The sequence below is a fragment of the Zootermopsis nevadensis genome, unplaced genomic scaffold (genome assembly GCF_977971745.1).
Source record: "Zootermopsis nevadensis isolate Lab colony 2312 unplaced genomic scaffold, Znev_1.0 Znev_ptg000015l, whole genome shotgun sequence".
Lineage (NCBI taxonomy): Eukaryota > Metazoa > Arthropoda > Insecta > Blattodea > Termopsidae > Zootermopsis > Zootermopsis nevadensis.
Genome location: NW_028259147.1, coordinates 3198188 through 4144463, shown reverse-complemented (window position 1 = coordinate 4144463; position 946276 = coordinate 3198188). Strand labels below are relative to the sequence as shown.

General features: G+C 39.8%; 14 protein-coding genes, 2 long non-coding RNA genes and 1 other non-coding gene across 51 annotated transcripts; 11 read left to right on the top strand and 6 right to left on the bottom strand.

Moving 5' to 3' along the window:
- Positions 1–19637: 19637 nt before the first annotated feature.
- Positions 19638–194561, top strand: LOC110840296 (putative G protein-coupled receptor Mth-like 1). Its single transcript, XM_087348929.1, has 9 exons — positions 19638–19707; positions 20705–20744; positions 65028–65072; positions 179003–179229; positions 184798–184983; positions 188106–188184; positions 191512–191762; positions 192376–192511; positions 193319–194561. Exons 1-9 carry the CDS (start codon positions 19638–19640, stop codon positions 193593–193595), a joined length of 1311 nt encoding a protein of 436 aa, XP_087205055.1. The 3' UTR covers positions 193596–194561.
- TRNAY-GUA (transfer RNA tyrosine (anticodon GUA)) lies at positions 47236–47328 on the top strand. The gene is made up of 2 exons: positions 47236–47272; positions 47293–47328. It is a non-coding gene; the product is annotated as a tRNA-Tyr (tRNA).
- A 148-nt stretch (positions 194562–194709) lies between the features above and the next one.
- LOC110840295 (phosphatidylinositol 4,5-bisphosphate 5-phosphatase A) lies at positions 194710–209674 on the top strand. 5 transcript variants are annotated; one of them, XM_022085219.2, is made up of 10 exons: positions 194710–195189; positions 196279–196354; positions 196878–197003; positions 197265–197342; positions 197739–197886; positions 199673–199848; positions 200567–200791; positions 201126–201279; positions 201510–201647; positions 202738–209674. In XM_022085219.2, the coding sequence occupies exons 2-10, from the start codon at positions 196344–196346 to the stop codon at positions 202984–202986; spliced, it is 1305 nt and encodes a 434-aa protein (XP_021940911.2). In that variant the 5' UTR covers positions 194710–195189; positions 196279–196343; the 3' UTR covers positions 202987–209674. The 5 variants fall into 5 exon arrangements, with proteins under 5 accessions (XP_021940911.2, XP_021940910.2, XP_021940909.2 ...); XM_022085218.2 differs by having other exon boundaries at positions 196223–196354; XM_087349080.1 differs by lacking the exon at positions 194710–195189 and adding an exon at positions 195256–195273.
- A 658-nt stretch (positions 209675–210332) lies between these two features.
- On the top strand, positions 210333–556924 carry LOC110840298 (uncharacterized). The gene is made up of 8 exons (XR_015535196.1): positions 210333–210730; positions 251719–251744; positions 320074–320125; positions 354798–354878; positions 400803–400866; positions 414024–414073; positions 481466–481508; positions 556781–556924. It is a non-coding gene; the product is annotated as an uncharacterized LOC110840298 (long non-coding RNA).
- LOC110840297 (uncharacterized) lies at positions 424531–429701 on the bottom strand. Of its 4 annotated transcripts, none has more exons than XM_022085224.2 (4): positions 429251–429701; positions 427359–427569; positions 426638–426839; positions 424531–425951 (listed from the first exon to the last, which is right to left on the bottom strand). In XM_022085224.2, the coding sequence occupies exons 1-4, from the start codon at positions 429647–429649 to the stop codon at positions 425825–425827; spliced, it is 939 nt and encodes a 312-aa protein (XP_021940916.1). In that variant the 5' UTR covers positions 429650–429701; the 3' UTR covers positions 424531–425824. The 4 variants fall into 4 exon arrangements, with proteins under 4 accessions (XP_021940916.1, XP_021940917.1, XP_021940919.1 ...); XM_022085225.2 differs by having other exon boundaries at positions 426638–426836; XM_022085227.2 differs by having other exon boundaries at positions 426638–426836; positions 427365–427569.
- Positions 556925–593783: 36859 nt separating the features above from the next.
- Positions 593784–730669, top strand: LOC110828029 (glutamate [NMDA] receptor subunit 1). Of its 4 annotated transcripts, XM_087349069.1 has the most exons (12): positions 593784–594177; positions 635028–635067; positions 676066–676151; positions 716024–716251; positions 718035–718238; positions 718887–719024; positions 722979–723302; positions 723883–724153; positions 725212–725598; positions 725816–726096; positions 726796–727023; positions 727909–730669. In XM_087349069.1, exons 7-12 carry the CDS (start codon positions 723063–723065, stop codon positions 728215–728217), a joined length of 1716 nt encoding a protein of 571 aa, XP_087205195.1. In that variant the 5' UTR covers positions 593784–594177; positions 635028–635067; positions 676066–676151; positions 716024–716251; positions 718035–718238; positions 718887–719024; positions 722979–723062; the 3' UTR covers positions 728218–730669. The 4 variants fall into 4 exon arrangements, with proteins under 4 accessions (XP_087205195.1, XP_087205197.1, XP_021915986.2 ...); XM_087349071.1 differs by lacking the exons at positions 593784–594177; positions 635028–635067; positions 676066–676151; positions 716024–716251 and adding an exon at positions 716302–717516; XM_022060294.2 differs by lacking the exons at positions 593784–594177; positions 635028–635067; positions 676066–676151; positions 716024–716251 and having other exon boundaries at positions 717896–718238.
- On the bottom strand, positions 729149–749361 carry LOC110828030 (rhomboid-related protein 1-like). Of its 8 annotated transcripts, none has more exons than XM_022060298.2 (5): positions 749228–749361; positions 738718–739252; positions 734991–735213; positions 734473–734573; positions 729149–731747 (listed from the first exon to the last, which is right to left on the bottom strand). In XM_022060298.2, the coding sequence occupies exons 2-5, from the start codon at positions 738919–738921 to the stop codon at positions 731400–731402; spliced, it is 876 nt and encodes a 291-aa protein (XP_021915990.2). In that variant the 5' UTR covers positions 738922–739252; positions 749228–749361; the 3' UTR covers positions 729149–731399. The 8 variants fall into 8 exon arrangements, with proteins under 8 accessions (XP_021915990.2, XP_021915994.2, XP_021915989.2 ...); XM_022060302.2 differs by having other exon boundaries at positions 738718–739144; positions 749228–749347; XM_022060297.2 differs by lacking the exon at positions 749228–749361 and adding an exon at positions 743413–743573.
- Positions 749362–753877: 4516 nt separating this feature from the next.
- mthl1 (adhesion G-protein coupled receptor methuselah-like 1) lies at positions 753878–773884 on the top strand. Its single transcript, XM_022060291.2, has 5 exons — positions 753878–755027; positions 767551–767629; positions 770466–770650; positions 771426–771564; positions 772019–773884. The coding sequence occupies exons 1-5, from the start codon at positions 753971–753973 to the stop codon at positions 772353–772355; spliced, it is 1797 nt and encodes a 598-aa protein (XP_021915983.1). The 5' UTR covers positions 753878–753970; the 3' UTR covers positions 772356–773884.
- A 1616-nt stretch (positions 773885–775500) lies between these two features.
- Positions 775501–782514, bottom strand: LOC110828045 (5-taurinomethyluridine-[tRNA] synthase subunit MTO1, mitochondrial). The gene is made up of 12 exons (XM_022060338.2): positions 782055–782514; positions 781101–781219; positions 780480–780687; positions 779832–780008; positions 779130–779242; positions 778382–778527; positions 777939–778260; positions 777550–777721; positions 777110–777272; positions 776351–776572; positions 776199–776259; positions 775501–775722 (listed from the first exon to the last, which is right to left on the bottom strand). Exons 1-12 carry the CDS (start codon positions 782260–782262, stop codon positions 775624–775626), a joined length of 2010 nt encoding a protein of 669 aa, XP_021916030.1. The 5' UTR covers positions 782263–782514; the 3' UTR covers positions 775501–775623.
- Positions 782515–782815: 301 nt separating this feature from the next.
- LOC110828048 (protein-tyrosine sulfotransferase) lies at positions 782816–845451 on the top strand. Of its 5 annotated transcripts, none has more exons than XM_022060346.2 (9): positions 782816–782983; positions 812131–812193; positions 829540–829612; positions 838797–838954; positions 839906–840036; positions 840395–840503; positions 840844–841038; positions 841271–841524; positions 841891–845451. In XM_022060346.2, the coding sequence occupies exons 4-9, from the start codon at positions 838826–838828 to the stop codon at positions 842213–842215; spliced, it is 1143 nt and encodes a 380-aa protein (XP_021916038.1). In that variant the 5' UTR covers positions 782816–782983; positions 812131–812193; positions 829540–829612; positions 838797–838825; the 3' UTR covers positions 842216–845451. The 5 variants fall into 5 exon arrangements, with proteins under 5 accessions (XP_021916038.1, XP_021916037.1, XP_021916036.1 ...); XM_022060345.2 differs by having other exon boundaries at positions 829540–829616; XM_022060344.2 differs by lacking the exon at positions 812131–812193.
- Positions 845452–845881: 430 nt separating this feature from the next.
- Positions 845882–867232, top strand: Ttd14 (TRPL translocation defect 14). 3 transcript variants are annotated; one of them, XM_022060340.2, is made up of 11 exons: positions 845882–846206; positions 846312–846379; positions 846948–846985; positions 847079–847116; positions 857613–857741; positions 857988–858124; positions 858900–859040; positions 860235–860430; positions 860720–860927; positions 861489–861670; positions 862355–867232. In XM_022060340.2, the coding sequence occupies exons 1-11, from the start codon at positions 846161–846163 to the stop codon at positions 862426–862428; spliced, it is 1257 nt and encodes a 418-aa protein (XP_021916032.2). In that variant the 5' UTR covers positions 845882–846160; the 3' UTR covers positions 862429–867232. The 3 variants fall into 3 exon arrangements, with proteins under 3 accessions (XP_021916032.2, XP_021916033.1, XP_021916034.2); XM_022060341.2 differs by lacking the exon at positions 862355–867232 and having other exon boundaries at positions 845883–846206; positions 861478–861651; XM_022060342.2 differs by lacking the exons at positions 845882–846206; positions 846312–846379; positions 846948–846985; positions 847079–847116 and adding an exon at positions 856881–856999.
- Positions 866256–870424, bottom strand: LOC110828054 (uncharacterized). The gene is made up of 2 exons (XM_022060361.2): positions 870331–870424; positions 866256–867788 (listed from the first exon to the last, which is right to left on the bottom strand). The coding sequence occupies exons 1-2, from the start codon at positions 870405–870407 to the stop codon at positions 867272–867274; spliced, it is 594 nt and encodes a 197-aa protein (XP_021916053.1). The 5' UTR covers positions 870408–870424; the 3' UTR covers positions 866256–867271.
- Positions 870425–870486: 62 nt separating this feature from the next.
- On the top strand, positions 870487–871882 carry LOC110828057 (uncharacterized). Of its 2 annotated transcripts, none has more exons than XR_002542553.2 (3): positions 870487–870782; positions 871055–871136; positions 871767–871882. It is a non-coding gene; the product is annotated as an uncharacterized LOC110828057 (long non-coding RNA). The 2 variants fall into 2 exon arrangements; XR_002542552.2 differs by having other exon boundaries at positions 871607–871882.
- Rad51D (Rad51 recombinase D) lies at positions 871667–875465 on the bottom strand. Of its 4 annotated transcripts, none has more exons than XM_022060351.2 (5): positions 875048–875465; positions 873941–874059; positions 873612–873822; positions 872830–873019; positions 871667–872736 (listed from the first exon to the last, which is right to left on the bottom strand). In XM_022060351.2, the coding sequence occupies exons 1-5, from the start codon at positions 875189–875191 to the stop codon at positions 872381–872383; spliced, it is 1020 nt and encodes a 339-aa protein (XP_021916043.1). In that variant the 5' UTR covers positions 875192–875465; the 3' UTR covers positions 871667–872380. The 4 variants fall into 4 exon arrangements, with proteins under 4 accessions (XP_021916043.1, XP_021916044.1, XP_021916040.1 ...); XM_022060352.2 differs by having other exon boundaries at positions 872830–872935; XM_022060348.2 differs by having other exon boundaries at positions 871667–873019.
- A 104-nt stretch (positions 875466–875569) lies between these two features.
- dom (domino helicase) lies at positions 875570–931840 on the top strand. 8 transcript variants are annotated; one of them, XM_087349052.1, is made up of 45 exons: positions 875570–875748; positions 876106–876275; positions 878720–879569; positions 880799–880915; positions 882925–883178; positions 884176–884361; positions 884821–884961; positions 885471–885684; positions 887094–887443; positions 888140–888254; positions 889184–889314; positions 889889–889984; positions 891445–891622; positions 892423–892560; positions 893443–893617; positions 898314–898500; positions 899771–899907; positions 901579–901765; positions 902585–902891; positions 905336–905416; positions 907219–907428; positions 907831–908270; positions 908667–908971; positions 909519–909721; positions 910984–911153; positions 911372–911568; positions 911965–912079; positions 912672–912791; positions 913178–913411; positions 913971–914192; positions 916753–916788; positions 919901–920072; positions 920743–920981; positions 921119–921255; positions 921734–922130; positions 923363–923575; positions 924199–924364; positions 924914–925170; positions 925406–925609; positions 926689–926934; positions 927518–927643; positions 927767–927925; positions 928486–928665; positions 929641–929883; positions 930436–931840. In XM_087349052.1, exons 2-45 carry the CDS (start codon positions 876117–876119, stop codon positions 930442–930444), a joined length of 9003 nt encoding a protein of 3000 aa, XP_087205178.1. In that variant the 5' UTR covers positions 875570–875748; positions 876106–876116; the 3' UTR covers positions 930445–931840. The 8 variants fall into 8 exon arrangements, with proteins under 8 accessions (XP_087205178.1, XP_087205176.1, XP_087205174.1 ...); XM_087349050.1 differs by having other exon boundaries at positions 923261–923575; positions 928498–928665; XM_087349048.1 differs by having other exon boundaries at positions 923261–923575.
- Positions 931841–932622: 782 nt separating this feature from the next.
- On the bottom strand, positions 932623–935413 carry slim (scruin like at the midline). Its single transcript, XM_022060339.2, has 2 exons — positions 933976–935413; positions 932623–933606 (listed from the first exon to the last, which is right to left on the bottom strand). The coding sequence occupies exons 1-2, from the start codon at positions 934690–934692 to the stop codon at positions 933109–933111; spliced, it is 1215 nt and encodes a 404-aa protein (XP_021916031.1). The 5' UTR covers positions 934693–935413; the 3' UTR covers positions 932623–933108.
- An 843-nt stretch (positions 935414–936256) lies between these two features.
- Positions 936257–945956, top strand: Rab19 (RAS oncogene family member Rab19). Its single transcript, XM_022060360.2, has 6 exons — positions 936257–936980; positions 937563–937647; positions 938410–938508; positions 939476–939633; positions 940555–940695; positions 941115–945956. Exons 1-5 carry the CDS (start codon positions 936771–936773, stop codon positions 940663–940665), a joined length of 663 nt encoding a protein of 220 aa, XP_021916052.1. The 5' UTR covers positions 936257–936770; the 3' UTR covers positions 940666–940695; positions 941115–945956.
- Positions 945957–946276: the final 320 nt, after the last annotated feature.

Below are 946276 nucleotides of genomic sequence, written 5' to 3'. Positions count from 1 at the left end.
TCAGTCAGCTAGACACAGATTCCCAATCTGTCTCCCGTGTCACAGTTCGATAATCCGTACATCGGGAACACTAAACCAGGAACATCAAAGCAATGTCGGACCCAGTACCGCCGCTATGATATTAATGACGCAGGTTGTCTCCCCAACATGCTGTTTTCATTAAGCGTTGTTTGGTTGTGTTTGGTTATTAAAAGTTGTACCCTACGGCTGAGGGGAGTGCATGTATGAGCCCCCACCACACGATGCGTGTGGTTATCACGTTCCTAAATAAGATTGAAGGGATGTCGGGACACGTCGAGTACTTGTCAGGTGTTCCGGTATCTTTTGAGCTCATATGTGACTGGTTGCTACTTCAGAACAGAATTGTACAGAATGTACCATTTCAAATTCAACTCGACAAGTACGTACTACGGAACAAAAATGAAATGAGAAGCAGATACTCTCCAGTGTGATGGACTCTCACAACCTAGGCCGCTGCTCACTGCATTTGCGCAGAAGTTGTGCAGGTGCGAACACGAGCAGAACGTGTGTTCGTTGTCGAACAAGGAATTGCAGAATAATACAATACACCGTCTAGTGACAAAATGTCTTGTGTGTCTTCGAGAGAGTGCTGGAAGTATGCTGTCAAGCTATTTTGAAATTTCTTCGTAACAAAATCAAAAATGAAACTACATTTGTTATATTGTCACTGAGGCTTGCAAATAAGCTGTCGTAGATAGGGACGAGTTTTAAGTGGAACATTTTATGTTTTGGTGTTAGTTTCAAGGGCTATACATCAACCATTGGACTTCCTGAGCAGGAAATTCCGTTCATAATCCGACAACCTGTTTTCTGTTTGTGAAGGCCATCCTAGCTTTATACTTTAGGTAACATTTCCGCGTTCACTTTATAAAAAAATGACACTGTTTTAGTAGGCCTCCGTCACTTATACTGAACATAATTAATGTAAATTATTGAATAGATTGTAATTACCAAACGATTCAGACCCATATTTATTAGTTGTTATTTTGTCTTGCTTGTCACATTTCGTTCCTTGTCTTGGACAATACTGATACAGTGAGCAGTACAGGGCTCCAAGGGAAAAGAACTGAGTCAGTTACGTTTTCTTTTAAACAGGTGTTCTCCGTAGGTAATTAATTATTTACACCTACGTAAATTAATTGCCTATTTGCATACACAATTAACTACGTAGCTGTCTTTTGTGTGGGACCAAAATATACGTTACCATTCTCACAAAATCTCTTATAATCTTGGTACTAGAGAGTATAATCGTCTACTCCTTATTTATTTATTTATTCATTCATTCTGTCATTTATAGAAGCCCACAACTAGACCAAATCCTAAGCCAGTTACATCATCATAACTTTTTATCTCTAACAAATATTTTAATATTATCTTTATTTATTTCATGTAATGTGAGAGAGGCAGCAAAGTTAGACGAGAGTCAGAGGAAAGATCAAAGCGTTGTGTTGCTTCTCCTTTTGCAAGGAGTTTAGAGAGTTAGGGCCTTTGAGGGATGAAGAAAGATGTAAGCTTAGGGTAGTGCAACTCTGCATTAAACCTTGTCGACAGCTGACACACGGGAGAGCCCATAATATGGATGCAGTGATTTAGAGACCCCCCAGGGATTCTCGTAGCAGTTTCAGTTCCACCGAAATTAAGGTGTTCCAAAGCGTGGAAAGTAAGAATTTTTAATTATTTGAGGTTATAATGATCAGAAAAACCTTGAACTTCAGAAAATGGTTTCGTTTGCTCTATTTTTTTTAGATCGGCTTTCTGAATGTTGTTATTACGTCATTCGTGCGCTCACTTAAATTTGTAGCAGACACGTGGAGCGGTCATACAGTAATCTAAATGATATTTGAGACGGATTTATTGTGTATTAAATGGCTAATTCAATCGATTGTAGTAACTTCGGAAGCAAATTGACTCCAGTAACCCAAGTACCAGTTTCTTGTACTGTGATCCATTCCATCTGCAAGCGAGATTTTAGGTTTTGTCGGCAGACTGCATGAAGATGGCTATCTTCTGGCATGTTGCGCCGTGTTCTCCTGTAGAAATTGACCGACATTTCATGGCGACTATGGAGGCGGCAAGCACCTCTGAAACGTCGGCGCAGCAACCCTGAAGACAGCAATCTTGAAAACTCAGTAGAGAGCTTTCCTTGACTGCCTTATGCTCTTAACTTACGTACGCTCTCTCTGTAGTTTACAGCGTTTTTTAACAACCAGCGAGTGACATTCGTATCGTTTGTCGAGGGTTTTCGAGTCAGATAAGAACGGGGTGGGTGCTGGGGTGGAAGTACCGTATCGCGGGGGATGGCTGGACAGGGGGTAACATAACAAGTGGGACTGCTTGCCAGAATAATGTATGAGCGCGTGAGGAGGGTTGTTTGGCGAAGGGAGGGGGTGCAAAGTGCGGATAGAGATATCGAAGGGAGGTACAGCACAGCGCAATCCGATCCACTTAGCGCCAAGTACCGCGTAATTCTGCGCCCTTCACATTCCCGCGATGCACATGAACTTACAATTAGCGACAGACTGGCCGACTGTCCTGTAAACTGACGGATTTCGTCTACTGATAACACGAAAACTACAGAGTGACATTCGATTAAAGAACTGGCTAACTAACCAACTAACTGACTGGTTAAACTGATTTGATGTATAACGTTTAACTAACTGGCTGACCAATTAACTGATTTGTTAAAGTAATTTATTGAATAGTAGATTCCTGGATAACTGACCGAATGATTAATTGACGTGTTTGCCTGATTGATTCAGTGGCTAATTGTTTAAACTAATCGACGGATTATTTTAACCTCTAAAGCCAGAAGCTCGCTTACACAACTTTTCGTGTGGAATTGAAATTGTGTGTTTGTATGCTTGTTAATTTATAGCTCGAGAACGGATAAACCGATTTGCACCAAACTTTGCAAGCCTCTTTCTCTGTCCCAGTCATATAAAGGTCAAATGTCTGGAAAATATCCTCAGTTAGATTCCCGTAGCTCGGAAACTGAGCACGATAGAAGAATTTAGACTGGACCATTGCAGAAAGCGTCTCTGCAAATTCGGCCATCGTCTACGAGACATTACACCAGAAAACAGTAATCTTCATACCGTTGAAATATCGCAAAGTGAAATGTGAAATTTATTTCGAGATTACGTTGTGATATTTATGTATATATGCACCATCGTGTTATGTTGGCTTCTAGTGTGTACGTGTTAGAAATGTGTGGAAGAAACACACAGGTTCGCCCTAGTAATCTGCAGCCTGCAGTACACTTGAGTTGTGGAGACGTGACGTAATCTGTACCCATCAGCCAACCATTAGGCAAGTCTAGCCATTAGCAGCCACCCTTTCCATAGTCCTTTAGGGTTCGGCCACAGGCAGCTACAGTGGAACATATTCCATCGGCTATTCGGTACAATATAAAATAAACACATTTGAATGTTAAGTTAAAAGTTATCTTTTCCTGTTATTTTGTCTTGACGCTTTAGGTCTGGTGCCAGCCAACTGGTTTTCAAGGTACAGATTGCTACAAAAAGAAAATACTAGGGATGCATAAAATGTCATCGGTGGGCCGCGAATTGAGAAGTAATATATATATATATATATGTATAAATAAACTAAGTACATGTTAGTATCTCGTCATCAGAAGACAGGCGGGCAAAATTATCTTAGGGTGGCTAATAAATCCTTTGAAAGGGTTACAAAGTTCAAATATTTGGGAACAACAATAACAAATCAAAATGATACTTGTGAGGAAGTTAGGAGGAGACTAAATTCCGGAAATGCTTGCTACTTCTCAGTCCAAAATATTTTGTCTTCCCGTCTGATTTCTAAGAACTTAAAAATTAAAGTATACAAAACAATATACTTGCCTGTTGTTTTGTATGGGTGCGAAACATGGTCTCTCACTCAGAGGGAGGAACACAGATTGCAGGTGTTTGAGAATCGGGTGTTGAGGAGGATATTTGGGCCTAAGAGGGAAGACGATGGGGCGTGGAGAAAACTGCACAATGACGAGCTTAAAAATCTGTACTGCTCCCCCAGTATTGTGAGGGTGATTAAGTCGAGAAGAGTGAGATGGGCGGGACATGTAGCGCGCATGGATGGGACAAGAGGTGTGCACCGGGTACTGGTTGGGAAACCTGAAGGGAAGAGATTGCCAGGGAGACCTAGACGTAGATGGGAGGATAATGTCAGGCGGGATCTATGGGAGATAGGAGTTGAAGGAAACTGGATTTTGTTGGCCCAGGACAGGGTCCGGTGGAGGGCTTTGTTTAATTCGGTGATGAACGTTCAGGTTCGGTAAGCCATCTAGTTAGTTAGTTAGTAATGTATATATTAATTCTATCTTCATGTATTCCTGCTTCGTATTCTGCAGTTACCAAATTCATATATATGTCTGTAGACAGGCTGTCCTGACTGAGGACTTTCGTGGTTTTCCTCAGTGCCTCCAGGCAAGTTCCGCGACTGTGCCTCAAATTCTGCCACCATCGATTTATTCCATATCCTTTCCCATTCATTATTCATTAATCGTTATATCATCCGACCACAAGTGAACAGATCAATAAGTGAATTCACTGTATTTTGCGTCTAACTCTGTAAATAACTAATAGCGATATTTTACTGTAAAAAGGAAACATCTGATTAGGGATCTGAGAACAGATGCGTAACACGAATGTTACTGCACTGTGAGCTACATTTATTTTACGGGCTATCTCTTTTGATCGCCAAGCGTAAAAATTTGCTGACGCAGTGAAAATGTTCGCTGAAATTCGTTGTTGCTTTATACACCGTGGCTTGTTGAAGTAAGGACGCGGTACTAACCGATCTGAAAACGTCGTGCTTGTTCTAACTTGATGTAAACTTTACTTATAATACTTCTTACACTGGAAGTTACAAAATAGTGGGTAATGAAAGAATAATACAACATCGATACAAAAAAAACAGAGGAGCAGCGGAAAGGAACAAAGACGTTTTGAGAAATGTCTTGATACTAAAGACCACTCAGGAATAGGGGATTACGCATGCGCACATCACATGTCCGCCAGGCCGCCTACGTCATAAGTATTTACTTAACTCTCGCGTACAGTATTTGTATGTGTGTATGTTTTTGGTTTTTCTGTTATGTTTCCTTTACGTTCTTCCGTCTGTGGCTTCTCTCTACAGCGACACCCACTATCTGACAGCCACCGTTCGTTCTGTTTCCGAGTTGAAATGACACCAAATTAGCAACGAATCTCCGGTTTTTGTAGTGTGAACAAACATTGGCATTAATTATTGTCATTGATACGTCACTGTTCCTCTGGTCCAGCTGAGCCAAATAAATAATGCGAGAAAAAAGGAACAGGCGAATAGCAGTTGGCGATACATGGGGATAATAACAGATCGAAAGTAATCTGTCTTCATTCGTTAATATCACGTTATGTTGAGAGGATGTTGCATTTTGACTGGTCCTATTATTCTTGTTTTCGTAAGTCTTTGGGGCATGTGGACCATATTTAAAGCATCAGTTCGTACCTCAAAGAAAACACAACGCGCCTGCTTTATAAAGATTAATCTTTATTCAGAGCCCATATGTATAAAATGTGGAGAAAAATACAGAGTTATTGAATGCTAAATCAGGTGATACATGTAATTAACATTGTGTTTCGAAGTGTTAATAATCTCAGGCGGAATCTATGGGAGATAGGAGTCGAAGGAAACTGGATTTTGTTGGCCCAGGACAGGGTTCGGTGGAGGGCTTTGGTTAATTCGGTGATGAACCTTCGGGTTCGGTAAGCCATCTAGTTAGTTACTTAGTGTTAAATCATATTAACTGGGGGGTTTACCAAGTTGTTATTGTTCTAACTGTAATTGGAATCCATAAGAACCTGTCGCCTGACAAAACTTCAGGACTCCACAGTAAGGACGCCTGTATCACTGCAGGTAGGAACGTGGGTTCATATCCAGTGGCATGATGTTTATACCTGTAAGATTTGAGGTTTTCACAGCGGTGAGTATGAAGATTTCTGTCTTCTGGGTTGTTGCGCTGTGTAGTCTGGTCGATGTTAACCAACGTTTCAGAGGTCATACTGCCTCCGTCATCAGAGTATGAAGATTTCTGTCTTCTGGGTTGTTGCGCTTTGTAGACTGGTCGATGTTAACCAACGTTTCAGAGGTCATACTGCCTCCATCATCAGAGTATGAAGATTTCTGTCTTCTGGGTTGTTGCGCTGTGTAGTCTGGTCGATGTTAACCAACGTTTCAGAGGTCATACTGCCTCCGTCATCAGAGTATGAAGATTTCTGTCTTCTGGGTTGTTGCGCTGTGTAGTCTGGTCGATGTTAACCAACGTTTCGGAGATCATACTGCCTCCGTCATCAGGGCGATGAATGAATGACCTCTGAAACGTTGGTTAACATCGACCAGACTACACAGCGCAACAACCCAGAAGACAGAAATCTTCATGTTTATACCTACTTGGCGGCAATACTACAGTGGCTCTGATATGGGTGTCTGTATTTTAACAGGAGCACAAGATTCCGAAGGACGTGGTGTGAGTAGCGAACAGGCCTGTCGGTGTATCGATTGCAGGGGTTTCTTTACAGTCCAGCCCGTATATATAATTTATATCGTAAAGGCAATGAAATAACCGCGACTCTTCTTAACACGCCATAGTTACTCTGGATTGACGTCACATGTCTCAATGCCACTACAAATAGCTTATGCTCCTCGCATGCGCATCAGAATGTATTTCAAGCTTTTCATGTTGTGTCTGTTCATGCACTAAATAATATAACTCCATAGAGCAGAATCCTTCCTAAGAAGCTGACGGTAATTCAAGTACAAACAAATGTCCCGCCCTAATATGCCCCACAAGTGCATTCCTGCTTTCCTTGGAGTCCCCTATCCTGAGCCAGATGAGTCCAATCGACAAGCCCTATAATATTTTTTTTCGCATTGGCCTGCTAGGTTTAAAATAATCTGCCTTTACAGGTATTTGCACTTCCCATTCGCGAGCTTCCAGTCAGTTACTCTTTGTGCCACATAATTTAACACTCAGTAACCTTGCAGTTTACCCACAAAGTGCATTTGTGTGTTTCGAATGAATCTCTGAATAAACAGCGATCAATTCCCTAAATAACTTTAACCAATTGATTGCAATAGGGACGCGCTGTTTTATCTTTGAAGTAGGAACTGAATTTTTAGATGTCAGATGAGAGCCGTGCTTCAAAGGGTTAAGCGATATTTTTATCTGTGGCACTGAGGCAGGAGAAACGACCTACATCTGATACTTTGATATTTTGATTCGCAGCTTCATTGATGGAAGAAATATTGGTTTCAGACAGTACGACAGGGAAAATTTCATGATGTAACTTGTTATAAAATCAATTCTAAATGCGGAAGGTCCACCATACTTTAATATTATGAATTATCTACCTGGACGTTGTGTAACGATATCCTGTAGCTTTGGGGAGGTCCGTTCAATTCTATTTCGATGCGAGGGCTGCTTTTCTTGCATAAGCAAGAGTGTCACAGGACAAAGCATCGCGGGGTGTATACTTGACAGCACATTTATTTTAGGCACCTTTAGCATAAGCGAATAACGTCTTGTGGGCATGTCGCATTTTTCATCCGATAAGATAGTGCTGCCATCTATGATCTGCCATACGAACTGTTCGTTCTGCCATCTATCAGTGGCCAGACGATGTGTTATTGTTACAAGATCGAAAGGTACTATCAAATTGATCTGTGTAATGGTTGTGTTGATTATAATGATTATTATGATTGCAGTAAAATATCGCCTTCACTTTCCGACCGTTTTTACCCGCAGAGTGCCTTATAGATCTTCAGTAATCTAAATAGTTTCTTGTGAGATTTAAAATCGTGAGAATAATATTGTTAATTCTGGATTTTTGCGACGCGTAAAATTGTTGATGAACGCCAACATTTCGGAGAAAAATGCTGGCTTCATTTGAGGGCTTGGTGAGATTAAATATCTATTTCCAGGAATCGAATCCCTGTCCTTGTTGACTGACCTCGCACTTGCCTTAAATAAACATTTTAAAGTAGGAAATTCCGTAAAACAACAAGTCTGGCTGTCTCTGGCTTATCACAGCCCGTGATAGCAACGGGGACGCACCTGGGCTATAGCCTCTACGAGGGTGGCATGAGAAATGAACCGCAGTTGTGTGGGCCACGTACAGTAATCAACATTCCTACCGGAGATCCACACGTGACACGCGACTGATACTGAATTAAAGAGGGAAATCCTTTGTAGTTGCGTTTCTCGAAAAGAGGCCCGAGGTTCTACAAAGAGATGACCTGTTAGCATGTTCTTAGTTCCTTCCAAACTCTAGGACAGACTGTTCCGATGACGCTAGGCTGTAGTATGGATACTGCACGGTAGGTTTATCATCAACCTGATGATGGAGGCAGCAAACATCCCTGAAAGGCAGATAAATTTCTACCGAGCTAGTCATCTTCGTATTCGTCTCTGCGAGAACCTGAAATCTCACCTCGTGGTTGTTCATTTATATTTTTATCTTTTTAAGTATCCCGCATTTAATTACAAAGAAAGAATTCACGGGGACCGGCAGATTATATGGTTAAAGAAAGTACAATGTCTGCATAGTACAGGCTAACATAGGAATATACAATTACGCAACAAAGGCATTATACGAGGAAAAAGTAAGGATGTTGGGGGGGTCCGGTTGTTAGTTTTACTTGGTGTGTGTGATAACACAGCAGGGCTTCAAACCACGCTCATGAACTCTTCTTTGTCTTTTAAAGAACAAGGGGCAAGGGTGTCTGTCAGGGCCGAGGGGCGTCTGGCGATAATCCTATTGTAATTTCAGTTCTTGATAACCATTAACACTGTTAGAATTACTGCATTTCATGAACAACTAACCACATGGTACAGTCTTTAATTATAAATTCTTTTTTTTACGGATTTCGAATGTTATGCAGTTACATTCCAATACTAGCAAGTTGGGCTTGGAGATGAAGAAGAAACTAGTGAAGTGTTACGTATGGAGCAGAGACTTGGACACTCAGGAAGAAGGAACAGAAATACCTGGAGAGTTTTGAAATGTGGTGTTGGAGAAGAATAGAGAAGATCAGGTGGACGGATCGAGTGACCAACGAAGAAGTATTGAGGAGAGTCAACGAGCAAAGAAGCATTCTGCAGGCGATTACACGAAGGAAAGCTAACTGGCTGGGACATATTATGAGAAGGAATGGATTATTGAGTGATATCACCGAAGGCCAGGTTGAAGGAAAGAGAGGACTAGGAAGAAGATTGATACAGCTAACCGACGACCTTAAACAAGGAAAGAAGATGACGTTCCAGGAATTAAAGCGAGAAGCCGAGAATAGGGACAACTGGAGAGCTCTTTTTGGGCAGAGCAATGGACCTGTCGTAAGACAGAACACTTAATAATAAATAATAATAATACCCCAAGGCTTACAGCTCATAGACATGTCTTAGCCGAATGTTTTTGGCGATGGTATTACATTACCATTTTCGTTATTTTGGAGTTCGTTCATCATCTCTCGAAGGTCTTTTTTAAAAAGTCTTAAAAATTACATTTCGAAAGATGGATCTTCTTTCGTCTTTAGTTTAGAAAGGAAACTCCTATTCTCTTGGATCTGACAGACCGAGCCATTTCTGATATGTGGTCCACAGTTTGCTGAATCAAGTTATGGAGCTTTGTGTGTCTGTCCATCTGTCTGTAGTCCAAATGAAACAATAATTTATCGACATTTTACAGTCGGTATGATGGATGTCATACGAGTTGAATTTTTCAATCCTGTCAGTACCAACATGGCGAAATTTAATTTAATTTAAGTTAACAAATTTGTGTATCATCGAAACGTAATTTTACGTAACATTGAAGAGGAAAATAGCATGTCGACTGTTAGAAACAATTCAGTCTGTTGACGATAACTGATTAAAATTTATGTGAAACACAGGCTTAACTAACACTGCCCGCACTTTGACGAAGTGAATGCTTTATACCAGTGTAAGTAGAAGTTCTGATCACAGTAATAAATTATTCAAAAAACAGTTCTTTTGGCCCCTGAAAAATTAATAATTCGTGGCTTATGTTATTTTTGGAATAATCGATCCAGTTGTTACATGACATTCGCATGGCGGCGTAGACCAGTGGTATTCAACCTTTTTTGTTCGCGTACCCCCAGATATAATTTCTCTTCAACTTTGTACCCCCAAAGTTGTTGGTGTATAATTCAAGTTATACATAGTATATAATCTACATCTAAAATAAATTAAATAAATTACATTACTGATTATTCAGTGTTTATCATAAAATAATATATATTTTTTTAAATTTCGCGTACTCCCTAAGATGTCTTCGCGTACCCCCGGGGGTATGCGTACCCCAGGTTGAAAACCACTGGTCTAGAACAGTGGTATTCAACCTTTTTTGTTCGCGTACCCCCAGATATAATTTCTCTTCAACTTTGTACCCCCAAAGTTGATGGTGTATAATTCAAGTTATACGTAGTATATAATCTACATCTAAAATAAATTAAATTAATTACATTACTGATTAATCAGTGTTTATCATAGAACTTTTTTTTTAAATTTCACGTACCCTCTAAGATGTCTTCGCGTACCCGCGGGGGTACGCATACTCCAGGTTGCTAACCACTAGTATAGACTGTTACAAACACGTTACAATTAAGTTACTAAGTGATACTGGTATCCTTTAGACTTCTATGGAGTTCTACTCCGACTTTGTGCTGGTTTGTGAGATCTAGTGGTTACGATGTGATGTGAAAGAATCTATGAGTTTGGATACAAAAATATATAATTTATGATGGGGCCTGTTGGGAGACAAGAGGAGAATACCAAGGTTGAAAAGGAGATCTTGTGAAGATGGGAGTTTAATACTACTGGCTCAGGATTGTACCAGATGACAGATTTAGTATTGATTTTGTTGAGTTTCATTAGCTGGATTCATTTGCTGATTTTTCATTAACTCAGATAATATATGATAACCGGATAAAATATTGGGATCTGTTTTTAAAACTCTTTAGATTGCTGGTCTCGGAGACAGTATTTGGCTTGGAAAAAATGTCGTTTAATTAACACCTCCTTTGACACGTTATAAAAAGTGTGAGGGTGCGAGAACAATTTCTTTATGTCTCGTTAATGGCACATCAGAGAAAAACACGGAAGTGTCGGTCGAAGTGGGACGCGGAAGACTTTTTGTATCTGTGCAAATCGATTGTCGTGCTTCTGCATTTCGACTGTGTGCAGTGAGCTGTAGGAACGGGGCTAATCTCTTTAGCAGAACCGGGGCACACACCGAGCCCTGGGGTCAATGACCCGGTGAGTGAGCGAGATAGAGTGAGTGTTGGGAGGGGCGAAACCTGCGGACCCACGGTTGGTTTCCGCAAAGAGGTCAACCACTCACAGCTCTGGCATGTCTTGGAAGCCACCACTCAAGTCTCGCCACTGGAACGCAGCCAGCCAATCGCAACAGGCCAACGCTCAAGCTTTTTTTATATTATAGAAAAGGGAAGAATAAAAATACAAAATTTAAACAAGCAACATTATCTGGAATCATGTACAGCACCCGAAAGTTGGTAACACTGAATGGGTTTTCTTCTGTTCTCGATGTGTCCCTTTCTCCTGTCATTGTTAGGCATTGTTATTACTAGTTTAATGGGATTTATACTTTATCTTATTGTCTGTTTTTTATTGTTGACTTTTGAAGCAAAGCTCATGTAGCCCTTTAGGGAAATAATAGCTGTTTGCTCTGTGAATGACATAAAATCCATACATATACTCTGGGCAAACTGCAGAATTATTGAATGGTACGTGTGATAATCAGTGGGCTTTAAAGGATTAATCATCTGTTCAAGAATTACAGTGCCCAGATATTCGCTAGTTCCTATAAGTTACGTTCATAAACAAAATTTTAATGTCCTTAAAGTAGCCTGTTCTGTAATCATTACTAAATTGTGTAAATTGCCGAATTCTATGTATTTTTCTCCATTCCGTCTCTCGTAACTGCATTTATTCTCTTGTAAAAGGATGTCATATCTTTTAAGCTTTTCTTTTGACGTAAATACGTCTATATATTTTAGGGTCAGTGTCATTCGGCAAGAATGTGTTACGAAGAAGTGTAACTTCATTGTTATGTTACCTTGGAAACGTCATGTTTCCTAGGTAACATAACAATGAAGTTACACTTTTTCGTAAGACTATTTCCTTACATTTTTGCCGAATGACACTGACTCATCTTTTATTTTTATTTGTAGTGTTCTGTCTGACGACAGGTCCATATGAACAGGATCCTTCCATCCTTTTCTCGGACTGGGACCTGTTCATATACGTTCTTGGCAGATGATCCAGAAGTGGTTTGCCATTGCCTTCTTCTGTGTGTGAATGGAGTAATTGTTGGGATGCCACGGAGGAAAACTCCGTGTTGCCTAGACCACGGCCTTGCCCAACACAAGTTATAAATTCGAACCCGAGACCCCAGGATTACAAAGCCAGCGTTCAAACCGCTAGACCACCTCATCTTAATATTATTTAGTGTTCTGTCTGACGACAGGTCCATATGAACAGGATCCTTCTATCCTTTTCTCGGACTGGGACCTGTTCATATACGTTCTTGGCAGATGATCCAGAAGTGGTTTGCCATTGCCTTCTTCTGTGTGTGAATGCCACGGAGAAACCGGGGAAGCCCCCGGAGGAAAACTCCGTGTTGCCTAGACCACGGCCTTGCCCCACCGTTGCGTAACTAATTCAAGTTAAATAAGCAATGTCTTAATCAAACTTTACTCAATTGTAAAGCAGGTATGACGTATTTACGTCAAATTATCCGGAACCATGGTTCCACTGACAGCTTTTTAATGTAGCGATCTCTCTGTAGCTACTGTTGTGCCAACACCGGATTTTAAATATCGGAGTTTTCCGTTCGTATTCAGTTCTGCCAACCACGTTATTTAGAACTTAAATGAATTTAACTGTGTGTTATAAATCAATTTTGGTACGATGAGACGTTTCTGAAAAATAAGCCCAAGTGGACCCTAGTTACAATAGATCATCATGTAGGTTTGAGTATCGGCCCTGTACGAAATTTAATGCAAACCCGTTGATCAGTTTCGGATGCAAAACATTAGAAGCGGACCTGCAGAGCCAACCGACTACAACGGTTAAAAATTGAAGTACGAAGTGTCTTACTTGCGTATATTAATGACATTTCAGTCACGTGCTTTTCCACACAGGTTCATCGTGATAGGGTTATGAAGGTCACGGCCAATCGTCTTGTATAATTGAAGTTCTACACAGCCAATGGTGGACAAGTGAGCATTATTCTTCTGTTTCCTAGAGCCCTACCATTCTCTGACCCTTGATTTCCATAAAGTTGCGAACGATCTCTGTGTCAGGGGACTAACTCGACTGAAATGCTCGACGATCCACTTACTTAGTCACTGAACGTAATATTAAGCAGTGTCTTCAAACTTACGGTGACGTGTTTGGTTCTGTGTTATTTCGATGAAGTTACAGAATTGAAACGAACGATCCATCAGACACTTTAGATACTGCAGTGATTTTCTGCGTTCTTAATCGGAGATCTTATCCGGATGTACACCGACGTTTCGGATACTACCACCATCTTAAAAGTTATAACTTCTGAGCCAGAAGATTACACGACGCAACAGCCGAAAAACTACCATCTAAATTCACATGGTCCTGAAAACCGGAAGTTTCCGTTTTATTTCCATTTCAGGGATGTATTTTTTTTAGGAAATCTACTTGCTGATTTGCAAAGTAGTGATGAAAAATTGTTCAGACTAATTTGTTCGCTGTTATGTGTTGTGCAGTGTCCTACGATGTCACAAAAAGGCTACAAATATTTTTCTTGCATTTGTTGCTTCATATTTATTGCAAAGCTATTATGAAGATTCTGGCAGAATGCTGTTATGCACTATTTGTTGAATAGGAGGTGTATTTTTCAACATTTCCATTACCCTGAACGTATTTATGCCATTTTACGAAAGTAAAGAACGATGCAGTAGTTATAATAAAGTAATGTAACCAAAGAAAACTTCAGATTATTTCCATTCTCTTTCGGTCTTACGTTTCCAAATTTGAACTTCATTTGATAATATTGCCCTCAGTTGAACGGTAAAATGAAGTTTTATGGTAGTACAAATTTATAAAAAATAAACTTTTTTCCCACGAGAATGTTGTGTGTAGTCGGGTAGACAGACAAATTGAATCTTCGAAAACATCTAGACACCATTTAGCGATATTTGTAATCCCTGTTTACACCGTAAATTTGTAGAAAGACACACATTTTCCAGGTTCATTATTCTCTATTTTTAGGGTCGGAGACAGAATGTTCCCCCGAAACATGGGTAACTCTCGAAAATCCACACGGCCAAGGTCTTTTTTGTAACCGTTGTATTAGGCAGTCTAGGAGAACAACAACAGGCACGGGGAAAAGCGAACTATGTCTCGGAACCTAACCGTTTAATTATTTCTATGTAGACGTTTGTTAGTGTATAAAATCATGTTCGTTTAATCCAGTTAACGAATCCAATACCATTTCCTTTAGTACTGTTTGTTGCTAACTTGGGGGATATAAAAAATGAGTACAAAATTTTGCTTGGGAAGCCTGAATGCATTATATCAGTCAGAGGACCTAGACACAGGAAGAACAAAATTTAGAAATATGTCTTGAGAAATTAGGGTGGGAGAGTGTGCAATGAACTTGTCACGCTGAAGTAGTGACCGTTGGCTGTCTGAATTTGTATCTTCTGGTTTCATACGAGGCCGGAAGTTTCATGACTAGCTGAGCGACTGTCAGCTTTGAAGGACAAACATTCGTTAAAATGAACGAAGCGCTCTGTGTACCTCGGAAACTTCAATTTCCAGCCTCGTAAACAGTGGACTAATAACAAACCGAGCCTTAGTTAGTACAGTCAGTGCCAGCGACTTGCACTTCCTCGTCTGAAATGTAGGTCGACCAGCCATTGCGTTTTATCAGTTAAGTTGAACACAATCTCCAAATTTAAAATTCGAATCCGTTGTACGTAGTTTATGATTTTAATACCCATGAGAAGGAGATCAATTTATATTATTTTAGAAACAAAAACCTCAAGCTTCGAAACGAACGCTGTGGCTCGATTACTTGAACCTCAAAACTACTGATACAGCAGAAATTGTTATTTTTTTCCCCACGTGACTAAAAGCTGTCTCAGAAATAAAATTCCTGTTCCTCGTCGCAGTTTTTAAATTTCACCGAGCGTTCCACTTCTCCCCACGTGCGGGTCACGTTTTCCCGCGGGAAATCGAGTCCTGGTTTCTCTTTGATGTTATTTGCTGGTTTCATGTGTTGAGGCAAGGGCCGACGAATACAGTCGCCCTTTGTACGATAATTTGCACATGAAGTTATCCATGCTGGTTAATTGGGGTAAATTTTAAGAGAAGTTTAGCGACCTCCGTAAATAAACTATAAATAAATAGCCTGCATGAATAAATGGATGTATTAATATTCATTCCGCTGAGGCTAACATTTAAGTCATTGATTTATTTTTAATGACAGCAACTTTTCTTGTTATATCCACTTTGTATGCAGATAGGGTGACGATTAATTTTCATATATCCATATTCCGATTGGTTCTCCCGATTGGGCCCGGCCTCCTCCTACCTCCCACTCCCCAAATATTGGTTGAGTTCAGGTTAGGTTACGTTAGATTAAGTTAGGTTAGGTTACAAATATAAGATTAGGTAGATTAGTCTGAGTTACGTTATAAAGATCAGATTAGATAAGTTACTTTGGGTTAGGTTAGGTTAGGTTACAAATATAAGATTAGGTAGATTAGTCTGAGTTACGTTATAAAGATCAGATTAGATAAGTTACTTTGGGTTAGGTTAGGTTAGGTTACAAATATAAGATTAGGTAGATTAGTCTGAGTTACGTTATAAAGATCAGATTAGATAAGTTACTTTGGGTTAGGTTAGGTTAGGTTACAAATATAAGATTAGGTAGATTAGTCTGGGTTACGTTATAAAGATCAGATTAGATAAGTTACTTTGGGTTAGGTTAGGTTAGGTTACAAATATAAGATTAGGTAGATTAGTCTGGGTTACGTTATAAAGATCAGATTAGATAAGTTATTTTGGGTTAGGTTAGGCGGACAACAGAGGAGAACTGATGTTTGTGTGCCATGCCTTTTTTCATCTGAAAATCTGATATTAGTATCTCATTACCTCTTTCCAATAATTTCCTCAGTGAACCTAAACGAAGCACAGCTTCTAAGTAACTTGAGTCAGTATCCTCCAAAACACTCTCTTCTGGGACACGAAGGTCATTGAAAAGAGTCGTAAATTGTTGGGTTGGATTCAACTGGCTCAGTCCAGAGCTCATTGTACAGTGTACAATCTATTGGACTTTGGCTTCTCAAGAAGAACTTAGCTTCGTCGAGTTCTTTTTTTGACTAAAGATGTGGGCAGTGGGCGAGAGCTCTTTCCTGGAATCAATAAGCTACAAAGTGGTTTTAAGTAAACCAAGTGTCTCTTCCCTTCTACGTCTTCAACCCTTGGTTCGTTGTGTCATTTCCACAGGGCGATTCTCAAAGAGGATTCGTTGAGAAACTGGGTCACTTTGCTGTGAAGTGTCTTATGACGACACGGTTTTCAGACAGACAGTCAGCTGTTCTGACCTAATTTTACTAATGCACGAAGGGAAATTCTGAAATGTGAACAAAACACAGGAAACTATTATTTGTACATCTCGTGTTCGGTGTTATGAAATCGTTTCAAAATACGCTTTCTTTACACGTACTGAGTAGAGAGAACGCATTACGGTCTGCTCATGTCTTAGTCGATTCAGCTCGAGAACCACTGGACGGATTTCGATTAAATTTTGTATGGATGTTGTTCTGTTCTGCATGACCTCAGAGTCGTAATTTTGAATGTCCTATGAGAGGTGATGGGAAAATAACGGACGAGGTAAATCGTGAGGTAGATCTGATGATCAAAGTGAGAAATATCGAACAAGCTACAAATCACATATCGAACAAAGCCGATATAATAACCATGAATGCACATTGCAAAGAACACGTGAGGATATTATGTGTGTTCCGGGAACGGAATACACTTTCCGAGCTTGTTTAATAGATAACTATCGCCAATAAGACACCGGGCACAAAAGCTTTCTTCGACTTTTTGTGTACATCATTGACTCTGATGTTCGTTTATTGTAGATAAAATATTACATCACAAAGTCCACAACACAGGAATATATACTAAATCATTACCCATGTCTTTAGCAAATATTCGCCACATGGAAACGTTTTTAAGACGAAAGTTATAGGCTTTAATGACATTTTTTCTCACTCTCAGGTTTTATGTGATGAGTAATTTTTTGATATAAATGATTGATGATCGATTTCAGCTTTGTGTAGGTTTACAGATTCATTTTAATATTATCCATTTATCTACGTCTGCTTTACTTTAAAGCTTCCCGACCAAAATTGTGTGTGCGTTTCTCATTTGTGCCTTGAAGTTTTTAAAGTGAACGTGTAAAGTGGATCTGTATTGTGTTACACAGGAAAAGAGTTTAATGTGCAAAGTCTTGTAATGTTATGTGGCCACTTAATTTGTTAGGTGGAAGGCCTGCTCATTTGGATTCGGTTGGCAGAGCGTGAAGACTGACAAGGAGAATCTTTAGTAACTCTTGTACCTACATCTCTTGGAATAAATATTGAAATTTTTTTGTCGTATTGTGTGACAATGCACTGAGTTATGTGGCTTAACTGTCATTTAAGCTCAAGGATACAAATAAAGACTACTCGTACTCCTTTATTTTTCAGCCTTTCTGTTTTTATATTTCCAAAACACGCGCTATTTTGATATTTATCAATGACTATAATTATCACGACGTTAGGCTTGAAGAAACATATGTAGAAATTCCGTCGACTAATTTTTCCGTTTAACAGCCTTCGCCGTTTGTTTGCACCATCACCGTGATAATTGTTCACAAGAAGCAATGTTAGATCGTAAAAAACATCAAGGATCACATTTAATAGTTACCATTTAACAAATATACTCTTATGTGTTTTGTAACAGTAGGCCAAATACATTAAACACGAAAGAAAGTATTAAAAACTTACAATGGTTTTTTCTTTACTAGTGAATGCTAGTAATAAGTGTGCTATAAATTACTATCCCTACTTCCAATACTTCGTCAGTTAACGATATGAAGTCAGGAAGCTACTGAATTGATTTTGCGTGGCAGCCATATTACTGTTTCACAGTACACACAAAAATAAAAATTCCCTCTTTAAAAGTTGCATTTTCCTTGAATAATCATCACACAACATTATGAGTTGTGCATTAGATGGTTTTATATTTGCGTACAAATTTTCATATAACACGTCATTAACTTCAGGAGTTTATTATACGGGGACAGATTATTTTTTATTCTTATGACATGAAGCAACATAGCCCGTTCGGCTGACATCATGAAATATTTTCGAACGGCTGAAATATTCCGATATTCGGTTTGAAGGTAGTCTTGTTAGTATCTTTTTTGTAGATATGTGTGATTAGGCAGGAGAGGCTGACTCCGTGGCTACGTAGTAACAAAACGAGACGGAGGGAGGAAGTGAGAGAGAGAGCTCTCCCCTCTTCGCTCAGCAACACGCTTTGACCTTCATATAACATTGAGCTGTCAGTGCACCCACACTCTTCTCTCTTATTTAACTACGATCATATATCTTCGCTCTTGGTCTGTGCTTCGATCCCAGCTAGACCTCATGACTAGTTCTTGACAGTGTTCACAAACTCCTAGCAGAAGTTAAGACGATGGTGAGCTTCATAATTGGTACCCTTAGGTTATTAGCATTACTACATAAAGAAAGCTGTGAGCCGGGATAGCTCAGTCAGTATAGTGACTAGCAACGGGCTGGACGACCGGGGTTCGATCCCCGACGGGGGCAGAGGATTTTTCCTCTAGCCTCTGCGTCCAGACCGGCTCTGGGGCCCACCCAGCCTCCTCTACAATGGGTCCTTTCGCGGGGGTAAAGCCGGCCGGGGCGTGATGCTGACCACTCACCCCCATCTAGTGCCGAGGTCAAGGAAGAGAGGAGCTATACCTCCACTCCCCCCAAACGCCTACATGGCGTATAGTGGGACAAACTTTACTTTTTTACATAAAGAAAGATGAGATATGATCACGCCTGGGCGAGATGAGAAGATCACTTGGGTGGTTCCGGAAGGTCAAGTCTATTCTTTCGATTACAACTGCCATGTGAACAATTAGTGCTTCATACCAAAATTAAGACAATTAGCACAAAGTGCTAAAAAAAGGAGATTGTTTCTCTGCACGTCGGCATGATTCATCTTCGAAAGCGCTGTAAGAACTGTTTTGAGATGAGACGAATTTTGGTTGATATCCGTTTCACTTATCGTACAGAACGTTGTAGGTATCGTTTTGTTAGCGTTATTGACGTCTTCCAATTCCTAATCACCTCTCTTTTCACAGCTGCGATTATGATGATAACGGCCATCCGGGATGTTGCACGTTGTAGTCTCACAAAAGTTGACCGACGTTTCCTAGGCGTTTACTGCCTCCATCAATAGGGTTTCTCTAACGATGGAAGCAGCGAGCGTCTCTAAAAAGTCTGTCAACTTCTACCTGACTACAAGACTCAATATTCCAGAAGGCAATTATCACTGTTCCTCCTTATCTATCCCCTGATCATCCATTATTTTCGCTGATCTTGCATCCTGGATTCGATTCATTCAAATAATTCTCGGTTTCCGCCTTCCTGTTGGCATCCAGAAATTCCAGTTGTAGGCCTATGTCAAAATATGTGCCTCATTAAAATGTACAACCTTTATAAAACATCTTTGGGTGTGGTGTTTAATTAAATACAAATAAAATTAATTTATGATTATGCATTGTATCTGTGGCTCGTTTAGCTCTGGAACAATGAATTTATATCGACAATAAATGGAACCTGAAGGAAAATTATATAAGCGAATAACACATTTTAAATATCATGTCGCACCTTTCAGTTCTTTTTTTGAATCCGTCCAGGCGATGTAGGATGACTTTCGAACTGCAGACAAGATTCCTCTCGCCTCTGCCTTTCCAACTGATTTACTTTTATATTATCGTCAAATAAACAATAATAACATTTTTGTTCTCGGTACAAGCACGAGTTTCCATGACCTGTTTGCCTTTTGACGTGTTTTTCATCAATTTGGTAGCATTTGTTCTCATAACGTACAGCCGTGCTTACTGAACACACCCGCAGTGTCTCGTTTCATCTGTTTTCTAAGCTAGTCTTTGTGGGAAAAAGAAGAAAAGAAATATGGCGTGATGCGTGATGATTGATGTTCGGTACATGTGAGTAGTGAATTTGGTGGTCATCCGAACGATTGTGCAGTGCATTTGCAGGTAAAGTAAGCGCATTTGACCGGAGTTTTATTATTTAGTACAGTTGCAAATTCGTTTATTATGTATCATGATATTTTAAATGTAAAACTGTGTTGTCGTGTTACCATGTGGAAGTTTCAAGTGCAGAAAGGCGTTGTCTGTTTGTGTGCTTTAAGCTGCTGGTTTTAACATAATGAAATCATACGATACAGTGTCTTTGTTGCTTCGCATGCACATATCGTGTATACAGAATCCACTTTATTTCGTGTGATATTTAGAGACGTGTCTGAAAGCTCCTGATGGACTGTGGGAACATCGGTGAGTACAGTAGTTATGTCTCTTATTTTTCTCTACTTTTTATTCCGTTAAATTGTAGTGAGGCCGTGTCGCTTGGAAGGACAAGGACAAGGACAGTCTGTCACAGAAATGACTCACATAACCCGAATTTGAACTGATCTTTCCAGAATATATACATAATTCTTTATGGATCCATGAGTTAGTCAGATGGAGGAATGTGTAATTAAGAATATGTTTAATGCTACTTTAATCATACTTTTTATTTAGAAGACTTATGAGACATGATGGCAAACTGTTGAAAATTTTGATAAGTTCGTAATATGCACTCTTCTGAACACATGAGAAGTTGGCAACTGGTCTTATCCCTCGTGTTGAAAAAGTTCTTGGTTATTCACAATGAAGATGCCAAGATTCCTTTATCTCTTGAATAGACTTCTAGATGAATTTCTAGGTTTGACACCAGCCATTGATATTTCAGTGGATATCTTTTTTTGCTGTTGGATGAAATTTCCCCCCCCCCCCCTTTTGGAATCATTTGGTCAGTGTGATTTTTACCAGTTTTTTTGTGGCTATCAATTTGCAAAACAACGAATTTTTGTATTTAGTGACTCTTGTATATACTTACCGTTATAACCAATACTTAATGCATATTGTGGTGAGTTATTTTTATATAAATTTTGTTATATTTGAATTATGAAGATTTAGGGCCAGCTTGTTAGCAGTAGAAATTTATGGATGTGAGAGAGAACTGTGTTTTATGTTGCACAGAAATCATCAAAAGAATTTTGATTGAGATTGTGATACTTGTGTCATAAGCAAATGTTATGGGTTGTTATTTAATGTTGGAGGAAGGTCATTTACGTACGTTATGAAAAGAAATTGACCCTTGGGGAAGTCTGTGATTTATTGTTTTCAAATTTGAGTAAAAGTTCTGATTGTTTTTAGGTGATTTTACTTTTATCTTTTGTTTCTGTTTGTTGAATAGGATGTGAACCATTTTGTAGATATTCCTTGAATGCCATAAAAATGTAATTTAGTTCAAAAATTTCATGATTAGTGTAGACAAAAGCAAAATTCCTCCAACATTCATCTTTTGGTTAATGGAATTTAGCAAGTTGTCTCTTAGTTTGAAGGTGTAACTTTCCTGAAGGCAAATTTTTCGGGACCAGTATGTTGTTAGTATGCATCTGATGACTAAACCTAACCTAACCATCTCAAGTAGTTTAGAAAAAGTAGTTAATTGTGAAATTTGCAAGTAGTTTGTTGTATCAGTTTTTGTCATCTTTTTGGTACAGTGGTCTCACTACTGACATTTTAAAAGTGAAAAATCTTTCAGAATTTTATTAATTATTTCGTCATATTGTGATGAAAGTTTTTTATTTGAGTGAACATACTGAGTTACATGCTCATGGTCTGATATGCCATTTATTATGGAGAAGTAGAAGATGAGCAAAGTCTTATATGATCTAAAGAAATAATATCGATTGCTGTACCAAAATCATTTTTAATTCTTCTTCAAAAATTTACAGTATGTGTCAAGTTATATGTTGTTAGCAATGTGTTAATTCATTTTTATCGACTGTTTTAATTGAGATGACTATATTTATGTCACCACAGATCAAGAATTCCGTGTTTTAGATCCCCTTATAAATTGGTGAAAATTACGTGATGTAACTCTGAACAAGATGAATATAATGAAGTTAGATGTTTTTGTTTCTGGTTGAATTGCACAGATTTCCAAATCCTCTTCTCTACAATGGTGCGAAATATCAGTTTTGTTGGAGCACTGACCATTCTCAATAAAAATACACACACTTCTTCTCCTCAGTAGGTTTCATCTGCGGAATCTCGAGCCTCGTAAGTAACCATCTAATGTGAGGTTAGCAGATGCTGTTGTATGCCTAATAATACAAACGTAGTCGCTTCCTATTCTGACCTTACTTGGTTTAATACAGTTTTAAGTGTGATTAGGCAGTTTGTGTGGTCGCAAGACAGGATGCCGATGTCTCTCAACTCGCTTCATTGTAGCCACAGGATGTCCTATTTCGGCCGAGAAGCGAGGGTTGAATATCCGTTTCTGGCATTACTCCCTGTGGCTGGTTCCACGCTAGCCGCACCAAAACAGTTACATATCACGAGAACACATTTAGAGAAAAATTAACATTTCTCTGAGCATGCACGTAACGACCAAGAACCACGAAAAGTCTCAGTCAAGATTGTCTGTCCACTGTTTAAAATGAGCGTTGTATTAAAATGTAAATTACTTTAGAGATATTTAAATCTGAAGAGGTTTATCAGCCAGCAACACAGATATTATTCAGATCGTGTAAAATTTCACACATTTTATTCAACCTTGGAACGACCAATCGCGGGAGAGAGAGACTTCATATTCTACAAAAATCTTGTAATTGTCAGTAGGTCTGTTAAGGTTTGGGAGTACGTGTCAGACGATAGAGCTTCGCGGACAGTGTTCTTGTATTATTCCCAGGGTAGAAACCTCCCGGAGGGTGGAAGGGCTCAGAATGCTGGCCCAGAGGAACTTCCCAACACGATTTCAACCCCGGCCAATCACTTTACCGACCGAGGCATCACCGGACACCTTCAGGCTGGGATTTTTCTTTGGAGGCTGTCTAATCAATTCTCTCTTTTGTTTTCGTACTCGACACAGAGGCCCCATCTCTCTTCGCAGCGTGCCACCCAGGAAGTGTAAGGTGATAGGCACAATTAACCTTAGGGTTCTTAAACAAACAGGCACGGGTGTAATTAAGTTCATTTGTGATTAATACTTAGAGCCAGTTAATTACGTGATGTGGTGCATTATTCACCTGTTCTTTAACGTACCGACGTGTGAGATGAGGTAGCCTCGGTGGCTAGTAGGTTGGTTCGTAATCGGTGTTCCGTGACCTAGTCCGGCCCAAAAGTCGTGTCCTCATCGCAGTCTTTCGCCTTGGGATTCAGAAGGAAATCCGTTTCTTAAAAAATCGATAAGAATGGGTGGATGTGGCCCCATGTATGAAAGAGGTTGAGATGCCATGCTTCAGCTGTTATTATTTGTTTAGAAAATAATTACGACTACTTCTGCAATAATCGTGCTCCGGACAACATCATTATTAGGGTACCTCCTCCTCTGTGTGTTTCTACAGTCCTTGAAGGACCTTGGCCTCCTCACACATTGTAGGTTTCTTAATCTATTTAGACATTTGGTAGGATTCCTTGGACAAGTGATCAGCCCGTCGCTTTATTAGGGTACTAGGTATACATTTATTATCACACTCATCAGACGTGTCGTAGAAACTTACGAAGAACTTCTCAGATCTCCATATCGGCCCGTCGTTAATACACTACCCATGTTCACGATTTCTAATCCAGCTCGTGAAAATAGTGTTTGTCAGTGTTTGGCAACGAAAATTTGAGCCTAATACACCATGTTTGTGAGCACGTAAGAGTTTGAGTACCGCTGGATGGATTTTCATTATATTTGATATTTGGGAGCTGCACTCAAATTTGTCGACACATTCCAATTTTTGTTTAGATCGGACAATAACTGACACTTTACACTTGTTTCTACTTATATTTCGACTCATAGCGTAGCTCACCAAATATTTTTATAGCGAAAAATAAGTTGTAGGTTTCTGACATAATTAAACATGAGGGGTGTTTGCACTGTTTCATCTCAGCGATTTGAGGACCGCTGGACTGGTTTGATCAGGTGTTATACTGGAGTTCTTGCCCGTCCGTCCCACTTGTTTTACGAATTCACGAATAGAAAATCTGCTGGCAGACGCTGAGCGAACGCGTCAGAATTGTTACGCCGGGCGAATATTTAGTCTCGTGTTCTGAACAAGGATTTGAAATCTCCTGAAATCAAAGAGGGGAAGAACGAATCGAGCTGTTCTTCCAGGAAGAAGGAGAAGAATATGCTCCGAAAAATTACGGTATTTGAAACTTTCGTTGGTGTGGACGCTTGAAACTGTTCTGCACGACCAAGGCAGATATACGATACATTGGGAAGAGTCTTTAGTGTTTCCATTCCCAAGGTACGTTTGCTGACTGTACACTCTCGGATGTGAGATGTGATTTGTCAGTTTCCACGACCCGCTTACCATGCCCTCATATGTAACTGCGCGTATCGCCTGTCACACACTGTTCTATTGACCCATTCTTTGGGGAGATTGACACTCTTTTAATGTGTAAGTCTGTAGGCATCTGTAGATCTGCATCAAGGGTGCACAAACCGAAGGACACACGCAACAACCGAACGTTGTGGTTGAGCGGTTAGTATTCCTGCTTCCTATTCGGGAGGTCCCAGGTTCAAGTCTCGGCCCGGAGACCGGCTATCCTGACAGGGGTTTTGCGTGGTATCCCTCAGTCCTTCCAGACAAATGTTGGGATATTACCTTAAATTAGGCCACGAAGCCATGTATTTTAATTGTTTTTATTTAGCGTATGAATCTTTCACCAGCTACAAAGTAACACTGGCAATGAACAAATCATCTTAGAAGTTGTATGAATATGGAGGGGCCCCGATTCCACAAAGCTGAGGTTGGTAGTCATGCTTGTGGCATGTTACAGAGAAATTTGCCGTCCTGTCAGAACACGTGCCAACTTGTGGAATTCTTGTTGAATTCCTAATCGAGGAGGACGAAGGTGCTTGTGTCTTATGTCCCAGAACCTGTAACTGAGAATCTCGCTTGCGTTGAAGCTTATAGAAATTGTGTGATAAGCCGGGAGTAGTTGCCTTCACAACAAACGAGATCGGAAAGGTGAAATCCTTCCAGGAGCACACAGACCTTCTTCGTGTTCCTTACACCTTGGCATTCTGAATGCGCTCACCGGTGTCTGTGTGTGTGTGTGTGTGTGTGTGTGAGAGAGAGAGAGAGAGAGAGAAGGTGTGTCTAGATAGAGCTCGGATTAAGTCAGGTGACAAGTTGGTGTCGCAATGATATTGCTCTGATACTGACCTTAAATAAACAGTTAATAACTGTGTTCAAGGTGAGACATGATAGCGAAAGATCTATTTCTGTGAGATTACTGGCCAAAATTAAAATGGATTTTACAGAAATTGTTTGCGAGTTAGACTGGATGTGATCCATTTACAAGGCACCGTCTTGTATTAACAGTTCGAATTTCGTTGCCAGAGGGAATTAGTCTGTACTGGATATCGTATGTTAAACCAGCTTCACTTGTGTACCATCAGCTAGAATTCAGCAGGATTTACGAAGAGCAAATGAATACGCTGGTGGATGGCTCCAGCAGGAAGTGAGTTGTCATGTACAGAACGCTTCTGTGTAAATGACGACTTAACTCGTTTCAGTCTGGTGCCACAAACGGAATGTGCTGACTTATTTAAACGTTGTGCAGATCTACGCGGGTTGATTCTGCAAATAACATCGTATTTAAAATCGTATCTGCAGTGACGTATCACAAGTACAGAACAGGCGAGTGTCCTCTGAGAAAGTGGGTGGAAGTGGAAACGGGGCTCATGCAGTCCTCGGTATTTTATCCGCGTTGGGGCTCTTCCCTCGTAGATTAAACGGCCGAAGACTGAAATGTTTCAGCGAGTATGAAGATGACTATGTACTTGGTTGGTACGCCGTGTGTTCTGGCAGAAGTTTGACGAAATTTCAGAGGTACGGGCTGCTTCCATTGTCAGGGCCTTTATAACCACCTTCCTGAAGATGGAGGCAGTAAGCACCATTGAAACGTTGGTCATCTTCTACCAGAATACGAGGCGCGACATCCCAAAAGATAACCTTCTTCAAAACGGATGTCTAACACAACATTCAGTGGTCGCTGTGGTTTGATTTCCGTCGTGTGCTGATAGGCGTCAATAATAATTGCTGTTTGGCTTGAAATCGTTCATCATCAGCGACTGGACTTATTTGTACCACCAGGTGTGTGTATTCTCATAGGAAGCGACTGATCTGTACAGACTCTGTTCCATTTTGTCGCATTTGTAACCCGGTGGACTGTAGGAGTTGTGCTTTGAATGAGATACACACTGTTCATAGAATGATTTATCTTTTGCTCAGAGACCCAGTTCGCTCCATTGTATAAGCAGCTTACGAGGGCACGCCCTCCAGGGCGCAGATAAAAGTCGGTTGGTGACCAAGTGGGTTTCTGTTACAGACACTAGGTAAATTATAAGCCATTCAGGCTTATCAACGTAGCAGGATTGCCACTTTTGAACTAGTCTTACTCCGCCACTGGTTGACTCCATTCATCAGAGATACAAAACATGCGGACGGACGGGGACTTCACTTCAGCGAATGCATAACATTGTGGGTGTTGCATCTGAAGCCTTCTTCAGTTGGCCAAACCCACGTACACAAAAATCCACACGTCTCCCAGATCTGCTTTCCTTTTTCCGGATATGTACCGAGCGTAAACAAAACCCAAGGAATTTTAAATCTGATGTTGCTTTGACGTCATGTGGAATATAAATACCAGCAGAATGATTTGCACCATCACGAATATCGGTTTGTTGACACTGTCTAAGAAAATAATCTGTGTTTATAGTGAGAATCATACGAAGCATAAAAAGTGCAGACTTTCAGATTGATAAGCAGGCGAGACAGGTCGTATTACTAGGGTTTAAAGGATTAATAATATGTAAGACTTCAGTCCGAACCGCGAAGTAACCACCACGTTTTACCATTAAAAGATCAAGGTTATACTGCCTCTGTCATCAGGGCGATTGACGGAGGCAGTATGACCTCTGTAACGTTGGTTAACATCGACCAGACTACACAGCGCAACAACCCAGAAGACGGAAATCGTCATACTCTGATGACGGAGGCAGTATGGCCTCTGAAACGTTGGTAAACATCGACCAGACTACACAGCGCAACAACCCAGAAGACGGAAATCGTCATACTCATCGCCCTGATGATGGAGGCAGTATGACCTCCGAAACGTTGGTAAATATCTACCAGACTACACAGCGCAAAAACCCAGAAGACAGAAATCTTCGTACTCTGATGATGGAGGCAGTATGACCTCAGAAACGTTGGTTAACATCTACCAGACTACACAGCGCAACAACCCAGAAGACAGAAATCTTCATACTCTGATGACGGAGGCAGTATGACCTCCGAAACGTTGGTTAACATCTACCAGACTACACAGCGCAACAACCCAGAAGACAGAAATCCTCATACTCTGATGACGGAGGCAGTATGACCTCTGAAACGTTGGTAAACATCGACCAGACTACACAGCGCAACAACCCAGAAGACAGAAATCTTCATACTCTGATGACGGAGGCAGTACGACCTCTGAAACGTTGGTAAACATCGACCAGACTACACAGCGCAATAACCCAGAAGACAAAAATCTTCATACTCTGATGACGGAGGCAGTATGACCTCCGAAACGTTGGTTAACATCTACCAGACTACACAGCGCAACAACCCAGAAGACAGAAATCTTCTCGTAGGCTTGATAACCTATTTTTTTTAATCCATGTCTACATACAAGGAAAAATGTCTTCGAGTTCCAGAAACTGAGAGAATTTTAAACCTGCTTTGTCTTTAAGAATGTCTGATATTAGAATCGTTCATGTAACCGCATTACTTTCCGAGGTGTAACGAACGTGCTTAAAAACGAATAGGTACTCATACATTAAATCCTTATTAATTCATACCCAGCGTTGTGCGGTTCAGGGCTGTTGAACTGCGGCGCGGATGCTGGTTGAAGTAATCTTTATCAACGCAATTAATTTTACACTTCTTAATATGATAATAGCTTATATTCGGCGTACATATTTTCCAAAAAAATATTTTCGGACTTAATAATGAGGCTCGTGGGCATAGAATTTAATGACCAAATGACCCACTTGCGAAAACTTTCGAGACCCCTGGTGCAGATAAGACGGACAGAGGCTGGTTGACGAGCAGATGAAGCAAAACATTATAAAAATAGATGTCTGTAGTGCCGTTAGATTCTAATCTTAATTTGAGATTTCTATAATGTTAGCAACACGCAGAAGCATTTTACGTTATGCATTATCCTTCATACAAGTTAACAGTAGTAAAAAAGAAAAAGGGATGATCTACACTTTCAGTTGTTTGTAATTAAAGCTGCAATTATTTAGTTTCTTGAAGTTGTTACACGGCGATCCGGGCGGGGGGAATTCTTTCCGAGGCAACAGTCTGCCTGATGACATTAACAGGCCAACATAATTGCTTTACGCAATGCATGGTACTCTCTCTGCACGACTCTATTAGACAGCAGAAATTTTTTCCAGGCTTTTGAAGCAGTTGTCCCTAGCACTTCAACTGGGGATCGAATAGACGTGCACCCATTTCGGTGTGAATGTCTTTTATCTTGACTTCCGAATGCAATGTTCGTCACTCTAGAGCAACTTTCTACCCGCGACACATCCTGATTTCTCAAAGACACATGAAGGCACACCACAGAATTTCGCCGCACGAAAAGGAGTTACGAAACTGTACATGACCATAAATATGTATCTTCATGTAAATATTTGCCTTGTAAGAATGCAGGCATATAGAAACAAAACATCACGCACGCTGGATAAAACTCGACGATGAAGGATACGAATTGACATTTTAGAACTGTAACGTGAGAATATGCGATTTCTTATAAAAAAATTCGCGGCACACCTGAAATCCTGTTGCGGCACACCACTGCTTTAACCGACCGACAAAGCTGCGGAAAGACCATAGATTGCTTGTTGATTACTCTGGTTTAGTGTACCATAACTCTGTATCTCTTGGCGTCTTCAGTTTACATTAAGCTACCGTTATCTAAGGGACCTCAGAACCGATTTGTAATAAACATGCTCTTATTTTAAGATTAAACAAAACATCATAAAGATGATTGGTTGGAACTGGAAGGAAATGCTACGACGGATTGGGATGAACAGCTTACGATGTACAATTTAGCTTAAATTAATCCAATTGTAATTAATTCTAGATTAAACTCTATTGTATGTCTGCTCGGAATCAATACAAGACGGAATTTTTAAGTCAGTTTTGGTGTCTTCTGGTTTCTCTCTGTGTTGAAACGTGCTGATATATCGGAGATACATAAATTTCAAGTCATATTTGACAAGTTTTAGCTGTGGAGCATCTGTATTAGCACATTTTGAAATTTCGAACACTGATTTGATCATCGTGGCCGGACTGCCCGTAACACCGGATTCTCGGGTTCCTTTCCCCGCGCTTATGGGATTTGAGGTTCTTACGGTACCAAAGAAGTCGATGTTGTTCTTGGTTTCAACGTCACGAGGATTTCGAGGCAGTGCATGCTGCCTCCATCTTCGAGCTCGAGGTTTGTTCGCGGCATTGTGTTGTCCGGTGGTGATAACTGATCTGATCACACAGCTGTCTTCAGGATTGTTTACATGGTTTGTGCAAAAAAGAAAGAAAGCCGGACTCAGCCAATCGTGCCCAGAATAAAAATGTGTGCATCGTTTCGAAAATTAATCACAGTTTCTAGATTTTTATGTAGGGATGTTTTGACTCTGGAGTGTCAGTGGTGCACAACGTAATTCAGAGGGACTGATTTGGCACATCGAGCGATGTAGGTCTGACGTGTTCGATCGAACTATGGATGTAGGCGGGCACAGCTCTGTAGCTGAAAGGCCGGCGTGGGTGCAGTGAGATAAAGATTACATGGCGATGTGTTTGTAATTATGCGGGTGGGAGTTTGTAGGGCTGTCGGCGCGTGGCGGTTCTCGGATCCTCTGCACTGAGTGGGATGAGCTTTCGTGGGTAAAATGCTGTCACAATCCGACTTTTTAGTCGTGACTACCGAGTTGCGCATAGGGATAGCAATGATGGAGCCTGCTTTGGATCTGAAGTGTAAACTGATGAGGTGAAAGGGGACATGCCCGTTCAGTCATACCGTCTCTTAAGTAGTAGAGTTTATCCGTAAAGAATTTTAATCAAATCTACTCAATAGTAATTTGTTTTGTCGTTTTAATGTTTTTTTTTGTAATTTTTTGATGAACGTTGCAGCAGAATGGTTATCGTTCCTGCTTCTTCGGGAAGTCACGGGTTAAACTCTCGGCTGTCCCGAGTTTATTTGGTTTTACTCGGCCCTCCAAGCAAATCCCGAGGTTTTTACCTCAAATTAGACCACCACCGCTTTGTTCCATAACACGCACATACACGTGGAGAAGGATACTGCTTATGATGGTGTGTTTTTTGCAAGACTGGCCCAGTGCGGAGGGCGAAATCTTTATTTAGCAAGTGCTAAATAAAGATTTGAATTTAAACCGGAATTTCACACTACTTTTAATTTACGCTGTATCTCTGACTTGTATTTGGTCACATGACTTGCACACTAGTGCCACGCAATATCACACATGCTGTGCGGCAGTTTTCTTTGAAGTAACTTAACCCACACCCTGCTACAAGACTTATCACTTATTGGAAGTTTATGGGCTCATTAATTTATAAACATTAGCTGAATTTGAATATACAATAAAAACAGTAGTCGACATGGTTCTTTCTAAGTGAGACAAGCAGTGTGAAAAAGTTTATGCGTCTGGAAGTAAATCGTATAGGATAAGGGTCATTGCTATATGAGGTTTAATTTATGTCGCTGTGATTCGCACGCAGCCTCCAAGTGTTCATCAGTGAGATGCGTCCTAGTTCTTTATTTTACTGCTGAGTTGCCCACAGTAACGGGCACTACCAAATACTGACGACATTATCAAAACGTCTTTTTTGTTTTTTTTGAAATCGAGGAAATATTTTATGTCATACAGGTTGGCAAAACTGGCATATTATACGAATGACGAAGGCCACGTTAAATACATCGCAGGGCCCGCGGGCTGAGAATCCCCTGCTTTAAAATTTAAAGAGTCGCTGATGCCAGTAACACAGCAGCTGCAGCCAGTAGTTTATACCGGGTGTTTCATAAGTTCGAGGCCATAGGCAAAACACAGGAAAACTTAAAGAGGAAAAAATAGTTGAAAATGTTGTGTTCCCGGTCTTAGGTGATGAAATTATTTTCCCCCAGGAAAGCGCTACACGCTTTACGTTATGAACAGCAAAAGTTAAGGTGATTTTGCCACGTTGACATGACAGCGAAAAAGGGGTGTTATTTTCACAGTAAGGGGAAGATTTCACTGTCTTGGATACAACATTAGTTCAAGAACGATCTAGGTCATTGTTGGAAAATATTGTTGCGCAACATTGACCTTGGAACACATTCATTCAACAACTCCTTCCCAGTCTTGTCTTTTGAGAGAAATCTTTGTATCTCATAAAAATGGACTGTGTTGGATAGTTCGCCTACGGGTTGTAACGCCATGTGGACAAGTAGGTACGTACTTATGTTTCGGAGGAATATACAGCCGCCATCTTCAGGATGATACTAAAGCAAGTCACAGGTGTTTAGAATCTTAGTTATTATGCCTCTGTTTTGAATTTAATGTTTTTTTTAATAAATCTGAAGATATATTTAAATTATTGAAGCTGAACTGAACAGGCAGAGGTCATCTGGATTTGCAGCTGTCGGATGTAAATCCACAGAGCCCTTTGTGGCGGGTGCGTGACGGGAAACCAGGGTTCGGAAGCTGAAGGCAGAAGCAGAAGCGATGTGAGAGCTACTGAAGTTCCGAGCCGGGGAGGTTTGAGGTGCTTTGAAATTAAAATACGTAGGAGAAGGAAGCACAGAAATAAAAGTCATTGAAACAGGGTGTTTCACAATTTGCTGACATTACTGACAACGCGCATGAGCCGGGATAGCTCAGTCAGTATAGTGACTAGCTACGGGCTGGACGGCCGGGGTTCGATCCCCGACGGGGGCAGAGGATTTTTCCTCTAGCCTCTGCGTCCAGACCGGCTCTGGGGCCCACCCAGCCTCCTCTACAATGCGTACCGGGGTCCTTTCCCGGGGGTAAAGCCGGTCGGGGCGTGATGCTGACCACTCACCCCCCATCTAGTGCCGAGGTCAAGGAAGGGAGGAGCTATACCTCCTCTCACCCCAAACGCCTACATGGCGTATAGTGGGACAAACTTTACTTTTTACTTTACTGACAACGCGCATACAGGCCTCTACTGTGACTCTTTCGAAAATAGAATAGCTGTAAATCTACCCAAGAAACGACGGAAAAATCAGCGTGAAAGGGGACCTGAAGAACAATAATGTAATTAGAAAATGGACGACAACAAATTATCATTTTGATGTCGTGACTCTAACTTACTGGTACAAGGTTAATTGTGCTGTTGGTAGTTGTTTTGGAGATGCAAAAATTTGTCTCTCTTTGTTACAACCAAGTGGTTGATATATGCATCAAATCACTCGTTTGTCCCTATCTTGAGCCAGGTCAATTCATTACATGCAGTTTTCTCCCCCTCCCCCCCCCCCTAATCTGCCTGATTATTGACCCAAAATGACATTGCCTATTAATGAGACTGAAATGTATCTGGATATTACATTAATCGCGTGGCAAGATCTCCCTTCGTGTTGTCTTCTGTGACCTTGTTACAGTATTTGCAAGCGTCAGCTGTTTTATCTCTGAAACGGCAGCATCTATTGAGCGCGTTTTCGTTACGTTCTTGGGTGTTTGTGGCCTCAACAACATGCCGTGCTGGGGTTGTGGCCCCGGAGTGTTAACCTCATTTCGCATGGAAGACCATGTGTGACCTTTCGCGAGGTCAACACTCGCTTCTGCTGCTCTTACACGTGCTGAAGTGGTCCAGTGGCGGATCTCTGTTTTCCGAGATGGAAACATAATAATTAATTATTATTATGGGGCTTTGCTTTACCTTACTGAAAGGAGGAAGAGGTTTTGGTGGGCGTGACTTGTAAGACGAATTTCGAGAAGAAGAGATTTGTAAGAAAATAAATCCAATACTAAAATATTGTACCGCCTTCTTTCACAAACGCTATACACAATAATTTTGCTAATTGTTTTGTATGGTTGTGAAACGTGGTCTCTTGCGTCGACAGTCGAATACAAATTGCATGTCTTCGAAGACACCGCACTCAAAGAAATGTCTGGACCAAACGGAGTTGGAAAAGTATGTATGTAAAGGCAAATATTTGTTTATGATTATTTCCTAAAATTACTATTTTCAGTTGTTATAACCTGGACCTAAGATCATATTTGAGATTACACAACATTACATTGTATTACATTCTTTAATTAAGCAAAGATGAAGGAAAATTTTAATTTTGTTGTTCAACGTTACTTACTTTTAATTTCTGTGTGTTTCTTCGTGGGAACACCATGTTGAAACAAAATGCTGTTCATTCATTCATGGCCTGCTATGTTACGACGCAGCAAAACAGTTGTTTATGCCGGAAATATCGTAATTTTACAGCTTTCATAAATCTGATCACAAAACATTTATGAAGATTAATTATTGTGTTATGAATTCAATAAAATTCCCCTTGAACATGGAATCAGCGTGATAACTCGAAACATTGGTACCTGCCCAAAAGTCCTCACGGCGACACAACCCAGAAGACAACAATCAACAATAAGACAAGGTGTTGAGAAGTACATTTTGGGCCTGTGTAAGAACCTGTTTTCCAGATCCATTGCGACAAGAAGAATGAGAACGGTGCACCACCAAACTGTCTCTGGCAGTAGTAAAGTCATTCAGCGCTAGTAATTTAAATTCAGTCAGTGGCCAGACACAACATGTGGAGACTGTTGAGGTTCGAAGCTGACAGATTTGTTATCGGAAATATAAACTTTGGTGAGGATATACGGAGAAGGATCAATACCTCCCACGGCTGTAAGCCTCTTAGCAAGTGGAGTGACCTCACAAAGGCAAAGCGCTCATCGGCACTCGTTGGGGGTGAGTGGTCAGCATCACGCCTCGGCCGCACTTTACCCCCCGGGAAAGGACCCCGGTACCCATTGGATAGGAGGCTGGGTGGGCCCCAGAGCTGGTCTGGACGCATAGGCCAGAGGAAAAATCCTCTGCCCCGTCGGGGAGTTATGTCATGGCAGTGTATTTTTATTTAATGATGAGTAAAGAAGACATTAATTTGTCCCATGTGCTTAAGTATCGCATTCTTAATCTCGGCACTACATGGAAGTTAGTAGTTTGCTTCAGTATCGGCTGCTTTAACCTCCGAGGAAAGAATGGTACCCTTTGGGTTGGAGGCTGTGAGGGTCCCAGAGCAGGTCTCGGCGTCGTGGAAAAAAGACAAATCCTACCGTGCCCGGAGTCAAATCCCGGACGTCCAGCTCGTAGCATAGTTACAAAATTGACTGTGTGTTAAATGGAAAATTTTTTGAAACGGAAACGTTGTCAGGTCCCTTGGGATTCCACAATAAACATGTTCTACTGTGAAGAGGTCAGTGCGTGCGTGTGTGGACAGGCGCCCTTGATTGCACTAAGGTTGATATTAGTACAGGCCTACGGAGCACAAAATGAATTCGTCCTATGTGAGGCCACTGAACTGCGGGGAATAACGAACTTGTAATGTTATTCCCGCGTCGCTACTTGGGAACAAGAGAACAATCTGTAGGTTTCGTTTTGTGGAAATTATCATTGTGGGTCCATTTCCGGTCGTTTTCCCATTGTATGAACCTTCAAGCGATCGACCGTGAAGGACATGCACGGTTTCTGAGGACACAATAGCCATTAGGCCTCAGATGGAAAACGCCCAGAATCTCCTTATCACATTGCGTTTTCTTGAAATGTTCTTATCTACTCATGGCACAACCGATAGTTACTCAAGTGTTCAAGTACGAGGCTCGTCCACAAAGTAAGTTTCCCTGGGGCCGTTTACAGAAACAAAACACAATTTCATGGAAATATTTATTGCAACAGATACAGCAAGTGTCCAGCTATTTTTCAACATATTCGCCACCGGAATTGAGACATTTGTCATACCGTGGGACCAACTTTTGAATACCTGTGTCGTAGAAGTCTGCCGCCTGGGATTGGAACCACTGTGTGATAACCATCTCCGCCTCTCTGTCATTCTCAAAACGCTGACGCTGACCGGACAGGAATTTCTTGAGGTGTAGGAAAAGATGGAAATCACTGGGAGCGAGGTCCGGGCTGTAGGGTGAATGATTAAACACCTCCCAGCTGAACTCCTGCAGGAGACTTGCTGTCCGTCGAGCCGTGTGCGGCCTAGCGTTATCACTGACCGCACTTCACAGTCGGCGGGAGCTGGAATAAGAACCTCCATCTTCAACAGCTGCAACGATGCTACTGTGAGAACGCGCGAAGTGCCGTTAGTGCATGCGCCATGCTACGTCATTGCTCTATCACGTACGCACAGTCGCTTCGCTCAATATAAGGTTTGCTAGCTGTGGGACGAGTGGGAAACTTACTTTTGGGACGCGCCTCGTATTTCTTGGTTAGTACCTTCACTACAAAACTTCCACCATCACGGTAGAGTGGTTAGCACTCCCTCGTATTTTTGACGTCCCGGGTTCAAACCTAGACCGACTATGCTGACTGATTTTTTCATTAACATCCAGGCAGATACCGAAAAAGCACTTGACATCAGACCACGTTTCCTTCCTTGTACATCCATTCCAGTTCATTCTTCACTGATCATAATTGGACGATGAGCATAAAAGCTTTCCAGTTAAAAGTTGTAATGAGACCCTGGGCAGTATTTTATGTTTGGCCTACATTTTTTCCAGCAGCGTTAGAAACCTTGCGAAGCGACTAATAAAATTGCTTCGTTAGTCTGTCCGTCCTACCATAAACATGAAACAACTTTAGAAGGAAGAAACTGATTTTGATTACTCTTGTATCGGAGAATTTTACGAAAGTCGTCGAATTATTTCAATGTTTATTTACATAAGATACTTTTAACGACTGTAATTAAAATAAAAAAGATAAAAATTAACAGCCTTCACTGAATTTAGACTGTGTTAAAATCAGCTTTGATTTATTCTGTTAATTTAGGATTCTGTTACATTACGACATTGAAGCATATATTAAACAAGCTGTATATATATATATATTTAATTTATCCTAATTTCCGTAGTCCCAATGAACAGTGAAGTTGTAGTCTTGTAGTCTTGATTATTTATTCATTCATTCAGTATATAGTTTTGACTCTTCGCCAGTTTGAATGCGATAAACGTAACGGTGAATAGTTGCATGTAAATTTAAAGTTTGTTTATTAAACGCAAAGAGTTCATTATAGTCATTATATGGATCATCTCAAAGTCAACAACTTTTATATCACCTTGGTTTTGTTTATACATGTCTTTTATAATTTCTTCTGCTGAACTCGCCTGTTAAGTGTAACTTACACTGTATATTTTTACAATCTTGTTTTTAGAAAGAGTCGAGAAGTTTGTTCTGTGGTGGATGTATATAGTGAACCGTTACGGAACACAGCGAACGAAATTCGCCTCACAACTCAGAGTGTAGAATCGACATTTATCGAAGTCGATTGAGAGCCTCAGTGACGCAGTTTGCGAATACGCGGACAGACAATACATTACCATTATTCATAAATATTATGTACTTCGCGGAAATGACTCTTCAGAAGGGAGAAAGTACAAAATACGAGGAAACATTCTCTGTTTTGAATTATTCCAATGAAAGGTCACTTGGTGTATAAGGAGTTTTCACTTTCATTCTCGAACTTCAATTTTTATTTCTTTGAAGCAAACGGCTTTAATGCATTTGATTGCGTCGCTGTCCAATATCTGTGTCGCAGTAAACACTTTGATCCTGTAGTTACGGGGTAATCACACTTTTTGTCTACTTGTCAGTCGGGGTCCATTTCCGAGCGGAAATGTTATCTCGATGTGACAGGAAATCCATAAAGCACAATATGAATGCCTGTGTTGGGAACATTTCAAAGTTAGCCATTTGAAATTTAATCTTCAACAAATACAGAGTGTTCCACAAAATGAAGACACAATCCTTTTGTGTGCTTGAAATATTCACCGCTGGATGCTTGGGTTCTCTCTCTCTCTGGCAATGAGATTGAAATACCGTCTCCCGTAAACACGTTATCGGCAAACCGGTGAGGATTCTGATGGTTCCAAACTTCTACCAGACTGCACGGCACTGCAACGCAGAACACAGCCATCATCATGTAACATATTAATTTATTCATATTTAAATGTTAGTAGAATCATTTGGCTTGTGATCCAGACAGCGTGTTGTGCCACTTATTCTTGCATTGTCTTCCCAATATGGTGACTTCATTAAGTAGGTCAGAATACGTTGTAAAGATGGTTATCTTCTAGGTTGTTGCACCGTGTCATCTGGTAGAAGTTTACTTATGTTTCAGGGGTGCTTGTTGCCTCCATCATCAGGGCGATGTTTCTATCTCTTAAATTCCTCTTTACAGGCGAAGGAACTAAACTGGCTTTAGGTAATTATTATTATTATTATTATTATTATTTATTATTGACTGCAAATGGGTTTATACCCGGTGGCAGTGTCCTACAATAACATACAAAACAATGAGACAGAACAGAACAATGAGATACATCAACACAATGAGACAGAACAAAACAATAAAAAAAGGACACAACAAAAACAATAAGACACAATAAACAATGAGATACATCAACACAGAGACAGAACAAAACAATAAAAAAAGGACACAACAAAAACAATAAGACACAATAAACAATGAGATACATCAACACAGAGACAGAACAAAACAATAAACAAAAGGACACAACAAAAACAATAAGACACAATAAACAATGAGATACATCAACACAGAGACAGAACAAAACAATAAAAAAAGGACACAACAAAAACAATGTGACACACAACCAATGAGATACATCATTAGACCCTGATATAGAAACATTTCGACTTTTATCCATTTGTTATGGAAATCAACAGTTTATTTAGCCTTTCCAGGTAGGCCAATGTATGAACACAATATATGAACACAGTCTCAGGTCGATAATCTATCACTTCGGATAGATTATCGACCTGAGACTGTGTTCATATAGCCGAATGTACAGGTCTGTTACTTGTACCAACGTTCTCGGAGGTCAAGGCTAGTTTATCGTGATCCCGCGAGAAACCGTAGCTGAAGGCATCGGGACGGATTTTCCATGTGGCCTAGGCTTCTGCTTGCGACGATGTGGCAGGCCGCCAGGGCGCGCTGTGTTTGTGTTCTGTGTGCAAGGATCGTTGACGTTTTTATGTAACACGCTGTGAATTACTCGAGTCCTTGAGGTCACAAAACTCGGCACTGCACACGATTCTAAACCAAGTCCACACGCCTACCGTCTCATAACCTATTTCCGGAATATAAATGTTAATTTTAAACCTTTAATTGCATTCTTGATCTTCCAGTTTATCTCTTTACAAAGCAATTCTATATGACCTTGTCTCCGCCACCCGGTCTGTGTGTCCAGCTTATCGTAGAACTCTTACTTCCACTACGCGAAGAGTACCTGATGACCTGTAACTCTTACGAATCACCGAGTTCCTGGTAAAATTTAAGGTACGCCGTTCAGTCTGGTAGAATTTTACCGACGTTTCAGAGGTACTGGCTGCTTATATCATCGGGACTACGAATAAGCTCCATCGCCCTGATGATGTACGCACCAAGTACCTGTGAAACATCGGAAATTTCTACCAAACTGCACTACGCAACATCCCAAAAGACAGTCATTCTTACCAGTTTTATTTCTTATAAATGTCCTCGATTTTCCATTTATGTTAGAATATTTTTGTGAGGATGTTCACGTTTTATAATCGCGCGAAGTGACTGGCAAACAGGCTTATACGTATGATTGTTTAGTTTTCAGAACGCCCTCAGGATGACGCAGTTCCTTGTTACAAGTTCGTGTATCAACATCAATCCTGATGTTGAAGGCGTTTTATTTCTTTACTATTTGTATAAAACTCGAACAAGAGAATATAGATTGAAGAACACAGATACTTTTTTTTTTTTTTATAAATATTGTATGTTTCTGAAGGTTTGAGATTATATCCAAAAATAAAGATCCACGTAAACCTACTTTGAGTTTCTAGGATTGCAGCATTTCCATTTGCTTTTCTCTTCTTGTGTGTAACTTTTCCTGTGTGCACCTCTGAAGGTTTTCAATTTTCTGAAGGCGAGGGTTGGGATAAAGAGATTTCCCGAAGCCTGATTGATGTCTAAAGACTGTAGCTAGCGGAAACAAATTGAATCGGTCACAGTGGCTGCATTACAGGGTAGCGACGTTTCCACGGCCCCTTGCTATATGCAGGACGAGCGCCTTGCAGTACGGCAAGCGTTAAACAGGATCCTCGCTGGCATTGGAACACTTGAAACGTATTTACTCCTAAATGCAGATCTGTCGTTAAGTAGAAAGTTACTCAGCTGGTGTAGAAAACAGGGCTGTAGTTGAGTCGGAGTCGGTAAAAATGTACCGACTCCGACCTCGATATAAAATCTTAAGAACAATTTCACGCTTAGAGAGATTCAACGACGCGTTTAGCCACATGGTGTCGGAATAATGCTTTGTAACTTTGGCTCCGGTGCCTTATGAGTACAAACTGTCTAAAAATCAACCGATTTCTGCAATAACCATTGGACGTATATTTAAACATAGGTTATAAGTCCTAAAAGTAGGCTGATGATTCACGTGGTAGTAATGAAATCTTCTATGGTGCCATTTACCATTTTAGTAGGTTTACCCTTATTAACACATATTGAGCTTTTATGAAGGAGTCGGAGTCGGAGATTTTAGCACCGACTTTACAGCCCTGCTAGAAATTCTCTTCTTCTAGTGTTTACGTTTTAGCGTAAGCTAAAAACACCTTATGGGCTTGTCCATGTCTGTCTGTTTCTCAGATTTCGTCCTCCCCTGGGAACTAGGCAACCCTCCAGATTTTCTCCAAGGAGCGAAACGAATCCACGAGGATGCAAATCGAAGATATTTCCCCCCCTACGGCTTGCCACACTTTTTGGGGTGTGTCCACAAGGCATGCTTTGCTTCTCCTGGGTTTGCATTCGCTTGCTTGGAAACCCCTGGGCATCTGCCATCTCTGGTTATGTCGCCCACACCTTGACAACACAGGGACTGTCATCGAGGGGCTTGGTCACTTCTGCGGACGCCGCTCCCCAGGTAAAAGCCCTCCGGAACTTCTGGAGCTTTAACACCCAGGCCTTTCCGCAGCACGATCGCTTCCTGGGGCCTAGTCCCCTGCTTTTCCTTCGGGGCGTCCTGTGCCTAGTCACACGGGCTTTCGAAATGTTTTGCTTTGGCTTCGCAGGGTTTAGACACTCATGGGCTTGCGCCATGACGCTTTGTACCACCATCATTCCGTGACAGCCCACCAAGGCCACTGTAAAATAGTGTTTGCACTTACCAGGTTATGGCTTTCCACCACAGAACTTTGCCTGTGGATGGGATCTGGCCCCAGCCGACTTTTAGCTCATGAAGTTGTTGAACGACGCACAGCTGGACTTACCAAGAGTGAACAAGTTGCACTAACGGTAGTGTTACTGGTTCAATTCCCGTTCGCTGTGGCGGTTCTATAACCACGTACCGGAATCTCGTCTTGTCTGCTGCCACTGTTATGTGACAGCCTGTTTGTCGCGGGAATTGTAAGGAAATATCCGTTTCTCATTCAGGTGACTTAAAATTATTAAAGAAGGCTGTTATAGAAATAGATGAAGAATCAAAATGTCGGTCCAACCTGATTTCCAGTGTTACAGGTGTTGCTTTATAGAAGCGTGAAATGTGGTTTGATGAGCACAGACAATACGTAACATAAACATTTATATCTGTTAAACGTACAGTAAGTTTTGATAAGATTTATTGTCAATAAATTACCTCCAAACCTTTAAGTGTGGTCACAAACGACATGTATTTACAAATTTTACAGTGGGAAATGAAGGATATTATATAATTTGGAACTCCATGATTTATAATGAACGTATATTATAGCATATTTCCCAGGCCTGAAGTCCCTTAACATTACCGTGGCAACAGTTATAACACCATTCATATGAATATTATCCCTTAAGGTCTGAAACCCTTTAACAGCAAGTGATCACCAACTAACATTGCTTATTGCTGTTGGAGTAGTGAAACTTGAGGTTACGATGGGCTGGGCATGTAGCTGTGATTGAGGAGACGATGAATGCATACAACATTTTGGCTGAGAAATCCTGGAAAACAGGAGCAGATCATTATGTTGGCTCTTAGATGGTTCTTGGCTTTGGTTACTGAACAATGTTGAACGCTCAGGGTCTGGTACTGGGAAGTTACAAACAAATCTGCTGGTGCTAAGTTTCTTTATTTCTCTGACAGACGTAACAAGGTAAGTTTATCGTTTTTTTGTCATACAAGACAGAGGTTTTAAATTTGCCTATCAGATTGATTCGTGCGTTGCGAAGTTTTTACTGTCGTAATGTGTGCTACGCCTCTCACTTCCAATTGGACACGCCTTTCCCATTTAATACGCAGTTTTGATATGTTACTTAACGCTGATGCTTTAGCTTCGGTTCTCGTTGGGGCTGCGGTAGATGATATGGTTGTTATGAAGTGCCGGTGATGTGGAAGACAGTTTGCACCTGTTCGTTTCGCAGAACCCAGACCAGATCTCTTACTTTCGCGGCGAGTACAATCCGAGGATCCAGTCACATCAGAATCCTGAAGATGGGGTCAGAGTTTGTTCCCGAAACGTCGGTTTACTACGGCAACCAGCTAACGCGGCTGATTGCCCGAGAAGATTTTATTGAGAACGTATTTATTTCTCGTGACGGAAACATTGGGTTTACCCCTTGGATTTCGAAGCTCGTATACATAACAATTCAGCCCGTACCGCAAAGAAAATACAACTCTTTACCAGTACAGAGATCAACTGGTTAATGCTGTTTAGGGAAGTAATCGTTGTTTACTGCGAGAATCATACGAAATCTATGGGGGGGGTTTAAAAAATGAAAGAATGATTGATTTTTGAAGCAGGTTGGGCGTGTAGTTACTAGTGTAGGGCTTTAAAGGGGTGGCATCTGCTGGATAGTGCCCGAGAACTGTAGAGCCACGAGAAAGAAGAAAGAATCGTGAAATTGCCGGCATCTCATGTCGATATAGATCTCATATGTTACGTAAGTGTGGCACGTTCGTTATGTCGTGGCTACCGGTCCGAACATCGGATGACCCGCGGCGGTCTGTAATACTCTGTCTGTTGATGCGTTTAGTAATTATCTGCACGATCCACAGTGATCGAATTAATGGGAACTAAAGTCATGACGACAGGATGTCATTGATTCGTAGCCTGTGGTATTTGAATCGAGGCGACTAGAGGAGGGGGTGAGCAGACTTCCTCCGTTTAAGCAGTTTGTTTCTTATCAAGGAACTGAAACTAGACATGACCCACGCGACTAATCGATGAAGCTGTTACTGATCTTTTTCAAACGAGTTTTGGAAGAGAAGGGCCTTTCTTGTTTGGAAGCCCTCAGGAGCTGCTCGGAACATGGCGGTTCTTTCTCCTTGGACTGACATTACTTTCAGAATTAGTCTACTTATCTCGACGAAGCTGAGTTTTTCTTTAGAAATTGGTAGTGAATTATTCGTTTAATTCGTATTTGGGGCTAGAGTTTTTGTGGCAATGCAGTTAATAAAAAGCTCGTCTAAATACTACTACTACTACTAATAATGAATAATTTAGTCCGAACCGCAAAGAAAACACGTCACTTCACCATTATATTGATCAAGTTGTTAATGATGTATAATATAATAATCGCTGTTTGCAGTGAGAATTATACGAAACCTACAAATACAAAATTTAGTGCTTTAAAGCATTGACGTAATTGTGTTTTCCCGTTGTATGCGCTGTGTAACAAAAAGAAGAATTACAGCGATCGATGCTACAGGAATTTTTATCCGCTGGCCGTGCGGTGCAGATGGGACAATTCTGTGTTTGTTCCATCTGCTTTTGTTTAATGTTTCGTGCTCTTCTTACGCAATGTCTGGTTTGGCTGGAGGCATTTCTTATGCGATGATATGAACTGTCTTCACGAAGACGTACATAGAATTGGAGGCAATGAGCCATGCGTTCTAAAACCCGGAGTTGCACAGATGAATGGGTCGCAAGGGTTGTCTGCGTTACGATGGTGTGTAATTGTTATCAGCAGCTCCAGGACGTCTTCTGACGTTGGATTGACCCTTTGAAACCCTCTGGAGTCGAAGAGAAAGATAGGAAGGATAGCAAGAGAATACAACAAAGGAAAAATTGGTGAGGAGACATAATTTCTGTAGGAGAAAAAGCATCTTGAAATTAGAAGGTTCCCGGGCAATACCTGCTCGTCCTTTTGGTAAGGATTAAGTAAGAGTGAAGACGTTAGGGTGATAATTAGTGACAGCTTGATAAAATACAGCTGTAGTTTGATTTGCTTTTTGGTGAATGTTGAGGCTTTAATTTGGAAAATTAAGTCAGTGAATTTAAATTGGGAGGGCTGCATGAGAAGCATGCAGTGGCAGCTTCGAACTTGGGAACCATCTCAGCATTTGTCTAGAGACAGAGGAAAACCAAGAAAATCTGTGTCGAGGTGGTCTTGAAGTCGAAGAATCCAGCCCGCACCTCAAAGAAAACATCACTTCACCGTTACAAAGATAATGTTGTTAATGGTGTTTCAGATAATAATTGCTGTTTGCACAGAAAATCATACGAACCCCATAAATACATTTTTTTTTATTGTTAAAGCAGGTGGTTCATATAGTTACCACTGGGATTTCAGGGTTTGAGTAACAGTACGTTTGCTTTGCAATATTTTGCTCGAAATGAGAATCATATCCTTAAGTGAGAAATAATGTTTTCTCACAAGACATGTAATAGCAGCATCCTGTAAGGAGCCTCCTTCAGACGAAAGAACTTCTTCCACTGTGCTTGGTGAAATCGGCTAATTAATCTCATTGCTTCGTGGGCTGTGAACGAGGCGGATCTAGAGGTCATTACTCCCGCCAGATTTCCGGGTTCGAACTCTGCAAGAGACATCGCTCTTTCACGTTCTGCTAGTTCTCATAAGAATCCCTACTAGACACACACACATTTACCGCAGTGTATACGAGTCCTTAGCAGCTGTGATGTATGAGCCATTAACAAAGCTACAGTGGTGTCTTAATCGCATTAAAGTGACTTAACAAAGTAGGAGCTGAAAGTTGTGGATTTCCTGTTAAGTGCTGCTTTTTTTTTTTTTTTAGTAATTTTCGACTCTTCTTAAACGCCAGAGGTTATATACAGTTATTTTTTATATTATATAAATATATTTTCCCGAAAACATGCAAATGTAAGAAATAATATGTAAAGTTTGTCCCACTATACGCCATGTAGGCGTTTGGGGTGAGAGGAGGTATAGCTCCTCTCTTCCTTGACCTCGGCACTAGATGGGGGTGAGTGGTCAGCATCACGCCCCGGCCGGCTTTAGCCACGGGAAAGGACCCCGGTACCCACTGGATAGGAGGCTGGGTGGGCCCCAGAGCCGGTCTCGACGCAGAGGCTAGAGGAAAAGATATTCACTGCTTAAATTGTTAACGATATTCTAATAACAAGAAGGCTGTTTTATAAAATGCAATACTGTATACACCAACTGTTTTTCACAAAAGTATTCCAGCGGATGGTAATAACGTTCTGTTGTCGTAAATTTCCGGTTTTAGCGACAATTTATTCAGGTTAGTTCGTTGGATAATATGTCATTGTCGTATTTAAAAGTTCTAACTTTCGCAAATTCATGTTTAAGCCAAATTGACCCCCGTTAATCCGCCCCGGCATAATCGAGGGTTGATTGTGGTACGAATTAGTGCGATAGTGAAGCTGGATCTCGTTTCGAATACGTTCAGATTCCGCAAGAATTGAAGCACAGCTGATTAACGCGATGTTTGTTCTGTATTGTCGGGTTGCGACACCCCTGAGAAGTTCAGAGCTCAATTCCACGTCGGAATTAGTTAAACGCTGTTTGTCTCTGCCGGGTTGTTCAGTGGCTTCTTACTGACCACACCACATTAATGGTTCACCGACAAATTTATGAAGGAGAGAAACTAACCCAACGGCCTCCGTGTGTTGGAGTTCGACGCGTCAACTTTATAAACGGGATGGCAAACGCGTTTGGGTTCGAACAACCGGAATAATGGCTTCTGAGTTTCTGATGTGTTTTGATGTGTTCAAGCGAGAAACGGATTATTTAGGTACACAGATGTTTGTATCAGTGGAATTAGCAATCTGGTCCTCTTTAGAGTTACTAAAACTAGTCCTTCCCCCCCTTTCCAGCGGACAACAGTATCAGCTGTCCCTCGATATAAGATCTTCCGATTTAAGAATTTTCGCTTCAGCGATTCACGTACATTTGTACCTTTTTTTTTTTCAATTTACGAACATTATTTTCGCTGAAAGGAAGATCCAATTAATTTACAATCATTTGTTTTGTTATTCATGATTATTTATGAGACTCTATAATTTGTTTACGGACGTTCTAAAGTTTATACTGTAAAATACTTTCCAGCGACAGAAACTTATTATTTATTTATATTATTTATTTAGTGTTCTGTCTGACGACAGGTCCATATGAACAGGATCCTTCCATCCTTTTCTCGGACTGGGACCTGTTCATATACGTTCTTGGCAGATGATCCAGAAGTGGTTTGCCATTGCCTTCTTCTGTGTGTGAATGGATGCCACGGAGAAACCGGGGAAGCCCCCGGAGGAAAACTCCGTGTTGCCTAGACCACGGCCTTGCCCAACACAAGTTATAAATTCGGGCACCGCCGGGAATCGAACCCGAGATCCCAGGATTACAAGGCCAGCGTTCTAACCGTGGCGGCCAGAAACGTATTAAGCGCGTTCTAAAGATTTGGGTCTCGCGTTTGGAGTTTTTGCCTTTGTGTATGACTACATCTGTTGTGTGCTTGCGAGTAGAAGTTGCAATATAGCGCTTATTAGCTTTTTCATGACTGAAAATCCGCGTGTAACAATTCGAGAACAACTAAATGCACCGTCATCAAACTTCATATTACGAAGTTTTACTGAAATTTGTCGGGTAACAATAACCGACACCATCTTGAGCGTAACTCGCTAAATATTCGTCCGAGCGAAAAATGTCCTGAACAAAAGCTGTAGAGAAAAATGAAACACACATTTCATGTGCAATGACCTTTTTACGCTAGTCTTACGGTTTTCGAGAAAATTGAAGGAAATCGATTTTTATGCTCTCACCAATTTTGATCAAATGCATCTGGAGCTCCTGGCTCGTCCATCCAACCTGTTCCACTCTATTTTAAGAGATTACCTGGACATCGCAATTCATAAACTAAAATCTAACGACAATAACAGATTATACACGCTAGATTGTATACTATGCATACATTTCCTCACTTGTTCTTATTATGCTCGTGTTTTTCCCTCTCCTTTTATCCTTCCTTTTTTATTCTACTTTTCCCCTATTTCTTATCTTCCTCCTTCAGTGGCCATTGTCGTGTTAAAAATTTCTCAGTCTTGAGCAATTTATGTCTCCAGTAACAAATAATTATAGTAACATAGAAATAATGATAATTATAATCATAATAATGCATTTAAAAATTGTTAAGTTACTTACCTTTCATTTGGCTTGCAGTATGCTATAAGATCCTCTGGTAGCTCAGTTGGTAGAGCGGTGGACTGTAGTTGGTTTCAAATTTGTGGTTATCCATAGGTCGCTGGTTCAAATCCGGCCCGGAGGAAATTTTTTTTTATTTGTTTTATTTTATGTACCATTGCCATATGTATGGAATTTGAGACTTTTTTTTACATTTTCACAAAGAATAGTTGAAATAATACACTCATTACCTTCGTCTTGTCTATCTGTTCACTCGCAATACTCGGGACCCCCTAGGCATATGCGTTTTCATGGAAATCTGGTACTGGTGTCGGAGCCTTTCCCTACAGTTTGCCGACGCATTCCAATTTTGGAAAAATGGGGCAACAACATCAACGGATACTTTTACTCGCTGAATATTTATTGGAGTGAAAGATATCTCGAACAGATATTGTAGACAAAGATAAAACTGCCCCAATACACTCTGCAACTCTAATAGGTTTTTGAGATAATTAATCAAAGTCGATTTTCAAGCTGTTATTTCAGTTCCAGAAAGATTGGACTGATTCCGAGCAAATTTACATTACGCTATTATAAATAGGAGAGGCTGGAAATTACCCATTCACGAAGTGAGAAACTGTTGGTAATAAGAGGGAACGCTCCAGAATTGTTCCGCTCTGCGCCCAGATCCTAATTTGTTTAAGTTAATTTATTTCAGAAGTTGTTGGCACCCTTCCTCATATTATGTTATTTGGCGACTTGTCTTGTTTCTATGACATATTGGCTGTCTGTTTATGGGAGCAAATGTAGCATAAAAACCTGTAAGAGACATTTTATAACGTATTCACTAGGCTTACACGCGACGGGATACAGAATCGACAAGCCACAAAATACTTGCATCTGTCGCTTTTCCAACGCAATCAAAACCAAGGTGGATGCAGTTGTTCCATTGGTGAGACAACGATCAATCATTGCACAGCCTTCATGATAGTATCTTAACATTCGAACTGGCGTCTGCGAAGGAGCTCCTTCACCGATATGAACAAAAAGTAATCATGTGGGAAGGATGTGCCAGCATCAGGCCTGATAACGTTGTGCTGCAAAGTCCTTGTAGAAAAATTGTACAACGTTCCAGCAGAAACTGTGGTTGTTTCTGAAGTACCAGGACGGGCAGATCATGGTAAGGCCTGAAACGTGCGTCACTTTCGGAGCGCAGTGGCAACTTTGCGAAATGTTAGTCTGTGACAGTCGCTGATACCTTGCCGCGCAATTTCCGGGTCAAAAGAGCGGACCCACGACTAGGATCGTATCTAGATTGGTGAAGGAATACGTGCCACTCTCTGCCTTTGTTTAATGTTTAATACTGAAAACAAATATCGCATGGCCCCCTAATCTTAGTTCAGCATTTGAGGAATCATCTTTGTCAGATCTTCCCATTTTCAAGGTGTTCGGACAAGATGCGAAACGCGCTTTGGTGAGAGACACAAAAATTCCCGAAGACCAATTCCGATCTCAGAATATTTTGCACTGTTGATCTGCCATAAAACATTTGAGAACCTCCGGGCTGTTGTTTAACTCTGTATTGAATCTGGGTCGATTTAGATTGAAACTCACATAGGTATTGAAATTTTGTTTCCCTAAGCCTTTTATGAAAGATGTTTTATAGCGGCTGGACTATGGCGCTAAGCATTCATTTCCAGCTAGTTCTTGTTTAAGAAATGTGTGAATTATGTACCTCATTGTCCCACATACGGGTGACTAGCGTGGTATTCAGGCAAAGTTATAGTTTAATGTAGGAATATTGTAGAAAGCTACAATTTTGTCATATTAAGCCTTCTACATGAATTACAGCTTCCCAATTGTTTCTAGATTATAGATGAATTTCTAAACAAACTCAGTCGTAACAGCACCCGAAATTAAACGTAGCTAATATATATTCTTTTTGTAATCGGCTTACATACTTTGTCGTGAAGTACGCCTATTGTAATTCGTGGAGGACTTCGACGTGAAAAATGTTGAGAAACGGACTGACTGTGGTACAGCGTTCAGTGGTCGAAGCGTTTTAAATAACCACCTGAACGAGCTGGCTTGTATCTTGTAGTTCATCTGCCCTGCGTATTGTACTAATTTTGCACCGGTAAATCACCTTTTATTACGTAAATACCCGTCAGTCTATCGACCCGTCTCGAGTTTGTTACGCGTTTTTCCATTGTATTTGAACACGAGCCTCGCCATTCACTAACAATACAACACAAACTAGATTTATAACTGCCTAATCAAATTGTTCCCATTAAAATGAAATTTTCATTTGCAAACGACGTTACAACGGTTTGTGTGAGCTCCAGAATCGCGGAAGTTTCGATCGTTGGTCTTCCTTGCTTACATACATGCGCACGCACGCACGCACGAAAGTTCCCCCCCCCCACACACACACACCTCAAAACTTTCTTGGCATTATCTGGATTGAGAACTTAACATTACATATTCCGATATTTTACGACTCTGTAGCAACTGCTTCTATTAGGCTACGTATTGTTGATTGATAATTTATTTAATGATGCTTTATCAGCTTAATGTTTACTAATGAAAAAATGGTATTACGAATGATGAAATGGAAGGACTTTAAAGGAAACAAGTCCTGAAGATGTCGAGTGGGCTGACGAAATTAACCTTCGGGTTCCACAAAAGACGTGTAATTTCTAGAATAGCTGAAAGACTGTCAGTTTCTCAATAGAACTGTCACAAAAATCCATTAATATCATAAACGTTTAAGTACCGGTATGTTTAATATTGCTGGCTGAGACCATTAATTGTTTTCTCAAAACATAAAAAAAATCCGTAGCATATTCTCTTGTCTGCGGAGTCAATCAGTTGTTAAAAAAAATTCGATATGCTTATTTTACCAATCCTCACTCACACAAACTATTTAAGTACAGTCATGACGAGGAATTGATATGTCTATTACTTAACCGACGCTTGTATCTGTTCGTCGATACGTCAATAGATCCTTACCACTTGAGATCGGTGCATCCAGGCCCAGGCCTAGCTCTTGGAACGGATTAGGCCGAGGCCCCATGTAAACCTCAGAGAGCGCGTTGTATCTCCAGCCTCACATTTTAACATAATGACTTGACTCCATTGATTTCTCATACTTTATAAACTAGTGAAGTGTTACGTATGGAGTGTCGCGCTGTATGGAGCAGAGACTTGGACACTCAGGAAGAAGGAACAGAAATACCTGGAGAGTTTCGAAATGTGGTGTTGGAGAAGAATAGAGAAGATCAGGTGGACGGATCGAGTGACCAACGAAGAAGTATTGAGGAGAGTCAACGAGCAAAGAAGCATTCTGCAGGCGATTACACGAAGGAAAGCTAACTGGCTGGGACATATTATGAGAAGGAATGGATTAATGAGTGATATCACCGAAGGCCAGGTTGAAGGAAAGAGAGGACTAGGAAGAAGATTGACACAGCTAACCGACGACCTTAAACAAGGAAAGAAGATGACGTTCCAGGAATTAAAGCGAGAAGCCGAGAATAGGGACAACTGGAGAGCTCTTTTTGGGCAGAGCAATGGACCTGTCGTAAGACAGAACACTTAATAATAATAATAATATAATATTCTCTTTCGAATCACGTGTGATGCTAAATGCTGCTGTCATGTTACTCCGTTCTGCGATTAGGCAGTTTAGACAGTTCTTAGTAAACTCAATCTCCTGTTGTGTATTGGCACAACTTCTTCACCTATTGTCACCTGAATTTGTTCTCTATTCAAGTGTGTTTCCTCTTGTTATATGGAGGCCCTCTTTATTTCTTCCCTTGCCTTTTTCTTTCTGGAATTGGATTTCCCTGCAGCGTCGTCATCGTAGTCGCTGTGATCATACACACATTTTTCCTGACTTTTTATTGTCTCTTTGGGCTCCAGTGCTTATCTGAGCGCTAGGCAACGGAGATCAGACGCTTTCCGGCTTCCGGATACAATGGAATCTTCTCTGGCGATTAACCGTGAAAATATGAAATTAGTTTCTAATTTTTTCGAAGACTACCAATGCCTCCATCAACAGGAAGAGGACGGAGCGTGAAGCCAACCACTCACCTTCATGTAGTGCCTGAGTTAGAAACGCGTGTCCTCAGGACATGGCGCTTAAGGACAAGACCAATTTAAAATGGCCTACGCGTGTAAGCACGTAAGTCGAATGAAGAAAGTGTCAATCGTTAAGTAAGCCTGATTTTAAGTGAACTCACATGAGGGAACATATTTCTACGTCTCAGTAACTGCAGAGTTTATATAGTGTGTGATGTTCACAAATAACGAATTAAGGACTTTAAAAAGAAATTCCTGTTTTAAGGTTGCCATGTGCTTGATTTTCTGGAAGTATTGAGGGATATTACGAAGAGTCTTATAAAAGATATCGGATTGCCTGGTCGAGATTCGAACTGTGAACATTCCCCAAAAAAACCCTGAATGCTGAAATCGACACCAGATGTTCGACGTATGTGACTCTGAAACAAAGCATATGTTGCTGTCGGTTGGCTTACCTTCTGCCACTGCTAGAGGCTTCTTATTATAATTTTGATCCACAAAAAGCCTTGACCCTCGGGCGGACACGGTGGACGGATCGACCAAAATGGAGCCGGTGCCTTTACACTGTGACAGCCTTTTTTTTTTTTTTGTACAATCTTACGTTTGCAACGTAAAGTTTAAAGGAACGGTCCTGTCAGCTTCGTCATGTCTGTCTATCCGTCTGCCCGCTGCAGCAACTCGAGAACCGTTTTCATGAATCAGCCTAGAACTTAAAACTGTCGACACATCCCAAGAGCTAACAACAATCACGGGCGCTTTACACGAGGGTCTACATGCGAGGGGGCAATTCAGTGTGAGGAATCCCCAGCCAGCTGCTCAAAAACGTGGGGGAATCCGCTGTGATGATGGATTAGGCATTCCAAAGGTCACAGGCGAAGTTCTGTTACTCTTCTGTAAAATTTTCTGTTACTTTCTTGTTTCCCCTGTCGTGTCTCCATCTTATCTTTCTTGTTTCGTTCTTCGTTCTCCCCGTATACGTAATTTTTTAGTCTGCTCCTTTTCCTAGTACTTTCTTCTCCTTCTATTTGTCACTTTTCTTCGTTCGCTTCGATTTCTTTCATATTAATCGTTTATCTTTTTTTCTGCTGTGCAGTCTCATTCGAACCCACCGTCCCCAAAGCCCGTCATCAGTTGCAGCGCGCAAGAACGCCAGCCGTTGGTTTTTTATTACTCATTTCTCCACTTGAAGAAGGCAACTTCATCGATCCATCGTTACTGTCTCCCCCTCCCTACCCCAACCCATCATCTCTTTTTATTAAATAGTCCTACTAAGGAACGTCACTAAGTTCTGACGTAATCTGCGATCTTATTAAAAAAGAAAAAAGCTGATACGTGGCTCATTATCTAGATCCTAATGGGAACCTACTGTCCTGATATCACAAGGCAGCGCGCGACTGTGAACTGACAGTTAGGAATAAAACATGCTAGAATAAATTTGGGAGCTTATTATGTTGTATTTCTAGGTTATATAATTGCTTTACTCCCATATATCTGCGCCGTCTTTTGTCAAGCAGCCATGCCGGTTGAAGTCGTCCGGTTAGGATTAACCGAGGATCTTCTCACAGTGTGGCAGGTATCAGTGATCATAGATCTCTGGATCAATGGTAACATTATAAATTACAAGCGCTTTCATTTGTTCTTCTGCTTAAGTGTCTGCTTACAGAACCAGTTGTTGTGATGGTTGGTTTGATCTGTACAGACTTCAGTCTCCACAGCTGCTTTAATTACTCTTCAAGATGCGAACTTGTTTGTATCTTTGGGCGTATCGTGACATGAGACTGTTGTTTCGTGAAACACGTATCGTCATTTTTATTATGTTTCACTACGAAGCTGTTATCTTGTCTTCTGCTTTTAAATTCAGTTACAATTCTTAATATATGAAAAGATCGGTAAATTACCTGTCAAGAATGAATGGAAAATCTAAGCAGTACTGCAAATTGAAATAAATACTGATATTTACTTAATTAATTAATATAATACGGCTTAATGTGCTGAAAACAGATTTTAAAAATTATCACCAACCAACCAATCAACCAACACTTTCTATTGTCCTCACTGGCATGCAATTAATCACCTGTAGGAAAGATCTGGAATATTCTAGACGCTTTTCATGATCTTTTGGCCGTAATTCTTGCAGCAGCTGAATCTTGTACGGGAAAAGGACGCAAGTCCTTCGTCAAGATTCCCTGAAGCCGTTCGGGTGTTAACATTCCTGCGAAATTCTCTTTGAGTCAAAGAAATTTAGAAATTGCTGCACGCTACTGGGCTGTATAGCGGTTTATAATAATTTCTCAAACCTCTACTTTATTTTTGAATAATAAATAATATAAAAAATTAATAAATAAAATACAGTTATTTTAAATATGTTAATTATGCGCCATTCTGTATATGTAGTAGCTGTATCTTCGGTGTGGCCTGTGAAACATGATCTGAAGGAAAAACACGTATCAATTGCAAGTGAAGTTTCTGTGGCTTTATGTATGTTGAGATTTTTGTGATAAAACTGGTAGAGTTTCGGTTTCGTCTAAACAGCTGATACAATTAACCAATGCAGGTCAAAATATAGAATGTCGCAAAAACATGTACATACAGCAACGACTTTTGTGGTCACTTGTCAATCGGCTACTCACCGCTGTCATCGAGCCACGAAGCTAACGGTGGTCATTTTAAACACCTGCGCTAGAATAGCTAGTTCTCTAAGTGCCAATGCAGACGTGTGTAATGGTTTAGCTTATTAAAATGTCTTAATTTCATTAATTTAATATGTGTATACGTCTTTTGGGACACCCGTATATTTCTCAAACGACTTTCAGTAGGCATATAGGCCCTAATGCTAAATGTGAGTGAAATCGAGTAAATATGCGGACGGACAGATGCCATATTAGCATTCAAAGACAGGCATGACAGTTCTAAATTGAATTCAACAATTCCTTGAAAATGAAGCAGATCCATCTTGTTTCTTTATCACGGAAGAGTACTCACACGTAAGAACTACCAAATTCACTTTGTATGAGTATGGTGTTTGGCATTCACACAGCCTCCAATCCAGCGTTCATCTTTTCGTAACTTTCGGATGGGAATGGAGGCAGCTAAGGATAAAATGATCCCGCGTGCTTACCGGAAGGCAACAGTGATTAGTCTACATTTTGTTCTGAAAGGAGATACGGTTCTGTGGAATATCCTCGCCCGTGCATATGAGGCCTTTGTGCGCTCTCTCCATCCCCCAAAATTTCCAACCTTTAAAATTAGGCAGACGCGTGATGTTCGGTGTAGTTGGATTTTAACCCCGTTGTACAAAGCATTGTGTGTACATCGTTTTTTCTCCCATTTCCTGTTCTTAATGATGTGATTCACTGAATTGCTAACAAGAGGATAACTGTACAGGACAACGCAACACACAATTACTCAGAAAGACGATTGCCTCGAGCGGGATTCGAATCCGTGACCCCAGTGCATCAGCGGTCCCAGATCGTAAGCAGCCTGAACATAACTTGCACATTTTCCTGGAATCTTTTCTTCTCCTCAGAAATCTTGCAGCCACTACGCCATTAAAGCTGTGGGAAATGGAGGCGTTAAAGCAGAACTCCGCTTTGATGTACAATCGACTACAGCTATAGAAAGCAGATGTCAGGTTGCCTCAGAGTTGGTACAACTTGCTTCAATCTCTGCCCATGACCACTGTCCCGGCTGACGTGTTTTTGGTTTTACACAGGCACTCGAGGCAAATGTAGGTCCTTGTCTCCCTTTTACATTCATCGCTATTCACCATCTCATCCGACGATGCTTTTTAAACATTTTCACCAGCATTCTGGATGCATTTCTTGTTTCCGTTGTCCTAGCTACCTACGAACATTCCAGAACAAGATCTCAGAAACTTTCCCTGAGGGAATGACCTATATTTATCATCAGAATTTGAGGGCGGGCGAAGGATCAATGCAATATCTTACGTTGGGACGTGCGTCACTGGTTAGCACACAATGGGCCGCGAACTGTTAGACACTGGCTGCCGGGTAGCTACAGAGAAATTTTATCCCACTGTAAATAACTCACCGACTGACAGTCTAACTTGATTGACCCCAAGAAATCTGTGTTACGTCACAGATGTCGACTACTGTTTCTCAACTGGGGGTCCCGCGAGTTGAGTAGATTCTACTTACTAATTTTTATGTAGTATTGCTGTCAGTTTTAACTTTATTATAACCTTTTTACTCCGACGCTGTAGTAAGAAACATGACAAATATCTATACCTTTCATGTACATGTTACTGTAGACTCTGTTTAATGAAAATGAGATAATTTTGGGGAAGGGGTCCGTGGTATGAGAAAAGTTGAGAATCACTGCATTAGACCACATTCACCAAAGCTGCGACAGTATGTTTTTCCAGCCTTTTTAATGCAGCCCGCACCAAACACACTCTGGTCTGCTCACTTCTGTTTTAATGTTATTCTCCCATTTGCACAAGGACCTCCCAAGTTGAGACTTATTTTTAGCTTATCCGTCTACAATTTTGTATGCATTTTTCCTTTGTAATTAAGAGAATTAAACTGAAGTCTGTATACGTGATACGGACGACGAAAGGCTTTGAAATTAAATGAAAAACAACTAATAATTAATAATCTCTGTGTTGTGATACGTATAACATACTTTGCAAAATATTAAAATTGTGATGAAATGTGGTTCTTTCAAATGAAATCAACCATATTTAATCGAAATCGCTCACTGTTTTGAGAATGAACACGCTGGCAGTAGGACGAAGATAACTTGTCGATGTTACATATGCTAAGAATCCGGAATTTTGTTGGTCCCGGAGTGAAGGTAGTGTGTAGTCCGACTGCAGTCTGTGATTAGCAAGTTCAGCGTAGAAATTGCTACTTGCACTAAAAATAACATCTTTAATGACGGTGAACGTTCAGAGAACCATTCATACAAACTGATGTCACAGAAGCAGTTTACGCAGCGGCCGTGTTAGGGGTGTCGAACCCCCAGTTTATATTACCAGCGAATTCATTAAGTATTTAGCTGCTTGCTTTCATTTCCTTCCGGCTTTGTGTATTTAATAATGAAGTAAGTTATATGACTTGCTGTGATATCTTGTCCTTGCGTATGCGAGCCCTAACGACATAATCAAACTTCTTGAAAGGAAAGAAGTTCCACTCGTGACTGTCCATTATCAATTATGTACAATCGAGGATGACCATGTGAACTTTTGAGGTGGGGACTACACAATGCGGAATTTTGTGTGAGGATAGTTCTTCAAATTTACGTAATTTTTTATTTGTGTGGAATATTAAGTAATTAAATGTTTGGCCACTGAATTCTGTATTCTTTTTCATGGTTACATTATTGGAAATTATAAATTTAATTTGAAGTTTTGTGTGCGCATTAAAATTGCGTGCATTGCAATGCAGCGAATAAATCGGGTAATTTGTGACAACTTTGAGGCGATGGAACACTCTAGTAATGGCTACTAGGCACCCCACGTAGAGACAAGATAGTTTATTCATTTGTGCTTCCTGCCTTCTGCGTACAGATGAAGGCATTTAACTGAAACCAGACGTCGTTAGTTCATCTCAGAACTTCTTGTTAATCGGAACCAGACAAACAAACATACATACACCTTCGCGTCTGTGCGTCAGCACTTGGCTTCGTAGGTTTAAACCCTCTACGCTTCAGTGCATTTCTCTTCTGCTTTGAATTGTAAATTAGACGAGCTACAGCAATCAAACACGACTGATTACTGCTTAATGGAGTAATAAAAGTGAACTGTCGGGCGCAGGCGAGAGGATGTGTATGAACTGCACAACATCATATGGCGAGGTGGGTGAGTTGGTTACGCGATCTGAGCGTAGGGGGCGAAGTTTTGGTTTAGTCACCGCGTCCAGAACTGCACTGAGGGCCACTCAGCTTCCTATCAAGTGGGTACCTGATATTATTTTCCAAGGGACGAAGCAGTCGGAGCTTGAAGTTGATTACTCACTTGCATTTATATGCGAAATCTTGATCGGCCTGACAGGAAAAGATTGTAAACACATCGAAACTTCGAACAGACTTGTGGCATGTTGAAGATTGCTATCTTCTGGGTAGTTTCGCCGTGTAGTCTGGTAGAAACTGACACGTTTTAGAGGTGCTTAACTTTTTGGCCTGATGGAGGCAGTTAACATCTCTGTCAGGATCTAACAAACTACACAATGAAACATCCCAGAAGATAGCCATCTTCGTACTTGTCTTCAAGAGACACTTAAATCTTCATTTCTGAAATTTTGACTAGCGGCGTTGTTCCGGATGTCAGTACTTGAAGAAAGTTGGCGTCAGGTGTTATTGATCAGAGACGAATGACATTTTGTTTTCCCTGAACAAGTGCTGAGGAGTATATTTGGATCAAAGAGAAATGAACTAACAGGTGATTGGGGACAATTACGTAACAGAGTGTTCGGGAGATGTTAAGTGGGAGGGCGAGGAATGTTGCACGCTCTGGGAAAAACAAATAAGTAAAAAGTCATTTGGAAAATGTGTGGTTAGACGGGGAAATCGTATTAAAAGTAGTAAATTACTTCTCAAGAATGACGGAAAAATTTATCGCAGTAAATAGTCGTAAATATTACACAGTAAAACCAAAAATCTTAACAGCGTTAGTATGGCAACGATTAAAACACCTATAGTGCAAGTAGTGATATTAAACAATGATTACAAAAAATACTTGTCATGTTGGAGAAACAGTGTATTAATGTGGAATCATTGAATCTCCTCAAGATGCGATTTAATGTTGACATTCTTTGATGACGGTGATTCATCTTTGGGTTCTGCAACAAGGAGTCTGAAGATGACTGTCTTTTGGGATGTTGCGCCGTGTAGTCTGGTAGAAGTTTATCGACGTTTCAGTGGTCCAGGCTACACGGCGCAAGAACCCAGAAGACAACCATATTCAGACTTACCGACGTGAAAATCTCAAATCCTACAACAAGGGGTTTGTTCAACAATTTTTATATTGATTGTTTTTGTTGTTGCATTATTGACAATGAAGTTAACAAACCTTCTGGTAGTTCATTTGCACACTGTTGTATCAGATGGTTTATTAACTTCATTGTGTCTGTTCAACAGCTGAATCGGTATCAGCTGCAGGAAGGAGACTCAGTCAGAGCACAAACAATTGCTAGTGTAACAGTTCTTCCTCTAGGAGTGGAGTTCGGAAGGTCATCTATCTTGAGATCCCAGGAACACAGACAGTCTCTGCTGCTACCAGGAGATCGATACTGGAGCCTACTGCTCGCAACGTCACTCTGACGTCACATAGGCGACCCTAGGGACATGTGGCGACAGGATAAAGTTTATAATGTGGGGTAATCAATTCAAAACAATTTCATCGCGAAGCATGGATGGGTCTTGTGGTTGTGAAGAAGTTTGACAATTAAAGGGCACCTTTTACGTTTACTGTTCTCGTTGTGAGTTGGAGGTGGACGGAACTGACTCAGTATCATGAACAATGGCGAGTTTCGACGTCAGAGGTGTTCAATCTCCAGGTCTCCTGCCAGAGAGTTAGTTGCAATACGATATGAAGTCGTGGGATGAGAAATGACTCGATGAATCGTCATTATGGCAAGTGTTGTCAGTGTTTTGAGTTATTCGTTTGTAATCTGCCGAGAAGAACGGTGTAAACCTCATTGTTATATTAGGACAGCATTTGTAATGGCCGAAAGTGGTACCTAGGTTTCGGGGAATCAGGAGTGCTAACCTCGAAACCGCTGAATCTGTGAGGAACACACACAGATGATGCGGGGGTCTTCGTGTTAGCAACTACGTGTAATGTGCACACGCTGTGTGGTCCGCCTCGAGTCACACGTGCCCCCTTAATTACAGTAGGAATTAGAATTTGGGAATTGCAGCCGAGCTGATGGAGTTGTAATGATAAATTACACGTAGAAAGAATGACAGAGGAAGCCGTGGACTTCTGCTTTGTCACAAAAGCCACGTCGGAGTAAAACAAGGAAGTCTTGAGAATCAGATATCTGATGGACAAAGTGACACTGGGGCAGATTTTTCTCTGCTAATCATCATTCTAACATTGCCCTATACTCATCTATCACCAGACCACGTGGGATGAGATAACCCTGACCAAGTAACACATGTTAAACTCTGGGTCCTGAGTTAGGGGCTTCATCTGTGACTCTCGGAGTAAAGATAGTTTCTTTACACTTTGAATTAGTCAAAAGTTTGATATATTTCGCTACTGTTAGCGTAGAATCGAATTTAACTTTTGGAAACGGAGTGCTGTGTCTGGTCCGCGGTCCATGGTCTTTTTTTTACTCGTAGTAACAAGGCTTGCTCGAATATTAGACGCCAAGATCTTTCTGCTGACGTAAAGTCGCGTTCCAATTTTAGACGCGGGGGCGCTGCTTAGGGTGTAACCACTTGGTTGACGTTACGTAGGTGGTAATTCCTGCATAAATGTACGAGTTGGTGGAACGCCGCTCTGATTTTCAACATTGCTTCAGAGTCTGTCTCTCAGATCTGCATTTCGAAGGCTTTGAAAGATTTTATTGTTTAAATAAGGTGAAAGCCCGTTGAAATTAAACGAGTGATGATTTATTTCTTACTTCAATCCCTTAACCGTTTTTAATTCTTTATACTTTTCGAGCCTTTCTCTTCTCTCCTGTATTCTCCAGAATTTCTTTCTCCCGTTCCACATTTAAGTATTTTAGGCTCTTCTCAAACTTCCTTGTTACCACATCCCTTCTTTTAGTTCACACATCACATCACATCACATCACATTGTCGAAAACCAATTATCTAAATTACATTTCTTTCTTAAGTAACTTCTGAAAGTCTCGTTAAACAGGATTGAATCCGCACTTCGTGGTGGATGACCTTACCAATAATGCACAGCGAAAGGGCAGGTCCTCCTTGTTACAAGGCTGGAGCCCCTGCCCCGATCTGGGCCACGAGGTTGCTTCCATTCGCCTTGTAACCAATTAGTTAGAAAGGCGGCCTGTGAAGGACGTGACAAGTTCATCTGTGTGTCGATATTGATTACGTGGGCAACGAAACTGAACCGAGCTTTGTCTGCGTATTTTAAACTGTTCGATTTCTCGATAATGCAACCAAATACGGCAGAGACGTGGCCCTAATGGTACATGTATCGAACAGAAATCTCTGACTTAGCTATTTCTTTCGTTCTTTTGTCAGCGACAATTCTTTATGGCTTGAATAAGCGTGAAGGTGAAGAAAGATGTCTTTTCAGATGCTGTGCCATGTCCGTCTGTCCGTACATATGAAACAAATCCATTTCGGCTGAACGGATTCTCATGAAATCCGATACTGGGAGGTTTAACTAAGATTTTTCGGCAGTTTAAAATTTTGGTTCAGATCGGACAATTCGTTTTTGTATGTGAGAGTGGTCGGGTGAGGAATCTCCAAGTTACTTACTTGGTTACCCAGGTTAAAGTTCAAAGGTTAAATTCTGGTGAATCCACCAGGAGTGTTATTACGTTGCTCGTACATCTCGAAACTTCTTCAGCAAGACACGGATGGTGAGTAATGTCCGAGGAAACTCCAAGAATTCAAATCTTGTAACGAATTCGTATAAATGGACTTCCTATTGTCTCCTCTTTCCTCCGGTAATGCAGGGGCACTGCCGGCTCTTTTTTTTTAGTTTGTTTATTCTTTTGTTTTGTTCTGTGGTAAAAACGATCAAGGGTTGTGGGGCAGGGGGGGATGTAACCCGATTACGTTCCATGTACTACCCATCTCGAAAACGTACTTTATATAAAATTTATCCGAAACGCTGGCATCGTCCTGCGAGTACACACATCGCCAAACCCCAGAAGATCATCATCATTGTTACTGCCGTGGAAACCTCAAATCACATAGGTGTCATCACATTTGTATGAAAAAATACTCTTAGCACGCAAAACTGTAACATGACAAAATACAGATCCCATTAAGGTACATGCGTTTCACATGAAACTTTGTTTCGATATTGTGTACATGGGAACGAAACACAAGGGGGACATTATTTATGACTCTGTCAAGTGTGGTTTCTGTACCGTGGTTCTGCAATAATTAGCGTGAAGGATATGGAGAGCCATCCTATGTAACGTCGGCATCAAAGCGAGTGTTTTCTCTGTCTATAGTAATTGGGCGGGCAGCTACAACAGATAGTCTATTCTTGTCAGGAGCTCTGCCCCTTACTTGTTGTCATGCAGCAGACAGATGATTGTGCAGGCAGAATATACAAACGGATGGTCGGATAGGTAGACGGACGGACGGACACTTCCATCACTTCTAATCTCCTCCATGGAACACAGTCCTTGAGAAATTAATAGTACGTTCAGTTAATTATGGTATTCCTTGCCTTCCATGGAAACGATAAGTTCATCACCATGTTAACAACAGCCTGTCAGCGGTCACTAACATAAGCCATGTGGTTTCCTACTCAAATTTTATACGCATTTCTAACGTCACCAGGCGCGCTACATGCTTCCACCATCAGACACTTCCCATAGACTCAACGAGACTGTGAGAATTGGCATAATTTGGGCATTTAGATGCGACCAATAAGAATTATGGTTCACTTAAAGGATTCAGTCCGTGTCCGGATCTGTCCTATTCGGGAAGCGTTTAAATTCTGAGATGTTACCGTAAAACAAGCTACAACCGCTTCTTTCCATATCCATGCAGATTTAACATTTACTTATCATCTCACGTATGTTACTTGATGCTACCTAACCTCGAAAGTTGACATGGAGTCGTAAAATAAGCACCCAGCCGCATTACAATTCCTTCACTTTTGTATGCCACCCGATGCAAGCTTCTGGTTTTTCATCAACTGCGCTCACTACCAACTGGAGAACACTGCGTTCGGAGTGGCTTGTCGGTATTGATGTTTTACGAAACTGTCTCGTGTCCGAATGTGGTCTCCAGTCTGTGGGTACAGGCGATTATTTGGCAGGAACATGAAGCCGATCACTCAGCTTAGTCATGAGGTCTAGCAAGGTTAACCACCGAGTGTCGCGTACCTTCATGGCACGCCAGACTTCACGATGTTGCGTTTGTCAACATTTTCCTCTTTTCTGAGCGTTAGCCCGTCAATTCAGTCGCCCGAAACTGATCATTATTATCATTTCTGAGCAAAGGAAGGTGATACGAGGTGAGAGGTTACACATCAAGGGATTTCGTACTTACAGGACTCTGACGATGGTCAAAGTCTGAAATCTGAGGGATTTCATAATTTATTTGACTTTGAGGTAATTAGAATAGATAAAAACTGTGATGGGCTGGACATATTAGTTTGAATGCACAGAATAGTATTTCTCAACTAGAGCGTACACTTTTCGCAAGATATCTCCGAGTTTCGTTGACCGTGACGTATCTCAGGCTCGAAGATATTTTGCTTCCAATATAAACGAACTCATACAAGCAGATACAGACGGTAAAGCGAAAGGCAAAGTTTTCAGTCTGCAGTCTAGAGATATTCATCTCTCGAAGTGATTTCCTGTTGTAACTTAATACGAAGGTTTTATCACCGACGTCAGAAGAACCCACTACTTGACACTACTCTGGTCCAGCGAACATCCTCACATCGTTTTCAGTTTCTTGTTCCCATGCCATATCATGCAAATAGGCGCAACTGGATATGCTGTATTTAATTACCAATGGAAAGATCCCGTTCAAATTGAAGGCGGGATAATTTATTTCGTATCTTTCTCCTTTATTCCTTTCCTTGATCTTTCGTTCCTTTATCGCCTTCCATTCTTATTTATTACTCTCCAACGCTTTTCAACAAATATGCTAATGTGAAGCGTTAAAATGGGTTGTTGTTGTTGTTGTTGTGAGAAGTCGATCCTACAGCTCAGAACAGGATTATTTTATGTTGGCGGTGATGAACCTTGAATTTGTTCATCAGTTGAGGAACTGTCATTTGCTGAATAAAATGGCACTTTGTGCTCTGTGGACAGCCCTGTCTTTGTGTCACGCCCGGCCGAGTGAAACGCCAACTGTGAAAATGTAAAAAAAACCTTGCCGCAAGGGTGGAGTGTTGACTGAGGGGTGAAGCAGCCGTGTGGGATGTTTTGAATAGCTGCAGTCTTGTCAGGCGATCTGCAATATCACGAAATATTTACGAACCCGTTCGTCTCCGTTCTGCAGATCTTTTTCTGCTACGCCACCTCCTGGTGTTATTTCTTTCTTTCTTTCTTTCTTTTTAAATTTATTTGACATCGAATTACGTCAGCGACTTGGGTTAGTTCTGTACCTGTGATATAATCCACGAAATTGGGAAATAGCGCCATAGATGAAAAAACATGTACAACGAATGTCACCATGCCGTATGCCCAGAGCACTTATATAGAATGCGTACCTCGTTGACGAAGGGGCCAGGGAAGACCTGGGAAGAGATGGTAAGCTCAGTTGTTTCTTGACTCAGAACAATGAATAAAATACCCGCACCGTGAAATTAAGAGAAAAAAATTCCTCTTCTGCCCCCGTCCTCTCCTTTATTATCTTCAACTCGCTCTTTTTCTAGTTTCAAATTCTGTTTTTCATAATATTCTCATGCCCCTTTATCACGTTGGTCTTCTGGGTTGTGACGCCGGTTTACATTTCTAAGCATCACGCTCCTCTCACACCAACACGACCTGTGGACAGTGACGTGTGTCATGTTGACTTTCTTTGGTGTCGATAACTGATGGCTCATTAAGACAGGCACATGAAATTTGCTGGTATATTAGAAGGTTATAAACATATCTTATAAATGAAGTTCTTGGCGTAATAGACCCATCAGGTAACCATGGTTTCATCACTACATCGCATTCAGATTAAGATACGTCTCAGTCTTATCGTGGCCGATCAGTTAATCATCAGTCAGCTAGGTTATGCCAACTGCACATCTCGGTTAAATAAAAAATCTTTGACGTCAAGGTATACCAACCGACGTGTTAATAATAGTATAAATGGAAGAGAAACATTGTCAGCACACGTAATGGGCTTAACAGAGCCAGCATTTAAGCCCGCCCAAAGCCCATTGGGCTACACGTTGCCCCAAGTGCCCAGTTCTCAGAAAATTCCGAATCAGATTATTTGCACATCAGTTATCTCGTCTTTGAAATTTACGTAGTTTTTCGTCGTGTAATATTCTCAGTTCTCTCGATACATCTCCCATGGGTTCATATATTTTTTCGTTTACGTTCTCATATGAATACATTTCATTTCATTATAACGCGAACAACATGTGTTGTGCGAGCCTTTGAGTCTAAAAATGCAAAGGTAAAATTTTACCTGGGGCATGAATAAGTACCGCGCCATGCAAGGTTCCTTTCCGCAAGACTGAGTCTCCGTTCCAAAGGAACTGGAATGTGTTTCTGGGTATAATTATTTTTATATCCGGGGTGACGTCAAATGGCTCTCTGGTGTGCGATTTGTGTCTCTCTTGGGGCAAGAAGAAAGTAATAACGAAGTGACAGTTAATCCTAAGTCGTTTTACGCCCTAATTTTGTGGCAAAAACTTCCCTCTTGAAGCATGTTGTGGTGTGTGCTGGACAGCGGGCTTTTCTACTGATTATCAATGTAACAGGCAACAAGGTCGTATTGTACTTCCATGTCAGTAGTTTCTGATTCAGATCATGGGTTTAATTAATTTTCAATTTCGGGAATTTATATAGAGTGCTGTAATCAAACCTCACACCTTTTGGGTGGTATATTATGAGCGAGTCCACGAAAAATTTCCTTGCCTTATTTCTCAGTTGTTACGTATAATTATTTTTTGTTCCAGGTTGCCGACTGACGCCGTGACCTGGAGACCTGTCTACGGATTATGGTGAGTGTTGACAGCATTTTGTTGTAATTCTTCATATAATGTTTGCGGATTTATCTATTACTTGTATTCTCACCCTTTTCAGGATCAGTTTCTGCCATGAAAATTTTCCGTTCATTGTGCTTATTACTTTTGCTAAATGTATGAATCATCAGAATATCTACCGTTAATTGTTCTTCATTCTTTAGAGTTCTGACAAACTGTTATGGTTTTAAGATTTGAAGTTCCCACGTCGGTGACGATATCGATTTTAATCGCATGGGCTGTAACGCCGTGTAGACTTCTAGGCAGATATAAACTTTCCAGGAACTATTACATCCCGGAAACCATCAGAGGTTATAGACGCTCTGAAGCTTGGCAAATTATGATCATTGACATAATTCGACCTATTGTGTTCGATCTACATACAAACAGTTGTGTCCAATCATTTGCATCTATTCGCAACAAAAAAGGCTCCTTAAAGTTTCTGTAGAAAGTAGAAGATTAAATTTATATCATAATAAAATCGACAAATATAATCTTCCTTCCTGTTAGTCTACCGCTTGCCCAACTTAGCACATACTTTTAAGAAACGTTCGTATTTTATTAATGCTTACGTTGCCAAAAGTTTGATTGTTTATAAACTACAACCTGACCCAGGTTTGAGACCGGCTCAAACAGGAGGCCCGGCAGATTACGACAACTTCCGAATCATTGTGGTTTGAAACACCTAGACTTTGAATGAAGCAAGAGAGAAAATAATTTACGATAGGAAATTACAGTTCACGCACCTGTGACTTACTGTCCTCAAGGTATACTATTATTTACAGTAATCTGGAGGGTCTGATTGTATGAAAGCCTACTTACAAGTTAGGACAGAAGTTTTAGTTGAGCGAGTGTGTACATTAACACACGTGAGACCACACATTTTAATATAAAGTGAAAAGCAGCACAAAGGGTATCTTTATCCCCGTCATAGGAATCCCAACATTTGTCTCCATCTGGAGGGCATATATATAGGGGTGAGAGTAAAGTAGTTTCATTCTCACCCCTTACTATTACTGTAGTGCAGGCATCCTGCAGCTAGGGGTGAAATCACCCTTCCCCGCGATGCGCAGTGGCACGGCGCACGTTAAAGCCCTTGCCTTTCGTGTATCGATCTGGCCCGGGAATGCAAGGCGGATGGCCTGCAAGTAGGGGGTGAACACGAATTTCATTCGAATTTTTCTCGTGATAACTTAAAAATTATTGTTCCTTGGAGCTGCATTTAAAAACGGACTGATTGAAATCCCATATTAACACTGAACATTCAGTTTTTACCGGATATTTTGCTGCGAAAGTTTATGTGCGTTTCATGGAAGGTGCCAGAATGAAACTGACTTGCTTTTGAGAGGAAGAATTTCTGACAGTTTTGGAGTCGGCTGAGAGATAGTTGAATCGTTAGAGGGATTATGTCCAACTTAAACCCCAATGTCCACAGAATCTCTGTGGTTTCTGCGTTTCGGAAAATACATTCTTACTGTCCACACAAAATTCAGCTCCCAACTGAAAAGATAACTAAAGAAATGCGTTTATTTCACCGCCCGCAACTAGAATATACAGTTGAGGTCGTTTTACCGCTGCGGCAGAATTGTATTCGGCCTCAGTTTCTGATCCGATTCTGGTCGGGACTGTCGCAAAAGCCTCACAAAACCGGACAAGCCGTGATGTCTCTTCAAGCTTAATAATTTGAATGCCGAGGTAGCTTTCACGACTACGTCCTTTATGGCTCTAATATCGTACACACTGGGTAAAGTGGGCGGAGCGTGAAACTCGCCTTTCGCCACCGTCTAGCACCTCCACGCCCTTTATCGCTTCCATCTCCACCTTTCACGCGTTCGAGTTTTCCTTCAGGCCACAACTTTCTGTTGTATCAGGGCGTCAGAAGGAATCACTGCCCATCAAGATCAGCTTTTCGCCCGTACGCTCTCGTCTGCTCCAGAAAGATACCACAAGACTTTACCATCGTTTCAGAGGTCCTTGCTGCCTCCATCTTCAGGGCCGTCGACCTGAAATTCGGTCAGGTTGTGTGAAACTACACGGCTCAACATTCATACTCACCGCCATGAGAACCTTAAATGTCACGTTTTTCTAGGTGTTTGTATTTTCTTATTGCCTTCTCAGGATGGCGTAGCAGCGTCACCTGACTGTTGACTCGTGTGAGAGTCTATTTGATTAGCCACGAAGATTCTGCAGTGCGGGATTCGACCTGGTTTACAGAAAGAATGTCCCGAATTCAAGGCTCTAATTATAACTGTGAGCAATGTGGGTGTCGCGAGACCTTTTGCAAGTCATAAATTCCCTGCAGGCTGTAATTAGCATAAGATATATGAATACGTTCGCCCTCAGGCTATGAGGTAACCGTGAGAGAGAAGTTTTGCAAGAGAAAGTTTGATATTTGCTCTTTAGCCCTAATTCTAATAATTTTATCACGTTTTTTATTCCAACGCTGCTCCAGTGTAGGCGAAGAAAATAGCTAGAAAATTTAGCACACGTTATTACGACGCAAAATTTACTCACACTAAGGATTATTTAAATGAAAAATGGAGATTGTTTATTGCTTTAAATGCATTAGGTACTAACGCAGAATGAAGTATTGTATTAAAAGACTGGAAATGTAGGTATAGGACCTGGAATAAGAATAACAGCGCGTTCGCTGTGTTATTTCCTCGAATTCTTAGACAGACCGCCTCCAACCTTTTGCTTTGTGGTTCAGACAACTTTCATTTATGTTATCCTGTGAGGATGAGACTAAATTTCACACCCACACGAAACAGGCAAAAATAATGAAGAATAAATAATCTGAACAACGCGGTATGAAGTATTTATTTCTTGTAAATGTTCCTGAATGTAATGTTTTTATGTTTTTACCAAGTTTAAAAGTGTAGCGAATTTTCTAAGGGCTCATTTAATGTTTCATATTGTGCTTTTCGTGCAAAAAGCTATCAACTCATAGGGCAATGTACTTGATTTTCTGTGCGTTTGCCTCTAAAGCACTCGCCCTACTGATATCTAAAACTGTCCGTGTTATTATTAGTATTATATTGGAACCTGGATATAACGCGGGTTTCGGGGGACAGCTTCAGTACCCGCGTTATATTTGAAATATGTAAAACGTGTGTAGTCGTGATCACAGTCGCGGGATATCGAGGTTCCACTGTATTTATGATTGAATCAAAATAAATAAGTTAGTAACTGACAAATGCCACGTCATGTTCGTCTTTTTACAAGTGGGTCAGTGTGTGTTGGTTATAACGGCAGACCACGAAAACAGAAGATCGTAAGAAAATGACAGTGTTCCATAAAATAATTCTTTTACTCTTATGGGATTGCTGTGTAATTTACGTTATATCAGTTTCAAAATTACTGGGGTCCCGGGTTCGATTCCCTTCGGTGCTTAGATTTACAACTTGTGTTGGGCAAGGCCGTCGTCTAGGCATCACGGAGTTTTCCTCCGGGGTTTCCCCGGTTTCTCCGTGGCTTCCCAACAATTTCTCCACTCTCATCATTTTGCAAAATGGGGGTCACGGCAGGAGCGTTAAATGTCGCGGTTCCGGTCGAACCCATGTACTGATGGATCGTGAATTCTGCTAACCACCAATGCACACCATGCTGAATGGTGCGTACTGGACATGAAAAAGAGTTTCAAAATACAAGAGTAATGGCTTGCTGTTGACAGTGTAAGTGACCTCCGTCTTCTTCGTTCGGATATCTCGTTCTAAAAGGGGGAAATCAATAACTGGAATAGCCCGTTTATTACAGTTCGAAAGCTTGTTGCACCGACTGCCTCAGAAGTTGGTATCGGAGGCATTTTTCTTGATTCAGCGTGTCCAGAATAACCCTAAGAGTATGCAGTGGTATTGTCTGGAGCTAATGCAAGTGACTGCTTTTAAATGGCTCCATCTGTGTGAAGGAACATACCAATCACTCTCATTTAAAACCGTGATACGTGTACGCCAAATGAGTCTTGGCGGTGACCGATTTTATTACATATTTTTTCTGCATATAAAATTGTATTTGGCACAGAATGTGTAGCCAAGTTTTCAGCGTTAATGGCGTCTGATCAAAATGCATCTAGTTTTCACCGAGCGAAGGATGTACATTAATTAAGAACCGTAGAAAGTGGGGCTAGTTTTATGGTACTAAATATATTTGTGTTTTATTAAAATCGCATATTGACTCGCCACACTGTAAATTACTTAATTTGAAAGAAAAAAACGACGTCATAATCTTGTATGGGGAAGAAATATTTATATTTGCAGTAATTGTTGTGATGCTGAGAATCATGTGTCCATACTGTCTAGATGGGGATTCTCGAGGTTACACAAAGGATTTATGACAGTGTAGTGTTATACCCTGAAGGAGTAGGCGAAATGTTCCTTGTTAACAATATGCACGACTACATGGGTCATAGCCCAGTAGACGTAGAAACGGTATCATTGACACACTACCTCAGAGAGGCTGTGACAAGCGCTGGTCCTCGCGCGCCCCTGGGAATTACGAGCGAAAAATAAAGCCTTCCTTTGCTTAAGACTGTTCGTGCGTGATGATGATCTTAGAAAACATGACGTGTATAGATGAAAAGAATCGAGTCTAGATGCTGTATGGTGGTGCGAGATAAACCCTTAAATTGCCGAAACTCAAAAACCCCCGTTTCAAATAGCTTTGTTGAACTGACAGGACAGTGAGATATTGGAGTGAGTTTTACTGCCAACAATAGCTGTATTTAAATGGATGTTAGGGAAATATGTTTGGAAGGTGTGGATTGGTTTCATCTGGCTCAGATTAGGGACCTGTGGCGGGCTCTTGTGAACACGGTAATGAACCTTCTGGTTCCATAAAGGGCGTACTATTAGTTTATTAGCTACTGTTAGCCGCTTCTCTGCTCCATGGAGTTAGTGGGGAAGTAAATTGGCTATTAAAATGGACTAGTCCGAAGTGAACTTCAGTAGCCTCGAGACAATTTTTTCGATAATTGGATGTGACAAGTATATATCGTTCCATCTCTTTCGCGAAAGTTTCGACCTCTGATCTTACATTCCTGGAATCATGCTTCCACTTTAAGCAATCGATACATTTTAATTCAATATTCTCGTTTCGAAATTCTTTTTTCTGTCTCGCATTCGTGTCGAATCTTCGTCGCTGGCGTTAGGAAGGCTGTCACGTGGTCTGACAGGAGCAAACACGACGCCTCGACCCTTAGCCACTGCAATGAAGGGGTTCGAAGGAGCATCTGGAAATGTCATTGGTTGTCAAAAATTGACATTTCTTTAGAAAGAATGCCAAACACAGGTATTTTACTTTTTGATTACCCGTTATTTGAGAGTATTGGATAGCGCTGCAGTCGGCGCGACAGAAGATGCCACTGCGGGTTAAGTTGGTACTTGTTTTCCTCAAAAACGTGATTTCGTTTCAAGTAAGATAACTATTTTTAACAATTCATGAGATGATAATGTTGCGTCATTATTGTGTTGAATATATACTTGCTCAATTTTATCAGTCAAATCACAATAAAATATTATTATTAAATGTTAAAATATTAAAATATTATTACAATTAACATTTAAATATTTAAAATATTGTATTGGATCATACACCTGAAGATGGTTCATTTAGAACTGAAACATGTAGTGTAAAAGATGATGCTCTAATGTAAATCGAACATTTCGATAGAGAGCATCATTTTAATATAATTTAAATATTTAAATGTTAATTGTAATAATATTTTAATATTTTAACATTTAATAATAATATTTTATTGTGATTTGACTGATAAAATTGAGCAAGTATATTTTTAACAAATAAAATTAATAACACTTTTGTGTAATACATCAAATGAATGTAATAATTTCTTTTGTAGCATGCCTGGGTTTAAACTTGCGTGATTTTAGCTAAAATCCGTTCAAAAGTTCATCTTTATAATTTGTTTTCAGTGTTATATTTTAGGTCACTCGGAAAATGAGTTGGTTGGCCAGGGTTCGATTCCCGATCAGGACGGCGCTGCATCCTACCCAACGTCCAATGTACTAAGTAACATAACAGGATCTTCTTTCCTATGCTTTCCAAGGTGTAAATTGTCCGGATGATTTAAAATGAATAGAATATTACCTCCACGTCACTATTCTCCTTCATGGCTTACTATACCATCCAGCTCCCATCGAATGAAATTAATTCTGAGATGTTTTAACGGGAAAGTTTGCATCTTATACGAAGCCAGTTAACATCCTTATAATCTATTTCGTTAGAATACATTTAATATTATTCTCACATCTATACCTTTTTCTTCCAAGCTATGTTTTCCTCTCATATTTTCCAGTCTAAATTTTGTACATGTCGCAGCCACCCGCTAAATGCCTCGCCCATCATATCATTCTTGATTTATCCAATCTAACAATATCAGGAGAAGAGGACAGATTATGGACCCCTTCATTATTGAATTTTCTTCGCCCCTAGATGATATATTTCAAGGCTGTCCCGTCTTAACAACTTTTTCTCGAGCTCTCTCAGTGTGTGAATTCCCTCGGAGAGAGAGAGAGAGTTCAACATCGAAGGAAAAACAAGTAAAACTGTAATCTTCAGGCTTTAGACATGACATAAGAATGTAAATATGCAAAACCGAATGTTCACTCGCATGAGCAGAGCATGACCTGATCTTAATTTCATCATAATTTTAACTTATTTCGACTTACCTACCGCTCTTACCCAAATACTTGCCATATTTTCAAAAGGACGGGTTAACTATTGTTTATTATTATGATTTTGTATTGTTTTAGGTGACGAGACTTGAACACGTGGCTGTTCTTTTATTTGTAAAGAAATCTGGAAGATTACAGATGCAGATCTCTGGCGTTACATCTGAGAACTTATTCCTTTTGCTATAGTCTGTTTGTATTGTCTTAACCGTTCGAAGCAAGTAGATTTCCATTAATTATTCTCTTAATTTCTTGTTCAGTTTACGTTTAATTTAAGTAGGGCCTAATGTGTTGACAGTCGCGAATATCCGGAATAGTAAAACCCGATTGCTCCAGAGTTCTTCGGCACTGAACAAAGTCACGATGATGTCACGGAACATTTCTTTGTCCCAATTAAACCTATCATTATTGAAATTATTAGTTCGACTCATATTATCCGCCAGCAGTGTACATTTTTGTGTTCATTTATTTATATTTTATTTAACGACGGATTTTTAGGGTCGAATGAAAGGATGATGGTGAATAATGAATCGGAAAAGATGTAAAAGGAACTGTTTTTGACACATTTTTGCATGCGGTATCACAACACATTAATGTGAGCATCCAAATACTGAGGTTTAAGTGGACTTTTTTCACTAATTGCTTGTCAAACTCTGGGCTTCTGCTGATAATATCCAAATCAATACCAGCAGAAGTTCAATTATTGCTGTGGATGAGAATGAACCAGTGACCAGAGCAGCGCGCGTCTGTAGTAGCGTGTAGAAACCCGTCTGAAATGAGATCCTCTGTAGCGCGGAGGATAATATTAAAATACGTACCTCGAAGAAACATGCTCTGTGAGAATGTGTCCTGGTTTCTAAGATAAGGTCCAGCGGTGGGCTTTTGTAATGACGGTGACGAACTTTGAGACTGATAAAAGAATTTCTAGTAGGAGCCTGATGGAAATTGTACACAGAAATAAGTGACCATTGTGTGGTCCTATTAAAAATTAAACTGCGAAGTATCGGATCATAAGACAAAGGGTATGATGTCTGTCAGAAATCCCACATGGACTATTCTTAGAACGAATCTGTGCCTTCTCGTGATAAGTCGTCTTCAGATCGCACGGGCTGTACGCGAATCATATAGACACGACATAGACTAGAAGGAAGTTGTATTGAATGGGTACTGACGGTATTTTCAAAAAAAGCGATGCTGTCTGTGTCTCCCATACCAGCTTCTCAGCTGAGTGCCCAGTTATTAAATTCAGTGACGTGCACTGATTTTAAACTTTATATGTATTTTCAGTAATTCCCAGAACTGCCAACTTTTACATATTGAATACACTGTTATTCACTGTGTAATCCTACAATCTGTGTGACAAATATGATAATGTATGCTTTAAAAAAATTACAGATTTTGTATTTTCACTTATGCTTTCAACTAATAGGACAAGTGAACTCAACATGTGTATTTATCTTAGGGATTTATGATGACAACCGAGAACACGGTGTTGGCAGGCATGCGAGGTTGTGTTTGCAAAAAAATCGAACTCTCATCTTTACGTTTCTGAGATTGTTAGGATTACTCGATATGTCGCCTCGATTAATCGATAATTCTTCAATGATGTGTTGCTTTTTACGCGTTTAAAGAGTTTAATAATGATTACTCGCCCGTGTCCTCTCTGTGATCGTCACTTGTTGCCACAGGAGTCCACTTGGCGGAGAAAGGGCCGCTGTAGGATGTTACGTCAGGTACTGGGGACAGATGTTCAGATGTTCAGCTAAGCATGATTATGGCACGACGGCAGCTGTTTGTTGTCAGGGCAGGCCACAGAATCGATGAAACATCTTTGTCAGCAGATTATCCTGCTCCAGGGAGCACAAACAAGGCTTACAAGTCTCCGACACTTTGCGAATATTCTAGTCTACGTTTGAGTGGTCAGCATTTTTGCATCTTAGTATCGGCCCAGGGACTCGCTAATCCTGCTGAATTTTTTAGTGGTTCTTTCTCTAACAAGAAATGCTGTCACACTAAGCCTGTCTTAAATGGGCCTCTGCCTTTCCTTCACGGTTCAGTATTTATATTAACATTTCCTTTCGACGCTAATAGTAGGGAATTGAGGAAATTTGAAGAAGACTGTCTTATGGGAAGTTTCGTCGTGTAGTCAGGATAGAAGTGTACCGACTTTTGAGAACTGTTGTCTTCATAATCGTAGCCGTGAGAACGTGAGAGGTCACCTCGAGAAAGTTCATTCAATTAAGCCACACCACCCGAGGCCTTTAACAACATATAATAGAGAAAAATACAATGGCATGAGTATAAATGTGGTGAATAATATTTGTGGAACAACGCAAAACTCGTATACAGTTTCGTGAAAGAAGGAAAGGCTTGGAATATTTTCTGTGTTCATGAGAACCAGCTGGTCGATATTCATAGAATTTTGTACGAACGTCGTGCCACTGGAGGGCAATGTTATGTAAATCATTCCTTCGTTGATTCTCATAGGTGCGCCTGAAAATTGTAGACTGTAAAAGAAGCCTTCAGAACGTGCTAATATTGCAGATAATTCTCACAGAATGTGTTATGTGCCGATGGTGTCAAATACATCTTACAAAGACGATAACAAGTTTATATTCGTTAATAGTTAATAATTGTTAAATATATTCGATTCCTACAACCCGTGTGGGGGGGAAGGCACTTTGCCAAAGGTAAATCGTGTGGAGCGTGAAGTTGATTAGTAGCCTCTAGCTCATCCCCTAAACGTCTTCATGACTTTGATCTACTATACAACGCGATAATTCTTTTACCAGAACCGCGTATTCCCCACGAGTCATCCACTTAAATTAAGATATTTGTTTCGTGATGTGGAATCTTCAGTCGAGGTTTCACGATAGATCGCTTATGTGCTAATAGTGTTCGCAGGAACCTCGGGGCTACATAGCCGCCTCGTCCTTCACACTTCTGTGTTTCGACCTTCCTCTTCTCCTCCCTCTCTTTGAAGTCTATAACTTTAATATAACCTAATTGAACTCCTGCATTCAAATCATCGCTCCCCTCTTATTCTTTCCACACGACTAAACCCTGTTTTAATACTTTCCAACCTTTCGCTTGCAACTTAAAGTGTGTAGTTCGAATCCTAGATGGCTGTCTTCTGGGTCATAGCGCCGTGCAGTCTGGTAAGCGTTTACCAGCGTTTCAGAGGTCCTTGCTGCCTCCACCATCAGGTATGATGATGGAACGTTGGTAAACTTCTAGCAGACTACACGTCGCTACAACCCAGAAGGCAATCATCTTCAACACAATCTAACCTAATCTAACATAACCTAAGTTAACGTGACCTTAACTGAACAAAATCAGACTAAACGGAACTACAATGAACTAATGCGAACTGTCGGAACTGTACGTACCTAAACAGAACTAAGCAAGACGTAAGCGGATCTAACCGACCTAAGCCAAACGGAACTAAATTGAATGAACTGGACATGTAGCTCGGGTGCGGGATGGAAGAAATGCATGCATAATTTTAGTGAGTAACATTATTTAAAAGAGGCGACTTGGATGACTGACAAGAAGTTGTGAGGATGACATTCCGACAAATAGGTCCTTATATCCTTGAGTTCACGAGTGAGCGGTTTGTGCGATGCGGAAAGAATTGAAATTAAGTTTTACGGGGGTTACTCAGATTGCAAGAAATGAAAATTTGGCTTTGGTGACGCCTAAGGTGGGGTCTGACGTTTTGCCTGGAATCAGGCGATCAGTTCTGTATTGGTGCGTTTGGCAGGAATGTGGCTTCAGTAGCCGTGAAGGTGTTTTCAAATTTAATTTGCCACAATAAATATAAAGTTTCCCCTCCATTTTCCACAAATTTTACAAATACCGGAATTTAAATGGGATTTTCAATTAAAATGCTGCAATAAATTGTGCTGCTGTTAGCAAAGTTTATTCTCGCCAATTTTTACGCTAGTGTTGGTCAAATACTTAGCGATGACTGAACTGCTTCAGGATCGTGTCCAGTGTCGTTCTTTGGTAACAGCGGTGTTGAACCGTCAAGGTTTTCCACTCACTGCGATGAGACAGACGGTTTTATATGAAATGAAGTCTTGTGAGAGATTACACACAGATGTGCGGCTTGCGGCTTCAGAAGGATTAAGGCCATACCTCCAGGGACCATGGAAAGAGAAGATCCCTCCAACGCAGGGGTGGGAAAAGTACGGCCCGCGGGGCGTCCGGTCCTCGACGATTTTTTAAAGATATTATTAATAACAAGGCTTGCCTTCTGATTTTCAAAATTAATCGAGGTGGTTACTGAGATGTGGGTTTTTAAATCATTATATGACACTGTAATTTACTATATTTGCAACTGATTACGAGGACGTCGAGCGTCGAAAATAGCCATAATTAGAGCACCAATCGGTGTTCAGGATATGACGTCCGTATTAATTATTAATAATGCGATTTTTATGTATAGTTTGTTACTCTGTAAAGTATGATCATTCAGCACAAATAACTATTAAGTTCTTTAAGTACTGAATTCTTTCCGCTATGCCAGCCGGCCCGCGGTATCTTAAAAATATCCTGATTCGGCCCCCGAATAAAAATAATACCGCCCACCCCTGTTCTAAACCAAGGTTTCCAAACCTCTCGGACGTCGGACCATTTGTGGCCATCAATTATTCTTACTGAATACACAAATTTAAGTTACATTACCTCAACCATCAAACAGACCTCATAATTTATCAAAACAATACAGATCACGCCGTTAAAACGCAACCCAACAATATTCAAAGATAAAGCAAGTATGTGAAGAATGGAGTAAATTTCGTAACAAGGATAATCAAATGAAGATGGAATGGGTGGGATGCATATGGTAGATGGGAGAGATGAGAAATACACACTAAATTTTAGTCGAGAAAAAAAAAACTTGGTAGATATAAGCTTAGGAAGAAAAGTTAAAGTCCCTGGTGCTTAATTGAGACGAATGGGGGAAGTGGAGGTAGATCTCCACATATTCATAATCTCGACACTAGATGGAGGTGAATCATTAGCTTCACGCTTTTGCCAATTTACGCCAAAGAATTAATCCCGGTGTCTGTTGGATGTGGGGCTACAGAGCCTGATGTATGACGAAGAGAAAAATTCTGTCCTCCCGGGAATCCGACCCTGGTCGTCCAACCCGTAGCCTATTTACTATACCAACTGAGTGCGCTGTCGCTGCTGCATACCTAAGCGCACATGGGAGGATAATATTGAACTGGTATTAAATAAATATGGCGTGGCGTTGGCAGGATTAATCTGGCTTAGGATAGTGTCCAGTGGTGGGCTCTTGTGGAGACCACAACAAACAATGTCTCTCCATAAAAGGCGAGGAGTTTCCTGTCTATCTCACCGACGACCAACAGCGTCTCAAGAAGGATTTGCTCTGTGTCAATAGTTTGTCATCTTCAGTGACTGAAATTAGGCTACGTCCGTTTTCTTCCATATCCTTTCTAATTCATTCTGTTCATGAGCCTTTCGGAGCGGGGGGCTACAACAGCGTCTTTAAACAAGATACAAGACGTAATCTCTGAGACGGAAGTGAGTCCCGCTCCCTGTCCGAGAACCATAAAACTGAATTTCCTGTGCATTGCAACGAACGTGACGTCCTCCTCCAACTTTCGTTCTCTGTTCGCAAGATGGCAGCAGTGATCACCAGTCCACTGTAGCAAAAAAATACGAGTCTCTACAACGAGCAGGAAATGATAAACTACGATGAACACATTTTGACATGGAATTCTGGGATACTTTGTACTTGCATGTTACAGATAACAAACAGAGCTGCTGTTTGTTTGCAGTGACAGGTGTTGTTCAGCTGTGAGATTAAGTCGGTATATTTACTCTGGACTCTCTGGTATAATACGTAATTAAACATTCATTTAGAACGAAAGAAAGGGTCCATTATTTACTTGCGATCTTCATTTATTAAATTGTACTGACGTAGTAAAAATTGTAAGCCACGGTGGTCTAGCGGTTAGAACGCTGGCCTTGTAATCCTGGGGTCTCGGGTTCGATTCCCGGCGGTGCCCGAATTTATAACTTGTGTTGGGCAAGGCCGTGGTCTAGGCAACACGGAGTTTTCCTCCGGGGGCTTCCCCGGTTTCTCCGTGGCATCCCATTCACACACAGAAGAAGGCAATGGCAAACCACTTCTGGATCATCTGCCAAGAACGTATATGAACAGGCCCCAGTCCGAGAAAAGGATGGAAGGATCCTGTTCATATGGACCTGTCGTCAGACAGAACACTAAATAATAAAAAGATGAGGTGGTCTAGCGGTTAGAACGCTGGCCTTGTAATCCTGGGGTCTCGGGTTCGATTCGGTGCCCGATTTTATAACTTGTGTTGGGCAAGGCCGTGGTCTAGGCAACACGGAGTTTTCCTCCGTGGCATCCCAACAATTACTCCATCCACACACAGAAGAAGGCAATGGCAAACCACTTCTGGATCATCTGCCAAGAACGTATATGAACAGGTCCCAGTCCGAGAAAAGGATGGAAGGATCCTGTTCATATGGACCTGTCGTCAGACAACACTAAATAATAATAAATAACACTCTTATGAATGTGTTCTTACATTGGATTTGACCGACAAAAGAATTAATTCTCTGTTAACAGGCTTCAAAACACTCCATTGTTGTAACCAAATAAGCAGTCACGTGATACTATAACACCTCATTATCGACGTAGTGCACTGCATGAGACATTGAAGTGGTCTTGTTCATGATCGGTTCGTGTTTTTTAAAACAAAAGGATGTAGCTCAAATCTAAAAGTTTGTGACGACGTTTCGGAGATGAGACTCTATTTCCGTCTTCAGGTATACCTACTCTGTTGGGCCCAATCGATAGAGCTAATCCCTATCTCCGGAACTGAGTCTGGATTGCGTTTGCATAAACACGCGTCATCGGTTTTTTGTCCGAGAGTGGTTCCAGGTTTCCAAATCCCAGTTGCATTCAGCGCCTGTGTGTCAACTGGAAGAAGCTTAATGGAGTTACAGTCTAGCCAACACATGACGTGGGAATCTGTTACCAGAGTTGTGTGAGCATCATAATGAGACTAGTACTTGACACCCGACTGTTGAAATAATCTTGCTGCGTCCTGTACACTGTGCCAGGTACAACAAAGATGGATGTCAGCAGAGCGACAGACAGGCTAGCAGGTCGGGAGAAATTAATTTACATGATCCTCATTCAATGGAAATGAGTTTGGATGTTGGCTGGGTGAGACTTTAATACATGTACTGCTCCGTCATCCTCAACTGCCTAATCATACAATTACATTGTTTCATCAACTGTCGTTTATTTTGCACTTTGCATGTCGAGTCTACATCAACATATTCATTACCCATGGGTTCTGTTATGAGATTCGTGTACACCAGTAAGGAATGGGACGACGGATGTGTGAGTAATAGGGTTTCATGGTGAAATTTGAATTTTGTACGGATGTTTGGTAATACCAGTAGCGAATAAAAAATGAATTCGCGATTACATCAAAATTATATTTATTCCCGATATGCGTCTTGTTATTCGTTTTAAAATCTGCAAGTATGATCGCCTCCACAACATGCAACACTTAATAAGCTTATTATACAAAATATATAAGCTTGTATGTCCTTTGTTTTGTAAGGTTGCGAAACTCTGTCTTGTATTATAATAGACCCTTTAGGTGAAGTGCAGTTATTTTGAAACGACCTGACAAGGAAAACGTACCGGACTGAGAGAGATGATGCACGAATGACAAGTTTCTAGTCATAGGAACAGTGTTTGTGTAACTGTCTAGCGCCGTTAGAGATACGTCAGGCTGTGGTCCGCTATACCACGGTGTTAGACGGGCAGTCTTCTGTAGAGAGAATTCAACTCAGTAAATAAATGAATAAAAAAAATTAATGAATTACTCTTGAAAGTAGGTTTCGGTGAATCCTTGCATGCCCCCATCTGTCTTTTATAGCTGTCAGGACAACTCTGTTCCGCGTTACAAGTCGCCAAGTATTGGTGTGGTGTTATCTACTGAAGGGTTTTTAGCAGTCATATTGACGATTGAATCTTGTGGTAATTTATTTCGGAAAAAGGGCTTTTCTGTTACAGTATTGTATTTCAAACTGCCTATGCGTTTGCTTCGCTCATACATCCCTCGATTCAGGTCTGGGATGGACATGTAGAACGCCAGGTCAATCTGTTCCTCTGATGTCGAAACCACATCAAACTGTGCCACAGAGAAAGCAGTTGTAAATGGAATTGAAATGCGGTCTAATTACGACTTCAATCCTCAGCTTCTGTAACAACAGAGAACATTTCTGTAGGCTTAAGTGTGATTGTGTACCAATGAACAGCTGTCAGGATAATGTGTCGTAAAAGAAGTAGCAGCGTTGATCAACCCTGACACAGCTGAGCTCGTTGTGAAACACTGGAGTGACGTAAGAATATCCCACCCACGCTGCCGGTGTGACACCACGTCACCCTATTTGATGTGCAACTACTAGCAAAATTGTGAGATTTTAGGTTCCCACGGCTGTCTTCTGGATTGTTGCGCCGTGTAGTCTAGTTTCAGGGGTGCGTGCTGCCTCCATCATCACGGTGATATAGCTAGGTTATGTCTGGTTGTAATCCTCCAGTCTGTTGATTTGTTTACGGCCCGCGTACGTTTATGTTTTTTTGTAATGTTGCTTCACTCTGTGTGATGAACAAATATTGACCACGTAGATTAAGTATTTGACTGTAAGTAAATAGTACTAATAACAAATAAAAACTTGTTATAAGAACAATTTTGAGTCATTTGTGAAAATGAGTATTATTGTAAGTTACTTACACATTTAACAGAAGGTCACGACGTTTCAGTGAATTGACCTCATTTGTACCTTGGCTGCCAGCAAATCGGGTTCTAAAAGATTTAGACACCCCTGCTTACCTCGTATCAGCGTAGGTTTAATGTGAACAGCGACTTGGTTGTTATAAAGGTGAAGTTTGGTCATCCCTTAAGAAGTGCACTGTCAGTCATGGCGAAAGTGTTTTGTTCTAACCTACCGACAGACGTGACGTGGATTTGAAAGCTTAACAGTTCTTCTTGTCTTCTAATTTTGTAGTCATTTGTCTGTTTCTGCTTCACCACAATCGTGCGTCTCCTTCACAATTTGCCGGAGAGCGCCAGGGCCAAGTGACACGTATCTTGTATTAGCGTATCCGGCGAATTTTAAATGATGAATTACAAATAATCCTGACAAAGCAGACATGCCACTAGGTACGTACACCGATGAAAGCATCTCAGAGTTCTTCACGTTATGGTACTGTGAATTCTTGCCACTAAGTAAGATTTGAGGCTCTGACGGGCGAGCGTGAAGATGACTCATCTCATCTGGGATGTTACGCCGTGAAGTTTCATAGAAAGTCAAACATTCTTCCTTTCAGATCCTTAATTGTTAACCATTGTCTTCGTCCCTGTTCGTTTGATAATAGGCGTATGTGATAGTTTTCGTCGTTACCGGCCCCTTAACCTAAGAATCAATCGTCATGAAGTACGGACAAACATAAAGACTTAATACTCGCGAAAATCTGTTTCGCTCTGTATTATGAAAGAACCGGATTAAATTCTGTGGTCCAGACCAGTTTATTTCGATTACGAGTTCTGTCTTGTTTTCCCCAGTCACTTCACATACACGATGGGATAATTCATTAAAAATAGACAACTACCGTTTCCTTCCTGTTCTTCCCAGTTCATCATTCAGAATTGTCTTTCCATTTGACAAAGCGTCGTTAGATAAAGAATACGAAATCTAAATACTGTGATGCTTCACCATCGAGAGATAAAAACTATGCCGACCGGCTATCCTCGGCATTTGGTATGATGGTATATAATAAACACGTATAGAAAGTTTTTGTTGAACAGCTCAAACATGGCAGCGGCGCGAACCTTCATGTTACGTATGCATTTGTATTTGCATTTTTAAGTTTGGTTGTCCTCATTATTAAAGGTGAACAGTGACCAATAGACTTCGCGCAGAAGATTGCAACACCGGCTTAAGTCAGGCCAAGTTTCAACAGCTTTTAAATCAAAGCGATAACATTCATTACTCGATACTTTGGTCGAATGTACTGTGAAACGTAAGACTATCACTAGGGGTCGACATGTTTGTGCAAGATTCAATCCATCGACTGATTTTAATTAAACTTGCAAGGTCATTAGAAGCATATAGATTCGTTTAAAAGGCGCAGTTGATGAATATATTTAGGGGTTATTTTCATTTTGATAGAGTGTTATTAATGAAATTATTATACGTTTACATAGCAGATTATTATGTATCTAAAATTACTATCTTCACAGACGAGTCGCTTTACAATACGTGATGTCTGGTCAAGTTAATTGATTAAGAAAGAAAGGAAGAAAGGAGGAAAACTAATGTGGAGAAGGAATAGTATACCCAAGAGTTCAAAACATAAATTTTAGCGAGAAGAAGACAGACGAATGAGATGTAAAGATGTGTAAAGTGAATTTCACTTTTTTATATACGAATCATTGTCTGTGTTTAAATTTGACTGTCTGGGAGTGACCGACTAGAGCAAATGTTCAGAATCCTTTCACACGAATTAAGAAGAGAAGGAGGGGGGGGTATAATTAATAAGTGACCTTTAAAAGTATGTGGTAAGAGCCCTTCTCTTGCAAAAACCACTTTCTCTTGCATGCGAGTTTATTCCGGGATTTGAAAGGAAGCGTTCTGCATGTCACATGGGATTCGTAAATTCCACGACAATTCTGTTGAAAAGCTAGCAGTTCCGCGTTCTCGCATTTCTCGAAGAGAGTTGATTATTCCAGTTTCAGCCCCACAAATCCAGGCCACGGCTGTCTCCGGAAGAAGTTCTGGACAGACGTTGCCATCCATAAGCCATAGAAGGAACTGCAAATTAATAATTGTAGTGTCTGTGGTTTTGCGTAAAACGTTAAACAAGGACAGGAGAACTGAGGAATTTATATGGAGCCGTGGCAGTTCAGTGCTGAAGTATGGTAGTGAAGGTGAAGACATTACAAGGATGACGTCTTCACGGTCGGTGAAGGGACATGCAATAGGGCATAATACATAAGATGAGTAATAAAGTGTTGAGAAAGGAATAAGAGATATTTTCAATACAAGAGATATGAAAGATTACAAAATCTCATGGCTACAAGATCTTCAAAGAATGAGTCCTAGAAGAATACCAAAGAAATCGTATTTCCTATTTGTAGACCAAAAGGAAGAAGATGTTAGGGTCCACCACGTAAGCGATTGTTCAGGAAGTACTTCCAGTCCTTGAAATGATGATGCACATTAAGAGTTTATTTCTATACCACATTTTATATTTCTAACCACCAAGGATTTGTGGTTCTCACGGGGGTTGTCCGGATATGGCTGTCTTCTCGGTTGTAGCGCCGTGTAGGACGATCGCCCTGATGATGGAGGCAGCAGACACCACAGAAACGCTAAACTTTTACCAGACTACACGGCGTTACAACCCGGAAGACAGATATCTCTGAACAAAATATTTGTTCGTTTTATGTTATGTTATAAAAAAGTGTTAATGATGATCCGTATGTACGAGATCCTTTACTACCTACGAGTTTATAAAATTTCATTAAATGACTATCGTCAATGCCACGGCTATGTTGTGGTGTCATTCTTTCTAGGGAATAAAAAGTCCCTTGCCTCCAATAACGTGACGTTCATATGCACCAAGTTTCATGAAAATTCTTCAGTTGTTCCTTAGTTAAATTCCAACTGTGTGTTCAGGCGCTAATTTAAATCTGTTCTATCAAACATGATCTTGTTAGGAAAAGAAAGTGAACGATTGGAATGTGTTCACCTCGCGATCCCACTCGGATAATCCGCGAGTCGGTTTGGTTGTATTTTTGGTTAACTCTTTAAAGCCAGTGGAGTGTCCCAGCTGCTCTAGAAATCAATACGTCTGCATATTTTGTTTCGTATGATTCTCGGTGTAAACAGGGGTTATTTCCTTAAAACGCGTTAATAAATTGATCTTTGTGAGTAATGGTGAAGTAATGTGTTTTCTTTGCGGTACGGACTGAATTTTTAAATATTATTTAGGCGAGACTCGGCTTTAAAGGGGCTGGTTTGAGCTTCCATTGTAAACTACGTTGTGTAAGGCTTGTGTCGAACTAAACAAAAATTATTTGATGATTACAAATGTTGATTTTAGAAGAATGTGCGAAAAATTGGTCGTGTTTTATTTTTAGGCTCATTCGCAATTGAGAATTGCAAGAAATCACCTGATAGCTTCACCCGTCCTGGCTATACCTATTTCTTTCCATCTGTCCGCTTGGGACAACTTGACAACGGCTGAACGGATTTTCATTAAATTTGATACTGGCGAGTTTCTGAACTTTTCATCACATTCCAGTTTTGATTAAAATCAGACAACAATGGCGGGTACTTCGCACGAAGGCCTACATGCGTTTCTGTCAGCGCGAAGTGACTGGATGGGGAATCCTCGAGTGAGGAATCCCCTGTCAGACACGCAGTCAATCGCCATTGATTGAAAAGTTGACAGACTGTAGTGTTGACTTGCAAAATTTTGAATAATGTAGCTTTCTTTGATATAATGTATACAAAACATTTAATTTACGTGTTCTGTCAGTGTTAATATTGTTTTGAGGGAGGGTACAAGCCCCTATTTGGTCTTATAGATCATATATACCATGAGGTTGGTGTTTTTAATAATTTAGAAGGAAATTTCGAAAGCTTTTTTCGGTTTTATCGTGAAATATAAAATTCCTTTAAGCTTAAGCTGTCCAAATGGTATTCAGTCATCTGATCCTCGAACCCGAGAAGGCTGAACGAGGTCAGCTTTGAAACGAATGAATAAAATATGAAAGCTACAGCACACGTGACTGAAACAACGAAATGTTTTATGAAGTGAAAGCTTAATTAAGCTTTAAGTGCGGTGTCCGTGTTATCACCACCAGTTTGTCCTGACATGAGTATTTGGCAGTGCTGCAGGCGATGGCAGAGACAGCACAATGAAATCGGCCACCACATAAATTTATCTCATTACAGCAAATTATCAACTTCAGTGTTTAACGGGACGGTACGGCCAGGAATTTCGTCTTTGAATAATGTACCTACCCGGTTGTCTCTGTTATTTTAAATGTATCATTCGCTCAAGTGAATGATATTTAAGAATTCAGTCCGTAACGCAAAGAAAACACAGCACATATACAATTACAAAAATCAATTGCTGAATGCTGTTCAGGGAAATACTCGCTATTTACACCGAGAATCATACTAAACCCATAAGTACAAAATAAAGAGTCGCTGAATGTGTAAGCAGGCGGGACGTATCAACTTAGTTTTAAGGGGTTGATCTTTGACGAATATCCGTGTTACGGGCTGTTGTGTGTATTGAGGGTAACCCATGTCCAGGTACTTGCTGAAGGAATCTCATGTCTGCCGTCTATTCCTTATATGGCTCTTGGCAGTGCCATTGCATCACTCAGCTTCACGTGTGACCGATCTTGATTTTCCTTGTAGGGCATGCCTAATTGTTCTACACATGCAATTGAGTAGTGGAGTTTTCCAATCTGTTGACATTATACGATATAACCTCTACAGCTGATACAGCGTCGTTGTCCTAAAAGAATAGGCATTTTTAGGCAATCTGTGCACTGTGATTGGATAGAGGACTGTCCTGTCACTTACGCTAGGTCTGTTACTCGTTAAGACAAGTGAAGTTAAAATATCGAACATAAGAATTTATATCGTATGTTGGTCGGCTAGTTTGACGCTAGTCGTGTTTGCGATGAACTGAGGGCTCTTTCAGTCAGTCAAACACTGGCTCTAAACGCTGGTGCAGTAGAATTTATTAGTGATATTCGAGGTTCTCACGGCAGTCTTGTGGGTTTTTGAGCCGTACAATCTGGTAGAAACTTACCGTCGCTTTAGAGGTGCTAGTTGATGATGGAGACAGCAAGCATCTCTGAAACGTCGCTAAATTTGTACCAGACTACACGGCGCAACAGCTCTGAAGACAGCCGCATTGTAAGTATTAATAGTATTCGTTATAATCGACTGGTTTTGAACTGTAAAAGCAGAGTCCAGAAACCAAATTTTAGTTCGGAAATTTAAAAAAAAACTGTTTTTACATAAATGGAAAAGTTTTATTTAATCTTCTGATGCACCGAGTTCTGCTGTTCTTCTGAGAATCATATTAGACTCATATATACGTAACAAAGATCTAATGATTGTTATACCAGGTGGTGTTTGTGTGTATAATGAATAAGCAGGTGGTATTTATAAAGTTCCACTGTGCTTTAAGACGTTTCGCAAAAATACTTATGACTGAGCTCACAATTTTTTATATCCTGAGCCAAAATGTGACCGATATGTTTTCTTTCCAGAACCAATTCTACGAACCTATTTCAGCAATTTCTTGATGTATTTATTGTTCGATGCCTTTCATGCTAGAACTACGCTAGCGTAATTTCTTTTTAGCTACACTGTAGATTAAACCACTGGATAAGTCTATGAATGAGTGTGAGTAATAATGCTGAAAGACACAGCCGAGCGTTAGCGTTCGAAAGGTCTCGGGTTCAAACCTGGTACGGTAAGTTAATTTAGGCCACTGCCGATTGCCTCCACATACTTTTCCTCATTTCGTTATTCACAGTCGTCCTGTCGTTCGACACCATTTGATCAGAGATGTTGACATCGTCGTTAAATAAATATAATACGCTTTATGGGAGCGACGCCATTACCGAGAAACGGTTCCAAGAATTGTCATGAAGCGTTGCAACTCATAGGCCTAGTATGGAAGGTTATGTGACTAGGTTGGTAAAGTTAAATCATGGTGATGATTTATCCCTCCTGAAACTATCAGTCGTTTGCTGCTTGTAATATTTTCCCATATACATTTTAACTGTACGTTTGTTCCACGTTCACTTTCAGCGACCGTTTTTATGTGGGCGCTACAAAATACGAATAAAGAGCTTAAATTTTAATTTGAAGAGTGTTTTTTTTTTCCTGAAATACGAAGACTTGAACGTACAAAGACAAAAGAAACTTTGTAGAAGTTAAATCTGTAATGTCTGACTTTTCTTTGTATTGTTTCTAAAATGATAAAGACTTCCCCTGCGTTAAACCTGCCCACGCGCCGTGAAAGTGGAACAGAAGCCGACTCCGGCAGCGAGAGGTTAATAAGGTCAGGCAAATCCGCGTCTAGCTGAGTATAAAGAATGTCTTCCTAAGTTCTCGGGTGCTTGATGGAACACGCACAGCAAAACCATGCCATTCTTTCCGCATGCATTTGAAACCTCGATCATGCGTTCTTTACACCAGGTCAAAGAACGAGGTCGTGTCCCTCTGTCCGTCCCCATGTTTTGTCTCGTAAACAACTCGACGGATTTCGATTAAATTTATATTTAAGGGTCTACGTTAAAACTATAGCCATGGCCAAGGCAGCTTTCGTCAAGAAGAGGATACTTCTCACTAGCAAGTTGGGCTTGGAGATGAAGAAGAAACTAGTGAAGTGTTACGTATGGAGTGTCGCGCTGTATGGAGCAGAGACTTGGACACTCAGGAAGAAGGAACAGAAATACCTGGAGAGTTTTGAAATGTGGTGTTGGAGAAGAATAGAGAAGATCAGGTGGACGGATCGAGTGACCAACGAAGAAGTATTGAGGAGAGTCAACGAGCAAAGAAGCATTCTGCAGGCGATTACACGAAGGAAAGCTAACTGGCTGAGACATATTATGAGAAGGAATGGGTTACTGAGTGATATCATCGAAGGCCAGGTTGAAGGAAAGAGAGGACTAGGAAGAAGATTGATACAGCTAGCCGACGATCTTAAACAAGGAAAGAAGATGACGTTCCAGGAATTAAAACGAGAAGCCGAGAATAGGGACAACTGGAGAGCTCTTTTTGGGCAGAGCAATGGACCTGTCTTAAGACAGAACACTGAATAATAATAATAATAAGTGTCACTTCTGTCTCGTACCTTCGGACGGTTGCCATGTTCGTGTTATCGAATGCAGTAAATTGAAAATTAGGATCGGTCGATGATTTCCAGAGGAGTGTTGTTCGTAACAAGGCTAATTAAAATTCGTACTTTGGTTGGAAATTTATAACGAGGGACATGACAACACACTTTCTAAGCAGACAGATAATTTGCCGGTCTGAAGTATGATGCGCTATTGGGCATGCTAGTGACTGTGATGCTGACAAGCATTGCGAATGATGGTCCATACAGATGTGTAACGACTTTGCATCACTTGCAGCTGTAGCAATTACAGAACCAGATCTTAATCTATTAAATTAGCCCTGGGATAAAGTAAACACGGCAAGAGATGTTGAAGCATAAACAATATTATTAAAACTTGAAGCAGAAAGCCGGCAGGCCACACCCGATCAGCGAAATTAGACAGGAATAATGGAGGTACGATTTCTGCAACTGTAAATGTTTGGTGTTTCACTGCTAAGAAATGACTCTTAAGATAAGCACAACCCAATGACTGCTGTGCATTGTAGCTTTGTTCGCATAGGTTTCATAAACAACCGCTTATACTAAAGGATATATCTAAAACATGAAACTGAAGTGGACATTTTATCGACGTTGGCCTTCTGGGTTGTAACGCCGTGTGAAGTGTCAGCGGTTATTTCAAAGTTTCGGAGGAACATACTTCCTCTATCGTCAGGGCTGAAACTTGAAATTTCAACATTATACGATTATCAAAAGAAAAGAACCATTTTAGCAGAAGTATTGCATACGCAACACAATAATCTCTTTAGAGGACGGTTTTAAAGATATAAGTTAAGTTACTGTCTAAACTAACTCCACGGAGCAGAGTCCTTCTTGAGAAGCCAATAATCGTTCGGCTGGTCAACAGATTCACTGCCGCTTATGGAACCGGAAGATTCATTGCCGTGTTCACAAGAGCCCGCCACCGTGAACTGCTTCTGTGTATTTTTCTCAGACTCCCATCAATTCATCCGTCAGTGCTGTTTTCTCTTGCTTTGCTCAGACAGCAAAGTCAAATAACGCGCTTAATAGAATGCGAAAAGGCATTTCTTTTCTTTTAAGTGATTTGTGCCGTCACCACGAAATGTTTGTTTGCCGAGTAAATACTCTCTAGTCATGAAAATCATTTTATATCATTCCAGAAATTGAAATTGGGGAATGTTTGTGGCTGTCGCTTCAAGGCATGAAAGTCGGCGTTCTTTGCACAAGAAGATGCTGTTCCCGATCAGACTGGTCTGTGAAGATGACTTGTCTTCTGGGTTGTTGCGCCATGTAGTCCGACAGAAGGGCGATGATGGAGGCAGCAAGCACCTCTGAAACGTCGGTAATCTTCTACCAGACTACACGGCGCAACTACCCAAAAACACAACCGTCTTCATAGACGCCGCCTTGGGAATCTGAAATGTCCATTCTCGTGGTTAGACACGGCAGTGACCCACATTTATTTTAGACAGGAGCTCTCATTGGTTTAAATTTCCATTTGATTCGTACAGCATTCGACCCGTAAACCCCAAACTGTGAGGACTGTCCTGAGTGTGTATCTGCGGTTACACAGTTGCTAGTGCCTTAGGTCTCTCAGTTCCGAGACTGGCTGCGTAATGAAGGGTAGGTTAATCATCACACATCCGCTGCTACTTCTGTCAGTCTGTAATTACATGTTTTATGCAGCAACTTAGCTAATTAGCAAAGAGAGAGTGAATACGGTGTCCCTATTGATTATGACAAGCAGCTCACACCTGAATAGTTCGTCAGTTGTTTTGAAACTGTAGTTTCCGAGTCCCAGGCAGTTTTGAGAAGTTTCCCTCGAAATGGCAAGTAAGCTTTCGTAGATAGTTCTGTCAAGCAAAAGGGGCCTAAGTCTCTTTCTAATGAGTACAGGTGGCTTACACATTTTTGTGTGCTTGTGCATTCCCGCGTCTATTAAAATCACTTCCGCCTTCTGTTTCTTTGTCCGTCTGTCCGTACGCAAGAAACAAGTCAAGAATGACGGTTAAATTCGAGATTGGTTAGCTACAGGTCAAAGGTCACAATCAGGCGTACGCGAGCTGCCACATGTCATCGTGCATGTGATTTTAGAATCACACGACAGATGTTTATCGAAGCTTTGATAGATGTCGTGGCTGTAGCTAACTACTACTCCTTTTCTACGCAAAATTCCCTGCAACCAACAGCGATATGGAGGCCGTGTGAACTTAAGACGTATGAAGGAAACCAGTTACTTTTTATGCATTAGCTGATTTAAAAAAATACTTTTATTGCAGTAACAGTCAGATAAGGTAGCTGTCTGCTGAATTAATGACGATTACTGATTAATGATTGCTATTTGGCACGGTGAAGTGTCACAAACACACCCAGTTTTAGTACCAGCAGCATTAAAAACTATAAAGCTTAATGATTTGAAACGTCGGTTCGAATCCCGACTGTATTGACTCAGGGATTTTGTTCCAATCTTCTTCAGATACGCATCGGGGCATTGACTTAAGATAAGCTACGACCACTTCCTCTCATCCGTTCCGATTCGTCAGTCAGGGCTGAAGATGTAGGCAGTGTGCCCTTACGAAGCATTGGTGCCCACCTACAATTCAATACGGCGTCGCAACCCGCGAAATTAACATTGGGATGTGTTACTTACTGAGACATACTCAGCGCATTGTGAAAAGCATACATTTTATATGCAAAAAGAAAACTGTGTGTAAGTGAATCGAACCGATTCTTGAAAGAGGATTATTTTACAATGCATCTTCTGAAGACGTTCATCCTAAGGACCTGTATCGTGATTTAAGGCTTCTACAGCCCTAAATAGCCGAATAACCTACAGAACCCTAAACTGTACCACGCCAGCCTTGATTGTTTTTCATCCTTGTACCAACTCGTGTTCCAAGCGTTGGCCGTATAACATTCTCTGTAATATAACGACCGCCTTCGAAACTTGCTTGCAATTCAAAACTTTACTAGGTCATCACAACACCAAATACTGGATCATTCGATAGTTAAGTTGCAATACAAATTACCTTTTCCACTTCTACCTCGTTCGTGCGACCTCCATTCTAAAGGAATGCGAATGTGTTTAATTATTCCACATTGAAACTGCTTCTATCCGCGTCACATTCGGGGGGGGGGGGACGCATTTTAAAGGTCGAGGTTCACCGCGAAACTAGGATTGAAAGTTCAAGTGCCCGTTTATTGAACGACCTCCAGAAGAGAGGAAAATAATCCAAGCAAAACAAGGGTCTGGCACAGTAGAGCTTTTTTGAAAAGAGACCGAGTAGAGAACTCGGTGCTTGCTGTTAGAGAAAGACAAAGCAACAGGATAATTGAAAAGAAGAACGCGTAGTTGTTTCTTTCTTACATGCAACGTCAAATTGGAGAATTGATAAAGAAAAGGCACTGTGAGAATCATAAATTAATACACATTTCTGTTACAAAATGTCATTATTAAACACGACTTTGCATGTATTTCTTATCGATTGCGAGAATAACTAAGTAAGCTTGCTGTCATGAGTGTTTCCTTTGGGCATTGGTCACTGTCTGGTAGATAAAAGCTTTATCTAATTGACCTTACAGAAAACTGTGTCCGTTCACCCAAAGGCGCAGACAGAGCCAGTCTGCAAACGTCCCATACTTCAAGAATTGCACACAGCAAAATTTCATTACACCGAAGACAGTGATGTCTTTCAGTATTTCATTTGGATCGTCGTTTAGGGAAAACCTTAGATCGCATTCTTCTCTCCTGCCCCTGCAGTGTTTTATCTGCTTAGAATTCTAATGAAGCTGAATCTCCCCTAAATAATATTTAAGAATGTCAGCTCGTACTGCAAAGAAGACGATAAATATATGTTGTAATAATGTATACAGGTTTAAGATTTAGTGTTCAAGAAATTCGCTGTAGCTAACTAAATGCAAGGATTCATTACCGTCATCAAAAACTCTCGTCATTCATAATTAGGCTTATTTACTCTGTATCGTTAACATCTGTTTGAGTAGTTTAGTATGACTCGTCAAAGTTTACGGGACTTTTTTTTGCTCTCAACAGTGTTATAGTTTAGAAATAGCACTGAAAGTACAAAATTAAAATAAAATTGTCTTTATAAAGTAAGGTAAACGCGAAAACATTTTCACGGCAACTGAGATGAGATTCCTGCGAAACGTACCACCAGAAACCGACCGACTCCCGACTCCCATCAAATGCATACTCCACCACACCCCACCATAAACACCAACATAGCTTCATATGCATTTCTTACTTCCAGAGTCGCCACCGTCAGAACTTAATTTCAGTTTTTTTCCGCGTTGTACGATCGGTCTAATCGTTCAGTCAATTCTGACTGACATTGTCTGTTTTATTAGGGATAGATCCCCGTCTTAATCTCTCAAGCAATCTTTTCGCTTAAGGCTTTATATCGCTCAATGACGCACAATCGTCCTGTCAACACTGCCATAAGCCTAATAGCTAAATGATAAACGCTGTATTAAGCTTATTTCTACTTGTCACAGATATAATTATGTATAAATATTATCTGTACTTACAAGTAGCTCTCTTTTTGGTCCGGTCATACTTAAAATGTGGTAAATTATAATTTCAATTGTGCCACATGGATGTTTATTAAGATACAGAAATGCAGTTCACTCTGCCATGCGTCTGTCTGTCTAAAAGTCCAAATACCGTTCTTCTGTGACAATCCTGTGGGTTTAAAACATGCAGGAAAGTCAGCCTCCAGCAGTATCCCGTATAATCCTCTACGGGTTAAGGGAATGGGCAGGAGAGACGAGATTTGTATATGCCATGCAATTACATTCATTACGTGTGCGCACGAGCACAAGATTTCACATTTGTGTCGTATTTGTGTCACGTTCCACCCATTACAATGTGAGTTGATCGACCTCGATTTGGGTCACGCGCTCCACGCGTTGCTGTGAAACATTACGACGCTCTTGCACTCTACTGTATAGTATACACTGACGATAATAGATTACAGTTTATGATGAAGTTTTCTGGTGTCTTGCCCTGGTCATACGTACAGCCACCTCGAATTCAGACATTCTGACACAAACGCACGTTTATGTGTATATCTAAATAAGCGAATGTGTGTGTGTAAATATAAATATTGCGTGTATGCATGTGTATATATATAATTTATAACGAAAGTTTCCGATATTAAGATATGACAAATATCGAAGTTCATCCACAAAATGTGTCGCTGCCAATGTGTCAGGAATTAAAGAAAATGTAGGATTTAAAATTAAAATATAACATACGTTTTTCTAGCTTTAATTAATCCTTTGTAGGTGAGATTTCAGGTTTTCGTAGCAGCGAATATAAAACTGAATGTCTGCCTTCTGGGATACTGCACCGTATAGTCTGATATAAGTTTACCGACGTTTCAGAGGTGCTTGCTACCTTCGTCGTTGCCCTGATGGAGGCAGGAAGCACCTCTGAAACGTCTGTAAATTTCTTAGATTACAAGGTTCAGCATCCCAGAAGACTTATCGTCATGATTCTCTTTTCAGCTGCTTTACGATGGACTGTTGGAATGAGATTTGATCAGCAGACGAGAACTGCAGACGTAAATTTTCTATTGAATTTTTGCTAGCGTTGAGATAATATATTTAGAAGTTAATTAGGCAAATCGAGAGAGGAACAGAATGAGGCCACAGCTTCCGCGGGACGTTGACCCGACCTCATATCGAGTAAAGTACAACTTGTTTACCGAATACCGCCCTCATTGTCTCGCTATTTGCGTCCGATCGTATTGAGGTTAGTGTCGCTCATTGCCGTATTAACGATCACCACGTCGCAGAGGGGGTAGGTCTGTGGATGCAGCCCCGCGAGGTTCATCGCTTTTTCCGATTGTCCAAAAATGCAACAAAAGTCGAAAACTGTTTTTCTTACGTCGACAGGAGAGTAATCAAAATTGTACCATCCACGTGTCACTGTGGATGTCACTTAACTGTCGAATTATATGAAAGGGTTAATACGTAAGTGTGGAATACTCCGCCGTGGCCTATTTAAAGGCAGCATTTTCATATTTCCCTGGGTTAAATTAAACAAATACGTTTGAATAACCTTCCAGGATACTTCGTTTTCGTGTATTGTAACGTGGTTATGAAATGTATTTGCTTTCTTTACGTACTCAGCACTGTCAACGCTGATTTACGTGTCATTAATGATTGTCAGTATTAAAGTCATTGGACATTACGAAAATTGTGCATTAAATTTCAAGAAGATTGGGCTACAGGCTTTAAATAAGGATCTGATACGGATCGGCATAAAGTAGCCTATCAGAGAAAGCACAATTGAAATACTGTCTGATTACGTAGTACTGAGTTGCGCATGGAAGTTTGTCAGGTGTTGTGAAAGCGATGTTAAAGCCCAATGGTAACTATATATACCACTTGCTTTAATAGTCAGTAATTCCGCATTGTATATTTATAGGTTTTGTATCAGTCTTAGTGTAGACAGTTGATACTTGTAATGTTGAAATGTGTTTTCTTTGCGGTACGGACTGAATTATTATATAATCTAATTATTTAGACGAGCTTCGGCTTCAGGGTGCTACGAAGAACAGTAACGTGCTGTAACTAAAGAATATAAGTAGCCCACAGTTGCAGCTTGGCCTAAGTACATGCTCCATAGATTCTGACGTTCTCTGTTATCGGGTTCGACCACATCCACTCAACATTCAGTTGAATTCAGCATCGGCCAAGAAGCAGAGAAATATATGCAATTTATTATTCGTCTTTATTTATTTCTTCTGGAATAGTTAGTAATAATTTTACTAAGTCGCGAGCTTTAACGTTCACAGCGCTGTTGTTTTAATCACTTTTTCGCACCAGTTCGCGTTTCGCTGGAATTCCCAACATCTGGAGGGAGCTTCTGACTTTCTGGCTCCCGTTCAGACCGCCTGGGGGTACAGTCGTATCCCCGTCGAGGTATTTTTATGTTTTTTCTCGATGCCTCCAAAATAAATGTGTCGACTCTGTCATCGAATTCTATTGAACAGAGTCTTTGAGAAGTTTGATGTCTTTAAGTTAGTCAAGTAATCGAAGTTTCACTAGAGTCCGCTACTTGTCGTGACGGGAGACAAAATATTTTTGAACTGAATCTAATCCACTCTTTATTGCTTAGTGAATTTACTTTGGTTTGTTACTAGAGTACTGTAGTGTATGTCACCAGTTTTATAATTGAAATTTGATCATACATAAGCTGCTAGTTGATGTTCCACTGATCAGCGTAAACAGGTGTGAAGCTTCAATAATCAGTAGTACAGTGAAGCTGGACAAACATGAAAGGGACAGACGTGTGAAAACTGTTAAAACGGATTCCAAGAAAATATGTTGAGAAACTACAAATTGGATGATGGTTGTCTTCTGGGTTGTAGCGCCGTGTTGTCTGGTAGATTTTTACCTTCTCAGAGGTCCCTGCTGCATCATCTCGAAGATGGAGGCAGAAAGGACCTCTGAAACGTCGGTAACCTACCAGACTACACGGCGCAACAACCCAGAAGACAGAAATCTTCATACTCACCGCTGTGAAAACCTCAAATTCTACTAATTATAAATTGGATTGAAGCTGCTTTTGTGTTGACTGTGATGAAGTTTCTTCTACTGTGGCTAATATCTCGTGATGTGTCGTGAATATCTTTGAAACTGTAGTGTAATCCAAAGGGAAAACCTTTCCAATCTTATCTTAGCTTAGGCAGATTTGCTAGTTTGCGCGTTAATCAGTTAATATTTCAAGTTCCCACAGAGGCGAGTACGAAGATGACTGTCTTCTGTTTCTACGACCATACACGGCGAAACACCCCAGAAGACAGTCATCATCAGTAGATTGAGTTATTTCGTGGGCTGGTGATTTATTCAGTGAGAGGATGGGTTTGTCAGCGTATTAACCGTTCAGTTACTGCGTTCGTGTGCTAATGAATTATGAAGTTAAACATCACTTCGTATTCTCTTTATGCAGTGCAAGACATACTCACGCTGAGAAGGGGCTATTTTTCTTATTGTTACAACTGTATCAGCGGTATTGTTCCGTGACTGAAAGAAAAGATCGAACCAGGCGTCTGATTTTGCAACGCCCGTAGAAACTGCGGACACATTTTCGTATGTACATACGAAACGTATTAAAAATTATTCGGCTGAGAAGTGGAACAGAGAACAGGTACAAACCGCTCCCTTGCTAAGCAAAGCAATTAATCCAGGTCTGTGGCTTTCTTTTTGCGAGGTGTAACTACATTTCATTCATTATTCAGCACATAACAGCAGTTTCGTTCTGCACGTGCGGTGACACAGAAATATTTTCCCCAGTCCGTTTCTTACAAGTCGATACAAAAATAAATACACTGGTGTGCTGTAAGAAATTCTAAAGGATTATTATCATCATTATCAAATGAGCACATCTTAAAATTTGTTTTAAGAGACTAATTAGCCGTATAAGTAGCTAACTAAATAACTTTATGGAACGTTTTTCCTTGCACTCAGCAGATCTAGAAATTACTTAATTGTAAAGAACCTGAATGTTCATTATCGTATTTACAAAAAGCTGCCATTGATACTACCCTGAGCCGGTTAAATTCAGTCCACAGCTTCACGCTGTGTTCCTCAAGACTTTTGTCCCCCCCCCCCCCCCCCACACACACACACACACTTAAGTTTACGTCTTCGCCGTAGTGTTTTATCTGGATATTTTTGTTCCAACATTTTTTATAAATTTCTCATTCCCCTTTATATACCACCAACTTCATTATCCTAGATTTAATTATCCTAATAACGTCAGATTATACAGTTTTTAATTATATAAATGACTTTGTCCTTCTCTTAGGTCTGTATATTTTTCTGAACACGTCGTTGCCGGACACCTTCAGTAAGGTTTTTGTTTGCCTTTCTTATCTTCAGAGTCGGATCACGCAATGGTTGTAAATGTAGACTTGATAAAGAGCGGGATGAATTTGGTAGTGGCTTGGATTTGAGGTTTTCACGGCGTTGAATCCGAAGATGACTGTATTTTGGGTTGTAGCGCCGTGTAGTGTGGCAAACGTTTACCAACGTTAGCCCTGATGATGGAGGCAGCAAGGACCTCCGAAGCGTTGGTAAACTTCTACCAGACTACACGACGCTACAGTCCAGAAGACAACCATATTTGGTAGTGGCTTATTTTAACTTGCAGTATCTGCATGTTGGTGAATGCATTCGGCAATACAACGAAAACTTTAGTCTAGCCAATCAGCGGACCCAGACTCAAAAACCACAAGTCGTAGTCAGTACGTCATGAAGTTAGTTCTTTAAAATAATAACAACGGTTCCAGCAATAACAAACGGTAAACATTGTGTTAACTCAAGAATTCTAATTGTATCTGAACTTGAAACTGCAATCCTGGCTTTGAGACCCTATATTCAGACTGACATTTCACTTTGGCTGTTCTTTGTATGTCCAGATGAATGCCAGTATAACAACACCTTGAAAGGTGCCATCGCAACTTTGCGGTCCGTTCCAGTTCACCTTACACAATCATTTTGAATTTAGTTCGAGCACAAATAACTTACTGAAATCTGAGGATCTAATGACGGTAAAACCACCCACAAGGCGCATAGTCACAATCTAGAACAGAGGTTCGCACACTGTGGTCAACGAACCAACTGGGATTGCACAAAAAACGAAACAAAATTAATAGAAGCGTATAAAGCAGGAGAACAGAAATGCCCAAAAAGACTTTTAATAAAAGAAGCTGTAGATGCGAGGAGTCCGACGTAGCTCGTGGTGTTTGAATGTGTTCTTTGATCACTTTACATAAATGCGAAATTTGGGGCCATGTTTATACCTCCCCCTTCCTTATTGAATGGCATGTTTCTCATAACAGTGCCTGAGCGATCCTAAACATACATTTCGCGCTGTCGCCATATTGTTATTTTCAATTGCATCGTCAAAATTAGTAAATTTCTGTTGTTTTATAGAACATGTCGCTGTAGATTTTAGGATCACGAATTCTGCTAGAAGGGCTTACGTCTCGTCATGTTGGTTCTGTTAAAACATAGAACTTGAGAAATCTCTTCGGGATAATTTCCAAAAGGCATAGAACATACACCAGTTTTGATTACAAATTCGAGCGTGAAATATGTGCACAGATAGACAACGGGCATCGTCGTTTTAGAGAAATTTGGAATGTAAGTTGTCGAACAGCGATGAATTGTTACTAATGCGTGTGGGAAATACTTCTCTGTATCTGTTCGTTTGTTAGAGAGAGCTTCTACAGAGGTCTGTTACCCGTATCCGCTATCATTGTGACGCTGTTACCACGATGACTGTCAGACATCAAACTACCGCGTGTGACTAGTACATACGCCTAATCGTCACATGTAAATTATATAGATAGCCCGCTTTATGCTTTGCTCTAAAATGCATAGGGGCCTGTGGTTATTCATAGCCGGCACGAGATATAGTCATACGATTGTCGTGTTGTCAGAATCCACATTGTGTGCCTCTTTCAAGATTATAACGAACGTTTGGCTTTCTGGTTAGAGGTAGGCTACGAAATGTTGGAAGTACAATCTTTCTTCATGTCCACGTGTTGGAATCCCATATTCGTGTATCATTTCGAACATAGAATAAAATAACCACTCCCCGTGTTATTATTTGTACGTCGAAAAGGACATATTGTATGGTCGAACCCATGCGCCTATAGCAAATGGGATAATGACACCACTTTGCGCAAATGGAGTTCGTAACCACGTGTCTGCCATGTCTCCATTCGTAATACTTCACTAAAACAATTTCATGATCCACTCGCCTTGTTTTACCTGAGAACTAGGAGCGTGGGGTGATGACTTAAGGGACATGACACAGATGCGTTCCTAGAGTTTTTACGAAGAGAGCTGGTCGCTGCATAGTCTGTTGTTGACCCAGCTTATCAGCGTTACGACATGCACTGTAAAGTCTCTCTCTTCCTCGTGTTTCTTTTTCCCTTTGGACCCGAAGCTCGTGCAAACAGTATTTAACAATTGAGTCCGAACCGCAAAGTAAACACAACACTTCACCATTACAAAGATCAACTCGTTAATGCTGTTTAAGGAATTGCTGCTTTCAGTGAGAATCATACGAAATACGTAAAGACAAAATGAAGAGTTAATGTTTGTTAAAGATAAAATTATAGTTACCGTTGGACTTTTAGAAGGTGAAAGGTTAATGATAATTTATACTAATATGTTGGGTATTGTTCATTGTGTGAGATTTGATTATACGTTTGACAGTCATTACCCAGGAAATTTGGATCGCATGTCGAAGGAATGTGGATACAAGTAAATCAAGATAATGAAAAATATAAAGAAATCATCATCTACGATATTAAGAAAATACCTGCATTTAGAAAGAAGCGCTGTAGCAAGAAATGTGATACTAAAAACCGAATAAAAGCCAGCAGATAGAATTGATAATGTGAGTAGACAGGTACACTGGTAATGGAACTAATTCCTTAGCTTTTTAAACTCTTTGACTTTCTCCTACGTGATAGAAATGAGTAACATACTTTTTCCTCGAAACTTTTTCTCCATTTCCTGTCTCCAGTTGGTTCTATACAAGAGGTTAGCTGCATTACCACCTGAACCATAATCTTTATGCTGATTTTAGGGCGCAGTAATTGAATTATCTGGGCGAAGTGTGATTTCGTGTTTTCTGTCTTCTGGGTCGTTGCGCCGTGTAGTCTGGTAGACGTTTACTTCCATTATCAGGACGATGGCGGTTATGATGAAGTGTAAAAGTAGCACGTGGGGAGACAAGAAATGCAAAGTGAATTTTGGTGGGGAAACCTTGAGGAAAGCGGTCACTTGGATAACTGAGAAGGTGAAGGAAATATAATATTAAAAGAGGGGTTTTATGGAAATAGGTAGTGTGGATTGCATTTGAATGGAGTGGAATTGGCTCAGACTTGCATTATGTGTGTTTCCTAGCAAGTTTTGCTATGAGAGAGCGTGCAGAAACTTGCGTGGAGCTCGTTTCTATTTGCTCTGTGCCCTTTACCAGAAACAGAACGGACATAATAAATGTTCAGTCAGATGTGATAAATTATGCCATTATGACGTAATCAGTCTCTGACTTGCATCGTATTCAGAGCGTCTCGCATTTCTGAAAGGTTCACCCTACATGGCAACAGCGGGATGAGCACATCTGTGCCACAAACTCTTGCCCACAGCCTGGGAAAGATTCGGTTTGGTAAGACCAACGACGTTTTAAAAATCATGTCAGTTCTCTGTTGAGTCTAATGAGTAATTGTAAAACCATTGATCAAGTTTGAACGACTTTTGAGCCATTCGACATGGTTTAAGATGGCTGTCTTCTGGGATGTTGCAATCTGTGTCTCGTAGAAATTTACCTCGTACATTTCAGAGGGAACTGATGGTGGAGGCAGTAAGCAGCTTTGAAACGTCGGAAAAATTCTACCAGACTACACAATGCTACACAAGACATTCAGCATCATACTCGCTGCCGAGAAAACCTGAAGACTTACCTGAATTTTGAATGCATAAATTATATCTCTCATATTTATCTGATAACATCTCTTTCTTCTTGGTTTGGTCACCGTAACAAAGTTTGATAGAAATTATAAATTATGACGCTATATATTCAGGCCTTTAGGGCCACAGACGTATGTAATATGGTTGGGGTTTGATGGAAATAACTCAAGATTGTGTGTTGAATATTTGGGTTGTACAATTGGCCCACCATCAATTATTGCCTTGCTACTGAAATGTTCTTTGACTTATAGCGGCACTTTTAACTCAGAAAACCGAGTTCAGGTGATTATAGCCGGAGTCTATTTTTTTTCCTTTTTTTGGGGGGGGGGGGGGTCTGTAGTGAAAGAGGGGCATTGGGGCATGTTTTTATCGCAGTACTTTGGATTTTTCCTTATGCCTACAGGTCTGCACGGCCTCCATGCTTTGTATTATAGATGAGTTAAGTAACAATATAGGTTAGCCTGCAATGGTGGCCGAGCATACCTTAGTGTGATAATTCAACCAGCTGTGAATTATTTCGAAACAAATTGCGATTTTGACGGTATTTGAATGTGGCAAACGTGTTCGCCTCACAGAGGTTGGTCTGCTATAAAGATAATTTATGTATAAATGAACGAAAACTTTGTCATAAACGTTTAATGTGATTGTACTGCGGTAAGGGAGAAATGAAATAAGAAAACTTGCTTTGGTGACTACGTTACAATGAAACGACTGTGCCGGGTCGGTTTAACCTCGCCGTTACTTTTGCTGGGAAACATGACACGCGTTCCTAGTTACCTGGTTTTTCAATTCTTTGATTTACGCAATAAATTAGTTAATTAATTACTTGATGTATGTACGTTCCTTAAGCTGCACCGAAAATTAATCAAACATGGAAGCGTCTTGATTTTTCAGTCAAAATTAATCGTAAACAGCCTTTCCTTTCTTTACAGTGTGGCCAACTGTCGCCACATTTACAGGTGGAGTGAAAACTGTCAAACACTGCTCTGTGATCCTCGGTTCCTCTCCCATCGCGTGCTGTGAGTCTCGCTAGCTTTCTTCATAGGCCAATGTTTGCCATAGTACCTGCACGCTGTCCACGGTCTATAGGCTTGGTGTTAGCACGCCAACGTAAGTGCAGCCTGCCTTTAAAAATATTTCTTACATTAAATTAGATTAAGAATACAATCATGCGACTTTAATTTCTGGAAGAGAGACTTCTTTGAGTAATTGAGGATTACCGTCACAGAAGTCCTCCCTTTGACTCCATCTTGAGGCAGGTCAGTTTACTTTATTTCTTGAAAACTGGTGTAAAACCAGGGGTCTCCAAACTGATATCTCAACACTTGGATTTGAAGCCCAACTTTTAAGTGTTTTTCACTCCCCAGCGTGAGTGGAGAATATGTTATGGGCCCTTCCGTGTTTGAATTCTGTGTAAGAAATGTTTATGTCTTCGATATTCTGGATTTGACAGAGTTACAGTTATTGTATTTCTCTTAGTTAACTACGGTTTTATCAATAATCGGTATGTAGTTCAGGCTATAAACTATCAAATGGAAAGACTGTTATAAACTATGTATTGTAAACGATGTGGTACAAGCCGGTAGTGATCTGTTTCGGGTCAGTATTGCACCATTCGCCTGGTGCAGGAATAGTAGGCCTATTTTCCAAATTCTTTCGGATTAGGCTCTTCGATAGTAAATAGGCTAACTTCTGCAGTGCTGTTAACGAATTCAAGAGGGTTCAAAGAGAGATCAGTTCCTCTGGCACCGTGAAGTCGTGTCTCTAAATGAATCTAGGGCAGAGAGAGAGAGAGAGAGAGAGAGAGAGAGAGAGAGAGTGGTCACCCGATTGGGGGCATAAATAATGCAATTAGCTGTGACCTGGAAAACGAACACTTATGGTCGCATTAATCTAGTTTATCAAGATTAACGAAGCTGTATGTAAACCTATCGTTTCATTTGCCAAGTCAGCCAACGTCCATGTTATTCTTTGACAGATCCGGCAAACATCACGCTGCACAATTGTGCACAAACTCGCATGAAACTACGATATGAATTTCTACAAATGACCTAACCTAACCTACATTACTTTTCTTGGATTCGTACGAACGTCATGACCTTTTGTTCCCAATTTGCGCAATTCGTACTGATGGTTAATGAATGCGAACTGTCTTAAGCATGGAAGTGCATCTTGTGATGCCATCCCTGACGAGTGATGGGGCGGTAGTCGCCCACTTACATTAACAGTTGGCTTCACATTCAGTGCCATGAGGATAATGAGGTAGGCGGAACATGTAGCAAGTGTGGGTAGACGAGGAACACATAAGCAATTTTTTAGTGCTAAAAGCTAAAGGCCTGAAAACCCGTTAAGACGACGCCAGAATCTCAGTGTACGGCTTGTATTATGCTTTCCATCCAGACCGAAACCGATCTCTCAATCACTAAAATAAAAAATGCAAGGAGTATATTATGTGTGTTGCATCACTTAATAAAATGCCAATTGTCGCGTCCTGCAAACACTTTAAAAGATGGAACAGTTCTTAAATTACTGAAGTCCTGTTAACAAATCTGAAATCGGAATGTGTCAGAGTTAGTAAGGAAACAAATATGAATGAAAGAAAGAGAAAGGGAGGTAACAGATAATAGGAGAAAACAGGTTGAATGAATCTGAGATTAGGGAAAGATATATGAAGAGACGGGATGAGGAGAGGAAATGAGATGAGAGCAGAAGAGAGTAGAGAAGAAAAGCAGAGAGGAGATGTTATTAAGGTTAAGATTGGATTGGGTTACGTTAGGTTAGGTTAGGTTACTTTGGGTTACACTGGGTTGAGTTGTGTTACGTTGGGTCGGGTTAGGTAAGGTTGGGTTAGGTTCGATTTCAGATTCTGCGTCTCTTCGTAAGTCTTGGCAACTCGGCGTCATATTTATGACGTCTGTGAGCTGGCTTCCTTACGCTGACTTGGGCTATGTATGGCGTCCATTGTTTTCACGAATGAGGACGTCGATACCATCGGCGTAGATTTTCCGGTGGCATGCCCGATGCCATTACCAATATCGTTTGCTTCAAATATGGCGTCTCATCGGATATAGAATGAATGCGACGCTCAGCGTCGGTTTTGCCACGTGTTCGAAACCATGCTTCGTGACGTATTAATAGCATACCGACGTAGTTTTAGAATGCGTCCGTAGCAAACCTACATTAATTATGGCGTCTCTTGGGCGCGTCGAATAGACAGTCGTCGCGACGCTCGGCGTCGGTTTTAAAATTTATTCTCGATTGATATTTGGATGATCTCTAACACCAAATATGGCGTTTTTGATGTCCCGACGACATGCGTCGCGACGCCAGGCGTCGGTTTTCTAAAGTATTTTAGAATCGCATCCTATGGTTGCCCTTATAGTATATATGGCGTCCTATCACCGTGTGATGATCATTGGCGTCGCGACGCTCGGCGTCGGTTTTGGAATTTCTTCTCGATGTACATTTAGATGATCTCTAATACGAGATATGGTGTCTTCTCGACGATTGTCTAATATTATTTCGAACGTCATATCATAGTTATATGCCTCTTCTGGCGTCTTTAGATGGCGTCATAGGCCCGCGAAGCTCAGCGTCGGTTTTGTATTTGAGTATTCAATGTCATCTAGGAACTTCTGTGCTGTAAATTTTCAGTTATTTTCAATCGTCGCGAGGATAGGCGTCGCGACGCCGGGCGTCGGTATTCTGACATGTCTCCAAATTCATCTGGAGTCTTTCCCGCGGTACATTTGGCGTCTCTTGAGGGCATCGTGATGTTCGGCGTCGCGACTCTTCGCCAAGAGAGGAAAGGAGAGTATAGAGAAAGAAAGTGAAGGAGGGATGTCATTGATGCAGGTTAGGTTAGGTTAGGTTACGTTACGTTAGGTTAGGTTATGTTGGGTTGGGTTAGGTTAAGTTAGGTTAACTTAGGTTAGGTTGAGTTAGGTTAGGTTGGTTTAGGTTATGTAACGTTAGGTTGGGTTGGGGCGCCGTCTTTAATAAAATTTCGTCCTACCTTTGGCGTCGATTGTCTAGTATTATTTCGAACGTCATATCATAGTTATAAGCCTCTTCTGGCGTCATAGGCGAGCGACGCTCGGCGTCGGTTTTCTACTTGAGTATTCAATATTATCTAGGAACTTCTGTGCTGTCAATTTTCAGTTATTTGTAGGCGTCGCGAGGATATGCGTCACGGCGCCGGGCGTTGGTTTTCTGAAGTCGGCCCGAATGGTATTATAAGTGTCTGAGAACCTTTCCTGCGATCTTGCGGTGGCGTCGAACTTCCGTTTTAGGTCATGTAGGATGTTACCATACATGATATGGTCACATGTGACGTCGCCAGGACGAATGGCGTTGAATCGCCAGGCGTCGGATTTCCAGCGTCGTCTCAAATGTCTCAAAGCTCACGTTTGTTAATGTGGCGTCTCTTGGCCGAACTCAGTTATTGGCGATGCGACGCTGACCGTCAGTATTTCCACTTGTTGAAATGTAGCCTGTCACGAAGTCGTCTTGATGAATGAAGTGTCGCTCGGCGTCGACTGTCATTTGTCACTTGGAATGGCATAATTTACGTTGTGTTGGGTTAATTTAGGTGTGATATGATTAGGTATGTTAGGTTAACTTGTGGTAGGTTGTGATAGATTATTAAGAGGGGTCATGCCGATTGATTAGAGGACAGAAGAGAAGGGCAGAAGATTATAAATTAGTAGAAAGGAGTTTAGAAGATCAGGTCAAGTTAGATGAACGGAGTAGAGATGAGAAGTAAACAGGAGTGAGAAGGGAACAGAAGAGTTCACTGTTGAATGGAATAGAAGGTAACTTCTGAGATAAATTAGATGATTATGGTGGAGAGGTCACGGGAGGTTATGAACATAATATTGCCCATACTTTCTGTGTATTCACACAGATGGAATGTGTAACATTTTTACCAATTAGTTTTAAACAAATTACTGTAAATAATACTATAAAGAGAAATGGAGACTATGTTCCGCTATGATACTGAAGAATAGACCTACATATCAGACAATCAGGATTATGATAAGATTCCGGACATAACAAATTACTGCGGAAATTATAATGTGTCCATCATTAGTGTATGTGCACGATCTTTGTAATGGTGATGTAAGATTCCTTTGGGGTACGGAGTGAATTCTTAATTATTATTTAGAATAGATTCTAGTTCAAAGGATTAATTAAACTGTGAAACAATTGTCATGTTCCCATCTGATAATGCAAAATAAATACCCTATCAATTGAAGCAGCGTCGTTACATAGCGTAAATATTAATCAAGGAGACGATGACTGTCTTCTGGATTGTAGCGCCGTGTAGTCTGTTGAAGTTTACCGACGTTTCAGAGGTCCTGGCGAGCGTCGGTAAACTTCTGCCGGATTACACGGCGCTACAACCCAGAGGATAGCCCCCTTCGTACTCACCGCCACGAGAACCTCAGATCAAGGTAATCACATCATTGAGCTTGAACGCAGGCGGGAACCGTGTGTGTAAAATATACTAATTAAGACTTGCAAGATGAGAGAAGAGATAATGTCGTTAAGTCAGTTAGGAAATTGACTGACGCAGTCTGTTTAAGTCTTAAATACCACGACATTAAGCCATTTTTGCGCTAGCAAATCCCTAGAACATGAATCCGCTACGTCGTGACTTTCTTCTGTGTTCTCTTTACTTGCCATACTTTCATTCGACAAGATATGTCTGTCTGTCTGTCTGTCTCTCCCCCCCTCCCTTCCCCCGCTGCAACATCAGAAGCCGCGGCTGGGGCTCGTTTGAGGTGGCTTAAATATGCCAAGAGATTTCCTGGCCGAAACATTACTGGGGTGCATTGTAATTTCCCGGAAAACTCGTGAATTAGATCGTAGTTAACCGGACCATATCTTCCCATACACGCCATCGCCATCCTCGAAGTTCAGTCTTGTTAGACTGTTCCGGCTACAAGGTTCGACTCATCCAGTCCCACTTTCTGCCTGCATTCTTTCCAAGTAATAAAACCAATTCGTTTGTAGATGACTGTCTTCTGGGATATTGCGCTGTCAAGTCTTGCAGAATTTTACCGACGTTTCAGAGGTACTTGCTGCCTCCATCATCAGAATTGTTTCAATTCGAGTTTCTTGTCGCTTAGTTAGGTTCCAGTACTATGTTTCATACTGCCATTACTTTATAACATTTTAAGTAAATCTATGGTTTTCATTTAAGTGGATTGTTCATCTAAGCGTTTTGTTAAGAATAGGTAACGCCTTGGAATGTCAAAACCTTTATCTTTGTATTTGTTACTTTAGTATATTCTCATGGGATCTTGGGCGATTAATATATGCCTTTTTTTTAAGATATCCGAACTTTCCGTGGACGTAGTATTACTTATTAATTTCTGGATACTTTTAAGTGCATACAAAATTTTGAAGAGTGGATCTACTTTGCCGCCATTTTAGAGTAGCAATAGTATACCACAAGTCTTGACGGAAACGTGACGTGATATGGCAACGCGTGCTGGTTTCTTCGGCTCAGTTCGGTAGTTTCCGGCAGCATCCATAATGACAGAACGTGCGTCGTAAAAATCTAGTCAAAATCGGTAAATTGGTACTACTGTATACATGTCGCTAAAGTTGACGACGTAAACCGGGCCGTCATAAACTGCGCATCGCCTTTGTCCTAATGATCTGACTCTCAGTAAATTCCTTCTTGAAAAGGTAAATTCGCTCGATTGGTCCAGAAATTTCCCGACTTTCATTGAAACCGAAGCTTTCGTTACGATGTTCACAAGAGCCCGCCACAGGTCAGATGAATCCAATCCACACTCTTCTACCCTATTTTTATAACTTGCATTTTAATAGTATATTTTATAGCCTCGCTCATCGCATTCTCCAGAACTGTATCAACCTGGAGGTTACGAACTCTGAAGCTCGCCATTGTGTGTTCTTTTCCAGCGTCCTGTTGTATCCTCCCTCGTAGGTCCAAATAATCTCCTCATCATCATGTTGACTTATCTTATGTATCAAATTTAATCTTCCTGACAGCCTGTGTCTTAACGGGCTCCCAGTCACAGGATTGATGTCAAAGACGACAGCCTTCTGGGATATTACTCCGTAATGACAGACAATGAGTGGTAAAAAGGTAAGAGACAGTTGATACAAAGTACACGCATTTATGGAACATTAATTTCTACGATGGCCTAAGATTGTGGCAATTTTGAAGACAAGCCGGCAACTTCTGTTCTAACTACACGCGACCCGGAAACCTAACAGACCATGGAAACATAATCGACCTAATTTTGTCCTTAATATGGCTATTATACGCGAAATAGTCTGACGACGGGCGCTGTAAGATTAAGAGAAATTAATCGTTTACTCAGTAACGGTGGTAGAAGTCCACAGCTCGATTTGGGTTTTAGAAACAATTTTACATAGCCAGGGGCAGAGCGTTATGCCAACCTGTTAGCCCGACTAACACGTTGTAAAATGCATAATTAACTGACAGCAGCCCACCAAGACGAGATTGGCGGGGAGTGTAGCACAAAAAATTGGATGCCTCAAGACGCAGGAGGCGTTTGTACGTGTTCTTCTATTTCAGGAGCTGAAAATGTGATAGTGAAATGATGTAATCTTTCTAGAAAGTACACGGCTATTTTACGAGATTTATATCGATACCTGATGTGGTGTCGTAACTTCTCGAAGCGCGTGAGACATTAATTTAAATGCATGCAAGCAGCTGCAGTCTGTCGGTCTCTGGTTCAAAACAAATTTCTGCTCTTTCATTCGAGCGAGTACGAGAAATGCCCGGAACATCTTTCCTTGAAACACTTTTGTCAGTTGGGGGACACGTGTAACTTAATCTTTTAAAATCTATTGCCCATAGTGTATTTAGGCCTGTTGGCTTTGTAGGATTCTTAGAATAAACAGCGATTATTTCCTTAAACAGCATAAAACCAATTCATCTTTGTAATGGTAAAGTGCGTTGTTTTCTTTGAGGTAGGAACTCGGTTGAAAACGTGATTAAAAACACGTTAGTTTTACGTTACCGACATGTTTATTAGTATTAACGCGGTAAAGTGTCCCTTACGGGACATAGTGATTGATTTTGTTGGTTATTTAATGACACTTTCTCCGCTGCTTTTGATAACTGTAGCGTCGAATTATACGGGAGATTATAATGGTTAGGATGTCGCGGCTTTGTCAAGATGCTACATAAACGTCTGTTACAAAGTTGTTTGGTCCTTTTACAATCTGCCGTCATGCGTTCCTAACTTCGTCAGTCAATAATTGCGTATTTCACTGATAATTACTGGTAACACCAGTTTTCTGGTAGTTGTTGTGGAATAATTACGTCATTCGAATGAAACTACTTAGCGATACAAAGCAGGAAGTCCTGTCAATGAAATCAGCAACTTTAAGATGAAAATTACGTCACCTGCAGGGCGATTAAAAGTCTTCGTGCATCCGGAAGAATAACACACATGTACCCTAGGTGGCACACGTGACTACGATTTTGACAAACACTTATATATAACTTGTCACCGTATGTTTGCCACGAGAAATGCGTTTGAGATAACAGCACAGATCACTCTGTTGCAGATTTGCGTGTCTGTGAGTTTTAGTGTTCACCCATTAGGTGCAGATTTGCTAGACATGGCCACTGTATCATTTTTGGTTTACCTTACTGCATTTCCTTATCAGTAATAGCCCTGCAGAATGTCGCTGTCATATATTTAGTTGCTTTCAGAAATGAATGCTTCGCGACCACCTTGTTGATAGTTAAAAGTAATGACATACAGTAGCATGATATTCATATCACGTTTCATAATTAATACCGAAAATAAATATGATACTTAACGAATAATGTATTCAGGTGTCAGAAGTACAACAGGTTACGTCTGCGATTGGTTACAGAAACCACGTATAGTAGGAGCACACATAAACATCTCATGTGATTGCAACATTACATTACACATCGCGGTTTTAATAAACGTAGCTGTTTCCTCAAGAGCCGACCCCCTTAAACTATTAGACTGAGGTGGGGGCTTGCGTCAGAATAAGGTTTCAGACCACCTGGAAAAAAGTTCTGCACAGCAATTTCTATATTACACTCGTGTGTGACAGCTCCGAGTCCAGGCATCTTACTGTGAAAAACCCTGACATATTCTGACGTCTAGATTATGCTTATGGAACCTTAACAGATTTCTAAAATGGCGCCATAATCTCACTATTTCAACCCAATGGTTTCTAAACTTTGACTGTCCAGTAATTTAAATAATTATAAGCAATCATTGGACGAAATCCTTCATTGTCTGCGTCACTCACGTCATTTCCTGTCATATAATTACAACTACAAATTTAGCGCGCCCACTGACGTAATAAGAATTTTACGTCACTTTTCTCGCTATGAAAATCAATAATTCTGATTTGAGTATTAAGCTTGAAATATTGTGACTTAAATATGGCGGAAGGAGAGCCAATAACACCCCCCCCCCCCACACACACACACACACTGCATGTAATTAGAAACACGCGAACCACAAATCAGCTGAACTCCTCGGTTCTTCTTATGTCATTATTTGTGTAAATCATCTATCAAAATCTAGTTTACTTCCTCCTACTTTAATAGAAGCATTCTCATTGTCAAAGACTGAAATATTGCAGCATTTTGAATACTGTTAAATGTAAAAGAAAGTTAAATGCAGAAAAGGTCCTTTTAATAAGCCTATCAGGCAGTAGGAGTGTTTTAAATGGTAATGGCTTGTCTAAGTCGTAATGTTAACATTTATATAAGATGTTTATGGACTTTATTATATTTTATTTTCGTAAATGACCAACCGTGTACATGAGGCAGTTCGTGATTCATTCACAGCATCCAATAGGATTTCTACCTCTGTTAATTAACACATGCAGAAATGTTCCGTGTAAATCTCTTGAAAAGCGACTGCTTGCCGGACCAAAAAGAAGATGGAAGGATAAAATTAAGCGTGATCTTAGATAACTAACGTGTTATTCCGTCATTTGCCTGACAGTTGTTATGAAAACACGAAATATTGTGAGCGTATTTGGTTTCACGGTTAAGATTCGCCCCGCAGAACTCATGGCTGCTTGCATCATGTGGTCTGGTCGATATTGACCGACGTTTCAGAGGGCCACCCTGATGATGGCGGCAGTAAGCTCTGGAACGTCGTTCAATGTCGACCAGCCTGCACGGCGCAGCACCCCAGAAGAGAATCAACTCACCATAAAGCACTGTACGCCTCAGTTCGTTTGAGGGGCTTAGTCCCGACTGGTAAGACGACGGGTCGCGGTCGAGTGGTTACCAACCTGCTACATAATTAGAAGGTCTCGGGTTCTGGCTGATGTCCCAGAAGTAGCTTACTCAGCCCCCATGTCAACACCAACATTTCACCAAATTCCGTCTTCCCAAGGTTAATTTAAAAAATTCATAACAACGGTCAAATGCAGCGAGACTTTCCTCATCTTCTCTCCTTGATCAAATTCTCATCTCTCTGCGTTCATTTCCTAAAATGTCATCTTCTCTTCGACCTGTCTTTGTTAGATAGACGACCGGGCACTGCCTGGGAATCTTCATAGCAGAAAATATTCCCCCCACGTTAAACGTAGCGTCTCTTTCCACTGCTCTACATACTTTTTTCCAACGAAGGAAATCAGCCACGATTGCAGATCCAATGGTGAGGGTTCTACCATCGAAGAAGGGACACGAGTAGTGAGTCCATTCTATTTTTTACAGATGGCGAGATGTCACAATTCTGCTGATGAATAAAATTAACGCTCAGCCAGAACTCAGCAATAAGCCCGACCCTTTTTCTTCGTTTATGTTATATGTTCGTGTCCATATTTTCATATTCACTACAAATTCCAAACTAGGCGGCCAATTTCATGACGCAGTGAGCGACTATCAGCTTTTCAAAAAGGACGCGTTTGTTCTTACCAGTGTGAAACTTGGATATTTAACATCGCCTATCACACCGAAGTGTGTACCTAGTTAACAAATTCCTGATCAGTTATCGAATCGAAAGTAGTAAGAAGCTTTCAGGCGGTCGCCATGTTGTTTCTTAAATTTTGTTGAAAACCGACGCGGATATCGAAAATTTCACACACACACAATCGAATGTTTGTTCATCCAAATCAAAAACTATGCACGAAGGCGATGCGTAAATATTGACGGTGGGATATGAAAAAAATTGAAGCCTTGAAGTGACCGCTAATCACACGACTTTTCAAATTTTTCGCACAATGTCTGAGACTTTCATGTCATTAAGAGTTTTAGCACGGGCCTACCGAAGAGGCGATGAAACTGACATCTGTGGAGAAGGAAGTCAACAACTCGGTTGCAGGTTTTTGCGTCGTATTTGTTTGTCTCGTCTTACATCACGCTGAGATGCTTTCCCGTATCTGGACAAGTCTGTTGCATCAGTTTGTATTTAAATAAGCTCTCGCGTCAAATATGAATTTGTGACTGCATTAACCGCAGTGAGACCACGACATTTAGACGAACTTTCCACACGTCGCCGATGCATATGCTATTTGCAGTACGGTGATGGCTATCAAGAACATAAGAATCACAGGCGAATCGAAATACTTTCTAAAGAGAAAGTGAAGGCAATTCAATTCCGTGTTCACATTCCGTACAAAATGTTAGACTGTTTTGTTGTTAGGGAGTAACTAACTACATACCCGGCAAACAGTAGTTATTCATTTGATCAGTAAATTCATAGTTCGCATCTACGAAACGTCGGACAACTTCTAAAAGACTAGACGACGTAACATCCCAGAAGACAGTCATCTTCATACTCGCCGCCGTGAAAAACCTCGAATCTCAGCTAAGGGCCATAGTTATACGAATAACTTGGATCATTTACGAGAACACTCTTGGCATAGTGGAATTTTTGGAAATCCTGGAAACGGGGTATTTTACTGGTTATGCTTAGCCCGTTTTTCTCGAAGTGTGGAGGGACTCGTTCGAACGCCTTTTGGTAATTGCCGATCTTGTGATTGTCGTGATTTCCTCCAGGCCCTACAGCCCATTATCGCTTTATACCGACATACGAGGCGCGTCCACAAAGTACGTTTCCCACTCGTCCCACAGCTAGCAAACCTTATATTGCGCTAAGCGACTGTGCGTACGTGATAGAGCAATGACGTAGCATGGCGCATGCACTAACGGAACTTCCCGCGTTCTCACAGTAGCATCGTTGCAGCTGTTGAAGATGGAGGTTCTTATTCCAGCTCCCGCCGACTGTGAAGTGCGGTCAGTGATAACGCTAGGCCGCACACGGCTCGACGGACAGCAAGTCTCCTGCAGGAGTTCAGCTGGGAGGTGTTTAATCATTCACCCTACAGCCCGGACCTCGCTCCCAGTGATTTCCATCTTTTCCTACACCTCAAGAAATTCCTGTCCGGTCAGCGTCAGCGTTTTGAGAATGACAGAGAGGCGGAGATGGTTGTCACACAGTGGTTCCAATCCCAGGCGGCAGACTTCTACGACACAGGTATTCAAAAGTTGGTCCCACGGTATGACAAATGTCTCAATTCCGGTGGCGAATATGTTGAAAAATAGCTGGACACTTGCTGTATCTGTTGCAATAAATATTTCCATGAAATTGTGTTTTGTTTCTGTAAACGGCCCCAGGGAAACTTACTTTGTGGACGAGCCTCGTAGTTCACTGTTCTTACAACCACAGAATGTCGTGGTGGACATTTTGCTTCCATTTTTAATGATTATAAATAAATTAAATCAAGTAAGCACTTTGGAGAGCTGTCGAAGTTGCACTTAACTACTGAATGGCGTTACGAGTTAGCGGGAAACATCACACGCATGCTTTATTTTTGTGTTGTGTTGTGTTTGTTTGATTTAATTAACGACGCCCAGACAGTAGCTTCGAATGACACTTTGATAATTAAGTTATGAATTGGAAATATATGGAAACAAGCGGTTGTGGCCTAGTTTAAGAATTTATCTGGACGGACTGAATACAAGCACGGAAAGTTTCAGTTTGGCCGATATCGGGGCCGAGGTACAAACCCGGAAGCTACCAGATATGAAGCAAGAGTTTTTGCCATTCGTTCTATATTTGGTTGCTTGGGATATTAGGCTGTCGTATTCTTATTGTCGTTTAGTGATAACTTGCTGTTAGGGGATTTTGGGTCTTATGGGATATTTTCTGCTTCAGATTTTTTGCGTGATTCTTGATGGGAAATTTACTAGACCATAATATTTATTGAATCTGTAATTTCTTTAACGAAGTGCCATTACAACGTCTGTAGCTGGCTGTAGAACACTCAGATAGATGCTGCAGTATAATGGAGCGCGTCAGATTTTGGCATTCATTCAGTAACCACCAAGTTGACTGGGGGGCCCTGGGGCAGAACTTCATTCGTGTAATGTTGCATCTTTTCGGTTGTCCAGTACAGTGGGTTATGGAGCATGGAACAGAGGGGGAAAAGGAACGGTTGTAGTAGTGGGTTCACTTCCCAGTTTGTTGAAAGGATTGACGCGCAAGAAGGGCATAAATCCACTCCTCTACCGAGCTGGGTTCAACCCCAAGTGGAACAAAATAGCATGAGGGACGGTTCTCTCAGGATACTTAACCTTTATCAACATGGAGAAGCACGCTACCTCGATATTCAGGTTAGAGACCACGTACACGACCCTGCCCGGTATCATAAATCAGAAGATATTAAACAGAATTTCGGTAAACTGCTACCAGATTACACGGCGCAACAACCCTTAAGACATTCGTCTTCATTCCAGAAATCAGTCTCTGTTCGAATTATCACGCGTCACTCCTTAGCTGGCATCTTCCTGGCAGATCAAGCTCCATTGTCTTCAATCAGGCGTGCGTGACCATTTTTCATCTGCGTGGAGCGACGGTGTCTCCCTAGACACTTTGTCTGAACCTCATGACAGCAGGGACAATGGTTCGCCATTTTATTTCCGACAACAAATCAGAGAACTTAGTATCAAAGGAGCATTGAGTCATCAGTCTTATTGTAAGATAACAAGCTCTCTGGTTCTTAGTTTAACATCACTGCACCAAAAGCTGATATAATTTGGCATCGACTGAGATGAGATGATGGTTATGAAATATGATCGAAAAAAACAGTTGACTGCCTATGGCGGTTTGAAGAGGGTGGAAAGATGATCATGGTAGTTTGCGCTTCGAATTGGGTATATAAACCGCCGAATCAGTCTGATTCTCGCAGGATGTCAGCCGTTCCTGAAGACGTTACTTCGGTTTATGTCAAGGAGAAGAAGAATAAGATCTTTGTTGTGTTATTTGTTGTGCTGGTCACCTTGATTTGACTGGCTTTGGCAAGAGCGTCGCAGTGTGTTCCATATTAACCGGAAGTGAATTTGAAAATGTTCAGGAAGTTGTTTGCAGTTTTAAAACGGCGTCATACCGTACGCCTGTGACTCATTTCATAGCTGTCTCAGCAGTTACAGACTGTCATATGTCAGCAACACACAGCGTGCCGGAAATTGCGCAAATTTTAACTTATCTGCGATAACGTGAGTGTGTTTATAATTTTGCTGTATAGCTTAAAAGGACCTTGCAGCGAAGATAGTGAACAGGTGGTTAGTCACAACTTCTGGAAGTCTCCGGTTCGGATTAAACACTAGTTACTGGTTTTCCTTATATCCTCCTGCGATAATGCGCATCTTAGTCTCGTAGACGTTGAACGTCGTTTCGGAAATACCTCCATCACCAGAGCGATACGTCAAGGCGCAACATCCCGGAAGGTTGTCGTAAACACACTCGTGAGAACCTTAAATATCACGTCGGGTATTGAATATTGAAATAGGTCACGACCACGTCTTCAGATTGTTATTTCACAATAATTCCACCCACCATGTAGCTCGAAACCAAACTTCAGCAGCTGATGAACAATTTCTAAATAGCCGTATAATCACATCATGTTAGGGACAAAGTTCACACAAACTGTCCTGTCGATTCCGAGGGCGACTACTTCATAGGAGGGCGTCAGGAATTTCCGACGTGTCTAGTCATGGCCTTGGAACCTTTAACTTAACCTATTCTTTTACTTCTGATAATGAATTTGTTGACTTGCAAAAATTCCTTTTTCGAATGTCATCAGATCATATCCATGTGACAGTCCGCCGCTGCATCGTCGTTTGTGTATGAATCAGGCTTGAACCTTTTTGAGAATGAACCGAGAATCCCCTTATAGCTCCAATGAATGCAACGTGAAACGAAATGTGTTTAAGCTGTGTATTACCCCCGCATAAAATATTTGTACACAAATTGTATAAAATATGAATATCCTTATATTTTTAGTTTCCTGAGATTGTTTTGAAATTGCCGCAGAATGAATCAGTTTCATATTTTATTCGCCGTTCGAAACGTGGTTGTAACTATATGTACCACCCGCCTTAACAGGTAACAATTTTACGTTTTGTCCACAAAGTTAATTAATCGGTTTCATATAATTATCAGAATAAAGATTGATTGTTTCCCTGAACAGCGTTAACCAGTTGATCTGTGTTTTAGTTATGGGCAACGTATTTTGAGGGACACCCCTTTGAAATCGAAGTTCGCCTTCATAATATTTAAACATTCAGTCCTTACCGCATAGAAAACAAGTCACAAACATTACAAAGATCAGTCAGTTAACGCTGTTTAGGAAAATAATAGCTGTTTACTCTGAGAATCGTAAAGCAACAGATACGCTCTGCGGACAAAAAAAGCGTAATCCTTAATTGTTTAAAGCATGTGTTACATATATTTCCCACTATGCACGAAACATGAAAACGGGATTCGGCTTCAAAGGATTATAACGTTATGTTACTCAATATCGGCAATTTTCTTATCCATGGTAACTCGACGTGGGGGTCACTCTTGTAATGGTTCATTGTGTTGTAACAACTCGGGCTGTGACGTAGACAGCTCGCGTTCTCTTGTTTACTTCCGTTCCACAAGGTCACCTTCATTAGCGATAATGTCTCTCAGAATATCAGAGGGCGGGTCTTGTGTTCCGATATTGACGGTGATTGGGCCAGACAGTGGTGTCCAACCCGCTGTTCCTTTGAGGTAAAGAAATACCCTGCTCATTGCTTGAAATTAAATAATCCCGAGTCTTGGAACGCTGAAATCGCTTTCGTAATTATCAATTTCTTCTCGGATTAGAGCAAAGTTATTTTTCACAAAATAAAGCTATCCCTATGGCCGCATTCTCGAATCCTGGTGAGGACGAGTGTTCACCTGCGACTTTTCAGTGTTGTTATTATAATAATTAGTGGGATATCTATGATAGTGCGCTGAACGTAATTGGCGTTACATAAGTAATTTCGATACATTTATTTATCCGGCCTATTAATCGATCAGTGAAGGTACAGCTTGTTACGCAAACTAGTAAAATCATATTGTATTAGGAGAATATTTATTTTTAATTTGAAATGTGAATCTATAAGTCCAAAAACCCACCACGCCACACAGCACAGAGTTGGACGCTGATTCCTCTTGTATTTAATTAAGAATTCACTGCCTATGAAAACTTGGTGAGAAGAGACAACTTTTTTTTTACATTTGTTTCTGTCTTTAATCCTTAATCACAACTTATATTTCTTCAATAAACGAACAAAAGGCCATTCAAATCACTATTAATGCAGCTGGAAAATGTGTATTACTCCACTAATGAATGAAATCCTGTCAATCCCTTCGTATCAAACTTGGTCTGCAACAAATGGGTGACTTGTCCCAGTTGTTTCGAATCTTATCTGGTGTCTAAGCACCGAATGATGGACTCTACCAGAACAGAACGAAAACCACACCCTTTGAAATGTTGAAGCAGCTTCTACCAGGGGATGATGTTACATCTATTTAATTAAGGGGTGAGAGAAGACATCGTCTCTGTCATAGGAGTAGATTATAAAAGAAAACTATTTTAAAATCGCTTTAGCGTTGAACGCTGTGTACGATATGCGAAGACATGCAAAGTGCCGGTTAGAATGGAGAAATTCCATACAAGGAGTGTCGTTCTTTGTATTCTTTACGTAAAAGCGATACTGCGATTAAGTCAAAGGCGGAGAAATGACCTGGACATGTAACATATGCAAACGAGAAGAAAATTTGGAAATGTTTTAGTTGAGAAATAAGCGGTTGTTGAGATCCGACGGAATATGTGTATGACTAAGTTTTTAAATCTGGATTTAACTGGTTCGAGGCTGTACAAATTAATGTGATGATTTTTTTTCGGTTCGGAATAACATATTATTCATTGAAATCTGAAAAAGGCAGGCCTCACAATTCGCGTAGACTTGTCAGTTCTAGGTCACTACAGCGGGATACACGGGGGACATAGTAATGCCCCGTTGTTTATGAATCCATCTGTTCACGAACTGGAGACCATACGATCTGCGGAGCTCTCCGTCCGTCTGTTACATTATTGCGTCTGTTGAAACTGAATTTCGATTCAACTTCACGCTTCGGCCGATTTTACCCTCCCTCGTGTATCAACCCCACCCGTTTCTGCATATTATTAACAGTTTCAATGCCATTTCCTCTTGTATTTGTGCCCTCCAAGTGCCCAATTCCGTCAAGTTCTGGACGACTGCATTAAAGTGGCCCCCACTGTCTCCTGACTTCTGCACGACCCTAGTGACGCAACAGAGGACCCTCTTTCACCTTCATCAAGCGAACACCCCCCCCCCCCCCAACATCAGCACAACTAATGATGTTGCCTGGTTTCCGTCCAACTTCCTGTCGCGAGGGCTCTTTGAAGTGAGGGTGGGTGCGCTGTTGTCGATAAGGGGATTGCCCCCCCCCCCCCCAATTCCAGAACTGCCAACTCGACAATATGCAGATAAGTTCGCAAGCCACGTTTCTTCACTAGGAATTCCTAGCATTGCGTTATGTATAACTTGCACCACGTTATCGGAATTGCATATGCATGTAAGCCTAGATACAGTGTAATGTCGACAGTGTTAAGTGTTGTTGTATGCTTGCTTTATTGTAGTATCGTTTAACTCTTTGAAGCACGTATCGCCTGCATATTTCCTACAGTGTATTTATGGGTTTCGTATATTCTCAGAATAAGCAACCATAATGCCCCTAAATATCATTAACCTATTTATGTCTGTAATTAAAACAATTTGTTTCCTTCGAGTTAAGAACTTCATTTTTTAATCTCACTCACGACGCGACGTAAAAAATGACAAATACAAAACATATTCCGCTTGGAAGTGTCCAAGTACTTGTACAACGGCGCATTGTAGAAAAATTGTACGCACAAGGAAAAAAGTTCCCTTGGCAGACAATTCCGGAAAAAAGTATGCATTCTTTTGTTTCGAAAGTTGGGCACGGGTGTCCAAAGGCACACGTATCAGAAATGACGCTACATAAGGAAAAAAGGTAGCTCTACACACAAAAGACGCTTCTCTCGAAGAGACAACTCCTAGAAAATTATCGACTATAGTATTTTTATTTCTGTAATTAGGCACTTTGAGAAACAAGAGATACGCTCCCAAATTTTGGTTGGAAATCTTTACTGCAAGTTCTTGTTATATACCAACTCGTACATTGAATAATTTCAACTCCGTGAGTAATCACATGTAATTGTACTAAGTAAATTACGTATTTCCTTAAACGTTTAGTGTGTGAAACAGAGGAGAGGAGAGGAGAGGAGAGGAGCGAATGGCCTTGAGAAGGATTAGGAGTCGAGATACGTATTTGCGAAGAGTTATGATTTGTCTCCATAGCTACCGCATTTCACGAGCATAGGTGCGGCAGGCAATAAGTTTTCACGACAAGTGGAAAGGCAAATGTAGATTCAGCGCAGTTACCGCGATGTTGCTATGTTACGGTACAAACTCGAGGCACTTTTGAAGGACATTGTATACCTAATTATTTGTTATTTTTGTAGAATATTATTATGATGATCAAGTCAAGAAGGATGAGATTGGGCATGTAGCATGCCTGAAAGCAACGGACCGCTCGGAAAATCTAGGGACAGATGGGAAGACAATATTAAAATGGATTTTAAGGAAGAAGAGCGTGGACTGTATTCATATAGAATTGATAATGAGCCTTCGGGTTTCAAACTAGACGGGAAAATTCTCGACTAGCTTAATTATTGTCACATTCTGTGAATGACTGTGTTCAATGAAGTGAGTTAGTTAATTACAGAACTAATTAGTAGCGAACCGAGACAGACTTCATAGATGAATTTGTAGCTCGTTATTTTGTTAGTGAATTGTTTATTTAATGGCTTGTATAGTATCTCAGACTAATAGTGTCGACATAACACATTACCATACCAATTTCCCGTGACTAATTATATTTATTATTAGTTTTTTTATCCTTTATATCACAAACCTTCTGGTCTGCCACCATTTTTTTTACATTTCCGAAATATTACACAATTCGAATTCTAGGCCTATTTATCAGTGATTTATCACGATATAAAACTTCAGGGCCTGAACTGAATAGAGTTTCACTAAAATTGGTCCTTCCAACACAGAAAGAAACAATATAGCGCAACAAACGTGAAAGAGAGAAGTAGGCAAAGTTAAACAATTCAGAAATTTTCAAACAAATAAATGTGAGATTTAAGTTTCTCGTGGGGTGTAGTCTGGTAGGAGTTTCTCATCGCCTTGATGATGGAGGCAACAGGGGTCTCTGAAACGTCGGTAAACTTCTACCAGGCTATACAGCGCTAAAACCCAGAAGACAGCCTCTCCAAACAAGTGAACTTCACATTGCATGTCATCTCGTCACCAGATCCAGCCACTGCGTCTAGCCGTCATAATTGCAACTAATGGCAAAATCTTTAAATGTTATCTGCAGTTGGCCCCGCACATAAAAATACTTGTTCGAGCTCAGCAGGACAGCACGGTGCTTGGAATGGATTCAAGTGTTCTTTTTATATGTTGGTGTAGCCATTCATGGTGCCAGCCTCGAACCGAGTGCAGAAACTGTGTCACAGGCAAGGTCGTCGGCTTCGACTCGTAAACTAAGGACAATACTGTGACAAACGAAGATATCAACTTACGTTTCTATAGAAACCTGCAGTTTGAATCAAGTACACGGCTAACATCTAGGCCGATTACAGTCGATACAGATGATAAATTAAGAAAACAAAAAATTAGGAACCAAAATTGTTCAACGCCGAAATAAGTATGTAACATCCTGACATAGCGATGTAAGTACGCGGATAGAGATTTATCCAGACAATCTTGGGAAGACAATACCCAGATCACACTGAACGTATCAAGAGTTGGGTGGAAAACGATCCGTGAAAGTTAATATGAAAACGTTTCTATTTGACCGCTGTGTTACCCAACATGCAGCTGAAGGAGTAATACTTCGGAATGTCTGAGATGAGATAACTGTCATTCGAAAAATAAAAGCTCTTGGATTTTCTGCGTGCGAACTCTTCACCCCGTTATTTTATGGATTTCTTCCAAGTTTCTGTTCGGCGGTCGTTTGCCGTGTTAGCTCCAAACAACGCGAAAGTAATGTGGAAAATTCCTGTTAGTTCGTAGACTTGAGAAACCTAGGACATCAATGATTCATAAACGTGAGAAATTCGATCACAGTAAAGGAACATCTCTGGTCAGGACACGGGGGTATCTCAGTCTGTGAAGGCTGTTAGATACCAGTAGCCCTGGATGTGCTCAGAACGAGGAATTCATTAGTCGCAATTAGTTTCTCGTGAATGTTGAAGACATTAAAATACAACAAGACGTTCTGGAAAGAACGTGTGATGCCAAGTTTTCTTTAAAATTATTCGAAGAACACGACGAGGCTAGCTGGAGCTGACAATTAATAATTATGCGATTAAACGATCCCTACATTAAGTGAGTCGTACCTCAGAAGATGATCTTAAAACAAATGAAGAATACAATATACATGTACTTTAACAGAAACACAGACACATACATCATTTTCCATCTCAAGCGTCATTAATTGCATTCATTGAGTCGAAAATATTTTATGCAGTCGCCATTTTAGGAGGGCTGATAATTTTAAGCCATCCATTTACCTAGTGTGTGTACAATGAAGTACTGATCCATCACATAAATTGTACCCTACAAAGAGTCGCTGGTCCGACTCAAATCGACTTTCCCGACATCGATACTCGAACTGCCCCCCTGGGACAGAAAGTGGGCGTGTCATTTCAAGCTGATGATTTTGGCACAATGCAATTCTCACTTTCATATCTAAGAGGCCAAGGATGTCGGTGCATTGCATTTGAAAGTATTGAGATCAAGGTGATAATTACTGAGTCTTAGGTTACTATTGTTTTTAGTAGTAAAACGAAAATGTTATTTTCTTAATCATTCACTTTCATAAATTCCAGACATCTCAAATGCGCGTGTCCTTTTCCTTCCACACCCTGTTTACATCTCTGTAGACACAAGAACGAACTTAGCGCATGAGTAGAGCAATTTCTGGGTACACGTGGATACTATTAAGATGGATCTTAAATTGAGAGATTATGAAGGTATCGTAAACTAGCTCAGGTTTGGGTACAAGAGCTTTTGTGATTGCATAAATGATCTTTCGGAGTTTATTAAGGTCCGGAGTTCAAATGTCGGTCCGGATACCGGTTACTCTAATTGAATTTATTCGTGGTTTAGCTCAGACTCTGTAGGCAAATGGTGGGATAGTGCCATAAATTATACCACAAACACTTCGGTTTATTATTCATTAATCATTCGATTAAATAGTCTGAATTACTGATAACGTTGTTAAAATAAACCATAAATAAATGTAAAATGAACTGCTCAAAGGAAGGTCTTCTATCTTAGGGTTAGTTCTCGACATTTGTATATTCAGGCCAAGGTTCTACAGTTAGTTTATCATATTTAACCTACATTCAACTCACGAGATGATTTGAACATGCATGTCATGTTTCATAAATAACAATAACAATTTACATGAGGACAATGGCATAGATTAGTCACTCAGAAAGTGTAACACTAATTTATTCGGTTATGGGAAAAAAAACTATAAAATTCAATAAATGTTCGCTCACGTCCGTGCACCCGCGGCGTTGAATAAACAGTAAAATTACGGGGCGTCATTTAGCCCTTCTGAAGCCGAAGATCGTCTAAATACTACTTAAGAATTCAGTCCGTACCTCAAAGAAAACACAATACTTGACCATTACAAAGATAAAACGGTTTGACCTGTTGAAGGAAATTATCGCTGTTTACAGTGAAAATCACATAAGCCGATATATTAAAGCTCTGGGCAAAACGCAGAATTATTAAATCTGATGGTACATAGACTTTGAAGGGTTTATATAAAATGCGATTGTGGGTTCGTGATTATTTTAGTGCATTTGTTATACAGATGGCATAAAGTGAGTGGATATTTGGTGTCCGTTTCTCGTCTCCGACAAATAGTCTGCTCCAGATTGTAGATGACGTTGATTTGACATTGTGGGGGAAAGTTTCTCATACATTTGTCGGGCGAATTTAATTTTGGTTCGTAGGTTACATTACTATATTTGTCTGTCCTGCTTGGTTTATCACGGCTAAAGTAAGTAGATGTCACATGTTTCTCCCAATGCCTGTCTTCCTCTCACTGTCTGTGTGCGTGTACGGAAATTTTCTAAATGCAGTTTCTCAGTCGGGAATCTAATTTTGAAACAGCCTGTCTAATGCCAGATTACGTTGCTATTCTGCAACTGTACAGCCTAATGGTGGCCCCGGGACCTTGGCACAAGCTGACTGCAGTCTCGCCCGTTTAAACCATGCTACTATTGCCTGTGGGGCATTCCATCAAGTTAAAGACAACTGATTCAACGCCGACCAACAAGATCAATCTAGATCCCAGGTAGTGTGCCTTGCATTAATGCTAAAATTACAAGTGCATAAGTAATTCATGATCGAATTAGTTTCAGAGAAGTCAACCTGTATGTAATTTCAAGTAATTATTCTTAATACTTTCGCTTGTTTTTCTTTTTGCGTTCTGGCATTAGGCACTCAGCTTCCTGTGCCTACCTCAAAGTCGTGTTTCCAGCGTCTCCTTGATCTTAAAAGTTGTTCTCCTTGTACGTTCATAATTCCTCTGATCTTCATTTCTTGCTGCAAGCTTTTAATTTAATACGAAGTGTGCAGCTTAAAAACTGTTATATTTTAGCGGAAGTTAATTTTGAGTTTATTGTGAGGGGAAATTGGTGATTACTAAACGATTTTGGTGATATGTGCCTCTAGTATGAGACATGAGGGTACGAGGAACTGGAGACACTTAGCAACAAGAAGCTTCCTGATTATTCTTAATCTTTTATACCTTATGTCATGAGCATCTTTTATCCACATTGTGAATATTCCATCTTTCATGCGGTCTTCCACACCGTCTTCTTCCTTTAGCGAAATCGTTTCTTGCTGATGAAGATTGCTGTCTTCTGGGATGTTGGGCCGTGTAGTCTGGTAGAAGTTTTCCGACGTTTCAGACGTGCTTGCTGCTTCCACCTTGATTATGGAGACATGTAAAATGTGATGCTGGAGATTACAAACACTTATATAATCTGTCTCTTGCACATGCTTGACGTAATAAGGTGTATTGGTCGATATATCGATATGAATATTTACGTTTCCTGCAGCGTTCGTCCGAGTTGAGAGGCTTGTCCTGAGAACAAGGGGAGCCTTGCTGTCATGTTGTCTAAATGACACACGATTCTGAGGTTGCTATAAAAAGTTGACATGGCGGTGTCCCAAAATTATTTGTGCAAAATCTGCTATGCCCTGATAATGGAGGCAGCAAGGACCTGTGATACGTCGTTAAACTTCTGCCAGACTACACGGCGTAACATCCCAGAAGACTGCCTCTTCGTTATCGTCGTTATGAGAACATCAAATTTTTCCGAGATCACGTTTTTAAATAGAACAGAAACCAGATTTTCTGGGCTTTGTTTCCGAGTCTCTGCATGGCCCATCCCTTTCGATTTACATTGTCGCTAATCTGTTATATCAACGTGACGATGTTAGAACAACTGGGACTGCGTATAAGGACATGAGATAATTTCTGCAGTCTTCCTTGTCTTATTTTTGTCGCATAATTGATAAGACCTGCGTTTGGCGACAGACAATATCACGAGAGTAACACAGTAGAGACAGAATAGCGAAATAAAATGTCATAACGTAATAGTAATCGAATAGCTGTCCATTCGTAATAAAGTAGAGACAAAACTTGAGGTTGGCGTCCTTTCTACGAGTAGCAACGCATTCGGAACTGTGCCCATTTCAAACAGAAGACTAGTAGTTTATTTCAATGCCCTGATGCTGATCTTAAATAAGTCTTAATCTTACTGATGTTAAAACGGTTTACGTAACCTTAAAGCGACTTAGTGGTTCACTGGATAAATCTTCATAACAGAAGACGAGGTTTCATTATATCTATCAGATTGTTAATAACTTTGTATTAAATCCACAATCTCAGTCTGCCCCAGGTAGAACGCCGTCAGTGGACAACATAAATGTTCATAGTAGGATTTGAGTTTCTCACGGCGGTAAGTCTGAAGATAGCTGTCTTCTGGATTACAGCGCCGTTTAGTTTGGTACAACATACCGGATGTTTCAGGGGCCCTTGCTGCTTCCATCACCAAAGCGATGTTCGTCTTTATCTCAGCACAAAGAACGGGATTTTTTTAAAATATGACTAGCTCCGTCAGGCATTGAAGGCTGTCTTTCAAAGGCCGTTAGTCAGCCTGCGTGGAAATGACATGTATTTTGAAAATAACACATGGCAAATGCCTGATAAAATTACAACGCTAACAAACAGCTCTCTTAATTACACACAAGGCCGGCAGCTTCCGCCTCCACTTGACGTAACGTTGCCAAAAATGCAAGGCCGAATTGTTTCTGAATTACTATCATCATCATTATCATCATCATCATCATCATCATCATCAGTAGAAGGAGAAGAAGAAAGAAAGCGCAGAAGAACTATCGTGTCCCCTGTGTAGTCGATCATGTAACAACTATCTATTTTGATCGATCAATTGAATCGATTCTGTAAGCGTCTCCAGAGAAATAATAACACAATTCTAAGAACTTAATGAACTTTGTCGAAATTTGTCGAGGGGCTTTTACCCCTGGGGTGAAGAAACCAAAGGACTAAGCCACCTACTCACTTGTGTATAGTCTCGAGATCTAGAATGCCTGGAGATTTACTTCCATGTCGTCTATAGACTTTTACGAGGTGCGATCGGAAAGTTTCAAGACTGTGTCAATAGAGGGCGAACCGGATGTAGTACGAGCTTCTGCCGCTAGGGGGTGCGGCCTACATTCATAGTGAATCAGTGTGCCAGCAGGCATCATCGAATTAGCATTTGTTTCTTAGTTACGGGCGTTTTGGTAGTGCATTACACCGACCCTCCTGCGATTTCGGAATGGCGTGTGCATCAAATTTTGCCAAAGACTCGCCAAAACGGCTACGGAAACCTATGAAATGCTAAAGCAAGCATTTGGGGAGTCCGCAATGGGTCGTGCACAAACTTTTGTGTGGCATTCACGTTTTAAAAATGGCCGAACCTCTGTCGATGATGACGAGCGTTCTGGACGACCATCTTCGAGCACAACGCCCGAAAATGTTACGAAGATTCGGCAGGCCATTCACGAAGATCGACGTCGTACCATCAACGACTTGTGCGACATTGTTGGGATAGGCTATGGGACCTGTCAGCTGATTCTAAAGGAAGAACTCCACATGCGACGCATCCTGTCTGAGGACCAGAAGCAGAATCGACTTCTCGTTTGTCAGGAGCTCAAAGATCTTGCAAGAACCGACCCCAACTTCCTTTCTAAGCTCCGTGTGACTTCTTCCTCTTCCCAAAGATGAAAATTCAGCTAAAGGGAAGGAGATTTGAGACGATAGAAGAGATTCAGGCAGAATCGCAGATGGTGCTTGACAGGCTGACAAAGAAATATTTCCAGGGATGCTTCCAGGCTTGGCAGCGGCGCTGGGATCGTTGTGTTCACTCCCAGGGGAACTACTTCGAGGGTGATGGATGAATTTAATACCTGAGATAAGTGTACGGGTTTTTATAGGCGCAGTCTAGAAACTTTCCGATCGCACCTCGTATGATATCGTGCTGTCTTAGTCTGCCGTGGGGTTTTCTGTCCGCATGTAACGGGAATCCATAGCCTTAAAAGTTGTTTCCTGTTCAGTCGACTCTTAACTGATTCAATGTCACAGCGAAAATGGACGCTTCCTTTGTCCTCCGCACACAATGTATATTTCAGGAGGAATGTCTCCATTTGTCGAAGGTCGAAGCGTTTTCTAACTTATAGATGAGTTGCCTGTCTGCTTCATGTGTAGAAGCAGTCATTGCATTAGTTATTTAACGACGTTTAAAAGGCCTAGGTAGTTTCACGGTCTTGAAAATTAATAGTTTCTCTGCATTTATTATTGAAGTGAGGTGTTTCCGTCGACATTTTGTATCAGAGTATGCACATGTTACTTTCGGTCTTGGGACCCTGTTAGGTTAATTGCATCCGACATCGGCGCAACCTAAAGTTGTCATTTGTTGCTTTGTATCTAGATAAGTGTCACAGGGTGTCAAGTGTTATGTGTGTCACCGGGTGGACCTTGCCTTCTTGTGAGACAATTTATTTTGCGTAGGGCTTACAAGTTTGTTTTAATATGTTGCATGAAACATACTGCGAAACGTCGGATTTTATTTTGAAGATAGCATACGTACATTTATGGAGCCATAAGACTTATAATTTACTTCGATTTCAGACGCATGCACTTAGTGTTAAAATTCACGCCATTGCCTCGGGGTATGAAAAATCAGAATGAAAATAGCGTCACGTGATTACAGTGCATTTCCTTGACTGATGCATCGCGTGATATTACTCCTGAAATCAAAACGAAACTCTGACGTCGCCTCGGGAAATGTTAGCAAGATTATACTTCAGCGTGGGAAGACAAAAGATTTCCATCTTAGTTTATCGTCTGCTTGATTCAGCTAACACTGGACCAAAGGTGTGCTGAAATTCGCATTCCAATCCCCTGTTTTCGTGTTTTGCTAGAACGAGGTGAAATCAGCAAAAATACTCCACCATGTCAAATTTTCACCGCCTCAACCAAGTAATTAATTAACTGGCAACATGAAGGTTTTATACCACCATTACGAGAAGCTGAGTGAATAAATATCTGGCAATGGGAACACTTGAAATACAGGAGATATGAGATAACATTAATAAGCATCTTCCGGAACATGTGAGGATCAGTTGCTGATAAAGCTATCTTAGAATTGTGCTCAGTGGCGTGTTTTGGAGTTAACAAGGATATGAAGTATCAACCCTTTAAAGCCGAACTCGTCTAAATAATATATAATAATTCTGTCCGTACCGCAAAGAAAACACAACATCACATCATTAGAAATATCAACTGGCTAATGCTGTTTAAGGAAGTAATCGTTGTTTACAGTGAGAACAAAACGAAACCCATGAATACAAAATGCAGGGTTATTGATCAGAAACTTAGGTGGCACATTTACTTACCACTGGGCTTTAAAGGATTTAGTGGTAGTAATCCTAACATCCGCGTTTTGCAGTCGCAGGAAAGAAAATTTCGTTCCGTACTCTATGTCCCTCCAGTCGACGTATTTGCTTTAAAGGAATGTCTTTAGTGAGTTCAGAGTTCTAATTCCACAGAGATAATGAAGCAGTTTCGAAACGGATTCGAAAACATTTGGTTTATAGCAAACGCAGTTTGAAACCACAAGGGAATTTTCAGAGAATTTGTATTATTTCAGTGGAAACGTTCGATATGATGTTCCGTGCGTGTTATTGGAAACGTTACAACGGATGTAGCTAAGAGCGAAGTTTATTTTATCTTTTATCTCTGTTTTTTGCCTCCAATTCAGTTCAACGCAGTTAAAATATCAAACGCGCAATTTTTCCCCCGTGCCAGTGAAATGCCTACTTTACTCTTCATATCAAATTGTGTCAAGAAATTCCGAGAATGTGACGCGGCGTCTTATTATGAGTCTTACGAAATACACAGTCACTAGGGGGTGCCTTCTTTGGAAACTATTACAGACGTGCGTGTGTCCCTGATTCAACCACAAACGTCACTAGGCCTTTTATAGACACTAATAGGCTGATTCTCGTGCAAGCTTGTATAGCATATTATTGGAGAAAAAGCCCTATGAATTTCGAAATATTTTGGTTCCTTGATGATGACCTCAGAAATTTACATGGTGACATATGTAAAAATGCGGAATTGAATCCCGCAAGGTCTAAATTCCGTTACCTATAAAAGTACCACGCAAACGACGAGTTTATTTAATTGGAGCAAATTTGTCTTCAAACAAGCACGTATTTTAATTGAAACAGTTACAGCATAAAGCAGGGGTTCTCAAATTCCGGCCCGCCGGTGCGCTTTGGTCTTACTGATGATAACTTGAATGGAAACATGCGAATTGTAACAACAGAATTTATGATACCGACTATCAGTTTTCTCACTTATGGTGAAAAATTCTTCCATTTTGAGTCTTTATTTGCGCAAATAGTTGGGAGCTAGATGTCAAAAACAAAATGGCATTCTTTATGTGAAAATTTGTATAGGCTTAATTTGAACATTTTTTATTTGAAATAAAAAAAATCTTAAACGCCTGTAGTGATGGTGGTACGACTTCGTTTAAATAATCATGTTCGTTCCTGTATCTCGATTACTTATTTTGCATAACATTGGATAAAATAATGACTGTTTGGTAGATTGGGAAGGATGCTGAAAGAAGCGGCTGTGGCTTGTCTCTAAGTTCGATCTCATAATGTGACAGAGGAAAGCCACGGATAATGTAACGCGGTCTCCGGATAATGATTCGAAAACTAGACCTTCCGAACACGAAATAAAAAAAGTTAACCTTTTGCGATTTTGAATACGAAGGAATATGAAGAAGTGCGTAGAATACATTTTTGCAGGTGTGCCAAATCTTGTTTGCTAAAGTGTAAATGATAAGAAAACATAACGGCTAGACAGCAGTTCGCGTAATTCCAACGTACACAACTCAAGTGATAGTCTACAGGATCTGAAAATTCTTAACCTTGTTTGTTTCTCGGCTTATTTAAGTTTGTTTATCATTCGTATTAAACTAAAACATCCCAAAGTAATGCTGGAGTGGAAGGAGGTCTAGAGGAAAACCGAGACTAGGACAGAAATGATCCTGAGTGCACTGGCAGTGAGAGGACCGAAAGAATTATCTGTGGACTGAGAGGAACAGAGATTGAAGACGGTTATCGTCGGTAGACTTCTGCCAGACTACACCATGGAACAACCCAGAAGACAGTCATCTTCAGAATTAAATCTCGCCGAAATAACTAACTTCATGGTGCCTAGTCGTTTTTGAGAAGCTAATAATTGCTCAGATAGTCAAGAAATTCCTGACCGCGCTCACAAGAGATTCACTGCAGTTTCCAAGATACACTTTAATATTTTCCTTCCATCTATGCCCAGGTCTTCTGACTTGTCTCCTTCTTTCAGGCTTTCCAACCTTCATTTGACGACAGATGGGGCGAAAGCATGGTCTTATCCCCGCGCAAGGGGGACACACGTCCCGGTACAGTATTATACCAGAATCAAGCCACGCCTTCCTCACAGATAAACAGACAGAGCAACTTTCTATGCAGTCCGTCGAGGTTTATTATCATGAAACAAAGTGAAGCAAATATATTACTCTTTCTGGTATAACTGTCTGGTCTGACATGGGCGTTGTTGGCTTACAACTTGAAAGAAATCGACCTCTTGTGGGATTGGAAAGCAAGAACTTTCTTCATACAGCAAGCTGTTTGTAATTTGTGCACGTCTCACACTTTTTAAACAAGTAAAGTTATTTTTTATCATTTTCTTTAGGACCATCGAGGCGAAGTTCCATTGGCTTCAAGGCGAAATACATGAAATAAGTTAAAACTCTCTCTGGTTGGAAGGTCACCTGAACTCACTCTGAATACTGAAATCAACTTTCATGTTGTTGAATGAAGGAATGTTTAAACTACTCAGTTACACTTCAGGCATGGGGCTTAGAAAATTGGACAGTGCTTGCTGATGCTGCCAGATAGCAAGATAGACTTTAAGCGGTTTGTCGCAAAAAGGGAGTATGTCCAAAACGAGGGAGACGTTTCTTACCATTGTATACTTAACCACCAACAAGTTCTGGGAACTATGGCGTCTAGTTTTCTTTAAATTATTCAGTTCTTTACAGCAAGATGAGCATAAGGAGTTAATTAACAGTTATACAACTGAGCTACCCGTTTCTGAGAATGATTTCCGACTACTAAATTGATAAAATACGGAGTGGCCATGAACATCCGACAGTTGGCTCGAAACAGATAAGCGAGACAGACGGACAGACCGACATAATGCCATAAACATGTTTCCTTGTGTGGTAACTTGTCGTGTGTAACTGGTACCTAGTGACACGAGATAAATATCTTATCTACAAACATTTGTGGCCCTTTTCTTTAGTCTTGGTCTAAACCTATATTGTAGGCTTTAATCCTTCGGAACCACAAAGTTTAGAGCGCCAGCGACAAGTTATTTTAATGCGGAAGTAAGGATTCTGTCACGAGTTAAGATTGAGTGCAGGATTTTATTTATAATCGTAACTGTCCACAGAAGTTTAGACGTTTTTATGATTTCTTTTTCATGTTATGAAACGTTCTTACTGATCTGATAAATTTATTTGAGCATAAAGGACGCCTATGCGTAATGCAATGTATCTTGCTTCTTGTATGAGTGAGAATTTTTAAATTGTCTGCAACAGACGAAGGAAGGGTTCCAAGAAGAAGAGAAGACGAGGAAGGCGAATAAGAAGAGTATGGCGATAAATTTATGATAGTAAAAATTATAAAGCAGTTGATGATGATGAAAAGTATGAGGATGTAAAGGGAATATGAAAATGATGAAGAATATTTTAAAAACGATTATGACGACGATACGTAATTAAGAAACGGTGATGATAAATAAGAAAATTACGAAAGCAGAGAAGTATATCGTGAAGGTTATAATGACGATAATTATGTTGATGTCTGTGGTGAAATAAAAACGAAATAAAAATGAAGAAAAGATGATAAAAAGTATGAGGAATGGACGCTGAAAGCGTTTTAAGTGTAAAAGGTTTAAGAGAAAAATGATAACTGTTTACCACGTGCTGTAACAGTCAGTAACTCTGCACGTTGCCTGCAGATTATATTTTGAATTTCGTATAAATTTCCCTAAACAGCACAAACCAACTGAGCTTTCTAACGGAGATGTGGTTGTGTTTTCCTTCGGAAGGAACAGAATTTTTAAATATTATTGAATTAAACTCTGTGCATCAGAAGTTTAAAGAATGAGAACGAGGTAATGTTATGTGGGACTAAGGCTCAACATGGTGACGTTCAAGCATTGCCCGTGAAATGGTGTCTCTTCTCGTAAGACCCAGTTGCCAAGGGACACGCACGGCTGCAGTTTGCGTGCGCTCTCTGTAACAACATCCCTCGTAACCCGAAAGCTTGGCACGGTTCTGCCTGAAAAATGATTTATCACTTGTCCCAGCTCCATGCGACAACCAGGTCGCGCAACGAAGTAGGTCGAAAGGCCAGACCTGGCGCATCACTTAACGTACTCGAAACGTCGTCGTTAAGTGGGGATACTTATCCCGTGGATCTTTGAAGTCTGAGTCGCGTATTCCCTCCATCGTGCCCATGTGTGGTCCTGAAACATTTCGTATCTGAGTGGAAGGATGTCAGCACGCCTTTTGAGGTCATGAATCACGAATCGTATTCGATTGGTCGGTAGCCTATAGTTAAATGAGCACTGTAAGTTGTTAAAGATGTTTTCATCCTCTGTAAAATATTCTGTCTAAATGATAACAATTACTGAAATCACGAAATAAGATTGTTGTCTCATGTACGATTCTGAACTATGAATTAGGAAATTTGCCGTAAAAAGGCTGTCGTGGCTTACTTTAAAATTCTAGAAGCAGATTAGCCGATCTCGCAGCTAGGCTCAGAATGGACAGCCCTGTTACAGATATCAGTTGTGTGGGACATGCGCCTATTAAGCTTGCTTGAGGTCATGTCAGACACGCTGGAGAGCGAGAGAGAGAGAGAGAGAGCGAGAGAGAGCGCAGGGATAAATGAAGATAAACGACAAGTGGCCCCGGATCTGGCCACTTAAATTGGCCACAACCGAAGGTGCCTGGAAGTTCTGGAAATATAAGCATTTCTATGTTTATGTCAGCTTCTTCAGGAATATATTATATAACGCAATGATTCACTATTCAATTCTAGTTAGAACGGTCTTTTAGAATTTATTCAAGAAAGGTAGAGATGGATTTTTATCGTGTTTCGTTAAATATCCACAAATACTTTAAAACTTTCACATAACTTAACAGGTTGTAAAATTTACTTGTCCGTATGATGAACATTTATTTTTAATTGGAGGGAATGGAAAAGATCTGTTTCGTCTTGAAGAATATGTCGTATAAAATCCAAAGAATGGGGAGGGTGGTCCTCAAATCCACAGTGGAAAGCGAAAAACTGCACAGTGGATTAAGTTTACGTACATGTACACTCTGTACAACAAAAATCAATTGCTTTAAACTGTCGAAGTCTCAGCCCGGAAGTGATGTAATCGTACGGGTGACGTAATGATTCCAATGATTCTTAGTCTCCTTGTGTCTGTTCGTATGTGGTTTCTCTGTGCAATCCATAAAAAACAATGATTTGTGCCAGACGTCTGTAAAAGAAAGGCACCAATGTGTGTCTAATTTGAAGCAAAATATGAATTGGTGGAAAATGAATTTTTATCGTCCTCCGGAAGAAAAATAGAGGTGAAAACTACATACTTCTATTGAATGCCTGCGTTACCTCGTAGACCAGTCGCGAAGATCACGTTTACAAGTTCGATTCCCGATTATTTAACTGCGTATGCTTCAAAGCTTCCGTGTGCAACTCATGCCAAGAGCGACTGGAAGCTGATACCGAAATATGCAAATTTTTGATGTTCGATAAACAAAGTCTAATTGTTGTTCGCCTGTAAAGCAAGAATTTTTTTCCCCGAGACATGTTGCTCGTCGTCATTCTGATTTAAAGGTTCTGTGTTCGAATCTGACCGTGGAGAAATGATTTTATTTGCAGAAACACTTACTTTAGAATTTTTTTTTCGAAAATTATACTACTGACATAAATATATGAATTACTGCGTTAGCCTTTAATTGCTAATTTCTTTAATAAGAGGCCCAGAATCCTTGAGCTTCAAGCATAAATCTCCTCCGTCTCGGCATGTGTTCAGAATTACATGTCAGTTCCATACACGCCTCGACAAGCTAATTGAACAGAAATTGTTGTTATTATTTTCCAGAGGCAGTACTTTGTAACTTGCTGTCTCAGGTAATGTTTTTGGTTCATGTATTTCCTTCTACCCGCAAGCTAGTGATGTAGGTGAAACACTGTACTCGGAAGTCATGATGGGCAAAGCATATGGCAGTGGTATTCAACCATTTTTTGTTCGCGTACCCCCAGATATAATACCCCCAAAGTTGTTGGTGTATAACTCAAGTTATACATAGTATATAATCTACATTTAAAATAAATTAAATAAATTACATTACTGATTATTCAGTGTTTATCATAAAATAATATTTTTTTTAATTTCACGTACCCCCTAAGATGTCTTCGCGTACCCCCGGGGATACGCTTACCCCAGGTTGAATACCACTGGCATCTGGCATGGCCTAAGGAAGCAGGAAGTGCATAAGATTTGGACTGGACTTTTGATTAGTTAAATATCCACGAGAAACGGTTACTTGAAAGGTCTAAGCCTCACGCAAGTCGATTTTCGGGCGTACGTTCGAACTTCAAAGCCCCAAAATACGATTCCTGCAGAAGGATATTGAATCACTCTTCGAGAAGCAGTCTGCGTGATTAAAACTCCGTTGTTAATGACGGGCTTTAGTGTTTTTGGCGCTGAGTCTTTGTATTCATTTACTTGAGAATTGGTTCAGTTGGATAACTAATTAGGTTGTGTGTGTGTGTGGCCTTGGGGGTTGGCTATACTGACGTATATTAGGGATATTTGCTTATAGGAGAAATGTAGTCGTCCGTGAGCGGCGAATAATATGGCACATCGGGGCCAACAGCGCGTTATTTAAGAAGGGAACCGGTTGAAGCCCGCCTGCCATTATGAATCAATTATGCACTGACCACATCGTGTAACACGTCATGCGTTAGGCCAAAACCGCTCCACGTGGAAAGGAGTTGCTGTAGTGAGCACATCTAAGCAAAGACAGGATTATAAAAGCAAACAGTGAGGATGACGAAAGTGGGCTGTCATCTGGGATGCTTCGCCTTGTAGTCTGCTAGACACTGACCATGCGCGACGTACTCATTGTCTTCTTGATGGAGGCAGTAAGCAACTTTCAGACGTCGGTAAACTTCTAACAGACTGCACGGCGTAGCATTCCTCAAGACAGACATCTTCATTCTCGCCGCCGTGAGAACCTCAAATCTCAACAAGTTGTCTGAAAATCTGATTGGCCATGTGGTTGAGCTAGTTTCAAACCTTAATGACGGAAATATAATAAAAACTTTATAACCATCTTAAATTTTATAATATTCAGACGACAAAAGTCCGAAAGCATGTTTTAAAACAATGTAATCGGAGACGGTTTGTTTCCATTTCCATTTTAATGGCCAGATTCTTTAAATACGAGATCTGAACTTGAATAGCAGACTCTGCTCTGCAGTGAAATTTTCCATTTGGTCTCTTCCCATATTTTCTTGCCTTGCATTTCAATCTCAACAGAATCTCTTTTTTAATAATACTGAATGAAGGACACAAATTGCAAAGCTAGTCGTCATATACTTTTATTCTTTTGTTTCACTTTTTCCGTCAACGCGTCGAATTTCGTGCCATTATAAAACAAGTGGTGTTCTTTCCACTCTTGTCTACTTGCTGTGGACATAAGTTGTTTCCTGCCTGGATTGTAAACAAATATCTTATTTTCGCCTTGTTGAGAAGTCTCCTACCACAAGGACATTATTCCGGTTCTGTCACTAAATTTATTGCGAGAGGCTTGTTATGGACTGTCCTTCAGAACCCTGTGCCGAGTTTCTCGTGCAGTCTACATAAATCACATGTTTTGCTGAAACTTCACGGTAGGGGGGGCTTGTGGGCCCCAGTACTTATTATTTCTTGGCTATAGCTAATGCATGCGAAATTTTGCAAGGCGACACATCATCAGCATGCCTACGAAGTCTGTATAAAATGTTATTCGTATGTTAGTTACAAACGCAATAAGTCACTAAATCGCGTTCGGTTCCCGCCGATTACCAAGGTTCCTGTTAGCCGAGTAATACAGACTGAAGAATTTGAAGGACCGACATCTTTATTTCTTCCCAGAACTTATTGTTCTGTGTGACTGTAATGTGTGTTCCTCTCTTCAGAATTTACCCAGATAAGCCGAGGCTGTCCTACAAACACTGCAACACGGTTTCCATCGCTGTGCGTGTCTTTTGGACACGTGATAAAATGCAAGACATTTCAACAGCACTCGGGAGTCCGGTTTTCGGGTGACATGTAATGTTTGCAGCAGAGAGAGTTCTCGCATCCTGTCTGTGAGAACTGTGTGTTTCAGAATCTGAACGCAAGAACAATAAGTTTATCCATTACCAGAGTCTTCGCTTATGCACTGAAAGCATCTAATACAAACTCATGCTAAAAATCGACAGTTCTCGCGAGGGGTTTCTGTAGTTTTCACAGTTTTTAAAGGCTGCTGCTTAAAAAAAGAAACCACGGCTTTCATCAATCTTAAAATAAATTTAAACTAATTTCATGGAGTAGAGTCGTTCTTGAGAATCTCATAGCACCCTCGGCTAATGAATAAATTCTCTGTCTCTCGAGCTTATCCCAGAGATTCATTACCGTGTTCACAAGATCCCACCACTGGTCCATATGAATCCAGTCCCCACCTTCCAAGCATGTTATGTAAGGTCCGTTTTAATATTATCCTCCATCCTCGATCTTCTGGATGATCGCTTACCTTCAGGCTTGCCAATAAAAATTTTGTACGCATTTATCATCTACACCAATGCCCCGCCCAACTTATCCTCTTTGATATTAAATCTAAAACACACGAAAAACTTTTCAAACAGCCAGGCGTGAACCAAAAGGAGGGGGGACGAAGGGTTCAGTAGAGACCATCTCCATTGTCCCATTTAAGATAGTCTTATGAGACATAAGCACGTATGTCATTGGGGCATCGGAGGGGATTAAGGTAGGTGTAGCAGTTTGTGGGCAAGAAATGAATTCTCAGAAAGAGTCATAACAGAGTTGTGTGGTTATTATCATGTAATTCCAGCTGCATCCAGAAGTGGCTTTTCCTTGTAACGAATTTTAACATACTGTTTTCCTCACAAATAATGTCTAACAGGAGCCAGTGTTACTGTCTGTAGAGTGATTACAGAGACAAAAGGTTTTTCGTTTATCCTATCGGCTCTGGGGCCCAGCTGTGGAAAAGGTACGGGGCGGAGGGCTTTGTACGAAGGTTACACATTTATATTATTTCTTTCCTGGGAAATGTTGTTCCACCACTGACACACGCAACCGGAAACGAATATTTTCGTATCGTTATAAGACTTAGTATTTAGAAGGTCTGAGTTAGTTATTTTTGTTAAGTATCATGAAGCATGCAGTCCTAAAGCTCTGGTCCTACACTGCAAGGACCTGATCACGCTACTTGCTTCATAACTTCGTGTGTGACTACGACCTTTCTACGCGATTACTGTATTGCGTTATGCCATTCACCGTTAAGTGCTGTTTCTTTATAAATGTCATACGAATGCTACCTGAACGCCACCCTGACCTCTTGAACTCAGTTTTTATGATTCGAACGAAGGAAAGAGAACACGCATTTCAAATTTTGTAAAGTTTTTTTTCAGTTCCAACACACATATGAAACTAAGTGTTGAAAGGCATCGTTCAGTTTGGAGTGTAGATGTGATGTTTTCCGAATACATCGTCTCAGCTAACCTTCATCTGCATTTATTGCAGGTGGAAATGTCTTGTTCCAAGAATTATCACACTTCAGGTATCGTCGCCGTAAATTATTTTTCAGTGTATTTAATCAAAACTGCGTTTTAAACGAATCTCACACATAGACCTTTTTTTGAGAACTTATTTTATGGAAGGAACAACTTTTTTTTTTGTACGATGAGCCGATTTTTTTTAAAAAAAAAAGAAAATATACAATTAGATTTTTGTTTTATATAATGCAGTGGATCTGTCAGACCGATACGGAGTAACAGCTTGCAGTGCATACTTCTTTATTATCGAAGTTTATTGCCTTTTTTAGTAGCTGAAACACGCTAAAGGAATGACAAATGAAGGAGACAACCTTCTACTAATGTATTTATTTTATGGACGTTGTAAAAAAGAACGCATGAAGGTCAGAGATAGAATAATCAGTAATGCAGCTGAAATATGTTTTTAAACTAACGTTAACATTTCTGCAAGGTAATACAATATTAAGGTAGAACAAATGACTAAATTATAAGGATTACTTGGTGTCTCTCGCTAAATTGGTCCTTTTATCGGATGTAATAACTAAATATCACGAATGCTTGTTTTTCAGACAGCCTTTAGTTAATCAATTAGCGAGATGCTTATCACTCTGTAGCAGCCAGCGAACTCACCTGGCCTCAAGGCACGCTGGAATAAGAAAGGCACCAAGAGATTGTACTTCGGGACAGTGCTTAATTTTTCTTAGCCCTGTGATGACTGTGTCGGTCTACCGCCTGATGTAACGTCCAGCAACCAGAACCTTCCTCCATACTGTGTTTGTGTGATTCGTTCTTTGTCTATAGATTGGTATTTGGAAAGGAGATGCGTTGTCTTTCCCTGGATGTGAAAACTGACGTTTTAAATATTTTTCAAATGAGCCACGCGCTTCGAAGGGCGAATAGGATAATCGAGTGTTCCAGATCCAATCCCGATAAAAAGTACATAAAGTTTAAATTCGGAGAAAGAAACGCAAATTGTCAGAAGCAAAGAACATCAGTTGGTTCATAAGTTGTTAGGGAGGACAGACATGTTGACGTGACTCCTTTTGACGAGGAAAGTAGGCTAAACATTTCTATGAAAAACAATCTCAACTGTGCCGTACTGCAAGTGAACACCCTGTCGGTTTGTTGTGTCTCGTTCATCACCATCCTTCTTGTATTCTGTCTCTTCCTAGGATGTGACCTCACAGCATCTCTCTCTGTCTCTTTCTCTCATCTCGCTTCTAATTTAGGTCGAGGTCTGTGTCCAGCCCATCCCATATAGCACAGCACTGAAATATACGTGGCTTTTTTCCTATCTGTCAAAATCATTGCATAACTTTCATCTACGATCTGAAAGTTGTAAATCATAAAGAACGATAAACAACTGCCACGGCGCCGGATATACAGCCTGCCTCAAAAATATGTACACACATACACACACCCAATGAATGCAATACATTACATTTTAATAAAGTAGACCATCGCTTACGTCAGCATTGGCACTTAGTCAAATGCAAAGAAGGCCTACATCAACAGTAACTTAATAAATGCACTGCTGATGTTTGCATCAGGTTTCATTAAAGTTGTGTGTTGGTGGGGAAAGAGAATATCCCTGAGGAGAAGAGACTATTTGAGAGACCTAGGCGTAGATGGAAGGACAATGTAAAGCGTCTCTTAAAGACGTTCGGCGTGAAGGCTTGGAGTGTTCAGGCTGAGGACAGCGTCCCGTGGCCGGCTCTTATGAATGCGGAAAAAAATTTGGGCTCCAAAAAGGGTGGGAAATTTCTTGAGTGTTAGCTTCTGAAGAAGGCCGCTGGCTGATTCGTAGAGTTTCTTAATGAAGATCGACTAATGTCTGTAATTAAAACTCGACGGCTCAAGGCAGCTGGACACAAGCTCGCCATTGGATGATAATCAGATCATACTTCACTGCAGACGTGTTTTGGATAACCCCCGCTTGCCTCACGATGTCCGTGCTCCCCTGGTTGCCAAGCCCACTGAACGACCACCCAGGATGTCATTGAATATTTATTCCCTTAAGGGTCTGAGGGGCACGCCCTTCCCTCCCAGAGCCGGGAAGTGATTCCCAAATTGCTGAGCCGGCGAGCAGGGCGTCAACCCACCGCGACTCCACGTACTTCCTTCAGTGCAGTCAAAATGAAACGAACAATGGATACTTCAAGAAATTCTTCAGATTTAAATAGTCAAAAGCTCCATTTCATGATACTGTCAGCTTTTGTAAGTAATAAGTTACAGTTTTATTGCACGAGACATACGAGGTGCGATCGGAAAGTTTCAAGACTGTGTCAATAGAGGGCGAACCGGATGTAGTACGAGCTTCTGCCGCTAGGGGGTGCGGCCTACATTCATAGTGAATCAGTGTGCCAGCCGGCATCATCGAATTGGCATTTGTTTCTTAGTTACGGGCGTTTTGGTAGTGCATTACACCGACCCTCCTGCGATTTCGGAATGGCGTGTGCATCAAATTTTGCCAAAGACTCGCCAAAACGGCTACGGAAACCTATGAAATGCTAAAGCAAGCATTTGGGGAGTCCGCAGTGGGTCGTTCACAAACTTTCCGAATTTCATCTGCTTTTGTGTCTTCTGGCACAAAGGGGGAACGGACATTTGTGTCCACTTTGTTAACTTTACACTTTCTTGTTGTTTTAATCGAATTCAGAATGTTTCTGTTTGGTTACTAGGTGACCATATGTCATGTATGTTTGGTAGTCAACAGCTTTTATTACAGACTTCGACACACTTTCAGTTCAACATTGGGTCTTCTAACGTAGAAAATAGACGATGAAATCCAGTTATAAGTGTAGTCGATGAGGATAGCTGTTATTGGTATTGTTTGTTTTACCATAAGCTTATTATTAAACCTGTTTAAGGATTTCTGACATCTTGAGGGCAAAGTCTTATGAATGGATTTAAATATTTACTTTGTAAAGTTATGGTTCGTCTCAGACTACCTGTCCATCTGTCTGTAGGTGGAATCAGGGTACAATCAGGGGTAGGGAAAAAAGCCTTCCGGATACCAATTAGATCCAAACTAGGCTCTGTCATGTGACCTCCAGGACCCCACACCAAAAAAAGTCCTGTACAATTTTGAACAGGTATACAAGAATTATAGAAATTCACGTTAACAGTCAGAGGTAGTTGGCGAAACTTGAAGCCGGAAACATTCGAGTATGAAGCAGAATGCTAAACCTGGTTAAATTTGGTGATAAAGGTATCAGTGTTTGTTTGTTTGTTTGCGATTCCATGCACTGAAAGGAGGTTTTGTACATTCACTTCCGAAAACAAATTAAACTTCGTACATAGGCAACTGGAGACCTTCGACCACCTCCATTTATCCTTCATCTTCATAACAGATTAACTTAGTGTGCTTGTGTAGTCATTGAATCTCCACAGCTTCAGACAACTTCGTTTTCAAACACCAAGTGTGACTAATCGTCAGAGCCGCCTCCTTACAGTTAGACAGCTGTGTGAGACATGTTACCTCGTTTTTTCCATAACGTATAAATAATTCAGTCACTGAATTCCATTCATCTTATCTTCCCAGGATCTTTGCTTTCGTATTTAGTTTTTCGTCGTTGTAAAACGTTTTGTGTCGGAAAAATGAAGTTTTCGGTATACATAAGAAGGATTTTAAGACGATTAAATATCCGACACAATAAGTCGGGGAGAGTTTGTGTTTATGAAGAGTCGATTAGTTCGGCCTGTTAAACCACGATGTTTCAAACACCTCATTTATTCTACAACAGGGCCCTTTGCAAGCGACAGTTATTGTAGGGTTCGGATGTTGATGACCTAAAAGACCGAGAAATATGAATGCAAATATGCCCAAAAAGTAGCGAAATATGACTCAAAAAAGGCAAAATATGACCTAAATCGTCATGAAAAAATATTAGCTAAAATTTAAAAAAATCGTTTTCTATTTCAATCGTGTTATTTATTTACATATGCATGTACAACTATTACATTACTTGATTTCCTAGCAATTTTAATCAAAAACCTCAGTCGCTTTAAGTTGTAAATGCCTCGTTTTGGATCAGCATCATATATTGAGAATACGTGCTCCTATAAAAATAAGATAAATTTTAAGAAAGTGCCTTTCATGCATTTAAAATTCATTAATTGAAAATAAATAAATAAACAAAATTCAAAATATTAAACACCTTTTTTCATTCTCCTTTCTTGGCAGCATTTCAATATATAACGATGTGCATTTTCAAGGTCTCAAATGAAAATCTTCTAAGAGTTTATGTATTTATCTGTTTAATTAATCAATTAATTACCGTTAATTTATTTATGGTTTATTTAAAAATGCCGTCACAGCTGAGGTTGATAATACCACCACCACCAATACTACCAACAGTGCAGACAAAACAGGTCTACTATTAAGTATGATTTGAGATTCTCACGGCGATGAGGACGGAGATGGCTGTCTTCTGGGTTGTAACGCCGTGTGGTGTGTTAGAAGTTTGCCAGCATGTAAGATGTCCGTGCTGCCTCCGTCATCAAGTCGATGTTGGAGGCCCTGATAATGGAGGCAGAGATCTTTGAAACGTTGGTAAACTTCTGCCAGACTACATGGCGTTACAACCCAGTAGACAGACATCAAAATACCAGTAGTAACATCCAACATCCAACTCTGTTTCTGACAAATTCGGACGCGTTCATATCTGCAGATGCTCCAATCAACATGGGCGAGGCTATCACGAAAATTGTTAATTATAGAAATCTTGTCCGTCTGTCTAGCCGCCCGAAGGTCGGAACTCACGGATCGTTTAGTCCGGACCGATTTTCTTATTTTACAACGCAGTTCAGATTTATGATTATATCGGCGAGGCATGCACCACGTGTAGGGAGATGAGATATTCGTACAAAATGTTAGTTGGAGATCCTGAAAGGAAGAGATCACTCGGAAGACCTGGGCGTAGATGGGGGGATAATATGGAGATGGGTCGGAAGGAAAATGGAGGGTATGCATTGGATTCGTCTGGCTGAAGTTAAGGGCTGGTGGCGGATTCTTGTGGCCACGGTAATGATCCTTCGGGTCCTATCAGAGACCTGGTATTAATCTTGATCTTCTCTTCACATGTTTGTTTTACTGATCTCTCAAAAAGCAAATAGGCCTAAATCCAGACAATAAAGACCAATGCTTTAGTCAGATACGTCGTGCGTAATATAGAAAGAGGCACGCATTAAACGAGGTCAAATTTGTCGTCTGTTCCGAAGTGGTTCTCTTTTACGTCAGCATAAAACAGGACCTCGTAAAGCTCTCTTGTGTTCAGAATTTTTGGTAACGCGGAACACAGTTCAGTCTCCACAGTCCCCGTCTCGTATTTTTCTATCTATGCTTCGCGATGTAAAAAAATTGAGTGCTGTGTTTGGTAACTGTTTTCCCGAGTAGATAACGCCATTGTATGCAAAATATTTCGACCTTCCAGTATTTGCGTCAACACAGAAAGGACCTTGCATCAACAAGGTCACACGCTAACACTGGCTTTCCTGAACAACACGTAAAACAGCTTTGGTACCCCGGATATAACTTAAGGTTGGACACTGCCAGTACTGGCAGCCTATCTTTCGTCGCCATATTGCACTAATTTCACTCAGCTCCTGTCCTGATAAACTGATTTCTTAAGATCATTCAGTCTTATCTTCATGAAACTTGTCTTCAGAATGGTTACTTCAGTAAACATTCTTTCACCATAATTCTGCCAGGATCCCCCGTGCAAGCTACATGTCAAGCCCATCGTAATTTTCATGTTCGATCTGTAAACTACACAACAACTTGGCACGTGATATTCTCCATTCCCAACTTCGTATCTATTACGTAAAAATAAAGCGCGTACACTGATAAAGTTGAACGCAACTGTCAAGTTCCGGCTCCCGGCAGGAATTTCAAAAAAAAAGAAGCTTGGATTTACTGCTTTATGGAGTGATACTTGAATCGGAGAAACCTTGGAGACCTTGGCGGTGAGTCATGCAGTTCCAGACTGGAGCCAGGATGTGATAGTTACGTTCAACTTTATCAGTGAACACACTGTACTTTTAAATAGTCGTAATTTATATTCTTCCCTCAGATTAAAAAAAACCTTGTTTAAAACCAGCGTTTCCAGGCTTCTGACTTTTTAAATTATCCGCTGTTGTTTTTGTTCTTGTACAAGGGCACTTTATGCTGATAAATTATTATCATTATGTTACATGTTATGTGTGATTGTGGACCCTCGTTCTGTCCTTGAAATTTATTTTGTGCGATTAGAAATATTTTTAGCAATGCAACTCGTTTAACTACGTTTATTGAAACCCGGTGTATATTGCTAGCTGGCTGTCTTTTCCAGTGCAGATTGAAATAAATTTCTCTGGAGCTAGTAATTTACACAAATAGAGTTCAATAGATTGAAGTGTATTCGGGTTACATAAAACTGAACAAGAATTATCAGCTGGTGAATGAAGATTGTGAACCATGAAGTTGATAATACACCGTAAAAATGATTCCCATTTCTTTTGAGGGACCAAAGACAAGCGATAATATTGCAGAGGAAACTGAATTTCGGTTCAGTGAGAATCGAAGGAGTGCGTTGGAGGACGAATGGCATGGCTTTAGACGAGACCGGTTAAGTTTTAATGTAATTTTCGCCTCGATTATATTTCGCTTTTGGGATCTTAGGTTCTTACGGCTGTCAGTGGTCTTCTGGGCTCTAACGCAGTGCGAAATTGTAGGAACTGTAGGTACCTACTTGTAAGTCAACATAGCATTACAGCCCAGAAGACTAACTTTCGCATATTTTTGTACTACATGAATATCCATTATGACAGGCGTCTGAATCTTGTAATAAATGTGACTAACAGTGCCACTTTGTCATTTATAATCATGAAAATTTAGATGACTACACATATGGACCACTTTACAACAAACTCTGTTAATGTCGAGAAATAGTGTACCGATAGTTTCCTCTACGTTCATGCCAAATTTGGCTATAATCGGTCAGTTGCTTCAAAGGTTTAAAGGTGAGGTGTCTAGTAATTTCATAACCCAGCTGAGCTTCACGTGTAGCGAGTGGGACCGTTAAAAAATTATTACACAATTTTAATCGGCGAAACTTGAGCTTACATGGGAGGAAGTTGAAATGAATTTCGGAAATCAAAGACGTGGAATGAATTTTTCTGGCTAGTGATGGAGTCTAGTAGCAGCGGTCTTTATAGTACGACAACGTGTAACTTCGGATTAAACAAAACCAGAATATCTACCGAATCAGTTTAATGATTGTAAAGTTTTCAAGAAAAATGTTACATAATCAAGGATAACATTAGAATGGATCTTAAAGAAGTAGGGTGTGAAGATTTTTGAAATACCCTGCACCATACAATGCCACAGTAGTTAGAAGCATTTTCATCGGATATTTCGAAACAAGATGGCGTTCTTGGGCTAAAAAATGTGTAGTTGTACATGCCATGTGAATCATAATACTGAAGTCGGGCTCACGTAGTGCATACATAAATTTTGTACGAGTGGAGTTGAGTGCGCAAGACATTCGAACGCAGCCGCCGTCACGTGATAGCGGCACGCATGGTCCCGAAATTCTTCCTTTTTCCATCTTGTACTTCACGAGTTGTCCAATCTCAGATTACTGAAGAAAGATGGATGTCGTTTGGGTTGTGGCGCCATGTCGTCTGCCGACGTTTCGGAGGTCATCAGCACGACGCAACAACCCCTAAATCCTGTACAGAGTGGGTAAAGAATCCGGTGTTTTTTAACTTTTTAGTTACCGAAAACAAAACACAGTTCTTGAAGCTGTTTGGGTTACGATGAAACAAGCAATTTTTATTGAATATGAAAGGTTAAAAAACTACATAATGGAAAACTTAACAATGTCTTCTCTTCACTTAGTGTTGCTAAGGTGATCAAATGACGATGAAGTGGGCGGGGCATGTATCGTGCATGCGGAAATTGATAAATGATTAGAAATTTTAGTCGGAAAATCTCGTGGGAACTGACAAAGTTGGGGCCTTGACGTAAATGAGAGGATAAAGTGGAATGATTCTGTTTGAACTGGATAGAAACCGCTCAGGATAGGGTCCAATAACGATTTCTCAAACACGGTAATGAACCTTGAGGTTTCATAAAATAAACGTCTATAATTAAAGTTTATCTCTTATTGAACAGGAAGGTAATTCTGATAAATTTTGTATGTTGTAAAATGAGAGTTTTGATTGCTTTCCCGTACGAATTAATTTCCATCACATCTTAAATTAGAACGAGCTGTAAGTGCAGCTTTGTAGTAATTTGGTTCTATATTGAAGCAAGGTTGCACAGTTTCGTCCAAGTGTACTGACAATTGAACTGATTAGTGCGTACCCTACAACAGACTGAACTGTCACAAAAACAGGATGCCAGAATATTGGCTTCACGTGATAACACGTCTATCTAGCAATATTTTAACTATGCCAAGAATTTGTGTTAAGAAAAGAGGATAAGCCCAAATTCATCCGGATTTTCTATTCAGTTTACGTTGTCCTCCTTTTCGTAAGTAGCTAACCGGTTAGTTCCATGACATAAAATCTGCCTTGAGCCAATTTTCTTTACCTGAACAAGATTTTCCCTGTTACTGTGTAAACTACCGACATAAAGAAAGCCCATATTCAAAATCCATTTTTTAAAATTAATTTTAATATTATCCTCCCTTTTTTCTTTGGGTTCTTAGTTTCGATTTTGGAGTCTGTATTTTTTCTCGCCTAAAGAGCTGTTCTGTCGTCAGAGTCTGGTTCAGAGATCGAAGACTGTCGCTCCAGGCCTTGCAGCTGGGCCAAGTGAAATTGAGATTAGGCAGTCAACGTAATCCGTCCCGACTGCCGAACGCTATTGATCTGTAGCAGCAACGTCTTACACAGGCGAGCTGACGGTGCTCTGTCTTGTTTCCCCTCGTGGCCCCAGGGCCGGTGTACTCGTAATTACTACAGTCACCCGCTCTCCCATTTGTGTTGTCTGGGCAGAGATGCATTCCGAATGGATGTTCGACGAAATGGAAAGAACGCCTTGTTGGCACACGATGCGTGAACAGTTCTGTCGAATTTCGATTAAGTTTTGTGCGTGCGGGAAGGCCCAACTGAAACTTCGCGATAAAATATGAAATTTTGGGCGTTGCGGGCCATTTGAACTTCAACCTGCACATTTATATCTTGAAATAGACACGAATTCTGTGTGTTTTTATACATCGCAGACATGCGGTAGCGATATTTTAACCCGTGATTATATCTATGGAACGGTAAGTAATTTTTTTTTTAAATTCAATGTTAGCTACACACATCGCAAGATGACAGCAAACTTCCTGCTTTCAAAACAAACCTGAATGTTCTAGTAACAGTTCCCGAACATGCTAAAATTCTTTTATCGGAAGTTTGGATATGAAGCAATACAAATTTTGATCAAACCCCAAAAGAGATATCGGCAGTTGAATTCCATTGTGTCTGAGAATCATTCTCCTTTCTTGGGTGCGCTCGCAAACCCTGTGGAGCGCCTATTAAAATACCCACGTTCGCCTGTTGGTACGCACGCAAGTAGCGGATTTTTCACATAATTTGATATTGGTGAGTTTTGCCAAAATTTGTCGACGGATTCCGATTTTTATTGAAATCCGTCAAAGATAACCTTCACTTTACACTAAGACTTCCACGATTTTCGGCTCGCTGAAGTTTATTTTCACTGACACTGGTAAATAATAGGTGCACTGAGATCTGGATGTCAAGCCAACAGTGTCTCTAAATGAGACATTTAATTTATAAAAGTGGCGACAAAGCGAAACTTTGAGATTGCGTCTGAAATGTTCAGGCGTCGCAAATACACGTATCTGCTAGCAGGATTTTTCATAATGACGGAGTAATTGGTATTGTAATTATTAATTTTGAGTTTCGGTAAGCTGGAGCATTTAAAGGAAAATTGTGTGTTCTTGCGTGTGGGGAAAGAATGCTCAGAGCACAGTTTCAAACTTCTGCGCATTTATAACGCATCGTCTGTGGTATGTAAATCCAGTGGTGCACTTTTATTTATATTATTTAGTGTTCTGTCTGACGACAGGTCCATATGAACAGGATCCTGCCATCCTTTTCTCGGACTGGGACCTGTTCATATACGTTCTTGGCAGATGATCCAGAAGTGCTTTGCCATTGCCTTCTTCTGTGTGTGAATGGAGTAATTGTTGGGATGCCACGGAGAAACCGGGGAAGCCCCCGGAGGAAAACTCCGTGTTGCCTAGACCAAGGCCTTGCCCAACACAAGTTATAAATTCGGGCACCGCCGGGAATCGGACCCGAGACCCCAGGATTACAAGGCCAGCATTCTAACCACTAGACCACCGTGGCGGTCGTGGTGCACTATCTATCCTTTAAAATTGTGGGGGGGATAGCATCACTCTTGAGTGTGAATTAAAAGATTATACAGTCGAACGCAGAAGCTACCACCGATTAATCTAGTCAAAAAATAAATATACAAAACTTGATTGTTAAAAACAGATATGTCTTTGTACCAATTATAGATTTATCTCAAATAGATAATTGTAAAACACGTTCTTGTATTAAAAGTTGTAATATCTGTTGTTGCAGGTTTCATCACAGATATGAAACAAAAGGTAACTTTTTTGACGTCATAAGTTGTGTAAGAATCGTTTAAATATGCAGTGATCAGTGATACGGCCTTGTGCCTGACACAAAAGGCGATAAGAATGGAAATAACATATTTCACTGCCTTACCGTTGTACGTACAAGACGGGCTTAACTGCGGAAAAGTCACTTCTCCGTTGACGTGGAACGTTTAAGGGTTTCGAAGTGTTGTTTCTTCCGGGTTAAATGAAAAGAACGTCAAGGCGGCCGGAGCATGTAGCTGACCACTCACATCTAACTCCGAGATCACACACTCACGCAAGGACACTATACTCAAAAACCTTTCTTTTTGACAGAATTGATGGGCCATCCAGTGAAGAAACAGACACGTTCTGTCTGTTGCTTATTATTATTATATTTATTCATCATTTTACAGGGTGTTTACTTCTATGTACCTGAGACAAATGTTGCCCCTGAGATAGATAGCGCAGTAGCTATTTCTGAAATACATTTTGTTTTTTTTAATATATTATTGTTATTATTTGGATTTGAATCATCAAGGATAACTTGTGCGTTCGATTGTATATTCTTTTGATTAATTCCCATTTAAAAGTGATGCCCAAAATCACTGTTTATTGTCTCTTTGCATTTTGTTGAATATACACACTATCAAACCACGTTTTCAACATGTAGATCGCAGTGAGATGTTTTGTTGTGTGCATTTGCTTCGTAGGATAATTCGATTCATGAAATTTTACGAACTTTTATTCCAGTTTAATGCAGTCCTGAAGTAGGCTTTGAACCCACGAGAATTGAAACATTTTAAAGTTCTCCTCCACGGCACATCACTTGGGTCAACGTTGCATTAATGTGACCCGAAGCCAGAGATTTGTCCCTTAGGCCCTTCTTACACAAACGATTCCAGGCGTATGGGTCCTTGTTGCACTCATATGATCCCAGACCAGTGTTGATCAACTGGATCGGCCAACGATAATTTAGGATCATTCTTACATAAACGTGACCCGAGGTTACAACAAAGACATATCCATTGGTGCTAAAATTCGACAGACGGGTCCTTTGCACTAACAGCGTGAAGAAAACCAGTGACGTTTAGGGTAAACTCCGGCGGCAAATTTAAGAGAAATCCGGTGGTAAAACGTGCTTTCGTAAGTTAGGACTTAATTTTGTTCACTTCGTGGACAATATTAGGTTAATTGGCAAAGCTGAAGTTGTGGACTAAACGTGGGGTAGATTTTAGCGTAATTTATCAACTGCGATGTTTGTTTAGCGTGGAATTAGGTAAGAGAATGATTATGTAGGCCTAAGCTATAATTAAAATGTTGTAGAAAGGGCGGCCTTGGCCTGTTTGAGGTAACTGCAGTTAAAGGCGTCTTTTTTATACACACAGAGTTGTATACAAATAAATATGCCCAGCACAGCCTATTTTAATTGGAAAATCTCGATGATGAGACAACCTGGAAGACTTGGGTGTAAAAGAGAAGATAATATCAGGTGGATCTAACAGAAAGATGATGTGGATTGGATTGAAGTAGTTTAACGTGTCCAGTGGCAGACATTTATTAGCACGGTAACAGATATTTTGCTTCCATAAAAGCTTTGATTTACTTCCTGTAACATTCCCACATTTCTTATGTTTGTAACATTAACATATAAACGACAAGGTCATAATTTCCATTTAGCTGTGCATAAATTATGCTTGGCGCCATGATATTTTAAGCTCTAAATGCGGTGAGTGTGAAACTGTGCACTGTTTCCGTTCTTCCATCTTCGGTCTGATCCAATCACAATCAGAGGGAGCAGTGCCAGTTTAGTGAGAGACTCAGTCGACAAATTACTCGAGCGACCGAACGACCTTACTGTAATACATGCAGGCTGCAGGACGTACAACTCGTAACTCGAACGTTATCAGGAATGGGAATAATTCCCAATTGATATCCCTATCGTGGTTTTGCAAGTGTAAAAAGGTGAAGAGTTGTACGCGTATTTTCCCAACGAACTGGTAGCTGACATTTGCTTAAGCAGGAAAGAAATCTTTTGCTCCAGTCCCAGAAAGTTAAAGAATTTATGTAATACGCAAGTGTTGGTTAGTTGGTGACCATTTTGAGCTTATGGGAAAAAATTTATGCGTGTTGTTATAACCGTTGCCATGGTAATGTTGAGGAATTTTGGGCGATTTACAAGTGACGAAATTCTAAGGTAATGGAAGACAGTACAAATGACCTAAGCGTGTAACTAACGAATGCCATGGTATTGTTTCCGATTAAAAACTAAATATCATTCTATAGAAACGGTTGACTCAGCGGTAATACATGTTTCCTGAACGTTAGATACCCGGTTCGGATATCATCAACACTATTATTTCAAATCTAAAACTTCTTGACGATGGTGAAGAGTCAATTGAATAAAAATTTTCTTGGATATTATCCATCGTCTAGTAAATATAAAACGTAAAACGACGTTTCGGAGATGGGACCCGGAGATAGGGATTAGCTCTATCTAGTGGGCCCAACTGTGTAGGAACCTGAAGACGGAGATAGAGTCCCATCTCCGAAACGTCGTTTTACGTTTTATATTTACTAGACGATGGATAATATCCAAGAAAATTTTTATTCAATTAACACTAATATTCTTATCCCGTTCGGTTCTTTGGTGAAGCACATTTAGTTTTTCAACCGTGTGTGTACGTTATTAGCCGCCCTGTCACCAATTTTACGTCGGCGGTAAAGCGAAAGTTACCCTTCGCCCACCCTAAACGTATTTTGTTAAGGGAACCCTATTCAAAAAAAATCTGCCACGAAAGTTTTCTTACATATTTATTTCGATTCAGAGTTCATAATTAGTCCTTTCTCACGCAAACGAAGCTGTAGAGCTGAAACAGTTTTGCAACACCTGCAATGAGAAACAAGAAACAGCTCGAGATATATAACCGCTTTACGTTGAGACAGCAAGGCGTGTAAAGGGGTAATGAGAACAGATGTACAGCAGTCACCACCCAAACCGGAATCTTAGTAATTACGTCATTACACAGAGGACCAAACCACGACAGGCAGACGGCAGTGGCATGTCGGGACCGCTACATTCCGCGCATCGCGAGTCATTTGTTAGGTCGTTCAAGTATGAATACATAATACTTGTCTTTAGAGTACACACCGCGTAATGCTTGAATACTAAGGCAGTGTGTCCCAAGACATTCTCAGAAATGAGGATAATAATAACATGGGCTTCTTAGGACCTACCTTACGGTAGTTTCCGTAAGTAGTCAGTTCAAGTAGTCGAGAGGTTGTTAGTCAGTTGTACGCCAATAATCTCACATACACACATGCATCAATTCCTGTAATGCGGTCCACAGTTTGATGCTACATAATTTAAATACGATACGAAATGTAGCTTACTGCATTTCTGTTCAAGTCGAAAAGTTTCAGGACGGTTCCACAAGGCTCCACCGTTTCCCCTCCATTACACATAATTGGCTAAGATCCGCAGGTGTCTCAGTAAACAGGCTTTTTGTCCTGTTTTCAGTGGTTTTCCCCCCAGTTAATCCAGGAACGTTTGAAATAATAGCTTTAAATAGATCACGGTTGCTTTAATTCGTGTCTCAACCAGATTATCATTTGGACGTCTTTGTCCAATGTAGCATTGCTGTGTGACGTCTATAAACAGCATGGGGCTAGTAATCAGTCTGTATTCTTGCAGCATTGCATGAAAATGTAATTAAATGCCAAACAAACAAAATAAGTCCAACATCGGCAGTCATTATTATGCCAGGATTGAAATTCGCAAAACAGATTTTCCGCCGTTTTAAGTTATATTTTTTAAAAGGAATTAAATAATCTGGCTGTTAGTAAGCCTGCAGACCACAACAATTTCCCCGTGACGTACAGACTGAGCTCACCCCTCCATGCAGAAATCGAAAAAAAAAGTGAACTGAAATCAGTTTCTTTAACAGCAGAAATGCGTTCACTACAACCCAAAAGAATAAAGATAATGAATGCACTGCGATATATCGATATTTACTAGTCGACTACAAGGTATGGTATTTTAATTATAATGTAGTTTTCTAAATTATCAATTAATAAAAATAATTGTATATATTCAGTAATTATTTTGACTTACTGAACCAGTTAGAAAACTGAACAATATTTGTTACATACACTTAATAATGCACTTGTAAATCTTTTGTTGAAGAAAGATTTTTTTTGTTGTGTTGCGTATGCAAATTAATATAAACGTCTGTCAGTACATCGCCCATAAGAACACTTTGCATCACTAGGTACAAACTGGAGAGATGATAACTGCATAACTCAAAAACTATTGAAATAATTTCGATATTACCTTAAATTAGGTCACACGTTATTCACTGAAACCCCATCTTTGGACGCAGTATAATCTAAGCTACATGTGCTTCGTTAAATAAATAATAATAATAAGACTAATGAGGAATGCAAAGAAGCAATGAGTGAATTTTAGTAACATAAGTAATATTTTCTACTCCTTTTATGACAGACCTAGTTAGCAAGTGTAAGTTGTTACAATCATCACGTGAGCTGTCATTATATTTTACTATATTGGCATTACTTGCAAAATCATAAACTCTTAACAATAAATATATTTATTTTGTACAGTCTATACACAAACGTTTGAAGTTTATTGGTGTTGTAAAAATTATATAATATTAAAACATTTTATTGTGTAAAATATTATATTAGCGCTCTTAATCGTAAATACGATTTTACATTATATTTTTAGCGCTTTTATTAAAACGACATGTTTCGACGGGTAATACCGTCGTCTTCAGGTTTTTATCAATTTAAAATATTTTAAAAACTATTAGATATTAACAATAAGTTATCTAGACGTGTTATCTACACATCGCTTGGACAAAACGATAGTCCTGCCACAGTGAGGTGTTTAAGGCTACCAATTTATTTTTTTTCTCCAGAGCATCGTCGCATTTGATCGTCAGAGCCGCCAGGAAGTAATTTCGTTCTTAGTCCTCGGTTTTTATTTCACTTAATGGACTAAGTGATTTCGATACTGGACACCCCTGATCACACATTCCACTGCACGCCACTTGAGTAATCAAACGCTTTTAAAGCCCGCCCGGTCACGCTCGGCATTATTAACGTTCCTTTCGGTTTGGTAGTTGATAAGACGTGCACTAATTCAGTCCACACTTCGGTAGCTGTGAAGTGCTACAGACTGGAAGTTAAACAGGTAAAGGCCTGAATCCTAAGGTGAGAGATGGAGACCTGATATTCAGTCCTTCGATGACACCTTTCCATTGCCCTCAACTTCTGCCAATTACAACTAAATTTGCAGAAGGAAAAACACTCTGCCGAAATAACTTGTTCTTTCGGATGCTGTCTCAGAGAAAGATAATTTGTTACTCATCAGTGAGGACTGTCGCCCTAACGCCCACACAAGTGGCAATATGGCGAAGACGAGCCCTGGGACGCTGAGACAAGACGCCTGTCGCCCAGACGCTTAAATAAGATTCTGATTAGAGCGAAGACAGGATACGCTGGAGACCCGACGCTTATCGTCTGGACGCCTACACAAGTTAAAACGAAATCGAGACTCGGAATGTCATTCGATACGCTATTAGCAAATTGACGCCGAGCGTAGGTTCTTATGTATACTCGCCTTTTTCATACTAATTAATTGGATGTACGAAATCTGTTGGTGGTCCTTGGTGGCTGGCGAAAAAAAAATTGCAAAGAGTAACAATAGGCCCTGATAGGTTTAAGCATTCCAAGTCCCCAAAAGAAAGTTTGTGATGCTTAATCGGGAGAATAAATAGCAAACACGATGTACACGCACATAAAAACCATAAATAAAAATATCTCAAATGAATTACGTTCATATCCTGGTGTATGTTAAAGGCGTTCATTTCATTGGAGACAATTCTGGTGAATAAGACAATATTCCTCTTTTCTTTCAAACTTCCAGTCGTAATTTGTACTGAATTATATATGTCCCTATGATACTTATTAGGTAAATGTAGAGAGGACCACGCACGGACGCGCTCTCTGTACGTCAGCTCTAGTTGGGGGGTGGGTGACCAACTCGGCTGAGCTCAGAGCTGATTTTGATATTAGCAGCGAATAGCGGTTAGAACGCTGGTCTTGTAATCCTGGGGTCTCCGGTTCGATTCTCGGCGGTGCCCGAATTTATAACTTGTGTTGGGCAAGGCCGTGGTCTAGGCAACACGGAGTTTTCCTCCGTGGCATCCCAACAATTACTCCATTCACACACAGAAGAAGGCAATGGCAAACCACTTCTGGATCATCTGCCAAGAACGTATATGAACAGGTCCCAGTCCGAGAAAAGGATGGAAGGATCCTGTTCATATGGACCTATCGTCAGACAGAACACTAAATAATAAATAATAACCGATTACAGTACGCCGGACGTCGAGCCCATGTTTGGTCACTCCACTGGCTAAGCTGGGCCAGTCTGTATTTCTTTTATAATCAGAATTTTAAATATATATATTTTTGGTCAATATCATTTTGAAGAATGCCTTTAAAAAATTCATAAGTCTGACATGAACGTGGAGACAGATAAACTATTACTATGAAGCACTAGCTGTTCACCTGTTGATCTCTTATACAGATACACTATTAATAGTTTGGTCTATTCTCCGCTTCGGTTCTGAGCTCACTTTATTTTTACCTGGCAGAGACAACAACTCTTCTCAGGTCGCTCACAGTTCGCGATGCGCGTATTAGAATCTGCTTTGAGCACGGGAATTTTCCGCGAATTTCTATATTGCCCTGTGCTGATAGGGGTTCCTTGATGCAAAAGGTCGTATCGCGTGCTCGATAAAATATTTTAAAGCCCGTAACTTCTTATACTATCTTGTCTCGCAATAAGTAATTAACTGAGTTATCGTGAAACTGTCTGCTTGCGTTTTAAACTCAAGCCAGTGTTTGAGAGCAGAGTACTGATGAGAATTTAAATTTAATATTAATCAATTCAAAAAAGTAATAAAATGTATGTTAAGGAAGTTCATAATTCATATATGTTCTGTCATTGCTAGGTTGATTGAATTGAAAAGGGCGACATTATTTTGACATTTAAGTGAGAATGCATGACAGAAGAAAAGAAAGTCCTTGATTCCACTTTCCTGATACCAGGTGGGCTGTATACAATCCGTCTGACCAGAGAATCGACTCCATCTTCAAACACAAGTACCCATCAGCACAGGTGTACAGCTGCTCTAATACGCGGTGTAGAAACGTCAGCTGACTCTCGGTTCTCCATTTGTTTTCTCGCTTTCAAGTGTTTCGCCACATTCTTGAACTTTTAGTATTTCTTGTTTTATAAAAAGATCATTATATTAATCAGGTCGCTGGTAACACGCGCGTGATATAAAATATACCGATTTTTCCAACAGTGGAAACGTTTTTAGAAGGAGGCAATGTTTTTATGACAGCATTCAGCATGACGTCACGGCCTCAAGGTCAAATGAATTCTCCGCTCAGACAGACAGTAGCTGCAATTTACGAAGTTTCTGGTACATAATAGGCCATTATTCATTCCTCGCTTATTTTTCTGAGCAACTGTTCTCGTATAACTTGCTTTTTATGACATCAAGGATGTATTCATTTCGTTTTCTACTTAACTGTATAATTGAAGGTGTGGTTTATTTCAATTATTTTTGTAAGGAACTGGTGTAGGATGTCAGATGAAGTAATTTAACAATGCTAACGGTCCTTGCGTCTACCGGTTAGAATATTTTAGACATAATATCTCTCTCTCTCTCTCTCTGCACACTGTCCATTGGGTGTTATGCTGACTGGTCAGGCAGAAATGTTTTTTTTCTCGGTGTTTAAAGATCATTATCTTGTAAACAACTCGTCATGCCACTAAAATACACAACATAAATATGTATCCTTTTAGTGGCTACAGATGTGCATAATGTCGAGTCGTTTGTCCGTAAACCTGGTGCTTAATGAAGTTGAAATTGATATACCGAACATCGCTGTCAAACTGTTAACACTCTTGCTTCGAATCCCGAAGTTCCCGGGCTCTACGTCGTTTCATATAATTTCGAATTCATTATCTACTGGCGGCGTCGTAAATTGAGTACGTGCAGATAAAATTAGGAGACTTTTCAGACACAGCATCACTTTTATGTTTTCATTTCAAGCATTCTGTTGAATGAGCGCTTATAAAAGTGCTTTAAAATGACACGATAAATCTGTTGTAACATGACACGGGCTGGTCGCGTCTCTTAGGACGTTGTAGCCCATATTTTTTGTTCTAACACACTTCATTAGTCCCTGGCTTGTGTGACGTCATGCTCATGCATGCATTAAAAGCGACACGGACATCAGTTTTAATTAGGGGCGTCTCATTACTTGGTTCTGAAACAAGTTTATCAGGCAGCCAAATGATCATAGAGCTGTTAACACCAGATGAGACGGCTGAAGACAGCTTGAAGCCCTACAACCGCATTCTTAAGGACTGTTTACAAACCACCGCTATTACGATGCGAACACAACAGTGTTAATACGGAAGAAGGAACAATGAAACGGGTGTTTTACCTGTCGAAACAGAACGCCGACTAAATAAACTTACATTTCAGTTTTGATAACGTAGTAGCAACAGCGTTTGAGCTGAACACTATAATTAATTAATTAATTAGCTTACTAACCAGGCGATTTATTTATTTATTTTTATATATTTATTTAAAGACACTTTTGCAGTAACTCAGACGATATATCGTCGAATGACAGGTTCGAAAGGATGTTGAAGGAAGCGGTCGTGGCCCCATTTAAGGAACCATCCCGAAATTTTCCTGGAGGGACTGAAGTAAACCACGAAAACATCAGTCAGTATAGATGGTCTCCCGGCCGAGATTCGAACTCGAGACCTCCCGATTACGATGCAGGAGTGCTAACCATATATTGAACTCAATTAAACATTCACCCGATATCACTCACTACATTTGGTTCAAGGTAATTTATCTTAAAGACAGCTGTCTTCTGGGCCTCACTTAACATTATCGTCGCCATCATAGCAGTCAAAGTGTCGCGTCCCTGTTAATCCTTTCCAGCCTCAGTCTGTTTAAAGGTCGTCCTAGGTTTCGCAATCCATGTGGTTTGTAATAGTCTGAGACGTCTCTCTACATTCAGCCAATACGTTTAAATAAATTGTTTTTAGATATTTTAATGTTATTTACTTTCTTTCATAGTTCAACCAAGCAGGTTTTATTTCGCTGTTGTCAGGAATATAGTTTTAACTGTCGTATTTCTGGTTTTGTAAAATAATCTTATCAAACGTTTTACTGCGTACATACGAAACCCACACCTCCCCCGGGTTATTTAGCATAAAGTTGCAATAATTCCGATATGTATGCTTTTGTCCAGGTACATAGACACATACTTGCAGTGCATTTGACCTCGTTACACCTGTTCTATGAAAGGATATAGAAAATATGTGTAATTTTGTCAATAAAATGACACGTTTGTAGGACACAGTTCACGTGGAAGATGAAACATCGCCATGATATTATTTTGATAAACAGCAAATAGAATGTTTGCCGACTGTTTTCGAGTTCTCGTGGGTAACTTTCTGTCGGTAGGTGATTATGATTCGTGGGCACCCAGCTTCAAGGCCCGCCTTTGTAACCTGTCGTACACGTCGCAGAGCGATTACCAATCTCCAAGGGCAGTGTGTCTTTATTTTAATTGCATTATATTAACCATCTGAACCCGGAGCTCGTCTGAATAACAGTCAAGAATTCAGTTCGTACCGCAAAGAGAACACGACACTTCACCATTAACAAAGATCATTTGATTAATGCTGTTTAAGAAATTGATCGCTGTTTACACTGAGAATCATACGGAAATTTCGCCATTAGGCTTTCGTTTTGTGCAAGAGGGGAATAAACCAAATTAGCGTCCTGTGTAGATTAGCAGAAATGAAATAGAAGACGAAAATGAAATCAGATTGCTCGAGGAACATCTTCGTATCTTTCATCACCTTGTATTTTGTGTCTTAAAGAAGCGGATATCCAATCTGTTGCAATAATTCCAACACGGAAGCAATTCAAGTCGCTCCAGCATTCCACCCTAGTACGGCCTTTTTCAAGGACGGCGTATGTTTATCCAGCCTGCCTAATCTCATCCCAATCGAATATGCGAACGTCTTTCCTCCTTCCTGGTACACCAATATTTAAATGAGCGATGCTGTCAGCGGAGCAGACTAGCAGAAGCAGCGATATCAGCAAAAATAATGAGCAATCCTAACTGGAATTAGCCATGATTTTCCTCAGTCTCCCACACGAAACCAGATACAGTACTTTTAAATAGATCACTACAGTTTTCCGTTTACAAATTTATCGAATGTAATGATCCACTCACATCATTGGACGCTAAATAACTTCTGAAGTTGATACAAGGTCGTTAAATAACTTAAGATTCATCAATCCAATAATCAACTATAGCAAACGACATAATGTGGACTACTTATCGACCTGATGATGGAGGCAGTAAGTAGCTCTGAAACATCCATTAAATTCTACTGGACTACACGTGGCCACGTACCAGAACATAGCAATTTTCAAAAACGATATTTCTAATAACAGATGTCGCAGTGTACTTATTCTTAAGTAGTAATGTTAAAAACCTACGCGGGGGAACATTAATAAATGTAAGAACTTGGATAACTGAATTAAAGAGATACGTGTAGGTAAACCCTTTAAAGCTAACAACCTTACGTACAGATTTGAAACTGATGAAACAATTCGCACCAAACTTGGCTTGCTTATTTATTGGGACCGGGAAGAGATCATATGAGGTCAAAACTCCGGGAAAGTGACCCTGGTTCTATTCCAGCTGAACGCCGAATGACAGAAGTAGGGTAATTTTAAAATAGCTCTTGGGGAATTACTCTTTTGGCTGCAAGGACGTGTTAATAGTGAGCTTTGAGTCTTCCTTAAATGAAGTCAGATTGCTAATACGAACGGCCACGTACGTATTTTTGACCGTCTATTTTATAAACTTCGTGTAAAGACCGCTTAATAAATATACCTAATCTTTTAGATAAATAAGCCTGTTCAGAATAACGGGGGTTAGCGATAGGATTTGGTTTTGTTTGTACTGTACCAGCAGTAGGCCAGTCCCATAAACGTACGATATTGTGTTTTGAGCTGCGGGTATTTGCAGGGATGTTAGTGGCATCTAACTTAAATACAGCCAAAGATCCCGTTTACCACTGATAAAGGTTTTAAACAGATTTTAGTTATAATGTGAAACAAGTTTTCCCAGGCTCTGTGTTACAGCAACATCGCTAATTCTCAATGGCTAGAGAGCTCGTGATTTTAATGGGGGTTTTTCCTCCTGCCTTACATTGCTTGATTCTGTCATTACTGTTTAATGGTTGAATTTAATAAAACACCGTGACTTGAGGGTTGTTTTAGGGCTTTCTTCGATAGGTGTAGAGTTATCGAACAACTTGTTCATGAATTTACGCTTTAAAGCAGAAGGGTAACTATATGTACCAGCTCCTTTAAATATCAGTAGTCGGGGCGAATCTGTGTGTTCGACGTCCGTTAGAAGTGTATATTGTCCGTTCTGCAAACATTATTTCGCAGTGGCAGTAATTTGTAGCCCGCTGGTCAGTTCGTATGTCGGTGATGTGTTTGGTTTATAGTATATGCGTTTGTTTACCTTCTACTTTCAAGCTAGTAACGTAGGGGAAACGCACAGTTTTGTCCCGGGTATTGTATCGATGTAACGAATCACTAGCGCCCTCAAGGGAAAATACACTCCCTGCTCAGACAAGTTATATGCTACTGTGGAGTCATCTGTTGGCACGCGGCATGAACCTGGCGTTTTAACAAGATCGTTCATGCTTGACCACAAATACCGCCTCTGTTCCTTTGATGTAACATAAATAAATGACGGAAGATTTACCACGTCGCTCCCTGTGATGGCGCGTTGTAAAAGGTTTAAGAGTAAACAGAAAGTCCATTTGCACTAAGATATGTTAAGTTTGGTACGTGGGTAGGTACCACAGAAGTTCCAAAACGTTCTCTCTTGAGTTATTTAACGACGTCATTTCTCGAGTTATGGCTTTGGAGTGAAGCTAACAACCACTCTTTCCAATTAAAAACAAGTTGGTGGGCCACGTAATGAACTACAGAACTTACCACAGTGTCTGGGCTGGAAATCCGGAAAGGAAGAGACCATTTCTGCTACCACAGCGTTATTTCTCGTCAAAATCCATCATATTAAAAAACATTTAAAACAGAAATTGTAGGCCCTGATCTGTATTTTATATAATATGACTTAATTTACACACTATAAGCTATACTTTATAAGTTCCACAGAGTTAACATTTGGGATGTAGAGTTATAGCTGGCCAGTACGTATTGAAATTAAATTAACCAAATAACTTTCAGTATCGGCCGTCTACATAAAATTTCGTTAAAATTAATCCAGTTTCTGTGTCAGACAAATACGAAATTTCTGTATGAGTTAATTTATGCACCATATAAAATAACTAAAAAAATCGATTATATTAGGAAAAATAGCAGAGAAATCTACCACAGAAATGGTCATGGCGCAAAGAATGGAAGTCAGAAGAATTACCAAAGATTTAGGAACAATAAACCAATTAGTGACAGCAGACATCCAATCAAAGACCAGCTGTATAAACTGTAGACTAAAAACGCATTAGTGCCTGATTGCATTGAAGAAGACGACTTCTAATTGCTTGTTTGATGTAAATAATCATTAAGTTATAGTGATGTATTTTCACGCTGTCTGATCTGGGCGCTGTTTCTCAATGCCGACATTATGACTACAACACGACCTTTAAACAAAAGCTGACATTCATACACAGCAGAAAACATGATTTTATCACACTGGTTCCAACACTCCATACATGGCCCCCTGTGAGGCCACCGTTCTCAAATGTGAAAACAGAAACCAGTTCCAAGAAACGAAGACGTCACAAGCCACTTACTCGGCGGTCCCAGATATTATGGAGTATACTAGAAGGATTTTCGAGATGATCATTTGTCGTGCCGTAAGAATACATTAGATTTCTCGCTTTTCTGTCCTGTAGTCTTATGAATCACCACTGTGAACAACTTCATGTCTACATGAATTTATTCACCAGTTACGAAGTTGCTGAAGAGATTTTGAATTTTTTTCTCTTCTGTTATGTCGTTTTACCTCCTGTACAAAGGGAGAGAAGAACTAAAAGGAAATTGTATATTTATTTTAAATATCTGTTGAAAGGTAGATGCCTTCCACGGAAAGAATCTGGTATCGAGTTTCGTGCCCGAATTTATAACTTGTGTTGGGCAAGGCCGTGGTCTAGGCAACACGGAGTTTTCCTCCGGGGGCTTCCCTGGTTTCTCCGTGGCATCCCAACAATTACTCCATTCACACACAGAAGAAGGCAATGGCAAACCACTTCTGGATCAGCTGCCAAGAACGTATATGAACAGGTCCCAGTCCGAGAAAAGGATGGAAGGATCCTGTTCATATGGACCTGTCGTCAGACAGAGGTAAAGTTTGTCCCACTATACGCCATGTAGGTGTTTGGGGTGATTGGAGGTATAGCTCCTCTCTTCCTTGACCTCGGCACTAGATAGGGGTGAGTGGTCAGCATCATGCCCCGGCCGGCTTTACCCCCGGGAAAGGACCCCGGTACCCATTGTAGAGGAGGCTAGGTGGGCCCCAGAGCCGGTCTGGACGCAGAGGCTAGAGGAAAAATCCTCCGCCCCGTCGGGGATCGAACCCCGGTCGTCCAGCCCGTAGCTAGCCACTATACTGACTGAGCTATCCCGGCTCATGTCGTCAGACAGAACACTAAATAAGAATAATAATAATACGTACTCTGTCTACCAATTGCGCAAAAAATTAGTTCAACAAAACCCTGAATTTTTAGCGTATATTCCGAATGTTTTCGGAAATATAGCCCTATAATGGTACATTTTCATATATCTGTATGTCTGCTCCCCTCTAATAAATTCTGACCCAATTGACAGACTTTTATGAGATTTGTACGAACATTATGTTACTAATTTTCTCAGATGTTTGCTAATTTCCGAGGATGTAGAGACACTGACACCAATTGCTGTGGGATCAAGAAACGTTGTTGTGGTGTTAAATTTTCAAAAAAAAAAAAAAAATTAAACTTTCGTTCATGTAATTTTTGCAGATTATAAATAAATATGGAGATCACGAGAAATCTAAAAAAAATAACTACGAATCATATGAGGTTACACGTATGCCTGAAAATTTTAACATTGTCTGGTAATATAGGTAAGTGATGAGTTGTTCCCAAAATATCTTGTTAAAGTTTAGAACATTAATCAGTGTTCTGCAGCTTCAAACACGTTACCGCCACTGACAAGAAAACTAACGCCACTGCAACTCGTACCCCACTACATGCAGGCCTGCTGCCGCAATATGTCCCCAGCGCCCCACCATCGCATTCCCCACCCCAGCATTCACGTGATTGGTCGATTGACATGACATCAGAATTATAATAAAGTGATTGCTTTGCTAGAAACTGACATTTTAAATTAAAAAGTGGACAGGTACCAATTCTAGCTCGTCTCCCCTCTTGAAATTCTTCTGTCTCCATATAAAGTTACCTCAAATTTGAGCTTGGCTGCCCCTGGTATGCTGACTGATGTAGTTGCTCATCTGTTTAAAATATTTCCGATTGGTACTGAATTATAATTATTTACACAAGAGAATAAAGAGGTATTCTTGTTTGGCCGATATGGTTCGACAGATTCATTTTAAGTTTGTATTTTACGAAGATCCTTCCAAGTAACACCGTTCTTCCTGGACAGTAGGGTGAATCATAAAAACACGAACTGTCGCCAGAATTTTTCCCGACAGTGCTTCACACTTGCTTTTCTGCATAAAGCAAGCTTAACAAATACTGAAAGCCCTGAAGATGGATGGAAACAGAATTTTACTCAAAAACGTTGATCTCTTCCTACAAGTCCTAAAGGGGTTGCAACCCCGAAGATCAATATCGACATCTTCACGACTCTGAGAACCTCAAATTTTGTGTACGATTCAGTCACAGTGGTGAGTGTCGGATGAGGCTTCAGCTGGACAACCCTGACGTCAGATTAACACTGAGGGCCCACACCCTCGTCAAGACGTACGACTTGTATCTAGACTACTCGGTGGTTTTCCATTTCCAGAGCCACTCGTGAGAGCAGTCATCCCAGCTTCTTAAAGTTGGGGGATGGGGGACTACAGTCTGTTCATCAAGTTACGATAGAATGTACGGGATTCGATTCCCTTTTGTAACAGACTTCTTTTCGGTGTGTTCGCAGCTAAAAGTCGCAAAAGAAATATGCCTGTTAGTTTAGCCATGTCTGTCTGCCCATCCGCGTGTTACAACCGGAGAAGCGTTTATGAAATTTTATATTAGAGATTTTCCGTAAAATTTGCTGACATATTTTAATTGTAGTTAAAAATATGGCATGAAGTGGCAGAACATTTTGATTTGAACCCCTGACCTGTATTTATAAGGTTCGTGCTTCTTAACTCTGAAAATGATTTTGCCAGTGAATTTGTTTCAGTGACTTTAACGCCTCTGATTGAGGGGTTTGGGTGTTGATACGGTTAATAATTTTGTTACAGACACTAAATTTACTTAAAACAGATAGTTGTCTTCTGGGTTGTAGCAACGTTTCGGAGGTCCTTGTGCTATCTCCGTCATCAGAACGATCGTCCTAATGATGGAGGCAGTAAGGACCTCTGAAACGTCGGTAAACTTCACCACCGTGAGAATCTCAGATCTTTTTCTGCCGATTGTCCTGACTTTTAATAACTTGGACTTCATGCTCATGACAGATGAGTCAACCAATGGGCACTGTAAATATTGGAAAAAAAAAAAAAACAGGGAACAAAATTAACATAGGAAAGAAGTCCATTTTGACGCCTAGTCCAGGGTACACTGTACACCCCTTCGCCGCTTATTTCCTAGTCCCGATCTAATTACTTTGACATGCTGATAGTTTCTTGATTTCTAAGAACCTGAAAATTAAAGTATACAAAACAATAATCTTGCCTGTTGTTTTGTATGGGTGAGAAACATGGTCTCTCACTCAGAGGGAGGAACACAGATTGCAGATCTTTGAGAACAGGGTGTTGAGGAGGATATTTGGGCCTAGGAGAGAAGGCGATGAGGCGTGGAGAAAACTGCATAATGATGAGCTTAAAAATCTGTACTCCTCCCCCAGTATTGTCAGGGTGATTAAGTTGAGAAGAATGAGATTGGCTGGGCATGTAGCGCGCATGGTTGGGACAAGAGGTGTGCACCGGGTATTGGTCGGGAAGCCTGAGGGGAAGAGACCTCTGGGGAGACCTAGACGTAGATGGGAGGATAATGTTAGGCGGGATCTATGGGAGATAGAAGTTGAAGGAAACTGGATTTTGTTGGCCCAGGACAGGGTCCGGTGGAGGGCTTTGGTTAATTCGGTGATGAACCTTCGGGTTCGGTAAGCCATCTAGTTAGTTAGTTACTGATAGTTTCTCAGGCGCTCAGTAATTCACAGCTCATTGACAGTTATTTTAGCGGACAACTCTTTTCCATTAATTATTGGCGTTTGGTTTTTTTTTGTGACCATGAAATTTAATCAGATAGTTAAATCTTTGTGCCACGATTTTTGCAGATAAATTTTCGTCAAGGTTATTATCAATGTCATTCAGCAAAGGCGTACGTAAGGAAATGCACGTTTGTGGCATCTAGCGGCCTTCTTGGGTACCAGTAGCACAGGCTTGTTGTCTATTATATCATAAACGTTCTGTTTTGTTCGCAACCACGTAACCTTATCAAAGACTGCATAAATTATTACAATTTTTGTTGTATAAAAAAGAAATTAAGTAAAAAAGAAAAGCTACCGAATGTCTATGCACCGGGCTGTGATGTTTTTCAACATGTTTGAAGGTAAAACTCCGTGCGTTCTTAAACCAGACGGAAGCCAGTGGTTAGGTTTTAGAAATAACAGGTCAACTGTTTTCCGGACTTAAGCGCCGTGCAGTCTGGGTCTCAGAGTTCGTCTGCCATTTGTTTGTCGCCGTGGGATCCTCAAATCTCACACCAGATCAGCGGTTGATGTAGTGTCCACAGTGAGATCGATGTTCGAGACGATTTTGGAATTTAGCATCGACAAGACATGAGCAAACAGAAACAGACAGGGAATTTTGAAGGCGTTACACAGGGAAAATGTATGCAACGGGCAAACTTTCTTTAAAAATTTCCATCCTTACGTGTAAAACGTGGTAATTTATGAAAATGCCCGATTAAACGTTACTACTCGGCCGTATTAACGCCAGGAATTTTGACATGGAACAAGACAGAAATTAATTAATCTCCATTCATTTTACACTTTTCAGCTAACTGAGATTCCGGGTTCTCACGGCGACGAGTATGAAGATGGCTGTCTTCTGGGATGGTGATACTGGGATGCTGTTTGAAGAGGTCAGCGTCCCAAAAGTCAGCCATCTAGCATACTAATTGCTTATAAACGTCATATTATTCAAATATATTAAGCAGCACAGTTAACGCGTCTCTAAATGTGTTAACCTCTTCAACGTAGCAGAACACTAGAATATATTAATATCTCATATCAGATCTAAACTATGTTAATACATTCTACATATTTCGTTGGTTTTACTTATATAATTTTTTATAATATTACGTATTTTAGTTAATTGAAGAAATCTTTTTATTTACGAGAGTGTAAAGCGTGGTAACACTGGCAGACAAAAATTAAATACAGCCTGATTGTTTCGAGAAATCTGTTTCGTGTAACATAGCACAAAAGACGCACATCAAAACTAATTATTATTCATTAGTGTTTCTTTGAATCATTTGCTTTGCAGGCCGATGTAGAACATCAAAAGCATTTCACTTCAAAACAATACATTCGCTCCAGTATATGAAAATAATCTGGATATGGACATCACCAGAAAACATCACCAAAAAGCTACACAACAGAAATTGTAATCGAGTTTTAAGTTTGTTGATATAATTTTACACCTGAAGATGGTTCGATGAAACCGAAACATGTTGTAAAAATGTTCCAAATGTAAATCGATTATTCGATGTGGAACATAAAATGATATTTTAATTATCTTATTTGTAAATTTTAAATACAATTGTGATTAGACGGACAAAAACCGAATAATTAATTTAAAACTAATGGAAGGAAAAAAAATCACGGGGCGAATATAATAAGAAAACAGGAGTGAACAAGATCTTACTGCACTTCTGGAAGAATTTTTAAAAATTTGGAAACTCGCAGCAAAATTTTGACGTGGGAGAGACATTCTATATTAAAACCACGGGAAACGACCTCGTGCCATATCTGGCACCTGTAGTTTGGTAGCCCCTGCATAAAAACACGTTCACATGTTGAGTCCTACTGTCGCTTGTTTGTGAAACATGCTGTCTTACTAACAGATAAGTAATCTATAAAATTATACAGTCACTACAAGAAGGTACATCGCAAAACACTTGTACGTATGCATCGAAGAATAATGGTACAGAAAGGACGTTTAATAGACCAATATTTTACTTTGAACGTGATTTGTAGTTTAGAAACTGTGCGATAGATGTCGATTTGTGGTTGATTAACTTTGTCAGGTTAACTGGTTTGGAGTGGTAGTGCATGTAGTTCTGGATGTGTTTGTACAACGACATTAGATCACCTCCTGAGATTATATGGGACTATTCGAACTATAGGTCAATCGCTGTAAGTTTTGATATGTTCCCGAAATCTGAGCTCAGGGCCTTTAAACTTATCTGCACCCAAGATATGTTTTCTTATAGCAGGCAAAAGATAACTAATGCCGATACATCTGGGTATCTCATTTGGAAACATAACTGTTTTCGTCTTTGAAGACGTTGTTTAACAGCTGTTATAAAAATAATTTTCACATTGAATATTTTTTAACTTTCAGCAATGAGAAACGCTGACATTAACCATTTAACTTTACGAGATCTGCGGGTTTTAATTCGATGAAGATGTCGTTATTGGTAACACCGCGTCGAAGGCTTCATGGCCCTTAAGACCAACTCGATATTTACTTTATCTCGAAAACCTCTTTGAAATTCGATATTATTTGTAGTTTTAGAGCAATTTAAATCACAAAAATATTAAAAGATACGGAACCATTCTCTTGTGTCTTGAAAACTTCAGTATTCAAAGGTCAAAGATTGCATGAAAATGAAGCAGTGAGTATTGAATGTTTAAACGGATATGCAAATCAGTCGATGTTTGTTCTGTGTAATGGTTCTTCGAGTGTGTTTAAGCAGAGCACGTCGTTATTAAATAAAAAAAAACCCTGTGTGATAATAACGTAATGATCATAAACATATTGTCTTGTAGAACAGCATCAGCACGTAACATTTCGTCGGCAGCTTTTAACTTTCCTTCTTACCACTCTTTTCTGGTCGGGAACTTCCGAAGTCCTCACAACCAGCAACTTCGCATTTCCAAAGTGGATTGCTCCTTTCATGTAGATGCTTTACATCTTTAGGCCTACTCATGGGTTAACAAAACTTATAAATAACTATGCAGCTGTCTATACGTAACATTTAAACTAGTGTAGAGTTACAGTATCGAAGTTTCCAGATAGGCTATGATCGTAAAGCTTAGCACAAAACTACTGCAAGATGTTTAGACATCTTTGTGATAAACCTTTACATACAGATAAAGTGGTTCGATTGAAATATCACCAGATTCCCTATTCTCTGTATTTGAAGAAAATGAGATCGTAGGTGTGTCTTTTTACACACTCAGTTTGTTTCAAAAACAGGGTTGAAGAGTTCGTGTTAGCCGTGTTGGCCCGGTCAACACTTTGAAAATAAAAACTAAAATGTCTTGCTTTCGTGGTTCAGTCGTAGGTACTCCACACACACCGGAACACAAAACAGATAAGATATAATGAATCTTTAGCAGCTCTACCCAGCAACTCGCTGTTACCAACCTAACCTAACCTAACCTAACCCAACCTAACCTAACCTAACCTAACCCAACCCAACCTAACCTAACCCAACCTAACCTAACCTAACCTAACCGAACTTAACCTAACCTAACCCAACCTAACCTAACCGAACTTAACCTAACCTAACCCAACCCAACCTAACCTAACCTAACCTAACCTAATCTGACCTAGACGTGACCCTGTTGTTCGCGCAGGCGCATTTAAGAGAGACGTGATACAGTGTAGAGTAGTGGAGCGAAGGGGCTACATGACCTTCGAAGCTAAGGTGTTAGCCAAACCTTGATTGCTGACATGTTAACGTAGTTGTTGCTTGCGGACTGTCTTTTGAAGGAATTGCGTGACCTTAGTTTTCCGCGTGTGTCGTGTTGTCATGTGTGACTGCATCGTGGAAGATGGAGTTTATGACTCGTAGCGGACTCAGACTCATTTGAAGACTGTACTTCCTACTTCTGAAAAAATATCATTGTAATATGCAAACTAGCCCCCTTTTCTCACAAAAATTAGAGAAAAAATTAAATAATATGTCATTCCATTTTTCTGATTCTTGATACAAAACTGAATTTCAAGACTTTGGAAACAGTCTGAGATAGATGTTTTTGTTTAAAAATACCGACTCCCCCCGGGGATTTGGTTAATACTTTCGAAAACGTCGCCCTTCGCCACTGGTTTCAAGCAGTGATCATCACGTTGCACGTCAGTATTGACTGCTGAGTCCAGTAAACACGACTGTACCCCAGGTTTTTATCGCACAGAGAGAATGTAATCTGTATTTATTCCATTGCCAGGGATCTGCCTCTCTTCCAATTGGCTGAGCGAATGGGGAGAGATGTTCTTCCGTGGGTATAGTGCCACCCCAAGTTTCACCGCCTGCGTGGCTTGTGCGAAAGCTAAGGGGTGAGAAGTGGGATGATGGAATAGTACAACTAGAGGGAGACGACAATATGGCGACGCCGGTGTGTTCATCGGCTACATCGATCGGCTCCCTTTTCAAAATGGCGTCCATACAATTAGTAGCAGCATTAATCGGTCTATCGGCAGGGTAGCACAACTGTACGAATCTCTCAGGCCGCCACTAACGAAACGGGCATACATAAATCCTGAAATTTGATGAGCCCTTTCTGAGAGCTTTGCCACTGCGTGTGGAGTCCGTCCTAGTTTAGTTTGTAGGCAAACACTGATGCGTCAGTAATGGCATTTTGATCAAATATGTCCCATCACATGGGAAGTACAGGTGTCCCACTTAACGTGGAACCCGCCGGGACAACATGCCCGCAGCAGCAGTGAGCGAACTATCGTGAAATGAGTTTGTCTCAACGCAGAACATTGTCGTCGGATGCTAGTTGGTGGGTTGCGAGTTGCGTTGAGACTCTCTGTCGCAATGAATTGAAAAAAAAAGTGACCATCCTGTTCAGAATACTTTCTGTCTCCCGCGTTTGATCTAAAATCCATCTGTTGTTTTTATGGGTTCGAAACTTAGTGTCCGATTTTGAGGGGTAAACAGATTTGAGAGTCTTTAAGAAGAAAGTGTTGAAGCAAACACTTAGACTTAGAAAATAGAAACAAAGCCTTGCGACCAACCCCCAACCTAGAGGACCAGGTTCCCTGTCTTAGTCTGACCTCTCCCCCTCGACGAATCTAGCTAGGGAGGCCCTACCAGTAGCTCTTGGGTTCACTGACGTACTCAAGCCCCACCACCACGACAAGGTGCAGGTACCATTAGGTGGGGAGTTGAATCACTTCCGAGACGTAAATTATTTTGACGTAAGAGATGTTTTATACGACCGCCCTGATGACGGAGGCAGTATGACCTCTGAAACGTTGGTAAACATCGACCAGACTACACAGCAACAACCCAGAAGACAGAAATCTTCATACTCATCGCCCTGATGACGGAGGCAGTATGACCTCTGAAACGTTGGTTAACATCGACCAGACTACACATCGCAACAACCCAGAAGACAGAAATCTTCATCGACCTGATGATGGAGGCAGTATGACCTCTGAAACGTTGGTAAACATCTACCAGACTACACAGCGCAACAACCCAGAAGACAGAAATCTTCATCGCCCTGATGACGGAGGCAGTATGACCTCTGAAACGTTGGTAAACATCTACCAGACTACACAGCGCAACAACCCAGAAGACAGAAATCTTCATCGCCCTGATGACGGAGGCAGTATGACCTCTGAAACGTTGGTTAACATCTACCAGACTACACAGAGCAAAAACCCAGAAGACAGAAATCTTCATACTCACCGCTGAGAAAACCTCAAATCTTACAATGTAAATTTTATTTGCATTTTCAAACAAGTTTATATAGTTGTCTAGTACTACCAGAAATAATTTTTTAACATTGTTTTACTAACAATCTCTGAGAAAATGTTTCGTCATCAGTGTCTGAAAAATGATTAGAGAGTTGGAAATATGTCAGCCGCACAGAGTCCGTATGTTCTTATTTTAATCTTCTGCAAACCAAAAAAAGATATTTTGAAAACAAGGAGTTTATGACTGGCTGGACTTGTTGGATGGATAGGGGAAGCAAGAAATGCATACTTGTATTTTTATGAGGAAATCAATAAGAAGACTGAAGAAATCCGGATGATGATATTTAAAATGTATCTTAAAAATGTGTAATGAAGTAAACTTAATGGGACTATCACGTAGGATCTGAATTCAGATATGTTGAATTTTCAGGTTCTTTTAATTACTTTGTTTAGCGGTTTCATCTGTGTCGTGCACGTCACTGAACCTCATGGGGTCGCTTTGTCTTGATGTTACGCAGGACCCATTCATCTTGGTCCTGAAACTAGTCATCCCAGTGAACAGTGGTTGGTGCTAATTACTCAACTTAATCCACTCTTTCACCACGATGATCGTCCACTCAACTCTGCTGTTGACACAAGAAGTACCATAAGAATGTCCGTAGTTCTCAAAGGTTGGTCCATGTTGTAAGCCCTCTAGAAATTTTTTTTATAACTGCCCCTCACTTTTGGCACGTCCCATCTGCCTATCTTACCACAATTGTAAGTGTCTTAAGCTATGGGACCAATTTTAATTAAATTTGTTACGACACCTTCCGGCATGTATGATAAATTTTATTCATATTTTTTGTGGGTTATGTAATGATGCCATCGGTAGCTCAGATTATAATGTATTGAATGATAAATGAATAATTAATTGGAACGGATGTGGAAGGAAGCTGTCACAGCACTTGTCTGGAGGAACTGAAGAACACCAGAAGAAATTTCAGTCAGAATAGTGAAGACATACCAAATAGGAAGCAGGACCACCAACCACATTGTTATTTTATTCTTAATCCTTTCAGTTTTAGTTTAGTTTGATAAATTTTAAAGGGCATAATGAATTTCAATGTCTCAGGAGACCTTCGACAGATTTTGATGAAAATTGATGAACAGGAGTTTTATTGAGAATGTTCTTGATCGTGGCTCTGTGAAGATATATAGAAACTTTGGTATTTAACTCCCATTGTATAAATGTTATTATGTGTAATGTTTATTCACATTAATGCATTTAAGGCACACGTTACTTGAGAAACCAAATTATATTACATATATTTTGATTCCATAGACAGATTTTGATGAAAATTCATACATTTAATTTATATATGTGTATGTATATGTAACGTTGATCGACCTTGACACATTTTAATAATTGAGCATATTATTCTCACATGTAAGAATTATTTATACAAAACAGTAACCCCTGCCTGTGATGGTCTTTCTAAGTTAATCAGTATGTGAGAAAGATTGATATTGCACTTCCGGAACTGTTTCATTGATAACACACTGTAAACTCTTCCATCCATAATGGCGAAATGGTGAAGTCAAATTAACTTCAGTTCATAAATGACTGTGCATGTATATTTTTTGAGTCCTTCGAAACATTCTGATGAAAATTATGTAGAGCATTTGCATTATGTACAGTCTGTGCAACAAAAATCTAGTGCTGAAAATTTTCGAAGTGTCAAACTGGAAGTGATGTAAGCAGCGCCCCCTATAATTTTTTCAAAAATTGAAAAAAAAAAATTTTGTTTATATAATTTGTAACACTTTATTTCCTCTATATCATTATTTTAATTTGCTCCTTACGTTGTAATTATACAGGGCTAGTCTAAATGGTGTTCCCATTTGAAACAAATGTCACTCATGTTTAATGAAATTCAGATGCACAAAATTGTTACCGATGGAAAGAGAAACTCTCCAAGTTTATGTTGGTATACTTCGCGGCCGAGTAGTAACACTGTTCGCCGCCTGGGGCGATATGAGAGAAAATGGCTGCCATCGAAGACAGGGGAGCCTTTTGTGTCCTGGATTTCCACGTTCACCGGTCTGCATTTCCGAACCAAATTTGCTGCAGATCCACCCAGTGGGCATACAATTCGTAAGTGGTATTCCGAATTTAAGAAAAGGGGCTTCATCTGTAAGATAAAGTCAACCGCCCGCCCGTCAGTGAGGAAACAGTGCTGGGAGGAACTCGACTACAGGCTGGATATGTGCCGAATTACCAAGGGGGCTCACATTGAACACCTGTGATGTACTGAAACAAAACTTGGAGAGTTTATCTTTCCATCGGTACCAATTTTGTGCATCTGAATTTCATTAAAAGTGAGTAACATATCTTTGAAATCGGGAACATTATTTAGACTAACCCTGTACTCTAATCGGCTGAACTGATAGTAAGTCAACGAGCGAGTAATGCGAAGCAGAACTGAGGATATCATCCGGCTGTAAGGATTTCAGCGCGGCGGGCAGTGGTGTGAGGGGCAGTTCAATTTTAAGTTTCAAAGCTTTCATGTCTCATACCAACTGTATATAGATACCAATTTACAGACTGTGATATCTGAAAAAGAATGTGGAATTGTTATTTGTAAGAAACGTGCAGCCCAACAACATTATCCAGGGGTTTGTAGCGAACTGATACACAAGTAATAAAACTTCAATTTCAGAATGGTAATTTGTACTGTCATGTCAGCATAACAGCTTATACGTAAAGAATGTTCCTGAGAATGGTGGAATTTTGCTCAAACTTGTCAGGCGTTTTCCAACATCAAATTATACAGTTTTAAATTTAATAAATTGTGGCGCGAGCTCTACTTCAGTACACAGTGACCTTCCCCAAATAATTAACCTTATAACACCTAAGTGTCCTTGTAGTGGTTTTCACTCTCACTTGTATTAGGTGAGCCAGATGCAAATTTTTGGACTAGTCTTGCTTTCATCATTGGAGTTACTGCAATATCTTTAGTGACTACTAAATAAACGCCTTGATTTTACAGTCCAGTTTCTTCGTGGTAAAGACGCTGTTTGATGCTAACGTATGCAGCAGGTGAAGCTGTTAAACTGAGAAACATTGTACTGTTATGTAAGACTTGAGGTTCTCACAGCGGTGAGTATGAAGATATTCGTCTTCTGGGTTGTTGCGCTGTGTAGTCTGGTCGATGTTTACCAACGTTTCAGAGGTCATACAGCCTCCGTCATCAGGACGATGAGTATGAAGATTTCTGTCTTCTGGGTTGTTGCGCTGTGTAGTCTGGTCGATGTTTACCAACGTTTCAGAGGTCATACTGCCTCCGTCATCAGAGTATGAAGATTTCTGTCTTCTGGGTTGTTGTGCTGTGTAGTCTGGTCGATGTTAACCAACGTTTCAGAGGTCATACTGCCTCCGTCATCAGAGTGATGAAGATTTCTGTCTTCTGGGTTGTTGCGCTGTGTAGTCTGGTCGATGTTAACCAACGTTCCAGAGGTCATACTGCCTCCGTCATCAGAGTATGAAGATTTCTGTCTTCTGGGTTGTTGTGCTGTGTAGTCTGGTCGATGTTAACCAACGTTTCAGAGGTCATACTGCCTCCGTCATCAGAGTATGAAGATTTCTGTCTTCTGGGTTGTTGTGCTTTGTAGTCTGGTCGATGTTAACCAACGTTTCAGAGGTCATACAGCCTCCGTCATCAGGACGATGAGTATGAAGATTTCTGTCTTCTGGGTTGTTGCGCTGTGTAGTCTGGTCGATGTTAACCAACGTTTCAGAGGTCATACTGCCTCCGTCATCAGAGTATGAAGATTTCTGTCTTCTGGGTTGTTGTGCTGTGTAGTCTGGTCGATGTTAACCAACGTTTCAGAGGTCATACTGCCTCCGTCATCAGAGTGATGAAGATTTCTGTCTTCTGGGTTGTTGCGCTGTGTAGTCTGGTCGATGTTAACCAACGTTCCAGAGGTCATACTGCCTCCGTCATCAGAGTATGAAGATTTCTGTCTTCTGGGTTGTTGTGCTGTGTAGTCTGGTCGATGTTAACCAACGTTTCAGAGGTCATACTGCCTCCGTCATCAGAGTATGAAGATTTCTGTCTTCTGGGTTGTTGTGCTTTGTAGTCTGGTCGATGTTAACCAACGTTTCAGAGGTCATACTGCCTCCGTCATCAGAGTGATGAAGATCTCTGTCTTCTGGGTTGTTGCGCTGTGTAGTCTGGTCGATGTTAACCAACGTTTCAGAGGTCATACTGCCTCCGTCATCATGGCGATGAAGATTTCTGTCTTCTGGGTTGTTGCGCTGTGTAGTCTGGTAGATGTTAACCAACGTTTCAGAGGTCATACTGCCTCCGTCATCAGGGCGATGAATATCTTCATTGTACTGTTAATCAAGGAAAATTCTGAGATACCACATCCACCCCATCCATTTCATAAGTTGCAACAGTTTTAAGAGACATCATTTGATCCTACATAACCTGAGCAAGTTCTAAAAATCAATAGAATTTGACATGAAACATGTTTTAAAAAATGACAGAAAAGTACGTAACGATCAGTTTCAAAACGTGTAGACTCTATTAAATGATAGGGAAATGCTGTGTGGGTGGTGGAAACGTGCATAGAGAACTTTTGGTTCGAAAATCCCATTTCAAGAAGAAACGTTTGGAGGCCAAGGTACTTTTAAAATTTCAGAGCAGCTACCCCTGGAAAATATTACGAGGGCCTGCTTGACGAGCTGACATTGAGGTACCAAACCATCATCGATTTGGCTAATTATTTTGCTTACTATTCTGGCATTTTAATTAGTGAAATATGTGAAGATATTAACTGAATTTAACTCATGAGATGGTAAAGTTGCGTCATGTTGTGATATAATAAATATATATTAAATCTTGTCCGTCTAATCACAATAAATTCTTATTAAATATTAAAATATAAATATTATATAAATATTATATATTATATTATATATTATTTTTAAAAATATACGCTAAAATAATATATAGAAAATGTATCTAAGTTATTAATGATTTGAATCTTTATATATACACCTGAAGATAGTTCTTTTAGGAACTGAAACATGTCGTGAACATGAAAAATGATGGTCTAATGTAAATCAAGTATTTCGATAAAGAACATCATTTGATATTTTAAATGTTAATTATTGTAATATTTTAATATTTAATAAGAATTTATTGTGATTAGACGGGCAAGATTTAATATATATGAATTTAACTCGCTCAGTGTAGGTTGCAATGCCATGGTTTCTTTGTTCCAAAACGGGGAATTCATCGTGAACGCCTGATCATATATTTTTTCAAGGTGAGACGTGATTCAATAAACCTCGAAATCTTTGCAGAGGCGTATGTTTGCTTTCAGTCGATTATCTCCATTATCTTAATGCTTCCTGACCGCCACCTAGAGGGAACCTCTGTTCTCGCTGACAATTGCGTGTTGTGACCGCGAGCAGTTAGTAGCTCGTTGTTGACGTAGGATACAGACGCAGGAGAGATGTTTAGCCTCTTGTTGCTGTGTTGCATCGTTGGGTTCGTTCATGGACAAACGTGGCCGAACTCAACAGCCAGTGATGTCGAAATTAAGGGAAGTATTGTTGCTGTCAGTGAAGTGGTATCGAACTCGCATGCTGCTGTTGGTGAGGTCGAGTTGACCACAAATTCTACATATAGTTCTTCGATGTTGGGGTTGATGACCCCTACTTCAAATTACACGCTTTTTCCCAATGGTAGTTTAAAGCCTTGCGTGGTAAAATGTTGCCCTTTAGGGGAGAGTATGGGGTCCAACAAGCGTTGCCAACGGAGTGACTTGAAGTTTCACGTTCTCTTCTCCGGTCAACCCCAGACCTCTAACTGTACCGATGACGAGGAGGAATGTAATTACATCATCGGGGATCCGTGTCCCTACGGCAAGTAAGTAAAATCATGACATAACCTCAAAACTAGATTTACTTAATTTAGATTTTCAACGTTTCAGCGACATGTGTGCAAAGGTAAGGTTAGAATTGTGTATTTTATGGCTTAACATTACTGTAGCCGTACCAGTTATCTGTTGGGCCTCAACCGTAGAAAGCGAATTTAATTCACACATGGGGGAATTATTTTTATCGAATCTCCGGCGAAATTCCTGTTGGTAAGTGGTCACAAATGCTGTGTGATGGGACTCCGGTAAAGTTAAATTGCAATTTTTCTGTCAGGTCAACAGCTGCACTCCTAGTGGCCATCATTGGAGTTAACGTCACTTCTTCGGCAACTGGTGAATATAATATGGTATCATTGCTTGATACATTGAAAATGCAGGCCCGAAGTAGGCCAGAAATGCCTTTGGACTGACTAGCCTTTGTCTGTTGTATGGGATTGCCTGCCTGGGGTTCCCAGTAACATATACTTCGTATCGTAGCACTTCCTTGTCGGAAATACCAGGGAAATTAAACAGTCTCTTCACAGAGATTATAAAAGAAACCGATAAAGAATATTTTAACGTACTTCTGCATTGTTTATATCTGAATGTTACCAAGCCCTCCCATCCATCCATTCATTAATGTTTCTGTGTCTCGGCCGTCTTGGTAATCCGGAAACCAGGACTCTGATGACGTCAGAGGCGTTCAAGGGGACGATGTTCTTCGAATATCTGATACCCCATTTAGAATAAACCTCCAGAATAAATTAAACTTTCAGAAGTGCGTGGGTAAAGATGTGTTTGTGGTCTGTGACGCCACGTGGACTCGTAGGTAGATTCAAAAGTTTCGGAGAAACGTGATCTTTCCATTTTGAGGGCTTTATCCATGCAACCCAGAAGAATGTCGTCGACATCTTCACCAGTGTGACGTGTCTCATTCTTCCATGAACTGCAGAGACCAATGAACAGGGCAGCCATTTGTTTCCCTGGTGAAATATGAAATGTCGACGGTTGCCAGCTGATTAAGTAACCAAGACAACTAACTCTCTTTCGTTAGTGTCATGTCACTTGCGTAATTGATTATTCCACTACAGAATGCCAGACACGACCCTCCAGGAAATATTTTCATTCTCGAGTACGGGGAATAACACCGAAACTGAGAACAAGAAATTTAAAATCGCGTGGCCTTCGTTACAAGGCCGTGCTCAGCCGAGTGTAGACAAGCTACTTTAAAAAACTGACCTAGAAGAGAGGCTGCTGGTTGGGATGAATCCGATTCCTATGGAACTTGAATTCAAATCACCCTCATCACAAACGCCGCCATTATAGACCTACCCTATTCTGAAGTAGTTAATTCCAGTTTTATCTAGAACTCATTTTAATATTATCACCCCACCGATTTCTCGATCCCTCAAGTTGTATTTTTCTGCTATTTTCTTCCTCCAAACTGTTGTGTGGTATCTTCTTCTTGTTGTTGTTAATCCCTTGCTTCTCCCACATCTTCCTTGATACAAGAAATCTCCCTTCGTGTGATTTTCTGAACATCTCTCGCAGATCAAAATATCTTCTCAGAATTTTGTTTTGAAGAAACCCTTACTTCTTGTTCTCCCGTTTATAATTGTGGTTTCTGCCGCATTATTGGATTGAACACAACTGGACTTTCGTATCTCAGACAACCTTCTGGACACTTACGTCTTTTAACTATCGGTCCTGCATAGTGCAGAGGATTGTCTTGAAAAGTTTGTCATTACTCGTCTGTTGAAGAAATCCCTTGTTTGTTTGTTTTCGGAGCCCGACGTGTACGAGGTGCGATCGGAAAGTTTCAAGACTGTGTCAATAGAGGGCGAACCGGATATAGTACGAACTTCTGCCGCTAGGGGGTGCGGCCTACATTCATAGTGAATCAGTGTGCCAGCCGACATCATCGAATTAGCATTTGTTTCTTAGTTACGGGCGTTTTGGTAGTGCATTACACCGACCCTCCTGCGATTTCGGAATGGCGTGTGCATCAAATTTTGCCAAAGACTCGCCAAAACGGCTACGGAAACCTATGAAATGCTAAAGCAAGCATTTGGGGAGTCCGCAATGGGTCGTGCACAAACTTTTGTGTGGCATTCACGTTTTAAAAATGGCCGAACCTCTGTCGATGATGACGAGCGTTCTGGACGACCATATTCGAGCACAACGCCCGAAAATGTTACGAAGATTCGACAGGCCATTCACGAAGATCGACGTCGTACCATCAACGAAATGTGCGACATTGTTGGGATAGGCTATGGGACCTGTCAGCTGATTCTAAAGGAAGAACTCCACATGCGACGCATCATGACAACGCGCCAACGCACACCGCCCTCAAAGTTCGGCAGTTTTTGGCCTCAAACACCATGGCCGTCATCCCGCACCCTCCTTATTCGCCGTGTGACTTCTTCCTCTTCCCAAAGTTGAAAATTCAGCTAAAGGGAAGGAGATTTGAGACGATAGAAGAGATTCAGGCAGAATCGCAGATGGTGCTTGTCAGGCTGACAAAGAAAGATTTCCAGGGATGCTTCCAGGCTTGGCAGCGGCGCTGGGATCGTTGTGTTCACTCCCAGGGGAACTACTTCGAGGGTGATGGATGAATTTAATACCTGAGATAAGTGTACGGGTTTTTATAGGCGCAGTCTTGAAACCTTTCGATCGCACCTCGTATGCTGTTTGGAGTACACTAAAATTTCAAAGCTTAAATCACAATTGTAACGATCGTATCCAAAGTTATTGTTGCAACAATGACAAAAGACGCGATAAGCAGACGGGGAGGCGTGAGATGTTTTCACTTACGCTGAAGCGTGAATGTTCTCGTGTCGTCTGATAGACCCTGAAGACATGATTTCACGCTTTGTTGTTTGCAGGTATCGGTTGGAACCACGCGTTGAAAGCAATGACGAGTTTACTGTGCTACCCAACGGATCGCTCTTTGTGCCATTCATATTCATGTACCCGCTGCAGCCTCACGAGTATTGCCTGGATGTGTTCCGCTATCACGACACGAAGGAGGAAGTAGTGTTGCCCCTCGTCTGCTTCACAGAGCCCTTACAACAAGCTCACTTATACTTGCACTACATTTTATACCCCCTCGGTAAGTAGCCACATCGCGGGCAAGCGCTCCGGTCTCATGTACTAGTGTCCTGGGCTTTAAGCAAGATTCACAGTCCTGATGTTAATGCGCGGAGTATCTCTCCTGACATGTTCCTGTTCTGGAATTTATTATTTGATAAAATGAATTAAAGAAACGTATGCTGCCATTTGTGAACAGTGTAAGCACAACATTTGAGGCTTTCCAACAATCGAATTACATATCGATGTTGTTCTTTAACGCCGTATGGACTCTAACCTACCAACATTGGGAAAGTTTGAAAGTTTCTTTGAATAAGAAAGAGTATTGGAAATATTGAAATGGGCTTCTGCCGCTAACCTGTACATAATTTTTATTGATAAGTTACACATTATTCCACCCCCCCTCCCTTTCTGTAGAACCTGATTTTTAAGAGAGTTAAATCAATAAAATCCAATTAGTGAAGTATTAAGTTTTACGAATTCATTATGAAGGATTACTTGTATTTGTTCTTCGTCTAAAGATGAGATAATTTATCTAACACGGATATCAGTGTTTTCATAAGTGAGGTAAGCTTGTCTAAACATCATTTCTGCGCTGTGTTAATACGTCTTCAGAAAATGAAGGACAGGATGTACTGAAATATATATCTCCTTTTTTAGCTGAAACTTTTCCGTACGTATCTTAAGTTTAAGGGACTGCAAAATAAACCCCATTTCGTTGTATTTCTTGCCTTAACTATCTTAAGTCAGGTACAAGCAACTGGTGTCCCCCGTCCTCCAAACTTTGTCACAGTTACCAGTAACGACTTTTAATTTTTTTGAGGTTAAGGGAGTCATTTAATTATTTCTTGTGATGAAATGACAAGAAAGCAAAAACTTGTCTTGCTATCTGCTTCTCCGTAGTTGACACATTTATTACGTTCGGCAAAGGAAATTAGTCACTTCAGTGCCCTAGATTTAAGGCATACTCGGAATGGGCGAGTCCATAAATTCGGAGAAAGAATTCTGCTTTTGAAATTGTAATTGCGTGGGGATAAAGAAACTTTCTTTGAGCGATACAGTGAGCCATCTGCCTTGTGAAAGATGTTGTCACTTGGTGACGTAACAACGCGTGCCCTTATCTCGTTACCTAGCAATCCATCGCTGTAACGAAATTCCATACTTGGGCATAACTTCTGAAAGATTACACTGAAAAGAAAAATGTTTGCATCTCGTGCAAATTCTAATGACCGGTGTTCAGATCAGGCTGTTATGAACACGGTAATGAACTTTTGATTCCATGAAGGTCGGCGAGTTGACGCGTGCTGTTTGCTCTGACCATCTCATCGCCCTTGATTTTATCTTTCTGATAATATTTGGTGAAAATGCATATTATTCATCGCCCCTGATGCGTAATGTAGCCAGTCTTTTGTTACTTAATTTCTGCTAGAATCACTCATACGTTGTGCTAGGTTTACGTGAGATCGCGTTGTGTCTGGGGTCTATTCGTATTTCTGTCAGCTTAATTCTTTGTCTTTGGTCAAACGTCTTCAGTTCTCCATTTTTAGTGGGGTCCTCGGACCCCTTTTGTCTACATGACCTCTTTTCATTCAGGTGTCTAAATGTAAATTATACTTGAATTTTTTTTTAAGATGATATAGTTGCGTCATATTGTGAAACTAATATTTATTCGATTTTTGTCCGTCTAATCACAATTCATGTATAAAATTTACAATTAAGATAATTAAAGTATCATTTGATGTTCCTCATCGAACAATCGATTTACATTTGGAACATCTTTTTACAACATGTTTCGGTTCCTATACGAACCATCTTCAGGTGTAAAAGTTAAAATTATAAACTTAAAAACTAATTACAATTTCTGATATGCAACTTTTTACACATTTCTTACCGAATGCGCTTTCGTTATGTGTTCTATATCTCATCGGTCATGTTAATTTATTGCATATACAAATCCTGTGTTGGAAAACTAAAAAAAAAAGTATGTGATCATGTCATGGCATCAGAATTCAGGACAGAACCGGAATATAATGATAGCTAATGAATCATTCGAAAATGTGACAAAATTCAAGAACTTGGGGACGGCACTAACAAGTCAAAATGACATTCGTGGCGAAATCAAGAGCAGATTAAATACAAGGGATGCTTGCTATCATTCAGTTCAAAATATTTTCCCCTCCCGTCGCATATAGAAAATTCTAAACATTGAAATATACAAAAGTGTGATTTTGCCACTTGTGCTGTATGGGTGCGAAACTTGGTCTCTCACTTCGAGGGAGGAACGTGTATTGAGGGTGTTTGAGAACTGAGTGTTGAGGAAGATATTTGAGGGAGACGGATCGTGGATAAAATTGCATAATGATGAGCCTCACGACCTGTACTCCTCACCTGATATTGTTAGGGTGATTAAATCGAGGAGGATGAGGTGGGCACGCATGTGGGAGAGGAGAGATGTTTACAAGATATTGGTTGGGAGGTCAGAAGGGAGGAGACCGCTGGGAAGACCTAGGAATAGGTGGGAAGATAACGTTAAGATGGACCTTAGGGAGACAGGAATCGATGGTGCGAACTGGATGCAGCTAGCTCAGGGTAGAGTCCGGTGGTGGGCTTTTTTGAATATGGTGATGAACCTTCGGGTTCCATAAAGAAAGTGGGCTAATTTTTTACAAGCCGAGTATACAGACGACTTTTTAAAGAATTTTGCCATTGAATGAGTGGGTGTGTTGAAAAAGTAAACATATCACAGATACCACATTGCACAGTAGAATATATATTTACTTTTTTCCGTCGAATGTCGATATGATACCGCAAAATGTTTCAAGTAAAGTTTGTAGACGTTCATGGCTTCCGTGCTTTGTGTCACATAGGCATCCTGTCACTTGCGTCTCTGAATGACGGAGATTGTGGTTTATAAAAGCTTGACGCGTCTGAGTAGAAGCTAGTTATCAGTGTAGCCGGAATGACCTCGAATCTGAGCTTCTGAACACGTTAATGCAGCGTGTCTTACGTGTAAGAACGTAGCGAGTTTACAACCTGTTCTGTGCCTTGGAACCATCCTGAACTAGTCCAATCTGGATTCCACCTTGTCTATCTTAGATAAGGCGTATTTCCCTCGTTCCTTTTTTTACCTGTTGTGGTCGTTAATGAATAATTAACAGCGAAAAATAACTTGTAATAAGACTCCAGTGTCACATTGTTTATCATTAATCCCACATTGATATATCAAGGCGACGATACTCTGCTCATTATATCGGTGTCAGTACGTCTCCATAATCTTATCTTGATTGATTAATTTTATTATTTTTCAGTTGCATTGGTAAGCCTACAACGTCTAATGGTATTAGTAGCATGATTTTAAATTATGAGTTGAAAGAAAACGTGGTAGTATTCGTAGCCAGTGTTAAGGAACTGGATTAATCACGAAAATAGTCAGCCAGGATAGCCGATTTCTGGGCCAAGAATTGGTGATTACGAAACAGCGTCTTTCGGTGTCAATGTAATTCGATGCTGTACAAACTAAACAGTTGATACAACTCTGTTAAATGAACTAATAAAACATTCGCCTAAAATTATGGCGTGTTGCTTAATAAGTACCGGGATAAACTTTGACTTTTCCTTACCCCTCACGCAACTTTGTTCTACTCTCATTGTACACATTGAAGCTTATATTTAAAAATCTAGTCCGAACCGCAAAGTAAACACAACGCGTCTCCATTACAAATGTTGGTTAGGGAAATTCTGTGCGCGCAGTGCAGAGTTACTGTGTGTTACAGTGGATGGTACATGTAAGTTAGCACTTGGTTCCAAAAAGTTTTAAAAGTCTTGCTACGAGATCTGAAAATTTATTGAAAACACTGACTTGCACGATAAATGGAAGGCAAAGTCAAGGTGTCAATAAATCAACTTGAGTTGCGCCATCGCCGTTGTCACGCAGATAAAGAAGCAATCTGTCATAATTAGGAGGCCATGATCTCGCCGTCTTTGCAAGTGAATCTGGTCTGCTCTTCGTCGTTTCAGACTTTACAAAAAAAAAAAAAAAAATTCTTACCAATTCCATCCACCCAGTCCTTGGTTCTGTTAAGAAAACGTGACGAAATGCATTTTGAAACTACTGCCTACAAGTTTTAGTTTTCCACAATCTCCCATCCCGTTATAACCGACTCATCTGCGGACTTCGACTCATTTTAACCTCGTCATAAGATACAAGTGAGCTTCACGCTTCGACTGCTTTAACCCTTTGGATGGATTTTCATTAAATGTGAAGCGTCTTTGAGGTCACTTTTTGTGTGCATTCGTTTTTGGTTGTTAAACGATTTTGATTTCAACTGTTCTCATGTTAAATCAACTTGCACCTGGAGAGCCAATACGAACATTGTCACACCCTGACATCACGTAAAAATACCTTTAAAATGACAACTGTAATGTTTGCCGAAACTTTGGTCAACAAGGGGGCAACCGGCTCTGTTCCGACCCGAAAACTGAAATTGTACGTTGGATGATGACAAAAAGGAATTGATGACGAGAAGACGACGAAACAAGTTAAGAAATGTACGCATAGCGTAACAGTTTGTCAGAATTTCACCTTTAGTAGTTGTAAATTGTGATTTCACAGTCATCTTGAGTCAATAACCTTCGCCAAGGCGGTTTGTCAGGAGACTGTCTGGCTGGGTGATGACGTCATGATGGAGAATGCCTCCAGTCAGTTCGGACCGCGGAATCGCATGTGAAGTGTCTGTTATTTTCGTCCAGTTTAAACCAGGTTTGAAATGTGTCGGCAGCCTTTAGCAAAACTCTCAGCTTTAAGGTAGAATATTCTGAAACATCTCTGCAGTGGGGAAAATGTAAAAATTTGTCGAAAGTAAGACGTGGGAAATCTTCACTGACATAAGCGTCCATGTTTGTATGTGTCTGGAGAATAACCGGATACCTCGGATCACATTAATGCGACAACGACGTACACGATGTGGCATTGTATTTTGATAGCGATGGATGTGGCAGTAAAGAATTCAACCGGCCTGAATAAAACCCTAATAAATACCTGGGCAGCATTGTGTACGCAGACGATGTTAGTGGTAGTTTCTCACCGGGAGTAGGCCAGCCCATTATCACATCCCGATAAAGTAGTCAAATATTTGTGAAGTAAATTGCGGTTCCGAGATATTTAGGGCGAGATACTGAAATGTGGAAGACAAGAGATTCTCGGAACTTGTGGTTATAAAATGTATCAAAATGCAAATATTGGCCGACCGAACATCATAATTGAGTGGTTAGTTTTCCTGCTTTTGTACTCGGGAGGTATCGGCTATCCTGAAAGAAGCTTTTTCCTCAGTCCCTCCAGGAATATGTCCGGATAATACTTCAAACTAGGCTAGTTTAATCCTAGTTCATTAATCATTATTGTCCTCTCATCCGATGCCAATGTCAGCGAGATTGTAGACGAATTAAAGCAAGGGTCCTGTGGTGACATTTTGTGGACAAGGTGATGAACGCTCATGTTTCATGAGAGATTGATTGCTCAACGAGTCTATGTGAAATAATAGAAGCACGTGGCCCCAGGGACAGTCATGTCTACGTTGGATGTTTGTTTCAGGGCTGCTGATCTCGGTACCGTTTTTGATCGTCACTATGTTGGTCTACTGCCGGATCCCTGAATTAAGGGATCTGCACGGCAAGTCCCTGACATGCCACGTGATGTGTCTTACTATTGCCTACATTTTTCTGGCGGCAGTTCAGCTTGGCGGAGAAACCTTCCATCAGAAGATTTGTGTCGTTATTGGTAAGTACTGATTGATCAGTTCTTTCGTGGACATATTGGCATGATCGCGGCCTGAGAATGGAAAATTATCCGGAAATTCTATTTATTAAAGTTTTTCATATTTTGGACAAAAAAAAACACACAACAAAAACAAGGAAATCGTGAGTGGCAGTCGGGTGTTTTGCAACATGAAAAAGTGGAAAGCCCCATCCATCCGTCCATTCCCAAATATTAATGTAAGATTTTGATTAAATATAATGAAAACAGTGTTAGAATTATATATTTGGTCTATTCGATCGATTTGAGATGTTACAAGCGGAAATATGCTCTGTTTATCTCGCCAAATACGAGGCTCGTCCACAAAGTAAGTTTCCCTGGGGCCGTTTACAGAAACAAAACACAATTTCATGGAAATATTTATTGCAACAGATACAGCAAGTGTCCAGCTATTTTTCAACATATTCGCCACCGGAATTGAGACATTGGTCATACCGTGGGACCAACTTTTGAATACCTGTGTCGTAGAAGTCTGCCGCCTGGGATTGGAACCACTGTGTGACAACCATCTCCGCCTCTCTGTCATTCTCAAAACGCTGACGCTGACCGGACAGGAATTTCTTGAGGTGTAGGAAAAGATGGAAATCACTGGGAGTGAGGTCCGGGCTGTAGGGTGAATGATTAAACACCTCCCAGCTGAACTCCTGCAGGAGACTTGCTGTCCGTCGAACCGTGTGCGGCCTACCGTTATCACTGACCGCACTTCACAGTCGGCGGGAGCTGGAATAAGAACCTCCATCTTCAACAGCTGCAACGATGCTACTGTGAGAACGCGGGAAGTGCCGTTAGTGCATGCGCCATGCTACGTCATTGCTCTATCACGTACGCACAGTCGCTTCGCGCAATATAAGGTTTGCTAGCTGTGGGACGAGTGGGAAACTTACTTTGTGGACGCGCCTCGTACTAGACGAAACCAAAGTAATTTGAGATAGAAATAAAGCAGATAAATATTTTATGCGTATGAGACACTAGAAGGCAACATTTAGCTGTCATTTATAAAGACAACAGAACATAAAAAATCAGACATTTAAGTTTCTAGTTGTTGTATTGACAGAGCTGGTTCGTAATCGTCTCCTGTAAGAAAACAATTCGGTTGAGACGCGAATAAACTGTAATCTGTTTTTCCAGTCATCTTGTCATTTGTCAAACACAAACACAAGTTTAATTTAATAGCAAAGGTTGCGAATTATCTATAAGATTGTGGTACAACTGGCGCCCCGCGGACCACATCCGGCCCGAGACTACTTTTAACTAGGCCCGCGAAATTACTTATCTGTTTGTTACTAGAGCTCATTTATTTTCTTTACGTAGAAGTGCCACTCGCTATTGACTGTAAAAGCCTGTCGTAAAATGTAAGTTTTCCGGGTTAAATACCCCCATAGGGCATAAGCACCAGGCAGGCTTGGACGGGCCCATAACGCGTTTTTCGCTCACGCTAGAGCGTAACGCGAACCTAAAGGAAGTCTCGGGTTTGGTCACTATCATCGGCATTAATATTAAGTTAAAAAATTAGTAACATATCTGTCCGTATGTTGACAACCCATGAACATGAGAGTGAAATTTCTGCTTTAATAAATACAACGAACATTTTGATAATCTGAATAATTATGACGTGCTCAAGAAAGACCTTGTGTCAGGGAGTTATCGAGTATTGAAAGCGAGGGTTTAAAACGATAGTGCCGAGTTCAACTCTCTCTTTGCTAGTAAATTCTCTCATTTGACTGACATCACTTCTAATTTACTGGTAGGCCTACTTATTATCTGCAGAGAATTCTTCAGTCTCTTTTCTCGGAAATTCCATTATAATGTTTTTACAATTTCTAAGTAGTGTCCTCTTACAGCTGACATGGACATAACCTCAATTACGTTAGCAGCATTCGGAATAATTCCATATAAATGACAACTGCTGTATTGGACCTACAGCTGCGTTCTAACGATCAGTAACCCACTATTTTGACACTAGAATGCATTTATAGTTTGCTTTCAAGACCCAGAATAAACCGATATTATATTTAAATTAAAATATATAATATAATTCAGGTCTATACACAAACTTTATTTACAGATGTTAAAATTTAAAATTTGCGCTATTCATCGTTACAACGATGTTACAATACTGCGCCTTCATTTACTACATGTTTCGATGCGAAGCATCATCTTCAGGTTTTCCCTTTAAAACTACTTTATATTACAATGCAAGTTTTTTCAATTTATTCATCTGTTTTGTACATTATTATAGTATGTGTTCTGTTGATCTTCTTATTTTATGTATCTTATGTTTGTTTTTCATTATTCTGTGAATAAAATTAATAAACATATGAGTTATTTATTTATATGTAAATAAGTTTGGAATATTGTTCTATACGTACCGTACATCACGATTCATGGTATGTTATTGTGTTCTTACTTTTACAAATATAGAACAATATTCCAAACTTATTTACATATAAATAAATAACTCATATGTTTATTAATTTTATTCACAGAATAATGAAAAACAAACATAAGATACATAAAATAAGAAGATCAACAGAACACATACTATAATAATGTACAAAACAGATGAATAAATTGAAAAAACTTGCATTGTAATATAAAGTAGTTTTAAAGGAAAAACCTGAAGATGATGCTTCGCATCGAAACATGTAGTAAATGAAGGCGCAGTATTGTAACATCGTTGTAACGATGAATAGCGCAAATTTTAAATTTTAACATCTGTAAATAAAGTTTGTGTATAGACCTGAATTATATTATATATTTTAATTATAAAACACAAACATGCCGCATTTAAACCTTAAACGATATTATATTCTTAACAATCCGTCCATATATTTATGCGTTTATTTGTAAATCTCTTGATAGATATTTTTATTTAGAAAATCAACGTATCAACTCCAGCTTCACGGTTTAAGGTTGATATCAACCCTGAAAGTGGAGGCGATATATATTTTGAAATGTTACTAACCCACAATACGAAATGGCATCAGAACCCAAAAGATCGCCATCTTTACTGCTGTGACACTATCAGATCTCAGATGGATGCTGATTGTTTTGTGGAACTAATTAACGATGTTATGTTATTGCAGCCTTTGTGATCCAGTTTTCGTTCGTGGCCTGCTTTTTTTGGCTGAACGTCCTCTGTTTCGACACTACGTGGAATGTGCTGTAAGTATTTAATTCCTAAAGCGCGAGATCTTGTTTAGAAACACTATTACCTTCTGCCTGGTTTATATTTGTGTTTTAGCAGTGTTAAGGGGAACCTCGATGAACGTCTTTAAAAATAATAAATCAACATATTTAATACCACTACAGTTATTCTGCTGCATCGGTGGTCTAGCGGTTAGAACGCTGGCCTTGTAATCCTGGGGTCTTGGGTTCGATTCCCGATGGTGCTCAGATTTATAACTTGTGTTGGGCAAGGCCGTGATCTAGGTATCACGGAGTTTTCCTCCGGGGGCTTCCCCGGTTTCTCCGTGGCATCCCAACAATTACTCCATTCACACACAGAAGAAGGCAATGGCAAACCACTTCTGGATCATCTGCCAAGAACGTATATGAACAGGTCCCAGTCCGAGAAAAGGATGGAAGGATCCTGTTCATATGGACCTGTCGTCAGACAGAACACTAAATAATAATAAGATGAGGTGGTCTAGCGGTTAGAACGCTGGCCTTGTAATCCTGGGGTCCCGGGTTCAATTCCCGATGGTGCTCAGATTTATAACTTGTGTTGGGCAAGGCCGTGATCTAGGTATCACGGAGTTTTCCTCCGGGGGCTTCCCCGGTTTCTCCGTGGCATCCCAACAATTACTCCATTCACACACAGAAGAAGGCAATGGCAAACCACTTCTGGATCATCTGCCAAGAACGTATATGAACAGGTCCCAGTCCGAGAAAAGGATGGAAGGATCCTGTTCATATGGACCTGTCGTCAGACAGAACACTAAATAATAATAAGATGAGGTGGTCTAGCGGTTAGAACGCTGGCCTTGTAATCCTGGGGTCCCGGGTTCAATTCCCGATGGTGCTCAGATTTATAACTTGTGTTGGGCAAGGCCGTGATCTAGGTATCACGGAGTTTTCCTCCGGGGGCTTCCCCGGTTTCTCCGTGGCATCCCAACAATTACTCCACTCACACACACAGAAGAAGGCAATGGCAAACCACTTCTGGATCATCTGCCAAGAATGTATATGTGTATGAACGGGTCCCTGACAACCTGAAGAGGATGGAAGGACCCTGTTCATAGTATATGGACCTGTTGTCAGACAGAACACTAATAATAATAATAAAAAAAATAATAGAAATATATACCGTTTGTTATGGTATTGTATAAAATATTAGTAATAATGCCTGGGCTATTCCCATTGGCAAAAAAGAAAAAGGTGCCGATTGTGGAATAATACGTCGTATATCTTTTATTTTGTGTGATGATTTATTGACGAGATGTTAAGATTAATTTGATTTTTATATTTGATACAAGTTGTTATGGACCAATGCAGATCAAAATGAAACTCATTCAGTAACTTTTATTATAAGCCTCCAGTACGAAATTTCATCAAAATCTGTTCATTAGTTTCAGAGCTCTAGATGGATGTGTATGTAGTGTAGCAAAAATGTTTAAATTCTTCAGTGAAAGAATATTTATACGTTGGTGATCTGTTGGCACCAAGTCCGTCATTAAACTTTCTGGACAGTCTGGTGTTGAACCGGTTTAATTGCACTCTAGAAAAGAAATAAACACAACATAAACTTTTGTCCGGTGAAATAATTTTGCATTTCGCACTGATGAAATAATGATGTAGTAATCTTATCTAAGACAGCAGAATGTATGTTGATGAAGTAATTGATATTTAGAATACATCACGAAGAAATGATAATACATTGACACTATACTTCATCTGATTACTCATACATAATTGTGAAAGTCTGATTCCTTTAGTCAGTGGTATTCAACCTTTCTTGTTCGCGTACCCCCAGATATAATTTCTCTTCAACTTTGTACCCCAAAAGTTGTTGGTGTATAATTCAAATTATACATATTATATAATCTACATCTAAAATAAATTAAATAAATTACATTACTGATTATTCAGTGTTTATCATAAAATAATATATATATATATTTTTTTAAAATTTCACGTACCCCCTAAGATGTCTTCGTGTGCCCTCGGGGGTACGCGTACGCCAGGTTGAATACCACTGCTTTAGAGGACAAGTACTGCACAAAATTTTAATTAATTTGGACACCTGGAAATTATTTTATGTAAGTTATCAAATACATTTATTGTATTTTTGTTTCACGGTTGTCTTATGTTCCCTCCTCACAGACGTCATCTGTTACGTCTGTTATGTATTTGTGGGAACTAGCAAGAAACAGTATCGTAAAAAAATGCTGATTTGAGGCACAGTAAAATGCAGACATACAAGAGCGTAAATTTTGTAAATATTTGAATTATCGTTCAGGATAGTATTTTAAAATTCTGTGCTTGTAGCCAAGTACAGTTTTAAATTCCCAGCACTTTATTATAGCGAGCAGTGTGCCGAAGTACGAACTAAGGAGGACCAAATGTCTGCCGTCTTGTTTATTCAAAGATTAATGCATGATTATTCAATTATCTGTGATATCACGACTGGGTTCTTAAAATATAACTGACTCACCGACGACGTTATGGATGCTGTGCTTATCAGATGTTTATGACTGCTGCCAGAAGTCTAACCTAGCAATTGTTACTTATATCTGTTTTCTTAAGTTCCATTTTAATAGCATTATCATATCTATATCGTGGTTTCGCAAGTAGGTGCTTTTCAAAACTCTTCCTTATTGAAATTCCGTGTTGTTTCTTCATCCAAGTCACACGTCCATCGAATTGTAACGTCTTTCATTTGATTACGAAGTTGATTATAATGTGATTTCCATCATTAATTATCTTTGTTCCCAAGAACTTGCAACACGGCATTAAGCGTCCATATAATCCTGGGGGTCCCGGGTTCGATTCCCGGCGGTGCCCGAATTTATAACTTGTGTTGGGCAAGGCCGTGGTCTAGGCAACACGGAGTTTTCCTCCGTGGCATCCCAACAATTACTCCATTCACACACAGAAGAAGGCAATGGCAAACCACTTCTGGATCATCTGCCAAGAACGTATATGAACAGGTCCCAGTCCGAGAAAAGGATGGAAGGATCCTGTTCATATGGACCTGTCGTCAGAAGAAACAACTTTATGGCCCACGTTTCTCTGGAGTACGATAACGTTCGTCCTGGAAGAGTTTTTAAATTTAGATTTTTATTACGCCTTGAAATTAATGCTGCATACTGAATTAGTTTTATGACATAGACTTTGATGGATTAATTGCTTTTATAATCTGGTAATTTTCTCCTTCATTAGACATATTTCATGCTTGATATATTTACAAATTGTTTGAAGCCTTCATGTACGGCCAACTCCGTTGAAGGATATTAATTTTATGCGTTGTTTCTGCGTGTTTGTTTACAGCGCCAATGTCAGATTGCAGAAATGTTCCAATGATTCATCTGAAAATGACTACATCTGCTACAAGCGACTCAAGGACGGCAGAGTGAACATGCCCAAAGCAACCGAGCGTAGCGTTTTCATTTTTTACTCTCTGTACGCTTGGTTCGTCCCATTACTGTTTATGGTTTTTTCAGTGTCTATGGATTTGATGCCTACGATCCCATCATCGTACCTCAAGCCGAACTTTGGCGAGAAGAAATGCTGGTTTAGCAGTAAGTATTTACCTTGACTTCATTTCACTTATCAAAACTCGTAAACTACAAAACTATTTTTTTAAAGGAAATATATGCACTTGTATAAATTATTCTTCGATTCAGTTACTGTGATGTATTTCTAGGACATCGTACTGCTGATTTTTATTGAAAGAATCTTATTCTGTTATGTTATTAACATGGAGAACCTCGAATCTCATGTAATTTCTTTCGTAAAAGTATTACCAAAATGATAAGATACACTAGCTGTCGGTGCTTTTAAGTGGGATGTTGTGTTCACCGTGGAAAATGTTAAAATATTTGCAAATGACAACAGCAATTACTAGTCGAGCCTGCAGCGTGGATCATGACTCGTGATTGCTGCAAAAATCTTGACACATCATAAAGAAAATTTTGAGGAAATGAAACTAGTGTTTATAGAACAGATCATAGTGATTCTAAATTTCTTTACAGGTTAATAAATAAAAATATTAGAAAAAATGTGGCTTATGTAGAGTGTTGGAATTCTGGGTATGGTCGGAATGAAATTTTGAAAACTTCTAGTGTTAAAAGACTGAACAGAGGAAATTCTTGTCACGAAGCTGTGAAAGCGCATGTTTGAATGCATTTTCAGGTGAGGATGCAGAACTGCATTATTTCTACGGTCCTGTGGCGTTACTCATCTGCGTCAATATCTTACTGTTCATCCTTACAGCCTATAAGGTTTTCAGCTTTGAATGGAAGGCGCCCAAGCACAGGCCACGTCAATTGTGAGTTTTGCACAGAAACAATCTTTAACTAAGGAATATTATTTTAACACGCCTTTAGAGACTGTGTTTGAGTTATTCCATATGCAATGCATAAAATTAAGAATACTTTTTTATCAAATGCTTATATGCATGTAAGTGGCCAGCAGAAAGGTTTTATTTATATTATTTTGTGATTTATAACTAACTCCATGGACTAGAATCCTTCTTGAAAAGCTAATAGTCATGTAGCTAGTCAATAAATAACTTATGGATCATTGCTGTATCCCTAACATCTGTAGATATGTCAGCAAATATGAAGATGGCTAAGATGGTCGTACACTGGGTTGTAGCGCTGTGTTAGTTAGTTAGTTAATTCATTTTATTCCTCTTGGGATCATAGGGCTGATATAAAGCTCCTCCACCTCACTCGAGTGCCTTTATTTCCTACCAACTCCTCGCTTCCTTTTCAGTAGATCTCCGCCACGTGATCCTCGGTCTTCCTCTTTTCCATGCGCCTTGGGGGTTCCAGTCCAACACTTGCTTCGAAATGCCCTCGTCCTCTTCCATTCCTTTCCTTGATCTGTTGTTGTATTTTCGTTTGATTGGAAATTCTCCACAATTTTTGATTTGAAATATTTTCAGACCATCTAATTTTTTTAGAAGAAACCTTAGACATCTGTTGATATAACTTTGTAATTTTTGCATTAGTTCTTCCAGGTCTCACTGTAGCGCTGTGAGGTCCAGTAAAAGTTTACCAATGTCTCAGAGGTACTTTGGTAAACTTCTGCTAGACTACACCAAAGTTAGCCCGTTCGATATGTTCCTCAGGTTTCGCATGTGCTTGTCCCTGTTTGGCGTGATGGGCATAAACTGGGTGATGGAGATTGTGTCGTGGTCTGTAGGAGGGCCTGATTACATCTGGTACATTACTGATGTTATCAACACATTTCAAGGAGTCATCATATTCTGTATCTTCGTTCTGGAGCCCAGAGTAAGGGAATATGTCTGGAAAAAATGGGGACGACAACTTTCAAACATTATGTGCTTCAAAGATAATATGTCCTATAGCACCCCTGAGAATGCTATTAAGCAAAATAACGCGTAGTTCTGTCTGTTAGAAAATGTGCTGATTGGCTGTGTAAAAGATTTTTATATGTTTCTGAATCATATGAGACATCACCGCTACTGAATCTTCGTAATCATGATTTAGAAGTTTTTCATACAGGTGAATTTATATATAATATTTAGTATTTAATGTTCTGTTCTTATTTATTTTCATACTATAAGAAATATTTGAATCATTATATTTATTTCTGTTTATGCAACCTTCATGATTTGGGCTGCTATAATAACACAAAGACTTAATGAGTAATAAAATGGATTAAATCAATGTTAATTACTGATATATGGAAGAAATGTACTTTAAACATTACTACTTCTCAAGATTTGAAGCTTTCAGCATGAAATTGTGCCAGTTATCATATTAATTTTGGTGAAGGAAACAGGAACAGTTTACAAAATTTTGCATTGTAACTTCATAGTTACACGTTTGATTGCTGAAGGACTTCGTTGTGTTACTGCCTCTATTGCATTTATGAGAAAAAGTGTTTCATTCGTCTGTATCCGATGTGTACGAACCCTACAAATTCCTTCTGCTTTGGAATTATTTGCGACAGCTCTTTGAGTAACGTGCTTCCATTTTTATGACATCTGAGAACCACCAATTTAATTATGCGCTGTATTTACAAGAATCAGTTTGAAGACCAAGAAGGAAATGCTTAAGACTTTATGTATGACAACATAAATAATTATTCTTGTAAGAATGTAATTATAATTTAAATTATACCAGATTGTCATATGATTTTTATGATTTAATATTGTGTACTATATGTGGCTGCTAAAGAATACAAGAATCAAATGTCAACAGCCATTTTTATTATATTAATATATACGTATTTAATATATTGTTCACACAGCAGTATCTTTTACTATGCAACTTATTTCCTTTTTTATGTATGTATTGTATGTTTCTTATTGTAAAATCTCATAAATATAATTTGTATGATCAGTATTTTTCTGGATGTAACCTCATGTACTGTAACACTGTGACATCTGCATTTAAGAAATATCAGAGGAAAAATGTATTTGAAAATTTAATGATGAAAGGATTGTTTGAAAATTAAGCAATTCTGTGATGCAGGGATATTTTGAAAAATATATATTTTTTAAGGCGGTGAAAAAATTCTGTGATTTTATGGTTAATGAAGATTCGTCATTTATGAAAAGCCACCGCTGGTCTATATTCCACTGACAAGACCTTGATTGCCATCATGTATCATACTCTTTACCCTTATCTTTAGCATTGCGCGGGTGCTGTCTGTAGATGGCAACATCAGCCTGTTCCTGGTTATTGCATCTATGTAAAGATGGCAGTTGTAGTCAAGAATCGATGATAGTGCGTACTTGTGACATTGCAATATCGATAATGAGAACGTTGGTTGTGAAATGAGGTTCAAGTCAGTATTTTCTAGATCAGATGACTTGTTTAAAGCAAAGATACGAATTCATTTGCAACATAAAACAAATTATCTGTGTATGTGGCGTATATGGCAGTGATGAAGTTGAGATAAAAAATGTCTATAGGCTTGTTACCATGCACTCTGCTTGAAATTAGAAGGAAAAGAAATGGATAATTTAAGGTACTGTAATACTTTTAGTTTCTAATAAATTGTTTGCCTCATGTAACATTGGAAAATCGTAAATATCATCTGGAAAACATGAAGGTGAGGAGATTCATGACGTGTCAGTTTTTTCTTAGTTTGGTTAAGATATGTTTTTGGCGTACGCTGCCATGTAAAGAATTGATTGCATCATTTGCTTATTTTCCTTGAAGGATTTAGCGCAATAGTATTACCTGTTGCGAAGTAGTTTTGAGTTTCATGTTATGAAAGTGTGTTACATTTGCGCTAGTGACAATCAGTTATAATCATGGTCTTAAAAGGAAGGGACTTTGGAAACAATCTACAGGAGTTTTGCTGACTTAGAAAGTGTTTTTATCGCATATCTATGGTAAAAGTATAAACTGGAGTTTGAATTGACTTAACCAAGCCTTATCTTATAAAAATTCCATAGGTCAAATCAAACGTACCTAAACCATGTAACCTCTACAGGATCCAAACTACCATGGACCCATAATCATATTTGCATATTAACCCATTATGTTCCCAAACTGTCCATGGAAGTAAATAGTAAGTATTTATGTTTATTTTAGTGGCATGATTAACTTAATGTGCATATGTTTAAGATATCATTCTGTCAGTGGGGTTTTGATGTCTGTAAGGAACTTAATCTCTTCAAGTAAAGAATGATTTAATATTGTCATTACTTGTAGAAATGGCTGAATTTGAGAGTTATATTTTGTACATCTTCAGCTTCTGTTAATCAGGTTTGTCTTAGATTATTTCCTTTGGTGGACATGATGAATTTATACCTGAAATGATAATTGAAATGCAGATTGCAGTATGAGTCCCACATCTTTGTATGTTGCAAGCAGGCATTTTATCACATTCATTTGCTTACATGATTATATTTGGTTTGGTTATGTTGGTTGGCTTAGAGCGCCTTTCATTGCAGTCTGTACTGGTACTAAAATGTTTTACATGGAAGAGGCAGATTTCAGTTTATAATTATTGAATGTCAATTTCTTATTTAAGCAGAGTTATTCTTTGACAGTTCCAATGTTATCAGTGGTCTGTCAAAAAAATTACAAGACTTGACATTTTTCCCAGGATGGGCCTCCATCCCTACAATTGACTAGCCTGCTGGATGAGTTGCCATTTTTGTCCAAATCAACATGGATGTTTGGTATGTAGCAGATTTTCTTCTAACATTTCCCTTGTCATATGGTAACTTTTAATAATAAAACTGTAGCCAGTGTCTTCCATGTGTACCACAAAACATTCCTTATTTCTTTGTTGTGCCATGGAACCTGTCGTATCAAATAAATCACAAGAAGAAAGGATTGCATTTGGAATGTTTCTGTTATTTTTGATAAAGGAAGCATGCATTAGTTTTGTCAGTTTTAACTGTTTTCCAATCTGTCAGACCACATGTAATAGCTCCAGAATTTCATATTTAAAAGTTGTATTGTAACTTAGGCAGCCTTTAACTTAATTTTGTCCAGTCATTTTGATTTTGGCTTATTGTAGGGATTAAGTTACTTAAATAGCATAAATTAATTTTCAGGTATATATTTTGAGTCATTTGACGGCTTTTGATGGGACACTTGATGTATTTTATTTATTTATTTATTTATGGTTTATTTAATGATCCTGTCAGTAGCTCAGATTATATAGAATAGAATTCAGGTTGTTTCTTTCTTCTTAAGGCTCTATATGGTCACATGGAATGTGGCCACTCGTCATCCTGAAGAAGATCTTGCAGAGATGCTTGGTTTTGGGACTTCGGTAAAACAAAGGACCCAAGAAAGACTTCCTGATTTTTATGCCATAGGGTAAGATGTGGTGTCAACCCTTTCATGGTTATGATGTAGATAAGTAGTTTAACCACGTGGCAGTATTGTGTGGGAGAACTTTATTACATCAGGCATCATAAATAAGATTTCCAGGCTCTCATGTTACAGGAGGAATGAGTGATAAACTCATTGTGTATGCTGTTAACAAAAAGTAGAAATATTTCATGTAAATTTTTGTAGTAATAAAGATGTATTGAAGTGTTTCTTTCTTAAGTGAGAGCTGATAAATTTTTTTTTTAGCCTACAAGAAGTGAAGTCCCAACCCCAGAATATTTTGATGGACGCAATATTTGATGATCCGTGGACCAATGCTTACAGGTTAGAATTGATTTTTCGTCATCCTTATAATATTTTACTATCCTCTTGTATTTGTGACGGAACCATTCACTGTTGTAGTTCATCACATTTGATGAGAGTGAACTGGAAAAAAATAAGCAGATTAAATATCAGTGTTTTGTTGAATACTTTCTGAATTTTCCTGTTTAGAATTTAGTGCAAATATAGAGCATTGTAACTACAAAGTTTGTATTTGTTTGTGCATCTGAAGTTGTAATTATAGAACCTGTATAAAAGTTTGAGGTTATGTCAGGTAACCTTCTGGTAGTGAAAATCTGTGATGGCAGAAATGTTTTGCAGAGGTAGGTTACAAACTTATATTATTATTAATATCCTCCCTCTTCAGAGATTTAAGCATTTAAGGTGTTTCTTCCACAGGGATGTTCTGGCAAAATGGGATTATGTGAAGGTGAAGACCATTCGATTACAAGGCTTGTTGCTGAGTTTATTTTGTTTGAGGAAACATTTACTCCATCTGCGTGATATAGAAACTCAGTACACAAGAACAGGGCTGGGTGGCATGTGGGTATGTACATATAAAGACTTCATTCTCCTAGGTAATGACATTTTATCACAGTTTTTTTTAGTACATCTGTAATTCCTTGAAAATATCGAGACCGCAGACCGCTTAGCTTCGCCTTGTCAGTTTAATGAAAATAAGTAAGTTATTTGTACATGATCTTTCTTTTAAAGTAAAAGGTTACTCAGCTGGTTAAGAATTCCCTATTTTTACTCAGTTTAAATGATTATTACCATGTTCACAAAGTTTCTTTCAAAAGGGGAGAAAAAAACATAATGCAATGAATGTATTAGTAAATTGAAAGAAACAGGCTAATTTTCAGTGGTTGCAGTTTCCAAATGGAGATAGATAATCAAAATAGTATAAGGTGTGTCATATACTATCACTGACAATGATCAAACTACAGTCATTCAGAAAAAAAGCGTGTGACGGATGAAACGTGTCAATACGTACATAATACTTCTTTGTCGTATGTCTTACCTCCTGAATTCTTTTTATGCATTTTGACAATTTCTTATAGGAGGAATTTCCTAAAGTTAGTGACAAAGTATGAACGTTTGGAATAGTACCTCGATTGAAGACAAAAATTAACTTTTATGTCTTATTAAATGGAAAAGACCAGAATTACAGATGTGATGGTGTGTATGTGTGTGTATTTTTTAAAAAAATATATAAAGAGCAAGCCTCTCTTTTTTATTTTAATTTGCTACTGGTTGCATGAAGCTGCCTGTCCTTGTTTACGTCATTCTACAGCAGACGTACGTACAGGGTGAGTCAGTTATGTGTTTTGGTTCCTGTTGCAAATAACATATGGTAATTTGTTCATTTATATATGTGTATGGTGCTGTGTTATTTTGAAATCAGTAAAACTGATCATCTAAAATTTTTGTTTCATTCTGTTCATGTTTGTAACAACGTAGAAGTGATGCGAAGGATTGTCCAATTTTTGTGTTTTTGGCCTGGAGTCTGGATCTTTCCACCTTGCCCTAATTGGTATTTTCCCAGATTTGTCTATGTGTTCTTCTGCATTATATTTAATTTTACTTTCTATTCTTTTTCTGCTTGTTATGTTCTAAATATCCTCTTTAATATAGTACATATTTGAGAATCTTACAGTGGTGAGTACGAAGATGGCTGCCTCATGGTTTGTAGTGTCATATTGTCTGGTCGAAGTTTACCAATGTTTCAGAGTTCCTTGCTGTCTCCATCATCAGGGTGACGAGGGCCTTTGAAACATCAAGTAAACGTCTATTACACTACTTGTTGCTACATCTCAGAAGACAGCCATCTTCACTGTCTTGAGATTTTTCAGAGTTTCTCTCTAGGTCTTCTTCCTTCTCTTGGTTGACATTTTCTTGCAGTATCTTTAATCTTCATTCCTCTTTCACTTTTCCTCTTAATTTGTCCTGAATGATATGTTCCCAAATTTGAGTCTCTCTCTTCCTTGTAACTTTTTCTTTACTTTTGAATATGCTTGGTGTACCGTCCTCCTAGGTCAGCATTCCTAGTATAAAAACCCACCATTGGGCACATTTCTTGGCAAGTTTTTAGTCTGGTTAACATATTCAACCTAATTCTTTATGATTTGATTTAATATTATCTTTTCATCACTTTCAGTTTTTGTAAGTGACTGCTTTCAAATAGTTTTCATGGCCAGAATTATGTTTGTATTGTCTTCCCTTTCCAGGTACATTGATTACTGTGCTGATATATGAATTATGCAAAGTTTCTTGGTAAATCATATATTCTGTTGATGTAAAGAAATTATTATATGCACTGTTTCTGTACACAGGGAAACAAGGGAGCAGTTACCATTCGAATGAGTATATATGGCTGCTCCGTATGCTTCGTGAACTGCCACCTCACCCCGCACGATCACCTGCTGCAGGAACGTGTCACAGACTATAACAACATCATTAGGAGCCAGCTGTTTCGTGCCAGGGAAACCAGCAACATCTTTTTCCATGAGTTAGTTAATCTGCTTACCGGGATGACTCGTAGAATTAATTGAGACAAAATGCCAGGTTCTTCTGTTGTCTCTTTCTTTGTGTTTTATTAGGTTGGTTTTTAGGTTGTTAATGATGCTGTATCAACTGCACGTCTTGTGTAGCATTCAATGAAGCGTAAAAAAACCGTAACTTGCAAATTTGCCAAGTTGTGGACTGGTGAAACAGCAAAGGATTTTCCCAATAGCTGTTACTCCGTCTCATATTTTACGGTACAGATGGTAGTCTGCACAAAGATCTGAAGTTATCATGGCAGTGAAGATGTCAGTGTTGATCTTCTGGGTTGTACTTGTTGGTAGATTAACATAACTGTTTCCATGTTCAAGACTGAAGTGGTCTTAGAATTTGAAGACATTTGTTTCTGGTTTTTATGAGCAAAGTGATGCTTAGTTCTTGGATTATTTAACAAAGTTGTGTCACTACTTAACATATTTAGCATTGAATAGCTGAGAGGTTGATAATATATGAGGGGTCGGAGAGGACTGGGCAGGAAACAGTCATATTCTTTTCAAGGTGTATTGTCATAGCATTTGACTGATGAGAATGAAGAAAACTTACTAAAGCCTCAGTCTACATATCTGATTTTATGGTCAAGATCTGAAGTCCAGATCTGCTGAATATGAAACGGAATCACTACAGCACACCATAAATAAATTCAAAGTGAAATGTATTTGTTTCAGCTATGTGTTCTGGATCGGTGACATGAACTTTCGACTTGTAGACGGTTATCGTGCTGAAGAAATAGACTGCCTTATTAAGAAGGGAGAGCTGACAACGCTACTGGATAAAGATCAGCTTCGACAAGTGATGTCAAATGGCGAAGCCTTCAGTGAACTGTCAGAGCACATGCCTCCTTTCCCTCCCACATACAAGTTTGAATTCCATTCATCAAAATATGATCTCAAGTAAGTCGCTCGGTAACACCGCATTTCTTCCGTTGTTCATGAAATTCCCTGTTGTAATAGAACCTGAAGATTCGTGTTAAGTAACACTTTATTGAAAAATGTCTTCACTGACTTTAATCCAGTTAACATAGTCACCAGACACATTCATTTTAATATTGGTCTTGTCTGTGCCCAGATTTCCCAGAATGTTTCTTCCTTCGAAGGTTGTATTGGAACCGTTAACTGTGTGCCATCTTCCATGGATTCTTCAATTTTGTAATAATCACATCATTCTGTCTTCGCTTAAAATTTCTTCCCTCTATTTATGAAGCTCAGCGTTAACTGCTTGTTGCAGACGCCGTCCCTCTTGGACAGATCGAATTCTGTACAGAGTGAATGCTAATGTGTATGAGAACTTAACGCTACAAGCAGAACAAATCTCGTACAGAAGCGTGGAGGAATATGTTCAGAGCGACCACAAACCGGTTGCTGGGGAATTTATAATCAAGGTAACGTTTCAGGTTTTTACAGCGGAAAATGTGAAGATGGCTGTCTTCTTGGTTGTTGTGTCATGTAGACAATCATAACCCTGTTGATGGAAGCAGTAAACATCTCTGATAGATCAGTAAACTAATAGCACTACGCTGCGCAACAACCTAGAAGACAGCCGTCTTCAGAACTGTATTTGTCCATCACATTCCTGAGTTGCTTGTGAATTACTAAGATTGTGCTGTCGCAGGTTTTCAGCGATTACTACGAGCGTGTTGTCGAGTTCTTGCCCGTTGACCTGTGGTACGTAGATGAAGAGAATTCGGCCTCATACGCTCTTTCTGGAGATGTACAGCCGACCGTATGGGACTGGATTGGAGTTTTCAGGGTACTGGACTATTCTGTTTGTTCATGAAACTGAAACTGGGGGTATTCATTTTTAAAATTTTATTTTGGAGGAACTTTTACCTCCTCCTTTAGGGTCAAAATGATGTGAAGGAATTGTTGGAAGGTTTGTAGACTCATGAAACAATTACAGAAAGGATGAAGGAGTCTAATTAGTAACATCATTGGTTTTGATCTCTGCTTGAATGGATGATTTGTTACTTGAGAACACCGTATGCCGTTGGAAGCGACATTAGTTATGGTGTAAGTTGTGTATGCGATCATTGGATGTTACGATATACCACATTTATGTTTACACAGTTCTAACTAATTGCAGTTTGTAATTGGGATTTGAGGTTTTCACGGTAGAAGTTTACCTGGTGCCTCTTTTATCAGTGCAGTGGTACCTCTGAAATATTGGTAACTTTCTACCAGACTACATGATACTCCAAACCAGAAGACAGCCGTCTTCACTGTTAGTAAATATTTGCTACGTTCTGGACCGATTAAAAAATGTTTATGGTCTCTTATATTCTTGTGTAACCCCTCTGATGTAACATTTTTCTCATATTTACCCTGAAGAAGGAGGTAGTAAGTGTTTGAAAGTGTTTGAAAGTCGGTCAGTATGGTGCATTGCTCTGAAGACTATACTAAAGCGATGAGATTGCCAACTTTGTCTTACCACACGTTTTACAATGCTGCCAACCACTTCTTGAATTCTAATTTTCTCTGGAACGAAGAAGATAAGGTTAAAATAGATTCATTAGTTACCTGTTAATTGAAGTTGGTTTAAACATTGATATTTAATGCAGTATTTGTGTGGGATTGGTGCGTAATAGGTAGGGTCTAATGTCTACACATTTCACCTCCAAAACTTCTCAGTGGATTTCAGTTACTTCATTGTCTGAACCAAATGGTTATCATCCCACAAACTGACCATCTTAGCTGAGGGTTTTTGTGGTGTTCCTCAGTCCCTCTAGGCATGCCATTATGCCACAAGATGTACTTCTGTAGTCCGGCCGTCATTTAGAAAGCTGGGTAATAATTGTAAAATACTGAAGATAATTGTTTTAAAATTATGACTATGTTTGTAGGATGGGTTTACAAGTCTGGACGACTACCTGTGCTATGTGTATGCTGCTAGGGGGAGTGTCAGTGGAAACAGAAACTCCATAGTGAAGAAGGTGGTATTCCCAGATACGGCTGTTCGGGTGACTGGACCTTATCGCCTCCTGTATTTTAGCCACAATTCAGGGTGTGTGTTGGGTATGAGCGAAGCTTTTGAAGTGGGCTGTCGTGACAATGGCCAAGTAACACAGTTTGTATGCCGCGACAGCTATTGAGGACCACACAGTCAGCAGCGTAGTAAGTCATATTTGGAAATATGATTGCGTTAAATTGGTGCTGAATTATTACATATTTTGCTAAAAATGGGTTGGTTGCTGATCTCATATAAATTGTTTAGTTCTACGTCTCACATTAGAATCATGTGTTGCACATTTGATGGAGATCAAATTTTCCATGCCGTTAATTCTGTTATATCGTTTGTGTATTTTTCCTTCTTGGGGTTTTTCTATCTCAATTTTGAGTTGCCTGTTTCTTGTGCCTATTATTTTCTGTCCCTCTTCCTTTCCTACGTCGTCATGTTCATTGAACGAGTCGTTTTGGCAGCTTGTCTCCTCCCTCTCATGCCACTGCAGCTTTCTATTTTCTGTCCTATTCTATTACTTTCACCGACTTGTAATTTTTCACACTAATTGCAATTTCTCTTTTTTAAACATGTGAGAAGTTAATTTTCACTTTCGAGTTATGTTTTCTCTTCTGCGTTTTATGCGGTATTTCACCCCCAAAATTAATGTGCTTAAGATATTAAACATTATATAAATAATTTTGTTTCTTTTATATTCAAAATTGAAAAGTCCTCTGGCTGTACATTGTCGAGAATATCACATTGGAGCCCTTCTCCGCCCGTTCGTGACAAATGTGCAGCGACTTTAACGTAAATAGAGGAAATGTAACTTTTGAACGAATCATTAAATTTCTGGCTAATTTTAATAAATCCAATATGATAGCACGTGGTCCTAGAATAAAATTTCTGTGCACGTAGTACGCTGATTTTTATCCATCCTTTAAGTTAATGTGTCATATGAGCGTCGACAGTTATACTAGAATAATTAATTTGTGATATGTGTTAATTTGGCACCAAAATTTGATTAAAAATACAGAAGTGATTTACTGTATAAAATGAGACGTGGCATCTCAGTTTCATGTATTAAGTTGTTTTAATCTGTTATATATCCACTCAGGGCTTTTGTTTATGGAAATATTCACTTATTCTCGATAGACTTCGGTCTCCTGGAGAGACAGGTCGGGTTTTGGGGGCGTGCAGTAACCTTAGCAATATTAGAGAAACTGCATATGTGGCGCTTTTAGTTGTCCAGAATGCAGCGCAAGACCTGTACAAATTTTCTTGTATGCTGCATTATGTTGTACTTCATAACAAGTTGATCATGTCTTGTAGCGTTATAACCCTATGTGTGTCTTGGCTTGTTCGACGAGTTTTTTCCATTCTGCCCTATCATTCTCAATTCTTTTCCATCCCCTCACTCCCATTGTCCTCACATCCTCCTCCACGTCATCTATCCGTCTTTTCCGTGGTCTCCCTCTCATGTGATCATGTCACGCACCGTTTTATAGAGGGGTACGTCAGCACGCGCCAAATGGTCACGTCGACATGTACTATTTTCTAAAGTGTTAACGTTGGCACATTTAGGTACAGTGTTCGGTCTTGCGAGTATAAAGGCCTCGGAATTTTGATGTTTGTCTTCGGGTGACGTGTTCATTTAATTTTAGCAACAGCAATATTTGTGTGGTGTACGAAGTGTCCGCAGTAGGTCACGGTTCCTGATAAAATGATCAGGTAAAATATGAACCAGTTAGAGTACCTGAAGATAATGTGTCCACGCAGTTTGTAAAGTTTATTGTATTAACTCTTACCACACACTTTTTATTTACTCTGCAAAAATATCGTTAAATAATTCAGCGTATGGGAGAGAAAACTTTGCGTACTTTCCCTATGACTCCTTACATTTTTACAAGGGAGAGATTTCAAATATCACTGTTGTTAGATCGCTGACAAATGATCTAGATTAGATATTAATGTTGGCACCTCTGTATGTGGTGTCTTACAAAGAAACCTTTTTTTTTTGCCCTCCAACTCTTTAGATTAATCGGCCATTATGCGATTTGTTTGAAGATTTAATGAGAACTTATTAACTCCGATTTTATTCCGTCAAAGAACAGGTTTTGCGAAATAGCAGTCTCTTAACAAATATTTTAGTTATGTGCCATGGAGTTTTTCCATCTTATACATTCCTATTCATTTATTCTATAACTGCTGAAAGCAAGGTGTCTCATATTAGTGTCTTGGTTATTAACAATTATTTGGTAAAAAGAAATTTCTCATTTTTTATGTCTGCTCGAACTTGGGCAATTCTTGACCTTGTTGGACCTTGTCCGTCGTCTGAGACTTACTTGGTATGCAAGACACTTCAGGAGTTAACTCTGCTTATGTCTTTGGGTGATTGGTTATGATCTAGTGGTTAGTGTAGTAGCCTAATTTTCAAAAGGTACTGGGTTCGATCCCAGCCGCTGTCACTAAGAATAATTAAAATGGGGGCAGGTGATAGGAAATGTATAATTATAATGGCAGCTAGCCGCTATGCTGGCGGTAGCGTAGCTACTGGTAGGGCCTCCCTCGGGGGAGAGGTCAGACTAAGACAGGTACCCTGGTCCTCCAGGTTGGGGGTTGGTCGCAAGGCTAACAACCTTGCACCGTAAAAAGGAAGATGTTTCGAAGCCTCGATCAAAGCCTCGGACAGACGGACCTAACAGAGGACTGAATTTAAGAGGAGAATTGAGGAGGCCATGGACTGAATATGGACCGGAGAGCCATAGAAGAAGAATGGCAGCCAGCCACTTGAAGATGTGAGTACTGCCAACTCTTGAAATGCCATGTATATGAAGTACACCTCAGACAGTGAACATTGTCTAACGTAGTATTCTTATAATGAATCAATTACTGAGTAGTTCTTTTGTGGACATTTTGTTACAGGATGAACATCTATTATTGTTTTTGTAACGAGTGCAATACATTTCTTCCCTGCTTCAAACAGGGTGTACCCATGTGACAGGTTTGATTCCGTGAGTCAGAATGTTCTGCGACGCTTTTAATTTTAACACTTGTATGTAATGAATTGCATCGTGGGGCAGGAAATTGCTGTTTTATGTTTAGAACAGATGTATATTAGAATGTCACAGGGCCAACATAACTTGTCGCATTCCGTATAGCAGCTTCAAGTGTCTCCTGGTGGTTTACTAAGGTACTTAAGTCATGTGTTGATATTTGTTTTATGTTCTGTTTTCAGTTTTGAACATTTGTGTTCTGTTAGATAACCTTACAGAAATGTAGGCAAAATGAAGTTTATGCTATAAACTTCGTAGTCAAGGGATATATATATATATATATTTTTGTGAAATAATGCAGGAAAGTCCCCAAGTTATGAATGAGTTGCATTTCAGAAGTTTATTTGAAGTTTTGACTCGATAGATACTATGCTGTATTTGTGGGTAGTTTCCCAAGCCAGCCTACAGTTGCCCGTTTAACCCGTAATTAATTTTGAATAAATAATTTTAGAAAGAAAGCCGTAATACTGATGATGAAACTATGAAACTTAAAAGCAGATATTTATTATTGCTATTTACTTGAATACTAGCGTATTTACTGGAAGTGATTTTTCTTCTTGGGAAGCAGATTTAATTTTTCAGAGGATGAAATGGTAGAAGTTGCTTTTTCTCAAGATTTTGAATGGGGCTTGTGGGTACTTTTGAGGGTAAAGAGGTTGATGGTAAATAGTTCCTTAAAGTATTGACTGGTACATACCTATGAATTATTTATATGACAATATTATTGAAGTATTACGGTAAGATAATGATGTTCATATGTACGTATGTTTGTTTTTAAGTTTAATATTCATAACTTTGGGGACTTTCATTGACCATTCTCCTGTCTGGCCCTGCTCAACATGTTATTACTAAGATGGCCTCTTCTGTTATGTGTGACTGTAGAGATGCTGTAGTTTTTCTGAATTTATAAGCCTGTGAATGGTGCCTTCTCTAGATACTAGTTAGTAAAGTATTCTTGCCCACTTGTCAACAGACTCCAGGCATTCTTCTTTCTTCTTCTACCGTTTCTTGACCGTTACTTCGGTCTTCCGGTGCCTAATATTTTCTTCCATTCTTCTCTATTTTCCCATTCTTCCTGAGGTAGTTTCCGCTGTATCATGATTCTTGTAATTTCGTCATTCCATCCTGGTCTCGGTCTTCCTCTCTTCCTTCTCTCTTTAGATTGTCATTTCATAGTCATTTTGGTAACCTTTCCTCCTCCATCCTTAGCACGTGTCCATACCAAATCAGTTGTCTTCTCTCTATCTCTATTATATCTCGATCCACCCTCATGATTTCTCTAATCCCTTCGTTCCTCGCTCTCTCTCTCCTGGATATTCCAGACTGCAGGTATTTACACTAAATACTGCGTATGAACTACTTGACGGTAGCTGTTACATTCCAACTTGTAGTCCACAGACGGTAGTTTCTACCGGCCCAGTAAATGAGTTGAAGGAGACAATGGATTTATTCATTGGTGTGCTGCAGAGATTGCAGATCTGTCTGTACAGTTTTGTTCGTACATGTTACATGCCCGTAAAAGGTGTGTCATAATTGCGAATGTCGTCTGCGAAATTCTGTAGTATCAGATTTGCATTTATGGATGTTCACTGTCCATATGAACTCAGACATACAAGCAATCACATTTTGTTGAATCTCTGACTCTTGAACTGGGATTCTTTGACGACACGTTCTTCAAGTGCCTGAGCACTGCGGGTCCCAACTTTTCGTTGGCTTGATCTATAGACATTCGGTAGGACTCCTTGGACGAGGGATCGGCCCGTCGCAAGGCCTCTACCTGTACACAGGACAGCACAAAACAGAAAAACGCGGACAAACATCAATGGCTTGAGTGGGATTCGAACCTACGGTCCCAGTGACCAAGCAGCACAAGGCCCACGCCTCAGACTGTTGAACTTGAGCATAAAATGAAATAATGAGGTAAAGTAAAGCTGTCTTATTACATTCCACAGATGTGCATGGGGAGAGGAGGTATTGCTCCTACTTGTTTTTGACTCGGCACTAGATGGGGGGTGAGTAGTCAACATAATGCCCTGGCTCCACTTTACCCCTGGAGAGAGGACTCTAGGTACCCATTAGATAGACTGGGTGGGCCCCAGAGCCGGTCTGGATTCAGAGGTTAGAAAAAATATGCTTTGCCCCTGTTGGGGACTGGGCCTCAGTTGTCCAGTCTGTAGTCAGACACTGTATGGTCTGAGCTACTCCAGCTCGAAATATAGAGGTAGCTTCTGCTAAATTTTACTTTAAATGAAAAATGTGTATGTTACTTTTTGAAGTAAGATTTGAGGTTTTCACAGCGGTGAGTAAGAAGATTTCTGTCTTCTGGGTTTTTGCGCTGTGTAGTCTGGTCAGTGTCAACCAACGCTTCAGAGGTCATATGAATATTCATCAACCTGATGACGGAGGCAGCATGACCTCTGAAATGTTGGTAAACATCGACCAGACTACACAGCGCAACAACCCAGAAGACAGAAATCTTCTTACTTTTTGATCTTTTCATGCACAGTTTTAATTCACTATGCCTCTATGAGTGTGTGAGAAAGCTTTCTGGTGTTGCTGTCCGGTTTGGAAGGGTTTTTGAATTATATGGATGTGATAAAGGGATGTTCCCGTTTTAATTGGCTAAATCCATTGTCTCTGGGTTATATCTTATAGCTACAGTGACCTAATGATGTGGCAGCTCTGAAGTTTAAATGTAAAATATAGTAGTAGCTCATGAGTACAGGAAATACAGAAAATTGCCATGTCAGCTGGTTGCTGCGGTATCAGGTGTGTGCGTACTTCATCTCTTTTAATGTTTCTGGTAATTTAAATTAATCATTCTGAAGTGTCATATATTGTAAAATTGTATAATTTCTTTTTGCGTCTTGTGAACTGTTGTGACTGATTCATGGCAATTATGGTGAGTTATAGAGAAATTGTTGCATTGTGGCAGATAGGTAGTAGCATTTTATACAGTTTGCAAAAAATTAGTGATTGTTATTGTGGTAGTTTTTGAGTCTATAGTTGAGAGTAACTGTGAACCCAGATGCCAGAAGTCTCCTTATTGCATGAGGAGGAACTGTGATAGCTCACTTAAGCGGCCCATCCACGTACGAGTCTGGCTCGGCGAGCTTGACTCTGTCTCAGAATCTATTTTCCTACACAGTCCTTTGTCCACAGTAATCTGATATGTTTACAGCCGTCGTTTCACTACTACATCCAAATTGCTGTCAGTTTGAAATCTTACTGTTGCTTCAGTATTAGATATGGGTGTAAGAACAGTTGGGACGCCAAAACTGATAACTTGAGAAAGAGTTGGGCGCAGTAGAAAAGCATTCGGACTTCTAAGGTAAGTGGTAAGAGAAACTCATTCACAAGTGTTCTGATGTTGGTATGAGCTACCCTACAGGGTTACTAAATGGACTTCAGCTTCAGGGGTTACAGTTGAGTTGTGTGCTGCTGCAAATCATGGCCAGCTGTACTGCGCATATGTTGTGATGCATGGCACATAAAGGTTCAGAATGTGGTCGATTGATCGTTATCTGGCTCAATTCACAAGACGTAAATTGCAGATTTCAGTTCACAAAATTTTATGATGTTCAGTATACTTATGTGGAGTTAAAACACTGAAAGGACTGCGTATCAAAGGCTTATGCGCAGTTCTTTGAAATGCAACATCACCATTTTTGTTTATGAAACAGCACCACATCACCAGTACGTATTTATACATTTTTGTGAAGTTTATATGGCAATAATGATACTGTAAAAGTGGATTGAAGTTGTATTAAAAGGATATAAAATTTCTTTGTAAGTGTGCCATTTATGAACCTAATCAAATACAGCTAGGAAGTGTCACCTTATACATAAAATCAATGTCTTTTTGTACATTTTTCATGTTCTTCCATTTCATGCATTTAGAGTTTCAAAACCAAGACTTCCAGGATTGGGTTTAATGTGATATTATATCCAGCCTTTTGTAAAATAAGCACAAAATCATGCAAACTAAGTATTTTGTATGGTTTTATCCATCAACTTCAGTGGACTGTGTAATAAGCATTTGTAGAGGCCCTAACCTAACTATTCTAGTGGACAGGTACAGAGGCCCATATATATATATCTTTTGTAGTTTGCATGTGTGGAAGCATGTAAGTCTGTCCCTGCCATTTACACTGAGTAATGAATAGAACAATTTATTTACATTCCATAGATCTGTTAACGAGGATATCACTGAAACTGCTTTTTTATATTAGTTATTACAACAGGAAAGTGGGAGGGAGAAAGACTGGTGATCTTCCTGTTATTAAGAACAGTTGGCAAGAGTTTAAAAATTGGTATTATGGACGTTATACGCGTCGTCGACCGTTCTGCCGAAAAAGAAGTTGGAGTGTTATATCGACCTCAACTCCGAAGACAAACTCATTCGGAAAACAAAGTCGCCAATGTTCTGAAATTATTTTACCGATGGGCAACTGCAATAGGTGTAGGAAAGCAAATTGAACAACGGTGGCAACACTACCGGAAGATTCAGTAGCAATTTCAGAACGTGGTGCAGAAAATTAAACTATTTTTACAAATGTACTTGTGTTACAAGCTGGTGGAACGTATTTTTCTTCTCGTTTTACAATAACTTTTCTTTCTCAAATGACCGATTAGTTTGTTTTAGGATTTCTTTATTTAGTATTATCTTTTCGACTTATCGATCTGACGGAAGGAAGTTAGTATGAAAGTTAGAACCGTGATGGCGTGTTTGCTCTAGTGTGACAGATAATTCGTGTGATATTTTAAACTGTGATTTGTGTTGGCGTTTCCAATTTTGGTGATGGGCTGTAATTTCTTGTTACTTACATTAAGCAGTACATGGTAAGTGATGCATTTTTTATTTATGAATGTGACATGGAGAACAATTGTGGCTGTGAAAGGCAAACTATATTCGTACGCGCACGTGACTTTGCATTGTAAGTGGTCTTCAAGTTGAAGTCGGCAAGAAAAGTAATTTCGGTTGACTACAATTATATTACTGAGTAGCTATGTTAATGTACACAGAGCTGGTTTATAACAGCCAAACACGAACACAAGCATTCTCTGATAAATGAGGAACGACGCAAAATACAACATGAACGTACGTCGTAGACTGCGAAGCGACACGAGCACATGCTTACATGGAATACGTTTCTTTGTCCTTGTTTGCCCTTCGCTTGCATGTCTGCTTAACCAGCGTGGTTAGGTATAGCATTGATGCGTCCCGTTGTGTCAGTAGTGTGGAACAAGCACAGCGTTTTCGTTGTATCTGCATGGCTTCGTTCGTAATTTTCTGACTTCACGATGAACTGTTTACATACGTGGAAGTTTCTGCTTCAAAGAGCTGCTTTATTGTGAGAAATATGAGTGGTGAGAGTTAATGTTGTATACCCAGTTATTGGACATTGCAAACTGTTAAACACGCATGCCACGAATTACTATATAAATTGTATCAGGCTTTCGTTCTCCAGTTTTGTAATCGTTTGCACCGTGAAACAGCACTGGAAATACAGTAAATAATTGCAGACTATTAATGCTAAGTGTATCTTGTATTGTACATAGTTTCTAGTGTTTTAGTTAATAATGTAGAGTCTAGTATCATGTTTCTTTCAGCTATTTGTTTCTCCTTTTGTCTCACTTTCTTTATTTGCTAATGGAGAGCCAAGGCATGAGAGGTTTTTTTTTTAAACTGTCCAGATCTGTATGAAGTATTGGGTTGTATTCCCAGGTCCCGAAAAGAAACCTAGAGAAATCTGGGAGTGTGACTAGATTTATGTGGGACCCCTCCCTAGAACGTGGTAGCATCCCATGACTGTCAAAAGTTCGGGAAATATGTTACTCACCGCGTAGTTCGAGGGTGTTTGGGGTGTGTTTTTCTTCTTCTAAACTTAAATGCAGTAAAATCAACGTCAAATGAAGTGAATTTGATCACATCTGAGGTTCATTCCTCATGTTCGTATTCATTCATACTCCGATCCCAGTTGCCACTCGGTGAACTGTCTTTGGACCATTCGAGAATTGGGATTTTGGGTTTGAATCCCGTCCGCGAGACGTGTTTTCCGCCGTTTACGTGTTATGCTGTCTTCTGTAGGTAGAGGCTTTGGGGATGGCTGATCCCCAGTCTAAAGAGGATGAGTAGTTTTAGAAGTTTGATTGAATACGCTGTACATTTTAGACAAGTTATGCGAACAGTCATAAAATATCATTATTATGTGTTCCTCATGCTCGGAGTGTAAGCGATGGACAACTTTGGGGCCTCTGTGTCTGCCGCGATATCCTAAGTTCTGGAAGTGACGGCCACGCGTTATGCCAAATCTGGAGTGGTCCAATTTGACTTCCTTATGGAGTTGTAGGCATGGTAAATTAAGACGGCAAATACAAGAGTAAAATAAAAGTAATGCTGTCTCACTGTACGCCATGTGGGCGTGTGTGTGTGGGGGAGGTAGTATAGTTCCTGCTCACTCATAACCTCGACAATAGAATACAAGAAAAGGGACACCGAAAGCCCATCGTTGTTGAAGAAATTATTTTATCTATTTGGTTAATTATTTGTTTTTGAGATTTCAGTTATTTATACTGTGTACCAGAAATTATAATTGATAAAGGCTTGTATCATTACGTAATAACAGCTGAACATGCTGCTTTTTGAATTGCAGTATTTTTAGGGCTGTGTTTTGAACATCCTGCTTTTTGAATTGCAGTATTTTTAGGGCTGTGTTTTGAACATCCTGCTTTAGAACGGAACCCCCCCCCCCCCCCAATCCACTGACTTACGAAGAATTCATATCCCGAGTAAATTAATCCAGCTAATGTTCTACATCTTATTTGTTGGTAGTTATATTCAAGAATAAAAAATGGAAGAAAGATGGGGTTGGATTGAGAAGGGGTTTGAACCAAAACGGGAATAATTAAGGGGTGGGGGGGATAAAGTAGTCGGGACAAAGGCGACATCTGGATGTTTATAGAAAAAACCATTCCATTAGCAGAAGTCTTGCGACAATGATAAAAGACGACCCTAACAGAGGAAGTCTGTATGTAAATGAAATTTCGAGAATGAAACACAACAATATCGCAACTAAGAAGGGAAATGAGAAAGCAGACATTCAAAAGTTTGTGTTCAGTCCCGTCCTTATTGGATGAAACAATTTATATGATTTTTTTTAACCATTTCTATTTCAAAATCGATCCGACTGCACTGGTTATATTATGATATGCCTTAGTGTCTAACAGTAGAGCTACAGGATGTCCCAAAAATTATTATTTCGTGTTGTGTTTTCGTATTTTGAGACATCTTTTATGATTATGAAATAGATGAGGTAATACGCATAAAGTGACAATGTTAAGTGTTAATGATCGATGTTCACAATTTCGTATACTTTCTGCTACAACCGTCGGATCATTGTGAACCAGGTTTCCCAGCTTTTTGGACCGGCTGCCTTGCACGTGTTTATATTAACTCCACAGAAGTATAATAGCAAAGCGCATGAATGGTCTTCCCGATTTCTAGCTGTGAGTTTTGTATATTCAGAGATTTTTCTGTCGCATTCAGGCGCCTCATTAAGTAACTACTTCACGGACGAATGCCACTGGGATTTAATTTCAATGAAACATTCGTTTGAAAACATTTTAAATTCAGCTGTACCACCGACAATCTGCTACACAATTCCCAGACATCTCATTAAGCGAAATCGTTATGACTGCCAAACTTTTCATATATTTTTTTTTCTCTAAAGCGGCATTACTACACTTTTGCATCAGCTGGATTCAATTCTGTGACGACACATTGCTAATTGACGAAATTACTCACCATCTGACTTACTAACAAAGTAACCGATTGATCAGTAGACTAAATGACTTGTCGAGAAGCTGCCTGACAACCTGACGAATTGAATTATTAATTTAATAATTGTCTGTCGTACTGAGTAGCTAATAGTTGTCTCGTTTATTGACTTACTGCATAGTTCAGATTTATGTATAAGAAGCGGCCTTAATCAGAAACCACCATAGTTATCCGCTACGTAGTTAATTGTGCGCGTCGTTAATGTTAAAAAATCGTGCACATTAAAGTATAAAATTAAAAAAAAGAAAAATAATTTGTAATTTAAGATTAATATCATTCCAGTAACCATGTCTTATAATATTACCAATTTTAAGCATGCTACGAGGTGCGACCGGAAAGTTTCAAGACTGTGTCAATAGAGGGCGAACCGGATGTAGTACGAGCTTCTGCCGCTAGGGGATGCGGCCTACATTCATAGTGAATCAGTGTGCCAGCCGGCATCATCGAATTAGCATTTGTTTCTTAGTTACGGGCGTTTTGGTAGTGCATTACACCGACCCTCCTGCGATTTCGGAATGGCGTGTGCATCAAATTTTGCCAAAGACTCGCCAAAACGGCTACGGAAACCTATGAAATGCTAAAGCAAGCATTTGGGGAGTCCGCAATGGGTCGTGCACAAACTTTTGTGTGGCATTCACGTTTTAAAAATGGCCGAACCTCTGTCGATGATGACGAGCGTTCTGGACGACCATCTTCGAGCACAACGCCCGAAAATGTTACGAAGATTCGGCAGGCCATTCACGAAGATCGACGTCGTACCATCAACGACTTGTGCGACATTGTTGGGATAGGCTATGGGACCTGTCAGCTGATTCTAAACGAAGAACTCCACATGAGTCGCATCCTGTCTGAGGACCAGAAGCAGAATCGACTTCTCGTTTGTCAGGAGCTCAAAGATCTTGCAAGAACCGACCCCAACTTCCTTTCTAAGCTCCGTGTGACTTCTTCCTCTTCCCAAAGATGAAAATTCAGCTAAAGGGAAGGATATTTGAGACGATAGAAGAGATTCAGGCAGAATCGCAGATGGTGCTTGACAGGCTGACAAAGAAAGATTTCCAGGGATGCTTCCAGGCTTGGCAGCGGCGCTGGGATCGTTGTGTTCACTCCCAGGGGAACTACTTCGAGGGTGATGGATGAATTTAATACCTGAGATAAGTGTACGGGTTTTTATAGGCGCAGTCTAGAAACTTTCCGATCGCACCTCGTATATTTGTGTAATCGTTATGTATGCAGCAATAATGATTTCGCGGAGACGTAAGTCGGCAGATAACCCGAGAAAATTGTATTGAATGCTTGGAAGTTTTATATTGCTTCGTAAAGAGTGCTTCTGAATGGCTGCTGTCTACATGAGAGAAGTTGAAAGATTTTCGTGCTGAATATGAGCATAATGTTTTAAGTTATCATCTTGATCTATTTTTGCGTACATATACAGAACCTTACACTTCCCTGGGTTTACGTTGTAAGCTGTGAACATGATCATAAATGTAATTAGAATCGTATATAAGTAATAAGAATGTTGTTTGGTTTATGGGTGTCAATTTAAATGGAACTAACAAAAAATAGATTACATATGACAATTAATTTTTTAACGACACCTTCACGTAGATCGGTGGAAGGGCAAATGGAAAGTTAACATTATGGAGTTTACTTATAGATTTATTATTTATTTAGTGTTGTGTCTGACGACAGGTCCATATGAACAGGATCCTTCCATCCTTTTCTCGGACTGGGACCTGTTCATATACGTTCTTGGCAGATGATCCAGAAGTGGTTTGCCATTGCCTTCTTCTGTGTGTGAATGGGATGCCACGGAGAAACCGGGGAAGCCCCCGGAGGAAAACTTCGTGATGCCTAGACCACGGCCTTGCCCAACACAAGTTATAAATTCGGGCACCGCCGGCAATCGAACCCGAGACCCCGGGATTACAAGGCCAGCGTTAGATAGGGTTATATTTTTATGTTTAAATTTTACTTTACGAGAGATTTTGACGAAGGGCTGGTAGAAGGGAATTGAGATTAATCACCGTAGTTATTACTGACATCTAGTCTAACTGATCATATAGTATCAGGCCGTAGTTTGTTTGCGCTCGTGATAAATTAATATAGATCAGTGTGCTGTAATGACATGCAGCCCGAAGTGGCCCCATTCGTCTTCGCTGATGCAACAGGTTTTTGTCTTGTTAATTCTGGTGAGTTCCTCCTCCCTCCTCCTCCATAGATGCTCCAAACGATTCATTCTATGTCTGGAATTATCGAGAGTGTTCAGTGGCGGATTTATATACGGTCTTTGCATGAAATGTACGGGACATGATTTTTTCCTTCCTTAATCTGCTCGCGTGTTTAATTTCATGAAATATTCAGGATGTATTGATAAAATTCGACGCTGTGGTTTATACCCTGAAAGTTGTTGGGCGAGTTTTATTTTTATCCGTAGATATCGGTGCGATATGACGTCTAGGAGTACTTTATGTAAAGATGAAATCGAGTTTCATGCATTTCATAAAAGTGATTCGAAGTAAACAATTGATACGCAATATAAACTAGACAGATTATTAACATTTACTTTGGCTGTTACTCCGATATGATGTAAGAAAGTACAGGGGAGAATTTAACGACGCTGTCCGCGTCTGAGGTTTGACGGCTTGTCTCCTGTCCCGTACTCACGTCGAATGCTAACTACGGCCCACAGTTTGAGAACCCTCGTGAGTGCATTGTTGCGTTCAGACCGGGTCTGCTGACAGAGTATCTTAATGGGAATTCTCGGCATGATACTGTAGTTGTGAGAGGTTTCCGCGGCACGGCGCTGATGGCGTATCGTCAAGGGGGTCGCACTTAATGTTCGTAGACTGGGTCGCCAGTCCCTCTTCCTGGCGAACTGTATTGTCAGTACCTGGTGTCCCGACGGGACGCGAGCGTCTAGCGTCATTTCTCGGAGGGAGTGGAGGGGTATACTAACGTTTTTATACGTTTTTTTTACGAAGTGTATAAAATGAACACTTAGTTGGGAGCTGATATCTGAAAGGCTGTCGGTAATCTTATGTTTCATCTCGGAAACTGCTGGCCGGATTTTTGTGAAAGTTGATATTTGGGTGTGTGCGCTAAAAGCTGCCAAGCGAATTTAATTTTGGCTCGTGCTAGTCAAATATAAACCCTACATTACACGGGTCTCAAAAAGGAACTGGTAATTTTCTCTGAAACGGCCTATTGTGAAAACACTTACAAAAAAACAACAATTTTCATTTAAACCTTTTTCAACTTGAAAAACAGGTCTGTTTAACGAAATCAAGGTAAATTGTTTTTAAATGTTGGCAGTTTCTGTATCGCAACAAAGGTGAACGTTGGCGATCTTTTGTTTTCATTTGTTATTCATCCAAGTATATAGACGCTTTAAAAACGTAAGAATGAAAATTAATACCCTTCATTGTACATACAGTATTTATAGAACGTTTAATCTCTTAAGGCCAAAGTTAGTATAAATAATGTTAACAAATTCAGTCCCTGCCTCAGATAAAATACGATGTTTGTATCAGTAAGGTTACATATTAATTACACGAATAGGAAATTAATTTTTCTTGTCTCATTACACGATTTGTATTAGCAATATTTATGAGGTATATAAAGTTTGCAAATAATGAGCTTATAAAGCATTTACACTCTCTTTTTGAGTAGGCTATAGGCTCACAAGCGTTTTACAAGTGCATCATTTGAAATACTACATCCGTTATTGGTCTAGATCAGTGGTATTCAACCTGGGGTACGCATACCCCCGGGGGTACACGAAGACATCTTAGGGGGTACGTGAAATTTAAAAAATATATATATTATTTCATGATAAACACTGAATAATCAGTTATGTAATTTATTTAATTTATTTTAGATGTAGATTATATACTATGTATAACTTGAATTATACACCAACAACTTTGGGGGTACAAAGTTGAAGAGAAATTACATCTGGGGGTACGCGAACAAAAAAGGTTGAATACCACTGGTCTAGATGTTCTTTTATTGCGGACAAAATGTCTGTTTGCGATAGCTGAAGCTAATAGTGGAGACATCCACACAGCGTTGAGGTATCAGCTATATGTTTATCAGGCTGTTAAACAACACACGCACACACAATGTGAGATTTGAGGTTCTCACGGCTGTGAAGATGACGGTGTTGATTTACTGCGTTGTGAAGTTTTGTGGCCTTTTTAGGTAGATATCGACGTTTTGGACGAACATACTGTCTCCACCATTTAAACACTGAAGATAGAAACAAAATTTTTCTCCGAAACGTTAGTATTAACCTACGAGTTCATCATGGTTTTACAACCTAAGAGACTAACATCAACATCACAAACAAAATTGAAAATATAATTTTCCTTGTGTTTATTTGAATATTGCGCCGAATAGTCTGGTAGAATTGACCAGCGTTTCAGAGGTATTATCTGCTTCTATGTAATGTTATGTAATACGTTTCGTTTAAATGCATTTCAATTTTAATTAAACTTTTATTCCGAATTCTTGTGGGATGTTTTACAGTTATTGTGTTCTGAGTTTTAGACTTCTTTTAAAAAATAATCTGTGAACATCTGACGTACTGTTCGATTTTACGTTTCCTTTTACACATTATTTCACCAAAGCAGAAGACCTGGTTTGTTTCTTGATTGATTGGCTCGAAATCCATACTGATTTCGTTAAAATATGTTCTGCATCTTATTTCTAAAGACCTCCAGTATCTATTGTTACCTCATATGCAAAATCGAAATTACGCGTACAGTCAAAAGACTAATAAATACAAATATTTATCTGATTCTTTTTTAAATCGGTTACTGGAAATTTGAACTGTCGCAGATTTTCATTTTGCTGATGTTCGTCCTGTCCCCCGTTTCTTATACAACATGTAGCACAGACGTGTCGGAGAAGTTGCCACCCAGGCAAGGTGACTCTGTTGTTGGAGGTGGCTTATACTAAGTTACGTATCAGTGTTCAGCAGCCAACGTAAAACTATTTTTATCCTCGAAACCAGCCAAGTGATGGGTCAGAGATGAAACTTCTGGCTTAGGACCGAGGGCTGAATGATGTGTTATGGTCGTTGCATATGTCATGGGACTGAGGTAGATGAATGAGTATGGAAAAACGATGTCATGATAATGTGTAGGAGAAATACGAAGAATTCGTCGAAGTACCTGCTCCAGTGCCACTTCCGTCTGCCATGAATCTCGGTTGAAGTCACCCGAAATTTAACCCCGGGTTTCCATGGCGAGAAGCCAGTGTCTAGCCGTCACAACTATGGCATTATGTTATCTCTATTAAACCACTAACCTCTGTAGACTAAAGTGTTAAATTATTAATTTATAGTTTTTGCCAGATTTTATGTACAGTTTGAAGCTTTTGATGGAAGTGGTCGTCGTGAGTTCTTCCCAGAACTTATCATTAGATTTCACTAATTTTGCTTTAAATCCTTATCGCTCTGTTCATTCAATGTGAGATCTTATCGAAAGACAAAGAGAATTTTAAATTATCTAAAACAACAGGCTGAATTATAGTTTTGCATATTGTATTTTAAATTTAATTTTTTTTTCTCTCTTTTCGAAGAAGACGAGAGGGTAAGAATAAAGACAGTGATGCGTAATTATGGAAGTGCTGTGTCGTCAGAACATTGTACGCAGAACAGCAGTTGCGTTCCTTTGGGCCCACATCATGCTTCTTTCTACGAGGACCTCAACTGAAGGATTCTGCTTTACTGCGGATTTTGTGGAGGGTCTAATCGAGTGTGACAAGTGCTGCCATCTGCAAGACGAGCTGAGGAAACCCAGAGGTCATTAGTGGAGGTCAAAACGGAAACATGAGAGGAAGGGCATGGCCCAAAAGGAGATGGAGGATGAAAAGAGACGATCAGCCATCTGAATAGATGTGGCGAAAAAGAAGACGGATGGGACAAAAATAGCGCTCACATGAGCTGCAGCGTCGCTTGCTTCAAGGGATGGAATTAATGAACTGCAGTCTCATACTGGCAAGAATTCGCTGTGACGTGTCAGTCCATCCGCATGTGTGCACAGCTCTGGATTAATAGATTCTAACTAAATTTGGCAGAGAAACTGAGTGTATGTTAATATCTGATCATCATTATGGGCCTGCAGAACCCTTTTTGTGTTGTAACAAATCAAATTTACGCACTTTGGATTTTTTTTCTTCTGTAACTTAGATGACCTAAATTGAAGCAGGGAACAGCCAGGATACAGAAGAATTCCGCCTCTTCCGAAATCTGAAAATGACGTCTCGAAGAAAGGAGAGCTGGCGGAGTGAGACTCTCTGAACAAACCCCAGTTTACCAAACCTGTCAGCTGGGACGTGAAATTTAGTTTATTTGTGTGATCGTGTTTTGTATTTGTCTGTGTCAGTGAGGAAATGACGGGGCAGTGATGGCGATAATTAGCGTGAAAGGGGGTAACACACAACACTGCGCGCTCTTCACACTTCACACTTCACCATGAGGTCACGTACATTGGTCGAACTGACACTCAATGCATAGAATTGACGCTTAACGAAGTCAAAATCAGTCTGATTCGAGCAACATTTATTGAGTCTAGACTAAATTTTCCGAGAGAATTTTATCTTGGTCCACGTCTGTTTAACACATTGTTCTCCAAGAAATTGTCACTGATTTTGTGAAAATATTATATATTTATTAATAAATTTTGAAGATATTAATAAAAACGTGTGTGCATCATGCTATTTACCCTACCACATCTGGGTACTTCTTCATATAGTCACCTCAATTATTATTATTATTATTTACTGTTCTGTCTGACGACAGGTCCATATGAACAGGATCCTTCCATCCTTTTCTCGGACTGGGACCTGTTCATATACGTTCTTGGCAGATGATCCAGAAGTGGTTTGCCATTGCCTTCTTCTGTGTGTTAATGGGATGCCACGGAGAAACCGGGGAAGCCCCCGGAGGAAAACTGCGTGTTGCCTAGACCACGGTCTTGCCCAACACAAGTTATAAATTCGGGCACCCAAATTTCTTTCTTGTGTAGTCAGTAGGGCATCGTTAAGCAGCCACCTGCCATAATTCAACTCTGACACGTAGAAACGTCAGTGAAATGAACGCTGAATCGAATGCTGTCTCCTTAAAGCACAGTACCACATCACCTCTCTCAGCAATACGAGACATTGCTTGCCTGTTAATGCTTGTAACGTAGATGCGGAAGTTTTCTTGGAGGTAGGGACCGAATATTGTAATACAGTATAGTCGAATTAGTCGTTAGAATTCTGGCTGGATATAGAGCGCTGAAGTTACGTGTTTTGTCTTGTCGTGACCTGTACGCATTACAAACAACCATAAAGCTGAGTGCGTATTGCTCCCATGCGGAGCTGGATGCATGGAGCAGTATTACAGACCCCGTTTTTAATCTATTTTTTATCAACTGTAGACGGCTACAACGCGATGTTTACAAAGAAACTAACTTGGAAGGAAACGGCTTGAAACGATCATAATCATGACGTAGGCAGAAAATGCAACGAATTTCACGTGAGTATTCGAAATTAATTTTATGGGTTTAGTTAAGAGTCTACAAAATAATTTTATTTTATAAATCAGATACAGTTTGGCACAACAGACAAATATTTTTGATTTGACACTTCCATTCGAGAGACGAAGAACACGCTGCTCACACGGACTCGAACGCACGCAAAATCTACAAGTTTTTTTTTCTCATCTTGTCTCTTGTATCCACCGAATGTCTCCACACCGACTCCACAGCAAAGTGTCTCTCATTATTGTCCTTTAGTCCACTTTTAACGCGAAGGCTGTGAGTTTTATGACTCTCCATATATGATATCTGGAAAGATAAGTAAAGAGCAATTTTATATTGGGAAGCTACGATAGGGTTGAGTGAGGACCAGCCAGATCTCTCGAGAACGGAGTAATAGAACCGTAGGCGTAACAGCGTCGCTAGAAATACTTGGGGAAATGTTATTTGCTATTATAGAGACACTCTGTTGAAACAGTGTCATACAAGAGAATTGTAACTTGCTTCTGCAAGTGGCTTTAGAAAAATACGTCATTTGACATGGTCGATGTTTGATGGATAGAACCAGAGGAGTTGCTGGTTAAACTAAAAAAAGTGGCTGACTGTCTCCACAGTCGTTTGGATGGTTTTCATAATAATCAGCAATTGCTATGTAATTTCTTCGTGAAGAAACTAAGATCCTTGGCTCAAAAGTGTAAATCGTTTATCTTCTCAGCACATATTTAAAATGTGTCTATTTGTTTATATTATTAGATGTCTTTTCCTATTCAGATTGTTTTTTTGTATAAATGAATTTGTTTGCATTCCTCTTTCTCCACATACTTTAATCACGTTCTTTTGGTAGAATCCATTTAGGATTATTTAGCTACTAATTGCCCTCTGCCGTCGTGTAAAATTGCTCTTGAATTGTAGTGTTTTACACACAATTGTTTAATTGTTTTCAAACATGTCTCGTTTTATGTCCTTGTTTTTAATTTTATTTATTGTGTGAGTAGCGTACTTTAAATATGGAAATTTTAATAATTGGAATTCATGTATTTCTATGTGTACACCGAGTTAGCACGCTTCTTTTATGCCCGTGTTTGATACTTTCCGTCCCTGACAAATATTTGTCATTATTTCTCTGTTTAAACGTAGCGAAAAGCGCTTATACCTTATCTGGATGAGATCAACTACAGTCTATATCAAAAAGTCAAACACCATTGAACGCGACTGTAACGTTGGTTCATTTATTAATAGGTTTATTTGATTTTTGAAGTCCACATGCCCAGTTTTTGGGTTGTAACTTTGTTATTACCGCCACGGTGGTCTAGCGGTTAGAACGCTGGCCTTGTAATCCTGGGGTCTCGGGTTCGATTCCCGGCGGTGTCCGAATTTATAACTTGTGTTGGGCAAGGCCGTGGTCTAGGCAACACGGAGTTTTCCTCCGGAGGCTTCCCCGGTTTCTCCGTGGCATCCCATTCACACACAGAAGAAGGCAATGGCAAACCACTTCTGGATCATCTGCCAAGAACGTATATGAACAGGTCCCAGTCCGAGAAAAGGATGGAAGGATCCTGTTCATATGGACCTGTCGTCAGACAGAACACTACAAATAAAAAAAAACTTTGTTATTGCGTAGGTTTATGTTTTAATCTACATACTCGGTTCTCTGTTATCAACCTGTCACCTCATACGAGTATATCTTATCGTAGTACTGACGTCTTCACTCTAATGCTATTCTGATCAGAAGGCCAAGTGGGAATTGCCTGGGAACCTGGCAGCTTTGAGACACTTTCTTCCCCCCATACTCCAGAAGGAAAACGTCACTCACTTCTCCCTAACATTCCCCCTTTGTTTGTACTTTTTTTAATCTGTTCCAATTTTCCGTCTCTCTCTCTCTCGCTCTCTCTCTCCCGCTCCTCGGTACAAGGGGTTAAACATCGTCTGTTTAGCAAGGTTAAGTTGCGTATACGCACGTAGTCCATTTTATCTTACAGCGACATTTTTATAGCTTGCTCTGCGTCAAGAAAGTCGTTCCCGGCTCCTCGGCCGTTATCTTCTATTTTTTATGTTCCCTTTATGATCGGGAAGAGTCAGGTGACAGCCGATGATTAATTGACCGAGTTACTCGTCGGTAATGAAGCGACGATAAAACAAGTCATAATCCCTCGGCGGAAACAATGCGGCACTAGTCAACATTGTTAGCGAATTTCAATCGACTACGCATCGCTTTTATGGAGACCAACGACTTCAAGGCGTATAGATGGCGTGGAGGTTCTTGTAGTCTCTCCTCTCTGCCTGTCTTCTTTTAGGCCTGGAAGATGGTGTTGAATGAGTTGTCGCGGAGACTTCAGGTTGACGGATGTTGCACCGTGTAGTCTGGTAGAAGTTTACCGACGTTTCAGAGGTCCTTGCTGTCTCCATCACAAGAGCGATGCTGTTGGTCGTAATGGTTACATTGATAACCACGACTGTTGTGTGATATGAAAATATAAATAATGGTAACTGAACGACTTATTTCGTAGCTCGCGTCTTTTTTCTTGTTATTTTCGAGATTTTTGCTTGGGGTTTGTGAAGGTCGCTGAATTCTGTGATAAACTTCGCAAAATTGTTAAGCCGTAAATGTTTATGTGCTTGATATTGCTTAGTCCGTAGTAAGCAATGTTTAGTATGTGATGAAAAACATATACAAAAATGACTTGGTCTGGATTCGGGTCACAGTGGTCCTAAGTTCTGCTAACACAAGCGACACATCACGTACACTCCACCAGTTAACAATCTTTGGATATTTAACAACGCTGTTTCGACTTTGAAGATTACATAGCACACAATAACATGACTATTAAAAGGGTAAAAAGGGATTAATTTTGAAGAAGACGATAGTGGGCTATTTGTAGATACTTTTCCGGAATTTGTCTTGAGGTACTGAAGGAAATCACTAAATCACAATAGCCTATTTGGAAATTTTTTGATGGCTCTAATGAAACTTTGGCTTCTACAGCAACATGGAATCTATTGATAAGATTATGGCGACCTGACAGAGGATGACACACTGCATCATCATTTCTCACGCCTTGTTGCCTCCATGTTTTAATTAGCAAGTGATTAACACTGTGCCCGCTGGAGTTAATCTGCCTCGTTAATAACTCCGCGTCTTGACAGTTTCCCTGAAAATTGGAAGCAGCTGTGTCCCTAGTGCAAGGGACGCATGAGCTGTGTGTCCACTGAAGTAACCCACGGACGGACTGACTGGTTCATTAAGTAACTGTAAAGTGACTGGGTGACTTTATTACTGGCTTACTGGAAAAGTAACCTATGAAATGAGTGGCTGCATGCTTGGTTGGCTGCCGTACTGATTGATTGATTGATTGATTGATTTACCAAGTAGTTCACTGGTTAGCTGACTGTCTGAATTTCTGGGTGACTTATTAACCTATGTGCCCTCTTAAGTGGCTAGCTAACTTTTTGTACGAGTGGCTGACTTATTGACTGAGTAACTCGCTACCTGGTTTACTGATTGATTGTTTAGCCGACTTAACTGATTGTCTAACTAATTAATTAACATTCTGATTGGATAGTTTATTACTGAATTCATAAGTTTTTTACAGACTGGTTTACTGAAAGGCTGACATATTGACTGACGGCCTTAGGTAAGTAATTAACAGACTGACTGGCTTAATTATTAATTAAGGAAATGATTAAGATGGATGTCTTCTGGTTTGTTGCGCCGTGTAGTCTGGTAGTAGTTTACTGACGTTTCAGAGGTCCTTAATGCCTCCTTCAAGGACCTCTGAAACGTCGGTAAACTTCTACCATACTCCACAGCGCAAGAACCCAGAAGACAGAAATCTTCAGACTCACCGCCGTGAAAACTTGAAATCCTATATAAGCAAATGATGACTTATGGCTGACTGCAGTGACGATTTAACAAGCAATCAGAAGAACTGACTAAGTAGTGAATATACCGTGGAGAATTGAGGTGAATTGAATAGATAATTTATTTGTTGATGTAGGTTTTCTTGGTTATATAACTATGTAGGCTTATAGGCCTTCTGGGAGGTAAGGTAGAGCCAACGACTGACTTTTTTGGCGAAGTTTTGGTTGTCATAAAAATAGGAAATTTCGTTAACAGGAAAGAAAGGAGGACCCCTGTATTACCCAACTGTAGCTTTATTAAAATGTACTTTAAAAAGTGATGCAAGCAAATCTTCTGTAAAGCTGATGTATGAACATGAATAATAGCTGGATCAGATTTGTTTGATTCTGCATACACGTAAGTCCATGTCGTCTTTTATAAAACAATGTCGTGATGAAATAAAGCTGGTAGCATTGTACCTAATGAAAAGACATCTCTGTTTTATCAAAGCAAACGTAACCTTACAGCATCAAAGAAATCTCTTACTTCCGAAGTTATTATTTAAAAATAATAAAATAAATAATAACGACGTTTGGTCGTGTGGAAGTACAGAGCGAACTTCCTTTCGGAAGGCTAACGAATCAGAATATGTGACAAACAGTGTAGAGCCATGAGATAAGGGAAGATTAGCTCACGTACCCTCTTGATTGGGCGGGTATGAACTTACACACAGAACGAATGACAGTCGGAAGCAAATAAGTAAGGAAGAACAAGAAATAATGAAGCGACAAAAATACAAATACGACATAAAATAAAAAATAAATTAAATCGGAGCCTCTTTTCCACCAATTGGATAGCAGCCCGCACTCCCGCCCCGCCAATCAGATCCGTCACATCCCACTTGCCGCCTTCTGCCTTCTTTAAAAAAAGCCCAACCAAAATATTCACCCTGAAGATGGCAGCTGCACTGATATTCGAAACGTTGGATAGCTTTAATATTCGACGCTGCTTATCCTGGAAGAAAGGTAGATAGATGAGGCCGTCGGGTTGTATTTGTTTCAGTGACGCACGGTGCATGTGGACCATATAATTCCAAGCAGTTGCTGTAACTTCCAGTAATCGCTTCTTATCACCACGCGATAAGCTATTAAACGCTATTATCGCAGCGGATAACCGTGTGTGCTATCGCCGGGTATTTTCTCTGACGTCACTAAAACGTCAATCTAAAAGCTTGTCCTTCTCCAACTTTCTCGCTGAAAGCTGTTAACTATGTTCGAAAAATATTGACCCAGTGACTCCCAATACACTTAAAAAACAAACTTCTTACAAAGGTCTCGCGTGTATGTTATCGTCTCCCTGTAATGACGAAGCACTGAAACGCGTATACGCGACAGTAGGCTGTTAAAACACATAGAAGCCTATCGCTCTAGCGCACTGTTTCCCAAAAATTTTCCTTCATTACCCAAAACCGCTTATCAGAAAGTTCTTTTTAGGTAAAACACTAACTGAACAGTAAACATATATGACAAGTAAAAATTAAGATTTGAATATTCATTATATTATTTGAAATAAATTAAAAATTGCTGTCTTCTGGGTCGTTGTTCATCGCCCTGATGACGCAGGTAGTATGACCTCTGAAACGTTGGTAAACATCGACCAGACTACACAGCGCAACAACCCAGAAGACAGAAATCTTCATCGCCCTGATGACGGAGGCAGTATGACCTCTGAAACGTTGGTTAACATCGACCAGACTACACGGCGCAACAACCCAGAAGACAGAAAACTTCATACTCTGATGACGGAGGCAGTATGACCCCTGAAACGTTGGTTAACATCGACCAGACTACACAGCGCAACAACCCAGAAGACAGAAATCTTCATACTCTGATGACGGAGGCAGTATGACCCCTGAAACGTTGGTTAACATCGACCAGACTACACAGCACAACAACCCAGAAGACAGAAATCTTCAAATAAATACTTGTTAGACTGTTTTATAGAGTATCGGTGCACTATGACTGATCGCTTTCTTCAGAGTACTTCTTGTACACTTTTACGGTAAATTTTAAAGGGTATTCCGAGGTGTGTCGTTACCCAAAGAAAAACCACTTTTACCCCTTTTTGGGTAATTTACCCAGGTTTGGGAACCACTGCTCTAGCGGGACCGTAGTCCCGAAGGGGTTAGATACGTTTTTTAAACGGACTGTACGACGCGGCAGTTTCTGAAACGAGATCCCCGATTGCAAACATGGTTGCCGCCATCTCGTAGCGACCCCCACTGGTGAGCGTGCAGACATAGACAGACAGACAGACGGACGGACGGACATACGGGCACTAAATGGAGCAAGGGGCTAGGAAAACATTGACACTGTAGCTCCGGTGGGAGGTCTCTATGGCCTCCCGGAAATTGACCCGGAGTGTAAAGAGAATCACCCCGGAGTCCAAAGCGTCTTCGTTAACCGGCAGGCAACTGTATTCAGCTACCAGAAAGATTAAATTGATGGAACACCTTCAGTCCTCCTTATTTTACTGCTGTACTCCTTCTGCAAGAACGTACCGAAAATCACGGTGTACCGATTAGCTTCTACAGGTCTCGAGTTGGAATCACAGCCACAGATTTTGGGATATATCATTCGCTTTTAAGCCATTTTGATATTTTTTTAAAGTTTAACACAAAGGTATTTAACCCTATGAAGCTGGAACTTGTCTGAATAATATTTAATAACCAAGTCCGTACCTCAAAGAAAACGCAACATCTCACCATTACAAAGATCAATTACTTAATGTTGCTTGAGAAAATAATCGCTGTTTACACTGAAAATCATACGAAACCTAAAAATACAGAATAAAGGTTTACTGATTGTTGAAGAAAGTGGTATATATTGTTACCGCTAGAATTTTAAGGGTTAAAGAACTGGAAAAATAAAATATTTCGTGAGTGAGTGAGATTCTAATTTCTCACGGCGGCGAATATGAAGATGACTGTTCTGAGATGTTGCGGCGTGTAGTAGTCTATTAGAAATTAACCGACGTTTCAGAGGTACTTATTACCTCTATCATCAGGGTGATCACCCTGATGATAAGAGGAGGTGAGCACCTTTGCAGTCATCGTCAGTATTTTGTGATTTTTCATTTAATGACGTTTCTTATCTAGCAGCGAATTTTGACATAGTTGCCATGTTTTATCTACTGGATAGCGAGAGGAAATAAGTTTATGTGCCGTTTTGCCCGTTAATGACAGATTGTTTACCGGATTTTGTCAAGATATTTTAAACCCTTTTGAAGTTATAACGCAATAAAATGACAGTACTTGCGTGTGCTAAAAGAATAAGGAATGATATTATTCACAAAGAATTAAGACTTTGATAATCTTCCTATAGATATAGAATTTCTATGTGCGTCTTTGTAGTAGGGCCTAACTTCACATCACATTTAGCATGTTTAGTTTTAATGGACCATTAGCTTCTGTTGTCAAACGGGATTCTTATTTACAAAGACTTCCATGCTCCTGTAATGTTACATTATACGAAAACGTTCCTAGTAAAAAATATATAGTCATAATCTATAATATATAAGAGCATACGACTGCAGAATGACAGGATCTCACTTATTAAATTATCCAGTGTTGTTACGATGCCAGAACTTCTCGACTCTTATGTTAATTATGGAAAAATTAAAATAAGTAGAAAGATTGCATGTCATCTCTCTCGCTCACCCACTCACTCACTCTATGGTGCAGTAAATTATTTGAAAAAGTCGATTGTTTCCTTGGTTTGTCAAAGAATTTCCCTCTTTCTTTATGGAACCTGAAGGTTCATTACCATGTTCACAAATGTCCACCACCGGACTGTATCGTGAGCTAGTGGTATGATTATCAAACCATTTTTTATGAAAATCTGTAAAAAAAATTTTCAAATAACGGGAGCGGAATGACGACCAACGATATAATCTGGAGGAAAAATGTCTAACAAAATTTTGCACCAGTTTGAATGGTTTTATATGTTGTGGAACAATTTAAAAAAATTATTGTTTCTTATAGTAATTAAAAATAAAATATGTGTATTCGATATTAACAGATTTTAATGATCGCTTTGAGCTTTGAAACGATTTCTCCGCTGCGCTGGTCCCTGTCACTTCGTGAAGACAGCTGAAGGAAGAAAATCCATACAATGAAAAGTCCATGATTCATCTTAGTTTACTGAGTATATTTAATTTACTCAAAACTGATTTAATTAAAACTTCTTTGTACCTTACAGGAACGCGTTTTCGCTTTTGAATATTCAGCATCAAAATTTGTAGGCAGAACTTAAAATCGCACCACAGCCCGTACAGTTGTTCATCTGTTGTCGTTATGACACTAGAGCTTTGAGTCGTGATATTTTGTGCGTAGAAGAGAGAGTAAGGTAATAGACTTTGGAGGATGTGTTATCTAGCACACACCGCGTCACAAGCAAAGAGGAACCATTGTATAAAGATATTGATGTACTGAAATAAATAGACTAAGGAATAAATAATAACTCAAGTAACTAAGTATTAATAAATGAGGCATTGGATAGTTGAATAAATAATTAATAAATTAATAAATTAATATAGAAGTAGATGCTTGGATAAGCGATAAAATAATAGACTGACAAGTAAATAAATAAAAACTTGGTCCTAAATAAGCAATAATTAATTGTAGGAAGCGCTGAATAAATTAATGAGCTAAAATTTAACCATATGGTGAATGGGTGGATGCAAGAATGAATGTATAAATAAATAAGCAATGAATTTTTGTCTACAAAATAGATAAATAACAAACAGCTAAGTAAATACGACATTATACCTAAATAAGTAAGGAATTGAAGGAACACGATGTCAATCGCTAAATGCATAAATAAATAAGTTAAATGAAATAGTCATTGAATCAACAATAGGCAATATATATATATTTTTTAGTGTTCTGTCTGACGACAGGTCCATATGAACAGGATCCTTCCATCCTTTACTCGGACTGGGACCTGTTCATATACGTTCTTGGCAGATGATCCAGAAGTGGTTTGCCGTTGCCTTCTTCTGTGTGTGAATGGAGTAATTGTTGGGATGCCACGGAGAAACCGGGGAAGCCCCCGGAGGAAAACTGCGTGTTGCCTAGACCACGGCCTTGCCCAACACAAGTTATAAATTCGGGCACCGCCAGGAATCGAACCCGAGACCCCAGGATTACAAGGCCAGCGTTCTAACCGCTAGACCACCTCATCTTATTATTATTAGTGTTCTGTCTGACGACAGGTCCATATGAACAGGATCCTTCCATCCTTTTCTCGGACTGGGACCTGTTCATATACGTTCTTGGCAGATGATCCAGAAGTGGTTTGCCATTGCCTTCTTCTGTGAGTGAATGGAGTAATTGTTGGGATGCCACGGAGAAACCGGGGAAGCCCCCGGAGGAAAATTCCGTGTTGCCTAGACCACGGCCTTGCCCAACACAAGTTATAAATTCGGGCACCGCCGGGAATCGAACCCGAGACCCCAGGATTACAAGGCTAGTGTTCTGACAGCTAGACCACCGTGGCGGCAATATATATATATATATATATATATATATATATATATATATATATATACATTTATAAATACACACGGAAATAAATAATTGATGAGTAAACTACAGAATCCGTAGCCGAATTAATGATTAATTTAAGAAATGCAGGACCAAGAATGGTGCATAATAAATCTCGGCATGCCACGGTCTTTCATCTCCCGAGTTAAAATAACATATAACAGTGTCACTGTGACTCAAGAAGAAAAACTAATGGCCAATAGGAAGGCTTCTTCCATTAATCACGTGACCTCGTTCCTCACCAACCACGTGTTCCTATACATCAATGTGCCTGCAGCGTCACAAGCCACTTGGAGTAGACAGATGACAATTGCAGCAATGACAGCGAAGGATTGTTATTGGGAGACAATTGGCAGGGTTAGTTTGTCGATGGTTTCGCCTTCTTTGTTAGACATGATGGCTACATCCACGCCATCTGTCATACTTCCCTCCTAACAATGGACAGAACATTCTTCTGTCCCTCTTATTAATGGCGTGTTCTGACAATAATAAGGTTTACTTCTTTCATCGTGGATGGAGAATAGAATTGGAAGATTTTACCACCCGATCCAATAATTTCAACCACTAGCGTCGAAGTTATGCAGAAAGATGGACTCCTTTGGAAACACATACGAGGTGCGATCGGAAAGTTTCAATACTGCGCCTATAAAAACCCGTACACTTATCTCAGGTATTAAATTTATCCATCACCCTCGAAGTAGTTCCCCTGGGAGTGAATACAACGATCCCAGCGCCGCTGCCAAGCCTGGAAGCATCCCTGGAAATCTTTCTTTGTCAGCCTGTCAAGCACCATCTGCGATTCTGCCTGAATCTCTTCTATCGTCTCAAATCTCCTTCCCTTTAGCTGAATTTTCATCTTTGGGAAGAGGAAGAAGTCACACGGAGCTAAATCCGGCGAATAAGGAGGGTGCGGGATGACGGCCATGGTGTTTGAGGCCAAAAACTGCCGAACTTTGAGGGCGCCCGTAACTAAGAAAAATGCTAATTCGATGATGCCGGCTGGCACACTGATTCACTATGAATGTAGGCCGCACCCCCTAGCGGCAGACGCTCGTACTACATCCGGTTCGCCCTCTATTGACACAGTCTTGAAACTTTCCGATCGCACCTCGTAGACATTAAATTATACCGAAATCATACATACAGACTTTTGTTTTCCTGAGCTTGTCAGTTATTCTGCTGATAAGGATTTCCAGTCTTATGAAACTTGAAGACAGATCACCGCCTCCACATAAGTCTGCTTTTCTATCGCCTTCTTAGACTAACCTTTGAATTCATTGCCACTCACGAAAAAAAAAATCTGAGCAGTGTATTGCTATAGCAACGGGGTCGGCTTTTTACGACACGTGATATTAAGAGCCCCATAACCATCAAATGAATACTATATCGTGCCCCGCCATTAAACGTTCCATCATCATTGCCACGGTGATACGGTGAATGAGTGGCCTAACGTCAGGTGCAGTGTGAATGATGAAGAATTCGTACTGAAATTACTTTGCGAGCAAACTGATATTGAAATATGTTGTAAAAGGTTATTTTAAACTTTTGTATTTTTCGATATGTTGGACAGAACACAAAAAAGAGAGGAAAGCATGTCGTTTATATTGGGGATTCTTTCATTAATGCATTTTATTGACAGCGTTTGCGAAGGTGAACTCATATTTCGTGATAGGCTTGACCTCCCCTTTGAGTTTAGTTTGTCATATTAAAATCACGCCGTAACACTCTTTCATCCAACTCACACCTACCGACGTCCCATTTCTGGAAAAGATTTCCTAAACAATATCTTCGAAGATAGTAAAGTTGCGTCATGTTGTGATATAATAAACATATATTGTTCAAATCTTGTCCGTCCAATCACAATAAATTCTTATTAAATATTACAATAATTAACATTTAAAATATTTAAAATATGGTCTAATGTAAATCGAATATTTCGATAAAGAACATCATTTAATATTTTAAATATTTTAAATGTTAATTATTGTAATATTTAATAAGAATTTATTGTGATTGGACGGACAAGATTTGAACAAAATATCTTCGAATTTCAGTATTGAAATCAAGGTGTTGTATGCCCCACTTATCTCTTGCGCGAGTTAGATGTGTTGGACGTTTTATCTTCGCTAAAATGTATTAGGTTTAGAGTGTAATTTAGAGTCTATCCGAATGAATGTTCACATTTGCACATTCTTTGACTTTATCTTCTTACCAGAGATATATTTATTTGGCTTAAACCTCATGGAACCGAAAGAGTTGTAATATAACATGCGCCTTCCACAACTGTGTTCGATCTCTGGACCTCACAATTCTTCCGTTCGGTGGTATGTTTTATCACCGATAATAGAATCTATTTTCTTTTGCTCTCCTTGTATTATGACCGCTATCAATGTTACTGCTTCTTAATACGGCCGGGATATTAAAGGAAAACTGACTCAAGTCACATCTTAATTTACTTTCTGTTTCTTCAAAACACATTTTACAAAATCCCACCATTAGGAAATGTCGTTTGGCGATCGAATTCAGTTCAAATCTTCAAACTTAATTCCAGCTTAACAGTGTTATTATATCTTGAAGGTTTACAAACCGTGCGTTGCCTTGATGTTTTACAAGCAAAATTATTTATAAATTAGCTTGTTCTGTTCGTGCTACATGTCCCATCTTTTGTTTCTTTATTGTTTTCATAACTCTAAGATGAAGTTTTCACATTGCACAGTTTCTATATCAAAAGAAAAATTATACGGAGAATATTTATTTGTAGTGTTTTTAACTACACTTTTTAAGTAGCTGAGACTATACAGCGTCGAATGAGAGAATAATAGTGAACAATGAATTGGAATGGATGTGGAAGGAAGCGGTCATGGCCTAATTTAAGGTACTAACCAGGCATTTGCCTGGAGGTACTGAAGAAAACCACTAGAAACCTAGTGAGGATATAAATACAGATTAGGTAGAATTTCGAAGTAACAGACTTGGCCGCTCGCAAGACACAGATAGGAGAGACTGAGAATAATTACAAAAATCACAGTCAGGATAGCGAAAGTGCCGACTATAATTCGAACCCGAATGCAAAGCAAGAGTGAAACAAGTTTACTCAAAAGGAACAAGCTCTTCCTCATTGCAGCCAATGGATTGGGATTTTTGTATGCAATGAGATGTAATTTACTTTGCGCGAACAGTTGAAGTAATCTCTGAACTTAATAACAAGAGCGAAATATCAGCAGAAATTTGCATACGCTAAGAGATTGGGGGGGCGGTTTGACTGTCTGAAGACAACGGGGTTATAGTGAGGGTCATTACCACTGGGCAATCGATAACGTAGAGAGAATGCATGCTCACTGAAAACAAAATGTAAATTCAAGGAAGATTACACGCGGAAACATTTTCGGAAAAATGATTTCCGACTGTTGGACGGGTTTTGCCTACCGAATTTTTGTTGGTTTCTTTAGTTGCAGTAGTGACTATTTTTCGGAATTAATTGTTTTAGATAATCTACACTGCATATACGTCATAAAAGGCGTTCCTTGTACTTCGTCAAATGTAAAAATATTGAAAAGCTGTAGAACATAGATCTAGATTTTATTTTACGTACAAAATATGTGTACGATGTCTGGCTTTTAGAAATACGGTGAAGATAGATTTGAGATTCTAGCACAGTGGCGTATTTGATGTGAAAAATAACATGAAAAATATCGTGACACATAAGCATATAGACATTTTTATTGCGAGAAGTTGTCTTCTGAATTATGACGCCATTTAGTCAAGTAAGTGGTTGCCAACGCATCGGAGGAACATATTGCCTCCATCTTCAGGGTCATAAACGAGAAAACCACGATCCCTATTTTCAGCACCGTGGAAACCTTAAATTTCATATAGAAATATTTATTGTGAGTACGCTTTTATGAGCGTGGTAATCTTCAAAATACTCGCATTCGGGCTATACGCATGCATTCCTAAGCCATGCGCACATTCCAACGTATGTGCCATGCCCGGAAATATCGCTGGAATCATCGTCTGAAAGTCCTTTCAGTCTTGTCTCACTGCTCTGAATGTCGGCAAGTGGTTCAAAATGAGATCTTTTCAAGAAGGCTGTTACTCCATTAGTTATGGAATCATGGAGATGTCACACAGATCTTACCAGGCGAGTGAAGAGGATATTCCTTCAACACTGGAAAGACATTCCACATTCTGACACGTCACTGGCTTTGTCTTCACGAAACAGAGGTATCTTAGGTCATTGTTGCGATAATGCCATCCGACCGAATTGTTGAGCAAATTATGTCATTGTTGCGCTACCTGTTGAATCATCCACATCACTCGTGTAACATTGTTTTATAACAATAGGACTTATTCTCATTGTCGGTGAAAACACGGCAGGCATTGACTCACCCATATCAGAAAGTGAAGGACACCGAACAGTGGCATTTTATAAAGTTAAGCTTTCGCGGCGACCGAATCTTTCATCAGTGGCATTTTAGTTAAAGAATCGCTCAACCGGAAGTTCTACCCACTAAGCCGCATGACTCAAAATCCTTTTCTGTAGCCTAAAATATTTTATTAATGAATGAGATGATGTGAAAATAGAATGCTTGGTTGACTGATCTGGATGAACACAATTGTATTAATGAGATGGTAAAGTTGCGTCATATTGTGGTATAATAAATATATATTGTTTAAATCTTATCCGTCTAATCACAATAAATTCTTATTAAATATTAAAATATTACAATAATTAACATTTAAAATATTTAAAATATCAAATGATGTTCTTTATCGAAATATTCGATTTACATTAGACCATCATTTAATATTTTAAATATTTTAAATGTTAATTATTTTAATATTTAATAAGAATTTATTGTGATTAGACGGACAAGATTTAAACAATATATACAATTGTAATAATTCATTTCTTTGAGACCAGCCTACGCTTGAATCTCTTGTTTGTTCTATACGTGCTACTAGTCCCGCCCATCTGAACCCATTCAAGTGTGTTATTGGGATCAGAACCGGCTATTATCGTGGCGTGGTTGACTGCTTTGGGTCGCTCCACTGTTTACTCAATTTCACGGCCATCAGAACATCTGACTGGGGCGACTGAAGTTAGAAGCAGTTTGATGAAACTGAAGTCCGACTGGATTCAATGTACTGTAGGTTGGTTTCTGTTTCTTTGAAGAACAACTGTTCGCGCCGTGGCCATGTTAGGGATCTTCGACACAGATAGACATTCACACACACACATAAATATCCTACACGATGCACGAAAGTTAGACCCCAATTTATGCCATTGAGTAAAGCGGCCCTTGTGTTAAACTAATCCAAAATGAAGACAGATTGAAGATGCATTGTCAGTCTGCCATTCCAAGTTCCATCCACGTCGGTCCAATGGTTTTGGCGCCGTTCGTACGAGCAGACAGCAGGAAAAAGAAGGAAAATGACGAAATGATACATGGGTTTCGAATCCTTTTGAAATGAGCCCGAAACAGAAATACAAAACTGATATTGCATAGGCCTGTCACACGGAAAGCACACGCCGACTTCGTAGCTGTGAACTGTGCAAGGCTACCAACGTCTGAACTGCTGCAAATTAAAACTTCCTTTCCAGTTGGTCCCTATAATCAAGCTATGGGATAATGACAGGATACTTTCATCTTATTTCATTCACTGGGAATTTGCTTTCACTCAAAGGAAGAACTGGAAAAGTGTAATTATCAGTTATATTCGAATGCAGGTCTCCACGCACGTAGGCCTATCTGATTACAACGTATTCAGACTTCTGTCAGTGGTTCTAAAGTACAACTCTCTTTATGTCGTTCGGAGTGGACTAGGAGGTTAAGTTTAATGGAGTTCAACTGCACTGGATATACACTACCAGAAAAAATCAGATCTAAATCCATCTATCATCAGGGCAGTGACTCATCGCCCTGATGGTAGAGGCAGCAAGGACCTCTGAAACGTTGGTAAACATCTACCAGACTACTCGGAGCTACAACCCAGAAGATAGTAATCCTCCAACATCTGTTGGACTTATGTTGTGTTTATTAAAATCTCCAAATTGCAATGCAGTGTTTTGTTTTGTCACAAAAGTGCATACATATTGTTTCGGATGATGTAATTTTATACGTATTAGTGAAGACTGGCATTCTAACTTGCTAAGTGACCAGGTTGCTTGCCCCTGCGGTCCATTATAAAGCACAAACAAGCCAGTTTCCTTCTAGGCGTGACGCTTCAGCGAGCAATTGCAGATTACAGTTGTTTTCGTAGTTCGCTTGTAACTCGGAATTGTAACTAATTTGTTGCTGTTAAATGGTAATAAATAGACTGGCGTCATTCTGAGAAGAGAACAGTAGGATGAGTTTCAAGCTGACCTCATTTATTGGGCAGCGCACAACTAGCAAATTGTGGCGATCACCAACGTTTTATTACTGACTAAGAAGCTTAAATAACTGGCAAGCTAAAGAACTTATTGACAAACAGACAAACTGCGATTGTTTCCCGAAACGTCGTCAGCCAAATTAAATTATTCTGCTTCTTCGTATAGATAAGATCATAATTTTTAAATATGTCTAAATTTGTATGGGCTTAATGATCAAATGGTTGACGTATGAAGAATATTAACATTTAATTTAGGACTCTTTATTTTAAGTAATACAAATACATTCATTTATCTAAGCATAAGGCCAAAAATGCATGAAGATGGTCAGTTTCACGCTCCGGCTGATTTACGCCTGAGGAAGGAGCCCTTAGGATCCGTTTGGTAGGAAAGTAGTTGATCCCAGAAATTGTATGGATGTGTTGATGAAGACAAAAGTGTTATTCCTCCTGGGAATCGAACCCCAGCCGTTCATAGTCACTTTACTAATGAATAGGTTTACGTCATAACTTAAAGATCGCCAATGTAAGACTGTATAATTTTTATATAATTCCTGATAAATTGAAATCCACTCTGAGTTACAATACATTTCAGTTTCAAGAACCTATCTCAGTGTGGTCGGTTGCTCTCCGACAGCTTATTCTGTTCTACTTTTTGCCCCGGGTAGTACCAGTATTTGTTTAATTGCTCGTAATCGATGTCACTGTCTGTATTTGTTGTTTCAAGAGCGCGCCCTTTATTATAAACCAAACCAAACTGATGGGCGTCACCATCTGGCTTAAGCGTCGAGTTGCCGCGACGGACGCCGAGCGACCCCGCCGTCTCGACGCCTCGCCAGAGCCCACTAAAACCTTCACTCACTCTGTCCTTAATAACCCGACCAGAGTGGGTAAAGTCTACAGGCAGCATGGCCAATCGACCCCAGCAGATTATAAAATTCTCCAGCACTCACGACTTCCACACAGGAACCAAACGACAGTCCATGTCATGGAAAAATACTGAACTTTCTCGCTTAGAGCAGTCAGTAATCATAATTTTCCTTTCATTCTGTTTTATTCTACACTTTTCATTCTTCCTTATCCACCTAGTTCCTCTTTTATTTTATGTCCCTCCCCTTCGTGTTCGTCTTCTATTTCTTCTCCCTTCTTCTTCCCTAATTTCCCTGTCTCCTGTTCACAAAGCTCTTTCGCTTTTATTAGTCTGTTATCTGTCATTCCACATTCTTCTTATTCTCTCTCTTCTGCGCCCCATCTTCTGTTTTCCCCCGCTCAACGTTTGTCTTTCATCTCCTACTTTTTCGTCTTAACCTGACCTCCCTTCCTCCTCTTCTAGTCTTTCTTCATGTCCCCCTCTCGCTTCTTAAACCTTACGTCGTGTTCGGTTTTCAGAAATCTTGCAACATCCGAACTGCTGTCATTAAATGGGTCAACAGAATGAGCTTTTGCAAATGTTGTTTCGATCTCGTGCACGTAGCGCGTACCCGCCCTGAATGTAATGTAAACGAGAAATGAAAATGGATGAAGACGGAACAGTCTTTAATGGCCCAACATCTATATACCGAGGTTCAAACGAATCAACATATTGATTGAAGATTTATCCAAGGCGAACGATTGGACGTGCAGAATCCGAGAGGCGAAGGGTGTGGACGTTACGACCTGTTAATCTTTCGTTCTTTGATGTGGTAACGCATTGTTTCATATGATGTTCCATAAAGTTCACGTTCAGCTGTAGTCTACTTCATTTATATAGACCGCTCGGACGACGCATCGCAAAAGAAAGTTCATTTCCTTGACATTTCCAACAGATGGAAATCTTCAGGGGCGTGTGTTACTTATGTGCCATGTTTATTGTTCCGACATGCTTGTGTTTGTGTGAAATGGTGATCATGTAGAGATGATTGAAAATTAGGCGATCATGCGCTGTTTAAGTCACAAAAATCTCCACTACCGGATAGCCAGTACCCTAGTCGGTGTTCGAACTGGGTACATGCCCGAAGAAATCCAGAAGATTTATAACTTAAGCTAACCTTTTAAGAGAACCACAATCACAACAGGCGAATGTCTGAGTGCGCAAACGAGCAGAAGAAAGTAGACTACAGAAAAGAACGACGAAGTCTGAGGACATCCCTTATGCAGTGGAATTGAAATTCAGACAGAAGAGAAATGCGGGAACAGAAAATGGCGCCATATGAGCAAAAGAGAGGCTACAAGACACTAATTTGGAATCGGCGATGACAGACGGACAGAAACTAGACGCCTGTATAGAAGATGTGTTTTAATATTATTATATGTTATTGCATATGGGAGGAAGACCAACATCTCTGGATCGAATCTGCTGTGGATTTTCGGCTATCCTGATTTGCGTTCTACGTTGTTTTCCTTAGTGTCTCGAGTCTAATAACTGAGTAGTATATTCAGACAAACACATAGCGCAATAATTTTGCCAGAATTTTGACATTTTTAATGACCGGTGTGTTCCGAACCTAGTAATGTTGGAGATGTTTGTGGTAGTCATTAGATATTCATATAAACTCCCGTTATATATGTCCGATTTTGACGAAAATTAGAATGTTTTGACAAACTCGAGTAAAACTCCGAAATGTAAAATTTCGTAAAATCTATTGATCTACGAGGTGCGATCGGAAAGTTTCAAGACTGCGCGTATAAAAAAAACCGTACACTTATCTCAGGTATTAAATCCATCCATCACCCTCGAAGTAGTTCCCCTGGGAGTGAACGCAACGATCCCAGAGCCGCTGCCATCGTTGTGTTCACTCCCAGGGGAACTACTTCGAGGGTGATGGATGAATTTAATACCTGAGATAAGTGTACGGGTTTTTTTTTTATACGCGCAGTCTTGAAACTTTCCGATCGCACCTCTTATTCCAGAGTTATTGCATTCGTACGGACGGACAATGTTATTTTAATGGGCACTCCGCTGGGATACGTATGCCCCCTAGAAATGAATCATAGCGAAGTCATTATGAATTTAACAGGATTAAAGTTGCTCTGTATGGGGCGGTTACTGTGACGGTGATAAACTTTTGGGAACAGATCAGTGGAATAAATGTCAACTGATCAAGGATAGACCAGCATCGTGAAGACCTGGTTACAGAGTTAGTCGGTTAGTCAATTACGTCTTACAGAATATTGAGTCTTTCCGTGCGCAGCGTTTTTACGAACATGTAACTGAATTTTCGTTCTTTCTTTTACTGTTTATGACGTCTTACGCTCCAGTTCATCGATACTTTAGTGCCACATTGATATTTATTGGTTGCATATGCCGCGCACATATGCAGTATAACAGCTTACAGATTTTTACAACCCTCGAAGCATGATGGTTTCCAGGTCATATAATTTATATCACGAAGTAGGACTTGCCTTAAATTCGAGTTACAATCTCAGCTACACGACGGCCCGGTCTTATTGATTAAGTTTTTCGCCCTTTCCTCATTATGCGTGGCGTAAGTAACCGTTCTGTTGAAGCGTCTCTAAACAACTAACTCGTTATGCCCGGAAGGAGAATGTTTGAATTGCAGGAAGCAACCGCATTGACCCCGAGGTCCACCCTATCTGTTATAAGACTTGAAGTAAACCTAATGGTGTGACCTCCGTCATATGCCACTTAATGCTACCTGATAATGAACTCGGGTTTCCTCCGTAAGAAGCTACCATCTAGAGCAGGGGTTCTCACCCATTTTCGCTGGCGTACCACTAATTCTAATTTAACACATTAAATGTACCACTAACCAAATGCTTTCAGTGGAAAATTGTTTATGTTAATATTGTCTTTTGATTTTTATACTTCGCGTACCACTCAACATTGGATCGCGTACCACCAGAGGTACGCGTACCATAGGTTGAGGAACGCTGATCTAGAGGCTTGAGCCATGGAACGACACTTGCTTTAATGTCTGAATTTTTCAGGTTTAAATTTGAACATTGGTAAAAATTGTAACACGTCGTGAAATAAACAGTCAGACATAAAGTTCGGATTAATCTTTATTACATATTGCGTCATCGGGTTCGATTCCCGGCGGTACCCGAATTTATAACTTGTGTTGGGCAAGGCCGTGGTCTAGGCAACACGGAGTTTTCCTCCATGGCATCCCAACAATTACTCCATTCACACACAGAAGAAGGCAATGGCAAACCACTTCTGGATCATCTGCCAAGAACGTATATGAACAGGTCGCAGTCCGAGAAATGGATGGAAGAATCCTGTTCATATGGACCTGTCGTCAGACAGAACACTAAAATAAAAACGATGATTATGAATATTGAATTTGAGCGTTTGCGAAAGGAAGTGATTGTTACCTTCTTCAAGGTAATGTACCGGGATTTTACCGAAGGTACTGAACAATAACAAAAAGTATCTCAGATAGTTTATCCAGTCTCTGGGCCGGAATTCGAATCGATAATTTGCTTATGGACATGGAAACCGATTTTCTGGAATTGACCAACAGGTCTCGTGCGTCATATGTTGACCTGGTTGTGACTGTGACGTTAGGTTAAACGTTTAGAGGTACTCACAGAGTTAAATAACATTTAAAAATTCCGATTTGTTCCTTCAAGAAAATATATCATCACCATAAAAAATATATCGTTTTGCTAGTGTTCAGGGAAACAATAATTGTCGGTCCCGAAAATCATAAGAAATCCATATATACAGTGTGTGAAATGTCAAGTTATTGAAAGTTAGAACAGGTGGTATATATAGTCACCACAGTACTTTAAAGTGTATCTAAGAACATTTTTCTCCGTATGAAGGAAAGGTCTTATTTCGATTATCGTCTGGATAGTTGCTTGAGGAATACATGGCCGAGATTGAAGGTAGAATAAGAATAAGAAGAAGAAGAAGAAGAACGAAAAGTAAATTGAAGAGAAGCGCTCGATTGTGTGTGTTCGGAGTGGGGGGGGGGGGGGGATTTGGTCTCCGAATGAAATCAAAAGGAAAAAAGAATTTGACGACATAGAAAAACTATGGACTTTTTTTAAACTTATTTACGTCGCTGTCTTAACATCTGTACAGAACGGCTTCCAAGCTGACAACACGCGGTTGAATGCAAAGGGAACAACGTCAGAGAAACTACTGGAGAAAAATACACAATGAAAACTAATCTAGCACGCCAAGATAAATGTCTTGATTCGTTGGAGATGTTTTTTTTTAGGGGGGAGGGGGTTGCGCCGAGTAATCTGGTGGAAGTTTACACACGTTTTAGTGGTACCTATCTTTACCTTCTTCCCCAGTGATCCTGACCAGTTCCTTACCTCAAACGAATTCTTTGGGCACGCCTTACTCATCGCCTCGACGATGGAGGCGGTAGGAACCCCTAAAACGTCGCTAAACTTCCACGAGATTACACAGCACAACAAACCAGACTTCATACTCGCTGCCGTGAGAACATGAAGTCTCACATGTCGATTATTTGTTCATGTATGAATACGTTTCCGTATGTTAAGATCTTTGTCACTTGTGTATTGGAAAGATTAAAGGCAAGATTGACTTATTTTCTGGTTTTCGTGCTGTGGAGGAATTAATCTTGAGGAACTATAAATAACCGTGATAATTCTCTGTTAGTGTAGCGTGTCTCTGGAGTGGTATCCGAACCAGGGACCTCTGAAATAGGGGATAGATTTACCATTCGCTGAATTCAGTATTTACCTAAAGTCAGCCAGAGACCCCTAATCAAGGCCTTATCATCGCTTTCAAGCCCTAATTTTGTGTGATAGCTGTGATTAGAATTATCCTGGTGGTCGCTTGGTATTTAAATCTAACTGCTGTGGGGTAAGAGGGGATGAGAAGGGAATTATGGATGATTTACGTCCGTGTTAATGTAATTTGCGATTCGGGACTGTCTCGTCCATCAATATACATCGTTAGTTTGGCAGTCTGAATTTGAAGTAATGTTATATACCACTTGTATGTAGCAGTATCAACTTCAAGTAACGTTGTATGTCATAATTTGAGCCCGAAGCAATGCCTGTCGAAATAACGTTGTATGTCATTTTGCAAGCCACGATTTGAACTCGAAATGATATTCGGTGTCGCTTTGTACGTCAAATTTTAAAGGATTCGTGCGAAGTGAAACGTTGCTAACGCCTTCAATAAAGCGACGGCGTGTAGATCGGACGACCTTAATGATTTTTCTGGTAGCGGCTTTGGGATTTTTTGTTTTAATCTTCACCACGTTCAGTTCAGCTTCCCATAAAATGGATTCCGGGTGTAATTCTGCCGAAGCATGAGGCTATCTACTCAGTGTGTGCTAGCGTTGAGGTTAAAAACTAGGGGAGCTTTACCTCCACGTTTAAATGGCATGTTTTTAAATTTAGTAACAGATTTTAGGATTATGAAGTTTTCCTGACTTTTGTCTTTATTTTTAAACCTTTTTTAATTATTTGTTTGTTTGGGTCGCTGTTTTACGACACTTTTTATACTGCCAATGTTACTGTCAACCCTTCATAGAAGAGTGGTGACTGTGTCCCACCTGATTTAGCATTTAATAATTCTTTATTTTTATTTGTGTTTTGAATGATTCTCATTGTGAAAAGGGATTGTTTTCTTGAACAGCGTTAACCAGTCGATCTTTGTAATGGTGACGTGTCGTGTTTTCTATGCGGTACGAGCTGAATTCTTTACTCAGGTTAATATATCTGAAGAGATGCAAGAAGAAGTGGTTGTAGCAAATTTGTTTTTGTGATTCCTGCTAGTTCTATATGTTCCCAGATGGAAGTGTTTAAATAAAATTAGGCATGTTAAGTTCTTTCCGAAACTTCTCGTTCCTAAAAGTAATGAAAATGTCACGTTAGGTGGTAGACGGAGTGAGATATGAACCCGGAGTTCAGCTGCCACTTGTTGGGAGGCGCTTACAGGTGGTAACAGCAGTTACACGCAGCAGCTAAAGCTGCTAGCAGATGCGAAGGCGAATGAATTATTATGATAACCATTCGACACGCTCTCCTTCCCCAAGCCATGCGACGCGTCGCGACGCCATTGCCATCAACTCACAGCAGGAGGTCCTGAATCAACCCCTCTCAGGAAGTCAGGAGTTCGCGATCAACAAATGAAATCTAAAGACGCGGACATCTTGATACTTCGTGCTGAATTAAGGGCGACTAAAGTTGAAAGTCGCAGATGGAACGGAATATCAGTTTGGCTATGATACTCAGCGGATTTAGATGAAATGTTGTATTTGAGGTCTACATTAAAAGTTGTGCAATATAAGTTTGCGGTGTAAACTCTGTCTTTTATGAAGCTGGAATCAAACTTTGCATACGGCTCAGTAAAATTAAAATTTTAAACTGACAGTTTAAAATTGACTGTATTTTTTTGTTAGTAAATGTAATAGCTTGCTACTTTAATTGTTTTTTCTGTATACGTATGGAATTAGTTTCTTAAATCCAGACGTATACAGTCTTAATAGATAATGCACTTTGTTAAATGACTTCTAACAGAATGCTGGTCAGATTTCCTGTAGAAATGCTTAAATTTCATACTAAATAATAACTTTAAGTTCCTGTATTTTTGAGCTCTGTACTCGTTCACATAATCGTAACGTCTTACAGTATTGCCAGTCTATAACTTACGCGAATCTACCAATAGTAGCACGTGGTAACTTGCCATTAATGGCTTACCACTACCTTACCAAGGTCATTTGCGTGGTCGCCTTATTTTTGTTTCCCTGTTTTAGTTAATGAAAACAGCAAGAAATGTACTTTATCCTTTTCAGAGATTTATATCATTACAAATTTAATGACACTGCATATTTTGTTTTCACGTGAAAATTCTTCAGGGAAGACATCTTGTTAATGATGATGACTTATGATGGCGTGAAAATCTGTCGGTTATTGCCTGGATAAGCCTAGTCGAATTTTGAGATTATCCAAAGTCTCTGCGAACATTGCAGTTGCCTTTTTCATAATTAATGTGTTTTATAATATTCATGTTCACAGTTGAACCAAGTGAGAGCCAGACAGACCCGTGCTTATCATTTGTGGCGTCTTTGAGAACGCTGAAACTAGAATAGAAACAACACACGTAAACGGGCCTGAATGAAGGCTCTAGAGTATTAAATGACGTCACACATGCCAGTGTTTGCAAAGGGCATACTGAAATGTCACGAGGTTGTGCTGGACCGTGAAATATCATGACCTTGGGGTGATGCAAAATCTTCTGTCGAGTGCTGGAATACCTTTTGGGTCAATACTGAGCAAGTTATAAAGAGAATTTCTTACTTTTTAATCTCTTTAAATGTTATCATATAAAATTATAAATCAATGTAGCTTAGAAATTATAAAGCATACAGCCAGTATTAATGTTATTTGATTATGGAAAGGCCTACTGAAGCTGAGCCATCGGAAGCCTGCTGAAACCACGGGCAGTGTCAGTACTCTGTACCTCTGAAACGTCGGTAAACTTCTACCAGACTATACGGTGCTACAACCCGAAACAGTCACATTTAACAGTACAAACCATTTCCTTGTGTGATGGTGAAATATATCTGTCAGGGTAGCTTGTTCGATTGTCGAGTTTCGAACCAAGCATCTCTCACGTGTTACCGGTGTTGAGTAGGACGGATTAGGCGATCCATCATCCCGCTATTAGTAACAGCATCGTCACAAACAAACACGTATGCATTAGCCAATAATCAGAGTCCTGAGTTTGTGCATTATGGATGTTGTTTAGGCTGTTTCGCGTTGTCGCATTGCATTGCTCTGTATATCTGCTCTTGTCTGTATGACGCGTGAGGGGCGCATTTGAAGCAAACGTTGGAATTTTAAAGTTCTCCACCCCTTTTTGTATTATATCTTTGTCGTATCATCCGTCCTATTTAATCATCGTGTTAGCAATTAGTTAAGACTATAAACTTTCATGAACCACACTCCTTCCTCTCATCCTTTGCTTCTTAATCTCTTTTATTCCAAATATAAAACCCATCTTGTTTTGTCTTGATCTTACGTATCCTTATTCTGTATTCTTCCCTTAGAGTGAGAATCAACTTTCTCACCATAGGAAAATACCGCCTAGATCAAGTTTTTATATTTCCCAGTGAAACATCCTGGGCAACCCTGGTTCGCCTATCTGCCGCTAGGAGTAGATAACATAATAGACGTCCTTGGTTTTTATCGCACCAAGCTTTCCGCTACCTCAAAATATTCCCTGGAGTCCGCTGGGGTTTGACGTCTTGACGATGTGATCCTGCTGAGTTGAAGAGTCGTATATGTCGCAGGCTGTCCTCTCTACTGTAAATTTTTATACTCTTTGTCAGTCACAGAATCTGTAAGTCTGCTATGAATTGCATGGGCGCACAACTAAGTCTCTCAATCTGAAGTGCTTAGGAAGGCGTTTGGAGTTTGAAGCGTTAACCCAAAACGCTATAAGAGTAATGTACAGCACATAACGAGGATTTTCTTAGTGCCTGAAGGATGGAATGAATTTCGTGATTTAAACTGGGCGCACAGATGGTTAGAGTAGTAGAACTAGATAGGGATTGGATATAGAGGGCGGGTTTTCGACCTACGGATCATACAGCCAAAGTTATTAATATTTATGATATTTTATTTACTCTTCAGTAAGAACGGGCCACGACTCGGATCTCCTCAGATTCAGAATTATGTCTGAAACAACGAATCCTTCAGGTATTCGACAGGACCGCGACGTCTCTACCTGCGCAGGGAAACAGACAGGAAGACTTGGACGTACGTGTTCCGAGCGAATTTCGAATCTTTGATTCCTGTATTCGAGAAGCTAACCATGATAGACAGTATATTTATATTCATTTGTTTGTAGAAGTGATGCTTGTAACGCTCCGTTCCGTACAGGAGTGGACCGCAATCTGTCTGTATCCCGTTAGACTTCAGTCTGAGGTCCCGAAGCGGAGTCAGTGCACAAGTTCCGCGATCCTCCTGAGACACGTTGGCAGGCCACAGCTACACATCTCGCTCACAGAACTGACATATTGATCCCAGGGGTTCGGTATAGTCTTGTCCCCACCAAATGAACAATAGGCGGTCTTGGCTTCAAGCATTTCCAGAATTCACTCTTCTGCTATTGAAATTATCATCTTAGACGTATTTGCTTATCTGGGAAGACCGCAGTTCCTTAGGGATCTTAACGCATGCACCGACCTCACAATCCTTGGTCTCTTAATTCTTTGCCATTCCGTATTATCTGCCACCTCTCCTCACCGTGTTATTAATACACAGTGTATCATCTTAGATCAGCTGGTGGTCCGCGGGCCGTATGCTGCTCGAGACTATTTATAACGAGACCCGCGAAGTAATTGATTAATTTGTTAGTAGTTACTGAAACCTTTAATTAATCTGAAGGATTTAAAAATCGTGGTTTCTTTTCCTATGCTGCTTCATGTACAAATGACACGTGACACACGCTATTGACTGTAAAACCCTACCGTAAAACGTTTGAATTACAGGTCAACGTTGTGTCACGTACGAGATGTTGCAGGAGAGAATTTAAAATAACATATAACTCTAGAGTAATTTGTGCTGATTTTCATAAAATTAATGTTTGAGAGTACACTGTGATAATTTGTCATTTTTAAATGAGTATTGTTAGTCGGGCCACCATGTCGTAGCTTTAGGAACGGAATTTTATAAATAGTTTTTAGAAAGTTTAAAGGTAAAGTATAGTGGTAACTATATGTACCACTTGCTTTAACAAGTATTAAGTATGCGTTTTGTACTTATGGGTCTTGTATGATTATCACTTTAAACGTGTATTATTTATTTAACCAGAATTAACAAACTGATCTTCGTAATGGTGAAGTGTCGTGTTTTCTTCGCGGTAAGGACTGAATTCTTAAATATTATTTAGGCTTTTGTTAGTTGGCCGTGCAGAAATATGGAATAATTGTACACGAGTCGTGTAGTCGTGTTTGCAAATCGAAGTAACCGATATCCACGTAAAGCTACAATCGCCTCATGGAGCCTCGAATGTAGGTCACGGAACTTTGTGCGTGGAACCCACCGAAGTGGTTTGTCTGGTAAAGTCGTGTAAGCGAGGTCTGTACTCAACTGGCAGGCCTCACAGTATGCATTGCAATGTAAACTAGATCATCGGGACGCCGGGCGTCTCGACGCCAGTCGACTGTCTGCTCTACCATTGCGGCGGCAGCGGTCCGGAGTGGCAAGCGTCTGAACCACGAATGACGTCGCCCACATAGGTGGTGCCACTGTTGTGAAGCGTAGACTCCGAGCGATGAATGTTTTCTGGGGTGTTGCTTCCTTTAGTCTGGTAGAAGTCTGACGACGTTTTAGAGGTGCTGGTTGGTTCCGTCGTCAGGACGATGGCCTTAATGCGGGAAGCAGCAAGCATTTCTGAAACGTCGGTAAACTTCTATCAGACTAAAGGAAGCAACACCCAGAAGACGGCCATCTTGTACTCGCTGCCGTGAGAACCTCAAATCTTTTATAAATGAACTATTTAATTTTGGTGTTCATTACCAAGTAAGTAAGTAAAGTTTGTCCCACTATACGCCATGTAGGCGTCTGGGGGGAGTATAGCTCCTCTCTTCCTTGACCTCGGCACTAGATGGGGGTGAGTGGTCAGCATCACGCCCCGGCCGGCTTTACCCCCCGGAAAGGACCCCGGTACCCATTGTAGAGGAGGCTGGGTGGGCCCCAGAGCCGGTCTGGACGCAGAGGCTAGAGGAAAAATCCTCTGCCCTCGTCGGGGATCGAACCCCGGTCGTCCAGCCCGTAGCTAGTCACTATACTGACTGAGCTAAAAGTTTATTTACCTCATTCTTGATTCTATGAAGTTGTCCAGAGTTTTTAGAGGCTGTTTAATGACCCTATTTAATAAAGTCTAATGAAAATGCCACTACTAATTAGCCGGTGCCACGGTAAAGGGTTGTAAGTCATAAAAGTTCAGGAAACAAAAATCAATTTTCGAAAAGTTGTCATAATTTATATTTATTGATTTTTCTAAAAATAAACTGTATAAATATGATTATATGAACTAAATGGTAGGAAATATATGTTGTAAAGTACCAAGCATACTCCGGTTTAACCTGCGAACTGCAAATTGGTCACGGATGAACTCGAATTAATCCGTAAAGAAGGCCTGAAGAATGTCGTTTGCTGACACCAGGTAAATCTGGGTAGCTGCCGAAACTACCGCAGGAGCTGAATTCGTATCGGGGTCAAGAGCGTAGCAAGTGAGGGCGCGGGGCGCTTCTGTAGTCTGACTCAATTAACTTGACGCCCGAGTGACGCTCGGTGAGGCCTAATTAAATGCGAGGTCAAACACGTTGACTTCAGTGGGCGGATGTGGTCAGTAAAGTAACGTAAACACACTTGCATTATCAAACAATATTGTCGCTCGGGGTCCACTTCATTCACTGTCAGAATTATCAGTAAGTATAATGATGATGATACAATTAATAATTTTGTCTTCATGTAATCTTGGATCAGATGATATATGGCGATGAATGTCTCCTCGGATGTTGCGCCGTGAAAATTTACCGGTTTTTCGGAGTTTCTTACTGTCTCCACCATCAGGACGATGAATGTTGATGAAATTGTGCCTTGGTCTGTGCTTCGTAGTAAGAACAGGGAGCAGAATCACTTGCCTTCTTGATTAAAAGCTCCGAACAGACTGTAGAAGAGATTTCAGGTTCTGACGGCGGCGAGTATAAAGAAGGCTGTATTCTGGGATTTTGCGTCGCAAACACTGGTAGAAGTTTACCGACGTTTAAGGTGGTCTTACAGCCTTCACCATCACTCACGGCGCAATAGCACGGAAAACAGATATCTTCATACTACCGCCTTGAGAACCTGAAGATTCACCTACAATTGCTTCTTACGTGGAGTACGGTCAGCACGTTCTGAAATTTGTGATTCAGTTGGTATGAAATGTCTGTGATACTTTGACATAAGCCGCTCTTGTGAAGAAAGGAAATGTCACAGCTTCAAGAAGTGGTAATATCCTGCTACAGGATGTTGGGTCTTGCTTCCGGGGAGACTCCGGTCCTCTCCGGAGCGGAAACTAGAGAACAATGAAGTTACGAGGCAGTCCAGTGGGACTAAAATGTGCTTAAAACTAAACTTAGAGTGTTTTGTTTTCTGTGTGTAACGGATGCATTTATATGTTACGGATTTATAAGAAACTGGGACCTTTGAACATTGAAAATAAAAAAAATATTTTGTACAGGCTTGTCACGGTTCAAGCCAGGCTGCGCTAGTTCAGACTTGATTATGTGCGGATATGACGTGTACTCGTGTTGTTAAAAGAGTAACTCGCGAGCCGCATATGGATCGGAGACTGATTTCACACTCAAATATTTACAGACGCCTAGACTTCCAGAGTTTTGAAGTCAAAATGCAGGGCGAACCTCCTCACTGACATTCCTGTACTCGCAAATTTAAAAATATAAGTCCTGTATTATTTGCTATATTTGCCCCTTTAATTATAACTAATACTTTTTATAAATTGAAGTAACATACAATTTATTAGATAAAATGCTTTCTAATTCTCATTTAATAGGACACCTTCTTCTCAATCAGTGCATTCCGTTGTGGACCTTGGTTTCCAGTGGTTTTCCTCCATTCCTGACGGTTCTTCGCCATTGTATGCCTATTTCTTATTACCATAATCCTTGGAACTGATTAAACTTAGTGAAGTAACTCATTCATAGTCGGATAGCAGCAAATTACATCCCACTGCCCCATTAGACTTTTCCCGCTCATCATTTTACTCTGTGCATGGCTCTGAGCTCTGCTGTATGTTTAGTTAATTATGCTGCTAATGATGTTTCACGGTGAGATTCAAGTTAAGCTACTACCTGTTTTATGAATGTGTCTAATTCAGACGAGTCAAAACGTGACCAGATTTAAGGGGATATAAAGATGTGTTCAGATCTTGGGATTTATTTTTATCTGCAAAATCTGAATAAACACATTAACTGAATTTATTCTTATGTCCTTTGATTGAAGAATTTTATACCTTGGATATATATTTTGGATTATCGACACCAAGTGTTATGATTGAGTGCAGTCATCAAAATTGGCTCTTTTAGAAGCTCTGAAATAGTATCTGATTTTCATTTTTAGGCGTCTTTATATATTATTGTGCCGAAACTTCTTTTAAATTAGTTTTTCATTGTTTTATAAACATTTTTGTTAGATGTGTAGACCACTTTGATTACAGTGGCCGCTCGGTGTACGGCGCTAACCAAATTTCTAAAATGTTTCATAATTTTAGAATTTAAATCTGAATTGGAACAAACCAGAAGGCCTAACCCGTAAAATCTGATTATTTAAGTCAAATTAACTTCCTCGGTATTTGTAAGAGCCAAATTTACATCGAGGATGACTGCGTTACTGGAATGTTCCGCCATGTAATCTGGTAGATATTAATAGACGTTTCAGAGGTTTTAAGCACTACTGAAACGGCGAAATATGCAAGGAGAGATACATCTTTATACTTGTCACTGTGAGAACTTATCTCATCTACTGATCCTGCTGGATGTTCTTAATTTTACGTTTCATGAACTTCCTAATCACGTGTGGTTTCAAGTATTTTGTAATATTTAGGTTTGTCATAAGGACACAGTGGAGAAACAACTTTGTAGAAATTCTGTGTTATACTGTCCCGCTGTACTTATCTCGTATTTCTTTTGTTCGCAGAGAGCTTCATCAGCCACGCCTTTAAGGTAAGGACTTAAGTTACTGACTGATAACAACCAGTGTATCAGTTTTACTTTCAATATTCTTGGCCGGTGACGTAATGCTGTAGTCTGTACATCCTCAACTATAATAAGGACTGAATTTTTATTGTGTATGTAGAGGAAAAACCGCCACGGTGGTCTAGCGGTTAGAACGCTGGCCTTGTAATCCTGGGGTCTCGGGTTCGATTCCCGGCGGTGCCCGAATTTATAACTTGTGTTGGGCAAGGCCGTGGTCTAGGCAACACGGAGTTTTCCTCCGGGGACTTCCCGGGTTTCTCCGTGGCATCCCAACAATTACTCCATTCACACACAGAAGAAGGCAATGGCAAACCACTTCTGGATCATCTGCCAAGAACGTATATGAACAGGTCCCAGTCCGAGAAAAGGATGGAAGGATCCTGTTCATATGGACCTGTCGTCAGACAGAACACTAAATAAATAAATAAATGTAGAGGAAACTAACGAATGAACGAGATTATGTTTCGAAGCGGAATTGAGTAACATGTCGTAGTAAATAAGCTTCCAACTGATTAAATAATTGATTAACGAAGTAACCAAGTGTCTAATTAAGTAACTAACGGATTAGCAAACTGACTAACTGCCCTGGTGATGGAGGAATTAAGCATCTCTGAAACGTGGATCAGTTTCCACGAGACACACTGCGAAACATCTGTCGTGAGAACCTGACAATTTCAGTCGATTAACTTGTTAATTCACTAAGTAACTGTCAGTCTAAGCAGTTAATTCATTGACCGTTTTCAACTTCCTCGCCTTCTTGGAGATTGTCGTTGTGGGAGGTCTCAGTGGACTCACTGATTTCCACGGTTATATGAAGGAACGAAGGCTGACTAGACAATCAGGAGTGTTTTAGCCATGGGGAAGGCGACAACTCTAAGGGAAGTTACCTTAATAGGAAACGAATGGCAAACGAGGCCCTGAGGTCGAAGTGAGGGCAACATTGAAACCTAGAAAGCTCTCGGCGAGCCAAAGCCTCGAGTTAGCTGGCTAACAAAGCCTGGCTGGAGCTGACTAACGAAGCATTTTATCTGTTCCGGTGTACCACTGAACCACGAAAATAAGACAGAAACGTTTTTATTTTTAAAACGTTAGCCGGACCAACACGGTTAACATGAACGCTTCACCTATCACCATGTCTCGGCCGTATTTCATAATAATCCCGCGATATTTTATTCGATGCTACGTGACGTGAGTATGTCGGCCTACAGAAGAAATAATTCGTTGATTGATGCGTCCGGATAATAAGCAGCCATAGACATGCTAAACGAATCAAACCAGCACTCGACTACTGTGGAACATCGCAGGTTACTCCAGTTTGGAGTGGTATAGGCTCACATAGTGACATGGCGTTTCCTAAGTTCTTTCTTTGCAACTCTGCGTTCCTCAGTGGTCTTAATTTTGATTTATTGTAAAGTTAATTACTCCGTAGATGTCGCAAACCACAGTCGGTAATTACTTTGTTCATATGTTTTGTTTAATAATCACCATGTAATAACCTTTTAAATTTGAAATTGTGGACCTTAAGGGGATAATATATTTTGTTATCAAACTTTTATGTGAAAAGTTAATTTAGGAGAATAGTGACGTTCAGTCTGAGCTCCACGCGAAGCAGGAGTTATTTATTTATTTATTATTAACTGCAAATGGGTTTTTACCCGGTGGCAGTTTAACCGAGACATACCAAATAAATAAATTTGCCATAGTGTAGACTAAGAGTGCCAGATTCCGCTAAATTCTTCAGGAGGTTAAACATGTGCAAAGACGACTGACATATTCCAGTTATGGGTTCATGTTATTCGTATTTTGTAAATCGCGCATGAAACCGGTCTTTAGTTTGACCTAGATTTTGGCAATGCAATTTACTTCACAGTAGATTCAATTGCTGTATCTCCATTACTCTGTCTCCGTCCAGTGGAGAGTCTGGTTTGTATCAATGCTTTTGCTTCTGACATCACAGTGTAAACTTTGCCTGTGCCTCACTTGTTTTTTAAGATTAAGAACGCGGTGATTAAACAAAACCTTTGCTGAGCAACAAATGCTATTTACATGCATCACTCTAACCAAACAGACAGTACATCAGAAAGTCTTAATTTAATTGTTAATGAGTGGTTTATAAGCCGTAATCTGTCAGAGTCGGGCCGATATAACTTCATAAACACCACAACCGACGTTAATACCACGAATGGGGGGGGGGGAGGGAGTTTAATTAAACTTTGTCCCTTGGCGCAGCCTTGTTATCGCTGTCTCGTCACTGGTCATATAATCCCCGGATTGAATGCTCATTCGAAAATCCACCTCCTGCCACCACCCCTCATTCCAACAGAGCTCCTTCTAAGCCTCAGTAAACCAAATCAACCCTTTTCGAAGGGGAAGACTTTAGAATGATCTATAAATACTTTCATGTAACAATTCCACTTTCGTCAGTTGTAAATAGTGGGCAGGAGCGTAACTGATTGGTGAATTATTAGTGATTCAGCTTCCGTTATTGAAATGATATCAATAGTTGGTTAATAATTCATAAATATTATAATAGACGTTTCGTTTGGAACTCGTAAATAATATATTAAAATGAAGACAAAATTAATACTCGTTCAAATCAGGATATCTAAAATTTGACATTGAAATGGTATTATACCGAAAAGTCATGTTGTTACACTCATTCAGAAATTAGCTATTTTGTTGACATAAATGTTTATTCCTATGCTACTAAAGCTCTTCTGTGTACGTACAATGATCATATGTTTACCGTTTTAAAATTTAGGAATAAGTAAAAGGTGTAAAAATATAGATTATAAATTGTATTATGCTATTGAGTGTAGTATTCTGTGTTATGACGTCGTGCAGCCGTGTTTGAAATTGCTCGCGTTTTTGAAGAAAATATCGCCTCCGGGGTTGGCAAGTTTTGATTTCCCGCTTCGGGAGGAGTTTATGGAATAATCTCAGATTAACTTTTACATTACCCCGCGAAACACTGGCACTACGACCGGGAATGATAATCGACCTTTGTGAGGTTAGAACTTGGCGGGGAAAAAAAAAAAACTTGTTGGTCGCATGTACATTTTATTTAAATGGGAAACGAATTCTGTTTACTCTTCGAATAGATCTGACGTAAAAACTTCGATTTCACAAGTGGTTTATTTTAATGGGAAATGAAACAAAAGTTTGTACATGTCGTGTTTCACCAATGTTAACATTGATGGGACATGACGCTAAATTTAGTATTTTTCTGCGTAAGTCCGGCCACAATAAGAACGGAAAACAAGGGAGACTCTAACAGAAAAGAAGCAAAGAGAAAATGATAGCATCTGTGTTAAATGAGGCGTGGACTGTCCAATCTATGATGCTGAGAAACGGTCTAGCCGTATGAGAGGGGCTTAATAACATAAACCGAGGCGCCACCGCTCAGTGCAATGTAGAGTCGGATATTGAAACAAAACAAGGGCTTGTCGCGTTTGCAGTTACAAATGATTAGAACTTAACGGTAAAGGTTAACACTTGGCGTAGTGTTGGAGATGTGAAAGGAAAGCTCCGTGCATTGTAGACCTAGGGGCTGTATGAAGGAGAATGTTCTGTTTCACGGTCCGTCCGCTTAACCCCCGGGGAAATAGTTCAGGTGATAAGTTGGTGAGAAGGCTTAAAAGAAACGCGCAGTGGTACGGAAAAGAAAAGAAAATCTGTCCTTGCTGTGGACGGAAACTTCTTCAGTCCGTAGCCAGTCACAATAGTGATTGTACTGTCTCGGTCGACCAGTTAAAAAGTGAAATAAATTTGCTATAATTTACTCCCTAAAATGATCTTATTTGATCAGATATGTCCCTTTGATTTGTGGTTCTTACGGAGACGCGTATTGAGCCGGGATAGCTCAGTCAGTATAGTGACTAGCTACGGGCTGGACGACTGGGGTTCGATCCCCGACGGGGGCAGAGGATTTTTCCTCTAGCCTCTGCGTCCAGACCGGCTCTGGGGCCCACCCAGCCTCCTCTACAATGGGTACCGGGGTCCTTTCCCGGGGGTAAAGCCGGCCGGGGCGTGATGCTGACCACTCACCCCCATCTAGTGCCGAGGTCAAGGAAGAGAGGAGCTATACCTCCACTCACCCCAAACGCCTACATGGCGTATAGTGGGACAAACTTTACTTTACGGAGACGCGTATGAAGATGGCTGTCTTATGGACTGTTTGTAGTACGGTAGAAATTTGCAGACGTTTCAGAGTTGCTTTCTGACTCCATCATCAGGGCGATGACTCATCGCCCTGATGATGGAGGCGACAAGGACCTGTGAAACGTAAGTAAACTTGTACCAGACTACATGGCGCAACACCGCGGACGACAGCCATCTTCATACTCACCGCTGTGAGAATCTCAGATCTTACTTTTTATATGTTGCCATGGAAACGCTTTTAAGAGATTCTCAGTCTTTTGGTTTGCGTTACTGACCGTAACACCACTGCCTCCTGCATCTGGCTAACAACAAAAGTGTCCCAGTGTCTTCTCTCATCGAGTCTGGCCCTCGACACGTGCAAGTTTCTCTAGTGGTAATGATGGAAACTCAGACATTCGACCAGTTTCCGGTTTTCTATTGTTTAAAAAGAAGAGTGCGGTTGACTGTGAGTGTCGCTAATATTTAATGACGCCAAATTGATATTAAGCTGTTAAACGGACCTCATGGCTGCTCTTGCGAGGTCTATCGGAAACCAAGAGGTTTTAACCCTCAGACCCACGGGATCGATGTCGAGACCTCTAGAACAATAGGCACTAGTGACAGTCTGAGTAGAGATGGTTTCGCCACAACGCGTGCGTAAAAGTAAGTCATTATCTCCAGATCATCACGTTGCAGGAACAAAATGCACTATTCACTTTTTTTAAGTTGTTAGTGGTGTAAAATTCTGTGTGGAAGGTTTTCTAATGTTCTGTTCAATACCCAGTGAATATTAATACGCGGTTTCTTAAAAACGGCCACTTGAAAGACGAAGATGGAGATGAGAGAATTATATGAAGATCTAAATAAATTAGATAGTGAGGTTATGATGTGGTTACGTATTCAGTGGCTGAATACTTTGATACTAACGACGCTGAGAGGTCGGTTATGTCAGTACATAGTTCGTTACGTATATAAATGCATTAAATTTTCAACGAGCATGGTAGTCCAGTTAATCATGTCAGCCACTCATTTTTTCGATAATTTGAAGAAGTCTGACTTCGGAACTTCATCAAAATTCGTTCTCTTAGCCAAGTTATTATCTGTGGACAGACAGAAAGACAAATACTAAGAGAATATTAGCTGCTGATACTAATGATCACAACTTTTACTCGGTTTATTCATAATAAGTTCTTTATTTCCGGTAGGAAGTTTCAGAATTCATAATTTGCCAGTGGAAACTGTGTCTTTCTCTGTTACGTGGGGCAAAGGCAGCCGGAGCGTCATAAGATCAATAACAGCGATATTGTCTCATATCCACAGTCTCTGTAACTCCTTTATTCCACCGGGGCGGTAGGAAGCTGATCTGCCGAGATAAATCTAATCGTCAAGCAGACGCAGGAAGTATGTTCACAGATAAATCTCTCCAGTCCTTGAAGAGAAATACAGAATTGGACCTAATTTGTGAAACGGAGAGAAAGTGCAGAAAGAGAAGAAGAACTAGAACTGGCAGGGGTCAATTAGTCCACACCTCAGTCCGGGATTTGTCAAGTCGTAATTCCTGACATGAGGGGACTTGATTTACTGCAGCAGCGCAGTCAGCGTCTCCCCAACGAACCCTAACCCATCCTACCCTCAGCGGCAACAGCCAGTGCAGAATAGGGATGTACAGAATGCGCCAAAATATGCCAGTGTAAAGTAAGGTGAGCGGTTAGAACGCTGGCCTTGTAATCCTGGGGTCTCGGGTTCGATTCCCGGCGGTGCCCGAATTTATAACTTGTGTTGGGCAAGGCCGTGGTCTAGGCAACACGGAGTTTCCCTCCGGGGGCTTCCCCGGTTTCTCCGTGGCATCCCAACAATTACTCCATTCACACACAGAAGAAGGCAATGGCAAACCACTTCTGGATCATCTGCCAAGAACGTATATGAACAGGTCCCAGTCCGAGAAAAGGATGGAAGGATCCTGTTCATATGGACCTGTCGTCAGACAGAACACTAAATAATAAAATAGTCTAGCGGTTAGAACGCTGGCCTTGTAATCCTGGGGTCTCGGGTTCGATTCCCGGCGGTGCCCAAATTTATAACTTGTGTTGGGCAAGACCGTGGTCTAGGCAACACGGAGTTTTCCTCCGGGGGCTTCCCCGGTTTCTCCGTGGCATCCCAACAATTACTCCATTCACACACAGAAGAAGGCAATGGCAAACTACTTCTGGATCATCTGCCAAGAACGTATATGAACAGGTCCCAGTCCGAGAAAAGGATGGAAGGATCTTGTTCATATGGACCTGTCGTCAGACAGAACACTAAAAAAAAAGTAAGGTATTGAGACGATTTCATCATGCCTAAGAAGACGGCTGTGTCCTGGGTTGTAGTGTCGTGTTGTCTGGTAGACGTTTACCGACGTCTCAGACGTCCTTGCTGCCCAGAAGACAGCCATCTCATCGCCGTGAGAGCCTCAGATCCTATTTAGATTTCGTGTCTGTTTATCACAGAGCTGGGCCAATAGCGACGCTCGGAACTTGTCATCAGCGAAGGAAATACAGACGTTCGTGGGTAATGAGGTTTACAAAGTCTCAAAGATCTCATTTGGAAAATATGCTTAACCCTAATTGGAGTGCGAATTTTCACTGTTAAGATTAATGAAGATCTTAAACTAGGACGCGACTTGTTGATGAACGTTTGGAGGGATGCATGTGAATGTCGGCAACAGAAATGAAAGCTGACATTGAAAGATTAATCTGGCGAATCCAGTGTTGTGTATCTCGCCGAAGTCTGAGTTTGTTAAAGAAAATTATTGCTCAATATGCGAACCTGTTTGTAATGGTAGACATAATTTAATATAATTTTTAATAAATTTCAATTAAGTCTTAAAAAAAATTTCTCATTATTTCCCAAGAAACCCAGTGTTGGTTATAATTTTTTTTTAAAAATTAAATACTTTTTTGGTGTAAAATACCAACATGGCGCTCAAGCGAAAACGGGCTGTAACTAATACAGAATATATTATAGACGTATTGAACTTGGTATGGAAATGTTTGATGTGTGCACCTACATTTTTAGCATGAAGAATTTTTTTGTAATAAAATTACAAGAATGGGAATTTTAAGTCGTCATAGACTATGAAGAAGTCAAAATGTATTTTTATTGATTTACAGGTTATTTAACGATGATTTTTTTAGTAGCTCAGACTGTATAGCATCGAATGAACGGATACTGCAAACTGATGTAATTAATTTATATTTTCTGTTAGTACAAAGTGGAAGCACTTAAGGGAGAACAGACTCAGATCTCGTTGTTCCTTCGTGAATCCCTAAAGAGTAATTTCCGGGCCGTATGGTCGCCATATTGTCCGACGAGGGTAACTGCGGATAGTCACGCCAAGACCGAAGTTTTCCTTCAGGATCACATGATCCGGTGCCATAGTATAAACACGAAACAGTAGCAACAAGTGATTCATTTCTGAAAACAAAGAAACTTCCAGTTTAACGGGAGTTAAAGTCACTTACCGTTAGCGTGTTATATTTAGGCCTAATGTACTCTCTGAAATTAAACTTTTTCTATTCAGATGTTTTTTTGTCGAACCGTTCAGGAGATAAGTGAGATTTGAGGTTCTCACGGCAATTAAAAGATGACTGTCTTGTGGGATGTTTCGCCGTGTAGTTTGGTAAAAACTGATTTGATGTCTAATCGCTCTGTTGAAAGTTGTAAACGCCTCCGAAACGTCGGTACATTTCTACGAGATTATACACGGCGCTGGATCCCAGAAGACAGACATCTTCACTGTGCAATAAGCTCACTTTCAAAACTCTAAATCTTTAAGGACCTACGGCGCTAATGTGGAATGTATCTGTTACTGTCGGGTCTCTTGAGAGTTTCAAGGTGAGGTAGTTTACAGTGGAACGCATTTTTCATAGAGTTTCACGGAAATTGGCCTCTTTTTTTTACCTGTAATATTGGCGTTTAAAATTGAAACAAGAGTTCAGACAAATAGACACACACACACACACACAGTTCGATAATGGAAGTATTGGGGCTGCTCGCTGTTTTGGTCCGACACCGAATCACCACTCCGTGTTCACATTAAACACGTTCTGTAACCGTGACAACGTGAAGCAGACAGTTGAATGTGTACATCCTATCAGCTCAGCTATTCATCACACTCAGCAAACAGAGAAGCGATCAATCATGCACATATCAGACCGAGGGCTCGACCGGTTCCACTTGTTCATACAGAAAGATGACACCGTGAGGCGTCATTGCTTTCCCCAGTAGCCTCTTTAGCACAATCTTGGTCACTGTTTGATACGGTGAATAATTAATTTATCACTGTTGTAATATCGCAGGTGACAGGGGTTTACAAGCACTGAAAGTTCACGACACGAAACAATTTTCGAAAAGTCCTCACAAATAAGTTCAATATGACCTCAAATCTTACAAGTTTATTGTTAATTTTATTAATTTGCACAGATAAGTAGGATTTGAGGTTTTCATGGCAGTGAGCCTTAAGATGGCTGCCTCCATCATTAGGGTGATAAGTGATATGGAGGTATAAAGTACCTCTGAAACGTCGGTAAACTTCTACCAGACTAGACGGCGTAACAACACAGAAGAGACATCTTCAGGCTCAAAGCCGTGAAAAACTAAAATCTCACGAGATTTTCATGGATTAGTAATCATTTGTCACAGGAAATAATTTGTAGGAGATACAGAAAGCGTCAATGTTAAAATTTTCTCTTTTTTTGGTTATGATTTAAGTTGTGGCTTGTGATCTTGACGGTCCGTTCATTCACTTTGTGCTGTGGTTCAACCGACGCCGTGTCCCGGACGCTCCATTCAAGTAGAGCGAATTGTGCATATGCATGCAAAGTAAATCCGCCTCTTGGTTTGACATGTGTTGTACATGATAATGACTTGATGCCTGCCTGCATGATGAGATATTGATTGATTGATTATGATTGTAATTTGATTGAACAGTGGCGTGCCGACGCCGTTAGTTCTAATGTGACCACACATATGACATGTGACGATTACGAACAACGAAATGTAAATCGTAATGGAAGAAAAAGCCTTTCCTGGTAGAGGTCTGTGGTATTCCTCAGTCACTTCATGAACATGTCGGAAAATGGGTTTAAATTTGTTTATGAAGAATTTGGATATGGTGTGCCCCAAATATGAAGGAATACAATGAAAATTATTTGTGAGTTGATGAAATGTAGAGTGTGTGTGGTTTTTGTTAACTGTGTGAAGAACAAACTCATTTCACTGCATTTTAAGTACAGGAGTGTAGTTTAGCTTTGCGGCAATAGATATTTATTTGCAGCAATGGAGGGTGAATATTAGCTGGGAACTCATTTGAATACGACGTGTTCTCCAATTTTCAGAAAGCCTTTCTACTCACGTTTTCTTCTCAGAGCGTTTTCCGCGGATTTTTTTTCTTCGTTAATCGTAGTGTGGGGGTGATTATGGTAATGATTAGAATTGGGTTTTATCATATCGTCGATAAAAGTTCACTCAGAAATCGATGCCCTGGATTAAAATCGAACCTGTGATGCCTTTCGGCTTTCATCCGAGTTCAAGAAGCTTGATTTTCGTTACCGGAAGCTTAATATTTGCGCCTGGAAACTGCTTTTTGATCACCCGGTAGTATTCAAATGTAACGAGTTTGAAGATTTCATTTGACTGGGGTGACTGAGCTCTTCCATTACGTTAATTCCAATGGGCTTCGTATCGGCTCTGCGGATATTGTAGCAATTTTTTTCTCCACATTTCTCTTGTTAGAAATGTCCAGTCGGTATAGTATAATTTTTCGTTCGTGCACTGTAGACTGTAATAACTTACAGATATTCCTATATCTCTTTTGATGTCACATCAAATGTAAATGGTTCTGTTGCTCACTTATTTTTAATACCTTTTGAATGATATTTCTGTTCGTTTCAACGTGTAACACGAAATCTGTCTCTCGCTGCTTCAAAAGACTAGAATTTCCATCGTTTATTTAATGACACTTTGTCTCTTGTAACATAAAATGACCTAGAAATTGTGGATGATGAACTGGGATGGATGTGTGAGAAAGCAGACTTACTGCGGAACGAAATTCATTTGAATGTGGTGTCGTCAGAATCAGTATTTAAACCTGTTTACCTATTTAAGATATATGAAAAGTTTTAACCTATATAATGGCTAGTTCTTGCTTGTTGCTCGATTGTTCCAAGGATATAGCAATGTCTTCGACAAAAATAATTTTCTGTCCTTAAATGCCATATCATAAAGGTGAATAAGGCCATCATCTCCCTGATGATGGAGGCTATAAGCACCTCTGAAACGTCAGTCATTTTTACCAGACTGTACGGCACAGCATCGAGGAAGACACCCTCTTCGGAAGACCCAAATTCTTGCCCAGGTCAGCTCATGTGAAATTTGTGGTGGGCAGATTGACACTGGTGTATTTTTTAGGGGGCCTTCGATTTCTCCCCCCCCCCCCCCCCTCGGTCAGTATCATTCTACAAAGACGTAACCAACAATAACAATGTCTTTCTTTGTGGTTCTGTCCTTTGTAAACCATGCGATGCCTGAACGGATTAGTAATTTAAGAAGTTAAATCTTAATTTGAACAAGTCAAAGTGACAAATTCGTAGATGAATACAAATAGATACAGTTTTGTTTTTCTGAAGTGGCCGCTGAGCATCACGTGAGGGGAGGTGAGGAGAAAATTAGTTGGAGTTAAAATGCTGCTCCTAGTAGGTTAGTTGAGTTGATACATTGTTGCCGGACTTCCCCATACGCTCTTTAATTCCTTTCCTCTGTTATTGGACTCATCCAAATCTACTGCGCATCGTGATTACAGCGGCCACGTCTAAGAAACTGAACTGTATGTAATGTTATACTACACAGAGTGAAGAGAATACAGCTGTTCCAGTCCTTGTCCTTATGACGTCAGTAAGCATGGAAGGGAAAACAAACTGCATGTGCTGCTCAGACAGAACCTGCCAGTAAGTCTGAGGAGGGACGCTCGAGCAAAGCGTTTCGCATGACTGAGTGCTCCGGGGCTACTGGACTGAAAATAAGGGAAAAGATTTTTGACAGTGGTAATCTGTCCTGTGTACCGGCACTAGCCATAAAGGCGCACAAGGGACATGGCGGTTAAACTCATTCCATGGAAGTGATCGGTATCACGCTCCGGCCGCTTTGTTCCGGTCGTGAGAGTGAAGTTGTATGACACCTTGTGGTGTTCGTACGTGGTTACCAGTGGTTTTGGAGGGACTCTTAGATTTCTTACCTGGCACATAATTTAAAGATAGTCCATTGAGGAATTTCGTAGGTGAACCTTGCGTACGAATAGACACGACCCCCTTATTTGGCTCACTTTGTGCGAATTAAGTATAAATATGAAGGAATCGTAGTGTTGGCGTCTGCCATATTGCCTATATTAAGGTATTCATTAATTTAACGATGTTAATTATTGTTGAGGGATCTCTCTTCGTTAGCAAAGAATTAATGAGAGTTTCTGTGGGTCCGGGGTTGGGTTTGGATGTAAGAATTTATTTTCTGGGAAACTCGCTTTTGCTGAAAACTAATAGCCCTTATTTTTGTAACATATCTTTATGTAATGAAATATATATAAGTAATTGACCGGATGTCTGCCTGATTAGCTAAATATATAGATAAGTGACAAAACTGTTTGATTACGCAACCAACTAAATTATTGTTGATTAGGTAACTAGAAACATAACCATCATCTGCGTAACTAGTTAGCTAACTTAATAATATAGTGCTAAAACTCAGTATGTAATTAAATAAACAGATAAGTGACTGACTGTTAACCAAGTAACAATGAAATTAATTAACTGACAGACTGGTTGACAATGTAAGACAGTACATTAACTGACCGACAGTGTACCTAGTTTAGTAACCAAACAGCTGAATGACTGACGACATAACTAGTTAATAAAAAGAGTTATTAATTCACTATTTTATTATCTGATTCAGTTCAGAGTTACCATGGGCAGTCTCTTGCAGTGAGATGAAGGATTAGTGGGGCGTTGTTTTTGGTATGAATACTTAACAATAAATAGAAAAAAAAACAAATCACTGAAGTATAAGTGCAGTAGTCAGCTTCTAAAGAAAATGAAGAAATAATTATATGTTTGCACACAACTCTGTCACTTCATTATATTAAAATTATATTGTGACGCTCAGGATGGGCAGGCTTTTATGATGGTGACGAACATTTCGGCTACTTAATAACAAGGAATTTAATACTTTGGCCCCCCAACTTTGTGCAAAATTTAAATTTCGTTCCGTGACCCTCCGGTGACTCCCACTCTACATTCGTAAAATAAACCCAGAATCCTAATTTTATGAATAGTGTGACGCTCTGATGGCTCATCTGTCTTTCCTGTCCCAGCTGGGGTTGTTAGGAGTACGTTATTTCTGCCACTGAAGACTGATTTCTTCAATAAACGTTACAGTTCGGTGATCTTCCGGTGTCTTTGGTGGTACTGGCATCGATTCGCTTGTGACCCACCTGTGATCCTCATGCGAGCCGAAGTGTTAAGATCGTCGCGAGACGGACTGTACATCGATGTATTCTCGTTGTTACCCGTGCTAAGTCTGGCTGATGCTATCGATCTATTCAGATTACGAGTAGCTGACAGTTGCTGCATTTTGTCTTGCTGATGCATGTATCTGTGTGTGGATAAAAAGCCGCCAATCCGATTTGCCCTCGTGCTTTCGGTTTCTGAGAATTCCACAAACGTACAGAATTGAGTTGCAGTCTATGTTGACTCTCTGCGGTCGCGGTTTGCTGGAAACGAAAATCCATCCAAGCGGTAACTCGTCCGTCTACAACCTACATCTATCATCCATTTATCTCCACCTATCCGTCCGTCCGTCCGTCCGTCCGTCCGCCCATCCATCCACCAACAGATTTGTACAAATAAGAAAACTGTATTTTGGCATTAGAATTTACCACGAAAAATCTATCCTGTGCTACAGTGAATTCGGTGATAAAGTTGAACCTAATTTTCGCTCTCCAGATCCAGGCGGAAACAGCTATAAAAAGCTATGTTTATTTTATTGTTTCAATAATAACAATAACAGAGTAGCGCCATTGGATATACCTGTATAATATCTGTAGATATCAAGGATTCGAAGCGAACACAGACTTTTTTTAGGTATAAGGAAACAAATTAATGTTGTTATAACTATTATCATTACATACGGTGGTTTCGCTACCATTTTGTAATTTGAAACATTTCAAGGCGGTTAAACGACATTCTTGTTAGGTTCTATATAAAGAAAATCTCTATAAATTACACAAACCGTTAAATGTGATTTATTTTTAATATTTGGTACTTTGTGATTACGGAGTGAAGTGATTGTGTTTTTTCAATTCTTCATACAAATAATGTTAACCGTTGTGTAAAAGTCCAATGTCCAGATCTCCCAGCTATTTTGAAGTCTGAAGCTCATGTAAACAATATTTAGTAAATCATTGCATATTTATATATTTATTTAGTGTCCTGTCTTGACGACAGGTCCATATGAACAGGATCCTTCCATCCTTTTCTCGGACTGGGACCTGTTCATATACGTTCTTGGCAGATGATCCAGAAGTGGTTTGCCATTGCCTTCTTCTGTGTGTGAATGGAGTAATTGTTGGGATGCCACGGAGAAACCGGGGAAGCCCCCGGAGGAAAACTCCGTGTTGCCTAGACCACGGCCTTGCCCAACACAAGTTATAAATTCGGGCACCGCCGGGAATTGAACCCGAGACCCCAGGATTACAAGGCCAGCGTTCTAACCGCTAGACCACAGTGGCTCTAAAAATCATTGCATATGTCAGTGTAAATAAATCGTGTTCCCCATTACAAATATCATGTATGTAATGCTATTTAGGAACTACGGATCTCCGCTTTGAGAATCACATGAAACCAGTAAATATATTCCCTTGGCAGAGTTATTTATTGTTACAGCTGTGGTACATATGATTACCATTGGGCTTTAAAGGGTTGAAGGGGAGTTTAAGGGTTGGGAGAATTTACGTTGTTGTTCTGTGTTGGAACTATTGTCGCAGTCCAGCGCAAAATGATAGTTTGAGTGAGAAACTTTGTGCGGATGATGGCTGCGCTCTTGCTTTTGCGCAGGCTAGACGGGAATTATTTATGGCAGAGTGGGAAGTTCACACTTGCTCCAGCTTCTTACTGGATTGTCTTCACGTCTTCTGAAACCTCGATCAAAACCCATTTCGTCTCTATCTCACTTTTGATTCTGCAAAACAGGCACATGTCTGCAACTTTCTTATAAGAACTCACCTCAGTTATTCTGGTTTTCCGGTTCGGCGGTTTGACGTAATCGCGTTAAAGAATTTTTGTTCAGTTCAACCGAAGTTTGTCGATCATTACCTTCTGCAACAAAGACCATACATATTCATGGTCTCTGTTCATGTCATGGAAGCCCTAGGTGTGTTTGGAGGGTTTTGTTCTCCATACGCCAACCGTTTTCAACGTCACTGTATTGGTTAGTTTTGAGCATACAACATTTGGATCTCAAGACCGATTTATTTATGGATCCAGTCCACATGTACAAATACTCATTCTGTCTTGGTAGGGTTTAAGGGTCTCACGGCGGTGACAAAGGAAGATGTCTGTCCTCTGGATTGTAGCGCCGTGTTGTCTGGTGGAGTTTTACCAGCGTTTCGGAGGTCCTTGGCGCCTCCGTCATCAGGGCGATTGCCCCCTCACTAATCCCCATAAAACAGCTGTCTTCATTCCACATTTTCCAAGAACTACCACAGTCTTCACGTCCCTCTCGAGTTGTGCTTCAGATTCACATCCGACCGGCCTCAACTTTCCCCATTAAGGAATGCAAGAAATTCCACGCCAGTTAAGAAACTTTCACGTCTCGTAGAATGTTAAGTAAAGTGTGGCAGAATTAATTTAGCTGAATCAGTGATTGCAGGAGCAGCACAAGTCACGTCTTTCCGAGTGCAAGCCATTGGATAAAAGTTACAGACTGCTTGTGGAAATAATGTGGATCCCACTACTGATGATTTTTTTTTTAAACCTGGGGATTCCCGACTGAGAACGGAAACAATATGAATCATAGACTTGAGGTCTTTCTGCTCTCAGTGGCAGTTGGCAGACACTGAAAGCAGGACGATCACTTCCAGGTGTTTTATTTTACATTTTGATACGAATGTAAACATTTGTAGAAAGGCATTTTTGACCGGTGTTGCTTCTGAGGTCAAACGTCTCTTTTGTGGACAAAGTGTATCCTCAGGGGAAGTCCCCAATTATTGTAAAGAAACTCAGAGAATATATATACGAGCTGAAAGAATATTCTTCCTGACTTCTTACGAGGATCCTTATTAGAGTGGCCAACCGAAGAAATTGGCGCGAAGCAGAGATGGAAATCCGAATTTATTAAATCGTGCATGATTTTTTTTTCATCTTTTATTTCGGTACCATAATTTTCGCATAACATTTTTTTCTGCCTGTTTATAAGTTGACTCACATTTACGTGCAAATCTTTACTGTATATTACGTGACTTTTTCGCATTGCTTAAACAGTTCCTATAGTAAAATAATATTATTATTTTAATGTAAATTACGTATAGGACCTGTTATCCAGACGTTATGTATTATTAACATACAAAATCAAAAGAAATACGCACAGAAATCTGTGCAGGAATATAATAATGGTTTCTTATGAAACTTTTTAAAATTCATTTAAACATTACTGACTCTCTTGGCTTCCTGTAATTGGGTAATTTATATTAATGTGATCAGAGCTTCTGATTCTAACAGCTAACCATTCAAGAAGAGTTCTCCTGAAGAATTTGCGATTCCTGACTTTCCTTTTTATTCTGAAATAGTCGATTCATTTGTAAGCTCTTACAGGAGAGTCAGAGTAACAAAAGAGCAACATCTGATACTGCAACACCCTGCAACGTCTCCAGATATAGAAATGGCCTCCACAAGACTGTTACACGGACGGCTGAAGGTGCAGTGTTATGTCGGTCGCATTTTAACTACGCCATATCAGCTACCGAATTTGTGTACTTCCAATCATTAACGCTTTACGAAGAGGGAGGGGTATGAGATCAGGACGTCCTCGTCTTCCTCAGCGCCATGGAAACCTCAGATCTCATTTGTATCATTTCTGCTTGCGGCTTCTTGTTAGGTCTTGACTATTATAGAGCATTATTGCTCTTAACGAGGTTTAGAAATAGTTTAAATAAGTTAAACGTGTATACTAGGCGTTCTGTCAGTTTAATTTTACAAAAATACGACGGTGTTTAACTTTGAAGTAGCTTTATCTGGTGGAACCTCTCTGCTGTAAACTTCAAAGTCAAATCTAATAAGAGGACCTAATTTTTTACAGCGCAGTTAACCAAAATGAGTACTTCAACCATAGATTTGCACTGACCCTAATTATGTGCTCCTCTGTCTTCACTTGTTTGCTGGCGGCTCGAAAGTCCGCTCATTTTTACCCGCCCTAAACTAGCCTCTGGCCCATGCAGTCATGGAAATGCGTTCTCCCTGTTTTTTCTCCCACTTTCTACTTGGGGTGACAGACAGCGGTTTGTCAAAACGTCTCTGTGCAAGATGGCGGAATTATACAGCCACAATGTGTTCTTTCACACTGTCTGATGGCATCATCTATCCGTACGGCAGTCTGTCATTTACCATGTCCTATATAGATTCTGTCTTATGGTGGTTAGGGTTTTGAAAAATGGAGTCAGGTTAACCTGACTCATTCGCTATTGGCTGTTAGGCCGCTCATGAATATATGAGGTGAGTAAATCCTTCATCAAAAGCAAGCAGTGGTGTCGCATAACTTTGAGTATACTAAGAAATTAACAGAATTTTTTTAATAAGATTTTAAACTTTCATGGTGCATGAATGTTATAAAATCCTCTCGAGCAATCAGCTGTGTCTGTACTGAGTTAAAAACCAACGTTTCGGATACGATCTGTCTCCGTGATGATGGAAACAGAGCTACTCTCCGAAACGTTAGTTTATTTATTTATTTCAGCACATACATAACTCACCGTCCGAGAGGCCGCTTTAATCTCCTGGAAATAAATTTGGTACCCATTGGACATGACGCTGGTTGGGCCCCAGAGCCTATCTGGATGTTGTGCCGAAGATTAAAAACTTGCCTGGAATTGAAACCCCATAAAATGAGATAATTTCTTACCAGCTGAATAAGTTTAAACTTCTTAAGAAGGGCCCTGTGTTATAAATAATTGCACGGGGCAATTTTTTTAAAAGCTAAGAGTAAGTTGATCTAATCAAGAATGAACCCATCTTTACGGAACCGGAAGGTTCATTACCGTGTTTAAGAGATCCGGCCACTGCTCCATGTCCTGAACTAGATGGATCCAATCCACAGCCGTAAACCACATTTTCTTATTTATACTCGTATCTGAACTTCTCAATGAGCGCTACGTGTCCAATTAACCCTATATCATTGAATTGTTAAATATTAGTGGGGCGTTTGATGTACGTATTTAGACAGCCCTCATACAATGGCTTTAAAGGCCCTGTGCTTTGATGGTTGCACAGTTATAATTCTGCTGTACTGAGAATCTACCGACGGTGGGTCAAAGCCGGCAGAGAGAGTTATATTCCCGTGTTCAGAGGACCATAGGTTAGGTTAGGTTAGGTTAGGTTAGGTTAGGTTAGGTAGTGGTCACGGAATTAGCATACACACTGTATAACAGGATGAGATTTCGAAGTCACATATCTCCGAAACCCATGATGTTACTTTGTAAGTTAATTCAAACTTCCGTTATGGACTTTATCTGGTTCGATTTGGGGATGAGACATTGGCTATTAATTTTATTCTTCTGTACTAATACCAAGTTGGTAGGCTTACTTTAGTGGTCATTTGGTTTCCCATTCTTAGCAATTTATGTTACGAATACTTAAGTCGTTATTCCACAAAGAACTCTGTAGGAATTAATTAAGCTTTGCAGTGAAGAGATAGTAGGCCATTAAACAGTCTGAGACATAATGTTCCAGCTTCCTATGTCTCCAGCTTGCATTTAAGTGCATCGAAAGTAGATTATACATATGGAGCTTTATAAATATAATATTGTCTCGCGTTTGAAGGGCTGAAAGGTCATCAAGTCTGCCCTTTCTGTATAGACGGGGAACAGATGAGTTTAAAGTGTATGCAGTGGCGAAGCAGTTTCCAATACAGTCATTAGAATTCTGTGGAAATAGCAGTTTCGACGTTTTTGATCCAGTAATTCTATCCGCTCAGTGGTACTGCATACCAGATTAGGTCATAAGCCTCGGAGCTGATCTCTGCGAATCAAATGCAGGAAAACCTGGCTTGTGGCGAATCAGATGAGCGATTATGAAAGATACGTTATATAACGGCGCTTGATCAAGTGTAGAGGTTGTTTACCGTCGATTTATGTGGTAGAACGATCCAGCTGAGTCTAAATGCTTTTGAGAATGGTTTTTTTTACCATAAACAAAGTTAGTAGTGTCCCTTAAATTTCTCATTGTTCGAACACGACGTTTCGGAAATTGTCACTATATCCGTCAGGTAAAAATGATTCTTTGCAAAGAGATAATGTGGCTTCTTGGGTAACGACGAAAGTATAAGCAACATTTTGTTTTCATAACGCCATATGTCAAAAGCGAAAGACAAATGATTCTTTTTTAAAAAAAGTAGGTGAGGACCTCCAAGAGAAAGGGATTGAATTATCTCTGTACGTACGCTTAAATCCAACAAACAGTTGCCTATAATAACTTGAAAACAAGAGACGATCGATCACCAATAACAGTACAAGACTAGATAGACATCCATTTACCAAGGATTATCATACTCCAGTGGACTTGTAAGGATTGGAGAGGAATACATCTTGGCCTATTTCGAGGTACGTTTGCTCAGACGGATTGAGAACAGCGACGAAAGACCACAATTCGCATAGACAATGTTCCATTTAGATTCGAATGATCCGGTAGCTCCGGAGCGAAGAAGCTTTACCGCTTCAGCCAGCGTTTTTGGCGTTGGGAAGTGAGCTGTGGCACTGACGGAATTTGGCTCAAAATTCTAGGAGAAGTCACGGGTATTCTGGTTGTAATACGTCTTAACCGGGAGGCATGGTCACGGAAGAAAGTGTGTGGAGGACCGGCATGAAACGTGAACACAAATTTGTAGGCAATGGAGGCATCAAGGACCTCCGAAACGTCCGTGAATTTGTACCGTACTGCACTCTTCAGTATTTAAGAAGACAATTATCTTCATATTCATTTATGCTTGTTTCTACAAAACTGTAAGAGACTATTTTTGCAAATAATGTTTTATGTATATATTTTTATTGCCTTGCAAGGAAGTTATCTTTAGATTTCTTGATTTCCGTAACAATATACGTCACAGTCTAATAATGGTACTAATGGTAATTGGTGGGTAGCTTCGAATGAGTTCCAGAACTTCTAAACACTTGAGGTAGAAAACGTCCGGCTTGATAGAGATTTGAAATCTTAAATACAGGCCTATGTGAAACGTGTTGCTTAGTTATGCATGTAAACGCAAAATAAATTCACTAATACACTAACTATGCCGATGACTGCTACATTATTTAGCGAATCCTTTCCATTTACAGAAGTTACATAAGGAATGGAAAGATGTCGTAGTCAGGGTAGCAGTACTACATTTACTCTTTTCTGGGTACAGACGGGACAATTAGGAACCAACACTTTTTTTTGTACGGCGAAGAGAGTGTAAAAAGCAAGAGTTTATTTCCGTCCTTTATCTGTGTCTCGCCCTCACTACTGTCGTCATCACTAATTCATGCCCCATTACCATGCAAATTACGAGTCTATAGAGATGTAGCCTTGTGTATGCAAGAGGATAGCCCCTGCTTTTGATGACTGTCTGCTTGGACCAGTAGCTCCGCGCGGTCTCAAGGCGGACACAAGCAGGGACCTCTGCTTCGAATACCTCTCGAGACATGCGTTTTTTTTACGAAGATAACCGTGTTCTGGTTTGTAGCGCCGTGTAGTCTGGTGGAAGTTGACCATAATTTCATAGGTCTTTGACGTTGCCAAACTTCTACCAGACTACACGGCGCTACAAACCAGAACACGGCTATCTTCATACTCAAAGCCACGAGAACTTCAAATCCTAGATGTGCTTTTATATCAACTTCTGTCGGTCTTCTCATCGCAATAAGTAATTAGTTCTAAGTCTTCTTGGTAGTATGTATTTATTATTCCAGTCTATACACAAACTTAATTTAAAATGTTGTTGTTAAAATTATAGCGCTTTTCATCGTATCACGATGTTACATTTATTCGGCGCTTATTATTAACGACATGTTTCGATGCTATTATTACATCATCTTCAGGTTTATTATCGTTTTTTTATATCTTTAAAACTATTATATATTTTATTTTAATGCAACCATTTATTGATTTATTGATTTGTTTTGTAGATTTTCTTTTGTAGGTTTTTCAGTCTTCGTAATGTTCTGCATGTCTATGGTCAGATGTTCATTTTCAAATTTGTGATGTGTGGTGTGTCTTACATCTTCTTGGTAGGTTATATAAGCTACAAATAAAATATTCTTGGTACAATCCAAAGGTTTGTCACTGTTTTCACAAAAAATTGAGCCCTATTTTGAAGCAGTAAATCCAATCCGTACAATCACAACTTATAACTATAATATCTTCTTTTGATATTATTGTCCTATTTAACTCTGGAGCTTCCAAATTGTCTCGTGTGTTTTACTGAACAAAGTTTTGTAGGCCTGTGCACTCCTCATTTCCACATGCCTTCTTGATTTATTTAATATTTGTGCTGAATGCCGGTTGTTTGGCTCAGCAGAAAGTATTTTTTCGGTTCTCTGCGACTTCAATACCTTTAGACCCATACCTTCCTCGTTACAATTATCTGGAGCATGTATAATGGAAGTTTATTCCGTCACCAGCTTTATGATACAGGATATTTATGAGCAGCTGATCATTACTGAACTGGTCAAGAAATCCCCTATTATCATCACCGTGTTGGTAAAAGCCCCCCATTGGACCAGCCCAGAGCCCAATAATCAAGACTCCTTAGATGGAAGATCAGACCATCCCTCGAGCACAGCACTTTGACGTGTAGCTTATGGTTATTCACTGAATACAATGCGGGCAGCCCTGGATTAGGGACGCATCTGATTACTGACGAGGACGGATCGAACAGCTCCCAGGGACAGGTCCGCTGTTGCGTATCGGATCAGCATCAATATTGCCTACACGGGTCAGCTACACAGACAGTTCCGTTGGTTGCACAGAAACAGAAGTATATGCCGCTGCACCCTGCCACCGGTTCTCAGATACTGGCGCTGTAGCCATGTTTGTACAGAGATTAGGTTTACAGCGTGTACAGTGGAAAACCTGAATGTCACAATTTTGAAACATCGTACGTGTCTTCTCAGCGGTAACCGTCTGACTGTCTTTGAAGATGGCTGTCTTCTGGGTTGTTGCGTCGTGTAGTCTGGTAGAAGTTTACCGACGTTTCAGAGGTCCTCGGTACATCCATTCTCTTCAAAGATAACCCTGCTCGAATATCGGCTGGGGTACGTTCTATACCGACTTTATGTTTTTCTGGCTGCAACCCCCCAAGTTTCAAACGAGGATGTAACTTTATAAACACGCGTCAATGTTAGATTTTTATGTAATTTTAAGGTATTATTTCATCTGCAAGTGTTACGTCGTTTATACTAGGTAAGAAAAGTTTAAATCAATAGAAAGTGCGTTTGATGTTCGCCGTTCTCACAAAGCAACAAAGACACAGCATCGACTAAGAAGAGAAAATGACCATGAATGTTAAAAAGGTAAAAATATTAAGGTTGGTGACCGTGAAGTCTTAGTAACCCCTCTGGTCCACCCACATAATCATCATTTACTCCATTTCGGCGCTAATTGTTCTCTGCATTTGACCCAACGTCATCACGCAATCTACCGACATACGTAAGAGATGTCACGATCGAAATCTTGTGTTTATCTGCCAACTTACAATTCAGTTATCCTGCTATTCCACATCCGACGCTGCGTAAACTTTACAGTTAAATAACAAAAAAATTGGCATGTTTTAAGTCGTTTTGTGCCAACAAAACATTACAAGAACGGACAGGAGTGCCACAGTAGAAACTCATGTCGAGTATCTCGTTAGAAATTAGGGTCTTACCGCTCAGTAAACCTGTTCGGTTTTTCAAAATGCAATTTTGCTCACTGTGATATTCGGCGAGAATAAAGTTAAAATTCAACCAACCGCGTGAGGTTTACTCTGTAAACATGGTTACAATCTTTATACTGTACATAAATGGCGACTCTGTTAATATTTGAGGAATGGAGGAAAGATGTAGCGTGATTTTCTTGTGTTTTTATACAACTAATAAAGCTGTCTGTGGACTTTATCTGTGTAGGCATTATTTGCTTGGATGTAGTTGGAGAAACCTAACGGAGGAACACGTTTGGAAACCTAAACTTAGATGGGAGGATAATATTAAAATAATTAGTATAAATTTGTTGTAATTCTATGGATGTATACTCGTTATTTCGGGCTGTTGACATTGACGTTGTTGAAACGGCAGGTTCCATAACAACAAATAATCATTCTGACAAAGTTTCGTAAATGTCTGCTAATCAGAGGTCCTTTACAATAAGATCGCCCAGGAAGTAAACTGACTGGACACGAATTAAGTGACCGGGGTTTGTTTCCCTAGAGAAGCAGGACTTCTCTGTTCTCCACCACGCTCAGAAGTGTTCTGAATCCCACACAGCAATGAGTAATGTGCGTACTCAGAATAAAGGTAAAGATGACGGAGCGTTATCCGGACCATTCATATTTAATCTTGTTTTTTTTAAATTAATGTCGCCGTTGCCTTCTGAAAGTTTTGCAGCATTATAGGCCTGTTTGTGGTTACTTTGTAAAGTACTATCTAGCATGAAGATAGTTAACTGTCCGATGCTTCAGAATGAAACAATTGTGATTGATTTAGAATGGCCGTGTGCACATGACGTCACCATAACCGCAGTAAATAATTTATGAATTACGATTCGAGTCGTGGAAGAGTGATTTGCGTCATTCATGATTCCAGGGGATTGAGGGTTGAAATTAGCAACCCCCAAAGTAATAGAGATGCGGTATTAATGTCAAGTGATGGTGGACGCAGCAGCGCGCCACGGCAACCAACAGACAAAAAGGCCCACGGCTGGCCGTAACAACTAGTTTTTCAAAACTCAATATCAATAAATCGTCTCTGTGCCTTTTACGTGGCATTATGCCAGTCGTTATGGCTGATCCAGCACTTTCTTGCCTCCTTTCCTTCAGGAAACCGAAACGCCTGCATCGACTGAACGTTGTTTTTTTAACAACGCCGTGTCAGACACCGAATCTCGCTGTGGTAAGTACTTCTGCTTCGTATTCGAAGTCCATGGGTTCGAATCTCATCTGAGTTTTAACGTGTTTTTCTCAGTCCCACCAGGAGTCTTAAAACATCGCAGATCTTATTATTCGATGGTATATAACCTATGAAAATGAAAGGTGTCGTTAAAAATGCTAAGAATCAAGCAATAAAACAGCTTTGTAACTTGCAACCGGTTCTCATGGCGGTGAATATGAATGTGTCTTCCGGGATGTTGCTCCACGTAGTCTCCTAGTTGTGTATCAGCGTTTCGGAGGAATAATTTGCCTTCATCTTCAGGGTTAAAGAGAGGAGGGTTAAGAAGTTCATGGATGAAAAAATCTCTGTGGACGATCAGTTTAGAAAACCTGGAGACGTTTCGTTGTAAAATTAGGTGTAATGACTTGTTCCACCATTTCAGAAATGATGTCAGAAAAGTCAGATGTAGTAAGAATAAAGGCTTTATAAACTTTGTGTTCTAACTCAAAACTTGTTATTTTTGCCTTTGAATGGACTGATTAAGGCCGATCCCTTCACTTCGCTGCATCTACACAAAAACGTTATTTACAACTGAAGGAATCCACGACTAAAATCCCGCTTAAGAACCTCGGACTTGTTCCTCGTTTATTCTCAGACACATTAATAAGCTTAGTTTATCGAAACATATTTCTAGACTCACTCTTAAAAAGAATGGTTTATGGTAATTGTTTTTTTTTATTTTTCCAAATGAACTTAATCACCATTCACATGATTCTCATTTAAGCCTTCGATCTCTCCCTTCCTCGTGCTATGCCCTGCTGTGTTCACATGAATATTTTAATGTCGTATGATTTATAAATTAATTTTTCAAGGGTTCGTGTTTTCCTACTGCAATTGACGTGATGTCAAGTTGACAAAACACTGGAGTTCATTCAAGTGTCCACACATCTGTAGAGTTTACACGTCACACGCTGCGACTATTCGCGTTAAAGTAATGGCTTCTGTCTACATCAGGCGTGTATATACGCCTCACAGTGTCCGTCTGTTTACAATTGATTTTCTGAAGAGAAGTCGTGGCTGACCCACTCTGGAGTGGCTCTGCCAACATGTGGTTTGATAACAAGGTAAATGTTCCCCCGGTACACACTCGCCACTCCATGAAGTTATGTCGGGATGCTGTGCAAACGTTTCGCCTTGGCTCAGATGGGGAAAAGCAGGCAGATTTATTCTCCGGCCGACTTAACCCGCGAGTAAAATGTGCAAGTAGGAACATGACAGGAATTTGGAAGAGAAAATAGAATTTTTTTTAACAGTGATGCGACGAAGAAAAAAGTCCGTGACGGGAACCAAACCACGGTCGTTGTGTCCGTAGACGACCTGGTACTCGATCACCTTTATGAAGTATCACACTTTGTATGTATTGTTTAAAACTGGAATTAAATTCTTGCCTGGTGCTGGGCTTGTAGAACGCGGAGGGAAACAATAGACGCATTAAAGTTTTGGCCTGGAAACCTAATGCGAATTCGTCATCTGGAAAATCGAGACTTAGATTGGTGGATGATACAAAAACGGGTATTACCTATAGACCTAGGTTGTGGGAAGATGAATTGGATTGTGTTCGTGCAGGATAGGATCAAATTGCGGGCATTTGTTATGGCCAAGATCCTGAAAGTTTCGTTTTTCGATACCGTGGAGGAGTAGGTGAATTAGTTGTGTATCTTTTATTATGTATGGATTAAAATGCCCTCTTTGCACGACTGATTGCCCTGGAAAACTTCATTTTATTTAAGTTAAATTAACTCCTTTATTAAGTGAAGCGCCAGAGGTGAATTTCAAAATGAGGAACGGAGTTTGTGATAACATACATTGTATTGATAATAGATGATGTAGTATATAATGTATTGATAATATGTAATATATTGATAACGTTTTGTAGTCGGTCGGGCCTGTCAGGCACACCAGGAGGGACGACAGATGAGTGTGAAGCACTGGTGAAATATTACTGCCAGAGAACTGGAAACAAACCTGCCCAGTGCCATTTTGTTCACCACAAACCCCCACTGCCCTGGGGATGGACCCTTGACCAAGTCACCCTAACCGCCCGAGGTACGACACGCTGTATAAATTTCAACTATCTCGACCCAGCGCGTTCAGTCTCGTGGCTTGTGTGAGTCTTGCCCTGTCTGGTTGGCTTACCCCTCGCCACAGTAGGCCTAATGCTTTAATCGGCTTTGTCTGAATCTGACTGTCGATACAAACTCATTGTGTGTGTGTGTGTTATTCTGCTGTTTGTTAAAGAAACAGTGGAGTTTGTTAGGATACTTACGTCGCCATGGGGGACTTTAATTAACATTTCATTTTTTTCTGTTCGTTTGTCTTCTTGGATTAGCCAATTTAATACCTGGATGTAGTGGTCACAGAATCCTCTTTCCTTCCTCTTCTTGGTTTTCCTATTTATCCTTCGCCCTCTAGGTCTTTACTACATCTTTTCGCCACCTGCCTTCACCCTCTCTCTGCATGACAGTTCTGTATTTCCTTCTGTGCATTATGAATAATCTCTTCGACTGTATAATCAGCCTTAAGTATTTCACACGGTAAAATTTACCTATTTTTGTCGAACCGCGTATAACAACGTAAGAGCGCGTAACATCTTATTTTTTCCGCCTTCTTAAATTATGTATCCATGCGCCATGCGCTTGTCTACGTTCAGAATTTTATTTTTGGTTATTTTAATACATTGTTCTAGTCGTTATTTTTACCAGAGCGTATGTAAATTAATTATTTCGCTTTGTAGATATGATGACTGACTTTTGATATTTTATTCTCAGAGCAGGGTATAAAGATAATTCATAGTACATAAAAAATACGCCCAAACACACATGCATACATGTTATTTAGTTACGGCAGAATTTATTTGTTAACATATGAGCTTTCCATTCCGAGTTGTCTATTCGACAGGCTTACTACTGCAACATAAAAATCCTGTGAATGCATGAAATTCATTGAACGATAGCAGCACATGACAAAAGATGGAAGAACCAAGCTTAAACCCGGAGAAGACTGCGCAATGAGAAACTACGCGTTGCTTTTACGTTGCAGTATTTTGGGTTACTGCGTCGTGTAATCTTGTAGAATGGACCTCGTAGAAACATACTGCCTTCATCTTCAGGGTTGTTATTAAATTAGGAAGGACGAAAGATTAACTGTAGAAAACAAGGAAGGAATAAATTACTGAGGAGAATAAGAGTAGACGAGGGGAGTGATATTACGATGAATATTAGAGAAACAGATTATGAAGATGTTAATTATGTCGATGCTACTGAGAACATTGCTCAGTGGTGGGATGGGTCAGGTTCCCTTTATGTTTCATAACAGTAAGGAATTTCTTGGCTTCTTTAGTAGAAGGCTTTGTCCATGAACCGGTGATCGACGAAGAGACCTTCGGCTGCAGACGTGCAGGACCACGTGACAGCAACAAGGCGCTCTTCAGTGTCGTCTCAAGGATCGATGTTTTCCGCTCGCGTAGTGCAGACGGCACTCTGCCTGTCGCCGATCAATATCGGCGGTAGATTCACGCAGGGCACTTCGCCCTTCGCTGCCGTAGGGAAACCGAAGCGAAATTCGAATCGTTCGGAACGAACTTCCAGATATACAGACCTTAAGCATTGTTTTTGTCAGTTAGTCAGAGCTAAAATATCAAGTTAATCTTCTTCCACAGTCGTTCGAATTAATTAATACGTTTATTTAAGAATTCAGTCCGTACCGCAAAGAAAACACAACATATCACTGTTACAAAGATCAGTTGGTTAATTGTGTTTAAGGAAATAATCGCTGTTTAATGTAGAATCATACGCAAAAAATGTACTTTGGGAAAAATGTAGAGGTTATGAATGTTAAAGCAGGTGGTATATATAGTTACCTTTAGGCTGTGAGGATTAAATAACCTAAGACGAGACCGGTTCGAGGCTCTGTGTAGATTTCCAGGCTTCCAATTCCCTTTCACAGTCTCCAATCAAATACCGGGGTAGATAATTTAAGAATGAAGATTTCCCAGAAGACGGAAATCTTCATACTCACCGCTGTGAGAACCTCAAGTCTTACAAAATTTAAGAATGTTTAGAAGTTGCACAATTTATTGATATCAGTACTGGAAATTTTTGTAAGCAAAAATTGAGTTGTAGGATTTGAGGTTTTCACGGCGGTGAGTACGAAGATGGCTGTCTTCAGGATTGTAGCGCACGTGGTCTGGTAGAAGTTTATCGACGTTTCAGAGGTCGTTGTCGCATCTATTATCAGAGCGATGGGTAATTGTTTGGGGCCTACTCTTTTGTAATTACTAATTCTGTTCTCTTCTTTGGCACGCAACCATTTAAAGATAGCATGTCGTCATCACAAATATCCGCGCTCATACCTTTAAATAGGCGGCTGCAGGAACATCTGTTGGACGGGCCCCTCACATTCCGAACTTTGTATCGTCCTCTTTTTCTGTCTGTTATTTTCATTTACGTTCTCGCGTAGAATTTAAAAATTTCACAGTAAAGCAAATAAAGCGAAATAATTAAAAGCAGTTTTCCGCTCAGAATAAATAAAACAGCTACAAGCGATTACAACGTTTCGTCATACAAATTAATTGTGCAACGCGAAGCGGAGAGGACTGGTCGTAACACCAGCGTAAAGCAATGATCCAGTGATAAGAGGAACTGTCGTGAATGTTAAATCGTCCATCCCGAAGGGTTTCGTGGTTTTACCGTGCGTTTCCTTGAAGCTACTGTGTTGATACCATAATAACCAAATATAATTTAATTTTACATCCTTATCACTTTAACATACGTAATCATAAGATAGTGTAATTGCGTCATATTGTGAATATTATAACAATTATTTATTTTAATCCGTCTTATCACAATATTTAAAATTTCTTGTAATTAAGATAATAAAATATCATTGATGCTCCATATCGATTGATCGATTTACATTTCGGAACATTTACACAACATGTTTCGGTTTTTATAAAACCACCATCAGGTGTAAAATATTTCTAAGAACTTAAAACTCAATTATGATTTCTGTAGTTTTTTGGTGATGTTTCATTACGTTTGTTTTTCCATTTTTGGGCGAAGGTGTTGTTTTTCTTAAATGTTATTAGATGTACATATCGGCCAAAGATGTAGGAGTGAGTGTCCCCGATATGTCCAGAAATACTAGTATCTTCGAATAGGTCAACACCTTCGCCCAAAAATGGAAAAACAAACGTAATGAAACATCACCAAAAAACTACAGAAATCATAATTGAGTTTTAAGTTCTTAGAAATATTTTACACCTGATGGTGGTTTTATAAAAACCGAAACATGTTGTGTAAATGTTCCGAAATGTAAATCGATCAATCGATATGGAGCATCAATGATATTTTATTATCTTAATTATAAGAAATTTTAAATATTGTGATAAGACGGATTAAAATAAATAATTGTTATACGTAATCATGTCGTCATTCGATTTAGTGCGTCGTTGAATGAAATACAGAAACAACAATTTATGAATGCGGAATTGGTTTTACAGATTGCATCTGTCACCTTGCATTGTTCTCGTGATTTTATGATTTGATAGGTGGAGCTGATAACACGGATGTGAGAAACAAGAAATGCGTACGGAAATTTGGAATGAGATCGTATTGAATATATTCCAAGGCGTATGAAAGAGGATAATGTTGAAGTGGGAATAAATTTAAACGTGTCAGTTGGATTGAAGTGTTTTAGGATGGGGTCTAAAAGGAGGAATTTTATTAAATGTTTTTAGGGTTACATAACAGGGAATGTGGAATGTTTAGTAAAGACTTTGAGCCAGGAAGGTAGATGGCCTGATATGTTATTAGTCATTTTACCAACGTTATTCAGTCAGTTGGTTATTAGATGGATGGTTGTTTACCTGGTTAGGTTTTTTAATTACTAGTTTAGTTAGTTAATTATATAGTTAGTTGTCTTATTTGGTGATTAACCTCAGGACAAAATTAAGATTACTTTCATCGTCCAAGATGCAAAATTCACTTTGTCCCCAACCGATAACCACACGTATTCCTACTTGGGGGAGGAGGGGGCTAGGTTAGGAGCCAGTGGTATAGCTGAAATATGAAAACGTTTGAAGCCAAGAGGGGGGGGTAGAATTTTTTTAATAACTCCCTCTTTCTTTGTAGTACTGGCAACACAGTCACACACAGCAATTAATTCATTGCCTGTTATGTGTTTTATGATAGCGGAAGAACGAATACACAATCAGAAATCTGTTTCCGCGGATTATATGTATTGCAATGTTTTATCAGTTGTTTGCTAATGCGATTTGCCTTTGAATCCTCTTTATACTGTTTCATTGTACCGTCACCTCTTCGTAACTCCACCATCGGCCTGTTTTGTGCTGTAGGGTCAGATTACCATATGTTCGCTATTTACAATATTTTCCTAAGCTGCAGTAATCCTACATAAAGAATTTTCGGTAACCAAGTGATTACTTAACAAAATACACTTCGTTAATTTAAACATTTGGAAAACGCTTAAAAATTTAACCTCTGCGTTGTAAGTCACTATAATGGGATAGTAGAACGGAGCAGAGTTCCTCGTCGGTCTGTAGGCTGTACATTTTGAGCCAAAACATTAGACCCCTTATGATTTTCAGTGTGGTTGTTCCATTTTACTGAAAGGTCTTGTCGAAATTAACGTACAGAATATGCGTGGAATATAATTTTGCGAACCTGTTAAGAATACGCTTATGAACTTGTAAATTAATACTTTCGCAGTATTATAAGCGATTTATGTGTACAATTACCAGAAATATAGATGTTTATTATGTGTAATTTGCCAGATGTAACCTCAAAGTTTTGTACAGTTGCCATGTTTGCAGTTTTAACTAAGTAAGTTTCTTGCCTTCATATACAACGCCAAATGCCTGGCTAAGTTGGTTCGTTATTTGTTGCTATAAAATGAGTGTCTAAGAAAGATTTTGCCGGGTCTCGTATTTTTCGAACGTCTGTCGCGATCGAAACTTTAGGACCGAACATCAAATGGCGCTCTAAGCACTTCCTACTCAGAAGTTCGCGTTGTCGATATGTTATCATCGGTTGCAAGAATATATTACCTGCTTTTCAGTATCACTGTTGGAGCACAATCAAGGTGGTACTGCAGGGTCAGATACCCCAGCCAGAGATGCGCGTCGTTTCTCGAGTGGTTGGTGAATCTCCCTCATCCAGGCGGATCCATCTGTTGCGTCAGCAGCCCTCACCCCCTCACCCCCTGGCAACAGTGGTCCTGCCCGGCCAAGCGAGTCGCCCAAACACAGATATTATGCAAACAGCACAACAAACATCTTGACATGTTGCCAAAAGGTGTGCATTGTATGGCGACTCAAATTGCGTCAGACAGGCTAGTTGAACAAAAGGGAATTACAGTCCTCCGCTGTTCGACTTGCGAAACGTAAGAATGTAAGATGAGAAATGAGTCGAAAGTTTTGGTTGGAAGACCTGAAGGGAAGAGATCGCTCTGAAGACAGGCGTAAATGTGATGATAATATTAAAACGGATCTGAGAGAAATAGTGTTGGAGGGTGTGGATTGGATTCATGTAGCTGAGGATAGGGGCCGGTGGCGGGATCTGGTGAAAACGGTAATGAACCTCTAGGAAAAGCCAAAAATGCGGGGAATTTCTTGAATAGTCGAGTCTTTTATTTCGTTTATCAAGAAAGACTGCTCCATGCTCCTTTTATTGTACCGTGTAAAGTGAATGCATAATTTTCATTGTTTTATTATGTCGGAAATCTTAATTACATGTATTTAATTAGATTAGGTAAGCCCTGTTATATAAAATATTAAGATAAGCGGAAGAGTTAATTTATTCATTAATTTATTCAAGTTAAGCTTCAGCAGTGTCAAGTCAAAGTGGTTACAAGGCATCCTTTTCTCTGCAGAGAATGTCATCGAAATGTCATGTCATAATGTCATAAAAACCGTTCGATGAGCGCGCTCTTCACACTGGCTACGTTACGGACATCAAAGCAGACCAGGCTGAACGGTATGAGACTTGCTTTTGTACCGGCTACAAACCACGTAAAACGGCGTGGAGTGAGAGTTTAACAATATTTTATGAAACATTTTTCTGTGCATCTAAAGATCAACATGGACGTGCTTCAGATGAATAATCTTCAAAGTTAAATTACTAATCACAAAAACAGTTACTTAAGATTTCAGAGCAGTGATAGAAGTGGATGCTTCATTAAAAAATAATAATTATATCTACAATGTATCCTAGCAACATAAACTGGTGACTAATTACAGTATATTTACTCGCTGGAAATAAGCTTCGGTTAAAGCTGTTTGTCCCCCCACGCAGACGTTTTTATAATTTCTTTATTCGTAAAACAGGTCAGTAGAAAAACATTTTCCGCTTTCTGATTCATTATATATGTCGCTTCTGAACATATGCATGTACTACGTTCGTAAACTGACTGTCATGACCGAGATCTTTCGTGATATTACTCAGCCCCTCCAGACAGATGGTGGAATATTATCATGGCAGTGCCCCTCTAAATTCATCATTCATAATAATTCTTCCATCGATTAAAGGCGTCGTTAAATAAGTTGCAGCGAAACTTTAATTCATCAGCGATCGTTTCCTACCAAATCCCGTCCACTTTAAAAAACTGAACTTTATTCGATGTTTCATGACCTCTGCAATTGATTCAGCACTGTTATATAACCTGTCATCAATTTAACACTACTCGTATGCTTAAACGACAATCTACTGTTTTATGGACGGCCACTTTACAGAGTGATTGTTAATTTGTGAGGTTGCTATGGAAACGTTGATTGCAGAAGTGCATGGGCAGAGCTGATGTGCAGGGCGCAGGAGTTGGCACACCCCCTCCCCGCAGTCGGCGGTCATAAGGGGTGACTCCTTATCGATAGGACCGCCAGTCGAAGGCTGCTCTCCCCGGGATACACACAGCGACGTCTCCTGTTTCAGTATGTATACATACACACACAAACACATACACAACACAACAAGTGGCAGGGAATGTTGTCCGTTGCTTTAAATCGGGGACTCAATTGAAAAGATTCACAGCATATGGTATGAAATACCATCCACTTTTTGCAGTATCGCAGCTTCGATGTTTTTAAAACCGATTCTTTCTTTATCCCCAGAGTGTTTTGAGCGGGATACTCGTCTTAATAAAACACAAGTTTTTGATTTTTTAATTCTTGTACCGAAGATGAGCAAGATATTTTTTCCTTCTGCCATCCAGCATCCTTAAACTTTTCAGTACGAGTCTGTCTTCACGGGTTAGACGAAATTTTGTAGCAGTCGCTATACGGTTTTGTACGATATATTTAAGTCGATTTCGCAACGACGACCACGAAGATGGAGTTGGTGCTTCCTTGGTCCTGTAAACAGGTAAGGTCCTTACTGTTTGCAGCTTTGCAAGTGGTAGGCTTTATTCGATTCCAGTCTGACGTCTCTCGCTTTGTGTGTCTTTCTGTGCTTTTTAAATAAAAGTGATGAAAATAAGTTTAAATTTAATTACTAGGTGTTTATTTACAGTTTAATGAATCTTATCTGTCAGTTTATTGAAATATACTTTATTGGATTTAATAGATTCCGTCTATAGCTTCAATTGATTGTGATATCTGATTCTAAACTGATAAGGACGTCGATGAAAAAACATTCAAGATCACTTTGAATTGACTTTCGAACCCGGTGCCCCTGATTACGAGGCAGAAGTTCTGAGCACTTAGTCGACTTACTTACATATATGTAGTTCTCTTAGCTCAAAAGCTGTGAGTACCATGTAAAATATTGCTGTTTTAATATCAGAATATTTAATAAACCTAATCTAATTTATTCTGAATTAGTTTCCTAATCTACATCGTTTCCATGACAACACTAATACTTCGTATGTAACTAGTCTCTGTCCACTGAGGACTTAAGATAAGTAAATCGATATAATGTTGTCAAAAATTGATAAAAGTCTTTATGTTGCTGGGTGGTATAATGTTAAGAGAACAAACAGCCTATTAAGAATTTACAAATTCAAGTCTTTTATGTAATACAACTCGTTTTTGCAGCATCAAGTAAGCTGAATAAAATCTCTCCTTGAAATTTGAATTTAATGAGACGTGAACGCATTTCTCGTTTTGAAGTTAGGTGATAGCGGTGGCTGGATTTTGCGCGAAAATTTGAGTACTGATGGAAGATATAAACATTTTATCATTTATTAATCGGTATTAGCAGATGGCCGTCTTTTGGATTGTAACGCCGTATAGTCTGGTAGTAGATTACCAACATTTCGGAGGTCCTTACAGCCTCCATCATCATGGGGATGACTTATCGCCATGATTCTTGTCTCACCGGCGTGGCAGTCTCAAATCCTAAATCGTTATTATTTCTTAGATGTAATTGAATTCAGTGATGCACATAGTTTCAGGGAAAAAATAGCAACTTAGGCGGAGGGTAGAAGGATGATCTATGTTTGAAATATGATATGACACTCTTTCGGTTGTGGAAACTATGAATACGATGAAATAAGGTTAGGATTAAGGATCTGCAAAGGACCATAGAGATAACGCCTGCAAGTGATGAAGAAAACTAGGGTGTCTCATTTGGGATATCTGGTAACTAGAGCGAGATTCGAAATCGAGTCCCTTCTGAATACAAATCTAGAGGTTACTTCATACCGACTGCCTCTATGAGAAGGATCCAAGGTAACTTTAAACTTTGTTAATTTAATGATCGGTCCCATTTGGCAGCGAGTACACTCTGCTTCTTGTCAGTTACAGCAGACACATATATTTTGAAGGTCAGATTTAGCAGGTTTAAACCTGCATGGATTTGTGTTGTGTTTCAGACGCTTGCTAATTTATTCGATAATTTAGTTTTTATCAAATTAATATGGACTCATTTAAGCGTTATTTTAAAACAGCTGATTTGTAAATTACGCAGAAATATCCATAATTTTAATTACGTTCGCGATACGTAAAGATCACTTTGAAAAGCGTTCATTATTAAATCCGAACGTAGTGGAACTGCAGTATCATGCATAAACATATTTGAAACCTTTCGTGGAAAACCTGATTTTGCGTCTGATGAACTTAACTTCCACTGCGTATAATTTACGATAAAACCTGCTGATTTCTTGCTGTTAAGAGTGAGATATGCCTGTTTCTAACGCGCCTTCATATCAATTATAGTAACGTAGGCCCGGATGCTGTCGTTTTATGCACATCACAAGTTTCTTTGTAGCCGTAGAAGTGTTTCGCAGAAGTCTCCAATTATAAATAACGAGTCAGTATTTGATGTGCCCGTAATAACTTCATCGATTCTTAACAATACATCTTCGTTCTAAAGATAGAGTTTCTCAGGGCTGTGAAGATGTCAATGTCGGTCTTCTGAGTAGTAACGCCTTGTGGACCGGTAGGTATACACCAACGTTTCGGAGAAACATACTGCTTCCTTCTTAAAGGCCCCATGCCAGAAGATAAACGGAAGACTTTCGTAATGAAATATTTTGATGTTGTTCTTACACGGGAGTTAGGACGTTGTTTCAGTGGTTTATAGAGATAAGCTAGAAGTGTTTGGATAATGGCGTGTGTAGATTCTCCGCTAGTTCACTGAAATTACAGGAATATGAAACGAATATTTTTACTATTTAACACAACAGTTACATAATAATAATATTTTAATACGAAATTATGGAATTTCATTTTGGTTTGAATTCTTGTTACAAAGAAATATTTTCGATAGTTGAGTTCAAGTCTACTAAACTGAATATGACTTTTACGACATTTTACGTATTAAATAAATAAAATCCAGTCTTGAATGTGTTAACTAAAGGCACACAGACCTTTTTCAGTTTAGCGTACACAATGTCCTAAAAGTTGTATACACAGCAGCGACTTCCGTGGCCGCTGTCATCGTTCCACGAAGCTAAGGGTGGTCATTTTGAACACCCGCCCCAGATTCGTTAATCCACTAAGTGCCAATGCTGACGTTTGTAATACATGGATACCTGAGCACTGCGGGTCCCAACTTTTCGTTGGTTTTGATCTATAGACATTTTGGTAGGACTCCTTGGACGAGGGATCGGCCCGTCGCAAGGCCTCTACCTGTACACAGGACAACACAACACAGAAAAACGCGGACAAACATCCATGGCTGGAATGGGATTCGAACCCACGGTCCCAGCGACCAAGCGGCACAAGGTCCAATGCCTCAGACCGCGCGGCCACTGCGGACCCCAACGTTTGTAATGGTTTTGTTTATTAAAATGTATTTATTTAAGTTATTGAATATGTATATACATCCTTTTGGGACGTTCTGTACTTTCCGGCGTTCGGTATTGATTTTGATATTTTTGTATTACAAATACAAATATGCTCTGAAAGCTAACCTCATTACAGTCGTAAATTATATCCTTCTTCTTTAGTCAAGAACTTTCAACATTGAATGCATTTGTAAACAAAGAGTTAATGTGTGTATGTGCGTTTATGTTTAGAGTTGCATTAGTGTGTTCGGCTATTTTCCCCTTACAAAATGTAATTTATAAATTCTCTATTTGACGTATAGTAGAAGTAGGTTATATCCGGCATACTTTAAAGTGGTCCGGCAGTGGGTTGTAATATAAAAGCGCTAACATTTTGTGAAAGCTCATTGTGTTAAAATATGGTTAAACATAGCATTACCTAAAACAGCTTAGCAGTGCCATTTTGGGTGTAACTGATACTCAACAAAAAATATAAGACAGAGCACCAAAAATTATTAAAATTACGCCCAGAGTTTGTATGCTGTACCTTTCTACGATGGCCCAATTTATAGAACAATCTTAAAGATTCCATTTTAGACTCATATAATGCATATTGAACCGGTACAAATCAAAGCTAATTCGCCCTACATTCTTTAATGTGTATCGCCAGTAGTTACGAAGATGAAATATGCCAACGAACAAGCTCATATTTTCGTATTTTACAAAACGTAATGTAATTTGAGTACACACTTTAAAAATTAGGTTTTAGCAATTGAGTAAACGTGTTAACCCAATAACTTGCTAAAGATATTGAAAAAGCCCCTGAAGATGACCCATCTACCTCAAAATATTTTGGGCGTCGTACAATGATGTAAGATATGGACCTAATTAACATGGATTATATCTAATGGTTATTTTAATATTGTATTTTATAAGAAAGAGAAAATTACATATACCTTTATGTAATAGTCCAGTGGAGTTATTAATTAAAGATGGATGCCTTGAGCTGGACATGTAAAATACATGGGGTCGAAATTTTAGTGTAGAAACGGAAGGAGCCACGTGAGATATGGATAATGATATTGCTTTGTAGCCAAAATTTCAATTCGTAAATTTGATGAATTTTATTCTGTAAAAGAACCATAAGCCGTATGGATGTTTTAAGAGTGGATAGCGCTGCTGAGTTAAGAACCACATCCGTAGAATACTTTTCCCAACAGACTCGAATCAATTCCAACACCCTTGGCGTTGCGTATTCGGCCCGTGTATATGATGTCATGGTTAGTACACTATCTGCATGGAAAAAGAAACCATTCCCTGAGTCTTCCACTGGAATGGAGGTCAAAGATAGAGAGAGACTTTGCAGTGCAATCTCCACTTCATGAATTTTTATCGAATCTGCTGATTCATTTCCTTATGTGAAGACAATGTTACTCGACCTGAGATTTGCTCCACTGGGCTTTGCCTAAGCAGTTCAGTTTACAGCCTGTGTGATCAGCTAGCCGAGGGGTTCTCTGATCTTTTTTTTTTTTGGGGGGGGGGATTTTAAAGTTGGTCGTATCGTCACAAAATCTCAGTGTGTTTCGATTCTGAGTCAGTAAATATCTTCACATCTAGTTTATAAAAAAACTAACCACATCCACGGTGCAAGATCTTTATTGAAAAAGTTGTTTACCTGTTCAAGAAATTCGATGCTTTTGATGGTATGGAATGAGATCATTAACATATTCACTGGATTTTTTAGTTGAATACAGTTCAAAACCTCACGCCTTGTTTCTTGAAAATATGGTATTGCCGTCTACGCCTAGACCTCAAGAGTGTTTTCTTCCATTGATGTTACCCGAAAGATTTTTGTAACATTTCTTATTTCTTCCAAAACGTATGATTTACGTCGTATACCCCGCCCAATTTTTCTTACAGATCCAGTTTATTATGAACTTGAATGTCATAGAATCATGTTTCCTTGTTTATTATTTATCCCTTGCATCAAAGATTAAGCAGATCGATTAAACTTACCGAACAATCCTTGTAGCGTTTAAAAATTCTTTTATGTATTTCAGAGGTTCCAGACTGAATCTCGGGCAGAGGCACGGCTATCCAAAATGGCTTTCCGTGCTGCCTTTAGACATGAACTGGGTTCAACAATTAGAATAGGTCACGACCACTGACTCCAATGTCCCGTCCAATTCTCCATCTATACACAGCGTGAAACCCGTATTAAAAGTACATTTCTTTCATTATTTAACTACTTCTTACCATCTGATGAGGTTCCATAACTTCGACTCTGATATGATACAATGGTTATGAACACTGAGTCTGAACGGACGTGGCTTATTTAAGAATTATATTGGCACTTGCTTGGAAGGAGTAAAGTCGCGAAATATCTCAGCCAGGATAGGTTCTTGAAAGCTGTATTCGAGCCGGATAATCCTCAGGTGCAAGTCCGACGCATTTTAGCGCAGGCATTCATGCAGTGGGGATGCGCGCAAATTTTTTGATACAAACATAATTCCACCTAAATCGGTTTTAAGTTCTTTATTCTGACTGAATTCGTTTCACACGAGCTGTAAGTTTCTTGTCAAAGATGATGGAATGGCAACACGAGAAAGTTCTTCGTCTCCTTGGGGAGATGAATGTAAGAAGATTTCATATGCAAATCTGTTGTGCCGTGTATGCACATCCTTCAGTGTCAGGACGAATGAATGCGAAGGCCTGCACGTCACACCGATCGGCTGACATATTGAGCTAGGTTTTAATCTCTAGTCCCAGGGCTCTGTCTGTCTGTACGTCTTACATTTTTATGCGTTCCTTCCACGCCTAAAGTGCAGATGTTCTGTCCGAAGGTTAGGTTAGTAAAAGTAGGGCTTTGACTTCAGATTCATGATTCAATATAAAATTATTAATATTATCGTCAGTTCTAGGGCTTTTGAACGCCGCTTACAGAAGGTCGTAGGCTTAATCTTGACTAAAAATTGAGTTCTGCTGGCATTTAGAGTAAGAATAAGGCACACCGGTAATTTACCATCCGTTTTAAGTTCCAGGAAATTCTTATTGCGTTTGGCATTTATTCTGAAGGGGACTTTTATTAAATGGGATATTCGATGGACCCGGACCACGCGAAGAACAATTCAAGTTGTATTATAAACTCGTAATTCAGGTGTCTCACGTAACTCTGGAACCGGCCTAGTAGCATTCGACGGCTGTGTTCTGCGTTGTAACTAACTCATTTCCAGGTACTTGGCTCGCTGCTTCTTCGGTCATCCAGTCGTGGCGGGTTTCACGTGAAGTAGGACATTCTGTATCATGTAGCCGACTACGATGTCGTGTCAATGACGACGGCAGGATTCGCTACTTTTTTTCACGTTAAAAACCTGCTTATGCTTTATCAGGTGTTGTTTAACGAATCCTGAGATTGGGGAACGCACGTCTACGTAACTTTCCAAATACGGAGCCCTCAGTTCAACTGTTTTATAGTCGCACAAAGCTGCGTAGCGATTGTAGCCATTAGCAGAGCACGACTGTTAATGCAGTTTAAAAAAGAAGATAAGCAGACGACTTTAAAAGATCATTCTCGTAACACATTTCAGTGAAAAAAGTGCATGGTGTTACATTGTGTTTTCGGAACTGTTTTTCTCCATTGCCATGGGGGTCAGAAAAAAGACCGCCATGAATTATGCACATTATACAGTGTGACAAAAACTCCTCCATTTGCTAGTTCTGAATTTAGTCCGAAATTATTTTCATTTCTGTTTACACAGTCAGAACAACGCTAATGTCATGTTATATTCACTGACTTGAAAAAGTCACTTAAAATTCCATCATTTAAATGTTATCTGTTGAGTTGGCAATGTTTTATACCCGTACAAAACAACCAAAAATTTATGTTGGATGAATGAGCTGTACTTGGCGTGGTGAAATGAAGGCAGTTAGGAGCAAAATTCAGTAAAATCAACATCACGGCTCAAACTCTTGGCCTGTTTCAGTTGCATTGGTTTCGGCTGAAGTGTCTGATGTCGTCTATACTCCGGTCTGTCGATACCTTAAATTCTCATTTCGATTTTCTGATATTCTTCCCAAATGAGATTCTGAATTTTCGTGACCGTAAAGATGTCAGTCTTATTGGTACTCAAGCCGCATGGACTTATAAGTAGATGCCAACGTTTTGGAAGAAGAGACCTGAAGATGGAGACAATATTTGCCTCCGAAGCTTTGGTATCTGCCTACAAGTCCATTCGTTATTATCCAGAAGATTAACATCGACATCTTCACGGAATTGAGAACCTGAGATGTCGAGTAAGAAGGCGTTGTAAGAATACCGTTTATATTGACGTCTTTAGATAATTCCATCGTCCGTGTACGTTAAATAGAACACGTTAAAGAGAACAAACAGCTTTGTGTGACACCTTGATTTATTAGTATGGTTTTATCCTTTTCCTATTACATTTTCAATTATAATTTCATATACGTATGTGAAGCCTTTGTAGGTCTAGTGCTCATACTGTTTGTACTGCAAATTCTTTTTAAGGTTTTATCTCGGAAACTATATTTCGTTTTAAGTCCGTCAAAAGCGTTTTTGTAATCTGTAAATACAATAAATGGCAGTAGAATGAACGTCACCAGCTTTTCAGTTGTCTGAACTATTGTGAATAAGCAATTAATATACGAGCGACTTTTCCGATACCATTAATATTTCACATTCTTTACTCTGAAAATTAATTTAGTTATTCTGTGCAATCCTTGCAACGATAAGTATTTAAGAAAATTAATTCCTGCATTATTTTTATAATTATTTATCTTCTATTTCCAATAATAACCCTTCTTTCTTCAGGCACATTACCGCTCCATCAATCAGCATCATCAAATCCAACACGCAACCTTCTGCCTGTTCTATGTACGGCTTCAAAAAACGCCCAACGCAAATACTTACTCACTCTGAAGATGGCAACTGCTGTGTTTATCGAAACATTGGATAATTCTGAATATTTACAGTTTTTTTATTTATTACATGTATTTCTATTGGCACAGGACAGGGACCGGTGAAGGCTTTGGTTAATTCGGTGATGAACCCTCTGGTTCCCTAAGCCAGCTAATTATTTCTATTGACTCTTTAAACTGTTTTAACTCCATCAATAGCTCTTCTGATAGGCTGGGATTTCATCTTTATTTTTTAATTTGTAGTGTTCTATCTGGCGACAGGTCCATATGAACAGGATCCTTCCATCCTTTTCTCGGACTGGGACCTGTTCATATACGTTCTTGGCAGATGATCCAGAAGTGGTTTGCCATTGCCTTCTTCTTTGTGTGAATGGAGTAATTGTTGGGATGCCACGGAGAAACCGGGGAAGCCCCCGGAGGAAAACTCCACGGCCTTGCCCAACACAAGTTATAAATTCGGGCACCGCCGGGAATCGAACCCGAGACCCCAGGATTACAGGGCCAGCCTTATAATTTGTTACAGGCTCCAGTACTATGTTTTTCAAGGTTTCTGTAATTAATATTCGGGAATAATATGGATTTAAGTCGCTCTTAAAAATCAATTATAATAATTGGACGCATCTTAATAAATAATTACTTGATGTACACACATTTTGAACGTATTTGTCCAGGTCTAAAGCAATTTCCATGTTCTCAGTACTCAGAATTATAATCAACATCCTTGAACGATTATTGTTTCCTGAATGTTCTGTACCAGCTGCATGAATGGGTTATAGGGTGATTACTACGTTATTAGGTTAGTTAATTGGAATGTTATTTAATTAGTTGCTTAGATAGTCAAGTCCGTTTGTTTGTTCCTTAATTAGTTGCCTAGTTCATTGTTTGATTATTTAGTTGACTGCTTGTCTAGTCGCTTAGATAATTTGTAATTAGTCAGATAATTGATATGTTAGTTGGATATTTAGGTTTGTTTGATGTTTAGGTTAGGTTAGTTAGTTAAATAGTTAGTTTCACTTCTCCCAGTTCAATACGTACCGATTACAGAACACAGTCTTTAGTAAACACGTGACGATGAAGCTTTCTTTTCACCCTTGTGATGGAAACAGTGGTATTATTTAAGTTGGCAACAGTGTGACTCGCAGTATGTGTTATGGCTCCGCTAAACTACGCATTAAATTTGCATTAGACAGTTTATTAAGCGGCCCAGAGCTGTCGGAACTCTGCAAATATTTATGTGTGGCACAGCCATTTCTGTTAGCCCTGGGCGTCACTTTTCCATCGTTTTGCTAATCCTTTCTCCAGTCTTGGCCTTCGGATGGTACCAGTATATGTTAAAATTCTGATCCAGTAAGTACTGTACTTACATAATGTACACACAGCTAAATTAAACTCATAAAGTGGGGGGCCTCACTCTTTAGCTGCCAATTAGAATGTTTCGTTTCCGAAATACTCAGACGGATTTAAACTAAGTGATATTTCATGTTCTCGCGGCAGCGATTAAGAAGATAACTTTCTTCTGCAATGATCACCCTGTTGACGGAGGCAGCAAGAACTTCTTAAACGTCGGTGGAATTCTACCAGACACAACGGGACATTGTCCCAGTAGACAGATATTTTCTGACTTATATTTGGTATTTGAGATTTACACTAAATTAATTTGCAGATTTAGTTGTTGTCTGCAGCGGTCCAATATAACTCCTACTTTACGTGAAACATAAAACACAACTAAAGTTTATACGTAGTTTATATCAAAAGCAGTTTATCTGACAACAGCAGGATATACGGTTGTGTGTGTGGTCGGTGAAATGTTGAGTTTTATGAGCAATAGAATTTATAGCTCTATCATTGCAGTATTCATGATACCTTTTTAATAATATAATCTGTGCAGTCCAGTACCGATGCATCGATCGTCCCCCCCCCCGGGGGAGGGGGAGGTTCCCGGGTTCGATTATCGGCCCCTCTATCTGTTAACCTGAAATGTTTTTCGTGATTTTCCTCGGCCTATCGTGTAAAGCAGAAGAAGGCAATGGCAAACCACTTCTGGATCATCTGCCAAGAACGTATATGAACAGGTCCCAGTCCGAGAAAAGGATGGAAGGATCCTGTTCATATGGACCTGTCGTCAGACAGAACACTAAATAATAATAAGATGAGGTGGTCTAGCGGTTAGAACGCTGGCCTTGTAATCCTGGGATCTCGGGTTAGATTCCCGGCGGTGCCCGAATTTATAACTTGTGTTGGGCAAGGCCGTGGTCTAGGCAACACGGAGGTTTCCTCCGGGGGCTTCCCCGGTTTCTCCGTGACATCCCAACAATTACTCCATTCACACACAGAAGAAGGCAATGGCAAACCACTTCTGGATCATCTGCCAAGAACGTATATGAACAGGTCCCAGTCCGAGAAAAGGATGGAAGGATCCTGTTCATATGGACCTGTCGTCAGACAGAACACTAAATAATAATAAGATGAGGTGGTCTAGCGGTTAGAACGCTGGCCTTGTAATCCTGGGATCTCGGGTTAGATTCCCGGCGGTGCCCGAATTTATGACTTGTGTTGGGCAAGGCCGTGGTCTAGGCAACACGGAGTTTTCCTCCGTGGCATCCCAACAATTACTCCATTCACACACAGAAGAAGGCAGTGGCAAACCACTTCTGGATCATCTGCCAAGAACGTATATGAACAGGTCCCAGTCCGAGAAAAGGATGGAAGGATCCTGTTCATATGGACCTGTCGTCAGACAGAACACTAAATAATAATCGTGTAAAGATGATAATAATACAAATCATTTCACACTCTTGTTTCCTGGTTGGGTGACAGGCCGTCAGAGTTAACAAAGATAACTAAGTGGTAATAAAATCGTAGACGCCGCGCGTTTGCTTCGGGCTTGTATGGAACACTTTGTCTGTAGATCGAACTGCTAGTGTTCAGGTTTGCTGTAGACCGGGACCTACCGGGTCAGGACATTTCCGTTTTAGGCTCACGCAAAGTGAATATTAAGTAGATATGTTGACACATAACTCTTGCGCGTTCCCCAGTGACTAGCTTGTTTCACGGTGCTACATGCACCCCCAAGAGCAGTCTCCATAAAAAGTAAGCCGGCTTATAAAAGGCAAAATTAATGTATCTTGGGAAAAAAAATGTCCAACTGCAATTTCCTTTATTACGTTTCGGTGGTGCATTCGCTGTAGAAATTACAGTGTCGTGACCAACATGGCTAATCGGTTAATTACACACCGGAAAATGAATTATTGTGACCGGAACAAATAACGCTCAAGGTGGGTGCTCTACGTCTCAGCCCGGGGGGCGGCTATCCTGACTCTGTTTCTCGTGGTTTTCTTCAGTATATATAGTAAATTGTCGGCATGGTATCTTTCATTAGACTACGACTGTTCGTTCCCACGCCATTTTCAATTTATTATTCATTAATTATCCTGTCATTGTGTAGCATTAGGTTCTAACAGCGTTGAAAAATAAGCTACAAATAAATAAATTGACAGCGCGATCGGATAAATAGATTCCGTACTTTGTTGTGACAACAGTTTCTACTCGATCCCTCCAGATTCATCATCTATAATCGTTGCTGTCATTATCGACATAAGCCTGACTGATGAATTGCTAGTTCATTTTACAGGTTAAAGAGCCAGAGTTACATGTCTTTGTATGTCCTACAAAATAAGCCTTGTCACACGCGCGTAATACAGCATTCAAGTACGAATGAAAAATAAAATAATTTTCTTAACTTTTCTGCAGATCATTTGCAGTTTTCTGATACGGGACCAAAAGTTAGGAGGCGTCCGTCCGCGTCTTGTACAGCCACTGAACATATTTCGATGCAGTTTGGTATGGAGGGGTGGGGGGGGGGGGTGGGGCAAACTTAATTTTGGTTTCTGTTGGCCTAATTTATGTGAAGCTGAAAAATAACTTTATCGATTTTGTAAGAAACAATTCGGAGTACGTGAAGCTACTGAATAATATCGAATACAGATCTCTCGTCTTGAACTAAAATTTTATTTAACACGTCTTTCGATATGAATGTTTAAAGAATCGGATAGGAGATAAATATTTTCTGATTATGTACAGTCTGATTAGATTTGCAGTAGGCTGTTTCTGTCTGAAATCACTGTACACAGAAGCCAGTAGGGTATGAACAATCGCGAACATTTCGTTTTCATAATAGGGAGTAATTTTTTCTAGAAATAACTCGTGAAGCCTTCATAATAAGTCAGCGAGCAAGTCAGCAGTTATCCAGTTGGTTATTAAGTCATTTATTTAATTGAATTGAATTATAAAATCACCAGTTTAAATATTAAGTAAGTGAACTTTCAGTTGGTTGATCAGTTCACTTTGTGGGTACGAAAGTGTGTGTGTGTGTGTGTGTGTGTGTGTGTGTGTATATATATATATATGCCACGGTGGTCTAGCGGTTAGAAGGCTGGCCTTGTAATCCTGGGGTCTCGGGTTCGATTCCCGGCGGTGCCCGAATTTATAACTTGTGTTGGGCAAGGCCGTGGTCTAGGCAACACGGAGTTTTCCTCCGTGGCATCCCAACAGTTACTCCATTCACACACAGAAGAAGGCAATGGCAAACCACTTCTGGATCATCTGCCAAGAACGTATATGAACAGGTCCCAGTCCGAGAAAAGGATGGAAGGATCCTGTTCATATGGACCTGTCGTCAGACAGAACACTAAATAATAATAAGATGAGGTGGTCTAGCGGTTAGAACGCTGGCCTTGTAATCCTGGGGTCTCGGGTTCGATTCCCGGCGGTGCCCGAATTTATAACTTGTGTTGGGCAAGGCCGTGGTCTAGGCAACACGGAGTTTTCCTCCGGGGGCTTCCCCGGTTTCTCCGTGGCATCCCAACAATTACTCCATTCACACACAGAAGAAGGCAATGGCAAACCACTTCTGGATCATCTGCCAAGAACGTATATGAACAGGTCCCAGTCCGAGAAAAGGATGGAAGGATCCTGTTCATATGGACCTGTCGTCACACAGAACACTAAATAAATAAAAAATAATATATACCAACTCCAAAGTTAAGAGATTTGTGGATTTCACCATGAAGGTGGAGACGTTGCGTCCTTCCGAAACGTTTGTAACCACTTATATCACACTACGTCACAACTCAGAGGACCATACTGACGTCATTACTGTGACGAGAACCTCAGGTTTCAGATCGTAATTTCTCTGTGTTATATCGGCGTTTTAATCCGGTTGAATTTAGTTAATGCAAGAATGGATGTATAGGTCAATTAACATAACTAGTATTTTTATTTTATAAATATTTTAAATTAGAGTCTGGAACATAATCCACGCGTTTATAAACTTGTTGTTGAGGATACAATTTGTAGATTTTAGTATCTTGTGATTTGATGTTGAATATCTTGTATAAAATACATCTTCTCGTTGCAAAGGTTCTCCGCTTTATAACCCTTTAGCAAACTGCTGTCTCTTGAGCTTACCGTGCTAGGAATTAAGTAAGATGGCGACTTTATTTGCATATCGCATCGAGTAATTTTCTCAGTGACAATGAAGCAAATGTAAATCAACCTTTTAAACAAAACTTTCTAGCCCATAACAACTCCAAACTACACAATAAAGTGACGGATGGCTGTTAGCTGTTTAAGACGCTGCGAATTACCATTAACAATGTTACGCCGTTAAATATTTAAAGTGTGAGTCATTTTTCGTGTTTTTGCGTCTCTTATCCGTTCTTAACGGCATGCAAATTTCTTTTCTGTTCTAACTTTGTATTTTTTTTTACATTGCAAGCTAAGTACTGTAAAAGCAGCTGAGTGTTAAGATTTTTCCAGGCCTTTTGGCCGCCTCTCCTCGGGTGTTTCCACAAATCAAGCGGCCTCATCAATCACATGATCTCAAGTAAACAAACCAAAACTTTTGTAACACACAAACATTCATAGATGCATGGATGCATTACTGCCAAAGAAAACTCCGTTACGTCCTTCATTATCCCTCATGTCGCTATCAGCGTTCTCTGCTGTCCAAAAGATCGTATTTATTAATAAATTCTTTGAAGCCTAATGGTAACTATACGTACCACCTGCTTTAACGATCGATTACTCTTAATTTTGTATTTATAGGTGTCATATGTCTCTCACTGTGAACAGAATTTTCTTAACCCTTTAATTAAAGCCCATTGGTAACAGTTTGTACCACCTGCGTTGACAGTATGTAATTCTGCGTTTTGGGTTTAATACGATTTTCAAGTAAACATACGTGCATACATTCTTTTCTTAGAGAGTGTTAACGATTTGATCTTTGTAATGGAGACACGGGGGTGTTTTCTTTGCCGTTAGAACTGAATCTCGAAATATTTTCAGCGCTAACCAGTTGATCTTTGTCTGATTCTCCATCTTCAGTCTTTCAGATAAATCTTTCGTATCTACAAATTAGATCGTTTGAAACATTTCGGAAAATGATGTTTTTTTTTTACGTTTGGGTGCTGTTAGCTCCTAGCTGAACCCCCAAAAGAGAGAGAGATAAGAAGGATAGCAAGAGAGAAGGAGTAAAGAGAAAATTGATGCGGGGGGGGGGGCCCTCTCATTTCCCCCCTCCCCACCAATTTTCTCTTTGCTTCTGCTCTCTTGCTATCCTTCTTATCTATCTCTCTCTTTCAGTTGATCTTTGTAATGTTAAAGTGTTGTGTTTTCTTTGCGGTACGTACGGAATTCTAAAATATTTAGACGAGCTTCGGCTTCGAAGGAGGAAAACGAACTTCACTTAGTTAATGGCATAAACACATTTATCATTAAGGTTCATGATGTTTATTTAAATATTTTTATTTAGAGTATACTTAACAAAGTGAGCGAGACATGTAACACGCATGAAGGAAGATATATTTATACAATTTTTTTTAAAATTTTGAGAGAGGGGAGAGACTTAGGGGACAAAGGCCCGTATGCGAAGATAATAAGATAACGGATGATGTTAGAGTCTTCAGTGAAGTATTGCGTGAAAAATGTAAACGGGATTTAATTGTGAGATTTAATGTTGTCATGGTGGCGAGTATGAAGACTGTCTTCCAGGATTAACTGCCTTGGAGTTTTATGAATATGGTAATGAACCTTTTGAGTTCCATAAAAGCGGGGAATTTATTTGCCTGGAGGATAATTATCCACTGCTAAAGGGTAGCCCTGTGGCATAGAGTGTCAGTAGGTCATTCAGTTATTCAGTTAGTTACTACATATTTAGAAAAAAAATTACCTGTAATGATTATAATACACCAATTTTCACCATCAGTAAACTGTCCCGTATTTTTGTGAAGGTCTCTTATCTGCGTCCTTAATACGACTTAATAATGTAATACGCGTCTATTTAACGCCACCCAAAAAGACAACTGATCTTTACTGTCTTCTTAAACTGAACTCAACAATTACGATATTCAATAAAATCTTCTCGGGCAATCAGCCGCGTTAACTGGTTACCGTAGTAAACAGACGTTTCGTTTACCCTGATGATGGGGACAGAGTTGGTGCCCGAAACGTCGGTTTACTACGGTAACCTGTTAACGCAGCTGATTGCCCGAGACGATTTTATTGATTGTACTCGCCGCGAAAGTCTCAAATCCTAAAGTACGATATTGTCGAATCAGTATAGTTGTCGCCTGCAAATAAGTTCTATAAAAATTAAAGTAAAGGAAGGAAGACAAGATTATGGAGAAGAAGTAGAAGACAGGACGAAACAAGAACGGAATAGAATTGAAGAGAAATGGATCAAGAAAAGTAGGTGCAGAGCAGAAGACGATGCAGACACACAGACATTTATACACTGTGCTTTGGTTCGCTCAGAAACAGGACGAAGGCGAGGCTTAGGCTGACACAGGTTGGAATTATGTAAAATTTACATTTTAATTGAACAATGGCAGCCTGCTATAAATCAGCGAGCCTGCAATAGTAGGCGAGAACTTGTCTGTACAAGTTGCCAATGGACCGAATGCAAACAGGATATAGAGCTTTTTTTTTTTTTTTTTCCCTGATATCTCCTACGTGTTTCCAGGTTAGTACCATAATTCTGCCCATTCCTACTCATAATAACCATTCATCTAATTCATTTTATGTCCTGTGTCGGAAGTTCTCTAGTCGGACTTCGTTAATGTGTCATTTAAGTAGATCTGCCAAGCAGTCGGTAATAAATATTCAGTAGTGACAAACATGCTACACGGTGAGTTTTCAGGTTCTCACGGCCGCTAGTCTGAAGATGGTTGTCTTCTGAGTTGCCGCGCCGTGTGTTGTGGTAGAAGTTTACCGACGTTTCAGAGGTGCATGCTGCCTCCATCATCAGGGCGATCGCCCATCTACCATTCTGCACTGCGTAACAACACGGAAGCAGCCATATTCATATTGCACGATTATGTATAGAATAAATTTTTTGAGGGGTGCAGATTGAATTCTGTAGTTGAACGTATCGCATATTATGACAGTGAGTAGTTGTTGAGACAGGTCTTCTTTTTGACTTTTTATTTTTTCCTTCTTATTCCTTCATTGTTTCGTTTACTATTTCTTCTTTATTTCTGTCCTTGTCTTTTATCTTCTTACCGTCTCTCCCACTGCTCTGTAAATGAATATACAGTCCATCATTTATAATCTCTCCGCTTTAGCTGTCGACTTACGAGTAATTTTAACATTATATAAATTTGCAAGTTAAATATGGCGATGAGATATAACGTACTTAGCATTAACATGCCAGTAACAATTTCAATATGTATACGTACATTCAGCCACGAGAGAATGTTCTTAGCAAAAATCTGCTGCAATGACTCCATACCCATATTAACATACAAAAAACGTGATGGAAGATGTATGGGGGTGGGGGCGGAGGCGGTTTGTTTTGAAAGTGTGTCTGTGACGAGCATACGTCCCTAGGTTAATGCGATTTCCGCTTGATTCAAAGCCCGTCGTCCTATTACTGTAATCTGTACTGTGCTGGCGGCTGTCACTCGTTCATAAAGTGATTTTATTCTGCACCGTCGTATCCAGAAGTATCAATATTTCTGTGTGTTTATGTTCTTCTCGGTCCTAAAACGTTCCTACTTTAGGTTATCTGTCGTGTTTAAATACTTGTGCCTTATGGTTTTGTAATCTTATGAGTTGTTTTATTTTGAGTGTGGTGTGTTGCTTTGTTGTGTCTTATTGCTTTGTTGTGTCTTATTGTTTAGTTGTGTCTTATTGTTTTGTTGTGTCTCATTGTTTTGTTGTGTCTTATTGTTTTGTTGTGTCTTATTGTAGCACCACTGAGACCGGGTATAAACCCATTTGCAGTTAATAATAATAAATAATAATTCAATTCATTTATTTAAGTGCTTGACAACAGCCAAATAAAGCCAATAACAGCCAAGCACTAAACCAGAGTACAGGATAAGATATAATGAATAATTAAATTCATTTCAATAATAATAAAAGTAAAACATTACAAATACAAGAACAAACAAACAAATGAAACTAAATATATAAATGTACCATATTAATAATAATAATGATAATTCAATTCAGTTATTGAATAATAATTCTCAAGTGAATGGGCAAAATACGATACCTAAGTAATATAATTCAATTAATAATACTAAATAAAACATTAGACAATAAAAACAGAAAAAACTTATGAAATTAAATAATTCAATTTAATTCTTTATTATTCAATATTTGAATAATAATAATAATAATAATAATAATAATAATAATAAAATGTCCTTGTTGCTGTTTCGTGTAAGTATGCCAAAGCAGAAATTGAAATTTGCTGAGTTACCAACCAAATTTCTTACTGACTGACCGATCGGCTACATTGTAGAAGTTCCTCCTTGGTCCATTTTGTAATTTTTTTAGACTCCGAACTTAAATTCCCTTGCTATGGGAACAAAATGCTTATCTCTGTTTTCAGAAATGTCAGTAGCTCGACCCTACTTTGAACCCGCTGAATTAATTCAACTGTTTAAAGGATATTTAAGGTTAATTTTAACATTGTCTTTCAGCCTGTGAAATTTTTGTGTGTGTGTGTTACATATTCTATCTACCTCACCCTTGATACAGATTGACTGTATCCGATATCTGGTTCACCTACAACGTGTTCCATTCGGTATCCTTCCTTTTCGCCAGTGCTGTACCTGCCTAATGTTGTGTTACCGGGTAACCGCACTTCCAGTTGTTGGTTATTGTCCAGTGAACAAAGCATCGAACCCACAACCCTTTGCTCTCAGCCAGACGATGTGTTGTGGTACTCGGTTCACACCTCGTTTGTTTACCTGTCGCAGTCATCCACTTGATAAACAAATGTGTTGGTTATAAATATGTTTTCTAGTAGAGGTATAAAATATTTAAAAATATTTACATAATAGAATTGAAGTACAATGATAAATACGTTATAAGCAATAAGTAACTACGCACGGAAAACAGATACATGAAAGTAAATAAATAAAAATAAATTCATGACATTACATTTGGAATTAATAAGCACTCTGCACAATTTGATAGAACACATTCTTACAGCAACTAGAATGAAGATGGCTGTTTCCTGGGATGTTGCGCCGTGTACTCTAGTATAATTTCCGACGTTTCAGAGGTGGTTGCTGCTTCAATTACCAGGGAAGTGTATAAGCCCTGCACGACTTTCAGATGAGCCCATTAAGTCTTCTGTCAGAAGTAAAAGAATAGATATTTCACCCGAAGAGGGGAACAGAGCCAGCTGCCGAAACATACACATTTTGGACGAATCAAGTCCAGAAAAAAGAGCAGTATTGAAGGGAAATATAAAATTTTGCAGTTGATAGAGATCAGACTGTAGGATCCTTTTGGACATTTGTAACCTCGAAGTACGTGGACGATATTGCCTGCTATCTTGTGGGTTGTATTTCGCCTTGTTTGCAAGAGTCTTGAAAGCCTTAAATCTCATACAAAAAGACTCTCGTTGACGGAAAATGAGGAGCATTGACTGCAACCGAAGAGTCCACACGGCTCAAAAACCCAGAAAAACATAATCTTTATTTTACAGTAATTTTAACTGCTGTAGATGAAAATTAAATTAACTAAAATTCTACCAGCCAGTAGTGTGTGTGTGTGTAATTGTGGTGGCTTTTTAATGATGTTCAACTGATAATTCTTGTAAGTCTGTAGTGAGCCAACTCAGGGTCTCTAGAAATGGCAAACCTCTCGACCAAGTGGGTGACTACTAGCCGCGCCATGGAGTCGGATTTTGTGGGTCGAAATTGATTTCCAAGCTCTGTAGTCCAGGCACCCTCTGTGTTTGCAGTTCCTTTTCTACGCTATCGCCCCTCCATCTGTTCAAACACCAAAGGCAGACAGGGTAGAACAGTGCTAATTCTAATGAGCCACCCTTAAAACCACACTCGTTTCAGCTACCTGGACGCTGGCTTTGTAATATCGCTGTCGGTCTGTGTAATACCATTTTGCAAAGACTCCACAGTGCACATTATAGTTGTGTAGTTGTTTTAAGGAAATTCTTGTTGCTATGGAACCCTGAGGTTCGTGACAACCACATCATAAGGCCACTATTTGATGTCATTTGAAGTCACCTCAAATATGTCAGGCTTACATTACTTAAATGCATATGTGTATTATTTTTAAGATAAGGTTTAGTTAGACTTAATGCATCTTCAGCTGAATGGCACAAATTTGTAATTTATCTGATGAGAATGTGTAATCTGCATTTGTTGTATGACGTCAAAGCGATAAAGCTGTTTATCTGCTCAGCACCACGCCCCACACATTCTTAACCGCGAAAGTTTGTGAAGTGGTCAGCTTCACGCTCTGCTTACTTTTACCCCGGAGGATAGAGCTCGGACACAATGTAGACATGGTGGCGAAGGAAAGATTCCTTGTCTATGGCGGTAATTGAAAACCTGGTTTTCCAGCCTGCAGTCAGATAAGTGTATTGCCCTAGCTTCCTCGTCTCATAATATTAAAATGGTTTTAAAATGTCACCTGAACGCTGTGACGTCAGTATCTAAGGCAATTTGCCTTTTGCGTCGAATGATAGAATGATGGATGTGTTATATAAATTGGAGATAATATGGAAGAAAACCAGTATCCGACTCAGGATATTTGATCCGCGGGCCAAGATTTGAACTCGGGATCCCCCCCCCCCCCCCCACCTCCCAGTATTAAGCATATTTAAGCATTTAACAGCAGCGTTCGGTCTGAGGCTCTTTCCAATACAGTGTTGAACCTTGGGGTTTTATTACCAGAGTTGAAGGTGCGATCGGAAAGTTTCAAGACTGTGTCAATAGAGGGCGAACCGGATGTACTACGAACTTCTGCCGCTAGGGGGTGCGGCCTACATCATCGAATTAGCATTTGTTTCTTAGTTACTGGCGTTTTGGTAGTGCATTACACCGACCCTCCTGCGATTTCGGAATGGTGGATTTTCATGAACAAATCAAATTTTACCAAAGACTCGCCAAAACGGCTACGGAAACCTATGAAATGCTAAAGCAAGCATTTGGGGAGTCCGCAATGGGTCGTGCACAAACTTTTGTGTGGCATTCACGTTTTAAAAATGGCCGAACCTCTGTCGATGATGACGAGCGTTCTGGACGACCATCTTCGAGCACAACGCCCGAAAATGTTACGAAGATTCGGCAGGCCATTCACGAAGATCGACGTCGTACCATCAACGACTTGTGCGACATTGTTGGGATAGGCTATGGGACCTGTCAGCTGATTCTAAAGGAAGAACTCCACATGCGACGCATCATGACAACGCGCCAGCGCACACCGCCCTCAAAGTTCGGCAGTTTTTGGCCTCAAACACCATGGCCGTCATCCCGCACCCTCCTTATTCGCCGTGTGACTTCTTCCTCTTCCCAAAGATGAAAATTCAGCTAGAGGGAAGGAGATTTGAGACGATAGAAGAGATTCAGGCAGAATCGCAGATGGTGGTTGACAGGCTGACAAAGAAAGATTTCCAGGGATGCTTCCAGGCTTGGCAGCGGCGCTGGGATCGTTGTGTTCACTCCCAGGGGAACTACTTCGAGGGTGATGAATGAATTTAATACCTGAGATAAGTGTACGGGTTTTTATACGCGCAGTATGTAAACTTTCCGATCGCACCTCGTATGCTAAAGATCTTGAATGAATGCAGACTCAAGAAGGACGTAGTGTGCTCCAGTTTATTTGATGGGACTGTCCTGGTAATCTGATTTCTACCGCTCAGCTATCCTGTATTAGACTCAGACGCATGAGCAATTGCATTGGGTCTTGGGTTCGAACTGTAAAATGATTTAGCTAACAGGCGTCTCCCGGTTTAATCGGCGAATCATTAAATCAGCAGATGCAAGACTTAGCCGCAAATTCCCAGCAATTCAGCTCGACATAGCTCCAGAAACGGATGCCAGCCACCTCTCAGGCGCTAATTTTAATGACGCAGCCATTAAACTTTGTGCAGGTTGCCTACCCTATAGTGTGGTACAGAAATTATGTTCCGCTGTTCTGTATGAGTCTTGACGGAAATCGACCAGTTCGTCGTAACAGATTAGTGTACTGAACATCAAAGATTATTTGCCTTCACCGAATCGTCTTCAGGGTGACGTCCAGGCTACTAGCAATATTTGTTGTTTTTTTTCCCGCTGTCAATGTAAGTTATTCTTTTTTCCGTATCTGTGGTTCCCAGTTTGTAGAACACGTAATACAGTCTGTAGACAGAGAGAGAGAGATTTTAATTTATATGTTCACTGCTCAATTTCACGCCCAAGTTTCTCGGTAAGGTTTACAGACTCCGGTTTCAAGTGCTTGTACGCTGATGTGGTAAGGAAATGAAATCCTCGGTATAAATCACGCGCGCGGTGTGTATCAGGCCACTCCGTGGCTCGGGGTCTGTAATTTCAGATGTTACTTGCCTACGGCCTAGAAATAATGTGAAATGCGACACTTCGAAAAAAAACATGGCTGATAAGTTTTGGTGTATAAAGTATCCGGCTTCAAACGAAGTCAAGTTAGTCGGACCTGCAGGATGTCAAACTACGTAACAAGGATCTTCAGGTTAAACATTGCCTCAATGAAATTGTGTCTAATCAATTCAGAAATGTTAGCATTTAATTATTTGGTATTGTATGACTTGAGCAAGTGACCGTTTCCTTGTGAGATTTGAGGTTTTCACGGCTGTAAGGATGTCGTTACTCTTCTAGATATTGACTGAAGCCTTGAAGATGGAAATAGTATGTTTCTTCGAAACGTTAGAGTCTACCTACGATTCTGCGCGGTCTCAAAACAACATCGAACATCTAATTGTTGCTAATCATTTTAGTCATTATGGCTTTCTTGGTACGTCAATAATTTTACAGAAGTTTCGACGGTCTCCCATTTTAATATTATCATCTCATTTACACCCGGGTTTGACAAGTGTTCTGTTTTCTCGGCTTTTTCGGACTCACTGTCAGCTAATTTTTACTATGGGTTCTACACGCCACGACAGAATGACGGTTCTTAACAGAGTATTCGGTAAAAAGTGAAGATTTTTAAGTTGAATTTGAGGTTTTCTCGGCGCCGAGTATGAAGGCAGCATGTGCCTCTGAAACGTCTGTAAACATCTACCAGACTACACGGCGCTACAACCCAGAAGACAGCCATCTTTAAGTTTGTTTCAATATAATTCTCTCCAGTCGCCTGTTACTTCTTTCTGAGCAGCTGAATCTGCTGCAGTTCATTGTTTGAGCTTTGCCATGTTTGAGGGGACCCCCGGAATAACACGTGGCGCATAATGTTTCGAGTTTCCTACTTTAAAGTTATGGAACGGTAAATATTCTTCTGTTTGCTTTGCTGTGGCGTATTTTTCTTTGTTCGCAGAACTCATTTCTATATGGACTCCTATATCCTCCCTTAATGTTCCTTCTCTTCATCTCAGTCCCCTCTTTCTTCAGTATCATCTTAAGAATGATGACGACTTTTATGGATTTTTGGGTGTTTTAGGTTCTCCACTGTGTTATTAAACCGAAACACAGACTGTCATATGGAGCTCTGATGCCAGCTTTCTAGGGACTAACAAAGAATTGCTGGCTTACAAGTGAGCGTTTCCTTGTTTAACGAGGCTCTTTACAACTGTGTGGGTTATACAGTGTAAATTGGATTAGCCTAAAATGATTAACCCTTTAAAGCCCATGGTAACTGTATGTCCCATATGCTTCGACAATAAAGCTTAGTATTTTTCTTTTCGTTTTGTATTTATTTATGATTCTTATTGTAAACAGCAATTATTTTCCTAAACAGCGTTAACCAGCTGATCTTTGTAATGGTGAAGTTATGTGTTCTCTTTGCGGCACGGAATGAGTTCTGTCTAAGTACGTGTGTTATGTGTTCGCGCTATTATCGCAATCCTTGTATAAGACATCTTAGATACAAAGGAATGGCGCTAACCATATATCTCCAAGAATTGTAGACAGTCGGATTGATCACCGTAGTGGCCTATCAGTATGTTGGCATGTTATGGAGCAGGTTAGCTCAAGCGCACTGCGATAATGCATAGAAATCTGATTTGTAGGACTATTCAATATCACGACCCTCGACCGTCGTTGTGGAGGATTGCCGTGGCGTCCTGTGATCCTTGCGCGTGAATGTTCGAAAGTACCTTACTGATCCCTGCTCAGTAATTTACGTTTTAAATAATAACAGCAGTTTGTACATCGTGTTTAACTCTTAGCGATTCTATATATTTATTTATTTATTTAGTGTTCTGTCTGATGACAGGTCCATATGAACAGGATCCTTCCATCCTTTTCTCGGACTGGGACCTGTTCATATACGTTCTTGGCAGATGATCCAGAAGTGGTTTGCCATTGCCTTCTTCTGTGTGTGAATGGAGTAATTGTTGGGATGCCACGGAGGAAAACTCCGTGTTGCCTACACCACGGCCTTGCCCAACACAAGTCATAAATTCGGGCACAGCCGGGAATCGAACCCGAGACCCCAGAATTACAAGGCCAGCGTTCTAACCGCTAGACCATATACGTGGTTAAAAATAAATATGATCTGAAGTACTTATCGTTGAAACGTAAACAATGAAACAATATTTTTTGAACCTGCTGGTACTCAAGCTGAAAATATTGGGATCCTAAACGGGTAACACCTTCAAACCCAAGTTCTTGTGAATTATATTTTAAGAATTTATTCCATACTGTAAAGAAAATACATCTTCAACATTATAAAGATCACTTGGTTTATGGTGTTTAAGGGAATAACCGATTTTGGTTCAGAGAATCTAAAAACCCATGATCATATTCCTACCACACTCGACGCTATTTGACCTCTACATTCAAATAGCCTCGTTAAATTTCCGAACAGTCAATCCAGTTACTCGAATATCATACCGTCTTCCACGAAAATCAAGGGAACGAGATTTATCGCGGTCATATGTTGCTGTGTTCCAGAAAAAAGAACAAATTGCAAGTCAGATGCTCACAATTTAAGAGAGACAAATTGAAGTTTGGAACTGTTGTAAAATACGTACATGGCTTTGATACCATTCGATAAATAATGGATATGTATGGATGTATCGAAAGTTCGGTCTCAGAACAGACCTTTTAAAGCTAGTGAACGGTTAAAGGTACGGAACCTGTAAGAGGAGAGATATAATGGATCTTTTTAATCCACAGTTCCGTCTAATTGTGCTGTATTGACAGTGTGGTGTAAGCCTGCGAACAAATAACTGAAAGAATCAATCATAAGATGTTATGTTTTGAGACGCGGCGAAAGCTATGCACGGGTTTAAACCTCGTTATTGATGTCGTTCTGGAATCAACAGTCGTAACCTTGTAGGATTTGAGATTTTCACGCCGTTGAGTACGAAGATGACTGTCATCTGGGTTGTAGCGCCGCGTAGTCTGATAGAAGTTTACCAAACTTGATGATGGAGGAATCAGTAACTTTCGAAACGTCGGAAAACTACTACCAGACTACACGGTGCTACAACCCAGAAGACAGTCGACTTCGGAGTGACATTGCATTTGCGAAGATGAAATTTTTGAAGTTTTAAAATAAGCCACGACCACGTCCTTAAAATTTAATATACGTACACGTCATAGATCCATGTCTTCTCTGCTTCGTATTTAGGATATCAGAAGTCGGTTAGGAGATCGGCTGTTGTGACCGAGGCTTCTCGTGATTTTATCCGGGATAGTATCACTCTTGATTCCTCCAGTGTGATTTACAATTCATCGTTTACAAATCGCTCTTCCAAACTGTGCTGCTTAACGAGTGAAGATGGAAAAGATGTTAAGTAAACGGAAAATAAATCTAATCGAATGTTTAATAATTATAATCCGTTTAGTCGAAGGTGATGAAGGAACGGCCAGTCAGTGTCTTGCTTGTAGCTTCGTGATGTAATATTTTAAGCTTACGTTTGGAAAAAGCGTCTCCTTTGGCTATGTTCTTGATGCGTTCACAGCGACTGCATTCATCTGTTTCTACTTGTTTTGACGCACACTTTTAAATTACACTGACTGAATCTTTTGCTCTCGACTCACGAACCACGTGACTATTGTCACTCAAGGTAGGATTTTAAGCAATAAATACGCATTAATGAACCGGGAAATGAATCTGGAAAACTTCTCAGTTTCATATCTTTTATAAACCCCTTCAGCTGGAAATTGAATGGGCGGAGTTGGGAGGAGGGGGGGGGGGGGGCGAGGCTGTCGCCGTCTAATAAATGTCAGTCCCAGGCCGGGGGTAGTATTCCAATAAATGGCCGCGCCACCATGTTGGAAAACGTGTTATTTTTTTCCCCTTTAGATTTCCAAGTTCTTCTCATTACACACAGTTGAAAAACTCCATATTGCGGTGACGTCAGTACAGGGGAACCCGAAGACCATCGAGTTCACCAAAGGTCGGATTTGATGCCAGTCATCTCGGACATTTCAAACCCCCTCGAAGGAAGCTGTCTTCTGGGTTATTGTGCCTTGAAGATGGCAGTCTTTTGGGGGTTGTTGCGCCGGTTTACCAACGTTTCAAAGGTCCTTACTGCCTCCATCATCAGCGCGTGTCTCCCTGACATGTCTTCATTGCTGTAAAGAAGCTTATATCAACTCTGACGAGCATCATTTAATATGTTCTGAGTGTTTGTAATGGGATAGGATACACAAACACGTACACGAACATTTCACACTGAAGATCGCGGCTCTATGGCCCTGTCTTTCCAAAAGAACACGTAAAACTGATTAAAAATGCCGTATTATTGGCGAAAGTTAATGAAGAAGGATTAAATTAGCGAGCCATGTGTGACAGGGAATTTTATGAACAGATAAACAACTGAAGATTTCTGTCTTCTGGGTTGTTGCGCTGTGTAGTCTGGTGGATGTCCGATATTCATCGCCCTGATGACGGAGGCAGTATGACCTCTGAAACGTTGGTTAACATCTACCAGACTACACAGCGCAACAACCCAGAAGACAGAAATCTTCATACTCTGATGATGGAGGCAGTTTGATCTCCGAAACGTTGGTTAACATCGACCAGACTACACAGCGCAACAACCCAGAAGACAGAAATCTTCATACTCATCGCCCTGATGACGGAGGCAGTATGACCTCTGAAACGTTGGTTAGCATCGACCAGACTACACAGCGCAACAACCCAGAAGACAGAAATCTTCATACTCCCCGCTGTGAAAACCTCAAATCTTACAGATAAAGAACTACCGACTACTCAATGCAGACACTGGAATATCTTTGTTGAAATGGCGTCGTAACATTTCACCTGAAAGGACGTTTCTTCGAAATGACGCCCGAAGGCGCCAGGTGGTACAATGACCCTCATTTAAAGCCACTGGGTTAATTTGCGCATACCCCAGTGACTGGCCGTAGCGATCTGCAAGTGAAACGGGTCCCAGCCCCCCGCAATCTGTTCTCCTGTCACGAGCAGCCACGAAGCTATCAATCTTTGCCACTGTGGCGAGCTGCAGTCCTCTGCCCCCTCTTCTTTACATGTTACGTCCATCGATCAAGCCGCCGCCATGATGAAATTCGCACAAAAACATCTATGCCCGGCGGCAGAAGCCAGTCTGCTGCTTCCTCGGTTGTTTGGTTATTTTACGACGCTGTATCCATTCTCACGGACGATTTTCATGCAATGTCTGATTTAACGACGCACGAAGATGGAGTGTCTTCTGGAATGTTGCGTTGTGTAGTCTGGTAAAAGTTTGCCGACGTTTCAGAAGAAATTGAAGGAGATGGTAAAGACCTCTGAAAAGTCTCGACATTCATGCTCCTAACTTTCCATGCAGAAAATATAAGAGAAAACTTTTACGTGGTGTTTTAAAATTGTTCTTCACGATTTGTTATCTGCCAGTAAGAAAAGTAACAATTTAAATTTAGCAGCAATTGAAGTTGAAAAAATATTGTTAGGAAAACACGTTTTAAGGAAAGTGTTACATTTAACAGAGACGTCAGGACGGTGAAATAGGATTGCCGATTAATTTTGTTCGGTTATTTTTCATTCTGATAACTAGGCTGCTGTATTCAGCCATTTATGGTGCCACCCACGTCTTCACGAATAGCGATCCTTCGATTCTTGTAGAACTGTCCTCTTTAAATTTTCACGAAACTCAAATAAGCGGACAGAACCACGCATGGTGTAGGTAACAGACGCATTTTCGTAACTTTGTTAAAAAAGGAAAGTATTAATCCAACACGTGGAAACGTAATTATTACATCGAACTGCAATACGCCAAGTCTAACCATGGCTCAGACTGTATTATTTTAATCCTTAAAATTATTTTAGTTTAAAATATTTTGCTTTTCTTTTTCGACGAAAGTATTGGCGGAGGAATCCTGGATTTCGAGGTGAATTCCCTTTGAAACTTTTGGCGCCTGGCGCCAATATTTAAACATGTCTGCACGGAGGTGGAGTAGCGTAGTGTCCTGGCCGAAATTTTTCGTTGCATCTTCAGCTGTTTCGTGTAAATACTGGGACAATTTCACGGCCGCCTCTTCCTTCGACGTCATTCTGAGAGGCATCTTCTTTGAGACCAAGAAGCTGTAGTCCTAGTTTTCACAGAAATATTGCATTCAATAGGCGGGCTGATACTGAATTAACCTCGTGTAACTATACTTCTAACACTGTTATGCGCTATAATAGGAACGGAATGGGTACAGAGATACAAGAGAAGAAAGGGAGGCTGAGGAAGGGATATTGAAAAAGAAAATTGAATTTTCTCTCACTAACGCTTGGATATAGGATAGTGCGATGGGGGGGGGGGGGGGTGCAGTACAATATCAATATCTGTAGCAGGTACCTAGTGGCTACTGGAGATAGCAGGACGGTAGCACACTGCAAGGGGCAGTTGGATGTGATGGTAACAGGACGGTAGCACACTGCAAGAGGCAGTTGGCTGTGATGGTAACAGGACGGTAGCACACTGCAGGGGGCACTCACAGTAATCGTTAGATTGTGCTTGTATGGTTTAATTAGTTGTAGACCAAGAATTGGAGACAGGACGAGAGTTTAAGACTTCGACATTACTTTTTTTCAATTTTTACTCAGTCTGAAATTTGTTCCACTGGAGCTTATACAGAGGTACTGTATATTTATGAATTATTGCTGCCCCCATCTCATAAAGTGAGTAATTGAAGGCGGGCGTAATTAAGTTCTCAGAATTATCTGTGCTTAATTTTCATTACTGCTGTAATGCCGATAGCGTACATCGGGAACACAAAGCGAACGAGTCATATAAACTTCCATAAGAGTGTCTATAGCATGTACTCCCCGGGCGTGAAAGCCTCTGCTTTCTCTACAGAAATCCGTCAGACGACTCGCGGATTATACGAGTGACTTCACTCAGCGGCTTAAAGGCCCAGAACCTTTATTCTGTCTCTATGACGTGATACACGACCTGTCCTCGAGAGCTTTGTCTACCGAACGCCGTGGAGTTGTAGCTGGCACTCCTGCTTCGTATTCCGATGGTATCAGTCCCAGACTCACGTCACCCTGACAGAGACCTTTCATGGTTGTCCTCACTACCCCCAGAAGACTATTGGACACGCGCCAAAATATAAATTACGAGGATGGCTGGCTTCTGGTATGTTCCGCCGTGTAATCTGGTAGTAATTAGCCGATATTACAGAGGTATTTACAGCCTCCATCATCAGGAAGATGAGCCATGAGAACCTGAAATGTAATGACGTCTACGTTCAATAAAAGCCTTTCCAGCAGAATATTCCAATTATCATTCGGCTTATCGTAACCCAGAAGGCAGCCATCTACGTAACGCCGACTTGAGTTCAGAAGGATGTGGATGGCTAATTTTAAGGCACTGCCCTAGTATTCGAATTGAGAGACTAAGGAAACTATGGTAAGCATAAGGAGCTTCATCCACGTAATACAAATCTAGCAGTAAATCTTGAAGACGTTTTCGTGCTATTTATCACGTTACAGTTTGGTAGATGTCTGTACACCCCTAATAATCTTCGAACTAATTATCCATTTATTCACGAAAGTCCGCAGGTATGTCATGACAATGGAAATCGTGCAGACTTAAATTTCTTGAAGGAGACTTGAAAACGAAATATACGTAGAACAGATGTATGACATACTTCCCTCTCGACAGCTTTATTGAATTATTCAAGACGACTCACTTATTTTAGACAGGATTTATCTTGAGAGCTGAATGAAAAAGGAGAGAAAGCTGAATTCTTGAAATAATTTTGGCTCTAAAATCAAATTTTATTCCTCATTGTGTACCACAACAGCTGCTTGGCAACGGAGTCAGTACGCCATAACGCACTGCAATGTTGTCATGGTTACGAAGCATCTGATTAATATTTCAGTGTACATTTCGGCTTTGAAGCTATACAATTCTGTCACGGACGTAATAACCTTTGTGTAGCCCTCAATTCCAAAATGTATACGTCTCCTTGTTTCTCTCTTTGAACGAAAGTGTTTAAGAAACAAGACTCTCTCGTAACTCTGCCTGCCTGTGTGTTATGTTGATTCTTGGTTGTTATTCTCAGTGAATTCTGCACACATTCATTGTTTACTAGATTCCTTTTCGTTGAACTACGTGTTTCAACCCATTGTGAGGTAATAATATGATAAAATTAATAATTCGAAGTAGGATTTGAGGTTTTCAGGGCGGTGAGTACGAATATAGCTGTCTTCTGGGTTGTAGCACCCTGCGGTCTTGTAGAAGTTTACCAACTTTCGCCCTGATGCTGGAGGCAGCAAGGAATTTGGATTGTTTTTAACATTAAAATCATTTGAAACTTGTTTGAACTGCCGGAACAACTTGATAAATTTGTGTCTGAGGTGTGTGCCAAGTCGAGTGATTTTTATAAGACGCTATACACCAGCGGTCCCTAACCTGGGGTCCAGAATCACAGTAGGGTCGCTAAGTGCCGTCATTATTAATGTTGAAAAGTGTAAAAAATTTTAGACTTGAGGTATAAATTTAGGCGTAGTAATATTGATTTCATGTATCAAAATGTCCATAACCATTGGTGGAGACACGTTATAACGTTTTTGTATATATGCCAAACGACTGAATATACCATCATCATCATCATCATCATTACTACTAATAATGACACCGTCATCACTGACTTATAATTGCAATTAGTATTATTGTGATTTAATATTGTTTTTAAGTTAGGTATTTTACATCATTATAATTTTATTTTAAGCTCTTTAGTTGATTGAATTTTACAATAATTTAATCCAGACGATTCTCGATGCTTTATTTCTTGTTAATGTCTAGCGGTTAGAACGCTGGCCTTGTAATCCTGGGGTCTCGGGTTAGATTCCCGAATTTATAACTTGTGTTGGGCAAGGCCGTGTTCTAGGCAACACGGAGTTTTCCTCCGTGGCATCCCAACAATTACTCCATTCACACACAGAAGAAGGCAATGGCAAACCACTTCTGGATCATCTGCCAAGAACGTATATGAACAGGTCCCAGTCCGAGAAAAGGATGGAAGGATCCTGTTCATATGGACCTGTCGTCAGACAACACTAAATAAATAAAAAATAATGTCATCAAGGGCAAAATTAATTAATTATTCCACCTTGAGCCGTCTGTGTATTTGTGTACCTGCAAGGCAAATAAGAAAACTTTCCGCTTTTGGTGTGAGAAGTGCATAGTCATTCAGCTAAAAGTGACGTATACATTTTTTACTTTATCAGCAAAAGTAATGTCTCCTTTGAAGAAAATTTTCTCAAGACCAGAACGTGGTTAGATATTTTACATGTGTTCAGTTCAAAATTTATTTTCACTTGTTCTTGTTTAAAGTGTGCATTTGTTAATATATAATATAATAATATATAATATAATATAATATATAATATAATGTCTGTCATAGGCTCTTTCGTGTTGGCACTCAAATGAATTGAATTGAGTTATTATTTGTATTATTATTATAAAAGTTAATTAATACTATTTTAAAGTAAGATTGTACTAGATTGAACGGCGCAATATCCCACAAGCCAATGATATTTTTTGCTGCTGTTATTACTATTAATTTAATGGAGATCTGATATGGTTCAGCGATCTCAGTGCTTTTGTAAGGGCCATAATTTCAGCTTCTTGCTCGCTTAATCGCAAAGCCTACTTGATGCTTGTACAACTCACTGCCTTTGTTTCTTTTTATTCTTGAGAAACTGCAGAACAAGAAACCGCGAGCTATAAATAAAAGAAATAAATTATTGAACGTTTCCTGTTGGTCTCTGAAGGAATTATGACCTTTATGTGGAAACTGAGACCACAAAAATGATTTATATGTGATGATGGGAAATTCGCCACAGTTGCGCGCAGTATTTTTACGTTTATGTCCGTTGTCCAATCACAACGCTGTTTAATGACTGTCGCAGGTAACATAGATCAGTTGTGAGATTTCAGGTTCTTCTGTGTTGTTGTGCTGTGTAGTGTTGTAGAACTTTACCGACGTTTCAGAATTACTTGCTGCCTTCATCATCAGGGTCATGATCCTGTACCTATGAAACGTCGGCAGTCTTGTACCAGACTACAGAGCACGACAGCCAACTTCAGAGATCAATGATTTTTATCAACGTACGTTCTAAAAATTTGTAGTCTTTACATTTGATATTGATATTATTACATGCCAATTTTAATGAATGAGACTGGAATATTTATGTTCATCTCTGAAATATCTAACTAAATTTCTGTATGAAGCCCCCAGGTAAACTTGTAATATGACGTTATATATATGGCTCTCGTTTCTTCCGACGTATCTCCTGTGCTAGACTACTCAATGACTTTGGAGTCACCTGTGTTATTTACAGGCGCCAAACGGAGTTTTGTTCATGATTCAGTAATTAGTCGCATATTCAGTTTGTCTCGATGCCAGCGAATGTAAAATTTTATTTTTTAATGTTGTTTATTTTACGCTTGGGCAATGCTTCCAGTATCATTGAATTATGACAAGAGAAAGTTGCGGGTTTGGAACCTGTATTCATGGAATGAGAATGCAAAACGCATGGTTTGGGTGTGTGTACTAATTGAACAGGCTAGCTAGACAATATATAATTAAAATCGAAACAAGTGACAATCACACTGTTTCGCCTGCGGCTGGCAGGAACTGGTCCAACCACAAGATACGCCGAGCAGTGATATCGTGTTCGTGTTTGTGTCTGTAGTTCGCTCGCAGAAACGTCTCAGCCAGTTGATCGATTTTCTTGCAAATGCGGTGTGAACGTCGTCATACCTTGGGCATTTGCTACGGAAATTTGTCACAGAATTTTCCGACTGGAAATGTTAGTTGCTAATGCTTAGTTATGGAACGAAGACAAAAATCGTGTTTAGGATTTGAGGTTTTGATGGCTGTGCGTCCGAAGATGGATGAGTTCTGTGTAGTCTGGTAAACGTTTACAGACATTTCAGAGGGCCTTGTTTGTAAGTGCTTACACATCGCCCTGATGATGGAGGCTGCAAGGACGTATGAAACGTTGGTAAACTTCTACAAGACTACACGGCGCTGAAACCCTGAAGAGAGCAATCTACAATTCGTGTTTAGTTGTCGACACGTGACCATATTTCACAACTGAGTAATTAAATATTTAAACACACAACTGACATTTATATCAATGACTGATGATTCTTTTTTATTTGGAATTTAAAGTTCTTGGATTAAAATTTGTGTAGGATCCTTGATAGATTAGAATGTAAAGTGACTTATAACCTCGGCGGTTTACCGTTGTATGGGGCTGCGGATAGTAGCTCAATAATTGGTGGGCTGGGTATGTAGCGCGCACGGGATATATGAAAAAACACACAAAATTTTAGTTGGACTTTCTGAAGGAAACCGATCGCTTAGATGGGAGGATACTATTAAAATTGACTACAGGGAAATAGGATCGTCGGTATGGGTTTGATTTACATTGAACAAAATAGAAACCTCTGACAGTGCGTGGAGGTTTACCGATGGTTCGAATTTCATTTGCTATGCCTACTATCCGGACTGAAATTCGTAGTTTTCCTCAGTCTCTGATTGTTTTAGTTATTCAGAATTATTTTGAATTTTAAAATTATATAATAAATAACGTACGAAGTTGGGACAGCGTTGTTGAATAGGCCAGGAACAACCTAGTAATCGCGATGTAACAGGTCGGTCGAGACGGATGGACTTACAAACTGCAGAAGGTTTGTTCGCCTGTAAGATTTCGAGCGCCTGACAAGAGATTTGCAGGGAACAGTGGACAGAGATTAACTGCCGGTCTGCCGAGACGCGTAGCACGAAGTCGTGCGGTGATGCACCGACGTCGTATCAACTGAAACATGGGAAATATTTGGGTCTCAGATTAAGTGTCTCAAGAAAGGAGAAACCATTAACATAACGACATTTTTGCTAGAATATTACTAGAATGATTAAATCAAGATGATTCAGATGATTGTGTGATCCGGTGTAGTTCAGTCAGTGCAGGGGCTGAAATAGTTTGCCGGAAATATCAAAATAGTTATCTTCTTTGCCTCTGTGTCCAGACCGGCTCTGGGGCCACACGGCCTCCTATCCAACGGGTACCGGGGTCCTTTCCCTGGGGGGGGGGGGGGGGGGCCGGAGCGTGACGCTGAAGTCACCCCATCTATCAGTAGAAGCTATATCTTTTCTCCCCGCATGTAGTGGAACACCTTCAATATGGGCGTGGTATAGAGGACGCAGAGCTGAAATGAGGAATGTATAAAAGACCTCTTGGGAGAACTAAATGTAGATGGAAGGATGACATTGGTTGAGTTCACCTTTGTACTAAATAATATTTAATGAGGTGGATTTTTTGACAATGTGATGAGCCTTTGGGTGTTATAAAATTAGATTATTGCTTAATAACATGAGTTATTATTAATTCTGTGGCAAGTCTGTGCAGTCCGTAGTGACTTATGTACAATATAAATTATGGAGCGGACGGCAGAATATTTATTGTGGACCCAGGCCGAGAGACGCGTGCATAGAATTCTAGGCACCTGAGATAATTATGGTTTAATATTGTAAAGAAAAGAGAGGGCTTTTTTGAAAGGGCGAATTGCAGGGAGGACACGAACTAATTTGAAAGCCATTACAGTCACAAGCAGACCATTGCCATTTCTCGTGATATTCTCATATAATCATTTTATCCCTCGGGTATTGCTTCGGACCGTTCACAATTCCCTGAGGATTTCGAGTTGTCATGTTGGTAATCCCATTAGGGTGGCAACCCACTGTGCCTCATGAAAAGTTGAGGGCATTCTATGAACCCTGAGTTCGAGAAATGACATTTCAAATTATTGAACGAGATCGGGAAATTTGGCCTCCGTTCATATCGTGTCTCATGTATTAATAAAGATCACATTAGTAGGTACATACTTAATGACCAATTTATAATTAGTATCACGTTTTGTAAGGGAAACGATAGTAATTAATACGGAATGATAAATTTAAAACACAACCCCAACTTCTATACATATGGACCTCTTTCGGCACAGAGCGACGAAACCAATGGAAGTATTGAATTCTTCGATATCTCGATGTTGCAGTTGATTCACTACTTCCGGTCGGTGTGGCCGTAGTTTCAGCTGTTTTGTCGATCAATAAGCAGTTACCACACACGCTTCCTGTCTACTGAAGTTTTTTTCCCCGCCTGTTCGGTACTTACTTGTCAGGACATGCATTGCGATTTCGATGTGAAGTAAAATGTTCGAGAATGAAGAACACACGGTCTGCTCGTGAATTCAACATTTTTACACCTACACCAACTTTGGCGTAACTGGCGTGAGCTACCCGCCTTTTACTATCTCAGCTTACGCTTGGAGATACCCGGTAAAATAACGGAGACTTTCGTATGTTATTTCTTACGCAGTTTTCTATTAAATTTACAAGTGACATGAATTAATAGAATATGTTTAAGCGTTCTTGGTAAAGGTGTGTTATTAAACTGATGCTCTCTGTGGCGAACCCAACTGACTAGGTTGTGTGTTTTTACCTGATGAAGGAAGCGGAGTACGTTTCCGAAACGCCGTGTGTGTTCTAAATAAATAAATGTTTATTTCACAGACGAAGAATTATGTTCTAGAATACTCATCATTTCTGGGTTAATGTGTGTTCTTGTTTACAGATATAACACTGGAAGAACAGCTGAAGATTGTAAAGCGTTGTGCAGAGACTGAGTAAGTGCTGAACACACACATTTGCGATTTCGTAATGTAGTTTACATGAGGCAGAAAGGAACGATCATCTTCAGCCACTCTTCTAAATATGTAGTTCGATATTTATGTAACGTTCAGAACCTAGCTGTGCGCCTATTAAATCACTCCATCTGTCTGTCTGTCTCAGGAACAGCTGAACAGACTTTCATTACATAAAAGGATGTTTTGTTTATACTTAAACATTATTAATCAATTGATCTTTATAATGGCGGCGTTTTATATATTTTTTTTTGAGGTACAAATTGAACTGTTGTTTAGGATATCAAATCTAAAACTTCTTGACGATGGTGAAGAGTCAATTGAATAAATTTTTTGGATATTATCCATCGTCTAGTAAATATAAAACGTAAAACGACGTTTCGGAGATGGGACTCTATCTAGTGGGCCCAACTGTGTAGGAACCTAAAGACGGAGATAGAGTCCCATCTCCGAAACGTCGTTTTACGTTTTATATTTACTAGACGATGGATAATATCCAAAAAAATTATTCAATTGTTATTTAGGACTTCTATCTGCCGTGACGTCATACCAAGCATCTGTCTACTTAAAGTCCATGCTTCTATGTTCCACCTTTAACAAGAGAGGATAAAATGTCATCCACCATGAGAACCTGAAATTTTACAAACTATGTTAAATGTTCTGGACGGATATTCCACTTTGAGATCTAGCAAGAGGTTCGTGCTACGCTGCCGGAATGTTAGCATTGTTGATAGCAGCATTAGATTATTATTAGTTTTGGGATTTTTATTCCGATCTGTATGGACTACTTCATGCTGGCAAGCAGTGTGCTGGCTTCGAGTGCAGGCGTTCTGGTAGCCGAGAACGAGTCCTTAGGGACATGGCTGGTTCTCCTGCACTGCCCCTCTTAGGAGTATGTGGGACCTACGAGGAAAAAAGTATATAAATATAAAAGAAATGTCAGAAGTCGCTATATATTTATTGCGTACTGCAGACATATAGTATGTAACAAAATCGATGCTAGAGACATTGGTTATGAAAGTGTGCTGGACTAAAGTGGCTCATGGGAAGATAAAATGTCTGACATTTTCTTGCCAATGATGACTGTAAAGTTAGATAATTATTCATTTTCCTTGATTTGTTACTCGCACGGAAATATTGGTTATTTAGGATATTTTAATTTGTTGAAGATTAATACTGGTTTGTTCTTGCTAATTTGTTCACGATATTCCCAACATATTCATTGATTATATCTGTGCTGAGAGCAGTCACAAAAAAATATCGAACGATGTAAAAACGCTTTGTAATATTCAGACTGACCTGTAACAGGTTCTGTTGACATTTTCACTGAACTTTCCTGCTGGTTAGGTGAACTTAACTCTGGTTATTTTGAATTCGGTGAAGTTACAGGAAAGCTACGATATTCCAAGACTCAAAATTCTCTGCGTACCATCTTCAAAAACTCACTTACACATTATTTTTATAACAGTCGAGCAACTTAAAATTAATATTTTTATATTAATAATTAAAGCAAAGCTGTCCTGATACACACCATATAGGCGCTTGGAGGGAGAGGTGGTTTTTGCTCCTACTAATTCTTGACCTCGACGCTAGATGGGGTGTGCAGTCAGCGTCACGCCCAAGCCACGCTATACCCCCAGGGAAGGGGCCCCCTTCACCAACAATGGATAGCAGGTTGGTTGTTCCCTAGAGCCAGTCTGGACGCAGAGGCTAGAAGAATCCATTGTTTCTGCCTCCCAGAAAAGGGCAGAATGTTGGTAAGGTTACTGACTGACTTGGTGGCAAGCTCGCTTAATATGCACAGTACTTAGAGAAATACGGTTCGAATCTTGTTTAGGACACTCACTGTAACATTTAATATTTAATTTTTTGAGAGGTGGGGTTGTTTAATACTACTTTGGAACAATTCACCCTCTTCCTCCCCTATCATTCCCACTTTACCTTCGAAGCCAACGCCCTTTTGTCGATAAAGCTCTAAGTAACCAAAGAACCAACTAATCAGGACTGAAATCTGGTTGTTGGAGGTTCGTAGGATTTATTCACAATCAGGAGGATAAGTGGTGGGTGACCTTTCACGGTTTGAAAGGAATACGATCTTCTGTATTTAGACTAACGATGCGCATTGTAGTCGCCGCTTTGTGTAATACAGCTGACAGGGGATGTCTTCATTTTACTCCCTTACATTAAGTCAGCTTTGCTCATTGCATTATCAAATCTGGGTGCATTTTCCGCACAGAAGACCCTACGTGACACGAAACTTTATATACTTCGATATATATCGCCAGCACTCGAATTCACATATCGATTTCTGTGACCCTCTGTAGTCTATATATTCTCTGGTTTCCCCATGCTATTGTTACGCATTACGCCACATTGCTTCAGTCCCCATCCTCCACCCCACCCTGCAACCCGTCTAACCTAAACTACCCTCAAGCGTCTATGTCCATTTGACGTGTCATGATGGATTGCTTTGCCCCCGATTGCTGGTACTGCAGAATCACTCCACAGACTGGCATTCAAGTGGACATACACTCCACAACCACTGATGGCGCCCGGACCCAGACGTTCGCCACAGTCGTCACAAAAGAAAGTCATTGCGATCCGTCTCGAGCTATTAGTTACCAATTTAGAACGAGAGATAAATAAGCAAACAGTTAAATATTACGTTGCTGTCATCATGTTGCAGAATGACACTTTCAAAGAATTTAGTTATTCAGTTGTTACAGAAAATTCTTGTTCTTGTGGAACCCTGGAGTTCATTACCGTCATCACAAAAACATTCAATTCCCCCATCTAGATTAAACGTTTATCAGGCAGTTCAAATTAGCATTGAAATAATTTATTTTGATTTCACACCTTCTACTCTCTTCATGAATTTATGTTGTTAAGGAACGAATGACGATTTGTAATTATGTTTCAAATTCTTTATTTTGTTGATAGGTATTTGTTTGTATTTGACAAATAACCTGGTATCAATATACTACTTATACGTGGATAGTAAAGTGTGGAATTTGCGTGGTATTTAACTTGTTAACGGAATACAGTTTGAGTATAGTGTAATATTAACTAAGTCTAGACATGCTGTATAATTGGTGAGATTCCAGGTTCTCACGGTCACAAGTATAAATATGGCTGCCTTGTATAATATTGCTCCATATAGTCTGATAAATACTGATGGATATTTTAGAGGAACGTCTGTCTTTATTATAATCGTCCGATGATAGAGGCAGAAAACACCTCTGAAACGTCGGTAAATATCAGCCAGGCTATACGGCGCAACTTCCCAGAAGACAGACATTTGCTGTATATTCTCTGTGGAATTATAGGGCTGAGTTATACACTATGTAACATTTGACTCCGCAAGTGTGTAGCAGAGTTAATTTATTACGTCATTATTTCTCGTCTGGTCACATGATCTGTAACCAGCGACTGCTTTTCGGAATCTCATTTCAACTCTCTGGTCACGTTTGTTTTTCCATGCCTCACTGCACTGCACTAAAGATAGAGCTGTCGTTGTTTCATTAAGTTTCAATTTAATTTAGTCTATTCTCCTTCTTCCCACTTCTCTTTGTACTTTTCCATCAGATGGTGAACCAGTGTGGTTTACCATCCTATCATTTTCATCGACATTCCTATTAAGAACCTTAAATAATTCAAATTATTTCATTGCAAATTTGTATTTTGTTAATTTTTGACGTAAATACGTCTATATTTTAGGGTCAGTGTCATTCGGCAAAAATGTAACGAAAAAGTGTGACTTCATTGTTATGTTACCTAGGAAACGTCATCTGTTTATCAACAAATAAACAACAATGGTTACCTACATAGTTACCTTACCTTACCTTACCTTACATTACATTACATTACATTACTTTACATTACATTCATCTACCACAGACCCATCTTAAGCATAACTAATTCAAGTTAAATAAGCAAAGTCTTAATAAAACTTTACTCAATTGTAAAGCAGGTATGACGTATTTACGTCAAATTCTCCGGAACCGTGGTTCCACTGACAACTTTTTATACGCGGGATGCTATAACAGCTGATCCACATGGTTTCGCGGCCTAGGAAACGCATAGAACCCTGCCTAGGGTCTGAATATTTCTTTGATCACAAAATGTATTTGCCATTACACCTGTAATAGAGTAGTTCTGCCATGTTACCCTTCACCATCCCTCCTAGGTAATAAAGTAATCAGGTATACTCCAAAGTAGCATCAATTTTTGCAAATATGATCTTAGCGTCTGTTGATATATTTTGTAAAAAGATTTCAGACGTCTTACACTGTTAAATGAATTATGTGTATTTGTATTTTGTTAAATGTGTGTGTGACTAGGCAGCAAACGAAAATTTTTCAGTTAACAGCTAGGCTTTAAATGTGAATAGAATGGTAAATTGTACTAATATTATAGTATTAAGGAATACTGGAAAATGTTGGTATGAAGCTAGTTGTAAATGGGAAGGTAAAATTACGAAGATAAAAGTTGAATTTGGAAGAGGATGATGGATTTCTATTTTTTTAATCTGTTTAATAAGAGAATAGCACCATTGGAGCTGGTTGCATTTGGCTGTAGTTTGCATGAACTAGACGGTCAGAGACTTCTGTGTGTAAAACTCAATGAATCTTAATGAGATACATCTTATATTGTACATGATTGTTCTGTACGATGTGCCACGTTGAAGAAAATTGATTGCATCTGAATTTCACTTAAAGTAGGATTTATACTGAATCAATAAGGGTTGGATTGAAATTCGCCCGGCAGCGTTCAGCATTGAACTAAACCGCATACCAGAATTCCATTGAAACCCTTGGAATAGTTTTGGATATTAAATATGCCGATGTAGAGACAGGCATGTCCTCACAATTATGGGTTCATTTATATCTTATTTAATAAGGCAATGCGACAGGGCTCCCGTGAAAATATTTTCCTGACGGATTAACACAGTAACTGCTTGTATGCTAATTCTAAATGAGAGAACAATAAAAATAAGCCGGCAGCCTAGACTATCTGCACTTACGTTAATAAAGAGATAAATTATGTTAGTCTGAACACACCATGCCGTGATGCCGCGTTCTAATATTAATATTTCTGGAGAATTTAAATAACATCAGAGCCGGTCTGAAGAGAAAAGTTTTAACCCAGCCGAGAATCGAACCCAGTGATCGAGCTCTGCTCTTTAATGCCGATTACATATGAACTATGTGGAATTTACTGTGATGGTCGCAGCGCGCACTGATTCAATAATGTCTTCTGTAATGTACTTATTTTACCCGCGTTTTGCTATGCGCTCCGATAACTAAATATGGGCTCTCCCCCTCCCCCTCTAACCAGATGAATAATTGCGCTGTCAAAAGTTGGAAAGCCGAAACTGCGAAATTGTCAGAAGAATTCCCAGTCAGAGAGTTTTGCATGTTTCCTGTACTGCGCTCTCATAGAGGAATGGCACACAGGGCTGCCTACTATTGCCTGCGAGTTGACGCGTCGGTCCACAGTTAGACGTCCATTCATTAGAAACAGAACGAGTTTTTAACGAAGCTAATTAAAAAAAAATATATATTGTACTACTTCATATTGTGTTTTAAATGTGCCTATGTATCGTGTTAAAAAGACTGAAATTAATGTATAGGTCTAAGAGAATTTGTGATTCACACTATATATGCTCATTTCCTGGGGGTAAAACTGCCGGAACACAAAGCTGACCACTCACCACCATCAACACCAAAGGTTAAGAATACGTGGAGTTATACCTCCAGTGACACGGTTACGTCACCTGGTGCTTAATTAAGTAACAAGGACAAATTTACTTTAACTTTGCCTTTACAAATATTTTCCTTATTTTGAGGAGGAAAGATACGTTTCTGTCTTCATGTGCATGTTTGTACATCATTGTAGAATATCAGTTTCCCATAATACTTTATGAATGAATTGATAACTAACAAAGTAGATGGCTCAGGGAGCTCGAAGGTTCATCACCGAATTAACCAAAGCCCTCCACCGGTTCCTGTCCTGGGTCAGCAGAATCCAATACCTTTCAATATGAATTAATTGATAGATTTTAAAAATACATACTTGGCTTCGTAATATAAATATGAAAATCTGGGATTATAGGTATGTGTGGTACGAAAAGCAAGCTTTTCTGGTACTTATGTTACATTTTTATTATTTAAATCATTAAGATGACTTTATAAAATAATTTTAGCCTTCCGTTTGGAAGAAATAAGTAATAAATTATGTTAACTTTAAATATAGGGATAAATTATGAACATACCGTCAGACTTCATGTTGACGATGTTCTGGTTTGTGACTCCGTATGGATGTACAAACATTTCGAAGAAATATACTGTGTCTGTCTTCAAGGCTTTAGCCCTGAAGATGGAGACAGTATGTTTCGTCGAAACGTTTGTATCCACCAATGATTCTACTCGGCGTCACAACCACGTTGACATTTTAAATTTTCCCGAGCTGTGAATCCTGATTGCTTTGCCTAATAAACGGAATACAGCCCCCCCCCCCCTCCTCAGGCCTGCTTCCCCCTTATATACTTGCTGTAAATCGGTGGGAAGCAATATTTCGTTAACGGGTACGGATTAGTCATGGTTCGTATCTAGCAGACAAATGTATTGACTCACGAATTCAGGACGAGGTATTCACGAATTTTAATTATCGTGCCGGTATATAAAACTGCAGCGACCATTTATTGTACAGATCAGCATAGACAGACAGACAGACAGACAGGCTGCCTCACAAATGCAATACATACAATTTTTGAAACCTACTAGAATGTTCTCACGAAAATAAATTAAATTTTTAAAAAATACACAGTTGTTGGTAATTCACTTTTCCTACTAATTAATTTGTAAGCCTCATTTACTAACACAAACACGGGGTTCGGTAAAGTACACAGTTTTTTTAATAAATGAATTATCCGAATGGGGTCGTATATTTTCTGTCTAAGGAGACGAATTAAATTCAACCTGTTTATTTCGGCTCTCATGGACAAAAGCCGTATTTTATCTGTATTGTGACTTCTCACTGCGAAGCGGACAGCAAGTTAGCCCAGTTTTTATCAAACTAAAACTTCGAATTCAACCTCATTTCTGCACAATTAATAGTTCACAAAGTGCAGTATAGCAGTAATATTTTGTTCAGCCCTGTTATATGGCTTCGTATTCATGTACTGTCCTAGAAGCCACAACCTCTTAATTTTTAACATTTATTTATATTTGTTACGCAGTGCCTTCTCAATAGTATTTTCTTAGTATTAATACACAGTGATTCAAGAGTCTACAAATTTTGATGGGTACATTAATCAAATGATTAAGACTAAAAGTGTTCGATTCATATGGATCCAGTTTGTTAAGGTCAACAGGTCTTGGTAGTTTAAATTGGTCCCAGAAACGGGTATGAACAAGAGTTATAATAAGTGAAGATTGCTGTCTTCTGTGTTTTTGTGCCGCGTAGTCTGGTAGAAGTTTGACTACGTTTCAGAGGTGCTTGCTGCCTCCATCACCAGGGCTACAAATTAGTCCTACCAGAAAGGGAACAAAACAAGAGGGCGATGAAATGATGATGGAGGCAGAAAGCACCACTGAAACGTCGGTAAACTTCTACCAGACTGCACGGCGCAACAACCCAGGAGATGGCCATCTTCGTACTCGCCGCTGTGAGAACATGAAATATCACAGAGTTATAATTTTTTATCTCTGAAGTGTAGAAATTTTATTTGGAAGGAAAATATTATTATGACGGAATGATTATGATAATATAAAGATATCATTGGCTCTACAGTTTCGAGGCATGAGGTACCCTGGGTGTACTGGATTGCGAACAAAACCACAAAACAGCGCTTGGAAAACAATGCTACGTTGCGTAGTTTACTGCGATGTTACGTTAACACATCATTGAGCTGCATGTGGGCTAAGTAATGCATTTCCTTATGTGTTTCAATGTTCTTGTGTGTGTTCAATAGGTACAGAGTAGCGCACGGAATTGCGATTGTGATGGCTATTCACGCAATAGAGTTCTGTGTGGCTAGGTTTGCATCTCAGCTGGCGTGTTGGACGGCTTTGAATTCGTAATTAATAGGGTTTCTCTGTTGTGACGTATTGTAGAATGTAGAATTGTTTACACGATGTTTGTACATATGTGTAGTATAATTGTATGTAGGCCTAAGCTTAAATGTAAGTGTGCATTACTTAGGCATGGATATATGCATAGAAGTAGTGCCCTCACGGGTCATCAGGTTAGCAGGCTCGAACAGATTAAGAGTAGCTTCACCTTTGTTATGAGCCGATTTATAAGAAAACGTGCATCTAGAAAGAAATTGAACCTTCCTTTACTACGTGATCATCTGGGATCTTTCCACACGGACTGCAGTGCCTCTTAAAACATTTTCCCAGTCAACGTTTTGTCTGTATTTTTTGGTTCGCCCCAATACAGTATCCGTTCTGCTGCTGTATTAATGTGCATTGCTGTACAACAGTTTTCCAATTGGAATTGTACATTGGGTATGTATATTGATGATGCGTTGATGGGGTGAGAGAGAGAGAGAGAGACATATTTCCATGTGATTAGCGATCAGTGTAATTACCCCCGTTCCACAATGATTGCTGTGAAGGGATTAGCTTTACAGGGTGTCGCACAATCTCCCACAATTATGCTGATACACAGCCCTGTGTGAGAAACACACATGCAATGGCTTTGTCACCGACGGTTTAATCATTCTCAGTTTGAAATTGGTTGTTTCATGTAACAAGTAACTGTTTCCTGAAATATAGCAGTGTAATAATTGTTTCAGCGACGTGCTACCAAGCTGTAGACACAATGACAAGGTAATCTGTGACTACAAGCAAGTTTCTGAAGCACGCGTTCTTCATATGGTGTATTATGCGGTTCCAAAGGATCGTCGTATATCCTAAGTTTTAATGTCGCTCTGTGAATAGACTCGCCATAATGTGTCGCCCCACAGAGTTCGTGCGTTACACGATTTATAATCGAAATTATTATATTTAAACATCGCCTTTGGGTACCATACATCCATTTTATATTTTCTGAATACTAACATTATTTACAATTTACCGGTATACAACATTTCAATACCTTGCATTATGTTGTTCATAGTTCGCGCTGCCGCCATGTAAGTACGATGTGAGTACCAACGTGTGGCCCTCAGGAGAATAATATTCACACCCATTTTCACAAAAATCGGTTAATTAATGTATGTGATATTGCGATCCATAGATATCAAAATATCAGGGCAGAGTGGTTCCACCTTCATATACGTAAGGTCTGGGTTCAAATCTCGCTCCATAAACTGGCTACTCTGCTTCAGGTATTTATAGTTTTCCTCAGTCTCTTTAGGCAGAGTGCCATAACTGCTTCCTTTTAAATCATTTAAAATTTATTATGCATTGACGAGAAACGCCTAATTTGGGCTATTGAAGGAATCGTTAAATAAATCATAAAATACGTGAATAAACATGTAAGATATGTGTTTATGAGTCAGAAAGCGAACGGACGAACACATGAAACTCGCTAATAATGTTTGAAAGAAGAAACATTTATTTCCTCAGGACCTAAAATAAACAACCTCTAGTACCTTTTACGATAATTAATAGCCTAGCGTATGGTCAATCAAAGTTGTCGGGAATAAACCTTTTATGGGTTGAACGTTAACACAGTTTGTTGCAGCTTTATGTATGAAAATCGCTCTGAAATACAAAATTTATAAAATTGCCTTTACAAAGTCAATTAAATGCGAAAACATTTACACAGAGACTGTTGCCAGATTCCTGCCAAACGCGGTCTAAGCCAGACTCCTCTATTGGCACCACCATAGCCTAGTTTGCGTTTCTTGATACCAGAGTTGCCACCTTCAGAATTCAATTTAATTTATTTTTCCCCATCGCGAAAACGACGCATTTCAACTAACACTACGAGTTTTTTTTAAGAGTACAGATTTTGAAGTTCCTCAGTTTGTAATTTATTCCGTCCTCCTTTCACTGCCGTTCACTAAGGCCGTGTTATAAGTAGAGGTTGCAGTGGACTTCGTGTTACAAGATGAAGTTCGCCCAGAAATGGTGCAACCCGCATTACCAAGCGGAGTTCGGTAGTTTCAGAACTGAAGAATGCCGACGTACGAGTAAACTGTACCTCGTACACGTCGTGTGTGTGACTGCGACATTCAGACGTTTAATTCGGACTGTCAGGACAATAATCCACCTGCCACTGCCACAGTTGTCACCTTCTAGTCTTTTCATTTTTACGCTTCTGTATGAGAAAATAAAATTGTGTGTAACTCCACATGAACAATTTTTTTTAAAGCTCGTTGTGTGAGAGTTCGGTTCAAGTGAAGACACTTTAAATTTCCGAGTTATTTTACCATTTACGTGGAATCATTATCTATTATTTTCGATAGTTTTATTATAATTTTCTTATGCATATATTCTTTCGCGGCAAGTATATATATATATATATATATATATATATATATATACACAGTCAAACCTCGGTTCACGAACGCCCCGGATCACGAACAATTCAGTTTACGAACACATTTTCCGAACACAAAGCGTCTCGGGTGACGTACTGTGTCTCGATTTACGAACACGCAAGCCGTCAACATATATATTTATATATATTTATTTATTTATAGCCATATATAGTTTCATATCCCCTTTTCGAGAGACGACATTTTGTGGTGTGCCGTCATGTGTATTTGAGAAATCTGGTTGTGACGCGAGACAAAAAAAATATTTTTCTGGCCACTTTTACTGTACATATTTGAAAAAGAGCTTACTGAATTTGAAGCAAGATTCCTATTTACTACTCCGAGATGTTCAGTAAAAACGGGTAAGTGATCTGAAAGAAGGCCCTGGGCTACAGCTTTCCCTACAAACACAATAGCATCGCATTTACCTCAGTGGAATCCTTGCCTCGTGCATATGTATGAGATTATAATTAATCGTAATTTCATTGTAATGCTGCGGGGACTAATTCTATTAATATACATTATAAAACATGCCGGGCTGCGTATAAATAATTACAGAAGCAAACAGCAAATGTTATTTATTTCACAAACAACATTATGAGAAATAATGGTAACAGCCTGAATTATTGCTCTCTGGTATTGTTTTAATGAGTTCCTGAATTATTTGAAGCTCACAGCAGATGGAATCTGCATTAAAATAACAAATAAATATATATATATATATATATCATTATAATGAAGCCCAAAAGTGGATGATTGATTAATTAATTGATTTTCAGTTTACACAATTGACTGATTAACTAACCAAGTGAGTGACTAACAAACTAATTAGGTAGCCGGGTAATCAACTAAATTACAAACTAATTAACTGATTAGCTGATTAACCTGTTGTTGAAGTAAACTATTTTCTGGTTATTGTCCATAGTCCAAGACTACATAAAATCCATAAAAACCTATCTCCGGAGATAGGGATTAGCTCCATCGATTGGGCCCAACGGAGTAGGTTTTACCTGAAGACGGAGATAGAATCTCAACTCCGAAACGTCTTGGTTTTTTATTGGTTTTATTTAATCTTGGACGATGGATGATATCCAGAAAACAGTTTACTTCAACAACGCACCATCGTCACAAACTTTCAGATTTGACTAATCTGTTGGCTAACAGCTGAGTAAGTGCCTAATTAACAGAGATTAATAAAATATTCTGGTCCTTGAAACATCTGTGATTTTCAGCCAACTGACACGGTTGATAACCTATGAAGATTTTGAATGCGACAGTTTTATGGGATCCGCCCATGTTTGTCGAAGGTTAAGAAGTGCTAACTGCCTCCGCCAACAGGTCGTATAATCGCCTTGATGATGGAGGCAGCGTGTGCCTCTAAAACGTCTGTAAACGTCTACCAGACTACACGGCGCAACATCTCAGAAGACAGTCATCTTCTTCTTACTCGCCGCCGTGAAAACTTGAAATGTCGCCGAAAAGATTTTAATTTTAGTCACCTTGAACTCTTCATATCGTACAGATGACAAAATGGCTGACTGTATGATTAAGTGTGAAAAATGTATGACGAGACGTTTCGGACGTTTCAATCATTAGTATGTAATACGACCAGAATGTATCCTTCAGAACACGTGAGCACGCCACTGCGTTTCGAAGTGTTTACCTGAATTTTTGATATTTGATTTTAGTATGCACATAGGCCTAATCTGTGCTATTGACAATTTTTACCGTGTCGTGACGACAGATTGCTATATTCCTGCAGTTTTCTGTCTCTAGGGACCAACATTGGAAATTGTTACACGCAATGGATCGTGTCCCTGTCAAATATTAAAATAAATCCATATAGTGACGGTTCATTATGTACAGACTACAAAGTTATAACTGAATCGTCACTGATCCATGCACAATACACAGATATTTGCATTAAATTTATTTATTTATCGTCGACACATCAATTTCGTAATGCTGTCCAGTAGAAGTAGTAATGAAATGAGTAGACTCAAAGAACATATTCCGTTAGGATGGTTTCTATTTAACGACTATGCATTAACTGCAAAGGTTACTTACTGTTATAAGTTGCTAATCTCTGGTCTGGCGACGTCAGCACTTTTCTGAAGTTTTGATAACCCCAAGCACAGTAACATAAGTTAATATATCATTAGCTTTAATATACAGTAACTCCGTATTTTCTCCAAATAGCGTATTCATGGTCTCTCACTCAGAGGGAGGAACACAGATTGCAGGTGTTTGAGAATCGGGTGTTGAGGAGGATATTTGGGCCTAAGAGGGAAGACGATGGGGCGTGGAGAAAACTGCACAATGATGAACTTAAAAATCTGTACTGCTCCCCCAGAATTGTCAGGGTGATTAAGTCGAGAAGATTGAGATGGGCCGAGCATGTAGCGCGCATGGATGGGACAAGAGGTGTGCACCGGGTACTGGTTGGGAAACCTGAAGGGAAGAGACCGCTGGGGAGACCTAGACGTAGATGGGAGGATAATCTCAGGCGGGATCTATGGGAGATAGGAGTTGAAGGAAACTGAATTTTGTTGGCCCAGGACAGGGTCCGGTGGAGGGCTTTGGTTAATTCGGTGATGAACCTTCGGGTTCGGTAAGCCATCTAGTTAGTTAGTTAGTTAGCGTATTCATGTGTTCCATATGATTCTAAGAGCAAACAGCGAGCATCTGCTTAAACGATATTAACCAGTTGATCTTGGTAATGACGTAAGAGGTTTCTTTTTCTTTTCCAAATCTGCTGTGTCTAATCTAATGGTTCTGTTTATGGTTAGTTACGTATGAAGGTTCATTTGACATATTTCACGGGCAATGAGCTGGTCAGGTACACACTTGTGATAAGCAGAGTAACATCAGCAACAAAATATTTATTTCAAAATTTCATTACTGTTTCTTCAAAGGTCGTGTAATTTGAAGGATGCAGCAACAACCCGCATTGTAGATTGAGGGCTAACAGCCCCCAAAAATTAAGAACCATTGATACGCTCCGGTACCTTGTGAGTCTCCAGAGACGTTCTGTGTCGGCCCGTGTATATGTTCACTTAACATTTGCAGAAGCTTAGTACGTTAACTAAGTTATGTCACATCTCGCTGGTGTGTCAATCTGTCTTATTGCTGTCTGGAGCGAGAGAAATCTCGACACCGAAATCAGCTCTAAGCAAGAGAACAGCGACGGCCAGAGTAGTTAAACCCTAAACTGCAACGAAGATAGTGGCAGTTTCTATGGGTCGCACAGTACAATATAAATTCATAAGTAAAACTGTGGTGTATGTTGGAAGACGAATCATTGACTAAATTACCGACCTACTAAAGAACTACCTGACGAAGTAAACTAAGCAACGCACGAAACACCTGACTTATGAACTAACTAACTAACTAACCGATTCTCAGTATTTTATTATTTAATGACTCTGCATCCGCTACATAAGTTTTATAGTGTTGAATTGGATGGAAAAATGATCGTGGATGTTATGCGGTTAAAGGAGAAGGGGACATTACGGTCTGTTTCAATGTGGTTATTATTATTATTTAGTGTTCTGTGTGACGACAGGTCCATATGAACAGGATCCTTCGATCCTTTTCTCGGACTGGGACCTGTTCATATACGTTCTTGGCAGATGATCCAGAAGTGGTTTGCCATTGCCTTCTTCTGTGTGTGAATGGAGTAATTGTTGGGATGCCACGGAGAAACCGGGGAAGCCCCCGGAGGAAAACTCCGTGTTGCCTAGACCACGGCCTTGCCCAACACAAGTTATAAATTCGGGCACCGCCGGGAATCGAACCCGAGACCCCAGGATTACAAGGCCAGCGTGAAAATTAGTTTACATGACTAACGGAGAACTAACTCTCTTGTAATGACACTCATGTACATTTCTTATAGTGGTAGTCTTTTAATGGACACCTTCTTGAACCAGGTAAATGCTATCCATTTCCAGCCAAACTTCCCATAATCCCCATTTTTACCACTGTGTTGTCATCTTTCATATTTCAAAACTTTTTTCCTCCAAACTTCTAGGTTGTCCTTTGCGAACTACATGTCCTGACCATTTGTTTCATCTCCCCTAACAATATTAGGTGACGCGTACTGATTGCGATTTCTAGTATTCTGGGCGTATTTCTAGAAGAAATGTGGGCGACATGGAAAGTCTGAACGAATTTTCCCGATATCTTTAGTACCAAATTTGAAGCAAATCCGTTTGATAGCTTCGGAGGTGGAACATGTGATATAAAACAAGCGCACAAAAAACCTTCAGTATATAATTTTATGTTCTGTGGTGCAAATAAAGCATAAAAATCATACTTTCGAAACCTTTCAACCTTGAATCTGAAATGGAGGCGGTGCGAGAGATTCTGGCCGTCAATGAAACATGGAGGCTTTGGCCGAGCTTTTCTCCAGTGGACCGACTAGTGACGCCAGTTTTCATTTCCTATGACAGATTGTCTGTATTATAATTTGCAGGATGTAATTGACTTCCGTGTGTCTCGTACAGTTGGTTTCGTATTAGACTGTGCTCAGTAACACAGACTGTAAACAATGCTAACTAACTACGGAACACGAAGGTTCAACACCGAATTAACCAAAGCCCTCCACCGGACCCTGTCCTGGGCTAACAAAATCCAGTCTCCTTCAACTTACGTATATCTCCCATAGATCCCACCTGACATCATCCTCCCATCTACGTCTCTCTCTGTAGTTTGTGATATTTCAGTTTGCGACACCGTGTGGGCATGTACATAGTCATTTCTGTCTCGAACATAAAGGCAGCAGGTTCCTTCGCAATGTCTGTATCCACCCACATTATTACACGTGTCAGACCCCGAGAAGTTTGTAGCCTAAAGTCTTACTGCCGTGAAGACCTCAAAACGCCTGTCTCTGACGTGAACAATAGACCGGGTCTTCATTCAAACGCGCAGTATCTGTGGGCTCTGCCAACTTTGTACTAGTTAAAGATAGTTTCCATAGTTGCTAGAAAGTGCACCATGAGCTGCCTTGTATTACAAGGACAGTTCAATCTGTCAGTTCTAAACCGCGTGTTAGGACTCTGAGTAGCTCTGAATATTCAATTCGTAGCGACCAGTAGTGTCGCAGCTATAAATAACATTCTCTGTGCCACATATGGCCAACCAACCACCTGTACCATGCTGCTGTATATAATTTAGGCCTGCTGTTATATCGGGCAAGACGCTGTTTGCAAACATTTAACTCAAATGCCTGCATCTGTTTTATATTTCCATGGCAACCCAGAATTTATAATGTTCACAAGTTATGAATAATATATACTAGTGTGTAAGTGGGTTTCTGTTGCTGATATTAACAAAAATAACTTCGGAGGTTACAACTGTTCATCTGTGTAATATTTTAAGGTTCGGGCTCTACTTCCAAGAAAACTAACCGCCCCTATGTTAGGGATCGGTGTAGTAATGTCAGGAAGTAGCTGTTCTAGAATACCCTGTGAGCGAAACGCTGTGGTATTAAAATAACCCTTTAAAGCAAGGAGTTTATGTAAATAATAACTACGTAAAATGTAATTTCTTTCCTCATAGTAAACAAAAGGAATTTAGATTATAAGGATCAGTTGGTTAATGCTGTTTAAGAAAATAGTTTATATTGAGATTCGTTCCAAACAGGTGAATACACTCCTTGGGCAAAATTAAAGGATATGGTACGTATAGTTACCACCGTGCCTTAAAAATTTGCCGTAGTAGACGTCAGGGAGGTTATCCAATCTTGCCTGCGTGTCTGAATTTCACGCAAGACGGCTGACAGAGGCTTCTAATGTCTCTTGAGCCACCCCGAAGCATGTGACTAGGTTCCAGGACGGTTGTTAACGGACAGAGGTGAATAAAGCCAGGCTTTATTACGCCTGACAGGCTCCTTCCGATTACCTCAAGCCTACACTTTGTACTAGAAATAATTTCCTTTGATACAGTGATCTTGCTTAATTTGTGTATGAAACTTTGGTCTCTGCGTCTGAGGCAAACGCAGACACTGAAGGTGTCTGAGAACTGATGAGAGGAGAATATTTTGATTCAACACTGAGGATGTAAAAGGAGAATTAATAAAATTGTGTAATGAGGTGACGTACAGCTTGCGATCTACACCTATGAAGAACAGAAACAAGAAATACAAACACAATTTTAATTTATCGTTTTGACAGTGGCGTGTACGAAGATAGTATGCTGCGACATGTAATTTGGTAGGCGACGTTTAAGAGATGCTTGCTGCCTTTATCAGAGCGATTAGTGATGTAGAGGCGGAAATTACTGTCGAAACGTCTGTAAACTTCTACAAGGCTTCACGGCGCAATATCCCAGAAGACAATTCATGGTTGTAATTGATAACTGGAGGATACGGTTTAGACATACAAGCACTAAAATGAGTTTCGGCGATCAGGTTTTCCTCTTACTGAGGTAACTTCATGAAGAAATCTAGTGAAACGGCTCGTATGAAATCGGGTAACTTCGTTTGTGCGTAACATTTAATATGTCCATGTCCCCCCTGTCTGTGTGATTGAGTAGGGGAGAAGTAAGCCCCCAACTCTGTCCACTCCAATATCTATAAAATTGGAAAATATTTTCAAACTTAATAACTTCACGAGAAATATGTTAATGTGCGCTATATGTTGAAACAACGTATTATTTAAAAATGGCGGACTACCCAACTCATATCTGTATTTACACTGTTTATTTATTTACCGACTCTTCGTCAACTACACTCGTTAGATGGCAGCCAGTTATTATAATTCAAATAAAGCACGTGTAAGCCAGCGGTCCTGGACTTAATAAGAAAAGCCAAAATGTTTCCTGGAGAGACAGAGGAAAACCATGAAAGGTGTCAGGATAGCCGTCTTCCAGCCAATATTCGGATCCTGGTGTTCCCGTAACAACTGTGACCTGAACTTTCTCATATACACAGACAGCAATTGTTAATCTGAGTAATGCCTGAGTTATCACAGCGGTGTGGTGATCTTCTGGGTTGTGACGTCATGCGGCCTTAATAGATTAATATCGGCGTTTCGGAGGAACATACTGCGTCCATCTTCAGGGCTGAAACGCAAAGTTACCATGTTTGTCTCCTTTGCAACATTACACCAGTGGTATCAGTTACCATTGCCCGCGTGTCTTTCTCTCTCTCTCTCTCTCTCTCTCTCTCTCTCTCTGAGCCACATCAGACTTCATCCGACGGGAACGAATTTTCGAAGATTCACTTACGTGTTCTGATTGCTTACTGTAGCGTGGTCCAGTCCTTTGCCATGTAAAGTGCGTAGGAAAATGCAATTTTGTACTGTGATTTGCCTGTCTCCGTCTGTTCATAAATTGGATCGCATGTAAGGACTGGAAACGCCAACCGCTCTTTCCCATAAGGTTTTACTATTGAGTGGTTAGCATTCCTGCTTCGTGTTTCGGAGGTGCCGTTTTTTACGTTCAATCTGACGATTATCTATTATGACTGATATTTTCGTGGTTTTATTCGATATCCGGAGGACAATTCTGGTATGCTGCCTTAAAGTAAGAAATTTCTGTCTTCTGTAATGTTGCGTCGTAAAAATGTATTGGCCTTTTAGAGATGTTTACTGCCTCCATCATCAGGGTGATGAGTCAGGGCCTTTAATTAGTCTACGGCCGATTCATTCTACGTTAATTCATTGTTCATGATCGCCCTATAATTGAAGTCATGCGACCATAGAAGTTGAGGAAGCGTCGATAAATAATTGAAGAATCGGGTAGATGAGTTTAATAATTCTACCTATCGATAGCATGATCCGGAACGTGTATCAACTGTAGTCACTGATTGTCTCTGTGATACAGAGTGATTCTTATTTACCTCATATATAGGTTTTTTTCAAATTTTATCGAAATTACTTGTAATAAAATTCCAAGGTTTGTTGCCATTTTTCTACATTTAAAATTCCCGTAATATATTTTTAGAATATTCCATGTAATTATATATATAAAAAAACTCGTTGGAATTTGATGGGTTAATGATTTTCTTCGTATGTTCTTGTTACCTTTTCCTCGTTTCTTTGTCCCTTTCATATTTGTATCTCCTTTAGAAGTAGGTTACTTCTAAAAGATGCCTAATTGTAGCAGTACTTGTAAAATAGGAAATTTTCGAGTCTAGCAACATCACGAGAAGGTCAGTAATGCGTAGAATACACATAACCATGAAGGGTATCCTGTTATATATTTATGCCTATGTACCCAGTATCTCTCTCTGTATATATATATATATATATATGTATGTGTGTGTGTGTGTGTGTGTGTGTGTGTGTGTGTGCGCGTGCGTATGTTACGCTTTAATCCTCTCGAGTGTCAAGCAGTTTAAAAATAGAAGAGAATGATTTTAGCTTTTTTTAAAGTGAGCTATATATTGAACCGATAAGGACCGAATGAAATTCTCGCAAAGCTTTTGTGGAGACCAGTATCGAAACAGATCGAAATACGTCGAGTAATTTAGTTCAGATGCGACGTCCCTATAAGGCGTTAATTATATGAATTTCGTGTAGAAAACGTCTAAGCGTGAGAGCATCAGTAAATCTGCCACCGGTTTTGTGAAGTTTAGGTTTACAAACGATGGTTTTTTGTAAGTGAAAATCATTGAATGTAGCAAAGGCTTCCGTGTGTGTGTGTGTGTCCCCGTAGCTGAGTGACGCCAAACTGTAAAATCCCTCACAGCAGTGTTATCAAAATGGCGTCTGTGTCAACACGTAAGAATAATACGGGGTTATGAAAACGTGGCTCTGGAACTGATATGAATCCGAGGGTCGTGGACACAGCAGATGAGACGGGGGGCGAAAGTCCACACACGCGGGAATACGTTCAACATATTTGAAACATTAAGCTCGAATTCTTGTTTAATTTTCATTTGTAGAATATTTAACACTTGTTAATAAGTAGTTAACAAACTCCTTGTCGTAGAAACCTTTTTGAGAAGTTAATCGGCGCTCAAATAGTCAAATTCCCCGCCTTATGTGGAACCAGAAGGTTCATTACCGTGTTCACAAGATCCCCTCACTGATCTCTATCCTGAGCCAGACTGTGCAGGTATTTCTAACCTGAAGACGGGAGCAGATACAGCTCCCGAAACATGATATTCTTTTCGTAGAATATAGGACGTTAAAGTCCTAACAACTGTCTTTACTCTTTTCCAAATCAATTAATACATTTTTTCTTTATTGCTCAAGTTACGTGACCATCTTGTCTTACTGTAACACGCAAAATACAAACTAAATACATGATTAAATGGATACATACATAAATAAAAAAAATACTCAAAAAAACATTAAATTGCCATCCCGCGTCTGTGAAATATTCAAGTTGTAGCTGATTTCGTTGGAAGCTCTTTTTTTACCCCGTATTCAGAAACATGTTGAAGTCAGTTCATTTAGAAATTTCCACTCCTCATCTTCCGAGGCAGGAAGGATATTGCAAGATCTCCCCCTTGCCAACCCCTCCCCACCCCCCGGAGCTCCCACCGAGAACTGATTCGCTGGAAATGTGATATTCTGTGCGCGGTATCGCATGCAAAAGTGGATCATGCCCCCTTCATTACATTTTTCTCCAGAAGCAGAAATACATTTCCTTGACTGTAATCAGCTGTCTGAACGCTGTGCCTTCTTTGTGATTTTGCATATCTTATTGATACTTTCGTTCCTCTACTGCAGATATAAACCAATGGCATTTGACGTTCTGATGGCGTTGAAGACATCGATATTATCTTCTGGGTTGTGACGTCGTGTGGACCAGTAGGTAGATACCATATATTTTTCCCTCTTCTGTTCTTGGTCATTTCCAACCTAGCTTGTCCCTTCTCAAACCCTATATAAGCTAGCATATTCCCAACAACCTCACTTTAGGCCTGAAGATGGCAGCAGTATATTACTTCGAAACGTTGGTATCTACTTGTAAGTGTACACGACGTTACAACCCAGAAGACCCAAACCCATTGATGAAAAGGTAGTGAATAGTAGAGATAGTACATTGTATAGATTTCAAAATGATATTTTAGACAAAGCTGATTAAATGTGCATGTAATAGGCTACACTGCATAACATCCTTATACGTCGTATAGAAAATGTTTGAAATTAAATTTAATGTCTTGTATGCATATGACTTTTGAGTAGCTCTGTAAAGTTAGGTTATGGTGGGTTGTAAATGTAGCTTGCTGAAAAGGAACACTAAATGTATACAGAATTTTGTTGGAAAGTGAGAGGATAATATTAAAATGGATCGTAGGAAAGTAATGTTAGAATGAGGATGGGTAAAATTCGCGAAGGACCAGTGACCATTGACGAAATGAGCAGTTTTGAATCTTCTGGTTCTAGAACGACATAGTTAATTAGTCATTAGCATTGATACGTGGAAGAAGGTTATAAGAGTAGGTCTGGAATTTTACCAGTTTGGCCCGGAACTATATAACATTTTGAAGCAAGCCTTGTACTGTGTTTGATGTATGTAATCGCCATAATATAACACTTAGAACGTTGTTTCTCATCCAGAAATTTCCGAAAGGTGTACCTGGGGGAGGGGAAGTCCTCGAGTTAAAAAAAATTATTTTGTTTTCGTGGTGTTTTTCTGTTAAGTTTTAAGCTTTTATAATAACATTTTTCATTTCCACACTGGATTAAATCATAATGTAAAAATAGTCCTTCTGTCTGTATTTTAGTTAATTTGTATTTTATTTAATCAAAATGTATGAGATAATTGTGAGGAGGTGGTCGACGTTACTAGAAAAGATGACAAACACTGCTGTAGAATATAGATGTGTTAACCGGTGCGGTTATTATTACGATGTCACGCAGTTATGAATACGTACTCCTCATTGCCAACAAGATCTTGTTGAAGCCATCCGTTTGGAGCGAATATGGAGACGAAATTGCTCATACCAGGTAAACCTACGCTCCCTTGTCACCTGTACTCCAGGGAAGGAGTCTCCCGTCTAGCACCCCGTCCAACGTCCAGATACGTGATGCAAAGAAATCTTACCCCTGACCTGCAGAAAATCGAATTCGGTCATCCATAACCGAGCTGTCACGATTATAGATCATATTCTTGATTTTTCAGGTTTTGACGTAGTATGGCTACAAGTTTACCGACGTTTCAGAGGAGGTCCTTGCTGCCTCCATTATAGCCCTGATGATGGACGCAGCAAGGATCTCTAAAACGTTGGTGTGTTCCTGCAACGACTGATACGGTAGCCATCTTCATGAATCGGGCTGTTTCTTGTATTGATCTGTCTACTCCAGAAACGAGGTGTATTGCTCCGAAACGTCGATTCTGTTTCTGATACAGGCCAACTTGGTGATTGAAAATAAGTTGATCCATCTCTGGAGGAAGTCGACACAGACCCTTAGTATAGTCATACCCTACGGCTTGGACGGAGTTCTGTTCCGGCCTATGGAGAGGATGTTCTCCGTCCGCCAGTCAGGTCCAGACCGGTTTTGAGGTCCACCGGCTTTCTAGTGCCGGGTTAAGAATGCGTGGAGCTTTACCTCCGTTTCCACTTACGATTTTGTGACGCGTTGCGAAGATCAGGGACTTTTATCTCTTTACTAACTATCTCTGGTTTTCATGAAATAGTATTTATAAGTTACCGTGGAAACACAGAAACAAACGGAGGCATTTATTTCAGCACGGAATGTTTTAAATTACTCTCAGTTTGACCCCCCGGATGCGTGATCGACCACTTTAGTAAACCTGCTGAGAATTATGACGGGAGAAAGAACTTTTTTGGCATAGCAGCTTATTAATATTTATAAATTCATTACTCCAAATTGAGAGTTAAATGGGTGTGGATTCTATTTACTCTAAACCCATTCCCGCTTTATACTTTAGATTAAGTACAGAGTGCCAACTTTACAGCCACCACCTTTTATTTCATCGCTGCAGGTAGAAATAAATTGTGATGGTGGTATTAATTCTATTTTTTTTTTTCGAAATCTTAGTCTGGGCCCTGAAAAATCTCATTTATGATAAAGCGAATGCAATCCATCTTAAAATTTGTCTGCCGTTTCAAATAACTTTGTTTATTGTGACGTCTGCCAAACTTTATTGTACTCGTATCTGTCCGTCCGTTCATTACGTTACGCCAGCCTTGTATACGGAAGAGTTTGGTGAAGTCTGATATTTAGAATCCTTAGTAAAGTGTGCTAATATAATTATTTTGGACAACACTAATAACTTTATGGATTTGCATAAATAAACAGTTATATGTATAACTTAACAAAATGTTAAAGAATTAAATAAGTAGATCTTAGTTTAGATAACAGATAAACTTATGGACTGGAAGTATAGAGACTGAGAAAAACACATCTTTGAGAGGATGACTTATTCCAGTGAGAATTTTTTTTTGAAGTCTTATAAAACAAAAGCATTTTTGTTATGAGATCAAAAATATATTTTGTACGTTTCATATGCCACTTTTCTGTTAATTCACTGTATGGATTCGGGATGAAATATACGAGAAAACAGGCTAAAAAATGTTAAGAGAAAGACGGAGGATGGAAATGTGTAACTTAAAAGCAAATCTTTTTCGTTTCTGCAGTTGTTCTCATTCATAATCCATTTCATATGAGATAATGGAGCGGACTCTGATTAATGTACTTTACGAAACAACAAAAAAGTATTTCTGCACTCAGATACTTTCACAGTAGAATGGCACATACGGGCGGTCTCCATTTTCATACGACACAATTCATTAGAAATCCGTCGTAAATCAGACTATTTCCCCGTAAACGCCATGTTAGAAACCATAGTTATATTCGTGATAGGGACATGAAACTTAACGAATAAGCATAAAGTATTAACCATTTTAAGCAAAAAATTGTTTAAATACTGTTTGAGAATTCAGTCCATACCGCAAAGAAAACATAACAATTCACCATTACAAAGATCAAATGGTTAATGTTGTTTACAGAGATGATTCCTATTTGCAATGAAATTATTACGAAACACATAAATACAGAATCCAGATTTCCTGAGTATTGAAGCAGGAGGGCTGTTCTTAATATTATTAGGTAATACAAAATAATCATCATGTAAGTTTACAGGCAGTGGGCTTTCAGTACACAGTGTACTCGCTATCGCATCTTGAGTTTTTCGGGAGGGCCAGTAATATCCGAAGTTGGCTTCGCAAATCGATTCTTAATGACACTGTACGGATCTCTGAAGTCGGAAGTCTGAAGTGTGAAGTCGGAGGCCGCACGTGCCCCGAAACAGTTCTATAACTTCGAAAATTGGATCGATTACAGTCGCGAATGTCTTCCGAATTTTCATCCGGTTATTTTTTATGAAGAACTGCATGGGAACAAGGGATCGTGGTTGATGTTTTGTGTGGACGTATGATTTCGTGATGGTTGATCTGGACACTTGACAAACGGCCACTTCACTTTTTAGAATGAGCTAAGGAAAGTTCACTGTACAGAACTGTCTTCACTTCGACTCTAAATAATGTTTGTAGTTGATGGCGGGTCATTAAATTAGCTACCGACAACGTGTTTTTGTGCGATAAGATGTTGATCGTACGAATGTAAGTTTGTGAGCTGCGGTCTGTGCGCTGTAGCAGCTGACCGAATTCGTAGGAGGGATCTGGCAAGTCAGCTGCTGTTGTCATGACAACGGGATTCTTGCTTTCTCTCTCTGTCTCCCAATCTCTCTTCAGAGGAACCCCCCCCCCCCCTTGCATGACGCAACGGACACTCAACAGTCCTTTTATGTTCTTTGTGGTCGCTCGATCAATTAATAGAAATCACGATCACAGACAAGTAACGACAATTTCCATCTTCTTGTGAGTCAGGTGACTTGAATGAAGAAGGAAATTGGTCGGATGGTGGAATGAATACGTGGCGAAAGTGAAGTCGGTATGGATTGGACAATATTAATTGATTTATATTTTATTGAACGACGTTGTTTTAAATTACAAAGTGGTATAACATCGAATAAAGTGGGAAGATGATCCTGAATGATGGTACGTAATCATTTTCGACGAGTGATGGCATGTTTCAGTGTATACCCTTGGCAGTCGCTTCGAAAAATAAGGAAAACCACGCACATTCTTAGGTTAACAGGTAGTTATTTATTATTATTTAGTGTTCTGTTTGACGACAGGTCCATATGAACAGGATCCTTCCATCCTTTTCTCGGACTGGGACCTGTTAATATACGTTCTTGGCAGATGATCCAGAAGTGGTTTGCCATTGCCTTCTTCTGTGTGTGAATGGAGTAATTGTTGGGATGCCACGGAGAAACCGGGGAAGCCCCCGGAGGAAAACTCCGTGTTGCCTAGACCACGGCCTTGCCCAACACAAGTTATAAATTCGGGCACCGCCGGGAATCGAACCCGAGACCCCAGGATTACAAGGCCAGCGTTCTAACCGCTAGACCACCTCATCTTATTATTATTTAGTGTTCTGTTTGACGACAGGTCCATATGAACAGGATCCTTCCATCCTTTTCTCGGACTGGGACCTGTTAATATACGTTCTTGGCAGATGATCCAGAAGTGGTTTGCCATTGCCTTCTTCTGTGTGTGAATGGAGTAATTGTTGGGATGCCACGGAGAAACCGGGGAAGCCCCCGGAGGAAAACTCCGTGTTGCCTAGACCACGGCCTTGCCCAACACAAGTTATAAATTCGGGCACCGCCGGGAATCGAACCCGAGACCCCAGGATTACAAGGCCAGCGTTCTAACCGCTAGACCACCGTGGCGTACAACAGGTAGTTACCCATTAAGTATAAGTCTAGAGCATCATCAGTACACGAATTGTCTTGGTTTGTTGTTAGAAGTAGATTCTGCCCCCATTCGTAATTGGGGTCTCTTATATGGGCTGAGTTCCCTTGAAGATGCTGTAGTCTGAAGAATCATGCGAGCCTCTGAAAGTCCATGAAAACGAGAGAAAGTAAAATACAAGCAAGAACCATTTCATAGCCCAATTTTTCTCGAGAAAATTAATTTCTTCACAGAGAGGAAAAGTAACTTTCACTCGTCCACGAATGTGCATTATTCTGGCGGGTTTATGAATAGACTACATTCGTGTGTATTTTTATGCCCGAAACACTGGAATTAATGCATTTACCCCGTGATCTATGGATATGGATTTACATAAATATTCTGTTAGAAGTGCGATCCTGCAGAGGTGTGAGAAGCCATTTTTATTTCGTTAGACAGTCATTTGTCATGTCCACGCACAACGTAGGGAGTGTTAAAAATATGGCGCAAAATTATTCGCTTGGGAAACAGCCGAAAAGAATTTCCTCTAGGAAGTTAATTAAACTGTCTAACATTCAGACGATTTCTTTATTAGTTTTTTTAATATTCAGTTGGTTTCTTGTCTTGTGTGCTTATTCCGTCGCTTAGTTAATTTTATTGTGATTTCCTTAATTCAAAGTGCAGGAAAATATTTAGAACAAAAATTAAATCTGGCCAGTTTGATTAATTTACATTTAATTGTAGTTACAAGTGTAAATGTTACATAAAAACTTTGTAAATATATGGAAGGAATACAGATGGAGAACTCCATCTCCAGGGTTGAAGTAAACCCTAAAGAAGGAGGCAGGGTATTTCTCCGTAACGTTAGATTTTAACCAGAAAACTTCACGGCGTAGTAACCCAGAAGACCACAGTCAGATGTCTCACAGCTGTCAAAAAACTTAAAATCCTGTTAACAGTTCAAGAGTATTTTTTATTATTAGTGTTCTGTCTGACGACAGGTCCATATGAACAGGATCCTTCCATCCTTTTCTCGGACTGGGACCTGTTCATATACGTTCTTGGCAGATGATCCAGAAGTGGTTTGCCAATGCCTTCTTCTGTGTGTGAATGGAGTAATTGTTGGGATGCCACGGAGAAACCGGGGAAGCCCCCGGAGGAAAACTCCGTATTGCATAGACCACGGCCTTGCCCAACACAAGTTATAAATTCGGGCACCGCCGGGAATCGAACCCGAGACCCCAGGATTACAAGGCCAGCGTTCTAACCGCTAGACCACCGTGGCGGTTTAAGAGTGTATGAAACGATATTAGTGAGACCAGTGATAGAGCAAATGACACTGAATGAATTTGTAAACGTCGTCAAGATGAGTTTAGGCGTCAGAGGGTTAATAAATGAAATGAACTTTCAGACTAGCAAGTACTGAAAATTTGTAAACTATGTGTTAGGCTTATTTAAGATAGGAGTAGCTACATTTGCTGGATTTATCAGTCTGTGATGAAGTTGCGAGTTCCTTTCACGTGTTCTAGTTCTCTACATCGCGATATGCCGGGTCGTAATGAAATTTTGCACGAGCCGGCCGGACTTTGCACACTCAGGAAATGAAATGCTCTACGCTAGGTTGGACTTGAGAGCAGATTCATCAAGTGGCGCCACCGGTAACAAGCGTCTATGTCCAGTTCTGAGCCGGTCTTAAGGGCTGAATTATGTCCGGACATTCGACTCATACCACCAGAGAACGAATCGCATCTACTTTACAAAGCCAAGCACACTGATACATTTGCCACTTTAGACAGCAAAGCGTGAAACACGGTATTTCCTGCGAACCTGGTAGTCCCAGAAAGTTGATTACCATGTTCAAAACTGCCCCATCCTGAGCCTGATCAATCCAGACAAATCCTTCTTTCCATAAAAATTCTGTACGCATTTCTTATTTCTCCATGCTTGATACATGCTTTAATCAGAGTATATTTGCTTGATTTAGTCACTCTAATAATGTCTGGAGTTTAGTATAAACTGTGGATCTCCTAATTATGCAATTCTCCCAAAGTTTCTCTAATTTTATCAGCACTTTGTTTTTATACCCCCTCAATCTGTGTTATTTCCGAAATTTGAAAAATGAAGTCTTATATCAATACATATCAATAAGTACATTTATTCTTTCGTATATTTTAATACAGCCACGGTGGTCTAGCGGTTAGAGCGCTGGCCTTGTAATCCTGGGGTCTCCGGTTCGATTCCCGGCGGTGCCTTAATTTACAACTTGTGTTGGGCAAGGCCGTGGTCTAGGCAACACGGAGTTTTCCTCCGTGGCATCCCAACAATTACTCCATTCACACACAGAAGAAGGCAATGGCAAACCACTTCTGGATCATCTGCCAAGAACGTATATGAACAGGTCCCAGTCCGAGAAAAGGATGGAAGGATCCTGTTCATATGGACCTGTCGTCAGACAGAACAAAAAAGAAACTAAAAAAAAATCTTGTGTTCTTTTAACTGAAACTGACTGTCACAGGTTTGCGTGCATAGTTTTCATTACAAATAGTATAATAGTATAGCTTGACCGGTCTGCGATCAGCTCCAAGACAAGCGAGTTGCATTAACCCCTTTCACCGAGAAAAATATTGAACGAACCGAGATGCGAACGAGTGCTTGCGAGACGGAGAGAATCTATTTGCTTCACTACTGTGCCTCGGGGGAGGTGGAATTTAAAATTTTGAGGGCAAAGTGGATGGTGAGCGAGGACAGGAAATAAAAGAGAAGGGAAGAAAGATGAAAATAAAAATAAATGAGGTTAGATTCAAGCGTGGAATTTGAAGGTGATGGGAAAAAAATTGTAAGAGAAGCGTGGAGAGTGGATAGAATTGTTCTCTTAACAGAAGTAAGTAATGCGTGTCCTTAAGCTGGGATCGCCCTTCGTAACTAAGGTCTGTGAGGGACGAAGTCCTGTCTTTATAAAAACAAACAGAATCAGAGAAATAGAATATGTTTTTTGAATTTATTGACTTTCAGTGAATACGGACATTTTAAGGAATATTTATTATTAATACTTTGATGGACTTGGGTACTAACTTTGTGTGCCATCTGTATTATCAGTCAGTAACAATATTTATCATTTATAAAATGAATTTATGACCGTGTAGTTATATTTTATCGTTACAATGACATCTTATACGAGCTACAGGGTTTGAAACGGAGGTGAATCGCGTGTCTTTGGAGGAATAAAACCATTATTATTATACTAATCCGTTGAAGCCGAAGTTTGTCTTAATAATATTTAAGAATTCAGTCCGTACCACAAAGAAAACAAAACATTTCACCATTACGAAGATCGGTAGGTTGATGCTGTTTAAGGAGACAATCTCTGTTTACTGAGATAGCCATATTAAACCCATAATAAAGTAAAGCAGTCCCATTACACACCATGTAGGTCGCTTGAGATTGGTACTAGATGGGGTGAGTGGTCAGTATCACGTTCTGGCCACGCTTTACCCCCGGGGAAAGGAACCCGGTACCTATTGGATAGGAGGCTAAACCCATACATACACATTGTAAACAAAACACAGAATTATTTATTTTTAAAGCAAGTGGTGCGGCGACTTGGAAGACCAAGTGTGAGAAGGAAGGATAATATTAATATGGATCTGAAGTAAATAGTCTATGAGGTTAATGGAAAGGGTTCGAAGTCGTGCTCCACTGCGAAACATTAGTATTAGCGATAATGAACCTTTGGGGTTCTGTTATTAGCCAGTGAGTTGTTATGAACTTCAGTTGAGTAGAACTTCCTGCTATGTGAGGATAATCTTCGGATGGTAACGGGTTGGTAAGTGGCAGCCCTGGTAACCAGAATCGATACGGCACGCTCCGTGCTTTGTATTCTGTTTGTGGTTGCAGAACTTGTTGAGCAGACAGACGTTCTCTGGTCCCTAGGGACGCTTCCGAATAGCTTTATGAAGCGAACACAATTCGTGTCTCTGGTGACGTAGCAGCAATGCAATTGTCATCCGCATATCATCATCATCACCAATATCACTGGTATGTAGAGAAATTTCAGTACAGCTAACACATAGCGGAGGAATCAAACTATATATACGTATATTATGGGCCAGTTTAATCCATTTGAAAATCCAAATTTTTATTTGATATTACGACATTTGTTCGCCACGGTGGTCTAGCGGTCAGAACACTAGCCTTGTAATTCTGGGGTCCCGGGTTCAATTCCCGGTGGTGCTCAAATTTATAACTTGTGTTGGGCAAGGCCGTGGTCTAGGCATCACGGAGTTTTCCTCCGGGGGCTTCCCCGGTTTCTCCGTGGCATCCCAACAATTACTCCACTCACACACAGAAGAAGGCAATGGCAAACCACTTCTGATCATCTCTGCCAAGAATGTATATATGTATGAGCAGGTCCCTGACAACCTGAAGACGTTGGAAGGATCCTGTTCATAATATATGAACCTGTGGTCAGACAGAACACTACAAATAAAAATTACGACATTTATACCTGGGGTTTGTCCCCGAGAATGTTCGTAATCTTTCCTCATACAAATTCTATGAACGTTAGCACACTCAAAGCGTGTTCCGTGTGATGCGAGGGTAGTTGAGTTGTCTTGCCCCTGCTGCTGGCTAATTATAACAAAACTCACTCTTCACTAATAAATTTCTCTCCTGAGGAACATAAATACGACACTACTTAGTTGTGCTGTTACTTATAGCTCCTTGCACAGGGTTTGTAAAACTAATGCACTTATTTCTATGCAGTTCAGATGGGACAAAAGCCATGGATTGCGAAACAGACATGTGCGTCGTTATAAATCACAGCCACAAATGCAGAACAACAGATAAAATTATAGTTTCGCACATCAAGGCTGCCGTGCCACGGTGGTCTAGCGGTTAGAAGGCTGGCCTTGTAATCCTGGGGGTCTCGGGTTCGATTCCCGGCGGTGCCCGAATTTATAACTTGTGTTGGGCAAGGCCGTGGTCTAGGCAACACGGAGTTTTCCTCCGGGGGCTTCCCCGGTTTCTCCGTGGCATCCCCATTCACACAAAGAAGAAGGCAATGGCAAATCACTTCTGGATCATCTACCAAGAACGTATATGAACAGGTCCCAGTCCGAGAAAAGGATGGAAGGAGACTGTTCATATGGACCTGTCGTCAGACAGAACACAAAAAAAAAACAAAAAAAAAAACATCAAGGCTATTGAGTTGTATAGAGCATACATAAAACAGCCGTACTCCAGCTGGAGGAATCTCTCTTTTAAAGCCAGCTGAAGATGGTGTCGGAGGAACCCGTCCACCGACCGCCGTGCGTGACAGTTTTGTACCAATAGCATTTCAATGGCTTCCACTTTTATCCAGAGTTAATTACAGGGAAGTAATTGTCCCAGAACTTCTCGTTATGGAGTGGGGTGGCATTCGGCGGTGTGTGTGTGTGGGGGGGGGTCGGATCGTGTATTAAAACATTGTTTCTCGACCTGTGTGCCTCGTACCATCAATGGGCCTGCTATAACACATTACTTAACTTAGGCATACTTTGCTCCATGAAGTTATTTCCAGTGGATAGAAAATTTCGTCCCGGTTACGTGGTTTTTTCTTGTGGTGTATTTCATGACGCTATCAGAAGCTGAGAACACACACTGTCCAATGATGTTTGACTGATGACTGGTGAATTAGTGAAGATATGGAAGGAAACGATCGCGGCCTAATTGAAGGTACTGTCCTGAAATTCGCCTGCATGGAAAAATAATTTTTGAGTCTCGAGTGCCGTGTGTACAGCACGCGCCGTTTTCTGTCAGTAGTCACTTAACACGGAGACAAATGACGTCGTAGAAAATAAAAATCTCATTTCTCAAAAATTGAGAACATATTCCCACATTTTTCCTGTGCGCGTGAACGTGATTTCAGGCGGTCTTCGCCTTCTGACTCACATTTTAGCTACTTGCACCGTACGACGGTATTTCTCCAATTTGCTACAATTTTAATCTCAATTTCACCCCATCGTGACATCCCATCTAGATTATAGAAGAAGTTGAAATTACTTTCATTAAAAAAAATCTGCACGTGGTTTAATGCGGAGGATGCGCTAGAGAGGACACGTGTCCCCATCTCTCACGATTCTAGTAACATTTCTTACATGCGCTGTGAATTATAAATAAACTGGACCAGTACTTTGCGTCTGGAACAGACTATTGTGTTGATTGCCCGCTCTTATCATTCCGTCCACCGTAGTTCCCTTGAATATCACTGTCTGAATTTGGAGACAAACGCCATAACACAGGGTTTTCCTTGAGCAGCTGATGCCAACAACTTCTGTGCTTTTAAGTAACGCATAAAATGATCAACGTTCTGAGGCTATTTCAATCCAGTCCACACCTTCGCCGTGTGTTCATAAAGCCCTTTGGTATTGACATCTTCAAAGACCCTCAGTCTACCATTCAAAAGTTTCGCAGGTAGAATCAGATATTTTAGAAATATTTGTTACTATTCGTTCTTCTCGTACAAAAACGGATTATTACACTGAGGATGAGGTCAATTGCTATTGAAGACAAAGAACTGTGGAGATTTAAAAAGGGATGGAAGTGTTGAGGACGAATTCTGTGACTTTTACAGTACGAGGTGCGATCGGAAAGTTTCAAGACTGTGTCAATAGAGGGCGAACCGGATGTAGTACAAGCTTCTGCCGCTAGGGGGTGCGGCCTACATTCATAGTGAATCAGTGTGCCAGCCGGCATCATCCAATTAGCATTTGTTTCTTAGTTACGGGCGTTTTGGTAGTGCATTACGCCGACCCTCCTGCGATTTCGGAATGGCGTGTGCATCAAATTTTGCCAAAGACTCGCCAAAACGGCTACGGAAACCTATGAAATGCTAAAGCAAGCATTTGGGGAGTCCGCAATGGGTCGTGCACAAACTTTTGTGTGGCATTCACGTTTTAAAAATGGCCGAACCTCTGTCGATGATGACGAGCGTTCTGGACGACCATCTTTGGGATCGTTGTGTTCACTCCCAGGGGAACTACTTCGAGGGTGATGGATGAATTTAATACCTGAGATAAGTGTACGGGTTTTTATACGCGCAGTCTTGAAACTTTCCGATCGCACCTCGTACTTTATTCCATTCCCTTTGAACGTAACTTATGTCAGGGTTTTGTATTATTGCTCCAATTTGGCCTTACAGGTCGAATGAGCGTTAGGTAATATTTTTATTATTCTAATTACTAGTTACACCTCCGCCATTTCATACTTAGATAAAACGAAAATTAACATGCTGTCATTGACTGTTTGCAAATGAAACAAATTTGTTTCGTAAAATTCTGTATTCTGTCTCGTCTTCTGGGTTCTAGCGTCATGTAGTCTGGTAAAAGTTTACCAGCGTTTCAGAGGTCCTTGCTGCCTCCATCATCAGGGCTATGTCATCACCCTGACGATCGATTCGTATTCACCGCCTACAAAACCTCATATTTTAAATAGTTTGTGAAGGATTTAAAAGGGGCCCGAAAAGTCACTGCTATAAGTTACATATTAATGGTTACAAAATGGATATGGGTTCGAATCCAGCCGCGGTTCCATCTTTCTTATTTCCAAAACGATTGTTCCCTGATGAACCAAAATGTGGATATTGGAAATGTGGCCGCTGGCTGCTAAGTAACGGTCTCCGCCCAATCGACCCTTGATGTTCATTAACTTCTCATATCTTCAATAAAATCCTCTCGGACAATCAGCCGCGTCAACTGTTACCGTAGTAAACCGACGTTTCGGGAATCAGTCACATCAGAACCCTGATGTTGGGGACAGGGTTGGTTCCCGAAACGTCTGTTTACTACGGTAACAGTTGACGCGGCTGATTGCCCGAGAGGATTTTATTGATTGTACTCGCCGCGAAAGTCTCAAATCGTATGTCATATCTTCCTTATATAAAACGCTGTTCACTTCAGCACGAGAACTGATGTGAAGTATCGTTAATAATTCAGAACGCAAGTAATAAATGTTAGTTGAGTCCTGAGGGATGCTGCGTCCTCCGTATTAAACTCACAGTGTCCTGGTACAATCAACTGCAGCCGTTCTGATTTGACGATATAGTCCTTTGGGTACAGTGACACATTATGTAGCATACAGTTTCTATACCACATATTGTTACAATTTTGAATTTTTACGTATTTAAATTTTTTAATGGATGTGTCATGGTGAACTATGTTTTGTTCTATATCTCTGTCCATTCAGGTAGCCATGATTGCGAAGGACTGTCTTTAGTTGGTAACGATCAATAGGCAGTCTAAAGGTTGCTAAGCGACCAGAAATATACAACAGAGAGAATGATTTGCACTTTATCCACCGGGTGCATATTTTGTGGTGTGCACGATGCACATAAAATGAACTCCTGATAAGGCTTATCGTGTCTGTACTTCCTTATATCCGCGTGTTTCAAATTGAGAACCGCTGGACAGATTTTGATTAAATTTGTTACGAACGTTACGCCATTGAAGGCCATATAAAACTCGTAATTTTAAATTTCCCACAGTAGGTAACAAAGCATAACAAACGCGCGAACTTGTGTGATGGAAGCGATAATATCGCTACGTAATTTAGGGCCCTGAAATGAAGTTCGTTAACAGAGCTTCTGAAGACATGTAAAGTTTGTTGTTTCTTTGTAGATTGTAAAACAAAGTAATGCGTAGCTTAAACGGAGAAATTATAAATATGTACAAAATTTCGGTAGGGATACTTCTAAAATTGACGACTGGGATGTTCTGTGAAGATTATGAGAAAAATATTAAAATGAGTGTTACTGCAACAGATTTTGAGGATGGCTGATAGAGTGAGCTGATTTATTTTCGGAACCAATTGTGAGCCTTGGTAATAACGATGCTGAGACTTCGGATTCTGCTGCCAGAATTAGTTGGAGACAGCTGGTCACCAGTCAGTCTGTCAGCTATGTAGCTAGCCGTCTGCATCGTCAAATTTTACGTTATTTCGAGATAAACTTTGTTTCAGGTTTTAATTTTTGTTAGTTTGAAATGGAATAACCATCGATACGAAGACAGGGCTTGAAGAGCTGCCATCACTTTAAGGGAGTTCTCCTCATCGCCTGATACTTGCTTCAACCTGAGCATTTGACAAGGTGAGCAAAGTTTCAGGTGTGTGGGTGGAGCCGAGACACGATCTGTCAGCAACAGCAACAACAGCATTTTTTAAGAAGGGAAATTTATTTCTGCATTGATGGCAATATCATTGTGGAGATTCCCCGATCTCGCACTTAGCGTCTCCCAAGACATTTCTTTCTGTCGCTTTAAATTCCTTCTAGCCGTCACGTGTTGTAGCTTTGTCCTGATGTACGAATCACTTTCGTCATAAATGGACCACGACACCGTTTCGGCCCCTTTCCGGTCCGGGACGAATTTCTGCGAGTTTTAACGCGGCCTTTTTGTTTTAATTCGCAGTCTGCTCTTCGTCGTGATGCGAATGGAGATACCTGGTGACGTCAAGATGGCTGCTTCAACGCGCGGAGACGGGAGGCAACGGTAAGATTATCTGTTACGTATAGGGAGACACACAGGGAAAAGTGAGAATGTGCCTGTCAGGGCCTTGAAGACCGGACAGTCCAGTTTATAAATTAATGTGGTTCAGGATCACTAGTCTAGGCGTAAAATTTACAAGTTTATTAAAATTCTGAATTAAACCAAGTGCTGTAACGTGTAAATTGTTCTTACCCTGTCCATCGTCTAAATTACAAATATAAATACAAATATAATGTTTCTTAAGATGAATCTTCCTCCATCTTCAGATGAGAGGGAAAGGACACGAATTCCAGTTTTTGGGCCCCCTGATTGACCTCACATGAAGCCTACAGGCAGGGTTTCTACACTTTTATTTTTACCTGAAGAAGGAAGAATATATAGCTTCCGAAACGTTGTACTTTTTTATTTATATTTATAATTTAGACGTTGGATAAAGTAAAAGAAAAGTTTACAGATTATAACGCACGCAAAATCGTCAGAAACCTTCAGACTTAATAAAAATTAAGTGTGTTGATACGTAAACTGGCTGTAATACAGTGAGTGTTGATGGTACTAACACTGTGGATACAAAAGTGACTGATACATTTAAGCAGAGGCTGTGGTAATACATTATATAGAAGGTCTTAGGAAGTAGACATTGGCTTTCGTGTTGCGTTGTAAAACACCACGAGGGTTAAGTTTGGATTTTAATGGCTAGGTCGGATAAACGAGCCGGATGACAGATACTGGAATCAAAGTAATGTCTTCAGGAGAAAATTTTGTTCGTATGGTCATTTGACAATTAACTGATCGCGCGTTAAACCCAGCTTCTGTAAGAATTCTGTATGTGATATTTCTAAGTATTTTTTATTATTATTTAGATATTTAATTATAATTAAATTTTTTATGCTGTAATGACACATCTTTTAGTTTACTGAACTTTACATCATATGTTTGACGAGCGACGGGGGCAGAAGTTGGTTACTTAAATATCTGAGTTCTGTCTCACCCTTTTTCAGTCATCGTCCATAATCGTTTCGGTTCATTAATGCCTAGCAGCAAAGTTCTAACGATTTTACAAAGAAGATAATATCTGTGTTTTATTAACTTCGTATTGGTAACGTCGAACCTTCGGGCTCTGGGTCATTGGATCAGGTACTTATTAACTAGTCTGTGGTAATAAATCAGTGAGTTAGTTCTCAGTTAATTCCATATTAAGACCACTCTTTAGGCATTTAGGCTTTTTGATTTGTCGTGTGGTCAGAAGTACTTTCCGTGTCTTCTGGTGGGGCGGGTGAGAGGTTCTCTTGTCGCGTGGCACGTGCTCTGAAGACCGCGGCTCCGCCATGTCGCTCGCTGTTCTTGCAGACCCTCGGCTGCTGACGGCAAAGAACCCGGTGGGGCGATAGTTGAGCGTGAGAGAGAGAGAGAGAGGATGGGGGAGACAAGACCGGGGAAGTTCGTAGCGCAAGGTGATGAAGACCTCTCAAGCATTCCCGTTGCAACCTGATATCGACTGCGTGTCAGTTGATTCTGTGTCCATAATCCGCGTTTTTTGGCCGTATAAATCACTTCGAGGGAAGAATATTCACCGAACACTCTCGTTGATGCTTTGTGGGTCCCGGTTTCGACATTTGGTTTGGATACCAGTTTCTTTTCCCCCTCTGTTAGAGAAGGCGAGTGTATCCTAATAGACCGTCCTTGAAAGTGGATAAGTCGGCTTCGTTCCACGCCGATTCAATATTCGGTATTAATATTCTGCTGTTTGTTCTGTGTAAATTACGCAAGTCTGAAAGCGCTGTTAATCAAATCGATAAATACACTAAAGACATTAAGATTAGGCAACCATCAGCCCAGTCAGAGAAGACAACACACATTTTAGTGAAATTTATTATCTTAACCTCTGAGAAACGTACCATTTCTGGTCCAGGTTTGAGGCACAGAGGCAAAAGATGAGGGATAAATAATGATGATGATATTAATGATAATATAGGCTGAGCTGTATGAGAATAGAGTTCTGATGAGAGCTGTTGTATCTCAGAGAGAAGATGTTACATTGAAAAGGAGAAAATTACGTAACTAGGGGATTTCACGGTGGGGTGGTCAGTAAAGCAAACGGGAGAACACAGACGAGCAAAGCAGCTAGACTAGTTGGTTCCAAGTGGAAGACATGAAAGTGGAAAAGGGGAGACTAAAAACATAGTGGCTGCAAGGGGGCGGGGGTGGGGGGGAAGTAAGGGAAATGGGGAAACTCTCAAGAAGCAAGAAGACTGCCGGAAGAAAATCTCAGTCCAGTCTTTCTCGACATCAAAACGTGCTTCAAACAGAATCTGTTTAAATTAAGGACATACCACAAGCTACGGGCTTATAATGCTCAACTGATTGAATGCGAAGTGGATGACTGGGGTTCAGATCCTGTTAGGGGCATGTCAGACTGTCTGAGCCATCCCCCACCCTTCACCCCTGCTCGCTATCAAGTGTGAACATGAGCTACTTTATTGGGTTAAGACGGCTGGGGCGCGATGCTGCCTACTTCCACCTAATGCGTGAAAATGTATCTGCACGCCCCATATATGATTTCGTGACGAGATGAAGAAATAAGAGTTGCGAAGCGGTCAATTTCCAACCCTGGTCGCTTATTATTTTCGTAAATTCCTACAAGCTGATTCAGCTATGGTGTCTTCAGATAAGCATGAACCGCTTCCTTCTGCAAGGCATCATGGTCCTCTCGACTCAGTTGTCGGGAATTAACTTCGGAAGTTGGCAGAGCATCGTCAGATAACACGGGCTATTCACGCTCAACCAAATTCCCGCTGTGTTGCTGTGACGTAGGATTCGAGATGGGGCGTTCGATCAGTGATCGTCCGGAAGTTACGTGCATTAACAGCCGGACACAGACCCCGGACCATTTCCCATAAAGGCGAAAAAGTCACAAAATGCAACAGATGACTCTCTCGCAACGCGTCCGAAGCAGAGTTCACGGTACATAAAATCAATCGCGTATCTCGCCCTCTGAATACGATTGACACAGGGAAGGCGGAAAGTAATAGTGAAACGTCCGTAAATTTGTATCAGACTACGCAACCCTATAAGACAGCCATCTTCGTATTCGCTGTTGTGAGAATCTTATATCCTTAATTGCAAGGTTCCGTCAGGACACGTACAGAACACACGTGACGCGACGCTGAAGTAACCTCTCCCATTTGCTCCTGTCTGGGCACAGAGTTTCAATATTGCCAACTTTGAATCTGCACAGTTCCTTTCATGAAAGGGGATTTGGTGGTATCTAAGAATTCAATATTGCATTTATGTAGTTCCGGGTATAGTATGCTCGTATTCACTCGGGACCTGAGCTGAATAGCGACTTACGGGGCATTCAGATGCCTGTCTGTACGTCCTAAATGAGTTTCATGCTTTATTGGCGAACCTGGAAATCTGAACCGTCATTTTGTTTCTTATGCGGGAGACCCTGGATTCGAATCTCGGCCGGTGGCCTGATATCCTCCCATGTTTATTGTAGTTTTCCTGAAGGAAAAATGGCAGGAGGTTGTTAGGGAAATAATAGCTGTTATCCTGATAATCATACGAACCCCATAAATACGCGTTTTGGGAAAGATGTAGAGTTACTGGCTGTTAAAGCAGGTGGTAGCCTACATATACTAATTTCTGGGTTGTAAAATGTTAACACAAATAGTTCGTCTCCTTGGATGGAGCATTACAGCATCCAAGGGTCTTTACTGTCCCAGGGTAAACAAATGAAAATCGACAAAAATCCGTAACTCAAATAGACTGGAACTCGGTATCTGAGTGATTGAGTGTTTCAAAAATGTACGCCATCCTAGGTATATTAAACTAACAAGAAAGCCAAGGAAATTGTCTCTAGAGGTACTTTCTCGGATGACCTTTCTTCGTTCGCTTATTTAACGACACTTTCCAAACAGTACTGATTTATATATCCTCGAATAGGGGGAAGTTGTTAATGATAAAATGTGACCGTGGGGTCAGGAATAGAGCCCAGAACCGCTCTTATATGAAGCGAGAGTGGTAAGTATTACAGAGCGGAGTTTAATCTCGTGTAATGAATGGAAGCAGAGGTGGGAGTATATTATTAAAATTGGGCTTGCATTAGCTTACAGTAGGTGTATTAATGCCACGCGTACTTAGTGAGATGATATAATCGCATTGTCGACAAGCCGAAATCGATTAGTGTTTCATTTTGAATTGTATCTAATGGCCGATAGCTGGCTTATTAATGGCTTAACTGTGGTAAATCGATTTAAACTATCAGTCGAGTTTAACGTGAGGGTTCAGTTATGTCGATCTTCGCACTCCCCACTTTCACCGCAACAGAACTGTTCAAATTGTAATTTGAAACTAAATTTCACCCACTGTGACTGTGCAAAGCTTGTCACTGGTTCAGTGACTTGGTTCATATGACAGACAAGCCCTGAGCTTTGGGAAAGAGATTTTGTTTTGTTATCTTGCATTCGGTCCTGGTATTCTCATGTTAATTTATTTTAAATGTCCCTTGTTAAACATTGAACGTATCAAACGACATTAGAAATAAACGTTACAGACCGTTTGTGTTATGTGCTTTTGTTAGGCGTGTTTGCAGCCAGAGATGACAGAATTGCGTACGTTGGCTCTGTCACATGTCAGTCCACATGTAATAACACAAGAACTGTTTAAGCGATGTTAATTAAACATTAAGCTCCAGAATTTTTGTAAAACCTACCTGTGGAGTTAAATTTGGCTCTGATTTGGAAATGGTAACTGAACTTTGATGGAGACCCACATATGTTTCGCGCTCCCTGATTTAAGAATCTCCAGCGGACTAGAAATTCCCCGGGAGTCCCAGGGAATCCGCCGTGGTGACATCATCCAACCAGAAACTCCACCCCCTCAAAGGTAATTAACTTCGGATAATTATGACGTCACTGGTACTATTCGCGAAGGTTAATTTATCCATCACGCGTCATAATTGTTACGAAATGCGTACGTCTCCTAACTTATTTGAACTTTAAGTCGTTTTTAGAAGTTTGTTTCATGTAAAATTTGGGCTATAATGAACCGACAAGAACGAAAATCATGTTGTCCGGACAACTTTCACTTCAGAAATTTCAAAACCACGTGCCATAGATAATTTTTCATCATACTTCTCCGAGATCAGTATCAGTTATCTTCTTTTCTACGCCTAACCATCCGAAGTGGAGTCTTCCCTTAATATTTTCGTACAAAAATTTTATCTACTTACAAAGAGATATGAACGAATGAACACGTATCAGCGATTCACAATTTGAATACACCAACCGTCTTCAATTTCTGTGTTTGGCCGTCTTGATCATTCTTGCGTTTTCGTTAACGTGGTTTTACGAAATAACTGCAATGTATAAACACTTGTTTCAGAGTTGTGACATTTGTTTTGAGTCATACTGTGACAAGAGTTTTTTTTGCTTGTGATGGCTTCTGCAGGTAGTTTCTGACTGAATGACTCCCCGGTGCCTCCCGCCCCCCAGTCAACTGATATTGTTACTGCAGCTCTTCTACTGCTCAGTAAAGGTTCACTTTCAACCAATTCCCTGACCTATTAACTGGAGTCGATCGCCGTACTTACTGCATATAAAGACCATCTAACGAACTGTGGGCGACAGAACAAAACAGAGTAATGCCCGGCGCATTCTGGGACTAAACACGTCGTCTCTGAGTTTGTGGATGTTCTGGTCACAAAATTTTATCGTTTCGTGAACCTTCAAGTCTATTATATAAGTTGTCCCAAAAAGATCTATACGCACAAGGCTCATATTCCGTATTATAATGCGTATACAGCTTTACATATCAAAAGATTTGTACATGTTTGCTTATCTCTGTTGTTTTGGAAAGGGATGAGGCGATTTAACATTTCCGAAACCGAATATAAGACGCTTGCTTTTAATTATGTCGTGTCCCTCACTTATAGATCTGCTAAGGACACCTCTTGGGTAAGTTTTATTAATCTGTCTATCCGTGTATGGCACATTAACATGAACTACTCAGTGTTATGAGAAGATACCGACTGCTAGATTGTCGTGTGAGTGGGCATGCCATTTTCTAACACCACACATCGGTTAATTACCACTTTGCTCCTTTAATACACAGTTCAGAGATTCGTAAAGGTAATTAAAATATAAAGTATTGGTGCGTTACTCAGTGGAATGGGGAATAACATTATGGAAACCGCGCGAAATATGTTTCTCTGATGGGCCTAGGAAATTCGCACAGAGATGTGGTTAGTAGTGGCAAAAACATAGGAAATCTAGCCCTTCAGAACCCTGTATGTATTTTTTTGTTATTGTTCGAAATATACCGACTAGTCTACACGAAGCCAAAACCCAGAAATACGACGTATCTCTTCGATGTCTAGTGTCAAACTTTATTTTATGAACCTGGCAGGAAACGAGACCTAGGTCGTCTAATAAACAAAAATTTTTAGACCTGGAACTATTTTTCGGCTCAGACCTTGATGGGAAGGAGATAAGAATAAAAGAAATGTTATTATTCCCAGGTATTTACGTTTACATTCAAGGGGCAAACACTTGATCTGTTTTCGAATTATTTAAGGAGATGCTGATAAATGGGGTTTAGTTTGATTACAGCTTCGTGCTGACGTCAGATGAGCTTTGAAGTCATGAGATGGGAATTCGCGTCAGTTGTACTTCATTTGACGCCGTGATCGATAGACGTGTCTTATCACGTCGCGGTAACTTTGCAAAGCCACTAGTGGCTGATCAGAGATAAGAATGTCTTCGCTTTGCATATACCATGATAGAATCACACAAAGCACTCTATCAAAATCCAATAATAATATTGTTGTTACAGTGAAAAGGGACCATCTAAATTAGAGCTGAAAAACGCCCTTCAATGAAGTAAATTTGTATAGTATAATTCAAATGCGTTTTCTGTTGTTTTGCATTCAAATATTTTACCACTAATTTAATATATGAATAATTTGTTGCTAATCATGCCAGAAATTTCGTCTTTGCAGAGTCACATACTGTTTTTCATTGAATACAGTTTGGTTGCTTAATCCAAATACAAGATCCACAGTCATAACTTAAAATTTCAAGTTCTCACCGTGACGAATATGAAGAGGTATTTGCTGTCTTGATGTCGGAGGCAGTAAACTCCTCTGAGACGCCGTTAAACTTCTGTCAGATCACACGACGCTACAACCCAGAAGACAGGCATGTTTATAATTACAACGGTTCACTAGCTGTAGTTCTGAAATTGGTCAGGATTACAAATTTCGAGGTGTTACCATCTTGACAATTCTTTAGAATCCTGGACGATGTACCGAATGTTGCATGAAATGCGTCCTTGATGTCTTCAGTCCTCATTTGGACCGCTATTTATCACGTTCCTTGCCGTTAACCGTTTGCATTCATCCTCATATCACTTTCGGCGTTGCATAGGCTAAATTCTCCAGTTGATAAATCAAGCATTTAATAAAGTGATATTACAGTCTGGTCGTGTAAAGATAATCCCCTTTTATCGGAATAGTCGCCATATGTTGACGCTTTGTGTGTGTTTATCGGAACCCTTTATGACTACCCGGAAGCTTTGTGGCAGCAATCAATGGATCCATTCCACTGCACCCCTTTCAAAGCACTGCCTCTTTAAAGCAAAGCCCGCGGTTCTTTGCTTTATCACTTCAGACACCCCTCACAGAAATATACTTGTCAGCAAACTGTAATGTTCTCAACTTGCAGTTTGCATTACAGACTGTTCGCTCACTCGCTCCAGTATCTGCTCCCTCGTATAAAACTGGTCTTTACATTTCAGTGAAGTTGGAAGAATCTAAGTAACTTCGATATACGTATATTATCGACTTATCGACTTGTTGTACCTTCTGTCCGACACAAAACGAGTACTTTTTGTCCCTGACACATACGAGGTGCGATCGGAAAGTTTCAAGACTGCGCGTATAAAAACCCGTACACTTATCTCAGGTATTAAATTCATCCATCACCCTCGAAGTAGTTCCCCTGTGAGTGAACACAACGATCCCAGCGCCGCTGCCAAGCCTGGAAGCATCCCTGGAAATCTTTCTTTGTCAGCCTGTCAAGCACCATCTGCGATTCTGCCTGAATCTCTTCTGTCGTCTCAAATCTCCTTCCCTTTAGCTAAATTTTCATCTTTGGGAAGAGGACGAAGTCACACGGAGCTTAGAAAGGAAGTTGGGGTCGGTTCTTGCAAGATCTTTGAGCTCCTGACAAACGAGAAGTTGATTCTGCTTCTGGTCCTCAGACAGGATGCGTCTCATGTGGAGTCCTTCGTTTAGAATCAGCTGACAGGTCCCATAGCCTATCCCAACAATGTCGCACAAGTCGTTGATGGTACGACGTCGATCTTCGTGAATGGCCTGCCGAATCTTCGTAACATTTTCGGGCGTTGTGCTCGAAGATGGTCGTCCAGAACGCTCGTCATCATCGACAGAGGTTCGGCCATTTTTAAAACGTGAATGCCACACAAAAGTTTGTGCACGACCCATTGCGGACTCCCCAAATGCTTGCTTTAGCATTTCATAGGTTTCCGTAGCCGTTTTGGCGAGTCTTTGGCAAAATTTGATGCACACGCCATTCCGAAATCTCAGGAGGGTCGGTGTGATGCACTACCAAAACGCCCGTAACTAAGAAACAAATGCTAATTCGATGATGCCGGCTGGCACACTGATTCACTATGAATGTAGGCCGCACCCCCTAGCGGCAGAAGCTCGTATCCGGTTCGCCCGCTATTGACACAGTCTTGAAACTTTCCGATCGCAGCTCGTATGCACACACTTCCAGTAATATAATAGAACTGTGATATCAGCTTTATTTATTTACTAAAAGAACGACTCAGAACAGTGACATAAAACACACAGAGAAAGAAACAGTTAGAGAAATGAGAAACAAGAAATAAGCAACAAAGAAAGAAACAAACAAGTTTACACTGTCCAGTTGTACGCGTGTGATTGTGTATCAGACAAAGCAGCTTTTTAATTGGTACTGCTGAAAGCTATCGTGCAGTGTGGAAAATGTAATCTTCGCTTTTTGTACAATATTTCAAAGGAAACTTCGCCCCTGTACATGGGGATGATCCCAGCTCTCTCATCAACAAAGATCGAATTTACAAACTATGCTTGGGTCTGTTTGCCTTGTATGTGTGATGGCTTGGTTTGGTTTTAATTACAATTATAATTACTGCTCGGCTGTTATAGAAAGTTTGAATTGTGATGCACGAAGTGCAGAAATGTACTCATATATCTGCGGTATTGTTCGTCTGTCTGTCTGTCTGTCTCTCCGTCTTTTCGTCCGGAAGCATGTTTCGTCTCAGGAATTACTACCTTAATCATCAACTTGTTTGTCTTTATGTGTCTCCGTGAAAATTTATAATGTTCATTGTCGAAAAGACGTGAATTATTGGTGTGAAATGTCAAGGGATGGCAAGAGAGCTTGTTTCTACTTATCAGATTTATGCTCCGTTGACAGCAGAAATGCACGGAATATCTCATTCGTAGCGTGGAAGAGATTAATTTTACGCATCCCACGTGGTTCTGTCACTCTCCTCCACTCGCTGCTTCAAAGTCGCTCTCTTACGAAATTTCACTTGTGTTCCTATTCTTGTTAAGATCTTTGTGTTACACGGAGAACAGCTGTCATTACTGAAGTTTCTCGTGGTTTTCCTCAGTCTCTCCAGGCAATAGCTGTGATAGTATCTTAAATTAGGCGGTGACTGTTTCGTTCAGTATCCTTCGACGATATATACTCTGAGCTGCTGGTAGCATCGTTAAATAAACAATAAATTACATACAAAGTTCAATGTTATAGGTCCTTGAAGGATCTATCAGTCTGTGTATTCGAATGGCATATTGAATCGTTCATGAATGCAGTCGCCCCTGCGTAATATGAAAATCAACCCGCACAACAGACGCGCTGGAGAAATTGCCTCTCTACAAGGCGAACGTAGGAGAGCGTAAGGATGGAACATGACACAAGATATTTGATGCGAGGATGGTTCCTAGGTTGTGGCGGGTCATGGGCGTGTCCTGCGTGCGGTGTTAGTATTAGCGGCACGCCGCCCACGTTCCGGTCTGTAATCTGGCACACTCTTGAAACGAACGTTACCTGTGGATCCTCGGATTTGCGGAGAGCTCTCTGTTTGTTTGCAATTTATCAAGTTCGTGGACGACATTTCAGGTTTTTGGGGCGGCGAGTAAGCAGATGACTGTCTTCTGGTATTTACCGACGTTTAAGAGGTCTTACAGCCTCCATAACTTGCTCTGATGATGGAGGTGATAATTACATCTGAAACGTTGGCAAATTTCTACGAGGTTACGCGACGCAACAACCGATAAGACAGTCGTCATAAAAGGTCCATAGGTTATTTAAGATTGCATGTCAGTTATTATGAGTGGTGACAGAAAGATGTGGGAAGAAACAACAGTAGTATGAAGGTCCTGAGGCAAATTATGAAAATTATCGGTCATAACATCCGAGATTCGAACACTGGACATCCGAAATACGAAGAATATCTTTGCTATAAGATCATATTCTATTTGTCTTTAATATCTCATGACTAGTACCTTCGGAAATTAGTCTCTGTTCTATCTGTCTTTCTCTTTGGATCGCTTTTAGAAAATACGTCGCCTAACAATAGAAGTAAGCAGGGCGCAAATACGGGATCGACGTTGAAATGTTTGTGTGCTGAAAGATCAGGGGAAGACAAAATTGTCGACATAAAACCAACTATAACATGAGTGGAAGGTGCATTCCAGTGACTAACTCAATGTACAAGAACCAACCGTAAATAACTAATACTATGAAATATTTGAGGTTATCACAGCGGTGAGTATGAAGATATCCGTCTTCTGGGTTGTTGCGCTGTGTAGTCTGGTCGATGTTAACCAACGTTTCAGAGGTCATACTGCCTCCGTCATCAGAGTATGAAGATTTCTGTCTTCTGGGTTGTTGCGCTGTGTAGTATGGTCGATGTTAACCAACGTTTTAGAGGTCATACTGCCTCCGTCATCAGACTGTGAAGATTTCTGTCTTCTGGGTTGTTGCGCTGTGTAGTATGGTCGATGTTAACCAACGTTTCAGAGGTCATACTGCCTCCGTCATCAGAGTATGAAGATTTCTGTCTTCTGGGTTGTTGCGCTGTGTAGTATGGTCGATGTTAACCAACGTTTCAGAGGTCATACTGCCTCCGTCATCAGACTGTGAAGATTTCTGTCTTCTGGGTTGTTGCGCTGTGTAGTCTGGTCGATGTTAACCAACGTTTCAGAGGTCATACTGCCTCCGTCATCAGAGTATGAAGATTTCTGTCTTCTGGGTTGTTGCGCTGTGTAGTCTGGTCGATGTTAACCAACGTTTCAGAGGTCATACTGCCTCCGTCATCAGAGTATGAAGATTTCTGTCTTCTGGGTTGTTGCGCTGTGTAGTATGGTCGATGTTAACCAACGTTTCAGAGGTCATACTGCCTCCGTCATCAGACTGTGAAGATTTCTGTCTTCTGGGTTGTTGCGCTGTGTAGTATGGTCGATGTTAACCAACGTTTCAGAGGTCATACTGCCTCCGTCATCAGAGTATGAAGATTTCTGTCTTCTGGGTTGTTGCGCTGTGTAGTCTGGTAGATGTTTACCAACGTTTCAGAGGTCATACTGCCTCCGTCATCAGACTGTGAAGATTTCTGTCTTCTGGGTTGTTGCGCTGTGTAGTATGGTCAATGTTTACCGACGTTTCAGAGGTCATACTGCCTCCGTCATCAGACTGTGAAGATTTCTGTCTTCTGGGTTGTTGCGCTGTGTAGTATGGTCGATGTTAACCAACGTTTCAGAGGTCATACTGCCTCCGTCATCAGAGTATGAAGATTTCTGTCTTCTGGGTTGTTGCGCTGTGTAGTCTGGTAGATGTTTACCAACGTTTCAGAGGTCATACTGCCTCCGTCATCAGACTGTGAAGATTTCTGTCTTCTGGGTTGTTGCGCTGTGTAGTATGGTCGATGTTTACCGACGTTTCAGAGGTCATACTGCCTCCGTCATCAGACTGTGAAGATTTCTGTCTTCTGGGTTGTTGCGCTGTGTAGTATGGTCGATGTTAACCAACGTTTCAGAGGTCATACTGCCTCCGTCATCAGAGTATGAAGATTTCTGTCTTCTGGGTTGTTGCGCTGTGTAGTCTGGTAGATGTTTACCGACGTTTCAGAGGTCATACTGCCTCCGTCATCAGGGCGATGAATGTGCCAATCAACACCCTTTTTCCTTGTTTCTTTGAGATCCACTTCATTATTATCTTTGCGTCTATGCCTAGAGATACCTAGCGGTCTCTTCTGTTTAGGTTTACGGCCAAACGTTTTGCATGCATTTACAGTTTCTCCGGTGGTGTACACATACTTTGAAAGGGAATTATTTTGTATTTTTTTACCTCAGTGTAGTTGATGTTCGTTCATTGAAAATATAATTTTACTCAGGGCTCAGACAAGACACGTCGATGTCTGTAGCGCATTACTTATGCAGATGTATGGGGGAGTGGACGTATAGCTCCGCGCATTCTGAAAATCGGCACTAAATGTGGTGAGTGGTTTGCTTAATGCCCTGGACTCTTTGTCTCCTAGAAAAAATCCCTATACTAATTCAATATCACACTACACAGTCATAAAAAATTCTTTTGTATTTTTGCAACTTCAAGAAATGTTACAAATAGACGTTGTAGGTATAATAATGTAAGTTATTAATCAACTTTTAATATCATGTTTTATGATATATGTTGTGAGCATGATGATATTAAATTCAGTTTTAGCATCAAGTAAATTAGGAGCCAGACTTGTCTCTTTGCGCCAGAATTATGTTCACATAAAAATGCTCAGTAGGCGTCATAATTTCTTTCCAGAATTACTTAGGGAGATTAATTTTCTTAATTGTACTTTGCTATAGTGTGGCAAATGTAATGTGTTTCAATACACGTTTTAATTAATCCCTCACTTTTATAATTTACTTCGCTGCTGCTGTGTAGTCTTCATTTTACTTACTTATTCTGCTAAAGCCACTTGTTCCGCAACCACGAGCTGTGTTTTGGAACCCCCGATGTGCTGAAGGATGAGATACAAAGAATACGTAAGTACGGCTGGAGATAGACGTGGGTGGGGGATAAAAATGAGAATAATGGAGGGTGGAGAGATGAAAGAGGTACAGAACCATGTTTCCGGAGCCGTGTGAAGAGATGCTGTACCTGGAAGGCTTGGCACGCCAGTTCGAGTCCTGTTTTGCATGTCATTGTGTGACAAAGTGAGGACTTTTACAATGTTACTCTCGTCTCATATTGCTAGGCTGACGGTGAGCTGTGACATTCTTGTGGAAAACAAGAAATGTCCATAAATTTGTGCTCGCGAACCCTAGATAAAGAGACTACTTGTGAGACTTACTAATAAAATTTATCATAAATTGGAAATATGAAGGTTATATTTTCGGGCCAGTAACAAAATTAAATATCTCGTCACCAAAAGAACTACCATCAGTTTAAGGAAGAATCTCTAACGTGTATCGTACAGTGGTATTCGTAATGTGTCAGATTGAAAATTTGACTTGTATCACCGAAAGTTGCGACCAGTTGATTCCTTTCAGAAGGTTTCGGATTTAAATTTGGGCCCAAAGACTGGTTGGCTATTTAAGATAGGTTTCAAACAGATTTCATGACTCATTCCAGGCATATTCCGTGATAGTGCCTTCAGTTACGTCACGACCACTTCCTTAAGTAAGTTCTAATATGTGCCCCATCTGTATATGTTACTCCCCAGTCAAGCAATCTGCAAAGAATGCAGTATAATATAAGGTTAATGAATGTGTACACGTGTTTTTATGCCAGCAAGAAACTTACTGTTTGATACAAGGACGATCTCTGGTGGTGAAACCTGAAGAAAAAAGTAACGCTGTCCATTAGATATGATAGCGAGCCAGTTCCGTCCAATCATACTCTCACAAAGTTATCGTAGCGCCATTATCCTCACATTCTTCTGCCTTCCGGGTCATCGTATTTTAAGACGTTTCCCGTAGTATTTATGAATCCAGTCCGTACCGCAAAGAAAATACAACGCGTCACCATTACAAATATCAGTTGGTTAAACCCGCTGAAGCAAGTAATTGCTGTTTGTTGTAAGAATCATGCGAAACACACAAATACAAAATGAAGACTTATTATTGACTGTGGGAGCAGGTGGAACGCATAGTTACCATTGTGCTTTAAGGAGTTAAATAAAGTATGAAATCGCTCAGTAAGACGAGAATGACGATCTTCATAACGAGGGCGCTTGGAAAGGTTGAATGCAGTGTAACTGATACGAATCGATACGATATTTCTTCTTTTTAATTGGGGAACATAACTCTCAGAGAACGGGGAATTTCTTATTCCCTTACTTTAATGAGATCGAGTTTAGTTCTGTCTTGCAGAAAGAATTCGCGTGTTCCTCAGACTTAATCCATTTCAAAAGATGGCGTGCCTCGGCGCAGTTAAGCTACTCTAACAGCCTGACGGTGGTTTTATTTATATGCGACGCCTGAAACAAATTGTTCAACACTTCTATTGCATTCTGGAGTGTGTTTATTCGTTACCAATGGTTACCGCTCTGCCCCCCCCCCCCCTCCATTTCTCTTCGCTTTCAAACTTGCATTGACTTTTCTCCCCCTTTGGAATTTCTCTTTTTCTCAATTTCCTTTGTCGTAACCAAACTTGATGGTTTTCTTTCTGCGGTCCGCTGTAGTCCCAGCCTGCACTGCGTCGTTTAACAAATGCATGTGGTTAGAGCGCAGAGTTCTGTGCTGCGAGTTCGTTCCACAGTTGGAGTCAGGCTCCATTAAGCAGCCGTTTCGTTGTGGTTAAGGGTTTGCTTTCTGTAACAATAAGCATTGTCCCATGAGAGTCTCATAAAAATGGGCTCCGCTTACGAGTAGGCCCTGATACTAAAAAAAACAAAAATTCCAGCGAAATAATTAACTAACTAATCAACGAAATAACTGACAAGTAACGAATTACTTAACTGGCGATGTAAATAACTCATTGAGAAAAATTAAGGGTCAAAATTAATAATTAGGGAAGCAATTACGATGTTACGTGAGTCCTTTGTCACCGCGACGTGACGCCCCCTGAGGATGTAGATATAGAAGAAGTCATTACGATATGGAGGGTAGTTTGCGAATATGTTGAATTAGTAAACGGGGACGGCCGAAAAGGGGTGATCCTGGAACATGAGAATTCGGCACGGAGCTAATCACTCCTTACCTTAAAAATACAGCATGTTACGAAACGTTACGCAGGACCTCGGGCAGATCCTTTGGAAGGACGCAGTTAAGAAATTACGGGCTGCTGAATTGATCATGGATCTAAGTAAAGAACCAAAATAATTATCTTAAGAAATTAATTTAGAAAGTGACTTGCATGAATTAGTAAACCAGCGTCCTGTAAACGAATGAACAAATTAATTTAACTTGTGAAATAGGAAACAACTAAGTAAAATTTTTGATACCAAACACTGAGAAGGCAGAATTTATATTCTGGAGGTACGTGATTCGTGATCTTGAATGATGATTGTCGTTGTTTCTCTGAGCCTTTCAAAGGTAGTGTTCTGAAAGTATGTTAATCTGAAACATGACCGCTGTCTTCCACGTACTTGAAAGCTTATTGTTTAGATTAATAAAATATTTTAGGGCTATCATCTGTGACATCTCAGTCCTATTGAAGGAGACAAAAATGGTCCCTAAAACTTGAATGATTATTAACCGACTGTCATGGCTGGCAGCCCGAGAAGATTTTATTAATGTTAGTCGCCGTGAAATATTTTGATCGTAAATTATCCTCCAGACACACATTACTATTTATCAACTAGCCAAGTCTATGACCCGTCGAAGTTGACGGGAATTAGCTTTCTTGTGTTTTGAACACTAATACAGTTTACCGCAGTTTTTATTTGCAAATCGCACTGAGACTACATTTACCACATTTCATCACAAAGTAAATTAAATGTGAAAACAACTTAATGGCGACTGAAATCAGATTCTTGCTAAAAGCACAATGCAAAGCCGACCGCCTGACTCCAGACCCCACCTTAGGCGCCACCATAGCTTCGTTTGAATTTCTTGCTACCAGAGTTGCCACCGTCAGAATTTAATTTAAATATTTCCGCATCGCTCCAACTGCTCACTTGTCTAGTGACGGACATTGTTTACTATACAAAGAGTAGATTGACGGTATGTAAAGTGTGCAGTGGTGATAAATACCTGCTAAATAAACCATTCAAAGACACGAGAAATTCTGATTCTGCATTTTATAAAAATCAGCCATTTGGTTCGGAAGCTTCTAGAGGCGCTCACAGACGATGTTCACTCTTTGCACTGATGAGCATAACCACTTTGCGTCGCCTTTGGGCGCGCGGTGGAACTGACTGGGTGCCAGCGCTGGTATGCCGGTCCGTCAGATAACTGTTCCTTCATTTTCTCGTTTTTTCACACGTTCTTTACATATGTTACCCCACACATAATGGGGTTATCGTGTCTGTCCGTCTGTATGCTTCATCTGTGAACTTACTTGATTCAGTCTGATTATATTTATTACATGGGGTGGTCCGTAATTAAATCAGTAACGCTAATTTGATTTTCGCGCGCCGCTAGCAAATTAGGCCTGTAACTCGTGCCATGTGAAAAGCAGAATAAAAAAAACCTGAATTGGATTTTTCAAAGACTGCTAATTGTGTCGAAGATTGGCAATTGGTACAAACTATACATTTTATTAAAATCTTTAACTTTTATCTAACAACTTTTCCGCAAGGTGAATACGAGGTGCGATCGGAAAGTTTCAAGACTGCGCCTATAAAAACCCGTACACTTATCTCAGGTATTAAATTCATCCATCACCCTCGAAGTAGTTCCCCTGGGAGTGAATACAACGATCCCAGCGCCGCTGCCAAGCCTGGAAGCATCCCTGGAAATCTTTCTATGTCAGCCTGTCAAGCACCATCTGCGATTCTGCCTGAATCTCTTCTATCGTCTCAAATCTCCTTCCCTTTAGCTGAATTTTCATCTTTGGGAAGAGGAAGAAGTCACACGGAGCTAAATCTGGCGATCCCGCAAGATCTTTGAGCTCCTGACAAACGAGAAGTCGATTCTGCTTCTGGTCCTCAGACAGGAGCCTTAGCACAAACTTGGCTGCGATGCGTCGCATGTGGAGTTCTTCCTTTAGAATCAGCTGACAGGTCCCATAGCCTATCCCAACAATGTCGCACAAGTCGTTGATGGTACGACGTCGATCTTCGTGAATGGCCTGCCGAATCTTCGTAACATTTTCGGGCGTTGTGCTCGAAGATGGTCGTCCAGAACGCTCGTCATCATCGACAGAGGTTCGGCCATTTTTAAAACGTGAATGCCACACAAAAGTTTGTGCACGACCCATTGCGGACTCCCCAAATGCTTGCTTTAGCATTTCATAGGTTTCCGTAGCCGTTTTGGCAAGTCTTTGGCAAAATCTGATGCACACGCCATTCCGAAATCGCAGGAGGGTCGGTGTAATGCACTACTAAAACGCCCGTAACTAAGAAACAAATGCTAATTCGATGATGCCGGCTGGCACACTGATTCACTATGAATGTAGGCCGCACCCCCTAGCGGCAGAAGCTCGTACTACATCCGGTTCGCCCTCTATTGACACAGTCTTGAAACTTTCCGATCGCACCTCGTATGTGACGAAAATAAAGGAAATATTATTTTGTAGTGTTTTTGTTGTGGTCTAAAGGGTGATTGTTTTTAACTGAACTATCTTTGTGATTTGAGATTTAAGATCGCCTCAAAATACAGATCTTTTCCAAGGAAACAGGTGGTAGTTGTGATGAACTTTCTGGTCTCCGTACAAAACCAAATTCCTTGAACAGCAGGATGCGTACTATGTCCTGTGGGGAGGTTGTAAGCGCTGCAGATTCCGTCTGAGATCGTCCCACACCACTGTCTGCCTGATAGCAGGTGGCACGCTCAAATAGAGGCGAGGGATTTATCGTAACGCAGTGATATACAGGGGTAAAACAAAAGCAGAGCGGAAACAAAGTTCGGTTCACGAAGAACATTTTGTTTTGATTACACTGAGCTGGTTCGCTTTGTGCGGATGAAGAACATATCGTGGCATTAATGGCTTTGAAGAAGTAACACTGGCCAATTAGCGGAAGAATGTTTAGAATATGAAACACAATTGGGTGCTCAATTATTTCATGGTTAATTTAACGACCGTGTGCGCACTGCTTGGGTTATGTAGCCTGAAACTACAAATAATAGAATGATTATGAATATCAAACTGTAAAGTATTTTCAAGGAACTATTTGTGACTTTCAGAAAAGTTTTAATATAAGTAAGTAATAATAATTTATTTGATAATTTGTTTCAAGACTTAAATGTCTATTAAGAACAAAAAGAGTTAGAAACCGGTTTATTTTGAAGATGACTGTGTTCTGGGATGCAGCGCCGTGTAGTCTGATAAAAATTTACCGACGTTCCACAGGTTCTTGCTGCCTCCATCATCAGGGCGATGATTGACGAAGCAAATACCAGAGTGCACTGTAGGTCGCTTGAATGCGAATCAGACCGCTGATAGGTCTGTACCTGCAAAGACCATCTTGAAGGCAAAACAGGCTGGCATCCATTATGTTGCCTGTTGAACCTCGCCGTCATTGTGGTCACTATATTTCGCGTTGAATTAAATCTGTCTGACGGCGTTCGTATCTCAGGTCACAAAACTATTCCCCTTACCAGAGTTGGTTTCAGTTACCTGCCAATTTTGTTACTGACTTACTTACTTGGTCTGATATTCAGGTAGCTGTATAATTAATTTGTTATTATTTTGTTAGTTGGTCAGAGATCTAGTTAGCTCCTAGATTAATTCATGACTTAAGTGGTTATTCAGCTTATGACGATTTAAAACACAGAATACAGCGAGTACGTTTGTAATCCCCACCGGAACACGTGTCTGCAGCAGAGACCCACACGCAAGTCAGTGCCTTCGTGATTAATTGTTTAAGTGTGATACGAAAAGTACAAGCGAGGCACAAAGCGTGCAGACAATTTTATAAAGAGATATATTTTATGTAGACGTCACAGGTACAAAATAACCGAGTTAGCATAAAAATAAAGCTACTCCCATAATTTTCTAATAAAGCCGAACTTTAAAATTTATGTCCCCCCTTCACGAACCCCTGTTATTTCATTATTCTGACGTCAGAAATTACGGAGCGTTGGTTTTTATTCTGATTATTATTAACCCTTTGAAGCCGAAGGGAGCGAGAGAATAAAAATACAGAAGAAACAAAGATAAAATCTGTGAGAGGTAAGTGAGAGAGACTTTATTCTGATGAGGAGGGAAGAAAGACCAGCTTATAGTTAGAAGGTTCCCAGGCAATGCCCGCTCGTCTTTCTGGTAGGGATGAAGTACGAGTGAAGACGTCAGGGCGATAATTAGTGAGAGCTTGAAACAGGGACGGCGGGATTTTGATTTTCTTGTTAGTGAATGTTGTAGATAAATGTTTCTGTGCATATAACCCTCTTATAGTCTGTTTCATAGTCTAGTTCTAAAGATTACGTTAATTCATTGAGGTACTTACCCCTTTGTTTTATCTCAGGACAGAAACAGAGCCAACGCGTCCGGAACGTTTCATCCGGACTATAGACAAAGCCAAAATAAAGGACCCCGTTGACAGTGCTATGCAGCTGTTTAAACCAGTCTCTACACTAAAAACTGCGTGGTGGATGATCTCGTCAAATTGTAGACTGAACAGATTTTCCGAGGCTCCATAACCCTGAAGTTCCACCTGTAGCGAAGTTTTGCGCTGTAATGTGTATATGGGATACTGAAGTGAAATTACAAATGTCGTGTCCCGGCTTAGAGCCCGTTAGGGTACAACGGGGGCAAAGATAAAAATTACAGTCTCCGCCAGGAATCAAACCGTGGTCTTTCATCTCGAAGTTAACCAGGTTAATGTCTCTCTTTCAGTAGAAGTTCTTTTAGAACAGGAAACGAACAATTACGGATATTTTTTTTCACGACATTCAGACAGGATTCTACAAATAGGCGAGTACACTTCGTATGCAATAATACCATACGTTTCTCTCTATTATTATGAAGTACTGCTACGGTGGTCTAGCGGTCAGAACGCTGGCCTTGTAATCCTGGGGGTCTCGGGTTCGATTCCCCGCGGTGCCCGAATTTATAACTTGTGTTGGGCAAGGCCGTGGTCTAGGCAACACGGAGTTTTCCTCCGGGGGCTTCCCCGGTTTCTCCGTGGCATCCCAACAATTACTCCATTCACACACAGAAGAAGGCAATGGCAAACCACTTCTGGATCATCTGCCAAGAACATATATGAACAGGTCCCAGTCCGAGAAAAGGATGGAAGGATCCTGTTCATATGGACCTGTCGTCAGACAGAACACTAAATAATAATAAGTGAATGTAACCTAAAATACACTACTAGAGAAAATAATTGAGAATTTTTATAAATATGTGAGAGACAAGTTTAACCATTAATAACTGACGAGAAATTTAGTTCCTACCTCAAAGAAAACATTGCATTTTCATTACGAAGATCGGTCGGTTAATGCTGGTAGGGAACACACACTGTGGAACAGATACAGGTTTAGTGGTTGCTAAAGCAGGCGGTAGACATAATTATCACTGGACCTTAAAATGTTAGTTACGTCGTGTAGTTTTTGGAGCTGTTTCCTTGTAGCACGCGCCGGCAGATGAGACTTCTTTTGCTGTTTTAGTGCTGGGTATACTGGCTAAAAAGAACTTATAAAAGAATTTGATTTCTTTCTAACTACGCTTCAGGACATTCGGGAGAGGAATTCGCTTATTAACTTGTCCTGCCTTTATAAAAATATGAACCGAGGGCTAAGAAAGATTCAGAATTAAATGTGTATCTCTTTTCCTTTACGATGCAAAGAAAACATTTTTCGTTCTTAATTTTCTTTCACAAAGATTGTGGCTTCGTATTGCAGTGAAAAAATAGTCTCCCACTGACAGGACGTAGATCACGTTGAAACAGCGGAATTCAAGTGTCGTTGGCGTCGTTATTTCCAGGGGTTTCGAAAGCTGGGTCGTGGTTGATTAAAGAATGTCACAATTTATCTGTGATTTACTCAATAGATCTAACAGTTTATCTGAACTAGTGTCTCTTGCGTCATTTTACACTCACAGAGAGCACAAGTAACCAAAAAATTGTTCTTATAATCTAGTAAATTGTCAAGTTACAGAAAGTCGTCAGCTCAAGCTATGTGGGGATGGCTTTATTCAGTTTTCGTAAAATCATCCCCCAAAAAGTTACTTTCCAAAGATGTATGAAGTCTACAAACATGGGCCTAGAGATGGCTGATTGAATATAACCACTATTATGTTGACCATTATGCATTATCTAAGGTAGGCGTATTTGGGTTTAGGCGACGTTTCGATAAATGATTCTGCTTTTGTCTTTAGGCAATTGGATGTCATTATAATTACAGGGCTGTTATTATTATTATTATTTTTAATAATGTGTACTATTATTATTTAGTGTTCTGTCTGACGAGAGGTCCATATGAACAGGATCATTCCATCCTTTTCTCGGACTGGGACCTGTTCATATACGTTCTTGGCAGATGATCCAGAAGTGGTTTGCCATTGCCTTCTTCTGTGTGTGAATGGAGTAATTGTTGGGATGCCACGGAGAAACCGGGGAAGCCCCCGGAGGAAAACTCCGTGTTGCCTAGACCACGGCCTTGCCCAACACAAGTTATAAGTCTGAGCACCGCCGGGAATTGAACCCGGGACCCCAATATTGTACATAATTTTGAAAAATAAAACTCTAGATGATGATGATAATGGACGTGGTGTCGGAGGTTGGAATCGAACGTAGTATTGAAGGTAACAAGATTAGGAGGTTATAAGAAATCGGCCAATAAGTAATTGTAATATCGTTGTAAGCAAATTTATGAGGAGAGACGCGCTGTTTCGCCTTCGGAACCCTGTTAAATGCTGCGCTCCAGTACTTTAGACCACTTGACGTTCTCATGAATAATTCTAGGTGCATTGTTCTTGTTCTTCTTTACCTCTACAGATAATTTTTTTTATAACATTACCGCCATTCCGCCTTGTATAACGAAAATAAATCATAAACGTTCGTTAAATGTTCTGGGAATAAAATACATGTAGTTTGCATGTGGCGCGTGACTGTCGGACTGTCCAGAACATAGTCACGCATTATAAAGGCATCAAAACAGAGTTTAGCCTGAGGGATTCTCCTGACACGTTGCTACTATCACACTAGTCGGCGTATTTTGGTAGCAGTAATTGGATTTAGATGCAAATCACATCGCAAATCCGTTAAGTCGTGGAACAAGGATTTCTGTCGCTCCCAGCCAGACATTTTCTGAATGACAACGTGTGTGAGGAATAAAAGAAACGTTACCTGGGTCTCCAAGGATTTCTGATGGAGTAACGGGAACGATTAGGACAATGCAGTGTGCGAGGATTCCCGACAGATGAAGACACCTGTTCACACATCACGTGACCGCTGTGCTTCACTGTGTACGATACATTATTGCGTACAGTTCAGTTTTTTATACGTGACCGCTGAAAACATAATGCGCAGTTGATTTTGGACGTGTCAAGTAACAGAGTTAAGGAACTAAATCGGCAGATTAATTGTTTAACTAACTCGCTGGGCGTGGAATTGAAATTTCCAATCCCCCTCCCCTCACGAGCCGCTCGGCGGCGTCTAAAAAAGGGAACTGTGTCGATTTCTAGTCAGATGTTAGGCCCTCTGGCACTGAAGATAACATTTCAGGGTTTTCTGTGCACCTCAATATAAATTTTCTATTTCACATATCAGATTAAAAAGAAAGGTTCAGCCTTCTATGTAATAATTAGCAAGTTCAGCGTCTAATTGACTTCTCCGCGAATCTCTGCAGGTTGTACTGAGATACTATGTCATGTGAGAAATGCCTTTGATGCTAGAGGATTGTTTGAATTGTGAATGTTATTTAGTGAAGTCTTCGATTTTATGCAGAAGTTGTACAGAATGCAGGACATGTAGAACGCATGGATGTGACAAGATGTGTGCACCGGGTATTGTTCGGGAACCCCGACGGGAAGAGACCGCTGGGGAGACCTAGACGTAGATGGGAGGATAATATCAGGCGGGATCTATGGGAGATAGGAGTTGAAGGAGACTGGATTTTGTTGGCCCAGGACAGGGTCCGGTGTAGGGCTTTTGCTAATTCGGTGATGAACGTTCAGGTTCGGTAAGCCATCTAGTTAGTTAGTTAGTTAGTTGTACAGCATAGAACGGGAGGATACGTGGCGGTCATGAGCGGTGTGAACGTACGTGTTCGAAAGGGAATAGTAAGGGCAATCAGCTGTGTGAAACTACCAGCCAGACAGACTTGTGAAATACCGCGAAACACTTAGCCGGGACAGCCTGTAACCCGACAAATATTTCAACCCTATACACTCCATACGTCTTGCAGTAACGTAACCCGTTCCGTCTCTCTGATAAGAAGAGAATTGGTTGCTTGGTCACTCATATTTTCAGCTTTTATGGTCAGTTTATTTGGCGTATGCGCTCTATAGTCATGATTTTGGCTCAGCTTGGATCATGCGACAGGACGGAAAAGCAGGTTTTCAGCGGTTAAAATATTCTAGGCTGCGGTGTTCGCTCCATTGTTACAACATGCACACTGTTCGAGCTGTGCTCGGAATTGAGAATGTTATTCCAGAAAGCGTTATCGAGCAGAGATTTTGGGTTAATTCAAATTATCTAAATATGTGTTATCTAAAATTTTTATTTTATATTTATTTAGTGCTCTGTCTGACGACAGGTCCATATGAACAGGATCCTTCCATCCTTTTCTCGGACTGGGACCTGTTCATATACGTTCTTGGCAGATGATCCAGAAGTGGTTTGCCATTGCCTTCTTCTGTGTGTGAATGGAGTAATTGTTGGGAAGCCCCCGGAGGAAAACTCCGTGTTGCCTAGACCACGGCCTTGCCCAACACAAGTTATAAATTCGGGCACCGCCGGGAATCGAACCCGAGACCCCAGGATTACAAGGCCAGCGTTCTAACCGCTAGACCACCGTGGTTATGTTATCTAAAAATGTATGAATTATTTAAATTTAATGAAATCCCTTTGAGATGAAGATTATTTTAAATTGAAAATAATTTTGCGTTGATACACAGGACGGGGCCTGAAGTGGGTATCTGTAAATGGCGTAGCGGACTTACGTCATCCTTTTAATGAAACTAGGGAAATTTTGTGGCCGGCTTTAAGAAATATCCTGCACCATGAGGGAAAATTGAACTTACTTATGTAAAAAAAAAAATAAAGTTAATAAATTATTATTATTATTATTGCCACTTTCGGAGATTGCCAAGTCTTTGCAGGAAAATTGCAGACGTTTGTCCACTGAGCTACTTTATTCGAGAAGGTACATAATTAAGTAAGTGACACTTACAGGGCAACGTTCCTTGTGTTGGTGTAGCATAGAAGAGATAAGCGAAGTACAATGGCAGCAGAATTACGCCTCGCGCACACCAGGTCTCATCTTGGCCGATAATCCAGCTCTTTGTAGGAACCAAGTCTGCCTGTCGCAAGCCCCAGAACACAGTTACAAGCTGTTTCAGTGCGAGGAACACACCAAGTTCTGAAACACTGGGGATGGAACTGCCTTGACTATAGAAGCAAACGCTTTTAATACTCTCTGCGTCGTATTTCGGTTTGTCGTGGACGATTTTAGGCCCAAATACTTGATGCTATTTTTTGTTTATTGTTCCTGCTATAGTGACTTTGTGGTTGCTATGACATGACCAAAAATTCAGCTCAGTTATTTACTCTAACGTGTTGACTCAACAGCTAATAAAATAATTTCCTTAATAATAACGTCGGTGGGGGGGGGGGTCTCTTTCTCGGATTGCCAAATTGAGCATTTACATTTAGTTAGTGCCAAGGGATACCGCCACGGTGGTCTAGTGGTCAGAACACTAGCCTTGTAATCCTGGGGTCCCGGGTTCAATTCCCGGTGGTGCTCAGATTTATAACTTGTGTTGGGCAAGACCGTGGTCTAGGTATCACGGAGTTTTCCTCCGGGGGCTTCCCCGGTTTCTCCGTGGCATCCCAACAATTACTCCATTCACACACAGAAGAAGGCAATGGCAAACCACTTCTGGATCATCTGCCAAGAACGTATATGAACAGGTCCCAGTCCGAGAAAAGGATGGAAGGATCCTGTTCATATGGACCTGTCTTCAGACAGAACACTAAATAAATAAATAATAAGTGCCAAGGGCAAGAATAAGTGGAGCTGTACTTCAACGCCCCTGCACGTCTTCTGTACGTTGAAAATGAATCAATAATAGTAACAAAGTTACTGCTGTTACTGGTTAACTAAATATTTAGTATCAATCTATTGATCAAAAAATAAGAATTCATGTAAAATTTGGTATGGAAATCCAAACAAAAGCTGATGTTTGAAAGACGAAGACAGTGTAAATATTGAAACGAATCTGTGGCTTATTAATGGATTAATTGAGTACTCTAGTGTAGCATCCCGATGTGTTTTTGGTCATTCTTGGTTTTTATGTCTGTCACGTTATATCAAGTATAAAAGTGTGAAATGTTATTTGGGGTCAATTATGTGTGGTGAATTAACAATACTGTAGGACGGGTCGTGACCTATTTCAATGTATTTGGGAACACGAAGGAAATTAACAAAGTTACTTAGTGAAGTTGACCGGTATTCGAAGTCGGTACCTGCCGTGTAGTGAAAATGGCGAGCGGTCGCACACGTGGGCGACTGCCTGCAGAGGCGTAATAGAATTGTAGCGACTAATTAGGTTTGTGTTCAAGTCAAGCGCACATTCAATTATTATTGTGTCATGTCATGGATACAGTGCCGGTTAAAGTACTGTGCAACATGCTTGCATTGCTGTACTTCATTGTACAAATAGCCTAGAGTGTGACCCGTCAGAGTTGACGGGGAATTAACTTTTTGTGTGCCGAACAGTAATGTGATTTGCTAAACTTTTCAATGAATCTACTTTAAACGTGATTAAAATATACTTTTGCGGATTTCTATTTTACTAGTTAAAAGTAACATTTAAAGTGCTGTTTTATGTACTGCTGTCATTAAAATTGAAAATAAAAATTAAAAATTAAGAATTAAATTTTGTTTTAAAACATTAAATATATTCTTTAGTAATTAATTTAACTGGGCGTCAAGATTCAGCGTTTTAATTTAATTCCAGCCAAATCTTTTAGGGAGAAAACTAGAAATCATCAAAAAATCTCCATCGCCATTCACCTTTTATAAACTTGTGTGTATTTGTAATAGAGAATCGAACTCTGATACTTTGTAAAAAGTGATCTGAGTAACTGTTCTTTTCGAACCCAGAAATACATCCCTCTGTTAATGAACAATATTTTGTAGTTGACTACAAAATATCAGTTGGTTTCCATCATAAATTTGCATAATGTATTCAAACAATGCATGATTTCACTTTATTTAAATCTTTGCTTGTTAGCGCACCTGTCGGCCACTTGCTGATACAATCTGTCGTTCGCGTTTTGTGTTTGTTGCTTAGCAACTGTGTCGTTACAATGCAGTTACATAGTGGCCTTTGTACTGATACAAATTTAAATGTTGCTAGTACGTATGGATTATACTGAACAGTTCACGTGGCATTTCACAGGCTGCTATAAGCCAGAGGTTTGGTCTGTACGTCGTATTTCTTACAAACAGGACAACACTAGCTTCAGTGCCATATTAAGGCTTACATACATTTTCTGGTTATTGCGTATAGAAAATGTCTAGACATTTATAACAGCTAAGAAAATATCGATATTTGACGTACAATAAAACGTGTTTTCGAGATATAAAACAAAATTACCTTCACTCCCGAGACCAGCTAAGTCAGAGATGAAGTAACTTCGGACCTAGATTTTTAAAATGTGCTGTTTGATCACGGTTATCGCAGACTTAATGACGCTGTGATAGATGGGGGAGGTTAGCTGCGAATATATTGAATAAGTATTCGCGGACAACCGATAAGGGGTGGTCCTCCAGCTGGGGGGGGGTTGGGCGTGAGGCTAACAACCTTTCACCGTAAAAAACTGGATTGTTAACGAATAACATAACCAAAAAAGGTTTAAGGCGATTGGATTTTGCTGACCCAGGACAGGGACTGGTGGAAGGTTTTGGTTAGTTTGATGATGAACCCTCGGGTTCCCTAAGCCATCTAGTTAGTTGTAATAGATAAATATAGACTAATGGTGATATGATGTCACCTGTGCCTCCCTTTAAGATCATTCGACTGTATCTAAAGACTATTTTCTCTGAGATACTGACTGTCTCTTTCGTAATAGAAACCGAAGTTCAGTTTAAGTAATGTAAAGTCTTGCCATTGGACAGTGTCGTATATATCGATTCCGACAACCCCATCCTCAAAGATTATTTGCATTAAATCCGTATTAATATTATCCATCTGCATTTTGGTCTTTCGTGTGAAATCTTTACTGAAGTTCACCGTTTAAAATACTGTACACGCTTTGTGGAGGGATAAGAAATGAACTTTTTCAGTTGATTTTCTTATTATGTCGACGAAGTTAATACTTCTCTATTATTACTCAAATTGATAAACGTATAAAAATAGAAGGGTCGTTGTAGAAATGGATTGTTTCCCATTGTTTCTTAGCATCGTGTCTGTAGGATCGCATTTGATTCTGCGGGCACCAACATAATGCTGACACTATTAATTAAAGTTGTTTTACTTTATGTGACAGGTTTAAGCACTTGTGCTATTCAATTTACGCTTGACAAAGACCGGCTAAATTAAGGCACAAAAGATTAAAGTATATCCACCGAACCAACATTTGCTCTTCTGGAGAGAACATCTCTCGATCTTGGATCTAACCGGCAAGGATGAACAAACTTCAGTTTCCATACTTAACCCTTTTGAAAGGCATAACTTATTTAAATAGTATTTATATATGCTCGATTCCCACTTCCAAGAAAACAAACTGAGGATGTGGGGAATTTGAAGAATGTATGCCTCTCTCTTTAGCCGTGTATTCTGTCAATTTTATGATGAGTTGTAGATAAATTGGTTTTGTAGTCCAAAATAGTACAGTCTGCTGTTCTAAAAACGAAGTTTGTTTCTAATCCAAGGAAAGACGCCACTTCTCCGTTCTTCGTCCAAATAATGTTTAAAATATAGGCTCATGCCTCCAAGATAACACGTCGTTTCCATTTCAAGAATTTTGGAAAATAATCGTGTTCAGTACGAAAAGCAAGCGAAACATATAAATGCACAATGTGGACGAATTCCTTTGTTCTTGAGCATGACAGAGGTTGGTACACCTGTTTTTTTTAATATTTGAATCGAAATTACTACACGCAGTTAAACAAGTACCGATGTTCTCCTGGAGGGATTGAGGGAAACCACGAAATATACTAATTACGGTGACATGTCTCCGAGATTTGAAACGGCCCCCCCCCCCCCCCCCCCGGATACGAATCAGAAATTCTAACCTGTCAACCTCTGCGATTGTAACTGTGTAATGTACCTGAAGTTTATCGCGTGTAGTTTCTGCATTGTAAAATCTGGTTGTATATCCACTTAGGGGCTCAGTTAAGTAGGTACATAAATATTTGAGAATAACTTGAGTTATCCTAACAAACACTGCAACAAAATTTACAGCCCAGAAACAAATTAGACGTAGCTGTAGCAAGACACCTGAGGGAAAACGGGTTTGAGAGACTTAATAAAGGCTTCTGTGCGATTCTGTTATGGAATTTAATATTTCAGTAAGACAGAAAATAAACGAGTGGCGAGTGAAATCGTCTAGCAAAGTGGCAGCCGGCGAATTGTGCGTTTCAGTTTACTGAAACACGGTAACACGTTTATTAAACTTCACTTTGTACGAAACGTTTAGCAAAGTGATGTGTTGATCACTTCGTGTTTGCGTGATGGTTTCACAGACCCACAGAACGTTTCCCTTCCGATGTACTTTTGTACATAAGATACTGGGAATAAAGACTATATTTCGTTCATATATTGTATCACGAAGAGCTGATCAAATGGAATCCTTACGAAAGAAGATTCTCAATAATACGGACATCGTAAGAAACATTAAAATGTTGTTTTTTCACGATTTTTGCTATGTGTAAAATAAAATACATTAAGGGCTATAACGTAAAAAGTTTTTAACAACAGAGTTTCCATCTGAAATGTACTTTTACGACTTAAAATTCTTTTCGCCTTCCAGTAATATGTAGAGAAACGTAAATTGTCCCTGTGTCCAAGCACCACGCAACGAAGATTTGTTTTGTTTATTTTACGCCGATTCATACAAGTCAGGATATCCCCGTTAAGGACTGAAGTTGGGAAGATATTTCTCAATAGCAACAAATCGGTTGTGAGTATGCCCACTGTATAGAACTGATTCATGTCAGGGCTTCCCAGTTCCCACTTCTTTGTATCCATCCATTGTGCTGCTTCCTAATGAATTCGTAGCAGCGCCGACCCCCGACCCCCCCAACATTGGCTTGGAATGTTAATTAAATGGAATCATGGAGCAAGGGGACAGTGGACTGTTCGATATGTCTTGCTTATGCATTCTGTTGCCTAAAACAACCCTCTTAAAAAAAGAAATAAGTGTTCTGTGAAATCTAAAGTTGTTGTTACAGGGGGACGTTTCATTGAAATCTCTAAGTGTGTCCAGTTGCACTATCTTAAATCTACTACCCAAAAAGATTATTAACGTGTGCCTGATGCTTGTTAATGTTTAAGTGCCTCTAATGTTAGTGTATGATTTGTTTCTCTCCTTCATTTACATGGTGTTATAATTGCATCTCCAAAATGTGAACACCCTGTATGCACAACTGCGTGCACGTGTCCAGAATGTCCCCCAGTTGTTTGCTGATAGTTTTCCCCATTAAGACCACATTCCATAATTTCGCTCGAGATCTTCCTCTATTATATTTTCAATTCATCCGCGTTGTTCTGTATTCTCGCACTTAATTTTATCCCAGTCCTTTGTATTATGTTCTGTCTGTCTGTTTGTTTAGCATCGAGTGTCACAATTTGTCGCTTGACAAATGACCGTCTCTGTCTCGCCCCCTCTCACTATTTATCAAGAGAACGAGAGAAACAATGAGATACGAGAAGCGTGTTGTACGGTTTCCAACTGCGTTACTCACTTGTCTTCATGTTCGTTTAATGTAGATACACATCCATTATCGGCAGAAATAATCGACAGTTTGCTCAGGCTGCTGCACTGCGTAGAAATAAATTATATTGTTGACGTATCTAATCATCGTTGTAGATAGATATTGCCCTTCAGTGACACAAAATACAGTTTCCTTGACAACTGGCAATTAAGGATTGAAGAGTGCAGTTCCAAAATTTGCTCGGTCCATTTAAAAAAGTTCTTACGAAATTGTCATTTTGAAGTAGAATTTAGTAAATTAATGGGAAATTGAGTTATCTGGGGGGGGGGGGTGCTAATTTTAGAATTACAGTATTAAATTATAATTAGAATTTTCGTATAATTATGGTACGTTTAGATAAAATATGAAGACGATTGGACGAATGTGACCTTCGTATTACAGTATTTCTACATTCTGACTGAGTAATACACAATATACAATAACAATAATGAAGATAATAACAGTAATTAACAAGAACAGTGATAGTCCAGGATCTAAAATTATTCATTTAGAAAAAAAATATTATTAGAAAGGTTTTAAATACACTCTTATATAAGCTTGTTCATACCCCGCTTAAAACCTCTAAATCGTGTAATTTATGTATAAAAATTTAAACTCATACAAGTTTAATATTGAGCCTGTAAGTGACAACTGTGATACAATAATGTACATAAAAGTAAGCCTACAATTTACAGTGCCTAAACATTATGTAACAAAAGCGTATGGAGTGTTCGGAGGTGAAGCTCCACATATTCCGAACCTCGATACTAGACGGAAGTGGTGGGGTTGGAGCATGGGGGTTTCCCAAAGAATTTTGTGACGTAGAGAAAAGTCTGTGCTTCTGTAGGAATCGAAACAACGGAAATCCAGCCCCGTACAAAATCGTGTTTCCCCGTTGCAAATTCATTTCGGTTCTTTCATTGTTTGTTTGTTTGTTTGTTTGCGTGCTGACTTACCAGCCCAAAGACCAGATAAAAAAAATAATAAAAAATAAAAGTATATTGATGATGATGATGATGATGATTCTGTTCATGATAATAATAAGCCAATTCGCACTTAATTGTATTCTTTTTTAAGTTTATAGTTTAGATGCGTCATGTTTGTGTTTACAATTCATATATATATATATATATATATATATATATATATATATATATATTCTTCAAGTCTATACACAAACCATTTTAATATTGATGTTAAAAATTAAAATTTATATAAATATTTCGCGCTATTCATCGTTTCCTCGATGTTACAATTTTGCGCTATATATTACAACATGTTTCGATGTCTCAGCATCATCTTCAGGTTTTATTTTTAAAACTATTCTATATTTTTTAATGCACGATTTTCAGTAATTGTAGATTGTAGGTTGTAGTTGTGGATGTTCCTTTAATCTTCTGATTTTTTTTTTTGATTAAAGGAACACCCACAACAATAACCTACAATCTACAATTAGTGAAAAGCGTGCATTAAAAAATATAGAATAGTTTTAAAAATAAAACCTGAAGATGATGCTGAGACATCGAAACATGTTGTAATATATAGCGCAAAATTGTAACATCGAGGAAACGATGAATAGCGCGAAATATTTATATCAATTTTAATTTTTAACATCAATATTAAAATGGTTTGTGTATAGACTTGAAGAATAAATATATGTATTAATTGTATTCGTAAACAAAATGGCCTCTGTCCGTCACTGAGATCCGTTCTTTTCCGCACTTAAGCCCACATTCGCTCTGTTTCAATTCCCTTCTGAACTGTTTAGTTTATACTTCAGCCATTACAATTCTCTTTTCTCGTTTCTTTCTCACTGTAACAACACGTTTGATAGTCTTCCACCGGAAAATGTGCATGTGTTGAATATTTCAGTGGGGGTTATTCCACCCTCTGGCTAACCCCTTGCGTGCTACACTCGCTTTTTAATTGGAGAATTGCGACGAATAACAAGAAACCCCAAGAAAACTTGTTAGTTGATTGTCAAGCGTTCTTACGACTTCTGGAGCCTAAGGGAACAGACCGTATAACCTAGGTGTCTATCTAGAGCAGAGTTTCTATTAGTGCATACTTCCAGTCGACATATCTGGGAGTTTTCAGTGCCCTAGAATCACACACAGACGTTTTATTGTAAATAAAGAGCCATGTTTTACATCAAGTTTCTACATGTGGTAGGTATCACGCCAGAAGGGCTTGTGAAATTATTTGTATAATCTTAGATATTTGGTCTAAGAACATAACATATTCAAATGTAAGTCATGCCACAAGGGCATAATGCTGATGAACACTAATAACGCGCATCTATCACACCAAATAATCGTAAGAAATTTAAGTCTCTTATAAATAGGCCATTTTGTTAATACGCTCTTCTGGTACGATACCCTCGATATATTTACAACAATATCGCAGCAGATTAGCTGAAATACGTTATCAGATCTGTTTACCGAAAAGTAAATACAGATATTCAATGCACGCCACCACTGCTAACAGAAAAAGTCGTCGTTGAATCCGATTCTAAGAAAGTTTAATTCGTTTCGTATCCTTACAACATGTATTTCTAAAATGCACTTTAATCCTTTAAAACTCAGTGGTAACTTTGTTTACCGCATGCTTTAACAATCGCTAATTCTGCGTTTTACACACAGAGTTCATAATATTTTTTAGAATAAATAGCGGCTATTTACTTAAACAGCGTTAACCAGTTGATCTTTGTGATGTTGAAGTGTCGTGTTTTCTTTGCGGTAAGGTCTGGATTTTTTTAGTACTGCTGAGACAACTTTTGTCTTCAAATGTCCACTTTCACTTTTACTTGTGTCCTATTCTTTCATTCATTTATTCGTCTTCAGAGAATTAACATAAACTTTTTAACATCCTTGTCATATTTCTCATTGCTTTCCTTTTTAATCTGTCAGTTAAATAGGACTACAGCGTACTATTTGAGGAGATCGATGTGAAGAATGAATTTCTTTGAAACAGGCAGCGACTGCTCTGTATCATACCGACACCAGTTCATCAATAAATAAATCATGCAAGTGATTAATTCACAGAGTCAGAGGTAAAACGCATCTGGGACCTCTGTTTTGATTTGTGCTGGCTGGTGGGATCTATCACCCATCTCATGGGCCGTGATAAATACGTTTGGAGGATTAGTGGAATGTTTATTGGCAGTTTGAAAACCGAAGCAGTCGGACAAAAACCTGGCATTTTGTTCGAAACAAATCCCACATTCTATGCACTGGGATTCAATACGTGACGTCCCGGTGACTATATCACACAGTTGATACAACGGTGGACTCCATCACAACAAACACGTGGTGTTATCTGGTGACCTGTCTTGTCACAATGACATGGCATCGGATACTGGCTTTTGAGAACATATCAATCTACTATAAGTACTAGGTTGTTGCAATATTTACAGGCTGTACATAATGATTTAAGCTTGCTATCGATTATTATCGCATACATATCGATTCGTCAGAAGAACTGACAGGAAATAGACGTCTTTTAAAGAAGTACTCACCGGGGTTTAGTGTTAGAACGGGGCTACTGTTGAAGAACTGACTTTTGTAAGATTTTCTTTATCGAGAACTCCTCCAAAGTGCGGATTCGTAATGACATTTTGGGCCCAGTTTGGCTGGCAAAGTGCTGTTACTTTAGATCGCTTAATGAACATGGAATCTAAATAGACAGAAAAGACACTGGGACAAACTTATGACATTGATTTAATTTTAATTTCGTCACTTTGCTTATAGACGTTTACATAAACTATAATTCTACTCCAGAAAGGGACTCGCTGAAATTCAACGTCCATATTCATTTCTTGCCTCCTTTCTTTCTTTACGTCATCTCCTTTGTACTTATCTTCTTTCCTTCTTTCTTCCATATTCCGTACCAACCCCTATATTCAGAACATGGAAAAATATCATCCGTACTGTTATTTCAACATTTTCCTACCTCATATTGAGAAATTTCTAGAAGTTGCCAGTTTTTGCGCTAAGTCTAAGCTGGTGTCCATATTTCTCCCTTGAGACGTACAAGGCCGTTTCTCCTATTTGCTTAGAGTCTTATCGCTCTACCGACACACTAAAATACTGTTAAAATGAATAATGTAGTGGGAATAATAAGATACTTAAAATGTATACAGAACAGTAGAGCGCAATAGTGTGGTCACAGTACAAATTTTAAATTTAGTTAAGTGCAAGATATAAATTAATATCTTCTAAGTCTAAAGAAATGGCCAACTGAGTCGAGTGGTCGACACACATCTGAACTCAAACTTCCAGGTGTCACTGTAACCGTTAGTACTGTCTGTCTGAGCGGAGAATTAACTCGACATCTTGCTGAATGCTGTCCTAAAAACATTGCCTCTTATTAAAAATGTTCTCACCCTTTGCAGCAATCTGCATGATATTTGATATTATGGGTGTGTTACCAATGACTGGACTGGTGTAATAAATTATGCATAGACTATAAAATACTAAAAATATAACAAAGCTAGGAAACTGATGGATAACTAAGAGGCAGTCGATGTTTCTATAACGCGTATTGGACCGGATGTGTTCCTGCGTAAATAGGTACTTCTGTTTGTTGGTCGAGTCAGACAGACGTACTGTACGTAATGGTAAAACTGTGAAGCTACTTCTGGCTCACCGTGTGACTGCCTTTCCAATTATTACAAGCGATGGCTGCTGTAACAATAGCCTTTTAGCTCTATTACAGTAAACAATGGACACAGAATGGGGGGACATGAATTAAGTCTTGCTCCCGTTTTGATAATGGCTGGTCCATTCATCTTCTCCCCTCGCTTTTTCTCATTTTCCGTCGCATTTTTATTCTTTCATATCCTTTTCTTATATTAATTCTGTTTCTTCACTTTTTCTGTTCAGAACTCGGATTTCTTTTCTCTGCTTGTGTTCAAGTCCCCTAAAATTCCCATTCCCGAAATGAAAATTATTACTTTGCACTTTTCCATCCATTAAGAGTGATGTGTCAAAGGAACTGTACAAAATTGCTATTTAAGATTTGTTTTTATCATATCCACATTAGGGAAAAACATTTTCGTCTTTAGCGATGGTTGCTAACTCGTGGTTCTCGCGTTACAGACAGATTCTTGTATGTAAAACGCTCCAGACACGTATTAAATAGATACCTGTTCATATCTTGGCCTGGCTGCCTGCCATCTTGATTGATAATGCCTGATCATGGAGGCAGCAAGTAGCTCTGAAACGTCGGCAAACTTATGCTAGAGTACTCCCAACTTTGAGAGCCAGAAATCTAAATTATGGTTTTCCTTTATTCCTCACCGTGAATACTAGAACAATAGACCTGCCTTCTGGATCCTCCACCATTCACTATCATCTTTTCATCTTATTCTGCGCATCACAGGTATAAATTATGCAGCGTTATTAAACAATCGATGCTACTCAATGGAGCGCCATTTGTTGTATATTGATTTAATTAAATTTCTTCAAAAAGCGTGGAATTCTGGTGCGATTTTTAATTACCAGAAGAGAGGGCTTTGTACGGAAGCGGTCGTGGACTACTGCAAAGCTCTGTCGCACCAGATTCCTGGTCGAGGTTGAACTTGCAGAAGGCTAACCACTAGAACCTGCTTTTGTTTGCCGAGGCAAATTACTCGTGAAGTGGGTCACTTCGAGCCCCAGCCAATAGCGCGAACAAACACCGAAACTAATTCAGCAACCCTCCCTTCTGTCGTCATGACCCCCCCCCCCCCCCGGCCACACTGTAATTGTAACAGTTGACTGCCTCATAAAGTGGAGCCCCGATGGGTGCACTGAAGAACCTAGTGCTGGATCTGAGAGGGTCAAATAGCAGGGGGCTGACGAAATAATACGATATTGACTCATTACGTAATATTGCTAGTTCGATTATATCGAGAATGATCGGATGGGCGAGGCATGTAACACGCGGTAAGTGAAAAATGTATACAACTCACGAGGAGAGACTTATACGAGGCTCGTCCTCAAAGTAAGTTTCCCTGGGGCCGTTTACAGAAACAAAACACAATTTCATGGAAATATTTATTGCAACAGATACAGCAAGTGTCCAGCTATTTTTCAACATATTCGCCACCGGAATTGAGACATTGGTCATACCGTGGGACCAACTTTTGAATACCTGTGTCGTAGAAGTCTGCCGCCTGGGATTGGAACCACTGTGTGACAACCATCTCCGCCTCTCTGTCATTCTCAAAACGCTGACGCTGACCGGACAGGAATTTCTTGAGGTGTAGGAAAAGATGGAAATCACTGGGAGCGAGGTCCGGGCTGTAGGGTGAATGATTAAACACCTCCCAGCTGAACTCCTGCAGGAGACTTGCTGTCCGTCGAGCCGTGTGCGGCCTAGCGTTATCACTGACCGCACTTCACAGTCGGCGGGAGCTGGAATAAGAACCTCCATCTTCAACAGCTGCAACAATGCTACTGTGAGAACGCGGGAGGTGCGGTTAGTGCATGCGCCATGCTACGTCATTGCTCTATCACGTACGCACAGTCGCTTCGCTCAATATAAGGTTTGCTAGCTGTGGGACGAGTGGGAAACTTACTTTGAGGACGCGCCTCGTATGTCGATGAGCGGAAGAAAGGATGTCAAAGAAATAGGTTGTAAAGCGGTGTGCTGGATTCAACTGGCACGGGGCAGGTTCCGGCGACAGGCTTTTTATGAACGCGATAGTAAAACTTTGGGTTCCGTGAAGGCAGGGCATTTGTTGACCACATGAAAAAGTGTTACCTTTTCAAGATAATCCATGTGGCACGGAAACAGTCACTGAGCTTGTTGCTGAGTAATTTAGATGTTTGTTTAACCAGTTACCATGGTTTATCAGTTGGTTGTTCAGGTTATTAACTTTGCGGGTTTCTCCCGACATATCCATCTCATTCGTCTGTTTAAAACATTCCATTCGTCCATCACTGAGACTCTAAAATCTTGCCAGTAGATCTTGTCTTGTGCCAGTTATGCTCATTTTTATTCCTCCAAATGCAAGTGTCGAAGATCAGTTAAATACTTTGGTATAATAAGGTAATAAGTGATATTGTTTTGTTTTTCTCAGAAGGGCAAACACTGTTTCAAGTATTCAGTACTGCATGTAGACCTATCGCAAATTTATTAATTTTCTTACCTTAATTAACATACATATTAATCCGTTTGTTAAACCAAATCTGTTAAGAAGGAGCATGGTTTGGCCATTTTGGAGCAATTACCTACCTATTCAATAAATAGCTTGAGTGCCTCGTTGAAATTTATTGTGCCTTAAAATTAGTCGCCGTTAATACTTGCTTCCTCAACTTTCCACTTTCCCCTATATTGATTTTTCAAGTTCTCACGGCAGCGAATATTAAGATGTCTCTCTTCGTGTACGTTGAAACGTATAATATTGTAGAAATTGAGCAGGTGTTTACAGTCTCCATCTTCGCCCTGACGACGGAGGCAGTACACACCTCCGAAACGTCGGTAAACTTCCAGACGGCGCTACAACCTAGAAGGCAGTCATCTTAATATTCGTCACCGTGAGAATTAAAATCTCACAAAACGCCTTGTGTATTTTCCATCCTCGTGGTAGTGGTTATACTCGTCATTAGTTCAATTGATTTAGTTGACTTACAATTGGTGTGCGAATATTTTGGTTGTCTACATAATTTATCGGTTTTAATTTTTTTATCATATCCCACGAATTTCCCTCCCTTACGATAAAATATTTCCCTTGTCATTTTCTTTTTAGAACTATTCATTTGTGTTCATGTTTTTGAGTAAGGAAACGTGTTTTATGAATACACAAAACACCGGAAACAGTGTCAGAACATATCCTTACTTTAATGGAAACTGGTTATAATGATAAAATAAAATTCGTCCATAATGAAAAAAGTATCTTGGTGTAGAAGAAAACATTCCGTGTACATAAAACTAATAGAAATTTCAAGATCACGAAGGACATTTCTCACGCCATTAAAATATGACACTCACACGAAAGAGTTTTAGTCAGGAACAAAGCAGCACAACTTTCGTGTTACGATCTGATTCAAATGTATAAGAATACATAGAATAATGTTCGTATATCTTTCACTTCAGTTCGATTCAATGACGTCTTTGAAAGCCTGATTATCAGCGATCTCTTGCAGAAAAACAACTATTAGAGCGGATTATTTCAGTCTGAGATCGGCCATGTATATTAATTCCGTCGTCCAAGAGACACGCAGTGCAGGTGGTCATCTAATTTTGCTCCAAAATATTGTAAACAGAAGTGCATCTAGGTAGAATTTGAAAATAGTATTAAAATATATTAAAATTGTCCGTCAATCACAATAAAGTAATATAAGATAATTAATTGGTTAAAATATTATCCTTTGTTCCGTATGTAAATCGAGGACAATTTTAATATATTTTAATACTATTTTTAAATAAAATCACAATATGACGCACCTACAATATCGTAGAATTTGAGGTTCTGAAGGCGGTGAATATTGCTGTCTTCTGGGTTGTAGAGCCATGTTAACTGGTAGAAGATGGAGGCAGCAAGTACCTCTAAAACGTCTGTAAACTTCGACAAGACTACACGGTGCAACAACCCAGAAGACAGCCATCTTCAAAAATGTAATTTTGTCAGAAGTGCTCATGACTACAAATTTTATATAATCCATGGAGAACAAAATATGAAAGTGGAGTATAATATGATGTCTATATCGTGTTTTATGAAAACCTATCATTAGATTAAAATTTATTAGTGAATGACCATTATACGGACCCACGTTTATTCTCACGATATGGCGATAGCATAAGCCAATTCCATTAAATAATGAAGTCTGCTGAAATTAATCATTCGGCTTGTATCGTAGTTGCTGTAGGCTGTCGTCTGAAAGAACTGACGTTTTTTTAGTGCTTGAACACTTGCCATATCGATATTGAAACTCGCAGAAAGAAAGACATATATATTAAAAATATGTCAGATTAAACAGGTTATCAAAATGATGTCAGAGTATATGAAGCTACTTCTTATTTACCTCTCAAGAAACAAAGGTAATGAGACAACAAGTACACCCAGTATCGATTGCTCACTGTCTCGATTATCTACCGCTTCCAGAACAACAGACGGGGCGATTTGCTTCGAAAAGCCGTTGCTATGGCAACAGTAAATAAAGCGTCGCGTCATATATCCAGCAGGACAACTTCAATTAACTTCAAACGGCGTATCTTTCTCCCATATAAATAATAATTTTCATTTGTTAACACTAATTGACTCGTATAGTCGAGGTCTCCTTTTCGATTCCCGACCGAACTGTAATTGTTTCTGACTGAAGTTTTTCTTTCCCTCAGTCTCTTCAGACGAATGTGAGATATAACTGTAAATATTTCACGATCATTTCCTTCGAAATCTTTACCTTCTAACCTTTCATCCAGTCATCTCATTCGACCCGAAGTGCTCTTTGCGATACGTCACGGAACCTTTGATTTTAAGATTTCTGTCTTCCGGGTTGTTGCGCCGAGTAGTCTGGTAGATGTTTACTGACGTTTAAGAGGTCATACTGCCTCCATAATCAGGACGCCACACAGTGCTGAACTCTTTTCTAAAGCTCCACGAAGACTGAATACTTATATTTTTATGTTGTACTCCACATTATAGACCACGTCCCTGTATTGAGATAAGAGATCTGTGTCACGTTCCGGTCACCTTACCCCTTGGAATGGGATTTTGGTATTGATTAGACAGGAGATGGGACAGGGTGAGTCACAGACCTTGTTCTGACACAGAGGCAACTAAGATAAAAGTATTTCTTACCCTTCCAGGAAGAGAACCCACGTTTATATAACTCGTGGTAAGCCACCTTACTGGTTGAGCTGTCTCATACCAATTTGTCATCTCTGGTGAAGTGTTATGATGATTTTACGGCCGCGCCATATGAGGATAGCTGTGGCAAGACCTTCGGTCTGTGGTTTGTGTAAGATGGCTAATTCATTAATAAGGCTGTACCTTTATACAGTGTGCCTAAAAGCCTTTATCTGGCCTATTATCTGTACACAAGTTGCCCTTTGTATTGCGTGACTGTGGTTACTGAATTTATGATTCTGTGTTCGCGATACTGCATTTACAATCATAAAGCCTAAACTATAAATCTCTTCACAAAGGAGAGGAAGCATAGCAGAATGTCTGTAACATCTGAGGTCATGCCTTTGCAGGGGTGTGAAATCACGAACTGCGGAGCCGAGGGGCCACGACACAGGTCATGCTGTCATTGAAACATGAGACGCAGTTACAATTCGAAATAAAATTAAAGCTAAGTCACGATGAGGTATTTTAATGACTAATTAACTAAGTTATTTCACGGTTCATTAATTAAGAGAGCACTTCGTCAATCAGCCACTGAGTGTACTTATGAGTTTCGTATGATTCTCAAAATAAACAGCGATTATTTTCTTAAACAGTATTAACCAGCTGATACTTGTAATGGTGAAGTGTTGCGTTTACTTTGCGGTACGGACTGAATTATTCAACATTATTTGGACGAGCTTTGGCTTCAAAAGTTCTAACTAAAACATAGGAGCCAGAATTTATTTTGTGAATTTATAATCGTTAACGTAGAAGGGACCCTGAACCAGCGTCGTCCGTTCTATATGTTAACCGCGCGCAAAGAACGCCTAACGAGGTGAGGAGATCAAGGTACAACAACCATTTACGTCACACACACGTCGAGTCATCAATATTCCCTGCAACAAAAGCTTCATCCTGCGGGGAAGTTACATCTCAGGAAATATTTTACGTAAGAGCTTAGCTTTAAGAAGATAGTACCAGTAAACATGTTAACATTTCTGTTAATACAAGAATATGTAAACTTTTGATGACTTACGCTTCAGGAAAATAATAATTTAGGACTAAATAGGGTATTTGAAAGTGTACACAATAATTTATTAGTTGAAATTTGCTGTCTTCTGGGTTGTTACGCCGTGTAGTCTGGTAGAAGTACAGCGACGTTTCAGAGGTCCTTGCTGCCTCCATCATCAGGACGATGATAGCAATATTCAGGTTCACCATCGTGAAGACCTCAAATTTTACATAGTTTATTAGTTATACCACTCTTATACGGTAGTGAGATATGAACATGGAATCACATAAAAAGGAATAAATTAGACGGAAGAGAGAACTTGAAAATTCTGAACTAGATATTAGAAGAATAAAGCGTACAAAATTTGGTCGGAAAGCCTGAAGGGAAGAGACCACTCAGAAAACTTAGGGGCAGATGGAAGATAATGTTAACTGAATCTTAAGGTAGATGGGGTGGGAGAATATTAACTCGATTTTTAAGGTTCCGGATATGGACCAGTGGCGTGCTCTTGCGGACGTAGCATTAATCCTCTGGTTTCCATAAAAGCCTCGTGTTATTGACTTACTTAAGCGACTATGAGATTCTCAACGCCACATCATTGGCCATGATGTCAACATGGCGACCAAAGTAATAACAAACGAAAGAATGTGATGAAAGACACCACGGACAGACATGGACGGGTCCATAAGGTATTCATCGCTTACATTAAAGCGTAGGGAACTCCAAGAAACGAAGTACATTTACTGTCATCCTCAAACTTCATAAGAAACTTAAGGCTTGTAATATAGCTCAAGATAAGCTGCATATAAGACAACGCAGATGCAGTGGGTGAAGATAACATTGTAAATCTGCAGGAGTTAAAGGAAACGCTGGAAAGGGGATTTTAATGTCGGCGTAGCATTAAAGTTCTTAATCCTTGACGACAAGGCGAAGAGAAGGTGTTAGAAGCGATCCCTGTGTATCGACATAAACCTCTGACATTTTATCTTAGGATCGTAATGGCGGTGTTAAATAATTTACACACGCGCATCAGTACGTAATAAAACATTCTGATTATGAAAATTCATGGGTACAGACCATTTGGGATACCCGTGCATATGTGGGGTTATTATTTATTTATTATTTTATTTAGTGTTCTGTCTGACGACAGGTCCATATGAACAGGATCCTTCCATCCTTTTCTCGGACTGGGACCTGTTCATATACGTTCTTGGCAGATGATCCAGAAGTGGTTTGCCATTGCCTTCTTCTGTGTGTGAATGGAGTAATTGTTGGGATGCCACGGAGAAACCGGGGAAGCCCCCGGAGGAAAACTCCGTGTTGCCTAGACCACGGCCTTGCCCAACACAAGTTATAAATTCGGGTACCGCCGGGAATCGAACCCGAGACCCCAGGATTACAAGGCCAGCGTTCTAACCGCTAGACCATCGTGGCTTGTGGGATTATTATCATATATTAAAACGTATCTTCATAATGAGAACGCTATTGGGTAGGTAGGATTTGAGGTTATCTTGGCGGTGTGTAAGAACATGACTGTCTTCTGGGTTGTTGCGCCGCGTAATCTAGTATAATTTTACTGATGTTCCAAAGGTCCTTGCTGCCTTCATTGCCAGGGTCGTTATGAAAAACCAGAAAACTGTTGTCCACAGTCTCACCGCCGTGAGTGAGAATCTGGAATCCAGAAATTTGTTTAAAGATTGTGAAAGATTATGGAAGTTTTATTTGGAAATGTTGCTCTGGAAGTGTGTGGAAGGATTATATATTTTAACTTAGAAGTTAATTTTAAAATGGGCATTAAAGTGCAACAAGATTCAGGGGACTGTCCCATCAACACACTCTAGGATTTTCCTTGGAGAGGCAAATTGTGTCATGTTAAAATATGATTTCTCTTACAAATATGGGCGACAAACGAAGGCAGGTCCAATGTTGAAATAATCAAGAGCAGTGGCGGAATTAAGAGTTTAGGAAGGGATTAAGGAATAAATCCCTGTAGCACCAAGCGTTATTATTCCGAATTTAAATAAAAATTTATTTAAATAACTTAGGATTCCCACCTTTTCTTTACCCCAACTTTTCTGCACATGATTCAAAATCTCTTAATCTGTAATTTTTCTCTTAATGTATGAGAACAGTTGCTGAGCACAAATAAGATAAGACTTTTTCTAGTTTTGTTATGTTTTGCTTTGTTTTAATCTTTGCTTTTTATGTATTAGCTCTGAAGACAAACGATTCTGAACCGCATACCAGCAGATATTCCCTGAATTTAATCTACTCTCAATTTCTACACGAGTGCAAGAACGTGACCTATAAAGACCCTTGACATTTAAAGTTCAAATCTCTCGTCCATTTTCCGTTCCTTAGGTCGTTCCAAAGATTCCGTCCAAGTCCGCGGTATCATGCTGATTTTTACGACGTGAAGTTTTAGCTACTCGTCAAACTACCAAGCCGGTGGGCTGCCCTTTGTCGGCTATCCAACTGCATATTCAGTATATTCATAGCTACCCTCAATATCTCAAGGACTTCTTCTCCATTCGTATCCCGGGGACGCGCCGTGACAAGGGATCCATCTATAATTTTTTCTTTTCCGAAAACATTTTTTTTGATTCCTTCTAGTGTTAGAGATGTCGCCCCTAACTAAGGACCGAGGTTTTGGTAATTTGCTTATTGGTCAGGACTATCGCATACCTCGTGGGGCGGTGATAGATGAGTGTGGAGTAATGCTGATATGATGATTAGTAGCGAAAAAAAAATTACTTGTAGAGAAACCTTTATCGGTGCCACTTCATCATTCGGGATTTAACCCGGGTCTCCTAACTGAAACACAAGAGTCTTGCCACCAATGTTAATGATTTTCAATTAAAACTCGGCGTGATCTTCTGCAATAACATTCCGTCAAATGTTAAAGTACAGGTTGACAGCGGTTACTGAGACTCTCAGGTAATTCAGTGACTGAATTGAAGGTATTTATACGATTAATATCCTATTTAGATAGAAAAGTGAATAATTTCTTCGTTCAGATACACAAAATAAATAACCGAACCTAACCTCATGTCAAGGTTTAATCCGCCACTGGCACCATGTAGCAGCCTGAGCTGCTGTTATTTGCATATTCAACACTTGATGAAGAGTGTTCAGCCGCTTGTATCTTCAGAAGGGCAGCTTTGCATTTCAGAGCGCCCAAGATCCTGACAAGAGAAACGTAAAGCAGAGGGTCTCTCAGCATTCGCCCTTTAAAAACCAGTGGTAACTATATGCACCACCTGCTTTAACAATTTATGACACTGAATTTTGCCCACACGATGTGTTCGTGGGTTTCGTATGATTCTCAAAATGAACAGCTGCTATTTCCCTAAATAGCTTTACTAGACTGATCTTTGTAATGGTGAGTTACTGTGTTTTCTTTGCGGTACGGACTGAATTCTTAAAAAATTGTATGCACGATAGTTTTTTCCGATTCCGAACGCCTTACCTTCCTTCCAGCCTTCCTTTACCAGAAGGACGAACGGGTAGTACCTGGGAACCTTCATAGCCAAAACTTATTTTCTTTTGTCCCTCTTGAATGTAGTGTCTGTCACTACTCTCCCTGTAGTTTCTCTTCTCTCTCCCCCCCTCTCTCTCTCTCTCTCGTTCAACCAAGACATTCCTCGAATTAATTTTCATGGGGGTATCCGCAGACACGATGGTAAAATCCTTGATGTTGTTACATAATATTAGAAAGTGATTGAAATAAAATAAATATAATGTATTGATGACCTCTTTTAATTGTGTTAAAGAATTTAATACAATCGATTAATTTATTAAGGAGGGGATATCTGTACGATGTTTCATCTCTGAAATTATAATTGGTTTCAGATTAAATTTATAGCAGGTGGGGGGGGGGGGGTGTATACGAATTTTTTTTCGAATTTTGTTTTGGCCCGTATTGTTCCCACATAAATGTTAATCTACTCTTAGAAGAATGACTTATCGTGTAAAAAAATTGGTTTACGACGTAAAATAGTCTGTGCAATTTATTAAGACCTAATTATTTTTACAGGCTTCTGTAATATTTTTACATATGTAAAATTAACTAAGAGCAGTAATTTATAGAACAGAACGTTGTGTTAATGAATGGCGTGGTTTTATTGCTTATGAAACAAATGCACGTCGGGTCCAGTGAAATATATAAAACATCAAAGAACGTTTAGAAAACTTGTGTATTCGTCTGGAGTACGCCTTTGTATTGTCTTAAATATATGCACAAAAAAATTATCTACTGATAAATTTGAGTCATGTAGTCGCAACGCCGTATTTTGTGTTACTATTTTCCTCAGTAATATTCTTGTTAAAAATGGTAGAAACATTTACATGGCTTCAGATAGGACTCGTAGCCTACCTTCGCTCTCGTTCCGAGAGCAGTCCATGTCTACGTGACTTTGTCACTGCACCTTATGGCGTGTAACTCCTGGTTGATCATCCCTTCCATTACAACCAGAGAGGGGAGGTGCATATAGTACGGAAGCTAGACAGTCTTATTCCGATCGTTAGAGGGAATAGTAGATTGTAATCGATTTTTGACACAACTTCGATATATTGTAACTACTTTAACCTTTGTGCGTGCATGAACCGTGGTGTATGCTGGGACATTTGTACTTGACCTTGACTTCCCCTCTAGTGTGTCTTTGGCTTGTGGCAAGAACAGTCATGCAGCCATAAGAAGTTATTTGTGTAAATTGTGAAGTGTTTTAGGGCAGAGTTCTAGCTTTTAACTAATATTTCCTGTTGCGTTTTAGTGATGGAAATATATGTTGAGGTTTTAAAATCGTCAAGTTGCTTTGACGTGGTTTCTTGCGTGGTTTACAGGAAGAATTCAGACTACGTGGAACATGGTGGATAAAGCTGAGATGAAGATAGAAATCTAATGACTGTAAGTTAATACATTATTTTCAATGAATTATGTTTATGAGCTGGCAAATATTTGAATGCGACAATTTATATTTATGAGTGCTTAAAACATACAAAGAGCTAGGAACTGTCTAAACTGTAGTTCCATGACCCAAGTAAGTGCCCAGACGATAGTGATGTGTTCTTGATGTTCGTGAAAATAGTTAGGCTTATTCAAATGTATTTGAATGAAAACTACAGTAAAGTCGGTATAGACAAATATTTGTCGGACAAGTTTCCTATACAAGAAAGGTCTGAAACAAGGAGATTTATGAGCCGGGATAGCTCAGTCAGTATAGTGACTAGCTACGGCATGGACGACTGGGGTTCGATCCCCGACGGCGGGGCCTGAGGATTTTTTTATCTAGCCTCTGCGTCCAGACCGGCTCTCGGGCCCACCCAGCCTCCTATCCAATAGGTACCGGGGTCCTTTCCCGGGGGTAAAGCCGGCCGGGGCGTGATGCTGACCACTCACCCCATCTAGTGTCGAGGTCGAGAAGTAGGAGGTATACCACCTCTCCCCCCCCCCAAACGACCTACATGAAGTTTAGTGGGAGTGCTTTACTTTAAAATTGCTCTCTAAAATAATTTTATGTCATGATTTAAACTTTTTATGGCAGGAGGAAGATTATTGAATATTCAGTGTAGTAAACTCCATTTTCATGTTTGCTAAGCTTAGCATTTGCTACATGGAGGTTATGTTTGCATCTTGTATTTATATTGTGTACATCTGAATTGGCTCGCGTACTACCAGTGGTACGTGTACCATAGGTTGAGAAACGCTGGTCTAGACGAATCAGATCCGCTCGTCATCGTACCAGGTCCACGTACCAGTTAACGAAGAAACTACATTGAATGTGTACGGTTCACATTAAAGTTTCTCACAAACAGTATTAGGCTAGTTGTTTAATTTGTTAAGCTCAGTGAAATACAAGCGACGAGGTCCCCATTAGAACCGCTCGACGTTTGTCATACAGCGCGTGTGTATACGTAGTTCCATCAAACTGATGTTTTGCTCACTGTCAAAGAGCGTGTCTTACACTCGTGATACATGTTTAAAATCGTAGGTGTGTGAATATGGTTTTAATTTTTAATTGCTTTCCCCAAGTCGTACTACACGAGAATTTGACTAAATAAAAATCTGTATTTTGATAGACATTGTCTAGTTTCTATTTGCTAAACGCTTCGTCATCTGTGCTTAAGATGTAAAATGGGACTTAGTCTCACATTTTTAAGCTACGAAACTTCACTGTTTAGGCGAAAATACTGTTGGAAGATTTTTTTTTTCCAGGTCATTTACGGTTTACAGCGGAATGTTTAAACGCACAATAAATTAAATTTTAGTGGTTAAACACAGTTATTGTCTTGTTTATATAGTTGAAAGTAATTCTGACTGCTAGTAGTTATTAATTCGTCTGTCTTATGCTGTTTATAAAGTGTATTAAATAATTGCAGATACTTAATATTTACTTTTTTTAAATGTAGAGTAATTCTCGCTATTTCTTCCAAAGAACCCTATCTGATCCCTGAATCAGCTCTGTAATAACAAGACCAGTGGACAACGGACTATAATAGACCATACGTAAATACACAATTCTGAAAATTTGTGACGATGGTGAGCTGTTGAAGCAAATTGTTTTCTGTATATTATCCATCGTCCAAGACTAAATGAAACCATCAAAAACACGACGTTTCGGAGATTGGAGTATATACCGAATCTCTTGACTAACATGAAACAGGCATGTAACTTGGTGACTGTAGGAAGTTAAGAACACGCTATATTTGTCAAATGAAGTGTATTAAGTCATTGCAGATACTTAATATTTACAGTAATCAAAGAAAACTCTAAACGTTTGAATATAACGGAAGAAGCCGTTACAAGGCTTCATACTTTGCTGTGAATAGGTTTCAGTCACGTGTTCTGCTGCAAGCAAATGGAATTATTATTGGTTGAAAATTAATTTTCGGAAGAAACGAAGTAGCTGAAACGTATAACATTTGAAATAAGGAAATGTTTACTTTTCCGATATCGTGGCCGCTGGGAGCGGGGGGTGGGGGTGGAGAAACAAACTCTTTGTCAGTAGTCCTGGCGCTTATGTAAAAGACTCAGCATCTGAGATCAACCCATCAAAGGTCAGTGGTAATTGTGTGTCCCATCTGCTCTTCATTTAATAGTTATTGGTTTTGTATAATTTGCTGTGTAAATAACGATTAATTGCTTAAACAAAGTAAACTAGTTGATCTTTGTAATGTTGAAGTTCTGTGTTTTCTTTGCGGTACGGACTGAATTCTTGAGTATTATTTAGACGAGATTCAGGTCCACAGATTAAATTCAGAACCAAACAGGTGAGTAGGTGCAAACGAGTTAAACTAATTGAATAAAAGATTTTTGACACGTGGCTTAGATGGAAACGAGAAACGCCAACAGAATTTTGGTGCGAAACCGCATACAAAATGTCCACATTGTTTATCAGGTCGTGTAATGTCTCTGTGTCAAGTGTAGAAGATATATAGCATCAAAAGGCGATATTAAGTAATATTATAGAGAAATTGGTGTTACGTAATTAAAAGCCTCTGGATCTTGCAAAGTTATCGTCAAAGTTTTTGCCTATTCAACAACTTATTTGTTGATCATTTTGTTAAAATGCTTCTCACTTTGCAAGTTCATTTGTTTATTCATTTGTAATGTTACTTAATTAACAAACTATTCATCCAGTTAACTTGTTAGTTACGTAATCATTAGCCAGTTAGTTACGTAATGACATGGAAATTAGCAAGTGAAATTGATTAACATGGTAATGAATTAGTAAATTAGTTACATGGTAAGTTGCTTAAGTTTTGTTTAGTTAATTAGCTGGTTATTGATTGTTGTGTATCGAGTTAATCAATTAATTAGAAATGTTATTATATATTTCGTAAATTAGTAAAATAGCCTTTTGCTCATTTAGACAGTTAGCAAGTCGTATTTTGAAGGTTGAATTAGCATCAGTAAGGGGACACTACAATCTGTCAGTTCGGCTGTACAGCTGATCTCCCAGCACAATGCAAAGATCTACAATGCGTCAGGCCATCACAACACAACAAAGGCTGCTGTGTTGTGTTTGTGTCTGTGTCAGCAACAGTAGACACGCCATTTTCAGCGCAGTGATTTACCATAGCTGCTCCTTGCAACATTCAAAACTTCTGCTGTCTCTGACGACTAGACATCATCTCGAGTGTTACGTGTTTAAAGCGGTTAAGAAAGTGAGGGAATATAGCGCACCAGCGGCATGTTAAAATTCGCTTTTAGACTTGAAAAAATATCACAAAAACTATGGTATCTAGTACATAGTTGTGATACTTCATTTTAATTAACTGCCCTGTAAGTAGCTCAGATTATGTAGCGTTGGATAGTAGGCTGATTAATAAAGAATGAATTTAACAGAATATAAAAGAGACGGTGGTTGCCAAATTTAAGATATTTCGGCCTGGAGCGATTGAGGAGTTCCAAGAAAATTGACACTTAGGGCGGTATCGCATTACGATGCCATGGCAGCGACACCAACAGCGATGCCATGGCGTCCAGCTGCCAGAAAAAGACGCCAGACAAGCTGCCAGCTTTCGACGCCAGTCGAGCGAACAGATGGATCAACATTATGAGATCACGAAATGATAGAAACACTTCTTAGCTAATTCTTTCTTTTCTACTGTAAATAAATCTCCTCCAAATATTTCCACAAGTTCTTCCCAGTTTCTTTTTTTCAAGTCCCGGTTTGCGTATTCAATAGCAGATGAATAGTGATGGTCGGGACTGAATTTCAATTATCAATCTTTCGGTGTCGAAATTGTCCGTGTTTGAAAGAAACAGAAATACACACAAGCACATTAACGCACGGACGTCAATGGACTGGCCAGACTGTCATGTGATGTTGATTTGGCCTTGGCCGTGGCAGCGATGCCAAGTTGGAAGCGCTGCCAGACGGATGCCAGGTGCGATATATGACTACTAAATTAATGCATTGAGTTTGGCCGAGTTGCTGGCAGCTGCGCCATGGCCTCCCGTTGGCATCCTAGTGTGATACCGCCCATAGGAGAGTCTGTTCTCGGTACGAAATTTGAACTCGGGCCGGCCTTAAGCAGTTATGCTAGCCAACGAATTGTGACCTTTATTTTCAACAAGATCGGGGTAGCCCACTAACATTTTCCATTTTCGTTATGTGCTACTTTGCGTATATGTTGGTAGGGTTTTTGACATTTCAGATATTGGCCCTGCAGCCATACATATTTTTTTGTATTTCGTTGGGTAGACACTGCATCGGAATCAAGTTTCAAGCAAAATTTTATGATTTTAATTGTGTCTTTATTTTAGGTTATCTTCGAATATTTTCTATAATGAATCAGTTTTTAGAAAGCCCATAATACATCACAGCTTCACGTAAAGTAGGAGCTTTCTTTTGCTGCATTTACCAGATAAAAGTAGTCGTTACGTCATAACGAACTCGTTTAAATTATTTCCGTCGTTTTAGAAATGAATGAAGCTTACAAACATTTTCTCCCTATTATACGTTCCTGTTATATATTTTGTGGATGGGGCACATAATGTGCTTTCATTATGAAACGCCGAACGTAGAATTTGATTTGAGAGCCAAAGAATTCATTGAAGGTGTTGCCGTGTCGGTGTTCGTTCTTATAATTATTTTAGAAAGAAACTGCCTTTCACAGATGAGATGATACGTATGTGATGTAAGGTTCTGAAAAAGAGAGTTGAAACTTCTGAAGCGAGGGAACTTGTACAACTATGGCGATAAAGAAATGAGATTATACGTCAATAAAGCATGGACTCTGAACGGGAGAGGCTGTAGACACACGCTGTCAGTCGAGATGAGACTTCTCAGAGGCACCGAGAGGAAAACTTTGAAAGATAAAGAAGGAATGTGGACATAAGAGAAACTTCTGGAAATGGAGACAGTATCAATAATAAAAGTTTATCCAACGGAAGAATGGATTAAACATGTTGAGTGTTAAAGTTAGTCACATTGAACACGAAGAAGTTGAATTGAACGATCAGGAAAATTGTAGATGGACGTTAAAGGTATCTTCCTAGTTTATCCAACGGTATCAACAGCGCAGGAGTAAGGGTTGATTATAAATTGCGAAAGACGTCAAATGAAGTGGTCGTAGTCCATCTTAACACCGTTTGGATAAATTTCCTGAATAAAATTACATAAAATGCGTCACAAAAAATAATCTGGACCAAGATAATGGCAGGGGATCGAAATCCGACGTTTTTACTCACTTGAAGTTCTTCACGCACTGTGATAGCACTGATACAAAAGGCCGAAGGAAATCTTTATATGAAGCATAAACGTAGCTGAGTGACTTCAGAAGGTTTGCTGTCGTTAATAAGTACGATCAATTTAAGAATCTTTATGGAATGGGTACCCAAATGTCAGTAACGTGTAGCTGTAATAAGTGGAATTTTATTGAACTGTACAAATATTCTGTGGGCAAAACTGCTAATTATTTAATAAAGTTACCACTGTGCTTTAAAGAGTTAATCCACTCATCCACTCATCCTCTTATCCAGTCCACCTTTCTCTCGAAGTAAAACTCGAACCTGCTTGCTGATTATTTTTTTCTAGCACAAACATGGCGCCAGTGGTTTTCTAATTGTTATTAAGCTTAAGTTCCTTTGCGCCGGCGCCTTGTCAGATTAATTACACTGCAGTCTGAAGACTTTAAGCCTCACGTAAGGCGATAATGTGAAGATACACGTAGCGTGTTCTTCATAGTACTGATTATAATTGAAGCACCAAGCCCACGTCCTGACGTACAGTATCCACTGTATAAGAAACTCTTTTTATTCAGCTATCGTCCAATCTCCTCTAAAAACACTGATATTGAAAGTTATTTTAACAGATAGTTTAGTTATACGACTGTGAAGAACGGGCGCGAATTACAAGTGTTTGAAAACCAAATACTTAGGAAAGTATTTGGGTCTATTTATTTATTTATTTAGTGTTCTGTCTGACGACAGGTCCATATGAACAGGATCCTTCCATCCTTTTCTCGGACTGGGACCTGTTCATATACGTTCTTGGCAGATGATCCAGAAGTGGTTTGCCATTGCCTTCTTCTGTGTGTGAATGGAGTAATTGTTGGGATGCCACGGAGGAAAACTCCGTGTTGCCTAGACCACGGCCTTGCCCAACACAAGTTATAAATTCGGGCACCGCCGGGAATCGAACCCGAGACCCCAGGAGTACAAGGCCAGCGTTCTAACCGCTAGACCACCTCATCTTATTATTATTAGTGTTCTGTCTGACGACAGGTCCATATGAACAGGATCCTTCCATCCTTTTCTCGGACTGGGACCTGTTCATATACGTTCTTGGCAGATGATCCAGAAGTGGTTTGCCATTGCCTTCTTCTGTGTGTGAATGGAGTAATTGTTGGGATGCCACGGAGAAACCGGGGAAGCCCCCGGAGGAAAACTCCGTGTTGCCTAGACCACGGCCTTGCTTAATTGTATATATCGAAGAACTTGATGAATTACACAGGTCTCGTAGTATTTTAAGTGTAGTGAAATAAAGGCGGGGTGTTCTATGGAATGTACTTGAATATATTATATGTATTTTGTTGTAATTGTGTAGTGTAGGGACCACTGCCACCGGGTTCAAACCCAATTGCAGTAAATAAATAATAATAGACAAGTGGCGTTATGACGCTCGGCGTCGATTTTCCAACTTAGTGTTAAAAGGCATCCCGTTACTCCCCGATGCTAAATATGATATTGTGGGGGTTCGCGACGCTCAACCTCATTTTCTAGAGTATGCAAATTGCATCCTGAATCTTACTGCAGTCATTTTGGCGTATTTTTGTAGGTGTCGCCGTGATTAGCGCGGTTTTTCTACGTAGTGTCCGGTTGCATTTCAAGTTTCTCTGGTGCCAAATATCGAGTTCTGTTGATGGCGTCCTGACGAATGACGTCGCGACGGTCGTCAGTTTTTCAACTTCGTCTTTGGAATCCCAAGGGCAACCTGTTCTAAGCGTGGCGTCGGTGTCTGTCTGTCCCAGATATTTATGCTGGCGGCGACGTCGCAATTTTCGGTGTCGGCTTTTCAGAGTCGGTTTCGTGTCATCCAGAAACTCACTTGCTGTGATTGTGTCGTCTCTTAAAATCTTCGCGATGACAGGCATGGGGACCAACGACCTTCTCGAATCTGGGCAAAAAAATGCCTTGTTCAGGCGTCGCGACATAAGCCTGTTTATACCTATGGATCGTCTGTAGTAAACATGGCGTCGCGTCGCTTGGCGTAGCTTGTCCAGCGTAATGTCTGTCACCCCGTAGTTCACCTGATATCTATATGGCGTTTTTGGCGTCGTCGCTACGAGTGACTACACGACGCTAGGCGTCCTGTTATTATGTTTTTGGTGGCACATCCTTCATTTATCTGTTCCGTATGTGTCGTCTTGGGTCGGCGTCCTTTTCCAGCATCGATTTCAGTGACATTCTGAGACTCACTTGCGCAAAATTATTCCACAAGAAGCCATTTAATATATTTTTTAACGCCCAACAGTTTTATCATTATTATTGTGTTTCCTAGCATTGAGACGCTGAGTGTCCATTGACTTATTTGCTGTTATTTATAGAGTTCGCTAGTATTAATAATGATGTAGGCTGGAGGATTAAGTAAACGTTCAAAATTTAATAACAGAAGTAACCAAACTTTGTAACATTAATTTTTATTCATTTTGTTTTTAGTCTGTTACCGAAATCCCTAGAGCGCAATTTTGGCTCATCCACTGTCAGTTTGATAAATGGATAAGTTTCCCGAATCTGCCGGAATTTCTCAAGTACTGGGCTCATGTAATTAGGCTTCTGTGGCCATACACATGTCGCTGTGTGAGTAAACACGGATATACTTTGATCTGTTAGGAAGCCACTTAGGACAGTGATGGATGACGGCTATGAAACTATGTAGTGTCCTCCTTAGAGGGCAATGGAACTCATTTGGTGCAAATAAATTACCTGCAGAACCGAGTTTATTCTGTCCTGCACAGCCGTGTCAGTAGGGTACATGGCTTCAGGCTTGACGATAAGGGTTCGATACCCAGCAAGGTAGTAGGGTTGTTTATTTTAGCAGATACCTCTAGATCGGCCCTTGACACATTTAGACACCAATTCGATCCGAGATTGGGGAACTCTTCCCGTGAATAAGGCGGTTAGAACGTGAAGTTGATAAAAAATTAAGCGAGTTTAAGAATGCGTGAAAGAATACTAACGCTTTAAAGCTAAAGTCTAAATAATACGAGGCTCGTCCACAAAGTAAGTTTCCCTGGGGCCGTTCACAGAAACAAAACACAATTTCATGGAAATATTTATTGCAACAGATACAGCAAGTGTCCAGCTATTTTTCAACATATTCGCCACCGGAATTGAGACATTGGTCATACCGTGGGACCAACTTTTGAATACCTGTGTCGTAGAAGTCTGCCGCCTGGGATTGGAACCACTGTGTGACAACCATCTCCGCCTCTCTGTCATTCTCAAAACGCTGACGCTGACCGGACAGGAATTTCTTGAGGTGTAGGAAAAGATGGAAATCACTGGGAGCGAGGTCCGGGCTGTAGGGTGAATGATTAAACACCTCCCAGCTGAACTCCTGCAGGAGACTTGCTGTCCGTCGAGCCGTGTGCGGCCTAGCGTTATCACTGACCGCACTTCACAGTCGGCGGGAGCTGGAATAAGAACCTCCATCTTCAACAGCTGCAACGATGCTAATGTGAGAACGCGGAAAGTTCCGTTAGTGCATGCGCCATGCTACGTCATTGCTCTATCACGTACGCACAGTCGCTTCGCGCAATATAAGGTTTGCTAGCTGTGGGACGAGTGGGAAACTTACTTTGAGGACGCGCCTCGTATTTAAGAATTCGGTCCGTACTGCAAAGAAAGCACAAATATTCACCGTCACAAAAATCAGCTGGTTAACATCGTTTAAAGAAATAATCGCTGTTTACAATATCACACAAAACTAACAAATATAAAACGGATATTTATTGATTATTAAAGGTTTTAAAGGGTTTAAGACCAATTCTTATGAGAAATAAAGAATAATAAATTTATTCCTAATTGTCTTTGCATCTTTTCCATTTTCATTCTTTTCCGATGCGAGTTGAACCTTCATGAAAACAGTTTAATATTCGTCATTTTACTTTCTGGTAATTTGTCCTGGAGTATCACTCCAGGACAAATTACAACATATATTGACGTAGCGTTTTAAATACCGGCTTAGAAATATGCGATAAAAGTTTAAATAATCATAATACCGACAAATTATTCTCACAGCAACAGTTCTGTTTACTTTTTGTAGGGATTTTATCTCACTAATTGATCAGCGCGCATTGGTTTTCCTGGGGTGGTTATAACACTAATTAATGATGCAGAGTCGCTTGTACTTTATTCCACAAAAAAAAAAAAAAACCTTTAAAAATGTAAGCAGAAATCCGTTTATGTATTGAACTAAATGTAATCCTTTTTCCGATGGAGAGGAATTCGCGGGTGCAGATAGACGTATTGAGCTCGCCATGGCCACGGGGCGGGATTACACACCAGAGTTACTCGTATTGATTGATGAGCCGTAGATTACACGGTGTATGTAACATCACTTTGTCGGCTGTAAAATTAAACAGCGTTGGCTGTCAGGATGTTTGTAAATATTTATTCGGACGCGGTCGTGGCCCGTTTGATGGTTATATCCGAATATTTTAATTGGAGGACTGAGGAGAACCACGAAATACCCAGGTCAAGACAGCCGGACTCCAGCCAGTGGCCCTAACCAGGGCCTTGTCATCATAGCACAACTGATATTTCTGTTTTCCGATGTAGTCTGTGTACTACCAGAAAAATCATATTATTTATGCCTCCAAATATATATATTTTGCAGAAACTGTAACGCGGCATTGTAATATAATGCTTGCGGTCCCTTGTGTCCGTGACAGACCAGATGGTTTAGGCCCTGTTGAAGTGACATTCCTGTTTACTGTCGATTAAATTCGCCCCTTTAAAAGTAATACATAAATGGTGAGCTGAAGGTGTTGAACATCGCAGAAGAGTGAGTTTGATATCGACAATCGAATACTTATCTAGTACAAACGCTGATGCCTCGTGCCTGACTGAAACCGGAAACGTCATGTGCGAATGTGAGATCTTGTGTTATGTGTTAGGGTCTGCAGGTTAGGTTAGGTTCCGATGGGTGACCGCGGAAGTTAGGGTTTAAACCCCAGGCAATGCTCGGTTGTCCTTCTGGTAACAATCATAATAATCAGTTAGAGCTTGATAACAGGGACGGCGGAATTTTGATTTGCTTGTTAGTGAATGTTGAAGCTGTAATTTAGTGGCCTCCACATTAAAGGGGTAAATTTTGTTCAATTTAAATCGGGAGGGCTGCATAAGAAGCATGCAGTGGAAATTTGGAACTTGGGCACCATCTCAGCGTTTACTAGAAGACGAAGGAAAACCGGTCGCAGGACCTCCAGGATGTACACTGACTACTAGCCAGCAGTCCGGCAAACAGAAGGAAATAGTAGCCCTCTAGGTTTCCCTAACATGAGTGTCATAGGCTTTATTGATAAGTTTTAGTACATTGAATATAATAACGTGTAGATTATCCGTGAGTTTCCTTAATCTTTTTTAGCTGGCTTTTCAGAAACTTGTAAATAATATTTAGTAATCCAGTCCGTACCACAAGAGAACAAAACGCATATATGTAATACGTCAGGTTCTCACAGCGACGAGTATAATGATAGTTGTCTTCTGAGATGTACCATTGCTGTAATCTGGAAGATACAGGTACCCTTGATTATGGAGGCAGTAAGCTTCTCTGAAATGCTGGTCAATGACGTATCTAACAGATTGTAAAGTACAACATCCCAGAAGAAATGCATTATGAATTTTAAATGAGTTTGAGAGAATAATTAAAACTTATCTTCTGTTTTTACATGCTTATGGCCATTTCAAGCGTTGTCCTACATTTATACCGTGTATAGGTTTTCTCAGACCGACGGTGGTCTAGCGGTCAGAACGCTGGCCTTGTAATCCTGGGGTCTCGGGTTCGATTCCCGGCGGTGCCCGAATTTATAACTTGTGTTGGGCAAGGCCGTGGTCTAGGCAACACGGAGTTTTCCTCCGTGGCATCCCAACAATTACTCCATTCACACACAGAAGAAGGCAATGGCAAACCACTTCTGGATCATCTGCCAAGAACGTATATGAACAGGTCCCAGTCCGAGAAAAGGATGGAAGGATCCTGTTCATATGGACCTGTCGTCACACAGAACACTACAAATAAAAAAATAGTTTTTCTAAATTCCTTATTCAAACAAGAGACGATAAGACTGTGCTACTACAGGTCATCGCTATAGAAGACGTCCAAATATTCATGAGCCCAGATTCCACAAGCGATTACTTACCAAGACTGTTAATATAGTGTTATTGTCTCCTCTTAAGCGCTATCGTCTGGAATTTCTCTTAACCTGATCCTTTGCCACATTAAACGCCGCTAGTGTCATCAGAAAAGGAGTGGGTGTCTGACAACGTCGCCACAAACCATGTCGGTTGCTGTCTATTGTCTTCTGCTCATCTCGATGGTTCCACTTTGATCAAATCCTGTTTATGTAATTGGAGAGACCATAATGCTAGGAGACTTGATTAATTCATTTATCGATTGTTTCAATTCCTAAGGTTACCTAATTTTGAATGAGGTACATGTGAAATGAAGGCGAATAGTAAATGGAAAAAGTGATTGTGGCCTGTCTTGGTAGCAAACCGATATTTACTTAAAGGTCTGAGGGTGATTAAGAACGTTTCCTGACCGACGCTCGAAGCCAAGGCTTTCAAAATGCAATTCAAGTGTATTATCGCTAAGCTAACCGCATTTAATTACTGCAGAATAGATCCGAAAGCACTGGACGTCGTCCACAGAATGCAGAGTTGCCCTTATAGGAATATTAGGCAGATGACTGCCTCGTGGGTTATTGCAACGCGTCTGGTAGAAGTTTATCGACGTTTCAGAGGTATCACCTGTAACTTGAGGTTCACATGTATCTGTCAGTTGAGATATTAGAACGCGACCCACGGTTGGTTTCCTTTGATGTTGTATTTGAGCCCGCCGAGGTGCTGGCTGGCATCAAACAAGATAAATAAAAGATGCTTCATATGTCAAGGAAGTCATCCCTTTATACTTTTCTCGGTCGTCTTCTCCTCCCCCTCAGCCCCGCCGCGACATTTTTTGGTCTTTCGAAATCCTGATTGATACGTCAGGAACTAAGTTGATGTTTGTTTTATCAGACATTGGCATGAACGGTTGAAGAGTTCGCCTGGCTCACACTTGTCATTTGACGACTGTGTTTTAGGTACAGAAGCTGTGTAACGTTGAATGACATGCAACGTTGATTCTGATATTCATTTGTACTTTATTTGTGAGTAACAACGTATTTGGAAGATAGATTATAAAAGCAGCAAAGATTATTAGAAGAAACATTTTTTTTGAAGTGTATTCTATTGGGCATCACGCACATAATATATCACGAGAACTACATTGTAGATATACTACACTGTACTACACTATACAGAGTGATCCGCAACAGGATGTCTATGGCTTGATTACGTGATCTTGGGATAATTTTGAGTCGAAAAGTTGAAATAAACATGAGAGCGATCTGCAACGATTTGTCAAGAAAATGACAATGAGCATTTTATTTCGTTTGTAACTTTTATATTATTTCCATTTAGTTTCAGGTTTCGTAGTTGTTGTTTTTATTAAGCTTAGAATGCAATGTAAATTGCATTTTCAGTTACATTATTTACGTGACTCGAAATGGCCACCCTGATTGTCGATACACTATTCATTCTTGTCCGTTGTTTCAAAACCTTCAACAAATTTCTGTCAATTATTTAACTTTTGAGTATAGTTCTAATTCTATAAACTTTTTGGAAATGAAAACATCGTGGAAGTGTTAAATTTAGGCTTAAAAATTGTGCTTTATAAATACAAGTCGATTGAACATGTCAAAAGATGTTAATTTTTTTTTGTTTCCTGAAATCTGTACTGTAATTAGTTTCAGGATGTGAAACTAAACTTTGTTTTCGTTTATTTTCAGACCTCAGAAAAATCATGGTGTCCAGAGATGTATCCATATCTGTTACGAATGTAAGTACAATGTTTTAAATTTCTCTGGCACGTCACTCAAGCTTTTCAACGCAATTGATACTTACAGAGAGTCTGTTTCAGTCTCTAATTCGGTCTAACAAGTTTGAAATAGTTTAAAGGTTTTCCGAAAAATACGTACACGTAATTCTCATTTGACTCGTCACATCCCAGTTCCGCATTAACGACGATGTTTGTGACTATGATAGTAACGCAAAATGCCTCCGTGTAGTTGTAACGAGATGGCGCGGATAAAGTTCGTTGTGCCTAATTTTGCTGTCGATATTTATACTGGTGTTATGTGAGTTGTTCATTATGTGACACCGACTTGATTAAAATTAAGATCACCGTTTCGGAAGGTCTTAACCGCCCGACACTGATGGATTTTTGTGAAATTTCGTGTAGGAATTTACAGTCTGTATGAATGTTATTGCAGTTAGTAAGAAATGTAGTTGAGTTTTGAAGGACTTGAAATTAAACTGCCGTGGCCTGTTTTAGATCATGTCCCAGTATTTGACAGTGGTAACGACGAAAACCCCCAGTCATCGTGGAAAATCTCTGGGCAAAGATTTGAATCGGGTAAACCCCCCCCCTTCCGGAAATAATGTCGGATTCGGTCGTATGACTCTTAGACGTAATAATTTATTTTTGTTCATGAAATATGGACAAAGGGACTCTGTGATCGTTAGATGGCGACTTTGGGCATGGTAGCGAATAATTATTTCTGTGTTTGGAATCGAAGCTTGGCCTTCTAACACCAAGCCAGTCACTTTGATGACCGAGATATTATGGGTTTAAGTTAATGCGTTAAATGTTAAAATCATGGACAGTTTACGTAGTACCATGAGACGTTAGTTAGTTACTTGATAAAATTGTGTTTGGGGCAGACATTGCCATATTGAGTATCTGGGGTTTTGAATGTCGTTAAGCGAAGAATGCCATTTGTTACATCTGCGTCTTCTCTCTGTTGAGGCTGAATGGGGAGAAAGTACACAGGCACTTGATGGAGCAGACAGGAATATCCTGACATGCTTGGCACATAATATCCACTGCAACCCTCGGGCATTTCAGAGTTCCGAGTTTATACAAATCATGTTGAAACTGTGGTTCACAGCTTTGCAGCTACAATGAATAGCAAAAAGTTCGGTGAGGAACTTCATTTTAAATGTTTCCATCTGGCACAAGATCCCCGCTAGCGTAGACTACAGAGGAATCTCAAAATTATAAACACAACCTGGCCAGTTCTGTAAACGTGCAGAAAGTTTCAAACAGATTCTGTAAATACGTTTTTTATCAGTCACCAAAATGTAAATGCCTGAACATTAGCATCGGAACAAGTAGCAAATGTGTTTATATGTTCACGTTTCGCCATGTTGATGTTGCAAAAGTGTGGGAAAGTGTTCTTTAAAAAGTTGCAGTTGTAACTGCATTTTAAAAAAAGGTCCAAATGTCTATTCCAGTTTGAGGTAAACTTGTTCTTAACAATTTTTGGCGTCCTCATTGGCTTCGGTGTTTCTTTATTACTGAATTAAACTTTTTAAAATCATTTCCTGTTCACTTTCTGACAATGAATTCCTCAAATGAGGGTAAGAAAATGAGTTGAAGGAAAGTAGAATTCAAACAGTGAGGGAGGTAAACACAGGAAGTGGCCGAGGTAGGACAGAGAAGTGAGTAGGGTCGTAGTCCCCCCAAAAAATTACTATCCAGTGGGTAGAGGGCGCGGCCGAGACGTGACGCTAACCATTCACTCCATCTAGTTCCTAAGTCAAGAATGAGCAGGATATATACCGCCTCTCCCCGCAAGCAGCATCGTGGTGTGTATCGGAACGGGTTTATTAATATTCAGTTTATAGGCCTATTTGTTTTACTGTTAACATTTATAAGGTAAATTAGAATCAGAAAAAAAACTTAAAAAAAACTGAAGATGATAAATTTTCGAAATAATTTAGCACGTAATATGAGATAAATTGTTATGTAAACTAATGTTAGTGTGTAATTCTTTTTAACAAATTATGAATCTCCTTGTTATGTAATTTTCATTCTGCCCTTGTAACTTGTGCCCTGGCTTTGTTGTCTGACACTCAGAAGCTGACAGTACAATACAACTTCTAAACGGAAGCTCTGCGTGGGTTTGTTTCTTCTCAGAAATTATCTCGAACAGTGCGTGACCTTTAGGAACAAAAGACTGCAGTGTGGCGTGACCGAGTCACCTGGAACGGCAAATTCAGTGGAACTTACTTATTTTATACTCATACTGGAAAACATTTTATCTCTGAAATACTTCAGATAAATGTCTTACTTTTTCTTAATGAGATTATATTTCGTCATGTACTGATTTTCTGTACGATGAGCAGTTTTATTTTGTAGAAAAATTAGAGTGGAAGGGTTGATCATTAAAAACAGCACTGGACTGTTCATGACGAAAATTTCTATGAAAGGGGCAGAATTATAGCACAAAGATTATTTAAATAGCATCACGAAAGAAAGAGGTATGACAGAATGGAGGAATAAGTCCGTTCGTTCTTGGTCTTGGTGTTGGATGGAGGTGAGTGGTTAGCTCCATGCCCCAACCGCGTTTCCCCTGAGGAATGAACCCCGATACCCATGGGGCAAGTGGCTGGGTGGGTCCCGAAGCTGGCGTGGGCTCCGAAACACCTTCCTCATGTCTGGAATCGAACCGCTGTCGTCAGTCACAACTGACTGACCTATCCCACATCTTCATTATGTAGCTTTAGAAAATTTCTCTTAGAGCACATTTCTTTTGAAAAGTATAACGAAACAAATACAAATTAAAATATGTGCTTATCTTTGCTTCATTACGAAAGCTACGAAGAGTTAACACGTAAACATCTGTTTTGCCGCGTTGTGTACGTGGTAGGCCATGGATGAGTAAACAGTCTTTTGTTTGAGCGCGTTGTTTCCACAATGCAGGGTATAAAAATTAAAATTAAGTGATGTTGTGTTCAAAATGAAACTATTATTTACCTTTCTTTAATTAAAAAATACGGTTTAATACAATGTAATCACAGATGTGATCTTATTTTGAGATTGTAATAGCATTGAGGTTATAATACTGTGTTGCATTGTGTAGAAGTTTATGTACACATAGTAGGCCACGGATGAATGATCACGTAGTCATAAATCCCATAAGGCCCATAATCCCTTAATAGCGTTACCAAGGCAATGGCTATAACAACACACACGTTCATAAATGTTATCCCATAATGGTCAAAATTCCTTAATAGCGAGTAATCAGTAACCAAGATACAAACATCTGCTTATGTGGATAGAAGTAAATTTCCCTTGCGTCATCCTCCATCTTGGGTCCAAATATTTTTGTTTTCGCATTATACTCAGGCACTTGTAATTAACCAGTGTTGTTATCCCAGAGTAAGAAGCCGTGTTACACGATCATACAACGGGCAAAATTATCGTTGTATTTTCCGCCATGTTTAATGTTGTGTAACGTAGACAGGGGTAACAGGATTTCTTCATATAGCAGCATTTGACTTGCACGTTACTGTCTCTCGACCCACGAGTAGAGAGACATTCATTGTCTTGACAGCAAAACAAAGCTTTTTTTTTTTTGGGGGGGGGGGTAATCGTCTTTGTCGACAGTCAGTAAAGGGGAGTCAGCATCTCGTGTGAAACTTTGTTTGACGTTTCCGGTAAGCGTCACGGCTTGTCGCTTTCAACTTTTGTTCCGAGGCGAAATCATCATCATCATCATCATCATCTCTGCGTACATTGATAACCGCGGAATAAAATTCTGATTCAAATTTTCATGCAAATCTGCTTCAGCGTTAGGTTGCTGTAATCCCCTTCCCAGTATTCTATCTGTACATTTCCGATTTACCGCTACAAATTACTGCCCGTTATCCGATCATATATACCGGGTCATGCAGAAATTCCCGGTAATTTGTGCATTAATATTTCTGGCTTCATTACAACATATTATTATTCTGTGATGTCATTTTTTGGTCTTCTGAGTTGTTACGTCGTGCAGTCGTGTAATTTTTTTGTTACCAACGTTTGCCAGGATCTTTGATAATCATCGACAAGACCCTGAAGATGGAACCGATACACTTATCCTATTAATTAGTATCCACTTACAAGACTACACGGTGTCTAAGCCCAGATGATGACAGTCTACATATTCTCTCCTTTTGAACATCAGATCTCAGATTCGAATGGGCCTACAAAATCAAGACAGTTTCTGATGTTTCCGAACTCAGTTTTTGTAATAGTCATAAAAAAAACCTTAATAAATGCCAGAGTTGTAGCCTATAACATGGAAATGAATTGTTTATAGAATTAAAAGGGAATATTTATTTCTGGCAGGATTTCTGCCTTGTGTTTTTATGGCTGAACATGTTTAAACGTTTTTAGTTATTAATCTGCCACATGTAATATCTCAGAATTATAAATTTAAACTGTATACTAAAACAGAATGTTGTCTCAAAACAGTTCTAACCTGACTCACGTAGTGTTCCCGTATTACAAATTTAGAACGCTGCGTTTGGGAGCACATGTTGAAATTTGTGGTCATATTTTGTTTGATATGACAAGAACTTTTAAATCATTTTTATGACTAGAGTTTAAACAATGAACGTGTTAATATTTGAAAGCAACAGCTGTGACCATCAGACGTCGAATGGCACAGGAAATCATTATTAATTCCGCAGGGACATTCTTCCCGCAAATGACAGCAACAAATAGAATTGATAGATGTTTCAGTGACTAATAGAAGTATTAAAATTTCCTTTTTTCTCCCAGGGGGTCTTAACACTTTGTAAATCGACCTGTAACTCGAGTAGCAATGGAGTTAGGCTACTGATCCTTACATGCTAATATATACAGAAATTCGTCTAAAGGGCGAAGCCCGTATAAATATTTACAATTTCTGTACCCACCGAATCTCCAATTTAAGGAAAAATCTCTCTATATTACTGAAGCCACATGAAACTAATAACGACGCGTATTGGAAACAATGCCAAGTCACTGAATATTAAATAAGGTATTAAACATAATTACAGCTACCTTAAAAAAATCTTTAAAAGTTTAAAGATTTCAGCGATGCTTACAGTTTCATATTTGCCCTTAATATATAATTATTGTGTGACCCTTGACAAGGAAAAGAAAACCTTGTTTAACTAGTTTTAATTCAGAGCATACTCTTTAACAATACGACAATAATTTTATCTTTACCTTTGAATTTCTACAAGTAGAATAATATTATACCATCGGTCTTCCTTTATGCCATCTTGGTGAACTGCGTTATGTGAGTTTGTATTGTACATTTACATAAAAATGTCTCATTTTCGTAAGTAACTTGTTACAAATTATGGTTTCAAACAGGTTAGTGCTGTAGACAAAATTCCCTTTAACATTTATGTCTTTCGTAAGTCGTAATGATGGTATGCCTGAGTGAAAATAGTGTTGTTGTTGTTGTTGTTGTTAGTAGTAGTAAATCTTGAAAATTTATGTATTGTTAGGTCCTGTCATTTGCTATAAATACCATTTCCATCCGGACTTTGGAAGCAACTTTGACGACCTCATCACTGTATAACAATAAAATCAGCATTCATTTTCTTTATTGTTTGCCAACAACAAAGAGTCTTTGACAGACAAATACTAATAAACATATAAATAATTATAATGTTTGCGAAGAGGATACGTAGAAGGCAGAAAATATTGAATAATAATTCAATTCATTTGGATTGAATTATTATTCAATAATAATAATAATAATTCAATTCTATTCTATTCAATTCAATTAATAATAATAATAATAATAATAATAATAATAATGAAAGTGTTTGAGGTGATGTAAATTTTACTGAGTTGCCATTAGATAGCAGAATTCAATAGTGAAATTTGTCAACTCGACTAGTAAATTGAATTCTGAAAATGTAGTCGATTTGCTTATGTGTGTGTGGAAAGTAGCTTAAGTCATTGTTTAATTTCGTCCTGTTCTGTGCAACTGCTGCAGCCGCCTTGTTTTCCCAGTCCATCCCGTAACCCCCGCTGTGTCCTGAGCTGGTCCAGGAAATTAAGAGCGTTGGTTGCTTGTTTTATTGGTAGTTTGTCTTCGCCACTAAGAGATGTCACTGCCTATATTGGGGAGAAGGCGGAAATTCATCAAGTTGCAATGGCTTCGGCATGGAATGAGATGAGACACAGTGAAATTAATTACCACAGAAAGGGGGCTCAGAAGGCAATATACAGCAGGGATTCGGATTCGAATCTTGGCTAGGCAAATTTTTGCGATAAGTTAGTAAGTCTTTCCTTCCCGTCCCTTTCTGTTTCACCCTGCATTTTGCTGTCGTTCGGTTCGATAACTGTTGTCGTAACATCTGCTTTCGAAAACACGTAAGATCGGTGTTTGGTATGAAACAGTAACTTTGTCAGTTGATTAATATGGTTGTGAAAAATAATAAAAAAAATTCTCACTAGAATTTTTGGTCTGATGATTTGACCTGATGACGGAGGCAGCAAGGACCTCTGAAATGTTGGTAAACTTGTACCAGACTACAGACTACAAAGCGATACATTTTCCTATATTAAAATACTAGTGTAAAAAACATAACAATTGATAGTTAAAATTGTCACTCCTTCGACGGCTGGACCCCACGCCCCGCCCCCATTCTTTGTATAAACAATTAAGATTCTAGTTATGTAAATGTCTCTGGTCACCTGAGTGTTCATTTAAATTTATCGTTTCTCATCTCATCTTATCTTTGTTATTTCTATAAGGCAAGGAACAGAATTTCGCGTCTGAGAAAAGGGCATTTGAGCAAAACAGAGATAGTCTGCAGTACTGCCCGGTTCTGTTAATATTTTGCCTTGTTTCATTTAACTGCGCGACACCATATTGTACAGGCGATATGACGTCGGATGAAATCAAATTAAGTATGATGAAATGGGGATGGCATTGTAGGAAGCGGCCATAAGCTGTTTTAATACAGAATCTCAGAATTTTCTTTTATGTACCGAGCAGAAAATAACGAAATAAACTTAGGATGGCTTACCCCGGGCAAACCTCTAACCCGGGATGTCCGGAATATGAGGCATAAATCTGAGCGGTAGCTCACGAAGTGATTTTCTGTTTCATTTCCATCAGCGTCTATTTCTGCTTCCTGTTTCATCCCACGGCAGAGCTTCTGTCCACTTGTTGCGCCTTTATCTGTTGGACAGCGACAAGTGCTGTTCTCTACATCCTCCGTAGTCACTTCAAGGCATTCGGTTTGAATCCTAATGGGGACCTTGAAATTCTTTATGCTTATATATTTCGATAGTATCTTCAGATAGGCCACGGCAGCTTCTTAATCCTTTCCATGTTACGAACGATATATCTCGTTAATGAAAACCGCTTATTCCTGCTTTGAATAAATTCGGTGCCTAAAGTGAATGTGAAATCTTCTGCGAGCTCTTAACAATTCGCATATTTTTAACAGTATAAATTATGTTGCCAAAGAAACTCTGAAACGTAAAATTAAATTCTCATTAAATCATACTTAATCCGGGGAGAGTTATTAGCCGCGGTTGATTGTTTTGAAGTACCTGGGTTGAAATCTCTTCTCATAGGTCGGCTATCACGACTAAAAATTTTCGTGGTTTTCCTCAGCCCCTGCAGACAATTGGTGGTATAATAGCCCAAATCAGCTTCCTTCGACATCGTCTCCAGTTGTTTATTCACCTAATTTTTGGATTTATTGAGATCGTCGATAAATAAACAAAAATAAATAACGATCATGAGCAGTAATAATATTTATAGTTGACACACTACAGTTCAGTGTCTTTGGAATTTGTACTTCAAGCTGAAAGTATTGCTCAAGAACCCCAGAACTCCCAAAATACAGTTGAAATGGTGATCGACTATGGCAGGAGTCGATCTGAGGCCACTGTAGCATCTCTTATCCATAGACCGCTGACTGCTTGGACCTCGCGTCTAGTGTGAATCGAATAGTGATTAAAAAGTCTGCGCTGAAGATGCCGAGTCAGCTGTATCAGGAGCCAAAGCAGTTTTAACCGAGAGGGAACGAATTGGCGCGTTTGTAATTGAATCAGAATTCGTCTGTGTTTCGACATGGAGCAGGCCTGTAACCACACGAGAATTGTGTGCACAATTTAATTATTATCGCGACGCGATATCGCACTGTGATTGGATAAACGGGAGAAGGGGAATTGAGGGTTGTATTTTATCAGTGAAACAGTGACTGTGTATGGTTCCAGCAATCTGAGTCGCTCGGCTCGAATCTTTACCTAATTTTAGACTACGGAATTTTACCTCAAGTGAACAAAAAGTAAGCAGTCAGCAAACTGACTGATCGCTGACTGTTTTGTGGTCATAGATCTTGAGGCTTCAGTGTCACATTATCAAATCCAGTGTACTGGCACGATTCTAAGACATCTGAATTCAATTCAGAGTCGATTTCTGTAAGATCGATTTTAATTTAACCCGATATCGACCATACTGGCTGCTTGCTGAATGTGTCTCGACAAATATTCAGTCTGGCAACCTTGATTTTAGTTTAATTGGTTAAATTTAAGGGCTGTATTTCTTGAGAATCTGCTTGATTTTTTGTTCTTTGCCCGTAGAGAGGTTCTGGTGGACATTTACATATTTCATTCAGTTTAATTAATTTCAAGATTAAAATTTACTTAATAATTTAATATGTTTTGTGTGTATTTGGCTAAGTGAATCTATCCAAATAAAGAAACTGTGTTAAATAAAATTTGTAGGTACCCACGAAATAGAAATGTCTTGTTCTACACAATACACAATGGAATCGAGAATCGACTATAATAAATATACAGAATTTCAGTTATGGCCTTGTGGATTGCGACACTATTTGGTCCTGCAGATGGTTACCAAGTTTCCTCCGAAACCTAGGTGTCACAGCCCAGCTAAATTACATTCGATAACTCAGCGCTACCGCAAAAACATAGAATCTAAAAAAAGTATTAATTTTAAACAGTCTAAAGCTTTGCCCTAGCTCTTATAATCGCCTCTCAGGCAGTGAAAGTAATTTATATCTTCAATTAAAATTCAACCCTTTAAAGAGTCTAAGTGGAATTATATGTCCCACTTGGTTAAATAATCATTAACTTCGAATTTTGTATTTAAGGGTTTTGTATGATTCTCAGAATAAAGAGGGATTCCATTTGATGTTTGTAATGGTGTTGTGTCGTGTTTTCGTCTTCAAAGGGTTAAATCTTTTCCCGCTTTTGTTAGAATGAAGATGTAACATGAATTTGATGGTACCGATTTGGCTAAGAACAACTACAGGTTTTTGTTCACGTGGAATCTGTAGCTATAGGAAATAAATATTGAACGAATTTTATTACTAAATAGAGTCTCATTCACGGGCCTTAACTGCAGTAATTTTGCGGTTTACCGTTTATTAAAACCAATAAACTCATTCGATTGAATTCAGAGTGTAAAATCCGCTCATATACGCGATTCGGGTCGTATAGCAATTTGAATAATGGCTGTTTAATTTTTGTGACTTGGAAACATCTGCATTGTGGCCACAGAACTGTTAGATATTCCAAATGGCCCCATTAATTCAAATGCTTCGATCCAGGGCAGTTAGTGGCTTTAACATTACGCCCTTCTGCTTCTGTATGAGCCCTTAACCCTTTGAAGACGAAGATAAAAGAGAAAGTGGGGGGCAGATATAGACACTGCATTTAACATAGGTCATAAATTACATTTACGAATGTTCCCAGGCATTGCCAGCTCGTCCTTATGGTAATGGTAGGTATAGCATTTGGAAGTGGGAAGGTAAAATGAAGAAAAATGAGGACAGTTGAGAAGCTGACTGCGTTCGTGCACAATTTTGAATCTCGTTATTAGCCTTAGGAGGGTCGCATTTGTTGAAATTTTGATGTTGACATGGGGAGTCACTTTAAACCTTTAAAGCCGAAAAGAGAGAGATGGGGTTAGAAGGATAGCAGAAGAGTAGAAACAAAGAGAATATTGTGGGGGAGAAGTAAGACAAACTTTGTTTCTGGTGGGGAGAAGAGAATCTTCTAGTTAGAAGGTTCCCAGGCAATGCCCGTGGGACACTTTAAGCTCGTCTAAATAATATTTAATAACTCTGTCCTTACCGCAAAGAAAACACAACCCTTCACCATAACCGGGATCAGTTGGTTAACTCAGTTTAAGGAAATGATTGCTGTTTCATACGAAACGCGTAAATACAAAATAGACATTTACTGATCGTTGAAGTAGGTGGGATGTATAATTACCATTGGGCTTTAAAGTGTTGAAGTCCGGTGGCAACTATATACACCAACTGCTTTCTCCGTTTTGCTCACAGAATTCTCTCTCTCTCTCTCTCTCTCCTTTTCTTCATTATCTATTAACCTGAGCATTTTTTTTATCAAAACTAAAGAATCAAAGATTTACATGTTCGGTATTCAAGCAAGAAATAATGCCTTGATAAACATAGTTGATTTTTATGAAGAGGTGAAATATTTTATTGTTTAACATTAATTTCACACCCTCTTCCTTCGTGTACTTTAAGGTCTTAAGACTAGAGAATTTCCGGAGCGTTCTCTTTTGTTTCTTCTGACGTCACATCAAAACTAGATTACAGAGTTCTGGCCACAACGCTTTCCTGATGAAATGGTCGTAGGAAGTTACAGCTGGCTTTGTCGGACGCGAGCTGGAAGGGGAAGAGGTTCTAGAGATGACAGTGAAATAATTGTGTGTACAGGTTGTCGCATAAAGATGTATATACACTATAATACGGGATAATAACCTGTGTGTTTATCTTTTTGGGACACCCTGTATGTGTGTACTGTGTGCAAATACCTCGATTAGAAAACTTTCTCTTGTAGTTTAAACTGTAAGAGTGCAAAGGTGTACCCTGCTTTGCGATTATGCATACGTTATTGCGTTCAATTTTAATTTATTACTGGTAATGGAAAATTGCTGTAACAAAGATAATACATGACACCAAAAATATGCTGCGAAACAGGTGACGTGTTACACTGTAATGTGTTTCATTTTGGAGTATGGATATCAGTGATATCTTTATTTTATTTCATGAACAAGTTGTTTGTGCAACAAAACGTTTTTAGCAAAATGAAAAATATTGTTTTTTATCTCCTTTTGAGGCAGGTTTTATGTTGTTCGGATACGAACCAAGATAAAATTGGCTGTACCAATTTTAGCATTAGATCCCTGCCCTTAAGCTCTCGATTTAATCGAAGTAGGTCTTATAGTTTCGGTGATGAAACGTGGAAAGACAGACAGACAGACACGATCCCTATGTAATGATTTAGTTTTATGCACTTCGTGCAAAGAACACGCGATAAATATGAAGCCATAATCCATATTCTCGATGCAAATAATTAATTATTTCGTGGCCCTCATGGTTTGTACTTGGAGGGTTACCGGTTCGACTCTTCTGCGGAGTGACTGGCTCGTATTATTAAACGCTGTCTTGCATGTAAAAGTGTTGAATTGTTCTGACATTACGCCCATAATTTCATGTTTTGTGGGTTCAGATTTAAATTGAAAGTTACAGAGTGTACCAGAGCAGCACTGGGTGGAAAAAAACCTCCCTTCTGCTTCTTCAGAATAATTTACATAACTTAATGAAATATGGAATTTTCGTGAGAATGTCTAAAAGCCTGACAGCCGAAGCTTTTGAAAAGTGTCGTGGCCTGACCAGGTGGTTGTTGTGTATTTGCTCCGTAGCTCGCGTGACGTCAGTAGCAACTTGTGGGTCGCGCGCATCAGTTGGCCCGGCGCGGCTTAATCGTTTTTATTGCGGGTGGAGGAATCTTGGAGAATCCAGCTGCGTCGAAGACCGGAAGCATGTCGCGCACCCGCTGGCCGGAAGTCGTTACCACGTCGAACACCCTGCGGACAAGCAGAACGGCGACTTTAACGTTAATATTAGATAGGTCAGCCACTGATGGCCTGTCGCACACATGAACGAATAAAGCTGAGACGACGTCTGTCTTATGGGTTCTAAGACCTCGTAGTCCTGTAGGTAGACGAGTGTTTAGAAGGTGCGAGAATGAAACTATTCCAGTTATACGTACTTGGAGCAGAATATTTCTCCGAAAAGCTGAGATGTACCATCACGTCAGTACGACGCCATAAACAAGAATTCCAATATAAATATCTTCACGGCTGCGAGAACGTCAGATCTCATATAAGTAAAGTTGTGTTTCTGTTTATCTGTAAAAACACTTATTTCATTTCCACACTTTTATTGAATGTATTTCAAGTAAAGGGCAAATTCTTAAGACCGACAGAATAAAAAAAGATGGTCTTCACAATTTGTCCTGTTTACCTGATATTGTTAGATTGACTGAATGTGGATGATTCAGTTGGGCGGGACATGTAGCATGCTTTGGCAACAAGAAATGAGCACAGAAGTTATGTTTTAAAACCTAAAAGCTGAGAACACGTAGGAAATTAAAGCGCGAATGAAGAGATAACATTAACGAATCGTGTATAAATCGAAGCAGGCGTTCTTTAGAGAAGTCACGTTGAGGGGACGCTGGGTGTCTCGTCAGCTGTAGAGCCAGTCGACTCACCTGTTGCCCAAGACGGACTTCCTCCCGCTGGTGCGTACCGCCGACGTGGACACAGCGGCTTCTGTGGGGAAGAACGTGGCGCCGTAGAAGTCCAGTCCATTCTGGAGCAGAATGTTGTATTCTTCCAGTGAGGCGAGAGTCACTCTGACCAGCGGAGGTGGCGGGACGATGACCGGTAACCCCCCACTCGTCTTGTCGGCTGCTAGGAGGTCATAAATACTTTGTGATGACATGATCTCGACTCAGCTACGTCAAGATTGGGTCCAGATTTAAGTCCGTATATTCATCGAGTTGTGAGTTCGTTATTTATATTAAATAAAGGACCGTGTGCACAACAAATAAATATGCGAATGTATTATCCAAAAACTCACCTGCGTGTTGATGGCTGTCTTTTGGGATGTTTCGTCGTGTACTCTGGTAGATGTAAGTCGAAGTTTCGGATATGTTTGCTGCCTCCATCATCAGGGTCATCATCGCCCTGATTATGGAGACAGCAAGTACCTGTGAACCGTCGGTATACTTCTGCCAGACTGTGGAACCCATCCAACCTCTTATCCATTGTGTACCGATGAATTTTATCACCGAATGTAAAGTTACCAGACCATTAATCTCGGTGTTCATCCCCTTATATTACATAATGTGTAGCGCGTAGCCTCGATTCTCCCCGTGGGCTTTGATGTCGTGGTGTATAGTCAGAGAATGATCTTCACTTCCGACTAACCTGTACCTGGATTGGCTGAATTAGATTTTTCGATGGTGGTAGAGCCTGTTCCTGACGGTCCTCCTATCCCTGTGTCCTTAGGAAGTCTGATAACCTCGACTACAGAGTTAAACTTGTACATGGAGTGTCTGATATCCTCTTCTGGAATGTCTTCTGGGATCTCCAGTGCAAACACTGTAAAGGTCTTCTGCGGTCGACACGGGATAGGAACCTGGAAGCAATCGTCATGCCTCATTGTGGGCTTAATGTCTTTCATAGTACAGTGCGTTCATTCATAAAGTTGAACGTGACTGTCGCTTTCCGGTCACTTCACCGATTTGGTTTTTAAACTGGGATCCATTTGGCTAGAAAATCTTATGGGGAGGATTAGACCCGAGACAGTATCAAAATGTGTCTTGTGGAAAGGAGAAGATGGAACATAATATTAAAATATATCCTTGAGGAATAGAGGAGATTTGATCAAATTTTAGTGTTCATGATGAACCTTCGAGTTCCATTATCACAGAGACACGGAATTTGTTGAATATCTACATATTGATTGATTGTGTCATTTATCAGTGAGTTCTTTTTTTAAGTCAGCTACCCAATTCATGTATCGGTTAGTTTACTTGTCAGTATATTAATTGTGTTGGAAAACTGAAAGATGCTGAATGTATATTCTCTGTTTTAACTAGTCATTCTGCGGGACAACTGGTATTCCGTTGGCAAGCTTTAAATACCTCATGAGATGATAAAATGTCTTGTATATAACAAATACTTTTCCTCCTACGTGTCCGTTGGAATCCTCTGCCAGAAGGTGCTACTTGTGAGACCAGTAATATGAATGGAGTTGAACAGTTTTGTGCAATGATAATAATAAATACCGATAAAAATTTTAGTATTTAGTTAAATCCGGCTGAACTATCGCAGGTCAGATCGGGTACCTGTCGAGACTGCCTCGTAATATCAAGCCTGCATTCAGCCTAGGATTATAAAATCCAGAAATGTTTACGTCCTGCAATGACTCTTGTTTTGAGTAATTATAGTGTAGTCTGAGCTCCAAACACTGTGCGTATCCAATTCTATTTTCCTTTTTCCGTTCTAATAATACCGTCTCACGTCTATGTATTCCAACTGGGCTCTTCCCTCTAGGCTTTCCGACCAAAATTTTGTGCGCATTTCTCATCGTACCAATGCGCGCTACATGTCCCCGCCCCCGCTATCGCTGTCACGATCTGATCATCTAGTGTGAAGATTACAAATTATGGACCCTTTTTATGCAATTTCTTCTGAGTTATCCTGTCACTTCGCCCCGCTCAGGCCATGTTCTCAAACACACTCAGTTCCAGTTGGTTTATTGTGTTCCTAGAAGTAAATGTCGTTATGTTGTTCTGTTGAGAGGTCATAAGGCTTTTATTGTGGGTTGCGGGAAATATGAGTTGAGCATCCCCTGAGAATTAACTTCTGTTAGGGCAGCGGCATCTAGAGGAAAGAAATCCTTATAACTGGCACCAGAAGTGCGGGAATTGTGCTGCGTCGAACGAAATCATATTTCAGACGTGCGAACAAACTCTGGGAGTACTTGAGCCCCCTTTGTCCAACACAAAATGGCGAATTGTCAAGGACGATATCAAACATAAAAATTAATTCTGAGCTATTAAACTTTTTTTTTTACGTGACGTCTGATGATCTACCTTTAAATTATATATTTTTTCTCTCCCAGGGCTCTTTTATATGATGATCTCTGTTTATAAAACATTCTGTCTGCATGGTGTGAATTTAACGAAGTGCAAAGTAAAATAATTCACGAATCCGTACGGCGTGGTACATTTTATGTGTTTAACACATGCATTAAATGCACATCTTGGCCAAGACAGTACGCAAAACACGCATTTTGAAAACGAGGTACTCACCTTTTTGTAGAACCTCGCGTTCGTCACCTTATGGAAGCCCTTCTTGAACACAGCTTGGTAATCCTCTGGGTGCGAGAACTTGAACAGGATGCCTGTGGCCGTCTTGGTGAGGGAGAACTGACCCTTAAAGTTCATCTTCTCGCAGATACTGCTGGCTTTCTCCATACTGAGTTCGTGACTCGGCGTCAACAAAAAGGCGCCCTTGGTTAGAAAGTTGTCTGTGTCCGAGAGCTCGGAATCCGACCCGTCGTGGTCAGTGCCTGCCAGGTCAGCGGCCGCCTTCAACAGCTGTTCCCCCCACGTGGCGTCAGGCTGGTTCAGCCGGATCATCTTCCCGGTTTCTCCCGTCGTTTCGTGTTTGTCAGCGGCATCTGAGGACGCGCCTCCGATAGAGGACATTTTTGTAGCCACGAAGTTCTCGCCTATTCTCGCCCGTTTACAGGAAGGGATATGACGTCTTATATATGTGAGACGGGGAGTGATCAGGCAGACGGTAGCTTAATGTATGGATATAAGAGTGGAACGGTAATTGTGAATATGAGTCACTTCAAGGAAGAACTAAGTGATCAACGCAGACATGATTGTGGAGGAACGCCTAGCACCATCAGACTTGGAGGCGTGTCGGTGGCTCTGGTAATTTCGTTGTTGCCTGCAAGAACAATCCTTCATTTGCTTAATCGGGTTCAATGTTAAAGACGAATTACCTTGTTTGTCAACGCTGTCACTGTAATTTAATAATATCGGTTGAATGAAACCATTACTGTTACCTTCGTAAATTATGAGTTAAAGAGACTCTTTCTTTTCAACAGTGCAAATCGTGGGTTACCAAGGAAATGCACAAAATAAATATTTTGTGTTTTCGTTAAAAACGAACTCAGCATTATGAAGGAATTTTAAATTTGTCATTTTCTTATTCTTGGCTTTTAAATCTGCATGTATTGAATAAAAAGTTGGGGGCAGTCGACAAAGGGTCGTCCTCCGGCTTCGGGTTAGGCGGGGTGGGTGATGACGAATACCATAAATCCAAAATAATACGAAGTTTTATTCAGAGCCTCGAATTTGGTGGAGATTGTGAAACAGGGATGGATTTCCGAGTTTCATAAAAGGCGGAGAATTCCTTGACTAGCTAGGCGCCTATCAGCTTTTAAAGAAAGATTACTTATATTTTACTGTCTTAAGCTAATCTGTGGAAATCTAACGTCGTATGGCGCAAAGCAATCTCCAGTTACATTCACGCACCCCGCACTGATTCATCCCTTGAAGCCCATTGGTAACTATATGTACCACTTGCTTTAACAGTCAGTAACTCTGAATTTTGTGTTTCACGTGATTTTCAGTGTAAATAGATGTTATTTACTTAAGCAGTTTTAACTAGTTGATTTTTGTAATGGTTAAGTGTGGTGTTTTCTTTGCGGTACGGACTAAATGCTTAAAATTTATTTCGATGAACTTCAGTATCAAAGGATTTAATCAATACTGAACATGTAATTCGATCGAGAAGGCAAGAAATCTGGTTATAATTTTGGTTTGGAAACTTCTTGAAAAGCGACTCTAGAAGACTCTAGAACATGAAAAAAGAATAATTTTAAAAATATAATAATGTTATGAGGATAAACTGGATCAGGGTCTTGTGCGATGATGGAATTTGTTACCTGTTAGTGATATATGAGTATGGATTTTATTATAAGAGAGTTAGTCAGTCAGTCAGTTAGTTAAGAAGAGAGCAGTGGGGCGAAGTTTATAATTCATGGAAATGCGTTCGTTTCCAAACCGAACAGTTGCAGTCGGTCTGTCCCATTTTGAAGTGGAATTCATAATTTAAAGTCCTTTTGTACGTGCCGCTCGCATGTCCCTTGCGGCCTCTCTCAGCAGTTCAAATTCCATTATTCATGAGTTGCTGTTACTTTTAAAACAACTGCTGGCATCTTCGTAGTATAAACATATCATGGTCCATAGGTCCTTATAAATCTCGTTAATATTTTTCAATTCAAAACTCCTGGGAGAAATTTTTTTCACTCTTGGAACAACATAACTTTGAACTAGCGGATTAAGTACTAACAAACTATGTGTGATAAGCGTATAAGAATATGCATGCAACATATTTATTGTTGTGAATGACGCATTTTAATATTTTTAGTAATATTTCATAAAAATGTAAGTTAAATTTACATGCAAAGGAAAACAAAGATGCAAAATGCGTACTCTAAAGACACCCTGGCAGCTGAGAGTGCGCAGTAGCAATTATATTTTTTACTTTATATATTTTGCTTTAGACTGAGATAAGCAGAATTACCCCTTGCTGAAAAATCAATATTTCCAGCTCTTTCCATATTTGCATTTCGGGATATGAAGTTTGGACAGAGCCCAGCTCAGGTCCAGTGATCTGGCAACTCGACGTTTACTCTGTCCTCCTAAACTCACTTTCTTACTTTCTGAAGCCTCTTTGTAAATACAGATTTTCTTCCTGTGGCTTGTTTGTCTTTTACAATGATCAATAGAAAGTATCTGCATAATCAGTATGCGTACGTCTGTCTTCTACTGCATTGAGTCAGAAAACCAACATTGGAACACGGAACTTCTCAGATAAGGTGTTCAGCTCACCCACTCTTTTTATCTGCAAATCTCGAACTTTATATTTCGATATAAACTTTGTTGGGTCTATTGTTTGCGCCCAGTTAGCAATGTTTGTTCTTAAGGAGTACAAAATTACAGTGTACAGGTAGAGAACAGATTTCTTGCATCCCACAGACAAACGACTTTCAATATGACAACAGCGTGCAGTTCATTAAGACGTCTTGTTCAGGAATGACAAAAAAAACTTCAGTTTCGTTCCCTGAGCAGTAAACTGCTTAGAGCAATCACTGCTTACTCTTTGCAGGTGCATAACCTTGCCCGCCTTTTCCATAACTTCTATCCTAAACATTTTTCGACATTTTTCTGCCATACACAAGATATTTGAGTGAAATCTCCGCTTTGATGATTGGTCATATCGACAGCGGAGTTTGGTGTCTCGCTGTGTGATTTATTTAACAACGGCACCAGTAACTAGGGGTATATACCATCGAATTATTAATATATAGTATGACTAATGAATTATTAATTGAAAAGAATTAGGGGGAAACGGTTTTAACCTAATTTGGTGTACCATCGAAGAATTTGCCTGGACAAACATCGGTGAGTGTAGTCGATTTTGGGGCCGGGGTATGAACCCGGTGCTCCCTAAATAAGGAGCCGTAGTACTGACGTTCAATCTGCAGTGTTGCAGACCTGTCTGTGCCCAGCTGTACATCAGCTCTGTCAGCGGGTGATTCGTTTCTCATACAAGTGATCATCAAACCCAGAGTGATGTTATATGGCAGATTTTCCACGAAATGTTCTCGGAAACATTTGAAGCTGGATGGGAGCTCGTATAAATTAGTTACCGCAATTTTCGTTGCTTGAACTCAACAGGTGAACTCCGTTCTCATTTATGCAAACAATAACACGCTTCTCATATCCCGGGATAATTCACGTACAACTTCAGTGTTCTTCTCAGCTTTGGTTCGTGTTTCAGTGTCGGGACTGCTCTTAAGATGGCAAAAAACATTTAGTTCCAATGTAAACATGATTTGGACGACCACTAAAAATATACAGTGATAGTGAGAGAGGATGGCTGTCTTCTGGGTTGATGTACCGTGCAGTGTGGTAGAAGTTTACCAACGTTTCAGTGGTCCTTGCTGCCTCCATTATCAGGGCGATTTCTTAATGGTAAAAGTTACAATTACGCCTGCTAGGAAGACCTTAATTGAGAACTAAATATTTGTTTCTTGATTTAAAACATAAATATACGAATTACTGTTAGAAAACCAGCCTCTAGGAATCAAAGAAACCATAACAGAATTAGTCCTCTCAGATGAAACCGTTAAATGATTGGAAGGAGCTGATAAGTTCTACGTTATTTTAAATACGGCGTGAGGTAAACTTTGTGATTAAAATGAAGGGTCACCATGGCAGCCGTCCTGATGATGCACGCTGAATAAACAAAAATGAAATAATGACGATTATATATTTTTGTTTCAACTCCGACGTGTGTTCAGCGCCAATTAGTGTCCAGTAATACGAAGCTACAGGGTTGCAGTTGTACCAACTGCAAAATATGTGGTGGTACGGGGACGGAGGGAGAACTGTTTAGATGTGGAGGTCAGGATTCGACCAAGTCCCCAGTTAACATTGATTTATTAGAAAATGCTTGCAGAAAAAGGTATCAGTCTCTCTTCTGTGTAACAGTCGTTTACCGGGTTTAGAACTTGTTCAGAACACTTTTTATACGAAAATGTGGCGAAGTCCGTATGATTGTGAACGACAATAACAAATTGAAATTTCATTCGCTACGAACTTTAGAGTAGGTTAAATTCGGAGAGCCCTTACTGACATGGATTTCAGAATATTTCATCTTCCCGGCTGTTATCTGAAAACGTGAATCTTAAAATGTATAAAACCATGACACACCTGATGATGTCAGTACACCGAAATACGTAGTGTTAATGAAGTATTATACTTATTTAAAATAAATACTTTAGTTATGTCAAAAGTACTTAAATTTTCATTTTACCCTGAAAAAATTTGGGTGGTTATTAAATTCGGGTAGTGCAGATGAATTGTGTTTTGTTTGCTTTTTGTATTTCGCATTGCGTGTAATTCTTAGATTGTGTTAATGTGAATATTTCTTGAGAATGGATTAAATGTCGTAATTCTCCTCTTCGCGTTTTGGTCTCGTCTCATTATTAAAAAATTGTCCATAATTCCTGCGAATTTCATTTAAGAGCGCAATAAATTACAGTGAGGGACACCCATAACAGTTACATTGCTCAGAACAAAGCAATGACAAAGCAACAAAGGTTACGGAATGTAAATTATTTACCAACCAAGAGCAATACCTGTACGTTAGCAGAATAAACACGAACCGAGACCATTTTCCATGGAGTTTCTTGGTTAGTTAATTACACTGCGTTCCCTCTTGCGACCATTACAAGTTACAAACAAGCTACTCGCAGCCAATAATGTTGGGTGAAATGTACAGTCTTAACAGCAAGGCAATGAGTTCATAGTTGCGGCACTGAAATAGTATTCGTTTCATTCGGCCACGACCACTTCCTTCCGCGTCCTTTCAGATTTATCACTCATTAATGTTAACGTTAAACGCTATACGAGGTGCGATCGGAAAGTTTCAAGAGTGCGCGTATAAAAACCCGTACACTTATCTCAGGTATTAAATTCATCCATCACCCTCGAAGTAGTTCCCCTGGGAGTGAACACAACGATCCCAAAGATGGTCGTCCAGAACGCTCGTCATCATCGACAGAGGTTCGGCCATTTTTAAAACGTGAATGCCACACAAAAGTTTGTGCACGACCCATTGCGGACTCCCCAAATGCTTGCTTTAGCATTTCATAGGTTTCCGTAGGCGTTTTGGCGAGTCTTTGGCAAAATTTGATGCACACGCCATTCCGAAATCGCAGGAGGGTCGGTGTAATGCACTACCAAATCGCCCGTAACTAAGAAACAAATGCTAATTCGATGATGCCGGCTGGCACACTGATTCACTATGAATGTAGGCCGCACCCCCTAGCGGCAGAAGCTCGTACTACATCCGGTTCGCCCTCTATTGACACAGTCTTGAAACTTTCCGATCGCACTTCGTATAGCCTACTCTGAGATATTGACAGCGCCGTTATATAAACTAGAAATTGTTCTTGTGACGTCACCGACCGTCACAGCTAGACTGAACTCTGTTTACTTCGTTATTTTATGTTCTGTGATGAGATGGGACAAAAATACAGTCTGCTTTTCTAGTAACTGATGAGTACAGACAGGGACTACAGGAAAGCAGAATACATTGTGCCTTGTAATCAATTGAATTATCTTCTGAGACAGGAATACAGTTTATGTTAATTGACAATATTTAATATCAGGGAAATATACTATTGGTAGAAGCCGGTAGCTGCTGAAAAAATACTGGGTCATGTCCCTCAACTTGATACAGAAGAAATGGTGAAATATACGTAGTGTGGAACTTGGTGATTTGAACGTCTCCTGGTATTGTCAACGGAGGGTTGAAAGTCCTTTACGCTGTTATAATCCGGATGTGAAATAAGAAACTGGCACAGAATATTGATGGAAAGTCAATTGAATAAACATTTTCTTGGATATTATCCATCGTCTAGTGAATATAAAACGTAAAACGACGTTTCGGAGATGGGGCTCTATCTACGTCTTCAGGTTCCTACACAGTTGGGCCCACTAGATAGAGCTAACCCCTATCTCCGGACCATAGGTCCGGAGATAGGGATTAAAAAACCTGAAGACGGAGATAGAGTCCCATCTCCGAAACGTCGTTTTACGTTTTATATTCACTAGACGATGGATAATATCCAAGAAAAATTGTATTCAATTCACTCTTCACCATCGTCAAGAAGTTTTAGATTTGATATTGATGGAAAGTGATTAGTTGGAAGACCTAGAAAAAGCTGCCAAGATATTAACCCCTTGCATTGGCCTTTAAATTAGCTGCATGACAGTACGTAGAGCACGGGGATGTACATTTAATTTTACAACATGGTGGACTCTGCATTAGAAGGTGAACATAGTTAAAATGAATGTTATTTGGGACAAGCAATGAGATGTGAACTGGATTGAATTTCCTTTCGGACTTTTTCATGGCGATGATCATCTCTAAGGTTACAGTTTACGACCGAAAGGTTCTTGTGAAGCTAATGTCTCCCCGCGGAAGAAGTCTGAAACAGAAGTTGTATATATAAACACTAATTTTAGCTGAGTGCATGCTGAGTCTTTCTTTTTTGCGCTTGGCTGTACATGTACGTCGCATTTTAGAAGTCTGGTAAATGAATACAAAATTTTGGAGGGCAAATCTCTTTCAAAAATTATTTCGTAGGTCGAAATGAGTTTGGGGGATGGTTTTAAAGTGGAGGTGACTGTCTTTTTGGACGTAGGACCACGTAGTCCGGTAGAAATTTACCGACGTTTCAGAGATCCTTGCTGATTCCATCATCAGGGTCAGGGTTAATTTATACATCTCCCTGACGATGGAGGCAGGAACCACATCCGAAACTTGGATATACTGCCAGACTACACGGCGCTACATCCCAAAAGGCAGCTGTCTTCATATTCGCCGCCGTGAAATTCACCAGGTTGGTGGACGATATTAAAATGCATCTTTGAGAAATCGGTTGCAAGACAATGATTTATGGTGTCTTGCCCAATGGCGGTTCATGTTATTTACAAACTTTGCTGAGCCTTTAGGTTTTATTACCAGAGCGTTTTATTTATGCTGTTGTAAGGGTAATGTAGCAGGATTTATGTAAGGCGTGACACGAAAGCAGTCGGCCTCTCAACCGAGCGATGTCGTAAACGTCTTCCATTCAGTGTTAATCTTGATGGAACCTCGCACTACGCTGATACGACCCGTAGACGGACGGACTGTTGATTCTTACTTTCCGAATATAAAAGAATGGTGGGTGTGTTCTTATATTGATGGGCAGGGAAGATTGATGTTTCAAAATGAAGTTCATATCCGCCGGAAACGATGTAGTACATGAGAATGCTCTGACCTTTTAGTGTCGGCCTTTGTAAGCACTGGAAGATTTCCAACGGCGCTAGTGTTCTTCACGTGCAGGACTTGTCTTTAAAAAGCTTGCCTGTGACGTGGTATCCGTAAACCTGTGTTTAAGCGTCGCACGAAATTGCGTTTAATTGACGGAGTGTGTGGAAAATGGGCGCATTTCCGATTCTACTCACCTAATTTCAGTTAAATGTTTATAATTTAGGTGGAAACTAAAAGTTTTCGGCCTAGTTAAAGTTGATTCGACTCGATCTGACGTAATTATTACTCGTAACGAAGCTCAAATCTAACAAAAGTAGCTACTTCTGAGATATTGGTAGGTCTGTTTGGCTTACAGTGCAGATCTCATTAACCCTTTCAAGCCGAAGACCGCATAAACGATACTTAAGAATTCAGTCCGTACCGAAAAGAAAACACAGCACTTCACCATTACAAAGATCAGCTGGTCAACGCTGTTTATAGGGAGAATCATAACGAAACCCATAAATACGCTTTGAGGATATTAAAAAAAAATAAAAAGAATGTTCGTATTTAATTGTATAGCTAAAATGTTTTCTGTAACGAGTAATAGATATTCAGTTGGTCAATAAATTCCGCTTTATATAACCCGGCTTTTCTTAACCATGTTAACGAAAGTCAGCCAGTTGAATCTCGTTCATATATATCACGTTTGCTTCTTTACATCGTGCTCATAAGACTCGTTTCCTATATAGTTTTGTATCAGAATCAGCCACGTATAAAATTTCTGTAATGTTGTCCATTTGTATAAAGTCTAATATTCATAAAACAGCCATAATTACCTTTAGTGACCATCAAAGTGATCGCTCAGTCGTGACAAGACAGAGGTGAAGCCCACAAACCTGCGTTCCGCTCAATTTACCGCCAACTCTACTAATAACGTCTGATTGACACCTGGATATTCCACGCCCAATATCAGCCCACGAAAGTAAACATTATTTTGATACAAAGCAACAAATGAGTGGCTAGACAGATTGTAACGTCTGTTTCGTATGCAGCTTGCCAACAGTGGAAGAAAATCCATTCTCAGCTGTCAGGTTTACAATTGTATTTTTAGACTTAACCCATCGTCTAGGTGTTTTAAAAGTCGGTCTTTTGGAAGTTTGTTCTGCCCCAGTCTTCAGATACGAGGTGCGATCGGAAGGTTTCCAGACTGCGCGTATAAAAACCCGTACACTTATCTCAGGTATTAAATTAATCCATCACCCTCTAAGTAGTTCCCCTGGGAGTGAACACAACGATCCCAGCGCCGCTGCCAAGCCTGGAAGCATCCCCTGGAAATCTTTCCTTGTCAGCCTGTCAAGCACCATCTGCGATTCTGCCTGAATCTCTTGCCAAAGACTCGCCAAAACGGCTACGGAAACCTATGAAATGCTAAAGCAAGCATTTGGGGAGTCCGCAATGGGTCGTGCACAAACTTTTGTGTGGCATTCACGTTTTAAAAATGGCCGAACCTCTGTCGATGATGACGAGCGTTCTGGACGACCATCTTTGGGATCGTTGTGTTCACTCCCAGGGGAACTACTTCGAGGGTGATGGATGAATTTAATACCTGAGATAAGTGTACGGGTTTTTATACGCGCAGTCTTGAAACTTTCCGATCGCACCTCGTACAAGAGAACCAGGTTTGAGGTAAAGTCGGTCACGGGACCCACCATCGTCCTCCTGTCATCTGAAGACGGAAGTAGAAATAATTTCGAAACGTTTTGATTTTCGAAGTATCTATACAATGGACAAATTCCGGGGGGAAATTTTTTTTTTTTTACACAATTCTTAACTGTGTCACAAAATTTTCTCTCCATCGTCTTCTTGGTCTACCTTTCGGCCCATTAGGTTTATAATTCAGTGATATCTTAGTCCATCTGTCTTCATGGTTGTACTTTTAAATTAGGTTTGAATTAAATATTTTTATTCTGAATGCATACTTCGCGATCTTTTGTACTTCTTTGGAGTTGATGCAAGTCTTGTATCGTGCTGTGGGCTCCTAGGCGAAATTAAGAATTCCCGCCCCTCTCTGAAATCGAAACCTGGCCTTTGGAGCTAGTGGCCACTGTGCTATCTTAGCTGCTTGTTGTCACATCCAGTTTTCGTACGCGGAATTCCTTGTCTCATCTCACTGGTGCCGAGGCCGAATGAAGGAATGAAAGAACAGAAATTACTTGCCGTACTCCTGAAATTTATAGGCACTCCCATTTTTTGCTCAATCTATATGCAAATTTGTTCGTGAAAATATTAAGGCTTTTTCTTAGTCGATGTCAAATGAGGACAAATATAATTATAATTGAGTGCTTACGTATTCTGCACGTGCTGGAAACCGAAATTGCTTCAGAACAAATTACTGCTAACGGTTTAATTTTGTTTTTGTTACTCTTATGGATACTAGCTAGCCATCGTTCCGCTGGTAATAAGGACGTTTTACCTGTAAGATTTAAGTCCTGGAGTTAAAGGAATTGTTCATTTAGGATTTAGCCAATTCACTCAATCGTAGAAATCACTTTTCAGGATTCTAAACTCATCGCTTCTCTCATCTTAGATCGAAATATTCTCCAACACCCTCGATATGTGTTCCTCCCATAACGTAAGACACTATGGCTGACACCCATGAAAAATAAGCCTTTAAATTCTATTAGTTTCTGGTACGATTAATAGTAATTTATATGAAATTTTCCCTAAACGTTTACTTCGAAATACCATTTAACTCTCGAAGCTCGTTCAGACTACACTAATAATGTTTCGACCTCATAGACACTTCATTCACATCTCTGTTAAAATAATGTAAATAGTATTTTAAACTTTGGGTCCTATCTTCAGAAAACTGCGGTGTGTTTGTATGTTAGCGTCATGGTATTCAGAAAAGCAGTAGTTGATTATTCTGAGATCCAATGAGGTCGGTAAATATAAAATACCGATTTGCTGAACTGTAATGTCGGTCTCTCTAACACTTTCAGCGGTAAGTAATGGAGGATAAGTGACGTTAAGTATACCTATCCTAAACAATATAAAAATTGTGACATATTTTTGTATTGTTCTTCGTGTTATGGTACGCTTTTGTGGCAGAAATAAACAATGAAATATTGACAACCAAGACTGACAGTCTTGGGATTCAAATTCTCAGGTGCCCTGATGTGACAAGAAAATATTATGATGTGCTCTAAAAAGAACTTGAGCACTACAAGTGATGGACCGCCGTTTCCCAGTGGACGGCATTTAAGTATGAGTGCTCTGGTTCGACACCCGTCACGTTTCTTTCATATACATAATTAACATCTAACGCAAAAAGTGTGTACTTTGAAGAAACGGAATCTTTTAAGCTCTTGTTAGGCGGTAACAAATTTTATTCAGAAAACACGGAGTTTTATAGAACTGGATTAGAGTTTCATAACAAGACTAAGTTTGGACTATAAAAACTACAATGAAATTAGCGCTTTAAATTTATTTTAAATTACCACTATAAAATTTAATTATGGTTATGTAATCAGACACATTGACAGACAGACGTAACCTCTTAGTTATTAGTTAATTTTATACGTGTAACATGCTAGATTTAATGCTTTCAGCTTTTATATTGATTTTATGTTTATTTGAATTGAAAATATTAAAAACTCCACCCGATTGTTCGGAACAGTTTCAAGTGTCTTTTGTGTAAATCTCGTTGTCATGGAAACAAACTACAAACAAATTCGCCGACCCTTCTATAGGCTTGAACGTATAAGTTGAACGTTTCTTTTGAGAAGGAATTTCATTTCATAACTTAGTTACAGCGCTGCGAAGTCAATTCGGATAACATCTTAAGTTAATTAATGACTTACAACTAATTGGAGTCCCTATATCGCGAAACTTTCTGAAACTTAAAGTAAGAAGGATTTCAATGAATATTAAATTTTACCAACTAAGTAAAGGTGCAGCACAACTTTGGGAATGAATTATGCTCTGTGACCTTTTTTTCCTCTCTGGCTATTCGTTATTTTAAATTACAAAGGAATCAAATGAGGCTAGTATTAAGACTGCGGTTACCTTTACTGTGAAGTTCTTCAAAGTGAGTTTATCCGTCCACTGCTTTGTAGACCCGATATTCGGTACTCACCTACCAACGTGCGTTCTGCCATCAGAACCCGAAATTTTAATACCACGGAGAGAAGAGAGTGCCCTGCTGGGGGTTCTGTCGTGAGTCACACAAGACCAACAAATTTATTGACATCCGTTTTAATATTATCGATGTCCATTTCGGTTTTTTTCTGTTCGCTTTACGAGATTTCTCTATCAAAACGTCTGGTGTTCCATCCTTCTTTCGTGCAGATTACATGACCAGACCAAAACAGTTGATACGGTGAATTTAACACCTTAATTGCCAATGGCAAATGTCCGTACCGCGTGCTTTACAATCATGGCGTCTTCATACGTCTCGTGATTTAGTTTGTAATTGAAGTAGGCGTCGCCATTCTCGGCGTCGGTTTAAGCGCGTCCTTTTTTCCCATCTGCGCAAAAGGATGCTGCTATCCTCTCCTGGAATTTTCCTGGAGGGAGTGAAGGAACACAGAGACTCTCCGGCGATGTGAAGCAGGGATACCAACAACCGGGCCGCATCTTTCAGTTATTTGAGGATTTGTACATTCAATAAGAGTAGCAGAAAACATGAAGAAGGATGTCCGAGACGACTCTGTAACAGAGCGTCTCATTTTGTCAACTGGTGCTCACCGCTCGTGAAATTTCTTAAATTTTCTTACGTATATTTTTGAGTCATTTGCGTTTTCAACTCTGTCTGTCACTTTTAAGGGCTGTTCTGAGGTTATGATAAAATTGTGTCGAGTGTAAATTTCTGGGTACTTCTAGCAATGCGCAGAGTGAAATGCTCGTAAAGTTGAATGCTGTGTACTTGTCGTGAATACATTTTATGCTGTGACGTAACAGTCCCATAATGCACTGCCCCCGCAGTGCATTCGGTCAGGCGCAAGTCGTTCATATGAAACAGGATTTTTTAATATCGTAAGCGGAAGACGTGCCTCGGGACTCCAAGAACACTGGCTCCACTAACGGACAGATGGAACAGTTATCATCGCGGAAAGAATCTTTGTAGGAAAAATACTAAAGAGCGGGTTATCTGGGCTGTAACAAGTGTAACTTAGTTACAAGGCTATAATTTTGGCCAAGACCGGCTGTCCGTACAACATACTAAAGTAGTTTCCCCCGCAATTTGAAAATAGCTGACGAGTTATAACATGGAAACTTCTTTAGAAACTCCTCATAACCTTGACACTTGAGTTGCACGTGACAGTCTTAATGAATAACATCAGTAAAAGACTTATATTTGTGCTCCGAGTGCAAACTGTCGCCTAACATGTTATGGGCCTACGGTCTGCGTTCACGCCTACTTGTGTGTCAAGATTTCCGTCTTCTGGGTTGTTGCGCTGTGTAGTCTGGTCGATGTTAACCATATATTCATCGCCCTGATGACGGAGGCAGTATGACTTCTGAAACGTTGGTTAACATCGACCAGACTACACAGCGCAACAACCCAGAAGACAGAAATCCTCATGCTCTGATGACGGAGGCAGTATTACCTCTGAAACGTTGGTTAACATCGACCAGACTACACAGCGCAACAACCCAGAAGACAGAAATCCTCATACTCTGATGACGGAGGCAGTATGACCTCTGAAACGTTGGTTAACATCGACCAGACTACACAGCGCAACAACCCAGAAGACGGAAATCTTCATACTCACCGCTGCGAAAACCTCAAGTCTTACATATTTGTGTGTCCTTATTCCTTCTATTGTGATCCTAAATTTGTTAGACAAAGTGTAGTTTATCGAAACATTGCTGAGTAGAATTATTATTTCCTTCAGATGGCTGAACTTGTACCTCGGACGGAAAGAGAATGTGAGACTTGTTTTCGCAGCTTTTGTAAGTGATCACTAGGAAGATCAAAAGGATATATATGATGGATTTAAAATGGATCATAGAAAATTAGCTTCTGAGGATGTGAGTCTGGTGTAAGTGCCTCGCGGCGGTACCAATTCCGATAGGTGTTCAACTTGTAAGTTGCCAGGGATTCGTTTATTAATAGCAAATGGGTTGAGAATTTTTCTTAGGCTGCTCTTTGCAGCGCATCCGACGCTAAGGGTGGGGCCCCCGGACGCTTCAAGAGTCTGCCATAAGTCACGTGACCAGGGCGTGACTGCCCGCATGTCACTCCATCATGATTAGCGTGACAAGTGTAACTTATGGTTGCATACACCGCCCCTTGCTACCGGAAGAGTGCTTCATTTGCTGCTGAGGACCGCGCCCATATTATATGATATCATGCACACTAGGGTACAGTCCCAGCTAACCCTGTAAAATGGAAGCTCGCTTCACTCCGTGCCGCAAAGAAAACTTAACACTTCACCGTTACAAATATCAATTGGTTGACGCTGTTTGAGAAAATAATCACAGTTTACCGGAAACTTCATACAAAACTCAGAAATACAAAGCGCAGCATTACTGAATGTTAAAGCGGCTGGGGAAAGTGGTTACCACTCGATTTTGAAGGGTTTAACACTCAGCAGATTGATACAGAATGTCCATAAAAGATATATACACGCATTCGGTGAATTAACATAAGCCTTGTAATCCTGAGGTCTCGGGTTCGATTCCCGGCGGTGCCCGAATTTATAATTTGTGTTGGGCAAGGCCGTGGTCTAGGCAACACGGAGTTTTCCTCCGTGGCATCCCAACAATTACTCCATTCACACACAGAAGAAGGCAATGGCAAACCACTTCTGGGTCATCTGCCAAGAACGTATATGAACAGGTCCCAGTCCGAGAAAAGGATGGAAGGATCCTGTTCATATGGACCTGTCGTCAGACAGAACACACACACAAAAAAAAAATCATACTAAACCATTTCATACGTCAGCATTGTCACTTTGTGAAGATATTGCGGTGCCATCTGTTAACTATGGACCACACTATGCCCCCCTCGTAAACACAACACACGGAGATAGATAATAAGTTTAATATTCCGTGTATGCATCTTTTTTTGAAAAATTTTGTATATTCGGAAAGATAAACTGTGCCTTTATATGTGAGATGCATATTCTTAAAAAGAATATATCAGAAATATTTAAGGCATGTGGCCAATTTTGATATCTGGGCCAATAATTCATATTTATCTTAAGGATATAGCGTTCAACTACAGGTAGGATGAAATGTCGGGCTTTTGCGAACCTGTGGACGAATTTTCAGACTACAAAGAAGCAGTCGGTGTCTTGATTTGTTGAATAACTACCAAACGATGCAGCCAAATTAGTTTCCATCTGCTTTAGCAATTTGCTAAGTTATTTCATTTCAGAAGAAAATATTTGTGAGGAGAAAGTACTTGTTAATTACAAGGAAACTTGAAAGTGATATAAAAATGAAGTTGCTTTTAATTTAGTAATTTTTATTCGTTTGTAGTTTGTAGGTTTTCATTCCTTCCTGTTTGGAAGAAGTCGTGAAATACTCAAACCGAAACTGCCAAGTCGTAACTTTGGTTTGAAGAATAATGTCACGTTCCGGTCTGAAACTTCCACACAAAGGAGCCTCGTGCCTTGCCTCGTCGGTTCAATTAAACTTATTCTTGGAAAGTGTGCCGAAGTTACGTGGCTTCATTGATTATTGCTGAATTTAACGACGCAGTTTCAGTTACATTGGTTACGTAGCGTAGGATGTTATGTGACTATGATCACGATATTTATTTTACACGTCTAGAAAGAGAAGGCCATGGCGTATAGTTTTGATGTTCTCATAGCTGTGAATATGAATTTATTATTATTTATTATTGACTGCAAATGGGTTTATACCTGGTGGCAGTGACCTACAATAAGATACAAAACAATGAGGCAGAACAGAACAATGAGATACATCAACACAATGAGACAGAACAAAACAATAAACAAAAGGACACAACAAAAACAATAAGACACAACAAACAATGAGATACATCAACACAGAGACAGAACAAAACAATAAAAAGGACACAACAAAAACAATAAGACACAACAAACAATGAGATACATCAACACAGAGACAGAACAAAACAATAAACAAAAGGACACAACAAAAACAATAAGACACAACAAACAATGAGATACATCAACACAGAGACAGAACAAAACAATAAACAAAAGGACACAACAAAAACAATAAGACACAACAAACAATGAGATACATCAACACAGAGACAGAACAAAACAATAAACAAAAGGACACAACAAAAACAATAAGACACAACAAACAATGAGATACATCAACACAGAGACAGAACAAAACAATAAACAAAAGGACACAACAAAAACAATAAGACACAACAAACAATGAGATACATCAACACAGAGGGTTTAGCGCCGTGTTTTCTGGTACAAGTTTACCGACGTTTCAGAGGTCCTTGCTGCCTCCATCATCTACTTCTACCAGACTACACGGCGCAACAGCCCAGAAGACAGCCATCTTATGATAGTTTTTCTTATAATTTCCCAGTATAAAATGATTCTTTCAGCTTTTCTCGACTTGTTACAGACGTACAGAACGATTTTAATAGCCACTCCTCAGGAATGCGAGCATAAGTGATATTAATCCGGCCATTGCTGGCCGAGAAATGTAAACTGAAACCCTTTTAAAGTTCGTACATCCCCGTATCAAATACTGTAACATGTGCATTGTTTGGGATACACGTTACCACGGCGATACTCATTAATTAGCGTCCGCCAGTGTGATTCGTCACAGTGGAGCATAATGGTACCAGCTTCATGCGTCTTTGAGTAGGAATTCGACTGCCTTTATTATTCTTTCTTCAGTTCTGTAACATCTCTATTTCGGATCTAAAATCTAAGGAGGACACAGAATGCTTTGAAGTTTAGTTGTCCAGAGACATTGTCATTAAATAGTCTATCCTGTGTTTAAGTCTGAATAAAACCAGTGGACCTGATGCGGCTGTGTTTTCACGCAGTGTAACAGGGATGTCCAAAATTACGTAGTACAGGTTCTTCATCTCATCAAGACGTTTCATGTTGTCATGGCTACCACAGGTTTTTCCACCGGCATCACAGATGGCTACTGACTCCAGCAAATACGCTTCGTATATAAGTAACATATTTCTCTATGAACTATTTTAATATTATACTTCCACTTACGTCTAACTCTCAGAAGTCTATTTTTTTTCAAAAGGTTTTTCATCTTTCTTCCCGATAATCTCCATCATTCTTGACTGTTCACAGTCACAACTATGAAAAGTAAAAATGTTGAGTATTTTTTTTTTCAGTTTTCCGTTTGCTTAATTTGTCTTAGTTTAAGATATTGCCCTCAATGTGCGTACATGTAAAGTCCTTTTCTATGTAGTTTTCTGCATTTCCTTATAATTTATTTTACTTTCAAATATTCTTTTCCATACTTTGTTAATCAGATTAATCTTCACTCTTATATAAAATAACGAGTATATTTCATAAATTGATACATGCGAGTGCCTGTGTTTTTCTCTTAACCAAATGACGACATAGTTTTATCTCTTACTAGAAGGTTAAAAATATTGCTACATTCTGCTTTTTGCTATGACGTTATCGAATGAACCACTAGAGCTGTGACCTTGAAACTTGGAATGAACTGAAAATGGCTGTCATCTGGGTTGTTGCAATCGCCCTGATGATGGAGACAGCAAGCGTCTTTGAAACGTCTCTAAACTTCTACCCATAGTACACTGCACAGCAACCCAGGAGACAGCCTTCTTCAAGTTTTATTGGGTCAGAACACATGCTACTTCGTTCTTTTTATCAATTTCTGGGAGTGAAGTCTTGCAGCGTGGCTGGGACATTCAGAACCTTTTTATGATAAAGCAGAGTAGGCCCGCGAGACGTTTCGGCCCGCCGCCTGATCTTAAAACGACTGCGTCCCCCCCCCCCCCCGCTCTGTGTCTATCGCATTAACTAATTCAATTGTGCGGTTTCTCTTGGAATACAGGGAAATGGAACGCGAGCCCTGCAAATTAGCTAATGGGCAGTATACGGGGGGGGGGGGGGGGGGGGGTCAGACTTGCTGCCGTACATACACATCTAGAAAAGAATTGAGCACTAAGTGCGAGAAGGAGATAAGGCTGATGTGCGTACTTCTTAAGTGCAGGCTAAACTTTTCACTCCAAGGTACTGCGAGTTTAACATTTGATAGTGGTTCAGGCGGTGAACAAGTATATTGCGAAACTGCATCTTCGGGAAACGATAGGAAAAGATGTTATTTAAATTCTTTAAGACTCTAACATAATCTAAGTAATATTTAAAGTTTCTGTTTCTACCTCAAGGAAAGGTACGACCACTCTGAACAACATCTTTATGTCATAAGGTTCATTTTAATATTATCTCTAATCACTTCATGGTCACGTAACAGGATTCTGGCGTCGTACTGAACATTTCGGTCTCTTATCTTAAGTCGTTCCACTGATTTGCGTTGTTAACTCTTGGAGACGGAATCCTAGTAGGCTTAACCTCAGGTCAGTAATTACAGGTGAAATAAGCTATGAACAGATATATACAAAAGTTTGCAGTTTACACTGACAGACTCGTTGGTAGGAGTAAACATCAGTGCTCTTTGATTCATTTGTAAGACTAGAAAAGTTCGCTTATGTAAGATAGGGAGGTAATGCTATAATTCATGTAAGCTCTTAAGTTTAAACAACATGGTTGTATCTCTGATGCTACTTTCAGTTCATTATGACACATGTAGGCAATTTAATACATGTTTTAAGCACTTGTACAGAGATTTATAACTTGTGTTGGGCAAGGCCGTGGTCTAGGCAATACGGAGTTTTCCTCCGGGGGCTTCCCCGGTTTCTCCGTGGCATCCCATTCACACAGAAGAAGGCATTGGCAAACCACTTCTGGATCATCTGCCAAGAACGTATATAAACAGGTCCCAGTCCGAGAAAAGGATGGAAGGATCCTGTTCATATGGACCTGTCGTCAGACAGAACACTCAATAATAATAAGATGAGGTGGTCTAGCGGTTAGAACGCTGGCCTTGTAATCCTGGGGTCTCGGGTTCGATTCCCGGCGGTGCCCGAATTTATAACTTGTGTTGGGCAAGGCCGTGGTCTAGGCAATACGGAGTTTTTCTCCGGGGGCTTCCCCGGTTTCTCCGTGGCATCCCATTCACACACAGAAGAAGGCATTGGCAAACTACTTCTGGATCATCTGCCAAGAACGTATATGAACAGGTCCCAGTCCGAGAAAAGGATGGAAGGATCCTGTTCATATGGACCTGTCGTCAGACAGAACACTAAATAAATAAATATACAGAGATTTCTACAGGAGTTAGTAGCGGACTAGCAGTCAGAGTGACCTTGACTTGTGTCACGGCCGAGGTTGGGGCAGTCTGTTGAACTTACGTGTACCTGCTTCTACTTTAATTATTTGTTGTGTTGTGCCGTAATTGCTATATTTGACGGTTTAATTATTACAAACATTTAAATGAACTTTATATCTTATTAAACTGCTTCCTTAACGACCATGTATTCTTCCACCGAAGCTTCGACCTCCAAACTGCGTTTCTTCATTACGTTCTTGGAGTAAAATTGTGTATTCATTTCTTGTCTTTCATTTCCATATAAAAAGCCCTCTCAGCTTCCCAGGTTTTCGCTCAGAGAGAAAATAAAATAAATGGGACGAACTGTGATTATCTTCGGTGTGTGGCCGAGCTCGGTTGGTTTGCCTGTGACGTGAAGCTATCGGCGATTCACTTACAACTTGTAGACTTTGGGCCCGGAGCTATAATGGCATCAGGAAACTTGTTGGAACAAAATTAAGGCTATTTCCCGTAAACTTTGCTACAGATAAGAGGTGTACAGTTCAGTCTTTCTTCAGCCAAACGCTGCTGCGTCTTCCGACTGCAGAAGCCTTTTCTCTCGTTCTAACACGCGTGCTTAAAACACACACCTCATAGGAACCTTGTTCAAACACGTATTATTCGTCCGTATGCCTCGTTTAGAGAGGCCACTTATTACAGTTCCAATAGAACAATATTTGTCCTGCTGAGCCGAATTTGTGGGCTGTGTATCTGAGCATTAATATGTCCGTTGCTTGAAATGTAAAAACCTCTATTTTAAACTTTAATTGTCAGCTAATTTTAAGCATTGCAGCCAACACCATATTTGTAATGTTATGCTATCTGTAAATAATATTTAACCGCCGGACGTGCAAACGTGAATCAGGAGTAAAACTGAAAATCTTTGAACACTACAGATGCAAAAGCTATTTAAGGCTGATCACCATTTATGTGCACTGCGGTATTCCTTTCAGGAAATGGAAAACCAACTTTATGTGGACTGCGCAGGTGAATTTGTTACGCTGAAGATAATTCATGAATTATTCCGACCAGGCTTGTAAAATGTGTCTGGTGACTTGATACAAACTTATCTAGATACTACTGAATCTAGTCTACTCAAACAAATATTTTCATACAGAAGTTTGAGTACCCTAGCCTTTAATTTTTTTTTAGTTAATTCCCTATTGATCTCTCGTTCACTCATAGATATCGTTAATCAGCTGTTCCGTTCAGGGTTTCCGATCGAAAACACCACCACCAATAATAATAATGATAATAATAGGTTATATGTCCGTTGCATTTTGAATCGCGTTCTGCAGGAACTGGTCATATTTGTTATTCGTGTCGGCCCACGTCATTGCAGTCCCAGTTTTGACCACACTGCAATGCGGATGTTCCCATTAAGTGTCTCCGTGACGGTTCAGCTGTGTTCCGGCTCATAATTCAGCCATCAGTGACTCACCACCGCACTCAGCCCAGATCTAGGACCCACCATGTTCCTGTCCCGTTGCGTACGCAGTGGTTCTCGCCTCGTAGCGCGAGGCTAACCATTCACACCTCCTTCTAGTAGCAAAATTACAGGTGAGTGGAGCTATACCTCCACTCCACCGTACGTCTTCACGGTGTGGTGCTCGGATAACTTAAGAGGTTTTACGTCACTTTTGCGCGTTGCGTACCTATTGGTTATGTGCTGTTATAACAGAGGTTGTCCCTATCAATTGCCGCCACATTAACCCAAGGGCTCCTTATACAGACAGAGTCAACCCTCTTAAACCTGTAACCTGATTAATGGGATTAAGGCTGCTGCACGTGGGATCGATAACGTAGCTCTCTACATGATTTATTCTTCAGCAACAGAGCCAGATTTTACAACGCTCGTCTACAATTCGGATTCTTATTGGCCGTTGCTGGGACGATTGCGGGGTGTTGTCTGGTAGAAGGTGACAAACGTTTCGGAAATGTTTATTGCCTCCATCATCGGGACGATAGTAAGCCGCCCACTAAAAATTAGGTGAGTCGAGCGAAGTTTCAGCCCTGTCTGACCAGTTCTGTGTCTTAACACTGATGATGGAAGCAGCAAGGACAACCGATACTTCGGTCAGTTTCTACCAGACTCCACGGCACAACAACTCAGAACACACGGAACGTACACGTGGTTTTCATTCTGGAGGTCCCAGGTTCAAATTTCTGCTCGGATTCTGGTAATGCTCATTTCCCGTGGTCTGTCGCCGATTAACATAATTTAGGCGATCGAACGTCGCAGCGGAGTTGTTGGCATTCCTGCATCTTATTCGGAAAATCTGTCTGCCCAAAGATTGTGTGTCGTGACGGAGGGTTTTCCATAGTTTTCCTCAGTCAGCCAGACAAGTGCCAGGAACAGCCTTAAATCGAGGAGCGGTAGGTTCCTGTCACTACATTTACAATTAATTATTAGTCAGTAATCCTATCATTCGACTCTTTATGGTCTGATCTACTGACAGCGTTGTTAAATAAATCACAAATAAGTACATAAATAAAATGTTAAAAGGCATCGTTATAAAATAATACTTTATTTCCTTTCATGCGATAATGTTTTTTTTGTAATTCCCGGGGGTCCAAGGGGTTTATGGTTTTAAATCCCCAACTAACTATCTGGAACTGAATTAAAAATTAAATTTTCTGACAAAATACAGCTAGAAGGTAGCGTGATCGCTCATGCTAATAGCAGAGTTTATATTTGAATCTGAGTAATAAAATCAAGTTTTAAAACAACCCCCTCATAATTCCATCCGCTGTTCATATGAAATATCCTCGAGTCATATTAAAGTTTCCAGGAATAATCACATTTCCCTGCATTTTAAACGTTTATAAATTTTTAAATAAAACATGACTGTTATGTCAGTAGTCAAGACATAGGCAAACGATAACATTAACACAGAGTTTGGAATAAGCCAATGTGTGATATGTCAGGTTAAAATAAATTATAGAGATTTAGGTGACGAAGCCTTGGATTTCACAGCAAGCAATTTCTTTAATTCCTTCTTAACTAAGAGAATACACCATCAGAGGCAAATTCTTTTGGGTTTTAACGCTGTGTGTACTTGTCGGCAGTTTCCGACGTTTCGGAGAAACATGCTGACTCCATCTTCAGGGATGAAGTGTCGATTTTGGGAATTGGAAGGATTTATGTAGGATTCGAGAAGGGGAAGGGGACGGGGTGAATCACGGAAGAGGAATGAGGAGGGGAAGGTGCTTTTAAATGTTCCTCTTTTGTAAATTTTCAGGCCTGTTTCCGTTTCCTCTTTTCCAGAGAACTGAAAACGGTTTCCTGATTGATCCGCGAAATATCATGAGTTCAGACATGATTTCACTTTTGCGCGCCTCACTTTGCAGCGGTTGTGGATGCAAAAAGGGGGCAGTAATTGTGAATTTGAGAAGATCTTATCCGAGCGGTTGCTTTACATTATGAAAAGCAATCTCGTTGCCTTATAAGTACTCTTGAGACAACAGTCAGCACTGACTCAGGTAGAATTCAGAACTACAGAACGTAAAGCCGGCTGACTTGCTTCAAGATCAGTTTAAGATCTGCTGTAAATCCCGACCGTCTGTTGCCATGGAAACATCTACGCACACACTTTCTGTGATTAGATTGTTCCTGTCCAGTGGCGGACTGTCTCTGTCGTCCTGTTGCTGGAATAACACAGGTTCACTGGAAAATTTGTGACAAGCTGGCCTGTAGCTTAACCAGCAAGCAGTAAGTTTATTATCACGTGATGAGCTTAGTCTCGTGTTATGGAATCCTAAGACTTAACGTCGATAGTATCAAAGCTCGCCACTGTACTCGATTCTAATTCAGTTTACGAGGTACGTTTTATTGCCTTCTGGGTTGTGAAGCTGAATTTCAGCCCTGAAGATGGAGACGGTATGTTTCAGAGAACGGTTGGTATCTGTCCGCAAGTACACTCTACCGCTGGAACTTTATAACTGTGAAAGATTCTGTGTTCTTATGTTTGACCACGGAGATGTGTCATTTTAACACGAACTTCATGCGCAGAGTACAACTTTCCTTATAACTTTGTCGTTTATGCGAACAAGAGTGTTAATATCTGAGTTCATTATCTCCTTTATCAACTTTAATAGGCTGGTGCTGTTTAGATGGAGCGAAGGAGATTATCATAAGCTGCACTTGTATCTCGAAACGCTAGACAGGAAATGCATACAACATTTAGATGGAGAACCACTTCGAATGTCGAAAATTTTACGGAAATAGTTGGGGGGGGGGGACATGGAAATGGATTAATAGCGGGGTTTGGTGTTAAGGTGCTTAACCTTCGGCTTCTGCTACCTGACAGCAAGTAGGTTGTTTTGCATCCATTCTTCTGTCGTTTTGCACAAGGCTGTTTTTAAATACGCCTAGCGTCGTTACTTAATTATCAAGTGGCAATAGCCTGTGTTGACCCAATAGGCCTATTAATTTCATCCGTCTCTTATTTCGGTTGAATGTTGTTCAGCAGAGGAAAAACCAAAGAACTCGTGGAAAGAAAAATGCCCCAGTCCCGCTTCGTCTACAACGCATATCACTTGAAGTCGCCTGGGATTGAACCCAGTTCCCGGCTGTGAGAAGCCAGATTCTAACCGGTCTCTTCGCCCTACGTGTGACGCGGACAATCTTTTACCACATTTGGGTTAATTTTTAGATTGCCGGAAGCCAGAGTTTAGCAACTGAAACAGAATTATAAATCTTTGGTTATATAGAATTATTAAGTAGCAAAATAATTATAAAAATTGATGTCTTCTGGGTTGTTACGCCGTGTAGTATGATAGATGTCCACCAACGTTTAAGAGGTCTGCCTCTCTGAAACGTTGGTAAACATCGACCATACTACACGGCGCAACAACCAAGAATACAGAGATCTTCGTACTCACCGCTGTGAAAACCTCAAATCCTACAAAATAATTGTATTTCAAGAGTGGCGTGTAACCTATACGTAGGCCTACGTAACAGCTTGTGAAAGTACCTACGTCATAAGACACTTGAGACAGTAATTGAAGATGCTCTGCTTTGTGCGTGTGAAGTGCCCCGAGAAGACCATCAGACAAGTCGTTAGTGGCTGTGGTTCTCAGAAGCAAAACATTTGGTCTTATTTTAAACTTTAAGTGGATATTTTAACACTTCAGTCACTGGGCGCTTAAAAATCATTTCGGTCCAGAGTTTCGTGAGATGCAGCAGAAAATTTGATACCGCGAGAACCCGAAAGCGCATTTGTATCCTGGATAGCTTTTGGATAAATTTACAATTTGTATGAATCTCTGTCATGTCATGCAACAGCAGGGCACAAATCCATACCTCAAGACAGTAGCGTTAGTGACCATTATCACTTAAGGCGAGATGGTTTTAAGGAGCAAATTTAGCCCCTTACCCCATAAAGTGGCATTTTTATTTAAAAATTAAGATGGAAGGTAATATCAAATTTATATCCTGTTCATGGATAAATAAAATGCTTGTCCTTTTTCTTAAATGCTGGTGGCGTACTTTAATATGGGATTCTAAAACTGAAAGTGATTTTCGATAGGCCTGTTTAAAAATAACCACACCTTTTACTAAAATATCTTTCGTTCCCTAAAACACAACCAGTTGATCTTTGTATTGGGAAAGAGTTGTTTTCTTTGTGGTACGGACTTAAGTCTTAAATATTATTTAGACGAGCTTCGGTTTCAGAGGTTTAATAAAATGAACGTGTGCGTGTTTCAGCGAAATATTACAGTAAATGCAGCTCAGTGACCTGAACTCCATGTTCGAAGTCTGCAACATATGAGACTTACATCGCTCGTGTAGTTTTTAGCAAAGCCATTGGTTGATAGCGGCTAGACACGCACACAGACAGAGAATTAATTCCGCTAAAAGCCGGGCGCCACTATCAGCTGACTTAATGAGGCACGCCCTCTCTTATCTGCACCTGCAGCTCTGCCAGGTCTTCATAATGTTGGGGTTTTAACGAGCAGGAAGCAAACACTGGCCTCTGAATCCGCATCCTTGACCGAATTCATCCAGTTTGAACCGACGAATTGGGCGGAATTTCAGTACTTCAAGAATATTCCGCGTTTATCTGCCCGCCTCCTTGCCTTTCATTCTTTGTTAAGTCTGTCTACATTATCTATCTATCACTTTCAGATAACCAGTAAAACTCTCCTCACATTTACGTATTTATTTCAGCACACTTATTGCCAATGTCTACATTAAAGTACACGTAATTGGTGTAATTTCGTCATATTATTGACACTGTTGTTCAAATATCCTTACAAATTATTTATTTACAAATAGAAGTAGTTGAGCTTCGATGTTTTCACAAACAGTTACAATTTAATGGTCAGGAATGATGTAGTCTAATTAATTATATTTTTCCCTTCATTTAATCTTGTATGCCGATTTTGCAGAATAAAACACTGATTACAAACCCATATTTGACGACTGTCCCCTGCTGATATCAGAGACAAAGGGAGATTCTATTCAAAATTTAAAGCAAATATTTCAACAGAACCGTCTCTTCTGTAGCTAGTTCTGATTTTTCTTTAAAGTGTTTACACAATGCACCTGGTTTTATTCAGACACATTTTTGATAGTTTTATTTCGTTATAAATTGGCTGACAGAAACACCAATAACACTCGTTTTCTGCTGTCATTTAAGAAGTTTCGTCAAAACGGTCGTCAGGTAAACCATCAATAATAGTCTCAGACTCATTGGCAACGTTTACGAAAGTGCCGCGAAAGAGTTGATAGGGACAACTGGAGACTGCCCTACTTTGTTTCATTTTTCCTTCTAAGATACAAATGTTGACAAGAATGGGCAATATTGTCCGTCTAGTGACAACATTAAGAATTATGAAGATGGCCGTCTTCTTGGATGTTGCGCCCTGTAGTCTGGTAGAAGTTCACCGACGTTTCAGAGGACCTTTCTGCCTCCATCGTCAGGGCGATGGTGGCGGCAGCATGACCCAGTTACCGGTCCAGTGCCACGCTCGAGTAAACTTCGAACGGGCGTGGTCAATTTGTGACACCCCTGTTGTAGACATTCCGCGAGGCGCACAGCCATAATGGCGACATTATGTGTCCCGAAGCAAGCACAACGCTCGCTGTCAATAGCAGAAGTAATAGTTGCCTTTACGACGCTGTAACACGGCTCAGGTTATATTACATCGAGTGGCGGATTGGAAAGACGCGAAGGGGAGGTTTCGTGGCCTGTTTTACATCCAGGTATTTGTGTCCAAGGTACGAGAATTCTTTGTTGTAGGATGGACGCTACAGCAGTGGTCATTGGTTCCTGTAACACTAAGAAAAACGCGACTGAAACCGAATTAAGCCACATTTTGACAGCGGTATTTCCTCGACGTCAGATACGACGATTTGTGTCTCGGTTTGCGGACTCTCGTTTGTGGTAAGGGGGGGGGCACAACGTGAAGACGAGATTGATATTAAAATAGGGAAAGCCTCGGAAGATATATCATATTCTTCTTAGCGATTTCTGAAAAGAGTTCCCGCCTTTGCCCGGATTAAACCCCGGTCATCGGTCATCCAACTTTGGCTGAATTGAGCCCTGGCTTTCTTATAATTTTTTCCAGGTTTTATTCAGGCTCTTCCGTCAGCGAAGAACACCTTATATGTACGTCCATATCTGTCTGTCTCGCGTTTTCACGGGGTTCTCAACTTACATGATCGGAGTCAATGTGTTCCTACGGGAATATTCAACCTCGTTTACTCGATGTCACTGTTCCTCGTCGGTGTTCAACTTCAACGGTCGGAGGTAATTTTCCTTCAAGGATACTCAACTTGAATGGCCTATAATGCCGTTAGTCAAGATTGGCTTAAGACGCAACACTGACCACGGGTCCCATTAGTTTAAAAATGACCTATGTGATGTGGCTTGAACACCTGTGAGATATCAGTGCACTCCAGAGAGAATGCTTTTCCAGCATTGGTGATTCTTACAACCAAAACTGTATGAGTCCCTAAATGGGGGATAAGGCAGTTGCAAAGCCCCTGTCATCGCAGGGCAAGGTAAGAAATGCCTCCACATCATGATATCGATCAAGACGGGAAAGCCAGTAGCTGTCCCAGTGTTCGTCAGTCGTAAGACCGCTTGCCTGCAGAACTTTGGACACCCTGAAAGACGTTCATTTTTTTCACAGGGTTTGTGTCGACCCACGGGCACATGGGCCTGCGTTACAACAGGCTTTATGTGGTCTAATAAAAATGTTGATGTGAAGTAAAAACCGTCTGTTCGTGGTCTCGTTATTTTAATTAAATTTAGCTTATGAAACCATGAAACCATTCGACACACAAGTCTTCAATAAACAACTTCCTCTCCAGCAAGCACGGCGTCCATCGTCACTGTCGGTGGCTTTGTATAGTCGTGTGTGCGTTAAAAGACCACGTGAGAGATGGAAAGAAAATTGGCAACATAATATTCGAACGAGTTATGAATATGTGTGCTTGATTAAATTGGTTATGGATAGGGTCGTATCAGATGGTAGGCTTCTGGACCTAAGGATTAGCAGGGAGTATGTAACAGGTAAAATCTTTGTCGTTGAGTTGGTTGTTTGGTTATGAGACTGTTAAACCTTATAGTTTTAACATCGCTGTTACTTATACGTGTGTTCATGTTAGACGTATGTGGATTTTGTAATAAGCTGAGTTGCAGTCGATAAAGCGACATATCTGGTTTCTTAATTCCTCAGAGGACAATTGTACGTACAACTTACCTTTAATTTACCATTAATTAACTGTGTATTTAGCTCCCATGAGTGTATTTATTTGTTACATATGATTCTCAGAATATAGTGTGGTAGATACTGACCGACGTTTCAGAGGTGCTTACTGATTGAGACAGTAAGATCCTCTGAAACTTCGGTAAACGTCTACCAGACTATTCCGTCCAACATCTCGGAAGACAGTAATTTTCATACTCGCGGCCCTGGGAACCCGAATTCTTACGTAATCAGCAATTATTTTGCTGCACCAAAGGACATCTATAATAAGAATTGGTAAGATAGTATATTTGCGTCATATTGTGAATTAGGTTAATATTTTCCGTCAAATCACAATTTTAATAAGATAATAAAATATAAAATATTTAAAATATCATTTCACGTTCCGCATCGAATGATCGATTTACAAATTTGTGAAATGATATTTTAAATATTTTATATTTTATTATCTTATTAAAATTGTGATTTGACGAAAAAATATTAAAATAATAAGAATTGGATTATTTTCTTAGACGCAAACACAGAAATTATGAAATTTTCAAAGAATTTCGAGCTTCAAAGGGTTAATATACATCGAAACAGCGTTTTCATATTACAGCCTTAGTGCATCTAACTCAGAAAATAAGAAAGCGATGGGCATCGTTAAGAGCTTACAGTTAAGGATTGCAATTTAGTCCTTATATGCGTGTGAGGTATTTCTCTGTACTAGTTTAGTGACGCAACGCGCTGTGGCTAACGAATTTGCATGCAAATTATCACGAATAGACGCGTCGCTAGCTGTGTTCAATTATTACCTTACGGTAACATTGTGATGTGATATTGATTGAAAAGCGAAATGGTGCCAACTTTCCCATCAACTCTCAATTACACGGAAAATCGTGTATTGAATATTGCACTGAGGTGGAAAACTATTTATTAGGAAATGTTTGCTGAATAATTTAAGATAAATGCTCTTTTGAAAGTGATACGTACATTTTGGACGCGTAATGTCGTTTGCTTGACTATTCATTCTGTCTTTTTTTGGGAGGAGGAAATGAGACAATTAAAATATGCATCGAATGTCCAGAAACTGGCCAAAAATCCGCTGTTAAACAGGAGTGAATATTGCACAGCTGAAGCTGAAGAACTTGCTATTCCATTCATACCAACTTTGTTTCTAGCGTTCTCTAATGGTTGATTTAATATTTTGTGTTGAAGGCTGCTGCATAATTAACCCTTTAAAGCCGACTGGTAACTATAGGAACTGTACCACCAGCTTTAACATTCAGTAACACTTAATTTTGCATTTATTGATTTCCTATGTTCCTCAGTGTCAACAGGGATTATTTCCTTAAATAGCTTTAGGCAATTGATTTTTGTAATGGTTGAAGTGTCGTGTTTTCTTTGCGGTACGGACTGGATCCTTAAATAATGTTTAGACGGTTTTTATTTGTTGATTTGTTTTCATTAGACGATTATCGTAGAATTTTATTTATTTATTAAGTGTTCTGTCTGACGACAGGTCCATATGAACAGGATCCTTCCATCCTTTTCTCGGACTGGGACCTGTTCATATACGTTCTTGGCAGATGATCCAGAAGTGGTTTGCCATTGCCTTCTTCTGTGTGTGAATGGAGTAATTGTTGGGATGCCACGGAGGAAAACTCCGTGTTGCCTAGACCACGGCCTTGCCCAACACAAGTTATAAATTCGGGCACCGCCGGGAATCGAACCCGAGACCCCAGGATTACAAGGCCAGCGTTCTAACCGCTAGACCACCGTATATCGTAGAATATCGCAGCAAAAATTATTATTCCCAAACATTTTTTTCTACAGTATATCATCTAGTTTTAAAGATATTCGTTTTTCAGAGTCATGTGCCTTGGAATCTGAGGCTTATCTTTGCTTTATTTTCACTTTTCTGTTGGCGTCGTGGCGTTAGGCGTCTGTTTGCCAAATAGCGAGTCGTGAACTGAATTTATCAAGCCCAGGATATAGTTGCGAAATTCTGTGTTGTCTGCAATGAACTTTCGGGTTACATAATTAGAGGGGCGGTTTGTGAGCATTTGGTTAACTGACGGTTTTCCAGGAAGTGTGCGTTTAGCATTTGCACAACCCGTATAAATACATTAGCGGTTGTAACGAGTTACGCTAATACATTTTTCTGTCCTGTACGAAGGAGTGGGGGGGAAAAAAAGGATGCCTGAATGCAGTGACAATAAACGGGACTCAGTAGACCGCGGGCCTTACCCGATCATCAGCGCGGTGACATCACCATTGCTAATGCAATTTCCCCGCTCAGGACGAACGAATTGAAATCACAGCCTGAGGTACTTCTGTTCTGAAAACTGTTGCCTAATTGGTCCGTAACTAACTACTAATTGTTGATAAAATGGAATTCAGACTCCAGAGGCTGGAATAGAAATCAGTTAGGCTATGGATCCGTCTCGCCGTTCTCTGAAGACAAATAAAAAACCAAGACTTGTAATGTGCACTCCTTAAAATACTTAAAACTCAAAAGACGTTCCTCACGCGTCATCACTGACTATGAGGTCAAGAGGGCAACCGCTAATTACTGGCCGAAAATCGAACAACCATTCACAGTTTTACTCTTTTTTAAATTAAATACTTGGCATATGGAAAATACACGCGTTGTCCTACCGCTAAACTAGCCCCCTAGCAATGGCGAATTCTCGTTTAGAAGTCAGTACATGCGGAAATCCAATATTAGGCCTATTAACCCCACCTCCCAACAGTTGGACCACAATCATAAGGTGTTATTACTATTATTATTTTAATAAAGAATTAGTTGATAGTCTGTGTAAACCCGTTAGACGTAAGAGACTACTTTTACGGCTCGTCGTAACTTCAAGTTCAGTCCCTCGTCCGTTAAGCGCACTATTTCTGCTGTCGGTGGGGTCTGTAGGAGATTTCATATCTTTCACAAAGATTGTGTTTTGACTACTGATGTAATGTCAGCCTTTTTAACCAAAATATTTGATCTTCTTATATCTCGTTTATTGTTATTATTTTGGCGCTTGACTTTAATTGGCATTTGAGCTGTAATCAGAGAAATTAATAAATTAAATTGAATTATTATTATTATTATTATTATTATTATTATTCCGTTGTGGTGTTTTCTAGTGAGATATTTCCTTTACTTTGCACCAATTTAGTGGTCTGGCGGCCGAATAGCCGCTTTCTTCTCTGTGATTTCATTTATTCTCTGGCACCACGCATTTTCGTAACATTAATAACGGCCTCAGTTAGCATCTCAAGATTCAGAAGAACAAATTGTCTCTAATTTGTTGGTAAACTTTCGCAGGTTTGTAATTGGATTCTCCCATACATTTTATGTCAGACGGTTCTGTAGGCGTGTCCAGCGGAGTGAAATAATTAGGAAGCTCTTGTAGATGTTCTTCGAGATGATGTCTGTCATCATACAACTCTAATTTGAATCTTTTCAGTCAGCGGGGTGGATTTGCATCGGACAGAACCTTCAGATGAACTGGAGGAACTCTGTAGGGGTTGTCCCCCCCTTCCGAACTTCGAAACTGAAGAGATGGATTTATTTTATTGATGATATTTCAGGTTCTCAAGGCGACTGTCTTCAGGGATGTTGCGCCCTATATTCTCGTAGAAATTTACCGTTGTTTCAGAGGTCCTTGCTACCTGCATAATCAGGGCATCAGTAAGCACGCATCTCTGAAACGTCGATAAACTTCTGCCAGACTACACGGCGCAACATCCGAGAAGAAGCATCTCCCTTTAATCATGTTTATTTGTCTGTTTGTTTAACAATATCGGAAGTATCGAACGACGTAGTCGAGTGGTTAGCATTTCTGCCTCGCCATGTTCAGAATTCCTCGGCTTCAGATATCGGCCCGGTGTCCGTCTGTCCTAAAGGAACTAGGTCTTCTCTCGTTTTCATCTCTTCTATAAGGAAAATGTCGGAATATTGCAGCTGATTAACACATGTCCACTTCCTTCCACAATATATTCCAATTTGCTTTTCATTAAATACTAGACGTTACTGAGCTTCTAAAAGTGTCGTTAAATAAACAGGAAACTGTCAACAACAGTCACTTTCAGTCATTGTTTTCTACACGATGGAATTCGATGAATCCATTTATCAACATTTTAAATAGACCGATTTGAAATATATTCAATACTTGGAATTTTTCGACATTTTTCATCCAAATAAAAAGAATACCTTGTGGCTGTGTACAGATTGGCCCACAGAGATCTCGTGTTTGATAAAATGTAAATATTTGGGGATGTAACAACGAAACAAATGTTTTAACAGATCTGAGGAAATTAGAGGATTTTTTTTTAATTTCCAAGAATGCAATTAATGCAAAAATCAAAATGTTGTGGACTTTGAAACCCCTGTCACGTGATTGTTATTATGGGGTTAAATTAATTATTTTACATTTAGACAATATAATTAATCGAATGTAAATTCATTGAAACACAGATATGTAATAGGTAATCAAATCGTTAGTGCCGTAGGCTGCGCAATCATACGAGAAACTTATTGTAAAACTGATGCGAGTTTCACAGTCCCAGAACTGACTTACTTCCAGAGTTAAACATCGTTAATTAACCCTTTAAAGGCCATTGGTTTCTATACGTACCGCCTACTTTAATATTCAGTAAATGTATTTCGCTCATAGTGTGTATAACTTAGGTTTCGCATAATTCTCGGAATAAAAAGTGATTATTATATCAGACAGCGTTAACCAGTTGACCTTAGTAATGGCGAATTGTTGTGTTTTCTTTGCGGTACGGATTAAATGTTAAAATATTATTTGTGCAGTGTGAAGTTATTTTCTTAAACAGCGTTAACGAATTTATCTTTTTAATGGTGAAATGTTGTGTTTTCTTTGCGGTAAGGACTGACTTTGTAAATATTTGTACTGGGTCTTCATCGGAATTACTCGCCCATACTTCATACTGCGTTACGTGTGCGGTAAACTGAGATACATCTTACAACGAAGACAGAAAATGGATGTCTCGGAATTAAAGTGTTTGTTTAGAAATGCGCCCGGTCGGGTATGCAATATGTATGTGGCCTGAAGAATTATTTATGAAGTGTACAGACTGCCTTCAATTTTGAGAGTACAAAAGGCACTTTGATAGATTGCGCTTGTCCAAATCGTATATGTAATGTATGGAGAATATTCTTTTGAAAAAGAACAAGATTCTGACTTCAAAAACTGTTTTATTTTTTAATATAAGTGAAGTATTGCGGATTATAAAAGGAAGGGGGAGAATGGTTATGTGATGGAGGGGCGAGGTATTATTGAAAGATGGATTCCCGATTGAAACGGGCAAGTGAGGGAATGGTCAATATCAACAGTGTGGAACAGGTGATAGAACCTATGACGAGCTAAGACTGAGGACTTCAAATTCTCGCACCGATCAGTCTCAAGAAGTTTACCGACGTTTCAGAGGTTCTTGCTGCCTTTATTGTGATCATACATAAATCGATTTTAAAGATGTGAATATCTTTAAACTGACTCTGGATTTAATCAGCGGAGTTTTTATTATCAAGGGCGTTGATTTTTAAGGGTCTAAGAGTTTATATCGTTTTCCCACTGGCTGAGGGTTGCTCGCGGCCCGTAACATGCCGGCAGCGTGTAATTGAGGTCGCCTGTTCCCTGTGTTCGCAACAAGGTAGAGAGAGTTTATGAATCTGTACATTCATTACTTCACGCTTTGGTCCCCTGTTATGAGCTGTAATCGATTCATATCGTAACAAAAGCTACCACCGATGCGTGCGTCCATTATGTTTCACATTTAGCCTACATTATAATTTATTTCCTTCCTCACTTCAATTTCCGCCATATTTCTCCTGGTCCAGACGTATTAAGCGAAACACATTGAGATTACTGGAGCGATAATGTCAACACGACTTAAAGTGGGGAGGATGTGTAGCACGCATGAATGAAGCAATAATCTATTCGAGTTTTTAACCCACTATAATACAGCGGTATATATATATATATATATATATATATATATATATATATATATATATGGTGGTCTAGCGGTTAGAACGCTGGCCTTGTAATCCTGGGGTCCCGGGTTCGATTCCCGGTGGTGCCCAAATTTATAACTTGTGTTGGGCAAGGCCGTGGTCTAGGCAACACGGAGTTTTCCTCCGTGGCATCCCAACAATTACTCCATTCACACACAGAAGAAGGCAATGGCAAACCACTTCTGGATCATCTGCCAAGAACGTATATGAACAGGTCCCAGTCCGAGAAAAGGATGGAAGGATCCTGTTCATATGGACCTGTCGTCAGACAGAACACTGATAATAAATAAAATAATATATATATATATATATATATATATATATACCACTCGCCTTCACATTGAATAACTGTATTTTGCTCATAGAATAAGCAGGTGATTTTTCTCCAAATATTGTCAACCACTTGATAGTTTTAGTGGAGACGCGTTGAGTTTTCTTAGCTGTAGAAGCCTGAGTTTGTAATGTATATTTAGATGAACTTGCTGTTTCAAAGATTTAATAGAAAATTACCTAAGAAACCTTTCCCGACCAAGTGAGAAAAAGGTATATTTGAGCACGAAGTGGGAAGTATGTTACTGGTAAATTAGCTGGTAGGTTATTAAATAGTGCTCCTCTTACTACAGAGACTTGGGCGTCAGGTTTGTGTTTTTTCACGGTTAAGTGCAGGATTCCCGAGAGAAATTAGCCATGGCAAGTGCTATCTAGGCATTTTCTCGGAGGACTGAGTAAAACTAAGAGACAGCTCGGCCAGTAGCTCTGCCAAGACTCAGACTGGGTTATCTTTTCCGTATATTTTCTTGGGAATTTTTTCCAGTGACTTGTGATTTATTCTTACGTTCAGTAAAAGTAAGTGCTGTTTTATACCTGTGAAAAAAATGAACGAATTCTTATCTAATGAGCATTACGCCAAAGTAATTTAATATAACGAAACTCCACTGATGAATACCGAATCGCTCTGAAAGTTGGTGTAACAAAAGGCCATAAATTTGTTAGCGGATATGACACGAAACATTTTCTGTGTCGAGAAGTACTAACTCGGACATTCTATGTTACGTTTCTAGAACAAATGATAACCATGGGACACTTACTTGGTTAAGATGCATACCCATTGCAGACAGCAAAGTGCGTTGTTCTTATGGAACATGCCAGGAGTTAATGCTTCGCGTTATTACATTTTCATTATTCCATTCAAATTTATTTCGCTGTTATTCGACACCACTCGCGCGAATAGAGGAGCTGGGAGCTTAAAGGCAGATTTATGCGTGGCTTAGCGCAGCCATCTGTAAACCCCCCCCCCCCTCCCCGGCAAGATGAAAGCCCCGTCGTCACCTCGCAGACTTCCTGAAATCCACTTTGGAAGGCAAGTGCACCGTCTCTGTGGGTTGCTCAAAATAACTCACAGATTGACCTGTTATGGTTTCAGGTGTCACTTTTAAAATTCCGTTTCAAATTTTTGTAAACGCAGGTGATTGTAAGTGGCGTGGCCCTATTTGTACCGCCATTTTATTCTTCATATAACATTGTAGATTGTCTAAATCAAGTAGAATGATATGACGGGTTAGGGAAGACACACGAGTAAAATTAAAAGTACATGCGACTATATTTTGGTTGAAAAATTTTAAGTGACGAAGTCTCATGTGAGATCTAGGAATGGGTGGTTGGATAATATTAAAATCGATTTTAGGGAAATAATTAAAATATCCCGATGTTGTCTCTTTACCGCAACCTTAGGTCTCTCTTTTGTTTGAGTTGATTTAAGAAAGCGTCTTTCCTAGATATTAATTATTTAATATTTTGTGTTCAGATATTAATATAAAGTAGGTTTATCTTGTATTTGCATACTTCTATATCGGTGTTGAAGCTAGTGACCTTAAATGCAGATTTATCCAGCACAGATTCGATTATACGCGGTCTGCCTAACACGCTGTAGTAGTGTCATACTCGAATCACCTCTACTGCCAAAGAAATTTGATGTCTTGCTTTGTGGTAATATTTCGATTGAATACCTAATTTTCCGTTGGTACAGTCTGTTCACAAGTAAACATAATTACAGTGTGTTCGTAATTTTATTTTTCATTTACTTTGATTTTCCACGTATCGCCATTAATCACATACAATATTAGGTTCGTCCAACGCGCCGCTTTCAAAAGACATCCCCCGCGTTTGACGAGGGTTTACTGTATTAACTTTCGAGTCGAATAGTGACATTTTATAAATTGTTCTAACAGAACACATAAACTTACAAACTGTTTATCAAATCTTGTTTGGGTGTGTAAAGATTACAAGTATGGAGAAGCTCTAAACTTTTAAATACTTCTAGCAACTTTCAAATAGAGGAATTCCATATTACGGGATACTTAACAGGAGCGAAGATAATGAAGTTGTGCAACTGTTAATGAGCAACTCCCGCTGTAGCCTTTAAATAGACGAAAGTGGTGTTTAAACGGAAGTAAGTGCTCTGAATTCTTCTCAGAACTTCTCCCATGAAGTCGGACTAAGAAACTGCTCAGTGCTCCGTACTTGGTGGTGGTACGTTGAAACTGATTTCCCTGCGACAACTTCGTCTTGTCTGTCTTATATGTCTTCATTTATTTCGCGTCTCTTATTATATCATACTTTACAAGCTCACACTTCTCCAGCATCTGCTTCTCACCGGTAGGCGCGTCATCTTGACTGCCCTTTATCTTAATTTATTTTGTTTCTTTGTACTCCGCGTTCACAGAGTGACAGAAGGGCCCACCACATATGCAGAGTACAGAGTTATAACCGATCCATACGAACAATGTTATAAGAACAGCAGTGGAATCCCAGGAAAGTTCATTGGCTGAGATTTCAGGTTGTCATGGCAACAAGTATGGTGATCATTACCTTCTGTGATGTTACACTGTGTTGTCTGTGGATATTAGATGTAGATTTGAGAGGAGCTGACTGTCCCCATCATCAGGGTCAATTCTAAAAATGTTAAGTATGTTGATGGTTGTGTTGGGTTGTCTGTAGTTAAATATCGTTGGCTTTCTGTGAGAGCCAAGTATGTAGACCCTCAAGTTTTTCATGCGACTCCAAAAATGTTTTATAACCCATAAAACTGATTTCTTAGTTTTAATTGATTTTATGTTTAGTAGATGTGCCATTACCGATTGTAGACTCACGTGGCATTCAAACACAAACACGAGTACACGAGTATTTTTCTTTGTCAGGAAATACGTAAACACCTTGAGAAGCTAATAGTCGTTCAGCTAGTCAAATTATGCAGCTTTCATGGAACTCAAAGATTTCTTTTTTTCTGTGTTCACACCAGCCTACCAGCGGCTCCCTATCACAAGCCAGATGAATCCATTCCACACCCTCGTATCCCATTTGTTAAAGATTCGTTTTAATATTGTCTTTCCACCTATTACTTGTCCTATCAAATGATTCCTAACGTTAGGTTTTGCGAATAAAATTCTGAGTGCATTTCTTATGTCTCCCATGAGCACTACTTACCCTGCCTAACTCATTTCTTTAAAGAAACTGGTGTTCTGAACAACATTCGAACCGGAACCTTCAGGACGCAATGCAGTGCCGCCATATTTATCGGAGGGTACGAACACACGAAAATGTTTACATAACACGCGTCTCGCTATTCATTTGTTGCATCGTTTAATTCATTTATCCTAGCGATGTAAATAAGTAGTCCTACCTGCTTCTTGTCCAAAAAATATGTGAGGATTACAAATTAAGAAAATGCTCAAATTCTTCCCTTTTTATTTTCTGCGGATCTAATGAAATTCCTTTGACAGAGTTAAAATGGAACTGAGGCGCGCTGTGGGAGGCGAGGGGGGAGGGGGGAAATTTTCATCAGCCAAGTTGCAACCCCGTACCTCACTTCATCCGCTGAGAGAATAAAAAAATTGGGCTTACGCGTAATAATGTAAGAATTACAAATAACCGCTCTCAGTGACCTTAATTGCACGCGACGATAAGATACTCGGATGGGGGCTGGTAGTGGCGATGTAGAAACGTCTGATCCATACAGAAGTTGTTCTGGGGGTTGCAATAATAAGTGAATTTCGCGAATGATTTATTGATTCAATTGTCATTTAATGCATCTACAGTTACGAAAAGGCGTGAGGGTGGACAGAAACGCATAATGTGGAACCACGTATATTGAACTTTTTACGAAATTTTATTAGGGTGATTTTGATTGAAAATCCTGAACGAATGACACCACTCACAAGACCTGGGTACAAACTGGAGGATAATATTAAAATGTATATCGTGAAGATACATTTCTTTGGGGTGAAGTGGATTTAATTTGACTCGGGATAGCGGCCAGTTAGAGATTCTTCTGACCACGGTAATAAACCTTAGGATTTTTATAAAGTGTAGGGAATTTCTTGAATAGCAGAACGTACTTTTAGCTGCCGAAGAACATCTGCTTACTCAGAACGTACTCAAGTTAAATATAACGTTTTATGACGCTGCTCAAATCCAAACAGAAAATATTCCGTATACAAGTTTTAGTGAGAACTTCAAAGAAAAAAGAACTTTTAGCAAAATTCGCAAATCCAGATCATTCAGACGGATGGGAAATCTGACGTACTTCTGCGTAAGCCTTCTAAACGCTGCTAACACTACTAATCTATCTATGTAACAAACAGAAGGTGTGAGCAAGTTACTAGTAACATCTGCTGAGTTATCACATAGTCACTCAAATATGCACTTGAAAGTACGGAGAGGCGTGAGAAGACATAAAGTATAGTACAAATGAATACACGGGGAGAAAGCTTCTCAAACTGAACTTATCCCGAGTTCTGTATTGTGGTAATAACTTGTCTTTTGTACGCGGGAATATTACGGAACGGAGGATGGCAACACTGACCGGATTATTTAAGGTCGGAGAATGAACACTCCGAGAACAGCGTCGCAGTTTACTGATGAAAGCAATTTAACATTTATCGCATCTAATAATTTTCATTAATCAGGACAATACGCTAATTTGTCCCTCTGCGGTCGACACCTCGTTAATGTCCGATAGGATATTACTTCCTGTTACTCGTAACCAGGGTTTCTATTGTGTACAGAATTTCACTTTAGTCTAACTTTTCAGCTTACGCAGAAGCCATGCAGTTTACATAAAACACAGACACACACTGCTGAGTTAAGGGAACTTGTAAAAGCTTTACAGACTGTTTTTGCTTAGCTTTCACAGTCTTGAAGATTTCTTTCTTCTGGGTTGTTGCGCCTTTGTAGTCTGGTGAAAGTTGACCGACCATTCAGAGGTTCTTTCTGCTTCTATCATCAGGACGATCGCCCTGATCTACCAGTCTACACGACTCAATAACTCAGAAGACAGTAATCTCAATACTAGCCGCCTTGAGAACCTTCAATTTCACCCTGATGCAGCTGATTCTGGCTGAATTTATATGTGGCATTTTGTGATGATGATGCTGATGAACATTTGGATTTCTTAACAACCAGGAAATTAGTGAGATACGAACTTTCGTGGTGGTGAAATTAGGACTGTCGTCTTTTACGTTATAAATCCTTAAGTGTTGGCAGTCCGCATGGTTTCTGATGAACTCGTCGCTCCCATATTCAGAGTATAACTCCCCCTCCTCGGCCCCAGAAACATTGGTAATCAATTCCAAGTTGCGAATGCTGAGGACAGACCAACACGTGGGAGTGTGTGAAAAAGTGTCTGTCCAGGCAATGAACCCGCGATATTCCGTTGAATGTTTAGGACAAATTTTTCCTATCATCTCACCTCCACGCGTCACGCAGTCACGTGTCAGATGGAGTACACTTGCCGTTTGAACGCTGCTGTCGCCGCCATGTTACTCCCCATCAAAGCGAACTGCTGGAGCGTGGTGTTCGGTCTTCACGGACGGGTCCCTGCTGTTCGCTGAGTGTACCTGCTAAAATGCGCCCCACAGGCAGAATCAAAACTCGGTGACGGACAAGACATAGAATCGACGTTTGGAAAACGTAGTTCACATTGAGCTGTCCTATTATTAAACAGGCACCTAAAGGTGTTCTTCACGCCATATCGTGTAATTGTTGAGCCCGGTTTGTTCCAACAATATCTTTGTGTCACTGTTGCGCAGGTTAGTAACCTCGCCACGGATGATCATGTTTGCGCTATGTCTGATTCTTAAGTTTCTTTCTGAGATGATAATGTTGCGTCATATTGTGATAAATATATATTTGTTTAAATCTTGTCAGTCTGATCACAATAAAATTCCTATTAAATATTAAAATATTACTATGATTAACATTTAAATATTTAAAATATATTAAAATGATGTTCTCTATCGAAATGTTCGATTTACATTAGAACATCACTTTTTACACGACATGTTTCAGTTCTAAATGAACCATCTTCAGGTGTATAAAATTATATAAACTTAAATATAATTTCTAGAGTTCAAACACGGCAGTACTTCCAGACGGACATAACTTCTCCACTACTTCATTTCTGGCTGATACAAAAACAACAACAAAACGTTCACCCACACAAATCATGTTAAACACGACGTACATATATACGAACAACTTCGAATAACATATTAAAATACAATAAAATCTGGAAGAGATCATCATTTGATATCCGATAAACATCTGACTAAAAGTTGCATTTAAGAAATTATATTTAAGTTTATATAATTTTATACACCTGAAGATGGTTCATTTAGAACTGAAACATGTCGTGTAAAAAGTGATGTTCTAATGTAAATCGAACATTTCGATAGAGAACATCTTTTTTAATATATTTTAAATATTTAATTGTTAATCATAATAATATTTTAATATTTAATAGGAATTTTATTGTGATAAGACTGACAAGATTTAAACAAATTTCTTTCTGAGGTTAATTGAAGTAAAACGCAGTGAATTTGTAATTTTGATTAAGGACCCCATTAACGGCTGATAAACTGAATTAGTTTGAGCTTCTTGGCAACCAATGCTGACACGTTCTAATTTGTGTTTGCGAACGGAGAGAATATTCTTTTTATTGTCGCTGGATGTTGAACTTACTTATGATATGTCCTGTAGCCGAGCACTTCCACCTTTGTTTTCTTAATTCAAGCCTCAGGTCCTTGTTTACATTTCGTTTTATGCAATGTTTGTCCCTGACTTAGTAACGTTGTAGCAGGGACACTGCAAACAAGCCCGAATATTTTCTATTTAATTGCATAGCTTACAACTGGAGCTCGCAGTAGAATGTATTTTCATTTTTAAACCCAACTTAACCGATTTTTTTTAGTGTGTATTTGTGTGGCAGTATTCATTTCATATCGCGAATAAACATTTATTTATATTCAATATCGAACACGGACTTTAAAGGATGATTAAAAGAACGGTGAATAAAGTTTGTCATATGTTGTAGTATTTCTCGAAAGAAGTGTGACGTAGGTCACCATCTCGTCTTCTTTCGATCATCAGCAAGGAACAATGCAACGGCCACTCTTACAGCCAGTGTGATGATACACTTGTGTTTCTTCAGTAATTCTCACCGCGGTTTACTTAACGACTGCTCCTGCAGGAATCCAAAGACTTGGCTTCATTACAACAGCCTGTGTTTACATCCTCAAAGGATACCACCTAAAATCCATTTTAATATTATCTTTTCGATTTCCCGTTAGTCTTCAGTAAAATTTTTCCGTAAAGCAGTCTATTCGTATTTGATGTTCACAGCTTATGTAATTGCACTGTATCAACTACTGGGGTTATTGTCTTTGAATAAGATTAACGTATAATTATGTATTCAAAATTTCCACGTGTCACCCTTACATGATCTACAAACAAATAAACTTAACAGAAAATTGGATTACATTTTCTGACTACTGTGAGTCTGAAGATGGCTTTCTTCTGTGTTGTAGAGCAGTGTAGTCTGGTAGAAGTTTACTGGCGTTTCAGAGTTGCTTACCGCCTCCATCTTCAGGGAGGTAAAACGTCGCTAAACTTTTACCAGAGTACAAGGCGCAACAACTCAGAATGCAACCATATTCTTCTTTTAACTAAATGTTCGATAAAAAGTTTTGAAACACCTGCATCCTTACATCCTTACCACCTTTATAATTCAGCCTCTCAGTTGTCATTCCACGTTATACAAGGTCTGCAGTGGTAACGCATCGTTAAATAAATAAACCTTAGAGCTGCTTCTGCGTGATGGCTTTCAGCACGAAAGTTTCGAAGTCATGCCGCAAGTTGGAAACGCGAATTGTACATGACTAGAGAAAGAGTTAGGTCCACAAATCTACAAACTGTGGCTTGGCTGTTTAAATCCACGGAGCACAAAAGTGGGCCTTGGGGGGGGGGGGGGGGGGGAGAGAGAGAGAGAGAGAGAGAGAGAGAGAGAGAAAAAAAACTTTCTTATACGACTACAAAGCATCAGTACTAACGCACCGATTTATAATGTCGCTTTAAAAACTTCTTCCATTCCAAACTGAAGTACTAAAGTAAGAAACACGACATTTATTTACACTTCCAGTCATTATCGGTTTCTGCCCTACTTTTCTGTCTTAACAAAAAATAATCGGCTTATGAAACTGCAATGTTGTCTGTGTATTTGAGGTTTTCGCCGCGGTGAGCCCGAAAATGTCTGTCTTCTGCGTTGTAGCGCGTTGTAGTCTGGTAGAAGTAGCAATGCATCGCTCTGATGATGGAGGCAGCAAGGACCTCTGAAACGTCGGTAACCTTCTACCAAATTACACGGCGCTACAACCCAGAAGACAGACATCTTCCTTGTCTGCATGTGCTTAATTTTTCTTGGCTTTAGCTGTTTTGTCGTCTTTCACGAAATTTGTTATGAAAGTTATACGTTTGGAGGACTACCCCCCCCCACCCCCAGTTTTATACGTTTTAATTTCCTACAACGTGGTGAACGGGGAAATTGTAAAGTGGGAACGACATTAGCGCCTCTTAACATTTGAGTTTTATGATACGTGATGATAAATCTTCCAGTTTCTGTTGATGCAATTTTATTGTAGACTGAAAAGCAAAGTGTCTACTACATAAAATGTATTTGTCTTTCGAATTATTTTCTGTAATGCACCATTGGATCTAGGCCCATCGAAGTTTGTATGGCGATAGATGATGAACCTACCTGAAAATTACGTCTGAAATATTTTGCGACCGAAACTCTGCTCTCATGCCCACAAATTTAATGTAGACTGAATCTGCACTTAAGTAATATTTTCTGACTTGATATATTTTCAGTCTAGGGACTGGGATAAGTCTCCTCGGACCCAGCAGAATGGGTGTTTATACCGCAAGACGGGATCAGAACCAGCTCTCGAAAGTCAGTGGTTTTATTTCAGAATATTGATCGATGGGGAAAAAAAAGTCAATTGAAACAGCATCAATGAATAAAAAAAATCCCGGCAGTTTATTACTGAATTATTGGGCGTCTTTTCTCGAAATCTGTAAGAATTCAGCGTGACTTTGTAAATGTATCGTAATGACCTCACCCGTCACTCACAAACAAGTGAGTGGCCAATTTGGCAAAAAGTTTCTTTGATTGGATATCTGGTTCTTCAACTAGGTCTGTTTATCTGGTGAAAAGTTCCTGATGTCATTAGGGTCGTTCAGACAACAGGCCCTCGAGGTATCGTTTTATCCCTTTCTTTGGCTGTCGATATTAGAAAGTAATTACATCGGAGCAGAAAATGTAATAACTGTTCACGTAAGTGTGATTAAGTCGACTTATCATATAAGTATTGCTCACGTAATTGGATTTAAAACGCGAGCACGTATGTGGTACATCAACCTCAGAAGATCTCTTGAAACGCTTGCTCATAATTAGGAAGATGATATTAAAATGAATCTTAGGGTTTCAAGGACGGAGAAGATTCAGCTACCCTGGAATACAATCCAGTGTCAAGGTTTATGTGAACTCAGTGCTGAATGAAAATGTCTGTTTTCTGTGACATAGCACAGGATGATCTGAAACTTAACTATCTCTCTTAAGGGGAGAGACTGTATAGCCCCTACACATTCTTGACCTCGGCCGTAGATGGGGGTGAGCAGTCAGTATCACGTCCCGGCCGCTCTTACCCCCTTGTAAAGAACCCCCGATACCCAATAAATAGGAAGGTGGATATTAAACAGCTCGGTAGGTTTATTTTTATTTTTCGTTCAGCTGACATCGGATGTCTGGCCCAATATTAAGAACAGAATAACCGTGGACAAAGAGAGAAGCAGTTAGTTCTAAAAGAAAATTGTCTGTAATTAAAATTCAAATTTTATACATTTAATTTTACAGACTTGAATGTGTACTGATGGCAGTCATAAATTGAAATGGAAAACCTTTTTTTATATATAGAATGTGTGTAATGAAAATATAGAGAAAGAACCATTCTTTTTTTAATTTGGCAATCCCCAATCCCGATTGTTTGGAATTAAAAAAAAATTACATCACACCATTTTCAAATAGGAATGCATAATTGCATGAGCCGTTATAAATATACATTTTAATGAGAGTCAAGTCACGGTTTTATGACAAAAGAAAATAATTCTCTTTTAAATTTGAGTTGGTAGCACGAAAAAAAAAATTGAGTTGTTATATACGTTGTAATTAGCAGTTAAAGTGTTATCTTTTGTTATGGTCGTATTCACACTTATGCATTTTAATACCTTCTTAAAATAACTCCAGCCGTTTCCAGACACAATGTGAAAGCAAGAGCGGAGTAAGTGGCTATCCTGTTATCTGTTACTGTTTGTAGGACAAACGTCATTTACGCCTAATATAATAACCAATGCCATGTCGATTGGCTCTATGACTGCGCCGTTGGTGCAATGCAGAACAATTTAAATTATGTTTTGATAGTGGCGACTCTGGTAGCAAGAAATTGAAACGAGGCTATGGAGGGGTCTGGCGGAGTCTTTGTTTAGCAGGAATCTGGAGTCACAACCTGTTGGTATAAATCTGTTTTAATATTATCATCTCGTATTAGTCTGAATCATAAACATAGTCGTTCTTCAAGGTATTTCCTCTTCAAAATTCTATATACATTTCTTTCATCCTAATTTTGGCTGTGTGCCTAGCGACTGTCAGCGTCTCAGAATAATTCCCTAAAGCAAGCTAAATCCTCTGCTTCCTTTATCCATTGCAACGAATCTTTCACAAAATATCATTCGTACCAACATAACCTCAGAACATGATAGAATTTGCTTATGTTTACTGCCTGCGTAAAACTTTGTACTTCAACATGTCCACCCTGTCAAAAAAAATCAATTTTCTTACGCATTTATTGTTTCTAGACTCATTATTATTACAGTCACAAGTTTTATACATTGATAAGGGGGTCCCATGGAGAATTTATGATGGTCTGTAAGTAAGTTATATATTTTTTCATGTAAAGAAAATGAATGATTGAATAATTGAATAATCCAACTGAAGTAACGTTGGTATTATACGTTCTTCCAAAAATTTGTTCCAAGGTTGGTATGACTGATGCAGTGAAATTCAACATGGCGACCACGTTGGCTAGAAACGGCTCCACAACGATCGGAGTTTTCATTTGTAACAAAGAGGCGTTGATCGAATGCTCCGCGTCCGACCTTTGAGCCAATTTTCCACTAACGCGGCGCGTGACCCCGAATCACATTGTCGCGCTACAATGGAAATTCGATGCTTTTGTGGAATTAAGGTGAAAAGTTATGAATACGGAAACCTGGATGGTAATTTGGTTTGGAGAATACATTGACGTTTTAGAATCATTTAAATTAAGGCAAGAAGGACGCGAAAACGGAACAGCGCGAAGCACAGATTAGCTCAAAAGTTGGGGTTCGTCGGTTCGTAAATTATTTAGCATCTGCAGAGGTTATCTAGCGTCGAATGCGTTGAGACAGTTATTTTAAAATGTGAACAGAGTAGATGTAATGAAAGGTCTGAATTCGTGTTACAAAGTCGGCCTCGGCGTTGGTTGGTTTCGTCTGTTTTCACAAACGAGGATGTAGAAACCGGTTCATGGCTGCATTACCATTACGTGTCCTTTCAAGAACGTGTAATTCTCAACCATGAGGTCAGTTTAAATGTTTGCATAGCTTCAAAATGCCCGTGTCTCAGTCTCCCAATTAAAAACCTTTGAATCAATTCCCCGATTTTCATCCAACTTGGTTTTGAAACAATATCGTCGAAAACAAACATATTTATGGTAGGAATTTTAATTTTCTACGCTCAGTCACTATAGTGACTAGGTACGGGCTGGACGACTGGGGTTCGATCCCCGACGGGGGGCATAGAATTTTTCCTCTAGCCACTGCGTTCAGACCGGCTCTGAAATCATGACATCTCTGCTATTTATACTCAGTGATTTTTCCTGTATGTCACTTTTCACACACAGTGTTTACTGTTTGTTCACTTAAACAACATGTTTCGAACCAGTGTGTCCATCTTCATGTTCAGTTCCCTACTTCTCTGTCATTACACTAAGGATCTCCTCCCGATGTTCAGAAATAATTATTAAAACGTTTTAAGTTAATTTAAAATGGTTAAAATTTTATGTGTCAAACATACCAGGCTGTGATAAAAACATCTTTGATAATATTTTTTGTAATTTTAACCTTTAAGAGTTAATTCGTCGATAATGTCACGTCGTAGGATATCACAAGACTCATCGTCTGTGCATGTATGGAATCTTTGTCAGCGTCGTGTCATGTGGCATTTCTATGCTTATCTGTTCAAAAGATGTCATCTTATGTCGGCGTCGCAACGCCTAACGTCTGGACTGTGGTCGTAGGTTCACATGTCTCATGTATGTCTTCCCGAGAGTCACGTGTCGTTGAATGTTATAGAAAAAAGGATCCCTAAACTCAAAATTTTCACCGAGACTCAAACCCAGTAAAGCTTTCGAGTTTTTGACTTTGGTTCGTGTATTCTACTCTCTGAAACGAACAAATTTTGCCAATATGTCTTTCTTCTGTTGTTCTTAGTTTTGGAACTACATAAAACTTCCTTTGTCAGGACTCGAACCCAGGATAAATTTCGGTATTTTTGTATAATCTCCTCTTAGGAACAATCTTTGGTCTTGATGCCGTTCTTGTCTGTCTGTCATTGACACAGAAACTTGTGTTACTGAGTTTAAATTCAATTTTTTTATCTCTTGGCTCAAATCCATTCGTAATTATCTGTGTTCTTTTTATTCCGTTTTCAGTTAAGTCTTTCCTGCAAAGAGTCTGAGAATACACGAGGACACTTTAACAATTTAATTGTACTCTTAAACTGAGGTCGCTCTTACACGCGTATTTCGGGGATGTGTGAGCAATAACGCAGCAGACATAAGTAACACGTGCCATTTATTTGGATGTCTGCCGTTGCAAAAAGGGAGAGAGAGGGGAAATTGGCTTCTCGGAGCGAGTATGGACCGACAAGAAACAGGCCGAAGAACTTTGACAAATTATCAGGCTTATTAGAATGACGTACGAATAAGTACGATCTTCTCTTGATTGGAGAATTACCGTACATTCAAATTAATTAGCACTACATGAAGCAGAGATTTAACTAATGAATTGAAGAACTTGAGTCACTGTTGCGGTGAGAACAAGATCGTAGCTTTTACACTGAAGTTCCATATAAAGCCTTGTTGCCGTGTTTGTTTGCGTGGAAATCCCTCCGTAATGTGTGGTACTAGCTTACCCATTGTCTTATAGCTGACATTGCGCATGTAGCAGGTCTGCGCGGACAATGGGCGCATTACTGTGACAGGGTGTTGTTCGTAACACCACAGCATCATAAACCGCGGTTTAACTGTCTCGTGTGACTGACGTTGGTGCAATTCTCTCAGTTAATGAAACATGACGTTTTGTCTACCTGTTGCGTGTGCATTTGTTTAATTGACTTGACGTTTATGTTACATATTCCATACATTTGTTACGATAAAGTCTTTGAAGCCGAAGCTCGTCTTATTAATAAACATTCAGCCCGTACCGCGAAGAAAACACAACACTTCACCATTACAAAGATCAGTTTATTAACTCGGTTTAAGGAAATATTGCTGTTTATTCGGGTAATCATACGTAACATAAATACTTGGTGAGTACAAAGTCCAGATTTACTCCAGGATAAGCATGGGAAAACATGGGTAGAAGTTAACACGTGTTTTCGAAATGACATCAATCAGGATTTTGTCGTCCTTGTGTGCTCCTGGGTTCATGTAGACGGATACAGTAGATTTCCTTAGTTAAATCCCCGTGGCACGCGGATCGCAGACATCCTTTAATGATAGTCTCGATGAGACAATTGTGTCGATTAATTTACAGTGGCTAAAATTAATTAAAGATTCTAAGTACAGATTAAGTTTTCAAGAAACTTTATTTTGATTTATTAACATGTACACACGAATATTTGTGATCTACACCAAGAATATCAAACGAAATAAAAATTAGTTTGTATTAAATGGGTTGAAATATCGTTCAGTATCTTCGTAATCATCTATTTTTTCCTCCAAAATTGATTTAGAATTAAGTAACTGTCATTTAATATGACGTGAGAAAAGTTCGCTCTTATTTAATGACTGAAAAACAGGTCCGCCAACTATTAGATTGACAGTCTAATTAACTATCTAATTAATTGACAGGCTGACTAACAGATTTGACCGCTGGTATTATGTTTTCTAACAAAAACCTTGGTTATTCAATAATATGTGTTCAGTAAACCTACATTTCAGTGAAGTTGACAAAAGGAAATAGTGGACAAAGTGTAATCTTTGCTTGCAGCAGATAAGCTTATCTTATTTAGCCCAGACCCGATTCCATTTTAAAATCGCCTGTGCGGAAGCTGTCATCCTATCTTTCCGCCTTTATTAATAAATTCATAGAATCTGATATTGTGAATGTAATTCCATTAACCTCACATATATGGGTAGCCCAGAACAAAGCATTGAAGACATCAAATCGTCTGGAATCATGTATAATATAGCCTTTACACAAATGAGATAGGTTTTTAGTAAACAATAGACGGACAGGGGAGGAGACGGAAGCCATTGTTACATCCGAGGCCTTTTGTTTTACCCGTAACGTACGCGTCTGTTCTGAAACCACGCGCTACAAATGTTGCTTCAATTTTTCTGGTTGTCTTTCTTTTATGTTTGCATAAATTATTCTAGGCTTCCTAAACATTCCTTCGGGACTCTGTAATTATCGTCTCGTTTGTGATACGTCTTCTCGGAACAGAATGAAAGTTGCCGATATCGAAAATGATTGTTCAGTTGTAAATGGGATGTTGCAACGTGTAGTCTCTGGCGTAAAGTGACCTACGATTCAGCCGTTTCTAATTATGGAGGTAATAAGCACCTTTGAAACGTCGGAAAACTTCTCCCGGTCTACACCTCGCAGCAGCCCGCAAGACTGCCATCTTCGTACTAGTGGCCGTGTGAACCTGAACTCTTACACATTTAACTTACTGTCGTCGGTTGGCTTCGTTTAGGTTCTAGGAGGTCAGCCCTTTTTTTCGAGCTTCCATCTCTCTAGGTCGCCATTTTGTTGTTAGTTTAGTGTTTTTCCTCTCTTATTACACGCGATCTCATGGTTCATGTTGTGACGACATCCATGAAAAAACTTATAGTCCTGTCGTAAATCTGTTTTATTTTAAACAGAATGATTTTTACCGCCGAAATTCATATTTAAGCTTGTGTAGTTTTATGAGGTTTGTGCCTTCAAGAATCCAACAGGGCTTTAAGATCCCGAGAAAATTTCATATCGCACAGCGAAGCAAGGTTCATTTATAGGATTCGTTTATAGATAGTTCTGCAGAACTAGATCAACCTCAATTAGATCTATGAATCAGTCATTTTTGAGAACCTAGAAGTTGCTTAACTCTTCAATAAATTCTCCGTATTCAGTGGGGCTTAAAGGTTTATTGCCGTCTTCATGAAAGCTTGTCATTAGTTCGTATCCTGGACGTGATGAATGCAGATTATAAGCCTACACCTCGTCGATGTCTTTAATTGTTGTTAATTTTTATGTCCAGGACTGGTCTCCCAAGTTTTCTGCTGTATTCAGTTTTCTGACTAAAATTCAGTTCTTCCGTGCGTGATACATGACCCCGGTCGTCTCACTTGAATTTTATCTCCCTGATAAGATTTGGGAAAGAGTACAAATTAAGAAACTTCTAAGTATCGCTTTTTTCCAGCCACCTGTCAGTTCTCTTAAGTAAAAATATTCTCTGTGAGCTGTTCACATCTCGAACATTTTTCCATTCATCCCATTGAAACCGAATGTTCTCCAGAGAACTTTATTTTCACCTGAATTTGATGTTCTTCATTCACAACCGTGCGAAGTCCTTATCTATAAGTAAAAAAATCACCACGTTAAAAATGCCTAAGGCAAGTAGGACGCTGTGCGAACTTTGTCATAAGCTATAATAGGCCTTTCTTGTATCCGTCGCTTTTATGTGGAAATTGTCGAAATAATACTAAAATACTAAATTTATATCGGATCAGGTCACATTTTAAGCACAGCAGTGTATAAAAGATTTGAAATTATTCGTAATAAATGATATATTTATTGTAAATCGATAAATTTACAACGCCGTATCAACTGCCAAGAATAATCTTGAAATTTGTTTGAAGGCACTGGTAAAAATCATGTTGATATTTGGGGCTGTCGGGATTCAAACCGGGTATCTCTCACGTACGAGTCATGTCGAAGGTAAATTTGCTACACAGAACAATGGACCAGAATGTCTTCTAATGTTGCTGTTTGGGTTGAAAATTGTTGATTATTTGGTAATTTAACGACAGTGATGTAAGCAATCCTACAGACGATAAAAGCGTAAGTGTAAAATTCTAATACAAATCTTTGTGTCAACCTTTGAGGTTATAAACAACCTTCCTGGAGGTTGTTAAACGATTTGCAATGCTTAAATAACGCCTCGAAACTCAAGGAAGTGCTCCTAGTGGTTGTTCATTCCGTCTAACTAGAGCATCAAAGCAGTTACACTCCTTAGGTTTCCGCTTCGTTCATGAGCGGACTTCAAAGACAAAGTTTTTCCTTTTGGTCTGTACTAGACGACAACTTCCTCAATTGATCTAATATTCTGTGGTGCTCTTAATCGAGATTTAATTACTTGAAAGTTACGATCCCCCCCCCCAGGCTTTACATTAAGCAAACTACTCCTCTTTTGTTAAACGTTGAACTTTTTGTGTTATTACATGCGGGAGAGTCAGTAAATTTATTTATGAGCCGGTAAATATCTTGACTCCCGTTGTTTTGACGGAACGAAGTACGGAATCTTTTGAACAGTGTGGAAAAGTATGGCTTGAAGTGTTCTACCTAGAACATTTCAGAGATGTAGAGTTTGAGACTGAAAATTATACATTGCCTTAAATTAGGCCACGGCCGCTTCCTTCCACACCCTTCCCAATTCAATATTTATTATCATCTTCTCATTCGAGGATATATATTCGGAGATACTGAAAAAACACATTTTATCATAATATTAGTTTAACCCTTTAAAGGTCATTGGTATCTGAACAGTGCCACGTTGTTTAACGTTCAGTAACTCTGCGATTAACCCAGACTGTGTTTACGTATTTCCTATTACTCTCGAAATAGAGATAGATTATTTACTTAAATAGAATTAACCAATTTATTTTTGCAATGGAGACACGTGGTTTATTTTTAGATATGACTCACATTTTTAAATGCTTCCTGAATGAGCTTCAGGGATTTAAGAACTAACTAAGTTTATAGTTTAAAGGTTTAAGGCCACATGGGACAGCGTGTTAGAATTATGCTTGAAATTTAGTTTCCTTGGATATGTGAGGAATTATTTTGCAGGTCTGTATTACTAAAATTGTTACAGAAAATTGGGATTTAGACGCACGGAAAAGTGAAGGCCATTTTTGTGTGAAAGAGCATCAAAGTTTATGCAGCTGTGAGAAAATAAAATTGCTGTAAAAAATAGGATTTGTTAAATTTTCACTTGGAGTGGATTAAGAAGGAAACAAATTTAATTCAGAAAAGTGCATAACACGATGCTTCAAGGAAAATAAGAGATAATGTCTTTGGTCTATAAGTTTTGAAGTAGGCTAATTGAGTCTTTTGAGTTTCTTCCATAGTCTACAATTTTTGTCAAATGTTTTTACTTGTTTTTAAGAGATAGTATAGCTGCGTCATATTGTGATATTAATTAAAATAATTATTATATTTGTTTACCGTCAAATCACAATAAAATAGTAAGATAAGATAATTAAAATGATTAAAATATCATCTTATGTTCCATATCGAGCATTCGATTTACATCGATGATATTTTAATCATTTTAATTATCTTATCTTACTATTTTATTGTGATTTGACGGTAAACAAATATAATAATTATTTTGTTTTAAGAGTTGCGCTTGGAACCTCGAGTAAAGTGCTTCTGGTTATGTAAGCATTTTACAGATCAGCTGGCTGTTTGAAATGGTACAAAACGCGACACACGCCTCTTCGAAGTTGGCTTCAGTTCTTCAGGTCACACGAGCTCATATAGCGTTTTATTAATATCCGACTTTGTTTTGCAGGTTGCGTCGCAAGGGGACACTAGACGCCGCAGACCAGTTGAGGGTAAGTGATACGTTTCTGGTATTTGTTTTGGGCAGAATAATTGTTCTTCAAGTTAACAAGGTGTCCAGTAGTTACTCTTATGTTAATCACACGTTTGTTTGATTTTGGTATACGTGTATTTTTGTCGGCAAGAAATTGAAGTAAAATGAGTGTCATTGAATACGGAACGGTTACAATTAAATTTTTTTGCGTGTTCTTGTTTCAGTACTGTGGGTTTCTTTCCCCAGACGAGAGTCGAAAAAAAGAATTCAGGGGTACGTTCTGAAGTCTTGCAGGCACACGCGTGCAATGTTTATCTTGAAAACAAAAATCCAGTACATAACGTCGCGGTTGGCACTCCTGCTTCGTGTTCTTGAAGTCCCATGTTTAAATATCGTTTCGGAAACCGGATATTTTGAATGAGATTGTCTTTAATTTTCTTCAGTCCCTACTCATTATGACGCGAAAGTTTTTCTTCATGTACTTTCCTGTTCATTATTCACTCTTTGTCCTATAATTTTACGCTGAAAGCGTCATTAAATTCAGCAATAAAAATAAATTAATTAACAGCATGATTTTGTAAGATATTTTAATATATTAACCTATGTACGTCTTGGTCTTCAGAACAATCTCCTTTTAAAAGGTTTCCCAACAGAAATTTTATTTGCATTATTGTTTCCATTATGTTAGTTATATTTGAATTGATAATGTCCCTAGGAGCACAGAGTGGTAAGAAAAATTGTTTCAGAGGCAAGGAACAAATAATAGTTCATAACCACTCGTATGTGTCAGAATGTAGACGAAATTTCCATTGAGTGCCATGATTTCGAATGACAATCGAGTCTGACGTTTTTGTGTCTTAAATTGCGTGCTTCTATAATTGCAGCTGTTGGTATGTGCCACTAAAAACTAATTAGTCTCTGAAGTCTGTAATAATTACTTGAATTGTTAACTATGCAATTACGAACTCTTCGCCTCTGATGTAGTTCTGTAGTAGTAATTAAGATCCGTTCTGTGAGATGGTCTGTAGAGACCGTTTAAATTCGAACTAGTGAAATCCCATAAATGTTTTTCAAACGGGACGTAGTCATGTCACGGATGAAAGGTTCCTCACTGACCTTACAAAAGGTCAGCGAAGAATAAAATAATTACTGAGTCTTGTGTATCTGGGCGTGGATTGGAAAGGAACTTCGCAGATACAGAAGGGGAACTACAGACTTTGATTCCTTATTGAAATAAACGCACTGGATGGGCGTTCTTTACAGTTCATTCCCTTACTTTTAGGTCGTGTCGAGATGTCCGTCATCAGTCTGTGACAGAATCGTGGATTTTGATTAGGATTGTCGCTGTTGTAAATGTAATAGAAATTAAAGTATCCTTCCAGCCAAATTTTCGGTCATAACGGACGCTTTTAGGGATACACAAACACGTTTTAGAGCGAAAATGTTAGTCTTCTGGGTTGTGGGAACATGTAGGTGTTCATCGCCGTTTCAGAACAACAAAATCTTACTTTTTTTAATGTATGCATTATCAGTGTTTGTGTGTCATTGGCTCCTCGCTGTTGGCAAACTCTTTAATAAATTAATTAAATCGAATTATTATTATTTGTAAGTTATTCTCTTTTATTATTATTGCTTAGTTATTATTTTTACATCTATATTTTGCAACTATTCGTGTTTTATTTATTTGTTTGTTTTTTTCTTTTAAACATAAGAATAGTTAGATCATGTAGCCAGTTCTTTAACGTGTGAATTTTATTTACCTGTAAGGCTTATGTATCGCAATAAGAGTGTGTCTTCAAGTGAAATACAAGCCGTAATTTTCCGCTTGCGCCCAAGTTTTGTCTAAATCCCATCCGGAGTCGAATAATGTCCAGTAACCTGACGCGCTGCTCTGCAAAGCGCTTTATGCAAATCCTGTGCTAATGAGACAGCTGTTGCTTTCCCACAGAACCCATCCAGCAGACACCGTCCGTCTTTAATAAATTCCTCACCGGCCCACTACCGTTAACAAACGTGCTTCTAAGGGCCTCTGCGATTTTAGACGGGAACCGAGTTTACGACAAGTTTGTTTTAACAGGTTGATAGAATCTGGACTGGGAGTGGATGCACAGGATGTCCCAAAAGATATGTATATACAGCGCTGATGTAATGGTTGTGTGTATACATCTTTTTGGGACCTCCTGTACACGCTCTTAGACGCAATCTACTCAGGTCAAGAGCACTTTTTTTTAACGAAGTAATTTCCAGTGTTTTACGAAGTCATAACTGTTTATCCCAACAACGATACATGCAGAAATAAATTCTTTATCCAGCTCTATAGTAACTTTTTTTTATAAAACATTGGCAATATAAGAACTTATCGCCATTATGGAAAGTCTTCGGAACAGCTGAGAGCATTAAAAAAGTCGGAATTCAGACAACGCGTGTTAGAACCGCGCTGTCTTTACGTCACGTGGTATGATTTGTGAAGCAAACTGTAGGCTTGTTTGTGCTTGCGAGATTTTGGGTTCTCACGGCGTCGAATATGAATATCAGTCACTGCCATCTAGGTCGCTGCTTTGACAGCCTGGTACGCAGTATTTACACACGTGTACCGTCAGACGACATGCAGAGTAAACCCGGTTCACTCAGTATTGTCCTCGTACTTCTGTTCTCTCATCCGTTTTAATATTATACTCCAACCTCCGCCTAGTTCTTCCAAGTGGACATTCTCCTTAAGATTTTTCCGACGACTAAAACTGCGTATACAGTTTCCTACGAACTCTAATTGTCCTGCTCATCTCATTTTAATTAATTTTGGGCGCTTTAAAAATGTTAAGTGAAAATCCCTCGCTGTACAGTGTTGAGGTTCATTTGTGCTTCGGTCAGTTTTCCATTTTGACTACACGTCATTCGTCCTCTCGTGGATATGAACCCCATACCCCACGCGTCAAATACCGTTCTGTTTTTATCCTCTGCATTCGTATGCACAGAATTCTGGTTTTGGTAATGGTGAATCGTTTAAATGCCATTTTCTACTTTATTTCCTTTTCCTGGGTTTTAGAAATAAAAAATAAATACTGGGTGGCGGCCGCGGGCTAAATAGGGGTTCTGTTTGCTCACCCGGGTGGAGTAGTCCCGGAGCCAGTTACTGACAGTCGGCCGGAATAATTGAATATTTTAATCTTTTGTATGCAATTGGTTTGCCGTCTTTATGTCATTCGGTTCATATAGTGACGCTTTGTAAAATGTATAAATTAATAAAAGTTCTAAAAGTAATATTCTTTGTGCTCAAAGCCATAGGCTGAACAATAGGCTTGTATACGTCAGAGGAGATCCAGTATGGATTAATTTTTTAGGCGACGTTTGTAAACGATTTCCAGAATAATAGGTTAGTCGATCTACGTTGAGCCGAATAGGCTGCTGTACCAGTATGCATTTAGAACACATAATAAAATAGAATATCGTATAGTTGTTCTCTTATAGACACAGTTAAGAACCTTATTTCTTGACTACCTCAGTGACTGTTGGATTCTCAAGAAGGACTCTGCTTAAAAATTATTTCTACATACTTTCGTGCTTACATTTTTAAGTACACCCATCAGTGACTCATTAGATGCAAAAAAAAATTAAAGGTGACAGATTTTATAATTAGGTAGACCTCAGTAACTTTTCCAGACATTTTAATAACCTGTTTAACGTGATTAAACGCAAGGTTGTTTTAACTGTACAACTTCTTTTACAGAGCGTTGCTTTATGTATTCGGAGGAACATAATGTTTTCATCTTCAGACTGTACATCGTCCCGCAAATGGAAGGACTATGCTTCTCCGAAACGTTGGCATAGCCAAAATGCTATACGACGCAGCCGTCTGGAAGGCCACCATTTTGTTTTCGCACCGCCATGAAAACCTCACATTCTCTATCGATGCTTAAATCTTCAGTACGACGGACGTCGTTTTAATTGTTTGTTTACCAAGGAATTGTATTTCCAGCGCTTGGCCTCTGGACTTTCTTTGCAGGGCACTAGAATATATTTTTATTCCTTATAACAAGCTTCCGCGCTGTCCTTGTTTCTTTGTGAGGACACGTCTCGGCTTCGGACGAGTGGATGGCATTAACGGAACAGTTGCTCCAAAGTGGAATAGGGCGGAAAATACGATCTGGCTCCACCCGAAACTCCGCCTATTCTATCAGGACCACAAAGGTTGTTCGTCTCATGTCTCAGGGTCATTTCGTGATGAACTTGTTCCCAGAAGTAGACCTCGCAGGTTGTCCCAAGTCGGGAAACACCGGGCGGGGCATGTGTGAACCACGTGACACGCCACTCCTGTTCAGCCCTGGGGCGAAGGGCCTGTGAAGGGCCGTGTGATGCTGCTCTATTGGTCCTCTCGATCAGCATCCGTCAATATGGGGCAGGCGATGTCAAGAAGAGATGTTTGTCCCTGCGTCTGGCCGGTTGTTACGCGCATGAAAGTGTCCCCTTTTTGGGAGAATGCAAGTCCATGACCCGTGACTATTTTATTATTCTTTAGCTCGTATTTGTCTGCCGTGGTCGTGAGTTTCATGTTACTTGTCTTTATAATCTACAAACTCCCCAAGGGGTCACGACGCACTGGTCGAGAGACACTGCTTGTTTGTACGAAGAAGAATTTTCCATTAAAATTTGAATCTGATTGGAACTGCTTCTGATCTTTTGTGACATGAGCTTAAAAAAACGAACAGCTTTACAGCTGGATAATGTCCGTCAGATTCAGAAACATTTGCCGTGTCTTATTTGATATTTCTTGTCAGGTTACGCGTTGATAGATGTTTCGGGAACGATAGCAAAGGATTTCGAACGGAGAATGAGGTACACGTTCCGCTTGCGAATACACCTTGTTCGCACCTGCAACAGATTTTGCGCAACTGGCATGAGCAGCGGCCTAGCGACCAGGGTGACCTCGGCTCGAGTGTCACGTGGGAGGTTGGGTGAGTCTATTACACGGGGGGGATTTCGTTTTGAATGGCGGTCTCTGTAGTTTATTTTTCCACAGTTTTTAAAGAGCGGTTGTTTTTAGATTGTTTTGAACTTTTGCAGCCAAGGACTCAGGCAAATTGACAGGTGATTCAATTAATTGCAAGTTCATGATGATCAGGGAAACGTGAATTAAATTGCCGGTAATTTATACCGTTTCTAGATATAGTGCCAATTAGTTCCTTTGCATATCGTCTAAACTAGCCTAATTAATTATAAATTCAGTTAATTTATCCTTTTTTCATATGCAGATTCTGTTTAGCACTAACAGTTACATTTTCTGTTTATCAAATTTATTCTTTATAAAGTCGTAAATTATTTTGAACTGTTTGTCTGCGTCCTTCTATCTCAGAATGCCTAAGACTATAATAACTTAAAGGCATTAATTAATATATGCGTATATTTAACTTTGTTTCAGCTTGAACCTCAATTCTTAACACGAATTTTCCATCACGGTAACTCACCGAATAGGCCTATGTATATATATTCTTTAAAAATAAGTGATGTCAGTATCGCATTGGCCTCAGAATTTCTCGGGCCGCCATGTAGGATTAAAGCCCAAAGTTTGTGACGGACGTCTTTATGTGTCGTGGCATCGTATGTTGGAGGATGGTTTGCAGACATTGCATGTTCCGCCTTTGGGGTGATGTGACTGGTGGTAAATGTGGAAATTATTGTTAAAATTAGGACAATTCTGACAACCGTACGTTTTCACTTTGCTTTGTGCTACGTAAACAAGCCCTCCAACTTGCGTCTGAGAGCAGTGGCGTCAAGGCGGACGCACAAAGGACTTAATTCGTTCATTAATAACACTCTCGTGCGCTGAAGGTGCAGTGGATGAGTTCTCGATGGACATCCAAGAGCTACTTTGAGGGAACGCTATATCATACAGCGGCGAAGTTGCTCAATTTTATTCGAATACGTGAAAAAGAAACCAATTGCAAAGACTCGATATTCATGATAAAATTAAGAGTATGGACCAAGTACACTGTGTTCCACAAACAAATTGACCTTGTGCATTCATAATTTTGGGACATCCGCCTGTAAGTCATTCTTGGCGCCAAGCGATGGGAAACAGCTGAAAGTGTATTCGTGTAGGCACACATCCTTTCCTCTGTGTCATTAACTACCAAATTCCGTGGAATAGAACCTTGAGAAGCCTACCGTCCTTCAGTTAATTAAGAAAAATTCATCTCCTTTTTTATAGAAAATAGAATGAATGTATCCCACACCCTGCCTCCCAATTTTATTAAGATTAATTTTTAATAATATCCTTTCGTCTACATCTGAATCTTCCGACTGCCTTCTTTACATCAGGATTTCAACCAAAATTTTTTTTACGAGTCTCTCTTCTCCCAGCGCGCGAGCCTCACACCCCGTCCATCTAATCCCCCTTGATTTAATAATGCTAATAATAATTAGTGAAGAGTGCAAATTATGGAGGTTTATTTTTAGACTTTTCTCCGAACTCCTGTTGTATGATCGCTTTTTAACTCCAGATATTTTCCTAAGCTCCCTATTTTTAAACACCCTCAATCTATGGTCATCCCTTAATGTGGGAGATAAATTTTGCACCGCCACGGTGGTCTAGCGGTTAGAACGCTGGCCTTGTAATCCTGGGGTCTCGGGTTCGATTCCCGGCGGTGCCCGAATTTATAACTTGTGTTGGGCAAGGCCGTGGTCTAGGCAACACGGAGTTTTTCTCCGGGGGCTTCCCCGGTTTCTCCGTGGCATCCATTCACACACAGAAGAAGGCAATGGCAAACCACTTCTGGATCATCTGCCAAGAACGTATATGAACAGGTCCCAGTCCGAGAAAAGGATGGAAGGATCCTGTTCATATGGACCTGTCGTCAGACAGAACACTAAATAATAATAAGATGAGGTGGTCTAGCGGTTAGAACGCTGGCCTTGTAATCCTGGGGTCTCGGGTTCGATTCCCGGCGGTGCCCGAATTTATAACTTGTGTTGGGCAAGGCCGTGGTCTAGGCAACACGGAGTTTTCCTCCGGGGGCTTCCCCGGTTTCTCCGTGGCATCCCTTTCACACACAGAAGAAGGCAATGGCAAACCACTTCTGGATCATCTGCCAAGAACGTATATGAACAGGTCCCAGTCCGAGAAAAGGATGGAAGGATCCTGTTCATATGGACCTGTCCTCAGACAGAACACTAAATAAATAAATAAATAAATAAGTACAACAACAGGTAAAGTTACGTTTTTTTTAAAAATAATTTAATATTTACGTTTTAACATAACAACTGGGAAGACATACTTTGGAATGCGATTATATTCTGCTCACAATTTCTTCGTGAATGCAATTTCGATTTGTTGCTATAGTTCCCAGATACTTCAGCTTTGCCACCATTTTCGGATGATTTATTACCTACCTTTATGTATTGGGAATTTGTTCTTCAGTGTGGCGACGAGACACGAACATAACGGGCCTATTTGGTTTTCGGGCTCGTTTTATTACTAATCAATCAAGGCTGCCACTCAACTTGAACGATCAGATAAATAAAAACTGTCTTGCCTGTGTTTTAAATGTACGGGATAATTTTACGAAAATGGGCGCGTTAGTTCTCACCGCCGTGAAAACCTCAAATCCTGTTTAGGAGAAATTTTAATCACACGTTCGTGATAACCGGTGACAGTGGTTCGAGGGTTTCCTGAGGCGTGTACGAGATTTCGAAAATTGCGATCCTGAATTCGAATCCCACTCAAAAATATTCATATTTTTACGCGATTTTCTTTCGTGATTTTGTCCTCTGTAGGTAGGGTAATTTCGATGGGTACATCCGTCGTCTGAATTTTACCAGATGTCTGCATATATTAATAGCTTCAAAAGTTAATTCTGAATTATGATATGCCAGAGGACCATTTCCGTAAAAGCTAATAAAACAATTTTTTCATAACTTTGCGCTAAGTATCTGTTGAAAATATCGTTGTACATAAAACGTTTCTGTGTGATTGGGTTCCGAGGTTGTGGGTCGATAGATATCTAAGTTTTTGAGGAACATACTGCCCACATATTCAGGGTTGAAGTGTGTTTTACTCCGAATCTATTGGTATGTGCCTACAAGTCCACAGGGCGTCACAACACAAGAACTTAAAGAAAATTGTCTGTTCTTGATACGCTCAAGTTTTGCGGTAATCTACTTTCGTTGGTTCGTAACAGAATTTTGTTTTCCTGAGTACGAAGTTAATGGAATTTTATTTTTAGCGTAAATAACACTGAGGCAATATTTTCTCCAGCTGACCCTCGGACATGTGCCAGTAACAACATGGCAGCATTCTCGTCGTCTTATTGCGTGGTTCGCGTTTATCGTATCATAAAAGCAACTTGTCATCGTGAGACGCAACGTATTTTACTCCGGTGTCTGCAGATGAGCATCTTAATGACTCCCGGAGCGCTGACAGAAATCTGTGACACTAACAATGGCGTCCCCCCCCACCACCTCTCAACGCACGTGTGCTCACGGAATCTGTATTTGTTGCCGTGTTCGATAATGACAGGGTTGGCCCGGGTGGACCATTGTCCACACTCGTCTAATTTCCCTGTAATCTCTAAATCCACTTTTCTGTCACGCGCCTCCTGGGACGTCCAAGTTTCTTTGTACAGACTTTCGACTGTCATGTTAACGCAAACCGTCGAATAACCGATCCCGTTTCTAGTTGTAGGCTAACACACATTTCCTAGTTATAAAATGTTGCTTTCTTGCTGTCCAAAACAGTGTCCTTAAAGAAGCCTATCCGGTTTGTCTAATTATAGAGAATCTAAACCTGCCTCTGTGTTTCAAAATTTCGAGTTTTAAGGTCTTTATGGCGGCGAAAATTCGGATTTTGGCGAGACATATGCCTTTTTAATCCTATGTACCACTCTACTTCGAAGCATCAATACTTCAGCCCTGAAGATGGAGACAATAAGTTCTTCCGAAACGTCATCTACCTACTAGTCCACAACTCTAGAAGATCATCAGAAGATACACCACACACTTGGTGGTTCGTATTTTTTATCCATATAACGTGCTTTTCCCTGTTTTATGAACTGGGCCATTAAAACTTAACGTTCTCCCGCTACACACAGTCGTTATTACACTTAGATAAATATCCCTCCAGAATATGTAATCCTTCCCCTAGAGAACCATTAATGTCGCTTTTAGTGGCCACCATTTTCGGATTGTGAGCCTTATTGTGTTGAGTATTATTCCTTGGTGCAGCACGGGAACAAGTAACATAGCGACTCGTCAGTGTGGCTGACAGCAAAACTACATATACGATGAGTTAGTTTAATGTGGCTTTATGATTTGCTTTGGCATAAAAATGAAAATCAATGACATTCCCTTGAGAGGATAAGGATAAAATAGATGCTAGAATAACATATTGTCGGATTCTAAATGAATTGTGTAGGTTGGAGATTAAATAACTGTGTTGTTCGTGTTGAAACTTCGGATTTTGATAGTAGATGGCTACCCCCATCAGTGGTTAGCTGGTTGCTTCTTTCGATCTCTTCACTTATAATTAGTAGCGCATATTGTATAACTCTTCAATTCAAAGTAAAGAACGCCCGCATACACTCAATATAATTTATCAACTTTCCACTCGAACGTAAGCGGGGAAAAAATTTGAGTTATTATTTTCTTTTCAAATCTGAGTTTTCGTATATCGATGTCTAGAGAGTTACTAACTTTGTATGTTTTCGATATTGGTTAGTGATCTGTCTGGTTAGTTAATTGTTCATTGTTGAAAGAACCATCCGGCAGTTTTGTGAGCCCCTCGTATGGAGCGAATAAACCTTCCAGCGATTTGTTGCCTGTCCACCAGAAGTTTAAATTAGTGGAAGCAATTCACACCAGCAGAAACTGAAGTATTACTCTTGAAACCTAACGGACTCATTTACCATTCGTAACAGAACACCACACCTGAAAGCAACAGTGTAATAAGTATCAGCTTGTGTAAAATTAAAATAACGATCTATGGTCCCATCTCTATGTTATGGGTTCATATCTCGTAACAGGTATCGTATGGTTGATTACACCTAAATCTCGGAAATGTTTGTATTGTTACTCATGTGGTCGGCAACCTTGAACTCAAAACCACTGTCGGCTAGACGACATTAAGCCACTATAGATGGCTTTATCCGTCACTCTCAGCAGACACTTGCTTCGCAGTAAATACTCGCTGGCTTCTTCAGTAACTGAGTAACTGGGGTGTTATCGCCTGCATCAGGGGACAGATTTATCAATCACTTACCGACTCGCGGGTGTCTCAAGTGTTACATGAGTAAGTATGAAGCAATCAAAAGATTGGGTGTCACAAAAGGGGACGAGTTTCTTCTTCATTAAACGTTTTCTGAAATGACTCGTGAGGAAATTTATTTTATATTATTTTCTTTCTATAAGCTACATGTCATTTACTGGATTTACGTTTATGACTGCGTACCTACTCGTACATTTGAAAGGCCATAAATACGCTCCGTAGTTTATAAGCTACACTAATGGGGGTGAACATTAATGCCCAAGTATCAACCAGAGTTCGCTACTGCTCGTTATAAACACGAAGAGCACTAAGGCAAGTAGCGTACGGCTTATCACACATAGGCAGGTTCATACATGGAGTTCTTCGGACTGTTTGACGGTCATTTTCTCGAAGCCATAAGTAGAGCACGCTCACGTTGGGGAATCCTTGTCGGGAATCAATTACCTTACCTGAGACATTTGTGTCTTTTGTCCCAGCCTCTCCAGACAAACATCCCGGTCGCTATCCTAATGATTTTCAGTAATAATTGTTTTTCTCCATGTAACATCAGCACTTGATACAGCATCGTAATATAACCGACTAATCACACATTCAGCCCTTCGCTATGAGCCACGATAACTCAGTCAGTATAACGAGGAAGTAAATTACCGTGGCCTTGTAATCCTGGGGTCTCGGGTTCGATTCCCGACGGTGCCCGAATTTATAACTTGTGTTGGGCAAGGCCGTGGTCTAGGCAACACGGAGTTTTCCTCCGTGGCATCCCAACAATTACTCCATTCACACACAGAAGAAGGCAATGGCAAACCACTTCTGGATCATCTGCCAAGAACGTATATGAACAGGTCCCAGTCCGAGAAAAGGATGGAAGGATCCTGTTCATATGGACCTGTCGTCAGACAGAACACTAAATAATAATAATAATAATTTTAACGTGCTGTCTTGACGTTTGTCTGGAGAGCCTGAGGAAAAGTGCTAAACCTTCTGAAAGGGTAACCGAACCCTTTGCTAAAATTGAACCATGAACCTCCGAATAAGAAATAGATAAGTTGACTGTAGTACCTCGAATCTCAGTGTGATAATGTAATGATTATGATGAATATCAGCTCGTAAGAACCATAGGCGAAGACTTTCTTTTAAAGAAATATAAAAATTTTGCATGTTCTTGAGTGTTAAGAAGTTGCTAAGAAATACAGGCCTACTTTTTAATGTAAGACGTGAAAATAATTCCACGTAGAGACCAAATGTTATTAAATGGGAGATTTGTTGATAATGATAACGCCTTGTAGACTCTTTGGTAGATACCTACAGCCTTGAAGATGGGAACAGTATATTTCTCCGAAACGTTGGTACCAACATACGAGTCTATAAGGCACGTTACAATCCTGAAGAACAACGTCGTCATGTTCCCGGACGGTTTTCGTGGCAGAAGTGACGTCAGTTTTGCGCTTGACATTGGGGATTCCCAGGATGAGGAACGTGTTCAGATTTCTCCTTGAGATGACTGTGATGCCATCATCTAGTAACAGAGTGGAACTCCTGATGTCTCCGCTACAAATCACAACTGACCTCGAATTGAAACTTGCCTTCGGTGTGTAGAAGAAGCTTGACCTATGAGCTTTTAGAGATGGTAGAAGGATTGTGAATGATTAATTGTAGGCGATGTGGCAGTAATAAGTCTTCGGCCACTTAAGGTAATGATCTGGCACCTGTCTTCAGGGACTGAGCAGAATTTAGCAATCACTACGTTCAGAATAGTCAGTCCTCTGCCGGAATTCAAATCGTGTGGCCCCTGGGTGTTAGTTAGACGCGTTACCACGGTGGGTACTGATTCGGACGAGGGATTATGACGTCGTTTTGCAAGACCCGTTGTGGATTCGTAGCTCTAATTACGGTCGCACGCAAAACGTTTCATGCGAAATGTGGAACGGCTTTTGAAATTAATAATCTTAATTTACAGAAATTAAAGAAAAGTTACATGAAGTGTGGAATGTAGTTTTAATGAAAGTGTCGAAACTGAAAATGTCTTCCTTCTGGGATGTAGCACCTTGTAGTCTGATAGAAGTCTACCGACGTTTCATAGGGTGGTTGCTGTCTCCGTCATCAGGGTGACATGGCGCATAGCCCCAGGAAATAGTCGTCTTCGGTTATATTTTTGTTTCGGGTCCTTCTAATGACCGAAGTAATGGTAGGTGAATGTTACAGTCGGTGAAGCTTCTCATTACGTAATTTTCTCCAGTCAGTTACCTGCCGAAGATGGAGTGTCTTGCCTTGCTCGTATCGTTAGAACCGCCTAAAAGGGGCTCAGTAGACAATGCGCGGTGAGCATCTCTGTTTCGGCACGTTGACTCTGCAGATGGCACTCACGTTGCCTTGCAGGTAGTGGCGCGAGGAGGGGCAGAGTTCTGCATCTGACATTTCCTGAAAATGGGAGCGATGCGTCATTGCTTTCTTCTCTTTGCGTTTCTGTGCGACCAAACATGCTGAAAAGGATGGAGGTGGTTTTGTACATTGTCATTACCATAAACATTATCATTATCGTTAAACATAATGTCGCTACGTCCCAGTCTTGCTGCTGGTATTTTTCTTTGTGAATAGCTTCCATTTTGTTTGAAGAAAGGCGGTCAAAATCTCAACAAATGTAACTCTAGTACAAGAGTGACTTATAGCCCCCCCCCCCCCCCCCCCTCGCGCTCGGATATCACAAGAGAATCCAGTCTCTGCTACAACACTTTAAAGCCCAGTGGCATTACCTACATTAATAATCCGTAACTTTTAATTTGTTTTTCCCACAGAGTGTCTTTATGGGATTCTGCCTGTCTTCTGGGTTGTTGCGCCATGTAGTTTGGTAGAAGGTTATCGACGTTTCAGAGGTCCTTGCTGCCTCCATCTTAAGGGCGATGGCACTATTTATGTAAATAGCAAGCACCTCTGAAACGTCGGGAAGCTTCTACCAGACTAAACGGCCGTCTTTAGACCAAATTAAATTAATATTCAGATGCTACCAATGCCTCTGATAAAATTTCCTGTAACCGAATGACTTTACACGAAATCAGCGCGGACCGGTGGCTAACTTTATTGATATTACTGCTATCGGGATTGTTCTGGATTCTATATTATTCACGCCATAGATTCCAGTTATAATATACGACTACCTTTAAGCCTTATTGATTTTACAATCAGTTTCATGTATGCATATTGCAGATAGCCTAGATATCAGGGGTCGGAAAATTTCTTATTACCGCGGGACCTTCTGGGTGTTCATATTTTTGTAGAAAGAAAAAATAAGACTTTTTAGGTTTCAAACAGTTTTCATTTTAAGTTATTGTAAATTTTATAAAACCTCAGTTATTATTATCGCTGTAATTTTCTCATTGTGGCCTGAACAACGAAACAATGCACCTTTTCGGAGTAACGCCATTTCAACATCATTATGCCTATATCTACACAATTTTTGTTTCATCGATTGTTTGCTTAATCTTGTGCGATTGTTAGCCTTTTTATTTATTTAGTGTTCTGTCTGACGACAGGTCCATATGAACAGGATCCTTCCATCCTTTTCTCGGACTGGGACCTGTTCATATACGTTCTTGGCAGATGATCCAGAAGTGGTTTGCCATTGCCTTCTTCTGTGTGTGAATGGAGTAATTGTTGGGGTGCCACGGAGAAACCGGGGAAGTCCCCGGAGGAAAACTCCGTGTTGCCTAGACCACGGCCTTGCCCAACACAAGTTATAAATTTGGGCACCTCCGGGAATCGAACCCGAGACCCCAGGATTACAAGGCCAGCGTTCTAACCGCTAGACCACCGTGGCTAACTGTTAGCCTTACTCTTGGATAATTTTTTAGTTATGACATAGTTGTCTTCGGTAGCAAAACCTTTTGCTCGTTGCACATTGCCTACTTTCCAGGTCATATAGCAGGGCGCATAAAAGTATTAAGAAGGCCACATACCAAAAATTTCATCTGTTTAGGCCTAAATTAAATGACCCAAGGCATCTATTTAAATAGACTAGGTCTATATTACAGCAACGACCATACCATTGAATAGAGCATGTAATATCTTCACGATTACATATCAGACCAGATCCCTGATCCGGTCCTGGAACAATTTTGAAAGCTTTTCTCATCACCTCCAGGCGAATGTCAGAACAATGCCTTGCAATAGACCACCACCGCATCCTTCCTTAACCATCCCCGTTCATCATGCCCCCAAACGTCTCTGCCTGGTGCTCCATATTCGGGAGGTACCGATTTCAAGTCTCGGCCCGGACGTCTGCTATCCTGACTGAGATTTTTCCTCGTGTTTTCTTTTATGTAGTCCTTCCAGGATAATTCTGGGATAGTACCTTATCCTTTCATATCCTTTTTAATTTGTTATTCTCTTATCGTCTTGTCCTTGGGTTTTCGCTGCTGGAATTCGATGTACAACTTTTGCTATCGGATCATTTGGCGTCGTTTGTTGTGAGCTTCTGATGACGTCGTTAAATAAACCACACATAAACAGCCTGTTTATTCACCACCATCACGCTCTGTTGTAAGATACTGAACGAGTTCTCATGTGGCTGTAGAGTTTTTGGTTAACCTACGTCAGACGACATTAGACGTGGCATATTGATCTGCATTTCTTATAGCAGAGTAGAAGTGCTCTTTGTCTCCGGAAGGGCCACATCCTCGACCTTTATCAAAGATAAACAGATGGACCAATCAGGCCTTCTGCACACTTACTATATTACGCTTAGCGTGGGTACCAAATGAACTTAATTTCCGAGACTATTCGTGCACTTTGGGGCTGTGAAGGACAAATATGTTTTCCCCACCCACTCATCCTCTAATCTCAACCCGACCCCCCCCCAACTGTCGTGTTTTCTATTTAGGTTTACGAACTAAAAGTTTGTGGACGTTCTATCGTTCTTGGCCATTTTCCCTTCAGCTGTATGACTGAGCCGCCAAGAGTCTCCAGGGTTAAGCAATGCCACTTTGTTTACTGCAGAAATAACAACGCTGGGAGATTTCTCAGTAGTTCGTATCACGACGCTACACGTGCGAACTCGAAATAAATGGGATAAAACGCGAAAAATACCCTGTTTACTGCATGAAGTTCGTTCTTTCTTTCTTTTCTTTTTTTTTGGGGGGGGGGTTTCCGTAGCTGGGAGAGGTTCAGAAATTCTAAATCATCGAATAAAACGTGAGAGTAGTTTGGATTATTTGCTACAGATTTGAAATACACAGTCGTGGCCTATTTCACATTAGTACTGTCATTTGCAACTTCACAAATACCGCGTGAGGAAGTGAATATCGTTTTTCGTCGGGTGACTCCCCGGACGATATTCTTTCAGCTGAGTCGACATGTTGGTTCAAGCTTTTATTTCTTGTCTCAGTCAGCTGTAGGCTGATGATCATTTCAGTCCATAGTACGCCTGTAAATTGTGTTGAGACAAATAAGTAGCAGTCATCGTGTTTGGGGACTAGATAAAGAGTCGGACAAAGAAGTGTTTGTTATAGTGAACGAAATCTGTAACAAAATCGGGAGACTTTTCTCAAGAAACAGATGCAATTTTTTTTTTGAGATGCAGATGGTACCTTGATAAGGGTCAAAGGTTGCGATGTAACTTGAGACAAGACTAACCCAGTGAAAAATGGCGAGTATAGAATACGGACTGCAAATAAACTTAGAGAAGGCAACGGTGCTGAAACTCTCGAGAAGTTGAGTTAAAAAAGAACTCAGAAACGAAAACAAACAGAAAAGAGATAAAACAAGTAAATAAATTTGTCTACTTGGGAAGTGTGATGGAGAAAAATCACAAGATCCAGAAGGAGATAAATGATAGAATTTTAAAAGCTTCGGAGCATTATCGTTTAGCTGATAGGCTTTAAAGGGTTAATCGTCCTCGCGTCAGAAGTAGTCGGTACTCACGCTAGTCGCAGGAACTCAACAGACGTCACAGAGCATCTGCCTTCAGTTTTTTCTCCCGTCAGCTGTGCGAGCGGATCACGTGTTTCGTGTCGCCCCTCATTTTTTTTTTTTCACGGGGCGTTGGCTCGCCTATGATTGATTACCTTCACTTAACACAAGTACAGACAGCCCATGAAAAAATTAACATTTCAACAGCACACACTGCATTCGCGGTATTGCATTATGCACTAGCAAGATGGACAGAAGTAATGCATGCGCTATATTACAGTCTTGTATTAAACTCTAGTATATGAGAATGTTAGAAGACTGAAAAAAACTAAATAAATAAGGATAATAAACTACAGGGAGAACAGACGAAAGGCAAAGAGCCCTGTTCTATTCTTGTATCGAACTCCATCTTGATCAAAACTGATGAAGACCAGTACAGTAGTGACCAATAGATATGCAACCAAAGGCATATCTGTGTGCGCATCAGTATCGATTGACAGCGAATGCAGGACGAAATAAGCTGAAGAAGAAGATTGCGGAACAGAATTCAATAAAAAGCCAATGTATAGTCGTTTGCCTATATAAAAGGCGTATACCGGGTGGTGCAAAAACATGCGTTCTTTTAAAGCACCGATAAAAATGAACGCCTAATCGGATTTGAATTAAATTCGTATCGGTTGCGGGGATAGCTCAGTCAGTATAGTGACTAGCTACGGGCTGGACGACCGGGGTTCGATCCCCGACGGGGGCAGAGGATTTTTCCTCTAGCCTCTGCGTCCAGACCGGCTCTGGGGCCCGCCCAGCCTCCTGTCCAATGGGTACCGGGGGTCCTTTCCCGGGGGGTAAAACCGGCCGGGGCGTTACGCTGACCACTCACCTCCCATCTAGTGCTGAGGTCAAGAAAGAGTAGGAGCTATACCTCCTCTCCCCCCAAACGCCTACATGGCGTATAGTGGGACAAACTTTACTTTACTTATCGGTTGCGTGGAACATAACTGAGTTTGTGTACAAAAAATATTTTATCTCGTTTCATTTAGTCTTAAATTACACGTAAAAATATTCAAGCGCTGTCAATACCACGAAATTCTGCACCTTTTAACGTATTAATAATTTAATAACTTTGAAACGTTGGACCAATTTTCAAGTCGCTACTTTGGCTGTGTTCCGTATAGAATGGAGTGGTTGGAACTGGTGGCCCGTGGACCACTGTCGAACACTTCGTGCTATGTGAATTCGATTATGAGCGTCAGCTACTCAAGTAGGTCTGTACGAAACAGCTTAATTACAAAAACATTTCAGTGTTACATTCGGGGTTTTCATCGGCGTTATCAGTCACCAAACCCAACACGTTCCGGTAAGCGAGGTTGCGTGCGGATTCCATAATTACTACGATGTCAGTATCGCGTGTTTTAGTACAACAGACAAAACATAACCAGCCCGTAATATTCCACCTCTTTTAATATTTATCTGTGTCAATGAACGTAATATAATATGATTGTATTTGTATTTGTGTTTGACTTACTTGCCTGTATGTGTAGCCAAAACACGAAGCTACCATCCATCTTCTGTTATTACTAGGTGAATTTGATAAAAGATTGTGAATATTATGTGCTTATGTACATAAATATATCACTGATGTTTTGGCTACTACAACGTAGTTAATGCGTTGTCAGAGGTATTACATAATGCCATCTACAAATTCAGTCATATCCAGTTTTTTTGGGCGTAACATGTTCATTACTAATAGTCGCTTCCTGAACGGATTTTAACTAAATTTTGTACAAGACATCCAGACTTTACTTGTCGCAAAATATCTCCGAACTTCATTGACCGTAACTAACTTACACGTAAGCGATTAGACAGCCGTGGGACGGCGAAGAAGGGTAAGCGATTGCCCCCATAAAGCGTCTTACTGTAACGTAACTCAGGCTCGTAGATATCTTGCTTCCAGGAAATGCTTCTACTTTAAAGTTGCCGAAGAAATCTGTTATTCAACCACGTCGCTGGGTGCATCATTATTACCAACTGATAAAAATGAAGGACCCGCTAATATTTCTTATCAGTTCATAAAACTTTTGTAAAACGTGATTTTATAAAGTAACTGCATAATTGAACGGAGCAGAGCCTTGTGTTAGGTTAGATGGTCAGGACATTTTTCCCCTTTTATAGAACTCGGTGATCAGTTACCGTGTTTACAAAAGCTGTCTAGAGGTCTGTATTTTGAGTCATTTGGATTCAGCCCACTCTCTCCAACCATATTTTCTTAGGATTTGTTTTAATTTGGAGGATTTTAGGTTCTCACGGCGTCGAGTATTAGGACGACCGTCTTCGGAGATGTTGATTCGTGGAGTCTGGTTCAAGCTTACCGATTGAGGCAGCAAGCACCTCTGAAACGTCGGTAAACTTATACCACACTGCACGGAGTAACATTCCATAAGATATCTTGTTTTCGTCTTGTCCTCCCATCCACGTTTAGGTCTTCCCAAGTGGTCTTTTCACATAAAACCAAGGTTTTTTTTCGCATTTCTCATCTCCTCGATTCATGCTTTGTATTTGATAGAATTGGACCCCCACACCAAACACTGCCCTTGATGGCAACACGCAGATGTGGGTGTACTCCTGCCAGCAGGAAATGTGAATGCACACGTGTGTGATGCGGGCTGCAGCGTTACAGTTGAACAACCTCCGACCGCAGCTGATGCAGCGCGTTCTGCGGGCGATAGGTCGCTCGCTTGTCCTTGTCCACCTGCTCTTTGGTCTCGGTTCGTGAGGCTCCCCGGCAGTTACAGACGAACAGACTGGCCGTTAATCGTGAAACACATCCCGTGCAGAAGGTTTTGTAATTCGCTGAATGCGCGGTGGTCGGATGTTGTGACTAGGCAGGACACGTGTCTGATTTGTTTTGAGATAAGCTGCTCTTCCAGAATCCGACCAGAAACGCGAGGTTCCCTTAGCATATTCGGTTGGAAGCACGAAGCAAGATGGAAAATTACAGAAACAAGCTTTTCGTGTGCTAAGATGGCTGTTTTCTGGGTCGTAGCGCCGTGTAGTCTGGTAGAAATTTACCACATCATCGCCCTGATGATGGAAGCAGCAAGAACCTCTGAAACGTCGGTATACGTCTACCACACTACACGGCGTTACAACCTTGAAAACAGACATCTTCGTACTCTCGCCCGCGAGAAACTCAAATCTCTGTGTGCTGGTCAACACCTTGTTTCGTGTTCATGATATCCCTGGTTCAAATTTAGACCGGAGTCCGTTTGCCCTGAGTAAGTTAGTTTTATTAATAAGATGGTAAAGTTGCGTCATATTGTGATATAATAAGTATATATTAAATCTTGTCCGTCTAATCACAATAAATTCTTATTAAATATTAAAAAAGTAAATCGAATATTTCGATAAAGAACATCATTTAATATTTTAAATATTTTAAATGTTAATTAATGTAATATTTTAATATTTAATAAGAATTTATTGTGATTAGACGGACAAGATTTAATATATAGTTTTATTAAGTTTCACGACTTAAGTGTCTGGGTATAATATTACAATAAATATTGTTAGACTTTTGTCCTTTCAATATTATTATTGTTTTTGTTGTAATTTTTATCATATCGTCATGTCCTTTGGAATATAAGCGGTTGGTAATACTAATGCATGCTATACAGTCACATTCGTGCATTAGACTTTTACACTGACATCAACTAACGATACAGAACTAATTCCTGCATGCGCCATATTGTCAGTCTACATCGGTCCTGGAATTAGGTTTTATTATTGGAACTAACTCTCATTAAACCCTGGGAGCAGTGACATGTCACGTGGCCTGTCTGCAAGCGAACCTCAGGTATTCTGTGGAGATCAATAGCAGTGCTGATGACACTTGAGAGATGGATGACGTCATCTATTTTCTCTTACGCTGCTAGATTTATTTTCAGATACAAGATTCCGTCTCTTGAATGAAATACGCCAAAGAGCGCCCATTCCTTGCTTGCAGGTACCTTCAAAGAGCAACTGAACTGCCATAATGATATTCACAAGTCAGTTCTGTAGCGAGTAACTTGTCTCTAGCGAAGACAGACAGGACGAAGCACTTTTGTAGCTAATATTTTATCCCACAGGCACAGACGTCTTGTCGGAGAACCTTTTTAAAAGTGTGCTTTTGGAAAAGACAGAATTAAATTGGAGGATATCAAAATTGACTGGTTCAAGATTGCGTTCAGTGACAGAGTTGGACCTGTGGTCTCTGTAATCATTGAGTTTGTTTAGATTTATTTTGTAAGATTTGAGGTTATCACAGCGGTGAGTATGAAGATTTCCGTCTTCTTGGTTGTTGCGCTGTGTAGTCTGGTCGATGTTTACCAACGTTTCAGAGGTCATACTGCCTCCGTCATCAGACTATGAAGATTTCTGTCTTATGGGTTGTTCCGCTGTTTAGTCTGGTCGATGTTAACCAACGTTTCAGAGGTCATACTGCCTCCGTCATCAGAGTATGAAGATTTCTGTCTTCTGGGTTGTTCCGCTGTTTAGTCTGGTCGATGTTAACCAACGTTTCAGAGGTCATACTGCCTCCGTCATCAGAGTATGAAGATTTCTGTCTTCTGGGTTGTTGCGCTGTGTAGTCTGGTCGATGTTTACCAACGTTTCAGAGGTCATACTGCCTCCGTCATCAGGGCGATGAATAACATCGACCAGACTACACAGCGGAACAACCCAGAAGACAGAAATATAGATTTATTTTGTCTGTTTTAAGAGATAAAGTCCATTGTATCCCAACGTGGTTTCTGACGTCACTCACAATTTACCAAAAACACATGAACTATTTCACCCACAACGCCACAAAAACAATAGCGACATGGAATTCTTTCAGCCAAACCTCAGTGTAGCAGCTGATCACTTTTTGGAATGGTCGCTCGATGAGAGCTGATACGGACAAACACTTCCTGTGTACAGAAAGTTTGCTGTCAGTCGGTGCATGGCCATATTCATCAGCATACGCGTTTTTAAATGTTTCACGAAGAGCAGGAAATTATTTTCATGCGAAGTAATGTTCGATAATGAACACGCCGTGGTTACTTATGCGTGATCAGCGGCCTAGCAACTTAGGATGACCTTGACTCGAATATCACGAGGAGGTTGTGAGAGTCTTTCGCATGGTCCCGGACCTACTATCGGTTTAATTTTTGTACTAATTTCAGTGTTCCTTCTGTTACTGTAGCTCAGACCTCATGTGTTGCATTCTACAGTAGAATGAGGTATATTAGACCTTATTTTCATACCTCTGATTCAGTTCCAAACATGATTTCTGAACCACCTAACAGAAATGATGGTTTAAAATTCCTTTGATGCAACGAATTTATTTGTCAAGTTGCATGTTATTAATAAATGTACGCTAAGGTACAAACGTATTGATACATGAAGTTGCTTAAAAATTTATCGACGTAAGAAGTAAGAACGAAAGAATGAATTCAAAAGTGCCGGAACGAAACGAGCTTAATATTCTTCTTGGGCAGTGTTTGTCATTTGACATTATTTATTCTCGTTCAGGTTTCTTTGTGGTGATGTCAGATGTCAAGACTTCATTCCAGTGCTTCTTTATTTTGCAAATTTCTTTTGTGTGCATGTGGCTTGTTCGTTTGTCCTTGTCCCGACACGATTGATGAGGGAAGATAGAGTTTACATGGCTCTTGTGTATATTGGAACTGTTGTAGCGTATGGCCCTAGGGGTTAATAAGGGTGGAGATTTTTAAACCTAGTACCCACCATATCTGATGTATGCACACGAACGTAGAGAAGAACTTTTGGCATCTTGAGAGCCATTAACATAATAATAAGAAACAGAAGTGGACTGCTTGTTGGTTTATTTTACGACAGTGTCCCAGCCTCACACGTCATTAGAGCGCCTGAGAGCAAACAATATGGTAACTTATGAGTTGTGAAATACGTGGAGGGGGCCGATCGTGGCTTACTTTAATATATTTGTTATACCATTTGCCTCGAGGAACTGCAAAATATCGGTCAGGGTATACGGTACCCCGACCGAGATTCGAGTCGGGGTCATTACGAAGTCAAAACAATAGTGCCAACCACGCAATGCCGAACTTCAGTGAGATTGTGACGTATTTGGTAGTTCTTAATCTTTTGTTTTTTTTGGTCTTGTCAGAGTTTGATATGACCCGATCAATTGGTATATGTGCAGACGGGGGAGCAGAGTATGATGATGGAGACAACAAACATCTCTGAAACGTCGGTAAGGAACTGGATAGAAGCAAAAGTACGTACAGGAATTTGGTGGGGAACTCCAATAAGAAAACTTTTAGTTCTTATACGGGAGACTGCTCGGAACATATATAAATGAGGTTTTGAACCTTATGGGACTGAAAGTTTAGACTGTGTTCTTACACCCTGAAGAAGAAGGCGGTAAGTCTGTCCAGAACGTTACTAAGTGTCAACATAACCGCACAGTGTCGCTCACAGTCATATTAGAGGAATGTATTTTTACTCTGTGGATCGCAGTCAAAGAAGTTTTTCGTTAGGTCAAACAACGTTCTTTTGTGTTGGCGATGCAAAACTTTGGATTCTAAACCCATAGAATTAGTAAATTAGATCTGCTTTCATTAACATATACAGCATAATGAATTCGTAAACACGAAAAGAAAGTAACAAAGCTGAAATTTTAAAGCGTGTTACTTCTATTAATTAGGGCGTAGCTTGGTATTTTGTTGAAATTAGGCGTTTCGTTATGTTCTGCTTACGTCAGCAGCGTTCTATATTTCCGTTCGTTTTATGTCCGCCATATAAAAACAGCCTCGCCCTTAACACACAATCCATATTCATGAACAAGACAGTTCTTTCTATTGAAAACTTTCCACCACGGGATATAAAAAGACATTTCGAATTAAAATTTCTTGGGAAAAAGTGTACTTGTTTATGACCGAATTACACCTCAGTTTAATTACAACACGACCTCTTAATTAATTCCCGTACAAATTCTTAAGTTTTCATTACGTATCGCTTAGGACGGGTCTCGTGGAAAACTTTTGTGTTTCTGAAAATTACGCGTGGCCATCATTTATTTATTTATTTAGTGTTCTGTCTGACGACAGGTCCATATGAACAGGATCCTTCCATCCTTTTCTCGGACTGGGACCTGTTCATATACGTTCTTGGCAGATGATCCAGAAGTGGTTTGCCATTGCCTTCTTCTGTGTGTGAATGCAGTAATTGTTGGGATGCCACGGAGGAAAACTCCGTGTTGCCTAGACCACGGCCTTGCCCAACACAAGTTATAAATTCGGGCACCGCCGGGAATCGAACCAGAGACCCCAGGATTACAAGACCAGCGTTCTAACCGCTAGACCACCGTGGGCGTGGCTAGTATTATATGATATTTGCTTTTACAGTAATGTATAATATAATGGTGGTAGCTCTGATGATGGAGGCAGCATGCACCTCTGGAACGTCGGTAAACGTATTCCTGACTACACGACGCAAATACCTAAATGTAATTTTGTTCTAATTGGAACTGCAGACTTTGATTGTGCGTTAAGGTTTACTTTTTTGTATTTTCATGTTGTGTGAGTATTTTTATCGCGTGATAGCTTACGTGCTCTTCTTGAGATCATAATCATCTAACACGAACTCCACATAAATGACAACTGCGCTTTTAATATCGAAATGCGAAAGTTATTTAAACGAAATCTGAAGGTTTGTTACGATTGTGTTTTGTTAAAAGAACGAACTTTCTAGACGTTATCCATCGTGTCAATTTTTTGTTAAGAACACGACGTTTCGGAGACTGGAGCCTGTCTCCGATTGGGCCCAACAGAGTAGGTTTTTACCTGATGACTGCAAGATACAGTAGTCGGCTTGATTATGTCATCGGGCAGTTGTTTAAGGGATTGAATCACGTTTGGCACGTGCTGACATTGGTTAGGTCACGTGTGCTGCTTGTGCGACACGTGGCAGCGACACATCGAACGATATGGACCGAAGTTTGTTGGTAGACACGTGACTTGTTTATATGTAAGTTCTGACACAGAAACACGTCTTGTAGAGGAATTAACCATCTGAAGTCAAATCTGTTCTAATTATGATTCTAAATATGTTGTCAGGATGAAATTACAGCACTTTACCGTTAGAAAGATCAATTCATTAACGACGTATAACGAAATAATAGTTGTTTACACAAAGAATAATAGAAAATGCAGATTTAACTGATCGGTGATGAAAGATATCAAAGCTTGAACGTGTTGAACACTTAACCTTGACGGTACCTCAAGACAGACGTGTTTGGAAACACGTCCACACTCGCAAATACTGTATCTTGCTTTCCATTTTCAACGGGAAATAAGAAACGCTGTATATTTGCGTTCTGTCGCATTTTTTCCCGTAAATCGCACTAGTACCACATCATCTCCTTCGACTCTTAAGTAGTTTCTTAGTTAATACTCTCTGCACACGGCAGACGTAACGCATTACGCATGCCCAATCCGCTACATGAGACGTGGAAGAAATGTAAAGGTTACGTCAGACAACACGTATGTTGGGAAATGTAATTATTTTAATCGTTAACAGCTACTGTAATTGCTTTGAAGTCAGAGACGTTCAGACTGTAAAAAGGGTGCTTGCTGGTTGGAAGGTTTAGCTTCAGTTTGTGGAGAGGCAAGAATTTTATATTTCCTCCCTCGTCCGGAGCGGTTCTCAGACCCGCAGAGCCTTCCACATGTGGACATCGAGGACGTTTTCCCACGGGTAAAGTGGCCGAGGGTGAATATGTGAAGAAGGAGGCAACTCTGCCGGGCTAAATGGCCCTGTGTTTCGGCACACTGGAAGTTTTATCTGCACCGGCGCAACCTCAGATCGAGGGCGAAATAGGAGTCCTCTAGGTATGGAGGATAGCTACGAACACGTTGAATACGAGGTCGTGGACATTCGACAAAGGATGGTCGTCACCGTAAAGGCATAAGTGTGTCGCACAGCGCCTAGGTTGGAAATCCTGAAGAGAAGAGACCACTCGGAGGACATAGTTGTAGACGGAATGATAATATTAAAACGGATATAAAGGAAATACTGCCTTAGACTGTGGACTTTATTCATTTTGCACAAAATAAGTTTTAGCAGCGGGATATTGTGAACACGGTAATAACCCTTTGGGACTTACAGAATACGAAGAGGGGGTGCTAACCACTCGGCCGTGACATTCAGTCGCTCTTTGGCTGTAGTTTTATCTCCGAAATTGTCTCAAAAGAAAGGCGTAGCTCGTGTCTTATAATTTAAAACTTGAAACCCTTTCTCTTTCAGTATTACAATGTTCCACTCCCCTCTGCCCCTCCAGAAACCTAACATACTGTACCTCTTTTTGGTTTGATGCGTTTTGGGGTGTGGGCTTTCAGCTTTCATTTGTCAACGCAGTTTAGTTCATCCACTGTCGGCAGACGGCAGCACTTCCTGCAGGGAGCTTTGAATATTTTATTTAGAAGCCGCTCGTGTTGAGCGGTTTATATATCCGCAAATGAAACGAGATGAAGTGTCTAGTGGGAAGCCATGAATCAGAGAGTAGGTAGCGGATCACTTCCTGAGCCGCGAAGACCAGCAGATGCCTCAGAAGAGAGTCACGAGTTGCTCCTGACTCTGCCCTGATGATGGAGGTAGTAAGTACCTCTGAAACATCGGCCAGTTCATTGTTGCGTCTTACGCCATTCTTTCACTAAAGTGGACGTAGATAATTGTTGCACAAGCATTTCATCCAACAATAGTCTTAGATCTTATTGCTCTAATGTGATCCGAGGTCCGGTTGTTGCACAGAAATAGGGGTGGTTTGGTCCTTTTGTTGTTAGCAATTTATTCGAACAATGCAATTCAAACATGCATCTGTTATAACCTGACTTTTTCTTTTGTAATAGTGAAGAAGTGTTGTGTTTTCTTTGCGGTGCAGACTGAGTGATTATTATTTACATCAACTTGGGATATATTCCTAATTCCTGCGACCGGCCATCTCGACACAGGTTTTCCTCTGTCTTCAAGCAAATGCTGAGATGGTTTCCAAGTTCCAAGTTGCCACTGCATGCTTCTCATGCAGCCCTACCGATTTAAATTAATCAAAATTTACCCCCCCCCCCCCAGTAGGAACTTCTAAATTATGTACTAACCTTCCAAATCAATAGCCTCAGCTTTCTTTCTAATACAAAATTCCGTATTTTCTGCCAATTATCGCACTAACGTCTTCACTCTTACATTATCCTTAACAGAAGGACGAGCGGGCATTGCCTGGGGACCGTCTAACTATAAGATGCTCTTTCTCCCCACCCCCTGAAATCGAAGTGTCTCTCACTTCTCCCCCCACCAATTTCTCTCTCTCTTCGATATATTCCTATTCATTATGAGGTCTGCGTAACGATAATTTTGTACAGAAATACTAAGGAAAATCACGACTATGTTGATCATTAGCCAGCAGGATTCGAACTTCAGACCTTTCGATATTTTGGTTTATATCCACGAGACAGCTGCCAAGTCGTTTTGAAATTGCTTTGTAAGTCTGTGCTTCGAGGTCGCAGATATAATTTCTTTAATTTGACTTATACTTGTCGGATGTGCGTAATTACTGGTCCTCAAAACTGGTTGTTATGTTAAGAGATTTACAAGCCATTGTGATTCTTTTCGAATTTCGTAGTTTTGCGGGTATTTTATTTATGGAAAGTGTACTCACTGCTGTAACCAGAGTTTTCCTTTGTGAGTAACTTTTTCATCCCTAATTACTCCATGAATAATAGATGGCGTTCAGGGAGTAAAAATGTAACATAAAGCATATTGAAAAAGAGTCTAATAATTTCATTGTAATCCGAGCATAGAGACAAGATATACTTTTTAATAAATACGCAGTTTGGCCCCAGTAATATTAAACTTACAGGTTACCTGCTTTCTTTCTATTTTATTTATTTATTTTGCAACTAGAAATCTTTAGCAGGGTTCCGCATAGACTGCTTCCCTCCTTGCCCTGCACCTCTCTAGGGATCGTACGTCTGTATCTTCCTCAGTCAGAATCCTCTGTGGATATCTCTTGTTTCCCACGCTTCTGTCTCAGAGTGACTTTTTGATTATTCGACCCAGACAATACGAAGTGACGTTCACGAGCTCTGAAAGTGTGACTTATAATGAAATTATTGCCAGATTGTGTGTCTCATGGAGTCGCGGTATTAGATTGCATTATTAACTCTGACAATGTCCGCATGCCAGTAAAATATAATACTTCTTCTTCGAGAAATAATCACGCCATCACGAGACAGCCCTATTCACACGACACACACACTCTATAACAATATTGGACCCGGGGGGGGGGGGATTGGTAAGGGATCTGAAATTAATAACATTGCGTCATGAAGTTGTAATTAAACCAGTGTCTGTCACGCCATCTTCCCTTGATTGAACCGTTCCGCAAAAGAACGACGTAAGTCACATTCAGCGCGGTGAGTAGGGGACTTTGAGACCCGTGTCTATCTTTTTTTTTTGTATTTGTTTGCTTGGATTTATAGGTATTTCTTGTTTTAATCCATAGTTTTTGTTTAAAAGTAACTTTATTCATAAAGTATATCGTTTTTATGAAGTAGCATTTAAAGTAATTTAGTTACGTACGGGATTAATTTTGATATTAAGTTGCTTAAAGACTCTTGTCACCTGCTGTTCTTAAAATGAGGAGTGGTGGGAAGAATAATGAATCATGGACCCGGAGGAGACGGTCGTGGTCCATTTAAAAGTGCGTTATATTTCTTTTGTGTCGAAATTGAGGGAAAGCTTGAACAAAACCAGTTAAGGTAACTCGTCCTCGTCTGGGATTCGGTTCGTATTTTCGACTCATTGCCGCTCGTCTAACCTGTACGGGTTTTAATTAATAAAAATTATTTTATATTGTTAAATTTTAATTTTGATGTTTGAATTATGACAGAGTCTCCTTATAGTTGTATGCTACCTGAGTTTGTACTTCGTTGATTCTTTATTTCGCCACTAGATAGAGTTGAATCTAGTCTGAACTCCTGGAGAGGGCCTAGAACTCGCTCCATCTTATTGCCTACAAAGTATATAAAGAATGTCGGGATTAAAATAAGTTGCCATAACCTGGGCGTAGATTACGGTCCGTATCTCGTTGCTTTACTGATACGGAATCCGCTCACATTCCATTTCTGTGGAAGTAAACCGATGTCCCATAGGCCCATTTTAAAATGAATCAGCCATCTTCGTCGATGTCTTCACACTCCAAATAAGCTAAATTAATCAGAGCGGAGATGGAAACAGATATAAAAGGAATGCTGACCACATTTGCGTTTCAGCATTACCCATGTGACGTCTTTCTGAAAAAGAATTTCAACAGTGCCAAGATAGCTTGGTGTGTACTGACAAATGAAGATATAAGACGCTAAAGCCTTAGGCTTTATTCGATCTGTAACCAGACTTAGATTGTATTACTAACGCCAAGAAGCAAAATGCAAGGGACATATGTCTCATTTTCTTTTTCGATATTTAAAATTTTGCCTGAAGAACTCTTAAATTTATTAATGCTGTTCTTATGGGTTTTGAGAAACAAGTTGCCCTAAAGATGGAGATAGCATGTTCCTCGTCTTGGGATTCATAGTAACAGGCCATACGGTCAAAACCCTATAAATAGTTCGTGATGATGAAGATGAATTTCTGTTTGCATGCGCAGAACTGTACCGAAATAATTAAGCGGTAAATTTCAGAGTTAAATTGGAACATTTGTTTTCTGCGTGGTCATTAGTTTTCTGGTGAGGTCACCGCTGAATAACGTTCTATGTGATATATTATCACCGGACTTTGATCTGCCTCTGAGTAAATATTATGTAACCGTGTGATGAATGCGCCTGCGTACTTGAAATTTGCTCTTTTAGGATATGATAAATCTATTAAACGCTGATATTTATACGCTGTAAAAACAGCAAGTGAATGCTACCCCTCATTCTGTTAAACGTACAGAATTGTTTTACATATCAAATAGAACAGAAACAATTCGGAAAAATAATATAAAGATAATTTGAGAAGTGGTAGGATTATGGACGAATTATTTCCACGATTTACTCATGACCTTTTCGCTCTTATAACTCAATAAAACCAATAGAAGGGCAGCTAAGAAATTAAGTCTAGCTGATTTTTTTTTAGGGAGAATAGACTTACTTTCTTAAACGTTCACACAACTAATGTTTATCTAGCTGCGTAAAATGTTTAATATCTTCATAATAATAAAGCCAACTGCCTTTGCTCCGAGACCAGCTAAGTGCCGGGTCACAGATGAAGCCCTTAATTTAGTACCAAGGGCATGATAATGTGCTCCATGTTCAGGGCCGTTCCACGGCGCGTGGGGAGGTGATATATGAGTGTGGAGCAATGGTGGAATGATGATTAGCAGAGGCAAAGATAAAAACTCGGAGAGAAACCCGCTGTAATGCCACTTTGTCAACGACGAACCTCGCTTCGAGTCACTTGGGATTTAACCCAGGTCTGCGCGCTGAGAAACCAGCATTTTGCTGTCTTAGCTGTGAACTTAAAATTTTCCACAGAGTGAAAACGGGACGTAGGATCATTAGAACTTTGATTTTGATTGGAAGATAAAATATATAGAGTTTTCGTGAATCTTCAGAGTGTTTTGCACACGCTGAGGTGATTACTGTACCCGCAGATCAACCAAGCGGTCTGTTGCTTGGAACTTTGCGGACCTACGGTTCATTCTGTCCGTCTGTTTTGAACGTGCCAATGTTTATGGGACGGAGAGACTGCAGTAATTACATCTCTTGTATACCGCCGCTTGTCTTGTGCAGACTTTGGCTTTTATTTGTTTTATCTGTTACATTAAGCACGATAATTTTGTTAGATGTTTCGCCTGCATCATTCCAAGAACAGGCAGTTTTCACTTAGGCATTTTACCGAACTCTGCGTCACCTTAATGAGCTTTGTTCTACGCTCAGCATTTATTCGTGCGTTCAGTACTGTAGAACCATTTGTCGGAAGGTAACAATAAAGCAGGAATTTCCAGAAAGAACTTCAACCCCCGTTTCTTGTATATGAATGTTTACTTTCTAACATACCATATAGGCCGAGTAAACTTTTAATTTATTATTTTATTATTGGTGTTCTGTCTGACGACAGGTCCATATGAACAGGATCCTTCCATCCTTTTCTCGGACTGGGACCTGTTCATATACGTTCTTGGCAGAAGATCCAGAAGTGGTTTGCCATTGCCTTCTTCTGTGTGTGAATGGAGTAATTGTTGGGATGCCACGGAGAAACCGGGGAAGCCCCCGGAGGAAAACTCCGTGTTGCCTAGACCACGGCCTTGCTCAACACAAGTTATAAATTCGGGCACCGCCGGGAATCGAACCCGAGACTCCAGGATTACAAGGCCAGCGTTCTAACCGCTGGACCACCTCATCTTATTATTATTTAGTGTTCTGTCTGACGACAGGTCCATATGAACACGATCCTTCCATCCTTTTCTCGGACTGGGACCTGTTCATATACGTTCTTGGCAGATGATCCAGAAGTGGTTTGCCATTGCCTTCTTCTGTGTGTGAATGGATGCCACGGAGAAACCGGGGATGCCCCCGGAGGAAAACTCCGTGTTGCCTAGACCACAGCCTTTCCCAACACAAGTTATAAATTCGGGCACCGCCGGGAATCGAACCCGAGACCCCAGGATTACAAGGCCAGCGTTCTAACCGCTAGACTTTTAATTACGTGATTTAATTGTGGTTTACGTGTCTTCAAAATTGTTACAAGTAAGCATACGCAAGTATTTCAACTTTCTACGCTTATCTCAGATATTAAATGAACGTCTGGCAAAGCCACCGTCTTTGAACTGTTTACCACAAACGAAAATTTGAGTTTCCCTAATAGTGGGAGCAGCCAGTACGTCTGAAACGTCGGTAAACCCCTGACAGACTATACGATGCAATATCCCGGAACACACGTCTTTGTCATCAAAGTTAGATCCCATTAGTGACGTTTCATTTGTTGATTCGGCGACCCCCAGAGAAGAAATTCGTGACAAAAATATTCTCCTCTTTTGCCTTCGTCGGGTTAACGACTTAACGAACAGACAGAGAACAGGGAAACTGATACGGCTTCATCGTTTCGTCTGATATTACCATGTAAGAAAGAATGGCCTTCTGGTTACGATTTAGACTACTAAAACCGTTTCCACCCTTTTGAGAAAGATTACTTTTACGGCACTATATACTTTTTATGAATATTTTTCGTCATTTGAAGATGACGCAGTAGCATAGTGCCTGGCGGTGTGGTGCTGTAATAATATACATTTATAGCGTATAATGCCATTACTTTGACACTCGGTGCATTCGGCTGAGGCCCACGGCGCTTTGTTTGCGGGTGGCATCGCCCCTTGCCCAGCTGCTTTCACGAAAGCACAATTCCGTCGCTGTGTTTTGAAAATCTTTGTAACATCAAGAATTGTTTACGGGAAATTCTTGATCATACGAAAAGATCCGCATAAAAGTGTAGATAGAACTTTCTAGAATGTCTCTTTGTTTTATTTATTTGCAGTTTATTTAAATGCGCGCTGTCAATAACTTGGATTGTGTGGCTTCGAATTGTAAGAATTTTTAAATGAATTGTAAAATGTACGGAAGGAAGCGGTCGTGGCCTGATTTAAGGTACGGTAAGTTTCGGTCAGAATAGCCGGTCTCTAGATCGAGATTTGAACCCGGGATCTCTGGAATATGAAGCAGGAGTATCTACGAGGTGCGATCGGAAAGTTTAAAGACTGTGTCAATAGAGGGCGAACCGGATGTAGTACGAGCTTCTGCCGCTAGGGGGTGCGGCCTACATTCATAGTGAATCAGTGTGCCAGCCGGCATCATCGAATTAGCATTTGTTTCTTAGTTACGGGCGTTTTGGTAGTGCATTACACCGACCCTCCTGCGATTTCGTAATGGCGTGTGCATCAAATTTTGCCAAAGACTCGCCAAAACGGCTACGGGAACCTATGAAATGCTAAAGCAAGCATTTGGGGAGTCCGCAATGGGTCGTGCACAAACTTTTGTGTGGCATTCACGTTTTAAAAATGGCCGAACCTCTGTCGATGATGACGAGCGTTCTGGACGACCATCTTCGAGCACAACGCTCGAAAATGTTACGAAGATTCGGCAGGCCATTCACGAAGATCGACGTCGTACCATCGACGACTTGTGCGACATTGTTGGGATAGGCTATGGGACCTGTCAGCTGATTCTAAAGGAAGAACTCCACATGCGACGCATCCTGTCTGAGGACCAGAAGCAGAATCGACTTCTCGTTTGTCAGGAGCTCAAAGATCTTGCAAGAACCGACCCCAACTTCCTTTCTAAGCTCCGTGTGACTCCTTCCTCTTCCCAAAGATGAAAATTCAGCTAAAGGGAAGGAGATTTGAGACGATAGAAGAGATTCAGGCAGAATCGCAGATGGTGCTTGACAGGCTGACAAAGAAAGATTTCCAGGGATGCTTCCAGGCTTGGCAGCGGCGCTGGGATCGTTGTGTTCACTCCCAGGGGAACTACTTCGAGGGTGATGGATGAATTTAATACCTGAGATAAGTGTACGGGTTTTTATACGCGCAGTCTGGAAACCTTTCGATCGCACCTCGTATTTACGCCACGTTTCATTTACAAAGCTTTTTATTTCATGATCGGCCACGATGTGCTTTAGGTAGGAAATCCTTGTAGTTCGTGAGTGACAGAGAGACGGCTAAAAAAAGAATGCCTGAACTGTTTTTTTTTACAACAGTTCATTTTGTAAGGATCAAGATATATTAAGGAGGGTTTTTAAGGGTTTTATTATTCAGTGCATAGACGTGCATGACCGCAAATGCCCATTAAATGCACACAAGATCAGCTAACAAACCACACATACGCTCTGTGTCTGTAATATGTTATTTCCAGACGCGGAAGTGAAACGACATTACTTAGCAAGCTTGCTGATCCTTTGTCAGGAAGTCCGGGACACTGCGGATACGACAATTTGTCTCCAGTTCTGTCTCTTTATTGCATGTAATTATTGACAAAGGAAGGAAGGGAGGCGTTGTACAGTGTGACCGAAAATATAAAACCTTGGTTTGCAGAGTATTATTAACACCACATGATCTGCAGAGGTTATTTAGCGTCCAACTAGATAATAATATTATTATGTAACGTGAAAATCTGTAAGGCATTCCAGCATTTGTCTGTAGTAACGCCTGTGTTCGCTTAGGAGTCATTCTTACACAATAAGACCCTTCTAGGCCTACTGCATAGTATGAGTTATGTCAGGTATAACACGAATGGAAGTGAATTTAAATTAATTACGTTTTATGAAATTGAATTTAATATCTTATTAGTGTAATAGTTTGAGATAATTATGTTACGTGTTTCACTGTTTTAAAACGAAATATACCACAAAAGAAAATTGTTAATTATTACGTTGTGTCAGGGAACCAAACGTTGTCTTACTCAAGATTTTAAAACGCAACCAACCCCCGCAAAGGAGGGGTTGGTCAAGTGTTTTAACCCTCCATTCGGGGGGTTTAGTTTAGTTTCTTACACAAGATTTTAAAACGCAACCCCCCCCCCCCCCGAAGGGGTTGGTTGCTTTTTAAAAACTTGACCAGCCCCTCCGAGGAGCTCCGAAAGGAGCGTTCTGCCCTAGTCTTTAAAAATGCTGTGAAAATATTTTTCTGGTGTCGCTTGTTAGTTGTGTTTTCCCTGTTCGTACGCTCTTCCAAGCAATCTATTCAGTTCATCTGATATCCAAAATGGTCGCTACGGTGTTACAGAATTGTAAAAGAGAAGACTTGAAGTGCATTGTTTGCTCTTGTGTTTATGATCACACATTAAATGGAGTCTTGTCATTTTAGTTTATTCAATTGTTTTATTGCTACACTGCAGACGAATGAATGTACTTCGCTCCGTATTTCCAATTTGAATACAAATTACTGTTAGCGAAACAAGCGAAACAATTCAAACTGAACAGAATAATGTAGAAAACGTAGTTACATTTTAATATTACTACATTTTATAGCCGAGCTTCCCTTTTAATGTCCCCCAGTAAAAATAAAGAATACTGTTATTACAGAAATACGAAGCCTGATAATAGGAGGTAAAGTGCGTCGGAAATGACGTGTGACGTCACAATAGATTAAACCTGTCTGGGATATAACGCAGGATTCTTCGTTTACATTCCGTTAATTACAGCGGGGTGGTTTAGCGAAGTGTTGTTCGGTTCAGAAACTGTTCTCGTTTCGCTTGCCTTCCGAGACACCAGAGTTTAAGGCGTATAAAACAATTATTCTGTTTGTGTCCGCACGACCCTCCTCTGAAGAAGGAGGACGAAGTGTTCAGCCCGAAATAGACTAAATACTGTAAAAGTCTACAGTAAATTGTGTAAACGAGGAACTTCGTAATTTATAAACTTTCCTTCCCTTGTTAAATTGAGGGTTTGAAGAATGGGAATGTAACTAGTTAGGAAAGAGGATAAACTCATACAGAATTTAGATGTAGAATTTTATAGTAGGTTAACATGTAAATGACGACTCTAGATCAAATAATTGTGGCATTGTACCGCGTAGTAAAGATTAAATTCGTAAAACATGGGGTTCATTATCTATAGTTTTTTTTTCAGCCAAGTGGTAACTATACGTACCACCTGCTTTAACTATCAGTAACTCTGCGTTTTGTAATACGGGTTTCGTATGATTTTCGGTGTGAACAGGGATTATTTCCTTAAACAGCATTAATCTTTTTTACTGGCGAGGCGTTGTGTTTTCTCTGAGGTACGAACTGGATTCTTAAATATTATTTACATGAACTACGGCTTCAAAGGCTTGATAAAAGATTTACGAAATCTTTGATATTCATATTCGAGCGTTATTCAGTTACTTAATTGGAGTTAAGATGTCTGGATCAGAACTGGGATCGGAAATGATAAATATTATTTACAAAATTCAAAGCAGTTTGGCTCGATTTTTAAACTTTGTAGCGGGGCAGGTACGTACTGAAATTGTGTGCGTTGTGTGATGACTAATGTGTATGTTTCCAAGATTTTGTTGATTTTAAATCTCCATACAGCTCATTGGTAAATATATGTACCGCATAATTTATCATTCAGTAACGGTGTTTTTTCCACAGAGTGTATTTTGTGTCCATAGGGTTCATACAGTTCTTAGAATAAACTGCAATTTTTTTTGCCTAAACTACATTAACCAGTTGATCGTTGTAATGGATACACGCTGAATTTTTAAATGTTATTTAGATAATCTGGGTGCTTTATAGGGTTAAAGGTCTTCTCAGCTGAAATTATATTCGACTGTCTATTTACAAATGATTCATGAAACTTTTCTAAGTTTTATAGTGGTATTATGCGTACACCTGTTATAATGGTTAGGCACGTGCAACCGTGATTCTGTCGTCAGGGACTTGTTTGTGAAAACTGTAAAGCTGTCCTTACGACATAGGGCGTTATGCCTTATATCGCTGCCTCAGGGCTATATGGTTACTGTTATAGCCTACTCATTAGTGTACATATTACTACAGTGCAACCATTTCTCGTTATATTTGCAAAGAGGCCTTCTCTTCTGTACTCACAACACAGACTGCCTTTGTAACCATTCTGTGAAGTTGATAAGTTGGCCAAATGGCACTGTTCGCTATCAGTGATCCCATAACTGTCTCGCCAACACGTGGGGAGATAGGAAATTGATTTCGTCTAAAATTAGATAGGTTTCTTTCTCCCCTCGTACGCCCTGACAAATTGCTTACATCTTTAGTGGAAACATCGTCGGACATAGACATCGGGGAATTTGTGAGTTCAGTCTGTTCGCTAATTGAGATTTAAAAACAGACATACTGGGTTTAGTGTCACTGATAAGGCGTTCTTTCACGGAGAACTGCGATCGGTTAAAGTCGTCCATTTACGAAGTTTGCGTAACTTCGCTTTCTCTCGTAATTTTTTTTTAAGATGTCTGTCGTCTGGGATTCATCGCCGTGTGTACAGATATTCAGCAATGATTTCCATTCTCCTTTCGTTCGATTTAAGAAACATTTTCGCAATATATATAAAACTCTTTTTGTAATATTTAGGTTTCTCACGGCGGCTAGTGTAAAGAATGCCTTTTGGGGTGTTACGCTGTGTAGTCTGGAGGAGGATAGATGCAGTGAGCACCTCTGAAACGTCTGACAGTTTCTACCAGACTACACGATGAAACATCTCACAAGACATTTATCTTCAAAACCCACTTCAGCCGTCTAGTCCCTCTTAACTCGTGAACTTTTTTATGGACACAGATCAGAAACTTACTTACAAATTCTGTATGTTAACACTTTAAGATATGGCGACAGTGAGACACACTGTGGTGTATCAGACAGATTTAACGTAGCGGAGATCTCACCATTCAGACTGGGGCGTTTGAATGTAAGTAGGAGTCATAAGCTCTTATTGCATTGTGTGTCTATCAGGATGAAGTCTTTGGCATTGAGACTGCATTTAGATGTGAAGTCAGATGTAGAAGACTGCAACATCGACTAATCCATCGTGTTAGTTGTGTCTGTGTTTCGTTTCGCAGCCTCGCCACGCGGAAACTGAAAATCATGAATTGCGAGTTTCTATTCAAAGGACCGTGGAGCGTGTAATGAAGAACTCGAGGCAAAAATAAGAATTCAGTGCATGAAGGGTTTAAAATAAACTGTACATCCCGTGAATCGAACCAGTACCATTTCTTCGATAATCTTCTACTGGCGACTGGCCGTCTTTTGTGTCTGTAATGAATGTTGCACCATGATTCCGTCTACAATTTCTAAATAGCGTGACGGACAGACGGATGCACTTATTGTGAGAAATGCATTGGTTTCATTCCTTGAACGAGCATAGACAAATTTTCTGCCCTTCAGTAAATGGGATGCAATTTGTTTTTTTCTGAGATGCGGAAAATGAAGTTCTAATTGGTTAATCAAAAAGGTGTTCATTCTGTAAAATAATTATTTTCCATTCCCGAACCGAGGGTTCCAACTTTCAGTTTTGAAATAATGTTACTCCATATACATTTTTGTCATCAAATGTGTAAAATTTACTGTACAGAACTAAAAATCGACGCCGACGCCTACGAAGTCCAGGCGTCGACTAAGACCGGACAGGGGTGAGGACTCGTGGCATGTGAAGAGTAAGGAAAAGTCACATGGAATTTAAGAACACTTAATGAAACACTAATGTCACGTATTTTAACCTAACCTAATCCGACTAACTAACTTAACTTCAACTAACCTAATTCTTACATCAAGTACCTATCACAAATAAGTAACTTAAAATAACACAATTTATATTTCAATACCGATTGAACACGCACGCCTAGTCATCATTTCCTTAACAAAGTCAGCTTTCTGTGTTAAGTTGCCTTTAAAGTTGATAGTAACTCGCTTAATGAAACTACCGTCATTGGGAGAAGTCTAAAATTATTAAACTTGTCATCATCAAGGTATAAGTCGTTCGTTCTGTCCAGTCTTCAGATTAATTAAGGCAGCCATTGTTTATTACGGACATGACACTATACTAATTACAAAGAAAGTCAAACTTTTGAGATTAGTGTGTAAAATAAAAAAAAATGTTTTAAATTTATTTTAATTTGTATTTTGTTTACTGACTTCATACTGTCAAGTAAGCGATTCATTCGTGTACGTTCATACGTGAATATCGCGAGGAAAATCCGACCATGTGTCGACGCTCTGCTCATGAGTACAAATATCGTGTCTCTCCAAAATATATTAGAGTCGGACTGACTTTGAACAAATGTGGCTGATTTGTTTCGTATCCTTTCCTCAGTCACCCCCTCATGTGAAGCGATTTGTGTTGAGAAGTAACTAATCCCCAAGGTTAATCAGAATTACCTCTGGGCCGAATGCAAGAGATTTCGCAGTCACTGCACACAATTCCATCTTTCGTTCCCCTAGGCTTTTAGACTTAACACGGAAACACGAATAACAACTAGCAGTAGCCAGGTCAGAAAATGAAACTCACCCGCTGAAAAAATAACTGTCTTCAATGTTACAACAGGGAGGAATACCCTGGTACCAGGACCCTGGACTCCGTCGTGAGGCAGTTCGTTTACACTGGCGTCATGGCTCCATATTTCGGAACGTACTGGTTCAAACCTCGGCCTGACATATTTTCGTGTTTTTCACAGCTCCTTCCCGGTAAATAGCGATATAATGTCTTCAATTACATTATGACCTCTTCCTTCCGTGTCCTTTCTAATTCATAATCATATTCATTAATCATGCCATCACAGTGTACAGTCTGAGCTACTGATTATCATTAAATAAACCACACGCAGTTCCGTTCTACCCACATCCTCGCACCCTGTTTCCCTGACATGAATTTTAATGTTATCCGCACCACTTCCTCTCGAGTGTCCTAGAGATTATTGGACCAAAACTGTGTGTGAATTTCTTGTCTCTCCCTTCAGCGATGCACGTCCAGCTTACCTGTCTGCTTTCACTGCCCTAAAAAACCTTTGTCTCGTACACGAATTACGACTTTTTGTCATAAAAATGACTAGCGTTAAGAATCACCCACTTCTGTTACATCTGGACATTCTATATGCAATTTGTAAATTTCCGCCTTTCCTACAATATCAAAGACATAAAATAACCAGATAAATTGAGATCTGAGGCTTTCGCGGCAGTGAGAAGGGTAATGATGTTTTTGTGGGCTTCAGCGCCGTGCAGACTCGTCGGTAGACGCAAACGTTTCTGAGGGACATACTGTTTCCATCTTCAGGGATGAAGATTCAGACAGTATGTACGCTGAAGCCCATAAAGAAAGCATTGTCAGCTAGAAAAATATATTTGTAATAACAGTTTTTGAACTAAATAATATCACGTCATCAATATATAGGCCTACGTCTAGTTTTATTAAGGCTTTGACCAGGATGTTCTTTTGTTAAATCTTATGTGGTACCGCCTGATTGGACTTCTAATGGTTAAGTGAAGTGTTTTCTTCGCGGTACGGTCTGGATTCGTAAATATTATGAAGACGAGCTTCGGCTTCAAAGGGTTAACCAGTTGATTTTCGTAATGGTGAGGTGTAGTGTTTTCTTCGCGGTACGGACTGAATTCATAAATAATATTCAGACGATCTTCGACTTCAAAGGGTTAATGTCTGCATATTATTGTCGTTTTCAGATAATAGCTCTTTTAAATATTTCAGATGCTGTAAGGTAATTGAGACTTACACATTCTGAAATAGAGCTCTCATTCGAAAATGAAATTCTCCCTGAAACTGAGTCTTGAATTTGAGAACGCTTTGACGAAAACAAGTTACCTAACCTAACCTGAACTTTGGCTTTGCTGGAAAGATTTTCCATCTTGTTGCGTTTCCTCCGAATCGATGTGTTTTTTTTCGATAACGTATAGAAATGCTCTGAATATCGACATCCGATTCAATCGATTATCGACTCGTAATGTTGGATGAGACTTATTTCTTTTTATGGGATTGTAAATATTCTCTCTTTTCCGTGCCATGGTCGTAGGAACGGATTGATTGCGTCGTGGCTGTAGAATGACCACAAAAACCTTCAAACGCGGTTGTGAACAGCGTTCAGTATTTTGATAAGCGGATTTGTCTCCGGTAATAACTTCTGAACCAGTTAACCGAATTTTATAGAATTCGGTACGTGTTCGAGCTACTGGGGACCAACCCACTCGTTCGTCCACTAATTCCTTGCCGACTTTGAAATTATCGCTAGTTTTGTGTATGTTCCTGAAAGGATTTCTGAAGATAGATAGACCTTTAAAAGAAGACATGTCTGTTAACCTTTTAAACCGTAGTGGTAACTATACTTACCGGCTACTTTATCCAGTTCAATAACTATGTATTTTGCTCACAGTGCTATTTATCAGTGTTGTATGGTCCTCGTAATAAGCAGTGATTATTTCCTTAAACGGCATTAACCATTTGATGTCTGTCAGGGAGATGGGTTGTTGTCTTTGAAGCAGAAAGTGGATTAAGGAATATCTTAACCAAATTATCGGTTGGCAGGGCATGCAGCACGTTTTGGGAAGAAATAAATGCTTAGTGTGTGTAATATTTAGTCGAGAACTTCGGGGCTAAAAGTGCACATGAGAGACATAGGCGTAGATGGAATTATAGGACTAATATCAAAGGAGTTCTATATAAACAGGAATTTGGACTGCATTTGACTGTCACAGGATGTGGCTCATTAACTAACTAAGTAACTAGATGGCTTACCGAACCCGAAGGTTCATCACCGAATTAATCAAAGCCCTCCACCGGACCCTGTCCTGGGCCAACAAAATCCAGTTTCCTTCAACTCCTATCTCCCATAGATCCCACCTGACATTATCCTCCCATCTACGTCTAGGTCTCCCCAGCGGTCTCTTCCCCTCGGGGTTCCCGACCAATACCCGGTGCACACCTCTTGTCCCATCCATGCGCGCTACATGCCCAGCCCATCTCATTCTTCTCGACTTAATCACCCTGACAATATTGGGGGAGGAGTACAGATTTTTAAGTGAGGTTTTGTGAACAGTGATGAACCTTCGGGTAATTCATTGATTAGATGACTAACTCTGAACTACTCGGGTTGTTACTTCAGCAAAGTATTTTTAATCATCCTGAAGTATGTCGTCGTCATCCTGGGCCGGTTTAGTCCAATCATCTTCACTGTTCTCCTAGGAGCTACTGTTATAGTGCGTTTATATCCGTTTTGTTCTGTTGTACAACTTATTGTGCTGTCGATTCTCGTGGTACCAACATGGTTCGCGGGCCAAAGATAATAATTCAGTTCGGCGTATGAGGGCGATAGACCCTCAGCCGAGAGAGATCGTTGTCAACAGGTGGGAAAACCATCGGTATCGTTTCCTTCTCCCACATGTGATAATTTCCTGAATAGTTGCCACGCACAAGTCTGACTACAGCGTAAATTACGTGACACAAGTAAAGATAAGTCTTGACTAAATTTGCTGTTTAAATTCCCCTTAAATCAACCAGAAGTTGTCGTTCGAGGTGAATTTTTGGTCTGAATTTCACAGCAAAGCCAGAAGTTTATGAGAGAGGCAAAAAGGTTATTGGAAAGATGTCAGAACGAGGGTTAGTTGTAGCCATTAATGAGACGAATGTTTATGTTATGAACTCTTCTCGCTAGGGCTTGTTGATGCTGCCATCTTCAGGTTCACAAATATCGCAGTTGTTTTCAGTTAGCGGGAAGTATAAAATGAGATTTAAATATTCAAATTGTAATAATGTTTACTCGTTGACTCAAACGTGTAGGGAAATGCATCTGATAACTCTGTGGGTGATAAAGTCACCACTGTCTTTGGAGCGCGTGCGCGGATGTTCACGAGGTGTGATTTAAACACAGCAGTTTCATTGTCACAGAAATACTTCTCGCCGCAGATGTGAGTGTTATAATTTGTTCCGTCATGCCAGCGCGTCACCTTCCGCTTCTCTGTGTCTCTCTCCACCTCCCCCTTGTTTTATCCGTTCTTCTTCATGTATTTCTCCTTGGTTTTTATCTTTCACGCCTTGTTCTCTCCACTTTACGTAGCGTCCCGACAATGTGTCTCCCACAAATGTTGAAAAGAATTTGTTGCCATGTTGGCAGTGTTACCAACATGGCGGTCGAACTGACGTTGGCACCAGCGTAATTCAGTGCTCAGCATTGCGCTATTGTAAATGTAAAACAATCCATGTCATTTAATTGCATTAAATTGTTGAGGGTTTATTTTAAATAAAGAAATTCGACCCATCTATTTTGAAACTACTGCTAGATTTTAAATTACAGTGATGTGCTTAAAATTAACGTGCACAGCTTTGAATTGGTAGTGATTTCCCAATTTCTTCCTGTGTTAAAGATATTTATTTATTTTGTTACCTAGTAATAATAATAATTATTTACGTTAAAGGCCAATGTTAAACCACTATCACTTCAAAATATACCCTCACTCCAATGAATTTGGATGTAAACATCATCAGAAGTTACACAACAACAGTAATTAAGTTTTAGTTTATAAGATTATAATTTTTAACTTTTAACTTTACACCTGAAGATGGTTCAATGTAACCGAAACATGTAGTAAAAAGATGTACCAAATATGTAAATGATATTTTAATATCTTATGTATAATTTTATTTATATACAATTGTGATTAGACGGGGAAAAAAACATGAATAATTAAATTTTAATTCACAATATGACGCAATTATATCAACTTAAAAATTGTGACAACGTTGTGCATTTTATTTTTGTCATAGTAGCGGCTTTAACTGCAGAAGCACAGCCTTTGAAAAGAGTTGGTTGTTTTTTTTAAAAATTGTATTTGGTAATCGTCATCGTCATCAGTATGATGACAGTAGTTCAATGTGAAATTGTCTCTCCACCTTTCTTCCTTGTGTGGCATTAGCGATTAACAAAGAACGTGTACAAAGAAGAAACTGTTTTCTTTTCATTTTTTTTAATTTTGTAACCACATTGAAGTCTGCAGTGTCGTGATCGCCAATGAAATTGCTTTCCTGAGAAAGTTTGTTACGTTAAATAACTGAATTTTCTTTTGGCCGTAAGTGTACTGCTTTTATAATAAAGTTTTGTGGTACGATTTGTGTGACATTTTTTTCTCGGCTGCTTGTAATATGAACAGACGACAGATGTAAGGACGTACGTAACATGTGAAGAGAGAACAGAATTTGCCCTTGCACACAGCAGACTTATGGTTTACTATTCGTCTTATTTAAATTCCTTTTACGCCTCTGTGCGTTTGGATTTTGATATTTTTCTTCATCGTTCAGCTTTCAGTTTTAATGTAAATATTTGCTCAAAGTTGACTCCTGTTTCCATTTTATGTATAAGGGGCTAAAAGAAACAACGAATAAATAAAAACTGAAAAAAAGATATCGTTTCTCTTTTGAAACGAAAACTCCTTCATGCATATTTCGCGTGTCACTTTTATTCATAGCATCCAAGTTTGTGGGCTAAAGGAAGGAATGGTTTATGTTGCACTGCGCTGTCACAACAGATTAAACACGTGGGACGTTCCTCTGTGTGCGAACAAGTCTTACTGAAAACAAGAGTTTCGAAGTAGTTGAAGACGGAGTACGGGCGATAAGTTTTTGGGTGAACACAACAGTGAGATGTGTCCTGATTTCTGTTCTAAAAGTCTATTTAAGCTGAAATGTTAGGCAAATGTTGCTTGCTTGGTGATTATTTACTGTTAAGAAATTTTGGGCCCTATGGAATAATATTTATAATAGTCGTCATTTTGTTGAGGGATTTTGTGCCTTGTGGGATAGATTTTTCAATCATTCTTGACGAAAAATTTAGTAGGAGTGTTACGTTATTAAATTACCTTGTTTTGGGATGATGGACTAGTATTACCACGCAGGCTACGAGTCTAAAGATGGCTGTCTTCTGGGATGTTGCACCGTGTACTCTGGTAAATATTTCAGAGGAATTCACTATTTACGTCATCAGGACGATGACTGAACGCCCTCGTGACGGTAAGTAAGCTTTTCTAAACGTCGATTAATGTTTACCACATTAGACGGTGCAACATCCCGGAAGACAGCCATCTTCATATCGCTGGTGTTACGTGATTGTCAAGGTTTACTTTCTGTAAGCGAAATGTGATGCGTTCGTAAGGCATCAAATTTCGTGAGGAATGAATTCAATCCAGTCTTTTGAATTTACAGATGTGCATAACTGAGGACAACAACCTCGGGGAGTCGCCATCTTGTCGCGGTTTCTGAGGAATTTTTTCTCATTTTCCGCATGACGCACGCTGCTGAAAGCCTTGTATTTCATAATCCTCTCTTGCTGTTACAAACCAACTTGTCACATCATCAGATTATACGACACAGTTTATCAGAATGTTAACATATTTTTAGATACAGGGCTGTCCACCTCTGCATTTGTAACGAATTGCATGGTAAAGGGTGTTACTTGTAGTGTTTATTTATTGGGCGAAACCGTAAACATCACGAAGAAAATCACGAAAACTTTAGTAAAGTAATTGGTGTAAAAGTAAACGCAGAGAAGACTAAGTACAATAGGCCTATATGATTAGGTATCTTCACCAGAGTGGCTAATACACGCCTTGAAAATGTGAAAGTTAAAATATTTTGGAAGAACGGAAACAAAATTATATTCACTAGGAAATGAGGATAAATTTATTAAATTATTGCTCTCCGCTGCCTAAAATGGCGAGGAGTTAAGTGTATGCAACCAGGAGTAAATTGTACGTGTTACTTCGCGTGGGTCTGGAACCCAGTATCTGACGTTTCGGGCAGAACACAGATTGAGGGAGTTCGTGGACGGGGTGCTGAGGAGAATATTTTGCACCTAAGGGGGGATGATGTAACAAACGGTTTGAGAAAATTGCATAATGACGAGCTCCATAATTTATACTCATACCCAAATGTTATTATGATCTTAAAATCAAAGGAGATTGACGGAGCATGTAGCTCGAATGGGGGTTATTAGGACTTCGTATAGAATTTTGATTGCAAAGCCTGAAAGGAAGGAGTCTACTCGGAAGACATAGACGTAGATGGGAGAGCAATGCGAAGTGGATCTTAGGAGATAGTTTGGAAAGTGTGGATTGGTTTTATCTGGCTCAGGGTGGACCCGGTGGCCCTCCGGAGTGAGTAAGTGTGTTGTTTCTTTGCTGCTTAAGCTTTCGCTCCGTGTCAGGCGTTACTTCGAGTCACGACCTGCCGAGCAGCGTTATGCTCAGTAGGTTCCCATTAAAAGCATCCAAACGTGAATCTCATTTCTGAATTGATTCTCCGGAAGTTCGTGATCAGCACAAGACAATGCCTGAGTTGGGGGTAGAGCAGTTCGGCCGCCATGCTGGAAATAGATTGTAGCAATTACGTGCTGCAGAAAATGAATTGATTTCCAATATGCCAGTGCGCATGAAACCTGAGGTTCTCACGTTGATTAAAATGTCGATGGTGGTGGTTACCACAGTGTTAGAAGAACACACTGCCTCCATCTTCAAGAATGAATAGAAGACAGTATCTACCTGCATGTCCACACGGCGTCGAAACCCAGAAATCTGAAAAAAAAGAAGTAAAGTTGTACAGTAGCCGGAATTTAAATGAATTCTGTTTTATTAATTAAATCTGGGAGCAAGCAGTTCGTCCTTTCAAACAGTAGGATATTTCTCCCAAATCATGAAACCCGAGCGCGTCTAAATAATTCTTGAGCATTAAGTCCGTACCGCAAAGAAAACACTTCACAATTACAAAGATCAGTTTTTTTAACGCAAATGGCTAATATTGTTAGCACTGGTGTTTGAATGGTTAACAATTAAAGTTCCGTGCTACTACGAAACCCTAAATATCTTCGCCATTTTTCCAAATTATCTTTCTGGGGGCCCTATCCTTAACCATTTCAGTGCAATTTATATCCTAAATCTGTACCGTCTGTGGCGTGTGAGGGCTCTACTTGCTTTCGGAAACGTACTGAACGACTCGTCAGCTGAGTTGAGCTTCCAGAAGCCGTGATGACGTCAGCACGTTACAACACCCAACAGGACAAGCACCAGGTCCAGACGTCAGCTTTTCTACGGAAGCGTTTGGTGCAAGAGTGGCATGAATGTAATGAAGCCAGTGAGATGCTTCCTTATCGATTTTATGTAGGCAACTTCGTTCAGTTTTTGAGTCGTTTGCAACAGATGTTGCCATCAGGTTGTAATTCAAACACCTGCAAGCTGTTATTCTCAGGGAAGATTCTTACCCGTAGTTTGTGTATTAGGGCATTTCCGTTCAACAGCCCAGTAGCGCTTTGTGGTCCGTATAGAATTTCACCAAAAGGTGTATGAGAGTTGACGTTCTCACGACAATGTTGTTGTTCTGAGCTTTTACGCCGTGTAGATGGAGACAGTACGTCTTTTCCCGAAACGTCGGTATCGACAAACGAATCTGAGCGACGTCAAAACCATGAACAACATCTCTAATCAATAAATACTTTCTCAGAGTTAAGGCGATCGGATTTTGGAGATGACCACTCATCTCCAAGTTCAGAATTCGTGGGGCTTAAACTCGACGCCCCTGCACTCACGGTTCAAGACTTCACGTTTTCGTGTGTTTTTTTTCATCGTCTCCAGTTATTTATTACCTTAAAACAGGCCACAATCGCTTCCTCCCCGCGTCCTTTCCAGTTCATTACAAACTTACCATAGTTTTCGAAGCTACCTCATCTCAAAAGCTCATAAAGCGTAATCAAGTAACCGAATCAACTGAAATGACATCGTACAAGTAAGCGGCTTAAACCTCGTCTGTTTCTGTGTTGTAACTTGCGAATGCTGAATGCAGAGGTCAATATGGCGTCAGATCTCCTTCAAGCATTTTAAAATGGCTGCCGTCATACCGTTAAGGACAGGATCAGAGCTGCCCTGAAGGGCTTCTCTGACCATATCAGAACTTTAAAAAAACAGCAGAAGAATGTGTAAAACCGAATTCTCTGGCCCACATAAAGAGATGCCTTTCATCGATTCAAGTTCCAGCATGTATATAAACGAGGCCGTGTATAATGATGTAGACACACGAAGTCATATTTACATTCCACTGTGTTCTGTTATCTGAATCGTCATAGCGACCGGCAAATAACATTAATTCTAGCCGTCAGCTGATTCAAGTGCTGAAGTACTCTGTGAGCTGTGAAGAATAACTTTGTTCGGCCTACGTCAGCATTTGAAGAGCCGAGCGTTGTCCAGTTTGCTTTTGGGTTTCCGGTGAAATTGATATCCAATGGACGACTCGCGACTTCTCATTGTTTCTAGAAAAGGACTCTAAATTTGTCTAGTACACGTATGGTCCAACCCTGATTGTGCGTAGACTGCCACTGGACTCAATTCTAAACCATGCAGTCCACTGCATATTACTAACAATTTTACGTTTGGACTCCTCCCTTCATGACTGTGATGAGAGTGGCCATTTTCCAAAGGGTTTCCAAATGAAAGTTCTGCATGCGTTTCTTCTCATTCCAGCCTGCGATGACAAGAAAAGGGCTTAAACACGTTTACAGTTTCCCTTCTGAGCAGATAATTTACATTTCAGTGGTAGTTGTCTAAGTTTTAACGCAGTGTGGACTTACAAGTGGCTATCAGTGCTTCGGAGGAATATATTTTACCCATCTGCAGGGCTGCCGATATCTTGAGATGGAGTTAGTGCACTATAAGACGTTGGAAATTGCCTCCTACAAGTCCACACGGTGTCCCAGAAGGCCACTTTCGACGTCTTCATTATCGTCAGGACCTCAAATCTTGTATTTCAGCCTGTCTTTGCTGATTGACGGCAAATAATTAGTTACACAGTCTTGTTTGTTTGTTTGTATGGTTAGTTTCCTTCTGTACGGAAGGTCCCGGTTTAAAATCCCGACCCGGGGCAGATTGCCGTCAATGGGGCATTTCGCATGCCGTTTTCCCAACGCTGAATTACGTCATATGAAACCATCAGACGAAATCTGAGAAATGCATTTTCGTTGGTACAGCTCCGGTCATTATCCAACACGCGAAGTTCTTTTCTTGACTTGTTTTAAACCGGATAAAGAAAATTTTCAGTTATTTAGAACAGTGGTAAGATAACACAGTCAAATCAGGAACTTGTTGAATTACAAACAGCATCTAGTATTGTCAGGATAAAGGATGTTACGATGGGTTGATTGCGGTGCAAAGTTTCGTAGATTAACCCAAGCTTACAGAATTTTGGTGCTGGAAACCTTTGGAAAGCGATTACGTGGAAGACCTAGAAGAAGATGGGGAATAACATTAAGACCTATTGTACTTGGGAAGTGAACTGGATTTAACTGACTCAGAATCGAGTTCTAGCCCGGGAGACGTCGATCGTCCGAGTTCCCTGTGTCGGTATTGAGCTCACTGCTCGTCGAGCCTGCGACTTGCCTGTCAGCTTCTGCCTCGTGCAGTCTCGCTGTTTAGCTTCTAGGCCTTTCTGTTAGGGAACAGCTTGCCATTAAAACGCGCTTCTGCTCAGCCACTGGAATCCAGTCTAATTCGCAATCTCAGAGCAAATGAAGTAGTTTCCCCATAAAAATTCTGTCAAGTTTCTTGTTTCTCCATGACAGTTGCCTTATTGCAGGGTCTGCGCTGATAATTCTAACAGAGGAATGCAAGTCACGAAGTTCTTGGTTGTGCAGTCTGTCTCAAAAACATTTATTTTCAAATTCCTCCACATACAAAAACTATGCGGTAAACAAATAGAAATGTCTGAATATTGGTAGTAATTCTGGCAGCAGACGAAATGATATCATTTTGTTTGGGTTGGGCTCTATACAATATACCAAAATGTTTTACATTGTGCGTTACCTGAAGTATATTTGATATAAACGACGTTTCTGGAGTCAGATTTACGTGAACTTTAGGCAGTCGGTTTTTATACTGACAGATTTTTTTTATTTATCTAATTACTGTAAGATTTTACTAAGATTGTAAACGAACGTTAGGCCTGTATTCTAGACACCTCTGATAATACGTAACGCTCACTTCGACCTAGGCAAAATGGATAGATAATTATCACAAAAGTTTAGCGAAGAATGTGTGTGAAACTTCATTGGTAGCAGATATGTCCTGAATTTTAATTTTGTCTCTGTTATATAAAATCATGCAAAACAAACAATAACTGTCTACACTTTGAAAAGACACTTAGTGCCAAACGCGTTTCGACCTCAAAAAGTCATCATCAGTGGCAAACAAATTAATTCATATTAAATTATACAATTCATAAGACTATGGTTTGTGGTCTAGCGGTTAGAACGCTGGCCTTTTAATCCTGGGGTCTCGGGTTCGATTCCCGGCGTTGCCCGAATTTATAACTTGTGTTGGGCAAGGCCGTGGTCTAGGCAACACGGAGTTTTCCTCCGGGGGCTTCCCCGGTTTCTCCGTGGCATCCCATTCACACACAGAAGAAGGCAATGGCAAACCACTTCTGGATCATCTGCCAAGAACGTATATGAACAGGTCCCAGTCCGAGAAAAGGATGGAAGGATCCTGTTCATATGGACCTGTCGTCAGACAGAACACTAAATAATAATAACATTACATTACCTTACATTTCATTACATTACATTACATTACATTACATTACTTTACATTACATTCAGCTACCACAGACCCATTTTAAGCGTAACTAATTCACGTTAAATAAGCAATGTCTTAATCAAACTTTACTCAATTGTAAAGCATGTATAAAGGAAATATTTAGAATAAAGCCAATATATAAACTTCCTTTCCATATAGACGTATTTACGTCAAATTCTCCGGAACCGTGGTTCCACTGTCAACTTTTTTTTTGTCTGTTTGCATGATTTTATATATCAAAACACTGCAAGGTTTTAAGGTTTGTCTCCGTCACTGATCCATGTTTGGTGTTTTATGTTTGTGTTCCAACGTAAGCCTATTTGAATGTTACCACGTTTGAATAATACACGCTTACTGTCATGTGGTTTCTGGATTTTACTTAGTTTCGCGTACGTTTGTTTGTGGACCTGTTTCATTGATGGTTTATGTAATTGGCGATGCTGTTTGTGTTTTAGCATAATGCGTTTTATGATATACGAAAACTGAAATTCACTCTAGGGGACATTGATTTTAGAATATGTGTATTTTATCCGTAACAGGATACCATATGCACTTATGTAATACATATAAATATGACGAAGTCACTAAATTATTTACACTGTTGTGACATTTAAATGTCTTGCGGTGACGTGTGTGGATATTTGTGTATTTTGGGACGATGCACCGTGCAGTCTGGTATAAATTTGCCGACGTTTTAGAGGTACGTACTTCCTCCATAGTCAGTGTCGTTCATCGTCCCTGAAAACGGACAATTTTACTAACACGGTTGTCTGCTAAACGTTTCAAATTTTTAAACACATGTTGTAAGCAGAAATATAAACGGTATATATTTGTCTGGTTACCACACAAAAAGTTTGTTAAATTAAAAAATGATTTTTCAGGATTATAAATTAATTTTCGAACCTCCTAAGCTGATATTTTCTCATACAAAGTATCGTAAATTAAGTATATTGTTCGTGGGCGTCTGAACTCCTTAGAGGCGTTAAAATGAACATGAGGGAATAATTCAGAAGATTTCCAGAACTTCAAACGCCTTTACATGAGGAAATAAATATTATGTGCATTTGAACAAATTACCTTAGAAAAATTACAGTTTGAGTGAATAATCTATGTGAAATCTATGAATCATTTGTGCAAGAATCATGTTTCTAGATCAAACCTTCCGAAGCCGAGTGGTAACTATGTATACCAGTTACATTAACAATCTAACTGTACATTATATATTTATTGGAATGATTCTCCCTATAAACAGCGTTAACCAAGTGATCTTAGTAATGGTGAAGTGTTGTGTTTTCTTTTCGGTACGGACTGAACATTTAATATTACTTACATAATCTTCGGTCTTAAACTATGTTAGTCTGTGTGCTCTTACTTGAAATTTATAGCCCGATCAAGTTAGAAACAATCCGTAAATGAACAATTCAACAGCCTTCTATTTGCTTTTATCACACGAAGTATGATTCTGTCAAGTGTTCTTTGAGAAGGTTTTATTGTAATCTTAAAAGAAGTCCCTTGCGTTTAGCAATCACCCGGTTCGTCCATGGTTTACAGCAAACAGGGAATTTCAAATCAGGAGAGCTGAAATAGCTGACCATTCAAAAGAGAGAGAGAGAGGTGAGAGGTGAGGTTATGGTCCGGATAATTGGCACGGACTGGAAGCACCGCGTTCTCGGAAAATTAAAAAATGAGTGTGTTAGAAGAGTGCATGGGAATGAAAACATTACGCGGGATGTATTTCTCTCTCTCTTTTATAGCTCATAGCGCTGAAAATTTCGCATTGGATATTCTCTAGGAAGGGCACGTTTTAAATTTAAAGGCTTATTTTGTATAACACTGGTACAAAGGTATAGTTTCCATTGAACTGTCTGGAAATAACACCGTCTTCAGTCGAATTTACGAATAGCGGATATCCAAAGGCAAATGTGCGTTCTGAATACGATGCTAGTGTTTCTGGTTGCATAAAATCAGGCGGCTGAGTAGGCGAAGCTGCTCGCTTGCTCTCTTCGTCAATAACAAAGGCGAAGCCAGCGCAACTGGTAGTCGGACATACCGGCGCCGTAAGTTTTAATTTTAATTCCCGGTTAATGTAAACCCCACACGCGCGCACTGAAAAGGGGAAAATGGGGAAACAGCAACTTCGTGCGTCGTTAGATGTGCCTCACAAGGCTAGTAGTGAGTCGTAAAGCGAGCAACAAGCCAGGCTTGGGAGCCAATACCTACCGCGGCTTGGCATCGATAAGCAGATGATGAAAATTTGTTTGTTAAAGAGCAGTATAAACGTGTTTTAATTAATGTTCTTTAAATAATGTTGCACGGGAAGTACACCAGGCATTAAAATCCAGTTTTTCAGGAGAGATAATAGACTCTCCCGACATCATTATAAAGACTATTTAAATTAAATAGGCCTTTGGGAAACATGCAGCTGTTTTAACCAAATAACTAGGCCAGCATCACGACGGCGTTATGGTTTCAAGATGGCACTGTGGGTAATACACGTTTTAACATGGTGTCGAACAAGCTATCAAATGTACACATAGCGTTGAGAATTGTGATGCTTCGCCAAAATTGGCCTTTGCGAATTTGAGTGACATTAAATTGTCTGGGTAGCTGTGGGTTCCCCTCGATAAATAACCTACATAACCTGGGGATTCCCCTCTGTTACTTCCGCCTTCAGAAACACATTTACGAGAATGTGTTCCATTTCAGCCGAAATTATAATTTTCATGAAACTCCCGATTATCGAATTTCGTCAAAATCCGTTCGGTAGTTCTCAAGCTGTTGCACTCAAGACGAAGAGATAGGGCAAAGTTGCTTGGTTTATTTTTGCAACGTTTGGTTATGAACGCTCTTAAAAATTTTACAGGTTATATTTAGGTGCATAGTTTTGTTTATTTAGTACGTTATTGTACGGAGCTGTATCAACTACCAAGATATTTAGCATCAGATGACATAGGGAGAAGTATCCTGTCATTCACTTGGAAGACCACTACCATAGCGATTCAGACTGGCTACTGCTGTTCCAGCCTGCTGGGTAAAGCCTTTCTGTGGTGTCTGGTAGTATTTAATGTAAGACGGGTGGATGCATAGTCCATGCAGAGAAATCTGTTCGCTTTGTGTGGAAAATTAATACGGGATTGTAACACGGTTTGTGCACTCCTGTATCTGCCGTTGAAATTTCAGTGCGTGTAGCAGTTTTGGGATTTTCATTATCAGAGTTCGGATAGAGATGTGGACCCAGTTTATTTTCGTTCTGACACGTGTGTACACTAGATGTCACCGACCTCCAGAGCGGCAGTCTTTGTGCGTTCCGGGTTGTAAACTCAGAAATTAGATCTTCAAAATCTACCGACGTACTCGGACGTCACGATGAACAACGAATTTGTCAGTTCGGATCGAAACAGGCAGACGCTATATGGAAGTGCAGACGTCCCCCCCTCCCCCCCCCACCACTCACGACTTTGTTCAATTGCACTAAAGGAACAAAATGAACGTACGACATTTTATTTTTGTATAATATTAAAGTGACCAACGAAGAAGTATTGAGGAGAGTCAACGAGCAAAGAAACATTCTGCAGGCGATTACACGAAGGAAAGCTAACTGGCTGGGACATATTATGAGAAGGAATGGGTTACTGAGTGACATCATCGAAGGCCAGGTTGAAGGAAAGAGAGGACTAGGAAGAAGATTGATACAGGTAACCGACGACCTTAAACAAGGAAAGAAGATGACGTTCCAGGAATTAAAGCGAGAAGCCGAGAATAGGGACAACTGGAGAGCTCTTTTTGGGCAGAGCAATGGACCTGTCGTAAGACAGAACACTTAATAATAATAATAATAATATTATTATTAAAACTGGGCCCGAAATTTGGTGTCTGTCATTAATAGAAGAACACATTAGTTACTATTAGGATTATGAAATCAAGAGCTGTGAGGTGGATGGACAATGTAGCACGCATGAGGGAGATGAGAAACGCTTAAAATGTTTGGTTGGCATGCCTGAATGGAAGAGACAACTCTGGTGACCTAAGCGTAGATAGGATAACATTAAATATATCTTAGGGAAATAGGGTTTGGAGGTTTGGACTGGTTTTATTTTTCTAGGGTTAGGGCTTATGGCGGGCTCTTTTAAACCTTAGAGCTACTCAAAAGGAGGTGCATTTCTTATTCGACGTTTCTACATGGAGTTCGTTAATATTAAAGTATATTTATATATCTTAGTGCGATGTGACGTGACTTGGGTTGTAGGATCCAACATGATAGTGTTAATTGATTAACAGTATTAACAGTGTTAAACCCTTGGGTGTGATTACAGGAGAGTTAATTGGTTGGTTAGTTGATTAGCAAGTTAATCAAGCGGATAGTCAGAACCGTATTTTTTTGTTGTTGCAAAGTTAACTTATGTATGTAGTTTAGTGATTAGTCTGTTGCTTGATGGCTAATTTGTCTGTTACTAATGGAATATCAGGATTACGAAGTATTTCACCCAACAACCAAATTCTTCATCCTGTGGCGTCTGTAATTTCAACAAACATAACTGTTGGACGTATGAAGTTATGTGTAGGATGTAACCGTTACTGGGAGTTCACGTAAGAACTGATGTGGGTTGGCCTGAAAAGAAGCAGCTGGCTGTCAAGCGATCTTGAACCCGACATTCTGTTCCATGCAGGGCGATTGTAACCGAAACACGTCATCAGAAGTGATGTTCTCCTGCTGCGAGTGAAACTCCCCCCAAGCTACAGCGCCAGTGGGCGATGCAGCAAACTCGGTAATACACGCTCTGCTATTGAGCAGTCGGTGAAATGTTTTTAACAAGCTAGAAAATGGTCTTTCTTTTGAAATGACAATCCGTTTCAGACCATACAGACCACATTTCGCACTAAATGAAGGCGGTAATACGACCGCCTACATAAAAATTCCATCAACAAAATCACACGACTGGTGTTACAGTCAGCTGAAGAAACAGCGCCTAGCCAAGTATGCATCACGCTCACTTTCTCGTGAAAGAAGAATCTTCAACGTCATGATTTTATACACGTGTATATAATGCAAACATCATTATCATTGCAGTTCTAAATTACTCTCATAATACGTTTATTCTATGTTTACATCAGCTTGAACGAGGTAAATTTGAACAAGAACAGAGAAATATTTAGAATACGACTGTCTTGTGGGATGTTACGCCGTATAGTCTCGTAGAAATTGGCCGACGTTTCAGAGGTGCTTACGGCCTCCATCATCAGGATGACGCGTGAACGGGGCGCTAAGAAACGAGTGAAGATACGACAGCAGCCCGAACAAAGTCGAAACTCGAGCCGTTTGTTGCAACAAAAGCGTCTGATAGAGAATAATTGATGACTTGTGGATTTTAAAGGGACCACAGATAGGATAGCCGTTGCTTGGGCCGAGATTTGAATCTCCCGGAATACAAAGCAGGAGTGCTAACCACTTGACCGCTCCAGGTACATGTAAAATGGGAATTACAATTACTTTTAGTGTAATGAGTCCCGGCAGCGATACTAAACTTGAGGAAATTCCGTTCAGAAATTTCGAAAATAAATCATGGGCACACGAAATCCTACCTCATCTTTTGCACTTTATAAAAATGGTCCATAATAAAGAAGTAATAGATTCAATTTCGTGTATTATTAATGACAGTCCTTGCCCTAATCGTGATTAACCGTATAAAACTGCCACTCTGAAGCTCACTGTTCATTTTTACAAAGTTTGCAGCGTCGGAACTGTTCATCAAAGTTTATAAGAGCACTTTGTATGTCAGTAATAAGATCTGTTGTGTGTTCCTGTTTCATCTGCCTTCCTGTAACATAAACCCATTAAATCTCGCTGCTCTATTAGATTATAATACTGTGAAGTGATTAACAGAGGAGGAGAGAAACAAAATTGTAAGGAATTACTTTCGTGTGAGTGAATATTTGCGCGTTGGCTAAAAATTCCATTTTTAATTAGCCTCTTTATTTTATTAAATTTAGGTTGCTACCCTCGCTGGAATCTGTGAGACCTAGGCCTCTCTCTGGCGCGTTCTATAGACTTCTCTACAGTATATAGTCATCCAGCCGTTCGGACTTTGTCAAGAAATGTGGATTATACTTTTAATCCTTGAATCCGTAGCTCGTCAAAATAATATTTAAGAATTCAGTCCTTACCGCAAAGAAAACACCTCACTTTACCATTCCAAAGACAATCTGGTTGATGCTGTTTGAGGAAATAATTATTGTTTACAGCGAGAATTATAGCGCAAAGAGCGCATTTGGAAAGAGAATTTCGCCCTCTCAGATTTTACCAGTCGTGTTTGTGAGAGATATGGCTACGACGCTAAAGTAATTTGAGCATTCAGATATTTTAAACGAAGCTTAACGATATTGCGTTTGGTCCGATGACCGCGATTTGAGAACCATTTTCTCACAGAAAACGTCTTACTCGTATCTCCCTTTCAGCTTTTTTGCTGTGACGCTGGATCCGCCACTCCAGACCAACTTCTGGTAATAGCGCCTATTACTGGGGTTCAATAGGACAGAAAAAAAAAACGAGAGGAAAAGTTGAATTCCGAAATGAACCACCCCCGGTCCCCGTCACCCGCTCTTGTCCCACGGCACAAAAGGGAGGATTATAGGAACAAGAGCGACACACGACGGAAAGGGGCTGAATTACATTCGTGAAGCTTCTGGAAAAAAAAGTCTCTGATATTCCGCAGGTAGTTTTCGTAGTAAGAGTGCCGTGGTCTGAAGTTATGTTTGTGCAAGGCATGTTGTACAGAACTGAAAGCCGACACTCTCCTATCAGGCACCGATTTTGTTAAAACTTTATGAAAGTATAGAATAAACTTAACAAACTGTCTAGAAGATTTGAAGATTGCTGTCTTCTGGATTGTAGCGTCGTGTAGTCTGCTAGAAGGTTACCGACGTTTCAGAGGTATCTTCTGCCTCCATCTTCAGGGCGATGAAGAAGACAGTCATCTTCGACCACAAATTGATTGGAAGGAACACGAAAGGAAGCGGTCGCATCCTTATTTAAGGTTCTGTAACTTAATTTGTCTGGAGGTACTGAGTAAAACCACTAAACCTATCATCTAGGATAGCCGGTTTCCGGGCAGAGATATGAACCCGGCGCCTTCCGAGTACGAAGCAGGAGAACAAACGACCCAGACGCGACTTTCGATTTCGTTATTTAGTCTACTTGCGTCCAATTATTGTATTCATTTGCCAGTTAATTTGCTTTCTAGTCAGTTACCTCAGCACTGAACGTTGTGAACAGAAATGTGAGGTTTGTTATGAGCCTAATAAAGTAATAGAATATAAAATATTGGAAGGTCTATTCAAGATCAGCAGCTCGTATTCTGTCCTGTCGCTTTTACCGGAGTGCTTTGCGCGGGAGTAACGTTGAGCTGTATTTCCGCGTTCCAGGTCAGAGGGCGTATGGGCTCGATTCATTTCTTACGTCCTTGTGGAAAATAATTTATGCAAGGCATAATATCTTGGATCATACAAAAGAGACATTTTCCTATTCAGAATCTTTTTAAGAATTTTCTTATCTCGCTTCGTAGCCACGTGCCCCTTATATAAAACTTCTGTATGGTTTCTTAATGTCACATTAATATTTTATCAAAGGAATATTCTGCGTTTGAACATGATAACCAACATACGAAGTCCAACTTTTTGGCTGGTTTCCTAAAAGTAGAAAAGAAAAAGCAGTTGTTGTATGGAGAGCCCCAAAGCGTTCTGGGACTTGTGTATCTAAGTACTCCAGAACAATTGGGCGAATTTCATTTGAGGTCCGGAATATTGATTCGTATTTTGTAAGTCCCTGCTTTCACGAATACCAAAATTTAGGAAACAGTGAACTTGTTAATCATGAGTGAAGCCGTTGTCATTCATTGTAACACGCTGCTATAAACTTCGACGTGGAATTTGGTTTAGCAATTAATCTTTTTAAAAACAAGCATCTGTTGCTAAGGAAATTTTTCATGACATGAAGATTTTATTTAAAACACTGGAAATATTTATTTACTAATGACGCTAATATTTTATATATTAATTTATTACAAATGCATCTACTGGTAGAGATTAATTGTTTGGTATTTAACCTATAAGATCTAGTCCTTCGGAACCATACAGTGAACCACAGCAATAATCAGTCCTTTTATATAATTCGGCTATCTTCGGAAACCTGATTTTCTCTTGGTATATTTAATGACGCTCTAAACTTCTTAGTACAGACGTAGAATTATCGGATTATTGGTAAATAATGATTTGGAAGGGATGTGGGAGGAGACGGTCGTGACCTGTTTTAAGGCACTAGCCCAAGAAAGTTATAAGAATTATAAGAAACCTCATTAATTCTCCGGACTAAGGTTTAACTTGTGACCTTCCAAATGCGAGGAGGTCTAACTACTGGACCGTGACATCGGTTCAGTCCTAATTATCCTAATATCCTGTGTAACAAAAGATAATATGAAACTTGCGAAAGAACCCATTTTTACTCATGTTTCTAGAAAATTAACTATACTGAAATAATGAAATTTACTATGAGAACGTTATGAGCGTAGGATTTATTCCTATTGAAAATTGTTCTATTTAATGAGTGGAAATAACACACGTCAAGACAAATTATATCTCTCGAGCTATCAACGGTTAAACTATGGTAACAGAATTTAATTGTTAATCGGATCCCTAATTTCTTCTTAAGAAACAATGTAAGTATGTTTATTAACTCTCTGAAGGAACATAAACATTTTTCCTACTTTCCAAAAGTTTTGTTTATGTGACAGTCTATTCCATAGCCGAATCTGTGTTTTTCGATCTTCCGTCTTGTGTGTCTGCAGCCCTGCTTCGTCACATGTAATATAGAGGCGTTTTGTCACTTGTGGCAACATTTAAAACCTGGGTTTCTATAGGCTGTTATTCAGAACTATAGAATCGCATTTATCGTATTTAGAAAAACAACATATCTATAGTCAAACACGTGTATCATCATCTGGTAGGATAAAATCTTTCTATTCCTTTCTGGGGGAATGTTTCTCCTAGCACAGTCTTCGGTTTATTTCTTTACGTTCAAATCTTCGTACCTCACTTATTAATTGGACGATTTTAATGGCATTACATTAATAAATGCACAGGTATCGAATAATTAACCACTTGGTTTCAATCCGAGTCCAGACAGTTGCAAAAAAAACGGTAGGTTAGTGTTAAGACAGTTCGTGAAATTTCATGTTCTCACGGCCTCGAATATGAAGATGGCTTGTCTTCTGAGTTGTTGTGACGTGTGGTCTGGTAGAAGATTTCCGACGATTCAGAGGTACTTGCTGCCTGCATCGTCGCTCTGATTATGGAGGTATCAAGGATCTCTGAAAAGTCAGTAAACTTATACCAGACCACACGCCTCAGCAGTCTACAAGACAGGCATATTCGTCTTTGAAGCAGTCTATCGAAGACGTAATGTCATTTAGACCTGCTGTGAATCTTTGTTATGTAATAAGTTTCTGCTCAGAGTTTAAAGAGGATGAAATTCAGGAGTATTTCTGAATCTTCTTTATCCCTAACATCGCTTCTTCACAATTATTAGTTTAGGAGATGTGCTGAATCTTCAGAGAAGAAAGTTATCGGCGTAAAACGAATTAAAACAAACTTTTTTAAAAAACATCCACTGTTTTCAACCTAAGGCTACAAACTTTTATCTTAATGTAGATCTCGTTAGGGAACATATGATTCAGGGACTTCGAAGGGCGACAATTTGTGGAGTCGGTTTATTCCTTGAACAGTTTTATAGAGTTAGAACTACTTCAGAAATCTGTAACTTCAAGAGGGCTCGTTAATGTAAGTAAATGTGTCTCAAGTTCGTAACTGAGTACCACGAATAGCGCGACGCATTAACTTTGGCAGTTGATTGAGGTGACTGGTTAGCTTCACGCCCCATCCGCATTACCCCCAGTAAAAAAACATCGGTCCTCATTTGACAACCTGGTGGTCCCTAGAGCAATAGAGCGAGTCTACAAATTGTGACGGTGAATAATACATTTGTCAGTAAGCTTACCATCGTAGTCCAAAACAAGATGGTTGTGTGAAATATCTGGTTGCATAAGTGTATGAGATGGACGGGGTATGCAGCACGCAGGAGAGAAGTAGGCATTATTTTAGTAGGAAGGCCTGAAGGGAAAACCCGCTTGGGAGACCGTGTATTGATGGGGATAATATTAAAATGTGTTCTTAGGGTGCGTTGTTGCAAGAAGTGGTCTACACTGGGATTCGACGTTTTACCTGTTTGTTGTAGAATTGTGGATTACAAAGTGAAAACACTTTGATGAAAGGACCCAGTCTTTCGTGTCGTGAATCACAGTAATAAATATATGTTTTGTTCGTCGTCGTTGTCTCGTGAGTTGTCGTACCATTGATCTTTTGACGAGGAATGAGATTCCTCTGACAAAGCCGTGAGTCTTTGTGGCGTACCTGCTATTCCCGGGCAGAACACAGGGTCCAACTAGTCTGTGTACCAACACCCTCAAGAATTCATTACGTTCTCAGCGTATATACGGCATTGAAATCACAGTTAACAACTAAAGAGGTAAGATCTCTTATTTTCTTTTTGGAAATTTTCTCATATCAAACCAACGACAAGTGCCTCAGAATGGTTTCTCTCAAAATACGAAGTACAGATTATAGCTACTGGAGACTTTTCATACTTGTAAGCACACAAGATCGAAAGATCATCTATTTCGACGTACGAATGTTTCATCATCACTGGTAAACCGAAGCAACGTGTACATTCACAAGCTCGGAATATGATTGTAGTTGGCTCAACACTAAGTGACGAAAGAAATTGTGGATTGTGTGTGTTCCTACTAATGATGGGATTTAAATAATAAATAAAAAGCCAGTTATCTTTGTGACTGGCTACAGCGTCTTCACTGAGCAGTTTCCAGTTATTTACACGGTCATGACGTTTCCTGTTAAAAAAAATGTTCAGAACTAAACTCCATTGAGCAGAGTCATTCTTGAGCTAGTCAAGAAATTCCTCGACTTTTACGGTCACTGAAGCTCAATATCTTATTCGCGACTGCCCAATTCTGAGCCAAATGAATCCCATCTACATCCTTCAAGCCCACTATTCTAAGATTCGTTTTAATATTATCCTCCCATATGCGCATATGACTCCCAAGTTTTTCTTTCCCTTGAGGCTTTCCATCCAAAATTTTGTGCCCGTTTCTATGAAGAGTGAAGATTATCTTGTTGATTATTATGCATTTGCCCTGATAATGAGGACAGTAGGTGCCTCTGAAACGTCGTCAAATTTCTACGAGACTACGCTGGATATTAAACCAAGAAATTGTCACCGCCGTGATAACTTAAAATTTAACACGTGTTTTCTAAATAAAATTTTGAGTGCGCTACGAAGCTTTTTGAGGAACGTGAGAGCCGTGATTTAAGATTAAGACTCGTCTTAAATTTCCGGAATTGTAACGGTTGGCAGGGTAACGCCTTCCCTAGTTGCTAGGTACTCTATGGAGAGACGCTGAGCACTATTTGGCTTGACTTCCCCTGGGAGACGCAATACTGCCATCTTACTTCGTGACCAGAATGTGCAAGCTACTGGTTGGCGTGCTGGCCACTTTGATCTGGGACCCAGCAGGAGCACAGGGTATTACCCCGTAATGTCAGCACAGAATACCGTAGTTGAAACACAAGTTTGTTTATTAGTTTGTTTGTATTTTAACGACAGTTGTTTCTTCTGTTTTAAAACCCCAAATCCTACTAAAAATATTTCTCCCCTTTATCTTGAATCCTACAAATATTATTAAAGACTGATTTCAGTCCAAAACAATTTACTTACGTTTATCGTAATTATAGACTATATTATTAATATATTTTGGGTCATTATTAATTTTTTCAGTTCATGAACTTCATCGTTTTCTGCTATCCCCATTTATTTCTGTTAGGACCTTTCTTTTCAGTCCTTTTTATCTCTGCCCCACTTCCCTCGAACCCTGTAGTTTGCGGTACCCTATAAGTATCTTGTGCCTCACATCAGAACGACCTCAGGACTTCATTAAACGTGATTAGTGGTTCAGAGCGGGCAGTTAACAGGATTATTACGAGGGTCGCTCATTAAGTAATGCCCCACATTTTTTTTCTCAGCCAATAATGAAGATAGAAAAGTGCACTTTTACATGCTTGAGATTTGATGTTTCCCGCGTTCGTGTACGGAGTTTCAAATGATTCCAACCGATAGCGGAGCTGTAGTGAACTGTTAAAATGGCGTCTGTGAACGACTCTCGTTACAAGCAACGAGCTGTAATTGAATTATTTTTTGCTGAAAAAGAAACTGTGGTGAACATTCATAAACGTTTGTGTGCTGTGTATGGAAGCTGTGCAGTCGATAGGAGCACCGTTGGTCGCTGGGCTAAGAGAGTTAAAGCTTCAGGAAGTGAAGAAACCGAGCTCCGTGATCTGCCGCGCTCTGGGCGTCCTGCCACAGCCACCACTCCAGACATGTTGAACCGCGCGGATGCCATTATTCGTGAGGATCGGCGCATCACAACTCGACAATTGGCCCAACAGCTTTCAGTCAGTAATGGAAGTGTAATTGCAATTATCCGAGCTCTTGCATATTCGAAGGTGTGCGCAAGATGGGTTCCACGAAGTCTCACAGCAGACCACAGGATTCAAAGGAAAACGATTTCTTCTGAATTGTTGGAGCGTTTTGATGCTGAGGGAGAGATCTTTCTGTCCCGGATCATTACAGGTGAAGAAACCTGGATACACCACTTTGAGCCGGAGACAAAAAGGCAGTCTATGGAGTGGCATCATCCTCAATCACAGAGAAAGAAGAAATTCAAGACAACTCCCTCCGCCGGAAAGGTCATGATGACTGTCTTTTGGGACAGTGATGGGGTCATTCTTGTGGATGTGATGCCAAGAGGTGCGACCATCAATTCAGACGCGTACATTATGACCCTGGAAACCCTCAAGAAGCTTTTCCGACGAGTTCGGCCTCACAAGCATCCAGCAGAAATTTTGCTCCTGCATGACAATGCACGCCCTTACACAAGTCCGAGAACCCGGGAAGAAATCACCAAATTTGGTTGAACGGTGCTGCCCCATCCACCCTCCGACTCCATCTCTTTGGGCCACTTAAAGATGCTATCCGCGGAACAAGGTTTGAAGATGACGAGAGCGTTATTCAAGCAGTGAGGACATGGCTACGTGCACAGGACAAGAGCTGGTACCGGCAAGGCATGCATGCACTTGTTCCACGCTGGCGTAAAACCGTACAAGTTGATGGGGACTATGTGGAAAAATAGTATGTGTAAAGGAAACATTGATTTATATTGTCACTAAATTTGAGCCATCTTGAATAAATATGTTCTGTGGAAAAAAATGTGGGGCATTACTTAATGAGCGACCCTCGTATATTAACGTGAGTTTTTTTAAAATGTTGTTCAGAGTGGCTTATGTCCTGAAGCTAATTCATTGGTTGGAGAGTTGTCATCAACAAATGTGCGTCTGCTTCAGAGCCTCAACCCACACACCTGGGAACGAGTGAAGAAGGAATAATATAAAAATGTAACGTGTCCAATTCTGTGACTTTTTAATGGGAAACGTCGTCCCATAACTTATTTTTGTAATTGTCGCTAAGTAAGTTTTCGCTTCACTCTGATAGACTTATTCTCACTGAAATTTTTAAAGTGGTTCCCAAAGTCAGTAAATTTCATTAATTTGTATTCACAAGAACGAGGAACTTTTAAATGTTTCACACCACGAATTGACTTTATTTCCCAACTAATTCGTCGTTCATAAAAATTGTCTCGTTTATTCGACGTTAAATAAATTCTGAAGTTGATACAGCATCGCTAAAGAGACTATGAACTAAATATTTGTGTCCTTGAAGCATGAAGAATATGCGGATAATTTTAAAAAAAACTCATTAAATGTTGAAGTATGTGGTACATATAGTTACCACTGTGTTGTAAAGCTTTAACTCGCCTGAGACTTGAGACGCTCATCCGCTAGTGCCCACTCAACACCACAAAAAGCAGAGATACGGAAAGAAACCCGAGGACGTCAAGAAAAGACGTCGGTCTTCTTCTTCTTCTTCTTCTTTGGCTCTTCGCGTTGTCTTTCATTCTCTTTATCTTCAGCCATGCTTTGTCTGACTCAAACAATGCGACCAAGGGCGAATTAAGGATGAGACGCGAAGGGGTGAGATGAGAAACTACACTGTAACAAAATGAGATCTCCAGATTTAAAACTGAGACTCTGCACGTCAGGGAACTTTTGAGATCACCAGGGTACAGTAGGGTGTCGTATCACCTGAAACTGCGAATTTCTAAAGTGCCCTTGGTGGACAGAAAGAGAGGAAGAAATAAAGACGGAAGGAAGGAAGGAAGGAAGGAAGGAGGCGAGATGGATGGGATATGAATCGAGCTTTGGATTACGTTTTTATGGTGTAAACACTAGAAAGCCAGACAATCCAACAGCGGAAAAATGAAGTGGAAGCCAGCGTTTTAGGGTGCGAGAATGCCGTTGTCTGCCATATTTTTGCGACGGTATTATTCGTGTTATTATTAGAACGATCAGATAACGCAGGGTGAGATTGGTGGGGCATGTAGCACGTATAAGAAAGTAAGAACTTCTTCTGAGAAGCCCGAAGGGAAGAGAACACTCGAAGTCCTATTTATTTTTATTTAGTGTTCTGTCTGACGACAGGTCCATATGAACAGGATCCTTCCATCCTTTTCTCGGACGGGGACCTGTTCATATACGTTCTTGGCAGATGATCCAGAAGTGGTTTGCCATTGCCTTCTTCTGTGTGTGAATGGGGTAATTGTTGGGATGCCACGGAGAAACCGGGGAAGCCCCCGGAGGAAAACTCCGTGTTGCCTAGACCACGGCCTTGCCCAACACAAGTTATAAATTCGGGCACCGCCGGGAATCGAACCCGAGACCTCAGGATTACTAGGCCAGCGTTCTAACCGCTAGACCACCGTGGGGGTCTCGAAGTCCTAGGCGTAGATAAAGGATAATATTAAAGTGGAATTTAAGAAATAGGGTGGGAGGGTGTGGAGAGATTTTACCTGACTCAGGATAGTAATCCCGTTAAATGAGAGTGTTGGGGTGGGGGTGATAATGTGATAAAATTGTCGAATTTTCAGTCTTAATTTCCTGGTATCTGACTGTGGTAGAGATTATAGTTTTTTTTTCAGAATTGTGTCTGCAAGGCCGCGAAGTGTGGAGGAAGACGTGAAGACATTGTTACAGCGTCGATAGGAAGACGGTGGAGTCAATAAGACACGAAGAACCCTCGAACCCCATTTCGATCTCATTCGAGTTCTTTACCGAACGTTATCGAAAGATCGATCCTGTGACATCAAATCACACGTCTGGCAGAGATGACATAAAATTGGCACTCGTTTTAATCATCTTCGTGCGGTTAGCATTAGATCCGCTAATTCACTAAGTGCCAATGCTGATGTATGTAATGATTTACTTTATTAATATGTTTTTTGTTATTCCATTCATTGAATGTGCGTACACATCTGTTTGGGACAAACTGTACAGAGATGAACTTTTTGCGGATATGCTGTTGTGTATAGAGCAGTTAATTAATTTACATACAATTGGTAGCTGACATTCATTATTTATAAAGCATAACAAAAATGATTTGCCATTCTGTTTTTTTCTGACAATCGTACACATAAAAATGTTTCAAATACAAGTTGTAGAAAGGTCTCTCAAATTAAGTGAAAACTTAGATTGAGGATGTTTGACAACAGGATGCTGAAAAGAATATTTGTACCTTAGAGGGTTGGAGTTACAGGAGGGTGGAAAAACGTGCGTGATATGGAGCTCCATAATTTGAATTCATTACCAAATATTACTAAGATGATCAAATCAAGGGGGTGTGATTGGCAGTGCAGGTAGCGCGCAGGGGAGACGATAATTCTGTGGAAAACTTTTGTTGTAAACCATGTAGAGAAGAGGTCGCTCGGAAGACTGGACTTAACTGGACCGGTGATTTCACTGTTAAAATAGCTTTGAGAAGCTAAGATTGTTTTTAGATTGCAGTTCACAGTATGGGATAATACTACACGCCTTTTTTTTTGCGTGGTTCAAAATTCGAAGGTTCGCTTTAAGTTTCAAATAATCAGAATTCACGTAACAGAAATATTTTTCTTCAGACTTGCCTGCTGTCTGTTGTAGTCAATTTTGTACCGTGTAGGAACTGGAAGTCATCGCTTCTAGCAACACTGTGTTCTCGTGTGTACAAGTAACACCCTCAAGGAACACCGTTTTATAAAGTCTCTCTGTGTCACAGAATGTTTGTTGTATCGCCTTCTCAATTGTGTTTCGCTCTTCAAATATCCACCTACACAGTGTGAACTTTCAGCGTGGAGAATCGGGACTGTTTGCTTCTGCACTGACGCGTCACCTGTATAGAAGATACCCCGGTCGGATATCAACTGGTGCATTGTTTGACGTGGTTTTCCGTCCAGATGATTGCGTATTTTTACCTGGAAGTGGGTCACGTCAGCTACTTTTTTGTTTGCTACTCGTGCATCGTAATCATCGCGTTCCATTCGACGATAATTAACTTTGCAAATTGATGAAGCCGCGTTATGTATATATTAACTGAAAAGCTAAACGCTCCGGCGATGCGTCATTAAAGTAATATACGTCCTTAGACATATTTCTTCGTCCATTAGTTTAAAAACATACGACGTTTCGGAAACGTGTTTTTAACTAATAGAGGAAGGAAAATGTTTAAGGATATGCATTAATTGAACCACATGTCTGATGTCTGAAACAAAATTCAACATTTTAAACGTTGTATTTTATATTTCATAATTTTCACGGTGGTCGAAATACAAAAGTACAGTTCAGTCACGATACAATGCACCATCTTCATAAACCTCCAGATTTCTTTTATAGTTCTCGTAGCTTCCTTCTTGATTTGTGTAACGATGATGTCGAAATTGAATAGTTCATACAGCATCAAATGTCAGGATGATATGTATGATGATTTAGGAAGTGAGCGGAAGGAAACATATATGACTTTCTCTTGGAGAGACTGAATAAGACCTCACCCATCGCTATTCGCGCATGCGTTCTTGATCCAGCTGGAATGTAGGTACACTAATACACTTTATACAGCTGTTTACTCAGGTTCTAGACTGAGAAAAACATAGAAACACGCCAGCCAGAATAGCCCAGGTTTTGGAGAGCAAACAACTCTGCTGCAATGTTCGGTAGATGTTGTTTAAAGAACAAAAAACTATGACAGCTCGTCAATTCTAGAAGTATAGAGCGGTCTCTGCGCGTCACATAAACACCGACTATTATTCGTTGGAATATCAGAAGCACTTTTAATTTCGTTTGCGAGTAAATTCATCAGGACAAACTGTGTGAATGTTCGTCCTGCAATGGTAGTTTGTCGGGTGAAAACATGTTTATTACCTGTTGTTGGAACCAACATTCCACTGATCCGTCACGCAATTTTAATTAAAATATCATACCAGCGTAACGCGTTTCTTTCTCTTGAAATGTAACCGTGTATTTTACGGGTGATGAGAGGAGAATTTTGATGTTGGAGAAATTAAACTGAAAGAAGAACAGAGATGCTTTATATAGGATTTGAGGTTCTCACGGTGGCGAGTACGAAGATGGCTGTCTTCTGGGTTGTAGCGCCGTGTAGTCTGGTAGACGTTTACCAACGTTTCAGAGGTCCTTGCTGCCTGAATGCTTATTTCTCCCGAACGGAAGGTCTCTTAATGGCCATATTCATGTCAAGTTGAGGTCATGCTTGGGTCAAGGACATGTGAAGGTCCCCGCAGTATCAGACAAAGCTCTGCAGAATATAGGCCTCCGAAATTTCAAGGTCATGTCAAGATCCTGCCAATTTCTGAGGACGTTTTGTCCTGGGGAAAGAACACGCCAATGTGAGACCACAGTTAGATCATTGTCGTGCCAACGTCAGGACAAAAAATGCCGCTAATATCTGAGTTGACGTGTGATGTGTTAAGTAGACACTTTGCAGCAGAATGATTGCTCGTCTAAGGAATCCAGCCACTTGTCTGAAAGGATTAATAATTCGAGATGTTAATTCGAAATTGCAACGGGCTGCGTAATTTAATTCGTCACAGCTGGTGGAATTCAGCTTAAAGTTGTGTTCATGTCGGGAGATTGTGTGACGAGTTTTCTGAAATTAGGAGTAGTTTGAGTGTTGTTTCTGTTTGAAAGTCCAATGCGATACATACTTGTGCATCTGCTCTGTTTGGGATTCTCTGCAGTTCCCCTTTTCATGCCTAAATATTTGAGAGATTCACAATGAGATAGAGACTGCACATTTTGTCTGGCTGTGGAACGGGCTACAGTATTGATTTGTGTGCCCTATTCAGCACAATTGCTGTGTGTTTAACATGTCTGGTGCATAGGGTGTTTCAGAATGCGAAATAATTTGTTCTGATGGAGGAATCAAGGACCTTTGAAATGTTAGTAAACGTCTACTAGACTATGCGGTTCCACAACCTACAAGACTCTTCGTGTTACAAGAAAACTGTATATTTTACGCTTTATTTAATTTTTCCCAATAATAATTGCCCAGGTATCTACTTTTTTGTACATTTATAATTCAGTGACATCTTCTGCAGTTACTTTTGGGTTAGTGTTTATGCAAATGCCCACTTAATTTTGAAGGAACATGACTCATGTGTTTGTGTCTTTTGTAACTGCTGGGTTGGCCCATTTGAGCAGCTCTAGTTTTAGTTAAAATATGTACTAAAACCTTGTGCATTAATCTAGGACGCATGTCGTTTTTTCTGTAAAACAGGCGATTGGAAATAATATAACACCGCGCACGCGCCTTAAACACATGGTGTAACGTTGTATTTGACCCTGGTGATTGCCATGGTAGCAATAACTGAAAATGTGGACTGATGTGTTTTTTTAAGAAATCGGTTTAATTTTGGAACAGTCTGGTCCACCAAGTGATCAGTGAGAGATCAGTCGGTAGTCACTGCGGAAGGAAATTTACGTGTTCGGTTCCCGGCAGACGCTCCGGAACGTGTGGTACTCCCAAAAAATTCATAAAATTAAGTCGTAATCGGCGAGTCAGGTTTCTGTGTGTCCACGTGTACAACTTCTCACTTCTCTTCTTTTCTCAACAACGTCCAGAACAACGCTGGTACTCAGTCCGTTTGTTGTCTAACTGGGTCATTTCCCGGGGGTAAAAGCGGTCCGAATGTAAAGCTAGTCTATTATCTTAGTATTGTCAGCCACAAACAATTGTACCAGTTCATCTCAGACTTGAGGTGATGACGGCTTTGAAAACATCAGTTTTGCTCTTTAGGCGTCACACCCCAGAAGACCAAAACGAGTGGTTCAGTTGAATTTAATTAAAACGTTCAGTTTACAGAGGAAATTAATTCGTAAGTTCAGCGAAAGGTTAGGTTAGGTTTCCTAAAATTTTTCATAAAGAAGTCGAATCAACTTTTCGTTATCGGCATTCACATTAAATCTTTTATGAAATATCACAACATGGCGACGGAGCGGACCTTTCAGTGTTGTGGGCGGATGTGACTTTAAACTGAATCCGCCTGTAGCTCTCCCCGTGGTCATTTCGTCTCGGCACATAATCCTCTGGCATGCGTTTACAGTCCGTCATTTGTTACTGGTTAAAACCACGCCCTTGCATTCTGTTATCTTTTCACCGACTGTCTCTCCCGCGTGTAACAATCTCCTCTCATTCTCTGTTCATTTGTCTTCTTTCCGCACACCGTTCTCCACATACCACTCTTTCAAATCATTCTGCTCTTGTATAGGGTGTTAAGCAAACTTCGTATTGCTCATAATTATCTGTAAACAAAAAATGCAGACGTGTACACAGAGAGAGGTGTGCTTTTACGATTCCATATAAAAGGACAATTAATCAGGGCTACAGTGGGTTTTTTTTTCCGAAGAGTATCTACTTTCGAGTGAGGACGGTGTCACAACACAGAATAACAAAATCAGCATCTTTTCCGCGAGAACTTAAAATCTAAATGATATATGAATTACTCTTTGTAAGAAAATTTTATAAAAGTTTATATTACTAAAGAATATCGTGTCGTGTAATGATATAAATTCCCCACCCTTATCTTGACCTCTTTTGAATATGAATCGAGTCCATATTAATGAAAGTGTATTTGTATGTTGAACTTAAAAATCTGTACTCCTCCCCCAGTATTGTCAGGGTGATTAAGTCAGGAAGAATGGAATGGGCGGGTCATGTAGTGCGCATGGATGGGTCAAGAGGTGTGCACCGGGTATTGGTTGGTAAGCCTGAGGGGAAGAGACCGCTGGGGAGACCTAGACGTAGATGGGAGGATAATCTCAGGCGGGATCTATGGGAGATAGGAGTTGAAGAAAACTGGATTTTGTTGGCCCTGGACAGGGTCCGGTGGAGGGCTTTGGTTAATTCGGTGATGAACCTTCGGGTTCGGTAAGCCATCTAGTTGGTTGGGTCCACTATTTGGGAAGCCTGAGGGGAAGAGACCGCTGGAGAGACCTAGACGTAGATGGGAGGATAATCTCAGACGGGATCTATGGGAGATGGGAGTCGAAGGAGACTGGATTTTGTTGGCCCTGGACAGGGTCCGGTGGAGGGCTTTGGTTAATTCGGTGATGAACCTTCGGGTTCGGTAAGCCATCTAGTTGGTTGGGTCCACTATTTGGGAAGCCTGAGGGGAAGAGACCGCTGGGGAGACCTAGACGTAGATGGGAGGATAATCTCAGACGGGATCTATGGGAGATAGGAGTTGAAGGAGACTGGATTTTGTTGGCCCAGGACAGGGTCCGGTGGAGGGCTTTGGTTAATTCGGTGATGAACCTTCGGGTTCTGTAAGCCATCTAGTTAGGTAGTTAGTTGGTTAGTTAGTTAGTTAGTTAGTATTTGTATGTTGCATTCGCCAGTAAGAAGATGACGTGACAAGAAGTCAGCTGGTCATTGGCGTGTATGCTATTTTCCATACTGTGTTGACAGTGTCTAAAATACGAGCGTATGCAAATACAAACACACACACACACACACAGAGTTTAAACAAGTGTTCTAAAAACATGACAGGTAATTAGTGTCATTTAATTGTTACCGCCATAATTTCTTAACGTTAACAAATGGCGAATACTTTGGTACGAGTGTTACAGTTTACGACGTCAACTGGGACAGAACTTTGCGGCGATGTCGGGACGTGTTCCCTAGAGAACCATCTTTATGGAACTCTATTGGATGTATTTAAAAGAGTACTGTCTGTAAGGCGATACAGTTTATGTGTCTAGAATATGGAAAGTCGAACGCTGTTAGCGTGCTCCTAGCTTTCCATCCTACTCTGTCCATTCAGGAAATATTATTCTCTACCGTGTTCGCCACATATCGTATTACCCAACGCTTCTTGTGCATTTCCACTTTTATCTGCCAGTTTCTCTCATTCTCCCCAAAATCATTCTCTTGCTGTTGACGCAAAATAACGATAAATGACCGAAACGTTTGCTGCTTCTATCTGTTAATCACGAGCTAAAGCTAGCTCAGTGTTTGAACTCGTTACTGCTGGGTTGTGCCACTCCGTCCGGGCCACAGTGGCGTAAAACCAAAGGGTGTCTGCAATGTAATGATGTTCTTGGACATTTGTCTGTTGTCTGGAGTGCATGTCATGTCTACGACGTTTTGGAGGCTGGCTCTGTACCAGTCTTCAGGTAAAAGACAAGGATGGAGATGCACTACCTATTCAGTTTGAGCCAGCAACAAAGACTAGCTTCGTTTACCGGCTCCGATAGAACTTGTACTCCATCTCCCTCCTGGTCTTATGTTAGAGGAGTGAGATGAAGCCATATGTTGTGTACACAGTCTCAAATTCTGACAAGGAACTCTGTCTTGAGAACATTCTTATATCATGGTGATGTTCTTCTGAGTTCTGGCAGCGTGCAAACTGAAGTGAACACTTCAGCCCCGAAGATTGATACAGTATGTCCCTCCGAAACGTTTGCACCCAACCGACGAGTTTGCACTGTGCCAAAACCCAAAAGAACAACGTCATTATTCTCACTGTCTCGAAAATCTCGAATCGTTCTCATATGTTTGACCATTGACACAAACCATAGTCGTAATTTATAAGTCAGATATCGTTCTAGATTTTAGAAACTAGGCTGTACGTAGGAGTGAAGTGACGTCACGAAGAATTTTGACTATAAACATTGTTAAGGTAACACGACGTACGAGTGGGAGCTGTTCTTCAGCATTCTAAATTAATTTCCCGTCTTTCTGGGAAAGATTTAACTATACGAAATATTTTAGATAAAGTTTTTTTTTCTGTTCAAATTCGTATCACGACAGTAACCCATTTCATTAGTAACACTAGAAGATGGTTGTCTTCTGGGGTGTTACGCCGTGCAGTCTGTGGTAGACATCCACAGATGTTTCAGAGAAATCCTATCACGGCGATGATTCAACATCCCAAAAAATGACGGCTATGTGAGAATCTGAAACCTTACCTAGTAGAATTAGGCCTGCATAACAGTGCAGAAGATGGATGCTATTTAAGCAAAACGAATTAGCTAGCTATCTTCCTCATTTGTAGACTACCAACTGCGAAGAAAATTAAAAATATCTGAAGTAATGCACAACTCATGTGAATGAATGTTACACACGTTATTGTTTTAGGATAAACAATCAGTATTTATGACCGTATATACGAGGTGCCCCATTACAGACTCCGCGGTTATAAGAGACCGATTTACCGCGTCAGTTCAGAATCGGGTGTTGCCAAATTGACGCTACTGACCGCCCGTAAAAATGTTTACTTTTAATCCCTGTAAAAGGTTCCCGGTATTAACCACTTCGCGCTTGTTACCTTGAAGACATTGTTCTCATCTTCTCCTCCCTACATTACGAGTATCATCGTTAATTTCGGTACTGAGCCGTTCATGCCGTTCGCTGTCTACCGCGTTTCCTTCTGCCTGGAGTTACCCACCTCAACATCCGTCCGGATCGCGTCTGTTACATTAAATCCTCTAACGATATTCTGTTAACACTTGTGTCACTCTCGCACTAAACCCCACATGGCCTGCAGCCAGCAGTCCGTCGATATGGTCAGCAAAATGTAGCTCTAATTCCACCAATATTGTTTTTTTTTTAAGCAGAACACGCTGTCGGTTGCTTTTCAATAGGAGGTGCTTAGTTCTGGCCTCTCTAAAGCGCGTTTCATCAACCAATGGTCCGCGGGCCCTTGCCGTTCGGGAAGGAGTAGTTGGCGTTGTATTTGAAAATAGCATTAACCATTTAAAATCCCAGTGTTAACTTTTTGCACAATTTACTTTAACATTAAAAAAACTCGTGTGGTTTATCAATAGGGTGTATTTATGTGTTGCGTGTACAGCAATTAGTTTCTTAAACAGCTTTAATCGGTTGATGTTTGTAATGGAGAAGTGTTTTCTTTTCGGTACGGACTGAATTCTTAATATTATTTACACGAGCTTTGGGCTTTATAGGTTTAAACATATATTATTCCTGTGTCGTAGCAATGTTTCCAGCTTGTCGATGATTACAACTAGCGGTTATCTCTGACACATGGCTGTGTAATGTTCTCTGTTCCTTCATTCGACACGTCTTCTGTTAGACGTACATCAAATATGGCTGCTTCTTCATCAACTCATTGTACTGCACGTTTACCCGTAGGGTTTGGGGATGCTTCTGTTTGTCTTAGCGGTCGACACGCGTTGTTAAACACTCGCCTGTCTGTTATTCTGTGATTAATAAACCGCCGCTGACATTCTTGTACTACTGTACTTGCATCCCCATTACGACATACATTACAGAGTGAACGTTTGTCTATTCTTCATCCATGAAGACTGCCTTCACTAGTGTATGGCAAGTGTAAATTGGCTATCTCTTGGTATTACTTCAACAGAAAGCACTGAAACAAGGTAAATTGAGCACAAGGAAACAAACGAACTCAGTGCGGTAATACCAACTCAACAACTGTTAACGCTCACAAACTACGAAAGCAGTTCTGTCAGTTTGAAATGGCTACGCGCCCCAGTTGCTGAGGACGTTTATGTACTGTTTTCTACTCCATATCGCGTAACTAACACGCTAGGAAAGTACCGACAAGAGATACAACTGAATACATATAATGAGTGGCTTTCTAACGCTGTCTTCTGTAAGGCTTCGTAGTGGCGAGTGAAGTGTGCTGATAATTGTGTGCCTGGAGAGGAAGCGAGTAATAGACAATTTCATATTACGATTCCAACATTCGCCTTAAGTATTCGCGGAAAGTTAAATACTGTATCAGTCAGGATAACCGCACTTCGCGTTATTACAAACAGGTATTTTTAAGATAAGAAACCTTAGACCAGATCGTCAGTTGATGTTGATAAAAGAACTCACCAATATCGTGGTTAGCATTCATGCTTCGTATTCTGGAGATGTCTCATTAAAATCTCGATTCTCAGGCCTGCTATTGTCTTCGTGGTTTTCCTCAGCCCCTCGAATCACGTGGTGGGATAATACCCTTTATTAGACCACGATAACTTTATTCCTCATTCTTTCTACTTCTCTATTTATCCTGTCATTTGATTCTACATAGTCTAAGCTACTGACAGCGTCGTTAAATAACCCTCAATTACATTTTACCCAAATGGCCGCGAAAAGTTTTCTGGTTCTAAACTCAAGACGTCTGTATGCAGGTATTCAATACAGTAGACCTGTATCAAGGCTGTGTGAAGCTTTAGGTGAGACGGTTATGTATCAGTCATGTGGTGGATTGCTGTAAAATAATGGCCGAATATATGGTATTTTAGGTTCTCACGGCGATGAGAATTATAATGCTGTTCTTCTCGGCTTTGGCGCAGGGTAGATTTGCCGGAAGATGCCGACGTTTCTGAGAAACACACTGTCTTCATCTTCAGGGCTAAAGATGAAAATAGTATTTTCTAAAAAAAAAAATGGCGTATGTCGACTCTAGAAGAATATCATCATTAGAATAATATGTACTCGGTAGACCAAGAGATAGATGGAAAGATAATATTAAATGGGAATGTAATTGATGAGTGACTAATTATAGCAGTAATGAATCTGATCAGTAAAATATATGTTGACTGTTGTAGAATTTGTGCTCTTTTAATGACGCAGGAATTCAAAAGCTTCAAACTTAATTTGGCGTAGGCAGTAGCTCAGTACAGTTACCAGATATGTACTCTGTATTGAGAGGGTTCGTCTAGCAGAAGTCGTCCACTGCTCGGCGTGTTGTTGACAGCATTCCGATGTTCGTCACTACAGTATTCGGAAATATGTGTCGGCGCAGGGACGTTTGGCATCGCGACGCTCGGTGTCGGCTTGAGATTGTAGTGTTGCATAGCGCATGTTGGGCTGGGTCAGCTTCTTGTAGAGAAGCCATCAGGGCTCAGGTGCTGTGAGGGACAGGGTCTTATAGGAGCTGTCCGCAATTTAAAATTGATCGACCGCCTCGCAGTCTGGAAGATGCGTTGGTCAAGTTGAAGGGGGGGGGGGGGGTAAAACCAAGCGTTTGACCAACACTGAAGTGTCTGTAAAATATTAAAATTGCTCTCAAGGGAACGGTTTATGGAGATTCAGTTCCCTTAAGATATATGGGGCCTGAAATAATGATTTTTATTTTTATTTTTGTTATATTTTATGCTTTGCATGAGAGCGGAATTTGATCTATATCTAAGGGACATAGAGGATTTTAAAACACAAAAATTGCATTAGCTTTTACGTAGATCTATACGTATATTTGAATGTAGATTCGTGTTAAATCTCTCTTTGTCATCAGTTAAAAAAATGTTACGTAATAATACTTTAAAAGTGGCTGCTCTCCGATCTCCGTTTCTAGGGGTCTACCAGTTCTGGAGCGCAGGTTTCCATTTCTTCCCATAGATGTCACATGAGGCACATACGAATGATTCATATTTATGATCACAGATCACTTTGATGTTTTCGTCTTGTTGCAGGTTGTGTGCAGTTTGGACCGACGACTGGATCGCTGTAAGTACTCGACATATTTGCAAATTTCACTCGATTCGTCTGTCTGTCAGAGGAAACCCTTAAGTCCGTTTGCTACCCGTGTTCGATTAGAGAAACAGCTAAGTGAATGATCGGATTATTTTAGGAGCCCAGCCATCAGTGAATTTCATCTCCGCTTTACCACTGTATCTGCTTGTCACCAAGCCGTTTGCTTGTTGAAGCAAATAACTGTTAGATATAGCAACACTGTCACCTGTGTCGTATTTTAGTTTGGAGAGTGGTCTTTCTCAGACCCTCCATACAAATTCCGGGGTGGTATCGTAAATCAGTCATCCTTCAATATGAAGATTTCCGTCTTCTGGGTTGTTGCGCTGTGTAGTCTGGTCGATGTTAACCAACGTTTCAGAGGTCATACTGCCTCCGTCATCAGAGTATGAAGATTTCTGTCTTCTGGGTTGTTGCGCTGTGTAGTCTGGTCGATGTTAACCGACGTTTCAGAGGTCATACTGCCTCCGTCATCAGAGTAAGAAGATTTCTGTCTTCTGGGTTGTTGCGCTGTGTAGTCTGGTCGATGTTAACCGACGTTTCAGAGGTCATACTGCCTCCGTCATCAGAGTAAGAAGATTTCTGTCTTCTGGGTTATTGCGCTGTGTAGTCTGGTCGATGTTAACCAACGTTTCAGAGGTCATACTGCCTCCGTCATCAGAGTATGAAGATTTCTGTCTTCTGGGTTATTGCGCTGTGTAGTCTGGTCGATGTTAACCAACGTTTCAGAGGTCATACTGCCTCCGTCATCAGAGTATGAAGATTTCTGTCTTCTGGGTTGTTGCGCTGTGTAGTCTGGTCGATGTTAACCAACGTTTCGGAGGTCATACTGCCTCCGTCATCAGGGCGATGAGTATGAAGATTTCTGTCTTCTGGGTTGTTGCGCTGTTTAGTCTGGTCGACATTTACCAACGTTTCGGAGGTCATACTGCCTCCGTCATCAGGGCGATTGACGGAGGCAGTATGACCTCTGTAACGTTGGTTAACATCGACCAGACTACACAGCGCAACAACCCAGAAGACAGAAATCTTCATACTCACCGCTGTGAGAACCTCAAGTCTTACATATCCTTCAATATCATTTGCAATTCAGTGTTCGTCTTATCGTTCGTCGCTACATTTTCTGAGTTACGTAATCGTTAAATAAATTTAATAAAATAAATATGTGGCAAATGTGCCCTGCTAGAGATTGTGCACACAGTTCTTAAGATAAGTAATTATGAAATATTGTCAGCTGCCCTGGTATTGGCCAGGGAAGACCTCAGTTAGTTGACTTTGTGAACGTCTTGTAGCCAGGACGCTATGCTGTGCAGCGTGGCCTAGCTAGCAGGCGAGCGGCTTTCTCGGGTTTGATTAATCGCTTGTGTTGCCTGACTGCACGTACAATAGTCGATACTGTAAGTAGGAGCAGCCAGCGCTGTGGAGTGTATGAGCCTGTCTTCTCCACAGACAGGTGTCTGTACCCGGCTGAATGAACACCCCATCTCCGAATATTATTATGCAGGATTTTGTATTGTTATTATTTTTCTGTTAGCTGTCATCGGCAAAACTTCACTTACCCTCTTGGACTCAGCCTGTCTGTAGCAGACAGACTGTCATGGGAGTTCCTATACGTCTAATATGCTAGATACAGGATATTATTTTAAAGCTTCCGGTATTGATAATGTTATGTATAAGGGTCATGTTACGGTGATATTTTCGATTAAATTCAATTCATTTATTAATGCGCTTGACAGCAGCTGAAAAGCCAATTACAGGAAAGAATTAAAATAAAAAACAATAAAATACAATAAAACAAAAAAGGGTATATAAGGAAAGAGAACAAACATTTTGATTAAAAGAACTGACAGTCCTCGTTGAACCTGATAATACAGATACTGGGAACGAGTCATGAGCGTTGTTCTGCATTACCTAACGCGAGACCATCTCACAGACTTTTCTTAAATCTGTAAGGAAACTATTATCACTGAAGTTACCACACACCACATTCTTAATAAGCTATCGCTAACAGTGCTACAATTTTGTCATGCGAAATTCAGAGATTTGTGAACTTCGAAATGGCTGTCTTCTAGGTTGAGGTTCTTGCTGCCTCTATCGTCAGGGCGTCGTCGCTGTCACGTGCTGTATTTGCGTCCATCTAGACGCCACTGATCCAATTAATGTTACAGTACTAAGTGAACAGTAAAACCTGTTGGCTCGAACTTAATGCAATTTTCTTCGTTTTACTCGCCTTATTACTTCGCCTTATGTCTCATTATTTTAATGCTGTGAATACGGGATGCAAAGTTGTAACTTTGGGAAGTTCTAAAACAGTCGCAAGGTAGACTCCGATTGCAAGCGAAGTCTCGGTCTCCTGAAAATTGCTCCAGGATGTTCGATTTAGTTCTGCTGAAATTTGTGTAGTAAGCACATCCAACTTCGACGATATTGTACTGATGTTTATGGACCGCTAAATCAAATTCTTAAATTACATCGCCGTAATATTTATTCTTTCTAAAGTTTTATCGCATCGGATGTCACGTGATTTTATATCGTTCAGTCACTAGGATCGCGGGTTGAATGGATGTTTATACGTTTTTCTGTACTCTTAGTCCAAGAAATCATGTTGCTTCTCCGAAAAAGAAACGAAGATCCTTATCGTACTGTAACACTCACTTTTTATTAATACAAAAAGGACTTGGTTTCAAGTTTAAACTGATAAGCACAGTTTAATCTCCCCTCAGCGGTGAAAGTGAACTTCGAGATTTCATATCTGTGCTTGTTGTACGAAATGAACGCTTAATCGATATATCGTGTCAGTCCACCTATATATTGTAGCTCCGGGACTGCTGGATTTCGATTAAATTTAGTATTGAGTTATATACGTCTAAGCACATCAGGCTAATTGAACCTTAGCTTGTATCAGTCATATAAAACTTGAGCTTCCTTCCAGTTTATCGATTTTCACAAAAAGAAAAGACGTGTTTTTTGCAAGGAAAAATGTGAATATGTAAGGTGGTTGCGTATTTTAAAGCGACTTTCCAACGTTTGTATGAAAGGCCTGAAGAAATCCACTCATTACTCCAGCTGATATAAAAAAACAGGTATCCAGAATACGAGAACTCGGTCCTGATAACAGACGTAATTCGGGTGATCTGGCGGTGTTCCCCATTACCGTGCCTTGTTCTAGCATTATGCTTATCCGTCTTTGAGAATTGTCTGATAAATTGGTGTGTTGCTGCATCTAATTTGCACAGGCAGAGCCCCACTAAGTGCCGAGCGGAGCGCCTCAAGACTTTTCCACTGTTCCACTGTGCCATTCTGTCTGCTTGTTCACCCGAATATATTTCGGTTTCGTGTATGCTTGGATGCATCAGAACAATGTTCCTTCGTATATAGACGTAAACCTCCTCCTACCCCGCGTACAAGAAACAGTCGAGTGCCACTGCACTCGGTAACACCTCACAGATGGCTGTCGCTTCATTTTAAAACGATGAGGTGGTTGTTACAAAGTGGATAATTTTGACGTAAGTTACTGCTAACTTCGTGATATAGTTGTTAATAATTCTGCTTCTTAGTCTAGAAAATGTGTATCTTGACTGGTTTTCCTCAGTCTCTCCTCGGAAATTCTGTGTCCTCTGATACTCGTCATTTTCATTCGGGCACTAGAATCACGTTTCTAGTACAAGATTCAGGTTCAGCGTCCGATCTGACCGCCCCGGAAGTATTTTCTATGGCGATATTGGTCCTCTGGGTTCTGACGCTGCAGATACCAACGTGACTGACTCATCGTTTTCGTTTTCAGGGTTAAACTGAGTCAGGCAGGCAACTTCACTGTCCTGAGAACCTCGAATTTTAGATTTCTCCAGAATTTCACCACAGAATCGGTCAGTCATTTCAAGTGAATTTCTGTGTTCTTGTATTAAAGAACTGGACAACTTAATGCCTGTACCGACCTCAAAATCCTCCTCCCGAGCACCACCATGGCGTGTAGCAAGTCAGCTTTACCACATGTTTATGTTCTCGCTGGTTTAAATGATGATTCGTATCATTTCAAATAAGTTGTCTTGAATATTAATTTACCAGAGTGCCTGCAATTTTAATACTATTTTGATGTAAAAAATTTCTCTCATTGTGCACGGCTTCTTAATGTTCTCCTACCGAAGAATAGAGCGTTCATGCAGTCAGAATCTTAGTGTGGAAAGTAATTTAACTTCTCTGAAGCTCATAATCTGGCGACTTCATTTTCCAAAACTATGCGCGCGCTCTAAAGACCTCTCAGTTAATTGTGATGTACAGTCCGATGAAGAAGCTGATTGTTTAAAAATTGTAACCTAACCAAACAGCAACGTATTAGAATTTAAATAATGGGTTAAACTGCTTAATTAAATTCACAACAATTTTTGGGGAGGGCGTAATGTTTGGCAAGACAGACCATCATGTGGATATTATTTTTAAAAAAAAAATAACCAAGAATTATATAGACCTTATTCTGGCTCTATATTTAAAAAAAAATGTTTGGGTTTTATAGTCTACACCGTGAACATGCGATTCTTTAACCAAGTTGTCTACTTGTAAAAATGCTTAGAGGTTTCAGGTCTGAGACATGAGATAGACTCCGGTTCCTAGGCACAAGAATATGTTTTAGTTTCGGATACTAACCAGGGTCCCGCCCACGTTTATCATCGGGTCCTCAGGTCCTGTACGGATATTCGATATCACTCCCGTTGCGTCTAACTGTTTTTTATTTTTAAGTCCGATTTGAAATATTTATTTCTAAGAGAGCGGTTATTATTAGTCATTCCAAGCTTCGAACACTCGACCCTCAGAGGATTTCCTCGTCACCCCCGCAGTGAGTACCAACTGTACAGACACATCTGTGACGTAACTCTGTTTTCCTGGCACCGAATTCAGAACACTAAGAGATACGAGGCTCGTCCTTAAAGTAAGTTTCCCTGGGGCCGTTTACAGAAACAAAACACAATTTCATGGAAATATTTATTGCAACAGATACAGCAAGTGTCCAGCTATTTTTCAACATATTCGCCACCGGAATTGAGACATTTGTCATACCGTGGGACCAACTTTTGAATACCTGTGTCGTAGAAGTCTGCCGCCTGGGATTGGAACCACTGTGTGACAACCATCTCCGCCTCTCTGTCATTCTCAAAACGCTGACGCTGACCGGACAGGAATTTCTTGAGGTGTAGGAAAAGATGGAAATCACTGGGAGCGAGGTCCGGGCTGTAGGGTGAATGATTAAACACCTCCCAGCTGAACTCCTGCAGGAGACTTGCTGTCCGTCGAGCCGTGTGCGGCCTAGCGTTATCACTGACCGCACTTCACAGTCGGCGGGAGCTGGAATAAGAACCTCCATCTTCAACAGCTGCAACGATGCTACTGTGAGAACGCGGGAAGTGCCGTTAGTGCATGCGCCATGCTACGTCATTGCTCTATCACGTACGCACAGTCGCTTCGCGCAATATAAGGTTTGCTAGCTGTGGGACGAGTGGGAAACTTACTTTTGGGACGCGCCTCGTATTTAGGTACTATTTGAGGTTCTCACGGTGGTGAGTTCGAAGATGGCTATGTTCTGTGTTGTAGCGTCGTGTAGTCTGGTGTATGAGTTTACCGACGTTTCAGAGGTCGTTGCCTCCATCTAAGATATATTTAATTTATCTGAATCGGAACTCAATCGCTTGTTTATCGCCCGTCGTTCTTGATTTATTCACCGTCATTATCATCATCATTTGTCGATTATATTTGTTTACTGGTACAGTTATTTGCTTTGTCGTAATTTACAATGAATTTTGTATGGAAATCATTTCGTGGTATCTCCTGGAAGTTGTTGTTTCCAATTTCAACTGCGTTCTCATACTCTGTCAACCGTGTGATTTGTTTTAGTTAGTTTCTAGAGAAGTAACTTCACGCAAAATCTCATTTCCGTTAAGTGAACATCTCGTATTTTCTCATGGCGCTTTTATGTTGAGTGTGCAACAAAATTCTACGACTTTGTATAAATCGATTATAATATTCTTATGTAACATTCGTAAATGCAACTCATGTTAGGGACTTTGCAACATTTTATGAATGAAAAATAATATTTACGATTGTATTGTAACAACAGTTTCGTCTGCCTATTCTGATGTAGGAAACTAATCTTATTAAGATGTTTAACTTTACCTGAAATATTTCCAAAATTAAAGTATGCCTCTACGTAGCGAGATAAACCTATTACTTTGTGCAGGAAACTTTTCTCTCAGATTATTTCCTAGTTGCGTGTGATTCTTACATACAATTTTCTTAACCTGATATCTTAATTTCTCTGTTATTTTGTATTAGGTATCTTCAGAGCTGTATGTAGTCTTCCTGATTATTATATACTCAATTTTGCATTTAATTAATATGCTATTTTAAGTTTCGCCCTCATAAGAATTTTTAGCAAAATTCTTTGAGTTAGTTTTATTATTATTTTTTATTTATCCGAGTCTGTTATGTCGTCGACGTTACTGGCATTGGAGAACAAAGGGTTAAGCAGGAAGTTAAAAGTTGTGATATTACCTTTAGTGTAGCCAGTGGCAAATGTTCCGGTCTTGCTGGTAGTGTCCCACCAGTTCACTACATTTGGAGGAATGTAAACAAAGCATTTTACTGTATAACAACGCAGCGGCTTGTTGTTATTTTTATTATTATTAAAATAGCTTAGCATTTGGTGCGAACTGACTTTTAGACCACGATTTTAAACGTAGTTCGTCTTCCATTTTCTCGTAGAATCACTTAAATATTCCAAAATTGATGTAAGATTTGAGGTTTTCACAGCGGTGAGTATGAAGCTTTCTGTCTTCTGGGTTGTTGCACTGTGTAGTCTGGTAGATGTTAACCAACGTTTCAGAGGTCATACTGCCTCCGTCATCAGGGCGGTGAGTATGAAGATTTCTGTCTTCTGGGTTTTTGCGCTGTGTAGTCTGGTCGATGTTAACCAACGTTTCGGAGGTCATACTGCCTCCGTCATCAGAGAATGAAGATTTCTGTCTTCTGGGTTGTTGCGCTGTGTAGTCTGGTCGATGTTAACCAACGTTTCAGAGGTCATACTGCCTCCGTCATCAGAGTATGAAGATTTCTGTCTTCTAGGTTGTTGCGCTGTGTAGTACGGTGCGCAACAACCCAGAAGACAGAAATCTCCAAAATTGATGTTTGATTAATTCATTATTGTGGCTCATAATGAGAATACTTCGTTCGATAGGATCACAATGCTGTTAATGTCACTGTTAATATCACAAACTACATTAATAACACTTTATATTGCCCTTGGTGAAATTTCAAGTTTTCACGACGGCTAGAATGAAGATTTTTTTTATTTTTATTTTGCGTCGTGTCGTCTGGTACAAGTTTACCGACGTTTCAGAGACAGTCGCCTCTGAAATGTCGGTATACTTCTGCCAGGCTACATGCCCCGATAGTCGTCTTCACACGTGTCTCTCGCTTAGATTGTTGTAGAGTAGAGTTATGAATGGGAGCGCATCCCGTGGTTGTTTGTAGGGGTCTTACCGAGGCAGATTCTCGGATTATCTGCCGCTCCTTAGTAATAGTTGAGGGAAATGAGACGAGGCGTATGTATGTATGTAGAGTCATGATGGTGTTGGTAAATCAGCATTCCAGCTTCTAGGTTAGTTCCAGCGATTCGTAGCAGTGTGCACATCTATTCGATAGTTGAGGAATATACGAAGTTGATATTGAGTCGTTAAATAAATAAATAAATCGATCATGTTGTTTATTGTTCGCCTGTTTTCCAGTTAAGAAATCTGTAATTTTTAATATTTTTATATTATTAACATTTGTAACGCAACTTTTTCGCTTATAATTTAATTTTGAGCGTGAGGTCGTCTTCCGTTCCTGCCAGCTTCTTCGTGTCTCTGCCTTTATCTACAAGAATCCAGTCCTTCCTCATCACGTGTATGTTCCAGTAAACACGGCTGCTTCGCTCGCTCGCGTCTTGCCTCTCACAAATGATGAATGGAACGATCTGTTCCAGGGAAGTCTTCCATTGTGTTCGTTATCCCTGCTATTGGACATCATTGCTGTAACGAGATCGAGCAGAAAGCATTTCAGCGCAAGAAAGCTCTACATAAAATTTTCACCCCAATTTTTCCAGGCAGCCTTCAGAGCGCGATAAGAAATTCTCTTTCCCTTTTATTGAGACGTTCCTGATCCAGTTATTGGTTTCGTCGCTGCTTGCAGAAACTAAGTCGTCGTACCTAACTCTCTGGTAGCAGAACCTCCTAAGTTCGCGAATTGCATCGTTCCTTATTGTGCCGCTGCGTAGTCTTATGGGTGATTACCAGCGTTTTGAAGGAACTTATCGCCTCCGCTTTCAGGGTATAAGACTACAAGACGACGCAGCGTCACAACTGAGAAGATCACTGTTCAAATTTTGAAGTCCTTGGAAACCTCAGATTTCATAAAGTTCTATCATCGCTGTCACAAAGTCTCAGAATATCACCGTCAATCTTATTATTATTTTATTTATTTAGTGTTCTGTCTGACGACAGGTCCATATGAACAGGATCCTTCCATCCTTTTCTCGGACTGGGACCTGTTCATATACGTTCTTGGCAGATGATCCAGAAGTGGTTTGCCATTGCCTTCTTCTGTGTGTGAATGGAGTAATTGTTGGGATGCCACGGAGGAAAACTCCGTGTTGCCTATACCACGGCCTCGCCCAACACAAGTTATAAATTCGGGCACCGCCGGGAATCGAACCCGAGACCCCAGGATTACAAGGCCAGCGTTCTAACCGCTAGACCACCTCATCTTATTATTATTTAGTGTTCTGTCTGACGACAGGTCCATATGAACAGGATCCTTCCATCCTTTCCTCGGACTGGGACCTGTTCATATACGTTCTTGGCAGATGATCCAGAAGTGGTTTGCCATTGCCTTCTTCTGTGTGTGAATGGAGTAATTGTTGGGATGCCACGGAGGAAAACTTCGTGTTGCTAGACCACGGCCTTGCCCAACACAAGTTATAAATTCGGGCACCGCCGGGAATCGAACCCGAGACCCCAGGATTACAAGGCCAGTGTTCTAACCGCTAGACCACCGTGGCGGTAATATTATTTTACCCCACATAAAACTAAACATCGTCTACATGAGCGCCAACCCCACCATTACGAGGTGAACTTCGATATATCAAACAAGATTCTGACTACCGAGTCATGGCAGTAAACACCTTGTATCTGGCGAAGGGTAAATGAGACAGTCAACACTTATTTATGAGATTTCGCTCTTAATTTGTTCATTGCCGTTTAATTTAAGTTTCCAATCTGATGTCGAATAATATTTTTATTATTTGTACAATAATAAATCGTACTTGTGTCTTGTAGGGCACTGCTACATGTAAATGTACCATTAAAATATCAGTATTGGTGGATCAGTAACCAGGTCCTATATAAGACGTTGTCCAGACGTAAGAGACAGTGAAGTTCATGATTCGCAAGCAATCTTCATCGTACAGTCGTGTCAGACTCTGAAGTGGGCTTCATGAAAGTGAATAGACGATGCACTGTACATTTAAGCGATATTATTATTATTATTATTTATTATTGACTGCAAATGGGTTTATACCCGGTGGCAGTGTCCTACAATAAGATACAAAACAATGAGACAGAACAGAACAATGAGATACATCAACACAATGAGACAGAACAAAACAATAAACAAAAGGACACAACAAAAACAATAAGACACAACAAACAATGAGATACATCAACACAGAGACAGAACAAAACAATAAAAAAGGACACAAAAAACAATAAGACACAACAAACAATGAAATACATCAACACAGAGACAGAACAAAACAATAAAAAAAGGACACAACAAAAACAATATGACACACAAACAATGAGATACATCAACACAATGAGACAGAACAAAACAATAAACAAAAGGACACAACAAAAACAATATGACACAACAAACAATGAGATACATCAACACAGAGACAGAACAAAACAATAAAAAAGGACACAAAAACAATAAGACACAAGAAACAATGAGATACATCATCACAGAGACAGAACAAAATAATAAAAAAAGGACACAACAAAAACAAGGACACAACAAAAACATATATTTTATTCGGAAGCCAGTCTAAAATTATAGGCTTCGGTCTGTGCGTGGCTTTTAAGACCGTGTTGTTGAAACTCTGGGTGTCGTGACAGAAGCTTGTCCATCTATTTCTAATATAATATCCGATCTCCGTCACAACAAGTGCGCCTTTCGTGCGATGCATAAAATGAAGGTGCTGATTGCCCGGAAGTGTCTTGTAGTGTATATTTTAAGGGTAGTTCTAAATTTAATACCCATCAAAGGTCTTTCGTTCTGCTGCAGATGCCCTGTTGATGGGTTGCGATTAATTGAACACAGCGACTTCCCCTAAAGGCTACTACCCTCTGGAGGGACTAAACCCATCAAAGCTGCGTTATGATGTACGAAAGCCTCAGAGGTCGCTGGGACTTGACCCAAGCACCTGGGATCCGTGGTTTAGGGCCCCGTAATTAACTCCCTAGTGATTCTCAGATTGTAGTGGGGAGGGAGGGAAGATGTAACCCTGTGATTGGTCACTAAATCTGCATGTGAATAAATAATTCTACGTAAATCTCGATTCTTGGAATTAAAGTTGTTATACTTTGTATCAGAACGAATAAACATGGGATATGTAACGCACTTTTGTTGGCCGCTTGTATCCTAGAGTGTATAACTGTAATGATAATTAAATTTTATTTTATAAGTGTGAAATGGTAAAATTGCGATGGCTTATTGCCCTGATGATAGTGGCAATAAGGAACTCTGAAACGTCGGTTAGTTTCTATGAGACTACACAGCGTTACATCCCAGACTACATGTAGGATTTGAGGTTTTCATTGCGATGAGTCTGAAGATGGCTGTCTTCTGGGCGATGATCTCACTGATGATGGAGGCAGCAAGCACAACTGAAACGTCGGTAAACTTCTACCAGACTACACGGCGCAACAACCCATAAGACAGCCATCTTATACACTCGACCTGCATGTTGGGTCTTCGCATTTCAGTGTGAACAACGAATCACTGGTTCACAAAGTAAAAATACGTAATATTCATGAGAAATGTCTTATTTTAACCATATATTTGTCGTAAAATATATAAATATTTAAAATAACCGTCAATCACAATAAAATTTAAAGATTAAAAGATTAAAATATCATATTATGTTCCCTATCGAGTACTCGATTTACATATGGAACTTACACAACATGTTTCGACTAAAAGTAGCCATCTTCTGGTGTATTATATATAAACTTTTTACTGAATTACTTTTTACGATTTTAATGACTTTTAATGATTTTTCTTCTGATGTTTTGTCCTTTATATTGATTCACTATTCGTTGTAGTACCATTTGTTGTGGTATCCCAGGTCGCAAATTTGTTAATTTTGTATTACGTATTGATGTCGAAGTTCGTATATGGACTGTGAAGTAAATGTTTTAATATTAATGAAAATAAATATAGAAAACAAAATAATTAGTTGAAATAAATTATGTAGACTTACCAAGAAGTAATATTGTAATCTTATTTGGAGAGATCGGAGGTGTACGTACTGCATTGGATGGTGGCTTGTTACTGACTGTGATGGTACTACAACGAATAGTGAATCAATATAAAGGACAAAACATCAGAAGAAAAATCATTAAAAGTCATTAAAATCGTAAAAAGTAATTCAGTAAAAAGTTTATATATAATACACCAGAAGATGGCTACTTTTAGCCGAAACATGTTGTGTAAGTTCCATATGTAAATCGAGTACTCGATAGGGAACATAATATGATATTTTAATCTTTTAATCTTTAAATTTTATTGTGATTGACGGTTATTTTAAATATTTATATATTTTAATACTATTCACAATATGACGCATCTACAATACCTTATATATTTGTCGTAGTAATGGACACAGAAGGTTAGATTTGAGGTTTCAAAGGTAACAAGAATGGTGATGTTTTGGCTCCGTCAAGGGCCCGACGTTTCGGAGAAGCATACGCTCTCCATCTCTGCAGGGATGAAGAGTCCACAAGGAGCTAAAACCCAGAAGAACTTTGACGGACAAGATGCATCTTGTGAAGGTTTATAACTTTTCTTAAGATGACTGTCTTCTGGTGATGACTGAGTTTCCCCCCTTTCAATTCGCTGTAAGTACGTAACCGCTGAGAATTCAGCCCAAGTTTAGCATAAAATTCTCGTGCACATTCAAGCCGCTTTCCTCTGTTGTAACTAACTACTCAGCGTTGACTGAAATACGGGCCTCATTATTTCTTTCTCTCGACACGTGTCAGGGATATAAATTGTTTTATATGTGGCATGTCTGGTTTGATATCGCATTGCAAAGCTTAAATAACACGAAGATCTGCGCGTCATCTGTGTTAGTTCTGTGATGGCCGGTGATGCGTGCGGAAGCTGATCACCAAAATAAAACTGTTGACGTCACGCGTTTGGCCAAAGTCAGAAAGGAGTTTCATCTTCTGATGGACAGTACACTCTCCTTTCATAAATATCCCATAGCATGTTTCATTCCAAAACCAAACATTTGAAAAAGTATGTATTGTACTGTGTAAGACTTGAGGTTCTCACAGCGGTGAGTATGAAGATTTCTGTCTTCTGGGTTGTTGCGCTGTGTAGTCTGGTCGATGTTTACCAACGTTTCAGAGGTCATACTGCCTCCGTCATCAGAGTATGAAGATTTCTGTCTTCTGGGTTGTTGCGCTGTGTAGTCTGGTCGATGTTATCCAACGTTTCAGAGGTCATACTGCCTCCGTCATCAGAGTATGAAGATTTCTGTCTTCTGGGTTGTTGCGCTGTGTAGTCTGGTCGATGTTTACCAACGTTTCAGAGGTCATACTGCCTCCGTCATCAGAGTATGAAGATTTCTGTCTTCTGGGTTGTTGCGCTGTGTAGTCTGGTCGATGTTTACCAACGTTTCAGAGGTCATACTGCCTCCGTCATCAGAGTATGAAGATTTCTGTCTTCTGGGTCGTTGCGCTGTGTAGTCTGGTCGATGTTTACCAACGTTTCAGAGGTCATACTGCCTCCGTCATCAGAGTATGAAGATTTCTGTCTTCTGGGTCGTTGCGCTGTGTAGTCTGGTCGATGTTTACCAACGTTTCAGGGGTCATACTGCCTCCGTCATCAGGGCGGTGAGTATGAAGATTTCTGTCTTCTGGGTTTTTGCCCTGAAACGTTCGTAAACGTCAACCAGAGTACACAGCGCAACAACCCAGAAGACAGAAATCTTCATACTCATCGCCCTGATGACGGAGGCAGTATGACCTCTGAAACGTTGGTTAACATCGACCAGACTACACAGCGCAATAACCCAGAAGACAGAAATCTTATGTATTGTACTATTAAAACTTATATTTTAACCTGAAATCCACGAAAGAATAATTTCGAGTTCAATTACATAAGCCCCGTAATATGTAACAGCTAATGACAAGATCACGAAGGAAGTTTGGATTGTAATCAATGTTGAAGGAATCTGTCGTGACCTGTCCCGGTAAAAGCTCAGAGGGACTGAGGAAAACCACGAAAATCATCCGCTTGCATAGCCGGTCTCTGAGAGCCGATATTTGAACCCAAGACCTCTTCCGTATGAAGCAGGAGTGCTAACCAGTGACGCTTTACTTTCGATTCTAGACAGTATCATAATTTTGTTTCATTTAATGACACTTGACTTCTATGTTGGTATAACGTTGTTAAGATTTTGTGCGTATCTCCCACGGGAAGTAATATTTTTAGTCAAAACATTTCCAAACAGAAGTCAGGAACCGCAAATTTCGCTGCTGTTTTATGATTATATTCTATAGGGCCAGGAATTGCCGTAGTTTAGGAGTTAAATGGAAGTCATCCGCTACATAAATAGGCCTATTGGTTTGAATCTGGCCCAGTTCATACACACAAGTTTCTGTGGTTTACCTACCCGCTCGCGGCATATGCAAGGATAAATTGTGACTCCTACAAACTTTAAAACTTTCCAGTAGAGGTCAGAAGTAAAGCTATGCGTGTTTGGGCGTACAGAACCATGAAATGGATGGATGGATGGATGCCATTACGGCAGTATCATGACTCTAAGAGCTTCAGAAGGCTTGTAGTAAGCGCCATGTTCACAGGCTGTGGCCCGCTAATGCCCGTCACTCGGTAAACACAATTCGTTTTGCTTTTGATTAGCGAGTGGTTACACTCTTCGAACTACGTAAAAAAAAAACTATCGGATAAAAAAAAAGAAACTTTTTTTCTTTACGAAATAAAGGAGTCTTCTTCTATCTTGACTCAGCAGTTTCCATTGGTTTGCTGCTTGAAACTTTAAAACACGCCGCCTCCCCCCCCCCCCCCCCCCCCATCTCACAGTGCTCCAACACGTTTGTCACTCCATAGCGAGAGGTACAGCTCATCCAAAAGTATTTCACCACCTTTAGTCTTACGTCAGATATCTGTCGAGTTAGTCTCTGAACGGAAATTGGGTACAGTTTGATCTGAACGTGCCCTACAATTCATGTATTACTAGGTAAAAGGTGCTGGTTACGAAATTTGCGGTCTTGGGTTCAGTTCCTAGCAGGGGCATTTGTGATTTTTTTTTTCCCCACGCGCGCTTTCAGGAGTATTCTCATATCCACTGGACATTATCTGACGATAAAGACGGCTGGAACATAACGCTGATCACGTCATCGGTGCACCTTCCGAAGTTTTGATTCTAGTTAACGTCTTCTGCATTTTCTCCTGCAACAGAATCTAAACATACGGGCAATATTTTACGCGTTAAACGGAAACAGAATTCTTGCCGGGAAATTGTGAGGAATAACATTCAGAGATGCCATCACTTGTTTGGGCTATGAATGCTCGCTCTACCGAGAAGAGTCCGAAAATTCGTGATTCATATTTTGAGCTCAGAACGGTACAAGTAGGAGCCTGAGAAAGCTGCAGATTCAGGGACTGCAAGCATACACCCCATGAGGTTTTCTGTGTTCTGCTTTCGTGAAGAAAGTCTCAGAATTATATTTAGTGCCTTGAAAGGTGTCTTCTGCTATTGGTACAATTTTATGTTAAGAAAGCCGTCTCGAAATACTACGATTTCCCAACTCCCTTCCTTGTAATAGCTACGGCGCAGACTGTCGAAGCAGCCTTAGGTTATTTATTTTATTATTTGAGTGTTCTGTCTGACGACAGGTCCATATGAATAGGATCCTTCCATCCTTTTCTCGGACTGGGACCTGTTCATATACGTTCTTGGCAGATGATCCAGAAGTGGTTTGCCATTGCCTTCTTCTGTGTGTGAATGGAGTAATTGTTGGGATGCCACGGAGAAACCGGGGAAGCCCCCGGAGGAAAACTCCGTGATGCCTAGACCACGGCCTTGCCCAACACAAGTTATAAATTCGGGCACCGCCGGGAATCGAACCCGAGACCCCAGGATTACAAGGCCAGCGTTCTAACCGCTAGACCACCGTGGCAGAGCCTTAGGTAAAGAAGATAAATTCGCTGAATCTTCTCAAGTTGGCCAGGCCAAATCTGCGTATACTTTTACGTATATGTTTTATATGTATAAGATACGACACAATTTATGATTATGCGTGCGTGCTGTACATGAGTCACAAAGTTATCGGTAATGACGCTAGATGGCCGAATATTATATTTTACAACTTCTGCTACCATTAGGCAGCTTTTAGAAGGGCTTCTGAAGGCGATAAAGGCACGAAAGTGATAAAGGAAAGATGGACGCGGATAAGGGATGAATATACGAAATAAATTATCTTCCTTCAAGTTTCAACGGGACTTTTTCCAGTGGCACTAATTGAATATCCCTGTTGTACATAGATGTAAAATAAAACAAGATGGTTATCACTGAAAATGCTATATTTGTCTCTGTTAGGGAGACAAATCTGTATCTGTTATCGCGTGGTTGCTAATCACTATGTTGCGACGTTAGCAAGAAATTGTGTAAACAACAGCGAATTAACATTATTTATGTTGTTGCGTGCATAAATGAGCTAACGATCGCTTTAAAATAACGCAAAGAGATGACCCGTTTATATCAGCAGACCGCGTTCCCTCTGTCAGGGGGAATCATTCTGCAGTCTCCTGCAATCAGAACATCGCTGTTACAGATAGCACATGCTGATGGGTATTGGATGTCATTCCGCCTACAATGTTAATGCCTCGCAACATCTGAATCAGCTGTCATTGTCAGTATTTTATCCGTACAGGGAATTTCGAGATTTCTCTGATTGCGCCCCCGGGGGGGGGGGGGGGAAAGAGATGCTCATATTTCTCATTACTTTTAATACTCTGAGTTTTGGTATCTGGAATATGACGTCTGGTTTGTAGTCTTTTAGGTTGTGAAGTCGTGTAGTCTTTTAAGTGATTACCAAGGTTTTAGATGAATCACTTCCATCTTCAGGAGCTACCGTCCCCCAAAATTTTGAAATGCTGTATGGTAACAGCTCTTTGAAGAATATGCACCTTTTGCTCATTGTAATTCGAATGTTTTATTAAGCTGTCACTTTGAGAGCTTAATAAATAATGAACAATCAGAGCCAGGCTTATGAAATCTTTGACCACTGGTTCCAGAGGTGATACACGCAGAAGCGTGGTACTTACCAGCACGTCTTATGTACATCTTCAAAACGACGGAAAGAGTGTTGAGTAATATTTCTCTTCAGAATGCTTCTGGGATCCACCGATCGTAGATCGTGATGCTTGGCGCTGACATCCGGTGATAGAAAATGTGTTAAACATTACCTCCACGGCCTCATACACCTTTATAGCCCGCCTTAGGTTAGGAATGAAGCTGGTGGTATGGAAGTGTGACCTAGCGGTTGAGTTAGAGGACGAAGAATCTCCTCATGTATAATATATAAAGTGCACCCGCGGACCGATATCCGTGGCTCGAGCTTCGATTTGGAAGGCTCCATTGGCAGTCATTTATGATAGGGGCGAGGTGTGACTTGCGTTACAACTCGAACAAACAGACGGCACGTACGGAAAGACAAGTTTACTTTGTTACATGCGACGTAATCTGTGATTTCAGTAGCTTTGTGGATGAACAGTTCGTTTATTCTCACATCGTACCACGACATCGAACTTTGCTGCTACACGGTCAGGGACGGGCGTGGGTTTGAATCCTGCTCAAAATATGGATGCTTGGCTTTGTTCTCTTGCGTTGCGTTGTTCTGTTTGTGCACTTGAAAGTGGAAAATGTATGGTTGCGTACTTTCAAGAATATAGAACAGGGACAAGAAAGGAAGAAAGTGGTTAGGAATCGGGCTTCGTATTAGGGAAGTTCCGGGTTCAAATCTCGACTGGGAAACCGACTATTTCATTGCCTTTCATTAGGCCGTCCAGATATATACAAGTAAAATACCTCATATATAGTCATGACCGCTTACTTACACATGATTTCCAAATCATCGTTCATTAACAATCCAATTTCTTGACGATGTTTTCTACAGTAAATTTTATGTCTCGTTAAATAATCAGAAATAAACAAATTCGAAGTGACCGCTCTTTTTCTGAGATTTGAAGAGAGCTGGGCCGGTATAAAGTCACATATAAAAGTAATTATTCTTTTGTTTTCCACATTTTAAGTTGATGTTAGAGTTACGTTACAAATCACTGCGAAAAAAGCACAAAGTCATAAGTAAAGTTCTGTTTCATGTGATTTTTATCCATGCGCAGGATCGTCCTGTGTGTGTGTGTGTGTGTGTGAGTGCGTGCGCTGGTCTGACTGCATTTGTTTCTGACTCATTGTTTTATGGTCGCGCCACGAAACCGCATGGCCGAGTATAAATGCAATTATTTTGTGCCGTTCCATTCAGCTCATATTTTATTCATAGCAGCATTAGCTGTGGCGGTGGGGAAATGAGACAGTTATTATCATTATCTGATAAAGAGGGCGGCCTTTGGGGTCTTTGTTTCCGGAGCAGACATCCTGATCTGTGATAATGCACAGTGACCAGTTCTTTGTACAGCCTCACAGCGAAATGTTGGGAGCCAAATTACTGAACCAATAGTAGTTTACGTCTGTGGCAGCGAAGGAATCCATACTTATAGTCCTCGAAACCTATTTTTCTAACATTCCTTGTAATCTACGCTTATGTCTTCCGATTGGATTCTTTCCAAAAATTTATAATGAACTTCTTTTTCTTGTTAAAACCGCCCCATCTCTGCCTCAACCTTCTGATAACCGTTAATGATAATGGTCAAAGCTTCTTGCTGTATTTTTCTCAATTTAAATGTTGGTTGATCTCTCTTAAGTCCAAAATTGCCAGAATTATTATCAGTTTTTACTTACGTCTTTATTTAGCAATGCCTGAATAGTGAGCAACTCTTATGCTCAATGTACTAGATCAAATCAAAATGTGGGACGCATCTTACTAATAAAAACTTGGAGGGATTCTTGCGAATTACAGCAACAGAAATTAAATCTCATGCTTAAAGATTGCTCAAGTAAAGCCAGTGAATCCATTTTTTATTTATTTATATTTTTCCTTTTCTCTCCTACGTGAAGCATAGCGCCTTCTTTTAAAGAATCAAATAGCCTTTCTTTAACAGAAATTCGTAATATGAGAATGTGTTGCGATATTAGTATAAATCGGAACCACCCAAGACACATTATTTGTAACGCTGCCTCACGTGAGTCGATACGTTAGGTTCCATAAAATGTTGGTCACTTCTTGACCGACTGAGCGACCGTTGGCTGCTCAGGAAGGACTCTGTTCATTGACGTAAGTAAGAGTCAATAATCAAGGATCAATACGGCCCTAGCTTTGGAAAAGTTTGAGAACCCCATGATTTGTATCCATAGAGATTACCAGGTAATATCATTTGTACCAATTCCAAAATTCCATCTCTTCAGAGGTCTTCCTAATTACTGTTTTCCCTTAGGTGTTTTTTTTTCTCCATTATCTGTTTCGTGTATGTTCTGATGGTTGAATTGTGGTTAATTGAGTCATGTCTGTGCCAAGCAGCTGGTGTGTCTTCACTTTGCTTGTTCTTATGTAGGCTGTGTAAGGCAGAATCCCGAACTGACATTTAATGTACTCGTTAACACGTTCACAGATTTATTCGAGACTCCCCCCACCGATCCATTTCTCGACGTCTTCATCCTCAAGATCCCATCTGCTTAACCTTCCTTTAAAATGTCAGTTGGCTTAGCTCTGAACTCGTGCGAAGATTTTATTTATGCAGATCGACGGGAGAAACAGAGCTCGTGGAAGTGAGAGAATGAAAAATTCCCGCTCCGGGCTGACATTTCGGCGCCATCCCTCCACCACCCGCGGGCCCACACTTCCACGAAATGGTAATTGTAGGTTTCCTATCGGTTTGCCTTTTGTGCTGGATTTGTTTAAATGTCAGGCCTATGAAATGTCGCCTTGACATTTCTCCTCGCGCACGTGTTCTCTACGTAGCGTGGAACTGCTGATAGTTTATTTGTTACTAACTCTGTACATGGAGCGTAACCCTTCTTGGGAAGCTAAGAGTACGCTCAGCTAGTTAAAAAATCTTTTATGGGACCCCAAGGTTCATTATCGTTTTCATAATCTTCGGTCACCAGCGTTTGTCCTGAAGCACATTAATGCAGTCCACACTCCAAAACCTATTTCATTAAGATTCCTTCCATCTACGCCTAGTTCTTCCGAGTGGTGTCTTCCCTTCAGACATTCCAACCATAATTCTTACGTGTGCCTAAACACCCCCATTCGTGATAAATACCCCGCCCATCTCATCAGTGATCTGATGATCTTAAGAATAGTTTATTTGTATGAAACAATAATTATACAGTTGTAATTACACACAAAAAGACATCGTATTATGACTGAGAATATATGTCGCTTGTTTGCATCAGTTCACCATGCAAATGCTAGTGTCGTAACGTAAAGTAACTTACTACTCTTTCCTCGTGCAGCTCATTAGGTAAAAATTCTCTTCAAAACTTCGTCTGTCTTTGTATCTGTCGAGGCTTTTTAAAAGTATTTCAAGTCCTTGATTGAACAGCGACTATTCTTGATAGTTTCTGCGGTTTTCCTCCGTGACTAATGCCGATATATTGCCTTGAAGTAAGCTGCTTCCGTCTTTACCCCAGTAGACTCTATAGTTCGAAACAACACTCTTTTTGCTCGACTCTAAATAGCCTGTGCGCTTGATACAACGTTATGATAATATAGTGATTAGTAAACCAAGAAGAGGGATTTGTTGTTATCCTTAAATAAAATCCTTAATCCTTAGTAGCTCTTAAAATTCTCATTGTGCTTGTGTCAATAGTAGGTGTTTCCACTTTCCTAATTCTATCCACTATTATGTGATTTCCTCTCTTAGTATATTGATGTTAGCAAATTGTTGTTCTTCTCTCTTTACTGTTAAACGAAAATGGAAACTGTTTTTGTAAATGAATCACGTTTCCGATTTACATGCACGCGATAATGTTAATTGCCAGTAATGAACTTTATAGTCTAGCTGTACTGCTCAGTAACACCTAATGGATCGTAGTGTTACTGAAGTTGAGATAATGACTTTGAAAACCTGGTGGAGAGAGAAGTCGATCTTAGACAAATACGATGTGGGTGTAGGAACAGTCTTGGACGGACCCTTCACCAGTGGTGCAGACAGGGCAGGTTTGTTTCTTAACCATTTAAATATCTGTCACTGAACTGGTCAGTAAGATAAATAAGATTTGAGGTTTTTACGAAGGTGAGTCTGAAGATGTTTCAGAGGTCCTTGCTGCCCTGATGATGGAGGCAGCAAGGACCTCTGAAACGTCGGTAAACTTCTACCAGACTACACGGTCGTCTTCGGTTAGTAAGATAAGTTTAATAAGTTAGTTTAGTACAAACAGCGAGACGATTTACAGCCCCTCTGAAGTGTAATATTGTGTTCAAATGCAATGGATCGCTTTATGTTTACGTAACAGCTAGTTGTAGGTTAGTTCTCTGTTACTACAAGAAGTTTAAGTTCTTTGGTCCATGTGAGAGAACACGTTCGAATTCAGGTGACGAAGAAAACATAACATCACCAGTCGAACGCGATGGTTGGATCAAACGTCTGTAGTAAAATCACAAAGCAGAAGACCTGTGTTTGGCGATAGATCACAGATCGGTACACAAAAGCACACTTTCCATTCCATTAACCCTTTGAATCTAAAGCACGTCTTAGTGATATTTAAGTAGGAATTCAGTCCGTACCGCAAAGAAAACACAACCCTTAGCCGTTACAAAGATCAGTAAGTTAATGCTGTTTAAGGAAATAATCACTGTTTACTCTGCGAATCATATTAAACCGACAGCTGCACTTTGTGAGCAAATAAAAATTTGTTGTTACAGCGAGTGGTATATATAGTTACCAGTCCGTTTTAAAAGATTTAACGGATGAGAAGCACATGAATCATCTTCATCATCATCATCACTATCATCGTGGCATTTAAGCATCGTCTAATCGTGCTCAAGGGAACGACGTTTCAGGAGCTGTCAGTCGACATAAGAATTAACTTTCTGTTTCATTAATCTTATTGGCTCACTGAGCATCGCCCGTCACGAATGGCATCTACCGTTGGAAGTGAATAACAGGCGGTATTCGGTTTACGACGATCCGATTTACAACAGTCATAAAACTTTAATTTGGATTGATTTACGACGCCTCTACCTGGATGACGATGCAGTCTGACACTGTCGAACGTAGTTGAACAACTCAGTGTAACTTATGTAGTGGTTTCCGACGTGACTTGGCGTAAATGTTTCGTTTTTCTCAAGTGATTTGGTGGATTTTGAAACTATTGCTATGTTTTTCCCCATCTCGATGCAATTAGTCATAAGACTCACGCTCGGAAGTAAACGTGAAATATTTATTATTTTATTGCCTATGTTGATTTCATTCAGAATCGTTGAAAAAAAAATGTATCAACCTGTTTTTAATTTTTGTTTTTGATTTCCTCAATTTTAAGGGTCATAGTCCAAATGAGCTTTTTTTCACGTATCTGAGTGGTTTGACATATTTTAATATAAATTTACATACGGCATTTATAATATACAAGTATTCTCTTCCCAACCATGTATAAGCTACTTGAACTTTAATTCAGTTTAAAAGCCTCGTTGAATTTGCACGAGTTTTTCATCTCTGTGACAGATTTTGCTGAAAATATGATTTGAAGGCAGCTTGATTAGAAAAGCCTGTGTAATACAGGCAGCCAAAACTCTGGCACCTTAAAGAATATTGACGGTGTTCGAAATTTCAGTTTCGCGTACTCTGCAAACATCTCAAGACTATTTTTTCGGCGTCCGTACTATGCGAGATCATTTAGTTCCCCTGTTCTCTCATTAATGATCAGAGACGCGTGTCGCTTTTGCACTGCAGATGAGATCCTATGCTATTCATAGGCTCGTATTATAGAGCTTGATATGAAATCTGTGTTGGAGGGTTGGAAGCCCTCTGCACCCTACATCCCATCCCGCTTCGCGTCTTCACATTTTCACCTCATTAGCGGCTCGCAGAGGGTTGGTCGATATATACCAGGCGACATGAGCGCCCCTGGCGAGAATTCGCTGTGGCGCGAGCTGAACTGAGCCGTGTAGTAATCACACCAGAAGGCCGCGCGAGAGTGGTATAAATCGACCACAGACGTCGCTTACTGAGTTCCTCCTACCGTCTCATGACCTCGTTTTTACCATACTTCATACAAGAAGAGAAATGTCTTGAACAAGAATTCGACTGTCTGTCTTGACGTTTTAGTGTCTGTCTACTGTGCGCCTCAACCTTCGTCGCCTTCTTCTGCCCCCCTTCGTCCTGACAATAAACCCACAGCACTCGATGCATCTCTTCAGCTCCCAGCTTTCAGAACGCACTCCACCCACCATCGTTCACCTCCCTTCACCTCTTCTTCATTCTAATAAATGTGCTCAGGTCATCCTAGCCGACCAACTTTCAACTCCTTGAAGGTAAAGTTCATCTCAATAATATTTAACCACTAGTAAATTTCTCGTCGAAAATGAAAGTAAAATCTAAATCAGTAATAACACACAGTCATAAATATTATCACTCAAGGTCCAAAATCCTTAACAACAAATGATCGCTAACCTACACGTGCCTATTATAGAGTTAGCACCAGCCCGTACCGCAAAGTAAACACAACACTTCACCATTACAAAGATCAACTGGTTATTGCTGTTTAGGAAAGTAATTGCTGTTTTCACTGAGAATCGTACGAAACCCATAATTACAGTCTGTGGGCAGAGTTAATTATTGTTAAAGCTGGTGGTACATAACTTATAGTTGACGGGACTCTTCATTATGTGTTCTGCTATACTGACCATCTTGATTCCTACTGTGTTCATGACATGCCTTACAGCAGGACGATCCATATTTTTCAGCTAAGTGTATTTTCGGACAGATCCGGTTTTCAGTAACTCGTCTGAACAGTGTCTCGGTTGGTAAAATCAAGTAACGTTACCGAAATTGTTGTCTACCAACTGCCTGCCATAAAATTGATCTGTTGATGCGCGTGGGAGACCAAGTTTCACGCACACCCATACAAAACTTTTTTTTATAAAAATTAACAAAAACTAACTTAATTTCTGTGTTTGTATTTTAATTGTTTCGGATGTCTACATCTGTTTCGCCGCGTAGTGTGACTGCCTAGTTCATGACGATTCAAGGAAGAACGAGTATTCAGTTCTCATCTAGACATCCAGACAGTTAATTAAACATTCTGACCTCACTCACTAAGACACTGCTGCTTTTATCGTCATTTGGTTTTTAAGTAAAAAAAAATGTATGTGATTAGACTAGACCAGTATCTCAGGCCTGTAACTAAAGATACCGTTTAAGGTTTTCATGCGTCATGTTTGTGTTTTTTATTAAAATATATATAATAAAATTCAGGTCAATACACAAAACTATATTTGGATGTTAAAATTTAAAATTTAAATGTGTTTAAAATTTTAAATTTGCGCTATTCATCACTATAAGGATGTTACATTAGAGCGCTCTAATGTAACATCCTTATAGTGATGAATAGCGCAAATTTAAAATTTTAAACACATTTAAATTTTAAATTTTAACATCCAAATATAGTTTTGTGTATTGACCTGAATTTTATTATATATATTTTAATAAAGATACCGTGTTCGAATCCGATCAGGCACCTGTTATCTCGACTAGGATGTTTCCTACTTTTCCTCAGTCTATTCACAAAACAGATCAGACCTCTCCTTCCACAGGACTTTCCACTTTATATTACTCAAAATTGTCTCATACTTTTCAACAACAGTAGTTGATATATTGTCGTTAAAAACCTTCATGTCTGATACGTGTAGTTTCCACAGTCCGTTTGATTATTTTGTCAGGTTTACAGCCAGCGGTAATGACTGACTGTGGACAGAATGCGTGATATCGCCCCCCCCCCCCCCATGTATCCCAATGTTATAAAACACTCGTATGATGTAGTGCACAGCCATTAAAGTTATTTGTGGTTGTTTTGATTCATGATATTCTGCCTTCCAGCCCTGCAATCCTGTTGCATGAGCATTTCCATTGCCGATGGACATGATTTATATTAATATATCGCAAGTGGTGATAGAAAAACGTAACAGATTTGTTCATTGCTGCGATAACAGAGAGTAGCGATTGTTCGGTTTAAAAAAAAAATAGTTTTTCAAATTATCTGCGCGATTTTAGTGGTTCAAAATATACCTTGGCATTTTTCGGTTCGTTATTGACAAAACTTTTCCGTTGATCGAGGCGTGCCCTACAAAACGACAACTACGTGAGGACCACAGTCTCCAGACCAGACGAGATCGTGGTTTAGTTGCAAGTTCAGTGCGAAATACTGGTACAGGTTTTATTTTCTTGAAGTTCCGTTTTATTTTTTCCTTTGAAATTCAGGTCAGAGTTTAGATAAACAGACGCTAGAAAGGCAGACTTCACTTTTATACCTTAAAACGTGAAATGAAACAGCTCGAAGAATACTGTTCAATGTCAGCGATGAAAGGCAAGACAGTTCTTTTAAATTCAACATAGAATTATTCAGTTAACATTTCAATCTCGTGACATCTTTATCCCTTTCACATCTTCGTCTCAGTCCCTCCAAAACGCGATTAATTGAACGTTTGTCATGAGATTCACCTCTAAATACAGAGCAAGCAAACATGAAAATTTGCTGTTGTATAATTTTGTAAGTAGTCGTGCATGTTTACGAGGTGCGATCGGAAAGTTTCTAGACTGCGCCTATAAAAACCCGTACACTTATCTCAGGTATTAAATTCATCCATCACCCTCGAAGTAGTTCCCCTGGGAGTGAACACAACGATCCCAAAGATGGTCGTCCAGAACGCTCGTCATCATCGACAGAGATTCGGCCATTTTTAAAACGTGAATGCCACACAAAAGTTTGTGCACGACCCATTGCGGACTCCCCAAATGCTTGCTTTAGCATTTCATAGGTTTCCGTAGCCGTTTTGGCGAGTCTTTGGCAAAATTTGATGCACACGCCATTCCGAAATCGCAGGAGGGTCGGTGTAATGCACTACCAAAACGCCCGTAACTAAGAAACAAATGCTAATTCGATGATGCCGGCTGGCACACTGATTCACTATGAATGTAGGCCGCACCCCCTAAAGGCAGAAGCTCGTACTACATCCGGTTCGCCCGCTATTGACACAGTCTTGAAACTTTCCGATCGCACCTCGTAAATTAATGGACCTGCTCTCTCAATAGAAGCCACCAGATTACTTGTTTTTCCTTCCCAATAATACATCAGGAAAACAAAATGTTACTCTGAAAAGCATTAAACTAGTTTTATGTAATGCAGACAGGCATATATACAGTTGTGTATGGTTTGGCAGAACTTTTTTTGAGGCTTATTACAGCTTAACGCTTGGCATCTGTGGTTAATTCTCCAATATTATGAAAAAATGTCCCTTTTCTTTCCTAATAAATGCCCTGGAAAGGATCTATAAATTACTGGGATTTTTTTCATTTCATGCAAAGTGTCAAAAGGATTGACTTTTACCGAAATTAGAATTCGGCTTCAAAAATCACGTGATAACAAAACAGAAAAGGGAACGTACTGTGTATGTCAGCAGTATTTGTGGTGAAATTTTTGTTAGTTTTGGAATAGGCTAATTAGTGCTAATGAGCGTCTCCCGGACGCTGGCTGTAGTCGATCTGTCCGCTCTGGATAAAGTAATACTTAATGGAATTTCGCATTTGCAATCCTCGCTTGTAGAGCCACCTGCATCGAAAGTTAAGGATGCTGGAAATTTAAATTTACCTCGGTCCTTTTTCGCCGTATAGGTGGTATAAATATATATTTAAACCTTGTTTTAACTAGAATTTATAAACCAATCTAGACAATATTTAACAGCATATTACACAGAGTTTCGATAATTAATTAACCAAATGTTTAACTGGTAGTAGAAAATAAATTTTCAACACTATGGATACAAAAGCCTACTACTGGACACTATCTTGACTTAGTCAGTACAGATTCTGTATTCGTATCATCCCTCGTAACATTTTCCTATCATCATCATCTTCCAGAAGTAATGACATTTTACTCTTTTAATTAGCATTTCTGGCTTTTAATGGGGTTGATATTTTACGTTCTGTACAGTTCTTCATTCAAATTGTAATTAATTGATACGTACACGAAATGTATGAAGTGCAGAGAGCCTACCAGCTGGTTGGTACGTACGTGTTATTTTTATTTAGTGTTCTGTCTGACGACAGGTCCATATGAACAGGATCCTTCCATCCTTTTCTCGGACTGGGACCTGTTCATATACGTTCTTGGCAGATGATCCAGAAGTGGTTTGCCGTTGCCTTCTTCTGTGTGTGAATGGAGTAATTGTTGGGATGCCACGGAGAAACCGGGGAAGCCCCCGGAGGAAACCTCCGTGTTGCCTAGACCACGGCCTTGCCCAACACAAGTTATAAATTCGGGCACCGCCGGGAATCGAACCCGAGACCCCAGGATTACAAGGCCAGCGTTCCAACCGCTAGACCACCGTGACTATATAATCATCACACATCGAAATTTAATTCCTCACTCTTGGCGCTGCAGTTCAATTTTAGTCCTTACTCCCTGCGTTGAATATATTTTCCAAATCCTCATTAAGAAAAGTTATAGGTCTTTCCTGGTGTGCGAATTTTAATCGAATGCTTAGTACGGCCTACATGTGTTGAAACCTTAAAGTTTCACGTGTATATAAAAAAATAGTTTTTAACCAAGCCTTCTGCATTGAGTACTGGAAAAATTGGTTTCCATTTACCGAGCTGAACGCCTTGAAGAAGGGTTCCAGACTCGTGCGATGATAGAGACGAAATAAAAAAAATGGTTGAGAAAAGGGGGGGGGTCACCTCTGTCGTATTGATTACTGGTTACTGTTTCTGCATTAGCGATATAAGTCCATTATTTGCTGTAATGTCGGACTGAATAAGCTGTAATTAAAAAAACTAACTTCTTAAAACGCATCGAGTAAAATACATCTACAGAATTATAATTTTAATTTTACTTCGTGTTTGGTATGAATACAAAACTACGTCTCTTGCATTAAGGGAAGAACACGTAGAAGGTGTTTGAGAATGAGGTGGTGAAAAGGGAGTTTATTTACACTTCAAAGGGATGAAGTGAGTAAGTTGAAGAAAATTATATTCAAATTGTGGACCTTAATAATTTAAATTCTTCACCAAATATAACATAGGGCTAGTAAGTCAAGGAGGATGAGGTTTGCAGGACATGTAGCACGCATGGTGCGATGCGAACAAAACATTGGTTTGAATGCCTGAAGTCAAGAACCACTCGAAAGACCAAAGTTTAGGTGGAAGGATAATATTAAAATGTGTCTGAATGAAATAGGTTGGTATTCGGTGATGATCTTGCAGGTTTCATAAAAGACGAGGCGTTTCTTGACTACCGGGCACGAGAGATCTGCCCAGTTTTCGTGTCAGCCCATCGAAAGACAGTGAACAAAACGAAAGGCGGCGGAAATCTGTGCCCTGGCCCGGAGATTCGAACTTGTGCAAGACGTCCGTAAAACACAGACGTGTGAACCGGCTTTCCTCGATAACAGGAATATAATCGATATATCGCGTAGAACTAATCGATTCTTGAATTTTGTGATTTCGTTAACATGTTTCGATTTCTCGTGTCGGGTGACATGAAGAACAGACTTGAAATTTTTGAGTTGTAGAGAGATACTGACGAGAAACTGCTAGTGGACGCGGCATTGGTTTGAGGTGGGGGTGGGAGGAAGTCTGTGAAAGAGGAGTGTTGGGGTGTCGACCATCTAAGTGAATTCCCTTGCAATTATAACAGTCCTAATGCAGTTAGGCAAATCTGTGGCCTGCCTTCCTGTTCTTGCCTCCTGACTTGGGCGCAGGAGAGAATTTAAACAATTTCGTTTCAGCAATATTTAACGCACTGCTGTTATAGTTCGTGTCATGTTCCGAAGGATCAGGTGTGGACTGTTGTAAGTTAACCGTTGAGGTTAAATAATCTATTATTTCTCAAGTGAGATTTGAGGTTCTCACGGTGGCGAGTACGAAGATGACTGCCTTCTGGGTTGTAGCGTCTTGTAGTCTGGTTCTAATGTCCCTGATGATGGAGGCGGCAAGCACTTCCGAAACGTCGTTTGTCTTCTACCAGACTATACGGCGCTGCAACCCTGAAGACAACCGCTTTTCTATTAGTAATTGAATGATCTTCAAACAAATGTTTCATACTGGTAGGGAATGTTCGTAACATGTCGCCTTACGGATTTGGTCTTGGCGGACATCAGTAACTGACTCCATGCACCAGCAATTGTAGCTGTCCGTCTGTGTTTTGGCGCCATGTAGGCTCGTAGATGCATGTCAACGTTAAAAAAATACGAACGCCATCTTCAGGGTATCTTACTATGAGTCTACACGGCGCCAGAACCCAGAGAAACATAATTAAAAGCCCCATCGCCCTGAGAGTCTTAACTCTCCCATGAAGAAGATTTAGTTGTTCATGAGAAGCTGATAGTAAGCTCAGCTAGACAAGAAATTCCCCACCTTTTATGGAATCTGAAGGTTCATTACCGTGCTCACAAAAGCTCGCAATAACGTGGACTTACTCTAATGACTCTGCAACAGGATGGGCGAACAACGTTGATCGTTGGTCTGATTTCATCTCAAGATTGTGCAAGAATTTATGACGATGGTGGTCATTTCTACGACCCATTTAGAAGTTTTATATTTCATGCGAACTCAGAAAACATATTTCATTCTTTTAATCCTTTTTCGGATATTGGGAAATTGTGCGTGTGAGAATTATCGAAGTCTGGTGATGGAGGTCACTTCTGTGTGCGAGCCACCTCATTACGCCGATTTGAAGACTTGAATAATATTTAAATTTCTCAGTAAATTTATACCGAATGCGAAATCTGAAGTCTGTTATGAGACACTTTTTCTCGCCAGGTAGATGACCACATCGATCCTCATTTGTTCACATTGCTTTGTAGACAGAACTGGACTTAACGAATGGGTTAAGCTACAGTTTCGGGCCTCAAGATATGAGTGCCCTCAAAATTGTATTCGTTGGTTATCATTTCAAGTCGTCAATGACTTTGCTCTTGAAAAATCACGAAAAAATATTACAATGTTAAAATTAGTGTATTGTGCAAACACTGCTTAGCACTAGTCTTCTTTGTACACCAATACTATTACAGTTTTTTATTGACATCAGTTTTATGTTTTTTTTTTTCAAATATCCACTTCAGTCAAAAATGTATATTTCGACTTCGAATTTTTGGGGCCTCTTAAATTTGACATAACATATGGCCCCGAAATTCCATAAACCGGCCCTGTATGTAGGTCTACCACAAGATGGCAGCAGATTCGATCATCCTTTCGTGAATATTTTAGATAAGTTCAGACTACTCATTGTGAGAATCCTTTGTAAGGACATGCGGAGGATATCAGACCCTCTTACCAGCACCCTTGTCCTGTGGGACTCTCATCTCAAGTCCTGTGGCGTCCCATTTACATTTAAGGAGTTCAATGTTCTTTCTTCCGCGTATTTTCGCCTTGTTAGCAGAGTCGATGTTTATCAGCCAACTCATTCTTTCTTTTCCTTTTTTTTTCCAGACTCTAAGCCAACCACATCCCATCAGCAACAAAAAAACTGTGTTTTGGGCACGCGCCAGTTCCGCCTCCCCCCCTCCACCCACTTACCCCAGACACCTTTCCAACCCTTAATTTGCATTAATAACCCCTTTACCACCCTAGCAAGTCTTTCGTATCCTTGTGCAGTAGAAACCCATTCCCATGTTCAAACAACCCCTTAATATAGTCGAGCGAGAGTATGATTAAATGAGATACAACCAATTCAACTCTCGACTAAATACACCCCACTCCCACCCTCTGAGTCCCTCGAGCACCCTTATATTTTATGGGTGTGCGAGAGTGGTAAGGGTAGAATAGTAACAAACTAGTGGTGCAGGGAAACTTATTGATGGAATTTATTAGTTAGCGGTATACAAGGGTTTGTTTCAGCCCTCCCTGTCCTCTCAGTGAATTAGGTTTCAATGATAGGCACAAGATGAATGTCGTGAACAACGAATCCTAAACTTACCGAATTGCGGGAAATTTTGCACCGATTTGCATACCTACGTGGAATTTTTCGGTCTTGGTGCTTGTTGGACGTCCTGTATCTCGACTAATTTTGTGCTCAGACTGTACCCTACCTTATGCAGCTTATTCTCCGTGCAACGGTAGCGATAAATTTATTTATGTAAAGCCAGATGCCTTCCCGATCCCTCCCATATAACGTTTATGACCTTGAGCCTAGAAACATAATTAAAAGACGGTGAAATTTGTGTTGCAGGTCTTATATGAGGGCAGGGTTTGAATTAAAGTGTTTCTGCGTTTGGTCTAGCAGAGAATTCCATGTTTTATTAATTTTATTATTGTGTGATGTGCCATAAATGTTGATGCCTCAAATCTAAAATGTGAACGTGACGTGTGTGTCTGTCCGCGTCCCAACTTTCTATGACAAATATAAAGGCATTGCAACGTGTACCTGGAGGGATGAAACACGTTTATGTAGTTTGATTTCATCTCAAGATTGTGCAATAATTTATGACGTCCGCTTCGTCTCAGTGCTTCGAGACCCTCAGGGTGTAAAATGAGAAATAATAGTTGGTATGTTTTTTCCAAAGCCCGATCGCCTTACAGTGTTTCGCGTTCATTTATTCCTGCAGTGAGGCGTGTGACCTTCGATTGTAACAAAGTTTCTTACCTGGTGTGCCTTAGCTTTGTATGAAACACTTCTGTTTGGATTTTACAAAGCGCATGGTTAATTTCTTCCATGAAGATTTTTGATGAAAATCAGTTATTTAAGCGACAAACAACACTGATTAAGGATCTTTTATATTGTGAGATTTCAAGTTCTGATGACGGCTGCAATGTGGAATGTTGCTTCGGTTGTCTGGTAAAATTTTGCCCTGATAATGGAGGCAGAAAGTACTTCTGAACCGTCTCCCACACTACACGGATATCCCAGAAGACAGCCATCTTCATACTTTACATACAAAACCCATAAATACAAAATTCAGAGTTACTGGCCGTTAAAGCAGCTGGCACATTTACTTACTGCTTGAGAGATAAAATATATAAAGCAGAAAATAAAGTTTTTATAACAAAGAACTTGGCAGCGTACAAAATTCCGTTCTTTCTCCTGAGTAGGTACATGAATGCGTTAATAATGGACTACACGTGTAGTCCTGGTAGACGAAACAAGAAACACGTGCAGGATTTTGGAGTTTATTTATTTATTTTTGGAAAGAAGTCGCCTGAAATTCAGATAAGATAGAAGTTTAATGTTAAAATTTATAGAAGAGAAATATGTTATGGGTGTGCGAACTTCGTGTAATTAATGGACTACACGTGTAGTCCTGGTAGACGAAACATGAAACACGTGCAGAATTTTGGAGTTTAATTTTTTTTTTTTTTTTTTTGGAAAGAGGTCGCCTGAAATTCAGATAAGATAGAAGTTTAATGTTAAAATTTATCGAAGAGAAATATGTTATGGGTGTGCGAACTTCGTGTAATTAATGGACTACACGTGTAGTCCTGGTAGACGAAACATGAAACACGTGCAGAATTTTGGAGTTTATTTATTTATTTTTGGAAAGAAGTCGCCTGAAATTCAGATAAGATAGAAGTTTAATGTTAAAATTTATCGAAGAGAAATATGTTATGGGTATGCGAACTTCGTGTAATTAATGGACTACACGTGTAGTCCTGGTAGACGAAACAAGAAACACGTGCAGGATTTTGGAGTTTAATTTTTTTTTTTGAAAGAGGTCGCCTGAAATTCAGATAAGATAGAAGTTTAATGTTAAAATTTATCGAAGAGAAATATGTTATGGGTGTGCGAACTTCGTGTAATTAGCCAACGAACGTCCCCAGTGATGGGTTTGGTGTTTATCGTTTTGCCTTTGTTACCAAAGAGTTTCTTTTCTGCGTTGTATTGAGTTCGCCGCACGACAAAACCGAAGTTGTGTAATTTAGACGCGAAGTGGCTTTGGTGACGAGACCAGTCGGCCGCGTGCAACTCCAAAGCTTGCTAATTAAGCAAGTTAGAAGCAGAGAATAGAGAAGGACCGAATTTTTAGCACACACAAGAAGAAGATCTATTGTTTTATTTGGTGCATTCCTTCTTGTCGTGGAGACAAAGTACTTTTGTCGTCAGCATAAAGCGTCCCATTTTCGGGACTCAGTACCGGAAACTGTAACATGTAATTCAACTGTTGGTTTGAAAATTCCTATTACATTATTCATTTCGTTGTTGCTACTGGCCTGAGATGTTGACAGCAGGTGATATCCTTACATCTACGTCTTGGTCTTCCAAGTTAATTTTTTTCAAGTCAAACACAATTTGTATTGGCTTTGGCCCTTTTCGGTTGAGCACCGAACATATGTTCCTTTAGCCCAGTGTTCTATTGTTTTATTAATATTGTCTATGGTCCTGCCCTAGTCGACGAGAACAAATTACTGAAAATGTCCGTAAACAGCAAACCCCACCGAAATAATGAAGCTACTGTTTTGTTGCGATATCTTATCCACCGACGTTCTGTTATTTGCTGTTATTAACGCCATACAGTAACTACTCCTGGCAGATTAAACCGTTGCTAAGCAACGGAATGGCAGTAGACGTAAATCGCTTTAGCCACAATGCAGTCTTTTTCAACTTAATTATTTTTCCCCTGAAACAACCGAGTAAGTAAGCGACTTAGAAAATGAGCAGATTCATCCTACAGAATCAGCCTTTTTATCTCATTCGGCACTAATTGACGTTACAGTTGGTACAGTATCGTTACATAACCAAGGAAACTACTTATAACTAACTAACTAACTAACTAGATGGCTTACCGAACCCGAAGGTTCATCACCGAATTAACCAAAGCCCTCCACCGGACCCTGTCCTGGGCCAACAAAATCCAGTCTCCTTCGACTCCTATCTCCCATAGATCCTGCCTGAGATTATCCTCCCATCTACGTCTAGGTCTCCCCAGCGGTCTCTTCCCCTCAGGCTTCCCAAATAGTGGACCCAACCAACTAGATGGCTTACCGAACCCGAAGGTTCGTCACCGAATTAACCAAAGCCCTCCACCGGACCCTGTCCTGGGCCAACAAAATCCAATCTCCTTCAACTCCTATCTCCCATAGATCCCGCCTGAGATTATCCTCCCATCTATGTCTAGGTCTCCCCAGCATTCTCTTCCCTTCAGGTTTCCCGACCAATACCCGGTGCACACCTCTTGTCCCATCCATGCGCGCTACATGCCCGGCCCATCTCACTCTTCTCGACTTAATCACCCTCACTATACTGGGGGAGCAGTACAGATTTTTAAGCTCGTTATTGTGCAGTTTTCTCCACGCCCCATCGTCTTCCCTCTTAGGCCCAAATATCCTCCTCAACACCCGATTCTCAAACACCTGCAATCTGTGTTCCTCCCTCTGAGCGCGAGACCATGTTTCGCACCCATACAAAACAACAGGCAAGATTATTGTTTTGTATACTTTAATTTTCAGACGGGAAGACAAAATATTTTGGACTGAGAAGTAGCAAGCATTTCCGGAATTTAGTCTCCTCCTAACTTCCTCACGAGTATCATTTTGATTTGTTATCGTTGTCCCCAAATATTTGAACTTTGTAACCCTTTCAAAGGATGTATTAGCCACAATATACAGTTTAATGAACATTTGTATCCGAAATAAGTGAGTACTGTTTCATGAGAGATTATAACATTTTCCACTAATTTTGTGGTTATTTTGGAACAAATGTAAGTTGTTCTTTCTTAGGTCTGACTCCAGTCGACTGACTGACTGACTGACTGGTTAATTGTTCGTACTGTTTTTCTGAGAGACTTACTGCGATGATTATATGAATATTATAAAGCAAAGAAAGCGACTGTTGTCAATTTTACCTGCAGAAAACCTCGAACAGGGTTCCACTGTTTAAGTCAAACGTGTATATAACCTCCGAATCTCGTGACTGTAGACTGGAGTGCATTAATTGTAACCTGGCCCCACAAGAATGCAAATTTCCGCTTCGCCCACGAGGTCAGCCCTTTGTTTAGGCTGCTGCTTCACGCTTCGAGTCATCCTGCCTACACCTTACATTCGGGGTCACTTCTACAGGTCGTGACGTATTTAGATAAAACCTCTCGGCAGATGCACGAGTCCGCTGAACCTGACAGACAATGAGATGAACGCTGAAATCATTTCTTGCGCCCTTGTGTGGAAATCTGTTCTTGAAAGAGCTAGTCAACGGGACAGACGAAACTCGATGCACTTTGTAATAAATTGTGTTGTCGATACAGCAATAGCAGCTTTTATACTGGAATGTCATTATTCATCGTTAAACATACGCGAGATTATATCACGTTATAGATAAAACGGAATAAAATGTTCAGACACACACACATAATAGACAAATGTTGGATATTCCATTGGTGATCATTTTTTAAAAATCGCTATTTGTATTACGTCTTCATAATATTAAGCTGTAAGTTTCCATGGAAACAAAGAGTGTAAACATTTCGTATCTACCGATTCAGTTGTTTATCGAAAACCGACCGTGGACAGAACAGCATAGATTCAGAGGATCTTGAGTTTATATTCCAAACTGATCTGTATATGCATTTTCCCGTCGTTTTTGACGGAGAACTTTGTGTGTGTGATAGGTTTTTTGGTCACTGCAGAAATAGAATTCATTTGTGAGATGTCAGGTTCTTGTGGTGGCTAGTATGCAATATATTGTAACATTAGTTTAGTTTCATTGCTAGAACTGGCTGTTTCCAGTAATTAATCGTACTGAAACCTGGAAAGGAAGCCATTGTGATGGTGCCGTTTTAATTATTTTCCTTCGATTGTGTCGTTTGCTGCAGAAAAATTGCAGAAAATAAATACGTGGTCAGTATTTGGGTCGGACAGACCGCTCGGAAGCCTGGTCATAGGTGGGAGGAGAAACTTAATCTTTGGGAAGGGTATGGATTGGATTAATGTGGCTGTGGGTAGTGGCGGTCTGTTGTGAACACAGTAATTAACCTTCTTTTTTATTTAGTGTTCTGTCTGACGACAGGTCCATATGAACAGGATCCTTCCATCCTTTTCTCGGACTGGGACCTGTTCATAAACGTTCTTGGCAGATGATCCAGAAGTGGTTTGCCATTGCCTTCTTCTGTGTGTGAATGGAGTAATTGTTGGGATGCCACGGAGGAAAACTCCGTGTTGCCTAGACCACGGCCTTGCCCAACGCAAGTTATAAATTCGGGCAACGCCGGGAATCGAACCCGAGACCCCGGGATTACAAGGCCAGCGTTCTAACCGCTAGACCACCTCATCTTATTATTATTTAGTGTTCTGTCTGACGACAGGTCCATATGAACAGGATCCTTCCATCCTTTTCTCGGACTGGGACCTATTCATATACGTTCTTGGCAGATGATCCAGAAGTGGTTTGCCATTGCCTTCTTCTGTGTGTGAATGGAGTAATTGTTGGGATGCCACGGAGGAAAACTCCGTGTTGCCTAGACCACGGCCTTGCCCAACACAAGTTATAAATCCGTGCACCACCGGGAATCTAACGCGAGACCCCAGGATTACAAGGCCAGCGTTCTAACCGCTAGACCACCGTGGCGGTTAATTAACCTTGCGGTTTCGTAAAGGCGGGGGATTTCTTGAGTAGTTGAATGACTATCAGCTTCTCGTGTTCCTGGTGAATAACTGAAGTTTGTTGTAGGTTTATGTATCTTCAAGTTCTTTGTTCCACTGACGTGCGTTGTTGGGGATAAATGAGATTTGTATTTAGGGATTGTCACATAAATAGAGTGGAAATATTTATTTTTAACCAATTGCCATATTTCCATTATTATCTTGGCTTCTTTATACATCATGGAAGCATTTAATTTTTTCTCCACATTAATGCTAAAGCAGGTGGTCGGTTGAAATGTGTATTCAGAAACGAAACAAAGACTTTTTGAAAGTATGTATTTCTCTCTCTCTCTTTCTTTGTTTCGGCGTTTGTTCGTCTCTTTTCCGCAGGCACGTTATGTTTTACCCTGTTCTTTATCCGTTGGTACAGTCAATTATAAACGTTCGTTCGTAACCTGCGATCATACTATTTTGAATTCAGTCACGGAATGCCAGGGAAGTCTGAAACGTGATTATACTTGTTCTCTGCAATTCTGCCAAAACGATGACGTCAACCGAATTGCTGCGATCTGCTGGCGATCGCTGCAAGTTGCGGTGCAAGATGAAGAACTTGTTGAATCGGGTGTACAGCAGTTACGTATTGACGTACTGCCGAAGTTGTACGGGAATGCACGAAGCTTGCACTAGCGCCGACCGTTTCAAATTGCAAGTCAGTCGAGTTTAGAACGCCGAGGTTGCGAGTTTACGTAGTTGCGTGTAGCAATTCAGTGTTAATTGTTCTCAGATTTTATTAATATATAAAAAATGAAATGCGATAATATTTTAATTCCTGTGCAGCAATGAATTTCTGACGCTGTGATTTTTTTTGAGCATTTTTGTGCCAGAAACAAGTTTTTGAAAGTGGCTCGCTAGTAACACCTACACAGAGTTCCTTTGTTCGTTTTTTATCACCCTTTTTTCCTATCCACGAAGTCTGTTCGTCGAAGAAGAAGAAGAAGAAGAAGAAGAAAGAACTTGTTATTCCTCTCACGTTGACTGTTACGTCAGAATAGTGGAAGAACCTTTTCCCATCCGGAGGGCATTTCTATATTTATAACAGCAGGTATGTGAAGTTTATTGCCACTTAAGTATTTACATGTGCACTTGGTGTTTGGTTCCGTCGACCGGAAATGCACTCCGCCTGCGTTCCAAAGATTCTGGTCGACAATTGATATTTCTTGACACTGAAATGAGAGCGACGTTTTAGTCTTCATTTCATGATACCATTGTTCTGTTACACGAGAATTGTACTTAGTTATACGTAGCCCCAAGACGTCGGAATGTTCCAGTTTTTAGCAGTACAATTCCCACATTGTACAAATGCGAGACGTGAGTAATTTGCCATGAGGCTTTGGGTAAACCCGGAACATAAAGTTGTGCTAAGTAATTAGAGCTGAGAACAAAGGAAATTTTTACAGGAAGTTCAGTGGTTTCTACATGCCTCAATATAACAGCGTGTCCATTATCCGTAAAACAGGTCACATCCTTCCGTCCTCTACGGACTAGACGGCTGAGGTTCGATGCCCCGTTGGAAAGCTCTCGAGGTGGCCCAGCCGATTCCGGTTGCTCGTACTCCGGCGGAAAAAAAAGGCAGTTGGAGCGTGAAGCTGAACGTTTACCACAGTTTTAATGCAGGCGCGACACGCTTCTTGTTTTCCTTTGTGACAGTAGAGCTTTAGGGTTGTAATGGCGTGGAAGATTTCGATGTCGGTTTTCTGGATACTAACGCCATGTTGATTTGACAGTAGATGTCAACATTTTGAAGGAATGTAAACTTCCGCCCTGAAGATGGAAGCAGTATTTTCCTCCGAAACGTTAGTATTTGCCTGCAATTTACAAATTTCATCGAGTTTGGTCCGGGGTTTGTAATTTGCAGGTAAGTGCAATTACGTAAGTAGGTTTTTCCGACGAATTATTTGCACCGGTTCCAGAAATGCTATTTGAAAAGTGTGCGACATGTGGAAGATGTCAATAAAACCCTTGCCAAGCTTGGCTCCAACTCGAGAACATTGAAGTGCTGTGCCGATGAGGCACAGCTCTAAGGTGGAGCGTAATATTTGTATTCGGAAGGTTTTTTAATCGCGGCCCGCAAATGGAGTAACATACAGTCAGCGACTGTAATCTTGAGACTTGCAAGGAATGCAGTAAGTCCGTAGCCAATATTTCCTTAGATAGCATTAACCAATTGCTTTTAGTAATGGTGAAGTGTTGTGTTTACTTCGCGGTACGGGCTGGATTCTTAAATGCTGTTTATTCGAACTTCGGTTTGCATTATATGAAACGAGGTCCGTACTTCTTTTTCAGTGCAAAGTGGTCGGAAAATTGGGCGATTTATGTGATTTCTATTGCGATCGATCGTAATTATTTCTTTATGATGAAATCAGAAACATTCTCGTAACTCCAATTTCACGCTACTGATCGACCGAGATTATTTTATTTCGTAAGCAACCAGAAAAATCGACGAAGATATGAATTTATTGATTTTGATACTTGAATGAGTTTTTCGACTTTCAGTCGACGGAGTTACGTGATGTTATACAATTTGAAAGGCCGCTTAGACGGTTTGTCTCCGCCAAGGTCCGGTTCGCGCCCAGATCAGTCCGTGTGGGATATGCAGCGGACAAAGTGGCAATCAGTTTATTTACAGAGAACCGGTGTTGATGTATGTTTTCAAGGTTCCGCACGAATTTTCTATTTCTGGATGCAGAATGTTGTATCTAAGTTTCGTCGAAGTCCTTCTAGTTGCCCATCTGCATCCGTGAAATTTGTTACGTATAGAAAGCCTGTGCTTTTGAAGTCACCGCGCTGTTCAGGATACAGAATGATGCTGGAAACCAGGCGATGTGAATTTTCCTCTGAAGCTGCGTGTACCAAAACCTTACGTCTTTGTTGAGCGAGCGACAGAATTTTTATTAGGCTAATTAAAGGGTCATCAGTTACTCTGGTGCAGATGCACTTAACTGACATAGGATCGGCAAACTCGGGTCCGCTAGTCGCATGAAGCGTGTAATAACATCCATTTCTGGCGTCTCATGAGCGCAGATTTTTTTATATCGAAAGACACCGATGGGTTACAGGAATGTTTTTGTTCGTGGAAACATTTAATATATTTCTAACATCGCAGTAAAGATTACGTGTGTGTCATCGGAGTGAGACGTAATTTCTTCCTGGCAAAAATCCCTTGGGAGTCAACGCGACAAACCATATTTTGAATAATAATAAAATGACTGATTTATTCAATAAATCATAAATACGTCAGGACTAGTATTGAAATGGACTGGAGCTGTTGGAACGTTTTCAGAGAGAAGTAGCCTATACTCGCAGGCGAAAAAAAGTGAAATACGTTTACTCCGAGACTAGTCGAATGCCGGATCAGAGCTGAAGCTTCTAACGTCGGACGAAGCATACGTTAATGTGCTGATTGGACACACCTCACGGGGCAGTGATAGATGAGTATCGAGCGGTGGTCGAATAGTGAACTAGCCACTGGTCCAGAAACGTGACTTTGCTAATGGCCTTGAAGAAAGATCATGGGGGGATTTGGAAATTTCAATGAGACGGCGTAAGAATCCGGTCCAGCTGTTGTGGTGACGGCAATGAACATTGGGGCCCCGCGTCATGGAATTTATTCTACCGTTAAATAATGTCGGAATTTGGGAAGACTTCACTTTCATACGCCAAGAGCGTGTTGAAATTCGGTTCATACCAAGAAAACCATCCATTTTCATTATAAAAAATCATTTGGTTAACGCTGATGTGGGGAAATTAAATAATCACGGTCTATTCTGATATTCTACGAAACATAAATACACCGTGTGGGCAAAATGATTTGTTGGATGTTGTTACCAGCGCATTTGAAGTGGAGAACATGGATGTTATTTTTCAACAAGCAAGAACGTTGCTCTAACTAGAAGAAAAAAAAAGATTTTTGGCTCTTGCTTGTAAGTTTTTAAAATTTAACTGTGAAGTATTTGGAAATTAGTCGCATATTATATTTGTAATTTACCTTGATTGACGTGAAGTGCTCTACTTTTTTTGTCTTTCGCGCGGACTACTCATTGACCTTGACGAACGTTCATTGCAGATGCGGATCTCCTGTTACAAAGCTCTTGACTCCACAGATACCACACTTCGTCAACTATAAATAAATATTTCCTGTTCATTTCGTTCAATATTCGCCGCATAGAAATTCAAATTAGATTTCCATAGGAATTGGATTTTATGACGAGCGTTTTCTGAAGTTTTTGTTCGCAACAAAAAAATTTGGTGCAGACCCTCAGAACCAAATTTCTTCGGAATCCGTTAAGTAGCTTCTGATATTAGAATACTCGGACAATCACGATTTCGTCTTTTTAATCGTTCATTTTATGCACTTCGTGTGAATAAGGCATAATAAAATGCCCATTGCCAGTAGTAATTAAGTTTCTGAGCCAATAAATTTCTCCAGTTTGCGAATTTCCCCCGAATGGACCTCGCAACAAATGGGATGTTAATTCAATTTGGATCGAATGAACCAAGCGTGAGTTGAACCCCTGTTAAAGGGGAGTCCGGGAACTGGGTTTCGATTCTTGTGGTCAGTGCTGCTTTATCCTTGAGAATCCATCGCGCACCTGAATAGGGGGCTTGGGGGGGGGGGGGTGAGTACGTCGTGGGAAGAGAAACGTGACGTCACCAAGACGTGCGCATTCTGGTTTAATGGATTTTGGGATCCGGCTATTTTATTTTCGGACGTTGTGACGTGCAATCCATCTTACTAGATTTTATAGGCTTGTAAGATTTCCGTGGTGACAGTATTGGACTCTCAAGTTTTCGTTAAAAACGGGATTTTTTTTTTTCCCCAGCAGCTGAATATCCGAGGACAATATTTTTCTATCTCTTCATTTTAACCCCATTAATAATTGTTTTGCATTGGGGCAGAATAATTTTTTTTATTTTCGGAGAGGAATTGCGTAAGGTTTGTAATGTCTTGTACGCGAGCAATGGAATTTATATTCGTTTCGTCCCACAGAATAAGGAACAAATTCATCCCTTGTTAGGTTGATGTAAACACGTACACACCACGGTTGAAATCTGTGGGTTCAGTGGATTAGCAACATTAAGCCATGGATTTTCGGAGGCACAGAATCTTAACATGCAAACAGAAGTGTCTCATCTGAGAACCACGCGACATACAAATCTCAGCGTTTTCTGTAAGTTTCTCAGTACTGATTTGCGAAACCGTAACGACTTATTACCACGTCGTCCAACAATGGTTGTCCCAACTTTTTTTGTGTATGGAAACGAATAGTTTTTTTCCCTTGCATTGTTGTTTGAGGAATGTTTTCTGTTGTTATTAACGTCGATTGTTGGCCTTGTTCCATCGCTGGTTGTTGCATTAGCTGTTTTTTTTTCCTCTTTGGGCGTTTATCTCACGCGCACATCCTGTTTCGTCACATTGTCTCACAAGCCTGTGAATAGTATATTTGCTTGGTGAAATACATACAACGGTTTCTTTTCCAGAAAAAAAATATATAATCTTCTTCACGAGAAAGTTTGCCAGTCTTCGTGTGTTGTGTTACTGTGTTAACCTGTTTTAATAATCGGTAAACTCTGCACAGTTTATTTATGGGTTTCGTATGGTTGTTGCAATAAACAGCGTTTATTATCTTGAACACCATTAACCAGTTGATCTTTGCAGTAGCGAAGAGTTGTGTTTCCTTTGAGGTATCTTCTCTATTTTAAAAATTTGTGATTTGTCGTCGTCGCCAACCAATTTGTAGCCAACCTATTTGTAGCCAACCAATTTGTAGCCAACCTATTTGTAGCCAACCTATTTGTAGCCAACCTATTTGTAGCCAACCAATTTGTAGCCAACCTATTTGTAGCCAACCTATTTGTAGCCAACCAATTTGTAGCCAACCAATTTGTAGCCAATCTATTTGTAGCCAATCAATTGTAGCCAACCAATTGTAGCCAACCTATTTGTAGCCAACCTATTTGTAGCCAACCTATTTGTAGCCAACCAATTGTAGCCAACCTATTTGTAGCCAACCAATTGTAGCCAACCAATTTGTAGCCAACCAATTTGTAGCCAACCAATTTGTAGCCAACCTATTTGTAGCCAACCAATTTGTAGCCAACCTATTTGTAGCCAACCAATTTGTAGCCAACCTATTTGTAGCCAACCAATTTGTAGCCAATCTATTTGTAGCCAACCAATTTGTAGCCAACAAATGACGTCATCAAACAAACATTTGTGTACTCGCCATTGTTGTATTCTATTTATAATGTATACCAACACAACACAACAATGCCGATTATTTAGAAGATATTCGACTTCATATGGATACTGCCATGATAATGTGGAACAGTACACATAATCAGAAAATCAAAATTCTGTTTTCTGTGCCCCAAGCTTCTAGCCCACTGCACCAGGACAAGCGGGCAGTGACTAGAAACCTTGTGAGAAAATTATGCATCCTCTCTCCTGAAATGTCTCCAACTTCTCTGCCATAATTTTTCTCGTTGCTTCTACCCTTCTACTTCAAAGAATTAATAATGTAACTAGCTAATTTGCTGTTCTGTTGTACCCTACGCGTATTTATCTCCAGTATCTGACGAATACAGAATATATGGTGAGTGGACATTCTGGAATATTACGTCGAAATCGACACCTGTGATCCCAGTTATTTTAGATTCCATCTGGAATTAACTTTGCAAGAAGAATATTTAATGACATTTTTGTATGAAATTGGTAACAGTGATTGATATATTCCCCTGCACTGTCATGAGTTTTATCTCTCTCTATAAATTTTGCATTTCTCATTAAGCCTTCTCTGTATGTCTGTTCGTAACATTTCCATCTGAACAGGCTGTTTAACGAAGTACAAAGAAATGCTACAGTGTGATTAGCTTTTTTTTTTTTAGCATTGAGTCTGAATTTGGAATGAATTAACATCAATGCCATTGACGTAGCAGAATTTCAGAAGAAGTAGATCAGGCACCTGTCAACTCATATTTCACCGAATTTGTCACTAGTAATTTGTAAGGCGCGAAGCATTTCTAGGTTCTCTGCCTTTATTATGGACCGGGTGCATTTCAGAATTTTGGTATTAGGTTTGGATAGTCAAAGGTTCGTTACGTAGTACAAATTAAAATATAACGTCACGAAGGGAGACGTGAATGCAGGGCAATGGTAAATCCACACGGCCTGCATGCCACAGCAGTGTTTGAGCCATCAGCCAGGCATGACATCCTTTGTGCCGAGTGTGAAACACGAACACGAAAAGGATGTTACGTGGGGTGACAACCCCCCCCCCTGCCCCGGTGGAGATGAACGAAGCGAGAAATTACATAACGAAATCAACCCCCTACCCCACCGGTTGTATTACAATAATGGAGGAGGTGGATATGATTTGGGTACGAGGAAAATTGCATACAGAGTTTTAATAAGGAAACTTATTACAAATTGAACACTAGTTTAACGAATTGGTTGCGCCCAAGTAGGTTGGACTGAAGCCACCCACTTATCTTATGTTAAACGTTAGGATTAAGCTTCCGAAGGCTGTCATTAATTTAATTATTTTGCTCCTGAACACTTTTTGTTCCATGTATTTATGTTGGTTGCGTTTTAAACACTTGACCAACTCCCCCGAAAGGGTCAAGTGTTTTAACCCCCCATTCGGGGGGGTTAGTTTAGTTTCTTACTCAAGGGTTAAAAAACTTGAATGAGACACTAAACTAACCCCCCCTCGAAGCGGGGGTTAGCTTTGCAGGTACCTGACTGTAACTTCGCCCATGAAGACAGGTTTTGGGAGTCGTACATTTTGTCTCGATGTACACGTGCCTCCCTATGCTGAAATGTATCAACCTGCTTCTTGGACATACTGTTTCCATACGACTTCCTCTGAACCTTGAAGCTCTACTCGTGACTGGTTTCTTGCAGGCGGGTGGACGGACAATATCAAACTGGTTCGTGGAGGGGGAAGTCCCCGAATTCTCCCCCCCCACCCCTCAACCGTTGCTGGGATGGGTTGAAGCAGCGTGGGGGCGGACAGACCGCTGTGGTATATCCGGGTAGCGCTGGGGCCCCGAAATGCGTCTGAGTTAAATTGCAACATTGTCCCTGCCTGATGCAAGAACGTTCAAAATGCATTTCGTTAGTGACTATAACTTGTCGACATGGTAACCATCTATGAGAAAGTCTGGCGGTCACTATTTTGTGGTTAATTTCTCTGATTCGAATCCTGTTTTCGTGGGTTTACTCAGTCTCACCTGGCAGATCCTTAACCCTTTGAAGCCGAAGCTCGTCTTCAGAATATTTACGAATCCAGACCGTACCGCGAAGAAAACACTTCACCTCACCATTACGAAAATCAGCTGGTTAACCCTTTGAAGCCGAAGATCGTCTTCATAATATTTACGAATCCAGACCGAACCGCGAAGAAAACACTTCACGTAACCATTAGAAGTCGAATCAGGCGGTACCACATAAGATTTAACAAAAGAACATCCCGGTCAAAGCCTTAGCAGCAGACTACCTGCACGCCCGATGACATTTTCAACACCACTGTTGAACCAACAAACATGGGCATTGTATTAAGAATTCTTATTAACATTTATTTATTGGCGTACGTTCATCGAAAGACAAAACGCAGTTAAAACGTGCTCACCCGTTGTTGCTGACATCCCTTCCATAAAGAAATCTTTTTGAGACGCAAATATTCTGTCTAAATCTGTTTTTGCAAGAGTCGTTCTTGAGGGGGCACAAAGTTACGTTATTCAGAATGGCGTTTCCAGCATCACACGGATCCGAGTGACAGGCAGCGTCTTCGCATCTAGTAGAACAGACCCAACTTTCATTGGACGGGGGAAATGGCTTTCCACCCACACACATTCAGTCTTGCCTCACGCCAAAGCAAGTTGGTTGCACTGCTGTTTTTTTTTTATCCGATCGAAGTTCGTCTTAAGTACGAGAAGTAGCGACTCGTGTGTTATTTTGTGGCACGACGATGTCGGTGGAAGACATAAGTAAGTACCTAGTGGGCCGTGTACCATGGGAATGAGTTTCGACTGTAATTCTTTGTGGTCGGATGGACCCATGCATTTGTAATGCGATTTATAAGAAGCGGTTATACATTTTTTTTTCATGTTTTGGTTGGAGGATGAAATAATTCAAATGAGATTTATCCGTCGTCTGGAACGAGTGTGAAACTCGGTTTCACTATGAAGCAGCTGAGGTTACGAACAAAGAGCTCTCAGTATTCGCATCCAGAATGCGCGGCTCGTTTGTACTGCGTGCACGATAAAATCAAGGATGTTCAGGTGGACCGGACAAATGCCCGCATATTTTGGTAGTTTGAATACACGGACATTTTTATTGCTTACAGAATGTTCTGTTTTAAAACGCGTCTCAAACTACAAAAGTTATGTGTAAACTTTGGTGAGCGCATAAAAGACAGAACTTTTTTTAATGTTGGAAAGAACTTGCAGAACACATTTACTGCAAATCCTGGAAATGTCCACCATCTTGTCGAAGACGAACGAGTAATGTTTAAAAACAGCTTTTGCGCAATTGCCGTGAGTGGCGGCCTAGCGACGATAGTGACCCTCACTCGAGTAGCACGGGGGGAGGTTAGGAGAGTCGGTTACATGAAGGCGGAACTACTTACGATTTAAATTTTGATTGTTGAGTGTTGTTACCAACATTATAATTTCACGTTTATTACGTTTTCAAGAAAATCCCTTTTGCAGGTCTCAAGTGTCAATCACAGTCACCACAAAAGTTTTATCACAGTTTTAGAATTTTAATATTAACCTTTTACTTAAGTAAATACTTTAATAATCTTTGTAATTACAATTCTAGAATTTTAACTGTGGAGCTACATAATTTTTATATGCTTAAAAATGTGGCCGCGAGATCTAGGGCGTGGGTCTTCTTAGTTGCTTGTATACAGGGATCGTGGGTTTGAATCCCGTTCAAGGAATGGTTGCCCTCGTCTCTAGTAGTTGGGTTGACCTGTATAGGTAGATGCTTTGTGGGGGAGACCCCCCCTTCCCGTCCAAGGAGTCTTACCAAATTTCGAAAAACTGCGGAACATAAGTGAAAATGTATCAGTTTAATAATACGTAATTGTAAACAGAATTGTATTTCAAAGGTCCAATGATGGCACTGTATATCGTAACGCAGTTTATTAAAATAAATATTGTAATTGTTCGTATAGATGGTAATTATTGTTAATTGATGTATATAATACGCAAAGGTAATGTTTCAGAATTGTCGTTCTGGGTTGAATATATACCTGCTGTAATGCAATTTGCACGATGTAACAGGATTCTAGAAAAGGCGTTGCAGAGTTAACAAGGGACGGATCTTAAGGGTTTACCACACAAGTATGCAATTCACGAGTGTTGCAACTGTAATTCACTCACAGGTCCACAGATATTCATCCATTCATGCAGGCAGCTTATGACACGGATTGTGGGAGCTCTTCCTGCTAGTTCGCAAAATTAATTCGAGTTTCGGTTTGTGTCGTTGGTGGAGTTTTGTGATTTATACGTTAACAAGTAATACTTAATTTACATAAAAGTTAATTCATTTTAATTTGATTTGTGTTTGTTTGAATATTTGACAAGTAGATCGGGTTTTCAGTTTACAATTACGTTACCTACCGATAAAAACGTTTTATTTTACGTACAGTTTGGTCTAATGAAAGAGATTATTTATGTTACTCTGACGATCGTTGGAGGTTAATAGTAAAAAAGTTACCAACTGATCCTGTTCTAACTAGCACCCTCCGTGGTGTAGGCGCCCAGTTATTCTGTTCAAACCGAATTCCATTATTTTGAGCACAGTTGCTTCTCAGTAGTTTTTTCCCCCAGAAATGTATGTTTGTTGCCGTGTAGTCTGGCACAAGTTTACCGACGTTTCAGTGGTGTTGAGCACTTATCGCCCTGATGATGGAGGCAGAACGTGCCTTTGAAACATCGGTGAAGTTCTACCAGACTACGCGGTGAAACATCCCAGAAGATAGCCATCTGAAATCCATCAGAACCTGAAATCTCCCCAAGAAGATATCATTGATCATATACGTGTTGTTAATCTTTGTTTAACTCCGATTAAGGCTTGGTTTAATAAAGTTCCTGTTTGTATTATTATCGCTGAAGAATTTTGCAAAATATGCAAAACCAAGGGTAATATTAATTAGTATTTAACTGTATAACAATAAAGTAACTTTGCTTAATTATTTGTTTTTGTTTAACTCGATGGTACTGGTTTAAATACAATTTGCTTTGTTCAGATGGCGAATGGAAATACGCAGTGGGGTCTATCGTAATATAATGCCGGTAATTTATTTTATGAGGCGGAAATTGTGAAAATATGCCTGCCTCGTTTCGTTATTAATTGCATTGAAACCAAATGCGTATCCATATATCAACTATTACATAGTGACACGCATAATTACCTTGTCTCAAAATTGCACAGTGTGACGAATGGAAAGCCACTTCTATTGGCCTGTGTCTGGAAAAATACCTCATCGCCCACGCCATATTAATTCGGATGAATGATTATTGAGGGCATTTGAAGTGGTAATCAGTTTTAATGATTAATTAAAACATGTATTCAAGTGCAGCGATCGTGCCCCTTACAAGTCGTCGAATTGCCTCTCCAGGTAATTTCAAAAACGCCATCATGTTTGCGAAGTACAGAAAAAATTACGCAAAGTAGAAGAATTTTCGCCCGAGTCAGATAAATATTTGGCCAATACACAAACCTGTTTTTGGTAAATGAGTGGTGCTACGGACTTCGCCTGGTGGCGACCTCATTCAAGGTGAAGCATGAAGATAATATTAAAATGAAACTTTGGCAAATATTGTAATAGGATATGAAGTAGATAGGGCTCGGTTTTGTGATTTTATGGTAGCGGTTATGAAGTATCATGGCAGCAGGGAATTCCTTGGAATTCCGATTTACTCTGGACTGGCCAGAGGGATTTCAAGACATGGCGAAACAGCTTCATAATCCTGTGTTGTAGGCTTGCTTGTTGTTAGCTGAATACGCCGTCAATGTCATGAAGTCTACTCAGGATTAACGTTTGACGCCGAAGCTCGTTTACATGTTGCTTAAAAATTCTGTCCGTACCGCAAAGAAAACTACGCTACACTTCACCATTACAATGATCAACTGCTTGATGCTGTTTAAGAAAATAATCGCTGTCTACACTGAGAATCATGCGAAACCCATAAATATTCTATGCAGGCAAAGTACAGTGTTAACTTATTTTTAAAATAGGTGGTGCATGTATTTACCGCGGGGATTTGAAGAGTTAGTTGGCGTGTGGTTTAAGCAGATACCGCGAGCAAGTTATTTTCTCTATGCACACGTGCCGAGTTTGCATACGAGCAAACAAGCTGTTATTCAACTTCCGACCTTAATAAGAACAAATTAAAAGGCGAAGTTCTCTGCACTTAATAGCCCGACTTCGTTAGTAATGTGTGAGAATTTATAAAGTGGTAAGCCAAGTTATAAATACAAAGAGTAACCAAGGCAACCGATTACGACGGGACACTCAGACGAATTTTTTAAAGAATTTGAGAAGGTAATATTATTAAATCTGGCGATCCAACTTTTTTTAAAAAAAAAACTTCCCGAAGGTAACAATGAATTTTTAGTGACGTTGGCGTTTAGATGGGAAAAAGACGAAAAATAATTTACGTATTGTCATGAAGCATGTAACCATCGGATCAGAGAATCTTCCACGCAAAATAAATTCGGAAACAAGTCATCCCTTATTGCACGTTCGTGAATTACACACAAAAACGTTGATGCTGTTATTTAGAAATAAAATTGCAGATACTAATGTATATTTCATGCTGATGATGAATTAGACGCACACATCCGATGCAAGTCACTTCAAAGCATAGGAAACGTTTCACAGTGACATGAAACACGAAAAATGTTTGAATTGATATAATCCTAAATCTGCTTACAATTGGTGTTTTAGTCGCAGGCAATGCAGGTGAATCCAGCTCACGTCAAATTCCAGAATGAAATCATGGCTAAAAAAAGAAAGGTATTCGTAATGCAAAAGGCATGTGCGAACCGGATTTATGATGTACGTATCTGTGCACCGCAATCTGTGAGATTTGACTTTTTTATGGCATTGAAGAGTCGATCGTGGTCCTCACCCTGAAGAAGGAGCCAGTAAGGTCCTCAGAAACGTTTGTAACCACTTACAAGATCACATAGCGTCACAGTCTAACACAGTGGTGTTCAACCTGGGGTACGCGAAGACATCTTAGGGGGTACATGAAATTAAAAAATATATATTATTTTATGATAAACACTGAATAATCAGTAATGTAATTTATTTAATTTAATTTAGATGTAGATTATATACTATGTATAACTTGAATTATACACCAACAACTTTGGGTGTACAAAATTGAAGAGAAATTATATCTGGGGGTACCACAATAGTCATAAAATTTGTCAACTGCCGTCGTGTCTTTCCGAACTCAATCCAAGAATTGGGTTGGCGAGAGGCATATCGGCTTCCGGCTAAATGATGTTATTAAACTTGTTGATGAAATACTTGCTATCATTACCACCAGAGGAGACTGGAGACAGGTTTGACCATACGCTCACTTGTGAGACTCGGTACACGAGTAACGAAGGTATTTTGGACAAATGACTAGAAATGATACGACAATTCGAGGGTGACGATGATGCTATTAGTGAAAATAGTGATGATATCCCTCAGACTGTCGATGAATCAGATGATGGTGAAACATGTGGCCTGGTGTCTTCCGTACCTGGCATGGCGCCACTGAACACACGGACTGTGACGAAGATGTATTGTGACACGTGCGATATTTTATTCTTGTATACTCGTGAGGCCTAAATATTTGTGAAATCCAAGAATTTGGCTGCCTGTCTCTTGCGTGCATTAAGGCGTTACCTATTATTGAATAGGTGCCAAGGAAGCGAATGCATTAATATGTTAAAATATATCCACATATTCCAGTTTTGGTTGAAATCTGGCAGCGATAACGGACACACATGAATACCAACATGAGTTTCTGCGCTCCTGATTGGTTGATAATGTTAGAGTTTTCAATATATAATTGTCATTTAGTCATTAAAATGGACCTTTGTTATGCCAGGCGTTTTCTCATCCGCTATTATCCTAATGTTAATGTGTTTTGCTTATTTAGAAAAGCTGTTTCATCTGCTCTGATAGTGGCTTGGAGTTTCTGGTTTGTTCCGGGCACTTGCCGCTGAGGAGTCTGGTTAAATTTGGGACAGCCGAAGTTCGAACCGTTGGCCTCCAGAAAAACAAAGCAGAAGTGCTGAGTGGTACACCAACTATACCACCCTTCGTCAGTGTGGCGTTCTTGTATAACACATCGGCCATATGACCCAAGTCACATGTTATGTTGGCGAGGGGCGATTAGATCTATAAAGAGCGGGGAGTGTAATGTTTGGGGGAGGGAGTGGGCAGATAAAACCATTCGGTGCTGCGAGCCACCATAAAGGGCTGATGCTCCGTTAATAGCACAACTTGAAGCTGAAACTGCAGTCTTCGACATGAAATTAATACCATGTGTCGTCCTGCTGTCATATCACCAGTTATAGTAGCTGAAGAGAGGGTGGAAGATGCTTTCTCGTGCAGGCATCAGATGACTGGAACGTATCTTAATGGCTTTGCTTCGCTCAGAACTCAGTCGAAGATACAGGGTGTGGTATTTACAACGCTACCCAGCAGTAATCGCGTACAACATGATACAAAAGCTATATCGGAAGCAGATCCATCCTCGCAACCTCGGAGAGATTTCCGGTCATCACGGCGCTGATGAGTCATGATTGAGGCGGGAAGCACCTCTGAAACGTCGGTCAGTCAAGGTCAACCTTGTTGCTAGGCCTCTGCTCACGAAAGTTGTGCGGGTGAAAATATAATCGCCGGTTTCATCCGTTGTGTAGACGTGTTTCGAACAACTGTCGTTTCGGACCCAGAAGATTTGTTAGGACTGGACTGAATTCATGAGGGCTTAGATTTGTGGTAGACCTGTGTAGACTAATATACGGATAGGTGTAGTCTATTTTGTTTTATTCTGCGCACAGTAAGCTGACGTAGAAGGTATTAATAGAACTTGAAATTATTAACACGGTTTACGCAGAACCACGCTGAAGAGATGGTATGAGATATGGCCAGAAATTTTATATATTGAAATTACGGCTTGTTTAGCTGGTTCCTGGTAGGGTTGTCATTAAAACCCCTGCTGTTATTTATAATAATGGCTCACACGTGTCCGCAGAGAATTAAAAAAAATTCGCATTGTACATTTGTTATTTACTTTTCAGCCATTTGGTGGCATTACTCGTCCTGTAAACGAAGGACTGTCATCTGCAAGTAATGCAACTCATTTATATGAAACAGAACAGTAAAAAAAAAATATGGCCGTGTGTCGACAGAGTTTTAAATGCAACAGCTGCTGTGGTATAAGGTTGGCGCGGTGGTTCGTATAATTGCCGTACCTGGTTCGATTCTCTGTCAGGTTAACTGCTGTGTAAACTTGAGTCTTCCCGTCGTTGTCTTGAATTCATAGTAGAGTGAAGTGGTCTGAAACTGGCTCCTTCCAGCTCCATGCCCACCCACTTCCAATAATATTTGGGAACAATACCACGACCGCATTTTACAATATTGCTGGCATATAATAACCATCTTAATTCTGCACTGTACACACGGAAAATGTATTGTCTCAGGTTCTGAACCGACCACCACGCCTTGAAAATGTATTGATAATTGGAGGTATAGCTCCTTTATAACCTCGGCTTTGGATGAGGGGGTGAATGGATAGTGTCATGTCTCAGCCGATTAACCCCTTAACAAAAACCTCCGTTCGTGGAGAGGGTGGAGCCTCAGAGCTGGTCTGGACGTTTTGGCGAAGAAATAAAAAATTCCCGGGAATCGAACCCCGTTTGTACAGCCATTAGCGTAGTCGCCTTTATGATGGAGACAGCAGGGACCTCTGAAACATAAGAGCCATCTCTAGTGAGTGAATCTGTTTACAGTGATTTAAAGCAGTGGTATTCAACCTTTCTTGTTGGCGTACCCCCAGATATAATTTCTCTTCATCTTTGTACCCCCAAAGTTTTTTGTGTATAATTCAAGTTGTATATAGTGTATAATCCACATCTAAAATAAATTACATTACTGATTATTCAGTGTTTATCATAAAATATATATTTTTTTTAAAAAATTCACGTACCCCCTAAGATGTCTTCGCGTACCCCCGGGGGTACGCGTTCCCCAAGTTGAAATCCACTGATTTAAAGTTATGAGTTTTGTTGTTCGAACTACAACAGATTGACGGATTGGAATGCTGACGTCATAAATGGGCTTGTATACTTCTCTAATGTATTTATACAATTTTCAGAGTAATTTGTATGTGTGTTCCTTGTTAATATTTACCGTAACATCCCGAGGTGTTATTACATTTTTTTTTATTTCAGTCATGTGAAACTTTATCTCAGTTTCTGATTGTGGCTGTTAGAAACAACCTGCGTGAATTCTTACCCCTAGCCATATTTTGTATGCAACTATTTTAACGTTCGTGTTGAAGTAAAACATCTTGTATGCGCTAATGGCACGGTATACCCCGCTCGGCTACGAATCGATATTATGGAGGTTTATCGACGGGCAGAAAAATGTGTTTGCCGTGTTAGAGCTCTCGAGTTTCAGCTTTACGAGGGTGTAATGAAGTCTCCGCTTGGCTGTAAGTGCCGTAGCCAACTTTGTATCTTCCTCCTTTTTTAAAATATATTTACCTACGTGGATTACACATGTCTCTACATGTATTTATCCTAGAACCAAAGTGCTATCAACTGTGTACATACAAATGTGTCGGTGTGTCTAGTTAAGTACATTTGAATGTGAGTACGAATCATATTTTTAACATGGCTGTTTTCTGGAATGTTCCGCAGTGAAGTCTATCAGAAGTTTACCGACGTTTCAGAGATTACTACATCCATTATCAGGGCGATTGCATATTTCTCTTTTTATGGTCCTGTGTTCTTTAGGAACACCGTGCACTTTTTGTATTGACAGGGTTTGGATCAAGAGAAAACTAAACACATTTATTGTGATTTGTGAATCAGAATCTGTGCCCGGAAGTCTTTATTTATAACATTGTCGTCCATATGAGAACTAGACGGATGTATGCAGTTTCTCAAGACTTATACATCCATGTTGGACATTCAACTATGTTCATAACTTCATGATATCAATGGACTTAGCACTGGGTAACTTATAAATGTGTTGGAGTATCCACTGGCGGATGACACACAGATTGAAGTTCGTATTTATTTTGTACATAGTTCCTATTTAAATGTTGTTTACCCGCGCGTGCTGTGTGTCAGCCTATCTCATCACGGACAAATAAATACAAAAATTACTTCTTACGCTCCTGAAGACCGGATGGTATTCACCACTGGATTTTTTTGTGAAACTACGTAACATCAGATGGACAGTTTCTACCAGTGTACACAGCTCAGCATCACAGATTATAGTCGTCTTTAATGAAATGACGTAAAGATTCTGCAATATAGGCAGGTTTGTCCGCTGCTGTGCTAGTTTGAGATTTGTATCTTTGTCTGGGGATCAGGTCACAAGCCCCCCTCCCTCCTGGGCAGTTGTATAGGTCTAACCAGTTTGTCCACATGTCCTGCCGAGGATTCAAACCCGGTACTTAACCTGGTTGGATCCTACACAACTCTTTTGTGACGATAAGAGTTTCACAAGCGCCTCGGATGTGACTCTTTTTGTATAAATATTTGTAGTGTGGTTTTAGTTATTCTGAGTTCGTCCAGATAAAAATAAGCATGACAGTGGAAGCAGTGTTCCTTGTTTATAGCTGGGAACAAAGCGAGTTCTGACTTTCTTTGTTAATTTTCTGATCCACATTGTAGGCATTCTTGACTTTACGTCGTCGTCTGGTATTACAGAAGTGGTTTTGTTTAGCACGTTGTAGGATTTTGCCATTGGAGGTCTCTCCTGATTAAAGTTTGCTTTTACAGTGACACCAACATGGCAACTGTAATCCCTGGAGTGTGATCAACTGTGGTAGTACACATAAATTACATCGAAACGTCTTGGTGTTGTCGAAGTTGTTCTGGGTTGTAACGCCATGTGAACTAGTAGGTACGTTTAATCGAAGGAACATTAGTTCAGCTGCAGTTTTGGGCGAAGACGTCGTAGCTTAAATTTGAACGTCGTCACGTTTCAAAATATCTTCCAGAAATGTTTCGCGTGACTTGTATTATACCTCCATTAAAATGTATAAGTTTTATTTTAAATGCGGTAGGTACACAGTACAGTATCTGCCTGTTCTTTAACTCTTTTCAATAACAGATTTTGATCTGCACTGATGTGATGTTGGGTTCCGCATTGTAACCGAGGCTTTGTGCAAATAATTTTAACATTAACACAGACTTACACTTTGTACAAAAATAGCCCGGAGTTAGATTAACCACAGGTCACATGTTTTAAATGCCAGTTCGTAATGTAGTTAACACGAAAAGCAACGTGAGATGGCTTTAGTGTGCATTGACGTATTCATTTGGAAACGCACGATCACTGCACCAGACCGAATTGGTAATTGTCTGTCGTACATTTAGGTGTTGCTGGTTGTTACACAGTAGAAGGGTCTCTTTTGTAGCTCAAATTTCTGCCGCATTGCTTATTGGAATTATACAGGGCGTACCATTTAAAACGCAACCCAACAACAGGGAGGTACCACGCTACTTATACGAAATCAGAAACATGTCCACTCTCGTGTGACGCATTCTCCGAGCCTCCCCCGTGGCGCTCGAGTCACATTTGCGCAAAACGCGTTTTACGTCGAGTAACTGCCTTAGTTAAAAATGTCATGAGACGTATATAGCTAGATTCTGTTCCACACTCTGGATCTTCGTGATAATGTTTGACGCCACTGGAACTTTAACTTTCTGGAATAGGTTTTCTGCTGTAGCCAGAACTCTCAACTTTGATGCAGGAAATTGCTAATTACTGTTTATTGCTCTAATCAACCAGCCGATGTGTTTTGGCGGCCCGCGTGCATTTATCTTGATCATTACTTCGGAATATTCGTGACATCGTTTGCAGTCAGAAATGTTACGTGTTCATGAGTCCGTTCCTTGCAGATTACGGATAAAACACTTCTTACAAAATGGCCTATATCTTGAAACGTCTTGAACCGAGTTAGATTTGAGGTTATCTTTTCAGTGAATCTGAATATGCTGGTATTCGGGATTGTAACGCCACTTGGACTCGTGGATACCAGTGTTTCGGGGGGACATACTGCTTCCATCTTCGGGGCTTCAGCATGGTACCCACCTACATGTTCACAGAATCTTTATAGGAGTCATTATTATTATTATTATTATCATCATCATCATCATCATCGATGTATTAAATATATTATGAATAAAGTATGTGAGGCGGGCTGGATCGAATTTATGAATTTCAGGAACGCGGGTCGTAGACGATTGTGCAATTTCGAGGAACACGCTGTTACAGGACATAACTGGAACTGACGTCATGCAGTCATTTCATCATCATCATCTCGCTAGTTGCATAATGAAGCATGTCAAAACGATGCGAATGTGTCGACCTGTGTTCATCAGCGTTCAACAGTCGCTAATTGAACTACCTCACAATATGAAAATATTCGCGGCATTAGTAAACCCCCGTCATGGTCATCGTTGTTGACGGGCAGATTACTAGAAACTTTATTACAAACGTTTAAAATGGCAGCTTTTTGAGGTCCTTTTTCACAAATTTGAGAAAAACAATATGGCGACAGCAGTTAGCGGTAAGACTTTATTCACGTCAGCAAATTCGTTACGAAACACTTGCGCGTCGGCTTTCGCTTTTGTGGCTGTTGGCAGAAGAAATGTACCAAATCTTCACTGAGTCATGGCTGAAGAACATATGGAGTGGAAGATCTTTCTTTGCCAGCATCAACGCAAGAAAAATATGTCTGTTCATTTGAGCGCAGTTTTACATTATACACAAAAGTAAAATGCTGAAAAGTAAAGCTGTTCCATTATACGCCATGTAGGCGTTTGGGGGGTGGGGGGGAGAGGCGGAATAGCTCCTACTCATTCTTGACCTCTGCACTAGATGGGGGTGAGTGGTCAGCATCACGACCCCCTCTTTACCACTGGGAAATGACTCCGGTGCCCATTGGATAGGAGGGGGCAGAGCCGGTCTGGACGCAGAGGGTAGAGGAGAAGTCCTCTGGCCCTGTCGGGGATCGAACCGCGGTTGTCTAGTCCAGTGGTATTCAAACCTTTTTTGTTCGCGTATCCCCATATATAATTTCTCTTCAATTTTGTACCCCCAAAGTTGTTGATGTATAATTCAAGTTATATATAGTATATAATCTACATTTAAAATAAATTACATTACTGATTATTCAGTGTTTACCATAATATATATTTTTTTTTAAAATTTCACGTACCCCATAAGATGTCTTCGCGTACCCCCGGGGGTACGCGTATCCCAGGTTGAATACCACTGGTCTAGTCTGTAGCCAGTCACAAATATTGACTGAGCTTTGCAACTGTACATACGGTTTGGAACTTCAAGTATGTGTGTTTAAAATTCTACGCACAGTAAAAGACCCCCGATAAAACCACAAACACATGAGAACAGTGGTTGCCATGGACGTTAGATAAGCCTGTCTGATATAGATTTTCCCTGTATCGATCTGATAACTTCTTACCATTTGTTAACTTCAGCGATAAGTACAAGTAAAGGGAAATATTTCCATTACGTTAAGTAATATAGCACCCAGTGCATACTTTTTCGTTTTAAATCGAAAGTACGTTATTGAGCAGTTGAACGTTTGCAGAAATACGAGCTGCTTTAAATAGAGCGTAGTAATTCATCAGTAGGAGCGCAGTAAGGCCTCAACTTCTGCTCTTTTCCGTCGTGAACTCTCTTTAAAAATTACGTCGCGCGTGTGCGGAATTCAGAACAGGCGCAATTTGCATGATTATTATAATTGCGAGCAACGCTGCCCTGGTTACCTGTGGAAAAGGTACGTGCGTCCCAGCAGGAGTTCGTTTCTCGGTTTAAAATTCACAACGCTCCTCACCACGTAAAGCCTCGGACGCTGCAGTGACAGATGAATGCAGATCCGTTCGTTGTATTTCAAGTTCACTGAAACGTGAAATGTCAGGAGATTCAGAAATGGGACTGAAAGTGTCCTCGTTCGAGACAAAAATTCACAGGAAAATTAAATAATACTTTATTAACATTTAACGTACGGGAATAGGGGATTTTAATCCCCGAATTACAGGGCTCTCGGCCTGTCTTGGTCTTGGATTTGTTTGTTTAAATCTTGTCAGTCTAATCACAATAAAATTCCTATTAAATATTAAAATATTACTATAATTAACATTTTAATATTTAAAATATATTAAATGATGTTCTCTATCGAAATGTTCGATTTACATTAGAGCATCACTTTCTTTTTTATTATTTAAGTTTATATAATTTTATAAAAAGTGTAAAAAAAAGTGATGATCTAATGTAAATCGAACATTTCGATAGAGAACATCATTTTAAATATTTAAATGTTAATTTTAGTAATATTTTAATATTTAATAGGAATTTTATTGTGATCAGACTGACAAGATTTAAACAAATATATATTTGAAGATGTCCGTCTTCTGGGTTATTGCGCTGTGTAGCCTGGTCGATGTTAACCAACGTTTCAGAGGTCATACTGCCTCCGTCATCAGGGCGATGAATATCATCATATTCATCGCCCTGATGACGGAGGCAGTATGACCTCTGAAAAGTTGGTTAACATCGACCAGACTACACAGCGCAATAACCCAGAAGACGGACATCTTCATACTAACCGCTGTGAGAACCTCAAGTCTTACAAATATATATTTATCACAATATGACGCAACTTTATCATCTCTTGGATTTGTTGTTAACGATTTAGATGTTATGTTGGTATCACATGCTGCCAGTTGCACAGCGCTCACCGTCTTACGAACTGTGAATGTTACAAATAAATAAATAAATGTCAGACCTCTGCGTTGCCTGTATCTTTATATTCAAAGCCTATTTCAGGGGCGGAGGGTGGGTTTCGATTCCTGACATGATTTTTTCTCGTAACAACATCCAGACTGGTTCTGATCCCATCCAGCCCTTTGGCCAGTCGGAACTGGTTTGTTTCTCGGAGGTGTATCGGCCCGGACCATTAAGCTGATCTCTCGCGTCGATATATTACCGAGGTTAGGCATGTACTCCTTCATATGTCAGCAGTGTGTGGGGCTTAGTTAAGCTCCAGAAACGATGTCTTTGTTTTAATGAAAGTGCTAGGATAATATTAAGAAGGATGCTATTTTGATACTGTATCCATATTTATTTTCAGTGATAATTGATAAAGAAATGTTGCAAATTTCGTTTAAATGTTTGCCATGCTGAGAAATGTCCAACTAAAAATTATAAGCATTGGTGAGACATAGCCCTGAAATATTTAATTCTTGTAATAGTGCGGTTTTTGAGAAAGTTCGATTTGATCTCATATGAAATGGGAATTATAATTGGCCGATACTAGTCAGAATTAATCTGCAGCTCACAGTTTTTGGTGCAGACTGTCAGATGCTGCCGAGATCCGTCCTGTGGTTTCAGAGCTGAAGCATGAGGACGATAAACGAGTCCTTTCAGTCAGCCCAAAGAAAACTGAGGATGGCAGTGGCTGGCATTGTGGTCTAACGGCGGTGACCCTAGGGATTACACGCCCCAGTAACAAGATGTTTCTTAATTTATCATTTGTATTGATTTAGTAGTCATTGTTGTTGACATATCGATTAAAGTGATGCCAATAATCGGGCGGTAGGTCACTCTGTGGGTTGATTCAACAAGTTGTACACTGATACGACGTTTTGAGGCAGAGATCAGTGACGTCATTTGAGCACTGTTGAGTTTGAGGAAAACAGTCACGTTGCTAATTTGCGTGCGTCATTCGTTCGTCTTCACTTCGGGTTTTATTACTGTTCGGATGTGTTTTTCGACGGCTGTAACACCACTGTAATGTTTCATGTGGGTGAGCTCATACTTGGAGTCGTCGTTTTCCGGGTTGCGGTAAGTTGGTGTGTTTTGTGGTTCTTAAGATCGACTCTGCTTCATATCAGATAGGCTTTAGATACATACTGTACTTTTAATTCCGGACGATTATGTGAAAGCTGGCTAGAATCCGCGCTAATTTGCGTAGTATTCAGGAACTATTTTCTGTCTTTCGCAATAATTTTTGTATTTGTTTTAAGTAGTTCGCCATGTTCATAGCTTTGCACCATCATTGAAAGTGATGTGGCCAGTTCTGATTGATAACATTACTCTAATCATAGCCGTCCCCTTGCGTGTGTACACTACACGTTGTATTTGGGGGGGAATCACGACGAACAGCAGTCGTAACACTGTGGTCCGCGAGTCCACGAAGTTTGAGATCCGTAGTAAGGAAACTTTGGCAGGATTTGAGGCTTTCAAGGCAGCGAGTATGATTATGGCTGTAATCTGGGTTGTAGCGCATTGTAGTGTGGTAAGAGGTTGCCTACGTTTCAGGGGTAGTTTCTGTCTCATCATGAGAGCTGTTGGTAATGGAAGTATGAATCACCTCCGAAACGTGGGAATTAAAGGCTCTACATCACGTCTTCGAAAAGAAACTTGTCTTCACAGGTCTAGAACGTAGAACCGAGTAGAATTTAAAGACGTAATAAATTACGCTTTCGACTGTTCAGTTTATAAATCCAGAGAAACGGGAGCGGGCAGTGTCGGTGGCCCGTTGTCCTGCTTACAGAATTTTCGATTTTTACACTGCCGCCAGAGCGAGCCGGCATGCCGGAGGTGGGTGGTAGGTTCGTGTTCAATTTATCTGTGTGGACACGTTTCTGCCGCACCATGAAGAGGATAATCAGTTACCGAAGTGTAGCAGGAACAAATCCCCAGAGGTCTCCTTGTGGGTTGGCAGCTCTGACCCTGTGGACGGCAATCTGTTAGGCGTACAGGGACGTACGATTGTCGATTATTCTCAGCTGCTGCGAAAAATGTTCCGGGCTTCTGGGTGATCCCTTTGATGATGCAAGCACCTCTGAAACGTCGATAAACGTCTACGGGACTACATGGCACTACAACCTCGAATCCTACAATGTTGGAAGATGTACAACTTCGGGTTATTTTAGTGTGCCTTGAAATACTGCCTTTACCAATTGCTGACTTAAGTAGTTCTGTATGAATAAAGGTACAGCCCTACATTCGATCTCCTGAATTAGGAACGAAGTTTCAGCGTTTTATAGAAACACGTACGTAGGATGTCACTTCACCGCTGTGTTCCTTTTAAGTTTGAACCTCTTCAGTGATACGAGAATGCCGTGTGTTATCCGCTGAGAGGTTTAAATACGCAACTCTTCATAGTAGATTTGTGAGTGAAAGGTAAATGCAGTTCCACGCTCTGTGGGCCTCGGCATCAGTGATCAGTTTAATTTTTCGTCCGCGTTACCCCCAGAGAAGGAGAGGAACCCGGGTGATCCCAGGATAAGTCTATTCCGTGGTGGTTGAAAGAAAATTCCTGCCCATGATGAGGATCGAACCTCGGTCTTTCATCATTTAACAGCGAGTTAGTGAATTATTCCCACAAAGGAGGAAAATGTCACTGCGAACGAGTGAAATAGCTTTGAACTGATAATTGATACAAATAATAATAACTAACTAACTAACTAGATGGCTTACCGAACCCGAAGGTTCATCACCGAATTAACCAAAGCCCTCCACCGGACCCTGTCCTGGGCCAACAAAATCCAGTTTCCTTCAACTCCTATCTCCCATAGATCCCGCCTGAGATTATCCTCCCATCTACGTCTAGGTCTCCCCAGCGGTCTCTTCCCTTCAGGTTTCCCAACCAGTACCCGGTGCACACCTCTTGTCCCATCCATGCGCGCTACATGTCCCGCCCATCTCACTCTTCTCGACTTAATCACCCTCACAATACTGGGGGAGGAGTACAGATTTTTAAGCTCGTCATTGTGCAGTTTTCTCCACGCCCCATCGTCTTCCCTCTTAGGCCCAAATATCCTCCTCAACACCCGATTCTCAAACACCTGCAATCTGTGTTCCTCCCTCAGAGTGAGTGACCATGTTTCGCACCCATACAAAACAGCAGGCAAGATTATTGTTCTGTATACTTTAATTTTCAGGTTCTTAGAAATCAGACGGGAAGACAAAATATTTTGGACTGAGAAGTAGCAAGCATTTCCGGAATTTAGTCTCCTCCTAACTTCCTCACAAGTATCATTTTGATTTGTTATTGTTGTTCCCAAATATTTGAACTTTGTAACCCTTTCAAAGGATTTATTAGCCACCCTAAGATAGTTCTGCCCGCCTGTCTGACGACGAGATACTAACATGTACTTAGTTTTTTCTGAATTTACTTCCAGCCCCTACAAATAATAATAGGAATAATAAACAGTCTGTAGTCGTGAATAACTATGGTAACCGATGGATCCAAGCGATGATTCCCGTCACTGAGTACCAGACGATGGGCAGTGTCGTTTGGGGGGGGGGGGGGATCAGGTCTACTGACGAAGCTGCATTTGCAATTAATTCAGAATTCATTGTATTCGATGGTTGTTTTGGTCTGAAGTTCACAATGCAGAACCTTGCACGTTTTATGTAGTTGAATTGAAAACAGTGTGCTTCTATCGGAATTGATAAGAGTGCACAGCGCTGGCATTGTTTTGAGAATTTAATTAAACTAAAATAGTTAGATGTGTAGATGCGATGGACCATAGAAAGTTTCGAGTAGGTTAATCGGTTTTAGTAAGTGTTACAGGAAAGCAGCTTTCTGGGTTTTAAAAATGTTTTCCACGCTTTTGAGACGTGTATGGGCCAGCTAGTCTCTGGTCGTAAAATTCGGGATAAACGTCCATTATACATTCGTATTTTTTTCTTCAACTGCAATCAGGTTTACAAATATTTCGGCCTTCATATTCTTGGTTGGATTTACATTTAACCATTCCCACGGAGCTCACAGGTTTTCGGTTAAGAAATTTTCTGCCATTTATGAAAACCGGAGATTCACATGAATTCGCCCCTGGAAACGGCTGATAGATGATGAATCCGGTACAAACCATGTTTTCTTATGTGTCCCAGTGGCTTCGTCCCCAGTTTTAATGGCAGCGTGGCACAAAAGTTTTCTCTTCGGTTATAAGAATTTGAGTTTTATTGAAGTGCATAAATATTTGATGTAGTATTCCTTCGTACTATCGTTTTACGTCAAGTATCTTACAAATGCACAGTGTGATCAGTTGTTTTATCTATTACATTGAAATTCTCAGTGGTGTTCCCCAGTCTACACTCGTAGTGAACTCTGTGAGATTGTTAGATAACATTTTGTATGATTCGATGAGAATGGTAAATATATTTTTAACTTCTTATCTTTGCATCGACAATTTTCAGAACCGAATGTCCATCCACTGACTTGAAATGTCTCTTAATTTATTTATTTTTATTTATTTAGTGTTCTGTCTGACGACAGGTCCATATGAACAGGATCGTTCTTCCATCCTTTTCTCGGACTGGGACCTGTTCATATACGTTCTTGGCAGATGATCCAGAAGTGGTTTGCCATTGCCTTCTTCTGTGTGTGAATGGAGTAATTGTTGGGATGCCACGGAGGAAAACTCCGTGTTGCCTAGACCACGGCCTTGCCCAACACAAGTTATAAATTCGGGCACCGCCGGGAATCGAACCCGAGACCCCAGAATTTATCTTAATTTAATCATAAATATTTAAGCGTGGATCCCAAAAATAATTGATACTGATTTGTAAACTGGAAGAATGTTGGCTAGAAAGGAACTGAGACTTGCAGGCGTAATTATTTATCTGCGAGTTTCATTGTTTTGTAACTTCTCACCCATTGGTATGTTTTTCTGCAGATCGGGTATGTTCTGTTATGATTCTCGAATTTATTATATTTTAGCGCAACAATTACATCGCATGGAAGTTAATTTCACGAACTTGTGGAATAAATTTTGCTTTTAAACCAAATCGTGTTGTTGTTCTTTCACGCGGCTTTAAACACATCCACGCACGAAGATGATCAGAAGGTGGGAATGATTACGATAGTAAACGTAGCTCTTTGATTAAATGATGTGGATGTAAACCTTGCTTTATGCAAATTTATTGCTTAAGTGTCCATTTTATGAACATACGCGCCCGCGCACACATATGTGTTGAGATGTAGGGGTTAATTGGACGCCCTGAGCTCAAAGGGCCCGTAAGTTCATACACTGAATTCTGAGGAAGAAAGTCCTACTTGAAAAGCGGCCCATCTCATTGGTCAGGCGTATATCAACTTCCTCTGCTAATCTCTCGGCCCTGAATAGAATTAGTAGCGCAGGATAAAAGTTTTCCGTTTTAAAGCAGAGTTTTGAAACAACTTTAGCAATGCTTGTCGTTTTAATTTCGTACGTTTTTATGCCCGACGGCAGGTCCTCTGCTCCCACAAGTGCGTATTGAAGTCCCGGTCTCTTGATTGCCTGATTTCATTAAAGAGCCTGTGTACCACGGAGTTTGATCGTTATGAAAACTAATTCTCGGCTGTTAGAACCCGAAGGATCAACAGGCACATATCCTCATATCCTGAGCCATGTCGATTTAATACACGTTACAATAAACTAGTTCATTAACATCGATCTCAGTGTTGAACTTAGGGAATTTCTCCATCTACAGAATGGCCATTCTAACAAGGAATTCTCTTTCTTAAATTCGAAAGGGAGTTTGTGATTGCCCGGAACCGTATTTGCATTCTACGGCCATTGTAGATTCCGACTTTAACCCGATAAAGCAGAATTTCGTCTGGTATTAAAAAAATTAGTTCTTACCGCAAAGAAAACACCACGCGCCTCCGATACAAAGATCACCTGGTTAATGTTGTTCAATGAAATAAAAACTGCTGTTGTGATAAAACGTCACGTGGGGAAAATATTTACAAAAACTTAAAAAAATGCATTAAATTTACAAATGACGTGTCTGTGACCGGATTTTTATCATACATTTAGGCCCCTTCGTTGTCTGAGCGTCTTTTTAATTGCAACCACGACGTTTCGGAAGGTTCTTCTACTTTTGTCTTCATGTGATAGGTAGGAGGTGCCCGTCGGTCGAGTTGGTCCAAGGTTCCAGATGGCTTTTCGCTACATCATCCGGACTCATCTTACCGTTCGACGCGGTGTTACGTAGCAGTTGATTAAACGTTGTTACATAAGTAAATAAACATGTTTTTAAGAATATTGGCGTTATTTAAGACACGTGGACAGAACTAAACACTAAAAATGGCTGTCTTCTGGGTTGTAGAGTCGTGTAGTCTGGTAGACGTTTACCGACGTTGCAGAGGTCATTGCTGGCGATTAGTAAGCACAGGAGTTTATTCATCGCCCTGATGATGGTTGCAGCAAAGACCTCTGAAACGTCTGTAAGCTTCTACCAGACTACACGGCGCTACAACCCAGATGACAGCCAGCCATCTTCAGATTCATCGCCGTGAAAACATCAAATCCTATGAATTAAACACCGTTCAGTCGTGATTTCCGGTGAGTAGAAGCGAAGCGAGATGCAGGCGGGACCCGAATCCTTTGTTGACGTCAACCCTATTGAGTTCAATTGTAAATTACGTATCGCCCACTTCAGTCTGTATAATGGCTATATATTTATGGGTTCCTATGTTATGAGAAACTGTTATTATTTCTTTAATCAGCGTTAACCATTTGTTCGTAATGGAGACACGTTGCGTTTTCTTTGCGGTACGGACTGAATTTAAGTTATTTAGACGAGTATCGGCAACAGGTTTAAAAGCTCTGTTTCTTGGATGACCAGAAATTAAATAAACATGAGATAGAAAGCAGAGTGAAAGTGTAAGTGAAAGTGATTTTTATAAATAATGGTCTCGATACGGGACGTAACAAAAGAACTTAAGATAAGGGGCTTTTACAATGAATGACTTGCAGGGTTTTTTTTGCCGGTGTGCAATAACAAAACAACTCCAAGAGCAGAACGAGATAAAGGCAAGGATTTGTGTTTGTGGTGCAAGAAATTAACAGAATTTCATTGTTTTGTTGTGCTGTTTTGTGTCTGCTGGGTGATTCATACAGTTCTCTACCTGGGATTTGCGTGGCGCATACAAATCTGACTTCGTGGTTACGTCACGCGAAGCCAAGGTTTTAATTTGCAGGTAGGCGGACGTATCGCGTTCTGTTCTGTGTTTCTAACATGCCACGTAGCAGAGTCCACCCTGATAATCTGCTAGTTGCTCAGGTGGCCATGAAATTCTCTGCCTTCTATGGAATCCCATGTACCCAAGAGACCCATTATTAGGCCCTATCCTGAGTCATATAAATCCTTCTGAAACTACCCACCATATTGAATGTAAATTTGTTAATATTATCCTCACGCTGCTCATTCCAGTTTGTGACAGTCGCACTCTGATTTCAAACGGTAAGTAACTTCGGTGTTACATAAACTTCGAAATATTTTGTAAGGTTGTCCGTGGCGTACCGAATTATTACACTCGTGTATCGAATAAACGATATCGAGTTTCGACCTTCTCATATTCGACTAATTTTAGAATTCAACAGTTACGACTGTGTGCAATTTATTATACCGAAGTTCGATTTTCGATTGGTCGAAGCTCGTCTGTTCGATTCGGTCGCCATGAAAGTGTGGACGCATGCAGATATCATACCTTTTTAACTTCCCGACCACACGAGCGTCAGTTTCAGTTCAGGCGACATGTTTTTCCGGTTAAATTTGTGCCGAATGCACTTGTTTTTGAGCCTGTGTATTAAAAAATGTGCTGACATTGAATAAAAGAGCATACGCGGTACTGACAGTGCAGGTGTACCAAATAAAAAGAGCTGATTGTGCCCACAGTTATGAACTGAAATTAGAACATTTGAAGCATATTGAAGGGCAGAGGTCACTCTGAAATTGCACGATCGCGGGATAGCTCAAGTTATCGATAGGCGTATAGTCCCACCAAAGTCCAGTAAGAGAAATTGAAAGTATTTGTGATTGCATTCGTGTTTCCTTTCTTTTGCATTTTAAAGATTTAATCGTGTTACGTTAACACGTTTACGATAGTATTGCATACAGTATGTTACATGTAAAACTCTCTCTGAACTACAACTGTACGCCGTTGGTAAATTTTGGAGACGAGTTGCTTTTTAGTTTGTATTCGTTTGGAGGAACTTACGGGACAACTTTACAGCAGATTCTTAAAATGTCCACCATATTCTCGAAGACAAGCATGTATTCAAATTTTTGTTACCAGTATTGTTGTCTTAATAGGTACTTCCATGTCAGGACACTAATTGTTAAATGCTTCACGAACAGCGGAAAACTATTTCGATGCGAAATTATCAAACGTTCTTCACCATGTTCGCACCTGCACGTCTTTTGCGCAGATTCCTTGCGCAGCGGCCTAGTAACAAAGTTTACCTTGACATGAGGGTCTCTGGAGAGTTTGGAAGAATCAGTTACACGGGGGGTGGACCTTATCTAATTTAAATTTTGTGTCGCAGTGCTCGACTGTTGTCTGATTGAGATTTAAATAGTAAATTTTGTATTTAAATATCATGTAATGTGTTGGAACTCATCTCTCAATTATAGCATGGAAATTTATGGGTAAACGGCGTTTGGCATGTGTTTGTTCGAGATTCCACCGCGTTTTTGGTAACACATCGCCGTCGAATCTCTGGAGAGTCACTTTCGTATCGTCATGGAGCATTGAGTCATTAACGGCGCATAAATGCGGTTAGCCGCTGGGTTTACGTCAAGTTCAACCGGCGTGTGGAACAAGGACTGTAGTTGTCGCCTGCTCTACCAACAGAATTCCAGCAAATGTCTGTCTGTCTGTTGATGTAATTAAAATTTAGCAGGCCGGTATGTTGTGGAAGCAACCTGCTGCAATTTTTGTTTGCGATAATTAATTGAATGATTAACATTGCAGTTATGACCTCGTTTGAAGAACAATTTGCCTACATCGTTAATGTCACCCTGTCGTACTATTAACTGGGCTGTATTTTCAATTTTGTTGTCGTGTTTTTGTAGTTTTAAATGTGTTTTAAGTGTCATTTCTGAGGTCCTGCAACGAGTCCTTTACGCCTTATTAGCGACGTATACTGTCTGGTACTGGCTCCGTGACTTATGACACGCGTAGCTCCGGAGACCACTTGCCTAGAAATTGCCTGTTTGCGCTGGTCGAATACCGAAAACAAATTGAATTAATCCTCTCTCTCTCCCCCGTACGGGTAAGCTTCTCGTCGGAATTTCGATACGGATTTCGTAAAAGATGGTTTTATGACGCAAGCAGTCGATATTTATTAATTGGTAGAAAAAGAAGCCTTGTTGTGAAACTCAACATAAAAATTTCCCCAGCATTTTCGGTGTAGTGTGTGTGCGCGCGCATCCAACTTACGCGCTTTGTTCCGCGTTTGCAAAAATCTCACATCGTGGTAAATGCCTCAGAATTATTGGACAACCACGAAGTTTGTGTGACTAATCTGAAGGAAATCTTGGTATGTCTTTATAACCAGTGGAAAGACGGGTGTAGTTGCATCCTTTGATATCAGTACAGTACCTTGCAAGTTCAGAGACAGGGCACAACATATTTTTGGTAAGAAATCCTATGCCGATTCGCTAATACTCTTGATGGCGTTTGTACCCATGTCTGTGTGTTCCGGCCTGTGCAATGCAGTAATGTTACTTGCACATCAGCGCTGTAGGGGGGGGGACTCCTAACTGCCTTTTTAAGTGCAGTTACGTCACTGGTAGCAGGTACATTGCAATATCCATGAAGGTGATCTCATGCTACGTTCCGCCCAAATCAGGGGAGACCAAGGAAGAAGGCGTATTTTTAACTCCGATGTCGAACAACTTCGAGTCCTTCCTGCAGCATGATCTGTGTATGTTCCATTTTAAAATGTCTAATTTTGTCTTCGAAAGTGTAACTAGTTCAGTATCATGCCCATTGGGGGGGGGGGGGGGGGGGGGGGGGTTAGCAGTTGAACGTTCGCGTTGTACTAACCACAGCAAGACTTAATTCGTTCTTATCTCGGTTTTGGTGCAGTGCCCCAGGTGGTCGCGTTCGGGAGGGTTTCATGGGCCCCCTCATTATATCGTAACATTGATTTTAATTACAGGAGCAGCATAACGAGAGGCGTAGCTCTTAGTAATGAACTTCATGTGTAATATTGGATCATGGATTTGTTTGGTACGGCGTTGCAGACATGCCAAACGTTTTCGTCGTTGGTGATATCGATAAAACCAGAGTGAAGCGTGTATCATGGCGATAAAGACTTGTTACTTTGTAAAATGTTAATACGCCAGCTTTTTAATCTCGTGGTCTTGGAAACCGAGTGTAGCAAAAGAATGAGAGGGAGGTAGCCGAATTATGGCAGAAGTTTAGAGCAAAACTAAACGAAATAGTTAACCAAAAGGAAACGGTCGGGGGAAAATAGGGTAGAAATTAAGAAAACTGTAGCAGAATTAGAAGTGGGAAATACAAGAGAAAGGAAAGATGTCATGTTATAGGATTTGAGGTTTTCGCGGCTTTGAGTCTGAAGATGGCTATCTTCTGGGGTTGTTGCGTCCTGATGAAGGAGGCAGCAAGGGCCTCTGAAACGTCGGTGAACTTTACCGGACTACACGGCGCAACAACCTAGAAGACAGCCATATTCATGTTAAATGTTGTAGTAATTTACCGCAAAACAAGTGTAGTATTTCGCGAAATAAGGGCATTGGGGTTAGTGACAACAAATAGGACGAAAATGTTTCAAAGAACGTACAAGTATGAAGTGAAATCCAAGTTATATGTGTGTCATATTATGCAGAGTAGAGCCTCGGGACTGCTGTATGGAGAGGAGATGAGATTAGAAAGGAGAAGTCAGCATTTCGCTTTTATAGCGGCCGTTCGTATGCAAAGTACAGACTCCCGCAGTAAGGCACCTGGAGGGGAAGATAACAGGCGGGTTGCACAGATGCTCACACTAAAAATATTGCTACAGAATCCCTGGGTACTTCAGCTCTTCAAAGCTCACTGGTATCAATATGTACCACCTGCTTTAATAATCTATAACTCTGTATTTCGTATTTGTGGTTCTCACAGTAAACATCCATCATTTCCTTAAACAGAGTTAATAATTCGTTATTTTTGATGGAGAATTGTTTTCTTTGCGGTTAGAACTGAATTTTAAAATACCTGTATTAGACGAACTTCGTCCTCAAAAGAAATTATTTCTTCGTGTATGCTTTAATACCCCGTCCAAATGATTGTGAAATTGAGGGAAGTGGTTTCCTCCATAGCCCATTCTGTGTGTCTGTTAACCTATTTCCTCCATTGTGTTAACGGTGCACACTTCTGTGATATACCGGAACGTAATTTAATATTTTCCTTGCTTGTTGCAACTCGCTGCAGGCACGAATAACCGGTGCAGTTGATCCATGAACACAACAGAAGAAACCGGCCTGTCTTCAGGAGGTATTGATCTCAGCGTCTCATCCTTGGGTGACCTTGACCTGAACGACTCTGGCCATGAACAATAACTACATTCGTTAGACCATGCGCGCGAGAGGTTTGGGTCGCAGCGGTTTTTATACCGCGTTGATGGAACGCACTGTTTCAGTAGGAAGCGAGCGCACGTGCGGTAGTTTTACCGCTGCGGTGGAAATAGAAGACGCTACCTGCGTGCGCGCACGAGCGGTGTTTGCCTGACCTTGGTGTAACAGAATAGGAGAAATGCCGGCACCGTACAGTTCGGCCATATCCGAGTACAGTGACTAAAACTAAAGAGAAACTGTGGATAGACGTATTTGATTAATCACTATATCGATTAATTAAATAAATAAATCAATCAAACATCAAATTCACGTACTATGAAATATGATGTTCATCTTGGAGTTCTCTGCAATTGTTGTTTGTCAGTGTTTATCTGAGAACGTAAGTCTTTTGTGAAGCTCTTTTAATACTAGATTTCACCCAAATCCACCCACAGACACTGGGCTGGCTATAACTAGAAGCATGATAACCACTAGGACAGAGTTTCCCAAATTTTTATACCTTTTTAAAACATTACATAAATTTCACGCCCCCATTCCAGAACAAGTGCAAGCAAACAGATTTGACATAAAATTTAGCTGTGAGTATACAGCACTGTATGTGCCACGGTGGTCTAGCGGTTAGAAGGCTGGCCTTGTAATCCTGGGGTCTCGGGTTCGATTCCCGGCGGTGCCCGAATTTATAACTTGTGTTGGGCAATGCCGTGGTCTAGGCAACACGGAGTTTTCCTCCGTGGCATCCCAACAATTACTCCATTCACACACAGAAGAAGGCAATGGCAAACCACTTCTGGATCATCTGCCAAGAACGTATATGAACAGGTCCCAGTCCGAGAAAAGGATGGAAGGATCCTGTTCATATGGACCTGTCGGCAGACAGAACACTACAAATAAATAAATACAGCACTGTAAGACAAACTGCCTCAACCAAGCAAAGGATGTTAAAAATATTTCTCCATATTTCGTTAAAAAAAGTTTTTCACCCCCCCCCCCCCCCCCCCCCCAGAAAACCACTTGCCCCCCCGAGGGTGGCGCGCCCTACACTTTGGGAACCTCTGCACTAGGAGATCATACATGCTTCTGTTTTGTATCGAACCCAGTACGAATTTAAGGATGGATACTGAGAGGCGAAATGTGGTCTCTGTGTCTTTGTGGTTGAAACGAAAAGACTCGATAGTTTTTCGATCTTGATGCGCTGTGACATTTAGCGTTTTTGAAACAACAGTCCCTGACGGACAAAAGTAACTCTTTTAGACCGACTCGTGGCCTCATAGAAATGTTCTTTGTAAAGCTGCGAGGGCCAGGAATGGAAAAGTGCGTGCCGAAATACAGACACCGGGTGTGGGGAGGAGAGGAACAGACATGCAGAAGAATAAAACAGCCCACTGCCTGAATAAAATGCCACATATGACCCTTTAAAGCCAAGTGGTAACTGTGTGTCCCACCTTTCTTGACATTCAGTAGCCCTGCGTCTGTCTCTGTATGGATTTTCGTATGATTCTCGGTGTGAACGGGGACTGTTTCTTTAAACAGCTTTAATAGATTGATTAGTGTATGAGCTGGTGATGTGTTGTGTTTCCTCTCCACGTAATTTTTAACCTCGTTGCTAGGGAAAGGTGTGAGTGATCAGCTCTGGCTGTGCTGTTCGACCGCTTTACCTCCGGGTAAAAGTCGGTGGTGCAGACTCCGTAAGAAGCGAAGAGGATAATCCTTGTGAGATTTTTTGGTATTTACGGCTGTGAGGATGTTGTTCTTTTGTCTTTTGGCGCCTTGTAGACTCGTCGCTAGATGCCAGCGTGTGCACGCCGCCAAAACCCGGAACACTGTCAGAAGAATCCTTCACCGTTCCGAGAATCGAACCCCGGTCGTGTGTCCTGTAAACCAGTGCGTGAGTTACCCCGAAGCGCGGTTGGATATATTACATAAAGTGACACTTGGAAAATGGTCTGTTCTTTGTTGAACTTTTTTTTTTATATTTCGCTTGGTAAAATGTATAATTTTGTAGAAATATATTTAGTCTAACCAGTTAGGTCCATTTGTGAATATACGTACCTAAAATTCAACGCGTCAGAGTGTAGACCATTTCAGACACTGCACAGCCAGTAACAGGCAGAACTTACGGTGTTTGGCACATGCTTTGCAACAGAATTAATTAGCATGCTTCGTTTGTGTGCAAATTCTACGTTCTGCATGGGAATACTTGCTTGCTGTCTCAGTTTCACAACCAATGTAATGGTAATTCAGAGTCACGTTACTGTAACCACTTTGCAGATTTCAGTGCCTGTCTTGTTTTGGGTAGGCATCTCTTTAGTTCTCGCGTCTGGTTTTACTCAGCCGATCGAGGGAAATTAGGCATTTAAAATCACTTTATTCATGACACGTACAGTAGTCGATGTAGTGGAATTAACCAATCGAAAATTACCGGGTAGATATAGTAGGCTGTCCTGTAATACATACGGAATGAATTGTCGTCGGTCGTAATTAAATTTTCTGTAGGTTTTGGTCTTATAATGTTATAAGCGTGTGGAAACAATATTATCCTTTGTTTTCGAGTACAAAAATACCTGTTATGCCAATAACTCATTAATATGGCATCAGCTACATTATCTGTTCCGTGTGGGTTCAGGGTCATATGGATATTAGTGAATAATTAATTTGTTAAGAGGGGAAGCAGCTAACCGTAGTTGATTTGCATTACGATATGCATTTCACTTCGCATAATTCTGGACCTGTTTTGGACTTAGAACAGTGACCATGCTGAGAAGACTTTTTCTTTACAGTATTTCATATTACGATGATGTAAATTATTGTTCTATTAAAATTTCTGTACAATTAAATATTCATAATTAACCGATTAATCTGTGTTATAATAGATTGAAATAAATATACAAAACACGTTCCTGAAGCTAAAATACACTGGATAGAAAATTAAGCGTTAGAGCTTTCACAGCTACTGAACGGGCAGTCCACCGTGTGGAGGTATAATTAATTATTTCGGAGATCGTGTATGTCTCCATAATCAGGTAGACGTGGCTAATAAAAAGTGATAAAATATCTGCCAGTATAATGAAGAGCCAGTTCGTTACCTGCAGACGAGTGCAGAGCCTACTCCTGAAACGTCGTTTTTTTTTTTTCAAAACACACCTCAGATAATGAAAGTGTACATTGTATTTTTGCAATAAGTTCCTAATTTCGCAACATGCAATGCAAATGATCATGAAGCCGGCTTAAATCCAACCCAATAGGCAATTTTATAAGGTCATCACTGCTTGGCGCGTGGGTGACGCCACAATTGTAGGAAACTTGATAGCGAATCTTCTAGTCATTAAAAACTCATTTGACTGTGGACTCGACTGTGTATGACGGACTGCCATCCAGAACTGAAACCGGAGATAAATGTTTTCAGCATGCCAATACTTGCAACGGGACCGTTACGAGCTAATATTTTTGCCTCTGTCTGTACCTCAGATCCTGGAGGAGCTTCTTACATCTTGGTCGCTTCACTTTATATTCAAATCCCGACTGAGGAACTGAGTGCATTAGCAGGGAACATTTGTGCCCGTCTGTTTATACAGGGTGTCCCAAAACTTGCTTACACATTTAATACGGAATATTAAACTTGTCAGTCGGTTGCTTACCACTGTCATCTTGCCACGAAGCTGAAGGTGGTCATTTTGAACTGTGCATTCGCTTTTTCACTAAGTGCCAGTGCTAACGTATGTAATGGTTTAGTTTATTAAAATGTCTTTATTCCATTTATCGTGTGTGTAGGTTTTTTTGGGGCACACTGTATAAATGTGAAGAATAATATAAATTCGTTGTGTGCGTTCCCTTCACCGATTAATGGCTGCTGTACAACGTACATACTAAGATTAACTATGTTCGTGTCAGGCTTAAGCGCATAGTCGAAGGCTTTTTACCGCAGAGTTCCGGGATCGTACCCAACGTTGTACGTGTTGGATTTGTGGTGGACAGACATGCCTTGGGTTTTCCTTTTGTTATTATAATTCTGCCACTCATTTATCGTCGTTTGGGAGGGATGGACAAAGGGTCAGTTTTGACGCCCACTTCCACAGGGATTAGCGTCAATAGGAGAATAACATCGCTAAAAATAAGACAAGTTGATTACTGCTTAAGTCCCTGGCTTAGCCGTACAGGTGATTCGGAAATTAATTGGTGCATTTTAAGGTTGGCGTTGAATGTAAATGAGGTGTGGCTGTAAGTGAAGAATGTAGGCGTAATGTTAAGTTGATTATCAGACTCCATTGCTGTCTGTTTTAGTCAGGTCCAGTCTAATGGGATGAGAGAGAGAGAGAGAGAGAGATCTTTTGTGGCTGAATTTTTTGCATTTCATTTGATCGGTATAGTTCATCGATATTTTGGCTGTTGGATTTGGACACCCCTGGATGCACTTGGGGGGAATTGTCTGACTGACTCTCAGCGGAAATTGAACTTTTTATTTTTTTAAAAAAAATTGGAACATTTAACTATAAGCCGGATTTATGAGTTGCTGTAAACTATTGGTGTTATGTTTATTGTGCGTTACCATGGCGTCGAGTGATAAAGGAGTTTGAAGCACGCTGTTGGTTGAGCTGAACGTATCAACATTTTCATTTTTATTGCTGTCTGTTAAATATTACTGAGCATCATTACACGGTGTTCTCGTTTTGTGTATTTCAGTTGGACGATGCTGCGTTTAGCACATTTGCCGTAGAGTCACGATTAACTCTTTAAAACCCAGTGGCAACTAACTATGTAGTATCGGATTTACCATTCAGTAACTGCATTTATGGCTTTCGTATGATTCTCAGAATGCTTAGCTGTTATTGACAAGAACAGCACTATCCAGTTGATCTTTGTCATGTAGGCGCGTTGTTTTCTTTGCGGTACGGAGTGAGTTTTTATATATCATTTAGAAGAGCTTTGGTTTCAGAGGGTCAATTCGCCACTCGTCTTGGTATTATTTAAGTTTTAAGTAACGTGAAGATATCCGTCTTCTGGGTTATTGCGCTGTGTAGTCTGGTCGATGTTAACCAACGTTTCAGAGGTCATACTGCCTCCGTCATCAGGGCGATGAATCATTATTCATATTCATCGCCCTGATGACGGAGGCAGTATGACCTCTGAAACGTTGGTTAACATCGACCAGACTACACAGCGCAATAACCCAGAAGACGGAAATCTTCATACTCACCGCCCTGATGACGGAGGCAGTATGACCTCTGAAACGTTGGTAAACATCGACCAGACCACACAGCACAACAACCCAGAAGACAGAATTCTTCATACTCATCGCCCTGATGACGGAGGCAGTATGACCTCTGAAACGTTGGTTAACATCGACCAGACTACACAGCGCAACAACCCAGCAGACAGAAATCTTCATACTCACCGCTGTGAGAACCTCAAGTCTTTAAGTAACGTCTTTAATTTCCGAACTCCAGGATGCAAGTTTCGGCAACTTCAAAGGATAATGATGATTGCTGAGAGTTTATACGTTTTACTGAACAATTTTCTGCAGTATTAGACTTAAAATTATTTAATAGTTTTTACTTTTAGGTCGTAAGTTGTGTAGCGGTGTTATTTTGTTGCTACATTTATTATTCAGGTACGTAATCGATGTGTGTTGTTAGAAGTGTCATTTTATTGGAATTCTTAAATGTCACCACGTAAGACCACAACCTGACTTAGTTAACTCCAGTTCATAACCACTAAGATAAGCGTTGGACGCACCTTTCCACCTGGTAGAAGTTTGCCGACGTTTCAGAGATTGTTACTACCCCTGATGATGGATGCAGTAAGCTCCTACACGACGTAACATCACGGAAGATAAGTCATCTTTAAGCTCGCTGCCGTGAGAATCTGAAATCGCAGTTCATCGTGATTTATTTTGATGTGGTCTGTATTCCTTTGTAAACAAACACGTGGAAGTTCACATTGCATTGGCAGACGAAGTTATTTGCCCTGACGTAATACGGTGATGTGTTGGTCTGCAAAGTTTTGTGCTGTCGATGTCGTTAGAATAAAATCTTAACGAATTGCCCTTTGAAATAAAAGGATCTGAACCACGGTGTATTTAAAGTGTTAGGTTATAGGAAAGTTGGAAACCTATCAAAGTTTGACTGGGGATGGAGTGAGGGTAACGGAAGACGAGAGAGTTGTAGGCTGATGTAACTTTTAAAAATAATAGATGAAGTCGTAGGATTTAAAATGGTATTGAAGTTTCTTCAAAGAAGACTGTTAAGAGATTTCTTTTGTGCGGGCTAACTCTTTTTTTTTTTCGTTTATGTGGCATTACATTTGTTAAACACAACTTCCGTCTCCCAAGTTGAGATTTGCCGTGGAAACGTCACTAAAATTTTACCGGGCTAACCCAGAAATCAGCCATCTTGTAATGGCTGTGGCGTCTGTCAGTGTAAAGCTTCTTGCTGTCCAGATCGAGTTGTATGGCTTCATGTTGCCACCGCTTTTAACATTAGGCGAGTGTTACAGATGTTTTAATGACAGTAATGAAGTGTGTTAGGAAATTGTTCTTCAAGACAAGGTCTTAACCTTTCTTTTCTGTCAGCATGCTTCAGAAGTTCAAGGTGTTCATTACTCACTCTTACATTTGTTTTGAAATAAGACTCGAGACTTCACGGTAATCATCATTTCGCTGTCTTAAAACCAAACAGTTCAGAAAATATAAGTCATAAGAAGTAACTGTTTTTTTTTTTACAAACTTTTCAATAAGATTAACTCTGGCACTAGATTTTAAGTGACGTCCTGCTGTCTCTTCGTAGTCTTTTGTACTTGATAATCAAACTAGTTTACACATATGTGAAGCCGTAAGTGGGGAAAAAGACATCCAAAAACAGGAATTCCTCAGTTGTAGCGCGTAATATCAAGAATTTAGGTTAAGGTGAAAACTAGTTGAAGCAAAAATAACTTTGTCATCGTAGATGATCATGACCAAATGTAGGTATTTTACAGTTTGATGTTTGCTCGCTTCGATGCATGTTTGGTTATGCGCACAGAGACCAAAATGTTCTCACTAATGACGCTAAATAGCAGTGTTCGGGTTTAGAAGTGCTGGTACTATTAGGTAGCTTCTAGTATGGTTCTCAAAAGTTTTTAAATAACGTAGTACGTAGTATGGTCGATACTTTGTCCAGCTCTAATGTGAAAGGCGGAAGGCGATATAGATATTTACATCAGGACACCAGGTCGGAGAATAGATAATTTAAAGTAGGTACAATGAGAAAAAATATGCATGTATATGAATTACCATGAATACTGAACGGATACATAATTTTAAAAGTAAGCCTACAACTTCGTACGTTCACAAACTTAGGTTTAAGATAGCTGCTGAAGAAGTTTACCAACGTTTGAAAGGTCTGTGCTTCTACTAGACTGCACAGCCCCGCAACCCAGAAGACAGCCAGAGCCATCTTTGGACTAACTGCCGTGGAAACCTCAAGTCCTACTAAGCGTCTTCATTTTTAAAATGTGTGACGCCACACACACAGACAACCAGAACCTGCTTTTAAATTGAGCTTAGCTCTTTGAAGCCAGAACTTGTCAAAGTAGTATTTATAAAATTCAGTCCGTACCGCAAAGAAACCACAAGACTTCACCATTACAAAGATCAGCTGCTTGAGGAAGTAATCGATGTTTACAGTGAGAATCATACGAAGCATAAATATACAAAATTGAGTTATTTAACTGTTGAAGGAGGTGGAACATGGCAGTTGCACATTTGGTTTGAGCATGAACACGTTGCTGAAATATGGAGTTATGCAAGATCTTGGCAATAACATTTGTGGGTTTTCTAAGAAACTAAGAGACGTTCCTCTGCATTCGCTTGCATTACGCCGCTCAAAGAACGTGCAGTTGCACAGATGTGTTGCATAAGTACTTTTTTCTTCTGTAGCAAGTGGTCATGCGATTTGAAAGTAGGCTGAAAGAGGAAACGAGCAGAACGAATCGGATCCCATAATCTGCTCCTGAACATGAGTCAGTCCGTCTGTCTCTGGCCATTGGTCCTTCCCTGTTGGCTACCAGATAACAGGATGAATGCCATGTCTGAGATAAAAATGCATTTGCGTACTTTTTGCAAGCTTATGTTTAATAAAGACGTTGCAGACTTGCCCAATACCCCGTGCACAACGTATGGTTTGATAAAAATGTGTCATCGGGATGCGATTTGTCATGTTTTTCTTTTCTGTTTATAGACTCCATGTTGTTTTTACTTTATTTTCAGAACAGAATGCTCCAGTGAGATGCTTTCCACACGCGAACATGTGAGTACACAAATTAGAAGTAATAAGATAATCTTTTGTAAGCTGTAGTGGTCCAGTTTTATGAAAAGATACATTTTGATTTGTTATATACGGTATCTTTTCTGTTCGTCTGAGATAAAATATGCTGAAGAACGGGGAAAAAAACATTACTTTCATATCTCGCGTTCATTTTATGAGTCTTGTGCTTGGAACACACAATAACCGATGTGAATTACATCGGTCGATGAGATGGCAATATTGGCAGCTTCATATTGATGTATCGCCACTCTTTCGTCGAGGTTTCATCTCCCTGATGATGGTGGCAGTAAGTTCCTTAGAAACGTAGGTTAATACCTCCCGGACTTCGCAGTGCACTATTCTAGAAGACATTCGTCTTCATCTGTAAAGGTTGTTGGCGTCGTACTGTGAGGTTAAACTTAACGCGCGTGGGTGTATGGTCCGGCTAGACTGAAAATGACCGATAATTTGAAGGAAAAAAGCGAATATCCATTGATACATAGAAGCATCTACTTTGAATAATGTTCTGAATTCTGTGATCATGGTTAATTTTACTCATAAATAAAACATTTCGGTTTAAAGTTATAGGCGTGTCACAGCCACACTTGTCAGCAGTTCACTGCTTGTGTATTAATGTGGTCGCGTTCATTACAACGGGGCCGCACGGACCGCGATACATCAAGTCGCGTCTATGTCTTTCCCACACGCTGCCTTGGTGTGAACCTCTTCCCTGTGACAAATGACAGTCGACCTTCTGCCGACTGTTTGTAGGAATGATACACAGAACTGGGGAGAATGCAAAGCGAGAACAAATGACGAGTTTTCCGCTTTCGTGGATTCCCCAGATGAGAATTATTCACACTATTTGCTTTGTTGTGTCATGTTGACACATTACTTTTAGTGCGTATGGAAATGGGAATGTTTGTCACTGTGGGGCTCGCGGGCTACGTGTGAACTCTTGTGGAAATAAAACGTAGCTCGTTTCCTGACGTCTCCGTGGATGACCTGACATTGTGGTAACTGTGTGGAATTGGCATGTTTGGATACATCGAAGCCACTCTAAAGCCTTGCTTGTGGTAAATCTGTGGTTTTATCTCAGTATACGTCAGATAGATTTCCTCAGCGAATGCAGCTGTGTATTAATATAACCGAAGGGTTCAACACCGTAAATACCAAAATCCGTCGCGGATGTGATCCGTAAGCCATCTCACTCCAGTTAGCATCTTCACGGCGTCTTCCCATAAGATACGTATTATCTCTCTTCCCACATTGTCACCCCCAAAGTTTTGCTTAAATAAGTAACGCGCTGTATCTAGTTTGCGTTTGTAGTTTGATCCTCAGTCTAATTATATTTGGCGAGGAATGCATATATAGGGTTTTGATGGGCAAGCCAGAAGGAAAGAAACCACTTGGTAGACTAAGACGTACGTGGGAGGATAATATTAAAATGGACCTTAGGGATATCGGGTGGGGTGGTACGAACTGGATTCATCTGGCTCTGATTAGGAACCAGTGGTAGGCTTTTGTGGACACTATAATGAATCTTCAGGTTCCATAAAATTTTCGTAATTTCTTGAGTGGATGATCGACTGTTTGGCTTCTCAGGAATGATTCGGCTCCTTGGAGTAAGTAAGTTTGAACCTCGGACGAGGAAAAATTCCCATTTATAAATTTTGGATTGATGTTGGTGTTAGAAACAGTTGCTAATTTCGTTCTGGTATCCATTCAACGTGCGAAGTTTAAACTGAGAGCTGTTTGTAAATGTGTTACAGCTAACTGGTCAGTGATGAGGAGTATGTGGTTCGTATGTTTGAAGGTGTAGGAATATGTAGTCAGAAGATTTGTGCTGATGGTTGCCCGTGATTATGTGCTTTTCTGGTTCTCAGAAGAGAATTTCGACAGGGTCACTGAATTTTTGGAGTACGTGGATGGAAAATATGTAACATTGCACGACGAAAGCCAAGAAGTCAGCCATCATCTGGCCACCGTGAGAACCTCAAATCTTAAATATAAAGTTTCGTTTTGGAAGGCGTTTACGCTTACTGTGTGTGTGTTTTGTTGGTCTTTGGGGCCTTCATATTCTTCCCGGAGTCTAGGGGAAAAAATGGGGTGATGATGTGAAGTATATTGTCGCACCTCAATGTAGTTTCCACCAAAATCTTCCACTTTTCTCATACCCGTGCCAAGTATTTGCCCGCAGCATCTTAGCCAAGCTTCACTGCCCAAAATTTACCGTGAGCGGGCCTCACGTATTGCCAAGATATTTGTTATCAAACATCGCGGTTCAGTGAATAACATTCCAGCTTAGCGTTCGGCAGGTTCAGTGCTTTGTCCTGCGGAAGTCTTGGATGCGGTTAACAACGCTCGGACTGTCTAGCGTCGGATAATAGTGAACAATGAATTGGGAAGGATCTAGAAGGCGGTCGTCGTCTAATTTAAGGCGGTGTCGGTATTTCCTGGAGGGACGGAGGAAAACGAAAGGTGTCCAGACCGGGGTTTGAGTCCGCGACCTCTCTAATAAGAAACAGGATGGCGGTTTCACTTTTCTTGTAAGATTCTGTGGCAGTGCCTTAAATAAACCATGCACGATGACTTCAGATTCATCATTCACAATCCTCTAATTCGGTTAGTTAGGCAGAGAAAGGAAACTCCAGCGCCTGGGCTAGTAAAAATATAATACCGGCGCCCACTTAAAAATCCGATTATCGAAGCCGACACGCTCGGCGTCGATTTTGTATAGTTTCCAGTGGCGGCCGGACCGTCGTGTGCATTAAAATCTCATTCTTCGAAAGCGTCGCTACGCTTGGCGTAGGTTTTCTAGGTGAGAGTTCATTGTCATCTGGAGACTTATTTGCTGTAAATTTGGAATCATTTGAGAGCGTCACGACCCCGGGCGTCGACTTTCTAATGCCGCTCCTAATGTTTGAGTCATTCCTAAGGCATTGTATTGGCGTCCCGTCGCTCGGCGTCGATTTTCTAGTTTCGTCTTCAGTGTCATCTAGATACTTCTGCTGTAAATTTGGCGTAATTTGAGGGCGTCGCGATATTGGGCGTAGATTCTCTAACATCGAGCCCAGTGTAATTGGAACGTCGTTTGTCATATATCTGGCTTGTTGAGATGGCGCCGTGAAGCTTTTGCCATAACATTGATCACGATGTTATGATTGACGCCAGACATCGCGATGACTTTAGGAGTCGCCAAATTTATTGCAAGTAGGTCTCCGAACGACAAAGGAAACGAAACTGTAAAACCGACGCCTGTCGTCGCGACGGATTTCTTCGTGATGCCATGAGACTCCCTTGAAAAAAAAATTACACGATGTAAAAATCTGTAGACCACTGTTCGAAAAATGTAATTTGTTGCCCAGGTAACGGTTGAAAGTTCGAAGCTTGGAGTGTCCTGCCTTACAGCGGTGTGACGCTATTGGTGTCAGCAGACTGTCCGTCTGTTGCGTTGGTGGCAGTCGTCGGGAAGAGAGGCGGAAATGAAATTACAAAAGGTTGGCTGAACTGGGGATGAACGAAGACGAAACGAAACGCGTTGAGTGGAGAGTAGAGTGAGGTCGGAATAACCCACCTGTTGCCGGAACTGACGGGAAAGGGGTTCCAACTTCGCAGTTGTAGGTTTTATTTGGGATGAACTTGACAGTGAGAAGCCATTTTTTTGTTTTTATGTGGTATAATATCGCTCTGTCTACTGAATACGTAATATACAGTTAAGACAGGATCACATCTTTTTATTAACCTGCCCTCGTGTGAAGTAGCCGTACTTGCCAGTAAATCAACTCGCAAGGCATTACCCACTGTCTTCTGAATGTTCCGTATTTTCGTCTTCTTAAGTCGTAATCGCGACCCGTGCATTTTCAACATCTGACTGCGGAAGAGATGTCTGCATCCGGTAGACCGAGCTCTGGATGTGACTAGTATTACAAGGGTCAGCAGATGACGTAACTTTCTGATGGGGTTCTCACACTCATTATAATCATATCTGGGCACAAAGGTATTAAATATTGTCACCTCACTGGGAGTGTCGTGGCGTACGCTTCGTTGTTTGTTCCGAGACGCTGTGCTTGGTGTGTAAAGAGTGGGTTAGTTATTTTTCAGATATGTGATTCAAGGTCGTCTGCCTTTGGTTGCAGTTCAAAAAAAAAAACGTTTCCCATCGCCACTCGATAATAACACTGCATTCGTGATAATGGTAAATGTGCTTCCTCCTGTCTGTTCATGTACGTCGAAGATAATCTCCCGCAGAAAGCAGTATCCTACTCGAGAAGCTGACATTACTACCAGCTAGGCAAATTACTACTGTGTTCTCAAGAGCCCGCCACTGTTAACCCCTTCTCCCCCGGGGGACCATCAAGTGGAGTACCGCCCTTTGTCGGCTGTTTGCGACAGCGTATTTAACGAAGGATTTTTGCATCCACTATCCGTAACCTATCTGAAAGCTTTCTTCAGCCAGAGAACGCGCCATGCCTGTCTTATTTAGCCTTCTAATTATTTGTCACTAAGTGGAGTTTACAGCTGCTTGGTCATTGCTAACAAATATCTATGTACCGTATTGGCCTAAATAAACACAGATCACCGGGTCTGTAGATTGTTTATGTAATAGACGCCAAAGCTTAAAACAGGTAGATTTGATATTACCGCTGCATTTGATTCGTCAACTTTAAATACTCTGCAATGTCATCACCCTAAGACGTATTGTCTAGTTCCAGCTGTCAAAAGATTGGCTACTGATAATTTTATAAAATAACTAATCATACGGTTTATGTATTAGTTTTATTTATAGTTTTAGATTTATCCTCTACACCTGGCCTTACTAATATCCTGTGCGAGAACAGTTTTAATTAAATTTTGTAATTTGATTGGCCAAAAACAACTGGAGGTCTATTTGAATAAATATTTGGCGGACGAAAAAGTTTTTGGCTTTAGCGAGGAAGTATCCAGTTGCGTCCATTCTTTATACATCTTGTAGGTTTGCAGCATCTTCTCGGTCCAATATAAATGAAGCATTAAGTCTCGTGAGTGATGTATAATTTTCTACCCGCGGTGAATTAAGGCGAAAATTAAATTAAATTAAATTTCTGTCCTTTTACGCATGCTTTAATACTTTAAGCTGCAGATTTAGACCCGGATTTTAAAGACAGTTTAATTTTGTTCCTGTCAGGGGGTAAAAAGCAGTATTCGTGGAAACGTAGAAAGCTTGACACACGTGTTTCATATCCCTTACTAATTCTTGGCACTCACAATGATGCTGTAAGACCCTCACTTGCAGATGCAGATTCGAATTTTATCCGACCCTGAGCCCTGAGTTCATCTTAAAATATTTTACCCTTAGGATTTGAGACGTCGGTGAGACTGATGATGGCTGTAGTCTGGGTTGTTGCGTCTTGTAGTCTGGTAGAAGGTTACAGACGTTTCAGAGGTCCTCGCTACCTCCATCATCAGGGCGATTGATTATTATTTTAACCCGACCCTTACAGACCTCTGCGTGTCCCAGATTTCGCAAACAACAGTACACACTTTGCTTGTTACTGAACGTTCGTCGTCATTCTTATATTCCATTAAACCCATGACCGTGTGCACGGATAGGAAAGGACGGCAGGTACCGTGCATAACAGATCATAAACTATAATGGACACACTAACATGTAGACGTGATACCAGTTAGTAGAAAACCAGACGCGGAGTTTGTCTACCCTTGAGTTGTGTCTCTTGTTTTACTGCTGCAAATCTACGGTGAAACTTGAATTGAAATCTTTATCGTTGTGGGACAGTCGAGGATGTATTCAGTCTGGACGAGTTTTGGTTGTAAGAGCATTTCCGTGTTTAAGTATCTTGTGATTGAGCAAGAGAGCACGCAAGTCGCGAGAACCTCGCAGCTCCCCCTGAACTTCTACTTCCTCGTCTAAACTTCACCCTGAGTATTGATCTCTAGTCCGTTTACTTGCACGTCTGATTAAGGGGGGGTGAGGCGAGAAACGGTCCTGATGCAGTCTCAGAACAAATTACATGCTTCATTGGTCTCATAAACAGGGTTACAGTTCTGTCCGTTTGTATATTTTATAGAAGTTAAATGGTTATAAAAGTAAACTAATTTCGCTCCGAGACAAGCCAAGTGTTGGGTCAGAGATGAAGCCTCTAACTTGGGTCCAAGGGTACTAGTGATGTGTTGATTAGCCAGGACTATCGCACGACTCCTGGGGCGGTCATAGATGAGTTTCGGGCAATGGTGAAATGATGATTATCAAGAGAAAACCGAAGAACTCCGACAATAATATCTTCTAGTGCAATTTCGTCCGCCATGAATGTTACTTGAAATCACCCGGACTGAGAAGCCGTCTAAGTCATGACATGAACAGAAAATAAATGGGAGAAATTGAAGATGGAGGCAGTCTATTACGACGAAACACTCTTATTTACCTTGAAGTACGGTGGTCTAGCGGTTAGAACGCTGGCCTTGTAATCCTGGAGTCTCGGGTTCGATTCCCGGCGGTGCCCGAATTTATAACTTGTGTTGGGCGAGGCCGTGGTATAGGCAACACGGAGTTTTCCTCCGGGGGCATCCCCGGTTTCTCCGTGGCATCCATTCACACACAGAAGAAGGCAATGGCAAACCACTTCTGGATCATCTGCCAAGAACGTATATGAACAGGTCCCAGTCCGAGAAAAGGATCGAAGGATCCTGTTCATATGGACCTGTCGTCAGACAGAACACTAAATAATAATAAGATGAGGTGGTCCAGCGGTTAGAACGCTGGCCTTGTAATCCTGGAGTCTCGGGTTCGATTCCCGGCGGTGCCCGAATTTATAACTTGTGTTGGGCAAGGCCGTGGTCTAGGCAACACGGAGATTTCCTCCGGGGGCTTCCCCGGTTTCTCCGTGGCATCCCATTCACACACAGAATAAGGCAATGGCAAACCACTTCTGGATCATCTGCCAAGAACGTATATGAACAGGTCCCAGTCGGAGAAAAGGATGGAAGGATCCTGTTCATATGGACCTGTCGTCAGACAGAACACTAAATAAAAAAGCACGGCATTGCATCCCCTGATCAGCGGCTAGGTATTCGCCACCATGAGAACAGTGTCATGATTTCGCCTTTCGTAGTGTAACGAGCATCGTCGATGTTTGAGAGCAGTCCGGTGAAGGAGAAATACTGTAATTTGACTTTTTCAGGAGTGTCGGTATTTTTTGCTGGCCGCACAGTGGTAGAATGCGCGTGGAGTATTTGAATAACAGGTTTTTAGGTTCTTTGTGTTGTAATTGTCTCAATGTCATTATGCAGATTTGTATCATGAGATGAGCTCTCCTGGTCTCGACGAATTGCTACCTGTTTTGGCTGACAGTGCATATTTTCATTGGCTGTCACTGTATAAAGTGTCGTTTGAAAGTAGGCAATTTTTGTTTCGTTACACGAACCCTGTGTTGCACGTTGTCCAGTGAGTTGTATTTGATATAACGACGTTTCGGGATGATCTACTCCCGTCTTCAAGTGATGGTTGTCACGATACTGCCACTTTTTGTATTGCTAGTGATAATTTTCGAATGCGAGATTTATGATTTGTACGCCTGAACTAATATTGTAATGGTTACTAAAATATGGAGATTGAGTTTGGCCGGACATGTAGCATGCGAAGTGGGAGGAAGAATGCGTGTAGACTATAACATTGCTAAGATCACTGTGTTTTGGTTTGTTGTGCCATGGAGTCTGGTAGAAGTTTCAGAGGTCCCTGCTGCCTCCTTCATCAGTCGCCACGGCGAGAACCTGAAATTTACCAAGGCGTGTTGCTAGGCTTTCGTGACGGCTGTTATGAACCACTGGCGCTTATTACTGTAAGGAACGTTCTTGATAGGTGCACGACCATCTGCCAGACAGGGGAAAACGCATTGGTTGAAGTCGTGTTCAGAGTTGGTGTTAAAAGCACTGTTATAAAATGGGTTAATAGTTGTATAAAATGATAGTGGCCATGCACGGTGTGGCAATATGAAAGCTCTCAGAGGACAACACGACCACATATTCTGTGAGCGAGTGACAAGCCAGTGTTTGTTTATAAGTTGCGTTGTTAGGTTAGGTATATCCCAACGGTTGTGTTAATTTCTTCTACAGTATGTTAATTTCAAATGCCACGTTTTAATTCGTGTAAGCGATGTTATTCCTTTTCCAAATGCGCTAGCTACATAGCTGTGTGTGGCACAGAGGGGCTTCATAAACATCTTGTGCCCGCTTCGTACATTATTTACATTCCTCTCCAACTCTGACAGTTATCCTTCGGCTGGTCTGAATTCTGTAAACCAAGAAAATTACTGTTTTCTGGAAAGTTCTGTCCCGTAATGTGGTAGTTTACTGACTTCTGAGGTTCTTGCTGCCTCCGTCGTCATGGTAATGAGTTAGCCGGTCTTGAGGAGTTTGTTTGAGATATGGAAACCGGTCGGACAGGGTGGAAACTTAGTCGGACCTGTGGTGAAGAGGATGAGAGCAGAGAAGCCACTAGGAGACGGGCTGACAAGAGCTTGGCCTGAAGAGGGGCTGTCAGGCATGCAAGGGGCAGGAAAATGAAAGCGACCCTTATCAGTGCCCTCGACGTTGGAACCCAGAACACCAACATCGACTTAGTCTTATTAAAAAAAATTTAAAAAAAATCAAAGTTGAGGTCAACGGTGGTCAGCGCATTGGAAGCAAATCCTTTCTATAACATCGCGGTTGTTCGAGTTTGATGTGTCGCGCTATTTGAGCCGATCCGACACTTTGTCACCATGGATACTGTAAATAATATGCATGGATAGTGGCGTAGAAATTTCAAGAGTATTGTCAACAGAATTATTTTGTAGCCTTGAATGTGTATTTGGCAGACTGTGGAAACTTTTAACAGAACGTCCATTCCCAGTTCTCATAAATAGTACAATGCCGAGTAATAATCATTTCGCGTGCAACGATAAAGGTGAAAACAAGTGTCATATGAATATATAAACAGTTGTGAAGTTGTGGCTCAGGGGAATGTCGGTATTAAAACTATTCAGATCAGGACTCTGTTGGAGGAGAATATCTGTCTTGGAAGTAGTAAAAGGCGTGTGAAAACCTGAAAACATTGTCGGCATACGCTGATTGCAGACAGTTTGTCGACTGTGTTTGCGGACTGTCGGCAAACTGTGTGGGTCCAGGCATCAGAAGATCATGTTGTGTTGCTGGAATCAGCGCTCGCTGTATATAATCTCCGTTAAATGACTGGCTACGAAGCAGAAGACACGTTCTCAAAGAAGCTACGTGTGGAGATACCCTTTTGGCGGATTTGAAGGTATGAGATGAAACTGGCTTCAGAAATATATTGTCAGAATGACACCAGCCAATTTTGAAGTGTTGCTACAGATGATTTTTTTTTATAAAGAATATCAAGCTTTGACGTATTCTCGCCTGTCGACATTCTGAGCACGAGATACGCCGATGACGTATTTAGAAGAAAGACGTCCACTCTTGCTAACACTTTGTCTTGTTTTCAGTTTCCACTAGAAAAAATAAAGCGAAATATTGTTTGCGGACTGTTTGAAAACTGACGAAATTTGTTTGCAAAACTGTTGGCCGACAATGTTTTGTAGCGAGCCTTTTAGTCAGATTACCAGCAAATAGATACAGTTATTTGGTTCCAAATTTGAGTGTATCTGCAGCACTGACGTTCGAAGAAATTTTGTTTCCCAAAAGGATAGTCGTCAGTGTTTCAAAACTGAGAAATTTCAGAGGCCGCTCAGAACACCCTGGACATTATTTCCACAGCCAAAATAAATAGGTTGTTGTAGACATTGAAGCTGGTTTTGTGTAATTATTGGATTTATAATTGTCACGGTAACGTGAAATGGAACGTGTTTGCTGAATCTCAAATATCCATTTGCTCTTATAAGGGATTCCCGTGTGTTAAAACACCTTGCACTTAGTGTCCCTGTCGCTGTAAATAGGCGCGCATGCTGAATCATATGTTGAAGGAATTACCGTACAGACATTTGTTAAAGTTTTTATATTTTCATGGCAAGAAATCCGTAGGATGTGTTATACAGACGATGTGTAGGACGTACCGCCTCTATTTCTGCAACTAAAGGGCGATAGACAACTTATAAGACATTGGTAGCATAATGTAGGCGATTAGAGGAAGGATCTCTTCAGATGTGTACAGCACACCGACACGTGCTAATTAAACTTCCCGCATTAGAACCTGGTGTGTGTAGCCGACGGCCTGACTTGTTTGCCGTTCTCGTTCACACTTCCTGTGGCGTGGGAACGGCAAATGTCTGCCGATGTTAAAATTAAACTTTTTGAAAGACTGAACGTCAAACCGATGGCGTTTCAGAACGGAACTGACACGCTGATCGTTCATGTAGGTTGTCTTTTTCGTAGTTATAAATAAACTGGTATATGTTCATCTTGCTTGAGGGTTTTTTTGGGGGGGGGGGCGTAATTTATAGGGAGTGGAAAGTAATTTCAGGCAACGAATGAAGATTAATTTTGCGTCTATTATGCATGGATTTGTTATTCCTTGTTTACGACAGCGGTTTGTACAGCACGCGCCCACTCAGATGGAGTTCTGTTTAAGGAAGTGCTGACCGCGGCTTCATTAATCTGTCGTGTGCCCATATATGTCAGTCTGGCTACGGGTTCAGGTCTTCAAGTAGATGCGTCACTCCTTGCTGAGGTCAGTCTTTTCGTGAAGTACATTATTGCCATTTTCATTTCTTGTTTCAGAATCTCTGTAAGCATTTATCTGTCCATTTACATAAGTTCTGATGGAACTGGAAGCTGGGAAAAAATACATCTTGAGAAACTTCCTAATCAGTGCTTTCCCAAAATATTCTTAGGATTATCAGGTTGGGGAGGATAAGATTGAAAGTACTTGTAGCATGAATGTGTGAGATAAATGCGTACAGAACTTTGATCGGAAATACCTGAAGAGACGAGACTACTGTCAAGACCTGAACATAGATGGGTGGTTACCGTTAAAATTGATCTTAAGACAGTACCTTTGGAGGATGTGGGCTTGATTAATGTGGCGGGCTGTTCTGAACGAAGTAATGAACCTTCAGGTTCTGTAAAAGGCGAGGTATTTCTTAAATAAGTGAATGACTATCGTCAGGTTGATGTTAGATACGGATCTCGCTTCTACGGACACACCTGGACCTTCCCGTAGGCGAGCTTACAGCATAACAGTTCAGCGACGTCGCTTTCTGGTAGCGAACGATGTGATACAAAACGTGTTTCCGTTTATATCGTTACTGCCGTCTGTCTGATCAAATGATCGCGTTCAACTCCAACGCTCATCTTCATTCGAGGACCAAAAGTGGCGTCCAGCCATGCAAGTTCCACCCCCCCACCACTCAACGTAACCTTTGCATTGCCCAGTTATATGTTATGTATGACCTTTTGAAAGTGTTTGATGTTTATTTATAGCCTGCTTTGCTCACAAACTTGTTTCATCGACAGAAACAATAATCCGCTCGAAAATAAATCAAAGAAGCCTGCGTTGGGAAATCAGCGCGTCGGATAATGTGATTATTTTACGTCAGCGCGAATTTGCAGCTCTGATGTTAGTGCTCGGCGTGCCATTGGCGTTCACGTGTGCCGAGAGATGTGTCTCAAACTGTGGGCCGATCGCTTGTACAGCGTCAGAATGAAATATTCCACGTGCCTCGTTCAGCTGTGTGTACCTGGTGTGAAATGTGATTACTAATCCAATTATGTCAGTAGTTAAACAGAGCATTGTGCATCGTTTGCACAAGCATCGATGATGGTTTAATACTAATTTTGATAGTTTATATATTCTATATTATTAGAAATAATTGGAGGGTAACGTCGAGAAATATCGTGAAATTGTGACAGCGTGTCCCAAAGGTACTGTTTTGTGTAGACGTAATGATGAAGTCTTTTGAAAATGTCGTCCGCGATGTTGCGCTTTGTACTCTGGCTGTTCAGAGGTACTTGCTGCCTCCATAATCACAGGGATTTGCTAAACTCGTACATTATCGCGGAAGACAATCAGTAATCTTTATACTCGCCTCCGTGAGGACATGAAATTTGAGTATGAAGTTCTCTGGTGTTTCGGGCTTATGTGGGCGCATTTCGCCAGCTCCCGGTGATAATGTTGGTGAATTGACGGTTACTGGGTTTGTAATTTGGCAGGGGAAACCAAAGTATTCGGCGAACGTATCTCGGCCAGAAATGGTCCATTCGTGTTACCCCGGTTAATACTTCGTAAAACGAAAGATACTCCGTGTTGATTTCCAGGTTCTGTGGCGATCCATACACCGGAACACGGCAGAACACAGCAGAACCTGTAAGATAAAATGCATTATACAACTCCAAACTCCATTCAGCCAAGCGTTGTTAGCCGGAAAGTTGTTGGGCTCGAGATGAGCGTAACGACGCTATCGACGCCTGACCTTATTTAGCAACCTAGTGGGAGTGCGTAGGTCGAGGCGCGGAAGGAGTGACTTCTTTCCTTCAACTTCCGTTTGCAGTCAGATTTCGCCCAATAATAATCAGCCAAAGTTTGGGGTGCTGAAGCATTTCGTGTTATATAGCGTTCTGTATTAGCCGAAGGTAATTTCGATTATGAACTGGAAATGAAGTGGTCGTGGCCTGTTTTAAAATTTAATTACAGTGCCGTATGGATGTTTGCTTCCCACGTCCGTGGTATGTTTGATCTGTTTTTATCACGGTTTATCTGGCGTAAAAATAGTTTTTGTAGGTTATAGCGTCTGTCTGCAGTCATTGTAAGGATTCTGTTGGAACTTATGCCTCGGTCATGAGCAGCTGCACTGATCGATTTTTCATCCCAGGTGGATATAGTCCCCTCCTGCTCTCATCTTGGTTCATAACTCACTTTGTTCTAATATTGACGTTTGCTGATAAAACACGGCGACATAAATCTGGCTTCGAAATGGAAATATCTATCGCAGGCATTGGTTATTAAATCGTCAGCGTGTTCCTGCAATAGCAGTAACCTATACGTGGAACCCTGTAATCTTCAGCCATTTAAAATAGTAACTTTAGACAAGTCATAAGTTTGTCTCAGAATGTTGTTCTGTATCGTTGGCCGATCCACATAGCCTCAGAGAAATGGGCTATAAGTTGATGGGAACTGTCTGTCCAGTACAGTCTGGTCGCAGATTTTCGCCTCATGCCCACACCGTATACGTACTGGGAAACTTTCCACACGAAAGACTATTCGCGCGGTTGCCATGTTGTACATTTTTTTTGGGGGGGGGGGGACAGAAAAACGAAGGGAGACTGTACAAAAATGATTCCAGAAGAATGTCAACGACAAAGTTCTGGGTTTAAAAATGGGGGAAAACTGGTATTTTTAGGAATATGAAATGGCAACAAAGTGACGAGACCTGAGTCTTCTAGTATGACCCCAAGAAATTAGGTTCCATGCCAGTGCGAGTGCGTGGAGATGTCCTTTGACTGATAAACTGGGCCGGTGCACCCGACAATTGCCTAGTTTCGTAGAACGTTCAGGTGGTACATATTTTATCCTGTCACAAATTATGTGGTCCCTTCGTTCACACGTTCCACAAATCTCTCACTAAAACCCCCTGATTTTAGAGCAAACACATCAGAGCGTGGTGTGGTTTGTTTGCTGTGTAAATATATTCTAGCATTTGCTATCAAAACCACATTTATCACTGCAGAAGTCTGCAGTTTGATGGCACATTAGTGTGAGAACTGACCAAGCGTTGTTCAGTGGAATCCCAGGTCTTCGTCGTAGTTCCGGAACTGGATGGCGTATGCTGACCTTTGTCGCCGTGCAGTTGCAGAAGTGTTGTAATGACCCTGAAAGTGTGGGTGTCCGCGGCGTAAAATGTTTCTGCGTATTTCCCCCGTCTGCATTTCCTGGTGTTGGCTGTTAAAAGCAGAACGCATTTGGCAGGGTAGAAGGAAATAGTTTGGCTTGTATATTATGTAACGACGAGGAATAAAGTATAGGATTCCGAGCGGATAGGTGTTGGGGCAATCCTCTGGACATGTTTTTGGAAGATCCCCAGTTCGAAACGCTGTGCCCGGCCGTCTCTCTCTCCCCCTATCACTCTCCCCCCCCCCCGATCAACATGTGTTCATTACGTGTTAGTAGCGTGCTTCAACTGGCGGACCGTGGGCCACATCCGGCCCGAGACCATTTGCCCTCGAGTTTTTCTTCATTTGTTCCTGGTTGCTACAAGCTCATTAAGGTACTTGTGGGTTATCGGGACACATCGCTTTAAAAATAGGTTAAGTTAGGTTAGTTGTCATTTATTGAAATAAAATATAATAACTTTCAAGTATATGTCATTTATCCACACACATTAACCTAACCTAAACTAACCTAACCTAACCTAACCTAACCTAACCTAAACTAACCTAACCTAACCTAACCTAAACTAACCTAACCTAAACTAACCTAAACTGAACTAACCTAAACTAACCTAAACTAAACTAATCTAAACCAACCTAACCTAAACTAACCTAAACTAACCTAAACTAACCAACCTAACCTAACCTAACCTAAACTAACCTAACCTAACCTAAACTAAACTAACTTAAACCAACCTAACCTAAACTAACCTAACCTAAACCAACGTAACCTATTTTTAAAGCGATGTGTCCCGATAGCCCACAAGTACCCTGATTAATTTTCTTCACTTCGAAGGACATGAGAAAAGAAAATGTTCACTGTTTTCTCGTCTGATGATTTACATTCAGGTGTCACATCCTGCTTTACAATATACCAGACCGCAGACTACACGGCGCTACAACCCAGAAGACTGTAAATTTCACGCGAGGATTCTTTGTGTCACGTTGCTTGACGACACCACGCCAACTGCGAAAGTTTAAAGTCATGAAGACGAGCATCCGTGACGATATAATGACTCACTTGCTGTCAGGCGAATAAAGTAAAGTTTGTCCCACTATACGCCATGTAGGCGTTTGGGGTGAGTGGAGGTATAGCTCCTCTCTTCCTTGACCCCGGCACTAGATGGGGGTGAGTGGTCAGCATCACGCCCCGGCCGGCTTTACCCCCGGGAAAGGACCCCGGTACCCATTGTAGAGGAGGCTGGGTGGGCCCCAGAGCCGGTCTGGACGCAGAGGCTCGAGGAAAAATCCTCTGCCCCCGTCGAGGATCGAACCCCGGTCGTCCAGCCCGTAGCTAGTCACTATACTGACTGAGCTCTCCCGGCTCGTGCTGTCAGGCGAATAGTGTTGGTTAACGTTGATCAGGATAATGGATCTGGCAGTAAACATGGCACTTAATGGCTGTACGTTTCGTTAACATCAATTAAGGGCCTGAAGGGCAGTATGACTCATCTTTGGCTGTGTAGCTTTTGGCAGAATATACAGGGGCCGAGTAAAGTTTGGTATGTCGCCTCATCAGGCGTTACCTTCCAACTTCTAGCGTGGAAATAATTGCTTAAACTCTTCGTTGTGTTTCCAGCAGTAGTATCCACCCTAAGCTGTAACGTGCTTGTGGTGGCATTATCGTCACATAGTGTTGAAACGTTTTTCCTCTGACAAAGCCACGACGTGCAGCAGTTAACAGTACGCGCTACTGAGCACAACACTTTAATTTATTTTAATGTATTGACACAGTTTACGGTAAGCAGGTGTTTCAGAAGATAACATCAAAAGGAATATTTTTATGTAGGTCTTAAAACGACTTTCAGCGACTTGGCCGGCCCCATCTCTTAGCAGTAAACCCTTTTAATAAAACTCAGTGGTAACTGTATGTAGCGTCTGCTTTAATAACCAATAACTCTGCATTGTGTCTTGCAGAGAGTGAGTTATGTATTATTCCTAGAATAAACAGCGTTTACCAGTTGATCTTTGTATTGGTGAAGTGTTGTGTTTTCTTTGAGGTAAGAACTGAGATGTTGAATATTATTTAGTCTTCCCACGTGCTGCGTTCGTCCACATTTGAGTAGAGCGCAAGCAGACATGGAATCGTATAATATAGACTTAATGCACGTTATTACAGAATTAATATCATTTGTCATATTACGTATTTATTATGTATATCTCATGCCGAAGGTAAAGTGTGCAGAGAATTTTGGGCGCGGTGATTAACATTCGAGGTTTGTAACAGGATGTTCACTACATAACCCAGTGAGTGAGTGTCTACGGATGGATCACGGTGTTGCCTTATTATTCGTTAACCGGATGTCATATTTAGGGCGAACTTAAACTTATAGGCCCACTGACCTTTCGCCAAGTCCGTAGAAAGGATCGTAAGTTCGTGCTGTCATATTTTGCGTTATGGATGACAGGTGGTTGTAACGCAGGTGTTTTCGATCTATTTCAGACTTGGGGGTCACATTCGGCCTGTATCAGCTCACGAAAAGTATTGTTACAGTAAGATCAGTTTACTGTAACGTAGTGGAAATATGTTAAAATGCTGCAAAATTATGCCTGTTACTGCAAGCAGGCACGGACGTTTCAAAGATATTTGATGCCTCCATCATCAGGGCGTTACAAGCGCGAACACGATAATCTTCAAGTGTAGGCAGGATCCGACACTGAAAGGGCGTGGGATCGGGTCTTGGAGAGGCTTGTCAGGACTATTCATTGCAAATGTTAAACGACCATGGCCATTCCTTTCAGCCCTGTTGACCAATGAGAAGGATCCATGCAGCTGGCACTCCTTTTGAATTGCTCAAACATCATTAGTCATTATCACAACACTAGTTCGTATTGCTTGGATCTGGAAAGGAGACGGATGTGCGCGTGATGAGTGTTCTTTAGAGCAGTTGACCTCAGGGCGACTAAATAAACGGGTTCACCGTCACGAGGAAGGTCTGCTTCGGTGATTAATGTTACAAAGAAAACTCCGGTTGTATGCGGTGTTTTGGCTCAACACAAATGCCCGGGTATCCGCGGGATATGTTGACAGTGAATTGTCTGAGATTCGTAACCATTTAACAGAAATTTTTCCCCCACTGGTATCCGCAAGCCCTACAACACAAATTAATTGGAGTATTTTGTGTGGACCAGTTATGAACTCGCATGGCTTCGTTACCACCCCGAAAGCACGCCCGTAATTTTCAGTTCACTTCACGTTTTCGCTTCAACATTAAAACGTTGTATAAATCAACATTTTCGCTCTCTTTCTATCTCGCTTGTGTGTATATTTAAATCATTTGAACTCACAGTCTTGTTTAATTTGCTAATAGCATCAAAGGAATCGAACGATTAGACTTCAATTGCAGCCACCTTGTCTGTTTTAATCCATCCATTTGGTTGTTTTCACTTTCATGTAGCTCATTATTAAAATGTAATGAAATATGATACGTTCCAATCTGTAGGCCTATGTAGCTGTGAGCTTTTTAAGTTGAAATAATGATAATTACACATTCAGCGGTGAATTCCCGTTCATGCGAATGAATTTTAGATTTGAGCAAACAGAAATGTAACTCCTCTCTCGCAACACGACACAAAAGAAAACGTAGATACGCACTCGGAAAATATGCGAATTATTCTTGGCCGACAATCAGTTTCCGATAAACATCTGAATCAGCGTCGAAGAAAGAAAACTTTGTTTAAAATTTATTTTCATGTTTCGGCGAAAAGGGTGGGAAAGTGTATACATTCCATTTCAGTTCGCTTGTTTGTTTTTGTTATGAGATAACGACGAAGTCGAGAGATACATTTACTGGGATTTGTAGTTCTCACGCTGGTGGTGAGTTTGAAGATGGCGGTCTTTGGGTTGTTGCGCCGCTTAGTCTGTTGGTTTACCGACGTTTCGGTAACTTTCCATCTTTAACGCAACGCGTGGTGTTTGCGCCATTGTGTTTTCAAGAACTCTGGCAGGAACATCAAGCCCGTGTCTTTCCATAATCTCCGTCTTCGATGTCAATATGGCCGCTGTGCAAACTTCTGGGTTTGGAATTAAATTATTGTAGAACTGTGAAAACTTTTTGGATCCCATGAGGGTCACTGTTGGATGACGGCACGAAATATTGGAAATGTCGCTTGAGAGCCAGCGTAAGAAATGAACATTTTAAGTTAAATTTTTAATGACATGAAAAGTGGAATGAATAATGTGAAAAATTGTGTAGGTATTGCTATTGTAGCTAAGAATATAGGGCAATAGTGTCCTGGTACTTGTCTGGGTGGACTTAGGAAGACCACGTCAGAATAGCCAGTCTCCAGGCCGAGATTTGAACTCTGGACTTTCTTAATACTACGCTCTAGCGTCATCCATGGCCGTTGCGTTCGATAAAATTATGTTTTATGTTTAAGTGATTAACGTCCGTATTAGGTGGGGTCAGTTTCTTGTGTTCGGAGATTATAAATCTGTTAGCGCATAGGGAGCGAAGTTCTGTCAGCTACAGTCGCATTTACTTACATCGTAGTTCCAACTTGAAGCTGAAACGAGGAGACGCCACGTAAATCTCTTTGTTTTGGTTTTTAGTCTGCGAAATTGAAAGAAGCTAGCTAGCTCCTCGCAGGAAGGAAAGGAGTTTATTTTAAAAGCAGGAGGGAATTATTGCGACAAAAAGATGGTTTCTGTTGAAAGGCCTGGACTTTACGGCACTGCCAGGAAAAATAAACATGTCCTAAATAAGACGCATGTCCATAAAAATATCTGGTATCAACATTGTACTACTGTGGGTGAAAATACCGGTCGGGGTGTCTGACTACGTCCTGGTGCCCAGAGCTCGATCCACGGCGGAGTCAAATGATATATTTCTTCTAGCATCTTTGTCCAGACCGGCTCTGGGACCTACCCAGCTTCCTGTCCAATGGGTACTGGGTGTTAGAGCGCGGCCTAGACGTGACGCTGACCACAGCACGAGGACATCTTTACCTACTTTAGAACAATTATTTATTTTAATCCGTCTGATCACAATATAATTTTTATTTAAAATTTCTTATAATTAAGATAATAAAATATCATTCATGACGGATTAAAATAAATAATTGTTATAATATTCACAATATGACGCAATTACACTATCTTACTACTTTAGAACGTATACTCCGGGGTAATTAGTAAATAATGCTAATAAATTTTGTGCGCTATGTCTCACCCGAAGGAAATATATAAACTGCGAGAAATTACTGTACCAGAGACACAACGAAAATAAGTGATTGTTATTTTTTTTAACTGGGTTATGTTATTTTAAGTCTATAGTAAGGCTCAGTTTACAACAGAAAGCGTCATTTTAACTGTATCCGTTGCAGACTGTACAAATTATGTTTGTCAGTTATCATGCAGTCTGGACTCTTTGGTGCGTTTGCAATATTATTCTCCTTTCGAGAGTCTGCCCCATCTTTGAACGTGGAGTAGTGATCTCACTAGGCACTACTTCCTATGGAACTCCATGGTAATCATAGTAATGGTTCAGTATTAATGGGGGGGGGTTCCCCCCACGGGTCTCCCCCCTCCAATCGGAAACCGGTCTAAACACAGACCCCAGACACGTTACTTTTATTGGACTGCAAGTCTGGACTGTGTTCTGTGTTGTATCCTGTTTGTGTGTAATGTCGTGATGTCTGTTTTACAGCGTTATTGTACGAGGCGCGTCCACAAAGTAAGTTTCCCACTCGTCCCACAGCTAGCAAACCTTATATTGCGCGAAGCGACTGTGCGTACGTGATAGAGCAATGACGTAGCATGGCGCATGCACTAACGGCACTTCCCGCGTTCTCACAGTAGCATCGTTGCAGCTGTTGAAGATGGAGGTTCTTATTCCAGCTCCCGCCGACTGTGAAGTGCGGTCAGTGATAACGCTAGGCCGCACACGGCTCGACGGACAGCAAGTCTCCTGCAGGAGTTCAGCTGGGAGGTGTTTAATCATTCACCCTACAGCCCGGACCTCGCTCCCAGTGATTTCCATCCTTTCCTACACCTCAAGAAATTCCTGTCCGGTCAGCGTCAGCTTTTTGAGAATGACAGAGAGGCGGAGATGGTTGTCACACAGTGGTTCCAATCCCAGGCGGCAGACTTCTACGACACAGGTATTCAAAAGTTGGTCCCACGGTATGACAAATGTCTCAATTCCGGTGGCGAATATGTTGAAAAATAGCTGGACACTTGCTGTATCTGTTGCAATAAATATTTCCATGAAATTGTGTTTTGTTTCTGTAAACGGCCCCAGGGAAACTTAGTTTGTGGACGAGCCTCGTATATTGAAGGCTTAAAATTTGGTTTTGAAGCGAATTGAAGTTTTATATCACAAGAATATATATTTCTGATAGGAGAAAGTTTACATATGGCTTATAACTTTTAAATTAAGATCACCGCATATGACGATTAAACTTTAATTTCGCAGAGGCCAGAAAGTTCCGATGGCTGTATATCCGAAACAAAGGGAAGCTGTGGACGTCATCATTTCTTTGTCCTGTCATCGCTGTAACGTGTTACGTGCTTCGCACCTGGGTACGCGATGTTGCTTCTCAGCGGAAATTGGCCAATATTTTCATGTTATTAGGTGGCGCTAGAGAGAAACACTTTACGGTTCTATTATGTCTGTCTGTATGTTAGATTTTCAACAACAAAGGACCTCGGATCACATGAGTGCAAGAACGGTATGAGGACAGTGTTAGGAATGCGATGGCTGGTATCTCATTGGTGCAATAACGACACATAATATGGCATGAAAATCACTTTGGAAAGCCATTGTACACCAAAGAGTATACTGTTCCAATATTATTTACTTTAAACAACGAATTAAATAAATCTCGGGTGTATTGCGCGTAGATACACCCCCCTCCCCTCATTTCCCGTGTTCTGAAAGAAATGTCTTCTGCAGTAAGTAAGAGGAGTGGCCTGTTTTCATGTTAGTTCAATTTAAAAAGGCTCTCTGTATTTGCGTGCTGTGACCCACTGAAACGACTATTAAAACCTCAGTTTGTGATGGTGTCAGCTGCAGACAGACGTTATGAAATCGGAAGATAAGTTTTAAATGGTGAAGAGATCTTGACAGTTACGTTATTGCCCCTGGTGGCAGATACTCAAGCTTGTACGTGTTTAATGTTACTTGTGTAGTGCTTTCCGATCTCTGTTGCAAAGAGACGTCAGTTGCAGAGTAATTGCGTAGGTTAAACAAAGTCGTGAACAGTCATTCTAAATAACCTCAAGATAAAGAACCTTCTTGATATCTGAAACAACACCGCGTTCACTTGATATACATAGAAGACCCGTTTGTAAAGTTCTTTTTCAGGGAAGACCGAAGATTGGAAAGCAGATCGTACTTTTTATTATTATTACAGAATCGACTCTTGAAGATGGCTTTCTTGTAGTTTTCAGCGCCGTGTAATCTGGTAGAAGTTCACCTGAGTGTCAGAGGTCCTTGCTGCCTTCAGACTACATGGCGCTACAACCCAGAAGACATCCGTCTTCGTACTCACCGCGGTAAATGCCTGAAATTTCATGAGAAAGCATATTCCCTTTGTTTAAATGTACAATAAGTTGGCAAAAGTTTCATTTATATATCTGAATAAAATCGTAGAGGCCTGAAATGAGGACATTCGGGTTAAAGATGTGTTAAATCCTGTTGGAAGGATCCTTCGTGTTTTTCATACTTTTCGCCTACACAGGAGAACCATTTTCGTGAGTGTACTCCGTCTGTCTGAAGTTTTATTCGTCGTTAATCGGGGTCAGAGGAGACGTAAGCCAGCATAGCAGCTTCTTGTTAGTTACCATAGGGATGATGGGCGTTGCTGAGTGTTAAAATTTTGTTATACTGTCTGTGTTAACAGATTTATGGCCATTGGCAAATATCTCGTGGATTTTAATTCAGTGTGCATCGTCTGAAATTAAATTATTCAATTTGTCCATCACTCCGTATAAATCTAGTTTGTTTTAACTCCATTATAACTGTAGACATAAAAATGTTACAGAACATTGAATTTATACGTGCAGTGGGAAATGAGAAATTGTATACTAGGACCAAGAACTCTTATGTGTCCTTTCGCGTTTTGGTCATTTGTGAAGAAGGACATTGTATCGCTTCGTCCGCGATGTAGTAAGAACTGAATTCTCTGCAAATGAATGTCGGTTACAAATCTGGATTGTTAACTGTCACGTAAGTAGAGATCTGCAATAATTTCCACCAAATACTGGTTCCACTGTTACAAAATATAACTTTATGTTGTCTATATTTCGCCAGATACACAAACATTTATTGCATTTTAGCGAGAATGAATATTTTTTCGACATTTTGGACTTTTGTACAGCCGTTGAGTTAAAACCATTTACCCGTAAATTGTTGTAGGGTACGGAGACGTAGGGACTGAAGAAAAATGCGGTACATGGACCCGAATGATGTTCAAGTTATTCCACGTTCTTTAAAGTAGATAGAACTGAGGTTGAGTTAACACAAGTGAACGAATTTTGATCTTTATAAATGTTGGCTTTATCTTACCTGGATTTTTATTCAAGAATAACTTACTGAACGCTGAAAGCGTAGTAAATTTTTCCACTCCCAATGTTCGAAGTCTGGACAAGTCAAGACAAAGTGTTCAGACAAGTGATTCATACTTGTGCGAGGTGAACTACTTTCTCGCTGTACTTTTTCATGTGGTGAAGGTACGCTGCGGTCCATGAAATCCAGGACGACACACGACCTTGCAATCCATTGGTTGACATTACGCTGACTTTCAACTCGTTTTAATACGTACGGATTTGCGTACCCGATTAATACGGCATCCCGGATTCAAGTTGTCAAGATACTTAAGTGATATTTAAATAAGTAAATGAATTTATTAAATGAGGCATTCCTTACGACCTTGGGCTTAGAGTTTCGCCCCGAGTACAGTACCTGGTTAAAATTTCAATTGAATATTAGTTCTTAGGGTTTTATAATTTTGTAAACTATACTGAATGCTGGAGTGGTTTGTAAACATGATCCTGTTTAGTAGTCGGGGCGAATCTTTGCGTTTGACGTCCGTTATAAGTAATAGGCAAGGAGATCAAAGGGTGTGTGGGGGTGGGTAGCTGCCCACTGTATGTGCATAATTTCCCGGGGTGCCAGTACTTTTGGGTTTGTGATAAGCTGATCACCAATCCAAGGAGCTAAACAGATTAACAAACCTCCCGTATGCGGGGAGACCATGGTCCTTCAAGGACTGTATAGTGAAGCGAGTAGCTTCATCCCGGGTGTCGATGCTTCGGACTCGAGGTTAGATGAGATCGTGCCTTAAAATACACGGTGACTGCCTCAGTTCAGTTCCCAACTCGTCGTTCATTGCCTCCTTGTTCTCTCTCTCTCTCTCTCTCTCTCTCTCTCTCTCTCTCTCGACGGTCTACACAGTTGAAAATGCCTCGTTTATTCAACCAAGAAACAATAAACGTTTGTTCTCACTTAATATTGGCCGTGTATGGAGCTGAGATGGAAATTACTCTCCTGGCCGCATAGAGAATTTGACAGCTGGATCAACAAAAACATCGATTGCCAAGTCAGGAGACAGACGGAAGCTCGCGGCATTGTTCTGCGGAGCGTTGCCTTCAATTCGTGCTAATAAAAACCACAGTTCCATTTTGTTTTTTGAAGCGTTTTCATTCCCCATTTTTAGGTTAGGTTTCCCATAGAAAACAGGGAGTCTTCGTGTTGTGTCTCCTTAGTATCTGATTCCAGCATGGCTGTCATGCGAACTTTTTTTTAGGCGATACCAGATTACGGCGCAAAATTCCGGAAGAAATCCATCTTCCTATATGTGAATATTGAAATGTCTAGCCGTTTACTAGGTAGAAGGCTGTAGTCGACGGATAGAATACTCTCACCAGTTGATGTGAAAATATCAAAAAAGTAAAGTTGTTCCGCCATGTAGCTCCTACTAATTCTTTACCTCGGCACTAGATAGAGTTGAGTGGTCAGCTTTACCCCCGGGGAAAGACCCCGAAAGCCATTAGATCGGAGGCTTGGTGGGCCCCACAGCCGGTCTGCATGCAGAGGCTAGATCAATGGATACATATAAAAATATACCAATTTTTCTTCAGGAGGTGGTATTTTTAGTACCACTCGCTGAAGCCTCCGTTTTGCATGGGCGCATTATAAATATACTGTTAGCCGTCATCGTGCTATATTTTCGGGTGTGCAAGCGTCTTGATATTCCTTAGCCCCTGATTCGGCTTTAAACAGCTTCGTTCCTTATTAATTTGGCCCCTTATTGTCTTTTAATTCACTGCTTATTTCTTAATACGTGTTTTTATAAGATAATGGTCTTGAATCACTCACGTGTCCGAAACGTACGCTCTGAGCACTGGAGTCTGACTCGAGAAAGTGCTGAAGTACTTCACATATCGAAATTGGGAGTCGATCCCTAAGGCAGATGGGTTGTCGGCTGTGACGACATTCCGTCTTCTAAGTGGCAGGTGAACTGATTCGATTCATTCTCCGTTACACTTTCATCACTGTTCGGTTCGGGGAACTGATTCGGGTTGCGCTCAGGTGGTCTTTACCCCACAAGCCCAAGAGGCGTGAGGTTCAGTCAACACCGCTGGCAGAATCCAGCCACTAGACTTTGTACCCAGTGAGATCATTCCAGTCTGCCTATCATACTGTGTATATTACAGTATTACCTCCTAATATTTGACTTATGTAGATTCACGCTTTGCAGTAATTTCCTGACGTCAATTCTAAATGGTCGAAGTACTAATATTTCTGCTGGTAGCCGTCTTACAGTGTGTTAAAATTGATCTTTCGGAATTGTCATCGTCTGAAATATGAAATTAGAAATTTTCTAATGCTGGATTCTGCTTTTGTCATCGGGTAAAAAGGGGCAGTGAGATCCAAATACAGTTCGTCTTCCTTCGTACCAATTATTCTTCTTACCACTTCGTTTTTCACACTGAAAATAATGCAAATTCATCCCAAAAACATTCACTTACTATGGTACAAAAATGACGTCAGAAACAGGTCCATCCCGTAAAATAGACTTTCCCAGCCTTCTTCGTGACACTGGATTCAAGATCTCCGTTCCTGCTAGGCCACAGCCAGTTGAGGTGCGAACGTAGTTTATTTAGCAAAATTTTTATGTGCGAATTTCTTTGAGAAAGACTTTATTCACATAATCCACGACGCTTGAAGGAACTGAAACTCGTTGTTGAATAGATTTTTTGCTAACATTGGCCCAGAAACACTTAACAAAGTCTCACGTAACACACCAAAAATAGCGGGTGCTCGTCTCCTGGACGCTGATTGACATTTTCAGCATGTGCTGTAAAGATTTGGAACATTATGTAGAAGTTCCCTGTACTATGTATGTACTTCCCAGTACGGTAGTAAATGTGTGGAACCCATCACTCTCTGGCGGTAATCCGAAATTGTGGGCAGGAATATCGTGTCTCGTGATTCTTCACCTCGAGGTAGAATGAGCATACTCCCGTTTCTGCACTTAACCACCGCGTCACAATTTTCCTTGGCCTCGCTGGGGATGCACTGACGAACGGCAGGCGTCCATACTGGTTCCGCTGGCAGACTTCCAAGTTGAAGAACGATTCGTACATTCGTTTCCCGTCCAGGACAAAATACATCACAGAGACCAGACTCATTTCCGTTTGGCCAGCCCGGAGACGTTTAACTGCAAGGCATTCGAAATTATCACACATTATCTCTTTCTTTTAAGGACCCCGCATAGACGACCTCCGAGGAGATGGATTGGGTTACGTCTCCAAGAACTGAAGATGCTGCCTAAGAATATGCAAGTAATTTTCTAAAAATTATAAACTAAGTACCTTTCAAGAACAGCGGACAGATGTCTGTACTCCACTCGAGTACTCGTGTTTACCAAGTGCGGTATTTTCGTTTTGTGTACACGATAAATCTTAATGCCCATTTAATATTAATACAGATCTACTATTGAAATTCTAATCATTCTAAAATACCACACTGCACGGGTCTGGAATTATTTTCCTACGTATTTCGCTAAATATTTACAACATCGAAAAATGTTTCGAATATAAATTGCAGATTCTACATTTTGTATCGTCATGCCAGTTATTTGTGTGACGAGCTTCTGTTGAAAAAAAAATGTGGTATTTCGTTTGGGATTCGTGTAATGTGAGGGTTGTATCCGGCACCCCCCTCCCCCATGTGAGTTGTTTGATTTTGTGTTGTGGCTACAGATTTTAGGGGATGTTTTTAAGTTATTGCGCGTAGGAAATGGGATTGTGTTCCCTGTAAACATTAATTGTACATAAATTGTGACGAGTTTGTGGATATATTCCATATTACGAAACTTGAACAAACAAATTAGTTTTGGTCTTATAAAGCCGAAACGCGTTTGGCAAGTAAAGAAATAAATTGCCAATAATTGTGGTAAAAAAATTGTCGGTTCATTACACTTCTATCAGAACGCGGGGTAAGTTCTTTTGTCAGAGATGTCTCTGCTCAGAATTCCTTCTCCCACTCATTAGTAGGGATTTACCAGATGATGATGCTTGGTAACGATGACAACGCCTTGCTGTTAATAGCACATTGTCCACTACATTGGTCTGCTAGATTAACAACACTAATTGGCTACTTGTACGACAGTCCCACTATCCTGAAAGGCATTTTGTTGTTTTCCTCAGTCTATAGTGCATGGTAGACTATGAAATAGGCCACGGCCGTTTTATTTCGAAGTGTTAAGCGGACGTTGTTGTGAGGGGGCGGGAAATTCATTGACATTGGCCTCTGTGTGGAGTAGAAATGCGCCTGTTTTTTTTTAAAATGTGTTGTTGCGACCTTGGTGAAAACTTTTTACAGATCCAAATTTATTTTTTGAGGGAAGTCAGTCGTATTACATAGAGTTTTGTGTCATTAAATATAATCTGCAGCGCATCGAAATATGTTTCAGACAAACGGAGTAGACCTTAAATTGTAATGTTCACGTAAAGTGTGAGAGGGTGAGGCGATACACAATGTGTCTGGTGATATTTAGGTGACTAGGCTGCTGGTTGGAAGACGAGGGTTTTGATTTCTGGCAGGGATGTAGACCCATGGGCCCCTCCTAACGCTCGGAGTGGCAATGTAGCCCGCCTAGCATCATATATAATGGGTACCGTGGTACTTTGGGGATAAATCGACCGTAGCGTGAAGGTATCCACCCATCTTCATCCACTACCGAGGATAAGAATACGTGGAACTGTACCTTCGCTTGTGTGAAGAGGAGAGTTATGCTTTATGAAACGCGGTGCGTTGTTATGACAGAACAGAGAGATTCAAGTGCACGAACAAAGGAAAATATTTGGACTTCAGGAGGAATGCAGTCGGGAATGAAAAAAGAAAACTAGTTAAGTGTAGAACAGGATACGTACAGGGCTTTCGCAGGAAACATTTCATCTCTTTAACCATTAAAAAGCAGTGGATTATGTATAATGAAGAAGTGTTGTATTTTCTTTGAGGTACGGACTGGGTTCAGTACTAATTCAGATAAGCTAGGGGTTCAGGAGGGGAAACGCGTAGTGATATTTATGTGTACCACCAACTTTTAACATCGAACAACTGGATTTTGTCCACGCAATGTATTTACGAGTTTCATACGATTCTAGGAATAAATGTTCAGAATAAACTGCTGTTGTTTTTCCAAACAAGATATTCGTGTTTTATTTGCTGTACTCACTCAATTATTAAATATGATTGAGATGAGTCAGGGCTTCGTTAAATAAACTGATTTAGTCGGAGTGATTCCGTCAGCGCAAAAGGGCGATAGGGATCTTTGTAAGGTATAATCAGATTGTTCTTATGGGATTAATCTCCGTGCCAGGATATTGATCAGAATTGTGTACTGAGAAGTTGCGTTTCAGTACAAATTAAATTGTCTGTAATGTGCGTGCCTGAGCGTTTTAAAGGCAGTTATGTCAGTTTGCGGGTACCAGGTAAGATACTACACAGGGCCAATTTATCTCCGCTCTGATGTTAGACTCTCCTAGTTAGGTTAGTTGAATTGTTTTATAATTTAAAGATGATGGATTCGCATCACATAGGAATTGTACGTGTGTAGAATTTTTTTTTTGTGATCGAACACTTATTCCACTATTCGAATTCTTGGCGCTTTCAAGGCCGTCGAAGGTTCCGGCAGACATCAGGGGCGGCGAACGTTATCTGACCCCCTGTGTGATAACGCCCCTCAGAATTAGCTGATTTTATTACTGAAACGTGGGGACCAGATTACTTGTGAGTTTTTAGGGCTCGCACCTCCATGTATTTTATGTCCGTTCGAAAAACATTGACGTCTTTAAAATTTCAATTCGCAGTTGAAACTATTCGGAACTTTAACATATGTTAGTTGTATGTTACATAGTACGAAATATTTCTTTGAATAAATTGATATATTTAGAAATTAATTAATCTACAGTCAGATTTCTGTCTTCTGGGTTGTTGCGCTGTGTAGTCTGGTAGATGTTAACCAACGTTTCAGAGATCATACTGCCTCCATCATCGGGGCGATGAGTACGAAGATTTCTGTCTTCTGGGTTGTTGCGCTGTGTAGTCTGGTAGATGTTAACCAACGTTTCAGAGGTCATACTGCCTCCATCATCAGGGCGATGAGTATGAAGATTTCTGTCTTCTGGGTTGTTGCGCTGTTTAGTTTGGTCGATGTTAACCAACGTTTCAGAGATCATACTGCCTCCGTCATCAAGGCGATGAGTATGAAGATTTCTGTCTTCTGGATTGTTGCGCTGTGTAGTCTGGTCGATGTTTACCAACGTTTCAGAGGTCATACTGCCTCCGTCATCAGGGCTTCATAGGTTCAACAGCGACATATCATCTGCAGAGGCTGGATGGCTTATAATGAAATGGACAGATGATCATGTGTTAAGGAGTGATTGAGGGTCTTTGAAGTAGGCTGTCATGACGTATCAAATTTTTCACTTCATTGTAATTCTTCGTGATAAAGGCTGGCCAATTTTAACTTTAAATAACCTCGACAGAAAAGCGGTAGCCGAGGAAGAAGCCACTTCTGACACACAATGCTACATACGTAACTTAAAAAACAGAGCGATTACAGCGCCCTGCATCTGACGCCTGTACTGCCACAATTAAACTAACGTTGCTCGTCCACACGCTTTGTTGTAGTGTTTGTTGGACGAAGCAAAATGGAGATTTTCCTGCTTCAGGTTACTGAATGCTCACGATTGTTAGACCCGGCCAACCGACGGTTATGTAAACAATGAAGCCAATGAACGTTCGCACAGACGAGTAACTTCGCATTGAATTAACGGGTTTTAATTAAGTTTGGTATGTAGATTCCTGTCTGAAATTCACGGCACAGATTTAATGTCCCGGCAGGAAGGTCTAAATCAGTTTTAAAAAAAGGGAACACGTCAATAAATATGAAACAAAAATTAGCGCTGCTAATACGAAGCTGAAACAGTATCTTTCGCTTGCCATCACCACAATCGGTTTGCGTTAGTGTCCATTTTAATATTGTTGAATGTTGCGCGGCAAATAATCTTGAACACGTGCACTTAATAAAAAAAATCCATATATTTGTTCAATTTTATCAGTCTAAACACAATGAAATATTATTATTAAATATTAAAATATTATTACAATTAACATTTAAATATTTAAAATATATTAAAATGATGCTCTCTATCGAAATGTTCGATTTTCATTAGAACATCATCGAAGATTTCGATAGAGAGCATCATTTTAATATATTTTAAATATTTAAATCTTAATTGTAATAATATTTTAATTTATTATATTATTATTTAGTGTTCTGTCTGACGACAGGTCCATATGAACAGGATCCTTCCATCCTTTTCTCGGACTGGGACCTGTTCATATACGTTCTTGGCAGATGATCCAGAAGTGGTTTGCCATTGCCTTCTTCTGTGTGTGAATGGAGTAATTGTTGGGATGCCACGGAGAAACCGGGGAAGCCCCCGGAGGAAAACTCCGTGTTGCCTAGACCACGGCCTTGCCCAACACAAGTTATAAATTCGGGCATCGCCGGGAATCGAACCCGAGACCCCAGGATTACAAGGCCAGCGTTATAACCGCTAGACCACCGTGGCGTCAATATTTTAATATTTAATAATAATATTTTATTGTGTTTAGACTGATAAAATTGAACAAGTATATATTTCAACACAATATGACGCAACATTATCATCTCAAAAAAAAATCCAAATAAATTTTATAAATAAAAAAGGAGACTTATTGATCACTGGTGCAAATCGAATCGTAGTCTGTAGTGAATAACAAGGCATGGATGTACTTGGGTCTAATTATAATATAAAAGTCCGACCAACGTAAATAAATAAGATCCCAGAGGCTGGCAGGAACATCGGCAGCACAGAGTCAACCAATCTTCTGAAGGCTGTCGATTATAGCAACGGGTTAATCTTGTTTGGTCTGGCTGAAAAGCAGACCGGATCTTGGCCACGAAGGTTGTGCGTTATAAACCCTGGCTGGATGGAAGCCACACGCACGACAGCTTCCAACCAAAATCGCTAAGATGCTGCTTCGACTAATTTCCATGAAGCTGTTAACATCTTCAGCGGAAACGTCGAGTTATCACAGTTTGCGTTTTACGCACGAACTGGGTATAAAGAACGCGTAATAACTGTCGTGTCTGTCCGTCCGTCCGTCCAATTCAAAGTTAATACATTTGCTTTCTGGTAAAGAGAGGGTTTATGGCAAAAGCACAGCTGCAGTCGTGACTCATAAAGCCCATTTTTTCTAAGGCACAGACTTTGTGTTTCCATTTTTTGAACCTAATTCATATTCCAGACACAGAAATTGTGTGTTCTTAATATTACAGTTAGGTAAGTTTATAGCTCAACAATAAAATGTGGTTAACGTTCAGAGCTTGGGAGCAGATGGTCGTAGGTTATAATCCTACTGCAGTAAAGTTAACTTTGCTGTTGCTTGAAGCTGTAAACGTCTTTCACAGTGTCTAGCAGTTCTGTTGCAGACACTAATCTTTAATTTCAATCGGTAGACAACAAATGGAAGGCTGTATTACTAACTATATACGTTTTAGACCTGTTATCAGTTAACGTAATATAGCGTCTATCACAACTTGTTTTGGCTGCATACTTTGCATTAACAATATTATCTTTGTGATGGTGAAGTGTTCTGTTTTGTTTGAGGTACGGACTGTGTTCTTAAATATTAAGATTTCTGTCTTCTGGGTTGTTGCGCCGTGTAGTCTGGTCGATGTTTATCAACGTTTCAGAGGTCATACTGCCTCCGTCATCAGAGTATGAAGATTTCTGTCTTCAGGGTTGTTGCGCTGTGTAGTCTGGTCGATGTTAACCAGCGTTTCAGAGGTCATACTGCCTCCGTCATCAGAGTATGAAGATTTCTGTCTTCAGGGTTGTTGCGCTGTGTAGACTGGTCGATGTTAATCAGCGTTTCAGAGGTCATACTGCCTCCGTCATCAGAGTATGAAGATTTCTGTCTTCTGGGTTGTTGCGCTGTGTAGACTGGTCGATGTTAACCAGCGTTTCAGAGGTCATACTGCCTCCGTCATCAGAGTATGAAGATTTCTGTCTTCAGGGTTGTTGCGCTGTGTAGACTGGTCGATGTTAATCAGCGTTTCAGAGGTCATACTGCCTCCGTCATCAGAGTATGAAGATTTCTGTCTTCAGGGTTGTTGCGCTGTGTAGACTGGTCGATGTTAATCAGCGTTTCAGAGGTCATACTGCCTCCGTCATCAGAGTATGAAGATTTCTGTCTTCTGGGTTGTTGCGCTGTGTAGACTGGTCGATGTTAACCAGCGTTTCAGAGGTCATACTGCCTCCGTCATCAGAGTATGAAGATTTCTGTCTTCAGGGTTGTTGCGCTGTGTAGACTGGTCGATGTTAACCAGCGTTTCAGAGGTCATACTGCCTCCGTCATCAGAGTATGAAGATTTCTGTCTTCTGGGTTGTTGCGCTGTGTAGTCTGGTCGATGTTAACCAACGTTTCAGAGGTCATACTGCCTCCCGTCATCAGGGCGATGAAGATTTCTGTCTTCTGGGTTGTTGCGCTGTGTAGTCTGGTCGATGTTAACCAACGTTTCAGATGTCATACTGCCTCCGTCATCAGGGCGATTCTTTCTAAGTTATCTACGCTATGAAGATTTCTGTCTTCTGGGTTGTTGCGCTGTGTAGTCTGGTAGATGTTAACCAACGTTTCAGAGGTCATACTGCCTCCGTCATCAGAGTATGAAGATTTCCGTCTTCTGGGTTGTTGCGCTGTGTAGTCTGGTAGATGAGGTCATTTATCGCCCTGATGACGGAGGCAGTATGACCTCTGAAACGTTGGTTAACATCGACCAGACTACACAGCACAACAACCCAGAAGACAGAAATCTTCATACTCACCGCTGTGAGAACCTCAAGTCTTACATATCCTTCAATATCATTTGCATGACGCTCGGCTTGAAAAGATGAAATAAATATACTGCTTATTTTATTTTGTTTTTATCCGAAAGCTGAATCCAACCAAGAACCTTTTAGAATGCATAAAATTTAGGGTATTAACAGCTTTATTACTTGGTTGGTGTTAGCAGCTCACGGGGTGAGACAGTCTTTGGCCTCTGACGGGTTGGTCCATCGTCCGTCTCCCAGAAGATACATGAGTGAGGAATGGAGCTTAGGTGGAATTATATTGACAGTGGGGGAAAGCCAAGGACTCGGGCGTTGACCAAGTGTCACTTCATCCACCGCAGACCTCACATGGAGTGTGCTAGGAGCAAACTGGAGCCACTGTGGGTTCGGCGACTCATCCCCTAGCCATGGCACGGTGTAGGCTCGTGCATTTCCAGACAATTCCATTAACCTACTTTGTTTTACGAAGCAACGAAGCACTAATATGCAGGTTATTTTACGACGTGTTTGAATTGGATATGCTCTGTATAAACTTCTCAGTTGTTTAATTATCTGGTTCACGGGCGGATTATATGAATCGAAGTAGGAAGTGACTGGGGAAAACTACGAAAACATCTGTCTGAATATTTGGTGCCTCGACCGAGATTCGAATTGGATATATTTGGTGTAAGAATGGGGCACATTACCGCTGAGCTAGTCATGTTAGGTCGTGTTGTCCCGCAATTCAGAAGTTTCTAGCCATGTTTTGAACTCGTCTCCCACAGAAGTTTTGATCCGATGTGATTCCACTTCCTCTCCTGCAAGAAACTGGCAGGAGACAGCTCGCGAGAATTTAAAACACATTTATCTTAATAAATATTTTATAGCGTGACATGACAAATTTCAGTGATGCAAGTGGAGAGGTTTTGAGCGAAAAAGAACACGTGACTTTGAAAACGTGCGTTATTTGTCCACTTGAACTTGTTCCTTGAATGTATCAACACAGAAATTAAATCTCGACACCAGCGTGCCCTTTTTTATCTTTATAAAAAGTTGTTCCTAACATTTTTATTTCAGCTTGGTAGATAATTAGCGTTAAATATGACCACGTGCGAAATGGCTGCACTTCTAGAACACAGTTTGGTAGTGCTGCCTTTTTAATGTTTTTCTTTTCTGAACGGTGAACGTGTTGTTTGCCCCTTGAGGTATTTGTATGTTCGCCTTTTACTTTAAACTGATCGTATGTCCATGTTTTTGGTGGCTACATTGCTTTCTGTGTCGGAAAAGATTAAGAAAAATACTTATTATTTCAAGGAAATGTTTTTGTAATGATTTCACAGTGGTTCAACCCGTTGAAGTTCTGTGGTAACTAAATGTACCACCTGCTTTAACAATAAGTATCAGTGCATTTTTTATTCATGCTTCTCAGTGCAAACTGAGCGTGTTTCCTCAAACAGCAAAAGAATTTTATCTTTGTGTTGGTGATGTTTTCTTTTATGTAAGTGACTGAAGGCAATGTTCGTGGACGTTTTTAAATTCACTATTTGTACTTTGGGTGCTGTTAAGGGATTCTGTGCCTTACAGGATAATATTTATGACTGTGTGTTTACTGCTTAGATTTTCCCGTCATTTTTGGCAGGAGAATTACTAGTTCTTAAATATTATTTAGACGAACTTTGGCCTCAATGACTATCTTTCGGCACTGGTTACTAATGATTATCTGTGGAAGTTCGGTTACGAATAATACGTGATCATTAAGATGATAAAAGTTAAGTATCGAGTCCGGATCGCTCGTGTAATTTCTTGTTCCGTGTACCAAAACAGGTCGATGTTCATTTCGTAAGTTGTCGGCCCTGTTGCGGCAGTGAAGGCCGACGTTACCGGAACTTGTCGTGCGCTCCAAATCCCTGCGCGCATCCCCCATGTTGAATGAATGTAATATGTCGTGTTGGCTGTAATTAGTTTCGTTCCGAACTGCTATGCGTGTCTTGCCGTCTCTTGTAATAATACATAACTCTAAACTCTGTTGCTAAGCAACGCTGAATACAGTTCTAGCCGGCTTCAGCATTTTCGACTGAGTATCCCCGTGCGATATGTGGTCTCTCCCTTCCGAGTTCCTAATTTCCTTTTGAAATATAATTCATTTATTTTTATTTGCACTGACTTACCTAATTTTCTCTACGTCTTGTACGAATTTAGACTTGTTTGCCTTTCCCCCTGCAGCCTGATGTAACTTCGCTCGGTTGTTGTGCCAATATCTGCATTTTTGTTCTGACACTTTAATATTATTTTTTGTTACAGTTGGTAGGAAGATAAAATGCAAAATTGTTTGTCGTTGCAGTGGCAGACAATGAATAAATCCCGCTTTACGTTCCATTTCGTTATGTTACGCTGGGCTAACATTTATTTCAAATTGCCTGCAAATTGCTGCAACATGAAAAAGATTGTAAATGTGCGTGCTGTCTGTACCAGAGTACATAGAGCTTGCACGCGTGTTCTTTGCATAAATTATTTTTTCTAATGTTTGAAGAAGAAAAAAAACAGCGCATATTTTATGGAAAAGTTGTCGTAGGTTTTGGATATAATACCTATAGTTCATATTACTCTCACGTTTTTGTACGATGAACCCTTTTAAATATGAAGTTCGATTTGTGTTCCATGTTGATTTTCTATCTAGATCAAATTAACGAAGATTAAATCGTCGTATAACTTTTAGTTTGTGCCCATAGAGCTAAGTTACGTCGACATTACCAGTTTCGGAAATGAAACACGCCAACCCACACAACCCCCCCCCCCCCCCCCCCCCGAAAATGCATTAATTTGATGTTACTCGTGCAAGTAATACAAAAGATGATGTCTCGCTACCCGCATGTAGTGTCTGTTTATAAACTACAAGTTTTGAACTTTGTGGCCACTTGCTACTGGGCTCACACATTGTCTGTAAGCGTGGTAAAGAAGTTAGCTGTCAGTTCAGCCCAACGCGTTTAAATGCTGTAAACAGGAGTGCCATTGAATATTAAATTTCACGCAGCAATGAAACAAGTTTTGGCTTTTGTTTCAAACGCACGTGAGTCCGTGCGTGTCATTCATTGACCAGCGGCTGTACACGCAGTGGTGGACTGTGTCTTGACAGTTTACGAAGAGACATTCTCGTTTTGTTCGGGTTCTTTATACAGGGTGTTTCAAATTTACCTCCCGTAATTTCTCGATCACAATAGTTGCTGGAGCGGCGTGCGCATGTTCGAGACGTCTCTTCCGCGTTGCATCCACACTTAGTCACGGGACGACCCGAGTTCTCAAAGAGGAACACTTCATCAACAACATTTTCACCGTTTTAATCCTCTCGTCTGTAAACATTTCGCTGTGAATGGAATGATGGACGATGGTGAAACTCGTCATCTGTAGAACATACTAAAACGTTTTGTGGCAAAGGTTACAGTCCGCGACTGTAATCTTGAGACTTGTAAGGAATGCAGGAAGTTCGAAGTGTTAAAGGCAGACGCTATCTCTCGTCCTTCGCCTCACCACGCAAGTCTCAAGATTACAGTCGTGGACTGTACTTATGGACAACATAAACCAAGACGAAGATATTTTGTCTTTTGGGTTATTGTGCCGTGTAAACTGATCGAGGTTTACCGACGTTTAAGAGGTGTTTGCTGCAATACTTATCAAGGCGATGAGGCAGCAAACATCTCTGAAACGTCGGTAAACCCCTGCCAGAATACACGGTGAAGCAACCGAGCGCACAGCCACCGTCATACTCGTCGCCGTGAGAACCTGAAATCTCACACCAAGATTTTTTTACATGAGGACTTTAATGGATGTTCTACGGATAGGTTGTAAAATCTTTATGGCTAAACTGTAGCCCAAACATTTGAGTTTTATATGTGCATGCATAATATATAGGTCTGTGGTCTAGCGGTTAGAACGCTGGCCTTGTAATCCTGGGGTCTCGGGTTCGATTCCCGGCGGTTCCCGAATTTATAACTTGTTTTGGGCAAGGCCGTGGTCTAGGCAACACGGAGTTTTCCTCCGGGGGCTTCCCCGGTTTCTCCGTGGCATCCCAACAATTACTCCATTCACACACAGAAGAAGGCAATGGCAAACCACTTCTGGATCGTCTGCCAAGAACGTATATGAACAGGTCCCAGTCCGAGAAAAGGATGGAACGATCCTGTTCATATGGACCTGTCGTCAGACAGAACACTAAATAAATAAATAAAATATAATATTAAACAGGAGTGCATTGATATATGCACAGGAATCATGCCCATTTGTAACATGCTGTGTTTAGTACAGCGTTTTTAATATTTCAGATGAACTAGAAATTCTCATTGATTTTAGAAGCAACCCCTTAAGTTCAGAATTCTGTATAAAATTCACTTGATAAAAAGTTCTTAAGAAAGGTTGGTTCGTATGCCTTTCAAAGAACAACGTTTTCTAGCTTCCCTTTAGAAGTCGACTATCATAACAAAAGAAGGTGACGCCGATAATCACGTGACCCGAACTCAGCGGAAACGAAAACAATAATGAATAATGCAGAATACGAGGGTCTGCCAGCGGCTGTGCTGTGAGGCAGCACGCTACCACGCCGTTTGTCTGTGGCCTGGACTGCGTGCTCACCGCCCTGGAGTCGGAGGCAGCAATCTCCGAAACGTCGGTAAACTTCTACCAGACTACACCGCGCTGCACGTTTTCCCCTCGAAGGGCTGTTATGTCGTCCTCTAACGCTGTGTTAGCTACTGATATGCTCACGTCATCTGTCAACTGCGTAATAAAATGACTGATAATTGTGTGAGCCCTTCGCTCCACTAACCGATGGATTGTGTCGTGACGTGTTGTACGTGCAGTCATCTGTATTCTGGCGCGTTTGCATTATGATTTTTTTTTCAGAATTAATTTTAGTATTGGGGTTAAAGATTACGGTTCGAAGGAGTCAGCTGTCATATTTCTATTTGGGAGGAGGGTATTTTTTGACGTAAATACGTCTATATTTTAGGGTCAGTGTCATTCCGCAAAAAAGTGTGACGAAAATGTGTAAGATGGTTACTTAGGAAACGTCATCTGTTTACTCGGCATTGTTGTTACCTATAAAACATTTCATTACATTACTTTACATTACATTCAGCTACCACAGACCCATCTTAAGCGTAACTAATTCAAGTTAAATAAGCAAAGTCTTAATAAAACTTTACTCAATTGTAAAGCATGTATAAAGGAAATATTTAGAATAAAGCCAATATATAAACTTCCTATCGGTATAGACGTATTTACGTCTAAGTCTCCGGAACCGTGGTTCCACTGACAACTTTTTAGGTAGTAAAGTCATATGTAAATTCCATACCATGAGTGCACATGAGCCAATTACCACAGCGTTATTAAGAAAAACCAGAAATAAAAAAGAAAGAAAACATCGAAAGATAAATTTTATTCTGAACATCCAACTGCCAAATTCCGTAAAATGTGTTCTTTCATGGGGAAGCTGGTTAATTTGCACACACGTACCTAGGGTTTGTCCAGTTTTTTTCTGCCAAAAATATTTCTCCCTTTGGACCCAACGGCCAAGAAACCCCTCCACACACTTTTTTTTTCAAAACTTAGAGTCCCTTTTCGTTATCTTTAACAGTACGTATTCAGAAATTACCATAGCATATGCTAACGTGTAAATGTTTTTGAAATGTGCACAAATTACTATAGAGTTACGTATTATTTTAAATTTACTTCTGAAACAACTTGTATCTGACGAAGATTTACCTGGTACATTTTATGATAGGGTTTTAAAGTCGGTAGCATGTGTGACGCTTGTACGTAAATTAGCGGACGAGATATAGAAAGATTTCCTGAGAACTGAAGCATCGATGGGAGGATAATATTAAAATTAATTTAATAGAAATCTGTTGCATGGATTGAACTGGCCCACAGTAGTGTCCGTTTGGAGGCCTTTTTCGGTGATGGTGATGATATGGACATTTATTGAACAACGTTTAGCCTTAGCAGTAACAGTATTATTTTCATAATTTTAAAAGAGCATTTTTACAGTCGTATGAAGTGTTGAATTCTGTATGCGGCTGGCATCGCAACAAGTAGTATAGAATTTGCGGGGGGGGGGGGGGTGAATATCACAAACATAGGGGTACTTTATTTTCCGAGCAGCGATGCAAGTCCACTCATAAATCTTGTTGAATGGAATAATCTCCTAGCTCAATAAAGCACCGGTTATTTCAGGACAGCCTCAGTTCTTTCTAATCTGCAAATGTATAATGACCCAGACTGTAGTTGGCATGTATAACTCGTGTAATTAACTACGATATTTCAGTGTAATCTGAATCGTCCTGCGACGTTTAAAAATCATTCTTTGCTTCTGTGCCTCGGTGGTGCATATTGACTTTGCTTAGACGGAGACAGGTAAATGATACGTTCTTCTGTGAGTGGTTATCGAGCTGGAACAAGAAATTCCTCGCTGTTATTGGACTTGAAGGTTCTCATAAAATCCGCCACTGGCCCGAAACTTGAGCCAGTTAAATCCAGCTTGTTTCCGAATCATTGGTTTTTAAATCAACGTTAACACAGATAGATGTTCGACCAAGATGATTTTTAAACATGTATTTTTCTAACTATGGTGTTCCGTTTAAAAAGTTAAACTCTGTGAAGTGAGTTAATAAGGCAACGTTAATAAGTTTAACTCTGAGATGGTAAAGTTGCGTCATATTGTGATATAATAAATATATATTATTTAAATCTTGTCCGTCTAATCACAATACATTCTTATTAAATATTAAAATATTACAATAATTAACATTTAAAACATTTAAAATATTAAATGATGTTCTTTATCGAAATATTCGATTTACATTAGACCATCATTTTTCACGACATGTTTCAGTTCCTAAAAGAACTATCTTCAGGTGTATATAATCATATAAAGATTCAAATCAATAATAACTTAAATACAATTTCTTAAATACAATTTCTATATATTATTTTAGCGTTTAATATCTGATAAACATCTGATAAAAATGTACGCTAAAATAATATATAGAAATTGTATTTAAGAAATTGTATTTAAGTTGTTATTGATTTGAATCTTTATATGATTATATACACCTGAAGATAGTTCTTTTAGGAACTGAAACATGTCGTGAAAAATGATGGTCTAATGTAAATCGAATATTTCGATAAAGAACATCATTTAATATTTTAAATATTTTAAATGTTAATTATTGTAATATTTTAATATTTAATAAGAATTTATTGTGATTAGACGGACAAGATTTAAATAATATAAGTTTAACTCTGCTGTCATTTCCTGAATAGGGCCATCGGCTTTGGATAAGCCCTGCTAGTTTAACCCGATATAAGTCTAAATCAGTTCAAAAAACTTGCAAGGTTATAAAATACATTCACCCCATCTAGTGCCGAGTTCAAAAATGAGTAGGAGCGCGTGGTGAGACTCGAATGAATTTTTCGTGACTTCTCCAAATTTATAAATACTCTGTTCAGTATGGGTACTTGTTTTGGGCACTTTACCCCTTCGGACTGCACCTCTAATAGCTCACCGGGCGAGGTATATCAACCTAGGCCCTAGTCTGTCTAGTACGTCGCTTCGGTGATAACCCGTGCTTCCAACATTACGTGTAGGGTCTGAGGAAAATGTCATTTTAATTGCCACGTTGAAGACGGCCACCTATCCCCGCTTATTATAACACATGGGGCGTAGACTTGGGATGGAAATGTTGCCGAGAAGGAAGCCATGTTTCGCCAATTTAGGATAACCATGAATGATAAGGTCAGTTTTAACTTTGTAATGTACCGTAGACTTACCTAAGCCAGTGTAAGCATGGTTTTTCCCCCTGTAGTCTTGCCTTCACAAGCCACCGTACGTGTTTGCATGTAGACCTTTTCGGGCGGTTTCGCGTTTTGGGCATACGCGTAGTGTTGTAATATTATTTGAATCTGTAGAGTAACAATGTATGCAGATGACCTGCTTTGGGATATTAGACCGTATAGTCTAGTAGAAGTTGACCGATGTTTCAGAGGACCTTACAGCTTCCATCACCCTGATGATGGAAGCAGTAAGATCCTATGAAGATTTCTGTCTTCTGGGTTGTTGCGCTGTGTAGACTGGTCGATGTTTATTAACGTTTCAGAGGTCATACTGCCTCCGTCATCAGGGCGATGAGTATGAAGATTTCTGTCCTCTGGGTTGTTGCGCTGTGTAGTCTGGTAGATGTTTACCAACGTTTCAGGGGTCATACTGCCTCCGTCATCAGAGTATGAAGATTTCTGTTTTCTGGGTTGTTGCGCTGTGTAGTCTGGTAGATGTTTACCAACGTTTCGGAGGTCATACTGCCTCCGTCATCAGGGCGATGAATCACAACAACCCAGAAGACAGGCAACCTCAAATTTTACACAGATCCTATGAAACTTCACTCAACTTCTACGAGACTACACGGTGAAATGCCCCAGAAATGTGTCTTTTTTTATACTCACCTCCATGAGAACCTGAAATGTTACAGTAACAGTGTAGTTCATGCTGTAAAAGGAGGAGATAACTTCGTAGAATTTTCAGCGAGAATTTATGACGACACCTTACACTTAATTCGATTCAATTTTAGGTCGTAACCATGGTAGCATGGAGATCAGTACAATGCGCCTATGTTACAGGCCTTGATAAGGCAATTGATAACACAATTTTTATCGCAATTTTTATCGCATGTACGAAGGCTTCTATTGCATTTTCTTTTCCGTTCTAGGCTTCTGGAGACGTTGCCAATAAGGAGTGAGATGTAAGTGGCGGAAGTCGTCATTCTGCACGAGGAGGGTTATTTCCGCCGTTTGGGTTTGTAATGAATCTCTGATTATTTATCCACTTTTTAATGAGGTTCCCCCCCCCCCCCAGAATGTCTGGTTTGTGGTGTTTATTTTAAGAGCGACGTAATGAAGTACCTAATTACCTAGTTGGGCGTTTTCACATACTCGGAGACTTTTTTTGTAATAGGCCTACGGCATTTCCGCTATGTGCTAACCTGCCAAGTGTTTCATTTTTGCCATTCTTTCAGAACTTTCTCATTTTAAGAGCGTAAATTAATTCTTACAGTGTAAGACTTGAGGTTCTCACAGCGGTGAGTATGAAGATATCCGTCTTCTGGGTTATTGCGCTGTGTAGTCTGGCTCCCATTGGCTCGGGGCAGGCTACACCTTTCACTTCCCGGCCTATAAACCCAGCACCTCACACCCTATTGGCATATTCATCGCCCTGATGACGGAGGCTGTATGACCTCTGAAACGTTGGTTAACATCGACCAGACTACACAGCGCAATAACCCAGAAGACGGATATCTAATTCTTACAGCATTTGAATCCTTTATCAGATCCTTATTTTGGTGCGAGTATAATTCGTTTTAAGGCACAGATTACTTATGGGACTAAATACTTATTTGGGCAGTCTCGCCTGGGTTTAACCTGCGATAAATTATTTTTAATAAAATTTGTAAGGGTTTGTGAGACATGCATCCTGTAGTATACAGTTTAATAAAATTCACTGGTTAAGAGAAAATCACTTATTAATTGGTAGAAGAGCTTGAACGATTTTATGTTAATTTTTTTTTATTATTATTATTAGTGTTCTGTCTGACGACAGGTCCATATGAACAGGATCCTTCCATCCTTTTTCTCGGACTGGGACCTGTTCATATACGTAACTTAGAGCATCGAATATTTAAATTACCACCACGTGCTCTTTGCATGAATAAAAGATTCATGCAACTCGATAAGGTTTTAGGTTCTCACGGCAACCAGAATGAAGATTACAGCTTTCAGATGTATAAAGCCCAGTGGTAACTTTGTATACCACCTGCACCAGGTGGAAAGAGGCCTTAGCCCTTCACACACAAATACTGAGTGGTTTCCCCAATTTCGAGTTGGTACTGAATTTCATTGGAGCGTCGTGTTATTGAAGAAACTTAATGTGCAATTATTAACTGCCTTCACACAACTTTTAGAAACTCTCTCTCCATGTCTTAGTATTTAATTCAACGCATGTTTCAAGCCTACAGGTCCATCTTCAGGTCATAATTTACGTTTACGTGTCACTGGACAATGTTTGTCTCTAGTTATTCTAATTATATATTAAAACTAATTATATGTAATCGTACTAGGTATTTGTAATTGATAAAATTACGTTAGTTCTTTTGAAGCAATCCCACTTGTGTGTCGAAAGATGTTTTGAACCAAGTACTAAGACATGAAGAGGTCGTTTTAAATGTTGTGTTAAGGCGGTCAATAATATTTATTTATTTTGCGTTCTGTCTGACGACAGGTCCATATGAACAGGATCCTTCCATCCTTTTCTCGGACAGGGACCTGTTCATATACGTTCTTGGCAGATGATCCAGAAGTGGTTTGCCATTGCCTTCTTCTGTGTGTGAATGGAGTAATTGTTGGGATGCCACGGAGAAACCGGGGAAGCCCCCGGAGGTAAACTCCGTGTTGCCTAGACCGAGGCCTTGCCCAACACAAGTTATAAATTCTGGCACCGCCGGGAATCGAACCCGAGACCCCAGGATTACAAGGCCAGCGTTCTAACCGCTAGACCACCGTGGCTAGCGGTCAATAATACTGTATAATAAAGTGGTACTGCTTGTTTCTCATGCAGCCCTGTAGATGGCGTCAAATGACTTATCGGTCCAAATTGTTCGTTTTGCCGTAAATCACAAAATCTCCCCTTGCCCGCTGAAGTCACACTTCACTAAGGTTTGTTGGTTTTTGCTGGTCTTGTTTGGTTCATCGTCTTTTTCAGAGACTTCTTATCAGCAAACGTTTCTTTGATCCGCGGCGTCTTGAGGATCTGGGCTGCTGGAATGCACGTGTGTGTGTGTGTGTGTGTTTAAAATCCACGTCAGTGTCTCCTCTCCCATTTGCCTTGTTCTGCAATCGCAAACTAAACGCAGATCCTCCTCCCTCCCAACACCCCTAATTTCCCCGGCGACCTGGGCACAAGCTATATCGGAATGAGGCACGGGGATGGGGGTTGCAGTTAATTATGAAACTTGGAGCGCGAGCGAAGGGTAGCAACTGGAACACGAAGCAGTAACCCTGCAGTGGCGAAAGTAGAAGTTCCCTCCCGATCTGAATGGAGAGACTGGTCGAAGTTACGAAGTAATAATGATGCAAGTTGGTGACATTTGTCCGGATCACAGTCACGGACAGTCTTTGGGGCCACAGGAAAATCTGGATCTAGTTCGTGGCATTTGATGAAGATTTTGAGGCATCGAGGGATTCCAGAAAGCTGCTTGATATATGTCAATTGAGTAAAAAATTTTCTTGGATATTATCCATCGTCTAGTAAATATAAAACGTAAAACGACGTTTCGGAGATGGGACTCTAGATTTGATATATGTCGTTTCCAACACACAAATAAGTTCGTATTAGTGGTTTTATTTAACGATGCTGTCAGTAGCTTAGATTGTGTGTTATTTAATTAAGTCTGTGGTTAACTGATAGATACGCGGAAGGAGACAAGTGATTGTTTCACGATTCCCAAGCGAGCGCTGAGATAATATGTACCATTTGTCGTTAGATGTCTTCATGCTGAGTCTAACGTGGTAATTTCATAAATGAAGTATGTTTGAGCGATGTTATACCTTTAGACCCCCTGTCTCGTGTATATTACTTTAATATCAAGTCTCTGCATTTTGCTGTCAGGCACGGAGTTCCATCTGTGACAGTATTGTGCGTCTATTCAGAATTACTTTTGCAGATCAGAAATTTCAAACTAAATTTTGTAGTTGTAAAACGCCAATATGCCAAAGCAAAGGTTGCCAGAGCACGAAAAAAGACGTATTGTTTTATCGGTTTTATTTGTTCTTTGTGTAGGTTCGTTGTTGTCCCTTATGAGTTCCGAGAAGAAAGAGAATTTTCCATTTCATACACATTGTACGTCGCGGTCCATACACTTGGATTTTAGGATGCTTCATCTATCAGTGATCAGAGATTTTCTGTGAATGGTCTTAACCTTAAAAATTAGCTTGACTTCGACGTGACGTCGTCAAAATAATTACACCGTACAAAGTTTAGATTTTCCGGACTATACAGTCAGTCTGAAGTTTGGGCAGCGTCTATTATGGGACCTTGATAAGAAGGAATGTGTCGCCACTGTATGTCGACCGCAATAGGAACTACTAATATTTTCGCGATGAACCAGGGTGCTCTGTCATCAGGACCCGCTCCGGCAGACTCAAAGATATGGCGCGTTGGTTAACGGTCATGCTACGAAAAATGTACAAATAGAGGTCTTTATGAAATATATAATAAATTACCACTGTCTTATGCATACACACATGCGTACTTTCTTACGAGAACACAACCTTATGATATTGCATAGTTTGGTGTCATGCATTGGACTGTGTTCCAGTGTTACCACATTAAATAATGTTAAGTCACAGCGTTGTACGGTCTCTATCATTTTGTGGTGTTTGCTGTAAATTCTTATTTTCACGATCCATATCTTTTGCCGGTAGGTTAAATGAAACGTTGAAATTTGTATGAGTGCGAGGTCAAAGTTGGCGGCATTCGATGGAAAACTTTGAAAACTGTATTTTAAGTTACTCCATCACAATTTTTGAGCCAGGGAAACTCAGTAAGGTTATTAGGTATTGGGCTGGGTGGCCAGTGTTCGATATCTAGCAGATTCGTTAGAAAATGTTGGTATCAGTTTCCACCGTCAAGTTGGTACATAGGGCGAACATCGTGCTGTTCGATTTGATGTTCTCATGGCGGTGAGTACGAAGATCGTAGCGCCCTGTAGTCTGGTAGGGCGTCCCTGATGGTGGAGGCAGCAAGGTCCTCTGAAACGTTTCTAAACTTCTGTTATATTAAACGGATCGAAAACCCAGAAGACAGCCATCTTCGTACTCCTGCTTTCATTCGGGACGTCCCGGAGACAGGGACTGCCCTGACGTTTTTCCTTTGCCCAGACTCTATCTGAAATTAGGTCACTATCATTTTCTTTAATATTTTTCGAAGTAATTAGTCACTGCTTATACCATTTGACTTCGTGTAGTCTGAGCTACTGAAATCATAGTTAAATAAACCATAAACATTTCGTTCAAAAATTTCACAGAATGTATCAATGGTTTTTATAGAATTCTGGCATTAAAAAGATAATACATCTTTAAACAGCCTTGGCCCATTGATGTTTGAAGTGTTTTCCTTACGGCGGGAACCGAACGTTTAAATATTATCTGGATGTCGTAAGACCCCCCCATTAAACGTCTTTCCTTACTCCATTTATCATCGCTTTACTTCCCTAGTTCCGAACGCCTTACTTCGTATTCAACCTACGATCATCAGAAGGACGAGTGGGCACTGTCTGGGAACCTTTATGACCGAAAATTTATGTCCACCATCCCCGTTAAATGTAGTGACACTCACTATTCTCCCACGTTCTCTCTTCTCTCATTCATTCTGCTTTGAAGGGTTAAGATATGCTATATATATATATATATATATATATATATATATATATATATGGCACATTTTAATACAGAGTGATGGGATTTCGTGTTTCATGAAATCGACAGATTCATAAGTATCCAATTAACTGTCACTGTAACGTACGTCGGAAAGGTTCAGGTGACGGTGATGATATTTCTGGCTCTTGAACGTGTTTCCCAGAGACGAACACACTATCTTGGTACGATAGTAGCTCACACCAGCCGCTCGCCTCACCCGCGACTCCGTGTTCCTAATTTCAATTGCGCTCAGTCCTAATGTGACGGTCCCTCCCAGTCTAAAAAGACCCTCAATCTTGTCACATTATATGAAGCAGTGTATATTTATCACAGCGTTTTCTTCTTATTCTCTTCGGATTGGGTGACTGTGATGGATTCCAGTCGTTTAGTAATGGGCTCTGACGTGCCATCAATTTTCTGAACCGTTGTCATCAGTGTTGACATTTCCTGAGGCCTCCGGCAGCGGATAGACTGAGAACACGAGACTTCTCAGTGCTGCATAACTTAACCATATCGAATGACTCTTGGACTCTGAGGGAACTTTTTGTATTTGTGTAATCAGAATCGACTCCTTTGCTCCGTGCATTTCTTTATCATCGTCGTCATCTTGCCTGCGTTTTCGTGTTTGCATATCTTTTTGTGGGGTGGAACGAGATTCAAGAAAAATTACTTTCTCCGTCCTTCTCGTTAAACAAAGATCGAAGAGCAACGTACGTCTTTAATTCCTGAATGATTTGTCTCTGTTCAAGTAGATTTCGAATCGTTTGCATTTCTTTTCCAACCATTCGTATTTTTTAAGTGCCGTGATATTTTACCTCGGTGTAATATTAAAACCTACCTGAAGTACTTTCTGGCAGTATAATGGAAAATAGATATCGCTAGATTTTATGTTTCATTTTCGATTTTACATTGGCAGGAGACGGGGGCTTATTCACTCCTAGCTCAGAGTTATAGTGACCGTTATGTTGGTATTGGTTGTCCCAACCAACTCATGGAACAAAGTCCTCGAGAGGCTGATAGTTTCACTTAGCTGGTCAAGAGCCCGCCACCGGTTTGGGGACCCTGTTTCCCTGAGATTCTTTTTAATATTGTCCTCCCATCTATGCCTAGGTCGTCTGAGTGGTCTCTTCCCTTTAGGCTATCCAACCAAAATTTTATATGCATTTCTTATTTCCCCATGCGTGCTACGTGTTCCACCCATCTCATCCTCCTTAATTGATTATCCTACAGTACGAATTGTATGAAGTTCCTCACTGTGCAGTTTTCTCCAGCTTCCTGTCACTTCATCTCCCTTGGGTCCAAATGCATTTCTTTAAAATGGTCCAGTTTATTGATGTGGTAGCAGTGGGACACACACGGACGCGTTCCCACTCGGATATCGCCACATCGCCCCGTCACATTGGCAAGTTGCGAAGTGCCAGTGTTCCGTTCTTGGTCGGTTCTTAACTTCCGCAGATAAACGTAGGTTTTTTCGAACACGTATCGCCTAATATTTTCTTTTCTTTTCGCTGTGGTACTTCAACTGCTGCTTCAGATGCAAGAGAGTCTTTATTGCCGTTTCCGGCGAGGAACTAGTTTTCTAAATGCGGAACATTCGACGCACACTTGCGGAAAGTTGCCAGCTCCGGAAAGTTTTAAACACGTCCCAAGTCTCCGGTAGCAGCTGCAGACCCCGGACTAAGACTTATTTCAATAATTGCAACCTGCTAATCTGTAACAAGTAGGTTGTGATGTCAGAAACTCTACGGTAATTTTCGAGAGGAGTCGGTTGTCCGTGTGCTCTTTTTCAATTCATTGTGAACATCGTCTTCAGAGGTCACATCAGCATAAAGATTTTCAAAACTCCAGAATTAAAAGATTCCGATTTCGCGGCCCTAACGACGTTTGTTATGAAATCGTTGTTCCGGAAACAAGAGATGTAAAAAAATATCAGCTGAAATATGGCTGTCGTCTGGGATGTCTAATAGGAATTTACGGACATTTCAGAAGTCCTTGCTGTATCATTAGGGCGATGACTTTTGTCGCCCTAATGATGAAGGCAGCAGGACCTTCGTACTCACCACCGTGAGAAAATGAAATCTCAAAGCGTGACGGTTGGAAGATAATATTAAAATTTATTTTTGCATTTCGGTGTAGTGAAACCTTTAATCTTTTGGAGGAATGTTTCGTCTCCATGTTCAGAATATGTCTTGTCTTCTACCTGGAAGATGGAGTTAACCATCCACAAGACTACACCGCGTCATGACCACAACATTCTACATTCTCGCTGCCGTGAGAACCTCAAATCTTGTGTGTGTGTTCTTAAATAGCTGCTAACACCGTCAGCTAGGTACCCCAAAATAAATGTAGTTGAGTGCGTTTTATCGTGAGTTACCATATGCCATCCGTTATCGAAGTTTTTCCATCAAGTGGCCCGCATTGGAACTTCGCTCTCACTTTATCCAATATTGAACTCCAATATTTTGTCTCTGTATCGATTCTGGGACTTTGTTTTTTGTGTGTGTGTGTGGTGGTTTGGTTATTAATGCGCGTTGCTGTGGCTTGGATGCATGCCGATAGTCGCCATTAATATTCCGTCCAGATATGTGGAAAGTGAGCCTTTTCCTTCCTGGATATTCTCTGTAATTCCGTATCGTAGGGGTTTTAAACTTTTTTCAGACGCAGGGTCTCAGGGGTATAAATGAGGACTGTTTATTGAAAGATGGCTGTCTTCCGGGTCGTTGCAGTCGCACTGATGATAGAGGCGGCAAGGACCTCTGAAACGTCTGTAAACTTCTACCAGACTACACGGCGCAACAACCCATAAGACAGCCATCTTCAGACTCACCGCCGTGAAAAGCTCAAATCATAATATTTATTGAAATTTTCTGGACATTTATTAAGATTTCTACGAAGTAATGTCTTCTGTTGCAGACTTTCCTTAGAAGAGTAGTTGCAATATTTGGTTTAATTTCTGTCTTTTCAATTCGCATTCAGTAAGACGCGTCCTAGATCTTGAGTTGACGTTAAACTGAAAAGTTGGTCACAGCTACATCTGAAGCCGCCAAATACTGACTGCATTAGCAACTTTTTTTTTTCTCATTTAAGATAACTTTTTTGCACAATACAGCGTGATACAGATTTACATGAAAAGTTATGGGATTGAATAGATGGATTTTTTGGACTGTTTTTACGTTGATGGTGTACTTAAAACGTGAGGCTGGCGTAAGTTTATCATAACCTGGTTAGTGCTGTGCGTGTTGCGTTTCGTTGGTGTTGGCGTTTTGCGATGACTAATCAACTACACTACTCAGATTGATAATGATTTTAATCAGGGTTGCAGAAAGTAGGGATTTATCCAATTGTAATTTTCTTCCTGCACGTTGAGATTGACTGAGGCACGAATCTAGGAGTAAGGAACGCGCGTGCCTGATGTGGGAACGTTGACGAGATCCCGCACATATCCGGCTGTAGCGGTTATGTGAACTGCATTTTTTCGAAAGCTGAAGTCTCTTGATGCACGAGATAAAACTGCAGTTAAATTATTCCTGCCTGCTGGCCTGTTACATGCATCATCCAGATGATTTATAAGTTAGCGAGAAAGAAATTACCGTTTATCATCTGTTCTTGGCATTGGATTTGTATATAATGATATAATTGCGGGTTCTTCCTGTGTAAGCAAATTGCTCCCAGCTCTCTGTCTGTTATTGCACTTTGTTTCCATTCGCCATTTTGCAACAATTATTTTCCCAAGTCCGCCCAACATCTAAAATATAAAGCTGACTTAAACAGTTTTATTAACTTAGCGTAAAAATAAAGAAATACGTTACTTATAATTGCAGCGGAAACCCCACCGCCATAAACAAGGGGGACTTTGACTGTTTCCCACGATGCGTGAACTTGAGAACCCTGATGCTTTATCGGTGCAGAGTGAATATCGATCGATTGTTCTGTACCTGGAACGCAGGTGGCATCCGCATTGTCTCGGTTGTGTTGCCAGCGTGGTGCAATCGGCGGTCCGTGGGCCACATCGGCCCGAAACAGGAACCAGGTTCACTAATTATTTGTTACAGGCTCATTTATTTTATTTATTATGAAGGATCTTATCTCGTCTGCTGATTCACGTACAGTTGTTACACATGGTACTGACTTTAAACCTCTGCTGTAAGATGTAAATTTTCTGTCAGATACAAGCTGTTGGCAGTAGCAGATTCTTCATTTGTATATCGGAAGGTCTTCATGTCGGAAGTTGTGTTGCAAGCAATACATCTTGCTATTTACAGTACCTAATTGTCGAACGTTAGCCACGGTGGTCTAGCAGTTAGAACGCTGGCCTTGTAAATGTGGGGGTCTCGGGTTCGATTCCCGGCGGTGCCCGAATTTATAACTTGTGTTGGGCAAGGCCGTGGTCTAGGCAACACGGAGTTTTCCTGCGTGGCATCCCAACAATTACTCCATTCACACACAGAAGAAGGCAATGGCAAACCACTTCTGGATCATCTGCCAAGAACGTATATGAACAGGTCCCAGTCCGAGAAAAGGATGGAAGGATCCTGTTCATATGGACCTGTCGTCAGACAGAACACTAAAATAAATAATAAAATAATTGTCGAACCTGACCATTTGAATAAATAAGTTACATTCAGGAACGAAATGCTTTTAAAGAAACCCCTTCCTCAACCCTAACCCAAACCCGCCGAGATAAGACTGCCGCTCTGCAGATGGCTCGTTGTCAGTTTCCTGCTGCAGGTGTCTCTAGCAGCTGTCGTCTGATTTCCCTTTGTGTCGCGTTGTGCATTACAAGCGGATCGAACCCGGAGAACGTTATTTTCATGAATTTAAACTAATCACTTTATCCTATCATCCTGTACAATCGTCACTAAATAGCTTTCGAAAGTCTCTCTTGCATTTCCACCGAGACAGTTTGAAAACTAGTTAATGTAATTGTGAAGTTTCTGTGAAATTAATACGCGTAGTTGTATGACACATCTTCGGGTCTGGATCCGTGTTGTTCAGAGTTTCGTCGCTTAGCCAACTAACTGTATGTAGCAGAGTCCTTGAGGACATTATGGTCGCCTTTAATGGAACACCGAAGAATCATTACATTTATAGCAGTCTTTAACCAGGTTCAGACATTTTCCTCAACACGATCTCCCGTAAGAAACCGTCAATCTGTGTTCTTCCCTTAAGGCAGGACTTGTCAAATTTTTAAAACTTGGAACCACATTAAAGTCGCGGGCCGCCTAGGTATAACTGACGACAATTACTGAAACTTCACGGTGATGCTAATTTTCTATTCCAAAACATGTATTAACCAAATGACACAGTGTAGGTTAATAAATTTATGATTTATTATTCTTATTCATTACTCAAAGTCAAGCAAGATATATTTAATTTAGGCACTAATTATTTTATATATCTCGGGTTCGATTCCCGGCGGTGCCCGAATTTATAACTTGTGTTGGGCAAGGCCGTGGTCTAGGCAACACGGAGTTTTCCTCCGGGGGCTTCCCCGGTTTCTCCGTGGCATCCCAACAATTACTCCATTCACACACAGAAGAAGGCAATGGCAAACCACTTCTGGATCATCTGCCAAGAACGTATATGAACAGGTCCCAGTCCGAGAAAAGGGTGGAAGGATCCTGTTCATATGGACCTGTCGTCAGACAGAACACTAAATAATAATAAGATGAGGTGGTCTAGCGGTTAGAACGCTGGCCTTGTAATCCTGGGGTCTCGGGTTCGATTCCCGGCGGTGCCCGAATTTATAACTTGTGTTGGGCAAGGCCGTGGTCTAGGCAACACGGAGTTTTCCTCCGTGGCATCCCAACAATTACTCCATTCACACACAGAAGAAGGCAATGGCAAACCACTTCTGGATCATCTGCCAAGAACGTATATGAACAGGTCCCAGTCCGAGAAAAGGATGGAAGGATCCTGTTCAGATGGACCTGTCGTCAGACAGAACACTAAATAAAAAAATATATTGCATTAGGTGATCAAGTTTCACACCCATACAAAACGTTGTATCGGTAGGCTTTGGCTGGCAGTTGCGTTATTTGTGGCATTGGTAATTGAAGTATGAATGTACTGTTGCTAGTTGCAGACGCTAGAGAAAATAATCTCCTCGGAGGAGGAGGTTACGTTGTCAGATCAGCTGCTGTTGTTTGTCACTGCTGCATTTAGTCATCTTGTGAGTTATCACAAGTGCATCTGGAATATTTATGTTGTAACAATCTTATGTGCGTCGGTGACGTCAGATTTTGGGTTTGGACACGTCGGGCAGAGATTACCATCACTTGCGTCATGTTAACGTTTGTGAGCCCGGTACTGCCGCGTGTTTTGTGAAGTTCCTCCCTCGGGGATACTTTGACGTCAGAAATGTCACCTTTGTAAATAGAGCCGGGAAACCTTGCATTAAATGGGCGCGTTCACGACCACAGTACTTCCGTCCATCAATCATATGTTGGCAGCACTGATGTTGAAATTTTAGTCGCGTAGATACGTGTACTACAACGATTTTAAGCAGAGTGAGACGAGGAATATGAGGTTGAAATAGACGTCATCGGATACCTCATGTCCGTCCATTTTCAACACCGATGGATAATACCATATTCGTCAATATCCGTTCAGTTAGAGAAGCTCTCTCTTAATGTCATAGTTGGTAAATCGCAGTGGTCGTGTCTGTCCGTCCACCCAGTCGATTCAACTCGAGAGCAATTGGACGGTTTTGGATAAAATTTCGTTGTGGAGGTTGTGTCATTCTGCACGACGTCAGTATCGTACTTTTGAATGTCCTGCGAGCGGTGATAACGAAATTACTCACGAGGAAAGTCGTGAGGTAGACATTGAGGTACTGCGATCTGGTGGCCAAAGTGGGAACTATAGAACAAATTGCACTCTGCAAAGAGCGCGTGAGGATATTGTGTGTATTCCGGTACCGAATGCACTTATCCGAGGCTTAGAAAGGTGTGACTGTACTTCCCCTTTGTGGCCTCGTAACCGCACCAGTTTGTTTCCAGGCTGTCGACGGTTGAGATCTTATCGACATTGTAAGTTGTGTGTACCCTCCTCTTGAACGTCGGTGTTGCGTCAGAGGATGTCACATTCGGTAGTCGCCCACCGAACGAGTGGAAGAACGAACGGAGACACTCCCTACCGTATCGGTCGGTTATTTTGGGTGTTAGGTCACTAGTCAATCGTTGGTTCTATGCGTAGTGTAAACTCAAATTTACGTTTTCACAGTGATACATTGTTTACTATTTTTGGATATTGACACTGTGTGGAAATGGGCTGTGTCCCCCCTACGTTTTTTCAGGAACGTGCTGCCTCCATCTTTAGTGTCTAAGACAAGCAGATGGATGTGACGAGCGCAATAGGCGATGCGCAGTTTTTGCGCAAACTTCGCGAGAAAGGATCTGTTACGTTTGATCTCCATCCAGGATGTTACTTGCTGTTTCTTGCTCAGGAGAAAAGCTTTGGCCTTGGCAGTGGAGATCGACGCGGAGAAGTACTCCCAAAATCCTTGCTTTTTTCCCTGGGTATCAGACAGTAGTACTTACCACGAAGTTTGATACAAGGTCATATGCACTGCGTATCTGCAGAGTGCTTGGCTGACAGTGTTGGGTGACGTCGTGTGTACTGGGTAAATACGGAAACCCTGCGGTTTTGAGAATATTACTGGCGACTAGCAGCGGTACATTCGCCAATGGGAGATGAAGGTACCGCTCTGATGTTTCAAAAAAGACGGGGCAGGCAGCAAGGCACATGCTGTAAAGCAGGATACATGAATATCTTCAATAAATTTACTTCGTGGACAGAATGGTATAGACTTTCAGCAGCAAAACCACTGTTTATTCACCGATGTTGATCAAATTATGTAGGCGCACGGATATCTAAGTCCTTGTGATGAAATTTCGTCTCGTCATATAAGAAGCTGAATGAAATTGACCATCCCCGGCGCCCATGCACAACTGGGGGCGATACCTCAGATATTTTATAAACAGGGCTATCTTAAAGGGCCACTCGGATATAACCCTACCAGATTTCTTTTTTTGTGAACCCAGCTGAAGGGAGAGCCATAGACGACGACCTCAAAGGAAAAAATTCGCAGTAAGATTGCACCCATTCCTGCGCTCTTGATACAAGACATTCACTTCCTGTCTGGAAGGAGGAACAGTCTACTGATATCCAATGCGTTGGAACGGTCTCCCGCCTGAGGCCCAGAATTTCAGCTTGAACTGTTCGAAGCAGACAGGAAAATAGCTCTCACCCACGTTATTCGTGTGTTAACGCATGAGGAACTTTCTTGCAGTTCACAAAGAACGCCGTATTCTTTCGTACTGCTTACAAAATACGTTCATATTACCATACCGCTGAGGATACCCGAAGTAATACGTAAGCCGGCTATGAGACGCAGGCCACAGTTAGTTCTGCTCTTGTAACTTAAGCTTCTAATCATCAGCTTTGTTGACTCAGATGTGAAATAATTGCATGAGTCTCACATGTATGCGGCTTTAAATTTGACGTAACGTACCGTCTGTTCGGTTGCGTCATTGACTGTTTAACTACGTAATCCTCGCATGTATTCTGATGGGTGTCGTATATTTTGTTCCGGATTGTTTCTCGAACTGTTGTTCTTACAGTTACCATTCGCTTTCGAATGATTCTTAAATTGGTTTGGAGCATGTTTCTCTGTTAAAATTTCACGAGAAACTTCTGTTTCCAAAGTTACAGCTGTAACACGTTAAAGTGTCTAGACGTGGATGCATCGTTTGAGGTTAGTTGTAACCATAGGACTTGAAAATTAATGTTGTAATCATATTAAACAAGTTAAATTAGCGAGAAAATTTAGAGCGCGCGTAATTTGGGGCTGTTTTCTACGACGTGGCGCGGAATATTTCGTATTTCTGTCTTGTATGTAAAACGAGATATTAAAATATACAAAAATATAATTTTAACTGACGTTTAGTGTGAGTGTGAAACCTGGTCTCGTAGATTAAGTTAGGAAGAGAGGTTTTGGAGCCGTTGAGAGAGTGTTTGGGCCTAAGCGGGAGGGAGCGACAGGAGGTTGGACCGTTGGAAGCTCCATAATTTGTACCCTTCACCAAATATTCGGGTAATCATGTCATTGAGGATGGGATGAGTTGAAAATGAGACATGCGCGATATTTTAGTTGGAAAACCCAAAATAAGACCTAGGCATAGATAGGACGGCGTTAAATGGATCTCGTGAAAAAGGGTTAGAGAGTGGATTGGATTTAAATGGCGCTTGATACTGGCCGATGACTGTCAATTGTGAACGTTTTAATGAACTGCCAGGTTTCATAAAGGACGGAGAATTTCTTGAGCGTCATCGTGGGTCCTCAAGAAGAACTCTGCTTCATGGAGTTTGTTACTGAAATTTGTCTCGTCTTACACCCGAAATGTCATCTGCAGTTAAGTACGCGTTTTTGGCTCGTAAAATCTGATTGCTCCCACCATATGAGAGACCTGGGTAACAAACAGGGCATTTGTATAATTCCTGACGCAAGTAACAAAGAGCTTTCCATTAGCCGTGTAATCAGTAAGAAGTGTAACAACGCTAATTCTTGTTTGCAGCTGCTGTAATCTGGTGTGATGTTGTTGTACTGATGTTTGTGTTTATGGAGGAAATTTGTGTAAAGTAAGGGGATCCCGTCTGTGGCTTGTGATGCCGCGTGTTCTGCATAGAGATTGTTCTGCTGTAGGAGGATTCTAGTGTTCTTGGTGGCCAAACATAAACGTGTTTGGTAAGAAACCAACCAGCACGCTAACTACAGTGACACAGCTTCTGTTAAGGAATTCGGAGATTCGTTGTCGTAACAAATGGGAAAAAAAATTCACTGTCGGTCTCAGTCCTGAGACACTCCAATCCAGTTCATGTCACAAAATCCATTTTCTTTGGATCCATTAATGCCACAGACGCCAATCGATGTATTGATGCGCCTGTTAGCGCCAGTACAGGCGTTCTTTGTGAAGGGAAAAAAAATCACTTTTGTTATTTTATTTTACGTGTTTTTATTGTTGCATCGTATCTGAAATACTTCGCTTTTCAGGAAAATTTCTTGTTGATTTCTTTTTTGAACTCGGAGGTTCTTCACAGTGTCCATTTGCGAAATGGTTATCTCTCTAGTGTTGGCATGTTTGTGTTGAATTCTGTTAGATTTGTCTTCATCACTTCTTATCTTATTTCATTTTTATTTCGGCGCTGGTTCAGCCAGGTACATTGCGACTCTAAAGACGAAGGAGGAGGAACAGAAGATGAATGAAACGTGAAGGAGAGGAGTCGGAGTAAAAAGGGTGCTTAAAACGGAAACACGTATTGGAGTGAGAGGCGTGGCTGCCATGTTGTGATGACGCCACATGTATGCATCATTCAAGGAAAGCTGTTCATTAATCATCACATGATGCAGAAGCCCTAGCAGATAGGCCCAAGGGGGACGATTATACTGACAGCTCGTCCATCCGTCCGTCTGCGTGTTGTGAACTGAAGAAATCGATTGCTTTCTCTGCTATTTTTATAGGTCACATGAAGGTTAATGTTATGTTACGGAAATGTCGGCTTGTGCCACCGAATTGAGTAGCCGAAGTTGATGTAAGTCAGTGGTATTCAAACTTTTTTTGTTCGCGTACCCCCAGATATAATTTCTCTTCAACTTTGTACCCCCCAAAGTTGTTGGTGTATAATTCAAGTTATACGTAGTATATAATCTACATCTAAAATAAATTAAATAAATTACGTTACTGATTATTCAGTGTTTATCATAAAATAATATATATATATTTTTTTAAACTTTCACGTACCCCCTAAGATGTCTTCGCGTACCCCCAGATGTAATTTCTCTTCAACTTTGTGCCCCCAAAGTTGTTGGTGTATAATTCAAGTTATACGTAGTATATAATCTACATCTAAAATAAATTAAATAAATTACGTTACTGATTATTCAGTGTTTATCATAAAATAATATATATATTTTTTTTTAAACTTTCACGTACCCCCTAAGATGTCTTCGCGTACCCCCAGATGTAATTTCTCTTCAACTTTGTACCCCCAAAGTTGTTGATGTATAATTCAAGTTATACATAGTATATAATCTACATCTAATATAAATTAAATAAATTACATTACTGATTATTCAGTGTTTATCATAAAATAATATTTTTTTTTAAATTTCACGTACCCCCTAAGATGTCTTCGCGTACCCTCGGGGGTACGAGTACTCCAGGTTGAATACCACTGATGTAAGTGACTGTTTTTTGTGTAGATTCCAGACTTCTACGGCCCACATCACTCAGATAAACCTGATTGATTGTTTATGCGCTTTGTCTTAATAGTTTTGTAATGGCGTCTAATTACAGACCGAGCTGTTGGTCTTATCCCAGTATAAGGATTAGCTTCGCTATCTGGTACACCTGGCGTTTTAGTGACAGGGCAACGTCTTGATTCGGTTTCAGACATTCTGAATATTCTCTCAGTTTCTTTTGTCGTTCTATTGATATATGTTATTTGCATGCTTTATTGCGTTTATGGCAGTCTTCCTGTGTTCTCTGAAAACGCATCTCCATTCAACTTAACTCTTTAACGTCCTGCATTCCGGTCCTTACAGAAGACGTGGCCTTTACTCTGTGTAATTTTAGTAAGAGTTGCTTTTGGCATTTCCGCTAGTAGTGTTCGTTTTATGGTTTCATGGAACTGTTGAAATGTATGTTTAGTTCTACATTAACACCATTGTCTCACAGCCTGTACCGTACCTAAATAAAATTCCTCACGTACTCAGGTAGTTTATTGCCTAAAAAAATTTGTTCTGTACAAATTCTTTTCCTGTAAATCCAGTTATCTTTTGTTTCCGTGTCCGTAGAGTGGGAGATCTGTGTCACGTGTCTTATTACCTCTTTTAATGCGCTGTACCAAAACAGTGATATGTCTCGAACCTCTCCAAAGATGGGGTCTCATTTGTCCTTCTTTATGGACTCGCCGACCGCATTGTTACAATTGAGGGCAATTTATTGAACCATCAGGGTACTAAGGAAGGGTCCCGTGTTACCCAGTAATTTTCATCAGCCTTTCGATATGGGGATTTGTTTATGTTGTGATTCGCTACTGTTTTTAATGTAAACAAACATGGCGTACATTTGAAATTCACACGTAGTCTTCTGTTTAATAGCGATAAGTAATGGACCTTTGGAGCTTGGGATATTTCAGTTTTCATCACATTATTCTTACAAACGAAAACTTCATTTTGCGAAACTTCCATATTTGTATCGGACAACTTTAATATAGAATCTGTACTTAATATGCTCAAGTTTCGCAAGAACCCGGCGTGTCAGTCCATCAGCTAAATTGCATTGTATTTTGGAATTGTAAATTATTGCCTGATATAAATATTAACATCACAAGCTTTATGAGGTCTGTCTGAATGTGCGTTTGTGGCTGATTGAATCAATTTCTTTTCTGATGCGTAATTATTTAGGCCTCGCAGTAATAAATACTGAAGAGGGGTTTCAGGGGGTGACAAATAATATTTTGTTGTGAATCATTGAACGTGCGTTGCAGAAAGGTATTAAAAAAAGACCCTGTAATTTTCCGCCGAACTGTTAAAAATTCGCTGTACTTCGTGCCAGGACCGCGCGATCAAGCTTCACTGGCCAGTACGTGTTACGTAAGTCTGATTTTAGTCGAGGTCGGCTCGACCTTTCAGATTCAGTGGAAAAGGAAAAATAGAAATACGGACATGAGGAAGTTGGTTTTTAAGTAGCTACATGCATAACATATGGACTCATTGGCACGTGTAAGCCCCCCTATATCTGGACGTAACTTCTGTTCCCTTGTACCATTCTGGTTACTTTATCAGCCGTCTTGGGAGCTTCCCAATAAACAGAAACGCTAACAACTTGATTTCTGTTTATCTGCGTAGCTTAACGCAGTACAAACATATTCTGTAAGGATATTATGAATTATGCTGGGGCTGAATGCGAATAGAAATAAACATTTTATGTGTATAAGGCGTCTGATACATCATGAGACGAGACTTTAAAGATGTCCGTCTTCTGGGGTTGTTTTTGCCGTTTAGTCTGGTAGAAGTCTACCGACGTTTCAGAGGTCATTGCTGCCTCCATCATCAGGGCGATGACTCGTGGGGGCAGCAAGAACCTCTGGAAAAAGTCTAAACTTCTGCCAGACTAAACCAGAAGACGGGATATCTTCATAGTCGCTGTCGTGAGAAACTGAAATCTCGCATCCCACTTGGGTTTGTCCTTTCCAGCAGTGTGTCGACATCGACGTTGGTTTTTGGGGTTGCAACGTCGTGTGGACGGCAAAATAACCTCAGATCTCTTGTTTTTATCGGTATTAAACCCTCGTGAGAAAGTGACCCCGAAAGCTAGAGGACGAAGAAATTGTGGTACAAAGTAAGTCTTGCTTTCTGATTTAATCGTCTCCATATTGGCAGTGCCCTCGTTCTTTTTCCTTTTATTGAAAGGCGGAACGTGAGATTTCTGGTAGTCTCTTACGTAAATGCGTACACGGTGCTATAAAGCTGGTCCCGTGTAGCCATGAGAGCATTGCCACATGCATAATGGTTATTAATGGAGCTCAAATGCGCAGGTCCATTATCAGTAGTAGTAAACACGTTGATATATTGATATATTGTCGCGGGTTTGCCAAATAAAACATGAAAACGGTTCTTGTGAAGTTGGTCCACACATGAGCAGCGAATCGTAATTTTCAGCGTTTGACCTTAACGCTACGACGCAGAATCTGGGTCTGGTAATGCAGATTATTTCCGGGCCCGGGCCTGGTTCACGCCTAATTTAAATAATAGTAATCGAAAATAACAAAAAATACAATTCGGGCTTCCTCTGGCTGTTATTTTTGCCGGAAAGAAATTTATTTGTTTTATGCTCATGATATCCTCGTGACGTTCTCGGACTCCGGGAACAAATCCCACCGACTTGATTTTCTCGGGGACTTTATAGCTGTCCCACCCCAGAAATAGTTGGAGAAACACCTCCCAAGCTTCGTATCTGATACGTCTGTACTTTTCCCCCCAATATCAAAATAATCTCAGATATTCTTATAAGATCGTTAAATAGTTGTTTTATATAAACTGTTAAATTCTCATTAATTTTCATTTCTGTTCATGTAACTGATATAATAAACCCGGAAAGTTGTTTGTGCAATTCTCTTGCTAATATAATGTTTAAACAAAAACCCATTTATTTTAGGGCCGCGTTAGAAATTACATTTTTGCAAATCACCATTTTATCTTGCGAGAGTGAACTTTTATAATTAACATATTTATTTGAATTAATATCATAATAGAATATTTCGAAAAGGTGCAAAGACATAACCCGACTGAGGAAGGCTTTAAATATTCGTATTTAAGAGGATCTGGGTTAATCTAAGTGCCTCGAGTCCTAGCTTCCTGAAGATTAACGGGATTATTGAATTACCGAAGCATCTATGTAATGCATGCAGAAAAGACCTTGGTCTTGTCATGACGGGTTCAAACAAAATTAAACGTACTGGAACATTTCTGTGTGAAATACGAACGGGCAGTTCTTACACAGAGTTCGTGTGTAGGCGTCGTTGTCATTCGTACAGTTTTACCAGGAATTTGGTGTTTGTGTTTACGTATTTCCTTTATCACCTTCATCCTGTTTAAACTCTGGAGAATTCAATACTTTACCAAGTAGCGCTAGGCCCTTTATTATGAATTTAGGCCACCTTGCGTAGCAGGCCTGAGTTATCGATTACATCTTCCGTTCTTTGGTAAGACTAGATGAAGAAACTCTACACCGAATGATAGCACGGGGACCCCTGAGTTTATACCCTCCTAACTTGTGAAGTTCCACCTCTTTATCCGAACTGTAGATGTACGGAATGATTCCCGACAGAATCCAGAGAAAGCGAAGAAATGAATTGACGGACGAACAAGATATCCGTGAAGTTCGTTGGTCGTGGCAAATCCATACGGGATTCCAACAGGCCTGCGGGAGGTGGAATGAAATCCGACGAAACGCGACGTAGGGATTCTTACGACTCGCCATAAAGTCAACAGAAAGCCTTCGGTGTGCCATTACCCCGGTCAGAAAATAGTTCTGTTCCACCGTTCCCTTTCAAACCTCCGTCCTCCTTGTGTATTTTCCTTAGCCGCTACTCGCACTCCACCGCAATTCGACTGTTTAATTGTTGTGACCTATTTGTTATAGTATCAGGTCACATTCCTTAAACTTTTTTAAAGGTGTTGGCGTTCAGATTTCTAAATATTATTCCCTGCGTCTAGAGCAGGGTGGTCCAACTTCTCGGATCAAGAATAATTTTCCCGTTGAACCCAACGTCCAAGAAAGCCCTTCTGTCACTATTTTTAAAACAACAAATCCTGTAATCCTGGGGTCTCGGGTTCGATTCCCGGCGGTGCCCGAATTTATAACTTGTGTTGGGCAAGGCCGTGGTCTAGGCAACACGGAGTTTTCCTCCGGGGGCTTCCCCGGTTTCTCCGTGGCATCCCAACAATTACTCCATTCACACACAGAAGAAGGCAATGGCAAACCACTTCTGGATCATCTGCCAAGAACGTATATGAACAGGTCCCAGTCCGAGAAAAGGATGGAAGGATCTGTTCATATGGACCTGTCGTCAGACAGAACACTAAATAAATAATTAAAAAATGTTTAGATATTGTTATTGAAATGTGCACAAATTACTATATTGAGTTACATATATTTTTTAAAAAGAAAAATATACTTCTTCAAGGGCTTGTATCTGACGTAGTTTTTACTCGGAAAACGTACATTTCACGATAGGGTTTTAAAATCAGTGGCATGTGTGACGCATGCACGTAAAGCAGAAGGCGAGTTAATCATGATTTCTCTCAGATCGTTCGGAGTAACTGGTAACAAATAATAGATTATTTTGCGAGCTTGGTTAAAAGTTATCTCGGGCCGGTTGTGACCCGCGGGCCGCCCGTTTGTTCGTATTGGTCCAGAGGTGGCCAAAGCCAGGTATGACAAACAGATCGAGGTTGGTCGTTCGGTTACGGTCGCATTGTCGAAGGTAATGAACGGAACCACGAAAAAATGTCAGGATATACGGTCGCTCAGTCACAGGAGTCAGCAGAAACCCGCGTAGTACAGAGAAGACGCACAGTGTTTGTTGTAGCTAGACAAGTTCAAATTCTCCCGCTCCTCACCTTAGAATTCATCGCATATCGTCCACGAGAAGAAATTCGCAGCTTACAACATTTTACAAGGTTTGCGCATTGTGTCGAAGAGGGGGGATTGAGGCAGCAAGCACCTCTGAAACGTCGATAGTCTGCTACCAGACTACCCGGCGCATCATCCCAGTAGAGACAGCCATCTTCATATTCGCCACTGTGAGAACCTAAAATCTCATCCTTTGTGTTTATGATCTTATGACAAGTTATGTATTCACTGTTTCCATGTGTACTCAGCCTCCCATAAAGTTCAATTTGTTACCTCGGTCGGTCCTGCGTTTACACTATCGTGATTAATAATGAAAGCATTGCTGAACCCACTTGCAGATTACTGCAGCAGAATTGTCTAGGAGATCCTACTGTTTACGTGCCAACACCTTTTCATTGCCTTGAGAAATGTGAATACAGCAGGGTCGGTATGGAAAGAAACACGTTTTCTAAATATCATAGTTACGGAAATGAAAACGTGGATTGTTATACAGAAATTCAAAACAAACATACGCCAGAGTACAATTATTTTCGTAAGAATTTATTGCTGTAACGGACTTGCAGAAAACAGTTTTGTTTTGATGATGTGCTGACAGAATTCACCTAAAATTTTAAAAGCTTTCTGTTGATAGAGCTGCATCGGAAGATTCGGCTACTTTACTTTCGTAAACATAGCTTACCCGCCGCGTCGTTGGTGTTTGCACATAGAAACTGGTATTGTGCAATTTACAGAGATGCACTACATACGTCATCGAACCAGACAACAATATCTACAATGGTTAATTGGTGTAGGTGTGAAGTGAATTATGAGTTGGGAGAGATGTGTTCTCGAATACCATTCTCCACTTCCATAAGACCCTAAGCGCAGGAGCGGTTTGGACTTCAGCGGTTTTTCTGCAACCCTTGACGGAACGCAATGTCTCAGTAGGAAGCGAGCGCACGTGAATCTGAGTGACCATAGTCATATCAGTTTGAGGTCACAGACAGGTCAGTGTCATGTCAAGGTGACGACAATATCAGTCCGTGGGTTTACCAAATAGAGGCCTTTCAAATTTTCAAGGTCGTACGGTTGTCACGTTTTCAAACTCATATTTCTGCTGATCTGCAGGAATCTGAGTGACCATATTCATGTCCGTTAGAGGTCACGCACATGTCAGTGTCATGTCATAGTCACGACAATATCAGTCCGTGAGTTTACCAAATAGAGGCCTTTGAAATTTTCAAGGTCGTTCGGCGGTCACTTTTTCAAACGCATATTCCTGCTAATCTGCAGGAATCTGAGTGACCATATTCATGTCCGTTTGAGGTCACGCACATGTCTGTGTCTTGTCATAGTCACGACAATATCAGTCCGTGAGTTTACCAAATAGAGGCCTTTGAAATTTTCAAGGTCTTTCGGCTGTCACTTTTTCAAAAGCATATTTCTGCCGATCTGCAGGAATCTGAGTGATCATATTTATGTCCGTTAGAGGTCACGCACATGTCTGTGTCATGTCATAGTCACGACAATATCAGTCCGTGAGTTTACCAAATAGAGGCCTTTGGAATTTTCAAGGTCGTTCGGCGATAACTTTTTCAAACGCATATTTCTGCCGATCTTCAGAAATCTGAGTGATCATATTCATGTCCGTTAGAGGTCACGCACATATCAGTGTCATGTCATAGTCACAACAATATCAGTCCGTGAGTTTACCAAATAGAGGCCTTTGAAATTTTCAAGGTCGTTGGGCGGTCACTTTTTCAAAAGCATATTTCTGCCGATCTGCAGGAATCTGAGTGATCATATTCATGTCCGTTAGAGGTCTCGCACATGTTAGTGTCATGTCATAGTCACGACAATATCAGTCCCTGAGTTTACCAAATAGGGGCCTTTGAAATTTTCAAGGTCATTCGGCAGTCACTTTTTCAAACGCATATTTCGGCCGATCTGCAGGAATCTGAGTGACCATATTCATGTCCGTTAGAGGTCACGCACATGTCAGTGTCATGTCATTGTGACGACAATATCAGTCCATGACTTTACCAAATATGGGCCTTTGAAATTTTCAAGGTCGTTCAGCGGTCACTTTTTCAAACGCATTTTTCTGCCGATCTGCAGGAATCTGAGTGACCATATTCATATCCGTTAGAGGTCAAGCACATGTCATTGTCATGTCATAGTCACGACAATATCAGTCCGTGAGTTTACCAAATAGGGGCCTTTGAAATTTTCAAGGTCGTTCAGCGGTCACTTTTTCAAACGCATATTTCTGCCGATCTGCAGGAATCTGAGTGATCATATTCATGTCAATTAGAGGTCACGCACATGTCAGTGTCATGTCATAGTCACGACAATATCAGTCCCTGAGTTTACCAAATAGGGGCCTTTGAAATTTTCAAGGTCATTCGGCAGTCACTTTTTCAATCGCATATTTCGGCCGATCTGCAGGAATCTGAGTGACCATATTCATGTCCGTTAGAGGTCACGCACATGTCAGTGTCATGTCATTGTCACGACAATATCAGTCCATGACTTTACCAAATATGGGCCTTTGAAATTTTCAAGGTCGTTCAGCGGTCACTTTTTCAAACGCATTTTTCTGCCGATCTGCAGGAATCTGAGTGACCATATTCATATCCGTTAGAGGTCAAGCACATGTCAGTGTCATGTCATAGTCACGACAATATCAGTCCGTGAGTTTACCAAATAGGGGCCTTTGAAATTTTCAAGGTTGTTCAGCGGTCACTTTTTCAAACGCATTTTTCTGCCGATCTGCAGGAATCTGAGTGACCATATTCATGTCCGTTAGAGGTCAAGCACATGTCAGTGTCATGTCATAGTCACGACAATATCAGTCCGTAAGTTTACCAGATAGAGGCCTTTGAAATTTTCAAGGTCGTTCGGCGATAACTTTTTCAAACGCATATTTCTGCCAATCTGTAATAACCTGAATGACCATATTCATGCCAGTTTGAGTTCATGGATAGGTAAACATCACCTTAAGATCTCGACAAAATTAGTCCAAGGTTTAGAGGAATATAGTGTCATTAAATTTCACGACAATGTTAACCTTACGTTTTGCCGAATGAAGACATTTAAAAATTCGAAGGTCATTTTAAGACGATTTTTTCCCACTCTTAATTCTGCCGAACCTTATGTATCCTAGTGAACATACTCACGTATAGTTGAGGTCGCAGACAAGTCAAGGTCAGGTCGTTCTCACAACAATATATGTCCCGGGTTTTTTTTCCCGAATATAGGGCTTTAAATTCTTCAAGGTCATTTGAAGATAATTATTTCTAAAACTGTGGATTGAAGTGTGTGATGCTGTAATGCCGAACTCGAGCCATCTTGACAAAATAAGAAATTATCTGAATAATTTCTTTGGGTACATTCCTCATATAACTTTTGAAATTGGGCTTTCAACAATATTTGCCTTACAATTGGGGGGAACCAAAATTTATTTCTAACCGCTCGTGCTCGCTAGCCCTAAGTCTTTCAAGAGAATTACTGAACGCGTTACATGAAGTTGGCTGTCTCAAAATCTGTGTTGAGTTCTGTACTAGAGTTTCCGGTGTCGCATTTAACAAGGAAAGGACCTCGACATCGCAAAATTACAATCTTGCTCCCCGGGGGAAGGGGGTAGTATCATCTGTCGTTTCGGGAAGCTCAGTTTGACTACGGGACTGTGCAAACATTCAGCAGAGCAAACTCGTAGTGTTCTTGAGCGTCTTTGCTCCGTAACTGTTACTTTTGTAATTGTGGCGCCACTTTATTTCAGTCGTCCGTTCTCATTATCCACACTCGTTTCCATAAACCAGCTAATAGACTTTTTAATGACTATATACACAGGTCTCTCATAAAAGTTATTTTAAACCCCGAGTTACGACCAACAGCACAGTCACAGAATTACAGTTTTCACCATGACTACGTACAATTTTTTTTTTTTTGGTACTAGATTGAGCATTTCAGGTGTTGTCTTTATATCCTGCAAAGTGCATAATGGAAGTAGTGTTTTTGTTAATTCGTGCAAGGTCCAGTGGTTATTATGTTTACCAGCTGATTTTAAAATCAGTAGTGACTTCCCTTTTATGTGCACTTGTTACGTATGATTCTCTCTGTAAACAGCGATCATTTCCTTAAACAGCGTTAACAAGTTGATCTTCGTAATGGTGAAGAGTTGTGTTTTCTTCGCGGTACGGACTGAATTCTTAAATATTATTTAGATGAGCTTTGGCTGCGAAGTGAGCTACACGGAAACTGCGAAGGAACATTAGATTCTGAGTATCAGTGTTGCCAACACAGTTATGAATACACTATGATAACTCGAACGTGACGTAGCTGACATACGAAACAGTAAATGAGAAAAAAATTCTATGATGCTGCTGTGTAAGAAGGAAGGTGGCCGTGACCGATACCAATGGAGAAAGATTTAGAAGGAAGAAACATAGATAGCTGATGTAACGAGAGTATTGATAAAATAAAATGTGAAATAATCTGGCTCAAACAATCGCAGAATTGAAAGTAACCCTTTTCAGAAGTATATTATTATTATTATCAAGAACGACAGAATGGTGATTTTAACGGGTTAATTAATGATACACTGACCGGATATGTAGGCGTGAAGTAGATGCCAACCGGCTTTGTGCAATTGAAAGAAGTCCTTCAACATCTTCGGTCTTCTGTTGTCCCGGGCCTACAGTTGCTGTATTTCATGTTCCTCTCCTAATCCGAGCTACGTTCCTTTCCCATCGTACGATATCCGATTTGAATTTTGTTTAAGGCTTCCAAGCATTACAGAACGTCACGCACTTGAACACGGCGAGCGCTTCAAATTCTGATGTAAAGGATCTGTGACGATGCAGAGTTGTTTTTGTACGCGGGTGTCATTTGTTACCTGCCGTAAACAGATATCAGAATCTCTGGCATAGCAGGGAGGGCATTTGGAAAATGCGGTAAGGGTGTTTATTCTTTTAATTTGAGCTGGCCGCTAGTAAAATTATGTAAGGGATATAGAGGCGCTGAATGTGGACGGTAAATCTTTTACTGGGGCTATCGGAGAGAACGCGATTTACCGCCCAAATATTGATTCGACGGGAGTGCATCTTTCCTCGCCTGTTTTTCCACAGCTGACGTACATCGAAGTCGGGAACACGATCCTGAGGCCTCGGGTGTGGTTACTACACGGTCTCCCACTCAGTCTGTTTATCCTCCAGCTCCGTGAATTGGGTTAACAGTTCGAATCTGATACTGTGCAATTAATGGTACGCCTCAGAAGTAAATATGGATTACTGTATTGGGTTTCAACAAAATTTGAGTTTCTGTACGTCGACAAACCGAATTCATCGTTTTACAGTTTTACTCATAGGTTTAAAATTTCAGAATGTGCGTTTTGTAATGTGGTTGATATTATAAAATTTCGCCGTATTATTTAAAGATACTCGGTCAAATTTATAGGTAATAAAAATGTCGAACTGCGAGGGAAGTTTATGTTGGAATCGAAACAATTGACGTTGTATTTTCTCTTGTAATCTAAACCAGTATTGAGGTTTAATTAATGTCACAGTAAGACTCGTTTATCCGTTTATCATTCCATATGGCACGTCTTGTTAACCTTTGCGACCATAAAGTCTTAGATTAATAAGAAGTTTAAGGGAGATTTTCCAAACGATTGCATTGATGATTTTTTTATGGTAAGTGATTTTATGAAACAGTGCGACGGTGGACGATAAATAGGTTTTACTCTGGGGAAAGAACAGCGAGTCGAAGGTATTTGGAAATAACGCGCTACATAAGAAGTTTTGTCCTAAGACATGAATTGAAACAAGAAATACGACTTTTTGGAATTTTTGGCGTTGTGGTTAAAAGGCACTTGGGAGACCATGGCAAGGGCGAAGTGAACCGGATTGAAATGGTTTGTGAGGGGGCTCGGTAGATGGAAATGATGAGCGACCGAATGGCCGTAGGTCTACTAGTAATCTTCCAGAGTAGATGTTATTACGTTTTGTTCAGTTCGTAACGATCCATTTATGTAATTCCGCGGATATAAGAGTTGACCAAAGTGTTCTACGGATATCAGGGTTTGAATAAAGGAGGTTTTTTGACATGACTTGGGATTGGACAAGAAACGCGTATGATATTTTGGTCGGAAAACTTATCGGAAAAACGCATTTGGGATGAAAGTTGGGCTTTGGAAGGGGGTATGTTTGAAGGGATCTCAGTGAACGTGTGAATTGGATTTAGCTGGCTCAGGACACGGTCTGTTTGTTGTGTGTCAAAATGCCGCCACTGCTGTCGTGGTACACTAACAACTGTGCACTTGTAATCCTGCCAACGAGGCCATAAATCATGTATGAATCTGCGAGGGACCATCACGTTTATTTAGAGTCACGTTTTATTGTTTGTCCGAGGGAATTAAACGAACAATGGATGCGTGGATTAAAGCAGTCTGAATTTTGTGTGGTCACATGGTTTTAATTCTCAGTTCGATTGCGAAAATTTGTCATGGTTTCCGACTTGCTTTGTTTGGCAACGCGATGAGTTTAATAAACAGTCTGTTGGATTACTGTTCTAAATACCGAGCTGCGTGTGGTCGGGTTTAATCCTGTGTCTTTTGAGTTTAGGATTTAGAAATTATACGGACCTGTCAGTTCATAGTTTCAATTCAGCGTATTAGAGTAAGAGGGAGACATCTCTCAAGTTCGCTGGTACTGTGAAGCCAGCGAAATCATGACGGTGGCTGGCTGTCTTCTAGGTAGAAGTTTGCCGACGTTTCAGAGGTCCTTGCTGTCTCCATCATCAGGACTCATACCACTAAATTTATTTATTTAGTGTTCTGTCTGACGACAGGTCCATATGAACAGGATCCTTCCATCCTTTTCTCGGACTGGGACCTGTTTATATACGTTCTTGGCAGATGATCCAGAAGTGGTTTGCCATTGCCTTCTTCTGTGTGTGAATGGAGTAATTGTTGGGATGCCACGGAGAAACCGGGGAAGAAGCCCCCGGAGGAAAACTCCGTGTTGCCTAGACCACGGCCTTGCCCAACACAAGTTATAAATTCGGGCACCGCCGGGAATCGAACCCGAGATCCCAGGATTACAAGGCCAGCGTTCTAACCGCTAGACCACCTCATCTTATTATTTATTTAGTGTTCTGTCTGACGACAGGTCCATATGAACAGGATCCTTCCATCCTTTTCTTTTCTCGGACTGGGACCTGTTCATATACGTTCTTGGCAGATGATCCAGAAGTGGTTTGCCATTGCCTTCTTCTGTGTGTGAATGGAGTAATTGTTGGGATGCCACGGAGAAACCGGGGAAGAAGCCCCCGGAGGAAAACTCCGTGTTGCCTAGACCACGGCCTTGCCCAACACAAGTTATAAATGTGAACAAATTTGGCACAACAACACATATAGGCACGTTTCATAGTCCTATGCCTAGGTAAGTTACATTTATGAAGTTCACTTCAAAATGTTATCATAAATTTCAAGATATCTCATTTTATGACGAAAACGTAAGCTTTCTTGACGTAATTTTAATGTAGTTCCTACAACTTGTGACTTGTTTGGATGTGCTCCATGTCCACAAGAGAAAAGATGCCCGATTGACTTACATCCCGATCACACGAGCTGTTGTTCTGTGCAGCTGTTTGCATTGTCCACTCACAATGGAAACTCCCCTCGATATAACCTATTTTTAGCATGTTAATAGCCGCTCGATACGGTGTGCCAGGCACCCTCAGGTCTACCGTGACTAATGGTTTCTGTGTGTTTCCTAATAAGTTTTGAACCAGTGGGGAAATATTAAATATGTGGATCGAGTTCATGAAATTGGAGGCTGTTTTGCGCGCCTTATCTCAGGGTTAATGAGTCAGAAGCACTTGGTTCGAACTTCGTTTATTTTCCCAGCAGCGGTGACCGTATGTTGAATCAGTCCACGACCATCTGCATCAAATGAAACTAACCCGCATTTCTCTTTCGATGATGAATAACAGGTTTTAAAAAGCAGCTTACTTATGTCTCATTACCAGACGGCTTCAGTTAGAGTTCTAAGTCTGGAATGAGTTTAATATTCATCAGTATCTTACAGTAAGTAGGTTTCGACAAGGCACTTTTTGTAGTAAACTGAAGAAAAAAAAATCCCGACCTCATGATGTATGATGATGGGATATATCTGTAAGTATCGGAACGTATTCCAGAAAGTTTAAAATAACCATGAGGTCTGCACTGCATCTTAAAGACTCTTTTGCACCGTTTCTGGTCTCGGTGGTACCTGCCAATGTGTTTTATGCGACGTGCATACACATTTTGCAATGCTGTATGCGTGTGTGAGGAAAACAGTTGGTATCAGGAAACTTATCTTGTTAATGTCGTCAGTATTTGTTAGTGCCCGTCTCTGTGAGCCGCTGTTCACTCGGCACAGACTACAACTGAACCGCACTCTCAGCATGTCACCGTCTGACATCCACTTGAACTGCACCATGACCAGGTCTCAGCAGTGTTGCCAATCATACAACGAAAATATTACCGTGTTGCCTAAACTTCTTCTTAACTGTGTAAGACTTGAGGTTTTCGCAGCGGTGAGTATGAAGATTTCTGTCTTCTGGGTTGTTGCGCTGTGTAGTCTGGTCGATGTTAACTAACGTTTCAGAGGTCATACTGCCTCCGTCATCAGAGTACGAAGATTTCTGTCTTCTGGGTTGTTGCGCCGTGTAGTCTGGTAGATGTTTACCAACCTTTCAGAGGTCATACTGCCTCCGTCATCAGAGTATTAAGATTTCTGTCTTCTGGGTTGTTGCGCCGTGTAGTCTGGTCGATGTTAACCAACGTTTCAGAGGTCATACTGCCTCCGTCATCAGAGTACGAAGATTTCTGTCTTCTGGGTTGTTGCGCTGTGTAGTCTGGTCGATGTTAACCAACGTTTCAGAGGTCATACTGCCTCCATCATCAGGGCCGTGAGTACGAAGATTTCTGTCTTCTGGGTTCTTGCGCTGTGTAGTCTGGTCGATGTTTAAAAACGTTTCAGAGGTCATACTGCCTCCGTCATCAGAGTATGAGGATTTCTGTCTTCTGGGTTGTTGCGCTGTGTAGTCTGGTCGATGTTAACCAACGTTTCGGAGGTCATACTGCCTCCGTCATCAGGGCGATTCTTAGTATGAAGATTTCTGTCTTCTGGGTTGTTGCGCTGTGTAGTCTGGTCGATGTTAACCAACGTTTCAGAGGTCATACTGCCTCCGTCATCAGGGCGATTCTTAGTATGAAGATTTCTGTCTTCTGGGTTATTGCGCTGTGTAGTCTGGTCGATGTTAACCAACGTTTCAGAGGTCATACTGCCTCCGTCATCAGGGCGATGAGTATGAAGATTGCTGTCTACTGGGTTGTTGCGCTGTGTAGTCTGGTCGATGTTAACCAACGTTTCAGAGGTCATACTGCCTCCGTCATCAGGGCGATGATCGCCCTGATGACGGAGGCAGTATGACGGAAATCTTCTTCTTAACTCCTTCATATATAGGACTTGCAGGTCCATGTAAACGTGAACCCATGTGCACTTTTGCCAGTCTTGTGTTCTCAGAAACCACGTAGTCACTGTTGATGAAATCCGGGTATGGGGATTGTTCAATAAAACAAAAGGTGTTAATTGAGCGACCTTTCACAATGCCGTACGCCATTAACACAGTTGTGAGTCCTTTGTATCAAGAAATGTCATCTCTCGTGGTAATTAGGTGTTTCTCTACGGAGCAGGGGCCTTAAGTAGCTAATCACCTTCTATAGAACTCAAATGATCGTGAGAATTAATTACAAATTATATCATAAACATGAAATTGTTACTTTGTTTTCGAAAGGTGTGCAGCCTCGCAAGGCATTGCCAGGATGGAATCCGTATAGACTCTTGGAAATTTGCCGTTTCGAAGACAGGGACGATGGGACAATGTTAAGAGTGTGTTCCGCGAGTACTTGGGGTGATGTGGATTGGATTTTAAGCGGTTGAGGAGAGTCCACTTGCCCTTGTGTGAGTAGGTGGACGCCGGAGAAGGAAGAATGAAAGTTTATTTCTTTCCATCTCCTTATTACTTCTATCCCAATCTTAAAAGATTCAACTTGAAGCACTAACATCGCTTCCTGTGGGCTCTTCGATGTTTGTTTTAAGATGGAATGAACATTTCTCACGACCCTTTTCGATTTTATAGCGACGACAGCTGTTGAACCAATTCTGTGTAGTATCTTGAGGATTTTCGATTTTATAGCCAGTCTTGGTATACCTTCTGTACGGACGTAATTGCTAATATTATATTTTTTTTGTTTTAGTTTTAACCTTATTTTTATAATATAAAATTGAAATTGTATGTGTTTGTGTGTTCGCGTTCGCGTTCGCTTATAGCTCGAGAACGGATACACCAATTTGCACCAAACGTGACATGCTTATTCCTTAGGACCAGGAACAGATTTTAGAAATGGTCAGAACTCCAAAGAAAAAATGTCCTGGGTTTGAAACCGGATGCTGGCGTCTGTATCTTGAAAAATAATCATGTTAGAAGAACGTCGACAAGACCGAAGTTGTTTGTTTGGACGACGAGATTACCGGAACAATGGCTACAACTCGAGTAAACCGTTCTGGGTTTGAGTCCTTGTGAAGACTTTTTTTATGTAGCTTAGAGACTAAGCACGATAGAAGGACCGCGCAAAGAACACAGTTTTTATTTCTGTTCCTAGCAAAAATATGACAAGCATTGAGGTTCTAAACCTGAATACTACCCTGGGTTCGAGTCTCGGTGAAGGTGTTGGGTTTAGGGATGATGATAACATTAATTGTTTTGTGTGATATTTGGTATTTGGGCAATAAGGATCGGTAAGAATTGTAAGCATTATCTGATATCCCTGCGGTAGCAATCTGCTGTGAAGATATTAAAGCGATTTAATAGGAAAACGAAAGTCTGCCCCTGCATGTTTTGTGGTTAGCAATTCTTCCTGTTGCTGTCTGCTCAAACTGGGCAGATTGCACCGACACTTTGCACGGTGATTGGACTTCTATTAGGTTCGGTAAACATTGTCAAAGTCGGAGAAGAATAGGCTCCACCTCTTTTTCCCCGCTAATGGAACTGTCAGCACTCATTTCCCGCCCCGCCGTTTTATAGAGATGTTTTAGTTCATCGACTAACAAGGGGCTGCAGATGGGGACTTTTCCTGCGTTTAAAAAAAACCATAGACTCGAGACCGAAGGAGGATGCAAGGCGAGTGGAAGCAGCTCTCCACTATTTATTTTTGGAAGTTAATATTCTGCTGTCTTCCATTGCAAGATTTTCGAAAATGTCACTTTATGGCGGTTTAAAACGCGAATAGTTTTGCTTGGAAGTCGATGTACTTCATAATTTCCTCCACGGAGCAAAGTCGTTCTTTAGAAGTTAATAATACGCTCCTGAGCCAGATACGTCCAATCAAAAACTTTCACTCTATAGCCCTAAGATTCATGTTAATATTATCCTCCGTATTGACACCTCGGTCTCCCGAGTGGTATCTTTCCTTCAGGCTTTCTAACGAAACATTGGAATGCATTTCTCATCGCCCATGCATGCTACATGCCCTCTCATCCTCTGGGTACTCCCAATCTGTACATTTCATATTAAGTAGCTTCGCTCCTGTAAGATGTCGCTATCGTAGGCGTTTGTTTTCGAAATGCAGATTTAGAGTTCAGCTTCAGTTCTGTTGTCTTCTGATGAAATATGAAAGAACCGAGAAGACGGCAAACTTCTGAGTTGTTGTGCCGTGTGGTCTGGTAGAAATTCATCGAAACGTCCGTCAGTTTCTACCATACTGCACGGTGCAGTATCCCATAAGACAGTGGCATTCAACCTTTTTTGTACGCGTACCCCCAGATATAATTTCTCTTCGACTCTGTACCCCCAAAGTTGTTGGTGTATAATTCAAGTTATGCATAGTATATAATCTACATTTAAAATAAATTAAATAAATTACATTACTGATTAATCAGTGTTTATCATAAAATATATATTTTTAAAAAAATTTCGCGTACCCCCTAAGATGTCTTCGCGTACCCCAGGTTGGAGACCACTGCCATAAGACAGTTGCCGCCGTCAGACCCTGCAATCTCACCTGGATGAATTGCTTTGTCTGGTGAAATGGCCGACCTTCGCTGATTTAAACGAACAGTGAAAATAATTAATAGGTACGCTGTTGTCTAAAATGTATGTTCCAAAATTTTTGTTTTTAAGTATAGGTAAGTAATATTAAATTTGATAAGAAAATACGTTATGATACGCTTGGCGCTATTAAAGGGGGTAATTACCCTGGGTGTTCCTTTACCATAAGACTAGAACCGACTCCAATGTCATAACGTGGCATAGAGTATTCCAATGGGGCCATCACGAAGTGACAAATAGCTCGCTAAGCCGTAGGTTAGAACATGGCAGGGAACATGGTAGCCATATTTTAAAAGTTAAAGGCATGAAAGAGCAAATGGAAACTGAGTAGAAATGGGCATTTAGCTTCCATTCTGTTAGGACAATTGATTTGTTAAAACAGTCACTGACCATTGTGATAGACTATATTTGGACTCAAAATCCAATAAACAATAAAAGGATTTAATAATGACAAGGATAAGGTTAGTCCATTCAGTTAGTTTACTTTCTGAAACTGCTTCCAAATAAAAAACAAATAAAATAAGCCATACGAAAACAATTGTGGTTAATGCCCAAGTGTTGTAGCGATCTGCTTGTACCAGTTGATATTCAGCCGGTCTGCGCAGTATGCAAATGTGCGTCAGGGGACATTTTGAGGGCAGCGAGCGCCAATATTGGTGGCTGAATACACGGTTTGCCAAAGAGCAGTTTTCCTTCTGTCCCTAGCTAATAACTTCCATCAATTATGATGGCACGCGACAGGAAACCATATCTTCAGCGATACTAACATGGCGACCAGTACGACCGTTGAACAAAATAGCGTGGATCTGTTGACTCGTGATGTGAATCTCCTTTTCGATGTTATTTCGATAATAGCTGATGAAGCGTCGATTTGTATTTACACGATGTTTTGATTCTAAACAATTTTTTTTATTTAGTGTTCTGTCTGACGACAGGTCCATATGAACAGGATCCTTCCATCCTTTTCTCGGACTGGGACCTGTTCATATACGTTCTTGGCAGATGATCCAGAAGTAGTTTGCCATTGCCTTCTTCTGTGTGTGAATGGAGTAATTGTTGGGATGCCACGGAGGAAAACTCCGTGTTGCCTAGACCACGGCCTTGCCCAACACAAGTTATAAATTCGGGCAACGCCGGGAATCGAAACCGAGACCCCAGGATTACAAGGCCAGCGTTCTATCCGCAAGGCCTGATACTTGTTTATTTTTTTTTTTTGTAATTGTAAGCAGGGGTGCCTCTAATATTGACCGTGTATTTGCAAAAGAGATGGTCACGTGCTTCTGATGTGTGAAGTAAGTTTAAATGTCTCTGGATAAATTCTCTTGACAGTCTTTTGGGCATAATTTCTCTCTTTGTCTATCGGAGTTGCCTAGCGTAGAGGTACGATGGCACAGGTCGACCTCCTTGGTCCACGAAACACATACAAGTAAATTTATTTACTTTACTGGGCACTGGTTAAAAACAGAATTTTTTAAGCCTGTGTTAAAATCACACTGAATTTCATTGTCGCTTTTAGTGGCACTTTTAAATTTATTTGGGTGTGAATACTTTTTTGCAGAAAATCGATTCTAATACTTTTGTTGTGTTGAAGTTGTTTTGTTTTTTTTCGGAATTGCTTATTCCCGTCGGTTTATGTATTGATTAAAGTTATACTTTTGTGTCCTTACAACTTCGTTAACTTTTTAGAAATGTAACTTCCTCTCTGACGTAGGACATTCAAGGAATTGTTGAGTTTTTTTTTTGACGTTTATTGTGTTTGAAATGCAAATTTGTTACGCTGCAAATGCACACGTCACAAGGGCTGAAAACAATATAGTAACAATTTGTTTCCATTTCACAAAGTTTCTTTTTTCCATAGTTACTTTTTTTATTACTCAAAGTTCAGTTGGTTTCACGTTTTAAATTGACGTATCATATAGACCCATGGACATTCGTTGCGAAACTTCAGCGAATTCTAGCGCCATCTTTTCTCGTTCTAGTTTTTTTTTAATTTAGTGTTCTGTGTGACGACAGGTCCATATGAACAGGATCCTTCCATCCTTTTCTCGGACTGGGACCTGTTCATATACGTTCTTGGCAGATGATCCAGAAGTGGTTTGCCATTGCCTTCTTCTGTGTGTGAATGGGATGCCACGGAGAAACCGGGGAAGCCCCCGGAGGAAAACTCCGTGTTGCCTAGACCACGGCCTTGCCCAACACAAGTTATAAATTCGGGCACCGCCGGGAATCGAACTCTTAAGTACGATGTGAAGTTAATGTTAAAGTCGTTACAGAAATACAAGCGGAAGATGCCGTCAAGTGACTTTTTTTACTTAACTGAGTGTTGTGTGTTTATCTGAATAACACAGCTCAAAAATTTAAATAAAAAGACTTACGTCAGATGTCAGGAAACCTTATAATTAGTGTGAAGCAGTAGTGGACATTGTGATTATTAATAATTAATCATACAGTACAGCTTTCTCTCCTTCTGATGGCGTCGGTTTTATGGAAGACGTCAGTGGTTAGACATGATAATTTTCCCCCCTCAGGGGGTGCTCCGGATTCGGCAGCAATGATTGGCTTTTGTCAACACGGTAGTGAATTTCATGGCTGGCTAAACGTACTGTACCTTCCGCGCTCAGTTAGGGAACACAGTCAGACCTGTCTGGTTTTTGTATTGTCTGGCAAGGAACTTGCTGGTAATGGACGCTTCTCGGCACATGAAAATTTCCTCGACAAAGAGATGGCAGTGCCTGTGTATCGACATACAGAGAGAGCAGGTTGGTTGCAGTTTTGATGACGTCATTTACAGATATCCTATTCTTCGCTTTTTACAGAGTCCTTCCTTTGTCAGTTCTTGAGGTTCAATGGAACAAGTTCTTTTTGTTGGCTTCTTACGTTTTACTCTTTTTCCTGTTTTAGTCCTTTCTTCTCCTCCCTCACTTTTGCCTTTTTGTGGTTTGTATTGCCTACGTACACTCACTGCAACAAGTTTGTTCCGAGCGTCATGTTGTAGGTAACTGTTCATACCAAAGTGCGCTTAATGAAAAAAATATATATACTGTAGCTCTGTTGGGCAAAACTGTGTGGGTTAAACAGTACGGCCATAGAAATTTAAATAAAAGTGCCCCCCCCTCCCCCGAGTTCAGCAAAATGGCGATCCACGACCTCGATGACAAGGATTCGATTCATTTCAAAGACTTTGGAACAAGTCCTGAACGGCTTTGAGGTTCGTCCAGCTGACCGCTCGGTTCATAATGCTTGGAGCTTTGCAGGAAACACACCTGAAACGTCGGTCATTACCTACGAGACTGCACAGCGCAACAACCCAGCCAAAAAATCCATCATCATTTTCGACTTTCAGATGGTTTCCTTTTAGTAAGTTCTTGCCTGTAGTAATGTGTGCTGTAGGATTTTCTGATAATGGCGTTACGTCTAAATACGGAGCTTTAAAAGTAATTTTATTTATTTTAATCGGCATGTTAACCAAATTGACGGAACGGATCTGACGTCCAAGCCTTGACGCTTCTAATGAAAATTATGTAAATTTGTGTGCATGCATATATCGGTTTTTTGGCGTCATTTAAGTCTTCTGATTTCCAGTCTCTTTCTTCTCTCTCCATCCGATGTCCTTCCACTGCCCCCCATATATTTGCATTATGGATTCTCTTTATCCACCAACTATCGGCCTTCCACTCCTCCTGGTGGCATTCGCTCCAGAGCTCATTTGACCCAACCGTTCACTGTCGTTCTTTAATTGTGTCCACGTAATATTATGTCATCCAAAAGAGAATTTTGTAAACTCACTTTTTTGTCTAATGCGCCAGGTGCTTGCTAGACCATGTAAGATATAGGCGTAATACATAACGCGATTTATATGATATTTATAAGCGGTATCATCGGCCCACTGTCGTATATAAGTAAAAGACAAAAATTATTCGGCCATTAAAGTCGGAGGCGAAGTTGTTATTGATGAATGTTGCTGAGAATGAAGACTGTGCTGTAACAAATTATATTGATTTTGAGGAATGAGTAAAAGTTGTGATTTTAACACCACCTGCAGCCAGGGGGAGAGATGAGAGACCCTTCTTCAGCGAGGTATAAAACTTCGTGCCATGACAAAGCCGAAACGTGACTTCGTCCCGGAAAGTTCTTGTCAGAAAGTAACCGAGCGCAACAAGGCATGACATGTCTTTCGCGAGCTATTGTCACAATTAAAAACAGAGTTAGAGTCATGTTTACACCTGGAATCCTCTCCGTACCAACTCCACGTAGAAGAGTCCCTGTTGAGAACCGGGCACTTTGCTCATCTGGTCAGGAAATTCCCCCCCGCCTGATATCGACTCAAAAGTTAATTATCATATTCATTGAGCCTGATCATCTAGTCCAGTGGTATTCAACCTTTTTTGTTCGCGTACCCCCAGATATAATTTCTCCTCAACTTTGTACTCCAAAAGTTGTTGGCGTATAATTCAAGTTATACATAGTATATAATCTACATTTAAAATAAATTAAATAAATTACATTACTGATTATTCAGTGTTTTTCATAAAATAATATATATATATATTTAAATTTCACGTACCCCCTAAGATATCTTCGCGTACCCCCAGATATAATTTCTCCTCAACTTTGTACCCCAAAAGTTGTTGGCGTATAATTCAAGTTATACATAGTATATAATCTACATTTAAAATAAATTAAATAAATTACATTACTGATTATTCAGTGTTTTTCATAAAATAATATATATATATTTAAATTTCACGTACCCCCTAAGATATCTTCGCGTACCCCCAGATATAATTTCTCCTCAACTTTGTACCCCAAAAGTTGTTGGCGTATAATTCAAGTTATACATAGTATATAATATAAATTTTAAATAAATTACATTAATGATTATTCAGTGTTTTTCATAAAATCATATATATATATTTAAATTTCACGTACCCCCTAAGATATCTTCGCGTACCCCCAGATATAATTTCTCCTCAACTTTGTACCCCAAAAGTTGGCGTATAATTCAAGTTATACATAGTATATAATATACATTTAAAATAAATTAAATAAATTACATTACTGATTATTCAGTGTTTTCCATAAAATAATATATATATATATTTAAATTTCACGTACCCCCTAAGATATCTTCGCGTACCCCAGGTTGAAAACCACTGATCTAGTCAACATCCTCTCGCCCCAGGTTTTGTAAGTTACATTTTAATATTATCGTCCGAATAGAGATGGGCTATGTCAGAGGGACAGTAACTTCGCCTGCCTTCTCAAATTTTACTGCGAGGTAATCTTAAACATTTTGGGTTGAAACCTGAATTTGTATTATCTCGCCGTTCTTGTAAATTAAATTCCCTGTGACGTATTCGACCTGGGAAGTCTGCTGTTTCACTACTAGCAGGCCGAAGAACGTCGTACTTGTTGGTATTTGATGTAAACTTTACTGGTAATAAATACTTTGTACCACCGGAAGTTATGACATATATGGAATATTAACGGAACCTCGCCATGATTCGAGATCGATGCCAGAAATTAAATATCCGTGTACTAACGACCAATCGCGAGAGGACGGGAACAAGTCGTGTCTGTAGACAGTGGATGACCAACGTAATCGCGTCGCACTGTGTGTACTTTCAAGTGAAAAGTGGCCTTGATCGAAACTACATTTTAATGAATTATAAGATGTTGTGATGAATAAAACAAAAACATACGTGATGGATGCGGATGAATTTATAAAGCCGTCTGTGTGAAAGTTTTTGTAAGCCACCGGGTCTGGAAGCTTTTCATGAAAATATCCAATAGCCCGTGCATGATGAGGACAGATCGAAAAAGGTTTGGGGAGAGGAACAGGACAGTAAAGTTGTGCATTGCAGCCTATTCAACTGGGACAGGAAATCGATTAGCGTGTCGCGCATCGCCCTTCACTTATTGCTGGCAGCGAACAGTGACGTCAGAAGCAGAGCCAAGTGGCAAACGAAGTTGTGTTGGTAGTTCTAGTAACTAGTCGCCAGGGGGTTCTACAAATCAGACGTGCTTGTATTTAACCGCTGATTATTGGAGTGCTTTGGCAACAGATGAGAATATTTAGTTGATAAGCCGACACGAAGGAAAATGTGTAATGAGGATTTCAGAACGCGTGTCATAAAATGAACGAACAAAATGTGTTGGTCTCGACGGATTTAGATTCAATTTGGAATTATGGATTCACATGAATTTCATGCTGATACGTCTCAGCACAGCCCCCCAAATTTATACGAATCCCCTATCAGAATGTTTGACGTTTCGAAAGTACGACTCGTGCAATAAAAATATAAAAAACATGGTATGTTCACGTTTGTTCGAAATAATTTTCGATGTGGTGTGAATTTCCAAGCATCTGTGTGTGTAAATGTCTCTCACTCACTCCTTGCCACGAGTTGCTGGACACCCCTGTTGCCACACTGGTGTAGAATTGATTACGTAGCTCGTTAATTTTTATCAGAGAGTTATATGAACTATCTATCCTCTTTCCCAAAGCCGGTTGTGGCTTTGCTGTCCTGTGGGTTTTGTTTAAATTATGACTCGTTCTTTGCTGTTGCATTATGGGACCGCTTACAGTGACAGTCTTTTTTTTTAAAGACGGAATGAAGCAGCTGTACTTTGTGATATTCCTCCAGAGGTACCTGGTTTGAACCTAGTTTTTCCAAAGCTCCTGGGCATATACCATGAAGCTATGGTTTTTTCGTCTCTTACATTTTACTTGCATCGTTGTCAAATTACATTTTGATTTTGCATGATCATTGCAATATTTTTCAGTGGATGAATACACGTCATCCTGTCACAGTCTGTGATGAATTCTGAGCGCTATAGGAATATGTATTACCTGTTGCAGGTCGCGTGTGGCTGAGATGGGAATTTGGATGTTTGCGTGGCCAGCCCTAGTCGCATTTACCAGGGGTGTGGAAAATGGCATGCATAATTCTCGTGTTCTGTCCAGAAGCTTGGTTGAAGAAACGTTTAAAAAAGTGAAGAAATGGCTTATTGCTGGGTTCATCGGCAAAGAACAGTCTTATACCTGATGGGCCTGAATCCTTGCTCAGCCTGGGATTGTGTAAGGAAGGTGAGCAAAGTTTCAGGTGTGTCGGTGATAATGACGTCATCTGCTCTGTGAGTAGGATTGATTCGTGAGTAATTCAAGGTATTTTGATTGGTGATCTGTGTCCAAGAAAATGTACCCTGTGCATATTTCATGAAACGTAAAGCTTTCCAGTCATTGAGAAAACCAGAAGTGGAAGACTTTCAGACGCTCCAGATAGTGTAGAATGCTGAGGAAGTAGGAACTTTGGTCGGTACCTGCCACCTGTCGAGAATTATCCGAAGTTCCATCACATATTCCAACGCATTGTGCCGAGAATGCTGATGTGATGAGCTCATGAGCACAGCTGAAGATGTTCTAGACTTCCTCGAAAATCCCGGATTTTTTACGCGTGACCTCCAAAGTAAATAATAATCCTCAGTGTGGCGGTCTGAGGCGTGGGCCTTGTGCCGCTCGGTCGCTGGGACCGTGGGTTCGAATCCCACTCAAGCCATGGATGTCTGTCCGCGTCTTTCTGCGTTGTGCTGTCCTGTGTGACGGGCCGATCCCTCGTCTAAGGAGTCCTACCGAATGTCTATAGATCAACCGAACGAAAAGTTGGGACCCGCAGGGCTCAGGCACTTGAAGAACGGGTGGTTCCCAGTATCCCAGTGGCTGTCACCACCACCACCACCAACACTGAGAGCCTAGTAATCCTGACAGGTTTTCTCGGAAGGATTGGTGATGACGGAAGTATTTTTCAATTGGCGAGGCGTGATGCCTCATGACAGCTGGGATGTGCTCACATGTGGGAGGCAGTTTCCCCCGAAGCGTTCTTAAATATGGATGACGAGATATTGGGTGCCTCAGCACATTTGTTGCTGTTCGCGCAGTAGCGTCTTCAGACTGTTCGCGCGCACCCTCCCCAAACCCCACTCTTAGATCTTGTACTGTGGATAAAGGACTCGCTGAAGGGTGACCACTCCAAGGAACCAATGGAGGTTCAAGTGTCTTTGAAGATTCTGTTACTGGACACTGCGTGTGGTGCCTTCCAGAAATGTTTCAAACTGCTTTGAAGTGCGTAGTTGCTGAAGGGCAGCGTTTTGAAGACAACTGCATATAAGGGCTTGTTACTGCTGCTGAATTTTGAAAATGGCTGCTCCATCACGACATTTTGAAGCTGCCGTAAAAATCCGTGTTAAACGTAATCAATTCTGTCTGCTCCTGAGATCGCTAATGTGAAATCCCGTGATGTGATTTCTATTATACAAACGGAGTGGCTACGCCATAAGCGTTATTTTTAATTACAGGTAAGTACCTGTGTTAATTATAAATCTGTTGGTAAAGGAAAAGGATTCTGGTCCCTTCGAACCGTATTAAAAGATGGTTTTAGTTATTCAAGATAAATAAGCTGTAGTTTATAAAGAACTTGAAATATGAATTTTCTGGGTCGTTGTGTTTGACATAATAAATTTTTTAAGTATTTTACGTATATTTTAAAATGTAATGGGGGGTGATGAGTTTTGTAATGATCCATGGGCATCTGTTATTGTGACGATATGCAGCTTCATTAATTTACAGTCACTGGCGACATTAGTCGTAATTCAGGTCTGTTTTTATACTTTATAAAATAAAATAAAAAATCTTTGGTGTACAAGAGTTCTCCTCATCGCCTGATACTTGCTTCAACCTGAGCTTTTGACAAGGTGAGCAAAGTTTCAGGTGTGTGGGTGGAGCCGAGACACGCGTCTAAGATTCGTTAAGTTCACTCTGTGCAGTACCAGAAATATGTCACTGATATGTTCGGCATCATTATTTAAATTATTAGGGGTGTTTCACCTTCCGAGACCTATAGCCACACGCTCTCTTATCAACTTACGCCGTACCAAGATGTGCAGACAATCGCCCTGATGATGGAGGCAGCAAGTACCTTAGAAACGTTGGTGAATTTCAACCAGATTGCACAGTGCTACAACCCAGAAGACGCCATCTTTACGCTCGCCACCGTGAGATCTTCAAAATCCTAATACAGGTATTGAATTTTCATAGCAATTTATTGCAAATGTTGCGCAAAGAATTTGATTAATACTCGATAATTTTAATAGTTCCCCCCCCCCACACACACACACACATACACACGCACTTAAAATAATGAAACAATTTGGTTCAGCAGTATAGCAGTAAATATTCATCATTATACAGAGTGATGCAATATTACCGAAATGTACATTGTCTGCACAAAACACATACTTTAGCCACTTTACACCCTTGGAACAACTATGTACTTTCTGAACAAGCTAACTTTAAAGGTGGTTGACCTCCCACAGTACATATTCAGTTTCCCACAGTGAACAGGTTTATTTTTGCGTAATTTCAGATTTCAGTATAGGTTTTGTAATATGCATACCGTGAATTTTCTTCTCGTGTCTCATTCAAAAAAGTGCCCATATAAAATTTCTGATCTGTCATGAAGCTGAGATATTACAGCAGTTGAGTTTTGCACCGTCACAGGCACTACAAGTTTGATACCAAAGAACTAGGTTCGTTATTACAGTGTACTCATGTCAGTACATTTTAATGATAAGACTTTGTTTTTCATAACAAACTATGTTGTCATATCGCTATGTTCTGGATAAACTGGATTGAAGTTTTAACATTTTTCCCCCTTTCTCTATTACAGCTATATGACCAGTGACTGATTGTACATAACCTACAATCTCAAGCATGTGGAAGCATTCGTAGATTCTGCTGGTTACCACTCAAGAATAGGGTATTTGTTAGAGCATGAATCTCGTTGACGTGATATGCACAGAAAAATGTAAGTTTTTAAGATTTTTCATTAATTAGAATCTTTTAAAACTTTAGTACCTTTAATGGTTCAGTGATGCTCATACGTTGGAACAAAGCAGAACCGATCAGATAAGATGCATTGTTAATTACGGCTTATACTTACCGTCCGCGTAGGAGCAATTGGAAGTGACGCTGTAGTATAACCTCTCTTGCGTTTGCCAGTCTTTGGATGTGAACAGTTGCTTGGGTACTGACGTCTGTCGCAGAGCGCCGTATCATATCGCGATTTTAATTGCGTAATATTTGTTTAACGCATGTGTCGCTTGTGCGTTACGGAAGGTGACTTACAATGTACGTACATATAGTTACCGAAATTTTGAGGTTATTGGCATGCATAATTATTATAGATAAATGAAACGCGTTTCGCATTCCTCCATCTTGTGTGATAATTACGTTTCTTAGTCGGTTTTCTATTTAGGATGAAACTGCCGTTGCACTAATAACATGATTGCACTGTTGTTTAGTCTAGTCACAAACAAAAAGTCTCACTTGAATCGCTTTTAAAAGATCCCGCCGGAATTTTCCGTCGAATGCGGCAAAGAAGCTCGGAATAAAGGACAAAGGAAAGCGTTCTCCTGTGTTTTGGGCGTTGTCGTTTTAGAGATGCCACAGGCGAGTCATCGTAGGGATTTGTGGATTGTTATTCGGTATCTGTGATATTACGTCGTTCATCCGTAGTTCCAAGCAAGGCGGTTTCAAGCTATCGACATGTCTAAATCTGTATTTGCGCGGTATATGTGGCTGAATATTTGTTTGATGTCGTGTGTTTTGTACTGTCAAGGTTTAGGCTTATTAACTGGACCACCGCGACTTTATGTTTTAGAGGTAAATGTTAACAGGGAAGTTAGATAGAATACGATAACAGCTTTACCATTATCTGCCAACGCTGCGAAATTTTGACTGAATTTGGGGGTTATTTATGGTTGCTAGACTAAACAGAAGAATCCAACTTGTCCGTCGTAAGTGGTCACCGTATTTTACAGTTAAAACGTTTTATAGAGTCTGAACAAGTACTTGAATACTCGGTACACCAGAATGAATGAATTTCCTAAAGATGTCATTGTCTTGTTTTTATCGGAATGATTTTGTGGCGAATGGGAAATTTAAAGAAGCCCTGCGTGTACTTTTGTGTGCAGAAGTGAATGGATAGTGAAACCCCACAGGTGATTCCAGCCATGAATTCCTAGTCATTCGCAAAGGTACGTTACTGGTGAAAACACTGAATTGTTATGCTACGTATTCATTTCACGACTTATTTCGTGTGCATTCTTTGCACAGACTGCATTTTCTAAATGTATACTAGAAAGATCATGTCAGTCTGCATGTTACATCTGCAAACTGAAGTGATATTTTTATTTTAAGTTAGTCATTAGAGTTTAACTAATAATAGTAGGACAGATTTTTAAAATTATACTGCAGAAGGTGAAATACCAACAATGTTTACCATTTTACCACAGGCCTTATTCTATGCAGCAAATTATTTTGTAATATATCTTAAGACAAGCGAAGAACATTTCATTATAGGTTATGTTTTGCCAATATATTAAGGTTTAAAAAGGTAATAATTTGTGGAATAATGTGTGTGTTTAATATTTAACCAGATCTTTTCTGTTAAGTTTACTGTAATGAGTATTCATAATGGATAAATATTATGAATGAAACAATTATGCGTATTTATGTAAGAAGTATAGAAATCAGTAAAGTGTTATGATTATCATCAATTGCATGATTTTCTTAAAGCCTATTAAATATAGAACACTCAAAGAAACTTGTTATCCATGTTAAAGTTGTTTGATTCTCCATCAGAATATTTTATTTATGTTCACAAAATATTAATCCTTCAATCTCTGTTGCTAATCGTAACTCATGAAAATGAACGAGGGGAGTAACGCGACTTTGTACCGCGCTGGCTTCTCACCACAGGTGCCCGGGTTTGTGCCCATGTCGGTTCATGTGGGATTTTTTGTGGACAGAGTGGTACTGGGACAGGTTTTTCTGGTACTTGTGGGTTATCGGGACACATTGCTTTAAAAATAGGTTAGGTTAGGTGTCATTTATTGAAATAAAATACAATAACATTCAAGTATGTGTCATTTATCCACACACATTAACCTAACCTAACCAACTTAACCTAACTTAACATAACCTAATCTATTTTTAAAGCGATGTGTCCCGATAACCCACAAGTACCATTTTTCTACGAGTCCTACAGTTTTCTCATGTCAGTATAATTTCACCTCAGCCATATTCACTCGTCATATGAGGGATGGCCAGAGAGTACGTTTAGAGGTCCAGATCTAAATAGACTCACCTAATTGCAACAATGATAACAGTGAAGCTACTCTGAACTCTGGCACAAGATGTAGGTGGGTTATAATGACGGATAAAAGATCCTTAATGACCCACAGTGCAGGAGATAAGACGGGCAACATCACCATTTTGTGAATGTTAGTCGAGATAAAAATCACAATGACCATGGCCAGAATTAAACTCCATTTGTTGCAATTCACCTGTCACGTTATTGAAGTTTGACGGCCCTGCACAATATATTTTAGACGCGGCCGACATAAATTCACTTCACTTGTGCAAACATTTAAGTTTAAAACAATTCTGTTCAAACAACTAAGGAAATTCAGTGATTTGTATGTTATCTTTGCTTAAATCTTGATGGCCACTGTTGTGTATATATTTATAATTCATTAGTCCAAGAATCAAGTTAAAAGAAAAAAGATGATGGGCTGCTGATGATTTTTTACTTAGTCACAGGAAAATTTTCAAGTCCACTACACAATACTGTTTTACAGTGTCTGTTGAAGCTTCGATGGAACATATTCTATCTGTTCGACCGTAATAACATTTGGACCTACTGATGGATTTTTGTGTAAGTAGGTGTGAACGTCGTGTTGTTAGAGGTCTGCTAAGCTGACGTGTCTTTAATAGTGAAAATTATGGGAAGAATTGTCATCAGCCTTCGATATCTTGGGCCCTGTGGCCTGTGAGAATAAATAGATAGCTTAATTATGTAATTAATTTTTTGTGCTTGTGAACCTTTTGATATAGTCTGCAAAATTTTAAGGAAAATAGTCATGGTAATTTCTCCTCGTAACTTGTTTCTTTATAGCTGTCTCTCTGAACATAAGTAACTTGCTTGATGTTTTAGGTTTGAAAGTAAAGTGGGCCATAATTTTACACATGGTAATTCTTGAATAATAGAAGTATCATGTAATCAAATTTCATAAAAATCTGTCAGAGGACTCGAAATATGTGTTGTGTATGTTTGAAGTTCATTTAGAACCCTAAATGGCCCAAATATAAAGCAGATTCAATCATTAGGCCACTTGGGAACACCAAGCATTTATTTACAAAATTTGCCATCAAGAGTATGTATTTTCTTTCAACCCTTGTTTATTTCCCTATTTGAGCCCTGTTCAAAATTCTAGGTTAAAGTTATATGACGTAATTGTATCTTCTTCTTCTATGGCTCTCTGATCCGTATTCGGTCCATGGCCTCCTCAATTCTCCTCTTCCATTCGGTCCTCTGTTAGGTCCGTCTGTCCGAGGCTTCGATCAAGGTTTCGAAATGTCTTCCTTTTTACGGTGCAAGGTTGTTAGCCTTGCGACCAACCCCCAACCTGAAGGACCAGGGTACCTGTCTTAGTCTGACCTCTCCCCCTCGACCAATCTGGCTAGGGAGGCCCTACCAGTAGCTCTTGGGGTCACTGAGGTACTCAGACCCCACCACGACGACAAGGTGCAAGTACCATTAAGTGGGGACATAATTGTATGCCAAGAAGAATATAGAAAATGACTAAAGAAAGAGGGGGAAAAGGAATTAAAAACTTTTGCAGGAACATTCCTGCCATGACTTTTGTAATAACTCGAAAGAACAATATGATTAGAGGTTTAATTATTGTTGCTTCAGTGGTGGTTTCAAGCCGTTCTTCTGTCGAGTAACGCTCTGGCATCGCTGACCATTAAAGAAAACACCGAAGAAGGCCTAAACAAGATGGCGGTTGCTTTAACACAACGCGTGTTCCGCGGCCCTTTGTACTGTGCTTGTGTGATGGGCGATGACAGTAGTGTGGCACGGGACGTGATTGGAACGGTAATCGCAACTATCCCTGTTCCTGTCAGTGGAGGGAATTGCCCTGGGTTTGCTGGGGGCATGTTCATAGCACAGGATGCTGCCAGTGTCATCACTAGTGTCGTTACAGCTTCTCGGCACTTCCATCGCCTGCTGCTGCTGGTGAGCTCTTGATGTGAAATTGTAGCGTAATGAGATCCTTGCAAGCATACCGAATCAGTACCCAGATTTTGATACCTAATTAATTATATAAAGTTCCAGGTATGGTGAATTACATTGTAGCGTGTTCTTAAAGTATCAAAAATGGTTGTAATGATTTTGTGAAATTTGTAGCTGTTTTTTATATACCATTGAAAACAAGGTTGTGTAAGCTTTTATGTTTCAGAATACAACTACGCAGTTGGAAAGTGTTGTTCTTTTACTTGAAATAGACAAAAGACGTGAAAAAACATTGGTCGTCTTTTGGTTTTAGTTGTCATTTATTCTTGTTGATGGTAATGAACATTTAAGAAGAATGTATTTTCTCCATTTTCAGTCCTGAAGACGGAGACAGTACATTCTTTACCTTTGATAATTGTAATGAACTTTTGGGCTTTGTAGAAGGCTGATAATTTCTTGTTCTGTGAATGGTTGTTAAATTTTTTTGTGTCTCGTCCATGGAGTTTGTAATCAATACCTTTCGCAGTGAAATTTTCAAATAATTTTATGCTGTTGCAGCAATATATGTCAATATTTTTTGCAGATCCCAGGCTCATTGCAGGAGCTGCTAGATAAAGCACCCCTATTTAGAAACATTTCATTTGAAGTGGTGGCTGCTAACTGCAGTTCAGTGTTCCATCTGACTTCGTCACATCATCTCAGTTTCCAACGTCTGACAACAGATAGCGACACAGTGCAGAGACAGTTACCAAACTTACAAGGCCGAGTCCTTCGTGTGTCCACTTTTCACTGTCCACCATTTTCCTACCGCAACAGCTGGAAGAACATAAATCACGGTGGCTCCTTGCTTAAAGGTAAGAGTAGAGAAAGCTTCGTCTCCAAATATCAAAATCAACAAGTTTTCAGGTCAACTTCAAACTTTTAGAGGTGGGTAGATTTTGTGCACTTTGTGTAAAGAAAACATAGAAATTTTGAAATATTTGTGAGAAGACTCTTCCTCTTCTTCTTCTATGGCTCTCCGGTCCGTATTCGGTCCATGGCCTCCTCAATTCTCCTCTTCCATTCGGTCCTCTGTTAGGTCCATCTGTCCGAGGCTTTGATCGAGGTTTCGAAACGTCTTCCTTTTTACGGTGCGAGGTTGTTAGCCTTGCGACCAACCCCCAACCTGGAGGACCAGGGTACCTGTCTTAGTCTGACCTCTCCCCCTCGACCCATCTGGCTAGGGTGGCCCTACCAGTAGCTCTTGGGGTCACTGAGGTACTCAAGCCCCACCACCACGACAAGGTGCAGGTACCATTAAGTGGGGAGAAGACTCTACCTACATGCAAATATAACGAGTCCTCTGAAAGATATTATATTTTATTATTTTCATAGCAAGAAATCTTGCTCTAATCTCATTCCCTATATTTATCTGATAACTATAAATTATAATACAGTATATTGCAGCTAATCGGGGCAGCCGTTTATTTGGGACAAATCTTAACGAACAAACCTTTTTAACTCTTTGCATGGAATTTTGCATAATCGGGGCAGCGGCTTAATTGGGCCAAAGTGTTCTAGTCTCGGTGTGTCCCTATTAACCACAATCCACTGTACTTTACGAGCATATTAATTTTATTAATTACATTCAGGTTGTCAGTTAATGTGCCATTACATTCACACTTACACTTCATACATACTTGTACGATTAAATTATGCAGTGTTCAATAAAATCTTCTCAGGCGATCAGCCGCGTAAAGTGGTTAAACAATAAAACCGACGTTTCAGTTACCGTCTCTGTCCCCATCATCAGGGTTCTGATGTGACACCAGAACCTTGATGCGGCTGATCCCCCGAGAAGATTTTATAGACTTACGTCGCCCTGAAAGCTTCAAAACATATATTATGCAGTGTTGTGTCTTCTTGTCTGCAGGGGTTCCAGATGGTGTAGAGATGGCTATATTCCTTGCGCTCTCCAGGAGACTTAACTTCACTTGGCAGATGAATGATCTTCACGATGCAGATGTGTGGGGTCACCGAGATGACAATGGCACCTGGTCCGGTGGGATTGTGGAGAGCATGTCACAGAAGTTAGCCGACATTGCTTTTTGCGGCATATACGTCGAAGAAACAATAATGCAAGAGATGGACCTCACCATCCCTTGGACACATTACTGCCTCACTTTCCTCGTTCCGAGAAGCGCTCGCGGCTTCCGCTTCGCGTTCCTTAAAACCTTCCAGCCCCTTCTGTGGCTTTTCATCATTATAGTGACTCTTGGGACTGCTGTCGTAATGTGGCTGCTGTCACGCTTTGAACGAAGTAAATATAATTATTTAATAATTTAGTCTATACCGCAAAGAAATTATAACATTTATCCATTACAAACATCTGTTGGTTAATTCTGATTTTAATTAAAATAATTGCTATTTACGTCTTTCGACTGTTAAAGCAGGTGGTACGTATAGTCACCACTGGGCTTTAAAGGGTTAAAGTAATACAACTTTTGCAACTCTAGCTGGTATGTGTACTTTCGCAGGGCCACGAGGCATAATCGAGACCGTCCTTACCGCCGTAGGCTTGCTGTTTCTTTCAAGTTTCCCTGAGCAGCAGACTCGCTTAGGAACCTTGCGTCTGCTGATGGCCTTCTGGTCTGCCTTCAGCTTGTTGCTGACGACTGCTCTGTCGAGCGGACTTGTGTCACACCTGACTCAGCCTGCACCTACGACACAGCTTAACTCAGTCCGTGACTTGGTGGAGTCTGGCTTATCTTGGGGCCAAGCCTATGAACAAGACTATTCAGCCATTTTTAATATGCAGGTGTTGGATTTTGTTTATTTTATATGTTGACGATAAATTATTAATAAATAATTATTGTAGTGTATGTGTAAGAAGAATATTTTTAAATCTGGTTAGTTGAAGGACAGAGATTAAAGAATAAAGTATTTTCTGGTTTATATTGATCATTTGTATAAACATTTGGGCTAATGGCAGAAACGTCAGTTTTATCATGTTCTTCCATAGTTTTCCATTCTTCATTTCTTTCATGTTTATTTTCCTCCTTTCATTGTAACCTGTTCCTGATTGAACAAATAAGTCCGTGATATTACCTGGGATCTTCTTTATTACCATTAACCTTGTATGAAATTTTTCTTATTTATTACTTCACGCTTCATTATACTTTGTCTTCATGTTTTTCATCTCAGTTCTTACATACATCATTCTTTCCTATTGATTTGTTTAATTAACTCTTGCTATCTCCTATTCCTTTATTATTGATCCGTTTTCCCACTGTACTTATTTCTCTACGTCTCAAACTGAATGTCCGTAGATTTTAATTTGCTGTTGTTTATTTCTCTGTGCTCGAAGCCTGTGTTTCTGTGATATGTTAATGTTGGTAGACTGGTAAAGAATGCTATTTTCAGATTTTCCTTCAGACGGTTCACGACTGCATGATGCGTTTCGTTCTACAGCCTTTTCTCGCGAAGATTCCGTTGCTCACATTTTTTATTTCTTCAGGATCCCTGGCATGCGCAGTTTGCGGACCAGTTTAAGTTGGAATCTAACCCACGTGACAGAGTGACTCGTGTAAGACGAGGTCACTATGCCATTCTAGGTGGAAAACTTGATGGTACTGCGCCCTATTTTATGGAAGGAGACACTCTGAAAGACACGGGGCTGTTGTCGCAGTTACGAGTCATGGATGAATGTCTGATTCGTCAGTATGCGGCACTGGGTCTCATCAAGGTGAGACGTTTGATTACGAGTCGGATGGCAATTGATATAATTAGGGCAATTAAACCTCCTAAATCATTGGGAATAGATTGTGAGTTGTCTTATCATATCCTAAATGTAGACTTTGTACGACTTAATTTTTTGAAAGTCGTCTGTCATTTTTGTAATTATAATTTTTCTGAATGTGTTTGCTCAAAAATATTAGATCAAAGAAAATGACTGCAAAATTAAAAGAAATAATCTTCGCAATATGTTGAAACAAAATGGAATAACTGAATGACAAAATTAATGAGCGTCAGACAGAGAGTAAGAACAAAAATGTTGTAGATATAAAAATGAATTTCTAAGGTCTGCCAACCTATAACTAATTTGATGTAAGGTATGGATAGTAGCTTTTTGTAATGTCTGCAGTGTTTGGAATATGCGGAAAAATTATTCTAATCAGTTATTAAATATGTGTGTGGTTATGTTCTGAGATTGTCTAGAATAAAGTTAAGAGCGGACTGAAGTGAGAGGGAGTGAGGAGCTCCGTAAATAATATTAGGAAAATTAAATCAAGGAGAATGAAATGGTCAGGTGATGTAGCGCACACGGGGGAGATGGAACAATGTATATAGAATTTTGGTCGGAAGGCCTGAAGAGAAGACTACCAGGGACAGATGAGAGGATAATATTAAAATGAACATTAAGAAATTTGTTATTACAGCTATTTATAAAAAGGTTCCCAAATGTAGTAATTATTGAGGAATGTCGCTCTTCCGATCCTCAGAAATAAAACTGTGCAGTTGACATTTTCAAAGTAAAGTTCAACTTAATTCTTGTACGTAAGCATTATTTCAGGGTCCCACTGGATGATGTGTCCCTCGCTATAAATTCCCTTGTGTTTCCTGTTGACAGAGGTCGTCACTGACGCAGCCTGTGAGTCGTGCGATGCGCTGGTTACTTGAAGCTGGTTTGGTGGAACATTGGCAGGCTGATCTGGTACAGGATTATGGTAATCCAGAAATAAAGCATCTGTTCCACACTGTACAACAGAGAGGGCCCCAGCAACTTACCTGGGTACACCTCGAAGATCTGTTCCTCCTTTTATGCATTGGCCTCGCGACGGCTACTCTCATGTTTCTGATAGAGGTCTTTTGTTTCCGTCTCAAACTCGAGGATGATCACGCGCACAGCAACCATGATGGGTCGGCACGATCACAATAAACACTTATCTAGAGTGGGGCAGCTAGTTCAGAGTTGGTTTAAACGATCCATTTTCCTCACTTCCTGCTGGCCGTACGTAATAGAACACTTTGATGAAGAGAGAAACTGTTTGACAACCACCGATTTATTTATTCCAAGCAAATGTGTTACGAATGTTGAGAAGAATGAGTTTGGTAAGTAACTTAAAAATAATTAAAAATTATGTTATTGTATTTCCCTTCGACTTGATGTTCATCGCTAAAAATGTACTTTGTGGACTGGTCTCAAATTGTTACGCCATTCTACCTACTCTAACCATGTTTTTCTCATTCTCGTCTTCGAATCTGAAACTATCTCTAGCCGTCGCGTACTTTATAATACAGAACGCACTTTGATTATATTTTTTTAAGTGTAGTTTACCATTTAATGGTCTGCGAAAAATAAGAATCTAATAGTTAAAATTCTGTAAAGGTATATCACCAAGTCATTAGCAAGTTGACGACTGAAAATTCTCTTTTCTGTGCTTCGTCGCCTAGGATGACGTACGATAACGTAGCCTATTTATCTCTGAATGATGTGCTGGGTAAAACGTAGTATTTTTAAAAATGTCTATGACGCTGGCAAGTGTGTACGTTCATGCGTCCACGCTTCTAAACTGCGGTCACAGTGGTTGATCAGTCCGTGCCCTTGTTACAAGTCCAGTTGTCATCAGTAATAAAGTTGCTGTTTGATTTGAATCTGATTTGTTCGGAGGACGTAACAAATTTCAATTCAAAGTGATGTCTCTTGCTGGATTGAGGATCTTTGGAATATGATGAACGATGTGAACTGATCGGCAGGTGGGTTTGTTACCTTCCAGGTTGTGACATCGTGTAGTCTTGTAGGTGGCTATCAAAAAACATACATCATCTTTATCATCATCGTTACACTCCAAAACAGAAAGAAATATAAGTTACTCATAACAAATTTATTAAGAACTTTAAGTACTACGCTTTAAGCGACATACAATTGAAATACATTGGCAGATCGTTTTCAACGTGTTCAGAAATATTTTATATTAAACCGAGATCTTCAGCACAATTCAGTTTTATATTCGTGCGTCGATGAATATAAACAATAACTCGTCTGCTTAGATCACGTCTATTATATGCGGTTATTATCGTAACATATTTTAATTATTTTAAATTGAAAATACAAATAACGATGTGGCCTTGCGACGGGCCGATCCCTCGTCCAAGGAGTCCTACGAAATGTCCATAGATCGAGCCAACCAAAAAAACTTTGGGACCCGTAAAAGGGTACCGGAAAATGCCATTTGTTGGCCTGTTCCGGCTTCACTTTTCCAAAAGCCTCTTCAGAGGTCTTCTCCGACTTCTTCTTCTTCTTCCTTTTGGTACGTAATTTCTTAAAATTTTGGGTAGCCCGCTTCTTGCCATTCGATCTACTTGTTCAAACAATTTTTTGTTTTATTATTTTCTATTTTATTTCTAATACTGCAACTATTTTCAACTCCTACAATTTCTGTATTAGTTGTGTAATCCGTACAAGTGCGGCCAAAACAAATTTTCTTTTTGTGACTACTGAAGGTGTTTCCGGGTCTAGAGTTATTTTTTAATTCGTGATAGCCGAATATCAATTTTATGTCAATTTTAAATGTCCTGTTATTCATAGATCATATCAAAGTAATACATATTTCAAATTGAATCTGGAAGGATAACATCGCCGCGCCCAGGTGTGTCGGAGAGCGTTCATGTCTCCCGTATTTCCAGTATTATCACGTTCTCACTCCTACGTTTCATCAAACACAAATCACACTTCTCCGTCGCTCACGTAACTTCTGTGTCTACTGGATTCTTCTGGATCTGTAAATCAGTCTGTTCTTCACTTTGTACGGTCGACGACGAGCGCTAATGGAAAGTTTCTAACTAGAGGTGCCTGATTTACACTCCCCACAGCACAAAGTAAACACAGAACAGAAATGGTAATTAATTACGAAAGATGCTCGTAACTGGGACTGTCATCTTAGATACAGATGAATCTGTTTAATTCGTGTGACGTTCACTTCGCAGGTTTGGAATTGTAAAATTTAGAGAAAAATTTTGTATGCTTCGCTCACATATTAATATTTTTTCTTAAATTTTAAATAATTACAAACTTGTAAGATTTGGACCGCATGAGCTTGGATCGAACTTTATCTTTATCACTGAGGTTTTAATGAAACTATGTACAACGTATATGGATTTCGTGGGCTGTCGCACGTCACCGGATTCATACGCATCACACGCAACTACCACGTATGTATAATGGAAGATGTAATGTAACAGTCGTGGAAAATTACAAAAGATTTTTTGGTGGTGGTGGTGGTATTGCTATTATAAACCTTATAATATTTCATATTTATGTTATGTAGGTTGGCAGTGTGTTAATACAAGGCTATTGTCAAGATTTAAAAAAATTACCTTGACAACTTTTACTTCTTATTTTTTTTTTACAGACACGATCCTTATTATAAAATAACGTGACGAGAAAGGCGTACTCCAATCCAGATTTTTTTTTTTTCAGTCCTGAAATTTATTCGTAGCTAGCACAAATCTATTACGGCAAATACAAATAAATTTCCCCCACTTTGTCGCCAGCTCGGAAATGTATCCAGCAAGTAGTACTTGAACCGTACGGTCTGTGAACGAAATCTGAGATATTACCCAATTTATATTTTAATAGTGACCAGCTGTGTCGAGTAATCAGTTATCTTCTGCGTAGTTTTAAAACGCCCAAAACCAAATTTTTTATTTAAATCTGATCTCTGCTCTTGGGAATTAAACAACCTAAGAATTGCCGGTTGCTTTTACGTCCGGCATAAACAATTATGCGGCATTTTCTTCCGTTACTTCCGTCATAAGGTATCACTGCATAATCATAATAATCGTCTTATTTTACTGCTAAAACATGATTGGCTTAAAATGACCGTAGTACGAAAACTCGTGTCCGCGTCAGATCTAAGAGTTCGTCCTTAACCGCAAAATGCTTATACATTTTTATTATTTAACTATTATAATATCAAATACATGCATGAAATAAAGAGGACTTTTCTTCTTCTTCTTCTTCCATGTTCCTCCTTATTACATTTTAAATCTTGTTACCTCTCGGTCGTCAGCTTACGAGTGCGATTCTGTGTATTGCTTTCCCCACAGACGCGATATCCTTCAGTCTGTTGTTTGTTGCGTTGGGGTGAGTAGCGCGTTGCAGATGACCGCAGCGGAGACTGCTGCTCCTAGCATCGTGGCTGCGACCCACACGGCGACTCGCGTCCAGCCGAAGGTGTCCTCCTCCTCCTCGTGGGCCGCCGTAGGGCCCGGTTTCTTGGAGCCCTTGAACAGGACCAGCCCAAGCAGGAATCCTGCCAGAGCTCCGCTGGAGTGCGCTGCCCAGCTGATGCGGGGACAGACGTTACCCAGCAAGAAGTAGTGGTACAGCGACGCGGCGATGTCCGCCAATGCCAGCACCGCAACAACTACGGCTCGATGGAGCTTGTATGGCAGGGCCCCGAAGTTCTGCAACATGGCGCACAAGAAACTGAGTCTTTTGTAAGCAGTGGAGTGGTCGTTGGTCCGCACTTTGCTTTGTCGTGGTATGAGGTGAGCGACTTTGCTAACGGATAAGTATTTTGTAGGATTTGAGGTTTTCACAGCAGTGAGTCTGAAGATGGCTGTCTTCTGGGTTCTTGAATCGTGTAGCGTGGTAGACTTCTACCAGACTACACGGCACAGCTACCCAGAAGACAGTCATATTCAATAAATATATTTTTAAAAAATTTGAATTTGTTAGCATTTGGTCGTTGCGTTGAATTCGTCGTAACAATTTAAGAATCTGGATATCAAAATCAGTTTCGTGATTGGCTACAAGTTGAACAGCGATGGTTCCGTGACTGGCGGAGGCAGATATTTTTGTTTTTTGTATCAATTTCCAAACTGACTCTGTGACCCAGTCAGCCGCCTTGGAATATGGGATAAAATTAATAAAGTTCGATTAGATGGATCACTTGAGCGAGATACAAGACAGAAGGCGGAGGAAAAGAAATGGGTAATAAATAAGGTAGTGTCGACTAAGGAAGTGAGAAGAGAAACTGCTAAAGTACAAGGTAAGATATTTCAGTTTGTAGGTCACAAGTCTGACCTAAATATAGTAAGCAAAACAAGTCAGCATTACGAGTGGTCAGCTCCGTGCTCCGACCACTTTACGTTACTCGGGTACCCATTGGCGTTGGGTGGACACAATTGAAAGTCTGGATGTGGTGATGAGGACAAAAATACTTGGACCTGCTGGGAATAGAAACCCAGTCATCCGAGCAGCGCGTACAGACAGCCTCTGACACATGGGTCATAAGTAGAAGAGATGAAAAGTGGCGCTGTATTTGTTTAAAAATGTCCGTATTTCTGAGCATCACCGTAAAAAAAAACATAACTCCACGGAGAAGAATCTGATAGTTGCTCAGGTAGTCAATTCCCCATCGTTTGTGGAACCCATAGGTTCACAAAAGCCTGCCACTGGTACATATCCTGAGTCAGCTGATTTCAGTCTACATTCTGCCACGTGATTTTCGTAATGTCCATTTTAATATACACTTGAATCTTCCTATTCTCTTCCCGTCGGATGTCCCAACCAAAAATTTTGTTCGCATTTCTTATTTCCACGTATGCTACATTCCTTGCCCATCTCATCTTAATATTTGGTTAAGCTCACGAATTGTATGAAGTTCCTCACTGCGGTTTTCTCCTGTCACTCCAACCCTCTTGGTTCCAAATATTCTCCGGGGCGCCCTGTTCTCAAACATCCTGTTGTGTTCTTTCCGTAATGTGAGAGACCAGATTTCACACCCATACAAAACAAGAAGAAAGTTTTTTTTAAAGATTTTAATCTTCACGTTCTCAGATAGCAGATGAGATAAACGGTTTTGCGATTCCTGGTATGAAACATTCCTAGAATTTGATCTGCTCTTAATTTCTTCATGAATGCAATTTTGATCTGTTAACCATTAACATAGTTTCCCAAACATTTCAACTTTGTTAGACTATCCAAAGATTTATTAGTTATCTTTATTTATATTATAATTTTTGTTTCGTAGTCTGGTGACGAGATATGAAACAGATACTTTCATAACATATACACAGACATTCGACAGTCTGTGGGAGTAGAGGAAGGTATCGGATGCAGTTTCGTAAAACAAAGATGCCTTTCACGTCCATTAAAATTACCAAATGAAAGATGGAACATCCACGACTCCAGAAGGCAAACACGTGACTAAAATGTAATATGAGAAACTTGTAGAACATGGAACGGAAGAAGGAAGAAAGATAGAGAAGCAAGATGACGTGAGATATAAAGGAAGATTATATGTGGAACACGCGCGTGGGTGCACACACCCTGTTTACAGAAAATATTGATAATATAACCACATACGCGTCACAGACACGAAAGATGTTTCAAACAGGAAATTCGTAACGGGAGCTGCCTGTAGTCGCACAGAACAGAAACAGGGGTATAAAAAAGAGGTTCGTGGTATAAACAACAGAAAACAAATAAACAGTAACTGCTAAGACACTTCCTCGTCCATGGCAGACGTCAGTTCTTTGACAATGTTTATGGCACCCGCTGGCCTGTTACTAGAACATAATTTCGGTGCAAATGAAAAGAACGCGAGAGGAAAATTCTGTCCATCTGTTATTTTATAAATTGACGTGAAAAAGTGCCTGGTCAATACAAAAGCAATTCAGTGAAGCAATGTATACGCTTGTATTTAAATGTTTCTATTTGTAGTGTTCTGTCTGAAGACAGGTCCATATGAACAGGATCCTTCCATCCTTTTCTCGGACTGGGACCTGTTCATATACGTTCTTGGCAGATGATCCAGAAGTGGTTTGCCATTGCCTTCTTCTGTGTGTGAATGCAGTAATTGTTGGGATGCCACGGAGATACCGGGGAAGCCCCCGGAGGAAAACTCCGTGTTGCCTAGACCACGGCCTTGCCCAGGCACCGCCGGGAATCGAACCCGAGACCCCAGGATTACTAGGCCAGCGTTCTAACCGCTAGACTACCGTGGCACGGTGTTTAAATGTACATCAAAATAAAACCAAACACCGGAAGAAAAAGAAAGGGAAGGAAGTTCTGTACGTGAAGTTGATAGTAATGGCCTGGGCTGTGGTGATTAGGGTGACGGAAGTATCAATAACCCGCACATGAATTGAAATCGTATCTGCTGCTTCCCGTTTCTTTACTCACGAGCAAAATGTTGGCGAGCTGCGAAATGAGCAGTGCGTACACTCCACCAGACGCGCCGACCACTTTAAGCTCAGGCTCCAGCATTGAAGTGCCAAGCGACCCTACAGCAAAAGAACACACAAAACATCTGAAGTGAGCTGAACGATCGGTCGTGGTCTATTTCGGTGCATTTGCACAGACTCCTCGGTCCAGATAACTTTATCTGTCATTCTCCACGCGTGCTACATTTCCTACCCATTTCATAAAATAAATTTTTGATTAAGTACAAATTACATATTTCTACATCCTCCTGTCACTCCCTCTTATATCCAAATATTTCCCTCAGCAGGATCTCACGTTAGCTGTGTAGTCTGGTAGAAGTTTACCGACGTTTCAGATATACTTGCTACCTTAATCATGTCATTGAAGTACCTCTGAAACGTCGGTATAATTCTACCAGAGTGTACCGCGATACAACCCAAAATACAGCCATATTCAGTTCCCTCAGGACTTATCCCTGAAGGATAACTTGGGCCTACCTCCAAGCACACCCCCGAGGTAGACGAGGCTGGTCCTCAGGTGTCCTTGTTCGTGTTCGAGAGGGACCGCCAGAAGACATTGGATGGCGACGTTGAGCGCCAGGTGGAGAGTGTTCGAGTGCAGTAGCATGTATGTAAGGAACCTCCATACCTGTTCCCTGTGATAAGGATCGTACACGAGGGCCCTCTGCGTCTCCTCACCTCCCCACACGAACACTCCGACCTGAAACGTCGTTTAATGTCTCTTGCATCTAGGATACGCAGGTAGGCAACACACAAATACAGAGTGTCCACAAATTAACAAAAGATTTGAAAGTCGTGTAGTTGTTTATTTATAACACTTAGGAAAAAAAACTCGTGTACTACAAAATAGTCGCGCGAGATGCAAGGTTTTTTTATCTTTCACAGAAGTTCATTTATATATTTTTGTGTTTGCGTTACAAATAAACGCGCTTTTCAAATCGTCCGCTAATTAATCGAATTTACTAACACCCGGTGAACAGGACTTGAGGCCGTGAAGAAGCTCCGTCGAATTTCCACCCCCGCGTTTCCCCCCCCCCCCCCCCCCCCGGGGCTTTCACAGGAATGTTTGTGGTGACGCCAAGTGCTTTGGGCTGGTTGACAGACCTGCGGGGGGGGGGGGGGGGGGGCTGAAGACTATAACAACAACAGGCAGAGCAGGAAGCCTCGAGCGGCGTCATCCGAGCTATCTAACCACGGGACTTGGTTCTGCGGGCGAGACAACAAAAGGCTCTTGAAACATGCATTCCCCAACTTTGGGTGTTTACAATCGGGATAAAACGTTTTGATGCATTACTTGTATGAAATTTAGTATGTATCGATTAAAGAGTTATGAAAATCTTACACTGAAAGTGTTCGCATGTTCTGAACATGTCTACTGCGCGTTACTGTAATGTCATCTTTAAATCTTCAAAAACTTCCAAATAATAATGTAAATTGTGTTTTATTATTATTTATTTAGTGTTCTGTCTGACGACAGGTCCATATGAACAGGATCCTTTTTCCATCCTTTTCTCGGACTGGGACCTGTTCATAAACGTTCTTGGCAGATGATCCAGAAGTGGTTTGCCATTGCCTTCTTCTGTGTGTGAATGGAGTAATTGTTGGGATGCCACGGAGAAACCGGGGAAGCCCCCGGAGGAAAACTCCGTGTTGCCTAGACCACGGCCTTGCCCAACACAAGTTATAAATTCGGGCACCGCCGGGAATCGAACCCGAGACTGGTGTAAAAATTATGCCGACTCCTCTTACATTGGTGTAATGCTCTATATTTGTACGATACACTGGTTCGAATTTCGATCTTCACTGAGGATTTTTTGTGATTTTCCTCAGTCTTCAGTAAAATGACGGTATAGTGCCTTTAAACATGCCACATCGTCAATTTCCCAATCATTCTTTATCGTCTTATTTTATCCAATTCTAATGCAACTAAAGTAACGATCTGCATTGCAATTAAATGTCCTAGCAGAATCTGCCTGTCTTTAGTATGGGAGAAGTAGAAGAAACTTTTTTCTCTTTCAGAATGCGTGAGTGCCCTCCGTCAACGGGATTAACTTCATTCTAACGCAGGATCTGTCGTCTGATGTCATCCGCGCATGGTCTGAGTGGGTAAGTAGAAGGTTATTTAACTGTAACTCTACACGTGATAAGTCAGACAGAAAAATTAACAGGAAAAATGAACAAACACATTCTTTGCAGTTCAAGGATGGGCAAAATACAGCACGTGAAATATTCGGCCCAATTATCAGCAGTCTTCATTAACTCCTTGGGGTGTCGTGATTTTCTTCAGCCCTTGTAGATGAATTATAACGTCTTCAGTCAGACCATTAACATCGCCTCAGAAATATTTTAGTATTTACTATTCATGATTAAAAACTATCGACAATCGTCAGTTGAAACAGCATTATTAGATAACTTAAGAAATAATCAGTTACGCTTGAATTGGGCAATCAGATTTTGCCAGGTACTTCGCATATTGCAGCAGACAATAGACGGCATTGGACAAACTAACCGAACCGTACAAAGGTCTTTTGATCCTCCCAGGAAATTGGTTTCCCGCCACTGTTCGCGTAGTGACTCATTCGGGTGAAGGGACAGACCGAGCCATTAAACAAACTATTCATATTACACTGTCTTTTCAGCAGCTGATAGTTACCCATGTGGTCAAGGAATTCCCTGAAAATTGTAAAGAAACGAAGTTCATGCCTCTCTTCAAAATGTTTTTACATAGACAATCAATCTATGAAAGTCCATTGAATTAAATTGTATCCAAGCACCTACGTCACTGCAATTGATAAACTCAAGTCTATAATGTGTCCATAGTCTTTTGAGAACTGTCCCCCAAAGTATGATTACTAAAGTCGTAATGTGCTCTTATATTGTATTTAGTTAAGGAACTACGTTACTAACCCTTTAAAGCCCAGTGGTAACTATACGCACCACCTGCCATAACAATCGTCTCTATATTTTGTATGTATTGGTTTCGTGTGAATGTTATTGTGAACAATGATTATTTCCTAAAACAACATTAACCACTTAATCTTCTTAGTGGCTACGCGTTGTGTTTTCTTTGCGGTACGGACTGATTTGTTATTTTCGTATCTGAATATTATTTGGACGAGCTTCGGTTTCGGAGGATTGCAATGATATTTTGCTACAAGTTTAGAAATGTCTTGTAAGTTATTACACCAGTTCATTCGTGACATCAGGAAATAATTCCTTGCTTCTTGAATTCTCTCTGCCGTCTGCAGATTGTACATTTCACTTCCCGGCATTGAAGGCCGCCTCGTCAGCTGGCTTTTATTTCCGGCTAGGTCAGTAGGTGTATTTAGGTTCTGATCCACATAGCACACCCAGCAAGAAGTTGAAATCGCATCTCAAGTCATCCCATCGACCTGTATATAGGACAGATATATTTAGCCGCCTCGCACACCGACAAATGCACAGTACACAGTTCGGTATAATAAACGGGCTTGTCGAACAGTAGTAAGAACGTCAAAATTATTTATTCATTTATTATTAACTGCAATAAGACACAACAAAATAATGCAAATGTACGTTCCGTTACTTAAGATTTGTCAAATTTAACAAAATAATGCGAAAATTGATGTGGTATTAATAACTATTTATTATTTAGTGTTCTGTCTGACGACAGGTCCATATGAACAGGATCCTTCCATCCTTTTCTCGGACTGGGACCTGTTCATATACGTTCTTGGCAGATGATCCAGAAGTGGTTTGCCATTGCCTTCTTCTGTGTGTGAATGGAGTAATTGTTGGGATGCCACGGAGGAAAACTCCGTGTTGCCTAGACCACGGCCTTGCCCAACACAAGTTATAAATTCGGGCACCGCCGGGAATCGAACCCGAGACCCCAGGATTACAAGGCCAGCGTTCTAACCGCTAGATCACCGTGGCATCTATTAATAACTAAAGTTGCATAAATTTAACAGTGACTTGAAATCAAAACTTTTAAAGCTAACAATAGCTATTATCCGTTTTAAACCAGTGAAATAAAAACAGTTTCGCTTACTGTCCACAAATTTATAAATTCTTATCTGCAGTCCTCGACAAAGACACTAACAACAAATGCAGCACGCGATGACGAGAAGGTTACCTACCTCTGGACCAATACATTACACCCCTCCTCTCGTTTTTTTCTTGAGACTAGAAGATTAATCAGTCAGTTAACTGAAGTCAGCCTTACCTCTAAGATGCTGACGAGGAATATGAAGTACGGAGGTTGCCAGGATCGAAGAAACAGTAACAGCGACTTCTGTCCCTCGGCAGACGACAGCTTCCTGGACCTCAGTCCCCTCTGTTCTTCATCATGAAGGCACTCGCAGACAGGCAGATTCTCCGGAGAAATCAGCTGTACTAGTATTTCGGCAGCTCCATCACCAGCTTCCATCTGGCCCGCCCACTGATCCACTCAAAGGTTACAATGAACTCTGATGGCTTCGTCACACCAACATTCATCCCCGTGAATGAACTGCCCGGTTGTTACATATATATTCTATTTTGGACAGGATGAACAGAGGCGTGGAAGCATCAGTTCCGTGTTTCTTGTTCTCACAACCTCCCAACACAAGCACACGGAATCACATGTACGAAGCTGACGTCATCTGATGATTCTGAAGAATGATAAATGCAATGATGCTTCGAGTAAATATTGTGAACGGAATGGCAAGCTGGCTGCTCACAGACGGCACAGACTTCTCGTTGTGAGGGTTATTCTAAATCTGAAGCAGAAGATGAGTCTTGTAACGTCGTGTTTTTACAGTCGTGTGTGATGCATCTCTTTTCTGTCATTTTAGTCAGAGGTACAGAATGTCCCATAAGTCTAGAACCATTATCTCTGTGGCAGTTGCCGTGACACAGAACAAAGATTAAAGTTGGGAACGTTGAGATCCCTTTAAGTGGACCACTTTTTGTGTTAAAGACGTATACAGAAAGGAGTGTTTTTTACGTAGATTGTTTAATGACGTCGTTTCTATTTATACATATCTTATTTAGAGTCTAATTGAATGCATGGTAGACTGCAAAGGTTCGGGTATGAACATGTCGTGGCTTACTTGAATATATTGTCCTAGCATTCGCCTAGAGGGACTGAGGAATACCACTGGAAAGCTGTTTCCTCCCAGTGACGTATATTGAATGTAGGGTGATGATCACTGATGGAATGTGAAGCAGCTGGAGTCATACTGTACGCGTTCTGACACAAAGTAGGATTTTACCAATTCGCTACTTACTTTATTCAGAAAATTCGTCTTATCATTGAACATCTTACAGTCTACATTTCAGAAATTGTAATTAATTGTTGAATGCCAGGACATGATGTTCGTCTTCAGTTTTCGTGAATGACGCTAGAAATGTGTTCGAATTAAGAATTAGATTTTGGAGTTACGTATTCATTAAAAATTGGCAGGACTCCTGTCGCAAGGCGTCTACCTACGCAGGACAACACGACCCAGAAGGACTCGGACAAACATTCCGGTCTGGAGCTAAATTCGAACCCGCGTTACCAATGTTGGAGCGGTCTAAGACTGTACGCGTTGTAGAAGACGTGGTCACTGACCGGCCGAGACCCACCAAGAGCAATTTTAATTTCACAGTCTTTGTCACATTTCAAAGACAATGAACCCAGAAACTCCGTCCAGATTCTAGTCGTTGAAAGGAAACTTATTATTTCAGATCCACATTTCTGACTGACGAAGGAAGACAACTCCACAAGCATCCGTTTGCCTTCTGAATAGTATATACATATCTCATAACATCCTGGTACTGCAGACGCCAAGTTAATTCATTTTCTGAATAGCGCGCCCGCGTACTTTGACAATACATTTGCTTCCTTAATCATGTATCTGTTTGTTGCTACAGCGTTTCTGTTGAGTGCAGAAACAGAATTAGATCTCTGTTACAGGCATTAGTTTGATTTATATCCGATCATACGCCGATGTGATATCTTTCAAGAGTAAACGCTAATGGTGAAGTTTTTTTTTTTGTAGTGTTCTGTCTGACGACAGGTCCATATGAACAGGATCCTTCCATCCTTTTCTCGGACTGGGACCTGTTCATATACGTTCTTAGCAGATGATCCAGAAGTGTTTTGCCATTGCCTTCTTCTGTGTGTGTGAATGGAGTAATTGTTGGGATGCCACGGAGAAACCGGGGAAGCCCCCGGAGGAAAACTCCGTGTTGTTGCCTAGACCACGGCCTTGCCCAACACAAGTTATAAATTCGGGCACCGCCGGGAATCGAACCCGAGACCCCAGGATTACAAGGCCAGCGTTCTAACCGCTAGACCGAAGTGCATATTTCTCGCTAGTTGCCATGGACCTGTAAATTTCTGCTGATAGTTGCCAGACGTATCTTAAAAAACTTACCGCTAATGCCAAGTCTCACTTCACGTTGTGGGGTTGTTTGAAAAAATACGATCCCACTAAATCCCATGCGCCTAACGGACACGTAAATACGAAATTCCCGCTGGCTCTGGTTTTGTTATAAGCAATGAAACGTAATTTACGTCTTCATCGCTTTGAGGCCCTCACATCCTAACCACAACAAATATAAATTATCCTATGATTCGACGCTGCATTGCCTAATCAACTGATATAGCGTCGTTATATCAACCAACAAATAAAACATTTTTTTGTGGCCGGGAAAAACGAGTAACTGTTTTGGAATTCTGGTCTATCGATTTAATGGCGACTCCGTGTCTGCTGTACTTCGACTAGAATACATGGCCGAACGTCGTGGCCGAGTGGTTGCCACTCGGGAGGTCCCAGGTTGAAATTTCCGCCCGGAGACCGGCTATCTTCAAGGGGGGTTTTCGTGGTTTTCCTTAGTTCATCCAGAGGGGGATAGTACCTTAAATTAGGCCACGACCGCTTTCTTAACATCCTTTTTTAATTAATTATTTACTGTCATTCGACGCTGCTGAAAAAACGTAATTTTATAAATTGTAAGTAAACAGACTGCATGACCCGTTGAATACTTTTCATTTCCAAAATTTATGGTAGGCCAAAATAAGTGATGATGACACAGCAGTCAAATTGATCGCAGGTTTTAATCTCGCGTGAGATAAGTGTGTTTCTTTTCTTTTTATGTGCATTGTCCTATATAGGCCCCTTGATGGGCTGGAGGTTCAGAAGCAGAATCTGGCCTTTGCCAGTGACCCGTTGACATTCAGACTAAAGCTGTATAGTGTGGGGGCGGGGTCTGCCTGAAAGGTCGACGCTGCAGAATTTTTGGAAATTTGTCAAATTACCTTGCAGATATTTCTACGTAGCGGAACGAATTGTTCCCTTTCGATTTATAAGTCTGGCGTACTTTGCAGTTAGTGTCGAGGTCGGTGCTTCGATGATAATGCTTGCGATTTCGAAAGAATGTAAATCGAAACGATTGTGACGATTCCAGAATAACCAACCTTTAGACTGGGTCACAAACGTCTCTATAACACAAGGCTGTTAGAACTATCCACTGCACGCAACGTTGTTATGGATGTATGGTCATCACTGGGTGTCTATAAACTGCCTGTCCGTATATTTTGTCAATAATCGTTATTATCAAAATTATTTAATTTTACGGGCGGTAGAAATAGTCCCATCACGATTTTAATGAACAAACTTGAGTCAAAATGTGAGATATGAGGTTTCCATCACGTGAATGTCTATGGTGTGGTCTTTTGGGTTGTGACGTGACTAAACTTGTAGTTGGTTGCCAACGTTCTGGAGGAACATTCATCCGAAACGTTTGCAAACATGTAAAATACTCCACGGCTTCAACCCAGAAGACGTATCACTTAAAATAACATTTCCGTATGTCTACGACTGAGGTTACTTCATTACGTATATTACTAACGACGCACATGTGATCTAATTAAGTCTGATATTTACGCGATGTCCACTCGCGGTACATCGTTGTCTAAGTAACACAAAGATTCGCTTTTCTTAACTCTTTGATTCCGATCCTCGTCTAAATATCAATATTTCAGTCCGTACCGCAAAGAGAACACGACACTTTTCCATTGCAAAGATCATCTTGTTACTGCTGTTAAATAAGTAATCGCTGTTTACACTGAGAACTATAATAAATGCAAAATGAGAAGTTATTGATTGTTGAATGAGGTGAGACGAAAAATTTCCACAGCTTCTAAACAGTTCAAGCGCGAAGTTACTTAAACACGTACGAGAAGTTCGTACCGCAAAGAAAGCACAACGCATCTGCATGAGAAAGATCCGATAATCACACGCAGACCATAAATATTACACCTTGGGCGAAATGCAGAGTTATTTGATGTAAAAAGCAGTTGGTATGCATACAACAAGACAGGAAGGCACAAATTTATACACTGCTAGAGACACGAGACAGTGAGCGTCCTGCCAGATCGAATTACCTGACCCGAAATAAAATTGTATTTGCGAGTCCATTTCACAGTAGTCTGTGACGTCAGAGAACCATTCGGTCGACTTCATTTTTGTTTACAAAAAAGACCTGCAGAACAAAAGAGTCAGTCGCTTTTGTTTGTGATGGTACACCGACCAAAAAAAATAAACTTGTCATCCAATTTCGCATCAGTTATACGTTATTAAAGGATTATTTTTAATGAAAATGTAACGAAATATGTTTCGATCTGCCATCTTCAGAGAGGGAGTGGTCAACACATTACAGATTGGCATTTATCTTTTGTGAACAGTTGAATGCTCTGTTTTATAGACATACTTACGCAACAACTTGTGGTCTGTTACGAAACCAGTTATATAATCTTATTCAACCCGTAGATATGAAATCTGTTTTCGACCTAGCGTCATTAGATATCAGTTACACTGGCCACATGTTGAAAACATTTATGTTGGAAAGCGAACTAAACTTCTGACCTTGAATAAGTGAGGTGACCTACCTTGACCTTGCCATGACCCCACCCCACGACAAACCTCGCGCTACTGCCGTCACACACACACAAAAAAACACCGCCACGCCTGGTACTATGCAACCAGCCAGCCACCTCGCCACGAGGACTCTAATGCCAGAGGTGGGACCGCACTGACGGGCTCTTGGCGTTGTGTCTGCGCATTGCACACTGGCTGGGCCGGGCTCGGTGGCTGTCAGATGTTGCCTTGCACCGGGACAAATTATTCATACTGCATGCAGCAAAGTCCTTAAGAAGTTGAAGCAAGCCGGTTAAAGTTTATGGACCCCGAAGGTCCATTACCGTGTTTACAAGAGCTGCATGACTCCAGTCCACACCTGGCACCGATTCTTTCTGATCAATTTTAATATTATCCTCTAATCTACGCCAAAGTCTCCCGAGTGTTACCTTATCATCAGGGTTTCCAGAGGTGTTCTTCACGCCACATTACGGACTGTGACGTAATCATGGTGCTTCGTCGGTAACCATAGCATAAAGGTGCAGTGGACTTACATCACTCTTACTCAAAAAGAATAACAGACCTTACAGTGATATTCAAGGTTATTGTGAGTCAACATTGACCTTTATTTTCAGGGCGTTTCAGAAATTACCTCGGGTCATGGGGGGGGTTATATGTCCATGGGAAAACGCGACAGATAGCCATGGACGGGTCCATAATGTGTTATTCGCTCTCTAACGTGTGAAGAAACACCTACCAAAGCGGTACTAGTGACTCCATTACATCCGGAATAAGATAGCTAAATTACCCTGTAAGGATCCGAAATATGGTACTCAGCAAGTCACGCCCTTTTGTATGACGTCATATTTACTCTCTTCCGCCACCAGAAAATAAATATTTGAGTCCAAAAATAGAAACTGTCTACAACGAGTATTGTTCGTGTCGGTTTTTAGTTGGGGCACGTCCATTTCTGAGGACGACTTTACGTTCACAATTTAAATTCGTATTTCGATGGAACCAGATGGCGTCCTTTGATGCTGTGTCGATCTTATAGTAAATAAACATAGAATTAACAGCAAAAGACACCTAAGACTTGACGTAATGTATGTATTTCTTTCTGTAATTATTTTTTAACTCCGATGTTCAATTCATGATCTGTTAATTCTAACATATCATTTTATATCGATGAAATAGATCATGAATCGAATCCTTCAATTCGAAGGCTGTATAGCGTTTTCCACAATGTTCTCTTACAATTCTGTGTACGTAGATGTTACCAGTGGAATGTGAAAACAAGACCACATTGTGTTAGTCGACAGCGATTCGTAGAACCGTTCTTAAATGTAGGTTGGTTTCTTTTGCAGTGCACATTTGTAGTCTAATGCATTTGGAATGTTTTCTTGAAAATGAAGTCAATAACCAATGACAGTTCGTGATTTATCTGTAGTGTCACTGAAGAAGGCAGTTGGCTGATTGCTCTGTTTATCCGTGCATAAAAATGGGGTAGATATAATACGTTACGTATATTCAAACGTCCTTAATTACAAGCTATTATGATTATACGCGATCGTAGAGTATTATTTATAACATTTGTGTAAGTGGATATACAACGAAAATATAATTTCGATATCATTTTAAGACGGAAAAATGTGTACAGAAGGAATGAATTTAATCTATTGGTGATTTATTCTGTTTTAATCAATCTATTCGTCGTTTTGGTTTATAATGCGTTAAAATCGAGCTTTTTAAGACAAGTGAATTTTACAACCCAAATGTAACACTGAAATTCAAAAAAAGAAAAATGGCCTAATTTTGAAACAAATTTGTTTATACTTTGTACAAAAACAATGATGAACAAAAAATTGGCAATACGACTTAATTGAAGTAACGTTACAGTTAACATGTTTCTGTTTATGATGATGTTTGTTCATTATCGAGTGATAGTTAATGAATAAGTTCACCCAAAATATCGCAATAGACAAATTACTATGTGCTGGAATTTGAAGACATTCTTCAAGTTGTGGTAAAGATGAAATTGAAAGCAGCGTAAAACTTAATATGCCTTGATGATACCTTTCTTCTGGGTTTCGGCGCCATGTTGACTCGTCGGTAGATGCCAGCGTTCTGGAGGAATATACCGTCTCCATTTTCAGGGCTGAAAACCAGTGTTAGGATCTATGACCCTCCACGGCGCCAAAACCAGAACAATTTCATAATTCTCACCGCCGTGAAAATATCAAGTCTCGCTCAATGTCAGTGTTAATTTCTTAAGTCTTCATGCTTCAAGTGGATTTGTATGGTACTGTATAGATTACTTGCAGTGTGTGTATAATCCCCTCCACCTTTAAGAACAAAGATCCTACAGACTACATGATGATTTTGTTCCGGGGTTAATGTACAGAATGTCTTGCCGAAACATTGTTTGATGGCGGGGAGGTAATGTTTACTCCACATCAGAGGATAAAAGTGAAGGAAATTTGCCTGTCAGTGTATAATAGCTGCATTGTACCGGCGCGATTTGCTAATCACTGTGCATCGACGAGAAACCGGAAACAGTTTAGTCACAAACATTGCTGTTACTTGTTTGGCAGTTTCTTGCTTTGAATCTCAGCCCACAAGTCAACTATCTTTAATTAATATATATTATTTAAATCTTGTTCGTCTAATCACAATAAATTCTTATTAAATATTAAAATATTACAATAATTAACATCTTTAATTAGTGAGATATCAGGTTCTCATGACGGTGAGGATGATAATGATTTATTATGGTCTGTCGATGTTAACGTTTCAGAGAAACTTAATGCCTCCATCGTCAGGGTATTATGTTTATCTGAAACGTTGGCTTATACCGACGCGTCTACGTGGCGCCAAAACCCAGAAGATCATAATCGACTTCTTTACTATTGACACAATCTCAAATCCCAACACTTTTTTGTCGATAATGTTTTCGCTACTGCATTAAAAGTCTTGCGTCTTTGAGGTTATGTTACGCTTCGAAGTAATGACGGTGTGCGTAATGTATTGGGATATTGATTGTCAGTGAAGTCAGAAAATGACTGAATTTATAAATAAAACTATTTGAAGATAAAAACTTCAAAAAGAAACACTTGCCAAATGCCATATAATACGTCTATTTAAATTATTTTATCGATATCACATGTTGTTGATTTATATGACGTAACATGTGTAGATATTCTCTTACAAGGCCCAAACTTATAAGAGTATTTTATTTTCTAAAAACATGTGATTAAGACGACTAAGTGAGAGACGTTTTAGAAGGATTGTTAAGATAATGGACAATTGATCTTTACCGCTTTGTCCCCAGCGGATAACACAAAACTTCCTAAGTACCAGACGAGACCCTACCACTGCTTTTATCTCCACTCACGAACGTTGCTATGGCAACGCCAAATGGGGACGTTGTAGTGGGGGCGAGAAGCCAAGTAGAAGCAGGTAGGGTGCAAGTGTAAAGCACGCTGTGCGAGGGGTAGAAATAGCCCTTGAGGATTTCGTATTTCTGGATGAAAACCGACTTTTCGCTGAAGGGAAAGTGTGTCCGTCAGAATCACAGGAATACTTAGCTAACTATGGAGAATGGGGAAGTTGATTGTCGCTCAGCAAGACTTTTCTGCAGGCAGAGTATTAATATTGCCATCAACTGGCACTCTAAGAGACTAAGCAGGTCCTTGGAGCAGGGTAGTGATTTCAAAACCAAAAAAGTACCTGGTGATGACGTTTTTCTGGGTCTTGAGGTCGTGTTGACTCGTAGGTAGATGCGAAAGTTTTTGAAAAACATACGTTCTGAAGAATTAATTTGAAAATTATTTAGGTTAATTCTGAAAATGGAGAAAATGTATGTCGAGTGTTTTAACTGTCACGTACTGCATTTTAGTCACATGATTAGCCGTGTGATTCTCAGAGTAAATAGCGATTATTTCTTTAAGCAGAATTACCTAGTTGATCTCTGTAATGGTGAAGAGTTGTTTCTCTCTCTGCGGTAGGGACTGAATTATCAAATATTATTTATAAGGTAGTATATTTGCGTCATATTGTGAATTAAGTTAATATTTTAATATTTTCCGTCAAATCACAATTTTTAATAAGATAATAAAATATAAAATATTTAAAATATAATTTCACGTTCCGCATCGAATGATCGATTTACGTTCCAATTTGTAAATCGATCATTCGATGCGGAACGTGAAATGATATTTTAAATATTTTATTATCTTATTAAAAATTGTGATTTGACGGAAAATATTAAATATTATTTAGACGAACTTCGTCTTTAACGGGGAGATCCAAAACATGTAGGTTTTTGAATCAGATCTGTTGATTCGTTCATTCGGCTTGAAAGGGTTAAAATGCAAATAAACCCTTAATATTGATAGAAGTAATAATTTCGACAAATCTTTCAACAAGTGCAGAGATGAGGTCAGGAAGGTAGCATGGCGTTGTGACTTCGGATAAAATAATGAGGTACTCATCTGTATACTTCTGACATTGTGATTATAAAACATTCATACGAGCTCTCTGAACGGGATTTTGTACGTGATCAATACTTTATACAGGGGCTGAACGACATCCTGACACACTTTTCATTCGAACATAAGAATTTCTTGAACAGTAAAATAATTATTAGTCCGCGGCGTGGGTTGGCCTTTGACTGTGAAATGTCAAATTTAAAGGATGTTAATAATTATGTGTGGACCACGTGAAACTAGTCACGGACCGGACACAGCTTGCGGGCCGAGGGTTGAGTCCGTCTTGACCTTTCGAGCATGGTATGACACAGTACTACGTCGATATCTCATATATTCATTAATTGACAATGTGCGTTTTTGTATGTGGAAATTAGTCCGGACAGAATTGTTAATTTTGAGGCTTATTTGTTAGAACACATTACGAACTACCTAAGGATTTTCATGTTAGGCCCTGGAAGAAGGAAGGAAGGCAGGAATAAATAAAAGAAAATAATTGTAGGAAGGAAAAACTCTCCGTTTGACTACGTTCCAGCCCCGTTGAATGAACCTGGTTCCTACCCTGGGTTCAGTGATGCGATTAGGCTGGTCTCGTGTTCTTTTGCGTACTGAACCGAGGGTAATCGTGTTTACCGGACTGTTCCGGGGGAGGTTGATCAGGGTTGGGTATCGATATGAAACTTACTCAAAGTATGACGTCAAAAAATAAGTTCTCAGATCATTATACCGACGACATTATCCACTCACTAGCTGGAAACGTGTGTGCGGTTATACTGTTCGCTGGACTTCATACACGTGTGAGTAACGTGGACGTCATATACAGTGCGGGTCGGCGTGTCCGACCGCTGCGTCACTGTTTCTCAGATCTTGATTATATTTTTATTAACTGGGTTTTTTTCATCACGCTGTGAAGATGAACGTTTTCATCACCGCTTCCTTGCATATCCTTCCCTATTCGTTACTGATGCTGTGTAACTTTTAATAATTTTACTATTATAAACATGTTCAGAAAAAATCTATATACTTTCTTTTTTAAAAAAACAGTCATTAGTCGATTATCTGAAGCTGTTTTTCGGACTCTGTTGACCGATAAGACGGATCCTAGTTTCTTATTCCATGTTCTTGATTTACATTTTTAAACCCAGTGGTAACTATGTACACCACTTGATTCAGCAATCAATAACTGTGCGTTTTGTATTTTGTCTTTCAGACGATTCTCAATGTAAACAGCGATTACTTCCTAAAAGAAGTTGACAAACCGACTTTGTTCTTGTGAAGTTTTGTTTTCTTTGCGGTACGGACTGACTAATTTAAAAAAATAGCAGAGTTTCCGCAGTGCCGGTTTTCCAGTTTTGTTGCTCACCTGAGAGAAAAATGGCGTCTCTTAGATGCGGCTCGAATGTAGGCTTCGCGACGCCTGGCTTTGGTTTCCAGCTTCAAGGTCTTTGTCATCGGATGCTCACCTGGGGTGATTATGGCGTCCGTTGGAGTCACCGCAAAAGACTGAATCGCGACGCTCGGCGTCGGAATTTTACCTTCGTGTTTAAATACATCTCGGGGCTTATCTGTGCTAACTATGGCGCCACTTGATGGCGTCGGTACGCTCAACTTTCATTTTTCAGTGTAGTTTCCAGTGGCAACTAAATGTTCGCCAGATGTGAGGCGTGTTTAGGAAGCGTTGGGAAGGTTTGGCACCGGTTTTCCGTCTACGTGCCAAAAGCATCCCGAGGTGCAGCTGTACAAATTATGGCGTCTTTTTTTGTCGTCAAAAGGATTGGTTTTGTGACTGTTGTTGGTGTCACACGTAGTGCGTAATGACGTTCCGAATGGCTTATGCTAAACATGGTTTTGGTTTCCAGTGCCATTCCGAGGTTCATTTGTGCTGGTTATGGTTTCCTGTGGCGTAATTTCGACTCTCGTTATCGTACATTGGCGTTCCTTTGCCTGTATGCTCAGGGACGGTATTTGTGAAGATTTTAACTTCTTGTGTAATGGCATCTTGTGGATTACCAGTGATAAATATGGCGTCTAGATGGCTTTGCGACGCTATGCGTAGATTTTGCGGCGTCGTCTCTAATATTCCATGGCTCACTTTCGCTAAATATGAAGTCCTTTGATGACGTCGTCCCGGCGTTCGTCTGCGTCCATTATGCCGCCGTGTACCGACGTCAGGACTCTGTGCGTCGCGAAACCCGTCTTTAGATTTAATATCGTGTACACTGGCATTTCGATACTCATATACGATTATTACGGCATTACTTTGGTTACATGAAGACGACTGGCGTCCCGGCGCTACATCGTATATCTCAAAGACCGTCTACGCTAAATTTGGTGCCGTTTTGCGGTCTCGGTTTGCCAGTTTTGTGCTTTACATCGTTCCGAAGATTTCATGTCCTGATCTTGAATTCTGAATCGTCGTACATTTGGCGTCGGTTGTCCGGCTATTTTGCGCCAGATATTGTCCGGTGTCGGCGTCGGGACGATTGGCGTCGTGACGTTCCTCGTCTGGTTGTCAGAATCGTGCCGTATCTCTTCCCAAGGCCTTTCGTGGTTTTGGTTTTGGTGTTATGAATCAGCGTCCTGACGAGAGGCATCACGACGCTCTTCGTCGTTTTGCCAGCGTCCCAGGCTGAGGTTCGCCCTTCACGCCCGGTCTGTATCCGTTTTCAGTTTCGTAACTCGGTGACGTGTCCTACGAAAACAAACGGGAAGTGAAAGGTGTTAGAAGTAAGCTTCGGGTAATTCCGTTGATTTGAGTGTTCCGTATCACAGCGTGGCGAAGCCCTGAGCAGAAATAATTCCTTATCAGAAGTAAGAGTAATACACGTATTGACAAGAACCTGCTTCGTGTTCAGGAGGTATCTGGTTCAGATCTCAGTCTGGAGACCGACAGTCCTGACTGGGTGTTACATGATTTTCCCCAGTCTCCGAAGAAGCACACAACATGACCTAAACGGGATGGGATTTTTGTGTATTATTTCATTTAATGCCTCCATCATCAGGTAGGCGCCCTGTCCTGAAGATGGAGGCAGTGAACACCTCCGAAACATACGTCAATTTCTATGAAACATCTCAGAAGACAGTCATATTCATAGTCGCCATCTTGAGAATCTGAAATCTCACGAACACATCTTCATTGTGGTCATTTCAGCCTTAAATAAGATTCCATGCGGAGACATTAGTGTCTCTGTCTTGCAATGGGTTAGAAATGACTTCACCGTTTCAGAATATATCATTACCTGGCACTGGAAAGAATCTCATCAAAAATGAGTAAAAGAACACACCCCTCTGTCCGTCCCTCGTCCTTGTGTGTAACCCTTCTGTCCCACGTAGACCCTCTCGCAGCCATAGGTCACGAACTCCTCTCTACCTGTCCAAACCTGAAGTTTCCAGCTGGCGAGTAAGGTTTGCCCCGGTGATACGCGCCCTGGAGCTACAGAACCGGTCAAGGCCGTTTACCACAGCCTTGCGAGGGCACTCTGCCCGCATTCTTTCCAAGACGCAACTCTGTTGAACCCAGCAGCGGATCTGTTGTGGACCACGCTAGAGGTTGGTTGAAACGAGGCCATTTCATGCGGGAGAGATTAGTTAAAGAGCTATTACTTTACTAATTACACGCCTGCTGAAAATGGAGATTTTGCTCTGAACTGACCTGTTTCAGTTCTTCAACTTCACATGTGAGTGGCTGACAAAGAGTCGATCCCAGACATTTGTTAACTTGTGTGTCCACTCCCCTATTTGGCCGTCGTAGTGTCATTATCAGTCTTTCTTCTATTCGGAAGATACGTGGTTCGAATCTCGAATCGAAAATCGGGCTATCGTAACAAAGTTTATTGCAGTTTTCTACAGTTCCCACGTGTTGCCTCCATGATGTAGGCAGTAAACACGTGTGAAACGTGGATCAATTTTTGTTATACTATACCGCGAAACATTCCTGAACACAGCCATTTTAGTATTCGCCGTCGTGAGAACAAATAATCTCACACAGTAAAGAATTTCTGGGTTCCATGAAGGCAGGAAGTATTTTGACGAGCTAGGCAGGTATAGATAGATAGACTCTTTGAAAATGCATACGCCAGCGAGCTGTAGATATTTTTCTTTGCGTGTATGTGGGTGTTATTCTAACGCCAAGCCGTCATATCACGTGTGTGTTACTTCGTATCAACACGAATTGTTTTATCGCGAATTCTTTGCGTCCTTGGAATTCTTCGAGCGTCGTGTAGACAACAAGCTATTAGATGTATGAAAAAACAGGCCAAAACTTCGCCTGAAATCCTATGGTAATTATATTTTGATATATATATATCATTAACCAGTCGATGTTTATAGTGGTGAAGTGTTGTGTTTTCTTTGAGGTACGGACTGGCCTCTTACATATTATTCAGACGGGTTAAAGTGAATTTTAGTAACATTTATATGTACGCAGTTTGGAAAAGAACTTTATTTACCGACAACAGAATCATTATCTAGTTCGTGGAGAAATTACGATCCACAAAACTGATTTAACCCTCCAGACGAAATTTATCTAAATGGGAAGGAATTTATGTGTGTCAGTAGCTCGTGTTAAAGGACGAGAGTCCCGAATGTTTAAACCAACTGAAGGCCATGTTGAGTATTTAACAGAGCTGCACCAAGTATTTATGTTGCGTAGCGCAGTGTGACGTAAAAAAGGAATTATTTTAAGTCACGTGGTTTTTAAAAAGCATTTATAGTCTTCTTGACATTTGTATGTAGTGACTGAAAAGACGGTTCGAATTTTTTTAGACAGGAAAACGTTTTTCGGTATTTCGTCCACAAATGTTGCATAGCTCCGGTCGATACTACGCGTGACACACACACCGTCGGGATACAGGGACCGTGCGAAGTCCACTACATTATTAACAAGTATAACAGTGAGGTGAGTCACTTCCTGAAAGTTTTCTGTTCTGAAGACAAAGTTATTTAGGCTTCTGCATTCTGGCTTGTGACGCCGAACAGCGTTGAATACCGAGGACGTCAAATCCGAAAGAACTTTATTCTTTAGCCAAAATATGACACAATTAATTTCGTCTCTGTTTTTATTACGATCATTTACGTTTCTGTCAGTGGCTTCATTTTGCAAGGAGTCGCTGGAATTTATTTGCGTGAAAGGACTTATTTTCTACGAGCAACAAACATCGATATATCGCTAGTGGAAACCAGGGATGGGAAAATATATCAGTTACATCCAACATTCTGTCTGTGGTTCGCATAGACCTGTTAATGCCAAACTATTTGTACGACCCATAAAATGACGCGCGAGGCCAGCTATCCTCCTTGTCAAAATTTTCTTAGTTTCCCCTTCGTCCTTTCAGCTGGACTAATAGTTCAAAGTGGGCCACGACCGCTTCCTTCCCAGTTCACAACTTTACAACTTTAACTCGGCTTTGTATAATGTTAGAGTTGAGGTTCTCATGGGCGGTTCTGGATAATCTTTGCAGTTGATGTAGTGTCTTTCTTAACCTTTGAATTACCTCTGGAATAGGAGTTTTATAGCAGTTTATTTCTTCATTATCAGTGTTTATTGTGTCTACAATTAAGACGGGACTTAAAGCTACAAAAACAAGGAATAAGTTCGAAGATGGTTGTCTTCTGGGTTGTGACGCCGTGTAGTTAGACGTTTACAAACGTTTCGTAAGTCCTGGGTGCCCTTAAGATGGAGGCAGCCCCTCTGAAAAGTTGGTAACTCCTTCTTCGAACTCACTGCCGCGAGAACCTCAACACGAACAATAGTCTACAGACAATGAAAGGATGATCAGAAATTATTCACAATGGAGCCCCATTCTGTATCGTGTCCATCAAAAATGGTCTTTCCATTTATCATACCTGCAGAAAAACCCACTGCTCTATTGTATTTTTACGAACCCCTATGTCAGTTTCTGAAGGGATGGTTAGTAAAAAGAGGGTGAATGTCTTATGGCAACACTGTCGAAGGGAGATTGGATGTCGTGGGGAGGGGAAGAGGAAGGGAGACGGACGGACATTAGAAATCTTCAGCAAAGTTAGCTAGTCAGTGTACCAGAGCATGCGAGTGACGCCTGGTGTTTCGAGTCGTGCTTCAGTGACGGCCATGTAACTGTGTTGTAATATGCGGCAATTACCCTGTGTGTTCCTGCTACTGCAGATTCTTGGTAAATGCTCGGAGTGTAGAATCAGTGGCAACGCAGAAGTCACGTTACTAAAATGTTGCCGTCACGGTGAGATCTACGATGATTACGACGACTGTAAAGCGATCGAGTCAGGAGCCCCTCCTTGGACACCGATAATCTACTCACCGTCGCTTCAGAAGTTTTTAGATCATGGTACAACGCCCTCACATTGGCGCATCGAAGACGCGTCAAGACCAAAGTGCAACAATAATTGTGGCGAAACGAAAATACGGTCACATTTCAAGAACCCGGCATTTCTTCTGTTCGATAATGGATCGCTTTTTCTTACAGAATTTATAAAGTTTTTATATCCCGGTAGCTTCTGTGTTGATTCAGGTGTAGCTTTTGTTTGTGATGTTGATAACTGTGTTGATCGTAAGGGTATCGGAGGACAAAGCTCTTCCTTTGATGGCGTGCAGACTAAATCCCGTGTGAAGAAATGTTGTGGTAAAGGAGCTGCCTACAGTGAAGTTAAAGCGTCCTGCGTGGTGCATTCTAACCTGACGAAACCCGAACATTTCTCGTCGTTACGCGTTAACAACATGACGATGGTTCTTACAGCGGGTTTCCCGACATGCAGCAGTCATGAGTTCGTTGTGCCAGCCAAGCTGGATGAGCATGAATCCTCCCTGAAAGACGACGGGTCGTTGCACATGCGGGCGCTGGAGATTACGTTGTTACCAGGAGAATTCTGCCTCGAACACTTACTGGAACATCCCGCGGATAGGGCGAGCATTTTCACGTGTCCTGAGAATCTGCAGGGGGCCGATGGAAATTGGGACTTGAGGTTTACGTTGTACCCCATAGGATTGTTCCTGTCTGCCTTCTTCCTGGCCGCCACCCTCGCCGCGGGATGTCTGCTTCCCAGTTCTCATCACATGTTGCATTGGAAGTGCCAGACGGGTCACGTGTCTTGTCTCCTCATAGGCGACGTTCTACTTGCAATCACTCAGCTAGCAGACAGGAGGGTGTCCGGTGAGGTTTGTGTCACCCTCGGTAAGTCTCCTGCCACGAATTAAGTTACAAAACGGTTTTCAACGAAGGACTAAACTTCACGCTTGTTTTCCAAGGTTAAATGAGGACATCTTGTAGAAACTTTGCGGAAATTAACAAAGCAACTATATAACTTTTCTTTTCTTTTCAAAGTTTGTGACGAACATGTGTCAGCAAACTGTTGTGTGTTCGTAGGCGCTTGGTCTCTTAATTCTCAGATCTGAAATTTTATAAAGAAAATACCCGACGTTTCGGTAGCTGATTTTGCATTCATCATTAGGCGAAACCATATATCGTAGTCAGTTGGGTCCATTCGGTCCATAGATAGAGAATATCTCTTTGTGATGGACACTTCTTACACGATGAAGGAAGCAGGCAGCTCCCGAAACGTCGTTTACTTTTTTAATTTTAAGATTAAATTAACAGACGAAGGAATATATCCTCCGCTCAGTACGTTTGACAGAATTAATCATTGCAGGACGTGTTCTCCGTATCACATAAGTACAGGTTAGGAAAATGTACGTGGGCCGCATACCGCGTGTTGGGAACCCCTGAATTAGACGAACGATATGTTTTAGAGGAAGATGTATTCTTATTTATTTGAAGGGAGGGTGAGTCGATGTAATGCGAGACCTGAATGCCATTTAAGTGTAATTTACAAATGACAGAATCACATACGTAAAAATTATGTAATTCCAGTCATGAGTCGATAGTAATCGATATCTGTACCGCAAGCAAAGTGCTTTGTATCTGATCGTCGGGCTGTTTTGAGCACAGTAGAAAACCTTCGGGTTCCTAAAAAGGCAGGGAATTTATCGACTGACCGATCGCCTGTAATACGCAGTTTGCTTTTTTTGTAGAAATGAGAGAAGTGTGTTAGCACGGTTTAACGACTGGCATTTGGAAATTGAGGGGAAAGGAAGGGATCAGAGAAAGTAAGATGTCTTCTATGTAGAGAGGATTAAGATGCTGTACGTATATTATTAAAGTTTTCGGAAAAGAGTGAGGGAACAGAAAATGGCTTATACGTACTTACTCCATGGAGCCGAATCATTCCTGAGAACCACTCAAGAAATTCAAAACATTTTATGGAACCCAAAGTTTCATTACCGTGTTCACAAGAGCCCGAAACTGGTCCATATCCTGGGCCAGATGAATCCAGTTCATACTTCCCCATCCCATTTATCTAAGATTCATTTTAATATCATCTTTCCATCAACGTCTGGGTCTTACCAGTGGTCTCTTCTGGTTTACCCTCTTTGCATTCCTCTTCTCACTCATGCGGGCTAGATGCCCTGCCCATCTCATTCTCCGTGACTTCATCAGCGTAATAATATTTAGCGAGGCTTATAAAAGAATAATAAATTGTACTACGGCTGCAGAATTGCGAATTGTAGTAAAATTTTAGCGTAATTGTATATGTAGAAAAAATAAAATCAGTGATATGTGATGGGTTAGGGTGGAGTGGAATTGTAGTAGGAGAATAATCCTTCTAGAGATTGTCGCGTTAGAGCCGTAGACTGCAGAAACCCGTTGGACAGTCTTCTATACAGAGAACTCAACTCAGTAAATGAATTAAAATGAATTATTGAATGATTGAATAATCGACTGTAATAGCTGGCCCCAAGCTCTGTTTACCGACGGGAGAAAAGGGAATATTGGAGTCTGTGCTGATTGCCTACCTACCCAGTACAGCCGTGATCATAAATTCAAGCCACCGAGATCGAATAAGATTCACGAAATATGTCTTGTATTCCTGTTAATCAGCCTCTTCAAAAAAAAAGGCAACTTTTACGCCATTGATGTATGCACATTGCGCTTGAATATCGATTGTATTGTGCATACCCACTCATGCAAACATTCAATTGTCTGACGTTTTTTTATACACTAGGCAACTTCCGATTTCATCACTGACCCTGAGCAGACCTAAACAGCTCCCTCGGCCCTAGTCTGCAATCATTCGCTGGTTGTGAGAGCATGTCTGAAACGTCGGAAAACTTCTATGACGTAGCTCGTCCAGTTTATTAGTGGCTAATTAAATTCGTGTTGGTAAATATGATTTGTAAGGAGAGTTACGTTCTTGTTGTAACATTATTAACACCTGTTGTGTGACTTGGGAGGTCACTGTTTGCTCCAGGTCTCAAATATCGAGGGTACGTCTTGAGCTTTGGCTCTGTTTACTCTTAATAAAAAGAAATGCGTTAGTACATCGGTAAGTATTTTTACCGTTATCATCTCACTAGTCTTCCAAGTGGGGATTTTCCAAAGTTTTCTCACCGAAATTTTGTGTTCGTTTCGCTCTGCGTTCGGCGTGTCCTTCGTGATCTCACCAATTTTTGGTAAGGATAGTCGTGACGTCATTGTGAAGTTTTTTTTTGTACATTATACTTTTGTCTTCAGCATTAACACGTGTTCTGTTCTCAGAATATTAATCTCTGAACCAATCAGAGCAGTAGGTAAAATCGAACGTCACCACTCGTTCATATTCAGGATGTCAATGATTCAAGTCTTGGTCTTGAATAAGGTTTGTGTTGTTTTATTCAGTCCCTCCAGGAAAATTCTACAATTAGATCTTAAATTAGGCGACTACCGCTCCCTGTCATTTGACGCCAAGTGTTTTGAGTTACCTACGGCGTCTTTAGTAAAGCAGAAACAAACAGGCCGTGTGAAATTTAAAGTGGAACTGTTAATTTCCCATTTATTATTCCTTGTTCTGTCGTTTGAAGATTTAGGCTTAAATGTAGCGCAGTTTTATTTCTCATGAATCCTGAACATTTCTAGCCGATGCAGCGCAGTGTGAGTCTTAAGAGGTCATCAACATTTCTGCTGACGCGTCCTGATTAAAAATTTCCAACCCATGTCGAAGTTTTGAATAAACCAGGTGCGGTGTTAAAAGACGATGAAATACGTCTTCAATGAGTCACTGATGGAGGGATATTTTTTTACGTTCGGTAGCTGGAAGTAAAAACCAATGAATGAAGTAGACACTCATAGATCGCTGTGCTCCACTCAAAATCACCCATTTCAGTGTGATCGTGTCGAAACACTTCACTAACCACGTAGAAAAGTTCCTACGTCCACGATGGGATTGTCAACCGATGGAGGACAAGAGCGATCGGGAAAGCATCGTGACTTATTTATCTCCACAGTAAACCGTTTTATTGTTTAACGTCTGAGAGCTTACTCATGCTAGCCTACAAAAATGCTCTTTAGTGCTCGCTGTATTTAACAGGCATAATCTTACCTTTGACGGAGAAAGACTCCAAGACATTCTTTAGATTCAGAAAGCAAGCCTTCGTGGTGGCTTATATATATCACCTACTTTAACGTACAATGCGCATTTCCACCACGCAGTATTTACATGTTTCGTATGTTTTTTTTCTTCAGAATGTACATTCATGTACGCCCCTGATTTATCAGGGCTAATCAGTAATTTTCTGGCCTCATAATGTTAATTCATTCCTTAGTCAATCTTAGATTTGTTTAAAATACGGTCGTCTGCTTCCCACACACATTTCGTGACCTACTAACGCGCAATTACAATAATTCAGTTCATCCATTTATCATAATTAAAGTCAAACCGCAGTATCGTCGTTAATTGTTAATTTGTGGTAGGAAGGTCCAGAACCACAATTAGAGCAACTTTTGTTATCTCTGCATGAAGCTAACCGCATGACGTTTTACGGGGCGTGTAACCATTATACACTCCATTGGATTATACTGGCATACGAAAGGACCACAATACGAAGTTTAACCATTTAAAGTAGAATTTTTATGAATTTAAATCGGGAGGGCGGCATTTGCTTAAAGACATCTGAAGCAGAATCTCGCATTAATATTAAGAATTCAGTCCGTACCGCAAAGAAAACACAGCACTTCACCATTAAAAAGATCAACTGGTTAATGTTGTTTAAGGATCATATTAAACCCATAAAACACTTAGTGGACAAAATGAAGTCAATGAAGTATATGGTAAAAAGATGTATCGAATGTGTTTGCTAAATAAATGATCTGATAAGAACATTTCAATAAACTGCATAACATTGTAAATGATTGTAATTCGAGTTTTAAATTTACCAATCTAATTTATACCTGAGGACGGTTAAATATAACCGAAACATGTCGTAAGAGACATTCCAATTTGTAAATTGATCATTCGATGCGGAACGTGAAATGATATTTTAAATATTTTATATTTTATTATCTTATTAAAATTGTGATTTGACGGAAAATATTAAAATATTAACCTAAATTCACAATATGACGCAAATATACTACCAAATGATTCCCAGTTTTTTGCAATTCACTGAACCCGAAAAACTGTGAACATCCGATTTTGTTGACAGGGCTGATGTTTTGGGTTTTACGCGATGTCAGCGTGTAGGGAGACAACAGCATTTCGGACAGACATAGTCTCCATCTTCAGGGTTCATCATCCTCACCTCAAATTCCGACATTGCTGGTTGACGCGGGTGTGACCTGCGTTTTGTCATGTCGGAACCAAACTCATTCATTCCTGCGTCTTGTGCTGTTCGTGTCGCAACACCTCAAGGTCCTTTCGCGCTTTGTTGTCGCTGTTTTTCGTGGAAGCTGTTAACAGAAAAAAAGGATTCTCCCGCCCAACAGGCCTCAGTATCCTTGTCACGTATTCGGATCGGCTCTGCCCGAGAGCAAGATGGCAGCGGAAAAGTAGTCCATGCTCGCCTTTGTGCTGGAATGTGGGGTTGCGAAAACTCCAAGCATTGCACACGAACTGGATGGGAGTGGACAGCCTCACGCCTCGGTCGATTTTTTCCCCGCCGTGAGAGCCCTTGGTGTTTGTGTAGACCCCAGAACCGTGTTTTCATCCCATTTTAAACGTGTAACTAATCAGAAAATTCGCTGTCTTTCATGTAACCCACGTGTTTATTGCCCTGTTCACAAGACACCCACAATCATTATTTATCCTGAGTCACGTGACTACAGAACAATTTTTTTTCCTTCAAATTTTGCCATCTGTGCCTTGGTCTTGCGAGTTGTCTCTTTCTTTCAGGCTTCCCAATCAGAATTTGGTACACATTTCTCATCTTTCTCCAATGCGAGTCTTTAAACTCGGAACTCGTTTCATCAAACTCCAAAATTTTAACAGAATATCTAGCGTGTTCCAGTTCGATACCTGACGTCGCCGATTAACCCCCAAGCCGTCCTTTCTACCTTTTCCTGTGCACTCCCAAGCCGAATACAAAGTTTTTTATTTGTAACAGGCCACGGCCGCTCTTTATAATTCGCTGTTCATGGCTACTATCATCTGTTATTCAAGATGAGTGAGCTCTGATATACAACGATGCTGCTGAGGCACTGACTGTCTCGACCCGTAACAAAATCCCTGCTGGAGCCAGAAGTGAGCTGTGCACGCTTTGATGATATGCAACGGAGTGCATTTTTGCATTTCTGCGTTCTGCATGTCACACACAGTAGTTTAGTCTGCGTCGTACATCAACAGATGCAAGTCACTGGATGGCTTTGGTCCACCGACAAGAATGGAACATGGGAATCACAGTATCAGCAGACGTTTCGGACGTGTTGCTTCCTTTTTACAGAGCACTGTTACACCCTCGAAGAAGCAGGCAAGAAGTTACTATGTAAAGGCCTTTGTCATTTCATGATTTTTACGTGACGCCAGTTTCTCGACTTCAATTAAGAGAGTCAATTTTTTGGAAATACGCCAACATATTGTTTCCATACGCGCCCTTTGAAATTTTACATGTCTTGTTCCAGTAATACAGGAAAGTAAAGACGTAGACCGAGATATTTCGCATTTTGTTTTCTTTTACATTTCCCATACCGTACCGAAAAGAAGTTGAAGATGTGAAATTATTATACGTTTTAAAAATCAGTACTGACAGTGTGGTGGGAACCGAGGCATGCCTTGAAGGAGAGTTAAAGTGGTTAATTTAATTACCAGCGATAACATTTTTATTTTATTTTTTGTTTAGCGTCTATCATTTGAAATGCAATATGAGCGTGAAAGTGGAATAACAGATAACACCGAAACGGGTCACAGCTCAATGCATTATCCGTCTTATCTAGAACATAAATTAATTCCTAGAGCCAGCCTTTCTCGCAGGCATCAAGACATTTATGAGAATGTTTTCAGTTAAAACGCAAACCATTATTACGTTAAGCATAGTGACTAGCTATGGATTGGACGACCGAGGTTCGATCCCCGACGCGGCAGAGGATTTTTCCTCTAGCCTCTGCGTCCAGACCGGCTCTGGGGCCCACCCAGCCTCCTCTACAATGGGTACCGGGGTCCTTTCCCGGGGGTAAAGCCGGCCGGGACGTGATGCTGACTACTCACCCCCATCTAGTGCCGAGGTCAAAAATTAGTAGTAGCTATACGGCCTCTCCCCCCAAGCGCCTACTTGGCGTATAGTGGGATAGCTTTATTTGTGAAAATCAATAAACATAAAAGGCAATTATTGTTTGTTTTAAACGTACGGGTTTCTAACGCCGATCTCAAATAAGTTTGTACAGAGTGTCATGGCGGGTGCAGCTGTTAACCGCGTATTTGCTTGCAACGGTCACTTTTAAGTCACGTTCTGGTTTAAGTTCGAGATAAACTCGATCCTTACCGATGTAGACACTCAGTTCGACGCAGACCTGACTTGAATGACCAACCAATTAACTTCCTTGAGCAGTTGGTAGCTGTATTGCTGACCAAGAAATGGAAACAGCCAGAAGGCGCATTACCTGTTTAAAAAATCTAACCGCTGGTTCGTATCCTGTTACTTCAGATCTTCCCAACATGTTTCTATGAGATTATTTTAATGTATATCCCATCTTCATTATTATTGAAGTTTTAATAATAATTATTATTGAAACTTGGGGAGGTCGGAAGCAGATAAGACATACACTACACATCAATTTTGCGGCGTCTCCAACCTGTCAGATTTTTCTACCATGAAAATACCGTATTTCGGAATATCTTATCACTTAATGAACAATTGAGCCACGAAATGCGTATGTATTTTGTTCTGAATGCGTTTAATTTCATTATTTTACAAGGAAAGGCCCACTCTCGGTGCTGTTAACGTGTCCCCTTCTCAATAATTATTGAACAGTTTCATTCCTTGAAACGTAGGTTAAGATAATTTCAGTGGGAAAACAAAAACTCCACTTTTGAAAGTTTGAATTTCTTATCATCAGTAATACTAATATGGTTCTTGCTAGGATGTTATCAGCACTGATTTGCTCTCTCCTGACTAATTATGTGTTTAGTAACAGTCGTGTCTGAATGCGCGACTGTAACTGGGGCAAAAGGCTAAGTGACCCCGTTTTGAGCCCTGCGCCAATAAAATTTCACTTGAATTTTATTTTCCGTTTGTACAGAATTAGCAACAGACTTTCAGAGCTGCCGAATTCCAGAATCCGATAACAACTTGGACGCTGGTACTAAAAGTGGGGCCTAAGCTTTAAAGTAACGTTGGTTGCTAGAGGATTATTTATGTTTCCGGGATTTAAGTGCAGAATCATTATTTTCGTAGAACTCGGATAGATGATCACGATATGAAAGTTAGGAATTCAGATTTAAGTTATGGTTCACAAAAATAAGTTTGGTTCAAGTGAGCTCCTTGTAGTATCCTCGAGTTATTTTTAATGCTCTAAGCCAGAAGTTCCTAAAACGTAGTCTTCGGAACAGCTGGGATTAGAAAAAAATATAATTTATAAATTAATAATTTACATTAATAATTAGTACAGATGTACAAAGATTCTTATAGGATAAATAAAGAACCGTACCAGATTTTTTCTTCTCGTCTTTAGTTAGTACCGAGGTGAAGAATCAGTACGTGCAATGCCTTTCTACCCCTCCCCCAAGCGACTAAATGGCGTGTAGTGAGGCGGCTTTACTTTATTTCAGTTGTTAATGAACCATGAACCGGGAGGGAAATCATGAAGTTACCCAGAACGGTGTCACTTCCTTAATAGATTTACAATCCAGCAACCATTTTGTACTCAAGTTTCAAGTGGTCCTGGGGAAATGTTCCAGAATCTCTGCTGTAAACATTTTTTTTTTTAAACTTCCAGATTGTCGGCGCCATTTGTAGTTGATTGAAAGATGCGAACTGAGTAATTTATCATTCCATAAAATGCATGAAACTTCTTGACTAGCTGAGTTGAGCTCAAGAGGGACGCCGGTCCATAGCATTTTTAGGGCTGGAAGGCTGTAGGCCTATGCAGCAGGGGGAGAAAGGACTGAATTCTGTCTGGAACTCCCGTGTTCGTCTCTGAAAAATAAGGAAGTGGTTTGTGACGATGGGAGTGTCTCAGGATCTGGCTGGCTTTATTTTTGAATCTTTTTATCACCAGCTATTTGTTTATTGTTATAGCGACTTTCAGACGTTATTTTAGGGGAGGATGTAAAATCTTACGGTGCCTTATAACAGGATGCTCATGTTGTCACTTCTGAGCGGTTTTTCAATCTTCACTGCGGCTTGTGTAACGACGTCAAAAGGCCAAACTCTTCTGTGGTCTGTCTCCTCCTTTTGACCACGAAGAAGATAAAGTTACTGTTAACAATTTCGTTTTCGTAATGACACATATGTTCTGGTTTTCTTTTGAGGCTGAAATCAAACCTTTATTTCTTTGGGGACAGCCACGGTGGTCCAGCGGTTAGAACGCTGGCCTTGTAATCCTGGGGTCTCGGGTTAGATTCCCGGCGGTGCCCGAATTTATAACTTGTGTTGGGCAAGGCCGTGGTCTAGGCAACACGGAGTTTTCCTCCGTGGCATCCCAACAATTACTCCATTCACACACAGAAGAAGGCAATGGCAAACCACTTCTGGATCATATGCCAAGAACGTATATGAACAGGTCCCAGTCCGAGAAAAGGATGGAAGGATCCTGTTCATATGGACAAGTCGTCAGACAGAACACTAAATAATAATAAGATGAGGTGGTCTAGCGGTTAGAACGCTGGCCTTGGAATCCTGGGGTCTCGGGTTCGATTCCCGGCGGTGCCCGAATTTATAACTTGTGTTGGGCAAGGCCGTGGTCTAGGCAACACGGAGTTTTCCTCCGTGGCATCCCAGCAATTACTCCATTCACACACAGAAGAAGTCAATGGCAAACCACTTCTGGATCATCTGCCAAGAACGTATATGAACAGGTCTCAGTCCGAGAAAAGGATGGAAGGATCCTGTTCATATGGACCTGTCGTCACACAGAACACTTAATAAATAAATAAAATTTCTTTGGGATCGACCCGAATCCATGTGTTTCCAGCAAAGACGTTTTGTATGTTCTAGCGGTGTCAGAATGTTTGATGGTTTGATTTTTAAACTGTGGTTCAAATAATTCTTTTGCGGTTTGTTATTTTTATTTGAATGACGTCTTACCATATGCTATATCTCACTGTGTGAACTCCATGATAATTAGGCCATCCAGACGTAATGTAAATAAAACGAAAATAAGCTTGTTCTTCCTTCAAGAGCTTTATCTAAAGAAGAATCGATAAAGTCGAACTGGTTACCTCCAAAGCTTTCAACACTGAAGTGATTTTCATTAAGACAATTTGCATTTAGTTCTGTTTATTGTATTTGGTAAGGCAGATAAAATTCCAGACGGACATGGACTCCGACAGTGAAACTCTCGAAATTTTTCATCTGATATTTTTGTTTAGTCTAACTTGCACACAGTTTCGTTATAATAACAGTTGTTCTAACTAAATATTAAGATGCCAAGGGTTATTGAGAATGCCGTGTAAACATAGCAATAAACTTTTTTACGTCGTACGTTTGAATATGTGCAAAGTGAAAAACATAATTGAATTATTCCAAGCAGTATGAACAGACGTATCGCAACCATCTCTTATCTTGCTGTTGAAAATTCTATTGGACGTTGCTATTCGAGGCCTGGCTGATGTTCAAGCATTTATGAATTCCGGTTTTGAAATGCGTTCATCTTGACATGACCTTATGCGTTTCAACTGACTTTTTATTCAGACTGTTGCAGGATAGTTTGTTATCCTTTTTGTAACGGTGACCGTTGAACGACAACTTCGTACATGTCGTAAAACCGGAATGACCATACCATTATGCCAAATGTCTGTCACTGGACTGTATATCGATTCAGGTGAATGAAACCCCCCTTATTACAGTCATATTTGCACGGCTTCATTTTAATATTGTTAGCCCGTTAGCTGTACGGGCAGGGATTGGCTCTGGGGTCCAAGGATTCTCCTGCCCCAACGGGCGATGAAGCTACACTTGGCTTTACCGTCTAGTTTTTGAGTGTAGGAAAAATGTCTTCCCTGCTTGTTTTCAGCTACCAGATCTCATGTTTGGGAACCCCACGTATGGATCAGAAAAAGACATCATTAAAGTCTATTGGTAATTACGTGTATACACAACCTATTTTAATGACCAGTAACGCCGTATTCTGCCCACAGAGTAAGCTTATGGGTTCCTCGTGATCTTCAGAATATACGGAAATTATTTCCCTAAACATCAAACCGGTTGATTTTTGTAATGGTGAAGAGTTGTGTTTACTTTGCGGTACGGACTGATTTCTTAAATACTGTTTGCACGAGTTTTGGGTTCAGAAGGTTAAAGTCCGATACATAATAGACATTTGTCTCCAAGCAATTAAACCAAGCTTTAAAACCAAAATTAGACTAAATGTTTAGAATTTTCAGCCTGATTCCGGGTGTTTTAACTAAACACAACGCCATGCGTTCTTGACTAACGTCAGAACTAGATGAAGGTGAGTGGTTAGCTTCCAGCAGCTTTATCTCCCCCCCCCCCCCCCCAAAGGAAATAACCGTGGTATCCATTGGATAGGGGCCTGGGCCCAGAGAAGATCTGGATGTTGTGGCGAGGAGAGTAATCCTGCCCTGTCGGATGTCGGACCATGGTCATTGTTCAGAATGAGCTGTCACTGGGTCCCATTGGGCCATGTAGGGTCTTGCTTTGTCAGGCTAAAGACGAGCTCGATGTTCAAAGGAGATATTTTCGCTTGCTAAGTCTTAATTCAGCATTTATTCTTGACAAAACAAATTCATGTAACCTTTTATATTTTAAGATTCTAAATGCGTAGAGTATCATCATGTAAATTTTTATATATCATGTTAACGTGGAAAGGTACAATAATTTTACCTTAATAATAATATTTTATTTTATTAGTATTTGCCTGTCGTAGGCTCTTTACTGTTGGCGAACACTGCAATAAAGGAACTGAATTATTGTTTTTAACATGATCTATGGACGAAGGTATTGATGGCTGAAATGGATTTGCTCAGAAACAAATGAAAGTGAACTTTTATTTTTGATTGACTGTACACGTGGATGTGGTGCCTGAGGTTTACCAGACCGACACGTGTACTTTCTGTATGCTGATCTAGCAAACTGAACAGCGAACTTGCGTGCGTATTTATTCAGTGCCAGAACGTGAGGGAACGGATTTTGCATGGGCACTACAAGCAATAGAATGATATTTCATTGTTCCCGTATGACAGCACACTGACTCATTCTCCTATTCTTATGCTCATGTGCCATAACTGAATGTTCTTTATCGCCACAAAGAAAATAAGAACACTAATTTACCAAATCCTACGCCATTCGAACCCACTTTTAATCTCCGCAACACCCCCCCTCCCCCAAATGCAAGTTAGTATTATCATCTCATATGAGACGAGATAGTATGGTGACTATATGAACGGGGTGGATGACCGGAGTTCGATTCCCTGCAGGGACAGAAGTTTCTCTTTACAACCGCACCGAACTCTGCCTTTGGGGTCCTACCTATACGAGCTTTCTCCTAGGTTAAAGCGGCCTGGACATGAAGCTGACCACTTATATCCAATACCGAGGTTAATTATCCATTGAGCTTAAACTCCACTCTACCATACGTCTTCAAGGCTTGGTGCTTAATTAAGTACCAAGGGCAATTTTAACTTTCATATCTGTACTTAATTGAATAAAAATTTTCTTGGATATTATCCATCGTCTAGTAAATATAAAACGTAAAACGACATTTCGGAGATGGGACTCTATCTCCGTCTTCAGGTTCCTACACAGTTGGGCCCACTAGATAGAGCTAATCCCTATCTCCGGACAAAGTAGTGTAGGAACCTGAAGACGGAGATAGAGTCCCATCTCCGAAACGTCGTTTTACGTTTTATATTCACTAGACGATGGATAATATCCAAGAAAATTTTTATTCAATTGACTCTTCACCATCGTCAAGAAGTTTTAGATTTGATATATCTGTACTTAGTTCTTCGTAGCGGTATCTTTCAGTTAAGTTGTAGTCTTTTTGACGTTTCGGAGGTCCTTGTAACCATCTTTGGGCCAATAAAGGCATACAGTGATCACTGAACAGTAATTGAACAAGGAAGTTCAGTACTTCGGGTGGTTGCCGCGGTCATTCCGAGCTATGATTTTGAAACGGTGTGTCCAAGGCTGGCCTGAGAATGATTTTGACAATGTAGAGTCGTATTTCGATCAATTTTAAAACTAATAAAACCTTTGTTTCTCTCTTGTTTCAGCCGTATGCATGCATTTCTTCTTCCTGGCAGCATTCTTTTGGCTGAACACCATGTGCTTCAACATCTGGTGGACATTCAGGTAATATGCAAAATGTACTAGTCCGCCATAAAGATTCATTATTAAGTTTAAGGTTTACATGCGTCATGTTTGTGTTTTTTGATTAAAATATATACTAAAATTCAGGTCAATACACAAAACTTTATTTAGATGTTAAAATTTAAAATTTAAATGTTAAAATTTAAAATTTTAAATTTGCGCCATTCATCACTATAAGGATGTTACAATAGAGCGCTTTCATTTCCTTCACAACATGTTTCGATGTAATACATCATCTTCAGGTGTTGTCTTTTAAAACTATTTTATATTATAATGCAATCTTTCAATATATTCATTGCTACAATGCTACAATAATGAATATATTGAAAGATTGCATTATAATATAAAATAGTTTTAAAAGACAACACCTGAAGATGATGTATTACATCGAAACATGTTGTGAAGGAAATGAAAGCGCTCTATTGTAACATCCTTATAGTGATGAATGGCGCAAATTTAAAATTTAAAATTTTAACATTAAAATTTTAACATCTAAATAAAGTTTTGTGTATTGACCTGAATTTTAGTATATATTTTAATAAAGATTCAGTTTGAACTGCGGTTATGTTTGTGGGTTGTGTGGACTACGCACTGGGATTTAAAGTACAAGCAAGATTTTCCAAAACAAATTTGAACTGTGAGCCGGAAGTGTGAACAGATTTCTTTGTTGTCCTTATTTCGTGCTGATGTGTGGTTTCGTAGTCGAAAGTCCAGATTTTACTACGAGGTCTCTTATCGATTGTGAACGTGATGAGAACGAGAAACTTTTGTGCAACACGTTGGTCTGTTTTGTATAGGACGATTACATTCGAAAAACAGTAGTTTTAATTTTAAACTTTTATGAGCAGATAAACGTCGAAGAAGTAACTGATGAGGGCGAAATACAGCTCATTCGTTTGCTGATGCCAAGCAGGAAGTCAGTGAATGATGTAGCACAACAAACGAATAGGATTGAAAAGTTTGTACCAGTCAAAATGACGTCTTGAATTTCGCATTGAAGTTTTCTCCGCGTGACGTCCATTTCTGGATTGATGGTCAGTCGGAAACAGGGAAGTTTGTTGATCGAGTTATTACTAAAAGACGATGTTTAGTGGAGACTTTTTATGCGCGTGTAAAACCTGAGGAGGACCACGAAACCCCACATTCTGGTTTGAAATTGGGGTTTGGCACGTGTATCCGAGTGTTACCAGCTACTCTGTGAAACTTTATGCATTAGATCCTGTCCAGAGAAGACATTTCCAAACTGCTTGACAAGCAATAGCCCATTCTGTGCTTCGAAATTTATATTTCCAAAAGTAGTTTTACACCATGTTCCACAAGTCATACCCCGTCTGGAAGGAATGGGTTATCGGGACACATCACTTTAAAAATAGGTTAGGTTAGTTGTCATTTATTGAAATAAAATATAATAACTTTCAAGTATATGTCATTTATCCACACACATTAACCTAACCTAAACTAACCAACCTAACCTAACCTAAACTAAACTTACCTAAACCAACCTAACCTAAACTAAACTAAACTAATCTAATCTAACCAACCTAACCTAAACTAACATAACCTATTTTTAAAGCGATGTGTCCCGATAACCCACAAGTACCAAAAGTTCATTGAAACGGGCACAAAAGTATTTTTTCTTCTAAAACAAGCGAAGCAGTGCCATTCGTATCAAATGCGTTAAAATGACGACCACGACATTTTGCAATTCCAAAATTGTTTGTGGGATTTGTGAACTTTAGTTTGATGAAATATGAAAAAGCCCCGAAAGAGAGCGGATGCCATCTGAAAATTTCACCGCTCGAAGTAGTTTCAATAACAGACAAGTAGATTGAGAACAAAACGACCAACGTTTTGATGTTTCTGCTCATAATTGAGCTACTTTCTCATGGACGTCGACCGCCTCAAGGAAGAGTTGTCCCCAGCAGCAAGGTTGCACGAGAGGCACGCGGTTGTGAGGTGGTAATGGGTTTGGCCATTGTCAGAGGGATAAGCGAGAAAGGGTTTTTAAGTAGGGATCGGGGCTTTCAGACTTTACCTCCGTTTGTTTAGGCTGACAGGACCAAATTATTTTGTGGTTAGACCGTCGTACTTTCAGAAGTGTTATCAGAGGGACATTGTCTTCTGAGTTTCTTCCAAGAACAGCAGAGCTGTTCAAAGAAATTCACTCACCCCTTGGGTTTTAGGGCTCTGGAGGAATAATATTGAATCATATTGAGAGACGCAAACATATTTGAGGATATTAACAAGGAATACGATGTAATGTAATGATGTTTAATTAGTTTTCATCACTCGTTGAGAAACTAACAGAGAGATTTCCCGCCGTTTATAGAACCTTACAGTTCATGACCATATTAACAAGAGCCTGGCACCAGTCTCTATCCTAAGTGAGATGAATCCAGTACACATTCCAAACCCTATTTATTTAAGATCCATTTTAATATCATCCTTTATATGCCTAGGTCTTTGAAGTGGCCTCTTCCCTTCAGGCTTTCCAACCAAAATTTGTCACGCATTTCTCAGCTCTCCCGTATGTTTTCAATTTTTCATAAAAATTTAAATTTTATAGAAGTTTGCTCAACTTTAGGACTGTATTTTGAATGACAGAATTGCTGATTGCTAATTCGGAGTGTGATCGCACCCAGTGGCATGCGAACACCAAATTTTACGAATACCAATCAGTTAGTATTGAAAATATCGATACAATATATATTAGGTTCTCGTAAGGTATCGGTGGTGGGCTTCAGAGTTGTAATACCAAAACTTATTACATCTGTGGTCCATGAAACGTATGTTGTTGTTATTAATAATTTTGTTGCAGGGATCTGAGACCTACAAGTTTGGACAAGGGGCAGGAGACATTTCGACTGAGACTGTATCAGCTGTATGCCTGGGGAGGACCTCTGCTTATTGCAGGAATAGCTGCCATACTTGACAATCTTCCCGAAGAATCATATTCCTCCTTTCTCAGACCTCGATTTGGTCAAAAGCGATGCTGGTTTTACGGTACGCACTTCCTCACGTGAAACTGTACTTCGAGATTGAGATACGTTAGTGGCAACTTTCCAAAATCGTGCAAGTGCTGCCACCATCGAGAGTGAGCCAAGCACGAACGGGTTGTCAGCAAGAAATGTAGCAGTTGATGCTGACATGATTCTACGAGATAAACGACATTTTTATTGAATACTAAATTCTAAAAGTTACGCAATTTCAAAACCACTTTTCATTTGGTATGGATAATCACGGATTAGTATCTGTCCAGGGATATTCCGATACTCCGTAACATTTCAAATATCCTCATCCCCACCAAAAATAGTTTTCTTGGTGATAATCTTTAACAAGAACATGAAACAGGTTTTTAAAATGAAAACTCTTTCTCTAACTCATTGAAAAATAATCTGTCTTGAAGATAAACAGTTTTTCCATTTTGAAGAACGACATTTTTCCAATATGTCTTTAATTTTAGTTTTGTTTTGAACAAGATAAGGAAGAACGGGGCAATGAAGTGGTAAAGCACAGAAATGTGTAGTAAATTTCATCATCTAAACTTAATATTTACAGGTGGAACCAAGAGAATTATGTAAATAATCCATAATTTAAAAATTAAGAACTTCCTTCTTCAGCAGACTAATTTTACGAGGACTTTTATCTGGTTCATTAAGAGTTAGTTATATTTTCTGGTAGATACATGCAACTTAGGACATACAGTAATTGGTGAGGGCATTCTTTCCCTTTGGTACTGAAATTTTTCATTCTTGTAATGAGCGCATAAACATTCCAGGGGATATGGAGATATTTCCATACTTCTATGGACCAGTTGGCGTGCTGTTGCTGATAAACCTAATACTGTTTGCTGCTACGGCCCATGAGCTGACGTGCGGTCTGTGGAAGAGGGAGGTGGTCAAATCTAACACCGAGAGGTACGAGGCCTTTTCCGTACAGCCGTTACAGTATTATTTTCTGCTATTAAAAAATCTGCGTAATAACCGTAGATGCCTTTTTGTCACTTTATACTTCTTGTGGAACTGTTGTTAAATGGCTTTCTTTTTGCCATAAATTTTAGGTTTGAAATGCGTGTCAAACAATTACTTGTATACTATTATTTTATGTTTCAATTAAATAAAATGTAAATGTGTTCTAGTGAAATTTCATATTTGTGTGTTCTTGTGGGGAAAATAGAGGAACAAAAAATATATCTCAGTCTTAATCTCATTATTATTAAGAGCACATGGTTATGAATTTATCCACCAATGTGATTACCCCTGTTTTTCTTAAGCAGCCCTTAGTCGACGTTCAGTTTGACACGGCCGTTGTAGATGTACCGTTGGGCATTGCACAGCGACAGCTTAATAACTAAACAAATTTTATTTCCAGAGCTACCCTGGGCCGAGTCTGTTTGAAGCTGGTTGTGGTAATGGGACTAACTTGGGTGGCCGATGTGATTTCGTGGGCTGTAGGAGGCCCACATTACATCTGGTATGTGACTGATCTTATGAACGCGCTGCAGGGCGTGTTCATCTTCGCAGTGGCTGGCTGCCAGCCTCAAGTGTGGTCTGCTGTAAACAGACTGTGGTGTCTGCTTCCACAGCGCACTCAGAGGACAAACAGGGGGCACCACCTCTCACTCTATTCGCAGGGCCCGCCATCCCTCGGAGACTCCGTCACAAACAACCACTCGACCAAGACGGCGCACCTCGAGACCCTATGTTAATGAATTGTGCAGCGTGTTCCAGCTAAGGAACTTGACGAGATCGCCTGACATCATAAAATATTGGAAAGGAAAGTTATATATTCGCTTTCTTAATAATTTTTATATATATTAAACTAGATGCTGCTACTTCCTTAAATATTAGATACTGACTGTATAATTCTTAGCTGGGATATGAAATCCACACGTTACAGCGTAATGTTTTACGTTACCACATACACCAAAATTTTTACAAATAATGAAAAGCCAAAAACACCATCCCACCAAGTGAAGTAGAACTATATTTTTTCTGCTTAAGAGAGGACAAGACTGATGCTGCTTTAAGAATGGGGCTGTCTAGATTTTATCCGAGGAAACTTATCACTCTGAAGGAAACGTACATTACCATTCCTTATTTAAATGATAATTTTCCTTTTAAGATTGGCGACAGACAATTTAAAATTATGTCAGTAATTTTTAACAATCGTCAAGCCAATAATGCTTTTCATTGTTCTTGAACAACATTATATACTTATGGTACCTGCACCTTGTCGTGATGGTGGGGCTCGAGTATGTCAGTGACCCCAAGAGCTACTGGTAGGGCCTCCCTTGGTCAAGGGGGTACCCTGGTCCTCCAGGTTGGGGGTTGGTCGCAAGGCTAACAACCTTGCACCGTAAAAACGAAGATGTTTCGAAACCTCGATCAAAGCCTCGGACAGACAGACGTAACAGAGGGCTGAATGGAAGAGGAGAATTGAGGAGGCCATGGACCGAACACGGACCAGAGAGCCATAGAAGAAGAAGAATGTGTTGTTTTAGTAATTTAGAAATTGGATTAGTTGTTCGACAGTCATGTAAAACCATTTTTAAGTAATTAATTTTAGATATATGTAAAACTATGCCATAAATGTTTGCTTTAATATAGTGTGGTCTGCACGTACGTTAGTTTTAATGCCAAATTCTAGTTACATAGACACAGCAATGCAAAACTGTGCCAAACTGCAATTCACATTTTAAGATACATATATATCGGCAGTGAATTTTATTTGGACACACGGAGCAGAAGAGCAGAGACAGATTCCCGGGTCGTGCGTCGGACTTGTGTGTAAAGGGCTACTCTAATTTCGGGATGAAGCAGATACTGTGCAGAAACTGACACAGGCACAATCTTGAATGAAATAACCATCATGCATTGCTGTCATTTTCATTTAATTTTACTTAGTAATCTTTGATGCTGTGTGTCGCACTGTAAACGGCAGAGAAAACTGTACATCTGCTACTTTTTACGTTTTTATACTGTATCTGTACTTGCATTAATGACATTCAATGTGCAAAGTGATCATTTGTAATGTGTTCCTATCATTTTGTGTTACCACTTAGGTTTAACATTAGTTTGATGATTTCTAGCGAGGATTTTGGTGATCTCGGTAGAACTCGAACATTAGTCATGCAGTATTCACGTGTGGAAACTTAATCAGTATTAGTTTTATATAAACTGTATGAAGTGTAATCAGTAAAGTGCCATATGTGGTGTACTATAGCAATTACAGTAATTCAATTGTTTATTATTTTCCGCATGTCCGAGCGCAACTTGAAAAATTCTTTGTAGGAAGAATATGAGAAAGTGTGTAAAATATTTTAAGCTAAGGTCAAGTGTGAGCAGGGCTGAGTAAATCCACTGGCAAGGGTGGGCATTAACGCGGCTCTGACGCGTCTGAATGTGAGGAGGTACAAAACAAGATTCGAGAGAAATACTATCGCCGTCCGAATGATCCGTCACTCCATTAAATTTGTTTTGACGTATGAAGAATGCTAATATCTGCTGACAGTGACTTGCCTCTCCACTCTGAGCAGGTCAGTTGTAATCAATTTGACGACAACATTTATTCACGATGGAATTGCAAAGGTGTGAGAATTGAGGCTTGGCAAGGCATTATCTTTTTGCGATACAGAAAGTCGTGACTGCTTTGCTGCTCAGTTAACAAACACAGACTAACCATGCCAGGAATCTATGCTAACAACTAGAAAATATTGTTGAGGTGTACGCTATGAGATCTTAAGACTGATCATCGAGGGTAAAATCCAAGGAAAAAGATCCGTCGGTAGACCCTGAAACTCCTGGATGAAAGACCTAAGAAAATGGTACGGATGCACCTCGATAGACATCTTCCGAGCGGAAGTCTCGAGGACAGTATTCGCCACGTGGATCGCCAACCTTCGTTCGGAGATGGCGCAATAAGAAGAATAATCAAATATGAGATTTTGTGAGTCAAATTCATGTTGTTATTTGTGGGAGTCCATCCATTTTTAGTAAGTGGGTATCATGCTCATATTTCACTCTTGCTGTGTTGTTTCAGACTTTACTTTTGGTAATAAAGAAATATTCCTTCTGTGGCTTCATCTTGTCACGGACAATGGAGTCTACGTAATGGATGCTTCCAGCTCAGAAGTGGGTTCCTCTTTCATGCAGAGGCTAGTAATTGGAGGTGCGTGCTCCATGCAGAGGTATTCTGCAGTTATTAATAAACCTATCTTATGTAGTATTATCATTCTTTGATATGATCCATTGTCTGAATTTGAAAAAAAATATTGTATAGCAAATAAGAGATCATGTATGGTTTCGGCACAGTAGAAATTGACCTAATTATGATTCTGAGTATTGAATGGATGTTTAATAACAGTTCATAGTTTGATTATGACACCATTATTAGAATAAATTACAACTAGAGTGCTCGGCTCGGAGTCTGGCAATTCTCGGTCAGTCACAGTTAGAAATTCTGATGGACTGCCTGTTGCTTTCAAATTTTAAAAGATTTCTGAATCAAGACGCTGCTATACAAAACAAAAAGTTAACCCTTATAGTGCATAGAGTTTATCTTATTTGAGTTGTCTGTCTGTCTATAACAAGACTGCTAGATGCCTGACTGGATTTTCACGATGTATGAACAATTCTTGGTTATTTAACAAAGCTATTTCAACTGCACACATTCTATACTGCTGGGTAGGCAGATAAATGTAAACGATGAACTGGGAAGGCTGTGGAAGGATTTAAATATAATTTGCTTTGATGAATTGAAGAAAGCCACAAAAGACAGGAACCTAATGCCTAATGAATAAGAAGCAGGAGTTATAATCACTCAACTATGATGTTTGGTTTCATTATATATGATAACAGTACTTATCATTGTTTATTAACCAAATTCATTTTTTTGTCTTTGAACATCATGGCTTATTATTTTATATTAACATGTAGTGTTGCCATTTGCATAAATTAGTTCAAGTGCAAAACTGACTACACCGCTGTTTCTCGAACTTGCTGGTACTTGACATGCCGCAGCAGTCTCAGCAGAGTCGAGGGTGTCACACCTGGAATACGACTTGCAGCTGCTATCTGAAAAAAAAAGTATAAAAGCACATGAGTGATGCTGTGTTTTATTCTCTGTACTGTTAGTGGTTTGAGGATAGTGATTTTCTGGGGAACTTCAAGGACTACTGCAAATATTACTGTATTTCTTAAGCAGAAGCATACATACGGCATATTCTGCTACTTCTAGGGACTTAAAATTTAAAGTAGACTCCAAACCATAAAGGATATCCAGTATTCATCACATCAACAGAGTATTCACTTTGTTACGGGCGAGAGCCTAGGTTCTTGCTTGTGGTTTTCCGGGTTGTGAAATATTAGTCTTCATTTGTACAGTATTTTATTACAAGAAATTAATAAACAATTACATAATGTATTTTGCATAAAATGTGTACTAAAATGTAGAGTATTTTGAATAATTTTAAGAAATTTCTGTAAAATTTCCATTCATATCACTTACTATAAACATAATAGTATCTGGATGAAGTGTAAGTACAACTTACTGTTTGTGGACGAACAGCTGCGAGTTTCTCTTGTTCTTCAAAAGACAAACACAAGGATTTCCTAAACAGTGAAAAAGGGCATTAATCATGAATATGTACATACATAAGTATCAGAGCCATCGGATTAGTAAGGTAACACAAGCACATCTTACACTGTGTAGTCGATGTGGCTCGGTATTCTGAGAGCCTCGTCTCGCTTCACTTCTGTCATCTCTTCCTGCTGCTCAACTAATGCTGCCTCATACAGTGCCTCAACTTTCAAGCGATGGTTCAGATTTCTGTCATCTGCCAGCTCAGTGAATACATCAGGAAGTGCCTCAGTCAGTTTTTCCACCGTAATTTCATCGTGGTTGATTGTCAGCATTTCAAATGCACTAACAAACAAATTGTAAGTAACACTTAAATAGTGTTCAACATCCTTTAGAATAATACTTGGGGGCTGAGGTAGCAATATCTTAGATGAGGCAAAACTAACATATTTTTCAACCAAATTCAGAAGACAGATTTGAAGATAAATTGATAAAAATATGTCAACATCATCAAGTTTATTTATGAATCAAGTAATAAACACTAGCTATGTATTCCTTCCTCCTGAAAGCTAGATCCAATTATCAGAACCTTTCTATAACGTAAACTAAATAGTCGGCAAACATGCTTTTAATATATCTGGAAATAGCTTGGAAAGTTTAAGCACATGGTAGCATCACTCATGCAGTGGGGGTCCATCCTGCCCATTAGATAAACTTACCAGCTGGGATATACTAATTTTTACATGGATACCACTAGTGAACCTCATCCATTCTGAATAAGGTTAGGAGGTCCTGAGAAAACATATGCTCCTATTCTTACATAAGTTACAGTGTTTCCTTATAAGAGAGACAGCAAAATCATTGTAAGTAACTGTGACATACCTTTTTAATAGTGTCGCTTTTGACGTAGGCATGCGCAGCAACTCTCTCCAGTGTGTCGCAGGTTTAACAATAGATTTCAGGAGTTGAATTCCATCTGCAATATTCCTTTCCATTTTGCACATCTTATGGTATCTCTCTGAAGATACACAGCCTATTTCAAAACCTGGAAAATGTATAATGTTTAATGTCATTGCATTGCCGCTTGATTAAGATTCTTTGTTGAAGACGCAAAGTTAATTGGTGTTCTTTTCATGTATGTGTGCAATAATTTTGAGCAAATCATAACAGATTTTAATCAGTATGTTCGCATTTATATTCCCTTTTTTCACCACATCAAGCAGCTAATTCCAATTAGCTTTAGTCTTTGAATAGTTTAAAAAAAATAGTATCATTACTGAATCCATAGCTTTACAGATTATTAGGTCAACATACTTACGTACCTTTACCAGTGAGTCGAAGATCTGCATTATCGGGTCTCAGAAAAAGCCTAAATTCTGCTCTACTTGTAAACATTCTGTATGGTTCATTTGTTCCTTGCGTGGTCAGATCATCGATAAGAACGCCTATGTAGCCTTCTGTTCGTCCAATATGAAATTCTGGTTTGCCTTGTACCTGACGAGAGTGACATTAATTAAATATTTAACTTGTCAATATAAAGATCTGAAACACGGCTCAGTGGTCATGACTTCTGGTACATGTTTCGGAGGTCACGGCTCAAATGTTGGTCTAAAGACCGATTATACTGACTGACGTTTTCTGCGGTTACAGATAAAATAAACAAGATGAAGCGTCATCTTAGAAATTACTTCTGATGCTTAACACCTGTTACCTTTGCAGCAGCATTAATTCCAGCTACAATCCCTTGAGCTGCTGCCTCTTCATATCCTGTAGTGCCATTGATTTGCCCTGCAAAGAACAGGCAGCCGATTCGCTGTGTCTCCAACGTGGGATTCAGTTCCCGTGGATCCACGTAATCATATTCCACTCCATAACCTGGCCTAAGAACTGTAGTGTTCTCTAAACCTTTAATCTGTCTGATCATTTCAACTTGTAATTCCTCTGGAAGAGTACATGACAGGCCATTGGGATAAACTACATCACTTGTAAAGCCTTCTGGTTCTAACCAGATCTGATGATCCTTATCTCCAAACCTGAGTAGAAACAAAATGTACCATCTGTATAGAGTAATGTCATGGAAATATACATTATGGGTAGAATTCAGAACTGTAACATGGAGAGAGCCGATATATTTATAATCCTGTCTGCACATACCTCAGTGCTTTAGACTCAATGGATGGGCAGTACCTGGGACCTGTAATCCCTTCTGTAACATGTCTGTTCAGATGAAGATTATCTAAGATGAGTTTCCGAACAGATGAATTTGAAAATGTGAGGTGACACTTCAGCTGATCTTCTGCCTAAAAACAGCGAAAAACATTTTAAGACACCAATTATGTTTTAAAAGCATCATATCCCATATTCCACAAAACAAAATGAAATATCACATGTTAAGACCTATCCCAACCAGAATTACAGCGCCAGTTAAAGGCCTCTACATCAGGCATGTCGCATTCAGACTTACAGCTAGCATCACAACTTGAGAATGGCTGAATGGATTTTCATGGAATTTGATACTGGGGAATTTTATTAAAATTTGCTGACAAATTTCAATTTTGGTTAAATTTGAAAAAACACAATCGGCACATTACACGAAAACTTATGTGTTTCTGAGCATGAAAGTGACAAGTTCATCGGATATCCCATAAATGAAACCGAGTGGAAATGACTGGGCCAAGACCATGGCATTGCTCCTATGTTCATTATTTTGTATTATTAGCCCCTGAACTTGACAATTATAAACCCAATTTCATATTATTAGGAATTAACTAACACATATCAGCTTCACTGCCTAAGTTCAACATAGCTGCTATTAAAGTATGCTATCCATTTATAATTAATATTCACTGCATGTGAAAAAATCACAAATTTAGTAAATAAATTAAAAGGATATAACTTTTACCTTAATCCAGACTTCATCATTCATGAATGAAAATGGAATGGGTGGATCATCACCTTCTTGGACGACACAGACACTGTAGTCAATGTTGCGACCATCTAGCCGAGGTGGTGTACCTAGAAAATACAAGTGACACATTCTTTGGGAGATGGGGAAGCTGTGGAAGTGGTACATGTGTTGCATCTCCGTCAGCTATACTAATGAAAACTAAGAAGTTATATAAGAGGAACAAATTATTGAATAACACTTGCGGGTTGTTTCACTTCTTGTTATATTTATAAAAAGAGGTCAAGAAATGTTGACTCAGTTCACCAGACAGAAAAAATGCTATTCATCCAAAATGTTCCCTACAGGAGAGAAACCAAGCCTAGCCACAAAGTTTTTTGTGCTCTGTAGCAGGCTCCTTACTATCATGTAACACACAAGACGAACAGAATACTGTCTCTTATATGTTACAGACTTAATATTCAATATATATGTGGAGAAATAAAATAAGAGAAAATTCATGAAATAAACATTTTTTTCACTGAGTCTTGATGTTTCAGTCAACAAGGAAGAGCAGGATCAATAGGTTTGTTGAACCCTATTTGTAACTGTTATTCCACTGTCAAAGTTTAAGTTGAGAGCCTTAAGAAATGTTGTGCTACAAAATGCATATACCTTCTCTCTCTCTCTTCAGCTCTCAAAGTCTGCTTTGTTATGTACCTGTCTTGAGTCGTCCCATTCGGAAGTTCAAGCTTTCTAACGTGTTAGCTAATCCAATGGCTGGGGCATCCCCTATCCGTCCAGCAGGTCGAACATCTAAACCAATATTTATTTGACCCTTCAGAAATGTCCCTGTAGTAAGTATGACAGTTTTACCACCAACTTTGGTACCATCACCTGAAAAATCATTTCACAGAAAACATGGCGGTATGAAAACGAATAACACATTTCAGTTTTAAAAATGTTACAAATGTATGCATAAAATGGATATATAGTAGCAGGGAGGCTAGTATAATGAAACATAGGTATTGCTCAAAATTTTAAATGTTACAGATAAACCCTTAGAAATAATTATCTTGGGGTGGGGAAACTATTATGTTAAATTTGTTGAACATAACCTCAAAGATGGTTGTGTTCTGGAGTATTGTGCCGTGTAGACTGGTAAAAGTCAGAACTCTTGATGATGAAGGAAGTAAGCAAGCACCTCTAAAATGTTGGGTCAGTTTCTGCCAGACAGCATGGCACAACACCCCAGAATAGGTATTTCAAAATATGCATCAGAAAATTAAGAACACCTTTCACTCATTTTTATAGCTTTACACAAATGATGTGTTATACAAGCATATTAAGCTGTGGAAGGTTCCTTACTTAACACAACCCCACTGCACTGCCTGATAGTCTGGTCACTCTGAACACACATTGCCTCCTCCACAATCAGATCCTCTACAGATGCAACCATCACTTCCAAGTTTTGAGTATTTCTGAATAACTCCTGCTGTACATGTTGCTTATACAAAAGTCTGTCAATCTGTGCACGTGGTCCCCAAACAGCTGGTCCTTTTCTCTTGTTTAGAACCTAAAGGATAACAACAAAACTAAATAATTGTTTCATCATTAAAAAGTTTGTATTTACAATACTTTTGATATACTAAATCTGTTTCTTTATCTTTGAACCCTTATGGTAAGTAAAGATTGCTGGGAGATAACATCAGTCTTCACATGTTTTTCTCAGTCCTTCTGCATCTTATCTTATCTTCATCTTACTTGATGCTATATAACCTATTATCTGAAGTTTATAATCATGGAAGTTTGATTTTGACAGTTAAATTAGCACTAGAAAGGTTTTTATCCAAGTACCATTCATCATTAATGTGGGTGTGTCACAGGTATGACCAGCTGGCACATGGCACAAACTTTGTCCTTCATACGTGATGCAGCACTCATCTCGGCTCTCAGTACTGCAGTTCTATCCTATCCACTATATCTCACCTTATACTGAATTCCTGATAAGTCACACATTCGGCCACATATTCCATCAAGTGCATCCACTTCTCTCATGAGCTGGCCTTTTCCTATACCACCAAATGAAGGATTACATGACATTTCACCTATAACAATCATGACAGAGCAATTATAGGTACACGTAATTGGGAACATGTAGCAGGTGTTCATGTGAGATGTAACAATTGGACATTCCTATCAAGAGACAGCATAATCAATGTATATGACATGTAAATAATTAATATTTTCATTACATTTGGGTCCTCACTTTGGTCTTTGGTTGTGTTAGGTTAGGTTATTTAATTTTAATCTATTTTAGACAATAATAATATGATTAAAGAACTCACATTCTCAAATTTTTAAGGATAGGATATAATATTAAATAATACAACTCAATCAACAAAGTCAGTGGTGTGGATGGTTTGCATTTGTATGTTTTAGCTTCTTGCACTTACTTTCTTTCTTTCTCCTTACCTCTGTCAATATCCAGTTTCTTAGCATCACCAATAATACATATGTGTTTTAAATAATTTTAGGTTATGGTGCAATAATTCTGATAGTATGGCACATTTACTTTTATGTACATTTTTGCTTGTCAAATACAACTGTTTTCAATTCAATACTTTTGAATGGTGGGCCATTCTGAAACTTTGGATTACTTCTGTTCATCTTGGAGAAAGTCTGCACTCTCCAAACTGATTACATTTATCCAGTTTGGTAGCATTATAGTTTTAGGTAGTCATGTGGATGGAGCACTGAGGAAGAAAGGGCTGCTAAGAGGTTAAGAAGGTGAGACAATAGGATGGTCCAGATTTTACAGTTTTCTGCTTATAATTGTTCAACAAATCATTCACACAGGAAACAAAATATGGCCCTTTCCAGAATAAGAGTCCATCATTTCATTGAAATTCAAAATGGGGCTACTTAACGGTGCAGACTCACCTACTGTTTCTTTCTTGTGAGTTATGAGCAGAGTATGACAACCCATTCGGGCTGCAGCACTACAGGCTTCTGTTCCTGCATGACCGCCACCAACAACAATCACATCAAATTTGTGTTCAGGTTTAGAGTTCAGATGTAAGAAATCTCGCCTGATGGGGACGCGTGGAAATGACTTCCAACAGTTCCAAGATATTGCAGCAAGTGACATTCTTAAAGTTGCAAAGTTGTTTTCTTGCTTTATTCCAAGCACTTTTATAAACTGGAAATTATACTATTTAGGAATTCACTTGAATGTTCATATGAATAAGAGTTTTATTGAATATACATTTATTCAAACTTATTTATGTAAAATTCAGTTTTCAGTAAATTCAGAAATATATAATTGACATTTCATACATCACACAAGAAGAAAAGTCAGAGAAGGTAGTAAACACACTTCTACTCCATTTATGTACTTTTGTCTGTTGCCATGACTACTAAACTAGCCATCAGGAGCACCAATTCATCGCTTGCAACGAATGTTCAAGTTGCGTTATAATTTAGTGATGGATGTATGTGGTTTGGTTGGATTCACTGATAGAGAGATATATAAGTCAAATATACATTTATTTTAAAAGTATTACAGAACATCATTTATCTAGTAAGTCAACACATATGTATGGAGTATTTTAAATTATTTATCTATTAATATAAATGAACTGTCTTTGATAGCCGTTACAGCTTATATACCAAGGTCACAAGTACTCTTAGTGATTTCCGTGGAACAACGCGTAAAGAGTTCAGTTGGATGGTAGTGTTGTTTTGGTATGGGAGTGGGAACGCTTGATTGATCATCAACGTTATTGAAACACGTTTATAGAACATTCGTACATCAACAGAGGTCACCTGCAGGCGGAATCAAAGCGTATGGAGCTGTTTTCATTTTAAAGGTAAACGTATAACATTAATATTGTGTTCATTCCGCTTGTATGTAATGTGGTCCTCTATTGCATGTCACATCGAGGCTAATTATATTGTCACAGGAACATCTTCCCTAATTGCACATGCAGCATTTCATTAAGAAAGCGATATTTCAATGTCACTGATGTCTTATGTTGAAATGGCATTGACCGAGAAATACTACTAAATTGTCACGCTTATCGGATTTCAGTAGTTACCCTCATGTAGGGTGGTTTTATGTGTGTGGGTAGTATTTGTCATAATCATTTTGCAGCATAAGTCAGTGGCGTATGAGTTACTTAGCTTACATGTATAATTTATGCCATTAATGAATTTACATTAGTACCGGCTAATTTGTGATCACTGCTATGCAAGCTTTTTGATATGTGTAAACATATGGACCCAGTTAGCATATATTTACTTGTTCTTTACTCTCTTATTGTGAATATAAATAGAGTTGGGTATGTCAGTTACACAGAATGGTAAGGGTATCAAAACTTTGATGTGAATAATTTCTGTAGAACCTCTTCATAGTCCTCAGAGATAATCGGTCTGATCTTCACAAGTCCTTGATAATATTATGCTGAAGATGTGAAACAACGATAATGTAATTATTTCATATTTTGTAATAATGTAAGCAACTTTTCATCCATTTGTCTCAAATTGTTGGTTGGCCTCAGCTGAATTCTGTTTGTAGTATTTGGTTGGTCTATATCCAAAGCAGAAAGTTGTGGCTCGTTAAATTTAAACACAGAATGTGACATTCAAGATTAGTAACACGTTTTAGCATGACAAAAACAACTCTGGATTCCAAACAAATATTTTGTTTTCCCCAGAATTTTTGATGTTCTCTTTCCACAAAAAATGTCAGTTTTGAAACATAAATAGACGCTTCAAAATAAATTGCTCTGAGCAGTTCTGACTTTGTGTCTTACAATTTTTTTTATTGACAAGGATTTTTTTAGCCCAACAAAGTAACCCAACTGTGATCATGAGTGCTGTTGCATGCTAATTGGTATCGTTAGTACCCATTGTTTAAAAATTGGACATATGGATTTTGTTTGATGTATTTGCCATGAAAGTAGCAACAAAAGCATGGTAATATGCATTTTTTACACTTTATATAAACTGAAACTTGTACCAGACTGCATGGTACTACAACCCAGAAGACAGCCATCTTCATGTAACCTTATCTTTGGCATTACATATTTATGGAGGAAAATGGTAAGCTCTTTAAAAGAAAAAAGCTGCGTTAGTGGTTTGTGCAAGCAATTTTTTGAAAAATAGGATTTATTAATTAAGAAGATCTGTAATATGGAATAACAAGAATTATAATTGAAATGTTAATTTGTTCTTAGGGAGATAGAAAGAGAGAGATAGATGTCACATTTTCTCATAAATAATAAAGAATTAACTGTCCTCTATTTATGAGCCGGGATAGCTCAGTCAGTATAGTGACTAGCTACGAGCTGGACAACTGGGGTTACGGTTTTATGTTAACAATTACTAATATAGCAGTGATGCAAACCTTGGGATGCATTTCATATTGCCTTGTATTACTCTCTCTCTCTCTCTCTCTCTCTCTCTCTCTCTCTCTCTCTCTCAAATTCCTAAGATTCCATGTATGACAGAAGAACATGATAGGAATGAAGTAATTTTATTTTGCCTTTAATGCTCATATATTATGAGCAAGACCACCATTTTGCTGAAAGGAGAACAAATTACTGAATTCAATCCTGCGTGCGTTGTATCTGGTTCTGTCCTGCGGGGATGCGAGGAAACTCGGTTTATTTTGACAATCGTAAGAAACACGTAAATACACCTAGTGAGACGTAGGCGGAGTTATCGAATCTTAACGTATACATCTCAGGTTTATACTCTGGAAGAATGTTTTGAAAACATGTCAGTGTAGTCGGTCCGGAACTTAAAACATGAAGGTTCCTTATTTCGGTTTCATATGAATGTACGAGTAGTGCAGTGTGGAGGGTGCGTGACTCAAAACAATAGCGGTCGTACTAATTATGGGAAGGTTTATGTGGGTTAAAGCACAAGGCAGGTATAATGACGGAGGTTATTAACTTGCCTTACTGCGTCAGATTATTTGCCCCGGAATATATTAACGTAACGGCTGGGGTACATTATGTTTGTCTTGCGTTTGGCTGAGGAACATAGCCAATTCAGTAGGGACAATACAATATTTCTGTTTTAAAGTTTGCTAACCAGTTTCGTTTAAAATTATAAGTAATCTAGAGGGGGTGAACGCACAGAGAATCCATAAATCACTGTAAGGGGGTGGGATACTGCAGAAAGTTGCGAGTTCCAGATCGGGCAGTTTTTCCGTATCCTCACCCCTTCCGAAAGCAGTGATTTGTGAATCTGGGGTATTCAGTACCTCCGCCGTGGTTTGGGGCCCACATTAAATCTCTACGTTACTGTCTTCTTATCGTCGTTAGAGGTAAATTGGGGTGCTCCAATAAAAAAAGAAGTGGATTCATACAGTTACCTTCGCCAGGCTGGCAGGATAGCGAAATTTCAGGGTCTGCCAGCGTTATCTTTTATGTTTCGGAGGTGCTTTCTTCCTCCATCATCATGGTGATCGCCCTGATGGAGGCAGTCAGAGCACCTCTGAAAAGCTGGTAATTTTTACGAGACTACACGACGCAACATCGCAGAAGATAACGCAGTCACATTCAGAATGGTCAAAGATAATTTTCCAGGCTAAAATTTAGTCATCAGAATCAACTTGATGTTGGTCTTACTGCAGCTGTTTAGGAAGGCAGTATTTTAACATTCGTTCGGAATCAATATCCCATGATTTGCTGTACCAGAAATAGTCCCCTAATACGTCTACTGTATTTTTATACACCTGCTCGTCATAAGATGACACTAGTGTTGAAGTAGTCATCGAAAAATAGACAATAGTGAATGGAATGTAATCTCATGTCAGGCAGAATGTGCGACGTGACGTATGAGAAGGTATAAACTATAAAATTTCGCAAGTCAGAAAACCAATGTTATGTGGGACTGTTGAAATGGTTTCCGAAGATGAGGGTATAAAGGAACGAGCATCTGATATGTGAAGTATTGACAGTTCTTGCTTTGTGGAAGTGAAGCGGATTGAAAGGGCCAGATGAAACCTGTTGAAATGGCATTTGTAATAAGTGCTGTGAAGACGTGGGGGCCTATATTTTTTTATGGCTGAAGAATCAGTACGTTACACGCTACCTACACGTATTTACTGTAATAGACTACGTGGACAGAATTGGTCCCGAAATACAATTTAACGTTTATACAGAATTTCAGAAGATAAATTGTAAGAATTGTCTTCTGGGAGGAGGATATGGTAAATGACGGACTGAAGCTGGAAGTTTCTTGAAAGTCAGGGGAAGAAGAATATATTTTATTTCTACAACATAATGGAAAACTTGTCATAAATCTCCGATGAAACAAGGTAACTAATGTTGGATAAAAGTAAAGCTGTCCGTGTCGTAGGATGATGGCGTATAGGGCCTAAGATGCTCCGTGTATTATTGCGATATTGGATTTTGTTACCCTTGAGGAAAGAGCTTCTTCCTGTATCCACTTGATATGAGGCTGTCGGGAAGCCGAGGGTCATTTTCTGAACGCGACGATGAAGCAAGAGGTCCTTACACCCTTGCCGGAAATTGAACGCCAGACTTCCTATCAGTAGCTAAATCCTTTTAGTGAGACAACATGGCTCGTCCGTGAAAGAGTGATTGAAAGTCAAAATTTGGTTTGAATTAAACTGAACTGCTCTCTGAATCACGTGGGGGGGGATAAAAAATTTCATCAGCATTTGCTCGAGATCCTTATCTGGGAAGTACAAAGTATGAAAGGCCATCGCTGGTAACATAACATGACCTTTGATCGTATCTGTAGCCAGTTACAGAACTGATGCTGATCACAGCAGATCGTCAGGCTGTGGTGCTTTATAGATCGGTGCCGTGCCGTGTTTCAAAAACTGCTGATCCCAAGAAAGTTTCCTGTTTGATTTAAAGCGATGTTGCGGATTTACGGTCAAGATAGCTGTTCCATAATGTAATCTTACTACAGCCGCTGGGAAGAAATTGGAGAGAGACTTTCTGATAGGTCCGCCATATAAGCTGACCTAAAAGAAATTGCGTGAGACGGGAAGTAGATACGAGCTGGGCTTGTCGCATTACATTCTCCCTTACTGAGTTTATTTATGATGTAACTGATATTTCGTTACATTTGCTGTATGATACAGGATATAAGAAATTACATAATTTCAATCTGAGATTGTCCTGTGACGGATGTCTGTACTTCGTCTTATTCCTGCATTTTCGTAATCTAGTTTCAATACTCTGAAGCCCATTTAGAGATTCTAAAGTTAAATTGATCTTTTAATCCAATAGGTTAGTCTTTGTATATCTTTTCGCTCTAGAGTAATGTGTGTGTGTGGCTTTTTAGGAATCCTTTCTCTTCAGTTTTGACTACTGTCGGTTTGTCTGGCATCAAGACAGATATTCTTAAACGAGAAATACATCAAAATTGTAGTTCGGTATTGCTGAGGAAAACAGCAAAATATCGACGTTTATTTCATCATGTGAAACAATTAGCTCCCGTTCAAATCAGCTGAATGTATAATAGATACCCAGTAACTAGTTGGCTTTATTTTAATTATAACAATTATTTATTTTAATACGTCTGATCACAATATTTAAAATTTCTTATAATTAAGATAATAAAATATCATTCATGTTCCATATCGATTGATCGATTTACATTTCGGAACATTTACACAACATGTTTCGGTTTTTATAAAACCATCATCAGTTGTAAAATATATCTAAGAACTTAAAACTCAATTATGATTTCTGTAGTTTTTTGGTGATGTTTCATTACGTTTGTTTTTCCATTTTTGGGCGAAGGTGTTGTTTTTCTTAAATGTTATTAGATGTACATATCGGCCAAAGATGTAGGAGTGAGTGTCCCCGATATGTCCAGAAGTACTAGTGTCTTCGAATAGGTCAACACCTTCGCCCAAAAATGGAAAAACAAACGTAATGAAACATCACCAAAAAACTACAGAAATCATAATTGAGTTTTAAGTTCTTAGAAATATTTTACACCTGATGGTGGTTTTATAAAAACCGAAACATGTTGTGTAAATGTTCCGAAATGTAAATCGATCAATCGATATGGAGCATGAATGATATTTTATTATCTTAATTATAAGAAATTTTAAATATTGTGATCAGACGGATTAAAATAAATAATTGTTATAATATTCACAATATGACGCAATTAAACTATCCTATTTTATTTTAATTGTCGACTTACAGGTAACTGTTTCTTCCCACTTCACTCTTATTCATTGCTTATATCATAAAAGAATCATATTTGACGCTGTAAAATGTCACCAGTTGATACACGATCATAGCTGTGCGGAAAATCTACCTATTTTCATAACTCAGACACCATTTCTGATGCAATTGTGGACACACTACTGTATATGATAGTCATGTTTAAGACACCATTTGCATTTTAGTGTCCATCTTGTGCTGTTCAAACGTCTCGACGTGGTGAGATGTCCGCCATAAAATTAAACCAAGTGCACGCTTCGTACCAGCGACTTCAGATAACGTTTTATTGTCTCTCGTTTATAGTTTTATATGCATTGTAAGCTGCCTTGCTGTTGAATCTAAATTAAATTATAACTTCGGTTACCATGATCATAGTAGCTTCACACACCATTAGCTCTCCACTGCTGCTTCTGTTACAGTACATTAAAACAGATTTGTGATATAGACTAAAGATCGAACATGGCGGCCGAGTGGTTAGGACCCCCATTGCGTATTCGGGAGGTGCATAGTTCGTATCTCAGCCTGAACATCGGCTCTCATGATACAGATTTCTTGTAGTTTTCCCTAGTACATAAGGCAAATTCATGGATAGTATCTACGTTGAATTAGGTCACTGCTGCTTTGTTCCTCGTATTTAAATTGATTATTCGTTAGTTCTGCTATAATGAAAGGCTATATAGGCTGCTTCGGATTCAGCCTTATCTAAATAATGTTTAAAAATTCAGTCTGTACCACAAAGAAAACAACGCGAGATCGATTGGTTAATGTTTGAGGGAAATAACTGCTGTTTATTCTGAGAATCATACGAAACACATAAATACACGTTTTGGTCAAAATCCAGAGTTAATGATTGTTAAATCAGGTGGCACTTTCATTTACCAGTGGGGTTTAAGTGGTCAAAATGGGGGTGAATACAGTACCTGCTTACTAAATCAGCCAATAAACTGGATACATGGACTTTAATTAGAATCGTTTCTCACGTAATGTAAATGCCATCTTTATGGCGGTCGTGTGTTCGATGGTGTGATGCTCATAAGAACCTCTGTAACATTTCTGATGTCACATAGAATCGATTGAAAAGTGTAATAAAAGTATATTATCGAATGCTTGTTTAAAGACGCTGTTTAATGAAACAGCTTTCGGAATGAACGAGGTGGTCAGTAGGTCTCTGCGGAGTTTTAGCCAATTCGTTTCCTCTTCAAAAGGTGTCTCGCATACAAATGGCGAGTGTTTCCATGAATGCCAACGACCCGTCGTTGGAAGTTGTTCGAACAGAAGTTCTTGACGGACTCGTGTCCAGCAAATATAAGCTTGACACCAACTTGCCAACTCGAGAAGTACACAAATCATCTCTGCGTGTATTTGCGTTTCTCTGCTGTAGTGTAGCAAATGTATTGTCATTTGTAAATTATTCCTGACATTGACTTAACCATCTTCTGCCACTGTCGAGTTCACATAAGGCCACAAAATGTTTTGTCATCCTACACGAATGGGTGGCCTAAACATTCCAATGACCTTTTCCCTCTTTATACTTATATAAAGTTATCAAATTTTTCAAGAACGCTTTAACAGAATGAGTTACTATCCGCCTTTTTAAGAAGGATTCTGACAGGTGTAATTTCTTAAAGTACTATAAAATGTTTAATAACTGACTGTTTTGCTCTGTTGACTGTACCTTAAAGCAATTTAATACTTGAATAGCTCCTTCTGGATTGTTACGTCTTCTGATTACCGACGTTTCGGAGGAACTTGTTACCACCTTCTTCAACACCGAAGATGGAGGCAGCATGTTCCTGCTATACTTTGTATGCACGCCAGAAGACTACGAACCATCAGTTCCTTCGCGTTAGTACTTAACACTCCAAATACAGCGTGCAAGAAATCGAAATCAAATGGATTTTGCGAGGGCTTCCTTCCACTATCACAGCGAGGTCTTTACAGAGTGTATTAGAAAGCAGTAGTTCTAATCTGTAGTACACTGGTTGACCTTCGTAGTTCATATGAATGGTCAGTAATAGCCTAATGACATTTAAGTTCTGAATTACCATCATAAAAGTCTTAGTTATGTTCCTGATCACATAAACAACGTGATCCTAATAGACCGTTCGGAACGTTTTATTACTGGACCTTCGTCTCGTCTGTGTTCGATAGAAGTTCTTATTACTAGGCGCGTCCTCAAAGTAAGTTTCCCACTCGTCCCACAGCTAGCAAACCTTATATTGCGCGAAGCGACTGTGCGTACGTGATAGAGCAATGACGTAGCATGGCGCATGCACTAACGGCACTTCCCGCGTTCTCACATTAGCGTCGTTGCAGCTGTTGAAGATGGAGGTTCTTATTCCAGCTCCCGCCGACTGTGAAGTGCGGTCAGTGATAACGCTAGGCCGCACACGGCTCGACGGACAGCAAGTCTCCTGCAGGAGTTCAGCTGGGAGGTGTTTAATCATTCACCCTACAGCCCGGACCTCGCTCCCAGTGATTTCCATCTTTTCCTACACCTCAAGAAATTCCTGTCCGGTCAGCGTCAGCGTTTTGAGAATGACAGAGAGGCGGAGATGGTTGTCACACAGTGGTTCCAATCCCAGGCGGCAGACTTCTACGACACAGGTATTCAAAAGTTGGTCCCACGGTATGACAAATGTCTCAATTCCGGTGGCGAATATGTTGAAAAATAGCTGGACACTTGCTGTATCTGTTGCAATAAATATTTCCATGAAATTGTGTTTTGTTTCTGTAAACGGCCCCAGGGAAACTTACTTTGTGGACGAGCCTCGTAACACTTGAATCTTATGACTAGAAATATTTTCTAGTTTGGGTAAATGTCTAATTAGAGCTGGTCTCTTTTTAACTGTGCTTCAGTACGTGTGGACTGCACGTTGAAAGAAATATGAGCAGAACATTGAATATTTTTAATTAATTTGAATTGCGTTTCACATTGCTTATAGCGCAGAAACTAGGCAAGTGTGTTTGGACAGAGTTTTTAGTACTTTTAAAATTATTTAAAGTTACGAATGATGAGAATTTTAGTTTCGTATATCGCGGCATTTTTTAATTTATTTATTTATTTATTCTTTTGCTACAAGTTTTGTGGTCACTACAACATTAATTAACTTTCTATAGGCTTACTTTATGTAGAAGGAAATAATTTATTTAATAAGCAGAGACTTGGGAATAGTTAATTTGCCTTTAACCCGAAAGCTTTTACGTTTCAGCAGTGCTTTTTCAGTAGAAGCGTTTTGAAGTGATCGTGAATTCGGGCTTTGTCTGCGTCCAGAAGCAGCGGAATTCAGTAACGATAAATTTGTGAGCAAATAAAATGAATGATTTTGTCGTTTACAGAAGACACGGCTCTTAAATTCGCACATGCGCTGTGATGGCTTCATATTTTCATTTCCAGCACAGGAAACTTTTTCGTGGTCTTTAATCATTGATCTAGCAGGTGTTCGTTATTGGAAGCGGAGAATAGGAAGTTATTTTCTTTTGAAAAAGTTTTTGTTGCAATTCCCGGATGACAAAACTTTGGCTGTAAAGTAAATGTTGGATGCTTTAAAAAGGTACCCACTGTGAAGTGTAAAAGTAGACTTTTATTTCACGGTGGAATGCGCGAATTCATGTAAAATGACACATGCATACAGACAGAAGCATCTGGTGATAGGTTCGGGTTTTCGGTTTGACAACGATTTGTCAACTGAATCGGTTATATGACGTAGAATGAGAAATGTAGTTATTGTAATCTGTGTTCTATGCCACTGATTTCTGTTCTTGGCTGGCGTGCTGTAGATGCGGGAGAAGTTCTTTTGAAGACTAAGGAGTTCGTGTATGTCAGGAAGACGGTCTGGCCACGAACCTGCACGTATTGACAGCGCAGAGGCAATTACTGCGTGTTGCTATTGTGTGGTTGTGACGTTGTCTGGCATTTTAAGCGCGTAGCCACTGCTCCTGACTTTGCAGGACATCCCGACAGTCCTGTTTATTTATTTATTTGTAGTTTATTTAACGACGTTGGTACGCTGTCAGTGGTTCAGATTATATGATGTACCTTCAAATCCAACTTACCACCTACTTTGTCTTCTGTATAAGGGTTTCAGAAGTGCCATACCACTACACATTTACCCAGAAAATGGTGACTGCAGTGTTTGCTGATACGTTGGGTGATTCTTAACACTCATCGAGGCTTACTCCTGCAAACCGAAGTTCCACATTTAGACGAGCTTTGGTTTCAAAGGTTAAAGTCCTGCTGACAGTGCGTTAGGTTTTAAGTACTGGAACAATTAGCAGTCTTTTTTGAGCTAATTGGTGTGCTCTGGTGTTTTACTGGAGCCAGTGAGATTGGTGTTCTATGTGCAAAATGGCATTAGTTTAATGATGGATGCTACCGGAAACGATCGGAAGTAGAAAATGCGACAGAAATGTGTCCATAAATACTTGTTTTTAAGTAAGAATGGTATTGGGAATCAGATTATTGTTTATTAGTATGTAAGTGTTGGATTTTAGTGTCTGGTTTCCGAAATAACTTTCTAAATATTTTGCAGTCAACTTTACAAATTGCAGTTTTCACTGCATGCATTGATGTTCCTTACAGTTCAATTCCATCGAACTGACAAATGCGTCTTGAAGTCAGAAGTAACCGACTTCTAGAGACATGGATCTCATTAATTACAGCAAACTGCCCACTTCAGCACGCCATAGCTTATTGTCAGATATTCGTATCCATTCTTCGCCACAAATTTGTGTTATGAAATGCGTGTACATTACGCACCAAGTTTTAGATTACGTACTTTAAATGATTCTCGATTATTTTTCTGTTTTTACATATTTGTTATGAATGTTTTGCTCATGTAGAATTTCATTGTGATAATTTAATAAATCATGGCACCAGACCAATTAACAGATTGTGTTGCGAATTTTATAAATTTAATGAACAGAATTTAAATTGTATGCAGCGTTTTGGTGTACATGAATTAAATATAGATTATATACACGATCCCGGACAGAATGGGTCTGTTAATTAAGATTAATGGATTGTTCCGTAAATACGTTGTTCGACTGACCATCTCACAGAGATTACAGCATATATAATCACATTTTCATACAACTGATGGAGCGTTCTGTAGGTAGCAGAGATGAAACGTTTTGACACAGTTACTACAATAGTTAAGTGAATAAAGCAACGGAGATTGAATTGTGGATAAATTCCAGAGTGAGAAAAGTCTGAAATTAATAACACTGTTGTTACAAACCAGCTTAGTACGGCCTCTCAAATTTGGCGGTGATGAACCTTTGTTGTGTTGAACGGTAATAGAATTGATTACAGTATTATTTTCTGCAAATCGCGTTGAAAGTTTATTTCTTTGTGAAGCAAATTAAATGTGGAAAAATCTTAACGCCACTGAAGCCTGATTCCCGCCAAACGAAGACTCCGCCAGACTCACCGTAGGCTCCACCATACCACGGCGCAGTCGAAAAGTCAAACGTGACGGACATTGTCTATTATATTACGCGTAGATTAAACTACGTGTAATTGGTGCAGCTTGGGAGTGTTCTTCGATATTTGGAATTACATTTATTCTACATTCATTTTCGAATATGAGAATAAACGCGTTCTGTGTGGGGTACATTTAGTCATATCGTTCATGTTTGGGACTGGAATATCCCCGGTGTCATATTTGCTCATTAGGGTCTGGCCATCAGTTCGTTCGTGTTTAACTTTCGTTTAGAAGAGAGGTGTGAACATTTCCAGCCGAACAGGCACTGACTTTGCATTCTCAGTTTAATTCCTCAGCCTAAGCGACACGACGTGTTGACACAGGCCTATACAGACGCTACGCTCAATTCGACTGACCCACCAACCCACGCACACATTTTATACAGGTGTTCCACTGCAACACATGAACCATTTCACGCACAATGGAAATATTGAGCTCTTACTGAATCTTTGCTTGAAATCTGTACGACCGAAATTTCAGCTGTTTATCGATATAATATCAAGTCTTTGATATGTTGAAGGCTATCTTCTGGATTGTAGCGCCGTGTAGTCTGGTAGAAGTTTACCGATGTTTTAGAGGTCCTTACTGCCTCCATCATCAGGGCGATGCACGGCGCTTCAACCCAGAACACAGCCATCTTCGTACTTACCGCGTGAGAATCTCAAACCCGTTGTCACGTTGTGAGATCTGAGATGTCGCGGCTGTGAGTGTGTGCGATGGCGAGCTTTAACGTGTAATTTGGTACGTTCGATGGAAATTGTTAGTTAGGAATCGAGAATGTTGTCTTTAGCCCTAAATTAATATTTAGGAATTTTGCCCATAACTCAAGCGAACAACACTGTTTTTGTTTTTTTAGTTTTTGTATCCTGTTGTAGCCTCGGCATGGCGCTGACCGGGGGGCAGTTCTGTGTGGTTCATGAACCCACTGTTCATGCGTGTGATCATTATGAAAAGGCCAGAATTCGTGTTGTGTTCTATTTTGGTCACCTGAATAGTGAAATTACCGAATCCTTGCATTGGCAGTCATGTGTTGGTTTTCGATAAAGTTCATTGATAATACGAGCAATTTAGCGCTACATTATATTTTCAAGAGAGTCAGTGCTTGAATTTTAATGGTTGAAATAGGTTTCTAAGTATAGGTCTAGTTTCCTTCGTTCACCGCCAGTAAATATCACATTCTTGTACCTGTTTCAAACTTCGTAGTTTATTTTAGCTGGTAGAACCGTGCACCGTGCATACATTTCGTTTCTTTGTAGACCTCGTATTTTCCTCACAGTCTCACATAGAGAGGGGAAATGTCATGATCTCCACAACAGATGGCGCAGAGCGAAAATATCTCGTAAAAGGTGGAGTAAAGATGGGACATAAGTATCTCTGTAGTAGTAGTAATAATAATTTGATGATAATTTAATTTCCTTCTCTTAATTAGATTGCTTGCCAACAGGAAAGAGCCTGTGCGAGACAACAACAACAATAATGAGCAATTAGATATTTATCGCTGCCATTTCAAAAACATGTATATGTCGTACAGCTCCGAAAAATTCTGGCATTGGTGCGTTACACTAAGTATTTATGTTGTTTTTTTCTGGAATTGTTCCATCGTTCAGTATTCTAAAAGCGAAACCACAGCGTATTGTGAGCTGGCTTTGTTCTTGCCTGCAGGTGAAAATGCACATTATTTTGGGCCCAATTATAGGGTTAATTCCAGTCCTTGGTCCAGTGACCTAACAGAATGTGCATTTTCACCTGAAAACAGAAGCAGAACCAGCCTTCGAAACGTAGTTCTGGGAGCAGCGCAAATTTTGAACGTCTTTGCATAGCCTTTCGATAATTTCAAAAGTTTTTTTGTTGTTGTTCAGAGATTACAATAAAATTAGTGACATGGGCACTGTTTACATTTGACTCATGGACAGATACCCTGAAACGTCATGCGAAAATAATAAATTACTTTATTGTGTTAATTATTACAGTAGGGTATTACATTAAGGCTGTAACCGAATCATACAAATTTATTATAGCAGGAGCGTGCGTCACTAGAGATTGCATGCGGTGTGTGGATCTGCCGATGCATGAATTTCCATTATTATGTTAACCATTTGCATGCATGGAAACGCTGTAGTAATTTTGTTACGTAGCGAAGGTTTTTCCGTAAAATAGCCCCTGGTCAACGATGTTCTTGGTGTTTCCGCCATGTGAAATCGTACCAACGTTTCGGAGAAACATACTGCCCCGAAGATGGAGACACTAGACCCATATGTCCCTCTGAAACGTGGAATTTACCTACAAGTTCACATGGCTATGACAACGCGGAAGAACAGAGTCTTATTCATTACTGTGAGAAGTCTTTGGGGCTCACCCAGCCTCCTGTCCAATAGGTAACGGGCTTCTTTCCTTGGGTAAATCGGCCGAAGCTTGAAGGTAACCGCTCACTCCATTTAGTGCTGAGGTTGAGAGAGCGTGATTTACCTCCACTCCTTAATACGTCTGCGTGGGTGCTTTGTTAAACATCTGGGGAAATCGTGCGTAGGACGCGTGCCAATTAGCTCGCGTTTCTGACTTTTAAGTTGCGGTCATATTTTATGCTATTTATTTTTATGTGTAGAAACTGTTGAACTAAAAACTGTCTGAAACTGATAAGTTTAGAGCACCTTTTAATTCCGTTATAAACAAACGGGTTTTACTTTGTGGGAAGATTTATGAGCTATCCATTGTTTTATAATTGTGTACTCGAAGGAGGGTGGAGACGACCTGAGAAGAAGAGATACAATGCGGAGGAATACGAAGCCTGTAATTACCGACAGGAAGGTTTTGTTTATGCGCGGGGTTTGCCAGCAAGATTTAAATAAATCACAGCGAAGAAATGAGTACAGCTGTTTGTCTTGTGGGACATCTTGGCGAAGCTTTGCGCCGTTACTAGCATAATTACATAAAGAGTAGCTTCGTAATTATATCTCGCCAAATATTAGAGCGATCAAATCAAGTAGGATGAAATGGAGGACGAGATGATAAATGCATACAAATTTTTTGTTGGCAATCGTGAAGAGAAGATACCGTTCTGAAGTCTTAGGCTTGGATGGTTAATAATATTAAAATGAATCTGAGGCAAATTGCGTTTGGGATGTGGGATTGGGTTTATATAATGTTGGCTGGCTGTTGTGAACACGGTAATGAACGTACGAGATCTATGCAGGGCGAAGGATTTCTTGAAGAGCTGAGCTTCTCAAGGTTCTTGCTTCGTGGAGTTCTGTCGTAATATACGTTTGAAACTTGGGATGTTGCGTGATGAAGTTCATCCTGTTTTTAGATACAAAATAATGAGATGCTGTAGGCGAAAGCGAAATGACTTTAAGATAAATATGCTGAGGAGAACTAGTCTTAGCTGCTATTCGATTTACTTTGCCATCACTTTGAATTTATACTAATTAAACTTTACTTTTATGGTCTTCGGATGTGAGTCTTGTTAATACGAAACCGATCTCATTAGGTCGGTCCAAGTCGGACTGGAATTTCTCCAGTTAGTTTTCATCCAGTGTCTCAGTTGATATATGTTGTTTCTTCTTGGCCAATGTTCCTCGTTGGTCTTGTCTGTTTCTGCGCCATCTTGCCTGTGTATAGAAGGAACATGTCGACACCGCGAATTAAATTTGCGCCTTGTTCAAGTGTGCAGTTTTTACCCTGGTAACGAGCGTTTTGTAACACTGCCACTCCGTTTGTTTGTTTGTTTGGCTATTTAAGCAAGACTACTGCACAATTTTAAGTGGTAGAATTTAACGTTTAGTAATTTCAGATGCATCGAAGGAGCGTGTGGTTGGACAGTAAGCCTTCGCCGACATTGGGCATGTGTGGCGTAAACTGATACAAATCGACATTTCTGTCCATAATGAAAGGTCATTAAGATTTATACTCGACTTTCCGTTATCGCGTCTGAAATAAACTTCAGTCTGACAAGCAGGAATTTAATGACGTAATTAACTCTATAGAGCAGTCCTACTTGAGAAGCTAATAGTTGCTCAGGCAATCAATTTCCGGTCTTTGTGGAACTCGAAGGTTCATTACGATGAACACAAAAACCCTCCACTGGTCCAGTCAGAGTCTTAATGTCTTAATATTTTCCTCTCATCCGCTCCTCTGCCATGGTTTCTGATTAATACTTTGTACTTACCGTGTGTCATTCTTGCTACATGTCTCGTCCATCGTTAAAGGTCATAAAATTCGAAGCTATGTAGTCTGAGCTACTGAAAGCGTCTTTAAATAAACCAGAAATAAATAATTAAGATGGACAAATGGTACTTTTACAATAGAAAACAAAGCTCGCTACTCCAAGGAAATTTGTTTGTAAATTAAACAACTCAGATTACAGTCTAATGGTACGTTTTATATTCTGGGAAATTTTAAAGTTTTAAATAAAACCGCCGTATCCTAAAGGTAATCTAGAATAACTTCTCGTGCCAGATTTGTATACAATGGTTTGATTATGATGCAAACAAAAGTTTGATGAAATTATGCCTTCGAGTTATTTTGGTTAAGGTAAACTAGCCATGCAGCTTGCCGTTGTACAATTTGTTTTAATACCAGAGTATTCATTTGTGAAAATTCTCTGTGATCGTTATTTAATTAAAACGTGTACATAGCGCAGAGATTGAACATGTAGGACCGCAAAACATTTTTATTTATTGGGACCCTCAAATGAACAATTATAGAACAATGAGATCAAAGGAATCTAATGAAATGGGAAATGACCTGGAAGCTTGTCCCAACACGAGGCCACGCAAATGTAGCGGGAATAACAAAAGAAGTTACTTACATTTCGTTGTACCACAAAATATATTGTATGCATGTGTATATACAGGGTGAGTGAAAGTTGTTTCACAACATTGAGGACGTTGTTGGGGAGATAATTTGGTGCAGAAAATGTAAACAACATTAACGTAAAAACTGGCGAATATAAATAAACGTCACTCACATTTTCTGCTGTAAAGGTCTCTTAAACAATCTCCATAAGTATTATGCTAGAGCTTTGATTCACCCTGTATATGTTAAAGTATAAATCAGATATTGTACAGAATGATTACGTGTTCGTTAATATGGATTCACAATAGTAACAGGGGGGACATCATCAGGGATATTTAGTGGCTCATCGCCCAGATGATGGAGGCAGTAGGGACCTCTGAATCATCGGCCAGTATCTACCGGACTACACGGTGTAACTTCCCGGAACACGTATATCTTCATACTTGTCACCTTGAGAATCTGAAATCTTAAATAATGAATAGCGCGTCCTCATTTGGAGTACTGACGTCATGTAATTCATACAGTCACTGTTTTACGTGATCTTCTTCAAAGTTAAGAGCGTACCTCTGTTGAAAGATCGGATCTGTGTTTACTCTGTTGAGTAATCTGCTAACAGAATCGATATGTTGTTATGTGAAGGACCTCTGGCTCTGACTGTATCAGAATTGGCCAGAGACGTCAAACCGAAAAGGAATTGTGACGCAGATGTGGGTACTGGGGAGGTACTGAGGGTACTCTGTAATCAGCTCAGTACCCTGACTGATGGGGTGAGCTCTGGGATCGAAATTATATTTACGTTTCAAATTCTCTCTCACGATGAGGTAACTTCATGAGCTGTCTTACAGCGGAACCTGTCTGTTGTTAACCCTGTGAACCAGAAAGAGAAGAGAGATAGGCACCACTGTTTCGGGGGGGGGGGGGGGCAAATTTTGATTTGCGGCTACGAAGGTCCCCAGGCAGTGCCCGTTCGTCTTTCTGGCTTATCTAAATAGCATTTAAAGATTCAGTTCTACCTCGTCACCGTTATTAATATAATTTGATTAACGCTGTTTAGGGAAGTAATTGTTGTTAATGAAGATCTTACAATACCAATAAATACACTCTGTTAGCATAATGTAGTGTTACTGAATCTTACGGCACGTGGTACATATACTTACCGCTGGGTTTATAGGGTTAAATGGTAAATTCTGTGATACTGCTAAAAAGTAGTTCCCCCTCGTGTTAACAGAATTTCACAAAATGTTGCCCTCCCAGAGTTAACATTAAGATTTTAAAAATTCTGATCGAATGCAGTAAAACAATGTCCCTCGCTTTAGCTTTCAGGTCCAACTTATCCATTTCGAAAGGCTTTCTTCCTCATCCACCTACCTTGACCAGAAGGACGATCTCTCTTTACCTTTATTACTGCAGAACCTACATTGCAAATGCTGTTTTTTATATAAAAATTGCAGTTCGGGTGTTAAATTTTAGTTTTTGAACCGTACCCGACATGTGACGATTCGTCGCCCTGTGTTTAAGGGTTAGTTACACTGCAGAGTTCTGCTGTGCCTCGCCGCTGCGTGTTGAATTGAGCTTCAAAATTGATCTGGGTTCCCTTAAATTAAGCTCTGTGCGAGGAAGGCGGTGAAGAGGAAAATGAGATGAAGCCTGTGTCGCACGGGATTACATAGATGCCAGGCGAGAATTGAAGTAGGTCTGTATGCTGGAATCCATCGGTGAAATTTCGCTCGGCAGTCGTGTTTCTGTTGGGCCCGTGTTGTGGACAGGTGGTATCTGTGTCTCAGTTGGTTAGTGTGCGAACATTTGGCTGAAATCCAGTGTATGATGGGCCATTGCCTGCGCAGTATGCAGACTTTCACTAAGCTCAGTGACTCCGTTCTATTTGCAAGCAACAGTGTAATTATAGGCATGGGAATTTGGGGTCCAGAATTGTTTAAAGAATTATTTGATTTACCCAAATGATGGAGGAATTAAGTACCTCTGAAACGTCGGTGAATTGCACGGCGGTTCATTCCAGAAGACGGTAATCTGTATGTCGTATTCTTTCTTTTGACGACATTTTGTCAACTGTAAAGGTTTAATAGCGTTGAGCAGATGTCTGAATCTCTGATCTCATTCGTTTACTTGGTACAGAGAGACTACGTCAGTCTTGTATTTAGAACTCCATTGCATGTGTGTTCTTAACATTATTCGATATTAATCAAGCAAACTGTTTGATGACAGTCGAACGATGTGATCAAGGAAATTATGTGTATGTCCTTCGTCTCGTCGTGGCGGGTGTGAATTTGCACTAATTGTGTAGCTTTTCATTTTCTCTTTGTGTGTTCTGAATATAAGAGAGGGGGAATCGTGACTCGTAAATTTTTTGTATAGTACAAAGTCAAATGTTGACTTCTGTGGTGTTGCTGCATCGTTTGCGATCTATTGGTAATTTAGACTTGACAGCTGACTGATATTGTCATGTTCTTCCTCAGTACTTCCTTCCAGGCAAATGCCGGGATAATGTCAGTAGTTGGGTCGCAGTTTCCTTCCACACCCTTTCCAATTCATTCTTAATTAACCATTTGTAATGACGCTTGTGTATAGGCCTATCTGTAAAGTCGGTCCCAGTCTCAAAGAGAACATCACTTCCCCATTACAAAAATGAATTGGTTAATGCTGATTAAGGAATTGATCGTTGCTTACTGCTAATCACACGAGACAGATGCACTCTGTGGAGAAAATACAGAGTTATTGAGTATTAAAGCAGGTGGTATATACAGTTACCATTAGGTTATAAAATGTTAATTATCCTGTCATTGAACGCTGTGTACCTTACTACTGATTGTATTTTAAAATAAACCACAGATAAATGCAGTTAACTGGGTGGCGACTGTACCATGATGCGCCTGCTTTTTGGATTATATCCGATACCTCACGCGTAATGGTTTCCGGACGATCACACAATTTCAGCGTCATCGGTATATTCATATGTGTCTGCAGGCCTGTATGAAACATCGATTAACAGAAGTAGTAGTTTCTGTAAAATCATGTTGAATTTCCTCATCCCTTTTGTGCGCAACAGTTATTTGGCACACGCTGTGAGATCGTATGTCGGCTTAATCTTGATATATTCATTGGTAAGCCGGATCGTCCCTGCTTGGTTGATGACCCATGTTTGCCGTCTGCCAAAGAATACCTTGTTACGAAGTCATTGCTGAAGTAAAACTGCTCATTTCTGCAAAGGGGGGCGATCCTGGCTGTTATACAGATGTATCCAAAAAGACTTATATGTAGTTATGCCCATGTTGCACGATAATCTTCGGCCGCACAGTCCCATTGTGTGCATCTGATGTCATCGCCCTGATGATGGAGGCAGCAAGGACCTCCGAAACGTCTGTAAACTTCTACCAGACTACACGGCGCTACAACCCAGAAGACAGCCATCTTCGGACTCACCGCCGTGAAAACCTCAGATCCTACCTATCTTGAGAGTTTGTCTTCCTAGTTAGTTGCCACTCGGTCTGTCCGGAGACATCAAGTTTGCGCGTTCTACTAACTCTTAAGAAAATATCAGCTTAGAATACCGTTATTATTAATGATCTGCCTCGCCTTGTGAATTACTTCGTTAAACCTGTTTGTACTCGTGTTCGCTAATTGATGGCAAGTGGTCGAAGGATCGGAGGAAATGTTTTTGCCAGGCTCGTACAGAAACCTTCCTTTCTACCCTCAACCCCGCTCCTCACTCATTTGGCAACCGAGATAAACTGCCTTTGCTGTACAGCGTCTTTCAGTGATCCGTTGGTGGATGTATAGCTGTACCCATCTTGCAGAGTGCCGTGAGTCACTCGATCCACGTTTGCTGAATACATTTGATGCCGATGTTAAGTGCTAAAGCCTTTCTTCCACGATTAATTACATCGTAGTCTTGTAGCTTCTCCTCAAATGGCTTTGTTCTGTTCAACGACTAAATCACGACAGTATGTACCAGAATCCTACGCCTCTAAGTCAGCGTCTCTCTGCAGTCAATGAAGTCGAAGCGCCTTTAAATAAGAAACAGTCCGTACCGCGAAGAAAACACAACACTTCACCATTACAAAGATCAATTCGTTAACGCTGTTTAAGGGAATTGTCTCTGTATTACAGCGAGAGTAATAAATACATAAATACACTATGGGGTTCTGATTGGAAAAGTAGGTGGTACGTATAATTACCACTGGATTTTAAAGAAGATGCAGTGTCTGTTCAGACCACCTTCCTCTCTATACTTGTTAACTTTTTTAGTGGTGAATTGTGACGTCTCCTCTCAGTGTGTGAATGTCAAGAGGATTCAGACGTCTGAGGTAGCCGAGAAGTTTAATATTCAGGCTACGGTCTGTAGAACAAAAGACGGAAGCTCTTTTAACATAATTTTCACAGGGGAGTGTGTGTGTGGGATGGGCCGACGTGAAGTGTCGGTGATGTTTCAACTTCTTGTCAAATTTGCATTGCGGTCGATTGTTTAAGCAAGGTCGCGGGTTCAGATCTCAGCTAGGAGATTCGTTGTTTTGAAGTTCTTTCGTTATTTTCCTCATTCCCCCCCCCCCCAGGTAAATGCTGGAATAATACCCAAAATTAAGCCACAACTGCTTTCCTCCACAGATTAATATATTGTTCAGTCTTCTCTGTAAATTTAGAACGCGGTATAGGCGACTCTCGCTATACGCGTATCTGCTGTTTTATTTCACTGTCATGAGCATCAGTATCCAATCCACGGCCACTGTAGAAGCTAACGCGCAGGTCCGCTGACTTGTAATGATTATCTAAAATTTAGCCACTTTATTTTTTTTAAATCAGAAACATGAAATTGTTGATTTTAACGCTGTGAGATAAGCTGATAGTGTCTACTGTTGCCAACTCCTGTCACAGAGGTGACGTTAATTAGCGCTGAGATCAACAGCCGGTAAGAGATGGTTTAGGTAGACATTTACATAGTCCAACGCTCCGTGCATCTTGTAGATTCCACTTTGCAGCGAACTGGAAACATGAAATTGATAAACTAATGCCATGTTAATTTAAACATGGCAGTGCTGTGGTCTTGGGCTGTATAGTATGACGTCCGCTTGACGATGCATGGCGCTATTATTTATATATAACAGGATTATTATTCATGAGCACTAACTCCATGGAGCTGAGTCCATCTTGAGAATCTGAATAGTACGTTGAGCTGGTCAGAAATTCGCTGTCCTTTATGGAACCAAAAGGTTTATTACCGTATTCAAAAAGTTCACCACCAGTTCCTATCTTGAGCCAGATGAATCCAGTTCACACCCTCAATCCTATTTACCTAAAATACATTTTATTGTATTTCCGTCTATGTCTAGGTCTTCCTGTTGGTCTCTTCCATTCAGGCTTTTCCAGTCTAAATTTTGTATGTATTTATTCCATGCGTGTTACATATCCCTCCCGTCTGATGCTCCTTTGTTTAATCGTCCTGATGTATGTCGAAGAAGAATAATTGCTAAACTCCTCATTTAGCAGTTTTCTCCAGCGTCTTTTGCTATTTCTTTCGTCTCCGGTCAAAATATTCTCCTCAGCACCCTGTTGTCTAACACCCAAAATCTGTTCTTCGCTTATCGTGAGAGGCCATGTTTCACACCGATACAAAACAAGGGGGGAAATTATATGTTGTGTATTTTAATCTTCAGGATTTTAGATTCATGACCAGACCCATTTTTCATCACAAGAAGCTGAAGGCTTATATTATGGTGTTAGTGGTTAGTTAATAGTTGAAATGTCACCTGTTTATCGTCCTTGGTAGATCGTAATAAACACATTTTCACCAACCCTGTCACTTTTCTGGATTTTTTGTTTCTGTACCGAATTTGAGTTTAATCTTCAGCCCTGAAGATGGAGGCAGTATATTCCAGGAGACCAACATCGACCGTCTTTTTGTCATTTATGACCAGTCCCTCATAAGCCAGTTTTACTTCAATGTATCACATACAAATTTGTTTTATCTGTTACGAATATTCATTAGTGTGTCATAGCTTTTGTGGCTATCGTGGTTTGTGGCTGCATAAATAAATTATCATTCCTGTTACGTCGACCATTTGTATTATTAGATGCTTGTGCAGTTTTACAGTGTTCCTCCAGTTATTGATAGACGTGTCCATATCACTTGCATTAGAATCCGTATGCGATAGTTGCAAGTTCGATACGAGGTACTGGCTGTGCAGACAAGGTTCTCGTAGTGTTTATCAGATCCCCGGATAAACTGAGCCTTACCCCGCATAATACGATGGGTTCCTCGAGGCTTTTAGTTCGGGTTAACACAGTCGATAAAGTTACTCGCTTTGGATTAAATTTACGACGGAGTTGTCCTGAAGTTTCCCGGTCCACATCCAGTCTGTGAGAACATCTCCAGCCAGCCAATGGACACGGGTGTTAAGAACAGCTGGAGCGTTCTTTCTCCTCTCCAATTCCCCTTTTATATCGCGTGTGATGAAGGTTGTAATTGCAGCGGATAATGAAGCTTATAGCTGACGGAAATGACAGCCTCTTGGGATAATGTCCGATGTTTCACGGATTGATATTACCTCCAACATCGGGGAGATGTGTCGCCCATCGCCCTGATGATGGAGGCAGTAAGCACCTCTGAGACGTCGGCCAACTTCTGTGAGCCTTCACGCCGCAGTATTGTAAGAAGCTGTCATTTTCGTATTCGCCGACATGATTACCTGAAATCTAACTCATGGTCTGTTTGAGGTTTTTACAGCTGTTAAAATTGTGGTGTTGTGGGTTATGATGTGGTTTAATAGTGTAGGTGGTTGCCAACGTTTTACAGGAGCTTTCTGCTTACGTCTTCAGTGTACAAGGGTTTATACTGTTGATGGAGGTGGTATGTACTTCATGAGTTTTGGTGACCACCTGCAAGATTGTATAGTGTCATAGTGCAGAAGACTGCAATCCAGTTGTTTTTTGTGATTCGACTGATAAAGGAATTTCCAGTCATTAAGTGGAACCCAACGTGTTCGTAAGGGCACGCGACGGAGAGAGACCCCCCCCCCCCCCGGTTTATGATAATCCCATTCTCACGGTCGATGGGTCGCGGGTAAAACAGTCGATGCCATGAAATGTAGTCCATAAATTACATTATCTGAGCAAATATGATAACTTTTTTGTGTCATTTATCTCAATATATTCGCTTTATCATGATCTGCAGCGTCTTTGGAGCGTAGAACGATGTTTTCCTTCCCATTCTGTGCCTGTACTAGTGCAAGCAACCTCCTACTTGAATTTAGTCACAGTTCCTACGTAGTTACGTCGTATCGTGCGATGGGAACTGTCGGTGATGTAGCCCACGGATGTTGAACGGATAAAAGGGCCGGGCTTAGAGAAGTGACACTAACGTAATTTCGGCTCCCAGAAAATGACTGTAACTTTGCCAACAAGATAATTGAGTAGGTTTGGTAGTCAAGAGAGAATTCGAAAGAAAGAGATTGTCGTTTATCTCCTGATCGTAAAACATATGGCCTATATATATATATATATATATATATATATATATATATATATATATATACAACCCCCAAAATACATCCCCGTTAAGCCTGTGTGTTGATAAGCTTAATTATGTTTTCGAAGCGCGCTCCGTCGAACCATATACGTGCCTCGTTCTTGCAGTCAGATGTGGTGGATGGACGCTTAAGGACCACAGAACTGAATACAAATGGAAAGCCGCTGATATCTGAAATTCACCGGTTGGTGAGTGAGTGCTAGCGTTATACTTTAGTAACTTAAAAACCAGAAGACTTAATTTTACGTTTTTAGTTGGGTTTCTTTTACGTTGTTAGCAGGGCGAATGTTCGCCAGGTTCACCTTTTAATCTCTATTAAAGATTTAGAGTTTAACCGGGCGAACATGGCTAACACAGGAACTGAGGCAGCAGGTCCGAATTTAATGTTGTGATCTGAATGATAGGGAAGCTGAAAACGTAAACACTGGATCTTCCTCCTTCAGTTCTGAGTAGGGAGAAGACGTTTGTTAATCGATTATGCAGGCTCTAAGTTAAGTAAACTGACGGACTTAGCCTTTTAGTCCAACGAATGCAAATAAAAACAGATTGCAGTCTGACGATCATATCTTAACTTCTTTCGTAATTGAATAAAAAATTTCCTTGGATATTATCCATCGTTTAGTAAATATAAAACGTAAAACGACGTTTCGGAGATGGGACTCTATCTCCGTCTTCAGATTCCTACACAGTTGGGCCCACGATGGATAATATCCAAGGAAATCTTTATTCAATTGACTCTTCACCATCGTCAAGAAGTTTTAGATTCTTTCATAATCTTTGTCGTAATGTAGAACACCGACATGACCGTCTGTTAGCGGGCCTCGTTTGTCTCTCGAGCCATAGTTTGACTCTTCGTAGGAGTAAAAGCAAAAAGCAATTTTCTCTGGCAGATTATGGAGAGAACTGCTTCTACATTTTCCTCCAGTCGACTTGAAGAGAAGTTTTATTTTGCCTAGTTCAATTTTGTTTGTTTTTCTTCTACAGTTTTAAATATAGCTGTTCTCCATTATTCGGTCTCGCGGTTTTATTGCAACATTTTTATAGGCAAGTCAACAGGTTCGTAAGTTTCTTTTCTGATTATATTTTAAGTTGAGACAAATCTGGTTTCAGATTGGGATTTTAAACTTACGATGTGGAACTGTTTTTATCCAAAATGGCAAAATTGTTTTATTTCAAGGCTCATATATGTGATCTCGGTGTGTGTGTGTGTGATCTGGAATTGGGCACCGAGAATTCTGGAAAATGTGAGGATAGCGAGACCATCTAAAAGTGAAAAGAAGTCATTTAATGAAAAACAAATGAGTTCTTGACGGGAGTTGAACGTCTGAAGCTTAAATTGAGCGTGAAGTGCATCATTTCACATTAAATTACGTCTACAACTGATCGTATTTGAATTTAATTGGTTGAGTCACTGAGTTTTTCAAGCACAATGTATATGCCCTGTTACGTCAGACAAATAATGAGGGGAAGCATGTAGGGAAAATACAACTTGCAAGATCTAGACTTAAATGGAAGGATATTATTAAAATGTATTTTAAAGAAATATGTTGTGCGAATGTTGACTTGGTTCTGAAATGGCGGGCTTTTTTGTACGTGGTAATTCATTGTCTTGTTTCATTAACGATGAGCTATTTCTTGACTAGCCGAGTAATTAGTGTCTTCTTTAAGACTGTCTTCGATGATGTTAAATTTGTTTCCTGTTGTGTACAGAAATGTAATTCCATTTCTGTAGATGGCGTAGTTCGTGAACGTCGAGTACGTAGGTTGGATTAGTAGCTACGTGTTTTGGGTTCACGGTTTTGTAACAGAAGTTTGAATCGACGGTGAATTTGGAAAGTTCCTTCTTTCTGCATCAGGGACGAAAGAAGAAAAGTCCATCTTTTTCGTGGGTAAAGGGCTGAATATGATTTCATCAAGAATGTCTGCGTCAGGCAGGAAAAATATTCCCGAGAGCAAGTTAAGTCTTATAAACTTTGCTCGCCTCGCCGTTGTAAAGTTAACGATATCGAGCAAGTTATTGTTAGGAAACGCTTTTGAAGTAGAGCTGTTATGCACATCGATGTTTATGTCAGCTATGATTCAGATATTTTTAGCGTCTGGTGCAGTAGTTTTAAGATATTTGATGATGTACGAATGCTTTGAACAAGGACTGACTGTCATTAAGGCTTTGACCGGGATGTTCTTTTGTTAAATCTTATGTGGTACCGCCTGATTCGACTTCTAATGGTTAAGTGAAGTGTTTTCTTCGCGGTACGGTCTGGATTAGTAAATATTATGAAGACGAGCTTCGGCTTCAAAGGGTTAACATACTGATATGTTGATGAACGAGATGTTGGAGAAAATTCTTAGGATGTTCCCTTTCTCTAAATGGATATATCTGATCAGAGGCGGGCCAGACGACCTAATTTAGAGACCAGTCCTTATACGGAATTTTGTTTTAGTCTACTGTTATGATAAGGCTATTCTTTAATCGCCCGTTTTGTTGACTATTTGCTTAGATTCGCGATCTTACGTGAACTTTATTCGGACACAGTATTTAACTGAGGTAACTAATTTTACTATGGCCATTTTGTCACTTGTTAGACGTGTGTCAAATTTTCCGGGAAAAGGGCACACGATCTCGGATAATGGAAATACAGTGCATTTCAGATAAAGTTGAAAGCATCTGTCACTTATCGGCTTCAGGCAGATGGGGATGTAATCCATTAAGTTGATTTTATTATGTTTACTAGTGCGATACTCGACTGGGGAGTGCTTTGTAGGTCTTGACGGTGAGTCATGCATTTCCGGCCGGGAACTGATATTTGCGTTCAACTTTATCAGTGAACGCACTGTACTAGTTTCTTCATGTGTATTTGATAATCAGCACAGTCAACAGTTAACGTTTCCGTGAGGATCTAACGAACTTTGCAGCTATACATACACACACAGAAAAAAAAATGCATTTACAGTAAACATGTTCTTGCATGCGTGGTAACTTTTACGTGCATTCTTTTTTACATTACTTCACTAAAGTTAAAGAGGTTTTCATCAAGAGAAAATTAAATAAAAAAAGTTGTCAATCCTTTCTTCTTTCCAACACTTTAATCGACATGTGTTATGAAGGGGATATTATCTCTTTAAAATCCAGTGGAAACCATATGTCCCACCCTCTCCAGTAATCAGTAACTAGACATTTTGTATTTGTTTGGTTTGTATTATCGCTGCAAACAGCGATTATGTCCTTAAACAGCGTTAATCGGTCGATCTTGTTAATGGTGAAGTGTGGTGTTTTCTTTTCGGTACGGACTGAATTATGAAATAGTATTTAGATGAACTTCGGCTTTGAAGAGATGAGGTGTACCGTTTGCTATGGATTTTTAGCCTATTTCTTGTTATTTTATTTACTGTACGCGAAGTCGAGAGTGTCATAGATAAAACAATAGAGAATTGCAGCCAAGGAGTGAGTGTATTGTCCTGTTTATCATTTACCTTGACCTGAAGCACGTTGAGCGTTGCTTCATATTCGTGGTTATGCAATTGTATCCGCGGGTTCAGTCACGAACACCGTGTGGCATGTTAGTCACGTCGCTGGGATTCAGTGATACGGTGATCTGCCTCTACTCCGAGACCAGCCAAATGCCGAGTGAGAGATGAAGCCAGCAACGTAGGACCGATGGTATGATAATACGCTCCTTGGTCAGAGCTGTCTCACATTTTGTGGGGCGGTGTTACATGGGTGTGGAGCTATGATGGAATGATAATTAACAGGGGGGGTTGACGAGAAACCTAGCCCAGTGCCATTTCGTCAGCCTCGGATCTCAGTTGAAATCGGCAAAGATTGGGCCCTGTCTCTGCAGTTAGAAGTTAAATATGAAAACGACTATTTTGGATATGCTGCGCAGTGTAATCTGGTATAAATCGACCTGATGATGGAGGCAGTAAGTACCCCCTGAAACGTCGGCGAACTTTAACCCGACTTTTTGTCACAACAGCCCAGAAGAAAGACATCTTATAAAGAGATTTGTGACTGATAATGCGGTTGAAGATCCCTCGACTTTCACGGTAGTGTGAGAAGAAATTTATCCTGTTTAGTGCACAGAGAATGGGTTGAAGTTTTCTCTGTAACCGCAGATTTTATAATGAAAACGTCTTTACGAATTTCAGCTTCGCTAATCTAGCCTTATAAGCCCTACACGTAGAGTGTGTGAGGTTTAAACTTGTTTTGAAATTGTTCAGAAGACGCAAACTAAGACAGCTGACATTTCAAGAATGTGCTGTAGTCATAGATGTGGTACGTACGTTATTTTGTGCTAATCACGTTCCAAACACTCTCATTATGGACATGAGGTGAGAATAAGCCACTTACTCCGGCTGCACGACTTTTGAAGTCATCCGCTGTGGGCAGGGCTTGGAATGAGCGCTGTTTATCGTACTCGTGGTTGGTGAATGTCGTAAAATGTGTTGCGGTTCTGCAAACACTTGTGTTTTATTAGAACGTCCATGACTGTCAGTAGCGGTTCACGGCCTGAACCAGTGGTGAGTCACGAAGGGGGTTTTATAACGCCCAATTCTCCGTCCGAACTACATGCGAAGTCAAGAAATTTTCAACTTTTTATTGAAGCCGGAGGCTCATTACGGTTCTCAAAAGAGCTCGCAATTGGACCCTATCCTGAACCTAACGAATCCAGTCAACGCCCTCCTGCCGTATTTTCGAAACACATTTAATGCTCTCTTTCTTTAATCTATACTTTATTTTGGTGGGGAATCCTTCTGGAAAACGACCACTGGGTAGACAAAGAAGGAGATGGGAGGATAATATGAAGATGGATCTTAGGGAGATGGGCTGTGAAGATGGTAAATGGATGGAGTTGGCTCAGGATCGTGTCCGGTGGCGGGCTTTGGTGTTGATGTTGGACCTGTGGGTTCTGCTACCAGGGAGTTAGTTTATACTTTATTTAACGACGCTGTAAATAGCTTAGATTGTATTTAGTCGAATTATATAATAATTAGTGATTAATTAATTGGAAGGGATGTGTTATCCTTTCTAGTTCGGTCTGTACTTTCCAAAACTCCAGGACACGTAGACTGTCGATGGAGTATGAAAATTATTTGCCCATTAAAGTATTACACATCAAAATTTCAGCCTTAATAATACCTTAATCTGCACCACAGGGATTATTCATGCGAATAAAGCATTAATTTGTATAGTTCTGATATCGTTTGCAGTAAAAAGTCTGTGTACTCAGCATCGAGGTAAAATTCGCCAACACGGCTAAATTTTTTTATTTAATATGTAGGCTCTGCATTGCGCATGTCAGGTAGTGCCATAATAACTCATGCCGTTAGCGACGGCTTCTCGGCTCGTAGACCCTGCTTCAATTCCGCGTGATTTCAAGTGAGATGCGTAGTGGACGAATTGGCACTGGGGCAGATATCCTCCGAATTCTGCCGTTCTATCCCCTTTATCATCATACCACCATCTATCACGGCCCTAGGAAGTGTGCGATAGCTCTGACAAAGAAGCAGATTATCATGCTCTTGGTACTAAGTTAAGAGACCGTGCATTTGGCTGGTCTTAGAGTGAACTTTTTTAAAGTTTTTTTTTTTCCTTATTTGTCTTTAGATACTGTGTGCATGCTTTCCCATAAAACCTCAGTGGTTTTGTGCGTGTCTTTGATATATCTGTAGCTTCTGAACGTGATGGTATGTCTTGTATCAGCACTGTCCTAGACTATTTTCTGAAGTCTCGGCCTTTCATCGCTTACTATATTACAACCTTAAAGTCTGTGTGAGATTTTACGTTCTCACTGCTATCAGTCTGTCTTCTGGGCTGTTGCGCCATGTGGTCTGGTAGAAGTTTACCGACGTTTCGGGATACTTGCTACCTCCATTATCAGGGCGCTGTCGCCTCAGACTACAAGGCGCAATAACTCCCATGCTTCACATGATAATCCTGTAACACAGAAAACAGACGTGTTGTTTACATTTTTCAGGCACGTGTGGGATATAGCAGTTAGAATTTTTGCCCTGATCGGCCCCTCTCCTCTTCATACCCAGTGAGTGTTACTTTCAAAGAATTGTCAGTAAATTTGTGTCATGACATGTTTTTTAATTAAGACACACGCATTTAAACCATTCACATCCGCCAGGGCTGGTCTTGGTTTGTGTGTTATTAGTGTTTTTGTCATTGGTGCCCGTGGCAGCTGTTGAGTGAAACTGAAGGGTACTAAGCTGTTTGCAGACCACGTCAGTAGACATTTTGTCGACGTACGTACAAGTTTGTCGTGTATTTGTAACAGTAACAAGAAAACCTACTGAGTTAGCGGCTGTCGGCTACAAGACATACGTTGCTCGTGGAAGATTCTCGGTTCATCTCGAAGCTGGAGCAATTACTTAAAGCAGACCCTGCTCGCGTTTAGTTCGTGCGAGATTTTTGATAGACAAAACTACTGTAGGACGGATTATATCGAAGTTCTGCCGTCGGTTAATTCTGTGAGACCACATGACCAGCATTCCAAAAGATAAGTCATCTTGGCGTAAAGATATTTTTAAGTTTTTAATAGAGTTCATATTGATCAAAATAATCTTTGTATTTCCATTTTATGTCAGTTGTTGAAGTAGTGGCGTTAATGTTTAATTAATTAATATTTTTTTTATGATGTAAACACAGATTTAGGCAAATTAAAAAAACCAAAGGACGTCAGTTTCTCTGTTCTAATATGAGTGACAAATGAGTTTGCACCAGTTCATTATATTAATGTTTTCTGTTTGTGGGTTTGCGTAGGGAGGAGATGTCATTATGAATGACTATTCCCTTTTGACATCTACTTAATTGATTCACACACTCGTGCGTAAATTACTATATTGCGTATGTTGAAAGAGAAGATGTAATGTTCAGCCACTAGTTTGTTGGTTGACACTCCCAACGACTGCTTCCGACAGACGCTGAAACGCTTGAAGCCGGGTCTTTGTGAACAGCCTTGCATTTTATTTGTTATTGGAACAGAAACACTTCAGTTAATTAAACCTCTTGAAGGCGGAGTATAAAAGTGTCATAATTATACTGATTCTGTTCCTGCAAAGGGGCTAATAAATGTTGGAAGAATTAAACAAACGCCATCTTTTAGCACACATTATTTATCTTAGCAGCAGTAATTTGAGTCTTCTCCTCGTTATATGTAAGTTATTGAAAGGAAATGCCTTATTTCAGCAGATGAAAGCAATGGGGAAGCTGATCTATTATTAATCGCATTTCTTAAAACGATAGGCTACTGAATTATGGAAGGCGTTGATAAGGCCTATTTGCAGGGCTGGCGCGTCACATACGAAGCCCGCTCCTTGAGATAACTTTGCCAAATATGACGCATTTAACTCTGAGTGGATTCGTGCTTATCAAAAACTGATTAGGTGTCGGCTTTTTGTAACAAGATTGCTTCAGTGCTTTGGATTTATGTAAAGCAAACACAACGAGGGGTGGAGAAAGTTTTATTACTTGGTAGTTTATGGTTTGTGTGTTCTAGTCTCCTAATGTTACGATGATTAATTTAAGAAGTTGTTTATTAGCCGGCCGAGAGAAAATCACATGGAAGTTTAGCTGATTATCCTTAACGAAAGATGCCGTTTCAGAGGTGCTTGCTGCCTCCATCGTCAGGGCTTATTTGTGGTGTTAGTGTGTGTGGGGGGGGGGGTCTTATAAGTACAGGGTGACTCAAAATGTACGTACGTAGTTTAATGCTTTATTTCACTTGAAGGATGGGGCATAACAATTTCACATACCATTCAAGTCATTATTTCAAGCCTTTTTGCATTCTCATTCCAAAGTCTGACGCCACACTTTGGAATATTGATCGTTCACTCTGTATAGAGTTTTGCTTTTATACAAAAAAAGAACACAGTTTCTTTAACCTGTAGTGTCAGACTAAAAAGTCGTGTAATAAATTCAAGAAGCTTAAATTGCGGTCGGTCACATCCTGATACAAGGCAAGGTGGTCTGCAAATTGGAAATGTTTGTTAACCATTTGATTAATATTTATTGATTTATTACATTCCAAAGTAGCATTACTCATGAGGAAAACAGGTTTTTTGGCCGTGACGTTTGATCTCTTTTTAGTTAGTCTGTCGCTATGAGGAACATGGCAGGCGTGATCGTTAACTGCATTGAGAAGCCCAACATTGTAATCGCCATTGACATTAATTAGCGGCCTCACGTGGTAATAGGCTGTGTATTTGTGACCATAAGATCACAACAGTGGCCTGCTGTTACAGGTCATAGTTCAGTGATGAACAGAGGTTCAGGGTTATACTGGACACACATGGCGGACATGGGTCAATGTGGATTATCCTTGTGCCTTCATAACGTGAACGTTAACGTGAGTGGCCAGATTTACGCTGCGTGTTTCTGTATCTCATTTAAGTAACCTCTTGTAAGAGCCTGAGGTGGTCCACAGAAAAAGCCTTTCTTGAATGTGGTCTCCGTTCAGTTTGCCCGCGGCCGTCTGTTATTGGCTGAACAACCGTGACTCGTAGTAGGTAATGTAAACGGGACGAAACGTCCATGACATGGTACGACATCGTTTAAATAGGATAGTTGCATTTTTAGTCTTATGGATCTTTATTTGTTTTTGTGTATGATATGAAAAACAAGTTTTGGGGTTCAGACCGTGTGTTCAAGATACAGAAGTTAATATTAAAATAGATTATAAGTTGGTTAAGAAGTAAATGCAGAGGGAACTAAGTGTTTGTTTATGCTTATCACAAGATTACTTGGATAAATAGTAGTGTATAGTTACGTAATAAATCCGTCAAAACTCTGTCGAAGTTCGAATGATTCGGGAAAGAAATCAATATCAGATTTGAGGTTTTCGCGGCGGTAAAAATTTCCATGTTGATCTTGTGGATTGCAACGCTGTGTAGATAACGTTTCTGAGGAACTTGTTGTCTTAATCGCAGTTTATTCTGATAATCACATGAATACATTTTGTGGGCAAAATTAAGAGTTTCTGTTTGTTTAAGCAGGTGGTACCAGTGGATTTTGAAGGCTTAGCAAGTTCCTGTACACACATGTGTTGAGTTTAATAGTGCTTGTAGATTTTGGATTTGTGTTTAGGCAACTGCTCCGTCTCCACTGTAGTGCGGGTGAGTGTGAAGCGGTCTGCAGGCGTTTCTGCATGCACAGCGCTCAGAGTTTAATGGAGCAGGCGTGCCGTCATCTGTAATACTCGTATCATGCCTGCCGGCTTAATTGCAGTCAGGTCGTTGTTAGAAGGAAGAGCTGCTGAAGAGAATGCCTACAGAACCGGTCTCTGCCCAAAACAAAGCACCCTTCTGTTGCTTCATTTTAAGCCTGCCAGCAATATTAAACTCGGTTCTGTCATTTTCCCCACTTGAAAGAACTCAGCCATGTCGAAACAGTTTTAATTGAAGTTATTTTTAGTCCGGTCGATTATAGTGATCACCCTGACTAAGGAGAGGATTTTCACTTCTCGAACAATGAAATTGTTGGTTCGAATTCTACTCGAGGTATCACGATGTGTTGATCTCCCGCCAAAGGAGTCCAATCGAACGTGAGATTTTTGGTTCTCACGGCGACGGGTATGAAAATGGCTGTCTTCTGGGATATTTCGCAGTGTAGTCTGGTAGATATTTCCGACGTTTCGGAAGTGCTTACTGTTTTATATCATCGGGGCAATAAGGCCTACTACCCGAGCGAGCGTAAGTGAGTGAGTGATTAAAACGATTAGTTCCTGTGGTCACGTGACTGTAAATGCCATCGTTTGTGTAGCGTATTTTAGTTGTGTACGGCCAGTTCCTCAGTTGGCATACATCGATAGTACAAAACATTACAAGAGTATATAAAAACTATCTAGCCTATATCAAAATGGGTACCGTGAAAAGTAAATATAATTTACCTCCATGGAGCAGAGAATATAGAAGAAGAAGAAGAAGGTTGAACTAGTAAATAAATCTTTCGCTTCTTACCAAACCCGAAAGTTTATTACCGTATTCACAAAAGCCCACCACTGGCCGATATCCCAAGCCAGATGAATCCAGTTTACACCTTCCAAACATATTTCTCTGAGATAAATTGTAATATTGTCTTCTCATCTAGGATTTCCGAGTTATCTGTTCCAGACTCTTCGACTGTAGTTTGCATGGGCATTTCTCTTGCCTTAGGTCTTGGGTTGTAGGCTGTTGATAGCCCAGTTGATAGCTCTCTTGTGTTTGAATGGCGAGACTGGCAGGGAAGTTCCGAACGTAACTATTGTTGACGCGAATAGAGAAACAGGTGGCAGTATCTCGCCATAACTCAAAGGGGGCTCTGTTATGATACAGCCTACAGCAACTTATCTCCTCCTTCCAGTCATGCAGGTAAATGAAGCAGTGCGGGCAGTTCATTGGCTTAACACCGACCTGCCTGCAGCCGCAAAGAACTACATAAGCAGATTCGAGAAGCAGACCGACCTTCTTCACTGCGTGACTCACCAGATTTCCGAAGCTTAGTGTTTGGAAGTAACCGGGGCATGTCCGTTCAGACTTACACGAGAAACTTGCAAACCCGAGTGGACTAGACATTTCGACTTGTTAAGGCCGCCATTCACGATCGCTCCATTCGTCCAAATGGCGCGGTGTCGCTCCAAAATTGTACCGTGAATGCGGAAACTGAAGTCCATTGGCGTGGCGTGGTGGGCTCGTTTGGATATTCTGTCGAGCCATAATCCATCCGATCGCGCCATCGTATCGTGAATGGGGGAATCGGCGATCGAGCCACTCCAAATCGGTTCGTGAGTGCCGGAAACGTGGTCCATTCTCATGCCAGTCTGCCACGAGCCTTCGTCCAGTGAAGTCCAAACTTGTATAATGTCGGGTCGTGAGTTTGTTATTGAGGTGATTGAGAAATATAGAGAGTTGCCATGTTTGTGGCAGATAAGTAATGAAGACTGTCATGATTAAGCTAAAAGAAGCTTAGCAATGGAAGAATTGGTGGTTTTATTTAAAACCAAAGATCCTACCGCCAACAAAGAAAATTCCCTTAGAAGTTGCTTCAGAAAGGAGCATAAGGACTTAAATTGCTTCTATTTAAGAGCCATTGCTTTGACCACTTTCGTTTTTGTTTTTTTCCTTATAATATACAGGCATACTGCCGTAGCTAGTACCAATTCTTCGTCCATCGCAAACACCACGCACTTCACAGAGGGACAACAAACCGCGACTGGCGTGACGCGACCGTGAATGTAGTACCTCTTTGGACGACATCCGTTTGGACGTCATCCATTCGGATGTCATCCATCTGGAGCGATCGTGAATGGCGGCCTTTATAGGCCGCGGAGGGAATATGTAAAGACCGTAAGGGCTGAAGATGGAGACAGAATGCCCCCCGACTAGTCTACACGGCATCAAATCTCAGAAGAACAATATCATTATAAATTGAATCTGTTGTAAACGCCATCGTACTGCCTCTGGATATTGGGGATATAAATGGACATTTCTCGTTTTATTACTAGGCTTTACGTACAAGGGAATGTATAAGGCTGAAAGTAGCAGACCTAACAATTTGATTAGGGCAGAGAATATCACAAATAGGAATATTACAACGAAAGAATGGGGAGTGTGTTATTGGGATGTAAAAGATTATTCTTATATCTCACAAAGAAATTTGTTTGTTTTAACGCTTTGGGCGACTACGTAACAGTGTGATGGGAGAGTGGAGAGTGAAATTGTATTGCAACTGGGGAGAAGACGGCTTTTGTTCTTAGATGCCATCTTGGTCTGCATAAATCACCTATGACCTCCACCTTCAGTACATCTCTCGGTCCCGAACACAACCTCGCTAGCCATCGAGATCATTGTGGTACTAAAAACTCCTCCAAGGAAATCAGTGCCTGTCGAGATTCGAGCCGAGTACCTACAGAATACAAGCCAGACGTTTTCATGATCAGCTGCGGTTTAAGGTAGACTTTGTAATTAATTCTTTCTTTGGTATTATATTCCTAGATTTCAACAGTTATGACACGAAATCTCGTTGCGGTCCATTTTACCTTAACTTGTACCGTTCCCTTATGTTTTTGTCTTTCGACGTAAGGAGGACACTTTGTTCGAAATTACTGTGATTTCACGATTGTGTTCTGTAATGGGCACTCGCGATGGACTTGTTCGTAGGACAAAGAAAAAAAATTCAGTAGGAGTGGAGTCGGCATGAATCGAGTGAATTTCCGTGTTTTTGTCTCCCACTCCCACTTCTACCAGAGCGGTCAGGCGGTCCACAGTACAGCTCCATGTTGTCGGTGACATTTGTGCCTAGCTTCCTAATGACCCTGGACTTTTTTTTATTCGGGAGCGTCAGCTTCGATTGTGTCCAGAAACATTACACGGTTTTACTCAGTTCTTGAAACAGGACGTAACGATGTGTAATTATTTTGTTAGATTTTATCTACTGTCTTGAGTGTTGTGGGCGCGTTCGCATCTCTGCGGGACAACTGTTAAAAAGTTTCTTCCTTTCGTCTGAACGCTTGTAACGACTCAAGAACGGCTGAATGGATGTTTGTTAAATTTGGTGTCTGGGATTTTTTTTTTACGGACAAATTTTATTTCTTGCGAATTTTAGTTGAAACTGGAAAACGGCAAGAGGATTTTCGCACGAATTTACATTTTTTTTTACGCGGAAGTTTCTGGGTGGGGAATCCCCATCTCAGAAAATGTCAGAGGACAATGAAATTTAAGGGTATGTAGGCCGTGAAGTTGAAGAAAAATAGATTTTAGCGAAGGTCTGCATCCTCCTGCTGTGCTTACGTTCTCCGTACTGGCAAACATTTTGTTCTTTCTAGAAGATACGTTGCCTTGACAGCCGATTCTAATGACTTAAGATTCTTTATTCATAAATAACTTTTATTTATTTATTTATCATAACTTTGTTGTTTCCGTGTCGTGCTGATGAAAAGAGTGTTAAATAATTCATGACTTCGTTTTGTGGGTGTGTAGGGGGGTCGGAACGGGATAAAATCAGACCCCAAAAGAATCAGTGGTGAAATTATTTTCTTGTCTTCTTTATTTGTCTTTTCCCCAGTATCTAAATAATTTCTGACAGCTGCATCCAATAAAATGAGCAGATTAGAGAGAGAGAGAGAGAGATTTTGAAGTGGAAATGGGAAGGTTTTATGATTGCATATTAAAGACGTAAGTCCTTCTTTAATGTATGTTGAAGGAGGATAATTCTGCTTTTATTTTGCAATCTGTGTTTACTGTGTGTCGATTTTCGTACTCTTGAAATGGTGTTTTGAGAAGAATTTACACAGTACAGTAAAGATATGGCGAGACTTCAGGTTCTCACGTATGGAGATGGCTGTCTTGTAGATCTTGAGCCGTGTAGTCTGGTAGATTCTCACAGACTGCAACATCCTATGAAAAAGCCATATAAAATATATCGTTTTTCGTAGTATTTTTAATTCCGAAAGGAAATCGATGCATTTTTTTTCTGTGTCCCACGTTGTGACAACATGAACAAAGCGATCGGTTAGTTTATTTGGCGTAACAGATTTGATGAGAGATTATATCTGATGGTACTGGGTTCGCTGGGCTGTTCTAACTCAGGCTTTTCATGGTTTCACCCAGCGTCTTTAGATAAGTGCCGAGAATGTACTTGTATAATGCCACGACCGCTTCCTTCCATATCCTTTCCACTTCATTATTTAGTGATTCTGCTGTTCGACGTCATGTGGTCTTATGATACGACAGAAGAACGTTTTACGTTCGAGAGGAACATTCTCATTGTCGATTGTGGTCTTTTTTGTTGTGCTCTTGTAGGTGGTTACCAGCGTTTCGAAAGAACTTATCGCCTCCATCTTCAGGGCGAGTTCTTGTTCTCTTTTCTAAGAAGACTGCATCTGACCTTCATGTATCATGTACGGTCATATTCTAGACCTATGTCGTATTTCCCAAACGCCGATTTAAGCGAATGCAGCTGATCGTGACAAGTCTGTCCATAAAGAGACTGGGTTCTGGTATGGCAACCGGGCAAGGACGAAAACTGCAACGAACTACATGTAGCCTATGTCCTTTCACCTGTTCTCACGCTGCCATAAGCTTGAGAACAGAATGTTTGTCTTGTTTGTGTACGTGTTTACCGCGAGCAAGATCACACGTAATCAGTTCCCAGAAGATCACAATAAACTTATTCAGCACTGCGGGAATATCAGTTTCAGGAAGACGTCTAGTTTGCCCCGTCACCATGTTGTTATTTTACCCTGTAGACACAAATTACTTAGTGCTGTAAAATTTTCAGCATCATTCGTCGAATTGCTGTGCTCACAGCCTTGGTCATTTATCTCAGATGACGGGCGTCTTATCAAAACAGAGCATTTGTCCATAAGTTGAGTAACAGAACAGGCTTTTGTATGGAACTTTGTCCCTTAGGTTCAAGGATGGAATTATTGAACTGTGAACTGAAGATAGATTAAAATACCATCAGCTGATTAGCTGAAGGATGCTGTTGCTTCAGTTTTATCTTGTTTCATTGGACCACGAGCAGATAATTTATCTGAGAAAACACATTTTAGTATTGCCATCTTCAGTGTTCATAGAAAAGGAGACTAAATTCTTGTTATTCCACGAATATTAATTTTAGCAAGATAGTGCTGTGCCAAGATTTCGACATACGTCACAGTTTGTTTGTCAAAAAGGCGGTGCGTGTGAAATTTAATTCTGGGAAAGAAGTCAGATGACAAAAAGCTATTTGATTCACCGTTTACGAATCGAAATAACAGGTGCCCATAAATTTGATTTAAGAGCCCTGTAATTACGATTTAAGATTTATCGTATTTATTTATTTATAACATACACGAAAAACGTATGTCAAGTTTTTCACATGTGGCCACTGAAGTTTTTCGTTGAGATTTTTTCTTTCAAGATCGTCCTCTAATTTGTGGACACACTTTATTGTGAGTGGGATTTTTCTTTACGATCTTCAACTCACTTGAGGGACTGTAATATTAGCCTATTGATAATCGACAATGTTCATAAGGCACTCATCGTTTACACCAAAATGTATTTTGTGAAAATAGCTGTCATATCAAAAAATATATATAACACAAGACGATTTCTCTACAGTCGGGTCTGAGGCCGATGCTCGTCTAAATAATGTTTAAATATTCAGTCCGTTCGGAGTGATGTGAACTTAATGGGAAAGCTGTCAGTGTTTACGTAATCATTGGAAACTGTCAAATTAGGCTCAAGCTTCCATATTAGTTTGTAATTACTTCCATCCACGAGTCTCATTTTCCATTAACAATCAGATTTACATGATTATACGTTTTGCTGTTTCATATTCATAGTTAAACGCCACTGCACCACAACTTAAAAAGACGTCATGTTGACTAAATTTGTTGGTCTTGTCTTGAAGACAAGTGCTGTCAATTCACAAATATTAACTGAAGCGAGAATTTTTAATAATACAGGGTGATTCAAAAGTTCCGGTGCGCTACCTAGGACGTGTGTGTATGCACATGGACTTCTGGGTCACTTTACACTTCAACATTCGTTCTTACAGGTGTACTGGAATTAAAAATCATCCTGTAGCAGATAAGTTGTTTTATGGATTAAACCACGTATTACTGCCAACCGGCTTTATGCGTTCTGTAGGTATACTTTTGGGGTCTTCTAGCAACCATCAAGCAGACAGGTTGGAAGTAAATGGGAGAAGCAAGGATTTTGTGGCTATTACAGATTATTATTATTATTATTATTTAGTGTTCTGTCTGACGACAGGTCCATATGAACAGGATCCTTCCATCCTTTTCTCGGACTGGGACCTGTTCATATACGTTCTTGGCAGATGATCCAGAAGTGGTTTGCCATTGCCTTCTTCTGTGTGTGAATGGAGTAATTGTTGGGATGCCACGGAGGAAAACTCCGTGTTGCCTAGACCGCGGCCTTGCCCAACACAAGTTATAAATTCGGGCACCGCCGGGAATCGAACCCGAGACCCCAGGATTACAAGGCCAGCGTTCTAACCGCTAGACCACCGTGGCTATTACAGATACGAGATATTTAAATGTTCACAGAAATAATCATTCCTTAATGTGATGGAGAGTCGGAAAAGTGAATTTTCTCTTACTGCTACGGATTTCATATAATTTTGAGGAATGTACCTGAAGTGTTTAATAACCTTAGCAGTAGGTATTAGTTTCTTCTAATTGGCGTGTTTATGAAACGCCACGTTCCAACTAAGTCCTTCAAAATACGAAGCGACGCAACTTGAGTTGTCTGCTTCTAGGAAAACGTAAGATAAGTTTAATGTTTGTAACTGAACCGTCCCATATTTGCACGGCAACAAACAGTCGGAGTGGACAAGATAAGAATTGAAGTGAAAGTCGAAATAATGTTTAAACATTCAGTTCTTGCCTAAAATAAAACAGCGCGTCTCTGTTGCAAATATCAATTGGTTCTGGTTGCGTAAAGAAATAATATCTTTTTATTCTGATATTCATACGTATCTCATAAATATGTGGGAAAAATGCAGAGTTACTCGTTGCTAAATTAAGCGATACTTTAATTACATTTGGGGTTTAGAAGATTAAATTGTGATCTGTCATCTTCAGAGATATTTCCACAGTTCCCCGGAAACACGGGAAATGACATTGACGAGACAGGCCGATGCCGGCTCAAGATTAAAGGAAACTCGATTAAGTTTTAATAACTTGGCTCGCTTGAAAATGCTTTGCTCTTCTTTAATGAGTCATTTTATAAACCCTCATCAAAGCTGTATTCAAAATAATGGAAATTTCTTGCATGCTTTTTCTTGGAAGCTTCGGTTTCAAGTATTTTTAACTTAGCATATTTTATCTTAAAACGGATTAGGAACAGTACGTAGTCTTGCTATCAGATAATCGGAGCTTTCCCTGTGTCTTTAAGCCCAACCCCAAGCATGGGTAACCTTTAAGTCGCCTCAGACCAGATACAGTTTTTTCGTCATGGCCTGGGCATAAGATTACGTCAAGGAAGTTACTACCATTAGTAAAAAAAATGAAGTTTGAAATCGAGGCCAACATAATGGTGATGGAGGCAGCAAGCACCTCTGAAACGTCGGTAAACGTGTACCGGACCACGCGGCGCTATAACCCAGAAGACATCTTCATACTCGCCGCCATGAGAACCCGAATTTTGCAAGAGAATGAAGACGAACGACAGATCTAAAGATTCGCCTTGTCTGAATGCCGTCAGAGGGGGTGTGCTTCGAACTGGCGGACTTACATATATGCGAAATTCCACTTGAAGGGTAATTACTTCAACATTTAGAGCTGTTTGCGTTGTGTAATAAAAGTTACTTCCCGGAAGGTAGTGTCGGCTGTTTCCTGAACGCTATCCCGCTTTTGTGAACAATTGCACCCCAGGTTCTGTCGTTTTAATGCATGCAGATCGCTTTTAAAATAAGTTTTACTGCTGCCCGGATGTCATCTGCGTTGAGCCACGGGGTTTCCTGAATATTTTTTACGTCCCGTTAAGTCAGCAGATGTGGCATGGAAGTCGTTAGAACGCGTGTTGTGATTATGCACCTTCTCATGCGTAATAAAATGAAAGCATAATAGTCTAATGGAAATCGAAACGAAATTTATTAATAGTAATAATAATAATAACGACGACGACGACAACGCCCCTGCAAAGATAGAACACGTGTCGTCCCGCCTAGAGGCAGCTCCTCTCACCGACAAAGCTTCACTCAGTGAAAGAGGCCACTGCATTTTTATTTCCCGTAATGGTAGCCTAAAGTGTTCCGTGCCTACTGTCCGCGATGCCAGATGTTACTCAGAGCCAAAGAGACTCTTGGACACTTCAAAGTTTCCGCTTCGCTTGGGATGTGCGCTGATTTAAAACCTGGGTCCTGAAATAACCGTGGAAGATAAAATTTGGAATTTCAAGAAGTCTTTCTCCGGCTGTCCGGTAAGCTGTGATGGTTTATCCTGCCTGCCTTTCTGAACAGACTCCATTTTCCACGCAGTTAGTTGTGTTAACGTTCTCAAAACACTGCACATGGAATGTTCTTGTTCTCCTGCTAGCTATTTTGACATTATCATTTAATCTTGAATATTAGTGTGTTTTTTTTTAGTATGATCGGTGTTTTATTTAAGCGATTTCGTGGGTGGAACTGGTTAAGTTAATAAGCTTGTACAATACAGCGTCATTAACATTATGCTAACATGACAGGACACATGTTATCCTACCGCGAATACATTAACATGAAAGTGCTGTTATAATCCTGCTTTATGAATAAGATTTTTTTAACGAAACAGATATTTTAGTTTATGGTATCAGTAGTGCGTGAAGGACACAAGGGCCTCTTTAGCTCTGATGTTATGGCCTCTTCCGGTCCCTTTTATCAGTTGAATTCTGTTGCAGTGCGCCAGAAAAGTTCACATGAAAAAGTCAGTCTGGCATGAGACTTAGCTTCAGGTTGGCCGCGTCATGACGCATGACGTCCCGATCCAAATGTCCGCTTTCTGACTCGCAGATTTCTGGAACGCCATTATTTGATAATGTCTCAAGAATCGGTGGTTCCGAAATTGATCCTTAATTTTGACCAAGGTGCGATGATGCTCGTGATTTTAATTAATTCCGTAAGCGGTGAGGCGTCTTCGAGCTGGTACCCTTCCGCCTGTCGGGAATCGAAACCCGGTCATCGATCCCGTAGCCAGTGACCTTACTGACTTGGCTTTCTCGGCTCGTACAGGCCTGTGCGTATGGCCTTTCGCTTAGTTGAAACCGAAACTCCCATTCTTGAATCTTTCAGACAGCAGTGAACCAGTTTATAGTGACAGAATCCTCTACCCTCACTCGGCTTTTAGGATGTAGTTCTCTGGTCCTGACTCCGCGTTGATAATAGAGCTGGGACTCTGGGAATGGATCGTATGGAGTAGGAAGATGACATGACCCGTCTCTCACAATACTAAGATGATGGTACTCGCCCAGACATCTCTGGCTTCTCTTTGTAGTAGGAACTAATTTTTTGCAATAGCTGAAACGTGCCTTTTGGGGGTGCATTAATGGTTTAAGTCAGAATTACTGACAAACTGAAGCATGGAGAGATCCTAGCAGGTGGTGGTCAAATCAAACCAGAAATCATGAGGGCAGAACCCGATGTTTTCATCGTGTATAGTACATAGCGAATATACTTAGGTTTTTTATTGCCTACACACCGCGGCACGTTAATGAAGTTGGGTGCTGTTTCAGTATTTTTTTTTGTCAATAATTTTACACTTCATTTCCATCTGATGTGGAAGGATTGCATTTGATAAATCGCGTCACCTCTTGGCGGGCTTAAAGTTGCAGGCCCTAAAACGTTTTAAACTATATTATTTATTAGTTCGATTTTCAGACTGCACGCAACGAGAAGTTTAACCCACACCAAGAACTTCCCTATATAAATTGCTAATTTTGTATGTTATAATAGACTGCAAATAAGGACATGTTTTGTCCGCATGTACCCATCGTCAAGTTTTGTCTTCTGGTCTAGCGGTTAGAACGCTGGCCTTGTAATCCTGGGGGTCTCGGGTTCGATTCCCGGCGGTGCCCGAATTTATAACTTGTGTTGGGCAAGGCCGTGGTCTAGGCAACACGGAGTTTTCCTCCGGGGGCTTCCCCGGTTTCTCCGTGGCATCCCAACAATTACTCCATTCACACACTGAAGAAGGCAATGGCAAACCACTTCTGGATCATCTGCCAAGAACGTATATGAACAGGTCCCATTCCGAGAAAAGGATGGAAGGATCCTGTTCATATGGACCTGTCGTCAGACAGAACACTAAATAATAATAAGATGAGGTGGTCTAGCGGTTAGAACGCTGGCCTTGTAATCCTGGGGGTCTCGGGTTCGATTCCCGGCGGTGCCCGAATTTATAACTTGTGTTGGGCAAGGCCGTGGTCTAGGCAACACGGAGTTTTCCTCCGGGGGCTTCCTCGGTTTCTCCGTGGCATCCCATTCACACACAGAAGAAGGCAATGGCAAACCACTTCTGGATCATCTGCCAAGAACGTATATGAACAGGTCCCAGTCCGAGAAAAGGATGGAAGGATCCTGTTCATATGGACCTGTCGTCAGACAGAACACTAAATAAAATAAATAACACCTGAAAGTGGAGGCAGTATGTTCCTCCGAAACATTGATGATCCATAACAACAACTTTGACATTGCTGTGTTAATTTCACTTCGAACGCGTCTCGTCTTTAGATGGAATTGATGTGATGCTGTTGCCCTGTGTTTGCGCATTGTCTGATGATAATGTTGTTTCGAAAGAGGGAGTGAATGTTGGACCTGAATCTGATGAGTGCCGTAATGGCGCACTTTTTGAATGATGTAGTAATCAGATGCTTTCAGAATGTTTTATCCAGTCGAATGAAAATAATCTTTGTTTGTAGTCCTTTTATTACTACGAGTCCAAAGGCAAACTTATATTACGGGACGTTTGCATATAGAGCGTGTAATTAAACACGGATTTTAGACTAATTGATTTGCTTAGAATGTCTAGCTGTAGGTGGCACCACTTGGCGACCGGTTGGTTGTGTGCGCACCGCGTAAGGCATGTCAAGACGTCCTCCTTTGAGCCCTGGGGTAAATTCCCTGGTACCATTAATTCCGTAGCTTGGATCAGAGAACAGTGGACGAAAAATGCCTTTGAATTAGTGCCGTAATGAATGATTTGTTTATTCAGTTAAGCTTAAATATCTGTCAAACAATCATATCTCGAGTGTTTATTGATAAAGGCTTATAAGAGTACTTATCCTCTCATCGTGGAGTGGTCGTTAAGATTGTCCTGTGTACATGGAATTTTGCACCAATGTAAAATTTTGTCAAAATCGGTGTATGCGGTCTCGTGTTCTTGGACAGACGGCAGGGTTGTAAACGCGTCTGGAGTTATTTTGTCGTTTGCTTAACGACGCAGTATCTTATAGTAGAATTATTAATTACGTATGTATAAGGAAGCGGTCATGACGTAATTTAATGTGTAATCCCAGTGTTTCCTTGGGGTGAGTGAGGAATACGACTTTTCGAGGATTTTTTTTAAAAAAATTTTACTACAGATGGACATAAACGTGCGTCTAGGTATTAGGATCCCGAAAGAGAGCAGAGTTTCTTTCCGTCAGAGATCTTATGTAATGAACCTGTCTTGGCTTTTGAAATCATCTTCTTTATTTTAATGTGTTGCTGGATTCTATCTAGCGAACACAGTTCGTTTCGCTAAGTTTTCCGCTCAGTCTTATTACTGGCAGACCGAAGGTTCAAGCTGAATGCGGTAACGAGTGTTATAATGAATTTTATCTTAAAGTAGGCTGCTCTTGTAAATCATCGGTTGAATCTCGTGATGACGTTATCTGTACCCGGTGCTGCTGCAAAAACACGTTTACAGAATCCGCCAAGCTCATGGCACGTAACATAATTTATGGCTTGTGATTGTATCTTTAATATTTATATGCTGCATAGGCTTGGGAAGATGCAAGTAAGCCTGAAGGGAATATGCCTCTTGAAAAAATAGGCCTAGATGAGAGGATAATATTAAAATGAATCTTAAAGAAATAGGGAGAGTGCGTGGATTGGTTTCGCCTGACGCAGGATGAGATTCTTGTGAATTCGAGACAGTACATGAATAGCAGAGTGACTGTTAGCTTCTGGGGATCTCTGCTATGTGTAGTCACAGGTTCATTTGATGAAATACACTTTAAAAGTCAGCTCAACTTACAAATTCATATTTTGGCAGTGTAATTAAAACTTGGCGTGCTATGTCGAGTACGTAATCGTTCGTAATGTTTCGTCATTCAGTGCAGGCTGTTGGCGTAACCGTTTGAAGCCGATGCTCGTCTGACTAATATTTAATTCAGTCCGTACCTCAAAGAAAACTTTTCACCATTACGAAGATAAGTTAGTTAACGCTGTTTATGGATTGACGTGTTTTATTGTCCACTTAGTGGTATGTAGACGATTATCAGTAAGTGCTTGTAATAGTGTACTCAGCAGTTTAAATAGTCTAAAAATCGCGTTCTTATGCGAGACTTATAAAAAAATTAGCTTAACGGCTGAAATCATTTGATTAATTATCTTATTATTTTATGGAAGTAAATTTAAATACATGTAAGTTTTAAGTCACCGCTTTAAATTCTATGTAAATTAGGATGAATTGTGCACCAAATATTTTGTACTGTAGTAGAAACGATTTATAAGTTTCTTTAAGAGTGAAAAAATGCTCAGACTGCTTTAAAATACTGCGGACAAATAGTTTTAAAACGTTCGTTTGAAAATTTTATGTAACGGATGACACAGTGTCGTCGGCGCTAAGAATTTATTACATTGGCCGTTTTTTTTAAGTGTGCAGTGGATTACTCAAACCTCAGACTGGTCTGGATGGTGAAATTCAAATTAATTTGAAATATGCGAACAGCTGTATCCTAACATAAGCTAAACTCAGTTCCGTGATGATTGCTCTCAAAGCGTTTCCTTCGCTTCGCAGTGGCGTTTTATATATTTGTTGTTTTTATTTCTCATGCCATCTCCGTTTCTCAGCTGTAGTTAGTCTTTATCGGATACCCCGGTAATTTAATGGACCTGAAAACAGCGACTGGAAACCGGGTGAGAGAAAAAGAAATTCTAGGGTAGGGCTGTTCGGTTCAGCTGGAGTGAGTTGTACGTTGTCACAAATCTGTTCCTCTGCAGAACTCTGAAACTGGTGTTCACTTTCGTCGTGTGGCTGGGCAGGGAAGTTGGAGTTGAGTTTTTGTATCGCCTTTGTCTGCATACACACTAAACTTATCGCTTTTATGTCTTTATTTGTTAAGTGAAAATAATGTTCCCTCGTCTGCTCCCATTGGCTCGGGGCAGGCTACACCTTTCACTTTCCGGCCCTATAAACCTAGCACTTACACCCTATTGGCATATTCATCGCCCTGATGACGGAGGCAGTATGACCTCTGAAACGTTGGTTAACATCGACCAGACTACACAGCGCAACAACCCAGAAGACAGAAATCTTCAATGTTCTGTCAGTTATGATCTTCAGGGTTGTGACGCTGTGTACCCCTGGTGATTATCAATGTTTTGGAGGAACTTACAACTTAAACATTTAATACTCCTAAAGTCTGATGATGTAGAAGTTTTTAACGTTGCTAATAAAATCTTATCTGAAAATTAGATGTGTCGGTCCGGAGCAGAATTCGGACGTTTCGGAGACCAAAAAGTTGGACTTTCCGCAGCTGATTTCCATAGATTTTTTGTAGCTTTTATCCACGTTTTTAAAGATAAATCCTGCATTAATTACAGACGTTGTCTGTATGAAATGAGTTTGAAAATCTTGTGTCTGAGGAACATTCTTATAGTAACTGTATTCTTGCACAGTTTCACGGTTTTAATATGTTGCTGATTTCTTTTTCAGATTAATCCAGTGCAATGATGACGTCATCGGCATGTTCGTACTCCATTGAAGTAACTGTCCTCTTCTCTGTCTAGTAGGTAATCATCTTTGTCTCTGATGTATTTTGTTTTCTTCGATGGGATTAATTCCTAAACCTAACAATTCTTTCTCTATCGTGACTTTTGTAGAGAAAAGTGTAGATACTTTTTTACTGGATAAAATATGGATAGAAGGTATCGTTTTTCGTCGTGTTTTTTGCTACAATATGGCAATGAAAATTGGACTAAGAAAGCTTAAAACCTACAACACAGCATAAGAAGACGTTAGAATTTACTTAACTCGTGGACCCCAAGGCACAACTTACGGACCACCGGTTGATAAACACTGGAATAGGTTATTAACAAATGTAGTTGCTGTTTATGTTAGCCGTAGACGCCATCTGCGCAAGATCATTATTTTAAACGTGATTACAGTAACGATTAAAACATTTTGGTTCCTCAGTAGATTTAGATACTACGAAATTAATGACCGTAGATAAATTTAGAAAAAATCTTTATTTCTGCTCGGAGAGACAATTACAAAAGAAATCTGACCGTCTTTAATTTTGTGTGTGGTCGTTTTTTATTCTGGTGGGGTTGCGGATAGCGAACCTAGAATGCGAGCTGTGTCTCGTCCTTGTGAAGCTCTTGGGAGCATTGTGGTTCTCGTATTCGGTCCTGCGCTTTATCTGAAGATGAGTTGGGCATTTGGGGCTAAAAACACACAAATCAAATGCTTTTTGCTGTCGTATATCTAGTTCATTCTGAATTGGTGTCGGAAATTAAAAATGCCGCACTGGCTGTTTCTTTTCGCTTAGTAACTTTCAAACCACCTGACCGATTTATATTAAACTTGGCATAAAAATCATACAGTATGTTTCCAGACAACTGTTCTTCCTTGAGGAAACAAGTAAGCGTTTTGAGACCTATGCTCCACAACTTTTAAACCAAATGACCGATTTTTACGAAATACGGTATAGGCATTGCGCTCCTATTCGGTGGACGCACGAACTACAGAGGTGGGAATGACACTAGCGACATTTAATATATGGTCGTGAAGTGATATATAGTAACAGATCTTCGAAAAATATGTTATTTTTATTGGGGTTTTTGTATAATTTAAAAGATTAACATGGCGGCCTTGCAAAAATTGTGATAATGTATCTTTGTTTTGTAGCGATAACCGATGAACACTGGAGGAAAGAGTGAAGCTATTTATTTGTTTGGGGGCAGATTATAAACCTGTTTGGAGATTAAGTCAGCAGTTATAAACATGACGATAGTGCGACATTTGAGGTTATATGCGACAACAAATACCTGTTACTTATTTACAGTTGTAAGTGTTTGCTAGCGTAGAAATTTGGCTTTGTTGAAGGTTAGTGATATCTCGATCAAAATACCAGACTGCGAATAGTTCGTAAAATTTAATGCACTGAATTTACTAGAATTTATAATTTACATTATTACTCCGACACTGATGTAAAGGACATTCTTCTTTACACAAGAGACAGACTTATTTGATTTCAAATATGAGATCTAATCACACACGATCTCCCTTGTCTATGTTCATTACTGCAACTCGATTGCTGAAAAAATAACAAGACAAAAGGTTTATCTTAAGTAACTTTAAAAGTACTTATATTAAGTACATCACAGTTGCTGCACCCGGGAGGCTACAAATGGGCTCCCTTATGAACCATTAAAGTATTGAACATTCAAGAATGAACTACAGCTAACTACAAACCAGAAAGGTAGGGTTCGTTCTGAGGACTGGTCACGTGCTCAGCTTGATAACCCACGAGTGAAATTGTGTTCTGTTGACTGTAAACTAAAATTACTTAGCAGGATTTGAGGTTTTTACGGCGGTGAATACGAAGATGGCTGTCTTCTGGGTTGTTGGGCCGTGTAGCCCGGTAGACGTTTACCAACGTTTCAGAGGTCTCGTCGCCCTGATGGTGGAGGTTGCAAGGACCTCTGAAACGCTGGTAACCTTCTGCCATACTACACGACGCTACAACCCAGAAGACAGCAGTATTCAGTTACCCAGAGGTAACATTAACAGCATTGGAACCGAAATCTGTGTAATAGAAAAGTGGGCTTAATTCTGCATGTTTATTTATTTGCAGTATAGAAATCATCAAACACTGAAAGCCAGAATGTTTCGATTTTATAATGCTTTATCTGTCAGGCTTTAGAATACGACTTGAATCGCTTCTCCATCAGGTTGAAAGGGATGTCTTCATGTAAGAAACCTGTTTCTTTAGATTCCAGGTTCCTTTGAGAGATTTAGATCAGAGTCGAGAGTACTCAAGTAAATGAAAGGCGACTTAATTTGACTGCAGTACAGCGCTGTGTATATTTTGTAGTGTTTTTTATGCCCATTAAATAAAAATCGACAGATAATTTAATTTCGTACCAGAGAAATAATTTGGTTGACGTTATAAAGTATATAGCGTACGTTCAGTGATAGAGTCCATGAACTCCAGAAGTGATGTTAGTAGTTACAATTGAATTACGTATTTCATAGCGACAAAACACTATATACACTTTTGTAATTTTATAATTTTTTTGGGTGGATGAACCCAGTATTCTGCAAGCAGTTGAGGGCTGGTGATAAGCTTTCCTTTATATTTCGTACATAAACTTTACATAAAAACTAAACTCCCAGATGTTAATTTTATTATATATCTTAAGCGTACTTAACGTCACGTACAAAAATCAATATACAGGGTGTCCCAAAAGATTTAAAACACATGTAGTGAATGAAATAAAGACATTTTAATAAAACTATACCTTTACATTTGTCAAAATCGGCACTTGGTGAGTTAGCAAATCTAGTCTAGGTGTTCCGAATAATCACCGTTAGCTTCGGGGCATAATTGATAGCGGCCACCAAATTTGCTGTTGTGTATAAATCTTTTTCAGACACATTGTGTATAATATTGATCAGTCTGTCTATTCGCATTTTTACATCTCCGATGCTACTCTACGGATTTCGACATAATTTGGTATCGATCCAGATTGAAGTTTATCGACTGTATTGACGGAGGTAGCAAGGACCTCTGAAACGTCGGTAAACTTGTACCAGACTACATCGAGCAACAACCTAGAGGACAGCCATCTTCATACTCGCTTTGAGGTTATGTTTTGTAACTGTCTGATAGTAGAATCTTGTGGTAGCGTAGTTTTTATGTTAATGTTCGTCCTAACAGGACAGACACTCGGAGACTGGTTTCGACGGTGCACTCCGGTGAGCTGTGCCAGCTACATTAAAAAGAAGGATGCTTCATTAGAGCAGGTCGTCTTGGAGGAAGTCGGCTTTTAATCTTGAGTGTCTTTTGTTAGACTTTCATGTGAAAAGTAATACACGGAACAGAGCAACTTTTTGTGTGTCTTGGCAACATTAACTCTCATAGTTCGCGTTTCTTATTATCTGCAGTGAGGGCACTGTTCCTTGCACTTGTATAAAAAAGAAAGATTTGTTCTGTCAAATGTGAAGTGTAATTACATTCTTAAGAAATAGAACACTCATTTATTTTTGTAATTAGTTTTTTTTGTGAAATTTGGCGTTTTTACAAATAAATCATATCGGGAAAACCTACAAAATTACTCTATGGTAGTGTTCTTTAATTACAATATTTCGACTCACGTTTTAGCAACCATCTTCAGGGATAAATGGAATATAACTAATGGTAAATGCAGTTCAGCCTCTTGTTAATGTCGTGAATGCCTGCGATGCAGAATTGTTATGACATATTTTCAAAGCTAAACTAAATTTTGTCGCAGAAAACTTATCCGAATCACACATAACGATAGTAAAATCGGCCAGACTTTTTATGTCAGTGCTGGATAATTGCAGTGTGAAAGCGGGTTATCGAATTAGTGACACCCGCGTGGAAACGAGGACGCACAATCTTGTACGACATTTATCTCTGCGAAATAAAGACTGAAATGTCCACGGAAATTCCGTGAAAATTCACAAGTTCTTAGAAGATTGTTTGGATTTGAGTAGGTCGTAGTAGCTGGGAACTGGAGAAATTTGTGTTACTGGGTGTTTCAGAATTTGCGCTGTATAGTGTATATAGGAGTTTGAAGTTATGTGGATTAAATTGGCTGTATATGGATTCTGTAATAACAGTAACGAAATTTGTGGTTACATACAGCAGACTTTTCACCATCAGAATAATCAGTTTCTTTAATATGCGTTTGTGTTCAGCTTGTAGTGGGATCCAGCTTGGTTTACAACGGAAGACGTGCATCCGTTACCCTGGACCATCTGCATGTACCAGCTCGTTCCGAAACATATTATGAAATAATTATGTAATTTTGCATAATTTATTACTAAAACTTTGCAGTCTAATTGGATGTTTAAACTTCACAACATGTACTACCATTTCACGTTAAAATTTAAATGTTTCTACATTTTTATATTTTAATTATTGCTATCGAAAAATATCTCGACAGTTTATTTATGGTGACACCAGTATAACCACAATAAGAGAATGACTTACCAGTTTATATATTTTTTTCCATGGCCATAACACGATGGCAAATTATGAGGCCTTGACTTAATTTTCTTTATGGCAGCAATTATGCGACAAGTATAGCAGGACACAGAATCAGTTTAAATTTGCCACGCTATATGCGACTTACGGAGTTATCTGCCTCCTCTTAAATGTCGAGCTGAGTACCAAGATTATTTATGCTAATGGTGGGTATCACACGCCGACTTTGCTGGGTTTTTTTTTCCCATAGTATGTGTCTGTTCGACTGTATCAGTGCCATTCGCTTATTTATGTTTGTTGAATAAGAACGTTAGACTACTCAGTCCTTTACGAAGTTTTGCCACTACCAACTTTTGCGATGATGCACATACTCTGAGCTTGGCTCGTCATCCGAAATCTTCCGAAAAAAATCGAACACTTCTAACGTAAACGGAAACAAAGTCTCTCAGTCAGTCGGTAAAGTCAGGGGAAATACAAGTTTTGTTGCATTTTAACAATGTTTCCGTTGCTTGTATGTTTCAGGCAACAATTATCTTTTTTGTTTTTGTTATAAATGTGTCTGTCGTTCGGGAATGTAACCCTTATTTTAACATCGCACTTATGGGAAATATCGACTCGCTTTGTGAACTCTCTCTTTAGGAATGCCACCCAGCCTCCTCTACAATGGGTACCGGGGTCCTTTCCCGGGGGTAAAGCCGGCCGGGGCGTGATGCTGACCACTCACCCCCATCTAGTGCCGAGGTCAAGAAAGAGAGGAGCTATACCTCCACCGACCCCAAACGCCTACATGGCGTATAGTGGGACAAACTTTACTTACTATTTTTAAGAGCGAGGCTGTCGTCCCCCCCCCCCTTTCCTAACTGCAAGACCATGAAACTTACGATCAGACGAGTGCTCTTAACGAAGAACACCCAGTGACGATACACGAGTGACCTTTGTTTTGGAGTGTCCTGTCACGTGATTGGTTCGTGCGATGAACAAGAGTGAATCATGTTCTGCTTTGAGTCACTTGTCACTTCAGGAGTGTGTTCTGAGTTATTTGAACCCTTTTGAAGCCAAAACTTGTCTAAATAATATTTAAGAATTCAGTCCGTACCGCAAAGAAAACACAGCACTTCACCATTACAAAAATGAAGTGGTTAAAGCTGTTTAAGGAGATAATAGCTGTTTACAGTGAGTATCATATGAAACTCATAATTACAAAATGCACACACAGTTGCTGATTGTTATAGCAGGTGGTACATATAGTTACCACTGGGTTTTAAAGAGGACAGAAATGTGGCTGACGTTTGCATATGGCTTGTAAGCAAGAAATGTTCCACATGCTTTCATTCCTAGGTCCAATATCTCTCCAGGTTGCTACATCCGCTTTAACATGAGCCACCCAGACATTCTGTTTCTATGAAAGGCTCTCGAATTCTGTCACTATAATTGTGGATATTCTTGTACGTACATTCTGGTGGCAATTTGTACGTTGAGAAAGTACTGGTTTCTAGAGCAGAAGAGACTGAGATAATAGAAGCTGCAGGCAGTAAGAACTCACTAACGAGCGAGGTCCATATTTTAAATTGTGGCTATTCCGAGTCTTTGGCGGGCGAATTTCGAGCCTGACTCTCGTATTCTGAAAGTACCTAGATAGGTTTTCAGCAGTGGTTATCTTTAGAAGCTCTTCTGTGCTGCTGTGATGTAAACTGCGGCCATTTCTAATGATATTTGTTGTATCTGGGAAAAATGATTACGATAATTTTAAACGGTTTTAATATTTAAAAATAAAAATTGATCATCTCTAGTCGTGTAGTTAATGTTCTTAGGAGAAGAGCTGAGTAAAACATAGAACCTTTATGAAATAACTTTAAAAACACAATGACCAGATATTTTGTTCTGGTATACATTTCAGAAGTGTCCGGTTCGAATCTCGACAGGGTCATCGTCTGACATGTCAGTCTTTTTATCCAAATATCGACTGATTTGAACAACCTCCCCCCTAAAGCTGTTTCTGTCCGCTTTTATTTATCTTACTGAAATAATATATTGCCTTTTGATGACATCTGGCGTCACAGTATGTGATTTCTGTTTCATACAGCGAATAAGGGGTCTGCATTGTTTTCAAGATGGCATAAACAGTGGTGCTGAAAATGTCTCTGGTTTCTTAAAAATGCCTAAGTTTTGTAAGGTTGTTTTATCTGAGATTAAATATAATTAATTATTAACTTAGCGATCCAGTTAAACGTTGTGTAGTGCTGTAGTGAGAGATTATAAAAGTTTTGAACAAATATTATATTAAATTATATTTTTGTGTGTTCCATAGTGTAATCCATATTCTCAAATGCTAGCTTTCGTTAGTTGTTTTTCTGATAACTGTGTAAAAATATTTGCACGGTCGCTATGTTTTTTTATTTTCCACAAAAAAATATGTTTAACAAACTCTTCCGAATATTCTTTACATCTTTCGTAATTTCGTAATGAGTGGCGCTAATAGACGCTGTTGTTCTCACGCCAAATATACATAGCTTTAAGTGGCATGACATCTAAGGTTCACCCTGTCCTGATAAAAATTCCTGTTTTGGTCAACCCCCTTCTTTATCATTTTCGAAACTGTATTTTTTATTATGTTAATTGCATTTCCGCGTGTCAACACAGGCGCGCCTTCCCATTTTGTGAGAGCCTCGTTGTTAGGCAACTCATCTTGCATGCAATGCATTTGGGTACCAGGGACAGTAGGCGCAGTGAAGTAAGATTACCACACGCCGCTAATGTCACGTACTTGACCGAAATAACATTTAGTGATGCTTTGCTGGACACACTTTTTGGTGGTTTCGCTGCGAGCGCATTGCATGATGGAACTGTAATAAACTTCAATCTGCCTCTCTCTCTTTCATTATGCCACCACTGTACACAGTAGGCACTCCTGTCTCTGAAAAGTCTGGTAATTTCTAAGCTCTTACGTACGCTTCGATTGTGCAGCATTATTTTTGAATTAGCATAACATAAACGTAACATAACATAACTGCACATTGGCTAACTGAATAATTTTTATTAGAAAGGGACTGAGATAAAGGTACGACACTGTCAGAGAAGAAATAATTTCACATTGAATTTTGGTGCGGGTATTCCACTAGCGTAAGCCTGTTATCAGTACAGTTCTCAGTGGGAAGGAAGTGGTCTGTCGTACGTCAACTCTTTGGTATTTATTTGTCTGAAACGGCTTAATTAAAGTTTAAGATTTGTGTTAATTTAATCCAGCCTGTAAGTTATGAAAGTCTGAAGCACGCAGACGGACTGCTTCGAGATTTCATCGGAAAAAAAAAGATATCACGGAATATGTCAGTACTTACCATAAATTTGAGGTTAGGTGCGTTGCAGTTGTTTGAAAACTTTCTTTGAATACGTTAAAATTTCGGGTATAAAGAGAAAGGTTTTTCGACGAATAATAAAAGAATATAATATAATAATATACTGCAGAGGTCACCAAGTGATGTCAATTTAATTTTATATTGAAATTTATGAATATAAACTTTTGACGTAAATACGTCTATGCGGAAGGGTCATTCGGCAAAAAGGCGTAACGAAAATGTGAAAGATCCATATCAACAATGTGTAAATATGGACCGATAACAATGGTCAGATTTTATATGAACTCCTTCGTGCATTGTTGTGTTACATTACTGCCGTCAACAATCCACTTTCGTTATTGCAGATAATTTTGTGCTGGTAAAATCGTTTTAGAATATCACAGGTACTTATCTTATATAAGAATTATTACATTACATTACAGAGACGTATTTACGTCAGATTCTCCGGAACCGTGGTTCCACTGTCAGCTTTTTTTATTTTATTCTCAGTCATTCGATCTCATCTTTTGATTTAGATTCTATGCAGCACTCAAACACACGGTAGGCTTAAAGGAGATATTCTAAAATGCAAATACTTCGATTCCTCGCCAACCGAGGGTTTTCGTTTGTATGCAGTTTTGCCAACCACAGTATATGGTTTTATGTATTCACGGTTATTAAGGAAGAAACTCGTGACTTGAAACCAAGAGGCCCACATCTGGCGTGAGCAGGGCTGTAATGCCGTGCGAAATCAGTTTTATAACTTCTAGATTACCATTGCTGTACGATACGTCTTTTTATGACACTTTATATTATGTATGATTTTTTAAACGTAGTATTAATTTTTTATGAAGAAGAAGGCGGCAACTCAGACTTCGATTTATGTTAGCATCGTCTGTTGTTCCCTAAATCCTCAATTTTCCAAGGGCCTTGGTCTTGCCAACCACAGTACTTTTCAGAAATGGTAACTACCTAGGGTTATGAGTGATTATTTTATTGGTATCTGAGATTTTCTCAGAGACATGAGTTTATATTATGTCATGTCGGGTTGTTGGGCCATGTTTTCCTCTGGTTGTATACCGAAGTTTCAGATGAACAAGTTGTCTCAATCTTTATGGTTGAACCGGTAAGAATAAGAAGTTTGATGGTAGATGGATGATTGATTGGGCTGCATTTTCCCTCCCACTACCATGGCTCTGATTGGTCAGTCTTACTGTGCTCCCTGGTCTGATATTCACCTAACTCAGTATAACCCACCAAGAACCAAACCCTTCTTTCTTCAACCCAGAAGTTTGGAACAGCATGTTCTTCTGAAACGTTGGTGTGCAATCAGAATACTGCAATCTGAAGATTAATGTCTTGTCAGAAAGTTGTGTTGATAGCAGAGTTGCATTTTATTGCAGCAATTCGCTCGCCATGAGGTAGAGGTAGAATGGGCCGAGGGGGGCGCAAACTGGCGCTCTGTCTGGCCGCCACACTGCTTGCAGCGTGGGTGCTCTACCGCCTGCTGATATCTTGCGCCAGCTGGAATGACCACAGACCCATTATGATGCCAAGAAATGTAAGCGATTTAATTTCATGTCTGCGTTTGTCTTTGATTCTGTCGACATCATCTTGCTCCTGAACCATGTAACAGATTTCCATGGATTGTGGTATTGGAAGATTTTTCTGAAGTAATGACTACTTTCCATCAAGTATCCTTATGAAAATACTGTATGAATTTAATTTCTCTCCCTTTTGATGTCCGCATGTAATCCATCCCATGTTAATTTAACCACCGCGAAAGAAATTTGAGGTTCCCACCGCAGAGCAGTGAAGAAGTCAGTGTTGGCCTTCTGTATTGCAATGCCATTTAGACTCATAGGCAAGTAAAATTTTGGAGAATCATACCCTCTCTGTCTTCTTGCGTGGTGTCACAATCCAGAAGACCAACATTGACAGTACAGAAGTAGACGAGTTTATACATCATGAAGTTATTCGTTGCATAATGTTCCCCATTGCCCGTTTATTTAATTTCTGTTTGATATAAAACAAAAAATGAAATGCTGTTTGCTTGATTTAATAAAAATTATATTGTCCTTCAAATTATTGTATCAAGAACAATAACAGAAGCTATCAAACCTTCCTTGTGATAATGAGACAAGGCATTAAAATAAAAAGTAGTGGACTACATTCACTCTTCAGCTCTGAAGACAGAAGCAATATGTTCCTCCAAAACATTGGCACAGAATCAAAATACTGTAGGCGTAACAACCCCAGCGATCACCATCTTTTTTCACACAGGTGTGACAACCTCAAATTCTGGTTTGGTTCAGGTCATGTGTAGATTTCCTACTTTTGCTGGCTTGTGCTTATATGTTATTTAATTATTTTTTAATTGTCTGAAGATAAATTTAATGTCTCGGAGGATGTCTTAATCCAGCGACTCAGGATTCCAAGGAAAGCGATTTTATATGCTGAATTTAAATGTTCTTGCTTCAGCAACTGATTCTCAGTGAACCACGTGTTTCAGACATACGTCTTGGGAGAGGACAGGAAGGTGTATCCGTATGATCGGTACATGCCACTGATCTTCATTGGTGGAGTGCCTCGCTCTGGTACAACTCTCATGCGAGCCATGCTTGATGCACATCCCGAAGTCAGGTGAGCTGTGAGACCATTTTACAACTTTGTGAAGTCAGTTATGCACTTGTCACATAAACTGAACATGGCAATTTGTTAAAAGAATTATTGAAAGCAACGGAATTCATAAATACATGTATTCTTGAATCAGTGTGCTGTACTTTAACACTGTCCTGCAAATGCAGAGATTGGACACAACGTCAAATGCGCTGGCTAAAAGTTCTAAAAAAAATTTATGTGTGAGGTTATTGTGACTTGCCATAGCCTAAACAGACCTTTCACAAACTGGCAGTAGTTAATTCTCATTTAAAACTTTAAAGCCAGTGCCAAGAAAATGTAGAACTTATACTAACTGTTTTATTAATCCTCTTCTACGTAGGTGTGGCCAGGAGACACGTGTCATTCCTCGAATTCTCCAAATGAGGTCTCACTGGCTTAAATCCCAAAAAGAGAGTGTTCGATTAGAAGAAGCAGGTTTATCAAAAGAGGTAGGAAATTATTTCACAGGGATGGTTATTGGATGTACAGCTTGTTTAATTTTTGTGACTGAACCGTGAATTTGCATTAGACATAAATCCATTTAATGGTGTAATGTATATTGAAAGAAATTTTAAACAGAATTCAGCAAATGATTTTCAGAAATTTATCAAGAAAACTTTTGATTTAAACAGCTGAATGTGACATCTGGGCACTGAAATCTGTCCGTCGTGTTCTCCAAACAGCTGTTTCTAAAGTCTGACAAAGTTGGGTGAAATGCATCATGAACATATGCCTCCATTATCGAAAAACAACACTTCAGTGTATTCACTCATTTGTATCGGATTGTAGGTGCTGGACTCGGCCATTGCTGCATTTTGTCTGGAGGTGATCGCGAGGCATGGAGATCCAGCGCCACGGCTGTGCAACAAGGATCCATTAACATTTAAGTCTGCAGCGTACCTGTCTGAGCTGTTTCCACAAGCCAAATTTATTTTTATGTTACGTGACGGTCGTGCCACTGTGCATTCCATCATATCCAGGAAGGTGAGGAGTGTGTGTGTCCCATAGTGGTGGTCATGATGATAAACAAATTTATATAAGACAGCCGTCATCAGACTCGCCACCATTAAAACTTCAAATCCAACTTAACAAATTTAAATTTATTTTATTTAAGGTATTAAAACTAAAGATTTTGTAATGAGAGTGTAATGTTTTATATATATAGACATGTTATGTTGCTTCGCTTGATAGCACATCTCGCATGATGGTTTTGCAGGTGACCATAACAGGGTTTGATCTGACGAGCTACCGCCAGTGTCTGACAAAGTGGAACTCTGCAATTCAGACTATGTATAATCAGTGTCGCGATGTGGGACCCTCACGGTGCTTCATGGTGTACTATGAGCAGCTGGTCCTGCATCCTGGTGAGTGGATGCGGCGTATTCTTCAGTTCCTTGACATCCCTTGGAATGAATCTGTTCTTCATCATGATGAACTAATCAACAAGCCTGGTGGTGTTTCATTGTCAAAGTAAGTGAAATGTCCATTGTATATTTTTATTGTTTGTAGTTCATTCAGTAGAACTGTCTGTAGCTCAGATTTTATGGAATGGTAGAATAATAAATGCATAATAAATCTGAAAGAATATGTAAGGAAGTAATTACAGTCAATTTAAGATACTATACTGGTGAGATGTCAGGTTTTCATTGCAGCAACCTACTGTATTGACATCTCATATTAATATGAATCATACCTGTCCTGTTTATGTAGCATATAATTCCCTTTCTTGCTGAGGATAAAATTGTTTTCTTACTCTCGGAAGTTCCATTTGATTTGCACAAAAGAGGTACCGTACCACTAATTGTAATTATTGTTGGTTTATGTGATTGTTTTTAGAGTGGAGCGGTCATCAGACCAAGTGATAAAGCCAGTAAACTTGGAAGCACTGGCCAAATGGGTGGAAAACATACCAGATGATGTAGTGCGGGACATGGCTGACATTGCACCCATGCTATCTGTTTTGGGCTATGACCCATTTGCGAATCCACCGGCATATGGTTCACCGGACGCTTTTGTTGCTGATAATACGAAGCGTATACGTGCCAATATGCAACTTTGGGAGAATAGAGCTAAAGACTTGCTTAGTCCGCAACGGACGTTTCAAGATGTGAATATCGAGGACTCGGCATCAGAAGCCGCACCTGCTCCTGCTGCTGCGTGATCCTTTCATTTGATTGGGTTTGTGTGTAACCATTAAGCCAGATCATAATTTGGAGTGTGGCTCTTCAGATAATGGCTGGATTTATAAGGACTGGCAGAATTTACATAAAGCAGAAAATGTTCATTCTTTCTTATTCAAGACTGCCTAATATTTTATGTTTGATTTTATATAATAAAATTGTTAGGAACGAGTATCGTAAGTGCGAAGACAACTCGGTTCTTCTGAAATTCAGTTTAAGGATCCTGCTTCCAACATTTTCTTATACGTTTTGAAATGTTATATGTTTTTCAGTTGACAGTATTTGTATTCATTGAGTTCTGTGTTTCTTCCTTCTACTTCACATTCTGTCCTGTGTGGTATGATGTTTTACCTTCTTGTTACAGTTTTTAGTACTTAGTTTTGTCACTACAGTACATCAATATTCCATGTGATGTCGCACTGTAGTACCAGCTTATGAGTTACAGGAAGCACTGTTTTACTAGTACCAGTTATAGAGGCTGATGAGTGAGCTGGCAATTGCTGTCACCATATTCTAGGATAAAAAGTGATAAATTGGTAGTTCTTACGTCATTGCTCAATATCCATATTGGGAGTAAAGTTTAAGATCTCAGATCTATTGTATTGCTTTTATTGGGATGCATAATTTATGTGATATGACCACTTGTTTCAGATTTGATGATCTGAGCATTTTGATATTTTAAACTTTTATGGCAAATAATTTCAATAAAATTCGCTTAGGTAATTGGCTGCATTACTCTTGAGCAGAAAACAAGAATTTCAAAGACTGGCTCCATCTACAAAATGTTTCATTTTCGTAAGTTCTCGCATAAACCTATTTGTTTTACACCGAATAGCACAAGAATGAAACAGAAAATATTTTTTTATGGCTCAGTTTGATACTTCTCAAAGAAATTTAATTTCCCTAATGCATGCCATAGATTTTGGTAGATTATATTTTTAAGGTCAGTGTTTGGATAAAACCATTTTGAATATTTGGATAATGTAGATGAGATAATTATATATGATATGAATGAGTTTGAATTTTTCATTGCTTTTCCATGTCTTCAGCCTTCAACCAAAATTGTAACATCCATTTTAAGAACTGCAACTATTAGTGTAATCTTTCATTCAGTAGACTATAAATTTTGAAGCTGGCGTTTACAGTTCATGGCCCACATTGTGTGGTGACTCATTTGGCTGATGAGTGGGATGAGATACAGTGACTAGAGACTGAAGAATAGAGGAGGTCATGTTGATTTAATTTTAATTAAATTCATAGCCAACATTATGTTAAAATACCCTTTTATATAAGATGTTTCGTAACCTTGATCAAAGCCTCGGACAGACGGACCTAACAGAGGACCGAATGGAAGAGGAGAATTGAGGAGGCCATGGACCGAATACGGACCGGAGAGCTGAAGAAGAAGAAGAAGAATACCCTTTTATATAAGTTAATTTTTTTAATGAGATCCTTCGAAGCAGAATGCATGTACAGGTTGGTGAAATGTTGCACGTTTCAAGATATGGTGATTGGTATAATGTAAAAAAAGACAGTGGAAGGGAAAAGAATTGTATTAGAGACTATGGAAGCTGGATCAAAAAATAATGTACTTACATGGACTATGAAACATTGACCTCTTTCATGTGTATTTATGAAGGGAATCAGTATATCTGTTCTGAAGTTTTTGTGTGAAGTGACTGATGTGTACAGATTGATAAAAAATAATTGTGACTGCAGTTTATTGTTCCGTGTTACACAACCCTACCTCCTTGCTCATAACAAAGATATGGGAATTTTTTTTTAAATAATGAAGTTGTAAGATTAAAGTTAAATGTTCAGAAATAAATAGGTAAAAGAAATTAAGTTACTTATTGTAATGAAACACTCAGAAAAAGAAATGGCCTTAATCAGTTGTATTGAACTGTATATTGTACAGAAATTAAAAATTCTTTGTTTATGTTTGGCCCAGTTCGGAAACATGGTGTTCTTCTATCTGCTTAAATACTTCTCAAATCATGGCCATCTTTGGAATCTGAACATGTATAGCTATGTCTGAAAAGAGGAATAAGATGTTTTAATCGCTTGCACAGATATATGGTTATATTTTTTAAATTAACATCAAGAAATCAAAGTAATCTCATTGTAACATATTTTTGGTGCTTTCTAGCAAACATCTTTTGTGTAAAATATAGAGGGGAGAAATTAAATGTGGTGTCTTGAAGATGGAGTAAGACATTGAAATATTAATATTTTCAGATTTCTGATATATGGATAATCGAGACATAATGCTTCTGGTACAATTACATCTGTGCTGATGATACTGTTGTTCTAATGTAATTTTCAGCATTTGCATGTGACATTGTGATAAAATGTCAGTCATCTATGCCAAATAAAGAAATTGTAAATTTGTGTCGGTTCTAGTGTCCATGTTGTCCCAATAGAAAGTCTGTTAAGATATTTATGTGATGCAACTTCTTTCATGAAATTCACAAAATTTTATTTTTATACGGTTTGAAGTTTGTCTTTTTAGCTCAGAGTCTGGGCCCTTATAAAGCGGCTATTTGAACGACCTTAAGACACATGAGTGGGTGAGAAACTTCATTACAAATTGTTTTCAAATGGTATGACAGAGTTAATCCAAGAATATGTTCACTGAAATTTAAGTTTGTTTTGAAAGTTTATATAAACAGCTGATGCACAAATTTCTTTGTTTCTTTACAAGAATGTACAATAAAATTTAGGTTATTGTGAAGTTTAAAGTGATTTTAATATAAGAGGGAATTGAAATATGATTTTCATTGGATTGCAACTTCTACTTTGCAGATTATTCATAGCCGACATCAATTGATCTTTCTATTGAAGCTTGTGGTATGCACCCAATTACAAACATTGAGATATAATGAAAATTCCAGGTGAAATTTGAGCCACCTTCCATATGTATAAATTTGAACCACATTTGTATATAAATTAAGCAGTTAGAAAGGTGTCATTATATCAATAATTAACAAGAAAGACTCTTAATACCAAATGTAATCAAAATCTGAAATGGTATTATTACAAACAGATGGATCCACAGTTCATACTGATGAATTATATATATGTATTGTCTCAGGAGAGAGTACAATGTTACTTTTTACTTGTTGCTTTTCAGCATATCCTGTTTGGTGCAGTATTAAAAATATTGCTACTCTCAACTGTATTATTTTGAGAAATAATTAAATTTTGAAAAAGCGAATTTATTCTTTTTTCTGTTGCTTAAGAATTTTTCTTTTATTTTGAACATTTTAATATGTTTTTTCATAAAGAATATTTTGAAAACATAAGTAACAATGGCAAGCCAGTGATTTCATTGTTGATCCAAAAAAACAAAGAAAGAAAAATGCAGTGACCATAGTGAAGCCAAGGAAGTCATAGGTAAGTGATCAAGCATACGCAAACTATGTGAAATGTTTAGTGTTTATTAAGAATTGTTTTTATTTTCTCAGGATACGAGGATTTGAACAGAGCGCCAAACATGTTTCCCTAGATGTAGAGTGTGCGGGTAAATTTTGAATATGTATAATGCATGCTCTGTTTACACATGGTCTTCGCCAATGGAACAGAGGCAAATAAGGAAAACAAAGTAGTTAAAGGTGGTCTTGCGCGTCCGTAATACTCTGTGTTGTATGTCATCTGTGGTCAGTAACACATGCATGCAAGTACCTAGTGGTTGGAAGTACGGCATCCTTTGGGATTTCTTTACATTCTTGAGTTCCGTCCGGTTCGTGTCAGGAGTGTGTAGTGGGTGGTTAATATTAATCTATGGGCACTTGGTACTTATAGTACGAAGTCTTGTGATGTACATGTTATATATGTAGTAATTATATAACAGTTTGTAAATATGATTTGCCCACGCATTGTGTAGCTTGAATAAATCATTTGTCCAGTGTATTTCAACAAGCGCCATGGAAAAGAAGCAAAATAGAGTTTATAAAGTCGTTCTCACGGGAGGTAAGAATCATTTTTTTTATTAAAGTTTGGAAAAGATCATTGAATGAATTACCGGCAAGAATTATTTCTAACATAATGACAATGTTTAATTATGTTTCTATGTAGGTCCTTGTGGTGGTAAAACTACTGGGCAGTCACGATTATGCACGTTCTTCGAGAATCTTGGATGGAAGGTTAGTTTCAAGTAATTCACATTTCTAAACCTATTGAATATTAGTCCATTGTAGGTAAACTTACGTAAAGGTATGGACAGGGATTGCTGTTTAGAATTTTTGCATTCAGGGGTTTAATGTGTTGAAACTACTTTAATTTGTGCAAAGTTTTGTTTGTACCGGAGGTACTACAGATTAAAAGAAGCAACAGAACACTGTAAACAATGATGATTGAAGGTTCTGAGCATGTAATCTGGTTATGTGTAAGCCAAGCAATGGAACACATTTAACTTAAGTGCATATTATTTAAATCTTGATGGTTTGGGGCTTAATACTTGAGAGTGATTTTACTCTCAGTTTTCAGTTTTTATTTGTGATATAATTTTGCTGTGACTTGGACAGTCTTATATGTAAAACAGTTTTAGATATATTATACTTTAATAATGACACTGTTTATAAAATTTAACATGGTATTTTGCTATTCCACATAACTAACGAAGTAAATGTTTCTATTAAAGTTACATCAGCACTTGATAACAAGTGCTGATGTTGAATAACACCTTAGAAAAGTGAGCAATCCCTTTTACAGGTTTTTCGGGTCCCAGAAACGGCCACTGTGTTGTTAAGGTAGGTGATTCTTTATTTTTCTTTGAAAACATTGGTACATTTTATCATTCAGTCTTTCATGAATATTCATTCTTCTAATTTCTTCTTTTTCAGTGGCGGCATCAAATTCTCAGATCTTTCGGCCGAAGAGGGTGAATATTTTTTGAGAACAATTTAATATAATTTGCATGTTTCATAGCAGAGTGTTAACTTTTATGAAAAAAACGTTCTACTTATTTTACAACTGTCGTTGTGGATTTAGTGAACGGTAATAGAGCATCTGAGTTTGTTTTGGTTTCAAAGGCATGTGGAACATAACTTTCTTAGTTGCCATGTTTTGTGGGTCACAGCTTATGCATGGTCTGAAGCTTTCACAGCGACTAAGTATAATGAATTCTTCTTGGGTTACCAGCTATGTCAGGTGGTTTTATGGAGAAAATATTTTTCAATAAATATTTTCTTTACCGTCCTCAGGGTACTGAACCTCATTGCCCTGAGGACGAGGAAAAGTTTTTGAAACTTTGGTGTTTTCTCCATTAAAACACCTGACATGGCTGGTAACCCAAGAAGAATTCATTATTCACAGTTTATGGTTTAAATGTTATCATGCGGTTGATATTTGCATGTACTCATATAACAAAGCACTTTTAGATTGACTTATCTCAAGCATGTGCAGTTTTATGTTTTTTGGGAAGAGAGATGTGCAATATTAACTGTAAACTATTTACTGGAAAAGGAAGTGATTATTTATTTCTGGTTTCCTCATTTTAATATTGTGTAATCTCTTCTCTCTGTGCTCAGTAATCTCAGCATGTAAAATTTAAGTAATCAGTTATCTATAAGCCCTTCAGTAATGCAAGATATACTTAACTAATATAGGCAGAAATTATCTTCTTCTCTTAGGAATACCAAACTTTATTATAATTGCTTTATAATACTCTATAGCACTTATTAGGATGTATAAATTTGGAGTGTGCATTGTGTTGGACATCATGCAGACACGTGAAAAATGAGAAAGTCATACAAAATTTTTATTTTTAAGGTTTAGACCAATGATCCATTCTAAGTTTTAGTCCCTGGCCCCACTGCCTATTTCTTGGATCGGCAGGGTCAAATTTCCTCCTGTCAGGTTGTAAAATGAAGTTTGGCATGGATGTGGAAGAAGTGGCACTTTTTTTTCTCTCAAAAGTGTGGTTCCTAAAACTAACGAGAGTAGGTCATTTGGAGGAGATTGGCATAGACAAGAAGTTAAAATTAAAGTAGTTCTTAAAGACATACTGTGTGAAGATGTGAACTGGATCCAACTTGTTCAGTGGCTGACATTTCGTGAACATGATAATGATCCTGTGGTTTCCATCAAAAGCAGAGAATTTGCTAGATCAACTGAGGGACTGTAAGCTTCTCAGAAGTTATTATATGGTAATTTTTTACTGTATGGCATTGGTACTGAGTTGGTATCACTGGCCGAAGACGGTATCTACCGGTTGATAAAGGCTGTCTGTTCCGAAAGCCAACAAAAGTATTATAATTACATGAACAAGTGTATTGTGATTTTCACTGCAGCAGAATGGTGATACAGACTTTAATCTTCTCTGTCCTAAAGTAGGTCTGCCTCCTGTGCCATCTAATATTAGAACTAGGCAGTGGCGCAGCGTGACTTTTTCAAAACTTAGCCAAATTCTTAGGTGTGGGGGGGGGGGGCGTTCGTGAAAATGGTATCCGTCGTGTATATACATCGTACTTCATCTTCCATGATGGTCAATCGCACGGCACACGCATACAACAAACGCCAGCACGCAAGCAAGTCGCGTGTTAGCAGTCGAAGCGTGGCTAACATCTTATCGTGGGAGGTGCAGTGTTTCCTCCCCTCAAGCGTATATCGTGTCTCTTGTTATTGCGCCTGCGCAAGCAGGAGGGAAACCTAAGTCAGAACCAGGTGGCCAACACCGGCTGGTTGGAGCTGACTAACGATGCCTTTTTATCTCCTCGGTTCGGTTGTGTTCCATTGTATGGGGTGCCATTGAACCACGAAAGTAAGAACCTTAATTTTTTGTTTTTAGAATCGTAAGCCGAGTTAACTTGCTTGAGACGAACGCTTCGCCCCTGGAAGTAGGAAACCGGGTCTGCTTTACCTTCCGTTTGAGTTATGTTCGCACACTTTTTAGCAAAGCCTTACAAATGCGACAGCTTGCCAAACATGGCTGCAATGCGCAATTGTCGCAGGTGCAAACAGACATTGCCATTTGCTACGTAGCGGCAGTGAAATATAGTTCGGTATGTGACGTCACACCAGGCCGTGTCTTGTAGTAAAGTTGTGTGTTTATGTATTAAGTACGTGGTAAATGCATACTGAACAACTTCAGAAGTCTTCTTGATATTTTGTATTAAAATTACGAAAGTAAGACCTCAGCTGAGATGCGTGTTTTTGCCCGCCGAAGACGCGTTGGTTAGTGATGGATATCCTTAATATCGTGACCCTGGTAAATGGATTGGCCGTGATGGGAAGTCCCATTGTAACCAAGGTTACCAGCCTTAATCCCCGTGGACTTAACGTTATGGGGCTTCGTGAAGGATGCCATATATGCGCGTGCTGATAATTCAGGTTACACGAGACATGCAGTAGTAAGTCACGAGGACGTGCTCTACCGATCGAGTATGACGGTGGGCATCACGTGTCTTCTAACGAAATGCGCACACGGGATCTGCCATTTAAAACGAAACCGAACATCAGTCAAGTACAACGGTACAAAAATCATAAGGAGCCCCAACCCCACCCCCTTGTGTAATAGACTCTTCATAACCTTACCCGTGACAGTGGTGTAAAGGTCATCTTGGTTGCTAGGCCGCTACTCACGCGCAGTTGCGCAAAAGATTTGTAAGTGCGAACATGGTTTATTCACGAACAGAACGCGTAGAACACTTTAAAAAAACTTTGACAGCCGTCCTCAAGAATACGAGAGCTGTAAATTTGTTAAGTTTATAATTATCATTGGTGTTGGAACCTAAGGATAAGGGAGGATTGGGCTCCTTGTCCAAGTATTAAGGACACGGGCCACAACCCCCCCCCCCCCCCGGTAACTTCGTAAATTATGCTCACAACAGACAATATGAGATACGTGTTTTTAATCTAGTATCAAAATTCCCTTACTCGTGCATATAATTCGTTAGAAATGGATGTTGAACCGGATGTGAAACATTGTTTTAATGTAGATTGTATACCTCGTCAGCGGCAACTGTCTCCCGGAATGTCGAATTCGATATACTTAGATTGGTTAGAATGTTCTGAATTATAAAACAGCAACTGAATAATTGATTAGTCACTTACCTTGGTTCTCAGTGTGCCAAGTGATTTTCCTCTCGTAAAAATGTTACGTGATTGAATTTGTCTCTGTAGTGAGCTGAATTTCAAGGCTCGCTGTACTGACGCCTTGGTTTCGACAACTGCTTTCTAAATTACTCCGAACAATCAAGTTCGCACTCCCTAAATAAGACGGTTTGCCTGATGATACGACGAGTAACTTGTCCTACAGTCACTTGGTCATCACGGTACTGGCCTGGTATTGCCCGATAACTTAAGCTTCTTTATCTTAATAATCCTACGTGTTTCCTGGTTTACTTCATGATGATTTAAGAGCCAAGTAATATAATCTCAGCTTATAATCTTATTTTTGTATAAAAGTATTCCACAGGCTTTCAAAGACAAAATTAACCACCTCTTAAATGTACGTGTCGTATAATTTTCTCTCATTTGATAGTGGCTAACATAATTGCAATGCATTCTCTATAGCCTGACCAATTTGCTGATCTATAAACAGTATAATTGTAGCTCTGGTATAAGTAATAATTTTCATAAGAGATAAAACGTGATGTAGAAACAAGGAGATAACGCTTGGGAGTTTTAATAACATGATGAATGTGCTTGCAATTGACGAAACGTCGCGAAAAAAATTGCCTTTCGATTAGTCATAGGCGTGTTAAAATAATTAGCATACAGATAGTTGTTCAACGTGCTACCCTGTGTTGTAAACTGTTTGCTGCAAAAATTCTAAAACGATTTGCCAACAGACAGGTTAATTGAAAATAAAACTAGTATATGAGAGGTAATTTTTGTTTTAATAGTTGGCATTTTATTTAAAATGTTCTGTTATTTAACGGTCTTTCATTTCATTCGATTGGTTTAAATCGACAATGGATTGATTCTGTATAGAGGATTTTATGGAGACACGTTATACACGAACGAAGATTTTAAGTTGTTTTTGTCAGAGGTGTTTTTGTTACCTGACAGTAGATTGCAGGGGTCAGAAAATATTTTTGTGGATTTTTGTAAGTTACTTTCTGCGATTTTTATACGGAATCCATTTTCTTGAACTTCGGCGTTTATTGTATTTCTTTTTCGAGTGTACCACAAAGACTTTGTCAAAGAATGAGCTATGAACACATTTTAGTAATTGCTGTCGTATGTCATTAACCACATTGTCCCAGAATCGAGGAAGCACGCAACTCCTGTGAATTCTCCTGCTGACATTTTGTTTGATGGTCTCTTACATAAAGCGGTTTCCGTACCAGTCTCTATAGACAAGGGGTGGCCGATCTGTTTCTAACAGTTACAGTAAAGAGTACAATTGGATTCGCCGGGTAAAGCCTTTCAGGGGGAGGTCAGCAAATTTAACTTCGGGGTGCACTGATTCTACAGCAGCGTCGCGATTTAAAGATGTCTGGCACCCGCCTGTGACGTAGCAAGCCGTAGCATTGCCAGAATGTAGTTCTGTTGTCAGATTCTCATTTGGGCATTAGATTGTGTACGACCGAAAGTTCGAACTATGATAGTACAGACCAGAAAACAATCAAGAGCTCCGTATATGTAGTCTGGAACCGCGTTCAGTAGTTGAACCCGAAGACCTCAGAGCTCATCACATAATTGGTCACTAAACTGGATCTGAAATTGCAGGTTATGTCGAGAAAGAAATGTTTATATGACAGGAATTCCTCGACGACAGATCCTGTACGTCATAACACCATGACACATCGCATAGAAAGAAATGAGTTTCTTCCTTCCGGGATTTGAAACTTGGGGGGTTAATTCTTGACTCCACAGAGACAAAAATTGAGTGAAGTAGTTCCTGCCACTAGCCACGGTGGTCTAGCGGTTAGAACGCTGGCCTTGTAATCCTGGGGGTCTCGGGTTCGATTCCCGGCGGTGCCCGAATTTATAACTTGTGTTGGGCAAGGCCGTGGTCTAGGCAACACGGAGTTTTCCTCCGTGGCATCCCAACAATTACTCCATTCACACACAGAAGAAGGCAATGGCAAACCACTTCTGGATCATCTGCCAAGAACGTATATGAACAGGTCCCAGTCCGAGAAAAGGATGGAAGGATCCTGTTCATATGGACCTGTCGTCAGACAGAACAGTAAAAAAAAAAGTTCCTGTCTTGTGTTTATTTTGTATTCGTACGCCATGTTCTCATGTAATCCAGTACGTGGAAATCTACAGGAGTGAGGTCCGGTGACCTCGTATGTGTGTTTGTTCAGATGTTGAATTCGTACTGTCCGTAACCGCTGAGGACTGGACTCGTCTTCATAGGGCATTTCTTACTGAGAATGACCTCTGGAATAATTGAAGTGTCGCTGGACACTGCGCTGATGTTTTCATAAATCCCAGTTCCGAAACTTTGGACATTCCTCACACTCTTCCCGTACCTTGACACAATTTTAGATAACACAAATGCAGGAGACTGGTAGCCTTGGACGTGTTGTCTGATAAGTTTCTGCCGCTAGCAGGAAAAATCGCATCGGCGTTATTGAATCTGAAAGGCTGTCGTCTCAACAGCCACTTCTATTATGACTGGAATTATTTCTGTCCTTTTAGTTTTTCGTTGCTGGAGTTAAATGTGTAACTTCGGATTTCGGGGCTGAGCCGCGTCGAATGTTGAGAATTTTGCCATCGTTTCGACAAAATATACAACTGCAACATTCACCCTGACGATGGCAACAGCATTTTGTACCGGAATGCAAATGACAGCTTCACAAAGACAGGAACGCTAGAAGTGGGGGCTCGGTTTTGATGGTATTTTTAAGAGAATTTGTAAGCGTCGATAGTATTTCGGAGCATGCAGTGTTGATTTATTTTAAGTGCAAAAACTGTGTAGTGTAATCTAAGTTTACCGACGTTTTAGAGGCCCTAGCTGCCTCCAGTATCAGGCGAAAGGATTTTTGAAACGTTGGTAAACTTTTACCACACTAGATGGCGCAGGAACCCAGAAGACAGCATCGATCTTCAAACCCTTATTATCGATTGCTGCATGTTGTCTATCGACTTCGATAAATGTGTCTGATGGAGACTAGTAACTACAATGGAAGAAATCTGTGAAATTCTTTCTGGAACAGTTGAAATAGCCGGAATATTTGTCGCGATCCAGAGCTAGTCGAGTCAAGTTTACTAAATCAGAAATGAACGTCCGGTTTGTTTCGTAAGCGCTGTGCACCTCCCTCAACAGTTGTAGCCATTAGGTTTGTTCTACAAGATTAAAAATAGCGTTCTCTTGTAAGTGGTTCTGATTGTATTTGAACGTTACGTAATGTTTGGCAATCATCCAATAACAAGAATGTTAGTAACTTGAAGTTACGATCAAAATTATTACTGTCATTTAAAGTAAGTTAATCAGAAGTGACTGCCAAACGCTCAGATTAAAGTTATTTGACTTTGCAGTGTAAATATTAGGAAATGCCACAAATTTACTGAGAAAATATGAAACGTTCGAACTTCCACATAAAGTGTTCTGTGCAAAATTCTTCGAATTTTGTTGTGCAAGTATCCAACTCGAATCTCGTTCTGGTTGCAGTTAACACGTTTTCTAGACTTTTTGCAGTTTCTCCGACAGAATGCCGTGATATAAAATCCGTAACCACTCACCACCATTTTCCCGTCTCATTCAGCATTTAAATAAAACCTGCAGTTGAAGCTCATTTAAATAAACTAAGATTCAACCCTTTGTCACCGCCTTGATTGAATATTAACTTCGCGTGAACACATTATTTTCATTTTTCATGATCTTTCCTCTTCTGAATTGAGAATTGTTTAACGGGCAGAGGCCAGAAAATTCACTGTATTAAGACCTTCAAGATCCCATTTAATATTGCTTCCCAATTTACGCTTAGACCTCCCGAGTCGCGTTCTCGACAAAAACTTTGCATGCATTTCTAATGCGTTTTACATGCCCTGGCAATCTCATTCCCTTGTATTTAATTGTCGTTACAAATATTTAGTGAAGAGTAAAGATTATGAAGATTTATTTTTGATGTTATTTTCAGATTCTTAGAAGTTCCAAATATTCTCTTGAGCACTCTGTACTCATGAATCTGCCCAGAAATTCTTTCCGTAAGATGAGAGACCAAATTTCCCATAACGAAATGTTGACCTCGTAATATGTATTAATGATAAAACTTTTCTGTGCTACGTGATATGACGCTGTCGATGTTTCATAACATTGCAAGTCATTCAGAGTTTTTGCAGACCGTGGAAACTCCTTAATATGTTTTAAGTATCTCCTCAAATGGTATATAGAGTAAATTTGTTGTCTACTGCATTGCCTCCAAACTCTTCGTTCACGATAATCACGAATTATTCAATTTACGTCGTACAATATTTGCAGTTGACGCAGCATCGTTAAACAAAGAAACGTATCCAGACGAAGTTCATCGGGGCCGTGAGCGACGACGTTTTATTATTAGCAAGTTCTATTTCATGTGTTTTTCCTTGGGCGCATGTTGAATGATTTACGTCATTCGCCTTTGACGACAGAGAAGCCATTTCTGGCAAGACGAATCCTCTCAGTTCACTTACTTTAAAGAAACATTCCTAATTAATATTGACGTAACAGCGTGGCATGTGTGATCTCGTTATGATCGTTTTGAAGTTCAAGATGGAAAATGTCACTAAAAGAGGGGAAAACGGAAAATAAAAGTGTCTTACTTTCGTGGTTCAATGGTACTCCACACACTTGAACACAGTAAAACTGATCAGATAAAAATTCGTCGTTAGCAATCACAATCCAGCACATCACAGGCGTTGTTAGCAAGCTCGTTTGGGTTTACGCATATGTAAATTATCCAAATATGACTTTAATTACTTAAGCTTTGTTTTACGCCATATGTATATGCCCATCTGTTCACCTACAGCAGCTTGAGAACCATTTAACTGAGAGGTGATCATGAGATTTGAGTTTTTTTACTAAAATTTGTAAACGTATTCCAGTTCTTGTTAATATCGGAGAGCAATAACAGGTATCACATGATATCATGTGACGAGTCTGTTTCATAGTAATTTTTTCACTTTGTGTAAAATAACCAATGTGTTGAAAATAACTTTAAAGTTTTTAAGAATATATTTTTTTCCATCCATAACCATGAGAGGTCAGAACCTTAATTCCAGAAAGAATATCATATATTACTTCATGAATTTCATGACTTGCATTTAGATTTGTTGACATTTCCACTAGCCATGTCATTGGTTGCTAACAGCGCCATGTCTTGACCATGGACAGTCTGATTTCCGACTCTGAACGGAAGGAAATGATAGTTTTAGACTAGGATTGTGGTGGTGTTCTTTTTGTTGCCTGTTCTAGAGTTGGCTTTCATCTGCCCACACACATGTTCTCTGTGTGTGGCCATGTGCATGAGACATGGAGACAGTGCTGAGGGTGAGTTCAACCCCAGTTCTGTACCTTACCAATCCCTGCCATGATAATTCTGTGCTCCAAAATCAGTTAATTTGTAGCAAATGCATTTCTGCCTAGATTTGACAAAGGTGTAAATTTTCCGCTGTTATCAGGCTAACCTTTATGACCTTTCTTATCTTCTTCCGAGTTTGAGGAAAATACTTTAAGTTCACATAAATATGTCGTATGCTGTATGGGAAGAGGAAGACTATGAATTATGGAATGTGGACCCAGATATCAACATTTCTATGTTCCAGAAAGCTATTATACAAGGTTTTGTTTATGCGGGGTAGCAGTCTTTTACAAGTGCACCAATTTCTTTTGTTAAGTGTCTGACTGTGGAATAGATAACCAAGATTTCACTCGCAACTGGGGCAGGGTTTTTTCTTTTGCCGTTACATCTACACCGGCTCTGGCATACGTGGTCTCTGTCAGATTGTAGTCGGACATCATTCCTAGGGTGTAAAGTGCCCAACACAGACCAATGGGAATGGTTGGAGTAACCTGATGTCCATCCAACCAGATATAGGGTGATGTGTGGTCAGCTCAGCGAACCCCCAGCCATTGCTAGCTTTCCTGACCGGATTACGCCAGCCATTGTAGCTCCCCAATTTCCTCACGATGCTGGGTTGGCACCGGTCCCATACACTGGTCGAAAGCTGATGAGAACATTTCTTCTCCCCCGAGACTCGAACCAGCGCACATTCCATATTGCCGGTCTGAAGCATGATGCCTCAGACCGCGCGGCTACGGCGCGGGACTTACGAGGATAATACGTCCTGTATAATTCTGCTTTCATATTAAAGTCCAAGCATGACATAATTTATAAGCACTTTGTGTACCGTAGAAGGTTGGTGTAGTGGTAGCATTGTAGATGTGTATTTAGGATGATCCAGTGTGAATGTTGGCAGTGCGTTACTATCCAGACCATAGCATTCACCACTGTTATTCACTATTTTACCCATCTCAGTCAATCCTGTATAACATTTGAAGTAGAAATATTGTTATTAAATAACCTAAGAATTAAGCATTAGTGTGGTAACTTACGTGAATAATTTTGAAGTATGTAATCCACAGATAAACTGGGAGAATCAGTCGCAAACGTAGGAACATACACCAAGTCGCCAAGTTTTCTTACTTGTCTTTTATATTTTGTACAATTTCTGTTACGCTTCGTTGATGTATCATTTTTTTTGGCAGTGATAACACAAAACTTTCATTGCTGTATGATGATGCAACATTTTTGCTTAAAGTGGATTGCTGCTAAAACTTTCTTCTGTAGATGACTTATGTGAATGAATGTGTCTGCTGCATGGAGGTAACACTATGAAACGGCAGAAAACTATTGTGTCAGTGTTAATACACTGGATTATCCTCTTGCTACAAGCCCCAGACTTTCGGCAATAAACCACCGTTTACATACTGATGCTAGTTGAACATTGAAAGTCGTCATTGCCAGCAACTGTAGTGAAATGTAGATGTGACTGATGGAGGAAACGAGGAATGACCGCAGAATTGTGGCAGAGGAACGTCTTAAAATGTCCAGTTGCAAGGCCCAGAAGGAGGCATATGGCTATCCTGAATTGAATTATTGAATAGAATTGAATCAATAAGCACTAAAGTAAACTTTGTAGCCACAGTGGTATTATTATTATTTTCACAAATAAAGCTTCAATCTAAAAATCTGATTAAATTTTACATGTCTGGCTGTAATTGTTACAGTGTAATATTTTAACAGAATTGATGCACCAGCGAACTGAAAGCTTCCAAAAAACAGATCTGTATATTTACCTTGGCAAATTTTGTTTTTAATATTCTTATGAGTTCATCTTTCTTTGTTGCCAAACATGGGAACTTCCAATGGCTGTCATGAGGTGCCATTTTTTAATAATTATGCACATGAATCTTAAAAATACTTTTATCTTCCACAGCATTCAGATTTCAAGAAAATCTGCTGAAAACCATGCTTCAGATTGAAAACACATTTTTTGCTCTTGGAGAATCGTGCTCTCGAGACTGTCTTATCATCTGTGATAGAGGTGCCATGGATGCATCTGCATGTATGTATTTATTATTGTTGAATAGTAGGCGTTGTATATGGATGTAAATTTATCATGTAATAGTTAACTGCAATTCCATTTTGAAGTACGAATACCAAAGGTTTTACATTATCAGGTGTGCGCGCGCGCTAGAGTACAGAAATACAAGGTAATCCATAAGTCATGCACTTTATTTAACTGTGCGTATTAGTGAGAATTTTTACACATATAGAGTTTTTGAATTTCAGTTGATATGACCTTTTGCAGTCATTTCTCGTGAAAAATGGGAACAAATGATGGTGACTAACCGCTGGAATTCGGTGGAACTGAGGGATAACCGCTACAACCAGATCATCCACATGGTGTCTGCTGCGAATGGAGCTGAAGATTTCTATACTACAGAGGTACACATATGGATAGAAGTATAAATTATTGAAAAATTTAGGAAATGTGTGCATGACGTAACACTTCTGGCGCATTTACCAGAATTTGACCTTGTTTGCCGCAATTTCGTCCTTGACCACTGCACCAGACACATCAGAGTTGTTAGGTGGCAGGGGGTTCCCCAGATAACCATGGTAACCAAGGTAGCCTGGATATTCTGTTCCGACTCACTTCTGTGCACAGAGAAACATGTTGGCCTTCCTGTAAAGTGTTTGTTATTGTTTAATGTTAACCACAGTTGGGATGTGTTGACTAATTTTAGTAAAACTCTCCCATTGTCAAACCTCATGAAAATCCATTCACCCGTTCTCAAATTGTTAAATATTGGCAGAGACGGAGCAATTAATAGGCACATTTTTGCAGTTTATATTTGTTAACATGCCTGAAAGGTAGTGCTTAAATCTTGGATTACTTTGAAGTTCAGGTAGACAACACATATTCAGGAGCTTCATAATTGGTAGTGCATTATGTATTAGGATGGTGAATTCAAGATATGTGTGTTAGGCAGCACATGTAGCACACATGGGGCAAAAGAAGTGTATGCAAAATTTTATCCATAAAACCTAAAGGGACGAGACATCTTGGGAAGCCATAGCCGCAGATGGGACGATTAAACGTATCTTAAAGAAAGAGTGTTTGAAGTGTGAACTAAATTCAACTACCTTAGGATAGGGTATATTTTATTACAAATTTTGGTGTGCATTTCAGCTTTCTTCTGCGGAAATAATGTTTCAGGAACACGCTTGCCGCAGTGAAGGAATGGAACTAGCACGAGAATTGGATTACAATGCTGCTGCTGCTTGGGTGGGACATCCGTACTTTGATTTGATTGATAACTCGACTGATTTTGAGACTAAGATCTGCAGGATGATTTCAGTGAGTGGCATGTTATAACCATGGGCAAACTACTTGGTGCATGAGTGACCATTACGGGCAGCTCGTAGTAGTAGTCTTGGCAGTGTCGTGTTGAAAACATTTATCTCAAGTTACAGTCCTGCATAACAGCTCAAGTCATGCAGTCAAGTCCGTAGTCAAATGAATTTCAATTACTGTCAGATTCCTAGAATTGTTACATCACCCGCATACCAAGCTCTTTGCCAATTACAGTAGCGGCATATAAAAGTGTGAGTTGATCTGTCTCATAGCTCCGAGTCATAGTAAAATACAAAATATATAAATGTAATGTAATGCATTTTACAATTTTTTTAGAACACGGAAAATATTCATTGAATTCCTTACAAAAGGAAGATGTTTAGTGTGACAAGTACCTAACAGATGGAATATGTCCAAAATGGGGTTTAAGTGTTCTAAGACGAATGTTTCCCATGAGACAGTGTAGTTCAAGATGGCACCAGTTCAGATGTTATAGTTACATAGTTCATAAACACGATTGTCTGATCTGATGAGTGTGGCGTCAGATTCACCAACAGTATTTTTATGATGATAATTGAGTCAAAATTTATGCGTGAACAGTTTATGGACATTTTCATTTTTTAAAATAATTGTTCCAGCTCAGGCTTTTATTTACTTTCATTTTAAAAAGTATGAACTTGAAGAAGAGGAGCCGAGATAGCTCAGTCACTGTAGTGACTAGTTACGGGCTGGATAACTGGGGTTCGTTCCCCAACAGGGGCAGAGGATTTTTCCTCTAACATCTGAATCCAGACTGGCTCTAGGTTCTACCCAGCCTCCTATCCAGTGGGTACCAGGATCGCAGCCTGGGCGTGATTCTAACCACTCACCCCCATCTAGTGCCGAGGTCACGAAAGAATAGGAGCTATACCTCCACTCCCCCCAAATGACCTACGTGGTGTGTAGCGGGACTGCTTTACTTTACTCTACTTTTGAACTCGACGGAGCAGTCAGTGTACCAGTTGTGTACTTTTTTGTAACTGTCATTGCTTTCTCCTCGTTAATACAGTTTCTTTCTGATATTCTAGTTCTTCGTTTTCAGAAGTACCTTTCCTGCTTGTTCATATGGTTTTATAACTTTGCGGTTCTTGGTAGGAAACTACTGTGCTTCAGTAAGTTATAAGCTAGCTATCTATAGAATGATAATGTTGCTTTCAGAGTGTGTGCTTGAAACTTTGTATAGACACTGGCGACCGCCTGTTAACAAATTCACGGAAACTCAAGTTTCTGGTACGAGGACCCTTGCCACGAGATTCGGTCTTCCCACCATTCCAAGACTTTGATGTGGTACATAATTACTTACAGACCAATACCCCAAAAATGCAAGCAAGGCTGAGGAAACGAGGTCAAAAGGGTGAGTGAAAGTATTTTTTTACAAATACGTTTGTAATTACTGTAGTGGTTACCATCACAATTGTGACCACAAAACTGGAAAAGATTTCACAATCAGGAAATGAGCCTGTAGTTAACAAAAAAATAGAATATCTGTCATTTAAGTGCAAGATAATGTAAGTTAAAACGTCATTCACAGAGACACAATGAGAAATCTGCCGTTCCGTCATTAGACAAATGTGTTTACTGAATCCTAGGGTTTAACATATTATTAATTGAAAATCACTGACTTGAACTATTTTTGTATTCAGGTCATTGGAGTTATATTCATACTATTCGCAAGCCAAAGATTCGAAACCAAGTGGTGGAAGTGAGAACTCAACTCACACATCGAGACTACATGAATTTACTTGCACAGAGAGATGATTCACATTTCACAATCTTCAAGAAAAGGCGATGCTTCCTTTTTAACAATCAGTACTTTCAGTTGGACATTTATAAAGAACCTTGTCATCCTAGGTATGAAGTTAACTATCTCGTAGATTTTTCTGTTCTAATTTGATTTGAAAAAATTAGTAATTCTTTATCATGTAATTTCTGTCTGTTCAATTTACTGAAAGTGTCTTAAAACAGACTGTGTCTGCTTCCTTGTCTAATGTTCTAATTCATAATTTATGATCTTCCTACCACCCAATACCATATTCTTCTTCTTCTTCCATGGCTCTCCGGTCTGTATTCGGTCCATGGCCTCCTCAATTCTCTTCCATTCGGTCCTCCGTTAGGTCCATCTGTCTGAGGCTTTGATTGAGGTTTCGAAACATCTTCCTTTTTACGGTGCAAGGTTGTTAGCCTTGCGACCAACCCCCAACCTGGAGGACCAGGGTACCTGTCTTAAGTTGCTTGTGTGTAGTAATAATTGTACCAATGTGTGTAATATCCTATCATAGACGTTAAATTTTCTTGCTGTTGAGTGTATTTTGTTTACAGAAGTTCCTACACATATTGAAATTCAGTGTTTTGTCATCTTTTCTGTACACTGTTTAGTACTCCTTTGTAATAAATTTAAAAGTTATTTCCTAGGTGTAAGGGACTGATTCTTCTGGAGACGTATACCACCTCAGAAGATTGCAATGTTCAGAAAAGCTTGCCACAGTTTCTTACTATTGTTGAAGAAGTGACTGGCAATCCACTGTACTCCATGTTCAACCTTTCTTTGCGTGAAGAATGGACCACTACGAAAAAGTTCTGTCATGCATTACAAGGTTAGCTATGTTTCCGTTTCATTGAGTAGAAATCATTGAGTTAACGTATGGGAAAATAGATTCCATCCTGAACAGAACATGTAACAGATGGTAATGAAAAACAATATACTGAAGTGAAAAAGCGAGGTAGGGTACAAAAGTTTTAAAGGTTGATATTCTCATTACCATGTCTCTCTTCTTCTTCTTCTTCTTCTTCTATGGCTCTCCAGTCTGTATTCGGTCCATGGCCTCCTCAATTCTCCTCTTCCATTTGGTCCTCTGTTAGGTCCGTCTGTCCGAGGCTTTTATCGAGGTTTCGAAACATGTTCCTTTTTACGGTGCAAGGTTGTTAGCCTTGCGACCAACCCCTAACCTGGAGGACCAGAGTACCTGTCTTAGTCCAACCTCTCCCCCTCGACCAATCTGGCTAGGGAGGCCCTACCGGTAGCTCTTGGGGTCATTGAGGTACTCAAGCCCCACCACCACGACAAGGTCCAGGGACCATTAAGTGGGGTTAATATGATTCATATTAAGTAAATTCTCTATCTAAGAAAACACCGTAGACAGAACGACAGTGATGTCAGATTTGATATTTTCATGGCTGCCAAATACAGTGATGTTCCATTGCCCATTCTTGCACAGAGGGAATGGATAATAAAGCATACTGCATGCTGCAAGTTTTAATGTGTAAGGATTTAATTGCAGGTCCTGATGAAGAAGCATCTGTTGCTGTTAAAACAAATGGAGTCAAAGGAGGACTTGTGACTAATGGTATTTAAATTACTTCAGCTCAGGATGAGTGCATGTAAGGTATGAATTCCTTGTTGGATTGAAGTGTGAAATCTTTAATTCCTTGTTCTTTAATTTATTTAGCAGTAGTTGGTAGTGTGCTTCTTGTGTTTGGGAAGCTGTTGTATAAATATGTATTCTTTTGGTATTGCAAAATTTGAGTTGAGAGACAAAACTGTTTAGTCTGTACTGGGCATAAAACATTTAGATGACTTTCACTTTTTATAGTTGATGCAATATCTCACTGTCTTACAAGTTATTTTGTACTCCAGCTCGACATTGACTCAGTATTGTTCCTTCATTTTTTCTGTTCCTTCATTTTATAACCAACATTTTATTTATTACGGTAATTCCATACTTAACAGCAAAACTGAATTATGGGACTTGTTTAAAATTGATTTCTAACTCATTATTCTATGTCAGTTTGCGGTTTCTTGCGTGTACTTCAGTTTGTAGCAGGATATAATTGTGTGAAAAGGGAAGTAATAGAAATTGCGCCGTTTTATAAAATTCAATGGGCAATATCGATATACCAATCAATTTGTGTGTTGTGTTGTTTTCATATGACTGGATTTTGTCAGTTACAGCGGAACTTGAATACTGCTGTAGTATGAGTTCATAAGTTTGTTTACCTGCGTATAAAAATCCAGACACAAGATGTATTGAATGCTTTTAGTCGGAGATATTCCCAAAGTTTTGTGTTTCAATTGCCAGTAAAAAATAAAAATGTCATATTCCGGCTGCAACTTTATCTGATGTTCAAATAGAAGTAAAGAAACAGGAAAAGTAATTTATAATAATAATATGGTGTTCTGCAGGTTGGTCAGTATTTAATGTTTTGTTCAAACTGATTAGTTTGTTGACTGGTTAAATCTGCTGTTCACTTGTTTAACTCATCGAGTTCCAAAGGTGCTTGACGATTTGAAGGGGTTTTAAGTATCTTTATTTGTCTCGTGTCTGAAACAAAAAGTTTGATTTTTTTGGGTACCATTTGACATCCTTTACAGGATTACTTGCATGTTCTTCTCTAGTCAATTGGTGGTTTTACTTCTTATTTGTAATGTTAAAATTTAATCATATTTATAAATGCTTGATTCAGGACACTGGCCATATATAGACTGTTTAAAATAGCTCTGAGCATGTCACAAATTTGTAAGAATTAAATTCAACTCAAGACTCCCATTTTCATACGCATTGCCACGAGAAACTGAAATCTCAACTCAATAATATTACGATTTAAAAATAAAAAATTGTCATTCTTTTGTATATACTAACTTGGCATTTTGTTTACAAAAATCATCACTGTAGGAAAAATGGACTAAGTACTTAAGTACAGTAAGGATGATAACATTTTGAGCACTGTGAAATATCTGTTTGAAGCACAGAGAGGAAACAATATAAGTAGAAGCATCAAATTTCAGAAAGAGGACTGGAACTTAGTATGGAGGCATTTCTGGACCCATGTTTATAGGAACTCTCCATTGTTTTGGCATAAACCTTCCTCTTACATATGCGCCATATCTCTGTTACACCCATATATTTTGCCTTGTATGATTGTGTACTTACCACATGTAATATGGTGCTTAATTTTCAAAAAAAACATTATAGTTTACAGAATAATAAGAAATTTTCAAGTATTTTGAGTGCAAATTAGGCATTAACTAACTCATGGAGCAGACATTGACAATACTGAAATTATTACGTGTTTCAGTTGTGGAAGTTTAGTAAACTTCATAAAGTTGTATCTTGTTGAAGTAGGGAAAACAGTATTCTTTGCATTCAAATACAATATTTAGAACATTTAAAAGTAATATAATGTGTACAATTATTGTGTTTGACTTCTCCATTGTCAAACTGTTCCTCAATTTAAACCGTAACATTTCGGAAGCGCGTATCGCGTGTCTGATACAAAGCGTTTTAAATGTTTGTCTGTTGCGTAGTTGAAATTAATCCATTCCCACTTGGCATTCAATAACTCTGCACATCGCTGTGTGGTGTGTCATGTACAGGTGATCTGATTTTTTCCCCTATTAAGTCCTTATGGTATCTGTAAGAATTGTACTCTTCGGTGTACAGTAAAGCTGAGGTAAGCATAATACTATATATCAATGTTTAAACCTGTGTGCAAGTTTAAATGAAACAGGCATTTTTTAATAAAAAAAAAGAGCATAAACATGTTCATTTGATATTTAATTTTCTCTTGAATTCTGTAGTGCAAATAGTGGCCATTGTCAAGGATACAAGCATTTAGAGGTGTATTATTTTTATTGTACTTTTTCTTTCATCAGGCACACAAGTCCCTTATGATGGGAAGTACTTTATGTTATGTTTATTGTACATACATTTACTTATTATTTACAGGTACTGAGGCTTAAACTGTAGCTTTAATTGATTTAAAATGTATTCATATCTTAATTTATAAAACTAATTAATTAACAAATTTAATTAGTTGATATATTTCAGAACGAATCTAAACATATGATGTTCAGATCCACTTCGTGAACTTGTAAAATTCACACTAATGACAGTAATTCAGTATTCATATAAATATTCTTTAACTGGTATTATTTGTGGAATTCCCCCAATTGTAATTGTTATATTAGTCTTTCTTACACTAGGCAAGTATTCCAGCTATTTAGTTGTATGTTAAGTTAGGTACTTACATTGTATTTTTGTCATTCAATTTGAATAGTGGTTAGCTGGGTTACCAATAATTTATAAAAATGTACCTGTTAATTTACATAGAGCTGTATTAGGTTAAATAATGTTCAAATAATGTATGTTGATATGATACTGCAGGAATTATTTAAAAATTAATTTACATCTTAATGTTATGTGTCATAATGAGGTTATTTGGTATGGAATTATTACTCCTTGAAGATTTGAGAATGTGTCTGTGTGTGTGTAAACAGCAAACATACATTATAAGGACATATTATTTAACTTTTTCCTGCCATGAATGATAGAATTGTTACCATCAGTATTATGCAAGTAAGAAACATATATATACACACACATGTATTGTTCTTAAATTTACAAAATTGCTATTTTGTTACCCTTCAATACATTGTCAATGATACGCAGAATGAGGTATATTTTTTCAATGTTTCTTCAGATGATAAGTTTCTTTTGAAACAGAATGTTATTTCATATATGTAATTTGCTCACAGCCCACAACCATGTTATGGGTATGTGCCTCTCGAGACGGTGATTAGTGCGATACGAATGTTGAAGCTAACATTGTGGCCTGAAGGAACTGAACAAACTTAATTATGATCTCTGTATAGAAGTATACTTATAAAGAGTGTGCTTGTTCATTTCATGTTAAATGGAAATATAGATGATTGAACAAGGGACAAGTAGCATTATTTTCTGTAACAGCAACCGTCAGTTTGTTGTCCATCTTATTATAAGGATTTTCTGGCCTAATCAGTAGTGCTTTCACAGATAAATTTGAATACAACTGTCACTTTCTGGCTTCCGGCAGGAACTGCTATAATGTAGGTTTTTTCCTTCTTCATGGAGTGGTATTCTTATCAGGAGTAAGGAAATGACAGTTGCATTCAACTTTATCAGTGAATGCATTGTAGTTCTTTCCTTGGAACCAAAGCTGACAGTGTAAAATGGCCATTTGCATTCATCTAGTGAATGTAAGATGAGGTTAAGAATGTATGGCTTTACCTCCACACCCTTCTCAGTATAGCAACTTTATATATACACTAGGAGAACAGCCAGTTCAAGTCAAAAGGATACTGAAAACAATACAGGTCTCATAAGGAACATGTAATTTGACCACATATTGACAGAAAATGCAGTGTTATTGGTAAATACACTTTATTGATTGTAAACTTGCATAATACAAGATGCTTCATATATTTTCTTCATCCAACCAAACGAGGTGATTCGAAAAGAGAGACGTGTATCTTGTAGTAACAGCAAAAACTTCCTGCAGCTGGCTTCAAGATAAACGTTTTGTTTCAAATGGAGGCCGGACTATTTTTACAAATAAAATTCGGCATGTACATGGCACCTCTTATTCTGTTTAAACTTAACGATGATAGAACATAACTATTTTACATCTAAGTATCTTAGAGTACTCTATTTACAGTGTTGTAAAATGGAATTAATATGGAAATGCCTTAATTTTACAATTTGTCTCATAAAAGTAAAATTGCATTTTAGTGTTATTAAAAAATGAGGTTCTAATTGCAAAATTCTACTGTTCTAGTTTTTACTAAGACTAATTGTTACAAAAATAATGGCAAAATAACTTGCAGAAAAAATAAAAGGCACAGCTAGCACATGCATCCTCAACTGTTTACTAATTGTTCATCTTAGCTGTACTGGTAATCTTAACAGCAGACACTTATTCTGATTTGCGGAGATCTATAAACTCATAAAGTTCCAACAGAATTAGAGTGGCCATTATTATGCACTCCTCTCAAAAGAGAAACTGAAATACAATTTTGTAGATGAATCACTGATGTGTATCTTTTGTATTTCTGAATTTATGCTCTTGCCACCACCACCACAAGAATAACAAGATATAGATACATTATATCCAGCGAATATACTATGTACATATTTTTCAGTTACTTTATTTTCATTATTATCACTATCAAAGGACACTTAAATTTTAAAGGCTAATGATATAGTACAGATAATTTGTTATTGCATTATGCTGCTGCTAAACTGATTATTTATCCTAGGATATACCAACTACACCTGAATGTGGGTGTCTGTCCATCTGCCAGAATCATATGATATTAAATATTTAGCTCTGCTAGGAACAAACGAGGCATCTTATTAGGCTTGTGTCCTAGAATCATATTACTACCTGTTTCCTTTTATCCACCCTGTATCTTGAGATGACTGTTTCTTGTATAGTTTCATTACTTTCTTTCCTGGAATAAGTCCTGGAGTAAGACCAGGTCTCTTTTTTCTTGTAATTTGTTTTGAATTATTCTCATTGTCTCCCTCAGTTTCTTCATCCACAGTTGGTACTATCTGATTATGTAAAGGCACTTGTTCATTCTGGTTACCACTGTCCTGTAATTCTGCCCCTGACTGATGTAAGTCTGAATCATGCGCAAACTTACAATTATGTCCGAACCTACAGCGACCTTTCCGAAAGTTCCAACATATTTTTTTTCCATTTATCATTTTAATTTCATCTCTGGTTGGAGTCATTTTAACATGCTTCTCAAGGATGGCTTTCTTAGCATTCTCTGCCTCTACAAATGGATTTGAGAACACAGAGCTCTTGAGTGACACGGCACCCAGTGTCCCAAACTCGGGACGAGGTAACTTTTCAGATGTACGCCCATTTAGTTGCCCATTATCGTCTGACCTGAAATAGTACACGCATCCATATATTATTCTGATATTGGTCATGGCACGGCAAATGGTTAGAATTAACATTCTTGGAACTGATCACGGTATAGATTACATACAGTTATGGACATGAAAACATCATAAACAGAGGTCACTGTTAAAGTATACAGTTAAGTATAAAGTTATTTATGGGCATATATCGTTGCAAGAATCCAACAGAAGAGCTGTTTTGTAAGAAAGCAAACTAGAAATATGTCACTCTTATTGTGGCAAAAACTCAACATTTCATATTATGGATATTAGCATCTAAATAAAATAAAAAGTACAAATTCATTAGAAGAGTAACGAGTAATGGTATACACTAAGGATACTGACAAACACAACTCATTTAGTCATGCAAAAATGAGGAAATGGAATGAACCCAGAAAAAACATGGTTGAAAGACAATACTAAACAGTTAAAATAAATTTATTTTAAACAGTGCATATGTAAGTTAGGATCTGAGGTTCTTACAGTGGTTTCGAGATAGCCCTCTTCTGAATTGTACCATGAAGTCAGGTAGTGCTCTGATGATGGAGTCAGCAAGGACCTCTGAAATGTTGGTAAACTACCAGACTACATGGCGCTACAACCCAGAAGACAACCATCTTAGTGTATATATAATTTGATCAACATTCTGATATTTTAAATCAGTCATATTCATCCATGCAGGAATTCATTGCATTCATTAAACTGAATCTGGATCCTAATTCTGTTTTCTGTTGAAGTAATTTGCCATGTACTGCAAGATCTAGCAATACATGGCGACTGGATATTTGCGTATTGGCTGATCTGCCATCAGTGGAGGTTATTTGGTTATTTCAGGCTGATTGTGAATGACAAACTAAAGGGGGAGCAAATGCCCATTTTATGGCATTATCCTAGCATTAATTTATGTTGATCCAGAGAAACCATTCAAAGTGCACATCAGACAATGGACAAGGTCCAAAAACCTAAGCATACAGATAATACTTGACACATTAACTGCAGCAGTGTATCAAGACTCTGGCAAAAATGGAATAAAAGAGAGTCATAAAATCAAGGACATGAAAATAATAAAGAAGCAACTTGAATGTAAACACGTACTTTCTTAACATGGTATTTTGCTTCATAAATGTTAGTAAAATATTTTTACATATATGAAAACTAATTTTTCTTCTTATATTAAGTCATCTCATTTCGTTAAACAGGTATAAATCACAAGTGAAAAATTACATATCGCATTGTATGAAATTGGCAATATTGCCACTGACGTACCAGGATCTATATTGGATGCCTCTGGAGTCTTGGGAATTATAAATACAGCAAATCACTTAGACATGCACTACATACAGTAACAAGTGGCGAGGTGTTTATATTCAGTGGAATCTTAACCCCCCCCCCCAATATATATATATATAGTGTTGCATTTGAACACTTGAAAAATCATTGTATTTATGGACATGGAATGTCACCTTTTATAAAAAGCAGTACTTTAGCCTCTGTCGTCATCACTGCCAGTAACAACCTAGTTCTGAGTAAAAACGGAACATGGTTTTAATATTTAACCGCATTCATGTAAAAGAGGTTTGTGTAGAAATGTGTGTAATTTATGGCAGATTTTGGTGAAAAAATAAAAGGTCCAAAATGTTTGGAGTGACTTGGTACACTTATACATGTAAAAACATACTGATACAAACTAACCATATAACTTTCTTCTATGAAGTTTAGTTCATGACTGATGTCAGACTTGAAAATGATGGGAACATAAGGTGATAATTTTCTATTTAAAGTCCAAACTTGAATAATCCAGGCATCTGAAAATAATAGGACACCTATGGGGGGGATGTAAAATTAGTAACTGACCTAATGTCCAGGAACCACTGGAAGTTGATAGGATATGTTTCTGGGAGACTGAAATATTTTACAAGTCCAGGGTATACAATGTGATGACTTAGCTCAGAGAAGTATTAAAAATACTCCATTACATAAGATACATTGACAAATAAGCATTTCTCTGGTTATTTTTAAATCTTTACTATACATCCCTATAGTAATAACAAAAATATAGTATGGGAACAAAGTTCCTCAATGTTCATAAACATAGCAAAGTAAGTGTGAGGTATGCCACGATATGCTCAATTTGACAAAATATAGATAACCCACACACTTAGACTTATAGGAAAATGTAACTTCCAGTATGGGGAATTCCTGACCACGTTACATTTTGGACGTTAGGTTAAATTTCTAATACCAAACCAGATAAAATATGCAAACATCGTTCTGTAGGTTGAGAAACTGTATTAACATCTCGGCTGGTGTGTCTACTAAATTAATTTGGATATATCTGACAGACACGGCAGCATGTAAGTGTATTACATTACATGTTTATGTCACGAAGACTGCCTCATTACAGTTTAATAAGATAAATTTGAAAGACGCCAACGACACAAAGACATGTAAAAATGGCCCAGTAGCGAATCCTCTTATAAATAATCTGCAGCAATGTCAATGTGTTTTATTTCAGAGCTATGACTTACACTTCAGGCACACTATCAGAATCAACATCATTGTCACTTTCGCCAGAAGAGCTATAATCAGCAACAAGAGATGCCATATTGGTATGAACTTGGAAACAAGTGAGGAAGGAAAAATTATTGTTAATTTACCATGGTGTCCAACAGTTAGGTAAGGAAATTTACCTTTCAAAAAATGCAAATAAATTTGTGTAAAGATAGTGTGTGTGGGTTATCCGTGCTATATAAGAATTAAAGTGTTATCAAATGTCTTTCTTCAAAACGGTTGTTTTCGCTAGTGTCGTATGGAAATGTGCCGGATAAATAATTAACATAATATGTTTAATGTTGGAACAATTATCTGATTAAACAGTTGAGAAAGAACAAACAGTGGCGTCTATTAATGCGAAATATTATTATTTGGAAATGTTAATTGTTACATGAAAAGCTGCGTGTTCTTGCGTACCAATAGCATCGTAAGCTATCATTTGGACAGTATCATTACCAGTTTATTCAACTTCATATTCTTACAGACTGTTTCTCATGTCAATTTTAATATGTTCTGTCCTGTCCTGGTCTGCTATTGGGATTTCCCATGCTTTACAAACCTTTGCATTTCAGACACCAAAACATTTTTAATGAGCAGTAAAAATTATGGAGTGTGTCATGCATTTACTATTCTTACTATTTAAGTCTTTATATTTTCATTAAACGTTCACAAGCACCCTTAATGTTTGATCTTTTTTAGAATGAGATAGCCACTTGGGGTTGGTGGTGTGATTTTGCTGTTTTCTAAGTGTGAAGCCCCAACCAGAGGTAATAATAATGAGGTAAGGATAGCTTTTGAGAAATGATACTGTATATTTGATCAATGTTGTACATATCACAGAAAGTTTCTTTTAGGATATTTCAGTGCTTAAATCATACTAATTTTATAATGACATAGTTTTGTTGGTTATCCATGGTTTTCCAGTTGTATCCACATTTGTCAATCATGGTACTTGGTTGTGTCTGCAGTTTTTTAATTGTATACACACTTTAAAAAAAATTGCTGACTTCCACATTAGATCACATTTGCTAGGTGAAGGGCCATAATGACAGAAACAAGTTTTCTAGTACCATTGCTGTGCATCGTTTTATGTAATTTTTTTATATTTTGTGTAATTTATTTTAACCATGTTGGTTTAGAGTTACAATACCATGTGGATTTGTACATAGATACAGGTGTTTCACAGGAACGTACGGTCTCCATCTTGCAGGTTAAAGTGATCTCATACACTTGTATATTTTTTGTGCATAGTGAAAGAAGAGGAAACTTACTTAGGCTTTGATGACTGTTACAGCAGGAACAATAAACAAATAATAATGTATTTTTTTATTTATTAATGTCTTATACAAATAGTTGTTCAGCTGAAAAGCATTAGCACAGTTTTTATCATATGGGTGTATGCTTGTTACAGTTATGAACCTGTGGAGTTTGTAATGCCATGGAGACAGTTATCAGTGGATTGTCCCATTGTACCAACTTTCTGAAATTTGTAGGTATAATATAAAATGAGTCTGTGAAAAAACTTAATTGGCTATGTTTCACAACTCTTATGATGGAAAGAGGAAAGTTTATTATGCATGTTTACAAACCCCTTTCTTTGAAACTATTAATAATAAATCACTACTTAATATTATACACTTTGCTCTGTAGATATAAAAATGAACGATTTTACACAAACATATGTGCCATGCTTATACAGAAAACTCATTCAAAAAAAATATACAGTAAAGAAACAAGTTTAATTTTTCATTTATACATTAAAAAGAAAACATTAGCACAATAAAATATTGTATCTTACAGTAGTCACCACGGTGAAGGTACAAAGACACTAATTATGAAGAGACTACCACCACATCAAAGCTCAAAATATATAGCCCATTTCCAAAACAATCAAACCAAGCTCCATACAGTTTAATTCTATAGTACATAAACTCCTGATGGATAATACTGATATGGGGTATCATCAAATCCAAGCAGGACTTTTCATGTTACAGTGTGCAGTATTTCTGCTTATAATATACATCACTATTCACTTCCTAATGCTGATATTACCCCTTTTTGATTAATTAACACCTTGCAACGCTTCTTTGTGCTTAGAGATGTACTTTTCATTACAGCTATTTGTCTTCTTTCAGTTGAGTTAATTTTATGAATAAACAGTCGTGTACATGGTATATCTAGCCAGTATTTCCCAAGAGCTGGTTTCATTGTATCACATATAACCAAATTCCCATCCTGAGGTATACATTCATTGCTTCCATCACCAGCAACATTTTCTTCCTCTAACAACTGCATAGCTAGGTTTACGACTAGAAATGTAACATGGTATTCTGTTACAATATACTTCATTGTGTTAGCCATCTGATTCATAAGTGTCAGGCCTGAAAGCAGATGTATCATAACATATAAAACAGTGTAGGAAGGAAGCTCATAAGTAGACATTCTCTTGCAGTGGAAAAAAAGTGAAATCTTACCATCATTAAGGTTCTTTCCAAGAAAAGGGAAGAATAACGCAGGAAGGGAGTCTAATATGATAATGCGCACACTGTGATGCCCATCTTGATCATGGTGAAGGCTGGTCTTCAAGTGTTGCAAGAAAGAAAAGAGTTCATATACGTCTTTTATTCTGGTTACTCGAATTCTTTCCATAACAGCACCAATTACCTACATATAAAAAAATGTACTATTGCATTCATTAAATATTTCCATGGAGCAGGTCCCTGAGAAGCCGATAGTCAGTCAAAAAGTTTTGTGCCACTTACAGAACCTGGACCCTATCCTGAACCAGTTTAATCTAATAATTCAGTTCACACAACAGCACTGTGTTCCTTTAAGATCAGTTTTAATATTATCCTCCCATCAACATGTGGTCTGTTCTATTTGGGTTTTTGGATACAACTTTTGAGAAAATATGTCACCATCCCTGTACATGTCCTATCACATGTTTGTGGATAGGAGATGAGCAGTTCAAATATTCTGAACTAAATGCTATTAAGCATTTCTTACATTTCATATGCTTGTAATGTCTTCATGAATGTGATTTTTATGTCACTCTAAATCCCAGATATTTAATTTATGCCATTGTTTGAAGTTCTGTTAGCTATTTTACATTTCTTAATACACATTGTATTCTCTAAACAAATTCACAAGTGTTGCAAACATTAATGTGAATAATGAAGAATATAAAAAGTTTTTCATTACTAAGTGAAGGAATACACTCAAAACTACATAAATAATTAAAATGTTTATATTGTACCTCATCATGATATCCCTTTGATTCTAAAACTTCTTGAACTCGCTTTCCTGAAAAATCTGTTTTTGTATCAATATAATGTACTTCTTGCTTAAAGTCATGGGCAATATGTGCTGAAACAGTAAGACAAAGCTGAGTCTTTCCGCTTCCGGATGAACCACAAACTTCATAGATTTTGCCTGTCAAAAAGCCTCCTCCTATCATAGCATCCAGACTGAAAAGACAGCATAAAGGAATAATAAGCAGTTTTCTTTCCAATGAGCTTTTGAAGGAAATGGTTTCATAACCTACACAGAATTTTTTTTAATGAATTAAAACAGAGTGGTACAAACCTTTCTATTCCACTTGGAATAAGAGCAGTATTTGATAAGATTTCATTATATGCATCTATCCCTTTAACAGGAAACGCAGAATAATTTGCTATTATGTTTTGGCGTATTTGTAAAATCTCCTAAAAGAAAAGTACACAAAATAAATTAATGCTCCCAGACAACAAAACAGATTGAGTTCATAGAGTTGGCCAACAATCGTGACATTGCTCCCAAATTATGTTAATCTACTGAAGTCATATTCCTGCTGCAAGAGCATTTTAGGCAGAACAGCTGAAAACTATTGTTAGTGCAATATGAGTGTGTCTTCAATAGAGCTTTGTTCTTGGAAAGAGAACCAAAGTTCTAATCTCCTTTCCTGTTGGCCACTAATGCACTAATCAGAATGCACAATTTCCCACTATTCTATGTTCCAAAACTAGCAGTAATTCAACTTTACATAACTTATTCAATGGCCCTGGTACTGACTGATATCTCAAGACAGTGCTCCAAGGAGGAACATGCAAATAAGTGTTTTCATAGACTTTTGGGGATGTAAGACATCATGTGGGGGAGGGAGGAGTGAAATAATGTCATCATAATCAACTCTTATAGATTAGGCCTTGTAGCCTGTTCCCATTCAGAATGATTTCTGAAATATGAATCAGTTTAGCCATTTGGCAGGACTCAGACAGGTGACTGTTACAAGGCCTCTGCTTACACAGGACAGCAAAAAACAAAAAGACAACAAATAGTCATGCCTTGAGCAGGATTAAAACCTGTGATCCTACTCTCAAAGCAGCCAAGATTCATACTGTAGACCACACAGGTACTGAGATTGGCAAATAATTTATTTAATAAAAGTAAGCCTTGAGCACATATGAATAAACTTGAATTTCACATATGAATGCTACCAGTATGTCCATATCAAGCATGTACAGCTTCATTTTTTCCATTACAGAGTATGAAGTTCTGTGTAATGGAAAGAAAAATACTTAGTTTTATCATGCCTCTGCATTACAATGTCTGCTACTCTGAAGTTTTAAGAGTCTCATCCAGGACGTTTGATGCTGTAACTTATTTATATAAGAATGGAAATGTAGAAGGTTATGTATGGACATCAATACCTACCTTGTATGAAAGCTTTGTTATCTGAATTAGTTTATCTGCATTTTCTTGCAAAATATCAACAATCGTAAAAATTTTCCTCTGATGTAACCTCTTCAAGACACGTTCTTCTAATAATGGATTCATTTGAGTGCATAATCTAGCCATTACATTTCTTTTGCTACTACCTACATAATGTTATGACTTTCCATATTTACTAGTATGTGTGCATTTGTATACATATGGAGGAAGTGATGATAATGAAACTCATTCCCACATAATAATGGATCCATGAATTATTTCCAACTTCCCTCCTCACTTTTGGTGGATTTTATGGACTTCCAGGACAACAAACATTTGTATTTTGTATGCGATGATCAATGTCATGTAGTGTGTTTCCTGAACCTTGGTCTAGGGTTATTTCATATATACAATTGGCTGCTCTGATGCTCCAACGTAATGGATATAACGCTCCTGGTGGATGTATATTGCACAAGAGATATATGAAAACGACGTTGCCGTTTGAGGTCCGTCGCCATGTTTAGAAGGAAGGTAGCGTCCTTGAGCTGAGATGTTTGAATTTGCATTGATAACAATAGTTGTAGTTCGTATCATGAGAGTAACGTTTGGTACCTAATTAATTAGTAAATTTTGTAGGTTATAAATATGATAAAATTGTAAACGGATGATGAACCTTCAACATGAAACTTTGTGATAACATAATGGTAAGTTTATGGGTGCATACGAAAATGCCAATATGGCGGTGGTTGTTTTGAGGTATTTCCTTTGTGTTAGGTCAAATTACTGGTTTTTTAATAATATAATTTTGTAATTATTTTCAGCATTCCGATAATAAATGTAATAATTTACTGGGAATATTGGTATATCAATTGATGTGATGGATGTGTATTTGTAAGTAGACGGTAACTTAATTACTGTTGGCGTGATTGGTGCCGCAATTGTAGGATAAGGTTATGTATATGTGGTGCGAAATATATGTGTAATTTTAATGTTTGGATCGTGGGTACACCCAGATTTTGCTAGCGTGATTATTTTTAGTGTGACATATGCTTGCTTTCCAGGTAATTAGGAGATGAGCGATCATCAGGCAGGGGCTGGACCACAGCAGCCCCCGCAAACTCTTAATGTGGCCGGGCAGACGGTACGACTGCAACAAGTGCTGGCAGCTGCTGGTTCACGAGGCCATCAGTTTGTTATTACATCTCAAGTCAGCGTGCCTGGTCTGACTCAGGTAATATAATGTTTATTTGATAAAAATATCCATTTGTACCTGTAGCTGAATTTGGAATTTATTTACAGATCTTTTATTACATCATCTACTGTAACTTACCCAGCCGTCAACATTATCATTAAATATACCTTTGTAAAGTTGATGTCAATGCTATTGTGTTATTTTCCATACAGAAATACATCTTTTATTCAAATTTGGTGGTTGGTACTATTTATAATTTATAGTTTATGTAATGTTTGCATTCTGAAGTATTAAGCTTTCTGACTTTCTTGCTCACCTTCACCTAACATTGAATTTGAGTTTTATTTAAAGTTACTAGTCCTACTAAATCTTTAAAATAGAACAATGCTTCAACATGTTTTGAATGATGTAAGTGTTGTACTTGATGAATAACCAATATTACTTTAGTTGAGGATGTTCTTATCCATGATAGTTACTATTTTTGTGTTTAAGAGTAATACATATTCATCTTTATGAACTATAATTTATTTATATCCCATAGGTCCTACATGGTATAAGCCAAGGATGTGGTAAATGTCATAGAATGAATACTAGCACTTTGTACAATAAAATAGCGTAACATAATTATAATTGCATACTTAATACAGCTATTTACATAGATAGTTGTAGTATTTAATAATTTTCAATCAAAGTAATTCTTATAGTAGAAGAACTGAGATAAAAGATGATCAATCATTGTTTACATTTTATGAGGTCTTCTCTTTTTTGTAGGACTGTGACTGTTTATCTGTGTCGTGGGCACATTTCTTATTGTATTCTATATATGCTGTAAGCCAGGGATTTTAAATATTGGCCTGACTGGGTCATGACATAATATCAAATTCCACATACTGATTGTTAGACGAGTTTCCAATAGAAAAGCGGATTGAAATATGTCGTCCTTTTCAGGATCAATTCTGTTTGTATTTTGGTGAAAGGCGGTAGTAAGATGAATGGGTGAGGCAGAAAAAAAGTTGTCCAAGACATTTCCTACAAATTTGAGTAGCGTCTGATATTTTAGTAAATTTTTTTCGAAGGTGGAAATGGCCATGTTCTCCAAAATATCTGGAGATCAGCACATGACAACACATTGTCTCCCAAGAATGGAAACATCTTCTACAAACTGCGATGAAAGCCCAGAAGGTTTCTAATGTATAAGACTTCTGAATTGGAATTTTTGAAAAAAGCGGATGTGACATTTTATATTTCTCTCAGGAGACTCAAAAATTGTTTTAAGTTCTTATTATTGTATGTAGGCCTATTGTTATTTTACTTTTATTGCCTTGGCAATCATACTGATATGTCATATATCCTTTGCCACAACATTAGATTATTCTTTTAGTTGTTTTAATTTTAAGTTTAATTTTAATAGCCAACAACATTTTGTGCTATTTTGTAGTTATTTCCTTTATACAAAAAATGAAAAAGAAATGTTTGAGCACTAAGTAGTAGTTTCTAATACAGTATATTACATGAATGTTTAATGTAATAAATTTGTAAATTTCATTGCTGGAATAATGAAAAAAGTAGTAGCTGATACCAAGAGCTGCAAATTCTGTAGCGTGTAATTGATGGCTGCAACAGAGCAAACAGCATATGCAAAATATATGAAAGATGGCAAATTTGGGGATTTTTTCCTGGACACAGGGAAAGGATAATTTCAGTAATAGGAGGTAAACTGGGACTTAGGATAATTACCTGGCATGAAGAATGAGGAACATTATGAATTGTGTGCTGTATTGCACATCATCCGTTGTGTATATTAAAATATGTCTTTCTCAAGTGTATGGCTTCATGACTCCTTTGTATAAGTTACGGAAGTTTTTATGAAAGGCAGGCATGGCGAATAAGTTTTCAGCAATTGTTAAGTGGCTAAATGTTTGTTGATTTATCTGTCTCTTCCATCATAAATTTTCCTATATTTCTTGTTTGCTACTTTAACAACTAAATAATTATGTTGGTATTTGGAAGTACCCCTGTTTTGCACCAAGATCTTCAGCTGTAATTTACATTTGTGTTGACTGTAGTAGGATATGATTCTGCCTAGTTAAGCATTATTCTGTTAATTAGCTTGCTTATTTACGTTGCTTATATGAAATGAATTACATTAATGTGGCATCAAATTGGATAGGGAGACATAAAAGATGAAGTATTAGAATAATCATATGAAGCATTTGTTTTGGTGATGGAACATTTGAATTGATTTCGCTTATACGTCAATATGAAGACCTGTCTCCCTCATTCCCTTTCATTTGGTTTCAAGGGAACAATAAAAGGCATAATAAGATATCGGTATCCACAATTCTTTAATCACGAGGCAGCAATGCATTTGGTATTTATAGGACTTAGGTACCACAGTAGTGAATAATAGCATAGATATGTTACATTCTTTAGTTTTTAATGATTTTAGTGCTGTATATGGCTGTGTATTTTCTTGGTTATAGGTTATTCCAACTATTGCAACATCCAGTGCAGCTCTCCAACAGGCTGGTGTGACACGAATACTAAACATTGCTTCATCTCCGAGAGTGAATGTGGTCGGTGTGTCTCAAGTTCCAGGACGGGCAGGGACATTGCAACTTGCTACTAGTAATGCTGGAAACAGTGGAACAAGTGACTCGCCCGGACGAGGCACGGTATCACTTGTCGCCATCGGTCAACCAGCAGCAGTTAATGCTTCCTCTCACCCAACACTGGTCAGTTCCTTGTCGTCCCCTCCCCGACAGAGGACTACTAGTAGTGCTCTTGGTGTAGTACAGTCACCTCCGACACTAGTGTTAACATCGACACCAAATTTAGTGCGGACTTCTAGCGGATCTTTTGCCACACCATTATCCTCTGCTTCAAGTGTCATGTCAAGTCCACAATCCTCATCTCCTGCAAGGAAAAGAATGCGACTGTCTGAACTTCAGGAGAGAGCACCTCCAAATGAAGAAATTGGAGCTCTAAGGAAGAAAGTGCTAGAACACAAGATGGCACGAATGCGTAGTGATCAGGAACGATACGCGGAACACGCTTCTGAACTGTTCTTCTTGCAGGCTGGTGGAAACATGATGGATTATCTCACTTGGCGTAAACGACCATCTACTCCTCAGTTCCTACATTTTCTTAGATCTCATCGTTTGGATCCTGAAGATGATGATGAAGACCTTACTTTGTTGTTACATTCACCGTCTGCCCCAGGATCTTCCCTGACCTCTCAAAGTACAGAGATCAAGATCCCAGGAGTGGGGGCAACCCCCGTAGCAACTTCCACGACTCTTCCTCCTGCTGTGGCTCAACTTAACCAGCAAGGTCTGTACCACTTGTTACTTCTGTAGTTTAATATAGTTTTGAGTGAATTGATCTCAGTCATGAACTTCCAGATCTCAAATTGAATGAATTATCTGCAGCCTTTTCATCAAGTTTTATTGTTGTGTTTATATAATTAATGTTGTTTGTTGTTATAATATTTTTGTCAGCAGTCATACAAGGTCCGTATTGAATACCATGTTTTGGAGGAATCGACAGCTCAGAATTATTAGTGTTTTACTTTATGTTCTGGGCTTACATCATAAAGTACCATCATGGAGGCGATATAAATCCAGTTGTATACAAACTTCAGAGTATTCATGTGCTTCGTTTGTTGAATTTGGAATATGCGTCAGCATTTTTGCCCTTACTGTTTGTGCACTTATGACCTTGAACTTAATAGTAAAGTTTGACAAGGTATATGATATTAACCTTTAAACGACGGACATTTAAATGGCAAAGTGGTAGCAGCCCTACAGAGTTTTTTTTGCAGGTATTTAAATTTTTGTGCACGCTCTACGGAAAACTTTAATATTATCTAAAGTAAACATGATAAAATGACGAAATAAAGGCCATATTTATGCGAACAGAACAGAGAATACACAGTTTTTTTAAAAAAAAAATGCAGTTAATATCAGTGTCCAAAATGACTTCTGGCATTTCTTCAGGCTTTAGTAACTTTACTTTCTTTTTTTGGAAGCTCAGTTGACATGGTAGAAGCCATGGTTGTGAACTACTGACCACACAGAAAATTTTGTTTCCTTGTACTTCAGTGGATACTCATTCTTTTCACCCATCATGCCGAGGAATGTGAGTAGCTTTGAATAGGGGTCTGAAAACGAAGCCAAAACCCACTTGACTATAAACAAAGTTTATTACTTTGTGGTTATAGTTTCTGGGTTGACAGCTCAGGTTGAACTTGTCAGAACCCTAGAGAGAGTGATCCAATATTTGCAGCCCCTAAAAGAGGCCAAAAGACGTAGCCAAGTCTCCTTACAGTGTTGCAAGTATTTACGTTCCGCACAAGGAACGTTCGTAGGGCTGAGTACTCTACTTACATTCCCGACAAGGAACGCAAGTAAGATAAAGGTTAATCTAGGAACGTGCCAGAATTATTACACATCATTTTTGGACCTTCTGTTACGTATATGTGAATGTGTGACTTGTACTAATAGTTCCTTTGACATGTACAAGCTGAGGTATATTTTGTCTGTGAAATGATGCATGTGCAGGTCATATCCCTGGGCGACCTCAAGGGGGTCGCCATGGGATGGTGTTTGGACTACGACCACTCCCTACTTCAACTTGCATAGGCCCAACCACTGCTACTACCACACCTCTTGTGCCAGGTAGTCTGTTATTGTCTTCAATTTTATTGGGCCAGTAGAAATTCAGTGTTATTGTATTAACTTTGTCTAAACAATATGTTGGATTTTATGGAAGGTTTCGAATTATTGTTTGCCATTTTAAAGCTACTCTGTGGCTTACTGGGGTTTCAAATGGTAATTTTTTTGTGTGACTTTTGGAATGTGCTTTGCATGGAATATTTTCATATTTGTTGCTAATGGACTTTATGATTTGTTGGAGAATTTTTTAATTTTAGCCATTTATTTTAAGCAAAGCACCTTGCAAGGTTGGATGTGGTATTATGTATGGATGCTTTTCAGGGAATTTATAGTTAATTGTAATAATAGAATCTTAGGTTATAACATTTTTTTGACAGATTTGTTTCCAGTATCCAGATGTCAGTGTATAACTTTGGCTGAAGATAAGTTAATTTCTTTATTTACTCTGCATATCAGGAAAGAAATAGCTGGCTTAGTCATATGATTAATTTGGTACATCTATAATTCTTTACTGTTGTGTTGTTCTTTTAAAGATTATTTCTTATTACAGCTGTTATTCATTGCTAGAATTATGCCAGCTGAAGGTGTTAATGTTATGGTTTTCAGTGTGTTTTATGGGCAGACAATATATTACATACTTTTATGTCTTTTGATCAGCTGCATCAGTGGCAAGAACTGTGTTTGGAATATTGTCTCTGTCATCAGGGGCTGATTGATCAAGACTTTATTGAACGCAGTTACTATCAAAACTTCTTGTCCTATATTATCAATTGTGGAACAAACTTTTAGAGACACGCCTCATGCCCAGTTCTTTCGTAAAATTAACCTGACATGAGCTTCTTCATCCATCTCACAAATAGTTACTGAACTTTTACAGCAACTAAATGCAATAGAATTTTCTCAGACATCGATCTGCATCTATTCACTTTAGGAGTGATGATAGAGACCGAACAGGTCTCTGAAACATTGGACTTTTTATCAGAATTGACATGGCTGTTCATCTGAGAGGATTTTATTGCAAGCAGAATAAAAGTTTAAACTGAATTTTATGTTTTGGGCTGTACTTTAACTTCATTCATGTTTTTCTTTTGTTTTATGTTTGTGCCAATCTAACAGTTCTGTCAAATTTGGGTTGCCCTGGTTTAAAATCTTGGCCCAAATACTGGCTGATGGGTTTTTCCCTTTATTATCTCCAGGCATGTGCTTGTACAATACCTTAAATTATGCCTTGACAGCATCCTTTCTTATCCTCTCCAATTCATTATTTTGTTTGTCAGAGCTTCTGACTGCAATGTTCAATAAACCACAAATAAATAAGTTTTGTGGGCTCAGAATTTGTTTATATATCTGCTTTCTTTGGTCTCTGCTTTTGACACATCTTATTCTTGGTGGAAAAAAGTCATGTAGAACATTATGTTTAATGTCCACTCAGTTGTTAACAAAACTACTCTAATTTCTGACTCCAAGGCACTATAATGTAAGACTGTGTTCGGTACAGAAAGACTATTGATTGAGGAAAGAATAGACTTGTTGAGTTTGTCATTATGGAAACTGCTTATTTATTTATTAGGAACTGAAATAGAACAGCATGTAATGTTGATGGGACAGAATGAGGCTTCATAAAAATTAGTAGCTCTATTGTCTCATTAAAATGTTGTGATGCTTATTAAAGGGAAAGATGGTTTTTATATATCACTCTTTAATTACAGTTATAACTTCAATAATATCAGACACAGTATGAAAGTTTATTTAAAAGTGGGTTGAATTTTCCATTAGGTTGAGAACCACTCTTTTATCTTGCAGATTTTTTTTATTTTTTGTGAATTCCATAGTCAGCATTAACTTTAGCACAAGGGAATAGGTGGTTTAATTCCTTGTACCATGGGATGCTGCTCGGATATTTAACATAATGTTACTGTAGCATGTGGCCAGCTGGAATGCTTGTAAGCTGATTGACTGTATCTAAGATTGTCAGCTTTCTGATTATATGAAGTGCGTAATTTACTTGTCAGGTGGTACACCACTGGTTCTTGAACCTGCAACTCCTACCAACCCCAACAGTGTGTCATCTGGAACTGGAAGGGGATCAGGGTCGTCTGCGACTGTAAATGAAAAGGGCTCAGTTGCAGGTTTGAGTCCATCAAAACTAAACAAATTACCATTGGTGGCTCCCATGTCCCGGCAGCATACAAGACAACATTCCATTTCGGCTGTGTACGATACTTCAATTGGAAGCCAAGAACAAATTGCAGAGAAAGCAAAACAAGTAAGTTGGTTCTTTGTAAAGAATAATTCAGGAAGGAAATATTCAGTTCAATAGGATGTATATTTTATTTAAAGTACTAGGAAAGTTTGCATCATGTTCTGTATCACCGTGGCAAATTGTAACATGTGCAGCAATAAGTATGAATTTTGGAAGTGAGTTAAAAATCCAAATTCATTTAGTGATGACATTTTAAGTATAGAAAGATTCTTGCATTAAGAATTGATCTGTTGACACGAGGCATTTGTCTGAAAATGAATGTGGAACATTGTTGAATTGTTTATGAGTTGAGTTGAAATATTTCGCTTGTGTGTGCAGAAATGCACGTAAATCTTCGCATAGCGTCCTTTATAGTTTGATTTGAATTAAAATTGGAATGTGTCGGCAATTTCAGTGAAACTCTCCAGTATGAAATTTTATCTTTATTTTTTCTTCTGTACGGGATTTACAACCAGGTAGATGGACAGAAATTGAAGCTGATAGGTTCATATTTGCATTTTTTAGTTGAATATGTGCTTAAAGATGTATATGTTTAAAAATAATAAGTCTTGCAAGGACTTTTTTTTTGCATTAATTGGTGATTAAAATGAAGATAATGTTTTGGGAAGCTAGTTTCAGTCATAGTACATATAAATTGCTGAGAATGGGTCATATTAAATTGCAAACATTGACAAACCTTATGTATAAAGTCAAGATTTTGCAGCGACTGAAGTTGATGAAAGACTCTCAGGTTACAAGCCGTCAGGTGGCTTGAGAGTCTTTCATCAACATTGATAAACCTTGTTTAAAGTAAATTTTACAAGTTGGGAGAGGAATTGGAATGTGATTGATAGCCATAGTTAAAATTGTCTGTTCAATTTAAGAATCTGAATGAAATGTAGCTGGCAGTTATATGTATGTCATAAATTGTGCTGAATTTGTAACATTTCTTTAATCCATGTGGTGATTTGTTCCTGGAGTATCATAGGATTTCACAGGGTTTTTTTGTTAACCGCTGCAGGAAGCGTATGTAATGCAGAGAATAGCTGAACTCCAGAGAGAAGGTTTATGGTCTGAGAAGAGACTTCCAAAAGTTCAGGAACCTCCGAGAGTAAAGGCACATTGGGACTACCTCATCGAAGAAATGATATGGTTAGCAGCTGACTTTGCACAGGAAAGAAAATGGAAGAAGGCGGCAGCAAAAAAGGTCAGTTCATAACATTTCTCTTCTTTTATTTGTTGTCACTAATTATATGCGACTGTGTGATAAAGGTTTTTTATTGATAAGCTGATAGTTGCTCAGCACGTTAAAGTGTTCACTTCTTGTGGAACAATTTTTATTACCATGTTTACAAGAACGCACCATTTTCAAAATTCTGAGCCAGTTTAGCCCAGTTTACATTCTTACATCTTATTTAAGATATTTTTTTCTATCACATGTTATGCAAGAAAATCTGCCGAGTACTTTTGAAGGTTTATGAAATTAATTGAAAAGGCATCATGCAGATATGTTAAATATTACTCCTGTACTTTAGTGAACTTAAAAAGTTACTTGTGAATTCTGATCGCAGATACGGGTGAGAAGTTTCTTAACTGTGCAGCTGTTTTGTTAAGAGTGTTTGTGCTCCACATTAGCGGCTGACTGTCGTTCTGTGTTTTGTTTCAGTGTGCAAGAAATGTTCAAAAGTATTTTCAGGAAAAAGCGATTCAGGCCCAAAAGGCTGAAAAGGTTCAAGAATTACGGTTGAAGAAAGTGGCTAGTTTTATCGCAAAGGAAATCAAGACATTTTGGTCCAACGTTGAGAAGGTAATATTAATGAAATCCTTTAATATGAATTATGTAGTTAGTGAGGCCTGGTTGTGATGATTTTGTTATATTTGCAAGCCTGATATAAAATGTTTGGTAGGTGTTAATATGTAATTTGCTCCTTTTAAACCAGTATTGTATATTGATTTAACTTGTATATTACTTGTGTAAATGAGACATGTGTTAAATTTTAGATTAGTTGCTGATTATTACTTGCGTTAGGCGATAGCGGTTTAAACCACGTCTAGGTGCACGAGGTTTAATAAACTTCAATCCAGGACTTCCATCATAAATCTGAGTGTTGTGCCATTTGCTTTTTAAAATGTGCACAGCGTGGAACCCCAAACCATGAAAATAGAAAGAATTACTTGCCTCAAATATGTTAAGATTTTATCACATGTTTAGTTAATTCAGTTATGTCCTATCGTATTATTGGATTCTTTCATTGTCTCAAAAATGTGAAAATGTTTTTTGTTAAATTCAGTGGTTAACAATTGTGTTTACTTCAGCTGGTAGAGTTTAAACAACAGACAAGATTGGAAGAAAAACGAAAGAAGGCACTGGACCAGCATCTTAGTTTTATTGTAGACCAGACAGAAAAATACTCAACATGGTTAGCTGAAAGCATGAACAAATCTGGTGTGGACAGTGTCAATCCAAGTGTTCCTCCATCTGTGAATTCATCACGTATATCTTCGCCAACAAGACAAGTTCTGTCTGATGGTATGTTAATAATGTGTTATGTAATTGGTTTAAGAGGTTTTATGTGTGGCACTATATAATTCTAAAATTTCCAATTACTTTGATAGTCAAAACTACTCTGAAAACATCTTTTACCCACTTAATTTTACAATGGCAAATTATTTAGTTTATTAGTAATATAAGTATTTTGTATCCTGTACATTTTTGATAGTATGATCAAATCAAATGGTATGCAGCGGGCAGTGCTTGTGGCTTGTAATGGAAAATGAGAAAAGTGTTCATGCCTTAGTGGCTGTGAAAGCCATGGGGTAGATTGAAAGATAATATTAATATGAATGTTGAAGAAACTAGCTGTGAGAGAGTGGATTGGGTTCAACTGGCTAGGAACCGCCACGGTGGTCTAGCGGTTAGGACACTGGGCTTGTAATACTGGGGCCCTGGTTTCGATTCCCGGTGGTGCTCAGATTTGCAACTTGTGTTGGGCAAGGCCGTGGTCCAGGCATCACAGAGTTTTCCTCCAGGGTTTCTTCGTGGCATCCCAACAATTACTCCACTCTCATCATTTTGCAAAATGGGGGTCACAGCAGGAGCGTTGAATGTCGTGGTCCCGATCAAACCCATGTACTGATGGGTCGTGAATCCTGCTAACCACCAATGCACACCATGCTGAATGGTGCGTACTGGACATGAAAAAAGAAAACTGGCTAGGGATAGTGTCCAGTTGTTGGCTTTTGTGTTTGTGATAATGAGCCTTGCAGTGCTTCAGTTAAGTATTGGTAATTAAGACATGAAGTACATGCCATTTTACTGTAATACATTTCATCACTGGAGGCCATATTTGTGTATCACTTCTTTCTTCCAGAACCCTCGGTATTCCATCAAGCGTTTCAAGCTTTGTGCTTGGAGATACTATCATTTCTGCCTGCCTTTGCAGGATTGGAAATAAAATCTTAATCTTATTATATGAGTATTTGTAAGTGAAAGAATCTGCACGAAGTAGGAATCTCTAATACACATTATCCACACTTTTGCTATGGCGGAGTATTCTGTAACATCAGTTTTGTGATTAAATTACAGATTTTAAGTTTTTTATTGAACTGAACCATCTGATGGCAATTCTGATCTTTCTTCATATTTTAATTATATACTAGTTAGCTCAGTCGGTATAGTGACTGGCTACGGACTGGGCGACCGGGGTTCGATCCCCGACGGGGGCAGAGGATTTTTCCTCTAGCCTCTGCGTCCAGACTGGCTCTGACAGCCTCCTTCCCGGGGATAAAGCACAGCTGGGGCGTGATGCTGACCACTCACCCCATCTAGTGCCGAGGTCAATAATGAGTAGGAGCTATACCTCCATTCCCCCAAGCGCCTACATGGCGTATAGTGGGACAGGTTTTTTAATATTTCTCAGGGTAGTGTGAAATTTGCAGATGAATTTCAACCAAATCAGAGTTCAACAGATGATGAAGAAACAATTGCAAAGGCAGAAGAAGACATGGATGTGTTAGGACATATCGAAGAAGTTGAAATGCTGAAAAGAGAATCAGAGCTTCCTCTAGAAGAGTTGTTGAAGGAATTGCCAGGTGATTACTTGGAAAACCGAGATAAAGCGTTGCCCGGTGAAAGAAGTGAAGGCGGTGATGACGACGTGTCTAGTAGAGATGATGATGAATTCACTCTTGCATCAGACAAGGAATTGAGTGATGATGAAGACACGATCCAAGAACAGGAAGCTGTTGAAGGGAAAGTTGATCACAAGAAGGAATTGGAGGACCTTCAGGTGAGGACATAAACACAGTTTTGGTTAAATATAAAGCGTACTGATATTAAGAAGGATTGTGTTACATATTGACTCGTGTATGGTACTGTGAAATCTCATGGTCTTATTTCATGCAAAATGTGTTATTTTATTTGAGTTTCCTGGGTTTTGAGCTTTCTGAGTATGTTTGGTTATGTCACTGGTCAACATTTCACCTGTTGGTTACTATGACAAGTTATTGTGGAAGCATCATTTCAATTTAAATGTGTGATTTTTTACAAGTTACTAATTATTAAGGTTTTAGTTGGTATGCCGTGAGGACATCTTGCATTACTCCATTACCACTGACTCATCTGATGGAGTTCGTTTTATGTGTGGCTGAACTTTCAACTTACTTGTTTCATATCAACACACGATTTTATGATATTTCAGTATGTAATCGTTGTTTTTGTACAACATCCCCGTTTCCAACGCACAGTTGCAAGTATTTATATGAAAAGCTTGTATCTGTTTATATATGGGGTATAGAAATGTTTATCCCTTATAAATGCACGCTTCATGTTCAGAAATTGCCTTGTGTACCTGTCGAGGGAAACAATGTAGTTATGTTCACATTTCTGCAGTGTAATTAAAGTATTTTAGTTCAAATCTTTAAAGAAAATGCAGCAGCTGGTTTAACTCTAGATTTCCCTTCTTTTGTCCTATTTTTCCACGCAGGCTGAAAATGAAATGAGTATCGAAGATCTTATTGCAAAATATGGTTGTGGGGTTGGTGCAGAGGACGCAGAAGATGGTATGGAGGATTGTGAATCAGAAGAAGTTGAAGATGAGGGTAAGACTGTACAATCATTTTTAGCAGCGTGGGTAGGAAATATTTTATGTGGGGCTGAAAAATTAAACACACTAAACCAAAAGTTCTGTTAAGTGCAGGAAACAATTGACGTATATATTGTGAATTTCTTTTTACCGCTGTTTCCTTTGGTTCATGGTTACATTTGTGCATATGGTACATTAAATGATCAGACAGCCTAAGGGGATAATAAAAGAAATTAAAAGCAAATGGTAGTGTTTTAATATGATTTTCCTTTTCTTGTTTTTTTTAAGTTTATTTTTTGTGTGCATCATAGATCAGTTATCATACTATATTGTGATGACTTTTGCAGTGATGCTAAATCAAAATGTGCATAGGCCAGCGTGTTTACATTTTTTTTTGGTGTAGACATTCTAGAACCTTGCAAACAATTCATAATTTATATGTAAGTGTAAAGCAGAAATTACAAGGTTGTGACACAGTTATAAATATTTGCATGGTTTGCCCCTCTGTGGCACTAAACTGAGAGGGGATATACAAAGTCTGCCAGTGACTGACACACGAAAAGATGTACTTTTTTTTTTGGGAGAAGGGCTGATTAATGTTGTGTCTTTTGTGAGGCTTTGGTCTTGCTAATTATGGGTTTGCTAACATTGTTTTTCAGAAGCAACTCCGTTGTTGGTGACGGATCACTGTGTAGGATAAATTTTTTGAAAATTGTTATTTACTGCTCAGTCCTGTGAAATTTTAAATGTTGCAACATGCAATTTTTATGGTTTTTATCTTACCTTTTTTACTATAACCACATATCAAATTTGAAACAGTAACATAGGCAAAGAAGTCGAGCATGGAGACGAAACCTCGGAGTCATTGTAGTCATGATGTATTTTGTATGTGATTACTTTAACTCAGTTAGTTTTCAGATATGTGTATTTGTGTTTATTTTCTAGTATCAGGAAATGAAAGTGAAAATTCAACTGAAGGTGATGAAGACAGTATACAGAGTAAAGAAGCAGGCATTGGCCTCAAATCTCTACTAAATGATGACAATGAGGATGATGAAACAAGCACTGAAAAAAAGGTTTGTATAATTATACAAAGCATATTGAAAGGCGACTTTCTGAAAACTGAGATGCTGTACTTACGCCAGGATGGGAATTATTAGTCTTAAAAATAGACGTATTTGGTACAGTTACATGTACAACTGTTCATGGTTCCTGCTGGTGTTGGAAGCACCTCTCAGACAAAGTTTTCTGTCCATTGCGTTCAGTTCTTTCTACATTATAATAATTGTCTTTTTAGGATATGTGTTTAAAGAATAGAAAAATATATGAACCCTTATCTGATTACTAAGTAGGGTATATTGTAGATGGTTTGTATATTTATTTTTCTTCTGGACGTCTGCGTTAACAAATTGCTTAAGTTTAGCGTACCCTTAAGTGTTACATGTTGAATATCCTTTTTGCAAAGGAACTAGTATGAAATGGGGCTTATGTGGGCAACAACAGAAACTGGGCGGGAGATGGCGAGCCTGCACATCACAGGCGGGAGGGCCCCCACTTGTTTTCCAGCTGCAGAATTTGGAGACGTGAGGTTAACTTTGTTTTCCTCCAGTTCTCTGTCACATTGCTGATGTGTGATGTTTACAATTGTAGGTGAAGGATAATGAGGCGGCAGGGAAAGAGATCAGTGACGTGGCAGCACTGGCTGAAAGTATACAACCTAAAGGAAATACTTTATCTTCAACAAGTGTAAGTGTCCAGTATAATGTGTTTTTGCTTAGCTGTTTTATTTTATTCCAAATTTTCTTCTAAATGATTATTGCAGTCCATTCTGCTTATACTGCAGACTTCTGCTATTTATAAGTATTGTGTTTGCATCGTTTTACACAAAACAAAATGTTTTCTGTGTACATCCCCAGCAACGCTCAGTTGCAAGTATATCTGAATGAAAGACTTGTATCTGTTTACATATGGGGTATAGAGAACTGTAATCCCTTATAAATGCATGTGTCATGCTCTGATTGATGTGTGTACCTGTTGAGGGAAACAGTGCAGTGAATTAATCTTTTTTCAGTAGTGAGAGTACTTCGTTTATCTTAATAATATAAACATACTTTGTGTTCATTTATGCTGAAGCAAGACGAGGAAGCATATAGAATATTTTTAGACTTTGAGAAATTGTGAAGTTATTTTGTTACAATTCTTCACCACCAACAACTATTTATTAATTTATATGTTGTTAGTGTACACATTTTGTCTTCTTGTTCGTCATCATTGCTTTGCCTGTGGATGAATGTTTTGCAAGTCACCTGTGCCACACAATTGTTATCTTCCTAATTATAATATGAAGTCAGTTTATTGCCATCTTTTTTTTATCACTGTCCTGTTGATGTAGGTCTTATCTGTTCTAGCATTGTTTGGATTTTGCTACTTGTCTGGTACATCTGTGTTCTTAAACTACAAAATGTATAAAGCGTGATATTTATAAAACGTTCTTTAGTCGTGGTTCTCTGTGGTCGCCGACATTTCAGATCTATGACATAGAAATCTTCTTCTTCTATGGCTCTCTGGTCCGTATTTGGTCCATGGCCTCCTCAATTCTCCTCTTCCATTCGGTCCTCCGTTAGGTCCGTCTGTCCGAGGCTTTGACCGAGGTTTCGAAACATTCCTTTTTACGGTGCAAGGTTGTTAGCCTTGCGACCAACCCCCAACCTGGAGGACCAGGGTACCTGTCTTAGTCTGACCTCTCCCCCTCGACCAATCTGGCTAGGGAGGCCCTACCAGTAGCTCTTGGGGTCACTGAGGTACTCAAGCCCCACCACCACGACAAGGTGCAGGTACCATTAAGTGGGGACGACATAGAAATAGAGGGAACAATTTCCTCCAGAATGTGAAGACTACGCAGCATCACAGTCTAGAAGACAATTTCTTCACAGCTTTGAGAAAGTTGGAATCAGTTTTAACATTTTAGTTTTAATGTTGATTACACTGTGCTGTGTTTCAAATAATGTTTGTGTCTTGTAAATTAGGGTCTGCCTTTATCTTTATTGTGTAAATGTTACCTGTGTTGGTAACAGCTGCTCAGTTTCATTGTCACAGTGTCCTGCTTCATTGCAGTATTTTTGTTTTTTCCCCTTTCTCTGGGTACTTGAATTTGACAAGGTGGTTGTTCCACATTCATGTCACGATGTTCTCTTATTTTTATTTAGGTGGTCACAACAATACCATTCCTCTTGAAGCACACACTGAGGGAATATCAGCATATAGGACTGGATTGGTTAGTTACCATGTTTGACAGAAAGCTTAATGGAATTTTGGCCGATGAAATGGGACTAGGTAAAACGATCCAAACTATATCACTTCTGGCTCACTTAGCATGTGAAAAAGGTAAGAAGTTAGGACACAATTATTGTGATAACATATAACTTGGCCTTGTTCACAGCATATCTTAAAGCAATATAGCTATAGTGATTATTTTTGGAAGTACTGAAATGTGTAGTTGATTTGTAGCTGCAAGCATAATATGTATTATTCATTTGTTTCTTTTTGAGAGTTGTTCAGACTTCTCCTCAGGGCAGTTTGAATTTTTTTCATGGCTCTTAATGCCATTACATCCAAGAGTCCCATTGACGTATGTACTGAAGAGGAGTGTCTGCACGACGAAGTTCCATGTGGTCACTATTCTCCATTCACTCATTTCTATCCGAAGTAGTCACCTTATAAATCCAAAAGGTGTTTCCTGCGCTAATGAACAGGTTTAGAGTGGTTTTACATCAGATGATACCTGAGACATGCCGTACAAAGTATCTGGTAATGAAGTTTTTTCCCCAAAATGCTATCAAGTTGTCATCTCTATCAGCAGTTGTTCTGAAATTGCCAGCCCCATAGTTTTATGTCAGCGATGCAATCACACGTTTATCCATGTGCTTTATAATGAATTTGTCATTGGGGACAAGAATTTGAGAGTATATGAGACTATTGTCTGGTCTTAAGAAATTATTTAAAAACACTGGAACAAGGAAGTGTCGCTACCAGAATTTTTCTTTCAGCTGCTTGGGTTTTCTTTATTTATGTGAAGTTCGTGTGATATGTTACTGGACTCCCCAGTTTTAGATTGCGTATATGAAGTTGAGAAACACGCAGAAAACAATTTTTAACATTTATGAACCCTTAATTTGTTGTTACAGGTAACTGGGGTCCACACTTGATTATAGTTCCCACTTCTGTGATGTTGAATTGGGAGATGGAATTAAAAAAATGGTGTCCTGCCTTCAAAATCCTAACATATTATGGCTCACAAAAAGAACGGAAACAGAAGCGCACAGGTATGTTGTTTTATTTTTATGTGTGGACCTTTCCATTCGAAGAGAAGCAGGTTATCTAAGCAGCTTCTCTACCAACTGGAAAGGAGAGTATTGTAACATTACCAACCAGTCAAGACAGTTAATGAATTGATTGGATTTCCTGTTACTACATAATGAATTTGTACTAACCAAAGATAGACTTAATCCTGTCTTACTGAATTATATCTTTACTTTTGTTTGAGTTGGCTCGTTATTGCCATCCGATGTGAATTTGTGTCTCTTGAGAAGTTATTTTGTCCAAGATAATGTGAGAATGAATATGTAAAACATTTCTGTTTGAGATGTGCCATTGATATTTCAACAAGTTCTCTTAGTTTTGAATTATTTTTGTGGATTTACAGATTTATGATGTGGTTTGGATGCAACCCCTCCACAATTTTTACGCTCATAAATCTTGTTTCTCAAAAGCTGCTGATGCAAAAGAACTCTGTATGATATAAGTTATGTTCTTTGGTCTGTGTGCTGATGTGTGAGTGAAGAGAGCATCGTCACTTCCGAATTATTACCTTTTGTATTTTTATACCGAGTCCTATCACATTTTTTATATATTACGTATACGTAGTATAGTTCTTACAAGGGATGTGTCCTGCGTAAATTGCATGAACTACGATTGTGGTTTTTAGGTTTTCTGTGTTGGGGGTGGGGGATTGCCGACAAGACTTTATAAGATATTCTGTGGTAGTACCTGTGATAAGTCACTTATTTTTATGGTTCTCGTAAGTCTCCAGGTGAATGCTGGGATCCTTAAGGTTGGGGACCACTGCATTAGTGCATGAAAGAAAATGATTTATGATCTTCGTACATAAGAACATATTTTATGATATGTTACTTTTCTTTACTCAGGTTGGACCAAACCAAATGCATTCCATGTATGCATTACATCTTACAAATTGGTCATCCAAGACCATCAAAGTTTTAGGCGAAAAAAATGGAAATACCTTATTCTGGATGAAGCACAGAATATTAAGAATTTCAAGTCCCAGAGATGGCAGTTGCTGCTCAATTTTCAATCACAGAGGTAACATTTTTAACATAGAAGTATCGAAAGGTTGGACTTTCAACTTAACAATGGCATGAATGTTAACTGGAATATGATGCACTGTGTAGCAAATAAAACTTATAAGCATACAATATTTTTGATAGAAATGCATAAATAGAGTTCAGTTTCATAAATCACAAAAAAGTGATATGATGATATTTGGTACAATGTAACCAACCATTCATGTACTGAATATGAATATATTAAAAATGTATTATGATTTCCAAACTTGAGTTGTATTCTGTTTGAACTCATTCCCTGCCTCTAAACTGAATAATCTTTATTTTTTCTAACTTGAAAGTATTGTCGCATTGTGGTCTGATTGTCATGGTATAAAATGTGGGAAATTTTTTTTTATGCCTTTGGTTCATGTTTAAATTTTTGTTTACACATTTGGCCCACGTGTAAGACACTGGGTATTATCCTAAAAAAGAATTTGTTGTTTGATTTGTTACTTTAGGAATCTGTCAAGAACATTGCAATTTGTTTTAAACTTTTACTTATGATTGAAGATTTTATACTTTAAAGATTATTTTAATATGTGATATAATAATATTTCTTGTATCATTGTGCTTCTTCTTGGATTGTATCTGATTATTTTGGGGGTACAGTACATTCCTGTATGAATGCATGTGTCATGTTTAAAACGGTGTGTATGTCTGTCAAGGGAGAAGTTACTGATTCATTACATTTGAGATTCTGTAGTGAGTTGTGGTGTGACAAAAATGGAAATAAACGGGAAAGGCAACAAGTACTATATAACCACATATTTAATTAATTATGTTTCATTAATGAGCTTTACAGGATATTGGCAACTGGACAGGTACCCTTAATGTAGCAATCCTTATTCCTGTCTTGCTGTTATGACAGCTATAGTTTACTGCTTTCAGTTCACTATAGGCTCAAAATAAATATTATTACAAGAGAGTTATTCACTTTTACCTGTCAGATTCACTGGCATGTAACATCACATATCATAATTGGATGAAATTTTTGATTGTAAGACGTCTTTTCACCCTTCTGTGTACTAGGAAGCTAAAGCTACAAATATATCGGCATGTAATGTATCCCTTGCTTGAATTTTCAGCAAAGAAGTATTATATTGTAATTTACAATCATCTTATTGCTAACAGAGCACGCAGAATGTTTTGTCAATGAATGGTTTATGTAGCTTGAAACTGTGGCATATGTGAAAAACTTAAATTTCATTTAGATTATTCCATGTAAAAAGACTTCGTTGCCTGGATTATCCTCTTCAATGGCAGGGTTAGTGCAAGTATCATAAAAACAGGTACAGGGAGGACATGGTTGTGGTAAAGCTCTGTGGACAAGCAGCTGCCCATGAGTAGACCTGTGATATGTTAAGGAAAAATAAAATAGTCTTATGAGATTAGCCTATTGTCTCTGTGTCCACTCCTTCAAATTTATAAACATTTAACTGACTTGTGGGAGAACTGAGAGTACCTAAAAGGAAGGATGAAGATAAAATGGAAGTCATTATTCAGCATTTTACGCCACGTGCAGGTATGCAGGAATACGTGGCACATTAATGGCAGAACGGCTGTTTCTGTGGCTCTCACCTACGCTACTTTACTGTAGGAAAATGTTTGTACAGGCAACTCTCGGTTTACGAACGAGTTCCGTTCCAAGACGTTGTTTGTTATATGTTTTTGTTTGTTACATGTATATTGCATTCCTGAGCTTATATGTTATACGTTAGCAGCCATTTTAAAGCATTAAAACCATGTACTAAACATCAAATGGTCTATACAATACGTTTTATTATAATTTATGTGTTGGAATAAATACATTTTTTAAAATTTATTTATTTAAATCTTACAATTATGTTCACTATAAGTTTGGCATTTCATTTTATAAGGAATTCCTGTCTATTGGCGACTAAGAAATTTTGAATGAGCTGTGACGTTCGTTATAGCAAATGTTCGTGAATCGAACGTTTGTAAACCGAGAGTTGGCTGCATGCTGTGGCAGATTCAGAAGTAAGCAGTCATAGGTATAGGTATATCAGTAGCTGTTCATTACAGAAAGCCAACAGGTATTGTAATTAACAATTCAAGTTAAAGATAGAAAATTTGAATGTTAAATAAGAAATAAAAGTTCCATTGCTGTTTTGAGTCATGGCAGCTAGGAGAGCAGGTTTCTCTAGACAGAAAACATTTCATAAAGTCATTCAAACATTAGACCCACCGCAGGATGATTACTGAAAATCTGAACAGAATCTTGAATACAGATTGGATGTTACGTTAATTTAAAGATGTGCATTGCAGCATGTACTGATGCAAAGATACTGCAGCCCACATGTGAATAAGAGTGGTATCCAACTACACTAATATGTTAATTGTGGTCTTTTGGTTTTGACACACTCTGTTCTTGTAGGTGGTTACCAGTGTTTCAGAGGAATGTGTCACCTGTTTGGGGTGAAGGTGGGGGTGATACTTTCCTCAGAAATATTGGAAACCACCTACAAGACCACAAAAAGTTCACTACCATGAAAATATCAAATCACATATACCGTAATATGAGTAGATTCTGCAAAGGTGCTGTAGGCTATATTATGAATTCAGCTGTTTGGTTTCTTATCCACTGGAAGTATTCCTATTTCTTATTGATTCAAGTGGGTTTTTTCCCTTCCATTTTGCATATGGTAGTTGCTTTACAAGTACCTAAATGTCACAGTAATCTTCCTCTCAAGTCTTCTGAATATTTATACGTTACAACAGATTACTACTGTAATAATGTTTAAGAAATATATTGAGCGTAACACTCAAGAAACAAACGTACAGCAAAATTAAGTAAAGCAGTGACATCTTCTGGAAAGAACTTACCAATGACTACTTTGCTTCAAGTGCTTGTTGGTATGGTGAGGCCAACAAGTATTGTAACAATCCTACAATCTGGTAATGCATTTTTGCTTGTAATTTACCGTTGTATTGATTCTGGCTACATTAAATTTGCCTAATATAAACTGAAAGTTTGGCTTTGCGATGTTCATAATTGTTGAAGTATTATGTTTAGATTTGTTTATGGCCTGTCTGCACACAGTTTATTTTGCCTAACTCCATGGTTGGTTTTCAACATCAAATGGAAAGACAAGTACAGACTTTTGTGTTTCTATATGGTTCGATCTCAATGAGACATACCTTAAGTTGCATATTTCAAGATTTTACCATTAATTATGCTAGTGTTTGTGCCATCTCATAAGTTCACATGTCCACCATGTTGATGTTATAGGTGGCAATAGATGAAAGAGTTCAAAGGTTGAGTGACCCACAATGGCATGACATTCATATCAAGTTTCATGAAAATCAATTGGAGGGTTTTAGCAAACACATTGATATGATTATACCTTAATCCTGTATTTCCTTATCAGATATGAAAGGCATTTGACAGGAATAACTGCAAAACATAACTAGTCATTGAGAATGTATGCCCAAATTTTAGTGTTTTACATTTCATGACAATTGCATTGAAAAAGAGATTTAAGAAACTAGTTCTAGAAAGAAGCCTGTTTTCCATCTGTGCTTAATTTTCACTGTTAACATGTTCTTATAACTGTATATTATGTTCGTTATAATAACCTCAAAGTTTTGTAAGTACACAAATGCTGTGATCCTTTAAGTTAGACATTTCTGATAACACACTGCATACTGTGTATAAATACTGAATATACTATTTTATGTCATGCAGCTGCACAGTAGTCTTGCCTTGCATTTAAAAATTAATTTTGTCCTTTTCTGTAAGATTTTGTGCTTCCCTAGACTTGGTGGGGTAGCTCACTGGTCAGATCTGCCATGTTTCCCCATCTTCCCTTCCCAGAACTGAAGTATGATTTGTTCAATGTCTCTTCATAGTTTGAGGTGTCTGCCATAGAGTCTTTGTAATGAGATCCTGTGTAGTGGTTTGCAGGATTAAGAACAGCAGACTTTTTAAATATTTTTACTTCATGTGTGTATATTCAGCCATCCCCTGTGGGGGTTATGTTTCTAAAAAACATTGGTTAAAAATACCAAGTCTTTGTCTGAAGTAGTGGTAAGGGGAACTGCAGCCACTGTCAGCACCTAAGTTGTCTTTATCTTCATTAAACACTAAATGTACATAATAACACGTTTAAAAATATATTAGATGTAAAATAAAGTGGGACAAAAAGATTGTGTTATTGTTCTTTAAGAAGGACAGATGGTTTTGGATGCCATTACAGCCCTTCCTCACCAAATGTGAATCTCTTGGTGCAGAAGCTATAATTTTCCCCCAGGTGTACACAAAACCAGTGGCATTTACAGTGTAGCATCTCAAAAGAAATTATTTTGTTGGATCACATTTAAAATTTACCTCCATTCTGAAAGCTGCAAGTTGTCGGTCAGCCTGTTTATGAGTAGTTTTTCTGAATAGGATTTGCTCTGTGGATGAATTTCTGATAAACGCTTTCATGAACTTTAAGATTCTGTCAAATCATACACTGTGTTGAAGGTGGCTGTTCTCTCAGTTGCGCAATGTAGTCTGATGAAAGTTTACCATTGTTTCATAGGTGCTTGCTGCCTCTATCAAGGTAAAGACATCTATCAGACTACGCAGCACAACAACCTAGAAGACAGACATTTTAATACTGCCTGCCATGAGAATCTGAAATTCACATTAACTGTGTTGATTTTTACAGGCGTCTCCTCTTAACTGGCACACCTCTTCAAAATAATTTGATGGAATTGTGGTCCCTGATGCACTTTCTTATGCCCAACGTGTTCCAGTCACATCGAGAATTTAAGGAGTGGTTTTCTAATCCAGTGACTGGAATGATAGAAGGAAACTCGGAATATAATGAGAGCATTATCAAGCGCCTTCATAAGGTCAGTATACATTGTTACAGATTTAAATTGGGAAGTATCACTGTCATAAACTCTGCTCATAATAAACTAAAAATTTGCTTGAATTCTTTTTAACATGTGGATATGATCAAAACATAAGTTTGCAAGCGAGAACCACACAGTGACCTAATATAATTCATTATGTATTGTGGGGAAGTTGAAGTTCTGAATTAGCATATTGTCTATAAAGTTTATTATTGACTTACAGATATTATTTGTAGTTATATTAATAATATTAGCAATGTTTGATGTTATGAAACACGCCTGTCTTGACAGTGTTTAACTGTTAGAGAGGGCTATTAATTAGAAGCAGTTTCAGGCAGATCTAACAAAATTCATCCCCAGCATTGTCATTTTGCTTATTTTGTATTTTTCTTATATTTATCTTCTGAAGATGTTTTTACTATTCGGGTCATATGTTTTATGAAAACATTGTGAACTTCCTCACACCTTGGAATCATTATTTTTAAAGAATGAGAGTATTTGTGTTTTCTGATTCATTTAATGATGATAAGATGTATCATGTTCCTGAAGGATGATATGTCCATTCACTTTCATCCTTGTGTTGAACCAGAGGCATTTGTCTGAGAATGAGTGAACACTAAACATGCCAATCTCATTTACTAATGACGTGCAAAAGATTACACTGAGTCGAGCAGTTTACAGTTTTAGGTGCTTTATTTGTTGGCCGTGGTATTCGGTGTTAACTGGTCCAGTAGAGGGCTCCAGTACCATGGCGTCCAAATTCCATGTATCTTAATCCTTTTGACCTCTTGATTAAAATCTTGTTTATCGCCAGTGCTTCAACCCACAGCACAACCTCGGGGCGAAGATCTCGGCTGTTTTTACAATATCAACAGCTATGCTTGCAAACACTTTAAAACCTTTGCAGGATTTAACAAGATGGACATGTAGAGGAGCAAACAAAACTCCTTTGTTGTATCAGTATTCTGTGACATTATTCTCATTTCTGAATGTGCTACAGTTTGTAATAAATGTTCAGTTTTGGAAGAATAATTATGAGATAGCTACATATTCCAAAGAAGAACGCGGTATGAAATTAAACAGACGGCCTGTGATAATTATTCCTCCATAAACACCATAACAAGATGAGTGGCTGTGTTTTTATGATAGCCAGTACCCACAGTTTTTAACTCTCTGTCTCATTTTAATATATTTCTGAAAATTCACTCTGTATTATTAAGAAAGAATAGCGTGTAATTTTAAAATTTATGTGAGATAACTTTCACAGGTGTTAAGGCCATTTCTGTTGCGCCGATTGAAAACGGAAGTGGAGAAGCAGTTACCGAAGAAATACGAGCATATTGTGATGTGTCGCCTATCAAAACGACAGAGATTCTTATATGATGACTTCATGTCTAGAGCAAAGTAAGCAACAGCATTGTTCATATTGTGTGAAGATATGACTGGAGGGTGTGTGAGTTTATTATTTTATAATTTTTCACCAATTTTTGTTAGTGGGTGTGGGAAGAATACATCCCAGTCAGTATGAAAGGCTTCTTCTTCTTCAGTGCATGTTTTATGATATTCCTGTTCTGGCCTTGTATTTTTATGACTCAGTTTTTCTGGGTCATTCTATAGTTTTCTTAATCCAGCTTGTTGCAGGATGTGGTAGTTGGAAGTAATACATCTCATTTTGACTGAATAAATATGATTGAAGTTGGTTCTTAAAGTCAGAATGTAAATGATTCTGTTACTGTGTAATGTGTGACAAAGATATAGTAACGAGAAGATTGTTTAAGCAAGATAGAGGAAGATGTGGCCACTTTACCCGCATTGGTGGAACTTCCAACTACTCCACAGACTGTCACTTCATTTAAGGTGATTATGATTATATTATTTGTGCTTGTGATAGTGTATGTTATAACATCCTTGCTCTTGGCTTCCATGGTTCTTATATATTTCATACATGGTCTTGAGGTGTTCCGTCAGCATCCTTCATACCTCACACACATGCACGTGCACATACAGACACATTTTGCTAGATGTGAATTCTCATATCATGTTTATGATGCCAATTTTTCAGTAGCTGCTGAATCACAAATCCACAAGTTGAAATGTTCTTCTGCATAGAAGCAAAATCACGTTAAACCAGCTATTTTGTGGTGACACTACTATTACAGTTTCTGTGTACATGAAGAAACTGTACCTAATTTCCAGTAGTGCTCATGTATATGGTAGTCATTGTATTTGTACATACGTGCATTGGGGAAATTACTTTTGCAGTTGTATGTACATCGTTTGTGTTCCAATACTGATTCATATGATAATGAAATGTACCCTGTTTATGAAGGGTGGAATGCCCGTTCAGTTTCCGTACTTGTGCTAATAAAAGTGTGATTAACTCTATGGTAACTATACATCCCAGCAGGCAGTCATGTTCTTGGATTCTGAATATTGGGATTGTTGATTTTTATATTAATAAATATTGTGTTATAAGTTTAGTATCGTGCCAACGGGTAATTTCTGAGTATGGAAGTGTTTTTTAATGATTCTGCCTGTTACACAAAAATGCTTGGTAGAAGTGACACATGAATGCTGAGGACAATGTCACATTCTTTGGTATTTACGGTTGCCACAATTAAAAATTAAATCCGTGGCATAACAGCTCCAGAGAGCCAAAGCCGACTAGCTTGACTGCTGGCCTCACGTTCACATGCCTAAGCAGAGGTGAACGATCATCCAACCAGATATAGGGTGACGTGTGGTCAGCACGACGAACCCCCAGCCATTGCTAGCTTTCCTGACTGGATTACGCTACTCATTGTAGCTCCCCAATTTCCTCACGATGCTGGGTTGGCACCGGTCCCATACACTGGTTGAAAGCTCATGAGAAAATTTCTTATCCCCAGAGACTCGAACCAGCGCGCATTCCGTATCGCCGGTCCGAAGCCTGATGCCTCAGACCGTGCGGCTACGGCGCGGGCCTGCGGTTGCCACAATACTTCTGGGGAAATGTGTTGTCAGTGCCTTAAAGTTGCGTTAATGTTATGAGACAGTGCATTTATCATTGTCTTGTGTTTCCTTGTTTGTTTACAGGACAAGAGAAACCCTAGCCACTGGAAACTTGTTAAGTGTTATCAATGTTCTTATGCAACTTCGTAAAGTGTGCAATCATCCTAACCTCTTTGAGGTTCGACCTACGATCTCGCCGTTTCAGATGGAAGGCATTACATATGAAACTGCTTCTTTGGTTATATCCATGCTCGACTATGATCCCTTTAAGGTTGGTGATATTACTTAAGCTGGTAGAAGTGGTAGTAACTTAAAAATGAAAGGAGTACTGGAAACAGAAAATTACTAGAACAGTTCTTTGTGAAAGATATGACGAGTATTTATTGCTTGTTATTTATAAGTGCTCAATAGAGTGAATCCACAGATTATTGCAGCAAGACCTGTGTATTACTCTGCTCACAGAAGTATTTTAGTGTTTTATCTTTTTAACCAATAGCTTTCATTCACATATGCCATTTATCTCAACATGAACATTTCAACCCCATTTTACCATCACCAGTATCTTTTTTACTAGTGTTCAACCATTCATTTCCCTCAGTTTTTTTTTATATATTTGTGTTCTGTCGCTGAAAGGAAAGCTTCCATCCTCTCGGTGATTGTTATCAAGTCCATCACCAAACACTCACCCCAATTAACTCTGTCCACTTCTCTTTAGGTTTGCCATCCCTCACCATGTAAGTATGAAAGGGCAGTCACATTTATTGAAATAACATACAATGGTAGCAAGATGCAGTGAATATGCTAAGGAAGGAACAGAAAACTAGCAAAGCTGTACGTATGCAGTCCACCAATGTATTTACAAACGTAATTACTAGAGTTCTAGGCATAGTTCAGGCCAGTGCAGTAGCCCAATTACAAGTCGGTAGAGGTCAAGTGATATGAGTTCCGTTTTCGGACTAAAAGCTGTGAAGTCACTTTTTGGTCATTCTGTATACCAGAAGGCTAAGAAAGTTTAAAAATAACAACTCATGGAATGCAAGTAAGAGGAATTAGAAACATACCTGTTATTATGGGTGTCTCCTTATTTCAGCATGTTGATTTATTCAGTCTAAACTTACTGCTGGTGGAACTTGAGTCATGCCTCACAGCATTTGTCGCTCATCGAATAAAGAAGTACCGCGTTCCAAAGAAGTTAATAGAAGAGATCGACTCTGTGCCAGAGCCACCTCCGCGCTGTCCATCGGGGAAGATAAAGATCCATGTTCGACTTTCCTCCAACCAGCAGCAGCAGAATATTGGGACAAGTGGAGGCGCTGTCGTAAATAAGGGACTCCCTGTTACTGTCGCCTCAGCTCATGTTGGTACCTCACCTCTCGTAAAAGCCCCAGCTGGCCAAGGTGAGGATTGCATGGGTAATGATTTTAAAATTTCAGTGGTTATTAATTTAGTTTTACTTACTGTAATGTATTTGATATGCTATGATCATTTGTGTGACTTCTTATGATAGAGAAACTTTTAAAAGAAGTATTCTGAATTCAAAGGGTGATTTTATAACTAGAATATATGCAGAGTGGAGTTCTGTGATGGCACTGCAAGCACCTCTACAAATTAATAATCACAGTGCCATGAGTTTTGGCATGATACTGTTCTTTCCCTTTCTAAAGTGCCTAATTAATTATTGTTTTGTTCTGTCTGTACAGTCGTAGTTAATGTTCTTAATCTTTTTAGTGTGTTTTGTGCAATGCTTATCTGTTGCGCTTTATCTCATCCTGTATGTGGTTTATTTTTGTATGCCTTTTTTGTTGAGTGTGCCCCACAAGAAGATTATAAATCTGGCAAACACAGAGGTCACAGACCAGATAAAGTCATGTGGTCATCAAACAACTCTCGGTAGAATTGTACAGGTTATGTGCTGGCACTCCATCCTGCTGGAACCAGTTTCATCTTCCTGATGTATAAGAGGGTATTGATGTTGGTCTTTTGTGTTGTAACACCATATGGGCTTATAAGTAGACAACAGTGTTTCAGATGAGCATACTGCCTCTATCTGCAGACCTGAGAAACCTCGTAGCTCATAAAGCATAAGAGAAAACTGCCAAATAATAATCTGTATGCTTCATGCTTCTAGTTGAAGAATGTTGGTTGTATTATTTTTTGTTGGAGTACGCCTTTATTTTTTGTCTTTGTTGGTTTGTTTCTTATTCTGTAACATTTGAAAGTAAGCAGAGCTTGTGGATTCATCCTAGTTTTACATTCATTCCATTCATTGATTTATTCATATGTACATATGCGCATACATACGTATATGCGTGCACGCGCACATTCCCACCCACTGGCCACCCTGCCTAACTGCCTGAACCCACCATTCCCCATCTCATCCACTTTACGCCATTCTGAATAGGCTGTATTCCACGTAGAGGGGAGCTACATGTTAACGGCATGTCATTTTCATACTTTGACAGGCATCATATTATAATGAATTCTTCTCAGGCTACCAGCCATTTAAGATGGTTTAATGGAGAAACAACCGTTTCGAGAACCGTCCTCGGTACCGAATTTATAGGACAGGCGGGATCTACAACTTCATTACCCTGAGGATGAGGCAAAAATGTGAAAGCTTTAGATCAGGCATTGTATTGACCATCAGTTAAATTATTAAAGGCACTGTCCTGCTGAAAACTGGCCCTGCCAGTGTATTATCATAAATGCTGCTTACCCTGTTGATTCTCTGACAAGAAAGATTGAATGTTTTTTGGCTGTAAAACATGTTTTCAGTGCCTAACACTAACAAAAGAAGAATCAGTATTTGCAATTGAATGTTTGTACATATGTCAGTAAAATGCTAACTGAGGACATCAGTTGCTGGTCAGCTACGTTATTTATTGGGGTATTGTATTTTCTGCTGTTCTGTTTGCATGAAAGTCTTGCTTGATTAAGCTTTAAATGAATGTGACGCTATAGATTTAATGTAGATTTGTATACTGCCTGTTAAAAAATTCTGTGACATTTGAAAAAGTTAGCTCACTGGTTACGTCTTCAGTGTAATCTTCTTAAAACAAAAAGTTTTGGTACCTTTTGGATATAATATGTGCTCTGACCATGTCATCTGGCTTGCAATAGCTTGTCCACCAAGCTTTGCAGCATTTGATGTCTTGTTACTCAACAAACTGTCAAGACAATTATAAATGTCTTTAACTAATTCTTTGCTGTGCCAGATACAGTAGAATGTAAACCAAAAAAAATCATAAATACAATTCTGTACCAAATGAATTTAAATGAAGTAGATTAAAAAATATTTATATGAATTGTCTAGAACAAGAGTTTTAAGTCTTGTAAGAGCAGGGTCCACATTCATCCTAGGTTATGACAGAAATTTTGTTAAATTTCATGCCAGTTTATTCAAAATTGTACTTTTATACCATTGCAAACATTTTGCTTATCTTAGTAATGTTTCTTATTAAATTTGCCAGTCTGTTATTGCTATTAATTATTTTAAATAATTTATACTGTAATGTCTTTTTTAAAAGAAATACAAGTGATACAGTATCACGTAAATGTGATGCAGCCATGGATTGAAAACTTCTGATCTAATTTTCTTATAGTATGGGACATTTAAATTTACCATTAAATGATTAGCTATATGAACTGTAGGTCAGTGTTTCCATAAACGATGCTGTTGCAACATCTAACTTGATCTGACCTCCTGACTCAATATTAAAACAGTTTGTGATCAGGAAACTGAGCTGGACCATGGATTGAGTCCCGTTAACATGCTAGTTGTACACGGCAAGGTGTGTGTGTGTGTGTTGCATGAGAACAAGCACTGTGTTTTCTCACGTAGGTGTGACTCTGAGAGTGACAGGTGGAACTCAACGACAGGGATATTCGGTGCAACTTGTGCAACATCAGGGTGGTCTAAAGGGTAAGGAAATGGCTGTTGGAAATATTGTAGTGCATGTGTCTCACGTGCTTGTTCCACTTTTTGTGGATACATAATTGCAGTAATTAAGAGCGTTAGGAAGAACAGAAAGGATTTAGATCATCACTATACCAGACGATTATATATTTTTTCTAATCTTTAGACATGCTGCACTTATTATAAAATCGGTTCTTGTGTGGCGTGACTCAAGAGTGTTTGGCCTCCGTGTTAATGAGCGTTGTATCGTTATTTTGCTAATCGTGCAAAGTGGAGTATGTTTTAAGTTGGGGAAAATCTGTAGTGAGTGCCAACATTAATTTGATCTATCAACTGGAGACATCTGTTAAGGTCACCTTTTATCAGACTGATGGAGGGACACTGGAAGGAAGGGGAGAGTCCCTCTACTGCCTCAGATAAAGCCTCAAAACCTTTCCAGTATTTTACTGAATGTCTCAGCTGAGTAGTAAACTCTCCTACTTCATATTTTTGAGGTGCTGTGTACAAATCTTGGCTGATGACCACGTGTCCTTACAGGGTTTTTTTAATTTTCCTCTTGTCCTCCAGGTAAATTCTGGAATAGTACTTTATGTTAGGCCGCAGCTGCTTCATTACATATTCTTTCCAGTTCATTGTTTGTTAATCCTGTCATTTGATGCTTTTTCATCTGGGCTTCTGACATCACAGGTAAATGAAGGAAAAAATACAGCAGTTTGTCACTTATTCTTTAATTTTCTGCTTTTGTTGCTTTTAGAAATAAAAGTCTGTGTAGTACTTGTTGTTGCTTGTTTTTATCATTGTTATCATTATTTGATATTTTATTTGCCAGCAAATAAATTTGTTTATGTGTAAGACAGTGAATATCTTGACTATGTTTACATATAGGTATACTGTGAAGTAAGTGGTGGTGGAAGTGATCAGCCTGTACTCAGTTGACCATAACTGAGCATGGGACAAGGTCATGATCAGTGATGATGGTGACCATGCCTGATTCTGCAGCACTGCAGAATGAGGTTTTTTAACATGTAGGAAGCGCACAAACACGCGAGTTTAACATGGTATAATGCAAGAGTTTGTTATTTAAAATTTCTGGACTTTTTTTAAGTTACGGAAGTCATTATTCCAGTCAAGTACAATTCATACTATTATATAAATTACACATAATACAAGCAAAGGGTTCACCTAAAGTAATGATAAGTTGCAAATAAATCTACCCATTACATACAGAAGATAAATTATCACTCATTTGTAAACAATAGAAAGGAATGCTTAATGCAGTTTACACCATTACCAGTTTGCTATTATTGTTGCTAATGTGTAACTCTTTCTTCCATGGCATTGTAGTAAATCACACTGGCTTGGCTTCAGTTCTGTTTTTTGATATTTAATCATTTACATGGGAAGGTATTATTTGCACTGCTGTAGTGCTTTCTAAAAGTGATATAACATAAGGTATCCTTTGTTGATGATGTGGGTTGTGATTCTGTGTGGACTTGCAGGTACAAAACAGTGTTTCAAAGAAACATGCTCTCTCCATCTTATGGGCCGAAGTGGGGGTATTACCTGAAGACAGAGAGCCATTATTTTAAACATAATGAATTATAGAATTTGTAATTTTTGAACTGTAGATAGTGGATAGCATTGACGCAAAATGTCCTGAGAATGTAATTGACTGGTTTTGTGCTATAGAACTACATTAAGTGTAGTTGTCATAGGCTTATATTTCATTGATGGGTACCCACAAGGATTATTTCTAATAATCTTAAGGAGGCTGTAGAATAACATTTTTGAGCATGTGTGTGTTTCAGCGATTCCAGTTGCTACGTTAGGTCCAACTCCACAACAGCAGCAGCAGTCACTGACAGGAGTACAAGTGAAGCAAGCAGATGGAGTACAGAGGTTCTCTGTACCAGCTGGATTTGCCCAGCTGGTGCAAACTTCAACAGGGCGCCACATTTTGCTTACGCCATCATCGCAAGTTATACCACCGTTGTCACAGAATCCAGGAACAACTACAGGTAAGTGAAATATGTTATTCAGTGCATAAAGTATGCTTGAAGTGAAGATTATTAAAATAAAGTTGAATTTAGTTCACATACCTATTAAATATGCAGGCCTTTAATTAAAGTGAAGCATGAAACTGAAGTCTGTGATATTCTGTCACTCCTGGTACTAATATTTAAGAAGCAGGGAACCAAAAAAATGCATATAATCAAAATTGATCACTTGAGATGAGAGGACAGCTAGATGCCAAATCTTTCAATGTAATGGTGTAACTGTGAATGGATGCCAAAAGCAGTTGTGGTGTGATGAATATGCCATTCTCCACCATCTGCGTCAGGTCAGTGATTGGTTCCATATTGATCTGTTGAACTGTGTAACTTGTTATGTATCTGCAACAGCTGGTTTTTTTTTTAAAGTAATGACTGCAAGTGGGCACCGTCTAACTGTACTTCCAAAGTCAGTGAGTGGTGTAGCAACAACTACAGTGACGACAGTGAACCGCATGATCCCATCTTGTCAGACTACATCCACGTCAGTGGCTCGTCCAGTAATGAGGGTTCCTCCCCTCAACATGTCGTTGGGTGCTCAGGCAACTTTGGGTACACTGGTAAACACAGTAGTAGCTGGAACTACCACAGTGACGACGACGACGACGACGACTTCCACCAAGACCTGCACTTCTCTCACCCAGCCAGTTCTGGCTGCTCTAGTCCAACAATCTCAGAGGAACAACACCATGCACTCTGCTTTGGCATCAGTATCAAGTAGCATAGTGACACGAAATGAGACAAAGATGGCAGAACAGCGGAAGCAGAAGCTGGAAGCACAAGTAGTAACTCGATCTGTTTTCTATTCGGTGAGTTATTTGGAACGAATTCAGAACTATTGGATTGTGGTTGTACAGCATTTATTATATAGATATTGTCTACAGACCTGTTGAGTCTTAAGGATGGAAAGTTTAAAGGACGGCAGTAAAATACTCAAACAGTGGTAGTGCATCAGAACTAGTTCATTTACCTGTTAATTTTGTAGTAGGCTTCGTGTCAGTTTATGTTCGTGGGAATGAAGTATTTTCTCAGTATTTTGCTTTATACTTTCTTTTGTGGTTTGCGTGAGGAAGAAACCACGGGTCTTATATTTGGGTGAATATATTGTATTGGTATAAAGTTTAAAACATTTAATTTAAGTGTGTTAACTTCAGTTTCATACTTATTTGCTAACCTTCTTTTCGTCTTCCATGTCCACATGGTAGCCTGAATTAGAAGATAAGAAGAGGGCAAGGAGGAAAGCAAAATTGGAAATGTTGAATCGATTCAATGTGCGCCGCTGTACTGCGTGCCCAATCTATGGACCTGACCTGATAGAGGCTATGAGAATTGTGGACTTGGTAGAGCCATACCAAGGGGACTCGAGAGGGGCCGGATATGTCCATTGTCTGAATGCCCTGAAACAGAGCAGTGAAAAGCCAGACAGATACTGGACTCAAACAAGACACCTAGCATCTTTGGTTCATACTCCACAGCATTATGTTAACGAACTTGGAGACATATTTTCAAGGTATATTTTGAATTTGAATATTTCTATTTCATTAATTAATGATGAATCGGCTTTGTAAGCATTTGTTATGCGTTACATATTATCTTTATGTCTTTGGAGGCTGAAGATGGCCCAACTGGGTCAAAACCTGTAGCTCATTAAAAAAATCTGATTATGTTATTAAAATTCAACAATTTGTTGTGTGTGATGGAAATTCAGTTATTTATATATATCTCATTTTGTTCGGTCTTTGATAAATATGGTATATGCTATGCATTATTTTTATCTGAAGATATTAACATCTATTACATTGAAACCTGTCCAGAACTAATGAATGTTCAGATCCTTGGAATCTTGTAAGCAGGTTTTATAGTACATTTTGTTTCTTTGTGTGTTTATTGGCAGTTGAGTCATATTATAGAATTGGAGCTTTGTTTTCACAGTACATATTGTGGTTTGTTCTGTTATTTAGGTTTTTGTGACAACCGAGTACCTTATTATATCCTGTGTATGAAAGTGTTGTGTCTTCAGTTTTGTTGCTTACATCAATATTCTGTTCATTATGTAGGTATGTGCTGTGCGTGCCAGCAGTTTCAGCTCCTCAGCCGAGGTTCCACGTGTCGCATCCTCCCCCATCAAAGTTCTGGGAGCTGAAGAGAAGTCAGGCCATGCTGCAGCAGGAACTGTCATCACGTTGTGCTTTACTGCATCCTATTGCAAGTGCAATGGTTACACAGTTTCCGGATCCTAGGCTCATTCAGTATGATTGTGGTGAGTTGTGAATTGAGGGTGGGAGCGGTTAATGCAATACATAACTGTATGCTGTAGATGGAAGAGAGATTGCCAAATTTCAAAACCCTTCTACGTGGAATATGTATGTGTGGGACAGAAAAAGCCAGGCAGCTGTTGAAAGTCTGAAAGATCACAGTCTGTATTAAGCATTGAGCCAGAGGGGATGTAATTTTGAAAGATAACCTGTAGTCTTGCTGACCGTGTTCTTTGACACAAAAGCGAACGCTGAGTGTATGGTTTGTATTATCAGAACCAATAGATTTTGTCACAATTGAGAAAGTTTGAACGAGATGGAATTTGATATGAGGGATTATTGTGTAATTTTAAACACTTACACTTTCCTTCAAGGATTTAACTTGGTTGATGTTGATTTGGTATAGAATTTTTCCAGCAAGGAATACAAACTTTTGTTTTCCAATTGACTCAAGACATACAGGATGTACAATTTAAAATGCAGTATAACAACAATCATGTATTACAGTTATTATTATTAAGTGTTCTGTCTTATGACAGGTCCATTGCTCTGCCCAAAAGAGCTCTCCAGTTGTCCCTATTCTCGGCTTCTCGATTTAATTCCTGGAACGTCATCTTCTTTCCTTGTTTAAGGTCGTCGGTTAGCTGTATCAATCTTCTTCCTAGTCCTCTCTTTCCTTCAACCTGGCCTTCGATGATATCACTCATTAATCCATTCCTTCTCATAATATGTCCCAGCCAGTTAGCTTTCCTTCGTGTAATCGCCTGCAGAATGCTTCTTTGCTCGTTGACTCTCCTCAATACTTCTTCGTTGGTCACTTGATCCGTCCACCTGATCTTCTCTATTCTTCTCCAACACCACATTTCGAAACTCTCCAGGTATTTCTGTTCCTTCTTCCTGAGTGTCCAAGTCTCTGCTCCATACAGCCCGACACTCCATACGTAACACTTTACAGTACAAAAGTAAAATCAGAAGCATGTCCACTGCTTTGCAATAGACTCTCCTAACTTCCCCTGAGACACAAGTAGTAGAAGTAAGTATTTTATAAGCAAAAGTGGTGGAAAGAAAAATTTACATTGCCTTCAGATTCTCCCTCTCCAATATGGGTATTTTTATTCTCTGTTTTCCTGGGTAATACTGTTTTTTTGTTACTTCGCCCAACAAAGTCTTACTCTCTCTATATATATTTAATGCCTTGTATGCAATAGGATTTAAGATTATGTATTTCGTCATTAAAACCAGTGCCATTTTTATGTTACATTCATAGGTAAACTGCAGGTGCTAGACCGATTACTTCGGCAGTTGAAGGTAGATCACCATCGTGTTCTGATCTTTACGCAGATGACTAGAATGTTGGATGTTCTAGAAGCATTTCTCAATTTTCATGGCCACATTTACTTGCGTTTGGATGGAACAACTCGTATTGATCAGAGACAGGTTTGTGAGCATGATGATAAGTTAATTTTCTGTTGTTTTGAACGCAAAGTTATAAGTTATATTTATTTATCTTGTCCATTGCTGTACTGAAACTTGACGTGTGTTGGAGGTGAGTAATATCTGGCAAGTCAGAATAAAGTGTGAGCTTTGGTTGTGGTACTACTGGTTAGAAGGCCTCTAGAAGGATTGGCTAATTGGTATTGCTCATTTGTCTCCAGATGCTGATGGAACGATTTAATGCTGACCGCCGAATTTTTTGCTTCATCCTTTCGACACGTTCCGGTGGTATTGGTGTGAACCTCACTGGTGCGGACACTGTGATATTTTATGACAGTGATTGGAACCCCACAATGGATGCTCAGGCTCAAGACCGTTGTCATAGAATTGGTCAGACGAGGGATGTTCACATATATCGGTGAGTTTGCTAAACCAGTCGATGTGTGTTACACTTGAGTTGCGGTGAACTGTTGCGTCGTCATACTTCTGCATTTGTCCACATGAGCATTGGTTTAGGATTTGAAATGTAGAAAGTACACAGATCATAAGCAGACAAAATTGGGTTTTTGGTATGGAGGTTTTTTGTATGCTGTATTCTGTCATAGGACAAGTTTTCAAGATGACATGATTACTTTGTGGGCCAAAGTAATCATGCTGAGGTACCAAATTAAAATTGTCAATCTTCATGAAAATTCTGTGTGCAGAGGGTAAGCAGCTATGTAATTTGCATAAATATTTTGTATCACAAATGTGTAGGAGTGAGGATATTTATTACGTTAAGGTATGTTTTTGCATGCTTTGCATATGTTCATAGATTGGTTAGCGAGATGACTGTTGAAGAGAATATTCTGAAGAAAGCAAATCAGAAGAGGCTTCTTGGTGATCTGGCAATTGAAGGAGGTAACTTCACGACAGCGTACTTCAAAAGTGTAAGTGCTGGGTTTTACTTTCAGGTTACAAGTATTGATTAATACTCGTATATTAATGAATTCCATGTGTTTGACGTTTAAGACACTTTACTAATTGATAAGAGTTGCAAATTTTGATCAGTGACAAGTGGTAGATATAGCATGAAACATTTTGATGCACAGCTGTCAATCCAAGTGACACTTTTAAGAGCTTAGAATCTTGGTTTACAGCCAGGGCTGGACTCCCTCCCATTCATTTACCAAGTGGTAGTTTATATATATACTACAGCACTGGGGGTTTTATCTAATAAAAGTTCACAGACAGCAGATTCAGAGTGAAGAAACTGGTAAAGTTTTCTTGATTCGTGACAAAAATGGTTGTGCCATTTGAGGTTATGTGAGGGAATAAGCGAATACTTCCTATAAAACCATAGACTTTCAGAAACCTCTCCCTCCAATTTTGTGTTGTGAAGGAAAAATTACAGAAATTTAATATTTGCTGATTATATTAGGACTGTGAATAATAAATGTGCATCTGAAATGAAATTCTTAATATCTATTTATTAGTTTTATCTCGCTATGTGGTTATCAGTTAATTGTGTTTTATTTCCAGTCAACTATTCAAGATCTTTTCAACATCGACATTGCTGAAAATGATGCTTCAAGAAGAATGGCAGAGGTTCTGGACAGAGATAATGAAAGAGAAAGAAAGCGACAGAAGGATGATGCTCAAGTATGTTTTCCCTTTTCTTGTTTCTCTGTTATGCATCTTCGGCTTGTACCTCTAAAACGTTGGTAAACTTCTACCAGTCTATGTGGCACTACAACCTAAAGGACAGTCATCTTTTTTGTACCCACTGCCATGACAGCCTCAGATTCTACTTAAATGTATATCACTTCATGTGAAATGACCTATGCAGTTGACAGGGTGTCATTAATAAGTCTAGAATCAGTCCTGACCATTTCATCTTATGAATGACTTTAAACACCAGACAGTATTTATTTTTGTAAGCACCACCCAAAAAATTCATGTTAAGTCATAGGGTTATCGGGGCCCAAACTTTGGGTTGACAAATGTATATCTCCTGATCAGTGTGTTGCAACATTGTGTTACTGCAGATGCCACTGTCACCAAATGAAGACAAGGTAGCACTAGGTGCTCTGGAGTCAGCATTGGCTGCAGCAGAAGATGAATCAGACGTCCAAGCTGCAAGGACTGCCAAAGCAGAGGCAGCTGCTGATTTGGCAGAATTTGATGAGACAATTCCACTTGAAGATGCTGAAACTGGTGGTGCAGCTGGTGAACAAGAAATGAGCAAAGCAGAGTTGGAAGTCCACAATCTTATTCAGCAGGTATGCACTGGGAAAAAACATGTCAGTACTTAAAACCATAATTTAAAAAAATCAATGATTTGGACAAGTATTAGATTCTAAAGAAAAATTTTGCTCTGTAAAGCTATTTATGAAATTTGTATGTATCCCAATTTTTAACCTACTTTCATTTCTTAATGGTGAAGAATGGCTAATGAGGGGTGTGTGCATGCATGTATGTGCGCGTGTGATTGATTGCCCCTCCTCCCAACTTTCCAATCAGTTGACATTTTAACCACTACTATATGGGAATTTATATTCTTCATATAGTGTTACACCGTGATTAATATGACATTTAATAATTTCAAGTCATAGAAAGTCAAAATAAGTTTTGTTCATTGCATTTTAAGCTAGAAACTCCAAACAAAAACTAGATTATTAAGTGATTCCATTTGTCTGTATACCGTTTACATTCTACAAATATTTTTATTATTTTTGCGCATTTCAATTGATATTCATATTAGAGCTAGTAATTCATGTTCCTTCCTCAGAGTTGTGTTGTTTTTGGAATACCACTTCCATTAGTTTTGTTTTATTACAGCTGACTCCAGTGGAACGTTACGCCATGAAGTTTGTAGAAGACACAGAGGCGGCGTGGTCTGCAGAACAGTTGGCTGCAGCAGAAGCAGAAATTGAACAGCAGAAGCGTGAATGGGAGCTGGGACGTCTCCAAGTTCTCAAAGAAGAGACAGATCGTCATGCAAGAGTTTCAGATGATGATGAGCAGCTTCTAACATTCTCTCATGAGGATGCACACAATCAGGTTAATAATTCGACTGGTCCTAGCAATTCTGATGACAGTAAGAGATTTGTGATAGGTGGTAGTCGGCGGTTGAGGGGAAGTGGTAGGGGTCGAGGTCGGGGTGGGGGTGGGACCAGAACCTACAGTGGGGCTAATAATTATTCTGCAAGTGATGGTGATACTTCCTCTTGCAATGATGTAAATGCTACATCTTCAGTTGATGAAGAGGATGAAGAAAGTGATGAGAAGGATAGTAGCTCAGGTGATGATGAGAGTTACGTTGTTGGTTCTAGGAGTAATCGTAGTAGTGCTAGCAGAAAATCCACCATCCCTAACAACCATCGCTTTACGAGTCCAAACAGTCCTAGGACACGATCGAGGGGCACAGTAAGCATTGATTTGTGGACGCTAGATGTAAGCCCCATTCTGCCTGGGGTGAGACCCATAGGTGCAAGTACACGTAGACGTGGCAGAAGAGGTAAGATGCGAAGAGGAAGTGGGCGTGGACTTCGGAACTTCACAAGATCTCCTGAAATGCAGTCTTTATCACCAAGGCGATTATCCAATAGTAGCAGCCATAGTGTTTCTCACAATTCTCCACCTTCTATCCCATACTCCAATCCGAATCTCGTTATACGGACTAGGCGGGCATCGGTAACTCCTCTTCGACATTCTGATGGCAGTGAAATTGATATGTCAGAATCTCTTTCTCCCAAGAAAGGAGGCAGAGTGAGTAGGCTGACTCGTAGATCTGAAAGTAGTGTTGAAGGTAATGGACCAATTTCCTGAGTTTGGCTTAATAAACCATCTCATCATTGATGGTTATAATTCATACATGTAACCCAGTTCAAAGCACTGCAAGTTGTTAATAATGTAAAACAGTTCTTTATACTGTACAGGGATGTGGTAATTCTTCCCATCAAAGGACAGTCTTTTCTTTACAGTTTGTCAGTAAAGTTGTACATATTTTAAGTTAAACCAGGGCCATTTCTGGGCTTGGAATTTTTTTACTCTGTTGTAGTTTTAAATCTAAGTAAAAAAAAACTGTAAATAGTTCGAATGAATTTAACCAAATTAATAGCTTATTTTGACATTGTGAGCAATTGGACTGCAGACTGCCATGGTCACTACATTGTAATTAGTATAATTTATGTTTGAGTGTGTGCGTGATAGAACTGAGAGAAAGGAGAAACCGAGTGTTAATGTTGCTTTACCATGTGGTCACAATCTGCATGGTCCTGTTGTAAACTAGAATGTGACATGTTGTCACGAATGTTTCAAGTCAAGAAACCATTTTGTTCTGTCAATTTAGACGTATACAAAGGAAATAAAGTTAATTTCTTTCCTTGCCATGACCTGTGTTTTACTTATCTCGTGGTGCGTTTCCAAGTGAATTCAAAGGTTGTGCTGTGTTTTGGTGTCAAACTTTGCTCTTTGTGCTTGTTTATATTTTGCATTGGCTGTCAAAATTAGTTTGGTGTGGCACAGGCTTGTCATTACCTTAAGCCTGCAGTATGGTTCGTCTCAGTTGGCATCCATTACAACCAAATGAACACTGGCACCAAAACCCTGCCTGCCTTTGCCATTCCAAACTTGGAGACGACCCAAGATATAAGCATGCACAGTGAGCAAGGAGCTGAAAGCAACATCTTACCATGGCTGCATCTGACTGTAAGCAAAGACATGATTCCTGTCTGTTTTTAGGAAAAATAATTCATCCTGCTGAGGCCACATTATGTTTATGTAATACAGGTTTAATTGTACTATAAAGTGGGACATATTCATCATGTTCAAATCTTACCAGTATTTCAGAATGGGAAATCATTGAATGTAAGTATGTAAATATGCTATTTAATATACATTTCTAAAGCTGAATTAGGTAAAATTTCTATAATGCTGGACATTTTTTAGAAAATTGGTGATCAATTTCTCAATTTGATACATGATATGATGTAAATAAAAATTCTTAGTTAAATGTAAGGTGCAGCCTTGTATATTCAAATCTGTGTATATCCATCAATGATATTTCCATATTTTTATATGGTTAAATATTAATGTGATAATCCATGTGTTGGTAATCTGTCTTTTAGAATACAGAAATTCTCAAAATTATGTAAAATCTAGTTGACAAATGTAATTATCCAGGTCAGCCCACTTTTCTTGTGTTACACATCTTAAAAATATATTGCAGCACAGGGATTGTTAAAAGCCAACCCCAGAACTTATGAAGAGGATTTTATTATATTTTGTGATTGCTAATGGTGAATACATAAATGTTCCCAGTACTTCTTTCAGCATACAATGATATTCCATTAGGAAAACTTACTTGGGTCACTTATGAATATATTGACTTGAGTTTTTGACATACTACTTGTGCATTTAAATGTAGCTAATTTGTGCCCTCCCCGCTCATAACTTGCTTACAGCTTAATGCAACCTGTATAAGTCTAAAAGAATTTGATTGATTTCCTTCAAAGAGAACAGAAATGCTCTCAAATTAAAAAAAGGAAGTAGGAGCAAAACTGAAATTCCGCTCAATTTCTAAATGTTGAATTGTTCATTTGTGTTCTCTCATTTGTAGGTTTGGGTGTCTCAGAATGCTAGGGAGCAGATGCCAGTAAGTATACTGTAGTCTTAATGGCATAATTTTCCCATTGATTGGTTCTTAAGTGTCCCCCTCCCCCAAATATAGATTTGCAGCAATGATTAACTCCATGCTCATGGAATCATTGTATAACTAAAATGGAATGCATAAAACAATTGAATGGGGCCCCCGCTCCTGCCAAGTTCTGCACGTATCTCGGTACTGTTTCCCCGAATAAACTCCCTTCCAATTTTGTGAAGGCAAAAATAAGGTGGAGGCTTATTGATGTTGACCCTTAAAGTACGGTGATTATATTCATTTGTATTATTTTTGGATTGGTTTCTGTCTTCACAAAGGTGTGCTGTCCTTTCTGGTGTATATAGTTCACGTTTGATTTGCAGTGCCTAGTGATATGAACCAACTTATATAATTGGTGCCACAGAGCAGGGACGCTTTCTGTCTGTAGCAGGTGGAGGTTTTTGACCTGTATTATGTATACATTTTTGCTCAGACTGTGGACTGTGTTCAAAGAAACTATTCCCATGACAATACTAGAGAACTGTCATGAAATGAGATTTCAGGTTCTCACGGTGAGTATGAAGATGACTGTCTTCTAGGATATTGCACCATGTAGTCTGGCATAAATTTATTTATGAAAAAGAGGTGCTTACTGCTTCCATCATCAGGCCAATGCCTCGGTCATTACACTTATGATGGAGGCTGTAAGCACCTCTGAAATGTCTATACAATTGTACTAGACAACACAGCGCAACATCCCAGAAGACTGTCATCTTTAATTTTATAAAACTTTGAACCAAATTATTTGCACTTTTCTCTTAGTAATTCAACATCTGTACCTTTGTGTGTAGACCAGAGCAAAAGTAATTCCAGTTAGTTGAGATATTGTGTTTCACATAATTGTTAAAAGATTATTTATGAGAACAGTGAAATACGTTTGGATGTACTGTAAAAGGAAGACATGGAAGTACCCTGTATTGGATAAAATTTTGACATATAAAACAGGTTAGATTCTACATGTTGACGGAGTGCAAAGAGACAGACTTCTCACACTACTAATTACAAACCATAAGGATTAATAAAACAGGTTGACCTTTTAAGAGACTTGGATGAATGTGTATGGTACCTGACATTTTACCATCACTGAAACATCTCATTGAGATTTTATTATTCAACCAGTTTACATTTTTATTTTATGGCTTTGAATCAGGTGTAGAAGTTTTCTAAATTTAAATGTGGACTTTATATGAGGAATTGCGAGTGTTGTGTGGGCAAGCGTTTGCGCGTTTTCCTTCAGGAACTGAAGAAAACAGGACAAAATTCACTCCAGTCTGGCACATACCAGGTTTCATTTATCTTTTCTTTTACCCAAGGGGTATGGATTTTATTTAATTTCTTCTAATACTTGAAAGTAAAGTACCAGGAATCTATTTTGCTTCATTATTCCTTAGATTCTCCTTGTAAGTCTCCTTGTTGTGTCTTTTATCCCATCCCCCCTCCCATATGTATACACTAGAAGTTCAGGTCCGTAATTTAATTGACAGTAAACTTTACTTCATCCCAATAAAAATATTTTTGCATCATTTATGTGTTTTCAGACTGAACCTCATGCATTGTAATACAGCCTCTAATTATTGTTATGTATGTAAGGCAATTTTAAAAGGATGTCAGTGCATTATTTTAACTTGTAATTTAACATTCCTTATATACAGAATGATAAATTTCAGTGGGTCAAGATACTAGATTGTTTTCGTATACCTTGAAAGTCAGTGATATTGAATATGTTGCTGCAGATGACCAGTATACTCTCTTTCTCATGAAATCACCCCTTGGTTCATGCATTCAAATCCAAAGCTTTGTAGCCTTAATTGTGTTTAAACTGAAGATGTTAATTTGTGTAGCTGTGATAGAAACTTAACCACAAAATTGGAATTATGTTGGTTGTTGTATGTTGCATCATGTATTTGGAGCTATTTTTGCTTGATAAACACATACCTATAATGTCATTTACTTTTGTAGGATTTGAGACTTTCGCAGCGAGTACAATCAATAAAATCTTCTCGGGCAATCAGCCACGTCAACTGGTTTCTGTAGTAAACGTACTATGGTAACCAGTTGACCCGGCTGATTACCTGAGAAGATTTTATTCATTTTCTTTTTCTCTGAAGATTCAAGTCTTGTCTGTTCAATAGCCGTCAGTCATCATCTCTTCTTGATTATTATGTCTGGTTTGAATCTTCAATGGTTGTATCAGGTTTCATCCAAACAAATGTTTGAATGGTACCTTGAAGCCATAATTTCTTTGTCCCCATCTTCCTAATTTCCCTATATTATTATATCCACATCACACATGACAGAATGATCTTGTGAGTTGGTACAACAGCTATCAATAGGGACTGAATATGGGTCTGTTGAATTTTTAAGAACTGATCTTTGGTTTCTTTATGCCAGATGTTAACAGTGGTAAACTAGAGATATTTGATTCAATTGCTCTGATGATGGCATCAGGCTGTATGGCCTGAAGATGATATAATAAAGCATTTAAACATGTTGACAAAGCCGATGGAACTGTGCATTGGCTTATGCAGCAATCCTTTGGCATCTGCAGATTTAAAGAATCGGTTTGGATTGAGTTTTACAAATTGCAGTATTTTGTTTTATGTATCCCTGGATTTTATTTATATACAATGTATTTATGTACAATGTACATTTCTGAAGGGCGGGGCTGTAATGTCATTCAAAATCAGTTTTAAAGCTTTAATATTACCATTGCCATGAATTTGTGACACTTTTTAAATTATATCTGATGATATTAGACCTGCATATTTATTGTGTTCAGGCAGCTTTGATGCATGTTAGCAGCAGCCACAAGTTTCCCTTTTCCCAATTTTCTGTCAAGCCTTTACCTCATCAGCCACATTGTTTTTAACAGTATAATCCCTGTAATTGGTGAGGAATTGCTATATATTATAAATTAATTTATTTTATAATTCATGTTATTACAAAATAATCAGACCACAATGAAGTATAATTTATAAAAGTGCTCTTCATGGGTGTGTAACTCAGTTAAGGAAAATCATTTATGTTGGATGGATGTTTTGAAATATTTTGATGCTTGCACTTGTAGATGTGGTGTCCACCGACTCCGCCACAGGATGATAATGATGTGTACATTGACCACTCATTGGGCTTCCTCTATGAACAAACCATCATGTCCGAGTCCCAGCTCCCAGTTGTGTATGTGAAGAAGGAACACAAACGAATAAGAATGGATGCAATTCCATCTGCTGAAAGAGAAGGTACAGCGTCTGTGTTTTAACATTTCACTACTCCTTTGTACTTCTTTCTGCCTTGCATGTACCTTTCAGCTGTCGTACTTAACATGGTTTATAAGATTACTGCTTATGTTCTGAAAATTATTTTCTTTATGATCAACGCCTATCAGAAGAATTGTTTTCAGTCAGGTCTTTGATATTACAATAAGAAGGTGTTCATTCTGTCCCATGAGAGGATAGGAATAATTTCTATTTCTGTTTTAATAAAATCTTTAAGGAGTTGGTTGAAAGTCACCATTGTTTCAGGGACCATCTCTGTCCCCATCATTACAGCCTTGATGACATTTTAAGTTTTTTAAAAAAATACACCTAAATATGTGTTTAACAGGTTTGTTAAAATTACAAGTTGGGCCATATTGTTGAAGGAAAGAAAGCAGAGATTTTAGTATTGATTTGTAGGTCCTTTGATAAATTTCTATTCATGAGTGAACAAATAGATTACCATTCACATCGCAATTGATGTTTATCCTGTTGCCAGAGTCTAATGCCAAATAAATTAGCTGGTCATGGGTTACATATACCTCATAAATGGCATATGATATGTATGGAATCAGCATTGTTGGTATACATTTCTTATGCTGTGCTTAAGATTCACAGTAAACCTACTAATCACATTAATTGGATATGTACACAGGTCGTCGCCCTATGAAGATACGAAAAGAAGAATCTTTGTATGCACCTCGTTCGTTGTTTGACCGTCCTTCGCCAGCATTAGCAAAGATGCGCAGAGACATGAAACTGCAACGATGCCGTGGAATTGTGCGTTCTCCATCAACTTTTCCAGGGCTGAAACCTCCAGCCATGGTTAAGCCCATGCCTGAACCTGAGAATGTTCCTGAATGGGTCATTCATGAGGATTGGGCACTACTTCAGGTGAGATAATTTGAAAAAAAATTCTCTTCAATTTAGCCACTTATTTGTAAAATGTGTTATCCATTTTGACTCTTGTGTTTTCCTACATATGTTTTGTGATTAAATAGCACTGGGACATTGATATTTTTGTGTTGCAGGCAGTGCAGGTGTTCCTTGAGCTGCCCCTAAACCTGATGATCCTGTCACCAGGTCATACTCCAAACTGGGACATGGTGGCAGATATGGTCAACAACGTGTCTCATATGTATCGCTCACCTAAACAGTGCCGCAACAGGTAGGGCAGACAAGTATGTCAGCACATAAGTTTAAAAAATACAGTATTTAAGTGATGCTTCTTGTATCATGATTTACTGTATTATTTCAGAAATGAACTGTCTTATGTTACCATATGTGTGCTCTGTAGCCTGCTAAATAATGCTTAAAACTTTTAGCCACATTTCACGTAACTAGAAGAGTTGTGATTTTCAGTGAGACATGATTCAGGATCTTTAAGTCCCGTGCGTAATTTTATTTAAAGGATTTTTACTTTGCCTCTTCATATTTGCACCGGCTATAGTGGTCATACAGCTTCCTATCCAGTGGGTTCTGGTGGATCTTTCCTTTGTGATAAGGTCACTGATGTGTTAAGCTGACTACTTACCTATTTACTGTAAGTTTAAGAGTGTGTGGATCATTTCCTCCAAACCCCTATATCCCTTCAAGGCACCATGATTAGACGTCAGGATAACTTACTCTTTAGTCTTCATTTTCAGGTATGACACCATTATTGTACCTAGGGAAGAAGGCAAGATTTTGTATGATTCAAATCCAAAGAAACAAAAGAAGACAAAGGGCATGTATAAACTTCCGCCACACACAAAAACGAATCGTCCTATGAGAACGTCACAGTTATACATCCAAGATAACAATGGAACATACACACAGCTGTACACACAACGGTTTGAGACAATCAAGGCAGTGTCAAATAAGCGAACACCAACTGTAAGACCGCAACAGCTTGAGAATCCCACAGTGAGGAACCCCAAACATGCAGCTGTTTTGGCAGACATTGGAATAATATACGACCAGCCACTCACGCCCCTTGAGGTTGCTACCCGAAGGGCAGAAAGAATTGCTAAGGAGAAACAGAAAACAGCACAGGCAGCTGCAGTAAGTATCCCTCTTGGTCTGTCACTGTGTTTAGAATGTGCAGGTTTATATAAGTTTTCACATTCTTAGGAGTATGCACAGTTTACACGCTTTCTCACATCTACCGAGTTTATTCTGTGTCCTCCACATCATTTTATTTCAGAGGTTGTACATCATGATGTCCTGCCAGGAGGCTGAATGCATTCACGCTTAGTAGTAGACCATATTACTTTATTGTCTTCTAGAATTGTTTTCATTTTATATGGTTGAATAGTCTAGTCTCCAGTCTCTTTCATCTACCTGCCAGCTCTTCCCTCTGCCATCTTCCTTTGCCTGAACCATGTTGTTTGAGGTTGTCTCATTAGTAAAGTGTTGTAGGAAAATTCCAGGAAATTTTATTAGCCTTGATGAAAAATAAATGTAAATCAATGAAAGAGAACAGTGCAATTTTTTTATAAGAATAGAATGTTATTGCTGCAAAAAATAAGTACTTAGTAACATGGAAAGTTTAAAGATTTCTGTCTTCTGGGTTGTTCCGCTGTGTAGTCTGGTCGATGTTAACCAACGTTTCAGAGGTCATACTGCCTCCGTCATCAGGGCGATGAGTATGAAGATTTCTGTCTTCTGGGTTGTTGCGCTGTGTAGTCTGGTCGATTTTTACCAACGTTTCAGAGGTCATACTGCCTCCATCATCAGGGCGATGAGTATGAAGATTTCTGTCTTCTGGGTTGTTGCGCTGTGCAGGCTGGTCGATATTAACCAACGTCTCAGAGGTCATACTGCCTCCGTCATCAGGGCGATGAGTATGAAGATTTCTGTCTTCTGGGTTGTAGCGCTGTGTAGTCTGGTCGATGTTTACCAACGTTTCAGAGGTCATACTGCCTCCGTCATCAGGTTGATGATGAATCAAATGACATATATTATGTTCAAATGCTTCATGTTGTTTCACTTTTAAATAACCAGAAAGTATGAGAATTACCAAGTTTACCATTGTAAATTTGAGTCTGTCAAGCAGAATTTATTATTTTTTTTTATTTATATTCTGTTCTCTTTTTATTTATTCACTCTTACGTTTAGTTTGTCTTAGGTACAACTGTAATAATAGTGTGATAGGTAACTTTTTGTAACAGTACATATTTATAACATTGCAGGCACAGGTAGTGTCTGCTGGGCAAACGTTCATTGCTTCACCTTTACAACAGCAGCAGGTGGCAGCAGCGGCAAACTCTGGATCTGCTCCTTCTGTTGCTCAGGTACCTGCCCCATCTGTACCTTCAACGCAAGCGCCTGTACCGAGTTCAACGCCACAAGCAGTTGTGGTCGGACTGAGCCGGGCAGCATCTCCTCAGCAGATTGGAACGGTGGTATCAGTGGCTGGCACCACGGTTATACAAACTGGGTCTGTGTCAACTCTGACACCAGCACTCAGCCGAGTACAGAGACCTGTCACCACTCTTACTGTACAGGTTTGTTGACCTCTGATATTATGTTATTTATTGCCTGGTAATTGGAAGTTCATAAACACCTGTTTATGGTTGGGTAGGTTATCACGTGATACAGCATTTTCCATTCTCCACCCTTCTGTAGGTGATTCTCTTTATCTGATTTTACTCTTCCCTCACATTGCCTCTCCTTTTCCATTTTTCATGCCCATTTGTCATTTATTACATGTCTCTGTTTTTAATTCTCTCATATTGTCATCAAAGTATACAATTTTTAAATATACAAAACTATTAATTTTACCTTTTATATCGCATGAATGTGAAACATGGTCTTTCACAAAATGGGATGAACAAAAATTGAGGATGCTGAAGAACCAGGTGCTTAGAACAATATTTCAACTTAAAAGGGGTGGTTTGGGAGTGTGGATTGGATTCTTCTGGCACAGGTTAGGTGATGATGGGCTCTTGTGAACATTGTGATGAATATTGACATAGGAGATTAAAGGCTCTGATGGTGGAGGTAGTAAGCACCTCTGAAATACTAGTCATTTATCTACCAGACTACTTGGTATTGCATCCAGGAAGGCGGTCGTCTTTGTACTCATTGCTGTGATAACCTGAAATCTTGCAATTTTCTGATGTTGCAGGATGTGGTGGCTGCAGCAGGCCAAGTGAGGACAGTGGCTAACTCTCCAGCTGTCGTGTCAGTTGCTAATCTAACACCTGCTCAAGTTCAGGTGGCTGCCCAGCGTCTTGCTTCGGCAAATCTTGTATCCCAGTCACCAACTGTAGTTACTACTGTAGTTACAAAGGGTAAGTACTTGTTAATACCATCATCACAGATGTGAGAATAAATCAAATTTGTGTTATCCTTAGAAAAGGGAGAGAAATTTGTGATCAAGGAAAATCTTTGGATACGTATATCAGACTGTTGTGTGCGCATATGTTCTAGTAAGGAAAGGTTTCAGTAACAGGTTTGTTAACACTGCCTTTGTTTTCATTATTACCTTAATAAGGTGACTACTTGTTTGTATTGGTTGGAATTCAGATAAACGGAGAACATAAATATTGAACAGGTCTTGAAACTCCTAATAGCTAAATGCTTTGTAGTTCACTGTCTGCTCCATTCAAGAAAACAATCTCTTTGCATAGTCTTCATACAGTGTCATATTATGCCCATGGAACTAAGGTGTTTGAACACTAAAACACAAAAGCCGTTGTAGTGTATACTGTTTTTTAAATTCTAGTGCTGCATAAAGGCTTAATTTTTCATAATGTAAGTAAGCATGATTTTTATGCTACTAGTAATTATTTTTTTACTATTATTTGTGCTGTATAATGTGAGATACACATGTGATCCAGGTGTAACAGCTGCTGCTATGACGGCAGGTGGTAAGGCGCTGAACCATGCACAGATTCAGTTCTATAAGCAGCAACAGCTGCTTCGCCAGCAACAGCAACGACTTATACGGGACCATCAGCTGAAGGTTCTGCAGGCCCAGTCGGCTTCAAATCAGAAGGTTTCAGTTGCCGTGACTACAGGAACAGCCATGGGAATAGCAACTGTCGCTGGAGTCACAGCTGTTCAGGTCTCACAAGCTCAGCAGCAGAGAGCACAGGTAACAAAATTTCTAGGCTGACTCACAATAAAGATTAAATATTTACTCAACTATATGATTAATTTTTTCTTGTATTTTCTTTCTGAAGTAGGGGGGTTCCATTAGCGTTAATACCCAAAGACTTATATTTATGAGGTACCCAGTTTAAATCTTGATCATGTTGCCTGCTTCTCTGATAGTACTTGTTAATAGGCCATGAATATCTTGCAAAGTCTTGACCTTAATTTTTTTATAGTTTATCAAACAAGCATCCCCAGGAGGTAAACAAACTGCAATTGCTCGCACAATGTCTGAGACTGAGATGGCAGCACTTATTAAGCGCCAGCAGCAACATCTAGCAGTACAGCAGAAAGCTGGAGGGACGCAGGTAGCTCAGGTGCAGGTGCCAACGCAAGCAGGACTCACTCCCGCTCAGATTCTGGCACAAGCTGGATTGCAGGTAAGCATAAACAGTGTCATCTTCTTCTTTCTCGTCTCCCTATTTTCCTTTATAACGTCGGGGTTGATTGCTCGGTCCACCTCCTCCATTCCTTCCTATCCCTTGCTAAGAATTTCATCTGTGTTAAACTTTTTCCCTTTGCCTGTCCTATTTCTCTAATAGTATCCAAGTAGCTCTTTCTAGGTCTTCATCTTATTCTGGTACCCTCAACTCTAGCTTCCAAAAAACTGTTTTGTCTTTCTTTCATCTGCCATTCGAACAACATGTCCAAACCATTTCAGTCGTTTTTCTTCCAATTTTGTTTGTATTCTAACACTTCCTGAACTATTTCTACCTCTTTCCCTACTAGAGTCATGATATTCCAAATTCCGAATCGTATATCCTTTCCTCACCTATGTCATCTCCATGGAAGCTGTCCAGCTGAACGATCTTTTTTCTCCGAATCATATTAAAAACCAAGTGTGGGTGATTGGCCCAACGACTGGTTGCCAGGTTTGGAGGGGCTGCCTCCTAAGCCACCTGGCTGGCCGTCCTCTGTGTTGAGGCTGAGGTTGGTCATTTCCTACCACCTCTGTAGTTCTGGTTTTCCCGCCATTACTCGGGTGGCTGATTGCAGTGGCATCCCCCTGGGCGATGGGGTCGCTACATCCCTACACATAAACAGTGTCATGTGTATCCTAAATCAAATGCAGGAGACCTGTGTCCCTTAAAGGAACCTTGAAACATGTGTATTCTTTGCATTATCAGGGCATTCATCACTGTATGCCACATGTATATTTCTTACAACACATACTTTTAGATTGTACCATGTAATACTTGCTTATACAAAGTTCCTTTTATAATTAATTTATGCTGACCATTAATGAATAATGATACACAATAAAGAACATGTGTCAGTACTTACTATCTAACTTTGTGAAGTGAAGTCCCATTCAATTCCAGTCCCTCATGTTTTTCTCTGACAGTGCTTAGATGTTAAAAAGAAGCATAATAATTCACCAAGTACGAGCGATAGAAATGAAAAAGCAGGTGAAGTGGAATCGTGTGGTCTAATTCTAGAGCAACCATGTTTAATGCAGGTGCAGCAGGCAGGTACATCAGGCCAGACTCAGGTTGCGACACTAGTGAAGACAGTGTCTGCTCCAGGCACTGGAGGTTCACCTCAAAGTGTGACAATCCCAGTGACAGGGATGACTCTGCCGCAGGTGAAAGCTGCGGGTACCATGAAGACTGCTACACCCCAACAGATACGACAGCTGGCGATCCAACAACAGCTACTGCAACAGCGAAAGCTGCCAGCGCAAAAGATGGCACAGCTCACTCAGGTTATCACTCTGTCTTATAGGCTTCGTCTTAAATTTGCATCTAAAAAAAATCCGTGGTAGCAACAGAATTTATATGTTGTCAGTGATATGCGCACAGTCATTGTCTTTAATCCAGATTGACGTACACTTTTCTTTGTGTTCAGTCTGACTTGTTTTTACAGTCAGTGAGTGATGTTACTTAATGCAAGTGAGATTTGAGGTTCTCATGGCATCAAGCATGAAGATGGCTGTTCTGGGTTGTTGCAGTCTGTGGTATAGTAGAAGTTTACCAGTGTTTCAGAGGTGCTTGCTGCCTTCATCATCAAGGTGGTGACTCCTTAATTATTCTAGCTAGTTAGTAATTTATATGAGATTTGAGTTCTTATGTCAGTGAAGATGTTGAGGGCTGAATATGGAGCCACTATGTTCCTCTCAATGATTGATATGTGCCTACAAGTCCACATGGTGTTACAACCCAGAAGACTGACATCAATCAGTCCCTGCCAAATTAGTAGCTTACTTCAAGTGTAGATGTATTGTAAAACCAAGATACAGTTACAAGCAAGTATTTTCTGATTTTCAATTGCAAATTCTGCACTTTCAGGTGGGTGGGAAAGCAGGAGTTCAAGCACAGCTGATAGTCCAGTCCCAGAAGGCTCTGCCAACCACTATGACTGTACAACAGATTCAGCAAGTTATGAAGCATGTTCAACCACAGCACATTACCCATGTGAGTCACATAGAGTTTCATCACATTGCTTTTAAAAATGAATTACTTTACATCATGTTTATCAAAAAATTGCCATCTCTGTGCTCACCACTGTGACAATCTCAAATCCTGCTTATGATTTAGGTGTCAGGTGGTCAGGCTGTATCGCAAGCAGCAGGAAGTCAGGTGATATCTCATGCTGTGCTTACTAAAGCACCACAAGTGTCCTCACCTGGCCAGACCTTGCAGACACGAGTTATTCCCGTGTCCAGCACACAACAGTCTCTTAAACAGACGATACAGGTGAGATGCAAAGCACATGCATGCCATTCCCTACCATCCAGATCACATTTAATACTTTGACCAGTCTATTACTCAGAGCAGGCGTTCTCTACCTTTTCCAGACCTGGGACCACATTTACCTCTTCTTATCGAGTCATGGGCTACAGGGTTATAAATAAGGACAATTTATTTTAATTCCGTGGCAGTTTATTATTTTTGTACTGCAAATAGTTTCAGGTTCTCTCAATAAATTTCTTTAACAAAACTAGCCATTAGTTAGAAGTGGGACACTGACTTTGTTTGAATAATCCTTCACGATCAGCCATAAGTTCCTTTGTTGTGATCAGCATGAACTCTATTGTTCATTTATGTTGTATGTAAGACTTGTAGCAGCAGCAGCAGCATTAGAAATGATTTGTTTTTCATATATTTAAACATAGTCCTTGAAGTGCAGAAAAGTTTAAATTTCATCTTTAATGAAGAAAATTAATAATTTGCTGGAGTGTGTTCAGTTCAATTTAGTTTCACTGTAACAATGAAAATTCTTTAATTGTATTTATTGTGAAGTGATAAAATGTCAGTGTTTTTTGCAGGTGGTAACTGCTTCCTCTGGTGTGCGGACATCTGTCCCCAATGTAACAATTGATGCTGCTGGGAGACCACAAGTTAGTGTTGCATCAACACTGGCATCAGCTCTTGCTGGCACCATCAAGGTGGCGCCATCAGTCTCCACGGCACAGCAGCACGCTTTATTGTCACAGGTGAGGTTCTGAATTTTCATTGTGTTACATAGAATTATTCCCTTCATTTGGAGTCAGACTAGGCCAGTCAGGGATAGGGGCCGGATGACGGGGTATATTCTTGGTGGAGTAGGAATTTTCTCTTCACCATAATGTCCATACTGGCTGTGGGGCCCACCCAGCCTCTTGTCCAACATGTACCAAGGGTAAAGTAGCCAGAGTATGAAGTTGATCACTCACCTTTGTCTAGTTGTATGGAGCTTTATACCTCTGCTTCTGTCATGGCTTAGATCAGTGGTCCCCAACGCGGTACCTGCGGGTGCCATGGCACCCGCCAAGGCTTTTTTTGGGTGCCTGCATTGTTACGGAAAGAGGTTATACTGAGTAATGAAGGCCGTTCAACCATGAACATTATAAAATCAAAGCACAGATCTCGACTTACTGACGCCCATCTTGACGATTGTTTGCGAGCAGCATCATCCTACACTCCCAAATTTGAAAAACTGGCCGATGAAATGCAGTCCCAAACATCGCACTAACTTCCCACTTGAGTAATAATAATTGTACTTATAAAACTACGTATTTTCGAATACGTGGTTTCTTGTATCATTAAACGTCGTGTTGTTCTGTGTATTATTTGGTGTCCATATCTTATTTGTCCAGAGAAAAGAAAATTTGGCTTTGTTAATTGGTTGGTGCCCGCCACGATTTCATAATGAACTCTCAAATGTGCCCGTAGGCACAAAAAGGTTGAGGACCACTGGCTTAGATAATAGGACAACTTTACCTTATATCTTTATCATTATTTCACTTAAATTACACTACTGTGTAAATTGCTGCCTTTGTTGCAAGAATGGTTGGAAATGTAACTAAAATATCTTTAAGTTAAAAACTATTAGCCTCTTTTCCACATAAAGAAGTGTTCCTTATTAAAACTTATCAGTCATTTAAGAAGATTCCAGTCATTGAGCTGCTTGGTCAATATGTTATTTGCAGGTAAATGCAGCATTACAGGGACAACCTGTGTCGGTGGCTGTACGACAGGCAAGTCAGAGCCCTGTCCGCATCCAGACTTCAGCGAGTGGAACTCCTCTGGTAGCAGTGACAGTACAGCAGACTGTGGGAGTCCCATCGCAAGGCATCCCGACAGTGGTGACGGCGCAACAAGTGATCACACCTCAACAGCAGCAGCATGCGACTGTTAACCCTGCCACACTGTCAGGCACCTCACAGGAGGCAGTAAGGCATAAAGTCCTTCACTATGGTAGTTTGTAGAGAGAGACTCCCTTGTGTCATTCTTATTACTTCTATTTCTGTGCATAGTTTTCCACTAATACAGATTCCACATTTGTCATATATAACCTCAAAGTTACACATCATGCCCTGTGTCAACACAAAATTTAATAACTTTCTTATCACCATCATAACAGTGATTACACTCTACAAAAAAAAGTATTGCATTTCAACAGATAAATTTTTTTGAAGCTCTCTTACCAGAAAATATTTCAGAATCATCAATGATACATATTGCTGTGGCAACACAAATTTGTTGCTTCTAAATACATGAAATTCCTGCTGATTTTAAATTCTAAAAATATAAAAAAGCATGCTTTTGTAAGGGGATAAACCTGTATAAATCACAATGTGCATGTTACACCTAGTACTGAGTGATGTTATATTCATACATTTATGAAAATTCAAATTGAAATACTCATTAAAATTATTCCTTGAAAATTTTCAACGGCACTCAGAACTGATGCGCCTAAAAACCAAATGTATTTTACTTTTCAGTCCCAGTGAAATCTGAACAGAGTGAGAACTCCAGACATCTTGAAACTCCATGAAGTGTTACAAAGTGCAAGAAGGAAGGTATGATTAAACTTGCTGAAGTTAGTGGTGCTTGAAGAATTGACATTATTCGTAGTTGCAGGGTCACAAATTACAGAGGCACGAAGGAAACTCTTTATATCAGAAGTGATGCTGTAGAAAGATTCTCATCTCCCAGGTAGTGAAAATTCATTGTATCTGTGTAGGGAAAACATGGACTTGAAACTTAAACAGTTTTAAAACTTGAATAAAACTTCCATATTGACATGGAAATGTGAGAAATAAACAAAACTAAAGTATATCCAGGATTCATAATATGTTCATTTATTTTGTTAATTGTGATCTTGCCTATTATTGTTATATTAACAAACATTTGAGTCAGTGTTATCCAAATTGGATTTATATCATTCACATGTATGAATATGTGTTTATTGTGCTTTACTGGCATCCAAATGTGAACATGTGGGGTATTGTGGGGGGGTCGGGAATACACAGCTACAGAACAGTAGCTTTTCTTTTGCCAGTATTTAATCGTTCATGACTCTAGTATAGTTTCTTTGTGTGTGTGTGATGATACCAGTTGTCCAAGGCTAAATTTGGAAAAACTGACCTGGTAACTTTTTTTTAAATAATTTTACACGTAATTGTGTACGTATTGTGATTTAATGAATTTGTATGAGATAATTAATTGCCTTATACTATTTGATTTTGTTCCTGATACGAGAACCAGTCACAACAAAATGAGCAACAGAGAGTAAAGTATTGCATTGTTGTAAATTTGTATGAATGTTTATCAGTTTACTGTATATATATGCAGGTTTGTCTGTGTGTCCTTACAGTGATATGTTATTGTGAGGTTATGTGTACAGTGTACATTTTTAGAAGTAATGGTTTCATTACTAATGTCACCTAATGTTTAATTTCAGTTTAATAGTAAAAGACCTCTGATAGTTCACCTATTATTGGATAAGTTGTCTTGTGGTATGTATGGTGTACATTTTTAAGCATAGCAATGTTAGGTCTGCTTTAGTGTTCAATTTTAGTTTCATACTAAATTTCTTTGAGTTGACAGTTATTGTCATTGGTTAAAGGAATAATTTAAAAAGTAGATTGCCCAAATTTACAATAATTGCATATATCGTAACATGAAACTGTGGGGAAAAGGCACAAAATAACTGTATAAATTTAGCAATGTCCATTTCAAGTTTTTTTAACCTTGAGACATAATGTCTTTATGAAAAGAAAAAAATAATTTGGAGGAATAAACCTTACATTGTTTTTCATGTCAAGAAATGGATTGATTATGGTAAAATTCTGCTTAACCTTTCTTTAGAACTAGAAAATAAAATTCAGAGCAACAAAATGAGAACATTGTAGTATAAAATTTAATTTATTCACATGTTGCCACTTGGTCACAACCCTTTTCAACGTGATGCTGATAACTGAACTTTAAACATAACAGGAGCAGTTATTTCTACACCTGCACCAAACTCTTACCATTGTTAGTTCCTTATTACATAGGCATTTCATTGAAGGAAGAAAAAACTCCTCTGATAGTGTGCTCTGGGTAGTGGTTTAACTCAAAATGACAAATGTCACTAGGTACTGGCAACACAGCTCTCCTGTACTCACCTACCAACGCACGTTGCGGCAAAGATATTTAGAAACTTTTACAGCATGTTTTATTGTGAATTGCGTTGTTTAGTTAGTCAAGAATGGAAGTAAAAATGTTTGTGATTATACTTCAGACTATATTAAGAGGTGTTCATTGCTAATTATGGCAACAGAATGGAAGTACTCTGACTTGAATGAGTCTTAGGGAATTCAGCAGCTCGTTAAGGACCATAAGAGGAACACTATGGACTGACTGCTGTGACAGTTCATCCTTATGAAGAATGAAGACAAAATATGATCACCTGTTTATGTCATTAAAGACCCATATATTGTGGTTGCAGACTTGGATATGTAGGATTTAATGCCACATAGTTAAGAATATAAAACAGTTAGTATTCTGTGTAGCTTTCAGAATTTTATGTCTGAGCTCACATTTATTTTTTTTGGATAGTTATGTGTGCTCCCCACCAGGCCAAAATTGTTAGATTGGCAGATAATTCATCATGTCAACTTGAATGAGAAATTTCATATAAAAACTCATTTTCATTTACAAATTTTATTTGGTCAATTTCTTTTCTCACTATAAATAATTTATTGTTACCTCCTTTTTACTGTTATTTTATGTAATAATATAGAATTAGATTACACTACAAAATTAGGAAAGGCATAATTATTTCCACTACAGTCTTGTGGCTAGGTGACTGAAGTTAATAATAAAGTAATTTTTAAATTTTAATCCATTTCATGATATAAGATACCTTAACAAACTTCTCACCACCATTACAGGAACCATTTATATCCTAGACAGTAGGACTGCTTTTCTTTGTAATTTATATATTACATCTTAACAATTGAATTGTAATTGCTGGTCACCAATATGTTTCACTTATTAACTAGCCTATACATCTCTCAAAAATATGAAAATTATTAGATATGCAAAAGTACATTCATGTAGCCCAGAATTCATTACACAAGCAATGCTTTAAACTAAAAGCATTTATAAATATTTACAACATACAGAATTCAATCAATTCGGTTTACAAATTCTAAAGGTAAACCACACATCAAGAGCTGATTTTTAGGCAAAAGGTGTAGACTTGGATTATAATACAGTATTGCCTCCCAACACATTTCTGTCAGTTTTGGTATGCACATCCATGCACAGTTCACATCAGCAGTTCTGTTACTATTATTCTCTTCTGTAATACCACCAAAGGAATACATGTGACCTGATGGTGTGACTGCTGCTGAATGGAAATAAATGGCACGTGGCAAATGGCACTTCATCATCTGAGTCCACTGCAGACTTTGCAGTTCAAGCCTCCATACATCGCGGAATATCTCGGTGCCATTATAACCACCACATATATAGACCATCATCTCCTGCTGCTCATTGTCTGACATCTGAACACATCCGTGACATCGCCTTGGTGCAGGAAAACCTGGAGCTGATGCTCCTGGGTCACAGCGTGTCGTCAGGCTCTCCCAGGACCCAGTAAGAAGATTGAATGCTGGAATGTCCTTAATGAACACAAACAAGAATGAACTGGAGGATGAGACGGGCAGATGCGTAGTGCACATGGGAGAGATAAGAATGCATACAAAATTTTGTTTGGCAAGCCTGAAGGAAAGAGATCATTTAATAAGATCTATGTAAAGATGGGATGATAATATTAAGTTGAACTTAAAAAGACAGGTCAAGAAACTGTTGACTGGACTCATCTGGCTCAATATGGTAATGAACCTTCAGGTTCCATAAAAGGCAGGGAATTTGATTAGCTGAGCATATAATCAGCTACACAAAAGGAGTCTGGTTCACTCATAAATTTACACAATGAAGTGATGCATTTCATGCCAACAAAAGGACTGAAATAACAGCATGCACATTACCTGAAATCCATATACTTCTTCAGCTGTACCACCTCCCAAAAGGTAGATTCGTGTTCCATCAAATGCCAGCTCATGACGATATCTACCCTGTGGTTCTTTCCATGTCCTGCCTGTGCAAATATATACTTCTTCCCACATACCTGTTCGTAAATCTAAGCGATGAATATCAGCAGTGTAATCAAAACCTGTGGTACCCCCAACAGTATATAAGTTGAGACCATCCAAAACTATTGCTTGGCCATACAGTTTTGGAGGACAAGAGCCATTCACATTCACAACTTTCATCTTGTAATCTTCACGGAGATTACATATATGAAGCTGATTACTACAAGTTGTTCCAAATGGATAGCCTGTCCCACCATAAATCATCATTGTTCCTCCCTTTAAAACCACAGTATTAGATGCTAGTTCGTTTGGAATGGTCCCATTACATGACAGTCTCTGCCATATCTTAGAGGCAAAATTGTATTTCCAAAGCTCTTTAAACAAAGGTCTGTTTTCCATCCACACTGGGTCATTTCTTATTTCAGCATCATCATTAAGAAATGGATTATAACCGCCGAATGAATATAGATTTTTGTCATCGCATACAATTCGATGCCCACTTCTTCCTTTTGGAACCTGAAATCGGTCTCCAACCAGTTTCGGATCACATTTTACAAACACAAACGGTCTAAAAGTGTACGTGTAATTATTTGTAGGTTTTGTATTGCTCATGTTCAGGTTACACACTTCAAAATGTTGCGCCAGTGTCAGTTCAATTCCATTATGAGTACAATATACAAAATTACCAACAGCTGCTACAGGTAGTAAACTACTTTAAAATGGTGAATTTTTTCTCTGCAAAATAGTAACCAATATTAGATCTAACTGCTAGTAAAAACAGATGTTGCATATTCAAAAAACTCTCCACTACTATACTCGGAAAATGGCGACTGTGGTAGTATTATCCATGTTGTCAAAGGTTTAAGATACTATACGCACATGGCCTCGCCGATTACTTGCTATGATCTTAGCCGTACATGAACTAACAGAAATAGTTACGAAACAAAAAATTGACAGTGAAACCACGATTCCGGAGAATTTGACGTAAATACGTTTTTACCAGCACAAAATTACCTAGTCCACGACGCACTTTTTCTACAAACGATTCACAGCTCAGCTCTTGCCGCAATAACGAAGGTATTGTAACTGGCACTAAATTTTGAAAAAACAAACTTCATAAAATTTGTTACTAAGCACAAGACATATCCTAGATTAAATATAGGTTTTGAAGAAAAAATAATTGTGGAAGTTGAAACAAACAAATTCCTTGGCTTACAAGTCGACAGTACCTTAAATTGGAAGAAACACATTGAGTATATTATTCCCAAATTAAGCTCTGCATGCTTTGCCATGAGAACAGTCGTACCACTCATGACAATAGCTACTTTAAAACTAGTTTACTTTGCTTACTTTCATTCTGTATTGTCATATGGATTAATCTTTTGGGGAAATTCAACAGACAGTAATAAAGTTTTTTACATGCAAAAGAAAATAATTAGAATAATGGCCGGTGTCAAAAGCAGGGTATCTTGTAGAAAATTATTTCGTAAATTTAATATACTTCCACTTGCAAGTGAATTTATACTCTGCTTCCTATCATTTGTGGTGGAAAACATGGGTAAATTTAAAAGAAATACAGATGTACATAATTTAAATACAAGACGTAAACATGATCTATATGTGCCAAATGCTAACTTCACTAAATATCAGAAAGGAGTGTACTATACAGGTATCAAGTTGTTTAATAATCTTCCACCAACAATTAAAAGTCTAAATTATGATATAAAGGTATTCAAGCCTGCATTGAAAGAGTACCTCTTTACTCACTCCTTCCATTCTGTAGATGATTTCATCTCTGCTGAAATTTTTAAGCTTTATATCCATAATCTACGTATATGTAAAGCAAGTTTTGTATTTATATTTAATTTGTAAAATTATTTTTCATACTTGTATTGCAGAATCTGAAATTTATGTACATTGAAATGTGAAATACGTTCTTGTACTTGTGTTGAAAGTTCTGAAGTGTATGTATATTGTATGAAATGACATGTTCTATATCCTTTGGTTGAGTCCTAAGAAGGATCTATGGAATGTAAATAAACTCTACTCTACTCTACTCCACAACAATGCCAAGTAAACAGATGACGTTTCCTAGGTCACATAACAATGCATGCAAGCTGACCATTGTTGTCAGTCCATATTTACAAATTGTTGATATTTCCTAGGTAACCATCTTACACATTTTCCTGTCACTTTTTCGTAACACTCTTTTGCGGAATGACCCTTCCGTATAGACGTATTTACGTCAAAAATTCCCTTCTTCAAAGTTTAGAAAAGCTAAGTGAAATATAAGGTGTTTACGGCGATGAGTACGAAGTAAGTCGCCTCTCACAATGTAGTTAGATAGAAGAAATCTGGTGTAAATCTACCAGACTACACGTTGCAATAACCCAGCAGACAGCAATCTTTAGTCTGGTAGAAGTTTACATCAGGGCAATCCGACCCGATGATGGAGGCAGCAAGGGCCTCTGAATCGTCAGTAAACTTCTACCATATCCTACGGCGCAGCAACTTAGAAGACAGGAATCTTCAGACTCACCCCGTGAAAACCTCAAATCCTACGTAAATCTAAACATCATTTTAACGTCTGTGCTTTTCAGAGAAGAATGTGTTTTTTTACTGCTTTTTTATCTGTGGTTTCGATTATGGCTTCTGTGGTATTTGTATGAACTAGTGATTATGACGTGAAAATGTCAATACGTACTTCTTCTAGTTTAGTTAATTCTGGTGATGATAGTTTTGATTACTTATTTAAGATAGTATTAATTGGTGACTGTGGTGCAGGAAAAACATGCGTTGTACAAAGGTTCAAATCTGGAACATATGTGGAAAGACACTTCAATACAATTGGAGTTGATTTTTCAATGAAAACTGTAATAGTCGATGGCAAGAGGGTGAAGGTTAGTTTGTATTGAGTTTTTTAAATATACTTAATAACCCTTTAAGACAATTTGTTGAATGTTGAGTAGCTGCGTGAAGGTTATGTTGTTTCTACAGTTTGCTGCTAATTTCGATAATAAGGAAATAACATACAGTTTCTGTTATTCAGCATGCTGCTCTGTTGGTTGTAATAATACAGTTACAGCTCTTACAGTTTTGTATTTGCCAATTGAAAGATTTAATTCTTGGCTGATTAACAGTTGTCATATAGTAACTGGGGAATAGATTATGAAATTTGATGTGGAGATTATGCAATGGGAGTTGGCTCCACAGTGTTGTCAGCCTTGACTGATTATATATTTTTTTAATGTTTGAGATGCATTGCTTTTGTAATGTTACATAGGAATGTGCATATTTGTCTCTTTGCTTAGCAGTTTGGGTCAGTAAATGGGCAAACACGATTGTCCTGAGAGACTTTATTCCTTTCAAGGAATATGGCTGAAAGTATTGATATTAAATGTTTTTCATAGTTCAACATTTGTGCAATAAGAAAGTGGTCATTAAGCTGAAGAAATGTTTAGTAGCTATGTGTTTATTTCTAGCTGCAAATATGGGATACAGCAGGCCAAGAACGGTTTCGTACCATAACACAAAGTTATTATCGATCTGCACATGGTGTAATTTTAGGTAAGGTTCCTCAGTTGCTGAGTAAAGTTATTTTTGACATGCAAATAATGTCAGTACTTTTATAATACAGACAAAATCTCATGGGATTTTGTGATGAATGATATAATATGTTTGTGACTCTCCCATATAGCATAATTCCTCACAGTCAAAGCCATATCAGATCAACCCTTTATATTTTAATAACATTTTGATAGTCAGTATCCATTACAGAAGTGAGGGAAAGTAACTGATGTTTGCATACCAAATATTGATTGTGAATTGTGTGTCAGATGAAAGCCTGATTTAAAGTTTCTTAAAATAATGGTGAAAATATCGAACCTCTGACAATGCTGCTGAAGAGCTGGAGCAGACTCTGAATTGAAATTTAATTTGGAGCATTAAAAAACAAACAACCAATATAATATTTTACACAACAAAATGTTTTAATATTATATAATTTTTACAACACCAATAAACTTCAAACGTTTGTGTATAGACTGTACAAAATAAATATATTTAACCAAGTTCCTGTAATCTTAGGCCTAGTAATCATAAGTGATAGTTTTGCAAGCTGTATGAAAGAGTTACATAACACTGGTATGAACCATTGTTTACTTGTGAAAAGGATTTTGTTTCATTTAAATGAAATATACATAAAAGCTAGTGTAACAAACATGAAAATCATGTGTCATATTCTTTCGCCTCTGGATCGTTATGTTGAATTCCACCATAATATATTTTACTTTTGTGTAAAGCAGTGCATATTTATTTTTTCTGTTGCAGTGTATGACATAACAAAACGGTCATCATTTCTCAGTCTTCAAAGATGGATTGAAGAAGTTCGAAGATATACTGCCTCAAATGCAATGCTAATTGTTGTTGGTAGGTTAAACACTACAATTGTTCTATACAACTAATTTAAATATACGCAGCATGTACAAATTTTGTCACTCTGAGCATATCTAGTGTACGATAAAAATTATAGTGTTTCCATTGAGTATTTCTCCAATGGAAAGTACACCTTGATTTTATCGACGCTAAGTAATCTGATTGAAATTTAAATAGAGTTTTAGGTTAGCATACTTGTATGTAAAATACATTTAGAAAAAATCAAATATGTTTTCATGTCTTGTCACCAGAATGCAGAGCAAAATTGTAATATAAGCATATTCAATAAACCATTTGTAAGTTGCACAGTTCAGTTGCTTGGGAATGACAGTAACAACTCAAACATATATTAACGATAAATTTAAGAAAATTAAATTTATTAAATGCTTTCTATTTTTGGTTTAGAATCTTATGCATTCTCATGTAACATCTAAAGCACAAATATTAAAATATCTTGCTCTGTGATAATATCAACTGAAGGTATTAGAGAACAGACAGCCCAAGAGAATATTTTGACCTAAGAAAGAAATATTAACGATAGGCTGGATAATGGCTCATGATGTTGAGCTTTATAATTTACAGTCTGCCCCTGATACTGGTAAAACTATTAAATCAATCAATGTGGATGAGGGAACAACAACATGTGGCACATTTGGGAAGATGAGAAGTTAATAGAAACATTTCGTTGGGAAATTTGAAGGAAACGGAACAACTTGCTGAATCTAGATATAAGTGATAGGATGATATTAAAATGGATCTTACAGATGTAAGGTATGAGGGTGTGGAGCAGATTAAACTGACTCAGGAAGGGGTCCAGTGACAGGCCTTAATGATTGTGGCAATAAACCTTCAGGTTCTGTTAAACCAGGGTATCTCTTCACCACCTGAGTAACTATCAACTGTTCAAGGAAGATACTGTACCTCATAGTCAGTCATACTTATGTGTGTATCTTGTTTTCAGGCAATAAGTGTGATCTAGAAAGTTTAAGGGAGGTGGAATTTGCTGAAGCAGAAGTAATGTCTGTGTACATTCCAGAGATCTTGTTTGTTCTTGAAGCTTCAGCCAAAGAAAACACCAATATTGATGATGCTTTTATGCGTTTGGCTACAAAACTGAAGGTGGGTGACAGCTGCCAATTAATAGTATTGTATTAGGGATTCAGTCTTTTGACCATTTCCTGTATCCAAGAAGGTATTGTTTTTTTGTACTTATATGTAATGGATTTTAGCATGCGTAGCAATTCAATTATTTTTTTCTGAAAAACACACTCTACCATAGAGTTCTGATTATCCTACCTAAACAGGAGTGAAATACAGTCAGATAATCAAAAATGTAGGAAATGATAACATGGAAGACTAATGAAAAAGTTGGGGGTAAAAATCAACTCGATGTATGGCTCAATTTACGATATTATTAAATTATAAAGAAAATACAGTGTGGTTTCAGATAAAAAAATCTCATAAACAAAAATAGTATGTAAAGTAAGGTACTACGCCACGGTGGTCTAGCGGATAGAACGCTGGCCTTGTAATCCTGGGGTCTCGGGTTCGATTCCCGGCGGTACCCGAATTTATAACTTGTGTTGGGCAAGGCCGTGGTCTAGGCAACACGGAGTTTTCCTCCGTGGCATCCCAACAATTACTCCATTCACACACAGAAGAAGGCAATGGCAAACCACTTCTGGATCATCTGCCAAGAACGTATATGAACAGGTCCCAGTCCAAGAAAAGGATGGAAGGATCCTGTTCATATGGACCTGTCGTCAGACAGAACACTAAATAAATATAATAATAATAAAGTAAGGTAAAGTAAAGCTGTCCCACTATGCGCCATGTAGGCACTTGGGGTGAGAGGAGGTATAGCTCCTAATTCTTGACCTTGGCACTAGATGGGGGTGAGTGGTCAGCATCAGTGGAAGACTAAGATTGCAGTGGCAGTATAATATTAAAGTCTGACCTAGTCTAATATATGTTATAGAAGACTTCAATGAATGTAATTGCTGTGATAGCTGTAGTTCATAGTTCATATAATTGTTTCAGAGAAGGCATGGTGCCAGTCCATATTCTATAGGCACGGATGAAGACACTGTAAAGCTCGGTGAAGGGAAGAGCCTGACTCGCTGCAGTGGTTGCAATTTTGGTTTTCAATAATGTGCCTTACAATTGAGTCGGACAGTAACGGTATGAAATTTATTATTTTCACTGTTACCAATGATAAAATTAATTATTTTGTTGCTGCCTTCCAAATACCAAATTCCTATTTGAATCAGTACTCACTCTTTTTTTTTTTTTTTGGTTATGAACTTTCTTGAAAATCAGAAGAAAAAATGTAAAAAAGCCATACTATTTCCAGTACAAATGGTGGTATGCAAACAAGAACTGTGTGCAGGTAATTATCTGTTAGAGCAATATATATATATATATATATATATATATATATATATATATATATATATATATATGCCCCTGTGTTGTTATGTAAAGTAGGGATTGTAGGTTCTTCCCAGTATGTCTTGTTTGTACGTACAGCTCTTGAAAGACAAGATGTCTTGTTGCAAAGCAGTCGCACCAATCTGTTCTATTCCTTTGTTTGTTTTCAGTGTGATGCAGTTCTGATGTGACATTGTCACCATATCCTAGCCTTGTGCACAATCTTTATTAGTAGGAAGATTAGCACCAGAGTGGCATAGCAGAAGATGGAGTTGTAATATAAGTGATCTGACAGCAGCAATAAAGAATTTCTGGGATCTTTTTGGGTAAAAGTTGTAGTCAATCTTAGTAGCACAGAATTAATGAGCTTTAAGTTATATTAGCTGCTTCATGCCATTTTTATTAGTGACATAACCATACTGATTGACTGAGTGCCATTAGCGTAATTATGCATTCTGGGATGAAATCTTATTTTTTAACATATTTCAAGTGTGAGAGTTGTGCCATTTGTTATATTTACAGTGAAATACCTGTTTAATGAATCTGTGGGGGAAATAACTTTTCTTACACTAAATCTGGGTTTTTACTAAATGGGATTACGTAAAATTTACGTTGGGAACGTTTTTATCTTGTTATAAAATTGGCTGTGTATAAGGATGATAAAAATAATTTCTTTACATAAGTGTTTCTTTACAAATACAGTTACATAGTTTTATTTCACGCAATATATTACGCTGAAGTCAAGCAGCTGCAAATGGCTAGTACAGTTTGCAGGGAAAGTCAGTGCCTTAATGTGGCAGAGAGAAGTTGTATCTGGAAAATGAGGTACATATTTATTAATATACGGGAGAATGATTCTCTTGACGTCACTCATTTTCGTAACAAGTGACCTTAGAACATTTTTAAAAAGCTTGTATATAATGTGTGTATTGTCTGAAAGTGTAAGAATATTTCCATGACAATGTCCACACAGTCATAAAACATCTTGGCTTGGAATATTTTCCCACTTTTTGGGGGCGGAAACTTTTCACTTGTGTCCATATTTGCATGCAGTAGAGCAGTGATTTTTTTCTATATTATATTTTATCCCATGGCATAGTGTTTCCCTGAGAGAAAGTGTCTAGCGGAAGAAGGCTTTTTGCCTTCAAAATGCGTCAGCAATAATTAAATCTTCCAGTATTCAACTGAATCTTTACACTTCTACTCTCCCAATATGTATTTTTTATATATCTGTCCTTGACGCTTCATAAACCTGTCCAGACACCCATTGGTAGCTTTAAAATTATCAGTCTTTAATGTCGGTTAATTTTGTTAGCTTGCCCTTCTCTTAGATTTTTGCTGTTTGATTGGTAGGTTTGCAGAATGCATTCATTTCACTACATCAGCACATTCTTTATATATTTATGTTGCCATGCTTTTATGTCTCTTCTTTTTATTTGATCCATATCTCCTTTTCAGTTCTGTGCTTAGAATAGACATTTTGTTTTTCATTGTGCTACATAAAAATTGTTTCAAGGTCAAATTTTTATTGCTGGAACATTTGTATTTTTTCCACTTCCATAGATAATTTTAGCTTCTTCCATGACTGATTGCTTATTTTTGTAGCAGTTTTGAGTAAGCAGTTAATAAGAGTACAATAAAGAAACACTAGTTATGACATTTGTTACTGCACGTAAATACTACCATATCAGTTGAGAATGAAAGTAACTGTGATGCCACAGTAGCGTGTCTTTGGTGCATGTTCAGTATTTGACATCACTCACCAATGATTATGGTTATGAAGTAACAATTTTCAGCAGGAAGTAAATACTGAATACTAATTGTTATTTTAACCACAACTGCACTAAACTGAGGTACAAGTTCTGAATGGCTGCAAGTTTTGTACACTACATGCAGGTTAATTTACTAAATCAAAAGTGATTAAATATGGGAAAATAATACAGGTAGGCCCCGCTTTACAGCGCTTCATTTCACACTGTCTCACATTAACGCCCTTTTAAAATAATAAAAAATAAACAAATATAAGAAGAAAATTTGAAAATGCAATTATAAACTCAGCACAGGAAGTGGGTACCTAGGTGGCGCTAGTGTCGGTGTCAGTTGCTTTCTCCCCGTCTGCCAGTACAATACATTATAATTCTTCCTCGATTTACGCTACTTGAGTTAATGACCCTGAGGAGGTGGAACGTAACCCCGGCATAAATCGGGGCCTGCCTGTACATCGTTTTATACTGGGACCAGGAAAAATATCTGCCAAGTGCAGGAATACAAAGTCAGGATCTTGCTCTGTGTGTATTATTAAGGTCATCCAGGATTATATTTTTTATGCCACTAAATTTCTTCTGGCTCTGTTATTGTTGCAGATAGCTTCATAAACATATATTTGCAGTTAAGCACATTTGGACATACATTAAAAAATTCATACTACTGTGAGAAATTCTTTGTTCTTGTTTTACTCATATACAGTCATATCTTTATTATGATTATTTCTTGTAACTTTAGTTTAATTTGAATCAAATTTAACATTGCAACACATGGCATAGTATACACGTAGGCTATTTTTAGTTGGAACATGAATGTAGCATTCTTGTTCATTTGACAGTGACACAACATACAAGGACAATTTCATTGTTGTGTCTTCAAGCATTTTTCCTGCATTTGTGCCACAGTGAAATTACCACATGAATCATTTGTGCTGCAATGCAGGCTTCAGAAATACTATTAATAATTGTCTCTTTTTATTGAGGTTTATTTTTAGTGTAATGTGCTACACAAAAACAAAATATTAATGTAGGTGACGCAGATATTAGTTAGGCCTAAGAATAGGGTAAGTTGCCAGAGATCTGTACAAAAGGGCCAGTCATTACATAGTTATTTAGTAGGTGAAGATTCAGCTCCTGCCCCATAAATAATGAACATTTGTACTTTATGTTTAGAGTAATGTTTATGTTTAATTATGAATTAGTTTGAAGACATTTGCCCAAATGATATATTATTGCCATATTTCATGCTAAATATGTGTTGTGTAATTAACCTGTGAATATATCAGTCTGACAACACAATGCAAATACTAATTGTTAGAAAACACTGCACATTTGACCTTGAAGTTCCTTATAAAGTATAACAAGTTTATCACTCGTCAAAATAATTTCATTCAGTGTCATGGTAAGACAGATATTATGCATTATTTTTGTAAGTACTGTACTTGTTATGTGCTAGTTGTAATGTGGCGGATTACAGTGTTATATTACGTAATGGCAGATGTAGATGGCCGTGACACTTGATAATGATCTTATAAAATAAAATAGCTTCTGTTAACATTTTTGAATTTGTGCTGTATCGAGTGATTGGCATGTTTGTGTGATCTGAGATTTGAGGTTATGACAGTGATGATATCAGTTATGATCTGCTGGATTGTGATGCCATGCCGTCTTGCAGGTGATTACAAACATTTTGAAGGAATATATTATCTTCTATCTTCTGTTAGATTAATGTAGAAATGATATGTTATTCCCCCAAACACTGATAATCATCTGTGAGACCGTTAATATTTATATAATAATTACAAATTTATATGTACGTGCCTTCTCTGTTTTTGAAATGAGCTACCAGCATAATGATGTTTAGTCAAACTTTCTTAATATTAGTACCAGTTTGATAACCCCAATGAACCATGATAATGTAGAAGAGTTGTGTATTATGTGAGTGTATAACCAAACTAAGGATTTGAAGAAGGTGGTGGTGGATAATAAGGAGAAAGAAAAAGGGAAATGTAACTTCTGTAAGTTAATATTTTGAAATCTTTTATTGGGAAAGTACAGTACCATGTCCAAGCTAACAATTTGCAAGTTTTGTTATTAGTGAATATTTTTCTGCTGTAGCATTTTTTAAATATGTCTTATGAGACTTAGAGTCTGTTTTAAGGTAACCAGTTTTAATTTTGTACTTTATACAGCAAAGCCTTGTTAATTAAAAATTCGAGAGACCAGTTATATAAATTTTGATTTAAGCAGGTTCACAGTATCCAAAAACTGCCTTCCAGGAAGAAAGCTTTAGAAACTACCCTTATTTTCAGATTGTTTGTCCTCTCTGTTTATCTCTATCTCATTGTGTCATTGCTGATATCCAGAATTCTGCACTTGTCCCACGGTAGCGAGCTTTTTTGGTCTGCATTTATGAATTCATTCGTAGCTGTTGAACACTTAAAAGAGCACTGCTATCATGGACAGAGGAGGGTGAATGGAAGTGTACGCCATGCCTTTGACAAGGGCCTGCTTTTGTCTCTCTGTCCGGAATTGGCAAAGTCCGGCTTGGGGACTTGGGCACGATGACAGTTTTGGCCGTATACTCATGGGATGGCTACGAGTGGCTGTTTATCAGATATTGACAGATGGAGATAAGTGCTTGACAGACTTTTCAAGAGTCAAGTACTTGACTGAGACTTTTGAATTTGTTTATGGTTACATTTTGAATTATCCATATTAAAAAGCCTGTAACATTGTGTGTCGTTAGTTGGCGAACTATGGTATAATAACTGCAAAATTTGCAGTACTTTGAATACTCAGTTCTCAAATTAATGAGGTTTTACTGTACTAGTAGTGTAATGTTTATATCTTCTATATATTAAGATGCATCTGCATCAATTCTGATGATACATAAAAATAATACTTTTATTTCAGTATGTTACCGCAATCTCAATTAAGCTATGAATAATAATGCTCGATATTGTACAAAGGATAGAAGCTTTTTGATGCAGATGAAAACTGTTTGTTACTGTTGCAAATTAAAAATATTTTTATAGTAACAGCATATAATAAAATACTATAGATTTTCCATATTTTCTCTTACATAAAGATAGCAATCTGCATGTGCACTAATGCCTTTGGAAATAAAGTTAGTGTTTGAGATTACATATATTTCTTATTTGAATAAAGACATTAATCAGTTATAACCATATTGTACAAAATGTTGTGTAAACATATATAAATAGAAAATGAAGTTGGAAATATGAACTTTGCGTGTTGGCAATTCTGTGTTTTGGCAAAAGCCATATCTCCCCCGAACTATTATCAGAATGTCAGTTTTGATAATAACATTAAAAAAAGAGAAAACTGGTAATCACATTATATTACGAAAAGGATCAATATTAAGAAACTGGCTTTAAGGAACGTATCCATCCAAACGAACCTCAGCTGGGAATCTCATTACTTCTCCGACTTACAAGGTAGGGAAATTTTATGAAGAATATTACGGGACTGCTTGCAAGGCGGTGATTTCAGTTATACAGCGCGATTATTCTTGTTTCAGATCATAATAGTTGTGGTGATCGGTG

Coding starts and splice junctions, on each gene's coding strand:
- LOC110840296 (XM_087348929.1), top strand. CDS start 19,638: ATGGAAGCAGCGAGCGTCTCTAAAAAGTCTGTCAACTTCTACCTGACT. Junction 65,073..179,002: donor AGACCTGTCTACGGATTATG/GTGAGTGTTGAC, acceptor TGTTGTTTGCAG/GTATCGGTTGGAACCACGCG. Junction 192,512..193,318: donor AAGCACAGGCCACGTCAATT/GTGAGTTTTGCA, acceptor TATGTTCCTCAG/GTTTCGCATGTGCTTGTCCC.
- LOC110840295 (XM_022085217.2), top strand. Junction 197,343..197,738: donor CCGTGGACCAATGCTTACAG/GTTAGAATTGAT, acceptor TTTCTTCCACAG/GGATGTTCTGGCAAAATGGG. Junction 199,849..200,566: donor AGCAACATCTTTTTCCATGA/GTTAGTTAATCT, acceptor TATTTGTTTCAG/CTATGTGTTCTGGATCGGTG.
- LOC110840297 (XM_022085224.2), bottom strand. CDS start 429,649: ATGTCCTCTATCGGAGGCGCGTCCTCAGATGCCGCTGACAAACACGAA. Junction 427,570..429,250: donor ACGCGAGGTTCTACAAAAAG/GTGAGTACCTCG, acceptor GATTGCTTCCAG/GTTCCTATCCCGTGTCGACC. Junction 425,952..426,637: donor AAGTCCGTCTTGGGCAACAG/GTGAGTCGACTG, acceptor GCTTGTCCGCAG/GGTGTTCGACGTGGTAACGA.
- LOC110828029 (XM_087349069.1), top strand. CDS start 723,063: ATGGCGGTTGCTTTAACACAACGCGTGTTCCGCGGCCCTTTGTACTGT. Junction 723,303..723,882: donor TCCATCGCCTGCTGCTGCTG/GTGAGCTCTTGA, acceptor TATTTTTTGCAG/ATCCCAGGCTCATTGCAGGA. Junction 725,599..725,815: donor GCTGTCACGCTTTGAACGAA/GTAAATATAATT, acceptor GTACTTTCGCAG/GGCCACGAGGCATAATCGAG.
- LOC110828030 (XM_022060298.2), bottom strand. CDS start 738,921: ATGGAAGCTGGTGATGGAGCTGCCGAAATACTAGTACAGCTGATTTCT. Junction 734,574..734,990: donor CCTCGGGGGTGTGCTTGGAG/GTAGGCCCAAGT, acceptor CTTTTGCTGTAG/GGTCGCTTGGCACTTCAATG. Junction 731,748..734,472: donor AGCTCGCCAACATTTTGCTC/GTGAGTAAAGAA, acceptor GCCATGTTGCAG/AACTTCGGGGCCCTGCCATA.
- mthl1 (XM_022060291.2), top strand. CDS start 753,971: ATGCGGCAATTACCCTGTGTGTTCCTGCTACTGCAGATTCTTGGTAAA. Junction 770,651..771,425: donor AAAGCGATGCTGGTTTTACG/GTACGCACTTCC, acceptor TAAACATTCCAG/GGGATATGGAGATATTTCCA. Junction 771,565..772,018: donor GTCAAATCTAACACCGAGAG/GTACGAGGCCTT, acceptor TTTTATTTCCAG/AGCTACCCTGGGCCGAGTCT.
- LOC110828045 (XM_022060338.2), bottom strand. CDS start 782,262: ATGTCACTTGCTGCAATATCTTGGAACTGTTGGAAGTCATTTCCACGC. Junction 781,220..782,054: donor TCACAAGAAAGAAACAGTAG/GTGAGTCTGCAC, acceptor TGATTGTTATAG/GTGAAATGTCATGTAATCCT. Junction 779,243..779,831: donor AATGGGACGACTCAAGACAG/GTACATAACAAA, acceptor TGTATTTTCTAG/GTACACCACCTCGGCTAGAT.
- LOC110828048 (XM_022060344.2), top strand. CDS start 838,826: ATGGGCCGAGGGGGGCGCAAACTGGCGCTCTGTCTGGCCGCCACACTG. Junction 838,955..839,905: donor CCATTATGATGCCAAGAAAT/GTAAGCGATTTA, acceptor CACGTGTTTCAG/ACATACGTCTTGGGAGAGGA. Junction 840,504..840,843: donor AAGCAGGTTTATCAAAAGAG/GTAGGAAATTAT, acceptor ATCGGATTGTAG/GTGCTGGACTCGGCCATTGC.
- Ttd14 (XM_022060340.2), top strand. CDS start 846,161: ATGGAAAAGAAGCAAAATAGAGTTTATAAAGTCGTTCTCACGGGAG. Junction 860,928..861,488: donor AAAGAACCTTGTCATCCTAG/GTATGAAGTTAA, acceptor GTTATTTCCTAG/GTGTAAGGGACTGATTCTTC. Junction 861,671..862,354: donor GTTCTGTCATGCATTACAAG/GTTAGCTATGTT, acceptor ATTTAATTGCAG/GTCCTGATGAAGAAGCATCT.
- LOC110828054 (XM_022060361.2), bottom strand. CDS start 870,407: ATGGCATCTCTTGTTGCTGATTATAGCTCTTCTGGCGAAAGTGACAAT. Junction 867,789..870,330: donor TCTGATAGTGTGCCTGAAGT/GTAAGTCATAGC, acceptor GTACTATTTCAG/GTCAGACGATAATGGGCAAC.
- Rad51D (XM_022060348.2), bottom strand. CDS start 875,191: ATGGCTAGATTATGCACTCAAATGAATCCATTATTAGAAGAACGTGTC. Junction 873,823..873,940: donor ATTCCAAGTGGAATAGAAAG/GTTTGTACCACT, acceptor CTGTCTTTTCAG/TCTGGATGCTATGATAGGAG. Junction 873,020..873,611: donor CAAAGGGATATCATGATGAG/GTACAATATAAA, acceptor TTTTATATGTAG/GTAATTGGTGCTGTTATGGA.
- dom (XM_087349048.1), top strand. CDS start 876,117: ATGAGCGATCATCAGGCAGGGGCTGGACCACAGCAGCCCCCGCAAACT. Junction 888,255..889,183: donor AGAAGAAGTTGAAGATGAGG/GTAAGACTGTAC, acceptor TTTATTTTCTAG/TATCAGGAAATGAAAGTGAA. Junction 901,766..902,584: donor TCGACTATGATCCCTTTAAG/GTTGGTGATATT, acceptor TCCTTATTTCAG/CATGTTGATTTATTCAGTCT.
- slim (XM_022060339.2), bottom strand. CDS start 934,692: ATGAGCAATACAAAACCTACAAATAATTACACGTACACTTTTAGACCG. Junction 933,607..933,975: donor AAGAAGTATATGGATTTCAG/GTAATGTGCATG, acceptor GTGTTCATTAAG/GACATTCCAGCATTCAATCT.
- Rab19 (XM_022060360.2), top strand. CDS start 936,771: ATGTCAATACGTACTTCTTCTAGTTTAGTTAATTCTGGTGATGATAGT. Junction 938,509..939,475: donor TGCAATGCTAATTGTTGTTG/GTAGGTTAAACA, acceptor TCTTGTTTTCAG/GCAATAAGTGTGATCTAGAA. Junction 939,634..940,554: donor GTTTGGCTACAAAACTGAAG/GTGGGTGACAGC, acceptor TAATTGTTTCAG/AGAAGGCATGGTGCCAGTCC.